Raw genomic sequence first — 1153433 nt, 5'->3', positions numbered from 1 at the left:
TGTTACTCGCGTACATTGAAATCGTCCACGCGGAACGCTTACGTGACTGGTTTTTTTTTTCTCAAGGCACGATATCGTAAGAAAATTTATTAACCGATAATAACAAGCACCGCAATCGCCAGACTCTGTCGTTCCACATCGCCACTCGGTCTCGAGCTCCGATCTAAACAAACCTGCGGTACACGGTCTCCCCGATACTCACGCGGTTCTCATTTGCAATTATATAAGAAGGGCGGAAGGTGAGCACGCTACGTAAACATCATTACGCAGAATATATATTCAACTATGCAGCGTTTCATGCTGCAATTAAGAATCATACGGTATTCTCATCGTTTTAATTCGTGTTGTGACATTACCGGCACGTGCTCACACGTCTGCAACGAACGTAGACGTTTAAAATGCGGGGGAAGGTTGATGCAGTTATCCATGGAAACAATATCGATGCAGATACGCTGAACCTTAAAGCGGTATAACGTAGAATAGTAAAAAAAATCGAGAATCGTTACGTTTTTTTAATAAATAACACGAAAATTTCTCGGCAGCTGCTCGTACCAAATATTTCTTTAACGTTTAATTCCAAGTTACTGTACGTAAATAAGAAAAATTGTACAAATTGTTAACGACCCTCTAGATTTCTTTACGTTTTGCATTTCTCTGAACACTCTCTCGATGAATTTTCCTACAGTGCTTGCTCTTCCATTTTTCAGACCCGATCCGAGTGTCTCTCGAAGCGGGATAACGACACCGCCGTAACCTTTCCGCGTGGATGATCTCGGATCGCAGGAGGAACGTCGATCGAGCGGATTCGTCGTACAGTTTCTTGACAGTCGCTCGAAATTTCGTAACGTTTCCAACCGGTTGAAAAATTCCAACGGAAGGTTAGAATATTATTCCTGGCCGGACATTGATAAATGAACGCATTTGCAATTCCGACAGCCGATGCTTTATCAAGGCGCTCGCGCTCTGACGCGGGTGAATTGTCACACGTCCACCGGAAGACGGGAAATAGTTCGTGAAAATCAGTCGTGTGTGCCCCCGCTGCGCTATGGAAATCCGGGTGTCGCGATAACTGGCAAAAGTGAGCGTTCTCTGTTTGAACGCGATTGGTCACTTTATACGGTAGCAGGTGCCAGCTGGCAAACTCGGATAAGCGGATCGAGTAATTGTGGAAATATCGTTTGGAGCCGCATTCCTGGTGAAATGAACGATAAATCGAAGCGAGTGTGTGGGAATATTGATAAGGGCCTTGCGTTCGAAAGAATAAATGAATAAATAGAAGAATCGTACGTTACGGAGCATTGAACGAGAAACAGGAGTCTGTGCGAACATTGATAAGATTCTTGCGTCCGACGAAAGAAAAATATCTATAAATGAATAAATGAAAGAAAGAATCGTACGTACTAGACCGTTGAACGATAAACGAAAGCTACTTTCCGCAAACATTGATCAGAAATTTACGATCGAAAAAGAACCAATTAAAGAAAAGAATCGTGAGTTCCAGGCTGTTTCAACGGAACACTGTAACATTTCGTATTCCATTCCCTTAACTTTCCGTCTCGTGAGCGCGTGCCTCGCGCGTAAGATCGCCACGCGAGCGAGAGAGACGGAGCACCGATCAACGAGACTCGCACTAACCGCGCTCGGCGGCACCACGATGCAACGTCGCACGCGCACTCCAAAGCGAGAATACTTTTCACAGTATTCTACCGATAGATCGTGGTTCTCGCACTCTCGCGAACGCACCGAGAATTCCTTCGATTTCTTTCCTCCGAACGACATCTTACTCGAGACATTCTCCGACGTGCCACGGGACGGAGAAACAGGCGAGGGAAGAGGTAGCGAAAGAAGGTTCGCGTAACCAACTTTCGGAGCCCCGTTGTTCCGTGAATTCCAATGAAATCCGCTCGACGCGCTTCCTGCGTATCCTCGGCGCGCATTGTTCGATTCGTTCGCGCGTGTCGTAACGAAACCGGTGGTTCGCTGGGAGATACGTCACGAGTTCAACGGTGCCACACCCACCCGTGGCCAGGAGTGGTACGGGAGACACTTCAATGCCAAGAATGCGGCGTAAAAGTGGTTCCGTTTCGTTCCGATCGAGCCGTAGCGGTGGTTTCGAGCGGTGCAGCTCGACACGCACGCGACTCACTGAACTGACCACTCCGAGCGTTTTCTCTAACCGTTTCGCGATTGGTCGAATACAACCGGCATTAAAGGTTAGATAATATCCGCGATCGTGTGTGCCGCCGTTTCGTTGCTGCCCTTTTCCCGATCCTTGACGCGAGAACTAAAAGCGGGCTGCACGCCGGGGTGGGAGAACCGACAGGAGTAAACGTTTCGCGAGGTACAGTGCCGATGAAAAGTACACGGGGGACACCTACCGCGGATCACGGTACACGTTAGATCGCTCTTGATCCCGTGGCACTGACTTCTCTTCGTTTTGTATCGACAACGACACGGATCACCTCTTTCGGCTGTTGCGCTACGAGAACAAGAACCGAGCCCGAAGTAAACGCTTTCCTAGGTACAGTGCCGACGAAAAGTACCGGGAGACAGCCACTATGAAGTAATCGTATACGTGTGATCGCTCTTGATCTCGTAGCACTGACTCCCTTTCGTTTTAGGTGGATATACCTCTTTGGGATACCGCGGTGCAGAAATAGGAATTGTATTATTATCGACGACGTAACTCGAGCGATTGTCTTATATTTAAACCGACAGTAATACGACGACGATTGGAATACGACACCATGCCGTGCGACTGTGAAACCAGTGGAGGTAGTTGAGTATTCAACGATGAAATCTGAAGTACTATTTTCAGATTTCCAGACAGAGGATGTCATCCGGAAGGATCAGGTGTTTCAAAGTATATTTATCAGAGTGCTGTAATACCCGTGTCGAGTTGTCCTTCAACGTCTAAGGTAATTCATGGTTCGAGGATAAACCTCGAGCAGAATGTGACTCGGTTAGCGAAGGGTTCTTCGGCCAATCCAGAGTGAAGTGGTAACATTGGGAAAGCCTTGCACCGTTTGGGAAAATGAAACGATTCGTATAACGTAGGTATTTAGAAGGAGGATCGCTTCCTAATTTATGACTGTGCGAAAAGAAGAGAATAGAGAGCTCTACGAGTTACAACGTAGGCAATCGCGCGTTCTTGGTTTTATTTCGATCGACGGTTCGTGTGAAACAAATTAGGCTGATTATTAATCTGTTGGGAATTTAGACTCTTCCTAACAACGTGCTTTTACCGTTTGGGGCTGTACGAAGAAATTCCCAGCAATGTGTTTTCCTCGATTGTACGAGGTGTCTGAATAGTTGTACCGTCGGTAATTAACGTTATAATGATGGGCCCTGTGCTCGGTATAGGCTCCCGTGTTACTCGCATGGATAATTACATGCACGGATAATTGTTTCGAATCTACACCGCTACGCTAAGCTGAGTTATTAAGGTGTAAATTCATCGAGTTGTTACATTTTTATTGCCAGTTCACATAAACCATCCTTTGCCATTGAGTTCTTCACCGTAACAAGCGAAGCTACCTGGAAACGTCTTATTACGGACTCGAAGAGGTGAAAGAATCGTTAGTGCCGAGTAGCTGCCATGTCTCGTAGATACAATCTATCGACAGCAGAGTACGCGGCGGTGCTCTATATAAATTAACGAAGCAATAATTATTCCGAATTAAAGCAAACGCGTTTTAAGTCGGACGAATATATATTCGCGCAGAGTAGAAGTATCCAACTTTCGAAATCTGTCCGCAATATTGTTACAGTTTCTCATTTATCGATCGAATTCGTACGTTCTCTTTGCTATATATTATTACTCAATGTGTTTCTTTTAAAGAAAATTCTGTGTATCACATACGTGCAAAGTTTGCCCGGCTGGTTGTTCTTCCGCCTCCACTTCCAATTGAAAAAATAGTTTCATACAAAATTCTTTAGCGCGGCACACAGCTCGTAGCGTTTACCCTATACTTATCTCTCTCGAACCACGAGAGAACTGGAAACATAAATATTACGATTTCCTATATTCACTCGTAAATTCGCCCACCGGATGAAACTTCCGTGTTTAATTAATTACATGTTTCAACGATCAACCGTTAATAGTTTTCGAACGCGTCCTTCGAGCACATGAAAACTCACCGCACAAATATTACGATTTCCGATACACGCTCGTAAGTAGTCCACTGAACGAAACTTCCGTATCCAATTCGTTAGATTTTCCAACGATCGTCGGTTAATGGTTTTCTAACGCGTCACTTTCGCGTCACAGGTGAACTCTCGCGCGTTCGCGAACGAACCGGTTGAAAACGTCGCGTCTGGTCGGTGATCGTGAAAGATTCCCGGTGTCGGTGGCATCTTGCATCTTCCCATCGGGCCTTAACGAGCAACACGAACTGGAAGCGCTGTAAAAGAGTCGGATCGGTGCAACAGGTATCGAATCCATCTACGGTGGACCTTAATTGAATAGCACCGACGAGGCGACACCGAGTCAACGACGACGCGACGCGACGCGACGCGGATAGAAGATCCCCTTGAGCGTCAAGTTCACGGTGCGTCTTTTCTCGCGGCCTAGGTTAATAAGACTTGCATCATCGTCCAGAGAGCAGTCGGCGAGGCGGCCGTAGATCGTTCAGTCGAGCCGATTGCGTCACCGAAGCACCTTGTTGCTCGTCCTCGATCGGGCAAGATCACGGATCGTCCTCGAGCGGAGAGATCAGCCGCTCCGCTCTTCTAACCGTGGTTCGTTCAATATTTTCCCTGAGTCATCCGCGGAATGACTCTTCGCGCACGTAACGCTTACCACAGACCGCGGTCTACCCCCGAACACGAAGGAAATCGTACTCCACTCGGTGAATAATAATTTCGGAGGGGGTTTGAAGTTTGAAAAAAATATACAACATTGTAGAAACGTAGCTCGAACTGCTATAACAGTATTTTTTTTTTTTTTTTGGAAGGATGCTAAGGGTGAAACCACCCCTTTGAAGAAACTGTACGTTCTCGAAATTGTGCAAATAACGGTGAAACTTTGAAGAGAGTGGAAAAGTTTGATTAGAAACTTTATGGTTTCTTATACTCCACGATACGCATTGAGGAAAATTTTTTTTCGTACCGTGGAAAATATTGAAACACAGAAAACACCTGTTTTGTTTTCGAGAAAGTTGGAAACTAACGAAGTCGAAAGTAATGTTGAAGTTCTGCTTGCAACCTTTCGCTGAAATTCGTTCACGTTCGAATGCATTTTGTTTAGATTTAGATAAAAAATAATATTTCGCGTTTGGAAAGTTCAAATTTAATTACCGCTGCGACTATAATAAAGATCAATCGAACCGATATCGTAAAATATGTGCAAGATCGTACCGGTTATTTGTAACTTGTTATTGTAAACAATACGATGAATTGATTGTTTGTAATCGTTTTTTTCCGTTTTTCAGCGACCGGCTGGCGTGTTTCAATGCACGGAAATACCTCGTCGTGAGAAATTTTATTGAATATATTCATGTAAATAAGGAAGAGGAATCGCAATAAAGTTTCTGGTATCCGAGAATAATTATGAGGTCAGCCTTACGGTAAAACCGTTTTAATTATCGAGATAGATTAATTGGCAATTAAAACTCGATGGGGAAACGTTACTCAACTTGCTTGTATCCTTCGCTGTTACGAGTTACTTGTTCCCCGCTATGCACGAAAACATCCGTATTACAATATTCGCGTCGTAACTCTTCTTAACGCGAGACCCATCAATTTCGATGGTATTTTAAACGACGTTTAATACCCGGTACCGAAGAAAGTTACCACTGTCCGTTTCAACCACTTGCGAAGAAATATCTATCGATGTAATAAATACAATAAAATCCATTGCTTCTCTCGTTCGACGAAGACACCAGTGTTCGATAAAGAACACCATCGTTCTGCAATCGCTTGAATTTTATCAAACACATATGGTGTATCGTAACGCGTACAATATCCGCGCAATATGTGCCCACAAACGCGATAAAAACGTTTAACGATAATCCGTGTCAACGATATTCGCGCCGTCTCGCTATCGGTTGCAAATTAGCAATTTTCCGTTGGAGTTTCGATAAACCGGGGGAAGAAAAATCCGCTGTCAAAATGCACATACGTGTCCGGAGTATGATTGAAAAACGAGAGCGAGATACTTGCCGACATTTTACCCCCGTTTCGCCGTAACAAATGGAACCCGAAGAAACGCGACTGCAACGCGGTCTAATTAGAACGAACGAAGAAAATAATGGGTTTCCGTTAAGAGTCGAAGAACGGATTATGAAATTCCTAACGATCAATGGCACCGACCTGATTCGCGTTACGCGGACGAAGAAACCCCGCCGACGAGCCACGTTGCAACTGTCCACGTTTTTAATGAGCACGTTGCGACATCTCATCCTAACACTTCGATCGTTAAATCCGCCGCAGGTGACGCGGATTAATCGAGATAACCAACCGCTCTCCGCGGTCGCTGCTCGATTCATAAAATTCGCGATGGCAATCTTAACTGCCGTTAAATCGCGATCCTATAACAGAGCTGATTGTACGTTGAGAGATATCGGGGCTCGATAACCGGAAGGGCTATACCAAGATTGGATCTGGGCCGTAGCTAATAAATAGACGTTCTTGGTAGTCGATGAAATCGGAGTAAATTTCCAGTAATCGCTTGAAGCCGATCGAGAGCGTGGACCACATCGCTGTAACGGGATTCCAATTCGCGTGGTACGTTGGACGATTTGTCAATTGACTCGAGAGTCGAGTATTTTTTACTCTTGGACCTAGTACTGGAGAATAACCGATATCCGAGAATCGTGTTCAAAAATTTGGTTAGGCGCGTTAAGACGTTCACAATGTTCGCGGGTGAGAGATAGATCGCGAAGACATTGTCGCAAAATATTTCGCGAAATCGTTAATTCGAGAGCGTTGCGACAGGATGCAGTTGATGCAGCGAGATCGATTGCACAAAATTTAATTACCCGATGGTCTTTGCAATCAATCATCGCACACTTTAGCAATCATTTTACACGTGTTCGATATTCTTACTTTCCCGATACAATAGCACGTCCATGAGTCAACAACGCGTCAATTTTTCCACGTATGCTACAACTTCTGCCAATATCTCTCTGACATTAAATTATGTTCAGTCGTCTACCGAATTTCATAAAAGTCTAGCTGTATCGTAATTTCGTTAACAAACTGCTGCTCGGGGGGTTTTCCCCAGTAACCTGCAAAAATGTCTTAAAATCTCACCATCTTCAGAATTGTTCTTCCTTGGAATAAATTATACCCGTCAACGTTAATTTTTTTTTTTTTTTTTGAATCCTGCCGTTTTATCTAATCTTTGTTACACCGTTCCCCTGCTTCCAGTTTAAAATCAACAAGCCTGCGCAATCGTAGCTCCACGCAAACCGCACGAAGTACAATTCCAACAACTTTCGCTCGTAATACGCTGCAATAAACAATCCTCTTGCTCAACGACGAACAGAAGAAGTCATCGCCAGTTTATCTTATTTAGAACCCTTTTTGTAAGACGTGCGAAACGATTAATCGCGGTAGCTGTCGACGCGCGAGAATCAACCGCGATATCACTGGGGGCGGGGTGGGGGGTGGGGGCACAATTGAATAAACGACCCGACGAGATAAAGGTGTGAGTTACCCGATAAAGCTGACTCTCACAGTTAATGCGATTCCAATTAACTGGCCCCACGCTGGTAACGCGCAATCGGGAAAGGAGGGAATCCCGTCGTTACGTTTTAATTATGCATCGACGCGTGGGACGAATCGCGCGTGACGCAAGGGGAGAAACTACGATAAGGCGGTACCATTTTTCCAGGCCGAGAAACGACATCCTCGTTCAGTTTGTTTTCGTTTCTTTTTCTTTCTTCGTTTTTGTTTTCTTCCCGTCGAGCGGAATCGCGACGTCCCCACCACCCTTCCGTTCGGTTCGTTCGCGCGATTGCGAAACAAAATTTCGTGCCGGAATCATCAAACGTAATGGTGGAATTGTGCGCGTCGAATTGTGAAAGTTAATGGTATCGCGCCGATAGTACGTAGAAATATATATATAATACATATGTATGTATATACGCGTTACTAATGATCTGCAGTAAGTGTAACAATTCGCGGGTTTACGTAATAGTTTACGAGGTAAATTTAACACGGGCACGCACGAATTACGCGGTCTATCGTTCCTGTTATGCGGATTAAAGAACGCGATACGCGAACACTTGCGATTGCGGTAATGGGCGCTCAATTGTAAACCATTCCTCTGTGAAAAGTGTGCGACGACCCGGTTTCTAAATTACGCGCACCTCGTGACTCCGTGCGAGACGGGGTGGTGGTTAACAATCGTATCGAACCGATTACAATACAAACCGATCTCGTTCGCGGTAATATCGAAGATAATAATTTCACGGGTAGATTGCTCGTTGAAAATCCTAACAAGGGTGATACACTATTCGGATAACGGAATCGCGTGTTTCGAGAACGCTTCGTTCACGAAGCCGTGGATCCTCTTCGGTCACATTTCGATCAACGTTGCGCTTACTTATTTACGCACGATTTTTACGTATGCGCGAGTTTAAAGTGTCCGATTAATTTATCATTTTCACGGTGATATTAAAGACACCGTTCAGATCAAAACTGAAATATCACATTCATTACGATCGAGAGATAAATATAGTATCTGTAATATTATTCGCGATACTTGGTGATTTGCATTCAATTGCGCAATCCAAAGAAACAAACAATTAAGTCAACCGACTTGACATTAGCGCGAAACCCGTCGTAAATTCTGCGACGGCTTACACAATCGTTCACGCGTTACATCGAACCGAGAATTCGCCGTTGGAACAATTATGACAACGAGAGAGACACTATACCGAGCGAACGGCGTTCCGTGAAATCGTTACTATTTCCACAGCCGGTGGATACTAAGAGACAAGTGGCGAACTCAAATTTTCTGGCTTTATCGCCTATTCGAGCACCGTCAATGGCCGCGCGAAGGTATCGTAAAACCTTCGTTTTCCTTTGCGCTCAAACGTTTCGCAATTTCGTGACTGTTTATATCGCTGTCCACTCCTGCATCGATTCTATGCAAGAGCGTTTCTCACCGGCTGATAATCTTTATGTATGCGCTACGTGCCGACGAGAACACACGGGGAACGATGAATACATTTTCATACCAATCCGCTTTGATGATCTCGCAGTAGCGGACCAGAGTTCACCATTCGAATATTCTCTTCGTTACATTCTCTCCTGTGCTGCATCGAGTGTGAGTTCTCATGGGTACAGAGACTTCAACGCCCATAACCGCGTTAATTCAAAGATCACGAACCATAATAGTAACTACCTTCTAGCGTTCTACCTACTTAATTAGACTTCTCGACGCGTTCGAATCATTGAAGACGGTTACGGTAGAAGACTCCAGACTTCCCATTCTTCAACGTTCGCAACGGTGTTCGCTTTTCGGTTATTTTTTTTTTTCTACACCCAGTCTAGAAGTGTGTGAAACTCCAGGTCACAGCACTCGTGAATACCGAGGCCTTCATCTGTAACCCATCGATCGAGAGTTCGCGAACTATAAAAGTATCCACCTTCTAGTATCCACCTCTGCCGAGGGAGTTGACTCGGAATAACTAGACCTCTCGTGGTATTCGAATTGCCAAGGACGGGTACGGGTGACCCTACACTCCACTCTCCAGCAGTTGCAAGAATGTTTGTTCATCTCATGTGTCACGTACCGAGCGAAACGTTCAAGTACAAGTTCGTTTATTATACGGGAACGTCGTGAATCGACGTTCGTAAAATAACAATAGACCGATTTGGAAGAATCTAAGGACACGTCTCGCGAAGGACGATTAAGATGTCGGGTTGCAAAATTAACATTTGTCGTTATTGGGGGCACAGCCTCGCGTCATTATCGACGAGGTCGTGAGTTCGACATTTGGGAACCGTTTAACGACCTTCCAAACAATTCGCTGTACGATACAACACGGTCGCCTTAACCGTTGGCTCTGTCAGTCTATTTATTCGACTTGTCAGGCTAAGGACTATGTGACTGAGAAAGGTCAAAATTTCCAAGCCAAACACTTTAGAATAATACCACCTTTATCGGTACGGTTCTACCAGTCATGGCGTCTCGAAGGCGACATTACGCAGACGTTTGCGTGACACGCAGATTCAAAGGAACAGTCAAACGCGAAACAACTTGGATACGTTCCTACTCGTACACTCTCGACCACCACTTCCGAAGTAACAATATCTTTTAGCACGAGTGAGTATTACCTTCAATCGACCGATTAACTAGCACGAATTTAAGCAGAGATGCTTCCGAATTGCCTGTTCACTATTAACGCACATAAAACTACAAGTAGTGTATCAATATTATCACCAAGACGTGTTCAAAGTCACAGTCACGGTCGTTAGAACACAAACGTTTAAAAAATAAGTAAAAGTCTCGAAAATTTCGGTATTACCCGTGCACGAGACACTATCGACGATACAATCGTTATCGAGTGGAGTTCGACTTTCACAGTTTTGTCTCTTTTAAAAAGTATTAACCGGCACTGATAATTTAATCGATCTCGATTCCCGACACTCGATCCTCCACGCTCGGGCCACTGCCTCGGGATCTTATTGAACACGTGATCTATACCCGACATGATCGCTAAGATGGTTCATTGGGTTTCGCGACAAGACAGCTACCCGTATGAATTCTCGTAGACACGAGACCTTGTTGGGCATAATAACTGTACGGTTGACTGTATCGAGTTTCTTGACTCCGTCGCAGTTATTAAATTCCTCGAGTCTACGGCTATCGATATCGTATTTTATTTCCTAGTTCGCACTTCGTCCCTCGATCTAGGCGTTGACGTCGATCTACGCGCCACGAGTCTGTGACGCGTAACTCTACCACGTGAAACGCTACGATCGTAGGTACTCTCGGTGCTAATAGAATCATCTTATTGCGCAGTTGTCGCTGCAATAATCCCACCGGTTGACGGTTAAGTTCTCCGCCAGCGTTTCTCAACATTGTCGTTGTTTTACATCAGCCAGGATACATTGTCCCGGTCCATTTGTTTGCCTATCGATTATCCGAGCAAAGGAGCGTAAGCGTTTTGTCCTTGCGATTCAACGACAGGTTAAGTGCGTTGGAACTCGTTGGTACCGGAGAGTAGTGGTACACGTAGCGTTCTATATGCCATGAAAGCACGCAGAGTTTACCACGGGAAAGTGGCCGGTGACCGTCGAACCGTGATGTCGGCTACCTTAATACGCCATAAAAATAAATTGAACACGTTAAAGCGGTTGACGCGAAATTTGCGATCGAACGGCTGCATAATTCCGTGCGTACGAGTCCAACAGACAGAAATTGGTTGCCGGATAAATTGTACTTCTGTGATCTGGGCGGGAAATCTGATCCAACTTTCTTAGGGTGTGACGTACAAACGATCCGCGTTCGTGCTCGGTGTCGGTAATCGTGCAAGAAATATTTCCAACGAGGAGCCAGCTCGCCGATTTTTCATTACGCGTTTCGCCCCTGCAATGGGGAAATCTTTTTGCAACCATTTCTTTTTCACGATGATTTACTCCTCTTTGAAATTACATTAAACGAACCCGTTGCTACCAATGAAAAGAATACATCTTACGTCGAGTGCTCCAATTCGACGAATAAAGTTTCTTCGTTAAATACGTTACCTTCGATTTCTTTGCGCGAAACGTAAACGTAAATAATCCCTCCCGGTTCCGTGGAACTTTTTGCGCGAAATAAGAAAGCGACCTTGAAACTTGCACGAAAAGCAAACGTACAAAAATCAAATATCGTCGCTTCGAAGATCTTTCGAAATTGTATCGTATATTTAATACATCGAATTTTTATTTGACCATCGGTTACAAAAGAAAATTCAATCGAACGAGTCAGAGATGGTCCGCTTTGTAAATTATCCTTTCGAAACAATTTTTCATTATCGATTCGGATCGCAGTTACCCATCGAGCAAAGTGACAATGCTCGAAACAATGACACTTCTGACCGAAATATTTCATATTTCTCGCAGCAGTAATCGTTTCTTCTTCTCGTTCCCGGGTCTCACGACTCTCCTCCGCGCGAAGCTGCGGCCGGGATACGAATCATTTCTTTCCACACCGGAGAAAATCTTTTCTCGCGTGCTAGTTGGGAATGAAGCAACGCTTTGAATATTCAACGGGCATGTAACGTTTAACAAAACCTCCGGATAACGATCCGCGAGGTTTAACGATATGTTAAAAACGGGACCGTTCCACGCGCGTTCAACTCGGGACGGGAGCAGCCATTTCTTTCTTTTTTCTTTTTTATCTCTCCTTCCGGCGTTCCGCACCGCGGACATCGCTGCGATTTTTCGAATTAACGCGGCGCATTCCACGGCCACGAGAGTCTAGTGGACCGATCTGATAATACGTTACTTTCACGAAAGCGAAATCGGATATAAAAGGATAATCGTGGAAACTCGCGTGCGCCCGCGGTATAGTCGCGGGATCGTTGTAAATTACGTCCAGACGACCGGGTGTAATTGCCAACAGCACGAAAACGCTCAGCGTCGGGGCGCAACGAACTCCACCTGCCGCGGACTGTCATTGTTTATCGCGTCGTTTCGTCGCGGGACGACGTAGCCTTTAATTATTCGGGGAAAGGAGATTTTGCGAAATATTTAGTACCTGAATCGCGCGAGCCGCTCGCGCGGATACTTTTTGCCCGAACACGGATATCCTAGTGAGAAATGGCAGAGCACGTTTATCACCTTACGTGTTTGAATCAAAGTTGCATGCGCGCCCGAACCTTGCACACGCCGCCCGTGTAATGATACGTTTTTGCGTTACAACTCGGTGCGCGAGTTCAATTGAACAATTTAGAAAATTGTTCGGCAATCTCCGTTAATCACAAAGTCGGAGTGAGCTGTGTCGTCGGCAAAACCTCGACGAACTCTTTCTCCCGATCTGTTTTTAATTTGTCTCGATGCTCCTATTTGAGACAATCTTGTTCGCAATTAACGAATACATTTCATCGAAGATTTCTAAATAATTCTTACGCAACATCGGTACAGTTTTAATGAATCCAGAGGACACCCACAGAATTTCTTCCGATGACAGTGCGTACAAGGAAAGAAATTGAACGTAAAAGTTGGAGCGATTGCTCCGAAGCTGAAGCGACGGAATTATTCGAAATCGTATGTTACTCGAAGGAGTGGACGTTAAAATGTATAGTTATATTTAATTTAACCGCGCCGCGTTCACCGTGCATTTTTTATTCGCCCTCGTGGGAATAAATAACGTAGCGCGCGAGACCCGCGAAATATTGTACAGCCGTGGTAAGAAATAAAGCGATTACAGTTACAACGAGAAACGTAACGAGTTAGCGCGCGGCAAGTTGTCAGCTTTATAACGCGAAACGTGAAAATGGACGAGAACGAACGAGTTTTCGTTTCGAGCCGCTATACACGGACCGCTCGTAATTTTAACGAATTTAAGCGACACGCTTAAAGTCACAGTTTGTTCCCCGGTGACGAAACGGTGATCGAGTCGACGAAATTGCCTCGTTCTCGGGAAATTAACGACTGTGCTCCGATACCGCGGGGCAGTACGAAACAATGGCGCGTCACGTTCGAGGAATTCGTTCGCGAAAGAACCACTGGTCGACTGGTTTTTAGACGAGCGTACACGCGCTCCGTGTCACCGTACCGTCCAAACTGCAATATATCTCTTCGGTCTCGTGACGTTGTATCGGCTCGATGGTGATTCAGCGCGTAGCGTTCGAGCTTCATTCATCTTCCCGCGCGATCCATAGACGTTGAAACGCAACGGAAGTGACGTGACCCGTACGTCGAAGGCCGTTCGTTCATTCATCCCCGGGTGGTATACCTACCGGATCTGTGTCGAACTCGGTTGGCAAAAGTGACCCAAGAACAAGTATCCTTGCAACCGCTGGAGAGTGGAGTCTGGGGTCTTGCGTGTCCGTTCTCGACGATTTGAAAATTACGAAAAGACTGGTTATTCCGAGTCAACCCTCCTGGTAGTGGTAGACATAAGACGTTAGATACGTTTATGGTTCACCAAGGTGTAGAGACCTCGGCACTTGTAAACGGGCGTGGAATTTCGTGCACGCTGACTAGATCGAAGAAAGAGTCTCACCCCTGATGGAATTGTATCAGATTCCGGTAGCAAAGACTACCCAAGTGTCGGGGGCAATTTTAGAGGTCGACGAATCATTTCCACGGTCAGTAAGTACTCTGGCTACAGACTTCAATAGAAACAGTTTTCCAAATTTGTTATTACCCCAAAGAAATTTAACCCCTTTGTTTGTTTCTCTTTACCGAGGATAGAGACACTCGACAAAGTTTTACCTTTCGAGGACCAGAGGCTTTTTAAAACTATACGAGACACCGATTTCTAAAACTCGCTCCGTTCAAAGAGAAAAACCGATCGGTATCGCGAACACGCCGGAATCATCGGCGATAATCACCCGGTGGGAAGCACGTTCTACCGATCGAAAGTCGAGATGCACCCCAAGCGTCAGGAAGAAGTCTCTCCCAAGCCGGTGTTCATTCGATCGTACATCGATGGAACGTTTGTGGCTGTTTCGTTCGTCGCGTCGCCCCGGTGCGGTTTTAATTGCCCGGACACGCGTTGCGCGCGTCAAGATGAGTAACCGATCGCCTTGATTTGTCACGCGCTTTTAATCGAGGACTTCCTTCTCGTCGCGCGTTCCGCCTTTTAACCATCGGCCGGGACACAACGGGAGAACGATTTACGGGCATCATTATCTCGTTGAAAGCTCGAATGGTGTAACAATGGCTGCGTTCCGCGATAATTGGACGGAATACGAGATTCGAATGCGATACGTATATGGAAGACCGGGAGGGGCAACAGGTCCCTCATTACCCGTGTCAAAAGCTCTTGTTACCCGCGCGATCCTGCAATGAACAATGATATCATTGTTCTAAGCAAATATTTCGCGTACAGAGATTCCAATGAAGATGTACGACGACTTGCTCGGATGCTGGGCTACCGTTTCGCTCGATAACCACCGACGATTCATTTTTACTCGCGATTCGCGAGAATCTTGAACACCGGCGACACGAATAATCGAATTATCCCAATGACGGAACGGAGCGAAGCGTCGATAACTCAACGAAGAATATTTAATTGCTCGACTCGAGTGTTGAACAACGTTCGGGTAGCTCGACCGGCAACTCTAACGAGGTGTGTGGCGGCGAATCGAGACATTAATAGCCGAATTTAAGATTTATTCCGTCTATAAATCCCTCTCGTTACGATTTCATTCCAAGTAATAGCGCGCACGTTCTTTAATATTGCTCGGTTTCTGTACGCAACAGTCGTAAATAAAATTTAATATATTTTGGTCGATAAATCTTACGTATCCTAATAAATTGGAAAGTATCGATTCTGCGTATTTTTACGTCGGACCGGTAGAACCGTGGAAAATCGAAATGTGAAAAACACCGAGTATCAAAATCTCACCGAACAACGTGCGATAGATACATCTGTAATAGACGCAAAGAGTTCAGTTTCTCTCGTCGAGCATTCTCTCGTCAACGAATCAAAGAAACGAACAATTGAACCTCGCGTGGATCGCGATTACGTCGAGGACCGTCCGCGAAATCGCGACGTTTGATCGATTCCCGGTCGGTGTCAATTAATCTCTCAAGTACGCCGAGCGAGAGACCGCGACGTGTCCACGAATGAAATCATCGTGGAATGTTTACTCGAACGAACCGGATCGGTAGGGGTTGATCCGTACGGGGATCGCGTCTCTCATGAATATTGGATTACCGCGGTGATCGCGTACGCCCCCGTAGATTTCGACGCACGGTACGATCGGCGACTCGACTTACCAACAAATTGCTACGAAAGCTCCACCGAGCGGCTGGTATTTCATTATTGAGAATCGGCGGAAGATTTATCCTCGCGGGGCACCGATTCCCACAAGAAGAACAAAATCCGTAGCAATTATTGAGCGGTGTAACGCAGTAATAAATAGGTTTGCTTTCACGTTACGTGCTATCTGATTTACCCGGTCGCTTGCGCAACCGTTCGTAGCAGGGCCGTTTCGAAGGCTTATTTCCTCGACTACGTATCACGGCCTATGGTAATGGACACGATCCGGCAACCGGTGTGTTCCAAACGCACGCAACGATAGACGTTACACTCATTGGTCGGGTATACCGGGAGGCGGTTAACGAAGGGTGCTCGGAACGCCGCGCGGTCTTCGTTCACCGCGTTACACGTCGGTGTCTGTCGCGCGTTTTGCGTAATAAACGCGTGGTAACCGACCGTTCGCGTTAAGAGCACGGTAATCGAACAGCGCGCGTTGCGCGATGTAATCGCGTCCCTCTTGTATTAAGTCATCGGTGAAACACTCGGGGAAACCGGACCGTTCCATTCATGTTCGCCGATACGTCGAATCCGCTCGCGCGAGCGCCCGCGCGCACACTTGAGGGACACGCGGCCACGCGCGCGAGGGCTCGATCAATTTCATCCGCAGCCGTAGAAATGGTAATAAGACGTTGTCAGCGCGAGTCCATTAATTTCTGTGCACGGTCGCCCAGTTCTTCGCTGCTTTTAATATTTCTCCGTACCGTGGACGGATTGGGAAACGCTACCGCAAACCGCTCGTTTCTTCGGGTGCGTGCCGTTTTTGTAATTAAAACTGTCATAATAGGCACGATCGAATGCTCTTGTATTCCTTTAATTTTCTTATTGTATTATAAAATCAGAAACGCGAGTTTCGTGTATTACGTTCGAGATATTTTTTACCCCGTGACTTTGAGCGATTCGAACCTCTCTTTTGGAAAATCGATTATCGGTCTAACCATACACTCGGTGCTCCAATACTTCTTACGACACTAATTGTAACCGAACGACACGCGTTACTTTAATCTCGGCGCGACATTATCTAGCGTGTAAATTAACGAACAAGAAACGCAACAACGTGTCCCTTTGATGTCTCAACAACAATTGTCGTCAAGCAGCTCGTTACTCGTCTTGTTGACAATTAACGGCTGTCCATCTCCATTTATCGGCATACCCGTTAGAACATTACCAGAGCATAATAAATCATTATAACATGTACATAATCTAGTTTGGACGGGAGAGAACATGGTTAATTTGACGTTTCGATCGCTCGGGAGTGTCGGTCCGTTTCAGAATGATACACGATAATTTATAATACCTCGAAATTAGTAACGGACGTAAGACTATGAATCGAGCGCGTGCAAAAAAATATTAACTAGAATTACAAGTAGCTACAAGGAACTACTTACGAGATCTTATGAAAATCTACGTTCCATTATTTTCTAACGAAGTGAAGTCAAACGTGACGCAAATTGATTTGTAAATTATGAAGAGGATGGAAGAAAAAGAACGATCGAGAGACAAATCAATTACCGTCGGGAAATGTTGTGCCTTTCGAAAATAATATTACCCGATAAACTTCACGGCTTGTCGTTCAAACGTTCCGTTTCGGTATTTCGATCATTCGACGCACCACGTCGACTCGGTTTCTTCCGTGTTCACAAATCAGCGAAATCGCCGTTTTCGTTTCGTCGATACGATCCGTAAAATCTGTAACGATGATTTTATCTAGATTTTTGCCCCGAGTGTAGCCTCCGTATAAATTTCAAACCTTTCTCTATCCTAAACCACGGCGGCGGCTGGTAAAGAAGAAGAAGAAAGAGACGAGAGAATTTCACCGATCCCAGCACGCCTGTCAGAACGTCACTTTTTTGTATCGACCTATTTATTCGAAGCGAGACTAAAATAACATCTGCTACGGTCCGAGTGTAGGTGAAATTAATTCAACGTACGCAAATTTATTTCCAGATAGAAATCGGACTCCGGTGGAGTCATCGTGATTGATTTACTCCGCGCACGTGTTAAAAGTAACGGAAACTGACACTTGGCGCGGGACCAGATTCAACAGAGAATCGAAATGATTCGAATCGAGAACCGACCCTACGTATCGCGTTATGACAGAAACGATACAGAGACGCGCGATGAAATACATTTCGACTGCAATTCGAACATCGGCATTGCCGCGAAAATAAAGTGTACCTCTTGCCATAAATAAAAAGTTATTCGAGAATATTGTGACTCGTTGAAACATCGAGTCACAAATTTCAACCACCGGGCTGTAAGTAAAACTCAGAAGCGTATCAAATTGATCGATAACGGGTTTTCCGAAAATAAAATACATTCTCTCGAATAATTTCTTAACGTCCGTTTCATCGCTCTTCGAATTCATTTATCCCTAAATATATTTTTAAGTATACCGTTAATTTTTCCACAAATTTATTTTAACACGCCGTTTACTTCGAAACGATTTGTCGTTCGGTGATATCACGGTGCAATCTTCCTAGTTACTCGCAATGAAAGTCCCCGGAGCGACGATAGCGTTCTCGTTTAATAATTCAGAGTCTACGACAGCCCTCATACCGTAAATTTATAGGACAACTTAATGCGTCCAGAAGTTTATCGCATCGTGAAAAGTCGCTGCCTGGGAATTAAAAACGATCAATTACCGAACGTTGAATCTTGTCTACGAGTCTCTCTAATAACACCTCCCAGGTAAACACGACCGAATACCTATTGTCCGCAAATTTTTTTAATTAACGCCGGACGTAATTGCACAATTAATTAGACGTTTCTTGCCCAAGGGAGAAGTCGCGGTCTCGGAATTTCTCAGTGAATCCTGTTAACTCTATCCTCCCGGCAACAGCTACCTCGCGTGCAGCAAGCAGACCGGTTACAGACGCTTTAGCTCGTACATCAATTAACTCGCTGTTACTCGCTACTTGTTATACGGACATCGTTCCCTTCCTAGATGTCGATCGCAGCGAATGGAAATTGGTGAAATATCGAAAGAAAATGTTTCCAAGCAACGTCGATTTCGAGATTCCCGGCTAAAGTGACTAATTGCGTTCCGTCATTTATTACAGATCAATACCACGTGTGAGCGTATCGCGCTTACAAAATCACCGACAAGTGAATTCTCTCTAATATCGTGCGTATCGTAGCTTATTACGATCATTACCAATGCAAATAATATTTATGTAATCGTTGAGTATTTCTTCCTTTTTTATATCTCTTTCGCTATTTATAACCCGGGAGATATATTTAACTCGTCGCTGACGCGGAGAATAATTTTTCTAACGAGGCAAATTTTCCGGTGCTCGTTACCCAGTTCGACTTTACTTATTTACTATTTTCTAACTCGTTAATCATTCCCCGGAAACTTTTCTGAGATAATCCATTACGTATCTGCTAATCGTTTTCTCAGCTATTACGATAAAAAAAGACGAAAAAAAAATAATAATAATAATATACCAGCCGGATCTTTTCACCCAAGGCTCAATATTCGGCAATAAAAACGTCTTTCAAGCTTCTCGATGTACACCCTGTCCTTCGTATGGAATTTGGGATTCGTCGATGAAAATTTTTCGAAAAACGAACATGTTCCTTCGTCGACGATTTCGAATGTACGCGCGTAGCTGTAGGGAAAATTATCAGCGAAAAGGGCGTACGTGGTCTCTCGCGTGACTCGCGTCTACGATCAAAGGCATTCTTCGTAGTTCCTCGCTATACATGGCCGAAAGAGCTCCGCGGCGAGTTTCTTCGTTGCCTTTACATTTCGAATTTCGCTCTCGTTACGTTTGGAGCACGCGACCGGCAAAAAGAAATTGCCGGGCGCTTTCACTTCTGCTTACCCCGGGTCCAGCGTTGCAGACCGATTCCATGGGCTAATTATCTATCCGCGGTCGGTACCTAATGATCCATTTGCGTCCGCCGCGTAGATCCGCGGCTGGATCTATCGATGTTCTCGATGCGGTGGCCCGACAGGTGGTTTTCCACATTGATCTTAGAAATCGAAGGAGTGGCACGGACCGATCGATCGCGCGGCGAGAATTCCAAGTCGCCGTTTCTACGGCCGATCGGATACGCACGGAATCGGTGGATAGGTACGCGTTATCGGTAAGGTTAACGGTGCTGTCGGTGGAACGCAAACAGATAGATTTTACGGGGAATCGAGCGCCGCCTAATTGGTAGCAGCGTCTACCGATCCTACGTACACGCGTTTTGCTACGCGATAAAATCACGGATAATTAGAATCGCGGTTTACAACACGCGGATGGTCGAAATAATGCGCACATCGGTGCACGAGTTTTACAGATCACGATCTCGCGGACCACGGAACGAACGAAAGGTGGAAGCAGCTACCTTTTAATTTGTAATTCTATTTCGATACGCGTATCGGCGAGTTTCACGGATTGGAATTTTCACTGTTTTTTAAACGCGACGTAGGCATACCGTTCTTCGAGGATGAAACCGATGTGCTCGCTATCGAGTCGTTTGAATTTTGATTAGCTTCGAAAGTGCCTATTATTAGGTGGTTAATTAAGTTTGGCGGATTCCTACCTTGAAAGTATTTATTGGAACGTGGCAATTATATATATATATATATATATATTTTTTTTTTTTTGGTGAACTGTCCGGGTTCTATGATTTTCTCTCGTTTCTTCGGCAGAACCTGAATTCCACGTTGAGGAAATCTAAGATAGTAATAATTTACCCATTTATTTATTTTTAGTATAGTTCTCCAAGCGCTGTCCTTTAAAGACGTGTTGCATCGATCTAAAGAGATGAAAGAAAACAAACTCGACTTTCAAATGCCTTCTACGTTTTTGTTACAAAAAAAAGTTCGACATACTTTTCGATAGAATAGTTTCGAAGATATTTTATCGGATCGATTTAAACGACTCACCTTGTATAAAGAGTATTCGCGAGACACGATACGTCGAGATCAAAGTTAATTCTGTAGGAAGAAAATGAACCGAAGGGGGATATAAAATTCATCGTCGACTGTTATCGAGAAGATAAAGTTTCAAAGTGTGTGGGGGTATGCGATATTAATCGAAGAGAATTAAATGGCACCTAGACCTCGAAACAGTAATTGCAGAAGGCCATTCTCTTTCGAGGAGAAAATTTATTGATCTCGAAGGAAATGGAAATTCGTTAAAAATTCAAAAATATCGTTCACATTTTGTTATCACTTTCGTCCGGTCTCGAGTACCATATCCCTTTGTAACGTTCCCCGAATATCGTTTCTTTCTTCTCGTCCCAAGCGTCGTTTCCTTTCGTCGTGTATCGAGTATCGCTTTCTTTTGCAATATTCCAAGTAGCATTTCGTTTTGCTCGTGCCGAGTATCGTTTCCTTTTGCTTCATCCCGAGTACCATTTCCTCATTCTTCTCCTATCCTTCCCCAAGATTAACGATTCTTCGCTGGAATTCCTCGAATGCTCGAACACGGTGGACTGCATGCAAACGCGATAGCGTAAAACTGTTACGTAATCGTAGATAACGCGGTAATTTTCACGTTCAATTAACATTCTCGAAGAATGTAAACAAATCCGTAGGTCACCGCAGTCGATCGTATCCGATGAAATTGGATTTAATAGACGGTGGGTAGCCTCGATATCGCGCACTCAATGTCGTCGTCGCGAATTAACATCGTTCACGGAAGATGCGCGTTCAATTTACCGTGAATGAAGATCTTACGGTGTAGATAAGGGTCCAGAGGTAACTCGGCGCGTCGTTCGATTAAACACGCGCGCGTGCGCATGCGCCCCGGGGGGAACGTTCGCGCGAAGGAGAAAATAATCACGTTTGTCACACGGTAGCAAAACACGCCGCGAACAAACTGCACGGTTCGAGTCCTAAAACCGATTTCTCGCTCCTTTTTTGCCCCGTCGGTCACCGAACGGAAGCTTTCGACAGATTACTCAACGAAGAAAGTAGCCACCGACCGAATCTAAACAGAGTATTTGGAAAGTTGTAAACAATTCCGACGATGCAGATATTAAACGGCGAGTATCGCGTGCTGTTGATACAGATCGCGCAATAAATCCACGTCCGGAAGGCGAAATTTCCTGATAAAGATATCACGGCTGCCTGGCAGACTAATAGCGGATTAGCTCGAAGAAGCTTTCGATCGTATCTCGGCAATATCATCGACGATGTATCGAACACGAGAAACGGCAATGATTTAGTATTACAGGAACTAAGAATTTTTCTCGTAATTCCCCGTTTTCTCGTTCCCGGCTCTTTGAGATATTGTCAGTTGAGATTTTCTGGAACGGTCTGGAGATTAAATTAAATACCGAAGATAAAAGAAATGCTCCGTAATTTATTACCAACGGTTGAGCAACGTGTAGCGTGAACGTATAGCTTCCACTTGAAATTTTATATATAAAAATTCGAAGAAAGCGATAGATAGTATACGCGTGCGTGTACATTAACTCGGTGATATTATTCCGTTCGTTGGGTGACGTAAGATCAGGAAATTGCATTAAAAATTATAAACTGGTATACAAAGCCTGCTCCAGAGCCGTGGAATTGGAACAGTAAACCTGCGTGACGCGTTCAAGGAGTTGTTTCGTATACGAGGTAACGACAACGGTCGATAATCGATCGTTTGAAAATTTGTAGCTGTTGGAGAAAATGAAGAAGAATGTTACCTTGAAAGCGAGCACGCGTCGCGGTCTAACGTGGCACTCGTATTACGATAGACCGAAACTCTGTTTCTCTGCTCTTGCTCCTCGTAACGCCGTAAATTCCGATCCGCGTGTTAGACTTATTTCGCGCTGTTTTACCAAACGATGAGACGCAGAAAAAGCGTCTGGATCAAGGTTTCACTCGACTCGTGTAATTCACGGACTGCACCTTAAATGGAAAAGTGTTGGCAACCTAACAGACTATTTTCATCGTTGCTCGCGAGTCTTCTAATTACTGGAGAAAAGAGTACGAGAAACCGATAGTGTCGCGATCTCTTCTGTCACAGATCTTAGTTATATTCCCGGTTGGAGACATCTTCTTGCACCATCGATTCGTCGTTCAAAATTCGAAGCTTTCCTTTTAGAAATTCATCGAAGACGTTCGATTGTTCGTTAATGAAAGATCGACAATTGAACGCGAGAAAGTTCAACGGTGAAAATGATGTTCGAAGTTTCGACGATCCAAAAGCTCGAGGCTACAGAGACTCGCGCTACGAAAGTTTAAGATATCGTATTCGTTCGATTCTAGGTCGAAGAGTTCGACCAGTTCACGAGTCCAAGTTTACTCGGTTTCTATAGTTCCAATTATGAAAAGTAACAATACCGAGTGAAGGGTCCGATTACATCCACCGAATAACCGTGGATAGAGATTGGACGGGAAGATACTATCGAGTAGCTCTCTGTCGGTTCGATTTAGCGAAAACGGGTCGATGCTCTGGCCCAAATTCAGCCAAAACTGGCCGGTACTATTACCGATGTTCTTCTAGAACTCTCGAAGAGAAATTTATAGAGATCGATGGTGAAAATATCGTAACTCGATCGTCTACGTACACAGTCGATCAACCGTGTTTAACGCGGATGAACCAAGGTAGCAAACCTACGAAGTATCTTATTACGTCTTCGCAACCGATGTTTATTGGTGGTTTCGAGAATACTTTATCAGATGGGAGAGAATTTTTCTCACACTACTGACACCTGAAACTATCCAGTAATATCGAGACACTTACACGATACGCAATATACAACTCGAAATACTTTTATAAATATTTCTTTTCGTGCACAAAATCGTAATAATCCCAGACCGGAGCAATCGAGTACATTACAACCGAATGAACTTCGTATCGTTGCTTTCAAAATATATTAAAAAAAAAAAAATTACAAAAATATTACAATATTCGAGTAATCTTAATAAACATTTTTCCGAACATCCTTCAATTAAGAAATTACTAGGGAACGAGTTAACGATCGCAGGGCAGTTTCACAGTCGAGGATCACGGGACCGTGTCCGATCTAACAGGCCGTTAATAATTCAGGTGGAAAGACATTGGCGAAGTTCGGTGCGGAAAACGGGCGAAACGGTCCGCGGGGAACGTTGAACTATTTCGCAGGAAAGTTCGATCGAGTCTTTCAGCAGAATCGATCCATCGTGGTCGTCGTCGTCGAGGGAAATCGTGTCCGTTGAATGGTATCGCGGCTTCTAATCTGCAAGTTAATCGAGGCGGGGCACCGACGCCTAAAGACAACCATAGGGACACGTTTTAAGGAACGAGTCTGGCGGCGATTGTGAAACTATCCGGTTCGCGTGTACCGCGGTTACCGCGTTACATTGAACCGCTCGCGTTCCCGCTAATTTGTTTTCCGCGACGCCGAGCCGAGACACGCGGCGCGGAAAACGCGGGAGAATCGGAAAAGCGGGAAGTACGGGAACGTAAACAGCGGGAACCGAGGCCGAAACGGGCGAGCATCGTGTAGAAAAAGAACACCGACATTCCCGTACGGTTCCCCGGTTTCCTGTCCCCGTACGCCCAGAACGCGGCGGGAATCGTTTCGTAACGAAACCGTTTCGTATCACGTGTTCGAACTGTACGAACCGGGCAAGGGTATATTATATCCGTTCGCTGACTCGGCCTCGGAGACAAAATCCTGGCCGACACGAGCTGGAGCTCGCCAGGGGTGAAAGTTGCGAACAATTAAGGCTCGCTCGGTAGCCGTTGGAAAAAGCGGCCAATTATTAATTAATCGGTGCCGATTGGCTCGCTCGACGCCGATTACGTTCTATCCTTTTTGCTTTTTTCTCACATTTTTTCTTCCTTCGTCTTCTCGTCGGACAACGACAGGGGAAACCGTGACCGGTCGATTCGTTTAGAAAACCCGACGCTGAATGGGCGTATCTAATAAAATCATCTCGATGGTTAACGCGTTCGGTATTCTCTACTTGTGTTCGCGCGCCGGGATAAGTTCTCCTCCCCACCCCCGTGGACGCGGAACGTTTCCGTAACGGAACCGTAAATTACCCACGATCGAGCGCACCTTGTATCGTCCCACGGATCCTCCCTTCTGACGGTAACCCGACCGATTTCACGGCTCGGAACGACGCTTCTTTCTCTTTTTCTTCGACGGAGGACCCCCCCACGCAGCTTTCAAGGTGCCGAATTAGAAAGGAAATTCGCTAACGCTCCGACGCTCGTGAAAGTTGCGGACAACACTGGGCGGGGTAGCCTTGCTCCGTGCGCGTTACCGCGTATTCCGTCAAGGAATCACACGAGCGATCAACGGTTACTCTCCAGCCGATGACTCGTCGATACGCGATCTTTTTTTTCCACGAATAACGAACACGCCGGATTCCCCGCGCGAAGCGCCTCGGATACAGCGCGCGTCCTTCGCGGAAACGACACTCACGACCGAACTTGGACATCGTATCGCCCTCGAGGCCCAACCCTCTCGCGGACGACTACGGACTCTGGAAATGGTCGTTTCTGCAATTCAACGCTGATAAATTGGCGATTAACGGGAACGCGGGTACGATTGGACGTAAGAAAGTAAATCGACCTATTTCGTTGCAAATAGATCGAGAAAAGAGAAAGAAAGACAGAGAGAGAGAGAGATCGCGCGAAGATAGCGAATGAAATACAAAATTACAACATTGGACGAATCGTATCCACTAATCCAGGAATCGTGTGAATTAGGTGCGAACAGGTGTCGACTTACCAGCAGTGAACAGAACGTTCGAAGTGATTTCTTTTCGAATTATGCACCCCTTGAAAAAAGAGAGATTTTTAAAGGTTGTATTTGAAACGTGCCTTCGCTGTAATCGTTTACGCGTTTCAAGTGATTTTTTTCTTTTTTAAATATTCTTCTCTCTAAGAAGAAAAGAGGTTTCTGCGCTCAAGGCGCGACCCTTTCGCGACCGATGTCTAAAAGTAGCCGCATCCAAGTGTTTCTTTTCGGAACACGCCGCCCTTGGAAAAAGAGAGATTTCTACGCTCGAGGCTCAACCCTCTCGCGTCTGAATGGAACGTCTGGAACTGGATTAGCGAAGAGAGTGGTTTCCATATTTGGAAGGTGTCCCCCTTCGAAGGAAGAAAGAATTTCTACGCCCGGGGATTTCCAGATAGAAAACTTTTCGCGGATATATTTTAATTATCCACAGTTATTCGACGAAAGTCTTTGGACAAACGGAACGCTCACATCAGTAAACAAACGATATTTCCGTGTAACGCGTTTGCAGTAATTTTTCTGATTCAAGATTCGCGAACGAGGACATTTATCAAACGAGATAAGTACGACTTTTACAACTGCGCACTGTCTGGATGTTATTTCGGGTACTCCGATATAAATGTAACGTCCAATCGACGCAACGTGCGAACATCGTCGCAAGAAGAGGTCGAAACGAAACGGGGGAACTCCTACGGTCGTCTGTCTTCGATGATCAACGTACTCGTCCAACCTCTGCACGTTTCCCTACACAACAAATTTTCTTCCGTGACCTCCTTGAATTGTTCAGCGCCCGTACGGAAACTCCCTCGGGCTTCGTCTTCCGAGATGAAAAAATCACAGATGGCTTACTCGGGAGAATAGGGAAGAGTTCTCATCGTTCTTGGAACCAAGACGAAGCTCGAAGATTTGGCACGGTCTGGGAAATTCAGGAAGAGACGAGGATTCTTCTGAATAGCCGACATCCAGGACCACCTCGAATTACTCCGATACGCGGAACCGTGCTGCCCATCCGGACGTCCGGTGCGATATAAAAGTCACGAGTCGGATTGCTAAACTCCCAAGGGGAATGTTCGTTCTATCGAAACAGCGCGACAATCGTTGGCTCGAAACGCTACTCGCGCATACCTCGCTCGAGGTGCACGCGTTGCTGGCTGGCGAGGGCGTTAAAAAGCTAAACCCGTGGCAGCTCCTTTCACCGTGTTCGAGCAACGGAGCATGCTACAGCCGGACCGATGCGTCCGACCGCTCGACCGACCATTCTCGAACGCGATTCACGGGATCGAACCAGATTTCCGCTGGTTTCTAAACTCGCCTACCATCGGAATACACGATTGGATCCTCCTTTGTGCGCGAGCTACACATTCGGTAACGAGAAACTCTCTTGAAAATTTATGAATAACGCGTGATTGTTTGACGAACCTTGATAACGGATCGATAATTTAACGCGAGAAAGTCTAACGGTGAAGTTTGAACCTCGAACCGATATTCTTTTACAAGCATAGAAGACTCTTTCCTCGGTAACAAGATTTATTTTCTTTCGACAAACCGAACTTAATCTTTCGGTGAGCAAAACATAGAAAATGAAAAGAAAAGAAAACAACCATTATTGTCTTGTACGTACGCACTCGGTGATTCTTTTCTCACTCGCTACCGATAACATACCACAGCGATTAGCTACCCGACACGAACACCCTAAACGTTGCAAAAACTCGAGGTTGGAGACTACTTGTCCGCGGGTCGCTCCCACTGCGAACGTTGAAGGAATCGTATGCGAGTGTACGTTTCGTTCCAGCCCCAACAGTCCAATTAATTCACCGGTCGAACTTTCGATCTGTGTACACGGTTTTCATTCTGAAAGTTGACGATTTCTTTCACCGATTTACTATAAATAGAGTGCGAAACGTCATTGAGTACCGCTTGGTCCGAGTAATTGAATCCATCATTGCGAACGAGCCACCGATTCGATAATGAGGCACCCCGTGTATCACGACATCGACAACCTTCCGAAGAAACCGATCACTAACCGATCGCGCGCCACGGGCGGCACGGTGACGGCACGCGTGACGCGACGAGCCACGAATTTCGCGTCAGCTGCAATTACGCCCGGAATTACGCCCCGGCGACTTCCACGCAATTACAAGCGAGAAGAGAAATTACGGAATTTCGTCGAGGCTAGTTCGACCGCCTAATCAATTACTACCCAGGGGCCCGTTAATGATTCTTCGAGATTCTCATTCCGAGAAAGAGAGTATGGAAGGTGGAAAAAGAGAGAATGAATGTACATGTTCGAAAGAGAAAGATAGATAGATAGATAGATAGAGAGAGAGAGAAAAAGAGAGAGAGAGAGAACCGTGTCTGGCCATTATGTAGAAAGGCAAATCGATCGGTAACTTCGAACACGATCATCCCGTTCGTGATCCCCGCGCGTCTCGTTCCTCTTTGTCTGGCGTGTACGTCTCTACCTTTTCTCGATCGGCGTGCAATTACCGGTACTCCGAACCCACCATTTCGCCAGCCCCTTCGCAATCGATCCGAACGGCGATCGACTTCGACGTCGATCGAAAATCGTATCGTAGCGAGACACGACGACACGTGGGGTTTGACGATACCGTGGACGCGCGCGTGTCAATAACAAAGATCTGATCCGTGACACGTGAACCGTTACGCAAACCCGTGATCTCGAACGAGGAGTCGAAATTTGGAAGGGTTCCGCGAACGATAATTGTTCTTCGTGATCGTTGGATTATTCTCCGCGTGAAGTGTGTTCTATAATTACGAGTGCAAAGAATTACACGAGATGGGCGCAAAAAAGCGGTATAAATTTCTCGAGTTATACAAGAACGAGATTGTTACGCGTTTGCGTTTTCGCGCGATAATTCGTCCGTAAATTTTGCTACGTGAAAAAGTTTATCCGTGAGTCTGTCCGTTCGACGATGTTTGTTCGAGCAATTTCTCGCGGGCGTTCGGTACGACACTTTTTCGTCCGTTTAATTTGCGCAAGATGATCGGTCGTATCGAAACTCGTGAAATTTAACTCCTACATTGAACGTATATCTGCATTCGTTTTGTATATTCAAATCATTTTTCCGTACGGAGAAACTGTTTATTTTATTTTATCGATGCGCGATAGATTTAGATTCTCGTCTTTACAATTCTTTACATATTTTATACGCACACTTTTTACGTATCCAGGGTGCTCGAAGTCCCGATGGAGAACATTTGAACAAAGTTCAAGTTCGTTCAACACTCCGATGCATAACTTCACGCGAAGCAACCGCTATCGTTGCATCTATCGCTTTGATCCTCGCGTTTACGAAAGCGTGTTTCATCGACGCGTCATCGTTCGCTGCGATGCGATACAATTCCGATCGGGAATCAACGTTGAACGATTCGGGGTGATTTTATGCCCGTTAAATCGAACAATCGACGAGCAACTATCCCAGATAAATCCCTGTGCTCGGTTTACGTACTTGTTGCACGGCACTAACCCCGTTCTGTGACTCCCGACACCGTACAACATCGTTCGTCGCGTTATCGATCCAACGTAACCGACCATGCTCCGGTCCCAGGTCGCTTAGTACCAAGTTCGGAATTATTTATGGTTCGCTTGCTGATGTATAATGCGATCCTATCGGCGATAACTTTTACTTTCGCTAACGGAGAACGTTTGTCGTTGCACGCTAATTCTCGCGTCATGCAACGACCTTAAAAAAAAAAATTACACGCGGCCGTAATCATGCGCCGTTTCGATCTTATCCCGCTGGAAGCATTCGACGTAGGGAAAAAAGATAGATCGGTTTGCGTTTCGTAATCCATGTAAAAACACCGCTGCGCGGATGTAGGCGCCTACGTTCTTTATCGAAATATCGAGCGTTCCAGCCTCGTTAATTCCAACGCTTTAATTACCGCGCTTTCCAAATGTCGATTCGCAATTCCGTACGAGCTCGATCGGTACGCTTTGTTTCGCGATCGAATCGGACGATGGCATCCGCGATGGTCAAGGGGAAGTTCGCGAAATTTCGAACGTTTCGAGCTACCGGTAATATAGTAGACAGTTCCGGTACTCGTTTTTGCTCTTCGTTGAAATCATTTACTTTGTGGAATTTGAAAAGTTCTCTGTACAGCGATACTGGACAAATGTCTTTGAACGAGGAGTAGTGGTTCACATTCTTGTGTATTGCAAAATCTATATTTCGAAATCTATTGGGACAATTTATTTATTTATCAATCCATTCTCTGTACAGAATTTTATCGATTTGGTAGAAAGATTCAAAGTCATTTGTTCGATACTGTATATATATATATATATTCATAAAAGTGATCGTATCGATGAAAAAATAAAGATAAAAATATCCTCGCTGGGAAATAGTTCAAGTATAACTTCAAGCAAAGGAAACTTGTAATTTTGTAGCAACAGTTTGCTTGTGACCATGCAATGTTTTATGAAATGTTCCAGTAAAAATATTGCGTTTATTAGCAGTCGTGACTCGTGATTCCGGAAGAGTCACCAGAATGAAATCTGAAAGAGTCGCAACACTAATTTAAAACGCGATCGGTACTCATTGGCAACGCTAATTCGAACCACGAATTGCGCAATATCGCTGGATGGGGTGTCGGTAGGTATATGTAAAATATACATGTACCGATCAATAAACAAATTAACTGCTTATCGGGTGATCTTGGTTACGATAACCTTGTCCACAAGTGGATATTTCCTTTTGTTTTATTTTTCACAAAGACCTATAAAAGCTCGTACAAATTTAAATAATGAATCGTGTCAGCAAAGAAATCAATATTTAGATAGTTGCCTTATCCTATCTACAACCCTCTGTAAAACGATCAAAAAAGCTGTTTACCAGTATTATTAACTTTACGTAATACTTGTGGTCCCAATAATTAATCTTAACTACCGGGATTCGAGTCACCCACTTTGAATATAAATTAAAGCAATTATACGTGTCAATCTTGCGCATATGTACCACCGTATTATATACCGATCAAATTTTTGTAATTGCAACGCAAACCGTTGTACTCCTAATTGATTTCGATTCTCCGACATTTCGTTCAAAGCGAAAAAGAAATTCGAATGTTTGACGTCGGACCGCTCGCGAACGACACGCCCAATCGTCTCGACGAGTTAACATCGCGATTCGGACGAAAGAATTGAAGCCGACCACTGACACGTATAATTCACCAATTTTCGGGGCAACAATTTCGTCGCAGTTGTTGAGCCGGTTAAGCAATCGTTACGACCGGCAGAAATAAAGAACCGACTATTAAGACGCGAAACTTCTCATTTCCGGCTGGTTTCTTTGGTTACTTTCATTAGAACAGAATGAACAATTATTACGTAATAAGTACCGCGATACGTTTCTCGTTCCCGGTGCATTGTGTATCAGTGTCGTTCGAATGTGTTTCATAAATCTAAAATTACAGCCGTTCGTTCGCGCGGCTCGTACTTCTTCTAACCGTTTCGCGGCGGAATTTGTGTAACTCGTTCTTTTCTTTTCTAATAGCAGTAATATTCTTCCCGTTCGCGTTCTTAATGCTAGCCATTTATCGGCCATTAATCAGGCTTCGACATCGGGTAACCCTCGTAACGCCGAGATACACGTACGAGTGGAAAGAAACGGTATTGCCGGTCGATAAGACGTAATTAGCGTAACTCCGATCGAAGGTTGTTCGGCCGTCTACTCGTTCAGATTCTCGCAACGAGATCCGTCCGCGTTCGAAACAAATTCGATTCCACGAGGAAAATGCGATCAAGGCCAGCGCATTGCTGGAATGCAGCCAAGTTTATACCAGACACATCTATTACCGATATGTTGTGTAATTCGATAACTACCTGCTCCGCGAGTGGATGCAACTTTATGCAAATACGTCGCGTATGATGTCACGAAGCTTTATCGCGATCGAGCGTTTTCCTACGGTGTCGATCGTTTACCGCCCGGTGGTCTGATTTTCACTCGACGTAACGATAATTTACGCCACCTGTGGGTAAATAACGTCGTGTGTATCGATTTACGCTACTTTCCATCCGTGCCCGGTTTGCGTGCACTTCTCCCGCGGCTCTGTCGACCAACGAGAATTCGATGCCTCGAAACGTGCAACCCGCGCGTGGTAATACCTACGAGGGATCGCTGGACGATCGAGCACATTCTCGATTATAATTTACACGACCGTAATTTCAGTTCGTTGTGGTCGATTGTGTATTTCTATCCTCAAGAATGGAAACGAAGTGTACACACGACGTATTTAAATAACTTTCAATTCTTTAATCGTTCGCGGTGTACATTTAAGGGAAAGCGAGCACGAGAGGTTGTGTCTCTTCGATTGTAATTTATGCGAAGATAAAGGTAATTTTGATCGATCGTGATTAAATATGAATTTTTAACCCGGAAGATAAAAACGAATAAACGGGGTGTATCTAAATAACCTTCAATGTTTAATAGTTTGTACGGGGAAGTATGCACGAGAGATTGCATCTGTTCGATGGTAATTTATGGGAAAATTCGTAGCCCCTCGTGTAATTTATTCGATTCAATTTTTGGTAATCCGCGACGAAAATTTCAAAATCGTGCAACCTCGGAGAGGAATCACCCCGATATCGAATCGCGAACGATCTTTCGATCGACGTTGTTGTTTACCCGGTTGGTACGTCAACGCCACGATATTCGTAATAATTCCACGTAGATCGAACAGCATTTAGGCAATGGCACTTTCTCGCTACGGGACTTCGTTAACAAAGTGTAACACTTGGAAGATTACGGATAATTGCGGCAAATCGTTCGTTCTAGCCTTCACCCACTTTCTCCTTCATAGAGCGACTTTGAGTCAACAATCGGGTATGGATGTGTCGAACGAGCGAATTCCAGCAACGGACAAACCGTATTTACAAGTTAATAACGCGATACTATGTAACGGTAAGTTCTTTCGACGTATCGCGATTATACGAACGCGAAACTAACGAGCTACAACACGATATTACCAGAACGAGCTGCAATTTCCAAAGAAACGACTCGGTTGAGAATTTAATGCCGACAAAGTGGCGGCAACGGAAGTACAAGCGTCTTCGTCGGTACGAATTTTCAATAGCAAAGTCGGTGAACGATAACAACACGAATCGGATGGTAAACTCTCACGTTTCGTTCGGTCGTTCGGTAAGCGAAATTGAGAAATTGTTTTGAGAAATAATTCGCGGAGAATACTTCGAAAGTTCGTATCGTTCCCGAAAGTATGTTTCATTCGATCGTTTCGAGCGAACGGACTCGCGAGCGACTAAATTTATCCCCGCGAACGAACGGGACCGATAGTTGCACCAACTGGTCGATCGCGTTTCCTTAAAGAATCCTGCACCGTGGAGAATTTCATTCGAATTCGCCATTTCCATCCACAGAGGGATACTTTTCACGATCGGTATCTCCGCGAAGTGGCAGCAACTCTCCGAAAGTGTAAGTTCACGCGCGTCCCGGTTCCCGTTAATCGATCAACTTCTAGCCGCTGTCGCGTGTGCAATTTCGTTCTCGATGACGTGTTTTTCCGTACCTGCGCTCTCCGTGATTCAGCACCCGAACGATCCAAGTCAGGTGGTACCCTGAAATGACGTGTAACACGACCTATTAAATGACCCCGATCGTTAATGCCTATGCTTAAATGCCTAATGAATAGTGAAAGTTTCGCGATAGGTTGAACGCGCCCGCTGAAATAAAGCGATTGTGGGCCGGTAACTTTATGATAAATGAACGCACACGACTATCGATGTGTACGAAATCTGCTCTCGGAACGGCCATACGATCCAATCCGACGTAACGGGTCCGCTGTGCAACATTTACCTCCTGATAAAAAATGACTCTCGTATTACTATTTCACGATACGTAGTTTTATCACCTCGACACCGTTTTAATTTTACGTCGAGTAACATCGTTGCGTAATACACGCGATCCCCGTCGTTCACGGAACGGACAGCACCAATCTCGCACCGCGTTTCATTTTTCGAGTTTAATCAAGATGCTCGTTTACATCGTGTCGCGGTCACCGGTAACCGTTCCCGTCCAGTTCACTTTCCAATCAGGAAACAGTTCGGGGCAACGTTGAGCCGAGCCGCTCGCGATAAAAGAGTGTCAAGCGGACGGCCGAGACCCATCTCCGAGTCTCGAGACGAGACGTGCAATTTACAACGTTTCGAGACGATTTTTAAGCACGTGTCGCCGGACTCGGGGCCCGCGGATCGACCACGGTGAAAGTACCACCGTGTTACGTGCCCTGTGATCGAACGCGCGTTTAATAACGCCCGAGCTACTTCCAAGCGCGTCGATAATCTATTTAAAAAACAACGCCGATAAATTAATCCCAATAACGATAAAATCGGCGGTATTGATACGTCTACGGCGCGTTTGCCATTTTCATAGCCGATCGTAACCACGATTTCCTTCTACGACGATCGAAACAATTTATTCGACGTCGCGCGGCGTACCACGATCCCCGGTATTACGGGGCAAAATTATTCGAGCGCGAAAGAGGATCGAGACGCTTCCACCGGCCTAATCGACTTTATCGAAAAATATAATTGAATTAGTACGTTCGACCGACGAAAGGTGGAAAATTCTCGGTGGTATCTCAAACGAGTCCGAGCGAAGAAATATAGAGAGAGAAATACACCGTTCGTAGAGGAAATCGTGAATTTTATTCGCTCTCGGGGTTCTGAATATTTCGCTCGAAACGTATAATTACGGCACGGTGGATGACTCGTACACGATGAATTATCGAAAGCTGAATCTCGAGCGAAAGAACGTTTATCTGTACCTAGACGAGCCTCGAATCGACGCGAATCGCGTCTTATCCGATAAATTGATCCGTAGCACCGACAACTGGTCGCGAGATGTGTTTTCTTTCCTTTTTACTTCCTCTTTTCCTTTTCTTTTTCTTCTTTTCCTTTTTCGTCGCGACGCTAATTAAAAGTTCTCGACGAAATTATTCCACCGACGGAGGATTCCTCCGAGCTTCCCGTAAACGCGATATAATTCTCCCGGAGACTTTCTCGCGTGTTCCGCTATAATTCCGCCGGTTTAATGCGCGCGAAAGATAAATCAGGGAACTTAATGTAGCGTGGACGAGCATTTCGTGTTATCATTTTATATCAATGAGCGAGCAACTCGTCACATATGATCGCGCGCGGTAATTATCAGGCTTTCACCGACCGAGAACACACACACGTGTACAATCGATCACCGACGAATTCGATTTTTCCGAATAACCACGCTGCGCCCGCGGAAGCTTCAACCCGCGCAGCGTATCGTTATCTCTCGGCCGCGTGCGGTTTTAATCGGTGGTTTCAACGATCCATCGAATGCAAATGCCGATGGGGCACGTACGATACTTTGTTGCGCGGAAACGTATCGATCGATACCTCAAGGTGTCGAGTGTTTATCCCCACCAGGGATTTCCACACACCCCCACCACTCGATCGCCACCCACTTCGTGCAAATCCGCAGGCATTCACTGTCTCTCGATGAAGGAGACAAACCGTCACGATATTGACCTCAGTGAGGTTATTGGCACGTTTCGATTATTCTAAATACTCTAACGTGCGAAACACCTTTCGTACGAAATGCATTCCGTTCATCGAACACCATCGAACGAATGTCTTTTAATTGTTTTACCTCTCGTGACCTAGAGTTTTTTAAACGACACTGTATATTCCTTTTCGACGCTGCGTTGTAGCCTAGCCTAGATCTTGGTTTTAGAAAAATGTGTACCATCGTTTCAGAAACTCAAGGTCACCTTGATATCTCTAAAAGTATAAGACACGAAAAATTTCAAAGGCAATTCGATGCTCTACCCTCTGAATCTATTTCGTACGAACAAAAATTAATTTTGAAAATTGTTTCGAAAGAATAGTTGATGTTTTGCAGCGTTTGGTTCCTAAATGTGACGATTCGAAGTAAAATGGCGCGAAAATGCGTCGAGAAAATGAAGAGAAAAGCAAATCTGTGGAAAGAAAGGGGCTGGACCAGCGTTCTCCCAGAGATCTTTTCTAAGTTGTTCAACTTATGGCCAATTTCGTTCTTTAAATTTTGTGGCAAATGTGGAGAGAATTTTTTTCCAGAATGGAATTAATCGAATCTTCGACGTCGAACGCGCGTATTTTTGTGGAATAAAATTGAAAACATCGTCGTATCTGGGTTTCCTTGCGATGTACCTTGAAGGTCGAACGTTCCGAGTCGCGTGCTCCTCGCTTTCAGCAACAGCTCATCAAACGGACGTTACGCCTACCGGTGGAATTAACTTGCGTCAGAACGTTCCATCTAAGTGGTAAATCGTAGCATCGATTAGTAATTAATTAGAGGCTCCTTCGGGGATACGTATCGCGAAACTCGACACGCCGGTACGCGTTTCGTTGCGTGACAATAAGCGATCATCCAGAGTTAATGACGTATCTGCGTACAGCCGAGCCCGGGTTAGGGTTATCGTACAAAACGCAGCGCACGTAGTTCCATAAATCGTAACGATTATTTACGTTCATCTGTAGCCAGCCGTTATTTTTCTATTCGCCGTTAATAATTCGAAGATCGTATCCTCTTCTCGCCACGGCAATATGCAAATACGGCTCGACCGGAAACCGACAGGTACGCGTCAGCGTTGAAAAAGCGTACGCACGTTCGTTCTCCGACAGAGCGATTATTTTTTTTTTTTTTTAATTAAACAACGTCAGCGAAAACGTACAATTCGTTACGACGTCCTCGAGGCATAAACACAACCTATAATTGAAATCTAATTGACACGTAATATCGGCCTTGTATTCGTTTTAATTTTAACGATAATTGTATTCGAAGCTGGCGCGGATAATTAATCGTAATTGGATATCAACGTAAACTTGTCGTGCTCGTTTTGAGAAACGTTTCAACATACCCCCTAATATTACACATTCCGCGCCCGAGACACTTTTAACGCTCGCCTTCCGGACTTATCTCGATCACGAAATATTAATGCAGTCGACGTTCTCCGTAATTAGTGTCACTCGTTCCCAACAAACCGTGTTCTACAATGTAGCTTTTAACGATTAGCGTGCGAGCACCGGCTGGTCGTGCTTGACCGGTGAAAGGCGCATTTCTTTCGTTGAAAATATCACGAATCGCGTAGCCGATATCGAAATTATCCGATAAACGAGTTCACCGATAGAAATGGCCATAAAGCAACGGATTTAATGCCACTTTCGGCAGTGCCGTGTCAACGGGCGATTTTCGCGCGAGAAACTCGAAACGATTTCTTCTGAATTCGTCCAGTTTGCACTTGTCGACCGGAGCTAACGAGTTATTTACAGCGGCACTATCCCGTTACGTTCGATAAAATTACCTTTATCGTTAACCAATTACAAACGTTTCCTCTCTCGTTATGGTTTCTCATTCCAAAGGGTGATTCTTCGAAAGGCGATACTTTCCAAACTGTTTAGAAAGCGCTCCCCCGTTAGGGGGAAATAAACTACAAAAGTAAATTGTTTCTATCGTGATATTTCCCGATAGATATTTTTATATAAAAATCAAAAATTCTTTAACGTAAGTAATCTCTCGTCCGAAGTAAACGTTCGCGAAACGCTTAGTGCGTAACGAACAGTGACGACGATCCAAGTAACGTGTTCGTGTAATTTTCTCGAACCGAAGCACGGGATCGAGAAATCGTTCATTAAACGAGGGAGGTACATTTAAAAATGGCACCGCAGAAATACACACCTGCGTTTGAACTCCAATTATCGTTGTAACATTTATAGAAACAGATGTTTGACTTATTTACATTTTTCCGAGCGAAAAATTTGTGTTCTTCGTTTCCAATTAAATTCTAAGAAGTCTCTGGTCCCCTACTTTGGAAAAAAAACCACGATAAAACCTAACCTGTTTGCCGGTCGAGTCGATATGAAACGCTTAAATTCGTTCGACCGGCTCATGATTGGAGTTTATTCCGTCCACGAAAGGGTTAACTGTCCTACGAGCTAAGAATTATAGAAAGCCGGATACGGTTTACGAGATAAACCTGATTTACAACGGACCACCGTGGTCCCGCGGCATGGATACTCGCGTGGTTACGAAATTCCACGTTTCGTTCGTTATGATAATTTCGCGCGAAAAGTACCACAACGGTGGCTCGGTTAACTGTACCGAATATAGATCGAATCACCATCGGGTCTACGTCAACAATTTTCACTCGAGGTTGATTATCCGGCTACGTGGGAGTTGCCGCGATATAATGACATCTCTGGACATTTCAGATGCCCGATTTGGTATGACTTCTGTTAGTCCAATTCCGTTCGTCGAGCCGCTCGTGATTGCTCCTTTCAATCTCCGACAGGAAATTCCGAAGCGAAGTCTCGAACGCCAACCGGAATTCCAGAAGATGTGAATTTAATCAAAGACGACGCAGACTGGTGCATAGTTTCCGGAACGAGAGACGTTTCGAGTTTTACGAGCGACGATCGTCTTCGATACAGAGTGCTTCGAACGTAATGAAATCGAACACTAGAGATACCTTTTAGAAACGTAGGTCCGTAAGAACCTCTTTTTCGCAGTTAACGATCCTGCAATCCATCGCGTTGGATTACAATTATCTACCGTGTTAGTCATAATTTTCAATCGTGTTAAATTGTAACTATCGATCATGTTAGATTGTAACTTTCTATCATATTTTCACAGAGAGGAATTTCAAACGAGTTAGCACTCCGCATAGTTATTATTTTATTACTAATCCTCTCCGTTCCATGTATCGCCTAGCTAAGGAGCACGAAATCGTGGCAAAATAGAACAGGTAAGCAGGTACGTTACAAAATTAGAAAGGGAGGGACGAGAGGGTCAATAGTACTTACTATTGCTCACGAATGTCGGTCAGGTATGTTGACCATCGATCAACAGTGGTCACCAGGGGCTAGCAAAGATTAGCCGTTTAGTCGATATTTCGGTAAAACGATACAACCATCGTTTACGCAATGGATACCGTTGATTATTACATATTTCGACCGATAAATATTGTCGAGAATCGTAGGTAGTAGAGAGAAAATTGACAAAGATTCCCACGAATTTACATTTTAAAATTAACGACCTCCTCGGATCGACGTTATCGATATCGATAACGATTCTCGCAACCGTTCGTTGCAAGAATAGAAAGATAATTCACGAATCAAGTGTATTCGCCCGCTTATTTTTGTTGGCACGTCGGCGATTTGGAAATCTTTGGCCAGTGTATCGGATGCACAGAACATTAACTTTGTGATAAAGTCATCCGACGACAGATCGAGCGAATCGGAGCTAGCAAACAGTTCTCCGAGCCAGTGATTTTCTGCCAGTGGTACGATTTTACGTCGATTGTGGATTTCTATTTTTCGGCAACCGAAAAATTCACGCGCAACGCTCTTAAAATAATTATCACGGTTGCCGAAGACGTCGCCTAGAGAAAAAGAAATAATAATAAAGACTCACCGATACTTTCTTCCGTCCCGTTGGCGCGATCGTCGAAGTATCTATCGGTAATTCGTCTCGAGTGCGAAACAATCGAACGGAACACGCGTTATCGTCAACGCTTGCAGATATATATATATCGATGCACCGTATGGTGCATTAGATGCACTTTTCGTAAAAGTGAACGGAAAATGAACACTTGTAGACACGACGCGTACGATTCGCTGCCAAGAACGTTGATATTCTTTCGTGCAATCTCACTCCCAGAAAGTATTTCCTTAATCGTTATTTATCGCTCGGTTTATTATTATCCCCGTTTCGCGTGTAAACGGAACATTAACTCTTCGCGATCCATTAAAACGACACTCGTTCTGGCGATTACGACGGGACTACATGGTTGCGGAATTGTCCGCAATAATGACCAGTTCCTTGTAGAAAATATTGAATTTTATTTAACGTTACAGTACACACCGTACTCCGCGATCGGATCGTTATTTCCAGACGTTCCTCGTACGATGAAAGAATCGGGCGTACCTTGGCGAGTGGTCAAGTTCCTTGGGATCGATGCAACCGAATGTTCGGTTATTCGTTTCAATTTTACATATTTCGCCGATACATTTATTTTGTCGGTCCCCGTGGGCACCTCCGCCGCATCAACGCGACGTAAACTCGATTGCAGTCGTTCAGGCGCCAAATCGATACGCCAAACGGGACGCCAACGGTGCGGGGTCTGCTCTACCGTTATCGATTTTCACTCGCACCGGTGTTTTCAGAGTTACGTGAAAAAGCGAGAGTTCGCTCGCTCCGTTTTTAATTAAGGAAAAATCTTTGTCGTGTCAGGGAGCCTTTATTGAACCTGTTTTACGTCTTTTCGTAGCACACTGTTTACGAAGCTTCGTCACTGTACAACATCAAAACGCTGGCAATCCAAACGTGCGCAATGGCGGATCGGTGTCGAACACTTTGTCGTGCGTTTTTAAAAAAATAATGTAGAAAGAGCGTCAAATCCCCGTGCCTCGGTCCAAGCCCGACGATCCATCTCGCGATCTAGTCGTCGCCGCCTGTCATTACTTCCATGAACTCTGAAATCAGCAAATTCGAGGAAACGTGAATCGTCGAACGCCTCCGGAAATATTGGAAAATATATCGTCGACCGCTGAAAAGTGCAGACAGCTGAGAAATGCAGTCTGCGTTGCTACGGATCGACGGTATAACTATTCGAGACGTGTGCAGGGAAAGGTAACAATTTCGTTGCTATACTTTGGAGCAAAGGTTACGTTTCGATCGAGATATGCTATCGACTCTCTTGGATCTTGAACTCGATAATCGTCGCTAGTGCTAACGCGTACTCGAAGTGTCTTCGACGAAAAGAGTCTTCGATGCTTGGTTAAGGTAGCGAAGTCGAAGCTTAGAAAGGTTACCTTTCGCTGCATCGTTAGTACGATTCTCCCAGCGTCCCTTGTACTCATTTTTAAACAATTACTTGGAAGAAATAATCAACGTCGATTATAAATAGACGGGTGTACGTTGCCTCGGGCGGATCTGTGCGTATAGTCGGAAGCCCGCGGTGACCAGAAGACGTTAGTCTCCGGGCACCGAGCACGACAAGTGTTAATCAATTAACCAGAACTGATAGATTGTTGGCAAGCGGCGTAAAGTCGTTCCCTGTAATTTCGTTCGCGCGAAACGACTTTCCGCGACCTGGTGTTAGTTGTTCTTGGCACGCGGCACACCCGGTCGCGTTTGTAATTAGTTTGATCGACGTGTTATGAAAATTCTAGGCTGCCTGGCGCGCACCACGCTTACCGTCGAAGTCCAGCGTCCCGGAGCCGTCGGCGTCGATTTCCTCGATCATCATGTCGAGCTCCTGGGGCGTCAGTTTGTCGTCCAGCTCGTGCAGAATGTCGCGAAACACGGCGGTGGTGATGTACCCGTTCCCCTCCTTGTCGTACAACCGGAACGCCTCGCGTAACTCCTGTTGCATAGCCTCCGAATCCTCCTCCACCAGAAATCTCGCAGCCAGTGTACAAAACTCCTCGAACTCTAGCTGACCGGAACCTGGCGAGATCGAAAAGTATTTCAAAAGCTGGACTCTGGACCATCAGAATCCCTTTTCCCCGAATTTGGAGTTAAGTGGGCTACGTGGGTCAAATTTCTGATTAGTTAGATTGAACTTGGGACAGGAAAAAGCGACAGTTGCACTCGAAGACACACGGTGGTTCGAATTTGTAAATCTGGAGTTGTTGCTTGTTCATTCGTTTATGCTTTGCTCCATTTTTAAAAATACCCTCTCCATCGATTCTCGGAATATGGTAAGTCATAGCCAGTAACGGAGTCTCTCGCGATCCACATCGATGTTTCAATGTCGATAAAATAGGGTCTCTAGAGACCTCGTTATCCGGAAAGGGTTGATAGAACATTTTCTTTCATAGACCCGAAGTATATACATTCCAAGGATGTTTCGTTCCGCGTTATCGTTAAACTTTTAAGCGCGTTAAAAGGAATTTTCGCTTCGGGTACAAGTGAATCGATAGATGGCTGCACCGATTTTTGATCTATTCGGTATCCGCGATATTTCGATTGCCCAGTGAATGGAAGTTACTCGCAGCGTACCGTCCAACTTGGAAACGTGTCACTTAAGTCGCAATGCCATTCTGTGCACCCAAGCTTCGTACTAGTTTCTTACCGTCCTCGTCCACTTCCTGAATGATTTCTTTCAGCGTTTTCTCGCTAAGCTCGTAGCCCAACATGGTCAATATCGTGCCCACCATGTCTGTGCCGATGCTGCCTTTCTTATCGTGATCAAAGGCGTCGAAGGCCTTCTTCAGGACTGTAAGGAAAGCAAGTATTTTTAGCGGACGATAGAAAGTAACTCCATCTTCGAGAGAAATTGTATCAAACTACTCACGAGCGATTTGATCCTTGGTCAGGTCATCCTGTAACCATCGAATCGTAAAGTTATTAACGACCTGTGTAAAGTTTCGGTTCCGTGTATGGATTTGAACGAAACGCGATTCGTGACCAATTGTGAAACTCCGTTGGGAAATTCGAAAAATTCGAACGATTTCGCGATCGATGATCGCGTTGGATTGAAACGATCGCGATCCATTTTTGAAACTGGAACCCCGTTACGCGCGTTCGAACGATTTTGATCGAATATTTAATGATCGACCATCGAAAGTACAAGGACACGGTTGAAACACGGAACGGTGGTCGATGTCTGCGTTGAACTATCGTTTGCAACGTACCATGGCGGAGTATTGTTAGGTGTTTACAGAGATATCCGTTGTTGACACACGACAGCGTCGACGTCTTATCTGGGTATGCACCAGATTCTGGCTGTGGACTTCTGTTTTATGTGGACATTACGATGATCTTCTGGCACGTGATTGACCGGGTAATATGTACAACCGGGGAACTCTAGCGGTTTTCAAATTCATCGAGGACACACTCCCCACTACCATTTCCGCGGACTTGGTGCTTCAATTGTGCGAGTTCCGAGGCAACGTACTCGATTTTGGAACTCTTCCTGCTGGCATCCTCGTCCCTCCTCTCTCTCTCTCTCTCTCTCTCTCTCTCTCTCTCTCTCTCTCTCTCTCTCTCTCTCTTTCTCTCTCTCTCTGTCTCGGATCGATCGAACGTCGACCATCGAAGTGGTATTTCCCGAGCTGGAGGCTACCCCGCGAGTAACTCGAATTTCACCAGCTCGATAACCACGAATTACTGCCCGCGGCAAATCCGATCGCACCGAATCTCGGAAATGGAATCGTTCCGAACAGGAGGTACGAACTCAATCTCGTAAAATCCTTCGAAATTTCATTAACTCTCGGATATATTCCTACTGATCGCGTCCTCGTGATGCATTTATTTCCGACGATAAAAATTGTTACAACGAATTGCACGTAACGTGCGATTCTATATTTCTTTGAACTTCTCGTTGTATTTTAAAATTGAAATCACGAGTTTCGTGTACCAGGGGACATTTTTGACATTTGCAAATTCTAGCTGGACCATCGAACGGAAGAATCCTTTGGGTAAAATTTTCTTTCGGCGAGCGCATACTCCAGAGCGCACGGCACCTCGCCGGTTACATTGCGTTTCGATATTTTATACGGTGAAATTTACTTCTACCATTACGTGACGAAGAAACGAACACATACACGTATTCGTTACGAATGATAATTTAATAAGACTTCCGTGACAGGTAACCATTAGAAAATACAATAATTTGCGAATTACTTTTCATTCCCCCCCGGGGAGACGCACATCACGTGACAATGTAACTTTCATTTCCTTTTTATATAATTATTATGAACAATAGCCGGCAATTAAGCGCTCGAATTTCTCTCGGTCGATAAACGTTCGTTTCAATAACGGCTTTGTAAACATTGTATTTGAATCGTTTGGAAGATAATCGACGATACGGGTTACGTCACGGTTTAACCAGTGCCACGTAATTGCGCGTAGAGTTTCCCCGCTTCGAGAAATGCCTCGCTTGATGTAAAAGCTCCGTTTCGCAAGGATCGGTCGGTCGGGTCGTTGCCGAAGCTATCGAGCCGCGAATATGATTCACGACCAATATGGCGAAGAAAAATGGTACGACAATAGGCGAAGTTGGCCCGTTGCCGGCCCGAGAAATCGGGGATGGAAACAATGCGGCGTAATAAACGCATCTGTTGTATTCTCGGGCGGCTAATTATAAGCCCGTAAAGTCGACCGGCGGTTATTATATTTAGGAAATATTAACGCTGATTCCGGTATATTGCTCGTTGCGACTTCTTACGACGTATTGTCGACTTTCGAGCGAACTACCCGGCTAACCCGCTCTAGAACTCGATGTCCAAATAATCGTCGCGATAGATACGCGGCCCGGTATGTTCGTTGCGTGTTAACACGGCCCGGTGGTACGCGTTTGCATCGAGGCGCATACACAACTCTTAATTGAACGTTACACGCACGCTCTAGACATTCCATCGCAAAGATGCAGCGCAATTGACTAATTCTGGGGAAAGTAAAAATTTGTACGAAGCGTTCGTTTCTAAAGATTACCGGCTGCGCTTTGATATGCACCTGGATCGGTTATCTAAGCGGACCGCACGGTTGCATCAATTAATTGCACCCGTATACGAAACGAACAAAGTTTCCCGATGTAAATGATTTTATCGTAGTAAATCCGTTTCCACGCTCGACTTTCGAGAAGAATGTGTAATTGTAATTGACCAATCGTGGTCCCGTTCTGCATCGAATTAGTTCGTTTCTTTTCTAACAATTTGAATTGTTAGATATGAAACCGAGTACAAATACAATTTAAAGAAACTATATCCCACAGGATTTCGTTAAACGTGTTTACGCAAGTGGTCTTACGAAAGGTGAACAGTGGGGGTTAAATAATAAAATGCACGCACCACCGTGGATCGTGATGAATTCTTTTTATTCCTTCACATTTTCTTTCACGTTACACACTTTTACGAAGTCACGTATAAAAAGAATCGTGAAATTTTTGAATTAATTAGTCCTTAATCGATACCTAAGAAGGCGAATACACGCGGCGATATACACAGATTGTTTTTTTTTCTATTCGTACTTTTATCACTTTTTTCTGGACATTCGGTCACTTTGATCGTATGTATCGTAGTCGTAGTTAGTTTATAATGTAATCACTTATGAGTATTATCACTGTTACAAACGATGGTACGTGTCGTCGGCAAGAGTGGGAATTTTAAAGGCACGATGCGTCGTTGCGTTCGTAACGACGACGAGTCCCGATCCGTTGCGATAGAAACCGTTCGAGTTAGCGCGAATCGTAAATTCAATTTCTGTACGAATCTTCCATCGCGGCAACGTGGAACGAGGAGAGATTCCCTCGATGAGAACGGGGGAGGGGGAAAAAAAAAAAAAAAGAAAAAAAACACGAAGAAAGAGAGCCCCCACCGCCGGTCCCGTGGAAACGTGTCGTATCGATCGATACGCGCCCGTTCCTGGGAACGATATCGTGCGCGCGAATATCGAGTCTCGGTTAATTGCGGCATAGATAGAAATACATTTTAGCCGATTGTGACTCCAAAAGCGACGGTACCCGGCAGAAATACTTTCTCAGCTATATCCCGAACGTTGCGTGCTCGTTCGCCTCCCTGGTAGACATCACCTACGAACCTTTAACTTCGCGCCTTTGCCAACGGCACATACATCTCCGATAAATCGCAGTCTCCACGTGTGAAACAAGCGGCTTCGTTGCTCGTGGACGTGGCCGACACGAGGGACCGCCGCTTCGTGCCAAGCTGATAATTTAGCCTGTCATGACCTCCATGAATTCTGCAACGACGAAACACGTCGGTCTCGGTATACCGTGGGTGGGGCCGAGTCGATCGATCGAGCCGATCAACGTCGACCGGTGCAACGACGACGTACCTTCGAAATCTAGCGTGCCAGATCCGTCAGTGTCCACCTCCTCGATGATCATGTCGAGTTCCTCGGGGGACAACGCGTCGTCCAGTTCGTGAAGAATGTCTCTGAATACATCGGTGGTGATGTAACCGTTTCCTTCCTTGTCGTACAAACGGAACGCTTCTCGCAGCTCTTCCTGCATCGCCTCGGTGTCGGTGTCCTCCTCCATGAACCTGGACGCTAGACCGCAGAAGTCCCGGAAGTTGAGTTCACCGGATCCTGAAAAATACGCAACGTTAGGAAATCGTTTCTTTTTTTCTTTTTTTTTTTTTGTTTCGTTTAACCCTCGTGCGTTCCTAGATGGGTCTTTCTTAACCCCGCCACCTCGTTGCATATCGTTTTTCTACAATCTATAGACCGGTTGCTTCTCTCAGCCGTCTTATCGTCGCGTTAGTTGAAAATACGAGTTGCGCACACTTTCGCGTGGATTCTCGAGGCTTCGAGTAGGACCGAACCGAAGAACGCTTTAAGGTTAAATTTCAATAGGTTTCTTCTCAACGCACCGAACGGATCGAACTCGGAAATGACAGCGCTCAATTGTTCGGATGGGATTTTCATTCCCATCATCGACAGAATGGTACCGGCCATGTCGTTCTTGATCACCTCCTTTTTGTCGGGATCGAACGCGTCGAAACCCATCTTCAGTTCTGCGGGAGAAAAACGGATCGTGGGATTGATTCTAAATTCATCGTCGTACGGAAATCTTCAAGGATTGGGTGTCGATCGCGAGTACTCACGTGCAATTTGGTCCGCGCTCAGCTGAATATCTTCCTGCAAAAGAAGAGGATAAACGTTACTTTACGTTGTTCGTACCGTATTTAATTTCGTACGTTATCGATGCACTTTCGGGAGAGAGGTGAATCGAATCGATCGACGATACCGAGTCGAACAGAAACGATTCAAATATACTCGATTCGTTTGAAACACGAGGATAATTACCATTGCTGCGGTGATTCGACGAATCGACAATAGTCTTCTTTCGAACTGATCACAATATCACGGCAAGTTAACGATCGGCAGTTTCCTTCGGAGCAATCGGTTACGAACAACTTACCGTACCGATGAAAATGTCACACTGAGGCTTAGTAAACTAATTAGTAGAGCTGCATGGACGCAATCTCGCATTCTTATTAGCGTCGACATGTAATCGCCAATCATCTATCGACTCGAAGGCACTATAAAAAGATTCTTAATCGGGACCCTTTCATGGTACACACTTTGCGAAACGTTCGATACGTTGACGTAAGAATGGAATGGTCAATAATGCGCCGACGTATCGATCGACGACGATTGTCTTCAATTCTGCAATCTCTTGCACATCGACGAAACAGTGTCGTGATTCGGATGAATTTTTTAATCAGAGGATCGCCCAAGAGCTCTACTTGCTCTTCTTCGATTCGCATCACGGGCCGTGTTCCCGCATAAATAAATAAATTATTACTCGACTAAGACTCTATTTCTTATTCGTGTCATGATACAAATAATTTATTCGTTCCTCCCGGGAATTAAGTCGCGATTCGTGAGAGGGAAAATCTTATTCGAAGAGTACGGTTACGACCGATGTATATATTTCGATTCTTAGAATAATTTATTCGATCGAACAATCTGGATAATTTGTAACCAGATCAGTGTTTTTAGTTTTCGTAACGTTCCTTACGAATTGTTCAGGAAATAAAGGCTATTAACGAGGCTGGTTTGCCTCTTAAAAAAAAAAATGTACGTACAGTCCTCTCTTCTTCGGAAGCGAGTACGTTTCGATTACGAGACTGTTGTATTATTTATTTTATTTTACGTTTTCATCGCACATATGCGTACAAAAGTACATACAAGCTGAACAGATAAGATAATCCCGACAATTGTGCAAAAGGAACAGGCAACATTTGCATCCGAATAAAAGTTTCGATCAACCTTTCATCCGTTACTCATCGAATAAAAATTAGAATTCTACGCGACAAAAATATATCACAATGACAACTGCCAACGTTCGCTGAACGTCGCGAAATCGATCGTTCTGTCTCGCTTTTTTTCGTCGTTTGTTTCACCGAAACGAATGTTGCTCGTCTCTGAACGAGATACAGCCGAAATACTAACTTAATCTGGACCTAGCATCGCACCATTGCTCCCTAAATGCATACTTCTTTCCAAAAGTTACGAACAAGATCTAAAAGTATTATTTCACTCGTTGGGTAAATATCGGTTGGAAACCGTCGATTATTGAAACGATAAAAAAATGTAAATTATCAATTACCAAGAATGAAAAATAATTAATCACGAAGCGAGTTGCCGCGAGTGGTAAAATAATTTCGTTGAAATTTGTTCGGGATTTTCGAGAAGCACGGTGATTCGCGAATCATCGAGCTTGGAAAATATTTCCTCGCGAAAAATCCAAGTTTATTCACCACGGGTACGTGGAAATCAATACGGGGTGATAATTGCTCGGTGCCACGGGCAGAGACCGGTGGACTCGGTTTGCTGCAAAGTGGGAAAGGGTAGGCGTTACGCCGGGGCAAGGAGGGTTACATCACCCGGGCAATGTCAAGCTCACGCAAATCCGGAACTGCGATTGGCAGCGTCCGTAGAAAGCCAGTGACGCGTCTCTGCGTATAGCCGGTCATTTCCACTGCACGCGGCGGGCCGAGCGTGAAAACGGTTATACTGATTGCGGCGGATCCAACGTACAGCGGTTTGATATTGGCATTGCGTCCTTTTAGAGAATTGCAGTGGATTGCCAGTCGCTCGCACGTGCAAAAACGCTCGGCTGGCAGCCGTCTCTGAGGACGAGACCGCGGAGCTGAGTGACCTCCTTAGCCAATCGGATAGCGCTTCGACGTTAGAACCGAACCACTGACCTAATCGTTAAAAATAACCACCGACCGCCGGGGGAACTGGCCAGTGATAACAATCGACGGCTCGCGCAGAGCCGCTAACTTCGCGGATCGCACGTGATACGATTATATTAACCCTTTCGATATCCATTGGTCGATATATCGACTGACTCTTGCGAGCTTGCCAGAAACACGCCACCCGTTCGCGGGAACGCTTGTACGGGGTGGACGATGCTAATCAACGGGGACAAATAAAATAATTTCGAACGAAGAGAGCGACTTGTTTTTTTTTTTCTTTTTTTTCTTTTTTTTATTTCGACGATCGAAACGTTCGTGGAATCTTTTCCGTGGATCTCGTTGAAACCTACGAGAAATAAAAATAACAGTTCTTGCGCAACTGGATCGGATATTCTTTGAAAGTGATTTATCGTTTGAAAAGTTTTGTTTTGTTTTTCTTGTGCAATGCAACTCGACGGAGACGGGAAATTTCGAACGAAGAGATTCAATTTCCGTTCGAAAATCGAAACGCGAAATCTTCTCGATAATTAACGTAATAAAAGTTATGGAAAGACTATTATTAGGTACAGTGTATGTAAATTTAGTGTTTCGTTTATTTTATGAAACTTTTTCCAATAAAGGTTCTGAAATAACTGCTTGGAACTTTTATTATACGAGTTCTGAAATAGCTGTTACGCAAAAACAATTTTTAATAAAGTTTCCAAGGGAAAAGTTCGTTCTCGTAAAAGTACCTCAAGGACAAATACTCTTTCGAAGGATAAGTATACGTTCGATTTGAACGATAAAAAATTCTAAGTTTGCCGTATCTTTCGATCCCTGATTTGTTTTGCATTTTCCTCGATATCAAAGTCCCGAGAGTATTACCCCGAAAAGATTGCAAACGACGTCGAATCGATCTTTGCAAGCTCCAACATTGTGCCCCGAAACTTTAGAGTATCGTCGCGTCGGTTCGAAGTGTCGAATAATTCTTTAACCCACTTAACGCGAGAAACAGAAACCACGAAATTGAATACATCCGATTAAAGTGATGCCAAGCAGTTAATTCTTGAAATTTTGGCTTCCCGGTGGTATTTGACCTGCATTAATCTTTTTGATTCTTATCTGTCGGGCGGTCTGCCTGAAATTACGCACTCCATCGAGACACATTCTTCTTTCTTATCGCGTACTCAAATGTATTAATAAATGTAGAAGAAGAGATATTCGTATACATGAAACGCTTTTAAAGTTACGAAAGATTTCCTATACCTCTGCAAACGTGCCAATCAAAGATGGGTAAGATTTCGTTCGAGTAATAGGTGACTAATGAGAACGACTAGCGATAAATTTTCAACGTTTGTTCCATGGAACAGCTATCGAGATAAGCTTCCATTCCATTTATTTTAAACTTCAAATTTTAAATTCAATCGGAAGAACAACGCGTTAAAATTTCTTTCTCTTTCGCTAGTTGTTTAAAATTTCACCTGTCCCTGAATACCGACTGGATAATTGTCCATGTCTTTACCCTTCGCCTGGACGCTAAAAGAATTTGCTACGAAACGAATGATTTGTTTCCGTTTATTTACCTTTTCCACGGGCTCTAGACTTTCGCGGTGGGTTTGATCGTCGAAATTGACATTGACACCCGTGCCGTTGGGCCAACGGCCAGATTTAATAAGATTTAGGCCGATGAGACAAGAATTATTTATTTTCCCGTTGCAAAATGTACTACGGTGCGCGTCGCGCGCAGTGCGTTACAAACGATTTCATAGTCGCCGGTCCAGTTATCGCGAAGGATACGGTTTACGAACCGGACGAGATCACCTGTATAAATAAATCATGATCAAATAAGCGTCCAGGTATATTTACGCTTATGTCCTCTGTACATTTTACCGAGCGAACGTTTCATCGTTGTCGTTGAATATAAATACAAAATGCGTATCGGTGGTTCGCGAACGATCGTACGAAATTTTATATGGTGATCGCTTGGTAGACGGAATCCTTGTTCAACGAGTCCATCGTCAACGACACCGAGGGAATCGCGTTGAATGGATGCGGTGGCAAAGGTGGTGCATCCAACTTCTGTTTCCTCGACTCGTTGTTCCATCTCTTCGTCCTCCAATAGTCCGTGTCCATGGACTCGATCTCCGACACGTAACTGTTCCAGTCGCTTTGCAGACTCGCCCTGGATGCTCGTTCCCTGGGGACTGGAGTCGGGATCGGCGGTAACGGCGTGATGTATCCGTCCTCGTACAACTTATTGCTGACCAAGGCCATGCTCCCGCACACGCGTTTCTTCGCGACCATGGCGACACCTTTCGGTAACACGATCACATCCACGTTTCGGCGTTTCACCAGCATCACGCGTTTGCTGCCCCTCAACAGCGACGGATTTCTCCTCACGACGAGGAAAGCGACGAAAGCACCGAGAACGAAACACAAGAAAGACGCCAGGGACAACGTCAAGAAGGCGAGACGTCTGTTAGCGTTGGTCAACCAGACGCTGGACTCGTACGTGGATCTCGTGGTCACGGCCAAGCAGTTCAATGGCGACACGGTGACGATCGTCGTGCTATCGTTGAGCAAACAAATCGTGTACGTGGTCTGTGGATGGGTACCCTGCACGAGATAACTGTCCTTGACGTTTTTCGCGCAACCGAGCGACTGATCCACGTCGTTGTTCGCGAACCAGAGCAACTCGACACCCTTGTCGAGACGCGGCAGATGGATCATTATACTCCGATTGAGTATCTCCTGAACGTAGAAATCGTATAAACGCGATGGTAGGTGGATGTCGGACGACAACAGCTTGCGAATCCCGGTCGTTTCGGTGATCGTTTCGGGGATGCTGCAGTTCAAATCGTAGCCTCCCGAAACGATCGCTTCGGTGGTACCGGATCCCTGGACCGTGGTTCGATTCCACGCGTCTTCCACGGATACGGTATTCGGGACGGTCGTATCCGATGGGCAGAAATTCGCGTTCGCGAATGATTTTCCAGCGTTGATCTCCGGTGTGCTGCAAACCGGCATGGTGCTCACTATGCTGGTATTTGTTCGAAAGAGGTGTTGCATCCATCGCAGTTTGCAGTCACAGCACCAGGGATTGGAGTCTACGGTCATGAGAAACGATCGCTGTCTGTACAGCACCGCTTCGAACAATCCTTCGGGCAACGATCGGATATCGTTGTTGTTCAACGTCAACTGCAAGAGCCAAGAGGCCATTGGTCGCAACGTGTCTCGCGACACCGTGCCGATCCTCGAGTTGTCGAGGTAGAGGGACTCGATCACCGGTACTCCTTCGAACAATTTACGATCGATCGCGGCGAGAGTGTTCCCCTGCAGCGACAATAACCGAATCTTAAGCCGAGTGCTTCCACCAGTTATGTTTCGAAGTACGCTCGGATCGTCGATCACCGAATTCAGCTCGAGACTGGTCAGGGAACCCGCCACGTTCTCCAGTAGATTGTACTCGGCTTGTTTGACCACGTTGTCGCGTACGGTGAGCTGCTGCAACGCGGACAGGCCACGGAACGACGCTTTTCGCAAAGAGGAGAGCTTATTGTTGGTCAGTGCGATCCTCTTCGTCTCCTCGTAAATAGGCTCGGAGAAGGCGTCGTCTTCTATTTCGCTCAGCGAGCACCTGTCTAGCGTCAACTGTTCGATCGACACGTTGGTGGGCAGCCAATTCTTTCGTAGCGTGTTCGCTGTGAATCTGCAGCCGTCGAATGACAAGTTGACGGATTCGCTGTTCTTGCAATTAACCTGCGGCGAAATATTTCTTAATAGAAAATTTTACCACGAGGACACGGTGTTGCGTATAGGAAACATCGAAAAATCGGAACCGTCTTCGCTCCGATAATCGCTGTTCAACCGCGGATTTTATTCACACGTGGCGAAGGTATATGTACGCAATGCACGTGTAATAATACATTGTGTAAAATATATGTGAAATATATGTTTCGCCGAATGAAGCTTGGCTCTTCGTATAACTTCGGTAAATCGAGAGAAAAAGAGAGCACAGGACCTTCTCTTTCGTATTTAAAATAACTGAAGTCCGATTTGCTGACTGAGAGTCGTTTATGTTTCCAGACATTACCCTCGATTCGTAAGAAAGTATCGTAACGAAGAAAAAAAAAATGCCAAAATAATTTCGTTTCCATTCATTCGAAAAGACGAATCTTGAAACATTTCAACGACACGATATCAAGAATATTTTCAAAGTTACAGCTACAGGTACCAGTACATTTTTCAAGCCCCATTTATTCTCAAACCTTTGCACCGATCCTTACTACGTATTTTATACACTAGGAGAGGAATTATCAAATAACGCTTTCAAGTTTTATACCTTTCTCTCTGACTCGTAATTTAAGATCGTAAGGAGTGTCTATGTGAATTCTCTTGGTACCTTGTAAACGGTTTCGATGAAGTTCCCTGCGATCGCTCCAGAATCATATTCCCTCGAGATGGAAGAGCAGCTTACAGTCTTGCATTCCTCGATACGACAGTACTTCGAAGCCTCTGTTCGCTCGTTCGAAACGGTCAAAGTTCGTTGGATCTGTGGCGTTGCTACGCTCGAATTTTTGTCCACGATTGAATACGAAGCTGGAGATTCGGGTGTCGCTGCCTCGTCGATCAACGGTGCCATTAATCCGTAATACGGCCAGAGCATGAGTGCGACAGCTGCGAATATCAGCATCGCCACTAGAAGCTTCTGCCATGCACCAAAACTGTGTTCGTTAATGCATTAAACAGATATAGTCGATGGTATCGGGTTCGAGCGAACGTTTCGGACGTGGAACGAGTCTCTGAGAATACGAGATTCGTGTCAGAATTGAAACCTCAAGGACCAGTTGCCCGAAATAGAACGACATTCGTCGAATCTCGTTCCCAAAGTCTCACCGTACACCGAGCGCGGTACACTTTGTTAAAATGTAGATCTTTGACGAGTACCTTACGAGTTCCTTGAACGTGGCATGAAAAACCTGGCACACCCTTAATTTTCTAGCGAACATGCTCGCGTTTGGTCGACGCCCCGCGAAATAATGACAATTGAAACCATCTGGCGAACGTGGAAACATAATCCATTTCTGCTGGAACACATGTCAATCGTATCTAGGTTTTTCACTGATTAGCTTTATCGCGCTTACTACGTACAATATTAAACGTAACTTTAAAACGATGCGTTCTTAGGAAACAGGATGCATTAATCACGCGAATTATGTCCCTTTGACCAAACACTATTTATTTACTATAATTAGCAATTGTTTAACGTAATTGTGTATCCTAAACGTGATTGTTCCACCATCGATCGCTCTTCGATCTTATCAGGCATTTGTTGAAGTTCAAAGCAGCTTCGCACTCGTCGTCCGTACTCTCGACTGAAACATCGAACAAACGTACCGATGTATGGAGGAACGATTCGTAATCGTTCGAAATTTATTCACTTACCAGTTTGGACGCAAGTTTCCACATTTGCGTGCGCACGAGGGTGCTCCTTGTGATTGCGCGATTCTCTTTCGATGCTTGCTGCTATTGCGTCGGCATTGAACGTGGATCCTGTCATCTGAATAACGAGAAACGAGAAACGAGGTTAATTCGCTGATCTGTAATATTCCCGATTCTTTGATCCTCTCTCGTAGATTGCTCGATGCAACTTACCATGCCGTTTGCTTGCAGAAGGCATGCCCAGAAGCAACCGTACTGTTTGTAGTCCCCTTCGTCGTTCAACAATTTACGAATTTCCGTCGGCGAGTGGAAAATATTCTCCAGCTCGTCTGCGAAGGTAAGAGCCTTTCAATTGTTCGAGTACTGTGCAGACGTATAATAATCAATGTGCAATATAAACGGTTTGCTCACCCATTGTCATTCCCGAACGCTCGATGCATTCTGTTAGATTTTCTTGAGGTATATGCATGCGATTTGCTATCGATTGAATCGAACGTCCGTCCACGGTTACCTGAAATCGATACAATTTCAGGAGAAGAAATATTGTATCGTCTACGCACGAAACGGAGTTTGTTCTTGTTTGAATCGCGGAGAGATGTCTTACGTGATAGAAAAGAAGGCACAAAAGAAGCGACAAGTTCTTCATGTTGCAAGCGGAGGGAACGTTCGAACGTTCGAATTGTTCCGTCGAAGTAATAAAATTCACGTGTTCCCCTTTGTTATATACCTCTACCCGTTTCTCGAAATCTTTTATTGCTTCACTTCCACGATATGTAACAAAAGAACAGCGCGGTCAGCTGTTTCTGATTTGTATCGGAGAAGATAATTACGCCTAGACTGGTAAAGCGTACATTGTTCGGACTTCCTTTGTATATATTTATAATAATAATTAACACGACGTTACAATGGTCGAGCAATTACGGTAATTGGCGACGTTACGTAGGTATTGCTGACCGACAGGAAAATTATGTGTACCGAACAAACGGTTCTGACATTCATTATTATAATATTATTTACACAAGATTTGTTCAAACTTCGCCGCGAACGTGTAAGAAACTTTGCCTAAATTAACCTATTATCCATCATTACAATTTTCCACCTACGTGGAAGTTGTGTTATTTCCATCTTATAAAAATACCGACGAGTATATGAACGAGACAATGGATAGGACTTGTGCAACAACCTGATACATTGACCGAAAAGAACGTGCGAGGGAATATTAAAAGAATGCAAATGTACAAAACGCAAGAAAGTATTGTCAAATTTTTGTTTTTATATCACAGTTACAAATTTTACAACGGTCTTACGAATCTTGCATTTTTCCAACGAATATATAGGAGAATATAATTTATCGAAACACATAGGTCTCATTTGCTTTCGAAGCAGTTGTAGAACGAGATGTTCTCACGATCGTTCGTGATCTCTTCGTCGACGGAATTCGCCAGTGGCCTGCCACGAGTTTCCGGCAATGTCAAACACAACAGTCCAACCATTAGGGTTAGAACGCCACAGAGGGTTGTCGGCCCCCACCATACGACCGCGCCCAACAGGTCAGCGACGTAAATTTTAATATCTTGAGTTCGAAGATAGCGAAAAACGCGGGAAGAGTCACTTGGTTTCATCTCTTTCAAAATATCAATATCCTAACTACACCTTTTCCGGGAAGAATATTTCTGAAGGAAGTTCAGAATTTATTCCAGTCGTGGAGTAAGATAAATTTTAATATCGAGGGAATCTTTTCGTAGAGTAAGATAAATTTTAATATCGAAGGAATATTTTCGTTTTATCCCTTTTAAAATATAGCTAGGAGCTTCTAGCGACTCGAATCTTCAACGAAAAATGTGCACCCTTTTCGGAAATAATATTTTAGAGGAAAATTAGTTAAGACGGAAATAAAAAAATTAAAGTTTAATTCCATTATACGAAAGTGTTGAGCTTTTTGTTATAACGTGGAATATATCTATTTCTTATAATCTAGAGTTACGAACTTGGTAACGATTCTAGAAGATTGTAGTAACTTGTTGATAATTTTTCAGATTTATTTATTTTCTGTGTCTTAACACTTTCGCAGAGGAGTGCACGTGTAAATATTCGCAAAGCTTCTAATTATTCTTACCGTGGGGAACAGCTCCGAGCTGTATAAAGTGGAGATACCATAGGCTGCGGACGCGCAGAATCCATACGCGTAGAATACATACATTTGAAATTCAATCGTTAATTTCAGAAATCGAAAGGGATCTTAATTTCAAGACGAAAGTGTAACCATAAATAGTCTGTTAAATTAATGAATCTTTATAGAGCATTGAATGTCAGGTCCTTCGCACACCTTTCGATTATTGTTTGGTATATTAATATGAAAGCTTATCATAAGTGTATTAACAAGAGTAGAGCAGGTACTGATATTGCTAACTGAATGTGTTTCCATTCGTGTAAAAAGTAAGCTATAACTGGTGCAATAACAATTCCTGAAGCGTAGCCTGTATTATAAGCGATTCCCATCCACTGTCTGTGTTTTTCGCTCGTTATTTCTGTAACTGTATTATTTATTTATTAATTTCAATCGTGAACTCGCAAAAGAATTCACCACAATGAATATGTGTTCGTCTATAGTTCCATCAGTGGTCTGTTAATGCAGCGTTTAAACGAACTCATTAAATCCGTGGAAAGTTCCGGGCGAGGGAAAATAATAAAACCATTACAAAATTAATGGTTCACTGAAACTTATTCGCGGTAATTTCAGCTTTCTCTGTCAATGTGAGTCGCGATTGCAGTGTTTAACGCGTACTAAATAAAACTATACAAGGTGTGTCAGAATTGTAGGTAGAAACGTAATAATAGACTTTGAATTTTAACGATAAGAAAGACTTTCATTTAAGAGACTATTACGAAGTCACCGGGGCTTCATGTGCAACAATTATTCAAACTGTGTATCTCCCTTCTTCTTGTTATTCTTTTAATACCGAGAACTCAACGTAAATTTTGTTGCCACGGTGAATCCTTAAAATATTACAACGCAATGAAAATTATCAACGAGTATCTAAACGTACTGTGTTCGTAGTAACTGTTCTCCGCTTCTTTGCGCGGCCTGTATTATCCAGTTGAATTTTTGCCTATAATTCTAAAACCTTCGTGTACCTTAACCGCTTAACGAGGAGTTGACCGTTCACTGCGCCACGTATCGAAAGAGTGGGAGAATAAATTTGTCTAATTACAATGTGAAAGGAGACTTTCAGTCGTTCGTGCTTAAAAACGAAGTTTTGTTGTTACAAGCCACCTTGTAAGTATACCAGATGAATATCTATTATGATGCAATTGAACGGAGAACTGATTGTGAGTCGATATTCTGAGTAAACAGATACCGTCGGTGGAAGTATGGAAACGAGATTGCTTCTCGCGCGGAAGAATAAAAAAATGCTGGAACATTCAGCGCGCCAATGTTGCTAGGAGATGAAGTAGATGTTGGGAAGTGTAGGAAGAGGTTGAAGGGAAAAACAAGAACGAAGTGAAACAAGCGAGTACCGGCGCGAGAGGACCAGAGACAATGTTACGTCTACGTAATATACAAGGTATTTATGCGAGGTATGGTAAATTCTCGTTGTACGATCACCACTCGGGACCGAGCAGAGCCTTACAACGTGTAAGTACAACGCGAGCGATTCGATCGCCTTTGTACTTTGTATTTTGCCGACAGTGGCTGTATGATTATGATTAATGATACGAACCACGTGCCAATAGCGTAGATAGTCCAAGTTATATATATACATATATTTAAATTACTACGTAGCTATACAAGTTATATTCAATTCGTAAAAATCTCACCGATACGCTAGAAATATTTTTTTAAGGACGAAAGAAATATTTAAAAGTTCAATTTTTTAACCGACGGTTTCTTACAAAATTTTCAAATTTTTAAATTTACAAATTTTTAAATGTTCGAATTTTTCAAATTTGAATGTACAAAATATTTATTGAATATGATCTTGTTTTTGAAGAAAATTTTTTTTGTCTTTCATAAGAGAAACATAGGGTAAAAAAAAAGGCATTTTTTAATTTCTAGAAAATAAAGTACCAAGATAATAAATTTGTATTAAAGACATTATTTATTGAGCAATTTTAAAAAATATTCGCATCACTAACGCTTCTCTGGCAAGAATTACAGTAGCTGTTACAGTGAAGAAATTAACAGCCATTACATATGTGCACATATGTGATATTGAATAATTTTATTCTTATAAAATATATTGAATATACAACTGAAGGAAACAGAAATTGTTATGTGTACTAATGCATTAAACATTATTTTTTTCCATCATACATTAAACATTAAGAGAATATGATTCATAAACATATGTTTATTTTCATACAACAAGAATACTGTTTCCCTAGTTGATATATTATTTCCATAGGTGAGGCAAGATTGTTATTTAAGAAGTGTTTATATTTATTGGCCTACTTAACAATTAAGAATGATATAATAACCTATTATTTTCAATATAATGATATATATTTCATATGAAAATTATTATCTTTTTAGACAGAATATGTGATATGTGTTTTTTAATTTTTCAAGTTCAATATTAACGCATATAATTTGAACAATGTAAATACTACAAGTATTGGTGATTCATAACTTTTGCCTACGTATGTACAATATTTACAAGTGTTTCTTTTAATAAAACAGTATAATTTTTTAAATGATTTGTGCAGGTTTTAAGCATTAAGCAATGGTTCATTAAAAATAAATATAATTGTAGTCTTTACTATTGTTTATCCTTTTTTAATATCATTTGTCTATTGTTAACAAGACTAACAATAGTCAACGAACTCATTAAATCCGAGGAAAGTTCCGGGCGAGGGAAAATAATAAAGCCATTACGAAATTAATGGTTTACTGAAACTTAAATGTCCTCCGCTTCCGTCAATATTGATAATATCTACTATATCGCCTGGAAAGCCTGGAAAAGTCACAAGTCGTCGATACACGTAAGTTAAATTTCATTTGATTGTTTTTCATTGTTTTACTCTGTTCTCGATGCCACTAACTATCGTGACTACATTACCGACATGACATTCTCAACTTATTCGCGCACGCATTTAGCCATATTACCGATCTGAATCACACAACATATTATTCGTTATTTATCGATAACGAAGACTGAAGACTATTATCCTGCGTTAATTGTTATCGACATTCAAATCTATTCGATGAATTTTTTTCGTCTTACGAGGATAATTTGATGACGCTTGATTTCCATTAACGTGAATCGTGTCGAACATTATACGAACGATATAAAAAAAAAAGCAACGTAAGCATGTATTTCAAGTAAACGCCTCCTTTTTGCGTCATTACATAGCGGTAATTCGTAACTGTGCATGTAAATGCGTATCCACATATGATAAAGAGTACAACGCGAATTATCGATTACAACTTACCATAATAACAGTCGGTAACGTCGATTCGGCCAGCTTTTTGACAATACCCATGACGACAGAAACACTTGTTTTCCGGGTTGAAAACGCCGTTATCTAATTCATTTTCAACGAATTTAAACATATACGTATGCAGTCCATTCAAGATTTTTTCTCCAGTTTGTTTTTATAACATAGAATTTATCATCGATCTTTATAAAGTTACTGCGTTACCATACGAGTCCACAGTTTTCATTGAAGTGATTTTTGTGCAACACGATCGAAAACAAGTACTTGAAACTTAAATTTAAATTCATACGTGCACTTATAGCGACGTTCGTCCAGTTTCCGAGAATTCTACTTTTCTTTCGTTCTGAGTATCAAGCCGGAGAAATTACATCATATATTATATATATATATATATATATATATATATTTTCCGTACGCATAAATATTTTCTTATGAAAATTTACGAAAATACTGTTCGAAGTATACGTTTCTCATATTGTAGTAGACTTACGGAAGAAATTCTCAAATATCAAGATTTTTCTCAGCCCGAAAGATAGCGTTCTTCCTTAACGGGTACTAAAGTTCAACGTACTATGTAAGCACTTCTATAGAGACTTTTCCTGAAGAAAAGTACAGTGTCGTTCGGTTGAATGTAACTTGGGAACTTGAATCCGTCGCTTGCACAATTCACATTCGCGCACTTTCCTGTCCATTACGGTAGATTCACGTCACCGTTGTACTTTTGAATTAGACCCGTTAGACGAACATCGTTTTCTCCAGAGTAAACTGTTTCATAATCGCCATCAAAATCGTACATCTGCGAGTAAAAAGAAAAGTAAATTCAAAACTACCGTTTACAGATTTGGAGAGAACGTTACGTTAACTGGATACCGTTTGGGACGATGTAAAAATTTATATAAAGGTACTGTATTTTTACAACCGTTCGGGTGCTGAACGTGTCATACATGACTACGTGCGTGCACGATTATTTTATTACATTTTAGTAACATTTCCTGTTAATATATTATTATTTCTTATATTCAATTTTATCTCTTTTTATCAAATTTGCAAATTTTTAAATTTCCAAATTTTTAAACTGCCAAATTTTAAAATTGTTCAATATTCAAAATTTTCAAGTCTGAAATTTTCAAACGTTTAAACTTTCAAATTTTTAAATTTTCAAATTTAACTGTTTGGTCTTCAACCTCCGGCGCAGCCCTGACTTCCGATATAGCCTCCACTTCCGTTTTCGCCGCAACTTCCGGTTGGGTCCTCCACGTCCGGTTTAGCCCCACTTCCGATTTGGCCTCCACGTCCGGTTTCGCCGCCACTCCAAATTGAAAATTTGAAAATATAAATATTTAAAAATTGAAGAAGTGGGGCTAAACTGGAAGTGGGGGACCAAACCGGAAGTACGGTACCAGACCGGAAGTGGGGGACCAAACCGGAAGTCTGGTCCCAAACCGGAAGTGGAGGACCAAACCGGAAGTCCGGTACCAGACAGGAAGTTGAGGACCAAACTGGAAGTGGAGGAACAAACCAGAAGTGGAGGACCAAACCGAAAGTGGAGGACCAAACCGGAAGTGGAGGACCAAACCGAAAGTGGAGGACCAAACCGGAAGTCCGGTACCAGACCGGAAGTGGAGGACCAAACCAGAAGTGGAGGACCAAATCAGAAGTGGAGGACCAAACCGGAAGTGGAGGACCAAACCGAGAGTGGAGGACCAAACCAGAAGTGGAGGACCAAATCAGAAGTGGAGGACCAAACCGGAAGTGGAGGACCAAACCGAAAGTGGAGGACCAAACCGCAAGTCCGGTACCAATCCGGAAGTGGAGGACCAAACCTTAAGCGGAGGACAAAACCGGAAGTCTGGTCCCAAACCGGAAGTCCGGTACCAACCGGAAGTTGAGGACTTCCGGTACCAGCCGGAAGTTGAGGACTTCCGGTACCAACCGGAAGTTGAGGACTTCCTGTACCAGCCGGAAGACTTCCGGTACCAACCGGAAGATGAGGACTTCCGGTACCAGCCGGAAGACTTCCGGTACCAACCGGAAGTTGAGGACTTCCGGTACCAGCACGAAGACTTCCGGTTCAAACCGGAAGTTGAGGACTTCCGGTACCAGCACGAAGACTTCCGGTACCAACCGGAAGTTGAGGACTTCCGGTACCAACCGGAAGTTGAGGACTTCCGGTACCAGCACGAAGACTTCCGGTTCCAACCGGAAGTTGAGGACTTCCGGTACCAGCACGAAGACTTCCGGTTCCAACCGGAAGTTGAGGACTTCCGGTACCAACCGGAAGTTGAGGACTTCCGGTACCAACCGGAAGTTGAGGACTTCCGGTACCAACCGGAAGTTGAGGACTTCCGGTACCAGCACGAAGACTTCCGGTACCAACCGGAAGTTGAGGACTTCCGGTACCAGGGGACTTCCGGTTCCAACCGGAAGTTGAGGACTTCCGGTACCAACCGGAAGTTGAGGACTTCCGGTACCAGCACGAAGACTTCCGGTACCAACCGGAAGTTGAGGACTTCCGGTACCAGGGGACTTCCGGTTCCAACCGGAAGTTGAGGACTTCCGGTACCAGCACGAAGACTTCCGGTACCAACCGGAAGTTGAGGACTTCCGGTACCAGGGGACTTCCGGTACCAACCGGAAGTTGAGGACTTCCGGTACCAGCACGAAGACTTCCGGTACCAACCGGAAGTTGAGGACTTCCGGTACCAGGGGACTTCCAGTACCAACCGTAAGTTGAGGACTTCCTGTACCAGCCGGAAGACTTCCGGTACCAACCGGAAGATGAGGACTTCCGGTACCAGCCGGAAGACTTCCGGTTCCAACCGGAAGTTGAGGACTTCCGGTACCAGCACGAAGACTTCCGGTACCAACCGGAAGTTGAGGACTTCCGGTACCAGGGGACTTCCGGTTCCAACCGGAAGTTGAGGACTTCCGGTACCAGCACGAAGACTTCCGGTACCAACCGGAAGTTGAGGACTTCCGGTACCAGGGGACTTCCGGTTCCAACCGGAAGTTGAGGACTTCCGGTACCAACCGGAAGTTGAGGACTTCCGGTACCAACCGGAAGTTGAGGACTTCCGGTACCAGCACGAAGACTTCCGGTACCAACCGGAAGTTGAGGACTTCCGGTACCAGCACGAAGACTTCCGGTACCAACCGGAAGTTGAGGACTTCCGGTACCAGGGGACTTCCGGTACCAACCGGAAGTTGAGGACTTCCGGTACCAGCACGAAGACTTCCGGTTCCAACTGGAAGTTGAGGACTTCCGGTACCAGCACGAAGACTTCCGGTACCAACCGGAAGTTGAGGACTTCCGGTACCAGGGGACTTCCGGTTCCAGCACGAAGACTTCCGGTACCAACCGGAAGTTGAGGACTTCCGGTACCAGCACGAAGACTTCCGGTTCCAACCGGAAGTTGAGGACTTCCGGTACCAACCGGAAGTTGAGGACTTCCGGTACCAGGGGACTTCCGGTACCGACCGGAAGTTGAGGACTTCCGGTACCAGCACGAAGACTTCCGGTACCAACCGGAAGTTGAGGACTTCCGGTACCAGCACGAAGACTTCCGGTACCAACCGGAAGTTGAGGACTTCCGGTACCAGCACGAAGACTTCCGGTTCCAACCGGAAGTTGAGGACTTCCGGTACCAGGGGACTTCCGGTACCAACCGGAAGTTGAGGACCAAACCGGAAGTCCGGTACCTGTCCGGAAGTGGAGGACCAAACTGAAAGTGGAGGACCAAAGCGGAGGCCCGGTAGCAGACCGGAAGTTCAGGACCAAACCGGAAGTGGAGAACCAAACCGGAACTCCGTTCCCAAACCGGAAGTGAAGGACAAGCCGGAAGTCCGGTACCAATCCGGAAGTGTAGGACAAAACCGGACGTCCGGTCCCAAACCGGAAGTCCTGCGCCAGACCGGAAGTGGTGGACCAGAGCGGAAGTGGAGGACTAGAGCGGAAGTGAAGGACCAAACCGGAAGTTGAGGACCAAACCGCAAGTCCGGTACCAAACCGGAAGTGGAGGACCAAACCGGAAGTGGAGGACTAAACCGGAAGTGGAGGACTAAGCCTCTATCTGATTCTCGAAATCTTTTATTGCTTTACTTCCATAATTTGTAACAAAAGAACAGGGCGGTCAGCTGTTTCTGATTTGTATCGGAGGAGATAATTACGCCTAGACTGGTAAAGCGTACATTGTTCGGATATCCTTTGTACATATTTATAATAATAATTAACCCGACGTTACAATGGTCGAGCAATTTCGGTAATTGGCGACGTTACGTAGGTATTGTTGACTGACCGGAAAATTATGTGAACCGAACAAATGGTTCTGACATTCATTATTATAATAATATTTACACAAGATTTGTTCAAACTTCTCCGCGAACGCGTAAGAAACTTTGCGTAAATTAACCTATTATCCATCATTATAATTTTCCACCTACGTGGAAGTTGTGTTATTTCCATCTTAAAAAAAATACGACGAATATATAAACGAGACAATGGATAGGACTTGTGCAGCAACCTGATACATTGACCGAAAAGAACGTGCGAGGGAATATTAAAACAATGCAAATGTACAAAACGCAAGGAAGTATTGTTAAATTTTTGTTTATATCACAGTTAAAAATATTACAACGGTCTTACGAATCTTGCATTTTTCCAACGAATATATAGGAGTATACAATTTATCGAAACATATAGGTCTCATTTGCTTTTGAAGCAGTTGTAGAACGAGATGTTCTCTCGATCGTTCGTGATCTCTTCGTCGACGGAATTCGCCAGTGGCCTGCCACGAGTTTCCGGCAATGTCAAACACAACAGTCCAACCATTAGGGTTAGAACGCCACAGAGGGTTGTCGGCCCCCACCACACGACCGCGCCCAACAGGTCAGCGACGTAAGGTGCAGCCACACTTCCGATATGAGACATCGCGGAATTTGTTCCAACTGCGGAATTTCTACACACCTGTTTCGATAATAAGGTAAATTTTAATATCTTGAGTTCGAAGATAGCGAAAAACGCGGGAAGAGTCACTTGGTTTCATCTCTTTCAAAATATCAATATCCTAACTACACCTTTTCCGGGAAGAATATTTCTGAAGGAAGTTCAGAATTTATTCCAGTCGTGGAGTAAGATAAATTTTAATATCGAGGGAATCTTTTAGTCGAGTAAGATAAATTTTAATATCGAAGGAATATTTTCGTTTTATCCCTTTTAAAATATAGCTAGGACCTCCTAGCGACTCGAATCTTCAACGAAAAATGTGCACCCTTTTCGGAAATAATATTTAAGAGGAAAATTAGTTAAGACGGAAATAAAAAAATTAAAGTTTAATTCCATTATACGAAAGTGTTGAGCTTTTTGTTATAACGTGGAATATATCTATTTCTTATAATCTAGAGTTACGAACTTGGTAACGACTCTAGAAGATTATAGTAACTTGTAAATAATTTTTCAGTTTTATTTATCTTCTGTGTCTTAATACTTTCGTAGGGAGGTGTACGTGTAAATATTCGCAAAGCTTCTAATTATTCTCACCGTGGGGAACAGCTCCGAGCTGTATAAAATGGAGATACCATAGGCTGCGGACGCGCAGAATCTTCCGATCAGAGAAACGATCATAATCGTATCGCTCTCTGTGGTTGGTATCATCAAAATACATAACAAACATAAGCCTGCAAGTATGTACAAGGCTCCGTTTCCGATTCGACGTCCCACGACCATTAAAATTGCCGTCGGTATCAGGTAAGCTGGTATTTCGGTCACTCCCATCACCAGAACGTAAATATACTGATTCGTCGAGAAATTGTTCAGATTCAATGCTGAAAAGATACGATGTTATCGAAGGAAAAGAAAATTGAGAATGTGAATGGAATACTTGCTCGCGTTAGTGCTTTTCACTCGTGAAATTTTCAAAGTTTCCAAATTGAAATTATTTAAGAAATTCTTTATTATTCAACGTTAAACAGTGAATACTAAAATACGAATCTAATCTCAAGTACGAACGTTTGAAGCTCAAACGTAGTATTAGAAAATAAATTGTACACATATACGGATCTTTAAATTATCGAGTGCCAAATTTTTCTAAAAAATAATTGTTTGATTACCTAGTGCGTAGTAACAGAGCGAGGCTACCATCCAGTTGAAATTCGTGATAAGGAGTCTATTTCGCAGTTCACTGTTACTAACAAGAACTTGGAAATCTCTGATATCGTTCCGTAACCTATTTTTGGTTGTTTCGATGGTTGGTATGGAGTCGTCCAAATTTTTAAAATCTTCTTCGAGCGTGGAAAAAGTCGATTCTGTTGTTACCGTTACATTGGAAGTTTTCTTGAACGCTTTCTCGATTAAAATCTTCGCTTCTTTTCGACGATTGTGCGCAATCAACCATCGGGGAGATTCTGGCATGTACCTGAAATTTAAATTCAATTATGAACTTTTTAAATTTAAATTTCATTTTAAATTCCATACATTTAAATTTAATTCTAAACTACGTACATTGGAAGTTCAATCGTTAATTTCAGAAATCGAAAGGGGTCTTAATTTCAAGAAGAAAGTGTAACCATAAATAGTCTGTTAAATTAATGAATCTTTATAGAGCATTGAATGTCAGGTCTTTCTTCGTACGCCTTTCGATTATTATTTCGTATAATAATATGAAAGCTTACCATAAGTGTATTAACAAGAGTAGAGCAGGTACTGATATTGCTAACTGAATGTGTTTCCATTCGTGTAAAAAGTAAGCTATAACTGGTACAATAACAATTCCTGAAGCGTAGCCTGTATTATAAGCGATTCCCATCCACTGTCTGTGTTTTTCGCTCGCTACTTCTGTAACTGTATTATTTATTTATTAATTTCAATCGTGAACTCGCAAAAGAATTCACCACAATGAATATGTGTTCGTCTATAGTTCCATCAGTGGTCTGTTAATGCAGCGTTTAAACGAACTCGTTAAATCCGAGGAAACTTATTCGCGGTAATTTCAGCTTTCTCTGTCAATGTGAGTCGCGATTGCAGTGTTTAATACGTACTAAATAAAACTGTACAAGGTGTGTCAGAATTGTAGGTAGAAACGTAATAATAGACTTTGAATTTTAACGATAAGAAAGACTTTCATTTAAGAGACTATTACGGAGTCACCGGGGCTTCATTTGCAACAATTATTCAAACTGTGTATCTCCCTTCTTCTTGTTATTCTTTTAATACCGAGAACTCAACGTAAATTTTGTTGCCACGGTGAATCCTTAAAATATTACAACGCAATGAAAATTATCAACGGGTTTCTAAACGTACTGTGTTCGTAGTAACTGTTCTCCTCTTCTTTGCGCGGCCTGTATTATCCAGTTGAATTTTTGCCTATAATTCTAAAACCTTCGTGTACCTTAACCGCTTAACGAGGAGTTGACCGTTCACTGCGCCACGTATCGAAAGAGTGGGAGAATAAATTTGTCTAATTACAATGTGAAAGGAGACTTTCAGTCGTTCGTGCTTAAAAACGAAGTTTTGTTGTTACAAGCCACCTTGTAAGTATACCAGATGAATATCTATTATGATGCAATTGAACGGAGAACTGATTGTGAGTCGATATTCTGAGTAAACAGATACCGTCGGTGGAAGTATGGAAACGAGTTTGCTTCTCGCGCGGAAGAATAAAAAAATGCTGGAACATTCAGCGCGCCAATGTTGCTAGGAGATGAAGTAGATGTTGGGAAGTGTAGGAAGAGGTTGAAGGGAAAAACAAGAACGAAGTGAAACAAGCGAGTACCGGCGCGAGAGGACCAGAGACAATGTTACGTCTACGTAATATACAAGGTATTTATGCGAGGTATGGTAAATTCTCGTTGTACGATCGTCACTTTTGGGACCGAGCAGAACCTTACAACGTGCAAGTACAACGCGAGCGATTCGATCGCCTTTGTATTATGCCCACAGCGGCTGTATGATTATGATTAATGATACGAACCACGTGCCAATAGCGTAGATAGTCCAAGGTATATATATATATTTAAATTACTACGTAGCTATACAAGTTATATTTAATTCCAAAAAATCTCACCGATACGCTACAAATATTTTTTCAAGGACGAAAGAAATATTCAAAAGTTTAATTTTTCAACCGACGGTTTCTCACAAGATTCGCTAGCTCGTATCGTGTTTCACGCTTCGCTGGTTCCAATGAGGATTCCCCGGTTGGTGAAGATAGCAATGATTCTACAACGAATCAAATCTGGCCGGTACAACGAGGATTTACGTTATAACGAAAATGTGTATGTACTGACTGGACGTTCCCGTAAGCGAGATAAATGAATAAGAGAGTTACACGTACCGTAGATTCTACGCTATTACAGAACGTTGCATTAGCATCGAACTGTTACGAATTGATCGACGACCTCGTGATTAGGAACACAACTTACGTGTGGTAAACGATGAATATTGTATCGCGGCGTGGCTGGCACCGGTAAAGAACCTGGAGACCATGAAGACCCAATACCAAGGAACAATGGCGCCAGCCGGACCGGAGACTATCAACAATATTATTCCAATGGCGTAACTGATCTTGCGGCCATATCTGTCCGCAAAAATCCCAAAGAACGCGCTGCCCAATAATTTCCCGAGAGACAGGGCCATGTGAGTGCTCGAACGAGCTGCCGTCTTCTCGCATACCAAGTCCCACTGAAAAAAGTTTCAATTTCAGAGAGCCTAATTTCAGAATATATTATCGCTGAACGCTCACAACGATCGTTGACTTTCATTTTGCCCGAGAAATGTAGCGCCGAAGTTGTAAATTTAATCGAACCGATTTTATTATTTCGATTTTATACAGTTGCAGCCAACATCAAGACGCATACAGGATCTACTATACCACTACTATGTACTATTGTACTATACACGGTGACCTTGACTTTATTGGAAAAATATTTTTTGAAACTTTTAACATCGAAGCGTGTGGTCGGGTGAAAGTTCTGTTGAAAACATTTCTTTCAAGTAACGGAATAGAGTAGCGAAAATGAGTAGTTGAAAAGTAACGATCGAAATTTAAAGTACACAGCCTGTGTATCGTGCAATAAGAACGCGAAATGAAAATAAAACGAGAGAAATAAACGAAATAAATTTCAGAACTTTTCAAATGTTGGATGATCACATATCGGTAGCGGATTGGCCCTCTTTAAAAATGAATTACAAGATCGAGCGGTACGTCGAGAGTTCGATTATCTCGATGTTGAATCGGAACCGATAACGTACGGAATTTACATCGCGGATGTCCGTGTTTTGAACTTTCCGCGTAACGTCAACGTTTGCAAGAGGTTCGAGAAACAGTTTTCCATAAAGTCGATTCGTAAAGCGTAATCGTAGAAACGTGAACGGGAGTAGAGTGACACTCACGTCTTCGACGAGCGAAGTTCTCCCGTGATTGCGCGCGAAGCTTCTCGTTTCGCAAGGCAATGATTTCTGTGGTCCGTGGTTTCTTTTGTACTCCAAAGCTTCGTCGAATCCAATCCGCGCGAAATTTTGGTAGTCGTAATCGTACACGGTGCACGAATCGGCCGAAGAAATATTTCTCACTTGTTCGTCCGTCCAATTCGCGGCGGTTAGAATCGGTACAGAGCACCAATGAATGGGAACCTGCGCGGTAAAAAATCGGTTAGTTTGCACGAATTATTCCACGCGACGAGCAACTTAAAAGCGTTAAGACGAGCATGTCCGTTGGGAAGTATAAACACTCGAAAAAAGTATACCTATCGAAGAAAGTAGGTAACTAATTAATAAACACCTTTACAATAGGGAGAGAATTGAAATTTCTTTTATGTAAAACGATAGTTCGAGTGCTTAAAAATGATAGAAAAAAGGTCAGTTTGAAAGAGGCGTATTAACGACAAAAATATGACATCTACAGTGGGAACTGTATTTTCCATGACACGATTTTTAACCGTTTTTCACGAGAAATATAAGTGTCTTATTATTAGGGGGACCGGAAAGTAATGTCGTTTCCCGACATTAAATTCAAATACATAAATTTTAAATTTAATTATTTACAACTAAACAAGTCACTATAACCTCGGAATGTCTTTGCTACGACTTTAATGTACACAATGAGCTGACAAATGACAATCAAATACTGACATGCGCAGAAACGACATTACATTCCGGTCCACCTAATATTATATTTATTAGGGGGACCGGAAAGTGATGTCGTTCCCCGACATTACATTCCGGTCCACCTAATATTATATTTATTAGGTGGACCGGAAAGTGATGTCGTTTCCCGAAATTAGGGGGACCGGAAAGTGATGTCGTTCCCCGAAATTAGGGGACCGGAAAGTGATGTCGTTTCCCGAAATTAGGTGGACCGGAAAGTGATGTCGTTTCCCGAAATTAGGGGGACCGGAAAGTGATGTCGTTCCCCGAAATTAGGGGACCGGAAAGTGATGTCGTTTCCCGAAATTAGGGGGACCGGAAAGTGATGTCGCTCCCGAAATTACATTCCGGTCCACCTAATATTATATTTATTAGGGGGACCGGAAAGTGATGTCGTTTCCCGAAATTAGGTGGACCGGAAAGTGATGTCGTTTCCCGAAATTAGGGGGACCGGAAAGTGGTGTCGTTTCCCGAAATTAGGGGACCGGAAAGTGATGTCGTTTCCCGAAATTAGGGGACCGGAAAGTGATGTCGTTTCCCGAAATTAGGTGGACCGGAAAGTGATGTCGTTTCCCGAAATTAGGGGACCGGAAAGTGATGTCGTTTCCCGAAATTAGGGGACCGGAAAGTGATGTCGTTTCCCGAAATTAGGGGGACCGGAAAGTGATGTCGTTTCCCGAAATTAGGGGACCGGAAAGTGATGTCGTTTCCCGACATTACATTCCGGTCCACCTAATATTATATTTATTAGGGGGACCGGAAAGTGATTTCGTTTCCCGAAATTAGGGGGACCGGAAAGTGATGTCGTTTCCCGAAATTAGGGGACCGGAAAGTGATGTCGTTTCACGAAATTAGGGGGACCGGAAAGTGATGTCGTTTCCCGAAATTAGGGGGACCGGAAAGTGATGTCGTTTCCCGAAATTAGGGGGACCGGAAAGTGATGTCGTTTCCCGAAATTAGGGGGACCGGAAAGTGATGTCGTTTCCCGAAATTAGGGGGACCGGAAAGTGATGTCGTTTCCCGAAATTAGGGGACCGGAAAGTGATGTCGTTTCCCGAAATTAGGGGGACCGGAAAGTGACGTCGTTTCCCGAAATTAGGGGGACCGGAAAGTGATGTCGTTTCCCGAAATTAGGGGGACCGGAAAGTGATGTCGTTTCCCGAAATTAGGGGGACCGGAAAGTGATGTCGTTTCCCGAAATTAGGGGGACCGGAAAGTGATGTCGTTTCCCGAAATTAGGGGACCGGAAAGTGATGTCGTTTCCCGAAATTAGGGGACCGGAAAGTGATGTCGTTTCCCGAAATTAGGGGGACCGGAAAGTGATGTCGTTTCCCGAAATTAGGGGGACCGGGAAGTGATGTCGTTTCCCGAAATTAGGGGACCGGAAAGTGATGTCGTTTCCCGAAATTAGGGGACCGGAAAGTGATGTCGTTTCCCGACATTACATTCCGGTCCACCTAATATTATATTTATTAGGGGGACCGGAAAGTGATGTCGTTCCCCGACATTACATTCCGGTCCACCTAATATTATATTTATTAGGTGGACCGGAAAGTGATGTCGTTTCCCGAAATTAGGGGCCCGGAAAGTGATGTCGTTCCCCGAAATTAGGGGACCGGAAAGTGATGTCGTTTCCCGAAATTAGGTGGACCGGAAAGTGATGTCGTTTCCCGAAATTAGGGGGACCGGAAAGTGATGTCGTTCCCCGAAATTAGGGGACCGGAAAGTGATGTCGTTTCCCGAAATTAGGGGGACCGGAAAGTGATGTCGTTTCCCGAAATTACATTCCGGTCCACCTAATATTATATTTATTAGGGGGACCGGAAAGTGATGTCGTTTCCCGAAATTAGGCGGACCGGAAAGTGATGTCGTTCCCCGAAATTAGGGGACCGGAAAGTGATGTCGTTTCCCGAAATTAGGTGGACCGGAAAGTGATGTCGTTTCCCGAAATTAGGTGGACCGGAAAGTGATGTCGTTCCCCGAAATTAGGGGACCGGAAAGTGATGTCGTTTCCCGAAATTAGGGGGACCGGAAAGTGATGTCGTTTCCCGAAATTACATTCCGGTCCACCTAATATTATATTTATTAGGGGGACCGGAAAGTGATGTCGTTTCCCGAAATTAGGGGGACCGGAAAGTGATGTCGTTTCCCGAAATTAGGGGGACCGGAAAGTGGTGTCGTTTCCCGAAATTAGGGGACCGGAAAGTGATGTCGTTTCCCGAAATTAGGGGACCGGAAAGTGATGTCGTTTCCCGAAATTAGGTGGACCGGAAAGTGATGTCGTTTCCCGAAATTAGGGGACCGGAAAGTGATGTCGTTTCCCGAAATTAGGGGGACCGGAAAGTGATGTCGTTTCCCGAAATTAGGGGGACCGGAAAGTGATGTCGTTTCCCGAAATTAGGGGGACCGGAAAGTGATGTCGTTTCCCGAAATTAGGGGACCGGAAAGTGATGTCGTTTCCCGAAATTTGGGGGACCGGAAAGTGATGTCGTTTCCCGAAATTAGGGGGACCGGAAAGTGATGTCGTTTCCCGACATTACATTCCGGTCCACCTAATATTATATTTATTAGGGGGACCGGAAAGTGATGTCGTTTCCCGAAATTAGGAGGACCGGAAAGTGATGTCGTTTCCCGAAATTAGGGGACCGGAAAGTGATGTCGTTTCCCGAAATTAGGCGGACCGGAAATTGATGTCGTTTCCCGAAATTAGGGGGACCGGAAAGTGATGTCGTTTCCCGAAATTAGGGGGACCGGAAAGTGATGTCGTTTCCCGAAATTAGGGGGACCGGAAAGTGATGTCGTTTCCCGAAATTAGGGGACCGGAAAGTGATGTCGTTTCCCGAAATTAGGGGACCGGAAAGTGATGTCGTTTCCCGACATTACATTCCGGTCCACCTAATATTATATTTATTAGGGGGACCGGAAAGTGATGTCGTTCCCCGACATTACATTCCGGTCCACCTAAAATTATATTTATTAGGTGGACCGGAAAGTGATGTCGTTTCCCGAAATTAGGGGGACCGGAAAGTGATGTCGTTCCCCGAAATTAGGGGACCGGAAAGTGATGTCGTTTCCCGAAATTAGGTGGACCGGAAAGTGATGTCGTTTCCCGAAATTAGGGGGACCGGAAAGTGATGTCGTTCCCCGAAATTAGGGGACCGGAAAGTGATGTCGTTTCCCGAAATTAGGTGGACCGGAAAGTGATGTCGTTTCCCGAAATTACATTCCGGTCCACCTAATATTATATTTATTAGGGGGACCGGAAAGTGATGTCGTTTCCCGAAATTAGGCGGACCGGAAAGTGATGTCGTTTCCCGAAATTAGGGGGACCGGAAAGTGATGTCGTTTCCCGAAATTAGGCGGACCGGAAAGTGATGTCGTTTCCCGAAATTAGGGGGACCGGAAAGTGATGTCGTTTCCCGAAATTAGGGGGACCGGAAAGTGGTGTCGTTTCCCGAAATTAGGGGACCGGAAAGTGATGTCGTTTCCCGAAATTAGGGGACCGGAAAGTGATGTCGTTTCCCGAAATTAGGTGGACCGGAAAGTGATGTCGTTTCCCGAAATTAGGGGACCGGAAAGTGATGTCGTTTCCCGAAATTAGGGGACCGGAAAGTGATGTCGTTTCCCGAAATTAGGGGGACCGGAAAGTGATGTCGTTTCCCGAAATTAGGGGACCGGAAAGTGATGTCGTTTCCCGACATTACATTCCGGTCCACCTAATATTATATTTATTAGGGGGACCGGAAAGTGATTTCGTTTCCCGAAATTAGGTGGACCGGAAAGTGATGTCGTTTCCCGAAATTAGGGGACCGGAAAGTGATGTCGTTTCACGAAATTAGGTGGACTGGAAAGTGATGTCGTTTCCCGAAATTAGGGGGACCGGAAAGTGATGTCGTTTCCCGAAATTAGGGGGACCGGAAAGTGATGTCGTTTCCCGAAATTAGGGGGACCGGAAAGTGATGTCGTTTCCCGAAATTAGGGGGACCGGAAAGTGATGTCGTTTCCCGAAATTAGGGGAACGGAAAGTGATGTCGTTTCCCGACATTAGGGGACCGGAAAGTGATGTCGTTTCCCGACATTACATTCCGGTCCACCTAATATTATATTTATTAGGGGGACCGGAAAGTGATGTCGTTCCCCGACATTACATTCCGGTCCACCTAATATTATATTTATTAGGTGGACCGGAAAGTGATGTCGTTTCCCGGAATTAGGGGGACCGGAAAGTGATGTCGTTCCCCGAAATTAGGGGACCGGAAAGTGATGTCGTTTCCCGAAATTAGGTGGACCGGAAAGTGATGTCGTTTCCCGAAATTAGGGGGACCGGAAAGTGATGTCGTTCCCCGAAATTAGGGGACCGGAAAGTGATGTCGTTTCCCGAAATTAGGGGGACCGGAAAGTGATGTCGTTTCCCGAAATTACATTCCGGTCCACCTAATATTATATTTATTAGGGGGACCGGAAAGTGATGTCGTTTCCCGAAATTAGGCGGACCGGAAAGTGATGTCGTTTCCCGAAATTAGGGGGACCGGAAAGTAATGTCGTTTCCCGACATTACATTCCGGTCCACCTAATATTATATTTATTAGGGGGACCGGAAAGTGATGTCGTTTCCCGAAATTAGGTGGACCGGAAAGTGATGTCGTTTCCCGAAATTAGGGGGACCGGAAAGTGGTGTCGTTTCCCGAAATTAGGGGACCGGAAAGTGATGTCGTTTCCCGAAATTAGGGGACCGGAAAGTGATGTCGTTTCCCGAAATTAGGTGGACCGGAAAGTGATGTCGTTTCCCGAAATTAGGGGACCGGAAAGTGATGTCGTTTCCCGAAATTAGGGGACCGGAAAGTGATGTCGTTTCCCGAAATTAGGCGGACCGGAAAGTGATGTCGTTTCCCGAAATTAGGGGACCGGAAAGTGATGTCGTTTCCCGACATTACATTCCGGTCCACCTAATATTATATTTATTAGGGGGACCGGAAAGTGATTTCGTTTCCCGAAATTAGGGGGACCGGAAAGTGATGTCGTTTCCCGAAATTAGGGGACCGGAAAGTGATGTCGTTTCCCGAAATTAGGGGGACCGGAAAGTGATGTCGTTTCCCGAAATTAGGGGACCGGAAAGTGATGTCGTTTCCCGACATTACATTCCGGTCCACCTAATATTATATTTATTAGGGGGACCGGAAAGTGATTTCGTTTCCCGAAATTAGGGGGACCGGAAAGTGATGTCGTTTCCCGAAATTAGGGGACCGGAAAGTGATGTCGTTTCACGAAATTAGGGGGACCGGAAAGTGATGTCGTTTCCCGAAATTAGGGGGACCGGAAAGTGATGTCGTTTCCCGAAATTAGGGGAACCGGAAAGTGATGTCGTTTCCCGAAATTAGGGGGACCGGAAAGTGATGTCGTTTCCCGAAATTAGGGGGACCGGAAAGTGATGTCGTTTCCCGAAATTAGGGGACCGGAAAGTGATGTCGTTTCCCGAAATTAGGGGGACCGGAAAGTGATGTCGTTTCCCGAAATTAGGGGGACCGGAAAGTGATGTCGTTTCCCGAAATTAGGGGGACCGGAAAGTGATGTCGTTTCCCGAAATTAGGGGGACCGGAAAGTGATGTCGTTTCCCGAAATTAGGGGGACCGGAAAGTGATGTCGTTTCCCGAAATTAGGGGACCGGAAAGTGATGTCGTTTCCCGAAATTAGGGGACCGGAAAGTGATGTCGTTTCCCGAAATTAGGGGGACCGGAAAGTGATGTCGTTTCCCGAAATTAGGGGGACCGGGAAGTGATGTCGTTTCCCGAAATTAGGGGACCGGAAAGTGATGTCGTTTCCCGAAATTAGGGGACCGGAAAGTGATGTCGTTTCCCGACATTACATTCCGGTCCACCTAATATTATATTTATTAGGGGGACCGGAAAGTGATGTCGTTCCCCGACATTACATTCCGGTCCACCTAATATTATATTTATTAGGTGGACCGGAAAGTGATGTCGTTTCCCGAAATTAGGGGCCCGGAAAGTGATGTCGTTCCCCGAAATTAGGGGACCGGAAAGTGATGTCGTTTCCCGAAATTAGGTGGACCGGAAAGTGATGTCGTTTCCCGAAATTAGGGGGACCGGAAAGTGATGTCGTTCCCCGAAATTAGGGGACCGGAAAGTGATGTCGTTTCCCGAAATTAGGGGGACCGGAAAGTGATGTCGTTTCCCGAAATTACATTCCGGTCCACCTAATATTATATTTATTAGGGGGACCGGAAAGTGATGTCGTTTCCCGAAATTAGGCGGACCGGAAAGTGATGTCGTTCCCCGAAATTAGGGGACCGGAAAGTGATGTCGTTTCCCGAAATTAGGTGGACCGGAAAGTGATGTCGTTTCCCGAAATTAGGTGGACCGGAAAGTGATGTCGTTCCCCGAAATTAGGGGACCGGAAAGTGATGTCGTTTCCCGAAATTAGGGGGACCGGAAAGTGATGTCGTTTCCCGAAATTACATTCCGGTCCACCTAATATTATATTTATTAGGGGGACCGGAAAGTGATGTCGTTTCCCGAAATTAGGGGGACCGGAAAGTGATGTCGTTTCCCGAAATTAGGGGGACCGGAAAGTGATGTCGTTTCCCGAAATTAGTGGACCGGAAAGTGATGTCGTTTCCCGAAATTAGGGGACCGGAAAGTGATGTCGTTTCCCGAAATTAGGTGGACCGGAAAGTGATGTCGTTTCCCGAAATTAGGGGGACCGGGAAGTGATGTCGTTTCCCGAAATTAGGGGACCGGAAAGTGATGTCGTTTCCCGAAATTAGGGGACCGGAAAGTGATGTCGTTTCCCGACATTACATTCCGGTCCACCTAATATTATATTTATTAGGGGGACCGGAAAGTGATGTCGTTCCCCGACATTACATTCCGGTCCACCTAATATTATATTTATTAGGTGGACCGGAAAGTGATGTCGTTTCCCGAAATTAGGGGGACCGGAAAGTGATGTCGTTCCCCGAAATTAGGGGACCGGAAAGTGATGTCGTTTCCCGAAATTAGGTGGACCGGAAAGTGATGTCGTTTCCCGAAATTAGGGGGACCGGAAAGTGATGTCGTTCCCCGAAATTAGGGGACCGGAAAGTGATGTCGTTTCCCGAAATTAGGGGGACCGGAAAGTGATGTCGTTTCCCGAAATTACATTCCGGTCCACCTAATATTATATTTATTAGGGGGACCGGAAAGTGATGTCGTTTCCCGAAATTAGGGGGACCGGAAAGTGATGTCGTTTCCCGAAATTAGGGGGACCGGAAAGTGGTGTCGTTTCCCGAAATTAGGGGACCGGAAAGTGATGTCGTTTCCCGAAATTAGGGGACCGGAAAGTGATGTCGTTTCCCGAAATTAGGTGGACCGGAAAGTGATGTCGTTTCCCGAAATTAGGGGACCGGAAAGTGATGTCGTTTCCCGAAATTAGGTGGACCGGAAAGTGATGTCGTTTCCCGAAATTAGGGGGACCGGAAAGTGATGTCGTTTCCCGAAATTAGGGGGACCGGAAAGTGATGTCGTTTCCCGAAATTAGGGGACCGGAAAGTGATGTCGTTTCCCGAAATTTGGGGGACCGGAAAGTGATGTCGTTTCCCGAAATTAGGGGGACCGGAAAGTGATGTCGTTTCCCGACATTACATTCCGGTCCACCTAATATTATATTTATTAGGGGGACCGGAAAGTGATGTCGTTTCCCGAAATTAGGAGGACCGGAAAGTGATGTCGTTTCCCGAAATTAGGGGACCGGAAAGTGATGTCGTTTCCCGAAATTAGGCGGACCGGAAAGTGATGTCGTTTCCCGAAATTAGGGGGACCGGAAAGTGATGTCGTTTCCCGAAATTAGGGGGACCGGAAAGTGATGTCGTTTCCCGAAATTAGGGGGACCGGAAAGTGATGTCGTTTCCCGAAATTAGTGGACCGGAAAGTGATGTCGTTTCTCGAAATTAGGGGACCGGAAAGTGATGTCGTTTCCCGACATTACATTCCGGTCCACCTAATATTATATTTATTAGGGGGACCGGAAAGTGATGTCGTTCCCCGACATTACATTCCGGTCCACCTAATATTATATTTATTAGGTGGACCGGAAAGTGATGTCGTTTCCCGAAATTAGGTGGACCGGAAAGTGATGTCGTTTCCCGAAATTAGGGGGACCGGAAAGTGATGTCGTTCCCCGAAATTAGGGGACCGGAAAGTGATGTCGTTTCCCGAAATCAGGGGGACCGGAAAGTGATGTCGTTTCCCGAAATTACATTCCGGTCCACCTAATATTATATTTATTAGGGGGACCGGAAAGTGATGTCGTTTCCCGAAATTAGGGGGACCGGAAAGTGATGTCGTTTCCCGAAATTAGGGGGACCGGAAAGTGATGTCGTTTCCCGAAATTAGGGGGACCGGAAAGTGATGTCGTTTCCCGAAATTAGGGGGACCGGAAAGTGGTGTCGTTTCCCGAAATTAGGGGACCGGAAAGTGATGTCGTTTCCCGAAATTAGGGGACCGGAAAGTGATGTCGTTTCCCGAAATTAGGGGGACCGGAAAGTGATGTCGTTTCCCGAAATTAGGGGACCGGAAAGTGATGTCGTTTCCCGAAATTAGGGGACCGGAAAGTGATGTCGTTTCCCGAAATTAGGGGGACCGGAAAGTGATGTCGTTTCCCGAAATTAGGGGGACCGGGAAGTGATGTCGTTTCCCGAAATTAGGGGACCGGAAAGTGATGTCGTTTCCCGAAATTAGGGGACCGGAAAGTGATGTCGTTTCCCGACATTACATTCCGGTCCACCTAATATTATATTTATTAGGGGGACCGGAAAGTGATGTCGTTCCCCGACATTACATTCCGGTCCACCTAATATTATATTTATTAGGTGGACCGGAAAGTGATGTCGTTTCCCGAAATTAGGGGCCCGGAAAGTGATGTCGTTCCCCGAAATTAGGGGACCGGAAAGTGATGTCGTTTCCCGAAATTAGGTGGACCGGAAAGTGATGTCGTTTCCCGAAATTAGGGGGACCGGAAAGTGATGTCGTTCCCCGAAATTAGGGGACCGGAAAGTGATGTCGTTTCCCGAAATTAGGGGGACCGGAAAGTGATGTCGTTTCCCGAAATTACATTCCGGTCCACCTAATATTATATTTATTAGGGGGACCGGAAAGTGATGTCGTTTCCCGAAATTAGGCGGACCGGAAAGTGATGTCGTTCCCCGAAATTAGGGGACCGGAAAGTGATGTCGTTTCCCGAAATTAGGTGGACCGGAAAGTGATGTCGTTTCCCGAAATTAGGTGGACCGGAAAGTGATGTCGTTCCCCGAAATTAGGGGACCGGAAAGTGATGTCGTTTCCCGAAATTAGGGGGACCGGAAAGTGATGTCGTTTCCCGAAATTACATTCCGGTCCACCTAATATTATATTTATTAGGGGGACCGGAAAGTGATGTCGTTTCCCGAAATTAGGAGGACCGGAAAGTGATGTCGTTTCCCGAAATTAGGGGGACCGGAAAGTGGTGTCGTTTCCCGAAATTAGGGGACCGGAAAGTGATGTCGTTTCCCGAAATTAGGGGACCGGAAAGTGATGTCGTTTCCCGAAATTAGGTGGACCGGAAAGTGATGTCGTTTCCCGAAATTAGGGGACCGGAAAGTGATGTCGTTTCCCGAAATTAGGTGGACCGGAAAGTGATGTCGTTTCCCGAAATTAGGGGGACCGGAAAGTGATGTCGTTTCCCGAAATTAGGGGGACCGGAAAGTGATGTCGTTTCCCGAAATTAGGGGACCGGAAAGTGATGTCGTTTCCCGAAATTTGGGGGACCGGAAAGTGATGTCGTTTCCCGAAATTAGGGGGACCGGAAAGTGATGTCGTTTCCCGACATTACATTCCGGTCCACCTAATATTATATTTATTAGGGGGACCGGAAAGTGATGTCGTTTCCCGAAATTAGGAGGACCGGAAAGTGATGTCGTTTCCCGAAATTAGGGGACCGGAAAGTGATGTCGTTTCCCGAAATTAGGCGGACCGGAAAGTGATGTCGTTTCCCGAAATTAGGGGGACCGGAAAGTGATGTCGTTTCCCGAAATTAGGGGGACCGGAAAGTGATGTCGTTTCCCGAAATTAGGGGGACCGGAAAGTGATGTCGTTTCCCGAAATTAGTGGACCGGAAAGTGATGTCGTTTCTCGAAATTAGGGGACCGGAAAGTGATGTCGTTTCCCGACATTACATTCCGGTCCACCTAATATTATATTTATTAGGGGGACCGGAAAGTGATGTCGTTCCCCGACATTACATTCCGGTCCACCTAATATTATATTTATTAGGTGGACCGGAAAGTGATGTCGTTTCCCGAAATTAGGGGGACCGGAAAGTGATGTCGTTTCCCGAAATTAGGGGGACCGGAAAGTGATGTCGTTCCCCGAAATTAGGGGACCGGAAAGTGATGTCGTTTCCCGAAATTAGGGGGACCGGAAAGTGATGTCGTTTCCCGAAATTACATTCCGGTCCACCTAATATTATATTTATTAGGGGGACCGGAAAGTGATGTCGTTTCCCGAAATTAGGGGGACCGGAAAGTGATGTCGTTTCCCGAAATTAGGGGGACCGGAAAGTGATGTCGTTTCCCGAAATTAGGGGGACCGGAAAGTGATGTCGTTTCCCGAAATTAGGGGGACCGGAAAGTGGTGTCGTTTCCCGAAATTAGGGGACCGGAAAGTGATGTCGTTTCCCGAAATTAGGGGACCGGAAAGTGATGTCGTTTCCCGAAATTAGGGGGACCGGAAAGTGATGTCGTTTCCCGAAATTAGGGGACCGGAAAGTGATGTCGTTTCCCGAAATTAGGGGACCGGAAAGTGATGTCGTTTCCCGAAATTAGGGGGACCGGAAAGTGATGTCGTTTCCCGAAATTAGGGGGACCGGGAAGTGATGTCGTTTCCCGAAATTAGGGGACCGGAAAGTGATGTCGTTTCCCGAAATTAGGGGACCGGAAAGTGATGTCGTTTCCCGACATTACATTCCGGTCCACCTAATATTATATTTATTAGGGGGACCGGAAAGTGATGTCGTTCCCCGACATTACATTCCGGTCCACCTAATATTATATTTATTAGGTGGACCGGAAAGTGATGTCGTTTCCCGAAATTAGGGGCCCGGAAAGTGATGTCGTTCCCCGAAATTAGGGGACCGGAAAGTGATGTCGTTTCCCGAAATTAGGTGGACCGGAAAGTGATGTCGTTTCCCGAAATTAGGGGGACCGGAAAGTGATGTCGTTCCCCGAAATTAGGGGACCGGAAAGTGATGTCGTTTCCCGAAATTAGGGGGACCGGAAAGTGATGTCGTTTCCCGAAATTACATTCCGGTCCACCTAATATTATATTTATTAGGGGGACCGGAAAGTGATGTCGTTTCCCGAAATTAGGCGGACCGGAAAGTGATGTCGTTCCCCGAAATTAGGGGACCGGAAAGTGATGTCGTTTCCCGAAATTAGGTGGACCGGAAAGTGATGTCGTTTCCCGAAATTAGGTGGACCGGAAAGTGATGTCGTTCCCCGAAATTAGGGGACCGGAAAGTGATGTCGTTTCCCGAAATTAGGGGGACCGGAAAGTGATGTCGTTTCCCGAAATTACATTCCGGTCCACCTAATATTATATTTATTAGGGGACCGGAAAGTGATGTCGTTTCCCGAAATTAGGGGACCGGAAAGTGATGTCGTTTCCCGAAATTAGGTGGACCGGAAAGTGATGTCGTTTCCCGAAATTAGGGGACCGGAAAGTGATGTCGTTTCCCGAAATTAGGTGGACCGGAAAGTGATGTCGTTTCCCGAAATTAGGGGGACCGGAAAGTGATGTCGTTTCCCGAAATTAGGTGGACCGGAAAGTGATGTCGTTTCCCGAAATTAGGGGACCGGAAAGTGATGTCGTTTCCCGAAATTTGGGGGACCGGAAAGTGATGTCGTTTCCCGAAATTAGGGGGACCGGAAAGTGATGTCGTTTCCCGACATTACATTCCGGTCCACCTAATATTATATTTATTAGGGGGACCGGAAAGTGATGTCGTTTCCCGAAATTAGGAGGACCGGAAAGTGATGTCGTTTCCCGAAATTAGGGGACCGGAAAGTGATGTCGTTTCCCGAAATTAGGCGGACCGGAAAGTGATGTCGTTTCCCGAAATTAGGGGGACCGGAAAGTGATGTCGTTTCCCGAAATTAGGGGGACCGGAAAGTGATGTCGTTTCCCGAAATTAGGGGGACCGGAAAGTGATGTCGTTTCCCGAAATTAGTGGACCGGAAAGTGATGTCGTTTCTCGAAATTAGGGGACCGGAAAGTGATGTCGTTTCCCGACATTACATTCCGGTCCACCTAATATTATATTTATTAGGGGGACCGGAAAGTGATGTCGTTCCCCGACATTACATTCCGGTCCACCTAATATTATATTTATTAGGTGGACCGGAAAGTGATGTCGTTTCCCGAAATTAGGGGGACCGGAAAGTGATGTCGTTTCCCGAAATTAGGGGGACCGGAAAGTGATGTCGTTCCCCGAAATTAGGGGACCGGAAAGTGATGTCGTTTCCCGAAATCAGGGGGACCGGAAAGTGATGTCGTTTCCCGAAATTACATTCCGGTCCACCTAATATTATATTTATTAGGGGGACCGGAAAGTGATGTCGTTTCCCGAAATTAGGGGGACCGGAAAGTGATGTCGTTTCCCGAAATTAGGGGGACCGGAAAGTGATGTCGTTTCCCGAAATTAGGGGGACCGGAAAGTGATGTCGTTTCCCGAAATTAGGGGGACCGGAAAGTGGTGTCGTTTCCCGAAATTAGGGGACCGGAAAGTGATGTCGTTTCCCGAAATTAGGGGACCGGAAAGTGATGTCGTTTCCCGAAATTAGGGGGACCGGAAAGTGATGTCGTTTCCCGAAATTAGGGGACCGGAAAGTGATGTCGTTTCCCGAAATTAGGGGACCGGAAAGTGATGTCGTTTCCCGAAATTAGGGGGACCGGAAAGTGATGTCGTTTCCCGAAATTAGGGGACCGGAAAGTGATGTCGTTTCCCGACATTACATTCCGGTCCACCTAATATTATATTTATTAGGGGGACCGGAACGTGATGTCGTTTCCCGAAATTAGGGGGACCGGAAAGTGATGTCGTTTCCCGAAATTAGGGGACCGGAAATTGATGTCGTTTCCCGAAATTAGGGGGACCGGAAAGTGATGTCGTTTCCCGAAATTAGGGGGGGACCGGAAAGTGATGTCGTTTCCCGAAATTAGGGGGACCGGAAAATGATGTCGTTTCCCGAAATTAGGGGGACCGGAAAGTGATGTCGTTTCCCGAAATTAGGGGGACCGTAAAGTGATGTCGTTTCCCGAAATTAGGGGACCTGAAAGTGATGTCGTTTCCCGAAATTAGGGGGACCGGAAAGTGATGTCGTTTCCCGAAATTAGGGGACCGGAAAGTGATGTCGTTTCCCGAAATTAGGGGGACCGGAAAGTGATGTCGTTTCCCGAAATTAGGGGGACCGGAAAGTGATGTCGTTTCTCGAAATTAGGGGGACCGGAAAGTGATGTCGTTCCCCGAAATTAGGGGACCGGAAAGTGATGTCGTTTCCCGAAATTAGGGGACCGGAAAGTGATGTCGTTTCCCGAAATTAGGGGGACCGGAAAGTGATGTCGTTTCCCGAAATTAGGGGACCGGAAAGTGATGTCGTTTCCCGAAATTAGGGGACCGGAAAGTGATGTCGTTTCCCGAAATTAGGGGGACCGGAAAGTGATGTCGTTTCCCGAAATTAGGGGACCGGAAAGTGATGTCGTTTCCCGACATTACATTCCGGTCCACCTAATATTATATTTATTAGGGGGACCGGAAAGTGATTTCGTTTCCCGAAATTAGGGGGACCGGAAAGTGATGTCGTTTCCCGAAATTAGGGGACCGGAAAGTGATGTCGTTTCACGAAATTAGGGGGACCGGAAAGTGATGTCGTTTCCCGAAATTAGGGGGACCGGAAAGTGATGTCGTTTCCCGAAATTAGGGGGACCGGAAAGTGATGTCGTTTCCCGAAATTAGGGGGACCGGAAAGTGATGTCGTTTCCCGAAATTAGGGGGACCGGAAAGTGATGTCGTTTCCCGAAATTAGGGGACCGGAAAGTGATGTCGTTTCCCGAAATTAGGGGGACCGGAAAGTGATGTCGTTTCCCGAAATTAGGGGGACCGGAAAGTGATGTCGTTTCCCGAAATTAGGTGGACCGGAAAGTGATGTCGTTTCCCGAAATTAGGGGGACCGGAAAGTGATGTCGTTTCCCGAAATTAGGGGGACCGGAAAGTGATGTCGTTTCCCGAAATTAGGGGACCGGAAAGTGATGTCGTTTCCCGAAATTAGGGGACCGGAAAGTGATGTCGTTTCCCGAAATTAGGGGGACCGGAAAGTGATGTCGTTTCCCGAAATTAGGGGGACCGGGAAGTGATGTCGTTTCCCGAAATTAGGGGACCGGAAAGTGATGTCGTTTCCCGAAATTAGGGGACCGGAAAGTGATGTCGTTTCCCGACATTACATTCCGGTCCACCTAATATTATATTTATTAGGGGGACCGGAAAGTGATGTCGTTCCCCGACATTACATTCCGGTCCACCTAATATTATATTTATTAGGTGGACCGGAAAGTGATGTCGTTTCCCGAAATTAGGGGCCCGGAAAGTGATGTCGTTCCCCGAAATTAGGGGACCGGAAAGTGATGTCGTTTCACGAAATTAGGTGGACCGGAAAGTGATGTCGTTTCCCGAAATTAGGGGGACCGGAAAGTGATGTCGTTCCCCGAAATTAGGGGACCGGAAAGTGATGTCGTTTCCCGAAATTAGGGGGACCGGAAAGTGATGTCGTTTCCCGAAATTACATTCCGGTCCACCTAATATTATATTTATTAGGGGGACCGGAAAGTGATGTCGTTTCCCGAAATTAGGCGGACCGGAAAGTGATGTCGTTCCCCGAAATTAGGGGACCGGAAAGTGATGTCGTTTCCCGAAATTAGGTGGACCGGAAAGTGATGTCGTTTCCCGAAATTAGGTGGACCGGAAAGTGATGTCGTTCCCCGAAATTAGGGGACCGGAAAGTGATGTCGTTTCCCGAAATTAGGGGGACCGGAAAGTGATGTCGTTTCCCGAAATTACATTCCGGTCCACCTAATATTATATTTATTAGGGGGACCGGAAAGTGATGTCGTTTCCCGAAATTAGGGGGACCGGAAAGTGATGTCGTTTCCCGAAATTAGGGGGACCGGAAAGTGGTGTCGTTTCCCGAAATTAGGGGACCGGAAAGTGATGTCGTTTCCCGAAATTAGGGGACCGGAAAGTGATGTCGTTTCCCGAAATTAGGTGGACCGGAAAGTGATGTCGTTTCCCGAAATTAGGGGACCGGAAAGTGATGTCGTTTCCCGAAATTAGGTGGACCGGAAAGTGATGTCGTTTCCCGAAATTAGGGGGACCGGAAAGTGATGTCGTTTCCCGAAATTAGGGGGACCGGAAAGTGATGTCGTTTCCCGAAATTAGGGGACCGGAAAGTGATGTCGTTTCCCGAAATTTGGGGGACCGGAAAGTGATGTCGTTTCCCGAAATTAGGGGGACCGGAAAGTGATGTCGTTTCCCGACATTACATTCCGGTCCACCTAATATTATATTTATTAGGGGGACCGGAAAGTGATGTCGTTTCCCGAAATTAGGAGGACCGGAAAGTGATGTCGTTTCCCGAAATTAGGGGACCGGAAAGTGATGTCGTTTCCCGAAATTAGGCGGACCGGAAAGTGATGTCGTTTCCCGAAATTAGGGGGACCGGAAAGTGATGTCGTTTCCCGAAATTAGGGGGACCGGAAAGTGATGTCGTTTCCCGAAATTAGGGGGACCGGAAAGTGATGTCGTTTCCCGAAATTAGTGGACCGGAAAGTGATGTCGTTTCTCGAAATTAGGGGACCGGAAAGTGATGTCGTTTCCCGACATTACATTCCGGTCCACCTAATATTATATTTATTAGGGGGACCGGAAAGTGATGTCGTTCCCCGACATTACATTCCGGTCCACCTAATATTATATTTATTAGGTGGACCGGAAAGTGATGTCGTTTCCCGAAATTAGGGGGACCGGAAAGTGATGTCGTTTCCCGAAATTAGGGGGACCGGAAAGTGATGTCGTTCCCCGAAATTAGGGGACCGGAAAGTGATGTCGTTTCCCGAAATCAGGGGGACCGGAAAGTGATGTCGTTTCCCGAAATTACATTCCGGTCCACCTAATATTATATTTATTAGGGGGACCGGAAAGTGATGTCGTTTCCCGAAATTAGGGGGACCGGAAAGTGATGTCGTTTCCCGAAATTAGGGGGACCGGAAAGTGATGTCGTTTCCCGAAATTAGGGGGACCGGAAAGTGATGTCGTTTCCCGAAATTAGGGGGACCGGAAAGTGGTGTCGTTTCCCGAAATTAGGGGACCGGAAAGTGATGTCGTTTCCCGAAATTAGGGGACCGGAAAGTGATGTCGTTTCCCGAAATTAGGGGGACCGGAAAGTGATGTCGTTTCCCGAAATTAGGGGACCGGAAAGTGATGTCGTTTCCCGAAATTAGGGGACCGGAAAGTGATGTCGTTTCCCGAAATTAGGGGGACCGGAAAGTGATGTCGTTTCCCGAAATTAGGGGGACCGGGAAGTGATGTCGTTTCCCGAAATTAGGGGACCGGAAAGTGATGTCGTTTCCCGAAATTAGGGGACCGGAAAGTGATGTCGTTTCCCGAAATTAGGGGACCGGAAAGTGATGTCGTTTCCCGACATTACATTCCGGTCCACCTAATATTATATTTATTAGGGGGACCGGAAAGTGATGTCGTTCCCCGACATTACATTCCGGTCCACCTAATATTATATTTATTAGGTGGACCGGAAAGTGATGTCGTTTCCCGAAATTAGGGGCCCGGAAAGTGATGTCGTTCCCCGAAATTAGGGGACCGGAAAGTGATGTCGTTTCCCGAAATTAGGTGGACCGGAAAGTGATGTCGTTTCCCGAAATTAGGGGGACCGGAAAGTGATGTCGTTCCCCGAAATTAGGGGACCGGAAAGTGATGTCGTTTCCCGAAATTAGGGGGACCGGAAAGTGATGTCGTTTCCCGAAATTACATTCCGGTCCACCTAATATTATATTTATTAGGGGGACCGGAAAGTGATGTCGTTTCCCGAAATTAGGCGGACCGGAAAGTGATGTCGTTCCCCGAAATTAGGGGACCGGAAAGTGATGTCGTTTCCCGAAATTAGGTGGACCGGAAAGTGATGTCGTTTCCCGAAATTAGGTGGACCGGAAAGTGATGTCGTTCCCCGAAATTAGGGGACCGGAAAGTGATGTCGTTTCCCGAAATTAGGGGGACCGGAAAGTGATGTCGTTTCCCGAAATTACATTCCGGTCCACCTAATATTATATTTATTAGGGGGACCGGAAAGTGATGTCGTTTCCCGAAATTAGGAGGACCGGAAAGTGATGTCGTTTCCCGAAATTAGGGGGACCGGAAAGTGGTGTCGTTTCCCGAAATTAGGGGACCGGAAAGTGATGTCGTTTCCCGAAATTAGGGGACCGGAAAGTGATGTCGTTTCCCGAAATTAGGTGGACCGGAAAGTGATGTCGTTTCCCGAAATTAGGGGACCGGAAAGTGATGTCGTTTCCCGAAATTAGGTGGACCGGAAAGTGATGTCGTTTCCCGAAATTAGGGGGACCGGAAAGTGATGTCGTTTCCCGAAATTAGGGGGACCGGAAAGTGATGTCGTTTCCCGAAATTAGGGGACCGGAAAGTGATGTCGTTTCCCGAAATTTGGGGGACCGGAAAGTGATGTCGTTTCCCGAAATTAGGGGGACCGGAAAGTGATGTCGTTTCCCGACATTACATTCCGGTCCACCTAATATTATATTTATTAGGGGGACCGGAAAGTGATGTCGTTTCCCGAAATTAGGAGGACCGGAAAGTGATGTCGTTTCCCGAAATTAGGGGACCGGAAAGTGATGTCGTTTCCCGAAATTAGGCGGACCGGAAAGTGATGTCGTTTCCCGAAATTAGGGGGACCGGAAAGTGATGTCGTTTCCCGAAATTAGGGGGACCGGAAAGTGATGTCGTTTCCCGAAATTAGGGGGACCGGAAAGTGATGTCGTTTCCCGAAATTAGTGGACCGGAAAGTGATGTCGTTTCTCGAAATTAGGGGACCGGAAAGTGATGTCGTTTCCCGACATTACATTCCGGTCCACCTAATATTATATTTATTAGGGGGACCGGAAAGTGATGTCGTTCCCCGACATTACATTCCGGTCCACCTAATATTATATTTATTAGGTGGACCGGAAAGTGATGTCGTTTCCCGAAATTAGGGGGACCGGAAAGTGATGTCGTTTCCCGAAATTAGGGGGACCGGAAAGTGATGTCGTTCCCCGAAATTAGGGGACCGGAAAGTGATGTCGTTTCCCGAAATCAGGGGGACCGGAAAGTGATGTCGTTTCCCGAAATTACATTCCGGTCCACCTAATATTATATTTATTAGGGGGACCGGAAAGTGATGTCGTTTCCCGAAATTAGGGGGACCGGAAAGTGATGTCGTTTCCCGAAATTAGGGGGACCGGAAAGTGATGTCGTTTCCCGAAATTAGGGGGACCGGAAAGTGATGTCGTTTCCCGAAATTAGGGGGACCGGAAAGTGGTGTCGTTTCCCGAAATTAGGGGACCGGAAAGTGATGTCGTTTCCCGAAATTAGGGGACCGGAAAGTGATGTCGTTTCCCGAAATTAGGGGGACCGGAAAGTGATGTCGTTTCCCGAAATTAGGGGACCGGAAAGTGATGTCGTTTCCCGAAATTAGGGGACCGGAAAGTGATGTCGTTTCCCGAAATTAGGGGGACCGGAAAGTGATGTCGTTTCCCGAAATTAGGGGGACCGGGAAGTGATGTCGTTTCCCGAAATTAGGGGACCGGAAAGTGATGTCGTTTCCCGAAATTAGGGGACCGGAAAGTGATGTCGTTTCCCGACATTACATTCCGGTCCACCTAATATTATATTTATTAGGGGGACCGGAAAGTGATGTCGTTCCCCGACATTACATTCCGGTCCACCTAATATTATATTTATTAGGTGGACCGGAAAGTGATGTCGTTTCCCGAAATTAGGGGCCCGGAAAGTGATGTCGTTCCCCGAAATTAGGGGACCGGAAAGTGATGTCGTTTCCCGAAATTAGGTGGACCGGAAAGTGATGTCGTTTCCCGAAATTAGGGGGACCGGAAAGTGATGTCGTTCCCCGAAATTAGGGGACCGGAAAGTGATGTCGTTTCCCGAAATTAGGGGGACCGGAAAGTGATGTCGTTTCCCGAAATTACATTCCGGTCCACCTAATATTATATTTATTAGGGGGACCGGAAAGTGATGTCGTTTCCCGAAATTAGGCGGACCGGAAAGTGATGTCGTTCCCCGAAATTAGGGGACCGGAAAGTGATGTCGTTTCCCGAAATTAGGTGGACCGGAAAGTGATGTCGTTTCCCGAAATTAGGTGGACCGGAAAGTGATGTCGTTCCCCGAAATTAGGGGACCGGAAAGTGATGTCGTTTCCCGAAATTAGGGGGACCGGAAAGTGATGTCGTTTCCCGAAATTACATTCCGGTCCACCTAATATTATATTTATTAGGGGGACCGGAAAGTGATGTCGTTTCCCGAAATTAGGGGGACCGGAAAGTGATGTCGTTTCCCGAAATTAGGGGGACCGGAAAGTGGTGTCGTTTCCCGAAATTAGGGGACCGGAAAGTGATGTCGTTTCCCGAAATTAGGGGACCGGAAAGTGATGTCGTTTCCCGAAATTAGGTGGACCGGAAAGTGATGTCGTTTCCCGAAATTAGGGGACCGGAAAGTGATGTCGTTTCCCGAAATTAGGTGGACCGGAAAGTGATGTCGTTTCCCGAAATTAGGGGGACCGGAAAGTGATGTCGTTTCCCGAAATTAGGGGGACCGGAAAGTGATGTCGTTTCCCGAAATTAGGGGACCGGAAAGTGATGTCGTTTCCCGAAATTTGGGGGACCGGAAAGTGATGTCGTTTCCCGAAATTAGGGGGACCGGAAAGTGATGTCGTTTCCCGAAATTAGGAGGACCGGAAAGTGATGTCGTTTCCCGAAATTAGGGGACCGGAAAGTGATGTCGTTTCCCGAAATTAGGCGGACCGGAAAGTGATGTCGTTTCCCGAAATTAGGGGGACCGGAAAGTGATGTCGTTTCCCGAAATTAGGGGGACCGGAAAGTGATGTCGTTTCCCGAAATTAGGGGGACCGGAAAGTGATGTCGTTTCCCGAAATTAGTGGACCGGAAAGTGATGTCGTTTCTCGAAATTAGGGGACCGGAAAGTGATGTCGTTTCCCGACATTACATTCCGGTCCACCTAATATTATATTTATTAGGGGGACCGGAAAGTGATGTCGTTCCCCGACATTACATTCCGGTCCACCTAATATTATATTTATTAGGTGGACCGGAAAGTGATGTCGTTTCCCGAAATTAGGGGGACCGGAAAGTGATGTCGTTTCCCGAAATTAGGGGGACCGGAAAGTGATGTCGTTCCCCGAAATTAGGGGACCGGAAAGTGATGTCGTTTCCCGAAATCAGGGGGACCGGAAAGTGATGTCGTTTCCCGAAATTACATTCCGGTCCACCTAATGTTATATTTATTAGGGGGACCGGAAAGTGATGTCGTTTCCCGAAATTAGGGGGACCGGAAAGTGATGTCGTTTCCCGAAATTAGGGGGACCGGAAAGTGATGTCGTTTCCCGAAATTAGGGGGACCGGAAAGTGATGTCGTTTCCCGAAATTAGGGGGACCGGAAAGTGGTGTCGTTTCCCGAAATTAGGGGACCGGAAAGTGATGTCGTTTCCCGAAATTAGGGGACCGGAAAGTGATGTCGTTTCCCGAAATTAGGGGGACCGGAAAGTGATGTCGTTTCCCGAAATTAGGGGACCGGAAAGTGATGTCGTTTCCCGAAATTAGGGGACCGGAAAGTGATGTCGTTTCCCGAAATTAGGGGGACCGGAAAGTGATGTCGTTTCCCGAAATTAGGGGACCGGAAAGTGATGTCGTTTCCCGACATTACATTCCGGTCCACCTAATATTATATTTATTAGGGGGACCGGAACGTGATGTCGTTTCCCGAAATTAGGGGGACCGGAAAGTGATGTCGTTTCCCGAAATTAGGGGACCGGAAATTGATGTCGTTTCCCGAAATTAGGGGGACCGGAAAGTGATGTCGTTTCCCGAAATTAGGGGGGGACCGGAAAGTGATGTCGTTTCCCGAAATTAGGGGGACCGGAAAATGATGTCGTTTCCCGAAATTAGGGGGACCGGAAAGTGATGTCGTTTCCCGAAATTAGGGGGACCGTAAAGTGATGTCGTTTCCCGAAATTAGGGGACCTGAAAGTGATGTCGTTTCCCGAAATTAGGGGGACCGGAAAGTGATGTCGTTTCCCGAAATTAGGGGACCGGAAAGTGATGTCGTTTCCCGAAATTAGGGGGACCGGAAAGTGATGTCGTTTCCCGAAATTAGGGGGACCGGAAAGTGATGTCGTTTCTCGAAATTAGGGGGACCGGAAAGTGATGTCGTTCCCCGAAATTAGGGGACCGGAAAGTGATGTCGTTTCCCGAAATTAGGTGGACCGGAAAGTGATGTCGTTTCCCGAAATTAGGGGGACCGGAAAGTGATGTCGTTTCCCGAAATTAGGGGGACCGGAAAGTGATGTCGTTTCCCGAAATTAGGGGGACCGGAAAGTGATGTCGTTTCCCGAAATTAGTGGACCGGAAAGTGATGTCGTTTCTCGAAATTAGGGGACCGGAAAGTGATGTCGTTTCCCGACATTACATTCCGGTCCACCTAATATTATATTTATTAGGGGGACCGGAAAGTGATGTCGTTCCCCGACATTACATTCCGGTCCACCTAATATTATATTTATTAGGTGGACCGGAAAGTGATGTCGTTTCCCGAAATTAGGGGGACCGGAAAGTGATGTCGTTTCCCGAAATTAGGGGGACCGGAAAGTGATGTCGTTCCCCGAAATTAGGGGACCGGAAAGTGATGTCGTTTCCCGAAATCAGGGGGACCGGAAAGTGATGTCGTTTCCCGAAATTACATTCCGGTCCACCTAATATTATATTTATTAGGGGGACCGGAAAGTGATGTCGTTTCCCGAAATTAGGGGGACCGGAAAGTGATGTCGTTTCCCGAAATTAGGGGGACCGGAAAGTGATGTCGTTTCCCGAAATTAGGGGGACCGGAAAGTGATGTCGTTTCCCGAAATTAGGGGGACCGGAAAGTGGTGTCGTTTCCCGAAATTAGGGGACCGGAAAGTGATGTCGTTTCCCGAAATTAGGGGACCGGAAAGTGATGTCGTTTCCCGAAATTAGGGGGACCGGAAAGTGATGTCGTTTCCCGAAATTAGGGGACCGGAAAGTGATGTCGTTTCCCGAAATTAGGGGACCGGAAAGTGATGTCGTTTCCCGAAATTAGGGGGACCGGAAAGTGATGTCGTTTCCCGAAATTAGGGGGACCGGGAAGTGATGTCGTTTCCCGAAATTAGGGGACCGGAAAGTGATGTCGTTTCCCGAAATTAGGGGACCGGAAAGTGATGTCGTTTCCCGACATTACATTCCGGTCCACCTAATATTATATTTATTAGGGGGACCGGAAAGTGATGTCGTTCCCCGACATTACATTCCGGTCCACCTAATATTATATTTATTAGGTGGACCGGAAAGTGATGTCGTTTCCCGAAATTAGGGGCCCGGAAAGTGATGTCGTTCCCCGAAATTAGGGGACCGGAAAGTGATGTCGTTTCCCGAAATTAGGTGGACCGGAAAGTGATGTCGTTTCCCGAAATTAGGGGGACCGGAAAGTGATGTCGTTCCCCGAAATTAGGGGACCGGAAAGTGATGTCGTTTCCCGAAATTAGGGGGACCGGAAAGTGATGTCGTTTCCCGAAATTACATTCCGGTCCACCTAATATTATATTTATTAGGGGGACCGGAAAGTGATGTCGTTTCCCGAAATTAGGCGGACCGGAAAGTGATGTCGTTCCCCGAAATTAGGGGACCGGAAAGTGATGTCGTTTCCCGAAATTAGGTGGACCGGAAAGTGATGTCGTTTCCCGAAATTAGGTGGACCGGAAAGTGATGTCGTTCCCCGAAATTAGGGGACCGGAAAGTGATGTCGTTTCCCGAAATTAGGGGGACCGGAAAGTGATGTCGTTTCCCGAAATTACATTCCGGTCCACCTAATATTATATTTATTAGGGGGACCGGAAAGTGATGTCGTTTCCCGAAATTAGGAGGACCGGAAAGTGATGTCGTTTCCCGAAATTAGGGGGACCGGAAAGTGGTGTCGTTTCCCGAAATTAGGGGACCGGAAAGTGATGTCGTTTCCCGAAATTAGGGGACCGGAAAGTGATGTCGTTTCCCGAAATTAGGTGGACCGGAAAGTGATGTCGTTTCCCGAAATTAGGGGACCGGAAAGTGATGTCGTTTCCCGAAATTAGGTGGACCGGAAAGTGATGTCGTTTCCCGAAATTAGGGGGACCGGAAAGTGATGTCGTTTCCCGAAATTAGGGGGACCGGAAAGTGATGTCGTTTCCCGAAATTAGGGGACCGGAAAGTGATGTCGTTTCCCGAAATTTGGGGGACCGGAAAGTGATGTCGTTTCCCGAAATTAGGGGGACCGGAAAGTGATGTCGTTTCCCGACATTACATTCCGGTCCACCTAATATTATATTTATTAGGGGGACCGGAAAGTGATGTCGTTTCCCGAAATTAGGAGGACCGGAAAGTGATGTCGTTTCCCGAAATTAGGGGACCGGAAAGTGATGTCGTTTCCCGAAATTAGGCGGACCGGAAAGTGATGTCGTTTCCCGAAATTAGGGGGACCGGAAAGTGATGTCGTTTCCCGAAATTAGGGGGACCGGAAAGTGATGTCGTTTCCCGAAATTAGGGGGACCGGAAAGTGATGTCGTTTCCCGAAATTAGTGGACCGGAAAGTGATGTCGTTTCTCGAAATTAGGGGACCGGAAAGTGATGTCGTTTCCCGACATTACATTCCGGTCCACCTAATATTATATTTATTAGGGGGACCGGAAAGTGATGTCGTTCCCCGACATTACATTCCGGTCCACCTAATATTATATTTATTAGGTGGACCGGAAAGTGATGTCGTTTCCCGAAATTAGGGGGACCGGAAAGTGATGTCGTTTCCCGAAATTAGGGGGACCGGAAAGTGATGTCGTTCCCCGAAATTAGGGGACCGGAAAGTGATGTCGTTTCCCGAAATTAGGGGGACCGGAAAGTGATGTCGTTTCCCGAAATTACATTCCGGTCCACCTAATATTATATTTATTAGGGGGACCGGAAAGTGATGTCGTTTCCCGAAATTAGGGGGACCGGAAAGTGATGTCGTTTCCCGAAATTAGGGGGACCGGAAAGTGATGTCGTTTCCCGAAATTAGGGGGACCGGAAAGTGATGTCGTTTCCCGAAATTAGGGGGACCGGAAAGTGGTGTCGTTTCCCGAAATTAGGGGACCGGAAAGTGATGTCGTTTCCCGAAATTAGGGGACCGGAAAGTGATGTCGTTTCCCGAAATTAGGGGGACCGGAAAGTGATGTCGTTTCCCGAAATTAGGGGACCGGAAAGTGATGTCGTTTCCCGAAATTAGGGGACCGGAAAGTGATGTCGTTTCCCGAAATTAGGGGGACCGGAAAGTGATGTCGTTTCCCGAAATTAGGGGGACCGGGAAGTGATGTCGTTTCCCGAAATTAGGGGACCGGAAAGTGATGTCGTTTCCCGAAATTAGGGGACCGGAAAGTGATGTCGTTTCCCGACATTACATTCCGGTCCACCTAATATTATATTTATTAGGGGGACCGGAAAGTGATGTCGTTCCCCGACATTACATTCCGGTCCACCTAATATTATATTTATTAGGTGGACCGGAAAGTGATGTCGTTTCCCGAAATTAGGGGCCCGGAAAGTGATGTCGTTCCCCGAAATTAGGGGACCGGAAAGTGATGTCGTTTCCCGAAATTAGGTGGACCGGAAAGTGATGTCGTTTCCCGAAATTAGGGGGACCGGAAAGTGATGTCGTTCCCCGAAATTAGGGGACCGGAAAGTGATGTCGTTTCCCGAAATTAGGGGGACCGGAAAGTGATGTCGTTTCCCGAAATTACATTCCGGTCCACCTAATATTATATTTATTAGGGGGACCGGAAAGTGATGTCGTTTCCCGAAATTAGGCGGACCGGAAAGTGATGTCGTTCCCCGAAATTAGGGGACCGGAAAGTGATGTCGTTTCCCGAAATTAGGTGGACCGGAAAGTGATGTCGTTTCCCGAAATTAGGTGGACCGGAAAGTGATGTCGTTCCCCGAAATTAGGGGACCGGAAAGTGATGTCGTTTCCCGAAATTAGGGGGACCGGAAAGTGATGTCGTTTCCCGAAATTACATTCCGGTCCACCTAATATTATATTTATTAGGGGGACCGGAAAGTGATGTCGTTTCCCGAAATTAGGGGGACCGGAAAGTGATGTCGTTTCCCGAAATTAGGGGGACCGGAAAGTGGTGTCGTTTCCCGAAATTAGGGGACCGGAAAGTGATGTCGTTTCCCGAAATTAGGGGACCGGAAAGTGATGTCGTTTCCCGAAATTAGGTGGACCGGAAAGTGATGTCGTTTCCCGAAATTAGGGGACCGGAAAGTGATGTCGTTTCCCGAAATTAGGTGGACCGGAAAGTGATGTCGTTTCCCGAAATTAGGGGGACCGGAAAGTGATGTCGTTTCCCGAAATTAGGTGGACCGGAAAGTGATGTCGTTTCCCGAAATTAGGGGACCGGAAAGTGATGTCGTTTCCCGAAATTTGGGGGACCGGAAAGTGATGTCGTTTCCCGAAATTAGGGGGACCGGAAAGTGATGTCGTTTCCCGACATTACATTCCGGTCCACCTAATATTATATTTATTAGGGGGACCGGAAAGTGATGTCGTTTCCCGAAATTAGGAGGACCGGAAAGTGATGTCGTTTCCCGAAATTAGGGGACCGGAAAGTGATGTCGTTTCCCGAAATTAGGCGGACCGGAAAGTGATGTCGTTTCCCGAAATTAGGGGGACCGGAAAGTGATGTCGTTTCCCGAAATTAGGGGGACCGGAAAGTGATGTCGTTTCCCGAAATTAGGGGGACCGGAAAGTGATGTCGTTTCCCGAAATTAGTGGACCGGAAAGTGATGTCGTTTCTCGAAATTAGGGGACCGGAAAGTGATGTCGTTTCCCGACATTACATTCCGGTCCACCTAATATTATATTTATTAGGGGGACCGGAAAGTGATGTCGTTCCCCGACATTACATTCCGGTCCACCTAATATTATATTTATTAGGTGGACCGGAAAGTGATGTCGTTTCCCGAAATTAGGGGGACCGGAAAGTGATGTCGTTTCCCGAAATTAGGGGGACCGGAAAGTGATGTCGTTCCCCGAAATTAGGGGACCGGAAAGTGATGTCGTTTCCCGAAATCAGGGGGACCGGAAAGTGATGTCGTTTCCCGAAATTACATTCCGGTCCACCTAATATTATATTTATTAGGGGGACCGGAAAGTGATGTCGTTTCCCGAAATTAGGGGGACCGGAAAGTGATGTCGTTTCCCGAAATTAGGGGGACCGGAAAGTGATGTCGTTTCCCGAAATTAGGGGGACCGGAAAGTGATGTCGTTTCCCGAAATTAGGGGGACCGGAAAGTGGTGTCGTTTCCCGAAATTAGGGGACCGGAAAGTGATGTCGTTTCCCGAAATTAGGGGACCGGAAAGTGATGTCGTTTCCCGAAATTAGGGGGACCGGAAAGTGATGTCGTTTCCCGAAATTAGGGGACCGGAAAGTGATGTCGTTTCCCGAAATTAGGGGACCGGAAAGTGATGTCGTTTCCCGAAATTAGGGGGACCGGAAAGTGATGTCGTTTCCCGAAATTAGGGGACCGGAAAGTGATGTCGTTTCCCGACATTACATTCCGGTCCACCTAATATTATATTTATTAGGGGGACCGGAACGTGATGTCGTTTCCCGAAATTAGGGGGACCGGAAAGTGATGTCGTTTCCCGAAATTAGGGGACCGGAAATTGATGTCGTTTCCCGAAATTAGGGGGACCGGAAAGTGATGTCGTTTCCCGAAATTAGGGGGGGACCGGAAAGTGATGTCGTTTCCCGAAATTAGGGGGACCGGAAAATGATGTCGTTTCCCGAAATTAGGGGGACCGGAAAGTGATGTCGTTTCCCGAAATTAGGGGGACCGTAAAGTGATGTCGTTTCCCGAAATTAGGGGACCTGAAAGTGATGTCGTTTCCCGAAATTAGGGGGACCGGAAAGTGATGTCGTTTCCCGAAATTAGGGGACCGGAAAGTGATGTCGTTTCCCGAAATTAGGGGGACCGGAAAGTGATGTCGTTTCCCGAAATTAGGGGGACCGGAAAGTGATGTCGTTTCTCGAAATTAGGGGGACCGGAAAGTGATGTCGTTCCCCGAAATTAGGGGACCGGAAAGTGATGTCGTTTCCCGAAATTAGGGGACCGGAAAGTGATGTCGTTTCCCGAAATTAGGGGGACCGGAAAGTGATGTCGTTTCCCGAAATTAGGGGACCGGAAAGTGATGTCGTTTCCCGAAATTAGGGGACCGGAAAGTGATGTCGTTTCCCGAAATTAGGGGGACCGGAAAGTGATGTCGTTTCCCGAAATTAGGGGACCGGAAAGTGATGTCGTTTCCCGACATTACATTCCGGTCCACCTAATATTATATTTATTAGGGGGACCGGAAAGTGATTTCGTTTCCCGAAATTAGGGGGACCGGAAAGTGATGTCGTTTCCCGAAATTAGGGGACCGGAAAGTGATGTCGTTTCACGAAATTAGGGGGACCGGAAAGTGATGTCGTTTCCCGAAATTAGGGGGACCGGAAAGTGATGTCGTTTCCCGAAATTAGGGGGACCGGAAAGTGATGTCGTTTCCCGAAATTAGGGGGACCGGAAAGTGATGTCGTTTCCCGAAATTAGGGGGACCGGAAAGTGATGTCGTTTCCCGAAATTAGGGGACCGGAAAGTGATGTCGTTTCCCGAAATTAGGGGGACCGGAAAGTGATGTCGTTTCCCGAAATTAGGGGGACCGGAAAGTGATGTCGTTTCCCGAAATTAGGTGGACCGGAAAGTGATGTCGTTTCCCGAAATTAGGGGGACCGGAAAGTGATGTCGTTTCCCGAAATTAGGGGGACCGGAAAGTGATGTCGTTTCCCGAAATTAGGGGACCGGAAAGTGATGTCGTTTCCCGAAATTAGGGGACCGGAAAGTGATGTCGTTTCCCGAAATTAGGGGGACCGGAAAGTGATGTCGTTTCCCGAAATTAGGGGGACCGGGAAGTGATGTCGTTTCCCGAAATTAGGGGACCGGAAAGTGATGTCGTTTCCCGAAATTAGGGGACCGGAAAGTGATGTCGTTTCCCGACATTACATTCCGGTCCACCTAATATTATATTTATTAGGGGGACCGGAAAGTGATGTCGTTCCCCGACATTACATTCCGGTCCACCTAATATTATATTTATTAGGTGGACCGGAAAGTGATGTCGTTTCCCGAAATTAGGGGCCCGGAAAGTGATGTCGTTCCCCGAAATTAGGGGACCGGAAAGTGATGTCGTTTCACGAAATTAGGTGGACCGGAAAGTGATGTCGTTTCCCGAAATTAGGGGGACCGGAAAGTGATGTCGTTCCCCGAAATTAGGGGACCGGAAAGTGATGTCGTTTCCCGAAATTAGGGGGACCGGAAAGTGATGTCGTTTCCCGAAATTACATTCCGGTCCACCTAATATTATATTTATTAGGGGGACCGGAAAGTGATGTCGTTTCCCGAAATTAGGCGGACCGGAAAGTGATGTCGTTCCCCGAAATTAGGGGACCGGAAAGTGATGTCGTTTCCCGAAATTAGGTGGACCGGAAAGTGATGTCGTTTCCCGAAATTAGGTGGACCGGAAAGTGATGTCGTTCCCCGAAATTAGGGGACCGGAAAGTGATGTCGTTTCCCGAAATTAGGGGGACCGGAAAGTGATGTCGTTTCCCGAAATTACATTCCGGTCCACCTAATATTATATTTATTAGGGGGACCGGAAAGTGATGTCGTTTCCCGAAATTAGGGGGACCGGAAAGTGATGTCGTTTCCCGAAATTAGGGGGACCGGAAAGTGGTGTCGTTTCCCGAAATTAGGGGACCGGAAAGTGATGTCGTTTCCCGAAATTAGGGGACCGGAAAGTGATGTCGTTTCCCGAAATTAGGTGGACCGGAAAGTGATGTCGTTTCCCGAAATTAGGGGACCGGAAAGTGATGTCGTTTCCCGAAATTAGGTGGACCGGAAAGTGATGTCGTTTCCCGAAATTAGGGGGACCGGAAAGTGATGTCGTTTCCCGAAATTAGGGGGACCGGAAAGTGATGTCGTTTCCCGAAATTAGGGGACCGGAAAGTGATGTCGTTTCCCGAAATTTGGGGGACCGGAAAGTGATGTCGTTTCCCGAAATTAGGGGGACCGGAAAGTGATGTCGTTTCCCGACATTACATTCCGGTCCACCTAATATTATATTTATTAGGGGGACCGGAAAGTGATGTCGTTTCCCGAAATTAGGAGGACCGGAAAGTGATGTCGTTTCCCGAAATTAGGGGACCGGAAAGTGATGTCGTTTCCCGAAATTAGGCGGACCGGAAAGTGATGTCGTTTCCCGAAATTAGGGGGACCGGAAAGTGATGTCGTTTCCCGAAATTAGGGGGACCGGAAAGTGATGTCGTTTCCCGAAATTAGGGGGACCGGAAAGTGATGTCGTTTCCCGAAATTAGTGGACCGGAAAGTGATGTCGTTTCTCGAAATTAGGGGACCGGAAAGTGATGTCGTTTCCCGACATTACATTCCGGTCCACCTAATATTATATTTATTAGGGGGACCGGAAAGTGATGTCGTTCCCCGACATTACATTCCGGTCCACCTAATATTATATTTATTAGGTGGACCGGAAAGTGATGTCGTTTCCCGAAATTAGGGGGACCGGAAAGTGATGTCGTTTCCCGAAATTAGGGGGACCGGAAAGTGATGTCGTTCCCCGAAATTAGGGGACCGGAAAGTGATGTCGTTTCCCGAAATCAGGGGGACCGGAAAGTGATGTCGTTTCCCGAAATTACATTCCGGTCCACCTAATATTATATTTATTAGGGGGACCGGAAAGTGATGTCGTTTCCCGAAATTAGGGGGACCGGAAAGTGATGTCGTTTCCCGAAATTAGGGGGACCGGAAAGTGATGTCGTTTCCCGAAATTAGGGGGACCGGAAAGTGATGTCGTTTCCCGAAATTAGGGGGACCGGAAAGTGGTGTCGTTTCCCGAAATTAGGGGACCGGAAAGTGATGTCGTTTCCCGAAATTAGGGGACCGGAAAGTGATGTCGTTTCCCGAAATTAGGGGGACCGGAAAGTGATGTCGTTTCCCGAAATTAGGGGACCGGAAAGTGATGTCGTTTCCCGAAATTAGGGGACCGGAAAGTGATGTCGTTTCCCGAAATTAGGGGGACCGGAAAGTGATGTCGTTTCCCGAAATTAGGGGGACCGGGAAGTGATGTCGTTTCCCGAAATTAGGGGACCGGAAAGTGATGTCGTTTCCCGAAATTAGGGGACCGGAAAGTGATGTCGTTTCCCGACATTACATTCCGGTCCACCTAATATTATATTTATTAGGGGGACCGGAAAGTGATGTCGTTCCCCGACATTACATTCCGGTCCACCTAATATTATATTTATTAGGTGGACCGGAAAGTGATGTCGTTTCCCGAAATTAGGGGCCCGGAAAGTGATGTCGTTCCCCGAAATTAGGGGACCGGAAAGTGATGTCGTTTCCCGAAATTAGGTGGACCGGAAAGTGATGTCGTTTCCCGAAATTAGGGGGACCGGAAAGTGATGTCGTTCCCCGAAATTAGGGGACCGGAAAGTGATGTCGTTTCCCGAAATTAGGGGGACCGGAAAGTGATGTCGTTTCCCGAAATTACATTCCGGTCCACCTAATATTATATTTATTAGGGGGACCGGAAAGTGATGTCGTTTCCCGAAATTAGGCGGACCGGAAAGTGATGTCGTTCCCCGAAATTAGGGGACCGGAAAGTGATGTCGTTTCCCGAAATTAGGTGGACCGGAAAGTGATGTCGTTTCCCGAAATTAGGTGGACCGGAAAGTGATGTCGTTCCCCGAAATTAGGGGACCGGAAAGTGATGTCGTTTCCCGAAATTAGGGGGACCGGAAAGTGATGTCGTTTCCCGAAATTACATTCCGGTCCACCTAATATTATATTTATTAGGGGGACCGGAAAGTGATGTCGTTTCCCGAAATTAGGAGGACCGGAAAGTGATGTCGTTTCCCGAAATTAGGGGGACCGGAAAGTGGTGTCGTTTCCCGAAATTAGGGGACCGGAAAGTGATGTCGTTTCCCGAAATTAGGGGACCGGAAAGTGATGTCGTTTCCCGAAATTAGGTGGACCGGAAAGTGATGTCGTTTCCCGAAATTAGGGGACCGGAAAGTGATGTCGTTTCCCGAAATTAGGTGGACCGGAAAGTGATGTCGTTTCCCGAAATTAGGGGGACCGGAAAGTGATGTCGTTTCCCGAAATTAGGGGGACCGGAAAGTGATGTCGTTTCCCGAAATTAGGGGACCGGAAAGTGATGTCGTTTCCCGAAATTTGGGGGACCGGAAAGTGATGTCGTTTCCCGAAATTAGGGGGACCGGAAAGTGATGTCGTTTCCCGACATTACATTCCGGTCCACCTAATATTATATTTATTAGGGGGACCGGAAAGTGATGTCGTTTCCCGAAATTAGGAGGACCGGAAAGTGATGTCGTTTCCCGAAATTAGGGGACCGGAAAGTGATGTCGTTTCCCGAAATTAGGCGGACCGGAAAGTGATGTCGTTTCCCGAAATTAGGGGGACCGGAAAGTGATGTCGTTTCCCGAAATTAGGGGGACCGGAAAGTGATGTCGTTTCCCGAAATTAGGGGGACCGGAAAGTGATGTCGTTTCCCGAAATTAGTGGACCGGAAAGTGATGTCGTTTCTCGAAATTAGGGGACCGGAAAGTGATGTCGTTTCCCGACATTACATTCCGGTCCACCTAATATTATATTTATTAGGGGGACCGGAAAGTGATGTCGTTCCCCGACATTACATTCCGGTCCACCTAATATTATATTTATTAGGTGGACCGGAAAGTGATGTCGTTTCCCGAAATTAGGAGGACCGGAAAGTGATGTCGTTTCCCGAAATTAGGGGGACCGGAAAGTGATGTCGTTCCCCGAAATTAGGGGACCGGAAAGTGATGTCGTTTCCCGAAATCAGGGGGACCGGAAAGTGATGTCGTTTCCCGAAATTACATTCCGGTCCACCTAATATTATATTTATTAGGGGGACCGGAAAGTGATGTCGTTTCCCGAAATTAGGGGGACCGGAAAGTGATGTCGTTTCCCGAAATTAGGGGGACCGGAAAGTGATGTCGTTTCCCGAAATTAGGGGGACCGGAAAGTGATGTCGTTTCCCGAAATTAGGGGGACCGGAAAGTGGTGTCGTTTCCCGAAATTAGGGGACCGGAAAGTGATGTCGTTTCCCGAAATTAGGGGACCGGAAAGTGATGTCGTTTCCCGAAATTAGGGGGACCGGAAAGTGATGTCGTTTCCCGAAATTAGGGGACCGGAAAGTGATGTCGTTTCCCGAAATTAGGGGACCGGAAAGTGATGTCGTTTCCCGAAATTAGGGGGACCGGAAAGTGATGTCGTTTCCCGAAATTAGGGGGACCGGGAAGTGATGTCGTTTCCCGAAATTAGGGGACCGGAAAGTGATGTCGTTTCCCGAAATTAGGGGACCGGAAAGTGATGTCGTTTCCCGACATTACATTCCGGTCCACCTAATATTATATTTATTAGGGGGACCGGAAAGTGATGTCGTTCCCCGACATTACATTCCGGTCCACCTAATATTATATTTATTAGGTGGACCGGAAAGTGATGTCGTTTCCCGAAATTAGGGGCCCGGAAAGTGATGTCGTTCCCCGAAATTAGGGGACCGGAAAGTGATGTCGTTTCCCGAAATTAGGTGGACCGGAAAGTGATGTCGTTTCCCGAAATTAGGGGGACCGGAAAGTGATGTCGTTCCCCGAAATTAGGGGACCGGAAAGTGATGTCGTTTCCCGAAATTAGGGGGACCGGAAAGTGATGTCGTTTCCCGAAATTACATTCCGGTCCACCTAATATTATATTTATTAGGGGGACCGGAAAGTGATGTCGTTTCCCGAAATTAGGCGGACCGGAAAGTGATGTCGTTCCCCGAAATTAGGGGACCGGAAAGTGATGTCGTTTCCCGAAATTAGGTGGACCGGAAAGTGATGTCGTTTCCCGAAATTAGGTGGACCGGAAAGTGATGTCGTTCCCCGAAATTAGGGGACCGGAAAGTGATGTCGTTTCCCGAAATTAGGGGGACCGGAAAGTGATGTCGTTTCCCGAAATTACATTCCGGTCCACCTAATATTATATTTATTAGGGGGACCGGAAAGTGATGTCGTTTCCCGAAATTAGGGGGACCGGAAAGTGATGTCGTTTCCCGAAATTAGGGGGACCGGAAAGTGGTGTCGTTTCCCGAAATTAGGGGACCGGAAAGTGATGTCGTTTCCCGAAATTAGGGGACCGGAAAGTGATGTCGTTTCCCGAAATTAGGTGGACCGGAAAGTGATGTCGTTTCCCGAAATTAGGGGACCGGAAAGTGATGTCGTTTCCCGAAATTAGGTGGACCGGAAAGTGATGTCGTTTCCCGAAATTAGGGGGACCGGAAAGTGATGTCGTTTCCCGAAATTAGGGGGACCGGAAAGTGATGTCGTTTCCCGAAATTAGGGGACCGGAAAGTGATGTCGTTTCCCGAAATTTGGGGGACCGGAAAGTGATGTCGTTTCCCGAAATTAGGGGGACCGGAAAGTGATGTCGTTTCCCGACATTACATTCCGGTCCACCTAATATTATATTTATTAGGGGGACCGGAAAGTGATGTCGTTTCCCGAAATTAGGAGGACCGGAAAGTGATGTCGTTTCCCGAAATTAGGGGACCGGAAAGTGATGTCGTTTCCCGAAATTAGGCGGACCGGAAAGTGATGTCGTTTCCCGAAATTAGGGGGACCGGAAAGTGATGTCGTTTCCCGAAATTAGGGGGACCGGAAAGTGATGTCGTTTCCCGAAATTAGGGGGACCGGAAAGTGATGTCGTTTCCCGAAATTAGTGGACCGGAAAGTGATGTCGTTTCTCGAAATTAGGGGACCGGAAAGTGATGTCGTTTCCCGACATTACATTCCGGTCCACCTAATATTATATTTATTAGGGGGACCGGAAAGTGATGTCGTTCCCCGACATTACATTCCGGTCCACCTAATATTATATTTATTAGGTGGACCGGAAAGTGATGTCGTTTCCCGAAATTAGGGGGACCGGAAAGTGATGTCGTTTCCCGAAATTAGGGGGACCGGAAAGTGATGTCGTTCCCCGAAATTAGGGGACCGGAAAGTGATGTCGTTTCCCGAAATCAGGGGGACCGGAAAGTGATGTCGTTTCCCGAAATTACATTCCGGTCCACCTAATATTATATTTATTAGGGGGACCGGAAAGTGATGTCGTTTCCCGAAATTAGGGGGACCGGAAAGTGATGTCGTTTCCCGAAATTAGGGGGACCGGAAAGTGATGTCGTTTCCCGAAATTAGGGGGACCGGAAAGTGATGTCGTTTCCCGAAATTAGGGGGACCGGAAAGTGGTGTCGTTTCCCGAAATTAGGGGACCGGAAAGTGATGTCGTTTCCCGAAATTAGGGGACCGGAAAGTGATGTCGTTTCCCGAAATTAGGGGGACCGGAAAGTGATGTCGTTTCCCGAAATTAGGGGACCGGAAAGTGATGTCGTTTCCCGAAATTAGGGGACCGGAAAGTGATGTCGTTTCCCGAAATTAGGGGGACCGGAAAGTGATGTCGTTTCCCGAAATTAGGGGACCGGAAAGTGATGTCGTTTCCCGACATTACATTCCGGTCCACCTAATATTATATTTATTAGGGGGACCGGAACGTGATGTCGTTTCCCGAAATTAGGGGGACCGGAAAGTGATGTCGTTTCCCGAAATTAGGGGACCGGAAATTGATGTCGTTTCCCGAAATTAGGGGGACCGGAAAGTGATGTCGTTTCCCGAAATTAGGGGGGGACCGGAAAGTGATGTCGTTTCCCGAAATTAGGGGGACCGGAAAATGATGTCGTTTCCCGAAATTAGGGGGACCGGAAAGTGATGTCGTTTCCCGAAATTAGGGGGACCGTAAAGTGATGTCGTTTCCCGAAATTAGGGGACCTGAAAGTGATGTCGTTTCCCGAAATTAGGGGGACCGGAAAGTGATGTCGTTTCCCGAAATTAGGGGACCGGAAAGTGATGTCGTTTCCCGAAATTAGGGGGACCGGAAAGTGATGTCGTTTCCCGAAATTAGGGGGACCGGAAAGTGATGTCGTTTCTCGAAATTAGGGGGACCGGAAAGTGATGTCGTTCCCCGAAATTAGGGGACCGGAAAGTGATGTCGTTTCCCGAAATTAGGTGGACCGGAAAGTGATGTCGTTTCCCGAAATTAGGGGGACCGGAAAGTGATGTCGTTTCCCGAAATTAGGGGACCGGAAAGTGATGTCGTTTCCCGACATTAAATTCAAATACATAAATTTTAAATTTAATTATTTACAACTAAACAAGTCACTATAACCTCAGAATGTCTTTGCTACGACTTTAATGTACACAATGAGCTGACAAATGACAATCAAATAGTGACATGCGCAGAAACGACATTACATTCCGGTCCACCTAATATTTATGAACAGGGATGTAGAAACGTTGAGGACAGCATTCTTGTATCGTATTTTTACGCAAAGTACACGAAATAATATTATTTTAAATTATTTTATATTATTTTAGTTTATTTCGAATTATTTCAGATTACTTTCGATTATTTCCCGTACAATACTTACTTCGGCAATAAAGATATAGGACATTGAATGCATTCCATTGAATATCGTCGGCGTGAGCGTAAAGATAAATATTGTCCACAAAAAATTGGACCCAACTCCGAGTTTGTCGACCGCCTCTAACAGAGGATCCGTGGCCTTTGCTTTTATTCCATCGTCTGCTTGATCGTCCAACATCTTGCCTTCTGAAAATTGGATAAAAGTATTGTTCCTCCCGGAATTCGATGTCGATCGTAAATTACGAGGTCGGTTATTCGAACGAGCGAACAGCATGGAAATTAACTCGTTCGTCGAGGGCATTAGCTTCTGATTTGTAATTGGTAACGTTGAAATTTATACCGTAGATGTGATTCTTTTTTCTTCGGCCATTGTTACTTGTCGCTGCTTACTTGCTTCGATAATAAAAGAAATATACAGTCAGTCGTCGACTTACGACCTCGTTCGGACGTATGGCAGATACTCGTTATTATTTTATTTTATTTTTTTTCTCTTCGCATTATTTTTATACCCCTTTTATCGTTTGTCTACATACCGTATAAATACACGTTCAACCATTTTCTCGATCAACTATTTTTACAATATCCTTTAAACACCGTGTGGATAAAACAGAAAAGAATAGAAAAAAATATAGAAAATCTTTTATCGATCGCTTCTACTTGCCTACAGCGGAATATGCACGTTCCGTATGATACACCCTGCTGAGCGACACCATTGGGCTCCCATACACGGTCGATAATATCGTCGATAACGTTGTCGATATTTTTCAGTCGTAAAGACTCAATGGATCGTAAAGTCGGCGACTCTTCGAACGGTCGTAACTCGACGACTGTCTATACGTTCACGGTCGATGTCAAAGTACGCGAATTTAAGCGAGAGAACGATCTTTCGCGCGAAAAATGAACCTTGTATTTGTAAACAATAGCTAGGTTCTCATCGTCGATAAAAAAACTCGTACAACGTAAATCGAATTTCAATCTTTTGAAACGATCTATTCTTTCGATTCACGGTTTCATCGATCGCGCAACGAAAAATATCGCAAATATTTTTGATTCGATACACTTAGTCGACACAAGCGACACGTGTCCGCGAACTTCGAAGCGCCATGAAAATATTTTACAAGTCGATCTTCGAAAACAGTGAAAATTACTAACCGATTTTGCGCCGATAAAGAGATCGATTACACAGCAAGAGAGATATCAGTGTTCATCTCCTGGTATCTTAGATAACTGTCACTCGTGTTTACGCGCGCTATCGCGTCACTTTTCCGTATCATCGTCCACTTTCTCGCGAGAGTTCCTGTTTCGACAATAACCGGTCATTGTCGCGCACCGAGTGTTTTCAAACGTAGGCGTGCATCGCGCGTTTCGTGAACTCTTCGCGAACACTTCGAACCGTACTCGCTCGTGCACTGCAGGTCGATTGTACTTTTTCTTATCGACGTACGCTCACCAACGTTTCGTTAAACTCGTCGGTAATACGATTCTGCTACATTTTGCCCACGTTTCACTGAACGAATCCCTCCGCGCGTGTTCGAGCGACTGTCGACCGATCGACTCGGTTTCCTTCGCCACGTATCTAGATAAGGAAGCTTCTGGATCAGGTACGGTGGTTTACCAATATCGCACGAGTTGATCACGATGGTCATCGTACGATAATGGCAACCTCGACCGAATCGTTTGCACGGTGCTCTTCGCGAACTGTTGGGCCCCACTTGCATCGACGATACGGTTCGGAAAATTAAGTTGAAAAACAAATGACCGATAAAAATAATAATGTATCTCTCTCCGTTGAAGAGATTATATTAATCGACGCTCGTTACTTCTTTTCTTCTTTTTTTTTTCGATCTGTGTAACTATTTCATGAAATTGGACATTGTATGTTCGAAAAATTAGTTCCACGTTTCGCTCGGTAGTTTCGAACCACTTTTATCGACAAACTTGTACAATAACTCGTCGTTTACGTTTAAGTGATAACGTTGGGTAGAAAATTACGCGACGTCGACGCTTCGAGCGTTCAATTTACTTTCGAACGATCGCGGCGAGTGCAACCGAATCGTTCTCGAAACGTAGAACCGAATCGTCGAGGAAATTTTGTTACGCGTTCGATGAAATGGGACAAAAGGCTCGTGGAACGTGGTTTTGGTTACGTAATAACGCGAACGACCTCAGACTATTTCTCGCGTGCACGCGAGGCCACTTTAACCGTTGGTACACGACTGAGACGATTATCAGATCCGTCGGATGCATTTACTTGCAATTTATCGAGCGATACTGCGAGTTATCGCGAGACTCGTCGTGAGAAACGATGAAAAAGATCAGCGAGTTCGTTCGAAATTCGCACGATTTATCGCGTATCTTCTAATACGTATATCAGGCCACGTGGAAATACGGTTAATTGCATTCGGTAAGCGCGCGGGTACACAAGCGGATTTGTCGTCGTTCGTGTCGATAGTCGTTATCGTATCGAGTGCTCGTTGTTGCGATATCAACCAGCCAGTGACAATTCGAAATGCTTCATTTGCCAAAATCTTCGTTAGTCGCACAGACACACCGAACGAGAGAGATCAAACGCGCAACGATTCGTTCCAACCTCGACGACCGAAGCTCGTCGACACGTTCAACGTAATTTTCCGTTTTAACGTTGTTTTTCGGCCGAAATTTCTCTTTGCCAATAAATACGGCAAATAATTGTTTGCTACACGTTGATTCCGAGGTATCAAATTAACGAATTCGGTATCGAGGTTTCGTTAATTTTTACAGCAAGTTACACACAATCAAGGAAGGTTGTTGACCATTTATCTTCGTCGTTTAATTGCACAACGTGTTTCACATGTCCGCGTTTAATCGCGCGTATATTTTTGCACGCGCGACGCCCTTGAGATATTCATTTCGCTCCGGGGTTTCTTTTTCGTTTTTTCTTTTTTTTCTTTTCTTTTTTTTTTTTTTTTGCCCAATTACGGTAGGAATGTCCGATTTACATTTCTCGAAGAAAAGTCGAGTTCCGTGACATAATCGAGAGGAGGCGGAGGTTTCCGATTATAATTCTTTCGATTTTCGGTTTTACAATTCGACGTTACACGCTCGTTACATTTGTTGTCCGCGGTCGTTTACAATATCCTTGGATAGATTGCAGTCTTAACGTTTTACGCGCGTGCAAACATTGCATAACGTACTATCTTTCCTATGTAATAGTACGTTGCGCCAGGTATAAACGCAAAGAGTGTCATTTTTTTTTATTTATCAACTGTCTGAAATTGTTTTCGAAGTCATGTATCTTATCGCGTACATCGGAATAAAATTGACAACATTCGACTTTTATTACACTTGTACCTGGTCTGTGTATGAAAATACATTCTTTACAGTCTTGTTTATTTTTGACAAGCGATTGAAGTATTCGTTCGGAATATATTCGACCGCGACCAATTGCGGTTCGTATTATTTATCGATGTTTATTCTCCGCACCATAGGAACGTCGTAGATCAAGTAAAAAAATGCGTTTGCGATGTGAGTGAAGGCTCGCAGCCAGGCTTCGATCTTGTAATTGATTTCCTTAGCGATCGAAAGAGCTTCCCTCGGTGTTTCTTCGATTGTTCTGCAAAATAACGATCGTCGAATATTAAATTTACTTTTCCACTTGTATTCGAAGCACAATTTGTACGTTTTAAAGAATATCGGTACTCGAATAGTTCGAGTATACTAAATAAATACCGCTCGTTTCCAATTGGAATAATTTTAGATTACTCAAAATGGAGATGCATATCGTACAAAGTGACAAATATTTCACCGAAGGAATATCCCGTTTTAAGCCACCGTTTCAAGACATTTTGTTACACAATGTGCAATTGCTGTACTTGAGTAATCTTCAAACGTACCTTGAGTTGTTTCGAGCACGAGTAAATATTTGATACCGATAATTATCGTACGAAGCAGAGTCAGCAATTAACTCTCGTCGAAGGTTTAAGATACAGAATGGTCGTCTTGGAATCGGTATTTCCTACATGTATTCATTAACGTGTAAACACCAACTGCAGTTGAAGATAATAATATGCAATAACACGCCGCGAACTCGTTGAAATTTTATCTCAATTTGCGAGCAGCAACGGTATAACATTTTTTTTTCAATTTACGACCAGCGAATTCGAATACGATTAATCGTAATACAATACCCGTCTGTTCCCGATTCCTGTTTGTCCCTGTTGGTGTAGGTGTACATGTAACAGGCTGGATAGGCGCTGGTCGTCTTCACTGTATGGAACTGACCCGTCTTTATCGAAATCGACGATTCCCTCGATAGGATAATACCTTTGGTTCGTTCTTCATCGTGATACGTTACCTCGCCTTCGAGCACGGTCAAAGTAACATTGGTAAAATTTTTATCGATATAATTGTCCAGGTACATTCCTGGGAAATCAGCAACGAAGAGAACGTCGGTGTCGTTGGACCACGAGTAAACGTGTTGCTGAATTTGTTCCAATCTGTACCTAAAAGGAGCGTGTAAATTAGAGATTTTTAATCGATTTTTAAAATACAAAAAAAAAACAGATATTTGGGGATTTCGTATCGAAAGATTCATCTTTTATAGTTGCAGAACATTTCACTCGTATTTGGAAACGATCAACGTTGGAAGACGAGTCTTTTGAATTATATCTCGGAATAATTCTGCAAACTATCGATGTTTGTCAAAGGTTAACAATATAAATAGCGAGCAACGATTGGTGCTTCATCGTGCGAACGATGTTTAACGTACCTATAAGAATTATACTGCGAGAGGAGAGGCATTAGAAATAAAACGGGCTTAAACGGATGCCAGTCTATCGTTAACAAGTCAACATTGGGATCGAACATTCTTTGCTGGAATCTTCCGTTCAGCGAACACCAAACATCGATGTAGATGCTCAAATTCGAGGACAAATGCGTCCATTTTGCTCTGCTTTGGTATTGAAGATCTCGTTTGTAAATATGTTTCTCTTGTTCGATTAAATTATCCTGCGAATACGAAACTTCGCTTTAATAAAGTATACGTACGAAGTTTCTATTTTATCTCAACACGGTGGAATATCTCACGAGTAATCGATGGAGTGGAAACAATATTTATATCGTAGAATATCCTTCCGTATGATTACAGACACATTTTCGAAACCTTCGGTTCTTCGCGACGTATTCTATCCTATCGAGATAAAATAGACAATCTGAAGAAACGATACCAGTACTATTTCTAAATGATGTCTGAACTTCTCTGTTCTATATTTCGGTCTGGAATATAATCCAGGGAACGTGCCCAATTATTCACACTCCACACGATCGATTCAGTTATTATTTTACGCGCAATCGTTCGAATTGTATTTCAAATTGTACCAAACTTTACGATGGGTACCTTTCTCGAGACTATTTGCTCGTACAAGCTTTCTCAACAATTCCATGGATTCGAAACGGTTACCAACCTTGAGACTATTTACTCAGAATTTTCGTACAAGCGTTCTCAACAATTCTATCGATTCGCGATGAGAGTTTATCAAGGAAGATAAGAGATACCCTTAGACAGAAGGCGTACTGTCTGGCCATGTCGCCGTGTTTCTCCCATCGGTCGGTTTGCACCCACGCTTTTGGGTCCAAGTAACGATCCTCGTTGCTCACGTTATCGTGAACCTTAATCACGACCAGTATGGTGTCCCAAACGTGGACCATCATGTCCCACGAATAACCGTACAGTCCCGGTACCCAATTGTTGTAACCCTAAAAGGACGAACAACGATTTCGATGAAAGGGAAGTTGCACGACGCGACGATTCGGTGTTTGTTTGTTTTTTTTTTTTTTTTTTGTTGTTGTTGTAGAGACTCAGCGATACCTTCGTAATAAAATGAGAGTACGGAAGGAAAAATTGCAAAACCACGTGAAAGAGTAACAGAGATACAACAAGCTTTTGCTTCTTCGTCGCACCTGTCGACTTCGGACGAATTTCTTTTACGCCTTTGCAAACGATTCTGGTATTATCATCCGCTTTCGGTTCCCGTGTCTCCGTTGTATCTTGTTTCGTCTCAATATTTAATTCGTCGTCCGACGTTTCCAACGTTTTCTCGTTCGAAATCTCGTCAGTTTGGGAGACAACGAGTGTAGAATCCTTTTCGTGGCCACGTTTACAGTTCCGCGAAGATTCGTCGGAACGATCGACGCTCCGATTCTGCGCGAAAAATGGAGCACAATTGCGTTTGAGACCGGAAACGACTCTTCGAGGCCAGCCTGGATCGCAGAAGAGCGGCATCGTCGCCAGACATACGTATGGAAACATTCCTACGAACACCAAAGTTAATTTACCAGTGTCTGAATTATTGGTCGACAAGTTTGGTTAATTTTACTGGTAACTTTGCACGGTGTTCAATTTCTTAACGAGGAAATCGACGTTTACCTATACTGAACAGCCTGGAATTCATCAAGTGGAACGCGGTACAGAAAATCATCGCAGGAATTCGAGTTTTGTCGAACAGCATCCAAAATCCAACCGTCAGGTCGAAGATGAACCCGAACCAATGTACCACGAAGAAATCGGTCTGCTCGATGGTTAAGAATAATCTGAAAACGTTACGTATAAGTGTTTATTCCTGCGGACGGATAGGTACGAACAATCGATCGTGTTCTTCTTCTTCTTTTTCGAGAGACAGAGTTGTAATATACCTACTTGAACGGACTAAAAACCCAATGCTTCGATAGATTCGTCATGGCGTAACCGGACAGCCATTCCGCGCTGGACTTTTTCAATCCGGCCAAAAAGTACAGCGCGAAGAATTGAAATTTCAAGATGAAGTAGTTCCACAGTGGCACGGAACTCTTGGCTCCATTTGCCGGAACAGTGTCCAGTGCGCTGCGAATAGAAAGAGAAACACAATCGATCGAATTTTGTGACACAAACGTTGCACCGTGAATTCTCCGATACTCTTCGCATCGATAAAGCGCGAATCGACAGAGAAAAGAAAACGGTCTCGTAACTTTTCGTAAACTTTCCGTAAAAGAATTCGAAGATTTGGAATTTCTTAGAGGATTCGCAGGATCTCGACTCCTGTCTCCTATCGCGATGAGATATTTCCTTTGAAACTCACAAGTACTTGTTAGCCCCCGTACCCCAGAGGAGGGTAGCAACGATCCCGTATAGATACGTGTGATTGTTCCAGTAACTTTTATCCAGTTGGAAGATGTACCAATACGGAACGACGAAACAGGCGCAAGCGGTTTTGAATCGTACGCCTAGCATGATTCCGAACGCGCCTGTCCACATTACGGCGTAGACCAGTATGATCCATGGGAGCGGCGGTGGCTTCGTGCCGTGAATCAATGGAAAATGACAATCCAAAGGCTCTCCCCATTTTATGTCGACGTCTGCCAGTCCTCTCTCTTCCACGACGTCCAATATCATGCACAGACCTGCGAACAATTCGTCGAAATCAATGATCGTGATCACGTGCGGCAACGAGTGCATTTGCTTGTTCACGATTACGAATACGTTAGATTTTATCGCGAGAAAGAATCGCTTACCGAAAAGTGCTCTGACAACTCCCAAACTGGCCGGATCGGTGGGCCGGTACAACAACTGGGTGAATTTGTCGAACGACGACAAATCGTTCAATCGGAATCCACATAACCTTTCGAAGTTGTCCGCGATAGCGTGTCGCGCTCTCGGGCTCTGATTATCGTGCTTGACACATTCCTCCTCGATTCCAAGCGCACAGATTCCAGAGTCAGCCAACTTTCTACTTTTCCACCACATAACTAGCGTTAAACGAATCTAGAAGCATTCAAAATACGTGCCACGTTCACAATACACTCGCAACGGTTGGCGTTGGGACGAGCGTTCGTACCGATATAAATAATATTTCGTGTTGCAATTAACACGTTCGACTCGACGATCGTACCTGGTATCCGTAAACGGAGCGGTTCGAATGTTCGCGAATATCGGGAATCGAATCGAAAGAGTCTCGATCACGCGTAAATAACGCTTGCAACGAACTACGTAAATTTTAATACCGACCAATAGCAACGGTACGATGCACCGAATAGTAGACGCTTCGTCGGAGACGATCGGCACGATACAGATGACGTTCAACGGTTTGTTCATTTATCGGCGATTTTGTTTTCGTCGAAAGTCGAAACGTTACGTTTCCACCCTTCGCGGGTACTACGATCAGTGTGTTTTTTTCTTCGTGTACACTTCGGTAGATGGCTCGAGCGAAACGTTCGATACTTTCCGTGAATCGGTGTTGTTTTTGTTACGTGTTCCCGATACGAGTCGTATTACCTGAATCGTTATGGAAATTGAAAACAGAAACGAGACCGTTGTTAATCGTAACGTATTTTTCCTTCGAGTTATCGGGCACGGGTGTGCACGATCGACAACGTAACGATCCATTCCGAAGATTCCGTAACACGTTCGAATAAAATATCGACGCACGAAGATACCACATCTCGTTCCGGTCGTTTATCGAGGAACACGCGAGGAAACGTAAAAAACGCGTTATTAAATCGATCGACGAGGTCCTGCGTAGGATCGAAACGCGATACGATCCCGATTCCCGATGCAAAATCACTCTTCGAAAAAACGAGCCATCGAATTTGAATCAGTAACCGGTCGTGGATCACGGCGAGCGCAAGCTCGCAACGACGATGAATTTTATTTAATTTGAACGCTGAACTTTAAATGTGGACTTGCGCCGATAAGAGAGACCGAGGCGTAAGAAATGCAAAACCCGCTGGGAGATTGCGATAGACAAAAAGAAATAACGAGAGAGGCGTGCCGAGCGCCCGATGTGAAGTTCGACTTACCCAGGTGGCGGGAAGGAGCGTTTCGAAGCCAGAGGAGATGAAACCGGTCCGATGAGGATGTATCGAAGGTTGCTCGACTTCTGCGCGTCGCCAGCTGCAGGAGTACGTACATAGTCGCAGAAGAAGAAATTCCGGATGCTGAGAGAGAGCAGGAGCACCGTCGCCAGGCAACGTGCTCGATTATTGACCCGCGCCCGCGCAATAATAATATATTATCGGGCATACTTGTGCACTGCGCTCAGGTTCATCGATGCACTTTATCGGTCGATGTTCAAAAATGTATCGAAAGCTTATTCGAGTTAGCTGGTAATAACGATACCGTGAAATTTATACGTGTTCTATTAATAGAACACATAGTTTTTCACATCGCGGTATCGCGATCCCGAGTTAGAGGCATCCCGCTACGAGGCAATACGGATCGCCTTCGTTTGTGCTTCGATTTTTATTATCGGTGCAATTAACACGGCGACCGTCGCGTCAAGATGCACGCACACGACCACGACGTCTACGTTACGGTTGCTGTCATTCTTTTAAACGAGCGTGAAGATCGCGTCGCGTGGAAATTCAAACGGGTATTGGACGTACGATATCCTCCGCAGAAACACTCGGTCGAAGCAAAGGTATCGCGTTTAAAGTTGAACGCGGACGCGCGAATTTTCCTCGCGCGATCGTACGTTTTTCGTTGTTCTTCCGTTTGAAGATATCGGGAAACAGACGACAGACTCGTAACGGAAAAAATCCTACGAATTACGTGTTTTCTCTTCTTTCGATTGAAAACAACGGAGACGAACGTACGATCGCTATGGAAGAAATCTACCGATCGCGAGTGGGGAAAAAACGCACGATCTCGATGAAAAAAATTGCACGATCGTACGTTTTTCCCCATTCTTACAATCGAAAATATCCGAAAACACCGAAGACAGACTCGCAGTGAAAAAATCGCTCTTCGGTGGTCTTTGTTGTTTTCGATCGAAAGAACGAGGAAATGTGTGCGATCGTGCGGCCAAAAATCGCAAGTTCGCATCGAGACTGAAGCGTAAACGACGAAGAAACCTAGGAAAAATTTCTCGAAATTGACTAGACGCGGGTTGAGCGGCATTTATCGTAACAATTCAAAATTCCGTGTTTCGAACGTGGAACAGGTGGGAGTTGCGAAAATACGAAATTACAGGTGTTTCGAGTAACACGTTGCACCTTTTCTTTCTCCCGGCACGATTCGGTGACTCGATATCGATTTTCGAGAAACGTTGCGCGAACGTTCCGTCTCTGATTTAAAACGTCGCGAATGTTTTCGCACTTGAAAGTAATCGAAGCGTCGGCCACGAATTGACCGGGTAGGGTACATGTCTCGCGATTCTGTTTAAAAATATATTATCGACGTACAGTTATCTCGGTCATTACCAACAGAATGTATAATTATATAACAATGGTCGAGCGGTTTATTAACATTTTTAATGGTAGAGATAGCATAGAATCATTGTGGGAAAAATAGTCGTTTCTAAGCGTCGCGAACCAGTATCGCGGAAAACAAATTCAATCGGTAAGGAGTAGAACGAAGAGTGTTGTAGAGTGTCTCCGTTTAATTCGTGAACTATATTCTCTAGAGAAGTATGTTCGTTTATCGTGCAGATAGATACACGGTTTATCGCCGGATGATTTTCTGCGCGAATTTATTTCGGGACGAATTTTTCAATAGAAACGCAAAATCAACATGGCGTTTAATATTTACGAAGATACTTGTTTACGACAATTCGTCGTTTCGATGTAACGGTAACGAGCAACGATTCCTTGCAATTAATCTTCCTTTTAAACGACGACCTGTCTCGTTCGTCAGGATCGACGCGAATGGGGCGAGAGATAATCAGAATCTCGGAGGACGACGCGCAAAATCCTTCTTTTTCATCGAGATCGTCCTGAGGGAACCGGGACCCGAAGACATTAATTCGAATTATTTCCACCACGATGCACCGCTTAACCCCTTCTCGTCAACACTTTGACGAGCTGTCATCGTGATTGTTCGTAGCATCCCTTGGAACTGTATTTCCAGACCTTTCGATTTATTTATGCAGCGCCGATAATACACGTTACCGATCTATTATTCATGACCGAATCGAAGCGTTCGAACTTCATTTTCGCGTTCGGTTTGCCAACGAACAACGATACAATTTTCTCGCAATTTAAATACACCGTTACTCGAAACTTCGAATCTCGTTGTACAATAAGAAATAATCGGGTAAAACGCGGATTAATTCTTTTTTCTCGTCCGTTGGAAATTTATTTTCGAACGATGCTCGGTTTTCTCAGCTTCGCTACCCGTTATTAATTTATTATCATTTATATTTAGCGTATACAAGGTTTCTGCCATGAGTTGAAACCATTCCAAGAATTGTCATTACGAAATGCGAGGTGGATATATTTTTTTGCAAGTTTGAAGCGTGTTCTTGTTCGATTTTGTTACAAGAATAGATCATTTCCACCCTCTCCGATCGTTTCGAACGCAAGTTCGTCGTTGAGCGAAGCGATCGATCTTGTTCAAAAATGCGGGGCATCGATCGCAGCGAAATATATTTCAGATTATTTCGCGGCCGCTCTGTGTTACGCTTAAAAATAGATTTCACTTCGCGCGAGACACGGGTAAACGAAATAACGGTATAATACGCGATAGAGAACAACGATTACGCAGTTTTTGAATGAGCCACGAAGCCTTTTCGGTCTCGCAGCTGGGGTGTTTTAATGAATGGACGTAACTTCGCGTTCTAAACCCCCAACGGCCGTTTTAGAGCCGTAAAACAAAGGACTGATTTATTTCAGCACGCCCCTCAATCTGTCTCCGTGGACCACTTTTGATTAGTGCTGCCTCTTCAAGGTTCAAGCGTCCAAAACTGCCATTGCGTAATGGATCGCAGTTTCGTTCGATATCTCGATAGGGCCTCGAGATTACCACGGGAGGTCAAACGATCTACGAGCTTGTACAGTTATTAAAACGAGCGATAATTGTTTCGAATTACAATTCGGTGCATAACATAAATTTTAAATCAAGTTCTATGATCATAAATTATAATACGCCACGGAGTATCCGAGCAGAAAGAAACTATCAATAAAAGTTACAATAAGTTACGAAAAATACGTACACATTTCTATTCATTGAAATTACCGACTTTTTCCGTATTTAACACTGTATTTAATAGTGTTGCTTGCTTTCGTTACACCTTCCAAATATTTTAGGAATTTTTAAGAATTTCGACGTAATTATATACGTCAAATTTGAGAAAGTGAGAAGAATAGACAAATTTCACCGAAGCTAATAGTTTCTCACTCGAACAGAACAATACCTAGTATCTAGTATTTTTACGCGAGTGGAGAAATTTTAACAATCCCCAATACCTTACTGCTCGAGTAGATATCTCTTTCCTCGGTAGAAAAATTGTTTCGAACCGATACAATCCAGTACGCCATTGACAACGAGAACACGTGAGCAAGAAAATAAACACTAGAGTTTGTTTACGCGTGCTTAATCCTATATTCCCTCAAAATATAATTCTCTTCGATGCACGACTGCTTCTCCTTCCGGATAAAAATACTCAACGGTGTACGGTTAGAAGAATTTCAACAATAGCCAGTATCTTTCTACTCGAGTTGAAAAATGTCAACAATGGCTAATATCTTTCTACTCGAGTGGAAAAATAGTTTCGAAGTTGTACAATCGTCGCTGGCACGCCATTGGAAAATGAAACGCAACGGGGACACGTGAGCGAGGAAATTAACGCCGGTATTTGCTTACGCGTGCATAGAAAACCCCATCAACCCCCGCGCGCGATATTTGCCGAGCGTATTTGTTCGGGAATATGAATCAGTCCACCTGGAAGCGACCAAGGAGAGAGCTCCTGCGAGAGAAAGAGAGAGAGAGAGAGAGGAGCACGAAAGGAGATCCGCGATTGTCGTGCGTATTTGCCCGGCTATTTATCACGGTTTATTATTTCCTATTGTCGATGGAGTCACGCATTGTTGGCGGACGAGGAGGGCCGCGGCGAATTTCTAAAACCGTGTCCGATCGAATTTGCATATTTCGCCTCGGGACGCGCGCGTGTCCCGGCGTCCGATTACAGGCCCTATTAATTGCGGTTCCGCATTGTTCTGACCGATAACGGGGGTCGATACTAAGTTCTCGCTCACCCTCTCGTTCGCGATCTCGATTCACTTTTCCAGCGCGGTTCCGGTTGCGAGTTTCACGTACTCCATGGTCACGATTTCTCCGTCAACGTGAAAGATAAAAATGAAGTGTTCGTCGAAGTGTCGCGTCGAATTTCACGAATTCGATTACAGTTTTTATTATTTCGTTTCTTTCGCGGTTACGCGCATCTGCGCGAGGGAAAAACGAGAAACGTGCCCATATCACGGTGTATTCGAGCACTACAAATATTTAAGGCGAGTAATTGGTTATTTTTCTGGCGTTTGCCTTTTTTTTTTTCTTTGTTCATCACAGATCTTTGATACAAATACCCGGCCTCTACTCGGCATTGAAGTATTAGCGGAGTAAGTTTCCAAATATTAGCCTTTTTGGAGCTCGAAAGGTCTCATTAAATTGTTTAATTTATTATATATTTACTTCGTGTAATTTTCGATAGTAAGAGAAAATAGTAAGAAATTCTTTCGACGAGACGCAGAGGTGTCGAAATCTCCATTTTAATTAACGAAGTAACTGGAGAAGCGTTGTAGGTGTTTCTTGAAAACGTGATCCACGAAGAGGTTACGTGCAATGAGTTCAACGAAGAAACTGGAGAAGTGTTGTAGGTGTTTCTCGAAAACGTGATCCACGAAGAGGTTACGTGCAATGAGTATAATTTTAGTCCGAGGAACTCTGTCGACTTCACGGAGGGATTCCGTCCAAGAGGAATAAATTGTTCTCTTAGAGATTACGATGAATGTATTATTATTCGCAGAGACTAAGAAGATGGACCCGTTGAAAGTGTTCGACGAATCCTGCAGCTGGCATTCGTTAAATACTTCGGTTGGAGACTTCAATGGGCATTCGTGCACTTCGAATGTCTGATTACCTTAGATCCGAAAGATCCAAGCACAATACACTCGTGAACAATGTGGCGATAATCAAAGGAATTATTTCGAGGACTGTGAAACGATAAATTACGCGTAGCCGTCGAAAGAAATGCGACGTAATGTCTCTCCGAATGTGTTTCAATGTAACGGTCGAGTGTGAGAGAACGTTTCAATGCATTATTAAAAAAAATCTCGATCGAAAGTGTAACCCCAGCTGCATTAAGCGGACGCATATTCATGCGAAAAGGAGAAGAATCAAAGGATGTTGCGGAAAGCTCTTTACATAGAAAAGAATGGGGTGAAAGTAACACATGTCTGATACTGTGTAACACGCTGTTTATTATATTCAACGATTCACCATTTTGTACAAAGAGAACGATCCGAGAAAAGGAATTCATTCTCCGATCAATCGTTTCTTCGATAGACTTTGAAAAAATTCCAAGTTCTACGATGTAAAATGTAAATCGCGAAATTGTCGTCTTTAAAATATACCATTGCGCAATCGAGTTATCGTGTTCCAAATGGTCGAAGAAACATTCGTATTTACCCCGTTTGTAAATTATGCTGGTCAGTTATTCGGGGAGGTAGCGAACAAAGATCGTTCCCCGTATTCTCTGCCTCGCACCTCGTCGATACGTATGTCGGGAGTATTCGATTTTAAACCGAGTACGCGAGCACAGGAGGGATTTAAAGGTTCCTCCCATAAAGAATTCCGGCGGTAGGCAACGATCGTCGCGCGCCGACTCCGAATAGCGAGGGGTGGCGGGAACGATGGAGTGGCCGAAAAAAAAAATCCGGCATAAAATTAACAGTATACAGCTTGCAGAATGTAGTTTGTTGCTCACCGGCAATATTTCACGATGGTCTCTCCCGCGAGGAGAGAGAGAGGGGTCCGTTCTCGAGGGGGGTGTGCAACAATAGAACCCTTTACCCAGCCCCTAGCGCCCAGCCAACATCCATACATCATCATTCATACTGGAAAAAAAACCTGGGGGCACCTATGGCAGTCTACGCTGGAGGGGCCTTCGAAATTTCAAAGTACCGAGTACGCATCAAGTACTTTCTAATGCCACGCTGGTTTTTCGGTTCGTCTCGCTGGCTCGAGTCTAAGTTGCTACTCCGACGATAAGGAGTTTCGTGAACGATATTTCGTTACAGTTTTCCTCGCGCCAATCATCAAATCGTAGAATCATAGAAATTTAAGAGCATCGAGGGATACAGGAAGTTCAATTCGGAGAGACGACCCGAACGAGAAAAAAATCAACACCAAGAGAGGTTTCCAAATAAAACCGTGAAGTTCTTGCGGTCATTTCGTTTTCGAAAACCGGTTGGCACCCTTTAAAAAACCACCACGCCCCGGAAGGGCAAAAGGGGTTGCACCGATGGTAAACAGTGACGCGCGAAACTATGTATCTCGGAGGGTAAGAAAAAATACGAAGAGTCGGAGGAAAACATAAAACCGTTCCGCCGTACGGGGATACCTTTTTCTCCCCTCGGAAGTAAAACCACGAAGAGAAACCTCGTGATAAACGATACATTTCTCCTTGAACATTTATACAATCGGTAGATTATCCTTCGAAAACTTCGAGTACGTTATTTTTAATTTTCCGCGGTACCGGAATTATTTTCACACCTCAATTTACACGTATCGTAGAAAACCCTTTCTGAAGAAATAGTAACGCGTGGTCGTTAGAAACTAAATATTCGCAAACAATTCCACAGTGTAAACTATACTTTAGTGCTCTAATTATTTTCATCAGTATGGAAACAGTTCCGATTAAAATACCCGAGTGACGATCCGTTCCATTTACTTATTTTTATTTATCATTTTTCTCATACAGGTCCTACGATATCATATACGCGAGATAAATATCACCATTCTAAATATGATAAAAATAAATAAATAATAATTTTTACTTCCATCAAAATGCTCGTATTGTACTATGGTTTCATGAACGAACCAGCATTTCTACAAATTATTGTCCAATGGGCGGGATGCAACCGAGGTACTGTTTCTATAACCTAACCTCAACCGGGTCTTCGCTCAAGGCGGAAAACCATCGATCAGTGATCGATTTGAAACGATCCGGGGACGCCGATTTGTTATCTGGAGTGCGAAAGAAAGGAGAAAGGAAGCGGAATGAGAAACATAATCCGCTTTTCGGAAAGAGCCAACCCCTTCAACGAGCCGTCGGTCGTGTCACAGCACGGGTGACTGATTGTAAAACCATGGAGTAACCCGCAAAGGGTTGCAGTTGGCCCGTGGAAGGGAGACGGACAGTTTAAAATTGAGCCTCGTAATCGACGTGTAATCCTCTAAAGCCGTGACAGCCCGTAGATAATGGAGCACCGATCGGCAATGGGTGGCCAGTTTGTTTTTCACGGCCGGTGAGATCGATGATACTTTCGCTCCTTGAGGATTTCCAACGTTCGTGGAACCCGTTGGGAATGAAACCCGAGTTACGCGAATAATCCAGACTCGACCCAGACCCGATTTACACGGTTCTCCGGTTCGCACGGATCATTCGAATTCCTTACCCTTTCGGAGAAGCGAGAGGAGCGAACGATTCGAATAAGAACCGAATATTTTGGACGTTGAAACTCGTCCAAATATTTCTCTCCTCGCGAGAAGTTCTTTTCTTTAATATTCTCGTGCATCGAGATGTTTTTACAAACGTAGTTCTCCGGATAAAATAATTTGTAGAAATGTTGGTTCGTTTACGAAACCATAGTACAATACGAGCATTTCGATGGGAGTCGAAAATGATACTTATCGAGAAACGATAGAAATTTCTTAAATGTATAATGTGTTGAAGGAGGAGAAGGTGGTAAGAAATTTTCTTCTACTCGAAAGGAAAAAATAATAGTACTCAATTTTTTCCAGCGATATCGACGTGTTGTCACAATCGAGGTTCGTTGAACCGAGTATTCGGGAATACGAGCGGCAAACACGCAACGTTTGAAGAGTAATTAATTTATAATGAATCACTTACTCTTCGATTTGTCGACATCGTACAATCGGCATACATTAGGCCAGTCTTCCAGAAACTTGACCTCGGTCTCGAGCATTAAGCGCGGTCCGTTTGTTGCAGCTGTTCGAAAATTCATCGTGACCGTCCACGTACTTTTTTTTTCACGTTCGTGAAAAACGAGGTGGCGTTGCAACTATTTGGTCCGATACTAAGCTCCGCGCGGATTTTCGCACCCACTTTTTTTTTTTTGCTTTGCGACAGCGGAGATAGATGAAGGTCCCCCATTGAAAATCTCTCTATTGTTACGTAACGTTCGAAAACACGACACTTCTTTAAACGTGTAAAACTTCGTTCGACGTTTCGAAGCTTTTTCGACGCGAGATGAAAATCCGTGTCGGCGTCGAGATGGAATTAAAACTATTAGAAACTAATTAGCATTTCTCTGTTCGGTTGTTCCGATCGAGAAAAGGGGGATGAGACTGACATTCGTATTATCACGTGCGAACGATTTTCATTTTGTCCGAGCGTTCGTCCGGAAGGACACTTTTGGGGTGACAAACGCGGGGGCTACAGGTACCGGTGCGTGTTCGACTTAGTCCCTCCCGTGTTGTCATTCGCGTGATTCATTTTTTAAATCCCTCCAAGTGTCGTTAGATTTTTAAAAGCCACGACGATCGAAGCAATTTGAGGGGTCGCGTTCCTGGAAGACTAAATCAAATGCAAATGACGATAGGAGTACTATATATTTGATAGATCGATGTATACACTAGCCGAAAGTTTGGAACTATCTCGTTTGGTTTCTTTATTGTATTTTAGAAGCGTGTATTCAACGACTGGTGAATGCAACGAAAGAACACTCGTGAAAACTGTTAAATTAATGTTGGAAGAACGTTAAATGCTCGGAATAAAATCGAAAAATGAATTCAAAGAGTGTCTGAAATCCCTAGAAGTTTAAAGAAAGATATTTCGATAAAAAGATTGTTTCAAGAAGTATAAACACAAAATTATTCTATAGCGTTGAGTCGTGGGCAAATTCTGTATATGCTTGTTGAAACAAAGTAAGATACTCTAAATAATATAAAAAAATAATTTTCTACTTAACACTTCTTGCACAGTGGTCGGAAACTTTTGGTCGGCAGTGTATGTATTCTCTGTCCTATCTGTTATAACGCGTTAAGGTTTTAAGATCTATGATATCGAGCGATAAAGATGTTTAAAGGCCAAGTGACATTCTTGAAACTCGGCTGTTATCTGCTTTCGATCGTTACGGAAACTATGTATCTTTATTGATTTACCGGGTTCGAAATACGTAGCGATCGAACCGATCTGCTAGTCAGGAACTCGTTTCTAGGGAATACCCTGCTGAGAGATTCTTTTGTTCGCGTGGCTGGCGAGGATTCGTCCTCCTTTGTCCCAAGGGAATCTTCGCGTATTATGTTCGTTGGTTTCCCTCCTAGGAACGATCATTATCTCTTTAGAAACCCGATGGTTGCGATACGAACCAAATAATCCGAACGTTATCCCTTTTATTAATAGAAAAGGAATCAACACAATCTTTGGCTGGATTAGGAATATTGCAGTACATTTCTTACCCCATTTGCAATTAGATAGTTTCCCGAACGAAGGAACGATACTTGGCTCTAAGAATGTCAACTTCTAGGAAGTTGGTCATATTTCCTCCTGCTACGAAAATGCTGGATATTAACTCCAAGTAGAGCGAATAACATTCTTATTTCGCACCCCTACAGAAGGGATGCAACTTCGTTTTCTCTCGTTGCTCGAATAATTTTGCAAAATGAGCTTCCCGCGTCGAGCTATCGAAGGGCAAAGAATAGTGACAACACTTTGGAACGGACCCCTCTGAAAATAATTTTTCTCTGTGTGTTTATTTGTGTACACTGTCCCAACAGGCTTGCCACCCTCTACTTTCGTCGTGCCTCGCTCCGATGTTACGTTTTATAGAAGGTCAATGGCGCGTGCAGCCTTTTTTCTCCTCGATATTATTTTACCACGAATGGCAACTGTACTGCTTTTGCCCAGCCACCGGGTCGAACCGGTCCACTTCGTTTTTAAGTGGCCAGTACTCCTCTCTAGACATCTGCGACTATCTCTATGTACGCTCATCCATCGTTCTGCATCGAATCGTTCAACAGAATTTTGTATTCGTTTCGTTCGGTAATTTCCATTTACCAACTCGATATATAGACATACTTGTGAACTAGAGTTGCATACGTAAGTACTTCCGTATACGCGTTAACAAAAATTTTCTCTAAATAGTCCGAATCTTGCACCGGATCGTGCAACAGAAATTCGTACCCTATTTTTTTGTTAACCTCCTGTTTTTGCAATACAACAATTTCTTCTTTCGACAATAGAAGCGCAACCAGAGAGACTTCGAAACGTACGTTTCCGTGAGAAAGCATTTTATTTGAAATTTATAAAAATACTTCGTCTTTCATAGATCGAAAAGCAAAAATATACGGAACAATACGTTCCATTTCGCGTACATTCTGTTACACGTTTGGTATAAGATTTTCATATTCGTGTACACCGTAACGCGTACAAACTTTCCAATCGAATAATCGATAACAACATCGTTTTAAGAATCACGCCAACGCATATACACTCATCCATGACACTTTTATTCCGTTCGTAGAATATCTGTCGACCTTAGACTCCCAAAGTGACAGAAATTTCTGACACCGTCGACCGGTTTCCGGAAATCAACGCCGCGGTCGTCACGCGGAGTTAACAAATCCGTTGCCACGGGAAGCTTATCCCACCGATGTCCCATTAGATAACTGAGACAATGGAGTGATAGTTGCAGTGCAAACATAATGGTAATGGGCCCCCGGTGCACCAGGAACCGGGATGGGAGATTAAGATCTGCCATTGTACGTCGACGGCGTTTATGGTGCTCGCGCATACAAGAGCCCTGGCGTTAACGTCAAAAGGCGTTACTCGCTCGAGCAGGCTCACCTGGTAGTAGCAGAAAGGTATCTGATTATTCGAAGCAGACGAGATTCGGACTAGGTTTTAATGTGCCCTCTTTTGTTTCTGTTTCGATCCACCTCGATGCACCCTTTCGACCCGCGAGGCCCGGCGGTTGAAACGTTTCACCCTTCTTGGGGTGAATTCAACTCTTACGTAACGATGTTAAAAGTAATTTACTTGGAATATTTAATTTTCGGACATTGATACGGGGATACGTTTCCAGATTATCTTTAAGGGGGATTTCGAACGAATCTACGGAACGTTTGTGAGCGATGGAAAATTAACTGACTGGATTCGTAGGAAAGGAGAAAAGTCTTACTGCAGTGGACATTCTGTTCACAAAACTAAAGTTTATTAGTTCAAAGTAAATTATTTTAAGTGATTTACAAAAAATCTCGCGAATATGAAGTTCATTTCAGTACCAGGACAGATTTTTTCCCCGAATGTCCTACAAAGAAAAATAAATATAATGAATGTATATTATCCCGCAGAAATTTTAACGTGAAAGTGATTTCAAGTGGTACATAAATTTGTAACGATTATATTCTTACGGATAAGTTTAGTTTCTATTGCGATGAATAAGTAATTAGAAACGATGCTCAAGCTTTTATCGAAACGAACAATTCACACTTCGAGAGCTCTTTACAAACAAATTCTAACCTCGTAAAGTTTTCCGTAAATAAATATCGTGTGAACTTATTACGCGTAAATGTTCTTTGTGTCGTTTGACATTCCACGTGCGCGGCGTGCAGGCGAGTTCAATGCGTGGTTACGCGAAGAAATTTTACCGTATAATTGCGGTGCGAAGTATAATTCCCGACACGCGAAAGAAACATCAAAGGAATCGCGCATAACTATCGTCGAACGAGTGTAGAATTACGCACGAAGTGGAGTATACAGCGCTATTGCGTTATCGATCGCCTCGCTCGATCGAATTCTTTCCTTTGATGTCGGTGTGGGGTGCATCGAGTGGCTTGGATTCAAGATAATACAGTTTATTGTCGGTCGAAGGGTACGAGTTCGTTTGTACCAACATGCAAGAGATTCGTTATCTCGATCGGATTCAAGTGCGGGTGCGTACGATCATTCTGGACAGGGGGTCTCGCGAATCTCAATTTTTCCATTCCATCGCAATTTTGTTAGGTTTATCGCCCATAATGGAGTGCACTCCGCGTTACGATTAAATCTATTTTCATCTTTATTGAAAGAAGAAAAAAAAAAGAATCTCGACAGAAGGTGTATATAGAAGGAATAGTAAATTTCTTTGATACTGGCCTCATTATTATTCCTTTTATTCGAGATAGGTAACTATTAACTTATATATTATGTGGAATAATTCGAATAGATTTTGTTATCACCCATAATGGATTCATTCCAAATTGCGATTAAATCCATTTCCATTTTCATCGAAAGAAAAGGTATGGACGAACGAAAAGTATAAATGATACGAATACTAAATTCTTCGACACTATCCTCATTATCGTCCCTGTTATTTGAGATACATAAGTGTCGCCTTTATGTATTATGCAGAAAAATTCAAACGAACGGGTTCACAACCCCCTTTGATTTTCAACAGTTATACTGCACACTGGTATCGTGTTTACCCACTTCATTGACGGCCGAATAATTTTATTTCGTCGTTGTACGTATCTTAATTGAAACGTTCGGCAAACTGCTACGAGCGCTTCACGTGGGCCAAACATTTACCGACATGCAAGCCAGGTTAAATATCCCCAGGCGATCCTCCGACTATCGCTCTGTCTAAACAAGCTTCTTTTATTCTCGATACTGTCGTCGTGGTTTGTTCTCTATATGGAAGTTCCACAGCTGTAGAAATGAAACTGAACTCGATTTTTTGTATGCACAAAGTGAAAGTTCGAGAAACAATTACACCATTTAATTACGACTTCTGAGATAATTACGATCTCGAAGCAAGTGTATAATTTCTTGAAGAAAGAAACGCGTCTAAAATTCAAATTTGATCATTGGAAATGTAAATTTCATCGTATTTAACAAAAGACAATAAGATATTTACCGAATAATTAATTGTAGTTTGTACTTCTTTCACGATTACATGGACAAATTTTTTCTAATCTTTTTTTGTTAACAGCGGTATGGGTAAAAATTTGGGTCACAGTATGGAATCGATTCGATTCAACGAACGAATTCGGAATGCGTTACACCAGTGCACGTGCTACCAAACGATTCGCACGCGCATCGTAGACACGTGTCACAACAGGGTGCAAGCATTCGAATTGGCCAAGAATCTCTCGCCGATCCAAAACCGCCTTTTATATCTCAATTACGCGTATTTTGTCGAGGCGTTCCGCCGACACGTGTCGTGACCCGAGATTGGCCATAATCGATTTGTCACTCGATATTAGCAAACAGCCCGATCACCGCGTTTAAAAGTCGCGATATATTACGAACATTCGATTTTTTGGTGTTTCGTGTTCGCTGCTTTCATTATCGGCCCTAAAACTTTCCAGTTTTCCTAAAATACAAATTATACTTTACACTCATAGAACACGTAATAGCGTAGCATTATATTTAGAACACCACTTTGTAGAACTTTCACTCTTGGTTATTTCAATTTCTTAACAATATTAATAAAAATATATTATACAAATATTAACCAGTGCATGTGATATGAAAGTACATCGTTGCATTAAATTAAGCGAATTAATTATCAAGAATCAACACTCTGTACAAAATCTCAATGAAGACTTCTTCAAGGTGATTAGCATTCAGAAGTGAAAACGTCTGTTACGAAATATAAAATTAAACGATTTAAAAATACGACGGCTTGTGTACTAATCTACCAAAGCTTCTGCGTGAAACGTATTGCTAATACCGATGCCGATGCATTATATTAAATATAGTTTAAGCGGGTTAATCTGAATACGATGCTAGCGCTAACGCGATCGAATAAACCGGGATTCTCTTGTCGGTGGGAAACCGACTATGATATCTCAATTACAGCTACTTTTACACGGTGGTGGTCGAACACGTGCGTGTCGGTGTGAAGTTTCTCGCTATCAATTTCTCAAAGCCAACCACCCAGTGATAAAGGCACGTGGCGTTGGCGTTTAGTCGCGTTTCGGTCTTCCTGCTCACGTGCCGGTTGAATCGTGCACGTGACCATCACACTCCATGCTAATTCGTGGTGTGCTTCCGAAACGAGAGGGAAGATCGATCGGTAGTTACAACGAGACAATATCAACGGGAAAGGTAGCTGTAATTTTTCAAGATCATTGGAATATCCGAATTGTATTACCCGACCTATTTTTACAACTTCCAAGTTATACATTCTGGGACAAAAAATATTAAAATATTCCTCTAATCTTTTTCCGCGTGTAGCCTATTCTTCGAAAATATTCAAAGAAGTTTGAAATATTTGCTGGAATTATACTTGACGTAATGATCGTTTAAAAATTGCTTGTACCGTTTAGACAAACATACGAAGAAGTAGAAGAATATTCTCTATTCTTCAATAATACAGTTACGTATAGTAGAGCAACGTCTCGGCGTTCTAGTTACACGACTAGCATTACACATCGTAATTCTCCCCTTGTTTCACCCATACTTTCAATACCTTGTTATATACACCGTACTCGGCTCGACGACACAATTATGCCCGTTACAAAAAAAAACATAAAGTTTTGCAAAGTACCTCCGCAGGTACCGAAGTATCGGTTCTTTGCCGCGTAATAAGCGTATCTTCGCCAATAAGAAAACGAAAGACGAAACGTTAGAAGAGTACTTGTTCCGTGTTCAGCGAAGCATAAAGGAAACCCTCGCTGAACCACGCGAGGGAAATTAATACGTAAGAGTAACTTTACGAGTCCATTATGTATCCTTGAACCAGAAGAAACAGTCGATCGGGAAGTGGAGCAAGAAGAGCGCAAAAAGTCCCAGCACCTGGCTTCATTTTTTTTTTCTTTTCACCGTCCGGAAGCGATTATAACTTTAACGAGCGAAACAGTCGTTTAATGTTTTTTAAGTGCTCGCTTCCGCGTGTTAAGAAAAAGGCCATCCATGAAATGACTTTCCCGTCGATACGTTGCGACTTCACCGATCGGCCATGTCCATTTTCCGAGAGAGTGGAGGGGCGAACGAGGGAAAATCAAACACCGTGGCCGGTCGCGACTACCGTGGCGAATCAATTATAATGCATCGTAGAACGTGACTTTGGGGGTGCGTGCCACCTTTGTGGACCACCGGTCGTGCAATTTCAAGGTATTTAGTCGTCCTAACGAGCACCGTCAGCCCTCATTCTTCCCTTCGTGAAGTCGCAAATAGATCGTGGATTACCGAGACTGCTCGTGTAATCCAACCTTCTTGGGATAATCGGCGCTGGATAAGTCCTTTCTATCCAACAATCCTCGATAATTGAAATTTCCACAAATTCTCCAAGTACAAAGAATTGATTTAGAATTACTCGGAAAATTGAATAGACAGAACGGAATTACCATTTAGGTTTATTACGTTCCGGGGTATTTGTAGAATTACTTGCGGGATAAAGTTACCTGGATCGCTTAAATGATAATAATTCATAGTTGTGTTTCGCTAAAAAAACGTTGTCGCGTTTCAACAAGCTGCATTTATTCCTCCAAATTAGTTTCTTTCTTCGCGATACCTTTTTCTTTGTCTACGAAAGGAAATGAGTCGATACATTGATGGTATTTTGGATTACTAAATGGTATTTTGTAATTCGAGGTGTAACCTATCAAATTACCAAAGGTGTAACCTACCAATTAAACTAACTACAAAATATCGTGCCCGGTATCTCGTATCACGCCCAGTTACCGATCCTTTCCAGCCAATCGCCTTGTTCACACTTTAGCAGTTCGAGCTATCGCCACGTGCCGCCCACGTGACCCCGGAACGCATCCCCGATGCACGTCGCCACGTGCGCGTTTCGCGCCCGACCTCGCTGTTGATTCAAGTACGGATTACTCACAGATAACGCCACTGTAAAAAAAAAAGAAGAAAAGAAAAAACGGAAAGAATAACAGCGTCGAAACGACGATCCAGTTCGTTCGTTGCTAAAACGTCGCGTGCTGTTACGAGTGCTTTTCCGGAAGACTCGAGAGAATACTTCAATTGTTAATTCCTCGTGAAGGAGCTCCGATGTGGTAACATCTGCTAATATTACATTTAAATACAGCCACGAGCGACAGTTCTCTTATAAGTTCAATCACTCTTCTTCGTTTTCGTTCTTATTCAATTCTATTTCTCCCTCGTTAACATTATTTATAATGTTAGCGGTCATAATGTCAAGAAATCATCGAACCACTGAAAAACTTCAAGATGTTGATACAAATAAAAAAAAAACTATTATGCCTTCAATTTATCAATGCCTTAAGAATTTATATCCTTGACTTTAAGCTTCCCGATGAAGGGATCACAAACCGTGTGATCGAAGCTTGGAATAGATTGTACGAGTAAATTTTACTTCAACTTGCTCTTGTAACTAAATTTCATTCGTTAACGATACCGAACTCTATACAGAAAAGGAATTATAGTATACTATTCGACGTTTCTTTCTTCGACGTGACAAAAACGTTGGTATCTCGCGTTCACATCGGAGTTTTCACACGAGCCTCGAGTTTCTCACGTGGTTCACTCGTGGTCGTTTAATACGCTTTTACGAAATTTCTTAGGACCACCCCCGTTCCGTGGGCCACCCCGAAATCCTGCTGAAGCGTGCCCCCCGTTTCACGGTCGTTCCTTGCGGCACGGTAAGAGACGGTCGGCCCCTTTGAAACTCACCACTTCGCGGCTTAGATCAGAGGGAAACCGCGAGAGAAGGATTTTCGCGCTTTTGACCCTTCGTAAGTGTGCCACTCCAGCCCGATTTTCGCTCGTTTCCCCGAAACCGTCGACGATCGGTGAAACTGTTGCGTGAACCGAAGCGTCGTCCCTCTTTCTTCGATCGAGACACACTCCTCGGAACCGTCGATGCAATCGGTGCAGCCTGAGCGTGAGATTCTCGAGGGTGAACTTCCTAATTCCGTTTCAGTGAATTATTTCTACGACGAATTCCGCATTCAGACCGAACGCCGCTTGCATCCGGATAGCGGAGCTTTTTTTTCAATGGGAACCCAAGGGAAACAGGAAGTCGCGAACGAAATTTACGGGGCTCCCGTTACGTTCTCGTCGCTGGAAAAGGGTTCGATAAAATCGAACACCCTTCGATTACGTTCACTTCCCGAATGTAACGCATTGCGTGAAAAATCGAAATTTTCCGATCAAGGAATTGCGCTAACATGATTTTTTTTTTTTAATTTTGATTTTTTTGTTTCATTCTCTTTGCGAGAACAATAATTCTATTAACTACGGACAGTGTAGAAGGTTAAACTTTGAAAGGTTTAACCGTTAATGAAATTCTAATTACGTATTTCGTAATTGTCACATTAACGTAAACCGGTTTCAAGATACAAGGATCGTGGACTTGATATTCAATTTGGAGATTAATCGAGACGAGCGGATCCAGTTTCTTTTCTAATCGTCAGGTGCTCGACGAAGATAAATATTACGCGTCCTAATTACGTTCTCATCGAACTCGAAGCGTAACTAAATCGAAACCGCAGCTCTCGACCAGATGATTAAACAGGATAATGGTCGCCCGAATAACACCGACCATCTCGAATTACGTCACGGAAAAAAGTCGATTAACTTTAATCGTAACGTTGACGCGTTCGTTATTCGTGTCGTCGAAATTCTTGATTTTCATGGAGCGCGGGAAACGTTGCAAATCGTGGTAGGAAATTTTTTAATAGCGCGATCGAATCGCGTATATCGGTTTTTGTTAACTGGTGGCTAGGCCGAGCGTGACGCGCGAGGCGTAACAGTTTTCGTGTCGCGAGCGGCGCGCGATTGTTATGAAATAGTAATATAACGCGGGGTCGTAGTCGGAAACGGGGCGGTCAGAGGGAAAAGGGAAAAGGGGTGAAAGTGCGGTGGGGTCGAAACGATCGCAATCAAAGCAGAAGCCGGTGTACTCGATGGCGGGACACGTCACTTCTGTATTTCCGGTGGTGCTCAATATCCACGGCTCGAGTTAGGTGGATAACGAACCGAAGTCCGGAAAGGGTGCTAATGGCGTAAAAAATCAAACGACGATCGGTCGATGCGAGTACGATAATTTGTTCCGCCTCGTGTGCAAGTTAATGCGCGATTGTAACTACAGTACCGAGATCCGTTTGTTTCGAAAGTAACGAAGAAATGGCAATACTCTTCGCTGATTTTTTACTTCTCGGGTGAAAAATATCGGACATTGTTCTTGGTACAGAAAGATAATAAATTGTACGAATGTACAGAAATGTACAGAATGTTTCGGAAATAGGTGATCAAACTTTGGTATTGTTGTTCTACTCTCGTTGAGGAGAAAGAGTGTTTGAGCAAAGGTCTGGAAACTTTTTCGAGAATGGTACACTGGATTAAAATTTGAACATTTATTTCTGAAGCTTCTGTGCAAGAGGAACCAATTCGTTTATTAATATTTGAGATTTTTTATCAATTATTTAAGATTTTGTTAGCGAGAAGTGTTCGAATAGTGGAATCGAAACGAAAGAGTCACGGTTGTATTTGTTCTCGATATAGCTAAGAAATCTTTACGGAGAATTTTATACAATTTTCCATAATGAGATTCACCGTGAATTCGATTACTTGTGATCGAGGTAGGTAATAGAGGAAAAAGAAAACGAAGTCGCGTAACGAAATGAAGCGTGGAATATAAATTACAATCGCGTACGAGAAACTGGATGTAAAAAGGGGGGCTCGACGAACTTCGATTGAATAATTTGGGTAGGAAACGATAATCGATGCAAGAAATTCCCTCGATCCTTCGATACCGCTCAGCCTCGTTAGCGCATCCCTGAAGGGATCGCTCGAGGACATCCTTTTCATACAAGCAAAATCTCGTTTTCTTACCCTCTATTTGGTAGCGATGGGTTCGAGTTGATTTTCAGGTGAAACAATTTTACGAACGTGCGTATTGATATTTAATTTCTATATTTAATTCTGTTCCACTTGCACTCGTTTCTATTTCTATATCTAGTATAATTGAATTTATCCTAATACTTGTACGCGTATTTCGTAAAGTAAAAGTTGTTGTTTGAACGCTCAAGTGCGTACAAAAAGAAACAAGAATCCTGACGAAAGTTTAACCGTACATCACGACTGCAATAACGCTAACGAGACAATTGTTTTCAAATTTGTAACCGTATAAATGAGTACCGCGCGGAAGGGTTCAGGTCCCATCGCTACTTTCAAGATACACCGCGATATGAACTCCCGCATGGAGTGCATCAAAGTAAGAACCACTGCGATTCGTACGTCGAGCGCCAAAATACGGACAGATGGCTGGTTGGATCTCTTCGGTGATGGTGAACACGTCGGTGAACGTTGCTTCGTTAGTGGTCGTGCCACCTATGACGAAAACGTACAGGGTGTAACAAGAATCGGTTACGAGCGCGAAACCCTCGATCGCTGAACGAAGAGATTTTAATTCGTCGAGAAAAAATTATTGTCTCGAGTGTGTAACGTTAAATGCTTGGACAGAAACTCGAGAGATACGCGATAAAGAATTTAACGAATTTTTGGAAACTTTCGAACGTACACCAGGATGTACACAATGACGATCAAAATATTCGATCGGTGGATTGAAATCACTCGATGGTGAAACAAGAGTCGGACGAAACTTTTGGCTTTTGTAAATTCGATCGAAACACGATGGCGACAGACCAGTCTCCCAAAATGGCGGAGCATTCATCTACACCCTGTACATTCGTCAAACGACGCACACGCGCGTCTGGATCGCCCCCTTTGTGGGTGATGACGCACACACGTAAGCTAAACAATAGTTAAATCAGGGTGAGGGGTAGGCCAAGGGGTACTGTGGGTGTTTAATGAGCTGCCAGCCAGTGACTGTAAGGGGGTACAGACCGACTGAGTGGGGTACGAGGGGGGGCAGAGGGATTTTTTGGGGTGCGAGGAGGACGGTGAAATCTATGGGGCACGAGCTACGGCACCACTTGACTGTTTATGGGACCGGCACCGTGTAAAGTGTAGGAATAACATTGCATATGTTTAAATGGATCCTGGCTGGTGTTTCGCGCAATCTTTCGTAGCAACTCGCCTCGCGGAGAATGAACAATTTTCTAATCGATGATGAAAATTTATTTATCTCCTTCTTCTTATTTTTCTTGGTTACCAGAGCGAGAAATCAAACGTTAGGGGAATTGATGGTTGAATTGTCGGTCAATTTTTGTTTCCTCGTAGGTACTGTCTTACAAAAGACGACAAGGAGGTAATTCTCCAGACTAAAATATATTATACAACGAAAGTACGGAATCGAATTTCTTTTATAGTAACTTCGTTAACTTCCTTTCCGAGAAAATTGAGTTTCAACTACGTTCAATACGTACGCCCTCCGATAACAAGGTACGCCTCGATGGATTTTATCGGAGATTAATATTTTTGCGGAGAAAATTGTAAAATTAGCCACATTACGATGTACACGTTGATATAATTTTAGAAAAATATAAATTGTACGGTATGAGAGTAAAATTACTAATGTGTAAATAATATGTAATTAACGTTCACGATTGATCGAAATAAGAATGTCAGAAAGAATATCGTTTCCAAACGCTCCATTCCATTTTGCATAGTCACGTGTTCCTTAGTTCCATCTCCAGTGATCCAATGGAGAAGCTAGAATATTTTACTTTGTGAAATTGTAACGCGTTGCTTGAAAAGTATCGTGCAGAAAAAACATTCCACAAAACCGTTATTAATTCGTCATGTACCAGATTGAAGAATTCTAAAGGATCTTCGAGAAGTTCTCAGCTCCGGTTTACTGACCGCTGACCTACGGGCACGCCGATCACCTGAGCATTCACGAAGGTAACGCTTCCGTGAAATTAGGCTGCTTCAGCTCTATTGATCCTCCTTGAAGAAACGCCATTCATCGGATTAAGTTACTATTTGCCGTCGATTTACAAAATTCGAAGGGCGCTCCGATCGCGATATTGAGTTACTATTTGCGGACGATTTGGAGAATTAGGGAAAACCGTTCGCCAGACAGACGAATCCATGAAACCGGCCAATTCGACCGTGGAGAATGAAACTCTATATCCATCGCCGTTACGCTTACCGTTTTCTAAACGATTTATTAATTGCTTCACCTTCGTAATTTTTGTGAAACGTTTCTGTTCAATTTCACGTTGGTTTCCAGTCCACGAGAGACTTTGTGCGAGAAATATAATCGCTCCGATAAAACGATTAAATTGCACAATTAAGACACTCGATAACATATTGTTTACAAAGTCCAGAGAGCAAAGATTAATTCGCAATTAAATCGTCTTCACCGAGAAGGAAAGTACGAGTTGTGCGTTTACAAAATTATTTACACGTTCCAGATGTACCGATACAGAGCAAAGAATACGTTACGTTATTTTTCGAATCGTCTTTCGAATGTCTACCGATACGTTCGTGCAACGCACTGTCTTCGAAGTTTGTCGAATTCGAATAAAACGCGAGCACACAAAGGGATGTAAATCTACAGATTAAATGTGTTTTCAGCGTGCGCGTAATCCTGGCTGAGCTCACCCTACAAGCCCAATAAAACGTACGCTGCTACGAATGCTTCACAATGACGTTAAATCAATGATTTGTCCAACGAGCCTTTCGAGCGAGTTTTAATCCCGGTTTTACATGTGATTAAAGGCCGGCTTAAGTATCAGGGCGATTGATGTTATTAATGAATAACGTCAATGGAAAGTATATTAAATGCAATGAACACGTGCACTCGGTGTGTTCGTGTCGACGCGATAAAGTTATAAATATGTATCGACTTTCGCGTAATTGTGCCGGAATCCGTTTATCGCTAATCAAAATTGTCAGTAGAAACGAAAGATTATAGAATAATATAAATTATTCTGTGTGACTTTGCATTTATTACTTATTAAATGCAACGAGCTCTGTGTACCAGAGGTTTCCACGACACGTTAAAACACAACCGAAAGGAAATAAAGATACTTTTCGTACTGCGACGATTCGAACAAAATTTACATCGTTGTTGCTTCGCATAAATTTCTAGAGGTTTGAAAATAAAATTCAACGGACTATACGGCTAAGAATCGTTAACGTTATCGTTGATCGTCGAGGATTCGATGATTCCCGATCGACTTTGGAGGACTGGTTGCTCCCTGGACCAGTAATCCACGTCATTCCGGGATGAATGCCTGGCTGGCTCGGGCATTCTTCAAGTAAATTATAGTCTTGAATGGCGGCGCAGTGGGGGGTTGGTTGGCACGCGTACATTGGGGTACACCTGCCCCCCGTAGACATCTGTCCCCTATATTTCCATCGCGAGAGTCAAACCGTGGCGTGTAGATTCTCGGCAGTTGTCAGATTCTCGCTAACGATTTCGAATGTCGCGAAATTGTTATTTCCAGCTTCGTTAACGCGCTGTCTTCGTTTCCCTCGTCATTTGTCGGAACGATTCGATTACAAAACGAGACAATGGCCATTGAACTCGCGCGAAATGTTCGTTCTTTTACGTTCGATTAGAGTACAGTTTGGTCGATCGATCCATTTACCATCTAAATTGAGTCATTTCTACCAATAGGTTACGCAGCTTTGAATTTTATTTGCCTAGGATTTTAGTGTCTCGGACAAACCTGTTTTCTAGCTTCTCGTCGAGAGGATTTGACGATTTTTGTAAAATCGATCAGAGAGGATTTTATTTACTATAGAATATCGTACTCGGTGAACTTTTGTTATACTTTTATAGAACAATCGTTCTATCTCCACTGTGCAATCCAGTACCGCAGGAACCATCTTTACATACGGGGTAACGATAAACTCGAGCGTCTCGCCGCCATTAATTCAATTTACTCTCTCCAGGGGCGTCGATCTCAAGTTCAAATAAGGCTTTCCATATTTTAGCGAGCTGGCTGCCACGTCCTGGCGAATTCTCTGGTGTTCCACGGGGTGTGTTCTATGACGTAGTGGTCTAACCGGGCATTGTTCGTGGTTTACCACAAAGGCCTGCAAATGCCAACTTGCAATGAAAAGCCCGCTACCCTACGCGCTGCGTCTAAACAGATGCCGAAATACGATGCCGAAAGATGTTTGTCCGAATCTTCTTTTTACACCCTCCGCTATCCGTCGACAGTCTTTTGGGGTAAACACGAACGAGGGTGGTTTCTTCTCTCGATCGACGTTGCTTGTGTTCGATTTAATTTTCCATCGGAAGGCACCGTCTCGCCCTTTGTATGTAATTTGGGACAAATTGAGTCGAGAGTAAAACGTAAGAGAGATTACTCAAACAGTCGGTGGAGAGAATCGCGATTGGAATTTTTGACAAGTTTTTCGTCATCGAGTATGTGTAATTTCAATATTTTTTATTATATTTGAACATACCTCGACGATTTACATCGACAATGTCCAATCTTCCGTAATCGAAGTCGTTTAAAAAATATTCATTATCCTCTGTTACTCTATCCTTTAACGAACTATCGTATTGGAGTAAAACGTGTACATTCGTAACTATTTCGACGATTCGATACATCACATTATTAAAATAGAGCTCCACGAAGGTAATTTTTATCGAAGCTTTCGGTGGTCGAAAAGTTTTCCGGAATTTTCGCGCATAAATCCCAGTCCTTTTCGGAGTTTACGAAAAAAGCTTCTGTTACTTTTACTTGATTTGCCACTCGAGATCCGATCCAACCGATCGATTACTCCATCGAGGGGGGAGTTTTCGCGTCGCGCGGAGACCCACGGCCATTAATCTTCGATTAAGTGTTCAGCGATCGGTCAAGGTAATTTCACGAATTTTCATGAATTAGGAAAACTGGTCTCCCCTTTACGAGACCGTCCACGGTACCCTCGACTGCTACCCGTGCTCTCTACGGGGGAGCACCTCTGTCAGCCACCAGTATGTCACCATACAGACCAGCGCCCCGGTACAATGAGGGCCCTGCGCGCGATCGATATGTGCACTCGACGGAAACGACCCAACGAAAGGTCGATCAAAGCGAAATCACTGCGCCTGGAAATGCAGCCCGATGTTTATGGACTGTAAAAAAATCCTCGATGAATCTTTGTTTAAACCAAACGGAGAACACGACCCGTCGGGTGCATTGTTCCGTCAACTTGGACGTGCAGACAACGCGCAGACGTGTTGCCGACGATACGTCGTTCGGACGATGAACTCCTAAATTTGAAGAGTTCCATTCGGCTATACTTTTTGTTGAAAAATGATTTTTTTTCTAGCAACGGTAATATTTGTTTCGTACAAGTGAATCGGGAAGAATAGTTATCGTTTACGAGTTAAGTGGACCACTTGGAAGAACAAATTTTAATTTCAGTACTTTCTCAACATTGCGAGACAAAAACGGTTTACAATTTACTATTATGGTTTTTAAACGGTCACGCAATTATTAATACTCGTTCCATGTATTTCCAACGAAGTTTAAAATTTAATTTTCATTCAGGGTTCCAGCTGTCTTCTCCATTCACCGGGTAGACGAATCGTCATCGTATCAACGCGATTCCGGGAAATAAATCACTCCCGCTCGCGATTTCTTATTTTCCACCGTCGCACCCCTAAAGTTGGAAGCAGTTACGGGGTGCATAGGCCACGAGCAAAAACTGATTGAATCCCCCCAAAATCCAACACCTTTACGGCTCCTGGCCGTCTGTCGTGCTATGCACACAGTTCCGTGTCGCCGACATAATGGTTCCATTGAAGCATTACCATTATTGGCGAGATTTGGGGAAACGATCGAGCGTGCTAACGGATTCGTCGCAGCTTGCAGCTTGTTTGCAAATAGGTCTTGTATAGGAAATTATTGATCAATTCGTGAAACATGCAATCGCTTCGCGCGTGGAAAATATTTCGTTCGTCTGTTCGCGGCGATAAGGGTACGAATATTATCGCGAAACTCCAAACTCGTTCTTCTGGACGTGTGCGATAAATGGGCAGTATCGAGATAGAAAAATTCGTAGCAATTCTACGATAAATGTTAATAGACGAACGACGACGCATCGACAGTCTTTTAATTTCGCTGCAGCTTCGAAAGAAGTCGATCGATCAACGAGAAACACCGCTTCCAGGGGTAAATAATTTCCATAACAAGAACAAGTGGGTGTTCCATTTTCGCGACACGGTGGCCGAGTGTTAGGAAAATAAATACGCGAGTACGAGCGTTCGATCAATTGGAGTGCAAACGAGACGGGGACTATCAAAATAACAGATCCGTTGAACTGGCGATGAAAAAATAATATTTGCCGATCTTGCAACTTTCGTCTCGACGTTGCTGGTTTATCCTGACCGGACGATAATATTTATTCGTGCACGAAAATTGCGAAATTTCTATTTCCGTTCCGTAGTTGCATTCTGCTTGATCGCGGATTAAATATATATTTGTAAACGTGCAGAATAACGCGTACGATGTAGGTATTAATAGGTTTACACAATCTGCTGAAAAGATCAGCTGCGACGAGATTGAAAGAATAAGGAGTAGGCTTAGAAAATAGAGGATATTTGGTGGGCCGTAAAGAGGCATTAAAGTTTACGCGGGAAATATTTGAAACGAGTAATCGAGCAATCTTCTAATCAGAGGGTGTACCTTCTATCTCGAAGTTTACACAGGAAGTATTTAAAAAGAGTAGTCGTGCAATCTCCTGACCAGAGAATGTGTCTTCTGTCACGAATTGAAAAAGAACTGTAAATCTTGTAGTTGAAAATTAGGTGTTAATTTGGATTCGAAGGGGGACGGCAGGTTGCAAGGTCGATTTTTCCCATCGTGACCGATTTCAAGCGTTCGAAAGTCATGTTCCTGGTGTAATCCGTCGGATTAGGCGGGTAGGCGTAATTTTCAGGCGCAACTTGTGATACATCTGCCCCGCAGTGATTCCAACAAAGGACACGTGTCCTGGCACGTGCTCATTCATTCTTGAACAGGACTCCATTCCTGCAAAGTGGCTCGAGCACGCTCGTTTGCAAGATAACTGGTTTAAACGTAACTTTCGTGTTTGCGTATCTATTCGCCCTCTTTGGAACGATAGCTTTATTACCGAGCGAAAACGTGGTTTATCTGCCATCGCTTCGGCACCATGGTGTTCCATAAAGGGAATACCAATCGAATCGCCGCGATTGCGATAATTGTGCAATTGTAATCCGAATATATCGACACGTTCGTCGTCGAGAATTTTCGACCGATCTTTATTCGGTTCTCCTAACTGTCAAACGTACTCGTTATTTAAAACATTTCTTTCTAAATTTTTTCATTTGAAATACAAAGTTAACCGTGCACTGCACGTGGGAAGGAGTAAATATTCTGCTGAGAAAACCGTTCGTTAAGTTTCTTTCGTATCTGGGAACCCTGTATCCTATTTTAGTTAAGCAATAACTTTTCCATAGAGACGCACGTGGAATATAAAATTAATTTTCGCACAAGTGTGCTAGTGCTTGTCAAATGTGTTTCTACGTATCGAGCTTTTATTTTTCTATTCGGTCACGGTTTGTCCCGAAAATTTTAATTTACCGTTAGGCGAGAAATATTGGAACAGAAGTTATCATTATCGAATATCGGCGATCAATATGGCGGCGGACGCGAGAGCTAGAGAGTCTCGCGTAGCCGCGAACGTGGTTTTCGAGGTGGAAGCGATAAAGCACCGTGGGCTAGGTAAAATATGATTTATTGATAAGATATAAATTCTGTACAACATATAATCCCTGAATCGGTGACTTCACACTCCGATAAGAGCACTGACGGATACGCTTAAATTAAATTAAATCTAGAAACGAGGGGTGAGATCAAGCGTTCGAGATCAACCTAAGAACATCGATGACTAGAAAGTTAAGGAACGCGAGTTAGTACACGTTTGGTTGGAACGTACGATAATTGTATGTATCGATCTCATCGCAATGGTAACGCGTTTCCGACGATCGTGAGAAATTGTGCATCGAAACTGAAAGAAAAAAAAAAAAAAAGAAAAGAAAAAAAAGTCTCGCTACGATCCATCTACGGCTAAACCTTAATCCTAGAAATTCGTTGCAAATAGAATGCTCTCTTACATAGTAAATAACGATCATTTTTTCCCACTGGCCTAACTCTTTTTACAATCGCGCCGCACTCGTTCGCGCGTACTAGTAAGCTCGAACGAACCACGATACCATAAATCGTCCCTACCGGTTGCATTCTCGGTACACGTACACGAAATACGGACTATCGTCGATCGAAGTATAATTTACAGGAAACAGGAGAATCGTGTCGCTTGTAAATTATAGCGCGCATCGAAGAACGTGGATTCTTCTCTGCGGAGTTCCTTCGCGTAGATGCGAGCCAATCGTCCGATGGAAAAATCTATTCATTGTTTTAAACAAGCGCGCGGCACGGTGTACGGTACACGCCGCAACGCATTGCTTTTATTAAGTAGAAGTAAACTCTTTGGTCTTCGGTCCCTGATTTATAAATACTACAGAAGATACGGTACAGTTGCGGAGTTTCGTGCTGTGTCAATAATTTCCAATTATTGGAGTCCAGGTTCTTGTAGCGTACGATTTCTAAAACGCTCGGGAACGCATAGAAATGAATTCCATCCGACAGATTCTTCTGGTTAATTTGTTAACTGATTACCGAGAATCTTCCACTACTTCGCACTGATGTCACCGACGTATTCGAGCACTTTCCGCGACCCAACGCTGGGTCATTACCGTGTTAAAATGCCGACGATGACTCGTACAACGTGCAATTAGAGAATACTTTGATCTTTCTTCTCTGTCTCCTCGGAAGAAGAAGAAACCATCGTTACTCTTCGTTTTAAATTTATTTCGAACGTTTCGACTTGGTTCTATTTCTCCTCGGTGATAATTAAAAAAAAGTATCAGCTCGTTTCGCGATAAAAAGACGAAAGGTAAAAGAAAAGAGAAGAAAAAGATTCCCCTCAATTATTCCAACTCAAAGTCACACCTAGCTACGTAATAAATTCGACCAGTGTCTAATCTCGAATTGTAATTTCTCATTTCTCCTCGTTTACTCTGCAAAATATTTTCCTTTCTCTTCCTTTGTCCCGTCTCTCGTAAAATCCTTCTCTTTCGTATTATCACACGCCAATCCCAAACGGACCCGAGTTCGAAACGTTAAAAATATGTAAACACACGCTTTCTCGTTGAATCGCGTCGTATTCTATCCTATGGATTTATCCGAGGTGTTCGAGTTTCGTCGCTCGTAAACCTACACCTTTGGAAAATCCTCTCCGTCTACAACCGATCGTAAATTTTCACCCAATAGTCCAGTGGAGTTCCAACTGTCACTGAAAAATGTTCTAAAGGCACTGGTACATGCTGTTGTGTCCCATGTGATGAGGCGGTTGCAGCTGATGCTGCGCGTGGTACATCCTCTGATCGTAGCAGGGCTGATAGGACTGCATCGGGGGGCTGACGCTCTGGTCGCTGTAGCAGTCGTACTCCTGCCACTCGGGGACGAATCTCTCTTGAGGATAGGGGAAACCGGCGTGCGACGGCCCGAGTCGTTTTTGAGCCGCCACGGCACAACTTCCCGTGGACGAGGTGATCATGTTCCCGTTCTCACCGATGCTCACCGTCACGTTCCCAACGTTCACGGTGATCTCGCCGGTCTCGGCGTTACCCAGCGTCTGGGATAGGGCCCAGATGTAATTGTGGGCGAACCGTAGCGTCTCGATTTTCGTCAGCTTGGTGTCTTCCGGGAAGGTCGGCAATGCCATCCTGAGCCGCTCCAGGGCGTCGTTCAGGGTGTGCATCCTGTGTCGCTCGCGATCGTTCGCCTTTATCCGACGGTTCCTTTTCAGCTTGAGCACCTGCGAACGAATCAATAGTTGCTGCGTGATCGTTTCGATGATTTCCTACCGCGTGTTCTTTTTCCTTTTTTTTTAGTCTTTTCCGGAGGTTCACGGGGGCTAAGAAAGTGAGCGAAGATTCGGGAGATCTTCGTGTCTCGATAATGCGAACGAGAAACGTTACTGTGATTATTGTCAGGGACATCCGGTGGTTTGGAACGAGGAAATAATCGAGGTAATACGAAGAGTTTGTATATCTCTGTTTCTATGTATCAGGAATGGTGGATTTTGTTGAAAGATTCGATCATCCGTGAAAATATCAGGCTAGGAATATTTCGGTGATATGTTTGGTGTATTTGGAAGATTTTCCACTTGGATTTTATCCCACTTTGGGGAACAAAGAGGAATTACGGAAACGCGTAAGTTTCATCGGGATATGTGGAAGTTTTATTACTGTTTGGCAAGGAAAAAGGATTTCTGGAAGGGCGTTAGCTTCAATTGGGTTGGATATAAGTTTGTCATGATTCGAACGATGTATACAAGTTTCGACACGAGTTGTAACGTCCAAGTAAGCTGCTGTTACAATTATTGCTTATCCTCGGTGTCTATATTGTTTTCTCTAATTTCATTCGTGACTCGATGTCGCGTTGAACGCGTGAACGAGTAGGTTATCGAGAATTGTACCTAAGAAAATGTTTCCTTACCTGAGTAGGACTCTTGCACCGTGTGTTTCTGGTCTTCTTGCGTTTCTCTTCCTTCGCCGGCGGAAACAGAGTGTCCGCTTGTATTTCGTGTTTGGGCGATTCGAAGCTGACGTCGAAACCGGAGTCGGAGGAGCTTGAAAGTTCGTCGAAGCCTCCTTCGCTGCAGAACGAGTACTCCGAGGACATAGCGATTACTTCCTGGACAGCAAATCGAGCGTCGAATAATTCACAGTGGACAATAACTAACCGTATTACTATTCTCCAATTTAAAACAAACGAGGTACACGATTTGCAACTTTTAACGGGATTAATCGAATATTTCGTCCTGCAAGTAATTTTCAAACTATAACCTCTAATTCCCGTTCGTAGCTTCTATAATAAATATGGTAACCTTCTCGAATCGATCAGATATTTTATCTTGCTATTAATGTTCTTACAGTAGCTTCTATGTTTCCATTTGTATCTTCTACAATAAATATAGTAACCTTCTCGAATTGATCAAATATTTTATCTCGCGATTAAGTTTCTTACAATAGCTTCCATATTTCCATTTGTAGCTACTATAATAAACATAGTAACCTTCTCGAATTGATCAAATATTTTATCTCGCGATTAAGTTTCTTACAATATCCTCTATATTTCCATTTGTAGCTTCTATAATAAATATAGCAACCTTCTCGAATTGATCAAATATTTTATCTCGCGCTTAAGTTTCTTACAATAGACTCTATATTTTGGTTCGTAGCTTTTAGCAAAAATATGGTAGCCTTCTCGAATTAAAATATCACTCGACGACACTTTCGGACTTCATCGTCGATCCGATTCGCCCGAAAATTACTATACCTGATCGATCAACCGAGGAGACAACGGTCCTTGTTGAATTTATCCGAATCGATCACTTGGCACAAAACTGATACGGGCTTGGTATTATTTGGAGAGAAACCGTTTGCGCGTGCACCGTCGGGGATCTCTTCACGGCATAGCCGTACGACCCGTTTTGCAGCGGGAGAAAAAGGGAAATAAGAAACGAGGACTGTTCTAGGCGGGGTACAATTTGGTACTGTGAAAGTGGCATGGGGCTCTTAGAGCATATATACCGTCCCGGGGGTATTTTGCCCCCTCCATAAGGGCGGACCGCCTTCTATGGGGCACCGTACCGACAGTTCACCCCATAATCACGACGGAGGGGTACCTAACGTCCCCCCTCTTACCCCACCATTGGCCGTGTGTGCGTTAGACGCGTGCCACGGGTGATGTAGCCGTCCAGTTTAGGAGATTAGAGGTTTTTAGGGCGATTACACCTCTTTACGGGTCTCGTGCGAAGATGAATACGAAGTTCTGCGGCGTATTAACGAAATTGTCGTTACAAGAACCCTCAGGGGTGGCCTAATCACCTTTCGCGATTGTACAGCTCGAAAATATCGTGTTCTTCCGAAAGTAGCCCGTTTCTCTACAAGTTTTTCTTATTGTTCACGTTCAACGTTCTTCATGATTTGAAATCGATTAGTAACTTTGCGGTGCTTGTGACAAAATTTGCGTTAGAGTGCACGCGACACGGACGAGGTGTTTTGTATCTTTGTTGCAAAAATTGATCGCCGAAATTATTTTCAGATACATTCTCTATTCGCTTCTGACTCGCTGGAAAGATGTTGCCAGCATTTTTGGAAGATCGATATTTAACGAATATTTTCAGTGATCGGGAAATACCATTTTGGGAACATTCTTTTATTTTTTACTTTCACGATTTTAAAGTGGCTTGTAAATAGCGACGCCTTGCAACGTTTTCCACTCGTACTGGCGTGTACAGTGGGATATCATCGCGAAGGCGCTCTCGCAGCGCCTACTTTAAATTTAAATTCTACACTTTTTCTAACTAGTGAATCTAGTGTTTACGTACCGTCGATTGATAAAAATAATTAAAAACGAGATAAGGACTCCTTCCTTGGCAAAAGTGTAATTTCTTGTCAAATAAAATACAGTAGTCTTTTTAAGACACACGAATCTCGCGTTCGATGATAATTTACGAAATAAGATTCTTAATCTTACCTGAACCGTAGCGAAGAAAAGCGTACGTAGCTCGTGGTCTTCCGCTCGGCGCAATTGAGTTAAAATTTCCAAGCTCGAGATCGTCGTTGAACGCTGCCCCAGGATGTATGGTTGAAAATAAGTGGACGATAATCTAATAAAACCAACCGCGGCCATCTGTCACATTCGCTAATCAGCTGATAATGCTCGGGACATTGCTATAGAAACCAGCAGGTAAATCAGCTCGAATAGGCGAGTATTCAAGAATAATTCAATTAATCGATGACTCGTAATACGTTCTCCTTTCCCCTCTTCGTGTTACGTGCTTCGTTCGTCGATACAGTCGACCATTTACGTATTGAAATTGAAAATATATTATTACGTACTTCGTACGATATTTGCTTAGAACTTCGCACAAAGCGTTTATCATCAAACTACGTAAAACATTTTTTTCTTATTTTTGCCCATAGATTAATAATCTTGTCGCGAAAAACTCAAGACACCCTGATAAACAGTACTCTCTCGTATCCTCCTACATCAACATACGATTATCCACGTAATATAACTGTCGAAGATATAGAAGCTTGAAATATTTGAACAAATTTTTAACTTTCTTTGTTTTCATTACTACAAATGAAATTCAATATCAGAATTATTTCAATTAATTCCGATAGAAGAGGCTCTAACTGTACCCGAATAACCTGATGACTCTATTCTTCTCAATTCGATAAATGTTTGATGAAGCGACGACACAGGTATCTATTTATTCTCACATATCGCAACATCGAACGTGCGTCGGGTCGCTTCTGTTCGATCGTGAACACCGGAAGAATCAATCCCGGACCGAGTCCTCGGGAACTATGCAATTGCACTCGAGCGCGTGCACTTTCCTGGCTCCCACGAAATATCAGTGTGCAGAGGGATCACCGGTAGCGCGATAGGCCAAGCGGTAATCAATGGTTTCGACAAGTATTAACGGCCATCAATCACACCCGCGACCAATTATTCGAGAATGCAGCTCGGTTGACGCCGTTAGGTATTTCACCGTCGCGTCGATTTAATCGCGAATCACCGGATGTTCGCGGCCATTTTCCAGCTCGAGCAGTCCGGAGAACGCGGAAGATCGACCGAGAAGGGAACGAAAAATATCGGGATCACGTGTGACGTGTTTGCACAACGATTCCTTATCGACGGTATATTCGCGTATTCTAAGTGTACTGTCAATAATTTATTCATTGAAAACAAACAGATCTTGCCCCCGACTCGGAAATCACCGTTCACTTCCGATCGGTGGCTCGTCCGTCATGATTTATGGTCAGCTTTGATATACGATGTCGGGTTAAAAGGAGAATATTCCGTGCGATTGGTGGTACGATATAAAGTTTAAAAAAGAATAATAGATTTCGACGTTGGCGAGTTGTACGATTGAATCGTATCGGTGAGAGGTAATCGATGGAGGCTGCCATCTTGTTTCTCTATCGATCGTGCTTGTGTAAGGAACCGTTCGTTCTCGATTAAAAATTAGGTCTCGTGTATTAGTTGCGTCTATTATCGGTAATGCATTATCGTGATTTATAGTGACACTGATAGATTGTAATTGGCGATGTGAGTGTCTTGGGAAAATTGCAGAGATCTAGGTGTGTATGTAATGGAGCTCGTGATTGAAACCGCTTTGACGATTCTGTAAATATTAATTGTTTAAAAAGTAACGTTTACACACCGTGAAAAATTGCACGCCCTTGTCAGAGGTTGTCAACTTAATTTCGAAGTGCGATAAATTACATAAATCTCAAATCTTTGGTTCACAATATCGTACACGGTAGAATTGCTTTCGATATTGTCTACAACTAGCGTCGTTGCGAAAATGTAGATATTTATTTACAAGAGTGAAGCTAAAAAAAATATATTATTATTCCAGAGTATACGTTACTATACGTCCGGTATAAATTTGACCAAGATCAATATTTATAGAGTTGTCAAACTAGTTTCAGTTGCTACCCCAACCCTGTGCTCGTCTCGACGCCGGGGTAGTAATTTGTTCAATTAATCGTTACTACGTGTGGACGATACGGTATAATTAACAATCGCCACAAATTGAAAAGTTGCGAGGGATGGAATTTCAACGGCCACGACGCTCCGTAAGTGACGGAAAGAGATTTAACTAGTCGTTTTTTTTCTTCTCGGAGCGTTGAAATTAACTGAAAGCGCTTTTAACCTCTTCTTCGTCGAGCGATAATTCCTGTTCTTCGTATTATACCATCACCGATGTATGATAACAGTTTAGAACACGCGAGAACAGTAATTGCAATGGCCGCTAGCCGTCGAGTTTTTTGCGTAAAATTTCTCCCGTACCGTAAATGGAAGACGGATAATGACGCGTTTAATGAGTGAAAATTATGAAACTGTTCGACCACAGAATTTACATAATTGCAACACTTCCAATCGATAATTTCCCGAACGTCTCGGTAGTTCTCTTTTGTTCATTATCGTTTACACTTTCCGAAGAAATTGAAATAATTGTCGCAGATCAAACCTATCAGATATCACGGTCGATAAATCATTCTGTTTAATTGTCGTATTTACGCAAGCGCAAAGTTTCAAACATAAATACCTACACCTTTTCGGTTCGACACAGATTAATTAAATCGAATGAAAATTCATGTATTTATTCGTCACGCCTTTCTACCATCTTCTGTTTTCTATAGCTCGTAAATTTACGATTGGTTACGTTCGAATCGTTCGCGTCGAGATTCACCTCCTCGGCTGTAAAATATGCTACCACCAGGTCGATTGGACTCGATCACGAGCCATCAATGGAATTGATGCTACGCGATTTGCATGATACGGTTTGATACGATTCGATCGACTCTATTGAACTGACACTAAACGCGAGCCGTGCATAATACCGCTCTTTACGGGTTGCATTTGCATACGAGGTGATCATCGACATCGCTCGTGGTTACGGGCGGACGAAGATTGTTTCATCTTCGGGAAATTTCGTAGCCTCGCGTGCTTGGAAATGTGTTCACGTTCGATTAACTTCGGGACCATTCGTTTCCAACCATCGATGGAAAGAAAATTTTAAACGATATTTCTCTCGAAACGAGGGACCGCTAGCAACGCGAGAACAGTTTCATTCCAGTCACAAAGAGAATAACTTAATTGCGTTTTCCACAGTATCGTCGATGATGCTATTTACGAGCCAAGTTTAACGCTATTACGGTTTCCCTGGAAATAATTAAAAGCGTCTCGGTTAACGATTCGAGTAAAATCTTTATCGCCGAGAAAGTTACAGTTAAAAGACGTTTTACGGAGAATTCGACGCGCGAAAGTCACGAGCTTAATAAACGTCACGGTGCTCTTTAGAAAGAGAAAATGTCTTATCGTGACATTTTGTTTTTTTAGCATCGTCTTTTACGCCGCTTCTCGATTTGAATATTCCGGACAAATATCCATAGCCCGAAAGTGTGCAAACTTTGCGTTTATGGTCCCGTTTCAATGTTCGCTTCACTTTGTCTGAACAGGAAATGCATCCTGTTAACATACCATGAAAATAGTGTAAACGTAGCTGTAATTAAAAAGCGTGTTAGAACGTGCACTCCATAGAATAACATGTTCTCTGGATGCGTTTGCATAAGGCTACTCTCTCCTTGTAACTACGCCATTATATCAGGTATTCTATAACGAGGAATATATTTAAATACACGATTAGAACAATACGTGTATTCGCGATTTTGAATAAAAATTCAATTTTACATCCGATGGTGGAAGCACGAGGTGAGAAAAATATCGAGTCAGAATACTTTACAAGTCCATTGTCTTCTGTGACCCGTGTGTACGTAAAGTGGCAAATGTTCATCGATCGAACATGTGTTCTGGAAGTAAAATACAAAAGAAATTCAGCGAAGAATTTTCCCAGGATTTCGCAATACAATATAATCACGTGCAATTTCAATTTCCATAATTTCTACATAATCTAACTTTTTAACCATACGTAACACGTCCACTTATGTAAGTATAAACGTATAAATTCGTTCTAAATACTATTCTTCGGATTACGTGTTTTTATTTCGTAACGTTGTATTTTTGTCTATTATACAATTTCGAGAATACACAAATCAAGAAAGCGTCGAATTATTATTCGCGTAACGACAGAAGTCTCAGTATCGGTATGGATTCATTCGTTTACCCAAGAATCGCTCGAAACGAATCTCTAGGAAGCTCGTTTTTTAAACCAGCAACGAACCCCAAAAGTGGTCGTCGACCCTCTACCGCGAAAGGGCCCGAAAGCGTACCAACCCTTTTCACACTTTGAAAATTCGTGCCGTTTCGTCGATAAAAGGACGCCGTGAAATCGACGCCGTTTCAGACACATGTTCGATCTGCCCGCGGAAATATTGGAAATTACACGAAAGATTTGCTACCCGGTGCGTGCAGAATTGAAAATCAAATAATAAAAAAAAAAGGGGCGTGCGAGGAGGAAAGCGTCGAACACGGAAAAGGGTTCGAGGAACGCTTCGGAAACGATTCGCTCTAATTGGATAATTTATCGAGTCGCGTCAATAAATAATACCTTTGCAGTTGGTCGCGCAGACCTCGTGTCACGGATCGTTCTCTTTGCTCGTTTAATTTATGTACGTTTCTGCGTCAATTTCAATTTCCAGGAACGGTGGAATTCCTGAATGACTGGAACGCATAATCGCGCTGCACGGTGAACGTTTAATATAAATAAAAACTTGTAGAATATTGAACTTTGGAATATTTTACGATTCAAGGAAACGGACGAAACACTTGCCGATTCTCAAGTAGGAAATTCAAAAATTCGAATAATTTTTAAAAAACTATAGTAAAAGAAACATCTTTCTTCCGATGATGAGGTTTTGAAGAATACAGCTATCCCGACCGAAGTATCTACAATTCGTTATAATATATCTGTAATCGTAAATGACGCCGATAAAACGAAAAAGAAGAATTTTCTTCTCGATGTATACCGATGTAACAAAAATTTAATATCGAATGGTTCATAATGTTCGGATTAAGGAGTGGCCACGCGCGACTGCATCCTCGACAAAACCGACCTACCTCACTGCACCTTCTGTGAAAACAAACCATCGACGACCTGCTGCATACCATACGAATAATGCAGAAGATTGGAACAGCAGGGAGACAAAGACGGTGTAAGAACAGATACGGCTTCAAGGATCGTATCAAGAATAAAATCAAATTCATCGAACTCGACGATACCAGAAAATTGAACTTTGATCCAAAACAGTATCATTTTTTTCTCTCGTCTCTGATAACGGAAAAGTTGACGCAATGTCGACAAAATTCTAACGGAGGGAAAATTCTAACGCCAAGAATCTACTGGAAAGTGTTCCGTTGGGAAAAGAGAATTCAGTTCGAGGTAAACTTTTCCTCGTATAGATGATTCAAAGGAATCCGTACAGGTGGTCGATTTTCCTCTGGCACGAAGTATTCTTTCGAAACAACACGACCGAAATGCGATTCGAGGTGTTACCGACTCGGAGGAACGTTCGAGCAGGCTCTGCGATAATAGAGCCGATCGCCTTAAAAGGTTTTGCCTGCAAAAGGCGTGCGTCGTGAGAAGTGGGTTAACTAACTGGCAACACCCATGTTTCGTATAGTTCACGGGAGTTTTCTCAGAGCCGCGACAAGCACCGTGTAAAACCTCCCCAGGAAAGAGAGAGAAGTGGTTCTGTGATCTTTGTGCAAGAGACGCTTTATCCCACGGCTTTCTTCCTTTTACTCCGCGACAATGCAGGCATCTATGAACGCGCAGATGCGATCACTTACGGTGGTTGTCATTGTATTGCACGTGACACCATAGTGTTACGACAGCCACACGGGGATAAGGATGAGGTAACGATGATGCGTACGTAGAAAAAGGAAAACTTCTTTTTGCGCCCGTTACGACGCGCTGCTGGCAATTCAACGACGTATAAGCAATCCGGGGTTGTCATTAAGGACCGTTAATTAGATCGGTACGAAATGTCTGCAATTACAACACCGAAAGATCGTATCGCGCGGAGGACGTAATATTTTAAAGAATACTGCTCCGAACGGAAGTTCGCGATAGTTAGTACGGAAAGAGAAGAAAATGAATTCTATACTGCAATCACGTATCGGTGTCTTCGGAATTACCGAATTACTTTTGCCATCTTCTAATTTCGAAGTTTTGAAGTGCTGTTATATTTATACTCGACACGTTCTTAAATAAGTCACTGTCAACGATCGAAACTGATCGACGACCACGGTTTTCTTCAAACTCGATGGAACGTTTCTGTTATCCGGTGAGAAATATTCGATTTTATTACGGAAGATGTAAATGAGTCACAGCCGTGGCAAAAGTCACGGAAAGAGCGAGGAAATATTTTCCAGGGAACAGACTATGAATTTTAGTGGTACGCGTAGGCGGATTAATGCGATAACTCATTATCTCGCAAACTCGTTGCGTCTCCACCCACGAGGAAACTATTGCCATCGTATAACATCTCCCTCGAAGACTTGGATCTTCTTGCTCGAAACTACGAAGGTACTGAACCATCGGGTACAAAATTCTATTTTTTCAAGATCGACGTTCGTTCTCGAGACGATTTCAATTTCAATTACAGAGATTACTTTATTTCTCTCCTCTGAAATAAGAAAATACGCAAATACATACCACACGGAAGAATACATTTTTTCTCTCCTATTAAATTTTATCCTCATCTTTCCTTCGAGAGTTTACCGGTAACTACGATAAATATTTTTCGAGTATCCCACAAACCTACAAACGAGCCACTGCGTGTAGTTTTCAATGTTCCGTATATTTTATCGACACTTTCGCAGCACTTATCAACCGACATTTAAATTTACAACGAAGGTGCTGTTTGTTAGGTATGTCTCTGAGAATGTCTCGACCTTCGAGGCAAATGTTCGTGCGTTCGCGTAAGAACGATTGCTTTGCACCTCTGCTCGGTGATAAGAATCTGGAATAAAGACGTTCGAGTGTGGCAATATTCGCTCGCCGTGTGCCCCACGTGGACAAGTGTCATTTTCCCGTGGAAAACCAGCGCGGTCGAACGCCAAGCGGATGCAGTCGGAATCGTCCCGCTAAAGGGGAAAACAATCTCTGTCCGACTTTTGAGAGTCGGCCGATACTTTATCGTCGGAGGTGGAGCTGTTCGCCTCGGCCTTTGGTAACTGTACACGTCCCCTTCTCGTCTTTCCAGCAACGTCCTTCTCTGGCCAGTTGGCTCTCTTCCTCTCCTTCCTCCTTCGATGTCCTCTTTCCCGCCATCCTGTTTGCACGACCTTTCCACGAGTCACGGATCCTTCTGTTCGCCGCTCGAGCCGTATCCACGTAGAAGCGCGAACAGTTGTCAAACCGAAAGGATCGAGAGGGAATTCGCTCTCTTCTCGAGGCTCATTGTTTTCGACGATGCACCAGTGCCTCGCGTAATGTACGAAATTTGGGACGGTCCCTGACCAATATGCGAAGCACCGGTTTGGGAATGTTTTGTCAGAACTGGTTGCACTCGAACGCACCGCTCGAAGAGGATAATGAATGGGACACAATGGGACGAAGGTATGTCGGTCGAGTTTTCTTTGCATAGCTCTACGGTACGCTCGAGTCGAGGAAACGCAAACGTAACAAAGTGCAAACTCGTGGAACAAACAAATTGTAACGATACGTGGAAACGATCGTTTGGTCTCGTGTCTGTACATTTTTCGAGATGGTTCCGCACAGAGTGGTTCATAACAGTCGATATGATTCGTTTAATGAATTTAACGTACGAAAGTAACGATACGAGTTTATATTATTTTTCCATTGTGTTCTTTGTTTCGGAGTTCGAAGCGTTCCCATGATCGACGACCCAGACTGATGTCTGACGTCTCGCGAGAGTATCGACTCAATTGGTAAACACGTTTACAGTATTCAACGAATCTTGAATATATCGGGTGAAATATTTATACGAACATCTTTACGATCTCCGAGTTCTTTATTCGTCTCTGCGACTGTACATACATTTCACAAAACTCCAATGTTCCAGGTGCATAGTTTTACAATACTTTCTACTATTAATTTCATCCACTGCTCTTGGTTGCACAAAAAGGGGCACTTCCGTCAACTTCTTTCCAATCGTGCTTCTTCCGTTTTTCCTCTCGACCCCTCTCTGCTCTTCACGAGTGAGAGAAGGACCAGAGAAACACAAAGTACAATTGTATCGTTCGTAATTGTTCATTTCTAGCCCAAATCGATACGGTGAAAGTACGTAGAAAAATATTCGTATAGTTTACGATTTCAAGAGAATAGAAAGGAAGAGGTTTTTTCAAAACTTCATCTCTAAAATAGAACACTAGCGTCGAACGTTCCATAAAAGCGTTTCCTGTCGCTTTACCCGTGCGACGAGAAAAAAAAAACAGAGGAAATAGAGTGGCACGAAACAGTCGCAAATAATCTCGTTCCTGTCGTTTCAGCAACATCCTATTCCCAGTTACTTCTCGCGTCCCTCTCACTTTTCAACGTTCCACGGTGTCGTCGTCCTTTTTCTCGCGCGAGGTTCACCGAGCCGTCTTTTTCCGTCTGCTTACGGCCGAGCAAAGAAACGATGGAAAAAGGGGGCTGCGAGGTGGTCCCGATGACTGGGTCGCTCTTTCATACTCGACGTCTCGTTACGTGCTCGATTTCAGATCCTGGACGGGACATTTTGTACCGCCCTGACGAGAAACCCGCGCGATGAAACCGAGTCGCACTCGCCTAGACGCGACGCGACGCCGAGCGCCGTCACGCTCGCCAAGCGCGCACGTGCGCGATTTTCAACGAACACGCATCGCATTATGCGTTGCCCCGCACGCAGCTCCGTTTCCTTGTTTCCCGAACGAACCGTAACAAGGATGCAAATTAACGATAGGATCGCCATTGTAGAGACCTGGTTTAAATTTGGAGAAAGCACGGAGTAAAACGGTGAACATCGCCGCTGTTTCGTAACAGCCTGTTTAATTGCTCCACGTTAACAAACTGTGGACTCGAACGAGAATTGACGAGAATAATTGGTTCGTCGAGAGTACACTCGGGAGATAATAATTTTGAAAATGTAGAAGAGACGACTCGTTGAGTTTACGATTCGTTGTACGTTTCTGAAGTGTTTCCAAGTGTGAGCGCACCAGGATATAATAACTATTGAGAGATAAAAATAATCGAGATACGTTTCGGTGTCGATCCTGATTCGTTGTACGTTTCTGCGAAGCGTCCATTGGTGGAAACGCTCCGGACAATCGGAGGTCGACGTTATTTCTTCGAATGGGAACGTGTACTTTCATTTATGCGACATTGCAGCTTCAGTGAAGACAGTGACACTGTAGACGGAGAGTAATTATGTCACTATCGGGGCGTCGATCATGGCACGGAGGTCGCGTACATTTCTCGACGGGGCGAGCATTGTTTGTGATTCGTTTGTCGGTGATTTTGCAATGTGTAACGAAGTACAAGTGGTCGAAACTTTTGATGAATGCGTTGAGCTGCGCTTGTTCAAGAATATGGCAGTAAGAAGCGTTTATATATAATCTGCTTCTGAAATCGTGGTACTGCCGGAAGAAAGGCGATTCCCCGTGAAAGAGTGAGTAAACAATGCGGAATAAAATTTTTCCATACGGGGCTCCGTTTTCGAGATAATCGAGTTTCTATATTCGTTGGGTACGCGTGCACTCAACTAGCCACGATTCGTTATACTTGGTTCGCACACGTTAACTGACTAACACCACTTTTTCGCAAGCAATAACAATCAAGATTTGATATAATTTTAACCAATGCGGATTCATCGATCCACCGATTTTAATAATTTTCAAAATGCTGAAAATATCCTACCATTACTATTGGAGCATTCCAATATTCATCGTACACTTTAATTCTACAGCTCCCTATATGATTGTCTTTTAATCCGAAAACAATTTTGATTACGTACAGAGTAAACTGTTTCTTCGATATGACTTCAGCCAAGAAAGAACATTGCACGCCACGAGTTCGTACAAAAATAGAAGTACGCGCCAAGTGCACTATTTTTAAATAGATAGATATAAATTATCTCACTCCTGTTCCTCTTCGAAATATGACAACATTCAAGAAACACATTTCATTTGATCAGTTCCGTCGAAGATTGCGCACCGGTTAGTAAAAAATTCGAAGTACTCGCGAAACACACCATTCTTAAATAAACAGATACGCGTCGTTTCGTTCCCGTTCCAGTTAAAAATTTAACGATACTTTAAAATACAATTTTATTCGATCAGACTCGTCGAAGAAACAAGTTTGCTCACTAACGGCCGGTAGAATTTTCAAAGTATCGGCCAATTACGTTGGTTTTACTATTTCTCGCGATTACCACTGGCTCCGATTTCATTCCATCATCCCCGATCGCGCCGTTACACGGCGGAAACGCCGAGGGAGCCTCGTTACTCGGAAAGTTTTCCAGGAACGCGTGTCTTCCTCGTTCTACCGGTGGCTGTTATCGACGATCGGGAAAGGAATGCGCTTGAAACGTTGCCCGCGAAACAACGATAAACGCCCGAACGGAATTGCCGGTTACTCGTCTCGGATTATCGAGCGAACGCACGCGTCCCGCGGGATGCGAGGAAGCTCTACGTGTAAGTATGCGGCTCGCGTGGCTTCCGTAAAGTGTGTCGTGCGAGCGTTTCCGGTAACGACGCTCCGGTGCTTCCAGGTTTGCCGCCAGTACCGACCGGGTTCCCGTAAAACATGCTCGTAGATACAAATTACGTATGTACGAATTAAACGCGAAACGATCCAAGCCCCGATCTAGGATACACGTTAATTCCACGTGACACGTAGTCGTTCGGTCGGCTCTTTCTATGAGAATCACGTCTGGAATCGTTGCGTGTTCACAAAAGCAGCCAGAGCGATGAGAATGGGGCTATGATAGCATTAAATACGAGCCTCGTTGCTAAAGAGGATCTCCGAAGCTCGCCGCGACGACGATTACCGGGTGGTTTAATTGCACGGAAATGTTTATTCCGTCGTTTGAACTTTCTAATCCTTCGGGAGGTGGGTGTAACGCAAGAAATGGTGAAATTTTTTTCCGAGATCTTCTTTTCGACTTTACGAATCGGGCGGACACTATTTGTACACGTTCGCGAAAAGGTCGGCGCACTTTACGACTTGGTTTCGAAAACGTTCGGGAACGTACGGAACGAACGTTATCGTAATTTGAAATGTTGTCTCGAGACAATGGAAATTATCAGTGTATTTTTACCAAGCTTCGTACATGGATTACGTTTCGAAATTCATGTTTCGACGAATCGTTTCTAGGGAACGTAGGTTTGAAAGCACTGGAAAGTTACGTGGCGTGGTTTCAGAGCAAAATAAGGTCGTAAAGGTAACCATAAATCTTCCAAGGACGAATTCTGTCAATCGATCGTTCGTAGCCTTCGGGTACCTTCTCGGCGATACGTGTGTAGTTACAAAGAATGCCATTGTCTTTTAATATCTAGGACAATTGCGAGGGCAAATTTTTTCCGAAAGTGCAAAAACTGTCCGCGATCGAACCTCGTATCGTGCAGCTCCTCGACGTGAATTTTCAAATTGTTCTCGATTCGGATCGCGAAGAATTCGCAACAACGAGAATGAAAATATACGCGTCGAATAATCGATCGATCTTCGAACGGTCGAGAAATACGAAAAGACGTTCCTCGTTTAACAATCGCGATGGAAAATTTCAATAAAAATTTACTCGAACACCACCAATCGAGGTTTCGAGTTCTCGTCGTTTTCTCTCTACGACGAAAAACTCGAAACGAAAATCGACGAGTAAAATTAGCGAGCAACGATCGTCGATCTCGATCCCATCCGTGGCATATCTTCTCTACGCACGATCCCGGCCATGATGGAACCACGAAAGAGACTCACCTGGCACGTCGAGGCACAAAAGAATCAAAAAGGTTCGCCCCCCTTTCGCTCGCAGTTACGGGGCACGGACTGTAGTCTCTCCTTCGGCGAGCTGTTTCTCTCTCTCCCATTCCTTCCACTCCCATAGCAGAGGCCGCATACCTCCTTAGGATGCAGTGTAGACCTGTCCATTGGCTGGCAGACATCGGTTCTTTTCCGAAACGACGACTCATGAAACCGAGAGGATAGACCCGGGGATAGTCGTACCCAGTCGTGCCGGTCCGTCATGAGGTTCGCTGGAATATACGTGAACGTTCTTTGAACCGAAAGTGAGAAGACAACGGGAAATAAGAAGAGAGAAAAAAGAAAGGATAGAGAAAAAACACACGTGGAGTGACGATGAGTTGATACGTTGCTGCGAGGCAGAAGGATCTTGGACCGACTTTATGAGGTAAGGTCCTCTCGGTGGACAGTGTTTCTTCGTTTCTTCGATTGTGCGCGATCAACCGAACACTTCGAACCGTGATCTGCTGTAGGATAATTCGTTGCTACCGGAAGAAGGTACGTTGTTTTCGACATGGTGCGTCGAGTGATAGACATATGAAAGGGAACGAGGTAACGTTCTTTCGACTGGAAGTATTATCTTAACGTTGAATTTCATTAACATCTAGACTCGTTTCACCTTTCGTTTCCTTTTTATCGTTCAGTCACGTGTTGCAATGAAGCAGAACCTGTACCGCGAGGCTGTGTAATCCGTCGACTATGATCTTTCAAAATTATAAATATAGACGCTGGTGCAACGGAGCTCGGTTCTGTGCGTAGAGAACATTTAAACGAGCGTTTACGTGTCTACACCGCAGTTGGTGTTTCTCTGGATTTCGATATTTTCGATTATTTCGCTGCACAGTGTTCGAAAAACAATTCCTAACGCTTCCGCGAAATATTCGTACCTCGATTACCATGGTTTTCAAATCAATCGTCATAGTCACGACGCCGGAAACATCGTTATTTGCTATTAGAGCGTAGCTACTCGCGTTTCGGAGGTATCTATCGACCGTAAACGTGGATTCGGTTTTCCGTGTATTCGTCTCTCTTTCTCTCTTTCTCTCTCTCTCTCTCTCTCTCTGGCGGTTCGTCGAACGCAATGTCTCGGTGACAATGCCTCGAAGCACGCGGATCTTGCCAAACTCCCGTCATCGTTTTCGCCACTTCGACGGAAACCAGTCTGACCGGCGAGCGCGCTAGTCGAAGTCACGGTTTCAAGGAACCGGTGTCAAGTTCGTGGAACAGGAAAAGCTGGAACTTATTCCTAGTTTGCGAGATTAATCGATCGATTCTCTCGACGAGTAACGAGTCCGCGAACAGGACTCGACGTAGCTGTACCCCGTGGAAGACGCATGACGGATGTCTTCCTGATTCAACGGCTGCACGATTCACGTAGCCCCGGTACGAATCGAACGTGATATTATTCAACGAGATCGCGGCCTGTGTAATTTCCGCGTCGCGTACCGGAATGTAAACTCCGGTTTCCGTATTCGCGAAGCGAGTCGTGTCACGAGAGTGAACCCACCGAGGTGCTCCGTGGATTCGAGTACCGTGTCGTGGAGGAGGCGATCGGTAGAAGAGATCGTCGCCGCGGATCCTGTACCGGAAAACGGGAGACAGAGCGAGGAAACCGAGACGACGAGAACGAAGAGCGAAACAGAAACGAAGCGCGTGGCAGGATGCTAGTTTTCTTAGTCATTCATCCAGGCATCACCTGGTCACACAGTGTCAGGATTCCAGGCGCGTAACGTAATGGCGGGATCGAGCAGGGGAGAGGGGAGTCCACGGGAGGGGACCTCCGCGGTAACGGTTTTTTTTTTCTTCCACTCGCCCTCCTCCTCCCCCCAGCTTTTCTGGCTTCTCTCTGTTTCTCCGCCTTTCTCGGCCGATCAACGTGTCTAGGACGTTGCGACTCGTGTATACGAGCACCGCGCTCGGAACAGTTAACCGCGCGTACTCGTTTGCTTTTTCGCGCGGCGCACGGGAAGAGAAAATCGGTTTCGCGGATGCGGAAAGCGGACTTTCTGCGCCGGAGGGACGCGGTCCTACGCCATTGCTCGCCGACAGACCGGTAACCGCGACGCGCTGGCTGCCGCGCGAAATCTTCTCGTGGCTGAGAGGATTTCGACAAAAAATTGCCCATCGAACGCGCTCGATGTTCGATTTATAGTTCGTCGAGCTGAGAACGAAAACGAGGGACTCTCGATCGCTCTGTCCGTGAATCGAGTACACGGTGGTCCCGTGCTGCGAACAAATGGGGAAACTTAAGATGTTTGGAGAACAGTAGAATTGTTCTTTCGAATTCCGTTGGGCGGAAACGTTTCTCGAAAATACGTACGGGTTTTGAGTTGACTTTGTTCGGTGATACAAAGAAATTTTTATCGCGTGTATTGGTTACACGATTTACATTACGCATATACATCACACAAGCGTTTGAAGCAAATGCCATTTCCTTTTCGCGATGGATAGAGACAAATTTCAATCGCTGATAAAGCACTACGATTGTCGATGCACGTTTGTACTCCATTTGGTCGCAACGCTCGTTTGTTTGAATTTTAAAGGTCCTTTGTCTTTGCGACGATTCTATTACGTAAATAATCGTATTTTAGAGTATTCGAGTGTGGAAAGCTCGATTGTATTAAGTGTGGGGAAACTGTTTCTTCGTTCTTGATACGTCAGAGTGGATGAGACTCGCAAAGATGTACAGGATGATTTATTGGACGGGAATGTAAATCTAAATGTGGAAGCACAACAAAACTGTAGACGGTAGAAACTAACCTAGATTTGAATTTATATTTCTAGGAGAATAAGAAAATTCTACTTAGTAGAAACTAACCTACATTTATACTTATATTTCTAGCGAACTCGGAGGGAGAAACGTCGTCCTAATGAAGCATTCTGTACACGATGTTTCCGCGAGTCTTATTTGCTCGAAAATCTCGAGATGGATGGAATTCTCCGAAGTTGAGAGAAAAACAAAGTAGTTGTATTCTTCTCAAAGGCAAAATTACCTTTCCTTTGTAGTTGATGTATTCGAGAATTTATTTACTTCTTTCATCGATCAAATATGTGCCAGAGGTACGAGGTTTAAAAACACTATCGACTCAAATGTCACGGACATATCACGAGGCATTTAATCCTTCCAAGTTGAGAATTACAAGGTGAAAAGACTTCGCAAGAAATAGATGTCGCGCCCGTTTCACTCTCGAGACGGTTTGTCCGAGCGCGAAATTCATTTTCGAACGATTAAATGAACCTAAAGGAACGAATCGAAGGATTTTGCGTACTTACCAAATACGAAAAGAAAGAAAGCTGTTTAAAAAAAAAAAGAATGCAAAAAAAAATGTCGCCAGTAAAATCTGTATCTCCTTGAAGGGTATAGGCGGAACGAGTAAGTAAACTTCGTCTAAAATATGCAGATTACGGATCATTCCATTAACCATCTTACCAGTGAACGGGTTAGATGCAATTCCACGGGTACTTAATTTGCTCATAATGAGTAACTGCGTAATAGATTCGTAATTATGGTTACGAGCACCCATGGGACGTCCTGTTTCGTATTCAGCCTGTCTTGAATCTGTATACATATATACCGTAGTTATCCTTTCGAATAATTGTTTGGGGACGACCTATCGCGAGTGTTGCTCGTACCAACTTGGCGCGCGAGTTTAAACACTGACACGCGATCCAACGAAATTACATAATTCCGTGGAAAAGTTGTCTCGCGGGTTGCTTCGGTGCAAAAACTTCGTTACTCGGACCACGGTACAATGTGATCGTAAGGCACACGGATTTGCACGATTGTAGCCGGGATAGAAAATAATCGTTCGTACGTTGTACGCGAGTGACAAACGATGCGATCAACCGGCGAGCGATTGAAACGATCGTACCGATGAAAATGTGTATTATGCGTATTATACCGTGACACGTTTTACCACGTATTACTCGGGAGAATTCTATCGCGGCTCATCACCGCCGCGGCAATTTCTACAAAGTAATTTTTTATCCGCGGGGACGAACGCTCGAAAGCAAACGCACTCGCGCTCGCTCGCATTCGCTCGAGGAGAAAAGCTTTCAGTACGGAAGGCGCAGAAATTAATATCGCGGCGTTGCATTGCTGCAAAACGTAATAAATGACGGAATACCAGCGAGCGATGACGAAACCGGTTTGTCTATTAATCGAACAACAGTCCATGAAATTGAACTCAATTTCATGCCATTATTTCGCCGATTTATCGACGATGAAACCCGAAGACTCGCGTTTAATCGGTTTCGTACCCATCGATACGCGAGAGAAGCCAGGAAAATTGAATCGGGATTACAGGAAACGTTAACGTCGAAAATCTCGTTGCTGGTTCGAGCGACTCGTCTCATCGAGGACTTCCGTCAACCGTGCTTGTCTCGTTCGATAACATATTTATCGCACGGCTCGTAGCGGTGTTGACGATTTCGAAGCGGCAATTTTAAATTCATTTCGAAACGAGAGCCGTGGCATCCAAAGCGCCGGAGGGGTCCATCATTCAATTTCACGGTATCATTTCGAGCTTGATTGAGAGTAACTACCACTTCTATTTACAGACAAGAGGGTTGAAAATAATGTGGGCCTGTTATTTCAAGTGTCTTCTCCGAATCGTTCCGACCTAAATAATCAAATCGTACTAATTGGACTCGGTGCACAGTCGCGATGAATTCACGGTGAAATTGCAGGTTAACCGAACGGCGTTCGAAGTATTGTAGTTCGAAGATCCCGCCTGGAAAATTACGTACAAAGTAACACACGGATCTTCGCGAAGTAAACAAAATATTTCCGTTCGACGATACGAACGAACTCGTTGTTTGAGAAAGAAACGGTGCACCGCTCATCGAGACCAACGAGTTCGGTCAATTTGACCATTTCGAATTGATTGAAAGTAATGGCCACTTTTGTGCGAAGACGGGGACGCGTCTAGAATGTTTTCGTCTCGTTATTTGGAACTTGTCTGCGAATCACCGCGACCCATATACCAAAACTCGAGCAATTGAATACTAAACGACAAATTACGCGCAACGTACAAGTTACCAGCGAGCAATTTAGAAGAAATACGGTGCCAGTGTTAGAAAAACGAACGACGCGAGAAACGATCGAATCAACCACTCTCGATTCGAATTTTCTTCGTTATCGACGCGATTTTTTCGCACGGTATTTCACGATCCGTGTTAATTTCTTCATTTGTACTCAACGAACGTAAGAAATTCCCCTACGAGCGCGAAAAAGTCATCGCGAAGCGATACGGTTTACGACTTTCCCCGGTCTTTCTCTCGAATGAATTTTCAGTAACACACTTTCAGCTCTGAATCTAGAAAACTAACATCCATCACTGTCCACATCAACGTAATCTTCGTCGAGCGTTGAATCTTCGCGTTCCTTTCGCTTTTTATCGTTTTAAATACTTTCCTGCTTCGTGGTGTACAGTTTTCTTCCCCTAATCGATCACAATTATCTAGTCCGTTTCGTAATTGCTCGCGTCGCGGGGTACCAATTTGTTTACAGATTTAGATCGATTCTGATGATCCGCGATACATCATGGAAACGGAATCACCGTGTATTTTCCCCGGTTGCAGCTGAATCCACCGCTTAATCTGTTCGTATCGTTTTACACACGGTTGCTGGTAATTGCTACTTCTGTTCGAAGCAAGTTGCGTGCATGTGGCCATCCTCGCGGTAGAATCACGCTCCACGTCACGGATTTTAACGCTTCTTGCTTTTCCGTGTTGCACACCTTGCGGATACGAGTAATGCAAACATCGAGACAACGCTATTCCAGTTACACGTTTCGAATACCGTGTAAATAGTCCGCGTGGATTTTCATAAAAGTTTCGTTTGCCGTTTCGTCTTCTACGTCAGTCTGCGAATCCGCGCACAGTTTTCCGTAATCTCGGTTCTTACGCTTCGTTCCGTTTCTCGATGTGTAACCGATCGTTTTCCGAGTTATTTCACCAATGTTTATACTATTCTTCGGGCGAATAGTATTCGAGAAAAAAATGTTCAGATATACGCTAAATAAATCGATCGATGATCCATCCGTCCTAAATTCGGATTTATTTTTCAATCCGCATTTCATGTCGATTAAATATTTTCATTTTCGAACGGTTGTATCCACTTCGAAGCATTAAATGCTGTTAATTTCGTTGTTACTTGTAGCGCGCGCAACCCGTTCTCCTTGGAAATTTTTTACAAATTCGAAAGTCGGAGTATATTTAATATGCGTTTTCCATCCGTTGAAAATCAACCATTATGCTCAAACGAAGGGTTAAGTCTTGTACAAGACCGAAAGGCAACGACGAACATCGTAAGTTTGCATGGTTTTACATCGGGCGAGAAGTTCGTGTACGGAAAATTTTTAAAACAAATTCGAGAAACGTAGTCGAAACTAGATAACGTTACTTGATTCTCAACGCGAGGTGGGTACCGATTCGAGTAAAAATTCGTTCCATTGTACTCGAGAGTCGGTATTCCCAAGCAGATACGAAATTACATAGTTTCCCCTGTAGACGATAATAACCGAATTACGATGACTGGATTCGCGAGTATTCTCCGACGCAAACGTGTCGGTTGGTTCGTTCGATGAACGATCGCGTTTCTCGAAGACAGGAGCTGATAACAACCTTCGAAACACGGAAGTCCAGCCAGCGCCATGCACGAAGACACCGAGCAATTGCCGGGGAATTGTCCCCCTGTGTAATTGCTCGTTCCTCGCGATGACAGAGCGATTAGTTCACACGCGGTGTTTTCAGCACGGTTTCGCGACCGCGATCGCGAAAATCGAGAATCGAATTGTTTCGGAGCACAGAGGTAGATCAGGTACGATCTCTTCGTCGTTTTTCCTCGACGATCGTCGCTCGCGTGCGAAGGAAACTTCAACGGTTGAACCAACGATGAATAAATTCGATCAACGCCGCTGGAATCGTGCATTAAACGGTCCTCGGTTAACGCGCAATCTGAAATCTCGTTCGCGATTTGCTCCAAATACTTGTCTGCATTCTGAGATAACACGGTCTGAATATCGCCGCGGTTCAGTTTAATTATAACAGGAAAAGGTTGTCGGTCGAGCGGGTTTGATTCCGTATAAACTGCTGTCTCGAGTGAGAGTTATGACGGAGGGAAAATAACGTGAAACGCGTACCGCGTTTATCTCGGCCGATGCCGTTGTGCAAGACTTTTGTTCGGTATCTGTCTGGAGGCGCTGCTAGAAAGTTACCGTCAGTGATCGTAACAGATCTGCGTTATGCCAATACGCGATACTCGTTGGCCCGTGAAATTTCTCGACCTGCTCTTGAAATTATATTTCAAACGTTGAATTAATCCCGTTACCGTGGAACGTACCGTTCAAAACCGTCTAAATCGAAAAATTCGATCCATCGAATAATTGAACAGCGCAGCCACATCGACGCCTGTCCACGTACGAACACTTTTACGGTATCCTACGCGACATCCTCTAGTTTGGAATTCCTTGCGCAACGTATCCTCCGAAATTGGACTTTCTTACGCGTTAGCCTCCAAACATGGACCTTCGCGCGCGCGACATCCTTCGCATTTAGATTCTTTTTGCAAGATATCTTAGCAACAATCTCGCAGAACACCTTTCGTTTCATTTTTTTTCTTCTCCCCGTCTCTTCAATCTTTCCGATCGCACGAAGTTCTTCGAGTTTGGGTTCCAGGTCCCTTGGATTTTTAATTACATCCTTTCGGTTTGAAACACCTCGTGTAACGTATACACCGAAATTGGACTTTCTTACGCGTCGACTTTCAAATATGGTCCTTCGCGTGCGATTTCCTTCGCATTTAGATTTTTTCGCACGATATCTCGGCAACAATCTTCCCGCAGAAGGCCTCTCGTTCAATTTTCTTTCCCCGGCTACGTCCTCGGACTTTTCAACAGCGCAAAGTTCTTCCAGCTTGAGTTTCTCGGATTTCCAATCGCCTTTCGGTCCCTCGAAGTTACAGATTTTACTGTTTCGCGGTGTGACTTCGATCTTCTTTTCGATCCGCGTCCGTGAAGCTCGAGACGGAGAAACGTTGGGAAGAAAAGAGGCAGATAGGAACGGGGCGTGCAGCGCGTAACAGGACAATTCAATTTACGGATCGCGTCGAGAGTTCCTGAACTCCTGAAATGGAATCTGATTTCTAACGGCTTTTCACTGACCGTACTTAACCGGTGGAAGTCATTCAGACACCGTACGCGGTGGCTGGAGCTCGCCGCCTCGCGGTTCGCCCGAAGCCATTTTTCTCGAACGCGGGGTAAAGAACGCGGCTCGACCAAGTCGTTCTATATGGGTGGGACCCGATAGATCCGCTGCATCCTCCGCACAGTTTAGCTATTTCTTCTCAACCCACTCGTCCACGATCTGTTCCTCGCATTTTTCCGCCAGCCGTGGACGTTGATCCCGTCTCTACGTAACAAATGCGAAGGTGCTCGTTTCTAATGCCTCTTACGTATTCTTGTACATCGCCTGGTATTTTTCTCATTTTTCTTTCGAACGTATACCATCGTTGCACCTATTCTTTGTTTATCAGAGACGGTTAGGTCAAGATGTTATCGTACAGTACGATCTTCGTTTTTTCGACGAATCGAAACACCTGAATTTTAAATATTCTTACATATCTTAAATGCACCCTTGTATCTTCGTATACTTTCTTTCGAATATAGATTAATATTACAATGTTCCGTTGAATCGCTTCGTACGTGACCTTTCTACGTAGAATTTAATTCCCTTTAAAATCGATCGCAAACACTTTGTAAATTTCTCACGAGTACCATCATTATCCATCGACCGGTTCTTCTCCCGTTTTACAATTTTCAAGCTTCGATTCTCAAGCAAATCGTAAACCGGGAGATTCGCACCGTTGCCACACCGTAGAAAGTAATCCACGAGTTTCGTTCCTGATTTCAAGATTCCTAAAGTCATTCTGTCCGTGATATTTCGCGAAGGTGAGTCGAAAGTACCGAGTGACGTATCGTTTTATTTTCACGCGCCGGGCGCAACGTGTTTTCATTGCTTACCGGTCGGTCTACTGGGTGTATAATTATTGCGGCGAAGCTATCGCTATTTATCCTTCCGTCCAATGCTCCACGAAGTACACGGTACGACTCTCGTTCGAGATACGGTGGTTTCGATGGCCGGAAGTGAACGGAATCGTGACGGACCCATGGTATAGGAAGTGTTCGTTTGTCACGCAAGAGAGAGCGTACTTTTATACTTCAAACTTTTTCTTAATTGTTTTGTTCCAATTTGCCCTAATGAAAGTTCCGATGCAGTCGGCGCGCTGCACCGCGCTCGTGCACTCGACGTTTCTGTCTTTCTACCTTTTGTCTCATTCGCTGCGCAACTACCGACGATATTAATTCCCGCTTTGTGTATCGTATTCGCGATGTTACAGACCACGCTCGACGGAAACGTCTCTCTTTTAGAACACCGTAACGAACGCGTTACGATTATTATTATTGTACACTCTTATTTCGACGAAATTGTTTCTAGTTCCAATCGGACGTTTATCGTTCGATATTTTTAATCGACGATTCGTGGTCATCTTTGAAAGATCCGGTTTAACTCGTGGACCGTAATTCTCGATAGTATTGATTTTGTTGCTCTTTCGATTCATGAATATGGTATGTTACAATTGCTCGTAAATTACAACGAACAAGTTTTTCATTCGGTTACAGTTGTGGTTGACCGTAACACGTTTGTTTCGTTGACGCGCAGGTGACGATGTGGACAATTTTACTTCTCGTACTCTCCACGTGGTGTTCGTCATGGGGTCAGGTGATCAACAGAGCACCGCATTTCGTGCAAGGCGGCGACATGGCCAGGTTGGCCGTACCGGAGGGTACACCACCCGATGCACCTGTTTACACGCTCCAAGGCGAGGATCCCGAGGGCTCTAGATTGCATTACTCCATCAGCGGGGAGTACTTCACCGTGAATCGGGACAGCGGTGTCGTCGTGCTGAGAAAGGCGCTGGACAGGGAGACGCAAGACCTGATCGAAGTCATCATCAGCATAACGGGTAACTATGCTGCTTTTATTGGTGTCCCGTTACGACGTTACGGTGGAATATCAATGGACGATCGATGATATGTAGGGCATTAGATGGAACGTGTACGCACGTGATCTGCGAACGCGATATTTCCGATGAAATCGCGAACGTTCGAATACGTAAACGAACATTTACGAATATCCTTGCACGTGCCTGTTCGCGCGTGCGCGGTAAGAACGACGCGACCGAAATCCCACGTATTCTCGAGATCTTGGTAACGCGTAACGCCGAAAGTTACATTGTTATTACGTGTTATTTACATTTCGGTAAGCCGCGGTACATCCAAATGTAGAATTTAGCTTGGAAAATTTTCTGCACAGAATTTTTTAGCCGACACCACTCGAGCTTCGTTACTTTTAACTCGTAATCTCCGTTACGCTTATCGCGCGAACGATCGCTAGTTATCGAGGTGAATAAATTAACAATACGCATTTACCGAACAATAGCAATGCACTGTCGACCGGATTAAAAATTTCTCGGCGCCATCCTGCTCCTCGTTAATAATTCATATCGCGTTACCAATTATCGTCGTACCTTGTGTTTCGTGTGTCGCTCGAAAATACACCCTGCCTGTACAGCAGTGATTATCGGACGAAAATGTCCGAGCGTAATGGTGAACGTTTCGAAACGAAGACGGTGACAAATTTCGAGAAGATTTACACACGATTCCGCGCACTGATCGGCGATTATTTTTCTAGACGAAGGTATCGCTGGATCGGAGCCCAACACGGTGTCCCTTCGTCGCGAGATAGCTGTGCTGGATGAAAACGATAACCCGCCGGTGTATCGTGGCAGACCTTACGCGGCCAGGGTGCCGGAAAGTGCCCACGTGGGTGGCCTGTTAGTTCCCTCTGGTACGATCGTGATCACCGATCGCGATGGTGGCGTAAACGCGGATGTCCACGTGGAATGTGTCCCTGCGTCCCGAGACGATGACGTTTGCGAGGTTTTCAGCATCAACACGGAGAAGGTACCTTTTACGTACTGGTGGACATTTTTCTAGTGAGAATCTGTCAACGTGGCGGTCCTTTTGCTAGAAAAAAGTATCTTTTACTTACTTGCAAATAACAAATATTTTTATAGAGAGGACCTATCAACGTGAAGGTCGTTTTGCTAGAAAAAAGTATCTTTTACTTACTTGCAAATGACAAATATTTGTATAGAGAGGACCTATCAACGTGAAGGTCGTTTTGCTAGAAAAAAAGTATCTTTTACTTACTTGCAAATCACAAATATTTTTATAGAGGACCTATCAACGTGAAGATCGTTTTGCTGGAAAAAAAGGATCTTTTACTTACATGCAAATGACAAATATTTTTATAGAGAGGACCTATCAACGTGAAGGTCGTTTTGCTAGAAAAATGTATCTTTCACTTACTTGCAAGTGACAAATATTTTTATAGACAGGACCTATCAACGTGAAGGTCGTTTTGCTAGAAAAAAAGTATCTTTTACTTACTTGCAAATGACAAATATTTTTATAGACAGGACCTATCATCGTCGTGGTCCTTTTGCTAGAAAAAAGTATGTTTTACTTATTTGCAAATGACAAATATTTTTATAGAGAGGACCTATCAACGAGAAGGTCGTTTTGCGAGAAAAAAAGTATCTTTTACTTACTTGCAAATGACAAATATTTTTATAGAGAGGATTACCAATGTGACGATCCTTTTATTAGAAAAAAGTATCTTTTACTTACTTGCAAATGACAAATATTTTTATAGAGAGAATCAAATCGTGGTCCATCATTGGTCAATCCATGGCTTTCTAACGCATTCCACGGTACGAATTAGTGTTTCGTGCCTTCTTCTGTCGACCTGTACACGGTTACTTTGTATTCTTGCTATTATCGACGCTACTGGTGATAATATTTAATTTTTGGATTTGGATGTCGAACATTTCTGTCAACTTACTTTTCTCGATGTGAATTCTGAGATAAGTAATTACATGCTCGGTGAAGTGTATTATTGTGAATTTGTAATCGGGATTCTCGAAGGTACGGAGTATCTATCGAGTACCAGGACTGTTAAGAAAGAAAGGCGCAAAGCAGATCTTCGCGTTGATTATAGAATTTTCAATTTTTGGGATAGATGAAGTAACTTGTACAGTAATAGGTTTGATATCGGTATTTAAAAATGCTTCGCGGAGGATTAGTTATTTGAAATTCGATTTCCGATTCGAAAAAATCAACAGACCTGTATTTAATCAAGAATTGTCCGCACAGTTGGCAGAGGGGAAATACGACGTGCAGATCACCCTTATGAAACCACTCGACTACGAGAGAAGAAATTCGTACTTGATCAATCTTCTCGCGGTAGACGGTGCCAGCGACGTGACGAAGAGATTACAAGCTAGAGCAACCGTGGCTGTGGACGTTCTCGACGTTCAGGTAAGTGGGTCTCGACCGTAACCGAGGTAACTGTAAATTCATCTCGATCATTTCGTATTGGTTAACAAGATCGTTTATGATAACACAGTCGAGGAGATACGCGTTACCCAGTGACTTCGTTTCCGAACATCTCACTCTACCGTCTTTGCAGAACTTTCACCCGAACGGTAAATCGTATATTTTTATCCATCGTCGCGAGTTTACACTCACCGTAATCGAACCAACGTAAACGAAATTTAGAGACTTGTTTTTTCACCGATCAATATTTTCGAAAATCGGAAACACAGGTTTCCAACTCTTTACGGATTCACGTCGGACGATGTGATACACGTTTGTACGTTAATTTTGAATTATATAATTTTCATTGGACATTAGGAAGACAAAATTAACAGAGACGCATACGTTGCAATACTTTGTCCGATAGAAAGAATACGGTTAAAATACGCAATAAAGAAGATTTCGTTGAACTCGTTCTTCCTTGTGCAAAATTTAATTACCTATCCAACTTATTTAAAAGGTTTCTTACCATTTTTACCAAGTATGTACCAAAGAAAGCAAAAAACCGTAAAAAGTAAAATAATATAAATCACTGATAAAGAAAAAAAAAACAAGTCACTCGTTTACAATTCGTATCTTTTAATTCCTTGCGTCACGTTCGCGTTATAATTCTTGAAATTCCTCGGTTAAGTAACGGTCGTGCATCGTTAATTCGTTCCGTGGAATACGATGAATTTTTCAAAGCACGGACCAACGGAGGATAAACGGTTATCATCGAAGTTAAGGTTTCCAGTTTCGAGCGATTAAACGTTCCATCGTTGCCCGTTTCCACGATTCGCAGTCTCGGTTACGTAAATATCGTTTTCAGGATCAGCCACCCGTTTTCCTCAATGCACCGTACAGCGCGGCGCTTCCTGAGAACACTGCGCCTGGTCACACGATCCTGACGATGAGAGCGCGCGATGGCGACACAGGGGAGCCCCGAGCCTTGTTCCTTACCCTGGAGGAGGAGGACTCGGGTCACTTCGAGTTGGAGGTGTCGCGCGAGGGCGACGTGACGGTTGGCAAACTGGTCACCACGAACGTCTCTCTGGACAGGGAGGATCCTAGGATCCTGCAGAACGGAGGGATCTACACGTTTCAAGTGAAGGCGACCGAGCTCATCAACAACGAGATACCCGCCGACACGGCAACCTCTATCGTCACGATCGTTGTCACGGACGTTGACGATCTGGTACCCGTCTTCAACGAGAAATACTTCGACATAAAGATCTCGGAGGACATTGGGAGGGACACGCCCTTGCCAGGTGAATAGACTTTACGCTGAGCGTTGCTCGAAGCAATTTCGAAATCACCCGGTCGGTATGCAGCGATTTCGCGACTACTTGGATTAGGTGACGCGGGATTCTTGAACCTTTACATTTGGATCTGATCGGAAGTAACTCGATAATTCTTGGTTTAATTAAACTAGAACGATTTTTAACGGAAGAAATAAAATTCTCGAGAGCTTCATAAGGTATTCATATTCTGTAACTAATTGAACGTTCTACTTCAATTAGCATAATTACGTAGTAGAAGCCTGTGGAGAATCAGTTAAACATTAGGAGCGAAATGTGTACTCAAAATTGATGGTAACAATATTTCCACCGAGATCGTTGCACACCTTATAGATCAATATATCCCTGGAATAAATTTCCAGTTCGAAATCGTCGAAAACTATTTACCAGTCTTCTAACGACGCTACTTAATTTGCAGGACTTAACATGATCGTGAGTGACGGCGACGTTGGCGAGAATGCAAAGTACACATTGGTTCTGAGGGACGTCCCGGATTATCCTGGAATTAGCAAAGCGTTTACCGTTAGTCCCGAGGAGGCTCAAGGTCGAGTGCCAGTCGTGATCAAAGCAACGAACGTCAGCGTGTTGGATTACGACGTGGACGATCCCGCCAAGAGGAAACTCGAATTCGAAGTCGTTGCTCTCGTTGCGAACGAAGCGGTAAGACACTACTCCACTACTTGATCCTCGATCGGTATAATTGTTCTCGTTAACGAGATCAAATTCGGTTGAAAACCAGGTAGCCACGAGCAGGGTCCACATAGAACTGATGGACGCGAACGACCACAGTCCGGAATTCTCGCAAGCGGTGTACAAACTTTTCGTGCCCGAGGACGCCGAGGTGGGTACACCGTTCGGTGACGTCTTCGCCAGGGACTACGACAGCGGTTCCTTCGGTGAACTGACCTACACGCTGCGTGGTTTCGGTGCTGACAAGTTCAAAGCGAATCCCAAGACCGGTGGACTCACCGTCGCCAAAGCGTTGGATTACGAGACCCAAAAGTCGTATTCGTTAACGATGGAGGCGAAGGACGGTGGAGGGAAGGTGTCGGCCGTGAACATCTTGATAGAGCTGGACGATGTTAACGACAATACACCGGTGTTCGAGCAGAAGGAGTACACGAGGACGGTTCGCGAAGGTGCGACCAGCTTCGATCCTCAGATGTTCGTCAGGGCCACCGACGTTGACGGTCCTATTCAGGGGAATGGTAAAGTGACCTACTCCATAAATTCGCACAACAGTATGACCAACGATGTATTCAAGGTACGAGAAAACATTCCAACCAACTATTTCACATCTTCGATCGTTTCGATTCGACGAGATAAACGTTTCCAGATAAACGCGGACACCGGTGAGGTAACAATGGCGACGCCGGTGCGTTCAGGGGACACCGAAAGGGGTATCTACGAGCTGGTGATTCGAGCCACGGACGCTGGTACACCGCCGTTGCACGCCGAGGCGAAGCTACTCGTCAGAGTTGGGGTGCCTGGAAACCAAAAACCTATTTTCCGCGGGAACTACAAATCCAATTTACCGGGTCCGAACAGTTATCGAGCCAGGCTACTCGAGAACGCTTCACCCGGAACGGAAGTCATCAGAGTCGTGGCCAACGATCCTGATGGAAGGGACAATTTGTTGCAGTATCACATCGCTTCCGGTGCTAAAGACAATTTTGTCATAGATTCTAGGTATTCGTACTGTCTACTTCTATTCGCGTGTTTTGCGAAGTTCGTCGAATCGTTGCAATTTAATTTGGAAACGGGAAGTGGGATACTCTTCTGTGTGAAAATCATTGGATTCGAAGAAATCGGTGTCATTCGAATTGGTTGTTTCAGTTCCGGTGTTATCACCGTCTCTCCGGATGCTCGTTTGGATCTGGAATCCGGTGGTGACAAATACGAGGTCATAGTTCACGCGATCGATTCCGGCACACCTGTCAGGGAAACCGCCACCACCACTGTCACGGTGAACATGATCGACGTGAACAACAAACCACCGATGTTCAACGTATCGACGTATCTGGTTTACGTGTCGGAACGAGCAGCCATCGGTAGGTTGATCAAATTATTGGATTCTTGAAATTTAACCACAGTTAAACACTCTTGCACACAAGAGTTACGCCAATTGGTCGAGCACGTTTACCACTAACTGTATCCACCGATCTTCTGCGATGATCGAACAGGCGAACCTGTACTGAAGGTGGTAGCGACTGATCCCGACTCGGATGCCTACTTGGAGTACTCTTTGGTGGAACCTATACGGGCTGTGGACAAAACTGGCGTTGCTCTCAAGACCGCAACTCCCTATGACTACAAGTCAGCGTTTCGCATAAATTCCAGCAGTGGATCGATAACGGTGAACCGCGTGTTGGATTACCAAGTAGCTGCCGTGATAATCCTCACGGTGCAAGCACAAGATCTGAACGCTGTCGTCGACAAAGAGAAACAGATCACGAAGGTCGAGGTGACCGTGTACATCCAGGCTTACAGCGACGACAATCCTACCTTCACGAATCCTGGATGGTCACCGAACAATCCGACGATCAGGATCACCGTACCGGAGGAACAACCTCTTGGAACAACTTTGCTGATGTTGTCCGCCAAGGAACCCACTACCGGGTACCACGTTCAAAGATTCGAGTTGGTGAGAGAGGACGACGACGAAGGATACGTCAACGTAGGTGTTCAAAGCGGAAACGTTGTCTTGAGCAAGAGACTGGACTACGAATCCCTCAATGAGAAGGTACTCTTCAGATTTGTCTAATTAAATTTATCTTTTTCGTAACCTCGATGTGTCTAGGTTGATAAGATAAAGCAATCATAATCTACCGATACAAAGTCTGAATCTTCAAAATTATTTTCTATTACTCGGAGCGGTCCTTAGAAGTATACGAAGAAAAATGTATGTGTAACTAATATTCGTGCAACTTGGGTACTTTCAGTTCATTCGTTTCAAAGTGCGAGCTCTGGCCAGAGACTACGAAATAACGCGAAAGATGTCCGAGGCTAACGTGATCGTCGAAGTCCAGGACACCAACGACAACAGTCCTACCTTCACTCAAAAGGATTACAAAATTTCGGTATTGGAATCGGAGAAACCTTTGAAGATCGTGCTGAACGTAAAAGCTACCGACATGGACAGTTCTAACACGGAGCAGGAGGTCAAAAGAGGATACGGTGAAGTGAGGTACTCTCTCACCGGTGAAAACGCCAATATGTTCGAAGTGGAACCGATAACAGGGAATATCCAGGTGAATGGACACTCTGTTCTGCGCTGATCGTAACTTTAAGAACTTTCATTCCATCGATTCCTTTGTATCAATATTTTCTCAGATCGCTACCAATACGACACTCGACAGAGAGAAACAGTCGGTTCTGCGTTTCTACGTTGTCGCATCTGACATACCTCAAGGTGGCGCTGAACAGAGGAGCACCAGAGCTTTGGTGACGGTTGACGTGCTGGACGTTAACGACAACGCTCCGACCTTCGAGCAGGAATCCTACACAGCCGTGATACCCGAAAACGCTCCTCCAAATGTCAGTGTGGTGAACATCACTGCCACGGATCCGGACGAAGGCGACGGAGGAGCGATCAACTTCGAAATCATCGACGAAGGTGAAGCGAACGGTGAGCAAACACATTCATCAGCGATTTATTAGATTCATCGTCGATGTTCAATCTTCAACGTCGACCAATTGCAATTTCCAGGGCTGTTCAAAATAAACCACACGACAGGAGAGATTTACTCCGCTAGAGCACTGACGGGGAAAGGTCGAACGGAGCCGTACATAATGCGAATCAGGGCTCAAGATGGAGGTGACCCGGAGATGTACTCCGACGTTATCCTCACGTTGTACATCGGTGACGTGGTCAGCAACGACGGTGTGCCACTTTTCATCAGGCCGACCCTCGAGGAGGTAGCTCACATAGCCGAGAATTCAACGATCGGGAGTCCAGTGTTCCAAGTCGTGGCTTCGGATCCGGACGACCCGAACTTACCGAACGGGAAGATCACCTTCAAGTTTCTGGAGGACGGGAACTTTGGCAAGGACGCGAGCGCGTTCAGAATAAACAGCGAAACCGGCCTGATCACCACGAGGAAGTTGCTCGATCGAGAAGCAAAGGACAGCTACACATTGATCTTGGTTGCTCAGGATCTAGGGAGTCCTCCTCAGCAGGCGACCAGGGTGCTCCAAGTTATCGTGAACGATATCGACGATCACAAGCCTCACTTCAGGAGAAACCTGGACAGTCCACCGATAGAGCTGGCCATCTTCGAGGAGAAACCAGTGGGTACCAAGGTTGGAGCTATAGAAGCGATCGACGAGGATATCGGTGAGAACGGGATGATCGACTACTCCATCGTTTACGGGAACGAAGCTGGATTGTTCCTCGTGGAACGTCTGGCGAATAACTCGGCTGTGATCAAATCCAATGGACGTCTGGATCGCGAGTTGACCGATCGCCATTTGCTAACCGTCAAGTGTTTTCCTTATTCCACCAAGAGATCCGACATTATCCCCAAACCGTACAACCGACAAGATCCTTCCGAGAGGCAGGTTATGATCAGGGTACTCGACATCGACGACAACAAGCCTATGTTCAAGAAGGAGAACGTCACATTAGGGGTTCGGTTGAACGTTCCAATCGACACCAGTCTGATCACTCTGGAGGCCTTCGACGCCGACTCCGACGCTCTACCGATCGGCTACAGCATGGGGAGAGCGTCTTTCGCGTCTCTGGTCGATCCTTCGATATCGAAACGCGAGATACCCTCTCACCTGTCCTTGAATTCTCAGACCGGCGAGCTGAGGACCACTGGATCCATGTCGGGCTACGCCGACGGCTACATGGAGATCGTGATCTCCGCGAACAATTCCCTGACACCTGGCAGAGAGACGAACATCACCCTGAGGATTTTCCTGTTGCGCGACAGGGACATGCTGAAGTTCGTGTTCTCCAAACCACCCGTCGAGGTGAGGAAGACTCTGGAGGACTTCGAGAAGGCTGTTCAACAGGCGCTGTCTCTGCCCATCAGCGTCAACGTCTACGACACCCAGTTCTACTCGAAAGAGGACAACTCGTTGGACTTCTCCTCGACCAGCTCGTGCTTCCAGATGGTTGGTAAAGAGGCGTACGACCTGGACGAGATGAAGGCACTTTTGATCGATCAAAGGAACGAGGAGCTGAAGAAGGTTTACAGGACCTATCACGTGGAGAAGGTACAGCATTGCGCTGCCACGGTGGCTCGCGCTGACGCCTCGATGACGCAGATGTGGGTGCTAGCGATCGCGGTGCTCGTCGGAGTCGCCACTGTGGTCTCGAGTTGCGCTCTTTGTTGCATGCACGCCAAGTGAGTACTCGAGAATTGTCTATTTGTCGTTTGGCTCGATATCGTTGGGTTCGGTGGTCGATCCTCGATACGTAACTTTTTTTCTGTGGAGGAAGGCTTCTTTCCACGGAAGCCTCGTTCATCGAATGAAACAGTTGTACAGGACAATGGAAAAGTATTTGCACGTTTCAAGAACTTGAAAATTCGTTGGTAACTAGGTTCGATCTGGAGTAAGAACATATAGTTCGCAGTGCGAAACTTGGTTACCGAACACTTTTGAAAACGTTCCATTCGTTTTGAACCGACCTGTACATCGGATACACCGATCGACACGTCTCGTATTTAACGAGCCATTCTCGTAAAGTCGGTAATCTCTTTTACGGTAAATTGCAGAGGATTCTGATTCCTTTCCAGGTACAAACGGCAGGTGAAACACGCGCGTTTGCGTGATCAGCCGCGCCCACCATTGAGCTACGTGTCCTCCGGTCCAGGAATGGTGAGCGCCACGTCCCACACGACCCTAGGACCAGGAACCATGGTTTCTCTAGGACCTCACGAAGGTCCGTACGAGTGGGGAGCGGACACCACGCTCTATCATCCGAGTACCCTCGGATCGAGGACGTAAAGGAGGCGTGCAATGTCGTTCGAGTGCACACGATCGTTTGGAAAACCGTGGACGTTACTTTTTCTTTTTTTTTTTTTACTAAAAATCGAACAGTACGAATCTTTGCGTATTTCTGTCGCTTCGTGTGCAAAAGAATCGAGCCTCTTGGAAATCGCGACCAACGTCGAAAAGGATCGTATCGGTCGAACAATGTTGAAAGAATTCTGTTGAAGATACCGACCCGATTCTGAGTACATCTCGAGCCAGAAGCGACAAATGGAAACGTCCAAACGCGTAACATTCCTGGCGTGTGAGATTTATGGTCAACGTAAATTACAACAGCCTCGACGCGAAATCGATGGTGTACGAGAAAGGTTACTCGAATAACGCCACAACTATTCGGAAACTACGCATGTATTGACCGTGACAATTACGAATCGAGAATCAAAGCAACGGTACAACTAATTTTAAATTCGATCGTCTTTTTAGAGACTGTTCTATCGACGCAACGTCTTCCAGAATCACCAGATCGTTATTTTATACCGGTGAGGCTTCGAAGTGTTCGGAGTAACGCGTCAGAAGTTTCAAGAAGCTTAAAGTCGTGCAATGCCGTCGAAACCGGTGAGCTTTATCGTTAGAAACAAAGGGAATCAACGATCGGACCGAAATTATGCGTGACGTTTCGGTCGAGCAACCAACAACGAACATTTTACTAGACGGAGACGGAGGGAAGGCTGGAACGTCATCGATTGTATCATAGATGTTCGAGAGGAACATAGTCGACGAATGGTGCTATAATGTAAGGTCGAAACGTTCGTGCCAAAAGGAAAACAGAAAAACAAAAATATACGGCGACGCGCGTAAAATGCAAACACGTTTCTTTCGTAGGTTAAGCGGACTAACTCGCGTGAATTGTATATTTCTTAGACTGTACACGAATTCTACTCACATCGCGCGCCACATTATCGTAGATGTACGCGCGTTCTATTGTAATATATCTAGTATTTAAGGACGAAATAAATCTGTACATTTGTTTATAACGAAGGAATTTCTCCGCCAGTGATTCGTGCATCTCTACGTGAAAAATTACATCCCAAGAGGGGTCCAGTGTCAATTTTTAATTGTCCCGAGAACTTTGGTCCGCAAGTAAGTCCGCTTTCGATCCATTTGAAAAGGTGAATTCTAACGACTCAATTTTCCAGCACTTCCGACTCGCGTCTCGAGGTCCCGTGTTACAAGTCGAACCAAACAAGAGACAGTTCGAAGCGATGTGTCTCCTCGGAAGTGTTCACGGAAACAAAGAGAATACTCGTAGTAAAAATTTACACGGCTCCTTCGACGCGATTCGTTTATCGTCGCGCGATACCTTTTATTTTCCACGAAAGATTCTCCAATCGCGCGACATGTCCACGAGCAAGAATTTCGTGAGAAACGATTCGAAATTCTGTTCGAACGAAAAAATAATATTTGTAACGACGCTTCGAATTCCATTATTTTCGTTGAACGAGTAACGAGTAAGTTCGTTCTTATCCGGTTAAAAATTTTGCTCGTCGCTGTTCTACAGTCCACTATACCGTGGCCTATTGAGCAATCGCGCGATCGACGAATATCTTACGATTGCACGAGCCGAGATCTTGGTAGATCTTCTCGAACGCCCTCGACGGAAATGTCAAGGCGAGGTGGAGCTGGGGAGATAATTCGATCTCGTGGAACGTTAAGCTGGGAAATACGAAGAGGTTCCAAGGAGACCGGAGAGACCATCGCTACGAGCGTTCCTCGTCGTTGGAACGGATCGATCGTTACCGCGTGGAAATCGAAAACGTATCCTTCGTGCGATTTGCGTACAGTTGGTTGCATTTCGCGTACCGGGGTCGTCGTACCACGTTTACATTATTCATTTACCGCGTGACGAACTTTCGATTTAATCGGTTTTCGAGACGCTGTCGCTGAACCGTCCGAAACCTTCGATGGTATCGACGTCTTTCGTAACGTCGACGCTTTTAGTCCCATTAACGGTCGTCTCGTTCGAAATTACGGTGGTGTTGCAATCCTCTCGTTCGTCTTCCGTGGTCTCGACGATCCGTTGAGCTTCGAATTCGTATTTTTCGGTGCTGGCGTAATCCTCCTCGACGCTCGATTTATGGTTAGACGGTACGGTAATGGTCTCTTCCGTGTGATCGTCATCGAGCCCAGGAGGGACGCTGGATCGCACGACTTTTGTGTCCTCGCCTTTGCCGTCCAATGGTGTTTCCTGGTAGCGAGTCGCTGCCAGGAACGGACTCTCCTGCATGAATTTCGATTGTTCCACTGCCAAGTGTTTCGCGATCGTTTCCAACGGTGACCATACCTTGTTCATGAACTGTTGCCGTTCATCCGGTAACATCGACGCCGATTTGTGAATTATGTCCTGCCTGAAAACGATAGTTGCGTCTCGAGTGTATCGATATACGAGAGGATACAGTGGGAAGTAATACACGGGGCAATAAATAAGAATCGATGGGCGAGTATACGAGAAGATATGGAAGGAAGTAACCCACGGTTCGTTGAATAAAATCCGGTTTTCTTTCCTCCATTTACGATAATAGGTTTCCGAAATGCGACTATCGTTTGGCAAACGATCGATTCGTCTTTATCGCTCTGTGTGTAAAGGTGTCGGGTAAAAGGCATTGAAAAGCGAACCGAAGGTAGAATGTACGATTGCGTCAGAAAACTCTAGACGTCTTCAAGGTTCGAACAGTATTCGACAATTTGGCATTTGAAAAATGAACGCCATAGAAAGTTACAATTCCTTCTGTTTTCGTTTACGAAACAGCTTCGGCTCGTCTCGTTGATCGGCATCGGTGGGGTACGATCGACGATATCGTTCACGAGCGATGCTTTATTCGGGATGTTATTATCGACGGGCAATCCCGCTTCTGCGTTATGTTCTTTACGACACGTTACAGAGGCAGACACGGGCACCGTTCGCGGTTAATAAAGCAGATCGTTGTACGCGTTACGAAGGAACACGGTCATCGAAAGGAATTTACGACGGACCTTTTTCGAGACGATCGCGCGTTCATCTTACGAATTTAGTCGGTGACATTTCACGTGGTCGTCCTTAACCAGCCTGGGACGCAGAGGCGCACAACGGTTTCGTTCGATTTCTTTTAAATGGAATCGACCTGGCTCGCGGATCGTTCGGTGAAAGTCTCCCCGTGTGTTGGCCGATCTTCCTGCTGCTTTTGCGGATAAATCTAACATCGAACGGTGGCACGAGCGCTATTGTAACGATTCCGTACGATTTACAGACCGATACGCGACCGACAGACCGCGTTTCGCGGATTACGAATAAATCTACGAGAAATCGCGAAAGCGGTAACTCGTTGCGTAATCGAAATTAAGGGAAGACGACTGTACGAATATAATTGGTGGACAATTTGCATAAGTCGATGTTTTCGCACAGTCGTGTCCGTAAGAAATATATAGATTCGTTACAATTTGTTCCTTCGGTCTAGAACGTGAATCATATATTGTAATTAAACGCGGGTTTCTTAAAGAGGAAACGAAAGGAACGTCCCTGATACTTTTTATCGATACGTATGTTTCCGTAGGCGGCGCTTCGAAATTATTATAATGCTCGACTCGTTACGATGAAATACCGCGTGGTCGATAAAAACTCTTATTAAAATTTGCGAATAAAATAGTGTCGAGTCACTGCGATGCGCGAATCAAGATGAACTCGACGCTGGAACTCGATAGATGGAACGTACAACTCGCGATAATAGACACCGAGAGCTACGGTCTGGTGAAACACGATTCAGATGACATTACAGAGGATCCATCAAAGTCGTGGAACCTATTATAGAGGTAGTTGGACTCGCGAAGGCCTATGTATGTAACTTTCGACTCGTGGAACTCGATACAGACGTTTTTTGAAACTCGTGAAACTTTGCAGAGACGATCCAGCACTCGTGAAACACAATAGAGATGACCCAGAACTCGTGAAACTTAACAGAGACGATCCAGAACTCGTGAAACACGTTACGGGCGACTTTGGACGTATAGAACCTGCTACGGACGATCTTCGAACACGTGAAATGTATTTCAGATGATCTAGAACCCTTTGAACTCGATACAGGCAATCTTGAACTCGTAAAGCTCGATATAGACGATTTTAGAACAAGTAGAATCCGATATAGACGACTCTAGAACAAGTGACACCTGATGTGAAAGATCCAGAACTCGCGAAACTTATTATAAACTACTTCGCTCAAATTTCGTGATTTTCAACATCCATACCGTTGCTTAGCGAGTTCGTGAAATTTCTTAAATGTATAATTCGTCCATCTCTGGAATCTAATAATCGAAAGAATCTCTAATATCAATCTCCTTCGAATCGAAGCCACCAACCGCTCTATCCGGTTCCAAATCTCACCTGTTCATTCGATTCTTCTTTCTGGGATACAAATTTAGGTGAAATATCATCTGTTGCCTTTCTTCTTCGTCCATCGCGGCTTGGTTGGACGTCGGTCCCATCGTCTGCGAGGGTGGCACGTAAAACTTCTGCCCTCTGGTGAGTTGTACCGGTCTTCTCGGGTCGTAATCGTCCATGGACACTTGTTTCGGTCTCGTGGTCTTTTTATTCTGCTCCAAAATATCGGTGATCGGATAAATGTCCAACATGACGCTGAAAGGTTTCGGTTTCCGTTTCTTCGCGTTGTTATTCGTATAGGTGTTTAGATCGTATTGCGATTCCATTGCCGATGGTGGTTGCTTTACGTAATTCAATGGTCGTCCGTATGGATCGTAGTAGGGACTGTACCGGTGATACCCTGTTGGCGAGAATCTGAAAAAAAAAACGTATGGATTAATTTCGTGTCGGGTTACTTCTATTTCTACGTTTATTTATAATTTCACTTCTATATCATTTTCTTGACGTTAGTGGTTCTAAAATCAAAGGAATTCTATCGCTGAGACTCTGTCGGGGTAAATAATTATCGAAGAGGAATTAAAGCGCCGAGAAATTCTTATAAATCACTCGGTATTTCCCAGCTTCTGTAAACTGTCGGATGATCAACGATAGCAATCGATAACAATATCTCAGAGTGTACGAGGATCGCGCGTTAGACGGATTATATAGATCAGAAATTCTTCGTTTACAGACCTGAAGTTGGACGTAGCCAACAGATTAACATCCGTCGGATGTTTGGGTTTGTATTGATACAACGGATCTTCGTTCACCGCATAAGGAGAGCTTTCGTCTTCTTCCGACCTGTCGCTGTTGGACATCATCTCCCCTATCTCGGGAGAGTAATCGTACTTCTTCGGGTTCACGTAGACACCGGTGAACTTGATGCCTCTGTTCGGTACCTCGTCGTTCGTCAGGTACTTTATGATGTCCTGGATGTTTCTGGACGAGTGTGGATATCTGTACTGGGAGAGCTGGGGATACTTCGATCTCTTGAAGGAAACCGGTTGGGGTGTTTTGAGTTCCCAATGGAAAGGTGTTGGTCGACTCTCTTCCGAGCTTCCATCGTCCTCGTTCGAACCCGGATATTTGTACCTAATCAAGAGTTACTTAATTTTCCGGATTTTCCATAATTTTCACTTAGAATATCAAATTTAAATACCTTGATTTCGCACACAGTTTACGAAACAACCTGGACTGAAATACAAGTCTAAGATAAACGTCCCAATTATCGACACATTTTTTTCAACAATATCTACTTCGAACGATGATAAAAAGTCCCGAGTATTTTTGAAGACAGAGAATCTTACGTGGTAGGTACGAAACTATACAAATAGTAATTACCTATTTTATATTTAAATTCTTGCGAAACAGATGAGTATCGAAATCAGGTGCACTTACTTTAATTTCCACGAAATACGAGCATCGTACACGCACGTTAATGAGAAACTTTGTGCGACGAATATAACGCTTCGACGAAAGAACAAAGGTCGAAGCTTATTTTACAAGCGTCGTGCGCGTCTTGTCGAATCAACTTCGTATAAACATTCGATTCCATTATGAAAGGTCGAAACGTTTTTCATTTTTTTTTTTTTTTTCTTACGCAGTAGAACGAAATGTCACGCGAATAATTCGTTTTATTACATTTTAATGACCCGGTAAAATTGCTTGGTTATTTCATCGCATATTTATTTCATTCTTGTTTAATACGTTACCGCGGTCAACACTCGGTACAACATAGATGAGAAATTTATTGCTATAGGAACGGAGATATTGCGCAATCATTTAGAGAAACGTAACCATCGTTTAAAATATCGTAAAATTAGTAGGACGATGTTGAGTGGAAACGGGTAATGGGTTGCTACTTTACCTTTGTTTAACGCGATAAACGACCGCGTGGTTATCGAACGACTGTTTCCCCTCTACCGATGGATCGTCCATGGTGTTCTCGATGGACTTGAGGACTCTTTTCCGTAATTTGAAGTTGTTCAGATTCTGTGATCTGTACTCGACGTCGGACGCTTTACGGTTTTCCGTTTCGTCGTAAAGCAGAACGTTCCCGTAGTTCTCATCGTCGGAACGATCTTGAATGTAAATGGGGCTGCTTCGGTTCACATCGGGCAACAGAGTCGAACTGGTGAACTTTTTCGTGACGTTGCTCGGTTTCTTAAGAGCATTTTGTAATATGTATATGTGCTTCGTTTCCTGGTTCACTTTACCGTGCAACGAAGTGGCGGACGTGAAGTCGTACAAAAATATCCCCACCTGTAAATTTCATAGAAAATTGTAGCCCAATTTTCGAGATCGGCAATGCTCGAAAACAACACGGATACTCGATATCGATCCACTTTCCATGTAAATCGAGTTAACATTTATATACCGCCGCCACGGTACCGCGCTTTCGAATACATTTCCCCGTACTTAGAAACGGAACATTAAGAATTGAAATCGCGGCTCGGCTTGCAAGCACGCGTACCACTTTTCCGTTTTCATTCATTAATTACATTTCAATGAAAACCGTCGGCTAATTCGTGTCAAAACACAGTTAACGCCCTATATGTGAAACACGCAGAAATCTCGTTTGACGCTTGGTTCGCCATGCATGGATACCGAGGTACGCGGTGAAATTGTAATTTTTAACATCGCCGCTCTGTACCTGTTACATTAATCATGGGAGAAAACTCTTGCGGTGGATGTAATTGCTCTATTGTTCTCCACAATGGCGCCTCATTAGGAAACCGTTTGACGATAAAAGCTTTACTTTTAACGAAACCATTATCACAGTGAAAACTGAATACCCGTCCATTGTTGGACTTGGTTTACCAAAACCGATCGAGACGACAATTGCTTCGTTCGCGATCGACCAACGCGCGAATCGATCTCAGTTTCGAGTTCGGAAATGTAGCTTCGTAACTCGTAGCTTTCCAGCGATTAAAAAATTTCATTACCCGTTACATCGATCGAACCGATTCTCACATATTTTAAACCGTGATTAACATATTAGGCTCGTTAAACATTTATCGACCTCCGACGTATGCACGTTGCAGCACGCGAACCAAGCGGACGCGGATGGCGTTCGAACGCTACACAAAGTCGTAGACTGTTAATGATCGATACGTAATGTTCCTCGAGCACGCCGCGCAAAGTCGTTGAACCGAGAGGATGTGTAGCAACAGGAAGGTGTACGGACAGCCACTTTGCGAGATGAGCGGTTTTTCTAACGAGACAGCGTATAAGCAGAAACTGGTAAATCAAACAACCTGTTATGTAGGTAAGTAGCATGTAAATATTAACACGGCAAATGAGTCAGATGGTAATATTCCGTGTAATAACCCTTTATAACTCGTTATGTTTTCGAGGAAACGTACAACGTACGAACAGCATTGCACACTCCAGTGTACGAAACTGCCGGACCTTTCGTTACATGGAAATGTTTGCTAAATGAATCTGCACGTTAATTTATACGCTTCTCGAAGTGTTTGCAAATCTCATGATATTATTTATTTTCAGACGGAGAAAATGAAAATTAAGAGAAATATTCCATCACAATGGAGTACGATTAACGATGCCAGGTCAATAATAAATTTGAAAAGATGTTTCGGAGAAAGTTGAGAAACCTTGTAGATGGAGATGTCGCTACGTTGAGCGACAAGCTGCTTTGAGATCATTTTGCGAATTAACGTGACATTTCGACAACCACGTATTTCTTTAGAATTATACGCACGATATGGTGTACTGCCAAATATAGTAAGGGGTTCTCAAAAAATGAGAATCTTTGTATTCAGAGATAATAGTAAAAGTGGGTTGCAACGAATTGCGTACAATTTCTCTTACGTTCTGTGTCTAACAATTGGGATTAGAAATGCGACGGTCAATTATGATTTTCAATGTTTGATACTCACTAATATCACTGCAACCACGACCATAACTCCTATCGCGAATTTCCTGGTAACGGAAGCGTATCGACTTCTGTGGTATCGATCACCACGATCGGTGTAAAGTCCAAGTTGAGATGTACTGATCGCAGTTCTTCGTCCTGTTTCGAGCATGTCCTCCCGTGGGATCTGTTGGATCCTATCCTTTGCAATTATTTATTGTCCGCGTTGTTTGGCATGCTTGTAACGATCGGCTTACCGTAGTTGGCACGCTCAATTATTTACGAGTATGATAAGATCGTTACACGAATTGTGCCTCGCGCGAAAGGAACGTGTAAGAATGTTCAACGATAGGTAGTCAACATATTGCACAGAAATTCGTTTAAAGCGAACGCGATCGCGCGTAAACGTTTATCACGTATCGAGTCATCGAGCTACCGTCCAACTTCGATTCTAATGGAACAATCGTTTTACTTGTAGTTTTCTTTTTTTTTTGCAGAGAACGGTAGACGGTATTCTTTCGAAGCTCCATATGCAACTAACGAGCTCTCATTTCGCGCCACGGAGTTTTCACTGGTGATTCTATCACGAAGGTAGAAAATTTCTTTGAACGTGGGGGAGGCTCGTTATGGTAGTAGGAGCCTGGTTATGGGCTACTTACCGCGCCAGGAGGCTAGAGTCAAATATCATACTACGGTGCCCGAAGAGAATGTCAATGTCACTGTGTCACGGCGACTGACTCGACGAATCTACCATTATCGTTCGATTCGTTTTGTTCGAAATGGATGAGAGGACGGTTGTAATTTTCTATCGAACGAAGAAACACGACGCGTCCGTAGTTTCCACGTTATTTCGTTCGCTCGAAATGCAGCACTCGTATTAAAACACAATTCTATCCGACGTTCTTTCGAGGGATCTTATCACGAGAGAATACATCGTCCGCGCGACACGCATTGTTCGTACGAGGTGCACGCGTCATTTACGTGTCTCGTTTCGTGCAAAATTGTATTTCATAATCATCAATATTCATGAGCGACGAGTACGTCGTCGTGGGCGGAAAGGTGACTCTTGGGACCCTCTGGCGAATCAAGTGTTTGATTTCTCGCTTTCGTTCACGATCTTTTCGGTGGATCATCTCGGTGAACGTTGCATCGAAAAGATCAAGAGTGCATTCGAAGTTAATAGACCGATATCTGCATAACGTCGAAACGGATGGACTTTCTCCGTCGCGTATTACCATGGAATATTAATAAGCGGCAGGCTCTTAAACTGGCGCAGAATAGAAATCCGTTCGCGATCAAGGAAGACCATTCCTTCTTCCGTATTCTCCCCCGACCGCTCGCATCGATAAGAGGTAAAGTGAGACAGCGTGTGTACATTTTATACAAATTATATTTACTTGGTTGTGTGCATGTGTTACATATACAGACGAGCGAAGCTCTTTTTACAAAAATTATTGTGTTTCTTGTACGACGAAGTGGAATTGGTTCGGATTGTGTACGTTACGACACGTAACACGGAATTACCGACACTTGTACTCTGCGTACACCGTGTATCGAGTTGTACCTCGATTCGCGAGTTCGAGAACATCCTCGTCGAGAGGGGTTTCGGATAGTACAAATCTTTCGAAAAATTTCGTATTCGTTTCGCGAATTCTCTACACTATTCTCACCAAAACGTCCCAGATACATGCACTTGATACAAGTAACTAACAAGGATGTTGTTCTCTTTTCGCTACTCGCGTCAATGATTCAGTATTACCGATTGCAACCTCATCAATTCGATCTCCTATCGTGATATATAAATAGCTCTTACTCTATACATACATATATATATTTATATAAAATTACAGAAGGGAAAGTGTAGTTTTGCGACTGTCAGTTCGTTTTAATCGCTCGTCGTCCACCTCATCGTAAGAAATGCGGCAGCTCGAGCGGGTTTTCCGGCACCTCGTAGAAGTAACCGATAGGTCTCTTCGTCGTTGGCGGCAAGGTAGGAGGTGACGCGGGTTGGCCGGTAGGCGGCGGAGTATAGATGGTCGAGGTCGGTTCAATGGTATACAAAGGTGTCGGTGGAGGCGGTGGTCTGATAGTGACGCGGGGCGTAGAAGGGGTTGACGGTGGGAGATAAGGTTCGGGTCTTGTGCTCGGTTTCGTTCCACCAGTTGGCGGCAGGTAGGAAATCGTATTATCGGTGGGACCGCGAGTCGAAGGTCTGACCGTTGACGGTGTTGGTCTCGGAGTGGTAATTGGTGGTAAATAAGTTATCAAGTCAGTTGTGGTTCTTGTGGGAGTAACATAGGAAGTTGTCGGTCTGGTGGTAACATGTGCAGGTACAGTTGTACGATCCGGTGGTAGATAAGTGGGCGGGGTTGGATGCGGAGTTCTCCGGGTAGTGACATACGGAGTTGTGGTAGTTCTCGGGGTAGTGTAGGGAGTCGTGGTTCTTTGGGTAGTATAGGGAGTTGTCGATTTTGTGGTAACGTGTGCAGGTGTAGTCGAACGATCCGGTGGTAGATAAGTAGGTGGCGTTGGATGCGGAGTTCTCCGGGTGGTGACATACGGAGTTGTGGTAGTTCTCGGGGTAGTATAGGGAGTTGTAATTCTTTGGGTAGTGTAGGGAGTAGTCGGTCTGGTGGTAACGTGTACAGGTGTAGTTGAACGATCCGGTGGTAAATAAGTCGGAGCTTGAGTTCTATGCGTGGTAATATAAGAACTTCCGGTAGTAATATAAGGAGTTGTTTGCCGTGTGGTAGAGAAATAGGAAGTTGTGAACCTTGGGGTAGTAGGTCTGGTAGTGATACGTCCAGGAGTAGTTGAACGATCCGGTGGTAGGTACGTAGGGGGCTGTGTTGGAGGTCTGTACGGTGGTTGAGTAGGTGGTACATATGGCGGTGGTGTAGGAGGTCTGGGTGGTGGAGTTTTAGGTGGTTGAGGTGGGAAGGGTGGTACGTATGGTGGAGGTGTAGGAGGTCTGGGTGGTGGAGTTTTAGGTGGTTGAGGTGGGAAGGGTGGTACGTATGGTGGAGGTGTAGGTGGTCTGGGTGGTGGAGTTTTCGGTGGTTGAGGTGGGAAGGGTGGTACGTATGGCGGCGGTGTAGGAGGTCTGGGTGGTGGAGTTTTAGGTGGTTGAGGTGGAGAGGGTGGTATGTACGGCGGCGGTGGTGGAGTATAAGGTGGTTGGGGCGGGAAGGGTGGTACGTATGGCGGTGGTGTAGGAGGTCCAGGTGGTGGAGTTTTAGGTGGTTGAGGTGGGGAGGGTGGTATATACGGCGGTGGTGGTGGAGTATAAGGTGGTTGAGGTGGGAAGGGTGGTACGTGTGGCGGCGGTGGTGGAGTTTTAGGCGGTTGCGGTGGGGAGGGTGGTATGTATGGTGCCGGTGGTGGAGTATAAGGTGGTTGAGAAGGGAAAGGTGGTACGTACGGTGGTGGTGTAGGAGGTCTAGGTGGTGGAGTCTTAGGCGGCTGAGGTAGGAAAGGTGGTACGTATGGCGGTGGTGTAGGAGGTCTGGGTGGTGGAGTTTTCGGTGGTTGAGGTGGGAAGGGTGGTACGTACGGTGGTGGTGTAGGTGGTACAGGCGGTGGAGTTTTAGGTGGTTGAGGTGGGAAGGGTGGTACGTACGGTGGTGGTGTAGGTGGTACAGGAGGTGGAGTTTTAGGTGGTTGAGGTGGGAAAGGTGGTACGTATGGTGGCGGTGTGTGAGGTCTAGGAGGGGTTGGGGTAGGTGTCGGTAGTGGATTTGGCGGAATTGGGTAAGAGTATCCCGGTGGTGATGGGCTTGGAGGTCTAGGAGGTCGAGGTGGGAAAGGATCTACGATGACTGGTGGACCCGGAGGTTTAGGTGGTCGAGGTGGGAAGGGATCTACGATGAGTGGCGGACCTGGAGGTTTAGGTGGTCGAGGTGGGAAGGGATCTACGATGACTGGCGGACCCGGAGGTTTAGGTGGTCGAGGTGGGAAAGGATCTACGATGAGTGGCGGACCCGGAGGTTTAGGTGGTCGAGGTGGATAGGGATCTACGATGACTGGCGGACCCGGGGGTTTAGGTGGTCGAGGTGGGAAGGGATCTACGATGACTGGCGGACCCGGGGGTTTAGGTGGTCGAGGTGGGAAAGGATCTACGATGACTGGTGGACCCGGAGGTTTAGGTGGTCGAGGTGGATAGGGATCTACGATGACTGGCGGACCCGGGGGTTTAGGAGGTCGAGGTGGAAACGGATCTACGATGAGTGGCGGACCCGGGGGTTTAGGTGGCCGGGGTGGAAAGGGATCTACGATGACTGGTGGTTGAGGTAACGGTAGTTTATTTGTCGGAGTTGGGTAAATGTATCCCGAACTTTCAGTGACTGGAGGTGGGGTAGGTCTAGAAGATCCAGTTGGTGTAGGTTTTGGGTAAGTATAACCCGATGGTGTTGTTCGTGTGGGTACAGTATATGTATAATCCGTTGATGTTGTTCGGGTGGGTACTGTATACGTATAACCCGTTGATGTTGTTCGGCTGGGTACTGTATACGTATAACCTGTTGATTGTGTTCGGGTGGGTACAGTATATGTATAACCCGTTGATTGTGTTCGGGTTGGTACTGTGTAAGTATAACCTGTTGGTTCTGTTCTTGTTGGCTCGTATGTTGTCGGTCTTGGTGTCGGATATGTATATCCGGTAACTATTGGAGGTCCAGTTTGTTTCGTTGATGTTGCCTCGGTTTTTCTGCAAAGAAGAAAAGCTTCATGCATTTGTTGCCGTTGGATAGATCGAGGTTGACAAGAAATGATTATCGTTTGTTAGAATATTATTGCCAAAGTCTTATCTTTATCGTCCTTTGTATGCAGACGTTTTTATATCACCGATTCGATCGTTTTTTTAATTTGAATTCTAACTAATTCTTACCGAGGTGGAAGTGTAAATATCTCGTTTGGCGGTTCATATTTGTACCCTCCAAACTGTGTATTTGTTGCTATCGCTCGTTTGCTTCTCTCACTGGATGCTTGCGCATAATGCGTGGAGAGCACTGCCACTACCGTGGCAATCCACACGATTCGCTAAAAAAGAAAATATACCCGAACTCGGTTAAGCTGCTCTGAAACGATGGATTCGAAAAATTGTTACAATCTCTTCGTGTTCGAACGATATTAATTAATGTTCGACGCATGTCCTTCGAACATGTTTTTTATCTACATAAGTTACTTTCATCGAGGAAAACAGTAATACGACAGTGACCTCGATCACCGAACAAGATAATTTCGAAGTAAATTAAGTCACGGAGTGCCACGTAATCGATTATAATACGTCGAAGATTGTCTTCGTGGGATTATCTCACGCTTCACCCACGAACATCTTACATAACTTGTATCGACCACGTGGCACATCGTATGATGTACCGGTGATCGTGAAAGGTCCGTTCGTGTGAAATACACCGTACGATACTCTCATTAATCAGCGACAATTCAACGTCGAGTAGCAACACGCATCGGACAACTAGCGTCTCCTATCGAAATTCGCTCGGTCGTTTTCCGAAATTCTCTTTTCACTTTTTTAACGAAACGAGTAACGTGTCGTGAACCGAAAGTGCAATTTCTATTTCTCATCGCAGTACCCTGCGTCGTTTCTTTTCAAATTCAAATTCGTAGCGTAACTTTTGACCGATACGCGTCTATGATTAACTTCGCGCGGGAATTGCGTGTATTATATTACTTCCCTCGCATCAATCGTAACCAACATCTCGTTCGAGACCGATTCGATGCAAGATCGAGATTTCGTATCGAATCGCGTTTACCGCGACTTCGTGCGTGTTCTACGTATTCATCTTTCTAACGAACAACGTTCCATTCGACGCCTCGGATTAAACGGAGTGTAATAATGCAACCACCGGCCGCAATTATCATTCGCTGGCACAACGAGCTTCATAAATCAGGGGAGCCCGAGTGGAAGCATCGTCGTCCAGAAATTAAAACCGTCTTATCCGTTTGCGACATCGTGAACGCGGTACGAATGATGGTTCTGGCTCGAAGAAACGTCCAGTGACCTTTAGGCGTATAATTTATATACAAGGATCGCACGGCTATGGGGAGAAGATATTCTCTTTAGTGTTCTTTCGCCAGTATGTGAAAGGCTTCTGATGTATAAGTGGTGTCACGATGCTCGGGTCTGCGGAACCCGCGATTCAGATCGCAAGGTTACAGTTTCTTGAGAAATTTTGAGATCTCACGGTTTTGTTGAGCATTTTTTCAGAAAGGGCGGATAAATAAATCCTGGGTTTCGAAAAGGAGTTCGGTAAAATTGTTGCCAACCACGAGTAACGCAACCAAACGTGGGAAGTTGCATGTATCTAGGATCAATGTTTTGCGGCTCCCGGAAAATAGTTAACACCGGCGTCGACTTTTGTTGGCACAATCGCACGAAAATTGAAATGCTCCCCGGTTGCACATTTTCATTCGTACAAAGTTCGTGTATTTTTATCGGGGATACCGGTATTGGCAATCGCGGAACAGCGTCTCTTCGAATTCTGGACTCGACTGTCCAGAGGTATCAACGATTAGGAGTAAATTCGCGTTCAATAGTGTCGGTGCACACGAGAAGATGGAATAGTAGCCAGGAAACATCCAGTTACGATGAAACTGGTTCCGTCGAGGCTACTATAAGGTTACCATGTCGCTCAAGGTAGACAGTTGTAACGAGATAGAGTACGTTGACCATTCTCATAAACGGTGTCAACGTAAACCTACACGTCATAGGTTTGATACGCATTATGTATCTTGGAACGTCGACTGGTTACAGAAGGAAAACAGTGATTGGCAGGAGTGTCTGTATTGCAATCGTCGCTGAGAAATTACTAATTACGACTCTCGATCGAAGAACCGTCTTACGTAATCTTCGTCGTACGAGAGAATCGAGAATCACCGAGTCGGATTAGAATTTCTGAAACCGACGAGAAGCTTTCGCGAGAAAATTGCGCGAACGATATAAAACCGGGTGCGAATACATGCCCGAAATAAACAATCGACCGTGTCTCGACCAATTCGACGAGGTACTATTTACACCTAGAGAAAGTGACAACGTTATACGATGAGATGTAAGACCTCCGGTCGTAACGAGAAACCAATGTGACAACAGTGTTTTACCGGTGGGCAATTCGCGGCGGGCCGAGGTGCAAAATTGTGTCGCAACGTTGAAACAAACGTTGCAATTACAGCTGGCTACTGGTATCGTTGCTGGTGAGAATATCGAAGAAGAAAGCGTTTCGATCGTCGAAAGAATCGTGGAAAATGAAGAAACCCCGATTCGCTGCTTCGATTGAGGATGATCGAGCAGAAATTCGCCGATTATTTCCAATTAATGTTTCAATCAAATCTCGATATCGTGTTGCGCAATAACGGTGACTATTCTCAACTTAATTGATTTCGAAGCGTTTTCACTCGAGATGCGTTTGCCGCTTCCAGTTATTGCTAACTAATTCATCGATGCTCGGTTCCAACTTGTTTCGCGGACCGCGTTCGATGAACATACGACTACTGTTAACTCCGATCGGTATAAAAATGCTATCTTGCATAACGGAACGAACGCAGGTCGCGTCTTTGGTACTAAATAATAAAGCGCGAACAACGTCTTCGGGATACAGCTTTCTAATTATCTCGCTTCGCGCCTCGCTAATGCCCGTGCTTGTTAAACGAAGAAAGAAACGCCGAAGTGCATCAATTAGAGTTTGTCGCAACACGTTGAAAGACGAAAACGGTTGACGGTAAAAGGAAAATCATTTTCGCGGCTGCCGCGAGGAGAAAGAACCGTTCAGAGTGGAACGCGCTCGTTTCAATTAATGTTAATTGGTACGGTGTGTCGAGTGGGCGGCTCGTATTCTGGTTTCAAACGAAACGATACGTTTCCAATTACTCGACGATTACGAGTATTTATTACGCTGTTGAGCAGCCGACGAGTGGTATTCGTGTCGCTTTAATTTTGCTCGAACGCCGATGCGAGTTCGATCTCTTCGTTCGTGTTCGAAATATTCGAATCGGAGATTGGCATCGATGGATGATAAGTCGGGAAGTAAATTCTCTGATTTGTTCTCTCGTAAATCACAGCGAAAGATCGATGTTTTAATATCGTTACGTCGAAAGATTCCAATGAAATTATACTTCGGTAACACGAATCTTCGTCGATTCATCCTGCTCTAAAAAAACATTATTACACAAGGTATCAAAAATGTGTTCTTACAAAAAATTGTTTGTTACGAAGAAATACATTACTGGCTATAAACAACTTTTCTATACATTTTTTCCATACGTTGTAAGATATTCCACCGTGTCGAGACAAAAATAGACACTTTGAATAACCCAGAAATATCGTGCATTCGGTTACATAATCCATAACGATTGTAACAAGAGTCGTTATAAAGTTCTTATTTTCGGTAACGATAATATTTTACCACCGATGCTCAGGCAATGACCAAAAACGTTGAATCAACGATTTAAATATATCTTTTATTCAAAGACGATACCCACGATTCGAACAACCAAAGAAGACCCGCCTAGTTGATTCTTCGCTCGTTCAATTATATAGGCGAAAGTTACATTTTGTCGTCGAGAGCGTAAAAATAATTTTTTCGATCCAAGGTGAACTCGCGAGGGAACATACTTCGGAACATTGTCGCAGGACGTGTTGGCGAGTGTCTCGGGAAATCGCGTTACGCTGCGACGAATTTCTCGGGAACGCGTGTCGATGAATTAAACGGGGCAGGCTTTTGTCGTACGTCGCGATGCGCGAAAAGAAGCACGGTTCTCGACTCCAGAGTCCGGAGAAAGTGGTCACTGCGCACGCGCGATAGATCATCGCGGGCGTCCCCGGTGCTATTCGCCCACGTGACAACGCGCAACGGCCCGCGAAACAAAAAGATACGGAATGTGGCGGAAAAGAGGACCATTGTCGGTGGACGACAAAAGATCCGCGCGCTTATTCCTAATTAACATAACAAAGATCTCTGCTCGCATCGGAACGCGAGAAATCGCAGTCCAACGTGCTACGGCGCTGCGATCGACGTTTACGAACATGCAAATTACATCCAACGACGTATCTTGTCGCGTTGGTCGACGTGTAAACGCACCGTGGAACCGTTTACTCAATACGGTATGAAATAATAGGAACAAACGGTATCGATACAACGTATCGAACGGTATTGAATCTTCACGGCGGTGAGCCGGAGAAGGGTTTTGTTTTCTAGAATGTTTCGCGTTCCTCGTAAAATTCAGGTCAATCGACGTTGCACGACGACGTTACGATACCTTCTGGAAAATGGAGAACCAACGTACGCGTGGGTTTCGTATCGCTACGAGCGATTTATTCCGATATAAATTACATTTATGCGACTCTCGTGCAGTAAAACTAACGCCGCGTGCTTTACGGTAATGTCGCGATCATTGCTGTGTCTAGTGCTGTTAATATTTGTACCAGTGGTTTTATCGTTCTTGCCTGGTATACTGTATCGACGTTGCGTATTGTTACCATTTTACGACCGGAAGAGATACGGTCATACGCCAGCGGATCAATGTCGCGACTAATTTTATCCAGAACTTTTCCGCGAACCGTTGCTTCTCTTTTTTAAACGAGTGGACCAACATTGTCAGTAAATGCGAATGAATATAATCAGGTTTTCAATTTTGGGTATACTTATAGTCGAGTAGCTATTAACGGAACTCGTAAGAACGAAAAATAGAATTTTTTCTTATTTTTTATCCTCTAACTCTTGAATTGTATTTTCTTCGAACTTGAGATTTTCTAAATTTTTTTTTGGAGGTGATGTGTAACATATATAGTGTACATGAATTTAATTTTCTTCCTTCGAACGTGCCAAATATAAAAATAAGCGTCTTATATTTTTGCCCGCGAAAGTATCTTTCGAACATTTTAAATCGTGTTTGAAAATTTTATTACATTCGAGGACTGTATCGTCAAACGACGCCATCTTGTTCGTCGCGGCTGAAATTATTATTCTAATTAAAACTTTGACGACACAACGGAGCGAATCGGAGTATGTGTGTCCCACGAGTCTCGTATCGTCGGTCACGAATCGCTGAACGAGGATCCTCGTGAATCCTTTTCGGGAAAAGGTTGAAGGTTGCACGGAAGATTATTACAACTGTTACGTAAACCGAGCTGCGACCTGGTCGGGAGCGATAAACGAAATAATTACCAAGGCGGTCCGTTGGAAGAAGAACAAGGACGATCGAGCATTCATCATTATTATTATGAAAGGGCACGGATCGTCCCGAAATTTATCGATCGACTCGGTCGAACCCACGGTCGATCGTTTCGCAATCGAATTACCGTGGCAACGATCTTCCGTCTCGTTCATCGAGAGAGCTACGAAAACTATTCTTGATACGTTGAACGATGACTACGAATTTTTTTCTTCAAAGCGTTAACAAGAATCGAATCCTAATACTTTTAAACTTTTGAATAACGTTGCTGTCGTTAACAGTGCTACGTATAAGTACACCTGCAAATTGTCGAATATCTCTACTTCCCTAAATATAGAAAATTGGCGCGATATTCAAGATATTAGCCGTGATCTCGAAGACCGATAGTCACCATCCTTCGTTACGCAAGAGGTTCTAAGCACTTTGATTTCGTTGTTGAAAAAAAATAATTTTTAGCAGATTTAATCGATTACTCATTCTTCCCTCCATTTTCGGGGAAACGACCATTCGAAAGATGTACCCGATCGAGTGGCACGAAGTTTTGTAATCGAGTGCAGAAAAAAGAAATACGAAAGCGACGTGACTTCGATTTATGCATTTGTTGCATGTTTCACGCTCGCGTTGCAAAATCGCGAGGTTGTCACACGACATTTCTTTATGCAGCGATTCTCAAAGGATGTGTAATCCGACTTTATCGCCACCACGGAACGGTATTCATTTTTTTTTTCGCGAAACGACGACCGATCCGACAAAGAGCATCGTTCGCAAAAAAGCCGCGACGATAAACGAATTCTTTGATACCGAATTTATTATCCTTTGGTCGAAACTTCGGAAGATGATGGCGAGTGACTCGTAAGAAGCGTAGGAAGATCGTACACCGTACACCGCTGTGTTTAAATTAACATCGAATTGAACGAGTCGTTGGTTGTACTCTCGATAATAGATAGACAGAGACAGGTGATAATTTTGTTGGAAATTTTATTCTCGACGAAGTAGTTTCTTCGATTGACGAACGTCCAGCGATCGAATCTTCTCGTCGCTTTCGTCGAACGAGTTCGAATAACAATTTCGTGATTATCTCCGATCGGACAAAGGAGGAATCGCAATTGCCAATTTTCTCGTGAAAAAGAAAAGAAACATCCACCGCGGCGGGGTGTCTAATTGAAATCTCCGAGGTGATGCTCGAAGGAAAGAACGCGCGGAATTCATACGCTAGACACACATCCTTCTCATCAAGGCTGTATTACGGCATACGAGGGAATACGGACAAGTGGACGTACGAAGGCACTAAACCTTAAAGCGAAACCATCGCCGAGCATAAAGGAGCGGGACAGTAGCACGAGGCAAAACAAGAGGAGCCGAAGAAATTGAAAGTTGTTTGCCGGCGATGTCAGTTGCCCCATCGGTGATGAACCATCATTGACCTTCGTCTCGCGTTTTCTCTCATCCTAACACCGATGCCGTTTTTGGTAACTAGTTGAGAAAAGCTTTTCGTCAGCCACGACCAGCGTTACTTGCACCGTAATGGAGTAACTCTATATCGCCAACGATTGGGAGATCTATATTTAATTCCACGGTATGACGCGCGACGTAAACATAGATTTCAATTGTCATCCATCCTTGAGAAACGAGGCGGATGACATCTTCCGAGACGAGACAAAAATAGGAAACCTCCCGATCCGATGTTAACACGGATAAACCGATTTCCAAGGAGGACGGCAACCGTATTCGACGTCGGGACCTGTTCGAGATTCGTGGAAAAGAATCCACTCGATAGATTCTCGCTTATTGACAAATTCGAACTTCCGTTCATCGACGCGATATCTTAACGCATACGGCGGTGTACATTTTTTTCTTTCTTTAAGTAGAAGCTACCGACGAGTACCGACAAGTTGAGAACAAACCACACGAATCCTCGTTCATTTCGCCGCTTTCGATGCATACATGGTACCCGGCGCAAGGACCGCCGCGCCGAGACCGGTGCAACCTTATCGCGTAATCCGATTTACCGGATAAACGTTACGGGCGACCCAAGTAAAAAGAGAACGAGAAAAAGTCCCGATGTTAAAATCGTTCGGGCTCGTTCGCCGTCAAATGTCAATTGAACGAAAGTTCACCTGATTACTCTCGGGCCGAGGATTGTTCATCACCGGTCATAAATGTCAGCCGCGAGATATTAGTCACCGACAATGCATCCATCTGCGAACGCGATCGCGACGCTCGTCCCAGCGGAAAAACCATTGTAAAGGACGGAGACGCCCGATCGAACGCCTCGAATAGGCTAAACTATCGCGCTACCAGTCGACCAGACTCGCGCGGTTAATTCATCATTTCAGCGTTGTAGATCGGATCGATCGATTGGCAAACGACGAGAAAGACTACGGAGCTTGCGTAACGCTTACCCTTGCGGTAATCGCCACGATTTTTGTACCTTCCCTAATGGCGCAAAACATCGAGCGATCGTCCGGCGAAGATCTCAATTATCGGATAATTTTACCGTTCTTTCGTCACCCGTTCAACCGAGGAACCATACGAGCGTCAACGACGAGCGTACGTTAATAGCCATTACGCGACGATGCACCGCGATAAACGCGAATTCAAGTATTTACGTACGCATTCCGATACGTCGCGTGTCTTTTTATTTTATTACCCCACCAAGGTTTACCGCGCGTATCAACACGAGAAACAACGATCAATTTCGCGCTCATTGTCACGGATTGCTTGTCGGTAGACTGCTTTCTAAACACGTATTCAAGCAGTTCGCGATGTTTCTTCTTTCTCCGTCGTCGGGCTATTATTCCATCGAGGCGATTTTAATTGCACGGATTTGGAAATTCTGCAAACGCGTTACGAAACGAATCGTAGTTCGATTCGACACGGAGAACGAAAGTTTTGCGATTGTTTTCGAATTTTCCTTTCGAGAAGTAAAATTGTACACGATTGGGGGAATTTTATGGGATTCGGTAGAAAAATTCTGTTACTTTGGTTCGGTAACGATTTGAAAATTCTGGAGGTATATTTCGCGTTGCGAAACGAATCGTAGTTCTTCGACACGGAGAAGAAGAATTCTAATATCGTTTGAAAATTCCTGGAATTGTTTACGATCGGCTGGTGAATTTGATCGAAATTTACCGAGAAATTCTGTCACGATTTGACATTTTTGAACGCGATTCGTAAGAAGAGATTTGTTACAGTTGCGAAACCATTTGTCACGGACAAGAATAACTCGGTGATGATAAGTGTAGGCGTACAAGTGGTGGATGTTGCAACGTTTCTTTCGTAGGGGTGGTGCTAATGGGGGAAAACGTAATTATGTAAGCACGAATCAGGAACTGGTGCGCGCTGATCTTTTACCCCGATCGACTTGAGCAAGAGTCTCTCATACGCGGCCTACGAGTGGACGTCTTGCATCGTGACACCATTGAGCGAGGAACTTGTACAGGTGATAATTAGTCTTGCGCTAAGTGAGCGAATTTCAAGCGAATGATTCAACCGGGTATTCTCGACGATAATTAATTAGTAATTCAGTAACGTCGAAAAGGATCTCTAATGGAAATCTAAAAATAGATTTCGTTTCATCACCGAGTCGCGAAGTTTTCCTCTCGCGAAAAAGTAATCGACACTTTCAACGAAATGTAAACCAAAGGATCGAATTTTTCTAAATTTTACCACCGTTATTAAATTGACTTCGTAAGAGCGAGACACATTCGCGTCGTTCTTGTTCTCAGATATTTGTACGCGGCGCGTAAACAAAATGTAAATAAATGCGTTTCCAACCAGCTAAATGGCGAATTAAAGATATCGATTCGTCGTGCGTTTGCAATTTCTGGGAACGCATTGAAATTATTTTTTTTTTAACAAACGTGCGCCCAAATTACGTATCGAAAATCTCAATTTTCGTTGGACGATTTGCTCGAAGCTGGACACGAAGCGTTGCATCATCGGCACGTTGAAACTTCTAATGATGCTCGAATCGAATATTTCGATACCAGGTAATTTTTACGAAAGACACCCGTGGTTGACCTTTCGCGAGCAAAAATTTCTACATTACGTGATCATAAAGATACCTTTAGCCAAACGTGGCGCGGATAAGAGACGCACAATCGCGTCTATTATGGCTACTATTAAAATCAATTTAAGTAATAGTACCCCGAAGAATGAAACTCCTCTAGCATGTCATATGGAAGCCCGAAGCTTAAACGTGAAAGTATTTCACCCTTGATCATCAACGCAATAGCACATTGGAACAAAAGGAAACGATTATCCCGAATTCAATTACTCTTAAAGGAGTAAAATAAATTTTCTAACATTGGAGCAACCCTTGTCGGTCGGAAAATGTAATTTTGTACATTTTTCACCGTGAAACGTACATATGAAATTTACACAGATGCAAATTCTACGCGGTATTAACGATGTAAAGTGCGTTTAACTTTTTCACAATTCTACATAATTTTACATAATTCTACATTGAACGTAATTAGGAATCGTCGAGTCTCTCGGAGCTCTGTTTCGATTCTTCGCGTGCTCTTTACGGATCGCCACCCCGTGATCGCGATAATAATTTTTGCATCAAAGAGAGAGTTCCAGGTGGCGTTGATTCGAAGAAACGAAATATCGGAAAACAGAGGCTCCGGACAGGCGGATTGCAAGTTAGGGAACAATGATAACCTCTGACATTTGGCGCGCTAACAGCTGGCTGTCGCTCGCGTCTCGCTATTAATTCTTGCGAGGCTATGAACGTGGCCGTACGTGTAAATACCAAACGCTAAGCTCACCGGTAGAAATACTGTTTTGCAGAATCGAAAGTGATCGCGGCACACGAACTCGAAAATCGCACGACCGACCGTCTCCAGTTCGAGTGAATATACACATCTGTACCTCGCTCGAACGAAACCACGAAATCGTATTTCGCACCGAACGGTTGCTTACGTCGCGAGTGCATTGAAAATTCCAAGAGTGACTCGAATCGAAGAGAAATCTTCCCGTGTAACGACTTTCTAACGTAACGACGACGAAGTGCCGATAAAAGCGTCTCCCTGAAAATGAAAGAAAATTTCCACGCCCGAGATTTACGAATTCTTTATTTATTTCCATCGATTTTTCACGATCCAATCTTCTCTTGCCCGATACAAAAAATGATATTCAAAGAAACCCTCCGACCGAAACGAACACTCGGAGAACTCTCGCACCGAGTAATAAATATTTACCGCACCATACTGCGAACAATGTAACGCGAAACGAAAGATTGCGACAACTCGAGTAACATATTTTCGTATACCACGAATAATAAACTCGTTTACAGTTTGATGAACGACGTAAATGAACGATTTCCCTTTGCCAGAAATTTTCTTTCGCATCCCTCGTTTTCTGTACCACCACCCTCTACTTTGCGAAACACTGATATCGAAGCTCGGTAAATTCGCGAGGAGAAACGTTCTCACGGTACGGAACAACGTTAACATCGACGCACAAGCTGGTCAGACCACGTCGAAGGGGCACATACGTTATCCAGGAGGATTCTCTACTCCACCCTTCTCGAAAAGAACGCACCAACATTGCTCCCTGTGGCCACACTTTCGAATGCACAAACTCCTCTTTACGTCCCGATACCGTGGTCTCGCACGAGGTCTAGTTCCGTTCGACGAGCCGCGTAGGAAGTTGTCGTGGTCGCGTGTTCGTTCACCCCCCAAAATGTAACCGCCCGGTTTCTTCGTACCCCGGCACGTGTCACTTGGTTCTTCTCGTTCGCACTTTACTTACCATTTCTCGTGATCGCGATCTAGTTTAGTTGTTTTTCCGGTACTACCCGGGAAGCGGTCGCCGTTTCGTTAAAGGGGGCCGCTTCAAAACGGACACATGTCTCGCGGGAGCTCGTCGGTCCCCGGGAGAGGTGACTTCTTCGTCTCGAGGAACGTGGAGAGCATTTATAGGATTCACCCGATTGTCTGGTGGGGGGCCAGAGCGTTCGGTCCATGCGATTATCGCGAGCCGACGTCCACGGGAGGATGCTGTAACTCTTCGTCTCGTTCGAGAGGAGAGGTGAGAAGACGGTCGGTCGGTCGCGCGGGGGAGTGAAATGGTCGTGGAGGGAGGGAGAGAGAGAAAGTGAGAGTTCGCGGCACTAGCGAGAAGGACGGGACGACGTTGAACGTCGCGTCTGAAAAGGTCCGACATCGCGTTGCGTCTGACGTCCCGTGGATAATCGCGAAGGACGTTCGTCCTTAACGCCTGTGCCGGAGGAGGCGGGCCGTTCTCGATTTCGTGGAACTCTCGATGAACGACGGTACCGCGTACACGGGGGACGAATCGTGCAGCTTGAAACCGAACGATTACAGAGTAGACACCGTCTCGGAACGTAACACCATTGTGTACCGATCGCGAGTCAAACGGTGACCCCGTTTCTCGGTGAATCGCGATCGAAGGACGACGCTTCTTCGTTCGCCGATCGACACGATGGCGGAGTCAACGACACACGCGAACCGTTCGCGACACCAGCCAGTTCGCGTACAATTTTCGTACACGACGTGTTTCACCTCGTCGAAACGTTCGTATCGCGCGAATCGTCGAACTTCGAACGAAAGTAGAAGAAACGATTCGCGTTACCCGCTCGTATCTAGCGTGCGTTAAATCATCGTACAGTTTCGTCACTCGTTTGTTCCAACGCGACGTTCTATGGCTCTTACCGACATTGTTGTACCCTTTGCGAGCGGTTATCCAGATGCTTCTATGGTAAAAAATCGAGCCACACCGACGAGGTTGCGTAATTTATCTAAAAACCGGCGAAAAATCTCGCGCAAGGCTTCCGTAGAAAGTAGACACGTAATATTCTGTAATCGCATGATACACCATCTCGTGGATACTGCGTAACCCACACCATGATTAAGTCGCGCGGGTACGCTCGACACCGTTGGAACATCACCCTCCGACGTGCCCGTTCTTTCGACGAATTATTATTTATCACGATTTCCGCGAGCACGCCTAACGCGACGTAGCTATCCGGGTAATTGAGCGTAATTGAGCTACCCGAGCCAAGGATGAAAGACACTGGACACGTCGAAGTGCAAGGGGCGCGTAAATGGTACGTACTGCCGTAATTACGCGGCAATAAATCCACGATACCTTTCTTCGGCTATTTTTCTCCGTTTTTTCTTTTCTTTCTTTCTTTCTTTTTTTTTTTGCAACGGAGTAATTTGTCGAAGAATCAGAACGACCGTAAATAATTGTCGTGTACACGGTGAGCGATGGATAGGAGAGCTCGATGACATTGCGACATTGCGGTCGATCAAACCATCTGGTGTAAACGAAGAATGCGATTCGTCGAAGATCCTCTTCCTCTCGCGAAAATGTCTACGACGCGACCGTAACCAAGACTCTCGTCCCTCTCGAAACGTTACGTGTTTTCGATGAAATTCATCGAGGATCGATATCGAGAAAACGATCCGTATTCGTTTAAGTTCGAAGAGAACACGGTATCGGTTATTCCGGCCTCGTTACGAATTTTCTAGGTTAGTTTCGAAGAAACGGGAAAACGATCTGGGTTAAGCAGCGAAGTGAAGAGACGGTGCTGCGAACCGAGTTTCAATTTCTCGCGAAGACATGGGAGAATCGTCTAGGTTGGGTCCGCTGGAATGTGAAAATGGTCTGTGTTCATTTTTGCTGGTTTTAACGAGTGCGATACAATCTTTGAATGTAACGCATTGTTTGAGCAGGATATCGAATAGAATCTCATGGAAAACGTAGAAAAGATAGGGTAATTTCGGTTATGCAAGGTTTCGCTTGTGCCAACGTCACCGAGATTTATGCAGATTCCCATGCGGGTGAAGAACCTCGTACACAATGATGCTCGACGATCGACCGTAATCATCGTGAACGTTACACGAGTTCACCACGTTCTTGGTGATCCGCGCGTACACGTATTTGCACCTGCGTATCTTTTCATCGATGTCGCCATTGTGCGGTACCGTAACAAAGACGAGCGTTTTGACAAATAATGAAGCAAACGCTCCAGAAGCGGTTCACTGCAACGCGATGGTATACGTTTCGAGTCAGTTTCGTCGAGCACGTCGAATGTTAACGCGTGTCTCTTCGATCGATTGTATCGAACGAAATCGGTCGTCGATCGATTTCATGCAACGCGACTCGAATTCTTGTTTCGATCCTCGAGAATTGACATCGCAGTTCGTTCGTTTATTTATAGAGTACACTGCGAAAATCGGACGCAGGTTATTATCGAATGCGATTGGCACTCGAAACGGGCCATCCCATTTCTCTTGAGCAATCGCTCGTTTAGCACCATCCCTCTTCATTGCTTATAATGGCCAATCATACACCGTACATGCAAGATTCCCTTCGAGGAAACCTTGAGAGAATCTGGGAACACGAGCCACTCTATTCGTACGTACCAGCGAAACGAGTTGCTTTAATTGGGCCTCGGTAATCGATCGAGTATTTAAGGTCGAGTATGCCGTGTTTTCGATCGTTTTACGATCCCCATTAGCCCTTGATGAATTACTAATTATGTATACGTATGCAACATCTCGGGAAGCTACGAGAAGAACGAAGAAGCTTGCGCAGGCAATAATCGTCGAATCGAATTACTCGACTTCGCGCAATAATTGATAGTATTTATGTAAAGGTACTTTAAATCAATGTTTAACCTGTGAGTTATTCTTTTTACTTACAAACGAATAAGTTTTTCAACATCACGGAAAACTACTCGGAACGAAGAAGCTTGCGGAGGTAATAATTATTGAATCCAATTTCTCGACTTCGCAATGATCGATGGTACTTATGTAAAAATACTTTGAATCGATCTTTGAACAATGAGTTATTATTTTTAATACCAAATAATTTTTTCTCGATAGAGTGACTTTTTACGTGGAAAAGATTAACGATTTCTTTAACGTTACGTTTGATCGTGACCGATCGATAATTAAACGATTTATATTCCGAGTTGCGAAACATCGGATACCCTCGAAACTAATATACAACACTTTTTGAATTCTTTTAGTTTTTAGAAATGTCAAGAACTTCTCCGCACAATGAAGCATTAAACGCGAATACTTAGTTAACTGGACGTTAACTTCGTTTTATCTTCCAACCGGCACTGTTAAAGTATTGAACTTTAACGTCAAATTACAGTGAACACCAGCAATTGACGTCTACTCGTGAACGTTTTCACCGTTATTAACCATATTTCTTCATTGTTGCACGATCGTTGTGAACTGTATTGCTCGCGTACTTGGTTATTCCCTCTTATGGTAAGTAAATTCCCACGATTACGAAAATGGAGCACCAGAGTGGGAAAGGAGGGAAGGAATATTAAGTACGAACCGACTTTTGAATAAACGTGTACTTATCGTCGAAGTTAATCGATCGTAATTATTATCTTCGAAGTATTTTCCGGAAACGTATTCGATTTTTAAAAATTCCGGAACAATGGACAAACGATTTTCCCTAATGCGTAATGATCCTAGCTTGGGGACTGCAGCGAAGCATCGATGAAGGGTTAGCCAACAGCTTAATGCTTAAATAATTGTGCAGCCTACCGAGTCGAGTGTTTATGCAATTCGGAGATTACAGTTAAAATTTACATCGACACGAATAACGATGAACGATGATTTCTCATTCGACGGGTGCTCGGAGACGGAATAGTTATCCTTTTGGCTAGTCTACCAACCAAATTGTTCTTTCTACGTATGAATGAAGTTCTTTTCCTCATGAGACTAACCTTTCTCGCAGTACTTAGTTTTCAGTTGAATGAAGGGGCTACCACGACCACGGAAAAGGTCGTAATCACGGTTCGTTTGACCTTCGATCTTTCCCCTACGTTGGATAACATCGTTAACGAACACGGTGATGGTCTTTGAACAAAGCTGTCTACCGGTGACACGACTTTCTTCGTCCACTTCGAGTGATAGATCGAAGGCCACGATTTTCAGAAAAGAAAAATCGATACTGCGCTCGAACGTGTTTTTCGTTTACAAACGAGAATGTCACGCAGTTCTGATTTATAGACACGCTCCCTTTCTCTAATCAGGATCTGACCTTAAACGGTGTTTATCGAAGATACAATTTATAATCCGCCTTTAATTTGATTTATGAAGTGACGGCAAAGGAGAATATAAGAGTGTTTATTGTGGCAGGGTTTCTTTGATCCAGCTGTTTACGAACTATTTCTCGAGGAGAACGTTACGACGACAGTTACGTGTAAAAATTATTTCAACGGTATTTCTTTGAGCACCTTCATTTTCGAAACAAAAGCTTTCGAGAAGCCCCTCGATGCTAATTATTCGAAGAAACTACTCAAGCGTTATTTATATCCTTACTTATTGAATTAACAGCCTTCCGTCCACATTAAACCGAGACTAACCAACGAGGAAAAGGAATCCTACACTTTTATAAATTATCTTAGAGATAGATACGACAGTTTCGCTCGAAGCTTATTGGAGTTGAAAATTTACCGCTTTACTTTTTCAACGTCCTTGCTTGGATTATATACGGCAACCTTGGAATTTTAATTGCAACGAATTAGTATGTCATTAGTAAATCCGTCTGACATTATCAAGGTAAACTTGAGGCATCGTAAATGATCGTAGGTGATTTCACAAGATACACATAATATACTACGAGACTTCGCGTAAATGCGTAGCGAGTACGAGATTATGTAACTTTTTTCTGGAATTTTTCTTCAATACAGGGATCGAAAAATTGGCCAAGAATGTTGTTTACGCGAATGAGAAATATTTATTTAAGTTCATCGTGCCGGTGGAACGATTCCTCGATGGTTCGTTGCATCGAATGCATCTCCGTTTCGAATTTCCGTGTTCAATTTTGATTTAGAGATAACGAATGCTCGTGATAAAATGTTGCGCATCGACGGTTGTTGAAGTCACAGTTACAGTCGATTGCGGTTAACTTGTTGCAAAGTAAAAGTCTGGACGACCTGAAAAGTCGCGGATGACCTCTGCACCTGCACATACGGATCGCCGCAGACGCATTCCCTCTTAATAGCGTCGATGTTGCCCAATTAAATGGGAATACACTGAGAATCGAGATTTCACTAATACTTCGCTCGCGAGGTGAAATATGTGCTTTTGACATCTTCCAGCAGCATCGTTCAACATTGGAATTACACGTGTGTTTCTGTGCGAAAACTTGTATTTATTAATCGCATTAAATAAGATACAGTATGCTCGCGTGTCGATGGCCATGATTATTTCCCAGACGAATTCGGGCGAGTGAAATCGATTATTTCGTTGGAAAATTTTATCGTGTCGCGTGGAATATTTTTTTCGCAAAAAATCCCTGGGATATTTCGTTACTATACGGAGATACTTAACCGTAGAATTTATCTACGCGAATAAAACATTCTTATGCAAACGAAGTGACCGAATAAGATTTAAACGTGATAAATTTCGCGAAGAATTAGAAATCGACTGGAAGTGATATTGTGATGGCCGTGAACCGACTTTCAATTTGTTAGACGCGATAATGGGACGCCAATTTCGACTCGTGAGACACGACATTGGGGAGAATAGAGACGCCGGGATTTACCGACAACGACACCGAGGTCGTGTGAAAAGATATGCATGGCATCCAAGTGCTTAGAGGTGATATGTAGCCGTGGCAGTGATCTGTAACCGGATGCAGACGAGACATTGGATTATAGCAATTTTTTAGGCGTGTGACAGGACAACAGTGACTTAATGTCGCGTGATCCAAGACCAATGACATCCTAAGGTCGTGAACGCCAAAATCGATGACCCCTGAGTCACGGAACACGTCACGGTATCCCAGTTGCGTGTCCTGATACTAGCGACCCTAACGCTAGAGGTGGTAGCGATGACGAGTGATTAGAAGTGGTAGCGATGCCGATAGAAATGCTTCCGAAACCCTGGAACATGACACTACACTTGCACCTCAATTCGTGACATTTATAGCAGTTTACTTCGAACCTATGAAGTGTGATACAAACGACTTCGGAATCGTGAGACTCGATGAAGTTGACAGTGGACTCGTAGGACGTGGCACAGAAGACCCCAAAATTGCGTAAGCGAGGATCTCACGAGTTCGGAACAATCTACGTTAAATTTCGCAACTCTAGAATTTTCTGTCTCGGGTATCAGGAGTCCAGAGTCGTTTGCTTTAGGTTTCACAAGTGTGGAGCTTTCGTCTCGGGTATCAGGAGTCCCGAGTCTCGTTTGCATTGGGTTTCACGAGTCTGGATCGTGTACCAGGAGTCCCGAATCGTTTCTATATTGGGTTTCGTAACTCCGGAGACTTCTATATCGGGTATCAGGAGTCCTGAATCGTTTGTATTGTGTTTCAGAACTCTGGAGGCCCTTGTGTTGGATAGCGCGAGTTTAGAGTCATCAGTGTTGGATTTCACGACTTTGGAGTGTTCCATCCTCAGGCGTCTGTATCGTGCTTCACGAGTTCTAAGTCGGATGTATCGTATTCTGTAAATCCCCAGCTTTTTTGTTTCGGGTCTCGCGACTTCAGAATCGCTCGTATTGGGTCACGCGACTTGGGGATCATTTATGTAGGGTCTAATGAGTGTGGGAAAATTTGTTCAGTGTTGTACCATTGTGTTGTCGGCATCACTTTTCACCAATCCAGATGTGTTTACACGTGTACACACTGGGCGGAGGTTATCTCTATCGGGTTCCACCGTTTCTGTGCTATCTGATCAGATTATACGAGTTCATAGTTCCGTATATCGAGCGCAAGACTGGCTTGTAGCGCTAAAGCTACGAAGCATGACGTTTAAAATCGTGCTGTACGTTAAAGTGAAATGTATGGAATAGGTTTTTTTATAAGAACACCGGTGTACGTAAAGGCCCTCATTGTAATACTTAATTCAGTTGTGTCTGACATTGATGTTTCGCAGTTGGAAGATCATCACTAGAAGGACAGCTACCGACTACATTTGCCTGTGAAGTTTCAATCCAGACAATTGTGTCACTTTGTGCAGATAAAATTTTCGTTTGGAGCTCTTATTGTTTCGTTACAAGTAACGAAACATATACTTCCCGTTTTTTAAATGGAATCTAGTTCGTGCAACAATTTATACTAAAATGTTAACATTTGCGTAATTGCAAGATTATGGAATATTTTTGTCTAAAAATTAAGAAAAATATATCTCGTCTTGCATTAATTATCCTTGACATAAATTGTACCAGTGTTTCGTAGTACACATTACGTAGAAGGTTGAAAGCGACGCCTAGAAATATTACAGTAACCTCTAATTATCGAGATACGGACACGAACTAATTCGGGTACTCTTCCAACTACTTTTAAACCACCAATGGAATGCAATTACGTCGACATGATTAATTAACAGACCGTGATTCGATATTTTGAACTCCTTGGAGAACGTTAGACTAAATCTCTCCGGTCGAGCAGTGAATTTTTAACTTTTTCTCGTTTGATCTCTTATTACAGCATTGCAACGTATTGACTGCAAACATATATAATGTCACACCCCAATTAAACGTATGTTAATGAAACGAAATCAATGGTAACAACTTTCAAAAATAATTATGAATGAAAAACTTGTGTAGCCCCATCTTAGAAGTGGAAGCAGCAGGAAATGAAGAGGAATTTATTTAACAAACATAATAATAATACATTCTTATATACAAGTCTGAGCAGTTCGTGGTGCCTCCTTGAAATTTTATTTAACGTCAGAAGTTGTTATGCAAGCCGCCATTTTGAAATAAATCAATAGCTAATTTGATCATCATTTTAATCTGTAATTCGTTCGATATAAGATTTATTATTTGAAAAAAGTACGTGTCAAGCTCGACGATAAGACGTGTCAAATATAATATTTCCATCAAAATCTATGTTTTATTTATTCGTTTTGCACAATCGTTTACGGCAGCGAGAGGATCAAGCGTATGTCCATTATTGCTTTAGTATCGTCGTGATTACTTGATTGAGAATTCAACGAAAGAAATAATAAATGCAGATTACATCAGAATTAAAGATAGCAATTATCTTCGAGTGACGAAAAGTAGAAATGAATCATAAAGCACGGTTCCAATATTGTAAAACGAGATTACGACAACAGAATCGGTACTAGGATCTTTCTAAACGTCTTTCATCCCCATATTGTGTATCGTGGAATCCAAATGGTCATCTTTTCGATTAGTGATGGTGACCAAATCCATGGCCAAAACCGTAATGTGGATAGCCTAAAGGGAAAAGCAAATTAGGATGACAAAGTAACGTCGATGAATGTTTTGTCTACATTGAGACCGATCGAGTGTGCAACGTCAATGAATATTTTGTCAACCGAGGGTATTGAAAGATAAATTTCGTATTTAAAATTTAACGAAGTTAATTCTATCCAAGCTGTTCCAAAATTATAGGAAAAATCAAACGAAGCAAATTTCTCGTGCCGATAGAATAAAAACCTCCCTTGGATATGAAAACGAATTATATACAATGACAATACTGGAAAATATTGGGTATGAAATTCATCGGTTTGTTTAGCGAAACTATTTAATTAAACTTATTTTAAACATCAATGGAAATTCAAAAATTAACTACCGAATAAACTGAACAAATTATCATCGTGTCGTGACAGAAGTTCGAAGAGAAGTATCCATAACAATTGCAATGTGCTTGAATATTGCTATTTACCGATATTTTGAACGAAAGTGCATTTTCTGATGTAAAATTGTATTACATTTAAAATTGCAAACGTACGAGCGTGTAGTGCCGGTTTGCGAAAATTAATAAAAACCGGTGTAAAAGTGCATCAAAGAGCAGATAGTCGTACCGTCAGCGGTTGAACACGTGTTTCTCGTGTACAAGCGTGTGTGGGTGCTTCCGACTGTCCGATGTTTTAATAGCGTGTCTCGAAAAACCAAACTTGTCTATTTTGATCGCTTGTATTTCGAAAACGAAATCTCGGGTGTCGAAAAGGGGAAAGGACATTTCGAATTTGATTTGCATGTCTCGACTCCTCGCATAATTTCGGGATACCCTGCATAATTCTAAATAATTATTTTTAAATCGTTCCTTTCCAAAGTGGCAAACTCGATGTAACACCATACTTACGATCGAATATCGAAGAGTGTACAAAAGATTCATCGACGTTGTAGGTGGTGCTGTCGCGTTACAGGTTTCATTGCGAATCGATGAGTATTCTCTTACCATGATGCCCGTAACCGTATCCATAAAATGGGTATCCGTAATTATAAAAGTACGGATAGTATCCCCCGTATCCACCGTATCCACCGTATCCACCGTGTCCACCGTATCCTCCGTATCCACCCAAATATCCTGGTTTTGCGGAGACGATTCCAATGATGGCAGCCAACAACAGGACTGTGTACTGCACAGCAAGAAAAAACAAAAGAATAGACGATGACAAGAACATTCGGAGTGTGCATGAATAATAATTCCCGCTCAAAGTATACGGTAGAGAACTGGTATGTTTTGATGAGTAATTTATTATGAGAATATACATAGGGTGTACAGTATTCATAAAAATAAACAAAAAGTGTTCAATCAAGATTTTGTTTGTAAAACAGATATAAAAAAAAGAATAATAATTGAATTTGTAGCAGCTGGTAATTCTTCTTGCCTCGGTATACGTGTCAAGTAATAGCAGTTGTGTCACTCGTGTCTCCTTGTGACTCCTCTTTAAATCGCACTATACTACGTTAGATAGTAACTACCTGAACGGTACTAAATGACAACCAGGTGTAAAAAAAAAGTAATTTATCGTGCTCTATCCGAGAAATCACGAGTGGTCGTAAACAACAGCCTTGAGACACCAACTGTTCGATAAGGTCTGTATAGGGTTCATCGTGGGACGAACATCAGCCCCTAGTCCTTCGACGCGTTTACTTACGAGTTTCAAGCAAGCCATTCTCTCAGAAGACACCAGCGTTTGTTCCACGAGTAAGTGCACTAATTTTTCCGATCTATCAGTAGACTACCACTGTCCGTCTAACGTCGGTCTCGGGTTCTTTTATAAGAAAGGCGGGTCCCGCTACGGTCCCCACAGCTATTTTCCCAGCCTTCGTATTGGCTATCCTCTGTTAACACTAATAGCAATGTCCGGTATTGTTACCCTGAGATTATGCGAATGCAATGCGTCATTATGAAAGAGACACGATGCAGTAACACGTTTCGGGATGGTCACACATGCAACGCCCTGTGAACAGCGCCTTGACATCCAAATTCGTTGGGGTACCAACGTTACAGCCGGTGAAACGTTCTATCGTGTTTCTCAATGGTATTTGTCCTCTGAGAAACTGAAAATTCAACGTAAAAACAACGGGGCACTTTGTAAACGCGATTGCAACACGGTCTAGTGAATTCCACGAAATCTCGCTATCCATAGAATTGGTACTTTTTAAGAATAACACGATTGCAACGCGATGGTATCGAAAGAACCCATCTGAGGGTGATAGGAAACGGGAGTTCGTTTTGAGAAATTTCTGGGAGAAATAATTTTGCAACGTCGACAGCAGTGATTCGTACGTTTCAAAGTAAGAACAATTCTAGTAAAAAGTACGTAAAAATTTCTATTTGTAATATAAATCGTGCAGCTACACGAAATTTGTGATTCTGCTCCGATTGTTGATCGACTCAACTTACGTGCACGAGTTTTCTACCTACACGAAATCGACGAGATATTGAATTAACCACTGCGATGTAACGCTCACAATTGAAAAGTATACGTCTGTGGATAAATTAAATAGCCTGTCCTCCGACTAATTAGTCAATCGCGTAGCATATTCGAACACGCACAGAGCTCACGTGCGACCGATAAGGGTATGTTAATAGGCATTAACGTCCACTTTGCGAATCCTTTTAAACTGTCTCTTCGAGCACAATACGAGATCATTTGCGATAAAAAAAAGGAACAAGATAACGGGTTGAAAACTACTCGTTACGATGCTAATGGGCAGTTTAGTTAAGCGAGAAAGGACAATGCGTGTGCGAAGCGCAGGATCCTGCCGATCCGAACGAAGAGATGGCACCCGCGGACTATCGTAATCGAAACAGAAAGAAGAAAAGTCGGGAATTTGCGTAACAGGGCCGACGAGGAGGGGGGGATCGTCGTTACAAAATGGTGAAATTACAGAGTTACATGTCGCGGGACGAAACGGCGAAAAAAAGAATCGGTTGCGACACGCGTTCGTTACCGAGGATGCGTTCGTCGTTAATTGCAATCGATGCGTAATGCATCGCGACTGATATCGATTGTAATAACGTTCGACGAATTGCTGAAAGCATTTTGGTGTTTCGCGCGGAGGCGTATTAATACATTTTTTTCTCTCTCAGTGGATGATCCACGGCTGGATTTACGCGACGTCGAGGAGGTATCGATAATTCGTTGAATTTATACGAGTGTGACAAATTCCAACGCGTTACCTCATCATACGTCGCTTAAAAATTTGTCGACGATTCGAGAAAAGATGCGCGCGACGTGTCTTCCACGCGAATCGCATAATTGATCGTCGTCCACGCGACGAGTAATTATTTCGTGTCCCGGGGAGAAGAAAAGAATCGCGTGACCGCGCGATTCGTTGCACGCGGTCTGCTTTTCACGTTGCACCGGCTGCCACCGTGCACCGTGCGAGAATGCATTCTTTCTCGACGAATGCAAACTTTTATTTTTTTTTCAAAATCGAAGATTTACTCACCAGCTTGTCCTCCCTAGTATCGAGAGAATGTTTCTCGGTCAGAATACAAGAAGATCAATTCACAAAATGTTCAATTTTATTTTATACTTCCTCGTTTAATTTCAACCATCGAGTTCCACATATTTGTTCACCGGTAACACGGTGCACCGATAGAGATTGACGGAGTCTCCGATTGAATCCTCGTCCTCGAAAAATTGATCACTCGCGGCCAACAATTTCCACGAACACGGCGAATCGGTTTGGAAAATCGATCCAAGCAGCGTTCGCAAAATCGATCTCTCGTTACTGAACAATTCCCATCGATATCCACATTGTAAATCATTTCGCTCGATCATCGTGTTGAAAAACAATCGACGTTTAATTCTGCCCGTTACGCGATCACTTTTTCCTGTTTTCGCGCCACTTCACCGGAATACGCGATCAATGTTGCGAACACCGAAGGACTTCCCGCGCGTAACGCGCAGCTGCTCATTCACCTTGAAGGTGTCGCGATAAATCGATTTTACTGCGTTTTTACCGATCTCGAGCGAGCCGTGGCGATCGCGAGCGAAAAATCGCGCAGAGTTCTCGCATCCCCGTAATCCGTTCGCGCGATCTACGATTCGATCGTAGTAATCGTCGACGATCTTCGTAGATCGTCCTTATCGATACGTGACACGCGTATGGAAAATTGTTCACGGAGGCCACGAATATTATCAGACCGTAGTTGGCACGCATCATGGGCACGGTGGATAATTGCCACGACTGGGATAAGGCCAACCGGAGCTATGGGAACCTTTTTGTGTATCATAACCATGGGAATGTTCATCGCTGACCAATGCCAAGTTACGGCACGTGTCGTTGCAAACACCGTGTCAGCCGCCAATTAAATATTTTCCGTTGACGGATCGCGCGGTCGGGATCTCCTCGCGATTTTTCCATCGTGTTCGTTTACGAATAGACCAGGCGAGGACGCGATCGAAATCAGCCGCGCGACGTTTATTTGTTTTAATCATTGCCGCGAGAGAACGGTTTCGTAACGTGCTTTATGAATGGGCGAGCGCTTTCGTTAAGAAAAAAAAAACACACACGCACAATTTTAATAAACACGTCCGTCAAAGGAGGAGAAAATTCGAGGGAAGGTGAACAAACTAACCGTTACGAATGACCAACGGTTTTATTAAGAAAAAAAAAACTACTTTAATAAATATGTCGCGAGAGGCGAAAATTTGATGGAAGGTGAATAAACGAGATATTATGAATGGTCAAGCAGTATCGCGTAAAAAATCTATTTTAATGAGACATTTGTCAAAGGAAGAGCTGATTCACAGGAAGGTGAATAAACGAGGCAGATTCAGCGATACTGTACTCGTTTCTATGTATCTTTTTTCAATTATACGTTCAACGTAACAACAGCGTACAATTAGCGAGGAGTATCTAATGAATTTTACGACTGTCGTTGAAAGCCTCTCGTAGAATGAACTTCGATCGTTGTATTCCTATTCTGAAATTCCATTGAATTTCTTTTAAGTGAAACAACAGTGACAATAATCGACTAATTCTTACGTTATTTATGTTGCATATTCCGCCTCTTTTTAGATAATTATTTATTTCGAAAAAAGAGAAATTCAAAAACATTTGGAACAAATATTCAATACCTAAGGCACGAGGTCGATCGATATTTCCATCGAATAATAAATCGGTATCGTTACTTTTAAACGAACAATCGGTAAAAATAACACTTCGTTCGATCAACCTTTATTTCCACTTAACGTCTAGTTACATAAATTATCTCGAGCGTATTTCAGAATATAATTTGCGTCGATATAAATAATGAAATCAAGTATTACGATCACCGTAGACCAATTCTCTCTCTACGCGTCACGATCCTTCGAATCCCTATCTACGTTAACTTCCCGACGCGCAACTTTGTCGTTCTCTTTGGCCAACGGCCAAGGAAATAGAATCTTCTCGTATCGATGCGATGGCAACGACTCGATCGTTTTCCGTTTGATCTTGGATATCATTTCCGCGTCGCTGTTTCCGGACGAATTCTCGGGTCCAGCGTTTACCGTTTTCTCGACCTCGGCGGGTTTAGGCGAGTTCTCGGTCATCGAGGGCGGATGACCGTTGTTCTTGGGATAAGGTCCTCCGAACGGGTACCAAGGACCCGATGGAAAATGTCCATATGGTTCCGGATGGAGAAACGGAGCTCCTTTGAACCGCGGTGTCAAATGATAATGAAATCCGTGATTGAAACGATGATAAGGTCCGCCGTTGAAAGGTCCTAGAGGATATCCAGGGAAGTGAAAGTCCCCGTAAAACGGACCGTTTCCCGGATACCCGTACGGTGGTTGATTATGCGTGACGTTGCCATTCGCCTGGCCGTTTGCCGGTTGTTCGGTGTTTCCCAAATTTTCGTTGGCCGGTTGAGGTTGGGGATGTTTCCCGTACCCGTTGAAGTTCGGATAATACGGTTGATAAGGACCGTAGGGACTGTAACCGTACCCGGGGAACCCGTTTGGAAAATTCCCATTGGAAGAATTGTTTCCAGGTTGTTCACCGTTGCCTGGATCGAAGGAATCGTTGTAAGGAGGATTGTAAAAGTACGGGGGACCGTAGAATCCGGGCTGATAAGGGGGTCGGTATTGGAATCGAGGATTGTAATCGTAGCCCCCTATGGCCGATTGGCCTTGATTCTGATCCTCGGTTAACCTGGACGCTGAATTCTCGTCCACCTGTTCGTTTCCCGGTGGTTGACCGTTCCCCCTGCCGTTCGGATAGAGGAACGTTGGATGTCTGTCGAACGGTGGATGCTGAGAATCGTGGAAGGGCCCCTGGTAATTCAGATTGTACGGTCTGTGGATGATTCTGGTCGGTTGGACGTTTCGATTTGTCGGTGGGTTCGTTCCGATTCCTTCTACGCCCAAGGGTTGCACGCCAGTACCGGTTGCTCGATGGAGATAATTGGGATGGAAACCGAATTGACCGTAATGATTTCCATTCTCCAGCGAGTCGACGATATCGGGTTTGTAGCCGGGTAGTCTCCTGTGATAGTGTTCGGCCAGGTGGAGAGACGCTGCGTCGATGTCCGCATCGATGGTGTTGCTCCTGGTGTCCGAGTTGACGTTCTCCGCTGCTTCCAGGTTCCCCTCGTCTCGTGGAAGACGGGAGTCTCCGTTCGCAGAGAACTGGGACGCTTTTACGGGTTCCTGGTTGTATCCTCTCTCGTATCCAGGCACGTCGAACCTCGCGAAATCGTCCCGGAACGATTTCCCTCCCTCGTCGGACGATCGAGGCCCTAGGGCGAACCTCTTCGATCGAGCAACAGCCTTCCCCGCGTTCCCTGGACTCGCGTTAATCTCGGCGTTCAACGATCGCGTCTCGTGAGCCTTTCTCGACGAGGACCAATTACTCGCGGACGACGATTGGTTCGTGGACGAATCTTGGAAGTCGCCCAGCAAGGTCGACGACAACACCGACGCGACGTTCTTCGCGAACGACGTCAGCACCTCAGGATCTATTACGCAAATGCACAATTTAGAAAGCGTCCGAAGTTTGATATACATAAATATTTTCGATGGGCGCCCGGGCCAATCGAAGCGCCGTCTCGTGCGTAATCACGAATAATTACCATAAGCGATTTCGCGCGCACGGAAACCCGCGTCTAAGGTTTTGCCCATCGCGGTCAAAATTTGAATAATATAGAAATTCCGTCGGGACGACGAGCGGAAATCGTGTACCGGTGGGCCGAGTATCGCCGCCAGTTGCGGTTTCGAGCAACGTGAAATCAACGAATGGACAAAAGAAGTCTCCTCGATTAAAATTCGTGCGCTCGTGGCTCGTTATTTATACGTCGTTTCGCGCAATCGGTTGTTTACGGCGTCGCGAACACCGCTCGTTTGTCGCGGATTTCGTAGGCGTCGAAAAACTTGTTGATATTTTCTACTCGCGCGGTCGTCCGCTCGAAATTCTTCGACCCTGTCCGACAACGATAGCTACCAGGTCGTTTCTTATCGAACGTTCTCGAAACGTCGCGAATTTGCAAAACACGGGGAAGAAGAGAAGGCAATCAACGGTGCAATGTATACGTACAGTCCCGGTGCAATCGTTGGATCGAATCGAGAATTAATTTCCTTGATTTACACGTCGCGAAGGTGAGCGGTGTCACCCCACGGGGGAGCGTCGTCGATGTTTCTTGCAAAATGTAATTTGTGTCTCTTTTTTTTTTTCTTCTTCTTTCCTTCGTCGCGTTAACGTACGCGTACTCGCGTGCGTCGTGCGCGCAGCTCGTGATGGCTAACAGGCATGCATCATGCGAGACGTCACTTGCACTTTCTCCCCTTAAAACCTTTTGCCCCGATTCGGTCGACGCGAGGCTGACAAATTTCGCATCGTTTCAGCGTGGGACACCGCGATTGCGCTTAATTTATCCATCTGACATTTCGGTCGGTAGTTTCCCGTTCCTGTTACGTAACGCGCGAATATATAACGCGCAAAATGGATCGAAGTCAACGCCGCCACGACCTAGAAGATTCCTTTCGCGTTGTTTCGTCGTTTGGAATTTTTCCGACGATCGTTTTCGGTGACTTCAACGCGTGTACGTCCAGCGACGAAAGAACACGAGCGGACGAGCAGGCCGCTTACGTCCATCGGTAACACGAAACGATTCGAATCGATTGTAAATCGAAATGAAATATTTCTTATTCGTGGTCGGAGACGGAGGAAATTTTATTCGAACGAAATACAACGAATACGACCAACGCATAGCGATTCGTTCGCGATGTTTATGCGAGGAACGGTTAAATTTGTATGTATACGCGTCTATGTGTATATATTATTGGATAATTAACATTCTGATTTTTATTCGACGAGTAACGCACAAAAAGTTATTTATCCTTTATTCGTCGTTCGAAACTTGTACCCGGACAAAAACTATGCATTCTTCCGTTCAAAGTCGTGAAATGTATTCCACAGTGTTCGAATAGTTTTCTATCCGACGTAGAATCGTAATGACAACGCGAACGTTGCGACTACGGTGTAGCTCCGTAATCGATCTAGTATTACAAGAAGAACGCGAACGTTCCGACTGTGACACAGCTCCGTAACCGATGCAGAATTGCGAGAACAACGCGAACGTTGGTGCTATCGTTATTAAAGAACAAAGGACAGCGTTAATGACACATATCGAGTAATCGGTGCCGTTAAATGTAGTCGTTATTGTTTTAATAAGTAGTTCAAGGACGTGTACGCAGACCATTCACGGATTCCCAGAACGACATAATAATCTGCTTACTGACGCCGGTTTTTGCCGCATGGGCACCGCCCCGTAGGATCCAAAGGCCCGCGCAGAACACCGTTATCTGCAACAGGACAAAAGCGAGAGTCAGACACGAGGGAAACGGGGGCTCGTTCTTTCTCTTTGTATCGTGAAAATCTCCGCTTCCCCTGGGCTGCGTAACGCGGGCCACGTAATGAGACCCCTCCCGATACCACGGCCGGCAATTTTCCGTAATACGATGTTTTATTCGCCATTGCGTGACGCAATGCGCGTGTACCCGCGCAAATACGAAGATCAACGCACCGTTTCGTACGTGACACACTTGTTTACCCGACGCGACACCGTGGCCGATTGTGTAAATTTTCGAGGGTGCAATCGCCGAATCGCTAGAGTAGAAACGCTCGAACGTTACGCGCTCGATCGTAGTTGCGAAACGACCACCCGAGGATTCTAACATTTCTTCTTTTTTTTTTTTCTTTTTTTTTCGCCGACGACCGTACATCGAATTAACAATCAATTTAAATTTCGAACACAAACGAACAGAGGCGCCTTGATCTTTACGCGGCGTTTCTATATTTCGAAACCATTAGATCGTAAAATTTTGGATGGGTCAGATTTTGAGTTTCATTTACAATGCGTTGAATCGCTACGCAAGCCTTTGCGTAATTCAATCGTGTGAATCTTTGGCCAGCTACAAACAGGTATTAAAAGTAATCTCGATAGATCTACGAAGCGAGATTTCGCAAGACGGTTGATATTTTTGTTGAATTGCGAACCATGCTTTGCGAGAACCGAGACAATTTATGGTATTTGTTCTAAAGTCGAGACAACCGAAGAAATACCGCTAAGTGAATTCAGCTTTGGGCAAAAATCGTTGAAAATTCATATTTTTCAAGAACTCGTGAAACGACCAGATCGTTCTCGTCGATTCGCGATCCAAACGCGGAGAGTCTACTCGCGATTACGAAATTCCATCTCGTTTTCAACGCTACTTGTTCTTCGCGCGTATCGTTATTTTTATATTTGAACATTTCCGTGTCTAACTTTAAACGCGGTCTGCGTATGATTTATCACGTTAGAAACGTTCGTCGATTCCTTTCTCACTTGGACATCGATCATGCGCCAATGTTTAGGGTTACCATGGTCGATCAGAGAAGAATTCCAGGTATTCGTGTTTTGTCGTAGCATCCCACATTCCCATAAAGGAAAGCAATCAATATTGTTCGTTTCTCACGATGGAACCTGTTCTTCCCGAGGTCGAAACGCTTGACGAATCAATCGATCGCCACGAACGTATCTGCTTCCTGAAATTCGCGGAATTCTCAAGAACGAAATTGGCCGCGTATGATTGTGAAAATAATTGGCCAGTGTTGGATAACATCGATGATACATTGTGAAATATACGGCACGCACAGAAGAAAGCAGGAAAGCGAACTGCAATGACCGACACGATAATTGCAGTTCGTTCAAGAAAATAGCCACGGTGAATTACTACTTATTAGTTTCGACGTTTTGTCAAACGATAATCATAGAGTTACACAATTGCAAATCGGTCTGAACGTTGATACTCGGACGATATCCCCTTTTCATTACGGTATGGAACTCTTTCTTCGAGAAGAAAATTTTTCAAATATTTTTAATACCGTGTCTGCGTAAAGTAAACACTTTCGAATCGGATAATTATTCGACATCGTAACAAACGAATCGATCGATTTAGAGAAGATACTCGTAAAGATAAGGAAGGTTAATGAAAGACTCTCCGATAGGCATCGATCATCGAATGAATAATTAATTATTGTAAAAATCGAGAGAGCAATTATTTTACGTTTCATTCATAGTTTACTCATTCACCAGGTTGATTTCGACGAGCAGCGTATTACGCGATCGCAATAAGGCATGCGTGGCTATTTACACACGACAGTGTCCTCGTGAATGGCTACCGTTGTAATCTAAAATACGATACGATACGATTTACATTCATCGAATGAAATTCCAATTGGAACGAATCAACGAACGGTTCGATTTTTCATCGTTACCATTTCCTGAATACGTATGCACCGTGAGGCTGCGTTCGTTAAGCACACGCTATTGAGACGGTGAGAGAGATGTTCTTAAAAATGAAGAAAACGAGACACGTTGCGACGCTCTTTCGACAATTAGCGTACTTTCATCATCGCGGTGCATTCAATGGAACTCACTCTTAGATACATATTTTTATTTACAATTAATTGCGTGGACCTTAAGTGGAATTCATTCTCAGAACACAAGGCACGGACGATCTCATATTGTTGTACTCGGATCGCAATTAGCATGATTATGCAACGTCTGATCCTTTCTTCTTGCAAGGACATGCACTTTTGAATGTACAGAAACACAAAGCTCGCAGCCGGCGTATTGTGGAACAGTTCATTAAAATTTATCCGGCACGCATAAATCTTGTACAACACCTGTGTAGCACAATTATTCGCGAATCGTAATAATTTATCGCGATTACGGAAACCCGATTGTCGTGCTCAATCGCAAACAATGACACCGCCAGATTTCGCACTGCGCGCACTAATCGATTCATTTAAATTTGTCTTATCCGATCAAAGGGGTTACACGATGCTCGGAAGAAATGATCGTAGTAACGTTTAACACCAGCGTTTAACGAAAATTAATTTCGTTATTTGTTATCGGAAAAGTAACACGATCGCGCGAGTGTACAGACTATCTCCCCGTGTTGCGACACGCGATGCACTATGCAGCGATAAATTATCAATCGCTGTCAACACTGCAAATTTTTACCAGATGTAAATTTCTACCTTTCACAACGGACAAATTAGTGTACATTGTTATCCAATTGTCGATACACTGGTTTTCTATTTCTATACGTCGCGTCGAGGATTCTTTTCATTTTGGAATTCAACCCCATGCATTGTGCACTGTACACTGTTCCGAGTTATCGAACTGCTTAACGTAGCAGAAATACTCCTTTACGTTAATAACGATGTAACAGAAAATGGTTCGATCGAATTGTAGTACGTTCGAGTATTGATTGCGACTATCGTAAAATTTGAATTCGAGTTTGTTTATAACGTTGAACAGAAAGTCTCGAGGTTCGAATATTTACCCAAAGTGTATCACGAGAGAAGTCAGTAGTTGAACTCTGCGAACAAAGAACAATCCATTTTGTAACCCACAGATACCCGATGCGCGATCGTTAAGGGCAAACAGGCCGAAAATTAATTGTCCCGATTCGTGTACGGAAAGCTGCCTCGTTACCGCATGGTGCATCGATGTAGGACGAATATCGTCTTCGTAGTTACGAAAGAGTGGCTCCTCTTTTTGTTTTCTATCAACGAGGATCGTATTAGTGTCCATGTACTCACGTGCAGCGGGTAATGCATCGTGCGTGCGACTCGTCACGACTAACAGCCATACACCGTGCTCGATGTCATTTATACTTTCTCTCCTTAAACGCTTTTGCCCTAATTCAAATGACATCTGTCCTGTAAATTTTGCGTATTCCACGCGAGGGTATTACGAGGATCGTGCAAGAACAGCTGGGATCGAAATCAGTACTTTGTTTGCATCTCGATTTTATCCTGTCAGGTAATATGTACGTACAGGTCCTTGTAGTAAATTTTTAATCCTGAAATTTGGACGTAAAATATTTGTTCAACGGATGACGACGAATTTGGGTGTGTTAAAATCACGCATTTCCAAATTGGTAGTACCAAGATGTGTGTTAATAATACAAAATGGTTATCGTTAGTCTGTCACTTCTCAAACGTAAGATTAAACATCTTTCATTTGTGTTAAGAACGTATACGATTACACAAGAATAGTAATGAATCTATTGAAAATGTTTTCTTTGTCGTATTGATTCTCCGAATTTTTGGAATAGAATTTTGGTACGTGAATTGGAAATACAATTGAATATTTGATTCAGAAGGCGAAAGATCGTCCATTATCGTTCGATCCAAACGACTCGTTGCTTGTCAAAACGTCCTTCCAATCTTCTTCCCACTCGTTGCACAGTGATTGAGTAAATTCAATTGAGAGGGAATATTCTTCCAATAAGAATTATGAGAAATTTTCTTATCTATATAACATTTGCATACAACTACAATTCATCCATTGTCCGTTTAAAATCTATGGTACTACTGGTTTATTTTTACAACGTAGCTGCTTACCCAAGAAATGCTCGGTATCCAAAACCTAAATCTTATAGCCTTGCACGATAAAGTTTAATATTTTCGTTGATAAGTGTTTTGCTAATTGCTGCACCGATTAAATATTTGACCGTTGTTGTTTTCCGTTGGAAAATTTGCAAAAATCTTTCGCTCGGAAACGTAAGAATCATCGATGATCTAAGCAGGCTGAAGAACCATGCGGGTTACCTTTCTAAAAATAATTGTCATTGTTCTAAGAAGAGGGCCATAAGCCAACTGACTACTTATTAGTTAGAACACGTTCGATGCGTTCAGAAAATCTTATATGCAACATTCTCAACATAATAATCTTCGTACTCAAAAGTATGTATTCTTGTGTTGCAATAAACTTAAACACCTTGTCAAGAAACCAGTTTGCGTCAATACAAGTGTAAGAATCGTTGTTACTTTGCACTCTCGTCCGACACCTGAACATTTATTTAATATTATTCCTTCTACGTTCAGAGGAGCATCTTCATTGTTGAAACATTGCTTTAAAAATCAATAACGACGTAATTTGTAAAAGTTACCGCATCTTCGCGTTCTACTTTTTCTTCCTTTGAACATTCTACTTTGTATTTAATATGCGATCGCGTATCATTCCTTGATTAATACAAAATTGCATTTTAATATACGCATCGACGAACAAACAATGTGTATTCTTTGACACGAGACGATGTATCTAACAAAATAATGAAAAGTGAATCGAGTTCAAGGAGACGTCGTAATATTAACATCAATGAAACTTTTATATCATTTATCTCTAACATTTTGACAATTAATCGTATTCAATATCGTATGTGAGCGATCGAGCCAACAACACCAGGACCAACAATACGAGGAACATTGTAAATTTGCACTGCTTGCGGTTGCACTCCCACTAGTCGAGTGGTTTTAAAATTCGGACTGACAACCACTGGTTGGACAGAATTCAATCCGTTTAATTGACGAGCCTGAAGGGTATTAATTTGTTGTCTCATAAATCCTGGATACTTCGATACCATGCCGGTTACGCTTCCGTATGGGATGCCACCTGCAACGAAAGAACAATAGGTAGCAGAAAACCGAGGTGAAAGGACGTGCGACCTATAGCCGCTTGAATAATTAAAATATTCGTGCACTCGAATTTCAAAATCTGTGAAAGTCGACTAATCATTACTCGACAAGCGTGCAATTGTTCGAATATCTGTGTAAAATGGATCGAAATAAGTGAAATAGTTCGATCGAAATCGAATTCATTTTTTGAATTTGACTCGATACACTATGTAAAATTAAAGAAACAACAGAACCAATTTATTCTGCTACTCAAATATGTGAAATACTCGAGTAATTATAAGTCGTCGAATTTCTTTTAATTATTTGAAATTTGAGTCGATTCAAACTCTGTCGCTTTTTGTTAAATATGCGAATCTACGTAAACATTTTTTATAAATCTTATTCTTATGACGATTATAGCGAAATAAAATGATCTCAGTTGTCTATTTATTTTCATGTCTACTCGTTGCACTACTCGAACTGTAGTGAGTGGCACTAATTACCCAATTATTGAAGTCTGTAGAACGAAGTCTACACTTCTTAATAGCGATGATTATAATCGAGAAAATACAAGTAATGATTAATATATGTCATAATTTGTACTTTACTCATTTTTCTAACGGATCAGAATTCCATCTTCGGTCTTTCAAACTTTTTATGTTAGAAAGTGAAAGGAATCCGACCGAAGTGGTCTTGCAAGATGGTGTCGTCCTCTGTAGTTATATTATCGAATACAAAGCAATAACAATTACAAACACTACGATTAGCGCCAACTGTGTTTCAACATATATAGTTATACTATAATAACAAATAATTTTGAAAATAGTGGACAGTGATCCTACGCAAAAGATAGAGGATAAACTCAAATGAAAGAACGTGTTACACCATTCGAAGCACATTACCATTTCGGTATCACATCCAATGTTATCGATTCAAACTGAAAGCCTGTAAAAGGCAATGTTTGTAATGTCATACGAGTCTCGCGAGTTCCCTAACCATTTTCATATCACTTCCAATGTTATCGATTCGAATTGTGCGTATAATGTAGGAATTAAACATAGCTAGAATTAATTATTTTAAATAAACACTTTCCGATATTTAATATATAAATATTTGTCCGCCTTTTTTTAATTAATTTCTATTGGCAAACCGATCATTTCTAATACATAAACAAGATGCGTATTCTAACATTAATATTCAGACGCATTGTAGAAACGTTGCTTTTAAAAGTATTCAAGTGTTTCTTATCTTAAATATCTATTCTAAATTCGCAGCCAATTAGCTCGGTACTACTCGCGGCTAAGAATTATTGTTCGTCGCGAGCAATACCGATTACCAGGTCTCACCACGTGGAGGTTGCTGCGAGTGGAGACCCGAAGAGAGATAGATGGAATCAAAGTTTCAATGATCTCCCTCGACACGCAGTACAAACGAAGTTACTGTTGACTTCCACAGAGACAGAGATAAAACATCTCCCTCTGTGTTCGCAACATCTTCCTCTGGAAGCGGACGCACGAGAAGAGATGGCAATTGATCGTTCGGACCAGCTACGCGGCCGGTCACTTGCTTATGCAATGAGCAGAGGCGACCGGACTGAAAAACGTGGAAGCGAGCAAAAAAAAGATTACTATTTTTATAATTGCTTGGCAGAGTACAAAGATTCGTACAGGGTGGGCTTACACCTAACTTATTCTAAAGTTAAGATTAACGAACCCGCGGGCGATGTAATTGCTCGGCAGAACTAAACGAGAAGATCGAAGGAACTTTGATTTCTTCCATCTCCTCGATTTAGTAACTTCGTTTGTACTGTATGACGAGGGAGATCGATAAAAGTTCGATTCTATCTATCTCCGTCTAGATTTCCGCTCGCAGCAGCCTCAACGTGGTGAGACCTAGTAATTGGTATTACTCGCAACGAAAAATTATTATTCGTCGCGAGTAATACCAAGCTGATCGGCTACGAATTTAGAATAGTTTCTTAGGATATACGAGTAAACAGAATATTTGAACATAAAAAATTTTTGTCACAGATATGAATCTTCGAGCATTTTAATGAAGCATAAGCATACGAATGTAAGTTGTTTAATTCAAGAATTTTTATTGTATTTCATTTCCTTGAAACGATTCTAAATAACGAATCAACCAAAGAATTATTGTTTATGCTTTACTGTACGATGAATATTCTACTCTTCAAGTTACACATTGAAATATTATTTGATGATTTCCTATCGACGATACTTCAAGTACACGTCTATTTGCGTTGAAGGATTTTTAATATCTAAAAGAAGAAATTACGCAATAGATTGCTCCCCGAGACAAAGTAACACGATACGTACACTTGGATGCATTGAAAATACAAAGTTGGAAAATTGCATTTGCAGTCTTTTCTTGAAAAGAATTCAATTTTCAATATTAACATCTGCTCGATACTCGTTTTTGAATTTTTATGAGTACGTTACTTAAGCACTTCGATGTTACTTACGTGAGCAAAGGCAATGGGCACGATGACTCAGCCTGTAAGATTTATAATAATAATCCGTGCGAATGACTGACATCGGGCTAATATATTCCGCACGATGTACTTTCCACGTTCGCGCGTTTCTTCAGTACCTTTTTGGCTTTGATTTCGGTTTTCCTAGTTTATCTTTAGACACTTTCCACTTTGGACTCCATACTTTAAAGTTGTTATTCGTGATTGCAATTGAGGCGATAGATCTTGAAACGAATGCACCCACTTGGAATTTTCCACGTGTTCACGGACAGCGGTTCCTAGAATCATTAACGTCCACGTGCTGCACGGAATCTCGAGACTAGGTTTAAGTTGCAGGTTGGGGATTGCAGTCCGAAGAAAGAAGAGACTCTCCATCTTTGGACGGAGAGTCATTCCTGGTACCACTTTATCACTGTGTTCGTCAGTTGTTATACAATAGTTTGTTTCTTGGTTGGCACACGTAAGTACATTTTACACGATGTTGTCATAATTAAATACTATCTAAATTCGATCTAAAACTATCTTATTCAGTATAAGTATAAGTAGAAATAATTGATTTTTGCAAAGATAGAGTTGATATGTGCGGTTCCATTATTCCTATTTAATTAGCGAGAAATATATGCCAAAATACAACAAAAATTTTATTATAAATAACCTTCATCAGGCAGGTTCCCTTGAAAACTTCCTTCGTTGATCAGTTGTGACAGCAATCAAATTTTCTTCTTCGTTGAAATATTAAATACACATTTATTAGAAAAATTATCCGAATGAACGTTTAATTCGATATATTTTATATCCATAATCGTTATTCGTTAATCGTAGTGTTCGTTTGTAACGATTAAAAGTTTATGTAGATACAAATTTGTTCGAATAACGCACATAGGTGAAAAAGTATGTATTTGTTCTTTTAACGATAAAACTATCGGTCTCGTACTCGCACGTGTTTGTGCTAGACTTTTATTCCAGTCTGAATCGATAACGTTGGAAGTGACACGGAAATGGTAAAGGGGACTCACGAAGTCCCCAACCATGTGGCACGAAAAGGAATAATCCGCAATATTTATTGTATAACTCGTTTTTCCTTATTCTTGCAATATTTTTTAAAATCGATAGGTCTAGTCAAAGCGTAGATTTTCTCAGATTATTCTTTTTAAATTTTACCGCTTATAGCGCTGGCATCTTATTCCATTCTAAATCGATAACATTAAATTTAATATCGAAATGGTAAGGGACCTCTAAAACTTCCCCAAATTGTGCGACATATTCTTGCATCGAATTGTAGGTCTATTCTATGTCTCGTTTATAATCGTATATAGCGATAGGTTTACGTAAACTTTGCGTTACTGGAGAAACAAACTGACTTACCGTACGCCAATCCGTTCACCATTTCCACGAGTCCAGCGCTGTCCGGTGCGACTGTCGATAAGTTTATCAAAACAATCAGAGACAACAGCAAAGTGGTCTGCAAACAATGAACTGTTGACAGTAAATGTGATACCGGTCGATAAAGTATCGTGTAATTATTATCGTATAAGAACACGAACGTGTTCTTTTCAAGTTACTCCAAACTAAAGTAAAATACTTTTAATTTGAATTCCGGTTTACCAATATTGTATTTTCAATTTAAAACTATTTGTGCTTACGTTTGTGGGACATCTGCTCTAGTCTAAACGACCTAGTAATTTCAAACAGGGAAATATTTTATCTTAGAAATATTTTGAAATAAATGCTGTACGTAAACTCGATCTCTTTACATTGGAACGAAAAATGTTATATTATTAACGCCGCAGTAAATTACTCCCAGTCAAATATTAATCCTTGAATACAATTGTACCGGATCAGATTCAAATCTCAAATGTATACTTCTTTCGAAAATAAAATCGAAAGAAATTATTTGACTCGTTGTAGTAATTAGGCACCGAGTGGGAAATAAATTAAAACTAACAAAATTATATTTAAAAACTACAAAAATAGGTAAAAAAGAAACACGTCGCTGGTAGCTCGTACCATCTGTATAAACGAAAAATAAATAATGTTGCAGTCGTGCGACCATGTGCATTTAAAGATTAAATAAGAACAGGGAATGAAAATCGCAGATAGAAAGCATAGTATTATTTGCGTTTTATATTTTGCCTCGTTTGGTAGTGCGTTTGAGGCAAGCAAGCAGAACAATTTACCCACCGTTGTTGTGTACAAATGTAGAAATTTCGCGAAACATTAAACAAACAGTTTTGAAGCGTTAATTGTTAGACGTTAAACGGTTTCTCTTTCTCCGGAAACTTTTAGCGCGAAGGTAGCTCGTTTCGAAATACTCGAGTATACTTTCGTTCGTACGTGCGCGATAAATATTGAAATTGTCGCTTCTCGTTCGCGAATCGCGAAACAGTAACGAAATTCGAGTACGATGTCGGAGATCGAATTATATACGCGGAGTAAGATTACTGTCTGCCAATTGCTACCAAGGATATTATTTCGATGATTTTCGTAATCACACGATCTTGTTGACGCGAAGGTCTACGAGGAAAGCCAGCCCCGTACATTCTTTCAGCGAGGGAAACGTATTCCGTATGGAAAGAACGTTAGTTAGCGCGGAACGAAAGAATTTTTATCGTTTTTCGAAGGATTGAGCGCGTGGCGAAGCCAAGGAGATCGAAGTCTGCGTTCAATTAACGCCTACTTTCTTTATTAAATATACATATTTGTAATCGTTTCTCATCGTTTAATCTCGCGATATTTAACGGAACGTTTTCAATCTCTATTTGGCAAAAATCAGTGAATTTCACGAAGAAAAAAAATAAATCAACAATAGCTAGCTATATTACTGACGTCTCTTCGCGAGGAATATAAATTCCGTATGAAAAAAACGCTAGTTGGCGCTCTAGGATAAGATTTTTCTGAGAGGATGTAACGACAGAAAAAAATGACTCGAAAATGAAAATATTCCCGAGTTAGTAGATGACAACTAAAAAATTCTCGAATTTGTAGGTGAGAATGAAAAAATTCTTAAGTTACCAAGTGGTAACTTAGGAAGTGGTGATGCTAGTTACTGGGGTAAAAATAAATGTTTATTGCTACGGGAAAGATGACTTCTTCCCTGTGTACGCGAAAGAAGAAACTTTTAAGTCTTCCTATCCTCGAATCGATTATTTTTCCAAAGGAAAATAGTTTGCCAGAAAACTAACCCACTGGAATCGTGAAACACGTTTGTGCATAGGAGTTTATCGTACACCGATTGATTTGCTTTCCTTGCGGGAAGAATGTCAGTTAACTGTTCTCTCTGTTCCCTCGATGACAAAGACAATGGACAAACAACTACGACAATAGAATTGTGAAAAGATTATTTAATGAATGGTTTCAATGAACTTCAGCTATCTGCATTTCACTCGTAAAGTTCAATGGACATCTATTATTCACGGTGCTGTGAAACATATGGACCTTGCAGAACCCAGTCACCTCTCACAGAGTTAGTCATGTGATCTATATCAGGCTCATGCTTGACCGTTTTCGCTTTTAATTCTAGTTAATACCGGTCACGAGCGTAGTTCCTAGTTATCGTGTAAGGAACAACGTTCCGTCTATTGATATGGTACTGATATACCTTTGTCGCATTCTCTTTTTATGCTCTCGTTAATATTATACGGAGTTAATTACACTCTACAACATTATACGATGAATTTAATTTTCTAGTCGGTGTATGCAAGTTGTTCTAAAAATTTCCACATCTTTCGCAACCGTGGAATACTACAATATCGTAAATTTTAAACCAAATTACAGTTGAGGTATTTAAATATTTAAAAAATGAAGCAAAATAATTGGATCTTTATAAACCGATATTTTTGGCATCTACAGGGCGTCCATCCTATCTCGATACGGTGGAATATCTCATTCAATGTTCAAAGTTACTCAAAATATTGCTTCAACGAAGCTGATCTTGGATCGTATTCTTTAGTCGATTCGAATTGTTTTGGGGGTTCTTCTCTCGCGTTCACCAATTGTTTCTCCCGATGCACTTCACGACGAAAATTTCTATTCATTTTTCGATACGGAGATTCGTTTTCGCGAGTCAACGTACGGCACCGTCGATTCCCACCACACCTTAAATGTCTCTATTTGCATAATCACGGAACTAGAATTACTTCCCAATTTCTTGTTTCTCTCGAAACGTGTGTACGATATCTTTCACGTACCTTCGAAGAAAGCATATTGACTCTTTCGGTGTCGCGACGCAAGATCAGAACGAAACTAAAGTACTAATGCAAAGATCGAATTATATACGGGGCTTGGCCTCCGAATTGGCCAATCAAAGGCTACTATTCCCTTTCAGTACCGAATGTTACAGTCAGCGAGGCAGGATTTTATTAGAATGCAGTGCGTATGTAAATGGAGGATATTGTCCACCTTAACCTTGGCGAACGCTGACTTACCTCTCACATCGTCTAAGCTGATCACGAGTTGCTAAAGTAATCCACGTTTCTTCGTATTTCTATCGAAGAAAATGAATTTACCTCGTGATCCGATTCGGTAAACGTGCCGGAATTTCTATGACGTTAACGCGCGTGACAAATTTACGGATATTTCGAAAGCGACATCCAATCGAAATTCGATCAAACGTTTACGCCACAATCGAGTCGATTGAGGTAGATTGTATTGTGCACGAAGCGAGGAAGGCATTGTAACAATGAGCAAGACTAGGTGAAAGAGAAGTAAACATGTTTTTTTATTTCTTAATTCCGTGAGAAACAAACAGTAACAATTTAATTTATAATTATTCGAAACATTTCAATACAAATGGAAGCAAACTATTGCTTCACAGTCTAGTTGTGAGAAATAATCGAGAGATTCTAATTGAAAATTTTTCATTCGCCGACTGGAAACAATGAAAATTCCTAGGTACAAAATGTTGATTAGAATGATTTGTAACACCTAATTGAGAAAGTTGAGAATTGCTAATTTGGAATTACCGATTCAGAAGATTGATGATTATTAACCGAGTTAATATTGAAAGATACTATTTAAAACATATAGAATTAATGAATATTATTCGACGTTCGAGAGACAAAATTATTTCGTTCAATTTTTAAGCATTTAATCACTCCGTTCCATATCGTCAATGGTCACATTTAACGTCGATTATTTAATTATTTTATCCAGATAATTTTCTAGTCGTAGCAATATTCAGACCGTGAAGTCTGCAAACATGATTAATTAAATAAAGTCGTTATATTCTAATTGTAGGATGCTTTGTTTAACAGCACCTCAACGTTATGCATCATTTTCCTCAGCCGACATAGTACCTCGTTAAATTCATGTACACCATTTACCACGAGAGAATTATCTATCAACTATTTACTGGGTCTAGTGTATAACAACGAACGGAAAAATTATTTACCTATTAAATCTTGCGGAGAAATTGTGACGTACCAGCTTCTGTAATTGGACCAAGGTTATCCAGCCCAGAAGCATGGAACATGGTTACGTAATCGGTGTAATTATTATAGTTTAATGCTCTCATACGTAGCGAACTATTTTTAGAAAAAGACAATAGTCGATATAAAATGAATCAAAATGAAAGGTTTCCTGCTTCCGTGCAACATTTATCTTTATTCAAAATGCTCCGATTTATGTACAACAATACAAATTACAGACAAAGCAATTAACAATAACAAATATAGAAACTCGCGTATCTAACGAAAATCTATAGAAATGAAATGGAATATTTTAGTTGTATAATTGTATAAAAGTTCTCGTTCGATGAACCGTATCATAAATTACCACAGAGGGTAACATTTTTAACAATACTTATTTACGACGTTATACCTAATAATAAAGTCTTCGTTGTAATTGTTCTTTCCTTTTCCTTCTCATCTTGCTAATCGTTCTTCTCTTCGTTTCCTTCTCAAAATCAGCGATGGAAACGACATCTCCCATCCAATTTGCAATTTTTCTAGTTTCATCTCGATCCTTCAAAATCAAATTCGTAAATGAATAAAAAAAGAAGCAACGTCCATCTTAGAAATCGTAATTCTCCGATATCCAGGACACGGTGGAAACGATTTCTCTCGATCCTTGCTCAGATAGTTGAACAGCTCTGTTCTGCGGTGTGAAATTTCCATCCGACTTCGAGACACTTTTGATCTCGTCTTCGTAATCTTCACCGCCATCGGTTGAATCGTTCGATCTGTCAAAATCGCTCAACGCCTCGATCCTGTCGTCCTTGAACTCGAATCCCTTATCCTCGCTCTTTCCGGGCAATATTTTCTCAAAGTCGCTGACTTCTTCGATCACCCTAGCACCTTCATGATCGAATTCTCCTTCGATCTTAACGGATTTACTTTCCGAACTCTGATTCGCTCCATTTCCTTTCTGGTCACCGATACTTCCTTGCAATTTCTCCTTCCCCTCGAAACTTTCTTCTCGTGACTCCCTATCGGTCGTACTTTGAACAAATTTCTTCGATTCTTCGTTCGTTCGATCATCTCCCTCGCCATTTTCTTTCGCTAACCCGGAACGACTCAATATTCTGCTTCTCAGAGTCGACGTTTCCACATTTTTCTCTCCCTCGTTGTCAACGTTGCTCGATTTATTCCTCACCTTGGAGACGACACTTTTCTTCAAAATCTTTATCAATTTCTGAGGCTTCCTCTTGACGACCCTCGGCGCTGAAGTTGTACTCGTCGAGGGAGCAACCGTGACAGGGCTTGCAGGTTTCTGTCTCCGACGAGTTCTGTTGGCATCGATCACCGATCTCGTCATACTCTCCACGAGAGAAACAACACTCTTTACGGGTCTGCGTCTTCTTTTCGATGGTCTCGTAGAGTTCAATTCCCTAGTCGCGTTCGTGACTTCGCGAGGATTGACCGTGACCACCGTCAATTGGGATTCGGAATTCATCAAAGTGTTTCTCGACAACGCGCTGGAATTTTTCTTCGACGAGTTCCTCGTGTCGGATGTTACGTCTCTATCCGTTGTCGAAGTCCTCGAGGTCTCCTTTCTCCCGGTTCTTCTTGTAGGTGCCAAAGTGACATCCTCGGGGACGATCGTCCCTCTGGAAATTCCACGACTTTTGTAAGAAACTGGAGACTTTTTTTCTTGAGAAGAAGTGTTCTCTATGGACGATCTCTCTTCGGTATCACCGTCGAGGATCTTCTTGATCGATCTGCTGATCTGCTCCACGCTCGAGGATTTCTGGTCAACAGGCTTGGTAGCATTCTTCGAACTGTACCTGCTGCTGTACTTCATGATGGGTTTGTACTCGCTGCTGCTCTCCACGTTGTCGGACGCGTCCTCCCCCGAAGCGTCCTCTTCCTTGCGAGTCCAATATCGATACCTTCCACGCGGATAGACGTTCCTTCGATACTTCCTCGCGAAGGTGTCGTCCTCTTCGTCGTCGAAGCTCAACCTCTTCCGTTTTCCCTCTCTCTTTCGCCTCTCCTCGCGCGCCAAACGTTCCCTTCTCTCCCAAGGATACTCGTACTCGCCTATCGACCTACCGCGATATCGATCGCGAGTCTCTCGATTCTCGTCCTCCTTGTCCCTGTACCACGGGAACACGTACTCCTTTGCCTCCTCGGTTTCCTCGGTCTCCTTGGAATCCTCCTCGGAGCTTTCACGACGAGAGTTCTCGTATCTCGAGAACGGGGGATGAAGAAACGCTGGTTTGTTCACGCGTGGACCAAGCTCCGTGTACTTGGCGTCCTCGAAGTTCTCCGCTGGAGAAGAAGGCCTGGCCGGATAGGAGAAGAAGGTTTTGTCCTCTGTCGACGAAGTCTCTTTCGACGAGGTCTCATTCGATGAACTCTCCTCCGACGACTCCGCTCCAGGTCGTAGCTTTCCCTTGGTCTCCAACTTCTCCGAAGACTCCTCGTCGGAGAGGTACGATCGATGAAACGTCCTCGAGTCGTCGTCTTTCTCGTTGCTCTGCTTCGAGTTCGTGGAATCGTAATTGGAGTTCGAGTCTTTGGAGTCGTTGTTACGCTGGAACAACGATTTCTTCAGTTCTTCGGAAGAGAACTCCGTGTACCCTGGATGATCGTTGTCCAGGAATGCGTTCAAGTTGGAGAGCGTCGACGACGTGGTCGTTTGAATCTCGTCGACGTTTTCGTGAACCGCGTAACCGGTCGCGTTCGAAGAATGCTCGTCCGAACCTTTCTTAGAGCTATCGTCAAGATTCTCGGTAAAATTCGATTTCTCGTTGTCGATGTCACGAGCAACGTACCGAGTTTCTCGATCTTCTTTCGAAAATTCTCGACCGTTCGACTCAACGATTCTATCGGTAGTCTCTGCCACAGTCGCAACTGTTGGACCTGTCCGATCGATATTATCCGACAAATTGATCGAAGACGTCTCGGTCGTGATCGATACCGAGTTCGGAGGCCTTCTTCTGATATAATTGTATCTCGGTTCGTTTCTTCTACGATCCTCTTCCGCTTTTGGTTCGTCCACGAATTTCCCAATTCTTCTCACCTCTGACTTCGGTTTCGAGTACCTGATTCTGTCCTTGATCGTGTAGACGACCCTCTGAGATTTTTGCTTCTTCGAATCCTCGTCGGTGCTCGAGCTGTCGATCGACACGGTTTTAGGAACTTTCGATTTCCCTTTTCCCCTCGTCGATCTTGAAATCACAATTCGTGTCTTCTCGACGGGGACGCGCGTCTCCTCGGAAGAATGGAACTGTTCTTTCGAATTTTCGCTCTTTCCTTCGCCCGAAACCGTTTCATCGACATTTTTCTCCGTCGAGGTCAACTCGACCGAAGAATTCGTATAGTCCGCATCTTTTTCCGCGTCTCGTTTGTAAATACGAATCTTCTGACGACGAGTGACGCGTCGAAGTCCGGGAGACTTCTGAACCAGCTGCATTCTCGTTCTGTTCCTCTGTGGAGTCCTATTTCTGTTGGAGGTCGCGCGATACCTGTTCGAGAGTTTCGGTGGCATCAGTCCTTCGATGTTCACGTGCACGTTACTCGGACGTTCGATGATGTTGATCAAAACACCGTCTTTCTCTTTCGTTTCGATGCTGGTGGAATTCGTGGAATTGGTCTTCGTTCCGGCGCTATCGGTCGCCATTGTTTCCTCCGACGTTGGTACCGTGGTGATCTCCTCGACTTGGTACGAATTGGCCATGTTCTTGATCGTACCCATGACGTCTTCGTAGACCTGGGTCTGGTAGGGCATGTAGAACGAGGAGATTTCGCTGTTGGACGTAGAAGGTCGTCTGACGTGCTTCTGGGGTCTTCGAGAGGGTTTCACGATCTTCACTCGCGCACCCTTCACTCTGTAAACGCGTGGTCTGGTCACCCTTCTGACTTTCGGATAGGTCTTGTAACGAACAGGTCGTCCGGTTTTCTGAGCCTTCATGGTCGAGGTTTCCGGTTTCTTCCGACGATGGTTCTCCGGTCGTTTGGAAGATTGTTGCACAACCAGGTCGTCGTCTTCCTTCGGGAACATCATGATCCTAGACGCGAACTGCTTGGTGTCGAAACTCGAGGCAGACGTCGGATACTCCACTTCTTTCTCCAAGAACAGTGGATTGTCGAATGGATCCTCGTCGAAGTATTTAGCTTTGAAGCAGTCGAGCTTGTCTCCCAAACCGGTCAGACGCGGCAGATCCTCCTTGGTGTCTCTATCGGGAACCGGACCCTCTTCTTTAGGCAGCACCTCCAACGGTGGCTCCACTTCGTCGCATTGCTTGTAAGCGTCTCGCGAGTCGTAGAAGTTCATTTTACCGTAGGTCTTTCTGGCCACTCTTCCAGGATCGATCGCGTACTTCAAAGCCGAAGGACTCGGCAGCTTCTCGTTACCGTAGAAGGGATACTTCTCCAAGTCTGGGCTAGTTTCCGGTGCAACGTTATCGGTGGTCTGTTCTTCGCTCGATATCTCCGCGTATTCGAAGTCCGGTACCTCCGCTTCGACTTCTTCGTTCGCATTCTCCTCGTCTGTATCTTCCTCACCGGTGCCGTTGAAACGAGCGTTGATCTCTTCGTCTATAACATCCTCGGCCAGCTTGGGTGCCTCGTCCAATAATTCCTCGTGACTCTTTCCTTCCTTGTTTCCATTCGAGGGAGATATCGTTCCTGATACGTCTCGAGGCGCGTTTCTTTTCCGTTTCGCCCGTTCGTCGTTAATTTCTTCGTTAAATTCTTCGTTAATTTCTTCGTTAATTTCTCCGTCGAGCTCCTCGTCCACCGCCTCGTCGGTAATTTCGGGCGCTTCTTTCAAAAACTCCTCGCGACTCTTTCCTTCCTCGTTTTCGTTCGATCGAAGTATCGTTCCTGCTTCGTCCCGAGGCGCGTTTCTCTTTCGTCTCGCCCTCTCTCCTATTATTTCTTCCTTCTTGTCAAAACGAGTATCGAACCCTTCGTCCACGATCCCGTTAATCGTCTCGGACACTCCGTCCAAGGATTTCTCTCGATTGTTCTCCCGTTCGTTCGATCGAGATTTCAATTGAAATTGATCTCGATGGTCGATTCCTCTCGGTTTCGCGCTTTCTTCGTTAATTTCTTCGTCGTTGCACCCCGAACCGCTCCAAGGATTTCCATATCGGTTCGAATCGGCGTTGCTTTCTCTTTCCGCGGCGACACTCTCCGCGCCCGTTGATCCACGCGACGTACCGTCTCCGCCTCGATCGTTCGCGCAGGATCTCGATTTCTTCTCGACAGCCCGTTTTCCATTCGGCCCCGCCTCCGTGCCGCGTGTCACTTTCCGTCGTGGATTTCTCTCGACGGTGGTCGTATTTTTCGCTCCTCGTTCTATTTCACCCCGATTCGACGTGGCGTTGTTTGCCACGGTTCCGACACCTTTCACAATAACGCGGCTCCCCTCGCCGCTTTCCCGCCCCGTCGTTGATCTTCTTTCTCTCCTTTTTGCGGGGAAACCGCTCGACGACCGGGAACGAAACGGCCCGGGAACGTTTCTGCTCGGCCTCGAGACACTTCCGGCACGAGTTGCGTAATCTCTCGCTTCTTTGTACCCGATGTAGTCGGTGTCGGAGAGCGGCGCGGGTGGAAGCAACTCGGTGGCCGGGATCGAGCTCCTTTTACGGCCGAGCTGAACGCTCGCGATCGAATTCGGAGGAATCGGTGATGCTCGCGGGTTCTCGTGTCCGTGACTCGCCGGCTCGTAAACACGGTATTCGTTCCACCTTGTCCGCGACGCTTCGTTCGCGAGGGATCGGCGCGGAGCGTAGTCCTGGTACGCGGCGGGTTCTTGTACCGGCGGTGGGGGTCGCATTCTCGTCAAGTCTACGGAACGATCCAACGTTGGATAGAAATTCTTCGTCCTCGAGTAAACGTTCCTGTCCTCGTTCTTCAAATGCATCAGAACTTTCATGTAGTTGTCGTTGTACAGGGTGTTCTCCGTGGCCTCGTTCGACGCCTGGTTCGACGCCTCGTTCACCGGGCTGGACGTCGATCCGCGATTCGAAGATACACGGACGGTGGTTTCCGTTGGTTTCTCGGGTTTGGCTCTGATCGCGATCTTGTAACGCGGTTTGCGATTGGCGAGGTAAGTCAACGCTGGATCGTAGAACGTGTTGACGAAGTTCTTGTCGAGCTCCTCCTTGCTGTCCAAGTTCCTTTCGGGACTTGTCGGTGGTACTTGATCGTTGTCGGTGGTAGCTGCTGCGTTGTACGTTTCTGGAAATTGAACGCGATCGGTAACAGATTGCCACAGTTCGTTGAAGCCGGTCCCTTCGAACCTCGTCAATTGCTCGTTCCTCTGTTTCTGCATCGTGTACTCCGGATCCAAAGTTCGAACGGAGACGAGTTTCTGCGGACGTAACACCGCCGGCTCGTTGCCAGGGATCGGGGTCGTTAGTTGGTCCCCGTGAAGAGGATAAGGCCGGTTTACGAAGGTGGAAGCTTGGAAAAGACTCGGGCCGGAGGTGGTGGCTTCCCAAATGGGCGTTTGCACGGTCGCCAACCGATTCTGCCCCGCTTTGAAGTAATCCCAAAAGAGTTGACCGTAGTTAACGGTTGTTGCACCGTCACCGGCTCGTTGAAAATCAATTGTCCCGGCACGGTGAGCAGGATTCCCCTCGGTCTCGTATCCGTACGATTCCGAAGGGTCGTTCGAAGTCTTCTCGATATCGTTCATCGAAGTTGTCGCCTCGTGTACCTCGCGTACGGTCGAGAACGTGTCCTCGTCACCTGGAATCCTCGCGGTCGAAGGGTTCTCCACCTGGACTCCGTTTTGCGACGATTCCACCGTTTCCTCAGGGTAACCGTGTTCTTCGCTAGGTTTTCTGGACAATTTGGGCCTTCTTTCCTTGCTTCTTCTTCTCTTTTTCGTTCTCCTTCGATCGTAACTATCGTTGGTCAGTTTCCCGTCGCTCGAAGTTTGCTCCAGCTTGTCGATCTCGCGCCCTTTCTCGATCTTCTCGACCTCTGTCTCCAGATCTTTCTGCAATCTCTCGATTCCATTCTCGGCGTACGATTTCGGGTGCACGATCGTCTTCGATTTGTCAGCCTCGACATCGAGCGATCTATAGTTCGCCACGGTCGCGCCGTCTCTGTAATCTTCGTCGTAGTCCTTGAACCCCTCCGGTTCTGTCTTCTCGTATTCCCCGGTTACGGTTGAATCTTCTTCGTCGTTGTCCGCGCCATTCTTTAACTTCTTCCTGACACCCGTCCGCTCGTGTAGCTTCTTGGCGTACCCCTCTTGGTAGTCAGCGTCCCTGACGTGGCCAGCATGATCGTAAGCGGAGTCCTCGTAGCCTTCTTCGGTGTATACGGTGTTCACCTTCGTGTTCTTCACCACCTCTCTCAATCTCGCCGCGTTCTCTTTCTCCTCGTCGCTCGCCGCGTTCTCGATCGCCTTCCTCCGCGGCAGACGTCTCACCGTGTGGGTTCGCCTGACTCGCGCGTACAATTTCGTCGGCACGTCCTCCGAAGAGACGTCCCTGTCTTTCGATGGCTTGGCCCATTGACCCGGGACTGTGTACCTCGGCTTCGTTGGGACGTTTCTCGGCTCCTCGTGGTTCGAGTACGGTATCACGTGATCCGTTGATCCTTCGGAGTCTTCGCGAGAATACTCTTCGTCATTCTCCGAGGGATTCTCGAATCTGTCGTAGACGACGGTTTCGGACGATTCGATCGGATCCCGGTCTACTCGTCGCGATGCGATATTCGAAATATTCCCGATCGAAGGACGGTTCGAATTTCGATCGATTATCGTTCCATTGAAATCGGTCAACGTTCTTGAACCTTCCGCCACCGATTTCGCGTTGATCTCGAAAACTGACACCAGAACGATGAACCACAAGCGACGGATCAACGGTACCTGACTCATTGCGTTATTCTGATCGTGCCATTGCACACTCGGTGTCCTATGGAGGCTGAATTACCGCATCGCGTCGATTCAACGGCGGTGCAACATTTCGTCGAGTGCGTGTACCAATATCGAGCGAGACAAAAATTCTCTCTCCGTCGTCTGAACAATTCAACGAGGACGCGTACACGACGGTTTTGTTACCGAGCTCTCGCAACCAGGTGAAATTTACGTTGGTTTTTTCGTTCGATACGCGACAGGCTGCGGTTTCTAATCATTTTCGTGCGAGAACCTCCATCGAACTGTTCGCGGCACACTCCGCCTGGCCTAATTTATATTTTCCAGCGATACGAGAGGCGGAGGTAGGGTCTGTAAACGCTGTTGTTCACCGAGCGTTGCGAGCCTGAACCGCTGAACGGTTCTGTTACTCTCGATTGAATTCTTCGGTGGATCGTTTCACTGGAAAGGGAATAAAGAAATTGTCGATCGAGCCGCCGCTCGTTGGACGCGCGGGCAGCGTTAATTGCGTCTAGCTCTTTTTTCTCTGCGCCACTTTCTGCCTGGATTCGGTAATTTGTACCGAATAGCCGCGATCTTGTATCGGAAAGTTCGTACCCGATGGTCTCTTTTCCCTTCGATCGATGTCGTTACCTCTCGCGGCACGCTTCTTTCACTTTTCTACGAACTTTCGAAGTTCGAACGGACTTGGACAATTTTTCTTTCTTTCGAATTATTTGGATCGGTCCCGGTTTGCGAATTAGGTAACGAGCGTCGTTCTCGGATCGGAACGATTCTTTGGTACGAATCGAACGACAGTGTCAAATTTTTTTTTCCTCACGAGTGAAGGTTAAAATATTACTTTTTCATTTATTCAGATCGAACGGCATATCGCGCATTGAAATCACCCGATCGCCGTTTGCATCGAAGCAGCAATTATAACTTGTTTTTAAATTATTGATTAACGTTGCATAAATTCCTTGGTTATTAGCAAAGAGAACGTTGAGGCAATATTGTATTATTCCATCGACGATCTTTGTTCAACTTCAAGTTCTTTTTAATTGTACGCTTAAGATTTTTGGGTAACTGGACCAAATATATGATTAAGATAACGCGATCCATTGAAAACGCAAGGAGGAAATTATTTTTTGTCTTTCGAAGAGTTTCTTATACCGAAACTTATCACGTTATTGATCTAAACTTTTCGCGGTACAATCCAGTCATTTTTTTTATTCCAAAAACTTTCAATCTTGAATTCTTCCGGACAATGCTCCGTAAAGTTTCATGAACCGTAACTACAACAATAAGAAGAGAAGTCAAAGTTAAGAAAGGAAATGGGATAAATATAAATTCTAATCGTATACGGTAAAATTAATCAATTCTCGTTAATAATGAACTAACGGAAACTGTGTCCTGTTATAGATCGCTCGATAAAACGCACTTGCTCGGTGGCTGGTTTCTTTACGCTAGGAATTCCAGTTACCTCGCGTCTATCCAATTACAGGGAGTGTAATTATTAATTTTCAAGCACGGAACGTAACAATGTGACTATCCACAGCGTTACGATTTTCGTCCGAAGTTCTCTATGTGATACTTCACTAACCGAATATGATTTTCATTAGGCTTGTTCTATTAATTCAACAAGTGCTCTGTTACAAACATAGCTAAAATGCAACTGATCGTCTCACTCTCTAATAGACTTTGAAGTACTGGAATACGCGTCAAATGAATGATTTATGCAATTAAACGTTAACTATGGAATACTTTACAATGGTGGTCTCCCTTTCCTTTTAAATCGATGTTAACTAGTACCTAAATATTATACATATTACACAATGAAAAGGAGACAAATTTAATTCCCAATTGAAGTTGCCATTTTCTAAATTCCTATACGACAATTATTTCCGTCCGATGAAAAACGCGTAGAAAAAGAATTCCGGATTCAATTTTTCGATCATCCAGATCGCCAGTAATCCACCAGTTGGCGAAAGAAGTCTGGAATTCGATTCCACAATGGCCGCCGCTCCGTTTCTTGAATTCGAAGTTCAGTAAAGTTTCATCCGGAGCCAGCGAAGCGGAGAAAACTGTGGCTCGGGCGACACGCTTCGCGGCTCGACGCGGAAAGACCCAGTGCAATCGCCTCGGCTGAAACTTAGCAAGCGAAACAAACGATTCACAGACGACTGAGCTAAGCAAAACGCTCTGTGCTCTTGACTGTGGGTAGCCAGTTTCGCGTAAACGTCTCTTTACACTGCTGCAAGGAGTTTCAAAGAAACGAAATACGATTAAAGTGTACGAACATTCTGTAAACTTCTCGATAATTTGAAAATTCTTTCGCCGAAGGACAATATCGAACCGTTTTGGAAAACGTAAATACAACGATTGCTCATATATCTTCACACACGAATAATAGGTAAAGAGAAGTTCTTTTTATTTATTTCGTAAGAGAAATTATTTTTAAAAAATTAAAAACTCGTAAATCTTTTCGAGTGGATTTATCGAGAAGAGTTTGGGATTAGGGATTCGATTTTTATCGTTATCGACATTAGAATCACAATGTTGTGTCATTTGTTCTTTTTTTGAATAATTGGACGCACTGTATCTGTTTGAACGACAGTTGTAGATGTACCACGAAGTAACCTGCATCTTGAATTTATTCTACCTATAGCAATTCATACAGACGAGTGAGCGTAATACGAAAAGGACGTGGTACAATGAGAAAAGATAGAGACTCGATGTAAATATCTTCGAGACGATAAAATACGCGGGACTTTGAACTCATAGAAGCAGATACGAATAACCTTGGAAACGTACGACTGCCAGATACGAACGATCTTGGTAAGGATTAACGCGTTATTGTGAATTCATTTGAAACTCTGCAGCAGTATAAAGGCGACTTAATCTATAGCCCTATTTGCTGTTGCAATTGTCAGGCGGTACTTCAATAAGATTGGAATTACGAATGATCGACATCAAATGAACAAGCTATCGAAACGTTAGGAAATGTGCAGTGAAATGTTCGAAATATTAAGAAACATCTTGATCAACTTCTGGTTTCAAGTTTTTGTCTCTTACTCGGACCGGATAATCTATATCCGGTATTATTCTCTAAACGTGGTATCGATTTTTATAAACGTTTAGTGTATAGGTGTGCATATTAGGTGTAAATTTGTTCATCCAGTGATTTTCGTTGTTACAGGATGTACAGGATTAAAGGAGTCCAGTCGAATCGTTGATACATCGTATATTTAATGATTCGTAAGACACGGATGTACAATTTATTCGCGATAATTTATAAATTAATAAAAATAACGAAGAATAAATATAATAGAATAAAATTCACGCAACATTACATAACTACAATGAGCTCGCGATTGCACCTGCCCAACGTGATCATTATATTTCTACAGGCGTTAAATATTTACTACCGTTATACTGATCATTGTTTTAGTATCCTCTGTTCGAGCCAGTTCCGCTATGCATAACAAAAACGTGTGAACATCCATCTGTGAGGTAACGGACAGAAAAACACGTTCGATTCTTAACTTTCCATTCCATTGGATTACGTTTATAAATAATTTTCATACCTCTAAAATAATTCTCGTTTCTTTCCACGGTGTGTTAAAAGAAATTGGCGGAATTCAGAAAGCTTAGAGCACATTGCAACAGAATGAAACGTTCTTTTAAAGCCTCGCTTCGAATCAATTTTTCAACATTTATTACAAACCCGATACAAATTTCAGAATTCACAGACTACCATTGGTAAAGATTAACGAAAGAATTTCACAGCTTTCTTTAATACGAAGTACGATGAAAACAAAAAAAAAACGTTAATTGAAGGTAAAAAGAATACCTTCGATAAATATAAACGAGTATTTGCCTTTAAAAATAAGTATAAAATATAAATCTACTCTCGATGTGAATACTATCGCCTATCTACGATCGATTAACGTTAAAGCACGATTAATGTTCGATAATTACGATATTTCTTACAAAAGATAGAAAGGATCAGGTACTCCAAAGGGAATGAAACGTCGTTTAAGACGATATCACCGGTTTCCACGAGTTAGAATCGCTTTGAACCGAATCCGATTGTGTTTCGGACGATTGCAGCATCGACGCCTCCGGTCTGAAGAAATCGATGATCGGATGGTAATTGTAATTGATTCGTCTCTGTGGCTCTTGATACTCGTCGTAGAAACCGCCATTTTGCAGCCGTGACGAGGCGTCCATATCCAGATCGTACGGTTGACTGTACCTGCGTATCGCAAATTCATTATCGTTGCTTAAATCGAAACAAAAAGTATCAGTCTACTTCTAAACACCACGATCCAAGTGAATCCATTTAATTAATAGATTGGTACAATCGAATCCACGATTTGAAAAATAATACAAATCCAGAAACTACATTTTGGAATATTTAAAAAACAGCTCTTGCATTGGATAAATTGAAGAAACTGCCCGAAACATGGGTATAAGGTAATTGTTTTTAATTCTTCTTCGACCCAATGTGCAGTTCTGTACATTTTACATATAGTTTTCAGATTATTTGAAACCTAATTTTAAATTTGTACAGTTTTCCGACTCGTCGATTCGACTGTTTCGAAAATGTTCACTTTTCGTCGCGTACTTGTTCCCAGTCGAACTATTGTTCGAAGCTTCGGTATGTTCTTCAACGTGTGACGTGGATTCCCGTCTATAAGGTGGTCTGTTGGGTCTGACCGGTCTAGAACCTTTCAGCAACGGTCCAGTGTAACCTGGTGCTCTGGTGTTTGGCGCGTGTTGCTGAGGTAACTTGTCGAAAGGCCTTGTATTCACAGACGAAGGTTTTTTCGGTCTTGGTCTCATGGGAAGAGTAAATGTCGGTCGACTCGGTGTTGCCTCAGCAACGGGTTTCTTGTTGCTTGAACCTACAGTGTCAAAGAAACGAAATACTCGTCAATTTTGCTCGTATAATATTTACCCATGCTTCCGAAACCAAAGTATAGTTAGAAGCTCGCAAGAATGCACTTGGAAAGAATGGTTGGACAAACTTTCTGTGTTCAACAATTGAATCTCTTGTCTCAGAAAGTAAGAAAAGTTAAACATTAAGGGTTGCTTGGTCGTTGAAAGTAATAACTAGAGTTCTACTTGGTCATCTTGAGTATTGTACTTATTATTGTAGAACTCTTTCGGTAACATAATGTGCTTGCTTGAAATCGTATCGAAAGTAAAGAAACACTAGAAAAGAAATCTTTTCAGATTTATTTACATACGAGGGGAAAAAAATATGTTCTACGCAAAATAAATCTTTTCAAATACATTACATTACCGAAGAGGATCTGAATAACAAGTCGAAATTCATTTGACACTTTCGCGTACCAAGGGTGGTGTCAAAATTATTCGAGAATTTGTTCAGGTAGTTCAATTTGGAGACATCCTCGAAGTCCTCTTTCTGATCGTTCGTCGTGGCGAAATCGGAACCCGGAAAGGATTCTTTCAGGCTAGAAGTCGGTTCCTTGTGATGAGGCGGGAAGATCTCGGCGTAACCGTGCACATGGCAGCTGCAGCAAGATGGCACCTTGAATATGTCCATGTGGAGACCCAATTTGCTGTCCCAGGTGAGCAGCCTGTGGTAATTGTACACTTGCACGCACGACGATCGATAATTCTCCGAGATGAAGGAGCAACCCGATTGTGGATTCCTGGAATTTACGGATCAATTTCATCGTTATTTAATCGGCTCGGTGGCATCGACCGTGGACGATCGTTCGAGGAATCGTTTTTTAACGAGAGTCCAGTTTAGCCTTGCCAATGAAAAGAAAGCGAAACGCCACATTTATTGCGCACAGTGGTCAATTTTTTCACCGCGAGCCACTGTGAACAAGGTAGCTATTTTGTTCACTCGTTCGTGACGAGGTTTCAATTTCTACGACGAACTTCATGAAAATGTTTCGGTGAAGCAGTTTGAGAAAGCGTCAACCGAATCGAATATCTGCTCCCACTAAAGTACGGAAACAAATCATCGGAATAAATGATAGAGATGAATTCCTTCGAGAATAAAAGCCACATGTCCACGTACAATAAAGTAGTTGTACTTTTTCAAGGAGATCGATAGTACGTTGTATCATTGTTTAGAGTAATTAAAGAGCGCAAAAAATATTCTTTAACGACTTCGTTGGTGATTTCGAATTTAAGTAATGGAACATTTTTACAAACATAGGGGAATATAATTCCAGAACGATAAACTAATTACAAATAATATTATTCCGTACGTTCGCAAATACTTTCTGCAAATACGATTATTCTTCGAACGTTGTAAAATTCTTTTAATGTTTCCTCCGATTGCTATACGATATCCTCAACTTTCGTTTTATATTCTATCTATGATCTCTATTTTTCGTAGCTACGTAGCTCGTAGAAAAATAATCTTATCTCCGATCCACGGTCGTTATTTCAGAAATATTTCATTATGACATTGTACGGTTCGGCATTCGAATATCTCTTTTGAACTAAAGAAAACCGAAGCATGTAATAGTAATTATGCTCTACTTACGAACACTTTTCCAGTCTCAGAGTCTGCGTGTGTTCACCGGTATTTATTATGTATTTCCAAATGCCCGAAGCTGCTCTGGCTAACTGTGGACGCGCATACTTGATGACCGACGGACACGTGAAACCCTCTTCGACGTTTTCGAAAACTGAACTTGAATCGGATCTCCTGAAATGGTTTGAATGATTACATCCTTATGATAAATTCAAATAATACAATGTAAAGAAAACGTTTCACTGACAGTTATCTTATTTAAAGTCCTATTTGAAATAATTATAAGTTATAGTGCAATGTAATTATCTTACAAATGGCCCATTAACAAAATTGAACCTTTGTGACATTAAATATTGTCTAATTGTATCGGTAAAAAGTAAAATGTAAAATAATAGTGCAGTTACATTTGTATAATACTGAATGTAAAATATACAAAAATATTATATATTATATTAAAAGTTTTTCGAATATTGACACGTATTTACAATATACTATTCAGTATACTTTCTAACCCTGTACGAAGATAGTTCTCAATATTGTAATGCACCGCTGTCTAGAAGGTAAACATTCAACAGGGGCTTAGTGCCACTGATACCTGGTTAGAACATACGAGTTGTAGAATAATTGATGAAAGTACTTGATAAATTATCCAATACTTTAGTAGCAAATTTTCTTTTTCTTAGATAATTGAAAATTTTCTTTTTAATTATATTTGTTACCAGAATGATTCGAGATACAGAGTAACTCAATGGTTGAATGTTAAACTCCGAGAAAGAAATTGATACAAGATATATTGGTTTAATTGCCAAGCATATCTCACCTTCTAATTTCATTGCTCTCGTATCGATTCTCGTATCGTCCGGTATACTTATTTTCGAATTTACTTTCAAGAGGCAGGGAAACTGGCAGCCTTTCACCGGAATCATCGAAATCCTGAGACTTGTAATCGGTCAGCAAGGCAGCGACCATCTCCTTGTTGCTTCTCAAGCTTCTAGTGATCGCCTCGCTAAAGATTGTTCGTTCGATTAAAATCAATGAACCGAAGAAACGAAAAATAATTTCGTGATCGTTACGAACGTTCTTCGAATTGAATAAATTTCTCTAATAGCTGTTTCGTTGAACTCTCCGCGTACAATTCGATCTAAAGCGTACCGTGTACATTATACAGATCGCAATTTGCAAAATCGCACCGCGGGAGAAGAAAAGAAGAACGAAAGTTGACGCTTTCCCCGTTGGTACCACGACTTCCTCTCCCGTGCAGAGCGTCTCGTGATAAAAGAATAGCTATGAGAACGTGGAATCGAAATAACAATTGCGCAATGGACGATCAAATGTATAGAATTACAGGAAAGTACTTTCTTCCATTTTAACGAGCCCGTGGGTTGTGTCGTTGTTGTGAAACGTCTAATTGAAGTCAACCCCTGTCCCCCGTATTCGTGAAAGTGTTGTATCAAGGATCCACATCGGTGCACGAATTGGTTGCGTAATTGTTGCATTTCGGTGAAAACTAAGAGAAATATACGCTACGAGACTACTCACTGCGGATAATCGGAGGCTTCGAGGCAAACCGTCTTTGTGAAGAAAGTGCACTCCTTGTCCGTGGGATCCCTCTTCGCTTCCGTGGGTCGTCTCGGCGGTCTGATCAATGGCGTTCTGTTCGGATCTGTAGAATTACATTTATTACACTTCGAGATCGATATCGCTGCCAATGTAATTCAATTTCACCAATATATTACGGTTGTTCACTTAATTAACGATATGGTAGATCGCCACGCTTGGAACGTAGGTTCTATGAAACTTTAAAGAAATGCAATTCGAATGCATTTCGAATTGCATTTCTTACGACTACGATCTTGGATTATTCCAAGATGAAAAAAAAACAATTAACAGTTCCAAGGATTAAGAACACTTCAAACGCTGTTTGTACGTCAATTTTAAAGAAATGCATTCGAAATGCATTCGAAATGCATTTCTTCTCAATTTATATCTACGATCTAGATTATTCCAAGGTAAAAGAAAATGATAAGTTCCGAAGATTAAAAACACTTAAAACGTGGCTTGTACGTACTTTTCATTTTTGAACGATTTATTTTTAAAAAGTAATTCGGATTTTCATAGAAACGAACCTCTGCCGGTGAAATGTTAGAGAAGTAGAGAGAATGCGACGTAAATTCATATTCTAATTGACCGAGACTTTCTATCGTAATTATTGTTGCACGAAGTCTTGCGTTAACACGCAATAAAATTGTTTTCCAGTCGTTTTTGCAACGAGGGATATTTTTGTATTACTACGGTGATCACCGTGCCTCGTTTCATGTTATAAAGTAAAAACCAACCTGTATAAACGTTCCTCCTATTCGTGGACGATGGTCTTCCGGGGGATGGTCGATAAGTGGGTCGTTTTCTTAAACCGGGTCTAACGATTTTCAATTCTTGGGCCTGTGATAAAAAATAAAATTCATTTTCATATTCCATAGAACGTGTCGTCCAAGCTTCGTTAAAAAATTCTGTTTTTCACTCGCACCGTACGATTGTAATTCCAACGTTTCTCACGCAATAGAATAAAGAGTTTCTCGAAAGTATCCCATAGATGTCAACCCTTTTGTAATTTCTGCTCATCTTGATTTCATAACGATAATACGAATTGTTTTACCGAGAATAAATTTCTCGTCGTAACGAAAATGTACAATACAAATTGTTCGAGTAACGCTTAAAAAGCATAGATGAAATTCTTCGTTTCGTAAGGAGTGGATAAGCACGCTCATCCATCCTCTCGTTGAATTTTTATTTCTCCCTCCATGAGTTACAACTAAATTTCAATTTCAACTGTTGCTATCCACCGAGAAATCTTAATCGCCTGTAACAATATACCCACGGGTTTCTGTCTTCGTACGTTCTGACTCGGTACGCTAATTAATGCCCAGAGTGGAAAGTCTCCCATATATGTATATTCATCGAAAAAGTTTACGCTCGTCCACCACGGGGTTCTCGGAGAATTTCTACGAGGATTATAATTAAACACATCGATTGCAGCCGCGAGAAAGTGCTCGCGCGAGAACGTAATCTTCGTCACGAACGAAAGTGTCCTCTCTAAATGTCTCAGATACAAAGAGACAAACATTCGAATGGAAACTTGCCACGAAATCGCAGTAATACGAGCTAGGAGATCGCAAACGTTAAATTAATCGCGAACTGGGGATGCGAACGACGAGATGAAAGTGAATCGTGGTGTACCAAGACGTTAGAATAAATACGATAGATGAGTTTCGATATGCGTATAACAGAGCCCGTTAATACGAAAGCTGACAGGAGCTGAATAAGACATTTGCACGATTGGTCGACGTGACAGGTACATTTGTAAATAAGTATTACAATCGTAGAAATTATACGAGGAGAATATTATTCATTGGAAGGAAACTTTACGATGATTCACTACAGAGGGAAGTTCTGAGATACTACTTTCTCTTTTGTATCTTTTTTTTTCTTTTTCTCCAAATAAAAATTTTGCTCGCTAACTCTGGACATTTGTGGACATTGCAACTGTAAATTATCAGACGTCGGTTTGTACCTTCACGAAACAACGTTCTTTCTCAAATTAAACCGTAACTGTACATTGCAACGATACTCACGACCGCAATAGATAAACTTTCCGATTTCCGTTAAAAGGTTTCTATTCACCTCTGGTAGTTCCTCCGGTGTCTCTTCATCACCCGTAGCGTCATCCGGTATAACCTTCGCGATGTCTGCACTGATCGGTAGCGCGAGTCCTCTGGTAGCGTTTCGTCGATTTCCATTACCAAAAGAAGACCGAACCTTTTCCAGTAACGGAGAGATGTTCGATTAATCGCCGTCATAGATTACTTCGTCGTTTGGAGTTCTCGTGGAAATAAGTTTCCATGATATTTAAATAAGATTTTTTGCCTCAACTCGCCAAATTTATCTCGTCCGTTCGAAACTTTCGATACATCGGAGATGAAAGACTATTACCGACGATGAAAAATCGAAACGACGCGGACAAAGTTGCGATGCAAAAGTGCAACGTAAATTCGAGTAAACGCGAACCGTTATCCGAACTCGTCCAGATTGAAATTAACGCTAATTATCTTTCACCGCGAGGAGACTTCCGCAACGAAACGAAAACGATCGATCTGGAACTCTCGTCTCTCTTAATTTCCGATCGTATTTAAATCGACCGTGTTACGACGTTAATACCTCGAACGTGTAATTAACCGTGGGCGCGTAAATGTTATTTAAGTAAATAGAAGCCTTCTCTCGCTCACCGAAATCACCGCCGTCTTGTTCTCGGATTCTTGGTCGTTGATCTTGATGGACGTGACGGTCGTCTCGTTGTGTTCTTTACGGTCGTTAAAGTCCCCGTCGTCTTTGAGATCCTCCTCAGCGCCGACATTAATCGAGGATAGTAGCACGACTGCCTAGAAAGTGAAACGACCACGAGATCGTTTGTGTGCGTTCGCATAAACTTATTATTATCACCGACAATAACATTGTACGCGGACGAAGTCGTTCGTCACATTCGCCCGCGGTCGACTTATTATCGTACGCGCTCGTAACCGTCGCCAGTCGAATCACCGCGAATGATTAATCATTTCCATTGTACCGGCCGTTACTCGCATTCGATGTTTCAATTTTCAGACCACTACGACCCGAATTACTCGTATAAATACAGATCCACGAAATGTTCGATCTATTCTCAATTCGGAATTAGGAATCGAGTACAGTGGGACGATACCAACGTATAGATTAGACTATACGTAGTTAGAATTGTTCTCAACATTTCATAGGTTTCTCAAATATAGGTATATGAGATAGATTTTAATTTTGTAAGTTACATTGCTTCGTTTATATTTTTAATTTAGATTTTCCCTTCCATTTTCTTATTCTTTTTCTTTCTATCGTAAAATGCAATCGACATTATTTTAAAACGTTCGCTTATATTCGCACAATTGTAGATTTTTCAGAATCCCAAAGACGGTTAGAAAGAACATCCGAGATATCAGCCGGATAACTGTACAACGTTCGTTAACCTTGAACAGTCGACGATTCTGTGTCTCCGGTTAACTGTACGTGAATTCTAATCGCGCGATGCGAAACAAACGAGAATCATAAAAATACCCTAATTAATATATCAAAGAGATCGGCAAATTGCTTTAACAGTTGTTAAATCGATCACTCGGGTTATTAACCGTACGCTAATTCTAAAATACGGTACAGCCAGCAACCGACGCTACATCGTAACGCGATTAAAACGAAATACCCGAATTCAGCGACTTTTTTCTCCTCCACGGACACGTAATTAATTCATTTCCGTTACAAACAGAATTTACGACCCTCCTGTGAGTCGAGAATAAAGAAAGAAGACTCCTGATAAAGAATCATCGTGTCCCGAAACTGGTATTGCCTCTTTTTTTTTCTTTTTCTTTTATCTCTCGCGAATTCTTCGGAGTGTACGAGTGCAACGCACTCGGTCTTATCGCTTTCAGACGATCGTTCATTTGAAACGGACCCTTTCCCTCTCGTAATCGTAACGCGCGCGCTTCGACCGTCGCGATAAGACTTCCCGAACGAGACAATGGCACAATTCCGCTATTATGCGTGCGAGAATTAATCACGGGGGAGCGTTACGCGCACCTCTTGTTCGTTAAGGGGTTACGCCACATCGACGACGACAAAACAGAGGGTATACGTTTTTTTTTTCTTTTTCTTTTAACAATACTTCTACGTCCGATCGAATTTAATTTTTTACCACGAACAAAACGTACAATAAGTTACCAAATTACATTTTTCATTCGTACATTACCCGCGAACAAATAAAATGATCTCGTGTCCACGGTGGATACACTCGCGCAAGGCAGATAAATAACTTTTCGTCCGCTACTCGTTGAATAAAAATAAAAATTTGAATTATGGAATGATCCGTGTCACAACGAACGGATAAAAATTTAACCACTCGAATATGCATCGCGAATAAATCACCGTGGGTTGGTTTCGTTTCGTTCGAAGAAAGTTCTATCTCTCTGACATAAGTGGCTACAATTTCAACTATACGAAAATCAATTATTTTTTAATGTGTTCTCTGTCGTGCAAGAATTTTTTTAAATTCGAAAAATTGTATAAATTACGAGAGAAGACAAACCAGACCTTCTTTTTTCATATTTCTGAAACGAATTGCAAGGAGAAAAAAAAATCCGTACGATGTAATCGAAAAGATTTTACAACATTGTTACGATTTATTTCACTGCATCACCCGTTTATCGTTCAATGAAAAATGATTTTTTTCGACTTCGTTTCATCGTCATGGCGCAACCCTTGAACTCGGTGGAGATCCACTTATCGCGGAAGAGATCGTTGAAAGCGGATTGTGTGTCGACTGTGGAGAAACGTTTCAGCGGAAGTGGCGGTTGTAACGGGCGAACCGACACGAAAGCGCGCGGCGGGCAGCGTCGCGAAATCGTCGTGAAAATTCTAACGGGTGAAATTTCGCGATCCTCCACCGGACGACGCGAAAAAAGAGAATGATAAAAACAAACGTGCACGAGCGATGCCTGCAATCCGCGAGAAACACGCGCCACCGGTGAAAGTTACGTTGCTGAAAACGTTGCCGGCTAGTTTCGAGCAAAACGTGTGTTTACGTTCGCTTGTACGATTGTTCGGTCAACAGTGAGGTTAGGTTTGAAAACAGAACTCCGGTTGCACGTTTCTTTTTCTCGTATCTCGTATCTCGTCGGTGTAAATAAACGTTTACCCCTGATTCTTCTTTCGTTTAACCTTTTTATTGTTCGTGCACGTAAATATGTAAATTCGAGATAAGCGAATCAAATATACCGACAATTATGCAAAAAAGGTAAAGCACTGACGCCAACTTAACCTCGAAACTAGTTTACTTTCCTTTCCACGCACGATGTCGAGAAATCTTTCGCGCGATAAAGATTTCTCAAGCTGGTTTTACTTTCCACGCACGATATCGTGAAATTTGTGCGATAAGGATCGTTAATAGGGTAACAAATATTGATAATAAATCCTCGATGCAACGAAACATCGAAACGACGAGACAGGCGGACGTTGAGTTCTCCGCGATCGGTTCGCGCCAGTTCGAACAAATCGTCCGATTAATCGACGACAGTGTAACGCTTCGTTGGAGATTTTCATTTATCACGGTTGCCTAGTTTCTCTCTTCGAATTTCAATAAGCGGTTGTGTAACTTTCACGCCGATACGGATACACGCGACATGGATGACTTTCTAAAAGATGAATTTCCGACAATACCGTCCCGTGTCTCCCCAGATTTTTCTTCTTAATTGGAAACCAACGACGAAGTCAACCGTTGGTGTACCGTCGGAAGTTGCAAAGATCTCTTCCGGAGCGAACGCGAATCTTATTGGTCGGAGTTTCTATCCCCTCCTTTGCAACGCACGCGACCGAACGAGGCCTGCGCAGAATGTCATCCGTTAGCGATGAATTTAAACTTCTTCGATTTTTTTTCCCACGAAACTTGATACACGGAGTTATCGAGTTACTTTTTAACTCTCAAAGTTGTGGATAAAATATACGTTCGGTTAATTTTTTTTAGAAATCAATAGCAATGGAAAAATATCGAACGCGAAAAATATTTGATATTGCATTGGTTCAGCTTCGGTGAAAATTGTAACGAGATGGTAACACTGTGACTAATCGGACGTTTATAAAAGATCTGATTTCTTTTGACAAATTTGTCGTATCAAGTCACGTTGAACACATCGTGTCGTGTTTAGGTGGTCCGACATATTCGAAGAATCGCTCCAGGGTAGTATTCCGTCCGATGGATGTCCGATTTCGTGTTGTCAACTTTGTTGTCGCTGGAGGTAGTGACCGGTAGAGCTGACGTATCTCGATGTAGTATCGCGGTTTGAGCTCTAGCGTTATCAGTTACGGAAGATCGAGCGAGTCGTGTCGTACAGTTTCGATTCGTTTCTCTTCGCGATCTTGGGGAATCTTGATCCTCGACGTCCTAATCTCGAGGAATCTTTCACCTCGAGGCAACGCGTTTCATTTTTGGCACAAATCCCGACACGATGGAACGTCTAGACCGCAGCTGCGAGAGCGAAGTGTTAATGCTGTCGGTGCAGGAAGTGGGCAATGTAACAGCACGTGTGATGCATTATGCCACGTGAAATAACCGTAAAAGTGGAAATTCCAACATATCCTCTTTTGTTTGCAATCAGCTCTGACCCAGTAACCATGATGCTCACCAGAAGGAAGAGCTACGATTTCACTGAGTGATCCTTTTCTTTCGTATCGCGAATCATCATCAATTCTTAGCTAATAGCGCGCGATTTTCAGGATATTTCGTAACTCGCGCCCGTCGTTATGATCATTTACGTCGAACGGGTGTAACGTTCCTTTCAGTTTTCTTCGAAAAATTGATCGACCGTGGACAATTGTTCCGTTTCGTTCCTCCGCGATCACTCGTCGTGAAACGACGACAATTATCGAGATGATCGCCGCGCGAATAATTTCGAACGCGCGTCTGTTCGCGAAACGCGTGATTTATGTTTAGAAATGTTCAAGCGCAAAATTCGTTCTTCGAAACGTCGTTGATACATTCCGTTTACAAACAATTGACCGAAGAATGAACTTTCGAAACGTGTACGACCGTTCTCGCGCGGTCGACCGATAATGAGTCATGAATTTTGAGAGGAGAGTTTCGGAAAAGAAAGAACGGTAATAGAAAACTTTCTAACGTTCGTATGGATTCTTATTTTTATGACACGGTCTGGGAGAACGACACTTTTCTTAATGCAATGACACGAATAACAACGGTGCTTAATTTTCTTCGGACTTTCATCGTAAACTTTCGTGGACGTTAGATTATCATCGAAAACTTTCACCGAGCTTATCGAGCTACGATGATAAATGCTTGTCGTAAATTGTAAATCGTACTGGACCCTCGATATTACGTCGATACAACGAACGAAATTGCCTGTGAAATTGCGAACGAGATTCTAATTTTACAGCGCACGGAGCTATCACGAGCACGATCTACTGGAAAATATTACTAATTCGTGAAATGGGTTATCGTAGCTACCCGTAGTAATTAGAATAAATAATTTGCTTCGACACGGTTGTTCCACTGTTTGGCGACTCGTTTCCCGATTTCTCTGAATCGATTTTATGGCCCAGTCTCTACTCCGCGATTGAATAAATTAATATCGGGCGAAGCTAACGAACTATTACCGCCTGAACTTTCTATCGTTCTTGTTGTTTATTAATCAAGCTATCGACCAACGAGGATCGTTAGCCACGAATCTGCAATTTTAATCAATGTCCGACTCGGATCCATCCAACTCGGGAAAATATTTGAGCAACGCTAAAATCGGCTAAATTTATTCGTCCGAGTCGATAAATCGAGTTACTTTATAACTTAATCGATCCGTTGAGAAGATCGATAGTTACTCGAAAAATAGACAAATGTTTTGTAAACGTTGGAAACCATTCGTGCTCAAAAATTATATTTCCGACGATCGACTATCTCAAATCTTGTTCAATTTATGTTTCCAGTTCTGTCACGGACAAGTTAATGCTCTTCAAAAATTGAACGAACCTTTCTTCGCATTAAATTCGAATTTATCGCTAAAACGAATACAAACAGTACGTAACGAGTAGTAATCGTAATCTCAATCTCCAGAACGAAGGCGTATCGAGTTTTTTTGAATATTCATTTTTATACGCGATTTATCGACGGGCCAATTTTTCAAAATACCGACTGAAAAGTGAAACAACGAGTCGATCAACGAATGGCGATAAATTAAAACGATCCGGAGACCGGTACCGTTGCGCGTCTCCGATAAGCGATTTTCCATCCTCGTTGTTAAGAAATTTTTTACCGGTTGCGCGACAGGGAACTCGATATCCAGCAGCGATTAAGGGGAAGCTATTTACTTTTCCTGGTTCCGGCAGGTTACCGGATCAAGGCCACGCAAAGGTTGTTCCACTTTACCCGAGCAGAGGCAACAGATGTGGCCAGGTGAGCAGTCAGTCACCTTTCCATAACGAAAACACCGGGATCGTTTCCGAAGATACCCCCGGCGTGTTCGATCGGGCCACGATTCGCATCGAAACACGAATCGACGATTATCTCGTCATTTTATGCGAAAAGTTAAATGTCACGGAGATACTACCGGCCGTTGAATAAATTTCATCGTGGAACGATTCCTGCGAAAAGTCCAAATCCGGCGCGGAACATTTTCTAAACGTTTCCAAAGAAAGTCCGACAATGATATCGGTTGTAGAAAATACGCGACGGAATTTTAAGTGGCGCAATTTGCGTTCCATCGCGCGTATTTTTTATAATGCCCGTAATTACACCGCGGAGAGCGCACGGGACCGATCATCGAACCGATCGTATACGCGAAAGTTTCGTGTAATTACGATCGACGTCTTTGACGAATTCCGAAACAAAAATCGGTGAAAGTCGATTCGTTTCGATTCGTCGATGATTTTCTACGCGCAGCGTTTTCCTGCTCGCGTTAGCAGGGACGAGAGATTTTTTTCATCGAGCTCGCGACGAAGATCGCGAGAATCGAGGCATAATATTGATCGTCTCACCACCGAAATCAGAAGTAATCCTCGCGTCATCGTTGTTCCACGGTGTGTTCTTTCATCAACGGGGATCTCTTCTCGCTTGTTGGCCGAACACTGAACAATTCACTGTCACCATCGACCGTCTCCGACCCTCTTCCACGATTACTTCCCGACGCGTGATTCTCGAGTTCCTCGTTCCTTCAGCGACGAGCCCGAACGAAGCGAACAAATTGCGAACCACTAATCATCGGTGGGTACCGGTCGACGCTCCTCGTTAAACACTTCTCTCTGCTCGTAGTCTCCGTTGAAAAAAGAAGAAGAAGAAAAAAAATGGAAAAAAACGAGTTCCTTGAATTTATTATGTACCACGGTCTCGTCGATACGTTCCCTCGATGATAGATCGGTGAATGAGCACGTTTCGCGTGGTCGTTCCGTCGGCGCAGCGTCCTTGCGCTTGAAACAGAGGACACGGAGGACACGGAGGACACGGAGGACACGGAGGACACGCGGGGTCCATGCGTTTCGGGCGTTGAAAAATTCTGCGGTCGCGGTAGGCGCGATGGTTTCGTCTTTGAGCCGCCGCGAAGTGCGTACGGTCCTCGCCGGGTGGAAGGAGACGCCGCGCTCGAGAAGAAGAAGAATCGACTCGATGGCTGGTGGCTCTCACGTGGGGATAATGTAGGAACGAGCGTGGTTCGTCCTGCGTGTTCCCCCTTCGTACAGCCGTGACCGAGAAAACCGGACGGCGGATAAGCGTGTCGTATTCGAGAGGAGGAAGAAGTCGGCCACTCGACCTCTCCTCCTTCCACCACGGTGTGGTACAGCTTTACTATCGCGAGGCAGCTGCGAGAGGTGATCGCTCGCATCACCCTCGATGTGACAGCACGTCACGTTTTATTCCCGATACCTTCCCGATTGACTCATCTTCCCTCTTTTATTCGACGTTTATTCCATTTTTTGCTCTACCCGCCGCGAGATACCCGTTCTTGCGTCTACTCCACCGTTAGGGCCGCTTTTGACACGTTTACCGACACGTGAGTTCTTCATCTTTACAGAATCATCTTTATAGGTTCTGTATGCGTAAAGAAATTACAGGGGAAAGGAGAATCGTTCGCTCGCGTCGCTCGTGACACCTAGAGCGATGAACTTTTTCTTACGCGTGTCCAATTTAACCAATAGTAATAATGTATCCGCGCAAGGGCGCACCGAGCGACACGAGTGGACGATTTCAGCTCCGAAAATCTTATCCCGAAGAAGTTTCCCGAAGATTCGAGGTTCGAATACACGGGACGTTCTCTTCGCGACAGTTGCTTCCGATCGACTCTTCTTCGTTCTTGATTCCCGACTTTTTGCTCGTTTTGGAGCGATCGATCTCGAGTTACTCGTTCCTGTTCTGGTCGGTGTTAGCGTTGCGGTTAAGGAGTGTTTACAAACGCGAACATCTCGAGGAAGGGGAAAGATATTCAAGAACGCGGTCTGGAAGAAATTTGGTCGTTCGAAATTTCGAGGTTTCAAAATCTGGGACATTTTCTTCGCGACAGTTACTTCCGATCGATTTTTCTTCGTTCTTGATTCGCGATTTTTTGTATTTTCTTTTTTTTCGGCGCCATTGATCTCGAAGAAATTTATCCGTTCGAAAGTCCGAGGTTCAAGGTCTAGAGTCACGGGATGTTTTCTCCGTGACAGTTGCTTTTGATCCACTCTTCTTCGTTCTCGATCTACGATTTCTTGCTTCGCTTTGTTCGAAGCTCCACGGTTCAAAGTCCAGAGTCACGGAATGCTTTCTCCGCGACAGTTGCTTCCGATTGACTCTTCTTCTTCGGTGTTTTCTTCTTTGTTTCCCAGTTACTCGTTCTTGTCCCGGTCGGTGTTAGAGTTGTGGTTAAGGTGTGTTTACAGACTCGAGAACGTCGAGGGAGGAGAAAAATCTACGAGAATGCGGTCTCGAAGAAATTCGTTTGTTCCAAGGTCTGAGACGCAAAGTCCAGAGTCATGGGATCTTTTCACTGTGACGCTTACTTCACGATTGACTCGTCGTCGGTGCTTTCTTCTTTGTTCTTCGGTCGCTTGTTCCGGGTCCGATCGTTATTAGAATCAAGGATTGAAAATTGTTTCCAGATGGTTCTCGAGATGTATAGAAAGTGTCTGTTTTATTTCAACGCGGTGGAATATTTTGCGAAGAACTGAAAATATCAAATATAAATTCTTTAAAAAATTATACGATACGAAGAGGGACATTGTAAAGTACAAATTGTCGATTTTTTATTCGATGGTGGTTAACGACACATTTTTAAAAATTATTCGCAACAGACTGAGCTATCGGTGATACCTTTCGTCGTTCTCGATCCGTTTGTGAAGTCCTCCGCGCTCGAAATCGCTCCTGGATCGTTGTAAATTGATCAAAGGTATTTAGAACGTGCTTTAATAATGCCTTTCACGATTGGACTACTACCTCTCGCTGAAATTCAATTCTCAAACGGTAGGTCGAAAGGTGATGTGTTATTTCTGTAAACGATGCCCGGTGTTTTCTCCGTGATTGCTACTCTCTCGGTATACTTTCGATGTACGCGGTACAACGAAGCGATAATGGTAAAAATCCTACGACGAGCAGAAAAATATAAATATTTTCCGCTACATTGACGGAACTTGCTCTCAAATTGGTTACAACAGATGCCGCGTAACATCGAGATTACATCTCGACCGCTAGTTTCTTCGCGAAATAAAGTAATACGAGACGAGAAGAAAACTTGGACAAAGTCATCGTCGAAGATTGTAATCCAAGCAACAGATGGTCGATGTTAGTTTTGTCCTAATTTCCTCCGTAACTCGGGTCAACGAAAATAGACGCGCGATAGTAGCCGTCTAATCCTCCGTTAATTTCGGATGTAAATCATCGCGTTTGACGTCACGGCGGGAAAGTGTGGAAATAATATATAAAAAAAAAGAAAAGAAAACAGGAATATCACTTTAGAAAGTAGTATACCGCGATTTAATCGATGCTTTTGTGTCGCCGACCATCGAAGTAAATTGCCATTCTCGTAAAAATGGCACTTTAACGAACAAGCTAACGATATTTATCGAACTCCGACGTAGTAGGGCCAGGATCGCGAGAAAAACGACAACACGAGCGATCGTTTCGATTTTAATAGGTGATTCGGTGTTACGGGTTTAACGACGGATCTCGAAACGTGCATGGAAAGTAGTTTTCTCGCGAATAAAAAAGAAGAAGAAAAAGAAAAGAAAAAACAAATAAGCAGCGTTCACGGCTAAAAAACTATATTATTCCTCGAGACCTCGATTACCGAAGTTGCGAAGCAATTTTACGTACTTCGCGGATCGCCGCTCGAAATTTATACAATTAAACTTCTTTCTCGCACAAACTAACTCTCTTAACTGTTACGCGAATTAAGGGGGTATTCGTGTTCGTAGGGATAAAAAAAAATTGATTCCTCTTTGATCGTGTTTTCTTAAAACACGACACTTCGAGTAATTTTATTATCCCCCGACGAAATTTTATGTCCCAATTTCGATAAAACGGTACAATTCGAAGCTGCTGCTGCAAAAAAAGAGAAAAAACAAGGCTAAGGAATGCGTTCGTATCTATTACTACTACTTAGTCGTGTGGTGGGGGACAGGTGAACCGAGCGAGGGACTCTTCTTGCCTCGAAACGTGTTTTTCAAATTCTTCGTCGCGATATCTCAAGAACGGATCGCCGAATTTTCTTAGAATTTTACACCAACATTAAATAAACGTACGTTTACCATACGAACCAAAATTGCATCACTACCTGCAACGATTCTTTTCGTCAATCGAAGAAGTGAGAAATTACAATTACCTAAGAAGTGAACAATTATACAAGTTTTTACACGATCGTTATTTTGTAAAAACAAATGTTTCTCACTTCACGTTGCTTCAATCTGCCTCGCCGGTAGATTAAAATCGTGTCTGAATTTTTCATTCCAGACAAACGCAACGAGGCGAATCGTAGCAACCGTTTAAAATACCGTACCGCGGGAAACGTGCGATTGTACGAGCAATAACAAAGATAAAGATACAAAAATTCAACGTAACTAATCGCGTATACACAGTTCCGAAACCATCTCTGTCCATAATTATAAAAAAAACATTCGCTCTGAAAGATAACGCGTGCCGATGGTAACAGACCCTTCAAGAATCTTGAAAAATCCAGTATCCTCTAACTCGACGTTTCCAAACGCGGTTTAGCCTCGGCTTGTTAAAACGGGTCGGATACCATCGACAGGAAGTTTAATCGGTTTCTAAATCGGCCAGCGAACGTGGCGTTAATTAAAATGGCGGTTCTCGCGTCGCTAAACTTTCCACGGCCGTGGCTTGAATCCCCCGCGCTCGTTCGAAAATTCGTTTTGCTCGGGAGCCACGGCCACGTTTCTAATGTCAGCCGTCTGACGAGTCGTAGGGTGAAAGCAGCGTAGCGTTTCTGGATTGGACGGTACCGGGGTTTCGGTCGAAAGCACGCTCGAGCTGGCAATCAGCGTTCGTCACTCCCGCATGCCGAGTTCCAAGGGAGTTTCTACGACCGTTCCCTCGGCCATCTCGCGTTCCGTAATTGGCGACATTTCGTACGGAAACGTCGGCCACGAGCGGTCGTTAGGGTGTTTAACGTAACGTTTAACGCAACAGTACTGCCGATAGAATCCGAGGAACTCGGCCCGGTGCAATTGACATGCGATATCCCCGCCGAGGCGTCGCAACTGTTGTAGAATGGATTACAATTACCTTCTACCTGTTACTCGGGGCACGAGAAACCGCCGCGCGCGCGTAATTAAAGCGTGTAACGAAGCGTCGACTCCATTTTTCCAGTCAACAGGTTCGGATAAGTGGTCATTGTTTATAGAAGGTATAGGAGGATTTTTCTAATCGGTGAGTTACGCGTTGCCACGGAACTTTGTAACGTGTAACGAACCGTTGACTCGACTCGCCTCGTTCAACAGGTTCGGTTAAGTGGTCGTTGTCCGCGTAGGTTATAAGAGTAGTTTTGTCATCGCGGAGATGTCTCTTTGGAAGTTTGTAGCAACCGAGAGGCTCAAGACGCGGTAAGAAACGAAATCTCGACACTCGATATCGGGAACGACGGGATCTTTTCCGCTGGTACATCGAGGAGTGTGCGTGTTTCTTCGTTTCGCGAAAATTCGATAGTAGAATCATTCGAATTGCACGTAAGATGTTTAATTCGTTTCATTTTCTACCTACAGCTGGCAATTTTAATCGCTACGAATCGTTACAATGTAGCAGCGATACCGGTTACAGCGATACCATGGAAAATGTTCTCAGATCGATGAGGTTCGCGTCGCGCCGGAGTCACCGCGGTGGGTACAATCGAAATCGAATTCTCGTCGTACACGGAATCGAGTAAACGTTCGACAAATCGCCCCATGCGAACGTCTCGCCCCCACCACCACCCCAAACGACGCGACACACATTGAAAACGTACTTACCTCGGGAGACACTTTGTAAATCTCGCGTATAAGCCCAAAGCGTTTACGATCCCCCTAATTTTACTCTATAAATTTACAAACGCAGAACCACCGCGGGCACGCGTAAAGTGTCACGGGATACGAGTGTCGAGGAGGGGGTTTGCACACGGTTCCCCATTGTCCGGCCGGTCTACGGCGCGGGGAATCTGCATTCCGAAACGGCGCATTGCAACCGATAGTCGGCGCATAAAGATCGCGCGAACGGGGCCGTAAGGTGTTCCCTCGAATGGTTTAACGATAGCGCCTTCGGGGCCCGTGGCGCGATGCTTCTCCGCGGTAGGATATTTAAGGGAGTCGTGGAAATGGAAATAAACGGCCGACGAATCGATCGGCGGAATGATCGCCGGGTCGGTTAAGGCGATAAAGAAAACGGTTATGGCCGCCGCTATGGACGGTTTATACCCGCGCGTAACCTGCCCCGGGACAACCTGTTACCACGGGCCGAGCGCGCGCGCGGTAAAAGACCATCGTATAACTCGTTCGTTTCTTGATTTACGTATTCGCGTGTTTTCGAACCGCGAGCGGCCACGAACGGTAACGAGCCGTTTCTCCGCCGTTTGCTCGCCACCAGCGAGATCGAGAATGGTACTCCGACCCTTTCCCTCGTGGCGTCTTTAAATTCGCGTGTTTAAAACCGCCGTCCAAGCCTCGTGCCCGTTCCCAAGCGATGGAAAGCGATCTTTCCCGCGGTTTTCCTAGGGTTTCGAGACCGAAGAACGATCTCTCCCGTTATCTCGCGCGTATACCCCGCGTTTCTTAGGGGTACGTGGACGTTATACGCACCGGGGTGAAAAAGATTCGGAGAATGGAAACTTTAAAGGGAAAGAAAAGAAATTACCTTTCGATTCGCGAATACTTTTGCGAACGGAGAAAGAACTTCTTATAGTAGTTTAGTTTATGTACACGGGAGGAGTGTATACGTACGTTGTGTAACTATTTATTTATTTAATTCGATCGTAATTTCTATCGAACGAATAGCGCATAGAAAGTTGCTTATCTTTGTTCAAAATTTGAGATATTAATAGAGGTATGCGAAAATATTGAATATTTTGAAAATTTGAAACGTTCCAAAGGTCTTGAACATCGCGAAATCCTCGACATTGGATCCTGGTTCGCGCGTCGGCTCGTCGTTCATAATTACCAAGATGGTTTTACATTGTCAAAGTGTACGTAGTAAGTAAGCTAACGACTTGAACTGGAATGCCGAAAGTGTGTTACAATTCCACAACACACGTCGTCGTTACGCACGTCCGCAATTAACCGGCACTCGCGCATTTTTCTGCTCAACCTCGTTTATTTCGTTGTTCCCGGTTAATAGAAGTCACTTTCACTGGTCGTCGTCTTCTTTCGGAATCATCTAACTGGCTCGTAACGATGCAATCCGCACGGTGCAGCAAATTGTTCGTTTCCTTCGTTAACGCGTTCGTTCGTGGCGGTTAATTATGCACGCTCCTGTACTTTCGTAAGTTTCGACGACAAGAAGACGCTACAACGTTATTACCGTAACGATCGCCGCTCCCTGGAAAATCGTTTTAACCCTCTTCGTCGTAATTGAGCTGAAATCTATCGATACTTCGTCTTACGAACCAAAAACGCGCCTATTTTGTGTAATTAATTTTATCTCCAAGTGCGCGCAATTCTTACGAAGTGAACTAAAATATTTCGGTTGGCATTGAATTGATTCGATTTTATTTACAGAGATTTGACAATTATTTTTGCATTCCACACGACGGATCCGTAGAGCGACTGCTTCAGAATACGGTGACAAGAAACTTGAAATTAAAAATTGAACGGATCTTCGCGCGATTGAATTGAAAATTACGAGAACGAGAAAAATTCTTTCGAGCCAAGATTTCGATATGCGACGCTCGTGTGAGCGTACATCCCGCAAAGGATACAATAACGCGCCGTTATATTCGCAAAATTGGAATACGCGGAGAGTTCGAAAGCCTTGGCGAGTCTTTCGTCTCTGAAAATGGTCGTGGCAGCCTGCGGCGATGTCTTTTATCCCTTTAAAAGTCGCTTCATCAGCGATTCGTTACCGGCCAGGCCAGTTACTCGGAGAAGAACGAACCGGGGAGCGTTAAGTACCATTAAATTAAAACTATTCAAAGACATCGACGAGCTCCTCCGCAGACCGGCAATGGCGAAGTATTCGCGATTCGTCATGGACACGTTCTGCATTATTTCGGCAAGTTACGGCGAAGTGAAACGCGCTGGTTTCGCGGTATATTTGGGTCACGAGCTCGCAAACTTTGCTATAGAAACGGGAAAAAAGAAGAAAGAAAACGAAAATAACGCGGATCAAGGTGCAAGGTGTAATTTTCAGTCGACGACAAACGAAAGTGGAACGCGTCGATGCGATCTTACCTTTGAATGCGCATTGCTTCTCTAGAATGGGAAGAGATTCTTTCCAGCGGCACTGTGAGACTTCGAGCAACGATAGAAATTTATATTCGCGGCGCAAACGTTGCGTACACTGCGCAAAATAATTAGCGACCCGTTCGGAGACCTCTCGCGTTCATTTCTCATTTCGAGGAATTTTTGTATCACCGACGAGGGTTTCTCTCGTTCGGTTACGAAGAACTTATCTTTCGATACGGATCGATAGATTACGAAGAATAAAGAAAAACACTATCTCAGTTTCGTCGATCTCGTCAACGAAAACGGTATTCGGTTGCGTTCGCTTTAAAATGTGCAATCGACGGTCGAGGAACAATTATTCATTCCTTTCCAGTGACACTGTGAAATGTCGAGAGACGATAGAGATTTGTATTCAGGGTATAAACGATGCATGCATTGTACAAAAGAATTAGAAACTCGCTTGGTTACTCTTGCGTTTACTTTTAATTTTAAGGCATTCGTGTGTCATCGCGTATCGTTATAAGGAACACTTCTCTCGTTCCTTTGCTCTTATCGCGTAGAACTTTCCATATAGATTAACACTGTGTCGTTAACTGATTAATAGATCAATTTTGCGCGTTCAATTTTGTTAATTTCGTCAATGAAAATAGTACACGGTTGCGCTCACATTAAGGTGTGCAATATTTGAAAAAAAGTGATCTGTACCTTGAAACCGATCGCTGATGCAACATTGTCAGGTTAAATCGTCCATTTCTCAGTCTCTCGGGAACACGATGGTAAAAATTTGAGGATTCCCAGCTACGCGTTAATGGGTTTAAACGAACAAAGGTCACGAAACCTCGGCTGGAGGCTAATTTATTACGCTTTATCGTCCGCACCATAAAACGATCTTCGAGGTGCTGAGATCATCGGTGGCCCCCCAAGCTTGCTCGTTTACGATGCGTTCGATCGTATCGAGTGTTCGATTCGGTAATGTACGATCGAAGGCGTCTTGAACGCTGCTCGCGCGATTTCGATTTTCATTTTACTCTCACGCTGTTACCTCGACACCGTTATTCGATTTCTAGGCGAAAGTCTTTCTATAGATAGTAACCGCGACCTAGACGCGCGTTCCCATAGAATCCTCCTCGCGCGCGAGGTCTAGCCCAGTGACCTTCGTGAAATTGCCAAGCGTCGCGATTGCCTCGTTAAAGTCACATTTTATCCACTCTACGGGTAATCACGAATTACTGCCCCCTTAACGCCAATCGTACAAGACAAACGCCGATACGACTCCCGCGTCAATTAAAATTGTTATTCGCGGCGCTAAGTGCGGTCGTTATCGAACCTTTCGTCGATAAAAATATTTTTCCAATCGACCTCTGATCTCCCGTCGATGTTTTCTGTTACGGTCGGAGGATTTCTTATCCCTTTAAAGTTACAAATCCGTCGATCTTGACCTTGGAAACTGATTTTTGACAATCCTTTTTCCGTAACGTAAGAAATCGTCTTAAGAAGGGGAGAGACTAGAGGAAAAAGGGTAGAACGAAGGTGATTTTTGGGAATTTCTTTTCTGTAACGTAAAACCTCGATAAAATTTTTAATAATTTTTTAGATACATTCTTCAACGTTTTATAAATTTTTATTCGAGGCATCGATTTTTTCGCGCGCTGTAATCGAGGGAGGTATCGATTTTTCCCGCGCGTTGTAACCGAGGAAGGTATCCTCGGGTCTTTTTCGACTCGTCGAGTCCTTACGATGTATCGTTTTTCCTCGATTAAAGCTACTACAATAGAGTATTTTATATTTCTTTAGCTCTCTCGCTGCAACACAAAGTTGAAAAGTTACACAAATTCGTGACATTTATTAATCGTAGTATTAAATCACGTTACAGAATCCAACGTATGGGAAAATACATTCACATGGATCGAGAATATATAACCGAGAGAAAGGATGGTCGAGAGTGAACCGTAAGAGAGAAAACTCGAGAGAATTGACCCACGGGATGCGGTCGTGAGACTCGTGAAACTTCGTAGTTTAAAATGCAAGTACCTCTAGGGGCTACGTGAAAACAACCGAGTTAAGTTCCAATTCAAATTAAAGTTAATCGTTTCAAAGGTAAGCGATTACACGCGTTGTTATTCATAGCGTCGTCTTTTGCGATAAAAAATCCAGCACGATCGCTGAGACGTGCACGGGAAGTATCGAAACGGTACGTGGAATCGTTTATACGATTTTTCTCACGACGTTAAGTCTCTGTCTCGGTTCGGCCATCGGTCCACTCGTGGCTATAAACGAGTCTGGACGTTTTACGGCTGTTTCAAGATTTCCGGAATGCGATCCAATTTACGATAACGATCCGTGCTCCGATACATGTTGCAGCCGAGCACTGGACGACAGAGAATATGCCATCCACGCAATTGCTACCGATAGACTTCTGAAACCGCTGGAAATGCTCGATGGATCGCGACCATCGATCGATTTCTATGCTCGTCTCGTGGCCATTTTGATCATCCACGGATGGAACGATTTTTATCGTGCTCGTTCGAATACGTTTCTGTCGAAGCGCGTTCGCGTGCGAGTGAAAATCAACGAGACGCGATGAACATTCCGCGTATAATAAATCACGAAGTTTGTTCTCGCTCGGTGAATTTATTTCGCGAACGATGTTCGTTAACCGACGAAACGTTTGCATACGTTTCGAGTTCTTCGGTTCGTTCGATTACACACACCGTGTGAACATTATCGACCACCACGCGAATAGAACTCTCGTACGTAACACGTTTTTCAAGCTCGTTACGGGCCAGTGTACGTAAACTTGTTAGCGAACGTTCGATCAAAATGTCACTGCAGCAACACCTTCTCGAATCGTCTGTATTTGACGATGAGATAACATCGAATGCAATATCTCGTTCACGAATTTACTCGTATTCTTATTTCTCGTCTTCGTTGCGCAATTTGTAAATCTAGAAAACGAAACGAGCTAAGGAAAAGAGAAAAATGAACACGCGGTGAAAACAAGGAAACGAAAAGTGCAAGAGCACAAAATGCAGTTATCTATTCTTTCTTAAAACGAAGTAACGAATAATAAGTAAATTGGAATAGAATTATAACGAGTCGATACAAATAACAAGTTGTGCGTATCGATTTGTTCTTACGGTTCTGCAATAAATTTATTTGTTTTTCAACCGGTATCGCGATATATTTCTTCCAGAATCGATAAAGACCATTTTTTACGTAGCTTTCTGCTATCTAAATGTATTCGCTTCGAGGCTCAAGGACAATCGTTCTGCAACCAATTCGGTGTAATTCCAGCTTACAGTGTTTCGTTTTATTAAATCGATATCGATTAACTATGTTTGCGTGCAACCGGTATTAACGAAATATTTTTATCGTCCAATATCGATAAATTCCTGACTTTTAATGCCAGTATTTAGTCAGTCGCGATATCTTTCGAAAATATCTTACTCGAAATCTTCGACAAGCTTACCAATAACCACGATACAATTACGAATAATACCGATGCTACGGTATAACATCGCTTCGAATATGTATCTTTTATACCTAAAGGAAAATCGTTGACGGAATGGTGTTGAAATTTATAATCAATTATCGTTAATCGATTCCTTTAATCCCTGCACAAGATCTACCGTTCACTGTTATTAACAAACCACCCCGTATCGACAATATATTCCACAACCTACGCATCGCGTTCCATGCAATCGCTCTGTTCTAAGTTTTGTAACTCATCGAATGTATTATCGCGTAACTCTTATTTTTCTCCAGACCTACCACGTTCACTGTTTGCATACGAGATGTCTCGTTTGCAGTAATTAACAAGATGTCCGCGCGCTCGGTCGCTCGAAACGACAGAAGTTACTCAGGGGGCGGTTATGCGCCTATTATATTACGCTAGAGAGATAAAGCCGCGGAGTTCATCCGCCATAAATTACCGCGGTCCGTGGTTTAATTATTCCGTTGGGTCTCGCGTAATTCACTCGGCCGTAAAGCACACCGCGCGGGTACGAGGATTCAATTAATGCTTGAACGCGTCGCATCGGGTCCTTTCGGGTGTCCCGAGACAAATGACGTTACACGGGGGACTCGCGGCGATCATTTCGAAAATTATGCCGAACAACCTCAGCACCGTAGCGCCCTTTTACAAGCGCGTAACGGAACCGAATTTTACCACGGAACGGTTTCCTGCTACGACGAACGCGTTGCTCTGGACGGAGGACTTAATTGCCTCGGTTGGCTCTGGCAAGGATAATCGACTTTAATTAGGTGCCACGGACGGTAGTAAATCGAGACCTCGGTGTGTTTCCGGTGTCGAAACGATTGCGAGTCATTTCGGTCGGTTTCGCGAGTTTCGTGATCGATGTACGATTCAATGGCGCCCCACCCGTTGCATCGTTTCGTAATTCGGTTGTCGAAGGCAATTCTGGTTACAGGGTGTTCCGAAAATTGACACCACTTGATCGGTTAATATTTCGACACGCTGCAACGTCGTCGTTTGTTGTCTCAGAATCGCGAAGCATGCCTCTCTACATAAGAAATTCCACTATTGAGAGTAGACGTACTTCTGAGCTCTGACAAAACGAAGCGAAAACACCGAGATGAGAGTCTGTCTATATTTCCATAGTAGTAACGCGTTACGTAAACACTTACAATAGGTAGAATTATTTTCCACCGAATTTATATATCAGTGACGAATTTCCTTGGGTCGACAAGGAGATAAAAGTTATTAAAAACGCGGACTATTCGTGGTGTATCGTTCGCAGTAAATTGACCGGTTTTTTCCCCCCTCGGATCAACAGGGAAATGAACGTTGTTAAAAACTTATCCGTTCGTTATCGATTCACCTATGGTACATTATTTGCAATAAATCGACCGCAATTTCACGCGATGCAACGACCTCGTCGTCCCCCCCGTGAAACCTCATTTCCCGAGAGCGTTTGGAGCGCGTTCGCGTTAAGTGGCGTCGATAAAACTCCGAAATCACGGTGTCGCGTGCGGTCACGTGCAGGAATGCGATTTCTTAGGTGCATCGATTCACCTGTTGGCGAGTTAATTAACGTCGAAAGTACGGCGAGACGAGGTGTCGTGATGGCAATAATTAAGAAGCAAGGGAGCACGGTAGATGATATCGTTACACGCCCACGTGTATCGCCGCGACAATTCGTTCGTACATTTTCGCAATTAAATCGGTGCACGACCGAGCGCCGGTCGGTTCAATTAGTTTAATCGAGACGCACCGAGTCGCGTTACCCCTGGCAATTATTCGCGCGTTTGTCCCGTGAAAAATACGAACAGACACTGCCCTCACCTCGTCACGGCATCGATTTACATTCGTTTATTTATATTTCAACGATATACAGGGTGTCTTGGAATGTAACGACGTCGGTACGTTCTACGAGCAACAATTCGAAGAAACCCGCGCACGAACACGCTCGAATAAACCCATCGTTTAACCGTGGTTTTTTCGACCCGTTGAATCCATCGCAATGTATTGTTTTTTTTTTTAATCGTCGAAATTGTTACAATAATTGCGACTAGATGTTTCTGTACTTTCTCGGTCTTCTCGTTCTATTGTAATGTCAAAAGCAAGATTTTTATATTCTTTTTTTTGCCCAGAATCGAGTGTTTCTAACGTAGTAGTTAATTGTTTGTACAGATTAGAACGATCCAGATTCATTTCGCATCGAATGATAATTTACTTCATAATTCTGAAAATAATCGATAATATATTTCGAGCGAGCAATTTCGTTTTAAATGCCTTTGTGAAAGTATTTTAAACCCGTCTCCGTGTTGCTTCGAAATACATTCGCAAACGTTTTCGTAGTTCGAACGCATTTTTACAAACGGTGGAGATAAAGTCATCTAATTCCGTGTAAAGTTTCAGTTACGTTTCACGAGCAACCTGTATACGTACGATGTAAATGATTCTCGAACGGGCACACGACCAGGGAGAAGTTATTCGCAACGGATGGAAGCCACACTCTGTGTGCACCGCCTCGATACCTGGCAATGCACACTTCATTACATTACTCTCTTTCTACGTGTAGACCGTTCGTTCTTTTTCGAACGTTGGGTTTCGAGACTTTGATGGAACGAAACGAACTCACCGCCGCGAAAGGGTTTCCGTCCTTATCTCGTTCGCTCGTTTGCGAATAAATCTGCACACCCGGTGCAATCACCGCACGATTAATCAGAATCCAAGGACACTCGTGATCGCGCCAATAATTCGAAAAATCAATGTTCCACGTGTGGTACAAGATTACAAAAACCTGTCCAAGTATCGTGCCGGGTAACATTCAATTTTCTAATCAAATTTGTTCCAAACGAGACGACAATCGCGTTGCGACAACTCGATATCGCGAAGAGAAAAGAAACATTCACGAAGGGAAGGAAAATTCCTATGAGATTTACGACAACGTTTACTGACAAAAAAAAAAAACTTCTTATAATAGTTGAGTTTACATACAATAGTTCTTGCATTTTTTTGTGGAAAGAGTGGAGGGGGGAGTGTATATATGTATACGCTCGGATCGCAAACTACGCAGAATAAACATCGCGATAACATGGAATATCGACGGAATCGCTTCTCTTCGATAATGCGAAAGCGAAGTCGGGAAGAGTCCCGAAGAGAATTCGACCGTGTAAAATACAAACTTAATACGATAAACAACCGACAATGGTGGGGGGAGGGGATGGAGCGGGGGCTTTAATCGACTCCGAGGAGCTTTCGCGATATAAAAGTACGCAAAGATATCACAATCCAGAATAAATTTACACGCGGTTTCCATGCTGATGTGTAGTAATAATAATAATAAAGACCAATCGCCACCCCGGACGCATCGAGAGAGACTAGAATGATTAAGAATAAATCGACGATGGAAAAACTTAAAAAGCTACGTGCTTAATAACGATTAATCAGTGATAATACAGGTAGTAATAATAATAATAATAATAATAATAATAATAATAATAATAATATAATAATAATAATAATAATAATAATAATAATAATAATAATATAATAATAATAATCCTCGATACAATTATGATGATAGGACGATGATGGAAGAGGGATCGTTCTTTTTTTTCGTCGTTTCGAGCGACACGACGCGTTTCACTAATGCGATTTTATGTACAATGTTCCGAAATGAGGATTTCCGTCGTGATACAAGACACGCGGGACGAAAAATGATAATGTCGACCGTGATCGCGTTCTCCAACGCGATTAATATGTTCGCGATGCGTTGCATGATCGATCGTTCGCAGATCGGGGTTTCTCATTACGAGCGCGTAATTCTCATCGGAACGCAGACTCCTGTTGAAAGATGTTCTTCGTGGAAAATTTCCTCGAGACGATGAACCGAAATTATTATCCGGAATAGAAATTTAAATTTTTAAAATTAGAAGTCGATTCATTCCTTACAATTATAGCTAATAATGGTGGTTACAGTCAACGAACGATGTGAAAGATAATCTTCTCCAACGGAGACTGTTGTACTAAAAAAAAAAATAGTTTGCAACAGGAGTTAAACATTGTATCGCATCGATGCAACAAACGTCTGCGCCGTATAAAAGAAGAGAGAAAAAAAAACACCGACGCGAACGAACGACGCTTGACGACTGGCGCATTAATTAAAGACGCTAGATACGTAATAATACTAGACGAAAATACTTAGACCTTTTTAAACTTGTCCTCCGCTCGTGACACAAACGGTGTATAATATGTACCTTAACTGCACGTATCGCGCGGATTACTCTGCCCTCTCCATTTGCATTGCTATCGTTTTGCACCCCGTTTCGCGCAAAAACGATCTCGTCCGTCCCTTAACGCCAACAAAAACTACTTCTTACACGTTATTCGATGATATCTTCGGGTCGCGCGTTACTACCTTACAGAATATTTTCCACTCTCCGCGAGTGTCGTTCTCGGAAGATTAAATATTAGCACTTTTGCGAATCCTGTAAGCACCTGCACGAAGAGATTGGTTTGTACAAATATTTTTAAGAGGATTCGAGAACGGAACGTTGAATTATCGTCGAAGCTGCTTCGAAACGATACACTCCGGTGTGTGTGTGTGTGTGTGTGTGTGTGTGTGTGTGTCGGCGAAATTAGTTAACAGCTTTCACATACTTTAACGGTTATTATTATTCGATGTGTCTTTCGTTCGTCTTGCCGCCCTTCGACCAATCGAAGGATCAACGAAAACGCTGCGCATCGGACGAACGAAAGCGCATGGACGGATTCTGATTTATTTTTTTTTTTTTTACTTTCGTCGCGGGAAACCACGTAACTACGACCGATCGGTGTCTCGAGGAAGCACGATCGGAAGTAACGTCTCATTCGCGTTTCTCGCGCAATTTGTTTCCCGTATCGTCGGTTCGACTCCCCTAAAATAAATTATCCACGAAAATCTTTCGTCTCCCGAATCATCCTCGTGATTCAACGCGAAACAACGCGGAGTCCACGAATCCAGAAAAACGCTTCCGTGACTTTTACGAAAGCTTGCTAAAGATTTGAAACTCTTAAGAATAACAAGAGCAATCGCGATTAATGATATTCTTTCGTTCTCACGCGAGATAGGTTCTCACGACTCGAAACATCAATCGATACGTTCTTCCCGATAAATTTGGAAGCTCTGAAACGTTACGGGAAGAATTGTCTCGCGTCTACGTTCTTTCTCGTCCACTTGCTCGTCGACATTCGTCCTGTGGGAATAGAAAACTGTGAAAATCGTATCGCGTTTGCTTCGTGGAACGAGAACACCCGTCTCACACCGATCACACATGTACACGCGCATACTCGAGCACACTCTTCGGTTCCTAGGGTCTAAATAAAATTAAAAAAAAAAAAAAAAAGAAACGAAAAAGTCGATCGAAACGATCGAGCTTCTCGGAGGGGTTGCAACCCCGTATTCTCGGAACTTGGTTCCAGGAGGCTGAAGTTCGTTCGAACAGTCGTTTCATCCGCTTGTTCGTCGATCGATCGATCGATCGATCGTTCGATCGATCGTGGGGTGGACTCTCGGTTCTCCGTAGACGTGGATGATCAACCGAGGGTCCGCGAGACGATTCCCGTAGGATCTCTGGGTGCGAGTTTCTCAGTCGGTGCACTCGGAGGCGAAGCTCTCGAGGTCTACGTAGTGTCCGTTCATGTTGTCCTCGAGCAGCTGCGCCAGATCCCTCCTCAGCGTTTGAAATTCCGGCCTGCGGTCTGGATCGGCGTGCCAGCATCGGGATATCACCCTGAACAGCTCGCTTCGGCAGTGCGAAGGCCTCTCCAGCCGATAACCGTTCTGCACGTTCCGCATGACTTCCCGTGCCGTCATGTCCGGGTACGGTGTCGAACCTGTGGACACAGAATTTTTCACCATCGCGCCGACAGCCTGGACGCAACGAGGAATATCGTATCGAAGATCTATTTCGTGTTCGGTCGAGACTCGGCCAGTGAGAGAGAGATGTTATTTTCGAATCTCGAACAACGATCGGTCAAGTTTCGAATATATGTTGCGATGATAAACGTTCGAGATAGATCCATAAATCGGTCTCTTTTGAATTAATTGCTCACTGTCGCATCAACAGGAACACGGTACCCGCGGTCCGTTTCACGTTCAGTCGTGACCGAGGCGGGGAATGATATTTTCGAATCTCGAACAACGATCGGTTAAGTTGCGAATATATGTTGCATTGATAAATGTTCAAGGAAGATCTATAAATCGGTCTCTTTTGAATTAATTGTTCACTGTCCCACCAACAGGAATACGGTACCGTTCGTTTATTTCACGTTTAGTCGAGACCGAGGCGGACAGAGATATTTTCGAATCTCGAACAACGATCGGTTAAGTTGCGAATACATGTTGCAATGATAAATGTTCACGAACGATGAGTCGATAAATCAACCTTCTTTGAATTCATTTTCCACGCGATACATCGAGGAAAGTATCCCAACGAACGATCGCAAAGCAGAAGAATACCTGCGACGATACGACGTCTTATTCACCGATTGCTCGTTTCAATTTCCGACAGTCTTTCCACGTTCAATAGTTTCTTCCCAAAACAAAAACACCGCATATTCTACCTCTCGCGTGTATTGTCACAGTTACCAAAAAAGAACCGAGATTGCGGAATAATAATGATCGAAATACATCGAGCGCGAATAGAATAGAACGGAAAAATGTGAAACGTACCTAGGGTGACGATCTCCCACATCAAGATCCCGAAGCTCCATACGTCGGTCTTGGTGGTGAAGAGAGAGTAAATTAAGGACTCCGGTGCCATCCACCTGATGGGCAATGCGTTCCTCCCGTGTCTCGTCTCGATCACCTCTCCGTCCTCGTTCGCGAATCTGGACATGCCAAAGTCCGCGATCTTGCACAGCTTGTTGTGGTCCACCAACACGTTCCTCGCGGCGAGATCACGGTGGATGATCTGCGAAACCGAGCAGCACAGGTTGATCCCATACATTTTTTTCTTTTTTCTCCTCCTCACCCCTCCTCGCGCTTTCTCGCGGCGCGACCGCAGGTGGACGTCCTGTTACGCAACCGCATCACGCAGTGTCGCGTGACAGGACGCGCGAAATTGTATCCCCGGGACCCGGGGTCCCTTCGCGCGAGCAAGAAACCCTCGACCTTCGTGCTCCCTCGTTCGGTGCTCGTCTCGTTCATTCGCGATATTTACGAGTCGAATTTTATGGCGCGCGGCGGAATCCGTGCCCGACGCTTCGTAACACGGCGGCACCGCGGCGTTACTGCTTGTTATTATTTATTACGCGGCTGATTTATCGCGTGTTTATCGTCGCGCACCGTTGGTCCCGCCGCGGAAGCCGAACTTGATTTACTCTACCCCCTCGACGTGGCCAACCGAGAATTTACGTGGCTCTGAAATTTAATTGTTGCCCGATCGGGGATACGACCCTCGCCGGGTTACAGCTTGATCGTTACCCCGCGAGAGGAGACCATTCCACGAGCTCGACTTTCAACGAAAATGGCCGAATTCTACGTAACGTTCTTACGTGTTTAAGTTCTAGTTACGTTCTTACAAGTTCTTACGGGTTTCCGAGGATAGAATCACCGCGCGTTGAAGTCTCCAAAGTAGAGACGTTTGGTCTTTTGTCGAGTGGAGAGTTGTCACTTCGCGATTTTATTGTGGAAGAATTGGCTGGGTTATTATTTTCAATGTTTTTTTCTTGTACAGTTCGTAGGTATTCCTTTCGTAAGATGTAACAATTTTTCAGTTTCCGTTCGAAGAATTGAGAGAGATGGAATTTTTTCGCAAACCCTTGGCAATCTACCGCCACTGTCGAGCGATATTCATCGTGTCGTAGTATTCGTTATTAATTATTGTAAGAGGGGAAGTAGTTTGGTTGAATTTTCGCTAAAAACCAAAGAACCTTTACACCGCTTGTAATATCGAGCTCAGCGACGGTATCGCCACGCGTTCAAATCTCCGAAGCGGTGCATGCTCACGGACTTGTAATACGAGAACCGGTTGCGTTATGAATTTTTCACTCGACGGTTTTACAGTAATTAAAATAAAATTTCGTCCACCGTTGTTGCATTTCATTAAACTTGGAATTTGTACCGTTACGCGTACAGTTCGGTGGGGCAGCGTCTGCAATTTTCTGGAATCGTGGACGAAGGCGGTTTTTCCCGTATCGGGACGAATAAACATGGCGCTACTCGGTAAAGCAGCGCGTTTCGCTACCGAACCGGGCGTTTCTGTATAATTTAATCAAAATTCCAGCGCGCCACGGGCACGAAAATAATTTATCATACTTTCTACCGGTAACACCGCGGTTGTTAGGAACCTGTTCCCAAATGAAACAGTGTCCCGACCAGCGCGGTAGAAAAATGTTAATTCGCCGCGTGCAAGCCGCTCGGAAAATCGGAGACCGAACTCGTCCGCGGCCGATGCTAATGAACCGCGCAACTCAATGTCAAGGCGAACTGGATATACATACGTCTTTGCCGTTTCTTTAATGACTTCATCTTCTAGATTTATCGGCGGTGCGGTACGAACACCGTGGTACGGATGAACGAGAAAAAGAACTCGAACGCGCGCGGATCCATTTGTCGTTTCTACGCGCTCGTGTTTTTGCGCGCTCGTCAGCGTTTCGCGCGAACAAAAATATGCTTTACCGCTCGAAACCAGCCACGCTTTGCACACCGAGTTGTTAACACGTTCGATGCGCCGCGACGCGTTCGAGTAACCCCGCTCGAGAAAAAAAAAGCGAGACGTTTATTTTGAAAAGTGAAAAAGCTGACGTCTCTCTCGTACGGACAATATCGAAACGTCTTCATCGAAAAGAAAAAAAAATCGTTCTAATAAATATTAGCGGATCGTCGAGAACTCTGTAAAAAGTGTCGTTTATCAACGACGAAGAAATTGAACAGACGTTCGTATTTTTGTTGTTTTTAAATCGTTGTTTTCGTTCGGTCGAGGGAAAGGAAAAAGTTTGCGCGTACGTCTTCTTTGTTTTAATAACAGTTCCTCGCTTGTTTTGAGGAATCAATTGAATTCGTGTTATCTTCTTTTGTCGTTCAGACGAGTTGCGAACGAACCTCGTTGAAAAATGTGCGCGATTGAAGAATAAACAAATTGATAAAGAACTTCGGTGTTGGTTCGCAATAATTTTGTTTTTCAAAGGACTTTATATGTTGGTAAGTGGTACTGGTATTTTTTAAATAATATGTTTTCGCATTTGCGGTACTTTTTGTACAATTGTTACAATGTTGCGGATAGCAGAGACAGAGGAAAATTGTGTATTTTAGAAGCAAAATTACATAGCGATTGGCATGCATCGACGCAGTATACCGTCAAACGTATTATTAATTTAATAGTGTCTGTCAAAAGGAACACAGCATCGATATTTGAAGAAGTTGCGTAATCGATATTTCTATCATTTCTGATGCGCTACTAACTGAAATCATCGCCTTAAATATTACTCGTGGAGAGAAGATTCACTACGTTCGTTCGTGTCAGCCATTTCCTCGCCACCGTGGATAATTAGATATTTTCGTATACGTGACGACAATACGTAATCACTACACATAGGTAGCCGAAGAAATATTATTTAAAGACACGCGTGTTTAAACGTCCGCTAGATCAGGGAAAAACTTCTCTTGTGTGCTTGCAGACAATATTCTTTACAACTGTTAGAATTACTATACGATTTTCCGTCGGTCGATAAGTATAGTTCAAAGAACAGAACATTAAATTGTACAAATGGTATATCAGGAATGTAATTTTGTATTTAAAAAAAAAAAAAAAAAAAAAACACTCTGGTATCCGTTAAGTTTGTTCGAGTTGTAGCAGTCGTTCAAACTCGTATCGATAATTCTGAAACCCCCTGTGATATGAAAGCAAACGATAAAGCACACGATTTAATAGGTTCTCCTGCAATATTAAACGTCAATGTTTTTAGTCTCTAGCAACGATCTCGAAACGTACACCCCATTGTTACACCGTATCGAGTAATGACCGTGTCGCGCATTCTTTTAAACAACGAAACCCAATGTTTCGATACCTCGTTTCACCGATCTCATCTCGCCCGTGTATCACCCGTGGCTTCCATTTTCAATTAACCGTACAATGTGTATCGGCCTCGAGAGGTATTTCTACGAAGTCGTATATAATCTTTGATTGAAATCGACATCCTGACTCGGTTGCTCTTAAGTCGTCCTTCCAACGAAGAGTACAGAATACTGATTCCAATCGAGACTTCGTTCCCGCTGCTTGACGCCTCGAGCCTCTCGAGTGCGCACACCTCTTCGCGAATCATAACCGGTCGACGATGATGCTTAACTATTTTCCATTCTTAATTTTGTAATCGGCCACGGCCTGCTACCGATCGCCCGCGACCATTGAAATTTAATATACAAGAACACCGAGCCTCGTATACAACGTGTGGACGAAATGTGTCTTCCAACGATAATTGGAACGTTTATCCGTACGAGTACCCGCAACACTGTCCCCTCTTATATAATCCGATTACTTAATAATTTCAAGTATACGAACAGGCTGACGCAATATTTACAACAAGATGCTGCTGGAACAGTTTCTGCTCGAAGTGGAAACGAGTTAGAAGAGATGCCTTCTGGCTACGCGTGTAAAACGAACGCGCTCGACGATTTTTCATTCATAATTTTGTAATCGGCCACAGCTACCGATCGTTAAGATCATTGACATTTAATCCAAGAACTCCGAGCCTGGTATACAAAGTACAGGTGAAACGTATCTTCCAGCGATAATTAAAACGTTCATTGGTAACGATATTTACAACTTTGCCCCCGCCCCCCACTCTTATATAATCCGATTGCCTAAGAATTTCAACAACGAAAATAGATCGACGCAACATTTACAAGAAGAAGCAAGAACGAGTTAGAAGAGATGCCTACTGGCTACTTGTAAAGCGAGTGAATCGTAGTTCTTCTTTTACAACGAATTGAATTTTAATAGAGTGGAACTTTTACGTCGCGGACTGCAGACAAGATCACGATTTGTTATTCTAATGCTTCGGCGAAGAAAGTCGTTCTGGAAAGGATTAAGGAAACGATGACTCGTACAAAACTCGAGGCAGTCGGTTGAATTATGGAAATGAAGAAGATACATATCGGCTGTTTAGAATGTAGCTACGTTAGCTACACATTTTTTCACCTTCTCGCGTTCTACGCCCTGAAAAATCATCAATCCTGTCTAAACGGACGACACGTATCGAAAACTCGACGTGTCTCGATATCGATATTTGTGTTTTATTTCATTTCGATGCCACCTGTCGAACTTCTGCGATCGATGTGAACCGTTTACAGTGACTCGATGTTTCGAGCACGTTCCTCGTATTCGTCGAGCGAAGAGGGACCTTGATGTTCCTCAGACCGGAGTGGATATTATTGTTTTCCTCCCAATGGGTAATTATTGTCCACTAACTTCGGAAAATTAGCTTTCGCGCGGTAATTCCTCGAAACGATTACGCGAACGTCGGTAATTCGACATTCGAGGAATAATAATTACGAACGGTTTATTTGGTGCTCGTCCTTGCGAAATCCCGCTAATCGAAGGATCACCTTCGCGAATATTACTTCAATTATTGGTCTCGCAATGAGAAACGTTTCTCCCGCGTGACTATGTTCGACGTTGCACTCCCAGACACTCTTGGTACTCGAAAAGCAGCGTTGCTCTTTTGTTTCGTCGTACTTAACGGCTCGTGTTCGTATCCATTGAAAAAAATTGTACACCCTCTTTCTCGTATTGTCAGTTAAGTATCCAATGACGGCGGAATGTAAATTCTGCTCGTGTAGACGCAGAAACATTAAAACAACATTGCGAAGAAATGGAAAAATTTATGACATCGACTGTCATCCAACGTCAGCAGTGCTGGTATTATCAGTTGGGAAAAAAAAGTCCATTAAAGAATCGCGAGGTGCATAAAAATATTTATTTTACGTTCTTCGTACGAAACGCGTGACGAGAACCGAAAATTTATAGTTGCGAAGTTGGAAATTTGCATTTCCCCGCTATCGGCTTCGAGCGGCACAATTCGTGCTTTCAAAATTTCGAAAACCGAATAAAAACTCGATTCTTTCTCTTCTGTTCGTTTTCGTGTCTATTCGAGTTTGTCCACCGGCGTTCCTAGTTTCTCCGAGTTAAACAAACGATGTATAATTATGAGAAAGTTCTCCGCAAAAAATTCGATGTTTCGAATAATTTCGGTATCGGTTAAAAATGTATTTTAAAGAAAAATTTCACAAAAAACTAAATATTTAGATTATACGTTTCATGCATAATACACACGAATAACGATAATGGTGTTCGAAGCTTTTCTCTAATAACGACACGAAACTTTCAACGATGATATCTACCACGCATTGAAATCACCGAGTAACGTTTGTCTCGATATTACGTTCACGATTTTATTACACGCAAACTAAACGCATTATCGTTTCGAGAATTTTTCCGTACGATTTATCGGATTCTTTTGCAGAAATTGCAATAATTTAGGGTTTTCTATCCCAAACAACGACGAGGATAGAATTTTTGTTCCAACTTCTTAGCAGTCTGTTCCCACGGAACTAGCGATTAAATGTCACGAGGTCTCGAGCCTTAATATTCGTCATATTCGTTAATAAATACCGTCAAACGCATTCACGACCGAAACATCGAATAAATTAACAGAGTCGTTTAAAATTTGTTTCTCGGGGACGAAATTCAATTCGTCACGCGTGCCACGGACAAAAAGCATTCCGCGAAACTAGTTTTCAAAGGGACCGTGCCAAAATGGTTGTGTTACTAAACGCGCGCCGTTATTTTTCTTCAAACACGGACAAAAGGCACCGTTTAATCGATACAAACGTCTTTGCGTGTTCCCGCTAATGTAAGTTTATCGTCTTTTGGACAGCCGCTCGCGAGGTGGTCGAACAAATGTTCACGAATTCGTCGCTCTCGGCCAAAACACGGACCATATTTTAGCCCAGTGACACAAACTCCCGTGACAAAATACTCCTCTCTCGTTCGTCACGTCTTTACGACGTTGAGAAAATATTTGAGATACAAATATCATTGACAACCTGTTTGTCAAACCGTGACTTTTTCGCTCTCAACCGCGATATCTAACGGAGAACGATAGATTTACTTTTCTTTCGGGAAGTACACCTTCAAAGAAGACGAGAACCATATATTTACAGTGAAATTAGTCCTGAAACAACCGCAATTTTTTAGAAAAAATTGTTCCGAAGTACACGATTCCTTCAAAGAAGACGAGAATCATGTATTTACAGTGAAATTAGTCCTGAAACAACCGCAAACTTTCAGAAAAAAAATGGTCTGAAGTACACGATTCCTTCAAAGAAGACGAGAATCATATATTTACAGTGAAGTTAGTCCCGAAACAACCGCAATTTTTTAGAAAAAATTGTTCTACGTATCGTTTCGATATTTGAAGTAATTTTCGCGGTGGGTACCGAAAATATTAAAAAATCTCTTTTTTCTACTCTCGTCGAGTAGCGACGGTTCCGTAACCGGGAGGACAAATTTCATCGAACACTCGAGTCTCTCTTTTCTCTCGTCGGTCATGATTTACGAACCAATCCAGAGTCGAGAAGAATTAAGAACAGGTTCGACCCGATACGAAGTAGCAACATCGGGGGCAATTCCTCGATATAATGTCGCAATAAATAGACGACGGTCGTTTCGTTTCGGCTCGAACGGGAAGATTGGTCGAACACGCGAGGATACGAAAATCGTGATAAACTTCGTGGCGACACCGAGAGGTCTCGTAAAATTGATCGAGGCACGGTTAAGTACGGTGTTGATTTAAAATATTTCGTACACCGTTCGTGGTGGCTGACGTAAAAGAATTTACGCAAGAAGATTTAACAGCCGCGTTTCCTCGTTCCGCGGTGTTCCTGTTTCTCCGATAAACTTTGTCAAGCACGCGCGAAGCGTTACATCTTTCGTCGCGAGACGCGTACCGAACTAGCGTGATTTAAATACCCGTATTTTCTTCTCGCCGCAACACGGGAAAAACGTACACGCTTAGACACGAGGAAAGGAAAACGTTCAGACTGACCTTCTTTGATGCCAGATACTCCATTCCTCTCGCCACGCAGTATCCGAAAACAGTGAGATCTCTGGACGTCAGTGCTGCCGAGTCCTCGCTGAAATTGTAGAAATCCTGCCTGGTGCGATGATCGCGCAGATAGGCCAACAGTTTCCCGTACATCACGTACTCGAGTATGAGATAATGAGGCTCTGCAAACAAGCACGATTGCATAATTAATTTCAAACCGACCGTGGCCCGAAAGTATCGTGAAATTACAGTTTGATCGGCATTAACCACGGACAGCGGAGAAGAAGCGTGCAAAGGATTAGAGGACCACATGGCGAGAATACGAAGGGCCGTACCAGTTGGGAGGCCCTTAAAGTAATTTAACCGGAGCACTTTCGGGCCCCCGTGGGTAGTATCCGGTTGATTGTAACTTATGGCCCCGCTTTTGCTGGCTCCGCGAGCTCGTAACTTTCATATTAGGCTAGCATTACCGGACTCTAATAACTTCGGTTTGTTAAGAAGCATTTCTTTCTTCCGGTCGTCTCGTTCTTTACCCGCCGGGCCCGCGGCGCGTCCAAATATTTATTCGCGCGTTAAAACATACAGCGATCCAGCATAATACGAACGACAACGAGCTTTAACTTCTTTCCGTGAATAGAAGAGAATTATTTTTCGAGGTAACGCCTTTATCTTTGGAAAAACGAATACATATATTCTGTCACAATATCATCCCCACGTAGCACGAAGATACGAAACGGGATACGTTTAAAATTAATTCCAAGATTATTCATCGATTCGTGGTGTTTTCTTATCGTGGAAGATTTTGGAACTTTTCAGCGATCGGATATTAAAGTTACGAGCGAGGTTGTTGAGTAAGAACGTTAATTAGCGTGGTATGAAATTATTTTTATCGTTTCGCGTAGCGTTAAAATTCTCTGTTAACGTGTAACGAGAAAATGTAAAGACACGAAAGAACGATCCGAAAATCGAAAAGATTTCGAGCTTTTAAACGACGACGTGATTATCATTTGTTAGACTTGACCGAAGAAAAGTAACGAGAAAGATGACACGCTTTCCTCGCTTTCCTTCCTATCGGATGCAATCTGCACGATTATCTGTCTCGAGATTCCTAAACGATAACATACAGTCGTGAATATTAAATCGAGATTTATTCAGGGCTTTCCGATAACGAGAAAAATAATCCGTCTCCCCGTACAAGATTAATTCCCGCATTCCGTATGTGAAATATAATCCTCGAGTTTCCCAAAAAACCGCGGAGTTGATTATCAACGCCAACGTATAGCGCATAAAATTCTTTGGCATTGTTCTGGTGTACACTCTGTGGCTATATGCGACCCGGAAAGCACCGGCGTCCACTATAAATGGAAAGCAGCCGCGTTCTAGATACGACTAAGTGCACACAATGTGCTCCATAGCCGGCAGAAAAACTAGGTACAAATATAGAAAATTGCGACTTCAAAGAGCCGGACGCCGACGACTACGAACTTGTGGGGTCCGACGTAGGCGATCGTGACAAAGTGAGGTCGCTCGGACCATTGAGAATCCTGAGACTCTTGAATACTTATACTTTGTTCGCAGTAGACGTTTGAACATTGCACGAAATATAATCCAAGGAGGCTTGGGAACAAAATTATTCGATTAATTTGTCCAAGGGTGGCTTCTTCAAGACGTTCAATCGATTATCAACGTCTATTGAACGAAATGAATGTTCGAATCGAATTCACCGATCACGTACGAATTAAATTCAGTATTTACTAATTCTGAATATACGTATCTTTGGTATTATCGATATTCGAAGTTTTCGTAAAATAAATAGTAATAAGAATAATGATGTTAGGTAATAATAGTAAATGGTTAATTAGGATCTCTAGATTCTTAGGCTCTATGAGACTTCTATAGTCTGGTGTCTGAGGTCCTGACGAATCAGAGATTCTCGAAATCTTTGAGTCCTCGGTGACCTTTCGATTTGATTCAATCTTCGAAAGTATTGGTCATCTTGAGTTTCTGGGAGTCCATAAATTTGTATCGGATCTCACGATCGTCTATATTGGGTTCCACGACTCCCTAGAGTTTGTCTCTGTTGGGTGTCCAGGATTCTCTAGAGTTTGTCTCTATTGTGTTCCACGACTCTTTAGAATTTGTCTCTATTGGGTTCCACGAGTCTGGAATCGTCTGTATTGGGTTTCACGTGTCTGGAGTCGTCTGTATTGGGTTCCACGAGCCTGGAATCGTCTGTATTGGGTTCCACGAGTCTGGAATAGTCACTGCTCGGTCCGACGGGTCTGGTGCCGTACTCGATGGTATCCCGCGAGTGCAGAGCCCCTATCGAGTGCCATAAGTTTCACGTCGCCCGTATTAGGTTCCACGTGTACAAGGTCAGGTATGTCGGGTCCGACGAATCCGGGATCGTGTTGTATCGAGTTCCACGAGTCAGGGGGTCGTTCTCTCGCGTCCAAAGTCGCGAGTCTCCGCGGTCTCACGGTTTCACGGACGAAGATGTCGCGAAACGATGAATTTTTTGACAAAGTGTACGCGGTTCGAACCCTAAACGACATCGCGGAGACACGATACCTCGGAACTGCGTGCATTGATGTATCGTTTCCGATGCATTAGGTGTAAGTGAATAATTATAAGTAATTGCCAGGAACGGAGCACGTGTGCACGGTACTCCTTTGCATAATCCAACGGAGATGGGTATCTACTTGTTGGACAATTAATTTCTTTGATTGCTTGCAATTACTGCGCGTGTATTTGTAACTACCAGTTTTCTATAATTCGTGCCTTCGGAACGAGAAAAGCAAAGCTACCTGCTGTTTGCGCGGGAATCGTTACGTAGCAATTTAATTTTCATAATTAGTAGGTAACTGTTCGCCGTCGGATGCTGCGACAGCCTCGAAGCTGCGCGAAGGAGATCTTATTTCGATAAATTATTTCGATGGTGTTTGTAAATTGTCATTTTTCCGTTCAAATTCCCGCGAATCGGGCAACGAAGATTCGGACAGGCAATTTGGTCTTACGTGGGATCGTTCTCATCGAGAACCAGTTTTCGTTGCGCGCAATTATTCGATTCGGACGAAACATTATGTCACGAGACGAAACAAGAGCTTCCGAGTTGTTTAACTCGATACACGCGACAGTGGGCGTTCGAATACTATTATTTAACACCGAACGAAGCGTGAATGTATAAATGCATAATATCCTCCTACGAGTTCTTCTTTTTCTTCTTCTTCTTCATCTTCTTCTTCTTCTTCTTCTTCTCTCTCGGTTTTTCGCGCCGACGATGCTCGAGCTTTTTAACATAAAACGTGAGGATGGGATCTTGCGGGGTTCGCGCGTGCTCGCGACTCCGTCTTTTCTCGGAATTATTGGCCGTTTGAAACGCGAACGGTCGGTTTGATAAAATAACGCACCTCTTTCCGAGAATATGACAATTCCGTGGGAGAAGTACGCGCTGAAAGTAAACGTACGGTGCCGCTGGCGTGTATCGCATTATCATTTCATTAGTTTCGTCTGTAAAACAACGCTAATGGACGCGCGCGAGCGTTCGCAGCTACCACGCTTTGCTTTGAATTTCAGAGAACAACGTTGCTCGGTTAATTTTCTTCGCTCCCGTGGTTTCTCCTTTCAGGAAAGCGGAATTCATGAATTCCAACGAGACAAATTCATCGTCGGATGAATTATCCTTCTCGACTTCCGTTTCTACACACTCTATCGATAAACATTCTAATGTTGCGTGCAACTGGATAAATTTCTTTTCTCGTAAGTATTCTTCTATTCCGTACTTCATTCGTGGATACACCTACATTAATTTCGAGCGAATACGTACAAGTGTTGTACATACTTCGAGCGATATTATTTCTGTTTTACGTATTATTAATTAATAATTATTATGTATACAGAACGTATCCCGACATTTTTTACTCAGCTTTCGGTCGACTACACGTTCGCGTATTAAACATTTCCAAACAGTATTTTCATCGATGCAAGGTCAAGGTCACTGTTAATGAACTTCTCGTTTCATTTCCAAATAATTTTCCATACGAACGTTTCCAATCGAATCTAAATTTCTGAATTCAAGGTCATCTCAAGGTCATAGTACAGTAGTTTCTTAAATTCGTCTTGACATCGTTCGTGATTCTTTGAATTCAAAGATATGTCATTCGATAAAGTCGAGACGACCTTGACCTCTCGCGAAAGAAATTTCCAACCACACCGAAGATCGTATTCCTGATAAAATGGTGCGTTGAACGTAATAAAATGGAGCCGAAAGTGGGAGCGGACACTTCCCGTAGGTCGTGATCCTCGATCAATGGGGTTACGAACGAAAGCTACGGTATTCGTGGGAACTCGCACTCGGTGTCAACCGAGCGTCGACCTCGTGGACGGCCCGTGGTATATTCGAATTATTTATGCAAAACGATACGATAGATTGGCTCGTTCGAGGAGTCGTCGAACGGCGAAGAAATTCGCGCGTTGCACCTGGCCGAGCAGAATATGCGTGGCAACGAACAGAAACACGTCGAATGAACGATGCGCCGCTATGTTCGAGCGGATCGGTGAAATTTGTCATCGATAACCGGTGGCCCGCGTATAATGATCGCCACGCGCGATAGTTTATGGCGGGGAGGAGGAGATCGCAATACGCGGGACGGCGCGCCGTCGCGGGATCAAAAGATACGGCCGGGGAGCCGGCCCTTAATGTTCAACCCTAATTCATACGCGCGCTAAAGCGTCCAGGAATTTCTTCACGCGCGAATAAATAAGCCGGGCCTCGATTAGACCTCAAAGAAACGCAAAGAAACGAAAGAATGGGGAAAAGAGAGACGCGTCGTGGCCGAGGTTACTCCTAGAGGACCGAGCGGTTCCGAGCGGCTCCGAGAGGAGATTTTCGGCTTCGTGAATTCATTTTTAACCGTCCCCGTGGAACGAGGCGACGGAACGAGCGTCGAGCGATCATTTTGACGCTTCTGTGCGCGGAACGGAGTAATTCTCGTTGCTCGTTTTCTTTTCGCACACCTTCGTGGAAAAGAGGAACGAAATTCCTCGGGACGTCGGTGCAACGTGGTGCGTACGTTATCGACACGTTCGCTACCGCGTGTCGCATAATTGCAACAGGATGATTCTCGGAAGAGACTCCGGATAATTACAAATATCGCACGAAATGTAAAATTGCGATCGATGTTCGGACATCGAAGAACCGAATAGAGTGAGAAAACTGGTACGAGTATTTATTGATTCGGAATATTCGCGAATATCTTCTGCATCGTGGACGTCCAATTGGTTCAATTGTAAGAATTGTATGGAATTTTAGTGTACGTTAGAATTGTATATTAAATTAGTGCAGAGTGTAATTCTTTTCGTTGTATTTTCAATACGCGATCACGGTGAAGAGCTAAACCGAAGATCGAAACGTTTACGAATAGTAATACGCTCGTACCGACTGTTCTCGATACTCGGTTCAAATGAAATTGGTAGACACGTTGGTGGAGAAGTTTAAATAAAATTACAAGCATCGTCTGGCGGACGGTTTTCCAGGAGAACGACACCGGTGAACGCGTTAAAAACGCTCGACCTTCGACGAGGCTCAGGATTTTTTATTTCGAAGAGCGGTAGTCGTCAGGAAGGGCGCGAGAGGGCATCCTTTGACGAGAGTCGGGCGTCAAAGGACGAAAACGTCTCTCGAGAGGAATTCGAACGCGCCCACCGTGGCTCGAACGATAAATACGGGGTGGAAGAGGGCCAGGGATTCAGATGCCGTAAATCTTGCGTGGTGGTCCTCGCGGCCGTGTTTTTTCTTCTATGCGAGCCGAACGAAGTCGAGAGTCCTTCGAGAAGATGCGCCGAAGGCGGACCTTAATCGTCGACAAATTATTCCAACGATTCTATGAATTTCAATTTTTTTCCTATCCGTTGCCAGCGTGGAAGTATAATTCGGTTAAAGATTACAAAAGGGGAGGAACGAAGCTTCCGAAAACTCCTCCCCTACAATTTTATTCAATTTTCCGTGCCTTCGACACATAAATAATAACTTTTCTAACGATGTGAAACACCCTGTATTGAGACTCCAAATTCGAAGTTTTTACACGAATCTTAATCGTCGACGAATTAACCATCTGCTTTCAATTTTTTTCACCCGATTTGTTGTCAGCGTGAAAGTATAATTCGATTGAAAAATTACAAAAAAAAAATAAGAATGTTCTCTGAACTCCTCCTCGACGATTTGATCAAATTCTCCGCACGTTTGACAATGAAGTATCAACGTTTGTGCAACACTTTCGTAGCACGTCGGGGCTGTCAATTGAAAGTTTGAAACGTTCTTTGTGCTCGCCCCGTCTCTCCCAGCGACAAATTTAAACGGTCCATTCTCGTTTCAGCGGCCGATGGTACAATGCAATCCGCGGCTCTTATCGAAGAAATCTGCGAGGCTACCAGAAAAGTTACGCGCCATTGTGAGGGAAAACTCGCAAACCACACCGAGCCCCGGCGTTTCTTACGAGACGCGGAACGCCGGATGATTCTTTTTTCCTTTCGTGGATGTTTCGAAAAACTCTCGCCGCGTAGAAGGATTAAATTTCATGTTATTGCTAGACGAGTTCGCCGCGCATTAGCATACAATCGCGAAAACGAATAGCGCACGCATAAATATCGGGGGAAGGCCGCCGCGACGTCAAATTCAGATCGACCGTGGACCGATCGTATCGATACCGGTATTCTCTCCCTCAACCCCGTAGGAACGATCATTTCCCCGGCTTAATAGACGTATTGTGCCATGAGGATCGTCGCCGTGGGGACGCGTATGGAAATTTATACGATGAGAGCGACGATACCGACGAGCCTGGAACGAAAGACGTATAATGGGCCTCCCCCTTCAAGTCCGGCACGACTAAAACTGCAGATTGTCTCGTCGGAGTTTTGATGTCTCAAGCACAGATTTGTCGTTAATGGCAAACTGTGTCCGTGTGACGAAACGTACAATTGTACGCGACGCGACCAGAGATCGTTGTTTGGCGAAAAGTTTTGGGATTTAACCCTTTCCACTCGAGAGACGATTCTCGAACGCCACTTAATTCGGTGTACGTTCTCCAATTCGGAAAACCATCGGGGTTTCGAATTGAAATTAAAATTCAATCACTCTTTTGTTGTAAGATGTAAATATGCGTATACGAAATGTTGAAATGAAAATGTTTTAAATTAATTACACGATTCGAAGATTTTTATCGAGATGCTAGTTTCTGGTAGCAGAAAAGCTTCGAGTGCAAAGGGTTAAGAAACTTCTAGAAATTTACCACCCTTCGAGTTTCTCTCAGTCTCTCTGCTACGCTCTAGAAATCTATGAGCAATCCGTGCGTGGGTGGAACGTCGATCGAAGGAAATAATATTGGGAGATATTTCTCGTAAACGAATTTTTCATACAATCGATCGTTGGGAATCGAAACAAAAGCGTCGAATGTTCGAAGAATAGGTACAATTGGTGCATCAGTGCACATCGGTATCGCATTTCGGTTAATCAAGGTTGTACCGGAATGTTAAAGTTATTGCAAGTGGAGTTGATTATCGAAGACACGAACAAGAATGCGTAAATATTGTCGTTTCTTCGTAAGGCTTCGATTATTATTGGTAACATTTTTATCGCATCGAAGCAGCTGAACATGTTTTCATACTTTTTCCGACTTTTGCGAGCAATTTTCAAAATTTATTTTGACCGAAAGATTCAACGTTGACACAGTCTGTTCCCGTCGAGGTTTTTCCTCAAGAGACAATCGAAATTGTCGAGCACTGATAAATTTGTAGTTTGAATTTAAAAGATGAATTGGAATATTTTATTACGCGGCGCTGAATAACGTTATCGGTATTGGAACAGATGTTTTCATCTAACTGCACAATCGCCTCTAATTAGATTTTTCGACGTAATTTCAAACGTACAAATTACCAGTTGCGAGTTGTTAATCGAAGACGCGAAAACAAACCGTCAATTTATCGATTCCGCCTTGTATCACGTTAAATGATAATTAACGACGAATGGAGATGTAATTGTTTAATTGTCTTTTCTCGACATGTTTCATTGTTGGGAATCCACTGTTTGCAATTAACCAGGGGATAATTACGGACACTTTGTATACCGTTATTTAGCATACAACATTTCCACATTTAACGTTGCATAATAGCCTTCTTTTCATTTTGCGCTTTGTCGATGCAATTCGAAGCGAGGATGCCCGATAAACGGTACGTGTGAATTGGAATGCGCCGACGCATGCGAAAATTTACTAAACAATCTCGAAGAGTACGAACAAGAGACGCAGAGAATATACTATATAGAAATTCGAAAAATTAACGGTAGTCGTACAAATTATCGATGGAGAATTTGAGTAAACTGTGAATATAAAAAAAAAAGAATGAAGTCTTGACAATTTAGAACTAAGAAAGTATCTTCGAAGTATTCTTACTTTCCTAACGAAATATTGATATTTGATTACTGGTTGCCAAAGAGTGAATAACTTTGGTAAAAATGATCGTACTGCGGTGGAACTTTCCCATCGTTTACAGAAGAAGCGTAACCTGTTGCGGAAAATTAAAACGATATTTTCTAAACTTTATCTCGAGTCGAACGGTAGGACGATTTGTCATTGAACAAATAAAATGCACCAAGTTGTACAAGTAATGCGAAATTCCAAACATCGATGCTGCAAAGGCCGCTAAAAATGAAACGAGGACACTGATGAGAAGAGACGTTCGCAATCTATGTCGATTTCATGCTTCTTCGTCACGTTGATGCGAATTTCACCCCATGCCGGTAACATTAATACAATCTCATTTTTATCGCACCTAAACATTCGCAGAATGGGTCTATATTCAATTAATCTTTCGTGAAATGCATTCAGCAAACGCGAGACACACGGTGATCTCGTGACGAATAAACATAAATCCTTAGAGATTCCATTGTGGAAGAAAAATCGCGTTTCAACTATTTTAACGATTAGTCGAATCGTTATCCCCGACAACGAACTGCGTAGAACTCGTTAATCTGTCCGTTTCGACTTTGTCCAAGTCTATTATGTCTATTGCTCAATTACCCGGCAGCTCGATGGCACGTAAACAGCCATCTCCTCCGAGAAAACGATCGATCTTCCTTTTATTTGCAAAACAATGGCACCGCACGTGTAAAAATGATTACGGTGGCGGTTTGCAGCGATCGAACGAAAATAAAAAAAAAAAGGTACGAGCAACGCTGACTCAATGACAAAGAATGCTTCCCTCGCGATACCCTAACGATGACTTCAATATGCATTACGCCGCGGTCCGCGACGATACAATCTGTAAACGGTCGTCGAAAACATGGAATCGTAAATAATTAAAGATATATCAGCTTGTCGAGAGATAAGCTCAATTTGAGAAGTAATTGCGTTTGCAACGAGTCATTGCTATTCGTTTTATGGGCATACTGAATAGGATGATTGTTTATATGGCAGGGTCTCTTCGGAGAAACTCTTCGAGTTGAAAACGAATACAAAGGAATTTTGAATCCGTCTGTCAGCTGTCGTTGTAAGAATCTCAAGAATTCCAAACTTTTTCTTATGAAATTATCGAGGAATCGATAGTGTCCACGAGACCTCGGGGCACGAAACTCATCAACGTGGACAAAACGAATACAAAGAAATTACGAATCTGCCTTTCAGCGTCTTTGTACGACTCTCGACAATTGACAATTTATCGCTAGGGAATTATCGGAGAATTGAAATCGTTCAAGACACATCGAGACACTCGTCGATTCGGATAAAAAGAATACAAAGAAATTACGAATCCGTCTGTCAGCTGTCTTTGAGAGACTCTCGAGAATTTCAAATTTTTTCTTAGAAAATTACCTAGGAATTACAAACGCGAGACTTATCGATCTGGACAAAACGAGTACAAAGTGATTACGAATCTGTCTTTCGTCTGTCTTTTTGCAACTGTCGTCGATTGAAAATGTACCGTTAGGAAATTCATTCGAACGAAACTAATCGCGTTGACGAATACAAAGGAATTTTGAATCCGTTTTCCAGCCGTTTTTTGCGAGACTCTCGACAATTGTAAATTTATTACTGGAGAATTACCGAGGAATCGAACACGTTCGAGAGATCTCGAGACACGGAGCTCGTCGATTTGGACACTAAGGAGGAAACGAACGACGGCGTTGTTTTTACGAGAAAAAAATATTTTCGAGAAGGTAAATCACAGTCACGACACGTTCGACGCCGTTTTTTAAACAAACGCGGAACCTCCTCTACAAGGCTTGATTACTTAATCGTTGAACCGCGCAATCTGCGCGTTCCCAGCGAAAGAGCGACCACTACTAGTTTTTGTAAAGTTTTACGTCGTTAGTGCCCGTGCAGGCAAGGTCGGAGATAAGTGATTCGCGCATTCGGTCATAAAGAAGATGTCTCGGCCGCGGATGCAAAAAGGATGAATCTACAACGGTGGGAAATTTACGTACCAGATGTCTCTTAACGAAGAATTCGTGAATCACGGAACCGGACCGAATCGAATAGTAATAGATTATTTAGACCGTAACAATTGGGCAGTTACGAGATTTCTACAGAATGGAAAAACACTAACCAATTTTCGAAAATGAAAGAAACGAATTGTATTTAAATGAAAATCGGAATAATTGCTCTCTTGAAAAAAAAAGTAACGTTCGCGATATATAAATTATACGAAAAAAATTGGAAAGTTCGTAAAGATTGATACAATGACAAATTTTAATTTATGTATTCAATACGGTAACATCATATTTTTACTGATTTTTACGAGTTTCGACGAACTCGTTTAATTGTAGAGTTTAGGCAGTGTAGCTAAGAAAATTTTGTAGACACGAGTCGATAATACACGAGTTACTGGAAAAACGGTGAATTCGTAAATTAGCGAAACAGAACCACGGTATCTGTATATGGAAATGTTGGCGAAACTCACCTTGCTCGGTGCAACAGCCGAGAAGTGTAACAACGTTGGGATGGCTGCCGAGTTGTTGCATGATTTCGAGTTCTCGAACCAGATCCTCCTTTTCTCGCTCGGAAGCACCTTCTTTGACTGTTTTGACGGCCACTAATCGAGTTGTTCCTTGATGACCGGTCAGGTCGTCAGCTTCAGCCTTCCAGACCTTAACGATAGAAAAATGAGACGTAAGTATAACTGTGTAATACGATTTTAATTGTTAGCTACGACCTTTACGTCCGAAAGGAGTCACGCTACCGTGCGATATTAAACGACGTATACCGACGTGCGAAATTATGTAATAAATTCGCATTATCCGACAAGAATTTCCGCGGTGAGGAGAAACACGTTTCTCCTCGCCTTAATTGAGATTTCATCGAACGACGTACGAGTTCAAATATTTTGGAATCGCTTTTCAAACAAAACATTGAATAACGTTCCGAGAATCGTTACGTAAGAAACCGTGCGTTCGCGTATTATCCGTGGTAGATGATCGATTACGTAATTACTTTTATTTAATCTCGTTGGGAATGTACGCTGAAAGGATTCCAAGAATGTTAAAAACGTTCGAGAGACGGAGCTCGTTCGATCGAGTGCGGTTAAATTCGCTTACGTGACGAACGGTATCGAAACTTTGTCACCGATAAAAGTGAATTGATTTTTGTACGGTAGGCTTCTCGTGGAAGCGGAGCCATCTTTTCGAAACACGAAACGCTACGTTGATCGTGTTCGTCGTGAACGTCGAGGCTCGTTCCGTGGGACATAGAATTGGCGGTCGAGCGCCGAACGTTTCGCGTTAACGTCCAACGATTTATTATCGCGCGGTCACGATGCCACGGGGACTCGGTGTTTCAGGTTCCGTTCGAAGCTGAATATAATGCCTTACCTGGCCAAAGTTTCCTTGCCCGAGGACCGTCTGTAACCTAAGCTTATCTCTAGGAAACTCCCATCTGGATTCTTGCGACGACGGAGGCGGAGGCTTCTCCGCTTCGTGACACTGACAACAGAAAAAATAAAACGGCGCTCACACTCGCGAACGATAATTATTTAAAAACGCCTCACGAATAAATCTGCTCGCGGAGCAAACAGAAAGAGCGAGAGAGACATTCTTTGATGTTCCGCGGCTGAAAAATATGCGCAAAAATTTCGTATCCGCGGCGAGGATTATTCTTACGCGCGGATGACTACTTCTGAACGATGTTTCGCACGTCACACGCTGGAAAGAGTCCTTCGCGTCTTTCCGTGACCGCGACAGCCGAGTGTAACGATACCCCGGTGATGATGAAGAATGTGTTGGCGAATTTGCGAGATAAATAACAACAAGGTCGCGCGAGATTTGATTTATCGGTGGCGGAAATTTTTTTTTCGCGCGAAGAGTAATAACTCCGGGACGCGGCCATTTTTCACGTTCGTTTCGAAAAATAATTTTATCAACCGTTATTGCCCCGAGAAAAGACTCTCCGCGTCGATATATCAAACCCGTACCCGATCAACGGCCACGATGTTATTTATCCGCAAGAGTGATCGTTCGTATGTTGATCAAAGTCGCGCGGGGAGTTGCTTCAGCTTTCGTGCAATCGTCCAAAAGGAGGATTCGTAACGAACCGATCATTGGAACGCGTAACTTTCGACGATTAAAATCAATTATCGACCAAGGACGCGTTCTCGAGACGGGCTGCACGATACTCTTAAAATACTGTAATATTCGAAAATAGTACCGTTAGGATATTATAAAATAATATTTTCAAACGATACTATTGAAATACCGCAAGATAATGGGTCATTTGAGATAGATTTTCGATTCACCGAATAAAATTTAATTATTAATTCGCCAAGTGATAGAGAACGATTCGATAACGATGACACGAGCGGTCGATCTTGTCATGGTGATTTCAATGCGTGGTTAATAGCATCGTTGCCAGACTCGGTGTTCACGCACGATAAATACCAATGTACAGGACCGATCTTTTCCGTCGATTTCGTCGAAGGATCAAAGGGTTAAATTTTATTCGAGGTCAAAAAAAAAAAACATACGCTTACCAAGTGTTGTATCCTCGGTAATTTCGTGATCGCCTTCTCGATGGACGTTTTGAAGTCACCGTTTTCAAGGTTCAGAGCGTCCTTCCGGCAACTTATCTCCGACGATGTGTCCGACTCCTCGAGCACCTGTGCAAATTAACATTATACGTACGTTCGTTTCGTAAACACATTCGCACGTGCAATTCACGCGGAATTGGAATTCGTGTTTCGTAAAATGCAATCTCCCTCGTGTCGGTAATGCCAAGTAGCGACTCGTTCTCGTATATTTCGGTTCGTTTAATTTCACGACGATCTCTTTTGTCACTTCAGGAAGGAAAGTAATTCGTATTATCGACGTACTCGGCACGAATCCTGACGATAACGCTAACCCGGTGAACTCGAGACGACGCGCGACAAATGGAAAAACGAGTTTGACGCAAAACGAAAGAAAATCTGTTTACAGTTCCACTGGAGAACACGTAGAAAAGTGTCGTACGATTCGTTCGACGTTGCGCGCGTTTCGTTAAACGCTCGTCGATAACGGGAACAATTTTTCATTTGAAAATAAATATTGTTCCATCGAAACGCGACAACACTCCTCGTACCTCGAAGAGTATCGAATTACGAAAGTATTTATCGTTCGTGGAATTCGTTTACACCGAACTCGTTTTTTATTCGTTCTGTTCAATTTCGAGACGACCGGTCCCGTTCGTTGAATTCTCTCCCTTTTCGAAAACGTTCGGAAAGCCCAAGAATTTCGTTTCTCGTGTTCTCGCTCGAAAACTAGGTCTCCCCGTGTCGTTCGAAATCGAAACGCGCGAAACACGCTCGATCTTTTCGACGAGGCCCGCAAACGGGTTTGCCTCGCTGTTTGCTCGGCCCTCTCGCATCTTTTCATTCTTTTCCGCTCTCCCACTACTTTTTTATATTCGCGCGAGCCCTTTGTACGATCGCGCGGTTTACAATCATGAATGTCCAGTTAACGTTGAATTTATGTCCGCGGATTTTTACGATCGCTCGCGCTAAAAATATTCGACTCGACGCGAATTTTCGCGAATTGTTTGAACGCGCAAGTGTTCGACGTGCACGCGCGTGCTCGAGATTGCATTTTCGGGAAGAGACATCGACGTACTCGTCGATCGACGAAGATATTCAACGTCGAGCGTTGCAGCGTGAAAATTGGCGAACGATGAACTCGTTGGCTTGTTTCGTGAATGAAATTTCTCTCGACGCAACGCCGCGAACGAATTTCAATTTTCCACTCCCGATATTCGAGTTCGGTGCATCCTTCGCGCGAAACGCGCAATTAAGCTCTTATCGAAGACAATGGCGCGAACCATCTTCGCGTTATGCAATTCTCTATTTAGTTTCTCGTTAGACCGCTGCATTATACCATCGAGCGGATCCGAGACGATCGGACGTCACGGTGCATTCTCGTTCAAAGGAAGACACCGGGTAATCCTCTTCGCGCAACGAACTCGACGATCGCGATCGTCGATCGAACGATCGTTCGTTGCGAATCATTGGCGAACATTCGGGAATCGTAAAGTTTCTTCGTCGATGTAGTTTTCGCTCGCGACGCGTTCAGGGCCGTACGGACGAAATTGTTTAAAAAATGCGCAACAATCGCGCAGCGATGATTCGATTTCGACGTCGATCAATATCTTTCAATGAGAATTTCGTCACTCGCGTAACAGGTTGCGACATCGGAGCGCATTCATAAAAAATTCCGAATCAATTACCGTCTGTTTGGATTATACTCGAGGTTGGTTGAACGTGGAAAGAAATAAACGAGAGGCGCACATCCGACGCTGTTAAGAGTCACGTACCGCGTGACGCATCGCGGTTCTTATCAGAGAAGTCGTACGTGCGAAATTCAGGATTTTCCATTTCGAACGAACGAAATACGAAGTCGCAGACCGAGTGTCGGATTTCGTTTATTTGCACACGGTCGATGAATGCGATCGACCGAGTAAAATTTGTACAAAAGTACCGAAGGTACGTACGTCGAGTACGATTTTCCAAGCGAACGGTGATAACGAAAGTTACAACGAATTAACGATTTCGTTGGATTCGTTTTGCGAGCTACTTGAAAAACTCATCCTTTTACAAAACAAAAGAATCGAACATTCCGCGTAGCAGTGACGACAGATCGATACGGCAACACGGAAATTGATTTGCATCGACGAACACGAGTTAATAATATCCGCTTCTTAACGAGAGTAAAAATCACCACCATACTTTCCACTTCGTTAAATCCACGGAGACCAGTTTGGTACCGCTTGTCTCCGATCGTGCAATTATTTATATTTACGTTCGCTTTAACCGCAACTTTCGTCCGAAGATACAATCGGTGCAATTGCGAATATTAAATAAGACACGTCGATAACACCGACGATTAAAGTTCACATCTCTGCGAAGCGTGAAAAATTCAAAATTATAAAAATTATTCAAGCGACGTGGAATTGAAATAATTTGAACATGCAATCGGTGCAATTGAGAATATTAAACGAGACGCATCGATAACACCGGTGATTAAAGTTTGCGTCTCTCTTCGAGGCGTAAAAAAATCCAATTATAATAAAGGAACAAAAATTGCATCACCGCGAGAAGCGTTTCCATTACTCAAAAATATTTAAAAAAAGTATCTTTCGAAAAGGTATCCTTCGCAGAAACGATGAAACAACGCGAAAAATTTCATCGATAATTCGACGTTTAACAACGCGACCAACTTTTTCGATGAAACTTCGAAAGCGTTCGTTTACCAACAATGACGCTTTTTCGTTGAAACGAGTCATCTTTCGTCTGGTCGCGTTCGACGATGATTCCGAGGTGCACGATCGTCGTAATACGCGCCGAAGCGAACATAGCGCCGCCATCGAGCACGATCTCGGTCCAATTAATTCCTCGATGCACAGACCGCTGGAAAGCGGCACTTTCAACCTAACCGTCGAAACGTTGAACCTGCCGCTACACACGGGACCATTTCGCGGCCGCGAGATAACACGAAAGTCTCGGTTAATGGCCGGATGATAAATGCTCGCGGCCAATGATAATCCGCAGGCTGCGTAACGGTACATAAGTGGCACTGCTATACGATCTGCGTTTCGATTTAGCGATCATCGGTCAGATACGGTTTACGGTACACAATCGTAAATCAAACTTTTTGCAGCGAGAACGTTCCGGCGGTCCGTGGGGCCGAAAGGAAGCTACACCCACCGGACGACGAGAATCGAGGCCAATAAAACTGAAACGCTTCGAACCGATCACGGATACCGAACACCGAACGATCGAACAGCTTCCGAGGGAATTGTGGGTCTCTGCGAACGATGGATCCTCTACGGTACGATGGAACGGAAAATGGTACTTCGAGAATACGCGTTGGCGAAAAGAATGGTTCGAGAGTGGAAACGTTCTCGCGAAGAATATTTGCAAAAATATTGCGACGTACTTGTGAAAATTTCGAACGGAAGATAAACAACGTTCGATGCATTCTTCGAGCGAATAATTACACGAAGTTTTTATTCTAACAAATTTCTGTCCATCTTTAACGAAGAATTTGCTATCGAATCCGCGAGGAAAATAATTTTTGCTATTAATTGGAAAGAAAGTACACCGTGTTTGTAAGAGTATTGGGTAAGGAGCGAAAAGAAACAAAGTATTTTTCGCTAAATTGGTAAAAATTTGTCGAATTTTTGCAATGAAAATGCAAAAAAATAGATCGCGAAAACATACGCGAGAAGAAAGGTCGTCGTCGAATTCCGTCGAAAAGTATGATTCTTTTTCGTTTGAAAATTATTTCGAGGGTTCCACCATCCGTGCTTTGTCGAGGCATCGTTACGATTCGCTGTATCGATCGGGCACGAGCGCGAGCGACGTCGTCCTATATTTTAAAATTCGTCGAGGAAAACTTCGGTTCGAAGTTGACGCGTCAACTTTGTTTTGATCCGGCTGACCTAGAACTCGAAACGCGGTAAGTGGATCGTGTGTTTTTTTTTTTTTTTTTTTTTCTCGAAGCTCGAACGATACCGATGGTGAAACACCTTCGAAGGCGGGTCGATCGTTAGGGTAAGCGTCGGTCACCGATCGAGTTCACCGAATCGTTCGACGAGGAAGGTCCGATCGACGTCCCGTACACGGTACGCGCACAATTCAGGGTACCGAAAGCGAGCTGGTCACTGACACCAACCTTGTTCCTACACCTCCGCGAACTTTCACGCGGAGTCTGGCCACCGGACCAGCACCAAAGATCACAAGACCACTTTCGTTGGACGACCGTATATCGTACGCGCGCGTCTACCCGTACAAATACTTTCTAATCTCCGATTCGTCTGGACAACAACGCCCGGAGTAGTCCCCCCCACCCCGAACCGTTTCGTCGGTTCTGACCCAAATCTCTCGGCACACTCACCTTACGATTCCTAAGTATCAGTCTTCTGAGAATGAGGCCAACGCCGACGGCGATGGGGAAGACGACCAACGTCGCGAGGATGTAGCTGACCACGGCGACGGTCTCCTGGGACGCGATGGCGTCCCCGTCGTGTCTCTTCGATATCACTTCACTGACATTCACGGACTCCCTGGGACTGACCGATATCAGACCGTTGTCGAAGAACGTCCTGTTCATTTCGTCGGGGTACACGGTGACGTTGTATTCCGGTAGAACCGCGTGATGATATACCGGCCTGTGCCTGGTCCTGTTGACGGGTCCTCTGCCAGGTCCCGTCGGCGGGACGTGAGCGCCGGAGGAGACGGAGGAGGAGGAGGAGGAGGAGGATGAGGAGGAGGAGGTGGAGGACGAGGACGTCTCGCGGGCGTCGTCGTGCTTGTCCTTCCTCGTTGGCTCGGAAACGGGGACACGAGCGGTGGCGGGTACGTCGGCACCGCTTTTCGGGGTAACCGTGTCGTTGACTTTCTCGGTCGTTCTGGAAACCTCCGGCGGCTTCGAGTCGACCGGAAGCTCCGTTCGTCGTTCCGTGCCGCGGGAGAACGAGTTCACCGTACCGGTGCCGTTGAAGATGTCCGAGGTGTTGTAGAGATGCATGATGGGTAGCACGTCGTCTTTGTCCTTCGATTTATCGGACAGGTTCCGTGCCCTGACTTCCGGCGATCTCTCGCCGGCCACGCGACTCCTCGCGTCCACCACGATCGGTGTACCGTTAACGGGGACGATCGTTTCCGGTTTGGTCGTTCGTTCCGTGGCAGAGTCGAGCGGTCCCCGATCCTGCGGTATCGTCGATATCTCGATCCGAACGGTGGCGATCGATCCGGTGGTCGTCTCCTGGGTCGTCGGTGACGCTGTGACGTTCTTCGACCTGTACATCTTCTGTATCTCGGACGGTTCCAGATTGGCCATACCGTACGGTTTGCTCGACTCGGTCGTTTTGTTATCCGTCGGTCGGTCGGCCGACTCCGTCGGGTTTAAGGTGAAAGTCTCCTTCTCGGCGGCCGCGCGAACCGTTTCCGCGATTATTCTGGGCGTAACTGGAAAAACTGGCGCCGGGATCGGTGTCGCGGTCGACGTCGTTTCTTTGGGCTCGGTCGTTTCGTCGAGCGTCGCGGTCACTGTCACGGTCGACGCACCGCTTCCGTTCACGGTGGTGGCATTATCCGCGGCGTTCGCCGCGTAACCAACCAACGAGGAATCGTCGCTGTTGCTCGCGGACGCGTTCCCGTTCGCCTCGTTCGCGTCAATCGCGTCGTTCCCGTCTTTGGTATCGATCACCGGTTCATCGCCGTCCATCGATGTCACCGTCTCGGTGAGATTGCTCGCCTCCTCCTCGTCCGCGGTGGTGTTCACCGTGCGCTGGGTGGTCGTATCGAGGGTCTCGTCCGTCGACGAGGAGGTCCTCTGTTGTTCCATCGCGAGGTTCTCCATCGTGGTGGCGTTCGGTCGTTTCGTGGCCAGGATCGTACGATTCAGAGGGACGTCGTTTTCGCGAAATCCACGTCCCACCGGCACCACCGCCGCATCCTCTGTAGGTCCCTGGTTACCCGCGATTCCCTTCTCGACGAACGAACCGGACCCATTCACCGGGCGATCTCGAACACTCTCTAGAATTTTGTTACCACCTTTGAACCGTCTGTCGAGGTATTGGCCCTGTCCATTTGACGGCCTTCGTCTCTTGGCGATGATCGCGCGATCCTCGTCACCGTTACCACCACCGATACGTTGATTGAGCACCGCGCTCGCCGACTTCCTCAGGAACCTCCTGTCGCCGGTAACCTCCGACTCGGTGTTCCTCGATCTAGTGTGATTCCATCGGACGGCGCCACGGCTCGGGACTTCCGTCGGTTTGCTCGACCTCGGCCCGGTCTTGTTTACGGTCAGCTGCGGCGGCACGGTACTGTTGACCGCGCGTTCCTCCGGCTGCGGCGCGACTGTAACGACTTTCCTCGCTCGTTCCCCCACCAAGAGACCAGTGGACGCTCCACCGACTGCTTCGACGGTCGTGCCGGCACTGAGTTCCGCCGGCGCTGGGGCTGCCTCTATACTACCACTACCGGCACGAGGAAGCAGAAGAAGAGACGGCGGCGGCGGCGGCGGCGGCGGTGGCTGACGCCGCTGCGCCGATCCGGTCGTTATCTCGGTCGTACCGGTGCCCCGCTCGGGACCTCCTTGTTCCTCTCTGCTTAACCCAGGTCCGGTGTAGTTGCGCAATAGCCGCGTCACGTTCGTTATCGTGTAAGCGTACACGTGCTGCTGCTGATGCTGCTGCTGCTGCTGCTGGTGCTGCTGCTGCTGGTGGTGCTGGTGCTGGTGCTGCCGTTGTTCCCGATGTCGACGCTGCTCCCGATCCCGATTCCCTCCCTTGTCCTCCTTCTGTTCGCGTTGGCGCACCTTGGACCGGGTGGTCCCGATCGTCGTCGAGTCGATCGCGCTGGAAACGCTCGCGGTGAGCTCTCTCGAAGCTTCGACACCGCGAACACTTTCCGACGTTGGATCGATCGATTTCACGGTGTACTTCTCCGCTGCGTCGGTACCGAAACCATCCTCCGAGTTCACCTCGGTGACGATTATCCTCAAAGTGGACGTCTCCGGTGAGGTCCAAACGATACGAAACGGTTCGGTGGTCGAACGAGCGATCTTGTCCCTGGAGGAGGAGGTCTCGATATTGTTGATGTTCTCGCGGCTGCTGGGCGTGGGTCGATCGAGTCGCGATTGGCGATCCGGTCGCCCGACGAAATCGAAATTGTCGTTCGCGCCACCGTAAACGTCCACTCTGCGTATCCTTTGCTCGGTGTGGTCCCCGTACATCTCCGTGTCGGCCATGGTGGACGCAACGTCCTCGAACACGGTGTCGCGGAAACGATCCTCGAAAACGTCGTCCACGGTGATCGCGATCACGGTCGTGTTGTCCGCGTTGATCTTACGGGTTGGAGTTTTCAACGGTTTGGCGCGTTCCAGGGTGTTCAGGGTGGTCGGTGGTGGGTCCCTCGGGTCGTCGGTCGGACGATCCCTAAAATCGATTTCACTTTCCACGGGCCGGTTGGCCGTGTTCGCGGAAACGGTCTGTCGTGGCGGTATCTGGGTCGAGTCGGTCGCATTCCACGTTTCAGCGAGCACGTGGGTAGTAGGACTTCCTCTCTCGTGGCGCAGCTGGTCCCGCGTGTCAGCGTGAGCGGACGGGTTATCGTCGCGGGGCTTATCGTCGATCGGGTCCGTTCTGGTGTCCGTTCTGGTGTCCGTCTCCGTGGCATTTCCGACGGTATCCTTCGCCGCGATAACGTTCGCCGCGATCGTCGAGTCGGCCGGTGGTCTGCCCTTTCGGTAGTAGAGACCGTTCTCGGTCGACCTGAACGTCGCCAGGTTCTTCAGTTTCGCGTGTTTGTTCTTCTCGACGATGCGTCGCTCTACGGCGACGTTGGTCTCCTCGTTCGGTATCTCGTCGAGTTTCGAGTTCGGTACGGTGGTGGTTGGTCCGAAACGCTTCATCGAGTACCTCCTCCGCGAGTTGGGCGCGGTCGACGAGGACGCGAACGTACCGAGTTCGCTCGCGGTGTTGTTCCCGGTGGCGTTCCGCGGATCCGTTTGAATTTTCTGACCGAAATAGAGGAACTGCGACATGTCCTCCATCGGTATGTTGGTCTCCACGGGCCTGAAGTAATTGTACAGGGACTCGGGCATCGATACGATATTCTTTTTGCGGGCGTCCGCCTCCGATGGTTTCTGACTGCTCGCGAACGGCGATGAAGACGTCGGGGAGGACGGAGGCGAGGAAGAATTTCTATGGCCGATCGAGTAATTGCTTCTCGAGTTACCGGAGGCCGGTTTACCCTCGACGCTTGACGCCGCTAGGCTCTCGTTGCTCGGTTTTCTCGGGCCCCGCTCGGCCACCTGCTCGCCTTCTAGCTCCTTAGAGACGAGCCCGATGTCCGCGTCCCCGCTCGCTAAATCCGCCGCGATAATCCCGCCCGACGGTTCGTCGTCGATCGCGAGCTCCGCCTTGCCGTTGCCCGACGCTGTTACGTACATTCCGTGCCTGGTCTCTTGCGCCTCCAGCACGTCCGGCGAATCCTTCGCCGAGACCTCGGCCGGTCTCGGTGCGCGGTTCAGATTCCGAGATTCGATTGGCCGTTGACTCAAGATCTGTCGCCTCCTCGCCGCGAGGATGCTGCGGAGAGCCTGCTCCCTCTTCGCTTTCGACGACGGTGGCTCGGTTTGAAGGGACATGCGACCCTGACGGTGATCGCCGACCAGAGAATCTGAAAGCAAATATTTGAGGGCGTCGGGTTAACGAACGGTTCTCGATACACCGCGAAACGTACGCAGAATCGTCCGTTGCGAGAAACCGAGAAAACGAGATTCGGAGAACGCGGGATGATCGCCACCGTGGACATCTCCGAAACGGAGCTTTTCAATTTCGAAGAATACGGTTTTGTATTTTTCTTTTTTCTTTTTTTTTTGAATTTTACTGTTTAGGGAGATTTTACTGATTTTCTTTTTTTTTTATATACGGAGACTACTTCTTTGATTTCGAAGAATTGACGTTTTCGGTTTTACAGGTGTTCTTCGCGATCGATCGGTTTGCGTATACCGTCCGGAATATCATAGAGACGTTCGAAATATTAACAAAGACGCAACGTTTGCCTGCGTTACGAGCGCGCACCGATGCTACGCGGCGCTAGTGCTCCGATCCTTAAACCTTAAACGCGTTCGTCTCGAAACAAGTTTTTACAAACCGGCGAGTAACTTTTCTCGGAAACTACTTACCCGATCGACTTGAAATTTCAACCCTGTATTCGCAACGTTCTCTATCGACGAACGGGGGAACGTTTCTTTTTCCCTGTTACACTTTTCGCGAAAAAACTGAAACTGTGTTTTTACAAATCCGTGCGCAGCAACGACGTTCGTTCGGTTTCCAAAAAATTCCAATTTCGATCGCTTCCGATCGTTCGATTCGTAGAAATGTATTCCATCGCGCGACTAGGAAATCCCGATTACGTGTTGCGAAGACGTTAACACACATTAACGTTTTCTAGTTTAAAATTAGCACAGATATCGCACGAAATATGCACGCGAGACCCCCAACATTTTTCCAACGTCCGAGAAAATTCTCAGATATCGATAATTTCCTACACCGAAGTTTCTCTCTCGATCGAGATTCCCAACGATCGAAATATTGAACCTTTGACCTCGCATGGTTACGTTGGATCGAACGTACGTCTCGCGTGGTTTTGTTCGACGAAGCAACTCGTCGGTACAGGGGCAGCTTCGATGATGAGTCGTGGATTTAGATGGAACGTGGGTTTAAAAGCACTTACACACTTTTATATCTCGAGGCTTGTTTCTCGGATCGATGCTCACTCGAACCGAAGTCAATTAGGCACTCGAGGCCACCGATGAGTTACTCGCCTCTTTTGTCCACCGATGGTGGCCTACCGATCTCTCGAGCACGGAGACAGTCTGCGCGAATCGATCGTTTCGTTTTCGAGCTTAAAAATTGCACCGTTTCTTAAGATTTCGTATTTGAAGATCCACCGTTGGACAAATTGAATTCGAAAACGGTATCTCGCAACGGGCGATATTTGTTAAAACGTTTGTTCCTTGCCGCGATTACCCGCCAATCGGCTCGAACGCGTTTGCATAGAATTACAGAGCAATAACGAAGCGTCCGCGGTGCTCAGTGATCTCGATGCGAATAATTGGCCGCGGTAGTGCGCCGCGGTATAATCACGACACGAAAATTCCGTTTCGTTCCGGCACTATTCGTAAAGGGAAAGTTCGTGTAATGTAAACGGATCTGTAACAATGCATCGAGAACCAGTGGAACAATCGTTACACGAACTCGAACACACGATGCAATTTTTCCATAATGTGTACCCGTGTATCGCGTTGTACGCCGATCGATAAATCAACGCGAAAAAGTAAGTATCTCTCGACGTTGGCCGAGTGTCTTTCCTCGTATATCGATACGTGTCTTGTATCGATAAACCGCGCGTTAACAGGGAATAATTACGGGCCACGCTCGAGCGGGGTCGATTCGTCGTTTAAGAATTCCATTTCGAGTTACATTTCGAAGAACGGTCGGTTACATCGGTGCTATCCTTTACTCGAATCTGTTGCAACGGTTACAAAACTGTTAACCAATAATGGACCCGTCGTTTCTATCGCTGGTCAGAATCGCCCGTTCGGGGACTAATTATCAGGGAACGTATCGTACGAGCGATTAATACCGCATTCCATTTAAATTATACGCCTCGCTGTTTAACTGAAGGGGGTAAACAGAACGTGAATGAGAACGAATCCACGAGGAGCAACGCTTAAAAGAACGGGACCGCTGGCCGGGGTCGTGGATGGCCGAGTGGTTTTGTTATTTTCTTTTTCCTTTTTCTTTTCTCGTGTCTTTTTTTTTGTTTTCGTTTCTTTTTTTTTTCATCGCTGAGTTCCGGAGACCTCGTACCGTTACTTCACGGTTCCGTACGCGACGAATGTTTGTTTCTTTGCGTTTCGCCTTCGGCTCGTCACGCCGGTGAAATTCGTTGGAGTCACGATCCGATTAAAATCGCGCGTCAAATTCGAGCGTAGAACACGTGGCCCCGTGATCACCGAACACCGTTAGAACGATTCCGTGACGTTTAAAGCGGACCGAGACGAAACAGCCTCCCGCTACCAAATTAATGTTCCAATTAATTTATCCCGATCCGTTGGGTGAAATTCCATCGCACCGTTTTTGGTGACGTTTCTTCGTCTCGAAATATTTTTCTCTTGAAAATTCTGAACGAAATTTTACCAAGAGAAAAAATTATTACGAAAAAGAAACTTCGATTCGTCGACTTTGAATTTTTAATCAATGGGAATTGATTAAAATCGGTATACCGAAAAAAAATACAAAATTGAAAAAGTGTTCACCTCGTACGAAAACCGTTAAATATCATTCCAAGAAACGAAACTCTTTCGAGCAGCGCCGTTTTATCGATTCCTCTATAATTTTCGTAAAAATGGGTTTGGTATCTCGAGAATTTTCCACGGATTAGAATTGAAGTTCGATCGGTGGCTTCGTGGCATTTCTCGAAGTGCGAGAGTGTACGTAGGAGAGGTATGTTTTTCTCGTCGCGTTGCGCGCCAAGGCGTACGAACACCGGTGTACGTAGATTTTCGAACCGTAACAATTCTAAATCCTCGCTGATCGATCGATTAAAATTACACGTGGAAATTCGACGCAAGGTTTGCACCGTTTTCGAAACAAATTCTCAAAGAACATTTATCGAAGCGGTAGGGAAAGACCTTTTGAACGTGGCGATAGAGAGAATGAAAAAATGACAAGGAATATAAAGTTGTAAGGAATCAGTCTCGGTTGAATCGCAAGAATCGAAACATGGTAATCGATCTCGCGTCGAGTAATATCGCAACGGTGAAAGCTATTTAGAAGCGTTCGTAATCTCGTTTCGCGACTCAAAGGATCGGGGCAACGACCGATTGGAAATGTGGATCGATCAAGGTCAACGTGATAAAACAAACTGTCCACTCGGCGAAGGATTCTCCCTCGATTTTCATTTTGACGTATCGACGCGACGTCGTCGGCGCGACAGAGCCAATTATCCGTGCAAACGATCAACATCGGTGACAACGGAAGGCTGCCGGGCTCGTGAGAAAAGAATTCGGTTGATCGAGTGCCAGGGTCCGGGGTCAACTCGCATCGCGCGTGTAGACAAGAAGACTTTCATCGTGATCGCAGATACAACGGCAAGAGAAAGAGAAAGGATCCGATGGTACCGTTAGTAGCATCGGTATACAGGACCTGGTTATCGTACTTGAACTTCCGATCAGATATTACGGAAGACGTTTCGCGTCGAACTGGAACGCCGCCATAACGCAACGGAGAATACTCGAAAATTCGAATCTCGGTCTACCGTAACGTCTTACGTTTCATTTTCGAACTCTTCGATCGAATCACCTATTTCCGAACGTACCGTGAGAGATTTTTGGTATCGAATCGGCGAGCTGCCGAATTCCAATTGGGGAATACTGAAATTTTAAATCTCGGTCCACCGTAACATCTTACGATCCATTTTGGAACTCTTCGATCGAATCACCTATTTCTGTACGTATCGTGAAAGATTTTTGGTATCGAATCGGCGAGCTGCCGAATTCCAATTGGGGAATACTGAAATTTTTAATCTCGGTCCACCGTAACATCTTACGACCCATTTTGGAACTCTTCGATCGAATCACCTATTTCTGTACGTATCGTGAAAGATTTTTGGTATCGAATCGGCGAGCTGCCGAATTCCAATTGGGGAATACTGAAATTTTAAATCTCGGTCCACCGTAACATCTTACGATCCATTTTGAAACTCTTCGATCGAATCACCTATTTCTGAACGTATATCATACATTTGGGGTATATTGAAAATTTCATTTTTAATCTGTACAGTATCTTGCGTTATCATTCGGTATCGAGTTTCGTTCTTTTCAGAAGTAACTGCTCTTTTCGAACACCAAAGTCGAATGCTTCCATGTTACGTTCGTTATTACGAATATTAAAAGTTTCGTATTCCTGCGCTTAAATCTCTTTCGTACAGATTAAGGAAGAGTTCGGTATCTAATTGGAACGCAGCCATACTGCAACGGAAAATACTGAAAGTTTAAGTCTCCAAGATCCAACGCAGCATCTTACCTCGTCTTTTGGTATTTACGATTAAATTTCTTCTCGAACGTATTAAGGAAGAGGTTTGGTATCTAATTGGAACGCAGCCATATTGCAATGGGAAATACTGAAAATTTTAATCTCGGTCCACCGCAACATCTTAAGACGTCTTTTGGTATTTTACGATTAAATCTCTTCCTTTCGTACATATTACGGAAGATGTTCGGTAACCAATTGGAACGCTGCCATATCGAAACGAGGAATGCTGGACATTTTACTCGCGGTCTATTGCAACATCTAACGTCTCTTCCTTCACAATTTGCGATTAAATCTCTTTTTTTCGAACGTTGCACAAAGTCTTTCAATCGAATAGAAAACATTTTAAATCGTCCAACTATCTAACGCAATATTGCACAATGTAATCTGATAAAATATCGCATCGACCAATGTTTAAACTTGGGATCTACCTTTGTCTCCGTCACCTTGTATCCATTTTTTACTTCCGAATGAGATAACGTACCGTGCAATAATCAAATCCGATAGAATTTTACAAGGAACGATATTTTAAACTCGGATCTTCTGGAATTTCTCAATACAATGCATCAAATCTTTCCTGTGAACGATACTCGCGTAGAAATTTTTTCTAAGGTGTCAATTTACAAATAAATTTCTCCTAATGACGTAAAACTAAACTTCCCCGAGTTCTGTTAGCGCGAAAGGAGCATCGTTGCTCGAACGGACGAAGAAACGATTGGATTGAAAAAATAATCGAAAAACGTTCGATCGTGATCCCCGGTGCGAGAATCGTTTGTAAACAAATTGTCGTGTTCGGTGTAACAGTTTCAACGATGGAAAGTAGGGTCACCCTTCGAAGAACCTTCGAAGCTAACGGTCTCCTTCAATGAAGAAAGGATGCGGCCGAAGTCAAGTGTCAAGGTCTCGGGTCAAACCACTTTATAAAGACAGACGAGGAAAGATCTCTATCTCGGTTCTCGATACGACAAAGAGAGAAGAGGGAAGGGTGTGATAACACCATAGCGGTATCTCAAGGTAATTACACGGTACCGGTTTCCTTATAAGCATTCGGAAATAAAAGAAGTGGAAGCCACTCGCCTCGCAGATAACCATTCTCGAAGCTGCGCGACAATTTTTTCGCGATTCTGTTTACCCATCGAAGACGATACCTGCCGCTTTTTCGGTGGACGAGACGACCTCGGAGCCTCGTCGGAAATAGAATACAAAACAGTAACGATAAATAAATTTCGACCGATTTATCGATACGTGGATACTTCTCCGGTTAACGATCGGAGAACTATGCACCGTGCGCGATGTATAAATACAAGTTTTTTTTTTTTTCTTTTCGCGTTAACGATCGCGACCATGCGACGAACCTTGGTTCGATCCACCTTGAGCATTTTATTCTTTCATCGCGATTAAAAGCGCGCAACAGTGTAAACGTTGCCCACTTTGTGCAAGTAAGTGTAAACAGTTTTCGTCGTTTCCGTCGCTAAACGTTGAAATCACCGAGTAAATATTGCATCTGGTCAATATTTGATATCGAAGGTGATAAGTATTCTTTCCGAGGTGGAGATTTATTATTACGGATGACCGATCGAAGCGTACAACATCGAAGGTATATTTAGAGACAATAACCGTTATCGAGACGAACCCAACGTGAAACGTTGCGAGATATCGACTCGTTTTCTCGAACAAAGTGTTAAACGTTACAGGGTATAGTATCTCGAGTGTATTAATTTATCAATACCCGTTATCGAAACGAATACAATTTAAAACGAATGGTATCGACGAAACACGTTTCCATAAATTTGTCCAAGGTTACAAGGTGTATAACATCCAGTATATTTATAGACAATAACCGTTATCGAAACGGATACGATTCAAGATGAAACGAGCTTCGAGATATCGACGAGGTTCGTTTCCTTAAATTAAGGCGTTGCGTGTTTTTTGTTTTTTTTTTCAGTTTTTTTTTCGCTCGACGAATTCGATGTTAAATTTAGCCACGAGACGATACAAATCAGTAACACCTTCGCAGCATTACAATTAAGGGTGAACAGTAAATCTCACGATTCTTCCGGCAACGTTTCTTCGCGTTGCATTACTACCGCCAGCCTTCCCACCATCGCGATAATTTACACTTTTTGTCGACGCTTCCCTAACGCGGAGGGACAAAATTTTATCCGTAGCCTACGACTTCACGGCGCGGTGAGAATGACCGCATCAGGTACTTACGTCTCCATATGTACGCGCATAAGTTACAAGTCTACGACACGTGGAAAGCAGCCTTAAACGAGGGGAACCGCTCCGTTCGTAAATCATTGTTGACGGGAAAAGGGACGCCTCTGTACGGGGCTAACACAGTTGTCTCGTTGTTTTCTCCGCGAGCGTAAACCGTTCCATAAATTTCCGTCGTTTTTCTCGCGTCTCGCGTTTGATTCCTCCGGTTCGATGCTTTTGTCTCTCGGGTGTCTTCGATATCGACACTGATGTGCCGCGAATTGTACAACCTTGGACAGTAGTCGAGTTGAATCCTACGGGTTGCAGAAACTAACGTATTATCGAAGTAACGCTAAACTATTGGCAAAACGAAATTAAAGGGAAGACACTAACTACTTGTACGTACGAGAGTTTTGTGTATACATTGGTAGTACGCTAGCAGAGTGTTGCCCTGTTGGTAGAGTTATTAATACACCAGTAGGGAACTAAAGGATTGATATTGTTAGTAATATCGGAACTGTCCGATCGTGGTATCTAGAGCTTGGTTATTTCGTTCGAAAGTAAAAAACGAATTTTCCTTTTTTTGCAATTTCACAAAGAGATACTTTAATCTCGGAGTTAATTTATTATCGGAGTTACGAAGCGGTAAGAAATTCGAAAAATTTTACAGCATTGAACATTCATTGTTCGCGATAGTAGTCAAGTACTACAGATTACGTTGTGGAATGTTGCGTTTGATCGTTGAACGATTCCGCACGTATTGCCTTATATTCGATTACAGAATTTTGTACGATATTTGAAAAGAAGAGATTTGATCGTAAAATACTAAAATAAACGACGTTAAGTGCTACCAGTAAGCTGTAAATTAAATTTTCAGTGTTTCCCGATCGAAATATTGCAAAAGGCGACGTCAGACGTTGCAGTGGACCGAAAGTTGAATTTTCAGTATTTCTCCGTTGAATTATGGCAGGGTTCCAATTGGGTACCAAATTTCTTCGATAATACGTTCGAAGAAGAGAGATTCGGTTGTAAAATATTAAAAGTCGACCTGCGATGAACTACTATCTAACAACGCTGGAATAATAACGAAAGAACGCTCGATTGATAATGCACACACGGTATTAACGTCCTGGTACACGAATATAGTATCCGTCCACGTAAGTATTACCGAACGTCCGGATAACGATCGAGCGGCCGAGAGTCGAAGTAAATCCTATTATCGATTAGGTGTCGCAGCGTTTTCGATGTGCAAGAATTTTGCAACTGCTTCTCGCGGTACCGCGCGGATGGTAGCTCATTGATACGCGACAAAGGCTTTCGGTAAAATTATTTATCGAGGTCGAGCATGATTGACGGCCCACCTACCACGAAAACGTACACGTGTACGAAACGAGCCTACGCGGCCAAGTACTGTGAACTTCGAGTTGGTACACAGTGTCTCGCGAGCCGAATTGCAAATCGAGAAGGGGCGATTTATTTTAAGGACTTCATTATCATACGCGCGTTAAATGCAGATTACCGTGTCGCGCGAAGCATTATCTCCGCATTATTATACGATATTTCGCTGCGAAATAAAACGAGTTCATCGCCGTGCCGGTGAGGTTTCGTATGAATAATCAGATGAAAGCGAACGTTGAAACGAGGGGAGTGAAAGAAAAAAGAAAAATAAATGAAATGACGAACGTCGCGCGACCGTGTTCGCGATTATCGAAGAATCGTTGTTCCTGAATAATTTCCATCGCTTTGAAAGGAATTACGGGAACGTGGGAGATATCGTTGTCATCGCGGGTAATTCGACAACGTTCGTCTCGGGCGCGAAATACAAAAAATTTAAAAATTTCGAACGAGTAACAGAGCAGATTCGACGATCTCGAGTCGAAGTGAACCCGAGTCGACCGCTTCTAAGCCGATCGATCTTTTAAACGTTGATAAGAAAAGTAACGAGACACGATGCATCTACGTTACGTTCTAAGACACAGGTAAAGAAAGCCTCGGGGGTCTTCCTTCGTGGCTTTCTCACACGCGATGGTACATCGACGTCTTCTACCCTATCGTGCGGTTAATGGGCGATTCTCGTTTCGTTTCCCTTCGAAAAATGACCGCCCCTACCCTCTCCTTCCCCCCACCCTCTACACTTGCGTCGGTGAAATGAACGGTTGTGCGGATCGTAGGAATCGACTGCCACGCGATTACGCCATTTTCCTTTAAAACTTTTCCGTTTTGTGCGCCGGTCAGGCGATCTTCTCTGCAGCATTTTGTACGGATTGTGCAAGTATCGTCGCGAAATCGTGCGAACAATTTTCACGAATATTCGACGAACCTTTGAAATTATTACCAGCGACATTGTCCTACCGTTCGCTTCCAATTTTTAGAATTAAAAGGAATTGATCGAAGGAAAGATTAATATTTTAAAACTTTACAATCATTTTTTCTTTTGCTATTTTCTTTCTTTGTCACTTGCGTTACGTACACGTGTCTTTTAAGGTAAGAGAATTGTACTTCACCGTGCGAACGATTCTCCAAAATTTCTTACCTCTTTGGTAAACGAGGTAACTCTTCGCGAGTGGAATTATCAAAAGATAGAACGCGAAATTGATTCGGTACGGAGGAATATTCAACTACGGTTGCGTTCAGCGGTGAAAATATAAAATAAAAGCAAAGTTCGACTGGAATTGTTCGAGCAAATTCACCGATCGAAAACTGGTTGCCGATGTAATCGCGGCTCGGGCCACGAAATTGGGATCCGAGGCAAGTATCGCAGGTCGTCGGACCTCGTTTGCGGGTTTGCACCAACGCGAGTCCACTCGGGCCGGTGGAACCGCACAAAGTGGCCGCAGGTTCTCGGATTCGGCGGACGAAAAAATCGTGAGAGCACGGTAACCCGCGATGGGCTGTGAACCGTATAGGACGGGGTTGGTCGTCGACACCGAAAACGATCGACGTGCCCGAAACGGCGGCCAATTTATTTCCATCGGGGGGGATCGGTGAACGAGAACGTTGTCTCGAATCGAGCGCCGAATATCCTTTTTGCCCATCGAGCGGGCTGAAATTTTTGCACGAACACGGGAACTCCTGCGAGGAAACGTGAGATCCGACACCGGCACGGTCACTCCTGCATCCCGAGGTCCTGAATAATGCAGACCACCTATTATCCCTTCCGGAATCGCGAGTCATCATCTGACCTTCTGCTCGTGCCCAAGAATCCACGTTGCACGGAATTCTAGAGGTACGGGTGGGTGTCCTCCCTGTCCCGCCGTGAAACCGGAGGAACGAAGGCGAAAAAAAAAGGGGGATAATAATAAAGGAGAGGGAGAGTACGAGCCCCGTCGCGTAGAAGAAGGCACGAGAAGTCGTGGGTTATCGCCGCGAACGTGACCGCATAAAAGATCGTAATGTTTTATGTGAACACGTGTATAAGGAAGGTCAGTTCTGTTGCTTCTGTCCTTCTTTTCGTTGATTCTTCTCCGCGTCTCCGTTAGAACAGCCATTGTCTCGCGCAGGGAAACTGTTCGTCGTCGAGAACGATGTAACGATTACTTCGTCGATCATCGAGCGTCTACCGGACCGTTGTTTTCCATTGGTTGCTTGTTTTCCATTGGTTGCGCGTTCCGTAATTTCGGGAAGGGATTGGAAAATTTGGAAAATTTAGAAACGGTGCGTTAGAAAATTCGTGGGAATTCAACAAGGGGATGTGTTGCGAATTTCTTTCGTAAAATGGAATTTAAACGAAAAAGAAATTATAATCGAGAAATACGGTCGAAACTTTATTTGTTCGATCAAATTTGCTTCAAGTAACTAAGAAGAAGCACCGAGAGAGTTGACTTGTTTAATTTTGAAAATTTTCTTGGAAGATAATAACACAATTTACTTTAAAACAAACTTAAACCGTCTTCGTTCATTGCAGACTTCTGTACATCTGATAGAGTAGCGTTCAAATATTATTATTTTATTTTTTAAATTAAAATTTTTTCAATTTCACTTGCAATTTTCGAAAAGACCTACGCGCTTAGATCAATATTAGAACGATACTCGAGTACCGGAATATTCGACGAATATCTAGAAAATATCCAAGTTCGAAACGTTCGATACTTCGGTACTGGCCCGAGCGAAGACGTTTCTATATCGCGAGCAACCTCGGATGCGAAACAACGAATTAGCCTTAGAGAACAAAGAGACGAGGAAACGTATCCGGTCGTTGGTTGTGATTAAGAGGAAGCTGCATATCGCGGTACTTGGTGCAGAACGCGTCGTTCCTCGCGTGGAATTTCGGTCGTTCGGTCTGAAACGCCTCCGCGAGCGCGAGTTCGCTCGCGAGCGTACACGCGCCGCAAAAAGAGGACAGCGAAGCCGCGCGCGAGATTCGCGCCAGATAGAAGTCGGTCTTGTCGCGCGGCACGAACTGACGTACAAATTGCCGGACGGCTACTTAAAACGAACAAGTGTTCATTACCCGACGTGATAAGTTTACTCGCGTCCCGAGCCCACCTCGTATATTCGTGCCAAAATCACCGAGTCGCGGGCAGACGACTAAATACGCAGAAACGGAGCCGTATCCTCGATTACTTCTCGTTTAATGCAGCTGGTTCGTCGGCTCGCGAGGCCCCCGGGCCGTCATTGTCCTTAACCGGGTACCGCCTCGTGTCGTACTTACTTTGAATTACCGATATCGTTCGAACGTGTTCGTTGATCTCGCGGTCCTCGGTGCACGGATACATACACTAACCGTCAAAAGTTTCGAAACGATCGCGAACCGGCTGAGAAGCTTCGTCGTATTAAAATAAACCTAACGCGAGGGAAGAGTAATCGTTATCAACCGCGAAGATAATAACGAGACTACCGACGAAATTATCATTCGGATAACGTTGTTCAATACGTACGGGAGATACAGTACCGTCGATATTCGATTCTCGTTTCTATTGGTATTTTATAAATTTCGATCACTCCATTCGATATGTTTCGAGAAATTATTATTTCGATAATTTGGAGAAATTCTAATGCGAAAAAAGACATTATTAGCGCGGAGTTTAATTTCGAATGTATACGCGAGATGTATACTTGTCGATGTCTGTCGTTTGTTTTTATTACGTTTTAGGACACTTTTACGACCAATCGTTGTACAATACATTTTCGACAAAGTTCCTGCATCGATTTCGCAACAGGTGCGTCAAATCTTGACAAATGGTTCTCGGTGATCTCGTACCGTGCCACTGACAGCTATCCCACTCGATCACAATTACTTCGATCCGTTTCGGTACATTACACTTTCGAGTTTTTATCATCTCCTTCTCGTACAGTCGAGGAACTAATGTAATTCCACGAAAAGGAAGAGAAACGAATACGTGTTTGCGTTTACGTTCCTTTTCGGAGAGAGCTCGTCGTCTTCCCGCACATTTTGTTTATCCGGTGTCTCATCTCGCGTTAAATTACGCTAATATCGAGTTCCGTGCAACGAAGACGGATAAGTACACTGGGAGGAAACTTCTTTAATATCAACCGTCTTTATAATTCCAAACTATCCACGAGTTTCAAGAATTCCTCCCACCGTTTAAGTACATGCGCACACTGCGAACTCAAGAAGCACGAAACGACTCGCCTTTCGTTTCGTATTAATCCGCGAACTTTTGATCGGTAATGTACCAATGAATATTCCGATAATTAAAGTTAACTCCGACGGTTAATAAAATTTCACGTTCACTGCGTACAAATAACATTATCGTAATGCGCGAGAGTTGATCTTCATGGGAATCGTATTCGTTGGATGAAGATTTTTTAAATAATTACGGTACATTTGACATTTAACGTGGCGTTAACGCGAACGACGATTGTAAATTCGGTTTGGTACCGACTCGGTTCTTTGAACATAATCTAATTCGATCTATAAAACAACGGGAAACCGGCAATAATTGTTGAGCCAAGTTTCACGATGTTTTCCACCGCGCTTCGCTTATTTTAAACAAACCGGGATCATAATCACGCTTCGGTACTGTCCGAGCCTTCGTGCGGAGGATAACTGGTAGGGTTACTTCGTATCTATGAGTATTATCTCGGTATTTATGCCGAAGCCACGACCTCGGTGACAACATGGATGTTGCGAATTCCTTTTCGCGAGCGACCGAAGGAAAAATCGGTAACCCGTGCGGCTGAATACATTCGCGGAAATTTTACAAGAAACTGAATCATTTACGGGAGTAAATCAAAGCGTTGCTCGCAAATAAATACCAACCCTTTCTTCCAAAATACGAGAATAAAAACGATAGATAAAAGTACGGAAAGAACAGGAGCAATTCGGTGTAAGACGTAATTTAAATCAATTTAATACCGATCGAATATTTGTGAATTATCGATCGTACTTGACGCGTTGATCGAAATTAGAAATATTCGTTGTAAATTAGAAGAAGTGTACAAAGTTGACGCGACAAAACGATAACGCTACTCCGGGTACTTAATTTCCTTTCCACGAAAGTGTTCGCAAGGAAACGAAAAATCGATAACAAATTTATTCGCAATCGCACAGGTATTTTGTTATCGCGAAAAGACGGATGAAACTTGGACGAAGAGGCATCGTTTCACGATGATTAACGTAACGTGGCAAGGTCTTCCCCGAAATGTGTCTACGTTCCGTGTTATTGTCGATGAAATTCTCGTTGTCGCTGATTGACGTAATCAAGGCCCCGTGCACTTACGTAATATTCTCGGGAGATGCGGAATAACGACCCATAGAGATTGGTCGGTTCATCGTTCTTTTATGCTGCTTTTTATCGCGACGGTCACAAGCCTCGTTGGTTAAGTTTATTAAAAGTTTTGCGGCACGGACCGTTCGCTTCGCAAGCACGAACCGACGTTACAGTTTCAAATTTCTCTTCTTCTGCATTTTAATCGACCACGGAACCGGTAAAAAAAAGAGGAAAAAAGGAGGAGAAAAAATTGCTACGCTTCTCTTATAAATAAATTGCACGCTTCTGCGATGAATAGGCAATTCTCTTCCCTCGATCGCGATTCGAAAAAAGAAATATCTTCCATCTGAAAAGCCAGTCATTTATAATAACCGACGGAGCGTCCCGTGTGTATCGAGTAACAGGCTATTCATTAAATTCCACAATGGTTCGGTTAAATGGACATTACACTTATTTGCGTTAAAATTTGCCGGATCATTCCCGATTGTTTGAAGCGTGGCCGTATGTTAACGTCAGCATCGAGGCGATCGGTTCAGCGATCAGAGGCGAAGTCGACGTCACGATCGTCGACCTGCTCGTTTCTTTGCGTTACATCGCATCGGCTCGATTATCAGAGTCGATAGTAATTGCCCCGCGATATTTGAAAGATATTTATGTTCCCCTCGCAACGTGTACGGACGATAAATCATAGAACTGGTCCGATGCTAAACCTAAGTTCTAATTTCAACCGTCTCGGATGTTCTATCGGTGTTAGAAAGCCAGCCTGCGTCCCGGAAAATCAAATTGCAAAGTTTCTCGAGCAGTGAATGGCACACGTTCGTCGTATCTTAAAAGTAAGAAAGCAATCTGTAAACCGCCAATGACTGAAATTGAAACGTAAGAATATAAAGACACGAGTTAGAAAGGCACTCTGGTTCGAAAGGTCAACAATTACGGAACCCTCGAGAATTTTTCTAAAGGGAACGAGCGAAGATATACGTATAAAATTTCGCTGGTGTATTTGTACGAGATTCGAGTAGCTGCATGAATTTTTTTACGTACGTATGTAGAATTTTGTAACGGACGTTACAAAAGATACTATCCTGTCGCGTTTACAAGAGTTATTCGTCGATCGTAGTTGTCATTAACGTAGTTGTCACAAAATGCAAAGGGAAAAGAAATTATTTAATCAACTCTATAAAATAGTAAACGAGGCGACCTTAGGAAAAGAAGAAAGAATCGATTTTTTTTCCAAACGAGAAACCGATGTGCTCCCGTATGTGAAACGCGAGAATTTAAATGCGATAAACGTTGTTGCGTCGACGCAGGAGCGATCGAATGTTCGGTAGCTATCGACCGACTAATTATGGCAGAAATTGAATAGGGACGAGATAATTGCGGAGAGCCATATTTAATAAACATTACGAGAAGCAAGGGAGAATTTCAATTGAAGCTTCACGGTTTAAAGAGGCACGCAATTGTGCCACATGTTTCTCAGGTGGCGTGCGATCGTATTCAGCACGTATGATGTGCACATGTTGAACAGGTCTAACCACCTGCTGGACACATTCCCTTTGTTGCACACCATTTTTCGGATGATACTCGACGAACGACAACTGAACAGGTTGCTTCGAACGCGTTTAACTGTACCCGATTGTTTATTACCGTGTTCTGCAGCCTGTTATGCCCTGCGAAATGTTCACCATTATACGACAAACACGGTATCGATGTACATTCGTTGAAAAGAAATCATTTTTTTTTTTTTTTGGAATACCACGAGTTCTATTGTATAAGTCGAATATCTAGAGTTGTGAACGATTACAATTACTTTCTATCGATCGAGGAATATTCCAAACTAGACGAATCGAGTAAATTATTTGTCGAATATGAAAGTTTCTTTTAAATTCGTAATATATTTATTATAAAAAAGGTTAGAAACAAATGGTGTCCAATGACATGGTATTCGAATGAATTTTAATGCGAGTAAAAAGTGGTTTTCCGATTATTCTCCAGGGTACTGGTACTTAACTGGTTAAACGACTCTTGGAACGTAGAAACGTACAATAAATTCCAGGAGGATAATCTTAATTTTGTTCCAAAGAATTTTTGTGCTATTATTCGCCGATACGATATCACGTGTATCGCGATAAATATCTGTGAACATTTGGAAACAACTCGACGAAAGTTGTGAAAAGAAACTTGTATCCCAAATCGTCGAATGTCGATTACGATCGAAAGTAGTCGAATCCTTGGTAGAAAAAACCGATTCGATTGTCGTGGATTGAATTCCAAAACGGTGGAGTCTCCTCGATCATCGCGAAACGACGGAACCATTACGTAATTATCAATGAATTATGCGTGTTCAGTGACCGGAGTGTCCTCTGCGGATCGTCCCGCCGGAAGCGGATACACGCTTCACGAAAGACGAACACAAGTGAAACGAGTCGTTCACATACAGACACGGTCAAGTAGATGCGTCCGTGTGCATCAGACGCAGACCTACCGCCGCATGCAAGCTGGTACCGAGTGCAATGGATGCTTCTTCAAGACGAATATAATTTTTAACGTCTCTCGTTGTAGCCTTTGCACACATTTTTGATGAAAAGATACTCGATACAAGAATATTTTCCCATTTCTTGTTCTTCGGGTGAGTAGAATGTAAATAGTAATTGATCGAAAAATAATCGTCGTTAGTCACCAATTACGTTCAGTATCGTTGCAAATTGAAATATCAGAAGACTTGGCGCAATCGAGACGGGGCTACTTTGAAAAAATTTCAAACAATGTGATACAATTTCGAAGCAGTAAACGAGCACAATGACAGAGCAGTAAATATAATACAAGTATTGGACAATGGTCAGACATCGAGTCCACTCAAGTTCGTCAATTTTTGAATTAAAATAGAAAAAAAAAAGACGACCGCTATAATTTTCATCGAGAGGATTTACTTTTCCTTGCCTCGTGTGCGATAACAATTAAAAAGTCTTTGTTACAAGTGTACGCGGAACGATACGATTGAAACAAGTATCCAGAATCGAAACGTATCGGAAGCGTTGTCTCGGTACCTAACCGCGGACAATGTTACACTATCGTGGACGTACTCTCTTATCTTAATATCCGGAGTAGGATAGAAACTTGGAGAACACGGACCGCGAACTAGTCGCGACAGAGGGTCACGGCCATTCTCTCGTCCCTGGAACGATTTACGAACAATAAAGGACACACGCGCGCGATTAATCCCGCGGTAGCAGTTCGTGATTACGCGTCGAAGATTACATCGCACCGGCTCCTCGTTGCGCAATGGATCACCGATCCGCCATTAAATCATACACGGACCCGAGGAGAAACTGCGAGTGCGTTTTCAGATTGCAGAACGTCGAAACTTTCAATCGGCCGTTGCGCCGAAGCGTTTTATAAAAGGATCGTTACGTCCGTTGATAACTATCGATTTATATGCGTTCGCGAAAGTTTTCATCGAAGAGCTACCGTGAATTAATCGCAGCCATTCGACGCCTACGATCCTCGCTACCGACAAGTTGAGATTCCTCGCTTTACAAAACCACTTTGCCGTTACATCGAACTTCGCTTTGAAAACCGCCAACGAAATAATCTTCTCTCGGTGTTTCGCAACGCGTTGAATAAATAAATTCCCGATACGCTCGATGTACTCGGCAAAGATGGATCCCCTTCGAAATGTGTGTCAACTTGGTATCCTTGTTGCCTTTTAAACGAAACGAGTCGTTCGAAAACCGGATACCCCGGGTAACTCGTTTACTTACGATGGAAAAAAATTTTTTCGGACGGATCATCCTTGATACCGAGGATGGGCGATGTAAGAACAGCGCTATTGATGGTTTTTTGCCGCCGGAAGCGGAAAGACTGTACAAAGATCGACATTGTTTCTCCAAACGAAACACGATACGTCTTCTTGCTTATTTTTTAGCAGAGCGTTTTAAGCCACGTTGATCCACGATAGAGGAACGTTCAAGGTCAACGAAGGTCACGAAAGGAAGTATTTTATTTCGAGGGACGTAGTTCGTAAAGTTGGCTCGTTAGAAGGTTGAGTGTACAAAAAAAGGTATTCCACTCTTCGGAAAACTTGTTTCTGCTGAGTTACCGCTTCCTGTACGTCCGTGAATGCATTTTCCAAGATGTCGCGCTACCGGTGGGACGATTCTTGGAACTCGAAGGATCGCTATCGGTGTACGAAAGCTCCTCGAAAAGTGTAATCGATGGAGACTGAAATCGTAGACCACGGAGTCGTGAATTTTTTAAATAATCTGGAGATTAAAAATTTCCTCGAAGTACTTGTTCTTAAAGGTGAAAACCACGATCGATACGATCGATCTGGCAAAGGTTCAACGTCGATCGATAATTTCCGTGCATTTTTCTTTTCTATCGCCACGAGTAAACGAGTCATCGAGACGTTGTGTTTGAAATGTCCCATCCCGTACGGTGAAAGTTTAGCGTCAAAGTACGTGTCATACGCTATCGATATCGCGTTCTAAACGTGTTTTACAAGAAATCGGAGGTACACCGAGCATTCGTTTAAGGGCTTTCCGGTAGCATCGATAAAGTTACGCATGCGATTACGTGTCGAAGATGCTATCACCTTGAACGTCGTTACATAAGGTTTCCAGGGACGCACAATAGGGCCCCGATGTTCCATTAAATCGTATGCAAATACCCCGGGAGAACAATGGAACGCGGACGGTCGGATCGACGTTCGCGAAAAGTCAGTGGTCGCCTGCCGGAACGCTTCCTGGATGTGGCAAGCGACCCAGGGGATCCCTGAAGAAGATCCCGAGGAATTCAAGATCGTACTTTAACCCTTCCTGCTATCGTACTTTGCACGCTGGTACCTCGAACGAGCGCTTCCACGGCGTTGAGAACCATCCAAGCTGTTAATTACCGAATATTGGATTCACGCGACCGAAAAATACGGTACAATATTTTTATCCTCGTTGGGACATTGTTCGCCGATAAATGAACGAACATTAACGAAGAATCGAATCATCATCAAACGAGTTATCGAAAATACGAAGCAATATTTTCGTTCTACTTAAGAGGTCCTCGTCTTTTGGTAAACGATACATCTTCGAAGAGTCAACGAAGAAGTTATTATCGCGCATCGGTTAGCCAACCGATATTTACCGAAGAAATGTAAAAATTACACGTTTACCGGGAATTTTACCGACGAGTTGTTCCTCGCGTCGAAAATTAAGGAACACCGTGGTTACCTCTCGAAGACCTTCGATTCCTCTTTACCGGTAAAGACGAACGAGATACCCGATAGTAATTGTTCGCCGTTAAACCGGTAATTACTTTTCGACAAGCTACTCTTACTCTTCGCTCGCATCCCACAGTTTCCTACATTGAGATCCCTGGGTTCTCAGCTGCCGTGTTCCAACGAACTTATTCGCTGCCGTGTAACGAGGGAAGTGCAACGCGCGTTGTTCCGCGATAATGCAAAACTCGTGCGAACTTTGCCCACCGTTCGTCTACGTACGCGTATCGTCGCGTAGGAAAAAAAGTCGCAGGTTCGTTAACACCGCGTTATCCAGTCTTCCCGCGAATGGAATACCGCTGGATACGACTCTCACGGGTGTGGCCGATTGAATATAAATCATAATAAATTGTACGACAGTCCGATATTAATTTATGGAGCGATGATTTAGGATGGCGCGTATCCCGCATAATTGACGCCAACGTTTCCGCATCCAAGCCGCGTACGGCAACGGAAATTCATCTTCCATCTAGAAAGCACTGCGTCGTTATTTCCTAGTAACGGAATTCGAGGCGCTTTCCTGCGGATACGTGATCGATCATGCACACTTGACGCGTTCGTTATCTCTAACAACGTTCCGCGCGCCCGCTTTGAAATTTTTTAAATCCCACGCGTCGCGTCGCGGCGCAGCGCGGTGCAGCGCGGTGCAACGCGGTGCAGCGCGGTGCAACGCGGTGCAGCGCGGTGCAACGCGGTGCAACGCGGTGCAACGCGGTGCGCTCCATTCCCGGAGACGAAGGTTTTCGAGAGACGAACTTTTCATACACGGTTTCTTTTACTTGCTTTCTGATGCGCGAAAAAGAAATATCGAGATACCTTGTTCCCGAGTGCAGAGACATTCGAATCGGTCGAAAACCTCGCGACCCCGAACCCGGATAAAACGTAGACAATTTTTTCACCAACGGTCAGAATGTTCGTAAATCGTTCCATTTAAACGCTGGGCGTTCCCCTAATCAATTTTCCAGCTGGTAGGTATTCGCGGCATGTTGCGATCGGCAACCAACGCTGGAAATACCGACGAACCATAGTTTTGCGTACCGTTTCGCGATACGGCGTCCTTCTCCCTCTTGAAGGTAAACGGGCGTACCGACGATCACGATCAAGATCATTGACTTCTCACGAATGTAAAGCGATCCCCTGAAAGCCCCCGTACTCCCGGTGCGATCTTTCGTCCGGATATCACGTGGACACGGAGAAAGGAAGGAGTTATCAAAGTCGTGCATCGCTGCGTCGTCACGAACTGGCTCACACAGAAATTTTTTTCTCATCGCGACAACAACGTTCCGCCTGCCTTCCTTTTTCTTCTCTTTGCCGTATTTTTTCTCTTACTTTTCGTTCTTTTTTTTCTGTTTTTTTTTTTGTCGCGCGTAAAATTTTCGCCGGTTGCACTCGTTGCTCGAAAAATACCTTTTGAAAATTTCCAACGCGCATCGGAAATTTCACACACACGCGGGAAGAAACTTTTCTCAAGGATATTGCACGCGATCGCATCGTCGTGCAAATTCACAAACGTCACGAGTCGACGTTTGAAGGAACGCGACTAATTTTTAACGCCTGGTTTCGCTCGTTGTAGCTCGTTCGGTAGATTTACGTCTTCGAGGAATTCGGTAACTTTTTTATCGTTATTCGGTGCGATTAATAATTTCTTCGCGGTTGGGTTTGGTCCGAAAATTGTCCTTCGTCTTTCACACCGACACTCGATCGATGTACGTTCGACCGTGAATCGGATGTCGATTGTGAATCGTAAGTAGGTGGATCTGTTTTTTTCTGCAAGATCGTTATGCGATATTCGTGCATAGCCTGTTTTAAGTCTACGGACTAGACACTGTTCAAAATAGAAAAATGACGGATAAAATATTCGATGATATTTCATCCTGCTTTCCGAGTCTTTTGAATAATACAACGAAGAATTTGTGTTATTTAAAAATGTTGCAAAATACACGGTAATGTATACGTTACAGTATTGATAAAACGTAGAAAAAACTGTAGAGGAAAAAACTCGAACGGTTTAGTTAATACCTGTTTCTCTGCTTCACTTTTTTTTCAAGTGCAACGATGCATCGGACAAATGTAAATGCACTTTTTGCTCAAATGGAATCGTGTATTTCTTCCATACTTCTATTATCGTTCTATTTATAATGCGATATTACCGTACACTAGAACGTGGCACATAATCAATATTATACTTTCGTGATCGTCGAACATTCAAATTTTCCATGGAATCTTCGCAACACGGTACCCGTACCATCGAACACGCGCGTTAAAAGAAAATACAGACCCGCAACAGCAAAGTCGACCTCGCGATCTTTCCGAGAGAACGATCAAAGCACGCGTACCAAGCCGCATAACTTTCGCGCAAAAGGATTTATTGTACCAGCGACGATTCGGAGTTCTAACCGAGGCGAGCGTCTCGTAGACGATTCGATCCATCGCGGCGGTAAAGACCGAATAACGACCGAACAACGACCGAATACTTCACCGTCGGTGTCGCAAAGACGTCTTCGTTAATCAAATTAGACGCGCGGTATACTCGTTATTTCCCTTCGGGACCTGTCGACTCTCTTGCATCCCATTATGAGCAACATCCACCGTACGAACACGTTCGCGGCGCGTATCGCGAGATCTGAACATCTTCTTGGCTCGACTTTATCACACCAGTGGCCACCGGTGTTGCGAGGGGAAGTTACGAACTGATAAAAGGAATAAATTGAACCCGAGCGCGGCGTTGTAACGTCGTCCACCGCCGATCGGGAGAAAGGAAGAATGACTTTCTGTCTTCGCTCGGATACTGAAACGCGCGTTCAAGGATACCCTCAAGATCACGGTCGCGTCGTTAGTGCTGGACAATCGCCATCTGTCATCGACCGTTTCGCGCAGTCAGTGTCCCGTGTGCTCGCTCGCTCGTTCGTTCGCTCGCTCGCACGAGCCTGGAGCGCGGATACAAAAGAAGAGAAAAACGGTAATACCGTGGATTATCGAGACATATATCACTCGAGGTTTCGACCGTGCATTTGCATTTTCATTCGCGAAAAAAAATCCCCAGACGAGACCCGCTCTCGTCCCCGTCAATCCCGTCTAGAGTCCCTCGTGCGAATAATTGCACATTACGTACCTTCGCCAACACCCTTTTCACCTCTTCCATTCGCCACCTCGCGTTTCTTTTATTTTCCAGCGCCTTTTTTCTTCTCCTTTTCTTTCTTTTCTCGTAAAATTTTCACCGGTTACTCCCGTAGCTCGAATACGTTCCGCGAAAATACTGTACGAAAATTTCGGGACGATTTTTAACGACGTGCATCGGAAATTTCACACACGGTAGGAAACTTTCTTCGAAGATATTGCGCACGATTGCACCAACCTGTAGATTTACAAATGACACGATTTTACAAATGTTTCTACGTTCGTGACTAATTTTCAACATTTAATTTTCATTCGAGATGTATCTCGAGACGCGTCTCGCTCTCGTCCCAATTTTGCTCGTTCACGTGCCCTCGGTGCGAGTAATTGTACTTTGCATACTTTCCGGAGACGATTTTTGCATCTACCGCTTGCCACCTCGCGTCGATAAATATTTCCGACTCGTTTCCGCGTTGCTTGGTCGTTTTGCGCCGGGATGGTCGCGCCGCGTGGACTTCCTTTCACCGTTTCGGAATTCTTCGTCTCTTTATTGGCTTCCGTTACGACGCGCTCGAGTAATACACATCGAAAGAGTAAGTTTCGCGTTGGTATTTATAAACGCGGCGTGGAAACCCGATAAACGGTTGCAGCGCTGGATGCGACAACGGTAAATTTCGTTTCGTCGTTGTCGGATCGTGTAACGGGAATGGAGATGGTTACCGAAGGAAAAAGTTGAGGACGGGTGGATTTTTACACGCGGGGAAAGGAAACGTCGATGATGCTTGGAATTTTTTTCGAGCAGAGATTACCAAAATGTGGGTCGCGAGAACCACCGAGCCGATCTCGAGAGAATCGCGTTAAATGTTGAGGTACAAGAGTACTTTGAATGCGCGTCAGGAGAGCGATTATCCGATCGATGAAATTACGAAAGGTGACTCGTGTAACGGAAGAGGGCTCTTTGAAACGTTTGGAAATGGAAGAAAACGTCACAAGATGAAGTCGAACGGTATAGAATGGAGAATATTCCGATGTTAATGCATCCGAAGAATTCAAACTTTTGAATGCACTTTTTTCTTCTCCACGAGAAAGTATCGAAGAACACGTGGTTCGAAGCTATTGGATCGGAAATGGTTGCAATTTAAAGTTACCGTTTAAAGTATGCATCGGGAGCGATTATCGATCGAAATTATCGTTTTTAAACGCGATTCTCGATACAAAAAGGTTGCACGGTGTTACGGTGCACCGAATAAAAATCGAGATCTACGATCAAGTTTGTAAAATCGGTGTACAGAATAAATGGATGCACGGCTCAATAAGGTAAGAATTCTCGGACAGCAGCTTCCCTATACTTCGTTTTATATTGTATCAAAGGTACTATTAAAACCTATTAGTCACCGTACGATAAATATTATGATCGCCGTACGATCGTATATCTCAAAATACACGGGGAGGATGATGAATCGACGACGAAGCAAGTTTTTTCTTAACGTTCGAGATAAATTTTCGCGGACAACCGGTTTACCGCAAAAGTGGACCGCAAGTTCATCATCCGTCGTAAACGAATAAAAGTTATTCCCAAGTCGGGCGAGCGTGTTCACGGAACGCGAGGCCAACGCCTAAGAGGAAAGAATTAAAAGTGCTCTTAGTATCTTAAAAGCCACTCTAAGTACGTAGACGATTCTTAATGGACATCGTCGCGAATGAATTTCGCTTCTATCTCGGTTTCGACGTAACGTTTAATCCGATGTCTCGAACGCTTTCTGTCTAACAAAAACTTGCTCGAACGAAAACCTCTCGCGATGATAATTCACACGCGAACCGGTGGAGAGCGATCCAGAGATTGGTCCGATGCGAGAAGTAAATACGAAAGCTGGTTTTCAACGGAGCGTAGAAAAACACGGAGTCAATTCTTAAGAAAACGTGCGAAATATTTCATCGACGAAACGGTAACAAAAACCGCGCTATGTTTTTGAGAATTTATTCATAAATGGAAAAACTGTGCAGTTTCATATTTTTTTCTTCTTTCTTCTGTTTTTTTCTTTTTTTTTTCGAAGGAATTTAAATCGACGATTCCCGTAACCGAGAACGAAGCGATTCTTCGCGGAGGTTGTTTGTGAAAAATGATGATCTTTCCTCGTATGTACGTCGAGACGAATGCAATCGCTTCTACAAAGTGTTACTCGTTGCAAGGTCTTACGATGCACCGTGATCACCGGCTAAGGTCATCCGTCTTGAGCATTCCGTTGCAACATTTTGTATGGACATTGAACCTTGATTACGAGGAGAAAGGTCGATGTCGTGCAACCGTGTTGCATACTAACGAACCAACTCGTATTTCGTTTGTTCGGTTTTGTTATTAGAAGAACGAGGACACGAGAGAGTCGTGTTCCATGAATCAACTTTTTTCAATCGTGATTCGGATCATACTGGCATACGACAGCCATACGACGGCCACTGACCGCTCTATGAAAACAATTGTCGCTCGGTCACGGTACTATCGATCGAACCAAATTGTAAATTATTAGAAAGTACGGCAGTTACGAGTATTTCCCTCGACGCATCGTATACAACATCGATCTAAAATACAACCAAATGCTATACAACGAGGTTTCGTCGATACTCGTTAACTTTCTACCGTGCACGTTTATTCTAACAAATTGCCTTCGCGCGTTCATCTTTGTATCCTTTTTTTTCTACATTTTAGATTAATATCGTATATCGCTGCTAAAGAGGAACGCAACAAATCGGTAGTAACGCCGAAGAGAATACTTGAGAAGACTTCGTGTTTTTGATCGTTTAAAAACTGAAATATCGACGAAAAATATCGTTGGAATAAAAATTGAAATTTCAAGTTGCGAGAAAATTGCAGCACCGAAAACAAAACACTCGCTACGTGTACGGACTAGTTATCGCGAGGTAAGATAACGCGTTTCTGGTTTTACGGTAAACGAAAAACGAGACGGACGGAAATTTGCATAATTCTAAAATTTCCATTACCCTGAAGACCATTCAAACAAGATGCACGCAAATAGTGAGTCGCATTTACTCGATGCTCGAACAGATCGTTGACTATATAAACGCCGATCATTTACACGCGATCTTCTTCCGGCACGTAATACCGTGGCTAATGAGCCCACGTATCTCGAGTGCAGGTTACATAAACGTGTGGACACGTCACGAGAAGGAGAGAAGTCGAACCAGGATGAGAGAGACAGACCGATATGGTAGTCGATTTCGAAGACAGGCTTGTAACACGAACAGGAATAATTAATAGTTCTGGAACGGGGTATTATATCCAGTCTTGCTGGAAGCTCGAACACGTGTCATTCGTACGAATGAGAATAGGAAACATCGAGTACTCCAACTTGGTATCGAATTTGTTGACATCGGATCGTTCGACCATGAAATTGTTAACGCGTTCGCATTCCAAGCTTATAAACCCGAACACCGCTGGAACGTTCAGAAAGTTTCGATTTCCGTAACGATAAATATTTTACGTCCTTTCCCGAACGATGAGTATTATTATTCCCGATGTGTCTACGTTTTGCAGTTTGAAAAAAGCTTCCAGTTCGATCCTACGGACAATATTTTTCTCGAGACAAAATTACCCTAATCCCAGACATGAATCCGTGTACTCTAAACGCGTTAAGGGCAGACACTGTTACATTTAGGTACTTCTTCGACTATACCGTGATGTACAATACGAACGGCAGACTTCTCGATAAAAAAGTGTATTTTCACGAATGTAACTTTGCGAAGAAATAAATCAACTGTTCTGGAAGTCGTTAAAAAAAAATATTAGAAACGAAAGAAAAATCTTCACGAGCAACAATCGAGAATTTTATTACGCTTATAATTCAATTTTCATAGACAATCGAGCAAGTAGTTTCTGAGAAAAATTACCAGCTTGAAAAAAAACCAGTTTTGAGGAAAACGTGTTTGACTGTTTAACGATCGAAACGTTTTAGCGCCGAGTAACGAACAAACGTTACGTCTTCGTTGGTACATGGATGTTCTATGAAAATATATCGTTCTTGGAACGTTGCGTTTCTAAAGAACCCAAGGAGAAAATTTCTCGAAATGGACGAGAGTTGTTCGTCGAAAGGATTTGTCTACTTAATAGCGCACAAGAAACGGACAGATGCGAAGCGTATGCTAGCGTCGCGAAGAAGGACGAGGTTGGAAAAATACGTTTCGAAAACGAGGTTTATCGCGAGAAGAGAAAAAGAAAAAAAGGATTCGACTAAGCCACGCCGGATTGAATGGACCAGACGTTAATGGAGATTAATTTTTATTCGGCCTACATCCCACGAACGCCTCCTCCCACCGATGTGAGACAAAGCCTGTAAGGATACAGGGATAAGTATCGTTACATGTGCCAAGCCACGGGGATAGTCATAATGTAAGCATTGAACCGACGACGGTGCCTGAACCGTCCATTGTATTCCGTAGCCGGAGTCGCAGGTTCGGCCAGCCTTGAGGCAGTGAACCTCCCAGCGCGACAAGATGATGCATTGTTACAATGCACGGGCCTATACTTGCCCTTTAGGGTCACGCAGAAAATCGCAAAGGTTAAGAGGTATCAACGTCGGTGCATCTACGTTCGCCCCCAAGCTGCACAACCCGCGGGCGTTCGGATTTCGACGACATCCCGCGCGTTTCCGTTTATTCGGTTCCAGTCTACGAACAAAATGAAGCCACGTTCAACGCAACGACGAAGATAATATACCAACGAACGAACTATACCGAGTCGAGGATTATCCTCACCGAGCGAAGATGTCCACGAGATCTCCCGCGGAGTCGCGTTATTTTATGCCCCGACTTTCGATAAACGAGATAAATATACCAGAGACTTTGACGCAGACGTCGAAACGATCGTGGAATTTTTATCGATAAGTTCTCGCGATACGATTGTGCAACTTTTTTTGATAGTTTGCCACGAAACGGTTGAAATTGAAATTACATTGTAAAAGTTCTCGCGTTATTTTTTTTTACGGAGTACATCTGTAAATGTTACATCGCGTACAATACGAGACATTGTCAAGGGAAACTGTTATCTAGAATGTATTGCGTTATACTTGGTGATCGATTTATTTTTAGAAACTTTTTCCATAGGAACTTTTATCGTGAAAGTTCCATGATATTTTTTCTACGGGAATGGAATGATTAAAAAGTGAAATTTAACTATTTCTTCGATCTCTGCTTTAACGTTTCGCGAAACATTTATAAGACCGTGTACGCGATTTCCAGGTGATTTCAACGTACCGTCTCTTCAGGAATATACCTGACACTGAAACGTACTCGATACCGAGATAATTTCGAAAAATTTCAAAAGTCACAGTGGGATCTGATATTTATAGCGGTCATTTGCTGAAAATAACTGCTGTAGATTCGAGAGATCCAACTATCCTGCAAAGTAGGATAGTCTCGGCGTCGTTTGGGTTCCCAGTGTAACGACATCACGAATACCCCAAGGTGCGAGGGATCAGTCCATGTGGAGTCCTCTGATGGACCCAACTCGGACCACCCTGATGCAAACGATCCCGACTCGGACTAGTTTGGGGTCACAGGAACCGAATCCATGTTCAGTTTCAACCGTAAAGTGACACGTTGCCTGAACAACACCATCATCGACACTATAGGAAAAAACAACAACAAAGGAACCGATACATCATCAAATAGAATGTTTAACACCCACCTGAACAGGATCAACAAGGTACAAATTTCTGTATAAACAAATTCTTTTAAATATACGTGATGTCTGTTTTATCTCGATAGGATGGAATATCTCACGAAGAACAAAAGGTATCAAAAACCGGAGGAAAACGTAATTTAAAGAAAATTATTCGATACGGAGGACATTATGTGGTATAAATAATTGTTCCAAACAATACCAAACAACATTCGTAAAAACATTTGCTCGATACCATCGGTTGTCATGTATCGAAATAAAATAAAAACCTTCTATATTGGTGTTCTTTCGCAAACCTTCGTCACCTAGATCGAACTACATATTATTTCCAAAGAGAGGAAAACGTAAATATTCGGCTCAAAATAACAATATCATCGTCGTACCAGCCATTATTTACCTATCCAATTTGTAAGCAATTTTGATCAACGAGCAGCAAAAGGTCAATATCGAAGAAACATTTGTATTCTGCCGATGGAAACCGATCTACCCGACAACGTTCGACTCGATGATAGGTCGTGATCCTTTTAATTGCCTAATAACAGCACTCGTAACTGCAATTCGTATATCAAGCTGCAAACCACGAAGCCTGAACAGCTGAACTACTTATGCAATCAAAACGATGTCTCTATTTTACTGTGCTACGGCCGTACACGTCAACTGTATGCACGTACACCGGTATCGTAGACCATGCGCGTGCACATACGCGAATATCGACGAGTGTGTTAACAGCGTTCGTTTTATGGACCCGGTTAGATATCGTGGAACACAAGCTATCAGCTAATGGACCACGAGAAACGTATTCGCAACGAAGCCAGATTTAATGCCACGTGCAACGATAATGTCACTGCGATGAATTTTCCGTGGCTCCGTGTCCTCGCGAATAAACCCTTCTCGAACGACTCCTACAAACCTATTCGACGTTTTATATCGTGCACCGGCCTTGAAGACTCAGAAAACTCCAACTAACTCTTCCACTTACCCTTATCTCGTACACTTTCGATTTCGTCAAACGATATCGAGGTTCTTACTCGGATAAGGTTGTTCGAATTGGACGACCGGTTTAAAAAAAAACAACTCGAAATTATTCCCGATACCGGGTGAGTAAATGGATATATATTTAGCCAAATTGACTTTACGCTCCGGATCAATCTGAAAGTCTGATAAAAAAATTGTTCCAAGAAATAGCCAATTTAATTGGTAGAAATTAGTATATTAATTAGCTCGTTATAGAGTCTTCAGAATAGATTCGATCTACGAAATGCGATAAAGACACTATTAGTTTCTTAAATTACACTTCAAAATAAGATTTCCAAATACTCTACTCGGTATATTAAAACAACTCGTAAGTAGTTTGCGATTTACCAGGAAGAACAAAATTTGATACCAAAACATCCAGTCCTGCATACGACGAAGATCGATCCTGATAGAGTACCCGGTGGTTGCTCGTAAAGCGTATTCGTCGAGAAACCCAGAATTTCGAAACACGATCGTTCGGGAATAATCGCGCTCGAGCAACCGAAAATTCGTCGAACGAGTTTAATCAGAAACGACCCGGTTCACCAGAGAGGCGCTCACGACTTCTTAGATGATCGTACCGCGAAAACGAGAAAGCGGAGGTGGCGGTGGAAAAGGTGTTCGCCGGTTAACACGAAGTTCGTGAAGATCCGTGTGCCCCGGGGTTGAACGAAGAGGCTCAATAATGGATATCGATGATGTTGGAAGAGACATCGGCACGTCCGCACGCATTCCGGCAGCCAGTTATAAATCACTGATTCGTATCTCGGTAAGGCCTCCTTAACCAAATGGATGCTACTGTCGATTTGAATTACTGCCCTTACCCGGCGAGAGCCATTGCCAGCCGACATCGACTCCAAACGGTTCAAAGTTCTATGTAAACTACCGCCCACGTTTACATTCTCTGGCTACGTGGTCCCCCCCACCAGCACCCCTCTCCTTCGCGTCCGTCGTGCAACCCTAGGGCCTCCTATGCAAGAAGGCCTCTATGTCCGTGCGCAGCTCTTCTTCGAGTGATCCGAGGAAACGTCTTCGGGACCGCGACTCGGAGAGAGAAAGAGAAAGAGAGAGAGAAAGAGGGGGGGACGACGACGCGCTGTCGCTCATGACTGCCGGGATTTAGAATCGAGGGTGATAGCGGCTGAATAAAAGATGAAGGAACAACCGTGGTACGTATCGCTCGAGCAACGGTGGTGTATTCGTAAAAGTTCGTCCCGTGGGGAAACGCGTGAAAGACGACGTTTCGCGACCTCCTCCTCCTCCTATTTCTCCTCCTCCCTCCTACCCCTCTCCCTCTGTCTCGAGCTTCCAGATACCAGATAAGTCGAAATTCTAGGGACGATTTCTCTTCGAGGTACCTACGCGACGCGTACGGAAAGTACGAGGTTCCTCACCGGGGCGTAAAACCGTTTAAAGGATTCTTTCGAGGTATCCCGGTTTTGCAACATGTTTGGCGCCTATCTTGAACCGCTTTGCTGGATAGTCGTCACATAAATTGAGCCACTTGTCGCATCGTGGGACCAGCTTTATCGCCGCCGAGTCCTTCGCTCGGGTCTGGCTCGTTCGCGCCGATGTCCTTTGGGTCTCTTCGTCGCTTCTTAGATTCCGCGAGTAGATTTCTACAAAGCACGGGCATTGTTGATGCAATTCGAGACTGGTAGCCTGCCTTATTTCTCGACAGTTCTTTTCTCCATTCGTACGTCGATTCTTCTGCAACCGAGATCGAGCTCCCGCTTTGGAGCTATGCTCTCCAACGGACACGTTTCCAACGATCGCGACCCGTTGATTTTCCTACTTGTTCTTCCAACATGTGCGGAACGTGTTCCGTCGTGAATATATTTTTCAGCGATTGCACGATATTAATGTAAATATTCGAGTCAGAGAGGACAACGGGTACGTGTCTCGGTACGTCGGGGTAAAATTTCTGGAGACTGTTGCAGTCGTCGAAACGAGCACAAAAGTCCGAGTAACCTTGAGTTTCAATGTCAATTATCGTGACAATTATTCCCGAGTTACAAGACGTTTTCGACTTCGAAGCTACAATGGCGCGAAAGATTTTATCGCGCGTCTGCCTGTAACTTATCGAGTATTGTACACGCTAGTGCCACGTAGTCGTAGATAACCGATGTCGTTTGGTAACAATAACGAAAGAACTGTGCACTTTGTCAGTTTGACATAGATACGTTGCAATGAATTTCGTAATTGCAGAGTTTCGAACTGAAAACGATTTTAGAATTCTTCGCTTAATTTTTACATTTTTCGAGTAACGGTTCGCACTTCGTAAATAAAAACGGCTCGTAAGTCCGAAACTAATAATAATACACGGACCCGGGTTTATTTTTCTTAGGAGTGGTACGTGCTTTTCGAGTTTGACCTCAACATTCTGGGACTCCTTGTGTAAATGTTTTTGTTTCTGTAGACAATTCTGTACGATGTTTTACTTGTTTATTATATTTGCGAATATTATTATGCGCGGCTGTCCGCGCGTATGGAAGTATGCGTGTGTCGGAAAGGTGAAGGTAGACTGCGCGTCACCTTCTCCTTCGTGGCAAATGATTAGGCGATCGGCAATAATTGTTTTTGGACGATCGAGCGCGTGGCGAAGCCAAAGAGACAAGTATCTCGACTGTGGCTGCGTCTAATTAGCAGGTATTTCCTTTGTCGAAATATACATATTTCTTGCGAGCTGAACCGACTGGTTCGTTATCGTTCGATCCCACGTTACTACCGGTAAATAAATTGTGAAATTAATTCAGCAGAGAAATGAAAAGGTCGAGAACTATATCGTACGAGAGAAAAAAAGTTATGTCGCTGTGCTGTCGCTCGCACGTATTCTCGAGGCTTACAAATGGCGAATGGATTTTAAGAAAAAAAGAGTATCATTTTATTCGCACCTGACAATTTTCTCCAATTTTTATCCTTGCATATTAAATACGTTTGGAAGCCACCACGGGCACCTAACTCGGCGACAAATACAAATCGTTTCTTTTACTTTTAGTACCAATATGCAAATCAAGCTTTCAACGTTTATAAAACGTATTGTAAAGGTAGTCTCGGTCGAGTCGTCAAAAAATTCTCCGATTCTTGCAAAACAGCGAGAAATGCGAGAAACCAAATACAAGATAAGATCTTACAACGGAAACCAGAGTTCACTTTGAAGATTAAATTCTTACTGACCTTGCAATCGGTCTCTTTCCAAATATTTTTTTTTTAAATATATAATAGATAAATATTAAATAGATCAAGATCGCGTCAACTTGTTGGCTACCAACGACGGGGACATTAAGGCATTATTGTACCGTACGATCGAGAATCCTAGTTCCATGAATTCTCACACCTGTACGAACGGAAAAAGAATCACGGCCGCGGTAATCTGAAAAGAAATTCAGTCCGAGGGAATCGAGCGGTCGGGGTATTCGGAGGATTCCGTTTGGATTTATGGCGTCACCTGCCTAGGAATGCGAGAATACAGACAGTAGGAACTATTATTTGTTCCCTCTCGATCCTCCAGACGCGCCGACCTGGCCCGCGATCTGTAAATTGGATCAAGAATGGCCACCGTCCGAACGATCCGTTCTTTCGGCGCGTTTTTTACACCAAGGGATTGAGAATGGTTAGGAAGGTTGTGTGAAGTGTCTGTGCGAGGGCGCGGGAGTATGAGTCAGGTGTGAGACTGCGTGGGCTGCGGAAGATGCGTCTTGGAAATGATTGTCTCCAGTCTTGAGGCTGTCTTTGGGACGAACACCGTCGCGTCTCGGGGGAGAACAATTGTCTATTGTACTTTTTTTCTTTTTTCTTGTTTTTCTTTTCCTTTTTTTCTTTTTTTTCAAGAAACCGAGCGTCGTTTAATGAATCCTGACGAACGACTCCGCGGACAATCGCGCTGTTTCTTTCGGAATTTTAACCACGAATTAACAGCGCGCGATCCTCGTGCGTTTCGTCGAAATACACTCGGAGCTGTTCGTAGGTATTCGAATAATTTGGCCATAGAATTTCGCGGCTTGACGTCACGGAAGAGAAGAAAAAACAAATAGGTGGACGTTGCGTTACGGTTCTACGCGCTAAGAACAAGCTCGAGATAAATTTAAAAGGTCGTCCCAGAACCGCTTGTCGCTAAATTAATAGCTCGGAATGATCGAGTCGTTCGTGGTCGTTATCGGTTCGAAACGGTCCGCCGAGTCGCGTCGCGAATCGTCGATCGCCAGGAATGCCAAAAATGATCGCTCGAGGTCGAGAGTGCCAGGTTATCCGTCAACGCGCGCTCACCGTGTGTGTTTTCAGGGTGACCAGTTGCGCAATCGATGAATTATCATCGATGGTGTCGACGACGCGAGCTACGACCGCGCGCGTTGTTGGTATTCAAGGAGGTGTCCCCGACGCGTAGCATCTTCCACTCAGGAAGAATAATTTTAGCTTCTCCCTTGTTCCACGACCTTGCCAGCTCCGCGAAACCTACGTTTCCACGGAGTCTCGCTCCAGCATCGATAAAATTCATGAACTTCCCCGTGTAAACGACGCGGTACCCGCGAGCATTGTTCGCGGGAGGATGAAAGTTGGATGGAAACCGGCGAGAGAACGCCGAGGAAAAGTAATTCGGCGTCTCGAATAAAGAGTTAATTGTCTCGGAAGAGTCAAGAGGTAAAGAATTCTCGCACCGTCGCGAGAAATGCATCGATAGATGTTTATCGGAGCTGTGAATAATTCAGGTCGAAAGGGCAACGAACTCGTTGAAACGATCGAGCGCTGGGCGTAGCTCTTCGATACCGAGTTATTAATTATCGGTTAAGTGCCGATCAAAAGGAACGCGGGTTCACAGAATCGAACATTAAATTCTCGACCTCCGACACTTTGATAGGTATATTAGTTCTCGTCGATGGAGTCGATTGCTGACACGATTGGAAGCGAGCGAAGTGTCACCTTTCTCGCCTATACAATTGTACAATACTTTCACGCCGAGCCGAACTCGACGTCGTATTTTGTTCCAGTGGCTGTTACATCGAGCCGATATCCACCGAATACTTTTCTCTACTCAACTGCTACTCAAATACAACTACTTTTCACTACTTTTCTTCCGTCCTACTACTGCACAATCACTGCCTAACTATTACTCAACTACTACTCAAATACTACTCAAGTGCTACTCAAGTGCTACTCAAGTGCTACTCAAGTGCTACTCGAGTGCTACTCAAGTACTACTCAAGTACTATTCAAGTACTATTCAAGTACTACTCAACTACTGTAACTACTATCCAAATATCAGACTACCGATTAGCTACTCTTTTCGATCCCTTTTGTCCGATACTATCAGATACACACGAATGAGTTCCCCGTGCCGAATTCAATCTTTATAAACCACTCGTCGAATTTGAAAACACTTTCCGCGAATTGGTGCGAACGACGCGCTTAACGCAAATTAGAAAAGAATTTTCGCAACCGGTTGGTCCGCCGTGGACGGGGCCCATTGTTTCGCGCGACAGCAGTTCTCTCTATAATGCATAAATTGCGCGCACATCGGCGATAAAATTGAATCCACCGAAGAGGCACGCTTTAAAATAAATCGTCAAGGTTTAACGACGGTTCCGGAGTGGCGATATAAAATCGTTCCCGATTGAAAAATCCTCGATCCGCTCGTAGCCGGCTCCCATCCACGGGCGAGAAGTAAGTCTAAAAATGCAAATCTATACATAGCCACACGTGCGCGGGAGAGTTGTGCACCATTATTCCAAGCAAACGTATGTACGCAGCGGCACTGTACGCATTTGTGCATTAGCTGGTGGCAGCGGGGCTGTCGTGACAGTCACGGCTCTGAATCATTCATTCGTCCCGTGCCGTCGGTTCACAGCAGCGCAGCGCCCGTTGCACTTTCGTGGTCCTTTTGTCGTCCCCGCATATCGCGGTTAATATTGTACGTACACAATGCAACATCGTCTCGGGGCGTAGGCAGACCGCAACAGGGAGAGGCTCTTCCCTCCGGGTGGTTTTTACCTCTCCTGCCTCTGCTTTATTCTCTTCTGGTTCTTTCACTTGTTCTGGGTGTGACGAATTTCGCCGCACGGTGAGAGTCCTCGTTTTGCGCACCTCCGTGGTCCCCTTTGTGATATTAAGAGGAACTTATTGTTTGTAACCGTTTTACGGCCACGTTCTTAGGCGTTCGATGTTAGCTCGGTAGTTAAGATCGATGGTCTATTATCGGTTTATCCGACGGTGCGTGGGAGGTCCGAACGGAAAAACCATGTACGTGAACGTCGAAGAAACGTTCCTTTTTCGAGTCGAGTAACCAACCTGCGCCGTAATATCTACGCGGTTAAATTCAGAAATCGATCTCTTTATTATTCTCGTGTATCGTTGTAGACTAGCGACATTGAACGTTTTACGCGATACGGTTCTGTTTAGTAAGAATAGGAGAATAGTGTGCTAGCGATGATACACACTATCGCAAATAGAAGTAGAATGGACGAGTAGTAGACAGACGCGCGAGCCAAGTCGTGGACAATCGCAATTATTCTCCAAGAATTTTACTCTACTTTTTCTATTTATTTCTTCGCGAAGGATCGCGATACCAATTCGTTACAGTGTTTTGAAATATCTTTATATTTAATTCGACGAAGCAAAGAAACGTTATCAAAGAAGATGATTGTAATAATTGAACTTTATATTTGGAACGAAACGATCACCGAACTCGAGAGACATCAAGAACCTACCATTGTCAGGATGCTTCGGAAATAGGTGACGAAACTTTTGTATCTTATTCCACTCACGTTTGTATCTCAAAAATTTCGCACGATCTCTTTTCATCCTCGTATAGAGTCTGGTACCAAAAATTGAACCACTTCGAGGACCGGGCAAGAGAACACCTTAGCGCTCGATCGACACCAGCTCGGTTCGAGAATGACCGTCGGTGTAAAAATGTCCGCAACGAGGGAAGAAGATCGAACAACGAACACGATGTACGTACTTACGGACTTTTTCGTTGTTTTCGCGCGCCCAATCGCGGCGCCGAAGCGGGTCCCACGTGTTACGATACACCCTGTATAGGAAAACGTCGGCACGCTTGATATACCGGCAGTTCCGCCTGGTGGAATCACAGGACGATACAAACTGGAAAGAGGGGAAAAACGACGGTAAGAAAAAGAAGACGAGGCAAAGAAGGGGAACGAACGAAGAAATACTGGAGCCGAGTGGCGCACATGCCTCTCGCTGTCTCTGTTCCGCGCGGCGGAACGGTGCGGCCAGCCTGAACTTATGTACCGGCTGCTGCGGCTCTCTCGCTACGGTTATAGCGCTGCTGAGTCCGAAGAATGTTGCTGAGGAATCATAGACGGACGTGCTGCCAGTGACTGCCACGCAAAAGGACATTAGAGAACTAGGCTCGAAGCCGCTTCGTACCGGGCCCCGAGAGCCGCTCGTTCCGTGACTCTTAGGATTTCCACGCGGAACGTGTACACATCCTTCGGGTCTCTGTTCCCCGCCCTTCACGGACCCCTCCGCCCCCTACGCAGCTCGTCTCTCTTCGCGTTCGACGGGAAAATTGAAATGCGCGCGGTCGTCCCGCGGAAAGAGTTTCTTTCTATGTACCGTGGAAGGGAGCCAGGTGTTTGCGCGCTACGTTCGATTCACTTGGAATTCGTATCTTTCAACGCGGAACGTAACCACGCTTTGCTCGCGTACACCGAAGAACCGAGGGATTTGCGTCTTCGTAAGCGAGATCTGCTCGCATTTGTACACCGTACGAGAAACGAGAGCTTCGTATCTTCGTAGGCGAGACGTAGTCCCACTTCGTTGGGCACACCGAAGAACCGAGGGATTCGCAACTTCGGAGCCGAGACGTGGCTCAAGTTCGTCGCGTGCATCGAAGAACCGAATACTCGGGAGGAATGTCAAGGCTCGATATCTATGGAAGCGAAATGTAGTCAATTTGTTTGGCGAAAATCGAAGAACCGAGAGATTCGAATCTTTGGAAACGAGAGGTAGTTAAAATTCATCGCGTAAATCGAAAAATTGAGGAGTTCGTATCTTCGGGGACAAATAGTAAATTTAGTCGCGTGTATGGAAGAACCGAAGGCCTCGTAGCTTCGCGAGCCAAACTTCGTCGCGTATACCGAACGATCGAAGGATAATGCCCCTGGAATCCAGATAGACCGATCAGAATTTTTCAGGAGGCTTATCTCGCTATCGATCCGAAGATTTAACATCCCGTAAATAACCGTATCGCAACCGTGAAAACGCATTTTACGAGTCCAAAGACGGATTTATCTCCCGTCGTGAACATCGTTCGGGCGCATTCTTTGCAGCTCCGCGCCACTCCGTGCTACTTACAATTTAAGAGTTCTCGGTTGCGTACCTATTTTTATTCTCCATTCGCGCGCCCACTGTCCGTTATTTGCTCGTAGGTTGCGTCCGGTGGCAGATACTCGGTATCGACACCCACTCGGCGCTCGACGTGTGCTTCTGTTCTCACGATCTTCTTTCGCGAAATTTATTTCGCTCTTGTAACATTGCAACTGCTCGCTAACGGACTTTTCTCCTCGGATTTTCGTTGCTTTCGTCCCGATAAATGGTCACTTAAACGATACCGTTCGTTCGAACGAATATACAGAGCGTTTCGTAGCGCGCGAGAAGCTTCTCGCGATCTCTCGAGTTTAACGCGCGCAAAAAGCTACTCTTTCGAACGTTTCGTAAAGTGATCTTGATCGATTCGATCGCGACGATGGATACAACTCACTCTCGTCGGACGATTCAATTTCTCTATCGCTTCGTTCAAAGTTCGCTAATAGACCGAAGACGACAGGTTACGGAAAGTTTCACGCGCAATCGATCGGATACGGCAGTTTACAGGAACAACGTCGTGAGTCCCGCGAACATCTTGCTTCCATGGCGATGAATTAAATTTTGCAACGCGCGTTTCGTATCTACCGGTTCGCGCGAACCTTAATAGCAGATCTGCAACCTTTTACGCATTTAATTTCAACTTGGCGCGAACCGGCACGTAAATTATGCGGAGTTCTCAACGATACGAGGAATAGTTACTCGCGAGAATAGGAAACCGAGCAATGCCTCGAGGAATTAGATCGCACATCTTTCGCGGTGCACGTTGAAATTATCTTAGTGCGACGGGACCGAGGTTCGCTGCACTCCCACGGTTGCACTTTATTCCGACTACGATTTATTCGCGCCCGTGCTGATTGAATTATGCAATTACCGCGTTTTCGCGGCTTCGAGAGGTACGATCCGCTCGATTATGACTGCAAAGAGGATTCGTAGAACCCTCGACGAATCCTCGTTCGTTTTCGTGGAGAGAACGACGAATCGAGAACGAGAGTGTCCCGGAACGAGAAAGACTCGATCGAACAACAATGATCGCTGCTGCGTCGTTTTTATCGTCGTAAGAAAACCATCGAAGGTGACGGAGCAAGAGGTGCCTCGAATAGTTTTAACAAGACATCGAAATAGATCGAAATCGAAAGGTAAAAGGGAGAAACGAGGAATCGAGATAATTATAACGTTTAAAATGTATTCATAAGGTAGCATTAAAGATTTGGCACACTGCTTAAAGAAAAGAAAAAAAAGGTAATGTCCAATCTGTACTGAGATGAAATATTATTGCTATTTAAAACAAAGATAATAAAAGAAAAGGAAGTTCGAACGTCCGAATCTACATTGTTGCACACTGTCGTATGTAATTCTTTCGTTTTCGACGTCGAGAGTATCTGTTGAACACTTTCCTAAAGAATATTTTTCAACTTCTTCCCGTATCTTTGAAAATACAGATAAACTCCGAAAGCGGGAACGAGACGGTTTCAAAAACGATACGATCCCCATCGATCCAGTGTACCACAATCGCGAAAAAAAGTGTTCGAGCGAATACCGTCTCGGCTCCCGAGAGAGTTCAACGCCTGAGATTCTCCGGTCGGGCGTTCGCGACGAAATATTTTACTCGACGAACGCGCAGAAATCAGGCGCGTTTTGCTCCCCGCTAAGATATCCGAGTCTCTCGCAGCAAATAAAGATATAAAAACTCTCCCAACGATATGCGTTCCCATCGCCGTAGCTAAATCACCTATTGTTCGGGTAAATAAAAATTCGCCACGAAGGAGTCTCTTCCCAGACGTTTCTTATTACAATCGAGCGCCGGCGTACGCGAACTCGCCGCGCCACGCATTTAATCGGTCGATTCATCGATCTCGAAATTGAATTTTCCCTACAATGCAAACCAAGAGAGAAAGAGAGAGAGAGAGAGAGAGAGGCCCTTCGGGAAGGAACGGTCAACCGAGTTAATTGGTTTGGTCGATCGAAATTCAGACGAACGACGAAGACGAAGTCCCGGCGAGTTCTCGCGGCTTTTAATTCGCTAGGATCGAAAAGCGTTAGCTGTTCGCTCGACGACGAAGAAAACGAATGAAAGAGAGCCGCCCTCTTCGCTCACGAGAAACGGTGATCTGCGTTAACCCAACTGCTGCGAAACGAGAATCTCAGTTCGCGGAGAGTTCGACACGCCTGACTTCGGCCTCCACGTTAACCGTCCCGCGGTCCTTTCGATAGCCGCGATTATATCCTCGCGGGAATAATCGATCGTATCGTTTCATCAGTGCCGCATTGTGGAATGCACGCGGAATGAAACCGATGTCCGGTCGTTTCACCGTTCACCGGTTGCGCGCGAGACACGTCGTACGAATACACCTCTTCGAGCCCACCGAGAAACTTCGCGAGCCTGCACGAGAAAAGAAACACACTCTCTCTCTCTCTCTCTCTCTCTCTCTCTCTCTCGTTTCTGCGATAAAACGTTTCGTAGATTATCGCGCGGAATGTACGTTTCGTAGCAGTCCCGATCGGGTTTACCGCGCCCGGACAATTCTACTGATTGTGATCGATATATACGATACAACGGCGCGTTACCTGTCACGTTTCGACGATGCGGATTTAATATCGCGTACATCGGTCACCGTCGCTTTTTCCACCTCTCGCTTTTGTATTAGACGGAAAGCAACGGACATAAATGAAAATGTTAATGGTAGCGCGAGCTCGAGTCCCGAGGCAGAAGCGCTCGATGTCTAATTGAGCATCGTCGGAGGGTAGTTTTGTTTGTTCGATGAAAGGAGGTAGGAGCGTTTGAAAAATAACAGGTGCCAGCAGCTTCGACGGTAACGGGGGATCCCGAACAACTCTTCGAGTTCAATTCAGAACTCTATCTCTGGACCTCTATCGACTCGTTGCTACGGTACCCGAGAAATGTTCGCGCTATGAATTATGAGTAACCTACGGATGTTGAAATAACAATTGTACGAACGAATGGGAGAAACTTGTTGGTAATAAATGAAAATGTGCGTCGTGATACAGAATGGACGGAATTAGCGAGTCGCGAGAAAGAATGGAACGCGAATACGTTTTCTTTCTCGTGTAAAAAGAATCTCTTTTCCGTTGACTTTCGCGAGTTGTATTTTAATTGTAAATTATCTTCTGTTTTCAAGCATGTTCGACGAAAAAAGGAACATATTTTTCGATTACTAGAAAAATCTACCGTGTATCGAACGTGACTAAAGAAGTTCCGTTTCTCGGACGAAAGCCGGATGTATCGTTCGAAAAGTTCGTTCTCGAATGGTCGTTCTTCGGAGTTTTTCGAGCGTGTTCACTGGATTCCTTCCGCGAAGAGGAACGATACCGGGCCCGTAAAGGCCCAATCATCCAGAACGGTAGGATCCCCGGTAAAGCGCGAGCGTGCTCATTCACTGGTTTCGTTTCGATCGTACGACCGAGATGATAACTCGGCTCTACGCTTCGCCTGGCATTCCCCACGCCACGGTTAAAGACCCAACCGACTTAACCTAGCCTAACGCAGAGAGTCCCATAGAACCCTTCCTTCCCTACGTACCGGCTCGCTGGCACGGACGACCACCGTGGGGCCGGTGGACGAGAGAAGCAGCCATTTTGTTATATAACTCGCACGCGAGGAGGGCTCCCTCGTTGGCTAGAAAAACGCTTAGACAATGCCGCGTTGCGGCTTCGATCGGATAAGGACTGTCTAGGATGCAACGACCCTCGCCGAGTCCCTTTGTCCCCCCATCATCCTCGAATAATTACGAAACATCGAATCTCTCTTCATTGAGTTTACAGAGTTCCCTGTCCGGGCTGCCTTGGACGAAGAAAAGTCACCGACGATGAGATAATCGCGACGAGACCACGCTACGGAACAATCTGTTCGCTTCTTTCAAAAATTCCAATCGTGAATCAACGTCTCGTTGTTCCCGTGACATTTTACAATCGTTTTTTAATTAGATTGGAATAGTGCGTGAAATCGAAAGTGCGAAATTTGTCGTACGATCGAGGAAAATTAGAAACGAATCAAAGAACGCGCGAAAAGTTTCTACGTAAGAATGTTCGTTCTCCGATACATTTTCTCCGCTGGATGTTTCTCGAGTGTAAAAAATGAATCAACGAGCAAGTCGAATCGAGGTGACCGCGTGTTCGAAATTCCGGTAGTTCCAGAGATTTCGCGAGAATCGTTGGACGACCACGAGCTGCGTAACTGACTCGTTGAGGGAACTTTTTAGACAAAATTTACCAGCACCGATTTACGAAGCGCATCGCGTACCATTTTCAAAGGATCACTTTTTTCTGACCTGTCCGAAGTATAACGTGCCTCGTAATACAAAAAGAAAGAAACTACGTCGAAAAAAAATACGTCGAGTACGAAATAATCGGTTATTTCGTCTTCAAACAAGAGGACCGTGTGAAAATTCACAGAATTCGCAGCTGAAGAAGAGACGGCTCTCGTAAAATCGAAAAACGAACGATCCGATCGATCGGTCGATAATTGGATCGACCGACAATACGAACCCTCGAGAAACTGGTGTTCTCGGCACTCGGTGTTCTCGGAGGTTCGGTTCGAGGTCCTCGAGATCGCGAATCGAGCGAGGGTACCTCGAGCGAAGCACGAGAGCTGACGCGAAACGTAGGATTCGATGACTCGATGAAAAACGGTCCGGCGAGGTTTTCGAGTAGCGATTTGAAATCCGAGGAGCATTCTAACGAAACGGAGGCGATCTTACGCCCCCTCGGGACGCCACAATGACTCGGTGGGGCCCCCGGAATTTACATCCTCCGCGAAACCGCGTTTCGTGTAAGCTCGCAGGACCTGGACGTAGGAACGAAACGGCGAAGAATTCGTGAACAAGCCACGCCGGCCCCCGCTTTGGAAACGGGAGAGGGAGACGGGACACCGAGGCGACAGAGAGAGCCGAAGTACGATTCGAAGGAATCGTAAATTGCCCAAAGGCTACCTTGGCCATCTGTTCATCCTGGTATCCGCGCAAACCATTGTCAGCTATTTTTTTTCTTTCCGTCTTCCTCCACCTCCTCCTTACCTCGCTATTTACTACGGACCTATAAGGGTTTGCGAGCGGCTCACCGCGGCCACGTGTTCCTCTCCACCGACCCCCACCGCATTCCCCGCGCGCACCGCCCCGATGGAAAACAATGCTGACGGTTCGTGAAAAATCCCGAGAAATTCTGTAATTGTTCGAGCCTGGTATTTCACGGTTCGTGCGCGCGTGCATCTATTCTAAAACACTCGAACTCGTGTCAGCCGCATACTTTACAACGGATTCACGGGACTAGAGCGAGAGACGCGGATACGCTCGATGTAAACTCGCCACTTTATCGTGTCCCAGCCGCATCGTCAGCTGCGCGGATGCGTCCATCGCGTTTACCGGATCGATTAACATCGAGATTGTTTGGTGATTTCGGACGAGAAGATTCCTCTTCTTTTGTACTTTCGTCACGATTCGAATCGTAGAATTTCCTTGGAAAGATTACGCGTGCGAGGATATTTGATCATTTTAGACGAGAAGATTCGTCTTGTTTCGTACTTTCGTGACGATTCGAATCGTAGAATTTCCTTGGAAAGATTACGCGTGCGAAGATGTTTGATCATTTTGGACGAGAAAATGCCTCTTCTTTCGTACTTCCGTCACGATTCGAATCGTAGAATTTTCTTGGAAAGATTACGCGTGCGAGGATGCTTGATCATTTTGGACGAGGAGATTCGTCTTCTTTCGTACTTTCGTGACGATTCGAATCGTAGAATTTCCTTGGAAAGATTACGCGTGCGAGGATGCTTGATAATTTCGTACGAGACGTTTCGTCTTCTTTCGTACATTCGTGACGATTCGAATCGTGGTATTCCATTGGAAAGATTACACGTGCAAAAAATTTCCCAATCTTACAGAACCGTTCACTCGATGCGTGAACCAAGCTAACAGTATTCTCGATCGTCGTCTGTTGAATCGACTTGTTCCAAATGGCGTACATTGTTCGGACTTTTCTCGAATTTTTACTTCTCATTGTCGATCCAGTTACACAAAATGTACCACTGATCTTCATTTTACACGGAATTCTTCCCGCAAAAAGATGAACGCAGAATCTGCCTCTCGTTTCACGGACCGGTAAACACGAAATATCGAACATTCCTCGCTCGGATCGATCCGAAGCGTTACGCTTTTCCCATCGTCCGTTATCCGAGCCCGCTATCGCACCTCGCGAGATAATCATCGGAAGCCCGAACCCGTGAACGCGCGATAAATCGATAATTCGTTACCATAGGTGTTCCGAGTAGGAATTTCCTAGCCGAATCGATACCGTCGTCCTCCAGCGAGCAACAATTTACGTTCCTTCGAGAGGAGGAGCACTCTTCCCTGCTCGATGATACGGGGCTGGGGTAAATCGGGTACGGGCAATTTTGCGAAACGAGCGTCTCCTCCGTAGCCTCTGGTTTACAACTGTATAGCTCGTCTGATTATTAAAACGAGTTCCCGCGTCCTAACCCTCCGCGGTGCGAAATTCCGCAACGAAGCACGGACAGGGGGCAATCTCGAAAAATTGGACGTCCGTTCCGACTCGCGGCTTCAATTTAATTCCCCGCGCGTTCGCGCGTTCCCTCCCCCCTTGTTCTTCGTTCCAGCTCCTCCTCTTGGTCGGTATACAACCGTCGAGGTTCGCGCGAGGTAGCAGCGCGCGCGATGCCTTTTTCTACCCCCCGAGATTGCCCTTCGGCCTTCGCCGCGCCGCGAATCTGCATGCGGTAATGACTTCCTGCCGTAAACCGGCGAAATAATAAAAGCGAATGGCCCCGTTACCGCGACGCGAGGCGCATACGCGCCTCGGAGGTGTAACGAGATGCATTTGCGGCCGAGTACGCGTTACCACGCATCCTCGGCTGTCTGTCACGACGAAGGGGGGCCCCCGAGAATAGACCACGCGAAATTAACCGATCCAACGACCGCCTCCACTGGAGAGAACATTTTCACGCGTATTTACAAGAAAGCCCGTAACGGAACGCGGTGAACGATTTTCGTAATCCATCGAATAATATTTCGATCGACTCGAAGTCGAGTGTAGTGTAGGTACGGTGGTCGAGTTTCGAAATAAACGAAATTTTCTATCGATGGAAATGTTTTTCCACGTTCTTTCAATTTTTATCCCATGTGATTTTATAAATAATGTTCTTTCGACACGATAGACGTATAAAAGGGTTTGAATTTTTTAACAGCAATGTACAGGCGATGGTTCGTATCCTTGGAGGGAAAGTTTGGATTTGGAATTTTGGGTATTTACGTACAGTGCGGGACAATGGTCGATATTGTGAAAAAGAGAACGGAATGGAAAGTTTTTTAAGTACCCGTTGAAAATAGTAAACAAATATATCGAGAACGTTGATGGTACGGCGCATGGAATTGGCCACAAATTTGTCTCGTATATTCGCCACCAGATGGCCCATCGATAAGATCTTTAGGCCCCGCTGAAGTCTCGAGTTTGGATCGTTATTGTAAAAAAGAATATATAAGTTTCGAAAATTATCGCTGCGCTGTACACAACGACCGCCGTCCATAGTACCCGTAGACTCTTTTAAACATCCATTCTACAACCTTGCGACCGACGAGATACAATATTACCGAATGGGGTAGGAATTTTTAAATAATTCCTATCGAGTTCCTAAAATACTTCCAATAATAACTCGAGGTAACGTCCCTTTCACGATTGATCTGGATAAACAAACAACACTCCTTTCGAGTACCATTTCTACACCTAACGGTACTCGCGAACAATTGTACCGTGTTCGCGAACCAAGAAAGCTGGAGAAAAACGTACACACCGCGCCAATGGATTCGCGAGAGGGGCTTTCACCTGGATGGAATTCAGAACGGTTGGTTAAACGAAGCTGAAAAATTGGAAAACCGAGCTCGCGCGTACGCGAGATTCGACACGGTTGACATTGACCGTGCGAGTTGAAACCAGAGTTCGCGTTCGACACACCACTCCGCTTCGCCTCGCCTCGCGGAACGCGTTTTAATATCGCGCGTCGTAATCGCGTTGCGCAACGAGAGACACGATGTTCCCGTTGCGTTACACGAAAACATCGCGTTAAACGGCGTATCTTGTAACACCTCGCGTGACACCGTGGGGACTCGGGTTCGCGCAAAATTCGATCGTCGTCGTTCGCACGTGACGCCGCAGGAATTTCGATATCGAGGGACAGGGACGAGGAGGAGGAGGAGGACGTCGACAACGGTGGTGGTGGTGGTGGTGGAGGAGGAGGAATACGATGCCAGATACGATAATCTGAACGCGATCTTTATTACCGGCGCGCACCTTGCGGTCCCGCCACCTCGCGCGGGTATATCTCGCCGCGGCTTTGTAGCTACGCGGCTGCATGCATTAATGCGGGTACGTCATGCGGCGCAAGGAGAGCCCCATCAAGGTGTTCAGCCACCATCCAGGCGAAAATATACGTATATATATATACGTATACGTATACGTGTATATAATGTATCTACGTATATACATATATACCCGGCAGGTAGCGCCGTCGACGGATGATAAGTTGCGTCTCGACGGAAAAATCCTTGGAGCCCGCTTAATTGCTCCGGACGATTAACCGGGGTAACGATCGCTCTTTGTGTGTTCTTCTCGCGACCACTCGCCTCCGAGATCTCTTTCAACCGGTTCGATTCCTTCGAAAAGAACCGCCCGCATTTTCTATTCGTTCAAGGTTCTCTCCCCTTTCGAGTTACCCGTTTTTCGCGTCTTCTTCGTCGGTTTTCGATTTCGATGATCGCGCGAGGTACTCGGAACTGGTACACCGTTGCTAGTGTAAACGTCTTCGTTGTGGATTCGGGGCTTCTTTGATACCATTTGTTGTAAATTTAGGGGAAGATTTGGGAATCGTACAGAAATTGGGGGAGATTTCGAAGCGTAAGAGAAGGATCGTTAGAAGCTCGTCGTCGATAGTGAATTTATGGAAAAGTTATCCATTTACCGATTCGATGTTTCGAGTTACTCGAACGATATTTATTCAGGACACGGAGAGAAGAGAATTTTTACATATTCATTTCTCGCGTACTGTACGGTTACTTTTCGGGCTGGATAAGATTGTTGGATGTTACCAATTGTCACCGTTTACAGGTTAAAGTATAAATTTAACACGAAACGTTCCATCGACTCGCAACGATGCTTCACCACCGTAACGACACCCGACCATTCTTCGAAACCAACGCACGGTATTATGGTTACAAACTGTGCAACGGACAATCGAATAAAAATCAGACAAAGTCCCGTCAATCTTCGGGCGTTGCGGGAACGCCTCTCACGGCGGGTTCGAAAAAACTCGTACCACGTGTATCGCTCGCGTCTATCTTCCCACATGTCTGAATGATTATGCAAAGTGCGGAGTGGCCGTCAAAGCGTGTAGACGCCGCGCGGCGCTCCACTCGCTGGATTTCAACGTCAACCGATGATGAGTTACACACGCTCGGAAAAATTAACGAGTTACTAATTATCGTAGACGCTGAGCCGACCCCGATGCTCGCATTCCGCCTTCTTTTCGTCGTAAATACCAGAGGAAGTACTGGAAAACACGTGCATAATTTTTTTCTAAAAACAAAAGAAAATAGTAAGAACTATCGATCAACCTCAATTCTAAGCTAATACTTAAAACGTTTACCTCGTAAATCTACCGTATGGAGTAAAGATCAAAATATTTGAATTTTCGTTGCAACAATTGCACAGAGTTGCGAGAAAATTGAAAAATTCTGAGCAGGATTTCTACCAAATAAATCGTAAGACAAAGAATCGAACCAGTTTCGATGTTGGTTAAATTTCGATTTCGAAAAGATTAATTCATTCCAAAGGTTTGAAGTTTGAAAGCCAGCGAAACGATAGACAGAAATCAATAAATTTCCGTTGACGACTGAAATGATTTCGGTGGTGTTGATTGCGGATCGCGTTGTACGCAATACTTTCGCGTTTTTCTCGACGGTCGAGTGGAAGAAAATTCAAGGATCGCTATTAGGACGCGTTTAAAACGCGTGGGGACGGTCCGGGGCTCGTCGAGACGTTCCCAGCGGACCACTCAGCGGGTAGCCGACGCTGACGTACGGATGAGTTATGTCCCTTTGGAAAAATCAACGAGCCACTAATTACCAGGGACAGTGAACCGCGCGATGCCGCTGTTTCGTTTTTGTCGCGGCCGAGAACCGCACGGTGTGTGTACTCACCTTGGCCTTCGTTGATCGTTCAAGGCTGGATCGGGGCCGCAACGCGCTCGACTTCGGCTCGTGAATCATACTTACGATCAAAGTTCGTAAGTGCGGCGCGCACGTTTCAATTATTCAGTGGGTCATACCCGCGAACCGAGGCGAATGCCTTTCGTCGCGGTTGATCGGTAGGAGAAGCTCGCCGGAGGCGCGGGGAAAAATCGTGCGACGCGCGTGAACGAAGCAAGCCAAATGCGCTCGACGAAGAAAGGTATTTGATCACGAGTAAGCCCGCGAGGGGCGCGTTCGTTTCGATTCGTCGGCGGCGAAGAGACATCGCGAAAAAAATAAAACCCCGATCGACCGAGATTCGACGAGATTTCGACCAGACGAAATTTACGCGAGAGAAGAATAGCGGAGAAGGGGTTTTCTTGCACCGAGAATGTACAGAGTGCGCTTAGACGTTGCGTTCGCTTTGCAAAATCGTCGAATCGATAGAAGGAAACAATAGGGTTGGTGTTGCCCTTAAAGACAGTAACCAGATGCGAATGTACACTTGTCGTCTTCAATTCTTTTTTTTATAACATACTTTCAGAACTATTTTACTGTTTAGTAACTTGGACGTTATATTGGAGAGTTTGAGGTGTAAATTACGGGTGATAAAAATGTAGGTTTTTAGAATGAATTGTACGGTATAGTAGCCAATACCTCAAAACTGTTTAATTATGGTAGAAGAAGAATAACGAGTTCTACAATCTCTAGAGTCGACACTGATTATCCTTTCGATAGATGGAAATAGTTGAATTAATTCCACCGAACTGTTTATAAACAGAACTCGATACGTAGAAACTCGTAATCCAATTTAGTAAACTTTTCCTCTCGGTATCTCGCATATGAGTCATTAGGACTATTAATCGTAGAGTTGGAAATCCATTGTGTATAGAACACTTATCGATGATATCGAAATACTACGCGGAAGATTCGAACGGAGCTTCCGGCAAATCCGAGCAACACTTGGACAATAACTTGGAGGTTAAAGAACAAATTCGCTGTAACTCGAAAACGATGTCAAATATGTACTTTTGTACAAATTTTTTCGTCGTTTTCACGCCCACGTTCTTGAAGAGATTCTTGCGTTTACGGGACACCTTGTACGGTCGAGAGACTCGACGAGTCGCGAAGAAAATATCGACCTCGTTTTCACGGACACAAGTGACAACGTAAAGTAGATCCAAAAAGAAAATATTATTCTTAGTCACCGTGTTATTACGCGACGTCTCGCGTAAGCAGGAAACGCCGCAGTCCTCCAGTTCGCATTGTACGAAGGTATATTCACTTTTCCACGAACCCGTCTCCGATCGTCGAATGAATCACTTTACTATATCTTCTTGGTACGCCGAAGGTACATCACGAGAATTTTACTACAGCCTGCTGTGCATACACTTTGCGGTACTGCAAAGGCGGCAGCAACCCGACGTCTAATTTGCCTTCTAAGAAGTAACTGTAAAAAATTCTTGCCAAGTGCACGCCTTTCCTTATCGTCGCGTCAAAATCTTGAATTGAGAAACGATGGAAAAGAAACACCGGAAAATTCAACAACGTGTAACAAATACACGGAACAATTCCAGCGGACGAAACTGTACCTCGTAATGCATCTTCGTTCGAACGTATCTCATTTTCCATCGGAATGATTGGACATTTTCTGTCCAGTTTGGCGAGTACCGCAAGACTGCGAATTAATAAACGTTATTCTTAGATTTCACTCGTTGCAACTAACACTCGCGAGTCGCTGAAATGGGTTCGAGCAAGATGATAATATTTTTCAATTGAATACAAAAGTAGCCACTGGTATCCAAGTTTTACTCGAAGTTTTTCTAATAAAACTTCTAAAATAACTATTTCCACGTAATCTGTATCGTCAGCGTTGCGATACAATATTTGTTCCAAAAGTTTTTGAGAAAGTTCTCAAGGTAAAGAATGTTTTCTCGCAGGAAATATTTTTTTTATGGAGAAACTTTGAAGAGAATTACCGAAAAATAAAAATGAATTATTTTCCATCGTTCTCGATTCGTGTGACATCTCGTAGCCACCTGATTCAGTTCAATTCGGATGGTCACGTGCGTGCAGCCGTCTCCCGTTCGTTTGTTTCGCCACAGGCCCGTGTTCACTTTCACGTTGCGCTTTACGTCCCAGCCGAGATAACGACCCGGCACTTATGTCAAAGCCGGTCGCGCGGGGGACCCAGAATCCGCGAGACGGGCCCCCCGATTATTCCGTTCAGGCCCTCGTCAATATTCCGCGCGCGCGGCGCTGCTTTCCATGTCGTCGATCGACGGCTTTTAAACGCGCACGAAATCCAGAAGTCGCCGCCGGGCTCGAGAGCTTCCACGAAGAAATAAGATTTCCACGCTGGGAAGCGTGACGCTTTTACCCAAACCGAGAGGTGGCTGTCGATCGCGAGCTACGGGCATCGGTTTCTCGGAAGATATTTTTCACCAGAACCGTGTCGCGCGATCAAATTCCCCCATCGGGCGAAATTCGCGTCGACTTTTGCATTTCAAACACAAATGAACGCGTCGCTCGCCCCCGAAAGGAAACTTTCTCGCGCTTCGTGTGTTCACGTCACGGTGTTGTAACAGGGTGTTCGAACGAGCGGTATTTTTCTCGGAACGAATTTTCCACCGAACGAAAATAATTTATCGCAAATGTAAAAAATTTCGAGTGTCGAAATTGTAAAATGGAAACGAACCATAGTGGATGTTCTTCGGAGAGTTGAACGAAAGAACGAACGATCAAAAAATATTACTCTCCTTTGAAATCGTCCGTAAAAACTTTGTCTTCTGTGTCATCGAGTTTCCAAATTAGTCGATCTACGGGAGTAGACTTCGGTAGTCACCGGGCTGCAAATATCGACGAAATCCAACGTCACCCCTCCCCGGTAATTTTTCCCACGCGAGGCAAGACAAACGAATCCCGTGCGCGAGGAAAAATCGTCTCGAGACGCGACGAAACGCTCGTTCCGTGCCGGTACGTGGTTTATTACGTATAAACTTGGGGGTAACCGCTTCTGTATTCGTACCACTCTATTTCTGCGCGTCTCGTTATGTCTCCTCGTGCTCCTTTACGTCCTCTTATGTCCCTGCGCCATCCTCCGGTAGCGATGCGCTGCGAGGGACTTAAGCCCAACTCCCGTGACAGTCGCGAGGACATTTAAATAAGGTTCGAGCACTCCGTCGAATCGGACAGACATCGGATTAACTCGCCAAAATCGCCGTGCGTCTTCCTTTAATAAACGAAAAAACCCGATGCGTTAACGGTGCATCGATGGAGTCGTACCCCCCTTTCGACTACCGTACTCCCACCCCCCCTCCTCGCCACCTAACAACGTGCCCCGACACAAAGAGACAGCGTCGCCCTCGTTCGTCCAACCGCCCCCATTCCCCGCCACGTTTCTCTTCCCTTTCTTTTTTCGTCCGTGCTCGTAATCGCTTACCAAAGGAGAGGATTTCAGATCGGCGGCCGCGCGTCCCTTGTCCCGAGGACGGGCGCAATTTCCAGAGGTTGCACCGCCGGAGCAAAAAGCTTTGAAAGATCTACCCGCGTGTGTCGTTTGCGGCGGCCGTGCGCCAGCGACAGAGTGGTCAATGCCAGGAGTGTCGTTAACCTCCTCTTCTACGCGGCGACGTATGGTGTATACTCTCCCCCGGACGCGGGGGCCATAGGAAAAGGGGAACGAAGACACGGTTGGAATCCACGGTGGTACGTTTGCGCGTCATAACGTTTAACTGGCCCGGGAATGCGTCTCGCCGACCGAAAACGCGACAATGTGCCGTCAGTTGCGCGACCTGGAACCCTTTGGAAACCGGCGCTGCGCAGGCTGCGCACACGCACCGTAGAACCGCTCGTACTCCAACTAACAGGGAGACGTATAAGGTGTTCGGACGATGGAACGCTTCTTTGAACTTTGTTCGAGTGGAAACGAAGCGAGGATTTGTTTACACTTTTCAGGATTGCGTGTCTTTGCGACGTATCGCGTAAATAATCGTACGTTAGGTGATCAGGTACTCGAACACGGGAGATGCTACCGAAATAACGCGGTAACGAGGAAGTTTTCCACTCAGGGGTACCTAAGATTCGATGGTACTAATTGGAACAGGTTGAGAAATTTTGGTACGTGTACTGGGTGTCTGTTTTGTCTCGACACGATGGAGTATCCCACGAAGAATCAAAGGTATTGTATTGGAAAGATTGTACGGTACGGAGGGTGTAAATAATTTCTCCATCCCCCTTTGTATTCGATAATATCTCTAAGAATATTTCTATCGAGCCATCGTACGATATACTCTCGGTACGTAACGTCCGCTATGCGGAGAAAAATCTCGACGATAGAAATTAACGCGCGACGACCATCGTTCGCGAGTATAGTCCGGCGGTCGTCCTTAGTCCGAAAGAAGCAAAACTATGGGAGAACGAGAAGGCCGAGAACCTCGGTTCAGGGATCTCGTTCGACTCGTCTACGCACGCGCGAAGATTCTCAAGCTCTCGGAGCCCGGCGTCGCCCTCGACAATCGCTTCCCACTGTTCGGTTTTGAAAAAAAGTATCAATTTACTCGGGTACATTTCAGACCGTCGTCATCATTTATATTCTGACGTTGCAAAATCGTTCGCGCGGCCATCGTCCAGTCTCTCTAGCCGTACCTTTCCGCGACCGTCCGTGCACACGTTAATAACTACTCCCCGTGTGTGTTGAATAGTATTCACTCGCCGCGACGAGTAATAAATCTCGGGTAAATATGCAAGGGAACGATGAAGAATTTTCTGCGGACGGAAACGCAACGGTTGACAGGTCCAAGTTGATTCCGTGGGACTAACAAGGGGGTTGGCTGGGGAGGGAGTAATCGCGCGAGAAGAGCCGCGAAGCTAATCACCGGTCGATGGGGGAAAAAAAGAAAAAATCGCGTTATTAAAATTACGGAATTGTAAAAGGACGAGCTCCCCGTACGGTTAGACGTGGTCGTTCCCTCCGCGTTGAAACGAATCCTCGAGCCATTCACCGAGGCTGCGGCGCGCGGGTTTCGAGCGCTTCGATCGGTGCAACGACATCAGCGATCATCGTTGGCGCGAAGATCGCGCGGAGAGAAAACGACGAGAAGAAGCGGCGGTGAAAAGAGGGAGCTGACGAGATGCCGAGCAGAGAGCACTCGGAACGGTGACAAGAAAAGCAGCGAACGCATTTATTTTAATTGGAGCCAACGTACCTGTACACGCGTGGCGGCTGCCGCGACGCAAGGACGCGGTGGTTTCTTCTGCTGCTGCCACGGCGGAGGATAATTTAAGGATTCATTGTAAGTGTGACGCCCGAAACGAATGGCTTCCCCTCGTCATCGAGCCACCGAGGGGTCCCGCGCTCTGGGAAACGGCTCGCCGGAGAAGATTCGATGGATTCCACGAAACGCGACATATTTGTACCGGATAATCGCAGACCGATGTCGCGTTCGGCGAATCTTTCGCTCGATCGACCGTGTCTTTCGGCGGAGATCGATTTCCTTGACGTCGATTTTACTCTGTCAAATTTTCAAACTTCGAGATAACGTAACGAAACTTTACCAAAGTTCCAAGCTACCCTCCAACCTCCAGAATGCAGTGGGTTTAGAAATGGTCATTCGAGTTACACCGTGGAACTATTAATACCTCAACTAGTAATTAATATTCAATTGATCCCGTTTTCGGCTCGTTGCGCGATGCTACGTGTTCGCGAAATTATATCGTATACTGTAACCTCTAGAAAGTAATAAAAACGGTCAATCGAGGATTTAGAATCTTTAAATAAATAAACGTACATTTGAGAATATTTCTCCACATTCGAGTGTACGATTATCGATCCACTTTCAAAACCTTTAGGAAAAGTACACGGTTGATTCGGAACGTTAATTGAAAATTCCGTACGGTTTATCGACTCGCGACGATATCACTACGATGGTTTTCTCTTCTTCGATCGTCGAACCCTGTTCGTTTGATCGGCAATTTTCAAACCGTAACGAAGAACACGAGTCGTAACGAAGCACGTCGAACCGTTCGGTCAACTCCGTTGCGTAAATTGATCGCAAGAATTACGCGTGTTCCGTTCTCGGAACACGACTTCCTTACGGTCCGGTTTTACGCGGCTGAGTTGAAAATCTTACGAGATCCGGGCAATTCCATTACAATTCGCGATGATTTTCCGATCGTTTCGCAACGGATTGCGTCATAACGCGGTGGTTCTGGTATTTCGCGGGAATGCGACGAGGGGAGAATTAAATCGCTCGTAATACGTTAACTATTAAGCCCGATTCTCGATAATGAGAGGTCGTGACGCGGGTAACAAGAACCGCGGGCCGGGGTATTTACTTTTAATTGGCGCCGCGTCTGCCGGAATCGCGAGAGCGGCGGGTTTCTTCTTACGGCGAAGATAATTTAAGGATTCGTTCTATGCGACGAATGGATGCTCACGTTTCTCGCGTAAAACGAACGAGCCACGGCTCGCGGCGCTCGGGGGATCGAACAGCGAACTCCTCCGATTCCTTTCACATACTTCTACGTCGACAAAAACCTCGCTCTTCCGAGCATTCTAGAAATTATATTTCGATACGAACACGAAGCGACTCGACGAACAATCTTCCGTTCGCGAAGAGGAACAAATACCCCCTTGAAATCGCTCACCGCTATCGTGTCTATAATCGTTGCAACGCGTTATCTATCGACGATACTCGCGATTCGATCGGTTTTCGAACATCGACCAGTATCGTGTTCGCAATTGCTTGATCGTGTGCGAGAAAATTACGCGACGATCGAGATTCGACTCGAATTCCGTTCACCCCGTCGATAAATCTCCGCTTCTGTTCGTAGTCGCGCCGAAAGTTCACTCGAAACGATCCACGGGACCGTCGCAAGGGCGAGAGTCGAAACGAAATACGTACCGGTGGATAAACGGACGATTATCGTTCCGTTCCGTGAACGATAAGTTGATAATTTTTCGAGCGGCGAGTTAATGGAGGTAGTGGATAGGGAACACTCGTCAAGTTATAACGATCCACGCGGCAACGCGTCGAGAAGAGAATGAACTTGTCCGCCGCAACCACGGGCATAAAGTAGACTGAGCAAAAACGTAGGTATAGTTCTCGACGAAAGTATCGTCGAAACGACACACGGCTCGACACGGGACTTATTTATCGTCGATACACGTCCGATTTTATGTACGATAAATTTCGTTCGAGGCTGTAAAAAGCCCGCGCCGCGATACATTTCCCCGGTGGGGTGATCATTTTCGGAACTCTCGAAAGAGTAGATATCTGGGTTCGTTCGTTCGTTCGCTCGTTCACTCGCTCGTGCGCGCGCGCGTGCATCGATGAAAAGAGAGAAACACGACACGTGTACGGTCTTGCGCGCGCGCGCGCGCGCGCACGGTCTCGTAAAAGGCGCCATTAATGCAACGGCGCATCACACCGCGGCACTAGGAGGCACTTCTGCCCGCCATGACGGAAGCGGCTATTAAAGTGATTACAGTGGTGGGTACCCCCGTAAAGCAATTATTATGGGGCTGAATTTACATTTATCCATTGCGTCCCGAGACGAACGGCTCATGCTTTATACATGACTGGTAGCTAGAACTCGGTACTTTTATGCGTCCACGGATAATACGTGCGTCGGGCAATGTTTCTTCGAGACCCCCGGCTACGGGTTTCTTTTCTTTCTACTTTGTCGTTAGGAGGAAGAAACGAGTCCACCGCGAGAAGCGAAAAGAATAACGAGATCGAGCGAACAGAGAGAGGTTCTTACGGACACCGAGATCCCGATGAACACCGAGCGGGACTAATCGTCAAAGATAGCGAATCTTCCGCTCGGGCGTAGTCGAAACGTTGATTACCTTCTCCGAAGATTTTGCTCTGTCCCTGCTCCATTGCGATAGACGCATCCTCGTCATCGATGAACGTGGAGGGACATTTTTAAGTTTCTTTCTTCCTGCCATTTTCTTGTCACGAGGAAGATGTTCGGCGCGGGATGGAATCAGAAGGAGGAAATCTTATTTCTACGTACAAAGATCGAGCGAATAAATTGTTCGAGACGAAGGCAGAGTTTACGGTGAGAGTCGAAGAAGCTGAAATATCGATCAGGTTTACCAGACTTTGCTCTGGAGCTGCTCCGCGACGATCGATGAACACTCGTTATCGTAACACTTGGGCGGACACGTGTAAGATGTTGACTCTAAGCTAGGTTTTCTTTTCTTTCCACTTTGTCGTTAGAAAGATACGAGTCCGACGCGCAAAACGAACGGAACGACGAGACCGAGTAGGCAGAGACGTTCCTACGAACACCGAGCTCGATGGGTTATTAGTTACTTTGTCCGGGGAAGTTAAAACATTAATTAGATTCTCCAGAGTTTGCTCTATCCCGGCTCCATAACGATCGATGTACCCTCGTTATCAGGACACGTGGACGGGCATGTATAAGAGGTTGACTCTAAGGCTAGCAGTTACCGGGCTATTAGTAGGCTGGTTTCCTTTAATTGGGATCCTCTTGCGCGACCCTACTCCGCGAACGTGACAGCTCCAGGAAGCAAATCCTCGCGAGACGCACGAAACGCATCGGTGAACGCGAACAAAATTTAAATACGTATCTATCGGACCGTGACATCGCCTATGAATCCGATCCATCGAGCAGAACGCAACCAACTCGAAATACAAACGACCTTGGTAAGTTGCAGTTTCAATAACCGAGAAGGGACGAGTCTGTTTCAACGAGCGAGCGACATTACGAACGTGTCTTGCTGGCTCACCGTAACGCGATCTCGAAAATTTTTACAAAACTCGTGAAATCTTGAACATTGGAGAAACTATAGTATCGATACACTCGAAGCTTTTACGTAAAAAATATCTCAAATGTATCGAAACTCGTGTGTTTAACTTTGGAACACAAATGCGAGGTCTGGTGGTATTGTTACTATTTTAATAATTAAAGTCACAATAGTAAATACAACGTTCGTGTATCTCCCTAGACCGCGTCAACTATAGACGAACGATGATCGCGGAGATGGGTCGAAAAAGACCCGTGGAACGCACCAAAGTTAATCTTTCTAGAGTATCGATCGAACTGTTCTCGCAAAGTTCCTAATCGAGCGTCCTGGATATCGAGAACTCACGAAACACAAACGATCTCGGACGATTCGAGATTGTCGAGTATCGTAAAGACGAACGTACCTCCGATCTCGTAAATCGATTAAATATACTCCACCGGGACCGGTTGAAAGAATCTGTCGTCGGACCGTGGATATTCCATGATTGATCGGCGCGTCTGTCGGAGTAATTAGTTGTCGGTTATAAGCGGAAGCGGTCACTCCCGCTTCGTCTTCATTTCGCATTGTGATTTCAGCCGACGAAGCACAGACGGTTTAAGCGGCGGTGATGTTGATGGACGAAGTGACTTGCGTAATCGGGGTTCGTTTAACATTTGACGTGTCCATCTCCGCGTACGAAATTCCTCTCGTAATTGATTCCGTTACGTCGAAGGAAATATCCTCGATTTTAGTGGCCGTCGTGCCGCCTCCGACGGTTTCGTTTTACGCGAAACGGTAATATCTTCCGCGTTCGTACACGTGGTCGCTAATGTTCGTTAAAACGACTCCTAAAGAGAGAGAGAGAGAGAGAGCTGGAAAGACGCGAACGAAACAAAAGATTTAAGTGCCGGGATACGAAAGAGCGATTTCGAATACGGTTCGGCGCGGTGACTTCCGCGTCGTGGATACGTATCGACGTAAACGTTGCAACGGAATGTGGCCGCGAAATGAAGAATTGCAAAAGTGCAGAATGCAATACGCGCACCGAATACGGTGTCGAATAGAAATGACACCGAGACCAATCGGAAAATTGAACGCGATCGTTTCCATACGGAGCTCGATCTCGAGCGACAATTTGATTCGTAACTTTCGCTGCGATCGTGGATCGTGGACGATCTTAACCAGAAATACGGATCTAGATCCGCGTTTGCAACAATTACGGTTGCAACCACGAACAATTGAAGCGTTCGATGCGAGATAATTAAGATTTTAAGAGCACGGTGGAGAGACCGGTCGCAACCGAAGAATTCTCACCGACAGGGTACAATCTTCCATTCTGGAATTTATTTTATTCCGCGCGGAAAGATGTTGCGATAATTTCCAAGCGGGAACGTTATCGGAGGTATTGCACGACCTTTGTACCTGTACCAGAAATTAAAGGGAACCGTTAATGGTGATCCAACCGCAACGGGGAATTCTTCCGCGGCGAATCGGGCGAGAGCCCTGTTACGAGAAAGTAACAAGGTTCGCCCTTGCGCTATCGGCGAATGATAACCTCGAGGTGCCCACCGCCTCGGTTGTGTTTCCGTGGTTGTTATCGTACAACCATCCGCGCACCGTTTATGCGTGCATACGCGTTTCATCCTCGCGTGGAAGCGGTTCACGTCGCTCGCGCGGAGAGGGCATCACCGAGCAGAGACGAATCTAGATACGGAGGAGAGCCGGAGGCATAGAAAGCTCGGGAAGATGTCCGGTAAAAACATTTCCCTTTTATGTAAATTTTATGCCTTAACTAGTTTATGCTCGGCTGTGTTCCGCGGTACCGTAGCGATAACCGCGCCGCCGCGTATTCCAGTTTTCGTGGAACGTGGTAGTTGATAAGTTTATCCTTTATTTCGTGTTACCCGATACCGTTTCTCCCGTTGGTTATCGAGCGAGCGAGCTTCTCGGAATCGCAACAATGTTTGCAACTGGGCGTGTCACGATCGGTGGAAAGCTCGTAACGTTAAGTGGGACGAAACTTCATCAGATATTTGAGACTTTCGCGGGTTGGGAGTACTCGGAGTTGATAGGGGTCCGTGTCTTCCGGGTGTAAACGGTGTCCTTTCGAAGAAACATCGATGCAGCGATACAGAGTATCGACTTTGCAGCGATATATATTCTCGGGACGTGAAACCGTACGCGTTGGAATACTCGGAAAAGATATTTAGCGGAAACGATTGAATCGCGGACGACGTTTTCGACGTGTTAGATTTGGGACGAAAAACTTGCGCGAGAAGAAACCAGAGCGATCGCGAGACGAACGTAGGATCCGATTTGGAAGGAAGAATCTGTCTAAGAAGAAGCCAGAGCGATCGTGAATTGTGTACCAAAGATCCGATTTGGAACGAAGAACCTATTCAAGAAGAAGCTACGAGCGATCACGGGGCAGATGGAAGATCCGATTTGGAAAGAAGAACCTATTCAAGAAGAAGCTACGAGCGATCATGGAACGAACGAAAGATCCGATTTGGAAAGAAGAATCTATCCAAGAAGAAGCAAAGAGCTTCCGGGTGTAAACGGTGCCCTTTCGGAGAACCGTCGATGCAGCAATACGGGGAAGCATCGATGCAGCGATACGGAGTATCAATTTTGCAGCGGTAACTGCTCGATACGCGAAACCGCGCAGGGTAAGATATTTAAACGCAAAAGGTAATTAGAAGATACGATTGAATCGCGGATACTATCCGAGAGAAAAACCCCGAGGAATCGTCGAAGGGACGAAAGATGCAATTTGGTAAGAAAAACTCATCCGCGAAGAATCTAGGAACGAACGAACCGAACGAAAGATCCGATTTGGAATCTCGATCCCGGCAACTCGATTCTTCTCCCCGTAAAGCGCAAGAACAATAGTGTACCGAGTGTTCGACCGAGTTTGCCGGTGGATCGATAGACCTAACGCTTGGCCATATTTGGTCGACTAGTGAACAATGTCGAGGTGAGAATTTTTAATTCGACCGAAGGTACGATACACCGGGCACGTGTACCTACGGTACCAAGGTCCAGTTTTTGCAGCCACACTCTTACGTTTCGCGGGAAGAAGCATCGAGCCGTTTTCTAACAATCTCAACGATCCTTCGAGATTCCAAATCGAATCTTTTATCCACTCTACAATCCGTAATCGCTCCAACTCCTTAGATAGGTTCTTCCCGTTAAATCCAATGTTGTAATACCTACGTTTCAACCGCGTCTACTAATTACCATCCGCATCTAAAAGTTTCGAATCTATAATGGAATTCTAAGCAAGCACACCTGGTTAGCTAGTATTCCTAGATCCTCTATGCTCTAAGACGACCACTTTGCTAATCCGTGGCTAGTCACGGGTGGATGAGGGTATATTGCATTTGCGTGTTACCTCCTTCCTCCACCCGCGGCCGCATATCTGCATTTATCACCAAGTTTTCTGGGGGGATTCTGTCCCTGACTCGTGTCTAGGTGATCGTGCGCGACTCTCACCGGGGCATGAGGGTATGGTAAGTCACGATGGGCCCGACGACGATGCAGCGGAAACCGTATCGGCGGGATATGCGGGTCGTGCGAAAGTCGGGCTCGATTTGTCGATGCACGACTCACGAGCGGGCACGTGAGTTCACCCGGACCGCGCACACTATCGAGGGTTGCATCGGTGTCTCGTACCGTGACGAGACCGAGCACGGATCGAACCGTACCTTCGTGGATATAAGCTTCGAATATAAGCTTCGTGGAACCAGACCGGGATCCTCCAGTCCTCGTGAACTTCGTTCGACTTCGTTTAGAAGTTTCTTTCAAGGTCGAAGATCGAAATCTCAAGAATGCACGTTCAAGTACATCGACGTGAGATCGCAACACCTCGTAGTGGCCGTAAATATGGACGACTATCGATATGCGTAGCACAAGTAGAGAATTTTTAGTCGGAATTAATCGAAATAATAGATTTTATCGATACTCGAGACACGAGTACTCTTCACGAGTTGCTTGCATTACGAAGTCTCGAGAAGATTAGATTTTATTTGGTATTTGAATCGATTGGCTTGAAATAGCGACACCTGGATGTCAAGAGGAAATATTTTATAGGATTATACGATCGATCGATACGTTTCTTGAACCCTACTTTTATTGTATCTCGTTCTTACGATTTTAATTCTTTATATTTTTCAAGAAATGGTTACCAGTAATTTTGAAGAAGATTATTTTTCGAAGGTTCGAAGAAACCGAAGAATTCAGCTACCGTTTAATCGGTCTCTGTAAAAAACGAAATTAACTTCCAACGTAGCTGACGAAATCGCCCGAACGACAATGTAAACATTTTCCACCGCTTGTTCTCTCTCTCTCTCTTTGTTTCTCTTTCTCGTGTTACTTTCCAGTCGATTATGTTTACGCAACTTTCCCAGCGTCGGTCTCGCGTACAGAGAAATAATTGAAACCATAACGCTACAGTCGCTGCTATACATCCAAGCATGCGACACGTAATTTTCTTAAGAGATTCGCGTCTAATTGAAGCTAGACAATCTCGATTGTTTCTAAAGAAAACGAAGCGCGAAACTATCGAATTTAACGAACCGCGTAATTTAATTTTCACCGTTCACACTGCAGCTCGAAAGTGTGAAACGCTCTTTGAACTTTTAAATAAATTAACCTTTTTTTAGACTTTAGGTACACAATTACATAACCATCTACGCAAAATATTATTTTCGAATATCAATTTAACATCGTTTGAGTATAATTTCGAATGAAAATTACAATCGTATTTGAATTCGTACATTTTATCCACCTTCTCGGTGAACTTTTTCAACGATGTGACAATTTATTTGTATAACCTGTTCACCAGTAAAAATATAATCAACGGAACGATGAAACTCGATACTCGAGAAATATAATCATATTTTGCTAACGAACATTTAGAATGTTCAACGTTAATCTTACACCGAATCCGTGTAAGGTCGTGGAGTATCCGCGAGTAGAAATTTCAACAGACCGAGCGTAAATTTGTAAAAATCGAAAGGTGCTCCACGCTCTTAAGCGTCGATGCAGTTCTTTCTCTGCGGTTGGAGCTCGTCTACAATGACGACTGCGTACGAAGATAAGTTACGATCTAGGGAGAAGAAGTTGCCAGCTTGTGGAACAGCCGATCGTGTGAAAATCGATGGTCGACCTTCGATCGGTTCGTTAAACCGTTGCTGGTTGCACACGCGACAAAATGCAGCCGGACGTGCAACGTATCCGCAACATCGTCTGCCACCGGTGCAGCGTGCATCTCGGTGTTTCGTATTCCTATCCTGGTTCTGCAAGTAATTCGAGTTACGATAACAGCTTTCGCACCAAGAATTCGTCCCCTATAGCTGCTCGTCGATGTTCGACGCGAACGTCGCGACTCATCTGACAAACGACGCTCCAGAAAATTCTACACAAATAACGATTTATCACTCGGTAGAAAATACGGAATTTTGCGCAATCGATGGTTCACATTTCCTAGCCACACGGGTCCTAGATACGACACTCGAGATACGAGGAGGTGAAAGCCATATCGGTGAAAGTCATCTTTCTCTCGTTTTGAGAAACAAAAAGTTTCATCGGTCTAATCGTAACGAATTCCACGTCCACATTTTTGCGGCTCCAACGTATCGAATATCGGTACGAGATCTCGTTCAATGGAAAAAAGATTTACATCGTCCTCTTCTAGATGGTACCTTAAGCACACGAGTCGATACATTTAAAAACTCGCGCCACTCTCGTCCCCTCGTATCGTTAATAGAGTTTCTTTTCTCACGTTTCTCTTCTAAACTTGTACTTTTTATCCTCGGATTCCTATTTTCCTCTTTCGAAGATACAAACGTGACAAGTCGAAACGTTACAACGAAGAGCCTTAGACCGTAAAAGTGGTCAAAATTGCTCCGGCCTACTTTGCCGACAACAAGTCGTCCTATCGATTACTATCGTCCTGTACCGATCACTTTTCCCGTATCCCACACGCGATCGTCGTTTTCGCGAAGGCAGTTTCACCGGATTGGAAAACCAAAGATCGAACGATCTCAACCGTCGAATCGAGATATCTCGAGCGAAAGTAACATCTTTCAAAGCGTGTCCCGCATTGCTCGAAAATTTCGTTCCGTTTTGGGCGTCATTTTCCGCGCAACGTTGCGCGAATCGCTCATGGACTTTTTACACGGATCGTTCGTAAAAAGTCGCGTTACGATACCGTGAATCGAATTTCCAATCGAGGCAACAATTCCATAATCGCGGGTCGGACCACGGAATCGAGAACGCGGCATAAAATGTTCACGAGCGTAGGATTCTCGACGTAATCGTCGGACTTAATTCCATTCTGGACAATTTCGTCGATCATTGGCGCACAACTTTGCAAATTTCCAGCACGAGAACGAACCATTTTGAACGATAGATTTCTCAACAGGTCACGGGGTTGACTGACCGATTCTCGTTTCGCGACAGTTCGCTTCGTCGACGATTAAAAGAAGAGAATAATGCTCGGTCACATCGCTGGAACTAACCCTTTGCGACATTCTCGGTCACGAGCGGAATGCTTAATTGTAAACGAAGCGTGCGGGCTAGTTACTTAACGAAGTAACGAGATAATTCGGAAACAAACGATCGTCGACTGCTTCGTTACGGCAATCGGACACAAGGCCAGGCTGCATTTTCACCTGCGATTCGCGAGAGCAAAGTCGAGAAAGAGATAGAAGAAGAGGGAAAGAGAGAGAGGAGGGAACCACGAGCTTTGCAACAAGGCCTGGCTAACTACCGGATTAATTGGGTCCGCGATTGCGATAACTGTCCGCCTTTTGATGACATTGTTCGTTCAGCGTTAATTATTATAAAGAGATCCACCGTGAAATTCGTTGCCAGTCACGCGATTCACGTGTGTACGATCCACCGTGTAAAATATTATCGCACTCGACCCTCTCTTGTAACGCGATACTCCGAAAACACGGTGCAAAAATTGCGACAGTCTTAGTATAACACGACACCTTTAAGTTGGTTGGACTTTATTTTCCGTTTTGTAATTTGTTATTCCTGTGCCAGTTCTCGCGTAGGTAGTTTCACAGCATTACCGCGGTTTCTAAATATTGACTCTTCCCTCCTCCCCTTGGCTCGATACGGACAAAAGATTGTGCAAGTTCGAACAGACAATACGATCGTCCTCGTAAACGGTTCTTACGTTTCCCGTATTGGTATTTCATCACCGTTAGATATCCGAGGATGTTACGAAAATTAAATATTGAAAGAGGCGAACGAACGTTGGTATCGGCTCTGCCGGTACTTTCGTAATCGTCGCGTTCGTTTCGAGGGAATTTTCACTTCCGACCGTTTTTACGAAACGTAACAATCGTCCTCGCTGGTTGCTCAAAAGGGACACTCTTTCGCGTTCCCAGTTCGTAAATCACGAACTCGTTTGTTTTCTACCCAATCGAAATATGGATCTAAGGACACTTCGAGTTGTTTCGGAATTCATTTCCTTTCGATCACGTAACGTAATTTTTGTACAAGAAATACACTATTTGGAAATTTGAAAGCTCGAAGAATAAAAATTTTACGACGCGGCTCTATAGTTTTGAATTTCTTTTCCCTTTTGATTCAAATATGTGCAATAGAAATATCTTGTCTTGTAAAATATTTGCCGAAATTGGGTACATTTGTAATTGTTTCTACAATAAGAAAGATAATTATTTATATTTAAAGGCATCGTACGTGCACGTTCCAATGACATCGTACCGACAGAAACTGTGTATCGTTGTAATTCAGGAACATAATTCTTGTGTAAGACCTTGCAGAAGACGCATACTCTACGTAACAAGTATAATCGCCGTGTACTTGGTGCTGCGTGCAGAGAACCGCGCTGTCTTTAAATAATTTTCATACGGTCGGTATCGAACCAACATGTTCGAAAATTGCCAATGAAAGAGAACGTACGATACTTCGTCTTCGGTTCATTCGGATTCAAATATTGTTTCCTGCTACAAAAACACGACATTTTAATTTAATGGTAATTTTTCCGTAAAAAAAATTTCGTAAATGTTTAAAAATCCTTCGAGACACGTTTCAACACAGCCAAAGACGCACTCGAACCCGAAATGCTCCATTTGGTGCTCGGTATATTAAAACACCGAACCTCGATATCCGTTGTTTCGAATTGGGAAATTTTCCTAAATCGTTCCTCGAGAAAATACATTTACAAACAGATTACAATCTATCGAGAAAGCGGTAAAATTTTCCTCCTCGGCGTTCCGATCCGCTGTTGTACACGAGGCAGAGGGCAACTCGTCGGAAACGCGGACCAGCGACGATGGAACCAACAGGTTTCTTCGAGAGCTCGGGGCAGATCGGAGCCGAGCAAGAAGGGGCCTTTAAGTAACGCGAAGTAAATGCATCATACCGCACTTCCGGCGAGCGGTGGGCTCTCACGTCGCGATGGCATCCGGTCAACGTACCTGGAAAAGAAGAGCGGAGAGGTTTTAATTAGACCGAGGCGATTCGCGGGCATAATTACGGATAGTCGGTCGGGCGTGGGGTTGGGCAGATGGAAGGGTTACGTCCACGTGTTCGGGGAAGAGACCACGGTGAACGAAAAGAATTCGTGAAACCGTGTTAGCGTGTTATGGACAGAAGCTTTCCGTCGCGAGCCGCGCATAGAACAATAAAGCGGGAGATCGAGCGGCAAAACCGGTCGGGAATGAATTGTCCACCGGATGGAGTCGGTACTTAGCGAACCGAAGGAAACGCGTGTTATGAATTTACGATGTTCAACGTATGCTCTTACGGGCGATACGTGGTTTCTTTTATTGCCGAAACCGAATCTCTGTACGAATCGAACGAACGTTGGATTTAAAACCGTTCCGTTTGATCCCTGGGCAACACTCGCCAGGATGGAATTATTGCGAATAATATCGTCGCGCCCGTCCGACTCGACGATAAAGATAAACACCGTTTATAACGTTTTCGAGCGACGTGGTACGCGGTATTGCTTCTACGCGACGTCATTTTTGCGCAGCGATAAGAAACCCGGTCGCTTTTTCAGTAAACTCGACCCGGAATGCGAAGACAAATACCGCGAGCCGGCGCGGCGCAACGAGCCGGTAAAATTACATCCCGACGATTCATGAACACCTCCGACGGAAAAATATGGCCGACTTCCCTTACGAGATTACGGCTGGATACGTAAAGATAGGACGAACGAGTTAGGGGAACGCGTATCCCGATTTTTACCCGTGAAACGAAGGTGGACGCGATGCAACATTGTCGATAAACGTGTCCAACAAGGGAACAAAGAACGGGAAATTTACTCGCGAATTATAGAATTGAAACCGTACGGTGGAAGAAATATAAATTTTACCGCACGATCGAGTATGCGTCGCGAATAAAACGCTATCGGTTGGTTTTACTCGTCTTTTTGTGTTCCATTGTAAGTTTGAAAGATCGGACTTGTACTTTGCTGATTCAGTTAATTCCGTGGACCTCCGGTACGGTCGAATTTGAGCCCCTAAGGCCCGAGATGATTCGAGTTAGGTCCCCGAATACCAAATTGTATCCAGCGGGATCTCTGGAGTTCTAGAACGGTTCAAAACTTCTATTCTTCTACTCAAGTACAATCCAATTTGGGCCCTTGGGCCCCAAGATAATTCGAATTAAGTCTCCGAATCCCAAACCGTATCGAGTAAGATCTCTGGAGTTCCAGAACGGTTCAAAACTTCTATTCTTTTACTCGAGTATAATTCGATTTGGGCCCTTGAGCCCCAAGATGATTCAAATTAAGTCTCCGAATACCAAATCGTATCGAGCGAGATCTCTGGAGTTCTAGAACGGTTCAAAACTTCTATTCTTCTACTCGAGTACAATCCAATTTGGGCCCTTGGGTCCCAAGATAATTCGAATTAAGTCTCCGAATCCCAAATCGTATCGAGTAAGATCTTTGGAGTTCCAGAACGGTTGAAAACTTCTATCCTTTTACTCGAGTACAATTCCATTTGGGCCCTAGGGGCCCGAGATGATCGAAATCGTGTCTCTGAATCGTATCTCTCGACCCAGATCCCGGAAACACTGTCTCAACGCCAACGCATTCCACGTCGAGTATCATTCGTTCGCTATTTTGTATCTCGGGTTCGCTAATAAAGATTCGCGTAACATTAATTATACCCGATCGTCTCGGTGCATGCCACGAGCGTGCATGGCACGGCAACTAAGCCCGACGGAATTTGCATGATTAGTGGTTCGTACGCTCACACTGACAAATAGCGTTCGCGTTTCGTGTGCAGTCGGTCACGCGAAATAGTCCTCAACGCGAGACGACATCTCGGTCCGGGCAATCACGATCTACTTCGCGCGCGTAATTCTCACCTGGCAACCGACAACGACGCTATCAACTTTGGAAAATCGATTCGATGTTCGCGCGCGTGAAATTCAGTTCCCGCCGCGAACAATGAGCGAAATCGTCGCTTCCGCGGATCGTCGATTCAATTATTCATCAACGTCTCCGATTCGTTCTTCCGGGTCATTTCCGTCGCGTTCGAAATAATATTCGCGTGGAACGTGCGTATATCGCGAAAGAATGTCTCCCTCACCCCCATCGCGGGAAAAAGTCGGCGCCGAGTCAATTACGGCGATGTAATTGCACCGAGTTGATTAGGATAATTATGATTCATCGTGGTCGTCCAACGAGACTAGAATCCTTCCACGGCGGAAAGCGTCTGTCGCTCGGGGCAAGAATTCGTTCTCGTCTAATGCGATTCCGAGCGGACGCGAAACGAGCCTGGCTAAGGTCAAAGCAACCTACCGTAACTGGATCAAGTCTGTATCATTTCGTGCAATTATTCCCGGCGGTCGTGAATTCACTCTCGCGTCCGGCCGTCGGCGAACGATACGAAAACAACTCGCGGTACCCAGCGTGCAAGTTTCAACGTCCAGGGTTAATTAAATCGCATTCCAATTAATAAGTAGACCGTCAACGGACGGAGATCTCGCGACCCGATATCGATCTCACCATCGTCGAAGAAATGGACCGATGTGGGATCGTGTCTCGGGAGAAAGTGTTTCGCGCACGAAAAACACACGACGATCGTGCAATTCCGTTTTGCGTTCCGTACCGAGAGAGCGGAGAGTCTTCGCGTTCGCGAGCCTCGTTAATTCCGAGTATCCGAGTCGCGTTCGCCGTAGCTACGACGTTGCTTTTACTTTCTTCGCTATCTCGTTCGATTGTTCGCTAATCTGAAATTAATGTACCATTTTATACGATGAAAAGTTTCAAAATAAACAAACGGTTTCACCGTTGATCGGTTCTCTTCGATAACTTTCACGACTCGTATTAATGTTCACCGATTCGAGGATAATTTTCCATGGGATCGCACAGGAGTGTTTTTTCGCTTTTTTTTTTCGCAAGAGTTCGACGACGCAACGTCTTCTTACGACTCACTCGTTATGAAAAAGTCGCCAAGACGATCGGTCGATCCCAGTTACCGAAGATTCGATATTTCGCAAAACGATAGGCGCTCGAGGCTCCCGTCAGGGTCCATCCGGTTGATCCCGTTCCCGCGACACCTCTTTGTCAAACACGTTTTCTCGCTCGCTATCGCCGTTGCTCGCCGTTTCGATATTACCGCCACGATAACGAGACACGGCCGGACACCGGATCTGCATAAATCGTGCATCGGGCGAGTCTCTCTCGGGGACCTCCCTCCTACCGCCACCTGGACGCCGAGAGACCTCGGGAAGACGTCTTCCCCCCGCGGAGCTCTCACGGGGGTTCGATACGATTTTTTCCAAGTGGGAAACCGATCGAGCGAGCTTTTTAGCGCACGCGGGGCTTGTTCCGTGGCTGGACACGACACGTCCCCCCCGATTTTGCAAATTCACCGTGAGTACACCGGTTTGAAAAATCGGGGACCGCGCGAAACACCGGTATGACAACTAGTTCTCTCCGGCGATCGTGAGCGGCAGTGTGCGCGTGCGCGTGCGCCTGCGCGCTCGCGCGCGGAAACGAGTCGACGGAGTGCGCAGCCGCCGCAACTGCTCGCAGTCCTCGTCGTCGTCGTCGTCGTCGTCGTTACCGTCGTCGTCGTCGCTGTCGTCGATGGACCAGGGGGGGCGAGCGGGGCGAGAAAAGAAAATTCCGCGACGCGACGCGAGGCGGCGCGGCGTGCACGCGAATCCACTTGTCGGTGCGTGTGTTAAGGGCGTGCGATGAACCTGTTGCGGACGCGTACGCACGTACTGTGCCGCGTAGACGCGGGAACCGCTTGGATTTACGTGCCACCGATCGCTGCGCGGACTGAATATTCCATGGACGACAACCGCTGGAATACGAGCCGGGTAATTTGTTCGAGATCGAAGCCCCGGGGCGGGTAGGGAGGTACGCCGAGGGGATCGGCATTTATAAAATTTGCATGATTAGTCGACGAACGACGGCTCGTTGAGCGGCCGGGACGCGGGGCGACCAGTCGCGTGAAAAACGGGAATTTTACGTTCGCGGGGAATGGAATTCGCGATCTCGATCGTCATTGTGTTTCTACACAGGTCCGACGAGTTATTAATTAATCGTTAAAGGAGGAGTCGTTGGTCCGCTTCGATCGTACGTACGCGAAATTCGGATTAGATTCTTATACCGGTGACGAAGAACGGAATTTTTTATTTTGATCGCTTCGTTGTACACGGGTCTGTACCAGTTATTAATTAATCGTCAAAGGAGGAGTCGTTGGTCCGCTTCGATCGTACGTACGCGAAATTTGGATTAGATTCTTATACCGGTGACAAAGATCGAAATTTTTTATTTTGATCACTGCGTTGTACACGGAGTTGTATACGTCTGTACGAGTGATTAATCGTTGAATCAATTATCATTGCATTGAACCGCGTTGATTGTATTTATGTACGGGAAATTTGGATCGGATTACTATGTCGTGCACGAAGATCGAAATCTATACAATTTTGATTCTTCCAATGTTGTAAACACGTCCGAACGAGTGATTAATCGTCGAATTAATTATTATAGATTGCTGCACCGAGTCCGTACGTTGGTAAAACTGGAAGAATTTTTTACAGAAGGTGAGGACTAAAATTTGTAATTTTGATTATTGTAACGTTGTACACTTGTCCGACCGGTGATTAATTATCGAATTAAATATTGCAGGTTGCGAATCGATCGTACGATAGTAGAATTAGAAATAGAATTTTATGCGGGACAGTCCGAAAGCCACGATTTTGATTATTGCAATGTCTGTGTGTAACTTTGAACAGTGATTAATTACAATTGTAATTAACGTTGTGGGATCGAGTTAATTGTGCGTCAGTGATATCGGGATAACAATTTTCTACGGAAGACGAGAATTGAAATCCACAATTTTGATTATTGCAGTAACTGGGTTAATTGTACGTTAGTGAAATTTGGATTAGATTTTTACATCGGAGATGATGAGTGAAATTAAAAATTTTGATTACTGTATCGTTGTACACGGTTCTCGTGAATTGAATAAAAATAATTAAGGAATTACTGCTAGTTGTTGAACCGGGTTGATTGTACGTTAGCAAAATTGGAAGTATAATCTTTACTGAATACGAGGACTATTATTCACGACTTTTATTATTTTAATTAACATTGTGCATTAACTCTGAACGGTGGTCGATTAATTACGATAGATTGCAGAACTAAATTAATTGTATATTCGTTAAATTAGAATCAGACTTGATGAACGTTGAATCGGAGCATTAAAAGTAAGCCTCTTTCTCTCTTGCCATTTCTGACAAGCTTAATTGAATTGTTGTAATGTTTGACACCGACCACGAAAATACATTACGCGTTTAATCGATCCGTCGCGAATTAAATCGATCGATCTTGATCAACTTCGGCTCTGGTATTGTATCGATGTTGCAAGATTTTTACGCGAATACCCATACATCTCTCTATTGCTCGTCGATCGAAGTTTCAAATTGAATCAATTGCAACATTGGTGCACTACAGCAATCGGACTATGTTTTCAACGATATCTATCCGCACTTAACATTTACCTGCCACTTACATAATTAAACCGCGCTCGTTCGCCAAAACCTTAATTAGATACCAGTACCGTCAAGCAGCGTGTTAACTCGTTCAATTTATATAATACGATTCATATTATTCGTGCAAGACTGACACAAGACGTTACACCGATCTTTAGAAAGTACCAGTCGGTGCACATTTTGCATCGTATTAAAGTTTACGCGTCGAGTTAATTTATCCTCTCCGGTCGCTTATTATCTCAAGCAGCTCGTACATACAATTTGCAACCGGAGAGGAATCACGAGAAGGGCTGTGTGCTAAAATATTGCGTTCAATACTGTGTTCGATTCGTTTCGTTTTCGCGCGTTTTCGTAAATTTCCTTAAATTCCAACGAAACGAACCTGTCGATCGGTCGCCACGCTACCGATTACGCGTCTTCCAATTTCTCATAATTTTATTATTACGTTATATTTTATCGTTTATCATTGTCGTTTATAATTACGTTTATTATTATCGTATTTCTCGCAAAATCGAATTACAAAGCTCGAAAGGGTCTCCATCGATGCACCGTCCTGGCGTTCTCGAAAACTATTTTCCACGCGGAAAAGTGTGTAAGGAGATCTCCGAAGTGGAGAACTTTCCCCCGTAGTTCCAATCGCAGCCGAGTGCAACGTTCGTTGTCCGTGGTCGGAGGCGCGATTCCGCGCGTAAATTTAACCACGACGGCGATAGCACTAATCAAGAAGCGGGCCCCTCGTTTCCTAGAGGGGACACTTAGACCATTAACGTGTCCCACCGCGACAGAAAGGCCGACTTTCACGTTAATGACAATGGCCGGGCGGCGAGTACGGCATCGTTTTCTGGCCGGACGCGCCGCAAGCGAAAGAACATGTACGACGACAAGGCGCGAAAGTGAATCCACGTGTACTTCGAACTAATCGGCCGATAAACGCGGCCTGAAAAATCCCGCGCAACGATACTCGGGCCTTTCTCCTTCCTTTCCCGGGTATATAACAACGTACGCCCCGCGCGACTCTATAAGTATTACGTTCGAGTGCCCGTTACCCGACCTACCCATACATTTTCATATCAGTGATAATTGCACGTACACTATCGATCGGAAAAATTATCCCATCCGCGTATCAGAGCGAACATTTACGCGGATGGTTCGGCAATTATCGGAACGAGGCGTTGTTAGATACCCGCGACACGGGCTACCGTGATTTCGTTCTACCGGCTTCCCACATAAATTTTCATTTACCGCCGCTGATTTCTACCCGGTGCCTTTTAAGACCATTATCTACGGGCTGAGTCGTATAAATGGTTACCCTCGAATATCTTCCAGACTGTATACGGTAGCGAAAAATATTTCGAACGAAATACGTTACGTGATTTCGAGGAGGGAATAATTTGATTAGAGAAGAATTTTTTTTTCTTACACATAGGGAATATTCGAAAGTCTCGTTTGTTATTTTATGCGGAGCTTTTTTGAAAAGTATTGAACCATGTACGTCGAGAAATTACACATCGAGAACATTTTACGCGGGTCTTTCTTGGGTGAGATGCAAACAATTTTTGGAGGTGAAATACACTGTTGTAATTTTTTTTTTAACAGGGTATAATCGATCGTCCGTGACCGATCGAATCTGATTCTTTCGAACTCCGTTCCGCGCCTATGGGAACCAATCCCTTTGAACGCGATACAGAGGGAGGGTGTGGTGCTTATTATGTTCTAATGTTCTCAGACCCTGTCGTCGTTCATTAGCACGGTTGTTTATTACATCCGCGTAAAATCGGATATTTACGAGTAATTGTTCGAAGATGGTTGTAATTTCGAGGCTTCCAAACAGGATCGTACGAGCAACATCGCTTCGAAAGATTCGTTCAGTTAACAAACGATACGGAAGGGAGCTTAAATACGTCACAAGTGTACTATACGACTGGTCTTCGTTCCGTTGCTCATTCCGATACCATTGCATTGTGTACACTGACTATAATTTCTCATCGTTGCTTTGTACAAGGTTATTGTTACAATGGCAATTGTCCGATTGTTCGGATGCAATTGCATGCTCGAATGGAAAAGACGGCGTCAAATTTTTCGATCGCAAATCGATGCAAGACAACCATAAAAACATCAATGATAAACTATTGCAAAGTGTAAACATAATTGAAAGAATAATATTAAAAAATTTATTAACATCTTAAACGATCTCGAAGATCCTCTTCGGTGTACAATTAAAAACGATATATCGTCCTGCGAGAAAAATACACAGGAAGAAAGATACTTGATTAACCAACGAGAAATAAAAATATATTCCAGAAGAGACACGACTGAAAAGAGAATACCTTAGAATTTTAAATAAATTTCTTTTATATATCCTACTGCATTCTCGATCCAAGTACATTTAAACACTCGTTCACGTTGTTGAAACTAGTTGGCTCGATATCGATGTTTCGTCGAGTCGTTAGCGCGATCTCGATCGGCGTGGAGAAAATCGTTCGTTGCGAGCACGGGCGCAATTAAACCGGTGATTCCAGCTGACCGAAAGAAATTTCATAACCGAGCTGAAAATCACCGATGACGCGTGGGCAGCGTATTAATTGGGTGTGAACGCACCGCGCCGCGCCGAAAGTTCATGCGAGGTACACGTCACTCCGATCGGACAAGTCTGTTTCACGGTTCTCACGTGGCATTACCAACGGCACGTGAAACGCGTCCTCTGAGACGTTTCACGACCACCCAGGGACGACCGACCGATGTAGAAAAATTCGACGCACGAACCCGTCAGATAACAATTACGCGACTGTTGCATAAAGCAACCCAGAAAGCGCTCCTTTCCTCTTTGCGCGCGGAACCAGCGGAATTCCACGTTCCCGTTTGCGTACTCGGGAACACGCGGTCAGCCACGGTATGCGAACACGATCGTCCTCTTCTTACCCTTCCCTATATTTTCGACCGTTATACACTGTTCGGACTAGCGTCGAGTTGTTTTATCTCCGTTGGAATTGTATTAGACCCTAAGAGCAAAAATGACTCGGTAGGAAATATTCTTACAACGGCCGGAGACCGGAGTCTAAAGGTCTTGCGTACCCGTCACGCTGCAACTCGGATAACGACGAGAGGGCCAGTTATTCCGAGTCATATATTCACCTGGTAGTGATGGGCCAGAGGGGAGATTTCATTTATAGTTCGTGATCGTCGGATCAAAGAGGTTACACGCGTAAAAGTCTCGGTATACTCCTCGGTGCTACGGTGTGCAACTCGCGTTCGATGCTGGGACCAACGACGGGACCAATAATACGTACGTATCGATTGCCGAGCATCATTTTGGGCCCACGAACCGGCATCGAAATGGTTCAGGTTATTGGTATTAGCGAGATACGAGATTGTTGATGTTTCGTAGCGTAACGATGCAATTCGATCATCAGGTACACAAGTAGGAAGATTACAATGTTGCTGGTCGATCGGAGATGCAGATTATTGCGAATTTCGTTCTTTATTTGCAACTGCAGTTTTCCAGGCGTGTTGTGCGGGGCCTATTCGAGGAGAACTACTGAACAACTACTACTGAACTACCACACATTTTTAAACACTGTGACTATTGTAAAACATTCATTATTTCCATTTATTTATTATTATTATATATTCTAACAATCAAATTGAATCTTCTGGAACTCAGATCTCTGCCTGTACGATAACATGTTTTAACGAAAATAAAGTTACTTGGAACTGCACAAAGCTTATTTATTTTCCTCGCATTCTCCCTTTCTTCGCAGCTTTCAAAATGTCGCGAATTTCTGAAACGCGACGTTGCTTCTAAGAAACTCAACGACTTCGAATTACATAAGTATTACATAAGTAATGGAATTATGTAACTTAAGGATGTGATTGAAGGAAAGGAAGAATGAAAACCCTTGGTACCCTCTAAATTTCTATCGTTTTGGTTACACAAATCTACATTTCGCACGTTAATAACTGATCCCTTGTATACGTAAATATTTGTGCGATACATGTTATCGTTATTTTATGAATGTTTCGAAGGCAAAACCGATCCAACGCTGTTTCGCTTTCTAAAGGTTGATGGCTGCGACAAGGATTGAATAGATTCTTAACATACGCCAGTACTCTCATGGGTGGACGCTGAACGATGATTAATGACGCGCAGTCGCATAGTTATTGAGCATCGGATGATATTGTTTAGGAAACTTATGTACGATACGATCGAGCTATCTATGAATAAAATTAAATGCTTCGATACGAATTTTCAAAAATTTTAGCCCACCCATTACCATATTTTTTCGTTATACATTTTTTTAATTGATCTCACTTTATATACGTTAATTATTTCTTCGACAATTTTATGCCAATTTTTAGTGGATTTTCTCTGGTATAATATTTTCAACTCTTTTTCTCGAGTCGTTAAAAGTATATTATTTCTCGAAAACCTAAAATAAAACATACGAAAAGAAAATTATTAGAGAGTGGAAAATACCACTGAATAAAAAGGTATCAATCGTTAACTAAGAAACACAATTATTGTATGTCGTTGGCATGCAATTGGTAAATATTTATTTAACAATTTCCTCCCTCGAAGCATTTTCGCAGATTTCGACCGTGGCGAATGCGAAAATATTCCTGATCGATTAAGGCAGGACCAGTTAATTCGAACTAATTGCGTGTCTGCTGAATCATAATGTTCAGTCCGCTTTCGTGTATAATGTATGCATACTGTGTTGCGCGCACGAGACACCCAATTACACGCAGAACGACGACGAGCCTCTTCTTCGGGTTTTGTAATGATGTCTCATTATCGACGATTACAACGATTTATCATCGCGTAACGTTGAAGCATATTTGCGCCCTAATTTTGTCAGATAGCTAATAAAATATGTTAAATAATTCGTATAAAATATTCTACATTTAAAATATCCTCGCATTCTCGTAGCGATAACAATTTAGAATTCAAATCAATATTGTACACCGCTAAAAAATAAAAATGTACAAAGTTTCTCAAAATTTTGAGAACGCACAACGAGATTCTTTTATTAAATATTTAACGAATACAGCCGTTTAATTGACACGTTAATAAATGGTACTTTAAGAAAGTTTAATTGTAAAAGAATAATAAATATGTCTCACTTCGTGCAACGAAAAAGATCGAAGTTAGTCATTTTTCTGTACGCGCGAGATACGAGTCTTCGATAACGAGGTTACTGTTCAGAAAGGCCTTGTCACACTTTTCGTGCCAGCCCCCATGATGTAAATTAACGAGAAACGGGAAAAAAGATATATTACCGTTCTCTGGACGCTCTTTTGTGGCGAAGTTTCGCTCAACGAGATTACTCTTCGGACAGCGATTGAGTTACAGACGTAGTAAAGTATCTTTATCGATCCAGTGTAACTGTACATTCTGTCGAGAACCGGTACTACTTGGTTTTGAGCAGACGAATCAACGAGTGGAACCGAAAAAGTAAAAAGAATTATTTATTGTCTCCGTACCGTTCGAAATCCTAGTTCGAGTAAACGTAAATGCGACACCGTATCAAAGAGAAAGTTCCTTGGTCTTGAAAACAAAGACTGTACAGGGTGTATCGAAACAAACGTACTCGGGATCTGACGGAAGATGCAATTCTTAGTGAAAAAAATTGCAATAAACGTACGTTCGCAGATACTTCCTTAACATTTCGTTTCTATGAAAAATGAGCGTACCGTGTACTACTTCTTGAGTGTGCGTTAATTGTCGGAGAATGCAATCGAGCCTCGTTATCCTCGGGAAAATTTAAACGGATAAATAGAATTTTTCTTTTTTAATGTATCCAAGTTTATAAATGGTAACTGTCCATTAGACGAAGAATCGGATATCAAGGGATAGTGGTTGTGCGTTATATAAATTGAGGTTAAGTTTGAATAACAGCCTCTTACGCATTTATATACTTCTCGTTTCGTTCGATTTTATACCGTACACGCATACGTACCCTTCCATTAGCGTAATAAATACGTTGAATGGAGGAAATAAATCGATCGCTCCAATCTGCCTAGATTATCTAAATTAAATCTAACATCGATCGCGAATTTCTGGCCCAACATAGTCGTAAATGAAATTGTATCGTACGAATGTACAGTGCGGAGAAACTCGTAACTATCGTCGGTACGATAATACAATAATAAGACATCAAAATACGTGTGCAAGTATGCGGAAAACATTTCGAGCAACCTTTGCAGTAAATCATCACCATTGTAGCCGAAGACTGTTCACGAGTTTCATTTATCACAATAGCCTCTTGGGTAAGAAGTATGGTAAAATACTATAACAATAACTTTCTAAGGAAGCATTTGAGAACTTCACTGAAACTTCCTTATTCAGAAACACATTTCCTATCAGCTCCCCGTGAGCTGTGCAAACTGAACCAAAAAATTATTTAAATTAAAAGAATAAAAAACGAAACGAACATTCTATCTTTTAACCAAGACTTACGAGAATTCTTTGAATTTCTCTACAATTCTTCCCAACTAACGTTTTTCAAATTTTTATAAAATAATCCAGCAAAAATAATCTATCCAAGATTACCAGACAACTCCCTCAAAAAAAAAATTCGCATTTGTAATCTTTGGCGCAAAAACAGTCATATTGACGTACATAAAAAAAATTCCCCATGGGTTACCTAAAATTACACCGTGTGTACGATAAACTTTCACGTCCGAAAAAAATGGCCGAGCGTAATGTAACTACAAATTTGCAGCTACGGCGTGCACGGGAAAACGAAAGCACGGTATTACACTTTCCGTGGCTTCGTATCTCTCAATCTCGTTTGCGTATCGACGAGGGGGTGAGCGGGGGGGGGGGGGAGGGGGATACAAGCCGAGGGAATCTTCCACGAAGTGGTCGTCACACGAAAATCGGTAATGCCTGAGAAATTTGCATGTTTTATGCACTCGCTACGCCCAGCAATAAAGCGGAATAGGCGGGAAGCGATGCGGCGGCCTAACGCAAAAATTCATGCGCCGGGCCGCGCCTCGGCCACGGGATATCCTCCGAGACCCTCAATTATATTTCGATACGCCGAGATTTAGGGTTAAGGGTCGACCCACCCCGGGACCAAAGGTACCTGAAACAATTTTCGAGTAAACGAGGGCCCCGCCGGCTCCCATCTCGTCGTCCTTTTTCTGCGACGCCGTCGCGAAACCACCTGCAATTATCCCTCGGAGCAAATAGAACAAACCCCACCGTTGTCGAGCAACGAGCAATTAAATCGATTTGCTCGCTTTGGAGCACCGATACTGTCCCCGTTTTTCGGGGAATACCGCTACGAGCCACGCGCAACTTTACGATCAAAGTTTCGAGATACGTGTGAGATGTCTAGAGTCGATTCTAGGAGAAAATAAAGGTAAATAATTGTGTCAACGCGGTTCAGTGAAATAAGAAATTTCTAAGACGGAATTTTTCTCGATTCAAATATACTATTTTTATCGAACGATTGAACAATCGAATTAAATCGTAAATTAAAGTAGCTAGTTGTACGTACGTGGGAGGATTTTTTTTAACAAACATACAGAAAGAAACAAATAATGACAACTCTGATCAAAACTTGTAATACGAATAGTAAGTGTATACAAAAGTAAATTAGGTGATCCGAGTTTGTTTATTTTATCGGTCGAAGAACAGTGTATTTGGCTTCGATGAGTAAAAAGTACGGTTACGTTTCTACAACACCTCGAAAAGAGAACCTCGTTCGCCTCGTTGGTCGTCCTTCGATTTTTCCTTGAAAAATAATAATCGTGCAATAATTTCCCTTCTGTGTTCCAAGATCGTCGACTCTTTCCTAATTGGGCGAACTTTTTCAATATCGCTAAGAGGGAACGAGCGCTCCGTGGCTGAGATCGTTCGTCGTAATAAAAATTTCCTCAGCGCGTCGAAGCTCCCCGAAAGAGGAGTTCCGTGCAATTAGCAACGTCTCTAGGGTTGCGATAATTACGGGCAAATTAACGAAAAGAAGGCGTGCCGGTTTCAGAGTGCTTGGAGAAAATTACTTTCCCACGAGTCTCCAAAGCCGGTTAGCAATCGAAATCGATGCACCGCGGGTAGAAACGCGTTTGGATAATATTTTCATTTTTCTATCACGAACGAGTGCAGACGAATTCGCGTGTCTATTTTTCCGTAGACTAATTATCATGGTAATCAGCGACTGTCACGAAAGTGGCACGAGGTTAGCGGTTACACGATTCGCGGTGTCACGCGCCGATGGGAAGAAACAACATCGTTGTTTCAACGTGACAAAGATCATCGGCGAGGTGCGTTTTTGCGAATGCAAAAGAAACCGTGACATAACTCGTAAACGTTTCTGTGTCGCGCGTTACATATTTTTTGCATCACGCTCACTTCTACGAAACGTCGTGGATTTCTTATCGATTCAGAATCCTCTAAATAGCACACCGTGTGACATCGATATTACGCAAACGATACAAGCGGGGTAGACATTGATCGGAAACGTTAATTCGGTAATACTGAATCGAATTTGGTGAAGTGCTCGTTGAAAAATAATTTCATATTCGATTTTTATAGATGTTTCTTGAAGATTGTTCGATCATTCTAGCTGAATGTTTACCGAAGAAAATTCGATCTTTATGGATAAACACGTTTACCGAAAAAAGGAAACTCGAAGTTTTAGCGTCGAAACGCGTACAGTTTAAAAATGGTAAAATAACAAAAAGAAGAACACGTAGCGTTGCAACTCGCATTCCTTTATAGCTGACAGTTAAATACGACCCGTACGAAAGAATAAATTCAAGAATACGATACGATCGCGCGACTTTTCGAAGATAAAACACCCTCCGTTAATTTTCGTAGCATATTTCTCGGTATCGTTGCATCTGTCCTTTTTCGGCAATACGCGATACCGAAAAACGTTCACGTGAACGTATCGGGAACGAAAAATCCCCCTTAAATGGAAACGCAATGGTACACGGTGCGATTCCAGAACGAAATGGAGATAGCTGAATTGAATCACGTAGCTCTCCTTAGCCGGGTGGAAGGCGTTCCTTAAAATTCTCTAGCGTGTAAGTAACGAGCCGATTCTAATCAATAAGATTTGTTTCGCGGCCACTTACGTATGCGCCACGAACAGGAATGCATCTATTGAGACGTTACCCTTTCTAACGAGCTTCTTGTTCCCTTGTAAACGCGGCCAAACCCAATTACTTTCCTCGCAACGCGCAATGGAACGAACGCCGCGAGAAAATATTACATTTCCGCTCGGAAATCGTTGATATCTGACAGCGTATCGTTCGCGTGGGTTTCATTGATCGATCATTGAGAATTCTTGCACCGTTATGCACATTTTGACTCATACGTTCCACGTTTGGTATCTCCTTATCTTCGATTCGCGATTATTTCGACGTCGATGGAACAAAGGAGCGCGCAAGAAACACCCGGCACTGAATTTTTCCACCGACACGCGTATTCGATCGTTGCTAAATTATTACCATTCCCGTTCCAATTTTCGCGCAAATCTACCGGCGGTGAAATCATTTACGAGGATAGGATTATCGATGCGTTTTCTATAAATTGGAAAGTCACGTTACTTCGAAGCAACGAGATTACCTTTCGTTGGTTGCGATATTCCTTCGACGGGCGTAAACGCATTGAAAAATCGTAGCTGGCAATTATTACAATTGCGTTTCCTTCGGATGAAAGCAATTTCGCGTAAGACGGAAGACACGGATATTGGACGTCGAATTTCACGGACAATTTCGTACGGTTATTATCGTATCAGGGTAACGGTATTATCTTTTTTTTTCGGTTAATAGGAACGCATTGCGCGATCTTCGATCGCAGCGAATGATTTGCATAATATTCGAAGTGGAGCACGGCAAACGTACATAATTATATTCGAATTGAATGATTCATTGCGCTATCTCCGTGATCGATCGATATCGTGCGTTCCGCAAGATTTCCCCGATCGGCCATTTGCATAACAACTCGATTTCCCGAAATTGCTTCTTAAATTTGCTTCTTACGCACGGCGGTGTACAGAGCGATGCAAAACTCGGTTCCTCGTTTCAAACGAGGAGGAAATTGAATCGATATCAATACCGTAATAAACCACGATACGTACAAGGAGTTCGATTTGAATCGAGTTCGAAAATTATAGCCGATAAACGATGACGTTCGCAAATTCCCACTATTTAAGACACTTCCATTAGGCCGTTTAATATTTCTTGAAATCTTTCGAACGTTTCCCGTCGTACGTTTATATTCGATTATTCCAATCCTTGTACGCGTGCAAACTTTCCTTCCTACAACCTCGAAGGAACACGATCGAAGGTCGGAACCGAGCAAAGTCTCGAGTCCGGATTTCTCGAAATTACCCCATTCGTATCTCCATCGTCGAATTAATCGATGGTGAGAAACAATAATTGCCCAATTATGTTTCGATAATACTACCAAGTACGCACGAACCTCGAAACAAAGAAATAAGAAAAATCTTCCAAAATCGACCACCTTCGAACGAAGAATCCCCCTTTGCTCACAGTATCCCCTGATGTGTCGTGAATTGATTCTCGTTCCTTGTTAAACGATAGGAAAAAAATCTCCGTTAAAATTCGCGAACGGAAATCGTAATAAAAAATCATGGACGATAATCCTGGCGGGATAATTCCGTCTAAATCTCGGCAGAGGTAACACGGAGTAGCTCGTGGAGCCAATTAAAGGAAATAACTAACCGAGGATTAGGAGCGGTCGCGTCGAGGGCGGTCACGCTTCATCTCGCGGGGTAAAATTTGCAGGCGTGCGCGGTGAAACCGCTCGGTGCCGGCGCGGTTAGGCCGGCTCGATTACGAGCGTACGTTTTCAATTAACCGTACGAAGAAGGCACGGTAGGTGCTTCCTCGCGATAATCATCCGCCCCGCGTTATCCAGGCGCGCTTCCTGCTCGAAAGGCGGCGGTGGCGGTGGCGGCGGCGAGTGCGCGATCCACGGGCGGTTTTTGCTCGCCACGAAACGTAGCCGGCTCCGAGCCGGCTCGAATAATCGGCTTAAACGGGACGCAGGATCCCGCCGAACGAGATCCAAAAAACGAAGAGGAACCACCGGGAAGCTGCGATGAACCGTTACAACGCTCGGGTCATCCGGCCCCGTCTGCGGTAAAGTGCACCGCGTCGAACACGGCTACCGCAATGCCAGTAAAATTCGAGCGCGTCTTCTCGCGTTTCTTCCGCCTCGCCTCGCCTCGCCTCGTCTCGCGTCTCGCGTCTCGAGCCGCCGCGAGCTCGTTCGCAGGGACTTCTTCCTGGTATTATCGGTGCCATCAATTTTTGATATTCCGCGGTCGACCGGTTTATTTATACCGGGTGGTGCAAAAACGGTACCACGACCGTTTACGCGGTTCGGTGTACGTGTCCTGGTACTTGAAAATAAAAGGAAAGGGACAAGATGGACGCACGTAGTATTTGTTCAGGGAGTTTCGATCGAATGGTTTGTTTGTGGTAGGTAGTGGAATATTGTCGTGGTGTAGGATTCGAGAATAATAAAAGAAACGTAGCTAATGTGAGTAGTAGTTATTTCGAGGGTTCCAATTTTTAATAGTATGTATTCGACCGGTTTATTTATACCGGGTGAGCGTTTACTTGGTTTGGTGTCCGTGTACTGACACTTGAAAATAAGAGAAAAGGGACAAGATGGACGCACGCAACATTTGTGTTTCGTTCGAATGGGTTATTTGCAGTAGTTGGTGCAAATATGGAGTACTATCATAGTCCATGATTCGAGAATAAGAAAAAAGAAGTGGGGAATGCAAGTGGTGGTTATTTCGAGGGTTCCAATTTTTGGGAGTATGTATTCGACCGGTTTATTTATACCGGGTGATGCAAAAACGGTACCACGAGCGTTTACGTGATTTGGTGTCCGTGTCCTGACACTTGAAAATAAGAAGAAAAGGTTATTTACGGTAGGTGGTGCAAATGTTGAATACTATCATAGTCCATGATTCGAGAATAAGAAAAAAGAAGTGGCGAATGCAAGTGGTGGTTATTTCGAGGGTTCCAATTTTTGGGAGTATGTATTCGACCGGTTTATTTATACCGGGTGGTGCAAAACCGGTGCCACGAGCGTTTACGTACCTATCTACCTGTGTCCTGGGACTTGAAAATTAAAAAAAAAGGGACAAGATGAACGCAAAAAGATCCTGTTGAACGTAATTCTTTACAGTGCCATAAATTTGTTACATTGCACGGTCGATTTATATCGCAGTAGATGCTGCAAAAGTTACGTCCCAACGTTTGTAGGAATATTAACTGTCCCTGTACGATAAAATAATATCACGCATACAACATTAGCAATTTGAAACGTGAATTCGGTATGCGTGTCTCCTATCTATCGTTCAGTATTAAAATTGATTTTTCGTTCAGAATGTAAATTTACAAATCGATCGAGTACTCGGCGAGAGATTGGAAAAACGTGTACCGAGAAATAAAAAAAGCCTGTATAAGTTTTACAAAACCACTTTTGAATCGCACTGTACGAGCAGCTGTGATGTAACTCGCGTGTACGGGGTGTCTGAATAGTTTTCGACGCGAATCTCGACATTGGACTCCATCGCGACGAGTTCGCTGTCCGTCGCTCGAAAAACATCGAAACACCCTGTACGCGATGGACAGGGGACGCGTTATTTGAACAGCACAGTGGCATACTCTCGGTAATTTCTCGGTAAATGTTTGACAGGACTTGAGAGCCCCCTTGTAAGGTGGGCAAGAAAAGTCAACGCACCTAAGGCAGCCGGTTGGCGCTCTTTCACGTATCATGTTTAAGAGTTTGATGGCAATTCCTGTCAGTCGGGAATTCATGGCCTGCGGAAGAAATCGCGGCAATGGCACGGGTGTACCGTTAGATCAGCCGTTTAAATATTTCAGCATGTAAATACGAGTGCGTGTCTTCTGCGTGAACTCGATGCGCGACTTTCGTTTTACTTTTTCCAGCGTATCGGCCGGTCCTCCTGCATTCTCGCCGTGTTCAAATTTTATCGCGGTAATCGATGTTGCGAACAAAAATTATACAATCGCGGAAGACTCGTTTCGCGCCAAATCGATCGTTCTCCGTGTTGGAGAAGTATATCGGAACGCGTTGCGGCCCGTGTGAAATTGTTCAAAAAATATAGGACCGTATCGAGTTCCTTTCTTCTTCTCTTACCACGAGACAAATCGAGCTTTTGAAGTAAACTTTTCTTAAGCTCGAATAAGTCGTTTTTTTGCAACGTAAAAATTTCAGAAAAATTCTTCATTCGCAAATTTTGCGTCGATTGTCCGTTATTGAATATCTCGACAAGAGTATAATCCGATTATTTGCGGCTTTCTCTGTAAAATACAGAGGAGACAACTAATTCCTATGCATTGGAAGTTCTAGCTATTATACGAATATATACACGGACTCGAGCGTCGCAATATTTTTAATCGTTGCAAAGATTGATCTCCTTTTACAACCTTACGTGACCGTTTTGCAAATTTAAACGGATACTTCTACAGTTTAGGTTTGTAGGTTAGCAGCCAAGGAACAGTTCCTAGAAATTAATTCGTACGGTGCTAGAATAATACATCTTCCGTCGCAGTAGCATACGCTTAACAGTGGTGTGTCGTTCATCCTCCTAACACACATATATAACGATGGGAAGCCTTTCGGTAAATTTGGAGCGGGGCTCGAAAATATACAAACACTGTCGATTAATCGAAGAAAAGTACAAATCCAAGATTAATAATTCTCGAATAATCTCGATACTGTACTCAAAATGCGTAGAGCTACTCGTAATCGAGAACAATTCAGAAAAAGTATAATCGTGTTCCGTACAATCTCTTGAGTTCAGCAAACGTGAGAAATTGTTTTCTCGAACATCTCGAGATACAATTCTCGAACTTGTACCGTTCTACGACTCGATTCGGTGGATTCGCATCGATTCGAACCGAGATGCAACGAACGAGGATAATAACGCTAAAATTGGAAGATCAACGCTCTCGAGTGCGCACTTGCGAATCACTCGCTCGTTCCGTTCGTTCATCGTCCGAAAAGCTATCCCGTTACTGTCCACTTGTCGTTTCCCCGCGTGTCCCGCGTCGCGGTTCGAAGTTTCTAATTTCCATTTTTACACACCTCGGGAAGGGCTTCGCTGGCCAGGAATCGCTCGGAGCGATCTGCCGACCATAAATCCCGTTCCCTGTACCCGCGTAGCAGATCTAACAATAAGACACCGGCAGCCTCGTTGCACACGCGAGAGGTATGCGCGGGCAGATAACCGCTACGCTGTGACGCGAGTATCGTGTGTCTACAAAGTTCTGCCGCGGGATCATCGGTCGCGGCGGGTTATCGTATATTCCGTGCGGTGTTAACGCGCGACCCCGAATTTTATGGGGGTAATTAAAATCCACCACTATTCCATTAAGGCCCGTATCTTTCGCGCGGCCGTTCAAGCATCTCCGGAGCCGCGCGCGGAACCTTCCCGTAGCTCAGCTTTCCACGTTTCTTCGGCGAATCGAGCGCGTATCGTTCGCGACTGTCATCCTGCCGGAGCTTCGATGTTACAAACTTGGCTACACGATGAGATTATTCGGGTGATTTAATACCGAAATTAGACCTCTCTGTGGTACGCGTGTATTAGAATCTGTACGAAGAACACGAGCTGGTTTGTAAAAGAGTTCTTCGCTGCTTTGAACGATTCTTCGGTGAATCGAGTGTGTATCGTTCGCGACTGTCAGAGACATTTCAGTTCAGTGTCGAACGTAAGTATAATCGAATGGAAGAACGCTTCACAATTGAACTCGCGAATGAAAAATCTGTTCGATTAAACGTCTCTGAAAGCAATGAAAGTGGAGAAAACATTTGTTGAAGACGAGTGGTTACAAAATTTGAATTTCGTCAGTCGTTATACTAGAGAAGCGGGTCTGGTTCGGGCAAGAAACTGGAACACTTCGAGGAAGTATTTTGTTCCAAAAGTAAAAGTAAATTGTTCAATTACTTTAGAACTTTACATTTTTGTATAAATATCCCATGTTTTCTAACATTCTACCGTGACGCGATATATTTTCGAATTGTAAAATATTGGAGCAAATTGGGCGACGATGCCGCCTCTCGAGTCCAAAGGATGAAAGTTTCGATCGTTTCCTACGCAACGATGTAACCGAACGATGGGGATAACTCCTCGGTGGCCTTGAGCGGTCATTTTACTTGGATCGTAGCGTAACAGTATCTCGTACACGTACACGTGTCCGCGTTAAGACGAGAAATCTATCCGCGGCAATCATCCTGGACGGAAATATACGGGACTAGGAAAAGATGGAAAGTTCTCCAGCTGGATACACAGAACGAGTTGCGCCACGTCGCTACGTTCCTTCTTTAACCTCCGTCGTATCTTTCGTGCGCTTCCACTCGTTTTCCGAACCAGTTATTGCACACATCTTTCAATCCTCCACCTGAACGTGTTCGTCTCGCGAATGAAATATTCCATGGGAACTCGCACGCGGTGATGAGGATTACGGATCATTTATGACACACGAACGGTACAGATCCATCATGTGGATGCAAATAGCTACGCGCATAATTACCATATGTACCGCGATACGTGCGCGTCCCGTGCAGCGTTGCACCACGGAACTATCCGCACCTGGTTTATTACGATGCACGGAAAGAACCGGAGTTCAAATATTATTACGCGATACTTACCCCCTGTATCGTCCATGAGGAAGTCACTCGCGTCTTTCGTTGTTTTTATAGATTTTTAAACATTCGACGATTTCATTGCGAAATTAATCGTTTCGCTAATTGTATTCCACCATCGCCACCTATTCTCTACCACTGTTACTCCGTGGTAACGATACCGCTTATTTTCTACCGTTATTAAATTTTATCACCACCGTTTACTTTTTTATCGCCATCCGTTTTTAACGTCGTTACTAAAAACTTTACTGCCTCCGTTCCGAAAAGTTCAAACTTCCAATGTATCCCTGTTATCTTTCAGTGGAATACTTTGCTATTAAATTTTGGTTTCTCAGAGTGGACGAGTACTCGAAGCACTCGGCACACTTTAACGCACAGTTTTTCACGTGCACGGATACATTTCTCCTTCGTTGCTAATCAGATCTGTAGCCATCTTTCGTATCGCCGACTCTCACCTCACTCGTTCGCAGTAATTTATTTTTCCTTCGATTAGCCGCACTTTCAAATTCCAAGCCTCGTTTTCCTATCGTTTCTTCTCGATACTGCAACTCCCTTTCAAAATTCGCGATCAGACCTCCTCTGCTTTCGAACGTGTCTCTAGCTCCTACATTTATCGATACTTTGCGTCTTCTTCGTAGATTTCCTTCCTACTTGATCCATTTTCCACGTTGTCTCGTCTCTCGATCGTTTCTTCCTACTTGCACAGTAAATTCCAGATCAAAATACAACCTCTCTGGCCGTACCTCGCTCTTGTGCAAATTACTCTCGCGAAACAATGTACGTACGTGTATTATACCTACGAATTAAAAGTACTCCATACTAATGATACACGTTCGACGCAATATTTTGCATTTCGTTCGATGCAAGTATTCTCCGGACACGATTTCACGATTCGACTAGACGCTAATCGCAAACGCGTGTTATATTCGATACATTTTATTCGCGACACTCGACGAAATTATCTCGTAAAGCACATTGGCTACTTCGGATACCACGAAACGATTCACCGCACCCAAACTGCTGGCAAATACGCGAACCAGATATTCCGCTGTTTGAAAACTTCCAGTGGCAAATACGATCTTAATCGTCCATTAGTTTCGCACGAAGAGTGTAACGAGGCAAACGAGGAACGAGCAATGCCAAAAACGCGGTAACAACGTCGCGTGGTTATTTCACGCGACGTTGCACCGAGGAATTCGCCTATATAAATTCGTGCATCAACGATTACGTATTTTTTCTTTTCTTTTCTTTTTTAAATCGTGTACGCGTACGATACGCGTTTTCTAGGTATCGACTTACGCTTCGACCCCATGGCGTTATCGCACGCGATCGTGCGTAACGATTTCTGGATCATCGATCGTCCGTTCGTAGGGCGCACGAGTGCTACGGAACCACACTGCGCGGGATATCTGCCGTGGAATATTATCGTAATGCACGTACGGCTTGGAACGCAATCGTTAAACGATCGTAACCCAGGGGAACTGCTCCATTACGTTAAGAAACGACAGCTCGTTGCTGCGGCTCGCGAATTAAAAATGATTATTTGTCCCCCCGACGTCGAATCCCTCTTAACGATCTTTTATTACAGAGGGACGCTCGTTCCAACGGCTGTCGAGGACGAAATTACATCGCGTATATACGTCAGGATGTATCGTTTAATGTCCGTTTCGCTGTCCTTGGGGACGGTATCGTTTCTATACGACCGCGAAAGAAATTTTTCATTTTTACAAGACCCCGATTAACCCTTCCAGTTCCACGGACGCGTGTACGCGTTCGGAGAAAGTTATTTTTCTCGACTACGAACAAATATATACGTGCGTTCCAGAATTACTTTCTCGTATTGTACAATTCGTGGTGCGACTAATTATCTTGCCCTTTGTAGGGTTCGATCGACACGATTCGCGTTGATAAAGATATCAACTCCGTTCATCGGAACGCTGGTCCGCGTGAATTGTTTCGAGAGTGTTCAACAGTGGTCGATACAAAATTTCCTTTTCGACGCGATACAAAGTACTCGATGAAACGTTTCGCGTCGCGTTGAACGATCGTTCGATGAGAACGGAATATCGAGAACAGATACGGTACCACGTTGATATATAATTACACGATTACAAGGCGATTAAAAATCCATCGGGAATCCGTTACTCCCGGCGAGGGATCATTCAATTACATTGTATCGCGACGCGTACGTGCAAATTAGAGCCCCTCGAATAATCGCGTTACAGAAAACGCGCAACAAATCGTCGTCTCGTTCGTCGCACCGTTAAACATCGCTTCCGTTCGACGATTTTTACCATCGGCTCCGATTACTCGCGCTCAAATGTAAATTACCGGCTTACGAAGCATCGTGAAAAATGCTTCCCTCCCATTTCTCGTGCGGACCACACAAGTGTACAGGGTGTCCCGCCTGATATTACCATCGTGATTTACATCGCTATTATTATCCGTGGCGAAAAATGTTTCGAGTAAAAGTTGAATGCATTCGAGGTGGGTAGATTTCGACTTTATCGATTCTTTTTTTAAGCGGAGACGCGAAGAACCTGCGGAGCTCGATTTCGTTTTTTCAAAATGAACCATTATGTATTTTTTCACCCATTAATCGATGCAGGCTTGATACTCTCTGCAAGAAAGTACCGAGCCATTTGTCGTGAAAAATTATTACTATCGGGAGATATTTCGAAGCTTCTGCTACGGTGGTTAATACGGAGTAACGTATCGTTAAATATAGTAAAATTTCACCCGATGGGTTACACGATCTAAGTGCTTGTTCGTCGATTTTAAAATTGTAAACGATTCAACGTAAACTTTTTCCGTAAACGAAGCTAACATTAGTAGAAGAACGATGGTTTCTTAGCGATATTCGAATTAAAATATCTCTCAAACCAATGATTTTTCGACGTACTCGAATCCATACTTTTTTACAGAGAATGTCGAGCTGCGTCGACCGTTGCGTTAAAAAATAGACGATTTTGTTTAAAGAAAGAAATTTGACCTTTCCGGATCCTTTACGCCTCCGTCTGTAAAAGAATCAACAACGCCGGAATACTATATGCAACCCTCGGATACCGTTTAACCTTTACGCGAAACATTGTTCGCGACGGATAACAATGGTGACGTGAATCAGGTGAGACACCCTGTAGAGCTCTACAGCGGCGATAGCGCGTGTAATATTAATATGGTAATAAGATACGATTACATTTAGTTCTTTAACTTCGTGAAATCGTGCTCTCCCTGTCCGAGCATTGGAAAGCGAGCGTGTAGCGCGGTTTTCGCGCGACCGAGCTATACGGTTTCCACGATTTATAATACATATCTCGGCTCGTTACCATCGCCTCAATTTTCTCGCGATAGTATTATTACGCGCGAACACGGCCAAACGATACTTCGATCATTAATCGGGGCAAACACGCATAACACGATGCGGTTGCGCGGGTCACCATAAGCGTGCACACGCATTGTTCCACGCTTCATACAACCCTGAATCGTCGATCGTCGAAATGGAGAATGTACTGTAATTTTTTGGACAAAGAATATAGTTCGTAGAAACGTGTGATAAAGGACGAAAAATAATCGATATCCAACCTACTGTAAGTATGTAAACAGAAGACGTACAGCAGTGTATCTAGATTCATTTCAAAGGATATATTTTCTACTTTTGATCCCTGAATTGGATTTTTCCTAAAATAATTTAATATTAAGATACAGGTCGAGGAAAGTGAACACGATACTCCGAAAGATTTCCAAATTCAAACGACTTCGGAGGGTTTAATAAATTTTCTTCGCGATTCGTTTCGCGACGAGTTTGAAAGTGAAAGCCTCCCCTTTGCAACGAGCTATTAAAAGTTGATGCACGATTTTTTTTCGTGGATGTATCGTCCTTTGAACGAAAAATGGACACGCGGATAATTGATCGTCGACGTAGACAAAGTCGTAAACGCTGTAGTTAAAAATTCGAGTAACACAGTTGTAAAAATAGAAATTGTTCGAAAGAAGAGCTTTCTTCGTTAATTTTACACGCTTCGAACAGCCTGTAGCCATCGATCGCTCGAGTTTCGCTCGAGTTTCGCTCGAAGCGATTTTGCATCCGTGTCCAGCGGAACGATAAAGCAACAGAGACCAAGTGCACCGTGTGGAAGCCGTATTACCGAACAGGGCACGAGTTGTCAATGGAACCATAGGCGAAAATAGAATACGTTATCTGGTTTCCTTATTGTCGGTGCGAGTCAAGATATTCAGCTCGTAAACTCGAATCCGCGGCACAGGTGAACGATACGGTTGTACGGTACAAAGGCGCGTACGTTATCGTTACCGATTCTACTATATCGAAGCGGCTGCCATAACACAATTCTCCTAGTTGTATATTCGAGCGCTTTACTCGCGAGCCGCGCCGGCGAATTCAATTCGATTTCCAAGCGTTCGTAAAACATCTTATTGAGATCGTATCGCGCGCTCGGATGTATACTACGGCGCGTTGTAAAAGTGAACTCGAAAAAATTAGAACGAACGTGTTTTACCATTTTTAGAGAAGATCGATCCGAGGTGATCGCAAAAACGAGCAACGTTCGACCGAACGGTTAATTCGGTGAGCGAAATTTAGTAGGTTTCGCGTTTCAAGTTGTTGGTTACAAGAAGATATAAATCGATCGGAAGTTCGATGGCACGAATCGACGAAATTACTTCTCACCGGCGCGGTACGTGGGAGTATACGCCCCGTGAAAAAAAGAAGCCGAGGATCGATAACGAAGAGCGTGTACGGTCCCGATTCTTTCTTTTTACTTTGCCATTAGTCCGTCGGATCGGAAATTTTTCTCCCCTGGCGCTTAATTGATCCCTTCGTTAGTGGCTTTTCGAAGATGAATTCGGTACAAGTTCGAGGTCGTTCCGGAAAGAATATTCGACGGATTCGAACACGATACTTATTGTCGAAATTACAGGCGATCGGAGCGAACGCGATGTGAAATATTTTAATAAAATTGCGACGTACGTCGTGACACGATTCGAACAAGATTAAAAACTTACTCGAACCGATGGGTAATTTTAATTTTAGAAACAACTCGAGGAATTTGAATTTCAAAATTTAACTTTAATCCGGAAACTCGAAGTGTACTCCGGTATACGATAAAAATGTCAAAATTGTCCACGATTCTGGTATCTGTTGCAGAGACAACTTTGCGGATTAAAAATGATTTCGAATCATTTATTTTTCACCAACAGAATCGACGTTATCACGGTAACCAAGGATCGATGCAAATGTAGACTCGCGTTCAAGTATCGATAAATTTAAAAAAGAATTATCGATCGAAATACTTTCCAGTTCCTTGAAAACGAATTACAATTATTACTTACGTATTATCGGTTTCGAAAGAAACAAATTCCTCTTTAACGTAAAATTCACTCGCGAATCTCGCATCTGAGAGATAACGGTACAGCGAAATAACGCGCTAACAATGTATTCAAAGGGTAGCTGGATAATAGTGACGCGAACAAATCTACGCGAATAACTCAGATCTGTAGTACAACCGCATGGAAGTTATCAAACTGCCAGCGAATACGGATGCGCGTTATTATCGCTCGCGCGTGTGCGCTCCTTTCAGATCCGATCTCGAAGAAATCGCAACGAAGAATACGTCTGGCACTTCCGAGAGGAAGAGATAATGCAATTGTGACGGGGGCTGAACCACGGACGGGCCCCTATCGTAGTCATTTATCAGACCCGGGACGGCATTGAGTGCACGACTTTATAAATTCCGCTCGTAAAATATATGCACGTGCATCGACGATTTTCTTTTCCATTTTGCTTTACTTACGCGCGAGAGCCCGATTCAATTTCGCTATCTCGTAAATTAAGATCTCCCGAAGAATTTCATACCGATCGCTAATATCGCGACGGGTATAACAAATGGCTCGAATAACGTAGCGAATTTCGTTCGCGTAGATGTATCGCGCAACGAAACGTTTACCCACGTGCCCATTGTGATACACGAACCTTTTGTTCGATGTACATCTATTCCGGACGACAGAAATCGGAATTAATCTGAATAGACCGACGAGCAAATATAGAAACTCGCTTAATCACCGATCGAGCGCGATAAAACGAACGTTAAAACGCTCCGTAAGCGATAATCTGAAAAGTTGTATTCATCGCGCGACCACTTGATCGAAGACGATCCCGCAGCGAGAATTGTTACAATATTACACGATAAACTGTTAATAGAATATTACACCGTAACGGTTAATTCGATATAAATTCGAATCAATTGTATACAACAGTGTAACGTTACTATCGACACGTGGCCCATTCTTCTATTCCTCGCCCCGCTAAATCCTCTATGCAACTGATCGCTCGCGCTCTCTTTTGCGCGGTCACTAGCACAGCGCCGCCCTCGTCTTTCGTCGCTCGCGATACCACCGGATACATTCTTCTCAACCTTCGACTCCGACAAAATTAGTTCCCCTTTGGAAGCAAACCCCGTACCCGTGGAACTCGAAAACGCTCGGAGCAACCGCAAAGAAACTTCCCCGATAAATCTAACCGATCGTAACCTCCGAATTCCGTGAAACCGAAACAACGCTCTCCAGCGTCCCGTCACGTTGCGCGACTCGGGTCCACCGAATCCTTTATTACCGTAGAAGAAAAAGATCCCCCTCCACGGTGGTTCCCGCGCAAAACAAATCATCCATCAGATTCGAGGAAAAAAGGTTCCCGCGCAGAAAAAGGTAATCACCCGTCGTCCGCGTGGGCCCGACAAAGGTACGCGGCTACCGAACTCATTTATTCGCGGCGATGGGGTTACAATGAACCGCCTAAATCCGCGAGGATGCCTCCGTACGGTGCCACGGTACGTGGTCCGAGCGTAGCCACGACCGGGACACTTTATCACCGGGGCTTTCGCAGGTTGCCCCGTTGTTGAAATTAATAAGCGCCAAATAAACGAACCGGCCAAGACAAATGGTGGCGCATTGTGCACGGATGAGCGGAGCCGCGGCTTATTTATTCCGTGGAGCGTTTGCTCGCTCTCGCTCGGGCGCGAGCGCGAGCGCGAGCGCACCACCGACCCGTAAGGCCCCTCGAGGCCGAACACGGCCGCGTGATTAAGGAGATGAACGGATACCGCGGCGCCGATTTTCTTCCTTTTTTCGAGTAACCATCGCCTCGCGATCCGTAACGCCGCTCCATTTGCCGCGATTTGCTCCGTTCCCGCACACGGACACGCAGGTGGTCCAACCGCGAGAGAAAACGTCTACCCTAAGTCGGTTGGGGCTAGATACGACCCGGGGGCCCTCGACACGACCCAGATTAAACCCGATCTGCGTTACATCGGGGTCAGCGGGAAGATCGGATCCCAGGCGCTGGTCATTCCGAGTCGTGGGGTCCCTCGTTCGACCAGAGTCCACGATCTCTCTTACCCGCGATCTGGACGAGTCGATCGCTTAGACCGATTGCGAGACCGGTACGAACGAGATAGATTCGCCGCGCTTCGAGATACCGCAACGAGGGAATCTAGCGCTGTCCGACCTTTGACGAAGCCGATCGGGAACATTTTCACCGAGCTTTGGGAACCTTTCGGATTTTCACCGGAAGTGGTTGCGATTTTGCATTGGGTATCGTTAGTTTTACCAAAGGTTGAAAATATCGGTGCAAGTTTCACCGATCGAATGTGATTTTCATTTCAACGGTTGGCATTGGTTGGCTCATCGATGAAAAAATTACGCGAAAATCGGTGGGCGTGTTTTCAATTTCGCAACGATCCGATTTCTTCGGTGAAGAAAACTAATGTAGAAGATGCTCTTGCGATATCAGTTACTCGAAAACCACAAAGGCAAGATGACAGTATCCTGAATCGACATTTAGGACACGTGTGCTTAGCAATAGTCTCCCTATTACTTTCAACTTCTATATACAGATCTTCATGTAAAAATCAAAGATTGTTTCAATAAAGAGTATTCGTTGACCCTTCGATCTGAATATTATTCTTACTGTCTCGCACTTTTTTAAATAATATCAATTGCGGTAACCTAAATTTATTCAGGAGCTTTCACGCGACATTTCCAATAAGATTATTACGGTGATCCAAGTTCACTCTACGTATTCGTCTCAATTATTTTATTTTCCTCCCGTGGAAACAACACCAATGTCTTCGACCACCTCGTCGAAACCTCGAAGTATTCCTAAAAACGTTAGAATCTAACACACGCTTCGTTCATCAATTGCCAAAACCTACATGAAAGCCGGTTACTCGCCTTTTCCTCGAACCTCCGAGACGCGAACTCCGCGACCCTAACGAAGTCCACGAACGCAATAATCGTCTCGCGTAACCAAAGAAAAAAAAAAAAGGAAAAAGAAACCCTCCCAAGTCCCACGGAACGAATCGAATAGAAAAGTGAGATTCCGTGTGACGAATCGTCGCGTTCGATCGATCCTCTCGGAGCATCGTGCCCCGATGGCGGTTCATACGCCGAAGCTCCCCCGACGCGAGAAGATTCTCTGGAAGCTGGCCTCGCGAGACGTTTCTTCGAAGAGCGATTTTTTGCACGGCGTCGAGCCGGCACGATCGGACCGTGTAGCGTCCGGTACGCGTCCCGCGTTATAGATCGGAATCCCTCGATGCACGGCAATGTGACGCCCTCATTGCAACGCAGACGTGGCATAAGTGGAGGATCGGTCGAGCATAAATCACGTACGGGGAAATAAATGCCGAGACCGCGCGTTTCTCCGACTGGGATACGGTATACAACGAATCGAGCGGCGGCGACGGCGGCGGCCGAGGCGGTGGCGGCGGCGGCGGGTGCGTTACTATAAATCAGAGGATTGTCCGCAGAAAGAACCACACCGCCGTTGGTAGTCCGTTGCCTCTGTCGTTAGATACCTAGCCACGGTATCGGTCAGCTAGACTTCTGCGTGGAAACGATCGATGGTGAACTCTCTCCCACGATCAGTCACCGTGCCAGTATTTTAAATTGAAACGAGAACCTGCGTTATCGGCAGGGCGTGGTCGATGAAAGAAAAAAAGGAAAACGAGAAACTCGCGTTTACGATCCCACATTTCTCGCGAGTCGAAACAGAATGGTAGTACACGCGATCGTCCTCTTGGTCGTGTCGAACGATCCGCGAATGTCGAGCACCGCGGTGGAGAACGCTGATCGAAAAAGCACAATGGCGGCCGGTGTATCTCGAGATCCGTCAATTAACGACTCGTTGCGTCTCGGCCGCGGCAACGGAGGACTTTTCTCCATTTCGCAAGATAATCAGGGGGCTAGCAGGAGCGCCGAGGCTACGGTATAATTAGAGAGGCCGGAATCACGGGAGTTTGGTTGAATGGAAAAAAGCAAAGGAAAAAAACGAGGGAAGGGGTGGGGAGAAGAAAAAAAATCGATTCCACATTCTTCGAAGCGCATACCATCCGGCAACCGCTCGATAATCTCGAGAGTCAGCTACGAATCCCCTGTGCAGGTATACCAACCCGGCGCGGAGGAGCGCACCTAAAATCAGTAACTCCGATCCGTCCGTAGCTACTCCGGCCGGGCTCATTATCGTCCACCTCCTTTGATGCTTCTAATTGCTCGAGTCGACGGGACGGAAATCGAAGAGCGAGGCAGAACGGGCCGGGCCCGAGAGCACAGACGCGATCACTTCAACAGATATACCGCTTCTGCGGTTCGCTTCCGATCGGAGTAATTCTATTAGGAACTAGGCTTTCAGCGTAATTGATAGGGGAGATGCGTGACTCGATTATCTACCATCGATGTCTCCGAATAGACCGTCGATAGGCTACGATTAGCCGCACGATTTTATCGCGTTCGTCTTAAAGGTCTTTATCGCGGTGGCTCGAGAATTTCGGTTATAACGTTTAGATACTCGGGAAATTTCTTTCGTCCTGGATTTCGATCGATGTAAATTTTACCGTGTTATTCGCCACGTTGATTATAGATACAGTGTTCGAGGAATACCTGGAGAATAATTCGTAGAGTTTATTAATATGGTGCTTAAGAAATTTTATATATTCGAAAAGTTTCTGTTTCTGAACTAAATAACGTACTGTCGATCGCCAAGAGGACGAGTGTATTTTATTTGGAACAAAGACACGTCGATCTAATCGATATGCACTAACAATGCTCAAATTTTTACGATTAGGCTCTGCCATTCTGTGTTACCCAACCGATAACACAATACTTACTCAACCTCTATTAACTTCTGCATAGTTAAAAAATTACCCATTTTTGCAATATCCTTAAACGTCCACTTAATCTATTTTTCAGTTTCGGTAATTTTTAATAACTTTGCGCGTTTAACCGTGCCCCGAAGAGTCAAGGGAGACGCTCGAAGCGCCACTCGTCCCAAGGGAACTTCCGCGTACGTATACATCCGAATTGATTTCCTCGTGCCTAAAGGATGCGAGCTTCGCGCGTTTAAGAGCGAAAATATGACTCGAACCGCCCTAACCGTAAAACTCGCGTTAATTTCGTACAGAAACCCTGGCCCGTTATAGGTTAAGAAGACTAAACACCGAGTGCGGTCAGGACGAGGAGGAACGGCCGCAATAATCGTGAATCATCCTCCCTTCTCTCCCGTTCTCTCTCTCCCTCTCTTTGTCTCTCGTTCTCTCGCGTTGTCCGGGGCTCTTCGTCGGGATGAAAAAAATTCAAAGAGCGCCTACGCACCGCCGCCTCAAATTGTCCTACACAGTTTTACGGCCGTTCCGCCACTTTCCAGAAGCGGCACCGTTTTTTTTCCCCCCCTTTGCGGTTTTACGCTCGTTTAACGGAGGCCAAGTTCCGAAGATCTACGACTCCTCGGTAGTCGAACAGTTTCAAAAACACCAGCTCGTACGGATCTTGCCAGGCTACTTTGGTCCAATGGACGAGGTTCTTTCGCCTTCCGTAACGACCGATCGCGTCCAAAGGACGATCCATTGTCTTCGAATAGTAGAGACTGTCGCTAAAACGCGACCATGTCAAACCGGTGACGATTTGCGTTCGGTGCTAGACGTTCTCGAAAATGAAACTGTGCTGCGGGTATCTCTGGATCCGTGAGACTCCGTGCAAATGGGTTCGTTTACCCATAGGATTGGATACGGACCGCGAAACCTCAATGGAGAAGGTGTAACCCCGGATTCGAGAGACTCGGTGCAATTAATGCAACTTAATTCGCGAAAGAAGAATATTTACGATGATTCTTATTCGCTACTCTACGCTAGGTATAAGTGTCTCTGAATCCATGAAACTAGGTAAAGGTATCCCTGGATTCGGATGTTCCGGATTTATGATACAAATACCGTTCTCCGTGAAATCAGAGACAGAGAACACAAAACTCGAGAGACGCGAGTGACCCTAGACAGGATACAAACTCGATACGATGTACCCAACGCAACAGAGATGATCCAGAAGCTGCAAGACTCTGTATCGATCACCCGATCGTTTCAGGGCCTCGACTGGGACGAGTCTCGGGTCTGTTATCGACGCGACTGGCGGATTGATTTTCGCAAAAGTATCTTGGATTACGATTCGATGGGTCCACTTCGACGGGCATCGGGCATAAACTCACCGTGAATCCGTTAAAGGGGGATTAGCATATCTCGAAACGGAAAGTGTTACGGTATTTCCCTAATCATCGACTTGGTTTAACCTTCGGCCGTTCGACGCGAATTTGAATTTCATAGCGGAGTATCCGAACGGAACGAAGGAAATACGATCGCGCGCGACCGCGTAGCTGTATGAAGCTACTTGGCAATTCAAATCCCGCGAATCAAAACTCTATCAGCATGCGCAGAAACTTCGCCGAATGAATAAGCAGCCTGAACGAGAACGTCAGCCAGGTAAAAAGCACGCCGGAGCCGAACCGTGATTTCTTATTCCAATGGATTCGCGGGTCAAAGGCTCCCTCGGCTACTCCGCGTCGGGGTTTCCATTTTGCCGCGGTTAATGGGCCGCGATTCTCTTCGATTAGTCTTTAACGACGATGCCCGGCCGAGCTTCGCTTTCTTCACGGCTTGTCGTAAATCAGTAGGAGGCCAGTTGCCCTTCGGAACCAACCACGCGTTCAATTCACCGCGGAAACATCGCGCGGGGAACGACTCTACCGTCTTTCGCGAAACGCAAGCTTTCGCGAACGTACGATCATCGAATCGAACAATCTCCGAATCGTGGACTCTGTCGAAACGACCGAGTAAGGTTTTCAGTTTCTACAGGCGTCGAAGTAATCCCTTTGAGAAACGATGCAACGTTTCTTCACGGTGTTCGGTAGAATCTTCTCAGCTTGACGAGGAAGGTTTTGTTGAGTGTCCACCTGGTATTGTTTCGATTCGTGGGTAGGTTAGAGAGCACCGAAGAACGAGAGATAAGTGTTTTTTTTTATATCGACTCGTTTTTGTATTTAAGGAGCGAAACCATCCTTCGGTTAACAACACGAAACAGGAAAAACAGCTCGGAGTTCGTTGAAAGATCGTTATCTAACTTGGTGTAAGGTGTTGTTTGAAATTCGTCTTCGTTCTGGGAATAACAAAACCCTGTTCTTCCGATTTTGCTACCTGTGAGTTTGTCGTCTTACCTGGAACGAAGACCAAGTTCGAGGGAGATTGGACACGTTCGAAGAGGTTTGGAAAGAGACGAGGATTGCGTTGAGAAACACGAACAAAACGACAATCGTGTCAACACAACGGGGGTCTACTTTGAGATGGGTATCCGCTAAAATCTCAGATCCGTCAGTTTTTATACACCTGGTTTGGATATACTTTTTCTTTTTTTTTTATACCACGTGAACGCATTCTCGGGTATTTTACCAGCGCAGGGATCTCTCGATTGCACCACGGAACGGTATTTAGGAACCGTTTCAGGCGTAATATTAATCATCGGATCTCCTCACGTGTGAACGTTTTATAAAACACTGCGCGAAACGTTCCGTTGGACGACTTTCTAGCTCGTTTAATTCGCAATTAAACGATCGTTAATTGTATCGCGTGACGTTAAAGACTCGCTCCGTGAACTGTGCACGATTCGGGTTAAAGCGGATTTCTTATTCGATGCGTGTACCGCTCCGTGCGAAATGAAAACTTAACGCGAGAAAACGAAACGCGTTAAAGAACAAATACCGGTAACTTTTTACAATACACTTAGCCTGGTTTTTCTCCGTTCTCGTCGTTTCTATTTTGTATTCGCAAATTGTTCGACGCGTACGTAAAATACAATATTGAGAATATTTTACCCAGTCTTTGTCCTTTTTATCGTTCATATTTTTTACTCGCGAATTATGCAACAAGGAGGTAGAATAAACTATCGAGAGTACTCTCACCGTCTATTTCCAACCTCTACGAATCTATAGTTACCTGCTTGAAACGTTTCGAACGCAACTGACGGTAATTCTCGACAATAAAATCTACGAAGACATTCCCAGAATACTAGCAGCGTTCTCCGAGCGTTTCGTTTTCTAGGAATGGCAAACCGTCGAACGAAGATGTCGCGGGCGAGGAGGTGCAACATCGTACGCAAAGTGGAACAAATTATCCAAAGGAGAAACGTACAACGATACCGGTCTGCGCGTAACTACGACGAAAAAAAAAAAAAAAAGAAAAAAAACTCAACGACGACGTGATCGCGGAAGGAGTTCTTTGTTCGTAAGAAAACAACCGATCCGGAGGCCGGAAATAATATTTCACCGAGGAAGAAATAACGAGTGCTTCTTCGTCGAGGAGGGAAGACACGCTCGATGTTCCTCTTGTTATGAGATTTTACGGCGGATGCGCACATTATAAGATTTTTGTGCGTGCGAGGAACGAGCAAAAACCAACGTAGTTTATAAAGCGTCTCGAGCCAGTGTTTGGCAAGAAAACATCTCTTCCGGCGTTCGAGCGGGCCTGCGACCGCTTTAGCAGCCTTTTTAGAGTAAATTAGCTGCCAAGGACGATCGCGGTGAACTCGAATCGGACGCGGCCGAGCAATTTTTGCCGGACGAAACCGTGATTTAAGGCTCGATTAAAGCAACATAATTGTACACCGAGCGTAGGGACTCGCGTTCGACGCATTATTGACTCTCGCGGGATTTCTTGCCTCGGTAAATTATATTCCTCGATTCGTCTCGGTCGATAATTACCTACTTACCCACTGTATTAATCAATTTACGAGCACCGGACCGGCTCGCGTATCTTCCGTTCGGTAGCGCCGATCGGATTCGAAACAACCACTCTTTCGTTGGTGCGCGATGTTTCAATCGTCGCTTCGTCGTTCTGTTCGTTTCTCCTTTATGTGCTCCATCGTTGTTTCTCGTCGGCGTTCCGTTCGCGCGAGTACAAATTTTTCACCGTACGAACCGAGCAGTACGAAAACGAGTACCGTAGAAACTTCTAAAGAAATTCAAAGAAAAATTCGAGGGAAAAATATTCAACGCGTAGAAAAATTCTGGGAAAAGTTCTGGAACGGAGAATTCAAAGCGTAAAAAATTATCGCGTCGTCGTTTTGTTATTTCTCCTTTACGTTTTCCATCGTTGTTCCTCGTCGGCGTTTCGTTCGCGCGAATACAAATTTTTCACCATGCGAACCGAACAGTACGAGAACGACTACCGTAGAAAGTTCCAAAGAAATTCAAAGAAAAATGTGAGGGTAAAAAATTCAACGCGTTGAAAAATTCCAGGGTAAACAATTTAACGCGTAGAAAAATTCCGGGAAAAGTTCTGGAACGGAGAATTCAAAGCGTAAGAAATTGTCACTTTGTCGTTCTGTTATTTCTCCTTTACGTGCTCCTTAGAAACTTCTAAAGAAATTTAAAGAAAATTTCGACGGAAAAATATTCAACGCGTCGAAAAATTCCGGAAAAAGTTCTAGAACGGAGAATTCAAAGCGTAAAAAATTGTCACTTTGTCGTTCTGTTATTTCTCCTTTACGTGCTCCTTAGAAACTTCTAAAGAAATTTAAAGAAAAATTCGGGGGAAAAATATTCAACGCGTAGAAAAATTCCGGAAAAAGTTCTGGAACGGAGAATTCAAAGCGTAAAAAATTGCGCAGTAAAACAATCCAAAGGGCAGAAACTTTCTACAGCAAAATTATTCGAAAGATGAAAATCCTAGAGTGAAATACTTGAAAGCGTAAAAAGTTCTCCGGTCAACGAATTCGAAGCGGGAAGAATTCGATCGTAAGAGAATTGAAATCGTAGAAACATTCCGGAGTAAAATCCAAGGAACCGGATCAAACGATGGACACGTTTGTACGTAGGTGTGTAAACTTTTTTCATTGTACCCGTGTCCCCTGTATTCGTTCTCGAATTCCATGAATTACGATGCACCGACCGATGTACGTTTCCTAAATTTGTCGTTCCTCCAATTCCGCGTCCTTTGACTCGCAATCCTCGCGGTTTATTCGCACGGTCGTATACCGCAACGACCAGTCCCGAACGCGGCCCATTCGTCATTGTACACGGTGTAATAAAGTCGATCAGCGGCCGATAGCCAGGAACAGTTCGAGTCACAGATGTTGGAGCGGTTACATTGTCCGGGGTCTCTCGTTCGAGCCTCGGGCGGCCATATTTCTTTCAGGTTCGAGCACCATCGACGGAATCAAAACGCTGACGATCTCTCCTTTGAATCTCCGCTCCCGATCGTCCGCGGAACGGAGTCCGGGCCTGATCGCGTGGAATCGCGAAAAATGCGGTTGACACGAGTGGAAGGCCGCGTCCGACTGATTATTTCCAAGGATGCATCAGCCGCGTCGGAGATGGATGTATCTGGTGAATCTCTCTCCGGTTGGTTTGCGCTACGTCTCCATAGCCCGAAGGCCTTCGGTCTGACCTCTCGACCGGTAGGCTGCGCGGACTGCATAAAAGAGCCGGCCAAGACTCATCGAGCGGCGTCGTCCCCTTTGATTCGATAATAATTATCGTCCTCGTGATAAAGAAAACGAAGAGGAGAACAACAAGAGAAAAAGAACACACGTACGTACATACATTACGCACCGCGAGACAATGAACCAAGGTACGTTCCACCTGGAACGTTTCTTAATTACGTCTAAAGCGTTCTAACCTCGAGCGTTAAACGCGATACACGGATAATGGGTATCGAGGCGGACCGATGACACGAAAGATTTTTTTTTTTTAACGTCTCTAGGTAGGAGAATCTCTTCGGGGATCTGTTCGGGGATCGGCTCGCGTCGCGGAGGACACGAACGGTTTTTGGTACAGTATTTTTTTCCTCGTGTCGAGAATATCGTCGATTTTCCGTTTCAACGTTAGGACGTACGATTCTCGCAGGTTGCGAAAGAAGAGGTAAGAAAAATCCGAGAGTCTGTGTAATTTCGCCGAGTAAGAAGAACCGAATGTATCCAAAGAATAAACAGGATTGAACGATACGCGAGAAATTCGAGTAACGAAAAAATTGATCGAGAGTGAGAGAAATTTGTATCGATGCGTTGCAATTGAATCGAAGAAGGTTATTTGGTAACGAGCGAGGGAGAATTTTTGCCGCGCGTAATCGGTTCTTAGTAAACGAAACGAGTATCCGATCGATCGGTAAGGGCAATTTGGAAACGCGTACCGCGAATGAAATTTCTTTCGTCGTTTTGGCTCCGATTCGTACGCGGACACGCGCACCGTGCTCGATGTAATTTAAACGCGTACCACCGGCGTTGTTTGCTTTGCTCCGTCCGCACGCTAACGCGACATTATTTTAATTTTGATAAACGACCGTATCGAATTCCAATTGTACGTTAAATTCCGTTCGCGGTTCGAGACGAAGGTCGATTACAATGTAGCATTTCGTATAATTTAACGTAGAATTTGTTACGCATAATAAAGTACACGGTGTGGAAAATTGCCGGCAATTTGTATCGTGCGCGCGGTTTCGCGAAATTGTGTTAAATTGTGCGAAATGAGCCCCGCGCGATTATTTCTCGACTATTTTTAGACGGTTATTTCCAATAACCGAACGCGAGGGAATGATCATCGGGCGCGATTCGATCCACCCGACCTCGACGTCGGAATAAAATTCCCAGGTGTCGGTTGCCATTTTTATCACGGTGAATCGGTGACACACGACCGAGTCCTTAAAAAAATCAACTGCCGCCAGTGACAGTAATCGAAGAAAGAAAATTATTCCCGCCGAAGGACGTACGTAATTAAGATAATCGGTTACAAATTATGAGAACTGTAATTGGGTGCGGAGGAAAAAAGAATCGAGAACAGCCTTCCACCTGTATTTAGACGTTTAAAAATTCCTTCTTCGTCGTCCGTTGCAATCGTAATTCTTACTTTTACGCGGTCGGTTCTCTACTCTCGGCGTCGCAACGAACGGGGAGAAACATCTTTGTTTCGAACTTGACAAATTACGCCTCGAGTATCCAATTTCGAGCGTCGCGATCGATTCGTCGACTCGATCGAAATTAAATCGACGACGGCCACAGTTTCGCCACACCTTCGCGCAACGTTTAATATTCCTTCTTTTCGTCGCTCGCGTTACGTTCTCGCTTTCCAATTGGTACAATGCAATTTTATCTCCCTACGATAAAAATGTATCGTTACGACGGTCGTTCTATCGTAAATTTCAAAATAAAATTATTCCCTTTATTGATTTCCGGCACACACCGAAAAGGAGACGCTCGGCGTCCCGTAGTCGAATCGTCTAGATTTCTTATCTACGCGTAGCGTATCGATGTATCGTGCTCGTCCAGGCTGCGCAGCCGTTTTATTCGCCCCGTTGCGACTGTCTACTAGAGGCCCCGAAACTGCGTCTCGGCGGAGGTAGAAGAAAAAAAAAGAAAAAAAAAAGGGGGAAAAAGCGAGCCACAGGTATCCGAAACTCTTCAAGTAATCTCGACGAGATCCGAGCGCGTCCAATAAATTCTCATCTCGTCAGCCGTTCGCCGAAAGAAACGAAGAGGACCGGCGGAGATCCGCCGCGAGGATTCAGATTTACGATCGTCCGGCACGAAAGTCGAACCAGCCGAGAATGTAAAAGTTTCGCGACTATTTTCCCCGCTGGAATCGGAGCGGGGCACGGGAGCGTGGATGACCAACCATTCGCGCGCGTTCTCGTCTCACGTTCTCGGTGCCCGAAGGACGAAGGAACCGTCCGGGATGGGATTCTGCGCGTCGGATGTGTCCTGAAAAAGTTTCGCGTCCTCGACCGTGATCCTAGAAAATAATAGTACGAATAGCTCGAAAATTGGTCAAGCAACAAGGTACATCATCGTTGCTCGAAACGAAAGAAATGCAGATGTTTGGGAATTTTTCCCAACATCTACATCTAGCCTAAATTTAGCTGAATCACTGATTAAACACACTGTCGGACGTAAACTCGCGTACAATTAAAAGAAGCGGGGATAAGTGACGATGGAAACGTCGCTAATGCGAAAAGTTCTACGTTTTCCACATTTATTGAAAATATAGACGAAAACGATAACGGATCGAGCTGATTTTCGTGGACGTCGCGGATTCGAAACTTTTGTTATTCGTTGGATCGACGACTCGTCCGTCAATGATCGCAAAATACTAATTGCACGCCGAAAGATTTTTTCTCTTTTTAAATTTCGCGGCTACTTCTCTCGATGGAATCGGAGCGGGGAACATGGACGACCGTTCGCGTTCGCGTCGTCTCACGTTCTCGGTGCCCGAAGGACGAAGGAGTCATCCGGGATGGGATTCTGCGCGCTGGATGTGTCCGCGAAAAAATCGGCTCGCCGGTCGATTGCAAATTATCCCCGAGCGGAACCGTGCGAGACGAAGGCGAACCGAAGAAGGGTCCGCGTCTCAAAGTCAAAGGTCCGGCGGCGAAACGAAGGCTAAGCAAAGGGTAGGTTAGAATGATTGCACGGGATGGCTGGGAATTTACTGCGCCATAGAATATCCCCGTAGGCTGTTTTAGAATCGCTCGTCGCGGCGCAATATGCGTTAAGGCGAGACTCCGCGCCGAGAATTGATGAAATTCACTTCGGTCCACCGCCTGGCGCCTAAATTGTCTCTCCCCTTGTCTACAACGAACACGTAACGCCATTGGTCGCATTTTTACCGAGACTTTGCCCGCTCTTCGCGAATTTTCACTCGAATTTCGACGAACAGAAACGTTTGCTTTGTACAGAGACGATAGTTTTTCCACGTAGTGTTCCGAAACGAGTGCGACCGACGATTTCGGAGCACCTTTAAGCGCGAGTTCGAGAAATCTTGACGATTTTCGAAGGAATATTCTACTTTTTTTCGCTTCGTTTATTCTACTTTTTTTACTTCGTTCGGTCGAATAGAATATTACGTAAATAATCGAATGTTACGTTAGAATATTCGGGGGACTTTAGCCTACTTACATTTTGAAAATGTAATCGAATAATCGAATGTTACGTTAGAATATTCGGGGGACTTTAGCCTCCTTACATTTTGAAAATGTGATCGAATAATCGAATGTTACGTTAGAATATTCAGGACACCTTATTTTACTTACGTTTCGAAGGTTCAGGAAAGCTTCGGTTCGTTGAAAATTATCGACGGATATACCGATATAATTAATACAGATGTAACGATGAACGATTTCAATGGTTTAATTTGTTCCGCTCGAATCCAGATTCGATCGATACCCGTATAATTCACTTTCGAACGATCGAATCTTACGACACAACGTAGCCCGCGCTAATTGACATTCGCGTTCGAAACGCACCTATAATCGGAATTTCACAATTGCGCTAGACGGTTAAAGTGCAAATGTTATTGGAAAGTGGAAGAACCCGAGTCGTTCCCCTCTGAATTAAGCGGAGCTTTGGGAACGTCGTCGCGATAGTTTGCGAAGCGAAGCGAGGCGAAAGGACGCGTGTAATTGCAACCAGCGTGGCCGCCTCGCGCAGGTGTGCAAGGGTTGCTAATCAACCGAGCTGCATTTCGATCGATTGATCGACGGTTGAAATTTTGCTTTCAACGTTCACGATCGCGATCGTAGAAAGTAACGGTACAAATCGCTCGAAGATCCACAAAACAAGGAGATACACCGTTCGAACCGAAAAAAGTACCGATACTTGAAAATTTCTCCTTTCGAAAATACCCGATACAAATGTTTCTACAAAAAATATGTTCTTCCAACTTATCGAAAATACCTAATAATTTCGAGTACGATTTCGTTCCTTTTGTCACAAATATATACTTTACACTTCAAAATCCTACGCAAGACTGCGCGCAACTTTTGTTCCATACATTATTCCGTACCTCTATTTTTCAAGATACCAACGAATAATTTTTACGAAGGCCCAAACCGCTGTTCGAGCGTTCGTAACTCAAAGGTCGAAAGTACATACCTGAAAGGATACTTTTGCCAATTTGCTCCGAAAGGAAGGGTCCTCCGATCGTTTTCGCAAAGTGGGCCCTGGCAACGAGACACCGTCGATAGCCTCGCGACGACGTCGCGGCCAATTTTCGAAACGGCCCTAAACGTCGCGATAAATCGTAATTAATATCGCGCCCGGTTGTATCGATTTTACGAGCTTCCGTGTAACGCTAACAACGCGGGAGATAATGGTCCCCGGATGGTAAATTGAATGGACGCGTCGCGGGAACCTTCGAACCGCCTTCGGAATGCATCGATTCGCGATAGATAACGATGCCCGAGCGTTCAGTTTCGCGTTATAACCGTTCATTTGCGAGACACCCGTCGGATATTTATCACTCGTTCGCGCGAGCGAAATCGGTCGGCGAAACGTTCAAACGAGGCTGTTTAGCCGTTAATTCGCGATCGATTGCGCAAAGATCTCTCAAGGAGTTCGGCTACTTCGGGCGGGATCGAGAGATCGAGGAAACTGTTCGATCTGGCGAGAAATTATTGCGTTTCTTCGCCGGGAAAGGTGGTGCGATATTGTTGCCCTAAGAGTGAATTCTTGGGCATTTGTTCCAATATGGAACCAAAAGGAACGGTAAGAAAGGGTACGGTATATTATTCCGTGCCGATAGAATTCCATCGACCATAAATAATTCATATCTCCTACAATTGTACCAGTTGGACCGAGTTACGATGTTTTTGCACGTTCCTTCAAAACGTATTGTAACCGTACGACGCACACTGCGCGACATCGGGATATAGATTAGCGAAGAGAGAATAGAACATGCGTTTTAAATCTCGAGAGCAATTGCCACCGAACAACGAGTTTTCTTATCTTGATTTATCGATGTACTCGCTGGAACATTCGTGGAACGTAACGAAACATTGCAACGGGTACGACGAAGTACGGTATACGACCTTTGTTAATTAATACGTGTACGCGTATCGTGATCGTCGGAATCGATCGCGTTAGAATGAAATACATCGCGCTGTTCCGTGCATCCATCTCCGTGGAATTTATATCGTTTCGAAAACTGTGAACTGTACAATTTTAGCGTCCAATGCTCGCCAAAGTTGGAGCTCGACTTTCGTTTTTTGTTCTTTCGACGAGATACGAAGTTCACGGTGACGGAATTTTTACTCAACTTCGACGACGCGATAAGAAAAAACGCAACGCGGAAGAAATTACGGAAACTCACGTATCTCCGCGACGGATTCACCAAATTGCCGAAAATTTACTCCTCGCTCGCGACGACATATCTCGTACCTGAAACAAACAAGGAAACACGAGCTCGAATTAACAACGAATAACGAAACAACGCTCGTAATGAATTATCGTAACGCGCGTTACCGTACGATAATTACCGCCAAGGAGTTACCTTTAACATTTAGACAGTTGGACGGAAAAATAGTCCCCGTTGGAACGTTACACCCATGCGCTTTCTCGCAGCGCACGCTACGCTTCGTCGTAGAGAAGAATGCCGATATATCTTGCGCTAACTCGCGAATAACCCAAACACCTGCGCGCTAACTCCAGAATGGGACATTCCTACGACACGGAATAATTAATTAGCCGGGAACGTGCCGGAAAACCGACCTCCTCGATACTTTTTAATCTCGATCTTCGTAACATTGTACGATAAATTATACGCGGGGTTTTATTAACCGGCATTACCAGCTTGTTCTTCCGTACTCTTCGCTCGTTTCAGCGTCGGTGTACAAGGGAACGTTCAACTAGCTCGATATTTAAACTTCCGCGTTTAAAGTTGACCTTAATTCAACATCGAGACCTATTCTTGCGCTGCTCTAAGGTGATTCGATCCTTATAATTCAAACTTTTATAAATTCCAAACATTATTGAATTTATCGTACAAAGTTCTGTAAATTTAAACATCCTCCCGGTTGAACAACGATACGAGACAATACGATATCCTAAATCAACGAGAATCCGCTCCCGGACAAGATATCCGAGACGTTCGAACGTTAGAGCGAAACCTCTGTGCGATACGCGTCCTATATATTTTCGATTCGACCGTACGATTTCCAACCGTACGAATTCGCGACCAAATAGATCAGAAGTTCGTCGAATAAATACCGATGGAAAGTTTCCAGGCGGTGAACGCAGGAAGTGCCGACACAGTTCGAACAAATAAGGACGGTTCTCCCAGCGAGAACCGTTAGCTCGAGTTGGCGGGCCACGAACGACCAGCAAAAGGTTTTCGAACCTCGAGGGACGCTGTTGGTTCGAGGAAATCGATAATTCGATTTCGCGGTGTTGGCGACGCGAGGCGAACGTGTACACCGGGATGGCCCGTCGATGAGGATTTTCCAACAGGAAAGTGCAACTCAATGCAGTCGCTGTTAATGGCGTTATTAAGAGGATCCCAACGTAGGGAGCGTGACGCGCAGGTGCGTACAGGGCGTTGCAAAAGGCGCAACGCGACCGCCCGACGATTTTATCGAAGCCAAGGAAACCTGTTAGAAGAAGTGTTATTGCGATGCGCCGGTGTATCTGTATGTACGATCGCTAATAAATTCCAGTAACTCTGAGCCGCGCGGCCCCTCTCATTTTCCACAGCTACGCGCCGCCATCTCTTTCCCTCGCGCGTACATCCTCTTTCGTCTTCAATCGCCGCGATATCGACGCGAACGCGACTCACTTCCTTCCAAATATGCAACGCGTAACCAACCACCTGTTACCCACTGTTCTAAAACCGATCGTACGCCACCTTGTTCACTGCTGTTTTGAACCGATCCTATAGCGCGTTCCTCGAATAGCGTTAACGTCCTTCCTGGGTACCAGCAATAAGAATATCATTGTTAACGTTAACTTTCGGTTTATTTGCACACGGTGCTCGAACGAACGAGGACTCGTCCTTCCGAGAAACGACGAGTTTCTTCGATAGATCTTCTCGTTTCGCTCGGAGAAATCTATTAGGAAATTAGAAGAGATACACTGGTCTCTCGAATCTCTCGAAACTATGAGAAACTATCCTGGTAGTTTCTAGGAGAATAAGAAGGAAGGAGATGTCGGGTTCGAAGTAAAATTCTGGATACACTTGAAAGGAAGAGTGATCTTTGAAGAATGTAGGGAGAGAGTGGTAAAAATATTTACTTTTAGTTGATCGAACCTCGAAGAGTGAATATCTGCAAAGGTGTTCAGGAGAGGGAAACTGTAGTAAAAGGTATTTAGTGTCGTGGAAAATGTATGGAAGAGAAACACGAGTCTGATGTATCTCTGGTGGACTTAAATCTCAAGTGGACGTTTCACTACTCGGCAATTGATATTTTTATTCCATCGAAACGACACTCTCGATGGTCCTCAAGAAATAGTATCCCTTCTTGTTTCATCGCTTACACTGATCGAGTATATATTTTTCATCGTTACTATTCTTATCCGATAACCAGAGTTTTAGAAGATTCTTCTCCCATTTTTAATCCTCGAGCCGACAGTACTTTTCATTTAGCAAACCATCGTGTTCAATTCGAAGTAAACGCGTTTCCTGTGTTTTTCGAATATTCCCCGCGATCGTTCCAACCAATTAGAAACGTTTGCCGCCCACGCAACGATTCTCGCTGCATTACGTCTAAATATTACGCGCGTACTAATCTGGCGCGCGTCTGATGAAAGTTTTCATTTCTATTTTAAGATATCGACAGGTCGTCGTTTGCATCGAGGAGAATTTTCCACGCGAGATAATTACGCTCGGATTCCGCGTCGATCGGAAATTTAAACACCGATAAACCCGAAGGAACATCCGCGACATTATTTCCAGCAATTACCAACCTAGATATCGAAGCAATAAATATGCACACGACCGGACGAGATCGCTCGGTATTACGTTTCAATTAAAATCGTCTTATCTTCGCGCAATCGGGGCGTCCATCCGAGAGAAAACCAACACCGACGATCTCTGAATAACCGACGCAGATTCTTGTTCCCTCGGCAGATGCAAAACCAGCCGACGACGCTTCGATTAAGAGTATATTACAATATAGAACAAACACGAGAGGTAATTATTCCTGTCTCCTCGATACGCGAGAGCGAATGGAAAATTCCCGAGATATTTATAAGCGTCTCTCCTCTTGTGGTATAGAAATTAATTACACCCTAGATCCGGTATAATTTCAAACGGACGATACTTGCAATCTGCGTTATCGTCGAACTTTCGAGCGCGTGCAAAAAATAACTATTTCGTCGATGAATCTATAAAAATTGTGGAGATATTTATTTTTGGGTACACTCGATGTTTTCGCTCACCTCTCACGGGTCCTCTTCGGATGTAAATATTAATTGGAGTTGAAAAATGATGCGATCGAACCCCCGATCCGCTAACAAAGCGAAACGGTCGTAGTTTCGTTATCCACGAACTTTCGAGAATATAAGAGAAACGTGTTTGTACGTAAATGGGTCTAGTCTGAACGGCAACGAAGTTCTCCCATTAGAATCTCTTCTCGAGTCCTCTTTTGGGTATAGAAATTAATCACGGGTAAAAAATGATGCGATAAAACTAGAGATCGACTTGCAAAACGGAACGGTGACAGTTTCGCTTTACGTTATCGTGAGAACTTTCGAGAGTAGAAAAAACTGTTTACTTTGGATCTAAATTTGTTAAGCCCGACTAGCAACCAAGAATAGTCTCCATTAGGCGCCGGTGAAAACACGATACGACGCAAAAATCGCGCCCCGTTTCATTAAGTCTCGAGTCTCGATCGCGGAGCAGGTCTCAAGGTGAACCTATCGGGGATGCTCGATCTCTTTTTCTCGCTACCCTGAAAACAATTACCAGCTGCCAGGCGAATCGCGTTTCGTATACATAACGCACGCCGTGCCGCAACGAATCTTCATCGTGATACCAAGCTACGCTCCGAAACAAAATATAAATGATGCTCCGACGGTTTAATTGCTACGGCATTCGTATCCTTTGGGTTACCTCTCGAATACCGTGCTGTATCGTTATTGCTGATTGGAAGTGTCGATGGTTCAAAATTGATGTGTTATTCGTCGCCAGTTCCTCTCCGTTCGAAAATGTCTAATGAACCTCTTGATGGATCTGGCGAGCCGTTAGAGCCTCTTGGAGTTTTAGATACCAAGCATCGAGTGCGCGCATCGAGTTTTTTGGAAGGACCAGATTTGAAAGAAAGTTTCGTATTTATGGAATTTTTAAACGAGTCGCGTACGTCGATATTCCTATCACTGGTACCTAGGATGTCACTTTTGAGGAAATATTGGACCCTTAATAATAAACACACCTTATTCTTCGATAAACAGTTTGAAATTCACACCCTTCGTTGTATAAATTTCCCTTCTGAAGCGAGAAAAGAAATTCTCGGTTACTTACAAACCAATCCGTACTCGAACCGGATTACTTTTTCAAACTGTTTCGTCGAGGAGGAAGAAAAATGTGAAAAACTTCGTTCAAAAATATAAAACGATACAACGAGTAAAGTAGAAATATTCGTTTACGTTTCCAACGTTTCTGGATTCTTTCCCGGCGTTCATTGTATCTATTTCGATAAATCTTTACCGATGCGCCTCAACGTCGCGAATATTTTTACGCACTTCTCGAAGTTTTCCGATCGCAGCCCGCTCGGACAAAAGCACATAACTCAGTGAGCCCCGCGAGGGTCTCTTTCAGAACCTCCTCCCGCCGATAGGTCATATTTTACCGTCAGAAGACAGCTACGAGAATGCTGCCCCGAAGTGTAAAATAGTGGACTAGTGAGTTTCGTAGTTACCGTACGTTCTGGACCGATTCCAAACGAATATCGAATCGAAGAGAAACTGTGACTCGTTCGTCGTTTAAATGGAAAAATCCACCCCTCGAGAAGCTCCGCGGGTTTCGACGCGAAATTTACAAGCGACGAGAATAATCAGGGCCCGGCGGCTTCTATTTATTCCTACCACGTTGCACGTGGAAGCGTTAATTAATCGTTCCCGCCGAGGACAGAATTAACTAAGATAGGCGGACATATTTATGAAGACGTCGGCGCTGTTCTTTTTTTTCTCTTTTTTTTTACCAAGGTAGAAACGCCGATAAGGGGGAGGTTCGATCGAGAGCGTGGGAGGCGAATGAAGAAACTTCGGGCCGAGTGTGTCGATATGATTTGTTGCTCGCCTCCCGCCTGGCCGTTGCCAGAGAACAAAACATAATTTACACGTTCTGAGGCGAGCCACATGTTCGGTCAGCCTGTACAATGTTCCGTAAGAAACACGCCTGCCGACCTCTTCGTGTTCTCCACCTGGTCGACGAATTTGGGAAGCCGCGGGAAGAAACGAGCGAGGAATTCGACGCGTTAACGTAATCGAACATCGGTGCGCTGGTATCGATGTAATCGTCGACCCGGTATCTCGATCGCGATTCTCACCGAATTTACCCAGACCGTAAATCACGAATTAACGGTCCCGAGGTGCGTGCGCGGTTATAACCGTTCGATCGCCCGGAAAATCTTATCGATGGACGATCAATTATATTCTCCATCGAACGATATAAATCGTTACTCCAATGATGGATATCTACGTTCGATGCAGCTTCCAGTTTCATCGAACGATACGTCGAGTTACGGTCGCGGGTCAGTGGACTTCGTACGTGTTAACGACGTTAATGACTTTACGGTCGAGCGAACGACGACGGCTTGATTAACACGTCGGCTGTCGGTCACCGGTGACCGACGATGAACTCCCCGTTCGAGTGGTGTGTCATCGGTGAGGGAAAAATCTCCAGATCGTGGAAGAAACAGAGACGAGTTTTCCATCGTGTTTGCAAATTTTCCGTCTTTTGTCGGCACTATTTGCGTTATCGGTGAGGAAAAGTTTCCGGATCTTGGAAAAAACAGAGACGAGTTTTCCATCGAGTCTGCAAATTTTCCGTCTTTCGTCAGCGCTATTCCTTCTGAACTGTTTCTCACAGCTTGGTAATATATTTTAGAAAATTCTCCTACTTTGAATTCTTTTTTTGTAATTTCTTTTGTAACGGAATGTGAACTTTCGATCGATACAAATTTCATTGGAAAGTAACAATTCGGTGCAAGAGAAAATGGAAATTAAAGTATCGCAAAATGAACGTCACGAAAGTATTCGTACTTGTAAAGGTGTTCCTAAAAATACGGTTGACGTTGTAAAAATTAGTATCTCGTTAAACTACCGTTGAGTTTTACGGTACTTTTCAATCGGTCCAGTCGTTTCCTAAATACGAATTTTCGCGTGGCCCAGAATAATTTGGGACGCCATCGACAATAACGTCCCAAATCATTCATTTGTCGCAGTCTTTACGATAACGAGATAACGTCCTACGTGACGTATTCGCACGTTTTTGTTATTTTTTTTTTATTACACATATTTAAACGTTTAGCAACACCGCGAGCCCGTCTTAGGCACGACGAGCCTGCAACGCAGTGTCCTACTTCTCGTCCAAGCGATCATTGAGCAAGCCATCGAGTGAATCTCGACGGAATCGTGGAACACGACCACCTTCGACTTCCACTTCCACCACGATGAATATTTCGCTCTAATAATGACGCGTTCGTGAAAGATCGATTCCAAATCGATTCACTCGTACGATCGTTCCACGTGTAACGACAGTGTACGCAAACGAGATAAAGTGATTTGCAAATTTTAATTCGAGTATTTGATACCGTTGTCGCTTCGATCCAAGTATATGCAATTTATCCGATGATGCTTAACATCTAAAGCAATATAAAGGTAACACTTGTATCGAAAAAATATTCGAGTACAGACTCGAGTGCAGTGTTTCGTATTTCAAGTACACGTGAAAAGAACAAAAAAAAGAATGTATTACGTTACGCTACAGTACCAAACAACGAAAACCCAAACTCGTGTATTTCTACTAGTTTTAAGAATCACGAACTTCGTTTTCGAAGAAAAGATTATCCAACCGAGGTTTACGACCTTGGCCCTTTGCTCACCGGTCTCGAGTACTCGGCGTTTAAAGAGCGGTGAAAAAACGGTAAAATTGTTCGAAACGCGCCAATGTAAAGGATGTTCCGCGATAAGGTTCGACGTTTCCATTAAAATCGTGAAACATCGATCGTTGATCGCGGAAGGGGGCAAAAAACGCGACACCGCAGAGTTCTTTCACGCCTCGAGACAACGAATCCACAAAGGCATCGCGACCCACTTCCATGGTCAGCCAGACGTTGTTCGGAGTACCGTAAACCTCGGCAAAACTGATAAAACCAGGTTTCAGAGATGAGCTCGGGTCTCTAAGCTTCTCCTCTGCAGCTGCGAACCCGATTTACAGTTACTTGGCCTGCCTGTGTAAGACGTTCAACCCGTGTGTATACAAGGATGTTGCGTTATCAGTGACTGATATCAGTCGTTAAGGAGGATGAACCTGCCGGAATGCTCGGATCCCCCCCTTATTTTCAGTCGAGCTCGCGTAACGAGGAGAAATTCTCTCGGTGGAGTATCAACGCCCGGGACTCGAGAAATTTCTTTCATACGAAACCAGCAATATTATTCCACCGTGGACGACGAGGTTGCCACGAGAAGGTTAAGGTCGTACGAGTAGCAACAGGGACAAACGCTCGGCGAGGATCGCGATGGTCGTCGCGCGCGTTACAAATTTATGCACGAAAAGAACACTCCGATCCGTGAACTACCGGTACACCGGTGTATTTAATAACCGTTTACATTACGGCTGGTAACTTTGACTTTCTCGAACTGTGTTTAATACCGTTGATCGGGGTCCTCGAGAAAGCGAAGAACGACGACTCGACGCGCCAACGATACGAAACTTTGTCGTACCTCGAGCAACCGCGGTGAAAACCGCGCGAAAATATCCTATTAATACTGCATCAATTGTACCGAGTTTAACAAGTTCGATACACCGACACGGTTTCCGAGGACATTACGGATCCCTCGAACACGTTTCACTGGCCGCGAGTAGCCAACACGGTGACTCGCTAAAACGTTTAGCTAAACGTGGTTACCTTGACGAAGACAAATGAACGTCTTTCCAAGACGATCTTTGGGGACTGGGATCACAGATGGAGCCGTAAACGTTCCAACGGATCTGGGTTCGACGTTGTTTACGATTCTTGATCGTCATCCTCGAGTAGGACCCTTTGACTGGTCAAACGGGAACTGAGGTTGTCAATTAAGCCTTTAAGCGATCAATGATACACGTTTCTTATCGAGTTACAATAGTCTACTTCTCTCAGGCACATAATACATGCATACTCGTTCTCTTGACGCTCTATGGTAAGTGACGCCACGTACATTTCTCTCGCTCTGACTCTCTTCACCCATACTCAAAGTATTGTGTATTCAAAGCACCTAAACCATACGATAATACAGTCAATATCGTAACATAAACTTCAAGCTAAAGTCCCACTCACAATAATTCCATAGATACTCACTACTCGTCCCTCGATACAAACGTTATTCATTTTTACATTTAAATGTATCACCGTTCTGACTCTCTTCACCCATACTCAAAGTATTGTGTATTCAAAGCACCTAAACCATACGATAATACAGTCAATATCGTAACATAAACTTAAAGTTAAAGTCCCACTCACAATAATTCCATAGACACTCACTACTCGTCCCTCGATACAAACGTTATTCATTTTTACATCTAAATGTATCACCGTTCCATGCTAACCAGATATCAGAGCTTTATCGTCGTTCCAGGCCGTGAATTTCCCTCGATTCCACTTTCACCTTTCGATGTTCGGTTTCTGGGTTTTCTGCGCGCTCTGGGCCGCGTTCCATGCAAATGGATCTCGGTTTGTTGCGCGACGTGTGCGTACGTGGGGACGCGAGACCACGACGGGGATGCACACAACCGTGCAACGACTTCCTGCAACGTACACGAGGCTGCACGATCACCGCGACAAGATGAGGCTGTACAATCGCGACGTGGGCGTCGCGTAGCTTTCACTCAACAATACACCGTTGCGTACAGTAATTGGTAGACATACTGATCGCCGGAGGATGCCTGGGCTCGATGGAAATGTTCGATCTTGGAAAAAATTATTACCCTCGTCCTCGCGGGACATTCGGTGCGCCATTCGTTCGAGAGGATTTTCCACGGGATTAACATTCGTCGTTGTTCGTCTCCGCGAGAGGCCTTATTACCAACGAATTAAAATACGACGTCGATCGTGATATCGGTAAATTACGATAACAATTTGCGACACAATTGTCCGCGCGTTCTTTGAAATCCGATTTGTATTTTTTGCACGGGAGAATAGATAACGTTAGCTCCAGCGACGGAGCTAACGTAACACGGCGAGATTAATTGAAATTTTGTTCGAACGTGTGCGTTCGTTTCGTTGAAAATTGCAGCGCTGCGAACATTCGATCGGCCTTTTCGAATAATATCCACCTACGTTCATTATTAGAGTTGTATATCTTTCTTACAAACGAGGTGTAGTTTATTTCACAGCTCTACCGATCAAAGTTTGCGTTTCGTTTCTCGTAGCCCGTGTACCGATACTTTCTCCGTCGAGTGGTTCGATTAAAATCCGATCATCAACGTACGAAGCGAAAAACGAGTATTACGATTTTACGAACGCGTGATTCGAACACCGACCTAATTTCACCGCGTCTGAATCGCAACGAGCGCGCACCGAGAAACAATTCTCCTGTCTTTTGTTTTTTTAATCGAAGTCTTATCGGCGTTGATCGAATAATTTGAAAGAAAATTACACACGGATCAATTCCCCATAAGATTCGTTTCACGAGATGTCTTTGATATTATTCGAATCTCCTGGTATCTTCGTGGATCTATCGGGTCGTGGAAGCAGCTCGATCGATTCGGTGGCAACGAATCGACGACACTCGCACGCGTCTCCGCCCGAAACCTATTTCGAACATCTTAAACGAACATCTCCGAGGCGACGGTTTTACGAGAGGACGGGTAGCACACCGATAAACCGGCTGAGAGACGGACTTTCGTCCCGCAGTATTTCACGTTTCGTATCTCGGTACCGTCGGTTCCATTAACCGTGCACCCGACGTCGTATACGAGACGGGAGCTACCACGGTTACGCGTCAAATAATTCTTCGTTATACCGGAGTTTTCCGTCGTCGAAAACAAACGACGGAGACCCCGTGAACGTCCCATCGGGACCGGGACGATGGAATGCGCCGTATCGAAAGCGTGGCGTCTCGCCCATGGGACCCCACCGGTTTCCATTCGCCCGTTTCAACCGTTCCTAGAGACGCTGTTCGCCAATAACGTACTCGAGGGGGGCTGGGTTCACCGGCAGGAGGACGTCGGAAACGGGTAAAAAAAAGAAAGAAAAGTAAAAAGAAAGGAAAAAAGAAGAAAAGAAAAGAAACAGAGGGGGAGGTAGAGAAAAAAGGCAGGAAGGAGAGGAAAAAAGTAAAAAGGGAAACCCCGAACGCGCAAGAGCTTTTCAATAAAACTTATAGTCCTTATAAACCACGGTCTCGACAGTGCAGCGGCATGCGGCCTGCACGCAAGGGTAGGGAACATGCACTTTATAATAATAGTAAAAATGACGGCAGCGCCGGCGCAGCATGCGAACTTGCATGCAAATGGATTGCAGGTAGGCTCGTAGGTACCTCCAGTATCCCGTGTGCAACACGAATATATACGTTGCTCCGTACCGACGCGTATTTCACGTGGCTACCAGGCCCGTTCGGGCGCGTCTCACCGCGGTGGCTTCTCGTGCCCCCCCTTGAGAAAACGCCCGCTCGGTTTTATGCACCGATTATTGAAATAATTGTAACGCCTACAGCTGTCGCGCCCCCGTACGCAGCGAACGAGGCTTTACGACGTAATCATTGTCGAACGAAAGCCGCCGACCGACTCTTTACGATCGCGTTATTTATTCGGATCGTGAATCGCCGAACGATCGCGAATACGGGGCGAGACGGCGGAGAGGGAGAAAAGATAGGAGGGTCTCGTTTGGTCGCGGTTTTCTTTCGCAACGCTCGACCGACTTGGCGCGAACCGTGTTTCCGTTGATTCGCGGGATTGCTCGTCTATCTACAGGGCTCTTCTAAAACAATGCATTGTCCTTTCGGTGTCATCGATCGGAGTTACAACGAGATCGATCGTCTTTCGAGCGAGAGAAAGGTCCACCGATGGAGATATTTTATTTGGGAGATTAGTGGAAATGGTCGTTTCGGAAAAATACGATGTGTATGCATTTTCTTTCTTTCTCGGTGCGGTTGATCGAAGAATTGCGACGAGATTATTCTTGGAACGAAGAGGAACGCTCGATGCCAGGATTCGATTCGCGAGATTTATCGAAAATAAATTGAACGTTAAAAAATATATAGTTACACAGAAAAGTGCGTATGTATAGTTTTCTTTCTTTTCGGTGCAGTCGATCAAAGAGCGGCAACGACATTCTTCGGATCGAGAAAAAGGTCTCTGTTTATATAAAGAGCGGTAAATGCATTTCTGCCTCCTTGGATTTTCTCTCATTAGAAAAGCATAAAATTTTACTTTCTATCGTAACATTCATCCCTTTGTCTACACGATCGGAAATTTTTGATTCGCGACGATAGACACGCTAAGATACTTTCTCCAAAAGTCAAAAGATGATAAGAAGCCAAGAAAACCGACTCACGTTGTAAAACACCAGCAAAACCTCGTCCTTTCATCTTGTCATCTCTACAATACGTCGCATCCTCGAGAACCAGTATTTTATTTCGTCACAGTGAATAAAGAAGTCGACGAAAAAATGTATCGTCGTAGTTAAGAAAAATTGTACACTGTGCAATTTTTGCACTTCTTCGACGTATAAACGAAAGAGAAGAATTTTTCTCAAAGAAATGTAAAATTACGTTTCTCGAAAAACGTTCGTCCCATTGTCGCTAAAATCTGCTCCTAAGACCTGCCGCGGGCGGACAGTGTACCTTCCGAGCGATCCTAAACTATGTTGCATAAATAATACGGTATACGCTTATTGTCGCGATCGGCTTCTGTAAGTGCACGCGCCTCTGGCCGACAGCACAATATGGGACACCGCGAATGCATTCGGACGCACTGGATCGAGCTACAACGCGGCCCGTGTCCAAAGAGGCGCGCATACCCACGCGCGCGGGTCGCAGCGGAGTCTCTTGTACGTCGTTCGAAATCTATACGGTCCTCGATAAAAAGAAACAGAAGAATGGCCACTCGCGTTGCGCGGTACAACGTAACGGGCGCGCGTTGCGCGAAAAACGCGCGAAAGAATCCAAAGTAACGATGCAAACCTGGCCGGGAGTCGTTCGTACGTATCGTGCTTCGATCGAACGGAAAGTATAATTTCACGTATTACGGCGAGAGCTTTCGGATACCTACGAAAGGTCTTTTACGGAATAAAGTATTATTTATCGGTGTACCTTACCTTCGCTCTGGTGCATTTATCGTAAGACGTGGAAAATACGTGTAATTTAAAAAAATATTTTCTTGGGGATTTTTCTAGCCCGAAGATTGAATTTTGGTGTTCAAAGTAAGTAACGAAACGAGAGACAAGAGCGACAGATCACGCTCTGTAGATATTAAGCGCGATCGGTGAAATATTTCCGTTTAGAATAAGATTTTTATCAAATTAAGGACACCGAATGTTCGATTCCCGAGGAAAGCAACAAATCCGAGAAGTACAGCGATTTATTGTACAATCTCGAGCGTTTCGAAAATCCCTTATCCAGAGTTACATATTCGTTTAATCGGCTTTCCGTGTAAAATGTTAATTATTGCAACTGTTTCGCAACGAGCGCGTCGATTTTTCCGAAGGCGTTGTCGATCAAAGAAATTACGACGCTCGGACGCAGCGTCGCCGAGGTAGAAATATTTAAATCGACGGGAAGAAAAAGAATCGCAACCACCGAAGACTCTTACCCGGAGCTAAAGCATCGTGAACGCGTCGTATCTCGCGCCGAGACGTTTGAAAAAAGATCGAAATAAAATATTAAAGTACTGCACACGCTCCCGTCTCGTGCAGCGCTAATCGCGCATTAAAGAGCGTTTAAACACCAGAGGCATTGCGCATCATCGAAAATATCGAAGAGGAGTCACCGTTGAACGCGTGTGCCGTTAATTGATACAACACACGCGATTTTAATATTTACGATCGGTTCGCGTTAGCGCGGAATACGGAGTGTTCGGCGTGGATCGTTAAAAAGCTCGTGGCAGTGGTAGTCGCGGGTCGGGGTGGTCGTAAATGAACGTAATCGAGCCACCGTGTACGTCGCGTCGCGCTTCAGGGACCGATTAAATACTTTTTTTAAAGGCCTTCGACACCTGCGCAGGTGGCTCGATACGCCTCACCTTGGTGTCATCTTCGCGCACGACGCGTCGAAGAATGCTACGAACGATCCGTGTTCATTGGTGGTCTACCGGCTCCCAGAAGCGATCGCGCGCGCGAAAAATCTCCCGTCAACGACGTCATCGAGCGCCGTATTCGTCGACGACGTTCGATGTATCGCGTTTCGTCGCGCGGCACCTCGTGGCGGATAACGCGTCGCGAAATTAAACGGAGAATTACACGAGCTCGAGGACGGAAGATTCATTTCGACGTTGAGGAAGAAAGAAATACTTTCGTCGTACGCGAAATGAAAAATTCTATCCCAAGGCTCGAGTATTTTTCCAGAAAGGAGTAACGCTCGATGCTAATGGGTAGACGTTGCGTCACGTTCGATGTTCACTCCTCGCTTCGTACGCTGTTTAAACTCTGGAAAGAAAAACGCCCGAACGACGTCGGCGGGTACTTCGATGACACGTGTTCAAACCGAGAGGTTAAAATTTGTCAACGACGCGTTCTTAACCAGAAAGGTTCGTTGTTGAGTCTTGCGTTCGAAATGCCTTGTTAGCGATCAGGGCTGATTCTTCGCGAAAAAATAAATAGACAATGTGGGATAACAATTTTCGAAACGATCCTCCGTTCTGGAGAAAACCGAGCTTGCAAACTATTGCGGCACGCGAGTTCGCTAACGCGTTCAATCATTACTCGCGTCTAATTTACTATTCTATTTACTATCTTCCGATTACTTCATAAACCGAGCTACGAACAAAAATAATAATCGACGAATGGAAGACTAAACCCATTCGCGTTGCCCCGTAAATGTTGAAAATTCATTCTCTCGTAAACGAAGACTCGCATCGAAACGTTTCATTCCACATTCTCGATTGGTTTTTTCGCGCGGAATCGTTCACCGTTAGTCGGTTGCCGCGTACCGCGAGACACACTGTACTCTCCGCAGACGTATCGTACGAGACCCATGAATCAACATTCCGCGCTTTCTGTTTCAAGACGCTATTTAGCATTTCATCCGAGAGTTGCCTGGGTGGTACGCGCATTTACACTCCCACGATGCGTTTTCGCTACCGTGGGTGGATTATATTATGCAATTTCACGGACAACATCGGCGAGATGTAAGCAGAAGGGATTAGGATTGTAGCAGCGTATCAAAGGAAGCGACCACGTACTGCCATGTACACCGGTAGCTCGCCGCGTCGTGTAATCGTCGGATGCTGCAAATACGGTGGATGCGGGAACACCGCTCGAAAGATAAATTTCGTTCGCGATAATCGGCGCGACCATCCGCGACTGCGTTTGTATAATTTGATATCCTCGATACCGCCGACAGTCGCGAGATGAAACAACGTAGTCGCTCGATAGCGGCAACTTCGAGTCAAGAATGGCGCGGGCAACGATACAGGATTGAAAATTCTACCCTCGATAAAGATGTACACATCACCGGGCTACTTCGCGCGTAAACTCTCCATTATTGTAATCTCGATTACGATCTATTCGAATCGCGATACGGGTATCGGTTTCCCGCTGGAGACGCACGTACGTGCGATTTTCAAACACACCGAAACTAACCGATCCAATCTTTTCGATCGAAAGGAACTTCAAAGGACACCGGGAATACCGGGATATACGAAATGAAAGAAATGAACTTTGTTCGCGATACATAGAACAGCAATTTCAAAACGATACAAGAGAAATAAATCTAAATTTTTCACCGTGAATGCACTTTATCGCCATAACATTTCATCGGCCTTTGTTAGAAGCGATGTCACCGGAATTGTACGCAAGATAGAAATCAATTTTATTCGTGGCGATATAACGGAACAATTTCTAAACGCTACGAGAAAAACCAATCTAATCTTTTCTTTCGAAACGAATTTTATAAGTGACACGTTCGTCTCGGAAGTGGTATTCGCAAAATTTGATTTACTCCGAAAGAATAAATACTCCACGGACAATTTCAAGATGCTCTTACAATCTAAACTTTCCAATTGAAATCGATCGTATCGTCGACTTGTCTCGAACTAAACGTCGATCGTGATGACAAAGTCTCAGGACTCTCTGATCTTTTCCATGGAAGAGAAACGTTACCGCCAACCTCACCGGAACGATACTAATAGAATTATTCGCGACTACGGAATAAATTTAATTCGTGGCAGTGGAATAGGAAATATTATTTACGATAATGAGGGTTCTCTCTATTGTCGGTCCGATCGGCTTTCACCGGGCTGTAGTTCGCGCTTTCATCGCGAGCGAATCTCGAGCGAGGAACTCCTCGAAGAAGAATAAACAGAAACGGGGGATCATCGGTGATTTTGCTTTCCTCCGGGCGAGACCTTTCTTCCCGCCGTTAAGCAGCTGGCATGGGAACCGTTAGGTGAAAGGGATTCGTAAAGCGGCACAGTGAATCGAAGAAACTCTTTCACGGGTTTCTACGAAACGAGATTGCCTCGTAATTCGCTGGTGAGCAACACACCTCCGATAAAGACCGACACCGATCGTTCGTGACGACCGTACTTCGCGTTCCACTGTCCCGAAATCTTAGGAATACTTTTCGTTCGCCCCCCGTGCGAAAACTCCCTTGATCGTTTACGCGAATTCTCGAGCGGATCGGGTGCAATTCTCACAGCTTTCGGATGCTCAACCGACTCGATCCGTTTTCCATTGAATCGACGAGAACCGATCTCGTTACAGAGGGAATTTTCAACGCAAAGTGATTTTCCCATCGTTGCTCCAATTTGTACCCGCAACGGTGACGCGCAGTACTTTGTACGGACAATGAACGACGAATAGAAACTCCGTATAATTATTTTCCCGCTTCGTATAATTAAAATTTAAATTGTTCCTTTTATCGACGAATAAAGTACAATTCGATCGGCAATTTATTCGATATTCTTGTACCGTGTCAAAATTTCATCAACGGGGCCTTCCATTTCGCCGATTTTCTCACTCAGCAGCATCCGAAAATATAAAATGCAACGTGACAAAAGACGTTGACTCGTACTTCTAAGAACGCACTCTCATCGACCGAACGCAATATCGTCGGTCACCCAGCATGCGAGGAAACAGACGCGGAATGTATTTACGCGCAGTCGGTGCCGGTGGTGCATTCGAAACAATAATTAATCGAAACGGCGTTGTTCGATAAACGACACGACTCGGGAGATTCGCTCCTCGCGTGCCCGAACGACGTACGAAAGTGTCACGAATGACGTAGACGTGGAAAATACACCGCTAATGGAATATACGAGTCGACGGTGCTCTCGAGGTAATTAGAACTCGATTCGCGCGTGTACGGAGCGAAATCGAGGTATTTCTGGAACGGTCGTCTTCGATTCGAGAGCGAAATTGGAAAGCACCGTGCGGGAGAAATAAAAACAACGCGATAAATTTGCGTCCTGGTGCGCGAACCACTGCTGAAAACGTCGCGACGCGGCTCGATCGAGATTCGTCCGGATAATCGGGACGAAAGAACGGAAACGAGGATCCGCGATCAAAGAGCACGGAACGAGAGAAAGCGCGTAAATCGCGCGACGATATTTCGAGGAGGCAATTTTCGTCCCGGAGCAGCTCGAGAAAAGGAATACGCGTTCGAAGAACGAAACGAGGAAGCGAGACACGGACGAAGCTGAAACGAATTTATATCGCAGCGGGTGGGGCACGTACTGAAATATTATGGACGCGATAAAAACTTATGGGAGAATTTTTAAGTAAACGTACCGGATAAATTCGACGAAGCCACGTTAAAGAGTACCGACGACCGTGGTGTCCTACAGGTAGTGAGAAAATTCGATGCAATAACGGACGACCGTAGCTCGGCAAATTTATGCACGCCATCTTGTTTCGCGAGTTTTTCTACCCGAAGATGCAAAAAAAACACTGGTTAATGGCTAAAACGTAACGCGAAACGGAAAGGAAAAAATATTTCCAATGGAATAACGCAAACGCGATTTCAAGCACGCGTCGTCGTAAGAGTCAATAAGAAGCGTAAACGAAAATAGCATTCGCTTCATATTCGGTAAACACCAATTTCAAGGTCGAACGAGTGGAAGGAATCGACGAGGAATGGAAGAAACCGATGGAAAGAGACCCGAGAGTGCACTCGAATGTTGTAAACTCAAGGCTGCGCGACTTTATCCAATAATGCTGGAATCTTCGGAATAATGAACACTCGACGGCTGGTAAATCCAGAATCCGCGGCATTGGGAACAGCCGGATCGAGACGCGAATCGATTGCGGATACGGGATCGATCGAAAGTATATTGTTATAATTTCATTCGAACGCTACGTGGAATCGACGGAATATCGTTTCCACAGGGAAAGAATTCCCGATGCGGGTAATAAAATTTCTATATGGAAAAACAGTGGTGCGGAGACCACTGGTATTATAGCGCATACGTATGCGGTTCCGAGATCGAAGCAAAAACTATCGAAGACGGTATCTCTTTATCGAAAAGCATCTCCAATGTCTTCTTCGACCGGACATTGTACCTTACAGAGAAGTTGCTTCTCTGAGAGTTCGAGAATTATGATAAGTAAATATTTCCATTTCCGTTGGTATCTCGATTATCGATCGGATAGCCTCTTTGCATCAATTCGGTAAGAGCAACTTCTCTGTAGGTATTCGTAGGATTAACCCTTTGCACTCGAGGCTTCTTTGCTACCGGAAACCGACGCCCTGAGAAGATCCTTTAAGTCGTAAAATTAATCCGGAATGGAACATTTTTGCATACTTCGCGTACGTGCGTTTACATTCTACGAGAACGTAATATTTAAATTCCAATTTGAATTCCAAACCACCAAGTTTTCGCGGATCGAAAATGGTACAGTGAATTAGGTGACGACCGAGGATCTCCTCTCGAGTCCAAAGGGTTGAAAGTTAAATGTAAGTTCGAAAAGACGACGCGATACTTATTTCGAAAGAACACCTCGGCTCGTTGAAACCATAGGGAAAGAATTAAACGAAGTCTCGAGGCCCACGTTCTCCAAAGCGAATCACGCTGAAAGTGACTCGTACTGTTACCACGCGCCAGCGTGCTCACCGTTTGACAGTCGAAGGACGTGTGCCTACAGGGTCGAGCCCCAGCGTCGAGACGCGCAACAGAGAGAGGGGAGACCAGCCAAACGGAGTGGTGGGGATAGCTGTGCAACGTTCTTGAGCAGCCACTCGATTTTATTCCAATTGAAATCGCTTTTTCCCGCTACAGCGCGCAGAAACTCAGCTTCGTCGAAACGATGCTCGACAATACAGGAGCGATTTAAATTATACTCTGTTTCCAGTTCCTTCGATGGTCTTTGCGAAGAATCTGACGCGTGTAAATCATTTTCAGGTTCTAAAAATCGTTTGCAAATCCTCCTGGACGATAACTCGACGCAATTATCTTACGCGAGATACCTAGAGATCGAAAATAAAAGACAGCGAAAAACTATAAAACGGCTATGAGAAATATTTCGATCGAACCAGATCTTCTCAGTTGTCGAATATCAATAGAGAAAGCTCGCGAAAGAATTTCCTTACCCGTTTCTCCGATCTCTGTTAGATCCCATTTCACTTTCCATAACTATCCAAACATAATCAAACCGTCCCAAAACCGTTAATTGGACCGAGAAACCCGCACCGATTTCCTATATTTCGCGGAGATCCTCGAAACGTTTCCAGGACTTTTCCAATCCCAGCTTCCAGCAACGCTGACGATTCAACAGCCGGAGAAGCTGCGTACGTTACACTCCTAAGAGTCCCATCGTGGAAAGTGTCCGAACAACTGGCCACGCAAACACGTTTCAACGTGCGTCCCGCGACTCCTCCAGGGCACAGCCGAGCGAAACCCGTGGATTTCGCTGAAAAAGTCCGCGAAATCCAGCCGCGAAACCCGTTCCCGAGGCAGCGGAATTCGCGTTTGCAAAATGAATTACCACGTATTAACGCGTTGCACGCAGGGACGCGTGCACACCACCTGCAATCGCTCATAAGACGCATTAACGCCGACTGACGCGTCCTGTGGTATACCCACCGGTCGTACACCTGCTTTATTAACGTGGCCGTATCTTCTAGAACCGGTAGAGGTCGCATAGAGCGTATGTGCAACCCTTTGCACGCCTCTCTCGCGCCTCTCTCTCTCTCTGTAGCAACCTCTCTGATTTTCTCTAGCGCGAGACTCGTCTAACAAAACGAGGGGAAAAAAGATAGAGAGAAAAAAAAGAAGGACCGCGTTAAATTATCGGCATAGCCGGTGTCACGCTCGTGTGTATATTTTAGAAGCGAGCGCGGGGCTCGCCTCGCCTCGCCTCGGTGATCTCTCCTCGAATACGTTGCGAACGTTACCGTGAATGCATTGCTGATGCAGCGGTGCACCTATCTGGCGTTTGTATAATCATAAATCTCGCGCGCCACTCGAAAAATCCACCGTGGCTTATTCGCGCCGCCGGATCGGATGTCCGGGGAATGTTTATCCATTTACGGTTTCCCTGATTATTTACCCAAGTCGTTAGTCCACGAGCGATTTTTACGGGCTCGGCCGAGCGGTTAGATTGGCTAGCAGCCTCGCGCAGGAAAGTGCACACGCGCGATACAATGTCCGGGTAGAGGTGTTGGAGGCTGTTTCCTCGAGTGAAATACTTCGCGAGCGGATCCGTTTGTTTCAGTTTGTCCGATAATGGCTGATATACGGCACGGGGAAACGAGCAACGTCGCTCGTCCTGGTCGGTATTTAACTCTGGAACGTTCCTCGGGTCTCTTCGGACCCGTCAAGTCCTCGCGATATGTATATTGTTTTTTTTTTTTGGTAATTGAAACTGTTGTAATTGACACGACTGAATGTATCTTGTTCGATGTAACGATTGGCACGTGTCACGTACTGAAAGTTTCCAATAACGGATTAAAGATAAACAACTCTTCGTTCGGTTGCTCGTTGACTGAAATATTTCCAAACGGACAAATCAAAATTTTGCTGTCCAAGAAACTGTTAGATGTTAATAGCACAGGAATCGTATTACTTCGCGACAGCTGTATTACGTATATGATCACACGTCGAAGTATTCGGATGATTACGAGTATTCTTCCAAAACTTGACGTACTTGCGACAACTACGTATGTGTACTTTATTCGCCGTGTTTCACATTTATTGATGTTCTCTCGTAAACGAGTTTCGTGAATATCGGAGTCTCTTGAAAATATTTCAAAATTTAACCGACAATGAATCGGTTACCAAGATGATCGAAACTCGTGGAACAACGACGTGCCCCAATTTACAAGAGTCGCAAAAGTAATCTCCTGGGTATGAATCGAAATTACGCAGATCTATCTCGCTTCTCATGATTGTAAACGTCGCGTAACATGCATATAAGCCGAACAACGAGTCCAGGAACTTTCCCAGGCATTAAACGCCATCGTTGAATACCGGCAACGAGTGACAGATCTTTCGTTGAAGTACTGTTCCACGGAATAAAGTGCGGATCTCTTGGGAAACAATTCTTCCCGTTCGCTGGGGACAGGTATCCCGGGAATTTCAGCATCCTCTGGAAACATGTGCCGAACAATTTCGCCTTAAACGCGTTAGCTAACGGTTACGAAACTGAGTCGCGTGCTGAAAGTATTCACCGTCCCGTTAAATACATCGACTCTCACAGCTTTCGCGAAACCGATTATATTAGCAAACGGAACTTCGTTCGCGAGAGAAGAATATTTGTTTAACGATAACAAAGAAGCGTAAAGTGATCAGAAACGCGATACGTCCGATGCGATCGTTTCTAAACGAACAATAGAAGCGTTCGACGGTCCGTGATATTTTAAATCTTACGGTGTCCGCGTGGTATTCTCGATCGATATCCAAGAGTATTCAAATGCACGGTGAACGTATTCCGATGTGTCGCAGTTGAACGCTCAGAGTATTCCAATGCACCACAGTTGAACGCTCACGGTTCGATCTGACCAAGTTCAACCTTCCCCTCGCCATCTATGGCGGAACGTATACTCAAACGAAGCGTACTAAGACTCTTTAACGATTTCTGTCGATACCTGCCCAATCGACCGACTGAACGAAACGAAAGCAAAATTACCAAAAAAAATTGTCGATAAACGGTATTCGAAAATGGTATTTATCTGACACAAAAACTACGCATTAACCTTTACAAGAAGCGGTCTCGTACAGCGTTCGTTTCCTGTTAGAGAATGTACCTCGAAATTGGACATCGCGGGTATAACCGAACCCGTGGTGGAACGCGCTGGTACACGCGATGGGAGAAACAACGCTCGTGGAGATCGATAGCCCGAGTAACGTAACGCGAGTTGCGAAATAACATTGAGAAAATATCAATCAAAATATACAAGGACGCGGGCCGCTCGGGTGGGGAGTATCGGGCAACCACAGGAGAGCGGATATACGCGAAAACAAGCGGTTACTTCATCGAAGGATAGCTATCTCGGCGAGGATCTGCGGTAACTGACCATCCGCGTTTGACGATTCAAATCCTCGTTTCACGTGTTTGATAATCATCTTAACGCGGAACATCGTGCACCGCTGCGCACCTCTGCGCGCCTCCGCGTCGAACGCGTACGCGCATGCGCACCCGCAGGCGCGTGCGCGTGCGCGTGCGCGTGCACGTACGTTCCACGGTACGCGGCTAGGCTACGCGCAGGTTGTCGAACCTACTCTCGCGAGATCCCGCAATTTCACGGCGGAAGTGTGAATGCGGTGTTCCTACGATTGCCGGAGCAATTTTGATTATTCACCTGCGGTATCGCACGGCGCGGTGAATTGGCAGCGATTTGCTGCTCGCTGCGAAACCACGGGGGGAACGTCCGAAGGATTCCCGCTCGCCGGAGATAACAATTTCTTTTTCTTATCGAGCGTTGCGCGCAACACGTCGCTGGCAACTGGGACGAATGATAACTCTTGTGCAAGCGTGGATGGGAAAAGCCAGCCGATTACGCAATAATACGGTCGGTGATTCGAACCTTTATGGTCCTGCGCCAAGTCTATTATACTTGGAATTATATAAGCATACAGGGGTGGGGGGAGGTGTTCTCGCGCATGGAGGACGTGATTTTCATACGGAATATTCGCTTGAAAATTTTGCGCATAATCGGTGTGGCGAAAAAAATGACCTCTCGAGTAATCTTGGAAACACTCGACAAATAAAAAAAGTAGGATAATTGTACTTCCCGTTCGAAACGGATAAAATTCCGTACGTAATAGTTACTTATGTTAGATGCGAAGTTATCGAACACTGTGTACAGAGCCCGCGAGAACGTGTCGGCGATAATAAATTTAAATTTTGTTCGTAAAAAGTCTCGCGCGGTTCGACGTGAAACGTTAATACACTCTTACTTAATAAGTCCAATCTCGTCCGTTACGGGTACTCGAATCACTTCTAATAAAGTACCATCGCCTTTTTCCGGCAAATTTGTTTCTCATCGAGGAGACCGTGGAAAGAAATTGCACACAACCGATCCGATTGCCAATTAAACGCAGAGTCTTTCACGATGGATACACGATTTTCCAACGAACCTGCAAATATAACCGGAAGAGAAAGTTTATTAAGTACACTTGGAATTTCACCGCATCGTACAAATAACCGTCACTCGTGTACTCTACGATCCGATCTAAGTGTTCCTGACACTTTGCAAATAAGAGAATAATAACGTTCTACGCCCTATTTTACATCGAAGAAATATATTCCAGTGCAAAATGGACGCAAGCTCGAGTCTCTTCGAATCGAGAAACCAAGATCGAGGAAACAGGATCGTAACCTGTGGAATCGCGTTGCAAGCGCGGAAAGTGTACCGCGAAAATGAAACTTCGACGAAAGAGAAATCAATGTTACGTGGAAATGTTCGATGCATTCGACGAACCACGTTAATTGCTTCGATCAGCTGCCTCGTAAAATAAATCGGGAACGATCTGTTCCGGAAAGGGCGCTTCGTCGATCGATCGAACGAATTTTTCACGGCGGCTAAGCTCACGGTGGCTCGGTTGCGAAATCTTCGTAATCTCTTCTCCAGCTCTGTGTTCCTTTAATTTGTTCGCTCTCCGTTCTCCGGAACCCTCGAGCGATGGAACGTTATTGATTTTCGCGATCTCGATCGCGCCCCCTGGTCATCGGGTTCGAGCTTTACGATTCACGGGCGCATTGTGATCGTTGAACCTAATCGACGTACCGACGTCACGTGATTGCATAAGAACCAGACAGACGGAAATACAACCGGAGAACTCGTTGCCGCGATTTCTATTATTCGCGTGATCTACGATCCTGATTTATATCACGGCCCGATTGAAAACAACCGGTACGACGAAACGTCGGTGGTTATTGATCCTTCGAGGCCCCGAAACGAACCGCTCGTTTATTCCCACGATCGGACACGGAGGGAATAACGGGAACATCCCCGCGATGATTATGACGATAATGTTAAAACATAGCCCGCTCTCACGAAATTAATGACCCCCCCTGGTTGCACGGTCTATCCGCTCGTGGTCGGCGTAGCAAGGTTATCGAACTTGAGAACCTATCGAGCTTGGTTGCTCGCAAGCACGGTTGTCGCGTTCGTATATTCGAAACTCTGTACAAAACGACCGTCTCCCAGAAACTCGTGTCTCTCGACCGGCTTCGTTCGTTTATCGGCGAACATCATCGGTGTCGTTAACGCGCGGATATTTTTAGACACGGAGCAATTAAGTCGCTCGTTTTCAATTTATATGGAATATACATCGCGTCGCGTATTACGAGTTCTCGTTTGAAATTTTACTTCTCACGGTACTTCGCGCTCGTTATCGCGCGCATCTCCCTGCCACAATTATCAAGGAAAATGAATAAAACATCTCTGCGGTCCATCTCCCGAGATACTCGTGCGCGCTTTGTCGAACCGAATCGAACAAAACGGATGCGTTTTGTACGAGGCTAGACGGGTTCGAGCAGAGATTACGGACTCGTGGCTGAGCGAGAAAACAGGAAAAGTATATACGAATAATGTAGAAATACGAATAATAAAATACTCGATTATGTATACAGTTCAGAATGCGAGTGAATTACACGACTCTACGATTTGTTAAATGTGCGTAATACTTCTATCAAAATAACTTACTCGGTAACTTAGAAAGATTAAAATTGTTCTTTAATTTTAATTAACGTAACGAAATATAGTCCAAGTATAGTAAAACGGAATACTATATTTGAGAACTCGTAATACTCGATTAAACCGGTCCTGAATACGAGTTCCCCCGCTCCGTTAGTTTCTGTTTTCAAAACTAAAATTTAACTCTTTTGTAAACCACGAAAACGCAAGACGTCGACTATGGACGATGGCAAAATACTCCGCGATCTTCTTAAAAGAAGAAAAAAGAAAAAAAAAATATATATATATATATATATAATCTCGATAACGAAATAATTCCAAGAAGTTGCAGAAGGTAAATAATCGCGGTATAACGAGTGCGGTCGTACGAAACGACGACGACACCGGTCCCCGATCTTATTATATTTCGCGAAGACACGGCCGCGAGAGCATGGCAAAGAGAATCGGTCTCGCCTCGTTACAGCGAGATCGGCTTTAGTCATCGCTAACGAGCGATTAGCCGACATTGGCGCTACCGAGCGAAGCAACTGGCGGTAACGAGGTCACGAGTAAGTACAAGAGACGATGCCTCGCTTTCGTTATCGCGCACTCAGCCGCTAATTACATAAGCCGTACGACAGTGAACAGCACTTTGCCGGTCGTGTGTCAAAAAATTGGTATTTTGTACGAACGATAAGCTCGTATCGCGAAGTGCGAGTCACCCGATCTTCCAACGAGGAAAATAAAACTCAACCGTTGCGTATCTTTGACAAGCTTCTCGCATTATTTCGACGCGACGTCAACCTTATTTTTTCTTTTTTTTTTTGCTCTTCTTCGTCGCAATAGCAACGACCGGATCGATCGATACCCGATCACCTTGCCTCGGAAATTTCGCTCGAAACGAATAGAAAACTCGACGATCCCGCTTCTATAAAGATTAAGACCTTTCGAATAATTTCCCTCTCGGTGATGACGCGAGACGTTTACACGGATGTGCATCGAGTAACAGAATCGTTTCGATCGCGAATCATTTTACGTCGAGAACGAACGTGGACTTTAAATTGCCACCGGTGAACGGATTAAAGTACACCGTGTATAACTACCCCAATTACACCTGGGAGCAAGAAACTTGGATCTCTGATGCAAGCCTCTTCTCTTGTAATAGTAAACGGACGGTAATCTTGGACTCGTTGAATCGGCGAACGCTAGAGACTTGCCGGTAAACGTAAACGTGATTTATTCGCGGCCGGTAAAGAGTTCGATGTTCGTACGAGTTTGAAAAGAAGAAGATCGAAGATTCGTAACAGCGAAAAGAAAATGTTGCGATCGGGAGATTATTCTTGTTTGTGAATAAATAGGAAAGTCGTGTCGCGTGTGATGTTGCTGTACGATCGTAACACACTCTGGAGCTCGTGTTTCGTCACGTGTTTTTCAATCTTCGTCCAGTGTCTGCGCATGGTAGTCTCAACGACAAATTCCATCGGTCTCGAGCTGGATGCAATGCACCGGTATCGTTTCATCCTCTTCTCGATTCAGACACACGTCGAGTTTCGTTGAACGTGTTCACCGTGTGGTCGGACTCGCATCTGGTGAGAGACCGTTTTAAAACTATTGCACAATTTTAATTTTACTTTCCTCTCAATTAGACAGCCAATCGAATTTCGTCCAACGTGTTCACTGTACGTTTGTACACCGAATCGCTCCGCGAGAGATCGTCTTAAAACTATTGCGCAATTTTAATTTTCTTTTCCTCTCAATTAGACATCTATCAAGCTGCATCAAACGTGTTCACCGTGCACTTGTACTTACGCTCGGTAAGAGACCGCTCTTAAAACGATTATACAATTTCAATTTTACTTTCCTCTCCATTAGACGTCTATCAAGCTTCGTCCAACGTGTTCACCGTGCACACGGATTTACACTCGGTGAGAGACCAACTTAAAACTATTATTCGCTTTTAATTTTCCTTTCTTCCCCATTAAACGTCTATCAAACATCGTCCAACCTGTTCACCAGACACTGTAAAAGACCTCTTAAAACCATTATCCGCGGTTTAATTTTCTTTTCCTCTCCGTTGAACATCTATCGAGTTTCGTTCGAGGGTTCACCGTGGCGCTGGGACTTACACTCGTTAAAAGACCGTCTTAAAACTATTACTCGCGTTTAATTATCCTTCCCTCTCCGTTGCACGCGTATCGAGCTTCGAGTAACTCACCGTGGACCAGCACCTGGTAAGAGACCGTTTAAAAACTGTTACACAATTTTAATTTTATTTTCATCGCGGCTACACATCCATCCAGCTTCTTTAACGTTCACCGCTCGGACTGGCACCCGTCTCGAACCTATTGCTCAATTTTCCGTTCGGGCCACAGCCAGCGTATCTAACCCGAGCGGAAATGGACGCCCGCAGAAGTAAAATATCTGACGCAATCGGTGCAATTAGGCGAACATCTCGCGAACGTTGAGTAATTCTCGTCGGAATTCGCCCCGGTGTCGGAGTTCCACCGAATCGCGTCGAAACTAATCGCAGGATGCAGAATCGGTGGTATTGTGAAATAAACGGGATCAACGGGAAGAATATATACGCTCCGCTTTTACCGTTCCATCTGACCTGCAATTATCCCGTCACTTGCCCCGAAGAAATGCGCTCTTCCTGTGCGAAAGACCGTTCCACGCCCGAAGAAGCATTAAACCGCCGCGCGGGAAAGCGGAGAGGCGTCCACCGGTAGCCTAAATCAAAACCGCTAATCCGTTACGCTGACCTATAGATCTTTCCCCGTGGAACGTTATTACGACGCTGGTGAAACTCATGGGAAACGGACCGAGGACTCGCGATGCACGACCACCTAACCGCGGTCTTTCCAAAGATACGACCGGGTTGTTATTTATACGCCTATCTTGGACATCGAACGGGACTCGAAACCGTCTGTTCCTCGATACCACGTTCGATTTTACGATCGTGATTCGGATCGCTGAGAAAATATTAGCAACGATTATCCAGAAATGATTTTTGCGAGTTTGAACGGTATTTGCGCGCTATGCGCGATACGGAGCTCGATGGTCGTTTTAAGGGATAACGCGTTCTTTTGTAGAAATTGATACCTCTTGCGTGAATTTTTTTTTAAGCTGCGCGTTTTCCGCGGATGACTCGATCGTTGAGTTTCCTTTTCCAGGGAATAAGTAGAAGATAGCGAAGGAATGTGTACGACCGGGAGTTACATTCCGAAGAAGCGTAGAAGAGAACGAATAAAAAAAAAAGTGAATACAGCGCCGAGAGAGGTGTAGCAATTAAATTAGAAATTAATAGAAGCTGGTAAAGACGATTGTGAAAAAAAAGGATGTTTGATGTATTTCGAACAATTCGGTTCGAGAACTGTTGTTACTTCGATTAAAATTTTGAATTGCCTGAAAATTGTCTATATTTTTTAACAATTTATTTCGTACGTCACGATCTCGACCTCGTTACCTTCAATTTTTTAGGTATGATCTTCGAAGGATAAATTATAGTTACTTTGCAAAATTTCTTTCGTCGATGTAAATCGATCATCGTGATACGTTAATTGCACCAATGTATCGCGAAATAAACTCGAAACGAATTATTTCTTAGAATCTCAACTTCGTGACCTCCGCAAGTTTTTAAGTACTCTCGATATCGACCAGCTCGTAGGGGTTACTTTGCAAAATTTCTTTCGTCGATGTAAATCGATCATCGTGATACGTTAATTGCACCGATGTATCGCGAAATAAACTCGAAACGAATTATTTCTTAGAATCTCAACTTCGTGACCTCCACAAGTTTTCAAGTACTTTCGATATCGACCAGCTCGTAGGGGTTACTTTGCAAAATTTCTTTCGTCGATGTAAATCGATCATCGTGATACGTTAATTACGGCGATCCATCGCGAAATAAATTCGAAACGAATCGCGATATAAATTGCCACGGTGCGTGCAACGTCGCGAGGTCCGTAGCCATCGAAGGAAATGAAACTTCTGGTACGCGAACCTCGCGTGCGTCTGGTGCCGCGGTATCAGGAATGATACAAAAGCGTCTTCAGGAAGTGTAGATGGCTGAACGCGCTATTACGGCTGCAAATGTTGCGGTTGGAATTCCCGGTGAGCCTAGACGAGATGCGAAGAGATTTTCTCAAGGAAACGTCGAAGCCGGTGCTCGCGAGCAGAACTATTCTGTATACATTACGCTTACGTTCATAATAATGCGCGCTATGTTCCTCAACTGGTTTCGCTGTAATATATGCCGCATCAATAGCACTACCTTTATGTTACGATATTGTGTAACAGGGTAATATTGTTACGGACACGGCTTCCGACACTTGCCGCTTCGAGCTCGGGGTACGTACAGTGTGACTTCATCGCCGATGTTGCTAATCTTCCAGCGTACTTCGTGCAACGGTAACGCGATACCTGTGATATTATCAAAGTACACGGCACGAGGAAAAAAGAAACGCGAACCCTCCGTTTTAACCACCGAACGAGCCTTCGTGAACGAAAAAAGCAGTAGATACGAACAAGTCGATATTAAAGCGAAATGAAGTGAGACTAATTCCACGTTGTTTACCGAAACAGAGTGTACGCGTTGTCAGTTGCTATCGAAAGTGCAATGTTTGATCGTCGAAAAGAAATGAATCAAAGGGAGGAGGACTATTATAATTACGGAATTTTAACATTTATATATGAAACGAATCGATCGTTATTTCATTCTATGTAATTTCTATTTAAGACGAGAAATCGCGTTCGATGCAAGAAATAGAAATACGAAAGTGATCTTCGAGTTCAATTTTCCCACCGAAATTGAAGTAAATGAAAATTGAAAATTATCGCGCATACGCGTACACAAAAATCGTTTCCTTCTTCCGTCTCTTGCGCTCCAATTTAATGTCCGTCGTTCTCGATCCTTCGGAATGCACGAACGAAACGATTCAACGGTTATTTCTCCGACTTTCGTGAATCAAGCGTGCTGCGCTCGCGCGCGATAACACCCGATTACGCATAATTAACCGTAGGCGAAAGAAACGTTATCGAGTAATGCGTAACACACGCGGCGATATCCGATTCCATCCGCTTACACAATGAAAGAGGGTCAATTTGCGTTCGGGCAATCTTGATACGAAACACGATTCATTCGCGGAGTCCGTCGAACGCAACGATTCACAATAGAGTTACAAGAGTTACGGCCCGATTGCCACGCATTATCCACATTCCGCGTTCCCGATCGAAGGGAATCCCTGGGCTTCCTGGTGAAACGCAATACCAGATTTCAATCCACGAAGCGCGTGTACCGATGAACCGCGGTGAAATCGCGATAGCGAGAGACCGCTTATCTGGGAACATCTATCAGGGACCTCCGACCTCGGTGATTCGTCTCTCTTGTCGAACGTGCCTATATACCTTTAACTTAAACGATTCGTTCCATTCCCTCTTGTACCGTTCACTCGGCCGACTCTGTTCGCGCCTAGGGCTTCTTCCGTTCCGTTCGATCGCTTTTCTCGTTCGACGACCACGAGACGAACGCGCGAGGAAAAAAATATCTCCACGCTCGCCTCTATTGAGTCGTACCGATCGATCGCTAGTCTTCGAAGCAAAGGTTTTCGTTGGACCGTGACGGAAATTTTTTATCCAAATACAAATTTCGACGAACAAAACGACGAAGTTCGTTCGATCGATGAAAATTACAATCCGAGTCAAGTAGAATTGAATTAAATTTACTCGCTTTCACGAACGAGTAAAAGCTTCTGAGAATAATTACCGATTGAACGAACCGTAGAAAATTGTAAAAATAGTTACGCAGAGTATTCGATTCGAATTCTGACCATCTCTGGATTGTACTCAATTTTGAAGCACAAGGCCTTGAAGTTTCACCGCGTCTGGATCTTGAAGTACCAGTGAAAAGATGATACTCTACCGAACGTTAAATACGGTCAAATTCGAAAACCAATGTAACAAATGCAGTAAGAACCGTTCGCGGTTGCTTCTGGTTTGGAGCGTAAGTGGACAGAAATCGGTAAAAAAATCAGCGGCAATTTGAACGACGATCGAACCATCGTGAGAAGATATCGATAAGTTCGTAACAAGTACCACGGTTACCCGATCGTTCTTAAGTGCTTTCTGGTTGGATCGATAGGTACACGATGTACTTTGTACAATCATCGTCCTTGCGAAAGCTTGGCGAGACGGTGAACGCGACTCGAAAAGAGAACGATGATACGGAACCTCGACGTAAACCATTCTAACGTATTATTTGTGGTCGTAACTATCTCGTCTATAATTGCCGGGCAAAAAAAAAAAAAGATCGATAATCATCGTTCTGAACGAGAAATCACGAAGATTTCCGGGAGAACGAAAAAGATTACGTTTTAGTTTTAACTGCCGACGATATAAAAACAAGGATTACGAAGATTCTCCGAGAGAATAAGGATTACGCGAGCGATCGCTATACTTTCACCTATCGGGCAAAGTACAGTTTTCCCTATAAATTGCAACGCTGATTCCGACCGACCAAGACAGCAATTACATCCTCGAATGTAAAAATAATACCGACGAATCGATACACCGGTACGCAAACGTGTGCAATTCTTTCGATCGATACGATAAATTACTCGCAAAAATTACAATTTATCGATTGTCAATTACGGTTACTATTCCTTAAATTGCGAGAATCGATCACTCGTAGTAGCTACGATCGATCTATCGTCGTTTGAACGATTTCTTTGAAATGGTATCAATGTTTCTGTTAAGAAACTTGTCGCAAACTTGCAAACAGTTTATCAATTTCTAAAGGTACAAATTGTTCGTAAATTTTGTATCAACTTACGCGTTATCTATTTTGAGAGAAGAAGTTTAACGATCTAAACACCACGGTAGTAGCATATACCTACGCGTTAAGGTAACGATACGAGAACGTGTATTAACTACAATCTGTTCGGTAACCAAGAGGATTCCGCTTCTAAGAAAAAATTAATCGCTTCGCGCAACTAAAATGTCATGTTTCAAGGTGATCGATCGAAAATGTGATCGATTGAAAATGTGATCGATCGAAAAGGTGATTGATTGAAACTGTAAACGATTGAAAATGTAAACGATTGAAAATGTAAACGATAGAAATTGTAAGCGATTGAAAATGTAAACGATTGAAAATACAATCGATTGAGAATGTAGTCAATTGAAGCTCTAATCGATTAAAAATGTTACCGATCGAAACCATGATCGATCGAACTGTCACCGATCGAAACCGTCATCGATCAAAATTGTCACCGATCTAAACTGTCATCGATGAAAAGTATTATCGATCAAAATTGTCATCGATGAAAAGTATTATCGATCAAAATTGTCATCGATGAAAAGTATTATCGATCGAAATTGTCATCGATGAAAACTATTATCGAACAAAATTGTCACCGATCTAAACTGACATCGATGAAAACTATTATGGACCAAAATTGTCATCGACGAAAACTATTATTAATCGAAATTGTCATCGATCGAATCTCTCATCGATGAAAACTATTATCGACCAAAATTGTCATCGATTGAATCTCTCATCGATGAAAACTATTATCGACCAAAATTGTCATCGATGAAAACTATTATGGACCAAAATTGTCATTGACGAAAACTATTATCAATCGAAATTGTCATCGATCGAATCTCTCATCGATGAAAACTATTATCGACCAAAATTGTCATCGATGAAAACTATTATCGACCAAAATTGTCATCGATGAAAACTATTATCGACCAAAATTGTCATCGATGAAAACTATTATCGACCAAAATTGTCATCGATGAAAACTATTATTGATCGAAATCGTCATCGATCGAAACCTTCATCGATGAAAACTATTATCGACCAAAATTGTCACCGATCGAAACTGTCATCGATAGAAACTATTATCGCTTAAAATTGTCACCGATGGATGGCCAACCGGCAACAACTGTCGCGCTTTCGCGGTTCGGACGAGATCGTTCGCGGAAACCGCGTTTCCGTATGATCGTTACCGCAGCTCGCACCTGTTACGTCCGGCGCACTTTTCCACGCGTAACCCGTGAACGGACCGACCGAGCGGACGTTTTCACGGCGCTTTAAAGGCATCCGGGCGCATCGTAGCTGGAACAGAGAAAGTTCAAGAGGAAGCGCGCGCCACGAGCCGGCGCGTAATTCACGTCAGGATCGCGTCGTCCCCGCGCGCGGGCTGCTCCGGGACGATTTCACGGTGATTCGTAACGATGCCCATAAAGGTCAAACCCCAGAAGAGGCAACCGGGCAACGCGTTCGCCAAAAATGGTTATCTGGCCGGCGGCGCAGCGATTTACGATATTGATTTTAAAAACGATCGATGGTGGCGCACCCGACCACGCGGAAGAGAACCGCGTACCTGGAGAACTCGTTTACGATGCAAAACCGCCCGGGACCATTTTAACGGTTCACCGGAGGATCACCGGCTTGCTCTCGGAAACGTTAACGCTGAAATCGCCAAAGGGCTCAATTTCACCGGTTTTCAACTTTCGTTTCAAATTGTTCCATCTTTAACGGTACCCTTGTCCGCATTATTCGGTAACAATTATCGAAGTAGAAATTCAATCGTACTCGTACATTACTTTGCTCTTACCTCTTCTAATTTCCACGACACGTGATCCGGTACAAATAGAAATACGTTCACCGTCGATGGTACGAGTGTCAATCAATAGCGTACGAGTGCGCTAGGTTCGATAAACGATGTTATTTTTTTCCGAATCGTAGATGTAATACAGGGTGTGTGTGTTACCATCGGTCAGAGGGTGATTACACGGGCGAAAGTGGGTCGAAAAAAAGAAACAACGGTGTTCGAAACCGAATTATCCGTTTAAAAACAAACTTAAACTGGCAACTTGGAACGAAACTCGGTCACGTGTCCGTAATCGAAGACTATCAATTTTTATATCGACGATAAATCATTTGCTTCCAAACTGTCACTCATCGATGTCATCCTCCAGTGGCAAGTGCCGCGCTCTCGTTCGGACAATATCAAACCGAATCAAACTTGCAATATTATTCACCGAAGAAGATCGCTGCTCCAATTGTAACCACCGCTCGACACTCGCGCGCGAAATACGAATCGAACCGAGTCGGTACGAGAATGGAGAACCACGTGCAAGTATCCTCGATAAACGTACCCTAGAAATCCTAATGGTAAATTCTCTACGCCGGACAACGATCTTTGGAACCGAATCACCTGTCACGGGAATCGACGAAATCTTGCTCAATACTCGCTCGGAAGACGGTCCCTTCGCATTCCGACCAGCAACGAAATTAATTCTCCTTACTCTGCCACGGAGGATACGTACGGGTAACGAGCACCGAGACGGACACGTTGATTAATCAAGTTTTAAATCGTGTACCAGATAACACGATAACCCATAAACTCGCTCGTTCCCCCATTATTCACCATCAAGGCGCGCGGAGTTTGTCAGCCCGCGAGACGTCGTTCCACGTCGCGGATAATTAATAGACGCGTGGCGAAAACGCGGCACTCCTTGCCATTACGGTATCGATACGGTGCTCTTCTGACGAAATTAACGAACACCAGAACGATTAGAAAGTTCGTTCTCCACGAGCGCCGGACAAGTCACCGAGAATCGTCGGACGTCGTCGCGACGACCGCGAAACAAACTGTTGGAATGAATGCAACAACGATCTTAAGGGTGCCAGATGTCGATGTCGATGAAAGGGTCGTCCGCTACGCGGTCAATCGTTTGGCCATTTTCCTTTTGGTTTTTCTTTTTAGTCGAGTTCCAAGTCCAGAGTCAGAAAGACCACACGACACTGTCGTCGTTCACATCAAGACATACCAATCAGACATACCACTGTATACGCATTTGTTCCAACTTTATATTCTTATATGTACAATAACTGTACTATTGGATACGCGAGATCCCTGCATATTGTAATAAACTAGATATTATAATCTGAACTTTACAACACAAACAAACCATCGACAACGGATCGTACGGAATTGCGTAATTTACGCGTCGAGGAACCGGTGAATCGTAGGATTGTTCAGGCGCGAATTCAGGCTCCTCGTTTGATTTTCGTTTGGATCGCGCGTCCATCGGGAACATCTGTGCCGAAGGAAAGAGCGGTTTCCGGGCGGTGTTCTCTCAAAGCGAACGATTCGACGTAAATGATTGCACCGGTGTTCGTTACGAACGAGCCACGCCGGTTTGGTGTACTCTGAAAACACGAGCCAAGCTGATTCAACCGATGCTGAATACGGTTCGTCCAAGTATCGAATAATGACGAGAAACGGGTGACTCAAGCGTTACTCGTTGCATCGCCGTGAACTTGGTGCAACGCGTGTACTGCATTCGGAGAGAGACGCGCGTGCCAAAAGCGGATGAAAAAAATATTTTCATCCGTTCGGATGAGTCAGTCGATGACGCACCTCGCGAAGGTGATGATCGTGCGAGGACCATCGCCGAGCACTTCGATAAGACCGACACATGACCCAAACACCAGGATCACCGATAATCAATCATCGATCATCGTGTAGAGTAGCCACGTTCGTTGTGTCGTTCGTTGGATTCGTTCGTTGTGTCAGCTTACTCGAGTCTGAATCGCTGTTCGTCAACCATAGCGTATTCTTAACTGTGATCAGGCTAGTATATTCTTTACGGAGATATTCGGTAAACGGTGACTCTCTACGGAGACTTTCGTTAAAACGGTAACTCTTTACAGAGACGTTCACGAGATAGTAACTTTTGGCGATTACTTTCTATTTCTACGGAGTAGAAAATAAATCTGTTGGAATGAATGCAGCGATGATGCTAAGAGTACCAGATGTCGATTGCAAATGGTCGATGTCAGTTTTAAGGACTGTCTCCATATTGGCGCGGAAGGGTCGTCAACGATTTGGCTATTTTTCTTTTGGGTTAGGTCTGTTCAGTTCCAAGTCGAGAATCACGAAGCATCACACGACACTGTCGTCGTTCACGTCAAGGCGTGTATACAATCACTGTATACTTGTTTCTTCGGACTTTGTATTCTCATATGTACAAAAACTGTACTAGTAAATACGCGAAATCCCTGCATATTATAATAAACTACGTATTACAATCTGAACTTTGCAACAAAATCAAATTACTATTATCTTAATATTTACTTTCGCGAATAGTGAGTTAAAGTGCATGGGTGAAACGACTTTGAAACTATTGTATTTTTGTTTCGTGATCCGATACGGTCCCGTTGATAATGACCCGGTAAAGGTTCGAAGTAACGCGCCGTAACTCGAACCCTGTCCGAGGAAAAACCTACGTCGGTGAAATATTTATCGACGTCTCGCGAAAGATCACGAGCGTGGGACTCGGTTTCGCGCGAAAAGGGATTGAAAAAACTAATATTCTCCCCGGTTCGCGCTCACCGTAGATACGGACAACGTCTCGGTATCGCCTTTTCCGATCGCCGATCGATCGTACGCACAACAGAGAATTTCGAAACCGCGGGACGTCGATAGGCGGAGTCGACCAACATTTTCGCTTCCATCGGCGAAGAATTTTCTGGGAGCGGCGTTCGTAACTTCGCGAAAGGTTACACAGTTACGCGATAGAAAATCATTTTTCGGGCGAGCGGCGATCAGTTACGCGGAGATTGCTACTTCGTCGCGCGTGAGATCTCGAAATTAGCTTCGACATTTCAACGGGAGATACGACTCGAGGTGGTCATCCGTACATCGATTCGATCGAGGGTCGTAACGTTCGATGACCGATCGATCTCGAGTCGATTGTTTTTCTCGGTGATTCGAACGCTTTCTCTTCTGTGTCAACGATGTCGAATGCGTCGGTGTAGTCGAGGCCAGTGATTTCGATCGATGCTACGAGACACGCGGATGTCTCGAACGATATCCGAGATTTTCATTTTCTTCGCGACGTGCGAAAAGAAACGTTCGTTTAAGAATTAATTCGTTAACCGAGATTCATTCCTCCGTTGGAATGTACAGTTACAGGGTAGAAAGACGTCCTTGGGTACAGTCTTTGGGTAGAAAGATGTCCTCGGAGTACGGTACTTGTATTTTTAACCCTTTGCGGTCTAAGCTTCTGCTAGAAACTAGCGTCACGATGAAAACTTTAAATCGTATAATCAATTCGGAACGTAATCGTTTCAATATTTCACGTGCATGTGCGTACAACTCGCAAGAGTGTATTTAAATTCCAATTTAAATTCCAAACGAAGTTTCCCCGAATTGGAAAAAGTACATCGAATTGGAAGGGCCTTTTGAGTCCAAAGGGTTCGTTTTATAAGACACTAAGAGGACAGATACGAAAACATCCAGTCGCAAGAAACTTTGTCTATTACGATAACTCCGATTGGAGAGACGGTGGGTCGAAAAAGACCCGACGGACGCCACGAAAATTTCACCAGACGCGCGAGCTACGCAAAAAGACTTCCGAATCGCGAAGGAGTCCACGTACGGCGCGTATTCCGATTTTATCTCGAAAAAACCAGCGTATTTACTTCCTTTTTCAGCTTGGTAGGGATTTTCCAATCGGTCCGATACCGAGCACTCGAGACGCGGCGACCGGTTCGTTTATTTCGTTGTTCGGCGAATTATCGTGCGAAACATTCCGCGTACTCGGTCCATTATCGGGCAATAACGAGCCGCCGTAATTTTGTCAAGTCAATTAAACGGTGTTAGGGGAGATAAGCTCTCCGCGAAACGATACGGCTGTTTCCCATAGAGCCGAACTGTCGTGAGAGAGGCTCGTAACTCAGACTAGGCGAATATCGGGTCTGCTCGAAGAGGCGTTTCGGAGCCGAGCTCCGCCGATAGATTCGCCGAGATAACTCTTAATGCCGTGTTAATTATCCGTTGCCGGTTGGCAATCACCGTTGGCACGGCAGCACGCCCTAAATTCCAGACCTGCCACACGCTTTATGAAAAACGTATCGCCGTGATAGAACCGGACCCGATCGCCCTGATGATGCTTTATGGCTCTTCTTCCAGCCCGGTAGCCTTCGCGGGGAACTCGTCGCTTCTCGGGGAACGATGTTCTTCGCTTACTGCTCGAGCAATACGGTTTCTACGTTTGCAGCCGCACGCTCGTGTGAAGACTCATCCTTTCAAGATTACCTATCGCCGGATAACGTCAGCCTAACCTTACCCTTGCAACAAAGCCAAAAACAAGTCACGGTCCAGGAATCTTAGACGACACTTAGACGACACTTAGACGACACGAGGTGAACTTTGACCTAGTCCCTATACCCCGAAACGATCAAACAATATGTATAGATCCTCGAATAAAGTCCAAGTATTTTTCAAACTATTGGATTGTTCGAAATTTCGTTTTTTTTTTTGGTGTAAATGAAACACGATTCTTTTAGACGGTACAAACATTTTATTAAATTATATATTCTCCATTTTGGAAAACCAAACGACTTTCCGAACAATTTAATAAATACACGATGTATCTCTTGCTAAACCTTCCTTTACTACGGTAGTACCATAACGAAGCGTTGGTGTAGATTCGCGCGACGATAGAATCGTTTCTCGGTTGAAAGGATTCGTCTCCTTAAATAATCCTCGGTTGGAATTATTCTCGTTTCGCGTGTTCGTTTTACCAAGCGAATGTCCCGTCACACTCGAAGAGTTAAACGACGAGCTATTCGATACGGGTGCGAATTACTCGACCGATGCTCGTGGAACGAAAGCGAAACGCTCGATTCTTGTTCTTCCTACGCGCTCGGGAATGCGCGAAGGTCCAATTTGACGGGTGGAAAAAAAAAGTAGCAGGTCACGGGAGAGTGTTGGAAATCGCGGAGATAGATCTGAATTACGCATTCCGAACGATCGCGTAGGATTCGGCTGGTGAAAACACGTTTCTCCGCGATCGATAGAAATATAATATGTACTGCGCGCAGCTGAGAAGTTTACCTATGCGAGCGATTGGCCGAACGTTGTCCCTCCTTCCGGAAGTCATCTTTCCAGGTGCGAACTATAGACCTTTGGACATTGGTACGCGCCTGATTTCGAATTTTATACCAGAACAAGCGTAGTCCTGAGACTTCTACGTATATTTCGGTTAGAGATTTTAAATCTTTCGAGATAACTACAGTTGCTCTCAACCTTTGTATATTTACTTCGAACATGGAGTTTTTCGTTCGATCGAAGTAAGTTTATTAAGAAATTACAGATATCCTGTTTCAAAGACAAGTTCTTTTTTCTATAATTATCGCGAAAGCAATATTTTTTAGACCTAAGATCGATGGCACAACTTTTGACACAACGCCTCGTTCAACGAAGATGTCTTCCAAGAGGGCTTTCGAGGTGTTCGGTATAAAGGTCGTTAAAAATTTGTATCGCCGTATGAATGTCTCTGATTAACTCCCGTCGAGAAGCCGCTAAATTTCTCTTTGTCTTTCGCGCACGTTCCAGCGGTTGGAGTAAATAAAAAGTTCATAAATCTAACAGAACTTCGACCGAAACCGACGCATTCGACCGAGAACGAATGAAATTTCTATTCGGGTCAGAACGGACCCCTGTACGCGCAACCGAGTCAACGAGGCACTCGTGCACCTAATTGCACCGTAATATTGCGCGCTTCGGAAATACTTTTAACGACTCGCTCTCATCTTGACGTACGTTGGGAACTCGAGTGTCGAATTAACTCTGTCCAACGCGAAACAAGTTCAACTTGTAACGCAACGCTCCCCGAAAGCCGCAATTAAAACCATTTCCGCCTGGCGCGTGATATACGGTGGCTTGGTCGAATTCCTGGCGGAAACAACGTCTGGGTGAAAGTCGACCGCGATCGTCGGCATCATAATCGCTTCGGAAGGGAAAACAATTTCGCGGCAAAGCTCTCGCGCGAACGTTTACGGCGAAGAAAGGAAAAAGAAAAAAAGAAAAGAAGAAAGAAGAAAAAGAAAAAGGAAAAGAAACTCGGAACACGGGTGTAATGAGAAAACAAGGGGAAGCGATCGTTCGCAGCTAATACTTCGTCGATGTCGGCCAAATCGGCCACTTAGGACGGTTACGAAGGAATTTGCGGTCGGGCCATTTTGCGATGCATACACGCAGAAACGTTTCGTAGCGATCGGTTACGGACACCATCTGCGCGAGAAGTCGCGCGAGAATCGAAACAGCGAAATTGAAACGAAGGACGAACATCGCGCAACCATTATTTTCACAGCTGCGTTGTTCGTTCCGTTGGAAATTGCGCGGGAAAGACTCCGTACGAAACGGAAAGGTTGCAAAATTTCGAGAAGGTGATCAATTTCGTGGAAAGTTTGTATGCCTGGAGTAATCTTCCAACGCGTTCGATTCGTCATTTTATTCGTTCGCAAGACTGTATCGACCGTAGCGCATTCTTCCAAAAGTTAATTTCACCGATTCCATCGAGAACAAGGCCCCTTTGCTCTGGTCGGTGAATAAAAAATTCCGTGCATAATACTCGTGGGTACTTAGGTTCGTTCATCGAAGATCACGAACTATATAGAAGCATCTAGTCACTGGTATCCACCAGTACCAAGGATCTTCACTGGGAATCCTCTCATCGTATTCGAATCATCGAGGAGGAGTACGGAGAACACTTGTATTCAATTTCCAATTGTTGCAAGAATGTTCACTATTGGGCCATTTTTGCTAAATCAACACGGTCCTAGCAGGGATAGATTCCAGGAATCTATCGAGAGATACACCTCCAATTTTCCCACAATTGAGTCCGGTCGAAGAGTACGTAACGTTTAAGGACACGCAATGCGTAATTCGTTACCAATAATCATCCCCCGGTCGTAAGGTCATCGTCGAGGGTCACGTGATGGTGGAAGTTCGTTGCAATTAAACCTCACCGGCAATTGGCGTGCCCCTCCTGTTATTACGATCGGATAATCCAAGCGTAACGTTCCGCGAGAACAGGTGGATGGTTCAAGGGCACCGCGTGGCCTCCGATGCGGTGGAACCTTTCGCGATGCACTCGGATGCATTTTCACTTTCGTTCCAGTCCGCCATCGGACCGCGTAACGCCGCTCGTTAATTTCCCGAACGAACGAACGGATTCGCGGACTCGTTCCGGTGTCCAGGATCGAGAATCAAGAGCATCGAGGTTCCACGCTCGCGGACAAGGTCAAGTGGAACCGATGCGAGCAAAAAGAAGACGGCTCTTTCCGTGTCACCGAAGAAATACAACTCGATCTTTAATCCGATGGCGAGAAAAAGATCGCGAGCGAACACGTACCGGCTTTGCGACGCCTTCGGAACCATTTACGAGCAGAAGTTACACAAACTCGATGGCACCGCCCGATAAAAGTCCGAGAAAGTATAAATTCGGTGTACACGAGCCGCGGAACAAAGATACGAAACGGAGAATGCAAATACGTCTAGAAATATTTGTCCACCGTCGAGAAGATAAATGCAACCTGTAAATCGCCGTAGTGCCGCGGCACGCGGCGCGCGATAATTCCTTTGTCAGGTATGTTAAATTCTATTCGAAAACGATAAATTCAACGGCGTTTCCTGGAACAGTTCGTGCGTGCGTTCGATATTTCACGAACGCTATCAACGTATTATATACCGAGCGTTTCGCCCCCTAATTATAAGTTACCATTTATAGAATACTCGGTAGACATTTCTCAAAGCTTGTTCCTCGCCTCGAGGAAGCATTGTCCTTTGGAAACGGAATTAACAGACCGCGCAACGACGCTACGAATGCCCATCGGAATAAAAACGAGACGCTCGGGACCGCCTCGATAGAGTCAAGTATCATCGCTTACCATATTTCATGCACGGTTTTCGTGCGATACTTCGTGCATATTTCAGGCTTATCAACGCGTGCCCAGGAGGTAGCCGCGTCCCTCTCCTCCTCCACCCTCTCTCTCTCTCTCTCTCGCTCTCGTTGCTTTTCCGTCCACAACACCCGCCAATTATAATCTGATTTTTGAGAGAAATGTATGGAGATCCTTATTCATTTTTATACGCGGCCATAAATAACGACGATACGGCGAAATGTGTGTCGATGCGCATTTTTCGAGACGGCGTCTCTCGCTCGAAGGCGAAAGCGGGCGTCGAAAAAGGAAGGATGATTCATATATTAATGCGACCGATCCCCGTTTAAATGCATATTTATAGCCCCCTTGGGAGGAGCATCGCGAACCAGAATTCTTTAGGCGTGTTTCTTCGGCCAATTAACAAAGTCCATTGCCTCAAATGTTTTCGAAGAACTGTAAATCGAGCGCGAACACCGTACAGAGTCGCTCTAGAGAGAATTTCTTTTTTTAAATCGATTCTTCCGGGGCAACTTGCGCACTAACGTCGCGGGGTTGCAAATCTAAGGATAGACGTTGGTATCGGACACGAATAGCGGGGAAAAAATTTAACGATATTGGAGAAACGATGGTGTAATTTTCTAGGTGTGTTTCTTCGACCGATTAACAAAGTTTCGTTGTGTTAAATATTTTTAAAGAACTGTGCATCTAAAAAGGGGTCGGTTTATTGTTATAATTTAGGATATGACACGGTCAACCAGATATATTCAGTGGAACACCTTGTTTATTACCGTATTAACGTTACAAATTGAAGAATACACCGCGATATTTTTAGATGCGAAAAAAAAATTTAACGAAATTAGAAAAGCAGCGCTGTAACTTCGTTCGTCTCGTTCGTTCATTCTCTAAATCGTTCGACGCAACGCTTCTGTCGAAGTTACGTTCGATTTTAATTATCCCGTCGCGCGTGGTGCCATTGGCCGATAATTAAAATACCAGAAAACCGATCAGCGGGTTGCAGAACGCTCCGAGAACGTCTAACCGCTCTAACTACAAAAGCGTTTTCTGATTGACCGAAGCGGTACGATAATAGCTCGGTGATTTCGAGCGATCGGCTCGATCGAGCGGACGATCGAGCGATCGATAGCACGAGCTATGCAAACCGAGTAAATCGAGGATAATCGATATTGGAAGGGATCTCGTTCGCGCGCCGTAATAGGAATACACCGATTCGAAGCGTACATTAACGAATAATCGTCGAACGCGTCGATCGATATAGCAATATATTACTGAAAATTCTCGAGAACTGACTTTAATCCGTAACTAATTTCTCGTTATTTAAAAATGAGAAATCTTCCGTGGAAACGGGTTCGTTCGCGTACAAAAACAACCGAAGCTTACTTCGGTGAATATCGCTCTCGGTTTTCTCGTTTCGCGTATCTCTCGAGGCTCGGTCGTTCGTTCGACGAGATAAATGGAATCTTTCGCGAAACGCAACAGCCGCGGGTTGCGATTCCTACACTCGGTACAACTTCAAAGCGAAATACCAAGGATTCTCGTACGACGAGCCGCGCCTGGTACGATCTAAAAATGTTCGCACTAATTATGAACGCAGATGCATCCGCGGGTACCGTGGCACCGTGATCTAATTAAAAGGCCAGCCTTGAACGAGCTTCCAGCGACTCGTTTCGATTTATCGTCATAAAAACATTCCTGTGAAACGACGTTGTACATCGTAACCCGTAGCATCGTCTCGGGTATCGCGAATATTACCGAAACATCGATTTTATTACACGGCGCCGTAAAAAAGAAAAAGAAACAAAACGTGGACGATCACGGAGCGGGCTTTATTCCATTGGAATAAAGGAAAATTAATTATTCTTCGATAAAGGAACGAGTCGCGAGCAAAGGTTCGCTTTCTGTGAGTTATTTCGCAACGTACCGACTCTGCCAACGATTTCCCCGCGTTGTTTAAATTTTACGTAGCGCAGCTTTCCGTCGTCGATCTTCCACGCCAATTCGTTGCCAGTTCTTATCGTATTGAACATTCTCTCCGTCAAATAGATCTCTAATCTCTCTACCAAACGGATCTCTGTCTCTTTACCTCTGTCTCTTCATCGGTTGGTTTCCACGATCTCCGAATCTCGCTGCCGTTAAGTTGCTAAATCTCCGTTATACAATCGTTCCTGGCCCCCGTATTTCGCAATATCGTTACACGCGTCGAAACAAAATCCATCTTCTCGAAGTACCTACAACGCGTCACCTGTCGAAACGAGGAAAAGCAACGACGCGATGCGTCATCGTCGATCTCCTATAATTGGAGAACCGAAAACTATCGCTTCGCATGGACGTTCGATATCGTTCGATATCGTTCGACATCGAGCTGCTCCGCGACGAAGATCGCGTCTCGTCGCCGCGTTGCTGAAACTGAAGTTGGAACGAATGCAAGGACGATGTCAGGTGTGTCAGACGTCGTTAAACGATTACTGATACTAGTTTTATGGATTGTGTCATTGTACCGATGTCAGAGGGTCGTTTGTTGCACGGTCAAAGGTTTGCCTATTTTCCTTTAGGTCTTTCAACTACAAAATCGCGAAGGTACCCTTCGTAGTGTCTACTATTGTCGTTAATACCAAGTTGTATCATTCTATATTTCTTTATATATTTCACTTTGCACATTTTACTTTTCCTTTAAATTTTTCAGCTCCAAGCCAACAGTCACGAAGGGCACTACTATTTTCATTAATACCAAGTTGTATCACTCTATATTTCTTTATATATTTTACTTTGCATATTTTACTTTTCCTTTAGATTTTTCAGCTCCAAGCCGAGAGTCGCGAAGGGCACTACTGTCGTCGTTAATACCAAGTTGTATCACTCTACGTTATATATTCTTACTTTACATTCTTATAATTACAAGTGTAGGCGATCTTCGTAACGATCGTCACAGTTAGGCGACGAGTGAGATAGCATTTCCGATTGTTTGCGCGCTAATGCGTGGGAACGAATGGTCTTGCGCGTGGTCCGGAGAAAATGTGAAGCGTTCGAGACAGACGAGCGAGTGAAGCGTGTTCAAGGCGCGAAAGAAGAGCGTTTGAACCGAACGACGAGGTGTCCGAACTAAGGTGCGAAAAACGAGCAATTGAGACTGAGAAACTTTAGGTGAACGTGACCAGATCTTAACAGTGACAAAGGCTAAGGATTAGAAATTATTGAACAACCTAATAGGGTCGAGAGGAACGCGACCGAAGTCACTTGTTAGAAATCAATCCAAGGACATTAGAGATCGTTTATTGGAATTTTGTCGAAGCGAGTCAAAATCGAAGAAAGTCTTTTCACGAAAACCCCGTCGCCCTTTAATTACGCAGCTTGGTCGATTACACAATTCATTGTACCACTGGATACTCGAGATCCCCTCGTATCGTAACAAATTGTACATTACAATTCGAATTTACAAGGAGCTCGCTTCGAGACTCGCTTCGAGACTCGCGACCAAAGTGGATGTCCACTCGAAACGGTAACAGAAATCCAACGAGCGTAACCACCGCTCGGGAAACCTAATCTGAAAGTTCCACGGGCACGGACGAGTGGAAGCCGAATGTTAATCGAGAGCAGCTTAGTCGCTCTTAACGAACCCGAGCGGTAGATTTGCGACGCGATACATCGGGGCCGAGCGATTTAATTGAACAATTCGATCGAATAGTTCTCGTTACTCGCTAGCCGGTCGACGACGTCGCGACTGGTAACGAGCTCGCGTAGACTTTACAAGAACGCGTTTTAAAGGACACGAGCGTCGGTAAGAACATTCGGCGCTGAGCAACGCAACGACGACGCTAGCGACCTCGGACGAATAATTATTATCGAATCGTCCGGTTACACGCGATAATCTCGCGGCTGATCTCCGCACCCGTACGGATTAAAACGTTGCAAGGTTTTTTCGACCGAAAGCCGGTTCTACGGCGCGATAAAAGCGTTTTAATTAAGTATTGAGCGTCGGCCGGCGTTATTTATTTTCGTTCACTCCGCTCTTTCCATTATTCATTCACCCCTATCCTATTTCTTTGCCCGTTCGCGGAGCGCGCCGTTCCCGGCCGTAATAATAAAAGGATTTTCGTTTTAATTCCCCCATCGTCGTCGTCTTCGAGCAAACGGCATCGCTGTACGCTTAATAACCGTCTCGTTGCGTTAATCGTGAAACAGAAGCGTTCCCGCGTTCGGTTTTAACGCGCGGATTTTCCAGGAATTCCTCGAAATCCGTGCGTACTCCCCGGTCAAGTGGTTTCTCTCGAATGTAAAATTTGCCGCGCGTTCTAGCTGGTCTTGTTCGGAACATTGGGCGAAGTATAACGATAATCGGTTGCAAACATTCCCGAACTATGGTAAAGTATTGGAAGAATTGGAAGAAATTTCTTCCTCGTCGATGGTTCTTTCGAATCATTTTTTTATATATTTCTATATTTCGTAAAGAGTTTCCAAGTACGTACGTAACTTCGGAAGGGTTGATTTGCCTCTAAAGTTGTACCTGTATATTTTAAAACGACCCGTATATCGGAGTATTCGCTCGAATACGAGCGGATGGCCGAACGAGATAGATTTTCCAACGCGATGCAAACAAACCTACCATCTTTTTCATCGGGCGAAAAACGGGGCGCGTATTGGAATACACGAGCGCACCGAGTACAAAGCGAAACTGGAACGAAACGCGCGAGGATCGATCGCAGGACGAAAGACAGCGGATATACGAGAATGCGGGAGCACACCGACCAGAAAGAGAAACTCGAGCCAGCTCGCGAGTTTTCAAAGGTCTTCGAGCAAATACGCAACGAGAAGGTAAAATTCGAACGGACGTTCGAAAGGTTTCTTCGTCGAATGTTCGCTATAAAACGGAGTACGCTGGCGAATAATACTGGTTTACAGGCAGCGCGAGAAACCCATCCGCTCTATTCCAACTTCTTCGAAACCGAAGAAACGTACAAACGAACGAACGTACAAACGAACGAACGTACAAACGAACGAACACTCCGGTGATCGGCTGTTAATGTCCTTCTTCTGTTTCACGCGCGGAGCACTGTTTTCTACTTAGCGAATGTAACGCGGGGGCCGTTAACCCCGATTCGTTGGTTCGAGTTCGTTAACGTCGCGGCGCGGAACGCCGCGTTCGGGCCAAAGGACGGATCGATTTAATCGGTGGATCGATAACGCGCGACGAACGGAGCGAAAGGAGCACTGGAAAGGTTTACGGGGACTTCTAAAGTTCAATAGCAACCGAAGCAGGCAAGGTTCGCCGCTATTTATTTTATAGGCGTGCTCCACTTGCCGGACCGACCGAGAGCCAGCCTCGGCCGCTCACCGAAAGAGGGACGGAGCGAAACGGCCCTACACGGGACAGAGAGGAAGAACAACGCTGGACGGAAAGAAATCAAGGTTTACGATGCTGCACTTTAGCTGTTTCTGCATGCCACCGCGGTGCAGCGAAACGCGGTGTTGCACCGTGCGCGCTCGGCCGCACGGCCGCACGGCCGCGCAACGATTTACGCGACAAGCTTCCACGGCTCACTTCGCGGATCGCATCCGCTCTGGATTCTTCGGGAAGATATCGCGCGTAAGTCTTCCTTCGACTCCTCGAAACAACCAGGGGATTTTTCTCATTTTATTTTATGCGTTCGCGTATGCAAACCGGTTTCGAATCTCCCGTTCGAATGAAGTTCGGATCATTTGCCAACGGAATCGACCGAGAAAAGGAACGATTCGGCGATAAAACAACGATACGAAAAGCGTGCGATCCGTTTCGTACCAAAGCTGGGATTTCTCATCGATGCGAGAACGCGCGCGCTTCTGAACGTTCGCTGATACCATTTTCCCGACGGTGTTCGTTCCATCGGTGCTGTTTGACACGTTGTTCGATCGCGATCGATCCAACGCGTTCGAATACACCGAACGATTCGCGTCACTTGAACCTCGGTGCGATATTATCGAACGTAAAGACTGTCTCGTAGATTTGGCGCGTAATTTCTTTTAATTAACGGTGCGTACTCGGGGGCAAATTTTGTCCGGTGAACGATGCGTTCTCGAGCGTAGAGTTCGCGCACAGCTTCGTTGGATTGTTTCGAAACTATTCGTGACATTTTTCCGAGATTAATTTCTATCTAATTTTCATCGTAATTACCAACGATGTACGATGAACACGCTCGATATCACGTAATAACATAGAAAAATGCAAAGTGGAGCTTCGTTGCCAAAATCTTACGAAACGTATCATACGCTACAAGACTGTTGATTATTTTCTATATTTTTAGCATAGGAAAGAACATATTTGTTCGTACCTTGATCGTATTACGCGTTACGAATTTAAGTTATTTCTTCGTTTACACGGAACTATAACGCACGAGCACCGAGAAATGATCGAGTAAACGATCTCGGACACGAGTTTGGCAAGTTCGTCGCTTAGAACGATGCCTCCGATTCTCGGTGGCTGATTCCACGACGCTCTTTATCCCGAGACGCGTATATTACCAGCTGGCTCGTAACGTTCCACTCGTGAGAAACTTCAGCCGAGTTACGCGATCGGCCTCGCCGAGACGATTCGATCGGATCTCGGATAGTGTAGGTGGCCACGTAGCTGTGGCCGTTTTCTCGGGTAAATTCCGTGCATTATCGATGCAAAACGAATCGCGCGTTGCACCCGCGCCAGGGACACGATCCACGATCGAAGACTCGGACGCGGTCCCGTGGTGGGATCTCCGCTCTCGGTGAGAGGGTTCGGCCCGCTTAACCCCCACGGTTTTTCTCCCCTTCGCGACTTTTAGACGGCTACTCGATTTCAATGCAATCTACTTTTTGCCCCGGGAACAATCGGTCGATCTTTCAATTTGTCCTCGCGATCGAGGCCTTACCTCGGGTCTAACGATGCAGCAATGACGCGCGGAATTATACAAGAACCGTTTAGCGATCGCGAGGCGAATAAAGCCACAAATTACGGACGATTTGGTGATTACGGGCTTCGTAATTTTGCGTAATGTCCGGTTCGGGAACTAGGTCTTCGTTTGCATAAAGGAAATTGCAGCCTCTTCGAAACAGGTTCAAGAACGCAATATCGCGAACGACGAGCTCACCGTTTACGACTCGACCGGGCAATTCCGAGCTCTCGGATAGGAGATGCTCGATTTTTTCGCGTATACACGTTTCACGAAATCTCGATCGATGCAGAATGCGCGACGATGCTACGCGACTACTCGTGATTCTTTTTTTAAGTTATCGAACCCCTTCGTGGTTCAACGCTCGTTTCACCAACGGTCGCGACGATCCATCGTAAAAACTTCGAAAAGAGTTCTTTCGCGACCGTTCGCTCGATTCGTAACGCAACAATTAACCGAAGCATTTTATCTTTCCAATTGTTCACTTTCCCACGATAAACCCGGAGAAATTGTAACCGCGTCGTCCGTTAACTCGGAAACTTTCTCGTTGATTTACGCGACATTTTTCCTATCGTGGTATTCTCACTGTCGTAAGAGAACAACGGAATCTTTTTCTTATCCGTTAGCAGAAAATTATCATCGTGAAGCATAAAAATTCTTCTTTACCGATTAGCTTTCTTTTTTCAACGAATGAATTTTCCTCGCGGAAAAAAAAGTGTCGGAGAATAATGTTCCATATTTCGTCACGGTATATCTCGTTCCTCGAGGGTAAAAGTCGCGTCGGCTTCGAGCGCAACGCTCGGACTCGAAGCTCGAACTTCGTACGCGCACGCATTTCGAAGAATGGATCGATCGAGGGACCGAGAGATCGCTATCGATCATAGACGCGAGTCCTCTAATTGTCGATTAGCGGTTTAAGGGCTGACCGATCGCAGCGGCGAATACCCTCGTGGCGTCAAGGTGGGGGGAACGAACATCGAGTAGGTCGAGAAGGTCCCTTATTAAAGTACAGACAAAATGACCGGGTCGTCTTTGAGAAGCGAGAGCCGCTTGTCAGCTTATTGTGGCGCGGGGCGAACTAACGCAGCCATCCATTTATCGGCCTCCCATCAAGATAACAAGATTTCTTTCTTTTTTTTTTTTCCTCTTCGTTAACAACGCTCACGAGGATGGCGCACGATCGACGGGACAAGACCCTTCATTATGGCTCTGGGTAATTAAGCTTTGTACACGGAGAAAAATGTTCCCCTGTGCCTGGAACCGGTCATCGACCCTCGCATTATCATTTCACGGAAGCACGAAAACACCGCGAGAACGAGACCGCGATCGTAACAGCTGCATCGCGAAATTTACACGTTGACAACAGAAGTGTTGAAAACGATTGGTTTCGTTAGAGGATTCGCCTAGTACGGTGGAACGTCGATTACGCGAACTATGATTATTCGAGCTTTGATTATTCGAAATGACAGATATTCGAATTTATTCGAACGTTGATTATTCGAAATGCCAGATATTCGAATTTCCGTTATTCGAACGTTGATTATTCGAAATGCCAATTTTCCAAATTTCCGTTATTCGAACGTTGATCGTTCAAAGTCTCGATTATTCGAATTTCCGTTATCCGAATATTGATTATTCGAAATGTCAGTTATCCGAATTTCCGTTATCCGAATATTAATTATTCAAAGTCTCGATTATTCGAATTTCCGTTATCCAAATATTGATTATTCGAAATTTCAGTTATCTGAATTTCCGTTATCCGGATATTGATTATTCGAAATGTCAGTTATCCGAATTTCCATTATTCGAACGTTGATTATTCGAAATGCCAATTTTCCGAATTTCCGTTATCTTATCATTGATCATCCAAATGACAATTATCCAAACGTCCGTTAATCGAACATTGATTATTCGAAATGCCAGTTATCCGAATATTGATTAATCGGAGTACCAGTTATCCGAATTATTCGTAGGGTCTATTAACTTATTTGTATTACCCGGTGAGTGTCAGGTACGCAAATCACACTTTCGTTTGAATTATAGGCGACAAGTGTCGTGTGTCGGGCAAGATACGAACGGTAACGAATTACGAAAGTTACGACCGTCGCAATTGCGCCGTAAAGAGTTTAATCGCGTAAAGACACGTACGAAGCGCGAATCAACATTCGTGTCACGGCGTGCAAAGTGTTGGCGTGTCGTGAACTCGGCTCGATTTATTCTCGTTTTCGCGATGAGCGTTCGGCCATTAACATCGGCCTTTCTCTTTTGAAGCCGGTATCCAGAGGTTGACGATAATTCCCTTCGGAAATTCTATCTCTGATATAGCCTAAAAGTTACCCGGTGGTGCATAAAGAAGTTGAAGATGAACTTGAAAACGTACGTAAAAAAAGGTATCCAAAAAATTAAATTTCATCACCCCAAAGATCCTTTAAAAATTATTTTTCATTCGATAATTACGCGAAAGATTGAATCGGTCGAGTTAAATGGTCCACTCCCGATAAATCTTGGAAAAATGTTTCGACGATTTTCTTGGAAAAATGTTTCGACGAATTTCTCGGTAAAATTCGTTGGAATAATTACACAAGAAGCTGGAAACGAGGAACGAAAACGTGTTACGGTCGATGCAACGTGTTCGCGAGTCTCGATGTTGAGAAATTTGTGTCCAATGAATCTCGAAACACTGCAACGCGTTCCAAGTCTTTGATCCAGTCGTTCGAATAGACTCGACGGGAAAGGGAGTTGAAATTTCCATTTGAAACGAGAAAACGAGATCATCAGCATCGCAACCTACGGCCTTCGCCTCGTTATACTTCTCTCTCGCATTGTTAACCGAGATTTACGCTCCTCCGTAGCAGTAAACCATCCGCGAAGCAATTTCTTGGCACTCGGACTGATTGACCACCTTGCAAATGGCCGCGCGCGAGCACCGGCTTTAAGGATTAATACGTTTTCGGTATAACGGGATGCAATTCCGACTAAGAAAGTCTTTCGTAGGTGCTTAAGCCGACACTGACGTCGTTATCAGTCCCGACACGTACAAGTCGTAGCCACCAATGGAGTAATTCTTGTATTTTTTTTCTCAAACGTCGTCGAAAGACCATATTTCTTCCTTCGAGATATTTAAAGTATCAAAATATCGATAAATCGTTTCGCGCCTTTGTGATCTTACGGACGTGCAAAATTTATCAAAGGGAAATAATGCGCTTCTTGAAAGCAAATGGACTTACACCGCTTTAAACGGAATTTAACACGAATTTATCGTCCTTGTTCTTTCATGGACCATTTTCTCGTAACGATTATCACCGTCAGGAGACGAATTTCAATCGAGTTTCGATTCGCGACGCTATTTAGAATCGTAGTTTGTACATTGTAATATTTAAACAAAAATTACGAGCACTTAACTCTGGGAAACTCGACATGGAATAATGAATCTCGAAGAGAATTGTTGTTCCATTGAAACCGGAACAGCTAATAATAGTAATTGTACTTAATGGATGCCTGTCATTGAAAGAATTTAAGGAAATTTATTTGCTCTTATCTTGCGGCAATTATCGCGTAATAAAGTGAGATATTACGTAAATAGAATCTCTATAAAACGTACATCATTTGCACGAGTACACCGGCTAATATCCATTCCTTGTTATTAACCAAACGTTTCATAGTTATCGCCTCGTTAATATATACCGAAACTTCCTGGATGCATAGAAATTAATTTGTGAATAATTAACGAGAACCAATGTTTAACACATCCCTTCTTATGCAGATAAAAAGAGTAATAATGTTCCTACAACTTATTGCGCAACCGCCTCTCGTTTATTGCACAAAATGCATACCTCGCTAATTACGAGAATGAACGGTGAATAACTGGGAACTTTTAAAGACTGGAGAACCGTTTGATGTGAACTGTCTGATGTTACATGACAATACGAAGAACAGTATCCGTAAAACTACAAATACGAGGGAAAAATTTACCTCCTTCGTGCAAACATTCATAAAATTTCAAACACGCGCCTCGAGGTGAATCGCACCTGAAACCCCTGAATCGCACGAAAAAAATTATCACGATATTCTTTCGTAAGAAGAATAATCGATACCTCCTCTCGAAACGAAATTATTACACCAAATAGACGATATCGAGAACCCAATAGGACTTGGAATAAAATTTTCCCCGTTCCTAAATCTCGTTTGAATTTAAAAAAGAGCACATAATTTCATAACTTTAGAGAAAAATAATTCCAAAAGAAAACCGTCTACACCAGTCTCTCAAAGCTGATAACGCTTCTAGAGATTCAACCTGAAGATCCTTCGACAACTTCGAGAAACTTCGTAGCTAGTCGCCAGCGAGTTCTGCAACGTTTTAAATTCTCGAAACGAAATGCAATTTAATTTTCGAACGGTATCCTGCGTCGATTAAATTTTCCATATAAGAAAAAAACGTTACAAACAACCCTCACCATTTCGGAAGAAAATAATTCCAAAAGAAAACCACTTAAAGATGCTCCAACCTGAGGATCCTTCGACAACATCGGGAAACTTCGTAACTAGTCGCCAGCGAGTTCTGCAACGTTTTAAATTCTCGAAACGAAATGCAATTTAATTTTCGAACGGTGTTTCGCGCCGATTAAATTTTCCATATAAGAAAAAAGCATTATCAACAGCTTTCATAACTTTAGAAAAAAATAATTCCAAAAGAAAACCGTCTACACCAGTCTCTCGAAAGCTGATAACGTTTCTAGAGATTCAACCTGAAAATCCTTCGACAACTTCGAGAAACTTCGTAACTAGTCAGCGAGTTCTGCAACGTTTCGAATTCTCGAAACGAAATGCAATTTAATTTTCGAACGGTGTCTCGTATCGATGAAATTTCCCATGGTTCGATCATTAGCGGACGTTACGCTGCAAAGTGGCGGCACTCGCGTGCAAAACCGCGCGGCCGCGAAGTACGTTGGCGTTCCTCGGGAGCGTAGCGTAATCAATGATCACAATACGATTATGGTTGCGTCAAGATCCTTCGCGAGATCGTATCGCGTCGCTCGTAGCAGGATCGTTACAACGTTGGGGAATAGTTAATAAGAATAACAGTGAGTAACGTTTCTCGTAAAGCATCGGTCGGCAGGTGAGCATATGGATCTCCTTACATAACGCGATCGGGGATAAATATACAGGGTGTGTCGCGAAACCATTGCCAAGTGATTCGGTGAGTTTGCGGTATATTTGTCACGTGCGAGAACCGTTTCACGAGTAGCTTAGCCGTGAGTTTTTTTAATCGATCGCGAGACTTTCGAGAATACATTGACGAATAAACACCGATTCGCGTTTCGTTCGTAAGCGCGCGATGCAATCGTTGCATCGAACTCTTCGATCGATCAATCGAAATAATTTTAGCGACCCCCTCGCAAGGTGCACTCTACTGAATCGTCGATTCGTAAATATCATCGTTGTTGTTCCTTTGGGAAGTACTTAACCTTTTCGCTATTGAATTAATCAGCGGTGGGAAAAGCAATGGGAAAGGTAATCTAAAATTTCATAATTCGCATTTTAATAATATGCGTAAAAATTTGATAAACGAGTGAACAATTTTACAAAATCGTCCACGAAAAGTAAACAGGTGGCGTTTCGATTCGCGTAATACCACTCGCGCTCGAGTACAGGCGTAAAAGTTTAATTATCATCAGCTGTGTATATCGAGAATTTATAATATTTTGATACTCGGAAGATGAACTTTGACGTTTGCGAGTGCGTGCATTCTTACTCGTTACAAAAGAAGAATAATATTCCTCGAGTGTATACTATCGTTTCATTTTTATCAATAGTAACTCCATTGCGAAATACACTATGTGATTCTCTGTAAAATTCTCTCTCTGCAGTGTTTGATAATTTATTTCCAAAACGTATTCGCAGGAAAAGGAAAACGAACTTGGTTCAACGATTCGAGCCTCCCAGCGTCGCGAAAGAGGAGAACCGATAATTAATTCACGACACACCCTGTACACACGTAACTAGCCTCTTGAAAACGATCGTCTAACCCGCAGGAACGAAACGCGTTTCAGTGTCAGCCACATTTCATCTTCGTCGACTGGCGCAACCGCGCTGGAAGGATACGCGTTCTCGTAATGTTTAATAAACAAAATTACACACCGGGCTCGTGCATCAACTTTTCCATTAATGTACGAAGGTAGTCCAGCCCCGTTGTCTTTCGGTACACCCACACACGCCGCGTACACCGTAACACCATGGGACCACGGACGCGTATTTCCCTTCGATAAGAATGTAAATGCTAGTGATGTAACGTTACACGCGAAGTTTACACGGATGGCCTAGAATCTCTCGCGCGACTCGGTGATTTACCGAGTCCAGCGTTTACGAGCCCCTTTACGTGCGATCCACGGTTACAAAACGTCCCGGGACGCACTGATGCTCGATATAAACGTTCACCTCCGTCAGAAATCCATAAATAATTGAACTTGGCGCGCAAACGATTAAAATGTATGCCCGTAATTCGCCACTCGTGTACAGGATGTATAATTTGCGAGACAATGCTCGAGAGGACGACGTCTCTCGTAAAATCATTCGCGATCGAATAAGTCGAGAACGTGAAAAGTGCAACGAGAATCCTCTTCTGAATAGTTGCCTTTACAAATTTACAGAAACATTGATTTCAACGACAGCGACAATAACGAAACTTGATCAATTACAAAACTTTCTTATTTCTTTTCTTTTATTTTCTAACGAATACCTTCTCCGTTAGACAATCAAAGTTTTCGTTCGAGGATCCGCGCAAATGACCGTAACGGTTTCACAGATTGAAATTTGTGAATAAAATTCGGTAGATTTGTAAGTAAATGTATATACTTTTGGATAATGTGTATAGAAATTTGAGAGAATTTCACACCCGCGATCGGAAATCATTTTTGAAAGCCGTCTTATCTTTCATCCTATCGAGATTGCGTAAGCTGTTCGTTAAGAATTCACGGAAGTGATTGCAGTCGAGCGACACGAGACACCTTAAATGTATCTTTGTTGAAAAAGAATCGTATAAATTGAAAGTACACCAATGAATAGAAAAGTTCTTTGAACCGATGAACAAAGAATACCGAGGTGCTGGTTAGATTGCGCGGTATCGACGATTGTACATCGTTCGGGTAGTCCACGCACCTGTTGGAAATCCAGAATACCAGTATTCGTGCCAAGGTGTTCGTTGCGGCCATTTGCGCGCGATACTCTTCGAGGGAATACGAATGCGACTATTGTCGCGGATAGTTCCTTTCGCGGTCCTCTAGAAAGGCGAGTGTACGGCGACTTTTTCAAAGGACCCGAGCTACACGGAACGTGGAAACAATATACCGCGGACAGGTGAAAGTTATATTCGATGCGTTATGCATTAGCCAGGTAGACAGGGATTAATGCATTAAAACCTCGCTTCGTATTTATCGTCGCTCGATTGTGGCCGGTCTGCGACGACATTAAGTGTTCCCTTGACTTTTGATGTTATCGCCCAGTCTTGAAAGTTTTAATACCACACGGTACGGAACAAGTTCGTCATATTTACGTTCTACGAAACACGTGAGTCATAATACACTCGATACATCGCGGGGCAATAACGAGAACGAAAATCTGTACCGTGTGTGCGTGCTTTACGATAGTTCGAATCGATCTTCGAGCAGAGAATGTTTTCACGGAAGACGTTTAAAATTTGCATTTGTGAATCACGTACCAAATGGAATACCGGTACTCGTTGATCCACGACGTTCAATAGTTATTATTTATACCCAACCACTCGAAAACCCCCATTTTCAAATAAAATAACACCAATAGCGTTTTAATTTGCGTCCATGTTACATTCGAGTAATAATATTGTTTCTTGTAACAAGTGTCTTGTAATTCACAACGCGTGACGATCGAACGAATACTTTTGATCGAATTAATCGAGTAAACGTTCGGTATATTTTTCTTCGGAGACGTTCGGTATATCTTTTAAACAAATGAGATTCCAGATAGTCCAATTTTTCGTTGCTGCGCGCGAATAAAAATTAAAATCGTAATTTTCCAAAGAGTTTAAGAACGTTGCTCGTCGAGAAAGCTTCGTACCCGCAGCTCGGTATTATTTCCGAGACCCGATCGTCGAATCATCTCGCCTGAATGGCGAGTTACTCGCACGCTAATACGTTCTGCAACTCTGTACGGGTGCACCAATGACGAACACGCGCGTCGTTACAAAGAAAGTCGCGTTGACCTTGCGGATGGCTCTATAAGGTTCGAAAAAAGCTGAACGCAGACTCCGAAGGTGCAATTTATGACCTCGTCATTAAAATGTATAAAGGCCCTGGTTATCGCGTACTGGCCCGTGATGCGGCATATTGGAACCTCGACGGAGCTTTTTCGCGCGACAATAAAGTACCATTTTTTCACGAGGTACCGTCAGCCTCCAAGAATTAATTATTCCGCGGTAAAAATCGCTGAATGTTTAACCATTCGCGACGGTGCACGGTCTCGTCCAGCGACGAATATAATCGGAATAAATCGTCACGGTCGATCGAGCCGCAAAATTTCAATATCGATGCGCGAAGGTAACGTAAACGTTCGACATAATCGAACACGGTGTTCCGTGTTCGTTACCAACGGATACCATTATCTATTGTTGACTCTCGCCTCGAATATCTCTCGGTTGAAAAGAAGAGAAAAAAAAAGAAAACGATCGATGGAGTAGGGAACGATACTCGCGCTACAATTCAACTCCGATGCAACGTAAACTCAAACTTCGCGTCGTAACGACACGATGTCTGTCCGTTTCTCGTTATTTCTACGCGGCTTGGTGTTCGTAAACATTCACGGTGACATTGTATCGTTTCTTCGAACTTCTTCCGTTTAGATACAATACACACGTCGATGTTCACGAACACGCACGCACACCAGTAGAAATAACGAAAAATAGTCAGACACGTTGGAGAATGTTCGATTGCGACGCGCCCCGAACAATCTTCGAGATTAATTTTCTCGAAAACGAAACCTCGTTTCGAGAAATTCTATTCCACATTTTCCATTCACTTTTACGCGAGGAATCTTTCCAGCCTAGATTCCATGGTTTGATTCGATTCAGTTTCTGCGTAAATGCAGAGTGTCCATCTTGACTACCTTGACTGTCTCGGTCGTTCTTAGATGTATGGAAAAATTTTATTTACAAAAGTTGTACGATAGGAAAAGAGTCGTAATGTGCTGATAATTTTTTTCGAAAGTTTTTCGGAGATAGTTTCTATTTTTGTAAATAGCTTACTATACTTTTTTCGATGCTGGTAGAACAGCAGAAATTCAGACGATTTCAACGATCTTCGACGCAAGGTCGGTGATAAATAAAGAAGTAAAACAACGATTACCTAATATTTTTCCACTTTTCTCGCAATCCGTGATGTAACGTTCGAGTCGCTAGAGCCGATGGTATCGTATGGCGTAAACAACGAGGTAAACAGAATAGGCTCGGTGCTTAACGCGTCGATCGAGAAACCGTTCACTCGGTTTCAACGATCATCGGCTTCTATCGTACCAAACGGTTGGGTAAACGCGCGTAAGATCTATTTTCGGAGAATCGGAGAACGAAATCTTTGACCACGATTAAAAGAAAAAAAGAAAAGAAAACGACCGATGGAGCAGAGAACGACACTCGCGCTATTATTCAATTTCAATGCAGCATAAACTTAAACTTCGTGTCTGTCGTAACGCTACGTCTAGTCCGTAGCTCGTTATCTCTGCGTACCTGGGTATTCGTAAACATCAACGGTGACATTGTATCGCTTCTTGAAACTTGTTCCATCTGGTTAAACGATAGCATCGTCGACGTTCACAAACACACGCGTACACGGGTGAAAGTAGAAATAACGAACGATACTCGATCGCGACGCGCCCCGAAAAATCATCGAGATTAATTTCCTCGAAAACGAAACCTCGTACGAAAATATTCCACTTCACATTTTCGATTGATTTTCACGCGAAGAATCTTTCCGTACTAGCATTCCCCATCTCTTCCATTCTGTATTTTTTAAATTCGACCCGATAAGTTCCCAAGCATCTGGTAAACGATGTATTTGAAGTACACGCTCCGTAGATCTCTCCACGAAATTTAATTCAACGAAACGAACGGTTGCGAAGTAACCCGAGAAACCGTTCACTTGGTCGCTGATCGACCGTCGCGCCTAACGCTCGGTTAGATGCGTACGAGATCCATTTTCGGAGCGTACGAGAGAAAAAGAAAAAAAGAAAGAAAATGACGAGCGAGCAGTGTCGTCACGTCTTCGGAACCACCCCGCGGCCTCGCGGCCGACTTTATACGGCTCGAGCCACCGGCAACGCGAGAAAAAGATTTCTACGATCGAGAGTAAATCCTGGCCTCGTTCGCGAGGATCGCCGGTATTCCAAACGCGTAGGCACGCGACGAGTTTGGAAACGGCACAATTATCGCCGACCGAGGACCGATTACGTTATTTCCGAAGCGGATCGGGTGGGCGCTAACCGTAACACGAGTACACCTTTTCCTCGTTCAATCTGCGCGTCGATATCACCTTTACTTTCCATTGTTCACCGCTGTTACGTTGCGCTCCAGATATCTCGAGGTCTCGAAGAGACCTTCGTTCAACGATCGAAGCATCGAACCCTTTCTCGTCTTCGATGGGTCGTTTTTGAAAACCTTTGATGCGCAAATGGAGAATGGAGTTCCCTCTTCGAGTACACGAGACACTAATTTGCCAATAACAGGGTGTATTATCAAATATTATTTAGCCTTTAACCCTTTCGGTGCTACTTTTGACGATCGAAACGCGTACGACCGCTTTTCTCGCGAGTATTTAATGTCGATTGTAAATTTAGCTTTCTCGTTTTCGATGGGTCGCTTTTGAAAACCTTTGATCAGCAAATGGAAAATAGAGTTCCCTCTTCGAGTGCAGGAGACACTAATTTGCCAATATCGGGGTTTACTATTGAGTATTATTTATTATTAAACCTTTAACCCTTTCGATGCTACTTTCGACGATCGAGTCACGTACGACCGCTTTTCTCGCGAGTATTTGACCTCGATTGTAGACTTAGCTTTTCCTATATTCTTTAACCAACCTTGAAGGCATTAAGAATTCAGAAAACAAAGAAAAGATACCCGCCATTTCCGAGGAAAATACAAAAGTAAGACGTCGTAAAGATATCTGAACATTCTTTAAATAAACATAAATACTCTTTCGAGGTATATTTCTAAACCCCTAAATTTTACGACACTACGAGAACAAAATTCGAAACCTTCTACCTAACCATTGGTTCCCATCTTCGTCGATTCCTTGAATTTTGACACACTTCTCCGAAGACGTACCTTGAAACCCTTGAATTTTACGGCAACGCGAAAAAAGAAATCGATACTTCTTTTCTTCACCTGAAGCACGTGACTCGCGAGGCAATTCGTCGACTCTTTAACACCGGACGAGCCGCTAACGAATTTTCAAATACAAGGTAAGGTGTAAAAATTCAACGCAAAGGTCTCCTTTGTTTCCAGAGTTCTTAGCGACGATCGCGTAAGACCTTCTCACCGGTCCTTGGTGTCGAAATCGAAATCGTACGGGTCGCGAGCACGGTACCGGGACGTTTTCAGCAAGGTCGCGTACAATGGTGTCGCAATCCGAACCAAACTACATTCTTACCCCCGGAACGGGTCGTCGACGCGCACTTCGATCGTAATTAACTGTAAATGCAATTACGAACGAACGCGTCCACCTTCGACTCTATCGAAACTGGAGCAGATCGAAAGAGGCAATAAGGAGCAAGGAGAAATCCCTCGTGAACCCTCTTCGACGAGACGTCCGCCATCAGCTACGTCGACAAGCTACGAACGAACTCCATTAACGATCGTACCGAATAATCGTCGCTACGCCCGCGCGTTATCCGAAAGTGAACCGTGGCTGTCGAATCGTTTCACGATGTCACCAATTTTTCATTCGACTTTTACTTAACGACCACTTAAAGCGGATTAAAGGCTGTATCCTCGTTGGAATTGTGTCCAGGTATTATCCCCGATGAGGCTGCGTTAAACTCCAACGGCAAAAAAAATTACCCGAGAGCGAACATGTTTGCAAGTACTGGAGAGTCGAGTCGAGGGCCCTTCGTATCAATCCTCGATGATTCGAGTACGATGAGGGGAATTGGTTATTCCGAGACAAGATCCTTGCTAACGGTAGACACTAGTGAGTAGATACGTCTGTAATTCGTGATCTCGAAAAGGATCTTATCTCGGATGGAATTGCGTTGAACTTTCGAAAAAGCTTGCAATTGTTGGAGAGCGTGGTCAAGGGTCCTTTGTGTCGGTCCTCGATGATTCGAACGCGGTAAAAGGACCACTCGTTTCGAGTCGAACCGAAAGATATAAATAGTTTCTTTTTTTTTTAATTTGTATAGTAAACCCGATATACTTACTCGAAAGTGGGGCGAGAAGGTAAGATATTTATAGAACCGTATGATCGGGGTATTACCGATACGTAAGAACGGATACGGAGGAAATTTGCAAAAGGTAAGTAGGGGGATTCCGAGGAGCGTCCTTGTGAACCTAATGCACGCGCCTAATGACAGCTTACAGTATTCGCGCGGGCAATTTCGAACGGTTGATTTTACCCGCGTGGCTGGTAAACTACTTGTTCACGTTTTGTTGGTGAAATCACATGGCTCGTTACGCCGTTCAAGAAAAGGTAAATCGAAGTTACACTTTTCACGCTAAGAGGACTCGTTAGGGTACCGTGCGTCGAACACCGCGTAAGAAAGTGTAAAAAGTTTCTTGCGCGGTTGCAAAGGAATGTAAATTATTCGAAACGTATTACAAGCTCGTAAAATTGTGTAGACGGTAGAAGAAACAGGCCGGAGAAAGAAATTGTAATTGCACCGTTCTTTGGTCCAACGTGTCGGTAATTTTATGTAGTGTTAACAGGATCATTTTTACGGGTAAATACGTGTACTTGGGTTTACGAGGAACGACAGAGTGCGTTAAGAAAAAAATTTCTTCCGATAATTACGATCGTCGATGTTTCGTGTCGATTCGTTGGAAATACCGACGCCTCGTTTCTTCGACGCTTTTCGCGTCGCGCGATTTGTCGCAATTAACACGCTCGATGCTTGTTTCTTGCAGCGTGGTAAAAAAAAAATTCTCGATAGAACGCGCGCGAGACATCGTGCGACTCTACGAGAAGAAAAGTGGGTCTGCTGAAGGAAGTGGAACAAAGCTATCGATACGCGTGCACGAGAAACGCTCGAACGCGACGATGTTCAGAGAAACAAGTGTGCAATTTCTATATCGAGTTCCTACCTCGGGCTAGGTGCGTCGATGGGGAAAACCACGCCAAGGAGAGATCAATATTCATAAAGTGGACGCAAATGCTCCTCCTTACCTGAAACAGAAAATATTTTCCCATTAAGTTAGAACCTCTCGGCGCTGATTTACATCTCCGTCTATTTTCGCACGCTGCTCGCCGATTATATAACGCAGCGGTTTTGTATTTATAGAACAGAATATTCCTCGTTATAACGGACGAATGAGAATACAAAGCCTCGTAAAAAGTTCTTTCCTGTCGCGTCGGCTGGCAAAAAATCGTTAGAATATTCAAGGTATCCTGTACGATGATTCGTGATATAATTGAGGCGCGCCTCTGGCAAAAAATAACAGTGTTTATAACGAACCATCGTTTACGAACGCTTTGAATATTTTTTTTTTCAATTCTTAACTCGAACAACGAAGAATATGGAATACGTGTACGTAAGACGTTTTTTATTTATTTTATCGCGTATACTGAAATATGGATATTCATTTACGAATCACCCTTTATACGTTTGTTTCCATGGGGTGAAATATCTCACGAAAAATCGAAGATATCAAAATACCGGAAAACGTTATTCGCTACAGGAGAGATTATTGTACGATACAATTTTTCCGCTCGTGAAAATATTAATTGTAGCATCGATATATTTTTTTACAACGAAAAAAACGACAAAACTTATCGAACGACCTAGTATACAGCAGGGGTGGGTCGGCGAACGTTAACGAGGTATGATACGTAAAAAATAAAAATAATCGCGTAATTTCCCATCCAGAGAATTTCCCAAGAGGCGGGCAATCCCTTTCAATCGTGTCGTTTTCGTCGTCTCACGCGTTTTCCGGTTACGTGATCGCGAAACTGGAGAAAGATCGCGTACACGCGCGGAACGCAGTCGATCGCCGTGAGACTCGGCAAAACGCTAGCGAACCTTCTCAGGGGTTCGTTTTCTCGGGACACACGCGCCAATGTTCGAGATTGTTGATCCGTTCTTTAATTTCTTTTTCATCGCCGTGCCGGGTTCGATCGATCGCTCTCGGTGTCGAACCGTGTCGAGTATCGAGTTTCGACGTATGCAACAACGCTCCGAGACAACTGGGCGTGTGATGTACCGGGGCCGTTTCAGCTCGCGAGTAATACGACTGGCGGCCATTAAACGAGATATACGTGGCTACGGTCGGCTGGATTTCGTATGTTAATTTGACGACGACGACACTTTGAGGAACGACGATCGTCCGGGCCGTGTGCGTCGCCGCGATGTCAAAGACGTCCCCGGGGTATACTCACCACGTGACTGGTCGTGTGTCACCGAACAATTACGTTCGGCGATCCTATGGAAATTCGATTTTATCTTTGGCTTTTGTTCGATCGTTGAACCGTGAAAGATGAATCTTCTTTTTCCTTCGCGAAGCGGAGAGATAAAAAAAAAAAACAAGTACGCGTTTACACAAGATCTCTCGAAACGAGAAACTTCCGTACACCGAACGAAAGCGAAGAATACGTTGCCGCTTTGCGGTCCAGTTGTTCGAATTTTGGGACTGTTCGAATATAAAGACCCACAAACGTGTCAAATATTTTCTACTTCCCCCATACGTTCTACGCTTCACCCGTTCCACCGATTCGAATGTTCCAATTTACGAACATCAAACCGAGCAAAACGGCCAAGTAAAATCCCGTCTCGTTCGAACGGGCGCGAAATCGGAAAACGTTAAAAGTGTAAATTTCGTTGCAATTCTTTGAAAGTACACCGAGACCGTCGATTGAAAATTGATGCGAGTGTCCGGTACCTGTTTGAAAACTGTAACAATATCCTCAGCGTGTAATTGGTAGCCTGAAGAATGGCAGCCCGCAGTGGACGTTACGCGCACCCGGTACGGTTTACTCGCGCGTTTGCGCGAACATCTCGGACTTCGTATGTTAATTTGATAACGACGACACTTGGAAGAACGGCGACCATCCGGGTGTATATTTCGTCGAGACGTCAAACCTGCCCCTCGGGGTGCGTATCGTAAAACGCCCCCGCCGTTTCGTAGATTCGCCGCTCGCGTCGATTCGTTCGTGCAGCGCATAACCGCTGCCGTGCAATTGCAATATCTTACGGCACGGAATCCCTTGTACAGCTTGATATATTACAGTTATAAAAGTATTTATACTTATTATTGACGCGCGACGATGAAACGCTCCGACCGGGGGGCGGTTGGAGGGGAACGGGGTGCGAGGTGTTGCCGATGGGCCATTCAAGAGCACGCTTATGTGCTCGAATAATGTATTTATGTACCATTGAAACGCGAAACAAAGAACTTTACATCATTTCGGACGGGGAGGGGCGAAGCGCGAAGTTTAACGGCGAATGGAACGCGAAGCTAACAGACTGTAAATACAATTTGAAGCCGCGTACTTTCGAGCGATATCGAAACACGACGAAACGGTTCCAACCATTTCGTAAATCGCGAGTCGTAAATTTTCCAAACGTTTGCGAAACTCCGTGGAAAATTTATGATCGCGCGTTAACGATTTTCTTTTCCGAGGCGTACCCGCGAGTTTCGAATTGTACGCGGTTCGAAAAAAGAGCGAATACAACGGTACTTTGGAAAGTATCTCTCCTTCGATAATGATCCATTTTTCGTTTTAATTGCCACGGATAATTAGAACGACTTCCGCGTTAATTTCTCGTATCCTGTTGCAACGTGCGCCCCCCGTCTCGTTCCTCTCTATTCTCGAACAATTCAATCGTACCGGCGCGCATGCACTCCCGACCTTACAGATAGATCTGATTACTTCTTTCTCACGAGTGAGTGCTCCTTTGGGTACGCTTACACACCGGACAATACGAATGGCGGCTACAAGCTTTGCTACTTAACACCGACGATAGCCTTCCGGCGTGCTCCCGTTTCACGAAAAAGAAAAAGAACCAATTGCCGACACCCGTGTCGAATCAAAAGTGCTCTTAACGTTCGAACGGCGATGTGTCGAGCGACTGTACTGGGTCCGTTCGGACACCGATGCAAGCACGTATCGTTCGTTTTTTATTACTTCTACGAATCGCGACACGAACAACAATAATAAGAATAGTAATAATAATAATTGATTATAAAAATATAAAACGAAATAAATACACCATCGTCGCGCGAAACTTCAGTCTCGCAATTGTCTTCGTTGCCTATCAGCTCGTGGAAAATTATAATTGGTAATAGTAAAACTATAAAACGAAATAAATACACCATCGTCGCGTGAAACTTCGTTCTCTCGAACAACTTCATCGCGGAGAAACGTTCATAGTTCGTCGTAACAATAATGAAGCAATTATCGAGCAACGCGCGCCCCGAGGTTTTTTGGAACGATGGAAAAGACGTTACTGCACCCGAACGATAATAAAGTGCAAGTGACACGAAAATTGCCCGTTACGTTCCCCTTTAATAACACACCGTGTTTATTATACTCGTTGGAACAACATCTACATAAGAGTACGATTAACAGCGGTAATTAATACGGACAATTTTCATTACGTCCTTTGAGCGTTACTCCGAGGAAATGAACACAGGGTAGATTCGCGACGAAGCAAATTATAGCTGTCGTTTGTCGATTCAATGCCAGCGATTTGTAACAAGGATAACGCGGTGTTGATCATCGCGGTACGGAATATTAAATCGTTGATAATTACCAGCTATATCCCGATAAGTTACGGTAATGGATTTTTTTTTTGTCAGATTCGATATCCGCGCGCGATAAAAATTCGTGCAACTTGCTACGAAAAACACGAAGGTCGAATCTGGGTTAACGTGGACGCGGAGAGCAACTCGCGTCCTAGAAATCCAAGGTTCGCGTCGAGGAAACGGTTAACCTACGGCCGTTAAATATTCTAATAATTACCGACGAGACATTCTCGCGGTTGTCCGTTTTACACGCGTCACGGAAAAATGAACGGAGATCGTCATAAAACGTAGAACGTAGGTAGCCCGACTTGGAGTCTAAGCTATGCGACATCGCGTCGGGTAGGACGTCAACTATAAAATGTACGATGCCTCGTTTATAGTTGCTTTTAAGGCTAAAGAGGTATCGATCCATTCTGCATCGATGCTCCGCGACCGTGAGCTTGTTTGCAGCCCAGAAAATAAAACAGGCAACATTTTATAGCGAAAGAATACACTTAAAATGAACTTTAATGCGTTGCGGTTGAACTCTCAATGTATTCAAATGCAACGTAGTTGAACTCTCGGGGTTATTCGATGTACCATAGTTGAACTCTCGTATTCGAATGCGGTTTGGTCGAACTCACAGGATTACCACGCGCGTCATATTTGAGCTCTCGGGATATTCTAATTTTCCACGAATCGTGTGCAAGCCAACTTCCCTCCCGCCATTCGCTAAGAAACATTTAAGTAGAAACGCGTCAAGACCGATGAAACTTAGGGCGGTTTTGTGGTTACACGTTGCGTAACGCTTACAAGACCGAATGCAGTCCTACAAAAAGACCAAGAGGAGACGTTGCACAAGAAGCCCTTTGTTCGAGGAAACAGTCCTGCGACATTGCCATAAATCTCCGCTGTTTATGGGTCTACGATGCGTCAGACGAGTGGTAAGACTGGACTCTTTTCCTGAGAAAGTTCGCCGCTATTTTCCAAAAGTCAAGTCCTTCGAGACACCAAGAAATTTCAAATGCTCTCGAAAGTCTGAAAACGATTCTCGTGGAAACAACCTAGACACAACCACATGGTCTGAACAGTACTTTTCCAGACAACGTTCGATGCGTCGGAAAAATGGAAAGACTGGAATTTTTTTCAGAGAAAGTTCACCACCATTTTCCAACCGTAGTCAAGTCCTTGAAGACACCAACAAACTTTGAATGCTCTCGAAAACGGTTCTCGTCTAAACAACTTAAACACAATCACGTGACCTCAACAGTACTTTTCCAGAGAACGTTCGATGCGTCGGAAAAATGGAAAGACTGGACTCTTTTCCAGAGAAAGTCCACCACCATTTTCCAAAAGTCAAGTCCTCGAAGACACCAACAAATTTCGAATGCTCTCGAAAACGGTTCTCGTCTAAACAACCTAAACACAACCACGTGGCCTCGATAACACATTTCCAGTCATGGATGCGTTTCTACGACAACTTGCTCGCGTCGAGGGGTGTCGATGGTACAAATTGGCGGTCTGTTCATCGAAGGGGTCGAAACGAGCGCGGCATTGTTTTTTCGGCGATCAAAGACTCGAAAACAGACGGAACATCGATCGGCCGTGTACCTCCCGCGGTGATGGTACCCGACGCGAGTAGAACGCTCGGCTCGAAAATATCGTCTTCGAGGATTTTAACTCGTAAAGCAACCGACGTAGCGGGATTCGGTGGCCTTTGAGGAGCCGCTGAGAGGCGTAGCGCCTATGCAACCCGTCTAGGAGACGAAGTTAGAGAGGGACCCGCGAACATAAATCGCCTAGGAAAGATAAAACGTCGTGGATGGAAGGTGGAACGTGGACGCACGCTCACGCGTGCACGTGAACGTGACCCTCGCCGGTCGGTCGAGCGGCCGGGTGATTTGTGAAACAAACTGCTACCAACCCGTGCCCCTCGCCTTTCGGCCATCACCGTTGCCTCCTGAGTGAAAAAAAACTGTCTTTATCGATCGGAGAATCGTCTCCAACGTCCGAAAGAATTTCCGGGAAACGAAGTTCGCGCGTCCGTCTCAGCGGTTCCCAAACTTTTTCGAAAGCGCTCCCTTAAAAACGGCGAAAAAAAGAATATCCGTGTTCGGTATAAACGATAGATTCGATACGGCACGGAGAAAAATATTCCGGTTGTTAATCGACGACCGGGTCGATTGAAAAATATTTTTCGAACTCGTTCGCATTCGTCCGCGCGAAACATTCTCGCTCTCCGCTTTGGAAAATTATGGATCGTACCGCTTCGGTAGCGCGATTTATTTCCATTTGTTGTACGGAAAATAATATTACGATAAAAATTGGCGAAAGCTTCGAGGCACTGTGCCGTGAAGCCTTCATCGTCCGCTGACCTAGCGAACTTTTGTTTTTTTTTTCTAGTCCGCGATATTGTTACCGCGATGATTCGCGATCGAAAACTGCGCCGAAGTTTTAGAACGTATCTCATCGACGAGAGTTTGGAAATTTATAAAATACGACATCGATCGGGTAACGCGGATCGATCTCATGTATTTTCAAGACGCGTTGCCGTTTCGGGCACACTCGTTCTGGCGTCACCCGATAAAAGTGTTCACAGTGATCCCCGCTTTCGTGCGAATCGTCGCTCTCGATCTTCTCGCGCGAAAGCGAGAACCACCGTAACGGATGTCGATCGTTTTAATCGATAAGTTTAAGGAGCACGAGACTCGATCGAAATAAGTTTTGAAAGAAACACGCTAGCCGAGTCCGACGCTCGCTTGCGCAACCCGAGCGAGCAAAGTAACAGCATCCGTGGAGTTCCACGGAGAAGAAGAGTAGCGGGAAGAAGAGCAGAATTCGCTGAAGCGACCGTATCTGCATAGAAACGGTGCGTAAACCGTGGATCGCGAACGATTCAATAGAGTATTTCCTACCACCATAAACGAGCACGAGGAAGCAAGTGTTTTACGAGCGAGTTAGCTTGTCAGGAGCCCGCGACTTTTATGACGATCCCGCAACATCCCCGTGCTCTTTGTTCATTGTTCTAACCACGCCTCTGGTACAAAGGGGAATAAATTTCGTGCGATCTTATCCAAGAACGGGAACATCGGCGATCTATACCGAAAAATGCGATACTTTTGATCGAGACTGCGAAGAATGGGACGCGGGAGAGCATAACACGTTCCGAGGGTATAATTTTCCTATGCGAACACACCGGGACGATTCCAATCGATCCGAATCTGTTCGAATTTCGTACCTAACGCGAACCTGGGTCGGACATAAGGTATAATTTTTCTGTAGGAACACGAACGATTCTGATCGTCCTAAATCTGTCGAAATTTGTACCTAAAATAGAAATTTGTTAGACAATTTTGCTCTGCGAACACGGACGATTCCAATCGATTAGTATCTGTTCGAATACTGTACCTAAGGCGAACCTAAGTCGTATATTCCCTAAAGACACAACTTTCCTATACAAACACGGAAAATTCGAATCGTCCCGAATCTCTCCGAACCTTGCGCGTAACACAAATTGAACCCAGATACTAACCAAAGGTACGATTGTTCGAATTTTGTATCGTCCTTCTTCCTGGGAGTATCGTAAAGTACGCGTGACGAAATGTAAATTTAAATTGCACGACGAAGAATTTTATAGAAAGAATCTAATAGCAGGAAACGATCAAAGTAATTACAGTGGAAATCTAGGAAAGGGAAGGATAACTATGGGAGAAACGTTGATTACGGACGGATAATGGACTGCAAATTATTTGTGGCAATCGACCTTGTTCCATGGCACGACTGACGGCTGTCTCCCAACCGACTTTTCCGCTATTCTGTGGAAAAGTTTAACAACGAAGGGTCCGCGAGGACCCACACGTTCGCGCAGGGTTCGTAGCGAGTGTCTTTCGAAAGTTCGGTGCTGTGGCGTGTTGACACGATTTACCCGCGATGCAATTTGTTACGCTGTTGCGTAACGCGATAACTTCGCGATCCTGTATTGCGTTCGAGTCGAAACGAAACTTCAAACACCGGAAGACAGGGGAAAAGGAAACGCAACGGGTATAAAAAGCATTCGCGCGATCTCGATAAAATTTTCGAACATTCGTACGAATTTTTGTAAACCCCCGGAACAGATTTACCATCGACGAACGAAGATGCTTTGCAAAAATATCGACGAAAATTTACTTTAAATATATTTAACATCGATGACTGTTCCTATGTTTCAACCTCGAAAGATGACAAAGAAACCCAATGATACCCAAAGTTTACACGCTCGTTCCATCAAAAGAAAAGATACACATAAATTTTCACGACGATCCTCACCTACTAAAATCTCAATAAAAATCTACTTTGATACATTTACCTAAAATACAATTAACATCAATGCCAATTCCCATGTTTCAGCCTCGAAAGTTGACAAAGAAACCCAATGATACCCAAAGTTTACACGTTCGTTCCATCAAAGGAAAAGATACACATAAATTTTCACGACGATCCTCACCTACTAAAATCTCAATAAAAATCTACTTTGATACATTTACCTAAAATACAATTAACATCAATAACAATTCCCATGTTTCAACCTCGAAAGTTGACAAAGAAACCCAATGATACCCAAAGTTTACACGTTCGTTCCATCAAAAGAAAAGATACACATAAATTTTCACGACGATCCTCACCTACTAAAATCTCAATAAAAATCTACTTTGATACATTTACCTAAAATACAATTAACATCAATGCCAATTCCCATGTTTCAGCCTCGAAAGTTGACAAAGAAACCCAATGATACCCAAAGTTTACACGATCGTTCCATCAAAAGAAAAGATACACATAAATTTTCACGACGATCCTCACCTACTAAAATCTCAATAAAAATCTACTTTGATACATTTACCTAAAATACAATTAACATCAATGCCAATTCCCATGTTTCAACCTCGAAAGATGACAAAGAAACCCAATGATACCCAAAGTTTACACGATCGTTCCATCAAAAGAAAAGATACACATAAATTTTCACGACGATCCTCTCCTACTAAAATCTCAATAAAAATCCACTTTAATACATTTACCAAAAATACATTCAACATCGTCAACTATTCGTGCGTTCCAGCCTCGCGAAACGATAAAGAAACTTTACACGATCGTTTCGCAAAAAAAGGACAAAATACCTACAAGTATCCGTGACACTCGTCTCTCGAATGGTAAACTTCGTCTACCCGGAGGATCTTCTCGTCGAAATCGAGGTCCAAGCCGCTCGAATACTTTTCACGACCACTTTTCACTTCCATGTCAACGTAAGATCGGCAGACACCTATAGACCGGGCACGGTTGACGAACCTTCAACGCGAGGGAACCAAGGTCGGGATAGGATAAGCTGTCCGTTTTTCAGCCGGCACGGCGTACAACCGGCGACACACTTACGAGACGTTGACCTCGCGACCGGCTGTGTAAACACGGTGAATATCTTCATTTGCGTGTTTGTAGGCGGCCGTGGAGCCGAGAGAGCCCGTATGCACGCGGAATAAGTGGGCAGCTGCAACGGCTTCGCAGCTCGAATCCTATCTGGGTAACCCGGTCCCAGAAACTCGTTCCGCCCTTCCGCGGATCCTGCTGAACCATACGCGGTTACCGCCAGGAAGCGGACGTCGAAATTCTTTCGGCGATACCACCACACCGCTTCCTCGTGGTCGAATCGCGATCGATACCAACGGTTACGTTCGAACGGTGAACAATAAGCGAGGGTTCTCCGCGCGATAGTCCGGGACGAAGAACGCGCGCGAATCACTCTACGAACGATTCGAAATTCCAACGGAATTGAAACACACATCGGATTCAAATTTAATGAAAATTATTCGAACCCCAGGAACTTCGAAGGAAAATGATATTTGGGATATTTCCTAGGATACGGAATATATTTCCTAGGATACAAATTGTTCGTTGAAAGTATGTAAATACTTTGGTAGAATTGAAATACACATCGGATTCAAATTTAATGAAAATTATTCGAACTCCGGGAACTTCGCAGGAAAGAAAAGTGATATTTGGGATATTTCCTAGGATATGGAATATACGATACAAATTGTATAATTGAAAGTATGTAAATACTTTGGTAGAATATTTCTGAGGATTTTCATAAATGTACGTATATGGAAAAGATACGCGTTCTTGTATCGCGCACAGGGTGGCTTTAGATATATTGGAGTAGATCTCTGCTGAGATTTTCGTGATAGAGGATCGTTGTGAAAATTTCTATATGTGAATTCTTTGATTGTTATCGTCGGAAGGTAGGATTTTTAGAGCGTGAATAATTGTATATTTTTTACAATATCGATCCGTTTGAAACGGCAAGATTTGCAAGAGAATGCAACGTTTGCTACGATTTCGATAGCGTGGTTTAAGGTTTTGTTTTTTCTTTTTTTTTTTTAACGGTGGACCATTATTTTTAACGACGCACGGTGGATGTAAAGTATTATAGATTCGGTAGACCAATGGTTGGACTGGAATGGATAATAGTTACCGGGTCACACGAGCGGATTGCCAAGTCGGTGAGAATTTGTAACGCTTACGTTTGCAGTTGGCAGGACGAACCGAGAGATTCGGTGGACGAGGAAAAACGAGGAATAAAACGATGTCCAACGTTTCGCGTCCTATGTGGGTAACCCGGTTCCAAAACTCGTTTCGCCCTTTCAAGGATCCTCGCGCAGTCGAGTTTCTTCGAAACCTCCAGGAAGTAGGATGTCGCGCGACAGCATTTTTTTCTCCCAATGAATGTCCACGGTTTTACGAGCAACGCGTAAACCGGTGAATATTAAAAACGACCGTGCGAATAAAGAAATTTAAAGACACGAGCGAACCAACGGGGAAATCATTCGAAAACGAGGCGCGCGAAGAATTCAAAAAATTAGGTGAATCGTTCTTTTCAATTTACATTTACCGAATCAACCCGATCGATCGACGCTAAAATTGAACATCAACATTGGTACACAGCTTACGTTGATCGATTAGAAACGATTGCACGGATAGTATCGAGACCATTGCACCGAACGTACGCTGTGCTCGGAATTTGTTTATATTTTCAAGGATGTGGGTGCGGTTGGAAAACATCGGCCAACTTTCTCTGGGAAAGAGTCCAGTCGTATCACTCTCTTAAAGTATCCTAGGCTAACGCGCAACGAAAAGACTTATGGCAATGTACCAGGACAGTTTCGTCGAATGAAGAGTTTCGCGTGTAACATCCCTTGGCAACCTTCTCGCAGCACGACTGCACTCGATCTTGTACGTGTTGCATAACGAGGAACACCGCCCCAATTTTTCCAAGAGTTCAACTACGACATATTTGAATACTTAAAAAATTCAACTGCAACGTGTTCGAATTCTTTGAGAGTTCGACTACAACGTATTTGAATTCTTCGAGGATTTAAATACAATATATTTGAATACTTTCAGATACCGAGAAATACATACTTTGTAAATATCGTAAGATTTTAAACACTGTGAACGCCCAAATACTTTGCAACCTATTATATCGGTTGCCTTACGTTCCTAATTGTTTCACGTTTCTTTGTTATACTTGAATAAATATAATTCGTTCGCAATTGAAGTTCTATTCGTGAAATAATCGACTTCGTAAACTCTACGAGAGCCAACGTGAGATATTTTTTAAACGCAATGGCGATTAATGGAACTAACCCAACGTTGCTTCAACGATCGAGCAACAACGACATCGAGAAAATCGGTCAACCGGTGGAAAACCCGTGTTCGAAATCGTTGGACACCGATCCAAGATACCGCAGACTATCCAACCTAGCCTAGATAATCCCAGAAACGGTTTACTCCGTCCCTTAACGTTGTAAATCACCGAGGAACAATTCCTGCTGTTTCAAAACGTGTGGTTCACCTGCTGGCACCGTGCACGAATTTCGCAAGCGAACACATTAACGCCTTCGCTCGGTTCTTAAACTCGTGTTCCGCTGTTCCCCTAAACGTGCACCTCAGAACCATGGAAATGGTCGTCCACGAATAATTTTTCACCGTGAAACGAGTCGCGAGATTTGCGCAACAGCCGTAAAATCTCAAAGTTTGTTCGATCGTTAGTGTTTTCACCAAGCTCTGCTGAGCTAAAGAAGAAAAGGCACCGTTGTTAATTTTAACAACAGACCTCTTGAATCAAATTTAAATCTGCCGTCAAGACGCTTAAACGGCAATATTTGTTCTTCAACGAACACGATAATAATTAAACGACACCTTCATTTTTATCTCGTGGAAAAATCTAATAATATAATCTATACGATAATAATATACCGTCGAACGATATACTTCTCGCGAACAAACACAGGCTAACGCTCATCTAGACACAAATTTCCAACAACGAATAAAAGATACGTGATCTTTGATCGGTTACTCGTTTATTAGACGTTACTTGAGTAACCGTCGATCGAATAAACCTTGCAAATAGTTGTACAGAATATTTCACTGGTCGAGGTCGGCTGTTAGGCGAGCCTAGTAGCTAATTCGATCAGCAGCTAGGGACTCTCCTCGATCGAAGTTTGACTACGAGCTACGAGTATAATTGCCTACTCGATGGTACTATCGACATCGTAACGTGTTCCGATAACAACGATCCGAGAGCTATTGACTCGTTCTCGGTGCTGGAAAGGTGGAAACCGATAACGGTGCACCTTTCGATCCATGGTGGCCGTGTCGCGTGAACCGTCAACACGGACTTTCTCCGCTCGATTGGAAATCACGGTGAAGACTGGATCCTGGCAAACGGGGAACGTGAACTTTCGAATGCGTAGGTTACTTCTGCGTCACCTTTCGGGATCGTTAACTCGAGTGTCGTGCATTCGTTTCGTCTTCGCGGAACTCTCGATCTACCAAAGAGAACTACTTCTGCCTTTTGGTTGTCCGTTTAATTGACTTCTCGCTGCCAGTGAAGATCCTCGCGTTCTCCCATCCCGAAGCGTTAGAAACGCTCCCACTTTCGCGACTGTTAAGGATTTCGACACCGAGGCGAGATTTATGGCAAGAAAGGTAACCTTTTCCACCATTTTCGTCTCGTCGACGATACCGACTCGAGCGAAAAGAATAAACCAACGGGGAAAAATTCCGGTGACTCGACTTTCGAACGTGTACTCGAAACTATTCGATCGTTGCGGTTTAATTAACATTGGATACGAAGATTCAAAAATTCTGACGAGTATTTGGAGCTTCGTTCTCGTTTCTCAATAGCGATTGTGATAAATCCATGGGAATCCCAGATTTCAGACAAAGAGTATTGTCTCGAGTGTGCCAAATTTCGAAACACCTTACGGAATGGAATAAATTCAGAACTCGAAATCCTTCAAGGACATCTTTCGTGGAGAAACTAGAACTCGATTGTTCGAACTAATTTCTAAACGCAAAGGTTTCCGAATCTTTCGTTCGACCGATTCGTTGAACCGACGTTGCAACTTTATCGATGCAACGATGTTTGAAATTTCGGTGCGTTGGAACTTTAACGATATTTTTACGATCGACGATCATTTTCGTCGAAAATTTGGTTTCCGTAATCGGCCATGAAACGACAGAGACGAAAAATATTTATATCGGGTACTAACGCGCGCGTTTCAATTGACGAAAATTTAAATACGGTGCGCCAACAAGAACTGGTATACCCCGAGTGACGCGTCGACCAGGAATTCTGACAGCGGAGAAAGTTTTGCGTTTGCTTATTAAATATTTCATGCGCGTTGTAATTATTGACTCGCTTACGAGTCGTTCCTTACGTAAAAGACCGCGGTTAACATCGAGAGACCCGCGAGAGGATCTAGAAGAGAATATATATATATATATATATATATCTGCAGATCGATCGAGCAGATACAGTGGTCCCCGAGTCTCTTAAATTTCCACTTAACTCAACTATTGTACAGGAATGACGTTCCTCGAGTTTGTAACCGGTGTTTAAAATTAAAACGACGCAACGAAAAGTTACCTGGACTTCTCGACGCGATAATACTCAATTTCTTGCAATGATACTCGCAAAAAAATGTTCTATGCCCGAGAGGATGGAAAATCGCGCGAACACCGAGTCGAACGCGAAAAAAAGGAAAAAAAGGAAATTGTTTCATCGGAGAAATGTATGCAAATATCTCTATAAACCGAACTCGGGATACAACAACGTAAGGCCATTATTTACGCGTGAAATTTCAATATCGTAATACCCGTCATCGAGATTCGGTGGTGAAAAAAGAACCTCCACAATGACAGCCCGAGAAGAGGAGTCGTAAAACGAATTATTAACAGCGGGAGGAAGAAGTCGAGCCGCAGAAGGAGCAACGAAGAAGACTGGAAGCAGAAATTATTTGACAGGAGGGTTCCCCGTGGACTAATCTAAATAAAATAAATGGTAGCAAAAATGCATGCGGAGGGTGTTCCTCTAAGCTGTTCCGCGGCATGTCTTCATCGGTTTCGTTCGTGCGAATTTTTGTTCTTCTTTCGAGCCCGTCGTCTTCCCTATTAAACGCAACCATGGACGCTAGGCGCTTTCGGGCTCGGGTTCCAACGACGTGGAGTAACTATCGCTGATATTCAAGGATAACGGATACCCATCGGGGCGTAAAATAACAAGACATTAAACGGTGAAAGGTTCTACGAAAGGAAGAAGTCGTGTAACAAACGACGATATAAAAAGAGAAACAACGCGAGAGGATAATGAAGATTTTCACTCGGATAGCGCGGGGTGCATTAAAGTTCGCTTAGGAACTGTTTAACGTTCTCCGTTCGAACGTTTCGGGAAGTACGCGTCGGATGAATGGATACTTGCTTGAATTCTCGGAGTCTCGATCGAAAACGTTGCCAACGAAACGTCTGCGAAATCATTTACCAGAAAGGATTTAAATTCTGCGAACGCACGGCTCATAGTTGTAACATTGCGAATCGATTTTCTCGCGAACGATGCGCAATTGTCTGTCGGTTCTGGTGCCAACGTTGAACGAAAATCGTCGTTAGATGCGCAACGAATCGGGTTACACGGGCACATTGGACGAGGCTTCGAATCGAATTCGTGCAACGATTTGCGAGATGTTCGATTACAGAAATGAACCAAACCTACGGAAACGGTTCTTCTCGATATCCACGCGTTCGATACAATTTGATAGAGGATCGAACGTTCTAAAGTGTTATCGATGCGACGTCGGTCCCGATGTTGCATAGAAGGCGATCGAACGACTGCTATACCGCGCGCTCGAGAGGACGAAGGGACTCGAAACGGTTCATCGGGGCCCGTGGAGACTGACGATAAAAATGAAAAAAAAAATGAAAACGGCCTAATTTATACCCAGAGAAGGAAAGGGCCGTTATCGCCGTCGAGTCGAATCGAAGAAGATATCCCTCGCGCGAAGGGGAAGCCCCCGACTCTTCGTCGCTCCCGTTTCAAGCGTGATTCTCGCCAATCTAATTCGCCGGGGGGGCGAAAAGATGATCCCGGTCTATTAGCCGAATTTATAGGGGGCTTCGCGGAATCAAGATGCAATTTCGAGTCTTCTCCCGCAGCGTAGAACGTAGGCCCTCGTATACGTATCCCGGAGAAAGCACGATGCAAGAAGGGAGAGGGCAGAAACGGTAGGCAGGGAAAAGAGAGGAGAGAGGAAGTCGAGGAGCACGCGGGGAGAGGAAGAAAAGGAAGAACCGAGGTTCTAGGAACCGTCGTGCTCGCGCATCTTCATTATCCTCCGTTCAGGGCCTAAGGGCATCCGTGTATACAACAGTAGAACCGTGCTTGGACTCGATCAATTAGCGTACAGACTTCGTGATCCGAAAGCGCAAAAACGACCAAAAGGAGATGCACGTACCGATGCACTTTCCGCTTATGAAAGCAGCCTCCGCCGTAGCTGTTCCCCCCTTTGGTTTCGCTCGCGGAGAGGCTATATAGGGATGTTTTGCGAACCAGCTTTCCAGATACTGGCTACGTTCAGGGGACACGAACGCGGTATCGATGAACCTACACCGTACGAGAACGGTGCAACTTTCGAAGCACGCGATATACTCGTCCGAAGTGAGAAAAAGAGTATTTCGAGTCTTCTTTAAAGTGCTCGAAGATTTTTCAAAGCAGAACTTTCGTTGCTCTGAATAATGATTCTGGAGGTACGAAGTATCAAGGTCGATGCAACTTTCGAAGTACGTGGTATACGTCGTACTCGTCCAAAGTGAAAAAAAAGAGTTACTTAATATTCTTTAAAATACTCGAAGGTTTTTAAAGTAGAGCTTTCGTTGTTCTGAATAACGATTCTCGAGGTACGAAGTATCAAAGTCGATGCAACTTTGGAAACACATGCTATATTCCTCCAGACTGAAAAAAAAGAGTATTTCAAATCTTTTTTAAAATACTCGAAGATTTTTTAAAGCAGAGCTTTCGTTGCTCTGAATAACGATTCTCGAGATACGAAGTATCAAGGTCGATGCAACTTTCGAAGCATGCGATATATTTGTTCAAAATGAAAAAAAGAGTATTTCAAATCTTTTTTAAAGTATTCGAAGAGTTTTGAAAGCAAAATATTCTTTGCGTTGAAATATTTTTAATAACGATCCACGAGCTACGCATGATCAAAAAACGGTTCTTGTAATCGAACACGCGCGAAATAGAAAAAGAATAACGACTTCAACTATTTCAAACTTGAACAGAGAAGTTCGTCTGGGTGTCAGAAATTCCGTACAAGTTTCTCTAAGAAATTGGCAGCCATTGAAACGTTTTCAATTGTAAACTCCCACGTCTGGACGCGGTTTCTTCGTCGGTCTTCCATGATTGGGCAACGTTCCGGCGACGTTTCAATTTGCACAATTCATATTTCGTATTCGCGAAAGGCGTCGCTTCGGTAAAAAAATCGTCTTACAGGAAACATCGTTTCCGAGTTCCCCCGTTCCCAAGATGCCGCTCGCGCTCGTTACGGAAGTCACCGTTTTTACCATTCCTCGCGAGTGTCGCGGCGCAGCTGCGCGGCTTACGTCACCGTATAATTGTCCTCGGTGAAGGAAAAGGAAAAGAAAAGAAAAAAAAAAGGGAAAAAAAAACAATCAAAACACACGAGTTTATTTTTAAACCGACCGCCCGTAAAAAGTAGTGAGCGTAATCGCGGTGACGAACGCCGACGGACAACAACGGGAGGAAAAGTCGAGCGAGCGTTCGGAAAAATCTAGCGAGCGGGAAATCGCACGGTGTGCGCGTGCGCGTGCGCGTGCGCGTGCGTGTGCGCGTGCGCGTGCGCGGCTCGATGAACCGGCCTACGGTCAAACGAAATGAGTCACGAATTCACGTGTTCGCGTGGCACACGCGGTGTACCTCTAACAGTTTACGCGGCACTGACCGCAATGTGAATCGCACGCGTGCTCGGTGACAAGGGACTGTCACAAAGAACGTCCTCGTGCCACATAATCCCGAAGAGAAAACATATTTTCACTCGCGATAATCAGCCGTTGCAGACAATCGTGAAGTAATAAGTGGAATTTGTGTAATACATCTTCCTCGAGTAATTGCGAACGAGGAGCAGCAATTTACGTATTAATACCACCGTGTGTTTTACACGATTTAAATTAATACGCGATTAATACGAAGGGGACTGCCCGTGAAACGACCGTTCTCGCGACATATTTATTTTGCTTCGTCTTTCGACGAAAATACGGTCTTAATTTACACAAGTATCCGATACACGATATCTTCGCCAACCTTCGCAACGTTTATTGAGACGTTTACGAGCTATTTTTATCGGTAATGAGAATCGTCGCATTGTTGTTCGCATTGTTCCGTGTCGGCTAGAAGCATTCGCGAAAGTTTCATCGAAGCGTGCACCTATGTTCGAACGCGAGAAACGCGCTCGGAATGTCAATGAATGACGGCCAGACCTATGATGCATCGATCGCTTGGAAAACGATGATTGTATTCCGCGCGCCTCGTAACATTTAAAATTCATAAAATAATGCGTCTGGTTGATTCAGCGCTGCCTTCCGGATGACGCGTACTACGAATTGTTTACATATACTTTCGTTTTTAAATGCATAATCTCGACTATGGCGCGTTCCTCGTGTATTCTTCGAGCCGTTCTCGTAATATTATTGTTTTTCCGTAACGAAAGCTGTTGTAATAGGTGCGACTGGATGCTACTGTACTTCCTTAGATTCTCTCGTTGCATTACAAAGTTAAGAATATATTGGGTTGTTCGAAAAGTCATTTCGTTTTTTAAAATGGAGAATATATAATTTAATCAAATGTTTATACACTCTAAAAAAATCGTATTTCATTTTCACCAAAAAAAAAAACAAAAGAAATAACTTTCCGAACAACCTAATATATTCCATACGTTCGAAACATTTTTTACCCAAAGATCTTGAGCGTACAATCAAACGTAAAACGCTTTACGATTAAGTGCAACTTTATTTCTACTTTATGCGTTTATTTGATTTTATTTCTATTTTGCGCAACTGGAACAACGATTCCCGAATCGAGAAGAATATAATACCAACTGTAAGGAAGATATGGACAATCTCGAGTAACTTATCCCGAATCGAAGGCTGACCGTAGTGCCTGACCCGATACGATTTGCAATTCCCTCCAAAACTGAACTTCGCGCGATAGATTCCGATTCAAGGACTCCGCCACGGATACAAAACCCTCGAAGAGATCGATTACCTCGTTCGCCAGACTCGACGAATGATCTCCAACGTTAAAAAGCAGTAGGATCGGGACCCGAACGGATACATCCAGACACAAAGGACCCGACAGAAATGTTTCTGGGCCCGTGAGTCCCGACATCGATACCCTCGCGTTCGAGGAACTCGACGCGGACGATCTCGGGACCTCGCGGAGACCAATAGCGACGACTCGGGACCCGAGTAACTCGATACGGTCGACCCTGGACTCGCGAGACCCAATACGATCGACCCCCAGACCCGTAGGACCCAATACGGATCTTCCCAGACCGGTGGTACGGAGTACAACTACCTCTGGTTGGGTCTCGGGAGTCCTGGATCGAGACCGTATCCGGTTCGACGAGTCCAGTGTCGTCCGTGTTGCGTTACGAGTGTCGAAGGTTTTCCGTAATCGTATCGTACGAGTCAAAGGTCCCTGGTATCGGGTCTCGAGGGTTCAAAATTGTCCACGTGACGCTCGAACGGGTATCGAGTCGCTCGTATCGGATCCCACGGATCGCGTACATCGAGTCTGAAAACGATCGTCCATTTTACGCGTTACGTATCCAGGGTCGTCGGTATCGTGTCCCACGATCCTCGGAGATCGCTGGTAATCTAATTCACGTTGCGACTTCCGAATCGTCGGTATCGATTTCACGAAACCGCGGTGTTAGGAATCGTATCCGCGGTACCTGCTACCCGTCGTCTGTAACATCGTACGTACAGACACACGCTTGTGCAAACCTACACACGCTCGCGCGAGTATTCCTTTACGTTACGTTCGAGCTTCCGAGTGTCTTCCACTCCGCTCATTGCGGATCAACACCGGTAACGCTCGCGTTAGGGTCGGCGAAGTTTTAATTATTTTCACGAGGCTGGAAGGGGTGGTTAACGAGCAAGAGAGCCGAGTGCCCGATACGGCATTTACCTTGTTATTTGGCCGTTTCTACGTTCACGGTCACGTACCTGCACGGCACGCACAGACCTCTTGCCCCTCGTGCCGATAATTTTATGGTTCGCGATTCTACCTGTAGACAAATAACACAGCCCGGACCTTTTACAGTGCAGCGAAACCGAGATTTAGATCCAGCGGAAGCGATGGATGTATTCGCGAAACGAACACCGAAACGTACCACGTTCTCGATAGTCGTTCTATAATCTAGCGATAGACCCCGCCGAGGGATTATTCCGTGAACTTGGTTGCTCACCGTGACGTTTGCCACGAGCGATGACGCGAACCGGTCACGATTCAAATGTCTATCGGGAGATACAACGAGTTCGTTCTAATTGTCCCGTGTCCCCGTTTGGTCGCGAATACTTCGCCATTTTATCGCCCGAAGATTTCTCGAGCTGCTTCAAGAAACACTGTTACGCGAACAAGGCTATGGAACTCTTTACGGTCGATTCAATTGCCGCGATATGAAAATATTTATCGATGCGAATTACCTTGGCAATTTTTTCAACTTTCCCTCCCACGAGATTCGAACGAGATCTCTCGCAAGTATCCTACGACGAACTCGTACAATGTCGTTTTGTTTACGCTACACCGCGACTTGTGTTTGATTATTATTACCTGTATTGTTTTGTTCTATCACGTTTTATCGTTCTTTCTTACTGTCTCGCGCATTACAGGGTTTCGTAACCGTTAATAAATCAAATCGAATCGTCGAATCGTAACGGTGAATCGTACAGAGATTGTGCAAACTTCGCGTTAAAGGATTATCAGATTCCTGAGGAATGAATTTTCTATTAATAGAGGTAACGATACAACGATCGAATCGATCGAAGATCCAAGTGTATCCGCTCGAGGCGTACAAGGAATCCATCGTTACCGAGCAGACGTAACGGGGAAAAAGACATTTCATTTTTCGAATAATGCAAGACCACGACGCTCAGAATTCTACGCGTTTCTCGATCGACGAACCCGATTTCTTTCCACGACGTTTCACGCGAAGAGAAAACTCGATACAGTCCCTGGATTTTCCGAGCTCCTCGATTGTTCTACCGTGTTCGAACATTTTCAATACCAATTTACCGCGCGATTGGGGTTTTCCCTATCGGAAACTCGTACTCCAAAGCGTCCGAATGCGTTCCAATCGGCGACAAGTACCGCGCGCGCCACCGTCGTTTCATTACCGATGTCGCTGCTCGCTCGAATTCAATGCCGCGGATATAATTATCGGCGTGCACCGTTAACTGTTATTCGCGGTAAAAGGTCGTCGTTAAAAGGCGGTAATCGGTGTGCGTGCGCGACGCTCGTTTCCACGCACCGTGTTCAAGTTTAAATCAATCAATCCGACGCGTGTGCCACTTAGCTTTAGCAAGATCCCGCCGCAATGAAATATCGATCGCGAGCCACGTGGGCGTGCTAACGGCACGCTCGCACGGCAATGGGACCGTTCAAAGTCAATTGGCCGTTTCTAGAAACAGGTAGATGGACTGGCTCGTTTCGTGCACGCGTGACCACCAAGCTGGACAAACGAAACCGCGCTGGACATTGTTCAACGCTGCATTGCGTCCCGCTCGGTTTCGTAACCGTGACCGCGCTGCGTTGGCAGCTACCGCGACCAGTGACTTCGAGGCGAGCGTCGATTCTCTCCCCAGTTACGTCAGTAGCAAACCCTACTTATCTTCCGAGCAGAAGAAATTTGCAACGGTTCTGCTCGTCGCTTCGTTACACCGTCCGGTATAATACTATCGCTATCTCGGTCGTAGAAATTGTCCGTAGAGTTTTTATCGAAACGAGGGCGAAACGTTACACTCCGATTAACCCCGATCGAGTCGGTCGGTGAATTTATTCGTCGATGACGCGCCCGTAGAAATATGAACGGGCAGAATTATAACGCGATCTGTCGCAACGGTGCAAGTACGAGCCGAACCTTTCGTACCGATTTACGATTCGCATTCACCGACCGCCCAGAAATGCACAATTACGGATCGATAATGTCGACGAACCGATGACAAATCACCGTCTCGGGACGGAATGTGTCACAATCGCTCGTTATCGATGCCGACTTCGAATCAACGCCGACACAATCGTGGCGGTTGACGATTCGAAAGTACGATCGAATGGTGACGCTTTTTCGTGGAAAATTGACGATTGAGTAACGAGAAGAACGCGACCGTGATTGAATAGTTCGGATGATTGAATATCGCGTAATGTGTTTGAGAATTTTGTGAATCTTGAATTTAATTGATAACACTATCGTCCGGATGGTAACCGTTTTAACGAATGTTGACGATTTGAAAGAACGATCGATGAGTCCCTTTTTATCGTGGAAAATCGACGATTGCGTAACGAGAAGAACGCGACCGTGATTGAATAGTTCGAACGATTGAGTATCGGACAATGTGTTTGAGAATGTTGTGTATCCTGAATTTAATCGATAAGACTATCGCCCGGATGGCATCCGTTTTAACGGTTGAATTTCTAGACTGGTTACGAAATTCGTATCGGGAAATTTATTCGGTGTTAATGACTCTTTAACGGCTTCACGGGCGGTGAGTTTTACGCGGCGAAAGCGAGAAGTTGGTCGAATACCGTATGTAAGAAAATCATGGTTTTCTCTATTCCTCGGCGATGATAATTCACAATTCAGTTGGATGGATTACCCCGCGGTACAACGATACAATTATCGTGGACAACTAAGAGAAACTGGACGTTAAATGTACGGCTTGGTTCACGATCCTGAAATTGTAAGGCAGGAGGAAAGTACTTTCGTTAGCGTCCTCTTTACGCTCGTTGATTTCATTTATGAACGCGAGAACCACGGGGAACGGATCGCGTAGAGCCGACCGTGCACTGCGCCGAGGGAAAACAATCTTACGAACAACGAAAAAGAAAAACCGATTTTTCGTTGCGCAATCGACCAACGTACGTATTCGCGACTGGACGTACTTGCGTAATCGAGAATAAAATAAATTCTAATTCGCGCGAACCAATTAATTACTTCGTTTCTTTTATCGTTTTGAACTCGTTGCGTAATTTATTGTACATTAGGTTCCAACGTGTGCACCGACGTGAATTGAATTACGATTACGTTCAACTTAAACCGTTTGTAGCTTCACGGTCTGGAACATACTCGGTGAAAAAATTACCTAAAAGTTATCGAATTCGTTTCCAACGAATCGAAAAGAACACTGTTCGGTATCCGGTAAAATGATCTCGCGATTACGTTCGCAGAAACGATGAATTTTTCAAAACGTTGAACACCCCCGTTGTATGTCCACCTTGAACGAGCACGGATGAATTATGATGAATATTCACCGTGCTCCGGCAACCAGGAAACGTTTTTCTTTTCCCTCGTTTGAATATGTTTATTTCCCACGAATCCGCTGTTCCCGCGCGTTTTCCGGCGTGGTTCTTTATTTTTCACGAGCCCGTGAGATGAGCCTTGGCTCGGACAGTGGTGCACGCGTGCATACACGTCGGCGCGCATATTCGCGGTGCATCGGTGCATAGAACCGTGTCGGAGGAGCTGCAACGCGCGGCGGCGGTGTAACAGCGGGCCCGTAGGTGGCTCAGTGATCTCATGTTTCATATTTATACTCTCATCTGCATATTACGAGCGGGGTGTGCCTAGGTGGCTGCTAGCCGCTCTCGTGCTCACTGACAGCTGGAATGCGCTGGATTAGATTGCCCGGAGCGTTTCTGTTATACCTGCTGTGAATACTGTGTTCTTCGCTCGCCATGACAGCCATCCCTCAAGGGGGGGAAACCGTTTTCTTCAACGACAGCACGGATGATAAATCTATTTAGCCCGGTCGTCGCTGGATTTGAAAACGTTCGAATAAACGACAACCACGAGGCCATCCTGTGTTTCGCGGGAGAATAAAACGCGATGGAGTATCGTTCGTCGAACACGCACCGTTGTTCTCTCTATCGAAGAAAATGGCACCTGGAAATTCGAAGAATTTGTTCAACGATAGATTTGAAATCGCACGGTGGAATAATTCCTAAGAGCGGAATTAATTAAGAACGCGATAAAACGTCGACCACGGTTCCCACACTTTGTACAGCCGGAGCAATCAAATTTTTTCTGTTCCAACGGTGAATATTATCCCGCGTTTACGGCACGGTTCGCTAAATGGTACACTCGAAAAGACCATCTCTCCCTTCCTTTTCCTCGAACCTTCGTGCAACCTCCTTCGACAGCCGAGCCGGTGAACCTCGCGGAGAACGAACACGCGGCAAGGTGTTAAAGGTCACCAGTCACCGCTCTCGGACGATATAGATTCAAACTCCAATACGGGATCGATGGAACGCGTTACGTTCGACTCGATTTGTTCCACGAACACCTTTCGATTCGATCGAACACGGTTCAAGGGAACGTTGCGTTTATCTCTGCGCGAGAATCGTTTTTTTTTCTTCAAACGATTGCTGATCGCGAAACGTCGAATCGACGAAAAATTCGAGTCAATTCGACCGTTTTCCGATAATCGACCGAAGCGTTACGTTACGTTTCCCTTTCGTTCGTTCGTTCGTTCGTTCCCGCGACTAACGATTAACCTGTTTTCCACAATTAACGGAACCGTGTCGGGCTTTCAATTAACGACCGCTGCAAGGGTAAGACTCGGTCGACACGCAACCGGATAGACTTCGCAGCCTTAAAGGGAATACAATGTCGAGAGAGACCTCTCTCGCCACAGTCTATGCTTGTTTACCAAATGAACGCATATCGCGTGCAATTACATCGCAATTTGTTGGCGACGATATTACCACAGATTCATCTGACGGCTCCCGCTGTCTTGAATTTCAATGGCAACGCGTACCCTGTGAAACATCGACGATACTTCCGCTCGTGCGCACGAATCGAGACGAAACACCGGGATACTGAATTTTATTCGAATCGCGAACATTTACAATAACGATAAGAACGTTTAGCTATATTCTAATAATCGTAGACAAATTTTACGCAGGAGTCTACTAATCTTGAAACCTAATGCACGTAATCAATATTTCTTTTTTTAACACTTGCGTCTATATTCGATGTAAAACACTTGCAATTGATATTAGAAAAAAATAAAGATACAAAATTTGATATCGAAGTAACGAAACTAATAAGGTACACTTTTTTTCAGTTTATTCGCACGAAATAGATTCTGGTTGGGTAAATTTTTGAAATTCCTTTCGCGCACGAGGTATAATCGTTCGCTAAATTTCTCGCGATTAACAACGCGAATTATCGGACAGCGTGCAACGAACGTTTACCGAGCTAAATGACATTTTTCGATCGAGCGTAGAAACTGTTGCGTGCCGACTCGCGGCGCTACAAATTGCACCGAGTTGTTCAACGTTGCGGCGTTACGTTTCGACGAAATTTCATCGTCGGGGCTGAAATCAAGATGCAAAAACCGTGGCCGAATTCGTATTAGTAGCGGATCCAATTTCTGACGCGAGAAACGATTGCATCTAGAAGAATCGTAAGAATATTACGGTTCGCGAGCGACCAGTGCATAGACCACAACGATTTTTCTGCCGGACTCGTTGAACCGGAGTGAAATGTTACCTCTCCCTTGGTCGCTCCTCTCGCTTAACCGCGGTGTAATGTTACTACGTAAAGGTGCACTCCATAAAGTCCCATAAAAGTTCCCGCGACTAGCCTTTCGGAACGCTCGCGCATGGAAAATATGATTTTTTATCCGACCGGGACGTGACACGTGCAGGAATCTTAAATATAGGTTGCGCGCACAGCCAACAAATTCGCCGCGTGTAACAAGCGCATAAGCGGACAACAACGACCCGGCCGGTAACGCGAACGAGAAATGCAAAAGTGCACTCCGCGATGCATCGTTCCGCTTTATATCGCGTTACCGAATATCCAATATCAAAGATACGAATGTTACTGGCGCTCGACGGTTGCGAAAATTGTGCAGACGTATTCAACGCACAGTAATCGTGGACGATAACGAAGAAAGTTCAAGTTTAAGAAGGTTCAACGAACAAAATTAATTCCAAGTTTGCACAGAAGTGAATATCTAAAAAATAGAAAACAGCGAGATGGAGACTGTCTAGAGAGACACTCGATATCGATGCAACGAAGACCGTGTAATTGCACACAATATTTGAGAAATTATGACTTTTGTAATTGGTAGTGTGTGAAATCATCCGGAAGTGATAACGAAAAATATCGAACGGTGGATTTAAAATCGGAGACGAATGGAGAGAATGATTTATATAGAAAATATTGCGCCGAAAATTACAATCCGAACAATAGAGAGCGGAGAGACACACAATTTCCTCAATTAAGAATATAGGAAACGCGAGAACCCTAATTCCCTCTGGGCATACCATCGCGAGACGAGGAAACTGGTAATTAAAAACCATTAAATCCTGTCCGATTCCATCCGATAACGTAACCACGATTCCGTTAACAATCCCCTTACAACTTAATTACCGTGAAAGGTCGAATCTGGAGGAAAACCAGACGAATATCTCGGCCCTCTGGTGCAATATTAACCGGTATCCCCAGATACGGCCATCCTCTCCCTTTCTCTCGCTACGACGACGACGCCGGCAGACATTTCTCTTTCATTACTTCCGAAACGACTGTAATTACGCGGAGAATATCCTTTGAAGAAGGAACAGTTCGAGGGTAAGGCGGGACGTTGATTGTCCCCTCGTAGATTGAACCCGAACGCGTGTCTGCTGATTCGACTCCTGAAGGTGAATGCACTCGTTGAAAAAATCGCGAAAACGAAGAAAGTATCGAGTAACGATACGAAATCGATCAAAGATTCCACTGAATGGAAGAAACGACGAATAACGAATCGTAAATTATTTCGAACGCGAAGTAAAGATACTACGTACAAAAATACTCTCTCTCTCTCTCTCTGTCTCGTTTCGTGTTGTTCCAAGGAAAGAATTTTAATCGACGAGAATATCGTATTGTTGTTACGCGGTAGGTTTTACATCGATTGCAGGAGGAAACGATTAAAATTGCGCAAAGAACGATTTTACGAAACTAACATCGATTTAATTATCTCACAGTCCCTCGGACCTTGAACGACTCAACGTGGTAGCTATTTACGAGAGGAGTGAACGTTGGACGCTAATGAAGATGCTAATGCAGCCTGCGCAAACGGTAGAAAATAAAGCTCGACAACCTTCGCTCGAAAGTGTCGTTACACAAGACGGTAACGAAGTTGAGAAAATTAACTTAATGGCTGGGCTGTTTCAGCCAGAAGCAGGAAGCGCTCGTCCGACCGGAGACAAGAGAGGAAAACGTTATTGCGGATTCCAGTGAAAAATGAAGACACGCGAGAGACAGGATGCGCGATACCTCTCTCCATTATTCACCTTCGAACGAACCGCATTAATTGTTCGAAACTAACGAACCCCCGTTCCACTCGAGCGAAACAATACTTTTCTTCTTTCGCGACACGTTCGTTGAACTCTCGCGATCCCTCTCGGGGATGGTCCACCGCTCGTTAATTGCCCGTAATTAACGAGCTGAGTCGACAGATGTAATCGAACCGTTCCTCTCCAAACAGCGGAACCCCTTTCACCGCGACTCGGATGAAAGTGTACCCTTTCGAAGACTGTACTCTCTCGTGTATTGCGTTCCCGATGATCCACTTTATGAGCCGTGCCTTCCTTTCTAATCATTTTTCGTAGTGTCTGCCAGCCTGGTTACGCTCCACTTTACCCGAGTAACCGGAGACTGAATTCTTCCCTTTCTTTTTCCTGTTCCAACGAAATCCATCTTCCAAAAAAGACTCCTTTATAGTATATGTATGTATATACTATCCGAAACGAAAGCTCGCGTTCACTTGGATCGTTCGTTACCCTGTCACCTCTCACTCTCGGACCGACTCGGAGAGATAGTGCAATTTTGTAAACTGTGCAACCGAATCGAAGACAAATCGTACAAAGCGTTACGAAAGTCTCCCGTCCGTGTTGTTATCTGCTAACGAGACGTTAATACTTCGACATAGGTATATCGGACTTCGATGAAAGTCTCCAGGTTGTGTCGTTATCTACTAACGAGATATTAATACATCGACGTAAGTGGACATCGATGGCTTCGTTCTGACGGCTGCATTCTCGTAACACCTTGTACAATTGAACGAATCGACGCTGTTGGAAAATATAAATTGTTACGTCTGTGAAAACAGAACGCATCGCGTTGATGTTGCACGAAAATCGGAGTATCGAAACTATGAGACATAAAGATCGAAAAGGTGGACACTATTTAGGCGGAACACTTTGTGATATTATTATACGTGAAAGTGAGAATAATTAAAAAAATAGACACCATTTAAACAGAACGTTGTAAAACTCTGAAAGGTAACAAATGACAGGAAAAATGTCTTTTAATTCTCCATCGTGTACAGACGACGTGTTTGAAAATTAAAAAACGAAAAAGTAGTTTAGAATAGGTAGCTGCTCCTATTCTATCTACCAACGAGAGAAGCTATGAGAAATAACGATCGAAATCGCTACTCAAACAGACCACTTTCTAACGTTATACGTGAAAATGGGAATATCGAAGCTGCGAGAATAATCGATAAGATGGACATCGTTTGAACAGAACGTTGCAAAGCATTCCTCGTCCAGGTAACAAACGACAGGAAAAATCCTTCTACATTCTCCATCCGGTCTTTTTATTCTCCACGGTGTACAGGCAACGCGTTTGAAAATAAAAAAACGAAAAAGTAGTTCGGAGTAGGTAGCTGCTCCTATTCTATCTACCAAGGAGAGAAGCTATGAGAAATAACGATCGAAAACGCTACTCAAACAGACCACTTTCTAACGTTATACGTGAAAATGGGAATATCGAAGCTGCGAGAGTAATCGAAAAGATGGACACCGTTTGAACAGAACGTTGCAAAGCATTCTTCGTCCAGGTAACAAACGACAGGAAAACGGGCAACGCGTTTGAAAATAAAGGAACGAAAAAGTAGTTCGGAGTAGGTAGCTGCTCCTATTCTATCGGTCAAAGGGGTAAGAAAAATCAATGAGCGCGCAAAGATGGAGGAAGTCGTGTCGGAAGGACCGAGGAGAAGAGGAACGGTAGAAAGCGGAGGTGTTCTTGCTAAGCAAACCATGCAAGTGTCCTACAGTGGAACTAATGGCGGTGCCATTAATATAACTTTGCCTTAGCTTAGATGCAACTGCGGTTTGTGTACATACGCATTTCGTAGCAGCGAGGAGTGATGCATGGCACGCCGCGATTCACGGTCTTCTGAAACGTCACAATGCAACCCGTAGGATGGGGACATTAATCCTTTCGCCGACTTTAGCGTTTCGTTCCCGCGTACCCTCCGGAGTAGCTTAGAGACTCCTCTCTTCCATGGTTCTCGCGCGGTTCGAGAGTAAGGACTCCCTCCCCGAGGTTCGAGTCTCCCGTATAAGAGGATAAGAGGAGTTTCGTTACTCGTTAACGTTTAAGCGCGTCACGAGAATCTAGGTAGGGAGGCTCGATTATTCACCGGCGAATCCCTATTATCCTCGTACGTCACGTATGATAGGCGCCCACGGATCTTTTTACGAATTTATCGCTACATCGCGAAGCCATTGACACGATTACGTTGTTAATTCACGTGGAATTTCACGGAGCTCTTTGATTCCCGTGCGATAAGACTTCAGCCGTGTAACGAGCGCGCGTAGACTTTCAATTCTGTTTACGAATTCACGTCGAAGACTCTCGACAATTTCATCCAGCGAGTTTTACGCTTGGACTGGTAACGTTGACTCGGAGAATACCAATCTGGGTTACGTTTAGGAATAATTTCGTTCAACTCGATCCGAATTTTTCGACGTAAACGTACCGTGTCTCGCGTACACTCGCCTCTGAAAGTATCGAGACACCTACTCGTTTCAACGTAACGGGTAATTATCGATCCGGTTTAGTTAATTTCTGCTAGTCTTATCGGCGTCTTGTTGGCAAAACTGTGTAACGGAATATAAATGTTTACCATTTGTATAATTAGTTTACCCGTGTATTGCGCGTGCCGTGTCACAGCGTTTCCGTTGTATTAATTATAGAAGCGAACAGTACCGGAAACGGTGGAAAAATGAACAAGGCGGATGCTGAAGTTCGTTAAGACGGTAATAAAGAAACCAGACCGATATCTAGATGAGAAGAAAATTTTATATCATTATACCTGGAATGTATTCCTTACAGTCCGGAATAACAAACTTGGTAATAATTTCAAGAAAAATTGTAACAACTTCCCGATCGTTCTTCGGCTTGATTTTATTTTCCATCAGTGTCCTTCTAGGAAGAGGTGTACACCAACGGGTATAATTTTGTTTACGCGACGCGATCGTAATATAAAAAAAAAATCATCAATGTGACGTATGTGTGACGTTGGTCGTACAAAATCGGCACGCGATCGTGAATACTTTCGCTTCCGATGACGCGGTTACTATACCTTTTCGTAAGCCGGAGCCGATAATCGTTGACGCGTTGTTACATCCTTTTTTGTTTTTTTTTTTATGACGTAACACAAACGCTATTTCGTTTTTTAGTTTCCGCGCGTAGACGCGCGCGAACGTCAGCTCGGTTACGTAAGAGCGTATTCTTTTTTTTACCATTATTGTTTCGTTTTTTCAATCCCACGAAGATAGTAATCGACGGTACGCTAACTGCGTGAAAAAATGCTCTCGATGGGTGCGTTGCTACGCGTGTACAAGCGTTATCGAACGCGCGGGATTACACACCGTACCGGCGAGGAAAGTGTTAATGAAAAAACAAAAGCCGCCAACGTTGGATGTATGTAATTCCAATTCCATGTACATTGAACCCGCGTGAACGCCACGTAGATAGGAACTCGAACAGAAGACGCACGAATTCGGTGATACGCTTTCTTGATACGTTTCCGTTTTAATATCAATGTACACGTTCCGGGCCCCATTTTCCTTTCTTCTCGTCGTTACCGATGCAGGGATTATGCGCTCGTTCGGAAATAAAGCTTCTTCGTACGCGTGCACACGTTTCGCTGAACGTTTCACGCTTTCGTATTAAAATTGCACAGGTACGTAAGATAAGAATTACACATCCTAACTTTCGACGATTAATTCTTTTTAAATCTCTCGATTGAGACCGTTCCGTTCGTCTCGCGATACGTTTCCCAGCATTTCTCGAAACGTTTGAATACGTCTGTAAGCGTAGCCCGAGAATAAAGTAAAACAATTTCAATAATTCACATCGTATGCTAAAAATTTGTCACAGTGTGTATTCTACGATTTACAAACGGGAGTGCGTACGCGTGAAATGGTACGTTTGTTTCGAACCATCGGTGCTCGATGTTTCAACAGCGTTGGAGTAATAATAACCCTCGAGGATACAAACGATACAAAAAGTACACATCTCGGGGTGGTCGGTTTCGAGGAAAGCACCGGTTTCTCGGGAACGAAATTCGGAACCGGCGAAGCTCGACCGAAACGCGTCCCGTTTACGAGAGAAAATAATCCACGAGGAGACACGAGTCCCGAGATGAAACGAGCGACGCGGGATTGAAAAAGAAACCTCAGATACATCCAGGAGATAGAGCTTTCGGCGCGACATTCGCTCGTGAACCGAGCGTGAAATCCCATCGTGTACGTGTCCCTTTGGTCGAACGTGCTCTGCTCCGTCCGGCTCGAAAATCAGATAGAAACAAGTAGCCGCGTCCAACGGGGCATTTCAGCGAACCTCACCCTCACCCTCGCCCTCCTCACCTTCCTCCTCCCCCGAGAGCAAAAAAGGATCACGCCGCCGACACGGTGGAGGATTTTCGGCCGGTTGGACGCTAAAACCCTGGAATAACATGTCACTACCGGTCTACCGTTTCGAGTTTTGTAGATCTTGTTCAGCTCCTAGGGATTTACGCGTACGCCGGCCACCGTTTAGCGTCCGTGTGGATTCTTTTCGTTTCACCGCGGTGAAACCATTTGAATGCGAATCGACGTGGATCTGGTTCGAAACGAGCGAATCCCCTCGACTACTTATCGTTTTTATCGCCCTGGACCGACCGAGGGACCCATACCGTTCGTCGTTGCATCGATAACGCTATATATTTTCCACGGTGATCGTAGCTCCGGAGATAAGATTATAAAATTGGCAACGATCGATATAAAAGGTCGTGCACGCGGTGGAGTCTCGTTCTCTTCACTCCGATGGAGAACGATACGCGTATGTATCCACGTGAGATAATGGTGTAAGGGTTTACGCGTATTTTATTTCTACCATCTTTGTAAAGTTGTCTGTCAACGGTATCGATAGAAGGCATTCGGTACAATCGCGGTGGATTTACGTTAATATGTTCGGTTGTGCTGAAAGTCGTTTCTGTTTTTCAAAATGGAGAATATATATTTAATAGAAAGTTTATACGGTCTATGATAATCGTGTTTCATTTTCACCGAGAAAAACGAAATGACTTTCGTCGAACAACCCTCATACTTCAACGATAGTATCGAGAGTTATGGGTTATTGAAAGAAGTGACTGTAGCGTACCGTATTTTACTTTATATTTGATTTCTCGGGAAGGTATATCGTTCTTGATAGAAGTTTATGCAGGCCGAGATAAAATTCAAATGTAGAGAAGGTATTAGATACAATTTTCCTGGGTCCCCTGATTCTTATCTACACCGTTTCCAGAAACTATTCGACGCATAGTTCGACCTCGTATATTTCCCCGAAGAGATGAATTTTTGTACGTAAATACGTTCAGACGTATTTTATTTTCAACAGATAGGTTCTAAATGTTACACAGTCTCCAAGAAAAAGTTCCAATAATCGAGAAATAACGCGACGCGGATCAAGGACTCGTATTGGAACTGAATCTGTCCGCTGTAGTTTTTGGGTAGTATGTATACTAAATTGTATAATAAAAGTTGCGCAAAACTAACCTTTGCACTGTAGAAAGTATAGCTAGGAGCTGGAAAGGTGACTCCTGGATCGAAGAGAACGCGAAATCATGGATAAGGGGAATGTGATCAGCGTCGAGTAATTTCTACTTAGTCACCTTTGAAAACTAAAATATCTGACCCAACACTGATAGGTTACTCGATAAGTTTTATCGATAAGAAATGGAGCTATTAGGTTCGTCGTTTTATTTTTCGAAAGATGATACTACTGTTCGACGAACATGTGCGAAGTTTCGTGTAGATTTGTCGATCATATTTACAATTGTTCAAAGTTAAAGCGTCACAGTATTTCTTCGCAATGGAAAACCCGACAAAACTTATCGAACAACCCAATACTCGCGATTCCTGTCGAGTGACATCTTTCGAACTCCTCCCAGTACACTGTGCTAAGTAACGCGTATCGAATCAGTTAAAATTCGAAGCAACTCGATAGTCAGATTCGACTATCGACGAGTGAGTAACGTTGCACGGTTCGTCAGCGTTCGAAAGATTTCCTCGTTGGAACGTCGAGCGTCGATGAAACGATGAGAAAACAATTTCCACGAAACTGCCCTCCACCGATCTCGGGTGATCATCGTTCGAGATCGTCCACCGCACAGACCGTAGGGCTTCTTCGAATCGCGTTTCAATTGACAATTTCGCGCAAACACACGGGTACGCGTACCCCAACAGAAAGATAATCGCTGCGAGTTCATTCCTAGAATAACATCGAACAGGGTCTCTCTCGGAGTCTCCTGCTCGCGGAGCTCCGCTCGCGGAGAAGCGGATACCCCGCTATTACAAGAGGAGACGCTGCAGGCAGAGGAGAAGATATCTCTTGCATACCTAACCTAGGACGATCGAGTTCATTGTTGGACCTAACCTTCGATAAAGCCTTTGTCCCTGTCTCTTCTTTTTCAACGTCCGTTCGGAGCCATTGTTCCGAGTCAGCGTAATTAGTGGACCTTGAGGGATAATCTCTTCGTTCAACGACTCGTGTCTTACGGGAGACACGATCTTTCATTCGTGACTTTTAAACCGTTTGACGAGCCGGATAACCAACCGCTCGGTTGAATGCAATCGTAACCTCGGGCCATCACCTATCAGCGAAGACACCGTGGAATTAGAAACCGCGCGATTTTCATTTCCAACGACGAGCGAGACGCGCAACGAATACGTAAATTTGAATTATTCCTATTTGTTTCTCTTTCCTTTCGGTTACTCGATCGGAATGAACGCGTGTCGCGTAACAGGAGAACGCCGGAGGGAACGCGTTTTTCTCATGCGGTGTTCACCCGCGGCGACGCGGTCCCCTGCCCATCGAAAGCGATATTCGTTAATTCCGCGTACACGGTTAATTTAGAATTTACACACAAACGAAAATTAATTACCGTTAATTATTCGTGCCCCGTGGGACGAATCGTTAACGAGACTACTTACGATCGCGTCGAAACGCGCGTCAAGTTTGCGATCGGTGCAAAACGACCGGCGAGAATGCGTCTGGGATCGTACGGGGATTCCGAAATCCTCGGATCAATATTCAGACGTATTATTTCATTCGTTATCGAGCACGGGAATCTCGTTCGTCGAAGAGCATCGCCACCCGCCTAATTACGTTCTAAATTCGTCCCCTCGAGGACTCTACCCGTCCCCCGTTCCCTCTTTCGCGTCGAAAAGTAGCCCGACTTTGTACCCCCGCTTTTGGATGAAAATAATCTATCCGCGGATCAGCGCCACGGTCCCACGATTTCTACATCGTCCGCGCCGCGTTCATTAGTATCAGAGATCCTCGCCACGAGCACGGTGCCATGAGAAAATAAAACGAGATAACAAGGAAAACGGAAAGCAGATAATAGGGAGTCGAAAGAACCAACGGAGGGATACGCGCGATGGGAGAAGAGAGAAGAGAGGAGAGAGGAGGAGGAAGAAGAGAGTCGCAGATAACGCGAAACCGAGCTGCCTCCTGCCATCGTATTATCGGAATAATCGAACATCCTTTAGCGGTGGAAACGATTCGCAGAAGTTTATTATCCGCGAGAATGACGCGTAACGTCTACCGGAAACTACGAAGCCGTGGTGGACGTTTCGCGGAACCGTTTAAGGAAATTTACGCGAAAATAATTGCGATCGCGGTGTAGCTTTCGGTGGTTTCAATCGACCACTGTGCGTCGTTCGTTTTGCAACCGTATACGAAACTTTATGTTCGCGATTGTATATAAAATACACTTTGCGTGCTCGCAAACGTTCGAAATGATACGGTGAGAGCGGAGATTAATCGTCCATCACGGATAATACTACGAATTGTTTCGTTGATTGGTACGTCGATTGTATATGTCGTCGACAAGATTGAAAATTCGTTACGGTGAAGTATCGTACTCGAGAAGTAGGATCGATGAAATTGAAACGCGACAGAGAAATAAAAGAACTTGCACAAGAAACGCAATTTTATAGGGAACATTTTCGGTTAACCCGCCCGGACGGAACTCGTGCATTAAAGCCTCATATGCATATAATAAGAGCCGTAAACACGCTTCCTTGATCCGCATCTCCATAATAATTCGTTTCGTGGAAGCTGACCGACTCGTTTACAATTAATCCACGCACGGCAACCTTGGTGGCGAATAAACGATCCCGTCCCAATTTGGCAATTTGCCGAATACACGCGCGGGCGCACGCGTGTTCAAAGACACCGCGCGAATAATCGCGCGAGTATCGGAAATTACGTTCACCGTGATACTCGTATCGAGAAACGAAAGTCCAATGCTCTTCGCGATAACCCTCGTTGAATAATTCATTGTTCGAGGAGTATGCGGTTGCGCGATTACATCCTGTTAATTGTCGACAAACGCGTTTATACATCTTCAAAGATCGCAAACCGAGCCAAGTTTGTGAAAAATACGAAACGTTGCTCCAAAATCTCTTCGATTTCTTCCGATCTTTTCGTACTTGGATTTTAATATTCAAATCTTTCGGTGGTTCGGATCGAGTAATTTTTTACCACTCGAGAAAGAATGGGAAATATTTTCAAAGAGAAGTATTACCTCTCGACGAAGAACCGATGTTTAATTTCGATACGTGACTCTCTTATTCGCGGATATTTGAACGAAACAAAAGTTACAGAAAGCTTCGCGGAAGATTCATCGCACGACGACGCTACCCGATACAAAACGAAGAACTTTCGGGCAATTTAAAACGAATACTTTCGATATCGCGACCCTCTTACCTGCGCAAAGAACAATGCTTACCAAGCAGAAATGCATCGTCGATCATTAATCAATGCCTTGAGAAAACATTCGAACCTATTGTTCGGTACCGCACAAATGAACTCGTTGGTTCGGAAGAAAGGAACGAGATACTGCAGAAAAGCATCAGGTAGTCTGAACAAACCTTGACTGATTTCAACGCAGTGATCGTCAAAAGATTGGGTTACGACGCCTCGATGGGATTTATCGCAGTCATTGATCAGAGACCATCGATTATTATAAATGAGCTACGCTGAACGTTCTTCTCCGCGTTATCAACAAACGTGTTTACTATCGAAAGAGACATTGAAACTTTGCATTTGCACAAACGAATAAGTATAGCGAATTTAATCGAACGAAGAAACGTCGTCGATCGAAGACGAGATTTTTTTAGTTAAAAAATCTCTTATCTGCGTGCAACTCGTATTTTCGTCTCGATTATGCAACGAGGGGACTGAAAAAATGCAAGAACATCCCAGTCGTGTCTATTACAATAGCTTCGATTGTACGAAAAAATAATGCATCGTTAAAACGCGACAAGTCGAAGAAATTTCGAGAATTGCACCAAAGTTGACTCCGATCCGAACAATTTTTGAGTCGATCTTTAAAATTTCGGAGCAGCGTCACGAAACGGAGCGAAACGAAATGAACTGTTTCTCGACGTGTTATAATTCGCAGAGGCGCGAAAAAGTGATTACGAGCGTTAAACTTAATTTCCACAAATCGAGAGAGAAAGATAAATTCCGACGTACGATCGTAAGCGTTAGGCTAGAACAAGGCGCGGAGCTGTGTCTGCGACGAATACAAATTGCTACGGTCGTCCAGGATCTCGGTGTCTGCTAAAGGGACACAGGAAATACATATTCATCTCGGCGCTGCTTAATGCTGGCACACGCCGATATATTATAATCAACTTACACAGAGACGCACGCGCTTGCAAATATAAACGCTCCAACTTGGCACGTACGCGCTCTTACGTCCACCGCGGGTACACGAATAATATATAGGCCAGCGAGGCGAAATTCACGAGCTTCGAAAATGTTTCTCCAGCCGGAAACACGAACAATTTACCAAATTAACTCGCGTAAATTCGAAACGATGTTCGTCGTTTTACGTTTCGATTCCCACGAAGCGAAGAATATCCGGTATTTCGAACGATTCGAGGAAATCCGTGTTAGAAACAATAACTACCGAATAAAAATTCTTCCGAACCGATACTTTCAATCTTTACGTCGGATTGCACAATGCCAGGATTCTGCGTCACAGACTCTCTCGATCCACCGTCTCGATAAGCGATAAAACGGTGCTTTGTCTCACCAATGTTTGTCTTCGAACAAATTTATACAACTCGTAGATAGAATTATCGATTAAAGTCGAAACCACCGATCGAAACTTATTTTGCGCTGTAGTATCGCAAAGATAATACCTGTAGTTAAAAACGTTCCTATTCGAGATGCAAAAATTGCCAAAAAATTCCAATATTGGCAATAGTCAACTTCCAGTTTATCGATGTCTATCTTCGAAGAAACGTTCGAGTCTCGAAATCGTCGATTAACGAAAATCGATCGAAATTTTTCGTAAAATTGAAGCGTGCGAAAAATATCGGAAAGATAACAGCTGTATTGAGATTTGCATAGCGAAAATTAGCAACGAGTTCACCTTAACGTATTCACATCGAACGGGGTATTGAGAGTGATCATCGTCCCACGCGTTCCCGCGAAACGAATCTACGAGACAACGAGCGTGGATAACGAATCGATCGGTTAACCTGGATCCGATCGAATTGTTTCTGTATCATTAATTACCACCTCCGAGACAGCGTGGAATGCCAAGCGGATTATTGCGCCATGGTAACCTTCGGTGGTTCTACGATGAGAGGAAGACGCGCGATCGGATCTCTGCATAGGATCGGTACAGTATCTTGTTGCCGGAATACGGTGAACGGAAGACGGTCTTTGTGGGAATGGAGTAGATCCTTGGGAGTTAATGATATAATCGAAGGTGACTTCTCGCCGACTGGTCGCGAACTCCCCACCGAGACGATAATTACGCGCGTGTTTTGCGCCGCGAATAGAAATATCATTTATAATTTTACAATCGTTCCACGATTTAATATAACCGCCGTTGCTAAAGGTCCCGATGGGGAATATAAAACCGCGAAAATCCACGAACCGAGTCCGAGAAACATTTTCCGTTTTCACGATCCTCGAGACTTTATAGATTTTTATGCGAATTGAACGACCCGCTCGAACGAATTCCTCGAATTCTCACGGGATTGCAAATCCGTCGGTCGCAGTTGGCCGATCGTTCGAACGATCGTCGAACGGAGCAATATTCGACAAAGGATTTCGAAGGTAGAACAAACGGAAAATACAAGTGCACGAGATATTTCGTACGTTCGCGATCGTCGAGAATTTACGTTCTTTTACGCGAAATTTCGCAAATCGATACAACGAGTTCGAATTCTCTTGGGATTGCTCGAGATTCGTCGGTACCGCTCGACCGATTTTTCCAACGATCGTCGATTAGAGTAATATTCGACAAAGGATTTCGAAGGTAGAACAAACGGAAAATACGAGTGCACGAGACATTTCGTACGTTCGCGATCGTCGAGAATTTACGTTCTTTTACGCGAAATTTCGCAAATCGATTCAACGAGTTCTTTGAATTCTCTCGGGATTGCTCGTGATTCGTCGGTACCGATTGACCGATTATTCGAACGATCGGAGTATTGGGCGAAGGATTCGAAGGTAGAGAAAAAATTGTGCAACGAAAACTACCGAAAACGTTCCAGTCTTGGTACGAGAAGCACCGGAACAATCTTAACATCTTCCCTAACGCGGCACAGTCGACCAGAACCGCTGTGGGCTGTTTCGAAGAACCGAGTGACAAGCAAATTCCTTCCTCCGTCTTTAAAGCAATTGAAAGACGTTTCGATAGAAGAGTAGGATAACATTCCACCGCAAACGATGCAAAAAGTGTATTCGCTTCAAGGAGGAGCTTGTATTTCACTGCTGAATTAATCGACGGTAGGAAAACTTTTCTGCTGAATTAATTTCTCAATTTATTTTTTAATAATTGCAGTCTCATAAACGCGTGTGAGAATTGAATAATAAAGTGAACAATCCAACAGAGTCGTTCGCGGAAACCAAGAAATTTACACACCAGGTGTTAATTTGACCTTTTATCGGGACCGACTTTTATCGATATACGAAACACGGGTAGACCAGTTTTTGTAGAATGTTTGCTCCAAGTGGATAATAAATAAAACACAATGGGGTGAAGTCTGGCCAGCTGTTTTCGTAGGTATATATACCTAAAGTTGAAGAAACACAAACAGTGGTGGGGATGACTTCTCGTCGCGAAATCGGTCAACACGTTTACCAGTACCCAAGGCGTTACCATTCGCGTTTAGAATACATATTCGTCGTAAAAATATCCTATTTGCTATATCCGTTACATTATAGCACATCCCAGAAAACTCGCGGAAAAATTGCACGATATCATTGATCGAATACAATATATAGTAAAACCGGGTTTACTGTCCACCTCTATTCCCACCATTCTAAAATTAATAAACCTATTCGAGTCTAGTATCTGTATCTCACCTGCGTTCGACCTATTTTTCACTCTTTAGGGTGAAAATAGTAGAACTATCGAATAACAATATTCCCAACCGGATTACGGTGAATTTTTTTTTACAACGTCACCGAGTACCTTCCATCTCTCAAAACTCTAGGTATGATATAAATATCGGTATGACTGGATGTGAACGAAAAGTATTTGGGCCAGAGCGAATAGCATCGAACGAATGTTTATAGTTTACAGTAGGATATCGGTTTCGAGAGTGTGCATGGATCATTGAGAACTTGTCAGAAGTGTTTAAGCTAAAGGAGACGAACGAGACAGTCGAAGAAAGAGCTTTGTTACGCGCGTCGATCATGGTCGAAAAGTCGAGACGCGTAGATTATAGAGTACGAGTTTCATACTGCAATATATTTTTTATTATTATCATAAAAGAGGCGTATCGTCGTTAACCTGCCTGAACGCCTAACATCCCTCCGAAAAAACTAACACCGAAAACCATCGAAAAACCCTTCCAAACCGGGCTCTTCATCCATTACCGAAGAAGTAAATACCGCGAGAAGAATTGGGTCCGAACGGACCCGAGGGTCGTTCCATCGCGTGGTCTCTCGGTGCTAGTAAAACGCTCTCGCATCGAAACGAACGCGAGATCACGGTTAATCGAGAAACACGGCACGTAACGCGTGTTTTCCCGGGAAATCGGGAAAATCTTCTAGAAAAACTTTCCAAACCGGGCTCTTTATCCATTACCGAAGAAGTAAATACCGCGAGAAGAATTGGGTCCGAACGGACCCGAGGGTCGTTCCATCGCGTGGTCTCTCGGTGCTAGTAAAACGCTCTCGCATCGAAACGAACGCGAGATCACGGTTAATCGAGAAACACGGCACGTAACGCGTGTTTTCCCGGGAAATCGGGAAAATCTTCTAGAAAAACTTTCCAAACCGCGCTCGATATCCATCGCCGAAGAAATCGACGCGCGAGTTTACACCCGGTCGATTCGCAATTCCGGTTGGTCCTCCCCCGTCCGCGTGACTCTTTTTTCAGCTAGACTCGTTCCCTAACCGGCGGGTACGCACGAAGCCGATGGGGTACGAGTCTCCCGCGGATCGGGATGCGCGTCGCGGACAGGATTGAACGTTCGACCATCGATCACGCCGATTATGAAACGGTGCCCTCTCCTACGATGATAGTTTTGATCCGATCGGCGATCATTAAACACCCTAGGGGCAACGTCACCCCGCTGGTGTGAGTACGCGCGCACGCGCGACCGCCACGTATCCCCACCCACACCGTGAAACACGGAGCTCACTCGAGGGGCATTAAGCGCCACAAATCAAACAACGTATCATCTTGTTGCTCTTCCGCATAGCCAACGCCGCGCGATGCGCATTCTCGATTCCGTGCTTGCATTCTTCTACGTACCGAGGGGCGGCAGGGGCGGAACGAGGCGGTTGCGACAAAGTATAACGACCACGAAATGATTTATCGACGCCGCGACCCGGCCTGGGCCCCCACGGCCACGAGGAATGAAGCACGAGCGGGACGAACCGTCGGTTTGTACCGTATTGTCGCTTGTTTGTTGGGGGAAACAAGAGGAATAGGAAACCAGACGGCGGAACGGACCCCACGCATAAATACCCCTTAGACGGGAAGAATTTGGTCGCGCCGCTGGAGGACAAAGCGAGCCGGACTCTACGGGCCTTTTCGAAAAATTTGAAAATCGAAAAAACCGGGGAACCTTCGACGTACAGGGAGAGAATACCTATTGCGAGGAAGGGGAAAAGATCGCGAACGCTCGACGGAGAATGCGGGTGACACGAGCGGGAGGAACGAGGTCGGGTAAGTTTTGTTTACAGAGGGACCTCGTCACGGTCGATTCAAGCGAAGGGTATTGTTGTCTCTTGTATCTTACGAGTCGATGCTTTATCGTGTACGTTTAATTAATATCGAGAATGGATATCTTTGGAATCTCGAGCGAAATAATTAACCGAAATTGGGCAACGTATCCCTTCTACGAGCCAATGTTTCATAGTATCCGACCAATCGATATTGTAAATATCGATATATCTTTGGGACCTAGGGTAAAATAATTATCCGAAGCGATGTAACGTATCTCTTTCACGAGTGAACGTTTTACGGTACCCGACTAATCGACGTTGCGCGCGTCGATGTACACGTGAAATCTCGAGTAAAATAATAATCCGAATCGAGGTATCTCTTTGAAATCTCTAGAGCAAGATCGAACCGGCTCGTTAGTTGTCTTATGAACGACCAACGGCTGTCCATCTCCGTTTATCGATCTACCCAGGGGAAAGTTAACGAAAGATGATAAATCGTTGCAACATACGTAACAGTATTAATTCCAATAATTTGAACTGCGCCGATTCGGTTCGTATCGCGATACGTTTGTATTTTCGTTCGGATGGGAACTCCATCGATCACCATCGCCAACTTGCCTCGTATCGACCTTCGACGAACAGTGCTCCGAGCTTTTAGAACACGGTATCTTCGCCGATCCTTTCTATTCATCAAAATTCACCGCGCGCGAGTGAATGAAATTCTCGAGCCACCGCGCTTACATATAGTATTTACCGCGGTATCGATCCCCGGCTCACGAGGCCGTAAAATATTCAGAGAGCGAATTCCTGAACCGCTCCCGTTTCCAAACTGGTCCACGATTCGCCTCCGTAGGCGATTATCCGAACTGCGTGTGCAACCTATGCGACCGTACGAAAATAAATCATTACCAACCGTGAGAAAGAGCACCAACTTCTTGCCACGATTCGAGAACGGACGACCGTTCGTAGATCTTCCTGTTCCCGTAAACGAAGTTTCTTGGCCGGCGAACTACCGCGCGGACGATTTCCATAACTTTGCATTTGTATTATGACAAGTCGTTGATTTACTTTCGACAACGTGACAGTGGCGATTCGACGCCGAGTAGTCTTGGAATATTCGAAGAAGTATTTATCGAAGAAACGTTGAATATTCGTAACGAAATATCACCGCGACGACTAATCGTTGAACGTCGTTCTCTCGCTCGTAACCGATCGCTGCAATCCTCGAACGGTGTCTTTTGTCAACTGTCTACGTTTTTCGCATAATTATCATTTTTAACCGGATCCGGGCGTTCGTCGATCCGACGAACGGAGCGACAGTTTTTCGTACCGATGCGATTTTTCACGACGCAAAAAAAGCGCGTGTACATAAAAAATCACGACATCGTTCGAGGATTAATTTTAGTAGAGCGTAAAAGTGCGAGGAAACCGGTAACACCCGAAACACGCCCGTAACGTTTCTTTAAAATTACACGGTTCCGTCCGGGCAAAAAATAACCCGGCCCGGAGGAAGAGTAGAAAATCAACCGACGTACGCGCAAAGCTACCTGACGCAGGTGATTCACGGCCACTCGAGAGCTAATTTAGATCAGCAGATCGATAGGTTGCTCGTTCGAGGTGGACCTCACGTGCAGGTTACACTGCTTTCGCTTTTTCGAAGCGGATCGCTGCGCGAGATAATAACCTTTCGTCGGGAAAGAGGTGCTCGTACTATTTCGAATAGAGTGTTCCCCGTACGTAACGTCTACGAAGACACGATCCATCGAAATAGAAACATCGTACATAAAAAAAAAAAAGAAAGTTGTCTCCTAACGCCTGATCATCGACTTTCAACATCCTCCTTTCGTAGAAGAAAACAAACCCTGTCGAATAGAGTCGAAATCGTTACTCCAGTCTTCCTAGAAGACTCACGAGGACACACCCATCGGATTTACTTACACTCGCAACCTGACAGTATATTCACGGATATTGGTCCTAACTGATTTTTGTTTCACTGATTAACAGTGAATGTATAGAAATTCGTAGGCTATTTTGAACTAACGCCCTAAGAAAAATGTAAATAATTGCAACGATCAATTCGGAGTAATTTTTATCGTTCTTCGCGCATAATAAAGTTCCCGTAACGCATAACGTGTGTCTCGCGTTAGACAGGTGTCTACCATATCGATTAGGTCTAACTAATTTTCGTTAGACTGATTATCGGTAAACGTATAGAAACCCATAGGCTATTTTGAACTAACGCTCTAAGAAAAATGTAAATAATCGCAACGATGCAATTCGAAGTGTTTAATAATGGAACGATAAAGAAAAAAAAAGTACAGTCCCCGTTGTTTCGCACCAATGTTGTACGTTGTACAGAACGATTCTTATCGTTCTCTCTCGTTTCTCGTAACGCGTAACGGGTATCCGCGTCAGACGGTTGAAGTCTACCGTATGGAAATCGTCAATGAAGTTCGAGCTTGCGTTTCGTCGGCGCGCGAAATCCGTGGAAAGAAAGGCGCAGCGTGTCGTAAATCGTCGTTGACCTTGCAACAACCGCGCGAGAGATCATTTTTCTACGATTAGCCGGCAAATGTTACGGTAGAGGAGGCTTTGCCGTTGTTTCGTTTCTCCGCGAAATAAAGATCGGGCGGGCTCGTTGACGAGCGAAATTTTTTGTTCGCCTACCGGTTTATCGCGATCGAAGTAGTCGGCTCGTAACTTTTGCACGTTGCAGGAAAGACCACGTTTCTCGAAACGAGGACGCAACAACACAATGGATTACGACCGAGCCACGCTTTCGGCTGCATTGTGGACGACGATGAAAGCAGAGCTCTTGCCGGATATGGGTGCCACTTCCCGTTCCCATCCAGGACCATTTCAGCGCAGGAGGTCATCGGAAGGGGTTCTGGCTTTCGCGCGTGCGCGAACGCGATGATGAACGACGAGGAATTAAATAAAAGGGAATGACCTAAACTGGTTTCGCGCGGGAACTACACCGGCCGACTCTTTGTAGGACGCCGTACTTAATGAGGTAACGTTAACGCGTAATTACGTTGAATCGCGGCCACGAATCACGGAACGCGAAAACATTTTCAGCTCGGTTTCTTCTTCGACAAATTCACCGTACCGTTTCTCAGAAATAATAACGAAGACGAATGCTTGTTTGATAAAAATAATAATAGAGCAGACCGCGCGCACGGTGATTATACCAAACGGTATATTTATACGCGCAACGATCGCGACCGGTTGCTTTGGATCGTCGTTAATCTCGATGCAAAGGGTAGGTATACGAAAATAATATAGAATTCTTTTTTTTCTTTTTTTAATTAACCACAAGGGAGGATTACTTTGCGAAATTACAGTCGTACCAATGTCCACGTTGGGAAATATAACGCGTATCGTTCCTTCGAATCTACTTCGGTGAGGTATTATTTGGAACTTCGAAACCAAATGGTCGAAAAGACATTAGAGCCGATCGTTGTTCGGATACGTTTATTTATATTTTTATTCCGCTGTCGTGGAATACTCCGAATATTTATAATTCCACCGATCGTGATTGTATCGTCGTAGGCGAACCGATAGTCTCGTTTAAACGCAGAAATAAAATGGCACTCTGCGAGCGAGACGTGGTCGGAAAAACAAGTAATTACATCGGTCTTGGTACCATCCGACCCAACATCGGTAACGAGACAATAATGCAACGCTCTTACGAGCTCCACATAATTCGTGACTATTTCACTGTCGGAACGATCAGAGTGGATCTATTCGGCGAGCAGATTTATCTCGTGCATCTCTGACGATATAAATTACGAACATTCTCCGCGGCAGATTATTTATAACGCGACTCGCGTGGCGAAGGGCGTGATTAATGTCGCTAATGATTTACCCGCGACATCGTGAGAACGGTGTTCGGAAAAAATACTGTCGTTCGTATTCGGATCGCCTGGACATCGTTAGAATTTAACGAAAAAATATATTCAACGATCAACGCGAAACGTGGGAACGCGCGCTAAAAGTTTACGCTGCTGGTTAATATTTTTCTTTTTTTTCATTCGTCCCCTTAACATTATCCGTAAATGTTAAGTCATCGATCGCCACGTGTAACAACACCCCGTGCCTCGTCCGTGTTCGTAAAATTATAATGCACCGAGCGCTAATGGTTACGTGGAGCGAGTTATATTCACCGTTCGTATTTAAAATTCCGTCCAGGCCGCGGGTGAAAGAAAAACCCAGAAATCCTGCGTTTCCCAACACAGAATCATCGAACGCGTTACATTACACGCGATAACCACCGATACTTTGACCTTTCGATCACCGCGCTCGAGAAAACTCCGACACGGTTAACGTTATTATTCTATCGTAGATGCTCGAGCTAAAGGGAACACCGTTGCACGCGAATCGTTCGACTTTGTAAACGATTCCGTATGGTGTTTCGCTCGAGCGTTGAATTTCTATTATTAGGTACATTTACGAAACAGAATTATGAGAAAACAACGAAAGGAGAAATCAAATACGTACAACGTGCGTCGACGAACGGAAGAATTATCTCGTTGAAAGTGAACGATTAAAGGGGAGAAATTCGAATTTAAAATGGAATAAATTCGATAATATTGAATATCTAAATATACGTACGAATGTGGTTAAACGCGCGCTCGTGTCGGACCACACTCCGTTTCAAATTGGATTTACATAGTACAAGCACTTATCGTGGAATTATCGAAACAAAAGAAATTGTAAAGTTAATTCAGTCCAGAGGCCTGAATCCTCTACCGCCGGCTAATCCAGCAGTGAAAAGGTTAAAAGCTCGAAGCCGGAGATATTCCACCGGCGTACGGTGGTGAATACGAAATATTGTAAAAATTAGAACCAGTTCCACGAAGACCAATACCACCGCGGTATCGAGCAGTGTACTATTCATAATATTCCATCACTTGGAAATACCTCATCCATTCCCGTCTTCCCTCGGGCGCCTCCATTATCCTTAATTATCCGTACCTAGCGACCGTGCAACAAAACTCTGAGGAACGCTTCAAAGTACTTTGCTTTTCCAGGCCCCTTTAGCCTGCGCACGGAATATCGTGGATGTTAGGGCCCCACCGCCGATAAACCGCGTTTCTAAGCATCGATAAATTTCACCGCGCGAGCACTAAGAATTAGCGTTATTAGATACTCGTTCCCGGCCCTTATTTACGATTCTAATAACGCATTCGCCCGGATCGTTGCTATTACTTTTAGAAGTCTTGATGCGCGTACCGGAAAACGACGATGAAATACGACCGGAATGATAAAGGAACGAGATTGCGTTTAGGAAGATGCAAACGATCGTCTGTGTTCTTTCACGGCTAGAGAACTAAACGATCGTAATTTCAAATTAAGTCGACGTCTTTGAAGAGAATATTAGAGGAGGAAACCAAGGAGGAGGATACAAAGTTACCATCGATGCGAGAAATTTCATTTTTGCGAAACCATAATTCCGTGTATCGATACAAAGTAAGAACAACGGGGGGTTAATTGAAACAAAAAGAACTAACGTTGCAACCATTTAGGCGTTTCCGGCGGTGCTGCGTGGCAAAATGGTGGAAAACGTTCTTACCGAATAAGCGCATCATTTCGACGACGATAACGCAGTTTATCGTCCACTTGGATGCACTTCGCCGCTCTGTATTAATACGCGAGAATATAATAAGCGCGCAGCGTGAGTAAACATTACCCGGATAGCGATACATTATCGCGTATGATACATACCACCGAACGTTAATCGATATTAACCACTGTTAATATTGCTCGCGATTTGAAAAATCGTCCAGACATTTAAATCTAAAGATAAACGAGCGAAACGGTTAGGCAAGGCTTATCTTCCGTAGCACGAGCACCGATCGGTACGCGCATGCACGTGTACGCACAGAATACGCTTAACGATTATTTACAACATTTCGTTATTCCGGAACACCTTCCTTAACAGCTTATTCCCTCTTGCGCAAGCTCATTATTCTTAATTATCTACAACCAGTTACCCGCATAGTAAAACTTCGAGCGAAACAGGTTTTTCGGGTACGCGTAGCCTCCATTCTGGCTATACGAAGAAAAACTTTGTATCAATGGTCCCCGTATTTAAAGGCAATCGGATCGAACGATAGGAGAACAAAAGATTAACAACGACGTTAAAATTCCAACGACTTTCGAAACGATTTTTCCCTTCGACGTGGTCCCACCGCTCGACCAACCCCCACCTCGATATCGAAATGTACAACTTTACGAGTTTTTTTTTTTTTTTACCGGTATACGTTTTCGAAATTAACGACGCACGTCGACCGTGTAAAGGCTTGCTTTAATCGCGCCAAGATTTTCAATTAGAAACTTCCCGGCGTACGCGATACCGCGAATATCGAGGTAATCTCTCCTCGAATCATTGGTAAGTTTCTCGTTCGGACGCGTGTGGACGTTAACGATCACCTTAGGTGTCGGATCGAATCGTAAAATACAACCCGGTCTTTCCGTAAGATACACTTGTCTCGCTCTTCGTGTCGGATCATACTATCGTCGTGTTGCGGTATGTATTTTGCAACCGAAGGGTTCGAATCAACGGACTCGTGCTGCACGTTTATCGCGAAAATTTACTTCGCGATTGATATTTCGTCCGATGCGGTTGTAAATACATCGAATCGGTTTCCGCAGGAAACGAGTCGACATGTAACAACGCATTCCATTCGGATTTTATGAAAATTTTCATTTCCAAGTGACTATACAACTTTTAGTCCATTGTTCACGACTGTTGGTGAGTATCCAGTACACGACGTGTGCGCAAGATCTTTTAGCTTTTACTAGAACACTTCTTTATTAGTTTTTATCGTTAAACGAATTTATTCGCCCTCTTGGACACACCATGTATCGCTGAAGCTCGAAGAAAACTGTCCCAAAGAGTATCATTGAGCAAACCCTTCTCTATGTCACCTATAACGTAGTCTAAGGTGTCCAATTGTCGATAGAGGGTAGCAAGAGGTAGAAATTTTTACCAAAAGAACCCACATTCCTACCGAATCGGTTCTCCCTAAGTTTTCGAACTTTAAATACACACCGATCGAATTTTTAACGTTATATTAAACTCTTGTTACATCGTTACATCATTTGGTACATCGTACCAAACTTTTCGATAGATCAACGTATCATTAAATCAACGCGATGGCGATTTCTGTAGTTTCTTTCAAAGACAATGGAATTTTCAACGTGACGTATCGATGAAACTCTCGAGTACCAAACTTTTCGATAGTCCAATCTCTCGTAAAGTCAACGCAATGGTAATTTCTGTAGTTACCTTCAAATACCATCGGATTTTCAATGTGACGTCGCGACGAAACTCTCGAATACCAAACTTTTCGATGGACGAAGAGAGCCAAACATTTCGACAGTCCAATCTCTTATAAAGTCAACGCGATGATAATTCCTAAATTTTCCTTGGAATCCCACTGGATTTTCAACGCGACGTCGCGAACGAAAGCCTCGAGTACCAAACTTTCCGATGGACGAACGTGGCATTAAATCAACGCGATCGGCGATTCCTGTAGTTTCATTGAAAGAGTTTCAGGCGCAGCATGTACGCGCACGGGCTGCACAGGGCATCCCGGTGGAATCCCTCGAGTGTTACCATTAGTTTTCCGCGCGCCAATAAATCTGGCCGTGGGATCAGGTAGGCAGTGCCCGTGGCAGTTCCTTACCGCTCGGCTCTCGCAGGAGCGGAGGAGCGGCTCGATTCGAACGAGAGAAACGCGGCGAGTGTCTTTCTCGCGGTAACGAGCTCCCATGTACCACGTCGCTTACTTTCTAGGAGCGGTCATCCGTTTCCAACGCGCCTGCCGTGCCTGTACCCGTGGTACTGTTCGAATTATAGCGGCGGCCCGGCCGTAACGCTATCCTCGCACGTACGACACGAACTGACATCGTTCACGGGTCAAAGGTGGAGCGGGAATCTCGGCTTGTAATGCACGCTGTACTACGCGCGCGTCGCGTGCATCGCGAGAAATGATGAGCGAGATGACGCGCGCACGGGCACCGATCTCGCCGAGCAAAAACCAACGACAACCCACCGTTCACCTTTACGTTTTCCGGATGGATTTATGAAACGGGATCGAGACGTACCCGTACCGTCCACGACCGTGAATTCGCGGCCATAGAAATTCAATGTACCGACTTCGATGCCAGAGAACGGTACAGAATGTCGACGAATTATTTTGGAAAATATCGATCGTCGAGACAGTTGTGTCTTTTCGGATCGATTCCGAATTTATTTTCTCTTCTGGAACAATGAGTAGGAAGATCGTACAGGATGTTCGTAGGACTATTTTTTCAATTGTTAATCACCGGAAAGTAAGTTCTTGGAGGAAAGGATGTTCTCCGATGTTGTGTAAATAATTGCAATTTACGAACTGTGATTTTGATAACAAGTAGTAACGAAATACGATGAAGTATTTGCTGGAATAAATACGATCTAAACTGGAACGAAGTGCAACGAAATATGAAACGATCGCCCCGTGAGTTCGTATCGTTTATTTTTCTACCGTATAAAGAATACTTTGATCTTACCCATGAAGCTAACGTACGTCCAGCTGTAACGTCGTTCCCATTTTCTTCAAACGTCCACGTACGCACGATTTCGACACGTTTAGCATTCGTAACATTTCTCTCACCGAGGAACTCCTCGTTCCGTTCACCCGATTACAAAATCTTCGTCCATCTCGATTGGATGTCCAGCTCGTGGCTCGTCTTCCGGATTAAAGTTTCCCCTTCGAAATCAATCGAATCACTTTCTGCGCATCTCCGCAGAACGAACACCTCCGTAAACGACAATTGTTTGTTGCAGTGGTCGCCGTGTTCCATTTTTTCGAAACTCGCACGATACAAGTCGACGAGAACAGACACGTGATTTCACTTATCACTTCACCGGTTATTGAATACAAAATTCTCGCAACTAGACGATCCGTGTCATTCGAACGCCTTCTACGGACTAAACCGAAGCGTAACAGTTTCGTCACCCGAGTCCTTCTAGCTCTCTGTGTTTATGAAACGTCGTATCGCAACAAGTATAAACAACACACCGCGATACGTAGTCGCAGGACGATTCGATATTACGATACGACGTTTCGTCTTTTCTTTTTTTTTCATCAGTGCGCGCGACGATGTCTCCAGGGATTTGCATAACGCTTCGCGATCGTTACTGCGTTACAAACGATTCGAGATCATGAACAACGCGCAACGTACGATGCCTTGACACGGAACGAGAGTTCGATCGTTGTCATTCATAATGCATACGTCACGTTTCGTACGGAGAAACGAGTGTGACGTCGGTGATATTCGCATAAGGCGCGAGTTTGACATCGTTCGACGTAAGAGCACCGATACCGCGGGTTCGCGGAAAAGTAAAAATTATGCGTCTCGGTTCCACGCTCGAGGACGCGATCACCGATACCGTGATTTTCTTAATGGGCAGCTTTCCCGGTTACCGTACCGATCGAAAGAAAGCGAACACGCTGGATGTCTTCTTCCTTCCGTTCGCGGCAAGAAACTTTCGCGGAAGTCGCGGGATATCGATTATCGAAAGGTAGTAGCGGTTTGCCAACCAGAGACGTCCACGAACCGTTTGAAACGATTGCAAGGTCCAGCTGCGACGAATTCGCGACAACTGTGTCCACGAGGCTAAAACCACGGTGTGGGAAATACCACGGTATATCGTCCACGCGGATATCGATCCTCGTTCGATGGAAACTTTCGCAACGTTGCTTCCGCTAACGCGAAATACAAAATATTGCATTGTTCGGAATGTAATTTCGTTTTCCAAAACGGAGAATATATAATTTAATCAAATGTTTATACGCTCGAAAAAAATCGTGTTTTCACCAAAAAAAAAAACGAAATTACTTTCCGAGAAATCCAATAATGTACCCGGACGATCGCGTTGCGAATTCATCGAATTTAATCACGGTGTTGATGTATTGTATTCGATACATTGTATTCAATTATATTGAAAAGTGGACACACGCTGCTTCTCGAAACGGAAATACAAAGTTAAAATGAATCGTTGACCGAAGACTCGCGTATCTCACCGACGTCCCGTACAAGCTGCTCGATCCTATCTTCCCCAACGTAATGAAATTCAGCGTACTCGAAACAAACGAAATGAACTCAACGAGTCTAACTCAACACCGTGGCCCCGTCTCTTCTATCGAAATTATCGCGATTAAACTCGATCCAAACGACGCTTCCTTTCTAATTTGCGTTCCTCTCGGTTTTGGCATCGCGGTAATTTTCAACGCGGAATTCCTCTTATTATCGCGAATGTGCTTTCTAGTACGCTCGCTTCCCATTCACTTTTTCAAACCGTGGACCAAAACGTATCGTGTAATCTTCCCGTCTCCTACATTCGAATTTCATAGGTCTGTCGAAGTTAGTTCGTTCCTCGGACATGTTCGTAGCTCGGTTGCTCCTTAAAAGCGTACTTTACGCTGTCTAAGTCCAAATATGCAGAAATTTAAATGCGCATAGCACGCCTATAGGAACATAGTGCAAAAGGGACAAATATTCAGGGAACTCGGATTTTGTTTAATCGTAAACAGAGATTCCTGGACAGCTTCGTGAGCGTCCAAGCCTCGACATCGACCTTTTTATCAGTCATAGAAAAGTTTCCTTTCCTTTGGAAAACAATTGGTGAAAAATCACCAATACGAAAAATCTACAACTAATACATGAAATTACAAACATCTCGACTGTTTCGCTGTTATTACTTTATTCGCCCAGGAAACTTTTACACGTATTCGTATTAAATTCAATAATCAAGAGGAACGAGAACCTGGTGCATCGAAAATCGTTCCGTACAATCGTTACAAATTCGAATCATTTGACGTATATTTCCACGATAGTGTCCACGTCCACCGATTACAGGTGCAAACTTTCAACGCGAAATATATACTACTCAATATTTCACAATATTCGAAAGTAACAATATTTGTACACTTTTGTGATCACTACAGTTACGTAAGTTCCGAATGGCTTCGAATCGGACTCACTTCTCGCCCTCCGGTGAAAACTTAATTTCAAAAAACGCGGTAATTTTCAACTAACGAATATTCCCGACGTTACCTCTCCAACGATCGCATTTCGTCGATTTTTCAAAGTCGAGGGACAAAAACTCGACCGTGTCCTTTGAGATTGAAACCGGTAGAGTCTGGACAGTGCCAGGGTCTCGTTCACGGTTCCATCGTACCTTTAAAAGTGCAGTTTACGCGGCCTAAGTCGTGCGCGATAGTTTAGAAAAGGGGGCTACATCCGGTGGCGACGATGCGCATGGCACGCCGATAGGAACACGACGCGAAGACGGATAAAGGGCCAACGAGAACCACCGAGTGGGATGGGAACACGGTGCCTCGGGATCACCGCTGCCATCGCCAAAGAAACGGATGCTTCTCGTAGAGACCCGGTATTACCATATTCACGAGGCTTCCATCTCGAAGTCAATGTCATGGTCCGATGGAGCCCCCGGGCCTCCGCGAGAGACGGTCCCAGAACGAGAGCCTTGAAGAATGTCAGTGTCAGGGTCCCATCGGGCCCCGGGCGACAACGAAACCAGTTCGCAGTCACGTGGACCACCGTCGTGTTTTGAAACAATATTAATAGCCGCTCGCGATATTACCTGCCCGACCGAGGCCCAAGCGAAAACGGAGCCCACCGGGGCCCACTAATGGGACGCCTATCGTCCTCCTTTTTGCGCGACGTTTGCCATATTGCGCGCCGAATGTGGAACGCCGCGTCCCGTGACTTTTGCGCCTACATAAATACCGAACGGAATTGAAGATTCGTCCGCGGTGTCGTTTCTTTTCCCAACCGTAAACGGTTATTTAATTACAAAGCTCGTGGCTCGTTGTTTAGCCAGCCGGAGAATTTATTCGCGCGTACACGGTGCAATTAAACGACGACGCGAGTGCATCGTACGCGGCCAGGATAAAGATCGTGGATAAAGAAGAACTTGAAATTTAGAGTAGGAGCGTTTACGTTTCGAACGACAGATCGCGAGCGATTACATCGAGCTGTGTACATCGGTTAGAAACAAGAGGATTCTGGTTCCGGTTAGGTACATTCCGTGGAAGAATCGAATGCAATTTTCGAAGCTGAGAAACCGTGGACGGATCACGTACTTGCGTTGCGTTTAGATTTAAATGTACAATCTAGGAAATTTACCCGCCCAGCTGGGTGCAAGGAACGCGGTAAAAGCGATCCGCGTGTTAACGAGAAACCGTGGAGGGAAATTGATTCGAACGATCGATCGATCATCGAATTAAATCGGTTCCCGGTTACGGTGTAACGCAATTCCTTACAAATGTTATCGAACGTCGGCCAAACGAATCGGGTACGACTGCTTGCGCGTGAACGAACGACCACGGAAAAACAAGTCCGTCGAACTGGTTCGAAGAGCGCTCGATCCGCGAAATTAACAAGACAGACGTGTAATTCGAATTTTCCGCGACGGTTGGAAAAACATCGAAAAGAGTTCTCGTTCGCATCGAACGGGACAATTGCAGAGCGATAAAAAATTTTTACACGTAGGACGGAACGGATGAAATTACCTACTCGAAAAATTACCGACCTTTGCGAACGGAATACAATTTCGATGATCCGACGCGCACGGTCTCAACAATGATCCTGCTTTACGACAAACGTTGCGAATTCGTATTTTGCTGGTACAAACACCGCCGCATAATTCGACGGTGTTCTACATTTTGTACATTTTATTTCTTTTTTTTATAAATCGCGTTATTGTATCGACTGTACACGTTTGTTCGAATACTCTATTTTTACCGCGTTATGGTTACTAATACAATCGATTACCCACTAAGCACGATTGTTGGAATTTTACAATGCGAGGAATAATTCCAAACAACGATTCGCCTTCTGTGACATTTTCTTCCATACCTTCTCTACATTCTCGCTCAAAAGTCACGGGAACGTCTCATATTTTGATCCTCTTGGAAAGAAAATGAGTAAAACCGACCGCGTGCTAATTATCCTCGTTACACTTCCAAGGCTTTCTAATACCGTTTCTGTGTACATTGCAATTAGCTTGCGTGGCGCGACGCGATCGATCGGTAAATATCGATGGAATGCAAAGGACGCGGAGCGTGCATCGTCAATGAAGAGGAAAATCGGTCATCGACGATCTCTAATTAACGACTCTCTGCGCGCTTTTCCGAAAGCAGCGACGAGCGCTAACAAAGTGCGGAGAACCGAGAAAACTTTCACTAGAACGTGGTCGCTCTCACGTGCGTCGACGTCGAGACGCTTCGCGATCCCTGTACACGCGTCGTGACTTCGCGTGCTATGAACTCGCGTCACGGACACTGAAGAATTCGAATACCCCTTTTTTCTTTATTTTTTTCTCCCTTTCCGTCGAAGCTAAGGTCAGATCCACGGTTCAACGAAAGTGTAATACGAGGAAAGCTTCTCTCGTAACCGAGTGTATGGATCGTGATGCTCGTCAAGTTACGATCGTTCGAATCGCGTGTATCGGGATAAATCGGTACCGCGATTTTGTAATCAAAGGTTCCCTCTCCGATAAGAGACCTCGTAGCGAGGAACGTTATCGATTTATGAAACAATGTAGAAACTTTCGGTTCTTTCGATAAGAAACCACCAAACGAGGAACGATATCGATTTATGAAACGATTTAAGGAACTTTCGGTTCTTCCGATAAGAAACCTCGAAGAGAGGAACGATATCGATTTATGAAACGATTTAAGGAACTTTCGGTTCTTCCGATAAGAAACCTCCAAGAGAGGTACGATATCGATTTATGAAACAATGTAGAAACTTTCGGTTCTTCCGATAAGAAACCACCAAACGAGGAACGATATCGATTTATGAAACAATGTTAGAAACTTTCGGTTCTTTCGGGCTCGGAACGCGCGCAAATCGAAGAGAAACACGGGAATTATGGAAGAATGAGCGAGGTAGCGACCGAAAAGCAGGTATTAATTTAATTATTAGGTGAGGATAATTAGAGCGAGCGTTGGATAATAACTGTTGGAAAGTATGCGTTAATCGCGCCTTCGCGCTCGAGTTTCTAACCGTGTGTAATTACTCCGTTCGGATCACCCGATCGAACGTGCGAGAGACACCGACGAGTGAACTATGATTTTCGTAATTATCCGTCGTACCTCTGTAAAGTGTAATCGATTTAACGAAACACGGCGAGATTTAAACATCGATCGACGAATCAATGGAAAGCGCCTTCTTTGAATCGAAAAGAGGAAGAAAAATATCGAGCGAAGTTTAGTCGAGAATTCTCTTCACTGACTTTCGTCCCGTACTTTCGTCGTTGTTTTTCATCGTTTCAACGATTACTCACCAGGCCTGCAACGAACCTGTAGAGTAAACGTTGGCGGATTTCATTCGGTACTTCTCGGATGAAAAACGATCAATTTTCACCCGATTCTTGACCCACATCGGCTCACACTCGAACGAGAAAAAACACCGGGGACGATCGTTTCGCGCGTAATAAACGATCTAATTGGCTATAAATATCCCTTTCCTCGACGGAACTCTCGTAACATCGGCACCGACTCGCGAGCGCTGGATTTACGCGCGTATATTTTCACCGTGTCCGTTTCCCTCGTACGAGTTACACGCCGAGCGTAAAGCAGTCGCCAAGTGCATCCTACTTTCGCCGAGAGCCGTCGTTCCTGCACACTTACGCGCCAGTTTTGCGTGGGACATGAACGTCAAACGAGTTGTAAAAGTGATTCGCCACGAGATACGCTCGCACCCCGATGCCTCGCCAATGAATTCGACGTGCAATCGCGACGATTCAGGATTAAAACATAGCGATTACGGTGAACGGCGGAGAATCGGGAAATAAGCCGCTGAAGGGCTCGAACGATTCGAACGTTTTCATTCGCGATACAGAATCACGATCCACGAAGAACAGCGATCATTTCGACGAGACTCCGAAGTGTTCAGACGCCTAGATCTACTGTTGTTCGAAGAAAAAGAATGCAGAAAAAATTATTCACGATCAAAACGATGCAGTGACCTACCATATTTTTCCACGGAATAATGAAACTTTCTCCGAAAATTTACATTCTTCCAAATTCTTCAAACGTTCTTCGACAACTTAGACGAGTCACAATACATGTAACATCCGTGTACGAATAAAATTATAGAAAGAATACGGTGTTATCCATGTCGAATGAAAATTATTAGGTGGTAAAATGATCGCACTGTGGACGATTCTCGTTTCAATTTCACGAAGAAGATGGAGACTCGGTACGAGTATTAAGAATCGCGCGTTAGAGGTATTTAGCCGCTCGTTGTTCTCGAGGCTGTTCTCTCGAACCATTGCTTCGTTGTAAATTGATTATTTCGTGGACACTCGGTATAGATTCCAAGAGTGGCTGAATTCTAGCAAACCTCTAGAGGAGTTTCGCACCGTGAGAGAGTTGGCCGACCCGTTTACTTTCTCGCGCGAAGATGTAAGCCGAAGGAAAAAATCGCGATTCGCCGGCACCAGCGGGCAGGAAACACGTCGAATCGTTGTCCAACATCAGCAGACACGTGTTCGTCTACCAGGCGATTCAACGAGGAGAAATATTGAACGCTCGTGACGATTTCACCGGCAAGAAACACACCCACAACTCGGACGATTCGTCCGCGAACAGATATTAATATCGAAAACTGTTTTACAATTGTTCCTGGTCGACTTTCCCTCGCGCGGTTTAAGCGAACGAATACGATCAGGTGCAACGGTGTGACGTTCGAATGCAACGATCGCGCGTAAAATACAAGAGGAAATCTTACTTAAAATCTGCAGAGTGTTGAAAGAGAAAGGGGTTCGGATACTCTTTTAGATAATACTCGCTAAATTGAGGAACAAAATTCTAGCAAGTATTGATCGAAGAATTAATATTCTCGGAATTGTAAACAATTTTCTGGCAGTCGATCGTCGTATAAAACAGCTTCGTAAAAAGAGAGAGTAACAAAGTTTTCGGAGCGCGTTAGCTACAATTGTCCTCGCCGAGAAATCGAAATTTCGATAAAAGATAAATCAGACGCGGTAAACTCTCGCCCGTTGTAAAAGTTCTTGATTTCTTTCACGCGAATTTCTCGTAGGCAAACTACACGAGTGAATACAAAACGTCTATCAAGCGTTACGAACAAATTCAAAGATTTTCGAAAGACTTTCCAATAACATGAATCGTTCGATTCGTCATCAACACCGTTCGTTAAAACATTCTCCGCCCGAAACTATTTCCCGAACACCTTGCGACACGTAACAAAAACAGATCCGAAGGAACGTGTGACGATTCGAACGATCGTTAAATCGACTATTCGGGCGGTCGATTCTCGTCCCGGGCTTCCGATGGCCTAAATCGTCGAGCTATTCCGTTAATAATTGGCGAGATTAGATCCGTGAGGATTCCTCGGGTTGGAAGGCGATAGGACGAAACGCGGCGGCGAACCGCAACTGGTTGTCCCCCGGCTCACGAACCGTATACCAACCGCGGTCCTAAGAACGTCAACACCTAATCAACCTTAACTAACTCCGTTCAACGCTACAACCCCTCTAAGCCGATAGTTCCAGCGAGCCACGCCTATCAAAGACATGTTCCAGCGTCCGACAAGCTGTTAGGCCGGGACGAAAAGAAGAAGCAAAACCCCGGACAGCTTCGCGCTGCTCGATAATCAACGAGCATCGCGCGCGAGCTTAAACTCCCTCGAGGGTCTCTCCTCCCGAGCGCGGATTCCTGTTTCCTTCGCCGGAGCGTCCTACGGCGATGTAATTCTACGAACCGCGAAGAACGTAGCGTAACCGCGTACATCGACCAGGCGGTAGTACACCGGATCCCTGATTCAGTGTAGCGGCCTAACAGCCCAGATAGGGCGGTCCGAGTCCTTCCTCCGCTTCGTTTCTGCCCTCGAAACTCCCTTCTCCGGGCCTCGCGGCGCACGGTTTTCTTTTCTTTTCTTTTCTTTTTTTTTTTCTTACACCGTACCGCGCATCCAGAAAGAAGCCACGGCGGTTAGATGCCGGCCGGCCGGCTGGCCGGCACACCGACGGACCACGGAGTCAATTTTACTCATTAAGGCTAGATTCCTGCACGAAGCGTGTGGCGAGCGCTGCGAGAAACTAGATCCCGTGGCGGGATAGGCGGCCCAGCCTCGCCGCCTGCGCCCGTAAACAGGAGCGAGTAAACGATACCGTCTCGCGAGACTCGCGTGAATTCTGTTTCTACGCTTCCAGCGTGGTACCGTGATGCCCGCAAAAAGCCCGCGCACGCGAGTTCACTTCGATCGCCACGGCCTCGATTACATTCAGCAAAAATCACCACCGTCCACCGCCTCGGGACTCCGATCGGGACGCGAGCAACCATGGAAGAAGAATTTAGAGGAATCTTTGATTTTTTCGTCACTCGCCCATCTTGGGTGATCGTTGGGATGTATTCCGGTCAAAGATACGTCCGAACACGTGAAACGATTTTTCTTTCGGATAAGCGAGACGAAATCATCGCCACTGTGCTCATCGAAGATGATGTCTCGGTAGTCTCGACTCGGGAGAGAACGATGAGACACGCGAGATGGAATTTCCCTCTCCGTGGAAAGGAACATTCTTCCGCGACGGTCTTTTTGGAAATGTTCGAAACAACGCGAGAAGAATAGAGCTCGAAGAGAAGGTTCGAGTGTTCGCGTTACGAATGGTTATCTTTCAAAAATACAACGAGTTCCGCCCGCACCTTTTTCACGCTACGAAAACGAGGTTCCTCGCGAGCAATAAAATCCATCGCTTTGTGTCCGTTAAGGGGTCGACGAGAATGGAACCCCGTTTCGAAAACGATACGAACTTCGTCTAATTTACGATAAAAATCTGGAAACTGTACGTATTGTAAATCGTATAACTGTCCGAGATACTTCTCTCCTCTCGTAGCAAGAATTCCACGTTTCTCGAGTCGGACGGGACGAAATCGACAACCGCTCGGCGCAAAAATAGGGCGACCGGTCTCATACGTATCCGTGCCTCTGAAATAAAATTGCTATCGAGAGAAAACGTAGAATCCTCTTATCCCGGGCGAAACAGGCCGTGGAATAGTCGGCCGCTTCCTGGCCTATCCCATAAAAAGGAAGATGCACGAAGTCATCGTCGAAATTCGATTTCTTTTTGCTTCGGTCGCCCCGTTCCTCCCCTCCAGGGAACCCGGCTCGTAGAAAACGTCGCGCGCGTGGACAAGCTACGATTATCCCGGTCGAAAATAATCGTTTTCGACGCTCAGGGGCCAGATACCGCCGCCCTCCCTCTCGAGAATCGTAACGCGAGACACAGAAACCGGGTTAGATAATAGGAGGCTGAAAGCGGAACGAAGTTGGCCCACCAAGGTGTATCCGAGTCGATTTTATTTACTGGAACTGCGCTCGCTCGGGGTGAACTCGTTCGAAGCCGATTTCAGGGCCTAGACTCTCGCGCGTGATATCTCCCCTTGGGAATCCCACGCCGTAAAAACTTTAAGCGACGATACGCCTCGAATCGGAACCGGACTTTTTTTCTATTCCGTTACAGAGGTAGGGGGACACGAAACGAAACGTTCGACGACAATATCGCGTTATGCACGATCGTCTCGTCGCGTATCGCGTGCGAGGAGAACGCGAAGAAATAGAATACGCGGTTAACAACGAAGCAAGAAAAACAAAAAAAAAAAAATAGAATTCACCTCGTGGCGAACGAGCTCGATAAATCGTTGGTGGATAACTCTTGATTTCCACGCGGGAGCAACGATAACCACCGCTCCGATTTCGAGCCGTGTTTGTGTTGTATTTTAGCGTCCAGCTCGTTCTAAAACGAAGAAAATCCTAACGAACGAAAGCGGTAACGATAACGAGAAACGCGAATTCGACTACGTCGATTAATCACCGACCTCGTTTCGCGTACCACGAATTCTCGATCCTCCCTTCGCGTTTACTATAATAGGTTCTCGGACGCGTATTCAAATTCCCCGATGGGGCACACCACCGTTACGACGTCCCCACGCAAGGTGTAAATCGGAGCCATTTAATTATGGATACTTTTCATTACAGTTTCCATTGAAGAAAGTATAATTTCGCAATGAATCAGGTACGCGGGCACGTATTTCGTCCACGATCGTAAAACACGCGGTTATTGAATCTGGTTTCCAACTCCCATTGACGCTGACAACGTTTGCGCCGCAATTTTCTCCGAGCGGTTTCGCGGGCATTAGAATTTAAAGGATGCAACGGACAACTGGCACTCAAGCACGTCATTGAGAATGGAAGTTCATGAATGCAGGTAAGTACGGCTCAGCTGGTCGCTACACCGACCGTAAGCATAATCCATGGAACCAGTAGCATTCGTCTCGTTTCCTTATTTGCACTTGTATCGATTTCATAGTTATCTCTCTCTCTCTCTCTCTCTCGTTTAACATACTGCCACCGCTGCGAGTGTCCAGTTTTCCTTTCGTCCCTTAGGCACGCGCGAAATACCACGTGTTTCCCAATTTTATCCGGGCTCGCTTCGAACGTACGCGTTACACGCCGCTTTTGTCGTTCGTCGTGCAACCGGCTGTCTCGTCGTTTCTGCAACGAGATAAAAAACACGAAGAAAAGCCACTTTCGCGTTTCGTGGCACGAAAGAGCTTCTAGTGGATGTGTCCGGGCCGAAGTACGCGATACCATCGTGTACGACTCGAAAATAATAGTTTGCGTTCGTAGAAAGCAAACGCGTACGCTGCACTCTAGGAATCCTAACCAGTTGTTCGACGACATTAACGTACGAAGAAATTGTATAAAACTTTTATAATGATCATTTTTCTTTCCAACTTTTCAGTTTGTCGAGTTAATCGTGGAAACGTTCCAAATCACGGATATCTTGTACTCGGTTAATCGTGGAAAGATTCTAAATTGTAAATATCTTGGTGATCGAATAATTCTTCCTTTTAAATCTTAAACTTTCCAAATTTCTCGCAAATCTGACGGATTATTTCTAGCTTTTGTAGACGTACTCGTAATTTTAACGAAGAGATCATAGATATTCTGGTACCTCGTCGAAAAACGTTTCCTTTCCAAGTTTTCGAAATTTTCCAAGTTCTCTTTCAACCCGCGACCATGCTTCCAGCTTTTCGGAAAGAATTCGTAAATTCGGAGAACAAACGAGCCGTCCGGTTCTGGCCACCCACCGTAGCGACGGTAGCGCGAGTATTATCAAATTATCTAACGTTTAACGCGCATCTATCATTATTATCATAGAACTCGCCGAGTCATTAGTTATAATGAAGCTACATCTGAACGCAAGAAACGTGCGTAAATGATGCAGAGAAAATAAAGGACCATGCGTACCATATGCGCATAAGCGAACGTGACTGGAATAAAGTTTACGTCGGCACGTGAATCAGATGGCACAGTTCCCCGGCGAAGGAAGACGTCTACGTCAAAAACGAGGTAACTTCGAAACAATCTCGATTTCATATCGGCGCACATAAATCTGCTCGGATGCGGCATTATTAAATCCACGGATCCTAGGCGCAACGAGCCGACCGGCCAAATACGGGCTCGCGATAAAACGGGAGTTCATAATCTATCGACGTCCAAGAGCAACAATAATAACGTTACTCGTGAAACGTTCGCGTCGAGTGTCCGAAACAACACGAGGACCTCGTACACCGAAGCAATAGTGACTCTTTAACGTGTTTCCAACGATCGATATTAATAGCGAAAAGCTCGTTTGCATACCTCGTCGATTGCACAGATTCTACGAACAACCGTCGAAGAATCGCTGCAATCGATCGTTGATTAATAATAATTCGAGAATCCAGTCACGAGCACGCGACAAAGAGACGTACAATTTTTTTACAAAGTGTTATTAATGGTACGAAGATTTGTCCTCGAGTAACGAAGCGGTTCTCCTTAAACCTCGACCGTATTTTAATTACAATAAGGTTGACCTCGTGACAGGAACTCGCGTCGAAAAGATACAAATTCCACTTGGTTCGTAAACGAGTAAATAATATATGTTCGAATCTACCCGACACCGCGTCAAGCAACGATCGGGAATTCCAAGTATAGATCGCGTCCATGCTGGAAACAATTCTGACGTGCAACCACCATCGTCGGTACGCGCCTATGCGACGTTACGGATGGTGTAACGTGTCGGAATCGTTTTTCACACGTGTGACTGGAAACGTTGATTATCGATAGGCGCGTTTATCGAGATAGTTTTGATCGTTGGTCGTTATTCGCGTTGGAACAACGATGGAAACGATCGAAATACCGTCGATGGAACGAAACATCGAAAGTACAATACAATACGATCCAATTGACGTACTCTCGGTCCTATTCCACGTATCTATACCCGTACGTGTAACAATAAAGGAGTATAGAGATGGAAAGATCGTGTAAGAATTTTGCGTGCGCGAAGACGTTAATTCACCGCGGCAGTGGGAACAGGTAAGAACCTCGATCTTTACACCTACGTATCCGAGGGCATATCTGGTGGGGTATACCAATGAAACATAATCGAAACGGCCGCGAAGATATCGTGATAAAACTCTATCGTCGGCTCGCGGTCTCGAGCGGAATATTTTGTACCGAGTTTCAAGAGCAGCGCGGGCTGCTCCAGACGAGATCGTTAGATACGAGGTACCTAGAAATGCCAGGGGAAAGAAACGGTCGAGGGGAGAGGGAGAGAGAACAGTGGTTGCACTATAAGCCACCTGCAAAAACCTGGATGGCAACCTGTTCTTCGAGCACCGATCGCGCATCTACTCCGTGAGCTCTCTCGACTTCTGTGATGAAACTCGATAATACGTGCTCCGGTAGGAATCGCACTCGCCAAACGGAGGGAAAAAGGAAATTCCTGTTTTTCGTGCCATTCCGTTCCGTTCCTCCGCGTTTATCCTTGGACCGATGGTTTTCACTGCAGCCCCCCCGTGGAAACGCGATGCGATGCCGGAGCATAATTAGGTGGCTATTCTTAACCGGTTGTTTTGTACGATTCTTCTGCGTGGACGTATCGGTGTACATGTACGAACGTTTATCCCGGGAAGTAACATTTTCGCCTCGATCTCGCCCGTTGAATCGTACGAATCGTAAACGTTAACGAAGCAAAAATCACCGTCAACCATCGCGGAAGTTTTTCTTATTGCTTTCGGAAGCGAGGATACGAAATTTGAAAAGAAATATAAATTGAACGTCGCGCGTCACGATTGAACTCGAAACGCGCCCTCGACGAGAAATACTGATTCGAACGAGTAAACGAAAGCGTAATTGAAACGATTTCGGATAAAATAGCGTCGGACGGGAACGACAGAAACGAAAGAACGTTAATTGCTGTACCGAATAAGATCTCGAAAAACGAATATCAAGTTACCTACCCGTCTGTGAAAGCAATTCACCGAATAATCGTACAAACACGCAACCCGATTTAATCGCCGACTAATTTATTTAAACCTGATTATTCTCGTCGCTGATTAATCGGCACTTAAGAAGTTATTCTCGAAACGTCTGTTGTTCCGTCTATACGAAGTCTGCTCGGATTGTAAAAAAAAAAAGGGGAAAAGAAAAAAAGAAAATATACTTTCGAACGGTATACGGTCGTAAACACTTCCCGAAAAATAAACCCGACACTTTTCGACCATTATGAGCATCGAATTTCAACATTATACATATTTCAAAACTGGTATTGTACTTTTAGCGAGCATTGGGATTCCTAAAGAATCCCTCCTACCTGGAGTTCGTACTTTTTCTCCTTATCCTTCGACTAGCATCTCCCGTCGGGTTCTCCGTTTTTGTATTCTCGTTCCTGTTCGGAGGAAAAGGACATAACCTTCGGTATGATTGCTGCTCGAACGCCGGCTTTTTCTTACATTTGCGTGGTATTCCTCGCCGTACTCTTGTCCGAGTGAAGAGGTTTTCTTCGAACAGAGGATTCTACGAAGTTCTCCGGTGTCTAGCGAGAGTAAACAGTGGTGCACGAGCACCGCCGGTACTCGGTGGTCGTTTTAAATTCCGCTCTAATTTGAATAATTAACGAGGAACTGCGGAGCCGAGCTTGCTCGGATCGTTAGCACCGAAAAAGTCCTCGAATCATTTCCGTAACGGCCACGAACGATTCACGACGACTAAAATGATTTTACGTCGCGAGATCCCGAACAAAAGTTCGATGTTAATTCTCAACGGTCGCACGCCTCCTCGGTATATACGACAACTTACCCGTAATTTATGTTTGTCGTTTCGCAGATATTAATGTCCGAACGATAGAAATACTCTCCGTTCCCCATTGCATTTATGGATGCAAATTCCATAACAAATCAAATAGATATCAATTCCCGCAAGTACGGTATTAAAGCTATATATAGCGCGCAATTATCAATATGATATATAAATACATAAATATGTAAATTGTATTCCACGTATGCAACCGATGGATACGGTTTCGTCGTTTTTGCCTCGATAAATAATCCAGCTACGCGATATTTGCGGTGATAAATTAAACGAAGGAATCGAACGGGGCGCGTGTATTGCGTTAGAATTATATTTAGATTCCACCTTTTAACGGTACTATTTAATAGACGTCCGAGGAAAACTTTAAAAATGTCAACGTAAACATCGTCGATCCGCACACCGATTTCCCGAGGTCTAACTTGCACGGCACCAAGGTCGTTGGTTTAATTACCCAGTAGGGACTTAGAGAAGATGATCACGTTCCTGTCTAGAAAACTGAACACGATACGCTTCCTATCGTATCGGTTGAGTACATGCTTCGGTGAAACCTAAGAACGATTGCGTGCCTCTGGAGATCTTAATCGATCGCAGAAAATTCTACCAACGCTATAAACTATTATATTTATCCACTTACGTTACGATACGATAATGTACATTTTTCAAAGTAGACTTTTTATTTTCGAATACTTTCCCAAATCGAGAATTAATTTAAAAGAACGTATCGTCGAGTTACTCGCGAGTAGATGAAAAGGTTGGTGGAAACTCGTGTTCGAAAATGCCTTTTTGAAAATTTATAAACGTTCAAAGATTTTCACCGATCGTTGCAACGGTTACAGCAAACGTGCGAAAGTTATTTCTTTTCCAAGAACGCATTCATCGAACAAACGACCGTCGAAGAACAAATACATTTGCAATACATTCTCGAAGCCGGTCTTTCGTTTCTATCACATTTTCGCAAACCATCAGTTTTGCGTAACACTATAAATCTATCAGACGTCACAACGGGTGATAGAGAATCTAGAGGCTATACATCAGGCTGTAGGTCAAGACGTGTAAATTGTTATAACCGACAATTATTTGCGTTCGTCGATGATTCCGTGTAACGAGTTATAAAGAATAATTCGATGCGTAAATTTTTGAACGTTTCTAATTGAATCTTTTCGGATGTAAATTTCTGCAAACTTTTTTCGTCTACTCGACCTCGTTGTCACGTTTGCACAAATCTCGTAATATTCACGGACACCGTGTACATTCGCTCCGTGCGCGCGATACTTCGCGTTTAGCTCGTGCGTTTGTATCTTTGAAATGTCGCGAGCCTAAATTTTATTTTACGGTAAAACGGACTAGATCGAGATATGCACGTAGACCTCGTGCGCGTTGCTCTTGAACCGCGCTTTGTAATCTCGGGTTAGCAGCTTTCTCTGATCCCAAGAAAGAGATCTTCGTCTTTTTCCACGACTTCGTAACGTTTAAATACACAAAGACTGTTCGTACCACATTCCGAATGCTAGTAACACGGGGGAAAAAAGAAAGGAAGAAAAAAAAAACGGAAAGACCTAGCAGCCGCGATTATAAAATTTACATAGTAGGTACGCAACGACGAAACCCCGAGTTAGGAAACCAGTTGTCTTTCGACGAACCTGGCGCGGTAGGTGGTCCCAATACAGACGACTCGAAACTATCTAGGCTCGACACAAGGGTGTTTGAATTTGCAAAACTCGATATACACCTTCCCGAAACCGTGGAAAACGACATAGGCATCGAAAGTCATGTAGATCGTGAAACGTACAATCCAGAATCCCCATTAAAATCGATGTTGTCTTCGAAAGTCTTATGGGACGCGACACCAACAGTTCCGGAATTCGCAGAACCCGAATCGAAACCCTCCAAACTCGAGAGACCCAATGGCAGGTACTTTTCGGAACTGGAAAGAAAACGAGGACAAGGAATACTGGTCCGTTACCAACAGTGCATCGACACATTTTAACTAAAATGTACCTATTAGTACTATTTAGTCGTGTGTATCTATTAGTACTATTTAGTCATACTGTGCATGGATCCTAAGTTGCCAAGTCCCTGCAAACTGAACGACGAGAGGACTAGATCTCGTTGCACAGTAATGGAATCTCGAAAAATATACAAAATCGTGAATACAGCGATCTCATTGCACGAAAAAATTCCTTGTGCACATTTATGAAATTAAGGATATCTTCGGTGCAGATCTGAAGAAAAATATAGCACGCTCCAAAGGAAAAGTGCGGGTTTATAAAACAAAGTGTATCTTTGGTACAGATCTGAAGAAAAATATATTACGCTCTAAGGGAGAATGTTAAAAAATAATAAAACGTATTATCTACTTTCTTTATCACTTGACTCAATTTAGCTATTGACCAATTAGACCCGTATTCTTTCCACAGGAAATTCTTGAAAAAGATCTTTAAAATTCTTTAAAAAATTGTAAAAATCCGAGAGGGACGATTTACCAAAATGGTACACCGAAATTCTAGGAGTCCAAAGTCGTCTGTGTCGAACGTGACGTTTCTTCGAAGTCATCCGTATTGTGTTCCACAAACGTGGACCATCGTGGATCGTGTCCTACTGCTCTAGAGTTTCTCCTATCGTCTCTCACGGGTACGAGATCTCTCGTCCAGTGTCTCCTCCGAGTCGGTAATCGGTTTTATCGAGTGCCTCTATAAAATCCCGTGTATCGAGTCTAACGTGTGCAAAGATATACATATATAAATCTTGCTAGTTTTTCGACGCTCGTACCGAGTCCGATGAATTCGAGAATACGCGTACCAAGTCCCGCGACTTTTTTCACGTGTCTTTGGTTCCGTCGATCTCGGATCCCACGGGTCCAATGTTACGAATATTCGATCCCTCGAGTACGATGCCAGTCCGTATCGGGTGACAGGGTTTGGTAACATTTTTTATCCGTACCGCGACGTCAATTTTCGAGGAACGAGCGGCAAAATCGGAACGCTTCTAAACGGGTGTCGGACAACGCGAGCGAAACTCGTGGCCAGATAAGATCGAAAGAAAGGAAACGCGACTCGGGAAGGCTGTATCCGCCACGTTTCCGGTGAGCAGAGAGAAATTCCTGAGAGCTTGTTTAAATGCAGGCTGCATTCGGTCGCCTTGAAGCTACGTACCGGTTATGTCATGTCACCGCAAGTGGGCCACACCGCTGTCTCTTCCTTCGGTTGTTTTATTTCAACCAGCCAGGACACTGAATATACGCATCGTCACGAACTTAACGTCTCCTCCGGTCGGTCTTTATCTCTTCTCGCTCTGAGTGGCTGGCCTTTTGTACGTAAGAGTTATTCTCCGTGGTTGCGACCGCCTTGAAAAACCTGATTTCCCTCTTGTGTCACCGTTGCGACGTCGCAGCTGGCTTAGTTGCAGCAATGTTCAAAGGTCAAACGCACTATGTTTGTTTGTTTATGGGAAGCATAACAAAGGAGCGACTCGCGGGACGTTCGCGCGCGATTACAAAAACCGAAGTTTATACGAAAACACGTGCCCCTCGCGCGATCCTCTGCGTTACTTTTCTAGAACTATCGCAGAGGTCTTAGACGCTAGCCCGACACTCTCTCGTAAAGTACCACCTTTATCCGTAACCCAGAACTCTTCGACGATCGACAAAGTACGAAATCGCTGGCAAACTCTCCGCAGTACTCGTCCCCGGAAACGATCGCGCGTTTGGAACGCCTCTCGGTCTCTGTGCAAGGATAATTCGACTATCGACATCCACGACCGGTACGAAGGGGCCGATAGATCGAACGACGGGACTAGAGAGATTAATTGATTACCGTGAGAGTCCGCCACACTTGGATAGGAACTGCCGATACGCTTCATCCTCGACGTCTTAACTCCCACCCCACTTTATTTGGTTACTCGAGCTTATCTCGGCAAACCCTCGGCCAAGCAGCGCTGTCGGCGTTATTACCTTACGAACCGAATAATCATCCACCAGCGCTCGCGCACCGACTCGCGTACAACAATGTGATAGACATAACCCGTGACCCGAAACCCTAATGAGAGGACTCGAAGCTCCGAGGGCCTCCACGAGAGACCTGTTCGTGTAGCGATGTAATCGGCCCGTTGTGTTCGGTAAATTGGATTCGATGATAGAGTGCTTTCTGCATTGTGCGCTCGTTGCCCGGTGAACCATCGCGGTCACGTGCTCTACGCGAATTGCATCGAGTTAACTCTGACTTCTCTTGTAGGCGGTATTTGACGCGTGCTTCCACCCGATGATGCCAGGGTTCGCGCTTAGGAAGCGGCTCGCGCGTCTCTCTCGAGAGAGGCGGGGAAAGGCGATGGTACACGGCCTCGCAAATTGGAGAAATTTTGAAATACACGGTTCCGATGTACGCCTCCGACTCGAAAGAGATACCGGCTGGGAAATTGCACGCGCGTGTAAAACCTTTACGAAACCCACGTAACGGAGATTTTGTACCGCCGTTGGTACCCCGATATAGTTGCCAAAAGTAATTTCGCGGCCAGAATGTTTGCCGTAAAACGATCGCGTTTCGACCCGGTATTTCTTTTGCGGTACGATAAAAATTGCCCGGTAAAGAAAATCGAACGCCACCAGCAATCGAGTATCGCGCGAAACGATGGGGTTCACTCCGGTAACTTAAAAACCGAGCAGAGGTACACGGTTTCGCAAATTGGAGAAATTTTGAAGCGTACGATTCGAACGTACCCCGACTCGAAAGAGATCGTTGCACGCAAGAACTCGTCTCTTGCGAAAACAGTCGCGACAGAAATGTCCGCACAGTCGTTACTCGCGATGATAATTTCTACATCGAACGTAATCTCGCATAAGTTTTTGCCGTAAATCGGTTTACTAGCGATTCTCGGATCTGTTTCTCGCCCGCGATGAAATATAATCGAGCAAGTACGATCGAAACGACGATCGAAATAATCTAGTTCACATTGGCAATTCAAACGCTAAAAGATATCGAATGTTCGTCGTTTGTCAGACGTGCGAAAAGCAACGTGTAAAAACCGTAAAACGTTCCACGAATCGTAAATTACACCGAGAATTGTACGTCCGACGATCAATCACGAACACAGAACACCTTTCCCTCGCGTACACCTTTTGTCTCGCTGCATTATCTGCACGTAATGGAGTAGTTGATAGCAATGCACCTAATGTCACAGGTATTTAACACAGTCGCGGACCGAGCACCGACCGCCTACGCGGACGAAGTAGCGGCGTCGAAATCGCTCGATTCGTTCCTACTCTTACAGGGTGTAACGTTACACCTACTTTCCGTACCGCCAAATAATAACGCCGCGCGAATTGTCTTGATCTTTACACGAAGATAACCGCGTTGCTTATTCGTCTTACTTGGAACGGCAGTGCGCGGCATCGGTCGAGGTATACGGAGTTGGTCTCTACGCCATTGTTGTTTCGCTTCTAACGTAGGTGGTACGCGAATGGACCGTGTCGGCATCAAATGCCTGCGACATTAGGTACTATTATCTATCGACTACTACATTATTTCGAGCGATGAAGCAACACGGTTGTATTTCTTCGATTATTCTCGCTCCGTTAAACGACACTCCGTGGCGCGTATAAGTATAACTTAATTGCCCGTTTTTAAAGCACGTGCACCGAACGAGATACGCTCCCCCCGTGTTCGGGAATTTAATTAAATCGCACGAGTGTGTGTGAGAGAGAGAGAGAAAGAGAGAGATATCGTAGAAAGGATCTATTGTTCGTTCGAACGGTGTAAACACGGTGGTAGGGTTGTTGCGCGCGATACTCTTCCTAGAAGCACGCGGAAGTTGTTGCACGCGTGAATAAAGAAACCCAAGAAACTGACGCCACTCTCGTAAAAGCGAATTCCAGCGGTCGTGATTATGAAGAGCGAGGTACTACTACCTACCGGTTAAGGACAACGTTCCACGTCGCGCGATGCAAATCGCCCCCTTATCCACAGACCGCAACGTTTGTCGCTCCTCACGATTGCGTTTCGTCGGTACCGCTCGCCATTAATGACAAACTCGCCACGGGGGCAGCAGTGAAATGAATTACCGAACCGTGACAAAATCGATCGGAATGAAACGACAGAAATGGAAATTCCTTTCACCCAGTTTCCTGCGCGGTGTTTCCAACCTTTCTCGAATGAAATTTCGTTCGCTCGACTTGCCACGGCACGCGATCTTGAATCTCCGCCAACCTTGCACACGAACGCGAACAAATGAAAAGTATTAATGGCAGTTAATGAAATCTTGGCGAATAAATGGCCCGTTAAAGTAGATTTCTTCTGTCGATGAAACGCAACGATAAAACGCGTTTTTCTTTTTTTTATACTCGAGACGCGCGAAAGAATACCATACGCCGTCGTTATATTTTACAAGTACTGTTGCGTCGATGTCCAATTTCTAGATACCGTACGATCGATCTTTTCTATTTTTTCGTGGCAATTCTCGATCAAAGAGAGTCTCGTTGCCGTTGAAAGCCAAGAAAAAAATCATCCGATGACGGACAACGGAATACACACGATTACCGAGTACTCGGTCGCTACTACTCGGTAAAAACCGAATGCTAATAATTCGAACGACGTTCATTTGCTCGGCGTTACCCAACGAGCCATTTTTGTTCCCGTACGTGTACAACGAGACAACGGGCTGCGTGGGTTACAAGGGTGGTGAAGGATTGCGGTCACAAGAAGGAACAGCAATTTGGGACTCCCCACGTCGCCTCTGCACTTAACATCGCCATTTCGTGTTCTCCCAGACCGAGTCATAAATCAAAGGAGGCCGCGGCTCTGAAGCAAAACCCTTCGCCTACTTGCTTTCCAACGGACTCGGTAATAAACGCGATAAAAGTTTTAATCGGCCACCGATCGTTCGCTGTATTAGAAATCGATAAACCGAGAGAGAGAAAGAGAGAGAGAGAAGGAGAGATCGAACGTGAAAATCTCAGAAGCAAAACGGAGGGTTCACACCGTTAGGCAAGCAGGTTACGAGAACAAACATTGAAGAATTTTCCACGGTGCGGCATCGGCAAAGAGTCGAGAGAACCTATTCATCGAACTTGAAGCAACGGAAGAGGCCAACGGATAACCACGGTATACGCGTAGATGATCAATCTCGAGCGTAGGGCAAGAAGCGGTGGAACCAGGCCTCCTCCGGAGCTCGCTAGACTAGTCTAACGAGATGTTATCCTCCTTTCCTAGCATTTTCTACTATCCTCCTCTTGCGATCGATCGGTCCTCCCCGTTCCTCCTAGCCGAGCGTGTTTTTTCTTCCTGTCTCCTCTGCTTCTTGTTTCACCGTCCACGAGCAGCTCGTGGACGTACTAATGCGCGTGCACTCCCTCCCTCCCTCCCTCCCACCCTCCCTCTCGCTCTCTTTCTTTATGCACGTATATCGTCTCTCTCCCCCACCCCCTCCCGTTCGATCTCGATCCTTTCGGCCAAGCGACCAAGTGCATGCTCCAGATCACAGCTGCTCGATATCGGCAGCAAACGAGAGCGCGCGGCACAGAAGAAACTGATACCGCGAGTAGAACCAGCGCACGGTCGTACGTTTAATGAATATCATCGAATGGAACGCCCACGAAAAGGTTTGCTCCGTCTCTCTCTCTCTCTCACACATACACACACGTGCACACTTTCTCTCTTTCTCTCCCTTCCATCGACTCTCCTCCGTTCGTTCGGGTACCCAGGTCGGTCGACAAAGACTGGTAGGCAACGACACTTCGAGATCGGATCACGCGTTAAATTGTGAACCTCTCGAGCAGTTCGATAAATCATCTTGAGAGATGGCCACTTTACGAGGACACCCTAATAATCGAGATGGATACGCCTAACATTTATAACCGGACGAAATTGATTCCACGGGGAAGCGGTATCGGTCCGACATTTTTCAAATCGATTACGCGCGCACAGAGAGGGAGGGTGAGGTTCCACGGGACCACTGACAGTGACGATTCGAGCGTTATTTGTCTTGGTATTTGGACGGCTCTTCGGTCGTCAAACGCAATTACTTCTGATTGACTGGAAACGCTCACCGGGGTGATCGAAATGGATGTAGAGAATTCCAATTAGAGGCGCGGAGATCTCGATGGAGATCCCCGTCGCGCGATACGACAGGGTAGGGGTGTAACCCGCGATACTAAGAAGAAGATGAATAACCACGGTATCGGTGAACCGGAGAGAAAAAAGAAATCAACGAAAGTGGAAACACAAATCGACGAAAGCGTCGCGATCGAGGAAAAACGCTACGATGTGGAATCGCGTCCCGAGACTCGTTGTCGGCGCTGTTACCAGACCCGTGCTCGCGAGCTTCTCGTCCGAGCTGATCTCGCCCTAAAGTTCGCGTTCAACGCGGCGAGATCGATACCGATCGAACCGGCCGCGTCCGTGATCAACAGCGTGAACGAAATCACGCTGTTGATTGGCGGCACACGGCACGATATAAAGCTCGAAAAGGCACTGCTCGCGGTTCTCCGAGCAAGCAGACCCCCGGCGAGGTGGTGAATAACGATTGGACGCCCACCAGCGCGCCGCGAGGCACCGCATCGAGATCGGACACCGCGGCAAAGCGCGTTAGGCACCTGAACTTTACGGCGACATTCAATTTTATGACACGCGCTATCACAAGTGAACTAGAAACCGTCGTGCTGCGAGAACGGAAAATCGTTTCGGCTAATTGAATGCCCCTCCGTTCACCGTAACCCTTAAAAACGAACCGCGCGACGAGAATCCGACCGCACGACACCGACCACGTGGACAGCGAAAATTACCGGTGATCCCCGTTCGAGTAGCCGACAGGTACTCGTATCTCTCGCCCGGCGATCGTGAAATATCGCATCGACGCGAAACTAACGACCGGCTGAAAATTAAACAAGCGAAACCTGTCGTTGCCGCGGCACGGAATAATAAATCACGATCATCGGCGAAACGAGATTTCTGCCGGATCGGGTGAATACCAAGAGTTATCCTCTTCCCGAAAATAGAATCTTTTAACGCGAATCTTGATATTTCGAGCCGTCCTGGTGGTAATGTCCTTCGTTCTTGGAAATAGAATATCGCAAACCGATGTCTATTGTGTCTATCGTAACAATCGTATTATTTGATAATTTGAATAATTCAAAAGTAGTTTCTTTTACAATGTACGACCCTTCTACGCGATCTTTTCTGAACAAAGAATATTTCAAGGATTGTAAACAAATGATAAGTAAAGAAATTGTCGAATTGGATAAAATGATGGCACCTCGATTTGCGTAAGAAAGAGTTTGAAAAAATTCCACGTGTCTGTGGAGTATTGGTAAACCGTACGATACGAATGTAAATATCGTCAGTAGTGGATAAAACGGTTCCATTTTCCGAAAAACGATCGGTCTACGAGTTAATTATACTTGGATGGATCTCGTCGATCGGCGCGATGCAACGTGGCTCTCGAAAACGCCAACGAAAGTTTTCAAACCGTCCAAGTATAATCGCGGTACGAACGGTCGATTATTTCAACCGTGGTACTCGCAGGGACTGGTTATACCGTAGCTGGGCTCCATGAAAGCGAAGCCAAACGAAACGCTGGGGATCTAACTGGAACGCGACACGATGAAAAGTAAAGCTAAAAGGTGCATCGTTCTCTCGGTACGGTGCACTGAATTATGCCAGAGGGGAATTAGCAGGATCCCCGGGGGATAGAACGCCCACCGGTGAAAGATGCATTCCGGGATTAGTCTCCGCGAAAGCGTATCCGACATCTCGGGGCTCAGTTCCCGTGGTAGTCAATTTCGTAATAAGAGGGACACCGGCCGAGGGGGGAAGTCCCACGTTGCTATCCGCGTAATCTACCGGCGTCTTACGGAATTTCCATTAACGTCTAGTTAGAAGATCGACGATCGCTGATGAACGACAATAAACGACAGACAAGAAAGGAGAACAATGCGTGTCCGCGGACCAACAAATTCACTGGAAAGGAAACGACAATTGCAACGACCACCGACGAAGCGGGCGTAACCTACACCGATTCTATTATACAAAGCTCGCCTCGTTTTACGGTAGTCCGGAATCTATCGCCCGTTTCGCCATCTCGTTTTTATGAATATTCTTCAAACGACTTCGCTGCATTACGATTGCACGATATTCGAGACGAGTTTATGGAAGTTGCGACCAGACGTTCGCGGAAAGAGTCTCGTAAATTTTACGCGTAACCGAGGAAACTTTACGACTCTTCGAGAAAAAGAATCGCGCACAATTCTACCTACAGGCTGTCGTTGGTCCGCTATTAAATTAAAACGTCCGTTATCGAGTTCGAAAGTGTACAATAGCGACTGCGAATGCACGGTCGAAACAATTATCCCTTCCCAAACGGACGATCACCCTCCCAAGGAGCTTGTAAGAGACGAGACGCGCGAAAGTATGCTAACGTCTCTTGTATCCGAATCGACGAAGATACGTGTAAGGTGCTGGATTAATGGAACACTCTTCCGATATTAAACTTCGTTTATTCGAGTAGAAATGAAGAGAATACTTAAGGATCGTGACCTTTGAACATTTAAGAATCCTGTGTATTTTCCATAGACACGTTACGTAAATAATCGTACGTTAGTGTAGTCGGATGTGGGAGGTCCACAGTGTTAATTATTTGACTCTTCTGAATCGATCTTCGAAATTCGAAACTGTGCGAACCAACCGGTCAGACGAATCGCGCGTCGCGTGTGTAAAAGAAAGCAATAAACAGCGGAATTTCGAGCGTTAAAACGCGCGAACAATCGAAAAGCTCTAAACTGGCCAACCATCGGGCGTCTCGATGCGTTACGAGCGCGCGTTCCGGAGCAACGAACGAGCAAAACGCAACGACAAATAAATCAAAGATCGGCTTCGATTCTTCGACGTGCCGTACAAATGATCACGCGACCACGTGGGCAACTGGCACGAAGACATCGCCGCCATTAGATTTCCATTAATGATTGCGTTTAATAGACCCTTATGTAATTATGCACCGCACCACCCACGCGATGTCGCGCGGACTACACGAGCTACCTTCGGATTCTTCTCTCGTTCCCGTTCCTTTTCCATTTATTCTCACCTTCGCACCTTGCGAATATTTTTTCACGCTCGAAAAGAATAATAGACATTACAGAGCGACTGCGTTTCCCAAAAAATATAGTAAATTCGTTCGAACACCTAGGACAGGAAGAGATAGAAAAGTAAATCGAATTTAAATAAAATGGCCAGAGCTCGAATAAAAAGTCTAGAAAATAATAAACAAAATGCCGTAGAATTTTACAAGTCCTAACGTAAGGTGCAAAGGTTGATCTTTTCCGGGATGGATTGTTTAAAAATCATTAAAGAATTGAAACAATTGTAATATCGATCCAGGAAAATTTCTTTCGTAACGCACACGTTTGCGCCAATGTCCGCGAGAAGATTAAGGTCTCGTTCAGTTTCTTTCGAGTTCGTCTCGTCTCCGTGCATTCTTCCCTGTAAATCCGTTTTCTACGCAAAGTACGCACGCACGCACGTACGCACGCACGCACGCACGCACGCACGCACGCAATTCCTCCGCAGACGAGAGGAAAGAACGTTTCGTGCCAAGCCGAGATTCGGGGAGCGTTCGTTGATAAGACGATGGGAGGCTCTTCTTTCGTCGAGGCGAATTAATTAAGACGATCGATGCCTCCCGAAGACTAGCGCCCTCGCGATGTATATAAGCCCCGGCTTAAGCGTGCCATCCTGCGTGCCTCTCTCCTCCACCCTTATCTGGATCTCCGTGAAATGCGACGTGCGGTGTGTGTCTCCGTCGTCCGATGACCGATCGCGGGGATTTACGTCGTTCGTTAAATTAAATTACGCCGACTTGTCTCGTGAGACTCGGATATCGCCGATGAAAGAACCTATATCGACGCACGAATATGGCGTGCGTTCGCCGCTTGTAAATCAAGCGTGCGTGCTCGCCTCTCGAACATTTCCACATTTTTCTAACGATTATGGATATTCGTACTATGGATACTTGTACACGCTACGAGAGAGGATTCGAGCGAGAATTTTAACGTATTAATCATTGTTCGAACGAAAATTTTCACGCGTTAATAATTGTTCGAACGATTACGAACGTAATTCTTTTCATTTAAATGAAAATTTTAACCTATTGATCGTTCCAACGATTGCGAATAGAGAAACGATTCGAATGAAAATTTTGATTCGTTATCATAGATTTACTGGACTCGTTTAGGAGATCTATTGTCATCCGTGTTCCATAAATAGGATTAATCGAGCAGGCCCAATTTAATTCGACAACTCGGTCCAACATTTTATACCTCAAAATTTCGAATTTCTGCGAATTAAAATTCAAATGTCAATCGTATACGAGTGACGTGACTTCCTTGAACAAATTAAAATCCATAAACGATCGACGTGCCGGCAGCAGTCACTGTGTCGGAAAGATAAACGACAGCCTAAACGTTCTAACGTGGTAGACGTACGAATGTATGGTAGCTTCCATCGTCGAGAGACGCGACGATAAACATCGTATTTCGCGGGGCAGCAACTCGGATCGGTTAGAATTTAAATCCAACTTGGATTTAGTATAACGGATCTGAGCAACTATCGTCGGCATTTTATAATGTCTCACGGTCAATTGCTTCAGCCCGTTGGAAGGTTAGCGAAGCCTCGAGGCATAAAACTTTCATGAATCCGCGATACCTGAAGCTTTACAGGCGGCTCCAACGAGAGACTGGTTTAACTTATACGTTCGTGCAATTACTTTTAGTGTTATAACAGCTTCTATGATGACGCGCGTATAACGCGCGCACTGGGCTACCATATCCGACGTAAAAAGCTAGTTTTCTCGAGCAGCAAGGCGAAGCAAACCAAATGTGTAGAGGTTGTAATACTCCCCGGGGCCGTAAAACAGAAATTATTAAGTGGTTCGTAAAGACAAGACTCATGCGCGGTTGGTATCCAAGAACAAAGCCTTTATGCTTCGTAAAGCTCCGACGATGGGATCGAAAGCGTTACTTTGCGGCCATCCGTATTATAGAACGCCGTGTTATTTTTCATCGTACATTCGCTTTTTGCCAGACGATAAAGATTCCTCCACCTTTCCTGGAGTAATAATAAATATTCGAAACGAACACCGAGATTAATCGACCGCCGTTGTTTTTGTATCGTCGACTTTACCGGACACTTTGCAACGACCATCGATGTTACTCTCCAGTTTATAATCGTTCGTTTATTTATTCCGTGAATTCTACGGATATCGATACATAAGATGGAACAAAGAATGAATAACTATAGGTATCGCAGCTTCACCGAGATCAATTATCCTTGTAATTGTCCTCACCCGTATAAGCTTGCTCGGTAAATTTCTAAAACACGATTCGCGTCCGTGGAGAAGATCGATCGAGCGATTAAATTCGTTTGCCACGTTGCATCGATTTGTTAAATGATTCTCGACGGTACATAAATTCACTCGTAATTAAATTTGTCCGACATATCAAAGGTGCAATTTTAACGCGCGCAAATATCGATCGCATTTATCGACGAGACAGCAAATAAACGGAAAAGGTAACGCAATTTACGAATACGCTCGCGACAAGATTGGGTTAGTGGAACAGTAACTGGAAGACGATAGAAAAAGCTGACTGGTGTAATTCGTTCTGGTTCTACTTAACCATCGGATACCGCTGCATCATCGTCATTTAACAAGCCACTAATATCGAGAAGATTATACGGCAGATCTTTAGCGAATTCTTCGGCATTATTTATCTTTCTCCACGCTTTCGGTATATTCGGCATGCTTTAACGAAACGAAAACACGTTTCTCGCGTACGGCAGGTAACGCGTAAATTGCCCGAAGGATAGAAAATTATTCTTCGCGTTCAGAGAGGTCGATATTTTTATGAAAATCCTTTGCGATCAATCGGGTCAATGATGTCGACTAACCGATGGTATTCGACGTCGGTACGAAGAAAGATCGATTGGAATGCACGAAATTATGTCACGATGATCGAAGTGTGACAAGGTGTTCGACTAGTTAACACCAGCCACGCGCTTGCCTTCGATTAATATACAACGTGTCATCGTATGAATTGTGTATCTAGAGTGACTGGACAAGTGGGATACCTATAGCTTCAATTACAAACTATCATCGTTTAATTTCCTGCAACTCTAGACCGAAGAGAATTTTTAATGGATTTCAAGATTTTTTTTTTATATCTCATCGATACGTAGATGATCAGCGACAAACTTTGGTAGAGACCGTTCGTACTTTATGGCGTGACTTTGACTCAATTAGGTATCCGATGATCCTCTTGGTACGTTCTTTAAAGATCATGACCGTGTCCAGGTTGATCCTGCGTTCTCACCGTTGCAGTTCGAATCTACTGCATTTATAGGAGATGGTGAACCGTTACCGGTTCGTTGCAATTGTTGCAACAGAGTGGCTCCCTCCTCCCGAGTAAATGTTCGTGCATGACTCCGGAATGTCTTAACCTCGACCGAGCCAGTATCGTTCTCTCTTTCATCGACTTCTTGTTTGTCACGGTTTTTCAATAAACCACAGTACCATGGTAACGAGTTTTCCTTGCGAGTTCAGCTCACCGTACCTATCACCGAATCCTAGTTTGCCACAGTTTTACAACGAACCACGGTACCTACCATGGTAACGAGTTTTCCTTACGAGCGTGCCTCAATTTCAACGTGATTCTATTACATTAATCCGGATAACGTACTCTCGTCGTCGGCACACTAGACAGTATAGAACGACCTTACAACCCCTTATCCGAAACGACGACTAGTTTCTGAAACGGAACAGGAATCTTATCCTGTCTCGTGTCTCGAGACATTGTTTCCCGTATATCTACGGAACATCGCGATATCGTTAAACACGATAAATAAATAATAAACCGTTCGAAAGGCAGGAGAAGTTTCCGTAACCTCTTTTTCTTAAAGCGTGACGAAGAGGCATGCGCGGATGTCGAAACGAAATATTTAATGACCGTGTTGGTACACGATGACACAATTACACATACAATTAGTTGCAACCGCCACGCGACCATTGAACGGTCAAAATAATGAAACGTTCCTGGAAAACATTTTCGAACCGCCCGCTTCTCGGTAAACCTATCGTTGGGACGTCGGCGAGCGAGTCGCAAGAAAAAATTGCACAAAAGTGTTTCCATACGAAACGCGTAATGAACAGGGCAGAGAAGCGTGTATATACCTTTTTACGTCGCGAAATGATAATAAGCCGCCTATGACAGCGTTTTCGCCTTGCGTAAATGGCCATTGAGCGGCACTTTAACTCGCTTCCATGGGCCCCGTAAATAGTACGTAAAACCGCAATACCTCTCGCTCAAGGGAAAACTTTCGGTTAGCTACGCGTGCAACGCGAAACGCGCGCCTCACGCAACGCGTATGATGAAATTAACCCTTCCGAGGTTGCGAGATAATTAAACGCGCCGAGAGGTAATTATTTAATCGGCGAAGCACGCCGAGAGATACGGAATCGAGCGTGAAAATTGTACGCGATTTTTCGCGACACACTCTCGCTCCATTCGTTACCTTCACCGTCGTTTAATTGTCCACGGTCTCTCGAAATCAACTTTCACTTTTTATACAGAATCTACTGTGCTTTTCAACGGTAGAAGACACTCGAGACAAGTTCAACGATCGAACAATTCGAAAATAAATCGTATTTAAATTCGTGCAGTTCCCCTGTGCTTCGATAACCTAGCCAATCTGACTAAAATACAGCGAACGCGATGGTAAGTAAATTTTCTTCCCCGTCGAGGAAAATAAATTCCATCGAGGAAAATTTAATTTCGAAATATCGTCGATACCTCCGCCTCGAGAGTACTCGACGTTATCCGAAGAAACGAGAAACATTCACGCACGTCTCGTCGACGCCGAGACCTCCTCGTCAAATCGAAGAACAAAAACGGAACTTTTTAATTGCCCGTGGTGTTATGCGAGCGAATTCTTCCCGCGTGGCAAACGTTATTCGCCGACATCTTCATTAGAGGGCGACAGCGCGCGACGCGCTCCAAACGTTACGGTTTACGAGCATTAAGAAAATGCGTTAATACGGTGGTCTCGGGCGCTTGTAAACACACGGTCGACCGATGAACGCTATAGTACGAATATGCTTTTCGCAGGACGCGCCTTTAAACAATATCCCGTAATTGGTCTTCTATCTCGCGGTGGTTACGATCCATTCGCCAATTACAAACTGGGCTCACAGTCGCCGCGAAGACGAGACAACGCCTCGGATACTGGTATTATTTTTCAAAGTTTTTTTTTTTGAATTATTATTTTTTCACCAAGAACGTTAAGGACTCTCGCGTCGGAGGACGTTCGTCTTCGTAGAAATCTTCGTTCCTGTTCACCGTGCGTTCCCTCGAAGGAACAGGACGCGCATTCTCCGTATCGAGTTTATCGTTACGCTTAATTAAACGCGTAAAATCGATCGCGAATCAACGCGACGCGGATAAAAAGAAAACGAGCGAAGCAAACGCGCCTTGAAAGAATTTCGTAATTACCCGGACGATGATTCCAGACTCGGTCGCGTTTCACGATTCCTCGTTTCCCGGCTGGACGCCGGATACCGTAATTTCGCGCGGGAACGACAACATCGATCCAAATATTTCCCCGCGGGTACGCGAAAGAAGCCTACATTCCGAGAAAACGACATCGCCGATAAACCTCGAACGAGCGTCGTCCGCGCGCGTGTGTGCACGCTCGGTACACGTACGGTTCCGCACACACGCGATCCTATCTACGTTCTTGGACACGCGTTGCCGCGAACCGCGCACGAAGCTGACGCGAGAAAAATGCCCTCCACGAAGATGTACAACAGTCGCGGGGACGCGGGTTATCTGAAACGAGCACAGCCGAGGTGAACCGTGAGAGCTGCTACGGAGCAATCGGTTTAGACGAGTTTGAGCTTTTTGCTCGTCTGCCTCGATCCGGTTGATGGATGGTCCCGGGCGTCGCTATAATATAGTCGCGTCCGCTAACATCGGCTACGGGGCTCGTACAGCTCCGCGATCCTTTTTTACGGGATGAACACGCACGGCCTGGAAACGCGTCGTCTCGTCTCGGCTCCCCGAGGCCGCCGCGAGGAGAAAATTCCACGTAGCTATGAAAACGCTGACGAGCGCGCGGTACCGATCCTGTTTACGTCGCGGCGGTACAGCAGAAAAACCGCCGTGGGAAAAGGAGTCGGCCGCAGGATCGACGAGGGGCGCGCCGCGTCCCCGTGCCTCGATCTCAAGTTCGAGTTCGATCGCTCGTGGATTCTGAGAAACGCGCGCCGGTGTCGCGGTGATTTTTCATCCGACGTCGACTCGGAAACCTGTTTAGAGCCGTCGCGATTATAGCCGCGCGTACAGCGGCTGACGCGCGACAGTCCGCTCGTGGAAATCGCCGAGCCAATATTCCGATTAAAGCAGGCAGCATCGAGTCGCCGGAGATAACGAACCGACGCCGTTCGAGCGAAACGATAATACCGCGACGATAAACCTACCACGAAGGGTACCAAGGGTACCGCGAGCACACGGGCCAACAGTTTCGAGATCGAAAAACTCGAACCGCGAACACATTGTCCCCAAACGTTCCCGCGGGTAAAAGAGAAAGCGCACGCGAGCTAACGTTCGAACTTGGACGGTTTCGAGGAGCGTGTTGCACGCGAGAAAATCGAGCTGGAATTATCACGACACTTGGCGCGGTCCAAGCACCGAAAATCGTTGCCGATTAACCACGAGTTTCGTGAGGAAAAGAATATACATACGGTCCAGCACGCGCACGTTTCGCCGTTCGTTTGTAACGCGAAAGGAACAACAATCGTGCCTTTCGGCTGTTTACCGCTTAGGTAATTCCTTCGCGGCTACGAAACCTTTTAAAACCGGCGAAATTATACATCTGGAAAGGGAAAATTGTTTTTTAAATAATTATATTGTCTTCCGAAACAAAGGGTTCCTATCTGAGAGAAACATCTGTTTCCCTTACAGTTTCCTCATTCGGATGATGTTTCTTAATTTCTCTCCCGGTTGATGCATAACATTAAGATGAACATAATGATTTTTCACGATTACGGTCTAACCTTTATGCGCTAATTGGCGGGTTACTACATCGTGATGAAAACGACACATTTCGGCGGTTCGAATTTTCGTTTAAAATTTTCCCGAGCTTTTCCGTGCCGAATGCGTTTCGTTGCACGTACGAAATAAATCGCGCGCTCGCGAAACGCTCGCCGCCATTGCGGACAATCCGCGACGGATGAAATATGCTTACGAAGCGAATCTCCTAGATTCCCATTGCTCTTTAAATCTTGTTCAATAAATTTTCCGAGAAGAACGGAGACCACGCGAAAATAAATCTCTTAACGCCTGAAAGCCATCTCCACGGGCGTTCTATTATAGATATACTTTATGTTGCAATATATTACAATTAGCGCTACCAGAAAAATTTCAGTTGAATCTCACTTCTGGTCACTGTTTCCTGTTTTACTTTCTGCGTTCGAATGATATACGAGTTACACAAATCTGGATTTGATCGCGTGAAAGCTAATGCATCACGGCGACCGTTTCAAAAATAAAGCGCGTCGCACTTTCACGGAAAAAGGAACTTTTTAAGTATGACAAATAAGTCTGCCATTACCGCTGAGGTACAGGCGGAGAAAAAAGAATGGAAAATGAATAAAAAAAAAAAGCGACTCTCGATGCGATGCAAGAATAAGACGAACCCGAAGGAATAATAAACGTGCGCGCGCAAGGAATGCATCGAAAGCTCTAGTCCTCGTTTCACCGCGAACCACCATGGTGGTTGACCGAAATAAAAGAAACCTCTCCTCGTGTTACCAACGTTAAAAGTTATATCGAATTAATTGCAAACGTTAGTACCGTTCACTGTCAACGTCGTATGCAAACACGATCGTAATTTTGCATTATACCCGATATCGAACCATAAACCCAACGACTATAAAACTCAAACTACCGATATCTTTGCGCAAATGGCTGCATACGGTGCGCACTACTTGCCAATGGGAGTTCGATGATTCCGTTAAACGTTCCATTCGCCGCCTCTGGCTCTGCCATGGATTCGCGCGTTGCAACGTGCGATCGAGGAATCGAGAAAATCGATGCATCCGCCTTCTCCGAATCCTCGTGATAAAAGTATCGTTCACCCAGACAACAGTTTAACCGGAAAATAAAGCATTCACGGTCGGAAGCAAGTCCAGTCTGGCTATCTCGACCGACCGAGCTGGTTGGTGTAATCATCGGTACCCCCCATATACCAGCAACCACCTTCAACAGCGGGACGCAACAAGAGGTAAGCCAAGTAGAAGGGGGATATACCGTGTAAGAGACTTTAATGCTTCGTATCACGAGAAACAGAGACCGTACAGCCGCGTATACAGCCGGGTATTTACGGATTGAGCGTTATCGTACGAATTTGAGGCGTTGTCGCGATTAACCCCGTGCCCTACGATTTCAGTTTCGATAACGCGATAATGAACGTCAAGGTCGCTCGCAACTCTCACCGTCCTCGTGGACGCTAAAGTTTCTTCTCGAGAACATCGGCGCATGGGTTTCTAATATTTTCAAGAGATTGTACTCGAACGTACGAATGTGGACAAGATTCACCCTTAGTTTCTAGGTCTGTATTCCTTATCACGAGTCTCGCACGCTATTGTAGGCGAAACGGTTAAGAGGAAACCCAGCGGTACAACGCGATAACTGGTAACGTAATTGAACGCGAAAGAAAAAAAAGAAAAGAAAAAGAAGAAAACTTATCGACGATCCGTAAACCTCGGTGACCTGCGCACCCATCCGATCGATACTCGACGGTTAATATTTCGCGTTATTCGAAGCTACGGTTAGTAGATCCGTATCGTGTAGGACCTCGATGCCCGCGTACGAACAACGTCAATCCGGGCGTACGATATCCAACGCGAGAAAAATGAACTCTCGCGTTAAGAAGGCGTACATCCGGATAACGAACTCGTCGCGAAGGGTCTTCCCCCGACGGTTTCAATGGACGTACACGTATACGTGTACACCGCGGAATTTATAGCGTTTTATGGAATAAATGCATCATTCGCTTATTCCTGGTACGCGAGCCCCGCTCGAATCGTGTTACCGGTATCATTGTGAGGATTCGCGGGACTGCCTGGATGAATAAAGTAGCTGACGGAAAAAGAAAGGAAGAGGAAGAGATTTTACACGACACCGCGGACCCGACAGAGGCTATTCCTTACCGTTGTCCAGCCTCGTAATGATGGATAATGACATAGGATGCGAGTGACCGGTATAAACCCGCGCGTATTCAGCGAGAGGACCATGACGACGGTAACTCGTATCGCATAAAATGGCGAACGAGAAAACGGAAAGAGGGAGAAGGAGAGTGGCATCCGTTTACCACCGAGATTCCGCTTCACCTGTGCGGCTTATACGCGTCGTGTACCCGACCGCGCACGCTGTGTTACACAGCGAACGTAAGGTGCGCTCCATGGTCCACGGAGTAACATCCTTCTCCCCTTGGACCCCCTCTAGCGCGGTGATATCCGACACAACCGCCCTAAGTAAGGCTCAATCTCTGTAACCTGACGTTACACCGTCCCGCGGTACAATTTCCTCGTTCGTAACCTTTCCGTACGAAAAGTTCTTCGAAATCCACGAGATCGCTCGAGACGCGACCTCGAGACCCTCTTTGAGATCCGCCACGTCGACGATACGAACCTACTTCCACATGGAACGAACGCTGCTAGATGGTTCTCGAATATTGCAACATTTAATCGGAGGAAATATTCCGTGGTACGCCGTTAAACGTTCCCGGGGCTAATTGCCGCGTTTAAAGCATTCGAGACGATTCGTCTCTTTTTCTTCTCTTCGCGAGACCGCAGGCCCGTTTCGTTCTCCGCGTTCACCGTTCGCGCGCGAAGATTTCTTCGCTCGAGCTTTTCTATATCGGGATTCGAAGCGAGCGTAAATGGTTTTATAACGTTCCACTAAGTACAAAAGAGAGACGGCTTCATAGTTTATTAATCGCGATGATAAAAATCGCGATCGTATCATCAATTTTCCCGTTGAAAAATCGATTCCATAGGAGTGCGCGAGGCGGCTGCGGCTGCGGCTGCGGCGACGGCGGCAGCGGTTCTGCACGGAGAAAAGTTAGAGGAGGGCTCCTCCCATTTAAGCGTCCAACACGCCAGGTCGACGTTTACCCGTGCACGTTCGTGATACCGATGATCTTTGTGTTTTATTCTTAATCAACGTGCGGCGCGCGATCGTTTCTGGCGAACGTACCGGTGATTTGCCTGTAGCTTCTACGTCCATCGCGTGTCAGTGAACACGGATCGCGGGTAATTATAGTGTTTTAGTACGTAGTATGCTTCTTCATCGGTTTAATACATAGGAAGACCTTGATGCTACTCTCCGGCCCTTAGAAACACGACTGGTTATTACCCGTGAGTTTATTATTTTCGATTTTAATTACGAGCATGTAAATTGTAGGTGAAACGGTCCTCGTTGGGATCGCACGACGAATCGAGGCACGCTTTCCGTGGACGGCACCGATTTCCACGATACAACGGAACCGCAGCCGCGAACAATGAATCGGGTATCGTTTCACCGAAACGCTCTCGTTGTTAGTCGCCTTTAATCGACACCATCGGCGGGTACTTTCCGTTACCCGCTTCGACATTTACGTCTATCTATTATCCGCTAGGGAAACTAGGCTGGGAACGTAAACCGTTCGGCCAAAACGTAGAAGATCGAATCATCGGTGAGCGCAACGATTTCGAATAAATTTACAAATCGTCCGTGTTCCGACCGGTTGCGATTTTCCACGGAAAATTCCCCGCGAACCGTTTCACGCTCGCCTGGAAAATAATCGAATCGCCTTCCGTCGGAGAAATCGAATCTGCCAGGCCGCGTTGCTAGAATTTCATTAGACCGCAGACCGAATCGAGCATGCTCGTTTCATTTTCCTCGTTAGAAAAATTGCACTCGCTCGATAACAATAGCGATAAGCTATTGTAACGTAACGCCGAAAGATTAGCAGATAAAATGTATCCGTTCCTTCCCTACCTCAGAGCGAAATGCGGTCTTGCGAGCCGAGTGTAGCGTACTATTGCAGAACGTCTACCCTACACGCCCATTTCTTTATAAGTATCCAGGCAGTACGAGACCGGCCAGCATTTACATTCACCTGTGCGTACTCGGGTTGCAGAGCCGGCCGATAATCGTCATTTTGCCTTCCTATCTTTTATAATTGCCGTCGCTGCCGTTTCTGCAAATCTCGTTCGTTTTAATCTTGCTGACTACCCGTTGCCGCGCGCATGCCGGCACGGCGTCGCGCCGCGCCGCGCCGTGCTCGCAAATTCCGAATATCGAGCGACGCGAGCCGACGCAAAGCATGATATACCGTTCCGTTCTACCCGGTTTGAAAAAATTTAATCGCGTTAAGTAATATCGCCACCGAACGACCTTCGAACAAGTTCAGCGTACCAAGTACCTAACCGCCGAGGAGCGACTCGACTGAATGGACCGGTATTGTAGATGTTGCAAAGCGATAGCAAAAATATTAATAGTATCTCGATCCCCTTTTCCACGTGCTTGTAACCATTTCTATATTCGCTATTTCCGATACGATCTTAACCAACCGCCGGCATAATACGCTATTATGCGGAGTATAGGCTCCACACCCAACCCCCTTTGTAAGTATCGAGCACGCTGGTACCCGCGTTCGCGTTCGCGTTCGCGTTCACCTGCGCACGCATACCTACCGCGGCCGGCCCGGTACCACCCGATAATCGTCATTTTGCCTCTCAGGTACCTTTTTAAACGGAACTGCCGCTCGGCGAACCGCCGTGTCGCTTCCAGTTTCTCCCGTTGAAATTTATTTACCGACGAGAAACGCCGCGCGGCCTCCACGAACAAAATAGACGAAACACGTCGTCTCCGATTCGACGAATCCCGTACGCGGTAACGATGCGAGGCGTTCGTCGCGTTTGAGAGACTATGACGGTAGAATGTGGGCAACGTTCGCGCGATCGCCATTGTACTGTCACGCGCGCGAGCGCGCAAAATCTTCGAAACGGTGCGCGTGCGCGTGAACGCGCTTACCGAGCGCGTAACGAGCGGCATCGAGAAACGTCAAAACGACGCAAGAAATAGTCGCATTCCGAGCCATTCGAGGTATTCGCGATACGAGCCGCGCCGCGAAAAATATCACCGCGATGGACAATTAACGTCCACCGTACGGCGATTTATCGACACGGTCGGTCGCCCGGTTTTTCCTAAAACGAGCCACCGCACTTCGCGTCGCCGCACAAACGGATACGTGTTTATTTACCAATTGTACGCGCAAAGGTGTACTTCCCTCCGCGCGAACGGAAAAGAAGTTATTCCCGTGCGTTCGCTCACGATCGAGCAACGCCGCGGTGCGCGCGTGGCTGTGCCTCGAATTTCAGCAGGTGCGATCGCGGCAGCCACCGTGAGTCATAAATATTGCAAGAACCGAACCACCGCGCGCAGGATACCCACTACTCCGTGTTTATAACACGAGTGTTTAGTTCCGCGCAGCGATCCCCCCGATGTAACCGATGAAACGATCTTATCGTATTTTGCGTAATTTTTATCGTTATTTTTCCTCTCGGTATCGCGCATTTTGTTCTCGGACCTCGAACCGATGATCGTTAGATTTTCAGTTAACGAAAAGCAATAAAAGAACGCTTTTCCACCGTGCTCGTGCGAATAAATACGTACGGCGAAGGCATTGAAATCTCCCGGAGCTGGCGAACCTTAAAGAGATTTTCACTGTTCGTTGTTCTGTATAATAATCGAAACGAAACGACCGTACCGAGCGCGAGCGACGAACTTGCACACCCTTGGGAAAAATACAAAAGCCACGTCGGTTCGACGAAAGAACTTGAACGACTTAATGTCCCTAATCACGATCGGTTGTTAAATTACACCCTTCGAATCGCGAACGAGCGAACGTACGTATTCCGGGCGGCTCGTAAAGTCCCTCGAAAAAGGAGAACTTTTCAACGGGCCTGAAAATTGCGAACACGCGAGAAAAAGCGACTACTCGTTTGTCAGCTTGTTACTAAAATACACCGCAAGAAAACGGTTCTTTCATGAACTCTCGTTCGCACGTAATTTTCTACAGACCGATATGAAAACCCGCCAGAAAACACGGTGGAAGTTACCTGCGCGATGTAAATTGAATCATTTACGAGTTTACGTAAGCTCTCGATTACAACATACGCGTAACTCTAACGATGAAACGACTACCATCGAGACCTGAGGTAATATCTATTTATTTAAACATTTCAATGAAACGCACCGTTCTTTGTAAATAGTTAGTTTCTCGATGTATCGATAAACGGAATCCTGTTTCGAAGTTACCGTGAAACCTGTTTGAAAATAATATAACGTTTTCTTACTCGAAACGCTTTGAAAATTCCCCGTGGTTCCAATTAAACGCAACCTTGTGAATGATCTTGCGAAATGACCATAGTGAATCACTAACTAGTAAAATATACCATGGAAGTTGTCGAAGAAATTTCGATTTCACGTTTACGGTGTGATAATTAGACCAATAAAATCGTTGCAAAAAAGCCAATAATGCGAGAGAACTGGTTTGCTGTCCAACATTCAATGGCAAGTATGCATGATTTATTGCAGCATCGTTTAAATCTTGTTCCAACCGTATCCATGTGCGCGACACGGACGAATGGCAAAGCTGTCCATACCCATATAGGCGAAACCTTGAAATCCTTGCGTCGCGTTACACGACCATACACGTAACATGTAGAAGGCAATACGCAACGGTTTAAGGAACACGCCGCGACCGTGACAATTATTATCCTTAACATTACACACGCGCCAGTGCGGAGCACCCACTACATAATTATCGAATTTCAATAGTGTCGAAGCTAGGTGTTTTCTTACTTCGAATCTTTGTTCGATCATTATTTTCTTTGTTTCTTTTTTAAATTTAAAATAAAAACGATCCAAGAGTTTCGATCGAACATAGTTCTGTAAGCCAACGTTGTCGAAGTAGTACGAGGATTGTCTGTTCTACCACTTAACTATAATAATGTTTTGAAAAGGTGAGAAAGATCCTTCCTAGTTGTGTCGAGCATTCAAATTTTTGCAATTAATCTCGCACGAAGCTTACAAAATCGCACTTGACGACTTAAACATCAGATTTGACAAATAAGAAATAAGTGAGTTAGAACAAAGCCTTACAAATTGCTTCAAGATAGATTTGCAAACGTACGAGAACTGAACATTTCTTGTCTACGTTTACTTCAAGTTACTATCCGCTCTTAAATTCTTCGATTTTAATTTTAAATCATTTTTTCGAGAAATACTCAAACCGATCGGATATCTTACAATTAATGTAGTTTCTCTTAACGAGTTTTCCATTTCAGCGTTTCGTGTAATAATACATTTTAATGTATAATTGTAAGCTTATCGATGCACCGCGCACATGTTTATACTTCGCGCCTATTTACGCGATCCTTAATAACTGTGAGTCACGGAACTTCCTGGTTTCGTGAGGATGAGACGACAATAAATCATATTTATTCTATACCAGCGGAACACTGTGTACTCGCGAATTAGAAGAATCATCCAACGCGGCGGGGTTAATCTTAATTAAATCTCCCTCGATCATTTAACATTGCGTGTACATTAATCTTCGGAGGCTTCCTAGACCCCAACACGAAACCTGTCCTTTTATTCTATTTGCCTTCTCGCGTGTAACTAGCTTCACATACGGTGAAAATAGATAAGGGCCCCGCTCACAATCTTGTACATAGATTCCCTTATCAAATCCGCGCGGAACGTATACTATACACTGTACAGTGTTTCCTTGGTATATCTTTTATTTCATTTCCTATGCTTCTAAACACTCTTTTATCCAAGATGTAAAACTTTTCGTTTATCGAATAAAATTACACCTCGCGGTTCACTTATCTTTGCGAAACGGTCGATTACGATCTAAAGTTGCATCAAATCCTAGATTGACGAAAATATACTTCGTGTACTCAACGTTTCTACAAAGGGAATTTCGAAATTGTAAATACACGCTCGGATAGATATAAAAAGAATTGAAAACGAAATCGTCTCGATAAATATATATCCGAAAACACGTCGTTTTGAAGACACCGCTTTCGTCGATTCTTGAATTTGCACAATTACAGATATTATAAAAAACGATTCAATTTCTGAAAAATTTACACGCAAAGCACAAATTTTTTCAGAAGCGAATCGATCGATTTTTCGATTATCGTAAACAAGTTTCACGAGCTGCGAACCCCTTACGGGAAAGGTGGGTGTCGGTCACGCGTTTATTAGTTTTTTTACTTCCTTTCTAGGAACCGTGCTGGCAAAAAAGAAAATTAATTATAACGCCGCCGATATACGAAGAAAGAGAAGAAAAGAAGAAAGGAAACAGTCGCGTGTTATTGCCATTGCGTTTGCCCAAAATGGCCTCGAGTGATTTATTAACGATCACGCGCCGAACCGTAAATAACATTAACGAATCGTAAATCCCGTACCGTTAAACAAATCCTGGGGGCACATTAGCCTCGCACAGTTAACTCTTGGCCACGTTCGCACGATTCCTTCCTCTTAACAACAGGCTCGACACGTACACGGACAACATTGGCACCCAAGGTTGAAAAAGAATTCTACGTTGGCAACGTTCACCCAGCGCTACGTTGGTGCATGCATATGCATCGGATGCGCCAGACACTGTCGCTAATTCTAAACTAACTCGCGACGTTTGATCCGTTTATCCCGTACGGATCGCGTGTATATTTTTCTTAATCACGGCGAATGTATTAAATGGAAATATCCAAGATGGCGGCGTTTATCGGGACGATGTTATCGCTCTCGAAGGTGACTCGCTTGAAAACGATCCAACTCCACGAGTTCGACTCGTTTTATTATTACATCGCGAAAACTACACCGTGTGCCCTTTAGATGAATAATAGCGGCTTCGAATATCCTTGTCACTTACATTTCGAAACAATCGAACCCGATACCTTGAGTTTCCTCGACAACGATTTGTAAACTTTTCGCGTCTCCCCGGAGAATGTTTAGAACTCCGTGTACAACGATCGTACCCGAGTGACGTCTTCTTTGACCGATAATATTGTTCTTGATTCACAAATCAGAACTCTATCGAATGTACAAAACTCGTGCTTTCAACTTCACAATACGATAAAAGAGCTAAGTAAATAAAGAAACATCTATATATTTCGATAGCTTGAATAACAGAATAATTATACTATGGCTCGAAAAAGACTCGAGAAACCCAACAGTGTTAACGATTCAAATTGAAAAATACGTGTAAAAAATGTAACTCGATTCCCGTAAAGATCGAACGATGCTCCAAATTGTCCAACACCTACGATGTACCTGCGTACGGTATCGTTTTCTCGAATCAGAAACACTTTTGATTGTTCGTAACCGTTCGGTTAAGCTGTCTCCGAAACGGTCCCGCTGTGACTGCAGTTTCAACACGTGCTCGTTGCATCACATCCTGTATTGTTTCGCATCGGCGATCACGTACGTGTAAAATCCAGCGGTCTTTGAGCGATGAATTCCGACTGTCGATTATTGGCGGATGAATCGATCGTAAAACGTGCCCAACGAGCGAGTTTCGTGTCGTCCGACGTCAAATTCTATTGAACGCGACGCGTTCGGTCCGCCCGATAGAAAGCGCGATCGCGCGAATAATTTGCACGCACAGTTAGACACCTCTTTGAGGGTTCATCGAGTTGGCACGCGAGACACCTCGTTCGACACGCGCAGAAACGCATTTCCGCCTTTCTAAACGAATGTAAATTAGACGAACGCGATTAAACCGATGGACACCGTCCAACGAACACCGATCGACGACCAACGCATTCTTCCAGCAACGCGTGGGAATTTTTTTTCCGATTAAGCGCACCCAACCCTGCTTTGTACTTTTTTGTTTTTTCGTGACACATCGGTGACCTTTAACCTTTCGATCGACGAATCAAGATTTCTGATACGCAACGGAGAGACTCAACACGCTACGATCGCGATTACATAAATTTTAATAAGTCAATATGCACCAAGTCTTTCTTTCTCGCTCGAAATGTGCATGTCAAGGACAAAGTCGAATATGCACTTTGTCCTTGACACTCACACTTCGAGTAAGAAGAAGAGACCGAGGCAAATTGATACAAGGGCAGGTCGATACTGTGAATTATCCCGACATTGTGCGAGAGACTGTTGGAAACTAGATTGTAGACTGTTCGAAGTTTACCGTTTAATAGTTCACTACGATAAAACACGCGACTGTGTACGCTGACGTTAACAGTCTTTAAATCATTTTCAATCCTACGGAGAAACAGTAAATATTCTCAGTTCACTTCTCAAACCGCCTGGAGACACTACACATTATACCCTCGATTAGTTTGACTCCTCGTTTGGGATCAAACAAGGATAGGATAATTACGTTTCAAGTGGTTCGAAGATAAGGTAATTACGTTTCGTTACGAGATATTTTTATACAACCACTTCCTGTGGAGTAGGTTGATACGTTTCCCCCCGGGGGCAAGTTGATGACAATTTGTCCCAGCTATTTTTAATCGGATTCTTTTCTTTTATTTCTGGGAAAAATCTACGTTCGTTTCATTTATGTACGTATATAGCTAAATTACAATTATATTATAACCAACATGACCGAAATGACACATGTTGAGTTCAGGTAAAGTTAATTATTAAGAATCGAATCAAGATACTTTACACACGTATCGAGATACCTCGGAAAAGAATCAACTTGTTCCGTAGTGGACTAAATTGTTATATTTTGATTTGAAAATAATGAAAAAGAGTAAAACTAAAAATTGTAAAAACGAGCTCCAAGATGGTCGGGAGAACAATTTCTGTTAATTTTGTAGATTTCGTGTATCTTTGGTCAAGCTGCGTAATTAATTCTAAAGACGGGCAAATTAAACAACCGAGCGAGTGAAACGAGAACAAAAATTCGAGCGAACAATTGAATAAAATGTAACTCGATTTGGTTGGCTTGATCGCGAGTGTAACTACAATGAAACGAAACGCAATCGTGTCGCAAAGTAACCGAGCGTACAAATTAAAATGATCCCTATAAGGTAGATGCGCGCAATTAAAATTGAGCAGCGAAACAACCGACCGAGGAGTTTCGCTATGAATTACGTAATCCAAACTTTTGCTACGGACGTTACTCGGTACCAGTTACTTCGTCGCGAATTATCAGAGCAGCAGGGACAATGCGGTTCAAGACGAGTTCATTGTTCGTCAATCTGAGTGGAGCAGCAAGTCATCTTGCAAACACGTTTCGCTTTTGCATCGAATTACGGGCACAGAATTCCTACGAATCGAGATTAATCAATATTACCACCACGGAACGTTTATTAACTTTTCTGAAATATAACAAACTCGTCTCAGGTCTGTTTGCAATCGCTATTATAGAATTCTAAATGTAACATTGCATTAAAAATATATTATAATTTCCATAATTCCGATAATTAACGGTTCTGCGGCCAATTTGTCTCGTTCTCCAACAATTTTTACCGTAAACGAATATCTGTGATTTCTGTATCTATTGTATCTGTAATTTCTATTATTGTAGATACATCGCGATTGAAATAATTTCTGTAATTTCTATTATTACGAATAGATTGTAATTAAAATAATTTCTACGAGTTAATTTCCACACTGTGCGATTCTTCGCGCGCATTGGTAACCTGAAATTGACGAACGTTAACGTGCCATTCGAAAACATTTATTTACGTTTCTTGTAATCACGTTCGGTTTGAAACTATTCCACACTCCCCGTGTAACGAAACGGAAAGGTCGATGTCCTATTGACCGATGAAAAAATTGAATTTCCCCGTGAAAACTAGGCGTGCGCTAGAAGATAACTTCGGAAAGGCACAAGGCCTCGCTCGACGAACGTATAATACTTTCACAGAAGCGTTAGAGCAAAGGTCATTCTTCCTCGGCAAATCCGAGACGAGTAACAAAGTTCAAGCATTCACCGTCATAGCACTGATTTCGAGAAAGTACAATTGCAACGATGCGAACAGTGAAGATGGCGAACGGGCCCCTCTGTTTCTTTTTCGACGAAAATCTCTTCCCCGACGCGGTGAATTATTATTTTCCACCGTAAACGCGATAGGTAACGACGCTACGTACTTGTGAGAATAGATAATGTCCAATACGCGATTAAACAGCCAATATATATTATCAAAAATAATCGGTACGATTAACATTGCTAATGGCGTACCAACAGTAAGGTCGTACGTCTCATAGAAGCATCGTGACACACATTGTGCAACGAGTATAAACGATACTTTCGATAATTTAAATGAGCGGTGACATTCAATGCAAATCGTGACACGTATAAAATCAACGCTGCGCGGACAACGTAACGAGCCCTCGGTCCTAGTTCCAGAGACTGTATTTTTTGTAACCATTTATTCTATATAACGTTCGAAATACATAATAATCCGTGGTGTACAACGAATTTGGCTATTGAGATAAGTAATTTACTGGTTTTATTGTAATAAAGTAAATTTTACGGCTAATGGTATTCAAATGTTTATCGAGGTTATTGAGATTAACTATTGTTGAATATATTTAGCAATTTTGTTCGTAAGTATCATCTAAACGAGGTTATGAGTTTACGTGTTACTTTTACCGCCAAAAAGTTTCACGGGAGTATCGAATTACGTAAGTAAATATGTACAAAGGGAATGTTGATGTACACGTAAAGTTATTTATTATACTCGAACGAAAATGTGTGCGTTGTTCCGAAAGCATTCGCGAAATGTATGCATTCATTCGTCTACATAACCGCTATTTGCGGTAAATTAATATTCACTTACGTAACGTATAAAATTAAGTTCTATATAAAAATCTATCTACGGTAATTTATATGGTTACAAAAATCAATGGCTAATAACAATTATTAAGTACGCCAAAGTACGTAATAGAGGAAAATAAAAGAAAACAATAGAAACCTGTATCGATGCGATGCCGGGCGTTGGTCTCGTTCACCGGAAGAAGGTCGTCGTATTCCAGTGTCGTCACATCCTTTGCGTGAACCAATACGATCACGGTGGTCACCAGCATCAACACCATCGTCAACACCGATCGATTCACCGTCATTGTGACAAAAAAAAACGCACTTACCGGCCACGAAAATTCCGTCGCGCGACAGATGATGCGCCGTTCGATCACATTTTCACGAGTCGAGAAGATCGGCGCTTCGAAATCGCAAGCTCGAAATTATCGAGCGCTCGAAGCGGGAAGTTCGAATCACGGGGTGGCGTGCGTGCCGCCAGTTCTCGCATATCATTAAGGAAAATAAACCCACGCCACGAAGTCGAAAGAAAGATAGTATCGGGAACTCGAGATGGCTCGCGTAGCTACGATGCACGCATTTCTTTCGCGTTTTTGAACCGATCCGACGCGAAGTTAACCTTTGAAGGGTGCGTACTCGATGCGTGCGCAGACCGAACGAACTGTCATAATTACTGCGCACGCAGGACCGCGTGCGAACGAGTGCACCGTTCACGGGTTAGAAACTCGGGGTCGCCGAAACTTCGCGAATCCTTCTCGTTTCGTCCCGTCCCCACGATTTTACGTACCTTCGAAGGGCTGTCAGTCAGCGGACATCGCACTGTCGTCGACTGTCACTCGCGTACACGTAACCGAACGCGATTCACGGACACGAAAATACAAACAATTAGTCGGGGTCGCGCGTGCTACTGTTTTAAAAGAAGTGTGCGCCTGCCGCACAAGTCCATGCCGCACTGCTAGGCAGCGGTCAGGTGTTTCAAGCAGCCGCCACGCGACATCCCCGCCATCTGTCGGCCTATCACCGAACACACACTGTCGCGCGTAAACCACTGCCGCGCTTTTTACGCGCACGCTCCTTACGTCGTTCCCCGTGCGTCACGTGGTCGCTTGATTTCATTCATGGAGACAGGTCCTTTTATACCACACGCGTCTCCGACGCATAAGCGTCACCAGCTGCACAACCTTACCGTTGGTCCATCTTTTCTCTTTCCTGCGTAGCATTTAACTTCCAAATACTTACGCGCATGGTAAATCGTCGTTTTATCTGCGATCTGTAGCACCCGTAGGATATGACAATACGTAATTGAAATTCGAATTCGCTCGACAAAAGTTCGCCGCCACGAATACTTTCCTTTATCGTCCCCTTCGCGACTCACTTTCCTTCTTCGGAATACCTATACGCTTGTTAGTATACATTGTACATTTGATCCGACAAATACTACGAACGCGATATTTATTTACATCGCGCGTGTTTCGCGCGAAACAACACGAACGGAAAAATTCGATATCGATCACCGATGACCGATACGGTAGAGCGCGTATTGATAAATCGATTGCGTTGCCCCGAGAGATCTCCTTTGAGAACGTGCGCGTACAACGGTGTAAAATTATCGAAAAGTATTCAATTTATTTTTTCCATCGATACTCGTTTTTCACCGATCCGTACCACAGATAGACTTTTCATTTTCCTCCGTATTTCGTGCTTTGCGTTTACCTCGTTTTTTTCACTTCTTTTCCACGGTAAACACACAAATATCGTACACTACCGTTCAAAGACCCTCTATCCAATCCTAATATTTTCGTTCGTTCGAGATATTAAAATTACACCGATCTCGACACGGAAAACGAAACGAGGACTTTTCTCGCGTGATTGTTCGCTCGAGACAATTTACACGCGAAAATGTTGCGCGAAAAATTGACAAAAGGCGTAGATAAATTGTAACCGCGGCTTAAACACGCGCAGGGTTGTAAGGCTACTGGAAGAAGAAGAGGAGAAGCGTATCTTGTCGTCTCTTTTCGTGGCCGTCCTTTGCAAGGTAAAATCGCGGTTGCAGTCACGTAAGCGCAGCCCTCCGCGAAGAGGACACGGATGCCTCCGTCTACCGGTATTTAATTAAGCCCGGTCACCCGAGAAAAAAGTCGTTGGTACAGGAAGCGATGGGTTTCGAGTACGCGAGCAACGGACCGTAGTTCGAGCCCCGTTACGGGACAAACTCATTGGCGTAGCCGTAATCGGCCAACGACGTGCCTTTTTGCGAATCGTTCCGACACGGTGTCGTCCCGGCGCCGTTGCAGAATGCCGGTGCAACTTCTCGCCGGTATTCCGAGGGATCGCGAACTATGTCGACCTTAAAAATTTTCGACACGCGGCTGGAGAGTAATGGTCAGAGCGGACACCAGCCTCGTCCTCTTCTCGCGCCCCTCCTCCTCCTCCTCCTCCTCCTCATCCTCCTCCTCATCCTCCTTCTCATCCTGCCCCTCGCGAACCGCTTTGTCTCGCTCTATCTGTCCACCACAAAAGGCGAAACGATCTCCTGTTTTTCACCCCGACAAGGAAATGGACGGTCGATGCACCTGGAGTCGTAGGTCGATCACGATACATGATCTGTGTTCGGTGCACTGTTCGGGTCCGGGTGCACGGAAGCGACCGGTCCGTATAATGCCCATGTCACGACGAGCTCGTGATTCTATTGGAAAAGTGAATTGAACGGGGCGCTGTCCCGAGTCGCAAATATCGATATCGACGAAAATTCAACGAATGGCGATCTCAACGGTTTTACGCTTCCGTGATGCGTTGTTAAAGTTACTTTTCCTTTTCTATCCTCTTGTAAGGATCAAGATCTCCACCTTCGATCCTTTGATTGAAAATTTTCCAATCCTTTGAGTGGAAATGGTCGAAGACGAGACCATTGTCACTGTCTTTGCTTCGACGAGAATCGTTCGAGCCGGTTTTTTTTTTTTATTAAAATTAATACTTTCACATCTCGAAGAAAGTTTGCTCCTACTATTATTCCTTCCTCGAAGAAAGACCGGAAGGAACGAAAAATAAACGATTTTTATTCGATATAATTGTTCGTATGTCGTCCCTTCTTTTACTCTTAGCGCGCTAGTTAGTGAAGCTTGTTTCTCTAACGAGACTCCGCGAGATGGTGTTTTCAAAGCATTTTCAAAGTCTGGTATTAAGTGAGAATGCAATTAGTAACCGCTCTACAACGATGTTCGCATTGTTGCGTTGACTTTAGAGCGGTGTGTCGTTCTGGAGCTTCATCACCTTAGACATTATAATGGTACAATTTTCACAGGGACTGGCAAGATCTGGAAGATTGTTAAACGTATCTTTCTTTTAATGGGAAACCAAGGTGCTACGTCGTCTTTCTCACGTGTAAGAAATCCACGGTAGTTTATTGTTCGTTTCTTTTGAATACGACGTAGTTCTGTTCTTCCAATGGTCATTGCAACTTCGAAACGTCTTCCGTAATTACCGCGACCGATCTCAATTTCGTATCTCTGTCTCAGATTTTCAACACGAATCGAAACCATTTCTCAACATTCTTTATTCGTTGATACGTTCCTTAATCGTGATCGTTGCTCGTGTATATTTACTTATCGTCGAGTAAATATAAACTGGAGACGCGTGAACGCAGAACGAGTTGGAGAACTTGTTTGCCACGAAAGTTTGGGGGTTGTCGTGCAATTTCGGTATAATGTCTAAACACGATGCTACGTACCAACGAAATTCTTCTATGCTTCTTCATTTTACTCGGTTCTTTTTTCAAGCCTCGGGGGACATATTCTCCCGAAATCCGGTTCTACTGGTTTGGGGTTAGATTCGAAGGTGAAGTTTAGCTGCCGTGACCCGAGAAATCAGTACTTTTACCGATTACTATACCGCGTTACACCGTATTGAACCAACTTGTCCATTGGGCTCACGTGTCACGGATAACGAAACAGATTTGGGAATTAATCGAGATCCCGTGATAATTTAAACGGCATTCCCTGCGTGGATCGTTCGTTAATCGTCTCGTGTAAAGAATTATTTATAATTTGATTTACAAGTATCCGTGTTTGGTATTAATTCGATTGTATGGGAAAATTGAATAGGCTACACAAACGGCCAGTGTTTTAGTTCTAAATCGTTTGATACGATACGAAGAACATACTTCGCGAAAAATTCTCGAGCAAATACCGAAAATATGAAGATGGTCAAGTGTATCTATACGAAACACGAACGAAAGAAACCGAAAAGAATATATTTCCCGATCGGTCGAATCGACGAATCGATCTTTGTCCACTTCTAAACAATATTATCTAACAGGAATCGGTCGTTCGTCGATGAATGGAATCTCACCTAAGAAGGAGAATCGCTTCCCTTTCTCATTTTCGCCTGGAACGCACGAATAAATAAAGGGACATTAGCGGCGCTCACATTACAGGTTGTCACGTTCGCCAAAGGGGTGAAATTTATTACTTCAAATTGGTTACAAAATACGCCATAATTCTCGTTTAATTTACGACCATACCAGCAGTGTTGACGACGCGGCCTGTGAATACGTCCTCCCTCATATAATATTATACATACGAGGGCAATACGCGAGACCAGGTGCATTTAAATATTCATATGCAATGCATCATGATACCATGCATCAGTTCGTGACTACGACCATTACGGACACGAACTCTACGCAATGTATACAGAGTGCTTTCTTTAGTAAACTCTTCGATTACCCTTTCTATTGAGACACTTAACATTCGATGCGTAAACGAAAAAGTATTTCGAACGTAACGTTAACTTTTGACCGCTTCGAAGAGCACCCGTTTGATGAAAATTTTGCAAAAATCTTCCTCGAGTTCGAAAACTTTGCATTTATCGAGAATTTTCAGAAATTGTAAATATCTCGTGACTTTGGTGAAGGATTATTGTCAGACATTCGTGCACTTTTATCTAACAGAAATGTTTAATGTATAATGAAATATCTTGAAATCCTGATACAATTTTAATATCACGAGATAAACGTTTCACCCTGTATACGAAAGCTTCGTGCAACAAACAATTTCTCCTCCTCAACAGGTTGTTAATTTCAACCTGTACGTCCCTTCGCTGTAGGTTTAATTAAAAATCGAGCTTGTCGGAATATCAGAGGGAAGAATAAATTTAACGCGTACGAGCCATTAATTAGCGTCCTATTCGCCGACACTCTTGTCGTACAACGCGAATGTTCGCGTACGCAGAGCTTACTTCCAAAAAACGTTCTCATAAGTGAACCGATTTGTTTGTCTGGTGCTCGTGTGGTATATGAAAAGTAGCAACGGTAGTGCGTAAAAAATGCTTAATATATTTTCATTGGCACAGCGAAACTCGACCATATATCTCTGCGAAAATTTCAATTACTCACAGAAGCAAAGAGAGTGTGTGAAACATGTGATCGTATTTCCGTTGTTTTTATTACTTTTAAAAATTCGAACTTAAGGAATGTCAACTAATTAGTATCGACGTCTTCATCATACGATGTTACGAGAAATAGTAAACGTATCGAATAAATTATTTTTAAAACATACAATTTCAAGATCACAAAGAAAAGCTTAAGGAGTAAGGTGTTAATTTTATTTAACCGGCGTGTCGTCGGTAACATTCACGGGAAAAAGATCAAAGTTCAAATACTAAACTTGTTTTTCAAACTTTTCCTTTACAAGAACAATTTATTAAAAATTGATATTCAAAGATTTAATCTTTTTAACGATTATTAACATTCGTTCTACATAGCGCGAAAGAACATTCTTTTTGTTTCAAAATGATTACAAATTCAGAACATTATTTTAAAACAGTGTTATATCGAGGGCGAAATGGTAGTAGCCATAATTGGTTTATTTCGCTCGATTTTTCAAAACTGCAATATTTAATATCTGAAAATCGTTCTAACTAGAAAATTAAAATTTTACAAAAATTAATTTTTCAAAACTGTCAATGAGTGCTGTTAGTCAATGAGTAACTTCATCTTGAACAGAGTGAGAATACTGTAGACATAATCGTAAAACAATAAGAAAATGATACGCACAAATCCATAATTATACTTAATTAAGTACATACGCATCGATACGCAGCGTTTCATAAAATGCAAACGTAACAACAAAGATCTGTTCAGCACGCAAACGTACTACAAAATATTCATATAAACATTAGTTATTATTGATATATATCATAGATATGAACTTATTAAGGTCGTTTGAAATAATAAATGTAAAATAATAAACTCAAATCGATCTTTAATAGCATGAAATATAATAACAGATAAGTGCAATAAAAAACGTTAAATAATCAATTTCATTATTGTGTGTTTAGTTCATTATTTTAAATGGTCGTGACTTTGTGATACACATTACTGTTAAATACATAAAATTTATTAATAGACCTTTAATATAAAAATTCAAATAATTGGCAGATCTTAAATTACATAATGTAAATATGTAGTATATTTGGTTTGCACAGTTCAATATGTATGAAATCTCTAGTTATATAAGTATATGAAACTTAAAAATATTAAATTGATATTCAACAACGCGTAAAATATAATTAATCAAAGAATTATAATATATGGCATTGGCAACGAAAGCATTCCTTAGTACATCTATAAGACTTCATAAATTTAAGATCTGGAGATGATTGCGCTGGTCCTAAATTTAGAGAATCTTCACTTTCTTCGCTGAGCTCTTCGATACTAAATGTATCGGTCAAATCTTGTTTGTGTTTTGAAGAATCTTTTGACTTAGATGTTGGAAAGAGAGTCATTTCACCTTCGCTATGAAGTGAAGGCATTGCATTATAATTAAAATACTCGATTATTAAAATTCAAAAAATAATACTAAAAATTGTTGTGAAAGCTATTTATATACAAATTTATGTTTACCTTTCACTGTCACTGTGCCAATATTCAACAAGAGGAAGATGCTCTTTACTTTTATTTGGTACAGGAAGTCTTTGAATTGATATCAAACCAGTGGTACTATTACATCCACCACATCCCTTATCATATTTTGGCAACTTTATATAATCTGAATTACGTTGAATACGTTTTGCCTGTTCAATTCGTGCCTCTACCCAAGGTGAGAAATATATGAAAAAGGCTATAAACAATGTTATACAAATGGACAATAAGGTGAAAAATTAACAGTAATACCAAGCTTTTTTTGTAGCTGTTTAGTAGTGAAATTATGTTGAGACGTTTGTGTCTGATTGCTGCTACAACTACTATCGCTTCTCTAAAAAAGTATAAAGTATTATATTTTGTTTACTATCTTCTATTTCATTCGTATTCTTTTACTAGTTTTAGTTGTAATAGCACAGTTTTATAAATTTAAAAATGTATATACTATAGCAAATTGTGTATTTACCAAAAAGATTCTTTCATCTTCTATACGACTAGTGCTTTTTGGATCACTGTCAATTCCGCTATCTTCCATCACCAAATAAAATTTTATATTAAATTAGAAATTTACTCTCAACTCATCTGTAATAAAATGCAAAATCTTTTAAAACTGAAAAATCTTGTTACACATAACCATGTATAAGTATAATAATTTATTATAAAATAACTGAAAAAATAATACCTCTGAACATTTAAACATTTAATAACAATACACAAATTCCATTTACAGTTTACACACTATCATTTTTTGTGTACAGGTACTTTAAACAGGTACTTAAAAAATAACAATTTCTTCTGGAATATAATATAATGTACAAATAATATGTTCTATTGTATACGAATATATTTAGTAACATATGGTTTTTAGATTTTTACTCACAAGTATTTGTAAATTATTCTGACTTATCTACAAGGAGCAAGCATGCTTACATTATCATGGTATGTTCTATTATTGATTTTCTTTCATCTATATAACCACACAGAGTATTTTAACATTATTGCCTACTATTTCAAAGAGATGCATATAAATTTACAGTTAAACATGCTAGGTAATATATTATACTTCACACTATATATGTAATATGTATGAAACAAATTTTTAATTTTAAATGAAAAAATGTTTTTCAACCGAGAGTTGATTTTAAAACTTGTAATGTTTTTTTGAAATGTTAATATTGCAGATATAATACATCATTATGTAATATAACATAATATTTTATTCTTATTTGAAGCATGTGTTGTTCAAGTGCTACTATAGCAATGTAACATGTTTCCTAGGAAACCACAACTCATTTCTTTAGATTTCTTAAAGATAAATGAAATATAATGAACTTCGATTTATTTTTCTAATATACGTTTATTATATTCAAACAGTATTTCCTAATTGTCAAATATAAAAGTCAATTTAGTTTATACAAGTGACAACGAAATTGTATATTGTTTTACATAAATAAAAATATTAACATTTTTTTTTCAAATTGTAAGAGTTTTAAGGCATACCTTTTCCTAATATAGTAATAAATTCATATTATTGTAAACAATATTTGAAATATACAAAAGCATGTACATTGAAATATATTACTACTCTTTTAAAAATATAGTGATTTAAATAATCATAATTGTAATATGTGGATAACTAAAATGTGTTACATTTTTATATATAGTTGAGTAAAATAGATATTTTGCAAAGTGAGAACAATGCGTACATCAACATCTAAGAGAACAGTTTCCAAAATATCTGATGTATTTAACATACAAAGAGTTAGTATTTTATAGTTTTTATGTGCTATAACATTTTCAATACTAAAATTTTTTTTTAGATGTATTGATATTTAATAAACATTAGAATTACAGGTTCATTGTTCATTTATTTTATATTTCGAGCAGATGAGTGTGGTAAGGACTCGTTTCGACTCAGGTGGTGGTGATACAGATTGGTTACGTGGAAGAGCTTATCTTAAACCAGAAGGTCAATTACAATTATCAGAAGAAGTATGTTTAATATAGTAATTATCACTAATATTTAATTTAGTATATTGTCTGTCAAATTTTTCATTCATTTTGGTATTATCAAATTTTAGGAATTACAAGAAGAGATTGCAAGAATTCTAACTATACATAATACAAGAGTTCCAGATTCTTTAGTTGAATGGTCATGGAAGTTAAAAGAATTCATAAAGTTACCTCCCCCACCAAACTTAATAACTATTTTAAGTGTACCTGGAATAATATTACATAAAGAGTCTGATGAAGCAAAAGTACAATTAACAGGTGAACTTGTTGGTAGGTCTCCATAAAACATAGGAATCGTTCATCATGTTCATAATTAATATAGTAGTTTAATAATGTGTACAATTACTTTTTTCATAGTGGAAAGTCAACATGATACAATATCCATATTACATGAAGGTGATGAAGGAGAAGCTGAAGATGACAAAGGAGAAGAAGTGGAAGAAGGTGAAGAAGCAGAAATTATGGAAGAGGAAGATAGTGAGATAAACAGCTATGATAATAATAGAATATGTCACAAATTTTAATATATATTTCTTAAAAAATATTTTATAACTGTAGATGAGTTAATAAAAACAAAGGAAATTGAACATGAGGAAAAGCATAAAGAACCTGAACATGACATTGAACCAGATGAGGAAGAGATAGAAGTGGTAAAACCTAAGAAAATACCAAATCAATTTAATTTTTGTGAAAGAGCTGCTCTGACTTATACCAATCCCTTACGAGTAAGTATATTAAACATAAATTTAATAAAATACATTCTATATGTAAATGATTTTATATTAATTTTTTAGGAAATGAGTACACAAACTGTACCTCCACCAACAGCACTATTTAATACCCATGTTTTTCAATGGACAATCTTTGACGCATACCAGGCATGTACTTTTGTTTTAAATTAAATACATGAAAGTACATTATATATTTATATCTTAGGAAGATTTTGCTGAAAAGGAACGTGAAAAAGAAAAAGAAAGAAGAATTCCACACATGCAATTGAAAAAGGATCCGAAACATAAGGTTCAATCAGAATCTACAGCATTAACATCACGAATGATACAAGCTGCAAAAACTTTAGAACGAATGGTGAATCAAAATATTTTTGATGATATAGCTCAAGGTCAATATTTTTCTTTAAATTTTCTTAAATGACCATATTTTAATCAATGAAATATACATGTAAATATCTTTAGACTACAGATACTGGGATGACCCAAGCGATGAATTTAAGGATGAAGAAGGTTCATTATTGCCTTTATGGAAATTTAATTATTCAAAAACTAAAAAACATGATGTCACAGATTTATGTTTTAATGGCAGATATTACGACTTATTTGCTGTATCTTATGGAACAAGTTAGTAAACATTGTTCAATTTTTAATATGTTTCAGTGTCATTTAATAGTTCAATATTTAATATGTTTCAGTGTCATTTAATAGTGCGATAACAGATGGAAAAGTATGCTTGTTTAGCTTAAAAAATCCATCATACCCAGAATGGATCTGTCCAGTAGAATCTCCAGTAATGTGTTTATCTTTTAGTGAACAACATCCACATCTTTTAGTTATTGGTAAGAAATTTAAAAGATATGTAACATATTCTTGTAGTAATAAAATTAATCTCCTTTCTTATAATTAAGGTACTATGGATGGTGCTGTAGCTGTATACAATGTCATGTTGCCACCAACAGCTCCACAATACAAGAGTAATGATGTTGTTCAAAAACATGGAGGTATAGTATGGGAGGTTCGTTAAGTATTATTCATAAAAATATTACATGCATAAATTAAAAACTAGTCAACTTTTTAAAATACTATAGGTGATTCCATTGAATAAATACTTTAAAAAAGATTATCTGGACTAACACAAATTTTAATTGAATATATACAAGAGTAGTATATTTCTTTCTATAATTATTCAAGAAATTCGTTAATTTAATCATTTCAATCACTAATACATGCGTATGTATAATATTTAAGGTATATTGGGCACCAGATACAGAAGAAGGTAATTTGGCATTCTACAGTGTCAGCATTGATGGAAAAATAAATTGCTGGGTATTGAATCAAAGCGATCTTGGTTTAACAACTATAATGACCCTATTTCTAGATCGACCCCCAATATCTGGGCCAGATGGTACTCTGATTACACTTAAAGGTAATAATATTTAATAAAACCATTTTTATTTTTTTCAACAATGATAAATCATATTAAAAATGCTTCTGTAATTTCTCAGGATGTGGAACATGTATTGCATTTCACCCTGCAGATCAAAATGTATTTCTAGTAGGAACAGAAGAGGGAACAATTTATAAATGCAATACAGCATATAGTAGTGTTTATATGAAAACTTATAATGAAGCACACAATATGCCAGTGTACCGAATAGTATTCAATAATTATAACTCCAGTATATTTGCAAGTTGTTCGGGGGATTGGAGGATAAAAATATGGGAAGATAATAGAATGTAAGTTTATATTATTACTCAGCATAATACTTATTAATTTTAAGTTAACTATGTACTGTGTACACTCATAATAAAATATTTAGACCTCTGAAAATAAAACACAAATAATATCATATATGTAAAACTATTATACAAGTGTTCATTAAATGTTTAATTGTTTATAGGGAGCCTTTGTTTATGTTTGATCTTGGTGTTCCGATTGGAGATGTTAAATGGGCACCATACAGTTCAACAGTACTGGCTTGTGTTTCAAATGATGGGAAAGTTACAGTATTTGATTTAAATGTAAATAAATACAGGCCAATATGCAGTCAACCCATTGTTAGTAGAAAGCGGAATAAGCTAACACGACTAGCATTTAACAACAAATTACCATTCATTATTGTTGGTGATGATAAGTATGTTTTATGCTTTTCATACAAAGTAAATCTTTAAACTTTTTTCCTACGTTGCTTGTAAAGTACTATTTTATTTTCTGATTTACTAAATTACTATAAGATTTTGATGCTTATACTTCATACCTCATTTGAACCTTCACATATGTACTTTAATAATCCAATTTATTATCTGTTGATACTTATTTACTCTTTTTGTTACATTTCATGATGATAGGGGTACAGTTAATACATTAAAATTGTCACCTAATCTCAGACTAAAAGTAAAACCAACCAAGAGACAACTTCATCTAACACACCAAGAATTAGAAATTATGAAATTGGATAAATTATTAAGTTTTGTACGAGAGCCTTCTGTATTAACACCACCAGAAGATACAAGGATAGTGACATAATTAAATCATATTTTTAACAAAACAAAATACCTGTATGTATGTATATGTTTTGTTTGTTACAATATATATTACCTGTATATACAAATTTCATAGTTTAAATTATTTGCTTATAATATCTACGATTGTATTATACTAGAATATGTACATTTTATAAAGAGTACTTTTCATATTTTTTTGAATTATTTAATTATAAGCTTGTTTAAGTATTTACTTGAGAAGATCATTTTCTAGCAAAAAAGTATACAATATTCCTTTTTTGTAAACATCAACATTTTATTAACATTTGCTATAACAGAAAATACATATTAATATCGGTATCTTCATAAACAAGTTGGCACTAAATTTAGAATACATTAAAAATATTACTATAATGTACAAATTTAAAGTTAGTATCTAGACTTGCTACAACATGTGTTTTCTAGACTAGAAGCAATTATTAACGATTATGAAACTACTTTAATATACTGTTTTGTAAATAGAATTATTTATATTAATGTTCTTGCAATTCCATACATACAACAGTACTGACATAACTTCATAATAGAATACTACTTCTAAATATCTTTAAAAAATAATTTAATCATTTAAAATATGGTTTACATAAAATATATGCACATAATAAAATCTTTTACATATATTTAAGAAAAAAGAGCAACAAAATGTATGCATATAAATATTAATTTACGTATTTAATAATTAAAATTTGTAATAAAAATATGGTAAAGTCTTTTATAAATACTGTTTCACATATAAAAAATGTTTGTATATGCAGAAAAGTCTTAATTGAGTAACACAGATACTTTATATAAACTTAATACAAAATGTGATTATCTACACAAATCTTATTTTCTGATATTTAAAATATAGTCAGCACTGATTATCACAATGTCTATTACCTCTTTTCAAAATATTATAATCAATATTAAATAGTAAAGTAAGTTACAATATATAAATATTTGCCATATCTTACACCAAATTGACTATAATCAAATTTTAAATGTAAACTTATTTGATATTTAATTTAGATATGCTTTTAAATTAAATACCTTATAAAAGAAGGACATACATATAAAAGAATAATATATCACAGTAACATGAATCATCAAGAGTTACAATTTATATAAATAAATATTAAAAGTATGATGTATACTAAAACTCAAAAGGTAACAAAATATTTTTTTACATCAGTATTTACTGATATTGATTAGTGTTAAAAAAAATAATACTAATTAATCAAACAAAATAATACATACAATAAGTTCAACTAAATAATGCATAAAAGTATAAAAAATAAAAACCATGTTTAAAAAAATAAATAAGTTTTATATCTTTGGCACATCAGTTCGTTTTATAAAACGCAATAGAAATAAATAATTTTTTAACATTATAATTAGTAATACCCAAAAATTCTAAGTAGAATACTACATTTTAAAATATATCTTTTTTATAACTTGTCAAATAACAAGTTTTAATATTATGTTTAAAATAATATAAAATTTTGTTAGGAACTTGTGACAATATCTAACAATTTATGTTATAAATAAAATAGAAGACAAATTAATCTTCGTATCAAGAACAAATAATTCTTTAAATACAATTAAAAATTTAAGTTAATACCTACACAGTTATTACAAATCTGGGAAAATATATAACATCTATATCTTTAAAGACATTTCGTAGAACCTTTCTATTGTTATTCTTATACTGAAGAACTGGTCAAATTAATAATAATTCTTACTTTATGATACAATTGCATCAATCGTTATAAAATATCGGAAAATAATATTTCTCATCAGAAAACACTACAATGCAGTCCTAATTTCATTTCTTAGTAGAAGATATTAATTCGGATATTTAAAGTAGTAAGAAATAATTGTAAAGTCTTATTATATCTATAGATAATTACTGCTTATATAATTTACATTCCATATTAATAAAGAATTGTTTTGTATCTCTAGCTGCATATGTCACTTACTATAAGATTAAATTTCAATATAAAACCTAAAACAAAATTTTTCCAGGGAGTTCTGGATTTTCTATCACACCTTTGAAATACTTCAATTCTAAAAAATCCCTAATATTGTTTGGACATGGCACTTGTCTACCAGCAAATTCAATACTTGACATTGGATGAAGAAATTGTTCTGGGAAGTCCCTATGATTTAAAAACCATGCATCTTTGACCATAGAACCATTTCTTCCATAAAATGGAAGTATGTTTACATTTAAATGATTTATCTTTGAATACTGTACTTTAAAAAATTCTCCCTCTGTTGCCTTTAACCAGACAAAACCATGATTATCAACAATGGGTTTATTCATGGCTTTAATTAACCATGGTGACCGTTCAAGATCATCACGATTTACTCCTATTTGTACTTCATGATCCCATGGTAAAATATCACCGTTTCTCATAGCACCAAGTAAAGATCCTCCTTCTAACCAAAATCTGATACCAACTTCTTCTAATTTATCAAACACATGGTGAGCAACTTTTCTTAATCCTGAGAGGCAACAAGGTGGTGTATATCGTCTTTGATAAATATATGATGGAACACCATTTATAACTGATCCAAAACATCTACTACTCTCCCTTGAACAACCATACCATTCTATGGAATTAGAATCTCTTATGACCTTCTTAATTCCCAAATTTTCAAACATTAATCGTTCACGATTTAGATGCAACTGTTGTACCTTCCATCGAGATTGCTGATTTCTATACAATGACTTTCCTTCATTGAATTGATAATTTGTCAATACATGAATCTAGTAACATGTAATCATCCAATAAATTGTGCATTACTTACTTCAAATTACATATACATATATTATTATGTATATGTACTGGAGGCTTAAAAATATATATTATTATACACTTTTTATCTACTATTAATAATCAAATGTAATAAACATAATATAAAAATAAAAAACGAATAAAAATATTAATATTATTCAATTATAATTTGTATTCTAATTTAGTACTTAACAAAATCATATAAACACAAATATATACAATTTACAGAAAAACCAAATACTAGTAGTTGTTTATGTTTTTAAAAAAAATATATGCATCTTATGTTTTCAGTACTATCACGTACATAAATAACAAAAAATGGTAAAAGTGTATAATAAATTTAAAAGTAAAATTAAATATAAATTACAAACCTTTGCACCTATTGCACTTGTTTGAATATACAATGCATCCGTAAAAGGTAAGAGAAAAGGATCAGTTAATTTCCTTAACAGCTTTGTCTCTAGCATTGTAGCATGCTTTCCATTCACACCATCACATTCAGTACCCTTAATTTGAGAAAACTTGAGACTCCATTCTTTCATTTTTAAATCTATGATGATGCAATTCAAAGTTACTCTTCCTACTGGAACAATTACTATGCCTAATTTTGCTGCATGTGATACAGTCTCCTACAATAAATTAATTATGTATGAATATTTACTAACAAATCAATAATTTCTGTATACTACAATTTAATCATATGTAAGAGCAATAAAATATGCTAATATTTTTATTATTATTATTATCATTAAATAGATCTTTCAAAATAGATCTACTTATCAATGATAATTTTCCTTTCAAAAAATATAAGAACTTATACGTAAAATTATGAATGAAATAGATCATTAAAAGCTTTTATCACAAAAAGCTAAGAATATATAATAATTACACATATAACAATGGAAACATATGAAGCTTCTTACTTGCAAGATTTCTTTAGTAGAAAGTCGACTAGCATCAGGTAAAAATAAAACATACTTTGTACGTACATAGAAAAGTGGATTTCTCTCATCGTACGATTTATTAAATTCTGGTTGCAAACTTATTAGTTTAACATTTTGCATGCTTTCATTGGCAAAATCCAGTTCCAATGGAGGATATGGCAATTCATTACATATAATTAAAATTGGTATAGTAGGAAAGAAATTTAACACAGACTCTACAGTGGAAGTCACATCATTTTCAAAGGTTTCAAATTGTCGTACAATCACAGTTACCAAACGAGCTAATCGACGATGAAGCATTTGTGGAGGATCAGGTGTTACCATGCTTGGTGTCAACAATCGCAATGTGTTTTGTGTTGCGAATAACCTCCATATCCTATGCCATACAATGATATTACCTAATAGTGCAAGCACTAACAATGTTTTTAGAAACTTAAAGCGCATAATTATGGTGTATTTTGCAGTATCATCGTATGTCAAATTTTCTTTCACTTAATTTTTTTGTCATAGCACCACTAAATACCGTTTGAATATTTGACAGGCCACGATACTTCATACATGATTTAATTTATTTCACCCAGCATTGCCAACCCATTCTTTGCCGTGCACAATTACAGAGTGGGTTACATAAAGTCTCTGGCAACCCATGTCATACAAGAAATTTCAATGAATCAAAAAATGCAAAGAGAATTTTGGCAGTATTTTTATTAATTTAAAAAAAAAAACAAAACATTTCTAAAAATACAAATGATTCATTCTGTAATAGTAATTGTCACCATTCATAACTAATCAAGAGTCATGTATCCATGAACTCGGTACTTCGAACACTTCGGTAAGTCAAGAAAGGAGTGTGAGGATCTCTCTCTCGTTTTCGAAAGATCTAAAAATTTAAATATCCACGATTTTCAGTTATCAAATTGTGATTGATAATATTTTTATAATTTCCTCCTTTCTCGATTTACCGAAGCTGTCGCAGTGCTGTATTCACAGACAGGCGGCTTTGCATTAATGTGTAGTAGTGAGAAAATTTTACAGTTCGCTGTGTAGCCTATTATACGCGATCTAGCCATTATGGATAGAACTACGTACAATCTAGTGACATTATGAAAGTGAATGTTGAGAATACTGCCTCGTTGTTGTTTTTATATAAACGTCAAAGTCTATATTTGTGTCACTTAGGCGTTCTGCTAAAGTTGACCGGACACCATAATTTATTTGGTAATTGTTCCAGAATAATTAAGAAAGGAAAAACGCTAAATTTTCGATATACTTTTACCAAACAATTGTTCCGTCAATAAGCGATGCCTCTTCATCGTTACACTCACGCGGTTCTATGCAGAATTCCTCTTTCGCTTCGTACAAGAGGCGAGGTCACATTAGATGAGGCTAGAACGCAACATTTGGCGCTGGCAAAACTTTTGCGGGAACTTGACGTCGATGTTGTTGAAATGCCGCCAGATGAAAATTCTCCACTTTGTGTTTTCGTGGAAGATATTGCAGTTGTTTGTAATGGCATCGCACTTATAGCTCGACCGAACGAGCCATCGCGCCTAAAAGAGGTATATTTGCCAGGTTTTATATTTATTGACAAACATTTTCCAGTTATATTTATCTAAGTCAGTCATATATATATATATATATATATATATATATATATATATATATAAAAAATAATATTAAACAATTACTTTTTATTAGTTAATATTATTGCGTATTACATTGGATATGTTGTCAGTACATGAGTAATTAAAAGAATGATCTAATTTCAGATTGAGACAATTAGAGCTGTTTTCAAGAAAGAGTTGGAAATTCCACTTATAGAAATAGCAGATAAAAATGCTCGTTTGGATGGAGGAGATGTCTTATTTACTGGTGAATTTTTAACTTTCAGAATAAAATTTGTAGCTTGACGATTTACTGTCTAGAATTAGTAATAGTAAGATAATTGCTTTCCTTAATTTATTATTATAGGTCGTGAATTTTTTGTTGGATTGTCTCATTACACAAATGAAGCAGGTGCAAGAGCAGTTGCAGCAGCATTTCCAGAATACCCCTGTGTACCTATCAAGGTTGGTTAATTATTATTTACTTCAATCTATATTTAATGTATTTCATATTCCTTTTTGCTTTTTAAAATGTATCATATTAAATTATCCTTTTAGTGCTCTACTTATATAAAATAATTTTCAATTTTTAACAGTTTTAACAATATAAATATATGCATGATCTATTTAATACAATATTTATTAAAGTATTAACTTTGTCTCTTGCATATGGCAATTTTTTTTCAAAATTTTTCATAATTATTTGTTGCATACTATAATCTGTGTCTACAATAAATATATGTATTATCAAAAAATTAAAATGTGTATGTGTACAGTGATTGTTTGCTTTAGAAGAATATCTGTTTCTTATGTGTTTTTAGTATTCAAATAGTATGTCTATTACTATAGACTAAAAAGATAGATTAACAAAATGAATATGTTCATATTATGTGTATACAAAACAGAATGTAATAAGTGTAAAACTTATTTGCAAACATAAAAACTAAGCTAATAATGCTTTAACTTTTAATTTACTTGCAAAATGCCATAAATAAATTTATTTGCATTACTATATAATGTAATACAAATGAAATTGATACTCTTATCATGACCCACCAATTTTTTATGATTACATTGTACATTTTCTTGTTATTTAAATATAAACCTTTTATGTGTTTTGTTGTGTAATATTAATGTAACTCATTTACAGCACATTTTATATGTATTGAATATGTAAATATAGATTTACATATTTAATTTACATATATGTATATACACTGGGTTCAAAGTATGACTGATAAATAAAATATGTTGAGATCTATAACTTATCTTTTTAATGTTCATTTAAGGTGGGTGATGGTGGCGAAGAGGTGATAGTGGAGAGTCTTACCTCAGCCCCACTTCAGGTTTGGGTGTACTAGACTGACTCTCTTTTGCATATTCCATTCAAAAAAATTCACAATTTAGAAACACAACTCAGCACGATTTCAAGAAGTTTATTCGAGAATAGATATTTTACATTACAGATTTTAACAAAATGCTTTAGTATAAAGAGTGTTAGTATGTGAACTATGGCTTGGTGCAATTCTGCACATGGAACACACACACACACACACATACATTAATATTAAAAAACACATTTTCTCACATTTGCATGTAATTACAATTTGTACTTATTTGCCTAGATTTGACTTGTAGAATTTTGTACAATGCAACTTCTATCGATTGTTGTTACGAAAGTATTATAACGTACGACAAATTTTCGCCTATTCTTTAAATTAAACAACATTTCCATTTAACAAATTAAAATGCGTAGTTGATAAAACACATTTTTAATGATCGATCGAGGCGACATTGTTTTTTTTTACTATCGTCACATTCAAAATACATAAGTTGAAATAAGTAAGTTAAAAGTAGTGCACTTAAATCAACTTTGTTTCAATATTTTTTGGAATACAATGCCACAAAAAGCTGGATATATTCAATACTTTTTATTTTTTAGTTTGCGCATCATATTTAAATATGACAAAAGACTGGCTTATGATCAGAATTATGCTTAAAGTGTATATATAGCTGTATATTATTGTAACTAAAATTATAATCTTTTAATAAGATATAATTAAGATAATGAAAATATTAGTAATATATATGAAACTGAAAAGAAAGTTATTTTATGCATTTGATACTATGACACTTGAATTGTTTGGAATTATAAATATGTACTTCTTATTTAATTGGTACTTGCAGGTTGCGGAATCTAAGCGTCTTAAGGCTTTAGTTACAATGGCTGGTCCAGACATTATTTGTGTTGGTGCTGGAAAGGAATCTCAAGAAGTTTTAAAGGTACTTTATTGTCATCTTGTTGTCTAATTCATATTGTTGCTTAATATTGCCTTTATATTATTTGTAATACAGAGAATTGAGAGGGAGGCGACATATAGCTATCAAACATTAACTGTGCCTGAAGATGCTGCTGCCAATGTGCTTTATGTTAATGGAACATTACTTCATCGGTCAGAAGATGAAATTCCACAATCAAGTAAAGTTTTTGCAGAAAAGATTGAATTTCCAACCAGATCATTACACATGTCTGAATTAGCAAAAGTCAGTTCTGGTTTAACTTCTTGTTGCTTATTGGTACGTAGACCGCGACATATTCGCAGTATTTAAACTAACATACCTAGCAAACATGTTGACTTGCTAGGGTCAATTATTAATATAAATCACAAAATCCAGAGTTTGAATACTTCTAATGAGAAATATATTACCAAAATGCTGTGCAAAAAAAAAACTATAATACGTATATGACGTAGTATTTACGTCGCTCTAAAACTTTAATAACTACTTTAATGGACAGAAAAGATTATTTTATAATTATTTTATAAAAAGATTATCTTAATATAGAAGAGATTTTATAATTAAAAAGATTAATATATTTGATTTCAACATATTTACAGTAGAGATAATATATTGAAACTTTAATAAATTACCTAATTTGTAGACTTATTACATAAAGTCATGGTTTATATCTTGCCATTTATGTAAAAAATTATATTTTTCTTTCAACATTCTCCAATTTTATTATGACAGCATTTGTAGATACGTAACATAGTAATATTTTACTGTTATTAATATTTTATATTTTTTCATGATTTCAAACATATTCTATCATTGTTTTTTTATTTATGATTTTATATTTTATGCTTTATGTTGATAACATACATTTAACTTCCACATACAATAAATTCAGTATCAAAATATGATAGTGATTAATACTGCACAAAATTTCTTCTTTACAAGGATTTATGATCTTAAAAAATTGATCCTTAAATTGCATAAGTAAATCAAAACAAATTTTTAATATAGCACAAAAAGAAGAAAATCATAAAATTAGTAAGATATAATAACGATATATAGTTAATGTCTTCTACTTTTGATATGTTATGTTATATAATTAGAAATTAATGATCAGTATTCCAAAACCTTTGAATGAATTTGCCACTAGTCTATAAAAAGTGTTCACCTAATTATTCAAATAGAGCTCTTCTATAATTCAATAATATACTACAAAGTTAATGATATATAAAAGCACTGATAGTTAAGAGTTAATGTGCTGATTCACATTAAAGAAAGTTACGCAATTAAGAGTCTACTAAACAGAAAAGGCAAGATTTCTGTATAATAAACTTGATATATACACAATATGTATTACAGCAAGCTTGAAATGTTTTGGCAAATTTACAATGTCTAGAAAGTATTAATACAATTTTATTAATTAAATAAAATTAAAGAAATCATTGCGTTAACATAATGCAATAATTTCTTGACATTTTTTAAAGTCATGACAATATTTAAGTAATTTTATTTCATTTTTATACATTTTGATATGCATGTTTTCATGTTAGTTCAAGCGTTCCTTTTATTTCTGTAAGTTTTTGGACCATTTTTTAATATAAAAGTATGTTAAGAACACAGCTGTATGACATATTTCGCAATTTTAATATTAGATTTAGCTCATTCTGAGTAATTTTTTTGCAATTTCTCCAAAGTGTATAAGGCTACGAAGTTGTAAACAAAATAAAAGATATATGCTAGACGTTATAGTCTAGTTTTTACCATTTGACTTTCCCTACCCGTATAAATGGAAGAACATGTGTAGAAATATTCAATGTTAACTTAATTACTAAAATAATTAATTTATTTAAAAACGTTCTCACAAAACACCCACACTTTGTATGAATGACTTAGTATAGTAACTGCAATGTAATCAAAATTCAAACTTTTGTACATAATTTTATCGTCTAATACAAATACATACCAGTTTTAATTTTAATATTAAACCTAGGACTAGTATTTTTTTCAAATTTTCATGGCAAGAAAATCCACATTTGCTTAAAGTTATTCAAAGTACATCCATTAAAAATATTTTATATAAAGTGAAATGATTATCGATCATAGAGTTATATAAATTTAAATATGAAATTATCCAGACGTATACTTAAATTTTGAATAATTATAAGCAAACATGCAGAACATATTATTGGTGATTATAAGAATTACATATCTGACACGGTCATTTATTTTAAGTATTCATGAAGATATAGTTACTCCTTTTCAAAATTGGTGAATGGAAAACGTCATTTCAAAATTTAGAAATAATTACTGTAGCAAACATGTACTTAGAAAAATGACAGTCTTGCTGCTACTTCCATAGTATTTGAATTTTTTCGAAAATTGGTCCTTAGTAAACACACATTCTCCTATAGTAACTCATTTAAACGTGTGCCGTTTTACTCATAAAGGCACATTTTTATTATTGTATATCACCAGATTGTTTTTTTATTTTTATTGAGCTACTTTATGAATTTATACTGTTTAAGTCATTATTGATAGAACACTTTAACTAATTTGGAAAATCATCGATTTCATTATATACAACTTTGTTATTCTTACTTTCTTTTGCGTTATTAACAGTAAAATGTTAAAACAGATGTATGATTCCCTCGTACAAGTAAAAATGGCGGCATATCGCGTGTTAGAGTCTCTAGCCAAGCCATATACAAAGCTGCTGATACAGCACCTTTTCGAGGCATTGGTAGTGTCCTGAGAAATATGCAGTAAATTTATAAATGTTTCAACAATTAAAATGTAAGAGTCCATCAATGCTTTGCCACTTACATAACAACTAAATTAGCTTCCATAGAATTTTCAAGTAACAATTCTCGCAAACGCAGGTGCCTATTCGTTTTCTCTTTCATGGCAATTAGTTCAGAATCTTTAATGACATCTGAAAACAATGCGAATAAACAGTCAATTTGAAAATACAAGAAAGATAAATTTAATACAGCTTATATCGATTATTATTATTTAAATGGTAATACCATCATCTGTCGCGTTAGGGTCATCTGTTTGTTGGAAACTTGCTATTAATGAATCGAAAAAACTTTTTGTTTTATCCTGTGCTTGTTTCGAAATATCTGGTATAACTTTCAAAGCAGAATAATCTATCCGGAATTTCGATAAAAGACTTGCCATGCTAGAAACATAACAATAATATTAATAATATATTTTATTCGTTTCCGATTATGATGATATATATTTCACGACTTACTTTCTTTGTTCGTATTCTAGTTCAGAATTTTTATTTGCAAGTGCGAAGACCCTTAATTTACTATTCGACCAATTGCGTCTTGTACTAATAATGTATGGTAATAGAAGGGTTAAACCACCGTCATCGTATAACCACCATACATCTATTGTACCTTTTTTTTGTTTGCGTTGAAATTTCGTTACAGCGTTAAGTATATCTTTCGCTACAGGTATAATATTTTGTCGATGTTCGCGATGATCTTCCGCTGTTGGATTAGGGTATTCGTTGATCATTTTGGAACGTCTTGGTGCTGGACTACCAGGAATTGAAATGTCTGACGTGCTACTGGCTGTACAAAAAAAATGGCCAATAATAACTTATTATATATGATAACAAAGTTTAGTAAAATTAAAAAAATTTTATTTAATTTTGTTTTGTATAAATATCAAAAGATGTTATAAACAGATTTCAAACCTTGGCTAAGTTGAGAAAAACTTTGATTTCCTGGTAGTGAAATTGGTACACTTTTTTTATGTTCTTCAAAATCTCCTATAACTGCACTGTAATCCAAACCTTCGCTTATTCGAAGTAATGCTACTGCTATATGCATATCCAAGGCTTTACTGCGTTAAAAAGAAAATAATACAAATGTTAATTTTTATAAACAAAATTTATGATCACTTTGATTTCACTTAATTTATATGAATTAATATATTTTATTTTGTACTATATGAAAATACTTACTGCATCACGTTAAAGTACATATTTAAATTTTTCCGTGGACACGTTACCCAGTCTTGCTTATATCCCATTAATAAAATATTAGGTCTCATTTTCCCCAAGCCAACAGCTTGCAAAAGGGAAGTAGCACCCTCTTGAAAGCTTGCACCATCCACCAAAAAATAAAATGCTTTAATTTTATTTGCTCTAAACCAAGAAATACAATTGGCAATCATGGAATTGCGCGTCTTATACGATATTGGCATCTGAAACATAAAAACATATGTTAAACATTGTGTAATAAATTTATAATCTTAGGGATCATCTTTAGATAATTTAATCGTATATATGCATACATTTAATTTTATGTTATGAGTTTTTAATAATCTGTACGAATCGTACCTCGATAATATGACCACAAATAAATAAGCTGTTATTTTTAGTAATGTGATGTGCAAAGTCGACGAGCGACGATCTTGCACTTGGACTACCAGTGAGTACTAGGAGCTGAGGTCTGTAATTTTTAACATGTTCTTCGACCCTATCTAGTTGTTGAACAGCAGTTAAAGCGTTATTGTATGTTTGGGCTTGCGTAGTTGAACCCCAATTTACATCTATAAAATACCACTCATGTATTGTACAAACATCAAATTATTTAATATACAAAGCATTACCTACCTGGTTTTCTGTACGAAACTACTAGATAAAGTGCCAAAACTACACATAAAGTGATCAAAGCTGTCCACCATGAGATCAGGAACATCACAGAAACACAGAGAATAGCACCAGCAAGACTAAGCCACATATTATAATACTTAAATCAAAAAAAGTCATTCTTAGAGCAAGTATTTTTTTTAAATCAAGAAATAATATAACAAAATGTTTACCTTAAACGTTGGTCGCCAACCAATTGGTTTAGCCAGTGAAGCATGGAAAGTGCTAAAGTTAATGAGAGTATAGGCAGCCAAAAAGAAGTTTGAGATCAAAGGAGCTATGGCATTTAATTCTCCTAAAATAAAAGTCATGCTTTATGATAACAAAATTTGAAACTAAAATATTTAATTAAGAATGAAAGAGAGTATTTAATATGTTATTGTTTCATTTTTTTATAGAAAATTATAACATTTACCGATTAAAATAAAACCAACTGCAATTATAAATGTAAGAAAATAGCCACGAATTGGTTCTTTGTCTTTTTCACCACTGAACCATGCTATTCCAGGATATAATCCATCGAGACAAAGTGCTTGAAATACTTTGGGCGCAGAAACCAACGTTGCCAAAGCACTTGACAGTGTAGCTGCGAAGCAACCAGCATAAATAATTGGGCCAAACACAGAGACTAATTCGATTACCTAAACGATTAAAGTTAAATTCATAATATATAATAAATCTATGATTTGAATATGCATTTGCAGTATTCTTTACAAGATATTATAAGGAATACCTGAAAACTATTGTGACTGCCGTAAGGACAGTTGTCCGTACAATTAAATTTTGTGCCATATATACTCCACACTATTTGACTTGAATTTACAGAAGCAATTGTACTTTCTGTAGTTTCATTGCTTGCATTAAAAGTTGATACGGTAGTATATGAATCATTGAAAACGTTCCATAGATCGTTAATATTACCAGAGGCATCTCGCATAACTGATCCTCCTACCATGAGTGCCATAAGAAAATAAGTCAATGTTGTCAAAAAAATTGCCAACAGAGTTCCCTTGGGAATAGCTGTTTGTGGATCCTATTAAAAATATAAACAAAACAAATAAGTAAAATTACCTCAAGACTTATTTCATTATTTCAAAAGCAGAGAAAAATGCTTAGTAAACTAAATGATTCGTTCTGTGTAAAAATATAATGACTTAATTTTAAATGTATATTACATACGTCTCTGTCAATGAATTACAACCAAATGGTCAGTTAATCACGCGTAATCTTAACAATTACAGTATTAAGATATTCCCTAAAGACGAAAGGACTAAATCACCTTCAAGTCACCGGATATATTCGCACCTGCCAGGATACCTGTTGCCGCTGGGAAAAAGATAGCCAAGACTGAAAAAAAACTATGTTCCACCCCTTCATGGTACCTATAGTCTGGATAAAAGTTCTCCCTGAATAGATCAGCTGCAAACACAAAAAAAATGAAATAGAAATGTAGAATTGCAATCTATGTTCTTCGAAAATTTTAGATGTAAGCAATGTCACTTTATCGATAGAAATAAGCTCAAAATATAGGGATCGATGACTACTAAGTACATAGTTGTATCGATCACTACTTTACACAGGTTTTACCAAAATAAAGAAACGCAACCGTATCAAAACCAAAACTATACAATACGTATAAATAATTTCTTTATCTACTAAAGAAATCACTGTGATTATCGGACATTGTTACGGCCATTACCATTGTATCCTATAAACCCTTTAGCTTTTTCCTGGTTGTCTTTGGGACCAATGAAAGTGCCGATCATGAAATCGACAATAGCTACAAGCAATATAACGAGCAATCCAATTTGAGCCTTTGCCTCCCACTCCAAACCGATCATCACGATTACCAAAAGCAGAACTATCGTGACGCAACCTATTGAAAGAAGACAATTAAAAAAATACAATAATACAATAATACATTAACACAAATTCGTCTATATTGACCTATAATTCTAATATCCGTGTTATCACAGTCGATGATACAGATTCCGTTCGCTTTGAGACAATCGACCATGCTTTCGCAAAAGCCGACAACGTACATGGCGCAAGCGACTGCGTTTGCCAGTGAAAATATAAGCCCTATAGATCCTCCGAATTCCGGTCCCAATGATCTGGAGATCATGTAATACGTACCACCTGCGGGAAACATTTAATTAATCTCATCGATCGACGTAAAAACGATACGAGTTTATTACAGTCCGACCAAACTCAATTGATCGTTCAAGGTCACCATCCTGATTACGAATCACGTTGGACACGATTTCTTTTACACGATGCTGAGAGTATTTGTCGACAAATTTACGCAAGATAACGGATTGTGGTGGGGAGAGTACCCCGGTGACCTTGAACGGCCAATTGAGTTTATTTCGACTACGGAACACCGCAGGAATCGATCGGCCAACACGAGCTTCACGGATTCTCAACAAAACGATCTTTCTCGGTTGTTCTAACTCGAGGAGAAATTCCTTCGGTGTTGTTTACCTCCTTTAATGAGTCCATTTGTGCTAATCGCCGACATCGATAGCGATGTTATAGTGGTCACGGCTGTCGTTGTAAAAATCAATAAAATAGCTTGTCCTAAAAGTGCCAAAAAAAAAAGCGATTATTTAAACGATCATATCCAAATTCCCAACGAATCTTTCCAACAGTTGTGTATTGGTACTATCTCGTTTATTCATAGTACCAGGACACGAATATCGATAAGATTCGTGGTACAGTCGCAGAATTTATCACGAATGAAAATTTGAGAATTTTTTAAAAGACATTCACTAAGATACAATTACCTGTACCCGCTTGGGCTACGACCCAGGAGAGCCGTAAGAAAAGCATCACCCCCCAAATATTGAGAAGACATCTCAGCAGAACTCCCTGTATCCATCCGAATTTGAAGCCAGATGATGGCGGCTTCACGTGCGCGACTGGTATAGTGTGCGATCCTGAGCCCTGGAATAACAAATCGAGAAGATACGTTAGATTTTCGAAACGTTTTCAAAGGCTGTGTCGTTTCTGCGATTACAGGACATCCTCGATCGAATTTCAAAAGGTATAAAAGTTAAACGCGTTTCACGTTAACTTTCGTATAGCGGATAAAATCGTTCCTCGGCTGAACGTTTCAGCGATACAAAGAGAAAATGAAATACGAAACTAACGAAGAATCTGGCGCAACTGTTGCGTTTCTCATCGTTCGAATCCTTTCGACCACCAAAAGCCGGAAATTTCGGACGACATTGAACGCTTCTATTAACGGTTCTATCGACGCTCATCTAGACCAATTCAAGTTCAAACTAAATCATTGTTCCAGATACGCTCCGCGGATAGAGTTTTGCACGATTATGAATAAACTTTCGTCTACTGGCCATTGATTCGGATAAACAACTATTTATAGAATTAAATTGCAGAACTTGTCGAGAGATCTGCAGATCTCTCTACGTGAGCGTTACGCGTAAATTGAGATTTAGAGGTGGTTATCGGCATTGAAGGTGATTCGTCTAGAGGAAGGGTCGCCAGTCGACCAATGAAGACTAACGATTTACGTAACAATGCCTCACATGTCGTACATTACACGTCGCCCAATGTTGAGGTACTTTTTAGGAATTCGACTCGGAGAATCGGGCGGGATCGTACTTAAAACGCGAGACATTCGAAACGTTGTTGTAATTTCGTGATAAAAATGTTTTCCCATTCCGGGGAAAAAGAACGCAACATCGGTCGAGGGAATCGTAAATCTCCGATTGGGCGTAATTTTAGAACGAAATTTTCAAACGAAACGAAAAACGTCGAAGAAAATATTGTTTCGAATTGTTCGAGTTCAGATTTCCGATGCGCAAAGTAGTTTGCCGCGGCGATGTGAATTTCGAACAACGTTTTCAGAATCGAGATTAGCAATCGAGCCAACGTTCTGTGAATCGACACGGATCGTGATCGAACAAACGTTTTCGAAAGCTCTGGAAACGATCCAGCGAGTAAAAAATTTGCAACGTTGACGCGAATTTCGACGAAGAAACGTTTTTCAGTGTCGAGCTTAACGCGAGATTTAACCAACGTTCTGTGAATCGACATAGATCCTAAATACACACGAATCATGACCAAACAAACGTTTGTGGAAGCCTTAGGAACGATCGAGCGAGTAGAAAATAATTGGATCACGCCCTCTCAGATGTCATGGCGAAGTCGTCGAGATTAGGGGTACGAGAATCGTTGGTACAAAATTCTGGCACTTTCAAGGTTAATCCTACTCGTTCCCGTGTGCGACGAGAAACTCGACGTTTCTGGAAGAAAAAGAGTCACCGATTCGATTCCATCGGCCGAAATCGTACTTGACAAGAGGAGCACGACCATCGGGCGGTTCAAGGGTACGCGAGCCTTCTCAACTGGCTTATAGCTCTTAGAGAGACGATTATTTCATTCCATTATTCCCCGTTATATCCTCGAATATCGTGCCTTGGACTCCGGTATAATTGCAAAATTATTCTTACACGTCTGCACGGACTCGATCTCGTTGTAGCTTTACCCTTCGTGAACCGAAAAGGAAAAAAGTAAAAGGAAAAAAAAAAAAAAAAACACGCGTCGATGTCTCGCAAATTTTCGAACCGTGTCGCGTTGAAATTTTCCTAACGAGAAATTGAAAACTTCGTCCGTATTATCGCTTTCACCGCGGTCGTTGAGAAAACAGTTTGAACTCGGTGAGTGGTTGTGAATTTTGTTTAGGGACATCTTTTACTTTTCTGTTTCTCGAACACATTGACAAGTGTACAAGTGTCGAAGAGCTGGTTAATAATTCGAGAAGCATTAATTTCTACATTAAAATTCAACGTTGCGACGATACTCGTTGGACGATCGAACCCGAAGTAAATGAAAAAAAGAATAAATAAAAAAATTCGGGTGAGCCCAATTGTACTATTTTTGTATTCGAAAGAAATTTGTCAAATCGACGAAAAATTTCTCGGTTGGTTGGAAAACACGTTTCTCTCGCGACGAGAGCGATCGTTGATTCTCGAAACGAAAAAGTTTCGTACTTTTTCCACTCGTGAACTCTCACGAGACTCTCTCGGTACGCCATCGCGGATCATCCCATCGTATACGATCCACGAATGCACATATGTAAGTACATGCGACGCGTAAGTGAATTACGAGGCGTGTTGCATCAAAGAAAAGAACGACGAAGGAAGGAACGCTCTTCTCACGCACTGTTGCACGCGCGCTCGTGTGGGTACCAACACGCTCGCTGAATACACGGTACAACAGTCAAATAATAACAAACCCTTATCCCTCGGCTCGTAATGTATTCGGAGCACGCGTTTTACTGGTCCTATTGACACTCTCGTTAAGCCATGTGTGCCGCACAATTCAGATTTGCGACCGATATTTCAATTTTCTCGCGGCCGTGTTTCTCCCGCCGGCTACGCCGCTCGTTCGATTTTTATCATCGACTCTGCACCTCGCCGCTTTATTCCATAAACGAGAAATACACCTACCCAGAACACCGATCTCCCGAAATCGATATCTCGAAGCCTCGTTGCCGTTGTTTCTTTGCTCGAGAAACTTAGAAATAGATACCAACGCGAAAATTTCTCTCGGAAATTCCCTCGAACGAGAAAAATTCAATATCGATAATTCGTAACGAAAACGATGTAACAAGTACAATTGATCGTAACGAAGCGATAAATAAAATGGTGAAAAAAACTCGTTGAATCGGACACGTGGGATACGCGTATAATTTTCGAATCATTGTTCCGGGTTCTTCTTTTTCGCATTTTGTTGTTTTTCAATGCTTCTCGGAGTGACTTTTTCCGTTTCGTCCTTCGATTTTCCATTTCATTCGAAACGCGAATTTGCGTAACACCTTTCGAGCATAATATTTTCGTGAGTGTAACCGTGGAACCTCGACACGAGTCTTGGGTCAAGGGTGATCACCTTCGTGAAACTGTTCATTGGATTGTATGGTATGTTTGACACCGGACGCGGCCATTGTACGAGAATCTTTAAAAATAGTAATTCAAATTTGTCTAACATCGGACGATCTATCTAGTCTCCGAAGCAACGAAATACGTTCTTACTCGGAAAGCAGCAGCACTCTGCATCGATTCTTCTCGCACCGAATTCAATTTTTCGCGCGTTCACCGGATCGCGATAGAATTTTCATTTTTACAGAATTTTAACAGAAGCGTAAACGGCAGGACGGATGAAATACCAAGCGGTTCGAGGAATCGAAATTACCAGTGTAATTCGTAACTCGCTGCTAGCCCAGATTGCAGCCGAGTGTACTCACACAAGGATATCAATTTCTCGAATAAATACTTCAGTGGATGAGACAGTCTTGTGGCATTTATGATCGTTTCAAGCGATACTTTAATTGTCCAGCAGAACGTGGGGGTCTCTATTTTAATCTGTTACAAACCGTGAATGTTGTATGCAACCGTGTGCATTTTCCCTGAAATTTACAGAACAGGTCTACTCTGATCATTGTCGAGATACGTTTAGATCGTTTACAAAGACTCGAGCAACAACGATTGTCGTCGCGTATCTGAATTCGATTAACTTATGGGAGAAGAGTCGCGTAAAGTATACATTCAATTAACGTCTAGTCAGTTACGAGAGACAACGATCGGTAACTCTAACAAAATTTATTACGAGAACTGGTTCAAATATTCAGAAGTAAAAGTTGCTTATTTCGGTAACATTTGTTTGCACTGTTCTTCGCGATCGAACGAACCGAAAGTTTTCCTTCCATTCGCGTAGAACGAGCGTGTTCCACTCTTTCGGACAACGGACCAGTCGTTTCGAATTTCGAAGTGCTGGAACACCGGTGAGACCAAACGGCGAGAGTGACGAGTAACCGATAGTAGTGTCGAGTAGATCGTAAGGGCGATGAGTAACCGTTGTAAGTAACGAGTAGTCGGTGATAGCGCCGAGTAGTAACGAGGAACAACCGTTGAGAACGATGAGTAGGAAATGAGTACGATGAGTAATTGTTGAGAGCAATAAGTAGCCGATACGATAGCGTTGAAATATCAAATTAGAATGGATAATTGCCGAGAGTAACCGATGACACTGTCGAGTAGATAACGAGAGTAACGTATAACCGACGATAATATCGAATAGAAAAATTTGTAATTAACGAGATCGAGCGTTGAAAGTAACGTGTTGCCAACGATTAAATACATTTAAGGTTCGATCGCGTAACAATTACGCAATTCGAGCGGATTGTATTCGAAATTTATTTAAGTGGAATTATCGTCGACTCGGTGTCGGGGACAATCTAAACGATGGATTCAAGTCGTTACGGTCCTCCGTTCTGCCGGACATATCATATTTCGGCCTATCAATCAGTTCATTTTAGCTTGCATTTAGCCAAGCACGACCTCGTGAGATTTTCTGAAAAAAACCGTATCCTACGGGAGGGAAAAAAAAAAAAAAAAAATACATTTCACGATGACCGATGATTGTCGTCGGGTCGAAACGGATAGAGCCGAGTCGGAGGATTCTTCAATTGGCACAAATTAGCTGTTGTCAAACAGGAACAATATGTTGGACCTCGGAGACACGAATTAGAGAACAATTCCAACGTGAATAGTTTCGGAACATTTGTACGATGTAATGGAATTAAACGACCCCGCTGATTCTTAGTTAGCAGGTTTGGTACTGATTCGCGGAAGACGGTATTCGGTTCTCGTTCTCTTACTTCGAATCGGGTTCGTCCGAAACGATTTATTTCAATTCCGAAGCATTACTTCTATAACGATGATGAAAAAAAAAAAATTGATTTTCGAAGATTTTTTCTAAAAACTTTCTCAAGATTATCTTTCTCCGTGTTGTAGAGGTCATTATTATTATTATTATTATTATTATTATCGATCGCTGTTACTACAATTATTTTTATGAAATTAAACGTTCGTTTTTACCGTGCAACGTAATCACGGTACAACGCCGTTGCTTTTTGGACGTCGCGATGATGCGTTTAAAAAATTTTGCGTATTAGTTGCTTCGGAGATCAATGGTGCGGAGTCTGCGCAAGCGCCGTCTTTTCTCGTAGCAGCGATCCAACGAAAGATAGGCTATTTCTAATAGACCAACCTGTATATAATACGCAGCACGTTGAAGCGTTTAAAGCGAGTGGCTCCTTCGAACAGAGATGATCCTGAAATTGTGCATTGACCAATGAATTTAATGAATTCGGATTTCCGTAGGATCTAAATCGATGATTTAGAGTCGGGGGTGGGGGGAGGAGGAGGGAAGCGGTTCAGTTCCCGCTAAAAATGTCAAAAACCGAGCTACGCGTGAACCGCGTCGCGTGCTCGCGAAACTTTACCAAGCTGGAAAGAATACTAAGCGCGTAACATCGCGCACCGTCGCGACCGTAATGAGTAAGTACAACTACCGACACATCGTAAAAGAAAGAACCGGTGGTCCTATTAATGGTCAAGTATCATCATCCTTACCTTGTTAAGCAAAGTGGGATTGTGAAGCTCGTCCAAGGATGGTCTATGAGCAGCCTGGATGCTCATGATGTTCCTGTAATTATCCAGTCTGGGTAGCGCCTCTCTGGTCATGTGCCTGAGGGACTTTTTGGTCTCCTGTTCGCCGAGAAGACTCGCGCGTCCTTCGAGACTGTCGACACGGTTCACGTGAAACCTCGTTCTTCTCAGGAGATTCAATTCGACCGCCTCGGAGTCGACGTCCCCTCCTCCGTTTATACCGTTTTCGTGAGCCATTTTGCTTTTTTTTTTCTTTTCTTTTTTTCTTCCTCGTTCCCGATTCCCAACGATTCCTCTGCAATTAAATTTCTATCCTCCTGTGCCCTCCGATCTTCCGTGTCGTTGTTCCGCGCGGGTCGCTAACGATCGTGTTCGATCACGGTCCAACGATCGGCCGATTGTTCGTTCGTTGACCGAAGAAATCTCCTTCCTCACCGTGAACGATCAAAGGATCCGCCGACGAATTCCCCCGCTTTCTTCGACAACTCACCGATTTACCGATTCAGCCTCGGACCGGAACTCCCTGTTAACAATCATTGCACGTGGAAAGACGTTGAACAAGATTTCACGGTACGGTTGTTAGTTCCTGGTAAATATTGAACAAACCGTGAACCAGTAAGTGATCTTCGAAAAATTTAATTCGTCGATGTGCGGTCGTTAGGGACGAGATTCTACGATAAATTCGTCGAGAATACAAAGGAGAGGTACGATTAATAAAGAAAATCTTTCGACGATGCGCGTGTTTTACTTTTAGGACGTTTTCGGAAAAATTACGTACTCGTTGAATTTCCTCTAACTTTTACGATCGATCCGTCGATAATGCAGAATGAAGGGGCAGCTTCGAGGTAACTCGTTTGAATTTCGATAAAAGATTTTTGGTCTTTTGGTGCGTACTTTATTTTCGCGATGTTTACGCAATCGAAGAACCATCGTCGTAATAGGAAGTAACTGCATTATCGACACCTTCCATGGTTGGTGATTGCAATGGTTCTACGCGGTACTCTGCACTTTGTTGCAACGATCGAATTTGAGGTTCAATAAATTCAAAACACGTCTGCGCTATTTCCATCCCCTATAACCGGTTCGTGTTGGAAAAGATCGGTGCCCAATGCCCTTGGTTCTCGAGTTACAATTAGTTAACAACTGCCGCGTAGGCTTGTCAATTATAAAATTACTCTTGTTTACAACACTACACACATAATTACTGGCTCTCGACGAGTTAATGTATGGGTGATCCAGTTATCAAATTAATCGTTTCTTGTAACGCCGTAAAAAAAATCTACTTGAATGGATCGGAAACATTATTCGCCCCGTGAAAATTATTAATAATGTACAGATATTTTTAAGTTCTAAATAAAACTCACTTGCATATGAAAAACGTTATATACCTAAAAGAAAAACATTTCGAAATTTCAATCAATTGCAGAAAGTCGACCTTGTTTTTTTTTTTTACGTATTAAAAACACTCGTCCAGCAAGGAAACGTAACGAACACACTACCAACCCCAAAGATTGTCCATTCAATATCGATACAAAAAATATTTTAATCGCACTGTCATTTCACGAACGTCCAAAATAATTTTTTCCTGTTCGATCTAAGTATGTTTTCTTCCTTCTTCCAAAATAAAATATGATTTTATTTTGTAATTAGAATTTTCGTGTTTTCTCGACGAAAAATCTATTTGTTCATCTTTTACTCTTTATTCGAAATTATTGTCCAAACATGAATTTTACACACTAACACACCCAATGTTTTCACAAACGAGAGCAATGCAATTATACAAATTGTTTTCTCAACAATAGTCAGGTACAACGAAGAAATCCATTTTCAAATTCATGAACACCGTTTATATAATACATAGTAATCTTGCTGGACCACACCTAGGGAGCGAGGTATCAATCAACCCCCTACGTTTTAAAACGAGACGACTGATAAATTTACACAATTTTCTTAAAAATGACTAATTTCTCTTACAAATATTATTCCATATTTTTCACGATTAAGGTAATGTCAAAAAACATATTTTGCAGTTGTCGATTTCCCAACGGAACTAGTTATCGACGAATAATAGGAAAGAATTTTTGTTTTCGCGCCTTCCGTTATTTCGTCTGCATTTTTAAAGAAGCTATAAAAGACGCAAAAACAATAATTCATTCTGCTAATGCACCTAACGATATTGCCAGATGTTCGAAAAACTGTCGATGAAAATAACAGTATACTCGATCTTTATATCTTCACGCTGTCTCGAATTCTTTTTTAACTATGGACCCTAAAATTTCATAACGAAATTTTGTCCTTGTAATGTTTTACATGCGATGTCCTATATATGTGATAATAAATAAAATCGGTTACTAAATGTACTTACCGAACCGTGAGAAAAGTAATAGATTCGTGTGACGAAAAACAAATACCGAAATCAATTAAATACCGTGTACTTATCGTATACCCCGAAAACTATTAAAATACAGCATTATAAAGTCGCCTATTTCACAGATGCAGAAAGCGCACACATTTTAAAATATATAGTAGTGCTTAGCAACGCAGCCGGCTCGCCCCAGTCGTCAAGGCTTTACTACAAATACAGACTAACGTTTCGTTACTTTATTCTCGCACGAGGGGAAAGATCGGTATATACATACATCGTTCTTGTGTGCATCTTTCCCAGCAAGGAATCGCATCATTTTCAATCGGCGGAACAGAAGCAAGTATTTTGTCCTTCACCTTTCTTCCCAACCCTCTCAAAGGGTCCTCTCGAGTGGAATAGGGATTCCCCCATAACCTCACGCCATGAATATTCACGCCTTTCGAACTGTTCACATCTGTCCGCGGTATACAATTGACGATTCTAACATTTGGAACTTTTTGAAAATGCGTCTAGTGACATCTCCGGCAAAATGATTGAAAACCAGTGACTTCTCGATTTGTTTTCACGATCGCACGATACAAACGTGTCCCTTCTCACCAAACTCGCACTGAACGAGAATTTGCTCGAACCCGGGTAAGCACTACTTACGCATTTGCAAACACGTGCGACTTCTGTCATATGTACTCGTGTGATTTCAGAGACTCACCATTCCTCAACACGTCCGACCGTTACTATACCCCGAGTTCTACTGACGGAACATCGCACGTTTCCCCTTTATTCGAGCGCGCGCATATACTACGCTCGCGCATGCAGCGCGCGCACATGGACGGCATCCGACACACGAGACACGCGATCATGCAACGCACTTTCTCGCAATGCCGGTGCAAGCAGTTCTTCGACCCCCCGATATTTTGGGGTTGATTGATTTAAAATTAATTTTTCGACAGAAAATATAATCGTTATCGAAGGAAGTTCACGAACAATAGAATATACTTGTTAATAATTTTTTAAATTTAAATTCATAAAATTGTGAAATGTTTTCGTAAATTTCTAGTCGGTATTTTTGTCGATTATGCACAATGTATGCTTGTTTTTTTCAATTTAACTCAAATAATTAATCAACCAAATGATAACTATTTTTATTATAGTTAAAATTTTGTTTGTTCGACGTATGTAAAATTATTCGAACTTGTATACTTTCGAATGTTTTCATTATCTATTGAGTTACACTTGCTCCATATAACTAAACATCAGAAATCAAATAGCAATTACTAACAGTGCGAGTAACGAAGTGCTTTAAAATATTTTTATTTGAAATCTAGTACAATAAAGTCATACGCTACTGGTACGCAACGTGATGCTGAAAGCAGTGTAATATAAACGCAATTACTTGCATCGCTGCATGTGATTTACATGTGGCTTCACATATATATAATAATAATAAACATAAAAAATGTTACTTTTTTACTTACAAGAAACTCACGAATACAAAATTTCATAATGTACGAAAAAATGCGCAACATTTAGTAACAACATTTTAAAAAATAAATTATTCATATTAATTGGAAACATAAATTAACGAAAACATTTTTTTTGTACTGCTTTTAATTATACATATTAAGAATTTACAGTTTCGCATTGATGTATAGAAGCATAGAAGATACTTTACAAAACTGTACAGTTTATTAATTATGTAATTTTATTGTTTGTACTGTGTACACAATATAATTTTTCATAATAGTAAAAGTATATAAACAAGTTTGAACGATTTTCCTAACTCGATACAAAATATTGTATCAAATATTATTACTTTCAAAATTTTGTTGATCAAACACTTTCACAAAATGCTTTTGAAACTATTAGGTTGGCCGATAAGTCATTACATTTTTTCCCAATAGATGTCAATACAACTTTTGGAATGTAACCAACTTCATTTTAAATGGTAATCGCTGTATACCCGGATAGGTTATGGTTTAAGTTTATTTTTAAAAAGAGTCTTCCATAATTTTGTTTAAAATTGTTTATTTGGCATTGATTTTAATATACATAACTCCAAAGAACATTTGGAGCATCATATTTAGCTCTATTCCTTCCGAAAAGGAAAAAATGCTATGCAAGCACATCAAAAGTTATGTGATGTACATGGTGAAGACGTTTTAAAAATATGAGTGCCAGATTTGATTTACAAAATTTCAACTCAGAGATTTTAATATTAGGGATGCTTCATGCTCATGAAGGCCAATCAAAGTTAATGGCGACAAAATACAGGTACTGATTGACTCGAATCAACTTTTGACAACACAAAAGTTTGACTTTAAATTACTTCTAAGGAACCAAACCATTAATTTGGATGTTTACTGTCACTAACTAGGTAAATTAAATGTCATCAAAGAGAATTGTCCAGAATTTGTGAATTGCAAAAGTGTTGTATTTCACCAAGATAATGCTAAATCACACACATTTGGTCATAAAACTGAGATGGGATATGTTACCACATCCACCATATTCATCAGACTTGGCACTATGTGATAACCATTTATTTTGTTCCTTACAAAATGTGTTAAATGGCAAAACCTTTACTGCTGATCTTTGTTTTCTAAAATGGTTTTTTGCAGAAAAAGATAAAAACTTTTTTGAACGCGGTATCATAAAATTGCCTGAAAGATGGCAAAATGTAATTAAACTAAATGGAAAATACATTATTGATTATAGTTTTTGTTTTCATGATAAATTTGTCTTTTATTTACAGAGGAAAAAAAACATAATGACTCATTGGCCAATCCAATAAAATAAAACACATCGAATTAAAGATTTATTTAACATTCTCGACAAATTTTCCATTTATTTGACTTTATGTAGTTGGCTTAGATTAATTGACTTAGACAATTACGATTTCTTTGACATTTAAATTCAAATTTAATCAATTTAATTATTACTGAAACCATTGAATACAAGTTCAATTGCTGCCTGAACATCACCATTTGTAAATTGCAATGCTTGAATATTTAATGTGTCATCTTGCAGTCCCATTTCATGCATTTGCGCTAACTGTCTTTGCAAATCCGTAAATTGTGGTAAAACAGGTGGTAAGATTGGTGGCAATATAGGGTCACTGATTAAACCTGGTGTTGCCGCAGAAGCTTGTTGCATAGCTTGTGTGAACATTTCTGTAGTTATCACTCCAGAGTTTGTACCACCACCTGAAGTAGAAGAAGAAGAATTGGAGAGGGGAAAACTTCTAACTCTTGCTCTAGAAACTGCTGCTGCAAGTTCTGCAGCAATAATCGTAGCATTTGATGAATTTGTAGATAGATTTGGCGGCTGTGTAGAATCTGAAGATTGAGAAGAATCTCCTGCCATTTCTTCATCGTCGCTCAAATTATCTAAATTATAAGAATAAGTAGTAGGTTGTGAATTGGATACTGAATTGTTGGAGCTGACAGTTGCATTGTTGTGTGCTTCTTCATGAACAGCAACAGCTATATTATGCACAGCTTCTACTAGCATTGGATGTACTTTTGCGAACCTATTTATGTAGATAACGTACATTTTAATTTTATGTAATAATAGTATAATCAAATATACAAAACAAAATTTACCTTCTAACAGTATCTACGTCTGTAAAATGTGGCATTAAGTCAAAATTTAATAAAATAGCAATTGCTATAGTATCTTCTTTTAATTCAGGAAATGATGAAATAATATTACTTAGAAATTCTGGTCTCTTGGCGAAACGCTAAAATTTATAAATATATTTTATTATATATTTTACATGTTATAAGAAATAAACATGACAATTACATGCAAAGTACTATGAAGTACAGGATTATCTGTAATGGACTTAAACACTGAGACAAGCTGTAAAATGCTATCTTCCGATATATATTTAGGCAGTGTTGATGTTTCTGTTTCCTTTTTCTTTAAAACGTATATCATTGCATGACTTTTTAGACCACAATATTCTAGTGTTAGGTCATCTTCAAGAATGCACCCAGAATAAATCAATTCTAAAAAAAACGAAAAGAACAAAAACGTTTTTATGATCATAATTTAACCATTACTTTTGTTAAAATTATATTTAATGTTATACTACAAAAAGAATTATAATAACTGTTTGTTATATGTTGTTTGTATGTTAGAAAATTCAAGGATCGTGTGTAAAAAAAATATCAACACAAAGTACAAAAGCAATAGTTTTACTTTGAAAAATAAAATATCTTACCAAACGATTCTCTCGATAGGTTAAACCTTCCAGCTATCTCACATTTCAGATCCTTAATTTTAGTTTTAAAATTAACATCATTTAATTTAATCGTGGTAAACATTCCAGGTTTTAAACTCAAGCTTAAAATTAATTCCGAAGTCATTACTGTCAGTGATAAATCGTATTTGAAATCACAAAAGATGCACTTCTCGATCGATACACTTTTTGATTTTACAAAATCATCAACTTAATATGACGGATATTTGTTACTTATCAATATTTTCGTTACGTTCACGTAATGTTTTATGGTCATACACTGTGGTGTAACATTTACTATTCTAAAAATTTAAACTATCTCTGTTTTAGTATTTTTAGTGTTACACTATTTTAAATAAACTTTCAACCATGTAATGTAAAGTAAGATAAAATAGTATTTATTACAAGAATGTTCGTAAATTAAGGAATTAAAAACCTCGTTAATTTATTACTTTTATTATATATTACATTACAAATTGTTGATTTGTCGAAATTGTATAATGTAAAATTGGTATAATATAAACTGTAGAGATGACATTTCAGAAATATGTTGAATCGATAAACGATGTCTCGATAAGTCCACTAGTCGTTGTATCGATACTTTTACGATGTAAAACTAACGCTAGCGCCAGCACTAGCAATATGACGAGTAAATTCAGTAATATGTTTGCGATAATTTGAAATAGCTAAATTCAAATAATTTTCATATAATATTGTACAATATACAATTTTGACACGACTTTGATGTAACATAAGAACAAACAGAAATGCAAGACATTTGTGAAAATATTCGTACAGCTATTGAATATGGACGTACCGATATAATTAGATCCCTTTTAGATGCACGTACGTATAAGAAATTTTACATTAACATTATGTATATTTGTATGATTTATCACAAAATATGCTAGAAATAATTGCATTTAAAGTATAGTTGAAACATGAATTAAAACATATCACATTGAATTGAATATATATCGTGCAACAACACTTTTAAAGTACAAATATCTAAACTTTTTACTCCACTTTTATGACAGTTGAAAATGGTAATTCAGCTAAAGGTATAACAAAAGACAAGATTCTAAATCAACCACTCTTAGAAGAAGGTACTTTCCTTTCATATGCTGCAAAGGTAATTATATTGCACATTGTAAAAGTATATTGCATGGAAATGTATTATAAAGAATAAGACTTTTGTCATTGTTTTATATAAAAATGCAGATTAATCAGCCAGATATTGTACGAACGTTATTAAGTTGTGGAGCTAATCCTGCAATTCAAAATACTAATGGACATAATGCTGTAGATGTTGCATCAAGCGATGTAATACGTCACACTTACATTGAAGAATTGTTGAGAGCAACTGCTGCATCTGAGTATGAATTTTAATATCATTTATCATATTTGTGAATAATATAAAGATTATTACATTTAAATATATTTATAATATTATATAATTATTTAAAGGATAGACAGAGTAGTGCAATTATTAGATGCAGGATTAAATGTAAATTCATGGGACTCTCATGGTAGTAAGAATACACCTTTACATTGGGCAGCTTGTTACGGAAACAAAGATATTGTTACTTATTTAATTGGTAAAGTTTTAAAACATATTATATAATAGAATTATTAAATTTATTACCATGCAATAAGATTAGACTTTTATATAGGTAGGGGAGCAGATGTAAATGCCATAAATGGTTGTGGTGCAACGCCATTACATGATGCAGTAAATCGTGGTGATGTTACTATTTGTCAAGAATTATTACAAGCAGGTGCAAATCCTCTTGTAAAGGCATCTAACGGGTATATAGATAATAAACTATTATTCTAATAAGAAATATTTGATCATTTTTTTAAAGAAATAGTTTGTAGAACTTTTTCAGGGAAAACCCCATATTATCTTTCGAGAGGAAAACAACCTTTGCGTTGTTTTGTTCAAAAATATTTATCAAACTTTGAATCTAATAAGAGTAAAACAATGCATAGTCCAACTGCATCGTTTGCAGAAGGAAATTCCTGTCAAAAAAGTCTTTCAAGTAATATGAACCAACTTTCTATCGAATCTAATAAGTCAATAGACCCAGTGTATGATATACCTTTACATGAATCGGGTAAAGATAGTCCAACTAAAAGTGCAGAAAAAGATGGACTTTATAGTTTACTCTGGCCACAACCAAAAACTGTTGTTGAATTGAAAAATTTGTCTGCATCTTTTATTGCTGGAAAAGAACTTTTTATATCTATAATACAGGTATAACTTTTTAACATAACTGCATAATGGTTATTATTATATCGTGCACTTTTTGCATTTCTTTTATAAATTGTGCTATTACGCAGGGTAGTGAATCTATACATAAAATATTAGATGTTTGGGAAATTAGCAGGACACATTTATTAGAATTGGGTCATGATGTAAAAATTGGTGAAGTGCATCCCACCTCTGGAAAATTACTTAACGACAATAGAATCGAATGTATAGTAAATAAAAAGTTATTTAATAAACCTGATGGATATCAGTTGCATATTTCACAAAACACTATTAAAGTTGGTGCTGGAAGCTTAGCTGGATTACATTATGCAGTTTGCACGTTTGTACAAATCTTGCGGTTAAGCAAAAATCATAGTAGGTCAGAAGAATGTGAAATTAAACCTGTTTTTATAAAAGATGAGCCAAGATTTTCGCATCGTGGTATATTGTTAGATATATCACCCAGAGGTCGCATACCTACTTTAGAATATTTACTACACATGATTGATTTATGGTCGTCTTTTAAAATATCCTACTTACATTTGTATTCAAGACTTATTTCAAATTGTGATTGGCAACTTTGTTATTCAAAGTCAGAGATGGTTACTCTTGACCGTTATTGCAGGTTTGTTTACTATTGTATTAAATTGTATTGAACTATAATTATTATTATACATTAAATTTTACACATAAATACATTAATTTTTATTACAGAGATCGACATTTAGATTTAGTTCCAACTTTAGATGTTGATTCTAATGTGAGTCAACATCATTTATCACAAATGTGGCCTATATTTCAAGAATTGCTAGCAGTATTTCCAAGTTTAAGTTATGTTCATGTTGGGCCCCGATTGGCTAGTTTACTTATTCAAGCAGACAGTTTTGATTTGAATCTGTCAATTAATGAAACTATAGAAACAGATATGTCAGAAGTGTTTAAATCATATTCTTGTCTTCAAGAATTATGGCACATTTTAAATTTAAATTCGAATACTACATTGTTACTTTGTTCAAATGGTTTACATTCCAAGCCAGAATTTCATAATATACCTAACAACATTATTCTGGTTGAATATGGATTTCAGGTAAATAATATTGTTTTTTATTTGCTTGTTTTGTTAGAAATTATTAAACTTTAATTCATGACTATTATTATATAGAATAAAATTTTGTTTTATAGGCAGATTATCATTTTTCGGAGTGGACAGAAGCATTTAGAATAGCAGGTGGTAATGTTTTATGTAGTTCTGGAACTGCTAGTTATAATAGTTTAGCAGGATGTCCAGCCTCGACTCATGCCAATACAAAGAATGCAGTAAAAACTTCCCTTGAGCAGGATTCAGTAGGTATAATTGTAGCACATTGGTCTGGGAATCATCATCTTACTCCACATCCCTTTGCTTGGATCGGATATTTAATAGCAGCAGGATTGGCTTGGAATCCAGCTTGCGAAATAGATATGGGGGTTGATGACAATTATGAAATGTCTGAAGTGTTTGGATCAAAGTAATAATTTTACTAAATATCTCAAAGTAACGAATAAGTATTTAAAGTTTGCGCAAAAAAATATTGTAACAGACATTACTTTTTCAGGCAAAAATGTATTACAAAATTGCTGGATGTTCATATTTTCCAAGATTCAGAATATAAAATTGGAAATGCAATATTAGAACTGGGGCGTTTGGATACTTTAGTACTTACTTTAAGTAAAAACCAAGGAGCAAAATATTTACAACAAATCCCTGATAATAGAGGATCAACATTGTACAGATTATTAACAGATCCAGATAATGTAAATTTGGAGTATCTTTCGGCTGATTTGTTTGCAGTGAGTATAAAAGTTATAGCTATAAATTCTAAAGTAAATATAAGTTCAGATTGAACATAGAAGAAATAATGCTTTTAATTTTTTTTAACAGAAAGTAACAAAGCAAATTAAACGCATTTCTCATTCATTGTACGAAGCCAATTTATCATCAAAATTTGAGTCAATGGAAATACAAGAACTTCAATTGACTGCTGACTTAATGTTAACAGCATGCAAAATCGGGAGAACCCTCATTGGCGTTGGTGTTAATCCTAATAGCAATATGGGTCTTGCAGTAATTAATTTAGGAGTATGTAACCTGCCACCTACATTTAGAACCGATGTAGCAAATAAAATGTTGGCTCATATAGAGCAGTATAAGGGTTCATGGTTACAAAGGCATTTATCTCAGGGCCTTCAAAGCTCTTTACTAATCCTGACTAGTGCTTTACATAGGTTTGTGCCAGAATCATAATTTCTTATACTTTAAAAACATAAAAGACTTTTTATATTTATATATAAATGTTAGTTTCTGCTATACAAGACTGCAGGTATATGCTGTGCTGGAAGCAGTTGCACATAGAGCTTACGAATGTTCCTTTAAAAGAATACTTATAGGTACAGAGTAATCTAACCGCATTATCTCTGTTATTTTAAATACTTCTTCCTGGTTGAATGTCTCGTATTTCATTCATTTTTAATGCTTAAATAAAGGAGGCACTAAGGGAACATTCTCAAGGTCTAACAAAACTTTATAAAAAGGTATCGTTTATACCAATATATAATGTGAAAAGTGATAATTACAATTATAGAATTAATTCAATTAAATACAATTGGATTTAGCAATTATGCAATATGTTTTTAATTCATTACAATATATTAATTACTTACACAAGACTTCTGTATTAGAATTGGTATTTAAAATTTATATACAAAAATATTTTAATATTAAAAGTTTCTAAAATAATATAATTTTATATATTTAGTAACCTAGACTAGAACTCCTATTTTGTAAAATAATTGAATAGTTTAGTCTGACCTGCATATTTTTTCAAAATATAAATATCAGTAGTATCGATAAGCTATCCATAAAACATTTGTATACTTAAACATGTATTTACGATATTAATTTCCATCGATAGAATACATTTTGATAGTATTTTTTAAATATTTTATACTATTACACATGTATATAGCAAAATTAATATATCTACAACACTTTTAAAGAAACAAAACTTTTCTTATGTCTATTCTTTAAATAAGCAATCATAATTATTGAAATATTTAAATTGTGACAATTTAAAAAAATGTTCAATACAATATTGAAATATAAAATTATGTTAATTAATAAAAAATGAACAATTCTACAAATAAATATTGAAAAAGTATAATTTAATTATTTTATTGTACAGTATTATCGTGTATAAGATTATTTTTGTTAGTCTGATTCCATCCACCCATTTCTAAATCTTGTTTGTGCATTGTTTCATTTTCTAACGCTTGAAGTCTATAGAATTCATTAATTTCAAACTGATATTTTGGAGCTGTAATACCGAAAAAGTTGGCCAACCATTCACCTAGGTAATCACAACCATCCAATACTTTAGTACCAAACCACGTTGTTTGATACCAAGTCCAAGGTATCCAATTAAGCGTCTTCTGTAAATTTCATGTTATAATTTGACATAAGATGTATTAAAAAACTTTTATTGATTATAAACATTAGAAAAGGTCATTACATGATGACTATAAACAAAACTTAACTGGGTCTATTTGACTAACTGCTTTATTCTCCTCAGTAGCATCTATTTCATCTTCAGAGTATTCTTCTAAATCACCATCCGAAAAATGCAATATACGTTTTGGTTGTTTCTTTGGTTTAAGACCCTAAAATTATTTGAAATGTGTATAAATATAAGAATTCTAATACACTTTTCCAAGATACATACTTGCATAACATTACTATTATTTTCGACTAAATTAACGTCAGATAAATCGCAAACATCAATTTTTTCTGGATCCATGGTTCTTATTTTGAATTTTTACAAAATTTCTGGTAATTACAGGAAACTGTTTATAAATACATTGTCAGACCTTATTTACAGTATGAACCAAACAGAACAATACAAGCTATACGAGCTACACTTTTCATTAATACGAGACACTCAAAACGAAATCCATTGGAGAATGCTTTGGAAAGTATGAACTTGAAGACAATTAACACATTCCTTTTCAGGAGATTACAACCACAGACAAGATATTAAATAGAGGGTGCAGTTAATGTATTTTGTACCACAAAATTGTAACAGTTCATGATCATAGACGAGATATAGAATAGACAACCACACTTATGAGAACTGGTTTGCTAGATCGTGTGATATATTTTGCCTACTGTGCTACCGAGCGATCTTACAACAATTAGTGTCATAGTAAAATTACAGTAATTTAGAAGTAGTAATTTAGTTATATCGAAACTACTAGTTCCAAAAGTATTCATTTTCACAAATGGACCTTGTAACATTTTAGCAAAATAATACAAAGAGTATTTTTAAAGTTACAGTCACCTGAACAATTTAACAAAATTTTCTCAACCTTACTTATTTTCAATTATGTATTCTGTGTAAAATGTATCATATATCCAAAAAGAGAAATAATCAAACAATATTTGAAACTGTCACATGTCATTCTTTGATTCAAAATGTAGGTTAACATAAAAGGAATGCAAGTAAAAAAAAAGAAAGGAAAAAAACTATTTGAGTTATTTAAAATAAGTTTATTGAAAAGTATCAGAGTTGTTCATCATTTATAATGTATAAATAAAATACATATTGTAAATTTAATATTCAGAACATGCGGAAATGTTAATAACAATTGCGTAAAGGAACATTCACTGAAATCGTACGCCTTTCACAGATTTTGCAATATCTTCATGTTTATTTATCATAATTAATAAGAACTGATATAATACCATGGTTTAAATAATTATTAATAATATCCTAGTATGAATAACAATTTAAAATATCAATTTGTTGAAATATTCGATTAGATCGAACAAAGGCAATCGAAATAACTGTAGATCACCTTCTTGATGGTATATATAGAACCCCCCGATTGCCGAAAATGTCATTCTACCGGAAGCCTTCAAGGTGGATGGACGTCTCCATTTTGGGTACCTAAACCCTACGCGGACTACCATGGATACCTGTTGACCCCTTGGTAACCAATGCTAACCATTGATAGGCGGTAGTCAATACTGGTGAGCACTCTCCAATTCTTTTTATTTTTTACTTGCTTCATTTACCCGACATATCTGTATTTATTCTCCGATTTTAATTTGTACTTGTTTACTTTTTTTTGTCAGTGGTCCGTTAATTTTCTTTGTAACTGTGTGACTGTGTTTAACCATTAACCAATTTCATTTCTTCTTTACTATGAATGTCTCTGTTACTCTTTAGCTACGTATAACATCGAATTTGGATAATTTATAGTAAGATTTCATGATTTTTAATAATTTACTATTTTAATTTCAATGACATGTTTTACCGTGTTTTCTATGTAGTATATATTTGATTTTCTTAGCTACATATTACATCGAAACTGTAGGGTGGCTGTAAATTTAAAAATATTCTTTGTATTATGTGGCTAAAATGTTGCAAGGTCCATCTAGTGTTAGGTCATCTTCAAGAATGCACCCAGAATAAATCAATTCTATTAAAAACGAAAAGAACAAAAACGTTTTTATGATCATAATTTAACCATTACTTTTGTTAAAATTATATTTAATGTTATACTACAAAAAGAATTATAATAACTGTATGTTATATGTTGTTTGTATGTTAGAAAATTCAAGGATCGTGTGTAAAAAAAATATCAACACAAAGTACAAAAACAATAGTTTTACTTTGAAAAATAAAATATCTTACCAAACGATTCTCTCGATAGGTTAAACCTTCCAGCTATCTCACATTTCAGATCCTTAATTTTAGTTTTAAAATTAACATCATTTAATTTAATCGTGGTAAACATTCCAGGTTTTAAACTCAAGCTTAAAATTAATTTCGAAGTCATTACTGTCAGTGATCAATCGTATTTGAAATCACAAAAGATGCACTTCTCGATCGATACACTTTTTGGTTTTACAAAATCATCAACTTAATATGACGGATCTTTGTTTCTTATCAATATTTTCGTTACGTTCACGTAATGTTTTATGGTCATACACTGTGGTGTAACATTTACTATTCTAAAAATTTAAACTATCTCTGTTTTAGTATTTTTAGTGTTACACTATTTTAAATAAACTTTCAACCATGTAATGTAAAGTAAGATAAAATAGTATTTATTACAAGAATGTTCGTAAATTAAGGAATTAAAAACCTCGTTAATTTATTACTTTTATTATATATTACATTACAAATTGTTGATTTGTCGAAATTGTATAATGTAAAATTGGTATAATATAAACTGTAGAGATGACATTTCAGAAATATGTTGAATCGATAAACGATGTCTCGATAAGTCCACTAGTCGTATCGATACTTTTACGATGTAAAACTAACGCTAGCGCCAGCACTAGCAATATGACGAGTAAATTCAGTAATATGTTTGCGATAATTTGAAATAGCTGAATTCAAATAATTTTCATATAATATTGTACAATATACAATTTTGACACGACTTTAATATAACATAAGAACAAACAGAAATGCAAGACATTTGTGAAAATATTCGTACAGCTATTGAATATGGACGTACCGATATAATTAGATCCCTTTTAGATGCACGTACGTATAAGAAATTTTACATTAACATTATGTATATTTGTATGATTTATCACAAAATATGCTAGAAATAATTGCATTTAAAGTATAGTTGAAACATGAATTAAAACATATCACATTGAATTGAATATATATCGTGCAATAACACTTTTAAAGTACAAATATCTAAACTTTTTACTCCACTCTTATGACAGTTGAAAATGGTAATTCAGCTAAAGGTATAACAAAAGACAAGATTCTAAATCAACCACTCTTAGAAGAAGGTACTTTCCTTTCATATGCTGCAAAGGTAATTATATTGCACATTGTAAAAGTATATTGCATGGAAATGTATTATAAAGAATAAGATTTTTGTCATTGTTTTATATAAAAATGCAGATTAATCAGCCAGATATTGTACGAACGTTATTAAGTTGTGGAGCTAATCCTGCAATTCAAAATACTAATGGACATAATGCTGTAGATGTTGCATCAAGCGATGTAATACGTCATACTTACATTGAAGAATTATTGAGAGCAACTGCTGCATCTGAGTATGAAATTTAATATCATTTATCATATTTGTGAACAATATAAAGATTATTATATTTAAATATATTTATAATATTATATAATTATTTAAAGGATAGACAGAGTAGTGCAATTATTAGATGCAGGATTAAATGTAAATTCATGGGACCCTCATGGTAGTAAGAATACACCTTTACATTGGGCAGCTTGTTACGGAAACAAAGATATTGTTACTTATTTAATTGGTAAAGTTTTAAAACATATTATATAATAGAATAATTAAATTTATTACCATGCAATAAGATTAGACTTTTATATAGGTAGGGGAGCAGATGTAAATGCCATAAATGGTTGTGGTGCAACGCCATTACATGATGCAGTAAATCGTGGTGATATTGCTATTTGTCAAGAATTATTACAAGCAGGTGCAAATCCTCTTGTAAAGGCATCTAACGGGTATATAGATAATAAACTATTATTCTAATAAGAAGTATTTGATCATTTTTTTAAAGAAATAGTTTGTAGAACTTTTTCAGGCAAAACCCCATATTATCTTTCGAGAGGAAAACAACCTTTGCGTTGTTTTGTTCAAAAATATTTATCAAACTTTGGATCTAATAAGAGTAAAACAATGCATAGTCCAACTGCATCGTTTGCAGAAGGAAATTCCTGTCAAAAAAGTCTTTCAAGTAATATGAACCAACTTTCTATCGAATCTAATAAGTCAATAGATCCAGTGTATGATATACCTTTACATGAATCGGGTAAAGATAGTCCAACTAAAAGTGCAGAGAAAGATGAACTTTATAGTTTACTCTGGCCACAACCAAAAACTGTTGTTGAATTGAAAAATTTGTCTGCATCTTTTATTGCTGGAAAAGAACTTTTTATATCTATAATACAGGTATAACTTTTTAACATAACTGCATAATGGTTATTATTATATCGTGCACTTTTTGCATTTCTTTTATAAATTGTGCTATTACGCAGGGTAGTGAATCTATACATAAAATATTAGATGTTTGGGAAATTAGCAGGACACATTTATTAGAATTGGGTCATGATGTAAAAATTGGTGAAGTGCATCCCACCTCTGGAAAATTACTTAACGACAATAGAATCGAATGTATAGTAAATAAAAAGTTATTTAATAAACCTGATGGATATCAGTTGCATATTTCACAAAACACTATTAAAGTTGGTGCTGGAAGCTTAGCTGGATTACATTATGCAGTTTGCACGTTTGTACAAATCTTGCGGTTAAGCAAAAATCATAGTAGGTCAGAAGAATGTGAAATTAAACCTGTTTTTATAAAAGATGAGCCAAGATTTTCGCATCGTGGTATATTGTTAGATATATCACCCAGAGGTCGCATACCTACTTTAGAATATTTACTACACATGATTGATTTATGGTCGTCTTTTAAAATATCCTACTTACATTTGTATTCAAGACTTATTTCAAATTGTGATTGGCAACTTTGTTATTCAAAGTCAGAGATGGTTACTCTTGACCGTTATTGCAGGTTTGTTTACTATTGTATTAAATTGTATTGAACTATAATTATTATTATACATTAAATTTTACACATAAATACATTAATTTTTATTACAGAGATCGACATTTAGATTTAGTTCCAACTTTAGATGTTGATTCTAATGTGAGTCAACATCATTTATCACAAATGTGGCCTATATTTCAAGAATTGCTAGCAGTATTTCCAAGTTTAAGTTATGTTCATGTTGGGCCCCGATTGGCTAGTTTACTTATTCAAGCAGACAGTTTTGATTTGAATCTGTCAATTAATGAAACTATAGAAACAGATATGTCAGAAGTGTTTAAATCATATTCTTGTCTTCAAGAATTATGGCACATTTTAAATTTAAATTCGAATACTACATTGTTACTTTGTTCAAATGGTTTACATTCCAAGCCAGAATTTCATAATATACCTAACAACATTATTTTGGTTGAATATGGATTTCAGGTAAATAATATTGTTTTTTATTTGCTTGTTTTGTTAGAAATTATTAAACTTTAATTCATGACTATTATTATATAGAATAAAATTTTGTTTTATAGGCAGATTATCATTTTTCGGAGTGGACAGAAGCATTTAGAATAGCAGGTGGTAATGTTTTATGTAGTTCTGGAACTGCTAGTTATAATAGTTTAGCAGGATGTCCAGCCTCGACTCATGCCAATACAAAGAATGCAGTAAATACATCCCTTGAGCAGGATTCAGTAGGTATAATTGTAGCACATTGGTCTGGGAATCATCATCTTACTCCACATCCCTTTGCTTGGATCGGATATTTAATAGCAGCAGGATTGGCTTGGAATCCAGCTTGCGAAATAGATATGGGGGTTGATGACAATTATGAAATGTCTGAAGTGTTTGGGTCAAAGTAATAATTTTACTAAATATCTCAAAGTAACGAATAATTATTTAAAGTTTGCGCAAAAAAATATTGTGACAGACATTACTTTTTCAGGCAAAAATGTATTACAAAATTGCTGGATGTTCATATTTTCCAAGATTCAGAATATAAAATTGGAAATGCAATATTAGAACTGGGGCGTTTGGATACTTTAGTACTTACTTTAAGTAAAAACCAAGGAGCAAAATATTTACAACAAATCCCTGATAATAGAGGATCAACATTGTACAGATTATTAACAGATCCAGATAATGTAAATTTGGAGTATCTTTCGGCTGATTTGTTTGCAGTGAGTATAAAAGTTATAGCTATAAATTCTAAAGTAAATATAAGTTCAGATTGAACATAGAAGAAATAATGCTTTTAATTTTTTTAACAGAAAGTAACAAAGCAAATTAAACGCATTTCTCATTCATTGTACGAAGCCAATTTATCATCAAAATTTGAGTCAATGGAAATACAAGAACTTCAATTGACTGCTGACTTAATGTTAACAGCATGCAAAATCGGAAGAACCCTCATTGGCGTTGGTGTTAATCCTAATAGCAATATGGGTCTTGCAGTAATTAATTTAGGAGTATGTAACCTTCCACCTACATTTAGAACCGATGTAGCAAATAAAATGTTGGCTCATATAGAGCAGTATAAGGGTTCATGGTTACAAAGGCATTTATCTCAGGGCCTTCAATGCTCTTTACTAATCCTGACTAGTGCTTTACATAGGTTTGTGCCAGAATCATAATTTCTTATACTTTAAAACCTTAAAAGACTTTTTATATTTATATATAAATGTTAGTTCCTGCTATACAAGACTGCAGGTATATGCTGTGCTGGAAGCAGTTGCACATAGAGCTTACGAATGTTCCTTTAAAAGAATACTTATAGGTACAGAGTAATCTAACCGCATTATCTCTGTTATTTTAAATACTTCTTCCTGGTTGAATGTCTCGTATTTCATTCATTTTTAATGCTTAAATAAAGGAGGCACTACGGGAACATTCTCAAGGTCTAACAAAACTTTATAAAAAGGTATCGTTTATACCAATATATAATGTGAAAAGTGATAATTACAATTATAGAATTAATTCAATTAAATACAACTGGATTTAGCAATTATGCAATATGTTTTTAATTCATTACAATATATTAATTACTTACACAAAACTTCTGTATTAGAATTGGTATTTAAAATTTATATACAAAAATATTTTTATATTAAAAGTTTCTAAAATAATATCATTTTATGTATTTAGTAACCTAGACTAGAACTCCTATTTTGTAAAATAATTGAATAGTTTAGTCTGACCTGCATATTTTTTCAAAATATAAATATCAGTAGTATCGATAAGCTATCCATAAAACATTTGTATACTTAAGCATGTATTTACGATATTAATTTCCATCGATAGAATAAATTTTGATAGTATTTTTTAAATATTTTATACTATTACACATGTATATAGCAAAATTAATATATCTACAACGCTTTTAAAGAAACAAAACTTTTCTTATGTCTATTCTTTAAATAAGCAATCATAATTATTGAAATATTTAAATTGTAACAATTTAAAAAAATGTTCAATACAATATTGAAATATAAAATTATGTTAATTAATAAAAAATGAACAATTCTACAAATAAATATTGAAAAAGTATAATTTAATTATTTTATTGTACAGTATTATCGTGTGTAAGATTATTTTTGTTAGTCTGATTCCATCCACCCATTTCTAAATCTTGTTTGTGCATTGTTTCATTTTCTAACGCTTGAAGTCTATATGAAAATGTCATTCTACCGGAAGCCTTCAAGGTGGATGGACGTCTCCATTTTGGGTACCTAAACCCTACGCGGACTACCATGGATACCTGTTGACCCCTTGGTAACCAATGCTAACCATTGATAGGCGGTAGTCAATACTGGTGAGCACTCTCCAATTCTTTTTATTTTTTACTTGCTTCATTTACCCGACATATCTGTATTTATTCTCCGATTTTAATTTGTACTTGTTTACTTTTTTTTGTCAGTGGTCCGTTAATTTTCTTTGTAACTGTGTGACTGTGTTTAACCATTAACCAATTTCATTTCTTCTTTACTATGAATGTCTCTGTTACTCTTTAGCTACGTATAACATCGAATTTGGATAATTTATAGTAAGATTTCATGATTTTTAATAATTTACTATTTTAATTTCAATGACATGTTTTACCGTGTTTTCTATGTAGTATATATTTGGCTTTCTTAGCTACATATTACATCGAAACTGTAGGGTGGCTGTAAATTTAAAAATATTCTTTGCATTATGTGGCTAAAATGTTGCAAGGTCCATCTATGTTATTTGACAATTAATCACTTAACATATAAGATTCATAACAAAGGTCAGAATAGAGGTTTGAGAATAAATGGGGCTTGGAAAAATTGATTATAATTTTAGAGTAGCTAGATGTAGCATTCATAATATTCTCATGTTTTATTTTGCTAAAATATTTTCAAGTTTCATCTGTGAGAATGAATATAATTTGTTAAAATTACAATATTTTTGAGAACTACCAAATTTGATAGAACAACAAATGATATATAAAGACGAGTTTTCTAGATTTACTACCTTTGTCGACTTCTTGAACAAAGAGATCAATGAAAGATGACTGATATTTTACTAGGTCGATAATTCAGATCGTGTAATATCGTTTTTGTAATATAAATTATGTTCTGTTCATCTTGTCTCCGCTGTCAATATACGTAGTTTTAATTTCTCACCACTTAGAGCGTTGTCATCTTTTTCCGATGTTACCTGTGACATCGAAATCGTAAGGGAGCTCATTTATCCTCGATCCGTGTGACATAAAAGAGCACTCATAACGTTTATTTTACGTATATCTTGTTTGTGTACAGAGACGAGTTTTCTACACTTATTTTTTTTAACGATCTTAGTGGATCAGTTGGATATAGTTCTTTTACACGAAGAAATCGTCCCAAAATCACTAATATTTTACGAGGTCAGTATTGTAGATTATAGGACACCAACTCTTGTAAGATGAACCGTCTACTTTACATCTCGTCTGTGGCTTGCCATCTATATATTTAAATCATACATGGAATATACTTTCAATTGATATATACTTGTTTAACAATTAATCAAAACATAGTTACTAACAATACAACATGGTTCAATCAGTCTGTTAATTATATGTTCTTTTCAACCTTTTTTTGTGTACTTAAACACTTCCTGAATCTAATATGAAAAAATAATATAACAAAACAGAACTATTTATCCCCTAGTGTATGATTCATTGGAAATCGAAATGCAGCCCCTGTTGCTTTTATTATTTTTATTTATAAACTTTATATTCTTTTATCAATATCGACGTTTTAAGTGACATTACCATTACGGATTTTAATTCGTGATAAACAAAAGAAGTAGTAAAAATGAAAAAAAAAAAAACGAAGGAAAAATATTATGCGCTGAAATGGATGTTGAAGATTTTATACAAGTATGAACAGGATTTATCGATAATACAAATAGTACCTACGCAATCGGTTGCGTTTTGTGTCACAGTGCTGTAAGGAATAGCGGTTCAGATCTGAGGTTTGCGCCTGGTCACCATGGTGACAGTTACTCGGTCGTAACACCTCTTGCTTTTTTTACGTTTACGTTAATTCTTTATAGATGCTGTTCAAGTGATATTTCCTTTAATCATAAATTTGTGATGGCACAAACGTTCGTATGTTTGCGATACTTTCTCATCGGTGGTGCTATCATCGTTGGCGTAAGTGCATATTTCCATTAACTATAAACAATACCACTGATATAAGTATTTGCACGTAATGAATTATGATTGAACGCAGTGTGTAGTTATGAGAATTCGTTTTATTTCAATTATTGAAATTAACAAAATATTATATTCTTTTTTGGTTCGGTTCTTGGACGTTGTTCTATTATTAAAAGTACAGCAGTCGGTGACCAGTTTCCGATTTGTCGCGGAATTGGATATCTGCCAATCGACTACGTTGTTAGATCATTGCTCTTTTAAGAATTGCGACATCCGGTTTTTGAATTACAGTTAAATAATTTTTCTCTTCCCTCATCTTGTGTTAGTAATGTTTTTCTAATACGATCTAACATTTCGTTATGTTGCTATATTTTCAGCTTTATCAAAATAGTTCGATTCGTTTTTGTTATTGATTAATATTATCGTAACGCTAATGATTTTGATCAAAATATAAGAAAATAATAACATATACCGTTTCTTAAAAAATAGTCTAGAGAGTCGAAACGCAAATAAAAATTATGTTTTATATGTGTTACCGTTATTTTTTTTATTTCCGACGATTTTATTTTTACTTTCATTTTACATTATAGAAAAGTTTTGTAACTTAATAAAAATAACAAAGTAATGTTTTGATGAACAAAAATACTACACTCTGTTCTTATAAACAGTAACATTTATGTACCTGGTTGTAACACCTAATCAGAGATAAATTCTGTACGTCTAGATAAGATTTTTACGTGAATGTGTCGGAAAATATTCGTGATATCGATATCGTATAGTATCTTATCTATAATATCAACACTGCAGAATTGTGTGAACAAACTTATGCAACACTACATTGATGTGACTTATGTGCCATTATTAAAAAAGATTAATTCTAAATTAAAATAATTTTGGTTGACACAAAAGAAACATTATTTATAACAGTATATAATTTAAAAAAATTTTATTATTTATTTGTAAAAACATTTCATATTGCAATAAAGAAGGTATCCAATAAATATTATAAACTATCAGAATACAGATATTCAAATGTGTCATAAACAAGTTTATTTATGGAGAATAAATATTAAAAATATTTCTCAGTGACAAAGTAATACGATTGATATTAATTATATTCAACAAGTTTAAATACTTTATTAATGCAAAACATTGATAGTGGAATTAGTAATAACTTCAAAACCTCTTATAAGAAATCTTTTCTTTTAAAGTGTTCAACTTCATTTGAACATTATGAACAATACAAAGATTAGATAAATAACTATTCATCAGAGATATTATCACAAGATATTATTTGAAAATACTTTACTAAATGATAATACGTCTCTCAAAGTGACTAAAAATTTCCATTTCTTCTTTCACAGGTATGTGGTATTATTCAGAGCATATGTGCTGGCTATTTCATATATCAACTCTATGAATATTCACCTCTCACCCCTAGTAATGTATGCGGTTCATCAATAACTTTATTAGTAATGGGTCTGATAACATGTATGATAGCTTGGTGCATCTGGCAATTCTTAAATTTCATGCACAGAAGTCAAGTTATAATTGTAAGAAATTATTTTTAATTGATATTTTATGTCAATTTGTTCTACTTACACAAAAATTACGTTTGATTAGTTTATGAATGAGTTTCACTTATTTTCTTGAGACATGTAAGATCAAAGTTCTGAACTACCTTTTGTTGTTACAATAATATATGTATATGTATTGTACAGTTTTCTTCCTTATCTAACTACGATAAAAAGACATGTAGTTCTGCATTTAGTTTGTCCTAGCGCTAATAATTGTTGCGGGTATCAACGCGAGTGCTGGAATATGGGCTCTTGTGAGACATGAACAAGTGGATCTATTACCAATGGCACACCTCGAAAAAGTGTTTGGATCAGCTATCTCGGATGATACACATCTTTGGAATCGTATGTACTCCAAGGTAAATTTAAAATTTAATTTACTATTGACGTTTTGTAGCATCTGCACAATTAAACTTTAGTTGTTACATTACATATTTTCATTGAATATATTTCTTTTTTAGTTACATTGTTGCGGTATAAATGGACCCATTGATTATCATAACCATGGTGCACTTCCTTGGTCTTGTTGCGATAATGAGACATTACTTCAAAATTCTAATGAAAACAAAGGTGTCTGTACTACAATATACTCAAGAGGTTGCCAACATATAGTATTAAATCGTACTAGATCGATTCTCCTTCACATTTTCCTACTTGCATTGTGTACAGTATTATTACAGGTAATATTATGATCTTTTTAATTCTTTATTTAAAATACAATTACAAATGAAATTTTTGTTCTATTATTTTAGGTGTGTTTTATAATATGTTTGACTTGTTATATGAGAGCTTATCGGGAAAGAATGGGAAAAAGAAAAGAATTAATGATCGCTGCACAAACATATATGCAAACATGCAAAGATATAGGAGCGAATAATAATCTTCTCGGTCAATAGTCACAGGATACTGCAAGGAACGACCGATGTTTGACAATCCAAGGGAATAATTACATCACTTTATCGCGTCACATACCTTCATTTCAATCAAAGTGATATTTTATGCTAGTAATGCAATTTAGATTTCAATATGGTTTCATTTATACTGAATATATCAAATACATCAAATTTTATTATTTTAATACGTGGCACACTATATAATGTATTGTAAAATTCTATGCTAAAAATATTGTGCCACATTGGGAAATTGATACTTTATACCAAATAAAAAGTTCTTTTGTTTAAAAATAATTTTTTATAAAAAGAATTAATCAGTAAATTCTATCATTAATAAAATAATTTTTTAAACACAATGAAATATTAGTTTATAGAATAATAAATAATCTTTAACTTTATGTACTGACAATGAGAGTGTAAATAATGTTTGCCTGACTTAAACGTACAATTGTAGATCTACTGTTAGAAGATAATGTAATTTTTACCATTTTACCATACACCAAATAAATATTTGTAATATGATGCATTGCGTATTTCAGGTTTCAGATTTATTTAAAAGTGTAATAATGTCTGTAAGAAGTCATTTTGAATTCGCAGTAGATTAGTTTCATTTCAAGAAAATATAATGACTATGTTTACCTGAATCTTATTTATACAAAATTCTTATAAATTTAAGTAATAGCTTATATTATTTTTTTTTTTACACGATCAAAATTACAAAGTTGTCCGATTTCCGAGATTTTATATATATTAATTGGTAATGAATTATTACTTATTCGAATTCCTATAAAACAAACAAATATAAAAATTATGTTTTTTTTCTTGTTTACGTAAAACTTAAAATAATCTACGTATAATGCTCGCTTTTGAAATATGTTATTAACCAATGTTTTTTTCTCATCTATCACTACCTATAATGCCGATGCAGCATTGAAATCTGTCGCGTATTACCATGATTGATTACAATTTGTTGCTTTCAATGGTTCGTTTATGGCAGAAAATAAAACCGTGTTACAGGTAGCTGCGCAATCTTGATTTCGTTCGAAAAATCAAGCCGAAACGTTGCACGACGCCACTAGCGGCAGCTGTGTTGTGCAAAATTGCTTTCAATATAACCACAACTTTACTTGGAAAATATAGAATTTATCAATTCTATTTAATTTAACGGCTCTGATATTTCATATGTCTCATTTCCAACATTATCTTGCATTATCGATACTGGTACAACATTTGTACAGTGGAGAAGCTCACTTAATCTTTCTAGATAAAAGCAGGTGCGGCGCTATTGCGCTTTACAACGGGAACTCATTTCAGTTCTCGTATCAGTTGAACACGAGACGCGGGTCTCGCAGTTGTTTCTCGTGTCGCCTCTAACCTAACCTGTTGAGCGTCTCTGTGCTTTGTGTGCGTCCTTCGAAAAACTTTTGGTATTGTAACGGGCATTTTTAACACATCAAGAGTAACTACAGGCAGAAAAAACTACGAAAATGGGTTGCGGAATCGGAATGATAAAATATTTACTCTTCATATTTAATTTCATCTTTGCGGTAAGTTAATATTATGTCTACAAAATATGTAGCAATTAATTCACTACTATTGTAGTTTGCGTTAACCGTTTACGACGTTGTATACGATTCGTTCGGAATAATTGAACGTATTTTCCTTATTATTTACATACAATTGAACCGTTAAATGAAAATACGTCTGGACAAAAAGTTGCGTAAAATATTTTGTTTAGTTACATACTCTTTTATCTGTTTGTTAATATTTTTGTCGTATCGAACTTCTATACTGGCAGTTTAAACACATGTACACACTCAAAACATATTTCTTTAACTACAATTTTGCATATTAAAATTTGATAAGTTCATTTTCAAACACACAGTACTGGACACGTAAAACTCGATAAGCCAATACGATATGCGTACTGCCATATGTTTTCAATGGTGATAGAAAAGTGGGTAAATGTATGTATATCCTATTCAACTATTAAATAATCGATATAGCGATTCTATTTGTGTCAGGAGGGTGCTGTGCTCGATTCCATGGAACTTATCTAGGTTCAACATTTAAAACAACTTATGTGCCTGAATTCGATAAATTTCTATATTCTTTTTTTTTATATTACGAAAACACGGATTATCAAGAAAGTCTGTGTTTATCGATGCAAAGTATTATAAATTTTTTACACATTTTATTGAAATAAAAATTGTTTGGTGAAATTTGTTATTTTAAGAATGATTAAATTGACATATTTGATTAAAAAAAAAAAAAACACTACCATAGTCACTAACGTCGGTATTTCTATAAAATTACAAAATTCAATTTAATCTTTCTACGCAGTTTTTTTTCCTCATGAAGTATAAACTGAGCAAACTCAGTGTCACAAGACTGCAGTCACTTTTTTCTGTTGCGACATTTTCCTTCTTTTTGTGTACAGTGTGCTCACGCGTTACTTTTCTTTGAAATAACTTTGTACTCTGACGAGTAAAGATGGGTGATACAGTATAAATACTTAAGAATTTAAATATTAGCGTGTATCGGTGCATAACATGCCGTATTGGATTTCGATATTACTTTTGTTAAAACCTATTTCTAAATTTATAACCATGTTTACACTTATAGCAGAACATCATATCGTAACACTGTTTCCAAGTATTCTAGCGATGGGGATTGACTGAAATCGATCACCGTTGTTAGTCGAAGTGCATACCACGTTGGATGACGACGTAAGAATAACGATCTGAAATTGTACGCGATTAACTAAGATTCGATTCTATGAGGATGAAATTTTCTTTTCAATTTATCTATTCATATTCGTCAAATCTTATACCTATTAAATGTTAAACAAAAGGACTTTATTTCCTAGAAAGTATTAATGAAAAATAAATACTTATCAATGCTAGAGTAGAGAATCGATAGTACAACTCAAGTAATTTTTGTACAATCAATTTATCAAATGTTTCGATCACATTGACTAAAAACTTTTATTAAAAAAAAATAATAATAATAAAAATAGCCGATATTATTGATGAATCTGAAAATGAAGATCTAGTTTTCATGAAACGATTGCACATTACAGTAAAATAAAAAAATTGGAAATGCAGATGAGATGCCCGAAGATTTACCATACATATTTCACTGAAGATATGTTATAGGTCTTAAACTGAATCCAATAGATTTTTCGAGCCATTATCCATCACTTCTTTTGAAGATTATAAAAAGATATGTTATCATTATGGTAACATATATATCGTTTGAATGACTTTTTTTTGAAGGCAGGAAACGTAATGAGTAATGCCAGACACGAGATATAGATTAAATTGTTACTATCTGCAATAATTTCCCTTTTCACATTCATCGTCGCTAAAAGAATGGAAAGTCTTTTGTTCTTTGTAACTTTCGTTTTTGTTTTTTAGATTAAATTAGTACAGTTCTTTTAAATTATAATTATGTTTATAAAATATAATATGTTTAATATTTCATATATATTTTTATTCATAAAATTTGTAGCAATTAATTTCCAAACTAATGAAAATTATGTTTTCACTTTTAATACTATAACAATTACATCGATCGATACTTCTGAACTGTAGCGCCTATCCCTACTGGCGAGTAACGCAGTCGCGTGAGCCATTGGCTGCCAGGGAATTCCGAACGATGCAACAGTTGAGATGGGAAAGAGAGAGAGACTCATCTCACGTATTTCGGCCAACGACGCACTACCGTTGCGTTTTTAGTACCTATCTACTCGTTCCACGTTCGTCTCGTCCTCGCTTCGTGTGTATCGTCTCGATCGCCGTCCTTGCAACGACTCAATACATCTTTTTTTTTGTATTACCGTGCTGAGTTTTTCGTACTGAATTCATTTCAAGGGGAAACGAATCAAGATGAGCTGCGTCTCAGAATGTATCAAGTGGTTATTGTTTGTTTTTAATTTTCTCTTTGCAGTAAGTAATCGATCGATCGATCGATCGATCGATCGTCATAAATTTACCAATAGTCTAAGGAGAAAATGACTAACAGATTAAATTCACTGAACCGGGATGCAAATCCGAATAACTGTGTTACCAACTAAATTATTCGAATCGTTAATATATTCTTTTTTTCACAACTATTTGAAGAGAACGTTCCTTGGTTGAATGGTCAGCGTGAAACGGGGAGAGAATCGGAGAAATATAGGGGATGGTGGTGTAAACGAAAGAAAAAGAACACGTTTCAGTGTTTAGCCTTGGTGGCGACGGTGCTAGTGTTGGTCCAAAGCAGTTTGTCTGCTTTGCAACGAAACTGCGTCATTTTTCCATGGTCAGAGGGGAACTGAATGTAATTCCGTTCTAAATTCCACGTTTCACTCGGTGCTCGTATGAGCCACGACATCCTTGACATTTTATAGTTTAATAAGAGCGTGACATTAAATTTCATTTTGAACACATAAATGTCTATTAACAAAAAGAAAAAGTTTATTCACAAATTTTGTTCCTCCTTGTTTATTTGTTTTGTTTTCTTTTCACCTTTTAGTTTCTCTTAATGATCGTGAAAACTAAAAGTATATACATACATGTATTTCTTATCTGACATATGCTGACTCATAGCACACTGACTCATAGCAGTGAAGGAAATTAAAAATATTTCAAACGTTTTAAGTATAGTGTAACATTTAAAACATCTAATTGTATATAAATATATATAAAAGTTACGCAAACTAATAAAAATTTATCACTTAACGAATAATTCTTTTTAATCTTAGATAATTTCGCAATACATTTAGAACGTGAATTACGTAATACGTAAATCATAAAAGTTTTCGCTTAAATTATATTGCGTTACACACGTAACAATTGTTACAAGACGAAACGTTCCTGCGGCTGGTGTTTCGTTGTACATTGTCGTTGTGTTGTCGTTGTTGGTGTTCTGTGTTAACCGAGAATAGTATTAAGTTCCCTGCATTATGAGTCACGTTATTAAGAACTAACGCATTCTTAAAATCTTGTGCTACGTTTGCGCAAAATTGAATTTCTTTTATAATCGAATCTAGTGTTTTACGACCATCGCTTATAATGGCGATTAATTAGTAAAATTTCTTACATAATTTAGCCCAAGATTAAAAAAAAAATACTTGCCGGTAAGTACAGTAATCAGTAAATATACTAGTTGTCGAAAATTATTCTTTAGATACATTTTTTTGAAGATATTTTCTTTTCTGAACACTTTTTTACTTAGCAAACTAACATTTTCAAAATGATTGCTAATACTGATATTGGTGCAAGCATCGATTGCATCTTACTTAATATTGGTGTCAATTGAAACTAGTAACAATGTTACTACTATTTCATAAAATATTGCCCGCCATAATTAAAATTACAATAGAACAGAAGCAGCGAAAAAAAAATATTATTTCACACGCGACATTGTACGTGATTATAGCAAGATCCTTTTACGTAACTCGGTAATTTTCGAGCGTACCAACACCGACATCATACATAAAACACGACGATGCAATTGGTGTGTTTCCTCTTCTGTACGAACCTAGTACAATGTGGTACAGAATTCTAAATGGACGCAGCTTAAGATAAAATGGTGTTCAGTCCTCTGTCATGTAAAATGTGACGAGGTGTTGGCACGAGAAACAATAATTGGCAAGAAGGATGAAAATATACCGTGGCGGGACCAAGGTTGCGTTTAAAAAATCTCTATGAAACTTGCACCGTTGAAAGTGTACCTGTTGGATGTGATATATTAGTATTTTTAAAATGCGGCGGTTAGAACTCCTTTCAAAGAACAGTGTCAGAGTAACCTTCGAAGAAGTTTCGACGTCAATAATTCCTCTTAACTCTCAATTGGCGAAACAAGGTCTGATGTGAGTCACAAATGTTCTTTCCAAGCGTTTTATCTGACTGTACTACACTAGAGTGTAAATAAAACGTTTGATCTGATCTTTCTTTGTATGCCCGTCGTTATTATTTCCCGTACAGATGAATTGACGTTTATCAATTGATCCATACACGTGGATCCGATCCAGCTAGTGCCGGAAAAACGTGCTATGCGTGCGTAGTTTCTTCGTGTCCAGACTTGGCAACAATGTGGTATGCACGTTGCGCAACTTCTCCTTATCAGTTCACAAGAGAGTCGTCTCTCAGCGTTACCATTGTTATATTAGGCCTCAGTCGGACGAACGCCATTTACTTTGCGCATCGTGAGCTACGTTTTTATTCATTCGAATAATATTCTGCAAGGATTTTCTGGAAAATCGACCTTTTAAAAGGTCGTCGACTTTTTAAATCGGTTCCGATACAAACTTTATTTCGTTCCAAATAAAAGTATGCTTTTCATTGGGCCTTTTACCCTTTTTTTTTCTGTTTCATCGAATATTCCCGAGGAAATATTGAAAAGTACGGCTAGCAGTGTACCAAAAAAAAAAATGTCCAATTCAGGTTTCGATGTATAATTTTTATAGAAGCATTTTTGGAGAATTATCGCTGCTATATTTTTTTTATCGAATACAGCAATTCTCGTTTAGTTATATATATATTTCAAAATAGTTGAATCAAGAGGAGGATACTTCTTGATAAATCGATTCGTTGACCAGAGAGATACTACGGTGGAGCAGGAGAACCAAACACGAGATAAAAAGGGTTGCCCTCGTAAATTTTGTATGTAGTTATAGTACGTGTAGGTTTATTTGAATAAGCGGTAAGTGAATGTACATGTATTCGTTTTAAGAATAGAAGTGAAATATTGATTCCATGAAAATTTGACCTTTGATTGTTCTTCGAAATCTTTACGTTTCACGAGGGATTTATTACATTCTGTTTTTCGAGGCTTCGTCAATGCTTCGAGATACATCGTTGTCCAAAAGTTTGGATATATTAGCGGAGAAAAACACCATAAATTTTGTTATTAGCTCTTTCTTGTAGCTGCCTTCGCTTTTATAAATATTGCTTTAATTTTCAACGACCTATTCCAGTCCGTCTGCGCGTAGCTTGATGTAAAATCAGTTACTCACTCAAAGCCACTGAAGGTTTATCCTCTTCAACCGATTAACACCCCTTCCTCGATTACCACGACTCTATATGCCGTACAATCACGCAATCTACAGGTAGTGTTGGGATTGACACCGCATCGATACGATTTCATATTATTTTAGAGCTTTCGAACTTTTACCGAATTGTAAAAATCTGTTTCGTTAAGTAGAGAAAGATTCGAAACTCGTTCAAGTTTCGGACCATCAATCAAGTAGTTATTTTAACTTTATAAAATGTTTTACCAATTTCGCCCGTAAGACGAACAGAAGAGTATGCTGAGAGGTTGATTTCAAGATACAGACTGTTTTATTCGACACATTGGTAGGCTTATATACAGACAATTATGTTATTGGCTATGGGTAATGTTTTACAAGCTCGAGTTTTGGGTAGTTCATATTGGGAGGGCTTCTCAGAATTCGTATCAAGTTTTCCAAGAATAATCGATACCTCTTCGGTAGATACCCGAAAATATCGACACTCGATTAATATTTCTACAAGAGTATCGATATCTGATCGATACTAAACATTGATACCCGATGCTCTTCTACGAAAGTATCGGCATCTGATGGATGGACACTTTTAGGAAAGTATTGATATTCGATCGATACTTCCATGAAAATATCGATATTCAATCAACACTTGTACGAAAGTATCAATGTACAATTGAGACCACTCTGTATCGTAGAATATTGTTAAGACACACCGTTTCGTTAGCGTTACCGTTTTTATGTACAGTACCGATTTGGAATCACTTTAAGGATTACGGGTATGGAAAATCGATACCAATTGTTTCAAATTTTGATTCACGTCGATACTTCTTATCGAATATTTCGGTATCGAGTTGATCGTATATCAATAATGGTAACGGTATCGATTCCATCGCTACCACTGGCTTCGGGTACACAATTCTTGTTGCACGTGCACAGAAGCAAGTCAGTTTACCGCAGAAAGTCGTGTTTCCGTTCCGAGTGCATATTTAATTTTCATTCCCGTTCCGTTTCGTGTTCGTTCGACGAGCGTTAGAGTAGAGACTTGCGGGAACGTTCAAACTTTTGATCGATCGTGTATACGGGAACATATATTTTCATGGAAACGGTGAGTCATCGTCCGCGTGTGGTTTCTTTCGGTTATTTTGCACGCAGACTCGAGAGATGTATGCACATGTATGCGTGGCTTAAAAAAAAAAAATAACTTCTCAAGTCGCAACGTCCTTTTGTCCCACAGAACAGTCAGCTCCAGTCAAGGCTGCATGTTCTTCAAAGCAGCAAACAGGTTTTGTTACTTTCGGTGAGGAGGAGTGCGCTTTATAAAGCTTGAATCGTACGTTCGAAAGTTCGGAGGTCCGTACACGAAATAACGGTCTGGACCAGATCTGGCTGCAAAGTATTTTTTACCACGTCTATCCACGTTGTTGAATTCTTTGTCGATCGATACACAATTGAAAATAAATCACCGTTGATCGATTGTGTGGATTTTACAATGTTAATTCGTATTAATAACGTGTCAAGGTAGATACATGCGCCAAAAGCTATTAATATGTAGAGTAACGTTGACTACGTGCTTAACGTTCAACGTGTGAATCGAGTTATGTATTTTTAATGTTTCGACTATGTCAGCCGTAACGCATCTCAAGTACATTTCGTTTATCGAATTTGGTTTGCGATTATCGAGTCAGCTGATCTCTCATGGTATCCATGCTTTATTCCTGAATAATTGATAACGTTCGTAAAACTTCTAATGTTTCTCGTTATACTCGAACGTGTTTATCGATTTTCCTGGTAATGTATATCGAGTTGGTTACCAAGTTGCATAGTTTCAACAACAAATTTACACCTAATAACTTCATTTTTTTTAACGAATAGTTTTATACGGCAATGTTTCTCGACGTTACAATCTATTGGAAATGTCTATGTATAAAATGTTGACAAACGAGAGTAAATTGAACTACACTTTTCAATTGTACAAGATCGTAATCCTCGATAAAAAGTTTTTCTTCTTTTTTCTTTTGCACTTTATTTACATGTTTGACCGTTGAACACATTTTCTACTCGAGGAACGTCGTACGGTTTGGACGAACTCGTCGAGTCTGAAATATATTTCCAACGTCAGAGCCACGAAATTGTAGAGGAAGTCGGCGCTGAGCGATATGAACGTGAATAGGATGATGTCATCTACGTCGTCGATTAGATCTACACGATTGACGATGTTATTGTAACTCGTGACCAGAACCATCGAACATGATCGGTCTTTATCGAGTTATATTTTTCGAAAGAGTACAGTCCACGCTATGATTTATAAATTCAATTAATAGAAAGCTCGAGTGAAATTAATTTTAAGGTACGTACGGTAAATCGTAGTTCAGTTAATTCGAGGTAACTGTAAGCCGATAAATTGATTTTAACGTCGACTATATTAGACCACATTGATCGTGAAGTATTTAGTCTATGAAAAACAGGAATAAATTATAAATGTTTTACGATCGATGAACTGTTTTTCTTTGATCTGAGTGAAAAAAAAAAAAATAATAATAAATCCACGAATGAAAGCATAATGAAATAGCTGCTGAATGTTGCTTCTTTTAACCTACTTGAGTAATGTCAACTATCCTTTGTACATACTGTAATGTGTGTTACGCTAAGGGAAAACGTGTATTAGGATATAACTGAAGCATAACTCTCTGGTAAAACTAATACGTGACATTCGAAGTCGTTAGAACTATAGCCGAAGGCAGATGTCAAATGGTAAATTCATTTTATGGGCTAAAGTTAAATAACATATGTACGTATACGTTTGCGAGAACCTCGGCATCGATCACAATTTTAAACATATATATGTAAAGTATAGAGAACATCTATAACGTGTCAAGGATGCAATTTAAAGAGTCTCCCGCTTGAATTAACCCATGGAAATACCGAATCACTGCCACTGAATATTGGAAATATTCAATATTATAATATCCATGAAAATATTCGTATAAAAATGACAATTTTTGCGAGTTTCTTCGTGGGTGAAGATATCTTGAATATTTAAATATCATAATACTTTGAATACCTTCAAATGAAACCGAACCGATCGATTTTATTAGTCATAGTTATTCTGTTAACTGACGCACAGTACTTTTGAAAGTAAAACTTGGCATAACACGGAAACGAACATTAATCTGATAAGAACGCTGAATATGATTCAAGATTCCAAGTAAATATTGCTCCATCGACGCATTTTCTACATATTTTATCTCGAAGGTGTTACTTACATCGATCGAATATTATTGTACAATTTCTAAGTAATAGCTATCTGCGAAAAGTTAGCTTATTGCAACACACTTACACAACCGATCGCAATAATTCTGTTATCATATGTTAATGACGAATCTTAATGTTTTCATGATTCCATCTGGTAAGGAATATTTAAATTTGTCTTCCACGAAATTAGAAGTATTAATATTTTATTGTGATTCTCGATAGTGTATAAAAAGTTCCCGATATAGTGGAAAGAAAGTGGTTTGAGGAAGTGAAAAACACGTTTAAAAATTTTCATCCGTTGAAAATTATTATAATGCGATGAAACTATTCGAGTAAATTGTAATTATCATTTATACCATTTATTCGTTCATATATATATATAAAAGATTTATTAGTGTAAAACATATTTTTCAAGATATTGTTGTAAGTCTAAAAATAAGTAGTAAACGATATCGTTCCGGATGTTCTTCCTCCATCGACAGGAAAACAAGTACAATTTTCTCTGTATGTAACAATCATATCTACGAAGAACATTCGATAAGTGTTCGTCGTATGTACACGTGATGTGTACATATACGTAATAATTATATGTACGTAAATAATTGAAAAACTGCAATGATTATAAATAAATTTTAATTCAGATACATTGTAATGCAGTTTTAAATTATTACTTTTGATTTAGTTTCAGTTACTTATAAAGCAACCAAAATCAGATAATAAAAGAACTATTTACACTTTATACAAGCACGATATGTAAATAATACAAATTCTTTGTTCCATGTTTATAATAAATCACTTACAAATGGAGATCAAATTTACTCAAATATAAAATATTTTCCATGCGGGTAAATTCGACTCGAACGGCTACGATGTAACAATTATTTTAACAATGCGTTAATTGAATAGAATATTTGATATATCCATCGATAGAAAAATTTATAGTAGACGGAGTTTTAAAATAAAGACGAAAAATGTATACGATGTTTGCCACTTGTTATACAAGCTTTTACGCCCAAGGGATATTTGTACATTTTGAAGCAATGTTTAAGATACGTGTATCAAGTAAAATGCCCGGTTCTGTTCGTTCATTCGAATATCGGTATAATGTTTGTATGTCGAAATAATTGCTGCAATAGTGGTGGTATATTAATGCACGACGGTTGTACGATTACGTGGTATGTCTTGTTTGTTGTGTAAACTATTTAAATATTGAACAGATAACGCCGTCACTGTTCGTGTTTTATCGAATTTAACCAAAGCCAAGCAGTTTAACGTATGCGGATGATAAATATTGCAATATTGAACAAAGTTTAGTCTGCGACTGTAAAAAATTTTTCTTCTCTTGGTCTAATGAAATTTAATACGTACCACGAGGTGACATCTTTATCCTATTATAAGTTCGTTGCAGTTTTTCGGTTACCTGTACGAGCAGCAGATTACTTTTTGTTTTAAAAGAATCGTTCGCATATACGTAACTCAATTAATGTAAATATACAGTGCTGGACGAAAGTATTGGCACAGCATCATTGTTCTGATACAAGTGCTTATAACTATGAAACAAATTGATAAAAAGGAGAAATTTTTTAATACATTTATTTATTTATTATTCTAGATTATTATTTAACAGAAACAGTAATATAAATAAAGTGATATGCGAAATAATAACAAAAACATATTTATTGAGCGTTTTAAGCGTGGACAAAAGTATTGGCACAAATGATTGAAAGTACTTAGAAATTAAAAATTAATATTTGGTTGGCCCTCCATTCCTCATGATAACTTCCTTCAATCGTTTTGGCATTGAAGTTACCAATTTTTTTGTAAAATCCGGCTCTATATTGTTCCATTCTTGTAAAATAATAGCTTTTAATTGGTTTTTGTTTGTTATATTATATTTTCTAATTCTTTTTTCTAATTCATCCCAAACATGTTCGATGGGATTCATGTCTGGACTTTGGGGTGGGGTATTTAACGTGTGTGCGGTATTGTAAACGATCCATTGTCGTACAATATAGGCAGTATGTTTTGGATCATGGTCTTGTTGAAAATAAAAATCACGCGGGAGATTTAATTTATTAGCACTTTTAAATAAGTTTTCCTTTAATATATTTAAATATACATATTTGTCCATAATCTCATCTATGAATACTAATTCGCCAACCCCAGACGCTGCAATGGAACCCCATACCATGACTCCACCTCCTCCATGTTTCACAGTGGCTTGTAAATGTTGTGGATCCATTTCCGTATTTGGCTTTCTCCAAACTAATACTCTGCCATCTGATTTAAATATATTAAATTTACTTTCATCTGAAAATAATACGTTATTCCAGAATGTGGGATCCTTTTTTATAAATTCTTTTGCAAATTCTTTTCTCATCTTCCGATTCTTCTTGGATATGTATGGTTTCCTTCTTGCGACACACGCAGAATATCCCGCATCTTTTAACACTCTCAGTATAGTTTTCGAACTTACTTCTTTTTGATTTTCTTCATTTAACTTTGCTCTAAGTTGCGATGAGTTTAATTTACAATTTATTTTCACTTCCTTTACAATTTTCCGTTTTTCTCTAACTGTTAACTTTGAGGGACGTCCACTTCGATTCCTACTTTTGAAATCTGATTGATTCTCAAATCGTTTTACGACACTTCTAATAGTGAATCGACTTCTATTAACACTTTTTGCTATTTCACTATAAGATTTTCGCATTTTGTGCAAATTTAATATTATTTTTCTCTCTTCACTTGTAGTTTCTTTCCCTCTTCTTGACATTGTTGCTTGTTATATTTCCTATGTTGCTAATCGACTGAACTTAAGGATGACTGTTAGAAAAAATGACTATCAGGGAATCCCCTACCTATACCATCAAGTAACAATCGGATTTTTTTCCGAGAGATACAACTACACTAAATTTTGTATAATGTGCCAATACTTTTGTCCACGCTTAAAACGCTCAATAAATATGTTTTTGTTATTATTTCGCATATCACTTTATTTATATTACTGTTTCTGTTAAATAATAATCTAGAATAATAAATAAATAAATGTATTAAAAAATTTCTCCTTTTTATCAATTTGTTTCATAGTTATAAGCACTTGTATCAGAACAATGATGCTGTGCCAATACTTTCGTCCAGCACTGTATACCCTGTAGAAAAAATTCTCTTTACTCGACGTCCAAGCGTTCTCTGTTAAAAGTACGTTGAACCATGTGGTTTACACCTGGAACATGATCTAAATTCACGGACAGGATATTCGCAACCGTAGGGTACCGTGTATAGAATGTTCAATGCCAACCGGTTGATATCGTGCAATGTGATGTAATAAGCGCTCGCTGTAAGCGGTGCAAGTCGTACCAGCCTTCAATCCTAAACCGGTATAGAAACTCGAGGATTGAAGCAATCGACCCAAGTGATCGATGCCTCGCAATTGAATTTTTCGAAGTAAGGATTCGTTAGCCGTTTGAAAATGTAACATTGTTCCAGGAAAGTCTCCGAATAAAATTATTCTGGGCCGACTGTTCCCAGATACAACTTCAGAAATATTGAATAAGCACTATATAGGTAGTTAGTATTGGGTTGTGTTATAAGTTTGGTAATTGGTATTAAAGAGTAGAAAATACTTTGTCAAATTATTTATCCGTGAAATTATTACCTGTTGCAGGTATGTGGCCTGGCTATACTGGCCATTAGTATAGTTGCCCATCTGCAGCTGAAGAGTGTAACCGAGGGCATCAACACGAATATAGTGTTCCCGGTAATAACGTTGATGGTTATCGGTAGCATCATTTTTGTGATTTCGTTCTTCGGATGTTGCGGTGCCATTCGGGAAAGTCATTGTATGACTATTACGGTATGTACATTGTATTAAACATCTATCGTTATTTATTTATGAATGAATTTCAATTCCATTAAATTGAACGCAGAATTATGTATCTTTTAAACATTATAACAATATGTTTTGATATTTCCAAACTAACTACCAATCGATATGTCATCGGGGCAACACTAGGTAATTGTGTTGATCGAACGAAAATAATTGAAAAATCTTTTCGTTTTTTGTTTTCTTTTTAGTTTGCGTCATTTCTTCTCTTCCTCTTACTTATACAAGTGTCGGTTGCAGTATACGCGTTTGTCGCCGTCGTTAAAAACGACAATACACAAATCGATATTGTAGGCGGTTACAGAAAGATATTTGACCAGTACTATACACAGTCCGAGGATCGCATACTTGTGGATGAAATTCAAAATGCCGTAAGTATTCGTATATTTAGAAAATTTCACTTTACATCGATTTCGTGCACGCGGGTGTAAGTATTGTAGAATTCGGAATGATTTATACAAGAGATCGTTTTGATCGGCTTTCAAAATGGGGAATAATTTGTTACAGTTACATTGTTGCGGTGTCGATAGTCCGAAGGACTTCACCGGTACCATTCCTGCAAGTTGCTGCGGTAAATTGGGGAATGAAACTTGCTCTGCTGGTACCGAATATTCCAACGGCTGTGGGAAAGAAATACTACGCGCCCTTGAATATGCAGGAAGTGTATTAGGTGGTGTTGCTATAGGCATCGCTGTAGTTGAGGTAAGTTTATTATACTCTAGTGCATTATTTAGTACTAATTATTACAATAATCAGGAATATAAATTTGTCTCAGTTTGAGGTACCTTTTTTTTTTTTTTTTTTTTTTTTTAAATATTAGTGACTCTTCTTCTAGACTTGCAAGACTTTGCATAATGTATAATATATAACCACATACATTTTTTATCTTTACATTTATCGAACTGATTATACACATATATTGTTGCATTATGTTTCAGTTGATCGGCATCGTTTTTGCACTCTGCTTGGCGAACTCCATTAAGAATGCTGAACGCAGAGGTTACAGAGTGTAAAAGTTTAACGAATATAAGAGAAAGTATAAACATTATACACAAAAAAAAAAAATATAGTTAACAACACATTAATAATTCGGTTCTAAGATACGTTAAAAATTGAAGATTGTGATGCAACAAATTTAGGCATTTTTACAAATGGTAGAAGTAAGAGCAAATGAAATGCGGGGAAATGCCTTTTATTTTCATTTGGAATATTGTTTTTGTTTAAACTTTGATATTTATATGTGATATTGAATGTATAAACATATTGCTTAATGTATTTTTTATTTTGATATTTCCATTAATTTGAATATATTTTTTATTTACGATAGACGGAACACAATAGTAATAATATTAATAATAATAGTAATATTAATAATAATAATAATAATAATAATAATAATAATAATCGGTGCAAAATGTTTCTAGAGGCTCAGCGATTTTTTATGTTCTCAAATTATATAATATTTGTATGTAACGTACAACTTACCTAGAGTTTATGCACATAATTGAAAAAAAATTTGTTACTATCGGTCTTAAATAATAATTGGAATTTTTTTTGAATTATAATTTATAATTTGTTTAATTAAAAGTTACATTCTAAAGTACTCTAACTCGGGTAATGAAATACTAAATCACAGTGTCTTATGTAGTTCCGCGTTTGTATAAAAAAATATTTTTATAATAATATTTTGATAAGTAATACACATCGCTTACAGATGCTTTTATAAAATACAATTCTATTTTATTATTGTTGTTTGTACAGTACATACTCACTATTTTTCTGAATGTAATGTTGAAATATTTATATATATATATATATAAATATTTCTTTTTCGATTAAATCTGTTTCGTCCAAATCAATATGTTTTTTTTTCATCAATTGCTTATATTTTGGTTTTGTTGAATAATTAGAGAATGAAATTCGAAATGTACATTTTGAACAATAGTATTTCTAATTTTTCTAGCGTGACATGTTTACATTTTATCATATTCCTAACTTTCATCTTAGTCACGTAATTTAGTATATTTATCACAGCTATTTACATGCAAATTAAACATTGACGTAATTATATTATTTCAATTGTTTATTGAAGTACCGGTTTATCGTAATAGACAATACGATTAAGTGGACTAATAATATATGAATATGTTTTTATAGGAACGGTTTTCTAAATTGAACATCGATCATGCGTCTTTACAGTCGTTATATTGTCGTTATTTATTAAGTTCAAGAGAGGATAACTTACATCTGTTGTGTTATAATACATACTATTTACAATTTCCCAATCACATTTACGGTTATTAATCGATTTCGTGGTAGTTATTTTTCTTCGATTGGGAGGGGAGTAGTGCTTAGTAATCGAATTTTCGATATAATGTAACTTACACGTACCTTAGAGCTATGTCATTAATCGATTACTCTGAGACTGCAGGACAAAAGTTGTTTTCGTCGGAACTTCTTCGTTGTAGTCACTAAATATTAAAATTAGTAATACAATATGATAACTAGATACAAATTATACAACACATCGTTTTATAGTGATTACGCGCGATAACGTAAAATTGGGTTCGGGCTTCGTTATACGTGCTGTTGTATTTAGTTCAATTAATACATGAACAGACATGGTTAGACTTATGAATATGGTACGAAGAATAGTGTGTAGAAATGGTTGAACGCAAAAGACAACTTTGTACCCATACAGTCTTCGTTTCAAATATTGAAAATATCCATCGTGTTTAGTATGTTACGTGTAAAATATCTCGATTTCTATCGATTCATTACCTTAACGTTAATACGGACTAATGATATTATTTCTAGTAATTTGACCAAACGCAAATTAACCGTTATTCCAAACGTTACGTTCTTGGAGTAGGGTAAATTTCGTACAAATCACGACGAAATATCTACTTGGTACGGCGTTTTGATCGTAACATAACTACTTTGTTGCGAGTTTCATTTCTTTCTACCGTCTATGACTCACGTGTTTGCTCGAATCCGGACTCTTTATCTTACAACTCGTAAGATTCGTCGACTCAATACTCTTTCGTTAAAGACAGAACAAAGGTGTAATACGCGTTCATTTGTACCGTACGATACAATAACGTGTTTCAAAGAAATAATAATAGATTACAATGTATCCCTAACTTTTATCAACGATCGTCCAGGAAACAGTACAAATTCGTGTTCATACAAAATTGTCGAATAGTCTTAATCTAGAGTTTCTAAGCTCAGTTTCGGAAGATAACGCGCAATAACGCGTTACTTTTAAATCATAAGGTTTTGTTAAAAATATAGAAAGTTACTCTATCACTTGTATTCGTTTAACGTAACATTCGTACGTTTTCGATCAATGAAATGTTTTAAAGTTCCATTTCCTTCTAACGGTACTTAATTTTTCTTCGAAACTACAAATTTCCGGCAAGAACGACAGAAGTAATCCAAACGAGTAAGTCAAATTTTCTGTGCGTGACGTAAATCTCTATGACGGAATACTTGTTGCAAGATTAAAAACGATAATTTCAGTAATGTTGCCGCAATACGCATTATCATTTATTGCGTTCTGGTTGAAGAAGATCATCGATGGAAGTACTATTGGAAATACTTGACACAATTCTGATGATATTTGTATTGAGTTTGCAGCACGAAGTACGGTCATAGTTCCAGTCTATGATATCTCCTTTGCCGTGGTAATTCATACGCACTGTACACGCTACATCCTAATAGTGTTTAGACCACGTCTTACACAAAGTTACCGATACTTTGGTGTTACTTGTATGCATATACTAATTAAGAAATCTACTTCCATCTTATGAGCAAGAGTACACTTCAAGTACAATAATTGTCTTCTGCTCGCCCCCTTATCGATAGATATAAATTTAAACAATCAACAAAGAATTGCATCGTTTAAATGAAATTCTTTCACCGAGTAAAACTCATCCTCCTATACGGTAGATGCGATAAAACCTACTAATCGGAAATAGTTTACCGAATATTACGAGGAAGCTCTCAAATAAAAAAAAAAAAATAAAGCAAGGCATTAATGCCTCGACGTGTAAACTAGTTGTACAATTACTTCATTGAACTTTGTTCGTCCAGACAATACGATGCTCTTAGTTTTACTGTTATCTTCGATGCTGGTCACTCGAGCATGTACAAAATCTTTAATGCATCGCACCGCATCGAAGACACAACTGGATAACGATCAACGATTTCTTATTTATAGGAAAATGAGTACCCTATTTACAGATTCAAATATTCGAGAGCGAGTTCAATAAGGATCCACTAACAAATAGTAAGTAGCCGGAGACTGCAAAGATGCACACCTTAAGAAGATTGTCATAGATAGGCAAACATATAATATATATGTTTGTGCACTTATTTCGTTAATTTATTTAATCCCTCATTCTGTGCACCAACGTTTGCTTTATAAAAAATATATAACTTAAGGCAGTAAGATAATAAGAATATTCTATAGAGGTTTTGTTGAATCGTATGTGCTGTACAAATTAATATGCAAACAAAAGTTTACACTGATCAAATCGGTCACTTTTATATTCGTGGTAAAAGATTTTGTCCAAACCGAAGTATTTTACAGTTCGTGTGAAAATAGGGGACGTTTAACTAATCGTTTTGCTGTTTTCGAAAAAGTACAGAATCCCAATGTTGACGGTTGTTATTAATTTTTACGAAAAGTTTTCTTTATTTCAATTTTACTTAAAAGACTGTTCTTTTAAACTACTCTTTTGTTTTATTCACAAACTTATTTATGCGATACAAAAATATTACGAATATCTTTATTTTGTAAATTTTTCCCTCGGGGGTCAATTTAAACTTTGACAAACCGATAATGAACGCTGGGTTCGGTAAATTAATTTCACATTTGAGTACACTGTCGGACAATAGTAAAAGAAGAATATATTTTTCGAACGATGCTACTGCCCGGCAATAAAATAAAACATCGCAATAGCGATTTTGACGATCCTTTACTGAATGTAATTTTTGCGAAACTCGCTGAAAACTGTCAACTTTGAGGGTCCGTATTTGATAAAACAATTTCGAAAACAACGAAACAATGACACGAATCCCAATTATTTTTACACGAATCGCAATGTATTTCAATTTGACAAAAATCCCAGGCATCGAGCACAAAAGTGATCTATTTGGCGCGTGGAATAATAATCTATACAGTAAAATTATAGTATTACGTAGCAAGAATTTACGAGAAACCCATAAAATATATTCGCATAGAAAATGAAAGCAATTTGTGCCTTTATACTGAAATGATACAACGGTAGGTACAATAATTAACTATTAACTCTCTGTACCAACGACCGAGAAACTAGTGCGCGTGCGCGATGTAAATCTAAACGTCGATTTAGTTTTTATGAACGGATACTGTTACAATACGATCGTTTCGTTTTACAGATTTCTTCGATTCCTTAAACGAACAAAATTCAAGTATTCCAACGACTCTTCGCGACGAAGAGATCCGTGAACCTTTAACGAGGCGACCGGAGACTTTAACGCCGATGCAACACAACCCCTCTGCGGTGCGGCGAAGCGAGCGAGCGTATACGGTAACTTGATCGTTAAACGAAACGGTTTGCCTATCGTTGACAATGGTACTCCGTTAGCGTGTAGCTTTAGAACAGTGTCCTGCCTCGAAGCTGATTCTAGAGCGGGGAGAGCTTCATGATGTCACTATGAAGCTCGGCAGACGGAGTGTCATCCGAATCGATGAGACTGGCGTTGGAGCCTGTCGAGGATGGCGCCACGATCTCATCAAGGAAGTCGAAAGAGGCCACAGCTTCGCGTTCCTTATCCCCGTATCGCACGAAGAAGTCGTCACCTCGTCCAATGATCGACGGCCTCGACGAGCCCCAGGTTGACGGTAGACGCAGCACACGGTGTGCCTGGGCCGCCGATGCTGAGAAACCAAGCGCAGCGGGTCAACATGCCTCAGACCTCACTTGATCTCTTTTCTCTTTCTTCCTATACCGGCTCTAGCAGACACAGAGTAGCTCGGCTTAGCACTCTTACACGTATCACGTCCCTCTCTTTCTCTCCCTCAATCTTCTCTATCGTATTTTATTATATCCATCTCTTTCTCTGCCTTCCATTGTTATAGTAGATTATCAGTTAACTTCTCTCGTGGATATACATACATATATATATATATATATATATATATATATTTTTTTTTCTTTTCTTTCAGGAGACTTTGCATTGGCAGGTGCGCGACTTTACATCTTCGAGACTCGTGGCAGTCGAATAGCACGCTGAATCGCATGCTTGTTCATTCGAGATACTATTGAACGAAAATTGTCATTGTTGCTTCTCGGAAGGCAAGTTCGAGTTTACTCGTTCCACCGTACAGACATCGGTGCATACTATTGGGCTGCCACCAGCGATACGTAACATGATTCGAAAGAAGCGAAATGATTTGGACATCTACGTAGGTTACTGCGTTAGGAATTATAATACCAACTCGGGGCAGAAAATATTGGCCGTTTCGGGTCGCTCTGTTAGACCGCGTAGTGTAGTTATCTCGATGTTCCATCCGTGGTTTACATTAGTTTCCCGTAATTGCGGCGGTCAGAGTACGGGAAGTGCAAATCTGAACGCAGAAGACAACTTTGCGAGCGGTGCGATGTAGATTCACGGATGAACGACCTCGAGCGTGCAATATCTTTCGTCCCGAGTATCGTTAGGTAAGATTTTTGTTACAATAGTTGAAGACAGATGAAGAACAGAAAAATGACGAAAATGGTAAAGAATGATGGAAAAAAAAAAGAAGAAAAATCTCACGATCGGAATAAAACTAACACGGACGAACAATGATCGTGTAAGAGTCAAGTACCTGCCAATGACATTCGGAAAGTATCAATCTTGTATAGAATGAGAGAGACAGTAACTGCTCTATGTAGCCCTTGACGCAATTCCAGACGCGTTACCGACTCGATACGATGACAATATATTCGTAAACAATGGAAACTTATTTACATAATAATTTACAGTCGAATACGAAAACGATTTTCAAACATTTCTTGTATTTAGTAATTCTAGATCGGTAATGTATACTCGCGTACAAATTTTATGCGTACTGTTATCGCTAAATTACCCTAGTAGAACGATCGTCGTTATATCGGTACGAAAAAAAAAGATTAAGAAAAAAAAAAAAATAAAAAATAAAAAAGATAATCTATCATTAACACATTACGGACAAATTTTCATCGACAACTGTGAAACACACTTCGTCGAACGGTTCGCGCGATCGTCGGGCAATTGGGTCGCGTTACAATTTCTTTGAATAATAAAAAATAAATATTCGATCGTCGTTACACGGTCGGTGTTGGAAGTTACACGATGCGTTCGTAATGTGTTAACCGTCCGATCGTAGTTGACGAGATATCCTTGTTTCTATGGGAGCAAAGTTGGAATTGCGTAAAGGTGGCCCGTTGCGAATTCGTTCATAACGTCTTCTGGTTAATAATCTGTTAGTAAGCCAATGGAAAATCCGTTGTAGCCGTACAGTTCACGTTGAAATGTAGGTCCCGGCGGAACGATTCCTCCCAACTGGCATGTCGGTTACAGAAACTGATCGTCACTAAGCCGAACTACGTAGCTTTTCTTGTGACAATCAAAGCACACCGCGTAGGAGCTACCATCTGAACAGAAAACGTGGAAAAGGCTATGTACAGCGAGGGCTACTCTAGCGTTCGTGTTCTTGTTCCGTTTCTTGTGACTGTACACCGACGGTGTTAAATGGCAAAGGCCGCTTAACAGCGCGACGTGTTAACGCGTTAGTGCAAAACGCACGCTAATATACCGCCTAACACGACGCTAGAAAATTGCCATTCTGCTTTGGTTCCAATCTCGACGTGTTCGCATTTGTTTTTTTTTTTTTTTTTAATCGAACGCACTTTATCGGAGACGAATCGAGCATTGCACTCGGGTTGTAATTGTTGGTTCAATGATTTAGCAATGTGTTGAGTATATTAGCGTGATCGTGAGTATGTTAGCGATGCCGTTAGTAGTAGTGTTATTTCTGAGTATGAACAAGCGGAAGCGTGTCTTTCGCAATGCATTCTTGGAAGAAGATTGCACGCGAGAAGACGTGTTGTTAAAGTACGCGTAGATTCTTTCTGACGAAGAAATAAACGAAAAGTCTGGAAACAATTGTCAATGTTTTGCTCAGTGTTCCATACGAAATTTCGTTAGGATAGATTAACGTTAGTGTGTAGAGATTTAGTTTACGATGAGAACGGAACGATAGGACGTGACGATCGAGCGTAAATGTAATTACTCGTGACATCGTTAAACGCATCTCGGCAATTGTGTTAAGCGGAAGGTATACAGTCCTTCGGTTGGGGACAAATATCTCTGAGTGATGTGCAGGATTGGACGAAAAGACGCTCATTAGGGATGAATCGTTAGTAAATACCTTTCTTTTGTCGTCGGTATCGGTGTAATCTGTGCAAGTGACGGTAATCCGGTGGTTCATCCCCCGAGTCACTTCCGGCTGATCCGCTGCTCGATGTCGCCGAAGAACTTTCGCTGCTTGCTAGCATCACGTCTAAAAGATTGGCTCTTGCCTGGAGAAACGTTAATATTTATTCATTCTTAAAGAAATAACAGTGTCGTGTCCGATTACTTTCGTATCCGTTGCGCGCAATTCCTCGCACTCGCCCCTCGTATTAGACCGCGTCTCGAAGTTTCGATCGAACTCGGATCTATGGTCGAATCGAATTCAACTGGCCGCTCAAGGTCACTTTGAAACGAGTTCCAGCTACACGCTGCTACGTTTCATCGCGATCCGTTATGCAAGCTCAAAGAGCATACGTCAATTTGCGCGGAGAAGTAGAACGGTTTGCTCGGTCGAAGGATCGATCGGGGATAATCTCTCGGTGTATAGTTAGCGGTCGGTTGATCTTGTTTCGAGCATAGCGATCCATGATCGAACTCTTCCGCGTGACTTACTTTTGGGTCGGTGAAGTCAATGTCTCGTTCAACGTGAACCCATCCAGTTGGACAGCAGCAAGCGAGATCTAATTTTTCGAGCGGCAATTGGGTGTCTTGATTGTGGGTGTTCTCCTCGCCTTTTCTGATCATTCGGTTCAGTTCGTCTATGACGTCTTTCGACGTGGCGCGTTCGTGGAAGCTCAGCGATCGATCCCTACCTTCGATCAGTAGAGGCGCTCTCGCTGGACTGACCTGATAAGGATGAACTACGTTTATCTGGTAACCGAGACCCACGCGTAAAAGCACACGGAGAGAAAAGTGTTTCTTTTGCTTCGGTTTCGATCTCGGATTTTTTTAAAACGAAACTCACAACCGTGCTCGGCGTGGACGAAGTGGCCGCCTCCTCGTCTTCCTCGGGTACCGCGCCTAACTCGGATGGCGCGACAGTGGTGTAAGAGACACCACCGTTGCAAGCCACCGCGCTGATTATTCTTTCCTCGGGCGCCAGAAAGGGTACGGTTATCTGATCCAGCAAATCGTCGTTACTGCTCGTTTCGACGATGTTTTCCGCGTCAGTGTTCTCCTGGTCGACGGATGTCTCCATTTCGGTGCACAGTGCCTCCGTTCCGCACTCCTCTTTATTCTCAGCTTCCTCTGGAACTATTCGCGCGAAATTAAACGCCAATCACCGCCTTCGACTCTCGTCGCCGATAAAATCTCCAAGTCCGACGAACACTTGGCATTACCGTCAACGAACGTTACTTTCGTAGCGTTCGTTGCTCCCGTTGGTCGTCGTGGACACCGTGGTTTTTACGAATACACCGTTTCTTTTACCAATAGAACGTACGCGTTCCCGATCGTTCGTAAACTACCAGAGAGAAACTAAAAAAAAACTAAAATTACGTCCCCCATCGGTGGATTCCGCTCGAGGCATCGTTCTTTGTTCTTTTCGATGTCTTTCTCGAACGACTAACTTTGCGCATTTTATATTTTCTCACGTTGCAACGAACACTTGATACAATATTTAACGGATATATTAAGGGAGAAGTGTTCGGTAAATTGAACGATACAGGTGTGTTTTCGGGCTACTTTTCTCACGTGATCGGTATATTCGTTCCCCCTCTCCCCGCTCTTCCCTATTTGTTCGACGATGGGCACACTCCGCGTCCATTTAACGATGGACCGAGAAACGAACCTTCCGATGCGAGAGGCGCGTTGTTGTGCTCCAGAAGATTGTTCGGTAGCTCCGCTAAATACATTTGCTGTTCGGCGATAAAGGATAGGACACTTTGGAGGGCTTGCTCCCTGTCGGGTGGTGGTCTTCCGCTTCTCGACGAGGTGCTGGCCAAGCTCTTCGTGCTCTCGAACTTCACCAGCCGGTAGAAGTCTCTGGTGAAGTCGGTGCCGATCGATGGAGAATCCGGATCGTCGCTGCAGCCGGACAACGCAGCTGACGATCGTTTGCTGGAATTCTCGAGAGCTCCCTCCTCGCTGCTCCAGGATGCACCAGGACTTGTAGCGTAAGGCCACGATCCAGTCGCTCGGGCGTCCATCAGAAGAGCAACCTGCCCGGTGAAACAAACATCCGCGAGTAAGGACACAGGTGGAAGAATGATTTCACAGAATGATTTTTAACCGCCGTAGAATTTATCACAGGATGTCTACGAGGAAGTTTCTATTTTGGGGGATCGCAAGAATGAGTGAGAACTATCTTCGGGAATTATCTCGAGTAACGGAATAAGTATTTAGTAATTTATTGTACCGTGACAAAAATGAAAACTTACGAAAGAGAGAGAGAGTACTGGAGAAAAGTACGAAGAGGAACGATTGAACGAAATAATTCGGTTACCGGTAACGTTCTCTTTAATTATCGTTCCTCGAGTTTGTTCACTCTTCTTGAACTTCTCCGTCTTCGTTTCGCAAGGTTTCATTTTTATTCAATTTTAGAAACACATCGACGAAACGTTGTTTGATAAATAATTACATTGTCTCGCGTAACCGGAAAGAGCGAATATTCCGTACGATTTCGATCGCGCAGGTGATGTTTCGTTTATCCGAAGAACACGTCGACGACATTGAGATCTAAAGGAAAACGACCCCGATGATGCACAGAGTCGTCGAACACGATATTTATTCTTCGAAGATCTAGCCAATAATCGCGGCGCAAGTATTGAAAAATATTTCTCGTGGAAACAATGCCTAAGCGTTCTTATTATATTCCGTCGCATCGCTCGTACCAATTCTCCTCCTGTTCTGTCAGCGAGATAACTGGCATCGTTCCATAAGCATTCGTTCGCGTCCTCTTCCAATTCCAGAGGATTATGCTCCTTGATTGCTGGGAGAGCGGGGGTGGCGGTGGGAGCGGGTTCCTTCCATACCGTGGATTCATTTTGAACAAGGTCCTCGGTGGACAACGAGAAACTCCAATCTTCCAGTTCTGCTCTGTCGTATTCCAACTCGAGGAGATCTCGATGTTGTTGAGCACTTCTGCTGTCGTCCAACCTGAAATTTATCTCGTCGTTTAATCGCCGTCGCGTTCCGTCGCCGTCTTCCATTAAATTCAACGTACGAACAATTATCCTCTCGAGATACGTTTCATTCGACGCGTCCAATTCGTGCCGATCGTCCCGCGTGAAGATGCAAATCGAAACGAAGACGACGGGAACGGTTACGAACATTCGTAAATAATTCAAAGTTACGCCCGCGAAGATATCGGATAAGAGGAGGCTCGCTCGCGTTTGCGATAAACGTTGCTCGCGGATCGTGGAATAGACGGTGAACGCGTAAACATGAAGCGTTTCGATGCGATCGGAGAATATCGTAAAGTAACGAGACGATACTCTCTAATTGTTATCAACGATGAATATATCTGGAAGGTACCTGAGCCATTGTTGCACGTACTCGGCATCCCAACCCTCCTCCTCGACGAGCAGGAGCGACGACGATCCCATGGGGCTGGGTAGCTTGTACGGTGTAAAATTGGTCGTTGTGGTCAGCTTCAGGCACAGATGACTGTCAGAGAAGCTGCGCATCACGTGCTGATACGGCAGCAAATCTTTGGTCGGCGGGTAGCTGTGACGCGGATTTATTCCCACGGTGAGATTCAGTGGCAAGAAGAGGACATCCGGATCCCCGGCGTCAAGGGCGACCAGTCGCGCGTCCGGGGAAACATCCGCCTCGGTCTCGTCGGTAGCTTCCTTCAGATCCTCCAACCCTCGGGAGGGTTCTTGTCGTGCACCCTCGCCTTGAACGTCGCTGGACATCGTCGAGTAACCCTCGTCCCTGTTCCCGCTCTCCGGGCTCTCGCTGCCCTCCTCCTCGGATGGTTTTTGAGCTGAATTGCACGTTTTCAAACAACAACGATGTTACGCGATCGAGAACGATTCAAAGCGACGATGATCTTCCCACCAATCGGCTGTACTAACCCTTTCGCCGCGCGTTTAAATTTTCGGGCTACGAGTGTGATTATCGACCGGAGAAAAAATAATTATTTTTTTAACTAGACCCCCGAGAAAGACGTTTAAAAAGTAAACGACATCGAAGAATATTTCCGAGCATCGTGGTACAAGGGAATATATTGGGTCGTTTGGAAAGTGATATCGTTTTCCAAAATGGAGAATGTATAATTTAATAAAATGTAGATACACTCTAAAAGAATCGTGTTTCATTTTTTTCGCAAAAAAAAAAAGAAAACGAAACGACATTCCGAACAACCTAATATTTTAGCTATGCTATTTGAATTACGTTAGTCAGTTAGTACAGAAATTTTGATACCGTCTCCCCCTGTTTTTGATCGTCGAAAGAGGAATTTAGTTCTCGCGAGAGAGATCTATCTTTACTGGAAAAATAACGACGTTCGATTCGAATAATTTGAAGACCAAGTTACGATACTCTTCTTTCGTGACAACAAGCGTACCCAAGGGTCTGTTTCTTCGACACTTCGTAGCCGCCATCACGGGTATTTGTAAATTGAGAGAACGAGGCCTGGACAAAGGGACCCAAGCCGGATCCAATCCGAGGGCAGCCACCACGGCTGCCGGTCCAGCTTCGAGGATACCCTGAATCAACTCTGTTGGACTTCCGGGACTTGCAGCTTGAGCCAACAGTCCCGAGAGCGCTCGATTTTGCGCTTCGAGCTCGCGGATACGCCTCTGAAGCGCACCGATTTCTTCCCTCAGACCCTGCGTACGGGAGAAACGGAAAAAACAATTAGTAATGCTCGTCTCTACGATTCAATTTGAACGAGACAGAAAGCGCGTTAGCGGACAAAGAACGAGGACCGGAGATTCTTCACGCTGGAGATCGGCGGTGATCCTTCTACACGCGCAAGCATTTGTCATACGCAAGGTTTGCGCTAACGCTACTCGAATATACAGTGTGTTGCAAAACATGTGGGCGTAACTTTGGAGTCCGTGACAGTCGCAAGTCGATCGTACTCGTAAGCAGAGCATTACCAGAACGTTGATATTGTAAATATCAATTTACAGAATTTACTTGGTAACGAGTAACTTCGTAAACTGTGTTGATTTCTTTTATAGCATTTCACGTGGTCGTTTAAATTATATTTTTCTAACTTTGTGTGAAATTCTACGCCGTAAGAATAAGCTTCAGTACTTGTAACTGAACATGTGTTATTTATGCCTCGAGGGAATCAAGATACGCTGTAAAATGTAGAAAGTATAGGCTTTTAAAGTAAAGTGAACATTACAGTGACCAACGCTTGAAAACCTTTCAATTGTGTTAGAATAGCGGTCTCTAAAGTGGTACTGAACCGAGAAAGAAGATCGTATCTGGTACATGCTTGTACGAACTTTCTTTTTTTATTTTAACGCGCCTCTGAAGTTACGCTCACACGTTTGGTATACCCTGTATATTGCGCTAAAACTAAAATGACGGAGAAACGAATAGATCACGAGTAGCAGAGAGACGCGAAATGTTTTAGTAACGTTCGAGTCGAAACTTTTATCGCTCGATAAATTACCGAGCATTAATCGGAACCGCTTTGCAATTTTTGAAATTTTTTGTTTCTTTCTTTTTTTCTACGCGCGAAAGAAGCTCTTACAATTGGGTATCTGATCCTAGTTTTGTACAAAATGTATGGACATTTTATATAAATATACAATAAAAAATTTAAACAGTTCTATTTCGCTGAAAGTTAATTATTCGATTGATGTATGCGTTTCGCTCGATCGTTTGCAGCCTTGCAACTTTGCAGCTCAGCAGATGCGGATGGATCGGGAAGGAACGACAGGGTGAATTCTGAGCAGACGGATCGGACGGGTACGATTAAACAATTTCTACACACACGAACAAACATAAATTAAGCGTGGTTACAATTACGCATCGGTGAAAATTTCAACGATCAGCGAACAGAATTAACGAACACGTAGCTCGCGAATGAAGCATAATTTTGTTACGTTTACAAAAAATATGGAAAGGTTTAAGTGATTTCGGATATCGCGTATTCTTGACGCTTAGCGATGAAAATAACGAGAAATAAAACAGAAGAAGAAGAAGAGGAGGAGTGTAAAGGTAGTGTTAGAGTAGAGATTTTACAGACCGAAATACGGAGGAAGTGTAAGAGTGAAAGACGAGTCGAGGACGTGGTAACGAGAGCATAGCAATGAACCTTTTGGGATAGAAGGGCGCGGACCACCTGGTTGGCGACGTCGTCCAGGCACCGCTCGTACTGGCGACGCTGAGCGTCGGCGTCCCGCGCCAAGGCGGCGTGTTCCGTTTCCAAGGTCGCCAGACGCGCCACCAGTGCAGCGTGCACTTCACCAGCGCATGCAGCCTCCAAACCGCGCAGCTGACCCCTCATCGACTCGTTCTCCAGTTGCAGCTTCGAGATCTGTGCCTGGTACTGATGCACGCGTGCCTGTTTGTCAATTGAAAGAAACCACTTACTGGATTACTTATGTCGAAATTGAAAAAAAATTCTCTTCAAACTTGCTTCTCGCGAGTGCTGGTAAAATCATCGCGAGACGTGTCGTTCGACGATGATTTTCCTCACTCGGAGGCCGCGTATCGTTCCTTAATGATAATTTTCACCGATTCTATTTCACGTTCGCAAGATCCGATTAATCGTCGTCGAGACTTTCCCGACCATTTCCTCGGATCAATTAGTTCCCCTTGAGCAGCACTTCGCGGACCCGAGACGATACTCGAGCGACTTATCTTTCCTTGTCGTTTCCCTCCGCGAAACGACTTGTTCGCGATGGGGTGTACTCGAACGTCGTTCCACGGTGTCCTGTAATTTCTGAAACCGGTTTCAAGGGTCGTGCGTCCAAAAACAATGAAAAACGAGAACCCCACGCGGAACCCTGTAGTGTTCGGTCCCTCTGGTTCGGATCGGTCGACTCCTTCGTCGATTCGTTGCACTTCCTTGCAAGAGTTCGCTGCAGCCCGTAGCGCGGAGTTAATAACACGAACGGCCGTTATTAGCAGAAAGGCGTTTAACGTTAAATTAGGGCTGCGGAGACCTGTCGGAGACAGGGGTGCTAATAGAGGGTGCGTGTGTCTGATTTATAACAGTCGTGCCAGCCAGGCGGCCCTTGCTAATGTCTACACCCCCTTCTTCCGAAACTGAAGGGAGACCAACGATTTTCTGTCATCCTGCACGGGGAAAAATAAAAATACAAACTGGCCGCTTCTTGGAATTCTTCCCGCGGCACGTCCGACTCCTTGAGATCTCTCTCTCGCTCTCGTGAGCACGTTCTCTTGTTTTCTCTCTCTCTGTCTCTCCTTCAGCGTACGCACGAGTCGCTCGTGGTAATTTATCGTCACCGACGGAAGACAGACTGTCGCTTCTGCGCTTCTAAATTGCACGCATCGGCGTCGTGAAATTTCTAATCTAATTTTGAAGCGGCGTCACCGCGACGAGTAACGACTCGAGGAAGGCGCGTTTGCAACGGGGAGACCGTGTCACCTCGAAGTACATCGAAGTACGGAGAATGTAGTCACTTGGATTTCAGGGGGAGCGCAGACGACAAATAACGCGCGGGGTTAAAAGTCAGGAACGCGTACTCGGAACTGGAAATAATTCCTTGCTCGATAACTTTCGTCGTTCGATACGAAATCGAGATATTAGGTTCGTTGTTTTATTCTTCCAAAGACCGGAAAACACTGTACTTCACTTTGTACGATGTTTCGTGTAGATCTGTCGACTCGTTCGTATATTTACGGTTGGTCAAAGTTGAAGCGTAGTATTTTTCGTTACAATGGAAACAGGGACAAAACTTATCGAACAATCCACAAAACGGCGTTACTTTGTCCTTTCTCGATTTAAACAATTTTCCAAGAACGACATTGCCCGATCCGAAATCGTTTCCTACAATCAAAGGGACTTTATTATCCAGAATATAATCATCTGGACCGAATAGGCAACGAGTAAATAATTTATTTTCCCTGTTCTTCGTTCTCGATTCTAATCGTCGATTTTCTATCGCGTTGTTCGACGATCGAACCCAGATCTAACCAATGCAATGATACAAGTAACCGATTCATTCTCCCTATTTTTTTTAACGATCTTCGAATCTAACCCAAATCTAATGATTTCCTATCACGTTGTTCGACGACCTAACGCAGATCCACTTACCGTGATCGCAATAATACAAGTAACCGATTCATTCTCTCAATTTTTCAACGATCTTCGAATCGAAAACGCATCTAACCCAAACCTAATCGTCGACTTCCTATCACGTTGCTCGACCGCTGAGCATACGCCACGTTCGTACATTCGATCGCGAAAGATCAATTACTCCCCCGTTCTCTGTACAGCTGTTGGTTCCAGGATTATCGAACGCGGCGTCGAAATAACTTCTGGACGGAAGATCGGCAGCCATCGAGACCGTTGGGCGTTACGAGGGGTCTGGGTTTCGAAAGTAAAATCGAACAGCTACAGAGGAACACTTGCAGGCGTGCCTCGCTTCCTCGTAGCCGATAGAGGGATTTTCAGGGGTCTGGCATCGGTGGGGCGGCCGACATTGAACCAGGGGATCGAGTGACGATCGATAATAAACGGTATTTCGTGGGGCAGTGATGCACACCCCTCGTCTCTGAATCTACGACTCTTTTAGAAGCAAACCGGCCGTGAACGAGATAGTGCGTACATTCTAAGGGTTCCCAGTAAACGCTCGCGAGCGTTTACTGTTCTCCCTTTTCATTGCACCGGCGGTGGCTGCGTTACTTTGTTAAGTCAGGAATATTGGCCGTTGGCAAATACATGGCGAAAGTAACGTCGGTTATTGCGCACGGGTCCAAAATTGTTGAATTTATCGGGAACGGGTGTCTATACGCGACTCCATCTTGTGTACGCAAACGCGCGCGTGTACACACCAAAAAGAACCACCTTCCTCTTTATTATATTTTATACCACAATTGTACGAAGATACGCTTCTCTTGTTTCACTGGAAATCACTGTCCACCGAATCGATCGCTCTTTAACGTATTTAGTAACGTAATTATTCGGTGTATATTAGTCTATCACTGTCCATTGCTATAAAAATATCGGTGGAGGATTACCTTTGTCAATTAGTACGAGGAAATAATGCACGAATCGTTTTCAACGAGCAAGAACAGGTACTTTCACTTTTCAACCGAGAAAACACACTCGAGTCGCATTATTTCCGCTCGGTGGCGATGGGTGACGATTGTTCTGTTTGTTTCGACTGTAGTATCTTTTTCACTACGGACGACTTTGACGTTAAACGAATACGGACAAACTTTTTCACGGATGCACAAGATCGTGGTGTAGGTATACCAGGTCCTTGTGCCTAACTCTTTAACTACGATCGACGCCTATAGGCGTGCGTTGATCCCCAATGAGCGATCAGTGTACGCGTGTGCAATATCTGAGAAAGTTTTCCGTGTTACGTCAAAATCGTTCATAGTAAAGGGTACTACGATACGTCGACAGTGGAAACAAATAAAACAATCGTCACCCGTTGCCATCGAGCGGAAATAATGCGACTCGAGTGCGTTTTCTCGGCTGAAAAGTGAAGGTATCTGTTCTTGCTCGTCGAAAATGACGTACTGCTTTCTCATACTAATCGACAAACGTGATTCCACACCGATACTTTTGTAATGATCCTCTATCTGTCGAAAAGTAATTCTACGTCGATACTTTTGTAACTATCCCCTGTCTGTCGCAACAGTCGCGATTACGGAAAGATAATATTGGTTTGTTCGGAAAGTGATTCTCATCGAGTCACACTATACACTGTATCTATAATTTCGTTCAAATTTTCGGGGTCGTGTCGTATCTATTGTCCGGAAATCCGAAAGTACAATTACTCGAACGAATTCGTAGTATCGTAATAAATAAAAAAATAAAGCTAAAGCATAGCGTAGGTTTAGGAAAGCGTAGCTTTAAGAGAACGCATTGGGTCGTTCGGAAAGTAATTACGTTCTCCAAAATGGAGAATATATAATTTCATAAAATGTTTGTACACTCTAAAAAAAATCGTGTTTCATCTTCACCAAAAAGAAAAAAAAAACGAGACGACTTTCCGAACGACCCAATACAATCCGGGTGAGACGATGGGTCGAGAAAGACCCGAGGAACCAAGGTCAAAGATAGCCTTGACCGATACTGGGAATACCTAGGAATTAATTGGCTCGAGTCCGGGAGCGAGTCGAACTCACCGGGATAAGCTACCCTTTCCGTGCGTTCTATCGGGTGTCAAGCGTTGAAGAGAAGTGGATCACTCGAGTAGTTAATTGAAACGCCAAAAACCCGAACGAGGCGGTACCATCGCGACGATATCGGCCGGTGGCCAGGTAGATGCGTTCTACACGCGTACGCGTTTAATTCCCGTCCACTCGACGCGTTTTTCCGCGTACTTCGAGTTCCGCGCTCTTGGTTCGAAAGTATCGGACAAGGGCGTAGGGCGGGGACGTAAATAAATTGCATTACGTGCACGCGAGCTGGCCGCGGTACGTACGGCTGGCAAGATCGGTCCAGCTTTGTGCCGCTGCCAGGAACAATCGTGCACGACAACTCGGAGTGAAATACAATAACGGGTCGTTGGCCCGTACGAGGACGGTTGTTATTGGACGTAGGGGTGGAGACCTTTTTGCCCGAGTGTCATCGCTTCCGTGGACGAAAGAAAGAAAAATAGAAAAATAGTAAACGATATAAAATAAAAAGAAACAGTAAAGACCGCGACGACAAACCGAACGAACTATTCGATCGACTCGGTGGTAGCGAACGAGAGTCCCTCTTCGTTATCTGGTCGTGCTTATCGATGAACGTCAACGCGGGGATCCCATATTTTGTCGTCGTCTACCTTCTTCTTCCTCCCCTGTGCTGGAGAGGGACAGATTAAAATCGGATCAGCCACTCGAACGAATATAAAGTTAAGGAGGATTGACTCGCGGATCCGAATCGTGGAATTGAAATCGCGGATCTTTCACCAGGGGGATTCCATCGACGGTGAGCAAGCACTGTGTAACGCAAAATTCGTCCAATTATCGAACGGTTGAAATCTTACGGAAGTTTTAATTGTAAGTTATAACCGACGTTGGGGTACCCATCGAGAAAGAAGCTGGGTGTAGAAGATTCGGTGTATTTCTTTGTATCGTTGTGTCTCTCTTGTGATTTCGAAGTTCGAGAAAGGAATTGAACCGACGAATGGGAGAGAACTAAGGCTGTATCGAAGTAGACGTTGTTTGTAGCTTCATCGAAACCTTTGCGTATTATCTACGAGGTTTAGGATTCGATAAAAGTTTGAACTGTCGAGAAAAGAATTTTATTCCTCTTTGGCACTCAACGTGGTCTTCTTCTGGATCTCCCGAGTGGTACGGGGTCGATGAAAGATCGAACTCTCGAGGAAACAACTTTACTTCTTCTCAGTCTTCAATGTGCCCTTCTAGAGTTGTGCATCGAGTGGTCAGATGTTGGTAAAAAAATTAAACTCTCGAGAAAGCAACTTTGTTCCTTCTCAATTCTCGACGTGGTTTTCTTCTAGATCCATCGAATGGCACGAGATCGATGAACAATCGAACTTTTGTAAAAACGATTCTACTTCTTCTTGGTCTTCAACGTAGCCTCCTTCTAGAATTGTGCATCGAGTGGTCCCGATGTTGGTAAAAAAATTAAACTCTCGAGAAAGCAACTTTGTTCCTTCTCAATTCTCGACGTGGTTTTCTTCCAGATCCACCGAGTAGCACGAGATCGATGAACAATCGAACTTTCGTAAAAACGATTCTACTTCTTCTTGGTCTTCAGCGTAGCCTCCTTCTAGAATTGTGCATCGAGTGGTCCCGATGTTGGTAAAAAAATTAAACTCTCGAGAAAGCAACTTTGTTATTTCTCAATTCTCGACGCGGTTTTCTTCTAGATCCATCGAGTGGCACGGTCGTAAAGCTTGCTCGAATTCCTTCGTAGAAATCAGATGCTGGAATATCACGAAGCTCGCGCGTTACATCGATCCGAGTGTCTTGAACGAAGTCGTAACGACGCCCCCTCGAGCGAGATTGCAACATAGGAAACGGAAAATAGTCCGCGGGTGCCAAATCCGATAAACAACCAGGGGGTTCTTGACAATTGTAACACTTTTCTTCGTAAGAAATTCCTTAACCCTTTAACTGGTCTCGGCGTTTATAGGCGTTCGGTCGATCGTGCGCGGTAAACGTTTATGGGTGTTCAGCGTGTATATAGGGTGTTCTTGAAAGTTCGTGCCAAACTTCGGAGGTACGTAACACTCGTCGAAGCGAAAAACGTGTACGCGTTGCGTTTTCTTTGTTCGACTTGCAAACATACGCGTAGTAGTTTCGTGCGTTGTTGAAAGCTCGTGGTACAAAATAATTTGTAACTCCGAAACGAAGGAATATATTGAGACTTGTGTTTATTACCCCCTTTTTTGGGGGTATTACTTACCCCTAATGTTTGAAGCTACACTTTTAGGAACACCCTGTATATGATCAATACGCGAGGTCTTTCGCAGCCAGCGTGCGTTTTCAATCGTCGATGTTCCAATCCGAGACAACGCGGTATTTCGATATCACGTAATATGTAAAAAGACTCGGATTGAAACGAGTAACTCGAAGTAATCTTGCGTTGTAAATGCTTTAAACAGATCGCGCGTTATACGAAACAATAGTGCGTATTATTGCGTATTCGTTACGCAATGGAAATATATATAAGAACAGCTCGATTTTTTTCGAGCTACTCGTTTCATTTCGAACTGCTCGATTCTTTCGAGCTACTCGGTACTTCGTGTTTCTTTCCACTGTTCGAATCGAGTGCAACTCGGTTCGTTTTATTCGAATGTTCGAACACTCCCACCGAATCGATGCTGGTTCGTCTCGCGAACAGGGAAGCTTACCTCGTAAGAAAGTGTGAGCGCAGTTTTCTCTTGCTTCAGCTGTTCAGCCCTGTGCTTGTGTTGCAGCAGCCCCCGTGACGACTCCTCCATCCTGTAACAAATCGAATCCGCTTGAAGGAGCAGTCCAATTTTAATTCTCGTCGGAAAGATTCTAATTGAACGACCCGCACCCCGATCTCTTTTGCCTCTTTACAAGAACGGAACCGTTGTTACGTGCGTTTCGATTGCTTTCAGCGTGCCAATTCTACCGCGAAATATTAATGCTTCGGGTTCGGATCGTTCCTGTCTTTCCAAAGTGTTCGTCGACGAAGAATTTGGAAAAATATTTACGACCAACGATGCGTTCTTAATTGGAGAGTAAAGGAGGGACCGCAAGAAAGTCTTTCGTCGTGGATTCGCGCACGTGGACCGTATTAAAAGAGAGAAAAGCAGTACACGTTGCACCGAATGTTTTTAAAACGGACGATCACAGCTGGGCGAACACAAGTAGCTGTAATTTCGAGGACAGTTGCGACTAGTAGATTTATACCCGAGATGGGTGGAACGAGCCACCGAAGTTTGACCATCTGTTGTAGACACACCGCGTCTATTAACCGTGAACTACCAGCTCGTACGTAAGCTTCCTCGTGATCTTGTAAACGCTGAACCAATGTTACTAAATTCGAGCGAACTGGATTTCTTGTTATCGATCGCTCGGGTAAATTATTCCAAGGCAAGGGAAGTAAACGTATGGAACGATTGATCATTTTACGAACGAAATTAGTTCGAAACAACGTACAGATTTTAACGTGAAAACGATTGCGACGTGATGCAAAATTCAATCGTGTATCTTAAAGCGTGGAACGTGTAATTCTGCGTCGAAATTTTTACAATAGAAACAAAGGTCGGACGAAGAGAAGCTGCGGAATGATTCTAAAGCCTTTGGTGTTTGTCGCGAACTAAGAGTATCGCGTTCGATCGTTATGCGTTCCGAGTATTCGTGCCGCGCGAGTTGAGAATAATCTTCGACGAGAGTAGGAAATAAAATACGGTGACGAGACAACCCTCGTAAATTTTGACCGTTCGTGATAAAACCACCCCTTAATATTACCGTAACACGCTGGAGAACGTTTTAGGGTGAATAAAAGGCGAAAATCGGGAATTTCGACGTAGAGGCACAAGTGGAACTCGCCGGGGGGTTAGCGACCATGTGTTTGCGTACGCGCGGAGAATTTTCCGGAGGTGATACAAACGCAAAACGTCCGTGACACGAAGAAGGAATCTTCCGGAGATGATACAAACGCAAACGTCCGTGGCGCGTAAAAGGAAGCGGAAGAAAGTGACAAAGTTTCGCCATCGATTCCAGATGCACCCCCTCGTTTTCGCTTAACTCTTTGGACTCGAGAGGAGACGCTCGATCGATACCTAATTCAGTGTACTATTGGTTGTTCGGAAAGTCATTTCATTTTTTTTTTTTGGTGAAAATGAAACAGGATTTTTTAAGAATGTATAAACATTTCATTAAATTATATACTCTCCATTTTGGAAGACGAAATCACTTTCCGAACAACCCAATGTTTCCGATCCGAAAACTTCGTGGTTTGGAATTCAAATTGGAATTTAAATATCACGTTTTTGTAGAATGTGGACGTATGCATGCGACGTATATGAAAATGTTCCATTCCAGATTAATTATACGATTTAAAGGATTTTCTCCAGGTGCTGGTTTCTGGTAGCCAAGGCTTCGAAAAAGCCTCGAGTGCAAAGAGTGAGAAGATGCAAACGTAAAATGACCATAGGGTGAAAATAGAATCTTCCGGGAAAAATAGAAATTTGAAACGTCCGTGGCGCCAAAAACAAATATTCCGGAGAAGGTGCAAACGTAAAATGATCATAGGGTGAAAAAGGAATCTTCCGGAAAAAATACAAACCTAAACCATCCGTGGCGCGAAAAAGGAATGTTCCCTAAAAAAATACAAACTTGAACCATCCGTGGCGCGAAAAAGGAATCTTCCGTGAAAAAATACAAACTTGAAACGTCCGCGGCGCGTAAAAGAAAGTGGAAGAAACTAAGAACGTTCGATGCATCGATTCCAGGAGCATCCTCGTCCCCCGTGACACGATTCCAAACAAGCTAATGATTCGATGTGTACCCAGAGGTTTATCCCCTGACGCGCGTCCCCGTGAAAAAGACTCGCGAGCCCCCGGTTGGTCCCCGGTGATTCGATTATCCGTTTCTTTGGGAAGGCTCGAGCCGATTCGCGCGCGAGTACCGCGACTCGCTGCCTCCGAACGCGACAAATTTTCATCGTGCGCACGCTCCGCGGACTTAATGATCTGATTAGAGATACAAGAGGGTCGCGGAGGAGGGCTGAGATACGAAGCCGATTTAAGCTTTCCCGAGGGAGAAGAACCGAGGGCTGCTTTTCCACGACGCCTGGCAACACCCATTCCGTTGGCCACCCTCACCTCCAACCCCCCACACCCCACCAACCTCCCCTCTGTCCCATCGAGTTTCCTTCTAGTCGTTTCGAGCCAACTTTCGAACTAACTGCGCACTTTTGGGGCAACGTCCAATTGTTTTCTATCGTAGAAGCCATCTGCAGTCGCGCGGAAGGGTTTAATGAAGATTAATTGGCAATTACTTTAGCGGCAGTTGACTGCTATTTCCACGCACCGTTCCCTCGCCGGGGAGACGTTACTCTTCAAATGGGCGCAATTTGTTTTTTAATGGCGCGTACGCGCTCCGCGGTGCCGAATCCACGGCGACGAGGACGCGTGTCTCGTTCGAGCGAGAATACCCGGCATTCTTTCCACGAGGAAACCACCTACCCTTTTCCCCGTCGTTGGTTTCCCAGGGAACTCCGAGTTATCCGTTACTCGAGGGCGCACACACCGTCACGACGGTTTCGAAAAATAGAATTTTCCTTCGCTCCATTTTCACGCGCTTCGAGCGAGCAAAGCCCCGAGACGATCGATCGTAATTCAAAGTTTCAACGGCTAACGATTCCATCGTTTTGGAATATTCTCACTTGATACACCTTAGAAAATGTTATCGATAGTTACGATACTATCGTCCGAAAAGATCCAAACTTCTAATTCGAGCTGTGAAAGAATTTCAAAATTTTACCTATACTTGGACAACTCGAGGCAATGTATCCCTTTAATTACTCTAAACGCAATCGTGATACGTTCGATTAGAATACCTAAGTAATCGAGGAAAGAATCAACAAGGGAGGAATTGCAAAGTTGAAAAGCTTCGTTGGAATTCTCGGAGAAATTGTACAAATCGTGAAACCAGTAAGGCGGAATTCTACGGTCTATTAGCGAAATGAAAAGTAGAAATGTCGCTTTGAACTTTGTAATTACACAGTACCGTGGAAGAATTCCTCTGGAAGAGGCAATGCGTCTTCCGCGCCGATTCCGACTGTTTTTCGCTTAAAACGGCCGGAGTGTGTTCTTAACGTTGGTTCTCCGTTGGCGTCGTCTCATAGAAGATTCATTTGTGTACAGATCGGACGGCGAAAAGAAACTCGACGAATAAGCTGATTGTCCCGGCGAACTTGCTTGTTCAGGTTCGAGGACTGTGTATATTCGAGGAGTTCGAGGACGTTAATCGGCTTAAAACTCCTCTCGTTAAAGTTTCCAGTTTACCTTAACTCTTAATGCGCGTCTAAAACGATTATGAGAGCGGTCTTCGGCAGATCGAAGTGTCCGATCAACCTGAACGGGGGATAAACCGTTCGTCTTTATTAACGTGCCGAGGAGGTGACAACGTTCGGTGCGCGTTCGTTTCTCAGCCCCTTATCGGTCGTCCTTCGTTGCTCGCTCGTCTCATTTGCATCTAGTTTATGCTCGCGAGTATCTTTCGAGAATGGATCTGGTTAGGGCGTTCAGATTACGAAGAGGAACGCGATACAGAGGCGAAATATATCCGTACGGTCTTGATCTTTTCACCGCTGAATTAATCAGCGCGGAGATACCGGTGGGTTCGATTCTTCGATAGGTAAGTATACGCGAAAATCGGACCAAGAAGCGAAGAATTTTACAGAATTGCCTACGAAAACAAAAAGTTTATATTCTTACCCAGTGTTCCGTACGATGATCGTTAATTTAAAAGAAACACAACTTTGGTTATTATTTTTAAAAATTCAAAGATACTTCCAGAAGAGAGAGCGTATAAGAAATATATTCGCGTTGAAAATCTTCTATCTTGCTTTTAGTATTTTTTAGTACTCGAGATAAACGCGTATAGTCGTGTCTAGTTAATTCGTAACGTTGACAACAGTCTTCCCAAAAAATCTGAATTTGATCTTCATCTCCTCGGGATACCCAATCTGCTCAAAGTCGAACGCAACGATTTCGTATCGGAATTCATCACTCGTGTTGCAAGGAACATTTCTCCGCTCGGTATACTTCGATTCTCGAACGTCTAAAAATTTTTACCTCGGATCGAAGGTATCGAAAAATATGTGTCTACCGTGGAGAGAGTTCTCTCCATCGACGATTGTCTTCCGCCCGGTGAAATAATACAGTAACAAAGAAAATCGGACATTTTATCCCCGATAACGTTGCCATAAATCTTTCACGGACGTTTCGATATCTTACTCCTTGTAGAGAATCCTCGCCTCCGCGAATAGAAGACCGCGAGTAATCGCGTCGGTTTTCCAATTTATCGCGAAAGAATTGGCAACGTTTAACAACCACGGACCGCTCGCCTCGTAACAATACATCTTCCCGATCGTTGTTCGTCGTTGAAAAATGCCCGCGATCCGACTCAATTCACCGGGGCCGAGATTAATGGTTTCACCGAGAATGGCTCCTGTCGCCGAAAGAACCGAGGCGAGCACGAAGAAGGGAAAAACGCGAACCTCTTGATCAATTCCACGCGAAACTGCTAACTCGGTCCTGACAATTACCAAGAGACCGATGTATTCGAGTACAATAACTGTTAACATCCACGAAGTTCGCCAAGTCGATTATTCAGCGAGCAGAACTTCGTTTGCGAAGTCGCGATGCTTATTTAACGAATAATTCATTGCGAAACTATTGGGAGCGCGACGGTGATCGGTATTTGAAATCTTACGGTATTCGCCAAGTATTTCTTAATCGAGGTCTGAGAATCTTCACATATATCGTAATTGTACGTTCGGGGTATTTGAACGTGGCATAGAACTCTGAGAGTATTCGAATACGTTGTAGTTGAACGCTTACGGTATTCAAATGTGTCATAGTTGAACTCTCAGAGTGTAGAAACATCGTAGTTGAACCCTCGGTGTATTCGAACGCGTCGTAGTTGAATTCTCAGGGTATTCGAACGTGAAGTGCAATGAAAATCGAGCGGTTTGTTCGTTACGTAACGTCTACGAGACCGAATGCGATCGTGTTGCGAGTAGGTTGCGCAAGGACATTGCTCGGGAAGCTCTCTTTGTTCGAGGAAATCTTGCGACATTGCGTACGACTGGACTCGTTCCCAGAAAAAGTTAATCGATATTTTCCAGTCGTACCCAAGTGCTTGAAAATAGTAGGTTGCTCGATAAGTTTTGTCGCTCGGTAAGAAACGGAGCTATCGGGTCGTTTTATTTCTCCAAAGATGTTACTACTGTGTGACGAACGCGTGCAAAGTTTCACGTAGATCTGTCGACTCGTTCGTGTACTTACACTTGTTCGAAGTTGAAGTATCGTAGTATTTTTTACCATGGAAAAAACGACAAAACTTACCGAACAACCTTGTAGATTCTGGCTGGCAAATATAATCGATCGTGGGATAGGAATGGTAGGTGAAAAAGGTATTGTTAGTATCTATTGTTAGTATCGTTCGGTAAGAAATGGAGCTATTCGGTTCGTGGTTTTATTTCTCTAAGAATGGTATTACTCTTTGATGAATATGTGCAAAGTTTCACGTAGATCTGTCGACTCGTTCGTGTACTTACACTTGTTCAAAGTTGAAGTGTCGTAGTATTTTTTTACAATGGAAAAAACGACAAAACTTACCGAACAACCTTGTAGATTCTGGCTGGCAAATATAATCGATCGCGGGATAGTAATGGTAGGTGAAAAAGGTATTGTTAGTATCGTTCGGTAAGAAATGGAGCTATTCGATTTGTCGTATTATTTCTCTAAGAATGATACTACCGTTTGATGAATATGTGCAAAGTTTCACGTAGATCTGTCGACTCGTTCGTGTACTTACAATTGTTCGAAGTTGAAGTGTCCTAGTATTTTGTTTACAATGGAAAAAACGATAAAAGTTATCGTAACCACCTAGTATAGAGAAATTTTCAACGGCAAAGCGATCATCTCGAAAACGAGCCGACTCTCATCGACGTAGCGTAAACCCAACCGCGCGGCTTTAACAATAACCCTCTGTCGTGGATTACATTTCGCAGGGCAATGCTCTCTCTCTCTCCTCTCCCCAAACCCCTTTAGTCCACGTAGCCGCGTTTTAGGCGCTTTTTGCGCAAAGTGCAGCGGCGAGAGCGATCAGTTTTCCGCAAGCGGACGAGACCGTGCACCACGGGCCAGACCTCGGTGGAATACGAGTTTATGGTCGCCTCGCTAAAGGCTCGACGACGAATTGAATTTCGTTAGCGGTTCTATTTAGAAACACGACGAGATAAACGAACGGCGCGCGTAAAAAGCGTTCAGCGATTTTTCATTGAATTTTCGCGAAAGGGATTAAAAGGAACGGAATGCAATTTTTGACGAGGGAACGAAAGTGATTCCGTATCGATGGAATTCGTTATTGCGTTCGAAATGCGGATAGATTGCGCGGGGTCGTCGATCGAATTGTAAATCCGATCAAACGAAACGTAATTTTCCCATTGGAACGGAAACACGGATCGCAAAACTTTCTTCTTCTCTAAATTCGAAACGTTTCGTGGCGGCTTCACGTGATCGGTACACGACTTTTGCGCGAATTACAATTCTTATTACGAAATTTAGTCAATTTAGAGTTCAATACACGCAGATAATTTTATATCCTCGATGCTTCCACGTAATAATCGTTATGATAACTTTTTCACCAGTCTGGTCAAAATGGCTCCACGTGATCGGCACACGACTTTTGCGCAAATTACAATTTTTATTACAAAATTTGATAGACTTAGAGTTCAATACACGCAGATAATTTTATATCCTCGATGCCTCCACGTAATGATCGTTTCGATAACTTTTTCACCAGTCAAAATGGCTTCACGTGATCGGTACACGACTTCTGCACAAATTACAATTTTTATTAAAAAATTTAGTAGATTTAGAGTTCAATACACGTAAATGACTTTATATTTTCGTTGCTTCCACGTGATAGCTGCACAACTTCTACGCGAATTAAGATTTTTGAATAAAATTTAAATTTCAACGTACGTGGACACTTTTGGGTAAGTTACGTTATTCCCTAGAATTATACAACCGTCCTCGAAAACAATTTCTAAAACCGATCTTACTTTCCCACCGATGGTTACACAACTTCTACGCGAATTAAGATTTTTGAATCAAATTTAAATTTCAATGTACGTGGACACTTTCGGGTAAGTTACGTTATTCCATTGTACAACCATCCACGAAAACAATTTCTAAAAACGAACTTATTCTCCCAGCCGTTAAAGTGGCGCAACCCCTTAAAGTCGAGGCGGTCGAGTTTCCGTCCCCAACGGACACGGGTAGCGGCCGGCCGTTTCACGTGATTTACGGCCGTTGCCGTGCAAACTCGATTATAATGATGCAGGAACACGCCGCGCCGAATTACACGCGGAACCGCGACGCCGGACTTTCATTAAACGATAATCATCTTCCGTGCGCACGCCGGAACGCCCGGAACCCGTGAACAATGCGTCTTTCGCGCATTGTTCCGTCGTTGCAACGCCTTTTATTGCGATTCGGATTCTCGGCTACCACCCGCGGGGAAGCGAGCTCGACGACGCGAACGTTGCGGAAAAGTCAACGCGACGCTCGTAAAGGGGAAACACCGTGAAATTTATTATCAATTCCGTACAAAGACACGGACACTTTTTGCGAGCACAACGTGAAATATTATTAGCGCCGTGTGACGTGACGCGTTTTGTATCGTCGATGCACAGGGTGACTCAACGAGAAATATCGTTCGCCATTATCCGCGATAGATCGTCCATCGATTCGATAGGAAAGAGTGCATTGTATTCGAGCAGGCTCGTCGAACGAACGACTTTCGAATTTGTTAATTAAATTTTTAAACAGATATCGAGACGATCTTACCTTTTTCAACACGACACTGTGTATTTTTTTTAGCGACGCGGGCGATAAAAAGAATCGAACGATCAGCTAGCGATCTTGAGTTTATCTTCCGAAATACGTAGCGTAGTTTAAAAAAACTCGAGGTCACCTTCGTGTCTCTTTTAATTCAGAAAATAGATTGTGCAATTAAAACTGATCGCGACAGAAACTTGCTGTTTACTCGTAGAATTTGTTAAATGTACGATCTTTGCAGGTTTCTCCTGTATTTGATCAATACTCGCTCCAATCGATAAGTATCCTTATCGAAAAGAGTGTCGTTAGATCGGTCCCGTTACCAGTGACCGAGGCTCGAATTTAGAAGCGAGGTTTGCATTTTCACCCACTGAAGCTTGGAAAAATTCAAGTTTACGCCTCTGGAATACACAAACGAAGATATGAAACAGCTCCGTCGGATGTTCGAAAATAATCCAACGTTAGACTCGAGGAGTATCGAGCACCGAGTGCCTCAAATCGCGCGGTTTACTAGAAATCCGTGAAATTGTACGAAGAGCGTAAAGGGGGCATTACGCAAACCGAACCCAAGGGTTTTGCGATCTTGATTATCCGTCGCGCGACTAGCTCGCTGACAATCGCTCTTCTGTTTGCACTTATAATTACTGTTTGCCGAGCATTGTTCTTAAGCCCGCCGCTTGGAATGGCACCCCAGTTGATAAGTTACGCGGAATCACCGTGGAAGGTCCCTCCGTTTCGTCGGTGGAATCGACCGCGGGGTAAAACTCTAACGAAGGAGGTTAGAAGGTTACTTCCGTATCCCGTGAATTATTACCTCATCCCCGTAAGAGGGATAAGATACCTCCGTTTGTTAGCATTCGTGTGCCACTGTGCGTAAATTTTCATTTAGCTCCACGAAGAGATTGTCAAGGATGACTCGTCTTCGGGAGATTGGAAGCTTGAAAAATAAATGGCAGTGCGAACACTCGTTTCAACGTCCCTTGTTTCTAGTGACACGTACGAAGCAAATGAACGTTCGTTAGTGTACGATAATTTTCATCGATTGTCACGAACGTCACTGGTGATCGGCTCTCCAAAATTCTAACTTAGCGTTAGTCTAACTTCGAAGACTAGTAAACTTCTTAAGTAACATCACTCTCCTTAGCGATACTATAGAATAACAAGTATATTCAGAAATTATCGAATGCTTCTACTTTTTTATACTACAGTTTGGATAAATATCGTGGATGTCTTTAGGTATGGTAAGGGGTGAGATACCTTCGTTTGTTAGCATTCGTGTGCCACTGTGCGTAAATTTTCATTTAGCTTCACGAAGAGGTTGCCAAGGACGACTCGTCTTCGGAAGATCGGAAGCTTGAAAAATAAATGACAGTGCGAATACTTGTTTCAATGTCCCTTGTTTGATCGTTCTAGTGACACGTACGAAGCAAATGAACGTTCGTTAGTGTACGATAATTTTCATCGATTGTCACGAACGTCACTGGTGATCGGCTCTCCAAAGTTACAACGGTGCTCCAAAGCGCTTACAAGACCGACTTAGCGTTAGTCTAACTTCGTAGACTTGCAAACTTCTTAAGTAACATCACTTTCCTTAGCGATACTATAGAATAACAAGTACATTCAGAAATTATCGAATACTTCTACTTTTCACACTACGGTTTGGACAAATATCGTGGACGTCTTTAAGTATGGCAAACTGGCGCGATGGTCAACGCGTTAATAAAGAAATCATCGTCGTTGAATATTCGATGTTACTCAGACACAGCAGTGGACACTGCAGCTCTCTGTTCCAATATATTTCGGAAAGTCATTTCGTTTTTTTTTTTTTTGGTAAAAATGAAACACGATTTTCTTAGAGTGTATAAACATTTCATTAAATTATACATTCTCCATTTTGGATGAAATAACTTTCCGAAGAACTCGATAGTAACAGAAAACGTCGAGTGCCTGCTTTGTTTCTTACTCGAACTACTTGCATCCACGATAAACCCGGTGCAGCGTTCTCCGCGTCACTCATCGTAGTCTTCGTTTCTTCGCGATAAGAACAAATTTTTACACCGATGTTAGCGAAATCGCTCCACAAAAGCCTACCTATTTTTTTTCATGAATTTCACGCTATTCTGATTTAAAAGAAAAGGTGAATAAATAAGTTCTTTTTGTTCTAAAAAATGAAGAAAAAACTCTCGCAAAATTTTCACAATTCTCTTTCTCGTAAACTACCCGAAAGAGATCATCTAAACGCTCTTACCACGAAATAAGTATGGTAAAAAACTATACGATTCGTAAGTTCGTGATTGTCACGGGTTAGTCGATCAAAGAGCATCGGATTGACTCTCACCAAAAACTGATCTTTGAAAAATCGTTCGCAATGAAATCTTGACAGTGGCTGTTCCGAAGCTAAAGGGATTTCTCTTGCAACGAGAAACGGGAACAGAGACGACGACTACGACGACGAGGTCCTTGCAGTCTCGTCCTAACCAGGACGCGTAATAATTTCCACGGACAATAATGGCGCCGGCACACAAAGGCACGCCACCGCCGCGAGGGTGGCTTTAACACCCGCCCCACGCGATTCAATAATATATTCGTGGATACCTGTTTGCCTTAGCCGGCGTCTGGGTTTGCACAGCTCACGTGTGCGTGAACGTGCGTGCCTCTCTCCTATCGCTCGCGTGCGATCTAACGTGTAAACAATAATTACTCGGTGCTCGGTCGGGCCGTTGGTTCGTTCGCGCATGGGGCACCATCGGCGACCGCGAAGATTTCGGGCGAAACGTTCGTAGAATCCGATCGCGTGTCACGGATCGATGGCGGCGGAACGCGAAGGGGTCGCGCCCGACGGAATCGTTTCTGTAAATTAGTCGCACGCTCCGCGGAGCTCGCAATATATGCTACGCCAATATTTGTCCAAGACCGTGACAAGGGTTGTCACCGATCTGTGAAAAAGGAATCCATAGGAGAATTTTAAGCAGCGGGGGGAATTCGCGGAGATTCGTCGGGGTTCAAGACCCGTTGAATACGAATTAGTCATCGACGCAACTTGGATTTTAATTCTCGCTCTACTCGCTTCGTTTCGCTCGACGAGGACGCAGTTTCTGAACGCGCGACACGATACGAAACAAAACCGAAAAATAGATTCACGCGATACTTAATCGCGAGATGGAGTATCGGGGGTCTTGTCGACTTGTTCGTAGGAAAAAATTAAAGTACGGAATTATTGGGTCGTTTGGAAAGTAACTTCCAAAATGGAGAATATGTAATTGAATAAAATGTTTGTGCACTCTACAAAAATCGTGTTTCATTTTCACCAAAAAAAACGAAACGACTTTCGGAACAATTTAATATTTTGAGGTGAGATTTATTTCTTTTACGATCTTATCCATGTTGGTTTTCGTAGTTTTCAATTTGAAGAATTTGCAAAAAACGAACATCGAGCTTTAAGTTATTCGATTTTCGTAGAATTCGAGAAGTGTTTGTTTTCGTCGTTTAAGATTCTAATGGATGGGCTCGGGAATGTTTAATGCCGAGGGTTGTTAAGAAAATAGAGTTTCATCCGCGAGGGTACCGATTGCATACCGAAGACTCGACTGTTCTATCCGCGAGTGTTCTCTAGGGTTTAAGGGTCGTTGAGACGAAGATGAGAACGATACGATACGACGAGGCTCGGGGAATTGTACTTCGAAGCGTGACCGTGGTTCGAAAGGGTAGACTGATCAAATATTTGTACAGGAAATTTTGACACGCGTACGTTGCGAAAGAAAATAGAGTGACGATGCGAGGAGTCGGATAGGTTACGAGATAGATAATTCGAGTTAAAGGTACGTTATCGGGTCAGAGAATTTTCAACGTAGGTTTGCTTTTAATTTCGTTCCTTGAACGCGAGAAGCGCTTCGTGTAATTTTAGCTGTAATTTTTATCTTCGAGAATCGTTGTTCTCGTCGTGTAACAAATTGTCCTTTTGAAATGAACGATCGGTTAGGTTCGGAATATCGGAATAATATAAGAAATCGTCGATTCGGATAACAGCTGTAAAACCAGATCCAGTTTCCACGACGAAGTATCGTCGAAGCCTAGAGAACATCCAGAGAGTGAGAAGCCCGTTCGTCTCTTCGAGCCGTAGAAGTGCATAATTTGTTTACGACTTGCAGAAACTGAGTGAAATATAGGGTAAGGAGTCTCGTGATGCATTCGTATGGATTGCAAGGGGCGATGTTTCGTTGACAGGAAAGACAAACGCGGTTTGCGGGACAAGGGTGGTCGCGAACCTTTTCTTAGAAGGCGCCAGCGAAGCTTGATAACGAACAAGCCTGGATGGTAAGTGGTGACACGATAATGGCTGCTTTATTAGTCGTGATCGCGCTTTCGTCCAACACGCACGAATTGCTCGCGAAAAAATAGTCGGAACGCACCACTGTGGTTGTTAATTTTTTTTTCGACGGGAATCGTTACGTTTTGTAACATTGCAACGTTCTTTTCCATTAAAAAGAAAATCTTCCGTTCGTTCGTGTTTTATATGTTTTCGTTCTTTTGAAAACGGTACGATCAAATTTTCAAATCTTTTCGTTTCGAGGCACTCGATTCTGAGAATCAATTACGGTGCAATTCGATCCACAGTGTTGTTGTTGCAAAAATGTCGCGTTACGAGGATCGAACGCGTAAAACGATAAACGAAATCCACGGTGTACGAGCACCGAAGGTTTATTGTTCTAACGCCGCCTCGTCGAAGAGCGATAATAATCGGACAGAGCTCGCCGGATTGTTTTCCCACAAAGGTTTCGCTTATCGAATGGAATCGCGTGTCATTCGGGGAATCCCATTATGGAAAACGAAATCTACCCCAATTTTCAATTCACCGTTCGTTCGATTATCCCTCGCTTATGACACCTTTGATCAAATGGAATCGATAGCGTCGAAAATTGTCTCCGTTTCATCGGAATTATTCGTAACTATGCGGGTGACGAATTTACTTTCGGCCGCGTCGAAAAATGCTTTTAAATTCTTCGATGTTTCCCTCGATGAACAAACCACCTTGCTCTTCGAACCTCTACGTTCAAAGTTTGCGTTCGACAAGGTGCAAAACTGTTTTAAGGATATCCGAAAGAAATCAAATCCGCTACCTTCGATCCGGTACACTTTTATTTAAACGCTACGCCGTTGAACGCAACGTTGTCGCAGTTAGCGTCCAATCGAGTCAATTTTTTGTTATCCATTCTTCTCTAAGTAGTTCCATTGCTTCGAAACAGATTTCGCGGAGAAAGTTGTTTCGAAAGAAATACCCCTCGTTCGGACGATCCATGCTTTCCTGTAATCGTTAGTAACGCGACGCGAGTTTAGCTCGGAAATATTTCGCAACGTTGAGTCGCGAGTGACCGTCGAGCGAAGTTGGTACACGAAATAACTCCAAGTCCACCGTAGAAGTTAATTATACTCATACCGGGGATCGATCCGCGACCACCGGGCAATATTCCTTTGCCTTGAGCCGCGTTTAATTAACGCTGAAACCGCGCCACGTCCAATTCATTTGATCCGCAAACGATAACCGACGATTATTCTCCGCCGGAATAACCGTCGTACGCGCGATGCATTTACGAGAACGGACCCGCGACAAAGGAGACGAGAGAGTTCAACGGGGACAGGAGACCGTGGAAGGGCCTTTCTGGCCGTAAAACCCGTAATAAACGGTGCCCCGTGTATCTGGCCGATACAATGCGACGGTAACCGTGTTTAACAGTCACTCGTAAAATTCTATTCGGTAACGTAAATTGAACGATGACCGTCAAACGACGAAATACCGTCGCTCGATCCCGCGCGAACACAACAACAACCACGGAACGGTTCCATCGACTATTTAGGTTTGCTTTCGGTTACGTTGACCGCGTTCAGGCGACCTGTTAAGACGGAAACGCGTTATCGTCGCGTCGTGCGAATCCAAGAAACCTTCAAACTCGCCATCTCGCTTATAGGATAGACATTAGTCTCGCCTCGCTTCACGTGGTCGCGTAACCTCGTACTTAAATCTCGCCACGGAGAGATTTACCACACGGGCGACGCGTGTTTCCGTGACGCGAACGAGAGCGCGTTTTCGAATTTATTCGTTCGATTTTACGCCGGAAACGATGTTCCTTCGATGGAACGAACAGTGAAAAATAGCGATGTTTTACCGAACAGTGATGTAGCACGTGTGGACGATCTCGATTGGACGTTCCAAGTAACGAGAAAGCTGCAAGTGGATTACGCATTCGTCTCGAGAAAGGTGAACGACGCTTAGAAAGTATCGAAGAATAAACAAACTCGTAGATTGGCTACGAAACGGTACACTAATGTAGTTTTACAATCATTTCGTAATACAATTGTTTCATCCAATCTCGATTCTTTATCCAAAACGTAAAGTAAATTTTTGAATAGCACCTTAAATGTTTGTATTTTCACTTTGCATAGATTCAAGCGAGCAGATACATCGGGTAGGTTAAAATTTAAAAAACTTGTTTTTTCTTTTACGAGAAAATATGGGAGAACCTTCTGGAAATGATCGTTTAATGTTTCAACCGTTGCCACGTGTATTTTTACGTTGGTGGAATTTTTTCGAAACGGTTATCGAAATTTATCGGGCAAATTGGCGCCGAAAATTCGCCGCTTACAACGCGTAGAATTTTATAACGGTCTCGCGGAGTCCCCAAATATTGCACGACGGTGAGATATTTTAACGACGCGCGGGTTGCGCATTATATTTTACAGCGTAATTGCTACGAAGATTCGCAATTACGCGGAAAAATGAAAAGTGTCGGGAGGAAATGGCGGCTAATTCGACGTTAATGGCCGTCGACACACGGACGGGCCATAATTTCACGGCAATTTTCGATCGTTACCAACGAAATTGCCATTTCCACGCCGGACTTTGGAATTGAATAATTTTCACCTATCATTTCCGTGTTCGCGCGCTCACGCGCCAGTTTCGGCCTAATCCGGTCTTTCGCGGAATTGGAAATAATTCGGCCAGTTTCTACGCCGATGGGAAACCCAGACTGTAATTTGCGATGGCGAACTTTCGATTTTCGACCATCGTTTCCCATACAGCTCCGTCGTATGTACAATGTAGTTCGTTTGGCGACGAACGTCGCAACTGGAACTTTATGTTAATGCGTCTACGGAGGCACGTGACGTTGCATGCTACCTAAATTCTTCAAGTACCGTTCTTACGACAAAATATACAGCGTTTCGGAATTCTAATTACAAACTCGACCGAGTGGTACAATTAACCGACTGGTTCTTAAAGAGTTGGGTCACTGCACCGGCAGGTTCGTGGCTACCGCTTCTTTGCCTGGAAAGAATTCGAGAGGGAGCTATCCACGGGCTGCACTTGCAATTAGGGTTGCAGATACTATCCGTGGGATATCTTAGAGATACAAAATCCCGTTTAGCGAGGAGATATATACCTTGACGAGTCGATAAAAATCGACAAGCAACCGGTAATAATTTAAACCTACACACCTTCAGGTTACTTGCTATTTCGAGACTCTTCTCTGAAAGTAAATTTATTTGTTGTTCCTTTAAAACTGAAATTTCATCGAACGAAACGTATTGATATCAGAACAATATGACGCTCACAGAGATGTTTCGCTATAAAAATACAAATCTTTCTCCGTTCGAAACCAAAAAGACACCAGTGTCGAAATTTCGATCGGAGAACCTTACTTGCGACAGGTATCGATCGAAACATTACACGACCCCGTGTTTCAACGATTCGCGTTTCTAAATACACATCTGTCGTCGATACGGGTATTCGTCGGGCGGTGACGTCGAATTCGTAGGTTTCTGTTACCCCGTTGGGGGGAAATCCCATTAAGACGTCTCGCTCGATCTAATCGCCGGTGTCGTTTGGCAGGGTCCGTCGTGAAAATTCCTCGCATTACGAGTTAATCGGTCGCAGCGATTGGAATCGTGGCGGACGGGCGCCTCGAGAGTAGATCGATCGATGGCGTCGCGACGGAACGAGACGAGACGAGACGAGAGGAGACGCGACTAGACGCGACGAGACGCGACGCGACGCGACGCGTTCGTTGTCCTCTCGACGAACCTGTCGATGCGAGCCGTGCAACGAACGCTCTCGTCGCTTTAAAAATCACGGGCAAACATTCCACTCTGCCAGGCCAGCGGAAATTACCTAACAGGCTGTTAAGCGCGTTCGTCCGCGCGTGATTCTCGCGTCGGATCGAGCGAACGCGGGCCCCGCGTCTGGAACGACGCGGTCTAACCCGGCTCGACCGCGGTGAAATTAAAAATGCGACCCTCGTGCGCGGACATCTGGATCTGTTACGTTAGTTTTGCGCGGCCAAACGCGAAATTGAATTTTCCACTCCGCCCTCCGACCTCCGCCGCGACGCGCCGCGCCTCTAGCGTTACTCCGCGAGCGCCCGGGAGGACCCATTAGCGACGCCGAGGAACAATGAGTGCTAAATACGCGCTCTGAGAGGGTACCTCGGGTCGAGGAGGACGAAAAGAGGTCGAAGAGAGGGGACGCGATACAGGGTTGAGAGATAAGCGAGCTGAGAGAGAAAAAGTTTGGTAAAACGAGGACCAAAGGAGAGGACCAACGAACGACCGTGCGAACTTAACCCGAAAGCGAGACAGAGCGATCGGGAGTGGAACGGGAGAATTTAAGTGTGCGAGCTTGGAAGAAAAAGAAAAGGAAAAGGAAGAAAGGAGAGTGTCTCGCGTTATTTTCTAGGTTTGCCGGTGTATTCGTCGGTAAGTTAACCTGGCGCGACTTTAATCCGAGCTGCGAGGTACGTTAGCCGAACACGTTGAATTTCCGAGTGGTAGAATTTTATCTGCGGACCGACGCGACTGGAGAGATCTGCGCAGTGGAACCGATACGAGTCACTATTGGTTAAATATTAAATGTTACTGTACTATTGGAAAGATTGAAAAGGAGATTTTGAATGCTTGAACGTATCTAAGATATGAAAAAAGAGAAGTGAGAAAGATCGGCAGTTGGGAATCTAGAGTCTTTTCTTATATTTTGCAAACGAAGAAAAATCGCGATCCATGATCACCGTGCAAGATGGCTTCCGGAGTCGAATTTTGAAGCAACCTCGATACAAAATACGAATCGCGAGAAACGCGCGATTTATGGCGATACATTGGATATTCCCACGTTCTTTTGCAAACGTGAAACAATTCGTTCCTTTTTACGCGTTTATCTTTAAAAGAAGAGGGAAACAAGACCGGACGATGTATCACGTGTGCATGGATTAACGTTCTTTATTAGAGTGACTCCGCCGGGCCATGTGTCGCCCTTTCGGACGTCCGTTTCTCTTTTGTTTACTCAAGAGGTAACAACTCGCGCGTGCACCTACGCGTAAAATAAAGAGGAGCCTATGTGTGTGTGTATAGCATGATCTGTGTTAGAGCGGGAACAATTTAAACATTGTCAACTGCTGCCACCGTTCCTCGCGATTCAAATTGTGTGAATTTCAAAAAAAAAAAAACAAAAAAAAAAAAAAGAAAGGGAGCGGGTGAGAGTGAAATCCGGCATGGAGGAGAAAGCGGACGAGCCCGGGGAAGAATCTAAACAAAACAGACACGGTGTAAACGTTCGCCGAATGGAACGGTAGCGGTAAATTTCACGGAATGAGAATCAAAGAAGGGGACAAATGACGGAGACACAAAGAGAAGTAAATAAAACACGGGGAACGAGGGCGGCGGGGTCGGGGTGGGGGGGACTAAAGTCAAGCGAGACAAAGGAAGGGAAAGTGTTAAAACAGAGACCGGTGAAAAGACAAACAACTGGAAGACAAAGGAGAGGCTGGAAAAAGGAAACGGAACGAAAGGAAGAATAAGGGCGAGAGAGAGAGAGAGGAAGGGACACGGAAGAGCAACGAGGGGTTGGAAAAAAAAGCGAAGAGTGGGAAGACACGGAGTGGTGGGAGTCGGAGCTACGCGGAGGTGGAAGGTGGAGGTGGTAGGTGGAAGGTGGAGGGGTTTGTATTAAGCGAGCGGCGCAGCTGTTGCGCGCCCGACACCGCGTTATTTCGCGGACACGTTTGCCGCCATTTACGAGACGATCGAAAGTCGAAAGTTCGCCACGCAATTACGGGGCCCGAGTGCGCATTAACGCGCGAGAATGAAGATCGAAACGTGCACGCGGCGGGTCTCCCCCTTCGGGCCGCAGTGCGCGATGACATTTCGTGCAGCTCGTTCATAAATTGCGGCGGTGCACACGGCTCGCGTACTTAGCCGAGAAATTACGGAAATTAATTATCGTTGATTCACGCGTCGCGACTCGACTCGACTCGACTCGACCCGACTCGACCCGACTCGACCCGACTCGCCTCGACTCGCCTCGACTCGCCGCTATTCCGCGGCCCGCGAGCGCGTGTTCGCTATCTCTCGTATTTGCTTTTTTCAAACGGTGCGCGAACGAAAATACACGGGGCTTTCTCTCGAGCTCGTATAAATAGAAATTCCGTCGCTGTTGTACAGGGAGGGACGGAGGGGGGAGAGAGTAAGAGAAAATGGTTGATTTAGTTCCTCTCCCGGATCAACGATAGGATAAACCGCGAAATCCACGTACAGAGCGAAACGGTTGCATCGTACCGGTTCGTTGCTGTTCTTTTTTTTCTTTTCTTTTTCTTCTTCATTATCGCGACGCGATCGCCGATCGCGATAATTATTTCAGCGATTAATCACCGGGCTAAATAATAAATTGCCCCTCGTATGTTTTGGAATCAACTGACCGTTGCGGCGTACGAATCCAGTGACAGGGGAATTAAATTAATGCCCGATCGCGTTAATTATTAATTCCGTTCAAACACGTTCGATGGGTCCGCGTGTAATTCAATATGATCAATAGATCAACGCGTGTAACTAATTGAACCGGGCGAGTATACGCGTTTACTGCATGTTCGCGCACCTTCTCCAGGTATCTACACAGCTTTCGAACATTTACGGATCTTTTTCGCAAGTTCCTCGAGAAGATCCCGCTACTTTTTACCAAGTATTTTTTTTTCTTTTTTCATTTCTTGGAGGAAGAGATTCATCTTCGATGGAGTCTGCTGTATTTTATATTTTTTCGAAAAGGACTCGCGATACGACTCTTGATACTCTTTTTTTAAACGATACTAATATTCTCTAACATTGCACAGCTCTGAACACATCCAGTAAACAATAATTAAGCGATCTTGAGTTTACCTTTCAAAGAAAGTCAGTGTTTAGAAAACTCAAGGATACCTTGATATCCGTGAAGCTAAAGACACTAAAGAATTTTTATTTCGATCCACTCGGTAGAGACGAGATATTTCGAATAGTTCTCATCGAGTCACACTATACGCTGTATCTATAATTTCGTCCAAATTTTCGTGGTCGTATCGTCGTATTGTCAAGAAATCCGAAAGTACTCGAACGATTCCGTAGTATCGTAATTTTAGCACAGCGTATTGGGTTGTTCGGAGAGTAAGTTCGTTTTCCAAAATGGAGAATATATAATTTAATAAAATATACACTCTTCAAAAATCGTGTTTCATTTTCACCAAGAAAAAAACGAAATAATTTTCCAAACAACCCAATAGTTTCAAGGATCGTGGTTGAAAGAGGATAATGACAGAGAAAGTAGGGGTTAGCAGGGGTCGGAGAAGGCCCAACAAAATGGCGGTTGACGACTCGGGTGCACGGTTAGCGAAATTTGGCGAACAACGTGCAAGAGAGACAAAGAGGGCAAGATCCTTTACTTTTTTGTTTTTTGGAAAGAAAGGTCGAGCCGAGAGTGTCGAACCGAGCAGTATCGAACCAAACGTTAAGCCAAAAGTCGTGGATCATTGTAGAGCATCGAGTCGAGCGTCGAGCCAAGAGTCGCGAAGCATCGTAGAGAGTCGTATCGTAGTCGCGTTATTTATCGTTGTCCAACCATCGTTAAAGTATCGATTATTTATAATTTGGTAAACGAATCCGGAATTCCTTACCGCGTACGAGTGATCCACGGTCTCGTAAGCGACGAGTCCTCCGTTAGCTCGTAGAAAGAAGTAACGGCAACGATCGGGTCTCATCTGGTAACGAGAAACTTACGCGAGGGGAACAAGAGACACGAGCTAGGAAACCTCGACAAGGATGGACGAACGTGTCGCGTTAACCGGCGCGATTATTCATTCAGGACAGAAAACCGTCGGTCGGTATATCCGGCCGGTTGTAATGCATCATGTTGCGTTACATTCTCGAAAACAAAAATGTCCGCTCGGTGTACACGCATTCTGGTCGCGTGTTACGCGGTGCGTGATTCGTCGTTCCCCTCCTTCCTGGAACGGGTGGCGCGAAGAATTCACGGGCGGCGCGGATTGATCCTTCAACCCGTTCGGGAAGGTTTTTTCCCCCTTTTTCTTTTTTTTTTTTAACCGGCGAGGCGACGGTAACGCGTGACAAGGGTAGCGTATGATTAGGATCCACGGTCCCCGAAGAAGGATCGTGGATGGATCATCGCATATTTATTTTTTGCCCGACGTTCTCGCCGACTTACCGGCTCCTCTCTCGCGTAAACGAGGGCTTACGTTTTTCGGGCTATTTATTAGGGGACGAAGCAAGATTGAATTCCACGCGAGAGAGAAAAAGACGAGTTCGCGACCAACGGCTTTGGAAGAAACGAACGAGCGCCTAGATGTTCGTACGGGGTGGAAGATTCAATTAATCAAAAACGTACCGAAGCGTTGCGCGATAAACCATCGCGTACGTAAATTCGCGGTTCGATCGTTTCGGAGCGAAACCTCTCCGCTTTGTTAATTTCTGCGCGTATCGTATCCGTGTAGTTATTCGTTGCTCACAAAAGAGGATGCGAAACGTCTCGCGTGAATTACAGCGATTAAATAATTCCGTGTAACGTCCTGTAACCCTCTGGTTCAGCATCGCGCGAACGGGGGGTGGGTTACGCACACGATCGAAACGGGACACGACCGTTCGCTTTAAACGGATCGATTCGCGGACCCAATGTTGACTAACATCTTTTATTCAGTTCGGGGAGTAGGTACTACGGAGCTCGTAAATTTTTGAACCGCCTTCGAAACACGGTTCGCGGGCATCGGAAACACACCGCGCCTTTGGAGCTTCCTCGGCGATGTTTCGGCTCGAACGCGAACGGTTTCGAAGGTGTCCCGCGAAATCGGTTCCGGAAGGGTGTGGGGGGATCGTTTTAATTGCGCATCGGTCAACGTCACCGAAGTGGATTCACCGTTAAACGATATCGAACGGAGGAGACGAACAACACGCGATGGAATTACACGGGGATGGTTCTCGGTGCGGGAAAAGTAGACGGTGGGCCATAATTTCGTTCAGAGGCGCAATAAAACCGCGCAGATTTATCGGATATGACGTCCCGGCGGGATGTTCAGGTGATTTCAGACGCAAAAGCGAGCAGAGGGATGCCGATCTACGAAGGGTTGGTGGCGTTATTGCTGTCTGTAGACTGCCATTTACGTCGACATCGTGACAGATACAACAGTCGCGCGGGGTCGTTATCGACTATTCCAACGGATACCGGTCCCGATCGATCGCGATACGCCTTCCGCGTTTACGATTTTTACGGAATCTCGGACTCGAGTTTACGCGCCACGCAACGCCCGAAGCTTTTTGGACGAGTGCTACGCCGGAGACGGTAGATAAAGCGGCATTACGCGTAACGGGCCGACCCGTCCTTTATAGGCACTAAAACGCCCGTTAGAATTCATATTGCTAACAACCCGTGGTACACAGAGTACACTACGAAATCGTCCAACGTCGACGCTGATGAAATTTCCCGCGTTACCGCGCCGAGGTAAATTGGGGTGCACGCGTTTCCACCGAGACGATTCGAATGCCAGAAGGCGAAACCGTGTTACCTAACCGTTCAACGAGAAACTGAACCACGACGTTCCTAGAATTCTCGGGATCGCGGCGAGTACTCGCGTCCACGAATCGTCGAAATTCGATGTTCGATCGAGAGCGAAACGTTCGGGAAGTCGACGATTCTCCGATCCGTGGATAATATCGCGGATCGACGAGCGACGATGACCGATAAAAACGAGCGTCGAATCAACGCGACCCGACGCCGACAATTTTCGACTCGCGGGACACGGTATCGACAATCTTCGGGACACGGGGATTGATATCGACAACACCGGGGGTTATGGGAATCGATGTAGGCAATACCCGGGGTTATGGGACTCGATAACGGCGACGCCAGACTCGTGGAACGTGACACTGACGATTCCGGATTCGTGAGACCCGACACAAGGGATCTGGGAACAGACAGCCGCCGCAATGACGATAACTCGTGAATCCACCGTAACGACGGATCGAGATCTACACGGAGCACGACACGCGAACGTATTCGGAAGATACGGGGAACCGAGACCGAAGCTTTCAGACTCGTTGCGCCCGAAACCCAAGATAACCACTTGGGAGCGTACACGGTTAAACTCGGGACTCGTGGCACTCGACATCGACGACTCTGGATTCCGAAGACTCGGTAAACGAGACACTCGACGCGAACAGTTCTCGAAGGTACGACGTTCGATACGAAGGAACTCGGTCCCGATGGAATCGATGCGAAAGATTTCGGACTCGAAAACTTAGACGATAGAACGAAAGGTAGCGGTGTTATTTCGCGACTCCTGGCACTCGACATCGACGACTCTGGATTCCAAAGACTCGGTAAACGAGACACTCGACGCGAACAGTTCTCGAAGGTACGACGTTCGATACGAAGGAACTCGGTCCCGATGGAATCGACGCGAAAGATTTCGGACTCGCGAGACTCGAAAACTTAGACGACAGAACGAAAGGTAGCGGTGTTGTTTCGCACACGATGTCGACTATTCTTGAACTCGGTGAACGAATAAAATCGTACTCGCTGGAATTCAATACACGCGGTCTCGGACACACGGAACTTGACGCTAGTCACCAACGATTTTCGAGGATTCCGAGATTCATCGAAAGTTTCGGCCACGGATTCCCGGATTCTCGAAGCTTCTAGGAATCTCGAGTGCTCGAGTCTCCTAGAGACCGGAGGTCTCGCGAGACGTTCGTCCCATTGATATCCTATCTTACGACCCGTGTCCCAGGGTCGTGTCTAACGTCTTTAGCTGCACAGACTCCCAAGTGTTTCAACTTGTCACTCGATGGTCTCGCGAGTTCGAGGCAGTTCGCGTGAAATTCCACCGGTTCGCGACGATATCTCCTCCAGCATCGAGAAGTCGAGTTTCCACCCCACGAGTGACTACTCGAGTGGCATCGGTCAGCGTTCCTCGAACTTGGGTTCGAAGATTCGGTAACTACCCTCACCGAATTCGACGAGATCCGCACTCGTGTCTTACCGCACAATTTTTGCCACCGATTTTCCACGACTCTCGGTTTCTTACACTCTCCAAAATCGTATCGAATACCTCCATCTCGGTGCAACTGCCCTCTCTCGCGAGTACTCTCGTTCCCATTCGATTCCACGCATTTGAATCTCTCCCGGTGCCAATTCGAAATCGCGAGACGGTTAAATTGGGAATTGAAACGGTATGCATAATGATTCCCGGTAGACGGAATCAAATCTTGCGCGATCGAGGTACGTAGACTAGTCGCGGATAAATAACTGCGCGTTAGCCCCGAGGGTCGGCCGAAGTCTGCGCTATTCTCGAGCAATTTCAAGTTCTCCCAGCTGGTCCCGCGAGTTCCGAGTTGCATTTTAACGAGACGCGCGCGGTTCTATTAGACATCTTCATCCGGTAGGTATCGTTGCCTACGAACTCGGCACTAAATGGTTTCATGTTTGTCAAGTATTCGTTGCCCGGCCGAATACGAATATCGTCGCACGAGAAAGTTTCTGCCAGGCTTTCCACGATTGTCATCCCCGAGGCGTGGTTCGGACTCGGGGCAAAAGGGGTAGGTAGGCGAGGGTGGTGAAAGAGAGAGAGAGACGAGGACGAAGACAAATTCCGTGTTCATTTCTGCTCGGTCGAACTCGACTCGCGGCACAACCACACGGGGCTTGGTAACATTGTTTCGAGAAAAGGGTGCGGATCGATGTCATGAGTGATTTAATGCCGCGTCTACAGTGCTCGCTTCCTTTAAATTTAGATTCATCTCTATTTCCCCTTCGTCGGTTACTTCCGTCGCGGATTTCATCCAACGGACGATGTTTTCCCACCGAACATGGACCAAACGGTCGACTCGCAACACGGTAATTACACGTTTCTAAAGTAGTTCAACGGAAAGAAACTCGAAGAATGCATTCTGCGCAAGAGTGAAAGCTTCGAATTTCGAAAAATGCAATTTTTCTTCGATCCTCGTTACCGGATATCCTCCGTTGTCGAATACCGCGTGTAATTCTAGAAGACGAAACATTTCGGATCGGGCAATGTCGTTCTTCGATAATTGTTTAAATCGAGAAAGGAGAAAGTAACGCCGTTTCGTAGATTGTTCGATAAGTTTTGTCGTTGTTTGAAAGGGTTAAATAGGATTCGGGAGGAGAGAAGAAAAGATTGCACATTTTGATCTCCAAGCTTGAGAAAACGTTGGAACGGTTTTATTTGTTCGAAGAATAGAAAAAATGACGTCCGTTTCGGATATCCATCGGTACCGTTTCACGAAGACGAGTAAACGTTTAAAAAAATGCGTATATTATTTACATTTTTCTTTGTTAACATTTATTCGAAAGAGGAAGGTCGTTTCGCGTCGCTTCCACGGATTTAAAATTACGAGACACTCCCGATCGCAATGAAAATAATACATCGCCGTAAAAGATGAACCCAAGATATCGTAAACGCTCGTGGAAAACTATCAACCGTGGAACGAGCTTATGAATAATCCAATCGATGTAACGTTATTGTCCGGCAGGGGGCCAAGAAGTTTTTTGATAAAATTCAAACTACCGCGGTATAATGCATACTATTCCTGTTTCGGAGGGTTATTGGCTGCGGGAAATACGATACCGGTGCCAAATGGGCTTCGCGATAAAAATTCGTTTCGTTGGTCGGGGTACGGCGTCGCGCAGAGATCGTCAGAGACATGCTTACAAGCCAGAAGATGGCCAAACGTAAAATGCTTCGCGTCCTTATCGACGAAATTACATCTCGACGCGTTCGTTCGCAAGTACGTGAAGCGAGCGAGCCACGGAGTAAATTAAAAATTCAACGAAAGATATCGAGATAATAATTTACATCGTGGAATTTAATTCAATCGGAATTCGTTCCAGCGAACTCGTAAAAAAAGTTACGAAGCGAAGTGAAATATCTCGCGAGCAACACGGGAACCGACTCCCTGCGTTCTCCAGTCGCATCGGTCCGCGGGACAACACTTTCTCCGATCCCGAACCAAACGTTACCGTTTGGGCATGTCGAAGACCACGTGCAAGGGGAAGAGAAGAGTCAAACTCTGTCGTAAAATCGAGACAATTCCTACTCTGAAGTATTATCGGTTTTTGCGCCACTGATTCAAGGAAATCTGCGTTACGATAGAGTGAGCGACACGCAAAAGAGTATCACACTGTCTCGTTACGATGCGACGATTTCCATTTACTGGAGTCTGTCGAGTACTGTTTGCGACCAAGTTAATCAACGTCTTCGAAGAACTCGAAGTTACTGTTTCTCAATGAAAATAATTACGGTAAAATACTCGAAGTTACTGTTTCTCAATGAAAATAATGACGGTAAAATACCCTGATGCGTTCTTTCGCGTCAAACTCAAAGATACTTCTTCTCAATGAAAATAATTACGGTAAAATACTCTGAAGCGTTTTTTCGCGCTTCAAAGAACAATTCTTTAAAATCATTCATTATCGTTACACGCGTTATCGCACGCGTTATCAACATGGACGCTCTCTGCGTTCGTTCGTTTTCGCGTTGTTGGGTCGTGTTTCGACGCTGCGCAACGTTCGATCGAATTCCTGGTGTTACGAGGAATTGGACGAGATCGGACGAGAAATCTCGAAGGAAATCTTCGGTGAAGCTAGACGCGGTTCTTTAACGGTAGAAATCTCGTCGGAAGGACGAGCGGTTCGAGTTAGAGTAAGTTCATCGGGGGACGTTTAGAAGCTCGTGACGACGCCTCGAAACGCGATCGCGAAGATTGGCCGCGATTGTCGCCGATATTACCCTTAACATCGTTGCACGCGGTTGAACGAGAGTGGCGAACGACGCTCGGCGTCTGTGTGGCGCTCCGCGCGAACCACGGACCCGTGAGAAACGCGTCGGTGCTTTTGTCGTTTGAACGCACAATACGCGACGGCGGCGTCTCGTTTCTCGTGGCATTCTGCCACGAGCAACCCCCACGTAGGATCGACCATGTCCTGCTTCCGAGATGCGTTGGACGTGACTCGTCGAGGGGTGGAGATCGCGTGGCCCCGGTTCAACGTGCTCTTTCGCTTGTCTGCTCGGCTGGCTCCGATACACGCGGAAGACACGCCCGAGTTTCCCAAGTTTTTTTTTCCTCCGCGAGCTTTTGGCGCGCGTCTCGTCCGTTTCCTTTTGGAAGTTAATCGCGGTGTTCGATTCGCGAGAGAGATTCTCGAGGCTCGTCGCGGACCGAGTTCCCAAGGGGAGCACTTGTACCACGAAGCGATGGAAAAGTGTATCGAAAGAGTATCTTTGAAGGACACTTCGGACAATTGTCGCGCAAGTGTCAACGTGGGTGGAGTAACCCATATATGTGTTCATATATGTAACATATAATATATATGTGTTCCAGTAAGAGGATATTCGAAATCAGATTCTTTGGAAAGTAGAAATTGTACGTACGTCTCTTTGTAAATATTAATTCGATTCGGGGATAACGTGTTCGAGAGAAAAAGAATGTAAATTTTACGGGGAAGGTGGACCGTTTTCGAAGGTTTTCTTCTCTCGTTTTTGGTCGAACGAATTATTTTTGCACGAACGAAATCGCGAAAACCGTGACAAAAACGTGGACTCTAGCACTCGATGGCGATACTCGGCCTCTCCGGATTTATCGGGACGGTTAATTGGAAAAATATTCGCGCGATACGGTGATGATAATAATAACGGTAATATAATTTCCAACGTTACGAATACACGGAAAAACAATTGATCCCGATTCTCGAATTTATGCCGCACCAACGACAGCCTCTCCCTCTCTCCCTTCTCCCTGGTCTCTGGGCGGCCGATTAAAATTTTCGAATTTGACGCCCTCAGCCGCGGTGTTCGCGCGCGGAGATACAATCGAACGCGGGAATTAAATTTTCTCCGGTTTACGGGAAGCACGGGGATACGCATCGGGACGTTTTAACATTGTATTTTACACCGCACTTAATACCCCATTTAACACCCGAATCGTATAATCGGACATGACTAATGAATCGCGGATAATTAAGCAATTATTCGATTCCCGCGGATCGTGAAAACGCGCGGGCTTCGTTCGATTTCCCGGAATAAAGTATCGTTTCGTTCGTTCGTTTCGCGATCGCAGCCGGTCGCGATTATTAACGGATAACGCGAAACGATGCGGCAGCATTTTTTTTCTTCTTTTCTCTCTCTCTTTCTCCTTTTACCGTGGGATTTATAGTTACGCGAGACGTGGAAGAGGGAAAGCGAAGAAATCGATTTCTCTAATCTTCCGCGGCAAGTGCCGCACTATGGGACCATAAATTCCTGCCAGCCGTTACATCGAGTTACACGCCGCCGGGTGTAAAATAAGGAACCGATAAGCATTGTTAATGGACCGTTTCCAGTAATTCTTTCTTTTTCTTCTTCTTTTCTTAACAGTACAGAACGATGGAAGAAACGGGAGGATTAGAATTATGATTGTCACGGTCGCTTGTCCGGCCGACGCGTAGCGAAATCAATTGAAAGTATCGCGATAAACGAGATGTAAAACCGATCGTGTTCACCGTTATTCAAACCGTAAAGTATTCATAGCGGCGCGAAGTAAAACGCGCGCGCCGTTTCCTTTTACAGTAGCCGAGAAACGAAGATTTATCCGTAACAGCTTTCGGTGGGTACAGTACCCGGCTACGTACACCGTTCGCCCGTGAATGTAATCCTTTAGCAAATCGAACGACCTCTTGCGATTTAATGTCGCGGCTCTGACTTCCAATATCCGTTGTAATATATCCGCCGGGTGCCATTTTCGACGCTGAGATTTGTCCGCAGAGGAAGGAGCCAATATGTAAGAATTATTATCGACCTCTCGCCGCCGGGTCGCATACTCCTCGTAAGCACTTCGCGTTCTATGAACGATCGAGGTAGAAAACGGAGACGGGAGACGATTTCTAATTATTTTAACGTATCGCCGGTTACGTACTGTTCGAGTTCGTTTACTTGGTTTTTAAGAATTATACGATCGACGTTATCGGGTACATGTGCAGTGTTCCGGGATTAAATGGTCAGTCTTGAACCATAAACGACGCAAGTGGTAGCTATTAGGGAACATTGCTCGAAACTCGAGCGGAAAGATACAGTTCGGTAAATTAGAAATGACCCCCGTTGGGAGGACACTGGCCCCGCCTCTTTTCCCCCACCAGACGTCCCCACGAACTCTATTTTATTTCCTTCGATTACTCGACGATGGTACCTCGAGGCTATTCGAGTTCGTATTAAACGAGTTTTTTCTTTTTTAAAAGCGTTGGTCGCTCGAAGGAACAGTAACGGTATAAAGTATCAGCGTTCCGAATGTAAAAACAATTTTCGCAATACGAGGTCGGTCCTTGCGATTTTCCCATAGTCCTGTGTCTTTCGGACAGTATCAGCAGACACCTCGTTTTTCGAGTTCATCCCCATTGCGAACACCTCCCCAGGGGTCCTTTGTAAGTTATCGAGCACATATCTCATTCCGCGTCCCACCTTAATTCGTTTTCCATTAGTATTCAGTATGTAGATTGAGTGTATTGCGGAAGTACGATAAAACAATCGTAGATAAAGGTACGGATAAAACTGGAAGAATCGTAATTCGTGCAACGATCGAACCGTAACCTTCGGAAAGAACAAAGTGGAAGTGAAATAATGTTCCCCGAAAAGTGTCGCGTTATTTTCAATTCCAACGAAGGTTGTTCGATCGAATTTACTTCGATGAATGTTTCCTCGTCCAACTGAAAACGTATCGTTCTATAATTCGAATAAGAATTGTACCTCGGAGTAATTTATTCCACATAATATAAATGGTACAATAGAAAATTGAACAGATTCGTCTCTATAGTTCGAAACTAGTATCCGTTTCCCTCCAGAAGTTTAATCTTCGGTGGAAAACCGTGCGGTTGGCGAAGCGTTACGCAAACACGGAAATCTGCGAAACGTTCGATTAACAAATCCCGGTAATTCGCGGGTAACGGGTACGCGGGAAAAGTGAATGTAAACGTAAACGATCGTCCAAGGTAGAATTACCAGGATCCACGGTGATTTTCGATCGGCGCGTCGCACACCGGATGTGGAACCGAGGCATCCGTGGGGTGTACGCGCAGGATCGTAATCTCGGCTACCTCGATACACCCCGATAATATATCCGCGGGGGTGACCACCTCGTAGCCGCGATACGTTATTGGAAGAATGCCAATATCGATGATTTACCATGAAATCCGCTAGTTATTGCGTGGGAAACGCGGTCTCATTATTTATACGTTATATCGCGGCGGTACTTTTCCGGCGAGGCGGCTGCACGGGAAATAAAGTGCTGTCTGCGGCTCGATGAAATAAGCGATTTTCGCAAGCCCCGCCACGGAGAGACGCAAAACGCCCGCACGAGAGAGAGAGAGAGAAAGAGAGAGAGGCAGAGAGGAACGGAGGGAAGCAAAGGAAGGAGAAATCGATGTCGGACAAGCGCCTCGAATTATTGCCGGATGTTTGGCAACCGCATCGATTTACAGGCCTGGTTTCTCTTTTCCTGTCTGTCGAGCACCGGCGGTAGACGCCGCGGAATCGAGCGTTCTCCTACCTTTCGATCCAACTTCGAAACGAAATCTTCCCTCGAACGCGATGTACCGAGGTTTGATCACCGTTCGAGAGCGGACGAGTCGATGCAGGAGATACGATTGCCCCTCAGGGTTCTTGGTCAAGTATTAACGAAGGATCGACGGGCAGTCTGCCTCGTACCTGGACCGGTAGTTAACTTCTCCTTCGATTTGGCTTCGATATCGTACTTTGACGGTTCTACGCCCCGGGAAAGACCCGTTTCTTAACGTCCACGCGTCGAATTTACAAGGGAATATTGCGCGAGAGAACGTGGATCGTTGTCAATGTAAATCTCCCGGCGGATATTGTTCTTTCGTAGCAAATCGGTGTAGCACGTTCCTCGATATCGAAGCGTTCGCGATTTGGGTAACGCGCGAAAAATTGGAAAAGATTCGGGCGTCGATCGATACGATACAAGGGGAGCACGGTTATTCACCGTTAATTCGACTAAATTGATGAAAGTCTGTGTCATCGAGTCAGCGTTGGAAACGGTCAAACAAAACGAGTAACGAGACGACTGGAAAATGTTGGAAATTGATTGGGTCTGCGTGTAGCATTATGCCCGATTCCCAGAACAAACGTATCTACGTACGATCCGTGTCTCTTTTCTCTCTCCTGTATTTTGTATTCCATATATTTTTCCATACCAACGAATCGACTGTTTTTACTATGTACAGGCTCGCGGGGATTTAATTAAATTGAAACGCATCGCGCAAATACCGGAGCCGCGGCTGGGAAATTAAAAGAGTAATCGATTCGTCAACGGAATCCGGGATGATTCGCGTTGCGATTTTTCCAGCGTTTCCCGAAAGATTTCACGCGGTCGTTTGTCGATCGAGGAAAATGTTTCTTTGTTCGAGAAGCGACAGATATTTTTGTACAGAGGCTACGATATAACAGAGAGAATAGAAATGAACAATGGTAGGGTTCGATCGACCATTAACCAAACGAATCTTCCTGCATCGCTGTTCTTTCGAAACAAATCGCAAAGATGTTTCTTCGCGGAGGCTACGATATATTAGAAAAAAGAAAAAACCAACTACGTATAGATCACTGGTAAAAAGAAATCTTCCCGTAGATATTGTTCTTTCGAAGCAAACGACGAAACTGTTTTTGCTCGAAATTGTTCACAAAGCAACAGAGATTCGAGTACGGAAGATCAGAATACGTTGAAGAGAGGAGAAAAACAATTACCGAGTTCGATCGATCGTTTACAAAACGAGTCTTCTTATCGTCGGCCCTGTTCTTTCGAAACAAATCACTGTACCGGACAGAGAGGGATCGCGGGCAGAGAATCTGCGATATTTCTTCTTACCTGGCCAATTCTCTCTGAAGGTGATGGACTCTGGAACGTGCTCTTTCAGCTTCAGCCGTAGCCTCGCGTACCCGAGCTTCGGCCTCCATTCGTTGTCGTCGTTCGCGTTCCACATCTCGTTGCGTAGCCTCTCTCTGCAACGAACAAAACCGATTTTTCCGTCAGTTAAACGCCTCTAAACAATCGTCGGGGTGAGTTTCCGAATGCGTTCGTGAACGTTCCGTTCGATCATCGAGGCGCGTGAATTCAAGAATTCGCGGGAATTTCCGCAAAAGGAACATCGCGGTGTATAAAGAACGAAGGGAGGATGAAAGTAAAGGGAAGCACGTTTCGTCTCGGGTCTGTCGGAGCGTTTGCCCGGTGAAACTACATACGGTAGAACCAAACTCGATTCACTGCTCAAGGTCGCTTCTCCGCGAGTGAATCACTTGGCGCGCAATCTGCGCGCGGAAATCCAATAGTGTCCGCACCGAAATTCGCCAAATCGATACGTGTTCGAACAATCGTTTATTTAAGAGAATTCTACGATTTTCTTCGAATCCTCTACCAGAAAGGAGAAAGAAATTTCGTTGAATATTCAACGAAGAGAATGCTACGATTTTCTTCGAATTTTGTACCAGAAGGGAGAAGAAAATTTCGTTGCAAATCCAACGAAGAGGATGCCACTATTCCCTTCGAATATTGCACCGGAAGGGAGAAAGAAATTTCGTTGAAAATCTTTCGAAGAGATCGCTACGATTTTCTTCGAATTTTGTACCAGAAGGGAGAAAGAATTTTTTCTCTCGACGAGAAACAGTTCGTGGCGAATCCGTTTCGCGAGATTATTCGATTCCTATCGAACCGGTTCATCCCCGCGTCATCCGTGAACGTTCCAGTGCCCTCCATACCGACCACCGTGGTTGCTCGCCGTTTCGTCTTATTCTCATGCAAATTTCCAGCTTTTCAAGATCATTGATCCCCGGGCTTACCCTCGGCAGCATTTTTTCTTTTTGCAGATGTTCATCGACTCGGGCGAACGATTCACTCCCCTCGTCGCGATAATTTTCAACGCCCTTTCCCGCGTCCCTCGGATCTCCGCGAGAGTCCGGCGAACTTTATCGAGACATTGTCGACGCTTTTCAGCTCGGACGAGCATAAGCGAGCGGTTTTATTGCCGCGGGGAGTACCCGACGGGAGGCGAAATGAATCGTAAAAAAAAGAAAGAAAGAAAGAAAGAAAGAAAAAGATGAGAAGGAGGAGCTTAACGAGCAAATAAAACTTCGCCCGGGACTCTTCCGGGCAAATGCATGCGTTCTATTTACGATTTCGCGTCCCACCGGGACCGATGTGCAGCGATAACGGAGAATCCTCCTCTCTTCGTGTCTTGTTTCCACGGAGGATGCGTTTCAGCGTTGATTCGGTCGTGGATTCGAAGTTACCGCGAAGTTTCACCGTCGACCGGAAAACACGAATTTTACGCACTCGAGAACCGAGAACCGAGCCGTTGAAGAGGAGGGAACGATAAATCGGTCGCGAATCGTTTATGCGGACGCATGATCGATGATTCAACGTCCCGCGTAACGCGTCGATACCACGCAGGATTCGATACACGATTCTCGTATCGGTCGCGGCACTGGAATTAATTTCGCCTCTTTTCGCACGGAATGAAAATAAATTGGCTCGGCCGACGCAATTTTTATTTCGTCCCGGCGTACAGGACACGTGTTCGTGCGTCGATTTTTATTTTCGTCGTTCTTTCGAAACTAGATGGAAGAGGGTGGAGAGAGAGAGAGAGAAAAAAAGAGTCGATCGAGCGTCCGCGAAAACGTGCGCCCGTTTCTGTCCACGACAGTGTCGCTTTTTTTTATTTATCGTTCCACGGGTGGACGTCCTGTCATCGGTGAATTAACATTCTAAAATTACGGATACCTTTTGCACAGCTTTTCCAATTACGCGAACCGAGACCCGCGTCGTTCCGCGAGGTTCGACAACGGAATTCGAAAACGTTCTATCGGTTGTTTGTACACGTTCCGCGAATACATTTTAATCGACACGCCTTTGGAGACGATGGTATTTCAATTCGAAAGGTACTTTAAATACCTTTTGCAATCGAAAGTTACGCAGACACGAGTAAAACTAACGAGACTCGCGCCTAGGAGTTTCTCCTTTGAATCTCGAACAGCGAATCGTTTCGGGGATCCATCAAAATTGGAATTTTATTCGCGTTTGAACAAGTCGGGTGAAATTGCTATCGAAGATCGCGCGTACTCAATCGCTACGAGCACGAAACCCGCGACCTAAATGTTACACCGCTCAAAATAGATGCGGAGTACATTCGAGCGAGGGTTAAAATGAAAAAGTAGCTGAAATATTTCCGTAGAAATTGTACCATTTCGAGTAAATTTTACTCATTGGAACACGTGCAAAGAAAATGAAGCGCAAGGTGCACTCGCATTCGAGCGAGGGTTAAAATGAAAAAGGAGCTGAAATATTCTTCGTATTCGATGTCTTCTTTCCACAGAACTTGTACCATTTCGAGTAAATTTTGCTCACCGGAACACGTGCAAAGAAAATGAAGCGCAAGATGCACTCGAAGCACTTCCCTTAAACGTACTCTATCGAAGAGATACTCGGACCGTAGCCAACGTTTGCTCAAAGTTTCGTCGAATTCGGTGTCGGTTCTCTCGGAAGCGCGACACGGGTTTCTCGTAACGTTCGCGCGATCTTTGCTCGAAATGAAAGAGGATTCGAGGTCGGCGATCGGGACATTTTCTTGATTAAAGCGAGTTTCGAGCTCGGCCCGATCGAGTCGAAAAAAGAAAAAAAGAAAAAAAAAAGAAAAATAGAGAGGAAGAAGCAGAGATGGAAGAGAGCTCGTCGATCTTCGGTCCCGGCGGTGGGAGGAATTATTCATGAATTTAAATCGAAGCGTTGCACGGTACATTGATTGCACCCTTTCGATTCTGTGCGCGGCTAGAATCGCCTCCACCTATATCTGCTTCGGTTCCTGGCCTATCAATAATTGCGCGCGGCCCGATGTGCCGAAAGCAGTATTTCACGCGATTTAACTCGTCGGCCGTGTCGCGTCTACGGCCGCTGAACGATAAATCGTCGATACGCGGAACTTGGAAAATGTGTCGACCTCGTATCGTTGCTTCGAAACTGCGAGGCGGAATATTTGTCGAGAATCCCGGCCGGACTGCCGTATCTCCTTTCCCTTAACGTTTCAATTTCCCCGGATTCGTGCGAGACTTCCGTTATTTCACGGCGTTCGCCAGGATCCGTTGGAATCTCCGGTTCCCGAATCCGTTGGATTTTTCTTTCTTATCGGCCGGACCAACGATCCCGAACCGGTGCTTTCTCGCGTGTGTACGCGTCTCGGGTGAATCAGGATCGCTTCGCTCGTGTATTTTATTCGTTCGTTTATTTATCGGTGTAACGTAGCGGAAAATACCACCTTACACGGCGATACCCAAGGGAGAACGATCGAGACGAATCGTCGAGTAAATTCAAATCCGAGATCTTATCGTTTTTACCGTTACACGTTTTATCTCGGTGGGATTCGAAAAGATAGAGTACGCAGATTGCACGATTTTAGTTCTTCAAGACGGAAGTAACTACGAAAGTGTACTCGAGTGTTTTATTCGTTCGTTTGTTTAGTTCGAGAAAAATACTATCTTCGGTACAGGAGAAAGGAGAACGATTGTAAAATTTCTACACTCGTATCTTTGTGTTTTATTCGTTCGTTTATTTACTTGTTCAAGAAAAACACTATCTTCGGTACAAGAGAAAAGAGAACGATTATAAAATTTCCACACTCGTATCTTCGTCTTGAACGCGATCGAGCATTGTACGTTTTTCCTTTTAAGATAACCGCGAAAGAATGGAAATAATACACGCGAACGTGTCCGTACGATGAAAAATGTTCTTGACCAGTAAGCTCGAGAAACTTACGTCGTTCGAGAATTTGCAACCGATCGAACCTAGCCTGTACTCCGATAAACCTCGAAATACGTCTTGGAGATCGTAGCCGAATCGTAGGAACGTTTGATCCGTTAGAGATTTCGATGCTCGCGTTACAGTTTCCTTCGAATCGGAATACGGCGGAGCAAGTGTAACGTACAGTTTCCACGATGTTTGTTAATCTCTCGGTTCCCGTTCGTTTGACAAAGGATTCAATTTTCGGGTAAACGGTACACTTTCGCCGGCGGTTCCCTCCCGCTGGAACGGCCATGTTGGGGAATTAAGCGACGATACTTACGGTCGTTGCAATCAGGAGGAGGCGGTCTATTAAAGAGAGTCAGGTGAAAGGCGTTTTAGCGGAGGGTCCGAACGAAAGATATCGCGGAATACAATCTGGTAAAAGCCGACTGACCACCGCGCGGTAGGGCTTAAGGGATGCTCCGAGCGGATTTATGGAGCCTTAAATCCCGACGAACGTTCTCCGCCGTCCCGCGCGCCATTCTTCTTTTTCGGAGGAAGACGGGGGCGGGGTGGTTGGTCGCTCGCTCGTAGCCGATGCGTAATGCGATCTTCTTGTCCTTCTTTGCGAGCTGCGAGTCAACGAAAACCGCTGTCGTTTGCCAACGATGGGGGTTGCGCGCAGCCCTACTCCGATCGCTCGAGGAGGGTCGTGCTGGAACTTCTCGGCGTTTGACTTTCAAACTTTCGTTTTTCGAACGAGGATCTGAATGGACGCGGACACGGAAGTTTAAAGGGAACGAGTTCCCCTTTTTTCCTGGTCGTTCGCGTTCTTTGGGGATATCTTCAATTACGTTTATTGCACCCTTTGTGCAAGCCCGACGAGCAAAATATTTGTACTCGGTGAACCCGCTCGTGTACATAAACCTGGCGCATTTCGAACAACGCGCGTGGCTTCGATCGGCACGAAATCGAGGGTACTTGTTTAGTTAAAAAAATATCAGGTTGTTCGGAAAAACATTTCGTTCTCCAAAATGGAGAATATGTAATTTAATAAAATGTTTACACACTCTAAAAAAATCGTGTTTCGTTTTCACCAAAAAAAAAAGACGATATGACTTTCCCAACAACCCAATAGTATCCGCTTGGTACGTCAGCTTGGTATGTACGAAGCTGAATTTTCAAAAATATTTAGAGATCGCCACGAGTGGTTAGGAAAGTTTCACGAAGTCTTGCGAAGTCTTCACTGGGGTTATTTGTGCGAAATATTTTCGATCGCGGGGGTTTGAATTTTCTGTGGCAGAATTACGAGCGGGAAATATTCAAATAATTTTAGTTATAGTATCTTCGGTAGAATTTTAGTCCTCGTTAGAAGATACGTCGGATACAATTGGAAAGTATAACAACGGTTGTGACGCTTAAGTATTCAAACTGTACGCGTACGATATGATAGAATAATTACGAGTAAATATAATTACGCGGCCATCGGAACGGACGAGAAGTATTTTTATCGGTTGATCTTGTTCGAATTTAATCTCCGAAGAAGTACCCAGAAACGAACATTTATAACTTTCGTCCGTTCTCGTTCGAACGTACCTAAACTCGGACCGAACGATTCTTTTTGTTCGAAACCGTGTTCGTTGACGAGATAACGTAAAAGTTTCACTCGCGAAAGAAAGAAGATAAAGATCGGGCGGAAAGAATTCAATTTCCCACGGACGATAGCTACTCCCGTTTCCTCGTTTCTTTCGTTCACGTCGATTCGGAACCCTCGCGTTAGATCCTTCCTATTATTTAATCATTCGAGCCAATTGATTCCAATTATGTCCGTTCTCTCCGGTACTCGTCAACATCGGTCCGTTCCCGTGGATTTGAATCGGTGTACGTTCTAATTCGCTCCATTCGATCCCCTTTATTCGCTTTCACTCGCAGGACGCATCTCGCGGTTAAGTTGTTTTCGCTCGCGATTTTATTATTTTCATCCCGTTCTTTTCTTCTTAAACGCTTCGTTGAAATTACGTACGAATCGCGATTTGCCAGATGAAATTTTCCCGAAAAAAGTTTCTTACATATCTGTTAATACATTACATATCCATGAATAAGAAGTGAAAGAAATTAATTTTGTTACCTTAGTTTCCCCAGCCTCTTTAACTTGAGTTTCTATAACTATCTGTAAATGTATTTTATCCGTAACTATTTTTAAATATATTTTATCCGTAACTATTCGTAAATATGTTACATGTAATTTCAAATTGATGGAAAACAAGGATGTCAAGCACGACGTTATCGCATTAATTGAACGCAACGATCTTGGTGAACGGGGAACGGGTTCGAGTGGCTTCGTATAAAATAACGCATTAAAAAAAAAAAAATTCGATCCGTCTAGTTCCATTTTTGCCACTCGAGCGGAGAGAGAGAATCGGGCGCCGATCGATGTCCGACGATGAGGAACGTCGCTCGCATGCGACGCACGTGCGCCCACGCGAAAGAACTAAACGGGAACAAAGAAACCACGAGGGCAGAAATGTACATTTAATTCGAAACGTTGCCCCGATTAATGCAACGATGTCGCTTTCAAACCTTTCGAGTTTCGCGTAATAAATCCGAACGAACGTACCGGCCGCTCGACAATTGCGATTCTCCGATCATTTTTCGTTCGTTTCGCGGGTAATCGCAATCGCGCGGAACGAATCCGGGCAAAGGGAAAATTATAAATATATATATATATATATAACGCGTCGTTACGCGTATTTACGATACATATTTTTTAATCGAGCAATTCCAAACCGTGTTTTCTCAGTCGTGGAACCGGCGAAACAAAAAACCGACGAGTTCGGTAGCCGTGTGCAATAGGGGAGCTTAACATATTCTAAAACGGACCGCATCGCTTACACAACGAGCTAGAAGAGGGGCGGCTCGATCGATAGCTGCACGTGAGTTTCATCCGCGACACGTGCATCGTGTGAAAAAATTACGTTCGTAACAAGATTCAGCGTTGATCCATCTCTCTCGACGATGTATCGAAAGGATTCTCGTTGATCGATTACGATAAATCTTCTCGATGTTTCAACAGCTTTCGTTTTTGCGTTTCCATGGTTCGATGCTCGTTTCGTTTTTAAAAATTTTTTAAATACATCGGACTTTTCTTTCGGGTTACATCCATTAGATTCGGTTGTGTCAATTCGATTCGTAGCTCGAGGAAATATTTCGCGATACGTTTGTTAAAAATTCGGGAATTCAAAATTGTTAAATCGCTGGAAATAAAAATTTCAATCGTACATAGATTCGCGCAATGAATATTTCCAACGAACGTCTGCGGTGCACGACCTACGGAAGCTTTCAAAGTATTGGATAATTCTCCGAGCGAGTAAAGTCATTCGAGTAGGCGGTCCTCTATTTATTTTGAGCGGTGTACACTTGCAACGAACCGGGGCTAAAACAGAACTCGCGATACGGAAATCTCAATAATTTGAAATTTAATATCGCCATCGAGAAAGGGTCGTACAGAATTCTTGTTCTCTAAATTAGGTAACCCGATCACCCATCCCGAAGGGTCGATTCGTATTCGCGTACCTCGAACGCAATAACCCTATTATTTCGCAAAGGGTCGATTTACATTCTTCTTCCTCGGACTCGTATTTCTGTTCCTCGCCGTTCGATAGACCGTAGAAAATGAATCAACGGTGCTGCAACTCGTGAAAAGCGTTCCGCATACGTTTTCTCTCCCAGCGTGGAGAAAAATGCACAAAATTCCGCAGTTGTCGTACAAAAATACAAACGCGACCGAACAATCGAGTATTTCCACTCAAAGCGGTGGAATTTTCTTAATTTTAAAAATTTCGGCTTCACGAGTGACTCACTCGATGATCTCACAATTCGATTCCTTTCGAAGACAGATGTTTCGTCGCTTGTCACATTTTGCACGAGAAGGAACGAAAAAGGTTTAAAAAAAAAAATAATACGCACCGCGTTGAATTGCATCGCGCAAGATGCACGCCTACCGATCTTCGTTCGATCGCATTCACGAAGGAAGAAACCGTCGAACCCTCGTAACGTCGAACTGGCCCCCCGAGACGAACGGAAAAAACCGAAGAAAAGAAAGCAAGCTAGCTACCTCCTGACGGAAAGAGGCGTCTAGTCGCACCTGGGTGCATTCTCCGCTTCCTGCAGCCGTTCCTTTCACCTTCTGGTATTAGTATTCCCGGTTTTTCGGGCGGACACGGGCTGCATCGCCGGTTGGAAGTGCCGGGTGAGTCAGTGGCGCGCGTGCACGGTGAACGCGTGCGTTTTATTCGGGGCACGTGCGTGCCGAGGAAGCTGCAAGAAGACCTACGGCTCGGCCTCGGGCTCGGCCTCGGCCAATCGACGTCATCGAGTTAGAACGCGCGACCGTGGTGGGGATCGGTCCGAGGGTTCGGTGATCGAGCAACAAATAAGTAATGAACGAGTGCGCGCGATCGTCCGCGAGTTCTGTATCCCCCTACGAGCTCTACGACCATCGCGGAACGTAGCCTCAATAATTCACCAACGGCGAATTTCTCGCCCTCGATCGGATTTCCAAGCCGCCCTCGTACGCGCGCCGATGCGCGCCTAGAGGGAAAGTAAAAGCTGGAAAGGCAGGTGAACGCGTTCTTCGAGCAACCACGGGATTGATAGCTGGGTCACGTGCCAGTGATCCTCGCCACTCGTCGCTGGCTAGGAATCGCGATAAATCTTGCAGGCTTCGCACCTTGGAGAATCGCGATGGGGTGCGATCCGAAGGGACCGTGAATGCGTTAGTCGTTTGTACGTTAGTAGCTTTATTACCAACGCCCACCGTGCCAATTACCGACCCCTGTAAAATTACGAAACCCGCGTTCGACGATTACGACGCGGAATATTACGCTGATGAATCTTCGGGCGACACTTTGGTAATTATCGCTGTTCGTATTCCGCGTCGGCGAACGGCTCGAGATTCGAGCTGGGGTTAGATTGAAAAATATCTCGGTTAGGTCGCTTTCTCTGCTTGTACGCTTTAACCCTTGCCTTGTAATTTACTTTACGTACTTTACTTGCTCGCTTCGGCAGCAGACGCGTCCGTGCCTGTGGCCGTTACGCGGGCAATCGATATATCGCGGTCGCCGTTGAATTTGTTCACGAAGGTACGAGAATTGTTTTTTACATGCTAGATTCGCAAGGTGACGGTACGAGTACACAAAGTGGACGATAATTGTAGCACGAGTTCGACGGAGAGAGCTCGGAGGACGAGATTCACTATTTTCACACGAAAGGTTGACACACAATTCGTGTCTTTAAAAAATTTCTTTACTCCTATATCACGGGGGATGAAATTGTGCAAAGAATAATACGGCTGTAACGAAGTTTGACGCAATAGTTCTATTCTCTTGCGGGCAGATTATTCAAAATTTACATCTTTCGTAAATTTCTACTCCATTCTCTTCCAGACGGATTATTCCGGATTTATATTATCCGTAAACACTTCAAAGACCGGAGCACGTTTACGAGCGATCCGTCCGGAGAAGAACGGAGTTAAAAAATTCCCAGCACCGACAACGAATCGGGAAAGCTTGTAACAAACCCCGCTCGCGCGCGCACCAAAGGGTAGCCACGACAAACGATCGACTCGCGAGCGGAACTGTGCAAACAGAATAATTAGCACCTCTCGATCTGGACACACCAGCGGTGCAACACGAGGTCTGTGTACTTTCACGGACGGGATCTTGGTTTCGTAGTTCGCGGACGGAGGTTCGATCCCGAACGACACGAATCGTCGCGAAATCTCCGCGAAAATTCGCGTCGCAGCTGCGATAACAACGGAGTGGCGTTGTCGTCGTCGATCGGTGGCGATTAGCATCGTGAGCGACCCCATGGTGTTTTCCAATGCTCCGCGCTCCTGCGTACGGTTAAGCGGCTCGTTATGCGAATACGAACGAGCCGGGTCGTTGCACGCGTTAATGTCTCTCTGTTCGTCGCGGTTACGAGTCGCCTTTCTCTTCTGGTTTTGCGGTCCATTCGGTTTTTTTGCCTCGTATTGTCGCCGTGTAATCGTTTAGCTCCGACAAACGGCTAAGCAACGATTCCACGGGGATTTTCCTTTGCTCCGCGACCATTTTCCCCTACCCTTTCTTTTTGCAGCGATAAACGACGCGCAAATACGTCGACGTTCGCGCAGCAACATCGACGAAACGTCGCCGGAACTTGTAATTATATCGTAAATCCCGCTCGCTGAGCGATCCCGACTGCCTCGCGAAAGAACTTCCAGCGGATTAACGACGCACGGTTCCATTAAGGATATTTTATACTCGATGGGAACAGGTACTCGTTCAACGCGAATTCAAACGGCCGCTCGTTGTGCCGTGTTAATAATGGTTTCCTCTTTTTAATAAGAATATACGGAAACAACGTGGAAAAGTGTCGCGAGTTTTTTAGTATATTTACATTGAACGCGCGTAAATATTTTTTTCGGGGTTTTTCTCGACTCTTTTCTTCGCTCGAAGATTCTTCGACGGAGTAATCTTCGATGAAGATTCATAATCACTCGTAATCGATCGATGAAATTTCGTAAAGCGAAAGTAAGTTTCCACTTTGGTGTATTTTCAAGGTTTCACGAAACGCGACACCTGAACGGGAACTTTTGCAATTTTTCACGGTGCGACGTGTCGCGGATCGTTGCATGAAATTTTACGGTGATCGAGAGTCGCCTTTCGTGCGTAACAGGATTAAGTCTGTCACTCGAGTTTACGTATCGTTATCATCGTATCGGATATAATTTACATAGATACGAGCCATTGTAGCCACGACACGGACAAGTCGCGTGTATATATGTACTCGCAGGCCGTGTTTGTATAATGTTTATTCGAAAAGATTTTCGCATTTAAAGTAACGGTAACTCACGACGGTCGAGAGCAGTTCATAATTTCGCCGGGATTAAAACGGCCGGTTGCGGGCCAAATTCCTCGCGACCCGCGTATGCAAAATTCGAGCCGCGATAGCGTTCACGCGAGAAACTTTCTTGCATCGTTTCGTTTAATTTTTTTCCCGTACGCTCGGTTTATCGATTATCGCGGTTTTCATAAAATCGCAATTTTCCGTTCCCCCGGTTCCCCTTCCACCGTTTCTACCCGTGAACGTTTCGCCGCCGGACTCGTACGCTTTCGTCCCGTAAAATTCCGTCGCGCGCTAAAGCTTTCGCGCCGATCGTTTTATCGTCATAATTTCCATATTGTTATCAAAGAAACCATTAATCGCCGGGGGAGGGGGACGTACCCCTCATCTCCCTTCCACTCCCCGTTTCACTGTAATTCGTGTAACGAGCGAATGCAAATTCGTCGGCGTTCTCTCTGTTCGAAGAATAATTAAATCTGTTTCGCGTTTCGTTTAATCCGCTCGTCGAACGGAACGTTTCGTTGCATCCTTTCGCGATTATCGTTAACTCTGCACCGTGATAAAGGTCGTGATTTACGTTTCGACTCCCCCTCCGGCTCGTTGGAGAGTTAACAGGGAGAAGGTTGCATTTTTCGAAGAATTTTAGGCGTTTCGTGCGCAACGACGATCAACCCCGACGTCGTGTTACGTAAAGCCACTTTCGGGAGTATTTATCGTAGAGGCAGCGCGGGGGGTTATCATCGAAGCACGCGACGATGCATCTGAATCGCGTATTACGTTCAATGGTATCGTGCACGGCTATTTTCGCGAGCATTTATCGTAGAGACTGTACATCGATGCATCGAAACGCGTATCACGTTCGATGATATTACGTAAGTCTGCTTTCGCGAGCATTTATCGTAAAGGCGGCACGCACTTGAATGAAAACGCGCATCGATGCATCGAATCGCGTATTATGTCCAATGATATTGTGCACAGCTATTTTCGCGAGCATTTATAGTAGAAACGGTGCATCGATGCATCGAATCGCGTATCACGTTCGATGATATTACTTACATCCGCTTTGGCGAGCATTTATCGTAAAGGCGGTACGCACTTCGAGAAAACGCGCATCGATGCATCGAATCGCGTATCACGTTCGATGATATTACTTACATCCGCTTTGGCGAGCATTTATCGTAAAGGCGGTACGCACTTCGAGAAAACGCGCATCGATGCATCGAATCGCGTATTACGTCCAATTGTACTGTGCACGGCCATTTTCGCGAGCATTTATCGTAGAAGTGGCACGCACTTCGACGAAAACGCGCATCGATGCATCGAATCGCGTGTTACATCCGATGATAACACGGAGGATGTTGCTTCGTGCCGCGATGTTGCGTAGCATTACCGTGCTCGAGCGGATCGTTCGAGGCGTATCAATTTCTTTGGTATGCGCTGCGAATGGTAGCACGGCTGCGTTTCCGGTACCGCGAGCAGGAACGAACGTTCGTGAATCGTCGATGGCGTTCCGCGAAGAATGCAACGACGTTCGAGGAAGCAAACTGTGGGAATTGTATTGAAATTTTTCGGCGGATGTTGTTCCAGAATCGTTTCGAGAACGAGAATAAGAAATTCGACGAGAATGAGAAATTCAACGAGAAGTTTCAGTAACGAACGTTCAGACTCCTGTTCGTAAACGGTGTTCAGTTTTACGCGCTACAGTGGGCACAATTTCGAAAACAAAATTGAAGTTTTGTATACTGCGATTCGTATTTGAACTCGAAATATTAATTGTACAGGCGTGATGCGATAAAGGTTTAAAAACAATGAAAAGAAACGTAGCCGTTCGTGTATATTGGCATTCAAAAATGTTACTCCAAAAAGTGTGCAACTTGACACGTTTCGATCACCACGATAGCAAAATTTATAAAATTTATACTTATTTTCGTTGCACAATTCCCACGAGACATCGATTAAGAGTATTCTTAATTGGAAAACGATAAATTGGGTTAATCGTTAGGGGCATTGAAAGATCTACTCGCGGAGAAAGGGAAACGAATCTTGAGTACGAGTTTCTTTGGGTGTATCGGTTACGGGTCGATCCTTCGATTCGCGCTGTGTACAGTTGCCCGGGGCAAACAAAAACTACGCAGCAGTCGATAATATAACGCTCCTTTGAACGGTATTTCGATTTCTGTACGGTTTCCATTAACCCGACAATGTCCGTTGGGAGAAACGGGTGCATCGACGCGAATCGACGGAGCGGGTTCCAGCTGCACGGGGCACGATTCGGATCATCAAAGTAAACTTGGAGTTTTACGAACGCGAGGCGTATGAATGCTTCATTCATCGGCGCGGAAAGCGGCCAGTGAATGGGTGTCTCTCACGAGCCCAGATATCTACGCGTTGATACCTGCGGGAGAGCTTAAATGGTCCGTGAATTTCCTCGTTACCTTTTTTCCCCCCTTTCCTTCCGTTCTGTGTTCGTATCGTCTCCGATCGAAGCTTCTGGCCGTCTCCGCTTCGACGAGGAGCCTGCCAAATCGGAAACCTCGCGATAACAGTTTTCTTCCGCGTGAAACGGAGGAATCGGTTCGACGAAGTACGCGCCGAGGAAATATTTCTCTCCGACAATGGAAACACGAAGCGACGGAAGAGACCGCTTCTCGAATAATTCGCATACTCTTGTTTCGAAATGCGACGGAGTATTCGAGTATTCCTTGGTAACGTGGAACTCTAAGGAGCGAGTTGCTCCAGGTACGTATCTCGTTTTTCGTCCATGTTTCGATCACGTGGCCCTCCTCGGGATGTAAGAATAGAAATAAAAAACGCGCGGAGTAATTTTTCTCTAAACATCGGGAAAGTAGGAAATATCAGAAACGGAGTACAAGTTCACCGAGATTATTTTTGCGCGTGCATTATTAAGAATAAACCGCAATCGTTGCGATCGTACGAGAGATATTATTTCTATTCACTGACCGAATAAAAGTAACAAAAGGATCAGTCTCGCGAACGTTCTCGATGCAAAAATGTTACGATCGACAAGCTAAAGAGAATCCATTGTAAACGATAAAAACACTCATTGATTCGCAATATCGCTTGAACGTTGTCGAGAGAAATACAAGAAAAATTTCTTCCGAATGTATTTCGTTCGAAATATCATACAAGTCCTCGTACTCTGTAACCGAAAGGCTTCGTGTTCGGAACCGTTGTAGTCACAAAGGGACTTCGAGACCGATTCAACGCGTAAAGAAGAAACGTCTCCCGGTCGAGGTGAAAATTTCGAGCGGAAATTCTTCCTTAAACCGCGAATAATTTACTTCCCCTCGTTCCGAAGTGGCCGCGTCTACCGTAATTGGCGGGGTCGTTAAATTTGCAAGACGCGCGATTGCCCGGGTAAGAATTTTTACCCGCGACGGTTACCCGCGGGCGCGAAATCGTTTCGAACGGCGTACCAAGCGGAAACGTTCTTCTAGGTGAAAACTCGCGGCGAACTAACTTCCTCTCTCGTGAATAATTTATCTCCACCGGTTGTTAAATATTGTACGTGCCCGACACCTGGAATCGCAGCACCGGGGCGCCGAGGCGTTTCTCGATTCAGCGGTCGTGTCGCGCGACAAGATTCCCACGTCGGAATTTTTTACGAGCGCGTGCAACGGCCTCGTCTAAACGTCGAACATCTTTTGGAAGTTCATCGGGGAACGAGCGGAGGTATACCACGGCTTTTGTCCTCGATTATTGCTCAAGTTCTTCCGCGATCGTTGGGAATTGCCTTACGACGGACGAGAATCGCGACTCGAAAAACTCCCGCCCGACCCGAACCCGCCCTCTCGGCCGCTCTGCGCGACGATTTCGCAGCACGACAATGGTTATGTCTCCGGGCCGCTTAGAACTTCGCGAAACTTTCCTACCGATTATCGTTTATGGCGCGAGACGAATATCCAAACAAGTTTCGCGGACCTCGCGCTTTTTGCCAGAGAAATTCTACCGTTCTCGAGAACAAATTACTCGCCCCATTGCGCCCCGTGCAACGGACGAGGTAACGCGTCCCGTTGTTCTAGCCTCCGCAACCGTGATATTTTCACGTGGAGAGAAACTTGCAGGGGCGAGCTCGTCCAAATTGTCGCTCTCGAGACGGTGCATCTTCTGCACTTTTTCGGTACCGATTTGCGCGTAAGCCAATATCGGAGATCGTGGGCGGATTTTTCATTTTGCGGTGGTCGTGGGAGATTTTTTAAAATTACGAAACGTAGATGTATCACATTTGTCCGCTAGTGTAATATTTTCACGTGGAAAGAAACTTGCAAAGGTGAGTTTGTCTAAATTGTGACTTTCGAGACGGTGCATCTTCTGCACTTTTTTCGGTACCGATTTGCGCGCAAGTTAATATCGGAGATCGTAACTGATTTAATTAGTTACAGATCCATCTTTTACCGTAAAAATATTTGTTACAAAATTGTAAAGATAAACCGTACAATGTAAATCCTGGTCAAAAGTATAAGAAGCGAAGGAAAAGAGGCATACCCACGTATGCGAGTATATCGTTCCAGGTGATTTCGTGCGAGTCGTGCACAATGCATCATAGGGATACTAGCGCGTGACGTTCGGAAAAGAAGATTACTACGAAAATCGATACAATTTTCTGCACGTTCGAGTGGTATTCACGCTTACACGCGTGGACTGTGAACGTGTTCAACGAGGGGTCGGAAAGTTTCCTTTGGACACGGGGCCCGTGCCGGCGAGTGGATACAGGGCTACGTTGTTTCACAGTTAACGGACGTAGGCGATAAAAATACTAAAATTTACAGATTTCTGTAAGATACGAGTTCCTCGATGCTTTTAAATTCTATTTGCTTTTTATCATATTCGTTTCGGATATTTACACGTATCCAGCGAATCGACCGAACTTCTTAACATCGTTACGTTTCATTGTACCCTCCAAAGTACCGTTCAACGTACGAAAAAATAGATATTTTCCATTTACCGCGCGTGCTACTTCGTCCGTGAATGTTGTATTTTGGTACGTAACGATACTCGAAAAAGATACATCTCCCCGTTCCCGCTATTCGTGTTCACCTGTACGCGTAAACCTGAAGTGGCCGAGAAACCGAACGAAAAATTCTCTCCCGCCCGCGATACGTTCTCTTTCATCCTCGAATGTAAAATTTTTCGTTTCCTCCGGTTTCGTTTCATCCTGCGCGAAAGAACAATGAGAGGTCTTTCATTTGTAATACGTTTTATTTCGTTCCCGAAGGTAACATTTTCGTGCGGAACAAAGCTTCCGAAATAATTCTTCTTTTTGCCACTAATTACATTTCCTTTGTGCGCACAAGTACGACGAACCTGGACGACGAATCTTGTAGCGATTTTAAAAATTACTCCGCTAAATTTCCAGTCGGTTAATTACATCCTGAGAGACCGAGTTCGTCGGATCGAAAAAAGTTGTTTCGAAAAAAAAGAAACAGTTTTAAAGTCTCGGTACAAAGCATACGTAGAGAGTTCGGTTCGAACTCCTGCAATCTCGCTCTTAGCGCGTAAAAATTAAACGCGAGCGTTATCGCGCGGTATAGTATTTCTAACGATATTTTCGAACGAACTGTGCTCAAACGTGTCGATCGACGCGTTAATGAAGTTATCGCGATCGAAAGTTTTACAGCGTAAAATAAAGATCGGTTCCGTGTTAAGGGGAATGTACTACGAGTAAGTGGAACATGGACAGGGTCGAGTAACTTTTTCTCAGTCACGGGTCTTACGAGGCGTACGATCCGTTACAGTGGTATAAATCTGTACCGCACAGTGTACAGTCCACTCGGTGGATCCGAACTACTCGATACTTTCGAGACAAGCTACTCGATTCCTGTCGAGTCTTCCGGGCCGTTCCGTTGTTTCGAGTTCTCGGCTCGGAAATCGAGTCTCGCCTCGATTCGGATTTCAATTCGCTCGAACAACCGAGTGTACCGTGTCGGTGCTAATATCTTCCTTTCTCCTCGGGACGGAAGCGCGTTTCCCAAGTTGCAACTCGATATCTTTCGGCCCTCTCTGTGCTCGGTTTCTCTTTGATCTTTCGGTCGATGCTCGTTCCGGATCGTACGAAAGGAAAGAAAAAGGCAAAAAGGAAAAAGACGAGAAGAGAAGACGGTGAAAGGTAAGACGGCACGCGCGATCGTTCCGAAGGAAAGGAGCGTAGGTGGTCGTCGGTCCGAGCCGTGGTCGTCCACCCCGAAGAACTCACCCTGCTCTGCTTAGTGAGGTTGGCGCCCATCAGCCGGCGATTCTTCGTGGCGTCGAGGACGCTCCGACGGGGGGTACCCTCTCCGCCGGGACATTCCCCCCGTCCTGAGGGTGCAGAGGGATCGACCCCTCCTGCTGTTCCCCAGCGGTGCACTCGTGCGGCCACCCTGCCTATCGGGCCCTCCACCAGTCCCTTTAGAAGTCGCAACGTGCCACCCCTGCACGAGAGTCCGCGGCCGTTACCGCTGTCGCTACTGCCGCTGCTGGCGCTGCTGCTACCCGCGGTATTTTTATCGTCGACACCGCCGACGGTAGCGGTAGTTCCACTGGCACCAACAACACCACCACCACTATCGACGACACTGCCACCACCCTCCACCGCCTCCTTTTCCACCGTCGATTTCCCCGTCTTCGCCAGCCCCGCGCGTCCCGCGGCAGCTTCTGTCACCTTCGAGGATCGCTGCAACGACACCGCGCGATCACCGCCACCCTCCGTACACCGTTCTCCTCCCAGCTGTCCCGAAATCTTTGCAGCTGCAACGCGATCGTTCGAGCGACGAACGTGCCGCAGCCGTTCCTCGGCTCTCGTTCGTTTTCCCTTTGGTTCGTGACGATCGAACGCGACCACCGCCGAGTACCGTCCAACGAGCGTCGATGCGACCTACGCGGATCGTACCAGTATCCGCGTAACCCGAGGACGACGTTCGACTTCGAACGATATCGCGACAACGAACACGTTCCTGGAAGAACTCCACCGAAACTCCGGTCTCCGGAAGACCCAAGTACGCGCGGATTACTCGCACCGACCGGGAACACTTTCGTGGCTCCGTCGGGACGTAGAAAATACATACGAAAAATATATCACGATTTCGAGGTAGAGGATTCACGTGCTCGAGAACGATAACCGATCGGCGATCACCGAGCGCGATGGTGAGGTTACGCGGAGGAGTAAGGCAACGGACGTTTCTCGGTACAGCCGGGGGGATAGGGGGTCTTCTCTGACACCATCAGCTGAACGTCTCCTCGCTCATCTCCGCGCGGGCCTCGCGCGTCGCTTCAACGCACTCGGTGTGCAACTCGCCTGTCAACTTCCATTACACGGTTCGTTCACTGTCATGTCCTCCGCGATGATCCTCGGTGTCATTTGAATGCGCGTCGAGTGGACATCGATATCCTCGTCCCCCGCGACAGAATCGATTATCCTCGTCACCGGGTGACAGAATCAATTTCCCTCGTCGTTCGGCGCGACTTCGAAGAGTTACGAATTCGGGCTCGCTGCGCGCGGATCGGGGAATCGACCAGTGACCACCGATCCAACGAGATCGAGTCGCGTCCAGTCGATCGTAACGGGGACGAGCCGAGTCGAGTCAACGTCGAGTCGAGTCGTGGCGCGGCACCGGGTACTCGATCGTGGTACTCGACGACGGGGGTCTCATCCCTTCGATGTCGAAGGTCGTCGGTTCAAACACCCGTGTCAAGGCGATGCATCGCGGAACGCTTCTGGCATCCTCGAGGAGAACTCGGTGTCCTCGTTGATCTTCCGACGCCACCGGTGAGAGAGAAGGAACGATCGAGGTTGTCACGCGCGACGAGTGACGTGGAACCGACCGTGCTCGGAAGCGGCTCGGCTCGGGAACGCGGGCTGTGACGTCCGTGAGGCGCGCTGGCTGCCGACCGACTGACTGTCTATCGCCGATTAACGGGCCTCCCTTGGCCCGTCGTCGTCCTCGTCCGACTCGCTGCAACCCTCGGGGAGGATTTTCGTCGGTGCGCCTGCGCCTGCGCGTCGACGACTCCCGACATCTAGGCGCGTGGTGCACCAGCGGAACAACTCGCGCGCCGCGTTCAACCCGGCTACTCGGACCCTGACGATTGTCCGACGCGTTCTTACGGCTCCTATCGCGACGCTCGAAAAATCATAGAGAACAACCCCGCGGCCCACAAAACGGAGAAAACGTTGCGCCGTCCTTTCCTTGTCCTTTTCTTTCTCTTTTCTCCCTTTCGTCCTGTCCGCGAGCCACCGCGTTCCGTTGAATTCTGGGACAGCAGGGCACGCGACCCGTTCGCGACGATCGAGATTTTGTGGGTTATCGGACGAGAAGTTTACCGAGCGGCGCGAACTACTTTTCTAGGAAGAACGTTTTTCTTTCCTTTTTTTTTTAAACGCGTACTTAGGCGCTTTCGGTGTCAACGGTACGGAGCGTGGATGTTTTCCATTTGGTTCGGTTCGAGAGTCGTCGATCGTATTGGGAAAGTGTTCTTTTCTCCATTATTTGCACCGTGTAATATTCTTCGTATCGAACAATTTTCTTTCGTTAGAGTACACTCTCGTTTCTTTGCGAGACACGGTTTTATTTTCGTCTCTAAAGGAGTAGAAATTTGCGTAACCTCGATCAAAGTTCGCGAGGAAGATTCTGCACCGGATGTATTCTAGGAAGAAAAAGAAGAGGTTCCGGTAGATATTGCCAGTCACGTTGGATGGGAAGTTTCCCTCGATCGAAAAATCACTCGACGCTGTCCACGTTCCCTTTATCGACGGTATCGCGATATTTTTAAGCCCAGACTTTTACGGGTTATTCGACGATGCTTTACGTCTGTGGCGTGCGAAGTGTTTTTTCCCTGTTGTTAGTTGAACCGTTGATTCTTCATTTTTCTATTATACACCGACTAGAGTCCTCTAGTTACCGAGTTGCGTATAGGTTCGCGTACGAAGTAAAGTTTTGAGAGATTTACTGGTAAAGATCACCCTATCGGGTCGTTCGGAAAGTCATTTCGTTTTCCAAAATGGAGAATATACAATTTAATAAAATATCTATACGCTCTAAAAAAACCGTGTTTCGTTTTCACCGAAAAAACGAAACGATTTTCCAATCGACCCAACGGTTCGGTCGGTTTCAAGTTGGCCCTCGAAGGTGAGATTTCGCAGCAGCAATCGTCTCTTGGACACTCGATACTCTTACCGACAATATCGTCGTCGTTTCGTCTCCTCGGATCGCGTTGCTTCAACACTTTCACGAAACGAAACAATTTACGCGACCTGGTGAAAGAGATTACAGTTACAACGTTCGACTCGCGGAAGAACAAGACTCGTAGCGCGGAAGACGGTTCTCTACGTTTCGATTTCTCGAACCGTCCCCTGTACCGGTCTCGTCCAACGTCTGAACACCGCCGATAAATATTATTTTCCGAGCAAATTAATCCCCCCGGTGTTCTCTACGGGCAAACTGGCGATGAATAATCTCGAAAAACGGGAAATCCCTTGGCCGCAACAAGAACCGCGTCGTTCCGCCCGTCGTCGATTTGTAAACGTCGCCTTGCCTCGATATCCACCACCGGCGAGCTTATATTAAAAGCCGGCGGACAGCGAAAAATTCACGTTATAAATATAAAAGGCGTTCGCGTCGCCGTTTTCGCACGATGTGTAAGGGCACGGGGAAGGGATGGAGGGAAGGGTGTGTCGCGGTCGCTCGACCGTAGGTTCGCTCGAGAGAAAATGAGATCTCGGGGCCCTTTTCGACGCGGATCGAGCCCGAATAAATCACGCCCGGTGCGAGATCGGCTCGCTCTGGTTCTTCTCAAACGTTCGAGTTTCCCGTAACTGCGCCCTTCCCGCGTTAATCGCTTTTAAAAACCCATAGAGCGGATTAACCGCCAAGAATATTACGAGTCGATCGAAGTTATGAATTTATTACCGGGGAGTAAACGAGATTACGAGGTCGTAATCGGCCCGATTCCGCGCCCGTGTAATCGCCTCGGCGCGCCGTCTGCCTAATTACAGCCCGGGTGTCTTCCACGGTGGAAAACGACGGGAGTCGCCCGCCAGGAACAATTTCACCGGATCTCGCCCGAATACAATTATTTACTCCAATTCGAGCGTATTAACCGAACTCGTGCCTCGACTTCCCACGACCGTCGTTTCGAAAATATTCCTTTCGACGATCGACAATTTTCTTGCCTCGAGAACAAGATTCTCTTGCACCGTGCGCGCGGGGAGTACGTAGACCGTTCGAAACAAAAGTAGGGACAAACGTACAAGTTTCAATCGGTCGATGAAAAAATTGACGTTTAATACTGGTGATAATACGACAATATTGTACCGAGATCGATGGAAAGAAATAGTGACACGGTATCGGGCAGAGAAAGGAAAGAAAGGAACAGGAGTAAACTTCTGTATACGTTGCAACGTGTAACGATCTAGTAAGAGTGGGAGAAAAGAACAAAGAGAAAAAGGAACAAGAATAGGTGCAAGTTTGTCGCACTCCGATGATTGCACCTCGATTCAACGGAGCGTAATCGCGTTGTCCTCGCGCGGAGGGTTGGTTTGTGCCTCGATCGTAGTTGTTCGCCAGATTCTTAGAAACGAAAGTTCTCACCTTTAGAAGGGGCAATGGTGATTTGTTCATTCATATTTGCAACGCGAGATTAACGTCAACGCAGCTCGGGAGTCTATCGTGCGAGACTCGCCGTTGACCGCTAAGAGTTAACAGTAAACAGTCGTCGAGTCGACTCCAGTGTGAGGACCACCGAGCACTCCGATAAAACCGCTACGAAGCCTAAACATCGGGATCACCGATAAACGAAAATCGTGTATATAAGACGCTGCCCTCTGAATAAAAATTCATTGATCGTTCCAACTTAGTCAAGAGTAAATCTCTGTCACCCGCTACGCACCCTTTGATTATTACACCGGTTCGCCGTTATACATTCTACGGAAGTATTTCGTTAAAACAGTCACTTTCGCTAATCGACGTATTCTCTACGGAGGTATTCGCCTAAGCAGTGAATTTCGGTATTTATTCGATTATTCTACGGAGCGAAGAATAAGTTAAGCCGTTTTCATTTAAGTATTTCTGTTGCGATCCAGATCGTGCATTTTAGTGCGCGAGTGAAAGAAACTCTACTGTTTATATTGTTGCTCGTCGCTCCGATACGGTCCCGTGACGAACGCAACGCAGTCGATCGAGCGGGTGTTTCGCAATAGTTGACGCTATTCGAATACGAAGAACCGTCGGTAAATATACAGCCATCCGGGCAACGAATCCACCGCGATCGATACCAGCGTTCTTCCGCCATTTCGCAAAGTATATTAACAGGTTGCCAATATCTCGATACCGGGCTGGAAGGATCCACCTCTCTCACGGAGGGCGACATTGTCGGGCAAACAATTTAATATGCGCGGGCTCTCGGCGAAAGTCCTTGCTAAGGACCCTTCCTCGGGCATACCTTATCTGTCTTCCGACAGTCACAAAGCCGAGATCTCTCCGTTTATTGGAAAGCTCTGGCGACGCGCGATCCCCGGGCCGAGGATGAAAGCAGGCTTTCGTCCTGCTCCTCTATTCGCGTATCATCGATACAGAAGCCTCGGGCCGAGGCATGTCGTCTGAATGTTGATGCCGCGCGGGGCAATTTGGGTGAAAGTGGAATTTGCGTGGCATTTCGTTTCGAGGGATTGGCCGCGTCTAGTCGACCGAAACAATTAGACGGAACGAGAGATCGGGATATCGGTGAGTTTCGTTCGTACCGAACGTTTTGACGCGCGGTATTCGAAATGGTATCGTACAGCGTCTTCGCGCGTCTGATCGAACTCGTGAGTTACTCGGTTAAACCGGTACTGAATTTGTCAGTTAAATCGGTAGTAAATGTGTTGGAACAAACGATTTCAAGTTCTTAAAACGTTCGATGAGCTCGAATATTACGGTTGCATTCGTTCGAACACACTTGTCTTGGTAACGTTGCTCGTTCTCGCGCGCTTGGTTAGTCATCCGAGAATCTCGGTCGGTGAGGAAAGCTCGGTACTAGTTTTGACGATAAGTTCGGGGCAAAATTGAAAATGGACGACGTTGATCGATCTATCGCGCTAGGACGTACCTGGTGCGTTAACGCGACATTGCAATATTCGTATCGAAAGGGTTCGTCGACCATTTTGGAAACAATGGACAGTGGGCCAAATCGATCACTGCACCGTGTCCTATCGAGAAACTCGGACGATATCGACGAGAATTTCGTCCGGTGTGCATTTCGGGCAATCGAATCCCGTACAGAGCGATGTACTTTAAAGACGCGGAGTAGAACGAGAGGAGGACGAGCGAGGATCGTATCCACAGGTTTCAGAGTTTCGATCGGAGAAAACACCGTCAATGGCGACGGTTAGTTTAGGAAAAAATTGTATCTAGGCGACGTTGATCGATCTACCTAACCGAGTATGTTGCGATATCCGTATCGAAAGGGAAAAAGTGGGCCGAATCGATCGTTGCGCCGGCCACTATCGAGGAATCCAGGCGAAATGGAATATTAATGAGAATCTCAGCTCGGCACGTCCGAGAGGTAAAGTCGAACGAGAGAAGGATGGGTGGTTTCGAAGGAAATAATCTCGTGGATTTGTATAGAAAGGAAACTGTTCTATCCACACCGAAACATAGCGGTCGGTTTAGGAAAAAATTGAATCTAAACGACATTGATCGATCTCCCGTGTCGGGTGTGTTGTAATGTCTGCACCGAAAGGGAAAAAAGGTCGACCAAATGGATCGTTGCACTGTGCATTATCGAGGAATCCAGGTGGAATATTAAACGAGAATTTAATCCGGTGTTCGTATTTGGTAAAGTTCGACTCTAATCGGGACGATGTGTCTTCGAAACGCACAGTCGAACCAAAAGATGGATGATTTTGGAGAAGATGAAATTATAGATCGTTGTTGCACAGGTTCGAGAATTTTACTCGGCGATTGAAACGGTACTCGGTTCGGGGAAAAAAAATGAAAGTAGGCGACATCGATCGATCTTCTGCGCTAGGAAATACCTGGCACGGTAACGCAACATTGTGATATCCGTACCGAAAGGGGATAAGATGTGTATCGATGGATTATTTTAGAAACAGTGGACAGTCGAACAAATCGATCTCGACGCGTTCGAGATAACATTAATAATTTTCAAAGTTATTTCCCTCCGCTTTACATTTTTTTTTTTTGGTACCCCGCGATCGAAAGATCTCATTAAATCGTTGCGTTTATTATAATCGCGAGAAAGGGTGGTACGTTCCACTTTCACGGAAGTGGTTTCCTCGGTTATTAAATCGAAACCCCGAGGAGAATCTAATTCCAAGACGAAAGCGTCGCGGAAGATTCCTTAATCCGCGATTTTCGATCCACGGCACGTTCATCCCCGAGCACTGTGTCGCGCTTTTCATTGACTGCGCTGCTTTCGAGAGTGTTTCACCCTCGAAGGGCCGCTCGAAGGGGTGGGATTTTGCGCCACCCTTCTTCTTTCTTTCTTTCGAGCATGCCTGAGCGACGTATAAAAGACAGAACACTCGCAGCGAAATTCTTCGCTCCAATCAGTCGTGTTTCACGGACACAATGTAGCTTCCTCGAATCGGAGATTCGCGGTTGCGCGAATATTTCAAACGTTTCGATCGCGAAAAATTCGTGTCAGGATGAATTTCGATCGAAACGTTGCGTTGAAACGCAATACACGGCTAGTTTCCGGTTCGAGTATCGATTCGACGTCTCGCCAAATCGAAAAGAAAAGTTTTCTTTAATTTTCCCGCTTCACGGTGTACTTGCAACAAGTTCATTAGCGTCTCTTATTCTCGCGAGGAGTGCAATTGTACGCGTAATTGTTCTCAAGTGTAAAGACTACCTCGAGAACGTCCCAGAACTCGAATCCACGGTGTCTGAAAATTTATTCGAAAGTGAATCTCGGGAAGTCTCGAATCGCCTTCGGGTCTTTTGTAAGGCGTTGCCCTTGCGCGAGACCATAACGAACGCGTATCACGGAAAGCCTCTGGATCATTAGTAAAACTTGGTTGTATTGTACGAGGGGACTACGAAGTTCGATAAACTTCCGAGCAGAAAGAAACGCTACGATAAAAGGCCAACGGATAAAAGACCCGTGCAGAGTAGACGACTTTCATCTTTTAAAGGGTCCAGACGCCAACAATTTTGTAAGCACTGGTTTCGATGTATAGAGACTAAAATACGGCTTCTCCGATACGATATGCACCACACCGGGCTCGTTCGATCTATTGGAATTCCGCGCGAGGAGAATCGGACTCGTGGACAGTGGCCACGGACAATTCCGGGTTTTTGAGTCACGGTTAGGTTCGACAAGTCCGAGACGTTGCGCATCGAGTGTAGCGAGTCCCCAAGTTGTTGTCCGGTCCCTCGAGTTCAAATTTTCATCTCACGAGTTCGAGATTATTCGCGTCTAGGACCTGCAGATTTTAGACCTCGAGTCTAACGAACTCCGGATCATCGACGTTGCGTCTCACGAGCCGGAAATTAGTCCTACCGGCCACAAAAGGTCTAATATCGTCTGTCTCGAGTCTCGCGACCACCGCTACCTAGTCGCAACCAGCCGAGATTTTCAATATCGAGTTTCACGAGTCCAAAACCAATCGTTCGAGAAGTCTGACGTCTGTATCGGGTCTCGCGACTATCCGTGATCGGATCTAACGATTCCGCGGTCTTGGATATCGAGTCTATCGAGTTTCTTCGTTGACAAATCCCACGTGTTCAAAACGAACCGTATCGCCTGCAAAAGCATACGGTCTGCGTCGAGTCTCTCGAGTTCGAGATCACTCGTCTCGAAATCCAACGCGTTCAAGATCTTACCCGTTATCGAGTCCGACGAGTGCCTGGGATCGTCGCTACGAAATCCCACGCGTCCAAAACCGATCGTATCGTCTAGAAAAAGTTCGAGATCGACCATGTCGAGTCTCACGAGTTCGCGAGCACTCTCGTGCGAGTTCGATGCATCGGAGATCTCGCGTATCGGGTCGAACGAGTCCAGGGGCCCCGTTTATCGAGTCGAGAGTCGTCCGTACCCGATCGATAACCGAGAGAACCACTAACTCGAATCGTTCCGACTCTCTCAGCTGATTATCGCGTCGAAGGGAAACGGCAGCATGCAAATCGTCCGGTAACCCGTTCGCGGTGCAACGCCTGCGGCGTACAGGGAAGCGAGAAACGTTACGAGCCAGCGACTTAGCACAGGTAACGTGTTAAGTCCTACGCGGCTTGTCCCTGCGCATAACAATGTACGGAGAAACGGCAGGAACAGTGACGTATACGCATCATAATGCGGCGGTGTGTACGTCTTCATGGCAATTAGCATGCATCCAACGGAGCTCGGGGCACGTAGGGGCGTCCGAATAATCCCGCGTGATCTACGCACGTTTCCGATACCCATATGCACTGTGCTTATGCCAGTGCTTGCCGCAAACCCCACGTATACAAGTAGCCCCGTATTACGAAGCCAGCCCGGGTGGTTCGAGGGCTCGAATAAAGAGGGAGACGAGCCACCCCGTGTGCCGGAGCCCTTTGAATAATTTCCCTTTTTAATCGCTGCGACCAGGGTCGTTTTATTTGTTTCCCCGTAAAAATCGATCGGCCACATTGGAATAACTGCCGTTTAATAGCGATTCGGTTGGATCGTCCGATTCGTTCGTTGCGCGCATCGAGGTTGTCACGTCGATCGACAACGATCGATCTGTACACAAGGACGGTAGCAAACTTTGTTTTTTTGTTTACGAGAGATTGTTTCGTTACTAATTTCAAAGAGATAAATTTCGAATATCGAAGGAAAAAATTTCGTCGGTACAGCAACTACCAGTGACTAATATTTTTCCGCGTAGCGCTTAATAACACGAAGTAAAATGAACGAATATCAACTTATAGGTACAGGAGACAAATTAGTGTCTTCGAGTTTCGGCGTTCTCGTAGAAATACAAAATTTCGAAGTTGCTTTTATCGCTTACGTTCCAGTACAGGGTGTCATCGTTATCGGGTACGTACCTGAAACAAAAGGAGACACTCTCGTTACTTACAGTCGACGAATAACACGGTGTACGATAAACGATTGAAAATTACATCGATCCAATACGCTACATTCCTCGAGTATTCGCGGACGGTAAACTTCCGCGCAATATATTTCATTTCCATCGCGCGAAGAAAATTTCACAAAAACCTCTATCGACCTGAAGCAGCAGTCTTTCCACCTCTGCGAAAACGTTGAAAGTAGAAACAAAATCAACGTGCGCGCGTTTCGAGCGAGGGTAAGGAAATTTTTGTTGGAAATTAACCGGAGATTTCGAGATAAGTGACCAGAGAAGCCGCGCGGATCGAGTAACTCGCGGATCAAAGGATGAGGCGTATCGTCGCGACGGGTGCTCGAATCGCAAAGAGGGTCTCTTAATATGAATATTACACGTCGGGACGCGGAAAAGGAAACGTCACGGTCTCGCGAAGCCAACGAAAACGTTCCGAGGCGGGGTAAAGGGGGAGTAACGCCCGTAGAAGGAGCCGAAGAGGAAGGAGGGGCTGGGTAGGGTAGGTGCGGGGGGCAAAATCTTGATTTGATATTCCGCACGGAGGGGCTCCCGTGCTCGGGAAGCTTTTACACGGCCGACCTGAGCCTCCCGACGTCTCGCTGAATATGAACAAGAGCGACTCGCGACGATAACGCTCAAGAGCTTTCCTGTGTACGGTATCTGGTATTTACCGTCCGCGGGAACCATGGAACGAGCACGGCCGACTTGTAAGCGCCACGGGAACAACGATTCGCGGAATAACATTCCACGTGGAACGCAACGTCTGTGTTTCGTTAATTTACGACGCGTGCGTTCACCGGGACGTTTCAATTCCGAGAGTCTGACGTCGCGAAAGACGAGAACGAAATTCAGTCTCGAGGATCAACCTACTCCTCGACGCTCGAAAAAAAGGATTTGTCGAATTATCGTCCGCGCGAGTCGCGGCCAAGTATCCAGGGATCGAAATATCGCTACGATCCGAGGAAAGAGCCACGCGAGTTATCGAATTCGTTTATCCGAACGAGAACTTCGGTCGGGGAGGAGAGGGAGGAGAGAGTAGAGGAGAAATGTTTAGGTAACGATTTTTTATTTTTGTTTAGACGTCGTTGCGAGTAGAGGTGAGAAAATATGGGAAACCGTGGTAGCGTCATTTTAGCACAATTTAGGAGAACGTAGCTTTAAGAGAACACAGTTTTAAGGATCGTGTCTAAAAGAGGGTAATGACAGAGCAGGTCGAACAAAATGGCCGTTGACAACGACTCGTGTGTACGGTTAGCGAAATTTGGCGAGGAACGTACGAGGGTGCGAGAGAGTGTGCGGTGGGAGCGAGGGAAAGCGGGTAAGTGCCTTTTCTTTTTACCAGGAAAATCAGTGTTCAACCGAGCAGTGTTGAACGGGTACAAATTGGTCACGAATATCGGTAGAGTACTTTCCTACGAGAATAATACTATTCTCGATAGAAGAAATCTTGGTCTCGAACGTTGGAAAATTTCTTCTCCAACGTTCGCGCACGCGTTCGCGAAACCGAGTGATAATTCGTACGAGAGAACGCGATTATTAAGGGGGGTAGAAATCAGACGTCGATCACCGAGCGATAAGCAGCTCTCGTGTTTTTCGCGTCTCCAGCGATTCCGATAAATCGTCGTTAATGACACGGGTTATGGCTCGAAATTTAAACTAAAACCCCGAGATCGTTGTGGACCGTTCGACCCCACGTTATCCCGGCTATCTCGAGGCCGCACCCTCCTCCCTTATCCCTCCCCTCCCCTCCCCTCTCGACGGTGGAGCTCGCGCAAACCATCGTCGCCCCCACGCTTCGTACGCCCGAAGGTTTTTATCGGGGAGGGCGCACTCCGGGCCCCCTTTAATTAATGGCGAGGCACACACGCGCTCACGAAACGAACAGAGGAACCGGGGATACGAGCTGCTCCTGGCCGACGAATTATTCGGAGAAGCATCGGCGTTTCCTGGGGTTGGCACGGAGAACCGAAAGGGGTGTCGTTACTGACCCACCGAGGGACGTGCCCTCGTTTGGGAAATTCACCATAATTTCCGGGAAACGCGCGGAGTGACAGGTGCTGGGGCGATACGACGACGTTCGACCGGTCGAAATTTCGCGTTTCGTTTACCAAACATCCACCACCATCCGTGGATAAAAGGACAAAGGAGGGACCAGGAACGAAGCATCCGATCGGGACAGTGGCCGTGGTTCGTTGTTCGTTGAACGTGTACGGGATTCGTACGATCGTTGTCCCGTCTTGCGAGTGATTTTTTTTTTATTTTTTATCGCTAGGCGATTGAAAAAATTCTGAAATTTTGTGTACACGCACCGAGAGACCGCTACAAGGCGAAACTGTTTATCTTTCGTGCTAAATTTCATCTTAAGGGGATTGAATCGAGGGTTCAAGATTCTACGTTTTTTAGATTCTTGATTCTTGGGTGTAATATCGTAATAGTGTGTCGGAGACTGTAATTGCTACTTTCTCGCGAGCATTGAATTTTTCTTGATTATTCGAACGAAGAATTTGTTTGAAAAAATCGCGGTAAAATATTTCGTTTCTTTCTCGGTGTGATACAAGATTCTTCGATACAATTCAGGTGTTTGTTATTCTCGGCGTCGATGTCTCTGCTTTACGGGGCATTCTTTCTCTCGATACACTCTCGTACGGTATCCACTCGGACAAAGAATAGAATTTTATTTCTGTTGTTGAATCGTATCTTGGGAATGTTACAAACGGGAGACGAAGTACACTCGAGACGAATCGTACTTCAAAGTTTCTTTTGCTTTTGTGTTCCCGACCGGACCGAGACCTCTTCGGAAGTTGTATTAAAGTAAAGTACAATGTACGTAAAATACACCGAAATTGTGTATGCTTTTATGCACGAACGAAATGCGTTGGTTAGTACATTAAACACCGAAAGGAATATGGGTACTTGAGGGCACTTGTACGAGAAACTTTGCGACCGCGAACTTTTTTACTCGGAGACAATATGGATGGTCAAATTTGAACGTAACGGTTGATAAGAGTTACTTACGTTGTAATGTTTTATTACGTTTCGTTCGTGTTTCACCGGATACGTCGATAAACGAACAACAGCTGTTGTCGACGAGACATCGATTACGTATTCGATCGAAATAACGCCCCTTGTTCGGTTACGATGTAAATAACAACACGTGTAAACGAGAGAAAAAATTGCTCGTTTTCGGGCAGAGTTTATCGCCGATTAAACGAAGCGAAAAGCATCCCTCTTGGTTGACTCTTTAGGATTCCCTTCAGGTAATATCGTCGCACGCATGGCCGGAAACGAATAACCGCGCAGAAAACCTACATAATTGTCATTACAGCCCTACCAATTATTCGAGAGACATCATCCAACCTCCCTTGTAGGGTCGGGACAAAGAGTAAAAGCATCGGCGTTACTGACCCAACGAGGAACACGCCCCTGTTTGCAGGATACACGCTTATTCTATGGAAAATATTTTTGTGGCAGGTGGCCACAGAATGATACGCACTTATCGTGCGCAGACATCCGCAAAAATATAAGGGGGAAAAATAATAACGGTCCACGTAACGCGACGAAAATTACGAAAGAAAACACATTCGAGAAATGTAATTATACATCGGTGGAACGTAACACAGGTTTTCGTTTTACGGTAAATCTTAAGAAAACTATTCAACGTTTTCAAAAACTCAACGTTTTGTTATTTCGTAGTAACTTGATTTAGTCTCGAACGAATCGGATCACGAATAATCAAGTTATCGATTAACACCCGAATTGTTTCAAAGTACACGTTCGAAACTCGGTTACCGAATAATATACGATAGTGTTCGATTAATCTCGATCACTCTGTATTTTTCGTCGCAATGAACTTTCCAACGACGTTTTACAAGCAACGATTACGGTACGGCGACTGGAAGACGAATGCACCGCAACAAGTTGCACAATGCATTTTAATGTTCAGGGTGTCGTACGAGCATCGCGGGTAAGGTATTAAAAGGCATCGCGAGATCTTTCGTTCGCGAAACTTGTTCTTACGTACAAATACCGACATCTTTTAACAAATAGAATTATTTGGTGGATTCTTAAGTAGAATTATCGGTTTCTAGGTAAAATTATTCGCATCTATTCTTTCTTAGTACTCTCGAGACCGATCGTTTCAAAAACGAAGATTCACGAAAGAAACTTCTGTTACAATCTTTTGTTCGATCTACATTTTCAAATAGAATGAATCCTCCCTCGTCGTTTGCGCTACAAATTGCGAAGCACCCTGTAGAACAACAATTTTTTTTCATCGAATTTAGCACGCTCCACGCGGCTCTAAATTCTCGAAGCTCGTTTCGAGGAAGTTTCCTCCTCTCGGTAACTGGATTACTTTTCCATCTTTCGGCGAAGAAGTTCGCCGCAACAAAAAAGGCGAAGCAAACGTTGGATAATTTATCGAACGGTTCGTTTCGATCTCGAGCGCAGGTTCTCGTTATCATCGAACCGACGAACAATTTACGTTCGTTGTCCGGCTCGCGCAACAATTTATCGTCGTCTGGTTTGTTTTTACCCCCGTGGCCGCGTCGAAGTGTATCGCCGCGAATTGAAATACTGGAAACACTTCGTCCGGTGTTTTTTTTTTGTTTTTTCACAGTCCGTATCGACGAGGAACGAAACGTGCACGAAGAACGCCGTCCAGACTGAATTTTTTTCGCGAAATTTCCATTTCGACTTTCGTCCCTCGTGCGAACGCAACGGTCCAGCCTATTAAAAAAAAAAAAGAAAAAAAGAACGCCAACCCGTGAAACGTTATCCGCGTTATCGTCGCGATAGCAGAAAGCTCTTTCGTCGCCCGATAGTTCATCGACCGGCGGCCCCGTTCTTCGTTCATAAATAACAAATATTCGCAGAATTTCCATATTGTTCCCGTATCGTTTTATCAATCCGCGCATCGGAAACGCACATATTTCATCGAGATCGCGGAGTTTCGTTACCCCTACGCGCATTTCAGGTTAACGAATGCATTTGTTCGACGATAACCAGGATTTGCGCGCGGAGTTCGAATCGACTTGAAGAGATCCGAAAAAGAAATACTTGTAAAGTCGTGATATATCGGTCTTTGTCAAATTTGTACATTTCACGTTTCGAATTTTGGATTTCGGCCCATTTTCGGAGATGGAACGTGTAAACGAACCGAGGACGAATCCATGGTATATTGATTGTAACGGAGAATGAAGATTTGAAGGGAGAAATAATGTGGAAGAAGAAAATATTGAAAAGAATTTGGAAATTTGGAGATTTCTAGATTTGCGATTGTCTGTATTTAAATCCTGTCTTGTGTTTCGTTTTTATTTGTACACTTGTAAATTTGATCTAAGAGTCGAAAAACGAAGTATGTAAGCTCGATCGAGATCGATGAAACGTTTACGTTCGTATTGGTTATTTTTTTCATAGCGAATTTGGAGAGAAAGAGTGCGAGTATACACGACGAGAAATATACGAAATCGAGTTCTGTCTTTAAAATGTCGTCGGCGTCGTTCTGCTCGTAGCTCTTCCTTTCACTTTCGCCGCTTTTTTAATGTACTTCCTCCCTTCGAGCCTGCTCGACATTCTTACAACTTCGTTAACCTTTCGTGCGTTTAACGGAATCGAGCCACTGACTTGCGCAAGCTCTGCTCGACAACTTTATTTCTTCGCGAACTATCTCGGCGAACGTTCCACCCTCTTATCTTCGTTAAGATGTTACACTTTTACCGAGAGCTCGAAACGTTTCGCGAAAGATACTGCGTAAAATTGAAATCGAACCAAGTAGAAATATGTTTCTTCGTTAATAATTCCTTTTCATTCGAACGTTTCTTGCTTCGCGATACCACGGATCTCGAATCTTATTTTCGTAGCTCTCGAAGTAATTTCGTAAAAGAGATAGCTGAAAAAACGTTGTACGATTTCCGACGCAATTTTTACCGACTCGTTAATTTTTCAGCGGAGTTGGACGAGTTAATCGAGAGTGATTAAACAACGTCGTTCGAATCGTTCGCGTAATATTCCGACTTGTTCGAATCGTGGATACGAATAATCGAGCGACACCATGATATTGGTATCAAACGGTTAATCGATAATTATGGCGGATATAGGTATTACCTGGCTAATTCGAAGCGTGAAAATAGTAATAACGCGAACAGAACGACACGGATTTTCGCATTAACTCGATCATATAGTACGACACCGTTATTTCTAGTAATTCCGATACTAATCGCTTATACACTCGCGGTTCTAAATGCGTAACGAAGTTCGTATCTTTGGAGAACCGTCGAATAAACGTTCGAATTTATCTGTAACACCGATCTACGATCATTTCATCGTTAACGAGAATCAAAATTGGTTAAACGAATTATTTCGGTTCGACGTACGTCTCAAATAGTACGAATCTATGGCGATTGGAAATAAAATCTCGAACTAAGGGAGAGTATATATAAAATTTAAAAGAATCGATTTGCGATTTGTATTAATTTTCTACTTTTCCATATTCTTCTCGCAGCTCCCTCGGTTCGTTATTTTCTCTTACCGCCTCTGCTTCGAACGATGTAAAATAGTTTTTAATTAACCCTTCAATACTATACTAAATATAATTTACACCAGAGAAGATTCATTTACAATATATACACACGTCACTATTTTTACACAGCAATCTAGCAAAATTCCGCTTCCATCATCTGCGTAACGCTCACTTCGACGAACGAAATAAAAAAAGATCGATATTCACATCTTACCGGTACACGTGTAATTTTAATCGCTCGTGTCCTTAATATTATCGAATTATCTACCCGTTACTCTACACCGAGCGAATCGGGAAGTGAGATCCGATCCATCATCCAAAATTAGATCTTCATCGTACACGTAACGTGTACGTACAACCACGTGTGTAACTTTAATCGCGTGTATCTTTAACGTTATCGAATCACCGTTTAATATTTTACACCTAGCGAGAGGGACGGGCGATACGATCGATCATCGTGTGAATTTTGCTTAAAATCGAGGCGAGTTTCTCTTAGCCACGTCGAGACGAACGTTGGGTTTCGGTTGTTCGCGAGCGGAGAACGGTACACCGAGTTACCACGGTACGTTATCCGCTTCGATTTTCCTTGAAGACGATCTCGCGCATTAGCCCGTCCGAGCATAAATCGCCGTTTAGTTGTACGAGGCTGTTCATTGTTCGAAACGACGGAGCGCACTGCTCCGGATTTGATGCCGACACGCGGAAACGACGCGGGGTCAAAGTGCAAAGTTATGTACCGATCGGGTGCGCCACCGTAAACCGCAAACGTGCACCGTTTCCATCCCCCTGGCGCGGTATAGTCATTAGTCATTACTTAGGCTCGTTGTTCGAGTGATTAGAATGGGTTACCGGGGTACGATTTAGTGTCCCGTGGGAGTTCTCGGTCTCTTGCCCCCGTTACGGAGCGACGCGTCTTCGTGCGCGTTCATTGTTATGGAAAAAATAACCGTACGGGGGAACGCGAGTCTACAGAGGAGTTTAGAACGTTGCAACAGCTTTTAGTCTTTTCGCGCGCGAGTTTCGAATCGTTTCGTGTAACCCTCCGGGGGTTTTTGCGCGACTCGAGGTTTCGACCGCAGGGTGTCATCGCGCAAACGAACAGAGACTCTAATAGGTTGCTCTAGGTTGGACAATGAGTTTCGTCGTTCGATAAGAAATTGAGTTATCGGATGCGTTGTTTTATTTTTTGGAAGATGGAACTATCGTTCGACGAACGTGTGCGAAGTTTCGGATCTGTCGACTCGTTCGTGTTGTTACAGTTGTTCGAACGTTGGAGTGTCATAGTATTTTTTTAGAATGGAGAAAACGACAAAATTTATCGGATAACTTGGTACGTAAGGAAAGAAAAATGTAGAAGAAATTTTGTGTGGTGTTCAGACTGGAAAATTGAAACGTTCGAGATTACAATTGAATTCGACGATCGGTACCATCCGTTTTTTAAAGGTACATCGATACTGCTATCGATATTTGCCTCGTGGTTATTATTTGCTTGCAAACGTTTCGTTAAAGCTCTCGATCATAATTTTATCGACTCTTCGTCGGGAGAATACGAATTCTTCAATTATATTTCAATTACATTTTCAATTTATCAATCATGATACCAAGGATTCGAATTAAGAATCGAGTCCTCTGTGTTGCGGAATCGAATTAGCATTCGAAAGTTGGCCTTCGAAAAGGTGAATTTTGAATTCGAAAACGTGGAACTCATCAGCGAGAAGCAAATATTTGGAAAGCTGGATAAAATCTAGAAGCTGTCCACTTAAACGAATTGTATTTAGCGAATCGATCTGTTTCGGTGCGACGATGATCAAATGTAATTAGGTAGACGGATAACGCAACCCCACGAAGAACGGTGTATCGTTTATAATTAAGATCGGCTCGTAACTCGATACGACGAAATTGGCAATAATCCCTTTGACTATCGAATTAATTGGTTTCTATGATTTGCCGAATATACGTGGGGGCAATCAGCGAGCCGCGAGCGCGGATTCGCGTACGCGTTATTGAAACGCGCGAAACTTAATCGATCTTGGGGCCATCGTGGGCCTTTGATCGGAACACACGTCGATAACGCAGTCATCGTTCCCTGTACCCGTGCGATGATTCGAACCGAACGCTGCTAGACTATGATTAATTGAGTCGCAATCGTGCAGTCACTCGAGGCGTAAGATTGCGTCCGACTCGGAACGGAACGTAAACGCAACGCGCGTAAGGCGATAATTCGATTTAGCTTGAATTTGTGTTACGTTCGCGGTCGACGATCAATTGGCACCGACGGAACAAAATGGTATCGTTAATGGAGCCGTTCGTTGGTAGTGTCTAACGTAATCGTTCGTTAGGAAATGAATAATTTCCGCTCGAAGCATCGAAATTGTAACGAATGTCCGATTGAAATTAGGATCGTACAAAGAGCCGTTTAAACCGACAAATTATTTGTATTTCCGTACGGTGGGTCAGTAACAGCCGTAGAACGAAAAATTTCATCGGGCACGGGTAAGCGTAATCGAAAACTAATATCGCCGGAACGGTGTTAAATTATGCTCGAAATTGAAATTAAATTAAAAGCAATCGAATCGGCAAAGTAGCACCGTTCGCAGATGAGATCCTCTATATGTTGTATTTCCTATTCGTAATTCTACCGAATCTAACTAATTCGAATTAAAACACTTTAATTGAAGTTAATTTCAATTCAGAACGAAGGAAATTTAATTTACAGCTAAAATGGAGGGGAAAACCAGGATGAGATTTCGCGATGGAAATCGTGTGCAGAATCTCCACGATAACGAACGTCTCGTTTACGTATCCTTTGTATCCTCGGTCAATATTATTATCAATATTGCACTTTCTTTCGCTCCAATAAGGTCTTTTGGAAATTTAGAAAACTAATTAACCGAGAATGTTTTTCATGTACCCCTATAACCGTACAAAGAAACCAAGAAAGACTTGTCCCGATAAGTCTTCATAAACACTAAATCCCTGAAAAAAAAGTAACTGAACAAAGTTCAAGCTTTCGGTTCTAATTGCACCAAAAACACCCAAACATTGATGTTGGAAAAATTGCTACACAGACAAACATAAGTAGAGTTTACTAAAAATTCGTGTTGCGTTATTTTTCTAATAATTCTAACGAATATTTAAAGATTTCGAGTCGCGTTACTGGTAGGATCGATCGAGCTCGGCGACGCGAAAGAAGCGAACCCTTTCGAACCTTAGACGACGAGGCAGGACAGCAATTACCGTACTGATGACGACGATTGTTACAGCAGCAGACCGCGGTAGCATGAATTTCACTCGATTATCGAGAACGCGTCGCTCCTACTAAATACCAAGAGCGTGCACGCTCTCCAAGCTACGCGCGGAGTAGTCGAAATCCATTAAAGGGTTTCGCGCCCTACGCGTTGCATATATCCGCAAGAGCCTATCCGGTTCGACCCTTCGAATACGTAGCGACCCTTGCCGCGGCTGGCCAGCGGCTTTCGCTTTCACTTTCTACTCGTGTTGCGGCTCCGAGCGATCAACAGTGTTTTTCTTCGCTCGAAAATCCCGCGCAGCGGACACGATAAAATTTCGTGCGTTTCGAATCCACGAAACGGGAAACGAGACACGTTTCTCGATCGTGGTCCACGTGCACGAGAGACGTTCCAGAATCGTGGAACAAGTTCGGACAAACGTTTGCCTCGAAAGGACCCGCGAAATTGAGAATTCAGGGAAGGTCGAATTACGCGAGCACACGGGGAAAGAGCGCTCGAGCTCAGAAATTTGGAAAATTGCGTATCCTTGATTAAAATTTTGTTCCATCTAGAAATGATCTCATCTCACGAACGTTGAGAACGTTCTTCGAAGTCGAATTTTTGGAACGTTTAACCGTGTTTGAAATAGTATTTTTTAATTCTCAAGGTGTGAATGACTGGTAGTGATAGAACTTAAGAAGTGTCATCCAAGAGTCGGCTAGAATATTTCCAAGGAACGGGTGAATTGTGGGAGATTGAATGAAATTGTTCGAAATTAGCGAGGGTGGATTTAAGATATCCGGAGTATCGTTAAATTTCCATAACACCGGCGCGAGATTACGTTTCAGTTTTCTCCAGGAAGAAAACAATTTCCGTGTCCGAACAATGCTCGCGGTGGAAGTTCGGTACAGAGCGGAACGCGACGCTGGTAAATTTCATACGCGACGCGTACAATGTTAAAATTCTACCGGCGACAAATGAAAGTAACGTTTATGCAACGATAACGATCGTCCTGTACTTAAATACGCGTGAATTTCCACGGTTTCCCGAGTAATCCTTGGAAGCGGTTTTACGACGTTTTTACTGTCCTCCGCGCCCCGGCTCCGCCGCAACCCTCGTCACCAGAGATATCCGCAGAGGGGCTGAAAACGGCGAGAGTACATTTTAAAATTATCAAGTTCGGCCACGCAAAAATCCTCGCCAAGTATCCTCGTAAGCGATTGAAAATCTTAACTTTACGATCTTGCGCCGCACGGATATACACGGTTCGCGACACGGAAGAAACAAGAGAAACGATTATATTTCTATGCATACATTTACTTGTTACTTTGCACGCCTGCGTATACGTTTCTTTATTTTTTTATGGATTACGTAACGGAGGAAATGGAAAAACAACAAGAATTGTGGAGGAAAGTATCGAACGATACCACAAGCTTTCCGTAAACTTATTTTATTCTCAAGTGCAACGATGCACCGGATGAATGCAATCTCATTTTTTATCTTCGATCGCGCTTTGCGTTCTTTTAACGTAGATTGAACTTTCTTTTCGTAGGTATCGTACGAATGTGCGGACGGAACGAATATTTGGAGAAATATTTCGAATTTCTCGAAGGGAGATTATTTACCGAGGATGTTCAAACGTTTCGTCGTTGCGCGCGGAAAATTCGATTCGCGGAAAAAAAATTTAATAAGTATTTGCTCGAAAGTGACGGTTCGACGTTTTCCCTGCCGCGTCATTCGCATATATGAGTGACACAACTTGTCGAAGAGTTGAAAAATCGATGCTTAAGCCGACGTATAAAATGAAATACGGTTGGTTGGAATTTTGGAATTTCCACGATATTAAAGCGAATGAAAATTTCCCCTTTGGACAATTCTTATTAATCGTTTCTAAACTTTCAAGCACGTACTATACAGACTCTCTATCGAACGAACTGTTTCTTTTTCTTTCGCATTCTACCGTTACTCTGTAGTAATTATTGTATACCGAAGAATCACTGTTTGTTCGAATAAACGAATAATAAAATATTTCAAACAGGCACAAAGATATACTGTATCGTATATACCGTATCGGTTATAAGTATACAATTACAGTATACTGAAGAGTTACTGTTTGTTCGTATAAACGAATACTAAAATATTTCAAACATGCACAAAGATATACATCGATAGCCATTCGTTGACTCGTTGCTCTGTACCAATTATTGTATACTAAAGTAGCGTACAAGTAAATAAGAAAAATCCATAAGAAGAATATAAGAAGATTAAGTAAATAACGAAATAATCTTTAGGTAGAGTTTTGATCAAGCGCCGTGAAGTTTCAGGGAGTAAATTCATCGAAACGCGACCGTCCATATCGATGATCCACGTAGTAACGCGAATCGGAGCAACGATATATCAATACAAGGAGAGGGAACACCCCCCTCGGGCGACAGAAGTACATTCAAAGGCGTCGGGGATGAACGATGGGGAGAGACGGAGACAGAGATCTAGGGGCCCGAACGAGGGACAGAGAATGCAAGAAAGTCGAAAGGACGAATCGGAGAAGGGAGGCTACCCTCCCGGAATCCATGGCGCCGCGACGTCGCAAACAGTCTAAAGGTACAATGTCGCCTCGACGACGTCGAACCGTGTCTCGTTTCGATATCGATCATTAATACGATGAAAAACAATCGGGAGTAAGAACAGAGAGGGTAGAGCGCGAATAGAACTCTCCGGTAACGTCTGGTATTATCGAGAAGATTGCGTTTCTCCTTTTTGCCCGATTTTGTTCGGTATCGATCATCGGCTCCTCGGTTATAAGTATCGATTAGCGTCCGGGTTTCGTCGCGGGTCGGGGACACCGGGTACAGCCAGGGGAAGCGGAATGTCGTTTTATAAAATGCAATTTCGTTCCCTTGTTGAGCGGTAAACTCGGCGAGTTATTCCTTCTCGATGGTTCTCTCCTCTTGCACGGATACGATCGGTAAGAAGATTAGTTATCGGAGACTTTTAAAGAAGGTCTCGTTACCACGGTAAAATAATGTTCAACGTTTCAAGGTTTATCGTTCAGAGGGAGGAGGGGAGAATTTTATTGCTACGAATTCGAGACGGTTTATCGGGAAGAAATTTTCAATTATTGCGACGTGGTCCTCGCGGTAGGAATCGTGGGGTAAATCGTTAAGGATCGAAACGCGTTCCCCCGATTCGCCGAGTTCGTCACTTCGAACGGGTTATCTCCGATCCGAATATTTCTTTCACGGATCCCGATGCCCGTAACTCACTCGATAGAGATATTTAGACGTTCCCTCTCGAACACGGTCCACCCTGTATACATTACAGGAGGAATCTATTCGAATATATTTGCAATAAAACCTATCTCCGAGTTCACGGAGAAGTGTGCGCGGCGGAAAAAAAACTTCTCGAAAGAAGAAGCAGAAAAATAAAAAAGAAAAAAAATAGTATCGACCTTGGGGCGACCTTGACGCTTCCCGGTGTCCCCCGGTCCCCGAAAAACTAGATTTCGTGGATTCGGAGTAATCCCCGGAATACAATAACGCGTCCGGCGGATTAAAACGGGACACCCTGTGTATGTTTATCTTGCCCACCCCCATCTCCCACACCCCCTCCACGATACTAATCTTCCGCACGCTACCCTCCGCGGGTGTGTTCCCGCGTCGATTTTGCAATTTGCGTGATATATTTCAAGCCCGCATTTCAAGTCCCTCTTCCTCCGTGTTCTCTTATCCGCGAAAACACGAAAGTTCACGAAAAAGTATCGAAAACCCGGCGCTCCCTAATTCATAAGCCGAAACGTGCACGGCGTACGACGGAGCGTAATTTGCAAAGGAAATTACCGCGAGTCGCCCCTCACCGCCGCGCGTCCACTTTCGCGGCTCGCGCTAATTGAGTCGAGCGGACGAAGAAACGCGAAAAGAAAAAAAAAAGGAAAAAGAAACCAAAAAAAAAAAAAAAAGAACGAAAGAGAAAACAGCAATTTGTATCTCAAAGCGGGCTAACGACGTTACGCGGACCGCGAAAGACGCCCGCGTAAAGAGCGATGATCATTTATGCAGATTCGTATCATGCGCGCCGTTAACATCGATTCATCGGACATCCACCCTTGTACGATCCGTCGCTGGAACAACAAAGAACCGCCCTTTTGCCACCCTCTTGCGCTAGCAGCCACCCCATGCCGCGTAATCCTTTCAAAACAGATCCCGACGCGCGGCTGATGGAAATTATGCGGCGCTCACGTACCGCCGTAGAAATTTGAATTTCAACAACGTGGGAACGGTGTCGTGTAGCCGTTTGCTATTTGTTGTCGGCGTCGCGTAAACCTGCTACTTGGATTCGTTTCGTCGAGACGGCATAAATTACGCGGACCACGAAAGGGAACGGCTTTGAATCTCGCTAGCTTGTGGAACTGCAACGTATTATTTATTTTTCGTTTATACTACAACAGGTGTTACGTGACCGTTTCACCGTTTATTGTTGAATCTCTACGACACCTTTTCGTTTTTTTTAAATTAATGTCCAATATCTACGCAGCGAGTAAAATAATTTTCTTGGCAATTTTTAAAAAAAGTATTTTTAAAAATTTCTTCGAGCGTTTTCGTTTCGAGCAGCACAGCTACCGTTCGTCCCCGAGAAGAAGGCTAACGAGTGTTCACCCTGTGGAAAGCGTTGCTATACTTTCGGTAGAAATGTTCCGTTAATTAGACGCACGGTGAAAAATTTTCCGAAAAAGTTCCAAAATCGCGCGTAAGTTTTACAAATTTCAGTTCCTCGAATCGTAGGGCTCGCCTCGTGGACGTGCCTACGCACGAAAGGGCGAGTATGTTTCTCAGAGGGGAGGTAGGGGGCTGGTTCGTTACGAGAGGTGAGTACAGCGAGCGTTAGCGAGTACACAGAGAACCGACGGAATTTCTGAAGCAAGTTTAAGCGGAAAGAAAATTAAACTTCTTTTTTTTTCAACAACTTTTTGCCGCGCTCTGTAACACGGATCTCGCGCGGTAACCAGCCCGGTTTTCTCTTTGTAATCCGATGCGAAACTATTTTTACAGCGGTTAGTACGGGAATTTCGTTCGCCGAAAGGTCTCGCTAATTATTATTTACCCGTCCGGGGATAGGAGTAATTATACCGCGAGACGGCCTCCTTACATTTAGGATAATTATTCCATGCATATTTTAACAATTCGGCGTCTGGTCCTTTGAATCGTCGTAACGGAAACTTATTGTATTGCAAATGTACATTGTGGCTGACGATAACGCGATTACGGGGGGCTGCGCGTAACCGCGAGACCGAAAATGAAAATTCTATTCCGTCGTATTGCTACCGACACATTCTTGTATCAAATTAACTCTCCTTTCTCCGTTTCCCGCCACTTTTACCCCCGTTCGGTCGGTTCCTAAAGTTCGGTTTCTATCACGGTTTTATCAACCGTCGTGGTAATTTGTTACCTTCGGCCCCTACTTTGCTCACCCTACCTCGGCGCGTCCCCTCCCCGTGGACCTCCGAGTAACTCGAATACGAAATCGAGGGACAAACTCGTGCAACGAACGATCGAAAGAAATTAACGCGACCGTGACAAATAATTCCACGAATATCGTGCACGCGCGAGTCACTCTCTCGCGTCGAATTAACATCGTCGGACCGTCGCGGGGAACGTCCAACGAAATTTGACAAATTGTGTACCGCGACCGGCATAAATTTATCGCACGGTTTCGTTCGCGCGGTATTATTAAAAAATATGAAAAAAAAAGAAAAAAAATGTAAAAGCCCGAGCCGTGCTTTCTTGAGAGTTAATTCGTCGTGAAATATTTTACACCGTACGGTCCGGTACGCGCGAATTAATTTTTTCCCCGACTTTTCGCGAAGCAAGATTTACATCTGCCCATCAATTTCCTCTATTATCTACCTTTTCGCGTGGTCATAGAACTGTCATTATTCAGAGGGAACGACCGTTGATTTGTCAGAACTAGTTGTCAGAGCGAGGGCATCGGTGCGGAGAAAACGTACGGCTGGGATCGGCCGTGCGTATTAATCTTTTTTTCCTCGGCGACGCGTTCCAGCCGGATCGATGGTTAAACCGTACAGAAGCAGAAATCTGCGAATTCGCGTGTATCGGGACAAAATATATATCTCGCCATTACGTTCGCTTCATTTTTTCCACGACGAATCATTTTTCATCGCCGGCCGGGAGCCGACTTTACGCGTGTAACGCCGCGGTACGGTCATCAATAAGGCTTTCCTCTGTCTCGCATAAATATCCAGGGGATTAACATATATCGACCTGTTCGTTGGCCTTCGAGCGAGCAGTTAAAATTCAAGATCCTCCGAGGATCCCCGCGCATTTTCATGCAAATTTCACTTTTTCTCCGCCCTCCCCCCACTCGTGCATCGGAGATGCCTATTCATCGGACGAATTAAAATTTTTGGAAGCCAACGACGCGTGTTTTGGTATTCATCGACGTGATACGGCGCCGTGAGACCCGACGGAAGAATTTCAGGGAGCGGATAGAACACGGAATTGGAAATCCCTCTCGACGGTATATTATCGTCGATACTTTCGCAACTGATAACGATCGAAGCGTTGAAGAAAACGGTGTCGTAACCTTCGGTGTATCCGCGAACGAAACGATTTCCTTCCCGAAGGAGATACTTTCGTCGTTAAAGATCGATACGAATACATTAGTATGCATCTATTCGGTGTTTCTGGCAGTGGTAACACGACGTTGGTCGATATATACGATATCCCTGTACAGAATTTTATTACGCAGGGGCGATGAAAATCTGACAAGACTTCGTATTGCATTCCAAGTGGCTGATTAATCATCCTTATACTACTTACGTTCTCCGGTATTCTGTCTTCGTTATTTAATCGGTGTCTACGTGACTTTTACATTGTACGTTCGATTCTTTCAACCCTTAAGGTATCTATGAATATTCGTGCAGTGTTCTTGGTGTTTCGAATTACGTTTTACACATTTGATTCGAAGGATTCGAAGTGGTCTCGTATTTATTGAAACTCACGTGCATCGCGCCGGTGTGAAACATCAATCCGTGAACAGAGACGTAAATTAGACCCTTGCGTTGTAATTCCGTTAAAAGTTAATCGACGGTGTCCACGTAGACGGAATTGCCAATTGAACGGTACTCTTTCGGTATTATTTCGCGCGATCGTGGGAACAATCGTGGCAATTAACCACGCGACATCCACGGGCGAAAACTTTTCACGCCCCACGATCCGTGTAAACACCTTTTCTCGCGTAACAGCCGCAGGGCGATGTCGCGTTATTTTCCAAATAATTACGTTACCGCACACCCCTGTCCTGTTCGCGAATCGAATAAAGCGTCGTATCCCGAGGGCGCCACTCGACGCCCGGGCAAAATGTTAATTTCGCGCGGGACAGACAGAATGGAGGATCCGCGCCTAACTTCGCCGCGCTCTAATTAACAAACCTGACCCCTGTACACCGAAAGAAACACACTTTCCAATGAAATTTTTCGCCCTGGCCAATCGTAACTCGGCCCGACCGACCGGTCACCAACGGGACCATGAATCGCGAACGAAAAAAAAAAAAAAAAAAAAAAAGACACAGGAACCTGTTTCGGGAAATAAATTCGAAGGGTTGTCGGGAGGGTCGGCTGCGTTTGCATAAATTATACCGCGGACAACAAATAGTGTTTGCAAACTCGACGATGACCAACACGGCGTATCATCGTACCGTGGAATCCGCTTATTACGGATCAGGATTTGGAACTTTTGACAAGAACGATCTACCGATAACGTTAAACGGAGGATAAAAAATTGTTATTCGTTTGGTCCGAATTTTGCCGAGAATTCTTAACGTTCGTTCTCGATCGTAATTATCGCAATTGATACTACAATTGATGGTAATGTTTTAAGTGTAATTTTATACAGAGTATTTTGGGATCGATCGACAACGGTAGCCGATTCGATGTTGCGTTATTCGGTGCGATGCACTTTCCGATTCGGAGGTCGATTTCGCACGGTGTTCGATATCTATCGGTGAGTAATAGGGACTGTACAACGGTTGCGACTTGTACGATTTGTCGTACGATAAATTGGGAGGACAATCGTATCGCTTTATCGTACGACCGTTTTGGTCATACGCACAACGACATGTACGAATCTGTCGATTTTGACAGCACCGTGAGACTTGTACGACACCCCGTACACGTTACGATCATCGTTCGGACGGTAGTATCGATCGAATCGTGCGATCGCTACTAGATTCCAAACTGTTGAGAAGCATTGCGATCGATCGTTTTCAAAAATACTAATGACACCAAAGAACGTCATTATTGGGTTGTTCGGAAAGTGATTTCGTCTTCCAAAATGGAGAATATATAATTTCATAAAATGTTTATACGCTCTAAAGAATTCGTGTTTCATTTTCACCAAAAAAAAAAAACGAAACGATTTTCCGAAGAACCTAATAGATAGATCAATAGAAATAAATGTCTTCGCTCGTCGTAAAGGTTACTTTGTTTCTCTCGTACCCAAAGGTGTCGAGATTTCAAGGTCGCTAGAGACATCAACGATTCGACGAGAAAAATAACAGAAGCTTCTGCACCAACATCGAAAGAAAATTCTACCGAATGCGTGATTACAAGTAAACGCCTCGAACAAAATAGAAATCTTATTAACCGTATTCTCTAAGCTTATCCGATATCAATAAACAACCAGACAAGACGTTAAATACGTTACAAATTCCTCGAATAGTATTCGCTCAATTCCTGTTTCTATCTTTCCTCAAACTTGATCGCGTAGCGAGTAGTCGAATTCCTGTCGGTAGCATCTATCGTGAAACATATATAAAAAAAAAAGGAATTGTAGGAAACGTAAAAAGAACCGCGACATCGCTGCGTCACGACCACCGTTACAAATTCCAAAAATTCGCGGTCGTTACAACGCGTGTAAAAAAACCGATAAAAGCTCCTCGGTTTGTTTCTAAAAATGTAACTCGGCGAGAAAGAGAACGGTGCGGAACTAATGGCGCGAACACCCTACGGAGGAGAGTTGCTCGAAGACGACAGATGTTGTTCGAAAATGGCGGATTCCAGGTGTCCGTATCGCGGTCTGCGCGACGTCTCGACAGGGCCGTACGGGCGGTCCCTCCGCGCGGAATCGGAATCGGAGCGTTTCGCGAGCGGGGCGCGTGTAGCTTCGGCGACGCCTCTCGGGCGTCTCCGGTTCGGCGAGGCCGCGGAAATATTCACGGCGCGAGAAAAACAGAGGCAATTTGCCAAAACGTCGACTCGATGGTCGCAGACACGAGGGTAACGGCGCGCGGGAGCCTCGAGAGGAGTCTCCGCGACAGGAAGCTCGGCAAGAACTCGAGAAACGGGGAGAGAAAGGTTGGCTGTGGGTCGGAGGGGCTGTGGGGGTGGGGCGGCAGTGGTAGAAAGGAGGGTCGTAAGGAGGAGGCCAGGGGTGGAGGATATCTTCTTGCAAAGTGGGATGTAAATTGCTCGCACGTACATTAGTCATCATCACTCGCAGCCCACTCACCTCAACTTTGTTGCTTCGAAGTGGTTGCCCTTCCCTCTTCCCGCGCCTTTTCCAACCCCTCCCCGAGCCCGCGCTTTTCACCGGCCTCGTTTCCATTGTATCGCGCTTCCTAGGTTTATCGTTTTACGGTACCGGACGTTACGTTACGGAATCTCCTCGATCGTTCTCGTCCTGGATTCCCGGTCGCGATTCAAGTCGCGCGAATCGCGAGGAGAATTATTCGCGTTACGTGGCTGGCTCGAATACCGGAAAAATTTTATCGCCCTGCCCGTAATATCGAGAACGTATCCGCCACGTTTCTACGCGGTAGATTCTCCCTCGACGATGCTTATTGTTTTACGGTTACGAGGATTCTACTTTGGAATTTCTCTCTTTTGTGACGCGGTTGTCGTAGCCGGGCGAGAAGTGTTGTCATGGGAATTGTTGTTACACGATAGTGGTTACCAAATGGAGCTGTTCGAATTCAACGAGGTGAGTTTGGGTCCGGTAGATTTTCCAGCAACTCGAAAAAATCTACCGTCTACGAAAAAGTCGATGTTAAAATGTCTAGCAATTACACTTACTATTGTTATTTTAAGTATTTTTAATTTCCAAGATATTTCGACCATCGTTTTCCTTTTCTTGCGCACGGTTAAACAACTTCGTCCATTGCGCGAACTTTAATATCCGAGCGTATCGAACGACAGTTTCGAGATTGTTCTTGGAAATAATGGCTCGTGGTTGTAACGTTAGAGGGAGAGGCATTGTCGCGGGTAGTGCCTTATTATTTTGACCGACACAAGGTGTTTCTCGGTTCGCGACACTTTCAATGGAGAACGAGGGACGAGTTGAAATACATAGCGAGGTTAGGTAGCACGCAGCTGCCGATAACAGTGTCTCTGGACAATTTGAAAGCAGATGCAAACCCCGGGCGCGTGTAACGCGACAATAAATATATATTTTACCGTTTCTTTCGCGAATGTCGATTGTACGCCCTTTTTCACGCTGTTACGCACGAGAGGATACTAAAATCAGAGCTACCCTCCGACGCGCTCGTCTTGTATTTTACTCTTTTTGGAATTCCTCCGCGACGAAAGCCTCCTACCAGACCTTGCCTTCGAAAGAGTATACCTACGTATCATCGTGACGGAGATACGTTCGTATATTTTCCAAGGAGCTCGCCGTCGACTCTTATTTCCAGACGTATGATTTTATCGAATTCCTCTTATATTTGCTTTCTATTCACCGCATCGTTTCTTCTTCCTATTCGCTATCAAATGTCCCGCCGTACCACGACTTCGTTCCTTTTCGCGCTTTGTTCTTCCGCGTTCTCGATAAGCATTCCTTTATGCCTTTTGTATTATTTACCCTGCCGGGTTCTCGTGCACCAGGTGTTCCGGAAACTTGGGCTCGGATTTCAAGAGTATCGTGGCGAGCAACCAAATTTTCAACGAGGTCCAAACATCGCCGGATTCGGAGTCACGAAACGTTCACGAGCACTATAATTGTACGAAAGACTGCGTTTACCACCAATTTGTCGAGTAAGTCGTTTGTCGAGCAAAGTATACGCAACAAACACATATACCGAGTAACTTTACGGATAATCGATGTTACGATGTCGGAAGAACTTTGTCAGATATTATTACAAAGTAGTTCTCGGTTCAGGTATTATTACAATATCACGTGTACGTGTTTGGTTATTCTTCGTTTCACTTTATCGATAGAAACGTCTCGCAACTTCGAGACTAATGATATTTGGACCTACGTTTATTCAGATTTTCTTGCTCGTCTCGACGAGTGCTACGTGCTCCTGAACTTTGACCATAACTTTCCGGGACATCTTGTTTGTTCTCTTTCTCTTCGACCAAGCACAAATGGACGAGTTCGTTGTGTCTGTTCGGGTCTATTCGGTCGGGAATTGTAGTTTGAATAATTTTTGCAAAAAATACTTTTGAGATGCGAAACATTTGATATCTCGGTCCTGTTTGAGTCAATTTTAGCTAAACGAAGATTTTGCTCGCCTTTTTGAAAGAATACACGCTTATTTTTCGTCAGTTATATTCCAAGTCCAAAACAGACTTTATCCGGAGATAATTCAAGAATATGGCGATATCGTGGACCGGTTAGCCGAAACACGGCGCGAATATTGTATACGATTTCGAATTCGTGGTAAAAAAAGTGCTCGTATCTTTCTTTTGCCACACTCGTGGATAAAACCCTTGTTCTTTGTCCAGGTTGGAAGTCTCGAATAAGAGAGGGCGATCCTTGAGAATAATCTAGTATTATTTTTGCCGAAAATGTACGAATAAAACTTGGTTTGTATTTAAAACAATTTAATTAACTCTTGATTCGATTTGAATTTGCTGCAAGCTCCCAAGTTAATATTATCCATAATTTGTACTAAAAAAAAACATATACAGTATATAAATTTCATCTCATTGGCATTCTAGATTCGGTCGACTGTTGAAACTTTCCTCCCCTAACAAAATTTTATAAACTTCGCAATAATATACCATAAATCCATTTATTTCCGCAACTCCTTTTTTGCTTCTCTCGTCTCTTCTCTTTTTACTTCTTTTGTCTCCGATATCACATTTTCCCGCATCGTACCATCTCCTCTTCCGCGAAACATCGTCGTTCCAATGAATTTTATATTTCGTCCAATAGTAATCCAATAGTACACCTTTTCTCTCGGACACAGCGGCGCAATAATTTTCAACAAAAATTCATGCAACCCGTAAAGCCGATTTCCAAAAATTTCAAGCGAATAATCCCCGAAAAGCAAATATCGCGATTCGATGAAACTCGAAGCTGGAAATTCGAACGAACAATATTTTTCCAGGTGTAGTAGAAAATATATCGGATATTTTTTTCCTCCAAACGATATCTCTATCCAGGACAATAAATATTTCCTCGGGAGGGTCTCCAGCATCTCTCTTCCTCTCTCGTTGAACTCACTATTTACGGTGCTATCGTCGCGTTCGCTATTGGCACGCTTATTTCCTGTCGTGAATTTTTCGTCTCCGTAAACTTCGATTCCCTTCATACGCGGCGGCCGCTCCGTCTCTATCGGTCAAAGTCGTTTATCGACGCTCGTTTCGCCGGCTCCCTTATTTTCTCTTACTTCCGTTTACCTTTCGCAACTACGTCGAGGTCGGTCCCAGTCGTCGCGTCTCTCCCCGAAACGACGTTTGTTCGACTTAACTTGAAATAAATTCGACCGAGAGGAAATTGCTCTGCCGGGTGTATGCAGAGCGCTCCAGTTGAAGTTCCATCTTGGCTCGGCCGTCTTCGAACCACGCGACGATTCTCTCTTTCTAGCGTTTTCTGCCGTCTTTTCGTCCCACGGTCCTCGAAACGTTGATTTATCGAATGAAATCCACTCGACGCGGATGACGAATCGACTCTCGTACTTACTCCCTTAATATTCCAATTACGCGCGTTTTTCGTACCTTTCTTCGACTTATCTCTCTCTCTCTCTATTCGGTGTACGCGGAAATTGCGACGGTGGTACGCGATTTACCGACGACGTGTTTTCGTTTTTAATTTTTAACCTTTTTAACCTCCTCGAAAAATAAAATCGAAAAAATTATTTCACTCCTAACGATAAGTAATAGGTGGCTCGATAAGATTTATCGTTCGGTAAGAAATGGAGCTATTAGGTTCGCTGTTTTATTTTTTTTAAGTAGGTACTACGTTCGTATATTTACGGTTGTTCAAAGTTGAAGCGTTATAGTATTTTTTTACAATGGAAAGAACGACGAAACTTATGGAACAACCTAGTAAACAGCAGTGTAATTACCATGTTATAAGTCTTGAGCTATTAGGTTCGTCGTTTTATGTTTCTAAAAGTAATACTACCGTTTGATGAATACGTGTGAAGTTTCATGTAGATCTGTCGACTTCGTATATTTACAGTTGTTCAAACTTGAAGCGTCATAGTATTTTTTTACAATGGAAAAAACGACGAAACTTAACGAACAACCTAGTAGGTTCTGGCTGGGACATAAAATCGATCGCGGGATAGAAATGGTAGATAAAAAAGGTATTGTTAGTATATAATAATATCCGTGTAAACGAAAAATAAATATGATGCAGTTTTCCAACCGTTTGCATTTAAAGGTTAACGCGTAGGTTGCGAGTAATGGTCAGAATATTAGATCGTGAAAGAATTCGAGTCGACGACAGTCTTCGGGCAAAGTTCTCGAGTCGGATGTTAAAGAGTTCTGTGTAAATGTGAAACGATGTCACTTTTGTCTTATTGGACAATTTCTTTTTGCTCGAAAAAAAAATACAACGATTTGTCTCGAAGGAAAAAATAATACTCGGGATCAAAGTCGCCCGAATAAAAATATCGTCGTAAAGTTTTCGAGTTATCGAGCAATATCGTTCTCGAGATTGGCTCTTAAATATCGTTGGCGCGAGTCTCTCGTTTTATTCTTCGATTATTTCCAACGTTGTACAATATTTAAGGATACCCGCGCGCGTTATCGTATTATAAAAGTCAACGGGAATGTTTATTTCCGTTTGCAAAGTATAAATAAACCCAAGTGGGGCCAGTCCCTTGAGAAAATTAATAACGTATCGGCAACGGTCGCGTTTCGCTGTTAGAGAAGTATTACACCCCTCATCGACACGTTTAAACACCCCACGAAACTTTCACTCGATCGTTTCGCGTAATACGATCGAAATTTCCTCGGCCATTACGCCGTGGCAATTAGTTACCAAGGGCTTAATTAATCGGCGGCGATATTAATAATTTTCCAGAACGTCGGAGAGACCATCTCCCGATAACTTTCTCCGTTGCAAACAAAATGTTAATTAACCGCGGTTGGGGTCGCGCGGTGCACTCGGTGAAAAATCTCTTCATTATAAGTTTGGCAAGATTTTAACAGCGCTCAGCAGGCGGGCCGAGCGAGCAGCAGAAAAGATCGCCTTCTTCTCGTTGAACTTGCTTATTCCGTTCGAAAGAAACGAAGGTGTTGTTACCCTTAATCGCATCCCCCCCGTCGACGCGTTATTTAAAAGACGAGAGGAACTGCGACGATAAAACGCCAATTCTCCGTTACTTCCTCGAGACGACGATTATTTAAAAATCTTATTCGATCGACCGGTTCCGCGTTCCCTGGAACGTGTAACTCGAAGAATTCGTACGAAAATTTCAATTAAAAAAAATGTACACGATATATTAACATTTCACCGTTTAAATCTTGTAAAAAAATCGAGTCCTCGATTCGTACCGAATGGAACGAAAAATTATCGAATCGCGCGAAACGAATTTCGTTGTCCGCGATTTGAATATAGATTTCACGCTGAAAAGCTTCTGAACATTTTTAATTAAAATCGCGTTTTAACGGGATCTAGACACGTTTATTCCCCGTGTAACTTTACACAGTTGTTTGCAACCTTTGAATAAAACGTTGCTCGTTTTCGCAACTTTCCACGCGTAACGCCTACGCGCATTGTAAAAGAATTATTCGTCGAACGGTCTCGCGCCGACAATAGGCGGCGTCGGTTTAAATATTCGAACCTTTCGACTCAATGGGGCAAGTCTGGCAGTTCCGGATAAAAGTATAGACTGTTTCTCGTCCGTATTGTTTTTCAAATATACGATCTTGGGAATGTGTTCCGCGCGTTTGTCGACACGGTCGCGAACACACACTGCGCGGTTATTTTTTCGAATTTCAAAATCGTACCTCGACAATTTATTTTGCAACCGTCGAGCTCTTCAACGATGCAGAGAACAGTTCTATTTTTCGATTCTACACCGTGGTTATCCCGTAACTTTTTAATCGCTACGCTCGAGTATAAAAATTAAACAAACGTTTCAATCTTTACGACCAGTTTTCTAAATATTTTCTCCACTAAATTTTCACGCATACTAGCTACGCTAAATATCGGAAAATAAATCGTGAAATTGGTTCGGCACGTTCGTCACTTTTGTTGCGATACGAATAAAACCAATCTACAACGATTCACTCTCAACCTTTTCTCCAGTTCGACCGTTGAACGTCCATTTCTTCGTTTGCGTTCGAGATTTCGATCTCGATAAAAGTTCCACGATCTTTCTACTATCGTTCTACCTTATTAACCGAATTCGCGCGTAGCGAAACAATCGCATTCGGTCGGTGGGTTCTCTCGCGAGTAGTCACGCTCGCGTAACGACCGAGGGGATCGTTAAGTCCTCGGAAATTGGTCGATTATAGCGGTGCACGTTGCGCGGAAGCGAAGACGGGATTCTTTTGTTGCGCGCGACGCCGCGGGACCACGTGGTCGCGCATAATTGAAGCGGACGCGTGGGCGGATCGGTAAATCTCGCTTTTTACGACGGATCCATGGGGTTTATTGTCGTGTTCTGGTGCCCGGTGGATACGGGACCTGATAGATAGTCAGGTTGCCCCGACGATGATTACGTTTCTCGATATCGGAGATTTATCGTCGCGCGTAGGAACCGGAGGCCAACCGCGCCGCTTTTCCATTCCGATTATTATTCGACGCTGTTGAAACCGCCGTCTTTATACGTACAACGCGAGTCGATGGGAAACGGGCGAACGTGATCGCGAGCTGTACTCCGTGTCGTTTCCGTTGTCGTTTCGAGAACTCGAGCGGAATTTTCTCTTCTTTTTTTTCCACGGAAAGAGATCCAATCGACGGAAAAGCAAGAAATCGAAAAGAAAGAATCTTTCTACCTTTGGTATTCTTTTTCTTTTGTATTCATTTGATAGCGAACGAGTTTCTTTTTTCTCGTGTCAGCTAACAACGATACGATGGTAAAGGTACGTCGTTGCTGGAAGAAATATTGCCGACGATCTTGAAAGCTCGAGAAAGAAACGACACGGGGAGATTTCAACGCGTTGATTACTCTTCCAAAAATCTCTTTCAACGAACGTAAGGTAAACACAGATGGTATTACGTTCGGAATTGTTTCCCGTGTCGTCGAAACTCCAAATTATTCGTGCGTTCTGTTTTCGGTGGCTCGTTCCAAAGTATATTATCCGTTTGTTCAAATACTGGAATGCTTCCCTCTTCGTTGAAAGACCGGAAACGAAAGCACGGAAGCGAAAGGATTCGCGAAGACGAAAACGCTTTTTCCGCGTTTCGGTGGAATGTGACGCGCGCGAGCCTCTGTATTACGATTTCTATATTCTTCGAGGCGTAAGCGGGTATTCGCTCTCGCTTTCGTTTCGAGGGCCGTTCACGGGAGAAGTATCAGACCGACGAGGGTTAAAGTTTTTCGAAGAGCAGCCCGATGTAAAATTTTAATCCACCCCTGTGGCCGTGCACCCCAGCCGCGGTCGATGCTAGACGTTCCCCTCGCCCCTCGACCCTCGGCGAGCTCCCACCCTAAGAAGTTGCAAAACGGCAAACAAAGAATATTAGCGCGATTATCGAAGGTCCCGCGGTCTACCCGCGACTGGTATTTCGTTTTTCTCACCCGAAAGGAAATACGGACGTCTCTTCGATTCCTTCCGCGAGCTAACGACCGAAAAGAAACGACATTTTTCTCGCTTCCCCGCTCGACACCCTTCGAGAATTTTCACGGAACTTTTCCACCGACCGGAAAAAATAAAAGTGAATGTTATCGATAAATCGTCGGAAACATGCTCGGTAGATTGATCAGTAAACGGAATACTCGTCTAGAGAATCTCCAAGTTACTTGTTTCGATTGATTCGTCGAGTCTGTCGAAGGTCAAATTTGTTTAAACGTCGTTACGCGTAAACGTGTATCTCGTAATGAAGGTATTATATTTAAGATCTTGACCGAAGATCCGATTAAATTTCCAGCCGTGTCAATGGATAACAATCGTCTCTTGTAATTCTTTGGATTTTCCGATATAACAGTACTGTTCAATGCAGTACTGTACAATAAGTTTCATCGAACGACAAAACTTATCGGAACAACCTGTTACATTAGTTGCTGGTACCAATCTGATAAAAATGCTTCGAATAAACCTTGAAAGGAATTGATTTACACCCGAGAAACAAACTGTTGCCCTATCTGTTCCAATAAAGAAGATTATTAAATCAAGTCCTTATTCGTAGCGCGCTTAAACCGCACTCGTTCCCTCGTCGAGTATCGCGAGACGTTCGTGTCTCCGTTAATTCGAATTTACGTAGCGAGCCTCGAACGAATAATTTTGACGAACGGGTTCTGGATAAGCTCTCTTTTATCGCGAAGAGAAGAAAGAGAGAGAGAGAGAGAGAGAGAGTAAAGAAAACGCTAGGAGAAAGAAAAAGAAAAGAAAAGACGAAATAACGAAAGGCTGACCGACGAGGCTCGAATGAAAGTCGCGCCGGCGTCGAGTTCCTTCGCGGGAATTAACGGAGATTAATGAGACGAACGGTTGCGAAACAGCCGTTCAATGGAAACGTCGTCCCGTCGTCGCGTGGAATTTTCTTTATTCGTCGGATAACCCGTGGCGCCATTTATCAACGACGATTAATAATTAAGGGAGAACCGAGGACGACTTTCAACAATTACACAACTCTGGAGAGACGCTCCGCGGACTGCAGAGGCGTGCAATGCGGATAACGCGTCAACGTGATTAATCGATAAGGCGCTGCAACGTTTTCTTCGACGATTTATGCCACTTACGGGGAATTGATCGATTCCACCTGATGAGGGGTGATTAATGACGCTAATGAAAGGCTGTGTGCACGGTTTCCCGACTTTTTGCGGAATAATATTTAATAACGCCCGTTACTTGTCGCCGCGGTCCCATCAATCAGGGAGCCCGATATTTTCTGCGCGTGCGCGCGCGTACCGCGAAAATTGACTACGGAATCGTCTTAATTGGCCGACGCGAAAATGGTACAGACGTTCAACAATGATAGATTGCGTTTCGCGAGAGCGTTCCTACTCCAAGCGAGTTCAGCTCGCGCGAAAATTCTCGCGCGTAAGAGCAGTCGCGCGCGTGCGACCACGAAGCAATAATATCGCGTCGATGATATTGCATCCAAGCGATAACATTGGGAAACGGTGGTTCGCACGTAGGCTTAATGTTTACCGAGATAACATTTTCAAGTTTTTCTCCTCGCTGGATAAACACCTGCGGTGTACGGCGCGTAACTGTTGTCACGATTTTTCAGTCAATTGTAATCCGACGAAAAATGTGCGTCGAAGAATTTTTCTCTTCGATAAAAAGTTGAAAGTTTCGAATCGGACAAATATTTTTGGGAATTGTTCGTAGAATGTCCTTCTGGACAAAGAGATCGCTGTGAGTCAAGTTCTTAAATGGGGCAAATATTTGAAAAAAATGTCTTTTTCGATCAATGTCAAGGTCACTGCCTTCTTTAAACGGCAATATATATTTTTGACTTCGATAGTGTCGTAGTTAATGTCAAGGCAGTTCGACGATCTGGTATACCATGACCTTTAAACGATCTTGAATTTACGAACGCGGGGGTCAGTCGAGGATATCGTGGAAAGTTAATTCGTTTGCATCGAATTACGCGTACGCGTATGAAAATATTTTCGAAATATGCAACAACTTTCTATAATTCGAGTATTTATTGCAATCGAATCCGTAAAGATACCACGACGTAGCACAGATCATTTTGATGTCTGTATCATTCTTGGATAAATATTAATGCCAATGTTCGATCGTACGGAATAATATTACACCGTGTGTGGATAGCTTAAAGACCTGCATTTAACGCTAAAAACGAAATCGAACCTTCGAGTCGCAATCACGAAGATAAAATTTCCCTTATTTTATTTCAGTCCCACCATCCATAAAGTTTCATTGGCTACACCTGTTTTGTTTGCTACATCAATATTATCGAAAATGTTCGAACTTTCTCACCGATACAAATTATATAAAATCTTTCGAATATTCGATATTCGTGCATATTTCTTTCGAATGTAACCTTTCGTTAATTTGCCAGAAACTTCACCTTTCGATCTCGACTCTTGGTTTTCCTCCTCGGATCTTGATCAGAGGAGGAACGAAGTCGCATCAACTGGTCGGATTTATGTAACGTTTGGAAGATAACGAAGCACTTGAATAATTAATTACATCGTTGCGTAATATCCGATTGGTCGGTAAGCTGAATGTTCGTAAATGGTAGAAATGTCGATTGGAATCCTCCGACAACCGACCTGTAGAAAATTTCACAAATTGTAAAAAGGTACGACGAAAGGGAAGGAAAACCGGTAGAAATTTTTGTCTAACTTTCAACCACGCGAGACCAAATTACAAATTCATCGTTCCACGTTTTCTCCAATAAGACTCTCGAAGAAAATCTTCGTTTCGGATTTTCGATTTCTCGTCTCTAAGAAAGAAAAAAAAAAAAAATGTATTCCTCTTTACGTAGCAACGCGAATCGCTGCTCGTGCAAACCGAGCTCGTTAAACGTCGAAAGTAACACGAGGAACTTCTCCGTAGCACGGATCATCGACGCGTCGAATCACCGTCGATAATTAACCCCCGGGGATGAACCTGACGATAAAGATCACCGGGAGAGGGCTGTCACCTTGGAAGCGCGAAAAGTTCCCCGAACGTTTCTGGTCATCGTTCTCGTGGCGCTTAATCGATAATCGTTAAGGAATCTGACTGAAAGGAGGGTTCCACGGCTGGCACGAAAACCGCGTCTACGTAGGTGGCTCCCGCGGGAACGAATGACTGATGAGGATTCGTCCCAATCCTCCGAAACCCCCCTCCGGTACACCGGCGAGGACTACGGGCCACGAGCAATTCTAAGATTCACTTTACGGAGACATCCGAGATAAATTGCGGCCGCATGCAAATATCCGCGATACGTCAACGCCACGTAGTCGGCTCGTTATGCACGTGTTGCGTGAAACCCGTGTGCTCGGGCCCGCCTGTTATCGTTGTCCATTGTTATCGCGAAGAAACGCCGCGCTGATAGGACGAGGCGAGACGCCGCGCCGCGCCGGTAACGAACAAGTGGTTCGTGTAACCGAAAAATTGGGATTCGTGGGGCAGGATTCCGCCCGTTCCGCGGTTTCCCATCCGACCGGATAGCACCATCGAAATTGACGGAAAAACCTCGAGGGAAAATTTAGGCGCGGAGACTACGTTTCCAACGGGGGTAGAAATACCGAGTTCGAGTTATCGGGAACGAATTATCGAGAATGTCTGGAAAACTTTACGGTGGGGGAAAAATTTAACTCGGAGTGTTCGCGATTGGAGAATATCTAGAAAAGTTAACGGTGGGGGAAAAATTAAATTTGGAGTGTTCGCGATTGGAGAATACCTAGAAAAGTTAACGGTGAGGGGAAAATTAAACTTGGAACGTTTGCGATTGGAGAATACCTAGGAAACTTAACGATGGGCAAACAAATTAATCTTGGAAAATTTGCGTGATTTTTGACAGTGTTGGTATCCACGGGCGGTAAAATTCTGCGTAAATACGGTAGAGATTCGTGAAATTAATACGCACGAGTGCACTCCCTTTCCCGAGAAACACAATCGTGGGAACGGAAGGACGTGGTGGGGGTAGCTGTTCGGTGACCTTGCGCGGCCGATTCGTTGCGCTCCGACTCGAAGTGATTCGAGAATAGTGGCGTTTCTGGAGCGTAAAACAGGGTACTGTGGGAGCGACGTACACTTGGAAATTCCAAGCGTAGATATTCGTGCACGGATGTCAAAAGTTTACAGTCCTCGTTATTAAACGCAATAATATCTCGTCGTTAAGCCTTGAAAATGTACTCCACGTTCTATCGAGAACTAGCATCGAAAATGATCCATCCAACCCCGTGTACGCGTTAATTATACGTACAATCGCTTATCGTTTAGAATCGTGTTATTCGCGAGCTACGATCGGTTCTCGTTATTAAAACTCCGTGTCGTAATGCCGTCTAGTCGATATCGCTAAAAATACGTACCAAGTGGTACAAAAAATCTCATTCGCGTCGCAAATCATCAGACCTAACCCCCCTGGACGCATTAATTATTCGCAAGTCGGTGATCGTTCGCGTCGCGTTACTCGCGAGCTACGATCGTCGCGCGGAGTAGCCCCGTGGTCCTCGTTATTAAACGTCCGTGTCGTAATGCTGTCTCATCGATATCGCTTAAAACCACGCTCCGCGTTCCATCGAAGAATTTCATTCGCGTTTGCAAATCACCTGTCCAATCCCCTTTGTTTCCCGGCTCTGTAAAATTGTTTTCTTCGGGCTCGCGTTGTACGCGCGGAACCGAACTGACAGCTCCGAAAACGTGGACGAACGTCCCTCGAAAGGGTTGCCGTAATGAATAATTCCGCGTTACTACGCGCGCGCCGCGCCGTCTTCTCGAATACCAGCGAAGCGGAGGTCTTTGTCAGCGAGCGATGCAAATCGCGCGGCCACGGTGTACATGTACATGTACACGTATATCACGGTTGCACCCCGTTTTATTCGTGATTTTAACATTCTCCGTGGGGCGGATCCGCGAATACGCGGGTAACATCCGGTTTACGCCCCCGCGGCACCGGCCCCGCGGTGTAATAATGATTATCCTGTCGTCCTGCGCATTAAAGTTACGACTTCCCTTCGCCCGGCAGCGACTTTGCTCGCGAGTAGAGCCGTCCCGGCGGGACCACGGGACTCATTAACGGAAGATGAATTCATTTCTTCGATGATGTACGAGGCCTCCATCTGTTTCGATCAGGAAATTTAACGCGTTGCCGCGTGACGGATGAGCGCGCATTGATCACGCACGTGCGTGCGCGTACACATCGCGCCCAGGCACCGTGTTTATCGCTACACCGGAACAACCTTACGGTAATTTACAATATTTCGTTTCTTTACCACGGCTGTCTCGCGACAGCTTTTGCAAGGATACTTGCAAAATAGACTCACCACACCCAGGTGCAACACACGGTAGTACACCTCTTTGCGAGTCAATTTCAATTTGTTTGTACAACTCGGAACGAGCGCGAGGCAGTTCCACCGCTTCTTCGATCTCTCGGTTTTGCATATCCGTACCTACAGTATCGCCGCATCGAATATCGGGCTTCTCATCTGCTCGCAAGAGAAATACTCGAATCGGCTTCTGGTAGCGAAACGTCTACCGGTTCTGTTCTTTCATCGCGAACGAGGAACGATTGGATCGTTGGGCGTCGATTTTAAATCGACCCTTCCCCGTCGAAGTTTAATTCGAGCGTGGTTTTTTTTTCAACGTTGTAGAAAACGAAATGTCGTCGCGTCGAAGGTAAGACGTGTGACGTACAAATTGGAGCGAAACCGGAGTCGACGAGTTTTGTTTCCGAGAGCCATTCGTTCGATGCGCAAAAACGAAAGGACGGGTAAATTTTGCAAATTCTGTTCGGTAGATTTCCCCGTCTCGTGTAATAACTCGTTATCGAACGCGATATTAAAAATTACCGGTAGCAGCCACATGTTTCCACGGCACGGTCGAGATAAAATGCGCGACCGAAGCCACTTTATGGCATTGTAAAAGGGAATTGCCGAAGAATCGTTATTAATCGTTGCATCGCGCCACAATTATTATTGCACGCGGCGTATAAATCGCGATTGCTCGCGAATGAACGCAGTTAAATGATAATTATTATTGCCGTCTGCCGTATTACAAAATACGCTCGCGAACAAAACGATCGGGAACGCGCCTCGCCTCGCCTCGCTTCGCCCCGCTTCGTCCCGCTTCGCCCAGCCTCGCCTCGAAGCCGCTGCGTATGCGCAACAATATTTTGATTATCGATTATTTCATTACGCGGCAATTGTCGAAGATCCATTGAATCCAACGTCGCCCTCGACCAACCTTTTTATCGATAATTTCCTTCGCACAAAGAACGAATCTCGTCGTCCGTAAACTCGATTCAACCTGGCGTGCACGTCGATCCGCGAATTTTTCACGCGCCATCGTTATCCAAACACAACCGGGGCCGCGCCTCGATTTCACTTCTATTTGCTTTTAATATAATTTCCCGCGATTCGCGGCCGACCGTAAATAAACCTGTCAATCCGCGAAGCGAACGGGACGCGTGCAATAAACGAGAACCGATTGGAACAACGATCGTTCACGGCGAACGGTCTCCAAATCCACCTCCCCGAAACCCGGCCAAAATGTGTAATTACGAAATTCCTCGAATAAACACGATTATGACCGACCGTGACACTGGATATACGGGTCCTCGTTCGACCGATCGTATTTCGTGTTTTCCGATACACGGTTTGCGCATCGAGCACGAGCCAAAAAATTAATAACGATGGCTGCGATTCAACCGAAGATTACTTATGGACAAATGTGTCTCGTAATTTTTTGCAGAAAAGGACAGATCGAAATTCAATTTTCCGATACGTGAATGAATCGAGAGAATCAAGATCGAGGTTTACGAGCCGTTATCGAAACTCTGCAAGTTTATTGCACGTGCTGGATAATTGTTCCGAAGAGGACTCGAACGTCGACGAATATTCGACTCTTGACGACGTTGAATCTTAATTTTTCCGAAGATTCGAGACTCGAAAACCGGGCCGTAAACATCGAACATTAAAAAAAAAAAAATTCGAACGGTGCTCAACGCTCGGTACATTCGAGGAAAAAATGCTCCTCCGTTGGTAATTAAATACGCGTTCGCAACGTAGCGAGATCGATCGCTGGAAAGTTACCCCACGGTGTTTCGGTAAATCTGTTCCCGCGTTGCGACGCTCGAGCCGCGCCGCCGCCTATGATCGGCGGCCATAAACGGTAACGGCGGACAATCTGGAACGGTAATTGACCTAGCCCAACTCTCATTTACGGAGACAATTTTCACGGTAAGCACGTAACGATAGATCAGAGCAATGACCAACGTCGCCGTACCGTGGAACGGACAACGTTGCCCGAACCCGGTCCAGCCCAGCCCGCGTATTAAACGTCCGGGAACGTTTCCACGCCCGTCTGTGTACGTACGTGAGTGCGCGTTGGTGAGTGTCGCGCGACGGTGTGGATGCGTGGCGCCGTCGCGACGCCCGGTTTTCCACTCCGAAAAGTCCAGAAGCCGTGCGACGACGAGGACGAGCGTCGCGGTACGTGGTTAGGTTCTTTAACCTTTGCGGTGGGAACCTTTATTGGAAGCAAATTGCCAACGACCATTCGCTGGGCGAGGGGATCTGGGGGTAGGTGTGGTGAATCGGTCGCCGGATGAAACTTATCGATCCTCGCGAAACGAGCGCGACGTAACGGCCGATTTTACGTTCAATAAAGATTAGAACGCCTGTCGGTTACGCCGCTGCTCCGATTTTCCTCCCGCGCTCAGGGAAAACGAAACGACGTAACTTCGTCGCGGTTAGGGTTGCTCGATCGTGCGTGCCACCGTTAGCGACCGGGGCTGATCTCAACGCGAACGATGGCGTTCGATTCGGTGCGTTGTCGCGACTAGCGGTGCGTATCGTTGCTACTTTTCCGTTCGGTTCTCGCGAACGAAGATCGATCTCTGGTGGACGCCGAGGAGGGACACGAGGAACGTGCGCTCGAGAACGATCGACGCAGTCCGAAGACTCAACGGTTTGTTTGGAACCGTGGTCTCGATCCGGTTTAACGTTTGAAAGTGTACGTTTTAATTAGGTTTCAACGAGAGTTCCACATTTGATAGTTATCGTTGGACGAAGACGAGGAAAATCCAAGATGTTACGAGATACTTTTGTCTACGATCCGTCAAAGATCGCGACCTGTGGAAGTATCCGCGACCATCACCGGATTATCGACCCGGAGTAACCAATCTTCTCGCGGTACTCGAGTCATCGAGTACACAGGTCTCTCGACGGGGTTTCCCGAACTTGCAAGAATGTTTACTCTTTGGTCGTCTCCGTCGTTTGACCCAATTCCACGGGGAACAAGACCCGAAAGGCGAAAGATCCGCTCGATTCGATGCTCCCCGCGTCGCTGACTTTCGTTTGTCCGATTACGATCGCGTGGATTTTGCTCGCTCGGTGCGTTCGACGAACGAACTCGTAAACGCGTACCCTACCGAGAACCGAGCCGAAAACAATGTCAGGAATTTGTCCACGCGCGATCGTCGCGTCCCGTGATCCGCCCCCGGTGAGAACCAACCGCGACGATAAGCCCGGAATAAAAACTTCTGCACCGTGAAAATCAATCGCACGGAAGAGAAAAATATACGGGGAAAGCGGCGATCGAGCGGATCGAGGACGTTTTCCATTAACAGGGGATTTATATTCGCCGGGATGGATCGGGTGTCGAAGACCACGGTCCACGTGTACCGGGACGTCTCTCCTACCCACCTCGTAACGTATAAGGACCCGAAGCGTTTAGTACACGCGATCCGACCGTCGCTCGCGTAAATCACCCCGATAGGGAAGCGCGTCGCCTAGATTCTGACCAGAAACCAGGAAAACCGGACGACAAAACGGCAGTTCGCGCCGGGACCGAGCCATTCAATTAAGTTTATCTCCGGCCCTTAAGGACCACCGCCCACGTCCGCGTACATATATCGTTTCCCGGCCGAATCTTGCAACCCGACCACGTACCGACCCTCGTCTTGTCAGCCGTATCTGCACTCTCGGGGACACGTACGCACGCCCGAACGCAAAACTCCAACCGACTGCACCGGAACAGTTGTTCCTCGCCACGATCGGCCGAACTTCTGGACACGCGCGCGCTACTTCTTTTCTTTAACTCGGCGAGCGTCTAGACTTACTTTCGATCGCGTCGCGGGGGGGCTTTGGATCAACTCGCGACCGTAAGTAGAGTTCGATGTTACGAGTTTCACGGGAGAAACTATACCACCGAACACCGTACCTACGTATTTCCCAAACTTCGACGCGAGACACGGTGATCTTTTCGTCGATGTTTCGACGATACGCGTTTACGACCATGCCGCGAAACGAGAAGACAGCGTATCGGGATATCCTTCGAGACTGTTTACCGGACGACTCCGTGGACGACCGAGTTCGCGAGGAAAAGGTCGGGACGAGTGGATGTTCTTGGTTCGTTTCTCTTGTGGGAAAATTCCTAGCGATTTATGTATCGCGATCTGGGAATTTTTTTGCGAGGTTCGACGAAACTGTGGAAACCTACGACTAAGGATCGATAATTATCGGATAGGAAGTATGAATTTTACAGTAGTAGATATCCGTCGTACTGGTACAAATTTTCTCTTCTTTTCGTTAAAATTTTTTTAAACATTTATGGAGACGTGGATATTTTATGGAAACTTTCGAAGAACTCTGGAAATATACGTCCCGTTTGTATCGATCATTTTTATTTCCATCGAGCGTCCAATTAGATATCCGCCTTATCGATACAAATTTTCTGTTCTTTTCGTTAAAATTGTTTTAAAGATAGATTTATCGAGACGTGGACATTTTATAGAAACTTTCGAAGAACTCTGGAAATACACGTCTCGTTTGTATCGATCATTTTTATTTCCTTGGAGCCTCCGGGGGAATATTCGTCGTAGGAAACGATTTTTTACGAACCACGTTCGAGCACGTTGAATGCTTTCTCCTCGCGCTTATAACTCTAGCGTGTTTCGGTGCAAACGGTTACGAATCTTATCTATCCCCCATTCGATACAGCCAGTTCCTTCCTTTCCATTTCTCCGGTCCATTTCACCGTTCGTAAGTTCATTTTTCCGTGATATCGTCCCGGTCGTGCGTAAAATGGCCATTGGGCTTCGCTCGAATTTCGAGCTTGTCCATAAACTCGCTTTAAAGCACGAAAGTAGGGGCCAGTAGCTTCGGATAAGGGAAATTCCCTCCAAAGTGGTGACCCACTTTTCGCGGATATCTACAATCTCTCTCTCTGGAGAGAGTAGACTTTTTCGGTTGATTGCGATCTGCGCGTACGGAGCCAGGAAATGGTGCAAATTTAACTTTGTTGTCGGGAAGTTTATCAGAAATGGTTCGCCATTGTGTCGAATGAAAAATGTTCTACGACGTTTTTCTGCGTCGTAACGTGGTTTTCGGAATCCTCGGCTCGATGGTATTAGGCGAGTTACGAAGAAGATTCTTTACGTTCGTCGATATCCAGAAACGCGGACGCCTCGAACTCGTTGTTTTTCTCGGAAAATATTTCCCTCGCAAAACATTCCATCGCCGTTGTATACGTTCCGAAATGGACACAATTTTTATCCGGACGAAAGGGAGCAACCGATACGAGATAAACAACTTTTTGTCCGTTTCGCGCCGAATAAAAATTAGAACAGTTTTATGCGTTGCCTTTTATTCGGGTAAACTGTTATCCGTCTCTACATTGAATCTAGGAAACGCTACTTTTGCGAAACTTCCGTTAATCGATCGATCCGATACTCTTTCTCTCGTAAAATATTCAAATCCGTTCGAAATTTATATTTCCAAGCCTCCACCGATTTCTCGAATTCTGTTACGATCGTAAATCGTAAGAAAATTAACCGCGAGATTGTTAAAATTAGTGCCGGTCGTAAAATTACTCGACACTTTTTACATTTTTCTTACTCGTCTTGAAAATTAAATTTTTCAAAGTTTCACAATTTTTTCTAACCACGAGCCATTGTACGTGCTCTAAAAATTTCTTTTCGCTACAGGACCACCTAATTTATCTCATTCAACTCACGTGGAAAAGTTCCATAAAAAAAAAATGAAACAACCACGTAAGTCGAGTACTTGGAAAACATGTAGCACGATAATATTTATCCAAGTTAAATTTGTCAAAGTTCCACAATTTTTTCCATTATCAAACCGTAACAACTACCCCAAAGATTCTTTTTCTCCATCGACGATGTCCATATTCTCCGTTTGAAATTCCCTCGCATCCGGTCTCGAAGCATCGCGATCGACCCCGACAAAAATATATTTCGACGAGGATTTGTCCAAAGAATTGCTTCTATTGTTCAACGGTAAAGTCGAGTACTTGGAAAACATCTGGCGCGATAATATTTATCCGAGTTAAATTTCTCAAAATTCCACAATTTTTTCCAATCTCAAACCGTAACAACTACCCCAAAGATTCTTTTCTCCATCGACGCTGTCCATATTCTCCGTTTGAAATTCCCTCGCATCCGGTCTCGAAGCATCGCGATCGATCCCGAAAAATATATTTCGGCGAGGGTTTGTCTAAAAAATTGCTTCTATTGTTCAACGGCAAAGTTCAATGGAGGGAGGAAGCTCGGTTCTTTAGCCAGGACGGCGTCGACTCTCGGCGAAAGGCGAGTAGAACTCGGACAGGGAGCCAGTCTGCCGTGAAGGCGATTCCGGCTCTTCTTAAAACTCACCCTCCGCCCTTATACTTTCCCTTCCGTTCGGGAGGTCCCCCTTCGCTTCTCAGTTAGGTTAATGGAACGCATTGCCGCAAACGGCAGGAAAGTTAAGGCCGTTTCCGATTGCAAATGGACCGAAGGGAAATCACACTGGCGACGGTTCGACGAATTCCTCGACTGCTACGTGACACAGGTAGCCTAATCCATCTGGAGGAATTTTCGGGACCCGTACCGACTATTAACGACTATTCCTTGCCTTCGTTCTATCGGCTCTGTCGCCCGATTGGACGATTTATGGCAGTTTTATTCGTTACGACGGACAGGATTGAAAAACAAAGTAAAGAGAATTAAAGACGGAGCAAAGAATTCTGTTCTTCTCTCTCGTTCTATCGCGCACTACGAATATCTCTGGAAATTGTCGTTTGGTTCGTTAGGTAGCGATTCATCTCGCGTTGTCCGGATGCTGTGTCGATACCGTAACATCGAGTGGCTATCGTATTATCGATCGTGGAAAGGTGTAACAAAATGGAAAGAAACTAAGATTCTACCCTTTTGGATTATTCCTTTCTCGAGAAACAAGCGCACGAGAAAGAACCTTCCACGTAGAAAACAAAGGAACGATTGTGAAATGTTTCTTTTCCATTTTTCTTTTTACGCGCTTGCTCATTCCTCTCTGTAAATTGAAATTCTCTCTCCCGTACGTTCTCTTAACTTCTGCTCATTCTTACTCTATTTCTCCGTACATTTGTAATCTTCTTGGTTAAATTCGGACAGGAAAAGAGTCGACTGAACGAATTATGCTCTACGCGTCGCTGACCTTTCGTTTGCATTTTGACGCGCATTAGCGAGGAAAGACTATCCTTCTCGTGTACTGTACACGGAATCTCGTTAAAAGTGTTTCTCGGCGAGGTTACCGACGACTCGAAAACAAAAACCACGGAAACCGCAAGTAACGTTCGACGAGCTTTTTCGTTAGATTTTCAACGAGACGCGGGTTTCCGTTGGGAATGATCGCTCGAAAATGCGAAGCTGGGGCAAGGAACGCATCGATCTCTGCTCGTTGAAAAGTCGCAACGCGTCGTCGTCGAAAAGGAGCAACCGGGGAACTCAAAGGTAAAGCGCAACACGGTATTTATCTCGGAGTAAAGCATCGCGGGGCTGGGAAATGGCGGAAAGGGGAGCCGTGGCTGGAAACGAAAAGCGAAGACGAAGCTTTCACGTCGCGTCGGAATGAAATGCTCCTGGTTATTGCTTGTTTATTCCGTTGTTTTGCATGCCGCGACAGATAGCAAGGAATGCGTTTCTAACGCGGAGTGCACTTCGCGCTTCTTCCACGGCCGTCGAGCGAAGCGGAATCCTTTACAACGATCCTCTTTGTCTCTCTCGCGTTTCAGATTTTTCAGCCAGACGCGCGTTGCATACTTATCGAAACGGGTATTCCCCCTGCTTTTTTCTTCTCTCTCTCTCTCTCTCTTTCTCTCTTTCGTTGCCTCGCTCCTCGCGGATCTAACGTTTCTCAAGCCCCTCGCAGATAGAAGCAACGACTACCGGCAACTTTCGCCACCGATGTTCGCGCGTTATTCGGAACACCGAAACGAGTACTTTTGCTCGTTTGTCGAACCAACGGCGTCGTTTTGCGCTCGAGTCTAACCGTGTCCGCGTTCAATTCTCGACTTTTCACCGATTTTATCGTTTACGAATCGTCTCGAGCGACGCGTATGCGAGACCAGAGATAGACGATCTTTCATTCGAACGAGTGTTCCAGGGGAACACCGAATCGAGTATTTTCATTTTTGTATCGTTCCAGTCGCCTACCATTTGCGCTAAAATGTAACCGTATCCGTTGCGTACTAAATATCCACGAATTTTTCGAGACTTCATCGTTCGCGAATCATACGTCTCGAATTACAGATACGCGTTACCGAAAAATTGGGAAAATTTCATTCCGTCGAGTCAACGTACTGCGCTTTGTTTCGTTACTTCAAACTTTTATCTACGATCGAATCTATTCGGAGTACAGTACAAGTGTATTTCGACGCTTTCAATTTATTTCATCGATACGATTATCGTTACTCTTCACTTTCGACAAACCGTAGTTTCTTTCCAATCTCGATCTCCGATTCGAAAAATGAATTCACTCGACAATTTTCCGTTCATCTTCCCGCGTTTGTGTAAAATAACTGTTATCATCGCGGCCAATCGGAACGCGCGATTTGTTCCCCAGGGCGTTTGTTTAATCGCGTCCACCGTGGTTTTTCCCGCGCTCCTCGAGCGTCAATTTTTCATTTATTAACTCGTGTACTGTACACGGTGCTCGCAACGATGTTCAATTAACAGCGGTCGTTAACGCGGAATCTTCACGGCTTCTGTCGCGTAGTTGAAATTTATATCGATGTTCGCGCGTATTCCGTAGCTCCGTGGATTTTCTTTTCATTCGCCGGATTGTAGTATTTACGCGCCCGTGAACGCGAACGCGAACGCGAACGCGATTTAGAATTCTAATTAAACGGTTCAATTAACGCGACGCGTGCAGCCCGTTGGAACGCGGCGCACCGCGCCGGAATCGTAAAGATTTTTCACGAAATGACACTGGCTCCGCGCGAGTAACTGCCCGCGAAAGAAATCGCGCAGTTAAATACCAGCGAGTCGTTCTCGTCGCTGGTTCCGAATCGCGGATATTTGCATACGGTGGCTACTCGTGCTCGCCGAAATTACCGCGCGACTGCTTTATTTTTACCGTGGCTATCGTTTCGAAACGATACTTCGGAGAATTACAAGATTATGCGCAATTGGATTTTCTTCGTGGGAAAAGTTTGCGCGAAACTTCGTACGAGAAACGAACTCGAGTGGTTTCTTCGAACGAACGCTATACGGTTCTATTTTCTTTTTTTTTACATTTATTTATTCAAAGTCGCGTTCACCTGGATTATTCGTTCGTTTTTATTTCGTCTCGCGGGAAATGTAATTCCGTTTTCACGAAATTCGATTCAAATTTCTATCCTCGTCCGACGCGTAACGAATCGAAAGCTGTTCTTCTTTCGCTCGTTCGAAATCTTTTTCCAGATTTGTTTCGCACATCTCCGATACCAGTCGAGTTAATTAATACTTTCCAGTCTCGTTACTTTTGCGACGTAGAAATACGTTATCGACGATAATAAATATACGGGATGTAGCGGAATTACAGCCACAGATTACCCGACTGGACGATGTCCAACAACAAAATGTAAAAAGATAATTCTTTTGGAAATGAACGTTACGCTCCAACGTTCTAGTAATTTCGTCGATTTAAAAACCATTAACCTCTGGCTTTTACGCTCAAAATTATTTTCGGTTTCTGGGTGTTTTCCTGGGCGTTATTTTTAATCATCAATTTTTGTAACGTTCTCGTTCCACCCGTTTGTGAACAGAATTTACGGTATTGTTTTTCGCACCGGACAGTCAATTCTGTTAATAACATTTCTCGAATTCCGCAATTGCGAGTGATTCCTGAAAGTTTTACTCTTTTGTACACGAGTGTACGTGCGAGATAAGCGATATGTATAAAATACAACGACGATTGTTCGAAAGGGCGTAGTTGAAACGATGTGGCTAAACGTAACCTCGAAAATAGCACTAATCGTGCGATGCTCGCTCCCAATTAATGGCACGGTGAGGATAATTTTGCAACGCGGTTCCGAACGTAAATGATCGGTGTTCGCGTATACGCGTAGGAATTAGTTTTGAACCGTGGCGAGCGCGGAAGTCGCGATTAAAAGCCGCCACCCGGTATCATTATCGCCTCTGCAGATACCGTAAAGTGCACCTAGCATTAAGCCTGTAAAAGATTTTCGATGTTACTCATCTATCACACGAACCGGCGGTGTTATCTCGGATAAATGAACGGCCGGATACGATGATTTATGAAAATAACTGTAATTCGGAATGAAGAAAATTTTAACGCGCGGAACGAGAACCGCGCCGCGATGCGATAGCATCGTTGTATTTGCATTTTCCAGGGAATTCGCGCATTAGACCTTATCTCGGCGCGAACGAAAGTGTCCGGGACTCGTTTCAGTTAACGTTCTGGATGAAAGTACGACTATTAATATCGACGAATCGCGAATGGAACCGTTCGACTATATTACCCGACCACGGACTATATAAATTATTATCTCCGCGCGATATAAATTAATCGAACGAACCGCGTGTACGCGAATGTTTGAATACTTTTTGCAAACGATATTATACGTATATATTAATCGACCGTGGCTTCGAACCGTGAAATTTATCTACGGTAAAATGAACATTAGGCGCTACCTTTTTTTTACACGTGTATCTACGCGTTTTCTTATTTGCGATAGCTCGATACGGTTTAGTAGAGTTTCAACGAAAATAATTTTATCGCGATATTCTAATCGGTACTCTTTGACGTTAATTCCTCCAACGCGCAAGTCCGATTCGGTTCCATCACTCGTTGATACTTGTTTCTTTCGATAATTTACCCTCGATTCTCGTACGTAGTTACTTTATCCGCTGGTTTACATACCTTCGGCACGATCGGTTTATCTTAAGGTTTCTAACTCTACGCGAAGAGGATTATATTAACTCACGGTCGAAATCGTAACCGATATAATTTGATTATAGTTTAATTCGATTTAATGTCCGCGTAGAAGGGTGCACGAGAAACGCGACGACATCGTTGTTCGAAATACATCGATCTCTGCGTGCATTTTTCCAAAGAAAAAAAAAAGAAAGAAAAGAAAAAAAGTAATATCGTTGTTCGGGACGTATTCGTCGTTTTATTCCTCCGAGATGGTATTCCTCCCCAGGTAAGGTACTCGCGGTATTAATTAAATCCGATAACCCTAATAGGTATTTACCGCGGCTCGCGTGGGACCGATTCCATCAAGCGGGAGAGTTGCTAACGAAACGAAATTCTCCGCTGGAAACGGTGCACATAATTGGCAATACACCGTTGCATTAGCATTTCGCCAAGAATTCGCGCGAAACAATATCTGGCCCGTGGTACGACGTTTTCGTTAAGGGCTGCGCGCGTTTCGGTCCTGTCCTTCGTTTCAATTCACTTTCACGGGTGGTTAATTCGCGAAGAATGCGCTTTGTCTCGTTTCTCGTTCCGGCGGAATTTACAAAGTGCGTTGAATCGCTCTCGTTGGCCGTCTCCGTGGTCCATTATATTTCGACCAATGAATCGGCCTTGTCCGTTTCGAGCACGCGAAAATATTTGCGTTCTCCGACGAAACGAGTCGACGCGACCACCGCGACGTGGCGGAACAAAGAACTCCCCGTAAGTGAGGGTGGTTGGTAATTCAAGGCCGCGTTGCGTTTGTTCCAATCGTTAATTATACGAAATCGTGCTTCGACGATTCTGTCGTTAATGTTGCGCCCGGAAATTCCGCTTGCCGACGTTTCGACAGTGTTTCCGTATCTTTGAATTCGTTAACGGTGGAAAATGTTCGGGAAATGCTCGCGAAACGTTCGATTCCCAACGAACGAATATTCTGGTTCGATGAATATTGGAATTTACTCAAGGGGAATCTCGGACGAAGAAAATCGTCGAAGAAGAGTCGAGAGAACTGTCCAAGTGTTCGCACGGTCGATAATTATAGCGATAAATTTCAATGGAATTCGATAGCCGAAGTTGGCCAACCGAGGCTCGATTCTAACGTCGTTTCGTAATTGCTGTTCGACGATCGTTTTTAGAAGGGAATTTAAGGGGGAGGTGTATCGAACGAACGCTGATAGAGACACGCTGTTTAAAATAGATAAAGAGGCACCTACCGTCTTTATCGCTCGCGAAACTCGTCGATGAAGTAGTATAAAATACATTAAACGTTTTAATAATTCTCGATTCGGTGTCGATCTTGCGCGAGGTATTTTACATTTTTCCGCCTCGGTAATCGAAAAACGTGGGTTCTTGAGTATTTAAAGCGAGATGGTTCGAGTCGTTGTAAAATTTGCAATTCGAGAGGAACAAGATCGAGCGGATTTCGAATATTTTGCGAATGTACGTTTAATGGAAGCTTCGAAGATTCGAAATTACGATCGAATAACCCTTCCATCCGATCCGATCCCTTCCAATCTGCACCCTAGCCAACTTTATCTCGCAAGCCTTGTATTCATTACAAATAATAGGCTATTTCCTCGACAACCACTTCGAATACGGTACGCGTGTTGCTCGAGTGGCGTTAAAATAAGTTACGCGCGTTATGGCTCCTTCAACCCCTTCTCCGGCCAACCCTTTCTCCGAACTATCGAAAAAAGGGCCATATGGTGCGGAATGCAGTACGAGAACGATCAAAACAGAACCCTGACGAGATCGTACGATTTGTAAACGAAAAGGAAACGAGATGAGAACGATTTCGAAAAGACATCGCAAGAGGAGAGAAAGCGTTTCAATAATAATTCGAGAGATACGAAACGTTTTCGAAGTTCGATAGAAATTTCGGTAAAAAGTTAAGAAACTACTTCGAGTAGATTATTAAAGTTTTCGAAAAAATTTAAAAGTCACAAGTATTTAAGAAGCGACTCGAAATAACTCTGGAACAATTCTAACATCGTTGAAAATCGCTTGAAAATTATTCCCAGGATTTTTTAACCATGTTCCGGTATTGGAAGCTGCGCGAAAATTTAAATAACGTCGTTGGTGAAATTCTAGGGGAAGTTGCGGAAACTCTTTTATCGATGGTCACGAGGAGCCTTCTTTTAACTTTTCTTTCTTTTCCTCTCGGTGAACAGCGCTGCGAAGAAAAGTTGGCGACGAATCCTCGGGAAGGATAATCCGAGACGGGGCGTAAAAAATGAAATCTAATTGAAGCCAGCCTTTTGTGTACTCTCTTATCGCCGGAGAACGACTTTATAATCCTCGGAGCGGCACTCGACGAGGCAAAAATTTCATTTTTTTTTCAACCTGCCGGTGCCAGTGTCCATCGAATCGGACTTTCTTCGCGAAAATGTGCGGGATTTCGGTCGCTCGAAAGTGGATTACGTACGATGATTAAAATGTTTTCTCCGCAGTCTCGAAGGCTACGATACGGACGTATTTAAACTCCTAACGTAAATTTTATTAAGAGAGAAATTTCGTAGGAATTTCCGCGTCAATTTCACCGGTACGAAATTTCCGAAATTGAATTTCTTACGATTGAAATTTCAGCCGCTCCGACCGGAGTATCGCGGGTTAAATAGAAATTGTTGGGACAAAACGACGGAGTCTAGCTTCCACTCGACTACGTTCCGTGTGCCGAGATAAGAAACGAATCTCTCTAATTCGCGCGCTGATTTCCAATTTGGATGGAAATTCGGTAGATCCGATCTGCAAAAGTGGAGTCCGTGCGTGCCACCGAAAATTGTGCCGGTATTCGTGACCAAGAAAATCTCGAGCGAGCTCGCCGTTCTATCGACTTCCTTTATTCTTCCTTTATACGTTCCGGTTTCCCACTTTACAAACGAACAGAATCACCGCGACCATTTGCCCCTATCTTTTATCTTTCTTTAAGAAATTCGAAAAGTCGCGGGGCTTTGGAACAGATTAAATAGAAACGAAAGCCTTGATATCTTCAACTTTCAAAGTTCAAAATATATTTTAATCTTCCCGTAAAGAAACTTTAAATTTCAAATTTCAAACTTACCCGACAGAACGACGTTGTCTCAGTTTGTAAAATTCCGTTTCGAGGAGAACGCGTTCCGAATTGGAAATCGCGAACGCCGTTGCATCTTCGTTAACGTTACGAATTTTCGAACGGTACTCTTAATACGTTGAATTTCGAGAAAATGTAAAAACCAAAAAAAAAAAAAGAATCAATTTTTCAAAAGCGTGGAAGAGTTCAGCGCACAGCGTTCCCATTTTAATCGGCGGAGGGAAACGCGGAATTCCTCCGCGCGCGGCTATCCATCTCGGCGCGTTTTCAATTCGATCGAAGTCGCGGCAATCAATCCCGTCGTGCTCGCGGAATCGCTCAAGCTCGATTCATCGCGGGCTCCATCGATGGGGAATAAATAATTTTAACGCGCAACGAGTCGGTGTATCGGTCGAGGCGGCGGCGTACAAACGGCGCATAAATCATGCGAGATTACAACGGTAGTGTATTTCCCGTTTTTCCACTCTTTTGCCCGCGGTTGTTTTTGTCGCGATACTTTATAGGCCGAAGCGAACGGAGGGCGGCGGAAAAGAGGCCGGGGCACGTCAGACACGGACCAACAACCAGCCTGTCGTAGATCATTCTTTCTCCCGTGGCGCGCGATTCTCGCCCACTATTTCCAATGTGCTCCTCCAACGGCACCGAAACAGATTAAAATGGAATAAACAGGATTATCCGGTATGTCTCGTCGCCGCGGTGAATTTATGCCTCCTCGTGGGATCCTCGCGTTCTCCACGCGAAAATTCAGCCGCCGGATCATTTTTCTTTCATTGGGATTTGCGGTCTCGGTGTTCTTTCAACTGGAGAGATATAGGCGATTTTTATTCCTTGAGAACTCCATTCGAACTTATTGTACCGGATAAATTTATTCGAGACGAACGCTTTGTGGTGATAATTAACGATTGGAGAAATATAGCCAATTCTTATTTCTCAAGAACTCTGTTCGAACTTATTTTACTGGATAAATTTATTCGAGACGGACGCTTTCAGGTAATAGCTGATAATTGGAGAAATATAGGCAATTCTTGTTTCTTAAGAACTCTGTTGAATTTATTTTACTGGATAGATTTATTCGAGACGGATACTTTGCGGTAATAATTAACGATTGGAGAAATATAGAGATTTTTAATTTTTTTCTTCCGATCGAAGAAAGTATAAATGGTCAACTTATATTTTTGAAGAATTCTCTTACAGTTTGCGATATAATAGATTGTTATTCGACAGACACCAAATCGATGAAATTGTACACACAGAAGAGAAGGGTAAATAAATTGCCCCCGATGCTTCCACAAAAAGTTACCTCCTTAGTTCTATGAACAGTGTCTTGAGAACGTATAGTTGACGAGATAAATTCTATCGGAGATATTGCGACAGGTATCGTTGTCCAGTGCAATCTTAGCCGATAGATCGACGAAACACACAGATACGTCTCGATCTTTGTGTTTACATTAGAAGCGAGATTCGTCTTAAATCACGTAGACGCTAAACGTCTTATCCGCTTCGGTAAATCCTCGATCTTACTTCTTCTTCGAACAGTACAATGCCTTCGATCCATCGTCCAATATTACGTTAGACATCGGTACCTTTTCCTAGATCTTCGATAACATTTATCTCCTTAATTGCGCGCCAGACAATATTTACAGGACTTTTCTTTACACCGCGAATAACCTATCCCAACTCGTTCTCATCTACATGCTCCAAAGTGCCCCGTAATAAGGAGTCGAAACTGCGTACGGGCTATTAAAAAGTCATAAAAAATCGAATAACAAATTTACCTTGAAACACCGCACGTGCATTCCCATAGATCTCTATGAAACGCGAATTACGATCGTTCTACGATTATTAACACAAAAATTACCATCGATAAACGCATTCCTATTTTTATCAGATCGCACACGTATCTTCGTTAAATGACAAAAAGGGCAAATTAATTTACGACTACCGTTGGTACTCGTCTACATTGACAATTGTCCACGAATATTATAAAGACACCGTTAATGATCGAGTAATTTTAAAAACAATTTCGAAACGAATCGATCCTCACGACAGTTTCAACGTTGAGGTCCTACACTGGCTCAAATCGGGTCAAGAAGACCATTTTTCTTCCGACTGGCGGTGTATCGCGATATGGATTTCCCCGCGGCGGAGTTAAATGGTAAATACGCAGGTAATTCCCAGTCAACGAGTGTCCCCGATCGAAACAATACCTTTCACCGTAAAACGAACCGCACCGGTTGAGTATTCCTGGGGGCTCGGGCTTACCGTAGACACGAGAACCGTGTACTCGAACCGTATTATCTTATCGTTCCCCGGGCCCGATAACGAATGTCTCAATAAACGCGAAACACGGAAAGAACCGTGTAGCAGTCTCGCCGCGACATCAAAGTGGATTGTCTGCCGCGTTCCAATTTCAGTGAGATTCTCGCGCGTATCACGAGAGATTGCCGTTGGTGTTTCGTTCGAGCGTGGCGCGGATAATCCGACGGAGCGGCGCGAGATAATTCAACGGATTCCGCGAGACCGGGCCAGATAACCCAGACGAAAGCGATTACAGCCGCTGGTAGGCGCATCGTGGGCCGAAATGACATAACACGGAATAAATCACGGGAAAGGAGAGAAGCCCGCGGTGATTACGGTTAGGCGAACGCGGCCCATTGCTTCGGGTTTACGAGGGATCCTGTTATCCGATACGGAGCCGCGAGACGGCGTGTCAAATGCAACCGGGTCCGCGAACGGCTCCATTTTTCTTCGTCTTTGATGTCACCGGCGCTTTGTAGCCTCCGTAATTCCATCTTACGGCCATAATTAATCCCACGCCCACGAGACCGTGCTGCACCTCGCGACGAGTCAATTACCGTTGTCTGTGTTCGGTTTTCGAATCGCCATCGATTTCGGCAACGCGAGATCATTCGTCGCGATTCGTGGACATCGTTTCGTTGCAGTCGATGTGTTGGGTTGTTCGGAAAATTATTTCGTTCTCCAAAATGGAGAATGTACGATTTAATGAAATGTTTATGCGCTCTAAAAAAATCGTGTTTCATATTCACCGAAAAAAAAAACGAAATTACTTTTTGAAGAATGCAATAGTTTGGGTTAAGGTTGCAAAGTTGCGCTGGTCTTCGTATTTAACGTCTCGAGTACGAATGTTTCTTTCATTGCGAATACACGTTCATTCGAATACGAAGAATTTTTCGACGCGTGTAAAGAATGAATCGTTGAATGGGAATTGTTACTCGTATCGCTCACCTTGTTGATCTGTCGTTGAAGCTTGGTGATCGTCGCTCGATCGCGTTGCGCAGCAACCCGTTCCGCTTGTAACGCCTGCTCCAATTCCTGCACTCGTTCTTCCAGACTTTCCTGAAACAGCGAGCAATTCTCCGTCAACGAGTGTCTCAACGCGCCGACGAATTTTACCGGACGAAATACGATGGAAATAGGAAAAATAAATTCGAGAGTTCAACATTTCTGTAAACGTTAGACACGTGCTGGGTAATATTTACTTTCGATACAATTTTGAAACATCGACGCGACGAAGTATCCTGCGAACGAAATTAATAATCGTAACGTTGCGTATGCGTAAAAAATTCATTCGAGAATTGGTCGAAATTGCTCAGTCTCTCGTTTGAAAAAAAAAGAAACAAAAACATGCAATGTAAATTCATTCCCGAATATTAATCCATTTATCGAATAGTCTCGTTTATCATTGTTGAAAGTTATATTTGCGTTGCGAAAGAATTCGAGCCAGAAGTTCGAGATTATCGCGCGGTCGATAAGAAAATGAAACGTTAACATTTCCGACAACTAGCTGCTACTAAATCGATGCACGTTACAAGCGAAACGCCTTATGACCACATCGGTAATTGCTTCTCCTGCTCCTCGAAGTTCTCTGCGGCGAGGTTGGTGGATTTTGGCCAGAATCTACTGCCAGCTCGGTTTCCGTGCATTGTTACGGCAACTATGAAGCCGATTTATCAAAACGATTAACAGAGACATTTGGACGATGCCGTTGGTAAGGGGAAATGGTCGCAATTGATCTTCGAGGTTGACGAGTTCATCGTATCCGGTACACGAAGCTTCTATCTGGGTCGTTTCGTAAATGACGCGTTTTATACGAAACATCGTATTCATTTTTTTTTGTTTTCATCATCGATCGATAGATACCACTGTCCGTTGTCGATGAAAATATCATTGCGATTGTCAGAGTTCGCGCACACGTTGCAATTTTTTTTTGGCACGCGACGAGCTGATTTCTCATCCGGTGAAAAAAGTTTAGGACCGAGGAGGTTAAAATGTACGGTACGGACGCGAGGAGATTGCGTTTGGAGTTACGGCGGGTCCTTTTCGCTCGAGGGTAATCTACTCGGGCGCCGAAAAATGTGCGTATATCTATAGTGCAAGCGCTCGAGAAGAACGCTGGCGCCCGAACGAATAGAACCGTCGCAACTCCAGATACGCGATCTTCTCTTACGCGTACTGTATAATATATTTTCCGAAGAGGATCCAACGAAGGAAAGGTCGGGAATAAAATGTTAACCGGCTCGCGACGAGACAGTTTACGGTTCGAAACTACGCAGTTTGAACTTTGCAAGCTTCGGAAAAATGTTCTATCTTTATCGGGCTGCGCTCACGAGCGTGAATACCACTCGAACGCGTGGAAAAGTTTCATTGATTTTTGTCGCAATAAACATTCTACCTCCTTTCTCGAACGCGTTACTGGCTCTGCGATCTACTCACATTTTGCAGTTTTCGGAGACCTTTCGATCTGTTCCTACGGAACGATACTTTCCAATGCTTTTCGTTCGAAACGCTATCGATTTTTGAACAAACTTCGCGCAAGCGCAATACGCGCGAAAATAAATCGTGTACAAATTAAAGAAAAGGGTAACTTTTACCTTTTTAAATTACAAATTCCCCGAGAGGTTTCGAGCGATAGCAACTTCTCGGAGAATTTGTAATGTAAATCGAGATTTGCCGTCTCGGTGTTCCTCCAACTGGAGAAATATGGGCAATTTTTATTTTTCAAGAATTATATTCAAACTCGTGGTACCGGACAAGCGTTCCCGGGCAGATGCTTTGCGATTATAATAAGACCCTCGCGTTTTCTTCGCGAAAATTCACCCGCGGAATCATTTCTTTTTCTTTCACCGGGATTTGCGGGCTTGGTGTTCCTTCAACTGGAGAAATATGGGCAATTTTTATTTCTTTAGAATTATATTCAAACTTACAGTGCCGGGCAAATATATCGGGACAAATACTTTGCAATTATGATAAAACTCTCGCGTTTTCTACGCAAAAATTCAGCCGCGGAATAATCTTTTTCTTTCACCGGGATTTACGGTATCGGTGTTTTTTCAATTGGAGAAATATCGACAATTTGTATTTCTTTAGAATTATATTCAAACTTACACTGCTGGACAAACGTATCGGGACAAATACTTTGCAATTATAATAAGACCCTCGCATTTTCTTCGCGAAAATTCAGCCGCGGAATAATTTGTTTCTTTCAGCGGGATTTGCGGTCTCTTTCGACTCCTTATTTTTGAAGAATCGATGATTTCGATACTCGGGGTACTCTCGGCGTGAAAAAGCACGATTTCGTCGAGGCGTAAGCTCGCGGTAAGCCCGAGGTTCCTCAAGTTGAACGTAGTAATCTCGGCGAGCGGTCGGCCGACGCGGCGGTTCGATCCCGAATCGCGCATAGATCGGAAGCTTACCGTGGACCGTTTCTCAATTAACTTTCGCGCCCGCAAACGCAACGCAACGGGAAACTTTCCCTGTAACTTTCAGCAGGATATTCCCCCGTAATTCCTGTTGCTCGAGTTTTAAGCTGCCTTAACAGGGGCTTAAAGTTCCTCGAGAGATCACGCGGCACGTGTACTTAGAGATTACGCGAACGCGGATGGGCGATTCGGATTCCCGAAACCGAGAAATACGCGCCAGGTTCAACCGGTTACCTCCAGCAGTTTGCGCGCTTTTTCCTCGCGACTACGAACGTTTAAATGTTTCCCGTAACGCACGAATGTTCTCGACCGCGGTTAGTTTCTGGCCTTTTCTACGCCACGAAATTCTCGGCTACCGAAAAACCCACCGATCGTATAGCAAACTGTGGTAGCGCTCTTGTTCTAGGAACGTTCGAGTATCCTGTGCACGTGTTCTTTATCGAAATGTAGATTCTTTCGTGACCGTGAAAATTCATTATTGGAAGAATTTGGTACGAATAACGACACTAAACGATACGAGAGATTGTGCAACATCGCTTCAATTTTCGTCTCTTTTATCATCTTCCCAATTCTTCTTCCTTGTGGATGTATATATTTTGTATTTACAGAGAGTGCAACGGATCTTTAGAGATCTTTAGAGATCATCTTAAGAACGTAGGATCCGACATTTAGCGTCTAAATATCGCGGTACTTGCTGTATAAACAGTGATAAGTAAAATAAATAACAACAATTAATATACCGAGGAATAAAAATGGCACCATACCCTGAAAGAAACATTACCAGAATTAAAAATTTTCCAAGCGTTCGTGGGAACAAAGTTGTCATCCAGGTAAATTTTTTACGCGTCGTTCGTTGAACGATTATCGGTAACAGCGGCGAAACAAGCGAACATCGCGTTAAAATTATATTCGGATGCAAATCGATCGCGTTTCCCAGGAAGTCGGCAATTTCTATTTGTCGCGTAACCGTTCGCGTGTTGTTCGTATCTCTGATTATGAAAAGCGCTCGTTCGGGTCCTATGAACGGAACGGTAACGAGTACCGGTCTTTGCGGGGGCCGTTGGTCGCGATTCGACCATAAGTATCGGTGCAATCCATTAGATTCGAGGCGACGGGGACGGTTCGAGGGGTCCTCGAGGCGGCCGGCGACGCTTCCACATCGCGCGGGGGATGATTCGTATGCGGGGGCACGTAGCTGCAATTCACCCTTTCTAACCCCTCGGCGAGTCCACGTTTTAGTACTCCACGCCGATCCACGAGTACGCCTGGCTATTGTTTGTCGCGAACGAATAAAATTATACCGGGTGCGTAGTTCGTTACCGACCGCGTCGAGTGACCGGCCACCCGCGACAACCGAGACCAAATTCAACGAATTCGAGTTTAAAATTGTTGCATCCGTTGGTTGCAAACCGGAGAAACTCGTTCGCTTTTCGACGAAGTATCGCGCGAATCGAACGAGCGATCGTCGCGTTGGATTAACGCGAAAAATTCGATCGAGAAGCGGAACGGACGCGCAAGTGTGTTCGAAAATTGAAGAAAACGCAAATTGTGCACGTTTCAAAGAATTTTTATTCGTTTTTGGATTTAATTCGCGCGCCACCCTGTATAAAGGTGCAAGGATCTCCCCACCGATTCGCGTATACTTGTGAATTTGTATTAAAGGGTTTTCAGAATGACCGCGGCTGACATTATCGGGAAAGTATTGGTTTTCGTTGGATTAATGGCGCGGTCTGCGTCGTGAATAATTATGAGCCAGTCAGGCCAGAACAAACAAGAAAAGATTTAAGGCACGGCCCACCCTCGTCGTAATTTTCGCGAGGCATTAAGACCCGAGTATTTTCTTTCGGCGAACTTTTAACTTTTTCTTCGGGTTTTCAGACTATTTTATCGGATACTTAAGATCGTCGTGGCCGACTCGCAAACGAGCTCGCGAGCCATACTCCTTTTATTCGAGATAGAGCGTTTTTAACGATCGGTTCTGTCCATCGTTAACCTCCGCTGCGAAATTCTTGGACGGTTCGTCGCGTATAGCGACTCTTGCGAATACCTTGGCACTCGATACAGACGACACATCCCACTCCTTGATTCTACGGGAATCGTTGGATTTGGTTGTTGATGACTTCGTAGTATTGATAGTTGATACAGGTGATCTTGGAAATTGTTTTTTCGATAATATCTAAGGAACACTCGTGATCCGATATCGACCAGTTCGGAAATATGGTATTCGATTCGAGTAATCTTAAGATCACAGGGTTCGACGTGGACGATGCTCGCGATAATATAGACGATCATAGAAACGCGTGTTCTCTTAAAGACGATATTGGAAACGTGGGATCCGACATCATTCTGTACATTCATTGTTTCGAATCGTTTTATTCGATATATACAATCCTAGAAACACGAGATCCGACATAAACGATCTCACAATCGAGAGATTCGATAAGGAAGATCTCGGAACCGTAGAATGTTCGAATACAGGTACGACCGGTCTAACCTGACGTCCACCGCTCTCTAAAATTGAATTTCGTCGAACAATTCCATCAGCAAAAAGAAAAAACTCCACCCAGAAAACGTTATTATTAAAACGTAAGTCAACTTCGATACGAAGTAATTCTCTTTCGCGATTCTCTATTTTCTCTTTTCCTCGCGATTCCTCTATCCCGCGAATTTCTTCGCGAACTCTCGACGAAAGGAATCGAACTCGTCGGTTCCTCGGTTGCACTTTTCGCCGATTAATTAAATCCATCGGATTTCTGCACGCGAGGAGGAAAACTTGTCGCTCCGGTGCGGGTCGCGCGTTCACCGAGGCGGACCTGCGCAATTATAACGAGCTGCCCCTGTATAACTAGCCCTTGTCTCGTGCACCCTTCAGGATGGACGAAAGGGGCATTCGCTATGTACGGGGATCCATTCGAAGACCCATAGAATTAGTACGGGGACTTCCGGGACGTCGTTTAAAGTACAGAACCGCCGCGATGAGCCCACTCTATATGCAGAGATTCCGTTAAATTGCAAACGCCCATTTTCCAGTGAAGGGAGGTGAACGAGAACAAGGGTAAGGTCCCGTCCGCGTCGCCCTCGAGTAATCAGACGGTTAACTCGATCCCAGGAACGTTTACGGGACGACAGCTCGAGCCGATTTTCTTATGCCCCCGAGAAAACCTCGCGTCTACGATCTTCTTCCTCCTCTGCACTCCTCTTTCTCTCTCTCTCTCTCTCTCTCTCGTATTTCTATCTGTATCCATCTTTCGCCCCCGGTGGATACTCTGTCCGATTCTCCTCGGGGAATGTTAATTTCGGCCGAATGGATTTATTCGATTCATCGAGAATAGATTAAATCACGCCCGAAGGCGCGTTAACTGCGCTCCGAGATCGTTCGATCCGAAACAGGGGCGATCGTCGTCACGGATCTTTGCCGCGTGGTTTGCTCTCTTCTTTTTCGAACCAAGGGTTCAATGTGAACGTTTCTTCGCGGCGTCGAGAGAGATATTCCGAAACGATGAAAATTATGGGATTTTCAAGAATTTCTCTTTCAAGAAAACTACCAAAGATACGAAACTTCGTAAGCGTATGCACGAATGGAGTAGCTGTACGAATTCGTTTCGATCGACGAAGGATTTAGGTAAATTGGGATTTTTCGGAAAAGTTTTTCACGAACAAGAACAAAGGTAAGAATTGAAAACATTCCAGGTACGTTTATGTACGATTCGAGTAGCTATACGAATTTTTCGGTGTTGGTGTGTATGTATCGTCGATTGAATCGCGGACGAATCGATGTTGAACGAACTAATCTCTATTTTTGAACCAGCAAGTGCACACTGTCGATGGCGTATTAATAACGTTAGATTCCTCTGATAGTGGTAGACGTACGAAAGTAAGCATTAATTTTTAAAACGATCCAAACCCTCGCGAATATTATCGAGTAAGTCGTCGTTACTCGACGTAAGATAAACGCGAGCGTGATACATCGCGTGTACGCGCGTCAGAGACGGGTGAAATTTTATTCGAATAATAGATAACGACAACAATGAACGATGATTTATCGCAGCCTGAGCACAGTAAATTTTTTTAATAAATTTAATTCGCGCATGATGCATCGCGAGCAGCGCGGACAAGGAAGGAAGAGTTAATAAATTTTAAGCGAGACGCGAGAGCCGTGACCGACGAAAAAAGCAACGGGAAACCGTGCGATTGAATTATCTCGCTGCTGTAAAATTCTCATCGTGTTTCACCGGTAATAATACACATCGATGTCCGCCGAGTATTCCCGACACTGTCGCGAAATATTTGCCTATATTGTAAAACATTCGTGTGCAACGTCGAGCGATTGAATTAACGCGCGCGTACACTTGGAACGAACGAGGAACGAATTAACGCTAACGTTACGTATACGCGATCGTGATTCAAACGGTGAGCGTATTTCGTCGGAATTGTCTCGAGAGAGCGTCGAGCCAAGCGGAGCTATTGGTCGAAATCACGGCGTATTTCTCCGTACGCGCGAACACGCGGCGAAAGCGAGCGTTACGCGCTGTAAAACGCGTGTCTGGTTCGGGAAATTTGCATCGAAGTCGCGGCCTCCTTTGTAGTCACGGATGCGACACACGCGTGCTCAATTTTGACGTCAAGGATGCCGTGACACTCCGTCTCTAAACAGTGACACCGAAATTTGTGTTCCAAAGCCTTTGCTTTTCACCCTGCTTGTCTGTCTCCCTCTGAGAAAACGTTTCGCGTCTTTCGCTTTCGCGGCATTGTTCGCTACAGCGGCGACCGAAAGGGTGACGAGAGATACTTCGACGAGCAACGATGCGGTTAATTCGAACCGAAACTGCGATACCTGAATCGGAAGGGAATTGTTTTCGGTGGAGAACGGCGTTGTTGAAAATGGAAAACATCGGTACAGTGTTGTTTCGTTGAACGTTCTCGGGCCTTTAAGTCTTCTACGTACGACGACATCAGTGGACAAGTAATGCGCAAGCTTTGTATTTTTATTTTTTTTTAATGAAAAAAAAAGTGGTCGAAGCAAGATAGAAGCGATATTACTCGGTTAGATAGGAGCGATTGAAATTTAAAAAAAGGATTCGTCTATTGTAAAATAAAAAGTCCTTCCTTTCGTTCCCTACGGATCATCCTCCAAAATTGCACACCGAAAGGTCAGTTCCTCTCAGAACAGTTTAATTACAAAAAGAGTGAAACGGACAAGTTCGTCAATTTCCGAAAATACAATTTCCAATATTTCGTACGGTTGAACCTGTGTGCACGTATCGTCGAACTCGTCGAGAGGTTCGTTTCGTCGTCGTCGCTGAACGCGACCGTCAATTTCCGAGCGATCGGCAAGTGCGAGTTTCTTCGGCACAATGTAACTCTCCCTCTGGAAGCAACTTCGAAATCACAGCTTGATAGCGACGGGTGAGAAGATTTAATAGACTTTCAACGCGAAATATGATCGCTTTGCATACACAAGAGGTCGCGGGTAAAGCCAAAGGGTGTCCTTTGCAGAGCACCCGGCCACTTACACCGAGGAGACTTACCCCAGAGACGACAACGGCTCTTTGGTGTCGAAATACGTGCGAAGCATTCGCGCCTCTAAATGCGACCGCCTTCGGGCTAAGACCTCGAAACATCCTCTTCCCCTCTCAGCGTCTATCCGTCTATCTCTCCGTCGTTCTTAACGGTGCCAGCTCGGATACATCACCGCGCGTCTTCCTTCAAAACGCGTCACCATAAATCTTAATGAACTTCGAGGATTTACGAATCATTTATACATGCTGCTCGGAACGCCCGGAAGATTAAACGCCCTCGCGAAACAGAATTTCACGACCAAACGTATAACCGACGTGAGTTTCGAGTCGCTTTCTCTAATCTTCTTACAGTTCGTATCGCGAACTCCCTCTCGATTGATTAATTAACGACGTCACGGATAATGTTTCGCGTCGGGATCCGTGGGCCCCGCGTTTCTTTCGCGGATCAACGACGATCGACGATCGTGAAACGATCCGATCGGACGAATCGCTTTCAAATTTAACGAGCGTGCATTATTCACTGTGTACGTTAATATGGAAACCGCAGACGGAACGTATTTAACGAATTAACGAAACGATGTCAATATTTCGCTATCGACGAATGCATATATTTTGAATAGGTTCGAACCGGTGTGCAAACTGTCGCAACGATAGTTTGAACGCGCGTACAGCGCGTGTGCGAAAATATCAATCTTGTCAACATGCCAGAAATATTTTTTAAAACATCGTGCGGGAAAACAAGTCGCGAATCGGACTCACTAAGGGGAAACGGGATCGACCCAGTAGGGCCAATTGTATCTCCGATGAATTCATGTATTGAAATAAAATCAATTTGATTGACAACAGAAATTTTATTTTTGCCCATCATTTGTTTCCATTTCCTTAACCGGATCCTATCACACTGCTAAAACTGTTTAAAACTATACGTCCTCGACTATTGTGTTCTCCTGTTACCAAAGCCCAAAATCAAAGAAAAATTCTAGCAAAAAGTTAGGAAATTCGTGTGAAAATCCCGCAAAATCTCAATTCGCGGAAATTCTTGGAATTTGACGTCATTTCTGATACCAAGAGTCTCAAAATCGAACATTTTATCAAATTTATGGCCGAATTTCAGATTTGGTGTCGGGAGACCATTGTCGCCGAGGAGGTATTCATTTCGATTCTTCAAGTATTAATCAAATGTTAAATCGATATATCTAATAGACAATTATTACTTTCCATGTTTTAAAACTTTAAGAAACATTTTTTTACTTCGAAGCTCGATCAAAAGTAATCGCTATAGGCAAATCAATCATTTTCAATGCATAAATAAAATACATATTGTAACATAAATGTTTGGAACATGCGTAAATGATAATAACAATCGCGTAGAGGAACAAACAATCACTGAAATCATTCGCTTTTACAGATTTCGGAATAACTTGATATTTATTTATCATGATAAATGACAACTGTCATAGGACCATACTTTAAACAATTATTAACAACGTCCTAGTATAAATAATGGCTTAAAATATCATTTTGTTGAAATATTCTTTGTTCGAGTAGGAATTTTTCCTTGAGATCCAACTGACATTTTCAAGGCTAAACATATCATTATCGATTCACAAATGTTCATCACGATGATTTTTCTATCTAGAAAAGCGATTAATTGAATTTCGGTGCTTTTAAATAAAAAATACAACTTCTACGCGTATTGTGTAAATTATGAGAATTAAACAAATGTCAAATTAATGTATCTAATAAACAATTGTAACTTTCCATGCTTTAAAACTTTACGAAACACATTTTACTTTGAATCTCGATCTAAATCAATTTCTATAAGTTACTTCATCATTTTTAATGCATAAATAAGATGCACATTGTTCGATTAATATTGGGAGCATGCATAAATGTTAGTAACAATCACGGAAATGAACAAACATTCACCGAAACCGTTCGCTTTCGTAGATTTTGCAATATATTGATATTTATTTATCATAATTATTAACAACCGTCGTAGGATCGTAGTTTAAACAATTATTAACAATGTTCTAGTATAAATAATGGCGTAAAAGTCATCAATGTTTTGAAATATTCGATTAGATCGAACAAAGGAAATCGAAGTAACGATAAGTGACCTTGTGGTGGGTATATAAGGAGCCCCCAGTTTTTCAAAATTTCATTCGACGGGGAGCCTCCGAGGTGGACGGATATCTTCATTTTAGGTACCTGGTAGGAGGGAGGAGGGGGAGCACCTTTTGGTAACCGATACTGATCGCCGATAGGCGGTGGTCAGTATTGGCGACCACTCTCTTAATCCTTTTTTCTTTTTTTTTTTCATTTTTTTCCTTTGTTTAATCTATTTTATTTGCTTTTCGATTTTAATTTGTACTTGTTTTTCCATGTTTATTTTTTTATCACTGCTTCGTTTATTTTCTTTGTTACTGCATGACTGTATTTAATCACTAACCATCTTCATTTCTATTTTCAATTTATTTCCTTTTAGTAAGCACATCGGCAAACGAAGAAAGAAGAAAGAAGAAAAAAGAAAGAAGAAAGAAAAAAGAAGAGGACACTCTCATCGCAGCCGCCGCGGGATCTTTAGTTGTAAGCTTAGAATAAATTAGTTTTAAGGCCACCATGTACAAATATCTGTAATCTGCCGAGCAATTAACCAATCTTTAGCTTATTTTTGCTCGCTTCTTCGTCTCACAGTCCGGCCACCTCTGCTTGTTGCATAAGCAAGTGACCGGCCGTGTAGCTGGTCCGAACGGTCTATCGCCGTCTCTTCTGGTGTGTCTGCTTCGAGAGAGGGCATGTTGCGAGCACAGGAGCAGGCATTTTTGCCGGTCCCTGTGAAAGCCTCCAAAATAAGACCCTCTCGTCGTAAAGGTGGAGAAACGGGGCACTCCTCTAGGGGAGTGGAGACGTCGCTCGTTTTTTCTCGAATTGGACCCACCGAGGGGAAACGGGATAGACCTAGTAAGACCAACTACACGGTTCGCGTCGCGTCTTTCCCAATTTTGCCTCATTTTTCCATAATCGCTCGGCAGAACTAAACCAGGAGATCGAAGGAACTTTGTTTCCTTCCATTTCTGCGGTTTAATAACTTCGTTTGTATTGCGCTTCGAGGGAGATCGATGGAACTTTGATTCCATCTATCTCTCTCCGGGTCTCCGCTCGCAGCAACCTCCACGTGGTGAGACCTGGTAATCGGTATTACTCGCGACGAACAATAATTTTTCGTCGCTGGTAATACCGAGCTAATTGGCTGCGCATTTCTTGTACTTTCTTAATACACACGAATAAATTGTAACAACACATGTTACTTGTGTACTATCTTTACTTTCTCATTGTGCTATAAATTTTTACAATTCCTTAACTAGGTATTACGTCGATGTAACATATATTGTTCAATTTATATTACTGTTTTCGCATTATTTCATAGTTATTTATGACTCGCGAGCTAGATGCAACATCAGAAGTAGACAATTTAAACGCGATATTGTGTCTAATTATTTCGTATGTACGTACTTTTACTACACCCCCTAGGTAGATATTTCCTCGAAGTGGATCGAAAGCAAGATTAATTCAAAGTTCGTATCTTCTTCGGATGAAATGACCAAAGAGGTGTTTATTTTGTTTTCAATATGAGAAAACGCCCGTAAAACGTTCGAGCAAAATAACTCGGTGCAGGTGTCGAGGACAGCGGTGGTTCCCGTCTGTCACTTGAACGGTTCGCGTTTTAATAAAATGATCCTCGTCGGTGAGATATCCGCGAGATTACGCAATCGACAAATCATATTCACGGTTAAAACGGGCCGTCGCCGTTAATTCCGAGGTTTCTCGATGAATTATTAGTCGGCGGTTCGAACGCTCCGCCAGATGCGAGGCGCGAAGGCACGAAATCAAAGGGACATTCGTGTCGGCGACATGTGTTTTTAATTTCCGTGTGGAAACGCGCGCCAAACGCTCGCTCCGCACCTTTCAAGCACGAGCCCCAAAGCGACGAGGAAACCTGGTGTCCCCCTTCCTCCTTCCCTCCCTCCCGCCCTTCTCTCGCGCGTAAACGCCCCGTTTCATCTCCAGGTGGAGGTAATGAAAATCGAACGATCAAGGACGCGAAAAGCCTTTTCCCGTTTGAGGCACCCCCTTTTGAATTACGCGCGAAAGCGTTAGAAATCGAAATAATCGCATCGAGCGCGCTCGAAAGAGGTTGCTCCCGCTCGACGAGATGTTTTTTCTTTGAACCGTTGGGAAAACAGTTCCGTCCAATTCATTTTTCCACGCCGCTTAAAATATTCGTGCCGCGAATAAAAGCTACGTACGTTCCACCGTGACGCTTCGATTGTACAACTCTTTCCCCACGACGTGCTATAGTCGATCGTTCGATGGCGTGCGATAAACGCTCATGAGCGTTCAACGCCTATCCATTGTATTCAATGCTCGAGAAATTCTTCCGCGGGGAGTGTACGTTTTGCGTCGAGGTCGTTCGCAGTAATAAAATATCGTCTCGTTTCTCGAATCTGTTTAAAGTGCACAATCGAGAAACGTGAAACGACTTCGGGAACGTCTCGAAAAGAATCGAGTATCCACGGTACTATTTTACTCCCGAAGCTCAATATTTTTCTCGTTATATTCTCGTTGCTTTCTCGTTTTTTAAAATCTTCCACTTCTCGTCCTCGGTGCAACGATACTTACCGTTCGATCGTTTCCTACGTATCAACCACCGTCTCGAGTTCGACGAGTATTACGAATATCTCGAAGAACAAAAAAAAAGAACAAAATCATACGAAAGTACTCGCACGAGCAAATGTCCCGGTCTTCCCCAACGTTATCTCGAGATCGTGACTTTTTCCTAGCCGGTGCATCTCGAAGTTCGCTAATAGGGTAGATTGCCTCGAACGCTGGTCGTACAATCGAACCTCGTATCGGCGAGATCGTGTGCCGGATTTCAATTAACCTCTTCCTCTTTGGTAATCTCGTCGAAGATCGAATAATTCAGCCCCGATTAATGGACCAGCAATTATAATATTACGCTTGCGAGCGCGGAAAGTGCCCCTCCATTCTCTCCGATCGTCCTTCTCTATCCTCGACAGCGATTCAGATTACGATTCAGTTACGAGGTAGCAACGAACAGGGAGGTGGCCGCAATTACAGCGATTATGGTATCAAAGCGGCACAGTGTATCCGGAATGCCGATCGCACGGCCGTCCAAGATTCTGCACCGTCTTTTAATGTTCTCGGTGCAGTCTTTAAACGCGCTCGCGCGCACCGTGACGATTTATTATCGCGCGGTTGACGCGTTGCCATAATTTACCGCTACGTTCGCGGAATATTTCACCAACCTCGGTCCAACCGCGGAAAACGCGAAACAAACCCGCTTCCCGTGCTCCGGTACCAACCGCACGTTTATTCCCCGTTGCTCCCACGAACGATATTTATAACAAGTTGTTGCTTCACCCTCGCGTTTCGCTGGTTCTCTCTACCCCTTTTTCTTTTTTTCGCACGCGGGAAACTGGCAATAAAGATCGCGTACATGCATCATTTTTTTAAATTAAGATTGATTTTTGCTTTTGAAAATTTTACGTAGAATTTAGAGCTGCGGATGGAACGTAGGTGGGGTTGTTTTAAAAATAGTAAAAGTATAGTCGATGATCTCGCCGTATCGTCGATGGTGGTTTTTTTTTGTGGGTACACAGAGAGATTTGTATCGTTCGATCGTACGATTGGTACAACTTTTCTTTGAAGTGTAGAGTATGGTAGAATAACAGAATAGAATCTTTGTTCAAAATTCTTTTTTCTTTGGGTTAATTGGTAAAGTAAGCGAACTGTAGATAGCGAATCTTAAGAAACGAGTTGGTAAAGTGGACGGTAGTAGCGTCTCGGGTATTGGTAAAATATGCTGCTCGGATTCGCGATCAGGAGTCATCCCCACCACTTCGTGTTTCACCGACTCGAGCGAGAGTCGTTTACAAGAATACGAATACTATCCCGGAGAAATTCTTTTTCCAACTTCCACTGCGAACGATCGAAGCGATTAAATACTTGGGATTAGCAAACTGACGGGGAAAAGAAACGAAGTACAGCGAAGTCTCGGGTATTGATAAAATTTGTCCCGAGGATTCGCGATCACGAGTCATCCTCGCGCGTTCGTGTTTCCCCGATCGGAGCGACCGTCGTTTCCAAGAATGCGAATACTTTTTAGGAAAGATTCTTCTCCCAACTTCCACTGCGAACGATCGAAGTAATTAAATACTTGGAAATAGCGAACTGAGAAAAAGAGAGAAACGTAGCACAGCAACGTCTCGGGTAGCGATCAAATTTGTCGCGAGTATTCCCATTCTTGTTTCGGTTTTTAACGAAAACAAAAAGAGTTAACTTTTAATTCTTTCTACAATAATTGGATATTTACGAAAAATAAAGAAATAAATAAACGAACGCACGATTATTGTTTCTTTTATTTTTCAAAGACACATTTTTGCTCGTTAACCGCTCGAAGACTCGTACTAGCAATAATCAGTGAAATAAGTAACGCGAGAGTCGATGGGATCATTTTCTAATGTTGCAACGATCAACTTCCGTTAACCTTGTTACGACTATAACCGCGCAGTTGATCACCTCGAATGCTATTTTAATATCAATTATCCCTAACGCCGAGCACACGCGATCGTTACAATTACCGTATCGTTTCATCTACGCAAATTGAACGACGATTGACGCGAATTGCGCATCGATGTGCACATCCTATGCTACAATGCGACATCGTGGCTGTTGTTTAGCGTAAACAGGAAGAACGCGTTGGCTCGCATTAATATCAATTGCAAGCCTGGAAACACGCAACGTCGACTAAGTTTTAATTGTCGTTTCCATAATTTAGTTACTTCTCGTTTGGAAAACTAGCTTAGAAACATTTCAGCGTTGCAAACTTCTGATAACGAACGACTCTTTACGGCTAGATAAGAAACTTTGTATACCCATTTTCGTACTTCGGTTCTTGGGAAATTCGCTTATGAACATACCAGAATAAAAAATTGCAAACTTTTGATATCGAGTGACCCCTTACGGTCAGATAAGAAACTCTGTATACCGAATTTCGCATTTCGGTTGTTCTTCGCTTGGGAAATTCGTTTACAAACGTTTCAGAATGAAAATTTGCGAACCTTTGACATCGAGTGACTTCTTACGGCTACAGAAGACCGAAGAAGAAAATTTCTTTACCGGTTTCTCGATACCGTGAAATTTATTTACGCGCGAGAATCGTTCCGTTTATTCCGTCGGGCGCAAGTATCGCGCGAAAAGCGAAACTTCACCGTGTAAGTTTTCAACTCCGTCTCCGAAGAAAGTTAAATTGAACGCGGAACAGAAACTGGGCAGGAAATATCGCGCGCCGGCCGCGTTGAGTAATAATTGAAATAGCAAACGTTCGCCGACTGTCGTCGACGACGTCTGTTCCAAATTTACTCGAAATACGCGAACTTCGTCGACGCGTCCCGAAAATGTACACGTGCTCTACATGCGCGAACACGCCCAGGTCGTTTGCACGTAAACTATTTGCAAGACCGAGTAACGCCCGTGGCTCGCGTCAATCGAAATGCAACACGTGCTCGGTTCCGTCGACTCGAACGAGTTCCGGATCGGTTTGGAACGCAACCGCGTATCCGTCATCGTTCTTCACTGCTGGAAACAAATTTTCTATCGGAAATCGTTCAGTCTCGTGTCTCGAGAACAACGTTGCGAATCAATTTCACCTCATTTTCGGAAATTAATTTCGAAAGCATTCGATCGAACGACCCGTACCTTAAAAATTGATATCTTTTAACCACGAAAGCGGAACGAGCAACCACTCGAGCCAATTTTTAATTTTCCTTTAAAATGATTCGATACGGAACTGGTAAAAGCATTCGGTGCTCTCTCGATTCGTACGATAATACGTTACGACGGAAAAAAGAAATAACGAAGAATCAATGTTTTAATACCGATACACAGTAACTTGCAAGTGAATTCAAGCGGTACGGTTAAACGACTCACCCTGTATATTTTCCATTCAATTGTAAAGTAGGAATATAATTTCAGGAAACATAAATCGGAAAACTAATCTAAAAGCCCGTTCTCTAATAAGTACGTGGAAAATTTCACTATTGGGCTCGCGTTCGACCATCCCACCGTGTACGCGTGTTACACCATCCACTGTACCGTAATAGCGTTCTTTCTACTCTAACGATCCATTATTAAAATTCCGGAGCAATTGCACACTCTATTTACCCGGTCGTTACGCGTTTATCGACACCGGACTCCTTTCGGTGGCTCGGTCCCTCGTCGATCGAATTAACAAACTGCGAACCGAGCTCCGAATTCACAGATTAGCCAATTTAACGAAGATCACGGATGAAAAGAAAGCCCGTATCGTTGTCGAACGTGGGTCCGACGCTATCCGGAGCCGCCATTACGCAGACTAGCGAAATCCTCTTTGCCGTTTTCCACGCGGCCGTAACTTTGATCCTGATTAGCGTTCCCGCCCCCTTCCGTAACGAGAGCTTGCTTTTAGGGCTATCGAAAATCTCACAAAAAGGGGGAAAGGGTGTGGAAGGGGGGAGAGACCCACGTGCGCCCGTTCCGTGCTTCCGCGTGTATACACGGTCGAAGAAACGGGGCTTTAGATGTTGTCACGTCCAGCTGAGCTTTTCGGCCCGATAATTAGGTGGTGAAAATCGAGGGGGCAAGGGGATGAAACAAATCAGGTGGAAAACAATGTACTTCAAAGGCCTCTTGCTCGTTACGGTCTCGTTCGAACACTTCCTTGCCCGATCTACGAAGAGCCCGTCGAGACGGTGAACGTATTAAGACTTTCACGGTCCATTCTCGCGTATATTTATTTTTTCGCCCCATGTGTCACCGTCTAATATATTCTCGGGAATATTGACACGCACGCGCCGCTACCTTTAGTTTTCTAGTTGGTTCGAGACCGTGTGAACGATCACGGAAATCTTTGTACGATATGGCAACTTATCCGAATAATTGTCACGGATCGATGTCGGTTAAATACGAATACTGAAGTATTCGGTGAGCACGGTTCGTGAAAATAACTGTCGTTTATTTTAATCGTTTCCGAGAAATATTCCACAAGTGTCCGTTCGCTAGAGTTCGAAGTGGACCTTGGGGTCTGAATTATCTGTAAATTGGCATTCTCTCGCTCGATAGTTCGATTAAAATGTATCGTAACCGCGAATTCAAGAACCATCGACAGATGACGATGTTTCGTCGAGGTTGATCTCTTTCGAGGAGATTTTATTAAATGTTTAAACTTTGCTCGTTTATTTGCAACTCGAACGAAGTTACTACGTCGCGTACGACGAGACATACGATTCTATCGTATATCGTATCGATGCTGTGAAGATATCAGGGTTGGACGAACGGATGTCGCGATTCGAAAGAAAATTTGGACACACGTAATGTATACATTGATAGTGGCGACAAAAACAATTAAGAAGAGAAAGAAGAAACACATTGATCACAGAACTACATCAAATCCATAAAAAGCAACATAAAACGTAATTAATAGATACGTTAAACGTCAATTTTCCATACTTAAGGACGTCCCTGATGTTTCTCCGAACCGTAATACAAAATGTCGAAATATTCGATAATTTGTCGATGCACCTATTACGTTACAGTGTTACTTGCTAGACTAATGTATAAAAGTTCACGAGTATTCGAGTACGCGTCTTGTAAACGCTTTGGAGAATCGTTGCAACTTTGGAGCGGTCCCAGGGACAAGCGTGGCGTTTAACGCGTTAAGTAAACTAAACCAAAGATTATCTTATCGTGCTCGTGAGTTTCTTACGATAGGAAGACTCTCGGGCGGTTTCTCAGCCGGGTTTTCGACGTCTTCGAAAGCGTGAACGCGACACGGATATAAATATGGATATCCTCGACGTGTGAACCGAATTCTCGCACGCGTCGGTGGAAAAACTCGGGCGTAGCTTCTCGGTTAATTCCGGTGTCTCTAACGAAGTCGAGATTCGCGTCAGCCCCGAGAATATCCGATCCGAAAAGCGCAGTTCGCGAGCCGCGGAGGGTGACGACGAGTTAAGCTCTCGCACGGCGTATTAAGTTCCACGGATATCTCAAGGGCTTCCGCGAGCTTCGCATACCGAGGACGCGGGAACGGCTGGAAAATTATGCAGGAAATATGTACAAGACGCCCTTGTATATTGGTCGTCGAGCCAGAAAACGTACTTTCCTCCGTGCCCGTTACGAGATACGGTCGTGTGCACAGCCACGGTGGATTTCACGAGAGTTTGCGCCGCCAGACTTCGAAATCGTTGACACGTTCCCTCGTTTCTTGGCAAAACTAACCGTCGGGGGATGTCGCTTTAAACTTTCGAATCAACGATCGAGAACCGATGTCGTCGCTGTGATCGCGGGATCCATCGAATCCGAGTAAACGTAAATACGAATATGGAGATAGTCGATACGTTTGAAACGTTACAAATGAGGAATCGTGTTACGAATCTTAGTTACCAGAATCGAGAATATGGGTCTTGGCGTTTCGAACGAGTATCGATGTCGCGGATAGAAAATCTTTTACTCGTTACCTCGTACTTACACGAAGCCCTCGATTTTACGGGGCAACTCGGGATGGTTATACGATCCTTTGTTTTAGGTTACTTTATCGAATTATTGTATCGTATACTGTAGTTCAAAATGTACTTGTCGCTATATTGGGTAAAATACTCAAGGTGCGCTCTGCACTTTGAACGAAAATAAAACCGAAATTGGTTCCGCAGGTAGGTCCACCTACGTAGGGTCCACGTCGATTAGACACTTCTTGTTTCTTTCAACGAGTACTAAAAGTCTTCGAACCCTTTTCTTTACCATCCTCTTGGCGTTAGAAACACGAATCGCACGCGAGGTCCTCTAACCGAAGACTTTGATAGCACAGTGGAGCGAAAGAACGCTTCAAGGTTAAAACGTATCTAAAAGTTTTTCAAGAATAGCCAACCAACACCGTCGCGCGCGTGTGTTATAAAAGCGGGCGTACAAGCTTGCCAAAAATTCCGAAGAGACCCGAGATCAATTTCCGTAACTGTGAAAACTCGTGGAAACTTTCCACTGGAACTTTCGAATTGGAGGGAATTCGATCCGGCTCGAGGGTCGGGGAACGTCGTTGGGAATGGCACCGGATCGATTTCAACCGCGGAAATCCAACGGAGGAGAGTCGAGCGTAACGGAATTTCGAGCACTATTCGCAAACGAGCTCCTTCGATTTTCCGTTAAAACCCGGGGCCTCGTTTTCGAGAGCCGGTTACACGACCAAGAGGCGACGCGAGCTTGCAAAGAGGTCAACGAACGAATCTCGTTCGTGCACGATTTTTTCCACGAGTGGTCTCCATTAGCCGACGATCGTTCGTAATTCGTCTACTCGGCATAAATCTCCATCCGCTCGGAAGTATCGGGCCAAACGATGGCAAAGGGGCCAACGAGTCGAGCGAATTTCGTCTCGTCGATGAACACGTGGACCCACGATGTATACTTCCAACGCGCGAAACGATCGCTCCGCGTTCGAATTTCGATACAGGTGAACACGTTTCTAATAGAAACCGTCGATCGGTCTGCTCGTTTCGTAGATACGCTACGGAATCGCTCGACGAACGAAACACCTGTTGAATTTTTCACCGCGACAATGTTATTCTCCACGGAGCGAGAGTTTACGGTCTATCTAAATTTTAAATCGACGATACGTCCGTGGAGAAACACTCGACTGCGTGAAGCGTTCGATTCGGTGTGAAGCGATTCGACGATAACGATGTAATTTAAAAAATATTGACAGAGACACCATTCAACCGATGAAATTTCGCATTAGTTTCTTCAAACTGTTCGTTCGTTGCTCCGATTTTATCGGTGCTTTCAATTTTCACGATACATCGTGTAAATGTATTTAGATAATTAAAATTCTTTGTTCGTTGCAGTTGGGGCGATACTCTTCGATCGATGTTCGATATTTTCTTACGCAATTGTGCATTCTTGTAATATATCGAATAAACGCTCGGTGCAATACCTGTCGGGAAAAGGTCGAGGTGTCTCACGATCCTGTTAAAGTTTCGCATCAATCGGAGCGGAATATTTCGCGTTCGGTGTTTTCATTTGCGGAGAACGCTCGCGCGTAAATGTTCGCGCGGCGCGAGTTAAGGCGAACGAGGACGCGACAACGGAGTAGTCTATAACGCGTCCTAATGAAATAGAGCCGGCGAGGCCACTTTCATAAATAACTGAAATGAAATCTGGGGGCTCCGGTAAGTGAAGATAACAACGTGTCGATATAGGTTACACGGTGGTAAGGAACGCTATAAGGCTCGTGCCTATAAATTTCCTACTATTACTTCTGGCAAGTATACGGCGAGGGTAATAAAATGCAATATAACATACCCTGGACGCGTCTATGTGGGATCCCCTGGTACACGCTGCGAATACAGGACCACCTACGGTGCGAGTTGGAATCTCGAGCGAGTTGGAATTCGAGCGAAGAGGAAATAGTTTTCTTTCGCGTATGGGGAAAGGTAGCGCGAAAATATGCAATCTCCATTCGTCATCTTTATCTCCGAGACTTTGTCATTCCGAGATACCGGACGGGTAAACAAAAAATGTGAAAACGCACGGCCACGGAACGGGAAAAATCGTTACGCGCCAGCGAAAGCGAAAACCCGGCAATCTTGTTCAAGAGACGCTTAATTATCTGGAAACGAGACGAGGAGTTTTCTTCTCTTTGCAACGCGAAGCATTTAGGAACTTTTCGATCGTTCGATCGAAGCGATAACTTTCCAATTTTTCAATGCGTTCTCTACCGGTCATCGATATTCCGAACGGGTAACCGTTTTTTTTTTTTTTTTTTTCCTTCGACGCTTGCGAACTTTCGAATAACGATATTGCAAAATAATAAGTACGAGTGCACGTCCGAACGTAATCGTTTCGAGACAGTGGTAAACGACAAGCGCGAGAAATATAATTTCTTTCGAAACGACTTTTTCTCTCTCTTTTTACTACGCCGATTAAGGACGCGTTAACACGATCGATAAAATACCAAGAAGAACAGGAAGACGTTCGTCTTCGTAGGTGCTATTGTACGCTCGGTGGAAACTCGAGAGAAAAAACTAGCTACGGGGGTTTGTATCGGAGAAAGTTTTCATCCTAAAGTTTTCGAATTACTTCCTGCGCCTGGGTACATCCGAATCGATACTATTTTATCGAAGAAAATTCATTCGAGCGAGAAGAACAACATGAAAGTCCGCGTAGAACGCAACCGATGGATGGCTTCGATTCCATTTCGTCGAGGGACGTCGCGTTTATTCGAAGGTGGTGATGAACGTGGACGAGTAGTTTTCGATCGACGTCTCTTCCCACCGTGGGTGATTTACATGGCAATAAACTAACGCCTTGGTGTGCCACGAAAAACGCTTTTGATTTATCCGTGCACTTTCGCGAAGTACTGGACTTCTGCCAGACCGGAAGGTCCATCTCGCCGGAAATCACGGCCATAATTCAGTGCCCGGCACGGAGGAAAGCCGAGGACCATGAAAACACCCTCGAGTCGAGTGTCCTGCCAGGGGAATTTGCATAAAACGGGCCGTGGTTTTGCAAAATCAATTTGAACTTTTGCGGTTCCACCTTGGCCCCCGCAGACGCGTCCTCCGCTCGCTCGTCTCACGGTTCTAACTTTATTACGTCCGAGACCGTCTGTTTGCAGAGCCTGGTAATAAACTCCTCGCGAAAGGAAGTCACCGTCGAAACTGCGCGAAGCAGAAATTTTATTCGCCCGTAACACGCCCCCGTTCCTCTTTTTCCAAGGCTGCGACCTTCGGTAGACGATTTCGCTCCCGCGGAACCCTTTCCGGTCCGGTCTGCTTCGTAATCGACCCTTCCGAACCTGACGTACACACGTGTACACGTGATATTTAAAACGTGCAGTCTGCACTCCCGTATTCGAAAATTAGACACTCGAGCAGCTTCGGGAAGGATAAATTACGGTGAGTCGATAAGGTATTTGGTGATAATCTCTTGGGTTAAATATTTGTGTTAATGGTAGTATGTGGTATGGCTTAGCGTAAATAGGTTATGGTCATCAGGGAGTACCTTCGGTGTAGAAAATGTCAAATATATTGTACGGTGTGTGAACCATAGCGAAGAAAATATACATGTAGAAATTATGAAAAAAAGTATTAATAGAAGAACATCGAAATATTAGCATTCTACGCGGAGAAAAAATATCTAGAATTAATCTTCAGTATCGGAAATTAATATATAATATTTCCGATAGTTGGAACGTCGCTTTTACAATAATGTTTAATATTCTTTTGCTCGAGATCGTCGAACAATTTACCAACACGGTGTTGTCGAGAAAAAAGTCGTCAAATTTAACAAGAATCGTAATTACTTTCTTCGTAAACGTTTCGGTCGCACACTCGTGTCTTCGATAGGACGGAATCGAGGGTAAGCGCCATTTGAATCGAAAATGCGAAAGTACTGAGCACATCGGTGATCGAGTACTTTGCTCGCGAACGATGGCTTTCGTATGAAATCGCGTAGAATATATCAACCCTTTCTAGACGACATTTCGCTTTATAAGGAAGTTGCGGGGAAGTTCCGAACCGTCTCACGGGGGATTGAATCCTCCGGAGAATGCTACCGAAATTGAGAAGAAAGATGAAAGGTAGAAAGGGGAGAACGACGCTGGAACGAGGAAAGGGAACGGGGCGGAATGAACCGGAGGATACGAAGCGGTGCACGCATCGACGCAAAGCGTAGTTAGAAACAGACGCGGAACAAACGAGAAAAAACGAAGACCGTGTACTCGAAAGAGTTACACACCGCGAAAGTAGTCCCGAGATCTGGTTTTCACGCGATAGGAATTCCAATTTACGGGAGTAGATAGGAAAAAGAAAAGAACATTTTCAGGCACGAATTACGATTACGTTCCTACGCGACGATTACTCGCGTCAGTTTTTATCTTATCGAATTTTACTATACATTGTTTCTTTATTTTAGACAGATTATCATTTTACCTTATTTTTATCTTGTCTTTCTCTATTCTTTTATCGCGTTCTTATTGTATAGTTTTCAAGGTTAAGTTAATAACGGGTTGCAGCTCGCCTTTGTAGCGAACGTATACTTAATTTTACTTTCTTCTCCTCGCTCGATAGTGTACGATTACTCTTTTCCTTTTGCGTACAATCTCGGTACAATAAAGAGGTATTATTATTATTATTATTGTTGTCAGTTCTCGGTTGTACTTTAAAACGAATCGCTGTAAAGTGGAAACAATGCGTGTTTCTGTCGATTTCACTCGTTCGAATATAATCTCAGAGGTGTAAGGACAATTGTAAGAAAAATTCTTTTCGATCGCGCGGTCGTCTCTATTTTGAACAGCGTTATCGAGCATTTGCACGACACGCGATGAATAAAAAACTCGACGAATATATAAGGTTCTCGATGAAAAATAGAACCGGTCCGTAAATTATCGCGTCGACTAGAGTAGAATGTTCGATTCGTCGGCGATACGCCACGATTTTCGTGTGCAACGATTCCAGGAATAGCGCGCGAGAAACTAATACACGGACGATATTTAAACAAAGAAACGGGAGCGCAAAAATACTTTGGAAACTGCGGGGTGTCTCGGTGAGAATTGACTTCCCTGAATGATGAGACTCGGGGGAGAATGGCACCGGGGAGGGTCGAAATAAAAAGAATCGGGAACAAAGAGACGACACAGAAAAATAAAGATTGGCAAAAGTACCTCTCCTGAATTTGGCATCTGCGTTTTATTGTGCCGTGCCCATAGAATTCGAATACACTCTAGGAGACAATACGCCGGAGCTTTATTCCTTAGCGAGTAAATAAAGTTTGATAATACGCTCGGTTTCATATTCCTGCGAAAGCTCCGTTTCCCAACGACGTTGCAGTTTCTCGAGGGTTTCCTCGTCCCGAATAAAAGACTATTTAGCCTCGAAAGGTTCCAAAGAAGTAGGGTAAAGGTGGTAGTGTTTTCAAGAATTCAAGGTACGAGACTCGATCGGTGTTATTGTATAGGGTGACGTTGACAATATCGCGTCGAGCAAATTCTTTGCTTACTTCGGTCTACCGAGTTTCTCTTTCTTCATCCCGTAATAACTCTTGTACATTTGTTTCCTTTTCAACGTCGTTGATCAATGCTCTTCGTACGGAATTGTAGCCTCGTAAAAAATCATTGCAACGTACAAAATTTTTGGCAACATACAAAGCCAGTGAGCGATACAAGCGAAAGTGATTTTCACGAATTTAGAAACATACTGCGGTGCGTTACGATTTATTAAATCGTAGATAATTAATATTTTGACAATAGTTAAATACTGGTAAATAACGTGATTACGATACAACTCTCTACAACGCTTGGTTCAACACTTCTCCGAAAAAAAGGAAAGGCCCTTACCAGTTTTCCTTCGCTCCCACTACAAACTCTCTTGCACCCTCGTTGGTTGCTCGCCAAATTTCGCTGGGCCTGATCCGACCCTACTTTCTCTTAAAGCTACGTTTTCCTAAATTTACGCTGTGCTAAAATTACGATACTACAATACGAGAATCATATAACAATATGATACGAAGTAACGAACCTCGCGAAAAATCGGAAAATCGTACCGAATTTACGGCCTAGCCTTTAACGAACGAAAAACCTTCTTTGGTAAGTTGCTCGTGCTGGAACAAAGTAACGCGTACGTATAATGCACGGTGCGTGGTCGTTTCTTACGTGAAAGGGAGCAGGAAAAGCGAACAGAAGACACCCACCCCTTTCGAACGGGGTTTCGTTTTATAAAGAAGTTGCGGCCGTGTTTCCAAACCGCTCCCGGGGGAATCGATTCTCTCGCAAGACGAAACTCGAAAGACGAAAGGGTGGTTCTCCGCCCGTGAGAGACGAAAGAGAAACGACGAAGATAAGGGACGCGAAACAGGCGGAAGCAAAGATTAGACGCGGGACGACGGAAAGGAAGGAAAGGTAAAAAAAAAGAAAAAAGAGAAAAAAGAAGAAGAAAAAGAAAAACCTTCCCCTCGATACGTTCCACCGGCGGAGACATTTTAATTTACGTCCCCTTCGGCACGATATCGCATCGAATTCCATTTCCACGCGACGGGGCTCTTCTCTTCCCATTGGATTCATATTGTCATATCTTAAGATAAAGGAACCAACCGTCGGAGAGACTCCTCGAAGCTATGGATCATCCCGCTACCGATCGTCGGCTCCTTCCCTTTGTTTCGTCCCTGGCTAATTAGCGTACACTTCGATGAGTATCGTTCGTTGTTACGCGATTACAGAAAACTCGACTAACTCTCGAACGATGAAAATTGCGCTCGAGTCGCGTTGTTCCGTCACGAAGAATAAGAATTCTCGTGCATTCGTCACGGTGCATTGTGCGCTTTATCCAGGAGGGGCAGGGGAGGGGGTGGTTGTGTATCGAAATACGTGGACATCGGTTTACGAAGGTATTCCGACCACGAAGAGGATTTGTACGGATATACTCGATACTCGAGCTAGTTTCGGAGTTGCAATTATTTTGTTATTCGTCGTATGCTGGGTTCGGGGTGCATCGTGATACGTGGACATCGGTTCACAAAGATATTTTCACTACCCGGAGGATTCGTACGATTATGTACGACACTTGAGCTAGTATCAGAGCTGCGATTATATTTTTCAATTCATCGTATACTGCACGGGGAGTCGTTCAACAGTACGTAGAGACCGGTTTATAAAAATGTAACGAGACGAGAAAGAAGAATGAAATTTACGTACGCGGTGCCCGAGCTTCTTTCAGAGTTGCAATTATTTTTTAATTTATCGTATCCCGTGTAGAGGGTGTACAGTAATACGCGGACTCCGGCGAATAAACGCGTTCGGATCGCAAAAGGAATGAAAGAATTTTACGTAAAATGTGAATTTTACAAGTCGCCATTTGCACCGTTCTGGTAACTCTTTCGACAAATTGTTCGTTCTACGATCATTAGGGAATACTGCACTCGTGCTCCGAGTCTTTGTGCAGCTTCGCGATAGCGACTTCCAGTAGAGCAAAGCCTACTTGAAAAGTAGGCGAACGTTTCATGCGTCGTGAATGTGGCGCCAATTAGGAACGTTCGTACGAAGTTTCTTATTATCTCTACGTTTTGTATTCGCGCCTGAAGTGATGTTCACATATTACGATACACCCTGTATAGATACGTTGCTGGAACTGAAAGTCCGTTGAAACGGGTGCGCCATTAACTGAATCAACATTTACTCGTCCTATTTTTGTCCCAGAAAATGGAAACCATGTTCTTACGTGTCGCTGACTGCTTGTCGGGGATTTTCGTACGTGACGCGCTGTACACGAAAAGTCTGTACGACAAAAATACCGATCTAACGATTCGATGTAACCGAGACGTTGGAAACAAACATCGAAATTATAACTACCTAGACACGATACCTTCTTTATCGTATCTGTTCGCGTAACCGAGATGTTACGCGTAAATTCGAAATTATATCCACCTAGAATTTTTCTATCGCCTCTAACTGTATTCTATTGTTTCACCCGCGACAAGAACAAATTAAGTTCACAGTTGCAACTATTCGAAAATATAACAACGGATAAAAACGAATTATTCTTGGAAAAAACGAGAACGCAACGTTCCTAAACGTGTTTCTAAATCGCAGCCAAATATTATCGATTGATTCAAATTGGAATATCATCGGGTACGACATAAAAATGTATAAAAATCACCGGTAGACCGGTCGACTATGGACGATTAATCGTTTAAAAGCCTCTCCCAGGCCTCGAACGCGCGCGCGTGCCTGATGAAAGCTTTAATCAATCCAGAGTGAGTTATGGTGTTCGGTGCTTCTTAAGAGCTTGCGTCGTTTCTTATTCATAACGAGTCCACCCTCGGGGGCGTGGTCGTTAAAATGCCAAAAATCTCTACCGAAATCTCTCTCTCTCGTAGGCTCTGCCGCCGGTTGGGTTTTTCAATTCTAATAAATTCAACCTGACGACGAAACAAGCGGGTGCCGCGGATTTTGGCACTCGGGTGTGGATCCATCCATCGTCGAGTCTCGTCTATCCATCGGTGATCGCTGCGCAAATCTATCCGGCCGCAATAAAAGATCTCGAGTTCGATTTATAGCGGCGAAAGTGGCGTTTTATTGGCACTATCGATCTTTCCGATCCCGTGGACCCCCCCTGTCCCTCTCTCTACCTCCCCCTCCGCCACCGTTGAGCGAGGTGTCCTGCTCTCCGATATCCCGTCGAAATAAGAGGGATTCGGTGTAGCAGGTGTCGCGGATAAACTGACAAGGGTAAAATATAGTGCGCGCGCGTGCTTAATGTACGTATAACTATGGATAATTTATCTTTTTCGAGCGAGCTCCATGATACACGTTATCGCCTTACTTTCTTTCTCTCGCGCAACGCGAGCGAAATTTCTCTCTCGATCCCGGTGCACCGTGCATCACCGCGAACCGGTATCCGTTTAAAAGAGTACAGTTATACGTTCAAAATACACCTCGAGGGATCTCTGAATCGTTAATTTTTCATTTCGAAGTAAACTTTTCAAAATAAACGCAAAACCACCGAGTTTGAATCTCACCGTATCGTTACGGGACGGTGGTACGCCTAATTACAATTGTGCGAGCCAAGAGCGAAGAAAATAGTTTTAAGATACCTCCTTTGGCTTCAGCGCGCCAAAAATCTGTACCTCCCTCGATTACAGCGCGCGAAAAAATTGATACCTCGAACAAAAATTTATATAACGTTGAAGAATGTATATAAACAATGATCGAAACTTGTATCGAGGTTTTACGTTACAGGAAAGAAATTGACAAAAATCACTTTCGTTCTACCCTTTCTCCTCCAGTCTCCTCCCTCTTTAAAACGATGTTTTACGTTACAGAACAAAATTTGTCAAAATTACTTTCGTTCTACCCTCTTCCCTCTAATCTCCCCGATCGAGTGATTTCAGTTGCACTCGGTTAATGATTTAATCACGCGCCTCATTGTACCACCTTAAAAATTTGCGCTACGATTTTCCAAAACTTCGCGAATATTTCGCGCGTCGATACCGCGGGTTATTGGGAAATATTTCAATAGGCGGCATCGCGCGTTAAACTTTGCGCCGTTGACGTGAAAAATTTACCACAATTGAATTCCACGTGTCCTAAAAATTCTGTTCATCCCCCGATGGATGTTGCACACCGCTCGACCGGCCGGCAACTTTAAATCCATCGAGTTGGTGTCGTTTCGCGAGAACACGTGTCGCAATTATACACCGCGTTGGGAACATCGAATTCCTACCGGTACGAGGAAAATCTATTTCGTCGTCCGTTTCCCGTCGAACGTGAAATATTTATCGGTTCCGTCGTCCCTGTATCTTCTCGGCGAATAATTGACTCGCCGGCGAGTTAGACGTTCGCTCGAACGGGCTCGAGGGGTGCACCTTTAAGATCGAAGTCTGGGTGGCGGAGAATGAAGAACAATGGGGGAAGGATGAACGGGTATGAGAGCGGTTTAGGGTGAGGGGAGGATTCGAGCTTGTGTCATGGGTTCTCGGGCTTCTTGGTGGAAGGCCTAGCGAGAGATAGAAGGGTGAAGGAGCTCGAAGGGAAGCTAATAGAAATGAAGAGGCTGCCTGTCGTCGAGGCATAAGGCTGTAAACCGTACAGGTGCCATTGTCGTTGGTGGTTTAGGAATATGAAACGAAGGAACCCGTCGATCGTTTCCAGTGTATTCGCGCCAATTTTTCTCGAAAGAGGGAACACGATCTCGCAGCGGGCGATGGAAACGGAAGTTTTGGGTACTTTAATTGGACGTTGAAGTGGACTGCTTGACGGTGAGTTCTCGCGCAGGAGTTTCCGGAGCATCGACGAGATATCTTCGATATTCGAAGTTCGTTGAAGGAAAAAACCGAATAAAAAATGTACATCGAACGTTGATGGCAAAAAAAAAATATTTCTTTCGAATTAATTGTCGAAAGAAAATTATCTCCCAGGAGGAAGGGGACAAGGAAGTATTTTACCGATATTTCAATTTTGTCGAAGGAAGAAACCCAATAAAAAATATATATCGAATTACGATGGTGAAAGAATTTCTTTCGAATTAAATTGCTTTCTTATTATTTTACGAAGACAAGAACGAGGAAGAATTTTACAGACGTTGTTAATTTTGTTTAAAAGAAAAGGAATGCTGGGTAATGCGTAAATTGACGAAACTCTGGTTCTCTGCGGTGAGGGAACATATTTGATTTAAGATATTCGCGAGAACACTGCGCTCTTTGTATATGTAGACAGGAGGATATCGTGAGCTTTAATTTTATCTACGATCGTGATTTTTCACGGTTTTTCTAGAGACGGGACGATAAATCAATTCAAGGGTAGCTCTACGGCTAAAACGATGGCGGCAAGTATAAATTCTTATTCCTCAAAAAAGTAGGAAGTTTTGCGTTATGAATAAAATATATTTGCGACCCGTGCGTTTTCGCGCAAGCCTTTATACGGAAAGGAGAGCAATTCGTTATTCGGTCTTTGTATAGAAAATACACTTATAAATTTTTGTAGAATACCCATTGGTTAAAGGTGTCGAATCAAATCGACGATATTTCTTTTGCAACGTTTCCATTGCAATTTCTACGTTGCAAACGGTTAATACGATATATATTCTACCGTAAGTCGGGAATGCGTATCACTCGGAACGAAGAATTTCGTTGCGAGTAAAACGGATTGTCTGCAATCTACGTAAGAGCAGGTGGTAAACTGTAAATCTTCTCGGGAGGTTTTCGAAACCGTCGATAAAAGGAGGTTCTCAAAGGAACGCTCGGTATTCGAAATAACACCCATGAATTCGCAACGAATCGACGAAAAGAGGGAATCTCGTCTCGGACAGAGAAGGAACGAGCGTACATTCCGCCATACTTGTTGTTTGCCTATTTCCAGTTTCAAGATCGTATTTCTCACTTGGCCTTTATTCAGTGCCGACGAAAAGAATTCCGTAACAACCAAGTATTCAAGAAATACTTGGCGAGAAAAATATTTCGAATACGATGCGTAAAAAAATACGAAACCGTTACGAAGCGATTCGTAGATCGATGTAAATCCACTATTTTCATTCGGACGAAACGATGTCCAAGAAAGTTGAATCTTCCTTGAAAAAAGTAAGAAAGAAATATCACAATCTTACGTCAGCATTCTCGCGTATCATTTCGACGTTTTACCAAATGCTTCGATTCTCAAAATTACAATTCTTCCTCTCTCGTATTCCGGCCCCCGATTTTATTTAGCACCGACAAACACCAAGTATCCACGAGGTAGAGTGTTCTCGATACGGTACGTAAAACCGTTGCGAAGCAATCGCGGATCGATGTGAATCTATTACTTTCGTTCGGATAAAACGGTGCCCAAGAAAATGAAATCCAGCTTGAAAAAGATACGGGAAAGAGATATCACAATTTTATATCGGCGCGTTCGTTTACCATTAGTTCCGAGGTTCTACCAAATCCTTTAATTCTCCGAGTTTCATTTTTCCCCCGGGCGTAACTCGTACACTTTTCAGCCCTTATATTCCGGTCGGCGATTTTCAGATTTCAATTCGAGCGAGCGTTTACCGCGAGCGAACTCCGTGGAAAGAAAGTAGGAAGAAAAAAGAAAGGAAAGAGGAAAGAAAGAAAAAAAAAAAGAAGAAAAAAGAAAGGAAAATCTCGACTGGTGCAGATTCATCCGGACTCGAAGCCCCGACACACCGTGATCCCTTTTTATTTGTGCATTTCGCGCAAAACTGGTCGCGACTTAAAAGATTTACGACTTCCTTCGACTCTGACGGCGGTGCTCGCCCTCTTTCCGGGTGCGGCGTGTCTTCCGTTCGTCTCGGTGTGTATCCCGCGATTCTTTCCGGGCGCGAACCCTCCGCGAGATTCTTAAGTTATGCAGATTTCGAGGATCGGCGCGGAAATTCCTTGCCGAAAATTGAAATTTCATCCTGCTTTGTCTCGCCCGTCGTGGATCGGGCCGAGATCGCGTCGACGAAAGTCCTCCCCCGAGATTACGTTCGCGCGTGGGAAACAATCGCGGCGACGGCGGCGACGACGACGACGACGACGGCGCGCCTTGGCTTTCATTATCGAAAAAAAGACACACCACTTTCCGTGGGGAGTGCCCCGGCCGGAGTTATGAATATTTTTCTGCTTTGATCTACTCACGCTAATGCACGCCGTGGACGCGAGACGAGGATTGCCGCAACGCAGTCTGCTGCTAAGTATGTATCCGGGTACGGTGACAAAGCGGCGACGGTTTCGGTACGCTCGCGCGGTGCGAATCGCGCGGATCGCCCCGCGATAATTATGCGCGGCTCGCCCGAAACGGAATTCGAGAGCACGCGCTGCGACCGAAAAATAACGAAAAACTCGTTCGGTTAACGCGACTCCTCGAGTCCAGGACACCGAAGACGCAGACTGTTTCAAATTTACTCTGTTGGCACGTACCTCGGGTCTACTCCGACCCATAGTGTCCTTGCATTATTTTTCTACAATTGAACGAATATTTACGTATTTCTTTGGTTCTCTTCGTGTACTGTAGAATTAAAAACAAGAGTTCTAAATTGACTCTGCTGGCACGTACCTCGGGTCTTCTCCGACCCATAGTGTCCTTGCATTATTTTTCTACAATTAAACGAATATTTACGTATTTCCATGATCCTCTCTGTATACTATAGAATTAAGAACAAGAGTTCTAAACGTTCGGAGTGATCTTGATCCAAAGATTTCGAAAATCGAACTTCGAAAGAACGAGTTTAAAGTTGAGAATCACGGTGTACATTGATCGTTGACCGCGACGAGGATTCGAGAACCAGCGTCGAAACGATCAGAGATTAATTTTCAAGTCAGAGAGGATCTTCGATTCGATCGACTACTCCGCACGACTCTTTACGACCACCACGACTTACTTCGAACGACTGACCGTTAATGGCTCTTTTCAAGAGACTCGGCATCGATGACTATCTGCAGCCGGATAGCCATTGACAACTTTTTCCGCAAGATTCTGTCCGCAGGTGCCTCTCCCCGTGTGATTAACTATTAACGAGTTTCTTTAATCGACCAACCATTGACAATTCTCTCCGAGCGTCGAACCACGGCTCTCGAACGACCAAACCGTTAATGCTCTTCGTGATCACCTATCGACGATCGTTCGAATTAACCGCTAACTTTAAACTACCGGTCGAGCCGCATTCTCAAACCTTCTTCGAGCGTTTCGAGACACGTTTCTCGCATCGAAATCGATTCGTCGATTGGCAACTATTCTCCGTGGCCACCCTCCTCTGTTATTAATTCGGCGCGAGGTCTCGCGCGCGTGCACCTCACCGGTGATCTTCTCTAAATTTTGATCGGCCGTGAGCCCGAGATCCTCTAATTCCGGGACCGAGTGGGAAGATCCACTTCAAAGTTTCCGAGAATTCATAAAACGTCCGGGGAACAGCGATGCCTTTAAACCCCCCCGAGCGCGGAACGTTTAAATTCGCAGCGGACAGAAGTTGCTAACAATTCCTTTGGCTCGGGGAGCCTTTGTGCTGCAAACAGTCCTCCTCCACCCCCGGCGTCCCTCGTCCGCCGAAAACATCCGCGAACTTCCACAGTGTCGAAGACAAGAAACTCCTCGTCAATAATACACTCGGTTTAATCAAAGGGGGCATGTCGCGTCGTCGAGAGTACGCTTCAATTTAGATTCAAGATTGGCCCTAGCGGTGGCGTTTACAACACGCGGAGAGAACGCGAGATACCCTCTCCGCTAGGTCCCCTACGTTCTAACGAAGAACCGAGATAATTTCCTCGTCCGAACGAGCCTCCTAGGCACGTGGTCCCCTTTTCGACGAAAGAGAGAAAAAAAGAAAAAAAGAAAAGAAAACATCGCCGGGGGGCCTATGCTCGAGTTAGCTCCGAAAGGGTTAACCGAGTTTGGGTTAACGCGTAGGGGCGTGGAAACGTCGACGCGGACGACAGGTCCCGAAAGCTCCGCGAGGACGAAACCTCCTTGACCCCCTTTTCCGCATCGACGTGCTCCGCATCTAATCGCCCTTAAAGACTCTTCGAGGAATGATGAATCGGTGGCTTAACGAGGACCACGGGGGACCCTCGGTACCGTCCCCCTTTGAATGTATCGGCTTACCGGCCATTGATTTAAACCGTCAAGGAGTTGCCATTGCCATTTGCGAGCTGGATCTCCGCGTCCGATAGAAGGATCATCGTTCACGGGAGGGGGCTTCCATCGCGAGATCTCGTGGTCCCGACTAGCTCGACGCGTCACGGGGGTTGATGGAGCCGTCCGGAGAGCTGGGAACTCGTCCCGACCGGGAGAGCAATTCTCCACCTCCGACGTTTAATCATTCTTTCGTTCGCTAATTAATTCCAGCCGTCTTAACTTATCGCGGAGGAAAATTTCACTCGGTTATCGTTTAACGGTTTCTTTCTTCCACTTCGTTTCGAGTGTCTCGTGCCAGCTGTTATCGCTGCACTCGATGTTCAAGGGTTCCGGGTAGAGATCTCGAGAACGGGTCTCGTTTCGACGGTTTTTCGTCGACGGAAGAAATTTTATCGAATCGTCGTTCGATGTTCTATTCGTTGCCGTTAACTTTCGAGTGTCTCGAGTCAACTGCTGTCGCTGTACTCGATGTTCAAGGATTCCGGGTCGAATCCTCGAGCGGCGCTTTTGCACCGTTTGCGCTTCAACGTCGAGGAAAAATTTGTTCGGCCGTCGTTTGATATTCTTATCGTTATCGTGTAACTCCAAATGTGCGAACTCGGCCGTTATCGCAGTACTTGACGTTTAAAGTTTCCAAGTTGAATGATCTTGAGAATTACTTTCGCACCGGTTGTACTTTAACGTCGAGGGAGTTTTCGTTCGATCGTCGTTCGATGTTTCTTTCGTTGTTAATTGATTTCAAGTACGATTAAGACTCGTATCGTCGTGCGAGTCGAGATTTCGAGTTCGAATTTACACGTACACTTCAACTCGAAGTCTCGAAATTTACTTGAAACTTTCGAACGATGGAGTATCCTTATGAACGTTGTACCGGGTGGATGTTATCGTACACACAAAGGAAACGCTTTGTTGCAGTTATCGAGACATTGGAATAGAGATTGGACGCGTTATCCGGAAATGCGCGTGTAATGACGTCTACCGCTATTGATTTCATTCGAGGCGGAGAATCGGAATTGGCACGAGAGACCAGTCTGAATGCTCGGATACAGGTGTCTTATTGTCTGAATACCCTGAGGGCCTCATTGTTCGGACGTCCCAGATGTTAATTCGTGGTAGATCTGCATGAAATACGGGGATCCTTACAATCCGCATGAATACGAATGCAAATGAACCACAAGGACGAATATGAAAAACAGTTGACACACTGAGCCCACCATTCTTCTATTCACCGTGAGAATTGAGACAAGCCTGACTAGAATTACTCGATACCCCGATTCGCCGAATACAACGACCGATTTTCGATAAAAGTACAAAATTTTAGAGAAAATTCCAAATTTATAGTTCTACGATTCTCCGGATCGAAAATATTCATACGATACATTCATTATGCGCATCTATTTATCATCAGGAATACTAGGAGTACGTACAAATGAAAAAATCCCAAACTTCTTGGCAATTCTTGAAACGGACGAAGATTTTATCCGAATTTATCGGAATAATATCCGAATTCGGATATTGTTCTTATTTCAAGAATTGTAGAATTAAGATTACTTGTCCAAAAATATCTTCCGCCGTAGGACTATAACTCTGTCGTTAGTTTCGTGCACCGGTAGCGCGAAACTCGATCTGAGAAATAAAATAAAAGGCGGATAATCGTCGGCCAGTGGTCCATCGATTCGATCGATGATCACAGAGGCATCGAACTGGGCGTTGGGAGGATCCAAAGGATGGTTACGAATCGATCGTAGTCCCGTACTTGTCTCGAGACTTTCTTATATTTCACGGACGGCGCAACCGTGATTGCATTCAGGAAGGAAGCCCGAATCACCGATTATGAATCACCGATTCGTGTAATCGCTGTCTCGTGGGACTCCGTTAAGAGTCGAGTCTGTTACGAGGACCTGGTCTCGTCATCCTCCGGCGAGCAACGTGGGAGGATACGCTACGGCGAATATCGCAATTCGAAGACAGAGGCCCTCGGATCAGCCGCAGGAAATGGAAGATCAATATGTACTCTCCTACTTTACAGTGTCTTGTTTCATGGACGAGACCCTACAGTTACTCGCAAAAGTATTCCCGTACGTTCTGCATTCGAAACGCGTGTTGATAATACTCTCGATGAACCGCGATCTCGTGGATGCACTTACTCGTATTTAACGGAGAAAGTACCTCGCGGTATTCGACGCTACGTAATGTCATCGATGACCTTTTCCTATTAGTTGTACGGGAAAAAACGCGCCTGAACGGAGAGATTCCACCAGAAGAACGAGAAAATAAAAATATACGATCGATGGCTGAGCGTAGGGATCGATTAACACGTACCGATGATTCGAAAATGGTACCCAATTTTATCGACGAATTGAAATCGCAAGGTCGAAAGAATGTATTTTTTCTTTCTTTCTTACAGTGTATAACGTTCGTTACAGTTCACTCTATATCCGTAGATTTTTCCAAAAAAATTGTTCTCAAGATTTTCTTCGAGAGCGGATTCGAGATCGTTCTTTTTCAACAGGGACCTCGAAAACGTATCTTCCCTCTTTCGTTGGGTGTTTTGTGTAAATACCGACGCTATCTTTTGCAAATCAACGAGGAAAAATATTTCTCCTCGAATATCCTTTGGATGGTGCACGTTCGGGGAGGTCGGCCAGGAAGGATACGACTTCGACTCCGCCCCAGGAAGAGAGCCACGTATATATACACACTGTTCCCTTTCTACGCGAGCAGCGAAAAATTCTCTGATTGAATGTTTCTTCCCTTACGTTGAAGCGAGTAAACAGACTTCGCTCGTGCAAACCTTCCACGGAAAGTTTCGGGAAAGCGATCGATAATTGTTTACTTTACCACCCGTTCATCTGTCCTTTTCCCCGTGTAAAACGCACGAATTACAACGTTAAAACGCCGACGGGTGTTCGAAAGACGTTCGAAATCGCGTCTCGAGTTGCACTCGAGGACGCATCGGAAGTTCGCGCTGCAGAGTGCGCAGCTGTCAAGTGAGCTTGGCCACACCTTAAGGGATACGGTGCACGGTAGAACCGTCTGAAACTTCCTGTGGTAATAACGTATTTGACTGTCAGGTATATAGCTTTGCGTTCAACGTGCAATTTATGTGTACGACCGCGCGAACTTCGTACTCCGAGAACCGTGAAACGCAGTCACAATGTTTGCATCCACAGTTTCCACGCGCCCGGCGTGTTTCGTAATTAATAATAAGTTTAAAGCGAATAAAAATCGCGATTTATGGTTCGACTGTAAAACAGCGTTTCGTTGGGGATTCGTCCTTTCTCCTCGCTTTCTCCGCTCTTGCGTTTGAATCTCTATCGTTCGATCGCGACGGATGAATTTGTTTAACGAAAATGAAATCGAACAATTGATATTCTAACGCTCGTTTCGAGGTACAAAAGTGTCACGTTGAATCGTGAAAGAAAAAAAAAAAAAAAAAAAACGACGCAATATTGTACACTCCGGAGTAGAGGGACTCGATATCGAGAAGTCGGAGGAGATCGTGGCACTCGATATCGAGGACGAAATAACCTCTTGTATCGAATATTTTCGATTCAACGTCCTTTCCGAGACATATCCATTTGTAAAGGGTGTTTCAATAGGAGTGACGGATTTTTGATCGACTTTCGTGCGCGAATCGTCGAACCTACGTTGATAAAATTTTACAACCGTCGTCCGGTGACCTTTGTCGAATCACCGATACACGATTTGTCAACGAGTAAATAAATTCGATAAATGAATTTGTATAAAAAATCTCTTTAAATGCGAGTCGCGTCTCGAAACTTCCGAATGTCAATTGGTCATCGAGATTACGCGATTCAACACCGTGTGCATTCTTTCCTCGAAGATACATTGAGTCAATAGTATAAACCAAAAAAAATAATTACAAAAAATTGAACAACTCGAGAACAGTATCCCTAGAATTAATCCACTGTTGTAGAGTGGTCGCTAAAAGATAACGAACGATTTCGAATACATATTTACGCGCTTTTTCTTTCGTTTTAAAATCGATCGCTCTCCTCTGAATGCTCTTTAGACGAGAACGAGACACTCGCCGTCTAAAACAACGTAACAATTCCAGCGACGTAACTTGGTCGGTTGTTAGCATTAATTCATTAGGCGGAGAGGCTCGATGCAGCGAAACGTAGCTCGATCGGACGAGATCGAATGACCGTAATAAACGAATGGAAGCCAGTCGCGCCGCGAGCGAACGAGAAATCGAATTCTCGCTGATGCGGTGGAAAGGATGATTTCTTCGTTAGAAGAAAGAGAGACGGGGGGCGAGGCTACCGGAGGGAACTTTGATTTCGTGACGTCAGCTTCTTCTGCGAGTGGGAGTATTTCATTTGGTTAGATCACGAGGGGCTGGCATAACCGCATTAGTCAAGCTGTCGTGCTTCGTTCGAGATCGCTTGTCAGTCGATCCTTTGACGGGGGCTGCTGGCCGAACAATAATTTCATATCTCTGAAAGTGCCGGGCAATCTAGCGCGCATCGTTGCGCCCCGTCGCCTTGCTCTCCCGATGAATATCGACGGCCTTCTTTTTGCTCGCTCTCTTCGCAATGTCACGCATCTTTCGAACGTTGCCCGCTCGAATTATAACGCGCAACTTGACGATCGATTGAAGTTTCCTCGCTCCTTGGAACTTGTTCACGAGCACGCGGACACAACGGATTCGAAACGAACAGCGATCCATTTTCATTTAGAAATCCCATTCTTCGTACCGAATTTACTTAATTTTGCGAACGATCGATTTGTACCGCGACAGATGGTAGCTGATATTTTTTGCACTCGATCGGTACCTTTCTCTACGTATTTTTTCGGCTGTGATGTCCCTGATGTCGGTTCGAGTAAGTGTTTCTCAACCTTTCTCGGAGAAACGAAAGAAATAATTGCAGAGAATACAATGGAGTCAATTATGGATAAGAAAGTTATCTATTTGGTTGACGAAACTTAGAACTGTTCAAGGTAAGAAAAATTTCCTAGTTGTAAATTTTCGTTCGATTATCTCTCTGATAATTTTATTTTCCTACGTCTTGGTTTCGACTTTCGGTGAAGAATAGCGTAGCGAAGATAATTCCAAACACGGTCGAAAATCTCACGTAGCGTGATAAATCGTTCGGAGAGAACGACGGATTCGTCGTTTCGTCCATTAAAATTGTTATCGATCGTTCGGAGAACGCGAGATAATTTCTGCGCGTGCACATCTGTTTTTCGTGCAAACACCCCTATCGCCAGCCAGAGTAAATCGGTACGAGAACTGTGACCAGCACTTTAGAAAATTGTGACGAGTAACGAACCACGGAGGTGGAGTGCCAAACGTCAGAATCCGTCAGTGACGAATTCGCCAGGACCTTTGTGCATCCATCAAGGGAACTGTCAGATGAACAACAAAGGGAAAAATATGGGGAGGAAAGATAATTGCAACGGGGCGGATGGAGCTGCGAGAATGCTGCTTGACCTCGTTCGACTATTGGCACTGGGCGAGGAAAACAGCAAAAAAAAAAAAAAAGAAAACACAACGAAAACCGTTGAAACGAAAACTTTGCCCGAATACTTTCCAAAAGGCGTGTAAACCGTTTCATTTACGGAATAAATGATTCTCTATAATTCTACACACTATCCGATGAAAACTTCTCGTATATTATATAAAATTTCGATCTACAGATGTCTACTGTTCTAAATAAATTCTGTATTACGTATAAAATTCATAATCTTCGACTCCGATGTTTGTCAATGTAGATTCATTTTTCCATTGTCTCTAAATTCGATGTTTCGTACTCCTTCGAAACGGTCACTCGATCCGAGTTACAACGACGAGAAAAGAATACGCGCAAATTTGTTAATTGGCACCTGTAGGGCAATCTTCGCTGTTAGAATTATATTCCAAGTTACGTTCTCGCGTTATCGTTTGTTTTCGGTGAACGCGTGTTCCTCGATGCTTCCCGAGAAAACGATTTATTATTTCAGCCACCTTGCGTCGGATTTTCTCCTCGAGGGGGTCCACGCTCTTCCTTTCAAAATTAAATCTACCATTCAAACCCGGAGCCTCCTCGAATCATCGGCAATCCCGTGGACAAGAGGACTCTCGAGGAATTCTCGAGGGTGTTCCTCGTATGGAACGAACTCTGTGATCTTCGTTGCGAGGCGATCGACCGAAAACTGTGAACTCCGATCGAAATATTCGCCGGCTGCGATAGAATTCCAGCGCTCGTGTTCCAGTCACGATCGAATGGAGAAAGTCAGATCACCGCTGCGATTTATCGTTGCGTACCAACCGTCGATCCGCTTGCGAACGGAGAGTACGTATAATTGGGAGGACTAGCGTCCTGGCCGTGTTTAGCTACCTTTTGTGGGATCAAGGTATTACCACGACCGGTACTCCCCGTGCCATTGTTATCCAGCTGAACGGGGTGGGCCTCCATTGTGACTCGCGGCACCCCAATAGGGACCAGAAACCTCCGAAACGCCGGAAGTTACGGGCTGGCGTTTGCTGTTAAATTTTAGCGCTCAATGAAACACCAGGTCCACCGAAAGAAATTTCATTCCTCCCGTAATTTTCCGCGAACATTTCGGCGAGAAATTTCCCAGGCCTCGTTACGAGTAGAAAATGATGGTTTTTAGTGCACCGTAAATCTCCGACAATAGTCACGCCCACGGAGTAGTAGTCTACACGCATTTAAGTGTATCGAACTGGAAATCAAAATCGTAGATCGTTGGTTGTAAAATTTCAATTCTACCACTGCGGGGATAATTGGAGGATTTATCTACCGGAACGATTTTATCGGTATTTCGATAGTTTTGAGTACCCAAGTTGGACTTTAAGTACATCGAAGTGAGAATGGAAATCGTAGATCGACGCGCGCACGGTTCTCGTACTCGGTTGTAAAATTTCAATTCTACCACTGCGGGGATAATTGGAGGATTTATCAACCGGAATTATTTTATCTGTATTTTGATAGTTTTGAGTACGCAAGTTGGAATTTCGGTAAAGATATTCCTACGATTGGCATTAAACGTAAAATGTAGACAATCGAAAAGTTTACATACTCGAGTGATCGGTGTACGGTACTTTGATAGTTTCCACTATGTAAGTTTAACTTTGTAAAAGTATTACTATTACCGATACGAAAAATAACCGTAGTGTTTCCGTAGAACGTCGCTTACAATCTTGACGGTTGCTCGTAAATTTGAAATTCTACGATGTTAGAATCAATCGAAGGATTATCTCGAATAATAGTATCGATCGATGAGATTTACGGTGCTCTGACAATTTCGATTACATCAGTTCGACTTTGGCTAAAAATATTCCTACCACTGGTATCAAATATAAAGTTTCCGTGTAGGTTGTTTCCCTTTCGTGACTCTTGCGACTCGGAATATAAAACACAATACGTTACTAATAATTTTATTCATCCACGGTAAGACGTAAGAGAACTTTTATCGGTGTTACCGAGTTTCACGTTCTCCGAGACACGTTCAACCGAAACAAGATATCCATTACCGAGCTCAAATATTTGTTACGCTTCTGTGAGTCGCGCCGTGTTTGCAAAATGAAGACTAATCGTTCGTTACCTGACACGAGACGGTCGTTTCGAACGCCAGAGAGAGAGAGAGAGAGAGAGAGAGAGAGAGACGCGAAGACTGGCAAGGATCGAGGAAGAGCACGTCGGATTTCCTGGCTCTTCTTTGGTTTTATCCTTGCAGAGCGACAGATGGCCGAACAAGCGAGCGCTGTTCAACGATTCCAGAGGGAACTACCTGCTTCCCTTTCCCTTTTGTTCGACTCCCAAGGGTACGAATTTGAAAATAATCGCAGTAACGACGATTGGGCGTCGACGAGGCGAGGTCTCGCGAGTCGAACGAGGTCGACAACCGTGATCGTAATCGATACATTTGCGCGCAAAAACCTACGACTCGTTGTTACCGGTTACGAGGAACCAGGAATCTTGACGAATAATTCGCGGGTCGTTTCGATCGCGATTTCAAACGAATATCGCGAGATCGCCCAGGGAAGAATGAATCGCGCGAATGAATCTCGTGGAAAAACGAAACGCGGGTGAATTTTCTCTTATTTCGGTGTTGTTGCATTCGTTTCGAACGCCCGGTTTTTCAATTTGCGCGCGAGTCACGTAAAAACGATACCCTTATCGCCGCTTCGCACAAGAAACAGTGAAAGGCGGAACGTGTTTCCGCTTCCTGACCACGAAAAGAGGCCATTTACAGCAAAATGTAAGCAGAAACTGTGGTTTCTGGTTTCCTGCGACTACATTTCCCTGATGGGAACATCGAGATGTAACACCTGAGACTACTGGCAAATTTAGCGGAACGTAACTGCGTCTCGAAAACTTCTCGGGAAGCGGTTTTTTCTTTTGTCGGTTTAATTATATCGTAAAATGATTGCACCTCCGCATCGCCCGCCGTGGAAATAAACGCTGGACGAGTTTCGCTTCGAACGATCGTTGATTTTTTCTGTTTTTTTTTCTACGATATAATGTACTTCGATACAGATTCTCGAGCAATATCGTTCAAAAGTAAGTGGACTGGGAGTATTACGCGGTTATGGCGTACGTTTACACGGATGCAAAACGTATGTAAATAAATATTTCGTAAATTAAAACGAGAACATTAATATTTAACTCCGCATACACTCTGCATATGCTTTTTATATTTCCAACGTCGTGAATGCACCAAATCTGCAGGCATTTGCCTTGCATTCTCGAATGTAGTAAACAATCTACTGTAATTACTACTTAGCTGTACTTGTACGCGAGCAATTGATCTTCCGTCTGTAAACGGAATAATAGTTGCAATCGTTATATAGTCGATAATAGAACGAAATAACGAGAACGATAAAATCTTCTGTATCGGTTAATCGGTTGTAAATTTTTGAATCAAGTCTACTCATTTAAAAATTTGGAAAACCCGATTGCCACATTACGTAAAATACTGTAAAAATTAGTCGCTTCGACGAGAACAAGCTAGAGGCGTTAATAAAACAAGAAATTACAATATCCTACATTTTTCCTACCTCGTTAAAAAATAGAATATTTAAATCTCGTAAGAAGCTACCGTGAAGTATGAAAACGTTCACGTATAAAGTACTAAACATCTCTACAATTCCTTCCCTTACGATAATAACGATAATAAATGATCGTTAACCGAATGATCGATATATAAAAATACTTTAAACATCTTCCACGTCGGTTTGCATACGAAGTACCGAACTGTAACATTCGTGTAACAATTTCTCTCGGTACTCGCTCGAGCGGTGTGAAACGCAGCGTAGACGTTGCACGGAGGAAAAATCGTCAGCATCGAACAGATGCAAAGAAATGGAAGAACGTGGGCGTCGGTGGTGCACATTCGATCGAGCAGTTTCACTTAATCTACCCTTGAGAGACAGCGGCGGAGGATTCGATGCGATAACAGAATGTCCCCGTGGATGCGCGTCACTCGTATTTGTTCCTGTCAATCAAAACAATCCCGGATCGAACCCGAGGAACAGAACAGGGGGTGAATCGACCACGCGTCTGGAGCGTGCCGGGGGGGTGCGCGTGACGTTTAGCCCAATATGCGTCCGTCTGACCCGCGCAGGATTAATTTACTTCAAAGGGACGCGCCGCGTTCCCTTTCCTTTCGACCTTTTAATTTGCGCGGGATTTTTAATAGAGCGCCAGGTGCTGGGAAATAATCAACGGGACCGTGACGTGGAAACACAGCACACAGGGAAACGTAGCACGCCACGTGTCCACGATATCGATATTAACGAACGTTCGTCGACAATTTTCATAACGTTAACACGAGTCGCGTTTCCGTACATTCGTCAACCGTTCCAACATTCTCGTAATCGTTCCCATTTTGTACAATCTTGAGACTAGATAACTGCACAACGGTGTTGCAAATTGTACAAAAGTGTACTATATATATTTCTAAATCTCTGGAACGCCAGATCACCTTGCGTGACACTTTGTCAAGTGTCACGACGAGTGATACTTTTGTCGAGAAACGTACAAGTATTGTAAATTCCGCGAAAGATCCACTAACCCTGTAATTCGTGCTTCGCGGTGAACGATCTGTTCGAATTCGCGTTTCGCAAGTATTCATCCATTCGATGGAAATTAATATAGAATACTCGGGGAATATTGTCCAAAATAAACGGAGAAGATACTTCGCGAGAATGAACACGCGCGGCTGGGAATTTTACCGATGGTTCACCGCCTCGCGCTGTTCGAATAGCTTCTAATATATCGAGCAAGTTCGTTTAACAATCAATCGTCCATTATTCCGGACGGTGTTTTCAATAATGTCCTAATGAAGCCGGTTATACGCGGAGCGCGTTTAATAAAAGATATTTATCCGACGATAAATCAAGAACAAAGTTGCTCCTAGAATAATAATATCTTCTCGGGAAGCACCGTGGGCTCGCAGTCTCGACGGTTTCAACGTTAAAGCGAGCGGAGGCGGGTTCGAGGAGCTCGTTAGCGGCAACCACGAGCGATTTATAATTATCGCGAGCCCCCTTCGTAGCGAAAGAGAAACCGAAAGAGGAAAAGCGAGCAACGCCGAGACACAGAGAGACGGAGGTTACTTTTTGCACGCGTGGAAGCCTCGCGGCACAGTTTCCCGCGTTTATCCTGAATCATCGGCGCGCACTCGACTCGCGCGACTCGCGGCCGAGTACGTTTACCATTCGGAAAGCACGAGCGGTATCGCTCGGTGGAACCGTGGTTCTTAATCCTCTTTAAGCTGGTACGTACTCGCGGGGAGATAAGTCCGCGTGGCTGTTTTCGCGCAGATTAGGCGTTAAATTCCGATCGTTTCGCGGCCGAGCACCACGCGAACGCCGCGCCGGTATTTCCCTTACGGATACTTCGTGACGAGATAAATCGAAGATAAACGGTGGGACGATAACTTCGAGCGACGTAACTTTCGCAACGTCGATCGTTGCGTCGGTTATCGCGGACACGGTGTCTATCGGAATACCCGGATGTTGGGATTCGAGTACGTTTCAACGTTTCCAACCTCTCGACCGTCTTTTGGAATTTCTTCGGGCACTCGTCTCGTGTACTTCGTGACGAAATCGATCGGAAATGATCGAAAGAAAGGTAATTTTTACATCGATCGTCGTAGATACGTTTAGTAGAATTCCCAGAGAATCGGAATCGAAGTTTCAAAATGTTCAACTCTTCAGACATATAACAGCTTAGATCGACCCGTGGGTATTCGCTCCGAGTTTTGTCCACAAATTGGCAAGTTCCATGCGATAGAAACGAAAGTGACGTTATCAGATAATTCCACGGGACGAAGATTTTGTCCCGAATATAAAATTCGTCGAGACACAATTTCGAAACGCGCCGCGAAACAATCTTTCCACCGGATTCGAACGATCGAATGGTCCTCTCGATTTGTCACGTTTGCGTACCGCTCGGTCGTTGTTCGCCGCGAAAGCGTGTCGGGAAGATTCCAAATCGTGTCACCTTGGAACGGAACCGAGCGTTTCGTTGCAACGGAACTACGCCCACGCGGTCGGTCGCGTTACCCCCCGATCCTTAATTGCCGGGGATAATTGCACGGACCTTTCTAAGCGCGCGTACGGCCCCCTCTGATTCACGTTCCTCTGTTCAAAGGCTGGGTGATTTTTTCACGATACAGAGGCGGGCTGGCTGCAAGGAAGAAAACGCGAACGGAAAGACAGGCGAAGGCGGGAACAGACGCGAGAGAGCGAAGTCACGGTTTGCTTGTTCGTCCCACGCGAGCCAATATCCAACGCGGATACGCGATATTGCGATCAATGCCATTGGCCTATCTGGAATACGATCCGAACGAGCGCTCGCGGAACGTGTGAGAATCCCGCCGCGACGCGCTTCGAGATCGATTACCGGAGATACAAGCGCGGTCGCGTCCTGCGGGCCCCCCGTCCGTCACTTTTCATTCAAAAACGACTATGGGGACCGCCGTGGACACGATCGGCCGCGTTAACCTCGTCCGTGTGCGCGAGATTTCGCGCCGTGGTGCTCCTGGCTCTGTCGAGCCTTTCGTCCATCGACTCGTTCGTCCGGAGATCTCGAGCGAAAAATTATCCAGCCCCTGGTAAACGTCTCCACCGGAACGCTTTAATTAGAATAATTAGATTCGAATAATTAGATTCCCGGTAGTATTCGAATCGTTGATTCCAAAGACCAGTCTCCGAGCGTCAAGGATGTTTATTCTTGGGTTATTTCTGCTATTGGAATCGACACTCGGACAGAAGGGATACACGCACGTGACATTTTCAGGTTATAGCGAGTCTGGAAGCTTTCGTTCAACGAGTCGTTGATGAAGAGATCGCGAACGTAAAATTTTCTACTCCTTAGTAACTATATCTACAAGGGAGGTTCGACACGGAATAACTAGACTTTTCGTTATAATCATCGAAGGAAATAGATTCTAGGTCGTGCGTATTAAAAGTACAATTTCGAAAAATAAAGAAGATACTTCGAATCGAGGACGCGAGAAGAATGAAAAAAGTTGATACGATTTGGTGTCCCGTTTGACCCTGTTCTGAAGTTACAGCTGCTTTCGTACCAGAGGAATACGAAATTTATCTTTACGGGAAGTCCTCGAAACGGAATTCAATTATCGAATATAATTGAATTTGGATAACTCGATTTACAGAACCAGTTAGCCGAGGAGGTCGAGAGACGACAAAGACTTATCGAGCATTGTATACAAACAATGTATCACGAACGTACGCTACAACTCGGGAACCGGGTCAAATAGAACACGAGTACGAATTGGTTTAATCGTTTTTGCCTCCCCGACCGCTGTGGGTCTCACATATTACGATACACCCTGTATACAGCGGCGGTACTTCGACACTGTTGCTTGCAAATTTTCCAGCGACTCTCTCACTTTGAGACCGCCTTGATCCTTTCGAATCGCGACGGTAAGGTACGTGTACACGTGATGCTTTAAAGTCAATAATTTTGCGACACATAATATCTATTCTAACGTTGAGTATACAAGGGACATCGCAAAATCTCGACAGGAAAGTAAGAAACTCTACCCGAAACCGTGTGAATTACTTCCTTGTAGACAGAAGCCAACTGTATTCGTATATTTTACTTTATTTTCTTCACTTTTATCACGCTTTCGAAACATTTCAACATATTTAACTATTTGCGTACGAATATCTATCAATTTCGTCGCGTTTAACGTTCGTTCGAGAAAAAAGACACTTCCTTACATATGACAAACTTTCAAAACCGAGTGTTCTATATTATACGCGATTGACCCACTTCCGAAACACTTTCGATACATTCATATTCGCAATCGCCTCGACAACGATCACCGGCCCTTGAAACTCAACTCGAAAGTATCGGAGACACGCTCGCGTTGGGAAGAAATTGTTGGTTTCTCGAAAACGGTTGAAAAGGTCGGAAAATCGACGATGGAAATTTTCAAATTTCGATGCTGGAAAATCACCGACGAATATTTCGCACGGTGCTCGACGATCGAGAATCGCCGACGAGAATTCGAAATTTTCGATGCTCGAAAATCGTCGGTGAACGTTTCGCGCGGTGCTCGACGGTCGAAAATTGTCGCCTAAAAAAAAAAAATTCGAAATTTTCGATGGCCGAAAATGCGAGCGAATTTATCGCTCGACGAGCGCGAACCACTGTTTGCCAACTCGACGCTAACAGTACAGCCTAGGATTACCGCGTAGCCTGTACTTTCGCACGCGATGTGCGCACGGGTTAGGTGACGTTTCGAAGTAAATGTACCGTAACAGATTCCGAGATGGAATGTCCGTGGACGGACGTCCCACGAATTACCCTTTACGATTATTGGATCGTCCGCGGAGATGGCGACCCGGTACGAAGGGATTAAAGATACGCCAGCAATTTACGTGGCACGCAATTTGAGAATTCAATTCGCAGCTTCGACCCTCGACCGGGCCCTCGCGTCCTCTCGCAAGATTACTGTTTTGATTGTCGATAAACCAGCCCGACGTTGTACGGGTTTACGTTGCGCTTTCTAATTCCGGGAGCGCCGCGTGAAACAGGAATTCCAGGATGTTCCGTTCGATGCATTATTCGAACATCTGTCCCCGTCGGTGTCAGCTGCCTTCTTAATTGAACAACGCCGTAGACGTATTTTGTAATTCGAGTCCTGTTCGAACTGCGCTCTCTCCGAGGAATTCGTTTCTTTTTCTAGCTTCGTAGCTACCAGTCGGACAGCTCAAAATTCGTCGTAAAACGTTGAAGCGCGCGGAGAGTTCGATCCGAAGATCGACGAAGTTCGTTACTCGGGGAATTTTGCATCGATGTTTCCAAGTTTCGAGACTCTTAGAAAATTTGCAAACTCTTCTTTCGGAGTAAACGCACCGTTCAAAGTTTGCGGTATAAGATCAGAATCGATTGAATTCGGTTCGAAGTTGCACAAGGTTGTTCATTTTTCAAATTGCACCTTGATGTTTCCAAGTTTTGAAACTTCTGAACGATGCAACGGGAAAACAATATTTTTTTTCATCTTCGTGCGAAGAAAATCCCTTACGTGACGTCCGCGTTCGGGTCAATTCGCGCAGACGTTGGACGATCGAACGAAACTACGCTCGAGAGGAAAAATAATAATTCGTGAGGCGAAATGTAGGCCGAATGGCAAGAAAAAAATCGAACATCCCGGAGAATTAAGCGCATCGTGAAAACAGTATCGATAGAAAGGGAACTCTCGAGACAATTTCGGTTCGGTGCGACGTGAAAGATGAGAGGTGGCTCCTTCACGGTTTCATTCACGGCAACCCTCGACCCAGTACCAGTCTCGGTCTGTCCTCAAAGCCTTGTCCTCTTCATCAACTCTCTCTTCTCCTTTTACCACTGTCCTTTCTTCGCGACCTTCGATCCAACCCCTTAATTTGCTCCCCAAAGTCGCCCAGTACTTATGGCTGCTGTTGGCCTTTTCACGAGGGTTTTAACCGCTCATTGAATTACCTTTGATAATTACTTAAGATACTCGAATGCTCCCTGTTAATGGCGAAAAAAAAGTTCATTTTGGTCGATCGTCTCGCGGCGTCGGGAGCCGGGTTTTACGGCCGTTGAAAGGGCACGACGAGCGGAATTTGTGTCGAAATTTTTGACTCTCCTCTAAAACGACGAAGGAATTTGCCCCGATGTAGCCACGTTCGCGCTCTTTACCGAAACCGCGACACTTTTCCTCGAAATTCAATTTCCCGATCGGGGAACGAACACGTTTCTCTCCTTTCTTTATTTTTAAATACTCGAATATTTTGTTTCCATTGATACTCGATTTTCAACGAAAAGGGACGAACGTTTCTACCGAGCTTTCGATTAAATTAACATCGTAGCTTTCAAACGCCACATTTCTCTGGAACGGTACAATTTACGAATTACCAAAGAATATAAGTCGATCTTTGTGAGACAAAACTCGTAAAAACATAAAACAAAATATCGAGTACGCCTCGATCGATTTTTGGATTTTCTTTCGGTTCATTTCTGAGAAAAAGATACACCAACGTAGCAACGAACATCGTTCGAAAAAATTGAGCAATAGTGTCCAAAAGAAATTACTCGGAGCAAAAAAACAATTACGCAGCTCGGGAAATTGTAAATACCGTGCTACGAGGCGGTATCTCTTTACTTTCGTTGGAAGTTCGCCCAAAGGAAATTAGTCGATATCGTCGACCGTGGAGCCACGACGACATCCTTTTGTTAGCGAGGCGAATTTCGAAACTGTCTGGAACAAGTTTCGCGTAACGAAACGGCGAGCGAAAAAATAAAGAAAAAAAAGAAGAAGAGAACGAGGTGCACATCGAAGGACGCGCAGGAAAGGAATACACGAAGGATGCTGATGAAGAGAGCGAGCTTCCAAGGATGGATGAAGAGCGGTACTGGGTCGAGGGTTCGGATGAATGAAACCACTGAGGAGGAACCTCTCTCGTCTTCAACGCGGGACAAAGAACCACCGCCGCGACGACGACGACTACGACGACGACTACGACGACGACGACGACGACAACGTTGAAAATACCCGAAGGGAAGTTTACTTTGATTAAAACTGTTCCAGTAATGTCGGGGGCCTTTTCATGCGTGCTTGGCACACAGAATTCGTTTGGCTTACATTAGAGTAGACGTACGGGAAGTACGTACTCCCATCGATTCGTGTTCCACCATGCGTGATGGGAACGAACACCGTGTCGAAGTTTCGCTCGGCCAGGCGATCCGACGTTACGAACGATAAGAAGATTTTACGCTGTTTCGTTTCGATATTCGACGAAGAATATTCAACGTTCGCGAGAAAAGATGGCGAAGGAAGAAAAAAAACACGCGAAATTGTGCGCAACGAGCATTTGAAGATTCCTCGATAAAATTGATCTCGAAAGGTTCGTTTGATCTCGTTCTCCGTTACGAAAGCATCCTAATTAAACACAGTGCACGTCGGAGTCTGTTGGTCGAGTAAATGTATCGCTCCACAGATTTTCAAAGTTCGGTTTGCTCCTGCGCGAAGGATCACCACCAATTATTGACACCATGTGCGGTGGCTCCTGTACCCTTCGAGTTTTAATTCGATATACAGGGTCTAATTTAATACGTGGGGAACACTTCACGGGAGGGGGGATTGAACGCTTAAAAATAACGAAATAATGCGGTAAAAGGATATTTTCATTGTTCGATATTGTTTTCGGGTCGCGTGTAAAACTTGTATTCCTAAAATAGAGTATTGGAACAATTGGCCAAGGAACGTAAATGTATGGAACAAGGACTAGTGGAATCGAAACTTTTATTCGTAAGAGTTCTGAGACAAATTGGAAAATAATGAACATTTCGTTCATATTCGTAAGAACAATTCTTGGAAAAGTAATTCCAAATCTCCAACGGTACGACATTCTAGGAAAGGATTTTCTTTCATTTCTAAAACTTTTACTTTCTGTACCCATTTAAAAAATTCTTATGGTAAACTTTCGAGAAAACGTATCACGATTATAGTTTAGTTTTAACGATCGCGGTGTGTTTGAGAAAAATTGATTCGAGTTCGATTCGAAGTAGAGAATTTTTTCGAAACGCAAGATAATAATTCGCTCGACACGAATTCTGTACCTCTTCGTTTCGCGCGTCTTGAAAAATGGCGATCCGACGATATCTTTACAACCAACGAGGTTGAGTTAAAATTTACTGGTGCTCCAAGTTGTCGCGTTTTTCCTCGGACAACGAGTCGAAGCAAACAACAAAGCAATCGCAGAACGAAGGAAACGTAAACATTGTGTTCGTAAAACTGACAAAGATCAGTCGTCGAAGGAGACGAGGCATCGTTTCGATATTTCATAACCCCCATAAGTCGTCGTTTATTGTGCCTCAACGAAACGATCGTATTCGCGGTGGAAGCGCCTCGAAATAATTGAAACCGTCGATGAGAAGTCCTTTGTCTGGCCAGGAACAAAGAGGCACCAGGGACGACGCGACTCTCCCGCGAAAGTTTACCTTGATTAAAATTGTTTTAATAACACGGGATCCCCCGAGCTGCTCGGATAGTTCTCACACGATGTTGGAATTACCATAGAATAATAAAGAGAAAGAAAGAAAATAAATAAACAAATAAATAAATAAAAGAACACTCTCCGTTCACCCTCGAAACGTGTTTGTTCACGAGCTGCTTTTTCTACTTCCATTAACATTTCACGTTTAATCGTGCGTTTCGCTTAAAAGGAACTTTACGGCCGCGATATCGGTTTCGCTTCATTATCATATTTAAACGTTGTGATTTTATGGTAATCGGCGCGCATAACATTCGTTCGGGACTCAAAACTTTCACGATTCCGGTGGCCACGCATGAAATAACACTTCGCGGACATATTTGGTAACGATCTAGACAAAAATAGCGGACGGTTCCGTTCGGGGACGATTTATCGAGGCAAAACAACGAAGCTACGAATCTAATTTTCATTTCGGTATGGATTTTGAGTCGTGAGAAATCATTGTCGACTAACGTTCTTCGATCTACGAGATATACGGAAGTGGACGTACAGGGTGATTTAAAAAAGTGGTCCGTGAAATTTTAGGCGTGTAGTAACTGTAAAAAAAAAAAATACAGAAAGTGTAAAAAAAGAACATATAGTCGATCAACTTGTACCCAGATGAGAGAAAATGAAATGGAAGAGTTGCATCAAACGTAAGAATTTCGATAAGTGAAATGTTAATCCACGCGTCGCAATTGTATTTCATGCGGAATTATTTTTCACGAACGAAATAAATTGTCCGCGTTCTGGTTAAGCTGGATCCGGATCCCTGTGAACGTAATTGGAAACGTCTTCTCTACTTTTGCGGTTACAGCGGACCCCTAAATTTCTCGATTACTCTTTATGGGTCACCCTGTGTGTCCTGTTCATCGATATATCGCTTCGCAGGAAACGTGACCAAGTTTCTCGATCAATTATTTGTTCCACGTCCTTCGATATTTATGCCGTCATGCACGATCGTTAAAATCGCAATTGCTCCCCACTCGGCCGCATCGACGACCATAAATTACGCGCACCGTGAACTGGTATACATGTTACTAGCATGCATCGGGCAACAAGTTGCAATTACCAACTGCCCCCGGTGCCGAGGTTCGCATGACCGAAACACGAATATTTTCCGCGGTGGGAAAAATCACGGTTCGAAAGGTTCAAAATTAATTCAAAGGTCCTTTCACTCCGCGTTCACCTCGCGGAACCTTTCGAATTAATTTTACAACCGCTTCTCGGCTCGAAGCGAGCGGTCCATCAGAATTCTCGATGTGCAAACTTTTCTTCGCCAACTCTGCGTCGCTCGAACTTGGTTAACGAAAATCGTAGTTTCGTTTTCTCGAAAGATCAAACGCGACGAGACTCGCCGCGAAGAAAACTCCGAAGAAAACTCTGAAGAAAACTTTCAAACGAAGGGTTTACAATCCATCGGTTACGGCAGGTTGCACGGAGCGAAACGATGGGAAAAAAAGAATTTTTATGATCCGGGATAAAGATATTAATGATCGTTCGAGGGAAGCATAATAATTCACTGAGACAAAAAGTACAGAAATGACTGTGAAATCTCATCAATCATCGCGCAGGAGTTCGCATTCACTGGGAACGAACGACTCTATCGAGCACGAGCGATCGATATCGACCTTTTAAGGTAACCCTGATCTAGACAGACAATTTATCACCCGAGGCACGATGCGTGAAACGGAGCAAAGAGAACGATCACCGTGCGGACAGATCAACGCGAGAACAGTGCGAGGATAGGTACCTTGCGGTTAGAAATCAAAGGCTGTTGGACGACGATCAAAAAGAGCGAAAGGGTTGTTCGGTTTAAAGCGATAAAGTAGGGTAGCTCGCGCTTCGGGTGCTTCGCAGATTGATTCACGTTTTCTCGTATATCTCTGCAATATTTCGATCGTTATTTGAGACAGACTCGTGTCTCTTTTTTATAAAAATATCTACCCGAAGTTAATGAAAAAAAATATCGCACCAATTGAAAGAAAATAATTACACTTTGAATATTAAACCGAACGAAACGTGAATAATTGAATTTAATAAAGAAACACCGGAATTGAAAGAAACGATTACATTCTAACGAAAATCCGCGTCGCTTTCAAACAGGCTCGCATTCGCCTTCTCGTTCTTCTTTTCCCTTTTTATAAACGTACGAGTAACGAACAGTACAGTTAATTACTCCGGTATCCGCCGACCACGGCTACTCACGTTGAAACGTTTAAATCGGGTAAAAACGCACTCGACACGTTTACGGTTGGCCTTTAATTTTAATCTTCGCATTTTATATGCAGCGATCTCGCGATCGCAGCGCGTTCGACGAGCGCGACGAAACTCGGGGAGAAATTGAAAGAAGAAAAAAGAAAAAAAAAAAAGAGGAACAACTCGTTAAGAGATCGAGTTCCCCGCGAAGTAATTACGAATTCTTGTTTCAACGGGCGGGCGAGGGTGGGGCACCGAAATTGACAAAGAAGCCCGCTACAAATTTAATCGGCGATAAACGCACGTAACGTTTAAACGAGGTTATGGCGGCTGAACGAGAGTTTACACGATTACGCAATTCCCAGGGATCCCTTTTCCTTTCCGTCGTTTCGCATCCTGTCAGCGGCAGGCAACTTCTCTTTAGTCTCTCCCCCTCCTCGTCGCCATGCTCCGCCCCCATTCCCCTTCCTTGCCCCCTAATTATTTTGTTTCCGTAACCGTGGCGACAAACACCGAACCACGCGGGGTTCCACGACCGGCCAGATCGTGCCACGCGTCGCAATGCACGAATTTCCATTTGGAGAAATCATTTTTTCTCTTCTTCTTTTTCAGCTCGGTTGAACATCGCGATAAGTATTTCCAACGACTTCGAACCGATCGATCTCTCCCCGAAACGATTAAGGTCGGGAAGAAGTCATCGAGTGCTCTACGCCAGACGTCTACCGTATTACGGTTATTACCCCGTGATTATACAGGGTGATCCATATGGCGTACTACGAGCCGTGTTTCTCGGAAAGTAACAGAATTACGCGATCTTATCTTCCTTTTTCGAATCGAATGGAGCTGACCGATTGGGTGCGTTGCGATGAATTTTTGGACGACTGGGGAGTAACAGGGGATAGATTTTTTTTTTAATGAAAGATGGTAGAAAGACTCTTAGCAATGTGAGTGATACTTACCCGAACTGTTTTTTCTTATTACGAAAATACGAAAAGAATACGAGGCGCTCGCAGGTTTGATTTCTCTGCTAATGTTACCGAACGTTCGAGGGAATATTTGTAAAAATACATCGATAATTGTTTTAGATGTCTCCTTGTGTAGGTAAAAATAAAATGGACAAAAATATAAAAGAAAATACAAAGGATCGTTTACGTATTTTGATTTTTCCAGGTATTACAGTTTCGATAACAATTCGAGCGCTTTATTTTACGGGCAAATAAAATACAAAGGTGCAGCTTCGGTTTTGCGTAATTGTATCGGGTGGTTACACTCGTTTCGTTTGCTGAAATTGGTAGCTGTCACCGGCACGAGAACGAATATTTAGGACCGTTTTCTCGGACAAAAATATTCCCCCTATTCGAGGAGCAGCGTTGCATTCGTAAGACCACGTGAAAGTTTTCCGTTTTTATTGTATGGAAACGAGGCAGGGACGTAGGGCAATAAAGAATGTTGAAACTGCAAGAGGGGGACCGCCTATTATCCAGGATTCTGTAGGTATAAGACGCAAGTGTTAGAAAGCAAGCGGTGACATTTTCGTAAAATTCTTTTACGACCGCGATTATCGCTTTCGTCGTAAAGATGGATACCCGAGGAGCTCCCGGAATCGAATACGAATTTCTTTGCGCAACCGTAGGATTAACCATTCGCGGTACCGGCGCGGCTACGAAACTTGGCGGACAATTTTCTCGCAAGAAAATCAAACGACGAAAGAAACGTTTACTTTCGCGTGGCAAATTTTATGACGCGTTTACGCGTACCGCCTTAAACGTACAACTTCCACGAAAACTCTGTTTGGAGCGCGCTGACGACTTTGATGTTTTCCAAAGACACATCTACGCGTGAGGACACGCCGCTGACAAGTGCAAATAATCGGGAAAAAGATTTCTTTTATTCCTACCGCCGTCGCTTTCTTTGCCTCGTACATCGACGGATTTCTCGTCGATAGATCCGACGAGGAATTATTGCAAATTTTCGAGAATTCGTTCGAGACTCGCGTAGGTTACAATCGTGATTCAATTTCATCGTTCGTGGTAACTCGATCGCGTGGATTTCCTCGTAACCGGTGAACGAATCAAAATTTTCATTTCTCGTACGTGTATCTCTTTTTTCGTAAATGTTTAGAATAAGTTCCAACCGTTTAATGCATAACCCTATAATTGTTCTTACCGATCAGGTAGTGGGAGAAGAAAATTTTGAGTAGCCCAAAATATTGTTCTTTAAATGGTTCGTAATTGTCGCCACTTCGAAATATTAAAATCCGTAATCGTTTGAAATTATTTTAGTTTGTTTCGAAGTTTGTTTGTAAATCGGCCGACGAAGTGACTCGCGACGTCAAAATGAAACAAACATTGTAAAGGAAATTACGTCGACACGAGGTCCGAGCGGACATAAATCGGCTTTTCAGCGTCGGACGGTTAAGCAGATGCGACTCGATAATAAGACTAGCCTTGCATGTCACGGGAGTACTCGACTTCTTGCTGATAGTTCGTCGATGTCCCCACGGAGCGACGGTGTAAAGTGAATTAACGCCGTCGTTGAGCCGTAAGAGCGACGGATAAGTAGATAACGCGATTAATGCACGAGCACATCCGATCCCCTCGCGTTTAGCTCTTACAGGGAACTTGCAACCGATCCTCTGTACGCCTTTATCGTCGCGAATCGTATTTTCGGAAAATAAATACGACAACGCTGTACACGGCAACCGATTCAATTTACGAACGCGCAAACAACCTATTCAATTCTGTTTGAAAAGTTTTAGAAAATTTCGAGTCGTTACTGTGACTAGATTTCCTCAGTAAAAACGAGGGAAGAAAAGTATCGTTTAAAAAGATAACCTTGAACTCTCGTCCAAAAAATCACCTCGAGAAAAAATTCTCTCAGTGGTAACCATACAATTCTCGAAACGATAGAACCTAGGATATTCTCTCACTCAGAGAAAAATACGACAAATATTTACACACAGGTAATCCCATTTACCCAACTCGAGACATTCGGTGTATCACAAAACGGATAATTCCCTGTACAAACGGATAATCGTAACGCTATTTCAAAAATATTCGATCTCGAAGCGTTTTCGAAAGAAACGTGGTCCTCCGTTTCGTTACCCAATTTCGTAAATCCCGAATGTACCGTTCGTTTCGTTTGTTTCCTCAACGGGAACATTTCTGTGCGTACGTGTGTCCGCGTGGAAAAGCTCCAACCGCGACAAAACTCGCGAGCCAACTCTCCGCCGTACGGAAAGATAAACACACGGCTCGAAATTAGCATCGTTCGGCGGGTTCGGTCTAGCGTCTACCGAGAGCAATTTTCGATTAGAACGACCCTTTCGTAGGGTGAGCGTCGCGACGTGGGCGGGCGTCCCGTTAATGACGCCGTATTCACCGCTCTTTCGGGCGCTCGCGTTGTATCGTCGCGCGACGCGAGTCGAGTCGAGTCGAGTCGAAGCGAGTCGAGGCGAGTAGAGGCGAGAAGCTTCGGTGGTATCGCGGCTGCAATCAGCCCCGGTCGATTAATTGAGAGTGCAGGATAACCGCGTGGCACAATGCGCGCGTCCTCGCGGGAGGCCCTCGCGGGACGAGCGTGCGCGCAGCTGGACGACGCGCCGCGGGTCTTGCACGCGCGTCGATATTTATCGCGCTCGATAAATCTGTCGACTGGCGGCGATCGCGAACAATCGGCTGGTAATTGCAATGACGGGCGACGCGGCACTCTTGAAACTCAGCTACGACGCTCGCGCGAAACTGGTGTCGCTATGAGCGAACTCGACGCGGCCGCTAATGTCGCGGTGTACGATCCGCTCTCGAGATCCTCTCGACGACCGATTTTCGACGCGGACGACGAGCCGACCGATCGAGATTCAAGAGAGAGGCTTACATTCCAGGGGTGTTTAACTTCGCGTTGGTAGCGCGATTTTCTTCGAATTATTAAAGTAACATCGAATAACTAGACGTGATCGCGACGATCGAATTTTAATCTACAAGCGAGAGTTACTCGTATACAAAATACGAATTTAGAGAGGAATCGAACAATCGTAAATGGCTTGTTTGTGCATGGGTGTGAAGAGGTCGTGCAAAGGTGATGTATGTTTTTTTAAATGCAATTGTATAATCTGGAACGTGTTGGGAGAGCTTGTTATTTCGTATAAAGATTATTGCAGCGTTGCCTGTTCATCCGTATCTATATTTTCTCAACTCGAGTCAGCTGTTTCGTGTATTATTCGGTTAAAGGATTTACGAAAGGGAACAATGTCGTTGCAATTACCATTGCGATGCTGCGATGGAAAGCAGGTTACCAGTTGAGAAAAATGTGGTGCCATCGGTGAGTAGAATGTGGACAGAGTCGAGTAACGTTTGCTCCATCGAACCGTCTGACCCAACACGGTTCGAAATTTCTTCCAGGACTGATATTTTTCTCTCCCAGGAGTACCGATTCCGTCGGTTCTTCTCAACGAGGCTCGTGTCGAAAGCACCGGCTTCGTTGCGCTAGATTTATGAAAGTCCGCGATTCTCTTTCCTCGATCGGTATCGTAGATCCACTTTTACTCTCAACGTGGACGATAATAGCTGGAAATACAATACCAGTTTGTATCGCATCACGGTGCAAAGAATTTATCAGTCCCCCTTCGTTAGTATTTAGGTTTAATTGCAAAACGGTGCATCATGAAAGTTAAGCACCTCGTCAACAACCACCGTTGTAACCACCCTCGCGTTCAACTATGAACGCGAACCTGACACTGGACCGTTGCCGGTGCACCATCGTAATAGTACATCACACTGATCTATTACCTCGACAGGAATGGGTATCGCGATGTCTTGTTGATCAGATTAGTCAGATCGCAATTACACATAATTGCAACTCGACACCATTCGATGATACTGTATGTCCTCGATTAGCAGTCGATCAAGTATATCGAAACGAGCCAATTAAATTGACCAATTTAGAGGAGCTCCATCGTCCTAACTTTGACGTAGAAACGAATTTTCCCGATTATTCGACACCTTTACGATGGAACGTTATTACAAACAATCTGTGCGTATATACTATTTTATTTGAACAAATTTTGTTACAACGCGTTGATAAGACGTTACACGAACAGGCACCGATGAAAGATCACGTGCCTGGGAAATAAACCACGAGTTTCCATCGAACGGTTGTTCGTTAACCGGCAAACTTTACGATGATTGCGCGTCGTAGAGTTCGCGAACAGGTGGAAAAAAGAAACGAGGCAACGATAAATTCGATTTCACTCGTTGTTAACTCTCCCCGTCATAAAAGGGCGATTCTAACCTACTCCATCGATGAATTACGTTAAAAGACGACCACCGTACTTTCTACCGTGCGTCGACCGTGCATTAAATTTATGATAACCAATAGAACGTAATCGTCCTTCGAGAAGTAACAGTAGCTAAGGCAAGGCCATAATGGACGAGCAAGAGAACAATGGAGCAGATAAGGGAAAGCTGCTGGTGCTACTGACGTCTCTCCCGTTCGGTGCTATTCCATTTCACGATTGCACTTGCAACGCGGTACACTGCGTTCGATGCTTTACAGCCCTCCGCGGTAATTGGAAGTCGAGATCGCGTTATCGATGAAAATTACGAAATCGTGAAGTGTAAAAGTCATCGATCGAAATTTTGAGAGGGACTAAATATCGAATGTCGTCTCGAAGATCTTTCGAAATCGTATCGTTCGCGGTAAAATTTTCATTAATTCACTTCTTACGAACGAAATCGAATCGATCGAGTTGGATGGTCCACCACGTACATACGCGCAACTAAAAAAAAAAAAAAATTGTCTTCCTCTTCGAGATACTAAACATCGTGTAAAAGAAGAAGTCCGTAACTTTCATTCGTCATCTTGGACTTAATTCCCGAAAGAAGACTTTATTTCGGAGCAATTTGTCCAGTCCTCTTAAAAACGAAAGTTTCATCTCGGCTTCTCGACGATCGAGGTTGGATCGCGATCGTGTATCAAAGAAGAAGAAGGTAAACGAAGGAATCCAACTCGGATAAAGACTGTTTCCAACGGTCTCGCCCGATGCTTGCGTCTTATCGCACCTGTTTCGCTCGCTGGTTTCCCGCGCAGTTACCGAGGGTTGGCCGAACCGGAAAGAAACACTGCCTCCGCAATGGGGATTTCAATTATCGGCGAAGTTCGTCGAATATAGTCAGCAACGGGATACGCGATTGTCCGGACAATGCGATCGTACCGCGGAGACAGGTAGATTAACCATCGTTGCTTTATGAGCAACGCGCGAATGTATTAGATCGGTACGAACCGCAATCGATAACTGTTTACGCGGTTAGACGGCTACGAGATGGAATCGAGTGACGCGCGCATCAATTTGGGCCCTCCCTAAACGCAATACAGTCTCGATTATTGGAACACTTAATTGCCGTGATATTATGGGAATATGTTACAACGGACGATCTTATTCTCACGGTATTTGCTAATTGGACTCTCCGGGCACTTAACGGTGATTCAACGATTACCAGGTATATTCGGTTTCTTTTCTCTTCGTTTAATTTCACGCTGCAGAAATTGTATTCGAAGCGTGAAATGATTTATTTATGAGAGACAACGCCGGAGAAACTATGGGGAAAATGCACGGAAGGTTGTTCCTTACTTTTGTTCACCTTTCTTTTTAACATTTATGATTCGCGATACGTATATGGTAAGTTGGAACATAAATTTGTGGTGAAATCAGAGCCGCACGAATTATTCGACAATGTGCGTCGAAGTTTTTTTTTCGTAACGTGACGATTCGAAATTAAATTTCAGAAAGTGATATGCGTCGTACGTTGAAATATGAATTGCGCGAGTCTAATTTGGAATTTTATTTCACGTTGAAACATTTTTCAAACGATTTCTACCCAGCAGTTTCGCGTCCATTTTTACGCAACAATTTTTTACAAGATCCACGTTTCAATTGAATGGAAATTGTTGAAATAAGTAAAGAAAGGTTTCGAAACGAACCGTCTAGGTTAATTGTTTTTAATTCGCGTCCAATAGACGCGGTGAAAATAATTCCCTTTTCGTAATTCAACGGACGGTCGTACCTTATCGAGAAAGAAGCGAGGCATGGAGGTGTTTTCAATTCACGAAACAATTACGAAACTGATCGGCATCTCTGTTGCAAGCCAGTTGGATCAATGAAACGTTATCGGCTCTTGCCACGGTTCTGAATCAGGGAATCTCACGAGTCAACGCTCCGATGCACCTTGGTGTCAGAAGCGATGAATCACCGAAACGATACGATTATTCGGTGACAATCAGGTTCCGACAAGTAAATCAGTCGCATCCGCGATCGCAAAATATCTCGCGTAAAATCGAGTTTCCGTCTCGCCGGTGCACTATGAAAAATGAAATAACATTTCGAGCGTGCTTCGAAACAATGCACCTCGATGCGAAGAGTACTACCGAGCCTACGCGACGAAAAAATTTTGAACCGATTCAAATACCTCGAATCGCTCATCGATATCGTAGCATCCAAACAGTGATTTCACTCACCTGCAACAAAAAAAAATGAAAGGGAAGGGTCAGTCGAGTCTCTCTTTAACAATTTCTCGATATTATTCGACAAAATGTACGTATCGTTCTGCCTGTACAGCGACGGAATACCAGAAGTAGGTAAAATATTTACATGGACGATGAATTTCGAACAACGATTAAAAGATAATTATTTGATGGTTATTTGCACCGTCAAAATTATATTTACATCGAAGAAACGAATCACGATACGGTATTTTCAATGTAAAATATTAAATAATACCAATAATATAAATATTACACAATGCACTTGACATAAAATATTAAATAGTATAGCAATAATATAAATATTATCTATAGAACGAAATATTTTACAACGAACGTTGATCGTGTTGAATTTACTCGTCGTTCATTATACGAATATAAATGTTACTCGTCTCGAATAGTTATAATTACCCCGGTGCATCGAACTAAGCTCGGTTCGCACGATTTTCTCGTTTACCGTGGTCCACGAGAGACCGTATCTTCCGTCTAATCCACAGAGAACGGTTCGTTGGTCGGTTTTTGCCCTTCGGGGGCCGATCGAACGGAAAATTACGCGGTATTCTCGAAATGGCCACCACGCAGCGTCACGGAGAACACCGTGGAAGAAATTGAGCGTGGCCGAAGCAAGGAGGACGAACTGGAACCGCGACGAGGGAAAAGAAACGAGAGGCTTCGAGGACGGGACGAAACCGGCGGAAAATCGAATACGCGATAAAGCGTTCCTCGAACGAAAATAATTTACAAACATCCGCGGAAGAGAGTGCATTTCACGATGCATCTGTCCGACAGTTCCTCGCGCTTTCTCCTGCGAGCAATATTTCGCCAACGAGAAAGCGCGCGGCAAAGAGTTATCGTCGTTGATTAAGTCGGTGGTTCGGTTTATTAAGACATTAACGTCGCCTGGCCCAATGATTTGTTAACCGTGCACGCGACAGGTTCGCGCGATTCCAGAAATTGCATCGAAAAGGAATCGAATCCAGCGCACCGTGTATCCGTGTAAGCGTCTCGATGATTTTCATCATTTTATTATGCAAAATACTCGATAACAGTTCGATATAACGGTCAACGTTTCCAACACTGGCAGCAACTGTACAATTTATACTTTTTATCGTTACGTATCTCAATTCTCTTCGGGAATATATTGCATCGATGCAACATACACGACGAAGTTGTAACGCTGCATTCATCGCCTGTGCACTCTTGCAATTTCCGAAGACTTTGTTCCAAGAGGGTTTAAGATAAGCTTGTCCACACGGTTCCTCGACGAAAGTTTCGTACGCGTCTTAAAACCGTTAACCTTAATATTGACCGTAACTCAAAGTCTCCGTACTCAGAGAGAGCAGCACTCGTGCGTTATCCGTACACGTTTATTAGAACTCGTAGAAGGGCAAAAGTTTTATCCGGACGAAACTTTCGAAAGAGGAACAAACGACGGATAATTCTCCACCGATCGGAAACAGCTTCCGTTGTTCGTTGAAACGATAAAAATGAAATCCTCGATCGTGGAATCGCGGATATTTCGCAACGAGGAAAATCAAACTTTCCTCTGCTCTCGAGATTGCGAAACTCTTTCACAAACTGGACGATTTCTGGACCACCCTGTACTTGGAAGACTCCGCGCGACCTCCCTGAGCCATCCTACGGAAAGAAGATGCCCGAGACGAAAAGAGTCCCGGCGATACGATATACGCGCAAGGGAATTAAGAAGGAAAAAAGAAAGAGAGAAAGAAGGGGGGAAACGAGGGGGGTATGCACGAAGAGTCATCGCGGGGAGAGAAAAAATATGACACGAGCGTGTAACAGGCCGAAGACAAAGCTGATGGGAGACGAAGGAACACGAGCAACGAGAAAACTAAGGAAGAGAAGATAGTGGCGAACGATAATGTCCGGCCGTGAGCGTTACTCCGACCGTGAATGTGTCTGGCCGCGTCGGGTCCTCATCCTTCGAAGGACTATTTGTTCCACGCAACGCGTAAATTACGGCCAATCGGGCCGAGGAGAGCCGACGGAGCAGCAACAACGACGGTCCGTTGCTTCGACGTCCATTATGTATCTCGAAGACGAGGGAATTTCGCGAGGTTGCCCGGAGGGTACTGATCCGGAGCACGTCACGGTTCGACGGTCTGTTCAGCCCGTAGTTATCCACGGTGAACGCGGTACTTCTCCAACGGGGAACTCGTCCCCTGAATTTGATTATTCTTTTACCTGGACTTTTGTGTATCCTCGTGCACCGTCGGATGGCTTCATTAACTCTCCACTCGGAATTGTGCCGGAGCACCGGAACACGAATGCCCCGACCGAATTTCATCTCGAACAACGGTCCTCTATTTTTCGCTCGAATCGGATCGCGCGAGGTGTCCGCTAAATCGACGCTAGATTTCATCGATATCTACGCGTGTAACGAAACGTATCTTTCCTTTTTGCAACGTTGGTATTTTAGTTTATTTTAAATCGGTAGACCGGGGAAGTAGCGTCGGTAGCGTTGGAAAGTATGTGTGCTAGATTTGATATCTACGGGGATATTAAAAGGTATCTTTTGGATAGATTTTGATAGGTTTTACGAGTAAAGTAAAATTCTTCTATTACCACCGATTTCGAAATTGGTCAATCGGTGAATTTGAGCTGAAAATTTGAAAAATCTATCGAATCAACGGACTGTAAATCTAGCGTTGAAACTACCCCCCTACGAGTTCGTTTTTGTTTTACGAGTGCTTCCTTTTTCGGCAGTAAATTCGTCAATTTTTACAAGGAGGTTTTAAGCGGCTCGTAAAAACACGGGGAACTTGCATAAATTATGTCAGTTACGAGGATGCTAGTATCAGAGGTGAATTTTGCGCGCAAAAGTAGTAAAAGAAACTTTTCACGATCGTTGTGCTGGACCGTGTCTTCGAGCTCGTTAAAAACTGGGCCAGTGTAATCGATTTCATCGATGGGTATTCGCATCCTATGGTTAGTACCTTTGGTACTCGCCGAATGTTTACATAAATAGTTTCACAATGTTGGATAAATTATTTAAATTCGTTTCGTTAACCCTGTTGTACTCGACGGTAACACGTTTGTACACGATATTTGAAAGTCAATAGTAACGTAAAATATAGTTACAATTTGCACGCATGCGTATGGTACAGACGTATATATGTGTGTAGACAAAACTATACGATGATCTCTCTCGGTATATTTTTATTTCGAAAAGAAACGATTATTAAAGAAACGTATCTTTCAGGTTCCGTAGAATGAACAAAAATGGTAGATTTTAAGAACTCATCGTAGCCATCTTGAGTCGAGATGAACGCATACGTTAACCACGCTTTCGTCGTTTCCGCGTCACGGTGTACACGTTTTCGTTTCCACGAAACGAATCTTCGTTCAACGTTCAGTTCGCCCGTAGAAGCTCTCGCGGTAGCCTTAACGATACAGTAGCCCTGATTATTCCTTCGATCTTATTGCGATTGACGCCGTACACATGTAGAAACGAATGTACGACACATTACTCCCCATGATTCATCGGGTTCTCCCGACTCGATACGAATCCCCGTGCTAATATAAATTACGAAGCGATTGTGTTCGAATGTTACGCTTCGTACGGCGCTATGAATTACGTCTGGGAGTATCGGAGACTGTACGACGTTAAAAATCAACGCTGACAAGAAAAGCCGACAATAACGAAACGCGCGTTGAACAGCCGAAGAGATATGCAGCCATTATCCGCGAGAATTACCGACTGTGCGATCTTTGCCCTTTCGTTCGGCTGAATAGAATGAAGTATTTTCAATCACTGGCTTCACGGTTCTTGAAAAATACCCGGCCATAAATAGTAACTTGTATGGGCATTACTGTACGCCGCGCGTTAACAATAATTGATTGTTGCGATGTAATAAATTTCACTCGAAACGTATCGTTCGCCGAAGCGCGTGACGTTCGAAGAAGGAATCGACTCCTCTGCATTGTAAGTAAGCGCGTTATCGCGATTTTATTGGTTTACGCGCGAGTAAAATGATTTTTAATCTTTTTCGCGTATTTCCGTACCGCGTGAAACGAACTCTCGGAGCCCGTGCTCGTGAATACGATTATTTCTTTCCGCCCACTGTCAAATCGCGTACACCTTCTTCCACCTTCTATATGTATCCACGGAATTCGATCAACGATTTCAATTTCTTTCATTTTTGAACGTTCCTGTATCGCGCGACGCGGGAAATTTTGAATATCTATGGTCGAGGATACGAATTGCTCGTAATTTACTTTCTTTGGAAAATTTATTACACTCGATTACTCTTCTTCGCAGTTTCTGTGCCATTGTATCTCGTGAAAATAGAATTTCGAACTTTCGAAAGATAGACATCGAATCGATTGCCAAATATTTTCCTTGGAAAGTATTTTCACTTTGTTTCGTATTTACAATTTTTACCCGACATCTTTCCGTTTCCGTAACTTGGTAACAGTTTTCGTAGAAGCAACACCTTCTATCGTTCACCGAATTCTTCCACTGCGTTATTAAATCTTCGAACTTTGATTCTTCGTGTTCTTACGTTTTACATTACCGTGACAATTACTGCCCACGGTTAATAACGACCTCGAGAAGTTTTTCGTAAATTATTATTCTCTATACGCTGGGTCGAGTCCGATAAAATTACTCGGAAGACGTAGCCGAGCAACGGTCGATTAATTCGCAAGGATAATATTTTCGGTGAAACTTTTACGTAGCCAGGAGAGGTTCGTTTATTTCGAAGATCGAAGTCCTCTCCGGAGTTTTAAGCGGCAGTGTGTATGCACGAGATGGCGGCCGAGCGCGTTAACCGGGGGGCCTCGTACACGAATCGAATTTACCAAACGACGAGTAAAGTTTAATAAAGGATGTAAAAAACAAATTTTGGGGAGCGTAGGAATAACGAAGCGTCGGTCGAAGACCCCGGTCGTTTTTCAGCGATTTCGTTCGAATAAACAGGCTCGTTTCGTCGAACCGGTGAACGAGCCGCCAAAGAAAAGGTTCATAAATATTTTCGGCCGCTGAAAGCCGAACGGGAACAAATTTTACTGCCACCGGTAAATTTTTTCGCTGGTCGTTTGCCCCCTCGGCTCGTCAGCCGCCTACGGGGCTCCCGCCACCACGATGCAGACATTAAGATAATCGCCCGTACCGAGAACGTTTCTCGTTGGAACGCGATGGGATCCTTGGTCAAACGACGAGCAACGTCTCTCGACCGAGTTGCGCATCGGTGTCGGGTTATTTTCTGGGTCCGCTATCGGGGCCCCAAGTGCCCGTGATTGCTGGGTTTCCGCAACGAGGACCGCGCGGAAAAGGACGGGTCCCGGCATCGCGAAACGATCTCCGCTCGTCGCGATTCTCCAAAACGATTTATCCTCGTTCGCTCGGCAGAGGGGGAAATTGGACCACGAAACGAAGTCGAGAGTATCTTTTAACCGGGGACTTCGCCTGGGAATCGAATTACCCGCCAGGATGGTCGATCTCGCATCGTCGTCACTGATCATCGATTTCGACGGATCGATCTTTCGCTTCGATTCGCGTTTTCGACTTTCCTTCGTCGGTTACCTCACCGACGTAGAGGCTAGCTCTCCGAACGTAGATTTCTTTCTCCTCGATGGATAATCATTTCTGACCGATCGATCTCTGATTCCATTCACGCTTTTGCTTTACGTTCGTTGGTTCCCTTTGTTCACTGATTACCGATCATCTTTCTCGATAGATCGATCTTTCCTTTAATTCACACTTTCGATTACCGTGGATTTTTCGTTCTCTGAGCGTAAATAATCTTTCTCGTCGTATAAATCATTCCATCGATTCGCGTTTTTGATTTTCCTTCGCTCGAGAGCATTCCGTAGGTTTCTCTGCTAACGCAGAGATCAAATTACCGAATGCGCTCGATTCGTCGTTCCCCGGTCGTAAATCATCTTTGCCAACGAATCTTTCGTTCTCGTCTTCGACCGGGCTTCGCGTAAAAATATTTATTTTCCCGGGTTCCCCACCGGCGCAAAGGTTACGTTAATAACGTCACCTGAACACCGTACATCTTCGCCGCAAATGTCATCGTATTTTACTCGCTCGTCCTACACCTACGCGCGAGAGAGAAGAAAAAAAAATAAAAGCAACAAATACCGACTTATATTTCCTTTTATCGCCATCTCGCGTTCCTCGTCCCGAAAGTGGGCGCCGTCCCGTCGAAAAACGTTGCCCCGTTACGATCGCGGCCCGTACTTCGTAGATTTTATTAGCGAAATCCGCGTTCCTAATAATTTTTTCGAATAATATCCGAGCGTATCGTGGCAAGGGTAGTGACGCGCGAGCGAGCGAGCGTCGTCGCATCGAAAGAATAGCTATCGCGAAAAAGTGAACGACCGTGGGCTCGGTAGTCGGGTCCGAAACGACCGGTTCCGGCGAAACGAAGCCGAATAAATGAGCGAGCTTAAACGCGGTCGCGAGCTTAAAAAGCAAATCCCTCGTTTCCGCGGAGTTTATCGGGCGGGCAGCAGGCGCGCGAGCAAATATAATCACGTAGGCAGGATTTAGCCCGGGACGAGGTTAATTCAACGGTGGCGGACCGAGGCCTCGTGATCGCCGGCCATTCTTGCTCCGCTTTAAATTCAAATTTCGGGGCTCTAACCCACGGTGCGGCCACGGGCGCGAAGTTCCGCCCTCCTGAATTACGATTCGTCGTTCGCGTTGCTCGTTTTCGCGGTACGAGCCGCCCGCGGTCCCGCGCCGCGGATCCAGAAGCGAGTTCCCCATGGAAATGATTGCTCCCACGCGAGATGTCTGGCTCATTAGGCATTCCTTCAGTCTGTGGCGGTTATACTTGGCTTCTCCCTATCCTCGACTCGCGCGTGGACAGAAAAGATGAACGCGGTGGAGCGGAGCTGACGAGCGAACCGCCACTTCGGTACCGAGCGGGGTACGCGAGCGTGCGAGCGGAAGAACGTGCGCGCGGATGAAAATCGCCCGGGAACCGAGATTTCTGATACCCTCCTCCTCCTCCTCCTCTTCCTTCGTGGCGACGCGTGAATAGACGAAACGGAAGAGGGCGACGAGCTGCCAGCCCGGTGGAATTTCTCCCATTGAAACCGTGCAACTGGAGCTTTTTTTTCAACGGAAGCGGATGGCATTCCCTTCGCCCGTGTTTTCCACTGTATCGTGTAATTGTAATTCCGAGTTTCCAGTGGACGTTAACCGGCTCGCGTTTGCTCGCGATTGTCCGCCACGAGGAGAATCGCGAGCGACGGTGTACGCCTACTGTGCGATACTTGCGAATCTTGTTCGATACGTGGGAAATTTTTTTTCAAACGTTCTTCGATACGTGGGAAATTTTCTTGACAATGTTCTTCGATACGTGGGAAATTTTTTTTAGAACGTTGTTCGACACACGGGACATTTTCTTACGAATGGTCGATACATGGGAAATTTTCTCGAGAATGTTGTTCGATACGTTGGCAGTACGGATAGATTGTTTGTACGATATAACGTCTTTTTTGGGAATGAATAATTTTTTCGAGAACGTATTTTGAAACCTTTGCGAAATATTCCGCGGGATGGAGGTAAAACGGACACCTTGTATATTTCGTAGAGTATGATTCGGAGTAGTTGAGTTTGGTTAATATTCGGGAGATAAATTAATATAGAGAGTGTATAGAGAGAATATAATAATGTAGAGGAACAATGAAGCGAAATATAGAGAGAATAGCTTTGAACAGGCTTTTATAATATATGTGCGTCGAGTCGAAATAACGAAGCAACTTTCGGGAACGCAGAGATCGCAGAGACGAGAGACAAAAGGGTGGGAATAACCGTGAAGTGTCCTCGAGCAGCCAACAAACTTTGAACTGCTGGCTTCGGGAATTTTGAAGCCGAGTGGCGCAACGAAAGTGTGAGAAACATCGTGAAAGACTCGACATCGCTTCTTTCTTGTTTGCTATCCTTTATCGTCGAAGTCGATAACGTGAATCGAGAAAAACAGAACGCGATACAAAATTCGGTCCATTGGAGTAAAAGAAATCTCGGAGAATGAAAATTCTCTCGCGCGACACTGTTGGGCGATCTGATATAATTCAACGTGTACAAGTGCGATAGAAACGTTATCGTTATTCATCTGTTTATTTATTCGGTAAACGGGAGAATCTTTTAGCGTAGAAAAATTTACAAAATTCAATCATGGATAGACAAAACGTATCAAAAAATATGAAATACTCCGTAATGAATATTACTTGTATACACTCGTATTGTGAAATTCCTGTCGCAGAAGGATGTTAATTCTAATAGACGCTTATCGTTGGACACTCGGTTGCAAAAAGACAGACGAATCGGCGCGAGAGTTTGACCGTAGATCTTAACGAAGAACAAAGGGCACCGGATTCATCGCTCGATATTATTTTAATCTCCGATATCGAACACCCTTTGAACGCGAATAACTCGACGTCTACTCGAAGTTTATGCGTCGAGAATAAAACCGTGGAGGATCCATCGTCGATGTCTCTGCTCGACAACGCGCACGAGAACGGAAGTAGGCGAAGGTACGAGCGTGGAAAATCCTCGTCGAGGAAAAATGAGTCGAAAATACCTGGATTATGGGATTCTGCGCGCAGCGAACTCGCGGAGTAAGACGCACGAGAGGAATCAAGGCTCGGAGTAAGAGACGAACAAATATGAAACCGAGACATGCGCGAATCCTCTTCCAAATTCACGTGTGGACAGAAGGGATAGAGGGAAGTGTAACGAGAGATAAATATGCAAATGACGTACACAGATTCGCTACCCTCTTCCGGATTTATGCGAGAATATATTCTCGAGTTGCGCCCGCGGTAATCTCATTAATTATAAAACTTTGTACCCGGCTTGCAAAAATCGGACATCGGGGAACGAGAGAACAAAATTTCGCGTACGCGAACCGAACGAAACTTTTAACAATTGAATCGCGAAGCAACGTCGAAACGATGCACGGTGTCGAAACGTAAAGTTTCGATCGTTCGTTGAATCGCAAAGGCCGCGAGCATCGAACGATATCGATGAACGTGGACGAATTTTCGAACAACGATCGCACTTTGTTCGCGAGGAGCATCGCCGAGATCATTTTCGATCCGCGCGCGCGAATGCAAATACGGTTACAAGGGAAAGGCTAACCGGGGAAAGGCAAAGAGAAAGCTAAAACTCGTAGGTAGACGAATCCGACGTTCAAGCTGATTCACCTAACTCGCGTCTCCCACGAATGTTCGGCAACATCTGGACGAACGAACGTATTTCCGGCTAACGAGTCACGTTTCATTATATGGCCGTTTGGAACCGATGATCGGATATCGAATCGATCAGGGCCGATCTTCGCAGAGTTCCTTTTAATTGCGACCAATTATGCGATCCGTTTTTCATCCAGCCAGGGAGAATTATGCCGCGGTGGTCTCTTTGTTACGCGAACGAAACGCATATTTTATAATTTCGTTGCACCAGCCGTGCACATCCGTCCGGACTGCGCCGATTCGAAAACGATTTTACGAATATCGATTCTGCAACGCGAAATACTCGTTGCTCCCCGAGACGAGAAAATTGTTCATTCGGACGAAAGGGTTTCGAAAAGAGAAATAATTTTCTATGCGTTACTCGTCGAAACGAGTTCAAATTTGAATAAATTTTGTACAATTTTTCTCGACTATTCGAAACACTTCGTTTTTATTTCTACGCACGATCTTTCCTAGATAAATCGAGTACTCGGCATTTTTCTTTCTATTTTATTCTCCTCGTCGATCGATAATTATCATTAATCGTAAATACTGTAAACTAACGGAGGATGTGCGTATCGTGCTCGATAATAATATTCGAAAAGATATTTCCCAGAAGTGTAAAATGTAACGGTCGAGTTTCTCAACGAGGACCGAGCGATAATTTCGAAATAGCAGAATTTCCACCGAATTTTATTCCATCGATTTGCAACCGTCCAATCGAGAACAATTTCCTCCTTGTAACGCATTACACGAACGGCTGAAAGTTAACCGCTGGCAATACGAATCACTTTGAACAACGCCATTTTGGCGAGCGAGCGCAATTACAATGTATGGAAATTGAAGTTAGCAAGATGTTCGCTACACACGACGACCACTCGAATGTTGACTACCGGAGATGTTGGCACGACTAAGTAATTAAACGCGCATGAATACCCATACGGTATTCCGTATTCAGAATCTATCCTCGATGTTAAACATTTAACAGTTTATGCAGGGATGCTGCTCCACGCGCCGACGTTTTGCTAATGTCCGGCGTGTTAACGTACATAGTAACGGTCTCCGAGCGAAGAAAAAGTAAAACGGTACATCGGCTTGTAATAAGAGATACCGTTATGTTCCTCGAACCCTCCCGTGCGAAATGTGCATTTTGAGAATGCGGAGCGAATTTGGAAAGGTTTGTAAAGAAGAAACAAAAATGGAATATACCGTTGCGAAGTAAGTATCTGGAGTCTTACTATATTTTTCCATTTGGAAAAGAATGTCACTCTCTTTCAATAATCTTCCTCTGCGAAATTTGTATTTCGAAAAAGCACATCGATTTCAAAAATATAAAAATAATTTATGTGCTTTAACATTGAACTTTTCAAAAAAATATCTCTTCGTCTTCAAAATTCTTCTCCACGTTGGGTACATTTTAAAAAGGTACGATGTCAACATTGTTTAAAAAAAGAAATTACTAGTCGTGGTGTTAGAGACTTGACTTGTTTCCAAGACTGCTTTCAAGTCATCTATTTTCAAAAAAAGCACTCTAGTTCTATAAATCGTCTTCTGTAAAATTTATCTACAACCAACTGATGGAACCACATCGGGAGTACCGAAAACACAATTAAAATCACACTATTCGACATTTTCGTGCCATTGATTACTTACCATCGTAGGTATTCCAAAAAAAAAAATACTCAATTTCCAAAGAAAAATTCGAAAAGTAACCCGTTACTCTCGATCCCTCGATTTCGATCCCCCCCGCGAAATCGCTTCCGATTAAATCGTCCACGCGACGCGGCGTATCCGCGAAGAAAAATGTCGTTCATCGGTGAACGCGTCTGGAAGAAGCTCGGAATGCTCCGCGGATGATCGTAATCGCGCGTGGGCGTAGCGAAGAAAAATTTCAATAACCAGTTACCAAGTGGCCACTTAACCGCGGGGCAAGCTATCGCGTTTAACCGACAATGAGCTACTAACATACATGCGAATGTTAACGGTAATCACGCAATTACCGCTGCACTGCCTCTTGGTCGGCGTTCGTCTGTAATAATCCAATATTTATGGTCGAATTTATACGCGCGCGAGCGCGAGCACGAGAGGGCTTCAACCGTTTAAATATAAGCGATTTACCGGGAATCCCGCGGGAAAGAAATACTCGAAGGTTCGTTCTGCAACGTTTACCGTGCAAAACGAAATAAGTCGCGGGACCAAAACATCGGGGGTTCAGGGTCGTAAAAAGACAGCTGGCCCTCCACGTGACTCGTCCTCGAGGAATCCTCGGGAATTCTCGCGAGCGACGCTCTCTTCTTCTCTCTGTCTCTCACACGCGCGGAGAACGGGACCGAGAAAGAAGGAGAGAGAGAGAAAGAACGAGCACGTAAACGTATATAAGGTGTCACGTCTTGGCTTTAAATCTTGTTACCATTGACTGGCGAGAAAGAGACGGAGCGTCCGCGTGTTGGCCGCGCGCGCGAGAGACGAGGCGACAAAAGCGCGGAGAGAGAACGACGAGAACGGTGAACAGAGATTGAATCTCGGAGTCGTCTGGTGGCAGAGACCTTGGCTCGCGCGCGGTATCCATAACGAGATTAATCGCGCTCGCGGTCTCCACGGTGTCGCGGGAATGCGCGCCAATTGAGAAATTTCCGCGCCCACACGGACACCGTGAGACGAAAAAACCTGAGTAATGTACCGAGTTTTCCCGGCGAACTTATCGCGGCGACGTAACACCGATCCGTGGTAAAAAGAACGCGCGGGACGTCCGCGCTACGGGGATCGCGAGCTGTAAAATCGAATCACTTCTGGAAAATTTTTCTTCGAGCGACTACGCGTGCATTGTCACCTAGAAATTTAGGACCACTCCGAGGGAGAAAAATAGCTAGCTATTAGAGCCAGCCCTAACCGTTGTTAAGATTTACGGGGATTCGAGTCTCTAGTACAAGGTATATAGGGTACGCGGTGTGCAATTGACAGGAAGAAACTGTACGGGAGAAAGTTTAACGAATGATAGAATACACGATTTTTAAGAAGTACGACATCTCTGACGAAATATTGATCTTTCAAAGAACGTATTTCGATCCTTTTACGCGGTGAATGGAAATTTATTTTTCCTTAGGAAAGAAAGTATATCTGCATTCTTCGGGTGCATCGTTGCACTTATGAAAAGAGCGAAGTTGAAAAATACGCGATTCGATTTGTTTCTTTACGGTTTTTTCAATCTCTTATCAAATTCGAGATACCACTTGTCCCAATTGTGCAGTTGCGGATCGCAGAGTGCAAGGTGCAACTTATACGCATTAATACGTATATATATCGTCGGTATGCACGGGTGAACTTGTCGAAACGGTTGGTTCTTAAAGCGAGGAAATTGCGTGCACACAACTGCTGATGCGTGCATCTGTCGGATTCGAAGAAGTAACTGCGCGCAGTAGTCGTGTTTCGTGTCAAATGTGATATTTAACACGCGTCACGTGCCAAATGGATCTTGCGTGACCGATGTATACGAAGTATGAAATTGCGCACAATGTAAACAAATAGGTATTTATGTGCTTCGAGATCTTCCGCGAGCGTGGAAAGAGTTCTTTTTCGACCGCAGGAAGTATCGTAATCGCGAAAAGATCGTGTTTGTCGTCAAACGATGTAAAGTATCTGGTCTACTTTTACGAAATCAGGAAATTATACTCTTCGAAGTAACTGAGTAAAGTATTATTAATTCTCGAACGTGCTCCCGGTTTCTTTTACTCTGGATCAGAATAAAAAGAGCTTTATATTTAAGATATTCGAGGAAAAAGATTTAGATTTCGAGTTACAGTCACAGTATTTCGGATACTCGGATATCCGGATAGTAGAAGCTCTGAAATATACTGGTAATTTCTCCGCAAGGGGAACGAATTCCGCGCGGAGAGAACGCTAGTTAGACCATTAACGAAACAATTTTTATCGTTTCGCGTTCCATAAAAATTCTCTATGACTGGGCAACGAAAGTATGTCCCTCTCGTAGATCAAGGGTAAATATTGGGTTGTTTGGAAAGTCATTTCGTTTTTTTAGAGTGTATAAACATTCTATTAAATTATATATTCTCCATTTTGAAAAAGGAAATGACTTTCCGTACAATCTAATATAATAGGAGAAAATTACGCGAAAATGAACGTTTCCAAGTTAGAGGGTGACGACGTGGCTATAATTTCTTCGATATTTACCGAACAAAAGTAACGATAAAAAAAATCACATCGCTGCACAGAGAATGCATATCCGTCGAAAAAACTCGATAAAAAATTATTTCTTTTTTTCATTATTTAGAATAAACGAGACGTTAGACTCGTCTTCCACTAATCGTGCTATAAATTATAACAAATATTAAAACGATCTCGGATTGTCAACCGACGGTGCGTTTGCACGAAAAGTGCATCCACTCCCTAAAACAGCGCGCGCTGCGGAGATAATAAATTCGATAAAAAAGAATCCCCCGGTGTAGTTTAATTTACGTACCCGGGCAGCGCGTGCTGCGAGCAATTAAATCGCGTTGAAAGATATTCACGAGGTTCGAGATGCGTTTGTAATTTCGCGAGGAACTCGTGGCACGCCGTGGAAAAGGGACGATTATTTACGCGGGAGTTTTAAATTCGAAAAGAGCGCAGAATCACAGCTGTCGGTGGGTTCGACGCGCGTTCAATTACACGGTGTACGAAATTTATCGTTCGAAGAAATCGTTCGTCGCGCGGAGCAACAATTCTTTGTTAACTACGGTCGGTGCCCGCGTCGCGACGCGTCAGCCCGAAAATAATGCGCGCGATTCGATTCGCTTAACGGTGGCGATGCATTTCGTGCAATTAAAGCGCATTAAAAGGAATTCGCGTGTTTCGCGATAAATTTATCATTCGAGGGAATCGTTTCTTGGGGGGAGGGAGGTAAGGAACGAAACGATTCTTTCGCGGGGACGTAGTTTCAGCGAGAGGATCGGACACCGGCGCAGCGGGTCGAAAATAATGCGCGCAATTGCGGCCATTTAATAGCGCGACGTATCCCGTGCAATTAAGGCGCATTAAAAGAAATTCACGCGGTTTCGCGATAAATTTATCGCGGTCTCGCACGAAACTCGGAAGTACCCGGTGAAAATGCACGGGGTTCGATAAGCCCCGCGTCTTTGCCGCGGTTTCTTTGTTATCTACCGGCGACTTCGTTGCACTTTTATTGCACCGACGAATTACCACGCTTTAACGACCTCTTAATCTGTTTCCGCAAACGAGCGCCCGCGTTTCACCGCCGAAAAATCACGGCGCGCATCGCTCATTATCTCTCTGGAGCCGGGTCTTTAAGCTTCTTTTCGAGGATAACGGTACCGAGCTGCACCGTATGTACTCGCGTCGAATTATCTTTCTTTTTTTCTCGCTCTTTCTCTCTATCTTCTTTTTTTTTCTTCTTCTTCTCGCATGATCTTCCGTAAGTCGATCCAGCCGACTCCGCTGCAATTATCATTAACGGTCGTATATTCTCTTCGGCGAAACGATGATTCATGCTCCCGACCGTAATACTTTCGCGAACAACGAACGTCGGAGGAATTTGCGTTATCGCGGATCCACGAGTACATCTGACTTTTGTTTGTACTTTTAGCGCGGTTTAGGATCTCAGGTGTACGATATATACGCGGTACGCGACGCGTTAAATTTATACGCCCGAGTATTTCACCGAGTGTTAAAAAATACGGAAAAATATCCGAGGCGGTGAGGTCGCGCGAGGTGCGCGTATCGCGAAGAGAATTATTCGATCTCGCGACGACCTTCGAGAGCCCTGAAAAGGTAACCGTTCGATTTTTTGAACGGACTCGAATGTACAGTTTTCGATCCGGGTAATATTTTTTTACACCGAGAAGGTCACCGCACGGTTTTGTAGTTACACAAATATGCATTGTGTCCAAATACGTATACGTTACAAAATTGTGTAGTTTAAAAGATCGTGTAAGGGTACATACGTTACCGTCCAGTCTAAAGGGATTTATTTTCCAGAATGATTTCTAAACCTCGATCTTTACGAGCGGAACAATGTCCGACGATCGAAGAGAACCGAACCGATTTCAAATGAAATATTTCACAAATCTGTCTACGATCCTCACTCATCGAAACGCTGAACCACGTACGCTTTATTCTTCTACCACGCAGCGCGGGTAATACGAATTCAACCAACGCGAAGTTAACCTCTTCGATCCGTATTAACGCGCAAAGTTAAATCGCGTAATTCGCTCGTGAAAGCAGCGAACCGAATTTACGTGGAAAAAGCAAACGGATAATAAGATTCTCGCAGGTACATTACGGTAGGAACGAGACGATCCGGAGGCGTACGAACGATCCCGTGCCGAGTATCGAAGTTTTCCATCGAGGCGCTCGTTTTTCCGCAAATACACATCTCTTGCCTCAATTACCGTGGATCTGGCCTGGCCAGTGGTCGCGGATCGCTCGTTTACATAATTTGACGGAAATCATCGAGTTTATCCTGGAACGGGAGGACGAACGAACGGACCTCCGAAGCATAATCGGCCAATTTAGAGCGACCGGCGAATGCACCTAACGCAGGAATGAAAGAAAACGAGGAAACATCGGAGATCTCGAGCCACCAATTCCGATATGTGATTCCCCGCGGTATGCAAACTAAGACGTTTCGCGATGTCTGGCGAACGATCAACGGTAAACATTGCATCGACCATTGAAATACACATTTTTCACGATGAAAAATGATATTCCTTGTACGGGGAATTCGAGATCGAGGATACGCGGCTCGATACGGAACGAAGATTCCCGGTTTCGCGTTACTTCGTAATATTTTAGTCGTTGCGAACATTTTTCCGTTTCTTCCGCAAAAGGACCAACTCCGCGAAACGTCGATAAAATTCTTATTACTGTCGCGCGTTCAGCTAGATATAAATCGTTACAATTGACGTACGTATCGTATTGTAACGCTACAACTACCGACGTTGAACACGTTCCTATTTGTCTCGGATCGCACAAGTGTCCTTGAAGTTAAAATTCTATTTCGAAGAGAATTAGAAGTCTCTTTCGATAATTGTCCACGAATATTGTAAGCAAAGACACCGTGAACAAGTGATACGAAGAAAAAGTTTCAAGTACACCGGTGCACCTTGTACCTGGTATACCGGTACAATACGTACACCCGTTACTTCTCCCATTCTGCTGATGATACGTTCCTCCACTTCTTACGCGCGTAATTCATCTTAATTTTCGAGCGACGCCGAGGACAGCGAAGCGTCCCTTATTCGTTTCCATCGTCGCTTACTTTCCTCGCGAATGGACGATTTACCGAGCGAAAAACGTGCATCGAGACCCAAGGGGAACGGCGACCGGCAAAGAGCGTATTTCCTGCACGAAACCGAGTCCGCCGACGCGCGAAAGTTTATATTTTACGGGTATTGTCCGGCTTGGCGCGGTGCAACCGAACGGTCGAGGGGTGGGCAAATATTGAAACAAAGGCATGCAAATGAGCGCTATTCGGCTGGCAAGTTTTTCTCCTCGGCGGTGTTCGGTCGGCCCTCGAGCTCGCGGTGGGCCTGCGTCGGTTTACAAAACAAACCGGTTAATTGCGGCCAACGAAGTGGAAAGGGTCGAAAGATGCGCGTTTCCGCGCGCGAAGGACGAGCCCGCGACACGAAGGACCGACCGGACGCGGCCAGATATCCTGTCGAGTTCTCGGCCCGTCTACTTACGGTCCCGGACACCTGCGAATTCCGGTTCGTTTCGGGGCTTACCGTGAGGTAATTTAGCATTCGCTTCGACCACAAACTGCGCTCACCGCAAAAGCACTCGCGGAGAAAGAGAGAGAGAGAAGGAGAGACTCGGAACGGGCGTGAGTCACACCTCCGTAGAGAGCTTGTTTTAATGCCACGAAACGTGAATGGATTTTTTTAACGTCGGCCCCCTTTCGATGTATACACCCTGGTACCGAACGCTCGTGCTTCCGAATCTTGTTCGGTGCCGCGTTACTCGTCCTGGCTGTAGGCGAGTCTACGTATCGCCTTCCACTGACTTGAAGTCTCGCGAGACGGTACAGGGGCGAGGAGGGCTCGTACCGACCATCCCCACCCTAGTCGAACCTTCTCAACTTTAGTTACGCACTCTGCCATAGTAGTAGGAATAGATTTCAATTGCGATCGAATCTCAACATGTACGTAAATACAAAGCTCGGGGGTTGTGAACTACCGAGGTTTCGTTTGTGCTCGTATTCAATGCACGAAACGTACGTTTCATCTCGTAAAAGTTATTCAATATAAAAATGAATACTATGCGATATTAACAGTTTTTCCATAGGTAGAGTACCGAAGATGATTTTGAAATATTAATTTTCCTTAATGGAATTCAAATATTTCACTTTTGTCAGAAATATTTTTTTATCAGATTACTGAAAGTGCCTGAGAAATATGTGTATACAACTTCTTTCGAAACGAATGAAAATTCATTTTTCTTTATTTCTAAATTAAATTTTTATCAAATTATTTTCCTTCCTGAAAAGAATTTTACTCACTTCTACTGGGTAATATATAACCAATGCTTTCCTAGCATATTGTAAAAACTAGCAAAAATTCTCGTCCTGTAAAACCATTGTACAATAGTAATATATTTCGTCTACGCCAATGGGGCTCTGTCTGTCGCGTGTTACACGTTCTCTCTCTCTGTCTCGCTACCTTCTTCGTCGGTCGGTTCACGTGTGTCTGTAACTGGCTCGACGAATAGCGAACTGGAATTGAACGTGCGCGCGAGAATAGTTGTACACCTTCCACTTTTCTCGCATTCCTGCCACGGGACTTCAAGTAAGCGGTAAAGAATACGTGCATTCGTATCCGCGGCGCGTGAGAAACGACACTTTTCGCGGGAACGACTTCGCGTGCTTTACGGTTACGATTAATTAAATAACGCTCGATACGGCTCGCGGCGCCCCGTACGCGTGAAATTCGCGCGTTATTGCTCGGCTTTTACACGCCACCGCGCCCCGCGAGGAAACTCGCCTCGCCTCGCCGGTTTATCGTCCCGCGTCTCGTGAAATTAATTTCGTACGTCGTTGAACGATGCTGTTTTCCTTTTTTTCGTCCTTCTTTTTTCCTTCGTAAGCGCGTACAGGGTGGTCCGTACGTCACGAGCAGTATAATCTGGAATAATTACTACGGGGAACGGAGATTCTTCGTTCGTGGGAAACGAATCGCGTTCGTCGAGGGAGTTTGAACGATTATCGTTTCGAGGTATTAATTGCATCGGTTCGATAACGAAGGAACGACGAAACGAGAATGTTCGAGAATAAGAATATTTCGTGTACGCGATACAACGGAGGAAACGATATAGGATTGTTCCCGCGGATGTATCCCGCGGAACCGAAAGTTTTCTTATCGATTTATCCCGAATAATACGATACCTTCGATACCATGAATTCTGTTTTGAATTCGATTACTTGAAATTCCAATTAGAGTAATTTTAAATTTCAGTCCATACTGGATGAACCAACTAACTCGACCAACTAGACGAACAGACCTAAAAAAACCACGCATAAAAGATCAAATCTCACCGTTCGCGATAAAGACAAATTCTGATCGGTCACCGGTAACGAAGAAAATCGAATCGATCGAGTTACGCGACCCCGGCCTGTATCTCGTAAGTATCCGTATTTTCAAGAGAGCGTAATTCCGAGCTCGTTCCATTAACAAAGACAGATTTGCCGAACACAAAGGGGACAATTCAGAAGACGAGGTCAACGACGAATGGCACGGTTGACTTCGTTTCACTGATCGAGATAATCACGACCGTTGTCACGAGGGTCAACTCGGGTTAATATTCTCTTTCGGAATCACGCACCGCTCGCGGCTTACGAACGGAAGCGTGACTCGCCGGCGAGGAAAATTTCCAACGAATTCTCCTCCGAACAAATAGAATTTTTTCTCGAGACATTTTCCACGGGATATTCTCTCACCGTACCCCACCCAAGGGCGGGAACATCGGATCCTACCGGATTGATCGAGAGGAGTTTTAAAGATTCGAGGGGAAGAATTTTAATTAGCTACCAAGGCGGGAAAGCTTCTTAAGGATTCTCAATGGCCTCTCGAAGCACCTTCGAAACTCTTTAATGCTTCGAGTGCAAGGGAACGGAGTCGGTCTTTTTTCCTGGCTCTTCCAACGAGTAGCTAAATGAACTGTTCGCTGCGTCCGCCGATCCCATTCTCTCTTAATTCGTTTTCTCAATCACCGAACACCGAGCGAGCAAACAGACGGTTCTCGTTACCATTTCGGAAACTTCCTAGAAGACCCGGCTAACCCTGTTCGATGGAATTGACGGCTGCAAGAACAAACCGATTTTGCAAACTAATCTCGCCGAGCACGACGGTGACTACCGAGTCGATTTCCAAGAAGTTTCTCGCATCGGTGCGCCGGGAAGCTTCTTCGTTCTCTCTAGCTTTCGTTCACCGCCTTCGTTTTCGATCGTTTCGATGTTTCCGCGACGACCGGGCTTCCGCTCGACCCTCGGATCCCTACGCAGCACCGTGTACATTTAAACGTCCTCGCTCCGTTCAGGAACAGAGATTCGGATCGATATCGACACATCCGTCGATCTCGCGACGACGCAATCGATACTTCGACGTTGAAATTCTTGAAACACCGACGAGAACCTTCTATCCCCTTGCTCCGTTTTCCGCGCGATGTTCCCTTCGAAACGAAATCCGTAGGGAAAACTTCGAAACCGAAATTATAGCGTTTCGTCGCGATGATCCGTGTACGTGGTATGTACACGCGTGCAACGAAAGCGACTTTTTGTTTACAGACGAGAAGCGAAACGTGAAATTTCACCGACGCGAAACCAACGGAGTAAATAGAGTACGGGGCGGAAAAACATCGGCGCTGAAGAGCCAGGCGAAGGGAAAAAAAAAGAGGAACGGAGGGGTGAAAGTGGCCGAAGTCCTTCATCGACGAATTACGCTCTCAGCGCGTCGGTCCCTTCGGAGGGTATTTTTTTTTCCTTTTTTTTTTCTTCTTTTTTTTTCCGAAAGAGCGGACGATCAGCTGCCATTCTTCGAGCATGTCCGAGAGTTTTCCTCGTTTTCGAAAACGGGGACCGCGCGGGTTCGATCTACTTCGGGCGGAGGGGTTGGAGAGCAACCGAGGGGTCGTTGAAGTGGAGTCTCTCTTGCCTCCCTTGGCAACGGTCACTTGGAAACCCGTCGACGGAGTGGACATTTCGCGGAGGGCCGCGGAGGGGAGACTTTTCGAGACTCTCTCTTTACCATCCGTAAAGAGCTTTCGAGGGTGAGCGGCGCCGGAAAACGAATTTTCTTCCTTGAAATTTTCACGAGACGTCGTCGACGACATCGCGCCGTCCGGGTTGACGCTCGTTAATGTTTCAGAACGATAAGCCGGCTTTAAATATGGGATAAACGGGACGTCGACTTTTATTTCTCGCCTCGGCGACCGGTACGCGACGCGTACGTCGCGGCTAAGTCCGTTAAAGGAAATGTAAGTTCACGATGGAAACTGAACTTTGCCTCTTTCGAGGACACCGTCGCGTCTTTCTTTCTTTTTCTAGTCTTGGTTTCTTCTCTTGGATTCCACGCTCGAAATCTTCCGGTAAAAAATGTCCCAGAACGCGTGTTTTTAACTTTACGGTGGAATAAGAGGACACGAGGATATAGTAGACAGAAACATCGAGTCGCGTCTGCGGTAACAACTTCAATTGTAGAAATGTATTACGAGGAGGCGATGGGTCGAAAAAGCCATGGGAAATTAAAACTCAAATTTTCGTTTCTTCCTTCTTCGATGAAAATAACCGTTGCACGAATGTCACGAAAATTAATGGACGTTCTTGCTTCGTTTCGGGATTGATTTCATTTCTTAAAAAAGATATTACAATTTTACCGTACTCCGAATTGAAAATAGAAAATGTTCACCCTCTGTGCGTCGCATTGTAAAATCGGTAACTCAAGTATTTACTTCGATCGGCACTTATCTCCCAATATCCGGTGTATCTCTAATGAAACGACAATAATAATAATCGGTAGAAGGGTAATACATTCGTGTAATCAGGGTCGAAACGTTATACCGTCCTATTAAACGAACGTATTACACCTGCACCGACTACCACGATTATTATTTAATTTCCCATGCCACGACCAATTACGTTATTGGTTCAACTCTATCTCGGAAGACTTCCGAAGAATTTATCGCTTCTTTGACGCTACCGTAGAATCTCGTAATACCGACGGCTCGTAAGCCCCGCGATATTATACGTTTCGCTAAATTACGCGTCATTAGTATTTACGAGCTGGTAGGAGTTCTAGCGAGTTCGTAAACGTCAATCGGGGAAGAGGACGACTCGCGAGGACTAACGTTGAAATCACGGCGGAAAGCAATGTAAAAAGAAAACAGGATCATTGCGAAGGGTTCCCTCCAATTTGCGACTGCGTCGTGTACGTGAGTAATTGCAAGATTTCGAAACAAAAGCTCGCGGCTAAACAAAAGACTGACCCCTCGCTTCCTTGTCAGGGGTTGCGCGTCCTTAGGACGATGTATGATTGCGTGTCTCTTGACTCTTACGCCGAGAGAAAAGGCGAATCAGTTTACACTATTCGCGCGGCTGACATTTCGTTGCTATCGTTACGAGCGCAATCATTTTTCTCGATAACGAGCGCGGCCGCGCGTAAAAGAGAGAGGGAGAGAGAGTTCGCTGAAAATTACCGTGAACGATACGAATGGTGTACTATCGCGCTTAAAACGGGTTGTTTCGGTGCTCGTCGATCGAGAAAACAATTTTGCGTTCCGCGTCGATAACAGCGTTCTCGTAAATCGATCGTCGCGTACAGGGTGATCCGAGAAAGGGGGTCCAAGAGTCTGGTACGATACCCGTGAAAACAAAGGAAATACTTCGAGTTAATCTTCGAATCGATTTTGAAAGAAAATTGGTCCACTCGTTACCGTAAATAGATATTAACCGGGAAATATACTCAAATCGATGTAACTATGTCGTAGAAACGTAGCAGTGGGTGAGAAACACATTGCTGTGTACGTAATACCGTGATTGAATTACGGCAATGATATTTATTTTTCAGTTTTATTTCTCTGTATTTACCACTGATCACGTTGGTCGTTTAGCGAACAAGATAAATGTTGATCGTGCGAGAAGGTATCGCTGATTGGTGAGCCTCCGGACGGTAATAATACGGTCGTCATTCATTGTACTCCAAAGTAACCTTTTTTACCAAAAGCAAGATCTCGATGCAATTGAACGAAATTTTCTTTCGGTGTTAACTGCTCGTTAGTTGAAAACGAACTTGTTCAATCGTTGTAACACGATGCGTAATGTATTATTTCCGAGTTGGAAGTTTCTTCTCGGTATTGTACGTATGAAACGGTAAACACGGTACGTCGCGAACACTACCGATAGACGCGCGTTTGTTACCGCGGTAAGATAAACGGAACGGGGTTGCCTTCCGGTGCATCCGCCCCTTTCTGTTCCTCTTTCACTTTCATCCGAAGGGCAGAAACAATGGATCACGGGAACAACACCTACCGTGCGGTGAATACACGCCTTGTTTGCGATGCTGCTTATTACGAAAGGAAAAGAAAACACGACATCGACGAAACGAAGCTACTGTTGGCTCGACAATTCTGATCGCTCGTGTACAGCTTTTCAGTTTTAATTGAACGTCGTGTCGCGGCGCAATTAATTCGAAAAATAGTAGAAAATTGCGTATAGGGTCTCTCTCTCGAGGTCGTTTCAAGGACACCACCGTTTTCATACACGGTACAATGTATTCCCGAGTACTTGGACTCGTTTGATGCAAATCGACTCGTTTTCTTCTTCTTTCGCTAATTTCTCCTTTTTCCGATACAAGAATTGTTTCTCGACCGTAAACTCATTTTTAGAGTTAAGATACGGATATATTTTCGCTAATATCAATTTTAAATAAAAAAAACACTTGACGATAACCTTGAAACTACCTTGTGGCAACTCTTAGCACTGTCGTCAAATTTTTCGCACGCAGTTGCTCGTATTTTTTATTCGTCTTCCCCCTCCAAGTTCCCAAGGTCGTCCACAACCTTTGTACGCGCGAACCTGCAGTTCGTTCGCCGATGCATTTATCAAGCATTCGGACGAAATCGACCTTTGCAACCTTCGTGACCTCTGCGACCTTCGAACGACCTCGAGTACGAAGCAATTAATCAACCGGTTCTACTTCGGACGATGGTCCTCGCGCGAGTTTCGAGTATTAATCGCTTATGATCAACCAACTGCGACGACCACGAGGATGACGGTAATTCCGGACGAAGCGGAATCAAAGTTCTCGACGCTTTGTCTTCCTCGCGCGGCATTTTCCCTGACCAGGCGAGAAAACCGCTGAACACTTGGAAGTACGCGACGAATAGGATTTTCCTCGCTCGAGTACTTATCGCGTTAACAACTTTCGAAAGTCGTATACCCGCAAATATCGTTATTGTCGCATTTAACTCCTCGTTGTTTCGGTGCAAAGCAAACGAACCGATCGCTTCACTTCTCCAGGAATTCTCTATCATTTACGTACCTAAGCCTACCTCCTTCTCCTACCTAAAGTAAATTTAAACATCAACTGCAAAAAACAAAAACAAAAATTCCTAAATATCCCTTTCGTAAACCACGAACGTTGAACAAGCTACCGGAAGTCGTGCACGCGCAAACATCGTTACTATTAAGTTGTTCGGCAAGTCATTTCGTTTTCCAAAACGGGGAATGTGTAATTTGATGAAACGTTTACACACTCTGAAAGAATCGTGTTTCATTTTCACAAAAACAAAAGAAATGACTTTCCGAAGAACTTAATACATTTCCAATTGATTCGATGGATAAATCGATCCACGTTCAGTTTTCTCCCCGCCCCCTCCCCTCGTAAATAAACCCTCGTGAAAATATGAAAATCAAGGAATCCGTAGCGACGAAACGAAAGAGATCGCCGGTTAAACGTCCGTTCGGTAGTCCGCGGTCGAAGATTCCTAAAATCGTTGGGCGTGCGTCGGCCTCGCCGCGCGGTCGTCTAAAATTTCAAACGCGACTCACGCGCGAAACGAAACAGAACCCGGCGGCTACCGCGGTTACCGCACAATAATTTCAGCCACCGACGAAAGCGCGCGCCGCATCGTCGACAACGTAAACGCACCGAATGAGATTGCCTTCTGCCACATATTTCTCCTTTCGGCCGCCTCTCTTTCCGTGCCACGGTTAGAAACGGTAGGGTGGGCGGTCGGGCGGTTGGTTGGTTAGGGGGGCAGCGAGGGACCAAGAAGCAGAAACGGGAACGGAACACCCACGTACGCGATGGGCGCACGTCTTATTTACGGTAATTGCTTCTCATCTAACTAAGAGGCCGCCGCGGGTTTTCCGGGTTCTCTCGTCGCGGTGATTCGCTGCGTTCCCGATCTTCCCCCACCACCTAACCCGACTACGACTCGACTCGATTCGACTCGACTCGACTCGACTAGGCCCGAGGAGTCTTCGCTTCGACGATATTAACCCGTCCTGGTAGCCGCGTGCGCGCGCAGCCCTCTACCTCCGAGCGTTATCTCGATTTATGACCATCGAGGAGGAGAGACTTCTTGTGGGTTTAACGCGAGATCTATCTCTCGCGGTGCATTTAGCCAGCGCGGAAAATCGAGTAACGAACCTCGCTGCCCTCCTCTCCTCCCCCCACTCTCCACGGTTTCGCTTCGCGGGGTCGCTCGCCCCGATCGTCCTCTTATTAACCCTCGGCCTGATCGTCGATCGTTTGTAACCGCTTCGCGTCGGGGACGAGATAATTATTAATCACGGAACTCCGTGAGTATTTTCTGCCCCGGACCCGATGGCTACTACGAGGTTTTCGCTCGGCGAATACGACGAATCTAATTTTCGCTACCGGCTATCGGCCGGCTATTAACTAATTTGCACGCTGCTACGTAATCGTAAAGATCACCGCCGATCGTTTACTTCTACGGATCGGTTTAACGCGTCTGGTTCGAGTTAACCGACCAACTAATTTTAATTCCGATTCGATTATTTCCTTCGTGGGAAAGAAATTACGAGGATGTCCGTTTACAAATATTTTTGTAAATATATCTTTTTACTCGTTTCCATGGAAATATTGTATTTCCTTTTTTATACATGGGTTTCACATCGCATTAAATATGCGATTGTTAGCCACGGAGAAAGGTTGCGATTACTCCGGTATCGTATTTTAATTTTCTCGATAAATTCGAGGAGATTGTGTATGTACTTTTTTTTTTAATGTCTTTGTACGAAGATTCAATTTTCTACCAAATGCATCGTACGTCGGGCAGACGAGGATTAGACGATCGGTTACGACCGGTAGGCTGCATTTTATTGCACAACGGAGCCGAATCCTTCGATTGCGGATAGGAGTGGGAGATTTATTGTATTCTTTTCAATCCTACACGCGTTTGTTCGTGACACGACGTTGCAACGATCGGCGTCGTGGCACGATAAAAAAGAATTTCTCGTAATATACTGTTAAACGTCGTAAAATAATTGTAAATCGTAGATAAGCGTCACGGAGGTAAAATGCAAAATGGCTCTCGGGGGCTGAAACGAGTTCAACGCGGCCGATGTAAACGTTCGAACGTTTCTCCGAAAGACAATATTCGTAAATCGTGAAATGTTTCTCCTGCGCAGGAGGAAATTATACGTCTCGTGAACAAGTACGAGACCAGAATCGAATCTCGCGTAAATCCATTAGCAACGAACCGTTACACGGGTATAATCGTAGGACCGAAACGTTAAACACCGGATAGACTTATCGGAGACGTAACTCTTCGCGAAACAAATACCCGATCGCGATAAAAGCAAAAATAATAACACGCTGGTCAACTCCCGTAACGCTTGCCTCTCAACGTAACGGAAATCGAACATCGATAACCGTGGAGTAACCATTTGTAATTATTATCGTAAACGGACAGAAACGGGAAAAGGAATCGTGAAAGAAACTCGAGTATTTCCTCGAACAGTTCTCTTTACGCGATATTTATGCACCGTCGCTGCGCACCGTGGAAGATCACTTTCTCAAGGAAGAAGGCGCGGATCGCGAATGAAAAATATTTGTCCCGGATGGGAGAGGCTCGCCACCGATAAGTGAAACATAATGTTAACGTCCGTCGTGACAAGTTCCGATAGTTTCGTCACGCGGAATATCGATGAAAGTAGCACCGACCCATCGAGCACCGATGGATTTACATATTTTCGAAATTAGCCTTGCCTCGTATCGATCGAGCTCCGTAGCCGACTGCCATTATAATCGATGTTCCAGCCGGTGAGGCGTGAAAGTGTCCCGTTGCGGAAGAAATCTTTAGGTGGTAGCGAATTTCGCGTCGAAGTGGCCTTCTCTCGTTGGACAATTTCTCGTGTCTTTCGATCGTCGAGGCTGAAACGTCCCGAACGATCTCGCGTTTCAATTTTCTTTCCTAAATTTTGTTGACGAAACTCTTTCTTGTGAACAGAATCGTGAAAAACCGTCACGAGTTTCTTCGTCGGTTGCAATTCGCGAAGCTCCCGAACAAACGCTCCTCAAGGTTTCCACTAATCGCTCGGTAGAGCTGCGACGTCCCCGGTGAAAGAAGTCGCCGTTTTTCCGCCTTGTTCGTTGGAAAATGTCTCGAGTTTCCCGGTCGTCGAGGAAAAACGTCCCGGACGATCTCGCGTTTCAATTTTCTTTCTCAAATTTTGTTAACGGCTTCCGAAACTCTTTCTTGCGAACAAGATCGTGAAAAATCGTTACGAGATTCTTGCAACTCGCAAAGTTCTCGAGCAAACGTTCCTCGAGGTTTCTACCAATCGCTCGGTAGAGCTGCGATGTTCCCATCGAAAGAAGTCATCGTTTTTCCGCCTTGTTCGTTGGAAAATTTCTCGAGTTTCCCGGTCGTTGAGGAAAAACGTCCCGAAGGATCTCGCGTTTCAATTTTCTTTCCCAAATTTTGTTAACGGCTTCCGAAACTCTTTCTTGCGAACAAGATCGTGAAAAATCGTTACGAGATTCTTGCAACTCGCAAAGTTGGAACCAAGTGGAGCTAGGAGGGTCCCATCGAAAACAGTCGCGGTTTTTTCGTCTCGTTCGTTAAACTTGGACTTCTCGAGGACACGCTTCTTAGCGAGAATCCGAACGGAGAGCGATACCAGCATTTACCACCGTCTCCGCCTTAATGGTCCGAGTTAAATCCCAGCAGTTGGCTTTCGACGAAAGATCGTTCGGGATTTAGAAGAATGCGGGCTAATCGATGGATAAAGTATCGAGGCTGCTCGTGCGCGAGACACCGAGATTCGTCATGGCTTAATGATCGTCCGGGTCCGAGGGTCGTATCCGAAAGGGAACACGGTGCCGTTCGGTGTCTTTATGGACGATTTCTGGGATGGCTACTGGGGGTCGATGACGAATGTGGCCCGGTTGAGACGAACATCGCTATCAGGAGCCATTGTCGGCGAGGGAAACGTTAATGCAGGATGAAACCGAGCTTCTGCGCTTGATGGCGGAATAAATGCCTCCTTAGACGGTGTAAATCATCGCCGTGTGCGGGGAGGGGACGGTTTTATGATGCAGCGTTCGAAGTTAATTCGATTGAATCGATCTGCTCGCTGCGAAGTTTTTTTTTTTTTTACAAATTGCCGAACAGGAAACTTAGTATCCCACGGAGTTAATGAATTGCTCGAAACGCGGGGAGTTTCATCGAAGGTGCGTTTCGATAAAAGCTTCTACCAATTTCGTTTACGGTGTGTTCGAAATAATTAGAGGATTACGTTTTTGGACAATCGACAAGAATATAGTTGGTAATCGTTGTTAAGAAACAACTCCTCGACGTACACCGATCGTTACTTTCGTACGGAGACTGACAAAATGCATTCTTCGCTCTCTTCGCTCTCCAATAAATTAGAAAACACGCAAAAGATTTTTCTTGCAGAAAATCATCGTTAAAAAAACTATTGTAAAGGTAAGACGCGAACCTAAACGCCTTCTGCGCGCAATCTGTACACATGGTTGCAACGCCGCGTTCGATCGTTCCAGGGAAGAGGACGCGTCGTCAACGAAAGGGTTAACGATCTTCGCTCCCGTTCCCCGTCGAACCTAGCGTGTCGAGATCCATGATCGTAGCGCCCGACGAAACAGGATCGATAACCGAGCTATCGCGATCCAAGGCCCGTTTCTTCGTTCACGAACGTTCCGCGTTCCCATATTCGCGCGACGTCTTCCGCGCGTTGGGTCTACGATTATTCACCCCGTGGTAATCTCGTCGCGTATCCTGATAACTCCATTGATTCGATCGAAAGAACGAGCTCGCGAACCGAGGGACACGAAGAGGATCCCGTCGCTTCGTTGGTCCAACCCCCGGTAATCGAGCCTCCGACGTTTCTCCTCGTTGTTGGTCTAGTCACGATGAAAAGAGGAGAGCGAGCGAGCGACGCGAACGCGAACACGGGGATAATAAGCGGGCCGGCGCGGTTGTTGGCGCCGGCGGAAAACGGTGTAAAGGATCGATAAAGGATCGTTTCGACGTGCATACCGGGATCGCGTGACGATCGACGCGGTGCTCGGAGGTAAGACGCGTCGTTCGGTAAGATCGTCGCGCGAGGATCGAAACGACTTACGGCTCGTCTCGGCTCGACTCGACTCGACTCGACTCGACTCGACTCGGCTCCTTCTGGCGACGGTTGCACCGAGCGGAACCGAACCTCGGCGAGCGAGAAGGAACCAGCCCGGAATAAACGGTCTGGCCTGTGGGCATAATTAAACTTGTCGCTTAAAAATGAGTAGCCACCATGGCGCCGTAAACACCGAGTTTCGGAGAGTGCAACAGTGAGGCGGCGGCCCGAGCGGTAATTAACGTTCTGCTCGGCGACCGGCGCGAGCAAGAGGGCAACGTACAACCCGTAACCGGAGGAACGGGGAGAGCGAGAGAGGGCTCGCGAGAAAATTCTCCTCCTTTTACTTTATCCTTGAGTGGCTCTCGCTCCCCGGAGGAAGAGGAGAGCGGAAAGGTCGCCGACGGAACGAAAGACGCGACAAGGAAGAGGAGCGCAGGTGAAGGAAATAATTTGCCGGTGGTAGGCGCTGCCGCGCTCGCGGACATAAAGCTACGTTCACACCGATCTCCTTTCGAACGCGATACTTTTTCACCGTAGGAGTGAAACGTAGGAGTCGAGCGTTTCAGCGTTTAAGCGTACGCGCTCGAGGGTCGAGGCTCGAGTTTTCGGTGCGATTCAGTCCTAGGCTAAGTAGATCGCGATTCGAATCTTGCGTAGCGTAGAAACGTGTGAACGACGAAGCGAAAGAGTTGCTTTAAAAACGAGATGAAGTGAAACGGTGAAGTGAAAGAGTTAGTTCGAGAGGTGCACGAGTTGTGTACGAACATTACGAAGTAAGAGTTACTCTGCGAACGATGTGTATCGATTGATTTCTTTTTATTACGAGTACGACGAGAAAATATACGATGTATCGAAACAAAAGAGACAAAGTTGAATCGAGCGTACGATTTACTTTGAATTTTCTTGAGAAATTGTGGAGCTTCTAGTAGAGAAAAAACTGCGATTACTAATCGCACGAACATTTTCAAACCAAGTGTACCGAGTTTGCAGAATGTACAAGATTATACAAAAATCGACCAAGCGGTTGTATCTCTGTTGCATCGCGCGGCAGATCGGGAACTCGATAATAAAGGATCCTTCGTATTCAATTTTTTGTTACTCGCGTTCTCTGGCCCGCCGAAAAGAAGCGTCGATATTTTTACCCGGAAGACAGTATCTCTCTGAAATTATCATTACACGGTGGACATCCCCCGTAACGAGTTTCTCGAAGATTAAATTCTCCCGCGGACGAGAAGAGGTACGTTTATCGCGCATTTTCGATTCGCGTTTCCACGAGCAATATTGTCCCGATTCGCGTTCCGACGCGTATTTTTAATCATCCTGTACGTGCGTCCACTCGTTCGAAATGTATGCGCAATTTGCAACCGCTATCGTCCCGTTTCTGTATCGCGACACGTTCCGAGGGAATTTTATTCAATTTTTAGTGCCAATAATGGGACCATGAAAAGGAAGATAGAGGATCGAAGCTACGAGGCGAATAAAAAGAGTAAATCCTCTTTAGCTTCCTTTCGTTCCCTCTCGAGAAATTCCCTCCGTTCCGTCGGGGATAAAGAATGCGGTGACCTCTTCCGCCGATAGGATCTAAATTAAATGGCTAATTAATTGCCGGGACGTGCATCGCGGTGCGCAATTAATTGCCTTATTCCGCGGTACTCGAATTGGCCTGCGGTGACAGCCTGATGAGAATTATTACGTCATTAGGTCACAGGAATGAGTCGGCGTTGCTGAATCGTAATCCGTGCTACGAACAACATTTTCGCGACGCTCGAAATTAACCACTCCACCGCCGTAAATTTGCAAATTCACTACTTCGCTGTGGCTCGTTAAGATCGACGAAATACAACGTGGGACTCCAGAGACCGTTATCATGGGCGAACACGGGTGGACGATAATGGACAACCGTGAGTGGTACCATGGAAATTTCACTTTTCGACATTTTTTCACAAACTTTACAGTACAATGGAACAAACGACGATATGAAAAAAAAATACTGGACTCTCGAAGGTTTGTAGCTATAATTTCGTTAACCACTCGTCCGAATTCTATTGCCCAAAAATAATTTTTGTTTAATTTTACAGAGATTTATCCTCCCTTGATCGAATTTCTGCGAACACGATCGTCAGTACCGAGACCAAAAAAAATGTGTTCTTCGCGTTTGGCTTGAAATTAATAACAAGTTTGTACCAATTCTTACGTTTAACACGAAATTTAGTCTCACTCGCAGCAATAAAACAGTAATCTATAATAAATATTTTCTTCGACTTAACGTTCTCTTCCAACAACATGGAAACAAATTCGAAGCCGAAAAAGCCCGTCTTTAATGGCGATGTTCTCGGTCCGTACACCGCCGAAACCTAAATCTGATCGGCCCTTCGGTCCTTTTCCGTTTTCCCTGGTATCCTCGTCGGCGTCATCGAAAACAGATCAACGAATCCTCGCAAAGGAGCAGAAAGACCAGGAGGACAGGCGGTAGAGCACGTGGCAAAATCGGTCTCGCGTCGGGACGGGGCGAGGTTAAGTGAAAGAATAGAGGTTGCGCAATGGCCCCGGACTCGGGAGTAAAAAGGATAAACGTCCCATCTCGTGGGAGGTACTTAGCGAAATCCTCTCGTCCGCGTGGCTCTACCAAAGCTGATCCTCCTCCACGGACCAAGTTCTTCTCGTAAAACAGCATTAATTGCTGTTGCTTTCCGGAGAGCTCCGCCGTACACTCACGAAGATTATTGTGCCCCGCGTAATTGATATCGTGTACGATGGATGTTGCGAGTTTCCTCGAGCTTCGAGATTAAAGAGCTTCGAGACTCGAAATAATTTCGCTCGATAAATCTCCGAAACGGTGAGACGGTGTCGGGCGACTAATTAAATTTTTGCGAGCAGCGAAGAAACTTGCGCCAAAAAGTTGTATACGTGCGAGAAAATGGTGCACGAGAGTGTACAGGGTGGACCAGAAAACGTGATCCGATTGGATCATTTCTGTCAGAGAATCGATCGAAAAGTTTATCGTCCTGTGTAACTTTGAGACAATTGTAGCAAATGTTTCGTCGATTGCTTTTTTCGGTGATTAAATTAAACGAAACAGTTTATACTTTAGAGACATAAATTAGAAAATGCGGATTAAAAACACTCGAAGAGTATTTTAATTCTGCGACACGTAAATGAGTATTCAGTAGTACGCGTTTGACTTTGGTCAGACGTGAGTTACAGGTTGCTACATTGTCTACTCTGTTTTGTGACATTTAAAAGAAACAGGGATTCGAAGATCGATCTTTCTCGTTGGTTCATCGATCAACGAATAGCTTCTAGAATTGAACGACTTTTGAAACGTGTTATCGAACAATCATTTTTGGATAAATCTGAGGAATTGTACGTACTCCGTACTCGTAGACTTTTAAGTCTCTTTCGATGTTAAGATCGACGAAGGATCGATAAATGAAGAAAATTAAATAAATTGAATAGAGTACATCGACGTTTCTCGGTTTCACAACAAACTACGGTGTTGATCGTTCTGGAAGCTTTCAACGATCGGATTTCCGCTTTTATTCAAATTGTTGGAAACAAATCCCCCGATCGTCCCTTCTCGAATTTCTCCTAACGATTTATTAATACGTTTAGGAAATCGTATTACTACCTTCACCGTGAACGATACGTTCTTTATTTTCGCGGGGTTTCCATCGTGCTGCAAAATATCGGTGTTTACCTCGCGGAATTCTCCCTCCCGTTGTAAATCATAACCCGATGCAAGAATGTTCGTGGCTGGTATGACCGTCATTATTTACGCATCCTGCTACGAACAGAACGAGGGTTCCCCGGCGTCGCTATCGCGCCCCTATAGCCTCCATAACATCATCCACGAGTTTTGGAACGGAGAAATCCCCGGTTCGACCCCATTTTGCGACCCGGGGGAACGTTCGTGGCCCGTTGTGCTTAAAATTCGATGAGTTTGTTTTTCGCGCGCATCGAGAAACGCTTCGCTCTACCGTTTCCATCTTTATTTCGAACGCTCTGAACGTGTATTATCGTCGTATACGCGAACTATCGCGAAACAGGGTCACGAACGATTTTGTAATCTGCATTATTTCTACGGAAGATAAACGATACCAATGATACACCATTCAACCCGACGATGGAAAAACTACATCGCACGTAACACACTCGTAACGCAAATTCACTCTTCGTGCGTAACTTTCTTTCGGTGGAGAAATTCCGATCGTAACGACAAAAGTATACATAGGTATTTATTATCGAAGACGAAAGTTAGAAATTTCCACGTTAAATATCTTCTTCGCGAAGAATTCCTTTTTCCGAATTGATATTTTTACGCGAATATCGCAAACGTTTACTCTCTCCTGGGAATCGAATAGCAAAATTGTGCAACGTTTCCATCGACGCTTCTCTAGCCAGTGGAGATTCCACGGTGAATTTAGAACGATTATTTCGCAACGTCGTAAAAAGCGCATACTCGGCGTACGTTTAATATAATTATTCGCCGGTCGAAAGGTCGTCTCGGAATTGCTTTATTGCCGATCGTCGGGAGAAATCAGGCGCGATCGACGCGGAATGCAGTGACATTTATCCGGATTTTTTGTCCGCGATTATTCACGAAGCCGACGTTTCGGAGTGAAAAAGGTTTTGTACACCGTGAAGGAAAAGTTGGCGCGAACCGAGTCGTGCAACGACCACAACCACGACGACGATGACGACGACGATGACGACGACGACCGGTGGTAGACGACGAATAGAGCTTATAAATTGCGGTTAATGGTTCTTTGATCAACGCCAATTTCACTTTAATAGGACGTTATTAATTCGAGCGTCGCGGGACACGCAATTACTCGATCGAATTTCCAGTTACACGTGCAACAGCAATAAGGATTTAATGAAATTTTAACGAGCGCCGGATGTCGTTGGCTTCGCGCTCGTCTAAAAGTAATAAATCGAACTCCTTGGGCTGGCACGGGACAATTCCGGGAACTGGGACGTACCGTAACTCCTTACCGAGCTGTACGTACGGGGAAAAATTGTTAGAAAGCATCGCACGGTTCGATGTCATCCGTCTTCGTTTGATCGCGGTGTTCCGCGAACGCGTAATCGGTGTACGATGGAGAGAGCTCGATGAAAATGTTTCGTAGATACGGGAACGTGTGTTTCTGTTCTGCATGAATCGATTTCTTCGTCGCGCGTAGACGGGATCACCGAGACGCGTGTAACAGTTCTCGGATTGGAAAATGATACAGCTCGAAAATGATCGGCGAGCGGACCGGTGTACGCTCGGACGTTTTCTTTTGTTCTCGCGAGTTCCATTAGCCGCTCGAGCCACTAGCCGCGATTCCTTCTCTGTAATTGTTTCGCGCATCGACGCCACGTACGGATAACGTGATTTATCGCTACACGGAGGAGCTGTACACGTTTTTACCGCGGATTAATTCGCACGGCGTGGCGTGCAAGAAATTAAACCGCGAAGAGGATTCGTGGATTCACCGGAGATTAGAAAAACAAGCGCTACGACCGGACGATACGGTAATGCGCGATTAACTTTCGTAAGATCGAAATGAACTCGAACATTACTCGACGAGGAGAGAGAGAGAATACTCGTAACGGGAGGAACAGTGGTTCGAGTTGCTGATTTCGAAAAGATTCCACTACTATGAAAAAATAATTACCCGATGTATAAAATTAGAGTGCGTCGAACGATGACGTTCGGGACACTTCGAGAAGATGTGACTACGATCGGAAAATGATCGCGCGTTGTGGAAAATTTTTGTCTCATCTATTGAAAAATGGTACCGTTGCATTCTTCGGGTTCTTCCGATTAAGAGGAGTACAAACTCGTTACAAATCGAACTACTTTTAATCCTCTTGGTGCATTCGGTATTACACGATACGTAACGTGTCTTTACTTCTCTGCTGGCTCGAGTTTCGTTGAGCTCGAGACACTGAGCGTGGGGGACGAATCGTGGAAAGTTAACCGTGCATTTCAACGAAAGTTAACCGTGCATTGCTCTGCTTAGTTTATCGCCCAACAACGCGTGGAAAGATTCACGGATATTGGTCGGTCATCCGTTAAATCGCGTTCGCGTTCGTTGTCGGTTTTCCTTTCGTTTCGTTCCCTTTTCCAGCTCTTTGTTCTCTGTGCTCCGTGTCTTCGAGTCCAACGTTCTTTCACCCTTTCGATTATCCGTTCGACCGATAGAGAAATAAATAGGTAGGCAGACGTCCGTCGATCGACACCTTCTCCCGCACCGTCCGTTCCTTTGTCATTTTCGCGTGGCCTGTGCGGTATTTCACTCGAGCAATTTAAACGGGTTGTTTGCCGGCAGCACACGGACACCTGGTGTCGCGATGTCGGTGCACCAAAAGCCAGCTGCGCACGTTGCACGGATTATAACACGAAAATGTTTTTTCTTCCCCCGCCCAAAAATTTCTAACGACATCGGCGGTGACGATGATACAGAGCGGTCGTTGAAGTCGCACCGCGATTTTTTCTCGAAACGAGCAGTTCGTCGTTATTTATTTTTGCCGAAATCGCGAAGTCCTAATTGGACGACTCGTTAAAAATACCGTTTCGAAACTTTCGAAATAATTTCCAACGCGAGCAGTCTTGGCGAAAGCTCGTCGGAAATATCGAGAATTTCGATACGGCGTGGAATCGATGTTTCGCACGGTGCTTAAAAGAAACACCGTCCGATTTGCATGAAAGAGACTTTTACAATTTCGAGGCCTTTGTGCGGGACTCGTCAAACGTCTTTCCCGAATCCTCGTTCGCGCCAACTTCTCTTTCAGAATAGATAAACAGTTACCCTTCCCCGAGGGATTAAACAAGAAGGAGAGTCCTTCGTTCTCCGACCGTCCCCTCCCCCGGAGGCGGTCCGTAATTACGTAAACTGCGCGGATAACAAGACCGTGGCCGTAAAGAAGTTACTTTTTCTCTGTCGCAAAGCGCGAAGACTTCGTTAAAACGCGCGCGCAGGAAGAAACGACTTGAAAGGATTCCAGATGGAACGACGCTCGACTCACGGACACGAAGAGAAACGTTCTCGCATCCTACCGTGCTCTTTTCTTCGAGTTTGCACACGCGGCTGGTTCTCCCCTTTCCTCGTTTCCGTTGCTCCCACCATCGGTTATTTTAATCGTTTTTGCTCGACGAGCCGCGCGAAATTATCTCCCGGTGAACGCGGACCAATTGAAACGGTCGCTTCGTTTCTCCGTCGCGCCGCTTCCGTTTGGCGAGAAAACGCGTCGATTTACGAAAAATCGACCGTTTCGATTACAGAATCGATCCCCTCGATTCGGTCGAGTACGTTCAGAATCTTCCGAATACCTATTACGAATATTGCATTCGAATTGCAAGAATTTTTCTCGACTCGCGAGTTCTCGATCGATGCTCGACACCCAAGTATCGATCAACGAGTGCACTCCACAGAGGTGTACGATAATCTGTGTATTTAATTTTTCACTTGAAACGAGTTCTCGATCGATACTCGACCCAAGTATCGACGAACGAGTACACTGCGCAAAAGTGCCGTATAATAATTAAGAAATCGTATCAGTCGCGCTGGTAGGATTTACCAACGGACGAATAAAACCCGTTGTTTCGACCCAAGAATCGAATTCGTTTCCCGGCGCGTATTTGCGCTAATCTCGTTTAAAGAATCCCCGTGTACGAAACGTTGTCGAAAATTGCGCTTTCGAAGCAATTACGGGTTCTTTGTCTCCGGTGCTCGCACGGTAACGCGTTTGTGCCCCGGGTTTCGATAAACGAAGAGATCAAAGAGAAGAACGTGGACGTCGGGGAACGAGAGGAAGACGAGGCGCGAGACGGGCGAGGCCGCGAGCGAAGCAAATAGATAGCTAAACGGATAAATAGACGTATAAACAAAGGGAAAATAGTGAATCGAAAACGAGGGAAACACGAGACCGGGGACAGAGAAAGAGAGGAAAGGAACGAGTGGAAGAACGTGGAACGAGAGGACGGTCACGCAACGAAGGTAGACCTGAATGGGATTCGGCGGATCCATTCAAACCTATCGGGGAAATAATACCCTTTGTGCATTGTGACCAGTCTCGTTAGTTACCTAACGCTCTTCTGCGCCTGCGTTCCCGCTATCGCCCTGCCAATTCTCATTAACGTCAGACGGAAAAAAATAAAAGAGAGAGAGAGAAAGAGAGAGACCGACAGCCGTCAGTGACGAGGCGTGACGCGGCGTGCTGGCACGTGAAAATTCCCGAGCGCGAGGAACGCGTTCGGAACACGGCCGAATTAATAGGGAAATCCGTCCCGACGAGAATCCATTTCCAGGATAGATAGGACTAACGAGCAGAACGCGATCATACGATCGATTTCACGACGAATATTTACGAGAAATTTCCTTCCCTCGAGTTTTCTTCGACGATCCTGTCCACTCGACGAATTTCAGATTCTCGCGTGCACGAAATGTCGGTTTTTCCTTTTCACCTTTACACGGACGAAGATATTTTTTATTTGCACACACGGTGCATCTTGGAAGTTCGGTGAACGTTCGTTGGGAATTTTTAACCAGTGTATTAAAAAAATGTTTTCGTTGAAAATCAGTTGGCTGTTGGTTGGCTACAGGTTCGGATGTTAAAAATTTCCAGGTCACCTTGACTGTTGCGAACGACACCGTACATTTGTGACTTTATAGAGCCGTGGCCGACGTTGAGATTAATTCAACGACCTACTATACCACGACCTTGCGATGCGCGGAAAGTGATATTATCTCGAGTTTCATGATTCTCCGTTGCAACGTGCCGCGCGAAACGTCATTACCGTTATCGTTGGATTTGTTTAACGACACTCTCCGTTTAATGAAACTTCGTCGGGTCGACGATCTTGGTCTTAAATCGAGCACGCGACTCGATACGAGTCGAATAATTTCCCGTAACGACGTTTCCGTTGATCGAACCTAGATTCGGGGTCGTTTCGAGGACAATACTTGGATCGTACTCGTGAAAAAAATACTTAGGTACGTCTATGCGTACATAGGTAATATCTAAGACGAGAACGCAACGAGAAAACAAACTCGTAAGTGTCGACGATTCGTGACGAAACGAGGATTCCTTCGGCGACCGATTCGAAGCTGGAAAGAACTTTGATATGTTTCTCGGCGAGGTCGCCGGTGACGGGAGACGATGGAGCCGCTCGAGCGTTCGTCGTTTAAAACGAAACGTGGCTTCGTTTCGAAGACAAATTTTACACGCGGAGTCAAGTGTAATCCCCTCGATGACGCGCGCGAAATCGCGACTCCAAAGCCGTTCCAAAGCTCGAAACTGCCTAGTCAGCTCCGACTCTCTCGCTCGCTCGCTCGCTCTTCCTCGTTCACTCACTCGTTCTCTTTCTCTCTCTGGCTCTCTCGTCTCTTTTAAAATCGACCAGATGAACATTACGAACGACGCGCGGAGCGCGCACCTCGCGGCCTTATCGCGAGGGGTGGAACGAACGAGTATTCCATTCGGAGAAGGTCAGTCGGCGAGTATCGGGCACTTTACGGCGTCGTAAAATTCTTTAACGATTGGCGCGCAAAGGATCGACATTAGAGAGCGCGGTCGTGTCGTCGTGAAAGCGAACGAGACCGTGAGACGAGCCACGGGTGAAAGAAGAGAGCCGAAAAACCCCCCCAAAGAAAAACAAAAAAAAAAGATAAAGAAAGAAAGAAACGTGGAAAGCAATCCCCGTGTCGCCTTAACGTTCATTTCGACGGTGTTTCCCTCGTGTTCGCGCGAAATCCCGAAACCTACGAGCCTTTTCCATTTCTTCCTAGAAAACGACGATACAATATTTCCCGATTGGTCGGGAACCGTCCAAACCGGCGTTGTTTACAAGCCCCCAGGATCACGAAATCCGCTCGTTTACGGAGCGTTGAACGCGTTCTCCGGTACGTTGGTCGTTCCATCTTCTTGACAGACCGAGCGCGTTGGGTGTGACGTCTTGTTTCTGTTGCGTGAGTCGAGACCTCTCGTTGCTCGAAGGGGGTGGAACCGTGAGCTTGCACAATGAGATCTTCCCGTAGAGAAACTTAATCGATCCGGCTGAACATTGGCCGGGTCGAGACCGGCTGGTGGTTTATTTTCCATGGATTTCGCAAAGGCGATTAACCCCTTCAGGGACGAATCACTTTTTACGGAACGAACGACGATTCAACACGAGATCGACGAGCGTCTGGCTAGCTTCGGACGACGTTCTCGTGTTGTATCGTTACGAGATTCGATCGCGAGTATTTATTCATGATCTTCGTGCTTCTGCCTGTGTATTTGCTAGGTGCATCGGTTAGTATCCGCGGTGAGGTTCGGGTGAGCGGTTCTTACTTGAGAATCGAAATGTTAACGCCGCGTAAGAGCACAAAGTGAAACGGTACTCGTTAAAGGCTCATTCTTGTAAAATCTATGCGCGGTCGTTAGTTTCTATCGCTTATTCGACGTTGTACGATTTGCTCGATATTGTGCAAACCCCGAGGTAACGCATCGTGTTGTATTCAACAACGTATAACTGCTCTAGAAATTTAACAGGGGGAGAATTATCGCGGATGTTCGATACACGACGAACCTTGAAGCCGTATTCCCACCTAAACAATGCGACCAGAAAAATTATCACTCGACAGTTGCACGCGTATGAAACCTTCAAGCCATTCTTCCACTCGAATAACGCAAAGGAAAAAGTAATCAACTGTGAATCATCCACACGTTGGAAGTACCAGCCGTTTTTCCATCTAAACATCGCGACCGGAAGATTTGTCACTGGACAATCGCATACGCTACGAATCCTTAAGCCGTACTTCCACTCGAACGACTCGATCGACAAAATTCTCCCCATTCAATCGCATACACCGCGAATCTTCGAGCTGTTCCCCCGTTCGAACTCTCGCGATCGAAAATGCGACAAGTGGATCGAGTCGTCTGTACATCGAACCTTTGATCCGTTCTTCCGGTTGAGCGATCGAAGAAACGATTCGCGGTAACCTCCACGTTTACACGGTGCACTACCTTTCTTATCGATCAACGGAGAACACACGTACCAGTTGCTTCGCGGGAATCGTTGGTCGCAACCCCGAGGTTTTTCCACGATCGTTCAAGGTGGGAGAAGGGCTTTACGGTTCACTTTCACCGTTGTCTCGGGAGCGTTTTCGAGCGGCGCTCGAACGGCTGAAACGATCCCCAACCGACGAAACAAGAAAAGCCCGCGTCATTAAACGTTGTTCGACGACGCTCGTTCGGGGATCGCCGGTAACGTCGCGTGATTGACACGCAGGGGCTGAAACAGAGGAACGGAAAGGGAGAGCGCACGAAGGAGCCACCGTGGGAGAGAGTACGCGATCGGATGCCGCCAGACGCGCACGATGAGTTATCGATTTCGGTTTCGATTGTCCGCCACCCCAACGCGCGCGCGGCTAACGTTGCTCGGTTTTGTTGCCTCCCCCGTGTTTCGTCTCCGGCGGCGCAACCGCCGTCACCATTACGCCGATACCGCGGAGTTTCTTGTTAATGAATTCTCTCTCTCTCTCTCTCTCTTTCTCTCTTTCTGCCAACGCTCGGTAACCCGCAATGCCTGCTTATCGATACATGCCCCGAGCTGCGCGGAAAAAGCGCTCCGCACGGTTCGGTTAACCCGCGTACGAGAATTATGCTAATGAACGCGTCGAAAGATGAACGCCGCAGATATATTATATATTCCGTTAACGATTCCACGTCCATTGTGCTCGCGCGATACGGGCAATACCGTCGAACGAAAATAAAAGCGAAAAGATTTCACGATTTTTTCGGCTAGAGAAGCTTCGTTGCGCTTCGATCTTCTCGGAAAGTGAAAAATACTAGCGGAAGGAACAACGAAGAAACGTTACCGAGCGGTAGTTGTTGGATCACCGGTTTCGTAAATCTGGATCGTCGAATTGGAATTGCATCCAGATGCACTCTTCGAAACTGCATCGGGGTGTGGTAAATTTATCGACCGAATTTTTTCAATGTATCTCTCTCGTCGCAGCGATGGTAAAAAATGTTGTACCTACCGGCGAAAACCGGTAATATTGTATCCCTATGCCAGTTTCTCATCGATCGGTAGAACGCGTCGACGAAGGCCGCAGAGTTCAGGGAACGGGCTGCGCGAGAGGCGAATTCGGGTGTTCGAGAGCTTCCGTTTCGTTGTGAAATCGATGCCCGTAACGGGACACTCTTAAAACTGAGAGAGCAAGAGAGAGAAAGAAAGAGAGAGAGAGAGAGAGAGCAACGTGTCGCTTTCTACGTTAATTTCACCGCGTACTCCCGTTACCAGCGTCCCGTATTCGAACGTTGTAAACCTTTTCCAACGTCGTAAACGAGCCGCGCGCTATTAACGAATTATTCGTATACCCGGCCGCGCACCCGCCCGCTCCTACGTTCTAGATTTATTTATCAATCTCGCATGCGCCGTAATTAAAATGTGTACCGCGTCGCGGCGACTGTAGCATTCCGGTCGATAAAATTCATATTTTACGCGTGTAATTGGATCGTTTAATTACGTTAATAAATAACCGCGCGGATTTCAAGGGCCGACGCACGAAAATGTCCACGCACGCGAAACTCGATGCGCTTACCAAATGGATTGCCGATGGTACCGGTAACCATCGAAATGATTTAACGATATTACCACGGCTTTTACGCCGGCGATCAATTCCGATTCGGCTCCTTGCTTTCTTTCGGCATTTCTTTCGCCGCCAACGCCGCGTTTTCCGTTAATGAATTCGCTGGCCAACGATCAGATACCCGGCTCGCCGCCGGCGACGAATGGTTTCGCGCGCACCCGCGCCAGGTATGCGCCCCGAATACACCAACGATCGAAACTTCGGCCACGCTCCTACGTATTTCGCGAACGTCCTTTGTCATATTTTCAACAACCTAGTACGCGCGCGAAAGATCAACGAACCGGCGAGACACCGGTCGAAAAGAATCCCGCCTCGTCGCTCGATATACATTTATCAATTTTTCTTTCTCGAATTGACGGGAAATTAAAGAAAGATTTCATTTCAATTGATCACGCGTTAGTTTGCGGCGCGAAAACGAGAAAAATGTACGTTTAGAATTAACGAATAGGAGCAAAACGAGAGTTGAATTCTATTTACGGGACACGGACAAAGAGAGACGTTTATAATCGAAAAATAAAAATAAAAGCAGAGTCGACTACGCGCGTGTCTACTTAGGAATTACGCTCCGGAATGTATAGTTCGATGTTTGAACAGAAGTTTACCAAAATTGAAATCTAACGCCGTTGTTCGATGACCAATGCGCGAGAACCTCGCAAACACCAAAACTTGTTAAAAAAACGGAACCAGGGATATTGTCGAATTCACGCGAAAGATATCGATCGAAAGAACGTTTCGATGGTAGATTGCGCGCGATCTGTACGCGTATGCGCGTACAATCTGCGAACATCTCCGTTATCGATGCTCCGCGACGAAAGTTTTGAACGGCATTGTACCTGTAAATCCGTTCGAAACCATTCTCCTAAACACGTCGCAGTGTTGCAAAGTGATTAATCACGGATCATTCTTCGATTAGAGGAGATCCTCTCGATTAGTTGAAATTCGACTAATTACTCATTTACATAGTAAATGCACTGCTCGCGTGCTCCATGGGAATTACCTCGCTCGGAGCGAAATCTCGTCGGATTTAGCGAGGACGAGATCGACGATCGCGGACAGCCCCACGTTTTTCAGGCGATAACGAACCGAAAGGATAAGATTCGTTCTCGATGCGATTTTCCACGATCGTTTCGATGACGCGTACCGTCTGATACGCGCGCGAGTATATACGTACGCAAGTAGCATGTATGTAAATTTTTTTTCGAAACCCGAGTACGAGAACGTAAAAGAGTCGCGATTGGTTTTTCGCGCGTGTATCTCGTACAAAAATTGTTCTACACGGAACAGCCATTAAGCGGGGCAGAATTTCCATTTGAAGCATCGAGCGATGTCGAGGGTTAATTTAGTTTTCATGCTGCGGACTTGTGAATACTTCCGCGCCATTAATTCTTTAACGGTAACGCGGGCAAGTAATAATCGCGAGGTGGATATTTGTTGCGTCAGCGTTTCGTTATCGTTAACTTTACGTTGTACCAACTCGCGCGGTGTTGCGACTTTCGTGCAATTTATTCGCCACGGAAAATTCTTACGTTCTCACCGAGTGGCACGGATACCGGTTAATTTACGGCCGATGGAACGATATCTGGGTCGGAGGAAACAAGCGTTGAATTTTCGATTGGAATATTTCAAGGGGTACTTACAGCTTCTGGAAGAGTCAAAGAACGGGGCATTGCTACCGATATACGTACCTGAAAAATAAAGAACACTCGTTAGAACCTTCGATGCTTCCATTCGATCCAAATTGTTTGCGTTAAAGTTTCTCAAAGAGACAATAACATTGGAGCTTTCATAATTGACACGAGTTTCTCAAACATTTGGGATCGCCCAAAAAGTCAATTTCCCCGAAAGAAAAGAGTACTCGAATCGTTAGAACGCACGACCTACACTTTTCGAACACTTCTTAAATTTCGAAGTCTTACGAGCGTCTGAATACAAACACAGTCGTTCGACGAACATTTTTACAAAAAAAATCGTTTCTCCAACCAGTGACCGATGTCGGGTTCGCGTAGTCAATTTTTCCGAACGTATTCGGGTAACTATGGTCGTGTAACGTTGCAAGGACGAAAATAAACGAGGAACGTCTACGCGAATCGGTAGCGCGAAGGATCCTACGGTGTCGACGAACGGAACGCGTACCACGGTGTGTAAAACGGCGGTAATTGGTGTCCATGGAGGCACGGACTCGTGTTACGATGCTACAATTGTGAAAGGTTCGAAACGTCGCTCGTGGAATGAGTTTCTTCGCGTCACCGTCACTTCCGTGGATCGATTCGAGTGGAACACGTTCGTCCCGTGGACCGTCACGGTTCGCGCGCTCGAGCGGTAAATTCCTAGCGGCGTTTAAAAATTAACCGGGCATTTCGATATCAATTGCGGGAATATCGCGAGGATCGGGGCCCGTAGCCGGCGTACGCGACGGAATATTCCAGCTAAGCATCGAAATAAATCCTTCCCCGGCATTGTTCCCATTTTTCTCGACGATCGCGAGTCGCCTTTTCATCGTGTACCCTCCGCGTAGCCGGAGTTCTTCTCGGAATTGTTAAGCGCTACGTTAACGGTGGGCGTCGACTTTCGAGGCCGACTCCGGTGGACGTATGCATTAACAACTACCGGAGGGATCCTGAAAGGACGAAGGAAGAAGACGAGACGAACGAACGAACCGTAGGGGGAAAGAGAGAACGAGAGACGCCGACCCAGACAGGGTTAAAGTCCCCGCTCGTGGAACTCGAGGGCAGTGCCGTAACCACGGCTTGATAAATTACAGTATTTTTCGATACCCCGCAGGAAAAAGCAGCCCGGAGTCCGTCGAATATGAGCGCCGCCCTTAATGGAATCCGATGGATTACACCGAAGAGAGGAGAGCGCAACGATTCCTCTCGGCCGGTACACCCCGGCGCCGGTATTCCTTTTTCTCGGACGTAATCTCAATTTGGCAAGGATCTACGTTGCCCGAATATTTTCACGGTCAACGATCACGCATCCCGCTCTTCGACCAATCGACATTCGTCCCTGTACGAAACGAACACCACGGTAACCGTGAAGTTCTTTCGTGATTAGCTGTCGCCTCGGTGGTTCTTCGACGATACTTTTTTTTTTGGGGAGCACGCGCGTTTAAATGCGAGAAACGCTTCCCCTTGATTTGCTTCTAAACGCATCTGTCTTAACATCTCAGCGAGGATCAAATTTTTTTTATATATTATATATACACTTGACCATAGTTATTCGTGATTACAAGAATCGTCAGGTATCTTCCTTTGCGTTAGTTTCATCGTTACCAACTAAACGGCAATATCATCTAACAAGTATCCAACGATCGATTGAATTCTTTTTTTAATTCAACTACAGATATTCGCGATTCTGAAACCATCGGGTTAAGAATCACCGATTGGAGCAGTCTCCGATGTTTCTCGATATGTAATACTTGGAAAATTTAATACTTCTAAGAGCGTTAGAAACGTTATTTCGCAGTGTTCAATTTTTCACCATTGTTAACGAATCCTGTGATTCAAGAGTGGTCGAATTCGACTTGGAACGGCACGAGAACGCCACCTTGGAGAAGTTCGAGGGGAAAGCGTGGGCACGAGGACGCCCGGTGGGAGAAGAGGCGTGGCCAACGTCCCTCGCTACAGGGATCCTTTCTAAATCGTCGAGCTATACTTCTCGCTCCGTCCGATCGTAACTTACCCATGGAAGTAAACGTTACCGGTAGAGCGATGCAGATGTACGATCCTCTGTTTTCTCAAGGAGCAACGTCCGAGAACTCTCGGACGAGAATCTTTTTTATCGAAGGCGGTGACGTTTTCACGAGGAAAAAAAACGAAAAAAAATCGTAACCGTCCCTTCGAACACGGTGTCACGACCTTCCCGTGGAAGACAGAAGCGGCGTGGAACTATTAGGGCGACACATCACGCGGTTCCCTTATCCAACGAGGGATCTTCGTTCTTCGTCGGTCCCGGCGTTAGGGTGGCGCTCGTGGTATTGTTCGACCTTGTCGACGGCGATGATGGCGAGCCTTATCTCGGTGGACGCGCGTGACTGGTCCCTGACGGAAGAGAGGAACGGAGAGGGGCGTTCGGGGGACGCCTTTGCAGCCTCTGAAAGTCTGACACGGCGTGCTCAGACCGAAACGCAGAAACGGTGTAGATAACGAAGAGCGGCACGAAGGGCGGGGAGGACTCCGTGCGGGAAAAAGAGGGACGAACCGGCGAGATCGCGGCGATAGCTGCGAGGAAGAAGCACAAGCTCGAAGAGACCACCGAGAGGAAGGAACGCGTTACGCGGGGCGAGATGTTGCAACGATTGCATATTTTAAACCGAGTCGCGGAATAATCGCCTTGTGCGCGAAATTCGTTAAAACCTTGGAGTCTTCGAGAGAGACGGCCAGTCTGTCGGGGAATTCGAAGGTCGAAGATCTTTCGACGATATCGGAGGTCTCGGATCGCGACCAATCGGTAGCTCACGACTAATCGTCGATCGTCCGTTTTAATCGTGCTCGTCGATCGTACGCTTCGATTAAGATTCGCGAAACGCCGCGCTGTACCGTACTGGTGCCGAGAGAACGCCACGCGATTTGCAACCGCTTGAAAAAATTTAGACCGCGCGTGGATCGTTACGAACGCGTTGCAGAATTTTTCCTTTGACGTTAAACGGCGCGTGGTTCGTCACAGTGTACTCATCGGAAGGTAACATCACCTTCGCGATCAGATCCTTCGGGAATTGTCCATTCGTTAGCGATTCGAGGTCGAGTCGCTTACTCTCGGTACACACGGTATACGCGAGTTCCACTCGTTCTCGGTATTCCACGTGTGTTAATATACCCGCGCGCGTTAATACATTCTCCCTGTTTACGAATCCGAGTAAATAAATACACCGATCGAAACTTATGGTCTCTCCCTTGAAATTCAGCAACCGTGTCAGGACCGAGCGACACTCAAGCCCCCCAGACGCGTACTCTCGATACACGAGATTCGTTCGATCTCGATACTTACACGTGTGTTGATTCACTTACACGTGTAGACTAATATACACTCCCCGTCCGTGGATCCGAATAAGTAAATAAATACACCGATCGAAAGCTATCGTCTCTCCGTGGAAATTCAGCAGCCGTATCGGGACCGAGCGACACTCGAGATTGACCTCCAGACGCGTAGACCCTGTACGCGTATCGTACACGAGTTTCGTTCGTATTGCACTCTACGGGAAACGGAATCCTCCGATTATCGCGAGATCTATAATAACGTTCAATGCTAGCGTGAAAGTGGATTAACGCGGCGAAGAAAAACGGAGACGAAGAGGGGAAGAGGATGGAAACTCGGTGTACACCCGAAGAACGGAAAGGAAAAAGAACCACGGCGGAGCCGGAGGAGTCGGCTCGAAGCGGATAAGGAGGAGCGAAGGATGAGGCGGCGTGGAAAGTGGATATCGTGGAAAATGGAGGGAAATAGAGAGACAGAGAGAGAGAGAAAGAGAGAGAGAGAGAGAGAGAGAAAAGCGACGGGTGAGACAGACGCAGTGAGCAGGAAGGGTAGAACGTCGTCCGATAACGGTTCTCGTCTCGCCGACAACCGGCGCCGGTCGCACGGCGTATAAAACACCCTCTCGCGCCTCGTTGCGAGGCGTCGATGCATCGGTGCTGCGACTGCAATTTCCACCTCCAGCGGTGGTAGTGCGTCGGGTGCTCGATGCCAGCTTTCCCATGCTTTCTCAATGGCGATCTAGATAGTCCATTGCCGTCCACCGGCGCGATTCGTTGCACGATTGACGTTCCTACGATACAACCGTTCTGCTCTGCTCGGCTCGGCGACGAGGGGACAGGGTCCGGACGATAAACAATAACATCGAGCTCGCGTTCGCTCGCGTATCGAACCGAGAGATTGCACGGCAACGATCGCTCGGGTTAGCGGGATCGTACTTTTCGGGAGAACGATGGACGAGACGATGTTGGGCATAATCGAGTGCGAATCGATGGATTTCTGCGTCTCGAAATAGGGTCGAGACGGGGATAAGAAATAGAAAAGAGACACGGTAAAGAGAGTCACGCGTGTGGAAATCTTTAAGGTCTAGATCGGGGCATGCAAAATGGAACGAGGCGAGAGTGGTTCGTGCGGAGGAATCATTTTTTTTTTTCTTTTCTAGAGATCAATCGTAAGAGATTCTTTGGACGAATCATTTTTTTCTTTTAGAGCGATCGTAAGCTAAGTTTCGAGTAGTAGAATCACGTTTCTCAGTACCGATCGTTCTATACTTGGAATAAACGAACGAAACAGCGAAGCAACGCGTCGGTAGACGATGTCGAAACCTCCAGGATCCTTTTCGATTCCTTCGAGGAAGCTACTCTCGCGAAGACGAAGAATATTCTCGGTATTGTATAATAAATGGAATTCATCGACGGAGAAGTTACCAGCAGCCAGTGTCTAAACCTTTCGGTTACCAACGCTCGGAGCACGGAGCGTTAAGCGGCGTTAAGAGAATTCATTTTGCAAAACCGATGATGCCGAACACCAGGACACCGCGACGCCTGCACGGGCCGCCTGGACGTCGAAGTAGCCAATTAAAATCTCTTTGGAGTCTTTTTTAGGACGGCTCGCCAGCATCAAGGAGGGGCGGGCTAATGAATTCTGGCAGAGGGTGTTGGGACGTAAAGCCGGTTTCCAGCGTAAACGCTTGGGACCAGACATCGAACGGAGCGAGAGAGCGAGCGATAGAGAGAGAGAGAGAGAGAGAGAGAGAGAGAGAGAGAGAGAGAGAGAGAGAGAGAGAGAGAGAAATGTGCTGGTACAGGGATTCCTGGTGTATAGTGCAGCCGGCAGACAGGATCGATGCTTCCTGTCTGCTCGAGAGCCTTTAAGCAACGAGTCATTGACTGGCTACGCCTTTGTCAAAGCGATGAACTGGAAGTTTTCGCACTTGCGTTTTAAGGTCGACAGTGGTTAGCAAAGCCGAACCAGACGGGGTCGTTCTCGATGCGGTAGATCGGCGCACGATCACGCCGGGTAAGTGCTCACTCCGAGTCGATCCATCTTAAGAATATCGAATAGCAGGATCTTACCGTGTGGCGCGGGCAAAGTGTTATCCGATGTACGGGTAAAATGTTGCAGGTGCCGTTCGAGGAATCTCGATCGTTCCGAAAACCGAGCAACGATAACGAATGGGAATTCGAAAGAAACCGCTGTTCAAATTCCAAGGGAAAAAGATCGTTACCGTTTTACAATTAACCCTCGAACCGGGGGAGCTAATAGAGCGTTCAGTGAACACTCGTTAACGTTTTTCTCGCGAACGGACAGTACATACGTTCCCCGCGAGACGTCCCTTAAATACCAGGGACGACTAAACTTTCTCGTCACGATCCTCTCTGGAGTTACTCCGAACGTACAGTATTTCGATTAGAATAAGTTTCTCGAGAAATTACAAACGGAAGATTCTTCATCCAAAAGATCATTTTTAAAGTTTCTTTCTCAAACGTAAGACGTAAACCTGAATATCGACCGCTCGCGAGTAACGAATACACTTTTGACGCGGGATCTCGTTCGGAGCGAACCTTTCAGCAGGAGAATTCTCGAAATGCTTAAACCCGTCTCCGTGGATCGCAACGATGGAAACTGATACAGCAGTGGGCAACGATACGAAGTTACCTTTGAGTCCAATGTTCGAGATTCTTTTCGTCACCGATCCGAAAACTCTGGTCGCCATAAAGCAAAGATCTCGACCAATTCGAACGATGATCAACGATGCAATTTCTCCCCCGTCGTAAACCTTAGCGATCGTCTCGACCGATTCGAAAAATAATCAACGTAACATCGTCGCGATGAAACTGAGAGGAAAAACGAAAGGACCGTTAGCAAGGACACAGGATTCGAAAAAGGGCGTCAACGAGGCCCCTAGAGGGATGGAAAAGTTGCAGGTCTGGAGAAACAGGGGGTTGATTTATGGAAATTCGGTGGCCCGAACGAAAACACGCTCGTGACTTGTTGCGAGAAAAGAACCGGCGATGGCTCCAGGGGTTGGAAGAACATCAACGGAATGAGAGCCGATGGCTCTGCGATCTTTGATCTCCCGTTTCGAGGGCAACGCGAGGCGCGAATGCCCCCGCTATTGTTAGCGGAGGCTGTTGATACACTTTCATCGGAGATTATCTGCATTCTAAACGCGCCGCGAGATCAAAGGTATCGCGCTTGTTTTTCAGAATTTGTTAGGCTTAAGTGGATCCTATTGCCTGCGTTATTAAGCGAGATGCCGGAACGGTAATAGATACACGTCGACGAGCCACGATAATCGAATTCGCAGGGGTTGGGGGGGGGGGGGGAGGGTGCCCCTTCTATTTGAAATTCCGCTTCGAAACTTTTACGCGGGACGTATTGATTTTTTATTAGGGCGGATTAAATATCACGAACCGAGCTATCGGTAACGAACGAATAATATTTCCTCCGCTTTCCGAGAGATTTCGAAACGCACGCGAGAACGGGAAATTGAATATTTTAACGGTTGCAAGAGATAACTATCTCGTCGATAATAATCTTAAATAGTTTAATTTTTTTGACAAATTTTACACAGTTGGAGAGTAAAATAGTGTACCATTGACCATTGATCGTTAAAGTTTGCGTGGAACATCAATTGGAGAGGGAGTTGGGTGAAAGAAGTAAAATTGATTAAAATTTTGTAAGATTCGCTAGGAACTCACTCACAGTACCGGAAACTCTTGCTTTCCGCGGCATATACATTTTTCCAAAAACTTAAAAGGTCGTTGCACCCCTCGAGACCAAAATCCATGTAAAAGAAATGCCACCATATTCCAAACTCACAAATATCGTCTACGAGTATACGGCGGTTAATCGAATTCGACGAAACAGATGTTCTTAATGAAAAAGATTTCGTTGTATCGCGAAAGGGAAGCAATTTGCGCGTCTTCTTTGGAATCTCTCGTCGCGTTAAGAGCCCTACAACGTCAATTAGAATATAATGGGGCCTCTTCTGTTCCCTTTGGTAGTCGTACCTTTGTGACAGATCACGATGACGCAGACCCGTGTACCTACTGAAAGTGTCTAGAGAGCCTGTACGTGTCTCCATAAATGTTAATTAACAGTGATTACGAGGCACCCTTCCTGTTTAACGTTCCTGCCAACTACCGTCCGGCCTCTAGATGCTATTGGCACAGGCTACTGCGTGTCTGACGCCGTTAGGCAGCTGCTGCGTCAACGCGGAGAGAACCGTAACAATGAGAAATTGCCCAAAATTCAGCTACCTCGGCGTAAATTACATTTATCATCTATTTCGTCTTTTTTTTCCCCCTTTCCCTCTTTGCTCTCCCGCCTGCCTTTCGTCTTTCAAATTAATGTACGGCTTTTCGAATTAATTTTTGCAACGCCACCGCGTTGTATCCCTAATGTATCCGAAGATACGAAGAAATTTCACGTTTAGCGGATCGTAACACGACAGACCGGAGAAAACACAATTCAATTCAACGAATATCGTCATTGCGCAAGAGGAGTCCCTTCGGTCGTTGAGAGCGAACTCCGATTTTTAGCAATAAATACGTATTTACGATTCGAACGCGTCCCGAATCACGCGCACAGTTTCCTCGGAATTACGGGAATCGTGTCAGCTTTTCGACACGGTTGTACGCATTTTTTATAATTTACGTAATCATGCGTCCCTAATTGAACGGAACGGTTGGAAAACGCACCGTGTATTTGTGTTTCGAAAATTAAACTCGCGGAGAAACGCTCGAAACAACGTACAACCGCTAATAGAAATTTACGTTTCAGGTATTACTAGAATTACAGAAATTGTAGCAGCCACTGGTATGCGCGTTTCTCATGGTTTACGTTATCGCGTATTTTCACTCCTGTACGAGCACTTGGTAGAATGCGGTAACGCTGGAAAAAATTCGACGAATCGACGAAATTGTTGTTACCGATTCAATTAGCCGCGTTCTAGGACTCGTCGAGCAGTGGTCCCTGGCTGCTCGAAAGTAACAAGAGTAGCGAGCAGCCACGACTAATCTTGTACAATGCTTCTTCGGAGTAAATAAACGACGGAGAACCGTGTCTCTCGAAACGAGCTGCTCGATTACGATCAGCACGAGGTAACTCGAGAATTCCAGAGAAAATGGATGTTAAATACGACATGTAACAGGTTCCACAACGTTCTGTATCGTGTCGTATATGGAACCAGACGTTCTTGATCTTCCGCCCAGCGCCCGTGAAAAAGAAAATTGCTTATCCGTTCGCGTCCCGTGTATAATCGATTCCAAACGCATTGGTCCGGGTTCGGTTATTATAAACGGATCGTTTCGTTCTCGAATTAACGATTTTTCGTCTCGAGGAGACGTACGAGCGGAACGTCGCGACGAATTAACGGATTTTAAGGGTAAGCGCAATATACGAAATGCCGAAAAAAAATTCTAGAATAAGAATTCCTCGAATTCGAAGAAAAGGAAAACAATACGACGATCCTTAAAATTAGATGGTAATCTCTGGCGCTGGAATAAATCTGCGAGTCACTGTATATCGATCTTACCATTAACCCCTGTAACCTTTCCACTGACCATCCTCTACTCGTTTATTTTTATACGCATTATATCGATTATTCGATACCGTGAAACGACGCCGGTGTACAACATTCAAAACCGTCGATGCACGATAAAATTTCTTGTTACGCGCTCGCACCGATCCACTTGGAGAGACAATACGTTCAAGTATGCGTAAGTCGCCTATACACGGGGTGGCCCGTTAGAAGCAGATATCGCAAAATGCAGGTACCCGTTCCGAGACGAATATTTACCCAAATGTTCGATCAACGAAGCGTCACAATTTGACCTCCGTTGACCTTGCCTGGCCTTGAATCTTGGATCGTTGAACTCGTCCACCTTGGAATAGAGCATTTTCCGAGATATACAACTTATGCGGCGGTGCCAGGGCACCGACTACTGGTTCTTAACATTCCGAGCGACTAGACACGAATACGACTAGCAGTTCAAAGATTACGTTGGCTCTGGAGTAGATACGACTCGATACTTTTATTCTCGGAATTCAATATCTATGGAATTCTCTCGCAGAAAAGAACAAAGTTGTCCTTCGAGTCTCTCTTACGCTGTCCACTTGACAAATTTATCCCCACCGTGGTAATTACATCTCTCTCGAAGTCACCAGCACTTCTTTCTTTTCTAAATTGAAAAGGACCTGTTTCCAAGAACACTTGCATCGGTGATACGACTATTGGTCCGAAAAAATGCACAAGTCGTTGCTCGATCGTAAATAAAGATACTCTTCGAGGCCGATTTTTGAACTTTTCATTTTGTTCTTCGAAAGAGCATCGAATTACGAATTCACGACCCATCAGTGTCCAATTTTTGGTGGATTCTTACTTATTGGAAAACGGTAACGAATGTATTAAGGTTCTCAGCTTTTGACGGGCCAGGCCGTGTACACGCGGTAATTCTGAACGTTGAAATTAAATCGCGTTCGGTCGTACACGAAATTAGTTGAGCGTGGCCATTAGTAATTAGCAGGCATCATTCAGGACAGGATATATTTTCGAGCGAGCATTTCGAAATTTGCTGGAACAGTACCGGCATCACAGGTTGGCAGGAACGGGCGTAATTAGTCGACCCTTTGAGGTTTCAGACCCTCTTTCGAGCATCGATATTAGTAGTACAGCGCACGAGAATCGTTGCACCCCTCACCCCCCTCCGCCCCTTTTGCGCGTGGGGCGAAGCAAGAGGGTAATTCCTAGGATGGAAACAACGCGGCCGAGTTTGTTGCCGCGTGCTCCGACGAAAACCGTTTCAAAGTTGACAAACTATTATTGGTATATTCGAACGCAACGTCTGGAATGTATTCCCAGGAACGCTGCGTTCCTTCGGCTCGGTAACGTATCGGTGTACGAATTTCGAATAACTTTAACGACTCGGTTACCGAACGAACTTCTCGCAAATAGTTCCGATTAATTCTCAGCGAGCGGTTCAACGTCGAACTTTCTACAATAATACGGAGCGAATGTATAAGCAAACAATGCGGCGTCGATCGAATATTTCGAACGAAAGACGAAAATGTTCGTCGATCTTCCCTCGTGACTACAATTTCTTTTTCGTTGCATTTACCTTTTTTCAGACGTTCAAATGTTAGCATTTAGACTGTAATATTTGTCGATAAATCGAGAGATTATCTCATAAAAGACTAACGACGATAAAACGCAACTGTAAATTACACTTGCGTCGATGTACATAGGTACGCTATTCCCGAAGATTCGCAGAGAAGAATTTGTACTACCCGCGAGAAAAAGAAAAATTAGAGAAGAATGAAAATGTCTCTCGTAGGAAAAATCGTATTTAGGCAAATTCCTCTTTCGTTCGAGTTTCAAATTCGCGCGATCGATCGCGCCGTTCAAGATCCACGAGCGGCTCGTTTCTTTCGGTTTCACCCAGTATCCTTCATACCCCGTGAGCAAGCGTCTATTTTACTTTTTCGATCTCTTAAAAGCCGATTAATCGAACGGCTACCGTAGCGACAGAAATCACTAACATTAACCGACGTAAACGACGCATGAAAATAATTTATGCGCCGTCGTTTCAGCACAAATTGCTTACTTCCAGCGAAAAGCATCGCCCGAGGAAATTGCACGTCGTCTCACGGCGGAGTTAATACCGCGAGACATCGGGTTCGAGGTGTACGGCGACGCTGGGAATCGGTCGATTATAGGACTCAACATTTTTTAATACGGGCATTAGACAAAAATCGGGGCCCGAGCAAACGTCGCCCGCGCGCAACGCCGAACTTTCTTTTAAACGATCGCCTAACCCGCCATCAACCGGCGAGAGATAATTTTCTAATCGCTCGAGGAACCATCCATTTTCGTACACGACCATTTGCAAGGCTCGAGAATTATTAACGACGCCGAACAACGGTTACATCGTTCCACCGACGCCGGTGCATCGCGAGCGATGCACCCGCACAAAAGATAGATACTGCACTTTCGACAGTTTGCGTCAGTGACGCGCAACTTGCTCCGAATTTCCCGACAAAATTTCAACTCGAAGAAATATCCAACCCCGTTTCAAATATTTTAAGGTATTTTATCATTTTCCAACGTTACGATTATTTTTTTCTTACCGATTACATTATTCTACAGTATACTTGCAGAAAAGATGCACACTGCACTTTCGACAATGTGCATCAGTGACGCGCAATTTGCCCTGGATTATTTTAGAGAATTTTAACTCAAATCGATATCCCAGCCCGTTTCGAGTATTGTAAGGTTTTTTGGTAATTTTCCAACGTTACTGTTCGTTTCCCTCGCGAAAACGTCAGACATTAACATCGATCGCGCGTACAGTGGTGTAAGACACTTTTTTTCACTGTATTTGTATCTAGTTCCGATAGGGAAAAAACGGTCTTTGTCGTGTGCTTGATAAATTTGTCTCCGTATCCGTTGAAAGATAAATGGAACAAATTATGGGGTTCCTTTAAAAATCTTGAAAGCAACCTTCTGGAGGAAAAACGACTTCGAAGCCGATAGAACCCTTCGAGTTAAACTATCGCCAGAGCCATCAGCGAGACAATGTATTCGTATTGATTTATTCGCGCAGAAAGTAATCAAGATGATTGAGTGTAATTGGCAGAGATAATAATAACACTTTGCCTAGTACGATTCGATATACAATCATTGTAGAGGCAATTAAACGTATATTTGAAGTATATTTAAGACTGCGCTAAATTTTTCAAAAAATTTACCAAAAAATTTTGTGGTAAATATCGTCGACAACGCACGACGTACGATAATACAATATTGCATGGTAATTATCTTCATTGTAAGTTTCTATCAATATTTGATTTCAAGCTCCGTATTATTCTAAATTAATTTTTAAATCGTCATTTGAGTCACGATCGTATCGCGTTCATATGGATTTCGATGATCCGCGAAACGATCTGAACGAAAAACGATAATTAATTTTCTCCGTGAGAAAATCAACGTACGTAGCTCGATGGTTGCTACGCTAATGGTGTTTCGTGTTTTTAACGCGACCGGTAAGTTTCGTTGCTCTACTTGGAATATGATTAGCGTAACGACATGCTCTGTAACCGATAAAAAAATTTGTGCACCACTGCGCTAGATTGTGCCCGCACGCGTACTCGCACACACACGAGCTATTATTAGCCGACCACCTGTGCGACCCGAGGCGATTGCTCTCGCACAATCGGTTGCATACGTGTACCAGACCCTCAGGGCCGTATCGAGTCGCAGCAGGAAGCATCCGTGAGGCTAATTGTCGAAAGTTCCGCATTGCGAGCTGAAACTGCATCGTTTCGCTCCATCTTCGTGTTCGCGTTCGGTTCAAGTTCGAGGAAAATCATTTTTTACCCCGTTCGACGATTTTCTCGAAACGGTCGGTAATACAACGCCGCGAGTTCGGTAATCGACACGATCGCGGCGTTACGATTTCGGAGCACGTTACGCAATTTTACTTCACGTGCCAACCCCAACGATTAGAAGCTCGCGTTTATTGTATCACTCGAGAGAACGAAACAACTATCGAAACTCGTTGGAACTTCTTTTTCTTTCACCAGGACGAAAGGAAAAATAACCTTGTATATTTTCCGCGAAAGTAATAAATATAAAATACAGAATATCTTATCGAACAATTACTCGTTCGAGTAGACATCCCCCAATCGATTCGCGCGACGTTCAATAATACTGTTATCGTTAGAGAATTATCTACGAATTATGCAGATTATTCGTCACGTTTCTCCGTAACGGTGTCACTTTCAATTTTCTCGTTAAATCATTATCTATAATTGCGTCTACCGGTCGGTAACGCTGATCGTTAGGTTCGGATACGTTTCCGCGGCACACCGAATATAATTGGCGCACTGCAGGCAAGAATGCGTAAATCGACAATTTGCCAATCGTGTGAAATAAGAGACACTAAGAAAAATAAATTACCGAAAAATGAGAGGGTCAAATGTTCGATCAACTGCAAGGAACACGTACCTCTTATCTCGTTCCTTGAGTCTCACTTTACAATGCGATCAACGAAGTCGTTGAGAACAAAAAACAAGGAATAAAAATAATCTACAAGTCACGTTTTCGCGTATGCAAATTTGTTTCTTTTTTTGTCTTCATTGCGGTCGGTGAATTCGTAAAAAGAAAAGAAACGAACAAGAAGGAATAAAAATAACTCCTGTCGCGTTTTACGTACTCGAGTTTGGTTCCTTTTCCCCTTGATCGTGGTCGGTGAATTTGTCGAAAAAGTAATAAGAAGGAACAAAAAGAATCCGTGTCGTGCTTTCGCGTACTCGAGTTTGTATATTTTTGTCCCGATCGCGGAGGATAAAGTCGTGGGAAAAAAGTAAAAGAAAGAAACGAAGAAAACGGAATAAAAATGACCTAATATTATCGGTACGACGAGACGAGGAGGTGGAGCTGTTCGATAGGGCCGATATAATGTATACAGGAAACGGCACCGCGTTATCTCTCGCGAAAGTGTCGAGCGTGTAGTCTGCCCCGGTTCGCCGAGAAAATAATTGGCGATTCCTTAAACCAACAGAAGCGTAAGTAACGCTCCGCGAAACCGGTTGGCACAATAATATTTTACTCGCTGGACACTCTGTCTCTCCGGGTTGATTCACGATTCCTTCACACGGATCCACTTCTCAAGGAACGTCAACGGGGATTATTAATCTCCAAACTAAGTATGATAAACAGCGTCCCGTCGAACGGGGACCCACGAAGCCTGGACGCGATCCGCCGGATTACATCTTATCGACGATCTCAATATATTCGGAGTTTATTTATTGGTCCCCGCAGGTGAACTCGCGGACAGAACCGGAGCGGGTTGAAATTCACCACGAAGTCGCCGCGGTGCATCGTGTCGCGTACCCGAAGCGAGCATCGAGGCCGCTCGAAAACTTGTACCTTGGAAATTGCTTCGTTGCTTCAACGTGTAACTGGGATTTTCGACAGCCACGTACCGGACACGACCGACTCAATTAGCGGTGGTCGTCCTTGCGACTCCTCTTCGCGCATCGTTTGCAACATTTCCAAAACAACGCGCACGGGAAAGACGAACGACTCTTCCTCGCCTACGACCCCATAATTTGGCCAGTAGAATCTTCTAACCTGAATCTCGTATTAAATCTCGCAAAATCGTGTAACGCGCGACTCCTGTTTGCTTTACAGACAACGTTACGCTCGACCAGACGAAGAGATTTAGCAAAGAGAATTCGAACAAACTTGTGCAAACTTGTACAAATTCCGTACCGTGCGATTGAACATGTACCCCACAATTTACAGTAACGGTTATTTAGGAGAAAGCAGTACGAGGACAGATTCAAACACGAAGGGAATTTGAACAGTCCTATACAAACTTGTACAAATCCCACGCTACACAGCTGTTCGTATACTGCACAATTTACCATAACGGTTGTTCGGAGAAAGGTGGCTCTAACTTTCTCGTTGATACACGAGAGCAAAATGTAATTCGACGAACACCTCGTAACGATAAATATTTTACGTGAAAAAGTTGATCGTGCTCCGTTGAATTGTTCAAAGTCTACGAAGCAATAGTTTCGAGAAGCGTCGAAACGTCGTCGATACGAGAACCGATCGCGTACGTCGCGAGTTTTACGATTTACGATCGCGCGAAATTCGTAAGAACTTCGCTTCGATAGACGGTCCACAACACCCATGGCCGATCCCAACAGGAGGATTTATCCGCGCTTACGCGACCGCGTTCGACGGAAGTTAAGGCAACCTGTTCTCGGCCGGTGTCCATAAATTTGCCCGATTAATTCGAGCAAATCCGGTCTGATGCCGCGATTAAATAGCTTTAAATAACCGGGCTGGGGATCGAGCTGAATCGCCTGCGCGGGACTTTTGCAACGTCGCGGACTCATTCGCGGAACTATCGATCGAGTTCTTCATTCAAGAACCAGTCGGGTTAATTTTCTTCTTTTCCATGGAAACTGCCGCGAGCAAATATTGTTTTATTTCCTCGTTACACGGTCCCGGGGAGACGTTAATTAAAACACAGGTTTAAATCAGGTTCAAATTATGAGCTTTCCGTGTACTCTGGTTTATTTTTCAACGAGCTGGAGATAAATCGAAGCAATACGAAGCCATCGAATGGGCGTCGAGAAGTATTTTTAGATTTACAAATACATCGTTGCGATTAAAAATACAGGGTGTTCCGTCTGAAACGGGCCGGTTCGATGTACCTTCTCGAGTCGCGATAATGCGAACAATGCTTTTTAGTCGTGTAGAAATATGTACATATAGATTTTGTCCTCGTACATTGTGGCCGATACGATTTATGGTTGAGCGTACAGGTGAGTGTAACAGTCGAATATAAAATTATCTTTATCGATCGTTGCGATCTATCCTTGTGAATAATTACGTTATTTCGTTACTTGTCCCGATGATCGGCTATTTTTGTAAATAGAATGTTGCGCATTTTTCAACGAATATTTTCATCTTGCTTTTTGTCACAAAACGAGCCAGTGAAATTTGTAAGGAAACCTGTTGGACACCCCGTACGTTTCTGATTTGTATAAATCATTACCATATCGTGTATTCGAAGTTATAAATACGTATGAAGGACGATGAATATGCAGAACATCGACCAAGTGTATTTGTTATACTAATTTCTCTTTTCCTTTGGATCATTATTAATTCATCGCTTCAATTATTCAAACAGATTTCGAAACACGTCGATCAATTCCAATAGTATTTTGTTGCCGCGTTATTTCGAACGTAGGATTATTAATATCGACGTTATCTCGCGAAGCAAGGTGCGATTCTATTTAAAAAATTAAATAAAATCGTGATGGATGACACGTTCCACGAAATGGTATTTTAAACGCGTTGCTTCGTAATTATCTACATTTCCTCGGAGTACAAATATCGACCGAACGTAACCGAAGATACAAAACGAGTTACCGTAATTTTATTTCAAAAATAAAAACAAATCTTTACGGATAACGCGTTACACGAAATGGTAATTTAAACGCGTTATTTCGTACTTATCTACGTTTCCTCGTAGCACAAATATCTACCGAACGTTACCGAAGGTATAAAACGACTTATAGTAATTTCGTTTGGAAAATAAAAATCATGACGGATAACGCATTAGTCGAAATGGTACTTTAAACGCGTTGTTTCGTACTTACCTACGTTTCCTCGTAGCACAAATATCTACCGAACGTTACCGAAGATAAAACGAGGTATCGTAACTTCGCTCCAAAAATAAAAATCTTGACAAATAACGCGTTACTGGAAGCATAATCTTAATCGTATTATTTCATAATTAACCGCGTCTTCTCCGTGCGAGAGTTCTCGCACCGTATCACGATTACTTATGAAATAACCGTTGGTTGCGCGACGAATGGTATCGGTCCCGGTACGATCGTCTTAAACGAACACCGAGCGTCGTTTCGCGTAAGCGTCCCGTTTTATGCGATTCGATGGAAATTCGAAATCGAGGCACGACGGGAGGGTGAGCCGTCAATGTATTCGTCCGCGTTCCCCGCGGCGCTGCTAGCGACAGGAATGGCGATAGAGCGACGAGTAATTAGGCTAATCAATCGAATCGGTTTGCCCGTGTACACGCGTACGTCGTTGCACGACGTGGATTCATGACGATCGCCAGACTTCAAAGGGTCGGGGGCCCGCGAAGGTACTCTCGATGCGTTTTCCGTGCGGCGAATGCGACGCGACGCATGCTCGACGACGTTATTTTGACTTGCAAACGCGAAAGACCCGTCGCGTTACGAATATCCTCACCTGGCCAGAGAATCGGACATGCGGTATGGTAGCGAACCGCGAGAATAACGGTAATTTCTCGTTGAAACGGAATCGAAGTTTTCCACGACACCTCGCCTTGTAACCGAGTCGATACTTTGCCCGATCAGGGCTGCAAACGGTCGTATCTTCGATGGAATTGCGTTAACCTTTTTTCATGTTGCATGTTTTCGATCGGTGTGTCTCATACGCGTGGAATATTCTACTCGTGGCGTCGTACCTCGACGTTGAATACTTTCGATCGGCGTGTCGTACCTCGGCATATCTCGGTGTACTTTATACGTATTTTGTACAAACACGTCCGTAGTGGTCAATTCGAGAAACGTGTACGCGCGTCCACAGCGCTCGCGGTGCCTAATTTCGGAAACGCGTGAACGCGTCCACAGCGCACATGCGTGCCAATTATCGAACGTGTGTACACGCTCGTGGTGTCCAAAGGGTTAACTTTCAGAGATTTTTGTCGCGCGTTGTTGAGAAAAAGCATCCTTTACACTTGGCATAGGTGTCGAAACGGTTGAAACGCTCGTCGACTCGATGACTATCGCTTACCGATTATTTCGTTGACTATCGTTTCCTTCTCGGTGTTGAATCGAGACGATCGTTTCACGAGTAGTTGTTCTTAATGTACACGAGGTTGGTAAACGTTGAAAGGTACTCGATGTCGTAATTTTGTCAAGAACGCCAAGCTCTTTTCTCGAAATAACTTGGAGAGAAATTCGCAACGCGAAAGATGGGAAGAATCGATGGCCCGCGTGTAACGGTAACGCGAGGACCGCGAGCATCTAAATTTAATTACCGGTCGTGCAGCTACTGGAGGGCGATATTACGCCGGTGCACGGTGCACATTTGAAAATCGAGGCGCGATATATGCGCAGTTTTCCACGCGAAATATGCCAGGGAAGAGCGTGACGCGTAGCCGCGGACTTCAAAGGCTGCCGCGAGCGACCGAATCGCTTGTTTGTCGAAAACGATACGTACATATGCGGTCAAGTCGACGAGGGTGGAATACCTATCGGCCGTTGCACGGGCAAACGTAATTTCCGCTAATAAACGACGAAATCACGGTGTTGACCGGCGCGGTGCGGCGGGTATTCGAAACGAGCGAGAAAAAGTTCGCGCGGGGAATGCGAATAAATCCACACCTTCAGCACCCTCCGGGGGATTCGTTGCGCGCGACCAACGATTACCTCGATCGAACAGGTTGCGCGAAATACGCGCGGTTCTCCTCCGGGTTTTTTTTTTTTTTTTTAGAAAATTCACGAGCCTCGATCGAAAAAACTTGCCCCGTGTCGAGCCGTGGAACGAAGCAACGCCGAACGCTTTATCGATCCGTCCTATCTGAAAGAATCGAGGGTTAATTTCCTCGTTTTTCTCGAACCGCTCGCGGTAAACGACGAGCGTGGTGCAAATAGAGGGGAATAAAATTGGTCGATTCGCGCGATACGACGTATCAATTTCCTACGTTCGAATCGATGATTTATCGAGGTTCGTAAACGATACGATCGAAACGCAAGACCGAGCTGCCGGTAAAGAAAAGCAACGCCACGGGTGGTCTCGTGAAACACGACACACACGAGTTCGGACTCGCGGTGCACGTTACGGATGATTCTCGACTCGTAGGATCCAATAAAGACGACTCGGAACACACCGGTCACGGTACCTACGAACCTGGATTCGTCGAACGCGATCCTTCGATTCGTAGATATCTCGATAAAGACGATCCTCGGATACGTGGATCTCGATAAAGACGATATATCGCTCGTCTTGCCAACGGAATTTCGATACACCGTCCCGTCGTAAACGATTTTTTATCGATCCTAGTAACGTTTTCCACGCGAACGATCGTCGTAACGTATTTTAATCGTCTCCGCGGAAAACAATCGCAACACGGGGACGACGAGTCGTTTCTTCCGTTTGCTCGTATACGAGGGGAGTGGAGAAACTACTCGAGGGTAAGTTTCGGGAGGATTCGAAACGTACCGGAGGGACATCTGGTAACTGTCGCGGTGGTGAGAACAACAGGGGGAGTGCAGCCCATGGTGAGAGAGGACAACGCGTGCCCCGAGAAGCCGATCTTGGGACAACCTTGACAGCCCGGAGAAATTGTACCGAAAGAACTTACGTATCCGGTAGAATGATAAATAGCGAATAGAGAAATATAAATAAAAAATAGAAAGAAACGTTGAGTGCAACAACTCGATACGATAGTATCTTTCGTTCTCGGCTCGGAGCTGGAAAAACAGAAAGGAATCGAACCTACCTTCGATCATCACCGATACTATGGCAATCCTTGGAACCAACATCGGCCATTGGTTAACGACGTTCGACGCGCTCGAGGTAATCGTTGCATTCGTTCCAACAGAGGGACTAAAGAGACCCACGGTTAACGAGTCCTCGTCGAATAGACTCGGGATAAGATAACGATGAAAATCGAAAGTGGACGCCGGTTCAATTCGGCTGGTAATCTTAACCGGAACGCGGCGCTTCGCTGTTAGCTTCGCTGTTAGCTTCGCTCTTAGTTTCGCTGTTAGCTTCGTTTGGCGCAACACGCGCGCCGATTATCGCCGTCGAGATTATCGTGCACGCGGGCGCGCCTTTCGTTCGCGAAATAGCCAACGACCGGGACGATAATGGGACAGAGATAGCCGTGGCTACCGGGCAAGTGTCGTCGCCGAGATAACATTCCTCGGGTTCAGGTAGCACTTGCGAGTGGCGAGTTAACGTGTCAGCCGGTAATGAAACGGTTACAGTCGCCCGGACGGCGATACTTGCCGCGAAAATATTTCTCCTACGCGCCCTCGTAAACATTTGATCATTATTTCAGATACCGGGTCGCGTATGGAATTTAATTGGAGCCGCGCGCGGTTAAATCGCGCTTGTTAAACGACGGAAGGTAGTAACCAATGTAGCCCCCCTCGGGGCGACTCGTGCGCGCCGATCTCGTTCTCGCGGTTCGAATACGTTGTTTAGCTTCCTACGAGCCCCAACCGAAACAAACTCGCGCTCGAAATAGACACCGAGACATCGCGAACGCTGGATTTACGATACGCTCCAGCGAACCCCGCTATTTTTGAGGAACACCGGCCGAGAATAGTCCAACACCGTTCGACCGATTCAACGAGAGATCGAGAACCAGGTGGTTGCTTCGTTCGCGCGAATTTCACGCGTGTCTCTTGGACCGCGTCTAACGGAATTTTCAGGGACTTTGAGAAGGTTTTGGACAAGGTTTGCCACTAGGGATTGTGATACGCTTGAAAACTCTCTTTCTCGAGGCCGATATGCGATCTACTTACGCATGGGTATCTACTACTACATATTCGTAGTATGTAAGAATTTTTGCAAATGCCCACTGACGGGATACATTGTAAAGTTGTGACTAAGAAGTAACGCGGACTGTAATCTTGCTACTTTATTCGATCATTGCGAGTAAATCGAGCATCGATCGTTACTCTCTTCGTTGAACAGCCTTGTGACTCTTTACACTCGTAACAGATCGAACGTTATCGATCTCGCGTCGGGTAGGAAATTTTCGGATTGTTTCTTCGGCCCGTATCGCAAATCCGAAAGGTGCATCGAAGCCTCGACGAGTCAATTCGCAAAGTTAACGAGCCAAGAGATACCCTTTCCAAAGCTAACCTCAAACTGACCGTCGATCGATCGTTGTTCGCGCGATCAACGAGTCGAGATCCCTTCGAAACGTTCGCAAAGTCTCGCGGAAACGAGCCCGATGGCTTCGCAGCGAAATCATTTCTAATTAGCGGCAGCGATACGCGCGAACCTTCGATTAATTAAAATTCGCCGTCGCCGAGGGTGCTCGCGACGTTGTTCGTCCGCGTCGGCTAAGTCGCTCGTCCTTGTTAATTAATGCGCGTCGCACACGCATAATTGCCAAGGGCTCGTTCACGACTCACTACAGTGTCCCTAATTAAGGGGGGAATTGTCGACCGGTCGCTCGATGATCCGACGTTTAATCGTCGAAACTATTTTTTTTCTCTTTCCGTCTTTCTTTCTTTCTTTTTTTTTCTCGCAACAAGATCAAAGCCGATAACATCAAAGCGGGCCTCGAAGAGACCTATCGAAGTCCCGCCGCGACGCCCTGAGCCGTGAGATTTCAGGCAATTTTTTCATTCCGCCGGGAATTCCGCGAATACCGACGCCGTTTCGCGAATTTTACCCTCCATGGTTTCACAGAGACTTTACGCGCGCGAAAAAAAAAAAGAAAGAAAGCGCTCGGCAATTCGTTCGAAACGACCCTATGAACGCTACGGGTAAACGCACCAGCGCGATCGATCGATGGTAAACAATGGTTTTTAGTTTTTAGTCGTACACGGGAATTAAGCTCTTCTCGCGCGCGAAAATGGATAACCGGGTGTTCGATTTGGGTCGAACTTTTCTACAGGGTGCTTCGAAAGTGGTCGAACTTCGTTGTCGCGTGCTACTCTTCTTAAGGACAAGACGTACGAGTTTGGAAACCCTTCTCTTTCGAGATACGAACGCTTTTCGATCGTCTCGAATATCTACTAGATTCTTACGCAGAGTTACGAGTCGACAATTTCCTTCCGTTAGAAGCGAACATTGGACATATCCGAAAAGTTTAATTTACGATAACAATACTATTGGTAGTTCGTCAGAGCGTGTGATAAAATTTGTAACGCACCAAGAATTTTCGAGCGTCTTCGACCGTTTTTAAATCATAGATGCGGAAGAAAATGAAACGAGTGAACAAAAACTATACGTCGTTTCTCGATTTCTATCCGGAACGAATCTAAGCGAACAAAGCACCGTCTCGGCGGTGATGTCATAGTCGTCGGATCGTATCGAAGAAAACCACCGGGCATGTGGTCGGTCACGCTAATTGCAACAACAATAGCCCGGTTTAAAACTTTCTCTTCGGTCGAGTGTGCTCCGAAGCTCGCCGGGATCCTAATTAACGAACGTACGAGCGCTCGAGCAACGTCCTCATTCATAAATTCGTTCGCCATTCATGCGAAACCGGTGCCTCGTGCACGAGCCACTAGGATCGCGACATCGTTCGCGAATTTCATCGACGTGAATGAATGCGGTCGTGAATGAAACAGGCCGGTTGAACTTTATCGCCGCGTGTCGATATTGTTAGACGTTGTTCGATGGGGACTCGCGAGAATCGAAGGGAAAGGAAATGTTTATCCTCTTACGAAGCGAGCGACGTCCACGTCACGTTTACCTCGGGCAACTCGATTACAACCATTACCCATCGAAATGGGAATAATTCACCGTTGGAACACGATAATCGTGTTCCCGTTGTTTTCGCGCCAACGAACGAAACAATGAACTTTCCTCGACGACACTTTTACTTTTCGCGAAACAGAATCCCTGTTACACGATTTCATTGACAATAAAGATTAGAAAGTATCGGATCGTGCCGTAAGAAAATTTAATTTCTCAAACAGTCCGGTAATACAGTAATATATAACACTGACTCAAATAATTGCTCAGTATTTCGAAAGAAATTTTTCCAACCTTTGGTATATTACAATCTTCCTGTTTTTCGTCTGTACCGAATTGTATAACAAATTTGTAACTGAAATAACGCGAGACGTTTCTCGTACAGAAGAAAATAAATTTCAAATATTTCGAGTAGCGATATAAATTCGTTCCTCGTCCGCTCCAGTGGTTTGGTAATTATTTCAAAGGGAGCGCACTATTGGATATTACGTGCCGCAACATGGTACAACTACAATTACGTACCGCGACTTTGGAACAGACAGCTGCGTTCGATCGTAGGATTTCTACTAGCGGGTGCAACGACGTTGACGGAGATTATTATTGCTCCCGTGGTTCGAGCTACGGTTGTACGTACGACTGAATACGAGGAGCGTCCATCGGGAAGAAAACTGGCGAAAATGTCCGAGGGTGGCCAACCCCTCGTTTCGCGCAACCCCGACGTATTGTTGACCTATTCAATTCGGTTTGGCTGCCGACCGTACGTCCGGGATACGGAGGAGGCCGTGTTTCACGCGTTTCCAGCGTGTAATTTTCAACGAAGCGACGTTTCGGGGATGTCGAGACAGGAGAATGAAAAACAGGTGATACAGAGGTCCTTTTGACAATGTTGATAGAAAACTTTCGGGTATCGACAGCTTTCGGCCTCCTATTGACGTTCGAAGATAAATGCTTTTAATACGACAAAACTCGGCGCAACGTGTTCGCGCGTGAAATTTTAATTTAAAAACAGCCCGGACGAGAAAGTTGTTTTCGATGAAAAATCAATGAAACGCAACTATGCGTGTACCTCCACATTTATCGTTTTGTCTATTGTAAGGTATTTTTCGAATTTTTTCATTTTCAGCATTTTTTCGTTTCGGTCGTGCGCGCAAAATTCGCGCATCGTTGTTCGAACGCGAAACGTGCAATATTTCTAATTTTCGAATACGTTAATTTTTCGGATTAGATAATCGTTTTGAAATCTCGATACGTCTTTCGAGAAATCTGAACTATCGTGATCCACGAGAAACAACCGAACGATTTGTCAAGCGTTGGACCTCTATGCGGGTACTTAGTCCTTCTTACTCACCTTTTTCTCGTGCCTCTTCGAGGACTTTTAAAATCTTACGCGTTCCACGATAACGTCGGATAAGCCCGAGGGAAATCCCTTCGATTAATGATCCTCCGGATAACCCAAGGGGGATCAACGACAAGCTGATACGAAAGGTCTTATCAGGGATATCGGTATGTTACCGGACATCCTGAATACACGGACATCTTCGGAGAAGGCAAAAGTTGGTTCTGGCGAACGAAGCTACGAAGCTAATTTACTTTTTAAACTGTGAGAGCAATTACAATATCTTCTATGAAATTTATACAGAAATTCCAACGCGTGGTGGTAATCCAATTTATCGATTTATAAATCAATAAACGGGAACCTATGTTTCGAGGTAATATCTGGTCTACGTTAATCCTTTTTTAAATTTGTAAAAGATTCGAGCAGAAGAATACAAAGATAGGGACCTTCGTTTCGGGTTAATCCTTGGTCTACTTTATTCCCTTTCTAAATTTGCAAAAAGTTCGAGCAGAAAAACACTACGATGAGAATCTTCCCCTCGAGTTAATCGCTGGTCTACGTTGATTCTTTTTTAAATATGCAAAAAATTCGAGCAGAAAACTACAATGAGAATCTTCTCCCCGAGTTAATCGCTGGTCTACGTTGATTCTTTTTTAAATTTGCAAAAAATTCGAGCAGAAAAATACAACGAGGATCTTCGCCTCGAGTTAATCGCTAGTTCGGGTTAATGCCTTTTTAAATTTGCAAAAACCTCGAGCAGAGAAATTCGAAGCGATCTCTTATTCCTAGATATTTAGTTCTTTCTATGGAATTACCTAGCGTGATCTTGTAATCTCTTCGAGCTTCTTGACCTGGAAAATTCGAAACTATCCAAACTGAACGATCCGATATAAACGAAACCATTTTGATTATTTTTCAGCGCGAGACTCCAGAACGGTTGCACGATTCTCCTACACGGTTTCCTCGTTTCGACTCGGTCTCATCGGATGAATAAACCGGAAACTTTTTCCTCGATAAACGGACCTTTTTACCAAGCACTTGCTTTCTCCAAAAAAAAAAGAAACTAAAAAAAATTATCTCGCTTTGATTACTCGTTACTTCTCCCGGTTGAAACACCACGTATCCGCCGCTGGGAAGTTTCACGTCCGCCCGAGTAAACAGGTAAGTCACGTTACGCCTTTATTGCGCTTTCAGACAGCAACGGGCGTCGGGAACATTCTACTTTTACACATTTTTCTTGTTAACGCGCGTATTTCTCGAAACGAAGAGCAGCCGAGAAGTTGGAACAGCAATCAGTTACGTCTGTTTCGCTGGCAGGAAAGCAAGCACTCCGGAGGGCTCGGAAACTTCTTGACTCGGTTACGCCAATTGTATCGCGAACTCTTTCGATACCGCCAGGATCGATTCCACTAAATTCTCGATAAGTAGATCCCGTGCTAATTTCGTTTCTCGTCGATGCTTGCACGACGACCACCATCAACTTTCCGAAATACCCTCTCAAGTAGGAATCGTTCGAATGTTTTTTTTTTTTGCAATGTGCGAATACAATTCGAATTATCGTAAATACTGTTTGAATATTCGAGTATTGTACGAGATTTTCTACTCGTTTGTCGGAGAGAATTTTACAAATTGTTTTTATCGCTTCAACACCGGAGAAAATCATCGGTTAATTTTTCTACGTTTTGTATTATAGTATTTCCAGATATTCGTTCTCGTATCCATCCAGTCCGCGGATAATCGAAAATCCAGATAATCGAGGTCCCGCTTGTATTTTCTCCCGTATTATCGCAAGGTAGATGCAACGAGATGCAAACTCAATTTTTCTCACATTTTTTATTCACGCTACTTTCATCGCTCCTGGCACTTTTATGGCCATGCGCGCGGAAGAGGGAATTTCACCCTTAAATTGAAACCGATGGTACAATTTGCAGTTTAACGCAAACTCGTTACGGGAAGAGAGACGGACAGTTACCCTTCAAAATTAACAATTCAGTTAGGGGCTAATTTGCACTGTAATGAAACGTAGGTGTTTTCGCATAGATATTGCCCGGTGAAAGAAACCAGCGACTTTTAGAATACATTACGTTTAAATTGGAGAATTGAAAGAACGTTTTGAAGTTGAATCGTCGTTGTTGTTTTTTTTTTTGAGAAAAAGCGCAAAAGTCTCGGTGCACGTTCGATCGAGCGTCGAGTTCTCGATCGAGTGTCGTTTCTCGAAAATATCGAAACGAATCGATCGCGTCGAAAACGTGCAGTGCCGAAGGTAATTTACGACGCCACGAGCGAATTTTTAAAGGTCTGCGCGCCGAGTCCCGAACATCTGCGAAATATGCTAATTACAACGTCCAAAGAGCGGAACTAATTGAATTAAACGAAGTAAAAAGTTACCTGCCGAAAATTACCATAAATTAGACCACCCGTTTATCTTCTTATCGTGTTGCAGAGTCGCCTCGATTGCTTGTTTTGCAATTATCGCGTCACGCTCGATTCGTCGAAGTATCAATTTGTAACCGTACGCGGGAAAGGTGCATCGTTTTCGAGCAATTTTAAACACTCGTTACCGTGTACATCGACACGAAAAATTTCAAACTTTGGCACGCGAAACGGACAAGTTTCGTTTAAAAATACTTTCCATCCGGACGGATCGTTTTACCAACGTGAAAACATTTTCGTAGTTGAAAACGTATAGCGCGATTAAAACCGTTACACCGGTGAACTCGGGCGAACGGTCGTCGTGTAAACGCGCGAAACTATGCTTTTGGCAATTGAAATAATAAAGAGTAAAATAAAAGAACGAGCGTAAAACGCGGAGCAGAAATTTTTAAACGCGCGTTTGGAATTCCTTTCAAATATTGACCAAAATGTTAAAGAGTGAAGTAAAAGATGGAATACAAAGGGAGGAGTAAAAAATTTTTAAACGCACGTTTGGAAACCCCTTTTAAATATTCGAACGGTGATACGAGAAAACTTTTTACACCGAATATTGGAGAAATTATCGCGGCGATCGATCGCGAAGAATGAAACGGGACAGGGTGGTGTTGTGCCATCAATTTGATTTCCTCTAGGAGCCACGAGTTCACCATCATCGACGAAAGGTCTTCGCACGCTTTCTCTCGTTCGCGCAGGGCTGAAAAGTTGAAACAGCTGTTCGACAAAAGCCGCGTCACGAAATTTCACTTGCGCAACAGTGTCGTTGCGATCGCGTAGGAACAATCTAGCGAATACTGTCCATGTGATTTACAACGCTTCTATTCGATGAATAGGGCCTTAATCAGCTCTCCCGTCGCGATTAATTATTATTCATAACGGCACACACGCGTGCCAGAAAGTACACCAATATGTCGTCCAACTTACGCACTCGCGGTTCGTCGAAATTTCTTTAAACGAGCTTCTTCGATCTTCCTTTTTGCAATCTTCCAGCACCGTCTCCGTGTTGCAAACGCAAATTACAATTACAAATTTTTAACGAATAATCTACCTCCGATCTCTCGTGAAAAATTCTCAAAGCGAACAAAATTTACCGACTCGCAATGGACACAGGAATAACGAGGAAAATGCTCTAAATTTACGTATAATAATTTACGTACCGTTGTTCGTACATTTTTTAAATAGTTGGAATCATGACGATGATTGTACGATTGGTCCACGTGAAACGAAAAATAACTCTTGGCTTCGTTTAACGATAACTTCGCTCTCCCTCTTATACCGGAGCACTTGTCACCGGCGTAAAATGTAAAATTTGTATCGGGTTCCGGTAAATAAAGCGGGACGACGTTCAAATTAAAGAACAATGTCCGATGGCGGAGAAATTAAATTTTTTCTCGTCCTCGTGGGGCTTGGTCGAAATTTGAATTGGCGACGACTGCGCTAATTACGGGACAATATAAAAGTAAACCGCGAGCACGCATGCATGAATTTCAGTTACGGGCCTTTATTTTATTTCTCCGCCCTTTTATTCGAGCCAACCACGCATGGACTGTACGTAATTAAAATTAATTCGCTCGCTGGCGAGAAACCTTCGAATTATTCCCTCTGGTTATACGAAACCGTGTAAAACTCTTCTTAATTCGGCACCGCGATTTACTTGTTTTCGGTACGAATTTGCAAGAAATCCGGCGCAAATAAAACAATCTACTACCAGGATTAGTTCGTAGTTTCTCGCTAAATCGGATCAACGATTCAATTCCCGTAGTTTCGTGGTGAAAATACGCAATTTTTAAACATCTACCGTGACTCTGTTCGTACGAAGAAACTTTTAATTTTCCAAACTTCATTTCCAAAAAATATCCATTCGTACGCGCGTCATTGGGTATTTGCACGATACGTTGGACGTGAACATTTTCCAAGATTATTACTGTAAAATGATGCAAATATGCACCGTCGCGCAACGAAGGGTTAATTACTCGGAGGGTTCTAATAACAGCATTTTTAGCCGCGCCTCGCCTCTTGCGCACTTGTGTTATTAAATTCTTGAAATTTGTACATATATTATGCACACAGGGTGGCCCACCTAACTTGACCGACTCCATTATTCTCATGGACGAATCAAAATTTTCTTTCGTCACGAATGGTACGATTTGCAAGAACCTTCGAGACTATGATATTTTGTATATCTTTGTCCCATAACCCTGTGGGGTTAAACGAGCGCAACGACTTAAACGAACGAGCATTTGTTCGTGTACAAGAAAAAGCTACCTTGAAAACTTACATAAAGAAAAATGTACGAAAAATCAAACCCCATCTAGAAGTACCTTCGAAATCGTATCGTTCGCGACAAAAAGAAAGTATTCCATTAAAATCTATCTATCAACGATTGATCCGTATACACACTTAAACGTGCGTAACAAAGACGTTTAATAACGATCCATCGTTCCGTGTTATCGTCATCTCGTCTTGAATACCGTCGTAATAACGAACCGATCGTTCGAAATCGAAAAGAAAAACCGCAATTGGGACACGCGGTACGTCGATGCGGCAATGCCGCAGAACTTAATAACAACACCGGAAGCTTTCTAACAATCCTAAAATTAAATTTCTGGTCCACCCGGGCCGTTTAAAGCCGAATAAAACCGTAATTAAAAGTCGCCCCGTTTTTATTGGCATCAAACGAAATTGCGTATCCTTGGTCGCGGTGAGCAATCCCGTTAAAATGTTTGGCGTTCCCCTAATCTCTCGTCCGGCGATAAAAATTCAACGTAATTCGAGGTTAACGCGATTCCTCTCTCGTCCAGCTGGACGCACGCTGGACGTAGACAACAGCCAGGGTTGATTAATCGCATGCAAATGCTCCGTGACGACACCTCGAAGGAGTTTAATACTTTGTCGGAAAACGCGTCACGGGTCGTGTTCATAAAGGTCGGATGATCACTTTAGAAAGGGGATTTCATCAGACTTTCGAACGTATTCGAAGTTATTCTTCCGCGTTATTATACACCGAATCGATACCGCCGGTGAAGTCGAGGTAACGCCGACGTTACAAAACGTTCCACGATGGTATCTCAATCCGTTCCTCGGCGTATTATCGCGAAACGTTGGAAACACAAGCGGACAGTGAAATATTGACAAATGTTTCGACACGGTAATAAATATACCTTCGCAGCCGGTTAATAATAAACTACGCAAACCTCCGTGCGCAATCGTGGTGTCTCGCGGAGTAATGGTCCCGAAGTTATCTGTCTCGCGGTTTGCTCGCGAGACGTATCGAAAATGACGATTCTCGCGTTACAACGAATAAATATTCGTGAAATTATCGCAGCCACTCGCCATGCAACGTAATTCGCGATCCAACCGAACGGATCGTTCGTGGCGATTCCGAGTCAAACGCTACGAGTAACAGCGCGAAAACTTTAATTATTCTTTCCTTCGATCGTCCAATATTGTGCGCGATCTCTCGATATTTTACTTATCGTTGGAACGATTTAATATACCGAATAATTATTCGTGAAATTATCATGGACACTCGCGGTGTAACGTAATTCGCGATCTAAGCGAACGGATCGTTCGTAGCGATTCCAAGTTAAATTTAATAACGCGAAAACTTAATATTATTCTTTTCTTTAATCGTCCAATATTGTGCGCGATTTCTCGATATTCTACTTATCATTGGAACAATTGAATCTTCTCGTTTCCTTTACCGGAAATTAATTCCCATTAATGTTACCAAAGCTGTAAAAAGAAACTAGGAACCGTTGTCGCAACTCGGGAGCGTTATCTTGAAAATTTCGCGGGATCTTCGTCGTTACGGTTTCGACCGGCCGCAATTGACCCTAAATACCGTAAAATGAACGAGCAGACACGGACAAAGGGTTAAGTCGTTAGAATTACCGACGTCGCGGGCGCGACGCTGAACGTCGTTAATTTCGGAATAATCGTCGCGTATCGACGCGCGGCCCGAGAGAGAAAGCTCGCGCGCTCCAATTTAATATGGAAATCCCGCTACGCCCTATCGAGAAAATCAATTACGTCTAATGAATACAACATGAAGGGTTAAAGGGTTCGGCAGGAATCTGCGCGCACTTTTCCCTTCGACGTTCGAGCAACGTTGGTCGCGACGTCGAGACGACCGAGGGCAAAATTTCGAAGTCGTCGAACACGATTCGTCGAGACTTAATGGCCGCGACAGATTTCATCGCGAACGATTTTATTAAAGCCGTCTACGGCCGTCACCGAGAAATTACGCTCGGGAAAACTGGAATCGAACGGTGGGGCACAGCTCGGAGAATTAATAATTAATAACATTCTGACGCAATAGCGCGGCTCGAGTTGGACAGTTCTAATCGACTTACGATTATCCCCGCTTACGCACCTCGAGCCGAGAAAACCGAACAGGTTGCAACGAGAGCGAGAGAGACGGAACAACCACCACCGAGTATCGCATTACACGCGCTCGGTAACCGGCGCGAAATATTTTTCTTTCTTCGTTGTATCTTTAGGAGAGCATCGACAATTAATTCGCGACGTATCGAAAATTAGCCAAATACGATTTTATTAGAACTATGTTTTTTATGCGTAATCGATTACGTACAATTCAACATCGTTCGAGTAAGGTCGTGTTTGGGCTCGTTCTCATCGGCGAAACCTCCTTGCGAAGATGCAATCGTCACTGGTTTCTCTATAATTGGAGCCACTACAATGGACGCTACCGGTTACTCCTGTACGTATTCAGTCCTCTCGTTCCATCGTAAAGTTGAAAATACGAGTTTCGTACATTCGGAACGTTCTCGAGCCGAAGCCTTTCAACGTGGAATCGAATGAAAGAACACTTCGCGGTTAAAAACGCGGCGCACAAACGGAAGACACGAATCCGGGGTGAATCTCGCGCGCGGTGAGCCCGTTGTCGGTCGAGCACCGAAAGGAACGTGAAAAAAAAGATTGAACGCGATATTTTAACCAGAAGCTAACGAGCTGGCTTGATTCCCGCTACGCTCGTAGACTGCGAGTAGGCGGTAGTTGAGCCACTTGTCGCGTTACGACTTATTCTATTACGGTTACGTTTAATGAATACAACATGAAGGGTTTAAAGGGTTCGAGAAAAATCACCGCGCGCTTTCGCCCCATCGAAAACCCGAGTAACCGAATTCACGGTCGAGTGGGTCGAAGGTACTGCGCGATTCCAAGTCAAAATGCAAACAGCGGAGGATTGCATTAAGAAACCTCGTGCGCCGTCAATTAAACGTTACAAGAGGGACGAAGGCTTATCGCGAATACGTGAGACAGGGGCTGATGGATGGAACGCGGGAATCATTTGAATAAACTTTATCGGGTCGAACATCGTCCGAGCAATTGTTCGTCCGAGTATTGTCAACGTCGTGACTCCGTGAAATTACCATAGACTTTTGATACATCGATCGAGGGAAGTTTCGTTTCGATCTTCTTCTCGTTTCGTATTTTTTTAGTACATCGTTCAAGATTTCCCGCTTTCTTTACCAATGCGTGTTGCGTTCTCGTGTATTCGATTTTTAATATACTCCTTAAACCGATCAGAAATCGTTGGAGGTGGAAATATTTGTCAGATAAATTTATTTTAAAACGAATCTCGTCCGTGTTTGAACTTAGCCGGTTTTCCACTTTCTGAGCTACCATTCTTCGTAACATCGAGCGCATAGGAGAAGGACGGGTGTGCTTAAAGTAGATGTTCGAACCGGTGACCATTTCTTACGACACGCGCTAGTGTAATACATGTCGAGGTCGCGTATAGTAAGTCATCTATACTTCGAACTCTGCGTTCCACGGTACGTACGTGCAACGCAACAAGGAACTCGGTTTGGATAATGAGAATTTTAATATCTTGCGAACAAATCGACTCAACACTGGTCAAATATTCTGGAGAATAATTAGAAATATCTAAAGAAGCTGCATCGAGCATAATTAGGGCAGACGTTTCAATTAGTGTCCATGTAACTGCCGTTTCAATTATTTTGTTTAATAACGGTATAATTTATATATCAAATTTGAACTTTGTTTTTACGTAACAATGGATATATATTTGTTTATACTTAGTACTTATAAATAAACATTCAGAAATGTATGTGCCGTTTGAGCATAAAAAATGCAACCGATTTAACCAGAAAGTATGGGAATTGTCAGAATGTAGCAAAAGAAATAATTCTACTATTCGTGATAAATCTGTTACAAAACTTGTTAATATCTAAGAATCGTTTCCACTCAAGTGACAGTAGTGGGGACGTTGGACCTTGTACATTTTCGATCAGTCAGTAGTCGATTTATCGTATTCGAAGCATAAACAAATTTCCACAAACAATTCATAAATATTCAATCAAAATTTATATTTTGATTTAAGGTGAAACAATTTCCAAAATAATTGAACGAAGTTGCGCGATAAGATTAATTGGCCAATAATCGGGACAACTACCCTAGATTCAAACCGCTCGGTGTTTCCTCGTAACTGTAATCTTGCTCGGCTTTACTCGCTTTGTCCGAATATTCGAGGAGCTCCAGCTTTAAACCCTTTCGCCGAGAGAACGAACGTGATCCGCACCCCGAGCTAGACCTCTGTTTGTCCAACCGAGATTCCGTCGTCTTCGTTTTATTTACACGAAAGAAGTTAATACGGAGGCGGTTCTGTTCCCAGGACGAGGCACGAGGCACTCGTAGATTCGGTCACCGTTCGTAAACACGGACCGTGCAAACAATTTCGGAGTTGAACGACCGATGGAAAAGGGAGGAGCCGACTTACCTTCGCGGGATCGGACTTCTCCGGCTCGTCGTTGAAGGTCTGCGAGCCTCTGGACATGGTGTTCCTACGGGGTGTGGTGGTGCCATCCTGCGAGGGGCGCACGAATTCGATTCTACCACCCTCGACGACGATGTTGGGGGCTGGTGGAAAATTCTCCGCGTTACCGACCGGGTCGCAGTACCCCAACAGACCGGCCTTCTCGCCGTACAGGGGGTGAATTTGTCTGCAACAGTCGGTAAAGGCACATTGCTGTTACCGAGGGTTGTAAATTGCAATACCACGTCGAGTCTCCATCGAGAAACTTCTCGAAACGCTCGTTCTCACAACGGATAACAACGTTCGTTGTCGTCCACGAGATCGAAATCGAATCGCGAGTAACGCGAGTCTCGAAACTACCGCGAATTTCTCATGATTGAGGGATGCGCCGACGAGGTGGCGCTATCTCGACGTCGACCATGCAGAGGGTATTTTTGCGAATTTTTTGCGCGGAATGAACTTTGAAATGAAATTTTTTCCGCGCACCTCCGACGCGAACGAACAAAATGGCGACGATTTCAATCACGGGGCGCGCGGTACGTAGACGTTGGCCATTCAGGCACAGAGACTGTGTTCGAAGATACAAAATCGTGAAATATTATTAGTTTTTAATGTACTCACTATCGGAAAGATCAAAGACGATTGTGACGTTTGGAAGAAAACGGACCGTTTTACCAGACACGTTTTCCTTACATTTCCGAAACTAATTGAAAATAAAAAAATTGTACGTTATAGTATAAGCAACGCGATTAAAAGTATTAGTGTTACATGTATTATCTATAATAGTTATCCGAATTGATATTTTTTTTATTACTATGAATTTTTCAGTGATACCTGTTTAGTACTATTCTTAAGGGTTCGAGTTATAATTTTCCAGGAAAAAAACTTCGACCTTCTTTGCGCCGCAAAAGTAGCTCTTAATGGAAACGAATAATATGTGTGCTGAACGAGTCTATCGTATATGCTGTACGCGAATCGAAAACAGCTTTTGACCAGGAAATGTATCGATGGAACTCGTTACGACGGAACGAAGTTAAAAAGCGATTTACCTTTAACCGGTTCGCTGATAAATTCTTTGTAGGGTACTTTATCAACGGATTTGCGCCAATGGACGAGTTCAGAGATCAATCTGTACGTGTAATTTCAACGGTATCAAATTGTTTCCACGGAAAAGAAGCGCACATGTCGAATTATTTATTCCGTACCGACAATTTAATAGTACGTTGTATTTACAACGTCGCAAATGCAACTCGGAAACAAGATTTTATTCGCAAAAGAAAACACATTTACTTCGAGAAAAAAAAAGAAAAGAAAACACGAATAAAAATGTAAATTTAATTATTTTCGAACAAACGGCACAAAGTGTTTCCTATCTCGGATGCTCGTTGCAGCCAACAATTAAAGGGGCGGTCGGGTCGAATCGTTTATGCAAAGTTCGCAATTATCAGGAAGCTAATTGATGCACACTGTTGAAAGATAATTGAAATCAATTTTGAAAATAAAAGAAAACCGAAAACGAGGCGTTCGCGTTTAACGAGAACTCGTCTTGAATATTCTCTCGATTCATCGATACTCCGTTCAGTGTATTGAAAAAGAAAGGGTGGAACAGAAACGAACAAGACGAGAGAAATTCAGCGTGTGGCTCTGAATTAATAAATACAAGTGCGGAAGAAAATATAGGGTCGGGGAGTTCCATTAAAATGATAACCGGGGCTTCTTGACGCGGCCGAAACGAATTAAAACCGACGGTGTCCGATGAAGTAAAAACGATGCCGGGGAAATTGCATTAACGCTAGTTAAATTTTCGCGACGAGCGGCGCTCGGGCCATTAGGATTAAAAAGAGAGCACGCAATTGCCACCGGTTTCGTCCCCTTTGTAACACGAGCCCGACGCGGCAAAAATTTCATAACTTTGGATCCGGCTGGCGCGCAAAGTTGCCAAATTGCGATTAACGGATAATGTCCATTCCACGGCCAATTAATAACCTTTCAGAGCTTCGACTCGTTCGTTGCGATTACTTCGTAAATTGTTCCGTAACAATTTTCAAACCGACCGTTTCTTTTGAACTCTTGTTAAAGTTTTTTCACTGTTATTACCATCGATCCTCGATCGATAAAATGGAGTCGATCGTCGCTGTTGCTTCAAAGTCTGACCGAATTTTCCCTTAATCGAGTTTAGTAAAACGTTTTACAATGTTGTAATCAAATTGGACGTTTTATCGAAAGTTGTTTTCTATTCTCGTTTTATTTGTACTCGAGCTTTACAACGTGACCAAAATTATCTACAGGGTGCTCGCAATATTGCCCGAGTATAATTATTTGCGGTAAGAATCCGATAAATTCCCTCCGCCGATTTTGCAACAAGTCGATCCAACGTTTAACGCGAGTACGGTGATATTTTTAATTCAGCATAGAGCGTATTTAATCTACTTTTCAGATCGGGGTCAAACTAACTCCACCCTACCGGTTACGTAACAAGTATTTCATACTAGCGCTCGGGTGTTAAACTCGAATTACTTAACAATGCTACTCCGATGTTTTATTCGTTGGAAACATTTACACGGACTTCGTCGTTTCTCGAATTTCGTAATTTCATCCGTTGTAAACGTACGATCACGTATTTCGTTATATAAACTACACCGTTTGAAATTTGTTGCAATAATGTCTACACCGAATGTTTCGCTCGCGCAAAATATCGTAATTTTTTAAACACATTTAACTACTTTGTCGATCGATTGTTCGAGAAACGCATTGAACTACAGTACTCTTCGAATCTTTACTTTTCGGTTCGAATTCATTGTTCTAATCTTTACTATTCCATTTCTTAAATTCTTCATAAACAAACCCCTCCATTGTCAATTGTTTCGGATAATTCGAAAAAAAAAACAACGTTACATTCGGGTCAAGTTCTCCCTTCTTACGTGTCGAGCACCCCTAACTCCATTGATCGAACTTATTTTCACTCCACGAGCTTGTTTTCGGACACGTTGTTTTCACGCGTTAGCTACCTCTACCTTGTGACAGGTGAGCGTGATCGTTGCCTTGAACTTCCACGCTCGAAAGTTACTTTCCCTCCTCGAACGTTTCGGATGTTTCGCCCCGAAATTTTCCACCACCGATCGATTCGAGAGCTTCGATTCGCGTGAACACGCTCGACGTTCGATAATGTCACTCTGATGTCACGTGACGCGTTACACGCGTTAGACGCGCGTCTCAATGGCACCGAGACGTTGTTGAGCAACCGGAAAACTGACCGACTTAGCGACACAAACGATGACAAAGACTGTGCCGATTCTTCGTACGCGCTAACGACAACCGATTTCCTAGGAAACGCATTTGCGCATCGATAGCAAGAATCTCACGAAGGTGCGGCTTCCTGAGAACAAATTTTTAACCAATCGCGAAACGACGAAGCAATGGACCATCGACATCGATCGTCGAGAATCTAACAATTTTCTACATTCAATTTCGATTCGATAGGGAGACATTTCTAAATCGATTTATACGGTGTAAATAAACGGAGGCTTTTCAGGGTCGATTATTTTTTGCTTCGGAGCACGTAAAATACTTTTTATCATTTACAGAGAATTGTCGTAAAAGCCTGCGTCAACTTCGATCCCACGTAAAAGTTAATGCGATGAAATAAATCGTGGTTTCTGGGTCGTAGTAAAGCTACGGTGGATTGAAGGGTGCCTATAAACTTTACGTTTATTAGACAATACGAAATGTGCTTTTATATTGCCGACTTTTACGGTATACGAACATACAAGGGTCCTTATTCGATGTAATATAATTTCTTCGCATCGGTTAACAATTTTGTGAGAAACGATTCTACGAAACGACCCTTACGAAAATTGAGATTCGATTAAAATTCCGAAATGCAAGCGAACTTGTTTTATTCGATCGGTGATAATAAATTTAGCAAAATTTGTATTCGAACGTTTATACATCAATCTTTCACCAGACGGTAACTTCGTCGGTGAAGTATCGCAATAAAGAGTGGAGGAAAATATAAAAATGGAGAAACGATACGTAGCAATATACATATTTAAATTGGAGAATAAAATTCAAACTTATTTGCTCCGATCAGTGATCGTAACTTCGACAAAATTTTTATTCAAACGTTTACGAATCTATTCTTTAAAGGAGAGTAACTTCATCGATAAGTCACTGCGGTCAAAATTCAATAAAAATGCACGAGGAAAAGACCGATTTTAGCAAAATTTCTATCTACTCGCAACGTAGCGACTTCGTCGCAAAAATGTCACAACAATTAAGGCTAAATTACGGAAGTGAGAATATTTAGGTTACTCAAGGGTTCCCTAATTTTAAAAGCACCGAATGGCAACACTCGACCGAACTATTTGACGAGTAACTCAACTGATTCGACACTACACGAGTAATTCAACCGATGAACACAAATAGCTGGCCGAGCACGCAAACGATGCGAGCACGCGGCAGAATGATCGCGCAAGTATTTCGAGGAGAATTTCAGCGGTAGTGCTGGCACAAGGTCTGTCGCACGACTGACTGATTTCGTGTTGTCAAGTGTATGGAAACAGAGGTCGAGTTTCGGTAAGCGGCGAGGACGATTTGATCGCGAAGTGATTTACCACTGCGAAACAGAACACAGGACGACCTGTCCTGGAGAGTGACTCGTTACACGAACGCGATACCAAGCTACGCGATGATAACAAAGAGAATTAGAAACGAAGAACGGAAACGTTTACCAATCGATTCTACGCGAGTCACTGCATTCATTTTACACCGTTCGATATTAAAAGATTAATTGTGTTTTAATCAAACTCAGATCTTCTTTGGTAAACAATAAACTTTGATACGAATCTGAGAAAATATTTTTGATTTTATATTAAATAAATATATGATGAAAAAGAAAAGAGAACTCGTTACTTTGGAAAGTTAACGAAAACGATTTTTCACGTATGTAAATTACATTTGAATTTTCGTATAATATGTATAGAAACGAATGAAGATGTTTGAACAATAATTTAGGTTAAGTTTGTAAATATAATTTCTTTTTAAAATTCCTATCAAAATTGATCGTACACCGAAGAGGACTCCGAGCAATGCGTCGATGATATTTTATCAACCACCCGGTTACTACTATATACCAAGAAACTATTATTTCCATGCACCGATTATTAATTTGTTAGAGCATCGAATACTATTATGCACAACGTTTACCGTCACGACGGAACGAGCGTAGAAATCGGAGCGAGGTTACACGGGAACGTACATTGGGAAAAGTGGTACGTATTTACGTAATATATTTAATTAACTAAGTGATTCTACCTGTGGTAGTCTCGTGCCTCCGGTGCACGCGGCTACCAACGAAAGGCAATAAAAAATAATTGAAAATCCGCGCCCCGATTTTAGAGCGATTCAAAGGGTAGCTCGACACGGCCGTGTGTTGGTAAAAAAAAGGGGGCAGATCGGACACGACCGTGTGCCCTACTTTCCAACAGTATCGAATAAAAGTTACAAACCTTTCATCCAACTGTATTTTGATTCCAATGCGAACGCAAGTTAACAAATTTGCGTATCGCGATTAAAATACTACAAATCATTTCACCGTTCCCATTTCCAAACATTCATACTTTTTCCAAATTTTACCAACCGTAGCAACGCATATTTAATTCCTAAATTAATTCTATTAAATTCCGGCCATAGGAATAAAAAAAAAAAACTACACGATTAGAAAATAAGGCGGTACAAGAACGTTTCTATTTTCTATTCGCGTTAACATTTTTCAATGAAAATAATAAACGCGCGAAACTTTTGTATGGAACATTTCCTATTGTTAAAAGAAAATTCCGAAAAATTCGCACATTGTTCGTTTCCCGTTAAAGAAGCTCGTGGACGGAAACACATATCCCGAAATCATTAGTAGGTTTCTACGAGACGTCGGAAAGCGATGGCTCTCGAGTCACGGTTCACTTCGCGTTTTGACCTCGTAATTTTCGTGTTCGCGGCGGAGTTCGTTTCCCGGAGTGCGGCCCAGACAACGTGAAACGCGAGCGAGCGAACGCGGGAGATAAAGGAAAACGCGGGGATACTCGATAGCGAGTGGTTTTTTTACCCGCGATAGGGTGGATCTCGACAGGTGGCGAGGCCGAGTTCACAGGGGTTCGGTTCGTCGTCGTGGAAGGGGGGTCTCGAAATACCACGTGTCGACGAAGAAATAAAATAGGCGTTTGAGTGCGCACGGCGAATGGTTATTGTGTTGCCAGGCTTATCGAACGTCAAGACTCCATCGAGGGGTGAATCTCGTCAGGTAGGGTGGAACGTGCGGGCACGGTTAAAAATAAAACTTCCTGAGCGTGCCACGGGAAGCACGGTTTATTAACACTTCGTACGCGAACAGGGAGATATTATTTCAGAAAAGAATGGTTCGCGTCGCGCGTAATCGAGTCGTTCAATTACCGAGACGCAATTTCTCACGGCACATCGACTTTGCGCATCCGAGTTCCACCGTTCTCCGTCGCACCGATAACACCAATTTCTTCGTTTTTTGTCAAGAAAACGTTAAATTTCATTTTCGAAGAAAGAAAAAACCGTGTACGCGCGATCTTGTCGCGTAACGAAAGTTCGAAAGAGAAACGCGAGACAGTTCTTTTATCGTATTTTGTAATAACGGGACCGTTTTAAATTCAAGCAGAGAATTCGCGCGAATAATCCACAAGAAAGATAAAACGCGCGTAACGAGTTCCTATAAACTTGCGATATCGAAACGAATCCAAACTTTATCGTACAACGAACGGAGCGTAAATATTGCATATCGAGCACGGTACAGCGGGATATTTAAAAGTAACCGCGAAGAGAAACTCGAGCCTCGATACTACTGTTACGTTTTATTCAACTTTATCGGACAATTTGCACGAGTTAAAAATCGTGAATTACGACATCTAAATATAAGTTCTGCTCGAGTACAGTGGGTACCCGTCGATGCGATCGGGAAGATCGTTAACGTCCAACGATCGTTTCGCGTTTGTTTCCAAACGCGATATCCACGGTATTGCGCTCTTTGTCTACACACGCTTTCAATTAGTACTCACTATCGAGATACCAGCGCGTACCTCGGATATAGGTCGAAGTCCTTCAGAGGATGAAAAGCCTCGGCCGTGAGGAGTCCTTCGATACCTTCCACCAAGTTTTCCAATTAACCGGAGTTTATTACACGCGAGATTGAGGTCGAGGTTTTTTTCCATTCGAGCGTAAAGGTGAGAAAGGGTTGGATGCACGAAGAGGCTTACCTGGGCGATGGTATGGGGCGAGGCTTATCAAGCGCCAGGTCCGAGCTGAGGGGCGAATCGGGTCCGCGGACGCTGGAAGCCCTATGCAAACAGATATATCGTTAGTTCGATTAGCATTCGGAAGCCAGTGACCCATCGCGGGCCGTCTTACGTCTGCATATCGGAGCTCGGTGCTCAACGAAGCGAACCAGTCGCTCTCAATTGCGATCGACGATCGACGTAATCGAAATAAGAAGTTCGCGCGCACCAGAAACGTAGACTTTTACGCACAGGGTGAACCACCTGCTCTTTTCGCGATCAATGGACGAGCCAACGTTTTTTCATCGCGGATTATACGATTTCGAAAGATGTTCGATGCGACGATATTTGATTTTTCGAACGTCGGTTCCTTTAACCGAGTTTACGAGCGAAAATTTTTGTACTTATAGTCTTACAATTGCCGACACAAATTATAGGGCGTAGAGAAAAGAAAAAATGGAACATCAAATATCACTGCTTCGAATTTTCCTTCGATACCGTATCATTCGTGATTGAAACGTTTGATTCGTTCGTTAGTTGCGAAAACAGTTGAGTTGGTCGCGTTAGATAGTCCACCCTGTATATTTATATTTTCTGTATTTTATCAAATTTTCAATTGGTAAAATATTCTTCGTTACGGATCGATAATGCAGAACTCGTCGGGTAAAGTGGGCGTGTTTGGAGGGGTAGGCGTGTCTGCGGGAATGGGTGTGTCCGAAGAAGTGGACGTGTCCGAAGAAGTGGGCGCGTCTGAAGGAGTGGGGGTGTTGGGAATGAGATTGGACGACGAAATGTTCGGCTACCGGAAGATCTTTATTGCACCGTAGCTAGCAACGTAGATTGAAAAATAAGCTGATTTCTAAGCGCGAAGAATGGGAAAAGTAACAAGTGCTTCTATTGTATCGGTACACCAGGTGTAAGGTACAACACGGTATACCTAACTACAATACAATAGGTACATCCGTTACTTTTCCCACCCCGCCCATGTAGCCTTGCCCCACTCCTTACGCGTGAAATTCAGCTCACTTCTCCGTCCACGTTGCCGGTGAGTGGATGAATTGTTTGAAATTGATAAGTAATGAACGGAAGTAACGATCGATCGAACGAATTAGTGTAGTATGAGGCGCCATCGAGGGGCTAGAGTCTGTGGCGATGCTTGGTGGGAGAAGAGGGCTGGACCAAGTTTCTCCCATCACAAGAATCTTTTCTAAGTGGACGATCTATACATTTCTATACTTGGAATATATTATCTAATTTATCTTCCTATTGGACTGCTCGAGAATCCTACTAGACTTTCGTATTCAAAAATACATTGTAACGATGCAATTGTACAAATTAACGAGAGAAAATCAAAATTATCGTTGCATTATGCATACTGTGAAGATGTAGTTGCGATCCCCGTTTCTTACGAACGTAAGGTCGTTAACTTCACGATTAGATATTAAGAAAAGTAAAATGATATTTCCAAACGGTTTCGTTCCTTTCTACCCGACTGTCCACGATCGAGAAATCGATGTCGCGCGGCGATGTGAAAAATCCACTGCGGCTGCGCGGCACTGTACGAACTGTATACACGTCGTTTAGCTCGCTCTTACAATGTTACCTCGATGTTTAAGAGCATTAGAAGCTCTTAGATAATCGACCGGGTAAGAATCTTACCGAGAACTAACTCGATTTCGGATGGGAGCGAGCACACTTTCTACGTGCCCGCGTTACGAAAATAAAATCTCTTCGACCGATCGTAAATTACGCGTTGCGTGGTTAAAATCGCGTTGGAAAATGAACACACGCGTCACGGGCGTGTGAATCATTTCCGTGACGCGCGATGTATCTCACGATTCGGATGAAAAATTAAAAAAAGAAAGAAAAGAAAAGTAAATACCGCGTCCCGAGGAATTTCTTTTATTTACGAATGTCGTCGTTCGTTGTGCTTGCGCAAGAATCGAGAACGATTGCGTTACTTTTGCGAATCGATCGGTAAATAACCGGTCGGTGTGTCGCGCGGATCGATGTTAATGCAAAATTCGTTCCCATCGGCCACACCTCGAGCGAATCTATTTTCGTTGTTCGCAAACTCGTCTTGTTGCCCGCATATCGGCAAGACGACGTCGGGAATAACCCGTACTCCCGATTACGCAATCGCGATTCGTTTCGCGTTTCTCCCGTATTACGATACAATATTTATATTTCGATCCGCGGCAACGAGGACTCGGTATCGAAAGCGCGTTATCGCGCGAACCGAGCGTAATTCAACATCTGGCGCCCGCCTCACCGACAGAAATTAATAAGTTCGACGAATAAACGCGACACACTCGAACCATTTACGCGCGATCGTAGAATTAACGGTTTTCGTATCGCGACAATTCACACGGACCCACGAAACGACTGTGCGACCATAACCATAAATACCGTAGAAAAATCCAATGCCGAGCGTCTAGCCGGTTCGGGTTTAATGTCGGGATCGAGCGATCGAGTCAATTTTAATTTTATTCTTTTCTCGTTTCTTTAAAATTTCCAAGTCAGAGAAATATTACAGAATAAGAATTATCACAGTCTTGTGGATCTGGATGCATCGATTGAATCAACGAACCATCGAATTATGCATATTTCTCCGTTTGAGAAATTTGACGTTCGAAAATGGTTACTAGAAGACGGTAAACGCGACGATGCGTTCGTTCTCGGCTCGAAATTGGAAATAACAAAGGAATCGAAGGTAAGGGATGGTGAATTCCATTTCCGTAGCTTTCAAGATGGAAAAGAATCGGGCTATCGAAATGCTCGGAATTCAAACCTGGATATTTCGTTCTCTGTATACGTCACGAAAAACGTCTTTCATTCGTCGCGATTGGGTTCGAAAGTTACAATTGTAATTTTATGTAAATCACGTATACGATTGTTACGTGTACGTAAATTATATATACAATTTGTAGACATTTCGCGCAAGTTTGATCCAACGTTTGGAAAGATATTAACGTTTATTCCGGCAACAAGTGTATTATCACGGTGCTTGAACTTTCTAATGCTGTGATTAATGCGTGGTTTGAGGTAGTTTGGACACAGGCTAAGAAGTTTAACCCGATTGACTGACACCCGAAGCCACCGTTTCGCTGTCTCATCCCTAATCCGGCTGAAACTGTACTCGACGCCGAGAGAAATTACGCCGGTAATTACTTCACTGTTTTGCAAGCGGACCATGGCCCTCTTGATCCAAAGACCACGATTAATCACTATTTCGTGAAGCTCGAGCTAGACGTTTGCTAGAAGATACCTTTGAATCGCAAAAACTCTCGACCGTGTCTATTCGAAGTACCTCTTCATCGAGAATCAAAAAGAATTTCCAACAAAAGTTATATTCACTATTCTTGATTATTTTATTTCACGATCGACAATTTTTTCATCAAAATTACACTTCCATTTAGCATATAAATTGTTATCCCTGCGGATAACAAGATTACTTTTTCTTTACCGATCTACAAAGAAAGTACTGTAATAGAGTAAAATTGACAAATTTTTTTTATCACGATCACGTTCTAATTATTGAAAAAAAAATCTATCAATGGATAACACTAGTTACCTCTTGTAGGTGGTAACCATTATATTCGTTAGCTGTAAACCTTTATAAAAATATCGTTTCAAAATCCTACAGAGAATTCAATTTTTCCGCGAAAAACTTCCAGTGGCTTATTCCATGTCTCCGTTAACAAGGACAAAGTTAAATGAAATCTTGTCGGTAACTTCGAAACCGCATTTTCTTCGATAAAAATAGGACGGGAACGACGCGTCGGAATGTACCGTGACGTATTCGCTGTCTGTTAATTTCAGTTACAACGTTCCGCGTAATATCCTGTTCCCAGGTACGTATTCGATTTAAATATTTACACGATATCGTATTACATCTATCGCAATCCACCTAATGGTTGCGAGAGGATTAGTCAAACGCGAGCCGCTGATCAAATACAACCGGAGATACGATTCGTTTCTCGGTTTCAAGATCCGAAGACACTTATTTCCATGATTAATACTCGTAGCAAAGTAAATATATTTCAACGTAACGAGGGACGAGGGGGGGGGGGAGGGGGGGGGAGGGACGCGCGCTACGAGTGGATTTCCAGCCAGGAAACGTGTAATTACGAGCTTGTGGCTAATTAATAATAATCATCCGCGGATCGCTACCCGTGATAAAGCCTGTATATTATCGCGAGTTTCAGGCGAAGTAGTCGCTTGTAATTACGTTTGCGCTGAGAAGTAGCGATCCGGGCGCTACGTTAACACGTATTTATCTCAATTAAAATGCCGGTTCGTTCTGAAAACGTCCACGATTGCTTGTAGACCGCTAGATCTGTCATTCATCAATTAGGAGGAGCCGCGAGAGGATGTTTGTAATTAGATCCTCGAGCGCGAGCGGCTGTCCGATCGATTTCGCGAACGCTAAGGAACCCGTTTCCTTGGCTATGATGCATCATGGCGCGCATTATAACCGTCGATGTTTATTTCATTTAATTAATTGGCCACGCCTGCGTAGATACGTCAAGAAGTACTGTTTCGTGGCAAAATTGTAACTCTTCGCGGAATAATATCGTTCATTAATTTCCATAAGTAGTATTTCGTTCGAATCGCTCGTACACGGTGAGCGTTTTGAACGTCCATTTACCGCGCTCGATGGTTAAATATTATTTTTATCGTTTCCCGATACCGAGGATACTATTCTTGCTTTTCGAAAATACTTTGCGTTACGTTTCTTCGCTACTTATTTTTTCATAAATTTAATGACGGAAAAATTGAAATCTCGATTAGAATAATTCTCTCGAACTCGAATTTTGTGTACATATTTTTTCTAGATATTGTTAAACGAGTTATTATACGATAGTAGATACTAGAGTCGATGTTTCGGTTAGAAACTAAAGGTGACGATAAAAATAACGCAAAAAAAAAGAAAATAATGGAAAACATACAAACGGATCAGTTTCTGGATCGTTTCTGCGTGAACGGTAAGATGGAGGTCCAGGACTCGGTCAGTTTGAATATTTTTACAGATTCGCGCATCATTGTTTTTACGGGCAATGTTCGTACCGTGTACCGAAGGGTTTCGTACGGATTTTATTTCGCAACGAGAGTGCTACACGAAGATGAAAGGAGCAAACAATGGATCGATTTCGCGTGTAGGTACCGGAGAGTGGATCCCGGGCATGAAATTTCAGGGTATGCATTTCACGAAAGAGATATTCAATTAATTCAACCACTCGCGCGAGATGGACGTTATCGCGGACAGTGCACGGTAAAATGCACCGTCACGCATCGTTCATTTTGTAACGAAAGCGCACAATTATTTTTCATAACGGTTGCCGGTATAATTTTCTCTAATTGTTTCTGTAGCGATAAACCGAGCGAATTTATTCTAAAACGACCAGCTGTGTCTCTCGAATTTTGAAAATTCGTCGTTTCTAAAATTGATCGAATATTTGATTCTTTGAGTAACTTTTAAAAGAAATAAAACAATGCTGATTCGCGAACGTATATTATTTATCTCAGAGGTCTACCAGCTTCTCGATTCGTCCCTGAAAGGAAGAAGCGATTATTTTTCTTTCGAACGTTACGCGACAATTTTTATCAATTTCGACGATATTCGTTGGACGATTCCGTGTCGCTTCAACGACAACTTACTTCAGCGTTCTGGCATCGATTTCGCGTACTTTTCAAACGTGAAAATATCGCCCCAGAATATTTGCACTTCGTGCAAACAGATGTCGGTTTCGCACGAAGTGTACTTCGCCACGCATCGAATTCGCACGCAAAGTAAATAAACTAGCGAATCACGGGGAAGTCGATAGGCTCCATCGAGTATGCTCATCAATTTCCATCGATGTTGCGATCGTAACTTTTTATCATTGTCGAAAAAAATATTGCGCGTGCACGTCTAGTCATAACAAAAACACGTTCGTGGCACGAAACCAAACGAAGAGACAAAAACAAAGTTTGTACGTGTATACGTTTGCTCGTTACGAAACCCGATGGGTTGATTTTTTTTGTAATTGCTCCCTTTTACGAAGAAGGTAACATATTTCTATTAATTCGCACACTTGTGTCGCGAAAATGACTCACAAATACCTTTACGTACCACAATGGAAGTGGTAGACCAAACAATACCTCGATACCGACGGGATCGTTTTCGTTCGAGATAAAATAACAGAGTGTAAAAACAACATATACCAATTTTTGGAGTATCGTTGCAAAGAAGAGGATTCGATCTTTAATTCCACGGTATTTTTACACGCGTGAACAATTTTTTAAATAATTGGAAGATGTTTGAAATTTGTCGACGTTTTCCGAGGAAACCATCTCCATTTTTTCAATCGTTTCTCGGTGTAAGACTATTTTCGCGAAAATTCATCTCGGAGATACGAAAGTGGACGGTTCAAACTTTATAATAACTCCACGAAGATTATCGCACGATTATTTTTCACGAAGTTACGGAAGTTCGAAAATGAACAGCGTTGAAGAAAGTTCGGAGCAGTGAACGTCCAACCGAGACAAAAAACGGAAACCCCGTTTCGCCGTAGAATTTCATTTTGTAATATTAATAAAGTCCCGTTGAAACGCCGTATAATTTCTGCTCGAAATCCAAGATACCTACGAACCGCGAACAATTTCGCGTCCCGAGGTTTTCGCTCGCGTCGCGCACGCGAGATCCCACAATTTTCACGTGAGAACGATCGCGAGCAATTGATTCGCAAACCAAGCGAACCGGGGAAAAAGAATCCCGTGGAAAAAGAGGGATGGGGTTGGGCGAGGGTAGCAGACAGCCCCCGTCCATCCGTTTACAAGAGCAACTGACAGACCGCCCGGAGCACTTTCATCAGACGTACCTTTCCAGCTTTTTCAATATCCCGGTTGCGATCAAATGTGAAACACGTTAAAGTCCTTTTAATTAAACTGGAATTCCGGAACGTTATGAACTTACGGTTCGCTAAATTTTATCGTTCCCTGTTAATTAAACCTGTATAACGGAGAGAGGGGTTCCCAGTTGGAAATCTTCGAGCTCTCCGAAAGAGCGAAAGCTCTTCGTACAAAATTCGTTGCACGACACACCTTGACTTGAACGATCGATCGCGCGAATCGATATCTCTGTTCCGCGTTTCTCGATGGAACACCATAGTGTATTCGCGCGCCATGCACCGATTAAGATTCTCGACTGGGGACTGACGAATCACGGTTAATTTTTCTACATTTGTTTATCACATTTCTCGATTTTTGTTTCTCGAACTCGATAGTGGAAATTGTACGATAAATTCCGCTCGAGCACCGATTCGATAGTTCTTAGTCCATTTGGTCGATTCTAGTCAGCTTTTCACTCGATCTGTCTGTTAATTTGTTAGACTCTTTTATTTAGTCGAGAAGAATAGAGCTTTTAGAAGAATTGTTCAAAGGTGATCGAAATAGAAAAAGCAAGATATTCGAGAGTATGCAAATTTGTACGACTACGACGATTCGAAATGGAAAGGAATAATTTTTGGAGAAAGTCACAACCGTTGAACAAAGAAAGTCGAGCAAACTGTATTGGTTTCAGGTCGTGTCACGAACCTGGTGGATTCACCCGAAGCCTTAACACCAATATTGAACGACGAGTTGGAAGCTCCGGAGAGCGGATTAAATAGCGGGGTACGCGTAACCGATTACTGTGACCGTTGACCGATCGATCGATGTATCGTTCCTTGGATTATCGCGGCGAAACTGCACTGAGATTGCTCTCGATGCTATCGAAGTTTCGAACGCGTATTCCGCATACAGACGATTGATTAATTTGCTTCGAAAGGAGGGCTGCTTTACCGGTAGTATTTGCGCGACAAATTTTCGAGTACAATACGGTCGATCTTAGAAATGGTAATCAATAAACACACGGACAAAAAAAAAATAAAGAAGTTTATTGTATTTGTGACTTTCATATTTATTTTCTTTCCAAGAAGATAACGCATTCAAGCATCAATTGTGTGTTTTCTCGTTTACTAATTCGAAGAAGATAATTACCCCTTGTTTATTACTTTTTCCAAAACGCGTACAACGCGATAAAAATTCTTTCGAATAAGGTTCAAAGAGGATTCGATTCTACGCAATTCTACGAAATGTTCTCCAATTTCTCCGACAACGAAAAAATGAAACGAAATCTCATTCGTTGCACACTCGAAGCGTATATTTTCGTTCGTAAAGTACAGGATCTCGTCTCTGTTAATTCTATTTTCTGATGAATCGTATCAACCCTCGTAGTTTGTGTACCCACGGTCGACACTCGGCGCGTACGTTCGCAAAACCGCGCGCGGCGTTTCTCGCGGTTATTCGGCGAAGGTGGATGGCTCGAGGGACGAAGAAGCGGCCACGGAAGGGCAAAGGAAGGAAAGAAGCTACTGACTCCCTTTTGTGCACGAGATTCGAAGCCGGGGGGCGTTTTAACGTGGCACGTTTTATCGCGCGATCCACTCCCCGTTCCGTGAAGCATTTGCCGTTCTAGGAAACCTAGACGACGACGTTGAATTCGTACAAAACGTGCATTAGCGGCAAGAATCCGCGAAAGACTCTTCATCCGAACCACCGTGGCCCTTTGTGCCCGGGGACCGTCTTTGACAGCGTCTTCCTGTGCCGGTTTAATAAGCCGCCGGCCGGAAAGAACGCGGTACGCGAAGTTTGTCAACGTTTCGTCTTTGAACGCGTATTCTATGGAGAAGGGTGTCTGAAACGCTACGAACGGGGATGTTTGCGGCACGAAGGACCGTGGGTCTTGTGAAAACACACCCGAGTCGAAGATTCTTCGCGTTCGATTCCGTTGGGAAATCGAAGAAATCGGTAACGGTTGCTCTTGAAGATTTTGAAGCTGTTCCATCGCGATTAAAAAGTCTCCAGGTTCTGATCACTGTAACGTGAAATGTACTCTGAAAATCTGTATCGATCGAGCACTCGATGTATCGTTTCCTCCCCAATTTCGACAAATTTTAAATATTTCGTAAAGCTCAATACTCCGAACGATATTTTCCTCCACGTGTAATCGTCGCTCGTGATTACTTTCCAAGACTTTGCGACTGCTGATACCGCGCAATGAATTCTGTTTGTACCCCGTTTCACGGCAGGGTAAGTGTAATATCATCGCTTATCTACAGTTCCTACGAACACATCGTAGATGTAAGACGTAGAACGAGTGAACTACACCCTGTGGCTACGACGAGGGACTGCGGTTGCTTTCCACGAGACACCGTTTACGTGCAACGAAGGTACGTCGATGTTCGATTAAAATAAATTTACTCGCGAACATCTCGCTCGAAGGAAAAGTTACTTCTTTGAAAAATCGTCGCGGAAGGAACGATTTTTTAAGCGAGAGGTAAATTTGAACGCTGTCCGGAAAAAGTACCATGAACTTTTACGTCCGAGAGAACTTTTATTTTTTTTATTTTCGAAAGTTCGTTACGATCGTGTTTACGTATTTTCGATGAAATACGAAAGTAACGACAATCCCGAGAATTTTCATTTCAATTTGATCGATTATCCTCGGATCGGGAGACGTTTCACGCCCCCGAGCCGCGGTTTTGCATTTCCGTGAAAAATGGTCGTTCTTGGTGGTTCCCGCGACGCGACATTATCTTTGACATCGTGACACGGTGAGGTGTCTCGTTATTAACACGTTAAAGCGGCTCTGGGAATTGCACATCGGAAGCAATTTCCGTCGAAAGGAAGCGCTCGAGGCTGGTTCGGCACGGGAAGAAAACCGAGCGTATTAATCTCTTCCGTCTTTAACCGGTCGGACATGGACAACGAATCGTAATTCACGAGGCACATCTTGGCTTCCTGGCACAGTCCGTGAGTTTACCTTCCACGGCCGATGAACGGGAGTGGCCCGCTTTTACGTCCATCAGACGTTCACCCAGCGGAACGAAGGTACTCCTAATGTGTAGGAGGTCGTAGGTCCACGCACGGTCGATCGTAAACCGATCCTTTCGTTTCTTTTTTATTTTTTGTTCGCGAGAAAGGGAATGAAGACGCGCTCGGAAACGAACTCGTTCTCGTTCGTTGAATATTTTCGCTACGTTATCGCTACCTCGCGAGACTCCTATTAGCTTCGAAGCCATAAACTTCGCTTCCGTGACGTAGAACGCCGTACCGAGCGAATCCAACCAACGCTCTTCGTTCCTGCCGCCACGAGTTTTCCGCGAGCAACGATACGCGCGCGTACTTCGTCTTACGGTGAATTATTTATTACAGATTACTCCGATTTTGAGGGAAGTTCCGCGAACGGTGATCTACACCCCCGCGAGTAGCCACGCCTCTTTGTTAACTTTCCACGACTCTCGACGGTTCTCCAAGATGGCTGGCTCCTGGACGAAAGTTTCGCGTCGCCGTAACCGTGGCTTCGTTTTATCGATTCTTCAAGTTTTCGAAACCCGAGGAATTCGTAGCGTAATTAAAAAACATTCTTGCAAATTCCACGAGGTTGGAAAGTTCCAGACGGAGCTAGATCCTATCCGAGCCCTTCGCACGTAGTTCCACGAAACTTCGGAAAGTTGATTATCTTCGATACTTCGTGCACGAAGTACGAAGTTCGCGAACGAAGTATCGAACCCTCTCTATCGAATCTTCTTCTTTTTAAAGACCTACGCTACGTTCTCGAGAATTCGTTCTTCCAGCGAAAATTACAGGGTCTTATTCGTCGCGAACGATGCATCGAACATTCTTCGTTGAAAATATCTCAAGGATATTTTTACAGTCTTTCGAACGTTTTCGAGAATTCTTTTCGAGAATTTCGTGAAACTCGCCAAACGAAATCGATATCAAGTACGATCGTTACAATTTTTACAACGTTGTAGGACTTCCGTTCGTCGATAATTGTACAATGGCCGTTATCGAGAAGCGGAAAGGACACCTCTCGGTGCCAGCATCGATTCGAGCGTCAACAATGATAATTCGAAGCTGTCTCTCGTTAACGGAAAGCTCACCGGCGACGCAAGTGGAAGCTGTGGTTCTTTCAGAAGGATATTGCGTTACATCACGGGGACGAGATCCGAAGCTGTTAATGCACCAGCATCCGACACCGGCTTCGTTCGAGAAATATGCATCGAGGGTGTACCGTTACCGGTCGAGCCGCTTCGCTCTCGCAGATTACGCAATACAAAATGAACAGGAAAAGACGCTTCGTCTCTTTCCTTTGTTAATTAAATCGCGTTCTCTCGTATTACACGGCGCGCGATTCCGCGCACAAACGACACCGAGTACCAGAAAATGAAATTGTTACGAATTTTTCAGGAAACTAACACGCGTACCGTGAATCCTCCTCGCGAACCGATCTTTCGTTCCGCTTGGATTTAGATTCGAGCCGCCTCGTTTACCGACTTCCTCATCGTTGCAAGAAAGTCGCGGGAACGTTGCTCGACGATCGATCGTAGAATCAACTCGGGAACAATTTTGATAATTTTCGAAAATTGGACGCGAGAACGCGCGCGGATGGTTTCTCGTTCTTTATTTTTTTACATTCTCGCGTGCCGCTTAAAGCGTTCTTTCGTTCGACCGTAACGCTCGAAGTTTGCGGTCGAGAAATGTCCCGCGCGCGTGGAACCTCGTGTTTCGAATTTTATCGTACAACCAGAGGACCGAAGTGAACGTTCGAAAGTTTAGAAACTTTTCATCGAGCGATTCGCAAGTACAGAGTATCCGTTCGGTCTCGATACGGTGGAATACCGTACGGAGAATCGAAGATATGAAAAATGAATTTTTTAAAAATTATTTTATACGAAAAGGTATAAACTTGCATTGTAAGGTATACATAATTTTTCCGTCCTTTCTCTGTAACGAACACATTCCTAAGAATATAATTTCGACACCGTTCGGTTGTTCGCGAGACACTCCACCTTGTCGAGAGAAAATAGACGTTCTACGACTATTGAATGAAAACTATAGAATCGAATGAAAATTTTGGACCAGCATCCAGGGAAAATTCGTACGAATTCGACTCGACGGTCACGGTGCTGGATGCACTTCCCGCGGCTTATTATACCGTGGAATCGCGCTCGTCGTTAACGCGAATCGGAGATATTTTTTTTCTTCGGCTCGCGTCGTCGGATCGTCATCTGGCAAACATTTTTCCCCCCCGGTGATATTTCTTTCTCCCGAGTCTCATCAAAGTGGCCGGCTACCGCGGTTTAAGTTACCACCGGACGGATCCCGAGTGCGAAATAACTCGCCTTCTTGGTGGCCACTCTTTCCTCCGCCATGATTTTTCGTCCGGCGAGACGTTCCCGTTGCATTTTTTACGACGAGAACACGAAGCCACGGCACCCGACAAATTAGCTTTCGCGACCACGGGAATGAGATTTTCGTTCCGCTGCTTTCTCGAATCCCGCTTCCGTGCCGTTTCACGCGGTTAATCCTCTTTTATTATAGAATTCGCCCGGAGACGTTTGTCCTTCCACGACGCGACCGAACGATCCTCGACGGGTACGCTTCGCTAGGTTTTTTGGCAGAATCATTGTTCGCGTTGCAACGGTTCGATATCCGTCGGTTTTGCAAACATTCGATACGAAACGGACGAGACGATTCGTCGAAAACACAAGCACACCGAAGCACTTTATTTTCTGTCAAAGGTAACAGGAAACAACGAACGCTGAGGTTGCACCATTTTACGAGTCGCGCAATAATAATAATAATAATAACGATAAAAAATAGTTTTTTCAGTTTTCGGAGCAATCGAATCGCAACGATTGTGATTGCACCGATAACGATCGAGTTAGAGGAATTTTTTAAAAAGATATTAGATATATTTATCTGTACGTGTGCGCTGTGTTTTACAGATTCTCGAAAGCTCGAATAGTACTATAACGAGTTTCCTTGCGCACGGTCTTCGCGGTAATCGAGATTCGTAGCATTGGAACCGTAGAAATAATTCTGAAACTCGCGCTCATGAAACGGTTATAGTCACGATCTCTGTTTTCTCCGCGAAGGCAGACGCGAGAAGCTCAATGGTCGGTTTCGTCTCACCCGAAACAAAACGATCGCGAGATTACGTTAGAGGAGCACTTTTAAAATCAATGTTCCAGAAAGGAATTTAACTGCGCGCACGCCTTTATTTTCGCGCGGGAGCTCGAACGACCGTGGAAAACGAGTTGGCCATTTTCCACCGGGAAGAAACATCGAGAGACTTCTGCTCGAAATATCGGGAGCACAAATTTACACGCATCCCGTGCATGTCCCAATTTCCTTTGCAACGCGAGTCTACACCATTTTGCAGCTTCGTGCTTCGCAACCTTCCATCGAACGCGACAAGGAAATAAAATCGTCGCAGGTGTTCAACGACTTCGTAAATCCCAACTCGAACTCTCGAGCTTCCGTCGCGAGGCTACCTTCCCTGCTTTTCATCCTGGCTGATGTCCCGGGGAAAACGGAGGAAAAAAAATATCACATAAAAGTGGAAAACGTTCCACCAAGACCGAGTGCATCTTTCCAGCGGAGAGAGACGCGGTCCACAGACCTATATTATCCGAGCCATTTTCCAACCAGCACCATCTTCAACGGGCCAGTAAAAGTCCCGGGGACCGCGAACAATATTTCTCCGCTATCTCGCGGTGCCATTTTCGTTCAGCTCGACTCCAATAGCGAGCATGGTTTACAACCGGTCCGTAGAAACATCGTTAACCCCCTTGCCCTGCGATTTAATTTCGCAACCGGGTACCACGGACGAGGAATATTTTTATTCGGGATCAAAGTTTCGTGCGAGGAATAAAAGATGAACAACTTTGTGCGCGTTGCTCGTTCAGGGAGAATAAAAATTTTCAACCGGTAACGTGGAATGTATCGTTGCGAACGAATGGAAATTTAACCGCGCGTCATCGAATACGTTGGTCGTTCGTTCGTCGTCTTTTTTTCGATTAAAATTTCATCCATTTCCGATAAACGCCGTGTAATCGAGCACCGAATTTTTCGTCGGAACGAACGTACGGATCGAGCCAAAGCCATCGAAACCGCGAGTCGAAAGTTTCGAAAATGAATTCATTCTGTGAACGATTTGTGACCGAATCGTCGTCCTTCTTACGAAACGTTTATTCGTTTTAACGTTAGTTTGAAGTAAAATGGAAAAGATTTTTTGAAAAGAATCCAATCGTAATCGTAAAGAAACAAAGCAGAAAAATGATATTCTTGTACTCGCGAATGAAAAGTTCGATTTGAAAATCAATCGTACACGAAGTTACCGATCGTTCTAGCTTTTCAAAAATTTACACAAATCACCGTCGACGGTTCATCGATACGCGATGCAACGAAACGAACGAACGACGAGACGAAAAGATACGATGGCGCGCGACTCTCGTAAGAAACATCTCGAACAATCGATACCGCTCCGTGCAAAGAGCATTAACGACCCACGAGAAGCAAAAAATATAATTCCCTCCTTAAATCGCAGCGATCGAGTTGTCGTGACTCGAATTGGTACATACGAAGCGGTGTCGCAAAGTCTCTCGCTTGTACCTGCCGCCTGAGAAACCAGCACCAATTTGCTAAACGTGTCACGTACCAACTTCAACGGATCACCTTATCTCAAGCTGTCCGAAGTGTAACGTACTTCGCGATAAATACAAAATAGGACCCGCGCTAAAAGATCACGTCGAAAACGATAAGATACACGACCTGTTTAAATACATCGAACAAACGAAGATCGTCGAATAATACAACAACCTGCTACCCCTGTATACGAAAGTGTAATTTATTAAATAATCTTACGCACGTTGAGTCATCACCGAGCAACAATTGTCCTCCGTCCAATGTAAACGCGATTTAAACGAACTCACAATAAATCGTTCGCGATCACTACTAGCCACAATGGTGCTCCACCTAACGTAAACTTCTTTACTCGCGGAACCAACAGTTTACCACAATTTTTCGTGGTAAATATAAAAATTACGGAGGGGCTACGGTAACAGATTTTCCTCTTTTAAGAGTAGAGAAGAAGAAAATTCGTTAAAAAAATTTCTCCGAGTAAATAGAATACGCAATTAGCTTTAGCAGGTAGGTAAGTAGTTTCTCGGGAGGCGTAATTTGTATCGCGATTCGCGTTTATCACGGTTGGACTCGTAACGCGGAGTCCGGGGCTCGATGTTCCACAGCGAAGGGTCAACCGCGTTTAAAATGAAACACAGCCCCGTTGGGCGTAAAATGTTCCGCCGGTCGGATTAAATATTATCCGGTCGGCTCCTCGACCGAGAACCGCGGTATTCGCGAAGACCCTCGGGCCGAACGTTGTCGCCAGCCTTAATGATAATGCCACCCGACGCGCTCCGTGTGCGCGTTCCGTGCAAATATCGCGCGTTTATTGCTATCCGGTAGCCGCGCGCCGTTTTACGACCTCGTACGCCCTGCAAGGGACAACCGGAGTGGTATCAATTCGACCGTGAAACCAAGCCCCGGAACGACCATCTAATTTTCCTTCGAGTCGAAGTGATCGCGCGGAGTCGTCGAGCTGACGCGAAATCGCGCCGGAATTAGTCGTTAGCGTTGTTACGTTCGCCTGGAAATATCCGAGATTTTTACCCGGGATGGTTGATCCGCTTCCGGGTTACTTCCGCCGTTTCAAAGACCCGTAGGTTTACCCCGTTCGAGACCTTGGTATTTATTTCGTTGGAAATCCGCTTAAAGCCTCTTACGAGCGAGCCGACGAAAAAAAGAAGGTATAATACTCCGACCTCGCATCAAAGAAGCTTCGAAACTGATTTCCCGCGGCGCTGCTACTTCCCGATGTAAGCACGGCAAAAGGAACTGCGAAACGCGCATAAATTTTTTAACGACCGCCTAATGCGATAACGGCGTCGAAACAAGAAGTAGGGAACAACAAAGTGGAGTAAAGGTGGCTTCGTTTCTCGACGATGTCGAAGACTCTGGGATCCTGCGCCGCGAAACTCGCAACGTTTCGCGACAAAAGTAACGACCGTGTTTCTTTTCTTTCAATGACGTTTTCATTATTTCGTCATTTCAAAATTTCTTTTTTTTTTTATCACCGAGATACCGTCTCCTGTATTCTGTACCCGACAACCGACGCGACCCGAATGAAAAGTTAATCGTCGATCCACGCGGTACTCAACCTACTTACATTTCGATCATGGGACGCTAACGCAATAATTCCGTCGAATTGTTCTCATTTCGAGATTTCAAAATCTCTATCTTCCGTATCACCGAGAAATTATCTCTTACGTTCTGTACCGTCGTACCGGGTAATCTGCACGGCGCTCAACGTACGCTTCTATAATCGAACTCGCGTGCCCCATAGAATGACAATACCCAAGAAAATCGCAAAGAAAGAAAGTGTAAAAAGTCGTTGGAAAATCGTCGAGTATCTTTCCAGGCGAGAGCGTGGTATCGCGACCGAAGTACCTTATTAAAGTAACGCTTCTCGAACGGGGGCATAAAATGGCCGCGAAGGTCGTAAATCTCGGCGATAGCGACGGCCGTGTAGGCCACGGGAGCGACAAGGGCCGCGGAAAAACCATCAAACAACGGCCGAAGCGGTTCCCATTACTAACGAACCTAAAAGCGACGGTGGCTGGCTCCGCGACTCTCTTTGAGTTCAGTGGCCACGACACCGTTTTAAAGGGCCGTTCGCACGCCGCGGGAATACCGAGCCGTATGATTCTAAGTGGTTCGTAATAGACTTTCGGGAAACAGGCGCTTTTAGAATTTCACCGAGGGTGGTGATTCACCCCTCCACGTGAGAATGCGACGGAGGAAGAAGAAGAAGAAGAAGAAGAAGAAGGGGGTCAAGCAAGATTTCGGTCGCGATTCCGTATGCGTGCAGCTGTCGGCCCCGTGTAACCCGCTGCTGGCACACCGAGATCCTCCTCGCGCCTCCGCGTAGCCCGGCCCTGTCAGCAATTTCGGTAATTGGTTAAGTTTAGTATGCGTGACGCCCGGACACGGGACACGGGATACGCGAGACGCCGCGCGTCGAGAACGGCCCTCGTCCTTTGATACCTCGTTTCCTCTTACGATCGATTTCCACGATAAATCCCCTCGTTCCTCGTCGAGTCGTTCGCCGCGAAATAACGGACCTATTTCCTCAGGGATACTTTTACGAATTCAAATCATCGAAAAAATATTGCTAACCGTGTGTCGACAAGGGCTCCGGTTCGCGAGTGATTCGTAGCTGTCGACGGAATTCGAGATTATTCGGAACAAATTAAATCGATCGAACCTCGAGCGTGAACCGATGCGGAGTACCATCGCTTTTTAACGAATCGAAGCTTCATCTTAATTTATCGCGCATTACCGAGTTTATTCGAAATAAGTTACATCGAGCGATACATCGAAATCAACCAACAGGGAAGAATTGCTTTTCGGTGGATCTTTATCCTAATTTAACGCGTATTACGAAGGTTGTTCGACGCGAATTAAGTCCAGCGATAAATTGAAATCAACGCTTCAACGGTGGTTCAAGACGAGGAATTATTGTTTCTTTTTCCGGTCGATCGGAAGCGTGTCTCGTATTTATCGCGTATTAATTGTAATTTGGATACTTTTCTCCGCGGGGAAAGAATATTCGGAGGATTAAAATTACGTAATTGCGACGAGATCGCGATATTTCAAGGTTTCCTTCGCGTGTTCGTGGAGCGACGAGAAAATCGTTCGCGCGTGTCGCCCTTTCGTATAAATACGCGCGAAGACCGCGAGTGTCGGATCACGCGTACTCGATTTAAAACAATACGCGGGGCGACTCGCTATTCAAACTATTCGACGACCGAATAACAAACAATACCGGCATATGGTACGGTATTTGTTCGGAACGCGAGCTCGAAACGCGCGGCGAGCGCGTGACATTCGCATTCGAAACAAATGCCGTGCCACTGATTCGTTCAATGCCAACTACCGATAGCGCCTTTGCGATAGCGGTTTGCGTCAAACAACCTCGTACCGCGTTCCTGGATCTCATTTGCACGGGGCTACGTACTCAATTTCGACCAATTGCGAGCACTCGATCGTTTTCACATATTTCACTACACTTGCGAGAAAATATCGAGTATTTAAATGGAAAAAGAACTCTTTCAAAAATTTGCTCACGATGCGTGACAAATATTGATAAGTATCCCTGTGACATTGTTCGTTATCGATACACTTTCAATTCGGGAACTCTAAACGGAAGGAAAGGTATTAATACCCTGTAATAGACGCTAGAGAAGTTCTAAAATATCTACCAAATGAAATCTAAAGGACAGAACTTACTAATTTAAAAAAAAAAGGAAACACTCGGATTCATTTTCATAGACGAACGAATCTAAAAAATGAATCTAAAAACGCAGAGTTTCGATGTTTTGTAAAACTAAAACAGACACCTCTACAACGATAAAACTATCGTTCGATAAGAACCGACGACCCAGACTTTCGTCGGAGATCACTCCCCAGGAAAATCCAAAGTGAAAAAAATCCAAAGGACCACGAGTAGCGTTAATTATCGGAGCGTGTCGAATACTCGGTGAAATCGGGTGCGCGTTCACAGACTTCCTGGTTCCCGTAGGAATGTGTACGCGGTTCTCCCGTTGTCTCGTGCGGGATTTTCGTTGCGTCCAGGACTTCCAGGTCGTTTGGGTCGCGCCACGGAAGATCAAAGTCGGCCGTGCTAGATATTTCATCTCGAACGTCTGAGCGGCTGCCAAGTGCCCCGAAACGCAACGCGTCCGTTCGAGGATTTGCGAGCGGAAGTGAGCTGCAGCCGAGAATGGCGGGTTAAGGGAAAAAGAAGAACCCGTTGCGGAACGTTGCCGCAGAGCGTCGCGTAAACAGACGCTATCGTTCGCGTTGCGCTTCCCAAATCGCATCTTGGCGCATACCGGCGAGGTGGTAACGTTGACCTCGTCCAACCTAACGAAACTTTCCTCGGAGAGCTTCGCGAACGCGCCAAACGGAAGGTTTTCCCCTTCGACGATGGTGCGCATCTCGACTTTGCCGCAGTCGCGAAAATATTCCAAAGCGAGAGAAGAACCAACGAACTCGCGAATTTCGGATTAGGTCTGGCGAAAGTGTTCCAAGGAAAGATGAGAACGACTCGCGAATTTAGGGCGTTTAAACTTTCGGTGCCTTTTCGGGTAACGCGCGAGGACGATTTCTGCGCGGATCGAGCTACTTTCGAGACTCGAGGAGAGAGAACTATTAGGACAGAAGTTTCCTTCTCGGAGAGTGGTCTTACCGAGTACGAGTTCCCTGTCGTAGCGACTATGGGTACCGAAACTTTCGCTAGTAACTTCATTGATCGAAAAATCACGAAAGTATCTATCCCTTGGTATCCACCACCGGAGAGTCTCACTCGGAGTAACGAAAACTCTTCTCGTGTAAGAATCATAGAGAACAAATACGGATGACCTTAGATTCCGGTAGGTCACTTTCGTTGTTGCAGTTCGATAAATAATTCCACGAAGAATACCACCTTTACGAAGGGTTATACCTTGTAACGAGACGCGTCTACGAGAATACGTTTGATAAAAATAACGAGCTATCGTCCCTCTCGTTAAAGGTTTCGATCGAACGTTTCAAAGTTGGCGATATTTGGCGGGTCGAAGGAACGCGATTCGCAGAGACTCGGCGCAGTCGCGTCACGGGCAACCGAAGAACGATCTTCGAGCGCGAGAAATGTTAGTTCCGCGAAGCGGAAGATGAATCGACGGGGTCGAGGCACGTTGGAACCTAAATAGAGGTTTCGTTTCCGCAGCCGGGCCGATCGGTTCTCCTTGTTCGCGGGGATCCAAAGGAGGTCGCACGAGCGGATCGCCGTGCGGAAGGTGGCCGACAACAAAAGCGAGTAGAAACCGATAGGAGAGACCGCGCGCATCCCTCGGTGAAACGAGCCGCTTCCCACGGAGGGCACCTGCACGACTCGCCGCTATTTCTGGTCGGCCGATGTCACTCGCTTGTGGCTGTTCACGCGGGCGCTGAAACGGCGTTATATTTACCGCTTCCTCGTACTCGAGACGTTCCGCAGCTACTCCTCGTTCTGGGTCAAAAGTCTCCGCGGCCGGCGGCGGAAGAAAGAGGCTCGAAACGCGAAACAAGTGGCTCGCGAGAAACAGAAGTGGACCTCGCCAGCTACTCGCGCTACACTACAAACCGGAGACCGTTCAATCCTCGCGGACACTAGAGGAATCGAAGTCGACGCGTTACTCGCTTTTGGGAACGCGAGGGTAACGTTTGTTGCATTGCATACTCGCGATCCTTCATCAACGAAGGATTCCGTGGACGAGGAACGCAACGAGAAACGGAAGTGGATGTTGATGGCTTCACGCGCTGTACTAGAAACTGGAGACCATTGTACCCCCGCGGACACTAGAGGAATCGAAGTCGACGCGTTACTCGCTTTTGGAAACGCGAGGGTAACGTTTCTCGCGTCGCGTGCTCATGATCTTTGATCAACGAAGGATTCCGTGGAAGAGGAACGCAACGAGGAAGTGGACGTCGCAAGCTTCTCGCGCTGCACTAGAAACCGGAGACCATTGAACCCCCGTGGACATTAGAGGAATCGAAGTTGACGCGTTACTCGCTTTTGGGAACGCGAGGGTAACGTTTGTTGCGTCGCATACTCGCAATCCTTGATCAACGAAGGATTCCGTGGAAGAGGAACGCAACGAGAAACGGAAGTGGACGTTGCAAGCTTCACACGCTGCACTAGAAACCGGAAACCATTGAACCCCCGCGGACAGACGAGGAATCGAAGTCGATGCGTTTTGGAACGCGAGAGTAACACGTTCGTCGCGTCGCGTGCTCGCGATCTTCTGCCAACTACCCTTACGAGACATCGTAAATGATGACTCTATGCGCCAAAATCTTGCATTTCTTCCTTGCAATATAAATCTCGCTCGTCTAAAATTCTTAGCAACTTTGTATCGTTTTCTCGTCTCTTTCGGTCGCGTTCATTCGAAGGTGACATTCGTTTCTCGTTAACGCGTCAACTTCGCATTTTCCCGATCGCTCGACTTACAGCCGACTAGAAACCCAGCACCGCGTATTTTTCGCGAATCGAGGTCAATAATACCCTTCGACTTCCATTATTACTGTAATTGGGGAGCGTACTGACACAAAGTTACTCGACTGTCGTTGTCTGGCTTCGAAACAATCCGATGCATCGTCGGTGCAACGTTTCTTGGAACGAGTATCGCTGCTACGTTTTCTCAAATTTTTATGAACGAATTTCATCGCACGAAACCTTAAAGCGCGATGAATCGTTCGCCGATAATTGGTCGGAGATCTCCATCGGAAATAACTCGAGTACAATTCGATTGTGGAAACACGTAATTCGGTTTGCCGGTTCTTGGCACCGCGACGGGAAAAGAAGTACGAACGTAAAAGCTGACGGCTCGTGAAAACGAAAGCACCCGCATTGCGCCTTTCCGTGTTCCCTCTGTGTCCGCTCTTTCGGCGAGCCCCGTTACATTATACGGAGTAAGCGTTTAATGGAGTGCACCGAATAATTGAAATTAATGGCTCGTGGGTTTCATAGTTTTTTAAATGTCAAGGTCCCGACTGTACCAAACGGGAGACGATATTTTTCGCGCGATAATTTTCCGCACAGAACAATTCCATTTATCCGTAGTGGTATCGCGATCTCGAACCTGCAAAAAATTCATTTCGATCGATCGAACGAAATGTATATTTTTCACGAAAAAACGTGAAAGTTACAGGAAAAGTTATTCAACGTACCAAGTTACGCTCTGTATCAGCAATTACGTTAAGATAAACGCACTCGTCGACCAGTGTAAAATATAAATGAAAAATACATCGTTATCCTCGGTGCGCAAAATCAATCGTATCGAATCGAAGGTATCTCGCGCAATTTTGTAATAACTCGCGTGAGAATGAAAAACGCGAGCAGAGAAGACGTTCGCATATTTACGGAGCAACGAAGCAACGCGAGCAGCAATTCCACGACACGATCCAGCGACTCCCGAAAGGAAAAAGGCGGGCGTAGGAACCGGCAAACCAGCGAAACGAGAAGTCGTATAATGTCACGAAGAAGAGCGGAACGCTTGGAAAAACACTCCCCGGGTAACTGCGATAACTACTTCCGCCGGATACGCCACTCACGAATCCTCCTTTCTCCGGCACGGTTCTCCTTTCCCTTCGTGACTTTCGATTTTATTTCCCCTCGATCCATCGAGATCCAATCGCGATCCGACCGAACGTCTCGGAGTTCGAGAACCAATACCGAAACGCGGCTTATCGCGTTAGTTCGCCTCGAAATGAAATTTCTAAAATGACGAACGACCTCGTACGAACAACCCGGGAAATTCTTTTTCTTCTTTTTTCGCCCGATAGGAATCGTCCGAGGCGTCTACGGTTTGCGCGTACACCGATTTCCGAGCCACTGCGCGGTAATACGAAGAAATTTGGACAATTTTTCGTGTACCAATCGTCGAGTGCGTTAAACGGTCGGAGAATCTCTCGTAAGGATCGGTGTATTAAATCTTTAGAGACTTATCTGTGTCAAACACGAATATCCGATATCTTAAAACGTCAACTGAAAACGTGGATCGACGATGAATTCGCGAAATAAAAATCAAGCAGATAAAAACGACGATCTACAGACAAAGAAATTGTATAATCTATTTCCAAAATTGAAACATCGAATATATCATATATTACGAATATATTTCAATTCTTACGGAATCACGAAACTCCGTACAAGGTACAAGAGTTTCGATTTAAATTCTATAATTGCGTACACACGTAAAGGTGAGAAATACGAATAAACGTGTCGTTTTTTCCGATAAACTCGACGACAATGCCGACCCAACGGAACTAATAACGTTCGAGCGACACCGATTCATAAAAGTCCACCCCTGGGAACTCTAATAATTAACCATCCAGGACACGTACACGGTACGAAGCACGTGAAACGAATCGTTCGCAGAGTACACGTGTATTCGGTCGTGCGTACGTCTCGATAGGCCGGTTAACATCCACGGAGCAACAATGGAGCGGACGATAAAAATCGATTTCGTTCCCCGGTTTCGCGTCCTGATTACGAATTACGAAAGTCGACGACGCGAGGGACTCACGAAGCGATTCCACGGGCCCACACGAAATTACTCCAACGATTCTAGCCGCGAACTCGACACAATGGCGGGAGCGTTCTGTAAATCGACATCGGCGGAACAGAACGGGCAGAAAAAAGTCGAGGAACTGGTTCTATCCGAGCGATCCATCGCTTTCCGCGTCGGTGTCGCGGAATTACGCAAGCGACGTCGCTGGAAATGATCTACGAGACCCCGACCGCCGTATATCGTCTACGTTACGAGCGTAACTTTAGGAGCAACGTTTCGCAAACTGGTTACCATTGAAATCGTTCGTAAATACAATTAACCCCTGCACTTGAACGTCTTCCTTTTGCACGCCTCTCGCGGAAACGCGTATACTTTTTCGTGCGCGAATGCAACGTCACTTTAAACGTGACGCAATTCGGATTTTCAATGCGATCGACTAATGGACGATTACACGTCTTATAGAGAGAATACAATACCTGTATTAAATACGCAAAGACTTGCGAGGAATGATTTCTTTTGATATAACGATACAAGTACACTTTGGATAACTGAACGAAGAAATATTGGAATGTACGAACGAGTGGAACTGCGATGATTTTATTTTATTTTCACGATCGAGTGAAAAGTACAGATGGGTAAATTTGCAGTAACGATCGAGTGAAAAGTACAGATGAGTAAATTTGCAATAACGATCGGTTGAAAAGTACAAATCGGTACACAGTTTTTAACAACGATCGGGTGAAAAGTACAAATCGGTGAATAGTTTGCAACAACGATAGAGCGAACAATAGAGATCGTAAATAGTTTGCAATTAATTCACTTAGGGGAACACCGATCCAGGTGTAGGAGCGTTCGAAGATCGGGCGTTATCGTTTGTCATCCGTCCGTGTCGGTAGTCTTAGCGACCGCGGGTATAAACATGCAAAAAGTATAGTCGATGTCTGGATCGATTTGGGTCGGTGGCTCTGTCTGCCAAGTGTTGCGAAGCGCGAGTGCGTGCGAGTGCCGTAATTTCGGTAGGCGAGCCAACCTCGAGCTCGACGCACTCAGGGTCTTCGACCTCGGACGTGTCGCTACTATGACAATTTTATTTCATTTTCGCGATCGAGCGAAATTTACGGATCGACGATTTGCGACAGATAGGTGAATACTTTGGAACCCGATAATCCGATGTAATATACCCGACGATCGACGAACTCCTCGATCGTAGGTCGCGTACGCTTCTCGCGCGTATCTCGAGATCGATGTACGACCGATGAAAGTCGAAACGGACGAATGAACGAGTCGCGGGACGAGAAGCACGATGTACGAGAGGACGATTCACAATTTCAACGACGAAGACTAGTAACGGACAAGGTGTAAGCGAATAACGATAGTTTTGCGTTTGGTCGAACGTACCTAACCGACCTCTTACCACCTACTTGAGAGTCCTGACCCAGTATCTCTCCCGAGAGCAGAGTTCCTTCCTTTGCTTTGTGTCTTTGTTACCGTGGCACGGAAACTATGACCGATGCATTGTTACAGCCGCGGGAAATACGTAAACGATTTCGTCGTACGGTTACTCTTGCGAAAATCGCTCGATTTCTTTGTCTTTCAGCGACGAGTTTGTTTGCCCGTTCGTAAGATCGTTCCACGATAACGGTTACTCACGACCGGAGGAAGAAAGTAAAACGGTAGAATCGCGTGAGTAGTTCGCGCGAATAAACTGCTACGATTTACAGAGATGAAGTGTCTATCGGAGGAATCTCAGGATTCTTACGATTCTCGAAATTTTAATATCGAATCTTCGTCGGTTCTACTTACCCAAACGAGACGATTGTACCTTCGAATAGTCTCGTGATACAATTTTGCGAATTTTTATTGTAAAAAATCGATTTACCAGCTGGTCGCACGGTAGTCGACGAATTAACCGATAAAGATCGTCGCGCGAGAAGAAAGATCGCGGCGGAATGACCGCACGAAAGGTCACGAGACATTGCAGAGACGATTATTATTATTATTAACCGTTTATCCAATCGTTCGATAGAAACAAAAGGGAAAAGCCGTGCACACATCGATGGATAATTATTAGCGCGGTGCGACACGGTAACTCGCAAATTACAATGGGCGAGTCGACGGCCGAGCGAGGTGAATGGCTGCTATATCGCGTTTCGGATTATGTAAATAATCGTTCACGGTAGGTGAAATTAAAGAGCCCCGCTCGTATCGTGACAACAATGACCAGCGCGCGTTCGTCCTTTCGATAAACAATCGGGGGACCAGCGCGCCAAGTACACCTCGACGATCTCTCTTCCGCGACACACTTCGAGCGAATCGTTGAACGACTGACACGAATAACTCGAAGATAAGTCGGTATCGCGCCCGCGGTTAATTGCCCGTCGCGTTTAACATACTTAACGTATCAAGTCCCCCGCGATTCGTAAATAATATTATCACGGGGGAATACGCGGACCGCGACACTTGGTTCGCACGTACGTACGCGTTACCGAGCAATTCATAGAACCAGAAATACAACTTCTCGGCTAAAGCGTAACAATGTGACAGCTTCGGAGTTACAACGAGATCGCGTTATTTCTACGACGTTTACGGCTGCTTTACGGATACGAGCCTCCGAGTTAAATATAATCCACGCCCTTGCAACACGGACGTCGGGATCGCGAGATTAAAATCGTGGGTGGTTGCGCCCGCGAAAAATCTCACCGCCTCGTAATCTGATTTGTACCGGGTTTTTTTTTTACCCTTGCGCAGAATTTTACGAAACGTCCGATCGGTGCACAAAAATGTGGCTTTACCGAGATGAAGCACGAGACGGTGCGATTTAACTAATAAACCACCGTTCGCGTCGAGAGTGGTAGCGATTTCGATCGAAACGTTTCATCTTTTCATTGGATGGGAGAAAATTTATATCGGGTGCACTTTCCTATTTAAAGTATGAATCTCTTAGGGAAAAAAATGTATGTACCTTGCTAATATTCTTCTCGATCTGGATTTTATCTAGAAAATATTTTTCTAGATACATTTGAAGGAAGAAATGGAAATGCGGAACAGAAATCGAAGGACTCCACACTTCGATAGTTTTCTTCGCAGAAGCTTTACACTCGTTTGGAAAATATACGGTGTTGTACAACCATAAGGAATACTCTCTGGAGAAAAATACAAGGTGCAAAGATTTTGAAGCATTTATTTTTTATTACGTTTCACCGAAAGTACCCTTCCGCGCTGGATAATACGCTCTCGGTGAACCAGTATACGGAATAACTCAAAAAGCAGAAAATGAAAAGAAATAATAAAAAAAAAAAAAATAAAAAATAAAACACTACGTCTCTGGCTTTCGTCGCCGCGATAAAAGTTCCCTCCGGGCGTCGAAAGATGCGGACAAATTGTTTCATTCGACGGTTACTTTCGTTAAATTCTATTTCTTCGCGGCTCATAAAAACGAACGGCTGACGTTTTACGCGCAGGAAAGTGCTCGGCCAAGTTTCGCGTTCCACGATACAGATCTATCCTCCAGATTCGTCTTCGAAACGATCCCTCGTACCGTCTCGACCTTCGACGTCTCGTGCACGATGCAAAAACAGTACTCTAACTCGACCAAAAACTTCAATCTCCAGAACCGTTTCTCATTCGTGCGCGGAATTGAAATAGGTGCAGCGATGCAAATTTCGCGACACGAAACGGTTTCGAACTCTTTCACGCACCGACCTAATCGTCGATTACTTTTCTTATGGTGAATTAGTAAATTGAACACGTTTCTAAACATCCATTGTTTTCCTTACGGTAAATTAACCCAGTCTCTTTGTCGAGAAGTTTTCCCATACGCGCTACATTATTTAAGAAAACGTTTACTCGGTGTTCATTTTCTACACGTTTCGTTTTACTCGACGTCTTTGTAATTTTGTTGCTTTTCCCTCGCGTCACGTGCATCGTCGATGACGACAGGGATCTTGAGTATCCCTTGATAAGTACCCCAGAGTACCTTGTTGGTACTTGTTCATATTCCAGTCTCTGTGAAACTTTCAAACCGTACCCTTCTCTCGACTTATCATTTCTATAACAAGACGTCTCTTCGAACAACGAAATACCGTGTAAACTAAGCAAGCTCCTCTCCACAGAATTATCGTATTCCAATTCTCTTTTCTCGGTTGTTTCTTTTTCGTAATGTTTCTTTCATCGAATGTTTTTACCATTTTTTCTCTCAGGGATCGAAACGGTTATGGAAAAGTTTCAATAGGTTCCGTTGAAACATCTTTCGAAATTGAATTTATATAATAAAAGTTTTCGCGTTGTAAGTTCCGATAAGAGCGGACAAATAACAGTTCTATTTGGAATAAAGCTTACAAAAAATACAAATAAAAGTTCCGGTGTCACTCGGTTCTCGATCCTTTAAAAAATTATTCAGATGTTCTTTTTCGTTGCCAAGTTCACTCGTTACACCGTATCTTTTACTCGAAATAAACAAGTCAAAGGAAACTATTACCCGCAATTTACTACCAACTTGAAATTTTGTTTATTTTACGAAATGTTTTCCAATAAAGAAACTTTTATCATAAAAGTTCTAAAATATCCGCTCCACGAGAAGAGTTTATGAAAAAGTTCCGAAGACAAAACTCTTCTCCCGTAAAAGTATCGCGAGACATTTTCCTTTAAAGAAACGTGCAAGTCCGAATAGAATTGCCAAGAAACAAAAGTTACCAATTACGTGCATCAATGTACTATATTACTACGACGTACCAAGATCCAACGAGGACTCGTAAACTATTCCAATAAAATGCCGGAACGTAATCACGTTCTTAATTCGATTATACGGATATTAAATGAAGTCGCTATTGAAATTCTTCGGTATTTCATCCTTGACGGAAACTATAACTTCACCAACGTTCTCTACGTACCTTTTTGATACATATTTCTTCGAACAAACTACCAGGAAGAATAACGAACAAAATAATAACGATACAACCAACTTTGAATTTCGTCTTCGTTTGTATCCTCACCAACGTGCTTACCTACCTCTGTGATAATTATTTTATCGTAGAAACGAAGAAATAGCTTACGAAATAATGACCAAATGATGAAATTCTTTCGCGTCTATTTCGCGTATCTTTCGGGTAGTAATTACGAAGGCACCGATGAAACGCAACGTTGAGCGGATTCGCGGTACGACGCGAAAATTTCGCGAGAAATAGGACACACCCTATAATTACCGCGGGAAGAAAGACGCGAGTGACCACCGCATTCTTCCGTGTTCCAGAAAATCTATTTCTGATACGGCGGTGCTCGCCCCGGCCACCGTGGAATGTAATTACCAGCTGAATCATACGCTAGTTCCTACTGTAACTTCAACGAATCGTACCCCAGGGTTTGAGTTAGTTTTCGCGGTGGCGGGCGACGTGAGTCATTGCATCGTTGACAGAGTCTACTCTGTGCCTGGACGGCGGTGCAAAATAGCCTTTCAGAACGCCGTAAGAAACGTCTAATCCTCCGTTTTCCGTATTAATAGACCCTGTCCGTGTTTATTAATAGTTCTGTCCTCTTTGATCGATCTTGTATGTTATTTTAACGATGCATTAGGCTCGCCGCGGAAGAACATTAAATCCATCAAACGATAACGAAGTATCGCCATCCTCGCCAAAGGAGAATAAACCGATGTCGATGTTGAATTTCATTTCTCCTCTTCTGCGCTAATCGCGCGCACCGATTCGTCCGTGAGGACGATAAATGTTTTTGGAAATCGATAGTAGTACGGTCGTTTATGGGAACACCGACACCGAACGAAGGAGTTCCGTTCCGCGCCGGTTCGGTCCATAAATCCATCGCGAAAGCTCGGAATCTCCTCGGGATTACACGGGGCAATTAAGCGTACCCGATCATTTGCCGCGAGTAGCGATCTCGTTCGATTAATTTATCTCCAAGTTTCGTCCGTTTGAAATCGTCATTTTTTCAAAGGGTAATCGATCATCGAGCACTCTATTTTTATTTATTCGTCGGTCTACGGTACGACCTATCGTTAGTTCTCAGAATTGAAGATTTAGAACGGTAAACGACTCGAAACAACCGAAAGAGCTCAGTAACAGAAATTTTGTACGATGTGTCTATAAAAATGTCCAGTACCGCGCGAAAAGTTCAATTTTCTACGTAAACGATTCATCGGGTCAACGATTACACTCCTTGTTTTATTAACGATCAGCGGCCAGTGAAAACCTGATTGATCGCGACCGAGAGAAAAGTTTATCGATTCCGGGATAAATGTAGACAAATTATTTTCTACGTTTCGTATCACCGAATGTGAATTCGAAGAACCGAGAAAAGTGAACGGAGAAAATTACCGATGACGAGCGCAAGTAATTCGTGTCTACTTTTCCTCGTTGTTTGAGAAGATTTTAATCTCGTTGGAAAAATTTCAGTTTTATTAATTCCGAAACGAGGTGAACGCGCGTCGGTCGGACGCGATTCGCGGACAGAATTGAAATTCCAACACTTTTGGTCGGTTCCATTAATTCGAAGCTCCCAGCGGGTCTGGGCTACATTCGTCTCGGTGCTTCTGGCAAGATTAAATATCATTGCTTTCGACTGGAAACCTCCTTTCCACGTGTTCTCCGCGAACGGAACGGAACCGCGCGCTGATTAATCGCGTCGTCCACCAAAGTCGCAAGAACGAATTCCGCATAGACAAGGAACAAGTGTTTACGACGCTCCACGACGAGCGATACTGGTCCTTTTGCGAACCCAACGATCGGCTTTGATCTCCTGGCAAAACAGACCGATGTTCATTTCGAAACAGGACGATGAAAGTTTTGTTAATCCGCTTACCGGCATCTACGTGTACACGCGTGTATCGACGAAGACGCACGCGCAATTTCAATATCCTCCCTTTGTACGCGCGTATCGTACGTTCCTGGAATGTTTTTCAATATTTACGTACCGTTGGAAAATGAAAAGCTCGCGGATGAATAGCAGAAGAAGAAGTATATTAATTTCGTTCCGTAGGTTCCTTTTCAAAGAAGTCACCATTCGTTTTTCAATAAAGTCGAAAAATAGGGAACCGTGTACATTTATCGTGTATATTCGACGATACGTAACATCTCGAGTTACGCAGTGTACACATATTCACGTATTAATGATTAAATATTTCAATTATCCGTGCGCAACGAATACCTTCGAACCGACGATGCGCTACAATTTCTCGAATGGAATTTCATAATTTTGGAGATTGTTCTCCATAAAATGAAACCCTTGTGGTGTCCTTCCAGGCTCGTTGATCGACCAATTTCCCTAAAAGTGACTCTAACATCAAATTTACAATTCACCGCGAATTTAACGTTTGCAATTTCATCGCGCACCGTGAGTGTACCGAGATTCGAAAATTTCCTCGAGTCTTTGATTCGCCAAAAATTTAAAGTCTCGAAAATCCACTCGACGAGTAATCGCCTCCGCGAAGAATTCGTTCACGGTGCGGCGCGAAGCCGGTTCGCTTGCGATTCGCGTATGCGAGATGAAAGATGAAAATTCTAAATAATTACCCCGCGTACGAGCACCGCGCTCGCTCGTCGTGGACCGTAAATCCTAAAACCGACGCGTATCCACGCGGCTTTTCTTCCTAGAGGGACCTGCCCGCGCGCGTTACGATTTATCTCTTCATACGTTCACGAGGACTTCCTTCGGATAGTGGCTATTCGTATAATCGCGCGACACGACGCGACACAGAGCTTTAATCGGTTATAATTCGAAAAACAAAAAGAACAGGAAATAATTATCGCGCGATCGTACAAAGGGAAATGTTCCCTTTTGAAAGTGCAAGACTATTTCCAACTCGAACGATACTCTTTGTCGATTGTAAAGAATTTTTACTACTTTCTTTAAATCTGACTACCGTGCAGCATGCTGGAGTCATTGTCTAAGAAAAAATAAAATTCGCGACAAGAAGAAACGAAACATTAAACTCGATCGTCGGGACATTTTGCAGAAGCTGTGTTCGCTGTTGAAAAATGGTACCTTTGAGATACTTAAATTCGGGTGTTCGTTGCAACAGTAATTTCGATCGAAGTTTCGGTAATTTCTTCGTTCTCGAGATCGATGGATAAGTTTAAGTAAAATTGACTGACAAAACGTCGCTCTATTCGTCGAGTCGGTTCGACATTGCGGATGAAAAAGAACATTGAGTCTCGAAAACGTTATCGCTGGTGTCATTTCCAACGCGAATTTGCGTGGTCGGTCCGCTCTTCCTGCCCGTAGAAGCATTTCGGAATCGCGGGTCGGCCAGGTTTCCGGTACCGCGTACGGTTTCCGCGTCTGCGCGCGCAGACGCGGCTCGCCTTCGAGGAGGATCGAACGCCGTGAAAGTCGGCTCGCTCGCGCATGTCCAAACGAACGATTGAATTAAACGACTCGCGACGAGTAACGCGTTACGTCGCGCTTAATACCGATCTACGGCGAACCACGTAGTGGGTGTAAAAGCGCCGAGCAACGCATCGAAAGTCCATTTACTTTTACGAAAACGAATACTCGCGCGAAACCTTCGCGGATCGTCTGCGTCGCTTTTCTTCCTCTCCGGATGCAAAGTATAGCGAACCGTAAAAAGTTCGAGAGAAATTATCGGTAGAACATTTAAGTATCTTAAATGTAGCACTTCTACAGCAAATGTACATTTCGTAAAACTTTTCAAAGGTATTTCAAAGCAACGATTTGCGAATTTCCGTTCCGTTTGACCACTCCAGCTCGACTACTCGCGAAAAATTAAAAGCAAGCGATACACAAAGGTCCGAGAATACACGAGAGGACGTACGAGAGAATATAGACACTCCTCGTATTTAGAGGCGACACAGCGAGCAAGAATTCTCGGAACGTATAAATATAAATCATCTCTTAGGAGCGTTACGCCGCGCTTCCAGAAGTCCTCGAAATCCAAGCTCTCGTTACTCGACGCGGTAACACTCGACCACGGAGTTTGTATCGGGCACCGCGGTGTACCTTTCGTACGGAGGATGCTTCGCGTCGGTTCTTTCGTGGAGAGAAAAACGGGGACGGGAGTGAAGAAATCCAGAGAAAAGAATCGTGGAGTAGATACGTATTCCGCGTGGGCGTGGATCCCCGTTCGTTTCACCTATGATCGGTCGATGTTTCCTCGATGATCGGGAACGAACGCGGCCCGGATCTACCTTCGATCGAGAACAGACCCAGTCACCGAAATTTATCGAACAGAATTTCCACGGCGTATAAAACACGCGGTACACGGATACACTTCGTAGGAGATTATAGATGCGTGAGAGAGCCGTGGTCGCGTGGGTGAGCTCCCACGCATCCGCTAGCCCCTATTTGAATATTTATCCGTACCAGGATCGAACGGACGCGTCGGTTCTCGGCGATCAGGGGACGCCGGAAAGTGGAGCGTCGTTCGATCGCGACCGAGAATCCAGTCCGCGGTGAACTTCCAACGATTCCCTGGCAGCGATCGCGAATCGCGTAGGACGAACGTAATCGCGAGACAAAAGAACGCGGAACCTTGGAGAACAACGGTGGACGTTTCGCGTTCGCGAATTGCCATCCGAATAATTCGTAGTATCGTTGTTTCTACGAGGGATGCGTCAAACTTTTGAACGGAAGTGCATCTTTCGAAGAGAATCGTAAAAGGACAGGGTAGAAAATATTAATTCGAAGCGAGATTAATTCGCGCACGATGTCGGACGAATGTGGAATATTTATTATTTCGGAGAAGAATAGAACGGATAGAGAAACTGTGAAAATTATTATCGAGAAAGTAAAACGTTTTTGTTGAAATTTCTTGAAATTTAGTAACTCGACGAGGATCGTAAGAAGCCGGAGAAAGTAAGAGTAATCGGTAAAAATGTATTTTATCGACGTCGGTCAAAGAAGGACGACAGCAGTGATTAGTAAATCGGATCGTAATCGCGTACGCGAGCGTCGATTACGTTCTTATCTGAGTACTGTTACGAAGAAACGTGTACGAGATTGAACGTTTATACCGTACTTAAGGAATAAACGTTTTTGGACGGACTTCTGTTTCGTGAAATGACTTTCGATCGATCGCAGGGAACCACGTAGCGCGCGAAAAAGTTGTGAAAGCAAGTAGAAACTGCATTGAATTTTTATTCACGTCTACAGGAAAAATGAGAAACTCGTATCTGTTTTCTAACACGGAGTGTAAACGAACATTACGCTTTTTACGATTCGAAGAGTCGGTATTGATCATTTCAGAAATACATCGGTCTTTCGCGGCGTTAAATTTAAAAACAAGGGCAGATCTTCGGGTTGCATTGTCGATTATAGAATGCAGTTTCAAGAGCTATAAACGCATGGTGATTCGAACGATTTTGTTCCCCCGTTATTGCTACACTCTGTTCTATCTTATCGTTGTAACACTTTGTTGTAACACTTACTTTTGTATTCTTTAACTCCACACATTCATTGATACCTACACTTGTATACTGGACTTGAGAAACAAATGAATCGTTCGTAAAGAATAAGGGGACTATTATTATTATCGTTGTTATTACAAAAAATGTTTAATTTCTTTTAATTATCGAGTAGACAATTTTTCCGAGAACCTCGCAGCATTTTCCAGCCAACCTTTTCACGAATGGAAGATACTCGAGAAACCACCCCGTGTGTTCCCATACTCGAGAGAACCGAAAAAAATGAAAAAAAAAAGAAAACAAATCTCCGACACGTCGGAGAACTGGTTCCACCGGAAACGCGTTCGCCTCGAAAATTCGAACACGTTCGTGCCCAATCAAATATCGAGTTACGCATAAATCGCATCGATACGATACGAAACGAAGACAGAAATCGTGAAAGCGAACGACACGTCTTTCCTCGAACGGAATCGAGACACGCTTTCACGAGCCAGCCTCGTGTCTCGATTTCGTTCGTCTATCCGACGAATATTCGGTCACGGTGGCCGAAAAGCCAAGAAAAAAGAAAAAAAAACACGGAAAAACACCGTGTCGCGCGACACCGAACTTCCTTTTTCCTCGAACGACACGACCGGAAGAAGAAAAATCTCACGCGAGGTATTTATTTTACCACGGTTTATTTCTTTCGCTTTTTCGTTACACGCCGAAACACACCGTGCGGAATTTTAATCAGAAGTCGCGTTCTCGTCGAGGAAGGTTTAATTGTTGAATAAAACGTTAAGATTATTGGCGTCCACGATCGGCGCGCACTTCCAACGAAAAGAGGTTAACGCGAGCGAGCGTTCAACGACCATAAATTTGTCGTACGATTGTCGAAGGAAAAGTTGTTCTCGGAAGGACGCGCGTGTCGGCACATTGTGACTCGCGAGCATGGAAATCACCGTCGAGAGAGGAATACGCGAGCTTCCCGATTCGATGGTCGATGGTATTACCATCGAAATATCCTCGTCCCGTAATTTCCCCGTAACGATCCCCTTATTAACCGGATCGATGAATTTCGACGGTCGTTAACGAGAGAGAGACTCGTAGTATCGTCGAAGTGTAACAATTTCTCGGGCGTATACGGACCGACGATAAACATCTCCGCGAGATAAAGAAACGTGTATTAATCGTTGTCAAAAGGCAACGTGCTCGACTTCGAATTCTCGAACGTTACACGGACGAAACCGAGTCGAGTCGAGTCGAGTCGAGTCAATTAACGTACAACGGGCACGAAAAAAAATACGGATTCCTCGCGTGTACGCGTTAAAAATAATCGCGTAAACGTTGGCGCGTAAAATACCGTCGACGGTGGTTCGACACACGCGTGTTACTTTCACGGTGTTCGAAACGCAAGACGTGACGCGAGCCTCGTAAAGAAACGCGTTAATTAACCATGGTCTTCTGTAAATTGTCAACGAGGAATCGGCACCGGGAACGGTTTCTCTCTGCCCATCTCTCGCGATTTCTCTTTCTTTATCCGCGTTATAAAGCATAATTTTAAACGCTTCCGTGGACATAAGTTCCCGTGTTTACACACCCGTGTGTTCCGAAGTGCGCGTGTCGCGAGGCACGGCTCGTCGCGTTTCTAGCACTCGTTCTCGTCCCGCGACGCGCTTGGAATTAATTCCCGCGGATATCGGTGCGCGAACGCGTTGCGCGCGAAATCGGCCACGGAACACCGCGGAGATCGAAATTCAAAAAGCATCGCGCGCCCCAGGTGGTCCACGTCGTCTAAGAGTCGATTAGATTCAATTTCCAGCGGGATGAAATTCTACGTGTTCACGATTTTCGGGAACTGTGATTCCGATGTTTCCTTGAGCTACTCCGATGTCGCGTCTGTGCTTTTATCGGAAACCGGTGCCCTGAAACCCTTCCGTGACGTCTCGTTCGTCGACTTATCGGCCCCCTATAATAAGGGAACCTCGATCGGTTTTCCGTCCGTTCGTTCTCGAGAAGATCGAATTTGAAGTTTGTCGCTTTCGTTTCGGTTTATCACCGATGATATTCTCGCGCGCATCGATCCGCGGCTAGTACGAGAAATGCAGTTTCGAGCAGGTGTTTTTGTACGCGTTATGAGAAGTCGGATACGAAGTCGGCGCGACATATGGATCCCGACCGCTTGTAAACAAATCACGGTCCATACGAGGTATAAATCCCGGCTGCGTGCGAAGAAACCGTAGTCCACGCGAGGTACGACTCCCGTACGCGAGGGGTTAACGACGTAATATCCAGGTAAACGCGTGCCGATTTACGATCGGCCGCGTTACGAAACGCGTCGAACCGCTGCGATTTCTTCGTCTCTTCTCGGGGCCGCGATCACTCGGTCGTTCGTCGCCTCCGCGACGCTAATTCTCCTGTTCGCGAAATTTTTTACAACCTCTCATAACCGTCTTCGTTAAGGCTACAAGCCTTCGAGAGAGAGAGAGAGAGAGATATAGAGTTTCCGTCTCGACGCCGTATACCACCGCGCGCTGGTAACGTTTCGTACGCGAAGCGTGACAAGCACGGAGAACAAAAGGGGTCTTTGCGAAATATGCATTTACATAAGTTCACACTTAAACGAGCCCCCAAAGGGAACGGGAAGCTGAATTTAAATGAAATTAGCATTCGCTGATAGGATCAATTAAGTGTATTCTACTTGTCGCCGGTGTTTCACCTACCGCTAAGACTGTCGAAGATTCCGATCGACGGTGTCTCGTTTATAACCCGGCCCCGGAGGAGCACGAAGTAAATTGCTGGAACAACCTCTCGAGCGTTTCTTCGATCTCTAAATCTGTTTCCCCGCGCCGGGGATTTTTAACCGTTGAGAACTCGAGTCCCAATCTAAAAGATCGAGGAGTTCTCGCGGAGATAAACGGGACTCGTTGACTCGGACGAGATCCCGCGGACTGACCCGTGAAGAATATCTTCCGGGTGTAATTAAAGGTAATCGAATTGTTCAAAAATAGCTCCATCGAATATACACGTACACTCTGTATCCGAGAACCGAGATATTGTTCGTCAACGAGCAGCGGTTTTTACAAAAATTATTTCAGATATTGTCGAGGTTCTCGAATGCATCGAATCTCTTGAATATTTTGTGGAATAATCAAATATCCTTCTTAGGAAATACTAAAAACAGAAATACACAGTCTCAATGACCATTGAGATCCCGTTGTTTCAAGCTTCGTGTTCGAATTCTGAACGATCCGCAATTCGACACCGTTTCGGGCAATTCCCTCTAGTTTTCGCCGATAAGAACGCTGCGAAACCCCGAAACGAAAGAAACGTTCGATCCACGAGTAGGTTCCGCGCGTAATCTCGTGCTCGCGCGGCGCGATGGCGAACACGCGGAGAATCCTCGAGGCTCGCGGGGCACGAGACCTCGTCCAAAGCGGCCGAACGGTCACGAAGACACCAGGGAACGCAAGCGCGGACTCTTCTGGCACGAAACGGGCCCGCATATGCAGCGTGCAGCTGCCACGAAGCTCGAGACTCGCGGCGGGATCATTACGCGTCATTACGGAGTTACACGCTCGAATGGCCGACGTTACAAATTACAGAGAGACCGAGCAACCTGCCCGCTCGCTGCTAACCGCGGCGTTGCATACGATACGCGCGTCCCTCCTAGCTGAAACCCTCGCATTGTTATCGGGATTATTCGCGACCGCGGTGTACGTATCGCCGAAGCGTTTTCGAGCTTCGCGTTCCAATCTTCGCGACGTGGCCGAGAAACTTGGCCGATGCTGTTTCGGGACTTGGAGCGTAAAAGTAATTTTGTACACGAACGCCTAAAGCCGTGGTAGAGAACTTTCAGCGTTAAACCTTCTCCTCCGACGTGTACCTACCTTCGTATCGCGCTCACTCTTCGTCGAAGACCCATTGTCGCAAGTCTGTACACGCTCGACTACGCTACGGAAAGTATCTTCGACCATTCGGGAAGGAAACGATGCGAAAGAGTATCTCACGACTCCTGAGAATTTCATCACGAGGAAACCTCGTTCACCAACGACGATAATCGAGAACTCAACCTTAACGACGTATTCGATCGAACGAATATAACGCAATATGTAGATCAATATAGCGAGTCGATAATAAATTACGCTTAATTACCCGCGAGATAAATCTACCGTTGTGAAACGTATCGCGGCTGGTTTCCTCGTTTCGCGAGGTCGGATCGAATCGATTTGAGGAAAAGTAGGGAAATATTGGCCACGGTCAGGACAGAATTGAACGTTCGAAAATTGCTTTATGGGGCTGTAGGAAAGCGGAAGGAAACTCGAGGAAGGGTCGTACGAAGGGAGGGAAAAAAAAGAGGGAAACGACGAGGATTTACGATCGGTTGGGTCAGGTGGGTCTCTAGGCTGGCGTGTAAAGCGACTGTTTTCGAGGGGTTTCTCAACGTTGACAAATGTGCGACCATCTTGTTCTTACGGTAGATTGTATCTTTATAATCGAAGATACTGTAACAGATACGACCGGATATATTTCATTAGTCTCCTCGCTGTATTCTAAAGTTAAAAACACGAGTTCCATAAATTCCGGACACTTTTTGTCCAATGACTGAACGCACAGTCGAACGGAAGAGCGCATTAGGGTCAAGCGCGAGACTATTTTCGTAGGCAGCATTCTATCAAGGTCGCGACAGAGAGTCGTGCCGTGCAACTTACCTCCAACCGACTGGTTTTCTACAAATTTATTCGATTCTCGATCGTTGCGACCAAACTTCATTTTTTTTTTTAATCGAAGTTTAAGACAATTGGCAAGACAGTGTTTCAATTCTTGCTACCGTTGTTACAAGCACGGTTATCGGAGAGTTCGAACCTTTGGCCCTACGTTCGAATCGATACCACCGAGCTCGTACAAATAACTCGATTTACGTTGGTTCCACCTCGCTAATCGTCAAGTAGACCCGGTAACGAGTACTCGGCCTTCTTAACTCTTCGTTTTCCGAAAGAAAAAATGTAATTTTAGATACACCGGGGCGCGTTGAATTATTTCAAATTTTTGTGACGTCGGGTTCAAGTTTCTGCGTTGCCCCGTCCGCTAGCCACGAGTTGTGCTAAATTTAGTACACCGCGAGCAAGTGGTTCAATGACCTCTACGTAGAATCTTTCGAAGTACGTTCATTTTTCCGTGGAACGCGATACGTTGATGCAACTGATCAAAGGGTTCGACGAATTCATCGTACTACGAAGAAACGACAAGGTGATGAAACGATTTTTCGACTTTCCGTTACCGAAGTGTTACACTCCGTGAAAAATATTCTTCGTTCCTTGTATCCGTTACAATTTTCAAGAATAACATTTAGAAGGATCAATTTGAAATTTCCAAGAACTAAAATTCCACTTTAGACTTTTGATTCTCGCAACTGTTCTTTGTTCGTTTTTATTTTACTTATTTTATTCCGTGTTGATCGAAGGAACGGATGAATTTTCAAAATTTATTTCCTCGAAAGAGGAACCTCGCGCAAAACAACTGTACTCTGTACTTTCTATTTAATTTTTCGCGAGAAATCGCGATCCCTGTCGGTTATCCACTCTTGTGAATTCTGCGACGATTTGAATCTTCGGTCTCGAAATCTCGCGTACTGTTATCGACTCGGTTTCAATTTTCCCGAGATTCGAATCAAGGACAGTCGACCGACACTGCTCGTTCGATTTGTCGGGAAAAACTCGAGCAAACCGCGTCTGGTTTACGCAAGTGGAGCAACTTGTGCGCAATTCGTGACCGCGGCGACTTATCGGCACGTTCGCGTTTCCGTCTCGCGATTGCGTCTTATCGGTGCACGCTTCGTAATAACGTCGCTTTATTGTTCGCGACGGAACCGTGAACTCGTTCGTTCCTGGACACGGTATCTTCGACCGTGGTGATTTCTGAACAGCGTTTAGGTTCGAACTGACTCGATCGTCTCGATCGAGAGGCTCGCTCGCACTTCCGTTTCGAGAACACGTAACAGACCGTGTCGTTCACCGTGTTCATTGGACGCGAGCAACGTCGATCTTTCGATCTACGGAGACTCGAAGATGTGAGAAAATAAAAAGAAAAATATTTAAATTCCATTGTATATTAAATCCATGGTGATCGAATGCAAAAGGTTGGCTTCTCGTAAATATAGGTACCGGTTCGTGTCGATTCCCGATCAAGGGGAGAGCGATGATCATAGAACGAATAAAATCTGGCAATCGTACCAGAATTTACCGTACTTTGTAATCCCCGCGACGACCATTTTGGAACGGGGACGCTGGCACGAGAATTCAACAGTGTTTTACTCGCGGTACGGTCGATTAAAAGCACCGAAGAATGTTTCCGCGGAGTGACATCGACGGTGTCCAAAAATGTTTGTAAACGAACCGCGAAATTGGATCGTTCGAATGACTCTATCCCGGTGTAACGAAGAATTCGTTTTGGAAAGTATCTGGACAGAGGTGAGAGAAAACGTTCAGGATAAGTTTACATACTACTAATAACGATACCTTTGTTCAACGGGCAAAGATAAATTTGAAAAAGTAATTTACGGTATAAAAGTATCGTATAAAATATTTTAACGAACGTCCATGTATATCGAAAGAAAAGAAAAGATAGAATCCTAGAATCGAGAAATAGATTCTCGTTGGAAAACTTGTACGAATTGGTTTACAGTTTCGTTAAAATTTCTAGATACGTCGTAGAGGATACTCTCTCAATATACCGCGAGCGATCCCGGTTAATTGATCAGCGGATAAAATTTAATTTGCAACCGGTACAAAGAAAGTATTTAATTATCCTACCGTTAGGAAAGAACGATTAGAAATATAAAGTGCGACTGGAGATTTTAGTTCCAGGATACTTGTAGCCCATAAACATCGTGGATAGTTACACGAGGCAAAGACACCCAGGGACGAGCATTATTTTATGTAATTTCGCGGGAAGCAATAGTTATTTGCCGCCTCTTCGGCAATATTTTATCCGACCTGTGGCGTGAGAACCATGCTCGCCGCAACCTTTCGTAGAAAATACCTTTTCCGTTCTAGAAAAACGGGCGAGAAAAGCCGAGGTTCTATCCGATGGAGACAAATTCCAGCGACCGGGAGTTATAAATTAATGGCGCGCGACTGGCCTAAGTGAAACCGATCCGATAGAGCCATTTATCTTAATCAATGTGCCAACGTTTTTCCTAATCTTTCGGGTGTCGATTGAAATTTACATTCCTATCGCTAACCGCGTGAAACGTTGCGCAACGCGATCGGCTTCGAAATCGGTAAAATATCCAACGAGACCCGAGATACAGCATCGCGATACGAAAATCGTTCTTGCGAATTCTCCATCGCGCGTTTATACGATTCGAATCCAATTCTCGATTCTGTTTCTCGGGTATACATATGTTAAACCTATCGCGTAAGTTTCACCGACCTTCTTTCCTATTAGAATAGTTTTCGCGTCGGTAGCGTTTCATTGGATCGCATTTACGATCCGATTCGAATTCGATCGGTAAGGTGAGCGTACCTTCTTTCGACGCTGACCCCGGTCAACCACCCTTTCGATATATTTTATCGACACGATTATTACGAATTCGATGAAAGATTTCTTCCTTCGTTATCGATTCGTTTCACAATTTTATTCTACCTTTACAAACAAACGTTAAAAGAGCAATTACCTACTACGATGTTTATTCCACCTTCGAGAATGGGTATTAGGAAAATAAAAAACGAAGAGAAATTAAAATATTACACAGACGGAGAACAATCGTCGAGAAATGTTCCTTTAAATTTGAAATTAAAATATTTCACTTACGATTTAACGTTACCGTTACAAAAATTTTGAACATTCCAAACGTTGTATCGGAACCTCTACAAGGGAAAATCCAAGAATATAACATCGAACGAATACACCAAGATTCAATTTCTACTTGGTAGTCCACGAATCGTGGACGGTATCCGAGCTAAAAACTACTCGGAACGTTGATTACGAACTTTCGTGGAAAACTTTGGATATTTTTATCGGGAGTGAAACGAGTCAGAGGAAAGAATACTTTCTATCGGCGAGATAAACGAATGGAAACGAAGGCGTCGGATTTGTACCGCGAGACGTCGGAACGATTCAAGTTCAAGACGAGCGTCGGAGCGGAGTCTGCACCGTTTCGCCACAATGTAAATGTATCTGGCGTCCCCGGGCTTAATCGCGAAGCCGTATTACGTTCGATTTAACGGCGGCCATTAACAACGCGTAGCAAATCGAGACGTCGACCACAAAATCGGTCATCGCGCAGTAAACCGTCTTTACGAGCTGACAGCGGCGACCGCACCGCGGTCGCTGTAAAGTTCCGCGAAGGAACCGCGACCGTGCGACGGATTTAACGCACGCGGACGAGACACCGGATGTCACGACGAAAAGTCTCGCTTTACTCGCCGCGAACGACAATCTCGTTCGTTCGCTGCGCGTAAAACACGCCTAACGCGTACCATAAAAATCACAATATTCCAGAGACCCGCTCGTAGCCTTCAATAACGATATATCGCGCAGCCTCGACTCCGAATTGATTTTAATTTGCGACCAGTGCGTTACAAATTTTCGGAAGTTTCCGAAACGTTGAACCACTGTCGCGAGTTAATTTCCTACGTCGAGAATTGAAATGAGAGAACGGTTTAAATGTTCGTTGACAGAATTTTACATCGTACCTGATCAACGAACAACGATAATATTGTACATTAATTAACAAAGTGAATTGAACGAAAATTGTTGAGCAACGAAGCGATACTTTGTACCCGACTTCCTCTTCCTTTTCGAATATTTATTCCGAGCGAGTCGCGAAAAAGTATCGTTGCAAAATGAGTTATAACTGTTCCGTAGAATCTCGGTACAACGAAAACGTATTACGGATTCTGAAATTTTTATCGCGCGCGAATTAGGAACGGAAACTGGTTTCCACGGTTGGCGATAATTCTCGGTTACAGTTTGCCGAGAGTATCGAAGCAATAGGAAAATTCGTGATACGAATAACCTAGGATGTTGCAGCGTTGGACAACGAGACAACGCGGCCACGCGCGTACAACGTGTAGGTATGAATTTTATTATGCACCGAAGGATATTAAAAAGGGATGGAAGAGGGGAGCGGAAGAAAGAACTTGCCCGGGGTTCTCGGTAAACGCGAGACATTCAAAGAAATTTTAATATCAGAAGAGCTTGGCTGCGACTTGAAACACATCGACGTATTTGTTTCACCGCCGTGACAACGACAGGGAAAAATTGTAATGCACCCACTTTCATTATCTCCAAGAAAATACGGAGCGAAGCTGCGAATGAAGATTGCGCGAATATTAATATTGAACGCGCAATCGCATAGAAGGGCGGCGTTTGCAGTTTGCAACGCGTTTGCGCGCTATACTCGTCGAGCAGGGAGCCAGGTCCGGACGAAGCCGTGAAAATGTCCAATGCGGCGAGGAAGGACAAAATGTTGATCACCTGGACAATCGACGAATTATCGGCGTCCCTCCCCTTCGCGTCCAATTAACGCAGCAGAGGTTGCCTTTTGTTGTTGCGGGATAACGTGCTTTCAATTCGGATCACACGGGTCGATATCACTTATTATATTTGAGAACGCAATTGTTACGTTTAAATTACGCAGCACTGCGATTATTGAATTAAAATACGAGTTGTTTCTGATCCGTGTCATCGCGCGTTGTTCACGGTGCGGAACTGTGATCCAATTCATTTGAGCTGAGTCGAATAGTAGAAATCCAAAATTAACTATTTTCGAGTAATGCGTAGAAATATGTATCGGGATCGAGGACAATTTAAAATCGAGAACACAGTATTGAGCAGTATGTACCGTAATTCTAGAAACAGTCGTCGACTATCCGGTTTCTTTTTTCACAGGAGTGTGTCGTTTGGTAATAATTCTCGAAAGGGAGAAAACGTTAATTAGCTATTTTCGAATAATGCATAGAAATATATATTGGGATCGAGGACAATGTAAAAGAACACATTCTTGAGCAGTATTTATCGTAATTCTAAAAACGGTCGTCGACTATCCGGTTTCATTTTTCACAGGGGTGTGTCGTTTGGTAATAATTCTCGAAAGGGTGAAAACGTCAACCCCTCTTTGGTGTCTCGAGATCGCAAGACGACACTTGGTCGTAAGCTAGGCACCGTGATTGCAACCGGTGAGCGCGTGATGTTCGATCGTCCAGGAATCTCGAGTGTCTCTACTTTTTAAACAACGTTCTATCGGAAATCAACGCTTCGAAGTTTTTGTCGCTCGGTTTCACGACTCGTTACGTACGATCGTAAATTATCGAACTTGGTTGCAATCGGTTCAACGTGTTTTCACCGAATCGGGAATTTCTCGAGGATTCGCGCCTTAGCGCTAATCGCGACCACGAAGCTTCGATCCGATCGTAAATCACCGCGTTTCTCTCGCAACCGTGAAAATGGAAACGTCGAGGAGGACTCCTCCCTGTGAAAACACTGGAAAGGTATTTTTCCACGGATTCGAATCGAACGGGACGGAAGTTCGCGATGAAACTGCTAATGGAAGAAGAACACGCGGCTCGATGGTCGATTCAACGAGCCGATTCTTATTACCGCGTCCACAGCCACGAATTTTAAAACTTTCCCGCCCTATTTACATTCAATATCCATTAGTCCCCCTTGAAAATCTCGATTCATAAATCGGTTGCATTGTAACCGTAGCGCGTGCACGTTCGTAACGTTTCAACGATATTTACATTCGTATTGAAAATATGCCCCGAGCGAATTTAAATTGCTCGATGTAAATCGAGGATAGCCGTAGCACGTAGAACGGCGCTGTACATTTATTTCCTTTATCGACTAATTCCCCGCGACTGGAATGCAGTATTCGACGGTATAAATTTGCTCCTCGAGTACAAATATCTTTCGTATAAATTACAGTGATGCAACGTTCCGACCTTTCGGTCGAGTCTTTCCTAAACTTGCAACGATCGCGTACGAACGTTGAACGGAAAAGAGAAAGTACAAAATGAAAACAGGAATAAACCGGGAATAAATTTTATTCGAGCAGCCTACCGAAGTGTAATTAATCGTTATTAATGTTACATTGTTAGTCGCTCGAGGTAGCGTACGAAACGTTTTACCATTCTTTGGCTGCGAGTCCGCGTCCATTCGTCACTTCGACCGGATATCTACGATCGTAGATGTTTATCGAACCGTTAGTTTTCCACCGTGAGTTTCATCGTTTCTTCCTTCCGTCCCTTGCCTACGGAAATTATTTCCAATTTCCGATTCGCGAAACCCGTGTGCAACAACGCGGACATTGTCTACGGTCGTTTGAGGTAACGCACGGCATTAACCGGAGAGCAAGACTTGGATTTACTGGCGTCGAGTCCAATATAAACGACGTCGTGCCTCTTAACTGTTCGAGAATTTCTTTTACGATGCGTTCAGGTGGGTGGGGGGAGGGGTTAGACGTTAACCAGGAACTCGTGGCTAAGCAACGATTTACGTGCCGCTGACTACCGCCGACCGCTGTAATTGCGAGGCTTTTAAACTCGGAAAAACCACCGACCGATCTTTTCAACCTGGCTCGAGCCATTTCGCTCAAAACTACTTGGCGCAAGGATCATCGATCACGGATAGTCCAGGCTTTTCCGAATTCTCCGCTCGCTTTTCCTGCTTCGAGATCGACGGAAGTTTGATCCGTCGATTCGGTTAGAAAACACGACTCGTCGAACGTCAAAGGTTTTTGAACGAAAAAGAAGAAGGTGGAGGGAACACATTTTTTCGTTAAACGGTTTTACACTTCCGAACGAAACGCGTACCGCCGTTTGCGATCGCGATTGCGTTCGTTTCTAGGGAAAAGATGGAATCGTTGTTGCACAATATCAAAATTGATCGATTAAACGTCCTCGAATACAGAGAACTCCGCGTAGAAGATCCGAAACTTACGCGACACGATACAGGAATCTGTATCGATGAGATTGGACGAGGATTCGATAAGGCTGACCTTGGAATTGCGAAACTCGAGACAGAAGAATCTCCGAAGAAACCTAGATATGGAATTACCAGCTGTATCGGAGTATCGAAGAATTCAACGTTAGAGGTACTAGGCTACTGAAATTCTGCCGAGGTAGCAAACACGCTAAGAATCGAGATACCGAGTTACCAGGGTACCAGGCTACTGGAACAATACTCGAATTCTAAGAAATCGAAGTATCGGGATCGATATCGATACACCGAACTGCAAAGTTAGTGGACTAGTGGGTCATTTTCACGCTCGGATGTCGAGTCACCAGACCGAGGTATCGAAACACCCGAACGTTAAAGTCTCCAAGTGACTCTCGTACCGCGATATTGAAAACTATCGATTTCACTCGAGCACGAAGATTCGGCGATCTACGCGAATCTGGAGATCTTCGTTCACCGAGAAATGATATCGATACCCCGATAAAGCGTCTCTCTTTCACGGACCAGAACGGTACGCGATTCGAGCGGTGAAATCTCGTCCGATTGACGTTCGAAACACGGTCCAATCGCGTTTAAAAGGCTCGACCGTTCGGACTCGAGCGACACAGAAATCTTGGTAGTCGATTGTCGCGTCGCGCGCGAACAAGCCGGTCAAACGAGTGACCCCCACACGTACGTGTCGGAACGTTTCTATTCGCGGAACGGGGCGGTAGGTTCGCGCGGGTCTTCGATATTCGTAATTTACGTCCGAGGTGTATTTCGATCAGCCCTAGCGGCCACACTTCCTCGTATCGACGACTACCAACAGGCGTGTCGCGGGCCAACGACGCGAACTGTCGCCGACAATCGTTGATTTAAACGCGATTCGCGGCCGAGTTTCACCGATAATAATTTGTTTCGACCGGTGTTGTATCGCGTCCGGCGGATTTTATATAATTTCCAGCCCGCTCCGTCCGTTACGTAAGAGCGATTAAATTTTTTCCCCGAACGAGGGAGTCCACCGGGCACCTCGTCGAACGGGCCACGGTTGCGCGAGCATTGTCTAATCTCCTCGCATTAGTCGTTATTCATTGCTCGTGTTACAATAACTGGCCGCCTTGTTCGCGGTGAGATATGATAAGATCGATAGAAAGTGCGGGCTGCTGCCGCTTGCTACCGCACCGGACCACATTGTTGCTGGACCGTGGTCCTTGGCGTTGACACAGCCCGCGCGAGGAAACCCTGCTTCCACGAAAAGAAACAATAGTCCCCTGTTCCCTGTTCGCGGGGGGAGTGCAAGGCCTGATCGACTTTGAGACACGCCGGTAATTTCAACGGGCGGAACACCGGGATCGCTGGCGCCGGCTTCGGCATACCGAGCCTGAACGCGAGCGATTTTTGGCGCGAGGGAACACCGAGAACTGGTTTCGTACAGGGAACGAACGAAACGATCAACAGTGATTCTTCGATCCGCGCGACTAGGAGCGTTACAGCGATTCCAGAACCGGGATACGAGTTTTTCTCGAGCACGTGCCCCGACACTCTCGAGTCGGTACTTCTTACGGGGGCAAAAAAAGGCTCTTCGATGGAATTACGTCGCGAACTCGTCGCAAGAAGAGTGACCGAAGAGTAAACAAACTTACAATCGACGGTGACCGGAGTTTAGAGTTCTCCGTTTTCTCGAGATATTCGAATACGACGGGAGGAGTTGTTCCGAGTGAAACTCTCTCGATTGTGAGAAATCATTTATTGGAAAAAGTTTCGCGAAACGAAGATAATTCCAAATTTATGGTACACCGCGGGCAAGAGTTTTCTTCGAAAGTACGATAACGTATTATTTTTGAGGAAAATATTGAACAGGAAAGCGTACTCGTCGAAGATAACATCCGAGTAATTTTTTAAACGATCGAGAACCTTTTTACAACGGCCAAGGAGACTGTCCGTTTGGATTTCGTTGGAACGTGGGAACTTTTCTTACGTAAGTTCAATTTCAACCGTTTCAGGCGAAACCTATTGAAAAAGTTCCGTAACCGTTTCGATCCGCTTTAACGAGACAATCCGAAAGGCGGTCGTACCTCGGGAGCTGAATAATCCGTAAAAATTCATCGGTGTTGCGCCTGGGTGTCATAAATGTAGATTCACCGATCGTAGTCCGCGAAGATAAGTAAACTTCGAAGCCGTAATAATTCAGTTCGAACGCGCGGATTACGCGAGCAACGCCGAGTCGACGGTTGTTCCTCGACGAACACTCGTTATCGTATTTGGAGTGGAAGAAGCACACCGACGAGAAGTCTTCCAACGGGCCATCGATTATTGCAATCGATCTCACGCTGGGCCGAGACTAGGCTACGTAATAAATATTATAAAGCGAGTCCCTCTCTCTATCTCGATAGAGTTATAAAGTTACACGCTTCGTCGGACGGGTCATTAATTTCGCGTAAACACGAACAGTTCGATAATAAAGCGTAACGAGTTTTTACCGGGCGTTTATTTTCTTCATTGGCGTTCCACGGTCCGCAACGGTTCAATTTGACGTGCGCCCGATGTCGATTGCGTGTTTATGGGAAATTAACTTTATCGTTGCAATTAAGGTCGCGACCAATTGCAGCCGCGAACGCCGCGCGAATTGTTAGACAATCGGGCAATGTTTTGTCGCGCGTAAACGATTGTTCGTGGCTTCGCGCTCGACGTAGCGTTAGACGGTTCACTGTCCAACGATACAACGACGAAACCAATGGAACGGGACAGGGTCCGAACAACCGGAGCAGCCAGAAGATACCGAGAAAATGGAAAATACCGCTATCGATCGAAAGAGATACCAGTTCCGTTAGCGCGTGAAATTAAAACAATCTAATAGATCGTTGATGTAGAAATTCTTGTAACGCGCCACTGAAATCCAACGACTGCCGATAGTGCGAAACGCTCATTTTTCTATCGCGCCGATAAAAGATAACGAGATTTTACGTCCACGGTAAAATCGGTTAGCGAAAGGTTAACTGGTGGTATTTTAAAACGGAGAATTGTGCGTTTAAATAGTATTCGATATTCGCAACGAATAATCGAATTGGAAAAATTGATAGAAAATTTTCTCCGAGCGTCCGTAGATTCGAGGATTTCTCCCTCGATCGAAGAATATTCCACCGCTCGAACGGTGATTTTTTCCAACGAACAATTCCACCGGTTGACGTTCGATGTCATCATTTTTGTTATTTATAGCGCAGGAGAACGTGCACGCTCTCACGATCCCGCGTGTCGATGGTGCGTGCATCTATTCAACCCGGGATGCCGCCAGATTGCATACAATTTTCAGGATGATAACGAGCCTACCTTTTAGTCCGGATAATAATTAATAAATGTGCACTGGCCGGAAAACGGTTGCGCAATTGTGTTATGCCTGCGCTATTATACAACGGGTAACCGAACCCGTTGGGATAATTGGAAATCTATTTAGAAAATTACGAAGATCGAAGCGTTACGGTTCTCGAGAGCTGTTTATACGAAAGGAAGAGAAAACCAGAAAACGAAGTGTTTCCGCGGTGAAACGAGATATCGGAATATCGGGATTTCGAGATAATTAGGATTTAGGATTCTCGAGTATCCGAGATATCCGAATACTTCTCTATCGGAGAACCGGGCGCATCGAACGAAGAGGTGCTCGAGTATTGGGTATTGCAGTCTCGGAGCATCGAGGATTTGCAATTTCCGATTTACCATTATCTTCGTTGTCCCGAATCCTCGATCTCCTCTCTTATGCTCGTTCTCGTTAACCATCTCGAGTAAACGTTCCCTTTAACCCTTTAAGGTTCTTACTGGATGATAAAATTTTCAAGCGGCGTCGCTACGAGTAACTTCTATGCGGATATATGCAACCGACTGCATTGCCCCTGCATCGATACAAATAACGATATCGTAACAGGTACTGTGTATTTCGTCAACTCGACAATGTCTTCACTTATACTTTAAATATTATCGCGTAAATATTTATACGTCGCATCTACGATAGGAAAGAAATCGAGATTTCTTTCACCATAGATAAAACCAATTAATACTAATTAGAAAAAGAAGAAAATTAATACCAATCGTCGTATTAACGACAAACGTGTCACGTTACACCTATCGCCGACAGTCCTAACCCTTCGATCACGAAAAATACAATACCTCGACGCTTCTCCAGCAAGGGTGTACGTCCAATTCCGCTCGAATTGCGATTGTTTCGATTCGAATCTGTAATTTCCATAATTTTCGCGCGCGCGTAGACGCTACTCGATGAGAAAACATCGTTTCGATTTCGAGCTATCGTCTCCCGCAGAATCTGCGCGGTTGCAGTTGCAGTTGCGATTCCCGGCGCACCCTACGCATCTACAACCGGATCGAAAATAAGAAGCGTAGAAGAAGGGACTGGGGACGGTGTATGGAGGATCGGCACAATGCACCGTCGCCGTTCGTTCCGCTTTAACGGGCCCCAATTGAGTAACAAAACGACGGAAAGAAGAGCATCCGATATCGCCACTCCTTTTAGCTCCGCCGGAGAGAAAGGAGACCGAAACAAGTTTCGGGAGTACCCTTAGGGTTTCATCCGGAATAATTGACCGAAAGGAGCCAAGCCCCTCCCCCGACCCCTACCCTCGCCGCGCGGTCCACGGATAATTTACTCCTCGTCCTCCACCTCCTCCTACCTCTATCTCTCTTTCTTTCTCTCTTTCTCTCTCTGTATCCCCGACCGCGCGGCTTATCCGTCCATTCGGATGCAAAGGACGCGATGCATCGCCAAGTCGATAGGGGGTTTAATCCAGCCCAAGGAAAAAACGTCCCCGACACCTCCCGAGTTTGCGTCGACGTGTCCCTCCTGTTCGATACCGCTGGATCGAACGACTACATCCTATTCGAAAATGCGCTGTACCGCGTCCGAACCGGGACGAAGTTCGACAACCAAAGACGATTAATTTATTACCCTAATGGAAACGTCTCCCTTCGCTTCTCGTTCGCTCCGATCGCGAGGAACGAGATTGAGAACAAAGACTTCGCGAGAGTCTTCTGTTTTTCGATAAGTGTGTTTCACAGGCTCGCAACACTTGCGTAGGGTAAAGGTATGTAGCGAGTGAAAAATTTCACCCGGAATTACGAATCAATTCCGTATGGACAGAAGGTAGTAACGACTTTCGAGGTCGAAAGTCCGTTAAAAGTGGGTAAAAGTTTCTGGAAGGTGGGACGTTTGGATTTTTTCGGAGAAGGTAAGATTCGAGAGTATCAACGTTGCACGGTTCGAAGTTGAATGCTTATTTGCGTTTGCTCGGAAGTTTTTCTTCGTAACGTGAAAATTTGAAAGTCCCGCGACAAGTACGATAGACGTGGTCTTGTTCGAAGAAAATGGAACACGCGTCTTCTCTCGAGGTTACCTCGAGTTTTTCGAACGATGTTTACTTTTTCTCTAGAATTCCTTCAAATTGTTTTCCACTATATTTCAAATCTCATCGACTCAACCTATAAAACAATATAAATACATCTCGATACAATATATTTTCCATGATCAAATTTACGAATTCTCGAAAATCTTTCCCGGTCTATTTCACACACCTCTGCCGCGCAAAGGGTAAAATCGAACAAACCCGAGAGACTCTCTTTCGAAAATAAATCATGTTCGCGAAACTGTCGAATTAGAGGGGTCTCTCACAAACGTTACGCGACTCGTAGACGTGCGGTAGTATCGAACGCACGACGAAGAATGAACTTCGAGTCGATTGAAACGGGGTAACCGGTAACCGGGTGAAATGAACTCTTCCTCCCCGATGTCCCCCGAGAAGAGTGAACGCGGGGTTTATTCGCAACACGGATTCAACGACGCGAGTCGAAGTGTCCCGGTGTCTCGTTCGGATTCCGAATTCATGAAAGAGGAACGAACCGCGCTGGCGGGCCAATTTCGGCGTGCAAAATGACCACTCGAACGAGATTATCCGCGCGGTGCCTCGATGATTTCGCGCGGAAAGGAAGCCCCCCGTATATATTCACGGCCGTAACCCGGCCGAAAGACTCGATAATATCCAGCGATAAGGGGGGTCCCTGAAAATGTCCCGCGGCGGTTGTAAGACGATTACGGTGTATTTTGCCGTAGCGGCGTTGGATTTATCGGAAGAAAGCGAGGAGAAATGGAGGACCGCGGCAGGACAGACGAGTCGGGCGATAAATTTTTTGCCAGTCCCCCGGAGGCAGAAAAAATAACGGTTCGTCGAACGAGGGGTGGGGCGGTACACTCGATATCGAACGCGTGTGCAACCGATTGCGAATGCTAATGGCAATTTGATTTATAATCGATGGAAAAAAACTGGGACACGATTATCGGCCGATGTGCGAAGAGAACAACCTGGGCCTCGCGATACGTGCAGAGCGAGGCGCGCGAAACGAGAAAATATTTCGGAAACGATCGTATAGGGAACAATTGCGCGTGGGCGATAATTTTGAACGTTCTTTTTTTTCTTTTTTTTGCTTTTCGAAATTTTCATTCGCGCACGTGCGAGTTATTGGATCGCCGTTGATTACACGGTACAGGAATTATTTCAGCGATACGAATTTGTGGAAAATTAAACGTTCCGGGTATGTCGAAAGATGTTATTGAGAAGTGTAGTTTTACGTAGAGGAAAATGTCAAGAGTGTTTCATTATTGTTAAGTGTTTCGAACGGAACTGTCTTTTTAATGTATGTAATTTCGGTTCGCGATGGAACGGGTTCAACGATCGGAATTACTCGTGGCCGATCAAGATCACGGATAAGAAAAGAAACAAGACGCTATCGGGTTTATTATCGTTCGAGAAGCCGCACGAACCGTCGATCCCCCGATTCGTAAACAGTTAATAAATTAAAATATAATCGAGTAGATCGCGAGCGCCACACCCCGTTTGTGTTTACGATGTTTAACGTAACATCGATTAAAAAAATTCTTCCAATATTTGATCACAATGTCGAGCATCACGATCACGATCGATGAACGACTTCGAGTATACGCGCTCGTCGATGGATCGTGCTCACCAAAATTCGGGTAAAGTGAGATACGGCGTCGGATGCTCGTCTCGATCACCGAAGCGAAATAAGTCAACAACGCGGACGACGGATAACTCAATATTTGCGCCGACACTTGTTACGCAAACCTTATACCACGCGGATATAAAATTGTTCCTTAAACGAAAAAAAGAAAGAAACCGTAATTCGAAACGCGTCGTTTCAAGATCCTCGGATAAATACTTTCGTATTTGTAATTCACGCGCACGATAAGTATTTTCAACGAAACGAATCGATATTACACCGTATAACGTTTTCGACTCGTTTTAGAGTACTGGAAAGTATCAAATACAAAATTGTACTCACACTTTTCTTCCTCCGCCTCTTAAAATTAGTTTCCACAAATTTTCATTCTCCTTACCTGAAACGAAAAGAAAAATTACCTTAAAAAATATCCAACCACGATCCATTCGCAACTGATCCTACCCAAGGTTCCCAGGTACCTTCGATTCTAATCGTTTCTATCTCGCGTCGCGGTTCTCCGATAACTACCAAATGAACCAAAAAATCTATACATCGCGAGAGAATTTACCGAGTTCCATATTTCTCGGTTGGGTGCGCATAAATTCGGTCGAAAATCGCGTCTCCGCGGAATCGAAGCCCGTAATTCTCAATTCGCACGCGCGTTGCGAAACAGGAAGCCAATTCTACGTCAATTTTCCTCGAGCGACTCGATGACGTTCGATCGCGAGTTCCCCGTTCGCGATGGAAAATCGAGTTTCGACGATAAAAGCGTACCGTAAGCCGAACTGAGTCATCGCAAACGAGTAGCCCCGAGGAACGAGAATGTCGAAAGAAACTCGACTCGTTGCAGTGGACTATCCGCCCGCGGCCTCGAGACCGACGCGAACTCGACCCCGTGATCACACGAGGGGTTGTAAACGTTGGATTAATTGCGTCGTGGCAATTCCATGCGTTATTTCGCCGCGTATGGCTCGCCTGGACGCAACTCGATCGACGTGTTATTTCGTTACGCGGACAGGGATCGAGGGGCCTGCTCGATTCGCGACCCTAAAAATTTAACGATATTCCAGATTTTTTTTTTCCCCCCGAAAAAACCGTTCCACGAGTCGGTCACTCGGGCGTTGATTTATGTTCGATCGAGCTGCGAAAATTTGTTCCAACATCGATGATAATTGCATCCCGCGGAAACAGCCTCGCGACCCTATGGTCGACGCGATCGTTTCGATCGTGCGAAACGAAAAGCGAGGATTTTTATCGCGCTTGAAGCCGATTATCCTTCGAACAGCGAACGAATAAAAAATACGCGAAGAACGGAAAAATCGCGGTGTACGAAAGGTGGAATTTTTTCGGACAATTTTTGAAATTTTTGTTAGTCAGAAAAGAAACTTTTGCGGATGTGGAGTTGATTTCAGGTAAGGTAGTTCGTGAGTGCGAGATTTCGGGTCAGTCGGTGGGTTGGTTCTCGAAATAATACGCGGAGTAGCTTGGAAAATTTCGGAAAGTATAGATTCGGTTCAGAATCTTGTAACTTGTGGATCGATTCGGTCGAAAGTCGTGCGAGAAGAATTTTCGAGCTTATAGATTTGGTCGAAAGTCGTAAAATATTGCCAATTGTTCGATTTCACCGCAATCGTTACGGTTCGGTGTCTCGAGGAGTCGAATCTTCGAGGAAACGCGGAAAGACAACATTTTTGTACCTCGAAACTCGGGAGACCCTTCGATGGGAAGGGTCGATCAGAATTCGGTCGTAATTGGCCCGATGAGCTTCGAAACGGAACCTCGTCAGCCTAGAAACCCCGAAAACCACTGCGAGGGACGACGTTCCCTCTCGACGCGAATATCGATCGGACCTCGATGTCGCGTACAACAGGAAATTCGTGTACGGATACGACTACTCCCTGCTTTAGATATTGAAACTCGACTCCGCAGGGATCGTCGGCCTTCGAGAGCATTGTGCAGCGGAGAAAAATATTATTCGAAGGTGTTCGGCTTGTTACAGGGGAACATCGAATCCATTACCGATCCTTGCGCGCAATTTATTATACTTGTACCTTATCGAAGGTTTCTCTCGAGCCGTGTTCGAAGTAACTAAGTCGCAACGGTATATAAAAAATTGTACGAGAAAGAGTAAATTACTCGAACGGTGTTTTCATGAAAAATAATATTCGAAAGGACGATAAATTTATCAACGATTGAACGAACGGTTACGTAGACGGTATTTTGATCCACGAAATGTTTCAAAGTACGGTAGAAATCACCGCGAACCGGTTCCAAAGGCTGAACATTTTCTATTCCCGTTTAATTGCGCTTTCAAGAGCGCAACCGTTTCTTCGATGGGAACGAATCTCTTCTGGAGCTCGATTAAAAATGTAATCGCGTTTTTGTATCACGGGCAACTGTTTCTCTAACTGTGTCTCCGTTGGAAAGGTGAAAAACGTGAATAACGTTACTCTGTAACGAGTAAACGCGTTTCGTACTTGGAGTTACCGATCTCTCGAATCGATTCTCATCGTGCGAACGATCGTTCGTCGACGTTCGCGTCTCGTTCGACGCGAGGCGCCGATGAAACGGGAAAGTTACGCTCCGAAGCGAGAAACGAGGATGTCGAGTTCGCCCAGAAGCGAATTTCGCGAGCGCGCGAGTCGCTCGATCGGTCCTCGAGCCGCGAACGAAAGACACTCGACACGAAAATGGAAAGCGCCGCGTGGGCGTTGTCCTCTTCGGCCTCCTCGCGATCGCGATCGCGATCGCGATACACTCTTTTTATCGCCGCGACCTCCCACCGCATTTACGCCGCATGTGCATCCGCCTATCTGCCGGTGCATCTGCCCCGATATGCATCATACGTATGTACATACATGCATGAGCCCCGAGGAGAACGAACAACCGAGCAGAAACAAAGATTTATTCCCGCGTTTCGTCGAATCCATTGAACGCATCGGGTCGCCGTATCGGTCCTTCGCGTCGTCGTTAATATTTCAAAATTTCATACCGAAACGATCTCTTACACGGTCCAAGTGTATGGCCACGTATCCGCGCACTCGCGCCGATAAACAGTTTTTTCATCCCAGATTCGACGAAACAGCCGGTTTTCGAAGCCAACAAACTCTAAAACGCTCGAACGTATTTTCCACGCTCTCTCGATCAATTGGTCGCTTTTTTGCGCGAAAGTTTTTCTGATTCCTAAATAGATTGCGTTTCGCGAGAGGAGAATCGTTTCCACGATCGTATGTAACGCATTCTTGCAATCTTTGCTGTTTACCGAAATATTCGGGAACGTTTTCTCGCACTTGAAACGTATGAAAATGTTCTTCACGGTTTCTTATATTTACAGCGCACGGAAATCTTCTTGTTCGTTTTTTTTCTTTTTTTTTTTTTTTTTTGATTTACGTTTAAAATATACACGGAATACGCTTCTCTTTTAAGCGAACGCGTCGCGAAACTTTCTCCGCGGATTCCGCGTCATCTTATCCTGTCAATAATTTTTAAACCGAGTATTCGCGTTCGAGGCGCACGAATCCTGTACAGAGAACGGAACAACGACCGACAACAACCCACGTGATCGTGAAACGCTAATTAACGTACAGAGGCCTAACTATTCTCGTTAAACGTAGAGGAGAGCTACGCGAAACCGCCATTTTATTTCACGACAATGGCCGGCCACACGCTGTTAATTGGGCAACCGAAACACGATCTTACGGTGCGTGATTTTCACGTTTCGATTGTTCCTCGCGTCCCGAGAAACCTAACAGTGACTCACGGAAATTATTTATCTATACCGGCCGTAATTCGTCTCGTTAATTACCATCGATATTGTACGCAATTGTATCTAGTAATTGCTTCTTGGATTACAATTCGAGGTACACGAGGCAATTTCCTCGATCTCTCGAACAATGTCCCTCGACGTTAGCGTATCGATATTCGATGCGAACTTCTCGAGGAGATGAAATAATTGTTTCGCGATACGACGATAACGGCTCGCCATGTTTTCGATGCTTTGATTCGCGGCATATTCACGAGTAATTAAAATTTTCCCGTTCCTCGACTCCGAAAGTAATTAAAAAAAACTTTAGCTAAATTCTGGATACAACATCGTTACAAATCCTTTCGTAACTTCAAGCGACGAAACTTGCACGAGAACAAAGTAGAAACTTTGCCCGATACAAACTGAAAAGATCTCTAAAAAAATGAAAAATTTACCTATTTGTACGAGTCACGAGGGTGTGCTTCCTTAAGACCGAAACCCTAAGGGAGGAATAGTTCGATCCAATGCCACCTTCGCTCCGCGACAAAAATCACGTTTGTCCGAGTCATCCGCGATAATTGTTGGTCGTTTCGTTTCTATGTTCCGGTAGGGTCGCGATAGAAATTGAAATTCAGTTGGCGAGTGTGGGGCAATGGCGGTGATCTCTCTGCGGGCACGAATCGAGCGCGGCAAAAGGCACGGTTAATCCGATCCTCGTTCGGAACCACGGAGAATCGGGCCCGGATGAATTGCATTCGAGTTCGGCACGGATACGTTCGAGCGATCGCAAAGACGAATCGCCGTGAGATCGAAGGTCCTGTCGTCGAGATTATTCATCACGGTTTCTCGCGGCGAGAATCGTTAACGTTCGGTCCCGTTTCCGATGGGGAACGAACGAACGAACGAACGAACCGGCGAGTACTCGACGACGGGGGCCCCCGCCGCTCGTTCTTCATCCCGGCGAACACCGCGATGTCCAGTGTGACACTGTTCGTGGTCCCGAGGCTCGAGTAAAGGTCACTCCGAGCACAGAACATTTCTGCTAAGCAGATATAACAAGGCAGATAAGCGTGAATCGCGAATGATTTACGGCGAGAACCTGCGCCCGGCGTTCCTCCTCGTTAAGATCGAACTCGAAACGTGTCACAGGATTTATCCTCGCGCGGACACCGTTTCCGGGCTTCGTGTCTCCGTTCGCGCGCACGCGGGCCCTGCACGTCGAAAACGAAGCCGAACGAGCCAGGGACCACTTTCTCCGCGAACTCGCGCTTCGAAGGGGATTGAAAAAAAAATAAAAATAAAAAAGAAACAGAAGAAAAAATTACTCAAGAGTTTCGAGGATCGACCGGCCGAGAAAGATACGGGGTAAGTTACGACACCGCGTGCAACACACTCCGACGAAGAAACGTCAATTTCGAGCGAGCTCTCGTACCGCACGGTTACGGAATTTCGATACTTTCCTCGCTCGCGAATTTATTCGATCGATACTCGAGTTCGAATACTTTCGATCGTGGCTTTGTAAATAATTAACATCCAAGCGTGTCGAAAGTTGGGAACGACTTCGTACGCGCGACGACCGATGGAAAACGATCGACGCGAGTTCGCAAGTTTCGAGCGATTGCGATTCATTGAAAAATCGATCGATCGATGGCTCTTCCGTTGGTCGTTCGGTTCGGTCGTGTCGGTTCTACGATCGAATTCGCATTCAGAGTGCAAGCCATCGCGTGCTCGATCCCGAATTACGATCCGCGCGGTTCTCGGCGCGGAAGCGTGGCGAAAAGAGAAAACAGCGAGGGCATTAAAAGCTAAGGGAACGCGAGAAACGAGAATCGAGCTTCCAATCTCGTCGGATTCTCGTGCAGCCCGAGAGGAGACGTTCCAGCTGAACCGAAAGGTTTCTCGCACGATCCGGGAAGATTCTTTTACTCGGCGCGCTTAGATCCAGTCGGAGCAAACCGGCGCCGAATAAAAACGAGGAACGAGGGAGCCTCCGCGGGAATTTCAGATTCACCGATACCGAACCTCGTGCACAGAGAGGATCCGCTCCTCGCTCGGTGATCTCTCGTGATCCGTCCGTGGAGCGGCTTACGCTTTCTTCTCGATCGTCGGAGATAGTCGCCGACTAGAACCATTTCACCAAATCACTGCTCGCGCGAACAAGAGGGCGGTTGTCAGCTTGGTCCGTACTTGGTACGATAATTCGACAGAACTCGAAGATCGACTTTCCAGCACGGAATTCGCGCAACTGAATTCGTCCGCGCACCGATTCATTCGAACCGAAGACTTTCTTTCTATTTTCGATCGTTTCTCTGGTTTTCGCTTATGAAACATTCTTGACTCTGGATTCAAATCGATCGTCTTGTGTAACAAGGTGAAATTGTTCCAACTTCGGTAAAAATTACCCGAGAGTGAATATCCTTCCAAGTGTCGATAATTGAAGTTCGAGGTCCTCTGTATCGGTCTTCGATACTTCGAACGCGATAAGAGGTTTCGTTACTCCGAGTCAAAGCCCCTGGTGAACACTAGGAGGTAGATACTTTTGTAGTTCGTTGTCTCTCGACCGGTAGGATTACAGACGCAAGCCTCTAAATCTATGAGCACTATTGAGCAGAACTTTGCGTACACCGACCGGGGCAAGAAAGCGTCTTATCCTTGATGGAATTGTGCGAAACTCAAGCAACAAAGTGACCCAAGTGTAAACTTCCTTGCAACTGTTAAAGCCTGGAGTTAAGGTTCTTCGTATCCGCCCTCGACGATTCGAATACGAGAGGTCTCGTTACTCCGAGTCGAACTCTCCGATAGCGGTGGATACTAGAGGGGAGATATTACTATAGTTCGTAATCTCCGAAGGCGGTGTAACCTAGCCCAGAATTCTCCCTTCTGTATCAGCTGGCTCCGAAGCGACTGTAATAATTCCTCCCTCGAAGATCAAATTTTAGCACAGGATTCGCGTAACCGAATCATCCTCACTGCTGCGTTTGTGTTCCTTCGAGTCGCCTCGCGTACACGTACATACACGATCCTTACCGTATCGATTCACCGTATCGACGATACGACCTCGAATATGTTATACCGCGTAACGATAAAGAAGCGAAGAACCCTCGAAATATCGAGCGTTCGATTTTTATTCGCTCGGCCCAAGATCTCCTACCATCCTCGCCCCGTGGTTTCTCTTCTCGGGTTGAAATATTGTTTCGTGGTGTTCGCGTTACTCGAGGCTCGATTTGCATTTTAAGAAAGCGAGAGAAAGAGAAGAAACGTAAAAAAAGAAGAAAAAAAAAAAGAAAGAGAACCAACGCGCGAACGTTCCTCGATATATTCCATCGTCGTCGCGTCGCGTTGCATTACTCAGAGTTTGTATGCAGATACTGCGCGTCGTATCGCGTTATTATTGCGCACCGCGGTTCCGTTGTTGCGTCTTATTGCCGGCGGAACGTACCTGGCCCACCTTAAAGGTCTATCCGCACACGGGTGGTTCGTTGTTTACGTCTACCGTCGCTGGTCTACCTATCCCATTCGGAGATACGTGGATGCACATTGAAATCGTATTTGCGGACACGTCGTTTATCGAACCGAACGAAATACTGAGTTATACCGGCCATTTGTTTCGGTCTCGAACGGCCGTAGGTAAACGTTTTATCGCGGCACCGAGATTGCATCGATAGGGAGCTCCAGAGGCTCCGAAGTATCTTCGCGAAAAGGGGAAACGATCTTGCGCGACCGACCGTTGCCGATTTCAGCCACGAATCGGTGCAGTTGCACATCCGCGTTTTGACGTTCGCGATACCGTACCCTGTGAAGCGCTACTTCAACCCCCGGCCGATAAAACGGAATCGAAACGATTCGCGCTCCGAGTTTTTCAAAGCGACGTGTACGTTCGTTGAAGTTTATTTCTTTTTTTTCTTTTTTTACGGAAATTTTGCAACGGTATCGCGAAACAACATCCGCGGAAAAAATAGTAACGCAGAACGAACGAGTCGGATTCGATATTCGTGCGCCGCGTTACGAGATTCGACGCAAATAATCGCAATGAGCGCGTATTCGCGAAAAATACAGCCGCGTGTTTAATTAGTATCTATTTGACAGAGGTCGAACGCATCCACTTCTCCCGATCCGGTAAAGGTTCGATAACACTGCGCTAATTTACACGGCTAGTATCCGAGTGTTTGCACGCAACCCGACCGAGCACGAGAGCCTACCAATTTCTACGCGTAACGGAACACCGCTTATTATCGATCCCCGTGTAAAATGGAATCGAAAATATCGCGACGTGCCGCTGCGTACTACTCGCAAAATCAATTTCAGTACGTTGCGCAATATCTGTTTTTTTTTTCTCTTTCTTTTTTCTTTTTTTCTTTTTGCCTCGCCGCACGCGTTACCTTTCTTCGTTAGCCCGGGTCGTTGAGCGAGAATAATGGCGGACAATTAGTCCGCCGTACCGAATCTCTAAAAAATGAAACATCTCGGGTTACGTTCCGTGCGTTCAACGAGCGAAGCGGGTCCCTCGAAGGAAAGAAAAGAAACAAATAAGAAGAATAAACAACCGGGGGAAAAATGGAACGTTAAACGCGAAGGCGTTGGAAATTCCCATTAGAACCGGGAGAACGTGGAAATCGTTCGCCTTCGACACGCGCAAAGAACGCGGTAAATTGCAGCCTGCGGAGGACTGACAGAAATAAACTTCGCGCGGATCGAAAAGGATCAAAACGTTCTATTAGAAACACAACCCGACCGTTCGAGCGTGTGTTTAGCCATTTCCGCGGAAATAAAATATCGAGCGTCGGACGAACGTCTGACCATTACTCGGTAAATATACACGCCGGCCAGGAACTGGCACAATAAGGCGTAAATTACGTCCGTGTAATGCACGCGTCATTAAAATACTCTTCGACCCACACGTTCTGCTCGCGCCAGCTCCGCGCGGCCGACCATCGAGAACCATTAAACGCCGACATTTTATCTCTACGCACCGGAGTAACACCGCGAAGACTCGAAGGTGCGAACATTTCTAATTACGTTCACTCTCCGTCCCTCCCTTGCCCCTTTTTCTTCCGCTCCCACTGTCTCCCCCTGTTTCACCGACATTAGGACGCGAAAGGTTAACGGACCTCGGTTCCCGATTATGCAACCCGCTCGTTGCAACGATCGAGGAGAGATACGATTCTTTCGTCAACGCGTAAAGATTTTCGAACAAAGTCGACCCGGTTGGAATCTCGACGAGGAAGAATTAACCTACGGACTCGCAGTGTGGAAAATGTTCTATACGAAGCCATCTATCGCGGCAAGATTAATTTCGACGAGACCCTCGCGATCGAGAAATTACGATGAACACCTGGCGAGATGAACACCGAGTTAGGGGTACGTGGCTCGAAGCTCTCGACGGCTGCGCGACGTAGCTGCGCGGTATCACTTTGTCGCCGACCGCGCGACGCTGCGTTTCGTACGTTTCGAAACGCGAAATATTAAGGATCGATACAAACTATTAAGTTGTAACTTGAATTCGTTTGCCGCGAGTATCGTGTTTCTCTTCTAGGAATCGATCGTTCGTCTCGCCGTTGCGGAATTCAACCGCGATAACGACGAAGTCACGAGCATTTCGTTGAAACCGAGCGCTGCCATTCGTCGTAACTCCTGCCAAAGCACCGAGTACCTGCGTCTTGAGTTCAACCGAACGAATTTACGTCGCTCGGTCAATCTGCGATATACATTTCGCACATTTAATGCTACGCGTTCTAACCTATCGTGCGCATTCCGTTGTAACGGATATCGGTACTATCTTTAACAAAAGAAACATTTCAAGCTCTACGAACCGCGGAGCTAGTTGAAGGACATTGTTTCGTAGCGTCTCGACGCAAAGTGAGTGGATTAGTCTAGTCAGCGTCGGATGTTCCGGAGAGTCGAGCCGGTCCGTCGTGCGGTCAGCGATGTAATGATTCCGCGCACCTATGTCGCGCAGCCGTCAACCACCGAGAAGAGGGGGTAACGTCCAGCGGGACGTTACACCAGCCCTAAACCGGCACGAATTTCTGTCACCGAGGATACCCACCCTGATGTGGGCGCGACTTTTGAACTGAAACCATCGCGTCACTCGTAACCACTGTGTCACTCGTCCTCTACGAGTCCTGCGTCGTCCTAATCTCCTCCGCGTCCTCCGTGAAACTTTCCGAATCTTGCTTCGTCCTGCTACAATCCTGCCGCTTGAAAAATTCTCAGAAGCCACTGCACGTCCGTTAACCGTGCACCGTTTTATCGCCGCGTCGTTCAACGTTGCTTACTCGGTTCTATTTCGGTCTCGAGAGACCGGAGAGTCACTCCACGATTCCGTGATATCGTATCGGACGCGTTCGAGTCCCCAAATCGTCGAGTTACACGAAAACCACTTCGTCGGTCAGCCTCGTGGTTCGCGCACGTTTCCTTGCTCTCGTGGCAAAATCTCGACGAATTCTCGCATCATCCGATAACCGTGGAGACGCGATCGATATTTCCTTCGGTGGGTTTCGATCAACCGTAGCACCAGCGGCGGCATTAATTAACGTCAATTTTGTCACGCGCGTACCGAAGTACACGCACGACCGTTACGAAGCATTACACGAAGCCGACGCGATCTCCTCGACACCTCGCGGAACACCGTGGCAGTCTGGCTTTCATTGCTCCGGGATAGAGATGGGATCAAGCCGCGTACACATGGCATCGACACCTTGGGAAATTGATGCTCCGAGCGAATTAATGTACCCGCGAATAATACGCACGCCGAGACCCTCGGTCTCAGGTGCGATTATTAATAACATCGAATCTCGTGAAAAATGACGTCGTGGACTCGACCACGTGTAACGAGTACACGCTTTCCTTTATTTGCATTCTTCGTAAATGTACGACGCGCGTCTTCGATCACCGAGCGAAAGTCAACGGTAATCGACACGTTTCGTCGCAAAGTTTACGATTCGAGGCGAGTGAACGCGTTCGATAGTTTGCGTGTTGCTACGCGATCGGCGAATAATAATTCATTTCTTTCTAGTCGCGCGATGTTTCAAATTCTAAAATTACGCGCCATGGGTCGCGAAAGAGATCGTCGAATTTTGAGAATCAATGAACGCGATTCGGATAAGTTTCGAGCGAGCGTCGAGCTCACTGGCTCCGAAGACTCTCCGCACGGAGAGCACTCTCGTCCTCGAATCCGATTTCGTGGCTCGCGAAGTAGACGTTCGAAGTTTCCTCCGGTTGTCCGATTGTTCGAAATCCACAAATCAATTACCAGCTTGATCCCATCTCTAGCGAACAACACCGGCGTGTACGTAGGTACGCGCGTACGTGTGTCGTATTATTTATAGAAGCCCGAGCCACGGAGTCTGATAGGCAATCAAGGCAGGGCGCGTGTGCAGCATTCCGCGGCTGAGTCACCAGTCGTACATAAACCAGTCCTCCGGTGCCGCGACGATACGTCGTAATAATGGCAACGCTTCCACCATTGTTTACGTCTATCGTCGGATCATCCGTGGCCCTCTCACCTGGCGGATGCATCCTCGATACACGACCGACGATCAGATACCCCCCAGGACGACAAATACGAAGATTTATCGTGTGAACGCTCGCGAAATCGATGTTTCCACCGTTTATGGTCCCACCCTTTCGATATTAAAAAAGGAATTATTTCGGTAAAATTGCCGTCTCGATAACAGAGTCCATTTCACCGATTTTCGAGGCAATATGCCTCGTACCCCGATCACGGGTACAAACGTTTTCCAAATTGTTTTCGACCAGATTGTCCTTGGAGTGATTTATCCAGACAATGATTTAGCGGTCGCTTCGAAATATTCCTCGTCCCTTGCGTTCGAATCGTCAATCTCTCCAGCCTTGGTCAAAATTTGTCAACGTCGCAGTCTATGGATGTTCCCTTCCAAGGCAAAATTGTCGTCAGAACGACAATACTCAATTCTGAGTAAGATTACTCAGCTGGACGGTGATCGCTTTAAAATATTCCGCATCTCATCGATTACTTTTCCATGATCCGAGTTCTTCGAACGTTCCAGTTTTTAAGTGTCCCCTCGAGGACAAAATTGCCGCGACGGTGACAAGGCCAATGCCGCTGATCTTCGAAGCGATACACTTCGCAGCGTAGACTTAGGATTTGAGAAACGATACTGTGGGAAGATTAACAAACTACGCGTACGTACGCGCGTGTATATGTGCGAGCGTGTTTGAACTATTCCGGACGATGGGGAATTAAGTGTGGAACGAAGTGTTTGGAACTATGCGGAAGAGACCAGGCGCGTGTTTATTTCTAAGGAGTGCGTGCGGCCCTTTCCAAAGTACCGGAGCGAGAGTGTGCGTGCGTGCGTGCGAGATTTAAGATGAATGCAGAGAGCGAAGAGGCAGTTGAAAAGCGAGCGTGGGACAGCGTAGCACAGAATGCGGTGAATAGCGTTGGAATACTCATTATTTATCCTTTTTGTTCGATCTGTTTGAAATATACTGTCAACTCTACGTTCCGATCTCACGTTTCGACGACAGGCTCGATTTCGTCGATCTTCGAGACGATTCACCGCGTGACCCGAGATTTGGAAAACGATACAGAATTATTTTCCAATTTGTTCTCGATTACGTTTTCCTCGACTTCGTGTTCCCGGACAGTGGCAGCTTCGAAATATCCCTCATCCCTTGTGTTCGAGTCATCGATCCCTCCACCCTCGGTCGAGACCTTCGAACGTTCCACCCTCCTGGTTCTACCCTTCGAATGATCCCTCGAAGCCAGAGTTCCCGCGTTCAGATCAATTTCGCTGATCTTCGCGATACGCCTCGTACCGCGAATTTCCGAAACGAAACAGAAATATTTCCCGAACTCTTTTCGACCGATCAGCTTCTCGTCCACCTGGTCAGTGTCGAAACAGTCGGATACAATTACTCGAAATTGTTCCACACTTCTCGCGTTTGAGTCATCAACCTCTCCACCCTCGCTCGAGACCCTCGAACGTTTCACCCCTCTGATTCCACCCTTTTGATGATCCCTCGGAGGCAAAATTGTCGCGACGATGACGCGGTTACTTTTATCGATCTCCGACGGGATACGTTTTGTATCGCGAATTTGGGATTGTAGCTTTATTCGTCTGGACGATGATCGTCCCGAAATACTCCTTTGTGCTCGAATTATCGACCCTTCGACCATCGCGATAGAGACCTTCGAACGCGCGTATTCAGAAGTTGGTTGAAATCTCTGCGCGGACACCATCGGTCCGTATAGAAGTTAGATACCTAATTTCCTCGCGTGGACGGGAACGGTCCTGAATGTTCCGGTTCGATCGTTCGTTACAACCGCGCGCATCCTCGTGGAATTGTGCATAAATTGACCATTGTAACACGAATGAATCATCGACGATCCGATTCGCGGATCTCGGCCGCAAACGAGCACGTGCGCGCGATGGAAAGATCGGCACATTGTACCGAAGTGAGTTATAGTCGGTGAACCTTTGGTCGTGTTTGAGCACCGTTAATTCGATCGATGTAAGGTAATTGAAAACCTCCCGGAACGTCGCGAAGCGGACGTGGAAAGGATTTATTGTCGCGTATTCGATTAGGAAACGTTTCGCGTTGCAATGTCACTCGAGTGTCTTGTGTCTTCGGGGCTTCCATTTCGTTTCATCTACGCTCGTTCGAGCTCTGATTATCGGGATGCGTACAGTGCGTCGATTTTGGTACGAACGCTTCGTTGATTTCGTCGAACGTCGACCTTCGAAATGGCAAGAAAGTCTTCCATTTCGGAGCGTTACAGTCGAACGATAAAAATCAGAACGGAGAATCGATGTTCCGACCTTCGAAACGGAAAGGAATCCTTCGTTCGATCGAATCGCGGTCGAAGGATAAAAAAACGGTGCGCGTTTTAAAAATCGTTAGCCTATTAATAACCGAATACCTCTTTCAAGCGGGACGAAAATAATTAATCCGCGCGCGACACGCTTTCCATTCTATTTTCGTTCGACGATCGATGAACGCTCGACGGATCGTTAGACCGTTCCGTGTTTTATTCAAATTCAGAATTACGTACTCGACGACCGTGGAGATTTCCGCAGTCACCGTTATTCTCGTTACGAACCCGATATAAGACTCGACGTCCGTGCTAGACGAATCGAATTATTCCAAGAAAGCGTTTTGCGGTCACGTCCAACAATAAACTCCATCGAACGATCGAGTAAGTGTTGTTTTTTCTTTTTTTTTTTTCTATTTTCCGTGGACACACCCGTCGACGGAAATTGTCGCGGATGCGACGAATCGTCCACGGATCGACACTAAACGCGAACAAACGGATCGCGTCACCTTGGAAAATTCGATTTTCCTCGCAACCGTTCCGAATAACAACGGGCGTGCAGGTGTGAAGGCGAATAGAAGAAACGTTGCACCGAGATTTCAGAATCGACGGCTCGAACGAGCATTTCATAGTCGAAAGGAACGATGTCCCGAGGCGCTTCTCGATTCGTTGACACGGTTCGTGTTTCGATCGAACTCGAGAGACACGGCCGGAGAATCGGGATTTAATCCGAACACGTCGATGAGACCGATCAAGATTCGAATCAAGCCTTTATATTCATTCAACGCCGACGAACGGTCATCGATCTTCCTATTGATCGTTTCAATCGCTATCCCCGGTATCGAGAGTAGCCTATTGTAAGAAGCGTGCCTCGAATATTTTACCAGCGCGAGGGAGACGATTCGGTGAAATCCCACCTGCGATGTTTTCCAACAGGTCTCGAGTGCATCGCGCGGGATAACGCGAAAACCCGATGGAAAATGATCAAACTTCAACCAGGCGATCGACGGAGCGTATTGGTCGAATTGGATAATTCGAAAAAAAAAATCCTACATAAAAACGACCGACGAGAAAACTCGAATCGAAACAACCAATTCCATTCGTGAATCTCTTTCGAGTATTTCTTTTAAAAAATTTTTTATTTCGAAGTTACCTCGTTGGTGACGAACCTTTGTTTCTCGACAACCCGCGTAGGTTTTTTATAACGATTCCGCAAGTTGAATAACGCCAAGCTGTGCAAGAATGGTCGATCAACGGTCTCTTTAACTTTTCAGCCGGTGCGTGGTATTTCGTACCGCGCTGCGTTTCCATTTCCGCGCGAGCACTCTCAAAGGGGACGGACACAATTACGAGCAAATTTAATTGGTCTTCGGTGGGCGCGTGTAATTACGTCCGAGGCCTCTTCCAGGCGGACATTACGAAATGCGACGCGTTACGCGGCGCCGGGACACCGGTGAATCCCACTCGCGCGCGTGTTAGAGAAAAACTCGCGTTTCTCGCACGGGCAACACGATCTCGAGTAAAGAAGCGACAACGAGCAAGATATTTCCCATCTGGATGCAACTTTCGAAGGACGCTCGAAGCTTCTTTCGAAACTCGTTGACTGGTTCGCGGATAAAAATGCGTACGCTTCGGGGAGGGCTTCGAGGAGCTCGCTCGGAGTGGAGCGCGTAAAAGGTTTTCGGTTTCGAGTGAACGACTATCGTTGTTTCGGTTTGGAGAAGACCGAGCCGACCTTTTCTAGTAGGTACGCGTCCAGCGAAACGCAATCGCGCGAACCGAGACCGCTTCTGAAATTGCTCAAAGACGACGATTGCCTCTTCTGGATGTGGAACACGCGAAAGGTTTTCGGTTTCGAGTGGACAACTGCCATTGTCCAGCGAAGAGGTGTACTTTCTTCGACGTTGAGTGCAAAAATTACCGCCTTTCGTCCCTGATCCGCTAATGGACTCTTCGCCGAGACTTTTTCAGCCTGCCCGAAGATGAGTCGGTTGCCCGTTTCGTTGTTGCGTATCGTTCGGTGACACGATCATCTTTCGGTTAGCATTGTTCTTTTAATTTTGCATCTAGTACACGTTCCAATTGCGCAATTGTGTCAGCTCGTTAGCGGAAACTCGAAGCAACACTGCTCGATCGATGGTATACGAGGAGTCGGTCGCTCGGTGGATTCTAGTCGGCACCACAGTTGGGTTTGCGTTACGCACTAACCGTAGTTGAAGGGTTAATTTGTCGCGTGACATGTGTCAATTATTACGTTCAACGAGGAACATCTGATCCAATCGAGCCGGATCCGACCGAGATACGTTCGCTCGAATAGAGCCGGATTTGACACGAAACAGTGTCGATTTCGGTTAACGGCTTGTAAACCCGACACTCCGTAGCGACGAAGCGAATGCACCACCTCTGTTACGAATTAACGCAACAGGGAATCGAGATCGAGACGCATCGGCAAGAAATACTCGATACTGCGGTGCTACGATTTATCGAAAGAGCACAGCGAGCAAGCCGACGTTGCAACTCGACATCCGAGCTTGGTCCCTTCGCGGGCCTCGTCTCGTGATATTCTTTCTGCTAAAATCCACTCGTGCGACATCTTACGCTTTGAAATATTTCTATGCACCGATATTCCCAACCGTAAACTCGCAACGTGTAAATTTACGACGTAACGAATAAAACGATCGTCCAGAGACCCATCGACTTAACCCAACGTCCAAGCTACTTCCTTGGCGGGTCTTGGCTCGCGACATTCCGTGCACCGAGATCAACCCGTGCGTCGTCTTACGTTCCGAAATACTTGGACGCACCGTTTGTCCCGAGCGCGTACGTACAACGTCTAAATTTGCAACGGAACAAACAGAACAATCGTCGAGAAACGCATAAACAACGGAACCGAAGCCGAAAGCTGAAACTCCGTTTGCGGGCCGAGTTCCCGAAACAGCCGGTCCGGAACCGCGACGATCGCGGCCGCGCGAAATAACCGCGTTGAACCGCGAATAGGTAGTTCCCGGCTGTCATCGCGGATTTACCGCTTGCACGGTCCTCGCGCGACAGGAAGGATACGCGTGTGCCCGAACAACAGCGCTAAAATTACGCTGACGTAACGAACAAGAGCGATACTCGCGACGGTATGCCGCTCGGTTAACCGTAGAAGTGAACGCCTCTCGATTCCTCTTCGCGTTCGTAGAATCTGGCTCGAAACGCGCGCCACCTCGTGGTGGATCATCGATCGGAATCTTTTCAGCGTCGAATACGCGAGCCGGTTCGTAAATTTCGAGATTAAAGGCGAGTTCTCGGAGCGCGTGGGACGGGAGTAATTAAGAGGGATTTTAATTGGCTGTAAGTGGGCGAGGCAAAACCGTCGAGCGTGCCTTCCGCGAAATCCGCGTTTCGATTGCGCGAGAGCGTTGGGACGCTTCCGTCGTTGCTGGTACCGTTGCCGTTGCTGGTGGTGCGGTGCACCTGCCGCGGAGACGCGTTCCGTTCCCGGCGACGCGCGACGCCGAGCTCTGTTATTTTTGGCGGTCGGTGAAACGCGCCGCAGGAGCGTCACACTGTCTGTTCGCGGGGGCACACGTGCCGGCGGCTAATGGCTCATTCAAGACACGCAGCGTGAAACTCGAAATCAAAGAGAGAGAACTCGCCCCGGACATTTCGGGAACCGCGCCGGAATCCGCGCGGTTCCTCTCCGCGTGCGCGCGACCTGTTTTTAGACATCGCGATCTCGCGAGCCTTCGGGGACATCGATACCGAGATACCTATTTCGCGCAAACGTGTATCGCGATTCGCGTTCCTTCGCACGGTTCGCGCCACGCGCGAGACACATTTAAGACGTATCGATCTTTAACCGAGGCTTTCGACGCGCGACAACCCGAATCGAGGTTCCACGGGGCAACCGACCGATTCGTTCGTCGATTTTCTGTCGCGCGAACGAATACGAGACAAGTTTACATCGTAGTTCTTTCAAACGATCGCGTTCCTTGGACGACGGAACGTATTTAGAGTATTTAGACACGGTGAAATTATTTTTTTTTTTTTGGAGGAACGAGTATTCGCGAAAGATTATTCGATTTCATTCCTTTCGTTGTGTATTTCAATGGTTTCACCGGTTTCGAAAAGTGTCAATTGTCGAACGGAAAAAGTTTCTCCCGACTTTTCTCTTGCGCGTTTAATGTTAGTAAAACTTGCGCGTCTTGTTACAAAACTGAGGGAAAGTAACTTCACGTTCTTGTCGATATTGTATTAGTTTTTTTTTCTTTTTCATTAGTCGCTACGATTAGAAGACTTTTACGCACCTTAAAATTCCTTTAGCTACACTAGCGACGAAATACGTAACGACAAGTAAAATACTAACATACCCGGAGAACATTCTTGGGCATCACGGTACTCGAGGTAACAATAAGTAAAACACCAACATACTCGGAGAACATTCTCGAGCATCACGGTACAAGAGAATAGATTTCAGCTATACGCGAACCAGAGTCTAAATCCTCGAGGAACCGGAATGCAGCGGTGTTCGACTATAGTCGAATACCACAGCGAGAGGGTACAAGGAAGGTTAAAGTGTTCCGGTTCGACTATACGCTCCAAGTCTTTGAGCGGAAAATATCTCGAGCGTGTAGAATTCGTGTTTGTAACTCGACAATACGAGGAATCAGTTACGGAAGCGTCCAGTCGCGTCCATTGCGATAGCTTTAATTGTAGAAAGATAACGATATCGGTGCGAGGAAGGAACAACGCACTGGTATTAAGTTATACGTGTTCGGTGGACAACGATGAAAATATCGCGCGTAGTTACTACATTGGAATCTGGACCGGTGCCAACTGCGACTCGTGATTATTTTAAAGAATATTTTTCAACGGAAGGTCCGTTGGCAATTTTCCTTTTTCACTTGGTCGGCATACCGCTGAAACTCTTTTACCTCGCAATGGTGGAAAATTTTACACCGCCGTAATAAATTTAGCGTTATCGAAAGCAGCGCTCTCCGTGTTGAATCGTTCTACACCGGTATCGCGAACGTGCAATTCTGCAGCTAGGTTTCAAATGTTATCGTTTGTGTCTATTTTTCATCGACCATCTCGATTTGAAAAAAGTCGTCGACGACCGACAAAGAATACACAAAAGTCGAAGAGACAAAATACAAAGGATATTTCGTCGATTATTTCAAATACGAAATTCTCGAAACCGATCGTTGCGCGCAAAACTGCGTTCAATTATGGATGCACTTGCTCTTGGCAATGCGTTTCGATTTCTCGAGTCTTTGAACGCGCGATTTTTACATCGATCGATCCGAATCTTCGACATCTTGTCTTCGATAGGTCTCGACGTATAAAAATGAACGGTCGTCGATGTTGTTCGTTGAACAAGTTTCCTACAACTCGTTTAAAACGCGACGAAGCACTATCGCATTGGAAAATTATTCGTCCTCGAATACCATAAGGAGCATCGCCCGACACCTCGAGCAGAATAATGCTCTCCGTAATGGCAAACAGTAGCGGATAAATTACCGTTACGAGGTATTCTCTGTTCGTGTGCATACCTCATTGTCGTGATAGTTCAACGAAAACTAACTGCTCGCGTAAATAATGCACGGCGCGGAGTCGCAAAATATTGTACGTCGCTCGATGCAACGTATCTTAGTCGTAACTGCGCTCGAAATAAATCTCTCGGCTGAATACTCTGTATACTCTTTTCTCATTTTTTTTTTTTTTTACAAAAGATCATATTCTGTCCGCTTCTACGCGTTACTCGATCGCGTTCTGTATGTTTGCGAACGCAATTATTACAAAGTGAATCGTAAAGTTAATTCGGAACGTTTTTCTCGCTCGTTGGTTCGACAACGAAAAGGTGGAAAGACTGAAATATTTGTTACAAATATTTACCATCGTCGCGCAATCTCTCGAAAGCTCGTCGCTCGTACGCCGATCGCGCTCCAACTTTGCTCGCTCGATCAATCGTGCAATACCTTTACGACGATAATAAAACTCACCCGGAGAATAATCCAGGTCGTGAAATTTATTCGTTCGAGATAAACGATTTACGTTGACCGTAATTCCCACGGAGATTGACGTATCGTTTTTAACTTAAAATGTTCGATGCAAGAGGGATAATTATAGAAATTGAAACGTTTCGCGGTACGGTACGTATCGATTTGTCGATTCGAAACGTCGAAATTGAACTTCGACGTCGGATAGCTTTCGGACAAAATACTCAATTTCCGTGAAATTTATCGACTTATCGCAGAACGCGTTCGGCGATATTTCGTGCGAGATACCTGTGCCCGTTACGATAAAAGAATTATTTATACATAATACGAGCACGTTATGCAAATGCGCCTGCTCGTTCCAGATTTGCCATAAATCACTTGTCGCGAATGTGGATCAAATTTATTTAAATATATTTCTCCGATGTGGGTCAATTCGACCCGAACCGCTCCGGTGTAATTGTTTCGACGCTAACCGACGAGGATCGAACAAGCGGCGCGAACGCGTTCGGTGCACGATTTTTGTTAAAAAAAAAAAAGAAAAAAAAAAAGAAACGAGCAACGTCGCGCGCGCTAATGCGCTCCCGATCGGATATCGATACTTTCGTACGAGTGGAAACGGATTAAAGAAGGAGAGACGGGTTGTCGGGGTGGATTTAAAAATTGCCAACTTAAAAACAGTCAGTCCGCTCGCGGAGGTAAGTAGACAGCGTGAGCCGACGGGGGATTTTTCCAGACTCCGATCCATCAGAGATCTCGAGGAAACACGCGATCCTCTGAGGTCTGGCGCAACCACGATATACACGAGCGTGACGTGATACCGGATCCGCCTCCGGTTGGACGTCGAGTATCGCATCCGAGGCAATTCAGCTCCACCACTCGGTTATTACCCGGAGTAACTTCTCGTATGTCTCCACTCTCTCACCCCCGTTTCCTTCGTCTGGTTCGCCCCCTCGCTACGAACAAATCGACCCGGAGATATACCCATACCCCTCCCCCATTTAGAACGAGCCTTTTCGCGTCGAGTCGTACACCGGAAATCATCGTGTTTCTTTTAATTGTGTTCGTTGCCTCGAGACACTCCCTAACCGTCTTGGAAATCGTTCGCGGTGTTTCCATCGATCGACTCGCGACGCATCGATGCTAGGAAGAGTAAAAATAATAATAAAGTATCTCCGAACGTTTCGTTTGGAAACGCGTAAGTGTACAATTCTTCCTCGGTTCGAAACATTGTACAAAAGGATGCACCGGATCCGGTGAACCTTGTCTCGAAGGTGACTGAAGATTTTACAAACCCCGATTTTGAAGTATTTGGATCGAGTCGAGGGGGAATGTATCGACGATCGAGGTAAATCAATTATTTCCACCCTTATCGAAAAGGGAACAATACTCGTTTTACTCAGGGGACGACCCATTGATAATCAAGTCTCGCTAACCTCCACCGAATTACGAGCGTGTCGTATTTGTAACAAAATTATTTTCCCGCGCGTACGGTACGAAACTTCGAAGAATCTCGATTGTCAATCCCGGTATCGTTTCGCGAACGTTTCCTCGAAATCCACTACGAGTGGAAGTTTCTCGAGATCCCAGGGCATTCTCGATATCTCCTAATCGTCGAAGCACCGGAACACCGCAATTCGGAGCTGGGATCCACCGCGGAACGCGACGAAGCGGAATCTTTCGCGCGTGGAATTCTTACGAAACGGGAGAATTATTCAGCGGTGTGAGCGGAGTTCCGTCCGCTTGAAACGCGGAGCTGCTCGCTCCGGGCGAGGCTCGAACCGAAATGATAATCGCAACGGTAATCAAAACGTATCTGTTGCAACCGTCGGTCGAGTTGCCCGCTAAATTAGAATCGCTCGCGGACAGTGCTTGATGAAGACGAGAGAGAGAGAGAGAGAGAGAGAGAGAGAGAGAGAGAGAGAGAGAGAGAGAGAGAGAGAGAGAGAGAGAGAGAGAGAGAGAGGGGAACAAGTTTCCACCAACGCCAAGATTATCGAAGATTAACATCGGAAACTACGCGCGTAAAAGTGGCCGATAGACTATCAATTTGCCGACAGATACGAATCGGGCGTACTTAAAATTTAAATCGCTCGGTAAATTATATCGTCGCGTTTTCGATTAGGCAAACTCGCATCACCGACGAGTTCCTATCGGAGTCGTACTATTTTTTTCATACGTCGAGCGAGAGAACGCTACGAGCGATTTTTTATCGAGTCCGATTCGAAGAGTATAATCTCGAAAACCCCGACGATTTCCGTGCAACGGGAACATGTCGGTTGCGCGATTCTTTTTTCTTTTTTTTTTTTTTTTTGTTGTTTCGATATCGAGGAATATACGAAAGCGCCGAACGATGCTCGCGCAAACAATTCCACCGAAGCAATCAAGGGAGATGAAAACGGTTTCGCGGACCGAGATTTGCAATTACGAAAGGAATAGCCACCGACTTTCCGCGTTCTCGAAATAATACAATTAACCTTCCGCGAGAGTAACGAAGCAGCCGCGTTGTTCGCGACCCCTTGTCCGTTACATCGGTACCTTTCGAACCGTGATCCACCGTGAGAAACGCGTTTTGCATCGCGACTCGATACACGTATTTACGGTGAAGCAATCGCGACAGAGTCGGTACAATGTTTCTTCGGTATTTAACGAAACACCACTGACGGATCATTCGTAACGAACGAAAAATTCAAATAGTAACGATTGCACGTACTTGCTCGTTCGTGAGTTCACTTTACCCCAGAATGCGCAAGTAGAACCTATACAAGGTGTTGAACCGGAATCGATTAACTGGCTCGTTTCTTATAATACGAATAATTTCTCAAGATAAAGTTACACTATTTCAAGAACGAATTTTTCTCGAGGTCGTTCTTTTAACCAAATTTCAAGATCATCGGGTTGTTTCTTCGTGGAATTCTCCGATAGATATTTTCCCAGCGCGTAAACACGAGTGATTCAATTCCGGACTTTGAGAAGCGAACAAATGTTCCTTCGTCGCGATTCGCTAAATTGGACCGATCTCGACAAACGGTTTGGAAAAAAAAGATTACGGTGTTCGTTGGGCGTCGACTTCGAATTCTTTCGCGGTACAAAGAGATTTCGTCGTCCAGAGGGACATCCGGGAAGTCAAGATCCACTATTTGCGCGTGCAGCTCACGTATTTGAAAAATCGATTTCCCCGATAACGAAGCTCCGTACGGAAAAATGTTATTCCACGTTTTCGATTTATTTTTGCATGGAAAATCACCTGCCTCGATTGTACTCTTCGATTTCATGACGTCTCGTACATGCTGGAAAAATGCGGGCACGTGACGAGCCCTGAGTAACACCGTGTGCGCGAAAATAAATTCCAGCCTCCACGGAGCCATCGGCTCGTTTTAAGGTGGGCGAGATAAGATAGAATTTCCTATGAGGGTCGGACGCGTGCATCTGCAACCGTATCTCGTTCTTTTGTTGCAACAACCTGTGCTCCAGCGTCTGCTCTCCTTATGCTAATGCGATGAACGCACGCGTTCAATGCTTACAGAAAATCCTATCTGTACGCGTCAATTACGAAACCGTGTCATATCCATCGGACGTTCGTTGAATTTCTTTCTTCACAATGGGGATTTGTAGATCTTGAGTTTTCTTCGTTTCTTTTATACACCGATGCACCCTACTATCGTTTAAAATACGATCGATAGCACGGTTGCGAATTAGTAGCCGATTTCCTAATCACTTCGAATCATATTTCGAATTTAAGAAGATTCCTGCGACGCGCAACAATTTAAAAAATTTAAATATTTAAAATTGCCACGATCGTTGTACACTATGTTGTAATCTAAACGAATTTTGTTCTTCTTTATACTTGGATTCGATCGACGGTTGTTCGATAGATCTAAATTGAATCTAAAACTGTCCAATTTAAAATTTCGAGTTAAACTTGAGCAGTGTATAATTTGTTCTTTTCATAATATTGGCTGTATCGGACCGATCGATCGCGACACGCATTTTGGACAATCACCGTGCTACGATCTTTGCGTTGCGAGTCGATTCTGAATTCTTTCGTAAGACGAGCGAGCTACGGATGGGAACGCTTGGCGCATGAATTATCGCGAACCTTTTCGGGCGTTTATCCCGTTTCACCGTGCACCGAGGAATTCAACCGCATCTAGAGAAGTGGATGTTTATTATTCATCGAGAGCCTAGCGAGTGTACGCTGCGAGACGGATAGTACAGAACGGTTCTACTACTTTGAATAGAGGGAAACGTAGCCCTCTTCGCGAGACTTTCGGCATAATAAACAGTGGTCGCGCGAGGGTAGAACATTTTTACAAGCAGCGTTTCGCTGTTATCGCAACAGAACGCGAGATAAGGGAATATTTCTCGCTTTCGTCGGTGCTTCGTCGAGTTTATCGAGCACGGTGTATAGTATTCTAATTTCTAACGAACTCATCGAACCGGTACAAGAAACAACGTTCCGTGCTTCTCGCGACGTTGTTTAGAAACCACCCCGAAATCTCGATTTAATTGGAACATTAGGTATTTCGAATACGCTTCGAAATAACAGTCTCGTCGTTTGCACGACGAATGAATATTTATTCGTCCGTCTGCAAATTATTCGTCGTTTGCCAACGGAAAGTTTTAACGAAGCGTGCAACATTTTTGTCTTATTTTTCACCGTGGAATACGCTGATAAAATTTGCACGAGAAACTATTGGACACTGTACGTTTGCGATTTCTATAAACGAACACCGTATCGTGTATTTCGAGTTACAAATGGCCGTAATGGACGGTGGACGGGCGTAATAATTAATTTTCTACTTTAAATCGTTATCACTTTATCGTCGATAAAGAGGATTACAATTCCATTGAAAATTTTCGGGACTCGTCCGTTGTTTCCAAATGTACGTTTAATTGTTTCGATATTTCCAATGCAACGCGAAACAAGGTAACGTAACTGCGTATCGAAACACCGAAATAATCGTGAAATAAGGTAACGCGACGTTTGAAACGGTATCTCGAATGTACACGATCTCGGAAATGGCCAGAGGCATGGACGAGAGGGATAACTTTTTCTTCGGGAAATATACGATCCGGATATAAATCTCGACACGGTGGAAAAAAGAATTATTAGTTTTCATTACGGTGTCGATTTCCTAAATTTCACCATTTTTATGGAGGTCGCGATCTCCCGATCCGCAGAATTACATCTGAAAATATTAATCTCCAGATTTATAGTGGACGACGTGGGTGGCACCAGAAGGGGCTCGAATTCATAGTTTCCCCTTATTATAACATATGTCTCCTAATAAAGTTCCAACCAGCTCTATTGCGGGGTTATTGAACGCGTCGGACGTTTCTCATTATGATTTATCGTTCCTGTCGTCCGTTTACCATTGCGACATAATTTCGCGTCGACGCTGCTCGAATTAACGACTTTACGGAAATCCCGATAAATGGATCAGCGAAAGCTGCACGATTCGCTTACCGTTCGTTTCTGTATTGCATCTTTCATACTTTTACGGAACAATTTCCAGACATTTAACGCGTCTGTTACGCGAACCGTTGCATTTACGTTTGTATTTCAAGGTATCCCGGTTAAACTCCGAGATGGCCACCGTGCTGTCGGGTGCAGCGATAGCTCGAAGCTATTACTCGCGTTTCAAACGTATAATACGACGAGACTTTGATCCGTCTTCGATACACGCTCGGCAATAATGTGAAAATAAATGTAAAATTGTCCATCGAGTTGATATCGAAACGAAGAGCGAAAAATATGGAAAATCTAACGGAACGTATAATATTTCGTTCCTTCTTTTTACTTTCGATTCTTCGCAAGAATTATTCGTACGTAACGGTGCTGCGTAAATTCTCAACGATTCTTTTCGCGCAAATAAAATACGCCGGTTCGATAGAAAAAAGTTGGTTTAATTTCCACGCGAAACTCGAGGTACCATCCCCGTTGACCGAACGTGTTTATTGTTTTACCGGAACACAATCGGGGCTAAATCGGCTCAGTTATGCGCACGAGAAATCCTCCGTTCGTCGGGCTCGCGAGCCGAGACACTGAAATGCACTAAGATCTCGCGAGACCAGTCGGTCACGCCACCGTATAAAACGACCTCCGAGATTTATAGATCAAGAAATAATTGCCCTCAATATCGATGCGGTGGCGGGACGCGAGACGGGAGCGAAATCGTCGTCCGTGTGTTTCGAATCGGAGTTAACCGGCGAAGAAAACGTCGTCCTGTTCGACGCATTCTCGTCGACAAGAAACACACCGAACGATAATAAATATCACCGGGACGCGTACACCGCGCGGAAAAAGAAAACGTGTAAAACACGCACGAGAAGAACTCTGCGTAAAATATTCTTTGCGACGTCCTCGATCGAAAGAAATTCGAGGGAAAAGGGGTTGAATCGCCCCTTTGCGAAACGAGTTCGAACCACCGACCCGCGGATCGTCGAATTCGTAGACGTCCATCGTAAAACGATCGCGATAAGTTTCGCGTCACCCTCGAAAATATTGTACGTTCCTCTCCCGGGTGTATGGAACATCGGTCGTCAATTTTAACCGATAGTCGAACGAACGCATCTCGAGAGACGCCTTCGAATGCAATTCCATTTTCCCCGTGTCACCGTTCCGCCATTGAGTCACGGATAATCTTTCATCGCGAAAATTGGTTCGAATGGCTCGAGGGATCGAGGAACGAGCGAACGAAACTATTCTTGCGAGAATTCTGGTCGTTCAGAGCTTGTAAAGGAACGTTTCGATAAAAGATTACTCGCGCGGAATGTTTGCGTCGGGTTTCTCGGTCGTTCGATAATCCTAATCGCGTTTTCATTGTCCGTATAAAGTATAAAGTGGAGGCGATATCGCGCGTTCGAAGGAGACTCTTGAAAATCCTATCGGGACTGAACATTTTTCCCGAAAACGTTACTAAATTTTTACGGTGATCGATTTCTCTTCTCGTTCGAAGTGTCGGGTTAAACGTTGAAAAAAGTCGACCGCGGAGATCGTTTTTCAGCGATGAAATGCATCGCGATTCTTTGAACGTAATAATTTTCTTAGCAAATTTGGTACCAAATCGTAGTTACTTTAACCAACGATCGAATTAGATGGTAAATGATAATTACTTTCGACGAGCCATTCGTGAAACGTCTCGGTGTTTCGATGTTTCGAATCGGGAGCTACCGAATGGTACAACGAATCAAAAATCGATGAAGATGTAGCGCGCGTGTTAATATTTTTAATTCGATCTTCGAACCACGATCCACGATTCCTTTGAGCGATGTAATTTCATACGAGAACACGGACGAACGTAAACACGGGCGAATATCGCAATCTTGGAGGTACATGAATATTTAAAAATTTGCAAAATTAACTTCCAGCTACGCTCTGTGCGTTCATCGTCCGCGCGGAGGTCCGTAATACGAAGCAACGGTAACAAAATATTTATCCTAAAAACCCGAGAACGAAAGGGGAAAACCTGACGGAGGCTACCGTATCCGAAAGTACGACCGAGGGAAACAAAGAGGCGGATGAACAGATAGATACGTAAATTAACAAAAGAACGCGCACGGCTATGAACAGGGAAACGTGAAATGGAGGCACAAAGGACAAGAAAGCCGAGAACGGACGACAGAAAGATAAATAGATAGAGCAGAAGGCGGAGAGGCCGGCTATGGAATTATTAACGCAAGAGGGAACCCCTTTACAGAGAGGACGATGAAATCAGAGCTCGAAAAATCAGTCAAGATTCTATCTCGTAGCCGGCGTCGATCTCTCTATCCTCGATTCGCCTCCTCTCTCGATTTTCATCCCCAGAAACGAGATCTCCGGTGACAAGGTGTGCGCTCTAATTCCGAATATCGTCCAGCATCGTGACGTATATCGAAACGATCCACGCTCGTGCTCCAACCGACTCCTATCGCACAACTGTGCCTTACCAGCTTGAGTTATTCAACTACAGATCCTTTCTTCTTAACGTACAAAGAAACGTTCGCAGTTTTAAAAGGATCTGCTGCTCCGAAACGACGGGTGTTCTTTCCAAATTTTTCTACTCGAACAATATCGACGATAACTTTCCCAAAATTTTGTGCATTTATTTACGTATACTTCGAGGAAACGCGTTTGCTTCGCAAATGATTTTTTCGAAAGGAGGCTTTTAAATTACCACGATTTAAAGACACTACGAAATTTCGTAGAAGTATCTTTAATAAAAAATAACAATAGTAGATACACGTATTGCGCACGGTCCCGATAATCGAAAATACACTTACTCTGCGCGTGTGCAATATTTCGCGATCGTTTCGGGATCCAGGTGATCGGTAAATCCTCCTTAGCAACGACGACCCTGTTAAGAGGACCGAATCTTTTTCTCGTTTCTCGTTGCTAGAATTAATTTCACGGTCGAGATACGAGGAACGTCCGGACGACACTTTTCGTGCTTCTCTCGCGTTTAACCGAGCAGGCAACAAAAGCGGAGATTTCACGCGAATGGAAAGCAGAAAACGGACAGAGGACCGGGATGAATAGAAGCCGCGGCCGATCGTATCTAAGAAATTTATTCAGATTTCCGAGCTCGTCGACGGGGAATCTCGATTTCTGTATCCGCGCTCTCGTTTCGTCTCACGTTTCATCCTCTCGCGCCGATGAAAGGAAAAATCGAGTTTCTCCGTGATTGGATCTCGCTTTACGCATTCCTCTCCGATCGGAAACATCGATGAATTCCACGCTTGCTTAGCGACTGTTTCTTAATGTCGCGCGACTCCGATTCCATCGACGAGCTCAACTTTCGCGCCAACATTTTCTTTTCTTCTCCGTTTCGCCCTATCGGATGGCTCGAATAATGCGCGTTCACTTAAATCGTAAATCGAAGCGTTCTTCCTTTACGATTGACTTCTTTCACCGATTACGTAAAATTGTTCAGAAACGCTCAACTGCTGCGATACGAACAGTTATACGCGTTGAACGAGCTACGTTTACCAAGAACTTTGCATCGAGATTAATTCGACGGTTATCAGAGTAACTCTTAATTATTGGAATAAATCTGAATCGTTTGAAGAAACTTGACGGTACGTCCACCGCAATTCGTACAATCCCAAAGTACAAATTCGTACAATTTTCATGGCGATACGAGTATCTGTAACGATTGCTCGCGTCACAGTTAATTCCAGCTCACTTCTCCACACCTACGTTCAAACCAGGAAGATTTTAAATATTTCTTTCAAGATTGCTCGATATCGTAGCACTACGGCAGAGGCATTCTCAACGGAAATGCTTTGTAATCGCGGCTAATAAGGTAGCATTGTTGCGCGTAACTTTCGAACAATTTGGGTGAATTGCATCGGAATCTGGACCAAATTCTCGTTACTCCTCTGCGCGTGCACGTCGACGGGATATCGAGCTAACGAACACAGATGGGTTTACGTGTTTTGTGGCTGGACTCGCGAGGTGAGATCAGATGCTAATCCCGCTAATCCCATTAGGAAACAAAGTCCGAAACCAGTTTAGTAAAAAGAGGGACAGCTCGAAATGTTGTAGACAGGGGATACAGTTCTGTACAGTGGGTTAAATCACGAGAGACGGAGAATAGAGGCAGGCCCTATTTCTGGGACTCGTGGTAAAACCTTTTGAACGCAGGATTCTCCAAGTCGAATTCAAACGTCGTTCCAATGGTTGCGTGTAACCTTCTGTGTGATATTTTCAAAATCACTCTACGATACTTCAAATTGATTAATTTTTTCCAATTTATACTAGTATCGTTAACGACGTATCGACCAACATCGATGACATCGATATAATTTTGTATTCTTTGCCATCTCTATCGAAACATAATCGAAACAAAGAAATACCTAGGATGGCGCACATTGGCGCGCGACTTTCGAAAGAAAAACCTCGAAGAAACATTGATCCAAGTATTTCCTCCGATACGTTCAAACACCCGAATACGTGCACGGAAAGGTAAGAGTGGTACGGTATAAGTAAACAGAGAAAGCCACTCGACTAAATCATTCCAGAATAGAAAGATTTTCACCGTTTGCAGCGTGTACGTTTCTCGCGCGTTCCCAAAGTTAAGAACAAAGTCACTGCCCCACTGCTGGGCGTGATTTTCCGCGAAGATTTCGTAACGAGCTTCCTGGAAGAGATTTTACGCCGAGTGCCTCGAACCCTTCGTGGCGTACTTCCAGAAGAAAACCGGTAGTCGTAATTCCAGTATCTCCAAGTGTCACCGGCTAGGCCGAGCGTTATCGTCTAGACACTGGGAGACTCGCCGCGAACAAACCCGAGGATGAGCAGCGACACCGCAAACGGTGACCATGGAAAAAGGCAAATCCCATCGGCTCGTAAATCCTGAAATGAAAGAACTCCGGTCGTGCCTACCTCAGCTGCCGATAACTATTTCGCCCTCTTGGCAATTCTCGCACGAGACGCATGGCTTCGAACTCGCTTCGCGAAAAAGTAACTCTATTATTTTGAATAGTTTTCGAAAGTACGGGCGGTAGTTACTTTTTTTACTAGTACTTTTTTCATCGAGTTTACGATTTTTGAATATTTTTCGAAAGTACAGGCGGTAGTTACTTTTTTCACTAGTACTTTTTTCATCGAGTTTACGATTTTTGAATATTCTTCGAAAGTACAGGCGTTAATTACTTTTTTTAGTAGTATTTTTTCATCAAGTTTACGATTTTTGAATATTTTTCGAAAGTACAGGCGGTAGATATTCTTTTTTACCAGTACTTTTTTACCAAGTTTACGAATTTGAATATTTTTCGAAAGTACAGACGGTAGATATTTGTTTTTACCGGTAATTATTTTCCAAATTTACCTTTCAGAGAGAAAGAATTCATCGATGACCTGGATACTCTAACGAGCAGAGCAAACTGAATCAACATGAAGTATTTAGACGATACAGAAGATGGAATTGCGAGATTTTATAATTGCAGCCGAATTCAGGAGATTAAGCGCGTAAAACTTTCGCGCGAGGCTTCGTCCCGTAGAAAATCGAGTCTGAAATTGTTCGGGGCTCGCGCGCGTTGTATTAAACTTGGGTTCGGTAAATCCATAGTTGACTATCGCGATCGTACACAGTGTGTGTAAGTAATCATTTACAACCAGGAATACTACTCTCGAGGGATGCCTAGAGAGGGATCCGCGAGGTCAAGGTATACAATTCGCGCGCGTGCGGCTCGCGTATTTTCGAAACCGATTTTCCCGATAACCAAGCTCCGCACGGAAAAACGTTATTCCGCGTTTTCGATTTGCTTTTGCATATAGAATCGCTTGCCTGCGACCGTACCCTTCGATTTCGGGCTGCCTTGTATTTACAAAAAATGCGGCCACGCTACAACCACTGCGTTTCGAGAACAAATTCCAATCTCCTCGAAGCCAAAACATCTTTCACGAGATACGCGTAAATCGCGACACGAATAGTTTTCTTCGCCAAAATATTATTCGTTGAACGTACCGAAACTTATTTATTACGCGTACCGTGCTACTTTTCAACTTTGCGATATTTTCGAATATTCCAAAGGCCTGTTATTCAACGACGAAAGGAATTGTACATACAACAACGTAAGAGTCGAAGAACGTGTTCGACCTTCCTTTCGGCGATTTCTCATCACCGAGCGAGTAGATCGCAAACTGCGTTGCCCGTAAATTGCATCGCGCAACGACAACGCAGGAATCTACGGCGTGCCTGGAATTGTATCTGATCCCGTGTCATAAGGTACTACGTAAGTATTGGCAATCGCGTAGGATCGAATAAGGAAAATACGAGGTGCGAAGGGGCGTAAAGTACGCGTTACTATCCACGCACGGATGATAAAGAACGAGGTTGGATGTTTTTTAACGCGCATATAAAATCGCATATTGGACTCCTGCTGGCCGTCCGAAGCAGCGTGATTCAGTGAACGCTCCCCAGGCCCGGATAATCCAGTTTGCCGCGCTCGTAAGATCTACGCAATAAACACACTCTTTGAGCGCCGCGCGCGCAGATTAACGATTGTAAACAGTCGCGATTTTACGAGTCGAACGCCACCGACGAATGCACATTTCTGACTTCCGCTTGGTTTCTCGTCGATAAAACCTGTCTCGACGAGAAGACATCGCAAACGTCAAACGTCGACCGCTCTTATTACCCGTTGAGTGACACGGAGAGACCCTTTGCGTATTCTACGAGACACTGACGTACACCAATGTGAAAATTAACGACGTCGCGTCGATTATGTTTATTAACCATCCAGCGTTCTCCTCTCGACAGCACGTTCCGTGTATTTTTTCGTCCGTGTACGGTACACCTGAAGAAAATCACGCCAAAGATTACAAAAAAATTCTAAAGACACGGAAGTACCGAATAAAAATTACTCCAATTTGAGAAAAGGTTTCTTTAACCGTTCTGTTTGGAATTGCTGAAATCGAAAAACGATCGTTGATAGACGTTAATATCGTCGAAAAGAAATTACACGCTCGATGATCAAACACGTATCTGTTCTTAAAAAAGAAACGAAAGTATTCTTCGCCGAACGATACGCAAAGTTATCGTACCCTCGACGATACAATTCCACTTCGCGTAAACTGGTAGCGGGATGCCGAAGTTTGATTATTTTCGGTGTATCTCGAGAGCGTGCGTTGCGTCGCGAAATATTTTCCCATTGGCGGTCGGGAGATCCGGAGCGCGGCACCGGGAGTTTTGATTATTTTCATGCACGAAAAGTCAACGCGGAACGCTCGTCCGGTTATCGCGGGCAAACAAAGTGCAAACGGTCTTCGAGCAGTTCGTGCTTCCCCTTTAGCGATCCGGCGTAACACCGACGTGGATAAAGAGCGGAAACGAAAGAGGGACAGAGCCCGAGGAAAGTGGTGCGCGGTTACGCGGAGAGTGGAGCCGGGTTAACCCCAATTGCAAACCCATGCAAAACCAAAGACCTTTTGAGAACTTTGCCCGAGCGCTCGCCGGGGCTGATATTTCGCCCCGAAATTCGATTCGGGGTACGTTGTACCGGGTATGCGCTCACCTTCTCTTTGCTCCGTAAAATCATTCAACGATTAATTCGCAGTGGTTACAACCGTTGGGTAGCGCGCGTTCGACGCTCGTTCGAAAACTCAACGAGGAACGAACTGGTACACGCGACCTCGAATTTCTCGTCGATAGACCTGCCTATGGATTCGAAACGGAGCTACGCGTAAACACGTTACGACGAAGCGTTTGGAAAATAAATACCTCGAGTCACCTCGCCGGGGAATCGCAAGGTCTGGTAGAACGACGTTCGAAGGAATCGATCTACCGGAGAACGTACAGGGTGACTCGTATAAAGCTTCACAAGTTGTTTTCTCGAAAACTGACGAAAATATCGATTTCATTTGTTTTCTCTTTTTTTAATTTGATGGTTGGGGAGAGTGATTTTTTTGGTGTGTAAAAAATTTTGAAAGGGGGATGGCTGATGAGGAACAAACGGGAAGGTGTGTAGAGGTTTTTAAGCGGAAAGTGACGTATACAATCTGTTGTCGTTTGATTCGACACTTGCTTGAATCACTTTTTGTTCTCGCGAAAATATGAAGACAAGAAAGAGCGTTTGTGAAAGACTCGAAGACGAGAAACCAGCTTGTGACGCTTCGCATAAGTCACCCTGTATATCGTCGAGAAGATAGAATTGCATTCTACAAGTGCACCGGTGCAATGAATAAAATCATAGATGGAGAAACCTTGTTACACTGCTCGGCACTTTTTACCGTAACTTATTTCTGTATTCAACGAAACAAAACGTACACGTATCCATCTGGACACTACGCTCCGTAGAAGACGACGTTCCAAGTCCGCTCCAAAATGAAATTTATAAATTAAAACCGATCGAATTGAACCTACCGAAACGTCTACTACAACGCGGAGCTTAAAATAAATAAATTAATTAAATTCCATTATTAACCGTTGAATTCGCATGTACAAAATGATTAAAATATTCCAAATATTTTACCACTTTGCATTTCGTGCATTGACACGTTGCACGGCGAATAGGCACACGTTTCTAGCATACGTGACGTTTTCTTAAAGGACGTGTTCGAATGCGCTCTAGAAAATGCCCCCATTCGTTGGCTTCGTATCAAATACTAAAGATTGTTTATTACCAGCAGGTAAAAAAATTAGTCTCGGAAAAAGTGCGATACGTATATAAAAAATAACACGATGAACGTTGTAATCTGGTCTGGTTCCGTCGTACAACGCGAAAAGGGTTGAATCGCTCATGTTGGAACAAAAACGATGCATTCCGTGATACCGACGGACGTTTCGTAAGCCTTCGACGAAAGATTTCATTTCTCCAGGAACACGAAACGAGACCATAGCTCGACGAATCTCCTATCTCGCTGATGCTCGTTCTCGCGTGAAAAATCGCTCCCATTCACCGATTGCGGCGTATCGCGCGATTCCTTTGAGCGAATCGTTCGACGATTTTTCGGTCTCGCGAGCCCGGAGTCTCCCTTTTTAAACGACACCGAAAACGCCCCTGGACGTACAAACCAATCGTCGCGCGGTTATCTTATCCGGATCGTGTTGCTCGCGGCACGAATACCGTTCTTCGGTAACAATAAATTCATTACACCGCCCGACGAGCCACTTCCAGTCATTGGAGCGCCACTGACAGACGTTTTATGGCGCTTATCTAACGAGTATGCCCGCGCGTACCCGACGATGCACCCGAAGTGTGCCACTGTGTGCACCGAGTGCACCTGGTTCTCGCGCTGCACTCGCTGCTGCCGTACCTTAACACTTTGTTCCACGATTCGAGCTGCAAAGGCGCGTGCCATTGGGCCCAAAGTCGTTGGTACGATTGGGACAAAGAAGCATCCGGCTCTCCCTTTGTCGATCGTGTGACAACAAACGTTAGTGCGATAAGAAACTTATCGTACGTCGTGTGTTCTTTCGTTAAATATTGGATAGGTGTGTTAATTCTTTTCTGAAATGTGATTACTTTTTTACGAGAATATATGTTTTCTAAATGTTAGAGTGTAATAGAACGAATAACAAATTTTCGAGTATAAGAGAACTCTCGAGCGTTTGTATACGTGTACTCGGGTACATAACGCTCGGCACACGGTAGGTATACGGTGCTTGGTAAAACTTTAAACACGTTTTTTTTTTGTTTTCAAACTACTTGCTCGCGCGCACTCCCGAAGAACGTAATCGTTCTTTTTTCAACTTTTTTCGACACCATCCTGAAACCGAGATTTTCTCACCGGAATTGGAATATTATTCGAACCGAAATATTTTCAAGGAACGGAACGATCGATCGATCAAAACGGCGATAGAACACGTTGATCGTTGTCAATTCTTTACCCGGTACTACAATAGCATTTCGACTTGTTATATTTTTTGTTGGATCGTGTACCGTGTTTTTGCTACACGGTATGAATATAATTATTATTCTAAAACCCGAACCGTAGAACTCTCGCAATTCGATACGAAATGGCACACTTTGGGAACGAAAACAAGGGCTATCGAACGCACGGAATATATAATATATACATCTATCTACCTACCTACTGTGTACTTGGATTTTTAATCGAATCGAGAACACAATGTATACAACTCGCGAAAGCTACGCTCTCGCGGGCATTCATCGAGAAACTAGGTAGGTATTGATCCAATACCGGATGTCACGTATATTCTACATCCAATTTGTGTTTCATTTCTCAGCCGGTGTATATTTCCACCGGAAATACTTTCATAATTCAACGCATTCACTGAATATGTATTTCAATGCTCCCGCTGCACAGGAAAAATGTAAAATAACTTAGAGCTCGTGAGCCTTTAAGCCCCGCTACCGACTCGCCTTTGAGCGCCGCCATTGTGAAATAAACTAAGACCGAGTTTCGTACAACTACAATCGCGTGTCTCTACGAGAGAATTTCTGTGGACGGTATAAATAAAACGCATCCTAAATATTCACGCGCAACAATAACCACCCGTCTCCACGGCCTCTAATTTCTGTCGATTCTAGAAACTTCGCGCTAATTGGAAACTCAGTCGAACAGTTAAATCCGTTCCGCTGATTCGTCTAGTTTGCTCGTTAAATTGTAAAACTTCGTGTCCCGCAACAGGTATTCACCATGTTCCATAACTCGACAAATAATCGAAATAGTTACTTTGGAAAGAAGAAGCAGCGCGTTAATTGGACACGGCGTGGACCTAGATTTCCAACGAACGAAACGAATCAAAGGTTCTCGAAGTATGAATCGCGTGTTAATTTCGGGGCGGATCGCGTTGAGCGTTAAAATAAATTTACATATTAACCGAGTGAATTCGGTGAAAAATTCAAAAATACTAAAGCGATATTTTTTATTCAACCTCTTCAGCGTTTTAAAATATAACGAGCGAGTCGCGAAAAATGTCTGCTCTTGAAAGTAGGTCAAGGGTTAGAAAAGTTTGAGAAACCGTATGCTAGATAAATTACAACGAAACTATTCTCGATAGAAATTATTCTTAATAGAAATTTTCTAGAACGGTCCTAAAATTCGTGAGATATTTTCTTCGAAAGATAGAATACTTATCAATAGCGTTCGATTTTCGTTACGCCTCTTCGATTTCGGTATCGAACCATTCGGTTGCAGTCGATACGACGTTAAAGACGCGTATAAAAGAGTATGTCTCCGATAGCACACGACGAAAAATGAGAAAATCGTTGACCGACAGTCGACTCGCGATCGCGTAGAGTGGGTTGCAGCGAACCCCGGTCTAAAGTCCCATTTGCGAGAACGTAAAACGAGCTCGTAATCGGACTGGCTATCTCGCAGACTTCGCTGCTCGTGTTAGCTCGTAATAGTTTATAGACTGCATCACCCGATATGCGCGACACACCGAGCAAATTTAGGAGGCCGTGCTTTGTCCTTGGACCAGAGGTTCTAGTCCGATCGAGTTACCCAGAGCCAATTTATTCCAGCCTCGTGAACCGTAGAACCGTCCCACGAAAGACGTAAACTAGGATCTATCTTTCGGAACGGAGTGTCTGCTGAAAATACTTTTTTCACCATCGAGTGCGAGCACTCGTAAAATTCGCGAAATTACACTTACCTGCGCGAGCAATCGTAACTTTATCGGTGCAAGAAAATCACCGTTCTTTGAAGTCTCGATTCTTAGACTATACGATATATTTCCTCACGAGTGTCTCCTTCGCAAATTTTTACTCGGTTAACAATATTTATCCTGTGGACAATTTTTGAAAATAACTTTCTTTCCTTCTCTTCGCATAAATTTACATCGCACGTTACTTTTGTGTCGTATATTCTTTTTTATGTAATTCTAAAGATAGTTGAAATTAGATGGTTAAAATCGTCAATCGTTCCACCGAGGTGAAAATTAATGAAAATTAAACTACCGGGTAACGTTATGCGTTCGAGTTAATATTATATAAGCGACTGTTATTTTATCGGACTCGTTTTCCTACGGAGGCGAAAAAATAAGCAGTCCTCGTGTTTCACGCGGAGCGGATCGTAAATTATTTAAACGATCCGTTGTATAAAAAATGCACGTTTTCGAATCGAATCTAAACTCTTTCGTAACCGACCGTGCCAGAACCGATAGCATTTCTAAACACAGAGCGCCCGTGAATATTTAAAACCGTCGTTCGCCCCAAATACGGTGCGGTCGTATCAATAGTTCAGATGAAATCGATTGTTCAAACAGACCGAACAAATAGCTTTGAACAGCGATCGGACCTCGAGCCACGACTAACCCGCTAGACACCGTATTGATTTTTCTACGAGAAACTCCTATTATTATGCAGTAGATAAACACCGATATCGCGTAAACTCTGTTACCGTATCTAATTAGCTTCCGTTACCGTGAATTTCGTAACAAGAAGGGTCTCCGAGCAAACCTTCGACACCTGTAACGAGAATACACACCACCTACGTGACGCCGTTATAATTTAGATTTTTCGTCCGCTCTTTTTTTTTCCTTTTTTTTTTATTAAAATCTGCTTGCAATATCAGTCGTTGAACCCATCCGCCGCTTTTACCGCACGGAGGAATGCAATTTTGTTCGGGCTTTTATTAAAATTTTAATTAAAATTTTCGAATCGTGCTTCGTTTCGTGTACTATTACACCAGCAATGATCCCAAATAACTCGAGATGAATCGAACTCACCGAGTAAAGCGAGACAATTGCTATCATTTTGTGGCCGTATCGTAATATAAGTAGACATTTTTTCCGTATCGATAAAATAAGTTCAAAATGTCTACGACTACTATTACCATCGAAATTTTTATCTCACTCTTTACGATACGCGCGAGTTAAAAAATTATGTTAATCGCGCAATTCCGTTGCTCGTCACTCCGACGACACTCGACCGTTCGTCCTCGAAAGGATCGGAGGTAACGTAGGCGTGATATTGCTTACGTGCAAAAGAAAAAATAAGGAAAAAAGAGACAATTCGTTAGGAAGCGGAAATACATAATTACAGTTTGGTTACATTATCGCCGTTCCCTCGAACTCCTTTGTAATTCGGACGAAAGCGTATATCACGTCTCGACGCTGAATAATTTCACGAAAATGCAAATAACACAATCACTCTTCCCACCGGGACAGATGAATAACTTATAACTCTTTCGTTTTTTCGCTCGGTCCCCCTCCCCGTTCTTCGGGCAAGATTTACGAGCGAAAACGTGCAACACCCCGCGCTCATTTGCGGCTTCGACGAGCTTTAATGCCGCGGTTACGGCATTGTGACGCGTCCCGCGCGCGTAACACCGAAAATCCAATAATTTCTTACGCGGAATCGCCACGAGCGTGTACCTATGCACCGTGCATTTATCAAAGCCAACCCGAATGGCGTATTGCACCTTCGATACACCGCGTTCAACGACACACGCGTACACCAGTCGTCGGGCAATAAAACACGTCGCGAGTCGTATTAACGACTTCCAAGTAGATGGCTTACGCTCTCTCTATGACAATGAGACATGTCCCGGCGATGGGAACAGGGAACGGGGTAACGACGAACGAGAAAAATAACCACCGAGAATGGAACCCAGAAGACGAACACGGACCGCCGGGGGGAGCCACCTGTCCCCTTCAAAATTACGACGACTCATTTTAGTCCTCGACGAACTTTACGCACGATGGACCACCTAACTGCTATCTGCTCGAGTTTTTTACGTAACCGTTGGACCGATCGAAATATTTCTTCACGATGGAAAAGATTTGCAATTTTTACGTACAAACAAAATGCGTTGAAACGTTCGTTACATTCGTTTCGATACCTATCGAGCGAAGGTGAGAAGAGATTGTAGGATCGTACGTGGAAAAGTTGAATGTGACCTTCGCGAAAAAATGAAAAATGAAACGTAAATCAATTTCGAAGGTTTCTCGAGATCGTAGCATCATCGATGAATGAAATATTGTTTCGTTCATTGGTCGCGGAAAAGATTGTGTCGAGTTGGATCCGTAGGTTTAGGTTTTCGGTGGAAGCTCGCTTCGGTGAACAAAGATCTTCGCTATCGATACGAATACGAAAATCGATGTCTCGGAGAAACGAATATTCGTCGTCGTTGAGCCGGTGCTCGAATTATTTCACAACGTATCGAATCGAGGTATATTTCAAAGTCTCGTTATTTGCACCGGGAGATATTGCTTCTTATCGATGAATCGTGAAAAGAGTTAGCTTCTCTTAGCCGTGCAGGTATCGGTAGCCATAAAACAACCAATAAGGATACAAGGGGGATATGGAATATAGAAACCGTGGAATAAATGGACGCGGAGAAAAAGATGACGATAAGAGGAAGTCGTTTAGAAGAAATAAGAGGCAGAGAAAGGTAAACAGACGAGATGCCAGAAGCGACGGAGAACGCGAACGGGCGGAGGGGAGTATCACCGGTGGTTCCGCGAGGTACGTGAAGTATTATAGCGAGCAGGATTCGTGAGAGGATTCCAACCAAAGGATCAGGTACGTGCCACGCGTGTGGTCCATCTCTGACCCCCGTTTTCGAGGTCGGGGCCCCGAAAAGGTCCGCGTATAAGTGTTCTGATGTACGATCGGTTGGAATCGTTACTCCTCCGTGGCTGCTTGACCTCTGTCCATTGCTACGGGCCCGAATCTTCTTTATCGCGGGCCAATTCCTGTAAATATTTACGCGTCCCACCGAGAAAGAATGGGAAATGGCCCCGACGGCCACCGATTCGGTCACAATTTATAAGGGAGGGCCGCGAAATTTATAAACGAGAACTCTTTTTAAATCCTTGCGCGTTATTTACCGCTGGTGACCGGGGTGGCCCGTATCGAGCACGATTCTCGACGTCGATAGGTAACGAAGAATTAACGAGAGAACCAAAAATGAGAATAACATTCTCAATATTTTCGTTACCCGATCGATGATTTTAGAAAGGAAGTAAGGCGGTCTGCGCCTCTGGTGATTCAACACCGACACTGTTCGCGCGAATCGAACGCGTATCAATCGCAACAATGTGACCTTTCTTTGCTCTCGATTAAACGATGTCAAGGATCGCGAACAAACGTCGATTCTACGAGCGAGACAAGCTGAGCGATTTACCGGAGAAGAAAATTAATTTCGACGGGTTTGCACTCGGTCGAGGAAAGGAACACGGTTCTACCAGGGAGTGGAGGAAAATATTTCTCGGTTCTACCTTGGAGATAATTTTGTCGAATATTTTTTAACTTATCTTTCGAATGGTAAAGGTCTCCGGAGAGACTTTCGTACATTCCGATGGAATTCCCTCTTCTATGCAGCGTAACAAACGTCCAGAGTTATTCCACTGTATCTTGGCGAAGAGACGTTCCGTCGTCGTGGCATTTTTCCCCTTGGCGTGACTCGGTGCCTTCAAACGCATTATTTCGTCTCTCGATCCTGGAGATAGGGTTACGTCATCGTTACACAGCCAGGTGATATCTGATGGCTGGCGCTACCACCTAGCTCTTCGGTACGAATTCTTCCAAAGGAGATATACACGACACTTCGTCCTTCCAACTTTTTTACAAGCGTTTCGTGGACCGCTTTCGATCGCTGCTTTAAATATATCGTGTTCGTTCCCGCCACGTTCCATGCAGATCGATATCAAAGCACACGGAACACAAAGCTACACCTCTCTATTTCACGAATCCTACGGTCTGTCTCGCGCAAGAGCGTCTCGCGTCTCCCCTCGAGGTAAATCCGAAATATAAACAAAAATATCGAAAATTTACGGCCGTACGAACAATTATACACTCCTGTTCGTTGATCTACGAAGCAAAGAAAATTTATTCTACAAACGTTTCGACCTCGAGAGGTCGTCTTCGGAGAATTTTCTTTCGTAATAATCGAAAGAAGAAGAAACGTCCCAACAAAATTTTAAGAGTCGCTGACGCATCCGGAATAAATTTCCACACTTTTTTTACAATTATTAGAAAAACGAAAAATTTGAACAAATCTTTAAAGGTAATCATTGTTACTTTTAGCGCTACTTTTAACAATTTACGAGTAAAAAAGTACACGGACGCGTTTAATTTAATTATCGGTTCACGCAAGGCACGTCGTTTCGATGAGTGCGCACGTCCGAGGATAAAAATCTAGAGAAAAGGGAAAAATACATAGAAAATAAAAAAAAAACCGGTCACGATGGTTCGAGGCCTTGTTTGTACGCTATCTGCGTCGATATTTCCCGCTCGCGGGATACTCTTCGGGTTAAACCGACCGGGACAAAGATCGCCAGACATCCGGTGAACTATTCCAAGCAAATCTGATTCACGTCGCCGGACGACGTGTCCTGAATCCTGAACGAGGAAGCCTCCGCGTGTAAACCGAAAGTTTTCACGAGCGTACGGTTTCGAGCGCGCAGGTTACGGCGCACGCCTAACGAGAGGGTTAAATTGGCCGTCGAGCGAGCGTCGGGGTTGCTTTCAATGAGTCCGCTTCGCCGTGATATCGCTATTCAGCATCGAACTTCGTCCGAGCGTGTAGATCCGATAGGAATCTATGAACCGTTGGATTCTGCCTAATCGCTCAATCCTATCGTTCGTGGCTGTGTCGCGAGGCAAACAAACAGCAATATGAACCTCTCCGATGTCAGAGGCCGAACTACCGTTCTGCCGTGATTTCCAAGCAAAACCGCGACAGGTAAACCTTCGATCCGCGGAATCCTGTGCGTATTATGCCATTAGAGCCAAGGGCTCGCTCGCGAAGTAACTTCGGTGAGACCAGCGATGAACAGGATTAATAGCTACACGATGGATAATTGTAACGTCAATATGGTAGAATAAAAGGTTCGAGACAATGTCGATGTATCGTTTCTTAGGAAAATGTAGAAGAATTTTTAACAAAGAGTAAACGATTTGCACTCTGAGACATTGCTGGATCAGTCTTACTAGACGAGTCTGAAACTGTTGGACCTGGAACCGCCTTTTTAACCGGGAGTAGTTTGTTCCAATTAAAATTACTTTGTTCAGATTTCTCGAAAGAAGAAACGCACTGGTACGAATCTTTTATTTTATCGATTCACACGCGATGACCAAGGATTGAATTTATTTCGATGGGATTGCTCGACAAGTCCTCGCAGCAATCTCTAGAAAATACGTGGAACAAGTTACAATAACGAGTAAAGATTGTACGCGTTTGCAGAGACACGGGCGAAACAATGGCTTCTTATAAATGGTAACAAGTTCGAAGTGCAAAGTTCGAGAATCTCGACAGTGTTCGCGAGAACCGAAGTTCAAAAGTGAGATAATGTGTTTAAGTACGAGTCCGTGTAGCGCGAAAGTTTAACGAGTTTCAATGTCGAAAACTGGTTTAATAGCGAATGAAAGATTCCAAGTTCTGCTTCCGAGGCAATCTTGGAGGGTTGCAGATCGAGGTCGGAGGCGTTTCCATGAATTTTGTACACGCATTGCCCCCCGAGACTGCTGCAAGATGCACACACGTATATAGTGCAGCGGAAGTGTTTCATTTCTGAATGCGGATACAGTCGAGACAGAACGAACTAGCCGCTGGATTTCTCAAAGAACAAACTCGACGTACTTCGAAAACAAGTTCAAAGTACGTATTCGTAATTAAGAATCCTTTTCGCTTTTTTCCTGCGCACGATCTATCCCCGAAATAGAAATTTCTTGAACGAGAAAGACGCGAAGAATCGTCTCGAGCAGAGAAAATTGAAAAATCGACCCGTACGGAAGAGACGCGACGAAATTTCGAGTCTCTACGAGGAAATCGTATTACCGACAATCGTGGCGATACTTAATTAGCAATCTTGCGCGCATCTTCGTTCGGCCACGGGAACCAAAAGTGGGCCACGGAAATAAAAGGTGAGACAATACCGCGATTAATATATATTAACCGAGGAGAAAATACGGCCCAGTTTCGGAGGCTTCGGAGCTAATTGCTTCCTTCTCGTGAGAAACGATCTCCCTCTTCCGTGAGGATAATCGTGAAAAATGTGTTGGGGAATTACTCGCCGGTGGTCCGAATTAGTAGTTGCGAAGTTTGCCAAGTAGTGGGCAGGCGATTTAATTTCAGTTTAAATGTGCCTCGGTCCGTGGTACCGCTGCCAACTGTTCCAGACACGGCAAAGACTTTAATATTCTACGAGTCATTTTTACGAGTATCGTTTTGGAACATTTTCTGCCGGTCCGGTAAGTTTAATACAGGTGAGATAAGTCTAGGAACACAACCGCGGGACGGATTAAAACCGAAAGATCCGGTGAATTATTTAAACTTTATCGGGACGCTTCTTCTTCTTGCGTAAATTTCACGTCGCAACGACTGCAAAGTGATCAGCAACGGGGTTATACTATATTTTTAAGAACGTGTTATTTGGCAAGTTTATCGCGTTCCTTGTACGATCGTGGATTATCAGAATTATTTGGAAATACGTTTGCGTCGTATTTTTGTCCGAGCGATTTGGTTTCTCTGGATTTGTACAGAATGTGGTTTGTGGTCGATATTCTACGGTGACTACGATCGATTCCGATTTCTTAATTAAGCGTTCGTGCGTAATTATACGATGTTCTTAGCCGGAACATCGCGACTATTTTTGTTCGTACAAGGGTACGATATTGGTTTATGTTAGACGCGGTGTAGATTTTGTTTCATTCTATTATGATCAATCTTACATAGTTTGTACGATCTTGACAGGAGATAGAGGGTTGTTTCGGCTAACGGAATGGTTGTTGCTTCTTCGTCTGCTTTTTCACGTTATTCCTCGACGAGAGTGGACCCGGACGATGCTCGTAGTCTCGAAATCCGGCTTCGAATGTTTTCGATCGTTCGGTGAAAATGTTATCACGAGGGTAAATTAATATTTGATCGAAACGCTCCGGGAAAAAGGAATCGACCGGCAGTTTCGCTCGACGCGTTAATAAAATAATTTTGCATATCTCCGTTTTAAATATCCATTTATTAGCACTCGAAGAACCGGCTCGTTCAATGACGGAACGTATTAGCGAATTTCGTTCCGTTTAACTAGTCTTATTAGCTAATATCGCTATATTCCCTTACATAATCGTTCTAATCGCGATCCAGTGCACTACATAATCCTAATCGTTTGCACACATCTCCAGCCCGGTGTGCACCGTGTTGCGTAACAAAATCAGAACCCGTATCGCGTGGAAATCGAGTTAACGGCGAAACACGAACGTATCGGTCGACGCGTCACGGTTCTTGCATTATGGTTAACACTTAATTTAATTCCACTATGATGATTCATTACTGTTTACAGGAAACGTTTTCTAAACTTCGCCACTCTGCACCTGCGATTCGCGCAGTGAAAGCCACGGGAGCTCGGGAGAAATGAATCACGATACGAAATTGGTTCTTACTTTAGAATCCCGTTGTCTTTGCACGAACGCGGTTCGATCGACTTAACGATAATCGTTGCACCTGGACGACACGAACCAGTTGTATTTTTAATTCAATTTCGCCGCGTATACCTGCGCGTCTGCATTTTTTTTCGATAATTATGGCCGGTGCTGCGTTCTCCGACAGAATTCGTATCATTTTATTTACAAAAAGCACCAACCTTTGAACATTAAAATATACGTTAATTGGCACTAGACGTATAATTCCCATAAACTCGGGATAAAGTTAAATTTTAATAGGTAAATCTGTGATACCTGCAAACGTTAAAACGCATCGATGCACGGTTTCCCTGACCGCGGTTTCACGTATCCGTGATTTTCAACGAACACGATTCTCTCTTCGGTGGCCACGAAAGCAGTAACCACTCATCGAACGGAGCATCAAAGCAACACCAAAGGCATTAGAATTTTTACGATACCGTTGTAACGGGTTAAAACAAAGGAAACGACAGGTTTCCGATCGCAATGTTCTCGCAAAAGATTCCTGCAAAAGAATCTTCCATCACCGAGGATCACTAACCATCGATATCTTTGTCGTTCGATGAACCAAGATCGCTCGAAGTGCATCCAAGGATCAAAGTGCAACGAATACCTCAACGAGAAAGTCTGTACCGTATACATTATTCGTGCAAGAATCGTTACATTTTATCGTTAAGCGTGTTCCGTGCTCATTATCGCTTAGATTATTGTATTTTATAAATGAAACTTCATTACGGACACTCACGTATGTGCATATGTATATCGCGTAAAACAATAGGGCTCGCTGTTAAATGCTCGGAACGGAGTCCCCGTGAATATGCAGGTTTCACTGTACTCTTTTCCAAACGCTTTTATTCATTCGTGTTTTCTACCAGAACTTTCTCGTCTGCGCCAATTTTTTTACCATTTTTTCATCGCATTCCGTGCAAGTGTGACCGAGTTCTGAAAATTTACATCGAATAAATTTCTCTTTCCCGTAGCGTTCGCAACGGGGCGCATCCCAAATTTTGGCAAATTAAACGAACGCGCCAACGTGTCCTGTAACTTATCTGGTTCTTTCCAAAACAAAACAAACGAAAAAAACATAAATTACACCAGTTTTCCACTTACCCTCCGAAATTAAATTGCGAAGGGTCGACTTCCGTCCCGAGATCGAAACGAGAGAGCACCGCCGCGGCGCGACTCGTTGCAAAACACCGCGAAAATTCAACGGAAAGGGTCTCCAGTGTCCGAAACGGGCCCCGAGTACGGTGGCAATTTTCCACGCGCGAGCTCCGACCACGCCGCCGGACGATCTTCGCGCGAGCGTCGCGACGCCTCGGCTCGTTAGCCGGGCTAAAACGCGGCAACGCGACCGCGTCCCATCGAGGTACCGTTCCGCGGACGGAGCCGCGAATAATTCAACGCGAATGTGTTACAGTGAGATTATATCACGGCGCATCCGTTACGCGGCGAACAACACGTAGTTAATATGCATGCACGGCTTAATTTACATTAGCCGGCGCATCCAGGCTGCATTATGTACACGGAAGCGGTGCCCGCGGAGCGAAGAACGGGGGAGGAAGAACGAGGAACGACGCGGTAACACGAACGGGAGACGGGCCGGTGGAGCGAGCGCGCGCGCGCGCGTGAGAGAGAGAGAGAAGAGAGGAGAGGAAAGCTCTTCCTGTGAGTTCAGACGCCGCGCTCGGAACGAAAGCTGCGGCACACACAGGGGGGGGACACGGAGAGGAAAACGATTATGCTCGATAATATAAAGCGTGGATGAGAGGCTAATGAGAGAGGAGAAACAGGGACGACGACGGAGCACCCGTTCAAGGTTCGCGCGCGGTAAACGGAGAATTGGCGCGGCGAGAAAAAGCAATTACGTGTCCGCGGTGACCAACCGCGCGAACTTTTCCAGAGGTTTCCGCGGAAATTGAACATCGCGTCACGAGCGACGCCCGACGCCCGACGTTTCCTCTGTACGTCGCAACCGGTGTATAAATAAAGGTGACCGGGACGAACCGTTCGAGAGGAAAACAACCAAACGCGCGGAAAGGGATTAACTCATCGGTGACGGTTCGTACCGCCAAGCGTTCGAGACTGCGCGCATCGTTACGAAATCGGAACCGTCGTTAACGAACTCGCGAAAAAAGAACAAGTGTGTTTACTTTTGCATCGTATCGCGATCCAAGTGTATCTGCGATCCGTCGGAGAAACGAGGAGGAAAGTTTTATCGGTATCGATTCGAAAACGGTCGTCCGTAATAGGTCTTATTTGCCTCGTACAGGTACAATAAACGCAAACAATGGGTCGTATAAGAAATTGGTTGACGAACTAAGAAACTGGATACCCAGGGAACGATTGGTTTACGGACTAGCGTTTATTAACTTCTTAATTGCGTAGCACGGCATATGGCGCGATTGTAATCCTATACAAGCTACCGCGCAACGCACCGTCACTGTACAAGGTGATCGAAAAGGTATCGAACCCCTTCGAGGATCATTCCGAGTCCCTCGCGAACGTTCAATTTGAACCAGTTCGCGTGTAACTGTTTACCGAGTCGATTCGTTTTATAATAAACTCGAGTACAAAGAGGTCGATTCTTCAAAGTGTTCGATCCTCGCTGATCACCGTGCACGATCGACGTGGTAACGTCTAATTAGGAAGTATTAAAAACGCAGAGGAGCACCCATGCGCGGAAGGATCGAGGTGCGTTAAAATTAGAAATGTTGCTTCGCGAAACAGAAAGGCGGTAAAATTTAATGCGCTTTCGAGAATCTCGCGCGATACCAAATTCCAGGCTCCGATTTCCGAGTATTTACCTTTTAGGAAGGAATAACGCGACCACCGATCGTTACGATAATGACTCCGCGGCGCGCAAAATGCAATCAGTAGCACTAGCTCATCGCAGAACGAATCGGATTACCGGCTGTAATCGTATAATATTCTTTCCGAGCCGCTAATGAACCCGTACGCGCCACTCATTAGACACTGACGTTCAGGAAACAGCTTTGTATAACGAATGGTACACGTTTTTGCTCGCGGTGCTCGCTTGTCGGACAAATCATCGCGAGTGAACGACTACCTGGATGGTATCGCGATATCTGCGATCTTGGCGGCAATAATTTACAAACCAGATTAAGACGCGTGCTATTACGATGCTGCGCTCTATCCGTTCGCGCTAAGATTTTTCCATCGTTTCAACTTCACGGTCGCTAGCGCGGCAAACGCTATCGGTGTATAATTGAAAGCGAAGCATCTTCGAAATCTTCGACGCCCGGTTCGTTATCTCGACAGGACGTTCGGAACGTTGGCGTCCCGATGGGAAAAATTTCCTCGACCGGTTCATTTTCCAAAACGGTCGTTATCCATTCCTCGTCGAATCGACCGAGGGTTAAAGTCCTCCTCGTTTCACCGAGGTTGCAACAGTTGGAGAACTATGCTCAAGATCGACGAGATTCGTCGGTAGTTCGATCGTCCTTGCGCTCGAATTGCTACGAGTCGGTAGTCGGTTAAGTACTTGATTACCCAGCAATGAACGTCGATTACCCGTCAGCCTTCCGAGCGAACTTTCGCGTTATTGCGCGAACTGTTACCGAGACGCGTTGTATCGCCGCGACAGACTCCACTGTACAATCGCGTGGGGACGCGACGTAATTTTTCAATTACGGGAGCTCCTAGGGAGTTGAAGAAATTCGCGAAGGGATCTGTCGTGGAAACGTTGATCGCGAGGTAATCGAATCGCTATCCAGCGTTCGGCAGCATCGGTAATAATTACGCGTCTCCATTGTTCGCGACTCGGCGGATCGACTCGCGGAAAGCAATCACGCTCACCGATGTACTCTCGCAAGAAAATCTCATTTCCGTCCGCGTGATCGTCGAACGAACGCGGTACGATGGAAGCGACGATGGAAGAAGACCGGCGCGTTAATCATAGGGATTAGGAAAGAGAACAAAGAGAAATTCGAGAGATCGGCAACTCGAGAGGCTAATCGCGAAAACTTTCCAGTTTCAAACCGCGGCGAAACGGCGTTCGCTTCGTAGCCGATTCGGAGCGGATCGATGTAACGCGATTCGAAGATTCGAGCGAACCGAGCGGACGAGACTTCGCGAGCCACGACCACGGATACATTCTGGACTCGCCGGATGGATAACTTGCTAATTAGCGGGCGAAGTTCGCGAGTCGGCTGCGCGTACTCCGGGATTTCCGACAATGGACCGCATTGTCGTCTGTCGGGAAACGGTCGGTCCGTGGCTGCTTCAATGGCCGACTCCCCGTCCCCGAAAACTGGGATTCCGTTTTCCTTCGATTCGCAGTCGCGTCCACGTTCGTTGCGAACGTTTAGGCATCGAATCTCCGCGCTTAACGAGGATTCGGTAAATCGTCGAGTTCCGTGAAAGCTAACCGAACCAGGACCGAGTCCATTCGAACGCCACCGGTAAACTTTCAACGTTCGGGTATTCCCCGTGAGCCGAATTGAATGGACACCACTCTCGCGGAAAAGTTCGGAGCGCGTCGGTATTCTCTCCGCGAGGGAAATGGATTCCGAAAGGAGGAGCGATCGGCACGGTGAGAAAGGATTTTTATCGTTTCGCCTACCATCGCGATTGCTCCGAACAGTCTCCGGAGATTAATCCGAGAGATCGATGATCAGAGATCGCGAGGCTCGGTGTTCCCATTCCGATGTAATGAAAAAATTGTCAGGTATCGATCAACGTAGCGTGCAATGATACTTTAAGAGTCTGTGTGTATCGTCGACGTAGTTTCCAATTTAAATTTACCACAAGAATAATACCGTTCGAAAATTACGTCGAAAAGAATTGTATGCCTTCGATCCTGTACAACGAAGTTTGTTCATTTTTTTTATCAAATATGGACGCAACCGTTAACGCGAACCGCCGTGTGCAATAATTTCAAAACCGTGAGCGCGCACGCTGGTATCCCCGGAGAGGTTGAACCGCGGATTTCCGATTGCACGCGAATGCAACAAATATGCATACGTCGTTGCATCGAAAATGCAACGGGGCATGCTCGCGCGCGTTGCACACCGTCCTGGCGTTGATCGCGCGGGAAAAATGTGCTTTGTCGCGCACTTAAACCGGCGACAAAGATTTATTAGAAACCGGACTACCCCGTCTGCTAACCTGCCGACCTCTGACATACGAAGTACCGTCGCCGTTCGAAGAATCGGTAATAGATGCATGAACTTCTCACCTATCACGAAAGTTTCGCGGCTGGCTACCGCGTTTCCACGAACCGGCGGCGAGGCGAACATTTCGGCGCGTTTGAAAATGCCACTACGACAAATATAGCGCATTCGGACTGGGTCAGACGAGAAACTAGGTATCTGACATTTCCATTGCAGAAAATACCGAATGTTATTATCGCGCGACACGCAAATCTGTCCCGACACGCACGCGTTACTATACGCTTTCCTAATGGAAGCGATTAAGATGCAAAATTGGAAACTCGAACGGGGTGTTTTTTCCCCGGGAAGACCGAGACTGATCAATTGAAAGATAAACGAACCGACGAATAAATTTATCGCCGCTTATTTATCCGAACGGGGAGCACGGATTCCGGTAAGCATTTGAACAACATTTCTCCCGAGACATTGACCTCGCTTCGTTTCGCGCGTTAAGTAAGCTCGAGTGTTACGATGAAAATAGCGAGTTTCGTGACGAGGTCATCGACATTGAGTGCACGCAAGCGGACGTGCACGCGAAAACGTCTCAAGGTGGCAAAGGTCGAACAAGTGGGCCCGGTGATGAAAGTCGGTGGCGCGTGGCCTGGCGACGATCGTTGCTCGGAAACGGGCGAGAGAAAAATATACGAATCGAGTTACCGGACACCTCCCACGTATCGGCACCGTTCGAGATCCCGTATCGTCGTACACGTTCCCGCGTAACGCACGTTTCGTCGTTTTCATCGTACGATTTTCATCGTACATCACCGAATCGCCGCTCGAACTTCGGTTTTCGAACGTTCTCCGATCTCTCGTCGAAAAGAGACCCCGTTAACCGGTTCTCGTTCGCGAACGTTCCTCAAAGGTTCCTCTTCGCCCGGTGTTCGCAATTACGAGATCGCGCGCCGCATTTTACGAGCTTTCCCTAGGAAAGTTCTACCTACGACGAGCAAGTTACGAGATAGAGTCGGTCGTTTCGAAGCCCGGTACACCGGGTAGTCTGGAACTTAACCGTGCAACTTCTCATCGCGGCGAGGAGAACGCGATGAAACCTCGAACGGCTGACGTGCACGCAAATGAAGAGGATTTCTCAGCGCCAGACGAGTCGTAAATGCGCCCACGTGTAAAGATCGGAGCAACCGTGGCAACCTTGGCTGCGATGCTAATTGTGAGAATTCTTTCGGCCCGTTTTATGGAGATCTTCCTGCGCCGGTGAGCACCGCCTTCGAACCGTATAACGAGATTAAGTAGTTCCCAATTCAGGCCGACGAAATTTATTCAAGCGCGGGGCGAAACGGTTCGGGAAGTGTCCCGCGCGAACTATACACAACTGTGTAAATCCTGTTTCCAGGCGTAAAGAAATTTACGATTCGGTCGCTCGATGATACCGTGAAATCGTAAAATCTCCGACTCGCCTTTCAGTCCCTTACCTTTCAATAGGAGCGATCCGTTTTACGTCGGGACGACTATGGCGATTCGAGGATCCAAGATTTATCGATAGAGGCAGGCCCGTAACGACGATGGACGAGAAATATGAAACGAACGACGAGGCTTTATTACGGTTCGACGATCGTGTGTCCAGTTGTCGATTAAAATACGAGCTTTCCTGTTACTCACCGTATCGGTGCGAAGTCGAGAAACACGGAGACCGACGACTCCGGTGGTGTCGTGGCACACGGTACCGAGAACCCTTTGCTCCCGAGACCCTCGAAATCGCGGAACGCGACAGCGAGGGACCAATTCCGTGGAAACCGACTCGGTGGATTCTCAAGGTCGTGGATCGAAACACGGAGGGCTTTCGAAGCAACAGGTCGCCTCGTCGAGTCTGCGTTGGGATCGCGGGGCCCGATACGGAGGAGACTCGAAATCGTAGGACACGCGATCGGGGATAGTTGGAACCGTGGGGCCAGGTATCGACGACTCGTGCGATCCTGGAACACGATAAGGGGGATCCGACGTAGCGGGGCCAAATACGGACGACTTCTGAAATCGTGAGACCGGATAGCGCTGAACCAAACTATTGGCTCGAATATGGAGTATCCTGGATTCTAGATACTCTTAGGGTTCGGAAATCGAAGTGCTCTAAACCAGTGGAACAAGTCTGGGGTATCTTAAGGATTTTAGATATCTTCAGGATACTCCGTACTTGGCCGGTTCTCTAGGATTTCCTCAGTCTCGCGAGATCTCTAAAATCTCTACGGTCGTGGGAGATCCTAAGGGTCTGAAAGGTCTCGGGGGATCCTGAGAGTTCCTCGAAAAATCCCGAGGGTCGCACCAGCCCTACAGGTCGTAGAGGTCTCGAAAGGCACGAAGGTTGAGCTCCACAGGTTCCCAAGATCTTCCGATAGCCTCGGATACCCCGAAAATCCAGAACCATAAAGGTCATTAGTATGGTGCTTCGGGTCGTCGAAAGTTCTCCGTATCTGATTCCACGACTCCTGAAGCCCTAGGAATTCTACGTGCCTAGACCCACGACCCCGCCACGTAACCTAGACTCCGTGTGTTCCACGAGACACGAACCTTTGGTATCCGACCACTTTGGAAGTCCTTCGTATCGGGTTTCGTGTCCCGAGTAACTCGAATAGTAGACCCGAAGGCTTCTGGAGTCCTTTGGATTCCATCCTGCGAATTTTCAGCCTTTGTTGTCGCGTTCCCGGACATCGAGGATCCTCGATACACGATTCCACGATCTTCAGTGACACCCAAGGTCTTCCAGACCGGGTCCCACGATCCCAGGAACCTAGAAAAGGAGTCCCTTGACCTCGAGACTCTTCCGCGTATTGTCCTACGACCCGAGGTCCTCGTTACTGGACCTTACATCCAAAAGAGACGTGCCGTTTCTAGAATTCCGAAGTCCTCGACGTCGAGTTTCATCCAGGGTCCATGGAATCGAGTACGTGTACAAACTGTACGATCCTAAATCCCTTTTCTCGTAACTCGTCCATGCCCTACGTATGTTCCCTACGTTTAACCACAAGAGCCTCTCGTGCATCGACTTGCTTCCAAACTCTACGTCCAAAAGGGTTTCGAATTCTCAAGTTCACGACATCGAGTCTTACCTCGGTTTCAAAGTCTTCCAAGGTCTTCCTGAATCTCTTTTCTCCAAAATACGTCCGTTCCCCGTCTATTTTCAACCACGTTCGCCCAGAAAATCCGAAACTTCGACAAAGTTCCGCGTCCCCCGGGCGAGTCGAGGTAACGCTTCGACACCGTCCATGCGCGGTGCGTTCTCACGCGGGCGATTCAACGGGACGAGGCGCGAACTCGTGGTAAAACTACGACGCGGTTGATACCGCGCGAACCACGCACCAGCTTCGGATACCGATATTACAAACCACCGAACAACGATACGACTCGTTGGTAAAAGGACGAGGATCCTCACCGGCCGTGGAATTAGCTCGTCTATGGGCGAAAGAAGGCGGGCAGCGTCTACAGCGTCTAGAAGAGGAGAAGATCGAAAGGCAAGGTGCGGTGACCTATCACCGAGCAGCCGGTTGCACACCGGGCCGACTATCGGCAGCGAGAGCGCCGGTAAGAGTGACTCATCCGCTCGTAACACACCGCGCGCGCGCGCGCGCGGCACCGTTCTCCTCGTTCCTTCAACCTTACGCTCATTCCGCTCGGTTCCACTCGGCTCGACGGCTACGGCACGGTGCAACACGCCGCGCGATATCGCTTTTCCAGCTCCTAGAAGCGGCTCTCGTCTAGGAGGACCGTCTGCCACGACCGAGCCCGCCCGCATTACGCGCTCGAAGGCTGCTCGGCCAACCGGCACGTCTGCTCGGAACGACGGCTTCGTTCCTTCTCGGACGACCCGACAGCACGTCGACGTTGCGACATCCATTATGCGGTAGCCTCTCGAAGGTGTTGCCAGCGTATTGTTCGCCGCTCCGTGGACGGCCAGCGTGATAGCGGTTTTCTAACGAGCCCCGTTTTGCGGTGAATTTTACGCGCGCGGTGCCTCGCGCGCGATGTTTCTTGCAACGAGACCTACCCTGACTGGAGAATATTCCGCTCCGTGTGATCGCGCTTCTTTTCATCCCTCGCCGAGGAATGAAAAGGAATCGGGTCGTCTCGAAGACATTACGATCGTATTTCTAACGAATTGGAGTTTCCGCGTATCGTTTACCGTGTACTGTAATATCGATGAGAAAACACAGATCGGATGTATAGGCACATTGGGGGTATGATATTCGCAAGCTACTTTCTATGAAGTGCTCCTAATTTCAATTATTTCTTTTTGAATCTACTTGTGTCTCGCAAGACGATTTAATCGAAATTCATGGAAGAGTCTACCTTTAACAGTTTGAGGTACTTGTTTCACCGTACTTGTCTAGAGTACAGGGCGAGTGGATGCTCTCCTCGGGTAGGAGAGGATTTGTTAATATTGAAGGTGAATCGCGACGAGGTACGATCGTCGATTGAAAAACAATAGGAACAACGGATCCGAAGATTGGCCGTCTCTCGTTCCTGGACGAAACGGAAATCGTGATGCACCGATTACCGCACTGGTTGCGTTAGTTGCATCTCGGTTTACCGGCGATATTTTGAGTGACGTTTGAAATTGCTTCGTGCCAACCGACGAGAGGTCCGCGCTAACACGAACCAGGCTGGATCGTGCTCGGAGATCTTAGCGCGGTTAATTTTCTCGAATTTTGTAAAAGAACGCGACGAGAACGGGGTTCGAGAACCGGGAACCTGAATTTCAATCGAACTCTGGAGCAAATGTGCGCGTCGAAAAGACCAAAAGGATCGTCGACGCACGAGAAGCAGCGTCAACCTTTCGCAAAGGTAACCTTTCGAGCAACATTCGTGACGACAGTGGTGTTAAAAATTCGTTGCTCGAACAATGACGTTCGAAACACCTAGTTAGATTCCCTGGACGTCCGCGGGAATTGATAACGTAACTTTCCATAAAATTCTCGAGCGCGAGGATTATTGATCGCAAGTCTCAATCGAAGTGTAACGACAGTTACCTCGACTCGTACGTTATTCTTTTCGCAGACCAAACCTCGACGAATTTCTCCAACGATATCGACGTCGCTCTCGCGCAAAAAAAAAAAACAATTTGTTAAAACGTGCCCATATTACGCTCCGGAGCTCCTCGTCGTACACTCCTCCCGAATAAAATCTCATTCTTTAAAACGAACTCAACTTTTTCGTCTCCGGAACTTTAAAATCTCAACTTTCATCTAACTCGTTAGCTGCTATCGCCGACGAAAAGGGAACGCGTAAAGGAGTCCAGACCCTTGGATGCGTAACGTTGTTCTCGTTTTATGAAAATTCGCGGCGGCGTTACGGGCCCGTTTAAACAGTCAAACGCGCTACAAGAATAATGCAGTCTAGCTCCGGCGGTACGCCCGGTTATTATATTTCACGGTGCTCGACCGAATTACCACGTGCACCGAACTAAACGAGTCTGCCAACACTGTTTGCACTGTTTGTCTCGCGGAACCCTTGACGATCCACGGCCCCCGACACTGTCAATTAGAAAGAATTGTTCGAAAGCTGTTACGGTAACGCGTTCGGTTCGTCCCTGTTTGTTTTGATCTTTTTTGTCTTTTTAAACGAAACGACGCTACGCGGAGCTTCCATTCGACGATAATTACGTACGACGTCGCTTTTTCCAGCCCCGACGGAGAGTTTCGAGAGAGGCTGCTCGACACGCACCGTCCGCTTCGTTGAACTTGTTGCGCTTCGTGCTTCAAAAAGGTTGCTCGATCAACCGGTATGTCTGGTCGAGAAACATACCGGTGCTTCACTCTCGGACGGAACGAGCGGACCGAGATCGAAGCGGCCGCGCCGTCTCGGCGTCAAATTGATCGTGAATCGGCAGCACGGGATGCCGACGACAAATCCTCCGACGAAACGCAAACGTTACTTCGAAGGGTTGCGCGATTTTTTCTCGGCCGGCTCCGTATCGTATTTCGGCGACAGGAATCACCGGTGGACGTATTTTTCTCCCGCGTCTCGTCCGAATCCCTCTCGAGGTTTTACGAACGAAATAATATTCGATAGTGTCGCGCGATAATTAAGGATTCGATAGAAAAAATGTCGATCTCCAACGGGAGATCGAACTCTTTATCATTTCCTTCTGTATTACGCTTTAATTGCGGTACCTTTGGTCACAGATTCGTGCGGATCTGATCACGGGTCAAGATTGATCTGTCTCTTATGTGTCGGGTTTTTGTATCCGTTCCTGTCCCGAGTGTCCTGCGTTACGCAAGGAGTGCGTCGTTATGGGAGCGGAAAGAGTCCCGTGTGTTGTTATGGGAACGCGTGCGAAAAGGAATGTTATCGGTTTTTGGTATGGTTACGATAGCGTGTAAAATAATACAACGGACCGTGGAAAAAGTGTAAAGTTATTGTGCACGATTACTTCGATCCTGTATCCCGGAGAGGGACAGAAGTCGAGAGTTTGAAATACGTTCGAATTGTTCCGAAAATATTTTCTTCTCCGCGTTTCCGTCCAAATCCTTCTTCGACGAAATAATACTCGATAGCGTAAATTTGTACGTAGTAACGCGTGATTACTTTGATCGCGTATCGCGAAAGTAGCGAGCGTTTCTCCGAAAAACGGTCAAGGGAAAAGATACGTCTCGAGTTCTTTGAGAGCAGCGTAGTCCTCCATCGTTGGAAAATGTCGGTGCGATCGTTCAAAGTGTAAACGCAAACTAGAAAATTACGAGCAACTACTAATTATCGCGAACTCTGCTCTTGCGCGGAATGCCTTTGACTTTGACTTCGCGTAGAGGGAAACTGGCGATTGTGGACTCGTGCGGGAGCGTATGGATATTAACGTCGCGTACGAATAGCCTTCCCGTAACGCGAAGTGCTTCGAGATCCTAGGAACGCGATGCCGGATACCATTTAGCGTTTAGGGGTAGAAATTGGAAACGTTATCGTAAGATTGTTTGCGGAGAACGTTCACCCGGCTCACCGAGCGCAGAGCTTACCGCATTGTTTTAGCAAGGAATTAGCGTTCCTGGAGAAAAGGGAATAGAACTGTACGCGAAACGGTGTTACTCGCAGGTGGCGACAGCGTAACTTACAATTATGGAGATTTCCGTTGGTGAACGTCGTTGCGAGATTACCGTTCGCGTGGAAAATTATTATATACTGTGAAATAAAGTTACTCGCAAATATTATTAATGCATCGCGGATTACGGAGCTTTGTGTCTCGCGGTATGGGAGCGAGATTACCGTTACCGTACGAACGTATCGTACAACGTGAAATAAACTTACTTGTAAATATTATTAATGCACGGTGGATTACCGAGCTCCGCGTCCCACGGTATCCCGGAGAGGTTGTCGTTCGCACGAAAAAAATGAAGAAAATAGAAATTCTGTTACGAAGCGACGTTACTTTCGATTATCGGTGCCGCGACTCACGGTTGTACAGCTTTTTGTCGTATATCGTCGGCGCGACAAGCAATCCGGCGTGGTTATAAACTGGAACAAATTCTTTTTCTCTGTGCGCCGATACTGCTCCAATGACTCGACGGCGAATTAAAAATTAACGTTTAGCATAGGGAACGGTTTGATCGATCGTTTACGTCGCTCGAGAGACGAGTAATTTGAATAATGCATCTCGCTGCTTAATGGCCTGTTTAATAACCATTTCAATGCTGACAAGAGTCGGCAAATTGCTTTGAAACCTGTCCAAGAAGTAGTATGCAAATTTGTGGTTTCGTTCATGGTGTTGCCGGTAATATACAGAACAAGTGGATGGAAATGCAGACGGAAGTATATCGAAGTACGACTGGATTAATTAATTCTCCTTGGAGCGCGATCGTATACGTTGCTCTGTCGCGGTTCGCGTAAAACGGTCGAACGTTAGCCATCGATAAGAACGATGTTCAATTTTTCCACGCGATACGTTTATTTCCAACTTACGGAGTGTAATCACGGAATCCTTCGAAAGTCCGTCTCTCTTTAAAAATTCATCGTCGCGTACGTTTATCGATCGTTCGACGTCTACGGAGTTTGCCATAGTTCACCGGCAACTTGAAACGAAACGTTCGTAAAATTTCTAATTCTCGACTTCGTAAACGGTTCACACAAGATTTATTCAAATCCCCGTTTAATAGAAACCGTTGAAATTATTCCACTTCGTTCGACGTAATCTCCGCGAACGGAGGTCAACCGAGACAATAACGAACAATGACGTAACGGACTCACGGGACGTCCGAGCGACCATCGAAAAACTACTTTTACCGGCAAGTTAACGTCCAGGGCATTTGCATCGCCGACGAGTCCACCAACCGCTCGGAACGAAACGCCACTGTCCGAGAAATCCGTTTCCAAGGTCCGTAAATTTCTAATACTCGACTTTATAGACGGTGCGCGCGAAGCTCGTGACGTAAGATTTATTCAAATCCCCGTTTCAAGGAAACTGTTACTGTTATTAATATTCCGTATCGCTGGACGCGATCACCGATCAACCGCGATGGCGACGAACGACGATAGAACGGTCCTGCGCGAACACCGAGAAACATTTGATAAAGTCGCGCGACGATCGGTGATCCTCGTGCTCGATACTTTTAACGTTCGTTGCGTATTTCTTACGTTCAACAGGTCAACGATTTCGATTCGGTGGTTCGTTCCAGGACCACGGTCCAGACTCGACGACGTCTGTTGACCGGTCCGGTGAATTTGCGGCGCTTCGTGGTTCGAAAAGGCTGCTCGGCCAGGCGGTAAGTCTAGACCGAAACGACAGGTCATTCGTGAATGGAGCCGATAGACCAACGTCGCGCCGATATTACGCCGCGCCTACAATAGAGCAATTTTTCGGTGCTGTCGTCCACACGCTTGTAAAAACTGCTTGTCGATAACCTCACGGTCGGGAGTCCTTTCGAACGGCGTTCGCTTGGAAATGAAATTTTCACGACGCTTCCCGATACATTGTTCCGATCGGTCTCCTCGTCCGGCTCTCGAACAGAACGATTTGGAATCGAAGAAACCTTTTACTCGGTTTCACGACCGACCTTGTCGTTACGAACAAGCGCCATTCCGAAAGCGGAGGTATCGGTGAAAACTGGAGAGTACGGTTTCACGAAACTCTCGTTTTTGCATCACCGTAACGCGCGCACCGTTTAACCGATGAATCGAACGAGTTTTCTTCGAGCATTTTACGAACGCTTCGAAGATCGCGAAACGATTCGAATCGAAGGTCGAAATGTTTACGAACGTGAACACGCGCTTGTTTGGAACATACTTTTCGTAAAATCGTAGAAATACTTACTAATCCACCTTCGACAGTTGAGAAAATCAAAGCGTAAAATATGTACATCGAAAATCTAAGATCGAGATTGAGCGGAAGATTTAAAAAACGTAAACTCGAATCGTTCTAGATTTTGAAAATCGTTTCGAGGCGAGTGGACCCACTCCAGCGGAATCGGCAGGATTAATAAAACTTCCGGTAGTTGGAGCACCTACTAATTTTCCTCCGACGAAGAAGAAACAATTAGGGAAATCAAAGGGTAAAGTAGAGTCAATTAGGATTAAGTGGAAGATTAAAAAAACGTCAACTCGAAGCCCGCGTCTTACGAAGATTAAAGAACCAACTTCGCAAAGACGGATACAGCGAGGTTAATAAAATTTCCGACGGTAGGGGCAGCTACTAATCTTCCTCCGACGAGGAAGAAACAATTAGGAAAATGAAAGCGTAACGTGGAACCGACTGGAATTACGCGAAAGATTAGAGAAACGTCGACTCGAAACCGGTGTCTCGCGAAAATCGACGAACGAACATCGCAAAAATGAATACACCGAAGGGGAATGCACACACTTCCGATAACGGAGGTAACCGGTGATCTTCCATCGACGGAGATGAAACAATTAAGAAAATCAAAGCGCAAAGTGGAACCGATTAGAATTAAGTGGAAGATTGAAAAGAACATCGACCGAAAGATGCAATTTTGCGAAGATCGAGGGACCAATTTTGCAAAGATAAACCAAGTAAGATAACCGTAACCTCCGATAGTGGATGCAGCTATTAATCTTCTTCCGACGAAGAAGAAACGATTAAAAAAAATCAAAGCGCAAAGTAGAACCGATTAGGATTAAATGGAAGATCGAAAAAAAAATGGTAACCCGAAGCCAGCGTTCTGCGAAGATCGAAGAATCAACATCGTAAAAGTGGATAAAGCAAGGTTAACGAAACCTTCGATAGCGGGGGTTGCTACTAACCGTCCACCGACGAAGAAGAAACAATTAGGAAAATCGATGTGTAAAGTGAAGCCAATTAGGATTAAGTGGAAGATTAAGAAAACGTCACTTCGAAGCCGTGCATCTTCGAGTTTGCGAAAATGAACGCAGCGAGGTTAATAAAATTTCTGATAATCGAGGCCAGCTTATTGGCCTTTATCCACCGAAGAATAATTAACAATATCGACTTCTAACATACAATAGAACCGACTGGCTTTAAGAGAAAGTTTTAAATAAACGTCAACCCTCTTGCTAAGACTTAAGAAACGACTTTCCAATAATGGATACACCGAGTTTGGTATATATATTTTCGACAGCGAGGGCAATTACTAATCCACTTACGACGAGAGAGAAACAATTAGGAAAATTGAAGCGTAAAGTATTAGTCTGATCCCCGATTGTTGATTCAGTGGGTGATTGAAAGAACCGTCAACCCGTAGATTGCATCTAGCGAAGATTTAAGAACACCGAGTTCGCAAAGACGCGGCTGAAAGCATTCCCCGATCTTCGTGCGGGGACTTACGTCCGTGCCCTTTGGACACGCATAATTTAACGCAGGGCAGCCACGCGAACACGACAATCTGTCCATCCGCTTTTTCTTGGTCAAGGAGAACACGATTTCCTTTGTTCGTGCGACGTGCCGCGTAATTAGAGAATGTGGCGTCACGAAATGGAAATACCGAGAGGGTGGTTGCCTTGTAATCAGCTAATTACGGTTGGAATTGTGCGTCGACTGCGAATCGGTTATCCTTTTGTTTGCACTCGGCTTGCTGGTTCCAGCCGAGCAGAACTCGCGTGGACCCTTCTTCGTGTTTCGTCGCGACGCCGTTGCTTTGAAAGCAGATACGCAGGTGGAAACACTCATTTGCGGTGAAACGGAATCTTTATCATTTACTTACCTGGCTAATTATACAGCCGTGGACGTGGAGCGCAATCTCGCGAATACGTAGCTACCGTAAGACCTCGTTAACCGGGATCGTTAAAGGCGACAATAGAGAGATTTCGGTGTATTCGAGATTCAGAGATTTTTATCCGTCATTTTCATTCCAACGTTCGTTATAATATTCATTGGCCAAACACTTTAATTAAGAGCATTTCAAGCTCGAAAGATCCAAGCTTTGGAAAGATATTTTACTCGAGCGTTCGACTCGCGATCGTTTTTAGTATTTACACTGCAGATCGATACGAAGATTTGCTTCTCGCATTATCGTAAACGGAACCCGTTGTACAAGATGATTCAACAGATACCGCTGTTTAAAATATTCGATGCCCTTTTAACCGCGAGAGGTTTCTCAATTTTACGATCCTCTCGATTTCTGTACATCGAACGAAATCTTTCGTTAACATTGTACCGGTTGTTGATCAATTTATTCAGAAGACTGCAGAACTCGGATTCACGACTGCTACGACGCGTATCGAACCGATGGTAGATTCACTCTGTGCAGAATTTCGTTAAAACAATGTCGTTACTACGGTTCCCGTTACTTTAATAAGCGGAATTGGATTATCGCACGAGAAGAGGAAAGGAAAAGAATTCACCGTAGGCGTGCTTTGTCTCCATCATCGATGTAGATGAAAGATATTGAGCCGCGGAACGTGGTTACGACGATGATTCGATTTACACAGAAAAGCCATGTCTCAGCCGCCTAATCGGGTTATCTTCTATAAACTCGCTTTCACGAGGAACGACAGCGAAAATAACAAGTTCCTTTAAGCCGTTGGAAAACTGTGTTAACGGAAACTTCTCCTAAAGTAATCTGCCGTAAGCCGTGATACTATTTCGTCCAAATGAATTTGTAACGAGCCTAAAGGCTCGTTCGGGCTTGATCCAGCTTCGAGAGTATTACACAGCGAATCGCTTTGAAATCTCGTTGCTAAATATATTCCACTTTTACTCACTCGGTGTTTCAAACTATTTTTGACCACGTTACTCTTAATGTATGCGATTAGGACACCGATAATTCCGTAAAATCTCTCGTCCCATTTATTCGATTCAATGGTCGATCATTAGTCGAGTCGTTAACCTTATCTTCGGTTCAAAACTTCTTGTACGAGTTAGCCTCTCGTCGATGCTATCGTCGGTTAATATCTGTAGGTTAGTTACCTAGATTCTTTACCGTGGAAGGACACACGATCCTATAATAGCACTTCTAACTCCGATCGTTTCTCAGAACCTCGGTACATCGGCATGAAATTGCAAATAAATAAATCATCGTCGATCCGATCTCTTCGAACATCCTCTAGGCAAACCTCGATCGCGTCGTTAAACTCCTTATCGAACCAATTTCGTTTCAATTCGCCAACGAGTCGCAGTTCGGTATTTAAAATCGATATTTTTCTCGTATTCGTCCATTAAAATCGAATGGATTTTACACACTGAACTTCGAATCAATTTGAAATCGAATCTTTCCAGACTAAAAGGCTTTAACTTTATTCATCGCGAAAGAGAAACACAAAAATACTTGTTGCACGCAAGAAATACAAAAGGTGTGATACTTTAATTATAAATACATTCTTCCGAACGAAATTACCAAATCTACCAGTGTGCAAAATTTGCTCGAGTCCACGATCCAAAGCTCTTACGTTCTTCGTGTCAGCGAAATCTAATCCCGTGTATTTCTCAAACACTTTTGCCGACGTGTCGTATCGTGAATGTTTCCGGGCGAAGAATTATCGCATCGAAACTCGGGTCCGGACGAATACAACATTTCTGTTCAGGATGTTGAATCGATTGTCGGTAAAGCACGCGCGCCACCAGCACGCACCAAACTTGGCGGTTGCATTTTGAATGCCTATCCGAATCGGAGGGAATACACGCGTACATTCCATGCTGGTTAATCTATACCATTAAGCTTCGACCGTCCACGTTACAAGCGCGGTTGCGGCCCGGCGAGGTCATATACGCGGTGCAGCGCGGCGCGGACGCGACTCTCGCATCGGTGTCCGGTTTTCAGCGTCAATTTTCTGGGAGCTGGCGCGCTTCAGAAAATGGTTTCGCAGCTCCGCGAAACGCGAAATATTCTCACGCTCGAGCGAACCGATTCGGCATTCCGCCGAGTGGAAATCCCGTGGGACCGCGCCAGATGTCCCGAGCGATCCACGCCAATTCATGCGAGCGCGAATGTCCGAAGCCACGACCTTCCTGTACCGAACTATCGTTGCATCGACCCGATAACCCCGCTACGGCCGTAGTTAGCGAAACGCCGAGAGCTTTTTAACGATTGTAAACACCGAAAACGTTCCGTGTTGCAGTTTCAACGTTTATTCGGCGAGAACCGACTGCGTTTTGTTTACGCTCGAGATAAATCGAGCACGCTGACCCACTTTCCGGATAGAGACGATCATCGTAAAGGGTGATGTGTACATTGCATCGCGAATTAAGCGCGAACGCAATCGATCGTTAATCGTACGAGTAAACATAAAAGAAAACGATCGTTTCATCTTCCGACGCGTTCGATGCATCCGCAACGAGTCCACGTGTGCAGTGTGGCAACATTGATCGTTTAGCAATAAGACGTCGATCCTTGACATCCTATAATCCCCCTGCTTCTTCGGAACAGGGTCAAATGACACCCGACAGCTGCTCGCGACTCTGCTTCTCGTCACCTTGTCCGGAGAGAAAATTCTCATCTCGATGACAATCGAACAACCAACGAAAGATACATTCTTTATTCGTTACCGGTTGAACAAAGATTGGAATCCGAGTCACGGAAGAATGGTGCATCACGGGAATGTCTATTATTGTTTCTAAACTTTTGAAATACCCGTCAGGTTTTCACGTATCGTGCATTCGACATTGTACATCGTATTTATTTTTGCGAATCTCTGTTCACGGCGAACCTAACCCAATTTCGCTCGACAAAGAATCGACCATCGATAGGATTATCGAAACAAAACTCTCGTATTTCCGTGTAATACTCGGGATTTATAGAGCGTGTATCCGACTAATCGTAACTGCGTAATGGTTACGTGTTACGGTGGGATGCGAGCGAAAAACACAGACCACGGAAATATGACCGGACGGTGGGCGGAACGTTTGTTGCAATATTTCTAGATTTTAATTCCCCGTGGGAACGAAGTTTTCCATTGGACAGGTGGAAAAATAACAGCGTCAAAGGGTTCGCGCGAACAATTATCGACGAACGAGCGTTGAAAGGCGCATCGATCGGTACGGATAGGTTCGCGATATCGAGCAGGACCTCAACGAGAACGCAGCCCGGCTATCGAGATCTCTGATCGTTCCGTATTAATCGGAATTTCACAGCTGGCACGAGACACGACGGGCCGCTGGACGCTGTTGCGCGTGAAACGAAACCGTGGCTCGCGATCCTCGCTCGAATTCGCGCGTGGAATTTGATTAGGGTCGAAACGAGAAGCCGAGAAAACGCAAGACTCCCTGCACCCGATCCTTGGATCAAACCAGTTTGCCGACTCGGCGTGTCGGTGGGTAGCGGTAGCGTGATTCTTATCGACAAAACGGTCTGAATATTTGATCGATCCGACTCTCGTTCCGCTTGTAATCGATCCTTTCCTCGTTTGTAAGCTCTCCTCGTTTGTAAAATCTCGCGGGCACTGAAATATCGCCACACCTGCCCGATACTACAGCCTGCCGGCTCGATCGCCATTTTACAACCGCCGCGCCTACGATGACTGTATCGTTTTCGTTCAAGGGTCATATCCCTGCTCGAATCGTGTCGAACACCAACAAAGTAAACCGAGTGTAAACTTCCTTCCAACCGCTGGAGAATGGACTCCAGAGTCCTTGGTACCGCGATTATTTTTTCCGCGTCGGACACTTTGGTAGCGGTGAATACTAGAGGTTATATATATATTTTTTTTTATAGCTCACAATCTCCCGATCGATGAAGTTGTAGGCGCAAGTGTCTAAATCCGTGAACACTACGGAGCGGAACTTCGCGTACGCAACGACCGAGGGAAGTAAAGGTCTTGTCCGTGATTGAATCGTGTTAGACTTCAACGACAAACCGACCCGAGAATGAACTTCTGGAATAAACTTTGCAACTGCTGGAGACCGGAGCCTGGGGTTCTTCCGTGCCCTGTACTCGATGATTCGATGAAAAGAGGAGAGGCCAACCGGAAGAATTATTCACGACAAGTTCCCTGTGTTCCGATGGCTGCTGGGGGTAGAGAACGACTATCCGGCATAATTGTAGTAGTGTCGATACAGGCCACATGTTCGAGGTGCAGCACGTTCCAACACTTCGCGACCAGACCCTATCCAGTACAAATTTCCTGTATCATTTTCATATCGGGTCGTATCCCTGGTGAAATCGTGTCGAACTTCGGCAGCAAAGATGACCCGAGACCGCACAATCTTGCAATTCCCAGAGATCAGAGTCGTCTACACCTATCCGTTCGAAGTCAAACCCCTCTGGTACCGATGGATACCGAACGGTGGATACTTTTAGTTCGTGATCTTCGGATAGATGAAATTAAAGGTACTTATCCTAGGTACCCACGAATGCCACGGCACGAAATTCACCTACAATGTATCATTTTCGTGCTGTATGGTATCCTTAGTAAAATCGTGTTGAACTCTGGCAAGAAAAACGACCCGAGAGCGATCCTTGCAACCACCGAGGATTGGAATCTAGGCTCATCCGTGCTCGTCCACGATAATTCGACGAAAGGTCTATTCTGAGCCAAATATCCCCCCTAATGTAGGATACTAGCGGTTAGATGTGTTTGTGTTCGTGATTTCCCGATCAACGAAATGATTTGCGTAAACCTATAGACTCGTAAGCGACACGACAGGGAACTTCGCATACGTAGATGTATAATTTTCGTTTGGCTTGTATCCATAATGGAACTGTGTCAATCTCCGGTAGCTAAACGATCCAAGAACGAATATTCTTTCGACTGCTGAAGAATGGAGTTTGAGAACGTTGCGTACGCTTTAGTTTACGACTCGAATAATTAGATGGCTAATTATTTCGGATCTTGCACTCCCTGGTAGTGCCGCGCTGGGTAGGTAGGTTCTATTATACTTCGTGATCTTCGAATCGATAAAGTCACAGTCTCGGTACCTATGGACGCTACGTACAATATTTCGATCGACTTCAATTTTAAAAGTAAATAAAAAATTGTAAAAAGTTTAGTCGACGATGCTTTAAAATTTCCAGCGCTCAACGAGCGATAGAATCGTGTGAATTCGGGCGGGAAAATATGAAAACTAAATCCTACACGATTCATTGTTTGAGCCCTTGTCCCGTTCGACTTTACCCCTACTATTTGTCACTGTCTTCTATGGAAGAGGATTTACGAGCCACCCCGACGCAGCCTGTATTTAATTGTTACTATACAACTCGGTTTTGTCCCGATTCCAGCAGCACATTCAACGCGTTAAACGCCGTGATTTGTTCACCGGTGACCGACGATGAACTTTCCGCATCGGTCACGGTGACCAACGCTATAAAACGTTACAAAGAATACCCCGATATTAAAAATAAAATTCTTAAAGTACGAAAAAAAGAAACCCGAATAAATACGACTTGATATAATAGTTCCTACTAATGTAGTCTGTTTCGGAGATGAAATTTTCCCTTACAATTATTCCACGATACGTTGCTACTTTCGTATTGTAATTTCTTTCCTTCGTAACGTTCTCAGAAAATTTGTCCGGTTTGGGATACTCTTGGACCGTTTCGTTGCAACGTGTGACGCAACGTACGAATCGGTCGAGTATCGTACGGCGTGGACCAAAAGATAAGCGGAACGAGCTCGGCGTTTAACGCGTCCCGTCTATTCCCGAGTGGAAACGTTTCGCTTCGGGTCGAAACGTGTTTCCACGGCGTGTTTCGAATTAACGGGAACTCTTTCGCAAAATGTATCCATAACGCGGCAAAGGGGATTATATATAGAAATCGTATAGCTGTCGTCGTCGGAACGAGGAGTCGAAGTCTTTGAGAGAAAGTACGTTGTTTTGTTAGCCCACCACCGGCCGGTATTATCTTATTGGCCGGTGCTTGTTGTCGCGTGCGAACGTACGCGAATTTTCAACGGTCTGTAGCGCGTAAAGGAACCGGAGGTTTCGAGAACATATGGAATTACCGGAGTACGATGGACGAATTGAACGGGTCGGGGAACAGCTGCCACCACGCGTAACACGTGGGACTCCCCGTACAATTATAGGTTGCTCTACCTATACAAATAGCCGGTAATTTCGCGTAAAGCGAGATACACCGATAGACTGGTAGCGCGGATAGGTTGTTCGGTTATTACAATCGACCACCGTGTATCGTATCTCTTTAAGAGGGACCATCGCTTTTTCAATTTCGAACGTCGAGTTTCACATTTTTTGTTTACATCTTTGAATTTTTTCTTCGAGGTTTCAAGAATACCGTCCTGACGTATCGTGGGGCGCAAAGATTAACGAAGACCAATCCTTGAACCTTGAACAAGTTTTTCTTTAAACCGGTGAGTAATCTTTCTCGGATAATCCGATTTACATCTATGAATGGAACAATAGCGACATTGGTCTGGTTTCCAGAGATTATAATTTTATTCAATTTTAATCATCGGAACCAGAGAAATCGACACTAATATGCGAGTAAGAAATTCGAGTGGAGTGGTACGGGGATGGGTTTGTATCTTCTATATGCGTCAACAAATTTTAACGAAAATTGACGAAAATATCGTTCAAAGTGTGTACTTTTAATGCACGTACGAAACATTTCTATCGGATATTTCGTATCGTCGGAAACAATTGCCCGAGTATCGATTTCGTTCGACCACAAATGTAACGTTCTCCTTAAAGTTACATATTGGCACGGCGGTGTTGAAATTTCGGCGGATATTGATCTTAACGCTCAAGACGAGGTCGGAGCGCAGTCTTGAAGTTTAAAGTGTAATTAAAGGAGGGATTAAGGTATTAAAATCGAGTGCAGGAAATCATCGGATTAAGATAAGCGCCGCATCGGGAAGATCGTAGATTACGTACTGGTAAAAAAGTATTAAAAGTTTCGACTTGTTTCGATAAATTAACGATCGAAGGACGATTATCACAGGGATTAAGGTATCGAAATCGATCGTTGGGAATTTCGATATTCGAGTCCGAATGATCATTCGGGGAGGATTGAGATACCGAAAGAAATGCAAACTTCGCGCAACGTAGAATACGCATCGACAGTATTATCGGTTAAAGATTATACGAAGATAGCAGCTCGTAGGGAATTTAGCAATACTAAAATTTCGACTATTTCAATTGCAACCGAACTTCATTTAATCGTTGAGCTTGGAAGCATTCGAGTTACGGAAGAAAATTCGAACGAGAGACACTACGGTAACTCTTGTTAAAGCGCGTACGAATTTCACGATAAATTCAATCGAGTCTAAACACGAAAGCAATTCTTTTTTTTTTAAACTAACGACTGAGTGCGATAAATCGAACGAAAATTAAATTGCACGTGATATTTGAACTTTCGAATCAAATGGAACTTAAATTGGCTACCGAAAGAAATTACAGGTACGAGATTTGTTTGAAAATTCGTTTCGCGATTGTTTCGCAAACAACTCGCGAGCAAGCAGCATCGTGGAGCTAACATGCAAACACGAAACGCGATGCGAAAAATAACGCGATAACGTTTCTTTAATATTCGGCATCCCCTTGCTCGAAGTTTCCACGGAATACCATGGTTACTGTACTCCAGGAGAAACATATTTCCCTCTAATAGAGATCCTCTACCCCGGCATGTTTACATTGGATTACGAATAATGGGGATGGGGTCGAAAGAGATCAAAAGGAGGCACCGTCGGGACGAAAAAAGCTTGGCTTTCCTGGAAAAGCTGGAGCCAAGCAATCCTTCATTTAGGAGAACTCTTCCGGCGTGGAAGAAATTGCTGGCTGCGCGAAGGGAAGGAAATCCTGCTGGTATTTTTCGAAACCGGAATTTAATGGATCCTGAGGAAAGGAGCTGCCGAGTACTTCGCGTTCATTAAAATGGATGAAGGAGGAAAACATTGCGCCGGCCCGTATTTACAGAGCCATTAGTAATTATAGCGATCTCTTTCGTTGTGTCATCGGCTCGAGACCCGGACCGTGACACAATGAAAGGGAGGAATACGAAATTTGATCGCTCTTACATACGACCGAAGCGAGACTCGCTCGATGCGTATCCGTACCGTGGAAGAGAGTGCGAAATACCTAAAGGAACAAATGGAGCGAGCGAGAAGCGGATAGAGCGAGTAGGGAATAATCAGAGCGAGTAGAAAACAACGAGGACGAGTGGAATACAGTTACGTTCGATCGTTGAGCACCTTTCTTGTTCTTTGTCAGCCACGTACTTCTCGTCTAACTTAAAATCGTTCGAATGACTCTACGTTTGGTATCGTTTCCTGACACGAGTATCTTGCGGATTCGCTTACGGTGAATTTAAAAGGACAGCTCGAAAGATATAAAATTTTCACCAACTTTGCGACGTAACGAGAAAAATGTACATCGTCTGGTTTGTTGTTCATGGACGGTTATCTCGTCCCGTTAATTCGTTTTACGAATCGCACGAATTAAAGCTTGAAAAAAAAAAGAAATCAACCGAATATACGCGAAAGTAAAACAGTGTGGACCGACGTGTGCGTTGTTTATCCGTCAACGCAGTTAAATAAATTCACTACGGCTTTAAATTTCAATTTCATTACGCGCGCGTAATGACGGTCGGAACGGAGATTGCATCCGTCGATAAAATCTCGTCGATCGATCGATAGTGCTCTCCTAAAGACAAACAGAGACTGTAATTTCCACGCGCGAGAACCCTCCTTCTTTCTTGAAACAGAAAATCGATACCGACGCGATTTCGTTGTTCTAGATTTTTATCTTCTTTCGAGTAATAAAATCTATACGAACACCCTCGTACAACGAACGTAACCACCCTGTATATCCAAGTACTGCGCGAATCGTCCAACATAATGACCATTTTCACGAGACGAATTAATTCCCTACGAAAACAAACCTTTTACGCGATTTCGTTATTCTCGATTTTTCCCTTACTTCGCAAAATCTTCCTAAACTCGCCACCATCGTGAATTACGGACCGTCCTGTACGTATCCGTATAAATTCTCCGTACAAGTACGGTATCGAATTATTTGTTACGTCAGTGAGTCGTCACAATGGAGAAAATACGCGCACACTCGGCGGAATTTACGATCGGGTCACGAACGAACACGAATCGTAAAACTATCCGCGGAACGTCATCGGTCCTCCGCAACACGGGTAAAAGTGTTCACGAAGCTCCGAGCTTTCTTAGACGAACTAATTTGCGCTCCATTCATTGCTCGCGGGGTATTACGCGCGAGCGAAATAATATAATTTACGGCCCCGGCAGCTTTCCAACGACAGAGTCCGCCATTACGCAAGAACAAGGGGTTGCTAATTGCCTTGCACCTGCACCGGTCCGCGGTTGCAAGACGCGTTCTTGTAAGACGCTCCGCTCCGGCGAGCCTTAGCGGAGGAGCCGGGGACGGTTTAACGACTCTGCCCTTAAACAGTTTAACGAGGTGGATGTTCTCGGTCGGGAAGCGTCCCTTGGATACCGGCTACGTAAACGCAACGTACGTTTTAAGTGGAAAGTTCGCTGAAATATGCGGCAACGCGCGGACCGAAGCGTAGGTAAACGTCGGTTTATCGGCGATGAATTTGTACCGTATCGGAATCGATACAATAAACGGGAACCTCCCGGTTCGTTTACGGGGCAAATTCCCAACGATACGCGGAGAGACCCTACGAAATTTCATCTCCGCGAAAAATTCGCCAAAATTGTCGCGCAAACGGATTAAATCGAATCGGAGCGACGTCCCTCTTTGTGACGCGTCGCGCCGAGTACGAAACGAAGCGCGAAGCGATAAATCGAGGAACTCGTTCAGAACGAAGCGTGAAACTCGATCGACTTTGCGTTCGATACTTTGTACCGAATCGGTGCACGAACGGTGAATAAAAATCGTTCAAGTCCGATTCAACGTGTTGCAAATTTTACGAGATCAACGAAAGATGATCCAAGACACGGAGAAACTCGCGGGTAATCGTATTCGAATTTTATTCGCCGTGCGAGAGATCGAATTAAATCGAGTGAAGGCGAACGTTACGGAGCAACATACTTTTCCCCAGAGTCTGAAAGAAACGCGACATCGTTCGCGCGATTAACGACCAACGGCCAGTATTAACCTCCGATTCGCTCGATCGTACGAGCGAGCGCCGCGAGACACGCGCAACAAATTCTCAATTAGCGAATTCTTTCGCGTACAAGGGTACAAATTATTCCGCAATTATCAACGATTACAGGACACCGTGTTGCCCCGTGGAACGCCGACGACGAGTCGCGGATAATTTAACTACCTCGAGCGTTTAACGGCCTTAAATATAATTTAACGAGGCGAGCCTCTTTAAGGCTGCAACGTGCCTATTTGCATAGGCATATGCGCGCGCGTGCACGCGTACGAGACTGCACCGATCCGACGCTACACGATTCGCCTAACCGAGCAATGTCATACCCGTGTACCCTTCGCGAATGGGTTTCACGTGCTTTTACCATTTACACTTCGCGTTCTCGTTTGCTCGGCGCGACGCGAGTGCTCGGTGCTTGTAAACTTTTGCAGTTCGGGAAGAATTCTTTTCTTTTTTTTTCATTTTGTAACCTTAAATCAATCATTGCAATTTCACCGACATTCTTGAACCGTTTAAACAATTTATACAAAAGATGGGTATTGCGTAGATGCCTAGTAGCATTTTTAGATAGTCCGGGTTGCGTCTGTATCGATGATGTTACCAAGTCTCGCAGATGTTTTTCTTTTAATCTTTCAATGGTTATCGTATCGTACAATTGTTATTGTACAGAGTGCTGCCTGTCCACGAGAAGAAAGCTAACGAGCGTCTACATGCCAATGTTAATTCACGGACCGATAACTCCCTCGTCATCGCGCGTATCGTCGCTGTTGGCCGCTGTCTGTCTTCGTCATCGTCCTCGGTGGCGATGATGGGAGGATTAGTATTCGATGGCACGTTTGGACGATTCGATATCCTCGACTTGTATCTCCCGATCGGTCGGATTATTTCTACTTCCGCGGAGAGGATTTGTGGGTCCTTGCGCATCTCCTTGTTTCTAACGTAATCTCTGCTATTGTTCGAAATATGATCGATCGCATCGTTTCCACTTTGGCGATGTGCCTTTTTACCGATGTGCCTCGTAATTGAATCCCCGTGTGTACTCGTTAAAATCGGAACAGGAGAGAAGAGAATTGAGAAAGTTACAAATATATCTCGCTCGCGTATCGCGAATCTAGGTTAAAACGCGGTACGTATGTATATAATGATAAAATTGGATCGCGAACTATCGCGCGGACGTCTAATCGTCCCGGAGTATAAATTCCATTTTAAGTTCACGTGCAATAATTGATTAGATTCGAATTCGAATGATTACAGAGGCCATCGTTTCTCGTCCGTGAAGGCCGTTATTCGTGGCCGCGATCGGTTAATTGAGGTAATAGCGAAGAACAAACTTCGAGTCGAGTAAAATCGGAAATGTTTCTTAATTGTCGCAAATATCCGAGTCGAAAGTGCCGTGGGAGTTCGACAAACATATTTCCTTAACGGAACTTTCCTCAATGTCGACAAAAAGCAGGGAATCGGGCGAGAAGCTTGATTAAAGATGTAGGAGAAATTACGATCAAACGGGAAACTCGAGAGCAAGTCTGTTTGCGTACGAAAGACTCGTCTCAGACGTAAATAAATCATAAAGTTTCTTTCGCGAGAGAGAGAGAGAGAGAGAGAGAGAGAGAGAGAGAGAGAGAGAGAGAGAAGAAAAAAAAGAAAACGGTGAACGTTCTCGGGAGTTGGCTTGTAACGCTGTAGCAGGTGCTTGAAAAATAACTAAAGTATAATATAACGAACCGAGACACGATAAACTCCGTTCCTTTCCGAGGAGACGAAGAATTATCGCTTTTACGAAAATCAAGAGGAGCGAAAGTTACGGCGCGAAAAAACGATAAATCGTTTATTATTCCGATCGGTAGCTGTACCTCGTTTTTCCACGTTTAGCTCCGAATCAATTTTACTCGGGAACACGGCTTGCCGATGAAACGGGAAGCAACGTCCGACGCGAACGTTGAAATTTATTTGGAAATATAATTTTACGTTTACAAGGAGTAGCCGGGTAACGAGAACGACGGTTAATTTGGATTTAAAATAAGGAGCGCGTTGCGGAGAAAGAAGCGACGGTTAAAAATAGAGGGCGTAAAGCGTCAAAGAAAATCGTAAGGATGTGAGCAACAAATGATGCGAAGGTACGAGAAAACAAACAACCGTATCCTGCCCTCTGAAGCTGCCGCTTCGTTGGTACAGATCGGTGTTAAAAACCCGAGAAACTTCTGCCAGTCGAACATTATTCTCGTACCCCGCGGGGTTGTCGACGCTCCACAATAATTTTCTTTCCGAGAACTCGGAACGCACAGGTGCTTACACACTCGACGTTTCCCGTAACGAAAATAAATTACGATTAATAGTCGAGCAATGACTTTCCTAGCGATGTATCGTTAAAACCCTCGACGTAGGAACGCGAGCAACCTAGACAGAAATTTCATTCGACCGTTCGAGAAAACTTGTTTTCCGAATCGTCGAACTTCATTCCCGATAACGAATCCCAGCTGTCACCTTTCGCGCCAAGTCATTTCGATGAACGTTGTTCCTACGATAAAACTGTTTCCTTTTTTTTTTGATTCGAGTTACTCGAACCACCGTGTTTGCAAACTTCTAAACAGAGTTCTAAACGTTCCGACTGGTTCGTAACACGAATCGTAAAAATCGTCGAACTGTATTTTGGCGATTGTCGAAGCTTTCGAGAAGTTGTCGGAAAAAAATATTTTCCAATCTACCAGATAACAGAAACATCTGTTTATCAGATTCCGTTACTTTCTCTCGCGATTGGTATCGCTCCGGTTACGAAATACTCGAACACTTAAATTTATGCATCCTGTAGACTTAGGAGGTCTCAATTTCAATTTCCAATCCTGTTACTCTCTACCGGCTCGTATAATCGTAATATTAGTCATACATTAATCGCGTATTAAGCAAGAGAGTTTACATAAATTCTCAGCCGCTACTATAAATACGGAGATTCGAGACACGAGGAGAATTTTTACGACTCCGCTTCCAATCGAGCCAAATATATTTGTCGGGAACGGCTTAACGAACGTTTGTTTCTTTTGTATCCATTATAGAAAAAGGCTATCTCTGGAGATCCTACGTGAAAAAGCACCAAGCCACAATCAACGGTAAATTGGACGCACGGCGTATCAAAACCTGCGATACAATACGTACAATCGTATAAAAGAGTCTCGTGTGTACGCCACGTGTTTCTTTCTTTTAATTAAAGATGTAACCTTTACCGAAGGGGACCGGTAATAATGTAACGAACGTTCGTCGAGAACAAACACGTTGCAAGCGGGAGGCACGACGAGAGGAAAACACGAACCATATTACACCGTCGCAATAATCACAAAGGGAGAGAACACCGAGACGGGAGAAGTTTTCGAGGAGTGGATAGAAAATTACACGACGAACGTGGAACCCACGAAAACGAGAGTGAGCAACGCGACACAGATTCGTCAACAGAGATGGGGGAAGAATTGCATCTGGATCGAAGTTTCGAGCAACGAATAAAAAAAAAAAAAAGAAACTTTGGTCCACCTCGCCGATTTCAATGACATTGAATTATATTGCCAAGGACGTTGTTATTCCGAACAACTTTTTCCTACAACGTGTAATCTAGTTACGCGCAAAAGTATTTTTAGCGCTACGTATTCGCAATGGTTTGTGTCGTTGACCTAGCTTCGTCGATTTCAACGGTAATCCTCGTTTCGTATCTGCATTGAACGTTTCTGAATCCATAGCACACACGACTCTCTAGAGAAATTAGTCCAATCCATAACTGTTTCCGAAGGTATTCCTAAGTAGATCGTTAGAAATTCCTGGCGAGGTGGCCGGTGTATTACGCGATACCCAATGTTGCGATATATGGTTTAAAATAACTCGAGCAATAATTGATATAAGATTTGAAATAGCTTGTAGCCGATACGAATTTTTTCTGTATATCTAGGGAACCAAGCCCGACGCGGCGACTACGCGTACAGGAAAAAGTTGTTCAGAATGACGTTCTTGACAACATATTTTAGGGCCATTCGAATCGACGAGGTGGACCACATTCTGAACAATTAGCGCAATTTTTTACGCGTTACTCGTCGAATAAAAATTGAAATTTGAATAACGTAGAATGAAATATTTCACCGTGTCGCGTAGCGTTCAACGTTCCAAACACGAGGCAAGGAGCAAGATTTTCGTAGTCTTCGAAAAGAACGAACGACGGACGACGAATCGAACACCCTTTGCAGCGATAAGAAGTCACGATCGACGATACAAAACAAGTGACGATTAACTTTCGAACCTCCAGGAGAGGACCAAGATTGTCGAAAACCTCGACAGGGACGAATCAAAGAAAACAGAATGGACCCTTTCTCAAGCAAGTGACGAGTGTTTCCAAAACAAGAATCATCGCCTTTCCAGGAAGTCCTCGCCGATAGATATTCACACATTTTGGTAACCTTCGCGACAAGAACTGATCACAAACATCGAAGCGATACGATCGAAGCAAGATTGTCGAGGACTTTCGAATCGATGAAAACAGAATCGACCCTTTCTCAAGAAAGTGACGAGTGTTTCCAAAACAAGAGTCATCCCCTTTCCAGGAAGTCCCCGGGGACAGGTGTTCGCACGTTTCGGCGGCCCTTGCAGCGAAAACAAATCACGATCAACAATGCGAGTGGGAGTACGTGTAGCGTACCACGAGTTTTCATCCTCTTTTCGAACGCTCATCTGCCTGGTATCTATTCCGGGTTTACTAGGAAAAGCCCCTGTCTCCGGCAGCCGGGAATGCGAAGATGTATAAATACTTGAGGAGCCGCTCCTCTCGCTCTCTCTCTCACTCTCTCTCCTTTCCTTCCTCCTTCTCGTTTCTTCCACATTCGTTTCGCCTCGCCTCCTTTTTCCCCGCTCGGTCTTCCTCGCTGGCGCTGGCACTCGCCGCTAATTGCCAATACGAAAAATCCGACACCGGCGGAACGCGCAACGGGAGACTCCTCCTCCGCCCGGTTGCGGTGACTGCCCGCTTTTCTGACACAGTTTAACGCGTGACTCAGACGTCACTGCGCGGTTACTTTCAAATCGTAGCCGGACATTTTTATTGTTCCATCGACCGTCCCCGAATACCGATACGCACGAACCATTCGAATCGTTCGGGTACCGGACGCCGCGGTTACCCATTTTTCCTTTCGATCTGAACCCTTTCGCGGTTTTTGTACGCTTCACGCGTCGGTACGCGTTAAACTTTTCTTATCCGATTAAACGTTGTTGGTTTTCTCGCGACGAATGTTTGCTCAAACGATTAGACGATCGGACGATCGTTCAAAGAGGAACGTTTCCGTAACGTGTACCAACGAGAATATTTCAATGTGTTTTAGCGTAAACGCGATGGAACTTCGCGCGTGGTTATGTTAAGTGTACCGGGTTTTTAAATACTCGTTAAATTTACATATCGTTGACCACCAGATACAAAGGACCAGGGTTTGTCAACATTTTCGAATCGACTGAACCGTATATAAAATAAGTTTTCAGTATTCCAAAGTAATTTTTCCTTGTCGCTTTGAAATTTTAATGTAAATGCTCCGTTTGCGAGTACACGTGCCTTTTCTTTTTCTTTTTCAATCCGACCCGTTTCAAAGCAATACCGATCGCGACTCGGCACTTTCGAGCGTCTTGTTAGCGAAAATTTATAATTTAAGTTCAAAAGCACGGTCGGGGACGTTTGGAACGGCAGACGGGGTTGGTGGTAGCGTTTCAAAAGAGAAGGTTTTAAATACGGGTAAAAGGAACAGAAACACTAGCGTATACGCTGATATTTCTGGAAAAGAAAAGATTAGAACGAAATATAAAGAAAAGCAAGGGATAAGAACGAAGGAAAATATAGGGCAAAAGTCGAAAGGGAAAGATTCCTTTGACAGTTACGAGAGAAGAAATAACGAGTCCAAAGACGCGGAAAACGAAGAATATTATTGTCCCGTTTGTATGGAATCGTACAGAACGATCGAACCGAGTGACAAATGGATCCAATGTATTCGATGCAAGAATTGAGCGCACGAAGAATGCACCGACCGGAATCGTTCGTATATTTGTCGCGATGACAAGACCAAATAATCGGACAAAGAATCTTATAATTGATAATTTATATTTTCCATACGTGCCGATACAAATATTTTACTTTTTTTCTCATTTATTAGAATTTTCATTTACGAAAGTTGATAGAATTTAAACATCGCGAGAAACTCGAAGGGTTCTTCGAGATAACGGATATTAAATATTCGAAAAATCGAGGAAAATAATATTGTCGCGCGAACCACGAACAATTTGACACTTTTCTCGATGATTCGGAAATTATTACTCGTTCGAGAAATGTATACTTTTCGGAGCGAAGTTCGAGAGATTCGAAAATAGGAGCAGAGCCAAATCTTCGATAAAACGTTACAACGTCGAATGTAAATTTGAACGCTACTTTTTCATACAACGTTGACCTTGATCTTTGAAACTCGGAAACCATTAACCTTGAGATTTCAAGATCGAAGTTTCTTACATCGAGCTTCCAGAGTCCAGAGCCTTCTCCAACCTTCGACACTCCGGTTTCGAGTCTTTCTTACCTTGAGCTTTTCACTTCGGAAGTTTGTTTACCTTGAACTCTCAGCAACCGTGCTTCTTTATTTAGAACTTCCTGCGTCGGTTCTTCCTCTTGAAATTTCACGCTTGGACTTCTTGGCTTTGAAATTTCAAGATCACGGTTGCGAGGTCGGAATTCGAGAAACATTTATCCAAGTCACAGTTTCGATAGAATTTTAACCATTACTTTACATTCGTGTTTGCTCGTTCGTTAAATTCCACGAACACCTTTGTATTGTTTATTACCCGAATGTATCGTGAATTCGTATAACAAGCGACTCGAATCTCCTTGGAACAATCTCGGTGAAAATTCTCTAATTGTTTACGAAATAAAATACATTCTCTGCACTACTCACGCTTTTTCAGTTCGCCAGACGAATCGCGAAACAACCAACGGGAAATACTCCTCTTACCTGTAATCAGAAACAATAATCGTCAGCACGATCGAATAAATAAACTGGTACGTAAATTTTACTATTTTCGTACTACGTGCTGCGTAATTTTACTATTCGCGTACTGTACACGTAGACGTAACTTTCTCGTGGAAAAACACCGTAATCTTGTTACGCGTAATCTTTTCAACGAATTCACCGTTGATTCGTGATATTCGTTTCCGTGGCAAAACGTCAACATCGGCCAACTACGCGCCGAGCACCGAATATCGTACCGTTAACGACGGTAGAGATATAAGAAATTTATGAAGGAAGAACCTTGGGGACAAGAGAATGCACCGACCTTCGGTACGCGCAAGATCAACGCAAAGAAACTCGGTGCGCGAAAAGGTGAAGGACGAACCTTGTCGAAGGCTCGTTCGAGCCCACACACCGCGCTCACGATTGGGTTAAAACGCCTTCGATTAACGCGGATTATTAATTAATCCTACGATAATCCCGGCGGCGTACCTTTTATCGGGACGACCGCGTCGAATCTCGTACGATTTATGCGAAGGTACGACGTTCTATTACAGTGTAAGATATAATTAGACTCGATCGCGTTTGCGCATAGCTCTGCGGAGTAACTCGGTGGAACACAACCGGACCGGTAGCAATAACTGCGCGAATAGCGATACTCGAGTCTCTCTCGCGTTGTCAGTAATTCAGACGACGTTAACGACGGGACGAAATATTGCAAAGTGGAAATTCACCTTTTTCTTCGCCGACGATATTACAATCCGTCCGGAGAGAACATTCGGTAATTTCGTTTAATCGCGTCTCCGTATCGCTCGTGTAAATGTTTCCTCGTTAGGAAACTGCTTTCGCAAGAGTATCTGTCCACCGTGGTAATTGCAACGTACACCGGGAAGGGAAGAAGGGCCAATTGACCGAGATCGAAGCTCGATGAAAAGCAACGAAAATTCTCGTCAACGAGTTGCAACGAATCGTAGCAGCGCCACGACCGCGGTTCACGGCAATCGCGGTTCTTTCTGGACGCGATCTCGTTTTGCGAAACGTGCTTCCACGTGTTTCGCGACACTTTCGCGGCGCTTCGATAATATATCACAATTATTGCGAAAGGTGCACAACGATCCGTAGTTACCGTCGGATTATGTTGCACGGCTGAATTAGGCGCAATGCATCACGTCGCTTAACGATTTCACCGTCAAGATCTATTCGTTTCTCGAAGTCGGCCAGTAACTTTGTGTTTTGAATTATTAAGCAACGTCTAAGCAACCGGGGGATGACAGTCCTGTACCGCGCAGCTTGGAGAATTGCCACATCTCTGTTGGCACGCGGGCCAGACACCGACCCAGCTCGACCATCGAAACGCCAACGTTGGATTTCTTGCGCGAAGTGCACCGCGATTCTGCTGACCGTATCTCTCCTCTTTAAAATTGCTTTGTTCCCCTCGTTGAAAACGTGGCACCGCCTCTTCTCACCGAGAATATCCGACGAACCACGCGAAACCGTTTCCTCGTAGAACCGATCGGACGTCGCGAACCAATTTCTTCGATTCGCGCGTACAAACGACGAGACGCGCCATTGGCCCTGAACTTGACATTACCGTCTTTCGTTGCTCTATTTTCGAATAACGTAATCGAACGGCTATAATTACCGATTCGGCCGCATTTCCTCCCCGGCAATTGCCAAAAGTGGCGTCATCGAATCCTTCCGTTGTAATACGTCTACGTTGACTCGGTGATCGTTCGGATGATGCAAATACACGGGTACTTTCTTCTTCGAACAACGATATTCGAGCAATTGTACGCAAACACCGACGAACGGATAAGTAAAAATTCTTACGCGACGAGAGCGAAAAAGTTCTCCGCGACTTGAAATGTTAATTAAGCGTCACTTTCAACGAGTTCGCTTTTCTGTTCGATATCTCTTAGAAGACGTTTCTGTACACAGTATTGTCGTGTCGTATCGCGTATAATACGACATCGTATCGTCGAACGAAACTGTTACTTGCAATGCACTATAAACGTGGAATTGTATTTATTTCGTAAAATTTGTCCTACTCAAGTATTAATTATCAAAGTTCCGCAATCACCCGTTTCGACGGAACGGTTGTTAAACAGGGTAGAAGATTCTATCCGTTAAAGAATCGGGAAAACGATATTTCTTTCGAAGCGGAGTACAAATTCGAACAGAATGATCGCAAAGGGTACAACAGTTTCTTGTTATACCTGGTGTAAAACGTTTAGTTCCAGCTGTAGTTCCCGACAAGTGTCGTTCAATTTGGAGCAGCTTGCCACGAAAGGCGGCCGGGAGAGTTTAACGGGGGACGTTCAAACGCTGGACCCAAGATGATACATCGAATTCGGACTATTTTCGTAACGAAGATTTCCCTGTCCCGAGCATTTCACGCGTCGCGCGGGTGAGACGTATTTCACGGTGCCAATCCGCGTCTCGCCGCGCGCAACAAGAACACGCGGAGCTCGCGCAGGCGTCGGAACGAGCCGAGCGAGTGCGTTCCGCGAGCAAACGCACCTGCTTCGGCTTTAAGTGTCCGAGTAAACGCACGGACCCATTTGCATGAACATATGCGCTCGAGGAAGATCTTGATGGGAACACGATAGTTATCTAGACCGAAATGGGGATGGCGCACACGCTTCGGGACGCGATAAAACGCGTGCACGCGATGCATCCTGCCGCACTGGTGGTCCCCTTGTCGTCGAAACGGGCTCGGTGCGTGCTCCAGCGCGTATCGTACGTCGAGAACTATGGATCCGGGACGAAACGCGTAATCTGCGAGTCGGTATCGAAGAAATTGCTTCCGACTTGCCAATCTTTCGCATCGGGGGACTGCTCGAGTTCACGGACCGATCGTTCGATTATTCGACGATTCGCGACTCGAATGTTTCGATGCAACGCGTACACGATTCGAATGTCTCATCGCGACGTGGACACGATTCGAATATTTGAATATGTAGCGCGTTCACGGTTCGAATGTTTGAATACAATTGAATGTACGCGTCGAAAAATTGTACCAATACAAAATTAACCGTTTCTTAATTATTCTGGAAACTACGCGTAACGTAGATTTACGCGTCGAGATCGAGAACAGTGAAAAAGTATTCCTCTTAAGTTTAACGAGTGCGAGAAGGGTTCAGTATCTTGGGGCCCGAGTATTCGGATACCGCGACGTGAAAATCAATAATTATTATTATTTTCACGTTAGATACTTTATTGTCCACATTCTGGACAACGTTCTATCTCGATAAGAACGAACCCACGCGTACACGGTTTTCGAACAAGAAGAAGCGATTTCTCGAGAACACGGATACTCTTTCAAACCCTCCGTAGCAATCTCCAAGAATTTTATTCTCAGAAAGCTCGTCGGACCGTTGCCAGCGTAGAATCGGTAGCCTTATGGACCGATTCCGCGAACGGTCGAAGTTCGAGAGGGAAGCAGGGACGGGTAGAAGCTCGAGGGATCGAAATGCAATTTCGTAGCTCTCGCGTTCCAGGTTCTCACGGTAGCTACCGTCTAATCTCGATGCATCTTTGGATCTCGGATAACTCCGAGACATCGAAACGTTCTCCGGGTAGGACGCCCGGGGCCACTCGTAGTCGTAAGGTAACGCGTCACCTTCGCGAAACACCGATCCTCGGTGGCAACGAGACTCCGACTACTTACCACGAACCTTCGAAATTGGCCAGCGACCGCAGCTGGCCGATCAACACGCCCCGCGCGTATACCGTACACCGATTTCGCGTATACACGGCGATCCTAATAACTGTAATTATTCCGCTCGGTATGTAAACGAAGCGCGACTGGATCGACTGTATCCAGGTTCGGGCAGAACCGGTGAACGAACGATCATTAAAACGCTTATCGTTGCCAATTGATCGCGTGTGCTTTGCATCGATGAATGCCCTGAAATGATAGGCTCGAGTCTGCCCGGTATCGACCGAATAGAGACATCGGTGAATAATCACGGCGATCGATCTCGTCGAGAGTTTTTCCTTCTAGGCGAATTTGCCTAATTACCGTTCGTAATTGTGTCCCGGCGGCCCGGCACCGACACGGTCGCGATTCAACGAAAATTACGATTACGATCGCGCGCTGCTGAAGGTTTCTCAAGGCCACGGGGGAAGGTCGGACTCGTCGATACAGGCCGGTTCGCGAAAATTTACGACGACCGCGACCAGGTTGTTAAATTCCGAAGCACGTGTCTAGGTATTTCGAATACATAGCTATAAACGGCCGGCGAGCGTCTGAATTCTCGCACGCGCCGTAGTCGTTCCTCTCCGCTGAATCACGCCCGCGGGGATATAAGGTATTCTCGCGCACCGCGTGGCATACGGGGCTCTCGCATAAACGGCACCGTGTAACCAAACGAAAGCCCCGCGCGGCTGCATTTACATAAAACACGAAAGCCGTGCGTGTCTTCCACGTCATAGATGCGCGTCCCGGCTGGCTGGCTGGTTGGCTGGTTGGCTGGCCGACTGCACGTGCAACGCGCGTTGCACTTCCCGGTGGTGGGCTATGCCACGTGGGCGACAGGAGAGAACCATCGGTAGAGACAAAAGCCCTCGACGAACCCGAGTCCCTTTGAATCACCGAAGGGCCCATTGTAACAAGTTCGAAGGAGGAACCGCGCGAAACTCGAGAGAGAGAGAGAGAGAGAGAGAGAGAGAGAGAGATTTCGGAACACCGACGCGCGAGTGCGCGCGGTACCCTTGATCCTTGGCATCCGGTGTTCCGTTTCGGAGTGGAAGATCGATATCCGCGGTTAAACCATTTCTCGAATTCGAGAAGCAACCAGAAACGATTTACGATCCAGGGAACCTACGTGACGCGTACCACGAACCCGGTACGCGTGACGACGGACCGACTCGATCGATCGGGTAGAACAAGATCGGGTTTAGCTTCGATGATTCGATTTATTAACGGGTAAAAAGTTTACGATGGACGGGATAGTAACGGGGAACGATAAAATACGTGACGTAAGAAATGGTACGCGAAAGATATCGGGTAGATTCCTCGTAGGACATTCGAATTTGCAAGAAATCTCGCCTAAACCATTTCGCGAGCAAATGGTCAAGAACAGGAGAGCAGAATCAAATTGTCTTTTTAAAAGTGTCTGTTCCTTATTTAGGGAACTTCCTTTGTGATTCGTTGCCAAAATATACGGACACTGTATTTTCTAATAAAAAAGAGTTTGTAACATTTCAAATATTTGTACTTAGATTTAATAAAAAAAACAATTTGTCGACAAAGGAATATTTTTCATTGTTTCGGATTGGTCGAATATCGAGGGAGAAGCGAAACGTTGAAAAAATTGCAAAGAGTGGTCGCAACAGGTGACGGTGAAAAAACTATCGGATAGAAATTTGTTGTTTCGGAGTAGGAAATTTTCGTGCGCAAAGCCCACCGAGCAGCAACCGGTAACTCGGACGGTACACATCTCCGCGCGAGTTCCTTCGAGTTTTCAAAAGTTTTCGGAGCGAAGAAAACGGTAAGCTTCGAAGTCGTGTACACTTAAATACACGCTTCGGTACACGATTCGTGCCCGCTAGACTGAACCGGCGAAACAGTGGGAACTACGAACAGATATATTTACATAGCGAGTATCGGCACGTTACATTGCTTTTCGGTACAATAAACATGTAAGCGCGCAAATTTGTTCCGACAAGTATATTAGCCTATAGATCAAAAGCGTTTCGCAATGGTAAGAGCGTTACCATTAAGATAAGTATGCCAAAGGCGTAAGACTGTTACACTTGCGCACAATAAACGTCGATGGAAACTCTATTACAAAATACATATTCCGCGGTGAGAACGAGTTTTAATACCGACGCGAGATTTATTACCCGATTTTATAGACCCACTTAATGGAACGTAACAAAAGATACGAGAAATTCAGATTTCCCCCGTGGATAATGACGTGACTCGTTACTTTTAATTTCACGAAAACGGAACGTGCGACGGGCTCGCGTAATCGTGGCTACGATCGCGATGTATTTCAACTAATGGCGGTGCACGATGCAATGAATAGGTTTCTCAAAACAGAGATCGCAATAGTTGTTATTACAACAATGCGCGGTTGTTGCACGGATACGCTCGCAAGGTATATCCCCCGGTAAATCATACGAGCATTGACATTTTCTTCTAGATTTACGTAATGCCCGGTTAATTATCTCCGCCGCGATACAATCGATTCTCCGACCCAATTAATCTCCACCGTGGCATAACCCAACGGAGAAAGGAGGTAACCTCGTCGTGTGAACTTTTAGAAGCGATTATTGATTATACGTGCGCTCTTCGTGCGCTCGTTCGTGCGCTCTTGTCACCGAGGATGAATTGTCGATTAATCGTCCTTTGTAAAATTTCGGATATCCGTGTACGCGATCGAACGTACACTCCGCGGAGATAAATCCTCGTGTGAGGAGGAGTAACGTTCGTATCTCGAGAGACGAACTACTCTGAAAATAACGCCGCTATCGTCGACGTTTCGAACTATTCGAAATATTCGAGCGTTGTAAAATGTTCTAGAATTTTTGAACATTGAAAACATTGAAATATTTCGGTCTGGAGGTGGTCCCGATGCGACGTGAAACGCTGCTCGCGACTCGCTCGAAAATTCGCGAACAAGTGTCGAGAGATCGCACGACCGATCGTAACGATAGCGCGAGTACACGATAATCGTCCAAGTATCGTAATTAGCGGAAAGATGCGAGTCTCGTAGCGGTAAGAAAGGTTCCACGACACGCGTCGCTCGTAACGCGATTGTAAAAAGTCTCATCGCCGTGACTCGCGATAAAACGTGAGATAATACACCACGGGACACGACGAAAAGAATAATGCACGACCGTGGCCGTGGCACGACCATAGGCAAGGTCGCCCAACAAAGGGCCCGACCGGGTCCGCATGATCCACCTTCGTCACGACACCTCCATCGTGACTGGCGCGTTCCGCATTTAATTGTGGCATTGTGAAATCAATTAGAAAAACGTTGACCGCGCTCGATCGACTCTGCCTGATTTATTCCGGCCGCGCGTTAATCGATATGCTGGAAGCGCGGAACGACGGTCATTTGCATAATGCAGTCTCGATGAACACAGCACGGAAAAAGTAGGACGTTCTCCCGATCGAATTGGTAATTCCCGTGACAAAATATAGCGCAATTACCGTAACGCGGTTCCCCGTGCGATTACGGGTGAGTCGTGCCGTTGAAACGGCAAGTTTAATCGTGTAGCAACCACACGAAAGAAGCGGAATTATCAAAGTACGCTCGACCACTTTCTAACAAATTAACCTAGACGAAAGTGTCGAGCGTTAATCGCTTGCGTGCGCGATCGATCGATTAGAAAACCGATCGGTCGAATTTCAATCGCGATCGAGAAATCGGATTTCGAGCGCGATTAAAAAATTAATCGTCGATCGAAACCGAGCGGGACGGTTCTTTCTCCGCGTTGTACGAACGAGATGCTTTTCAATTTCTTCGAACGCTGACTCGATGATGAATCGTTCGATCGTTAACCGCAATTCCGTGTAATAATTGACCGATCGTACGAACGAGTTAAAATGTGTAAGCCGCCAAGGGCAATCGATTCTCGTAATTGGAAATGTTCACCGCTCCGTCGTTCGGACGATACCGCGAACTCCGCGCAGACGTCGTGTTTAATTCGTCTCGAATCGGGATCTCCCCGAATTCCGTAATCGTCGCGGGGTGATTTCTAAGAATTCCAGGACGACTCTCGGAGAAAGTGATACTTTCCCTTCCGCGCAGAACACACCGCGCGAATAGATACAGCCACCAACGACCCATATCTGCCAATTATCCGCAACGCGTCTAGATTCTCGTGGAAATTATCAATACGAGACGACTTCTGTTCGTGTTAACTTTTTGGTGCGCGATACCGAACGGTAACACCGTTTCTAAGTAGCTGCGACTCGAACGAACGTAATCGTCCGCGGTTCGATAAAGGAAAATAAAAGATGACGAAAAAGAATTCGTTTACGTCGTTGCACCCTCGCCTCGAAATCCTCGGGCCTGGTAAACCAGTCAACGATCTTCGAAACACGGATAACGGATTTTTACTCGTATTCAATTTGTTGCCAGTCTCCCGTTACCACGTAATTTTTAACACATCCCACGCATCGTTGCTCTATCGCAAGAGCGGCGGTACAGCGCGAGAAAGGATCGACCAAGATCCATTCTCTTCTACCGGCAAGTTTACAACATCGAAAAGCTATCGCTGCAAGTAGAGTTTCAAAGTTCACGCGACTCGGTTTCTTCGATACGATACCTCGATACTTCCTACCGTTTCGTCATTCACCTTACCTCGCATTCCTCTTACACGATATTTATACCATGTATTATGTATTATCTTTTTTCGCTTGTTCTCTTCTTCGATGTAAATTCAGGACGCATCGGTTTCTCTCGTTTATCGATAACGGGAACGTTACGGCATTGCGCGTTACGTTTTTTATCGATCGTTCGAGTGCGACGAACCTTTGCGATAAACGCTCCTTTTGTTCCCTGTAAGATACACGTGGAGAAAATCCTACGTTCGGAGAACGAACGAGAGAAGGTTAACGAGTTTGTCCCATTTGTATCGTGAGCATCGAAACGCCTAAAGTAACCCTACTGATCGGATTTGTGTACTCCGTAAGCAGTACATAAATCGTAAAAAATTAAACGATAATATTTTACCTTGAAATTTCGCACGCACATTTATACGGATCGCTGTAACATTACTTACGATCGTTACACGATGTTCAGACTACAGCAGTCACGCGACGAGTTCACCTCGTCGAACGATTCGAACGGGTTAAGCAGGTCGCGTATTTTCCACCGGACGGTTCTCCCGGTTAGTAATAACGAATCGGTCGATACGAATTTTACATCGCTCGATCGTCTCTCGTCGGCGATAATCGAAGGTCGAACGAGGAATCCACGAATCCGATTAAATTTATTTTACATCGTTTCGTAGCATTCGACGAGCAACGATCCGAAAGTGTACGTTTCGATTCGTTCGATTTTGAGTTATCAATGGTTTGAATCTCGACTGTATCTTTTCTCGCATCTACACAGAAATAACAAAACGAAGAGCTAACTTCGACCCAATTTCGAATCGTAAGAATCAATACTGATCACGGAACATTAACAAAAAGTTACATTTGCACGGAATAATATTCGACGAAAGTTCTACTCGCACCGAAACAATGAATCCATCGATCTCGGCCCGATAAATAAAAATACACTGATCGAAAATTGAAATTGCAATTTATCTCGTATTCGATACCGTAGATCGACGTGAAAGAAAATCGAAAATTTTCGATCCGTCGATACGAAATTTCGGTGAACGATCGCGATAAAGATTGTGCCCATTATCGCGTCGAGGGTAATTAAAGCCGCGGTCCCGGTATAATTTTCGAACCTGTTCGACGGGCAAAGAAGGAAGCTGCGACACGTGACCGAGAGGAGAGGAGAGGAGAGGAGAGGAGACGATTCCCCCGTTGGAGAGCCGATCGGGAGGATTTCGTTTCACCGACTTTCCGCGTCCGGTCGTGGTACCCTTCGGCGAACACGTATCAGTAATTCAGAGCTTGTCGCGGACAGCCGCCTCGCAGGACTCCGTGCACGACGAGGCGAAAAAGCGGTGCATTGACTCGGCTATGACGTAAAAGAACGCGGTCCGTTTCTTCTCCGGACGTCTGCGGGCCGCCTTTCAATGGGAGTCGCTTCGATTCACGTTTATTCGACTTCCCGTGTCCCGAGACGCGCGCATTGGCGTCGCACCCCAGCTTGGAAAAGGTGCAAAGCACGGTGTTTTGTCTCGCGAAAATGTCTGAAGACCGTGGAACCCGGGACAAAGGACTCGCGTACCCCTTTCAGACGGATAGAAAACTTTTTTAAAGAGAGTCTCGCTGCTGCGAGACGCGTTTCAAATTTCGGACGTCCGTGAACACGCGCGCGCACGTCCAGCGGGTCGCGTTCAGACTCGCGTCCTTTCAACTCGAGGACCAATTTGCAATTTGAACGCCGCGGCTCGCGAAACCGTTTACGATTTACAACGGTCCGGAGATACTATATTTCGATGCCGATCCAAGTTCGCTCGTTCGTCCGTGCGGTTAAGAGCAAACCTGGCACCCGTAAGGTCGTTCTTCCGCTCGAACGACGCGACCGTACGATCGAGAAAAAAGCTCGCCGGCGAGAACGCCCCGATTGCGAAATCGAGGTACCGAAAGCTACCGAGGGTGGAACAAAAGTTTTCAATTACGGGAAGGGAAACATTTCATCGCGGACAAAGGAATCACGGGAGAGAACGATGTCGAACGATTTTTGCGTTCAACTACCATTGTACTTTTCCAAGATCGTTCACGGTGGAAATCACCGACCGTGAGGTAAAACTATCGAAAGAGTCAAGGGTGCGAGAGTTTCTTAATCACGACTAGGAAACGTTACGAACAGCACGGAAGAATGTTGCGCGAAGGGTACGAAACGATTTTGTGTTTCACCCTGGACACGCTGCTTTGTTTCCCAAGATCTTTAACGACGACAATTTTTTCGCTTCTCGCGTAAGAAGAGCTCGAAACGCCTTTCGCGAGGATTGGTCTCCGCGGGATATCTTCGAGGGTGGGAAAATGGACCGCGACGGGGATGAACGCGATAATCCAGGTTTCCGACGCGTCTCGTAACGACCCATTGACGAATCTTACGTAACACGGACAGCGTCCCTTTAAACCGAGGGAGAGTAGCGCCCTCGTGCAGCCCCGAGTACGTACGGCACTGCGCATGCACCTCCCGACCACCGCACTGGCGAAGGTCAAAGAATGCAACTGGGATGGTTAATATAAGCTTCGATTGAAATGCAGCTCGCGAAGGAGACGAGGACGCCGACCAGTCTGCGCAGTGCGTTCCATGTTCGAAACTCATCTTGCTTCTTCCTCTTCGACGCTCCCCTTCGCTTCCCGATCCCCTCCGCGCTCGCCACGGAATACTTAATGCGACGAAACCATGCTTCATCTTGCTCCGTCCCGACGCACCTCCGTGTTATCCATGGATAATGCAGATGTTCGCGTTTAATCCCATTCCGTTTTAATTTGCCCCGGTATCCATCAAGCCACGGCCCGCTTTTCCAAACGTGTTTCCTTTCCACCGGTGTTCCTCGAGCGTACGTATATTGTAACGTCCCGCAAGAACTTGTACTTTCCACCTGTCTTGCCACGATGTACTCGATCCTGCCTACGTCGTATTTCATTCGCGTTTTGCTCGCGCGTTTTGACTCCGCTCCCGGAATCCACGTGGATCGTTCGTCGAACGAACCAAGAGAGCGAACGCGGGGAAAGATTCCGCGTCGAGCCTCGACCGTTCGCGTTTCATTTCCTCTGTATTCTTCCCGCTCGACCGCCGAAGATGTACACCGTCGTTCAAAAGTTTCGAGCATCGTTCGACGCTACGAAGAAACGCGCCGTTTTTTCGTCGATGCGCGAACGATTCACGGAAAAAATATCCTTGCGCATCGATCGGGCATTTTTCAATGCTCCGACAACGAACGGAGGATCGAATACGAGCCGGGAAGAAAGAAATCGTTCTCGCACGTTTTTGTAATATCGAGTAGCGTATTGTTCGAATTGCGTGGCAACTATTAAATGTTGTTCGTTTGCGTATTGTTGCAACGATCGTTACATTTGAGACTGTACTCGTGATCGTTCCCAATACGAATATAACGTCTGGAACGTTTACCAAAACGACAACATTGGATCGACTGTAACAAGATTAATTGTAATTTTATAATCGTACCTGGTTTCAGAGGTTTTATCGCGTAACGATCTCTTTGCGTAATTTTCTTCGTAGATTGGAAACTTTCTTACTTTAAATATAGATTCACGTCGCATCGTCTTCTCGGTTATTAGCGACAGGAACGTTAAGGCATTATTACATTATCGTGGATCTTCGTTTCTTTAATGAATTTAAACAAGTCGCGGATCTTATCGTTTCTAACGTTTCGAGCGTAGATCCCACTTTTGTATTTATTGCGGAGCATGTTATACTTCGGACAGGTTAAGATAAGGCGATCCGTTGAGTCGGTACACGCTTCGCAAATTGGTGCTGGTTCCTTGGCCGGTAAATTGTCGATAATTATCTATTACTCGGTAATGGAAGGCAGCTGTCGCTTGTCTACGAAACGGTATCGAAGTGGAAAAAAAAGAATTCTAGACGATCGATCGCCAGGAGGGACGTATTCGACGAAACGATCGAACTGGATACCCCGCGTTTCCTCGAGAACGTTCGTTCTTTGCTCCACGGAACATTTACGACGCGTAACTATTGTCTCGTATACGCAAGTAATGTCCTTTCGTAGCGAGTTACATTTTTAACGAATCGATCCGCGCGTATAGAGCAGCTTCGTTTAAATAAAGGGTGCTCCGAACTTTTGAACGGTAGTGTATCTCCACCGTGCATCGGATCGTACATTGGAAAGAAATCGTGGTGTCGTTCAATTTTTAAAACGCTCGGGGTGCCAGCAACGAACAACTTTCCAGTTGGATGACTGGTAAAAATATTGAACGAACCGCTGGACAACCGAAGACGGGTTTGTAAACGGTTCGATGGATTCAACGGAAATAGAAAAAAGTCGAATGTTCGCCGTTTCGCGTTTTCGGAGTAACCAAAATCGTTGATCATCGCTGACACGAAACTATCGACGGAGCTGCGTACCATCGAGGAAAATTAGATCGAAAAGTAAGTCGTTGTCCCTCGAAATATTCTTCGAAGCCGCCAAAAATCGTATACGATACTCGTTGAACAATCACCCCGACAGCTTCGAATAGTCCGAATAGAGTTCAACGAAGCTCGGGTGTCGTTATCTTCTCTCTTCTCGTCGCGTTTCATTCATTACGATTTAACCGCGTGTTAGCTTCCTTTTCTTGCGGCGTCTTGCACGGATTGCCTTATTTCGTTCCGTTGTGCCGAGTCTCTGAACGTCACCTTTGACACCACGTGTGCGCGGACGGTAGTTGGATTTAACATCTGCCGCCGCGTTACAACCAGGAAACCGCGGGACATTATTGTCCAGATGCCGACGACCATCAACAAGGCACGCGCGATGACTATCAATCCGTACGAGTACAAAACATCGTTGACTAGCGGAGACATCCGTCTCCGATGAAGACGTACAAATCAGGAAGGGCCCCGACGTTTATTCGCTCTTTGTTCGAATCGGGTTCAGGGGTCAACCGCGTGGGATATTTTAAGCGAAATTATCCAGAGAAGGATCGACGCTTCGCCATCGCGCCAACGGAAAGCGAAACACCTACACGATCACGAGTCAAGAATTTCATCTCTTACGGTCGAAAGGATCGTTACAATTAATACGGCCGTTGATTTTTCAATTCCATTCGATTTGACAAAAAGTTACATTTGAAGTTTCGTCTGGATACTTTTAACCGATCGTTCGTTTCGGTAATCGAAAGAAACGATTCGATAATATTTAGAATCTAATAGCGCGAATCGGTCATTGAAAATCGCAAACGATGAAAGTGATGTATAAAATTACTTTTTCGAAGATCTGGTAACGGGAGGAAACACCGGTCGATGGTTAAGAAACGAGAGAAACGTTGACGCGTGATCCACTCGCGACGAAGTTCAGGTGAGAAACGAGCGCCGTGATCGATACAATTAACCGGGGACCGTGTCCACGAAATAGAACCGATAAATCAACGATGAACGTTACACAGGACATACGTCTCCGCTTGAATTACTATAATGCAGGATACGAGATAGTACGGTGCGGTATGTATGCCAATTTCCAGATACATCCGCAACGGAGGTCGACAACCCCTCGCGTACAATACGTATTTCGCACCGGTACATCGTACACGGAATATATTTCAAAGCCCGTGCCGCGATATAATATTCTTGCAACGAACAATGTGAATTCTGTAACGTTAAACGTGCATCACCGTCCGATACGTGTTCCGTAGTAGTGGCGCATCTCGATCGATGATAACAACAACGGTCGTGTATCTAAAATGTGAACCACCCCGATTGGACGAAATCGCGCGCGAAAGCAACGTGAAAAACGTTGAACGAAGAGTAGACTCGGTTAAGTGGCGCTGGATGAAACATTTTCGGAGCTACTGCGCAAAGTGTCGATGATTTCGGATACGACTGCGATGCATCGAGACCGAAATCTCGATCCAAGAGTTTCCAAAGTGGAACACGAACGGGAAGTCGTGGGAAACGAGACGCAAAATCGACTATCAGGATCGTGGAAGCAGATACGGTGGAGGTCTGCGTCACGGAACGACTCTCGAGATCCTGGAACGCGAAACCGACGACTACGAGATGCTGAAACACGATATCGGGGTCTCGGAAAGTTCCGAAATTGAACGTCGAGAGCTCACGAGAACGCATCGAGCTCTGGAACGCGACACCGTGGATCCATCGGGTCCTGGAACACGATACCGTGGACTCAACGGTTCCTGAAACGCGACACTAAGGATTCGTCGAGCTCCGAAACACGGTACCAAAGATCAACCAGGCCCTGAAACACGGCACCAAGGATTCATCCAATTCTGAGAACTCACGAGAACGCACCGAGTCCTGAAACGCGACACTAAAGATTCGTCGAGCTCCGAAACACGGTGCCAAAGATCAACCAGGCCCTGAAACACTGCACCAAGGATTCATCGAATCCTGAAACGCGATGCCGAGAGCTCCCCGAGTCCTGAAACACGACACCGAGGATCCACCGGATCTTGAAACACGACACCAAGGATCCACCGGGTCCAGATACACAACATTGAAAACTCATCGGATCCTCGAACGAGAACAAGAGATCCTGCCGTACACCGTCGACCGATTTTATTTATCTACCTAAGCCAAATTCTATCGACGAATTCGAAATTCTTTATTCTTTTTCTTTTTGGACGAATTTTCTTAAACAACGATTCAACGAACCGAACCTGGATTACGATAAGAGGCCTAGATCTTCTTAACGCGCGCGCGCGCGAGCAGGTACCGTTAATAATATCGTAACGATCGATATCCTCGCAGTCTCATTATCGAGATCACAATCAATGCCCGAACGAATAAACGAACAGGACTAATTAACTCTTTTGCCAGACCGGGCTCGTAACTTTGCACAGCCCTCTCCCAGTCGTCACTGGAGGGTCCCAATTAATATTCTCGAGGCTTCGGAACGATCAAGTGTCCGTTTGTGATCGAAGAATACTTCGGAATTACATTCGCGCGAATCCCGATGGGCGTGCTTCGCGCGATGTTGCGGAACACAAAGGGAGATAGCTGGATTACACAACCGGTACCAAGGAAATTAAATCGAAATTCTGATGTACTCGTAGCGCGCGTTTCAACGGAAATTGTGCCAGCGCGATTTAAGCGGAATATTGGATAGTCTCCCGGGCTGGATTTTCATTTGAAACCGAAGCTCGGTTCTCCGGCGCATTCCTCTCGACGTGCAATCGCTCGTTTCTCATTTATTAATTAGTATCGGGCTCGCTCGTACGTAATTTCTCATTTCAATTTCGTTATCGTTTTATTTCACGCTCGAACGAGAGGCATCCGAATCCCCTGCCGTTATCAATTTATTTCACGTAAACCCCCGTTGCATATTTCACCGTTATACGTATCGTTCTCCTTATTAATTTATTAATATCCATCCGCGTTACCGTTCGATGATACGCAACTGGCGACCGTCTCGCGACAAAAAAAAAACCGATCGCGAGGGTTCTCGTTCGCTTCGAGAACCGAAATTCGATCGTTTCGCCGAAACTTCGTCCGTCACGAATTCGATGAAACCGCGTTGCGAAACAGAAACAGAAAGAGAGAGAGAGAGAGAAAAAGTTACAAACGATTACTCGAACAGCGGTCATAAATCGAGAACGATCGGTACGCCGGATACACAGGGAGAAGTTTTTCGTGCCTCTCGGCCGAATGACGCGGATCAATGAATCGAATGTATCTGGAGCTGAATCAAAATCCTCGCTGGAACGAGCCGAGGAATCGTATCCCCGGCAACGAAACGATCAACGGCACCGATTCGTAAGAACGGAAGATAAAAAAAAAAGAAACTGAAAAAAAAAACACGGCCCCGCGACTGCGACATCGAAGAGCAAGAACGTTTCTTTGCCTCCTCCGGATTACCAGTTTATCGAAGCCTTAATCAATCGGCCATAAATTGGCAAGCTGTCCAAGCCGGTAAGAAAGAGAACCGACCACCGAGGCGCACCGTCGTTGATCCATCGCTTCCGATTTCTTCGCGATAGAGCCCCTCTTCTTCTACCGACTCGTCGAATACATTTTTCACTCGAAACGCAACCGTCGGGGCTCATTTTTCCGAAAAATCGGGAACCGTCCAGACGCAGCGTGGCTTTTGTTTCGTCTGTCTCTCTCTCTCCCTCGGTTTCCCGCGTTGTTTCGCTCTCGTGTTCGTCGCGACGGAATTTTTAACGCATCGTTACCCGTACCCTCGAGGATAGACTCAACCCCCGTGATCTCGCGAAAATGCAATTAAGCAACGGTTCCGTAACGCCATTTTTCAGCTAAGAAACACGGCGCGCCCGTTTGTTAATTGCGCGCCAACGGACAACGATATCGGCGAAAGTTCCAAGCTCGAGAGACCCCCAAGAATCCCCGATCGATCGATCGAATAGGAAAACTTTCCTCGTGCGGCCAGCACTCGTCGACGATATCGTCGCGCGAGAATCTCCGCCCGTGAAAGCCCGCGGAGACCGATCGAGAACCGGGACGATATTCCGCCGAACGGGTGGCTCGCAATCGGCGGCATTGACTCCGTGATTTTCTGTAATAACCCGGATTGAATTATCGGAATGGAAAGTTCCGTGCACCGTGGAATTCTCCGAGCTCGAGAATCCGGATGGCAAAATCGAGGAGGCGCTCTCTCGGCCAAACGATCAGTTTTCGAAGGCGCTGTGTCGGCGTTCGATCGCGCGTTCCTCGTCTTGGTTTTATTCGCCACGGTAGATTCGTTTCATTTCGGTGAAACGAAAACTCGAAACGGCCGAGAGAATGGAATTTTCGTATCGTAAACACCCACCGATTGCTGAATTATTGATGAAACGTATCAACGCGTTTACCGCTAAGTTGAGAAACGTCACGATTGTAACTGAGAGAGGGCAGATACCCCTGTAAAAGAATGGTACAAATTTCTTCCAATATTCGTCCAATATAAAACATGGTGCGTTTGTGAAAATAAACAAGGACAATTTTTTTCTAAGAAATAAAAAAAAAGAACGTTACCCTCCTCTTCGAAACTTGTAGCTCCGCTTACAAGATCGCGGGCTACGTCACATTTGTATCGATTTCGTTTAATCCGGAGCACCCTGTTTATTACGCGCGAATAAGATGTATCGAACACCGTTGTACTTTCTAAATTTGTTAACTTTATTCGAATTGAATAGAAACACCGAAGTGTATTTAAATTCTAAGCTCGCCGCGCGAGGATCAGCCCCGGTCACACGGACGGATATCAAGGTTGGTGTACGTCGAGGGTTAGGTCGTAGAACACGCGTATCGTGTGACAACGACGAGTGTACTGCTCGATGTCAGTTCTAGGACTAACTTTATTACCACTCAGCATTCCGGTTGCCAACGACCCTGTCCGTAGAGCCATAAACAAAAGAGTACCGTTGACGTTTGCGTGTAGCTCTAACCCTTCGAGTACTGTTCCGGAGTTACTTTTGACACTTTCCACGAGACAAGCATACGGTACAACGTCTCGTTGTTACAACGGCGAGAACCGTGTGTAATTTTCGCAAGGGTCTCGAATCTCGAGCGACCGTTAACGCGTTGGTACGTACAGTGTCTCGCGAAAGTATTCGTAAGCTCCTTTACGAGGAAACTCCCCTAATCTGAAAGTCTAATTTTAATGAAAATTTGTACACAGGACCGTATTAACCACAATTATTTTGTCGATAAAAAATCTTCTCGAGAGAGTGAAATCGGACTCTGAAAATTCAACAATTTTTCACTTTTACGATACAATTGTTCCTGATACTATTTTACAGCGATAGAGTACTACAATCTGACTATTTTTGGAAGAAAATTTCTACTCTATCGCTTACAGGAATGCGACGAGTACTCGTCGGGTCAAGCCCGACGCCCCAACGCGTTAATACGTTTCGTTAATAATTCAGAAATCGGTGGATGTTCACGAAAATTCCATTCTCTCGGGTGTTTCGAGGTTTCGTATCGTTGAACTCCGACGAATCTGTCTCGCATCGTCGAAACCTCGAAACCTCGAATATTCCGCATAGTCCATCGCGCGTAACACGCGACACGGATGCACTGTTCGTGGCTGGTTCGCTCGCAGGGACGTAAAGTGGAAAATCATTGTCGTCGAGCGAGAATCGACGCGTCACGCGTTCCGTACACGACTCGTGCGTGGTAGCAAACGTGTTAACCCTCGTCTCCGAAACACCATCGGCGTTGCTCATCGACCAAGAATCATCGTTTACAAATGCAACGACTTGTTTCACGAACCCGGTATCACCGTGAACCGTACCGACGATGCACCATACGCTCGTGGAATCGCAACGCGAGCCGACAGAGAACCTTTCTTATTATCATAATTGAGGGAACCGCCCCCTAAACTGCTTCGTCTTCCGTTAGACGAAAGCACCGACTGACCCTAAAACGTCCGATCTTTCGAACGATTCCCCTTTTGGTCATACATTATGCAGGGAATTCCGACACTCCCGTATGATGCCAGAAACGAACGAAACGGTCCCATCCATCACTTACAGGGTCGTCGTTGTCGCTGTTTAAGCCGCGACGAACCGATAAACGTTCACGATACGTCCGTTCGTTCGTTGCTCGTTTCCGATGAACACGAAAGGCGACACGGAACTCCTCGATCCCACGGAAACGGTGCAATCGACGAAATTGCAGATACCGATCAGCGTGCACCGGCAATTTGTTCCTCGATCTCGTTACGTCTGACCGCGGTTGTCCATCAAACGGAAACGCGTGTCTAGAGATTTATTGCCGGGAGATCCTTGAATTTCAACGATGCATCGCGCCCATTCGATTTCGAGACCGGGGTATTTTTCGATAACGCGTTCGAGCTCGTCCGATTTATCTCTTTGTTCGCGTAAACTTGAATTCTGGAATTTCGTAGAACACTTAGGTTAGGATTCTTTATATTTTACTTAAACGCGCAATCGAAAGGAACGTATCTATCGCGAAATTTCGAAGAAGGTATCTTACGAATTGCCGAGATGGAAAAACTGTGAATAGTAATGGTACAAATAAGCTCCGAAAGTTACAATAGAAATTGTAAAGAAGTGGAAGAGTACCCGAAGTCGGAAAATTTGGTAAGAAACAATGTAATATTGATATTAACTAAAATAATACTTGGCTATATTTTACTTTCTTCGTAATTTCACAATGTTTATTTTTATTATTTGTGACGTTCAACGCATTAACTCTGAAACGATTTTCGGTGTCGTTTGAAACTCCTCTCGCGTAAAAATTTCATCGAATTCGTAATGTCTATGGAAAGAATACACAATTTTTAAAAAATATCGATACACGATAAGTGTAAGTTGATAGAACAGACGACGCCCGAACGATCGCGCGATAAACGTAATAAATTATTCTGAAAATCTTCCTTCGCTCGTAAACTGAACCGAACCTTGGGGTAAGTTCGCGTCGATGTGAAATCGAATTACGAGCGATATAAAATTCTGATTACGCAACACCTCCCATGAAGGATCTCGATTACTCTCGCAATACCCATCGGTCCCGAGCGTTGCAAGATTTCGCGGAACTCAGATTTCTCGTTCGCAATTATATCGAGTTGCGAAACCCCGGGTACAAACTGCGATGGAAACATTTACCATCGCGGGATCCGAATCTAAACGATTATTTCGCTTCGGTTCGCTTCTAAATCCGTGGCTGGCGAGATTCCCGAGTTCGATCGCCGTGACCCAACGATACGCTCTTAAATCCTCCCGTATCCCGTGCAATGACACTGCGGGGGACAAACGTTTAAACGACCGTCACAGGGCTCAACTTTTCACTTAAACCGATTGACTTCGAAACTGAAACGATGCAAAAACCTGTTCGAGTGTACCGATCGGTTGACGATTTCATTCGACGAACGCGTACCAACGATCGAGCTATACGCGCCTAGCTAACAGAGAATTTACGAAAACCAAAATCTATGGAAACTTTATCTCGCTCGTTGGAAAATCGAGCTCCGCGGGTCTCGTATTTGAATAAACCCTCGAAAAATTCCGAACGACTCGTTCATCGGCCTATCGAGCTGTTATCGTGTTTCATTTCCGTGCGCTGTTTTTTGTCCGCACCGAACGAACTTCGCGCAAGTTTCTTTCAAAGCGAACCAGCCGCAACCGGCTAACCAACGTTGGAATTTCGTTAAATAATCCGCTAGCTCTGGTCGTGGTTCCCGATTGCGTAACGTTCTCCCGAACGCTACAATACTTATCAATCGATACAGCGAACCCGACCGGGCGCATAACGTCCTCTTGAATTCTAAACTCGGGATTGGCAAGATTCCCAAATTCGATTTTCGCGTCCCACTAATTCGCTCGTCGAAATCATTGCGCGTTGCATCGCAGCCCACGGCGCGGCAAGTGATTCCTAATGAGATCCGGAAACGGCCACGAATTATTGCCTGCATCGTGTCCGCTGTTTAGTCGAGAATAGAAACTACGTACTCGAGAAAGATAAACGTGTTGCGTAACAAGGTACCACCTTATCGTTTCTTAAGTGCAACGACGCGTCTGCGAGATACAGTTATTTCTTTTCTTCGTTGTATAGAACCGTATAGTTTTGTGGAGCAATTCGATCATTGCGAAGATTCCGTAAGTAAAAATGGATACTACTCTAAGATTTATTAAGAATCTTTTGTTCGAGAAACATTTCAAAAATGGAATAAATTGTGCGTATAGAATAATCGTCTTCTGTACTAAAATGCAGCAACAGAGTTGGAACATTTTCATCGATAGAGTGCGTTGTTGTTAAGAAATTTTAATGTATCGCGAGCCCGGCCCTTTTCGAATAACGTACACTTCGATACGCCGAATATTTGGAGAAATCGATTCGAAAAAATAATGTACGCGGTTCCACGAGAGAAAAGCGAGCTTACAGGCGGACAAACATCGTTGTACGATTAAATATTCTCTTTTATCGTTATTTCTCATCTCCGATCGCGAGAGACAGGATACGTACCGCTCGGATGATTCATCCTGCATAAACGTCGGAGTAAGAAGCTCGATGAGGAAAATACATTAGGATGCCAATTAATCGTTCCAATTCAACCGTGCGATCCATTAAGGTTACGGTATTCCATTCACGCTTCGAAGAACGATCCTTCGGTGATTTTTCGGTGGATCTTGAACATCGATCGGAGCAATTGCACGAACACGAGTGCTTAAGATAAGCTCGATGTCGAAAGCCCCCGGTGAATTATCGATCAATAGTGCTACGATATTAATGACAACCGAGAGAGGGAGTTCCAGAACGCCATAATCCTTGATTGATCGTGGAAATTTTCGTAATTTTGCGAACAAAGTGCATTAACCGTCGATACTGTAAACAGTGAACCTCGAAAGAGAAAGAGAGAGAGAGAGACTCTTCGTTTCCACTGCGATGCAATTTTAATAATACGGAAATTATTCAATAGAAGCATTTTAGTTGCAACGTTGCTTACCCAACTTGTTTTTCGTTGGAAAAATACGTTAAAATAACAATGAGATGAAAATTGTACGATTCATTTAATTAACGATACATTCGTAAACAATTGGAATAGCATTTCTATAGGAACGGAATTTGCACAGCGTTTTCGAATCAATACAGTACCTGAAAACTATACCGTTTGAATGGGAAGTATAATTCTATTGCGCGGCTTGAATTACGCGATGGAGATGCAGAATACTTATTACGCGTATAATTGTGGAACGTTTGAATACGTATTTTAACAAAATGTACGTCTCGCGAAAGAAAGATTCGGAACCCGATACTTTTATAATTGAAACGAGCAGAGAAATTGAAATAGTAGAAGGATAGACCTTGTTATACCGTTCGATATTATTTTTTGCTATTTTTTCTATCTTTATCGGAAAATAATCTACAAATCTCGCCGACACAATTTTCCGATTCCGGACACACTTTCGTTTCTTTGTTTTTTTTTTTACGAATTTCGACGTAACGTTCGTATCGCAAAGCGTAAGCAAAAAAGTAAACAGGACAAGCTCGGCGCTCGACGCGTTGATATACATTCTCGTAAACTATGGAGTTTGTTGCCAAAAAGACGACAAAAACAAATGTCCCGCGTCTTGATAATAAAACGAGTCCTCTAAGCAAAAGGTGTATCCCTTTTCGCATAGGAACTGCGCTTGAGAAATCAGTCTCGATCCATTTGCGCACGCGCTCGCGACTCTGTGTTATTATCTCTGTATCCATCATCGAGGCGAGAGGGATGGCTATGTAAATTTTGCGAAAAATCCAAGTAAATATCCCGGGGATTCCGTCGAGTTACGTTTCGTACGTTCAAGATCAATGACGTGCCACCTGGCACGACTACCAATCGCAGCCACCCGGACGGTTCTCCCATAAAGCGGATTTATGACGAATACCGAAGAAAGTCAAGAATATTTCGTGCATAGGATATTTTACGCCGCGCATTTGTTTCCCGATAGATATCCACGAAAAACGTCACCGTAGTTTCGCCCTTTTCGTCGAGCTAGATCGACGCGTTATTACGACCCCCGGAACGCAGAGTCTCGTCACGCCAAGTTATGGTCGTCGTTAATTGCGACATTATGCGACGTGACAGCCCCGTATAATTTCATAAGTAGATTTATGATTTATCGGACAATTACCGATCACCCGATTATTCGGTAAAAAAGATCGTTGGTTCTCGATACGCGGGATTACGTTAAACCGTTTAACGTCCAGAAATAAATTAAATCGGCCGTTGGTACAATTACCGACGCTTTCGCATCAATTTCCGACGTGACTTGCGAAAATTATATTTTCCTCGAACCTTCCCGATTTTCCGACAGAAGGATGCTCGAAAGACGATAATACCATCGCATCACGGCATCGAATTTATTTTTCTCTCAACTACGAAGAAGAAAACTCGTTTCGTGGTATTATACTTACGGAGCGTATAGTTTTTTTACATTTAAAAAATTTGATAAAGTTTAACGGTATCGGTAGAAAAATTCTAAAAGAAATTTCTCACGTTTGAAGAATTTATGCGAGGATAAAGAAACCGCAAATTTTAAATTCCGATTCGATATCATCGATGATCCCTGTGCCATTCAAGTATTTTCGTCACCGGTGTATATCGCCCATTAAAAGTTTCGATCGAGCTTTCTTCAAATCCAGACGCTACTAAAAAATGCCCCGCGTCGACGAGGGTTCGAATCTGATAGCTTTCCTTCAACCCTGTTCCCGCCAGATCTCGGGCAATTCTTCCCTCTTTGAACCCATTAAAATTTTCAAAGCAGCCCCGAGCGATTTTCATCGTCCACAAAAACCTCCGTGGACGACATCGACGCCCCGGTATTCATCGAGCACAATAGATCCGAATTAATTCGTAACGCGCGAAAAATAATTGGCGTATTTCGATAGCAAGTGCCCTTACGATAGAAAAATATTCAAGAACTCGTTTCTTTCAATTTTACGTACGCAATGTTATTTTTCTTTATATTTCTTTCTCTCTAATATTATTTGAGATATTCATTTCAAATTCTTTTCTATTTGTTATCAATTTCCAGTATGATGTTTCAAAAAGTACAAATGGTTACAATTCTTCTCGATTATATCTTGAAAAATAAAACATACTTCAGTCTTCTCTTCTCTCGAGAAATCGAGCGAGCGATATGTCCGATAAATTTTATTTTTCAATTATATTTTGCTTTTGTTCCTACAAGTGAATTGTGACAGTAACCGATATACTTTAATTGGCCCAGATGAAATACGTTTCGTAATTGCTTGATTACAAAATGAAAAAGAAAACTTAAGTGAATTTATACGTAAGAGGTGCATTTCGATCGGTCGGAAGGTCAGCAAATAAATCGATTCAATTCAATTTTTAAACGGTTAATTATTTTTGGCACGCTGCGAACAAATTCTGGCCCACGGCGCAACGAACGTGCGGAACGTTTCGTCGGATTCGTCTCGATTTCCCTTCGTCGACGATGCATTCTGCTTCGCGAACGTAATTGCCACTCGCGGGGCGGATCGTACGAAAATCTACAGAATGCGGGAGCGAACGTGCAAATAAAGGCCTCGGTTCTCCATGCATTTAATTAAATTTTGGCGGTACACACCGTCGCGTCGGCCGCAGTTTAAACGAATTGGTAGCTCATCGAGTTTCTGAAAACCGAATACCCACGTGAGAAACATTCTCCCGCCGGCTAAACACGTTACATATTAAATTTGCAACTTTTCAGCCCCTCCGGCAACCAATTACAACGATTACGCAAACCCCGTGAGTGTAATTGCCACGGGGTGCTCGCGATTATCGTCGAACAAAATGTTTCGCGTCGCGTACATGAAAACCCTTTGCGGACGTAGATTTTGGATCGCGAAACCTTTGGGACAGGACCGGACGATTTTGGAGCAGCTGGCGGAAAATTATCGCGCGTTTAAAAATTACCACGCCCGATGTGAACATTTTATTTTTCATTTCGACCGATGGAAAATTTTTTTTTTACTTTTAATTCGAACGATACGAACGTACATGGAAAATGTTTCGTACCGTTACTATCTAAATTGACTCGATATCTTAAATACAGTCGATACGCTCGTGTCCTTCGTTTTATCGTTTCACAGTTCCTTCCACGGAAGGAAGTTCACAGTTTGTCAAAAGTTGGACGTTTTACCGCTACGCCATCGACGCTGTCCGCGCACGAAAAATCTTACGCGAACGTGCACATTTTGGATTACGGAACTGTTAAACGGGACTGGACGACTTCGGAGCAGATGGCAGGAAATTATCGAGTATTTAAGAATTACTTTATCCGGTGCATCGATTTCATTTTAATTCAACGGACCGTTACGCGCGTATTCAGGAAATCAATTTCGGTCGATTAATAAGCGAAGACCGTGCGCCTCGCTGCACCTGCGTGTAACAATATAACCACAAAGTTATCGCGGATCCACGGAAGGAGAAATTATGTCTATAGGTCCCACGAGTCAACGCTAACCGCTTATCGGTTGTGCATATTAATTAAGCCCCATCAATTAACGGTCATCCAATCAGGTCACCGCTTTGTTCATCGAATCGCGTACGAATGCGTTAAACGTAAACTTTGGCGGAAACTAGTATTTGCACTGTGCATTCAAAGCGTGGAACACACCGACCGGGACGTTCTAAGCTAAAATATAAAGTGGAAGCCACACGAATGTGTAACAATCGAATTGATTTTCGTGGAAAAATTGAGGAAACGTTGGAAACGAATATGCATCGATCGAGAAATTTCTCCTAAATGTATTCTCTTTACGAAAAAATTAATTGAGAGGACTCGAAGTCCAATGTTTTCGATAACATTGATATCCGATTGCACTCGTAAATTCTTGTTTTAATTTTTCGACGTTTCTCGGGCCCGCCCCGAGGAACAAGCCGAACCAGAAAAATGTGATCCACTTTTATCTCGTAAGACGTCAAACCTCAACGTCACCTGTGCATTTTCTACATTGACGTTCCTGGAGTAATGTTACGTAATTCCAACCGTTTTAAAGACCACTTTCGTCATTCCCACACAGTTCGCTATAGTAAAATCGATGACTAATCGAATAGCTCGCCAGTTTGATCGAGCACTTTGCATTAATAACGTTTCGATCGTGAAACCTTTCTCGGTTCGAATAAGAAGGCACGACTTCAACGATTTCCGTCTTTGAATAGTAATTCGTAAATCCCTTTTCCATATCGAAGACGGGATATTTACTCGAGATTGATCGTGTCGCTCGAAAGGATAATGTTTCTTAAAAATAGAACGGTTTTTCGGCATAAATAGCCTTTGTACACAATTGTCCAGTGTATCGAAAAACATATATATTCGTTAAAAAAAACTTGACCTTCAAATACCCTCTACACGTTCATCCAAAAAATTCTTATTACCTTAAATTACTTTTTCCACTCCTTAAATTATACTTTCGTTTAAAACATTTCCCGATGTAATGAATAGTTTTGAAAATACTCCAGGCAATCGATTCACCGTCTACACTGTATATTAATAACACGAATTTTGTGCAAAAGCGCGAGTCAAATAGAGGTCGAATGGTAAAAAAAGAAAACGCTGCCAATAAGAGCAGAGAAAGGACCCCGATATCCTTATGCACCTCGATACCGAGGGCCTCTCGTACAACCTCGTGTGGCCGTAGTCGGGTTCTTTTTCTCCTCTTCCACGACGTTCACGCGCGGTAGATACGCTTGCATTTACTTTCAGGATCCTCGGGAAATGTCCGTGAACCGATAAGCCAGCCCTTTTGCGGGCGACACCTTGCAGAATCGTTACTCACTTATCGCTTTCCGAGAGCGCTAAAAATTGCAGTCGCGCGAGATACGGTTGAAGGTGAACAGGTGTCGACCGAGAATACCCGTACCGTAGGGTCCTGGACCCTAGCGGGCAACGAGATTGGTAAAAATATATAAGCCCCGCGAAAGAATTTAAGGAATTCGAAGGGCCCGTGAATCTCTAAACGAGTTTTTCGCTTTATCGCCCGCGATTAAAGGAGTGCGCATGAATTTTCGATAAAACCGAGAATCGGGTTCGCGCGACCGTTAGCAGAGAAACTGTTAAATACGATCCGCTCGGTAAATTATAAAATATCAAACACCGAGCGAATGGATCCGTTAATGACCCGACGGAGTCCGCTATTCGCAAGATTCGAGTTCCCGAGTGGGAAGGGACTCTCCTTCGTGGCAATCGGACGTGCTCGTATCTCGAATTCTCTACGTTTCCCCGTTTCGAAATCCACTTCTCGGCGTCTTCGCGGGAGAAGTGAACGCACCCCGGCTCTGCCTTTGAAAGTTACACCGTTTAACGGAACCATCGAGATAAAATCGTCAAGGAACGCCACACGTGCATGCAATTAAAGCGCTACGATTTTCGACTCGCCGATTGCGATCCGCTGTGACCGAAAATAATTGCATCGCAAGTTAATTGCGACCGAGCGCGCGGCGCAACCTGCACGCTCGTTACTTTCGAAAATCAAAACTGGACCCGTTCCGAGTGTGCGACGCATCGGTGAGGCTTGTTATCGAACGATTTTCAAGTTCAGACTTCGCGAACGCGTCTTCCAAGGCTACGTTTTATCGACGCACGGTCCCTTGCGCAAAAGTAAAGCGACCCTTTGATAAAAAAAATATCGTCCTGTTCTCCGTGTCATTCCCTGTAAAATACGTATCCGAAAAGTGCGATACCACTTTCGGAGTATTCGAAATGAAATGTCCGCGATACCGTAACAAGTACAGTTTAAATGCTACCAGTGTAGCATATCTCGGTGTCATATCAACAACTTTTTCGAACCTTTTCTCCATCAGTTGTGCGTTTAAAAAAATATTATCCTCTTCCTTGAATCTTCCTTCGTACAGTGTGTACTTGTGGAGAAAAGTACATCGTTCTCGAAACCGCCAAAAAAAATAAAACTTTCAAGATACTCTGTGAAACGCGATGTAAGTTCTACGAATCCTCGCGGTGAAATTTGCAATTTTTTCAATACATTTCTTTCGCTACTCGACGATTTGGAAAATATCACCGTATTTTTCGAAGCTCACTCTCTATGAAATATATATATATATATATTCGAAAAAGATGAAACGGCTTCGAAACCGTTCGTGAAAAAATAAAACTCTCGCGATACCCCATAAAGTGCCACGTAACTATTTCCAACTCTCGGTGTAACATCTACAATTTTTATACGCATCGCTCGTATCACTTTGGCGCTTGGAAAAAATATCGTCCTACTCGTGAAACTTTCCTCTATAGAATATATATTTGAAAAAGATGGATCCACGTCAGAAACATGCGTACAAAAATAGATCTTGGGCGATGTGTCATACGGAACGCGATCCAAGTGCCAAGAATCCTCGGTGTTCAAATCTGACTGACTTCTCGATCGAAATAAAACATTTTTCCACTCGTAACCTAACTTAAACATCTGCTTATTCCGCGTTGATGGAATTTACCGTTCTTTGAGATTCTCTAGACTCCAATTTCGACAAAATGTCGGTACGTGTCAGAGAAATTCTCACAATTGTCGAGGAGCGCGATGGATCGAAGCAAGGATCGAAGATTACCAAGTGGTGGTAATTAAATGGACAACAAAATAGTGGATCGCGTGGAGAATCTTGAACGATTAAGATCGAGTAACCACAGAGACCTCTTTCTTCTTACATTTCTCCCGCTACGGCATAAATATTGTTCAAATTGTAATTCGAGACCGTCACCACCCTCGATCGAGCTATTGAACCAAATTCGTACGGAAAAGCAGACTGTGTTTCTTTCTGCGTGAAATTCGTGCATAATACACGTTTTAATCCCTGAAAACATAATCTTAGAAAGAACACAGTTTAATTAAAAATCTGTGTTCGTTTCCTTCCCATTTGTTTTCGATTCAACCGATTCTCTCGAAATCGTAAATAACGCACAATAGTCTCCGAACAATTATTTCTTTAACGCTGGCTTTGAGGAAGGAAAGACGAGGCGAACTTTAGATAACACGGGATTAAAGTGTGATAACAAACATGTAAAGAGTACGGTCGATAAACGACCGTAATTTTCATTTATAGATATTTACAGTACCTAATCCGAGTAGAGTACCGTAATCGCTGATACGAGAAATATAATTTAAGACGTCCATTATGCTCGAAGAATCGGTTCGCGCGAATCGGTTCGTTCCGCGAGTAATTTATATTTATAGCAATAATTTTCTTCTTCGTATTGTGTGTTTTACGTCGCATCGACTGCGAGGTCATTAAGAACGAAAATAGGTCCGTAGTGTTGTAGTGTATTTTGTCGTACGCGTTCGTCTCTTTGAGAAAGTTTATCGCGTCTCTTGTGCGATTCCGTGCGGCTGTGTTTAGTTTTGTCCCGCATTTCTGTCTTTGCGGTTCGAGCTCGCGCGATTGTTTTCAAACTCGAACGCTCTGTTTGAACTCGAGAAACGGTAAATACCGAACCCCGTTTCGCGAATATTATCGGGGGGAACGCGTCGAATGCGACTGATATCGTTCACCTTGCGTAAAAATGACAATTCGAGCACTTTCTCCGGCGCAATGAGAACTTAAGCCACGCGTACCGTTTTACCGGTTAGAAAAACATTATGCAACAACACGAACGATGTAACGCGAATTTCGCGAGTCCCCGCGGTTTCTGCGATTTTAAAATCGCGTTCGATTTATCGTCGCTTCGCGATCCGCGGTGCCCGGATACTTTCCACGTACCAGTTCCGTTATCACTAATTTACGATACGATTATTATTCCACGTGCAACAGTCACGATAAGCAGAAGATCGTAGATTATGGCCGGTACACCTATTCCTTACGCAACGCGCATTTATCATGGCATTCACTCAGAACGATTGTACTCACCGTATCCCATAACATTGGAACGTTTGTAAGTCTTTCGCCGCAACGAACGCTTCCACGATCGAACGCGGGAAAATGGAATGAACGATTGCGGAATTTCTCGACAATAACGACGATGTGCAACACTTTGCTTTTTACGTTTTCAAGCATTACGTTCCACGTAATAATAGAAACGCGATTGTACTTTCGCGCGCGGGCCGAGCAGCGGATCGTTACGTTAATTCGCCAACGCGTCTAGACGCCGCGAATTAAGATTCGATTAAATTCACCGAGCTGTCGATAGCTTTTTCCACGAAATGAAATCTCTCTTCTATGAATAGAATAAAACAAAAAATGTATATATATATATAGTGTAAATACGGAACACGGAACACGGAATACAGACCGATCTCGACAGGTAAGTAACAGACTACCTGCAGCTACGTGAATTACTTCCTTATGGATGGCAGCCGTATGAATTTTTGAACTTTGGTCGAAAATCTGATATTAAAAAAGGGAAATATATTTCGCGTTTGAAGGTGCTCAAAAATTTCCAAAAGTGATTTCAATAATTTACATATTTAACTATTTACGTATCTATAGATTTTTTAATTGCGTTTTGACGTTGGTTTCGTTGAGAAAACAATATTTCTCTGTGTTTACCGAACTCTTCGAATCGATTGTTTCAAATTATATCTACGCACTTAGCTACGTATACTCGGAATAAATGAAAGAAACTTTAATCGCATATTTTGGTAACTCTCGTAGCTGTACGATGAAGTACAAGTCGAAGAGGATATGTAACGAAAGAAACATTTTTTTATCGTTCCACGCGCAAAGCAGATTTAATCACTTCTAATAACTCATTGCATCGGATATTCTCGCTGGATACGCATCGCGAGAAACACAAGATGAAACCCTCGGGGAATACGCTTGCCACGGATATGGAGTTACACGCCACGTGTACGAGAGCTTGGAACACGCAACTTTCATGAATGCATTAACACTCTCATTAATAGTTTCAGCGGCATCAAAGCGGATGTCGACGAATGCGGCTAACGAGAAACGTCTGTCGCTGTATTACACACTGGCCACGCTAATCGTTCCAAAGTTTACACGATTGCGCAATCTTACGCGATAGAACGACGTCGAGTGGGATCGATGCGCGCCAAGTTTCCTCGAAGCTCCGATTTTTCGATTCGATATCGCGAATCGAAACAATGGTAAATTTTCTATCGTTGCGCTTCGTATTAAAGTTTTTCTTTTCAAACACGTGTGCCTCAGCCGTTGGGAAAAAGTAGATCGGTTGCGCAACATTTCGTATTTTGCACCGTCCCACGGAATGCACGAATAATTTTTCGCCGCGAACTCGAGCTGAGTAAACTCTGTTGCGCGATAACGCCAGACCCTGTGCATCACGGACGACACCGATCTTTCGCGGAGGAATTTTCATCTCTCGGAGAATTTGAATCGATAAATTCTCGCGAAACGAAGAATTCGCAAAAGTAACGTCCGAGAGTATTCGTCCCGCATAACTTCTCGTTCTTTTCGAACTGGTGCAACGAAGGTCGCCGGAGAGAAATGCAAGCGTAAGAGAGCCTCGAGGAGCTGGTTGGAATATTCACTGCGGAATAATTTAGCAGACACGCGACAGTGTCGAAAAGCAATTAATCGAGGACCGACTTAAAAAATCCACCGAGCCGAATCGTGATAACGTACGCAACGCTGAACGAATCGCGCGACAACACGCGAAACAAAAATTCCAATTTACTTTTCGCTCTATTAACGTGCACTTTTCCACCGTTTTCTACGTCGATTTTCTAGTTCGATTTCCTGACCCACATACTTCGAAAGTCTCGCTCGCAAACGATCGGCGCGCACCGGCGTTCGTTTCTCGGCTAAAAATTATTCACGAAAGTTCTCGCGGAAGCTTTCGAGCACCGCCTTCCCGCGAAAATTTCGAGCGCTCGTTCCGACAACGGGGATTAAAATTTATTCGAGAAAGCCTCGTATTGTACCTTCAAAGCGTTCGAACCACCGAGTACAATCCGCTGCGCGGTCGTAAAGGGCCGAAAGTTCAAGGGAAATTACCGAGACTCGATGCATCGATAATACAGTACGATGAACGGGTCTGTGCGCACAGTGAGATATTTTCTGCAATTTATTTCATCGTAAAGAATATACCCATCGAGATTTCCCTGAAAATAAAAATTTTCTTTGCGAACGATAACACCCCTGATGCACGAGGTCAAGGTCTGCTACAAACCTTAATACCAAGTTTTCCAAAAATGTTAATAGATATACTTTTTCATGTACCTTTAAACAACGAGAAAATTAAATAAAAAATGCTGCATCCTTTACACCGATTACCGAGTTCGCCAGAGGAGTGTTTAAATTCTTAAACAGAGATCAAGAATCGAAATTGTCCCCGAATGTGTACACGCTGAATATTGCGATATATTCTCGAGAAAAAAAAAAACAGAGTCTCGTACGGGGCCGATTTTCTTCGAAATTTTCGACGTAGTTTTCGCAAAGAAGAATCGACCTCTTTTCGGATTGCACGTCGATACCCGGGCCACCCTATATACATCAGGGAACCGCCTTGGCGCGGCTGGCTAGCTCGTTCGAATTTCCTCCTCGAAGACAGCCCTCACCTTGCGAAGACTGCTTGTGTGGTAGTAGGTCAGTAATGCCGAGGCTGGGGCGGGCTGGTGAACTATATTCGCGAGCAGACGACAGGGTGGGGCAGCGAGCTTCCCCAATCAATAAACCTCCACCGTGCGACATTCAGATTCGGTCACGAGTTCGAGCGTGTCGCACTGGTAACAGGAAAATTTTGAGGGACGACGGAAAATGTCACTTTCTTATTACGAACGCAACGCGCGACCCGCCAGCTGTCTCCTTATCGGAAAAAGAACAAGGAGACCCGTCGGATCGACGTGATATTGAACTCGATATTAATCTCGGTATCCGACGGCGAAAGGAAACAGTCTTTGAATATAAAAAAGATCGGTAGGGACCACTCTTTTACCAAACGCACAGTCTTGGAGAGAAAATAACGCGATAATCGAGATGGTTAATTTTTACGTAGAATCCGATGCGAGACAGTTTCATCGATCGGTCGAGATCACCTCAAGGTCAATTTATTTCCGTTCAACCAAATTTTCAATTCCTAGTGGTACGAAACGATTAAATATACTCCACGAGGCGATATAATTGAAAGTCACGGAAGAGCAGATTCGTTGAAACAGATTCGAGCCAACACGTTCAATCTGTGCTCCACTTGCGAGACGTGCACGAAATTTCCACCTGCGGATCTCCGAACGAAATTACAACCTGCTTGTGAAATATGATCGATGAATCTCGTAAGTGGTATTTTTTGCATCGACGAAGATACTCGGTTCGACACTAACGAATTTTGGGTAAAAAATGTTCACGCAGAAGACGAATTCCCCGATTGGCGATTTCGAAGATTGTTTATTCCGATCGATGGTTCCGAAGCGCATCGAGACAAGTGTACGCTGGTTCGAAAAACAAGAAGGAACGCTGTCATTATGTAATTAAATATGCAATGGTAAAAATAAATTCAATAGTCAAGATTCTGAACAAGAAAAACCGGTCCGGTGATATTATTCATTCGAGTCGTGTCTTAAAGGGAATGCCTCTTCCCGTTCAACATAATTACAAAGCTCCTTGGTACCTGCAACGAATAAGGAAACATCTGTATACCTTCACGGAATACAACTTCAAAGAACAACCCTCATAATTCAAACTTTCAATTTACTCGAACAAAAGTTGCCACCAGATTTTTAGGGAAACGCTTGTCCCCGTTTATTTTCCCGTACAATTATACACGCTAAGCGTACCACGCGGTAAATGCTAAACGCAGGATAGAATCGAAAAGTCCTCGTTAACGATACTGGAAAAATTAACTCGCGCGCAGGATTTCATCCGACGTCTTGTTAACATCGATTATATCGTTAATACCTGTGTTGTCGCTCAATCGATATAGATTACAACAGGTGCAAATAAACGACGAGAGAGGATGTACCGATACGTGTTATGGAAATAACTCGTGTATTTATGCTTACGTTTAAATGCGTTACGTAATAAACTAAGAAGGAAGATTGAACTTTCCTCGGCCGTCTACGCTAGTATTATGTCAGCCACTTAGCACTAGAAACTGAAATATCTCCATTGCGTGCAACTATACGAGAAAATGTCCAAGGAAAAAAATATTCAGTTCGAGGGGTCAAATTTCGCAACTAAAAATATTCTTTCCTCGGATCCAGAGCTACGATCCTTTTCGTCGTCGAACGACAAAATTATCGAACAAAAGATCTATCAATTGTCTGTTTCCTTCTCGCTCGATCAACACCTTGAAAGAATCGTAACGATTTATTCGCAGAGTCGCCAAAGTAAACGTGCTACGTTTATTCCGAAACTCCAGCAGATAGAAGGAAAGATCTTTTGGATGAAAGTTCCAGACGAAGTCCCCTCGAAGTCGTTCGTGCTCACCGTTGTCCAATGTTGTACGAAGGTGATGGAGCTCTCGAAATATTCAACGAGACTACACCCCGAGGACGAAATCTTATTTATTCGGTACACATGCGCCGCACGGGCACAAACAACGTTTACCTGGCAGAGAACGTTTGCTCGATCCACGATTGCGTTCGCGTTCGTGTTGGACCAACTTCTGCCCGAGGATCTGTCCTTCGTTCGGCCGTGGAATCGCAAACGGGTCGACAAACGATTTTGCCTCCACCGGAAGCACGGGAGTGCACCACAAATGACCTCTTTTAACGCTCTATTTCCAATTGGTCTCGAGCTCGAATCGATCCCCTTCCTCGAACGTGACTTCCGCGTATCGATGACTTCGAAACACGCAATTACGTCTCTAATTGTAAGACGAAAAGATCCAAACCGTTTCGTGGCGGACGATTAAAGGCGGACACTTAACGAGACGTTTCGTTCGATCGCCGCAACAGCGAATTGCAAGCGAGCGTGTGATTCGTTCGCGAAACGTCCGTGTCTCGTGATACTTTGTCGAATTTCAATCGCGCGGGTACTTGCCAAGCCGAATGGCTGTTTTTATCGTCTAATCCTCGACTGCCAGTCCTACGAAACGTTCGGTTACTGTATCGAGCTACGTATACAGGGCGTTGAAGAAAAATCGTGCTAAACGATAAGAGCGATCAAATTCGAAATAATGTTCGGTCAACGTGGATGCAAAAATCATTTGTCTCCGAGATATATTCCAGTGAATCGAACGTTACCGTAGAAAACCAAAGGAATGAAAAAATGGGGCAGAAAATACTCGACAGGTGAACATTTTGCGAAATATTTACTTAAAATGTTCCTTTAGAATTTGTTGTCGAAAGAAACTAATTTTCGAACGAAAGAAAGAAAAGTAATTTGCACATTTGATGGAAAAAAAATTCGATTTTCATTAATCTCGTTCAACAGCAGTGCATTAAACGCACGAGGAAAATCCGATCGTTCTTCAACTGGGATCGAGATTAGAACATTGAACTTGTACACTTCGAGTCCGATTTAACGTCACCGTGGTTCGTCCAACTCCTACGCGTCAGCGGAATTATGGTCTCGTTGTTGACCAAATAAACGACACTTGGTTCGCGGATATTTTGAATGAAAACGGCAACTCTAAACATTATGACGTTCGTGCGAAGTGGTAGTCATTTCAGCTTCGAGGATCGTATTTCGGTAGACGGAAGAGCGAACGGAGCCAGGTAAGAATAGACTGACCTCCAAAAGCTCTCTCGAGAGAGAGACTGCACCAAATTGCAACCGAGGTGTACAATACAAGCAGAGCATATAATGAGACAGCGTATAATGGTCCTCGCGGGCTTGTCGAGCCGTCGAGGGCGAGATACACGTTGACAGATAGTTAAATGTTCAGAGATCACTCTGATGTCGAATCTAGAGCGACCGTGAGGGGTAACTAGCGCTCCGTTGTAGACGCTATACGGCTCTTCCGTTTGTGGAAATTAAAGTGTCCAATTGATCGTTGGTGTCGATAACGCAGACCTTTCTTTTCTATACGTTCGATAGGAACTGCGGTTTCCGTTCACGGTTGTCGCGACTACTTAAAAGATACTCGATTAACTCGAGTACCGTTCGTAACCAAAGAGAATCACGATTCAATAAACGTAATCAAATTTCTTATCGATACAAATCGACTTTACGTTCTCGTGTGAAAATTTACCATTGATTTTGGACGCGTTTCGTTAACGATTCTTTTCGCGAACTTTACCGATAAATTCAGTTCGAGTCTACAAGTTTCGTACACCTCCAATATTGTTATCGACCAATTAGTTTCGCAGGTCATAACCGTGGAACGTTCCGATACACGCGACTCGAAACTTCGCAACGTGTTCTTTCGAATCGAATCTAAACCCGCGACGAGAATTGTTCAATTTTACCGTCGTTTACCGCAAAGTGTTCGAAACTCTTCGAAGTCGTTCGTGAAATCGAACAATACGACCCGAGGCGGCAAATAAAAGGTCTATTCCATTATTCACTCGGGAGACCCTGATTGCGCAAGCGGAACAGATCGATCGCGGTTTCTAACGTCTCAATTAATAGCGATCCGCGTTCGAGTCGCGGTCGATAAGTACGCGATATTTTATGGTTCCTCTCACTTTTCTTACGCCTGTTCGTTATCTTTCGCTGGGTACGCGTACCTATGAACCACCTAGGAACACGAGAGAGAGACAGAAAGGGGTTTGGAAAAAAAGCAACAAAGTCCGGCGAAACACGTTCGCAGGAACAACAATCGTTGAAAGTCCCACGGTGGTTTTTTCGGTTGAAAAGTAAGCGCGCGAAAGAGCGCCCACAATTGCGAAGCGCGGCGCACGATAATCTCGTAATAAATCGCCGCGAGCGCTAAACGAGCATTTAAAACCAACACATATAACCGGCGCGGTATCAGGGCCGAGATTTATCGGGCTATTCATAAAGCGTTCGCCTATAATCTTTCTCTAGGATGTTGTACCTAATAGCGACGTACTCGACTGCACGTGAACATTACGATCTCCGTACACCAACATCGCCGAACCGCCCCGCGAGAATTAATAAGTATCGGCCGCGCGTTCGTAAAGTATCTCGTTAATAACGCAAAAATCCGCGGAGAGCAAACGAGCCAAAGTGGTGGTTCAACGAGGTGTTCGTAACTGGCGTCCCGAGACGCGCGAATAACTGTTAATAAACGAGACGCAGCTCGAAACATTATCGACCCGGAAAACGTGAAAATTGAACTTCGTACACGGGCCACTTACCGGTTTCCTTGGCGAACGATAATTACGCTAACGCGCGTAAACGTCGATAAGAGTGTTTCGCGAACCGAGGTGCGCGCGTGCGATTTCACGACGAACGCTTCGATCCTCTTCCTGCGTTTTCTTTTTTCTGCGATTTCGCAAAAATCGAAGCCACGATCCACGATGTCTCGCCTATTGGCCGATGCGAAACTCATCGGTAAGTTCCAGACACGACAAAACTTCTCATCGATGACATTGCATCAAACGACACTGTCGACGCATTCTGTCAAGTTTTCATCCCGAAGACGTTAAACAGCCGTATGTATTTTCAAATTAGTAAAGTTCGTTCGTTGATTTTTAATTGGACTCGATTCAGAGTTAACGATACCCGTGAAACGATTTACAGAATCTCTTACAGAGCCTCGGAAAGGGACAACGTTTCTAGATTGACGCGTTCGGTCGTCAATTTTTCGCGAAACGACTTTGGAAAGACTTCCACATTTTCGCGGCGTTGCGAGCGCGAGGAACCGGAAGACACATTGTTCGCTGGATGGAAGTCATTAGACTTCGCAGCGTTCTTTAATCCGATCGAGATAAACCATTGTGCTCGTTCAATGGAAAGAAATCAATATCGGTGCGGGAACCGTGCAACTTCCTTTCCGCTTAGCCTCCCTGGTCGGTTTTCATCGGTAGACTGCTCTTTAAAATACAGGGGAACCGTTCTGAAAGCCGATTGTCTCATCTGCCCGGAAGTGGTTTCGGCGTCCGACCGCTTCCGTCGAAACGGGCTCGAAATTTCGGCCCCCGATCCGATGGAAAAAAATGATATCTCCCGAAACAACGAGCTCTCACCGCGGAAACATCGGAACGTCGCTTACGCAGGACCTGCACCGTAATGTCCACGAATCGTTCACCCTGTATCGTTCCCACGATGTTCGAGTGTACGATCTCCTAACCTTGATTCACGATCGATAGAACCGAAACTTTTGCTTCGTCGCGGTCTCTCGACTTTGTCGCTGCGCTTCGAGAAGAATTAGAGCTCCCAGACGAACCGTTCAAATTTTTTGCGAGATTAACTGGTTCGTCGTGTACAACACAGGGGCAAATATTTGTCGACGGAGTTCGAAATACCAGCAACGTTGCAAAACTCGGGTATGATCTTAATAATTTCAATCTTAACGAGGAGCCGAAACGGAGGGGATACGGTTATCGAACCGGTAACTCCGGGAAAGATAACAACCCCGACTTTTATCCGACCTCGTAAAAAGCGTCGCATCGTTTCGAAGTTTATCGCCAATATTTTTCGGCGATGCGTCATCCCGAGGGTTCGTTATTCCCCGTGGCGGTGCCAAAAACTCTCGACAGAGACGGACAGAAAGAGAAAAAAAAAATAATAAAGGAGAGGACGAAAAAGGGAACGAAATTTGAATTTTACGACTTGAACGCAAGTCGAGCTCCTCTCCCTCCCGGGGCCGGTACACGCGTTGCCGCTGCCACCATCGCCACCGCCACCGCCACCGCCACCGCCACCGCTCGGCGATACTAAATTTGCACGTGACGCGAAGCTTTGCTCCGCAATTTTTACGAGCTTTTATTAAGGGCAGCGGCACGACTGCGCGCGTATAGAGATCTCGGACAAAAGCGAGCCCCGGGGCCAGCCGAGTATCTTTCGGCGGTGCAGACGGCATTATTGTCCGCCTTTAAAAATAGAGTCGTTCAAACCGTGGAAATACATTTCCTGTGCACGTCTCGGGCAGCTGGTGCGAGGTCGTGCTTCGTTAAACTAGAATTGTGTATATAAATCGGCCGACGTGGCTAAGGGACATAATTAGAGACGCGCCGAATTATCGGGCATCTTGAACAGGTTCGAGAAAGGAAATTGATTTCCAACCGTTGCCGCGCCTTTTTCCCGCAACGATCGATCTACCGTAACACCAGGTGTACGATTCTTCGAAAAACACCCGAGTCTTCGATCGACGAAATGGGATCGTTATTTACGAACCGTTGAAAACAGACGATACCGAGCAGAGCTATTCGAGTACTGGAAATTCGATATGAAATGTATAAAAAAATTCAAGCTGCGCGAATTTTTATCGGTACGAAAGAATATTACGAATCTACCAAGTTTCTGGCCGGTACTGCTTGTAAAGCGAAAGGACAATCGAGAAACGATTTTCTTCTACGGTGTTTTTTTTTTTTGTCCACGATAAAACGCGTACCGAAAAAAAAAAACACCACTTATCGTAATAGCGACCAAATTTCAACGAGAGGCTCTACGAGCAATTCGTACAGAAAGAGTAACGAGTCATTTAGGGGTTATTAGTTCCGCCTCGAGAGCAGAGAAACACGAAATTAGGGAATGAGCGAAGGCGCAAAGGCAGCGAAGCGTATCTCTCTCCTGTTCTCTCATGTGTTTCCCTTGCATCCCCACCCCACTCCATGAATTCGTTCTAAGAGGAAACTACGCTTGTAAGGTCGTCGCCTCTACGAAGTACTACATGCCGTTCGCACGACTTCCCTGACAAGAGGGACAAAACTGTCCAAACTCATTTGTGGAGTAATATTTACGTAAATGTTTGCGCAGCGCGTCCCTTTGGCGAAGAGGAGCACAAACATCGTTGAAAACTCTTCTAACCTTGTATTCTCAAAGAGTAGGAACATGAATTTGTAAAGTAAGAGAAAAAAAGAAAAATCGTTCAAAGCTCCTGCATTGCACGGTAACAATAGCGAGCGGTTGAAAGAATATTTTGCCTCCGTTTCTTCCGCCTGTGTAATTAAAACGTACAATTTAGATTCTACGCGTTGCCGTGCTGAGAGAATTCTTTCGTAAACTAGAATGAAATACGATATTGTACGATAACGTACGATAATGCGATACAACGAGTCGTGGAAAAATAGCGAGTCTTCGAGGGTGACTTGTCCCTTCGAGATACATTTGTTTCGTTAAAATGTACAACCCGGATTCAAGTAACGGAACTATGGACGAAAAGTCTCGTATTCCTTGCGGTTGAACCTTCAGAGTTATTGCTATTCGATCCCGCGCAAATGTTGCTCGTAATTGCCAACAAATTGACAATACTTTCGCCGATGCGAGAAACGTTATATCGGTACTTCGTTCCCGAGAAGTATTTGTCACCGTGATTCCCGTAATACCGCGTTACACGCTCCTTGCTTTTCAAATTTCTCGAGCCGCGTGCCGTTATCCGAAATAAATTTCTACGTAGAAAATTTTCCCCGTACTTCTACGCTGTCAACGAACTTCCCCGCGGGATTCGTCGTTTCTTTTCACCGTCGTCATTCCGCTGAATTTCGCGCGACACTCGCACGACGCGTTAACGTTGCGAGAAAAATCAAAATACCATCCCATTCCCTGAAAGCATTTGTCTCTACGTTCCACCCCACGCTTTTAACTTTTCGCGTTCGTTCTTTTCACTCACGGTGTACATTTAGAATCGACCTTAAAACTCCTTAACGCTCGGCTACTTCTTTCCCCTATCCCGTCGAAGAAACCACGAATTCGTTACTTAGATCAAAATTAAAGCTCGGGACCGCTATCCTGAACAGCTCTCTGCGCTTCGAATTTACCCATTTCAGCGTAACGAAATTCTCGAAAAGAATATTGATTGGTTTTTCGTTGGGAAACACGTCGAACCAATTAGAAATATTACCAAGAAGTGTCGTTGATATCGTCGTTGCTCGTTCGTCTACTATGCACGCGGAAAAATATTCGTTGGTATAAATTCTCCGAGATAAGATATCGTTCGACAAACCACCGATGACGAGACTCGATCCGTGCAAAGAAATAAACACTCGATAACATTCCGTACCGCGCTATAAATAACTGCAAAATGCAACTACCGTAAGGCGCAACGATACTAATTGGCAAAAACAATTTGGATCGCCGGAAGGCCTCGTAGTACGGTTAACGAAAGGCCTCGTAATTCCCATAATCTGTGTACAATCTCTATCTAGTTTACCTTCCAATAAATAACAACGAAATATCTCGAAAGCAACGATCGAGATAATACACGATGCCCAACGAAAACAAAATTTAACCAACCGCCCCGTTCGGATACCAAGAAATTAGCTGGAACGCGAACCAACGTCCTCGGTGAGGATTCCGAGTTTTGATTTTATTTTTTCTGCTTTCGTACTTTTTGGAAAAAATACGCGTTTCGCGACGAATTCGCGGTATCGTCCGCGTTAAATCGAGCGTCCCCGCGGCGGACCTGGAATTCGCGAATCGCGCCAACAAGGCGGAGGCGTCATGCTCCGACTAATCTACTAATTGGAGGGCGACCACGGCCGCACGGGGGTTACGAAGCAAATTGGGCTAATACAGAAGCAAACAGCATGACGCCTATAAATACGCGGCATCGCGGGAACATCTTCGAGGAGCAAGCGCACGACAAGCACGCGTACTGCCGAACGTGCGTGCACATCGACCGAACGTTGCTACGTCTAAAGCCTCGTTCACAAATCGAACCGATACGATTCGAGAAACCTAACCGTGAAATGTACTTTTTACATTTTTTCATTTCCACCGAAATACAATTTCTTCTTGCAAGAGATTCGATCGAGATCGTGTACTCGGAGTTGTCTCTTCATACGCAACATTTATAAATGAAAGTTATCACCTGCAGTTCGACTACCTTTAGTGGACCGCTCTTTCTTTGTACTTTGTGAAAAGTTTAATCGAAGGTTGTCTACACTCAAAGGTCTGTTCGTAGACAAGTTTTACTTTTCACTGACGTCTCATGATCGAAATTATCGTTTATTCGACACCTTGCGAGCAAGTAGATTGAACGAGAACATTTCTACGCGTCTAACACTCGACGATTTTATTCTAGTTTTTCGTTCAAAAATTTCTCGAAACGAAGTTCAAACGATCTTAAAATAACAATTAATATCGAACCTCGCTTGTCCCTGGATGTTACAACTAGAGACAATTAGCAATATTTTACGTTACATTATTACTCTTTATGAGCATACGTGCATCTTGTATCCGAACAGTGCAATACCAAAGAATACCATCCTGCAACCGCTTCGCAATCCTTCGCGCCAAACGTTCGCCCCAACAATTTCGCGTAACTATAGACCTCTACCCCACAGGTTTCAATTAAGAGTCCCAAGTACACAGTATGACGAAAATCTGCTTAACGCTCCAACAGAGGGACAACGGTAGCTACTTTCTCCGACCCCTTAATTGCCGGCGCACCAAATCTACTTAAGGACATAATGTGAATTCTCGTTTAAGGGACATTCCAATGAGGAACAGAGAGAGCTCGTTTCGCGTCGTGTGGACAGACCTTAACGCGTAAAGGCGCCTCGAGTGTTCGAGGGTGAAGAGGAGAAGCCTTCTGCCTCTCACCCTCCAGATACGGGTAGCGCACCGCGTTCCTATAATAAGTCCTTAACGACCTTTCTAAATGCAGTCGGTACCTTCACGACCGCTACCCACTATGTGACAAGAGCATCCATTAGACGGGGGTTGCGTGGTTCGTAGCGCGGGGACGAAGAGGTCGATGAAGGGAGGTCTCCAACCATGAAACGACAGAAACGACCATTTTTTTTTCTCTTCACCGGTAGCAGGAAGTGTTTTTTTTTTTTTCCCCTCGAATCCTACTCCCCTGTATTTTTGCTTGTCAAAAGTAGTGACAAGGAATAGACCGAAATAATAATCCGAGTAAGAACCGAACACAAGACCCGACGAATTCAAACCGGCTGTCGCACTCATCGGGTAATACTATTTTAATAAACCGTGTTCCCCGAAATTCTCACCCTCGAATCGATTCCTTCGAACCGATCGAACATCGAATCTCTACTCTCGAATCTTTGATCTCGAATTCTCTAGATGGTACGGTCTCTTTTCTCCTCAGTGGTGCTCGTTCGATTTTCTCTATCCGGATTTACGAAGTGTCGAAAAAGAATTGAAGAACGTGCGCCCCGGGGATTCGAGAAATCGAGAAATTTGAACACGACGTGGGTCGAGAGTTACGAATAACAATCGTTAACTTTAATTCGCAGCTTAATTTCAAACGAACGTAAACCGCGAGCACGCGAGCAAGAAAACAACGGAGTAAAATAATACGCGTGAAAATTTTCTTACGCCGGAATCGAGGTAAGGATCGATCGGGAACGATTCGAACGTTTTCGAGTGGTCTTTCGAATGCCAGGGGAAAAGCAAGAACCGCGCGCGAGCATTTTCGAGCTCCGCAACAGCCCGGAATGATGCAATGCGCACGCAGCTACCTATGTAAAGTCGAAGAGCCGTATGCGGTGAACGTTTGCAGGTTGCAGGTGCACCTGTACCGAGGTAATAATTCAATGCATCGAAGCAAGCGGCCGGGGCACGGTGCAGCTCGAGTGGCACGAAAGAACACGAAAGTCGTGGAGAAATGCAGAAATGATAAATTACGTTGGCTCGCGAGCGTCCGAGCTCGTCGATGTCAATTATTAAGAAATAAAAGTCTCCCCTAACGCGAGCGGAACAAAGAAGCGGGGAAGGATTCCGGGGCTCGCCACGCTCGCAGGATGTGCCGCGGTAATAATTCAATTTCTTGTTGGTACGTGCAACGACTCGAAAGGGCGGCGACGATGCCCGCGGAAGAACTCGAAAGAAGTGCAAAGAGCACGCGAGAACGCTGCAACTCCGAGCGTATCACCGAAAGTTTCCAGCCGAAACGAAAAGAGGTCGCGAAGGAATCGCGTAAATTGAAATAGAAGGGGAGAGAGAGAGACAGAGAGGAGGAGAGAGAAAAAACAAAAACAAAAGGAAACGACCACGGGCGTAGAACGGTTGCCAAGACGGTTTTACGACATCGTAGAATTCGCGTCGACGAAAAACCTACGGGAAAGTTTCTGTACCGAGAACGTAACGTCTACGGTACGAAAATGGGCATCGTAGATTAACAGAACAACGGAAAAGTAGAAACGATATTGGAAAAAAAAACGTTCAGTTTTACTTCTCCTCTTAATTGTTACGTCTCTGTTCCGCTTCTACCGCGAAACAACGGCGCGTCGAAAAAAATTTAACAGCAACTCGGAATAATGGGGAGAATAAATCGACAGAGCAGCGAGCTGCGCCGCGAACAACGCGCGATAACCGTTTTCGTATAAAACTGGGAGAATGTACGTGTCTCCCGAACGAGCCCCGTTCGCCGCGCAAAAGATACTTTCACGCAGTCGATACACAAAATCGGTGTTTGCGTCGACGGTGTATTCGATTTTCAACGCGGGCGAAACGGCGACGGGATTACCGCGGCAAAAACAATCGCGGTGCAACGATTCACCTCGTGTTAACGGAACGAAAGAAAGCTCAGCCGTGCGCAAACTCCCGAGTACCACTGATGCGGATAAGTCGCGCAGCGTTCGCCGTAAGAGCGCGTTTACACTGCTGCGATATTTTGTTACAGAACACGCTCGACACCCTCAAAGGGGATTTTTAATTGGACATTGCCGGGGAAGACAGACAACGTGAACCGACGAGATAACCGGGACGAATAATTCCCGCTTAACGTACCTCGTACACCGTTTCATTTACAATAGCGTACACTTTTTTTCAATTCAACGAACAACTACCAAGTTTTATGCACGTACCGTTCCTTTAACGAGGTAATTCCGATACTTGCTCTTGCGCGGATCTGGCCTCGTTTTTCCTAACCTCGAACTCCACGAATAGATATCCCTTTCGACGCTGTTCTCCCGTTTGCAAATTTCATTCTCTTCCATCGTCCACTACCATTACTTTTCTATATTTATCTATTTCTAGAAATTGTACACTTTGCAGAAAAGGGATCGTAGTAGGGTGTAGTTGCCACGAGGATCAACCAACCTAGAATTATTTAAAGAATTTCTGCTGCAATAAACTGACCGTGGTCCACACTACTGGTACCTTACGTACTACACGTATGCACCGTACACGTGCACACGTGTATCCACGTAGAGTGTTCTTTTCCAGGAGAGCACGAGCGTAAAAAGTGTTCCTTTCCAATAAAGTACAAGGTAGAAACCTAGACCCGAGCGACCCAACACAAACTATCCTATACCCCGGACACTCGACACAGATGACCCCAGACCCCCGTACAGACGTCCACAGACCCGTGGAGAGCTCGACACAATTGACTCTGGACTCGTAGAACCCGTTAAAGGAGTTCGCGGACTAGTGGGACCCAATGCCGATCGCTGCTTATCCGAACACTGTTGGGTGCTGCCGAGGAAGGAATACCATTGGTCGGGACGTTACTCGTCTTTCGTAATGCACGCGGCTAAGCGATACCTACAAAGGGTGACATTTATTGGCCAGCATTCAATAAACATAAACAGTTACACCATTAGCGACCGTGTCGCTATCTCGGCTAATTGTAAGTTAGATTGTCATGGAAAGGCAGTCTACAAGCGGACTCCAAAAGCGTTCATCTTATCTGGTAATTATCTTCGAATCCACTCTTGTCAGCTCCCAACAGGTATCTCGGGTTCCTAAATCCCTCAACAATATCGAGTCGGTCCAGTGAATTCGAGCAACACGATAATTCCAGGAGTCTCGAAGTTTTAGGGAGTTTCAAGGTTTCGAATGTTCCAGGATTCTCGATACTCCTCGAGATCTCAAAGTTTCAGGGAGTTCGAGGATTTTGGACTTCAGGATTCTCAAGATTCGGAGATCGTAACGATGACCGAGAACACCGAGGGATCCAGAGACCCTGGGTATCCGGACACGAGCGACGATCCGTATCGAATTTTCGTTCAAGACCATCTGTGTCGGAGGTTCCCCGAGTCCTCTTTGTACTGTAACGCGACTCCACGGTCGTCTTCGTCGATAGAAAAACCGTCTGTATCGAAAACCACGAGTCATCCGGGTACCACGAATGTGATCGTCTCCTTCGTATTGTAGCTCGCGCTGTTCTCTTGTTGCGGCCGAGTGAACGAACCTTAAGAGACGTGGAAAGAAACGTGACCATTCGCGGGGACGATCAGCCATGGAATATCTCGTGTAGTCGAGACTAACGAATCTTACAACATTTTCACTCGTAATTGGAGCCTCGGAAATGTCCGCGCGGATGCAGAGCTATCGGACGAAACAACTGTATCGCATCGCACGATTCTGACGTTACAATTACGAAAATCGGGGAACCGATAAACACCGGTGAAAATACAAAGGGATCGAGCGCGATCGATCAAGTACGATCGTTTGAGTTCGATCGTGTGACCGAATCGATGCGCAAAATTTCGAACAAATTTTCAAGGTTCCACGGAAATCTCACAATTTCGTAGAACGTGGGTAAATTTCGCCGCGACAAAATCTCCGAGGGAATTTTTAAGACCGTCGTCCATCATTGCCTGCTTTTAGGTCCACCGCGAGAGCACCGAGAATTTCATTCCTTGGACGGAACAATTAGATACAATGGAAGTGGAACGTCCTCTACACACACGAGACCGCGATTCTACAAAACGCGATACACGCAGGGCAGGTACCGTTAAACCTTTCGAGGCGTATTCATGAGTCACATCGTTTAAATTGTTCAACGTTACCGCCCACCGACAATGTCAGCGTTGTCTATACGAAACCGATGGTTCCACGGTGATCGATCTACGGTCAAGAAAGTCACCGATGGCCCGTCGCGAACGATTAAACCGGAGCCTGGCTCTTTCCACGTCATATTTCATCGCCGCGTTCGAAAGAAAGACCGTAACACCACTTGGCCAGTCGAACGATTGCGACACGGAAGAGAGAAGGAAAGGATATTGCCAGCTCATTCTTGAACTCCTTCCATTCATCCGCGGAATGTCGCAATCGGCGTCCGTACGTTCATTCATAAAAATGCGAGTGAAAGACCTCAACAAGGCGATACGGTCACCGCGGCGTAAGTGATGCGCGAGCTGCGCGGTTTTTCTAATCCCGTTTCGTCGGATAATTACGTCCGATGCACGAAGACATCGTAAATTCGATTTGCGCGCCAACGTACACGGTGTTTCAAGGTATACGCGTGACTCGTTAAACGGTGAAAGTGGGGTAAAATACTTTCACTCGACTATGTTTCGGTCCGTCGTGCCCTTACGTAGCTTTTCATATTCTCGTGATCGATTTTTCAAAATATATTTTTACGGATAGTAAACATTTGTAATCCGCGCATTAACGAGAGTCAAGAATCCGATATCGGTAAGGAAAAATTAATTTTGTTTTCAATTCGCACCGCTGTCGCCTCGTACGTATACGTATTCGGTTCGTTCCTCGAGGAATACAATTGTCAAGGTGGACGAAGGTTCGAGAAATGTAAAATTGGACAAAGGTCGCCGAACGACCTTGGTCCCTGTAATCGAGGAGAAACGGAAGCTCGAAACCGGAGCGTAGCCCAGACAGAAGAAACGGAGAACTCTCGAGACGTCCGTGGTTCGTGTGAGAACGCGCGCCCTTATGCGGAATTTCGCACGCGACCCTATTCGTGATCCTCCCGGGTATTATCGACTAAACAGAGCCAACTGTGCACGGTGACCTTTGATTCGACCCGCGATGGGCCTCGCGATTCGTGGCAGCCGAGAAAAGGTGAAAAGAGCAGCGGCGGGAGGGGTAGGGGGGATAAGTTCATCCGCGTCTAAAGTCGACACGAGAAACAATACCTCCGCGGCTATTTAAACTTCCCGTCCCGATGTGAAAATGCAAATACCGACGTCGTCGTCGTCGTCGTCGTCGTCGTCGGAGCAGGGTACCACGGCGAGCAGCGAATCGCGCGCGCGGAACCATCGCAGAACTCTCGTAAACCATGCTGGAACTCCGCGCGTCGCCGAACAAACGACGACGCGTTGTTAGAGAGCCATAAAGAGCTGCGAACGCGTTGCTGGAGTTGTCCGAATACTCGAAACGTTCCGGTAGCTCGTTGTTCCAGCCGACGAGATCTCGGTTCGACGAACCGAGTCGAACCGAGTCGAGCACTCGGGCATTCGAACGATAGTTCGAGTAACTCGATTCGGATATATTCCCCGACGTGTACGTAGACCAAACGCGAAGACAAAGAGAGCTAACCGAGAAAGGGAACAACGAGACGCGGCACACTCCCCTCAAAAAGTATTAGGACACCTGCTCGCTTCGCGTAACGCGTAATTATCGGTATACCCGAGTGCTTGCCGTTTGTGTAATTGATTTAGCCATTCGTCGCGTCTCGTTTATCGAGAACGTGTGCCAAGTTCGTTAGACGGTGCACGTTCGAAGTTTCGAACTTTCTCGTTTGGATCTCCGTTTACGTTAATTGTGGAACGAAACAGTACCGGAAACAATGAGAAAGTTAATAAGGCGAACGAGATTAGCTAAGGTAGCAACAAAGAAGGCGGATATCCGTACGAGAAGAAAATTCTATTTTATTGTACGTAAATGATGAGATTCTTATTAGAACGCCGCGTATATGTATTCGGGGTAAGAAACTCGGTAATAATTCTAAAAGATTGTAACAACTTCTTAGCGATTTTTCCGGTTTACTTTGTTCTTTGTGCGCTCGTTAATACTTTTTTGAGAGAAGTGCACACATAGGACACCTGCTGTTTTTAACGAGATTCTAATATTTTCTAGATTATGATTTCAATCTACTTTTGTTATCCGATATAATTATACGTACGCGTTTGACACGTTGACAGCCATACGTTAAATTCACGAGCGACTCCCTCCAGGCTACTATTTTCTGGACGCTGCGTACGCATAATTCAACGAAACGATCGAACGGATTAGGTTCGACGCTATTTATCCAAGTTTTCCATATTCGAATATTTCATCGGTGAATACAAGTAGAGTACTCGAATAGCGCATATCGCGTGAACTACAAATCGGATCATTTTGTAAACTTTACTACCATTTAAGATACTTTGATATTTGTACGATCGAATATTCCGTACGCTATCTAATCCTATTTCATTTAGAAAACTATTACCGACAAAAGTACCGAAATAACTGTCCTTCCCACGGAACCTTCGTTACACAAATCCGAAAATATCCGGTTCGCGAGAACAACTTTCAAAATAGTTCTTTCGCGCTCTTCCGTTACTAAATATCACAAGATCGGGCATTCTTTTAAACAACAACAGAATACAGGGTAGAAAGTTAACCGTTCCTTTCGATTTTCAAAAAGAAGTACAATTTAGAACCTTGTTGCTGCGTATTGCCAAACGAGTAATGCATAGCGTTGAACGATAATCTACAACCGTGTATTATAGAGCATTACCTGGCACCTGGTAAAAGGATTACGATATACCAACAGTTGTATCGTAACCAACGATACGGCGTGTATTAACATAGAAAATTTACCGCGCATCGTTCGATAGCTATACGATCTGCCGTTCTAAAGTTGCAACATCGATCGAGACGAACAACAGTCAGCCGAAATCGAACGCGATCCCCGCCATTAATTACCGATGGTATAACGATACGCTTAAAAAGATCACCGTATGTCCGCGGGGTCTAACGATCTTCCCTGCCGTGGTAATTAATCTAAGGATACGAATCTCCCGGCTTTCTTTTCCTACGGACAAACGCTAATTAGAAGCGATATATTATCCTCGGTCGCTTATCAGCGAAAGAACTTGAATAATTCAAGGCATGATTACCGCCAAGGTGAGCCGGTCGTAAGGTCATTCTTCGGTCGGCGGTGGCCGTAGCCTCTTGCAATTAAATTTACCCGCCAGAGAGTAGGCTGGGGGCTTGGCAGTGGAAAAACCTTTCCACCGACAGAATTTGTTTGTTATGCCGGTGTCATCGTAAGTTGCAGACGACCAGAACGGTAATGGAGCAACGCGCGCCCTACGAAACCGCGTTCGGTTCGCGTCCATCAGCCTCGTCGAAGATTTATACGTACTTTCTACGATCTACACGGTGTGTCCGAAATAGATGGAGGAACCTCGCGGGTGTACGTCGCTCGCGCGCAACCAGAGAGGAACCTATTTCGGAAACACCTTGTACACACCGTGGTGTGTCCGTCGCCAAAAAGCTATTCTTCCCAGCCGTCTAGAGGCCAGCCTCGAATCGTCGACGTTTGGTTTAACTTTGTCATACTCCGGCCAACGAAATTTCGCGTTTGCTAGGTGCAGAAAATCGTTGCAACCGCCGCTGGCTCGGCTTTCGCTATTTTTACTCGATGCGCGCATACGCGTGGAACTCTAACCTCGATGATACGCGTTACCCTGCGAAACTCTAACACCGATTTACCGACAAATATTTCGTTATTTCAGGAACGTACACCGTACGATTTTTCGTTTCGTTGTTACTTTCGAGCAATACCCTTCGTTCGAAAACGACAGAAAACCCTAGAGGGAAGAGACCGTCTGCAAAAACGCCCCGATAATCGTGTTTCACCGATTTCATTTATCAAACGTATGTTTGAAAACAGGATGCGAGTTAACTTGAAAAACAAGTACGACCGATGGCTCGAATATCGAGCTCTGTGTAAACACGTCGCGAGCCGAGCTTCGAATACGGTTCCGAAACGAGAGGGGCAACCGTGAGTGTTGTTCCAGAAAGTCGAGAACGCCCAAACTTTTTAAGAAATTGTTTTTTCTACGATCGGGCTTGAATATCGGTTACACTCCGATGTTCAACGAGACAAACAACGCGCCGAAATGTTCGTTACTCGTTCTCGATCGCCGACCTTTTCGTTCTCCTCCATTCGGACGGTGTCTCTTCGTTCAAATTCGATGAAAAGTATCGTTTCATCAACGAAACGTTGATCTATTCGTCGATTCGATCGACGTGAAATTTGCGAACGATCGAATTACAAATACCGCGAACGCGAATACGGAGGGTTCCGGTATAAATTTCTCCGCGATGAAAGAACGTAGGATCGATCGATGATAGCCACGGAACGAAATTCTAAAGTTAGATCGTCTCTGCATAATTTCTGTTCGCGGCGGTGAACGTGTTCACAGAACAGGGGGAGGCTTTTCTAACCGAAGAAATTCTGCTGATGTAACAACGTCTACGAGCTCCCACCGACCATCGCGCCTCTTCGATGCATAAATTTCGGGAAATATTTAAGAAGCCGTTATTTCAGGGCACTCGGTGTATGCACGTATATCGTTGTTTTTCTTCGACGATCGCAGCTCGATGTTACGCATACCGCGATCGTAACTCGACTCGCTCAAATAAATTACACCTTCGCTGATTGTCGCCTAGTAACAAATACCTCCGTAGCAGGATCCGTGACTCGCGATTCTCATTCGTGGAATAAAACACGGAATCGTGAACAGCGTGATACTAGGAACTTAGGACGAGCTACGAGTCTCTTTCCAAGCGATGGCAAAAGCAATTGGCACGGGACTGCATTCTTCGGTGAAGATCTTCCTCCGATCGTACGTATCCCGTGGATGCAACGATGGTTCCACATACACCGACCGTAGCTTTTAGTTAATGGAACCGTGTAACTCTTTTTGCATAAATAAATCCCGTACACGGACCTACGCAAGGTCATGTTTTATGTATAATAACTCTAAGGGTAAGGGCGCACGTACATCGTATCAAAGTACGACGGTAAGGACATCGAGATGTGAATATATTACGAGATATATCGTATTTAACGTCGGGAACGTCACTTTAGTCGACCAACCCTCTCAAATATTCAGTAGCGACCGCCGACATTATGTTTATTACGTATGTAGTATTCAAGAATTACCGTCAAGTGTAAACGTACTGTTTACATTCGTCGGTTAATAACTGAATTCGATTTCGAAATCGATGTCGGATCGGGACGAACTACGTTACTTTGTTAGGATTTTACACCGGTCGTTTGGAACGTCGACTCGACGACGAGCTGTTTCTTAGTTTCTTGGTATTTGGTATCTTTACTTTTTTGCGCATCGTTAAGAAAAAACAACGCAAAAGAATTGTACGATTCCATTAGAAAAGATAGCTCCCTCCGAACGGTACGACATACTCTTCTACCATTTCTTCCAATTTAGTCTCCTCTTCTAAATAAAAGTATTTAATTTCTTCTCTTTCTTTTTCGAAAACTCCAACTTTTCATTTCTAATATCGGAATATTTCTTACGTTGTCCATAGTCGGTGACCAATACGACCCGAACGGAAAGTTCATCGCCGGATCCGGATAAAAACAACCCCGATAAAGTACCCCGAGATAATTTTACGAGATTTGCGCACGATGTTATCGTACGAGGACGTCCAATACGCGAATTCTCATATTATTTGGTCAGCGTATCGATCGATTCGTGGTCGTACGAAGAACCGAGAAATAATTTCTGCTCGGACAGATAAAACGAAATTCGCGAAACGGTCAAGATCTGGCTCGTCCTGGAACCGCCCTCTGGAAATGGCGCACCGAGTTCTCGTGGGAAATAAGTTCTCGCGTGACCCACATTTCCTGCACCGAGATAACTGTTGTGTATAAAAATTCGTAGGTTTCGGTGGATCGAATGCTACGTAGACCCAATAACAGAAACGTGAAATACTCGAGCGATCGCACGGAGTGGATCGTATCCGTTTTACGCGGAGACGAAAAAAACTTTGGACAGCCGCGCAGGCCAGAAACTCGGTCGGAATTTAGCGGTTCTGTGCAGCGAGATTTCTTGCTCGTTCGCGACGACTTCTAATTGACGCCGTGGAAAGAAACCGACCGCGTTCGTTGGTGGAATTTCACCTGCTCCGCGTTGCGTACGAGCACAATGAAAATTCCAGAGAAGACGATTATTCCGTCGAAAATCGGTGGACCGCTCGGTTTTGTTCGCGTACTTCTCTCCACAGTTTTAGCGTTTAACGCTCGAGTGGAAAGGATTTCTCCCCCTCCGTGAGAGACACCTGCGTTACAATCGATTACAATCGGCATATCTGCGCATGTCAGTAACAAATTTCTACCAAAATTCTCATCGATCTAAATCTACATAATAATTTCTTATTAAATTGATTTCGCTACGTTGCGTTTCGCGGTAAGAACTCTTGGACGATAACGGTTGCGCGTCCCGACGGAAACAAAGAAACGAGTTAAAATTGAATATACTTCCGGTTGAACGTTTATCGTTGTTTCGTTATTGTGTAACCGATTCAATAATAAAACATACGTGTGCCGTGTATCGTGGAATTTGGCTTAAACAAAGCTTCGATCGTGCGTAAACAAAGATATACCGTCCTCGTTGAACAAACGTATCGATAACTATGGTTACTTTGAAGATAACTCCCGTGTCTCGCGATAATCTTCAACGTCGGTGAAAATAATCGATCGTTCCGTTTCTCGTCGATCGGTGGATACACATTGGAAATAAATATTAATTTAAAAATAACATCGATCCTTTTCATCGTCTCCCTTCCATCGTTCGTTTCTACCTCGACGAAAGTACGATTCATCTTTGCACCGAATTAGGTATTCTTTTTCGTATTTTCACGACTCTCCTCGTTTCGCTTTGCATTTTAACGATTCCGCGTACCCATCCTCCGTCCCGATATCGATCTTCGAAATATCATATCGGTCCGTCAGCACGGATGATCCATCTATTCTCGACTTATCTGATTCCATCAGTCGTGGAGCACCGTCAGACTCGCGAGCCCGAGTGCAACGGAACCCGATTACGATCCTTCCTTATTTTCCCTAGCGTGACGCCATACTCTCTTTTTCATGCTGCTCGCAATCTCTTTACAGTTGTCTTTTCGTTCTTTTGTCAGGGCGGAATATCCGGAAACGAGAGAGGATTCGCTCGATCGGGTTGCACGCTTCTCACGCGCGACAGATATAATTGCGAATGAGATTACACCCTCGTGCAAATCCGATTCGACCCTTTCACGTTGCTCATCGTTTCGTGCATTTTTGCGAGATGGATGCAGGGAAAGCAAAAAAAGTACCGAGCTTTATCGAATAACGATGCGTTCCGTCGATCGTAATGGTCTCGGCCGACCGCGTCTGCCGCGTAATTGCGCATCATTCCGTAACGCGAACATTCGAAAATGTTTTATTCGGCTCGTCGACAAGCTTCGAACAATCTGTGATCCCGAAATCATGTAATTACGAATACGTACCCATTGAGCGTTCTTCGCGACTTACACTTTCTTTTATAAATATTTCTATAATTGTTTTTTTTTTATTTGTACTTTCAACTGTTCCCGTTCGGTCAATTCGCGAGACCTTTCGTGACGCGAAAACCGTTTCTCCGTTCGATAACGAGCGGTCTGCTCTTCGTATCGTATATTCCATGAAACGTCCGTTTTTCATTTTCTAATCTCAAAACTTTCGAAACAATTAAAGAACGCATTCGTTCGTCAAAATTCAGCAACGTATCGGCGAATGATCGTTCAATTGAACGTTTATTTCGCTTAACGAGCTGCATCGCGCTGACCGAAAAAAATTTATGGCTTCGCGGGCAAGGCGATCCGTATCTTGGGAACGGATTCGTCGATGTTAACGTACCGTTAATGAAAATGAACATTCATTTACACGAACTCGAGTTCCAACAGTACGTTTTATTCCACCATTATAATTAACATTTCAACAATACAGTTACCATTCTCTTCGCAACGTATGGGCCGTTAATTCCGTACGCACTTCGTTAAAGGTACGTAGAATAAAGTTAGAAAATGAAAAATGGACTTTCCGTATTCCTTGAAGCTACTGAGAATCGATAAAGTAATTGCACGTTGAATTCGTTCGGCTACGATTATATCGCGATCGAAGACAATGGTCGAACAATTTGCGCGAGATAAGATATTGCATTGTTTTTGGTCTAATTGCGATGCATCGATTTTTACAATTATTCTTTTTCTTTTCAACGTCCCCTTAACAGTATCGCATGTTACTCGATGCACTTCCTCCGTGTGAATTCCTTAACGAACTAGTTTTCAGCCGCGTTTGCATTTCAAGCGCATCGCACGCATTTCTCGCTCGAGACGCACGGAATCGCGCGCACTAGTTAACATTTTGACCGAACACGGGCTTCATTTCGAATACCGTTAGGAAATTGCTCGAGCGAAGAATTTGTATTAAAATAAATTATATTAATTGAATCGCGAAACATGGCCAACCAGACCATTCGCTCCTGATTATTCGTTACTCGAGATTTTCGATCCGGTATTCATTTTTAATCTTAAAGCGTTGCTTCGTTCGACTGCATGGTTAAGGTCTTCGGGTAAAAAATATTCTGAATACACGAGAGGACTGAAAAAATGCAATAGAAATCGGTCGCATCTACGTATTGTAATTGTTTGAAATTTAGAGAAACGATAAAAAAGATCCGAAGAACGTATTGTAAAATTGTTGAACGAATTAATCGATCTCGAACGCACCTTCTTTTCTTCCCTTTGAGAAACGAAAGCAACGTTCAAATATCCTTGGCACCCTCGACTCCTCTTTGTACAATTCTAACATACTCCGACCTTTTTCGATGTTCTTTGAACGTTCAATTTTTTTCCATGCAACATTTATACGACGAGACGGAGCATTCTATTTGTTTAGCGCGAGTCCTCTTAAGCCTACGGCCGCTCCAATTTTACGTAAAACGAACGGGAAAAACGGTACTCCATTGCGATTCAATGGGTACCTTTCCGAACTGTCGCGAACCATTCCGTTCTTGATTTAGTCGACGGGTGATCTAATGAAAATTAATTAGGAGACCTGAGCGCAGCAGGTGTTATGATAATTCGTTTAAATTAGCCCGGGTAAACATTATCATGCAAAGTTATGCAACGAGCTACGTAATCACCTTCGTTGCGCACATCCGCGAACGGTTTTGCGTTGGGGCGTTATTTACAAAGATGCAATTATGTTACACGGATCCGCGGCCACATCGCGGGTGTTATTCTAATTTACAATGCGACGACGCATTCGAATATTTGCGCGGATTATAGTTGCGTTTCGATAACGATATTTATATACCCCCATTTGCATTTCGCTCGCGAGCACGCGCGAAACGTGCGTTGCGAAGAATCGAGCTCGTAACCGCGAAAAACTGATCGAATTTAACAAAAATCCCAACAAGTTAAATGTACGATGCAATTCTTTTATTTAAAGGCATAATATGTTCTTCCAATGTTATATCTATCTAAGACTGTGCACGCTTCCTCGTTAGTTTGTTGCACAACCATGAGCAAAGTTTACTGTTCGTCGATCATTTTCTACCGGACAAATATATTTGATCGGGAGAGCTTTGCGATATTTTGAACTGTTATTTGACTGACACCGAATCGATAAAATTGCGCATAGAGAAAAGACTAACAAATAAATTTCCCTACTGGATTTCAATCGTAATGTAAATTTTGTAATGGTACGCAAAAATACAAACAACAAAAATATTCCTTGTTCGATATTTCGTTTATTCTCTCAATTGAAATCGAACTGATTCCGTTCCAACAATTACGTACGTCGATCTATCCTTCGTGGATTATACGTACAGGGTGACCTGAACTTTCGTATTTAATCCCGACAACAATAAGGGTAAAGATTCTGTTTCAAAATCGTAAAAGTAATTCTCAAAATTCGCCTCGTTTCGTTATCCAAAAAGGCAAAGAATCTTGCACAAGTGACCCGTTGTTTCCATTACGAAAGAGCGAAAAGAATCTAAACGAGTGTTTCGAATCGTAAACTACAGGAATAACGTTCAGAGGTGCCTTTTCAATTTTGGTACCCGGCCATTCGGACTAATTTTTCACTCGGAATAATGTATAGAGGCCCTCGAATGAAGTCACCGCTGAAATAAACGACAACCTTTTGAAAGGTTCTGGGTTCACGGGGTTGGTGCGAGACTACTCTGAAGCAATCTTTCGACAAACACGAAATCAAAAAGGCAGGTGTATTTACCTATGGCCCTACGGGCTGATCCTCTCTGCTAACGACATCCCAAACACGGCGCCCGGTCGCCCGTAGAATTCCACGAACGGTATATAACTGTTTAAGAGGGACGAAAAATGTCGATCGACCAATCACCGGACATCGAAATTCTTCGATCGGCGTACTTACGTCCCTACGCGGACTGTTATCCGATAATATTTTTTTTCTACCTTTTCGACAACTAAAATCGCCGGTATGCGGCACGTTTATTTGCAGTCTAACTCGTTCTGTAACACCGCTTCTTGTTATAGTCGCATTACTCTATTGTTCCATTGTTCTATTGTTCTAGTTATGGTGCAGTTGTAAATATTGCCACAACAAATTTCTTCGTCCAGGAATATTGGCACGAATTTAGTAATGCGTTCGCGGTGTACACGGTATAGAAATATACACCGGCGACAGTTTAGCGAAAAAGTTATTTCGTTAAAGGTATCGCGTGGGACGATGTTATTAAAACCGATTTACCGAGCTTAGGGTCGGGTGGTGCTCCCGGGTTACTTGGAGGCGCGATAAATTGGCCCGATCTCAAAAATATTCGAGTACGTAATCGTCGGGTAAACGGTTTTCCCATTTCCCGGTGTTACGACGATAAAATCGCGCGACATTGCCGATAGAGTTCACGCGTGTCGCTCGTACACGCGGTACGTGACCGTGTACGCGCCACGTAACCTGTACGTGCAAAGTATCCACGGGTGAAACTTTCCCTCGGAAGAATCGCGAGGGTTCCGTTGTCAAGTTCTTAATCGGTGGATCGAAAGAATGAATAAAACAACATCGTGAAAAGGGAGCGTGAAAAAGCACTCACCTTTTCGATGGCTTCCAGCGCCGCTTCAAAACTCCCAGCATGAGTAAACCGATGTAAACGAGGCCCAGGTGCCAACGGGCTTCCGACTCCCAGGAGCGTATCAACCACCACCACCAAAACCAATCACCACACAACCACCGGTCGACCTCGTCGATCTTTCCGAAAGATCTCTTTCGCCACTCGAGTCACACCATGATCGTCCACTGTTCTCTGTTACTTCGCGCCAATTATTCGCTACTCCTCGGCCAGGTCGAAACTCGATCGACCGACACACGCGAGTATCGTTTCAAAACGATCGAGGAACTCCTCCGATTGGCTCACTCGTTCGCGCGGGAGGCTTCGCTGTTAATCGAGAATCGAGAATCGTGGCCGCGATTACAGCGTAGCCAACTTCGAATCGCGTGCCGAGTTTCGATAAATACCCTACAATTACCATTAAACGTCGAGCGAAACGGAATCGAAACGACCCATCGATTACTAATTTTACCCTTTCCTCGTCTACGACGGTGAAATGTGAACTCGGCGAGAATAAAGTCCCGGGAGTAACGTATAGGTTAACTATCGACGTTTCGTTATCGATGCGCGAAACTTCTCCCCAGCGACCGACGATACGAGAAATTTCGAGCACGACGAACAGAGGACCACTGTCGTTTCTGCGATCCGTTAACGCGTAACACGATCTTCGCGCTTCGATATGGGTAAATGTCCGACGATCGTGCATCGTTTCAAAAAGAAACACGCGAAACGTGTCGATAGCAACGACGTGTTCACCTCGGAGTAAAAACCGGAGGAAAAAACATTAAAAATCGTTAGAACGCAAAGACCGACTCGAAAATACTTCTCATTGTCCTCGTATCGATGAATAACCATCGAGCCGACGTAGTCGGAATCGCGTGTACTTTCGACCAGTACGTACTCCAACGAACAAGGTTAGGTTAATCGATCGGAAAATCGCTAACTCGGCACGAAACTTCGAAGCACACCGAAAATCTTGTTTCCCCCCCTCTCGAGGATGCAGACGCAATTACGGTTGTTAATTTCGTTGTTTACCGTCGAGGTTAACAATTGCACCGGCAAACGTGGTCTTTAGCGATTACATCGCGGAGGAACGCGAACGGAATAATTCGATGGAAAACTAGCGATTATCGATCGTTCTTCGTCTATCGAGATAAAATTCGCGAAAAATTTTATCGCCACGAAACGTCCAACGTTACATATACACGAGATACGTATGCCACTGATTAATTAGCTGTCAATGATGTCAGCGCGAGCGCTACCTAGCTTCCCTGATTAATCGTTCGTTCCAAATAATAAATTACAGGTTGCGATAATGGAAGTAATTAACCCAAAGTATTTGGAGAAACGAACGAGTATCTACTAAATCTGCTGGAATCTCGACGATAACATTCGTTCGGTGATTATCGCGATCGAAAACACGTACCGTCTCGAGGCTGACATCGTTGAGAATACGTTTCTTATCGGAATGGAACCGTCCGGAAAACAACGAATATTTTAATCCGTACTATAAATTTTTAATCCCGTTCGAGAACACGCGTCACGAGGCTCAACGTGGAAACGTATATCGTTCAAAGGAACGTAAAGACGTTTTTCGGAGTCTCGTATTTGTCGCCGAATTGGTAGCGTTGGAAACGAGACGAAAAAGAAAGGAAAAAAGAAAACGCGCGATCACAACAAATCCGATGGTACACGTCCCGCGAAGTCGCGTCCTACCGATTTTCAACGTTTCTCGAAGGCGCGATCTATTATCGCGCAGCCGAACGCGTCAACCGATCGATGTTTCGGAGCAATCTACGTCGCAATATCTACGTCTATGGACGATCTCGCGGCACGACGAAACACGAGAAGACATGGAAAGTTAAACGCGAAAGATGATTCGCGCGGAAAACGTTCGTGGCAAAACAAACCCCTTACTCGTTTTTGCGCGTCCAATGAATCACCGTTTCCGTCGTGAGAGGATCGGTCGATGGCGTATAACCACTGGCCACTGTATATTGCGTGCAACACGTTCGAGAATTGTCAAGATTGCCACCGATGCTCGTTTCCAAAAGACCACGCTGCACAGCACCTCGTCGGTAAACTGCGCGACGCTACGAATCGGTGTGCGTTACTCACGTTATCGGAAATACGACCCGGTGACCGCGTTCCGTACAGAAGTCGACGAGAAAACACTAACGGCAACGACGACGACGACGACGACGACGACGACGACGACGACAACGACGAAGTATCGACGCGAGTCGCCGCGGAGAAGAAACGAGCGATCAGGCGGAAGTCGCGCGCGAAACACACGGACACGAACCGGCTGCACGCCGAACTCGAACTGAACCAAAGACAGAGATGGCAGACACGCGGTACTCCTTCCCGGCTGCTCGCCGGGCTCCTCGCTTCCCCCACCCTTTTCGACTCCCCACAGACTTCCCCTTCCGACCAGGCACGGCTCAAGGTACCGCCGATACCAAGCGCCACGGGCCACTTCGCTGATAATCAATCGAATCGTATTATCAACGGCTATTTCGTTGTCAGCGTGCGTAACTCGAGCGGGGCGAGACGGGATTCGACAAGACGCAATAACAAATAAAGTTCCCGTGGACGCGCCTCTCCTCCGTTCTCGTTTACGAATTACGAACGTCCGCGTTTCCCATTATTCTCGGTACGAACTCGAGCCCAATCGTAACCGACTTAGTTCGCACCGTACTCATTTTTGATACGCGGACTAAAATAGTGCGCATTAAGCGTTTAATTCGACTGCGTTTACACCCGACCACGGTGTAACGTTTACACCGCGCGAATCGGGTTTACAACGAGTACAAATAAAATACGAACAATGTACACGATGCGTTATTCTCGTCTATTATTTCGGATCGTCTACGGGAATTGTAAATACCGAAATTATTATTGTTACTCGTTGAACGATATTCAGTAATGTACGAAGTAAAATGAAAACGAAGGTCAGGAAAATATTTTCGCCTTCTCGATCGTTGGATCGATCGAACACGGATCGATAAATAATTCTCTTGGGTAACGTTACTCGACGATATTATCGATCTGTACAGAAGTATTTTTATTCCACCGAAGGGATATTATTCGTACTACGATAATAATAATAAACGTGTGCTCGATGTACGGACGTATCGTTGAAACGCAACGCGCTGTAGGGAAATATTCGAATGAAAAATCAGAATGGAATATAAGATGGTGAAACACGTGTACGCGAAGCTATAGGATTGCATCTACATCCTGTAACCCGGGCATAAAAAGCCCGCAACAACGGAGAGGATGAGCTCAACCGGCGTTACACAATCTGGTGTTCGCTAATCGGATTACGAGATAGTTAATTCGTGGCAGAATCGGAGCGTAACTGCTCCTTTTGAAAATCGATTTACTCGACCGATCGAAGTCTCGCTATCGATATTGTAAATGTTTACTCGCTCGCTCGCCCCGGGGCCCGACGACTCGAAAACGTAGAATATCTAATTATCGCGAATTATTTTCGTCGTAACGAAGCAACGGTTACGCGAGAATATTAAAATGGAAACCGTGCGCGTGTTTCAAGGGCGTTATCCTTGCACGTACACGGGGAAATGTAATCGCTTCTCAGCCCGAAACGAATATTAATACCGAGCGAATCCTCTGACAGTAGCTCCGTTGAAAAATGATGAGAATAGCTCTTGGCATTTGCGCGTCCCACGAGAGTTTTCTATTTCCCTTGCACGGCTCGGGGCTAAAGGTTGCCCCGGTTTCTTTCTATTTCTAAACCGATATGAAACGAAACAACAAGGAAAAGTATCCATTGTAATTACGAGTAAAGGGATCACGAGGATCGACCCGCTCGTCTGAATAACACCGGATGGAATAATACGCGATTGCGAGCATAATATTTGTCAAGGATCGTGAAACGCGCAATTTTTCAAGCGACTCCGTTTAAAACGGCCACAATGGCTTTTCGCTTATTTAGATAAAAATCCGAATACAACAATTACGCGTTATCTGTCCACGTTAGAGGTTACCACAAAAGGCTGGAATAAACAAAAGGCATTCACTCCTTTCAAAAGTCCCTTTCGCGTGTGTTTCAATGCAGATAATGAAGAACGTCACTTACTCCGCGTTATTCTTTCGTTTTAACGAATTTAAATGGAATCCTGGGAGTCGTCGTTGAATACAATGCTAAATGATAATTGAATTGTCATACTTTGAAACGGTTCCCCCGTGGACGGAGATCCGTTATCCGCCCGTAACAACGATCAGAATTTCGTGAAACGGAGGATAATTTAAACTAAAGTCGATTCCTCGGGTAGAATTGTTATCCGATTATTTTTGAACGATCGCTTTCCAACACGAAGACACAACGCCGATGGTACGCGAACCTTTAAAAAATCGTGCAGGTTTCGTTCGTTCGTTCGTTCGTTCGTCGAGCACCTGCGCATGCTCCGCGGATAAAATTTGAAACCGAAGAAGGTCGAACCGCGTCCCAGATATCGGCCGTGCCCGCGAAGACGGTTCGGAAGCATCGAGCGTGATATCCGGGGGGAGTGGACGCGTCGCGGTTGGTCGTTTCGAAGTTTCCACTCACCGAGAGGCAATCGGGCCGAACGATTCGGCGGCTCTTTCCGGCGCATCGACTCGCTGGAAGTTCACGGAACACGGTGCAACTGCACTCGAGGTACAGCGATCTAGTTAAGTCGGTTTCGAGCGATACGTTGAGCGATACCCTTGCCGGGTACGAACCGCTAAATAGTTATTTCTCCGCCCGTTAGCGGTCCGTTATTAGTTGGAAGACCGCGCGTACTCGTCGTACGCACCTGGCCCGTACCCTCGAGGAAAAGAAAGATCCTCCGGGCCCCGAATCGTCGCGACACCCTGCAATCAACCGTGTCGGTATCGTGCAGTTTTCATAAAATCGTCAGATTCGCGAAAGTTACAGTGCCAATTGCCATCGCGAGCTATGCGTCAACCCTCCAGTTTCGCGCCGGTCCCTCGGATTCGGCCCAGCTGAGCCGACTTCGGCTCGGCGGCGCTCGGCCACAATCGCAGGCGATGCATCGATTTTTCCTTCGTGCAGCCGCTGCTGCAACCGCGGTGCATCGCCTTTGCACCGAGTTACGTTGCACTCGGCGTAACCTTTCCTTCGAGCAAGAGGTTCTTCCCGTTGTCCTCTTTTCCGGAGCGTTCCGAGCGATTCGTACGCGCATACTTCGAATAAGCAAAGAGGAGTTTTCCAGTTCCGCGAGACCTTCGTCGAAAGGAAATATTTGTCTCGTTGTTTCCGTTCACCTTTCGTGGCGCTGGCGAAAACCACGAACGCGCCGAAAACACGCGATTCGATCGCAGCCATCGACACCGCGACATTGAATATTTATAATTCCACGGTGATTCATGCGAGTCACGCGCTCGGTTATACGTAGCCCGCAAAGCGTTCGACGTTCGTCTTCCCTTGTTTCATCGAAGATTTATTATCACACCATGTAAATCTTTACATCGATTATTTTTTGCTGCGAGATATTTGCGCCAAGTTTTGTAAATCTTTGCGGTGTTTTTTTTTTCTTTTTGGTTTATTTTTAGTGAAAATATTTTCGTTAGATTTCGAGGCGAATAGAACTCGTCCTCGAGTTCAAAGATCGAAGGAAATGTGTGCAAAGTCTCGTTGCTCGCGAGGCTTCGTCGAAACTATTGCTTTTAATCAACCTCGAGAACGCTCTCTTTTACCCGGCGTTTAAGAAAACGCGGGAGTAACCGTTAACGTTGATCGATCCTCCGAAAAAATTTATCGTCCCTTCGCGCGAAACTTTTTAAACCCGTGAGACGAAGAGGACGCGGGCGAAACTTTCCCGCTCCTTCGTCGTTTCCGCGCCGCATCCTTCTTAATGATGGACGCGCGTTTCCGGTGGAGGGAGGCTATCTTGAAAGTAGCTGGAAATCAGGCAGATACCAACGGGGAGGTGTATTTTCTCGACGAGGGGAAAAACTTTTCCACGAATCTAGAGTCTCGGACGATCGGTCGCGATGCTCGCGTCACGGGACCGTATCGGATCGCGAGACAAAAATATTATAGTTTTAAAGTCGTTTCACCCGCGCACTTTAACTCGCGATTCGCGTAAGCATATATCGAAATAATAGTAATTTGATTTATTTCCTACTCCGTGGAAATAGGAGGTAATCACCGATAGTTATTATTTAGCGAACGTCTCTGTAAAGAGTTACCGTTTTAACGAAAGTCTCCGTAGAGAGTCTTCGTTCTATCCTCGCGGACAAAACGGTCTAATCGCTCACCAGATTCGGGATTAAGTAACCAGGAAAGATAATTCGACCATTCGATTTCGAGATTGTTAGTCTCCACTTCGAACCAAAATGCGGGGTGAACATGAACGCGAAAAGAAGGATTCGTTTACCATTTCGTTCGTTCGAATCTCTCCGTTCAAAGTCATGAAAGCGGTAACGACACTTTTCGTTTTACCCTTACGGATCAAACGGTCTAATCGCTCACCCGATTCGGGATTAATTAACCAAGGAAGGTAATTCGATCTTTACGCGAGTAGAAATTTCTCCGGGGCATCGCGAGGTCGTAAAAACGGGGCTTCGACTCGGCCGTTATTAATCCCGAGCTCTAAGGTAGCCGTTGAACCTAATCCAATCGTTCGTCGGAGATGCAATTCAAGATTAGGGTGAACTTCGAAGGGCCTGAGAAACGACGGTCGAGCGAAAAGAAGCCGCAGGTGGAGGCAGCCGATGGCTGGAAACATTAACAACCGTGAGACTGGTTTCTCGAGATTTCACGGTCCTTCGGACAGGTAGTACCCGCAGGACACACGAAAGACCCGGTCTAGAGACCGAGCGGACCAGCCCGTCATTGAAACTGATCGCTCCACGCGGGAGGTAAAGGTCCTTGCGTCTTATTCATGTGCGACTACTTCTGGCCAATCATCCCACATCCTGAATGGGCCACCTGCAGCTACAAGAGAACACGGATGCATGATAAATTCGACTCGTTCGACCCAGGTTGTTACCTAACCCTTTATTAGGCCCGGTTGCATCGAATCGATCGTATCCGATTCGAAACCGGGAATCGAGATAAAACGTAAAAGGTCAGGTTCGGTCCAAGTTGAAAGGGTCTCGTTAGAGAAATTGTCCAGAAAAATACGTCGAGAAGCGATCAAACTTCGAGCAACACCGAGGTATCAACCTCGCGTCGAGATTCCAATTCGACCGAATAAAATTCGACTCGACGGTTCGATTTCGTAAAATTGTCATCGAGCCGTTATCGTAGCACCGATTTACAATTTCTTAGATAAAGACACATGTTCCCCCTCCTTGTTTACTTTCTAACGGAGAACCTATCCGCTAGACAATTCGATTTAACGGTAAACCAGTTCGATACGGATAAGATAAAACGAGATACACCGATAATACGGAATCTCGCGATCCTCTTAACGTGTAATTAATCCGTGGATCGTAATGAAATTATCGCGTTGAAAAAATACCGAATGAAACGTGGAATCGAGTATCGAAAAATTTTTATCGCAAAAGTAATACAGAATGATAGAAACTTTGTTAATTTCGGTCGTCTACGAAATGTAGATAGTCAGTTTGTTGGCGAAAATTTCGTTTCGTTCTAGATTGCTGGTGAATTCGAAACTTGTTTCTAAAATTTTTGTCAATGAATATCGAACGATGTAACGATTTTCTTCGAACAGATTTTAATTTATCCCTTCGATTTAATTACGGTTACGCGAATACGAAATAAACGAAACAGAGAGTAGCCGGCTGTTAAAAGCTGTCGGTGAAACGTAACTTCGTTTATATTGGAATTCTTGAAAATTCTCTTACGCGTAAACAACGTACCGCGTTCATCGATCGGAATTCTTCACAATGGAACAAAGCGAGCCACGGAAAGGAAAGCCGTGCGAATCAAAGTACGGTCTGGTAAAAAGATAGGGGTAGTGCAAGGACACTAGACTTTGAAGGTGCTCTAAAGTATTCTCATGGCACTCGACCCAATTCCGTTCTCCGTAGCGTAATTGCTAACAAGTGAATTAGATCCGTTCCGTTTTTTCAACGGTGGTCTTCCAACGACGAACGAGAAGAGAAATACGCGCGAGATTAACGACACGACGAAAAACAATTTTGACGAAACGCAAATGTATACAGACTTACGAGAAACGATTTTTAAAATGATACGCGGTGGTTGACGATCCATTCGATTAAAATCGCAATAACACGCAATCGTATCGAGCAACACGTTCAATGTTCCCGATTAATTGTCGCGGCTCGTCTTCGCGACGGTACTCGAATGAAAATCACTCGGTTTAAATTTAGAAAATTATTTTTCTTGTAAAGTTCAGATTGTAATACGTAGTTTATTGTAATATGCAGGGATCTCGCGTATCCAGTAGTATAGTTTTCATATATGATACAAAGTCAAGAAACAAGTATACAGTGATATGCCTTGACATGAACGACGACAGTGTCGTGTGGTCTTCGTGACTCTCGACTTGAAACCGACTAGAAAAAACTCAAAAGAATATGAAAACAATCCTTAAAACTGACATCGACCATTTACTATCGACATCTGGCACTCTTAGAATGATTGTTGCATTCATTCAAAAAATTGTCTACAGATTGGAATCGACACTCACCGAACAAACATTTTTCACTGTACTTTCAAGGTTGGTCCCTTCGCTGGACTTGTACCCATCGCTACGACGCGCAGATGGTATCGATCGTTGTCCACGTACGCTGTTAATTTAACAAAACCGCCGCTTCGGTATCACCAATTTCGCTGGTAGATAATAATTAACCGTGTACACACGTTGCTACGCGCGCAAAATTCTCGAATGGATCGTTTCGAACGAAAATCGATAGCTCTCTTGAAAAAACTTCAACGGATCGTTACGATCGAAAAGATACCGATACGATCGTCCATCGTCTAGAATCCATCGAAAGGTACGCACGATAACCGCGTCGAATCGAAGTTGTACCGATGAAATTTCAATTCGCTGTAAAAATCCAATGGTTCGGCATCCAGTGGAACGATTGGTAGGTCGTTGGGCGAAATTAGAAATTTGTTCTAGCGTGTGTCGTCCCTCGTCGCTTCGTATCTTATCGAGGGATCTTCCTCGGTCACGCGCAGTTGAATCTTCGATGCTCATCGATATTTCGCGGTATCTCGTTATACCGTCCGATAAAATCGACTCGTTCGGGTATTCGTCGCGGAAAAAGAGGAGACGGTGGCCGGCCGGTAAGACGTAAAAAGAAAAAAAAAGAACGATCGTTGGCCGTTCGAAGACGCATCGATACGGCGGTGTGCTCTCCGTCTTGTCGCCGCGGTATAAAGTAACCGGCTGAAAAAGGAACGCTGAATGGCCGATGCCCGACTAAAAACCGGACTTGCTCTCGTTACGCGACGCCAAAGAAACGAAACAGTTGGCGGTGCAGGTGGGTACGCCAGATGACCGGCACGGAAACGGTGAATGAAGAACCGAGTGAAGGGTTTCGGCGCATTCGCGGCACCGAAGGGATCGCCGGGCGCAAAATACCGGGACAAGACAAATGCCCGTGCGCGAATCGAATATCAATTTCAGCGATTCCTTTCCGATCGTACGCGGTCTCGTGACGCGTCGCACGTCTCGTTCCGCGGACGACACGACATTTAACCTATTCGGTCCGCGTAACGAGCCAGACTCCGTGATCCGTGACCGGTTAGATCGCAATGCGCATCTACGAACTCGGTCTCGCGGAACAGACGCATACCTTACCGTTCGCGAGCGTTTCGTCACTCGGGCACCGGGAATCCGTACGAAAAGTTTACACAGTTGCTACGACGCGAACAACGCTTCTGTGTAGAAATATCGAGGGTCGATCCTGAAGGAGAGTCTGGGTTGATCGGTATTTACTGAAAGGGAACAAGGTCGACGATCTTCTCGAGGTACGTGTGTACCTGGTTCCCGGTTCTTTAATAACGATAAAGAGAAAAATGTGACAAATGTGACGAAACGTATTTGCAGTGTTCGTAGAAGCACGTAGTTCGGAGAGAAGTTGCCAAGTCTGGATAAACTTGACTGAGGGGCAAATGGACTGTTCTTATCGTGCTCAATTCTCGTATTTAGGTTCTAAGAGGAGTAGAATCTTCGTAGCGATGGAAAATATGGAAAATTGTGGATACGGTGATGTTTAACGAAATCTTTGTAAACGAGCGAAAGGAATAGAGAATTCGGGAGTGGATGATAAATACGAAAACAGAAACGAAAACGAATTTATCCGAATTATTTTACGAAAACGTACTTTGTGCGTAAATTGTAATGGAAACGGATAAATATTGTTTGTATTCCATAAATGCATCACTTTCTTTTTAATCGTCAGATAATAGTAGTACTCTCGGAAATCAAATGTCCATAGGTGGAGAAGAATGGATATACACTAAATGAAAAGCTGTTATTGATTATTCGTAACTACCAGTAAATAATTATACTATTCTTGTTATTCAAAATAATTCCACTGTATTGTTTTCTTGAGGTACGCGTACTTCTTAATTCTAGCTTGCAATTGCAAAAAAAGACGTGGTTCCGGCCGGGATCGAACTGGCGACCTTCTGCGTGTAAAGCAGACGTGATAACCGCTACACCACGGAACCAGATGTTTAATCCGTGCGTTATAGTAATACATATTTAACTTTGAATTCAAAAAATTACACCATAATTTAAAATTTAAAAACCAATCTTAAACATTTTAAAACTAATGGAATATTAAAAAAGAGCACTAAAGAATTTGAAGTAATAAAAAACGAAGAATTCTCAATCGGTAAATCAAATGAGTTACGATGTATTGCAAAAGCGAAATAAATATTATTACTATAAAAGCGATATAGAGTAGACTCATCTTACAGGAATTGTTATATCGCAAAGTTAAACACCAATATCTTAAAATAATAACGGTTCTGTTGCGACCTTTAGCTTTTCGAACGGTGAGTCTAGGAACTGGATGCAATTGAAACATTGCACGAAAGAACCTATCAGTCTTAGAAAATCAGTGGTAAAAATAAATTCCATAGATTTTTATAAATGAAACTTGAAACACTTTAGCAACGTAAAACTAAAAGTATTTGCAAATTTAAAATTATTCTAACATTTCATTAAAATTTACAAAATTGAATAATCTTTACTACTTTAATATCTAGTTCCTTGATTTATTATTTTAATGCTGCTGCGCTTACTTGAAGGGCAATTTATACAAAATTCGGAGAATTTCTAACAACTGTTTGCAAAATTGTTTAATAAAATAATTTTGTTGCAGTGTATAAAAGTGGCGCTATCTGTGGCTACTCGGCCAAGTTTGTCGAAGAATGATTCCTATTTGCGTCGCCAGATGGCGACTTAAGGACTATATTCACCTTTTATCAGTTTTAATCGCCTTTTAACAGAATTAAATAAGTAATTGAAATACTTGAAACACTAAGAATGAATCAATTCGTGTTATCGAATCACTACCTGTTTTATTAATACTTTACTTGTAAATTACATCGCAAACAATGCTCTATTTTAAACACACTTCAAAAACTTTGACTATGAATGAATACCTCCTCAGCGATCATGTTCTCCTGACACCAAACTCTTAAAAATCGGGCAAAAATTTTAAGAAATGCTCGTTTTCGGAACTTTGGTATCAGGAGTATGTGATACACGAGAAGGTATTCTTATTCCGGGGATTTTTGGTAATGACGTCAAATTCTAAAAATTTCCGCGAATTGAGATTTTACGGGATTTTCGAATGAATTTCGGAACTTTTGTTAGAATTTTTCTTCGATTTCGGAATTTTGATACGAGGAGCACATTATACGCGTAAGAATTAAAGCTAAGTTTACCGAATCTGTATCAGGACTTTGCGCAGAGCCCAAGCATCAGCCACAACAGGTTGAATTATCTAGCCTCAATATACTGATGTACTCTAGAATCAAACTTGATTTGTGGTAAATTCTACGAGAGAGACTGCAGCTATTCGCTCATATTATTTTGTATGTAGTTAATAATTCGATTATCCTGCTACCGGCAACACAATTGGTAATTACAAACTAAATAATATAGATTGTCCAGGTTTCACCACGTGAAGGTTACTACGTATAGAGACCTACCCCAACCCCACCCAACCATCCTCTATTTACACAGAATTTTGATTTACAACTTTCCTATTATACGACTCAACAACGATCGTGTCTGATTCGTTGTTCGAAGAACCATCAAACATTCGAGTGTTCAGAAGAATCTGCCTTGAAAAGCCTAACTGTGACACAAGTCGATGCAAAATGGAGCACAACAATGAAATAGAAATACACAATTATCCATACGAAACCTACCTACTTAAATTCTACTTATTCCTACCTAAACGAGCAATTGCATTTAATATTACTAAACATCTAATTTCATTTACATCCTACCTAATAGAAATATCTAGAAATATACAGAAAAACATTATACGTTTCCATTTTGTTTTGGCGATTGGTGCCACGAAGATTGCCCTGAAACATAAACTGAAAGATATTAGACACAATGTCATAAGTCTCACCACTTGTTCCTCTTGGCTATATTAAGTTCCATTTTGAACTTCTAGCATTCCATTTTCGATTCCTTTAGATTTGTCATTCTTTCCGCTCATCTGTAGTCCCAATTCTAAATACGCACACACATATCCTAAAACAAAACTTACTTCATGGATTAGTAAACATAGAAATAAAAATTTAATAGCTGAAAATAAAATTCGTTAGTAGACAGAAACAAAAATTATGCACAGTCAAAGTATGTATTTCGTATCGATCAAAATTACATCGACACCGGAAATGTAAAATTGTATTTGTTTCTTTGTTATATAAAAATTGAATTTACGAGATACACGACACGCATATTATATAAATGATTTTCAAAGAGAGATTAATTTTATCTCACTGCTAAAATAAAAGAATAGATTAAAAAGATACTATTTTGTAATCGATTAAAAATGCTTTGAAAGCACTATTAATTCATTACAAAAAACAATGTACACATTTTATACACCAATTTTTCAGTTACAGACACTCGGTTCGCGACGTGACAATTGTAATTTCTTTGCAATATCTATTCGAATAGTCCACTTCTCAAAAGTGCAAACAAACCCGTGAGTGGATCGTTCTTTTTTCGCAACATTACTTTCTTAAATATACAATAATGTAAAAAAATACTCCCGAGAGCAGTCAAACAGAGTGATTTCTTACTCGCAAAGTTAATTTATCAAAATATTAAAAAATTATTCGCGACACTGATACGTATTGTAAAATGCAAAACGAAAAGTCTCCCGAAAGCAGCCACGTTAGGACGCTTTATCGATCGCAATGCTAATTCAATACCGTGCGTCTACGTGTGTTAGATAATGCACAACACTGACTTTGACAGTCGAATGCAGTCATTTTAGACTGCGGGGAATCACAATTTGGACAGCTCGTTCAGCTGTTTCGTGATTCTGACAGTGATTCCGGTGGCAATTTTTGGACGTTTCGTGAATCGCAACACTAATTGAAAAAAAAAAAGAAAACGCGATCCGTTCGCATCGCGTCGTTAATTCGAAGCAACGCGATCAATCGGTATCGCAACGCTAATTAAAAATATAAATACAACCGCGTTCAATATTCATTGTTCGCAACGCTAAAAGCAATCGCGATCGGTAAGTACTCATCGAACGCAACGCTATTCTAGAAATAAATGCAATCCGCATTAAAATCTTGCAAAATCAAAAGCAATCGCGATCGATACTTGTTCGCAACACTAATTCAAACTATAATCATCATTCGAGTAGCCAATTTCAATCGCGTCTGGTGTCTGTTCGCAACACTAATTCAAACACGATCGTTTCTCATTCGCAACGCTAACTCAAACCGCGATAATTACTCGTTCGCAACCCTGACGCAAATTCGGACGATTTCTCGTCCGTACAGCTAATTGCAATCGCGATCGTTTCTCATTCGCAACGCTAATTCGAACCGTGATCGTTTCGTGTTACGCAACACTAATTCGAAACAGCAAACTGCCGAATATCACCGGGGATGAGGTGCCACGGCACGTGTGGTACACACATGTGTACACGTGCTGGTCAATAAACAAATTACTACAAAACTAACTACCACACAACTACACGCGAGTACAGTGACAAAACGTTAACAGTAATGACTTTCCATCCTCGGATAGATCGGCTCTATCCGAGGATGGAGAACCATTGGTTGCAGCCCGCTCTTGAGACAATTTGTCTAGGCCTCTTCGGCTTACAGCCTCTTCTTTCTTCGGGCGGCATTGCCCGATCTGAAACCCTACGTACCGCGAGAAATACACGCGACACGCGTGCGACCGTGCAAACGATTCTAGGAACCGTTGGTCGTGCGATGCACGCGCGAAGATGAATCTCGAGCGCAACGTTCGTTTCGACGACCTAATCGACGCGACCGCGACCGCGTACGCGAACAATTAAAGCGGAGAAATCCGAAGAATGGAAAGCAACGCCGGATGCAAACGACATTATTCGTTTGCACCAGCTTCGCGATCGTTTCTTCGAATTGAGCTACAGATGCAGTTCGGTCACGCGAAAACGCGCCTACCCGAATTGAGAACCGCGACCGACCTGCCCTGGCCCTACCTAACCGTTTTTAACACACATACCAGAGATAAGTTACCTACACCTACCTAGCCCTGCATTTAAAAAATGGCAAAACACATTCTCTCGAACACATCCACTCCACGATTCTCACGCATAACGCTCGGGTGCAAGAAGCCTAATCTAGAGAGGCGTCCCCGGGACGCCTCCGACACCCGAGCTTAACACGCAACATGCACACTCTAAGCGTACGTACCAATTTCCTGAAATTGTCCGACAATGGCTGGCGACCATTGCGTATATGTATTTATAACGAGGGTGAGAATTTACCGTGTGGCTCTTTGAGGAAAAAAAATAATTGTCGATAAAAGTTACACATACTTTATTAAATATGTACCATTGTTATTTCACGTAAAAAGAGATGCTGCAATGTGAACAATTGTCACGTAAATATAATGGCAAAAGTTGAGTCGATATAGTTACCGTCGTTAATAATACGATGTTGCAAAGTATTCTTTAATTGGTAGCTTTTTTTATGTATTTTTTCGCGAACCGACGCAATTCCACAGCCTAACCACACACACACACACACACATGTGGAAAGTACGTCGTGCACGATACGCCAGCGCATTGTCGGACACACGTATATATTATTATTGTAAATCTTACGAATTAAGTCATCGTGTCCATTGCCTTCGCTCGCCCAAGTAGCACCTGGGCACTTGAACGAGTTTGGGCAACGAACACGGAAAGATTATTAAAGCTGAAAATCCTCAACTAGAAACAGCGATTAGTAAATATTCTTTCTAACGAGCTAGTATTTCCTTAGTTCTTTCTCGTTTCATATTACCGTTCGTATAATTCGATTGTTTGTTCTTTGAAAAATTAGCAAAAGAAATATATTATGTGCGTCAATATTGAACAATTGTATTTGTAAAGAAAATTACTTTAATGGAAATTACATTTATTAGAAGAAGTGACTCTATGATAAATTATTGAATGAAATTTATTAAATTATTAATTAAAATATGTAAGTAAATATTGAATCAACCTTGGGTGATTCCGTCGTCAAAGTGAATATAAGTATCATTGTATGGAAACTTTGACTTCAGAATCTACCCATCGCGAAGTGTCTTCTTGTATATAAAATATTACATCGTATTTAGCGAGTAAGGAAAAAATACCGAAGTAGAAAATGGCCAAATATTCAATAAAATATAATCGGTAATATAAATACTATTATCATAGTATATTAACATTCATGTTTTTATATCTATTACACGTGTACGCTTATATGCGTATTAATTTTACAAGTACTCGATTGATAAATTAATTTATTAATTTGATTTAAAAAACGCGATGTACAAGAAGACCCTACGATTTAACCTGAACTAAAAAATGACACAAGAAATATTACTGTTCATGAGTATACGGTAAGTATACCCATGGTCACTGTACTCGCAAAAATCAACGAATATAAATACAACCGGTAACCCGTGTCGATTCGGACCTTTCGACCTACGACATGCTTGGGGACCGGAGGAATAAAACATGCGACTCACCGATCGTAGAACGCGACCGAGTAAGTACCCTGACGATGAACTCAAGGATGTTGACTCGCCAAGTAGTCGTGGATGTTCCAGCCAAATATCGTCGGGAACGTTGTCGAATCCATGGACGCAATGCCAAAATGTGGAAAATCTATAAAAAATTACACGAAACATGATTATCTATCTTTAAAGTTACAAAATGCTTTCAATATTAATAGACAAGTATCAACGAAAACTTTTGATAGGTTAAGTAGAAATGAATTTTCATACACTAACGTATACTTACATTATTTGCTCGTGAAGCATCGTCCAATACTCCTCTTCCGTGATGCACTGACTCTAATACCGATGACGAATTATTTTAAAGATTATAAAAAAAAAAAAAAAAAAAAAAAAAAATAAACGGATATAGGAAAAGGACCAAAGGTCACGGTCGACGAACAATACTGACTCTACTCTCGCGATTCAAAGAATAAAAAGTGCCACGATGCTCTAGAAAGAATTTACAATGTACGAACAACACTGAATTTACAACGCGTATACCTAAAATCTCAACAAAACTCTAGTCGGAGCCACTGTGCTCCGATAAACAATAACAACTTTCTTCGCAACAATCACTGACTCAACTAGCCGCATTGCGCGCGGCCATCAAAGTTTCTAAAAGAAAGGGTTCTTAATAGGGGTGGGGGGTGAGGGCGGAGAGGGAGTGGTAAAGGTAGGTTTAGAAACAATCATTGGCATTCGAGTATAAACAATACCAAAACGTACTGCACCTCGACCTAAATACAGTAATATATGAGTTATTTCAATATTCCATCGACATCGTACATAACCGCTATGAGGTTAAAATTTAATTTTAAATTATTGCACATATCAACGTCAAAAGAGTTTGTTTTAATCTTTCCTTATTTGCACGTCGCACTGGCCTCTCCAAGGGACGGTCAGTTTGCCCCTCCAACAGTTAAATTGAATACAATAAAAGTAGAATACTCACATACGTGTCACATGTTGATCTTACCACTTGCAAGATTTTTCCAATAATCCGCGAATTCCGTTCAAACTGATCTCGAAGTGTCATGGCGCCGGTAACGCGTCGCCAGCGCCACAACTTCAATTGGAAAGATCGAGAACCTCTAACGGCTGCAATAAATTTAAAACATATTTATCGAAGTAAATAAGGCTGTATTATAGAAAAACAATATACGAAATCGAAGTATTTTCGCGAAATTTTAATTTAATCCGTAGATACAGGTCGATACGTATCGATTAATACCAGATAAAGAGTGGAAAAGAAGCGCCGTACCACGAATCTTTTTCGCGACGCCGATTGAATTTATCATCGTCAAAAGTATCTTAATATTGAATAATATATGGTTAAAAAGTGAACAAAAGTAGTAATAACGATTAGAAGATAATAAATATCAACGGGTAAGGGATACGCACCTCGATGTTCGCAGATTTCTCGAATTTCTCAAATCTGTCGATACGGATGCGTGTAGTCCTTTCGACTTCCCCGGGGCAAATGGACGACCCCTAGCGGGACGCAACGCCACGTAGCCAGCAAAGTTCGCGCCAAAATTGCAATCGCGACTCTAACAAAAGCAATACATTTTAAATACCTTTATTGAAATAAATAAGACTGTATTATAATTAAACTCAAATTCATATATTGTTTAATATTAATCTAGGTGTAGTTTGTTTAATAAATTAAATTGTAAATTATTATACAAATCGATACGAATCGATTCATACAAGCTAGTATTAATCGATATATATCGATCTGTATCCCCGAATTAAATTACCGTTTTTCGCAAGATATTTCGAGTTCATATACTGTTTATCCGTAATACAATCGTACTTAGTTCAATAAAATGTATTGTTATTTACTTCAGGATAGCAGTCGATACGAATCGATTACCATCGGCTAGTATTAATCGATACGTTTCGATCTGTATTCTCGAATTAAATTACTATTTTACGTAAGATATTTCGAGTTCATATATTGTTTATCCATAATACAATCGTACTTAGTTCAATAAAATGTATTGTTATTTACTTCAGGATACCAATCGATACGAATCGATTACCACCAGCTAGTATTAATCGATACGTGTCGATCTGTATCCCCGAATTAAATTGCAATTTTATGCAAGATATTTCGAGTTCATGTATTGTTTATTCATAATATAGTTGTACTTAGTTCAATAAAATGTATTGTTATTTAATCCAGGATACAAATCGATACGAATCGATTACCATCGGCTAGTATTAATCGATATATATCGATCTGTATCCCCGAATTAAATTACAGTTTAATCTATTAAAGCAAGACTACATTAACTGAAATATCTTGTGTAAAATTGTAATTTAATCAAGAGATACAGATCGATATGTATCGATTAGTACAAACTAGTACTATATGTATAGGTAGTTTGTATTTGGATAAGGTGTTACTGCTGTCGATATAAATAGTTTTAATTCTTACCGCTCTTAGCGCTCATCTTTAAACTGTTCTGAATCGATAAAAATGGATGTGAAACTAAAATGTAAGGGGGCGTCAAAATACCGTGACACAAACAAGATTTCCTGCAATATCTAATTCATACCAAGTACAGATTGTGAAACAAACCACTGATACCATTCGAGGTCGGTATTTCAGATTGCGTGATCCCACTCGTGTAAGATAAACTGTGCTTCTATGTCCATCCACACATTCAAAATAAGATCGTAACTGTTAAACTAAAAGTTTATTAAACAAATGAGATTATTAAATTAAAACAACAATGACAACAATGCCGTTTTACATGACATGTTACAATGGAGAATCATGAAAATTAATAACATAAACTTTCGAAACTTATAATGTAGTGAACGATAGGCATAATCGGTATACATGAACGAAATAAACTGAATTTATGAATTTTGTTACAAACTATGTTTAAACGGCAATCCATTTGCGATACAAAATTACGCTCTTTTTATTATACTTCTAATTATCGCATTAATTAAAGCAATTCATGTTGTAACATGCATGTATTATGTGTTCCCTGTGTTCTTAAATATTATTAATTAGTCTTTCATAACAAATAGACTGCGGATTATTCTAAAATAAAAGACCGTAATAGATATGTTCACGAATACGCGAACAAAATATTACATATTCTAAGGGAGAAATTATCAAGTTGCATTTAGACCCCAGAAATCTACTTGTGTTACACGACACGTATCACTAAATATTCACATTTTTATGCGCTTTACAAAAATTGACTGTCAGAATATTCATGTAAAATAATAAAACTATTTTAAGTTCACAGCCGATTAGCTCGATGTTGAATTTAGTTGAATTAAGAATTGAATTAATAATTTATTTCTCAGAGAATCGACAAGTATAATCATTTCCCTTTAAAATAAGCAAAACCGCATTAGAGAAACCTCTGCATTTTCAAGTCATCGCGGTCTCAGCTATTTCTTCGTTATTTGAGTACTGATGAAATATTTAAACAAGCCATTTATTAAACATATGCAAAGTGTATATTTATGTCAATCAACAATATAGGATCGGAACAACTGATCGAACAAGTGTTTGCAAAATTATTTAATGAAATAATTTTATTGGACGTATAATAAAAGTTGCGCTATCTGTGGCTACTCGGTCAAGTTTGTCGATGAATGATTCCTGTTTGCGTTGCCAGATGGCGAATCAAGGACTATATTTGCTTTTTTGCACCTTTAAATCGCTTTTTAACATATTTAAACAAGTTATTGAAATACTCGAAACGCTAAGAATGAATTAATTCGTGTTATAGAATCACTATCTGTTTTATTATTACTTTACTTGTAAATTACATAATAAACAATGCTCTATTTTAAACACACTTCAAAAACTCTGACTATATATTGTTGATTGCCATAAATATACCCTTTACACATGGTAATAACAAATGACTTGTATAAATACATCAACTGATTCAACCTAAGTTTCTAAAGTACTCGGATTAGTTGTTTCGTTTATGTAATAAAACTATTTAACTTGCTAGAATATGCATTTTTCTGCCATCTAGTGACTTAAATAGACATTATTCCTCGACAAACTTGGCCTAATAGCCACAGATGGCGCCATCATCGAAGGAGACGCACCGACTAAAAATGCATGGACTTCGCAAAATGGTTATAATTTCGTTAAAAATCGCCTTATTTTAATGCCGTTGCGCTTATTTGAAAGGTAACTGATTACACTGTGCGCCAATCTGGCCAATAATTCAGCAATTCAATGTTTTATAAGCAAAACGCCACCTCGAATACTTGCAACTTTTAGAATTTGACAGCACCCTCTTCAAGTGACGATTTCCTTACTTCTCCGTAGACCGCAATAAAATAGGACACGGTGCAAACGAAGCGGAAGATTTAAGCTCTAATTTGATCATCGTAGCAATAGTCTGCGTTCGATATTAACAAAGTTATAGCTGTCTGAATTTTACGTTGCTACAATGCTCGAGTAACGAACGAAATGCAATGATTGAAAAAGCAAGGCGTTCGCAGAATGGCTACAACTTCGTTAAAAATCACACCATTTTAATGTTCGTGCGCTTATTCGAAGTGCAAATGATTACTCCATCCGCCAATCTGGTCAATAATTTACTAATTCTTTTTTATGTTTAATAGTCTGACCATAGACACCCATGTCTGCTTGTCTGACCATACACTCACATTTTCTACATATTTGACCATAGACGGGGGCTATACTATTTGTTTGATCATGAACGGATGTTATACTACTTGTCTGCCCACAGGCGGTGTGTATGCTACTTGTCTGACCATGGACGGATATTATACTACTTCTCTGACCATATACGGACATACTACTTGTCTGACCACGAACTGGGGTAATACTACTTGTCTGAACATGCACTCGTAGTTCCACTTGTCTGAATTCTACGTTGTTACAGTGGTCGAGTAACGAAAGAAAGCCAAAGATTGAAAATATAAGAGCTTCGTAAAATGTTTATAACCTGCCCCTACCCTGGACCCCTACCCTGTATAGCGTTGAGGTAGATCATGTGGGAGTGATGAAAATCGATACCTCGATTAGAAAATAATAATTATATCGCGGTATAAAGAACGCTGTATACAAGAAGGCCCTATAATTTCAACTGAGAAATACATACAAGTAAAACGAGAAATATCATTGCTCACGAATATATGCTAAATTTACAATATACCCGTGAGTAGTAACATTTCATGGTATATTTCTTAGTTTAGGTTAGAGGTCTTCTCGTACACCTGGTTTTTTAATACGAGAAACGAGTATTTCACAGTACAATAATTGATGTTTCATGCAACATTTATGGTTGAAAATGTATTGATTATTTATTAATTGAATATGTTTACAAGCATCTGTAATTCAGTATACGTAAGAATACGAATGATAATTACAAGGACACGTTGATGTAGAAATATTTGTAATATAAATTGAATGCAGAAATATTTTGATTTGTAACTCATCAGTGGAGAAGTCGGATACCCTCCGACTTCATCATTGCGATTGCAATTAATATCGGTGATGATATTCTTAAATATTTGATAAATTTCAATATTGTTCAAGTTTCAAGTTAAAAGAATAACAATGATATTTGGAGCATATGTCCGATGCTCCAAATTATTGTTTGTCTTTACTCGATAAGAAATATGACGTTGAATTTTCTGTACAAGATGATTTTTCACGACGAATAGATTTCTCAGTCGAAGTTACATTTCTACACCCTATTTAGATCTTTTGACAAATTTTTTTCGACAACGGAATCTCTCAAGGGATATTCAATACTTTATTTAATAATGTAATCAATTTAATTCAACGATTTATCATAAATATTCACAGTACATTATTTGAAAGATAATTATTAGTATATTATTCTAAATTGTCGAAATCTTGCTTTAGATTTTCCAAAGTAATGTCAAAAGTTACACGTTAGTGGAGTAAATAAAGGGAAAAAGAAAAACGTCAAATGGCAAATCTCTTATAGGTTACGATAAAAAAGAGCTAAACTCATATTGATGAGTTAACGCTTCTACGTATGGAGTATCTTTTTTAGCGGTAAACGCAAAGAATATTTATTTGACAATATTTTCAACAATAATAAAATAACATCGTAACTTACGCTCCGTAAGAACAAATACAAACGCTCGGTTTACATTCCTTGAACAATGGCAATCCTCTTGGACTATAGAGATGAAATAATGCCAATCCACAAGTTGCTCGATATTATACTGTAATTTTTTAATTAACCATTTATCTCATTCTACGTTCTATTCGAATGATTGTCAATTACACCTAGAAACATTGAGCATTGAATTAATGGAGATAAAAAGCTTTTCCAAGCAGTAATTACGGAAAAGAAACACTACGAAATGAAGTAGAACCCATTAAGCATAAGTTTTTAAATAAACAATGAACAGTCATATTTATACCGTCTAAGTGACTGTGTCGAGAACAATTTCTCAGATGTATCCGGAATAATTCAGTAACTGAGCTGCCGCCGCGCCAATAATCGAATCGGCAAATCCCCATCGAAATTGATAAAAAGTCGTTCAATAGCCTATGTGAATAGTCTAGGTAAATATTGAATAATAACAAGCGCACGATACAAAAAGGAAACATATGAATTAATAAGCTCATTGAACGAGTCATCGGATGATGATTCGATTCTATTCATTGCCTCATTTTATTCAGTACAGAATACAGTAATTAAACACCGGTACAATTTCAACTTCTATGCACCTTGACTTCAGGGAATATATATTACACAATATGAGAAAATTATTTCACAACTGCGATAAAATACAGATTGTATTACAAAGAAAACTAAACCAATTTTTCGTTCGATACGTACGATTGTTTAAATTACAAGAGGAAAAGAATTAAATAGCCAAATTGTCGTGTCACAAAAATATTCACGTACCTAGTGTGTAACTGTAAAACTCTTTTATTTGAGTATAATTCAATTGGCAAGAAAACGTGTGCGATTCTTTCCAGAAAGTACACGTTCTTGTCCTCTTTTAAACGAAGTTTTGGTAACTTTCCCATTTTTTCTTTCTTTCTCGCAGAATTCTCCTGGATGACTTATCTATGACCGAGTGAACAACGAACTGACAACCATCGCGTTGGTGTTACATTGTAGTCTGTAAAACACTCGAATCGAACAATTTCATCACATTTTTGGTAATCAGACTCGTTCGAAGGTCGTGACTCTGGTATTGGAAACTGTGTTTCTTCACTAGTTGCGATACAAAAAATTACGTTTTCTTAGTAAAACGAAGTTAACAATCTCGAAAGCACTTGAAACGTTACAACTCGAAGCGGAGTCGTTCTCATCGGATTGATACACGGTTACGTCTGGACATGAAAGGCGAATCGGTCGGTCCCTCTGACCATCGTAAGGTAAAGAGCACTTAATATCGTGGATGTGGCTATTACCAATTTACGAGAGACGGAAAGAAAGTTTTCGTCATTGCGTATGCATTACTAGAAATGTCGCGTGATGATGCTTCTTTCACGTACACCTTACGCTACAAAGCCTACAACCGTTATCGAAGTACAAACCTTTCAAGGTTAATTTTTAATGCGCACTATACGCGGCACTCCGAGCGAACTATCTGTAACTCGTATCTTGCTACAACGTCTCCCTAGTTAATGAGGTGTAGGTTTAAAAGGATAGATAAATGATTAAAGACGATAAGGATCGTAGCCGGTCGAGTTTCACAGTTAGTAGACGTTTTCTGTGTACTTGAGGAATTATTCAAAGAAACATTATTCGACGAATTTTTCTCTCCCTCGATCGGTAGTATTTACGCATGTATATGGTATATATAGATACACATATATGTCTGTGTGTGTGGGCATCGAATCTCGAAGAGCTCGTTTTACTTTCGCCATGAACGCCAACGCGGTAGAGACACGATACTTGAAATTCACCAAGAAGTTTGGACTAGTTTCTGGAATATGGCCTTATCAAACAACGCGATCCAAATATTTGAAACTAATCATTATAACGTTTTTCACTGTGCTAAGTATCGTTACACAGGTACATGCATTAAATTTAGACACGAACTACTTTGTCCGATGCATCGCTAGCGTCGTTGTATAGGCAAATTGAAATTCTCAAACTCGAGTTCCCCTCTTAAGAAGTTTTCGCGATTTAAAAATTTTAACACCTGGACGATATAAGCTTGGAGCCGAAAATATCCAGTCGAAACGTTATTTCGTATTTTATTGATTCGATCGATTAATCGTTTCTTAATTTCTTCGATCACTGTTCTTTTCAAGGTGTCGACGACGTCTCCAAGGTCGTTAAGTGTGCGTTAATTTCGATTTCAGATAGCAAAACTCGTATTTTTCTTCAGTATTGACGCTCTCATGGAGCAATCTCCTTTTTTATTCGCGATGATCGTTCTACTGTTCAAATTGCATCATCGCCTAATATACGGACCGCAGGTGAGGGGACCGTTTCTCGTTATTGACCGCACCTTTTGTTACATTGGACTAACAAATTGACAGTTCAAGGAGCTTCTGAAGGCCATATTCCTTGAATGGAAGATCGAAAGACCGAAAGCCGAATTCGAGCTTATGAACATGTACGCTGAGAAAGCGGTGTTCATTTCGACGTTCTACATAGGTGAGTTCGTAAGTGTTGAATGTTTGTGCGCGAAAATTGCTGAACTTCGCGTTCGAACGTTACATCTTGCAATGCGTGAAAATGCATAAACCATCGAAAGAAAAAAAAAAATTATAATCAAAATTACATGTAACTTCGCATTTTTTTTTTAAATTTTACCGATCGATTATTTTGTCACGGAAGAATCGTCCCGTGTAAAGGGTTTTGGTAAATTTAGGGAAAACAATTTCAATGGTGATCGGTACTGTCTCCTTTAAAGTAAATATTTACCTAAACCGTTTTTTTCGTTTTATTTGCTCTTATTGCAATATTCTATTTGCAGTGAGTGCCTTTATTTCCGCGGTGCTGTTCATTCAAATAACCGCGATACCATTAGTTTTGGACATCGTAGCGCCGTTAAACGAGTCGCGTGGCTTGGGATACGTGATTCCATCTTATTACTACATCGACGAGCATAAATATTATTACTTGATTGTCTGCCATATGGTTTGCGAAGTGGGATCGGTATTTGTGGTTTACGTCTCCTGCGATACCACCTACATATACGTTGTGCAGCACGCTTGCGGACTGTTGGCCGTTTCCGGGTAAGAAACTCTCGTACACGCGATATTTGTTCGACATTATCGTTCGACGTTTTCGAAAATCGCAACGAACACAGGTGTCCGTAGTTATCGTTTCAGGAACGCTATTCAGAACGTTCTCCATGAAAAAGACTCCATTCGATTGACGAACGCGACGTACGAAAATGTGTGCGATTGTATACGGTCACACGAACATGCCATAAGGTTGGTATTTCCGTGATCGGCAAAAACGTGTGACTCTATTGTTGGTTTTGATATCGTATTCGTAAAATGGTTTGGCTAAATGTTTCGTTTATTTAAAATGTGGAAAGTTTCACCGCCCGAAGCGAATCACTAGGATCCCTTTATTCCATGAAACAAAAAGTAGACAATTTCTCGTTCGAAGATACAAGCTGGATCGTCCAGCGCGACCAACTGACTTTCATTTTCGTAATAATCGACTATTTTTGTTATAGGTTCTTTAATACAGCGAATTTCTTACAAAGTATACAATTTTCTTTCATCTTGAAAGGAAACAAGATTACGTGAACTTTTAAGAATATCTTTGGTTTGTATCGATTTAAAATATATAATTGAATATAAAATGACCAATTTCGGAGAATTGAATATATTCCATTATCCGAAATTTTCTTCAAATAGGTTAGATTGTATACTGGAGATTCCACTGTACTATAAACGATAGGTATTTTACTTTATTCGAATCGCTTGGCGATAAGGGGATTGGGGAAGGAGGGATGGGTTGGAAACTGTTCATGTTTTAAATTTTAATTTGTTCGTTCGAAATCGATACGGGTAGGTGGATCTTATTCGAATGTTTCAAACCAGATACCTGAACACCGTCGAGAGTATCTACGTAACGCATCTTCTGATTCTGGTGGGGATAATAATCCTTTCGTTTACTATTACGTTACTACAGGTACGTTACACTCTTAGTAGGAATTTAACATCGTGATACGAAACCGTATCCAATCCGTGGCATAATTAATCGTTCCAAGTCAGGTATCGACAATGAAACCCTGCGTGGACTTCTACAAGTACTTTGGATTTCTGATCATTCAGTTGGTTCACCTATTTTTGTTCTCGATTCAAGGGCAATTTGTGACAGACGCTGGCGACGATATTTATAATTCGATGTGAGTAATAAGTAACGTTAAAGGTATCAGATATCTTTAATAATCATTAAGCCGTTCATGTTCGTATCACGGTTATCGCCTAAACTGATTAAGTTCGTGCTTACAGATACGATTCCCTGTGGTACAATGCCACATACAGAACACAATCTTTATACGTATTGGTGTTAGCAAGGAGCTTAAAATCTCCCGAATTTACTGCCGGCCGGATGTTGATAATGAATTTAAAAAGTTTCGCAGAGGTAATGTTTTTTCATACGCGAATTACGTTTCGACGTAAAATTGTCATCGTACATGGCAATATAATGAAAAATCTTCACACACAGATGTATGTTCGATAACCCTTTGATTTTTAATTACAAGCTATTTTCGAAATAGAGGCAGAGTAGCGCCCACGCAATGATAACCTGAGATACAGGGGGGATATTTTGTAGCGCGTAGCATACGAAGCCAAATCGTACTGTGTAACGAAAAATTATCGGAAAAACATGTACTCGCACAATGCATACATATGAACTATTTTCGTTATTTCGATACGTAGAATTTTTCCAGAGTGAATGTACCGTAACGTTAAATGCATAGAAATATATTTAAAGTATGAACATATATATCTAAAATATACAAGACATCCCTTTTAAATTGACACGGTATTACGTAAACTTTTTGTATTTGTTACATTAATATATTATTACATCAATGACAATGTAATGTAATGTGTTGGTACAAAAACGTCATAATAAATGTTCAAAATGGTAGCCTTCAGCTTCCAAACACTTATTAATGATAATGTAAAAACATACATTTACATAAATATTTAATGTCTAATAGTGTAAATTCTATTGGGATTCAACGATTAGATGAAACAGGTCCAAGTAGCGTCACTCTTCGATGTATTATGCCACGCCACTCCGTGTGTTTAGTCACAGTCCCAATATAAACAAAAACATTCTACGAAAGGCTTATATTTTCATTATTTTTTTCGGGATATTTCCTTTACGAGTAAAATGATTTTCAAATAAGAATAAATTTTGTTTTATACAAATTACTTCAACAATATCAATTCTATTTTTAGATCATAAAAGCGTCCGTTTCTTACTTTATGGTGTTGCAATCCGTGTCAGCGGCAGACAATGCGTAACTGAATAGTTGTAGAATATTAATGTGGTCCATTGCTTTTAGAAGCCTAGAAGAAATTATAAAAGAAATAACTTATAATTGTAGTTTCATTTTAAGGGAAGTTTCTCTTTTTCATTTATTTAAATGAACGTGTTGTATGCTTCTGTTTTCATTACAATTTTACACGTTAAACGTTGTTAGTATATTTACATAGAAAGAGTAATTAGAAAATTATTTGAAAATTTATAACGAACGATGTCAATTATTTAATGTAAACTTGTCGAATAAAAATAAACTTCATATTGGAACGAAGATCTATTTTTTACACGCTAATAAAATATTACATATATGTAACAAAAATGTAACAACTGCAAAGAAAATTTGTTAGCAAACACAAAAATAAAGCTGTAAGACTGTATAAATTTCTTGTTACATTATTTTCTAAGACCAACAGGTTTTGTATAACCACAAACACACATTATTTACGGACAAATGTTTTTAAATTTACTACCTTTACCGACTTGAATGATTCGGTTGAATATAGTTCCCAGAATCACCGTTCTGAGACAAAGAGATCCAAAACTACGATTACTTTACGACGTCGGCATTTCAGATCGCGAGAGACCAGTTCTCGTAACATGAAAAGGGTATTCTATATCTCGTCCGTGATTTGGTTTAGTTAGTTTCAATTCTTGCCGTTATTGGTGTTTAGTTCCGATTCCATTCTGAATCGTTATCGTTACGTGTGTCAACGAAATGAGATAGAAGACTTGAACTGTTACATCGAATGTCCCGTTAATAGTATATGCACTAAGTGTATACAAATATGTGCAGAATATGCAAAAGTCCAGTATACAGGTTTTTCGTTCGAATTAATTTTTGTAATCGGACAATTGGAAACGCCTACTGGACTGTAACCCGACTTACGCGTAAGTTTTCGTGCCACGTACAGGGAGTGCAAAAGTAAGAATGTAAATTTTTTTTCATTGTTTTCGATATGCGATACTCCGAAAAGATGATTCATTTTAACTCGAAGACCACCGGTGACTTTGACCTCCGGTGACCTCACGTGACCTCCAGTGATCTCCAGTGACCTCCAGTGACCTTTGGTGATCTTAACCTCCGGTGACCTCGCGTGACCTCACGTGACCTGATCTGACCTGACTTAACTAGATTCGACTCGACTTGACTTGACTTTATTTAACTTGACTGTAGTTGACTCGACTCGATGAATGTGAACAAGACTCACCCGTGGTTCTTATGATTGGCCTAATTTACTTTCCACGAGTCTTACACGATATTGTAGAGGTTGAACTGCTAATTGCATCAAAGACAGAGTCTTTGGGGTTGTTTTTATTATACGTATCATGAACGAGGATACGAATGTTTGTACGACAGGATGAGTGATTACAATACAGTATGGGATATGCAGAGGTTGAGAGAGTGGTGTAACAGTGGAGTCGGTGGGTCGAGAAATAGAAAGTGTCCACATGTGTGAAAGGATTAAGAGAGTGGTCGCCAGTAGTGACCACCGCCTATCGGCGGTCAGTACCGGTTACCAAGAGAGCAACCGTGGTCCAGGTTCCTAAAATGAAAACATCCTTCCACCTCGGAGGCTCCCCGTGGAATGAAATTTTGTCAACGTCATATACCGCATATTTCAAGAAATTGGTGGCTTTTAAGCCATTGTTTGTACTAGAACATCGTTAATAATTATTTAAATTATGATCCAACGATGGTTGTTAATAATTGTAATAAATAAATATCAAGATATTGCTAAATTAATGAGCGCATATAGTTTTAGTGAATGTCTCTTTCTAAACGTAATTCTTATTAACATTTACGTTCGTTCCGAAGGATATTTTTGCAATACACATTTGCTTATGCACGTTGGACCATTTAATAAGCCATAGAAATTAATTTTTATCGATATTCGAAGTAAAAGTTGGTTTGTAACGTATTGTTTAAATATGCTGAAGTAACAGAGCATTAAAACATACAAAATAATAATTGTTTGCTACAAACATTAATGTAACATTTGTTTTATCTTGAGTTTATTGCGTTGATTATGTTTTGTATTAAAATAATCAATTGCTTCTTATATATTAACTAACTATGCTAAATTCGCAACCAATTAGCTCGGTACTACCCACGACGAATAATTATTGTTCGTCGCGAGTAATACCGATTACCAGGTCTCACCACGTGGAGGTTGTTGCGAGCGGAGACCCAGAGAGAGATAGATGGAATCAAAGTTCCATCGATCTCCCTCGACGCGCGATACAAACGAAGATACTAAACCAAAGAGATGGAAGGAATCAATGTTCCTTCGATCTCCTCGTTCAGTTCTGCCAAGGAATTACATTATGGAAAAATTAGGCAAAATTGGGAAAGACGCGACACGAACCGTGCAGTTGGTCCTACTAGGTCTATCCCGTTTCCCCTCCGTGGTTCCGATTCCAGAGAAAACGAACGACGCCTACCACTCCCCTAGAGGAGTGCCCCGTTTCTCCATCTTTACGACGAGAGGGTCTTATTTTGGAGGCTTTCGCAGGGACCGGCAAAAATGCCTGCTCCTGTGCTCGCAACATGCCCCCTCTGGAAGCGGACACACCGGAAGAGACGGCGATAGACCGTTCGGACTACTTACACGGCCGGCCACTTGCTTGCACAAGAAGCAGTGGTGACCGGACCGAGGAACGAGGAAGCGAGCAAAATTAAGCTAAAGATTGGATAATTGCTTGGCAGATCACAGCCTTAAAACTAACTTATTCTAACTGCAGAGATAGAAGGAATCAATGATCCTTCGATCTCCTCGTTTAATTCTGCCGAGCAATCACATTATGGAAAAATTAGGCAAAATTGGGAAATACGCGACGCGAACCGTGGAGTTGTTCCTACTAGGTCGGTCCCGTTTCCCCTCAGTGGGCCCGATTCTCAAGGATATGCGCGACGCCGTCCACTCCTCTAGAGGAGTGCCCCGTTTCTCCCAACTCCGCAGCCAGGAGCCACGCAGAGCGTGGACCTGACTCACGGAGGATGACGAAGAGAGGGTCTTATGATGGATCAAGGGCTTCCGCAGGGACCGGTGCGAACACCTGCCCCTGTGTCCGCAGCATATACTCTCTCAAAGCGAACGCACCAGAAGAGACGGCGATCGAGCGTTCGGTCCACCTCCACGGCCGGTCACTTGCTTATGCAACAAGCAGAGGTGGCCGGACTGAGATACGAGCAAGCGAGCAAAAAGAAGCTAAAGATTGGATAATTGCTCGGCAGATCACAGATATTCGTACATGGTGGCCTTAAACATAACTTAGTCTATACTTAGAATTAACAGCCCCGCGGAGGATGCAATACATCAGTCCTCTTCGTTCTTCGTTCTTCGTTTTCCGATACATCTAAAAGAATGTATCTAAGAGAAACCTAAGCGTAACCTAAAGTCAAGGTATAATAGAAAATAGAAATGAATTTGGTTAGTGGAAAAAAATAAACATGTAAAAACAAGTAGAAATTAAAATCAGAGAACAAATGAAATGAATTAGACAAAGAAACAATTAAAAAAAAAGAAAGGATTGAGAGAGTGGTCGCCAGTACTGACCACCGCCTACCGGCGGCCAGTACCGGTTACCAAGGTGGGGGGTCCCCCTTCCATAAACCTAAAACGAAGAGATCCGTCCACCTCGGAGGCTCCAGGAACAATGAAATTTTAAGCAACCGGCGGCTCCTTATATACCCGCCGCAAGGTCACTTACCAGTGACTTACCGTTACTTCCATTGTCATTGTTCGATCTTATCGAATATTTCAACAAATTGATGGCTTTTTAGCCATTATTTATACCAGAACATTGTTAATAATTGTTTAATCTACGGTCCTACGACGGTTGTTAATAAATATTATAAATAAACATCAAGATATCGCGAAATCTTCGAAGGCGAACGGTTTCGGTGAATGTTTGTTCATTTCCGCGATTGTTACTAACATTTATGCATGTGCCCAATATTGATCGAACAATGTGCATCTTATTTACGTATTGCAATTAATTAAGAAACTTATAGAAATTGATTTTGATCGAGACTCGATGTTAAAACGTGTTTCGTAAAGTTTTAAAGCATGAGAAAGTAACAATTGTTCATTAGATACATTAATTTAACATTTGTTTAATTCTTATAATTTACACAATACGCGTAGAAGTGGTATTTTTTACATAAAAGTGCCAAAATTCAGTTAATCGCTGTTCTGGATAGAAAAATCATCGCGATGAATACTAGTGAATCGATAATCGATACGTGTGGCCTTCAGAATGTCAGTTGAATCTCAGCGAAAAATTCCTTCGCGAACAAAGAATATTTCAACGAAATGATATTTTAAACGATTATTTATACTAGGACATTGTTAATAATTAGCTAAAGTTTGGTCCTACGACGGTTGTTAATAAATATGATAAATAAACATCGAGATATTGCGAAATCTGCGAAGACGAACGGTTTCGGAGAATGTTTGTTTATTTCCGCGATTGTTATTAACATTTATGCATGTTCCCAATATTGATCGAACAATGTGCATCTTATTTATGTATTGCAATTAATTAAGAAACTTATAGAAATTGATTTTCATCGATACTCGTTGTTAAAACGTGTTTCGTAAAGTTTTTAAGCATGGAAAGTAGCAATTGTTCATTAGATACATTAATTTAACATTTGTTTAATTCTTATAATTTACACAATACGTGTAGAAGTGGTACTTTCACATAAAAGTGCCAAAATTCAATTAATCGCAGGTTCTGAATAGAAAAATCATCCCGATGAATACTTGTGAATCGATAATCGATACGTGTAGCCTTGAGAATGTCAGTTGGATCTCAGCGAAAAATTCCTTCGCGAACAAAGAATATTTCAACGAAATGATATTTTAAGCCATTATTTATACTAGGACATTGTTAATAATTTTCTAAAGTATGGTCCTACGACGGTTGTTAATAAATATGACAAATAAACATCGAGATTTTGCGAAATCTGCGAAGACGAACGGTTTCGGTGACTGTTTGTTCATTTCCGTGATTGTTACTAACATTTATACATGTGCCGAACATTTATCTTACAATATGCATCTTATTTATGCATTAAATATGATTGATTCGCCTACAGCAATTAATTTTGACCGAGATTCGAGGTATGAACGTGTTTCTTAATGTTTCCAAGCATGGAAAGTAACAATTGTTTATTAGACACATTAATTTAACATTTGTTTCGTTCTTATAATTTTCGTATTACGCGTGGAAGCTGTATTCTTTATGTAAAAGCGTCGAAATTCATTTAATCGCTTTTCTAGATAGAAAAATCATCGTGATGGACGTTTGTGAATCGATAAACATTTCCAGCCTTGACAATGTCGGTTTGATCTCAATAACAACAATTCCATCGCGAACAAAGAATATTTCAACGAAATGATATTTTAAGCCATTATTTATACTAGGACATTGTTAATAATTGTTTAATCTACGGTCCTACGACGGTTGTTATTAAATATGATAAATAAACATCGAGATATTGCGAAATCTGGGAAGACGAACGGTTTCGGAGAATGTTTGTTTATTTCCGCGATTGTTACTAACATTTATGCATGTGCCCAATATTGATCGAACAATGTGCATCTTATTTACGTATTGCAATTAATTAAGAAACTTATAGAAATTGATTTTGATCGAGACTCGATGTTAAAACGTGTTTCGTCAAGTTTTAAAGCATGAGAAAGTAACAATTGTTCATTAGATACATTAATTTAACATTTGTTTAATTCTTATAATTTACACAATACGCGTAGAAGTGGTATTTTTTACATAAAAGTGCCAAAATTCAGTTAATCGCTGTTCTGGATAGAAAAATCATCGCGATGAATACTAGTGAATCGATAATCGATACGTGTGGCCTTCAGAATGTCAGTTGAATCTCAGCGAAAAATTCCTTCGCGAACAAAGAATATTTCAACGAAATGATATTTTAAACGATTATTTATACTAGGACATTGTTAATAATTAGCTAAAGTTTGGTCCTACGACGGTTGTTAATAAATATGATAAATAAACATCGAGATTTTGCGAAATCTGCGAAGACGAACGGTTTCGGTGACTGTTTGTTCATTTCCGTGATTGTTACTAACATTTATACATGTGCCGAACATTTATCTTACAATATGCATCTTATTTATGCATTAAATATGATTGATTTGCCTACAGCAATTAATTTTGACCGAGATTCGAGGTATGAACGTGTTTCTTAATGTTTCCAAGCATGGAGAGTAACAATTGTTTATTAGACACATTAATTTAACACTTGTTTCGTTCTTATAATTTTCGTATTACGCGTGGAAGCTGTATTCCTTATGTAAAAGCGTCGAAATTCGTTTAATCGCTTTTCTAGATAGAAAAATCATCGTGATGGACGTTTGTGAATCGATAAACATTTCCAGCCTTGACAATGTCGGTTTGATCTCAATAACAACAATTCCATCGCGAACAAAGAATATTTCAACGAAATGATATTTTAAGCCATTATTTATACTAGGACATTGTTAATAATTGTTTAATCTACGGTCCTACGACGGTTGTTATTAAATATGATAAATAAACATCGAGATATTGCGAAATCTGGGAAGGCGAATTGCTTTAGCGAATGTTTATGTCTCTAGGCGATTGTTATAAACATTGTTCCACGTTCCGAACTTTTATGTTACAGTATGTGAATTAAATTTTATCGGAAAATTTAACTAAGAGTTTGGTATACATATATTTCTCCATTTTTTATGAAAATTAACATTTGTAAACTAATTAATGGTTTGCACTGTAAAAGTTGGGAATATTAATGTTACAAAATGCATTTTCTTTTGCATTGTAAATGAATAATTTGCTTATAAAGATTAATTTAGGTTGCAAATCGAGAATAATATGAATATCAATATTTTGATTTCATTTTCGAAATCAATTCATTTCTGAAAACTAACTAATGATTTATGATGCCTAAATAAGATGCATATTGTTCGATCAATATTGGGAACATGCATAAATGTTAATAACAATCGCGGAAATAAACAAACATTCTCCGAAACCGTTCGTCTTCGCAGATTTCGCAATATCTCGATGTTTATTTATCATATTTATTAACAACCGTCGTAGGACCGTAGATTAAACAATTATTAACAATGTCCTAGTATAAATAATGGCTTAAAATATCATTTCGTTGAAATATTCTTTGTTCGCGATGGAATTGTTGTTATTGAGATCAAACCGACATTGTCAAGGCTGGAAATGTTTATCGATTCACAAACGTCCATCACGATGATTTTTCTATCTAGAAAAGCGATTAAACGAATTTCGACGCTTTTACATAAGGAATACAGCTTCCACGCGTAATACGAAAATTATAAGAACGAAACAAGTGTTAAATTAATGTGTCTAATAAACAATTGTTACTCTCCATGCTTGGAAACATTAAGAAACACGTTCATACCTCGAATCTCGGTCAAAATTAATTGCTGTAGGCAAATCAATCATATTTAATGCATAAATAAGATGCATATTGTAAGATAAATGTTCGGCACATGTATAAATGTTAGTAACAATCACGGAAATGAACAAACAGTCACCGAAACCGTTCGTCTTCGCAGATTTCGCAAAATCTCGATGTTTATTTATCATATTTATTAACAACCGTCGTAGGACCAAACTTTAGCTAATTATTAACAATGTCCTAGTATAAATAATCGTTTAAAATATCATTTCGTTGAAATATTCTTTGTTCGCGAAGGAATTTTTCGCTGAGATTCAACTGACATTCTGAAGGCCACACGTATCGATTATCGATTCACTAGTATTCATCGCGATGATTTTTCTATCCAGAACAGCGATTAACTGAATTTTGGCACTTTTATGTAAAAAATACCACTTCTACGCGTATTGTGTAAATTATAAGAATTAAACAAATGTTAAATTAATGTATCTAATGAACAATTGTTACTTTCTCATGCTTTAAAACTTGACGAAACACGTTTTAACATCGAGTCTCGATCAAAATCAATTTCTATAAGTTTCTTAATTAATTGCAATACGTAAATAAGATGCACATTGTTCGATCAATATTGGGCACATGCATAAATGTTAGTAACAATCGCGGAAATAAACAAACATTCTCCGAAACCGTTCGTCTTCCCAGATTTCGCAATATCTCGATGTTTATTTATCATATTTAATAACAACCGTCGTAGGACCGTAGATTAAACAATTATTAACAATGTCCTAGTATAAATAATGGCTTAAAATATCATTTTGTTGAAATATTCTTTGTTCGCGATGGAATTGTTGTTATTGAGATCAAACCGACATTGTCAAGGCTGGAAATGTTTATCGATTCACAAACGTCCATCACGATGATTTTTCTATCTAGAAAAGCGATTAAATGAATTTCGACGCTTTTACATAAAGAATACAGCTTCCACGCGTAATACGAAAATTATAAGAACGAAACAAATGTTAAATTAATGTGTCTAATAAACAATTGTTACTTTCCATGCTTGGAAACATTAAGAAACACGTTCATACCTCGAATCTCGGTCAAAATTAATTGCTGTAGGCGAATCAATCATATTTAATGCATAAATAAGATGCATATTGTAAGATAAATGTTCGGCACATGTATAAATGTTAGTAACAATCACGGAAATGAACAAACAGTCACCGAAACCGTTCGTCTTCGCAGATTTCGCAAAATCTCGATGTTTATTTGTCATATTTATTAACAACCGTCGTAGGACCATACTTTAGAAAATTATTAACAATGTCCTAGTATAAATAATGGCTTAAAATATCATTTCGTTGAAATATTCTTTGTTCGCGAAGGAATTTTTCGCTGAGATCCAACTGACATTCTCAAGGCTACACGTATCGATTATCGATTCACAAGTATTCATCGGGATGATTTTTCTATTCAGAACCTGCGATTAATTGAATTTTGGCACTTTTATGTGAAAGTACCACTTCTACACGTATTGTGTAAATTATAAGAATTAAACAAATGTTAAATTAATGTATCTAATGAACAATTGCTACTTTCCATGCTTAAAAACTTTACGAAACACGTTTTAACAACGAGTATCGATGAAAATCAATTTCTATAAGTTTCTTAATTAATTGCAATACATAAATAAGATGCACATTGTTCGATCAATATTGGGAACATGCATAAATGTTAATAACAATCGCGGAAATAAACAAACATTCTCCGAAACCGTTCGTCTTCGCAGATTTCGCAATATCTCGATGTTTATTTATCATATTTATTAACAACCGTCGTAGGACCAAACTTTAGCTAATTATTAACAATGTCCTAGTATAAATAATCGTTTAAAATATCATTTCGTTGAAATATTCTTTGTTCGCGAAGGAATTTTTCGCTGAGATTCAACTGACATTCTGAAGGCCACACGTATCGATTATCGATTCACTAGTATTCATCGCGATGATTTTTCTATCCAGAACAGCGATTAACTGAATTTTGGCACTTTTATGTAAAAAATACCACTTCTACGCGTATTGTGTAAATTATAAGAATTAAACAAATGTTAAATTAATGTATCTAATGAACAATTGTTACTTTCTCATGCTTTAAAACTTTACGAAACACGTTTTAACATCGAGTCTCGATCAAAATCAATTTCTATAAGTTTCTTAATTAATTGCAATACGTAAATAAGATGCACATTGTTCGATCAATATTGGGCACATGCATAAATGTTAGTAACAATCGCGGAAATGAACAAACATTCACCGAAACCGTTCGCCTTCGAAGATTTCGCGATATCTTGATGTTTATTTATAATATTTATTAACAACCGTCGTAGGACCGTAGATTAAACAATTATTAACAATGTTCTGGTATAAATAATGGCTAAAAAGCCATCAATTTGTTGAAATATTCGATAAGATCGAACAATGACAATGGAAGTAACGGTAAGTCACTGGTAAGTGACCTTGCGGCGGGTATATAAGGAGCCGCCGGTTGCTTAAAATTTCATTGTTCCTGGAGCCTCCGAGGTGGACGGATCTCTTCGTTTTAGGTTTATGGAAGGGGGACCCCCCACCTTGGTAACCGGTACTGGCCGCCGGTAGGCGGTGGTCAGTACTGGCGACCACTCTCTCAATCCTTTCTTTTTTTTTAATTGTTTCTTTGTCTAATTCATTTCATTTGTTCTCTGATTTTAATTTCTACTTGTTTTTACATGTTTATTTTTTTCCACTAACCAAATTCATTTCTATTTTCTATTATACCTTGACTTTAGGTTACGCTTAGGTTTCTCTTAGATACATTCTTTTAGATGTATCGGAAAACGAAGAACGAAGAACGAAGAGGACTGATGTATTGCATCCTCCGCGGGGCTGTTAATTCTAAGTATAGACTAAGTTATGTTTAAGGCCACCATGTACGAATATCTGTGATCTGCCGAGCAATTATCCAATCTTTAGCTTCTTTTTGCTCGCTTGCTCGTATCTCAGTCCGGCCACCTCTGCTTGTTGCATAAGCAAGTGACCGGCCGTGGAGGTGGACCGAACGCTCGATCGCCGTCTCTTCTGGTGCGTTCGCTTTGAGAGAGTATATGCTGCGGACACAGGGGCAGGTGTTCGCACCGGTCCCTGCGGAAGCCCTTGATCCATCATAAGACCCTCTCTTCGTCATCCTCCGTGAGTCAGGTCCACGCTCTGCGTGGCTCCTGGCTGCGGAGTTGGGAGAAACGGGGCACTCCTCTAGAGGAGTGGACGGCGTCGCGCATATCCTTGAGAATCGGGCCCACTGAGGGGAAACGGGACCGACCTAGTAGGAACAACTCCACGGTTCGCGTCGCGTATTTCCCAATTTTGCCTAATTTTTCCATAATGTGATTGCTCGGCAGAATTAAACGAGGAGATCGAAGGATCATTGATTCCTTCTATCTCTGCAGTTAGAATAAGTTAGTTTTAAGGCTGTGATCTGCCAAGCAATTATCCAATCTTTAGCTTAATTTTGCTCGCTTCCTCGTTCCTCGGTCCGGTCACCACTGCTTCTTGTGCAAGCAAGTGGCCGGCCGTGTAAGTAGTCCGAACGGTCTATCGCCGTCTCTTCCGGTGTGTCCGCTTCCAGAGGGGGCATGTTGCGAGCACAGGAGCAGGCATTTTTGCCGGTCCCTGCGAAAGCCTCCAAAATAAGACCCTCTCGTCGTAAAGATGGAGAAACGGGGCACTCCTCTAGGGGAGTGGTAGGCGTCGTTCGTTTTCTCTGGAATCGGAACCACGGAGGGGAAACGGGATAGACCTAGTAGGACCAACTGCACGGTTCGTGTCGCGTCTTTCCCAATTTTGCCTAATTTTTCCATAATGTAATTCCTTGGCAGAACTGAACGAGGAGATCGAAGGAACATTGATTCCTTCCATCTCTTTGGTTTAGTATCTTCGTTTGTATCGCGCGTCGAGGGAGATCGATGGAACTCTGATTCCATCTATCTCTCTCCGGGTCTCCGCTCGCAGCAACCTCCACGTGGTGAGACCTGGTAATCGGTATTACTCGCGACGAACAATAATTATTCGTCGTGGGTAGTACCGAGCTAATCGGCTGCGAGTTTAGAATAGTAATTTTTACGATACAGGAGAGTACTTTACGGTACAGTATTTTCCACAAGTAGAGTACTTTAAAGAACAACATTTTTGTAATGAGTATGAAAGTGCGAATATGTTAATGGATCGAAGAAAAGCGATTCTATTTCCGATGAATTGATGTATTGAAATAAAATCAATTTCACTGACATCAGTAAACTTTATTTTTGTCCATTATTTGTTTCCATTTCTTTAACCCGATCCTATCAAACTGCTAAAACTACTTAAAACTATATGTCCTCGACTATCATGTTCTCCTGATACAAAGAAAATCCGGATCCATGATTCAGAAATTCGTTCAAAAGTACAACAAAATTTCGATTCGCGGAAATTCTTGGAATTTGAGGTCAATTCTAAGAATCCGCGAAATCGTGCCACTTCCTCGCATATCGTATACTGACACCAAGAGTCCCAAAATCAAACATTTTCTACAATTTATGCCTGAATTTCAACCTTTGGTATCAGGAAAATACCAAAAATTTCGATTCTTCAAGTATTAATCAAATGTTAAATTGATATATCTCATAGACAATTATTACTTTCCATGTTTTAAAACTTTAAGAAACATCTCTTTACTTTGAAGTTCGATCAAAATCAATTACTATAGGCGAATCAATCATTTTTAATGCATAAATACGATGCAAATTGTTCGATTAATATTGGGAACCAGCGTAAATGTTAGTAACAATCGCGGAAATGAACAAACATTCACCGAAACCGTTCGCCTTCGCAGATTTCGTAATTTCTTAATGTTTGTTTATCATACTTATTAACAATGGCCGTGGGACCGTATATTAAACAATTATTAACAATGGTCTAGTATAAATAATGGCTTGAAAGTCATCACTTTCTGGAAATATTTGTTAGATCGAACAAAGACAATCGAAGTAACCATGCGATAAAATAAACCATGCATGAAAAGTAATAATTATCTATTTAGTGCAATAGTTTAACATTTATTTAATTCTCATAATTTACCCAATACGCGTAGAAGTTGTATTTTTTACTGAAACGTGCAGAATTTCGATTAATCGCTTTTCTATATAGAAAAATTATCGTGATAAACACTTGTGAGTCGATAATCGATATGTGTAGCCTTGATTTCGAGGTATCAAAGATTTTTTTAAATGTATAAAGGAAGGCTAAAATGCAGAGAAATTTCATTACGCTGATTTCATTTAACTTTACATTTATTCGAAAGATGATACGTACGAAACTTTGTACAGAAATATTTATTTATTTTATTGCACGGTAGGAAATACCATTCAAATGGAATTACTTATCTGTAATATCGGTAAATTATGCTCGTGGCGCTCTCTATTGGTGGAAATAAGAACAATTCCTCGACAAACTTGAGCGTTTCTCCGCCAGGTGTTTTCACACCTTAAGTGTAGTTTACCTATTCTCCAGTAGATGGCAACTCACTTCATTGCCGTATGACATATGTGTGTCACTGAGCGTTCAGAATATATATGCATATATACAAACTATTTTCTCGATATGTAGAGAAATATTCATTTATTTTATCGCATGGTTACTTCGATTGTCTTTGTTCGATCTAACAAATATTTCCAGAAAGTGATAACTTTCAAGCCATTATTTACACTAGAACATTGTTAATAATTGTTTAATCTACGGTCCTACGACGGTTCTTAATCATTATGATAAATAAATGCCAAGATACTGCGAAATCTGCAAAGGCGAACGGTTTCGGTGAATGTTTATTCATTTCCGCGATTGTTACTAACATTTATGCATGTTCCCAATATTGATCGAACAATGTGCATCTTATTTATGTATTGCAATTAATTATGAAACTTATAGAAATTGATTTTGATCGATACTCGTTGTTAAAACGTGTTTCGTAAAGTTTTTAAGCATGGAAAGTAACAATTGTTCATTAGATACATTAATTTAACATTTGTTTAATTCTTATAATTTACACAATACGCGTAGAAGTGGTACTTTTACATCAAAGTGCCAAAATTCAATTAATCGCAGGTTCTGGATAGAAAAATCATCCCGATGAATACTTGTGAAGCGATAATCGATACGTGTAGCCTTGAGAATGTCAGTTGGATCTCAGCGAAAAATTCCTTCGCGAACAAAGAATATTTCAACGAAATGATATTTTAAGCCATTATTTATACTAGAACGTTGTTAATAATTGTTTAAAGTATGGTCCTATGACAGTTGTCATTTATCATGATAAATAAATATCAAGTTATTCCGAAATCTGTAAAAGCGAATGATTTCAGTAATTGTTTGTTTCTCAACGCGATTGTTATTAACATTTACGTACGTTCTGAATATTAATGTCCCAATATATATTCTATTTATGTATTATAAATGATTGATTTACTCTCAGAATGGGCATTCTTATAAAAATCGTGCCTTTTATTTTTAGATAAAAACTACACAATATAAAGTTAGAAGTTTTTTACATTCAATCGGTTACAAGTCAAAAAGTAAACTCGAACGTAATAGATCTCAAATCTCTAACGACAAAGTTTCTATTTAATAATGCAACGTTACGTGACATGCACTTGAAGTTATCGACAAACTTTATACACGAACGTGATATAATAGGAAGCACTTTGAAAATCTGTGTAGTCACAATTCTGTATAGCGAAAGTGTAATGATGTGGATGCTCCACCCCTCTGATGTATACGAAGAGTCTTGGTTTTTATTAAGTGTGACAAAACTTTTAGGTAAGATGTTTCAAAAATATATTATGTGGTAACGTATTAAAACTACTGAAAATAAATTCTTTATTATATCACTGTATAAGGGTATAGAAACATTTGTGTATCGGGTTGCCGAGTCTTTCAAATATAGGAGCATGGGGATATCGGAAATGCTTTGGATCATTTATGTGCTGGGATATTGTTGTATCGAGTATCGATGTATTTGGATAGTTTGATCAAGGGGTATCGGAGTACCAAAGTAAAAGATATTTTGTGACTAGTTTATCGTCACAATAGTACTAATAGTATAGTATTTGGAATAATTGATATGTTATACGTACTTGTGTATTTATATTTAAAAGAAATATCAAAAATGAAATAGTTCGAATATTGAAAAAAAAATGTAATCGCTCTATACAAAAACTGTTCCACTACTAATTTCAAACGTCCATTCGATTAAGCAGTAATTTAAATATAATCATTATTTCTAACCCTGTACTTTTCCTTTTTAGGATTGTATCCCATAATATTTTACAAAGTTTCGTGTATGAACTATTTGTACGTAATAATACTACTAATACTTTATTACGCTCTGTTCGCAAATGTAAACAATTACGCGTTTCTTGTACTAGAGACGACCGGTAAAATAAATGCCGCCATTAAAATTCGAAAAATTCGATACTTCACGAACATTGTTTTGTTACCTGTGATAACGATTTCAAGTATACGTTATAGCAGAAAAATAAGAAAAGTATACGAGAAAATAGATAGCGTCGACAAAAATATTAAATTCTTGAACACGGAGATCGATCATGCATTGTGCTTGAAAAAAGATGTTATTCAAATTACGAATGTAACATTCGTCGTAATACTTTTCAATTTATTGGATTATTATGGATTTGTAGTTAACAATGAAAGCTACATGTACGTTCTTATGTGGATCTTAGATCGGATACCCGATTTCATCGGTACAATCGTAATATGTTCGTTTGCAGTGCTGATAAATAAAATTAAATGCAGATTTAAAAAAATAAATGCAATCTTAAATATCATTACGAAGGGAGAGAGTTTCATCTCCATCAGTGAATCGTCCGATATGAATAATTGTAAGTTTTCAATGCGTAAAAGTATTTACGAATTATTGTAATAAGTAGAAACAAAGTGCTCAAGTTAATGGTTAGTTTACAGATTTAAATTATTGAAATTGCTCCAAGTAAACCTCTGCAAAACAGTGTCTCTCATAAACGAGGGGTATAGATTTCAATTGAAAACTTTATCAATGCTGTATATTCTATACGTGTGTTTACATACAAGCGTTATTTACATTGAACTGGAAAATAATGTGTACATTATTGACGTTATATTAAGCGCTTTATGGGTTACCTTCGATATAATAAAACTCGTTTACATTATTCATTTATATCGTATACTGACGATACAGGTAATTGTCTACGCATCGTTTCTAAGTAATTCAGTTATATTATTAATTAAATTTTGTTTTTACAGTATATCTGAAGAAACATACTCGACAACTTGTATTGGCATCGGCAAAAAAAAACGACTCAAAGTTTTAGCAGTTAAAGTAGTGAAAATATTAATGTCATTGAACAACTTATTCTTAATAAATAATAATTTTAATCCTTATAATCATTATATTTAGTACTCTTGAGCCTAATAGTGGAAACAAAATTTTCAATAGTCTGTTATTGATTTTAAGGCATTTCTAGCAGAATTTGATAATTTCTAGTTAAGGGATCCAAAAATCTCTTCTCGAGTAATTATCAAAACTTATTAATTAAAATTAATCAAATTAAAATGAAAAGAATAAGATAGTAGCCTATAATGATTTTTATTTATTTTTTGTTTGGGGAGGTCGATGAAACTGATTCCATTTACATCCCTTTGAATCTTCGGTGTAGCAATCTCCTCGTGACAAGACCTGGTAATCGTTCGTGTACTTAGAATAGTCTCCTAACATATACAAATAATATAATATTCTAACACAAAAAAGTTTCATAACATATTAGAATGTACAAAACTCGGTACACTTGGATGAAATATAAGAATATGCGCGTAACTTTGTTATATTTCGATAAATTTGTTCGCAGTAACACGAACTCGTATCTTTCCTTCCTTCGCATTATCGGATCCTAAATTCTGAGCGAAAGAAACTGGCATGAAATTAACATGAAACTTCGAAATATTGGAAAACATTTATATGCGTTTATCCATTGTGCACACTTATTTATACGTTATTTTCGTAGACAATTTTCTCTGCTTGGACCAAATGAAGTGTCAACGTTTTGGTGGACTACAGGCAAGTACCAACTCGTCACTGTTACAGCGATCTGTTGGTCTGTACGAATTTCTCGTACGATGGGTTTGTTCAAAAGTGAACGTGTCACAGGTAACACGAAAGCAGGAATCGAGAGCGAAAGTACTCCGCGACAGGAATATAGGGCATGGAACTATTAGCCCACTTTTACCGCCCTCAATTTCTCTCACCTACATCTGGCTGTCCACGACCGACTTGCCAGTTTCGTTTCGATTCGTTTTCACTTTCGCCGAGTGCCGGCGTCGTCCTGACCCGACCCAACCGAGATTTCTATTAACCCAGCACGCGATTGTCGAACAGATCTCTCCGAGGAAACTGGAGTTGTCCTGGGTCAGGATCACGTTCACTTTCGCTACTCGCTCGTTTTTCTCTCGGCCACTTTCGATCTCCGTAACTTTCGATTTCGTGCCCGGAAATACTCGAAAACTAATACCAGTCCTCCAGCAGCAATTAAGGAGACGTTTTCTCTTTTCTTTTTTTCGTTTGAAAATAAATAATAATTGTAATTTTTTTATCAAGGTACTACGAAACATTTAAATCTTGATACTTTTCCTTAGATATTTACACACCTTCGAGAAAGTTCACATTTTTGTACAACGAAAATATCAATAACTGAAAGGATAGAGGCAGAAACAATTCGTATTTACACTCTGTTGGTAAGAAATAAATATCACCTTGTCCAATGAGTCGATCGTGGTACCCGATTGAGATCGGTATATCTGCCCTTTCGAAACAAACAATTTCTTTCTAATATATACGGTTTTGTACCATCAAATGTAACAAAGAAATTACAGTGCTGGAGATAAATGAAACACTCCGAGAAATTTATGCTGAACCTATCCCAAAAATAAATTGTGTTTCGTGCAAGGAACATTTCGTTTTAGAGATCAAATTATCTACACAATTTCGACCGAATACAATTCTCTCGTTAGTGGCCGCTATCTACTTCTGGAGAAGGATTTCTTGACACGTGCGATAAAGAAGTAAAACAATATATCGAAGGCCGTGTAGAAACTTTAACAAACAAGGAATTGATTAAATATTCTGCAGAATATGAAGATTATACGAAGGAGAAAGTGGAGAAGAAGTTAGCAACGTAGACATTGAAACAGTTTTTCAAAGTGTTCCAAAATGCAGCTTGACAAATCAAATGATCGAGTTCGATCCTCTTCTGGAACGAAGTATTAAAGTAACAAGAACGATTTCAAAGGTATTAAGACATTTACAATATCATTGTAAAAGGTAAAACGGCGGAAACAACAGCTGCCAATTGCAATGTTTTTATAAAAAATTCCTGCAAATGAATGTTCTACCATCGAGAATCCTTAAGCATCGACGTCCACATATCTCGATAAACCAGCATCATTCAACGTGCATGAACTCAAAAAGAGAAATTACATTCGAGTAATATTATAAATCATATAAATTATTCGTGTAACAAACGTTTATTATTAGTTATTTTTATCATCAGTCACCTTATTGTATTTTGTAAGTGAAACTTCGTTATGAATACTTATGTATGTAAGTATGTATAGCATATATAATTATACGATTTGCTATTCTACCCGGTTTTAGATATCCATGGAAAGATTTGAAGCCGAACTCTCGCGAATACGAAAGTTTCAATATACTATACATTGTTTGTACTGTTAAATGTACAAAGAATACTAAATTTCGTTGTAAGTCTCTGTATAAATTGTTCATTATCTCCGCGCAAAGTAAATTTCTATTTTCGATAACTACTTCATTTTATTTTTCGTACCTTCGGTTTCTTTTGTTTACAAGTGTCACATCTAATCCTTTGTTAGCAATTAAAGCTTAAACAACTTTTTTGTTCAATTTTAGAAATTCAATTTACTAGGTATTAAAAATTGTCTCATGAAATATTCGTTTGTTCCTCGTTACTCGTTCCATTGTGAGAATTTAATGTTAAGTAATTCAATGTTGAGTGAGTTAAAGCCGTTCGTCAATTATTTAAGGATCCAATGAACCCAATACTCTGGTTTAAGGTACGTATGTTTTGCCTAATTGCCAAAACCATTTCTGACTTTCTACATGAAAGTATAAAATTTTACGAGATTCGTATAGACCACGACTAAATAATTTCTCAAAAATTGAATTTTTTCAGAAATCCTAATGGAACAAAAATCTGCTTGTTCAGAGTTTATTACTATCTTTGAACTGGGCTTAACCGAAGTGCTTTAATATTTGAGATTGGTTATATAATTATACAATTTTTACATTGTTATAAAAATCTTTCTGCTCAATCATTTCTTAGCTTCGTGGATTTCTGAGATATAGAGAACTGTACAAACGAATAGATCGAGTAGAGTAACGATTGATCGTATATAAATTTTACTTCAATTTAATATTGATTGTTAGAAAGTAATTGATTATACAATTTTACATATTGTATTAGGAGAAAATAATAAACGTATGTACACTTTTTTTTTATTTCTACCTACTGTATCATTGTATTCTTAAAATGTGCAAACGATCCAGAAAAGTATTTGTTCACGTGTGATTCAGAAAATAAGAAGTCGGATACATTGTGATACAAACATAATCGTGTAAACTAACATATCGCTACTTAATACGCGCAATTTAATCGAAAAAAATAATATAAAAGCAATCCTATATAACAATAATTCACATTCTGATCTGACATAATCAGAAATGGTTGTTTACGGCCTTTATATTTTTGTATGAAAAAAACACATTTGAATAAGTATTGACGACAAGGGACAATTCTGAAGGTATAAATAAAAATCACACATAACTTATTCGTATTGCACGACATAGAATTATTGTTAGGAAAAACCCGATTCAAATTAAAATGTAACCCATAAATATGAATTTTATTCATAATTTACACTATATCCGCATGTCAAGTATGATTACTTTAGCACAATAAATTGTATTTGCTATTCCATAGCTTATGCGAAATTTAGATACGTAGGCAAGGTGTTTACAATACACCGGGATGTCACCTGAGAAATGAGATGAATCATTGTAATAATAGTTGTAAATTTTATCAGAAGATGCGATAAAGAGCATTTATCGCGCAGCAAATGTATATAAGATCCTCATAGACCTCGATCAAACAGTCGAACAATAACATGCTGTCGTGTTAAATGTGAAATGTTTAGTGAAACTTACAGACATGAAAGGTAATTTTGCGAGATTAGATATAATTGTAAAATAAATAATTCTCGTTAATAATTTTCCTTACTTTTGGTAATAGGTATCAGCAGCTTATTCTTCGCATTCTTAATTTGTTATACCTCCAGTGCACCTACTGAACAATCAGGATGGACAAATGCCCAGGAGGAACCTCAAACACAGAAGGATTTAAAACAAGCAGTACCAATTTCACTTACTCACATTGTACATATTGTACACGATGCAACGACCACAAATTACAATCAATGGACTCAAAAAAACGACGAGTCCCACTTACCATTGGAACATATCGGATATGCACTAGAAGCTAATTCGAATAAAAATTCGGAAGATAAGAATATGAAGGATAAAGTTATTGCCGTGAAAGATGAGGATGAAAAGGGTCTCGATATGAGTAGTTCTCACAAAGATAATTCTGACAAAACCTATTCCAGCGATACATTATCCGACAGTCACGATACTGATGGAAAGAATTCGCACGAAGTATGGACCCAAAAACACGATGATTACATTCCATCGACGAAGAAACCTGAAAGTGCTTCAGAGGTCCACATCCCATTGGAACCCATTGGATATGTACTAGTAGCTAATTCGAATAAAAATTCGGAAGACAAAAATATGAAGGATAAAGTTATTGCCGTGAAAGATGAGGATGAAAAGGGTCTCGATATGAGTAGTTCCCACAAAGATAATTCTGACAAAACCTATTCCAGCGATACATTATCCGACAGTCACGATACTGATGGAAAGAATTCTCACGAAGTATGGACCCAAAAACACGATGATTACATTCCATCGACGAAGAAACCTGAAAGTGCTTCAGAGGTCCACATCCCATTGGAACCCATTGGATATGTACTAGTAGCTAATTCGAATAAAAATTCGGAAGACAAAAATATGAAGGATAAAGTTATTGCCGTGAAAGATGAGGATGAAAAGGGTCTCGATATGAGTAGTTCCCACAAAGAAAATTCTGACAAACCCTATTCCAGCGATACATTATCTGACAGTCACGATACTGATGGAAAGAATTCTCACGAAGTATGGACCCAAAAACACGATGATTACATTCCATCGACGAAGAAACCTGAAACTACTTTAGAGGTCCACATCCCATTGGAACACATTGGATATGTACTAGAAGCTAATTCGAATAAAAATTCGAAAGATAAGAATACGAAGGACAAAGTTATTGGCGTGAAAGATGAGGATGAAAAGGGTTTCGATATAAGTAGTTCCCAGCAAGATAATTCTGACAAAACCCATTCCAGCGATACATTATCTTACGATACGCACGAAATGAATTCTCACCAAATTATTTCCCATGAAAGTGTTTCTCACCCAAAAAGTTCAATCGAAAATGATTCTCACGAACAAAATTCTCATGATGGGGATTCTCACCAAAAAAATTCGAACGAATGGAATCATGGAAAGGATTCTTATGAAAAGAATTCTCATGAGGCAGATTCTCACGAAAGGAATTCTCATGAGGCAGATTCTCACGAAAGGAATTCTCATGAGGCAGATTCTCACGAAAGGAATTCTCATGAGGCAGATTCTCACGCAAGGAATTCTTATGAGGCAAATTCTCACGAGGCAGATTCTCACGACAGGAATTCGCATGAGGCAGATTCTCACGACAGGAATTCTCATGAGGCAGATTCTCAAGAAAGGAATTCTTATGAACGGAATTCTCATGAGGCAAATTCTCAAGAACACGATTCGTACGAAAATAATTCTATAGGAAAACATTGTCCTCCAAGGAATTGCAGGAAGAGGATATGCCATAGAAAGAATTCCCAAGGATCGAACTCGAATAGAAACCATTCCAAACCCAAACAGTGTCACCGAAATAACTCTCATGAAAAACATTCCCACGGAAGAAATTCACATGAAATGCATTCACACGAAGGAAATTCTCATAAAAGCAGTTGTCATAAAATGAATTCTCATGAGAGGGAATCTTATGAAAGGAATTCCCATGAAAGGAATTCCCATGAAAGGAATTCCCATGAAAGGAATTCTCATGAAAGGGATTCCCGTGACAGGAATTCCCATGAGAATGATTCTTATGAAAAGCATTTTTATGAGAGAGATTCCCTTGAAAACGATTCTTACGAAAAGAATTCTCGTGAAAAGAATTATCATGGGGGTGATTCCCATGAAATGAATTCCCATGAAAGAGATTTTCACGAGAAGCATTCCCGGGAAGTGAATTTTCATGGTGAGAATTCTTAAAAAGACGAATCCGCGTTGAGTTTTTAAGTTATACCGTTACAGGTAAGATTATGTAATAGAAATATCAAATCGAACGCATTGTCTATACTTTATGTAAGCCCTACGTGCTTCGATTCAAATGTTCGTATTTAGATAAAAGCAATATATTTCATACATTTTACATTTTTTACGTATTCTCGTACTATCGTACATATTGTAAAATCATTTATCTAATCAGGTCAAGGACAGTCAACTGGAAACGGTGTTAATAAACCGAGCAAACTTTTATTAAATTATGAAAAATTATTCTATCGTGATAAGAATCAAGATAATTTAAATATTCCCCCATTTTCGCAACAAAGCAAGGATTGGATTCCCGAAACGTTGTATCTAAATACAAAAACAAAAGATACAGCAAAAGATTTCGATATTTTTGGCAATAAAAATACTAAAATTGAAGGAACCAGCTTCTTGGATAATGGTGGAAAATCTTCCAACAATGAAAACAAACTACCCGAGTTAAACATTTATCAAATCACCAAACTGGGTGATGATAATTCACCGAAAACTGTTTCACAAGCTGAGGAACGAACTTCAACAAACGAACAGTATGCTAAAGGTGGAAACATAAAGTTACAAACAGTTCCTATTAAGAACAACAATAATAATATAAACATTCTAATTGAAGCAAGCAATCTCTTGAAGAATAGTAAAAAATCGTCTAACGATGTCAATAGTGAAAATCATTTACCTATTGATCTATCTATAATACCACATATCGATCATGTAGAAGTGTCCACCACACAATCGGTAGGAATTAATGCTTCGTCAAACGAAGAAAGACTTTCTAAAGTCTTAAGTGATTTAGAGTCACTTACAGAAGCAATAATAATAGATTTACAAACAAATTTATATGCAAATGCACAGGTTTCGAAGGATAAAATAATGAGAACAACGAATCTTCCTTACCAACAAAGTTTTGAGGCAATTTAATTATATAAAGAAACAATTCCACAACCAATAGATATTATCCCTAATAAAACAAATCAAGATAATACACCGAAGGACGCAAAGAATCTTAATGAAGATCTATCATTGCATTAGCGAATTTTATTACCCTCGTATAATATCATGTTTTTAATGCTGAAAGTAAATATTATTAATTTTCATCGTGGGTTTTTTAAATACAGTCTATTATATTGTATTGGAGTAGAACGTGTCCAAGAAAAATGAAATAAAAGACAGATGATATAGCATTATTGAAATTTTAAATGAATTATAGTCTTGTATCGATATTACCAATGTTATCTCATCATTAATTGTTAATAATTAGTCATTGGAGGCTTCAGTTTGTTGCAGGTCAAGAACGAATAAATTACAAATACGATGAAGAATGTTACATCAAAAGCTAAAAATAAATCGAATACTGTTTGTAACATAGTACAAAAATTAAATTACGATGAGGAAAATAAATGAAGCAATCATATAAACTTCAGAAACATATTTAATATACAATTGAGAAAATATTTTTAAAATATTACTAATACAACAATATCAGATATGTTACATGTAAGATGATAATTTATTGAATAATAAAATAGTATAATTATATAATTACACATATTAACAGCAGCTAGTATATAATTATATAAAATAGTATATTTAAGAATATAATATAAACGATAATATATTTATAAATATAATGGAAAAAAATAATATATTTAATACTATAATATAAAAGACAATGTATTTTACATGATGATATACTACGTGTTGTTAATATGATTTCATTACTAATTATCGTTTATCTACAAAATGTACGACACGATAGATACAATTCTGTGAATTAATTAAGCCACTAATAATACTTATATTTTATCATTTTAAATCACTTAAGACGTTGTATTATTAACTGCTTTAGGTAGTATTAAGATGTACTTACATTGATTTTGTTAATAATGTCAATAAAAAGATATTTGTTGATACATTGCGTCATTCGCTACGCACGATGAAAGATAACGTTACGAACAAATTAATTTATAGAACTTAATGCGTGAAATACCCAACAGATTTGCTTGCTTCAACCATTATAATAAATTATAATTTATAACTTTAAACAGTCCCACATCTTGATAAATTGTTCAAATAAAATTGATTCCATTACACGTGCCGATAAGCTTTTATAAAAAAAAGAAAATAAAAACTCCATTCTCTGTTAAATAAAAAGAGAAGTTAAGATAAAGTTTTTATCATGGTTTGAAAACATTAGCTTGCAATACGCTAAAGTTCATCGTCCATTAACCATTAACAATAACTTGTTGTTGAAATCCTTTTAATTAAGTAATTAATCCCGTTTATCGTATTTATCATATTTATTTTCAATTATATGTATATTGCAATTCAAGAAATCTTTAATTAATCTAAATTTGTCGAACGCATGTTCTCTGATGTCGTATCAAGTTCTGACGTTGTAAAGTTAATAATCATTGTACAATTCGTATTGTATGTGGACTCTGATTGCCTTACTTACAATCTGAAACGAAATCGGGGAAAAAGTCAAGTCCAATCAAAACACAAAAAACGGTCATACAAACGCATAATATTATGCCAATGATATATGTGCTCTTCCAGATATCAAACTTATTGTTACTGTGCGTGCATAAACCGAGATCTGAAAAAAACTAACGAGATATCGCACACAAATAACTATAATATATCCTATTTGCTGTTGAAACAAAATAAACAGAACGAATTATTATCGTCTAACATGTATTAGAATTAAATTTCAATCTTGCAGTAGAATTATACATTCTTTCTTATCTTAACCTAGTCTCTCTTTTTCTAACAGAGTTGTTTCAATATTATTAAGAATAAATGACTACGTAAAAGAGTGCTACGTAAAAGAGCAGTACTCATACATTTTTATACGAATACACAAATACACACACGTCGGACTTACGAATAACATTTGATTCAAATAAATCCTCTTTAAGTTATTCTATTATATGTTGTTTCCCCTTTGCTTTTATACGCACTACGCGTCACATCACGTGCATACTGCATGCGACACATCTACACGTGTATACAATAGATACTGCTATCGTTTAATAAATTCTGATACAGACGAAAATGAAACGGTACCAATAAATAAATATTTTTTCAAGAAGAAATTTATTTTCAGGAACAAACGATTGAGTTTTACTCACTATTATATACCAAATTTGCTCGATTCTGCCCCCCGCTCGACAAGCACACGCTACTTACCTGTTGTTCCATACTAAGTTTACTTAACGAACGATCAGCTGCTATTAGTTACACATTGCCCGCGTTGAAACAAAAGAAGCGCACAATAATTGTCTAACTCGAAGTACGTACCTGTAATACGTTAAATACATATGTAATTCCAGATCGCCCGTACAGTGTCTATCGTTCTGAAATTAATATTTAAAACGGTTCGTGACCAATATGGCGACATTTTTAGAAATATCGTTAATGAGATACAGAAATTCGTTAAAGAGAAGCGTATACTGAGAAATGAAGAATTTAACAATCACTAGTGACTATTCTGACTATCGACGCAACAATTGCGATCGCAATAGGTCACTGATCGCTGACCCCAAACCGATGAATAATCGTCCTGTCACCTAATCGGCGAGAATCGGCTCCTCTAAATTGTAACTCGTTGTACCTCGAAAACAAAGTCTCGAATTACAAAAAGACGAACAACTTTTCAACTTCTCTTGGCACCAGAAATCTGAATGGTTCGAAACGCGTCATTTCTTTGACTTTCTTCGAACAATTGATCACGTGAGATAATTAAACATTCCCCATATAAGGTTTTCTCACACGTTCGTATTAACAACTATGGTGGAGACAACGAAAGAATCGACTTGGAACACCATCCACCAGTTGTCTTGTTAAGGGGAACTCGTCCCCCACTCACTACCTTGGCCGATAGCTTGGATGCTCGGAATTCGACACATTCAATGAAAGTAGCGATGGGATCGAACGTGGTGCACGATCTTTGTTCCTATGACTATTATTATATTTCCTCTCTCGTACACTTCTTTCTTAATACACACATCTGTGTGTTCAAATGACATCCAGGTTTCGTGTATTCGTCATAATTTTATTCATTCTCATGTACCGAATAATAACAATTTTGATTTCACGTTAAAAATGATTAACATTCGAATAAGATTCATTGTCTGTTATATTACCTCGAACCTACAACCTGAATGTAATATTTGTATATTTCTATTTATTTTCCGTTTTACGGTCATCTAACAACCGCTTGAATATACTATTTCTACGTTTCCATTTACTCTTGGTCTCAGTTTTAATTATTAATTTAAATATATTCTACCGAGATTTTACGTCTTTCGCACATTTATAAATAATATCTTTTAAATCGTATTCTTCTATACACACTGCGTAATAGAGTCGTTACTTTATTATTACTATTATTATTATTGTTTCCTCAAAATGAATCTTACCTATTAAATTTAATGATACTCGTACATGGTAATAATAATAAATACTGTTAACAACATAGGCGTATAAAACGAATGACATCGTTGTTCGACGGCTGTGCCATCATAAATCGTTTCGAATACTTCGCTATAATTTTATAATAAAGCAGAAACTGGAAACTCTCTTGTCCTTGAAACTTCCTCCAACCAAGTAGGCTCCTTCGCG

The 1153433-nt window shown here is 43.8% G+C and overlaps 29 protein-coding genes, 5 long non-coding RNA genes and 1 other non-coding gene across 70 annotated transcripts; 10 read left to right on the top strand and 25 right to left on the bottom strand.

Moving 5' to 3' along the window:
• Positions 1 to 39471: 39471 nt before the first annotated feature.
• Positions 39472 to 42421, bottom strand: Tpnciiia (troponin C type IIIa). The gene is made up of 5 exons (XM_076308066.1): positions 42291 to 42421; positions 41951 to 41978; positions 41729 to 41872; positions 40849 to 41100; positions 39472 to 40124 (listed from the first exon to the last, which is right to left on the bottom strand). The coding sequence occupies exons 1-5, from the start codon at positions 42291 to 42293 to the stop codon at positions 40090 to 40092; spliced, it is 462 nt and encodes a 153-aa protein (XP_076164181.1). The 5' UTR covers positions 42294 to 42421; the 3' UTR covers positions 39472 to 40089.
• Positions 42422 to 44456: 2035 nt separating this feature from the next.
• Positions 44457 to 46577, bottom strand: Tpnciiib (troponin C type IIIb). Its single transcript, XM_076308065.1, has 5 exons — positions 46426 to 46577; positions 46224 to 46257; positions 45990 to 46133; positions 45451 to 45705; positions 44457 to 45354 (listed from the first exon to the last, which is right to left on the bottom strand). Exons 1-5 carry the CDS (start codon positions 46426 to 46428, stop codon positions 45329 to 45331), a joined length of 462 nt encoding a protein of 153 aa, XP_076164180.1. The 5' UTR covers positions 46429 to 46577; the 3' UTR covers positions 44457 to 45328.
• A 3571-nt stretch (positions 46578 to 50148) lies between these two features.
• LOC143145048 (uncharacterized) lies at positions 50149 to 53514 on the bottom strand. Of its 3 annotated transcripts, none has more exons than XM_076308060.1 (3): positions 53256 to 53514; positions 52711 to 53032; positions 50149 to 52067 (listed from the first exon to the last, which is right to left on the bottom strand). In XM_076308060.1, the coding sequence occupies exons 1-3, from the start codon at positions 53381 to 53383 to the stop codon at positions 50277 to 50279; spliced, it is 2241 nt and encodes a 746-aa protein (XP_076164175.1). In that variant the 5' UTR covers positions 53384 to 53514; the 3' UTR covers positions 50149 to 50276. The 3 variants fall into 3 exon arrangements, with proteins under 3 accessions (XP_076164175.1, XP_076164176.1, XP_076164178.1); XM_076308061.1 differs by having other exon boundaries at positions 52711 to 53016; positions 53256 to 53385; XM_076308063.1 differs by having other exon boundaries at positions 52711 to 52985; positions 53256 to 53360.
• On the bottom strand, positions 53484 to 54448 carry Obp12 (odorant binding protein 12). Its single transcript, XM_076308064.1, has 5 exons — positions 54355 to 54448; positions 54162 to 54261; positions 53964 to 54079; positions 53754 to 53868; positions 53484 to 53683 (listed from the first exon to the last, which is right to left on the bottom strand). The coding sequence occupies exons 1-5, from the start codon at positions 54394 to 54396 to the stop codon at positions 53589 to 53591; spliced, it is 468 nt and encodes a 155-aa protein (XP_076164179.1). The 5' UTR covers positions 54397 to 54448; the 3' UTR covers positions 53484 to 53588.
• Positions 54449 to 63807: 9359 nt separating this feature from the next.
• On the bottom strand, positions 63808 to 106698 carry LOC143144727 (organic cation transporter protein). 2 transcript variants are annotated; one of them, XM_076307440.1, is made up of 8 exons: positions 106566 to 106698; positions 105418 to 105599; positions 68575 to 68814; positions 67605 to 67863; positions 65856 to 66024; positions 65295 to 65599; positions 64726 to 65009; positions 63808 to 64152 (listed from the first exon to the last, which is right to left on the bottom strand). In XM_076307440.1, exons 2-8 carry the CDS (start codon positions 105589 to 105591, stop codon positions 63892 to 63894), a joined length of 1692 nt encoding a protein of 563 aa, XP_076163555.1. In that variant the 5' UTR covers positions 105592 to 105599; positions 106566 to 106698; the 3' UTR covers positions 63808 to 63891. The 2 variants fall into 2 exon arrangements, with proteins under 2 accessions (XP_076163555.1, XP_076163554.1); XM_076307439.1 differs by lacking the exon at positions 106566 to 106698 and having other exon boundaries at positions 105418 to 105855.
• A 2137-nt stretch (positions 106699 to 108835) lies between these two features.
• Positions 108836 to 114324, bottom strand: Gc (gamma-glutamyl carboxylase). 4 transcript variants are annotated; one of them, XR_012991500.1, is made up of 11 exons: positions 114222 to 114324; positions 112938 to 113187; positions 112505 to 112826; positions 112087 to 112269; positions 111817 to 111980; positions 111259 to 111701; positions 110946 to 111146; positions 110161 to 110399; positions 109580 to 109894; positions 109286 to 109438; positions 108894 to 109005 (listed from the first exon to the last, which is right to left on the bottom strand). XR_012991500.1 is itself a non-coding variant. In XM_076307437.1 (10 exons), exons 2-10 carry the CDS (start codon positions 113167 to 113169, stop codon positions 108849 to 108851), a joined length of 2256 nt encoding a protein of 751 aa, XP_076163552.1. In that variant the 5' UTR covers positions 113170 to 113187; positions 114222 to 114324; the 3' UTR covers positions 108836 to 108848. The 4 variants fall into 4 exon arrangements, 2 of the variants coding, with proteins under 2 accessions (XP_076163552.1, XP_076163553.1); XR_012991501.1 differs by lacking the exon at positions 109286 to 109438 and having other exon boundaries at positions 108995 to 109005; positions 109580 to 109658; positions 109747 to 109894; XM_076307437.1 differs by lacking the exon at positions 109286 to 109438 and having other exon boundaries at positions 108836 to 109005.
• Positions 114325 to 142148: 27824 nt separating this feature from the next.
• On the bottom strand, positions 142149 to 145923 carry Tap (basic helix-loop-helix neural transcription factor TAP). The gene is made up of 3 exons (XM_076307166.1): positions 145834 to 145923; positions 143788 to 143985; positions 142149 to 143104 (listed from the first exon to the last, which is right to left on the bottom strand). The coding sequence occupies exons 2-3, from the start codon at positions 143971 to 143973 to the stop codon at positions 142592 to 142594; spliced, it is 699 nt and encodes a 232-aa protein (XP_076163281.1). The 5' UTR covers positions 143974 to 143985; positions 145834 to 145923; the 3' UTR covers positions 142149 to 142591.
• Positions 145924 to 157996: 12073 nt separating this feature from the next.
• Positions 157997 to 178528, top strand: Cad74a (cadherin 74A). The gene is made up of 14 exons (XM_076306367.1): positions 157997 to 158165; positions 167501 to 167804; positions 168533 to 168804; positions 170059 to 170223; positions 171089 to 171527; positions 171976 to 172217; positions 172297 to 172821; positions 172894 to 173246; positions 173394 to 173608; positions 173741 to 174300; positions 174500 to 174808; positions 174891 to 175185; positions 175267 to 176911; positions 177305 to 178528. Exons 2-14 carry the CDS (start codon positions 167507 to 167509, stop codon positions 177513 to 177515), a joined length of 5529 nt encoding a protein of 1842 aa, XP_076162482.1. The 5' UTR covers positions 157997 to 158165; positions 167501 to 167506; the 3' UTR covers positions 177516 to 178528.
• An 887-nt stretch (positions 178529 to 179415) lies between these two features.
• On the bottom strand, positions 179416 to 186026 carry LOC143144867 (uncharacterized). Its single transcript, XM_076307723.1, has 5 exons — positions 185847 to 186026; positions 183815 to 184209; positions 182641 to 183039; positions 181912 to 182322; positions 179416 to 179905 (listed from the first exon to the last, which is right to left on the bottom strand). Exons 1-5 carry the CDS (start codon positions 185991 to 185993, stop codon positions 179416 to 179418), a joined length of 1842 nt encoding a protein of 613 aa, XP_076163838.1. The 5' UTR covers positions 185994 to 186026.
• Positions 186027 to 187223: 1197 nt separating this feature from the next.
• Positions 187224 to 190968, bottom strand: LOC143144929 (uncharacterized). The gene is made up of 3 exons (XM_076307809.1): positions 190945 to 190968; positions 190707 to 190858; positions 187224 to 190526 (listed from the first exon to the last, which is right to left on the bottom strand). Exons 1-3 carry the CDS (start codon positions 190966 to 190968, stop codon positions 187727 to 187729), a joined length of 2976 nt encoding a protein of 991 aa, XP_076163924.1. The 3' UTR covers positions 187224 to 187726.
• Positions 190969 to 209591: 18623 nt separating this feature from the next.
• LOC143144567 (uncharacterized) lies at positions 209592 to 212033 on the bottom strand. Of its 2 annotated transcripts, none has more exons than XR_012991448.1 (3): positions 211878 to 212033; positions 211079 to 211355; positions 209592 to 210207 (listed from the first exon to the last, which is right to left on the bottom strand). XR_012991448.1 is itself a non-coding variant. In XM_076307112.1 (3 exons), the coding sequence occupies exons 1-3, from the start codon at positions 211893 to 211895 to the stop codon at positions 210161 to 210163; spliced, it is 246 nt and encodes an 81-aa protein (XP_076163227.1). In that variant the 5' UTR covers positions 211896 to 212032; the 3' UTR covers positions 209592 to 210160. The 2 variants fall into 2 exon arrangements, 1 of the variants encoding a protein (XP_076163227.1); XM_076307112.1 differs by having other exon boundaries at positions 211175 to 211355; positions 211878 to 212032.
• A 94-nt stretch (positions 212034 to 212127) lies between these two features.
• On the bottom strand, positions 212128 to 213414 carry LOC143144928 (uncharacterized). The gene is made up of 4 exons (XR_012991558.1): positions 213410 to 213414; positions 212792 to 212856; positions 212630 to 212679; positions 212128 to 212283 (listed from the first exon to the last, which is right to left on the bottom strand). It is a non-coding gene; the product is annotated as an uncharacterized LOC143144928 (long non-coding RNA).
• A 1987-nt stretch (positions 213415 to 215401) lies between these two features.
• On the bottom strand, positions 215402 to 223768 carry LOC143144766 (uncharacterized). Of its 2 annotated transcripts, none has more exons than XM_076307521.1 (3): positions 222313 to 223768; positions 218957 to 219023; positions 215402 to 217180 (listed from the first exon to the last, which is right to left on the bottom strand). In XM_076307521.1, the coding sequence occupies exons 1-3, from the start codon at positions 222328 to 222330 to the stop codon at positions 215535 to 215537; spliced, it is 1731 nt and encodes a 576-aa protein (XP_076163636.1). In that variant the 5' UTR covers positions 222331 to 223768; the 3' UTR covers positions 215402 to 215534. The 2 variants fall into 2 exon arrangements, with proteins under 2 accessions (XP_076163636.1, XP_076163635.1); XM_076307520.1 differs by having other exon boundaries at positions 218961 to 219023.
• A 109-nt stretch (positions 223769 to 223877) lies between these two features.
• On the bottom strand, positions 223878 to 230905 carry LOC143144767 (uncharacterized). The gene is made up of 3 exons (XM_076307523.1): positions 230851 to 230905; positions 228029 to 228125; positions 223878 to 224170 (listed from the first exon to the last, which is right to left on the bottom strand). The coding sequence occupies exons 1-3, from the start codon at positions 230863 to 230865 to the stop codon at positions 223926 to 223928; spliced, it is 357 nt and encodes a 118-aa protein (XP_076163638.1). The 5' UTR covers positions 230866 to 230905; the 3' UTR covers positions 223878 to 223925.
• Positions 230906 to 243193: 12288 nt separating this feature from the next.
• On the bottom strand, positions 243194 to 257331 carry Nt1 (Neurotrophin 1). The gene is made up of 10 exons (XM_076306822.1): positions 257052 to 257331; positions 250730 to 250882; positions 250128 to 250262; positions 248786 to 248888; positions 247989 to 248112; positions 247270 to 247455; positions 246459 to 246623; positions 245285 to 245607; positions 244554 to 244833; positions 243194 to 244181 (listed from the first exon to the last, which is right to left on the bottom strand). The coding sequence occupies exons 1-10, from the start codon at positions 257079 to 257081 to the stop codon at positions 243962 to 243964; spliced, it is 1719 nt and encodes a 572-aa protein (XP_076162937.1). The 5' UTR covers positions 257082 to 257331; the 3' UTR covers positions 243194 to 243961.
• Positions 257332 to 273862: 16531 nt separating this feature from the next.
• On the bottom strand, positions 273863 to 567939 carry LOC143144012 (uncharacterized). Its single transcript, XM_076305937.1, has 8 exons — positions 567158 to 567939; positions 299861 to 304155; positions 295471 to 295596; positions 294317 to 294427; positions 293410 to 293596; positions 282463 to 282644; positions 275087 to 275327; positions 273863 to 274248 (listed from the first exon to the last, which is right to left on the bottom strand). Exons 1-8 carry the CDS (start codon positions 567303 to 567305, stop codon positions 274001 to 274003), a joined length of 5538 nt encoding a protein of 1845 aa, XP_076162052.1. The 5' UTR covers positions 567306 to 567939; the 3' UTR covers positions 273863 to 274000.
• LOC143145066 (uncharacterized) lies at positions 331338 to 331753 on the top strand. Its single transcript, XR_012991597.1, has 2 exons — positions 331338 to 331545; positions 331608 to 331753. It is a non-coding gene; the product is annotated as an uncharacterized LOC143145066 (long non-coding RNA).
• Positions 567940 to 573420: 5481 nt separating the features above from the next.
• On the bottom strand, positions 573421 to 583449 carry LOC143144714 (uncharacterized). 3 transcript variants are annotated; one of them, XM_076307411.1, is made up of 6 exons: positions 574800 to 574891; positions 574602 to 574714; positions 574386 to 574501; positions 574172 to 574253; positions 573902 to 574088; positions 573421 to 573793 (listed from the first exon to the last, which is right to left on the bottom strand). In XM_076307411.1, the coding sequence occupies exons 3-6, from the start codon at positions 574452 to 574454 to the stop codon at positions 573580 to 573582; spliced, it is 552 nt and encodes a 183-aa protein (XP_076163526.1). In that variant the 5' UTR covers positions 574455 to 574501; positions 574602 to 574714; positions 574800 to 574891; the 3' UTR covers positions 573421 to 573579. The 3 variants fall into 3 exon arrangements, with proteins under 3 accessions (XP_076163526.1, XP_076163528.1, XP_076163527.1); XM_076307413.1 differs by lacking the exons at positions 574602 to 574714; positions 574800 to 574891 and adding an exon at positions 583330 to 583449; XM_076307412.1 differs by lacking the exon at positions 574602 to 574714 and having other exon boundaries at positions 574800 to 574873.
• LOC143144066 (dynein intermediate chain 2, ciliary) lies at positions 573977 to 579190 on the top strand. 5 transcript variants are annotated; one of them, XM_076306080.1, is made up of 14 exons: positions 573977 to 574097; positions 575807 to 575911; positions 576001 to 576202; positions 576290 to 576409; positions 576491 to 576657; positions 576727 to 576810; positions 576869 to 577052; positions 577126 to 577287; positions 577359 to 577502; positions 577572 to 577678; positions 577912 to 578089; positions 578169 to 578400; positions 578565 to 578798; positions 579013 to 579190. In XM_076306080.1, exons 2-14 carry the CDS (start codon positions 575807 to 575809, stop codon positions 579188 to 579190), a joined length of 2097 nt encoding a protein of 698 aa, XP_076162195.1. In that variant the 5' UTR covers positions 573977 to 574097. The 5 variants fall into 5 exon arrangements, with proteins under 5 accessions (XP_076162195.1, XP_076162194.1, XP_076162193.1 ...); XM_076306079.1 differs by lacking the exon at positions 573977 to 574097 and adding an exon at positions 574877 to 574968; XM_076306078.1 differs by lacking the exon at positions 573977 to 574097 and adding an exon at positions 575570 to 575680 and having other exon boundaries at positions 576290 to 576376.
• LOC143144067 (ribitol 5-phosphate transferase FKRP) lies at positions 581036 to 583515 on the bottom strand. Of its 2 annotated transcripts, none has more exons than XM_076306084.1 (3): positions 582977 to 583515; positions 582359 to 582616; positions 581036 to 581959 (listed from the first exon to the last, which is right to left on the bottom strand). In XM_076306084.1, the coding sequence occupies exons 1-3, from the start codon at positions 583373 to 583375 to the stop codon at positions 581192 to 581194; spliced, it is 1425 nt and encodes a 474-aa protein (XP_076162199.1). In that variant the 5' UTR covers positions 583376 to 583515; the 3' UTR covers positions 581036 to 581191. The 2 variants fall into 2 exon arrangements, with proteins under 2 accessions (XP_076162199.1, XP_076162198.1); XM_076306083.1 differs by having other exon boundaries at positions 581037 to 581959; positions 582911 to 583515.
• A 550-nt stretch (positions 583516 to 584065) lies between these two features.
• On the top strand, positions 584066 to 587383 carry LOC143144304 (N(G),N(G)-dimethylarginine dimethylaminohydrolase 1). Of its 2 annotated transcripts, XM_076306588.1 has the most exons (6): positions 584066 to 584490; positions 584701 to 584803; positions 584903 to 585000; positions 585825 to 585881; positions 586723 to 586818; positions 586891 to 587383. In XM_076306588.1, the coding sequence occupies exons 1-6, from the start codon at positions 584233 to 584235 to the stop codon at positions 587143 to 587145; spliced, it is 867 nt and encodes a 288-aa protein (XP_076162703.1). In that variant the 5' UTR covers positions 584066 to 584232; the 3' UTR covers positions 587146 to 587383. The 2 variants fall into 2 exon arrangements, with proteins under 2 accessions (XP_076162703.1, XP_076162704.1); XM_076306589.1 differs by lacking the exon at positions 585825 to 585881 and having other exon boundaries at positions 584068 to 584490; positions 586891 to 587374.
• Positions 587384 to 588959: 1576 nt separating this feature from the next.
• Positions 588960 to 603075, bottom strand: Ncc69 (sodium chloride cotransporter 69). 2 transcript variants are annotated; one of them, XM_076306072.1, is made up of 18 exons: positions 603048 to 603075; positions 599941 to 600499; positions 594286 to 594445; positions 593984 to 594079; positions 593447 to 593638; positions 593199 to 593375; positions 592779 to 592918; positions 592233 to 592532; positions 591915 to 592140; positions 591673 to 591794; positions 591464 to 591599; positions 591188 to 591399; positions 590810 to 591051; positions 590540 to 590688; positions 590087 to 590414; positions 589857 to 590011; positions 589654 to 589762; positions 588960 to 589578 (listed from the first exon to the last, which is right to left on the bottom strand). In XM_076306072.1, the coding sequence occupies exons 2-18, from the start codon at positions 600211 to 600213 to the stop codon at positions 589443 to 589445; spliced, it is 3153 nt and encodes a 1050-aa protein (XP_076162187.1). In that variant the 5' UTR covers positions 600214 to 600499; positions 603048 to 603075; the 3' UTR covers positions 588960 to 589442. The 2 variants fall into 2 exon arrangements, with proteins under 2 accessions (XP_076162187.1, XP_076162186.1); XM_076306071.1 differs by lacking the exon at positions 603048 to 603075 and adding an exon at positions 602616 to 603033.
• A 2065-nt stretch (positions 603076 to 605140) lies between these two features.
• Positions 605141 to 607083, bottom strand: LOC143144409 (ubiquitin-like protein 7). 2 transcript variants are annotated; one of them, XM_076306770.1, is made up of 4 exons: positions 606564 to 607083; positions 606164 to 606348; positions 605941 to 606077; positions 605141 to 605867 (listed from the first exon to the last, which is right to left on the bottom strand). In XM_076306770.1, the coding sequence occupies exons 1-4, from the start codon at positions 606706 to 606708 to the stop codon at positions 605267 to 605269; spliced, it is 1068 nt and encodes a 355-aa protein (XP_076162885.1). In that variant the 5' UTR covers positions 606709 to 607083; the 3' UTR covers positions 605141 to 605266. The 2 variants fall into 2 exon arrangements, with proteins under 2 accessions (XP_076162885.1, XP_076162884.1); XM_076306769.1 differs by having other exon boundaries at positions 606143 to 606348; positions 606564 to 607065.
• Positions 607054 to 611623, top strand: LOC143144407 (uncharacterized). 2 transcript variants are annotated; one of them, XM_076306767.1, is made up of 11 exons: positions 607054 to 607427; positions 607619 to 607713; positions 607803 to 607957; positions 608049 to 608179; positions 608255 to 608390; positions 608460 to 608838; positions 608925 to 609460; positions 609550 to 609922; positions 610018 to 610343; positions 610416 to 610665; positions 610757 to 611623. In XM_076306767.1, exons 1-11 carry the CDS (start codon positions 607349 to 607351, stop codon positions 611117 to 611119), a joined length of 2823 nt encoding a protein of 940 aa, XP_076162882.1. In that variant the 5' UTR covers positions 607054 to 607348; the 3' UTR covers positions 611120 to 611623. The 2 variants fall into 2 exon arrangements, with proteins under 2 accessions (XP_076162882.1, XP_076162883.1); XM_076306768.1 differs by having other exon boundaries at positions 607056 to 607427; positions 610431 to 610665; positions 610757 to 611621.
• A 193-nt stretch (positions 611624 to 611816) lies between these two features.
• Positions 611817 to 612977, bottom strand: LOC143144410 (protein FAM177A1). The gene is made up of 3 exons (XM_076306772.1): positions 612594 to 612977; positions 612409 to 612531; positions 611817 to 612303 (listed from the first exon to the last, which is right to left on the bottom strand). Exons 1-3 carry the CDS (start codon positions 612666 to 612668, stop codon positions 612046 to 612048), a joined length of 456 nt encoding a protein of 151 aa, XP_076162887.1. The 5' UTR covers positions 612669 to 612977; the 3' UTR covers positions 611817 to 612045.
• Positions 612978 to 613757: 780 nt separating this feature from the next.
• LOC143144721 (uncharacterized) lies at positions 613758 to 615013 on the bottom strand. 2 transcript variants are annotated; one of them, XR_012991499.1, is made up of 3 exons: positions 614568 to 615013; positions 614188 to 614352; positions 613758 to 614099 (listed from the first exon to the last, which is right to left on the bottom strand). It is a non-coding gene; the product is annotated as an uncharacterized LOC143144721 (long non-coding RNA). The 2 variants fall into 2 exon arrangements; XR_012991498.1 differs by having other exon boundaries at positions 613758 to 614352.
• A 162-nt stretch (positions 615014 to 615175) lies between these two features.
• LOC143144720 (uncharacterized) lies at positions 615176 to 619618 on the top strand. Of its 2 annotated transcripts, none has more exons than XM_076307419.1 (11): positions 615176 to 615428; positions 615620 to 615714; positions 615804 to 615958; positions 616050 to 616180; positions 616256 to 616391; positions 616461 to 616839; positions 616926 to 617461; positions 617551 to 617923; positions 618019 to 618344; positions 618417 to 618666; positions 618757 to 619618. In XM_076307419.1, the coding sequence occupies exons 1-11, from the start codon at positions 615350 to 615352 to the stop codon at positions 619117 to 619119; spliced, it is 2823 nt and encodes a 940-aa protein (XP_076163534.1). In that variant the 5' UTR covers positions 615176 to 615349; the 3' UTR covers positions 619120 to 619618. The 2 variants fall into 2 exon arrangements, with proteins under 2 accessions (XP_076163534.1, XP_076163535.1); XM_076307420.1 differs by having other exon boundaries at positions 615177 to 615428; positions 618432 to 618666; positions 618757 to 619617.
• Positions 619619 to 620082: 464 nt separating this feature from the next.
• LOC143144258 (uncharacterized) lies at positions 620083 to 622181 on the bottom strand. The gene is made up of 3 exons (XR_012991383.1): positions 621906 to 622181; positions 620981 to 621448; positions 620083 to 620649 (listed from the first exon to the last, which is right to left on the bottom strand). It is a non-coding gene; the product is annotated as an uncharacterized LOC143144258 (long non-coding RNA).
• LOC143144257 (uroplakin-1b) lies at positions 620182 to 625031 on the top strand. Of its 4 annotated transcripts, none has more exons than XM_076306508.1 (6): positions 620182 to 620297; positions 622043 to 622142; positions 623510 to 623698; positions 623917 to 624081; positions 624184 to 624402; positions 624475 to 625031. In XM_076306508.1, exons 2-6 carry the CDS (start codon positions 622083 to 622085, stop codon positions 624616 to 624618), a joined length of 777 nt encoding a protein of 258 aa, XP_076162623.1. In that variant the 5' UTR covers positions 620182 to 620297; positions 622043 to 622082; the 3' UTR covers positions 624619 to 625031. The 4 variants fall into 4 exon arrangements, with proteins under 4 accessions (XP_076162623.1, XP_076162621.1, XP_076162622.1 ...); XM_076306506.1 differs by lacking the exon at positions 620182 to 620297 and adding an exon at positions 621212 to 621371 and having other exon boundaries at positions 624475 to 625030; XM_076306507.1 differs by lacking the exon at positions 620182 to 620297 and adding an exon at positions 621513 to 621961 and having other exon boundaries at positions 624475 to 625030.
• A 903-nt stretch (positions 625032 to 625934) lies between these two features.
• On the top strand, positions 625935 to 640037 carry Tspan6 (tetraspanin 6). Of its 2 annotated transcripts, none has more exons than XM_076307538.1 (5): positions 625935 to 626162; positions 638544 to 638732; positions 638954 to 639133; positions 639270 to 639464; positions 639701 to 640037. In XM_076307538.1, the coding sequence occupies exons 1-5, from the start codon at positions 626103 to 626105 to the stop codon at positions 639773 to 639775; spliced, it is 699 nt and encodes a 232-aa protein (XP_076163653.1). In that variant the 5' UTR covers positions 625935 to 626102; the 3' UTR covers positions 639776 to 640037. The 2 variants fall into 2 exon arrangements, with proteins under 2 accessions (XP_076163653.1, XP_076163654.1); XM_076307539.1 differs by lacking the exon at positions 625935 to 626162 and adding an exon at positions 628366 to 628565.
• Positions 627012 to 628312, bottom strand: LOC143144774 (uncharacterized). The gene is made up of 2 exons (XR_012991513.1): positions 628187 to 628312; positions 627012 to 627358 (listed from the first exon to the last, which is right to left on the bottom strand). It is a non-coding gene; the product is annotated as an uncharacterized LOC143144774 (long non-coding RNA).
• A 911-nt stretch (positions 640038 to 640948) lies between the features above and the next one.
• Positions 640949 to 1101301, bottom strand: LOC143144771 (uncharacterized). Of its 11 annotated transcripts, none has more exons than XM_076307527.1 (16): positions 1101109 to 1101301; positions 1098976 to 1099398; positions 911301 to 911381; positions 903991 to 904213; positions 767563 to 767673; positions 691469 to 691602; positions 660053 to 660143; positions 653353 to 653601; positions 651640 to 651904; positions 650604 to 651057; positions 649961 to 650225; positions 648919 to 649288; positions 648094 to 648383; positions 647742 to 647975; positions 647206 to 647356; positions 640949 to 644688 (listed from the first exon to the last, which is right to left on the bottom strand). In XM_076307527.1, the coding sequence occupies exons 2-16, from the start codon at positions 1099014 to 1099016 to the stop codon at positions 644435 to 644437; spliced, it is 3213 nt and encodes a 1070-aa protein (XP_076163642.1). In that variant the 5' UTR covers positions 1099017 to 1099398; positions 1101109 to 1101301; the 3' UTR covers positions 640949 to 644434. The 11 variants fall into 11 exon arrangements, 10 of the variants coding, with proteins under 10 accessions (XP_076163642.1, XP_076163645.1, XP_076163644.1 ...); XM_076307530.1 differs by having other exon boundaries at positions 1098976 to 1099317; XM_076307529.1 differs by lacking the exon at positions 1101109 to 1101301 and adding an exon at positions 1100908 to 1101097.
• An 8246-nt stretch (positions 1101302 to 1109547) lies between these two features.
• On the bottom strand, positions 1109548 to 1109620 carry Trnav-uac (transfer RNA valine (anticodon UAC)). Its single transcript has one exon. It is a non-coding gene; the product is annotated as a tRNA-Val (tRNA).
• Positions 1109621 to 1123072: 13452 nt separating this feature from the next.
• Positions 1123073 to 1125865, top strand: LOC143144926 (uncharacterized). The gene is made up of 11 exons (XM_076307808.1): positions 1123073 to 1123222; positions 1123516 to 1123632; positions 1123696 to 1123813; positions 1124136 to 1124397; positions 1124482 to 1124598; positions 1124706 to 1124823; positions 1124906 to 1125060; positions 1125111 to 1125132; positions 1125191 to 1125310; positions 1125394 to 1125527; positions 1125634 to 1125865. The coding sequence occupies exons 1-11, from the start codon at positions 1123073 to 1123075 to the stop codon at positions 1125863 to 1125865; spliced, it is 1545 nt and encodes a 514-aa protein (XP_076163923.1).
• Positions 1125866 to 1140954: 15089 nt separating this feature from the next.
• On the top strand, positions 1140955 to 1142660 carry LOC143144925 (uncharacterized). The gene is made up of 3 exons (XM_076307807.1): positions 1140955 to 1141024; positions 1141513 to 1142106; positions 1142182 to 1142660. The coding sequence occupies exons 1-3, from the start codon at positions 1140955 to 1140957 to the stop codon at positions 1142658 to 1142660; spliced, it is 1143 nt and encodes a 380-aa protein (XP_076163922.1).
• Positions 1142661 to 1153433: the final 10773 nt, after the last annotated feature.

Source organism: Ptiloglossa arizonensis, chromosome 3 (assembly GCF_051014685.1).
Source record: "Ptiloglossa arizonensis isolate GNS036 chromosome 3, iyPtiAriz1_principal, whole genome shotgun sequence".
NCBI classification, from domain to species: Eukaryota; Metazoa; Arthropoda; class Insecta; order Hymenoptera; family Colletidae; genus Ptiloglossa; species Ptiloglossa arizonensis.
Note: the sequence above shows the minus strand (reverse complement) of the source record. Positions and strands in the feature narration are given on the sequence as shown.

Excerpts from the sequence above, each read along its gene's own strand:
- LOC143144771 (XM_076307527.1), bottom strand. The coding sequence starts at position 1,099,016 with ATGCTGGGAGTTTTGAAGCGGCGCTGGAAGCCATCGAAAAG. Across the intron at positions 904,214-911,300 it reads CGCCCCATACCATCGCCCAG|ACAAATTCACCCCCTGTACG; the intron begins GTAAGCCTCTTC and ends CGACTGTTGCAG. Across the intron at positions 644,689-647,205 it reads ATACCGACGACAAAAGAAAG|CATCGGCGGCCCAGGCACAC; the intron begins GTATTTACTAAC and ends TTGGTTTCTCAG.
- LOC143144067 (XM_076306083.1), bottom strand. The coding sequence starts at position 583,375 with ATGCGCTTTAAGTTTCTAAAAACATTGTTAGTGCTTGCACTATTAGGT. Across the intron at positions 582,617-582,910 it reads CTACTAAAGAAATCTTGCAA|GAGACTGTATCACATGCAGC; the intron begins GTAAGAAGCTTC and ends AATTTATTGTAG. Across the intron at positions 581,960-582,358 it reads CAAGTGCAATAGGTGCAAAG|ATTCATGTATTGACAAATTA; the intron begins GTTTGTAATTTA and ends ACATGTTACTAG.
- Obp12 (XM_076308064.1), bottom strand. The coding sequence starts at position 54,396 with ATGAAGAACTTGTCGCTTCTTTTGTGCCTTCTTTTCTATCAC. Across the intron at positions 54,262-54,354 it reads TGTGCCTTCTTTTCTATCAC|GTAACCGTGGACGGACGTTC; the intron begins GTAAGACATCTC and ends TATCGATTTCAG. Across the intron at positions 53,684-53,753 it reads GGAAACTTGCGTCCAAACTG|TCGAGAGTACGGACGACGAG; the intron begins GTAAGTGAATAA and ends TCGATGTTTCAG.
- LOC143144304 (XM_076306588.1), top strand. The coding sequence starts at position 584,233 with ATGCCTCTTCATCGTTACACTCACGCGGTTCTATGCAGAATTCCTCTT. Across the intron at positions 584,491-584,700 it reads AGCCATCGCGCCTAAAAGAG|ATTGAGACAATTAGAGCTGT; the intron begins GTATATTTGCCA and ends ATCTAATTTCAG. Across the intron at positions 584,804-584,902 it reads AGGAGATGTCTTATTTACTG|GTCGTGAATTTTTTGTTGGA; the intron begins GTGAATTTTTAA and ends TTATTATTATAG.
- Ncc69 (XM_076306072.1), bottom strand. The coding sequence starts at position 600,213 with ATGGCTCACGAAAACGGTATAAACGGAGGAGGGGACGTCGACTCCGAG. Across the intron at positions 590,415-590,539 it reads TTTTTCTCAACTTAGCCAAG|CCAGTAGCACGTCAGACATT; the intron begins GTTTGAAATCTG and ends TTTTTTGTACAG. Across the intron at positions 589,763-589,856 it reads CCCTAACGCGACAGATGATG|ATGTCATTAAAGATTCTGAA; the intron begins GTATTACCATTT and ends CATTGTTTTCAG.
- LOC143144867 (XM_076307723.1), bottom strand. The coding sequence starts at position 185,993 with ATGCTCGAAACAGGACGAAGAACTGCGATCAGTACATCTCAACTTGGA. Across the intron at positions 184,210-185,846 it reads TCGTGGTTGCAGTGATATTA|GTGGGGATATTTTTGTACGA; the intron begins GTGAGTATCAAA and ends TGAAATTTACAG. Across the intron at positions 182,323-182,640 it reads TTGGCTACGTCCAACTTCAG|ATTCTCGCCAACAGGGTATC; the intron begins GTCTGTAAACGA and ends TTTTTTTTTCAG.
- LOC143144714 (XM_076307413.1), bottom strand. The coding sequence starts at position 574,454 with ATGGAAGATAGCGGAATTGACAGTGATCCAAAAAGCACTAGTCGTATA. Across the intron at positions 574,254-574,385 it reads AAGATGAAAGAATCTTTTTG|AGAAGCGATAGTAGTTGTAG; the intron begins GTAAATACACAA and ends ATACTTTTTTAG. Across the intron at positions 573,794-573,901 it reads TGGCACAGTGACAGTGAAAG|CGAAGGTGAAATGACTCTCT; the intron begins GTAAACATAAAT and ends TTCACTTCATAG.
- Cad74a (XM_076306367.1), top strand. The coding sequence starts at position 167,507 with ATGTGGACAATTTTACTTCTCGTACTCTCCACGTGGTGTTCGTCATGG. Across the intron at positions 173,247-173,393 it reads AATTTTGTCATAGATTCTAG|TTCCGGTGTTATCACCGTCT; the intron begins GTATTCGTACTG and ends TGGTTGTTTCAG. Across the intron at positions 175,186-175,266 it reads CGACGAAGGTGAAGCGAACG|GGCTGTTCAAAATAAACCAC; the intron begins GTGAGCAAACAC and ends TGCAATTTCCAG.
- LOC143144410 (XM_076306772.1), bottom strand. The coding sequence starts at position 612,668 with ATGGATCCAGAAAAAATTGATGTTTGCGATTTATCTGACGTTAATTTA. Across the intron at positions 612,532-612,593 it reads ATAATAGTAATGTTATGCAA|GGTCTTAAACCAAAGAAACA; the intron begins GTATGTATCTTG and ends AAATAATTTTAG. Across the intron at positions 612,304-612,408 it reads CAGTTAGTCAAATAGACCCA|AAGACGCTTAATTGGATACC; the intron begins GTTAAGTTTTGT and ends TGAAATTTACAG.
- LOC143144066 (XM_076306077.1), top strand. The coding sequence starts at position 575,618 with ATGCGTACATCAACATCTAAGAGAACAGTTTCCAAAATATCTGATGTA. Across the intron at positions 576,658-576,726 it reads CTTATACCAATCCCTTACGA|GAAATGAGTACACAAACTGT; the intron begins GTAAGTATATTA and ends TTAATTTTTTAG. Across the intron at positions 578,090-578,168 it reads TACTCTGATTACACTTAAAG|GATGTGGAACATGTATTGCA; the intron begins GTAATAATATTT and ends GTAATTTCTCAG.
- Tap (XM_076307166.1), bottom strand. The coding sequence starts at position 143,973 with ATGTCCTCGGAGTACTCGTTCTGCAGCGAAGGAGGCTTCGACGAACTT. Across the intron at positions 143,105-143,787 it reads GGTGCAAGAGTCCTACTCAG|GTGCTCAAGCTGAAAAGGAA; the intron begins GTAAGGAAACAT and ends ATTCGTTCGCAG.
- LOC143144407 (XM_076306767.1), top strand. The coding sequence starts at position 607,349 with ATGCAAGACATTTGTGAAAATATTCGTACAGCTATTGAATATGGACGT. Across the intron at positions 608,180-608,254 it reads TATTGTTACTTATTTAATTG|GTAGGGGAGCAGATGTAAAT; the intron begins GTAAAGTTTTAA and ends ACTTTTATATAG. Across the intron at positions 610,666-610,756 it reads TTTCGGCTGATTTGTTTGCA|AAAGTAACAAAGCAAATTAA; the intron begins GTGAGTATAAAA and ends TTTTTTTAACAG.
- LOC143144926 (XM_076307808.1), top strand. The coding sequence starts at position 1,123,073 with ATGAACGCCAACGCGGTAGAGACACGATACTTGAAATTCACCAAGAAG. Across the intron at positions 1,124,599-1,124,705 it reads TCACACGAACATGCCATAAG|TTTCACCGCCCGAAGCGAAT; the intron begins GTTGGTATTTCC and ends AAATGTGGAAAG. Across the intron at positions 1,125,061-1,125,110 it reads TGTATACTGGAGATTCCACT|GGGATTGGGGAAGGAGGGAT; the intron begins GTACTATAAACG and ends CTTGGCGATAAG.
- LOC143144766 (XM_076307520.1), bottom strand. The coding sequence starts at position 222,427 with ATGTCATTTGAATTAGGGCAAAAGCGTTTAAGGAGAGAAAGTATAAAT. Across the intron at positions 219,024-222,312 it reads CGATGCATTACCCGCTGCAC|ATAACGGTGTTCTGCGCGGG; the intron begins GTGAGTACATGG and ends GTCCTGTTGCAG. Across the intron at positions 217,181-218,960 it reads CCCATGCGGCAAAAACCGGC|ATCCTGAGGTGCTGACGTCG; the intron begins GTCAGTAAGCAG and ends TTTGCGTAATAG.
- Nt1 (XM_076306822.1), bottom strand. The coding sequence starts at position 257,081 with ATGACGCGAGGATTACTTCTGATTTCGGTG. Across the intron at positions 248,113-248,785 it reads TAGGAGGAACGTTTATACAG|ATCCGAACAGAACGCCATTG; the intron begins GTTGGTTTTTAC and ends GTAATTCTACAG. Across the intron at positions 247,456-247,988 it reads GAAGCCTCCGATTATCCGCA|CGAGGCGATCACTAGAAGCT; the intron begins GTGAGTAGTCTC and ends AACAATCTTTAG.
- LOC143144012 (XM_076305937.1), bottom strand. The coding sequence starts at position 567,305 with ATGACGGTGAATCGATCGGTGTTGACGATGGTGTTGATGCTGGTGACC. Across the intron at positions 304,156-567,157 it reads CCGGCATCGCATCGATACAG|ATTCTCTGGTCGGCGATCAC; the intron begins GTTTCTATTGTT and ends ATTTGCTTTCAG. Across the intron at positions 275,328-282,462 it reads AGTATCTGGCATCAAAGAAG|ATCATCCACCGTGATCTCGC; the intron begins GTCAGTCTGAAC and ends TCGGTTTCGCAG.
- LOC143144767 (XM_076307523.1), bottom strand. Across the intron at positions 224,171-228,028 it reads GGTGAACGGATTGGCGTACG|GTGGCATCCCATACGGAAGC; the intron begins GTAAGTCAGTTT and ends CTTTCGTTGCAG.
- LOC143145048 (XM_076308060.1), bottom strand. The coding sequence starts at position 53,383 with ATGTTTCCACGTTCGCCAGATGGTTTCAATTGTCATTATTTCGCGGGG. Across the intron at positions 53,033-53,255 it reads ACGTTCAAGGAACTCGTAAG|TTTTGGTGCATGGCAGAAGC; the intron begins GTACTCGTCAAA and ends TAACGAACACAG. Across the intron at positions 52,068-52,710 it reads TCATCGAAACCGTTTACAAG|GTTAATTGCAAGAACAGCGA; the intron begins GTACCAAGAGAA and ends ATTTCGCCGCAG.
- LOC143144727 (XM_076307439.1), bottom strand. The coding sequence starts at position 105,714 with ATGCCCTCGACGAACGAGTTAATTTCCATGCTGTTCGCTCGTTCGAAT. Across the intron at positions 67,864-68,574 it reads GAACTTCGCTCGTCGAAGAC|TGGGACTTGGTATGCGAGAA; the intron begins GTGAGTGTCACT and ends AACTTTTTTCAG. Across the intron at positions 64,153-64,725 it reads GCTCGGAGCTGTTCCCCACG|GTGTGTAGAAATTCCGCAGT; the intron begins GTGAGAATAATT and ends TTATCGAAACAG.
- Tspan6 (XM_076307538.1), top strand. The coding sequence starts at position 626,103 with ATGGGTTGCGGAATCGGAATGATAAAATATTTACTCTTCATATTTAAT. Across the intron at positions 638,733-638,953 it reads GTCATTGTATGACTATTACG|TTTGCGTCATTTCTTCTCTT; the intron begins GTATGTACATTG and ends TTTTCTTTTTAG. Across the intron at positions 639,134-639,269 it reads TGGATGAAATTCAAAATGCC|TTACATTGTTGCGGTGTCGA; the intron begins GTAAGTATTCGT and ends AATTTGTTACAG.
- LOC143144720 (XM_076307419.1), top strand. The coding sequence starts at position 615,350 with ATGCAAGACATTTGTGAAAATATTCGTACAGCTATTGAATATGGACGT. Across the intron at positions 618,345-618,416 it reads TCTGAAGTGTTTGGGTCAAA|ACATTACTTTTTCAGGCAAA; the intron begins GTAATAATTTTA and ends ATATTGTGACAG. Across the intron at positions 618,667-618,756 it reads TTTCGGCTGATTTGTTTGCA|AAAGTAACAAAGCAAATTAA; the intron begins GTGAGTATAAAA and ends TTTTTTTAACAG.
- LOC143144925 (XM_076307807.1), top strand. The coding sequence starts at position 1,140,955 with ATGTGGATGCTCCACCCCTCTGATGTATACGAAGAGTCTTGGTTTTTA. Across the intron at positions 1,141,025-1,141,512 it reads AAGTGTGACAAAACTTTTAG|GATTGTATCCCATAATATTT; the intron begins GTAAGATGTTTC and ends TTTCCTTTTTAG. Across the intron at positions 1,142,107-1,142,181 it reads ATCGTCCGATATGAATAATT|TTTACAGATTTAAATTATTG; the intron begins GTAAGTTTTCAA and ends GTTAATGGTTAG.
- Tpnciiib (XM_076308065.1), bottom strand. Across the intron at positions 46,134-46,223 it reads GAGCGCGGACCAAATTGCAC|AACTGAAGATGGGTTTCGAC; the intron begins GTGAGTACTCGC and ends TTTCTCCCGCAG. Across the intron at positions 45,706-45,989 it reads TTCCGAGTTCGATCCGTTCG|GATCCGGTGAACTCAACTTC; the intron begins GTGCGTTGAGAA and ends CGTATTTTTCAG.
- LOC143144567 (XM_076307112.1), bottom strand. Across the intron at positions 210,208-211,174 it reads ATACGGTTACGGGCATCATG|GCTATCCACATTACGGTTTT; the intron begins GTAAGAGAATAC and ends TTTTCCCTTTAG.
- LOC143144257 (XM_076306508.1), top strand. The coding sequence starts at position 622,083 with ATGGCACAAACGTTCGTATGTTTGCGATACTTTCTCATCGGTGGTGCT. Across the intron at positions 623,699-623,916 it reads ACAGAAGTCAAGTTATAATT|TTTGTCCTAGCGCTAATAAT; the intron begins GTAAGAAATTAT and ends TTCTGCATTTAG. Across the intron at positions 624,082-624,183 it reads GGAATCGTATGTACTCCAAG|TTACATTGTTGCGGTATAAA; the intron begins GTAAATTTAAAA and ends TTTCTTTTTTAG.
- LOC143144409 (XM_076306769.1), bottom strand. The coding sequence starts at position 606,708 with ATGACTTCGGAATTAATTTTAAGCTTGAGTTTAAAACCTGGAATGTTT. Across the intron at positions 606,078-606,142 it reads TACTTCATAGTACTTTGCAT|CGTTTCGCCAAGAGACCAGA; the intron begins GTAATTGTCATG and ends TATAAATTTTAG. Across the intron at positions 605,868-605,940 it reads GACGTAGATACTGTTAGAAG|GTTCGCAAAAGTACATCCAA; the intron begins GTAAATTTTGTT and ends CTACATAAATAG.
- Gc (XM_076307437.1), bottom strand. The coding sequence starts at position 113,169 with ATGTGGTGGAAAAGTAGAAAGTTGGCTGACTCTGGAATCTGTGCGCTT. Across the intron at positions 112,270-112,504 it reads ACGGGGGCTAACAAGTACTT|CGCACTGGACACTGTTCCGG; the intron begins GTGAGTTTCAAA and ends TTCTATTCGCAG. Across the intron at positions 110,400-110,945 it reads AGTACGCCTTCTGTCTAAGG|GATAATTTAATCGAACAAGA; the intron begins GTATCTCTTATC and ends TCGTATTCGCAG.
- Tpnciiia (XM_076308066.1), bottom strand. Across the intron at positions 41,873-41,950 it reads GACCAAGGATCAAATCGCTC|TCCTGAAGAAGGCCTTCGAC; the intron begins GTGAGTAGTTTG and ends CTTTCCTTACAG. Across the intron at positions 41,101-41,728 it reads TCAGGAAGTGGACGAGGACG|GTTCCGGTCAGCTAGAGTTC; the intron begins GTAAGAAACTAG and ends CGATCTCGCCAG.
- LOC143144929 (XM_076307809.1), bottom strand. The coding sequence starts at position 190,968 with ATGCGTCGAACATTAATTAATATC. Across the intron at positions 190,859-190,944 it reads GTCGAACATTAATTAATATC|CGAATCGTGTGGATTGCCAC; the intron begins GTTCGAACACGA and ends TTTCTTTTTTAG. Across the intron at positions 190,527-190,706 it reads ATATTTACACTTCCACCTCG|AAAAACCGAGGCAACATCAA; the intron begins GTAAGAATTAGT and ends TCTTCTTTGCAG.